At 42.7% G+C, this 1,128,892-nt stretch overlaps 21 protein-coding genes, 3 long non-coding RNA genes, 5 other non-coding genes and 6 pseudogenes across 99 annotated transcripts; 21 read left to right on the forward strand and 14 right to left on the reverse strand.

Annotated features, from left to right (window-relative positions):
- The first annotated feature begins 13,017 nt into the window (after nt 1-13,017).
- Nucleotides 13,018-26,074, forward strand: TMIGD1 (transmembrane and immunoglobulin domain containing 1). Of its 3 annotated transcripts, none has more exons than XM_019739440.3 (7): nt 13,018-13,087; nt 14,844-14,950; nt 16,794-17,072; nt 20,374-20,652; nt 24,283-24,386; nt 25,391-25,431; nt 25,957-26,074. In XM_019739440.3, the coding sequence occupies exons 2-7, from the start codon at nt 14,869-14,871 to the stop codon at nt 25,958-25,960; spliced, it is 789 nt and encodes a 262-aa protein (XP_019594999.2). In that variant the 5' UTR covers nt 13,018-13,087; nt 14,844-14,868; the 3' UTR covers nt 25,961-26,074. The 3 variants fall into 3 exon arrangements, with proteins under 3 accessions (XP_019594999.2, XP_088645115.1, XP_074176239.2); XM_074320138.2 differs by having other exon boundaries at nt 13,025-13,087; nt 14,847-14,950; XM_088788989.1 differs by lacking the exon at nt 25,957-26,074 and having other exon boundaries at nt 25,391-25,435.
- Nucleotides 26,075-35,120: 9,046 nt separating this feature from the next.
- Nucleotides 35,121-47,031, reverse strand: LOC141568822 (uncharacterized). The gene is made up of 3 exons (XR_012492037.1): nt 46,927-47,031; nt 35,740-35,819; nt 35,121-35,223 (listed from the first exon to the last, which is right to left on the reverse strand). It is a non-coding gene; the product is annotated as an uncharacterized LOC141568822 (long non-coding RNA).
- A 498-nt stretch (nt 47,032-47,529) lies between these two features.
- BLMH (bleomycin hydrolase) lies at nt 47,530-90,867 on the forward strand. 3 transcript variants are annotated; one of them, XM_074319575.2, is made up of 13 exons: nt 47,530-47,733; nt 48,036-48,233; nt 51,226-51,335; nt 52,158-52,299; nt 52,884-52,972; nt 54,304-54,396; nt 69,687-69,842; nt 70,681-70,839; nt 70,955-71,022; nt 72,050-72,167; nt 74,955-75,024; nt 89,721-89,780; nt 89,876-90,867. In XM_074319575.2, exons 1-12 carry the CDS (start codon nt 47,721-47,723, stop codon nt 89,741-89,743), a joined length of 1,239 nt encoding a protein of 412 aa, XP_074175676.1. In that variant the 5' UTR covers nt 47,530-47,720; the 3' UTR covers nt 89,744-89,780; nt 89,876-90,867. The 3 variants fall into 3 exon arrangements, with proteins under 3 accessions (XP_074175676.1, XP_019595099.2, XP_088658145.1); XM_019739540.3 differs by lacking the exon at nt 89,721-89,780; XM_088802019.1 differs by lacking the exon at nt 89,721-89,780 and having other exon boundaries at nt 47,594-47,733; nt 48,107-48,233.
- Nucleotides 90,868-101,123: 10,256 nt separating this feature from the next.
- Nucleotides 101,124-137,141, forward strand: SLC6A4 (solute carrier family 6 member 4). 2 transcript variants are annotated; one of them, XM_019739547.3, is made up of 14 exons: nt 101,124-101,907; nt 113,461-113,914; nt 116,083-116,217; nt 116,669-116,888; nt 118,038-118,176; nt 118,720-118,854; nt 119,219-119,322; nt 120,339-120,466; nt 120,731-120,843; nt 121,675-121,806; nt 122,848-122,947; nt 124,342-124,442; nt 127,985-128,152; nt 132,167-137,141. In XM_019739547.3, exons 2-14 carry the CDS (start codon nt 113,572-113,574, stop codon nt 132,239-132,241), a joined length of 1,893 nt encoding a protein of 630 aa, XP_019595106.2. In that variant the 5' UTR covers nt 101,124-101,907; nt 113,461-113,571; the 3' UTR covers nt 132,242-137,141. The 2 variants fall into 2 exon arrangements, with proteins under 2 accessions (XP_019595106.2, XP_074176766.1); XM_074320665.2 differs by lacking the exon at nt 113,461-113,914 and having other exon boundaries at nt 101,125-101,907.
- Nucleotides 137,142-141,680: 4,539 nt separating this feature from the next.
- Nucleotides 141,681-173,788, reverse strand: NSRP1 (nuclear speckle splicing regulatory protein 1). 6 transcript variants are annotated; one of them, XM_074320668.2, is made up of 8 exons: nt 173,267-173,439; nt 172,453-172,546; nt 167,010-167,167; nt 151,300-151,356; nt 147,049-147,177; nt 145,945-146,152; nt 144,882-144,990; nt 141,681-143,222 (listed from the first exon to the last, which is right to left on the reverse strand). In XM_074320668.2, exons 4-8 carry the CDS (start codon nt 151,306-151,308, stop codon nt 142,181-142,183), a joined length of 1,497 nt encoding a protein of 498 aa, XP_074176769.2. In that variant the 5' UTR covers nt 151,309-151,356; nt 167,010-167,167; nt 172,453-172,546; nt 173,267-173,439; the 3' UTR covers nt 141,681-142,180. The 6 variants fall into 6 exon arrangements, with proteins under 6 accessions (XP_074176769.2, XP_019595095.3, XP_074176767.2 ...); XM_019739536.3 differs by lacking the exons at nt 167,010-167,167; nt 173,267-173,439 and adding an exon at nt 173,729-173,788; XM_074320666.2 differs by lacking the exons at nt 167,010-167,167; nt 173,267-173,439 and adding an exon at nt 173,729-173,783 and having other exon boundaries at nt 151,300-151,428.
- A 6,573-nt stretch (nt 173,789-180,361) lies between these two features.
- On the reverse strand, nt 180,362-277,173 carry EFCAB5 (EF-hand calcium binding domain 5). The gene is made up of 24 exons (XM_088802021.1): nt 276,859-277,173; nt 269,836-269,885; nt 269,361-269,423; nt 268,335-268,419; nt 261,367-261,943; nt 246,683-246,839; nt 244,725-244,773; nt 241,749-241,819; nt 226,197-226,352; nt 220,474-220,573; nt 218,218-219,183; nt 216,708-216,785; nt 216,519-216,611; nt 214,811-215,025; nt 213,327-213,483; nt 206,718-207,007; nt 204,438-204,607; nt 203,740-203,968; nt 201,985-202,137; nt 198,379-198,482; nt 196,127-196,380; nt 194,565-194,851; nt 190,072-190,168; nt 180,362-181,055 (listed from the first exon to the last, which is right to left on the reverse strand). The coding sequence occupies exons 2-24, from the start codon at nt 269,875-269,877 to the stop codon at nt 180,871-180,873; spliced, it is 4,578 nt and encodes a 1,525-aa protein (XP_088658147.1). The 5' UTR covers nt 269,878-269,885; nt 276,859-277,173; the 3' UTR covers nt 180,362-180,870.
- Nucleotides 276,678-503,318, forward strand: SSH2 (slingshot protein phosphatase 2). 4 transcript variants are annotated; one of them, XM_019739497.3, is made up of 16 exons: nt 276,678-276,889; nt 336,345-336,425; nt 372,510-372,553; nt 443,409-443,512; nt 448,475-448,539; nt 457,255-457,376; nt 461,348-461,416; nt 462,217-462,282; nt 465,993-466,187; nt 469,525-469,618; nt 469,747-469,875; nt 477,901-477,947; nt 481,520-481,666; nt 485,030-485,230; nt 493,303-494,137; nt 496,321-503,318. In XM_019739497.3, the coding sequence occupies exons 1-16, from the start codon at nt 276,827-276,829 to the stop codon at nt 498,400-498,402; spliced, it is 4,344 nt and encodes a 1,447-aa protein (XP_019595056.3). In that variant the 5' UTR covers nt 276,678-276,826; the 3' UTR covers nt 498,403-503,318. The 4 variants fall into 4 exon arrangements, with proteins under 4 accessions (XP_019595056.3, XP_074176432.2, XP_019595058.3 ...); XM_074320331.2 differs by having other exon boundaries at nt 461,351-461,416; XM_019739499.3 differs by lacking the exon at nt 336,345-336,425.
- LOC141569063 (small nucleolar RNA U13) lies at nt 299,727-299,830 on the reverse strand. The gene has a single exon (XR_012492457.1). It is a non-coding gene; the product is annotated as a small nucleolar RNA U13 (small nucleolar RNA).
- Nucleotides 378,158-378,240, reverse strand: LOC148756483 (U2 spliceosomal RNA; annotated as a pseudogene).
- LOC148756484 (RNA 3'-terminal phosphate cyclase-like protein pseudogene) lies at nt 380,803-386,959 on the forward strand (annotated as a pseudogene).
- LOC141569053 (small nucleolar RNA U2-19) lies at nt 451,952-452,035 on the forward strand. Its single transcript, XR_012492447.1, has one exon. It is a non-coding gene; the product is annotated as a small nucleolar RNA U2-19 (small nucleolar RNA).
- Nucleotides 452,193-452,261, forward strand: LOC141569052 (small nucleolar RNA U2-30). The gene has a single exon (XR_012492446.1). It is a non-coding gene; the product is annotated as a small nucleolar RNA U2-30 (small nucleolar RNA).
- Nucleotides 503,319-506,785: 3,467 nt separating the features above from the next.
- Nucleotides 506,786-514,582, forward strand: CORO6 (coronin 6). Of its 7 annotated transcripts, none has more exons than XM_074320809.2 (12): nt 506,786-507,024; nt 508,184-508,444; nt 509,779-509,901; nt 510,357-510,486; nt 510,580-510,761; nt 511,367-511,486; nt 511,900-512,019; nt 512,459-512,563; nt 512,652-512,797; nt 513,192-513,249; nt 513,340-513,567; nt 513,662-514,582. In XM_074320809.2, the coding sequence occupies exons 2-12, from the start codon at nt 508,247-508,249 to the stop codon at nt 513,782-513,784; spliced, it is 1,533 nt and encodes a 510-aa protein (XP_074176910.1). In that variant the 5' UTR covers nt 506,786-507,024; nt 508,184-508,246; the 3' UTR covers nt 513,785-514,582. The 7 variants fall into 7 exon arrangements, with proteins under 7 accessions (XP_074176910.1, XP_074176907.1, XP_074176909.1 ...); XM_074320806.2 differs by having other exon boundaries at nt 506,787-507,024; nt 513,659-514,582; XM_074320808.2 differs by having other exon boundaries at nt 506,787-507,024; nt 508,245-508,444; nt 513,659-514,582.
- Nucleotides 514,583-514,797: 215 nt separating this feature from the next.
- ANKRD13B (ankyrin repeat domain 13B) lies at nt 514,798-531,876 on the reverse strand. 9 transcript variants are annotated; one of them, XM_088802026.1, is made up of 15 exons: nt 531,744-531,876; nt 521,522-521,657; nt 521,306-521,430; nt 521,173-521,218; nt 520,422-520,565; nt 520,146-520,335; nt 520,002-520,068; nt 518,858-518,939; nt 518,020-518,084; nt 517,666-517,796; nt 517,387-517,544; nt 517,108-517,260; nt 516,857-517,006; nt 516,691-516,767; nt 514,798-516,198 (listed from the first exon to the last, which is right to left on the reverse strand). In XM_088802026.1, exons 1-15 carry the CDS (start codon nt 531,855-531,857, stop codon nt 515,977-515,979), a joined length of 1,860 nt encoding a protein of 619 aa, XP_088658152.1. In that variant the 5' UTR covers nt 531,858-531,876; the 3' UTR covers nt 514,798-515,976. The 9 variants fall into 9 exon arrangements, with proteins under 9 accessions (XP_088658152.1, XP_088658151.1, XP_019595088.2 ...); XM_088802025.1 differs by having other exon boundaries at nt 514,798-516,237; XM_019739529.3 differs by having other exon boundaries at nt 516,843-517,006.
- Nucleotides 524,766-524,872, forward strand: LOC141569065 (small nucleolar RNA U13). The gene has a single exon (XR_012492459.2). It is a non-coding gene; the product is annotated as a small nucleolar RNA U13 (small nucleolar RNA).
- Nucleotides 531,877-535,814: 3,938 nt separating the features above from the next.
- GIT1 (GIT ArfGAP 1) lies at nt 535,815-551,269 on the forward strand. Of its 2 annotated transcripts, XM_074320804.2 has the most exons (21): nt 535,815-536,136; nt 541,681-541,814; nt 542,313-542,425; nt 542,547-542,652; nt 543,193-543,410; nt 543,495-543,589; nt 543,927-543,969; nt 545,795-545,821; nt 545,985-546,033; nt 546,465-546,537; nt 547,097-547,194; nt 547,620-547,731; nt 547,850-547,983; nt 548,158-548,310; nt 548,383-548,613; nt 548,702-548,755; nt 548,935-549,021; nt 549,146-549,219; nt 549,317-549,499; nt 549,619-549,682; nt 549,857-551,269. In XM_074320804.2, exons 1-21 carry the CDS (start codon nt 536,085-536,087, stop codon nt 550,067-550,069), a joined length of 2,313 nt encoding a protein of 770 aa, XP_074176905.1. In that variant the 5' UTR covers nt 535,815-536,084; the 3' UTR covers nt 550,070-551,269. The 2 variants fall into 2 exon arrangements, with proteins under 2 accessions (XP_074176905.1, XP_074176902.1); XM_074320801.2 differs by lacking the exon at nt 545,795-545,821 and having other exon boundaries at nt 535,948-536,136.
- Nucleotides 551,270-551,647: 378 nt separating this feature from the next.
- On the reverse strand, nt 551,648-555,612 carry TP53I13 (tumor protein p53 inducible protein 13). The gene is made up of 7 exons (XM_074320813.2): nt 555,391-555,612; nt 555,132-555,200; nt 554,853-554,894; nt 553,077-553,205; nt 552,739-552,939; nt 552,089-552,647; nt 551,648-551,994 (listed from the first exon to the last, which is right to left on the reverse strand). Exons 1-7 carry the CDS (start codon nt 555,460-555,462, stop codon nt 551,882-551,884), a joined length of 1,185 nt encoding a protein of 394 aa, XP_074176914.2. The 5' UTR covers nt 555,463-555,612; the 3' UTR covers nt 551,648-551,881.
- A 113-nt stretch (nt 555,613-555,725) lies between these two features.
- ABHD15 (abhydrolase domain containing 15) lies at nt 555,726-564,742 on the forward strand. Of its 3 annotated transcripts, none has more exons than XR_012492385.2 (4): nt 555,726-558,374; nt 560,343-560,864; nt 561,003-561,445; nt 563,729-564,742. XR_012492385.2 is itself a non-coding variant. In XM_088802027.1 (4 exons), the coding sequence occupies exons 2-4, from the start codon at nt 557,494-557,496 to the stop codon at nt 561,238-561,240; spliced, it is 1,641 nt and encodes a 546-aa protein (XP_088658153.1). In that variant the 5' UTR covers nt 555,726-556,865; nt 556,986-557,493; the 3' UTR covers nt 561,241-564,742. The 3 variants fall into 3 exon arrangements, 2 of the variants coding, with proteins under 2 accessions (XP_088658153.1, XP_074176906.1); XM_088802027.1 differs by having other exon boundaries at nt 555,726-556,865; nt 556,986-558,374; nt 561,003-564,742; XM_074320805.2 differs by having other exon boundaries at nt 560,343-564,742.
- A 2,822-nt stretch (nt 564,743-567,564) lies between these two features.
- TAOK1 (TAO kinase 1) lies at nt 567,565-707,808 on the reverse strand. Of its 4 annotated transcripts, XM_019739502.3 has the most exons (21): nt 707,130-707,808; nt 693,272-693,350; nt 652,902-653,126; nt 632,645-632,716; nt 629,021-629,122; nt 627,687-627,732; nt 627,044-627,140; nt 625,018-625,131; nt 622,443-622,534; nt 611,252-611,345; nt 609,547-609,628; nt 606,846-607,013; nt 604,580-604,783; nt 602,787-602,921; nt 598,766-599,002; nt 597,028-597,156; nt 594,053-594,256; nt 592,856-593,095; nt 588,726-588,938; nt 587,663-587,845; nt 567,565-576,954 (listed from the first exon to the last, which is right to left on the reverse strand). In XM_019739502.3, exons 3-21 carry the CDS (start codon nt 653,031-653,033, stop codon nt 576,493-576,495), a joined length of 3,006 nt encoding a protein of 1,001 aa, XP_019595061.1. In that variant the 5' UTR covers nt 653,034-653,126; nt 693,272-693,350; nt 707,130-707,808; the 3' UTR covers nt 567,565-576,492. The 4 variants fall into 4 exon arrangements, with proteins under 4 accessions (XP_019595061.1, XP_019595060.1, XP_074176901.1 ...); XM_019739501.3 differs by lacking the exon at nt 693,272-693,350 and having other exon boundaries at nt 707,130-707,798; XM_074320800.2 differs by lacking the exons at nt 629,021-629,122; nt 693,272-693,350 and having other exon boundaries at nt 707,130-707,798.
- LOC141568948 (Y-box-binding protein 1 pseudogene) lies at nt 649,587-651,164 on the forward strand (annotated as a pseudogene).
- An 18,882-nt stretch (nt 707,809-726,690) lies between the features above and the next one.
- On the reverse strand, nt 726,691-729,033 carry LOC109451320 (putative ATP-dependent RNA helicase DHX40 pseudogene; annotated as a pseudogene).
- Nucleotides 729,034-732,396: 3,363 nt separating this feature from the next.
- On the forward strand, nt 732,397-733,553 carry LOC109451314 (non-histone chromosomal protein HMG-17 pseudogene; annotated as a pseudogene).
- Nucleotides 733,554-758,717: 25,164 nt separating this feature from the next.
- TRNAI-GAU (transfer RNA isoleucine (anticodon GAU)) lies at nt 758,718-758,791 on the reverse strand. Its single transcript has one exon. It is a non-coding gene; the product is annotated as a tRNA-Ile (tRNA).
- A 17,863-nt stretch (nt 758,792-776,654) lies between these two features.
- On the forward strand, nt 776,655-804,809 carry NUFIP2 (nuclear FMR1 interacting protein 2). Of its 2 annotated transcripts, XR_012492292.2 has the most exons (5): nt 776,655-777,028; nt 781,758-783,473; nt 793,360-793,442; nt 794,111-794,143; nt 796,219-804,809. XR_012492292.2 is itself a non-coding variant. In XM_019739506.3 (4 exons), the coding sequence occupies exons 1-4, from the start codon at nt 776,752-776,754 to the stop codon at nt 796,269-796,271; spliced, it is 2,079 nt and encodes a 692-aa protein (XP_019595065.3). In that variant the 5' UTR covers nt 776,655-776,751; the 3' UTR covers nt 796,272-804,809. The 2 variants fall into 2 exon arrangements, 1 of the variants encoding a protein (XP_019595065.3); XM_019739506.3 differs by lacking the exon at nt 793,360-793,442.
- An 801-nt stretch (nt 804,810-805,610) lies between these two features.
- Nucleotides 805,611-812,597, reverse strand: CRYBA1 (crystallin beta A1). The gene is made up of 6 exons (XM_019739438.3): nt 812,453-812,597; nt 811,023-811,087; nt 809,922-810,040; nt 808,288-808,429; nt 806,689-806,831; nt 805,611-806,046 (listed from the first exon to the last, which is right to left on the reverse strand). The coding sequence occupies exons 1-6, from the start codon at nt 812,481-812,483 to the stop codon at nt 805,899-805,901; spliced, it is 648 nt and encodes a 215-aa protein (XP_019594997.2). The 5' UTR covers nt 812,484-812,597; the 3' UTR covers nt 805,611-805,898.
- Nucleotides 812,598-849,306: 36,709 nt separating this feature from the next.
- Nucleotides 849,307-942,125, forward strand: MYO18A (myosin XVIIIA). Of its 21 annotated transcripts, XM_074319874.2 has the most exons (47): nt 880,236-880,352; nt 885,336-885,477; nt 887,788-887,849; nt 890,232-890,945; nt 892,718-892,795; nt 894,080-894,115; nt 896,177-896,264; nt 896,464-896,570; nt 896,687-896,863; nt 897,219-897,432; nt 897,560-897,702; nt 898,287-898,387; nt 899,189-899,252; nt 899,478-899,622; nt 899,963-899,983; nt 902,039-902,212; nt 902,423-902,513; nt 902,811-903,003; nt 903,812-903,898; nt 906,004-906,145; nt 906,291-906,450; nt 907,208-907,394; nt 907,718-907,961; nt 910,394-910,503; nt 913,566-913,631; nt 916,985-917,113; nt 917,809-917,952; nt 918,333-918,422; nt 918,567-918,686; nt 918,889-919,000; nt 919,452-919,579; nt 919,909-920,063; nt 921,776-921,899; nt 921,988-922,188; nt 922,760-922,870; nt 923,336-923,440; nt 923,748-923,894; nt 924,304-924,417; nt 925,755-925,871; nt 926,064-926,147; nt 926,578-926,715; nt 928,734-928,919; nt 929,283-929,422; nt 930,236-930,280; nt 933,511-933,633; nt 934,954-936,245; nt 940,786-942,125. In XM_074319874.2, exons 2-46 carry the CDS (start codon nt 885,441-885,443, stop codon nt 936,239-936,241), a joined length of 7,242 nt encoding a protein of 2,413 aa, XP_074175975.2. In that variant the 5' UTR covers nt 880,236-880,352; nt 885,336-885,440; the 3' UTR covers nt 936,242-936,245; nt 940,786-942,125. The 21 variants fall into 21 exon arrangements, with proteins under 21 accessions (XP_088658157.1, XP_088658154.1, XP_088658156.1 ...); XM_088802031.1 differs by lacking the exons at nt 880,236-880,352; nt 885,336-885,477; nt 887,788-887,849; nt 890,232-890,945 and adding exons at nt 849,307-849,462; nt 859,461-860,540; nt 901,452-901,463; XM_074319875.2 differs by lacking the exon at nt 899,963-899,983.
- A 13,936-nt stretch (nt 942,126-956,061) lies between these two features.
- On the reverse strand, nt 956,062-968,168 carry PIPOX (pipecolic acid and sarcosine oxidase). 4 transcript variants are annotated; one of them, XR_012492137.2, is made up of 8 exons: nt 967,956-968,168; nt 966,370-966,518; nt 959,693-959,906; nt 959,245-959,427; nt 958,580-958,732; nt 958,051-958,504; nt 957,381-957,456; nt 956,062-957,087 (listed from the first exon to the last, which is right to left on the reverse strand). XR_012492137.2 is itself a non-coding variant. In XM_019739428.3 (8 exons), the coding sequence occupies exons 1-8, from the start codon at nt 968,067-968,069 to the stop codon at nt 956,957-956,959; spliced, it is 1,179 nt and encodes a 392-aa protein (XP_019594987.2). In that variant the 5' UTR covers nt 968,070-968,165; the 3' UTR covers nt 956,062-956,956. The 4 variants fall into 4 exon arrangements, 3 of the variants coding, with proteins under 3 accessions (XP_019594987.2, XP_074176059.1, XP_074176058.1); XM_019739428.3 differs by having other exon boundaries at nt 958,051-958,209; nt 967,956-968,165; XM_074319957.2 differs by having other exon boundaries at nt 956,811-957,087; nt 958,045-958,209; nt 967,956-968,166.
- Nucleotides 968,169-992,298: 24,130 nt separating this feature from the next.
- Nucleotides 992,299-1,001,854, reverse strand: LOC109451330 (uncharacterized). Its single transcript, XR_002137966.3, has 4 exons — nt 1,001,719-1,001,854; nt 1,000,683-1,000,742; nt 999,933-1,000,004; nt 992,299-992,435 (listed from the first exon to the last, which is right to left on the reverse strand). It is a non-coding gene; the product is annotated as an uncharacterized LOC109451330 (long non-coding RNA).
- On the forward strand, nt 993,285-993,721 carry LOC109451329 (NADH dehydrogenase [ubiquinone] 1 alpha subcomplex subunit 5 pseudogene; annotated as a pseudogene).
- Nucleotides 1,001,855-1,002,318: 464 nt separating the features above from the next.
- Nucleotides 1,002,319-1,045,050, forward strand: SEZ6 (seizure related 6 homolog). 5 transcript variants are annotated; one of them, XM_019739474.3, is made up of 17 exons: nt 1,002,319-1,002,559; nt 1,022,544-1,023,200; nt 1,023,676-1,023,809; nt 1,032,546-1,032,741; nt 1,036,734-1,036,919; nt 1,039,331-1,039,499; nt 1,039,632-1,039,798; nt 1,040,392-1,040,586; nt 1,040,827-1,040,965; nt 1,041,063-1,041,259; nt 1,041,856-1,042,050; nt 1,042,444-1,042,635; nt 1,042,741-1,042,938; nt 1,043,216-1,043,254; nt 1,043,507-1,043,624; nt 1,043,708-1,043,810; nt 1,043,974-1,045,050. In XM_019739474.3, exons 1-17 carry the CDS (start codon nt 1,002,505-1,002,507, stop codon nt 1,044,004-1,044,006), a joined length of 2,973 nt encoding a protein of 990 aa, XP_019595033.2. In that variant the 5' UTR covers nt 1,002,319-1,002,504; the 3' UTR covers nt 1,044,007-1,045,050. The 5 variants fall into 5 exon arrangements, with proteins under 5 accessions (XP_019595033.2, XP_019595034.2, XP_074176399.1 ...); XM_019739475.3 differs by having other exon boundaries at nt 1,043,990-1,045,050; XM_074320298.2 differs by lacking the exon at nt 1,043,216-1,043,254.
- A 3,062-nt stretch (nt 1,045,051-1,048,112) lies between these two features.
- PHF12 (PHD finger protein 12) lies at nt 1,048,113-1,085,876 on the forward strand. 2 transcript variants are annotated; one of them, XM_019739476.3, is made up of 15 exons: nt 1,048,113-1,048,735; nt 1,049,392-1,049,573; nt 1,067,246-1,067,318; nt 1,069,906-1,070,299; nt 1,071,562-1,071,682; nt 1,072,855-1,072,987; nt 1,074,816-1,074,980; nt 1,077,976-1,078,134; nt 1,078,745-1,079,540; nt 1,080,775-1,080,900; nt 1,081,565-1,081,708; nt 1,082,622-1,082,720; nt 1,083,436-1,083,518; nt 1,084,059-1,084,197; nt 1,084,605-1,085,876. In XM_019739476.3, the coding sequence occupies exons 1-15, from the start codon at nt 1,048,670-1,048,672 to the stop codon at nt 1,084,937-1,084,939; spliced, it is 3,015 nt and encodes a 1,004-aa protein (XP_019595035.1). In that variant the 5' UTR covers nt 1,048,113-1,048,669; the 3' UTR covers nt 1,084,940-1,085,876. The 2 variants fall into 2 exon arrangements, 1 of the variants encoding a protein (XP_019595035.1); XR_012492286.2 differs by having other exon boundaries at nt 1,048,142-1,048,735; nt 1,084,006-1,084,197; nt 1,084,605-1,084,779.
- Nucleotides 1,085,877-1,088,066: 2,190 nt separating this feature from the next.
- On the forward strand, nt 1,088,067-1,092,858 carry DHRS13 (dehydrogenase/reductase 13). The gene is made up of 5 exons (XM_019739516.3): nt 1,088,067-1,088,367; nt 1,088,452-1,088,570; nt 1,089,588-1,089,711; nt 1,089,895-1,090,206; nt 1,091,794-1,092,858. Exons 1-5 carry the CDS (start codon nt 1,088,241-1,088,243, stop codon nt 1,092,234-1,092,236), a joined length of 1,125 nt encoding a protein of 374 aa, XP_019595075.2. The 5' UTR covers nt 1,088,067-1,088,240; the 3' UTR covers nt 1,092,237-1,092,858.
- A 53-nt stretch (nt 1,092,859-1,092,911) lies between these two features.
- Nucleotides 1,092,912-1,108,892, forward strand: FLOT2 (flotillin 2). Of its 9 annotated transcripts, none has more exons than XM_019739511.3 (12): nt 1,092,912-1,093,125; nt 1,094,444-1,094,520; nt 1,098,764-1,098,845; nt 1,103,965-1,104,055; nt 1,105,061-1,105,184; nt 1,105,584-1,105,702; nt 1,105,825-1,105,938; nt 1,106,039-1,106,158; nt 1,106,247-1,106,461; nt 1,106,863-1,107,046; nt 1,107,355-1,107,504; nt 1,107,600-1,108,892. In XM_019739511.3, the coding sequence occupies exons 4-12, from the start codon at nt 1,103,981-1,103,983 to the stop codon at nt 1,107,636-1,107,638; spliced, it is 1,140 nt and encodes a 379-aa protein (XP_019595070.1). In that variant the 5' UTR covers nt 1,092,912-1,093,125; nt 1,094,444-1,094,520; nt 1,098,764-1,098,845; nt 1,103,965-1,103,980; the 3' UTR covers nt 1,107,639-1,108,892. The 9 variants fall into 9 exon arrangements, with proteins under 9 accessions (XP_019595070.1, XP_019595068.1, XP_088658165.1 ...); XM_088802039.1 differs by lacking the exon at nt 1,094,444-1,094,520 and adding an exon at nt 1,101,808-1,101,898 and having other exon boundaries at nt 1,092,944-1,093,125; nt 1,105,029-1,105,184; XM_074320830.2 differs by lacking the exon at nt 1,103,965-1,104,055 and adding an exon at nt 1,101,808-1,101,898 and having other exon boundaries at nt 1,092,987-1,093,125.
- Nucleotides 1,108,893-1,120,053: 11,161 nt separating this feature from the next.
- Nucleotides 1,120,054-1,120,831, forward strand: LOC141568865 (uncharacterized). The gene is made up of 2 exons (XR_012492097.2): nt 1,120,054-1,120,092; nt 1,120,405-1,120,831. It is a non-coding gene; the product is annotated as an uncharacterized LOC141568865 (long non-coding RNA).
- Nucleotides 1,120,832-1,124,779, reverse strand: ERAL1 (Era like 12S mitochondrial rRNA chaperone 1). Its single transcript, XM_019739545.3, has 10 exons — nt 1,124,477-1,124,779; nt 1,123,447-1,123,574; nt 1,123,252-1,123,329; nt 1,122,808-1,122,854; nt 1,122,585-1,122,646; nt 1,122,300-1,122,412; nt 1,121,960-1,122,208; nt 1,121,693-1,121,842; nt 1,121,493-1,121,573; nt 1,120,832-1,121,388 (listed from the first exon to the last, which is right to left on the reverse strand). Exons 1-10 carry the CDS (start codon nt 1,124,757-1,124,759, stop codon nt 1,121,266-1,121,268), a joined length of 1,314 nt encoding a protein of 437 aa, XP_019595104.3. The 5' UTR covers nt 1,124,760-1,124,779; the 3' UTR covers nt 1,120,832-1,121,265.
- Between the last annotated feature and the right edge of the window lie 4,113 nt (nt 1,124,780-1,128,892).

Below are 1,128,892 nucleotides of genomic sequence, written 5' to 3' on the forward strand. Positions count from 1 at the left end.
AATATTTTCAAGTTATATATCTGATAAGGGATTTGTATTTAGAATACATAAAGAATTTTATAACTCAACACTGAAAAGAAAAATAACCCATTTAAAAATGGGCAAAAGATTTGAAAGATTTTCCAAAGAAGATATACAAATAGCCCATAAGCACGTGAAAAGATGTTCAACATCACTACTCACTAGGGAAATGGAAATGAAAACCACAACGAGATTGCTAAAGGGCTTAGAGTTTCTTTGGGGGATGATGAAAATGTTCTAAAACTGAGTGTGTTGATGGTTACCCAACTGTGAATGTACTAACAACCCTGAATTGTACACTTAAAATGGGTGGATTTTATGCAGGTAAATTATATTTCAATAAAGCTGTTACCCAAAACCCCACAATGAGATGTCACTTTATACCTACCAGGATGGCTAAAATAGAAAAGACAGACACCAGCAAGCATTGCTTACTATGTAGAAAAATTGCAATCCTCATTCATTGCTGGTAGGATTGTAAAATGATGCAGCCACTTTGAAAAACAGTTTGGCACTTCCTCAAAATATTAAACATAGAGTTAGCATATGACCCAGTAATTCCACTCATAGGTATATACCCAAGAGAAAGGAAAACATGTTCACACAAAAACTTGTATATAAATGTTCATAGACGCATTATTCATAATAGTTAAAAAATGGAAACAACCTATATCTAACTGATGAATGAATAAGCAAAATGTGGTATATCTATATGATAGAATAATATTTGACAATAAAAAGGAATGAAGTAATGAATGATACATGCTGCTGCAACCTGGATGAGTCTTAAAAACATCATGCTAAGCGAAAGGAGTCAGATATAAAAGACCACATATTGTGTGATTACGTTTATAGAAAATGTCCAGAATAAGCAAATCCATAGAGATAGAAAGTGTATATTAGTGGTTTCCAGGGGCTCGGGGAAAGGGTGAAATAGGGAGTGACCTCTAAAAGGTACAGGCGCACATTTTGGGGTGATAAACATTTTCTAAAATTGGACAGTAGGGATGGTTGCACAACTCTATGTTCTGAAAACCACTAAATTGTATACTTTAAAAGGGCAAATTTTATGTGAATCATATCTCAATAAACCTGTTATCAAAGTTTTTCAAAAAAATCATGAAGATTGTAATGTGAATGTGATAAATCAGAAGAGCATCATCAAGTTAAATAGTGAACAGGACTCTAGTGAAAATGTAGAGTATGATTCTGTATGTTATTGGATAAACATCCGAAAATATGATTGTTTTGCACAAGTAGCCAAAAATAACATGCAAATTATAAAATGGATGATGAATATCTTAAAATTGGATTGTACTGGGCTAGCAATGTATTCATCTCTATTCATCTCTATTCTTTTGTTTATTATGAATGTGTTCACATATGATCAGAAAGCCACCCATGATTGTCATTTTCAAGCAAAACACAATGACTTCTCTAGTAAACAAGTGATATTTTTTCTAAAATAAGAACAACACAATACTTTCCAAATTGACGAAGTTTGTTTCTAAAGGCAGACAACAGAAAATATCAAAACTATAGCAACATCATTGAAATCTACATTTCTTCAGCAAAACAAGGCTATAAATCACTCTAGTGCCAAAAAGGTACAAATCCAATTACAAAGATAATGGCACATTTTATGCTTGAAGGGAAAGCAAACAAAGGTCCTTTATCTAGTGATGTTATAGGTTGTTGCAAAGATTCAACAGCATACAATGTGAAAGAACAACTCTGTTGTGTATATCCTGGAAGATGCTTCCTTTCACACAGGAAGGAAACAGCTGATGTGCTGTGTACAAATCAGCCCTTGGCATATGTGTGCTACATAGATGAGGGGAAAATGCTCCATGATATCTTATTCTATTTATCACAGCAGACTCATGCTATAAGCAAAAAGATTTTTCGTCTATAATAATTATTTGGTGAGAAAATATATGTTGGAGTTGGTACTCAGAAACCTGGCCATATGTTTAGCAAAGAAGAGTTAATTATAGGAAAAGATTGCACCTGAATGTCAATACACACATAGCTTCATTCAGAGAACAGTTAGCAGACAACCTGTGCCCTGACCTTGAGTCGGGAATGAAGGAAAGAGTGAAAATCACAAATATGATCAGGTCGCCAGCACTGAGTGAATGTCTTTTTAACATGTTGTGAGAAGAAATAAGATTGCTTTTCTATGTGGAGGAATGTTGCCAGGGAAAGGCATGCCCACAAATTGTTTAAATAAAGGAAATAATTTGTACTATTTCTTTATGATACTTATAATGCCTACAGAGATATTTCTCTATTTTCAAGTGGATTATTTCAGCTTTGTGTTCAAATTCTTGCATGACCTAAACCTGTCACTGCAAGACTGATAGAGCAACAGTTTTTAAAAGTCAAGACTGAGAATAAACTAACAAAATTTCTTAAGGAGATATAAACAACATATAGTATTTATTGCTGCCTAACAGGTTACCCCAAAATCTGGCAGCTTAAAACAACAAACATTTATGATCCCACAGTTTCTGTGGGGCAAGCTCAGGGTCCCTCGTGAGGCTGTGGTCAAGCTTATCAGCTGGGGCTATACTCGTACTCGTAGCCATCTTAAGGCTTGACTGGAGAAGGATCCATTACCAAGCTCACTCAGGTGACTGTGGGCAGGCCTCTGTCATCACTGGCTGTTGGCTGGAGAGGGCCATTGCTTGCCATGTGGGCCTCCTGTAGGGCATTTCACAACATGGCAGCTGGCTTCCCTCAGAGCAAGTGAGTGAGAGAATGAGAGAGGGCGAGCAAGACAGAAGCCACAGTCTTTTCGTAACCTAATCTCAGAGGTGACATCCTGTAACTTCTGCCCTATTTTGTTAGAAATTAGTCAACAGGTCCAGCCTACCCAGGAGGTGGGGATCACTGGGTCCCTCTCAGAGGCGGCCTACTGCAGTAACCATATACTTCCATGGCTGTGGCTTTACCTAGACTAAGGTGGAACACGAGTCATCAGATCTTGGTCAGAGAAGCTCCCTACTCCTCTCTGTGTTCTGTGATCCAGGACATAAAACTTGACCAGCCACGTTAGTTGTTGAAAATGGGTGTACAGCGTAAATCAAATCCTAATTTAGAAGTCCAGTGCCCTTGGGTACACATCTTTTATAGAGCTAGTGGGTTCCCCCCCCCACCCCCTTAAGCTGGCATGGCTCTTTGGTGGGACAGGTTTATGCCTATTGTTCTTTCGCATGGCATGGACAAAGGTCGTCTTCAGTTAGCGTGCTCTCTTAGCCAGGACACACTGAGAGCCTAATTCATCCTGGTTCCTCAAATGGACTTGGTTTGACCTGAGAGCATGCTCCATCTTTATGGCTTGGCAGTTGGCTCTCAAACTTTATACATTTAGGCCAGTTGACCCAAATAAGAGTGGCCTGAATTGGGGCAGCGAGTCTCTTACTGATCTCTTCTACCAGGGATTAGAGCCACCTGGCTGTCCTTTAATCTCCATTTTCCTTTTTGTCCTTAGTAACAAAATCCCCAAGTATTAGTTGGGCATGTGGCTGCCTAGAATATAGGCAATAACGATCTATTTTCTTGCAGTTAGATGTGATCATGTGACTATGTTCTGGCCAATGAGATATAAACCATAGTTGGTATGAGCAATATAAGTGGTTGGTACAAACTATGTCCAGGAAGTGGCCTTAAAGGAAAGCAGTATGCCCTGCTTTGCCCTTCTTCCTTTGTTTTGGCTAGAATATGGGTGCAATGACTGGAACTCATGAGGTAACCGTGGGAATAGAAGCCATGCAGGACAAAACAACATGAAACAAGGACACCATGGCACGCCATGCAAATCCTGGGATGCCTATCTCTAGACATCTTAAACATGAGAAAGAAAGAAATTTGCATTTTTGTTTAAGTCATTTCTAGATTTTTCTGTTACTTTTCACTGAATCTAATCCTAATTAATGATGTGGCTTTGTTCAAGTCCAGATCCTAAAAGCATGCAATTCAAATCCAGTCTTGCCAGGACCTGAGCTGCTCCTTTACTTCCTACACTGTTCTTCCAATGGGAAGATATTTTCTACAAACATAGTGCAAATAGTTATAGCAAACATTGCCAGGTTCCCACTGGTAATGGGTGAGGACCGAGGATGTGCTGACCAGCAGTGTCCTGAGTATGGGGCAATCTGCAGAGGCTGGAAGCTCTTGCTGATCTGCAGGGGTAGGACTAGGTCAGGCAGGGGTTCGTCCTTGGGGTTCTCTTCAGGTAGCAGGATCAGCAGGAGGCCGTGGGGTCCTGAACTTAGCTCTCCTGACATTTGCTCTGGGTGTTGCCTAAGTTCAAAGGCCTGACAGATTTAAGATCTGTAGGTCAAGTTCTTGTCTAGCTAAGACGTGCAGAGCCAGTAGGTCCCTTTAAGAACAAGGAGTGGGAGTCATCAGGGACAAGGAAGTACAGATAAAAGACAAGTGAATCCGTCTTCTGGAAGCGGGCAGGGAATAGACACAAACAAAAACTCTGTCAACGTAGACAGTATTTGCATTGTGTGGTGCAATGCCAGCCAGGGGCCCCTGGGAAAACAAAGGCCATGTCTGTTTTCCTTTCGTGGCCTCTGCTCCACGGTGTCGATGATTTTCTCCAGTGAAACCCACACCCAGGCTTCTGCCAGGGCCGTGCTCAGCTCCCACTCTCCTTTTCACAGCATGCCAAGAAAAGAACTTGCCTGAGGGCACACATAAGGGGCATTTCTGGAGTATTTTGTGCTGGCAATAGCAGTGAAGAACCCACGGTATCCACTGGTTTCTTAGGCCCAAAGTATCCCTATTATAAAATAGAAGTCCTGCCTTGTGGAAAGGATGGGCATTCACCTTAGAGAACAGGAGGTTTTCAGCAAATTATAACCTGCCGTCAAAATTCTGGAAGGGGATATTTTTTTAATGCTTCTGAACTAAATTTAACTTTAGTTTGATAAACTCACTCCATTCTCTTTAGACTGTTTTCTCTTAACATGTACTGGCCCAAGAATGCCTCTAGTTCAAAATCCATTTCCCCGTACCTATTATTTTAAAATATAGTTCCCAAAATTAGGCAGAGGGACACTCACTGGGCCAGAAGTGGTCGGTGTGGGAGGCTCAGTGTGGAAAAGAAAGGGCGTGGCTCCTCAAGTCTGGCAGATCTGCTCTGAAATCAAGACTCTCACACTGGAGTCCGAAGATATTATCTGTAGTTGTGTAACACGAAATAAAGGAGTATGTGCATTACTCAGTTACACAGGTGACCAGCTGAGTAACTTAAAATATTGATAAACCCTACTAGGAAGCAGTCGGGGAGGAGAAAGGGAAATGTTTGTGTATTGGGTCCTTATCTCTCTCATAGCAGGAAATCGATTGATAAATCAAGAAATCATGGTATTTTTTCAACAAATATTTATGACGTGCCAAGCGTTATTCTAGGTATTGAGGGTACAGACATAAAATAAATGAAACAAACTCACTGCACCTATTATTCTACTACTAAGTCTATTGGTTAAAGATAGATATCATTAACCAATGATAGAGACCAAAAATAGAGACCAGAAGAAACAGTAAATAGTCTAAAAGAGTTGCCTTGGAAGTGGATTTAGGGGAGGGAAGGGGTGGAGAGAAATAGGGCAAGGGATGGTTTTTCCTGACAGATCCTGCCATGTTATTTGAATATATATATATATATATATATATATATATATATACACACACACATATATATACACATACATATATATACAAAATACAATACTTATATATACTATATTTACATATAGTATATATATTTGATACTTATTAATAGATACAAACATTTTTAAATTGTTAACCAAATATCTTACTTACTACTTACTAGCGATATATCCTTGAATAGATTAAATTCTCTGGGCCTCCATTCTTTTGTCTGGGAATTGGGGATAATAACGCTACCCTCAAACACAATTTGTTGCAGGAGTACCTGGCATAAAGTCGGCGTGAAAATGTCAGTCCCTTCTCTTATGTATCCCATGTAAGATTTTGCAGCTCAAGGTTTTCAGGCTGAGCAGTGACAACTGTTCTTGGGTCTGGCCTGAGCAAGTCCCATGAGTTTTCTTTGCCTGCCTCTGTCCATCTGAGACCAAGATGCTCATCTCAAATTTCTGAGTGCTAGGGAAACAGGATGTACATTGGTGAGAACTGAATGTCTTGAAAGAACACTGATCAAATATTAACATAATTTTCATTGGGACAATACTGTGCGGTTGTTGATACAATCTTTACTGTTGACTTCTGGACAGCTTAGATAATCCACTGTCCGGATTATGTTATTGCCTCAGAAGCTTTCAAAATCCTGTACTTAATCTTTGAGACACTGAGGGTCTCATGACGTGAGGGAGAGAACAATTGTGAATTCAAGAGTGAGTGAGAGAGAGAGATCACTGCCTGGGATCAGGATGTAATAAGTAGAAAAACACTAAAGACAGCAGTAAGACAGAGCAAGGAGGATTGCTGACATCTAAGCTAGCTGTAAGGGGAACGTGTACATATGTGATTCTCTGTGTGTTTATACATACACAACACACAGGGCGATGTGCTTGCTGACTGTGCGTGAGTGTGTGTGTGAGAGGGATGGGGAGTATGTTAGGAGTGGAATACAGGCAATGATGTGCTGGTAAAAAGTCTAACAGCCAGGTCTGGAGAGAAGAGCTCTGATCTGTAGTGGCTGCCAATTTTGATGGTGTAAATATTCCACTGAGGCTGATTTCAAGCAACCAAGTTGAAGTCACTGAATGCAGAGTTGAAAAGGAACGTGCAGAGTCAGCTTGCACCAGTCAGGGCAAGCCCCTTCCAACACAGGGCAGGCTGCAGGTTTCCAGCACCACTCTCTGTCAAAAACAGGAAAACTTCCCAGCTTCGAAAAGTCGTGATATTTCTTTAACTTTTATTCCAAAATCTATCCATACCTCCCAAACAGAATTGTTCATTCAACCCAATTGATTCTTTAGTGTTTTGTAAAGTTTATGGCTCATCACAGACCATAGGAATTCTGGAACTGGAATGGTTTTTTCCCCCCTCAAAATCTACACAATGGTTGGCAAGACCATTTGTTTATTCAGAAAGCAGCCAACAGGATGCTACAGGCCTGTGAGTGAACCACCGTGCCCCTGACGATTTGGCGAACTCCTGCTGGCCAAGGAAAGTCCCCAGCAGACAAGAGGGGGCTCCTTCACTTCTGGTGCCCCCACAGTTACAGCTCTTTGCCAATTAAGCAGCTGCCTAGTTCTTTGACGCATCTACGACTCTCCTCCCTATCCCACAGGAAACCTCTCATTAGTCTCCAATGGGGTGGGGTGGCAGGGAGGCTTCCTTTTTAAACTCGCCCCAACTCTTTCCTCTCTGAAATCCTGTATCCTGAGTCAGACAGGGCTAGATCCAGGCCCAGTGGGGCCTGGTGTTTCTATTCTTTGGGGGGCCTTCTTTAAGGAAAAGAATACAAAATTACAAATATAAAGTTACTAGGGTCAGGGAAGGGGCCTGTGCTAATGAGGGTCTGTTCCAAACCCTCATTAGCTTCTAGTAAATACATCCCTGGAGCCAGACTATACTCAGAAGGAAATCAGATGTTTGCCTGGTGACAGTGAGTGGTGGAATGTCCTGCATTTTTCCTTTTGGATGAGGAGGAAGCTCCAGCACTCTGCTCCTCCTTAAAATCTCTGCCTCTGAGCCTGATACTGGAAGACATTGCCCAGGTTCTTCGGAGGAAGCCATTTTATTGTGCATCTCTCCTACCTATTGTATCACACAGCTACTCCCCGCTGCGTGGTACAGAATACACCAGTGACACCTGTAACCACCATCCGACCAAGGAAGCATCTTCGCTAACCCCTAACGCCTGACTTCAGAATCACTGTGGATGAGAAGAGACCTCTAGTGGTCAATCTCAAAGGTCACATGAGTGCTACCTTCTACTTCTTTATTCTCTTCAAGGTGTTCTGACCTGTCAACTCCAGGGTATCAATTCCAAGAGGTGGAGAAAGGAAAATACAGCACAGATCAGAAGGAGATTTGGTTTTGGTATAGCCAGGTTGTGGAGAGTAGGATGGCTTCTGTTGCATGGCATGTAGAGGACATAGTGGATATTTTTCTGTAGACTTGCAGACAAATCTACCCATTTCCTAGCACGACTGGGCCCAGTGCTGTGTGAGAATGAAGGGCTATAGGGGAAGCAGAAATGAGACCTCAGCCCAAAGTAATAGATATTCTGCATTTTGAAAGCAGAGCACAATACTGTGAAAGAGTGGGTTTTAATATTTTTTTGAAAATCGTGACTCTTTTGAGAAGCTATTTAAAAATTCAGAGACTGTCTTCCTAGAAAAATATCCATGTGCACATATACATGCACACACACACACACACACACACACACACACACACACACGTTTGCCTACAAATCAGGGATTTCACTGACCCTCTAAAGCCCATCCACAGTGGTTCAGGATGTCAAGTTAAGAGATTCTGAAGTAAGGTATTTGGAAAAGGCAGTAGTGTGGCAGCCAGGGATCTTGAATGGATTCTAAACCCTGTATCACTTTGGACAACTTCCTTTACCTCTCTGAACTTCATTTCCTCACCTATTAAAAAAAGAAGAAAGATTAGACAGATGTAGGAGCGCCAGCTAAAAGACAGAGCAGCCAGTTAAATCCGAATTTCAGATAAACAATGGGTTTCTTTAGTATAAATATATCTGAAATATTGGCTTTATTGTGAATTAATGGATAGTTGTTAGATGGGACATACTTATACGAAACAAATATTCACTGTTTACCTGAAACTCAAATGTAATGGTGTGTCCTGTATTTTTATTTGCTGAATTTGGCAACTCTAGACAGGAGGCTTTTTAGGTCATGATTTAGGGCCTAAGGTTTTTGGTGATGAAGGAATCCTAATGGGGGATGGGAAGTTAGAGGATCATTAATCACTGTTTAAGCTGGAAATTGTGAAGTCCCATGACCAATTTTAAGCAGTTTAGTTGGGACATTGTGTTGGGTTCTGGATAGAAAAGGCACCACTTGAGTTTTCAAAAAACCACTGTATCATTGCTAGGTTGTGACAGCCAGATTTCTAGCTTTTCTGCCACCGTAAAACCCTCAATTACATTTCCAGTGGCCTGGCTAGATGACCTTGCTGGCCTACGACCTCCAGCCATTTGCCAAGCTGCTGCCTCTGTCACATCAATTTTGGTGACAGCGGATATGAAGGCTGTGGCCCCAAGGTCTTTGGAGATGGCACTGGTCAGCAGTAGCTACACAGCCTGTCATGCAGAGACTCAGCTCCCGCTCCCCGCACAAGAACGCAGGATATGGCGAGGCCAAAAAGGAACACCCACGGAGCCATGGATAGGGCGTTCATACCACTATATTCTCGATGGCGGCTGGGTTGGAGACACAGGAAGCAGGAGTCACACGTTCCACAACCTACCGTCCACTCCTCTGCCAACCAACCTCACTTGCTAACTGCAACCCGCCATCCACTTCTCTGCCAACCAACAACCAACCCCCTAGCATAGTCACGGCAGTTATATCAGTGGCTAATGGCTAACTGGTTACAGCTGATGGCCAACTAGTTACAACTGATGTCCATCTACCACCCGAGCCAGCACCTTTCCATGTGAGGCCGAGAGCCTGGAAACTGCTCACTGGGACTCTGTCTCCACACAGCCCCTTAGGCTTTTCCTGCATTCTGGTTGCTTGTTTCCCTCTCCTGTTCTTCATTCCCATATAACAGGAAGTACTGTGAGTCTGTCTGCCACAGAGCAGCCCTGTGTGTGCATTCTCTTCTGGGGCAGAGCACCCAACTTGCACTTGTAATTCACCTCTGAGTGGGCATCCTTCCCCTTCCTTCCTTGTTTCCTTCCTTCCTTGTTTCCTTCCTTCCTTGTTTCCTTCCTTCCTTGTTTCCTTCCTTCCTTCCTTCCTTCCTTCCTTCCTTCCTTCCTTCCTTCCTTCCTTCCTTCCTTCCTTCCACTCTTTCTTGAGTACCCACCACGTACTAGGCACTTCCCCTTAGCTGATGGGGCTTCCACCTTCAATACCCTCATCAATGCTTAGTCCCATGGTTCTCAAAATGAGATTCCTGGACCTCTGTATCAGTCACCTGGTAGGTTGTTAAAGATGAGATTCCTGAGTCTCATCAGAACTGATAAAGGAAAGGTGTCTGGCAACTTCCCCCGGTGCTTCTTATGCTCACCTAAATCAGGAGGCCACGGCTGCCAGTTCTTGGATCCCCTTCTCTGTCCAGAAGTGCACGCACCTGTTGTGGAACAAATTGGTTTCTACTCTCAGGAATTTCCAGATTTGAGGCTGCCTTTCTTCTCTCCCTCTGCACCTGAGTTACTTGTGGAAGATGTGACATATTGGACTCTGTTAATACTCCAACCAGCCAACCTACTGAGGTTTAATGGTTAACTGCTAGGCTTAGCTACTTATGGTGAAATGGTTTCCCCTCTCTATCAGGTCTAGGAAAGAGAACTGTTCCAGGGACAACTTACACGACCTTGGACAAATCTTGTCACTTCTTTGATTCTCCAGAAGGGGCGCCATGGTACCATTTTAAACATCTGAAAGCCCTCCCCAGCACCAAGTACACTCTACCTGGCTCCTGACCATCATTGACTTTCCCCCTCTAGAATGTAAGACCCTTAAAGACCAGGAGCTTTGTTTTTCTCTGTGTATCTCCCAGGAGACTCAATCATTGTTGTGGGATTCAGGGGGAACCATTCATTTTGTAGAAATTATAGATGTGTATAAAACAATTGTATACAGATGGCAGTAGACTAAGTCTTTTAGCAGTTCATGATAAAGACAGCATATTGGCTTGGATGGCACTGGTATCCCCAATGCTTAGCATATGGATACTCAATAAAAACTGCTACTTTCCTCTAATATTTTAATTATGAAAATGTCAAATGTACAGAACAGTTGAAAGACTAGTATAATCACTATGTAACCTTATCTAGAGTCTAGATTCAGTAAGTGTTAATATTTTGCTATATTTGCTTTGTGCATGTGTGTATTTATTTATTTTTGCTGGATCATTTGAAAGTTAGTTGCAATCATTGTGACACTTAACCCACAAATATTCTAGCAGGCATCTCCTAAGAATAACGACACTCTCCTATGTAACTGCAATGCCATTATCACACATAAGAAAAAATAACCATTATTTCCTAATATCATTTAATATCTAGTTGTAGAAGGGGATGTTGGTGCCCTACCCACTTTCCTTTGGCTGGTCTAGAGGTCACCTGTAAAGAGTCCCTAGATACCGTGTTTCCCTGAAAATAAGACCTAGCCAAACCATCAGTTCTAATGCGTCTTTTGGAGCAAAAATTAATATAAGACCCGGTCTTATTTTACTATAAGACCGGGTCTTACATAATAATATAATATAATGTAATGTAATATAATACCGGGTCTTATATTAATTTTTGTTCCAAAAGACGCATTACAGCTGATGGTCCAGCTAGGTCTTATTTTCGGGGAAACACAGTAGCAGGTGATTTCCTGAGTGTCTTTGCTAAACATTCATTGCTGGACAGAGACAGTGCACTCTGCCCTCACAGGGCAGGTGGGCTGGAGGTGCTGGGGAGTCAACACTCCAAGAGTGTCCCTGAACCAGTGATGGAGAGAAGTTGGATAAATACCCAAGCTTCCTTCTACCTCCAGAGTTGATTCTGAGGTGTGTTCCACAGAGCTTGTCAAAAGGTCCCCAGTGAAGTTGCCCACAGCAGTAATCTGTTCAGTGTCACGCCCTTTGCTGGTTTTCCTCCCTTCCCTCTATCTCTCCTTTACTGTGCTTCCTGAGATGCCCTTTAAATAAACTACTTGCAGCCAAAGCTGTGTCTTAGGGTCAGCTTTGGAGGGACCCAGAACCAAGACCTCAATTCATTGCTGAATTCATTTAAAAATGACACTAGTAAAACACCCTGCTGTTAGAACCCTAGAGAAGCAAACTCAAAACCTGCTCAAATGGTGCTTGCCACCCAGCTGACAGGACCTGCTCTCAGTTATGATTCTTACTGGGACAATGAATGCTATCGTGAGGCGTGTTTATTTATTATACCCTTCCCAGCCTACGTTAATAACAACAATAGCTACGGCTTATTAAAAGCTTGCTGTGTGGCTGCTTCACATGCTTTATCTCATTTAATCCTCACAATGACTTTGTAGGGAGGGCACTATTATTTTCCCCATTGTATTGACCAAAAACCTGAGGCTCACAGAGGTGAAATAACTTTCCCAGCTCACAGCTAGGAAGAGACAGACCCCTGGCATGCTTAACCAATGTGCTCAAATGTGCAGATAACCGTACATATTATTTCATTGTAGTCTAGTATAAATGGGAACAATAGTACTTGCCAGATAAAATTCACATTGTAACAACACCATCAACATATGTATGTTTTAACCAATAAGAAAAAAATAGTTCTCCTCAAGTGCTAATTCTTAAAAGTGCAATGGAAGGATTCCCCAGTCAGGTGAGAATCTCCGAGGAACAAAACCGTCCCTGCCCTGGCCGGCTCAGTACAACTTACACAGTGGGTTTCGATCACTAGCGGTGAGTCAGATTTTTCCAGCACTATTTAAATTGTGCGAATCTCCTAACGTTTTGGCTGCTGTGAAAATCAAACCTGTCCTCAGACTAGCCCCCATCACAATTCTCAGGCTGTCAGATTATCAAAGCAGTCATCTCATTTGAGCATGACAGTGTTCAGTGAGATGAGCTACCAATTTTTGCGTAAGGTCAGGCTGTCTTGGAACAATTACATTTCTGTTAGTAATATCTGGCCCCACCTAGTAACTTGGGTACACATAAACACGTAGAACTTAAGAAGATGTCTTCCCTAATTACTGTCTTCTCTAAGAATCCATAACCAGAAACAGACTTTGAACCCAATTTAATTATTGACTTGACCTTACTGTCATAAAGTATTCTAATTCGAGTATTATAAAGATGGTAACAGGGAAAAGATTCAGGGTTCTCAGACGGAGGAGCAATTGGCCAAGGAAGTCAGCTTTTCAGAGCTCGGCCGGTAAGTGGTAAGACCTATGTAGAAAGTAGAGCGTCAAGAAAACTAAAAACAAGTCAAGGGAGGGAAATTCATTTTGAAAAGTTGCAGTCTTGGTGGGTGGAAGCGAAGGGGAGACGTCAATATTTCTTCTTAATAGGGTAGCATGAGGTCTGCCAAGAAGCCCATACTTTCAGTTTTTAGTGGACAATGCTTGAGAAAACTCTATTAATGACCAAATTCTGAAATTATCACTGTTACAATGCTGTGACAGAAATCTCTTTGGCAAAATTTTTAAATTACAAAACAATCAATATTAGTACTCATTGCATCTGATTGAAAGATTGATGCAAGCTTGCCAGCCAGAAAGGGTGAGCCTGGCGGGAACGAAACTGGCTCCTGTCAGGACAGGCCTGGGATGGGAAGAGGCAGAGCTGGCTTGAAGAAGTCATCGGTCTGTCTCAGTTCTTGAAGGTTAATATAAAACTCCAAGTTGCGAAGGTCTGAGGAGTGGCCAGGGACTGAAAAGGATTAACAGCCACTTCTTAAAGGAAGAGACTATTAATCTAGGCAGTAGGGTGGGAAAGACGATGGCCTTGAGAGTCCTAGGTTCAAATTAGCCCTGACATTTACTGTCTCTGGGATCTTGGGCAAATTATATAATCTCTCTAAACCTTTAGAAATGACCTCATGAGGTTGTTAGGGGCTTAAATGAGATTTAAATAATATGTGTAGAGTGTTTAACACAGTGTCTGTTGCATTGAGAGCATTCCACGTGTGTTTCTACTTTATTCGTAGTAGTACTCTTGAAAGGAAGTAATAAATACTTGCTTTTCCTAGATGGAAATGCAGAATATTTTAGGAAGAAGGATGGCAGCAGCAAAGCACAGAAGAAGGGAGTAAAGGGGACTTTGTTATTTATTATTTTTAGTCCAGAGTAGGTCAAGGGGAAGGAGTACTGCGAGCCGGACAGTAGTGGAAGGATGGGGAAAAGCGGAGATTGATATGGTTTAAGACTAGAGGCTACATTGCGACTGTTTCCTAGGGTACAAATCATTTGAATCTATGGGATTTGGAATAGTCTCAAAAACTCTCTATTACCAGAGAGCAACTTGACAAAAATGACCCAAGAGAGGCTTTCAAAACAAGATTTATTTTGTTCAGTAGGGACCATCTGAGAATGAAGCGAGTTTCATTTCTCTTTCTGTTACCGTGTTTTCCCAAAAATAAGATCTAGCCGTACTATCAGCTCTAAAGCGTCTTTTAGAGCAAAAATTAATATAAGACCTGGTATTATATTATATTATATTATATTATATTATATTATATTATATTATATTACATTATATTATGTTATATAAAACCCAGTCTTATATTATATGAAAATAAGATCAAGTCGTATATTAATTTTTGCTCCAAAAGACGCATTAGAACTGATGGTCTGGCTAAGTCTTATTTTCAGGGAAACACGGTAAAATGACATTCTCAATTTTTTCTGGGGAAGGCTGGCTTTATCTTCCCTGGGACTGCCCTATAGCTGCCCTATATTTTATAGCTTATGTCTTTGTGGATTTCTTTTTGCTATCTTAATAAAAAATCCTTAATACTAAAAGTACTTTGAATTTAAGTAGTCAGACAGGCTTGTTTAAAAACTAGAAATAGTACCATTATAACTGGGATGACTGATCTGGGACCTCATTTTAAGTGCATAATAGACAAAGGGAGGTTCATAAACTCAGTGTAGACCAAAGAACAGAAACAACTGCACTTTTCCCCCCAGCAGATCCAACTTGAACTCGTTAAAGATGGCATGGAAGAGTAGTGGCCTAATGCAAACATGCAGATTTCTTCTCTTAGTGATTTTATTTCTGCCACGTGAGATGACCAGTAAGTTCACATTCTTTTTGTCCTCTTTTCTATGTTGGAATTGTATTGTGATTTTTTTTTTAAATTTTATGAAATTAAATTTTTATTTTATTAAATTGGGGTGACATTGATTAATACAGTGTACAATTCTATAATACATCATCCATATATTGCATTGTGTTTACCACTCAGAGTCAAATCTCCTTTCCTCACCATATATTTGACCCCCTTTTACCCTTTTCTACCTCCCCTCCATCTCCTTTCTCTCTGGTAACCACCAGACTATTTTAAATAAAGAAAAATTTCAGATTAAAAAAATGATCAGTGGTCATTGGGAAAATCCAAAATCCAAACTGGAATGACTACAGACTTGGTACAGCTTGGAGTACAGGAGTCAGATAATATACTAAAAAATTAAACGAAAAAATATTTTTATGGTTCTGATATTATAAGCAGGGTAAAGTATTCTATTCTCTCCAAAGCCACAGTCAAAATTCTCCTACATTTTAATGCATTTTATTACTAATCATATCCAAATAATCTTCTGCTGTTTATCTGAACATACCACTAACATGAAAATCTTTCCTGCATTTGCTCCTCACCCCAATCTGAAAGTAATAGCTTCCTCCCCCCATGATTTAAAAAGTAATACATAGTCATTGTAAATTAAATTAGGAAATATAAAAAAAGAATAAAGAAGAATAAAAATCCCTCCAAATGCCATCATCCAAAGATAACCACTCAACGTTTTTGGTGTATATTCTTCCAGATTAAAAAAATACTAGGCAGCCATCTCATTATTTTTTCCAGATTACACTTTTTAAAGTAAAAGTTAATGTGTTTATAGACTATATTAATGATGTTATGTAGGGGCAATTTGTGGCAGCAAAAGTCATTTTTAGCTTTTGTTACTTGCTTTTGAACTTGGAAAGTAAAAACTGAAAGTCAGATTTGTTACTATACAACGAATATATGTATTTCTAAAAATCAGAGATGAAAACAAGCTAGTATATATCCTGATCACCCACCCCACAATGATTTGTCTACCTCACAAACCACAGCTGTTTAAACAGCTTTTTATTTTTCTGCAAAAACAATATTAAGACATCAGAACTGCAAGACCAAATCCGATTATCTAATCAGAATTGTTTGCCCATATGCATATTCAATTTTGATATATTTATAGTAATATTAGAAATGTAACTTACATTCTGCCTATTTATCTAATATTATGTCTTAAATATTTTTCCATTTTGCTATATTCCTTTTTCCTTTGTATTTCCCCACTCCCACCCCCTTACTTTGCTACTTCCAACCCCTTGACATAAACAAATTAAGTCTGGTAAGTATTTCTGCACTTTTTTCTCTATTTTTATCAATATTATTCCACATAGAATTTTTCTGAACACTTTTCCTGATAAGTGTACGTGTGTGTGTGTGTGAGTGTGTGTGTAAATGGGATAATTCTGTACATACTATTTTCTAAGCCCGCAGTTTTCCAATTTCACTGCACGTTAGAATTGCCTGGGGCTTTCAGAAAACACAATGCTTAGGTTGCAGTCATATCAATTAATAAGAATGGTTGGGGATGGGAGCAAGGCATCAGTAAGTTTTTTAAGACCCCCAGGTGATCCCAATGTGCAGCAAAATTTGGTAGCCATCATTTTAACCTTTTCCTTTTTTTTTTAGTCAGTAATATATTATGGATCTTTTTCCTTATAAAAGTGTAGAGGTCAATATGACTTTTTAATTGTTGCAGAGTATTTCATTATCCTCATGTAACATAAATCTATTTAACCAATCCCTTGTTGATGGCCATTTAGATTGTTCACTCTATCTTAATAATTTCCTCCTGTACTCCCAGGTTCTGTTTTAACTGTGAATGGTAAAACTGAGAACTATATTCTAAACACTCATCTTGGCTTTCAAGAATCTCTGAGATGTGCTGTTCAAAACCACACCAGAGAGGAAGAACTTCTCTGGTACCGAGAAGAGGGGACCGTGGATTTGAAATCTGGAAATAAAATCAATTCCAGCTCCGTCTGTGTCTCTTCCATCAGTGAAAATGACAATGGAGTCACTTTTACCTGCAAGCTGCAAAGGGATCAGTTGGTGTCCGTCTCAGTGGTGCTGAATGTCACTTGTGAGTAAAAGGGGGGAGGAGGAACTTCTGGTTAGTCTGTGTTGTCTGTATTACATTAAGGGGTAGTTGAAATCTGGGTCTAAAAAGTGTATGCATTTTAACATTTGCCTGATACTGCCAAGTTGCCCTATTTATGCTCCCACAACAAAGCATGAGGGTGCCTGTTTCCCCACACCCTCCTAAGCACTGAGTTTGAAATCTGCCAGCCTGATATGAAATTGTATTTTCATTTTCCAAATTGAGAACGAGGGTCTTCACCTTTTCATAAATGTATTGGCCGTTCATGTTTGAAATCCAAAAAGATAAAGCTCTTTGATGGCTGGGTTCTAGAAATTGGTAACCCCCTGGTGGAATTCTATGGAGTTAGGGATCCTTCAAAGGATATTATATAGGTGATCATGGTTTGGGTGGAAAGCTGGTTCTACATGAGGGTGGTGTGAATGGTGTGATGAGGGGCGATGTGGGATAGGGTGATGACGTGATATGATTTGGTAGAAAGAGCTCTGGACTCGAGCTCAGCAAACTTTTCTGTGAAAAATTAATACCATTGGTTCTGAGATAAAAGCGTAGAGAAAATGCCAAGGAATCTAGTTCTGGAAAATACTGGCATCCTGCAGCTTGAGTTTCCAGAGTGAATCATTTGCTTGTTCTGAGCAAAGGAGTTTTGTTTTTCATTGTCTATGAATTAATAAAATGTGATTTTTAGCAAGCTTCCTCCTGCCTACTTTGATAGAATCTAAGACTATCAGGGGAACCACTGAAGTCTTGTAATCCTTAAAAAATGACAGATGAGGAAACTGAGGCTCATACTAAGGGCTCGAATTATCACAGCTGCAGCTAGTAGAAACAGAACACAAATCCCCAGGTTCCTTACCTTCCTAAGGGAAGCAGGGCAGAAATGCCAATAAGATGATTTGGTGGCTTTAAAAAATGATTTTCAGTTTTCTAGCCTGAATTCACATTTAATATCATCTTTCCTTTGTATTTCCTTTGTATTTCCCCACTCCCACCCCCTTACTTTTTTTTAAATATACCTTCTAAATATTGTTGCTAAGCACATAAACAAAAACCAAACAGTTAGTGATTCATAGGGACAATAACTGACGTAAACTCAGGAATTGATCAATCAAAATGAGCTCATAAAAATTGACAAGAATAGCACGTTAAATCCTGAGAAAGTGTTATTATTGTTAGAAGTAGCAGTTAATAACACACTATTTGGGGGAGTGTGTGCAGAAACAGTTTCTTTTGTATGTTGTTGCTGAAAGTATAAATTGAGATCACCTCTTTTGCAATACCTATCAAAATTTAAAGTGTGCCTACTCTATGACCCAGCATTCCTATTTCTAGATGTTAACTGTGGAGAAACACATGCCCATGTGCTTAAAGAGACTTATACAAGGAATGTTTATCGAAGCATCATTTAACATTTCAAAAATGAAAACACCTAATGCCCACCAAAATGATTAAAGAGTCATGTATTATACATATTACATATAATTACATATATATAATTATCATATGACTACAGCACTGTAAAAGCAATGAGCCATATCTCTGTGATTCAATATAGATATATCTCAAAAACAACCAAGTAATTGAGAGAATGAAGTCTTTTATGTAAACCCTTCTCACACTCCTAAAACAATACGATATATTTCCTGTAGGTACATTATATGTGTAAAAAAACTATTTAAAAACAAAAGATCTGCAAGGATTTACATCAAACTCATAGCAGTGGGTATCTCTGGGGAGCCAGGAAATGATGAGGGTGGAGTCAAGAAGGACCTCAACTGTATCTGAAACGTACTGATTTTTTAAAAATGGAATACACCGGTATAATTGATATGCATAAAAATAGTTAAATAAAAAGAAATAACTAATAGGACCTGTGGAATTGGTGGAACTGGTATATTTGGTAATTATGTTCTTCATTCTAGCAGCTTCCTACATATCTGAATACCACATAAAATCCTCGGATTTAGATACGAAATTCAAGCTCGTTCCAAAGAGCAACAAAATGTCATTCTGAGAGAGTTATTAATAGCACATCCTACTCAGGGTCTAATTATTCAGTGAGCAGATTATACAAGCTCCTGTCTTCTTCCTTCTCTACCTTTAATCTCTCTCCTATTGCCCACTTTTCAAGCATTTTATTACTCTTCTACGCCTTGGCCAGAAAATGCAAATAGAGGAGAAGAGAGAGACAGCTCAGCCATTTCTCCCCCTAGATGTTGGAAAGCCTTCATGGGGATGAGGGTTGGAATTATCTGTGAAGATAAATGTGTTCAACTATCTATGGGTCTACGACTGCCCTTACCATGGAGGGAGTAAGGAATTGCTCACACTGAGGGATGAGAGGGACTCAGAAAGTCACACTCCCCTTCCATAGATGCCAGAGTTGCCTCGATCGGAACACCTAGAAGGAGGACATTATTTCTAGAGGATCACTGAGGAAATGCAATATGTGTGTGGGGCAAATGTGCTTAGATAAAATGGAAAAATAGAGAGTGTGACAAGCTCTTAAAACCACCACCACCATCACCACCACCACCACCACCATGATAATAATATTACTAACTAGCACTGTTGTAAATTCTTTACAGGCATTGTCTCATTTAATCTTCACAGCAACTCATGAGGTGGCTATTATCCCACTTTTTAGACAAGGAAACTGAGCAGTTACTTAGCAGTTAAGTAAATTTCTCAAGGTCACAATAAGGGATATAGATGGAATTAGGGCTAACTGCAATGTCTGCTATCTTAATATCATACTGTTTTCTCCAACCCTAGCCCAGATTGGTTTATCATATTAACTATCAGAGTAGATACAAGGCTTATACTCTTGGGCAGTATTACAAATTGTCTACTTGGCACAGATTCATTATTATCTAGATTTGTTTCATGGTTTGTCTTCTCCACCACATTAAAAGTCCTATGAGGTTTGGGGCGGCTGGTTAGGTCAGTTGGTTAGAGCGTGGTGCTAATAACACCAAGGTTGACGGTTCGATCCCCGCAGGGGCAACTGCGAGCTGTGCCCTCCTTAAAAAAGAAAAAAAGAAAAAAAGAAAAGGAAAGAAAAATAAGGAAAAAGCTCTATGAGGTTTGGAACTGGATGCATGTTACTTAGCATTGTATCCTCAATTCCTAGCCCAGTGCTTGGCATACAGTAGGTACTCAATACATTTTTGTCAAATGAATGAATGAATGACTACATGAGATAGACTGAAGGAAGACCCCGAACACTGATGGTAAATGACTGCTTATCTGCTAATGAAACCTAAATTCTTGAGTCTTGCAGTTCCTCCTCTCCTAAGTGGAGATGAGTTCCAAACGGCTGAGGAAGGCAGTGATGTGAAGTTGGTTTGCAATGTGAAATCCAACCCCCAGGCTCAAATGCTGTGGTACAGAAACAACAGCATCCTGAATTTAGAGAAAAATCATCACCAAGTCCAACAGACAAGTGAGTCTCTTCAACTGTCAATCACGAAAGTCAAGAAATCTGACAACGGAACCTACCGCTGTTTTGCAAACTCACCTCTGAAAACAGAGACCAAAGACTTTCATCTCTTTGTCACAGGTAACTCTCTTTTTAAATTGTATCCAGCACAGCGCAAAACTCAGAATAGATGCTCAGTAAATATTTTTCATGACAACAAATGATGATGACAGTTATGATCAGCAGCGAGGATGGTCTTTGGAGAATTATCCCCCTTAGTTTTCCACTAAGAATTTTAGTCCTTCCTTTTATGGGAATTGTGCCCATTATATATAGATAGGACACTACTTTTTGAGCAAAAGTCCTTTTCTAGAACCATGTAGGAGAAGACGATTCTGGTTGGCTTTTAGGGAGTATTTCCATGAATTCTCCTGGGCAACAAGGTTTGTAAGAACTGGACTTTTGAGTTCACAGCCTGATGACAGACGGAGGGCAGGAACACATAAAGAAAAAAGATACTGACTAGATAGGAAAATGGATCTCTAAAATCACTCCTAACTCTAAAACTGTAACCTATAGGCCAATCAGAAGAGGGAGTGGGGGAAAATGGAAGGTAAAAGCCCTTATCTTGGCTTCATGCTACACCTACTCAGGTTTATCACCCCCACAATACAAGGAACAAATGAAGCTCCAAGTGTTTGTCCCTCCCCATGTTTCGTGTTCATGCAAAAAGAGAAAGGCGAGATACCTGGTGTAGCAGATGCAGACAATGCTCGCACACACATATCCTGGTCTGGGGCCATGAAGGTAGGAACAGCCAAACAAGCTGAGGCTCCTGTATCTTATTAGAACATCATTCACTTTGTCATTTGCCTCCCTGTGCCCACTTGTTGCCTTTCTTGCCAGTTCCCTGGAGGCTAACTGAACCCCTGCCAGAAGTGTTAGACTGATGTGGCCATAGGGCTTCTTATTTCCTCCCCCTAATGGGGATCTGACCACGAGAGCTGCTGAGGTGGAATGCCCATTCCTGTGGTTATTGGTGTGTTCAGTAATTTGTCCTGCAGAACAGTGATGGTATGCCCAGGGGCTATCTGCTTTAAAAACCACACACACAAATAACCTAAGTACTCATGGGGTCAGAAGTAGTCGAAGGGGCACCATATTGAAATCTGTGGCTATTCACTTCCCCCAGGACCACAGAAGCATAGTTGGTGGGGGGGGCCTCGGGTCATGCCATTCTAACTCATTATACAGACCACATGCAGAGGCGGGGAATTGCAACATCCCTCTTAGTTCAGATGGAATCATAATTGCTCTATGTCACATAAAAAAAAAAAAAGTATACAGCTTGTGTGGCAAGCAGGATGCCAGCTTGACAAATTGGCTTTCAGGTGGGCAGAATCCTGTTTGGGGTGGAGCTCTTCCAAACCAACTTGTTTTTCTTATTTCATCCTGCTTTATTACTTCCCTGGTGGTTGGCAGCCTGAGCGGCATAAGCATGGGGCTGCTGGTGGTCAGGCTGAATGCCACGTTTGCCTCTCTCACCTTCACCGCTCAGTGGGGAAGTTTCTAAATGAGGCCATGCAAAGCTGGAAATGACATCAAGGGTCTTTTCTTGAGCATAAGATTTTTAGCCCATGTACTGGGATTATTGTACCATAAGGAACATGGGGGAAAAATACCAGGTCTGGTTACAAACAAGAGAGTAAAACAGGGCAAGGGGAGAGATGCAGTTACACTTGCCAAATTTCAACAGAAACTTGGAATCCAAAGTGAGCCGATGGGTCAGGCAATTTATTTCAGCTTGTTTATGGAGTGAAAACTGTCCCACGTGGCTTCATTTTATGGAGCTCGGTAAGACGATTCCAATTTGTGACTGAATTCTGATTTCTTGTCCTAATTATCCCACAGTTGCTCCCCCTTCATTTTGACATCTTTCATTCGCCCTGCAAATAGAGAGGGTCCCCTGTAAGGTGAAGCCCTTTGGTATGTCCCAGGGTTTGCAATTATGGGCCAGGGCTTATGATAAGGCCCAGGCCCGCGGAGCAGAGTTTCTCTAGAAGGTTAATGCAGCCCACACCCTCATGAGAATAATTTTTAGCAACAACCAAAAGGGAGCAAGAGTAACGGATGCTTAATCCATTTATTAGACCCCCCAAAATGATCCTAAGCAGGAACTGGACAGAAGAGGAGAAGAAAACAATTAGAAGGTAATTGGTTAATGCATCATACAACTATGGACGGATAAAACCTATATCATAATCTTGAGACATACAGCGATTGGGCTTTAAAATTAGATGTATCTAAAGTCTCCTCTTTTCCCTCCTCCCCGCCTTTCACGCCTCATATACTCTCTGTGTCCTTTATATTATTTACCTCAATCGATAGTTTTTGTTTGTTCAGTATCTGTCTTCCCCACTGGAATATGAGCTCCACGAAGGCAGGAGCCTTCCTTGTCTGCTCTGTTTTTTTGCCAGGGCGAGCATTGCACCTAACACACAGTAGTCATTCAGTAAATATTTGTTGACTATATATTTTCCTCCACAAACTCAATTGTACAATAAAGAGGACACTCTTGATTTTCTATACATTCCTAAAATTTTATCCGAACCATAATTGGAGCCCCTTGCCCTCCTAGGGTGGCAACAGAACCCAGGGGCTTAGACAGGGCCGTTTAAGTACCTTTTTGACCCTAAGCACTCTTAATTTTTGAAAATTTCATCCCCTATCCTATCAAACATAGTAAAATGAAGCACATTAAATACACTTTTCTGCTGTAAAAATTTTGAAAGGATTTTTATAATGTACATACATTCTGCTATAAATTATTCATGTGATTCTTAAGGTTTAAACATTATTATTTAACAGTGAGTTATAGTGGACACACAGTTACATTTTACAGATGTTTAAACATTTATCAATATTGATTAATGTCACTTTTTCTTGTTTCGGAGCCAATACTTTGTTTTCAGGTCTCAATTATTTTCAAAGGCTCTTGGAAAGCGTGCGATCACAGGCACCTGTGCCCGTCATGCCTGATGCGCAAAATAGCTCTGAGCTTCCCGGATGTAAGAAAACAAGGACACTTTCATTTCCGGGCTGTCATGGTTGCTGCTGAGCTCTTCCTAGTGCAAGTTAGAAGTAAACTCTCTATTCCTCCCTGTCATTTAGAGAGGTATAACAATCTAGGCAAGGGTCGGCAAGGCTGGTGCTTAAAGCACTTCTTCCCTAGGGGCACTGTGCAGCCGCCTTACATAACGTCTTGTCACCTGCTTGGGGCAGATGACAGTACAGCTACAAGGGCCCCCACTGCTCCTGGGGCCCACAGACCCCTCTCCCCTCAGTCCAGCCAGCTCTTCACCTTTCCATTTTTTTCTCTTAAAGCTTTCCTCCCTCTCTTTCCCCCTCTGGAACGCCTCCCGCTATCTTTCGGGCTTTTCAAACAGCAGGAAAAACCATTGAGTTCCTCTTACTTCTGCTTTCCGCGTGGCATAAAATGGTCTGACGACCTGCTTTGGGGCAGTTACTCATACGACCGTAAATGATCCTTCCACAAAGGAATGGATTTGCAACCTGTCTCTGCCAGTTACTAGTTCTGTGACTTTGGACAAGTAAAGTAACCTCTCCAAGTCCCGGGCTTCTCCCCTGTAAAATCGGGACTAATAATACTTCTGTAAAGTGCAAGGCACTGTGGCTGGGACATATGAGACGTACATAAATTAGAAGCATATAAATGTTAGTTCTTGTTTTCTGTGTTTGCATTTTCAACAGACAGAGCTGCGGCGATACCCATAGAACCCATTATTGCTGCCAGTGTTGTGGTCTTTCTGACACTGTGTTTTGGACTGATTGCTAGAAGAAAAAGAATCATGAAGGTATCTAAGTATTCTAAGCCATTTAGGTAAAAAGTCCTCTAAATAAAGGCAGAGAACTAACTCTGTAAGCGACTAGCGTTAGGAGCCATAATTGGACAATCTGGTCTCTCTACCATAAGATCTAAAATGGAAGTTGCTCGAAGGAATAAAAGTTGTACATATATTATGAGTACAGATTTACAAAGAACACACGTGCATATGGACAAGACCGGAATGAAAATGGCTGCGGTGTTAGGGGTAGAGGGTATTGGGGCTGATTTTTATTCCTTTTAAATGTCCCTTATTGTTGCTTTGTGTGCCTTTGGTACAGTAAATAAATATAGGAGCATCTGCCCTGGGTTCCGAGGTCTGCATGAAAAAGATGGCACTTGCTGCTCACCTCTTGAGCACAGCCATACGCCCTGGCTGTGGTGGGCTGGGGTGAGAATTGTTGAATAGTTAGCCTTGTTGGTTAGCATGATGCAGGTCAGAGTATGTGTATGCAGAGGTTAGTACCAGGTATTTGACTCCACCAGTGAATCCAGTGCCAAAGGGAAGCAAATCGGGCAGAAAGCCTCTAAGGAAAGGCCAGTGTGGCCGAGGCTGAGTTCATTGTCCAACAAAAGGCATTCTCCTTGAAACATGGTAACTGGGTATGATTCAGGGCAACAGTGTCTCCCAAGAAGAAATTCACCCACCCCCTGTTCCAAACCAAAGAAAATTTTTTCCGACAAAATAAAGAAATACTCAACAACCTCAGAATCCTGGAAGCATTTTGGCTTAAGAATTACATATTCTCTATGTTCAATAAAAATGATTAATCTGGCCAAAGAAATAAGGCTTCGACTAGTGAAGAGGTGGCTGTATTTCCAGCCACCTCTGTATGGGTGTGTCTTTTTCTAGGTAGGAGATTGACAGACATTTGGGTTTCCTGTCCCTTGAGACACCCTGATGCATTCAAAGTGTTTATCCCTGGGCTTCAGAAAAGCAGGAAAACTCATTAGCCTTGTTCCGTTTGCCTTTAGCTCTGCGTAAAGGGTGAAGATCCTCAAAGAGAAACAGCTCTGTAAGTACTCTGGGCTGGGGCCAATGATCCTCCATAAGCAGACATGTAGCAGTGGTGTGCAAGATAAAGTCCATCCCGGGCAAATTCCTCCTGAGATGGGAGGTGCCGGAAGGTGAAGGGGTTCAGAGGAGAATGGAGGGTGGAGGAGAATCTGCCTTCACGTTAGAGGAAGACAGGTGAGGCAGGTTGGAAGGTTGCCTAGAATTAAGAATACCTTTGCTCGTAAGCCTACTCTCTCTTGAAGCAATTTTGGGCTAATGCTTGTGCAACTGCATTTTATTGCCCTACAATGTAAATGGGAGAAGCCACTATTGCACTCTCCTTCACAACAAGGTCAGAAACCACATTCCTTATCTTAAAGCCTGCCTTCTCTTTGGAGCTTCCTTTAGGCTGTTGGCTCCAGCATACGTGAAGTGGGTGGTGGGTAAAAAGAACTAAAGCATTCTTTCCAAGAGTATCGATTTGATTTTGATTTTTTTTTCTTACTGCTACGATCACTATAATTAATTTCTTGGTTCATTTCAGATGAGAAAGCTGAGATGCCACCTAATACAGAAAGAATTATGCATCAGAACCCTCTTCATTTGTGTAGTCCCATCTGTATTTATTGCTATTATTAAATTCACTCCTGTTAAATTGTCAAGGGTTATGAAGAAGTGTTTCATTAAGTACTTGACAGTAGTTGTTAGGGCTAATTTGATATACTTGTGGACCGTTTTTATGGAGAAAGCTGTTAAGAATGAAAAGTAAGATTTTGTTAAGTGTTCTTCTTGAAGGGTATGTTAATTGAGATTTGTTCTGAAAAGGTAAGTGACCACTTACCATTTAGAATGTATTTTTCTAGGTAGGAGATGAACAGATATTTGGGTTTCACAAATCAGTGCAACAAACACACACACACACACACACACACACACACACACACACAAATGGGGCGGGGGGGAGGGCAACGTAGAGTGAGACATTTTTTAAGTTGCTAAGGAAGCACGTAAAAAATATCAATTATCGTCAACTTTCAGTGTCATTTTATAAAATAAATGTTCTAGGACTAAAAAAGGAAAGATCTCAGAATACAAAATACTTCTTTAAATGGAAGAAATTTAGTATTATGAAAAACTCAGCATATGTCCTTATTTTTCTCATCTCATCGTGGTTGACAAGTCACAAAGTTTGTGAGTTTTATGTAGTGATGACGATGAATGAGAACAGCAGGGGACAGGGGCTGGCTGTCATGCTTGTTTACAAGCATCCTTTGCCTCTTTTTGTATAGTCAGCTGCTTAGATCTAGCTGTATCAATTATGAGCCTGTGCTTTTCTTATGTATGTACCTCCATTTTAAATTGCAGCTCTTTTGTAATTTATCGCTGACTTTCTCTGCTTCCATTCTGTCTTGATTTTTTTTTCCCCATAAGAGTCTCCACTTCGCTTTCCCACGCAACTGGGGCAGATTAGGGGGCAAAGCAGCCCTGGCCAGAAACACCTTTGATGTTTCTGCTGTGCTCTCCTCCTCTATCTTAGAAAAAAAAATTGTCTAATATTGCAGTAGCTAAATGTTCCACAGTGAGATAGAGAGAGAGAGAGAGAGAGAGAGAGAGAGAGAGAGAGAGAGAGAGAGAGAGAGAGAGAGAGAGAGAGAGACAGAGAGACAGAGAGACAGAGACAGAGAGACAGAGATCTGCTGTCAGACAGGTGGTTAAAAACCCCTTATTGACATAGAAACAAAAAGAAGAAATGAGCACAATGTATGAAATCTCAGTGGATTTGTTTCAAAGAGGAACAGACACACCTTCCTGTTAGGTTTCTCTTTGCTTCCTTTGAAACTTCAGCATGGAATAGGGGAGGAGAGGAGTGGGGGGGAGAGAGAGAGAGAGAGAGAGAGAGAGAGAGAGAGAATAATAAAGGCTGTAGTTTACAGATTTCTTTGTCTTGGAGGCGCCAGCAGGTTTTTGTGGGGAAACATTCAGATCCTGTCTCTCATTCAGGATTTCTCAAAGTAGCATTTGGAAGCCCTGCGGAAGTGCTGTAAGGACAAGGTAGGAGGGCTGTGAAAATCTGAAAGTTTAGACAATTAAGTAGAAGCCTGGAGATCATCAAGGAAAGAAATTTTTCAGGTAATGGTGGGTTGGGATAGTTTAAGTGGAAGAGGAAACAGGAAAACTCACATATCTGATTGGACTTGGACTAGAAGACCTGAGTTCTAGTCTTGGCTGTGTTTCCTTGGGCAAGTCCATTTCCCTGTCTTTGGAAAATGAAGAGGTTGGATTTGGAGGAGGATTAGGATTGATTTTCATGTTAGTTGAAAATTCCCAACAGATTCCCAAATAGTTTAGTGAAATGCTGGAAGGAGTTGGCAAAAGAGAGTGAAAAATGTAATACCTTTGCCCCACCTAGTAGAATTATGAATCAGCTTTGTTCTAGGACACGTAACAATCCTTCAGAATTACAGGTCAGCAGTGAAGAGTTTCTTCACTCTTACAAATACAGTGACCTTGTACATTAGCACAAACACGGACTGTTAACTAGTTTAGCAGAGCATGGCAATATCATAAATGGCCATTGCATTTTATTATGCTTAGGTTATGAAAAAACAGAGCCTGTATTAAAAACTATGTCTATTACTTAAAATTAGAAGTTAGAGCCTGACTTAGAAAGATATGAAATTCAAAAGAATCCCCCATCGCCTTTCCTCCAATGTCTTCTCTACCTACTATGATACCTGAAATTTCAACATTCATTCTTCTGGTTTTTGACCCTTAGGACTACAAATACCAAAGCCACTTGCTCCCTTCTCAACCTTACCACCAATGAGGACACATTGTATACTATTTTTCTCATCCTTGGGCCTCATTTTTGAAAGAACTGGTCTATCAAGCAAACTTTATGTATTAAATAATAGTAATCTATTTTCACAATTTTAAAAATATTTTTCAATGATATCTACTTGCCAATCTGAATTTCTTTAATGATAACACAATTACCCAGCTAATGTAACTCCACCTAAGAGCAAAGAAATATAGCTAACCTATGTAGTCTTTTAGAGGTTAACAATATACTCGTAATCATTGACATTAGATTTTTTGAATCATTGAAAACAGCTTCCAAACTCCCTTTCTCACCAACTTTATCCATCATCACCATCATCATGATTATTTTCTTGAACCTACTGGCCAGGGTCATAAACTCAAATTCTTACAGGCGTCAAGCAGATCAACAAGTAAAGCAGGCTAGATGTAAAACAATAGAGAATAGAGAGTACTACAGCATATAGAAAGAGGGCTAACAGTTATCATTGGGGACAGATATGATTCTTTAAAGAAGTCAGGAATCTGGATTTTTAGGTGTAATTCTCCTAATTAAAAAAAAAGGTTTTTTTAATTCTATAATATCTAGGGGTAGATGAATCCTTTTACCCCAATTTATGACATTCTCTGTTAGGTAAGTTACAACCCAGTGTTGACTTGGGCTTTCATTGTCTCATGATTTTTGTGACACAGCTCTAGTAGTTTTCCAAGGAAGGAAGTCAGAAGAGTTAGTTATACCATGCTAAGGTCTTCATCTGCAATTTGATCCTGTAAACGACCCTATGAAGTAGTCATGATTGTCCCGCTTTGATGAGGAGGACACAGGCACAGAATGCTTAACTAATTTATAGAGAGTGACTAAGCTACGATTCATACCAAGCTGACCCAAAGCCTGCGGCTGGAATAGGGCAGAAGATACCACAGAAGGGGCAAAGGCTGAACAGTAAAGACAAACTTCACCTCGCTTATCATTTGCCAGGAATGATGTCTATGTCCCTCCTACTTCGAGTGATCTGCAGAGAATTCCTTTTACTAAGGAAAGGGAATTTAAAATAACCGTAGTTGAAGAGCATTTTGAAAATTTACAACACTCTTTCAGATATCCTGAAGTGTTGCAGGACTGAAGCTGAGAATTACTGCCCTAAATATGTGCTCATCCTTCTAATAATAATAATCACCAAAGGGTTTGCATAGATAATTTCTTATTGTTGCAAAAGCCCTAAAAGGTACGTGTTGGAATCCCCATTTTACAGATGATAAAACTGAAGATTAGAGAAACAAAATTAACTTGCTCAAACTCACACAACTAGCAGGAGGGACAGCAGCTGGGATTCAAAGCCAGGGCAGTCTTACCCCACAGTTCATGCTCTTTCCTCTATACTGCACGGTCCTGGGGTGAGGGGGCGGGGACAAAGTACCGCAATGTGATTGAGAGCATTTTACTGCTTTAGGGGTTTGGGGATTGTGGCAGAGATATTAGGTTGGTGCAAAAGTAATTGTAGTTTTTGCAATTATTTTTAACCTTTTAAACTGCAGTTACTTTTGCACCAAGCTGATATTTATCACTCCCTTAATATTCTTGTGCTCTTCACGTTCCCCTGTCCCCTGGCCATTAGATAGTCCATGTGACTGCTAGTCAAGGGGCTATGGATAGAATGAATGGAGTCACTTCTGGGCTAAACAGAGCAGAATGGGTGCATGTTTGTTAGGTGCTTTCTTCCCCTGACATGGCAACTGTGGAGAGATCCTGGAGCCTCTGTCAGCCTGACATTCTGAATAACAACATGGAACAGAGAAACCTGCTCACATGTAAGTGAAGTACACCTGTGAGTTAAGCCACCAGATTTTAGAGTTAATTTGTTACTGCAGCATAACTTAACCTGTCCTGACTAATGTAGGTATTTTCATTATAAGAATTCAGGAGCGTTTCATCTAGTTTAATGGAAGAATGCTTAATTTCAGGGGCAAGTTCATAATAACCCCCGTCCCTCCCACCAGGGACCCTGAGTCATATAAAATGCTGGATAACCTGCAATAAAATCATGTTTTTCCCTTTGAATAGATATAACTATTGACAGCATAGTTTTTTAAAATAGGGCATTATTAGTGCAAGCCAGAAAAAAAGGAGTTTGTCTCATTTTCTTAAAAAATCCAAATTATATTTAACCTCATACCAGCGACTATAGAAAATAAAATCTACACATTAATCACAAATTCCTTAACACTTAGGTAATCTTTCAAGAGCCTATCTCTGCAATATCAAGGGTGTTATATAGCAAATAACTTACTTCATGGGTAATTTTCACTTACGTAATACTGGAAAACCTGAAGGATACTACTGAGAATTCCCAAAAACCTGAGCTCTCAGAGAATTGTGTATACAAGACTAAGAAAACAATTGGAGATTTTGCATTCCTGCCAATAGATTCCTACAGCAAAATGTTGCTGTGGAAACTCATGAATTATGTGTCTTCATTTCTCTCGATGATCTTGATAGAAAAACAGTGTCAGCCTCTGTTTGAATTATGGTTATAAACAACAATCGCTTACATTTTCATGTTACCTTAGAGTTTATAAAGCATTCTTAGACATATCTTGTTTGATCCTCCCAGACACTGTGAGATATACTCCTAGGTGGTGCTGTCATTATTTATGATTTGCAACTGGAGATACTAAAGTCCAAGGTCACACAGCTAGTAAGAAGAGTCACTCTTCTCATTACCCTGCCCTTTGGCTCTAAGTAAGTACTACAATTGCTCTCAGTTTTGTACAGGACAATCATTCGGCCCTGTTGTCTTATGGGTGATTGCTATATGCCAGGAAGAATGGAAACCAGAGATGAGAAATTAAACTAGCACACACAATTATTAGGAATTGTCAAAATTTAATTCTCTGAGTTACCTGAAGTATAGTGACCTCATATAACAATAGTTACATTCCTATATGCACTTACCTTATACTGTCCTAAGCACTTGAAATATATTGTTAACTCACTAAATCCTCATAAAAATCACATAACAGGGTCCTATTTTTATTATACCCATTTTACAGGGGAGAAAAACTGAGGCACAGAGAATTTAAGTCATGTGTCCTTGGTCACATGGCTTGTTAGTGGCTGAACCAGGATTTAGATCTAGGCAATGTGGCTTCTGGGTCCTTAACCGCTAGGCAAAGTTGCCTCTTACATTAAGAACTAACTTATATAGTACATCTTATGTGGCAGGGACAATCATACTCGTATATAGACTCATTTAATCCATATTAGTGACACATTTAACATTTGAATTAAAATAGAAAGTAGATAGAGACAGGGAGGAAGAGGAGAGTGGGTTTAAAAAAGTGGGGAGGGAGGGAGAGAAGGATGGAGGGAGGGAGGCAGGAAAGGAGGGAGGGAGGGGGAGAGAGAGAGAGAGAGAGAGAGAGAGAGAGAGAGAGAGAGACTTAAAAGTGCCTGCCATGAGACTTGCCATTGAATTCAAAGAACATGTGCCCTGAAGTGAGCATAAGGTGAGGAGAGCCAGGGCTGGTTCCCTCATGGCTCTTAAAGTGTGAGCTTCTCATGTGCTCAGGATGAATCAAGCGTTCAAGGATTTGTGTTTTTCTTACATGGCCCCTACACACAAGCCAACTACTTCATTTGGTTCTCAACCAAAGAAACAGCAATCTCTTTCCATACTGGAATAAAAACCTGCTCTGCTGTACTTACTAAGAGGAGGTGTTTGGGCCTTTGAAGTGATTCTTTCCCAGGGAATTACCAAGGATAATTTTGACTACAATCAATTTTTGCCTGACTTTGGAACTTAATCCTTGAATAAGCCACAACCCACTTGTATCACTGAACATGATCAGCGCTGAAGGGAGTAGTTGGATTCATATAGTTTGTAATGCAACTCTGCTATGTATATTCAACACTGCTCACGGAAAAGTTTTAGCTACCAGATGTATGTAAAGGTACCAGATGTACAAACAGTTGCTTCAAAACACAGACCTCTCATCCTGGCTTGGCCACTTAACGAGCTGCTTACCACAAGGATATCACATAATCTTTCAGAGACTCTAAACTGAGGGACTAGACCAAAAGATAATCTCAAAGATCCTACACGCCCTCATAGTATATGATGGACATTAAAATGAATTGAACGATAATGAAACAACTCTTAGGGGGCTTTACTCCCTCCGTGTTCTGCAACAGATTCTCAGCCCAAAACAGGGTCATCTGTAGGTTTTATAGGCAGCTCAAGGGCATCATTCAAAACATTCCACCGAAAAGGATATAAACTTTGTTGCCACTAAAGAATCATAGCCTTGAATTCCTGAATTTTATAGTTATGATCCTCATAAAAGGGTTTAATAACAAACGTGGCTCACTTGGAAATCACCAACCTAAAGGACTTTGCTCCAATTTGAGATGTGGATCACACTTGTTTTTAAGAAACTATCTAATGATTTATTAACAAGTTCACATTTCTGCTAAAGATTTCTACACAATCTCTTTCGAATATCCTAAATGTAGGCATATGCATTTGTTTTGGCATATGCATTTTATGATTCCACAATGCTCTTAATCATCTAATTAAGGCTTCCATCACTGATCCTTGTTTGTCACAATGAGTGGTCATGATGATTTTCTACCCGTCAAATTAAAATGGGCCACTGTGAAAATTTAACAGCAGCATTTCTGCGCCTAAGGAAAACTTCCTGATTATGTTCCATTTGTCAAAGCCTAGAGTAAAAGCACCCATAAACCTAAACCATCCACCCACGGAATATCTACAAATAATTGCTTTGTTGCAAGTTGAAAAATAACATACAACAATACTCAGCAATTTTATAAATCTGCATGTTTATTGTTTAGACTGGCATATCTAACGTACTTAAGTTTCAAAAAGCATTTACTTACATTATATCTTTTGATCCCTAGGCTTAGAGAGCTTAAATTCTTAGTTGCTGGAATCAAATACTTGAGTACATATCCTAAGTCTATACTACTCTGCTAGCTGTGTGATGATGTGCAAGTTTCCTAACCTCTCTGTGCCTGCATTTCCTCATCTGTAAAATGGGCATAGTAATAGCATCTACCTCCTGATTTAGGGTGACTGTGAGGAATAAATGAGTTAAGATTTGTACATTGTAAGATCTGCGGCACAGTAAGCACTCAATACATTTTAGCTATTATAGATAGTACCCCACTTTTCAGAGGGGACTAAGACTCACTTACTGGCTGTATATGCCCATAAATAGTACTTAGGACGTAAAACCAGGTCTAATGGCCTTCAAACCTTGGCCTCTTTTCTTAACTACATGCTACCTTTCTTATTTAACATAAGAAATCAGGATGTCTAATTGAGGGTTTTTAAGAAACAAAGTCTTTCTTTTTCTAGTACTAAAAAGAGACACCAATTTTTTTGAAAGAAAATTAACTGAAAGAAAAATAAGCTGAGACACAAAACTGGAAGTCTGATGAGAAAAGATTACAAAGGGTATGCATAGGAAAGGTGGATTTGAGTCACCACCCCCTGCAGGTTAACTTTATTTCTGAGATTTTTATGCTTAGTCTCAAGAAAAGTCTCTGAAAAGAGGATAAGAATGTTGTAACTATTATGTTTAAATATTTGCTTCAGATACTAAAGTACGTAGCTCATAAATGAAAGAATGAAAAAAAGCTATGGGTTTGTTGCAGCTTTCAGCAAAGCCAGTCTCACAGCATTTCTAAAAGGAAACCAGGGTCTCCAGTCTCCAATTGTATTTATTAATAATTATTATTTTCTCTCAAGCCCAATTTCTCCATTTTTATCACTATCATTTTTTCTTCCATGTCCCCTTTTTTTACTTTTTATCTTCATTTTGATCTTTCTGTAATTCCACAAAATTTAGATTTTGGTGATCATAGGTGTTCATTTTATAAAACTGATTAGTACAAAGAGAAGCATTTTTAGAGTTAGCCCAATCAGGACCTCCTTGTGGCTAGATTCTCACCGCTTTGTATCAGTGCCTTATTTTTGCCCGCTGCGATCTTCCTTTCTCCCTGGCAAAATGAAAGAAAAATGGAGGCAGTTTCCCTGCATCTTTCAGAATGAGGTCACAGTCTCTCAGTGAGCACAGGTGGCCCTCATGTTTGGTCCCTGCCCTCTCACTCTTTAGTAGATCTATGCTCAAGGCGTTCAGTTTCCAGAGACTTGCTGCCTTAAGATCTTTGCATAAACCATTCATTACCTTCAACCAGAATGGCATGAACAAACTCCTAATAGTCCCAAACTCAGATATCGGCCATCTCTTCCAAGCGTTCCTTAAAAGCTCTGACTTTGATTTTCCTCTTCCATGTTCCACGTTACACTGTTCAAAACTCTACCAGAGCTAGGACCGGCCCTGTGGCTCAGGCGGTTAGAGCTCCATGCTCCTAACTCGGAAGGCTGCACGTGGCACCTTGAGCTGAGCTGCCGAATGGCTCAGTTGGTTGGAATGCGTCCTCTCTACCACAAGGTTGCCGGTTCGACTCCGCAAGGGATGGTGGGCTGCGCCCCCGGCAACTAGAAAACGGCAACTGGACCTGGAGCTGAGCTGCGCCCTCCACAACTAAGACTGAAAGGACAACAACTTGAAGCTGAACGGCACCCTCCACAACTAAGATTGAAAGGACAACAACTTGACTTGGAAAAAAAAAAGAAAAAAAGGCCTGGAAGTAACACTGTTCCCCAATAAAGTCCTGTTCCCCTTCCCCAATAAAATCTTTAAAAAACAAAAACAAAACAAACAAAACAACTCTACCAGAGCTAATGATCAGGGCTAAACCCCAATGATTAGGGGTAGGTGATTTATTCCTTCCAAACATACGCCGTATTCATCCTCCTCTTTTCATCTCCGCTACTGCCTTCTTGATCCAGGTTAAATGAACACTTACCCTTTGCTGGGCAAGTTATAGTCTCCTAATAAGTCTCCTGCTTATATTCCTGTCTGTCTTCAGTCCATCATTCACACTGCAGCTAGAGTGATCCTTTTAAGAAAAAAACATTTCACATGTACAGAAATATAATGTATAAAATTAGGTATAATGAATAAAATAAACACCCAAGTACCCACTAGTGTTTAAGAAATAGAATATTGTCAACACCTTTGAAGCTGACTGTGTCACTTTGCCAAAGATAACACTATCTTGAATTTGATATTTAATGTGCCCTTGGTGTTTTTTTTTATTTCTTTTACCACGTACGTCTATATCTCTAAACAATACATTATTTAATTTTGCTTGTTTTTGAACTTTAAAAAATGGCTGCATATCATTTGCTTTGCAATCTGCTTTGTGCACTCAACATTGTATTTCTGAAACTCATCCATGTTGATTTCCACATTCTGTTTAGTAGTCTGTCACATGAATATGTCACAATTCATGCAAATTCTTATTGATAAGCTATGCAATCACCAACAATGCTAAAATAAACAGTCTTGACTATGATTCCTAGGGCACGTACGCAAGAACTTCTCAAGGGCAGGGCTTTCCAACAGAACTTACCATGATGATGAGAATGTTCTATATATATGCTGTCCAGCATGATGGCCACATGTAGTTATTGAGCACTTGGAATATGATTACTACAAATGAGAAAGGACAATTTTAATTTTATTTAATTTTAATGAATTTAAATATAAATGGCTACAAGTGGCCAGTGGCTACCATATTGGACAACATAGCTTTAGACTATATACCCAGGAATAAGGTTGCTGGTTTATAGAGCATGTACATTTTCAATTTTACACAATATTGACAAATGTTTTCCAAAGTAGTAATATTAATTTATACACCCATAAGCAGTATATAAGGATTATCAACAGTACTTTTTAATGTTTGCCTGTAAAATGTTTGCCTATCTAGCTATATAAAGTGGCATCTTACTGTAATTGTATTTTGCATTTCCATCATTACTATTTGGTTGCCAGACATGCTTCCTTTCTTGTGAAATGCCTGTTCAGGTCTTCTTCCCATTTTTCTGTTGGGTTGTTTGTCCTTTTCCTATTTATATTCAAGAGTTCTTTATATTTTTTAATGTTACTTTTTCTTATTAAATGTGCTGCAGATATCTTCAACGTATCCTTGAAAACAAAAATCTGATCATGTCCCTTCACTCCTTACCATTGTGCTTGGAATAAAATCTAAACTCCTTCCCATGGTGCAGTGAACATTATGGTTGACTCCCAACATCCACCCCACTCACCCACGCCTACCCTACCCCCACCACCCACCCTTGGGAGAAGCAACGCAGTTTGGGAAATTGACTACTACAGTCGGGATAGGCTTGACAGATATAAGGGTAATCCCATTCCCCTCACCAATGACTCGTTTAGGAAAAGGCACATGACCTCATTTTAGACAATAAAATTCTGGGAGAATTTTGCTCAAAGCTTTTGGGAAACATGATCTTCACCTTTTTGGAGGAAGTGAGAAAAAGCTAGACTTTTTTCCATTGGACTTGAAGTAGGAAGCCTGAGGGGAATGAGTTCAAGAATGGTGCTATCACTGTGGGTGGCAGATCGCAGTGCCGTAAAGAAGCTGGGATCTTTACTCCCTTGGTGGGCATTGCTTGTTCCTATCCTGAGGCCCTGGTACTTGCTTTCCCCTCTTCTTGCAACTATCTCCCTGATTCTCACATGGCTGGATCTTTATTGCCATTCAGTCTCAGCCCAAATGGTCACCTCCTCAGAGGGACTTCTTTATACCATCACTATCCCTAGCCTGTCACTATCATGTCTTGCTGTTTCATTTTCTTTATGTCACTATTGAAATTATCTGCATTTGTACGTTATCTGTCTCCCCCACTAGAACGTAAGCCCCAGGAGGGCAGGAACCTTGTCTGTCTGACTTTCCTGTGTATTTCTATACAGTGTCTGGCACATAGTAAGTGCTCACTGAATATTTTTTGCACTAATCAAAAAATAGTGATTAATTTTTGTTTTTTTGTGTTCCCTACTGTATTGAAGCTCCTTGAGATCAGGGACCAATGTCATACTCATTTTTGTATTTCAAGTGCCTAGCACAGCTGCTGCCAAACAGTAGGTGTTCATTAAGCTATTGAATAAATGAATGAGAGAGAGAGAGAAAGAGAGAGAGAGAGAGAGAGAGAGAGAGAGAGAGAGAGAGAGAGAGAGAGAGAGAATGAGGGGGAGAGAGAGAGGGAAATATTTGGGGAAAATATAGTGCCAACCTATTGCCTTTATTGGCAATATCACTTGAAGAAGATTCTCTCCCATTCTTCTCACTGCCTATGGAGGGCTTTTGTGGATATAGTAATATCCCCAAGAATAAAGAATGCATGCCCTTCAAAGTACTTCACAATCTGACTATAAACAATCTTTTCAACCTCAATTCACACTTTCTACATGTCTTCCTTTCCCCTACCATTTGCTCTGTACTCTTGCCACACTAATTCTAGTGCAGTTGAATTTTATGCAAGGGATACATTCCTGAAACCTTCACACACAATTAAAAATCCATAATTCAAGTCTACTTAGTAATAGCATTTAGCAAGGCTATTTAGTGATAAACGTAAACTTATTGAAGGGAACATACTATTTTACCAGCTAAAATAGCTCCGCCATGTGGCAACAGCATAAAGTTTCTAATTCACTGAGCTACCACCAGCTTTGCAAGCATGCAATTCATGTTAAACATTGCTTCAAATTTTGTGCATGTAGTAAAGTGTTATTAATAGTTTATTAGGAACGACTTCAAATTTGCATAATTCAAATACCTGCAAAACTTGACCAGACTTTCTCACAGTTCCTGAATCATACTCAGGCCTATTTATGCCTCTTGGCCTTTGCATATGCTGTTTCCTCTGCCTGGCATGCTCTGTGAATTGCTAGCACCTAGAACAGTGAGTGGCAGAAATGTCATATCTAGAGGATATAAATAATGTTGTTGGTATAACAGTGTTATTCCAGAAGATGGGAAGTGTTTTTTTAAAAAGGTCCAGACGTGATTTACAATGAATGTTGAATATGTTGAAACACACTTAAAATCTAAAGTTTTCTGAGCAAAGGGAGACAAGGGTTGGGTTAGGTCCACATGGAGTGTAGGAATGGCAGGGAAGGTAGGAGAAGTCCTGAGGCTGCCAGTTACCTATATTCAGACAGGTATATGCCAGAAAATCATAGTGAAGGGATACAAGCGTCTTTGGGCCCAGAAAGTCCCAATATCCAGTATCTGAAAGCCTTAGTGAAGTCAGATCCGGTTCTGCTGGTCCTGTTCATCCCAGGGAGGCAGGGGTTAGGGGTTAAGGGGAGGGGTGAGGGCAGAAGGAGAGAGGTAATTCTCCCAAGTTCTATCCACATCACCCTAAATCAGAGGTTGAAACACTCAAGTATCCACAGACAATACATGTAAATGATTACGGCAAGCTAGATATAAAGAAAATTATGTGGGCCCCCTCCATCAGTTTTGTTTTGTTTCACTTTTGATGGAGAAATGACGATCATGAAGAAACAACAATATTTTCAAGAGAAGCCGGCAACCCAGATTTGTATACAAAGCTTCCCAATTCTAAAAATTGGCTCAAAAAATTTAAAACACCACACAGGCCAAGCAATGTATCTAGATGCTGAATTTGGCCCAGTAGGACACCAATGTATGACCTGAAATTTACTATCAGGTCTGGTGAAATATCATGAGGTTTTCTGAACAAAGCCAATCTCAGAGCTAATGTGAGCAACACTTCAATGTGAATGTTTCATGAAATTGCAGAATATTTGTGTTAGATTCTAATCCAGTCTTCCATCCAACATAAAAATCTGGTCTTTTCCGCCAAAGTAGATGCAGTTGGCCAACACATGTCAAAGACTGGTGAAGAGCAAAGGACGGGGTCACAGGATGGAGAATTTGTCTTGAGACCGGCCCTGTTTGCTTGAACTGGGGGGAGCCCCATGGAAGCAATAAGCAGGAAGCATATCTGCAATGGCAGGTGACGTCACTTCACAGGACTTATATTTTCATTTTTAAAGTTGCAGATTTAATACTAGAATTCTGTTTCTGGTTGCTTTGTTCCATGAGGTGTCATGGGGCCCAACAACATGTCTTCTGGATGGAGTTAGCGGGGTAGAGCATAAGAATTCTATTCCTGGGGAAATGTCTCCCTGGGTGGATCATTTGGAGTGAACCCACTGGGGAACCAGTTCTCTTCTGTATCTCTTCTCTGTGCCAACATAGGGCCTGAATGCATGGGTGTGGGTTGCTGGGTGGAAAACTGGTATGAAGGGTGCCACCCTAACAATGAGGGCAGAGTAGGAGACCTGTCAAAATGATAATAGGAATCTCTGGTACAATGTAATCAGTGGCAAGAAAAGGGTGGCAGAAGCTGTAAAACTGGTCCCCTCCACCTTCTCCAGTGATTCCATCCCTCCTCTTTTCCTGGGCTCTTATTCCATCAATTGTCACTCTCTGGCATATATTCCAGCTCTCATCAATCCTGGTTTCTGCCTTTCATCTCCTCCAGGTAGACATAAGTTTTCCTTTTCTCACAAAAGAGCTTCCCTCATATTTTCTTCCCTCTCAATTTACTGCAGTGTGGCTTCTGCCTACCCTGCCCTTCCACTGAAGCTGCCCCTTCTCACGCCACCTCTCACTCAGTTTGCCAAACTCAATCTGACTTTTCTTAAGTTTTCTGTCCCAGTCCCCATCCTCTCCTTGCCTTCCTGAGATTCCAGGGCATAACTCTCCAGGTCTTCTCCTATCTCTGTGACTGCTCTTTCTGTCTTTTTCTGCTGGCTCCTTTGCCCTCACCCATTCTTTAAATGTTACTGCTTCTAAAGCGAATGCTATCCCCATGTGCCATCCTTGTAAGAAGCAGTAAAAGGTAACCTCATACTCCGATTGGGCCAGGGTGCGTGGCTTAGCAATCAGCGCTTGGGCTGGACTTCAGGCCCCATTCACCCCACTCAGCCTGGTCCCCTTGTACCATGAATACCTTGTACAACTGCATGTTGTGGCCCAAAGTGCTATTCTCCGTCCTCATCACTTTTTTGCCTTACTCTTTCCCTCTACAAACTTGTTGCTTTCATTGTTCCAAGACATATGTGTCCTACTTAATCTCTAGACACCTTTTCATCTGCTTCCTGGACTTCTTTTCTTGGGTGTCCTGTGACTTGCCAAGGCACAAACTGAATTCATTATCTGCTCACTCACATACGCCCAAATATGTCTATTTTTCTGTATTCCCTCTCTTGGTTGATGACACCACCATCCAGCCCCTCATTCAACGGAAAACTTCCAGAGTATCTATTTTATTTTCTTTATACCATTATTGAAATTAGCTGCATTTATTTGTTTATCTGTCTGCCCCACTAGAATGTAAGCACCAGGAGGGCAGAAACCTTGTCTGTCTGGCTTCCTACAGTTTAAGGCTTGTGTCATCTCCCAAAGGCACTACTGGAATAGCCTCCTAACTAGTTTACCTATCTCCAGAATCTCTCCCCTCCACATCACCCTCCCCACTGCCACTGGGTTTCTTCCTTTACACAGAACTGAGCACTTTACTCCTTTGTTTGAAGATCTATTTTGGGGGAAATCCAGTCAAGATGGTGGAGTAGCTAAACGCTGTGCTTACCTCCTCTCATGACCACATCAAAATTACAATTACACTGCAGAACAACCATCATTGAGAATCGCCTGAAGTCTAGATGAACCAAAGCCCTATAACTAAGAACATACAGAAGAAGCCACCTCAAAACTGGTAGGAGGGGCAGAGACACGGAATGGACTGGTCCCACACACACGTGTGACCGTTATAAATCGGGAGGGATATCTCAGCTGTGGAGGCCCCCCAGAGGAGTGAGGGGTCTCAGCCCTCACACAAGGGGCCCAGCCCAGGGTTCCAGTGCTGGAGAGAGACATCCCCATAACTTCTGGCTGTGCAAACCAGCAGCGATTATGGCTGAGTGAGACAAGGGTGGTTGCAGTCCCAGGTGCTCCTCTTAAAGGGCCCACCCACGGACTTACTCGCTGACAGACTCACTTCCTCCAAGCTCTAGAGCTGGGGCAGCAGCTTGAACAGTGCAGAAACATACAGGGAGGAACTGGATCATCTGGCTCCAGGGCAAGAGCTGGAGAAGCAGCTTTCCTCCAGCTGGAGGAGCTGGCAGAAGCCATTGTTTCTTTGTTAAACCCAAGCCCTCCCAGAGTGCATATGCAGGCAGCCACCATATCCGAGTCTCTATCAACCTGGCTAACACCTTGGATTCACCCTAATTCCTTGAAACCCTGCCCCACACCACTTTCTGGCACACCCAAGCTGTTTCTAGCAGCTTTTCTGTATAAATGGCCAGTCTAGGCTCATGCTTCACTCTCCTAAAATCTCTCAAAGGTTCACAAACACCAAACAAGCAGCGTCTGGCTTCAGCATGTCCCATATCTCTGGCTGAGCAGCCCTAAGCCTGGCACTAGCGGCAGCCAGCCTGTTGTGGCTTGGCCTCTTGAGGCACCTCCATGCCCACCATGGGCAACAACTGTCTGCAGATGACTTTGTGGCTCAAGCTAGGGGGCCTGAGGCAGGGAACAGGCTACAGCTGAACTTGGCCCGCAGCGAGTCCCCTCATAGATGTCCCCTCACACCCAGTGGCCAGCTTCAGACTGAGCCGCAGCATCACCAGACCACCTCCAAAGACAATAAACCCAGAGCCCTGCTAAAGCAAAACCTGCTCTGTAAGGTCAGCCCCTGCACAACATCTCCTCCACTGTAGTCATGACCAGTCCTCACAATCATTCAGCCCACGGGTCAGTCCTTCCCACTGATGTGCAAACAGCAGCCAAGGCTGCAACAGGAGGGCACACACAACCCACACAAGGCACATACCTGGAGCACTGTGCTTTGGTGACCAGGGAGACTGTGCCACTGGGCCCCACAGGACACCAACTACATAAGACCACTCTACTAAAACCAGGAGAAATAGCAGCCCTACCTAATGCATAGAAACAAACACAGGGAGGCAGCCAAAATGGACAAAGAAACATGTCCCTAATAATTGAACAGAACAAAGCTCCAGAAAAAGAACTAAACAGAATGGAGACAAGAATCTACCAGATGCTAAGTTAAAAGCACTGGTTATAAGGATGCTCAGTGATCTCAGGAAGAATTTTAAAAAAAGAGATAGGAAGCATAAACATGGAGATAGAAAACAAAAAAATCAATCAGAAATAAAGAATACAATAACTGAAACGAAGACTACATTAGAGGGAATTAACAGCAGATTAGATGAAGCAGAGGACTTAATCAGCGATTTAGAAGATAAGGTAACAGAAAACACCCAACAGAACAGCAAAAAGAAAAAAAGAATCCCCTCCCCCCAAAAAATGAGTACAGTTTAAGGGGCCTCTGTAACAACATCAAGCATGCCAACATTCCCATCATAGGGGTACCAGAAGGAGAAGAGAGAGAGCAAGGAATTGAAGACCTTTTTGAAGAAATAATGACAGAAAACTTCCCTAATCTAGAGAAGGAAATAAATATACAAGCCAAGGAAGCACGGACAGTCACAACAAGATGAACCCAAAAAGGCCCACACCAAGAAACATTATAATAAAAATGCCAAAGGTTAAAGACAGAGAATCTTAAAGCATCAAGAGAAAAGCAGTTAGTTACCTACAAGGGAGCTCCCATAAGACCGTCAGTTTATTTCTCAACAGAAACTTTGTAGACAGAAGGGATTGGCAGGAAATATTGAAAGTGATGAAAATCTAGGACCTACAACCAATATTACTCGACCCAGAAAAGCTATCATTTAAAATCAAAGGACAGATAAAGAGCTTTCCAGACAAGAAAAAGATAAAGAAATTCATCAACACCAAACCAGAATTACAAGGAATCTTAGAGGTACTTATTTAAGATGAAAAAAAAAAAAAAAAAAGATCACAACTATGAATAATAAAATGGCTATATCCATAAACAATTACTTTCAATGTAAATGGATTAAATGCTCTAATCAAAAGATACAGTGGCTGAGTAGATAAGAAAACAAGACCCTTATATATGCTGCCCACAAGAGACTCACTTCATATTGAAAACACACACACAGAGACTGTAAGTAAAAAGATGGGGAAAAGGTATTTCATGAAAATTGAAACAAACAAACAAAAAATCTTGGGTAGCAATACTTACACCAAACAAAACAGACTTTAAAACAAAGGCTATAACAAGATGCAAAGAAGGACCCAATAATCCTATTTCTGGATATTTACCCAAAGAAACCCAAAACTTCAAAGGGACATGTGCATCCATATGTTCATTGCAGCATTGTTTACAATGGCCAAGATATGGAGGCAGCCTGGGTGTCTATCAATGGATGAGTGAATAAAGAGTAGGTAGTACATATATACAATATAATATTGCTTGGGTGTGGAGGGAACGGGTTCTTGCCATCTGCAGCAGCATGAATGGACCTGGAGGGTATTTTGCTAAGCTAAGTATGTCAGACAGAGAAAGACAGACGCAATGTGATTTCGCTTGTATGTGGAATCTAAAGAACAAAATAAAGAGACAAAGCAAAACAGGAACAAACTCATAAATACAGAGAATATTTTGATGGGAGGGGAGTTGGGGGTGAGTGAAAAAGGTAAAGGCATTAAGAAGTATAAATTGGTAGTTACAAAATAGTCATGGGGATGTAAAGTAAAGCATAAGGAATATACTCAATAAAACTATTGTAATAACTACGTACGGCGCCAGGTGGGTACTAGACTAGTCAGGGGATCTCTTCTTAAATTATATAAATGTCTAACCACTACACTGTACACCTGAAATTAATGTAAAATAATACTGAATGTCAACCGTAATTGAAAAATTAAAAGGGGGGGGAAGGTGAAGGGAAATAAGAGGCTCAGGTTTCCAGGTATGAAACCAGTAAGTCATGGGGATGAAATGCACAGCATAGGGAATATAGTCAATAATATTGTGATAGCACAGTATGGTGTCAGATGGTTGCTTATCATGGTGATGGCTTCTTTAGGTATGTAAATGTTGAATAACTATAGCGTACACCTGCAACTAATATAATACTGTATGTTAGCTATATTTTAATAAAAATCTTTAAAAAAAATAAAAACTTATTTTGGCTTCCAATTAACCAAAGGATAAAGTTCAAGTGTTCAGGCATTGCATATAAAACCCTTCATATCCTGACCCAAACCAACCTTTCCAGTCCTACACCTTGCCCCAGATCTCAATACCTTCCTTACTCTTCACCACATCAAACCATGACACAGTTTCTTGAACAAACATGATTTTGTCATGTGTTTTAAAGCCTCTGTGCCTTTGCTGATGCCTTGCAAGCCCTTCTTGTTTTTTTTTTTTTTTGCCTTGTAAAATCCCACCCACTCTTTAAGATAATGCTTACTTGTCCCCTCTTTTTTCAGGCACCTCTGGCCCTAGGTAACAGCTCTCTCCTTACTATTTCTACGGCACTACTGGTATGCTAGTAAAGATTGTCTGAAAGATATTTCACGTCTTTCCTACTACATTGTGAGTTTCTTAAGGGCAAGATTAAGCTTTGTTAGTCCCCTTATCATCAGCAGCTTGCCCAGTGCCTGCTATCTGGTAGGTATTGTATGAAATTTTATGAAATTGTCAGGATGCTTGAATATTATTTTGTGAAAGGACCAATGATTTCTTTCAGCATAATTTTCAGTCTGTCCCTTTTCTTCAGACATCAGAAGAATCTCAGAATAGGATGATTAATTGGAGATAGTTGCTATGTTATATCCCCAAACTTTACCTAGGTCTGTCTCTCTAGGGACTTCGAGACTATGATTTTGATACGGGAGAGCCCCCTCACTACAGGAATTTTAAGTCTCCTTTTCCCTAGTTTCTTAGCTCCCTAGTCCCTGGTCTTCATCAAATTTCTTAATCTTAGACTAAATATTGTTCTTAGCCTGAATCATAGAATGTCTTTAACCCCTGCTTCAGATAATTACCCAGAAGCTTGTTGCTTGTAATCATTGTGGCCCAGCATTCTTTCCAGGCCATTCCAGGCCCAGCTCCTGGGTAAACAACGCCACCTGAGTAACTAGTTAAAACCAGAGGAAAAGGCCACAGGCCTTTTGAAGCTAAATGGGCTTTCACCCTGCTTCAGTAGCTTTGAGTCCTGGTCCTTGGGCCGGCGCTTTTAAATCTATTAACCAAAATCTTTCTCTCCTCATCTAGGGGCCATTGGGGTACAAATGATGTCCCAGCAAGGCTTCCAGTACACCCCAATCAAGGAAGTCAACGCGGTCTTCCAGGTGGATCTTGAGACCCCTTCTTCTCATTTAAGATCAGATAGGGCGAGAGTTCCATGAATCCCCATAGGTAGGGACAACGGCCACATTCAGCAGGAAGCAGATACAGAAGAAGAGACCTCCTGTCCTTCAACTCCCCATAGAGACTTATGGGGATGACGCCCCTCAGGGGAAATGAGGCAGGCATTTCAAGATAGGAATGGGGTCTCCAGACATTCCTGCACGATCGACACGGCCTGTGGAGAGCAACCACCCAGAGACCTTCCAGAAACCGCCCCTCTACGCCCAAATTTTTCCTTACCACCATAACCATTAACCACTATGAAGACACTAGAAGACACAAATTACTTAACTAGATTAGACTGGTCACTCGCACCTGTGCAGTAAAGGTTACAACCACCTTCTTCTCACCTTAGCCTCATTATATAATACCATCATTATAATATCATGCATATGCCTGGAAGTTCATTAACATCATTATAACAGACTGAATTCTGGGAAGGAACATGCACAGTCTAAAAAGATGAGGTAATAGCCTCTTGCCAATCACAGGTGCCAATCAAGTGGTCCCACACCTAGCGAGGAGTAGCCCATTCTAGAGAAAAGAAAAGAAAAACTCCAAGTCCTCGCCAGTTGGCGCCTCTTGAGCCACTCTGTTGCTTGGCCCGCTCCTATTCCTTTGGAGTGTACTTTTGCTTCTAATAATCTGCTCTTTCACCACTGCCTTTCTGTGTCCCACTCAGTTCTTTGTTTGGGATACCAAGAATCTGGACACCACCGGGAAGAGTCTCCGGTAACAATTTTTCAAATGACTAACTGGTGTCTGTGTGTGGATTTTCCCAAATATTAGAGTTTCTTAGAACCAGTGATGGCTTTCAATTTACGACCTAGAGTCTAGGTTCCACAGAAGACTCTCACTGTTTTGAGTAGCAGAGTCAAGGTTTTCAAAGATAAGGCAGGTATATTTGTATTTGTTTTATCACCTATGGGTTGAGATGTTAGAACATGAAAAAAATACATACACATATACATATGCCTCGGTTTTTGAACGTAACCCGTCCCGGAAGACCGTTCGAGTTCTGAAATGTTCGAAAACTGAGGCACGGTTTCCCCATAGAAAGTAATGCGTTCCAGACCTTTAAAATCAACCCCTAAAACTGCAAATTTAGCATGAATTTTACTATCTAATGATACTATAGATCCATAAAATTTATGGCGTTCGTAAACTGAAATGTTCGTTAACGGAGACGTTGGAAAACCAAAGTACTGCTGCATAAGGACTTCACAATCTCAAAACTTTGGAAAATTGCTGTTATCTTGACGGGTGGTGGGGGGCTCATTTGCAGGTTTTGTAGGTCTGGCAAAACAGCATGGATGCTTAAGACTGACCTCTGTCATTCCCCTTAGTTAAAGCCCACAGTACATGCTGGGCTAGGCACTCACCGACTCCATGAAGCCTAGAATGGGTAGTTTTCTTGAAATGAGCGGATGCATATTTGTAGAACTGTGGTAGTCGCTGAATTGGCGGGAAAGAACTTGGTACCAATTTCCTCGCACATACAGGCCTTGGTTCTGACTGGAATCCAAGCAACAAGTTGCCGTTGAAAAATAGTCATTGGTCAGCAAAGGATGTCTATAGGTAGAGCTTTTGGGTACGTTTTTTGTGATGAGTCAACCCACCCTAAGCCCTGTGCTTAAGTGTGAGGTCTCTCTGCTCGGCCCTACCGCCTCGAGCCCCCGTCTATCTTCTGAAAAGGCTTTATGGGGTCAATTCTCCCAGCGTGGAGCCCCTCAGGTTACCCGCTCCGAGCTGACTGTTACAAGGGCGCCCTGGTGGCGGGGAAGTGGGATCGCAGTTGGCTGAGGACGCCAACGCCACCCGGGCGACCTGTGGGCAGTAGGAAGAGGGAGCGGGGGCCCAAACAACCTCAGGAACCGCCCGGGGCGGCGACGCGGGGGGGACAGAGCAAGTCAGCGAGCCCGTCGCTGTCAGCTCTCCGCGGGGCGGGGCCTGCCTCACCGGCGCTGACTCAGCAACGCGAGGCTGAGAGTTTTGTCCCTCCCCGGATCCCGTCTGTCAGCCTCTGCATTCCGCCGACATCGACCCGGTTTTCTCTTTCCGGCTCTAAGGGTGCGGAGGGCAGGTCGCGACGCGTAGTCTGAGCCGGTGTGCGACGCGGCGGTTCGTCTGGAGGACCCTGAAAGCTAGTGTTCCCTCGCTGGGCAGCGTGTGCGCCATGAACAACGCGGGTGAGGCTCCGATCTTCCCCGCAGGGGCTTTGCCGGCGCCCTCTATGGGGGCTCAGCTGGGCCCCAGGGGCCGGGCGGCGTGGAAGGGCCGGTTCTGGGATCAGAGGGGATGGCGCTTTCAGAGCAGCCTGGAGTGGCAGGCGGGGAGAAAGCATCTTGAGGGAGGACGCCGGAAAAGGGCTTTCCCACTGCAATGGTCAGCTCAGGATGCTTAGGAAGTTTAAGAGCCAGGGTGTGGGAATGCCGGATCAGTCCTCTTCAGCATCTTTTTGGTGTTACAACCCCGTTTGGTCTTCTAACAGGACTGAATTCGGATAAGGTAGCTGCTCTGATTCAGAAACTGAATTCTGACCCTCAGTTCGTACTTGCCCAGAACGTCGGTACTACACATGACCTGCTGGATATCAGTCTGAAGAGGGCCACGGTACAGGGTACTCAGCATGTGTTCCAGCACGTTGTGCCTCTGGAAGGCAAGCCAGTCACCAACCAGAAGAGCTCAGGTGAGGTCTTAAAAGTTTTTGCACACTTTACTTGACCTTCCTGACAATGTCCCATTTTAAGAATGGTCTTAGGGGAGCAGAGGTTTGTATTGAAAGAACTGGTGGTAAATTCTTAGAGAACAGACACAGGTAAAGGCAGGTTCAAGAACATTACTTTGTGACTCGTTTTGGTATATTTGATTTGAGCACTGAAGTGGCAAGTCCATGATCATCTGTTTGATTGTAATTCAGTATATTCTGTGCTGAAGTTATGTGATTGCAGCCCCATGCCTTGGAGATAATATGTTCTTGCTACAAAACGGACCATGCAAAAATGTTCATGCCCTCAAGGACTCACCCAGATTTCCCCAAGGCCATACACAAATGTATGAAATGAAAAAGAGAATCACCTCAACATACCATCAAATGTTATTTTTAATTATGCTTCTTGGTTGCAACTTGAGCAGATGTGCTAGTGGGCTCAGTTCCCACAAATCGACCAGTTTGTAATGCAGAAAAACACTCAGTTCTCATGTCGCACCAGTCAAGAGCTCTTGTTTTGCTATCTGCTCTCTAGCAACACTGTCAGAAAAACAGCTACAGTGAAAGATTGGTTATCCAGGAATGTGAGTAAAGAGGACATTCTCACAAAGTCTATGCATTTTAAAACTACTCCCATTCTACTTACTTATTTTGACAGAAAGCAAATCAGTGCTTGCTTAGAGCCAGTCAGAATTTAACATAGATATATTTTGTTGTATGTAAATTATACCTCAGTAAAGTTAATTTTTTAGATTTCAAGGGAAAGAATCATGACCTTAAGAATACCGTGTTTCCCTGAAAATAAGACCTAGCCAGACATTCAGCTCTAATGCGTCTTTTAATATAAGCAAAAATTAATATAAGGCCTGGTCTTATTTTACTATAATATAAGACCCGGTCTAATATGGTTATAATATAGTATAGTATAGTATAGTATAGTATAGTATAGTATAATATAATATAATAATACTGGGTCTTATATTAATTTTTGCTCCAAAAGATGAATTAGAGCTGATTGTCCGGATAGTTCTTGTTTTCGGGGAAACAGAGTAAATAATGTTTTGCCGTAGTAGAAAGTGCTTGGGGTGGTGTGAACTGTCAAGCTACAAATTGTACAGTTAGTAATGTCACAGTAGTACTCACATAGTTTAAACTGCAGTGACCTCGTAGGGAAAAGCCTGAAAATGTTCATTTGGAAGAGATTAGGTCTCATATATTCTGTAGTGTCACTTTGGTTTACAAAAGATACAATAGCACATGAGCTATGTAATTTATTTTCATGTACTTTTTACATTAACAGTTCATACAGATTCCCTCTAATGGGAAGTAATACAGTGGATATGAGAGAGGTGGCATACAGATAAATCCAAGGCAGAGATCAGCTATACTAAGTCATTAGTGATTTTCAAAAGACACTATAGTTACTTATTTTTAATTGTTTTTTCTTATTATAAAATGACTGTTGTTCAATGAGGAATATTTGCAAAATACCAGCAAGTACATATTTGTTGTCAGTTCTTTATTCTATGTGGGTGTGTGTGGGTGGGTGTGTATGAAATATGGGTGGATACCTTACATGTTGTTGGGTAACCTACCTACCTGTTTCACTTACCAATATATTGTAAACATATTTTCATGTCAGAAAAAAAGTTATGCCCAAATAAAAGTCAAGTTTTTTCCCCTCTGAATTTTCCTTCAGAAAAGAGAGAGTTATTCTGTATTTGAGGCCTTACAAAGACTTTCATAATGACCATTCTCAGTTAATTTATTTTGAAGTAGAGTACAGTTTGGCACAGACATTCCTCTGGAATGACCTCAGTCTGTGCTAGTTTGAGATGCTTATAGAGATCAGTTGAATGAATCAGTTTTTTGAAAAGGCAAAACATTTGAACACAGTATATTCCTAGGACATGACCTTTCATGGAAGTGTTGGATATCATTATAAATAGGCTGTGTAAAGATCACTTAAGTCAGTATAGGACATGGTGACAATGTGGTGTTTGTGATTATCCACTTCAAGGACAAATGAATAATGTGATTGTATGATTGAGGTGTGGCATAAAGTGTTCATGCATGGTTTCAAAACATTGCTGAGACTCAAACATATTAGATGGAAGAAATGATGTGGTCTGATTGAAAGACTGGATCAAATCATGGCAAAGACACTGGTGCCAGAATGCATGTGAAGAGTATGAATCAGTGTGAAAATGGAAAAAACAATGCTTCTACATCAATTTATTACATTAACACAATTTAAACTGTCTCTGTATTTAAATTACTAAATATTATAGGTAGACAGTTACTGTTTCATCTGTACTTTAAATAGTTCTATAATCCAGTTAGATTAACAACTTAAAAAAAACAATTCTTATTGGGAAACGGGGGATTGACTTAGGTTAGGGCTGCCTTATAGTGAAGCATATAATATATTCCAGATTAAAGGGTAGGGACATTTTAAAGCTTTTGCCAAATTGCCCTCAGATATTTAGTACCTGTTTAGATCCAGAGTGTCTAATAATGGTATTTCCCCATTAAGGTTCTTGCCAATATTGAGCATTATCAATTAAAAAATGTTTCCCCACTTAACAGGTGTCTTATGATGAGCTTTATAAAGTGAGTTTTTTTTGCCATTTGTATCTTTTTCAGCCATTATCTGTTCATGATCTCTGCTCATGTTTTTCTAGCAGTACTTCTAATGTAATTTTCTTCCGTGGTTTGTAATGGATTCTTTATGTGATATGTAAAAAGATTTTTTTGTATGTTAAGGATAGTAAACCTTTGCATATATATTGCAAATAGTAATTACTACTTTTCTTATTTTGTTTTGTTGTTTTTCATCTTTCTGCTCTTTCTGATTTAGTCTTAAATTGCCCAAGATCTTGTCTTGGGTTCATTGTTGGGAAATACAGTTGGAACAATGTAATCTATGTGAACACTCATCATAATTTCTTGGTTTGCTTTCCTGTTTTAGGGCGATGCTGGATCTTTTCTTGTCTGAACGTTATGAGACTTCCATTCATGAAAAAATTAAATATTGAAGAATTTGAGTTTAGTCAATCTTACGTCTTTTTCTGGGACAAGGTATGAGACTGACCTTGAAAGGTTCTTTTTGTTTTAGTATCAACCTTGGTGGGGACTATCTCTTCATTTCTTGCTTTTCCAGTTGTAGTCTGCCTTCCATTATAGATATGACACCATTTATTCTGATTTCCAAAGTATCAAAGTTGACTTTTTTCAAAGGCAGAACTGCTTTTGGTTGGTCAGTGGCCACCTTTTGCAATGAAATAGGTCTGCTGACTCACCCTACTGCTTCCTTGTTTCTTTCTTAACTTACTTAAAATTTTTTATTTTGTTTTCAAGAATTTCTTTTAGCATCTTTATTTAGGTTATTTGGTCTTTCTAGGACATAATTCCCCTTCTCTGAGTAGTACTTGTCTGAAAACAGTAAATAATTTTATTCAATTTTTTAAATCCTTAAAATGTATATTATATAAATGTCCATTCGATGTTTATTGATTGAAGGCTCTAAATATCAGATTTTATTTCAAAATAAAGCAATGCCTTATTTTGGATAAACTATTAGAATGTATACACACAGGTAGAAGAAGAAACTTCAAATGTTTTTATGAGGCCAGATACTGATATTTAATTACCAACTCTAGTTTAAAAATACCTACTGTGTATACCTGAAACTAATACAATGTTATGTGAGTTATACCTCAATAATAAAAGCCAAAAAAACACCCCACCTGAAACTAATATGTCAATTATACTCAATTTAAAAGAAAAAAACAACATACTGTGTTGGGGCTCCAGTAGTTACAAGACTCCTGCTCTGTTGATAGTGCAAATAAAGGAATTACTCTCTTGTCCTTTGATTTTATTTAACTTCTCTTACTCTAGGTTGAGCGCTGTTATTTCTTCTTAAATGCTTTCGTGGACACAGCCCAGAAAAAGGAGCCTGAGGATGGTAGGCTGATGCAGTATTTGCTTACGAATCCTGTGAATGATGGCGGACAATGGGATATGCTTGTCAATATTATTGGTAAGAGTCTTTCTTTAAGGGGAATGAAACTCAGCATTATCTAGTAACACTCTTTAGTTAGGCATAGGCCAGTTTTTTGGTAGTTACGTCAGAGTCGAATTGGTCTTCCAGAAAGTTAGCTTTAAGAACATTTAGTTCACACTCTCACCTATAAAGTACCTTTCTTAAATTAGAGGTAAGGAGATAGGACTGCGAAGGGTGAGTTGGAGAAGAAAAGGTCGTATTAACTAGAACTAACTGTCTATGAAAAAGCTTATCTCTTGTCCACTGATGTAATCAAGAAACACATTGAAACACATTTGAAAATGTCCTCATTCTTGTAAAGCGTTGTCTTTTGGGCAAACCTGATCATGCTGAGCACTTCACAAAGTATGATAAAAAATAAAATCTAAGAAAGATGGATAAATGGGCAGATTAAATAACCTGTTTAATAATGTGAGGCGTAAGATTGTTAAGTTCTCTGAATTAGACCACCAAAATATGGCCTGTGTTTTAAAGCAATAGCTATTTTTGCCATGGTTTCTAACGCTGGAATTTTGGAGTATATATACTTTTACCTCATCAAACACTAACTTTTCTTTTAGAAAAATATGGTGTTATTCCTAAGAAGTGCTTCCCTGAATCTCATACAACAGAAGCATCCAGAAGGATGAATGATATTCTGAATCACAAGGTACAACATATGGAGCAGGGTGGGATTGAACTTAGTATAGTTACCTTGAAATTCCTAACTGATTCTCCAAGGGGATTCCTGGGCATTTCAGTGCATAGATTATGTACAAGTGTCTCTTGTAGATACGTACTCAGTGTCTCTCAAAAGCAACGTAGCTATACACTTTAAAAGTAATTGAGGTTAGGGTGTTTTTTCCTTTTTAAACATATTCCACTTTTATTTCTATTGATTTTTAATGTTTTCTTATTGGTAGTCAGGAAAGAAAGTTCGACGTTCAATTAATTATGGGCCAGAAGCACACTGGGTACTGTGCCTGTCACTTGGTTCTAGAAGAGAAGGGTTGGGACAGCTTCATGTACTGGTAAAATCAAAGAACTATTGATGAGACTTCCTTAGGGAGTATGCTGAGTGCATAGGCTTCCCCAAACCACATCAGGGTACTTTATTCATACACTAAAGATTTGATGTAGTCTCTGAAGTGCTTTTTATTGCTTGATTTATTTTAATAAATCATTCTCTCTTCTCCACATAACCCATTTTCCAAGGAGGATTATAAATCCTACAGGGATACTTCTCTGCCAACCAGACATCTTTTTTGAGAACTGGGAGTTGCCAGAATCTGCTACCCTGATCTATGAGGCTAAAATTGGATTTGTCATCCCTGGGAGAAAAATTATATTTAAAAATAAACTGTAGATGTGTTTCCCCAATATTAGAAGTGGGTTATTTTCCACCCAGGAAATGCTGCGGGCTCTTACCTACAGGCCAAAAGATTAATAGTATAGCACTGGCTTCCATTTCAGATGGGAGCAAGCTCCTTGTTAGCACCACGAGTAGATTTCAGACTTGCCTTTATCTTAGGCATCTCTCAAAATTGAAAACAACAAAAATGAAAACTATATTGGGGGTTGGCATAGCTGTGGTCATGATGATTTGGCAGAGAAGTTGACAACCAGTAAAAGTCTAAATAAAACTCTATTAGAGTGACTTAATGGCATAGTCATCATAAGTGCTGTTTCTAAGGGGCCACAGGCATATGGAATCAGATGTTTTCCCCATACCCGGGCATGTAGTGTCACAGAGTGCCATCTGTTACAGAGCAGGGGCTGTTCATCTAGTATTCTTTGGGAATAGTCTGGTTTGTTTTTTTATGGAAAGTATTTTTAGCTATGTGTTTAAGTGGATTGGTTGGGAAAAAACATTTATTTTATGAACTTTGCCCTGGGTCTTAGCTGAATTATACTTCAGAATAGAACTAGCGTTGGTCTGTTAGGCTCATTTACAATTGAATTTGGGTAAATATTGGAGTGCTGAATAACTTTCTGTCATAGATGAGAGAGTTCTGTATACGACTACGGAACCTGGTACACAGTGGAGCAACCAAAGGAGAAATCACAGATACACAGGATGCCATGATGGAGGAGGTAATACCAATTATTTGCGTTTTTTGTGATCCTTCTAAAGAACTCTCAGAGTATTCCTATCTGTTAAACTGATTAGGAAGTGTAATCATTGCAATAACTGTTGAATTGAATTGGAAATTACTTATTTTGCAGCTGTAAAAACTGAGGTGTAAACTTTGTATTTTAGTATGGGACTTGCATGTACTTCCATCTTCTAATTCCCAGTTTGGTAGTCTATGTAATTCATAAATATTGAGTACCCTCTATGAGTTTGGCACTGGGGATACAAAGATGAAAAAGACATAATCTCCACTCTTAAGGAGCTCAATCTCTTGGGGAAAAGAAACACATGAATAATTATAGTAAATCCTATGTTAGAGATGTGTTAAAAAGGATTTGGTGGTCACAGAGGGGAGAGTTACTAATTCGGTGAGCTGAAGGTTTTGTGGGGAAGGTATTGGAACCAGCTCTCTAAAGAACAGTAGGAATTTACCAGATGGCTAATAGGGAAGACCATTCTAGACAAAAGGAATTAATTACATGAACAAAGGTGGATTCCTCAGAGAATAGTGTAGTTGAAACATAGTTTGTGTGATTGGTAGCAAATTAAGCTAGAAAGGAAGAGTTGTGAGGGGTCTCAGGAGATACCAGGACTTTTCGCTTTATTCTATAGGAATGAAGATGGGAAATTATTGATGGTTATGTCAGTTAACATAATGTACGTATAATAATGTATTGATGATTATGTCAGAAAACATTTTGGAAAACCTAAAAAGCATTAAACAAATATAAGGTTAAGTAATGTTTACTATAAAGGCAGTTAAGAATACTACTTAATACCATCTATAATCCAGATAAATATGCATAAACCCCTGAAATTGCGTTGAGAAAAGAACAAACATTTCCCTTTTTCGTCTAGTGGACCCATTACTAGGAATCATTAAGAGTTTCCTTTCAAGATTGTTTGTGTGGAGTTAAAATGGCCTTATTTTTTCACTGCAATGGGCAACACTCATGTTTTCCTTTGAATTTTAGAGAAGGGGACTAGACTGTATCTGAGGGCCTGGTCTCTATAGAGTCAGATGGTCTTCTCATTACTTAAGCCATGTGACCTGGGACAGGTTCCTTCAACTCTCAGGTCTCTGTTTATTCAAGTGTAACATGTATAGCCCAGTGCTAACACTATGGCTGAATAGATAAATGCAGAGGCTTCATTTTTCCAAATGCGTGTAAATTAACTCATACTGAACTCTTTTCTATACTTCCTAAATGTTCCTATTTAAGAGAGGTATGGAGGGGCGTAGTGGGGAAAAAATAGGCTTTGGAGTTAGATGGACATGGGTTTCGATTCTGGCTCTATCACTTAACAGCTCTGTGATCTTAGGTAAGATCCTGAACCTGTCTGAGATTCAGTTTGGGATTTAAAAATATATTCATTGGGTTTTTGTGGGACTCAGATAAGGAATTAAATATAAGAATGCGAGGCATTGTGCTGACATATAGCAGTTGGTTCAGTAAGCTAGTAAGGATGAAGGTTTCTATGTATAAACAGTATGGAGAAGGACCCAGATAATACTTCTTACAGATCCCCAGCCTCCTGCTGGCTTTTGATGTTTGCTTTATGATCTTTTAAAGGCTATATCTAAGATCCACTCCTGACCATAGCATTGGCAGATAAGAATTAGGGCAAATATGTTTCACATATCTTTCCTCCCCTACCCCTACCATGGAAAAATAGTAAAACACCATACCAAGTCCTGAGTATGGATGCTTCGTAGGATTATTTACTTAATGATTCTGTCCAAACTGTTGGCCGTAGGATTCTGTATGGTAGGTTTTTAGGTTTTTACAATCCTTTATAACTCCTCTTTATTGAAGCTGACTCTTTGGTAATGAGGAGTGTAGCTATGGATTTAAAGCCACAGATGAGTACCTGTGACGCGCCTCGCCTTGCAGTCATGTCAGAATGATGACTTAAACCAACAGCCATGAAGCTCCGAAAGCTTTGAATGGAAAGGGTTTATGCTAATGACGTTCTTTCTGAGAGAGGAGAAGTGCAGGCGCTTGTTGAGATGAGGGCGAGGCATCTACGGTTTGGAAACGTGTTGTCACCTCTGCTGCAGTTGTTTTTCTCAGTGCATCTACTCTCTTTCTTTTCTTTTTTTTTTTTAGCCTTTAGATCCCCTTAGGATTATTCATGTATCCTCTACCAAAACTCTGTCAAACATAAAACAAAGACTAGAAACAGTATGTGTCAGTGCCATGAAAAGAGACAGGAAACCTTTATTATTTACTTAGGAAATTCTATAGCAGTGGCTCTCGGCTCTTAAAAAACAGTATATAGTCCTAGGCTTACTCCAGACCTACAAAATTGGTTTTCCTGAGAATGGAGCCTCGTTATGTATATTCTTGGTTTTTCATTTTAAAGACGTCTTTGATTAAAAAATTTTTTTGACATCAAAATATAGAGGAATACAGTGAAAAGTCTTTCATCCTGTTCTCCCCCCCAGTTCCTCATATCCCCAAATTAGTTTTATTAGTTTGTTATTAGTATTAGCAGTTAGTTATCCTTTCAGAGATCTTTTTTTAACAATCCAATACAAGTATATATTTCCCTCCTCCTTTTTTTGCACAGATGTTGATATATTATTCATATTCTGTATAATGCTTTTTTTTTTTTTAAAGATTTTATTGGGGAAGGGGAACAGGACTTTATTGGGGAACAGTGTGTACTTCTAGGACTTTTTCCAAGTCAAGTTGTTGTCCTTTCAATCTTAGTTGTGGAGGGTGCCATTCAGCTTCAAGTTGTTGTCCTTTCAGTCTTAGTTGTGGAGGGCGCAGCTCAGCTCCAGGTCCAGTTGCCATTTCTAGTTGCAGGGGGCACAGCCCACCATCCCTTGCGGGAGTCGAACCGGCAACCTTGTGGTTGAGAGGACGCATTCCAACCAACTGAGCCATCTGGGAGCTCAGCGGCAGTTCAGCTCAAGGTGCTGTGTTCAATCTTAGTTGCAGGGAGCACAGCCCACCATCCCGTTCAGGACTCTAGGAGTTGAACTGGCAACCTTGTGGTTGAGAGCCCACTGGCCCATGTGGGAGTTGAACCGGCAACCCTGTGGTTGAGAGCCCACTGGCCCATGTGGAAATCGAACCGGCAGCCTTCGGAGTTAGGAGCATGGAGCTCCAAACACCTGAGCCACCGTGCCGGCCCCCTGTATAATGCTTTTTTTAAACTTAACAATATGTCTTAGAAATCTTTCCATATTGATACATAAAGAATTTCTGCATTTTAAAAAATATTTGCATAGTGTTCTATTGTCTGGATAAACCATAATTAATTGGTCCCTCTGAATGAACATTCTGGTTATTTTCAAACTTCTATTTTAAAAAACTGCAATAAATAATCTTGTACATATGTCATTTTGCATATGTATGTGTATACCTATAGATTTTATTTCTAGAAGTAGAAGTTTTGAGTCAGAGAGAATATACATTTCTAATTTAGGTACATAATGCCAAATTGTCCTCTGGGGATTATATCAATTTACACTCTCATCAGCAATGTCTGATAGAACCTGTTTCCCTTTAGTTTTACCCAGGCAGTGTGCTTATCAAACAATTGGATTCTTACCTATCTGATAGGTAAACAATTTGATAGGTAAACTATCTCATTGTGGTTTTAATTTATATTTTTCTTACTTTGAGTAGGGCTGAGCATTGTTTCTGTGAACTGTTTATTCATATAGTTTACTTGTTTTTTTTTCCTGAGGCACAGTGATCCTGAAGCTAGAAGCATCACGTGGAAAGTTAGAAATATATATATATATATATATATATATATATATATATATATATATATATATATACACACACATATACCCACATATATATACACATGTATATATATGGTAAGAGCTTTGAATACTAGGATGAGAGTTTGTCCTAATTCAGTAGGAAATAAGAAGTCAGGAAGATGTTTCAGTAGAGAAGTCATGTGAACTAAAGCTGTACTTAAAAGGGGATTAGTTTAGTTAAATAGGTGAAACGGGAAGAAGCAGAGGTAGAAGGACCCATTGGGAAGAGGTAGCCATCTAGATGGTACTAATTTGGCCTGAATAAGGATAGTGACAATCGAAATGGAAAGTGGGTGGGAGGGAGAATGTGAGCGAGGTCTTAGAGGAAACATCTGTAGGATTTGGCAACTTAACCTGCAAAGGAGGATTCACCATAAAAAGTAACTTTTAATGTTTTAAGCCTGGTAACTGGGATAATGCTGCCATGCTTCACACAAATAGGCCAGTAAGAGAAGCTCCTTTCAGAGGCCACCGTGGAGAGGAGGAACATTGGCTTTTCAGTGCCTCGGCCCAAGGTATAGTCCAGTTGGAATTGGATTTCAAGCATATGAAAACAACCCTGGAGCTCAGGAAAAAGAATGATCTAGCAAAGTGATAGTGATGGTAGAGCCGATGACTGAAGCCTTGGGAATGGTGGAAATCTGTGAAGGAGAATAGAAGGCTGGACTAGGTCCGAGTAAAGAACTGTGGAAACTATTCCATAAAACATCTTTTCTATAAAAGTAAGTGCCAGACTATGTTTTAATGTGGATGCTGGTATCAGTGTCAGATGAGGGAGGTTAGATCAACAGATCAAAGAATATGAAACAGAAAGGGCTGCTGGATTTCCTGAAATAGGGTTTGTAGACCAGTACCAGTAGGCTGGAGAAGGGAAGAAGCTAGATGGAGAGGAGTCATGGCTAGAAAAGGCAGGCAGTTTCGAGGAGCTTGGCAGTGGAGAGAAAGAAAAAATTAATAGTCATTAATTTCATGTTTTTATTGAGTACCTATGAAATATTAAACATGTCACTGTTTGCAGATGATATACAACATACAGAAAGCCCTAAAGACTCAATCAGAAAAATGTTAACACTTATACTAAATGAAAAAAATACACAAAAAAACTAATGAATGCATTCAATAAAGTTGCAGGAAACAAAATCAATATACAAAAATCTGTTGTGTTTCTATACACTAATAATGAACAGTCAGAAAGAAAAATTAAGAAAATAATCCCATTTACAATGATATCAAAAAGAATAAAATACCTAGAAGTAAATTTAACCAAGGAGGTGAAAGACCTGTATATTGAAAACTACAAGACTTTAATGAAAGAAATTGAAGGAGACACAAATAAATGAAAACGTAGTCCATGATCATGGATTGGAAGAATTAATATTGTTCAAGTGTCTATACTGCCCGAAGCAGTACATAGATTCAGTGCAATTCCTGTCAAAATTTAAATTGCATTTTTCACAGAAATAGAACAAACAGTTCTAAAATTTATATGGAACCATAAAAAACCCTGAATAGCCAAAGCAGTGTTGAAAAAGAAGAAAGCTGGAGGCATCACCCTCCCTGAGTTCAAACTATATGGCAAAGTTATAGTAAATAAAAGTGTGGTGTTGGCATAAAAACAGACGTATAGATCAACAAAACAGAATAGAGAGCCCCAAAATAAATCCATATATATGACCAATTAATTTATAAAAAGGAGCCAAGAATATACAATGGGGAAAAGACAGTCTCTCCAATAAATAATGCTGGGAAAACTAGACAGCCACATACAAAAGGATGACACTGGACCACTGTCTCACAGCAAACACAAAAATCAACTCAGAATGGATTAAAGACTTGAAGTAAGACCTGAAACCACTGAACTCCTAAAAGAAAACATAGGCAGTAATCTCCTTGACATAGGTCTTGGTGATGATTTTTTTAATCTGACGCCAAAAGCAAAAATAAACAAGTGGGTCTACATCCAACTAAAAGCTGCACAGTAAAGGAAACCATCAACAGAATGAAAACATAACTTTCTGAATGGGAGGAAATACTTGCAAATCATGTATCTGATGAGGCTAATATCCAAACTTTTTAAAGAACTCATATAACTCGATAAAAAAAAAATTCGACTTAAAAATGGGCAGAAGATCTGAATAGACATTTTTCTAAAGAAGGCATACATGTGGCCAACAGGTATATGAAAAGATGACCAGTGTCAATCATCATGGAGATGCAAATCAAAACCACAATGAGATATCATCTCACACCTTTTACAGTAGCTGTTAACAGAAAGACTAGAAATAACAAGTGTTTATGAGGATGTGGAAAAATGAGAATTTATCACTATCGGTAGGAATGTAAATTGGTGTAGCCACTGTGGGAAACAATATAGAGGTACTTCGAAAATTAATGTGATCCAACAATTCCACTTCTGGGTATTTATCTGAAGAAAACAAAAACAATTTGAAAAGTTTTATGCATCCCCATGTTCATTGCAGCGTGTTTACAATAGCCAGGATATGGAAACAACCTAAGTGTCCATTGATGGATGAATGGATAAAGATGGTGGTGTGTGTGTGTGTGTGTGTGTGTGTGTGTATGTCATTCAGCCATAAAAAAGAATGACACCTTGCCATTTGCAACATGGATGGACCTTGAAGTTATTATGCTAAATGAAATAAGTCAGAGAAAGACAAATACTATATGACCTCTCTTATATGTAGAATCTAAAAAAATGTATGTTACATATACATAACATATATCCATATATGTGTTATGAGATTATGTATGTATGTGGTTGCCAGAGGCCGGGGTGGGCTAGAGGGTGAGAGAAATGGGTGAATTGTTTTGTTGTTGTTGTTTTTAGTTTGAATAAAAAGCAAAACAAAAATTAGCAACAGATGCAGCCTGGTAACCATAACAAAAAAGAAAAGCAAAATGAAGCTTAGTTACAGAAAATAAAGTGTGAGGAAAGGAGGTAGGAGAAAACGGAGGACTGTTAAAAGTACACCATCATGAAATTCAAACCAATCCCAAGCCTTTCCTAACTTTTTCTGACAATATTAGTGAACTCCACACTGGTCTAATTCTCAAGTAGGAGTTACAAAATCAAAGACCTCTGGACTTCACTTTATTTTTTTTTTTTTGGCAGATAAATTTTTATTTTCCTATATCATTCAAGCTAATATCTTCCTTGAGAGCCCATTGTCTGGAAGTGGCAGAAATATCATTTTGTCTGCTGGAGTTTGTTGTTACCCTCCCCAAGGTCACCAACCTTTAGAGGCCAGAAATTGTCCTTTTTATCCCCTTTGTTTTCAACCTATCATTTCTCCCCAGAAAAGACAGGCATGAAATGACATAGGGAATAGAAAAAAATAGGAAAAATGGTTAACATTTCACAACTATTTCTCAGCCACTCATAGACATTTCCTGTTGGCATTGTGTCAGTCAGGGCTTTTAGGTACAAGACCCCTGGCTAATGTAAACACAGACGCCATATATTAGGTGATATAGGTAGTTCACGGGATCTCCGGGAAGGCGGGGAGAACCAGACTTTGAGTGTGGAGATGTTAGGAATGACACCCAAAATTTTCCAATAAAATTGGTTTCTCTCCGGAAGATTCTGCCACCACTGGGTGCAGACACGTCTGATGCTGGACACCAATGTTCTAGTCCCTGGAAGCTGATGTATCACAGCTTCTCGTGCTGCCTCTCCCTCACCAGAATGACTTCTGGGCAGTCCCTGACTCTCGAATCACTAGCTTCCGAGTCCAAACCCAGTGCGGGTGCATCTCACAAGCACAGCCCTGAATGTAGCCTTGCTGCATCCTGACAACAGGAGTGACAGGCAAAGGGTTTCCAGTGTCTGTGGTGAGATCGGAGCTGCCTTCCACCTCGACTCCTAAGGTGGCTAATCCACTGAACACAGTGTATTACTCCCAGATGTGCTCGGCACTGCCTGTCCTCTAGACCCTGGCCTTGGGCCTCCCTTCCCTGCCAGAGCAGGTCAACAATGGCTCGCATTTTTCCTGTGAATATAAAGCCAACACTGATGCTGTTACCTGGCCTCCTGCCATTATTGTCTCCGCACATGCCCCCTTCCGAGGTGGGAGCTGAGCTTGGCATTCTCTCAAGAAAACCCAGCAAGGGGGAAGACTCTACAATCTACGCAGGTTCCACCCTGGCTTTTCCTGGGGCTGCCCGGGGGACCACGCTACACATCCCAGAGGTAAAAGGCAGTTAATATCTCAGGGGACATGTTTGATCAATAAGCAACAGGAAATGGGAAGAATGTGGCTGGGATGGACTTCAACTTTTTTGTACCCGGAACCCCTCTTGTTATCTATTGAAAGCCACGGATTGCTCCCAGGGTTGCCAAATTTATGGGGAACAAAATGAGGGACACCCAGTGGAGTTTGAACTTCAGATCAAATGGTTTCTTAGTATAAGACTGTCCCATGCAGTATTTGGGATCTATGTATACCAAAAAATTATTCATTATTTATCTGAAATCTAAATTTGGCTGAGCATCTTCTACTTTATCTGATGACCCTAACCCCTTCTCAAAATGTGTTTTTAAATGTATAAAATAAAAGTACATAGGATTACAAAGGATTCATTTATATTAAAATGCAGTTATAAAAATATTGAGAGGGGCAGCGGGTTAGCTCAGTTGGTTAGAGTGCGGTGCTCTTAACAACAAGGTTGCCGGTTCGATCCCCGCCTGGGCCACTGTGAGCTGCGCCCTCCACAACTAGATTGAAACAACTACTTGACTTGGAGCTGATGAGTCCTGGAAAAACACACTTAAAATGAATAAATGTTAAAAAAAATATATGAAGAGAGTACAGTATGTGATTCTTCATTGATTTTAATAACACGTTAAATAACAAGATCTAGCAATGGGTCTCGTAGGTATCATGATTTTCAAATAGTAATGAAAATCAAAAATATTTTGAGACATCTGCAACAACTGTAATTGATATAAAACTATCTGATGCCCACTGGTGGCAAAGGCAGTGCTGGTCATACTGCTGTGGCTTTCTGTCTGCATTCATAATAGAGGGACATGCTAACTACATTTCAAAGGTTTGTGAAAATAACAGTGGAGTTTTTTTTCCCATCCAAGTTCACAGATCCTCCTGATTTTTATTCACTGGTCTCTTGGTGCTCCCTAGACCCAGGGTAAGAGCATATAGTAAGGACTTGGCAGGGAATTCAGTATATGAGTAAAGCAGGGTCAGGCACGGCTGTGGGACCAGAAGAAGGCAGCCCCACTGAGCTTAGTCACTTGCTACCCAGCAGGAATGCAGGCCCATTGCTGTCAGGTTTTCTTTTCTCAGAAAAATGGGAACTCTCCATTTCAATATGCTCGTAACTAAAAAATTTAAAAAGAAAAACACTTTGCAGGCCAAATTCAACATCTGTGTGGGCTGGATTTGGCCCAGGAGCCAAAAGTTTGCCCCGCCTGTCCAAAGTATTATAGTATTTTTTTGGATTCTTCTAAACTGCTTTGGATTTCTCCTTTTCTGTTTTTATCTGGCGGTGTGTGTAATGCAGCCACTTCCAGGAGGCGGTAGCCCCACAGCTAATAATAGTAAAAATGAAATATATACCATGTTTCCCTGAAAATAAGACGTGGACGGACAATCAGCTCTTATTTTACTATAAGACCCGGTATAAGACTGGGTCTTATATTAATTTTTGCTCCAAAAGACGTATTAGAGCTGATTGTCCAGCTAGGTCTTATTTTCGGGGAAACAGTATAGCTAGCTCAAAGATTATCATTTTCTATAAGAAAAAAAAATCTTAATACAGGTTCTTCATATTGGAAGAGTCTTTACTTTTCATCATTTTCAGCTATGAAACAGCAAAGAGGCTGAAGTCAGTTGGGGAAAAAAAAACATGTTCTAGCACGGGGTGCAGTGATGACCAAGGTAGACATGGCCCTTGCTCTCATGTACTTTACATACTAGTGGAGGGAGACAGAATACACAAGTAGATAAACAAGGAACTATCTGACGCACTACGTGTTCTAAAGAACATAAAATAGGGTGTTGGATAGGGTGGTCAAAAAAGGTCTTTCTGAGCTGAGATATGAGTAACAGAATGAATCCAGCTGTGTAAAGATCTGGACACAGGGCATACCAGGCAGAGGGGACAGTAGGTGCCAGAGCCCTCACTAAGATGGGAGAAAGGTTGGTATTTTTGAGGAAAAGAAGGCAGTGCGACTTGAGCTTGGGAAGAGGGTGGGTGGGAATGGTTGAAACATCCTGTAGAGGAAACAGAACCCACTTACGTGGGGCCTGGAGGCTGTGGTAAGGAGCATGCGTGTTTAAGTAGGGTAACCTTCGAGGGGTTTAAGCTGAATGACATGGTTTGATTTTTCTTTGAAAAAAATCCCCTCTGGGTGTTCTGAGAATGGCTTGTAAAACAGCGGGAGAGGGAGTCGGGTGACCAGTTAGGTTCTTGTGGTTGTGTGTATGAGATGATCGTGGTTTGGACCAGGTTGGTGAGAGTGAGGATGGAGAGAAGTGAATACATGTGCGGTGTATTTCAGAAGTGAAGCTGTCAGGACTTGCTGAAGTACAGGACAAGGGGAAGGAAAGTATAGGATGATATCGTGGTATCTTGAAGTGGAGGGCATGCAGGTATGAGAGAAGGCCCTTTGGCGAGGGCAGTGTGAAGGAACCTGTGTGTGGGAAGGGATATGCAAATGAGATAATTAAAGCAGCCGGGGGTTTTGGAGGAAGAAAAGAATAGATGGGGTCTAACAAACTTGAATGTGCCTATGAATTCCCTGGAGTCTTGTTAAAACGCAGATTCAGTATGTTTGAGGTGGGGCTGGAGAGTGCATTTTTAACTATTTCTTTGATTCAAACAGCACGCTAGAAGTAGTCTCAAGATCGTCATTTGACTGTCATCCTCTATATGGAGTTCTCTATATGAGCTCATTTCCTTTAACACCATAGAAGGGCACGTACCTTTTAAGTGTACCTTCTTATGTGTTTTCCCTGCCTGAAAATATACTTAATGCCTTCAGAAAGTATCTCCCAGCCTGCTTTTGCAGGTACAAGTGGTTTTTTGTTTGTTTTTTAATAGACCCTTGCCTTTCTTTCTTTCCCCACCAGAAAGCAGTAGAGAGCTGTCTTCCCTCTCCTTTCTCTGCACATCAGTAGTCAGCCAGTTCCCTACTCCTTCCTTTCCTCTTGGAACTAGCTCGTTTACCATCATCACTGAACTTTCTTCAAAGTTCAGCTATTTTCTGTGACCACATTTGTGTACTTGCGGCCATTCTACTTTGTGATCAATAGGTCATTTTATCTTTGAGCCTAGTTTCTCCATCAGTAAAACTAAAAACTTGGGGTAGATGATTTCTTAAAGACACTATAGCTGTGCATTTTTATACTAGAAGTCATTAATATTTCTGCAGTGCTTTAGACTTTATACTCTCTCAGCAACCCAGTCTTATGTCTGCCTATAGCTGGCTTTAAACTCTCACCCTTTTAAGTATTCATGACTTACTGTCAACTATCACGTCCTGCCTTCCTCCTTTCACTTAATGTCTGTCTCCCCAGGTAGCTGTGGGCACAGGAACTGACTGAGTCCCATATCATTTGTCTTTAAGGTGGGATCCACGCATTCTTTCCCCACGTTCCATGTCTCAGGCTTTCTGTGTCCTCCTTTCTTTTCATTCCCTTTCCTGATTCTGTTATTCACCGGGATTTAATTCTGTATAATGACTTGTGTTCCATGTCCAGTCTCTTTTTTGTCCTGCGTGCCAAGTGCATTTTGTGAGAAGCAGGTGACATCCCCGAGTTGCCCACCAGAGAGCAGACTTGGGTATCCAAAGCTCATTGCCAGTTCTGTACCTTTGGGAGCAGGATGTTATTTCAGAACAGCAGAGTCCCTTCTCAAGAAAATACAGTATCAGGGACCCTGGAGACTATACTTGGGATGATTTTTTAATTAGGGCTTGTTTAACTATTGTTAGTTGGCTTGGAGCCAAATATTTCTTCCACAGACAGTGTTACCAACTGACTTGAATGTGAATGACTTTGGATAATTTATAATCGTGGTAAACAAATGATATAAAAGTTGCATGCTTCCAATTACAGTTTTACTAAAATCTAAGCCTTCCCTTTTGCCTGCTTTTAGGGTACTGGAGAGTGCATGCACTCTTTGGGATGTGGCTCAGGTTATCCTCTGTGCTGTGGCTCAGGTTATCCTCTGTGCTGTATCATCTTGCCCTGGTTGAGACCAGAGGGGTAGGAATAGCCCATAGAATTTGTAGGACATTATTTAAAAGATAAAATAGCTGCACTGCTTCCAAGAATGACTGCAATATGGGTAGGATTGTCTACCCTAATCTTATCCATATTTGGAGCACCTCGTCTTGAAATTTAGAAAGACAAAGTTAGGGGAACACACCATCCCAAAACAGAATTTTCCAACATATAAGATTCTAATCTATGAAATGAGAAAATAGCAATGTATTTTGGGAGCCATTGTTCTTCCCTAACTAGAGGAAAAAGAGGGAAATGTCCTTAGTTATAAATGGAATTGATAGGTGATGATTTGCTGTAATCAGCTTGTGGCAGGTGTGAATCCGTGGTCTGTCAGTCAGACATGGACTAGAGCTGGCAGCACGTTTGACTTAACTACCGAATTCTGGGTGTTAAGTCTAGGGAAACATTGCCCGTAAATATGAGTAAGGCTTTATCATCAGCACGTTTTTAAAGAGAGCAGAAGCCCACTTTGCACTCCTAAATTCAAATTTCGTATCAGTCTTTGGATGAGAACTTTTGATTTAAGGAAACTGTTCTTAATGTGGTTCTTCTAGAGTTCGTTGGGATATGTCTGTGATCTAGTTCCTGTCCCTAGTAGATGGAGTCTAGCTGGGAAGACATTAGAGAAATGTAAATGGCACTGTGGAATCAAATGTTAAATTTTTATGCCAGGAGTATTCAAAGAAAGGAGCAGTTAGTGTGAACTATAATAATTAATTAGTGACAGCTTTCTGGGGGAGGGGCGCTTTGCACTGAGCCCGAAAGCATGGGACTAGGATTGGGATGTGAGGAACAGAGGCGACAGCAAAGGGATGCAAGTGACAGTGAGCTGCGTGCATTGAGCAGACAGTGAGGAGCGACAGACAGGCCCAACTGCAGTGCAGGGTCCGTGATGGGAAATGCAGTTGGGCGAGGTTACTGAGGGCCTTTACAATCTGACCAGGCCCATCAGGGAAATGCAGATTCAAACCGCACTGGGATACCATTACGTACCCACCAAAAGTAAAATTACAGTGTCAGGTATTGGCAAGAAGGTAGAACAACTGGACCTTTCACACTTTGCTGGTGAGCATGTAAATGTCTTCAGCCCCCTTGAAAACTGTTGGATAAAAGTGTTAGCAGCTTTATTCATAATAACCCCAAACTGAAAACAATTCACCTGTCCATCAGCAGGAGAGTAGAAAAAATGTAATGTACTTACACGATGGAATAATACACGGCATAAAGAACAAATTACTGCTGTTCACAGCACCATGAGTGAATCTCACAGCATTACGTCAACAAAGGAAGCCAGATATGAAGAAGTATGCCGTATGATTCCATTTAATGAAGTTAAAGAACGGGCAGAACTAATCAATGGTTACATAAATCATAATGGTGCTTACCTTGAGGGGGACTTGAGCAACTGACAGCAGAGGGGCCAGGGAACCTCTGGAGCCCTGGGACTGTTCTGTATATTGATCTGAATGGCCGTTACCTGGGTGTATATGAATGTAAAAAATTGAATTGAGCTGTATACTTAAGGTTAGTGTACTTTATATATTTACTGAATGGAATACGCCTACGTCAAAGAGAAAGAAAAAGAAATCAGGTCATGGAGTTTAGACTTGTGGGAGGTGACGGGGAAGCATTAAAGATTTCAACAGGAAAGTGATGAAGGAAGTGGTTTTTGTAAAATTATTCATTATTCAATGATGTAGAGAATGAAACAGTGTGGAGATCAGCTGTTACATCTAGGTCAGATATAGTGCAACATTCTGTGGGAGACACAAAATAGCCATGACCTGGTCCTTCTTAAGAAGTTTATTTTTTGGAGAAACCCAGAAAGTTACAGTGAACGATAAAGGCTTAATTCATGGTGTTATGGAAATGGCACTGAAGGCAGATCTGAATTCAAATCCTAATTCTGCCATTTATTGGCTTGGTGATTTCAGTCAAGCCGTTTACTTCCCTGAACCGTGGTTTCCTTCTGTTTAAAAAGAAAAAGGGAATAATATCTGTTACTTTTGTTGAGAGGAATAAGAGATACAGGGTTCAAAGATTGTAGTATGGCACAATAAATATTCAGTGAATGTTCCCTTTTTTTAAACCCTGTGCCCATGGAGTAATACTTTTTTTTTTTTTTTGGACTGTATGTGGCCTCAGTTCAGAGTGTGGTTCTGCCACTTACTGGCTATGTGACTTTTGTAGGTTCTTAATTTCTTTGGGTCTTGATCTCTTTTGCAAAAAGAAAACAAGTAAGGGAAATTACATCTTAAGAGAGTGTTTTAAGAATTAAGTGAACCTAGCAGATATGTATTACATAGCCCAAAATAGGCACGCTTAATAAATACCAGATTCATCTCTTTAATGCAATGGAATATACAATATGTACTACAAATAATACAGGTATTAAGCGATGAAATTGGGTCACAGTGGTGACTGGCGTGGAGGAAAAAGAGGAGACCATAGTGTAGAGGAGGAGACCACACATTTTTTTAAAGACACAGCAAATTTGATATAGAAGAGGCAGTACTTTCTATACTCTGACCTTATACTGTCTCTGTGTTTCTATTTTTGTCTTTCTATAAAATAAAAATAATATAAAGTGTTTCGTTGGGACTGTAATAATGCTAACTTGAAGGTATTGTGACATCATTAGAAAACACCTCACAACCCCAAAAATGGTACCTTACGACTAAAAGTTACTATTATTCTAATAATACTTTTAACAGGTATTATTTTCAAGCTCCAGGCTGAAAAGTTAATGACTTTTCTGAGTGAAGACCCCTGTCACAATCAAAGCAAAACCTGAAAGAATAAAGGGAAGGAAATCCATTTATAAAATGTATGTCATTTTTTTGTCACTTGAAATAGAATCAGCAGAGCAGCAACCCAGATCTTGTGTATCAGTGGTGAGCAGTGTCTTGGCGTAGGAAGTTTTATTTGCAGGGCCAATACTAAGCACTAAATATTAACATTTCAGAATTGTATTGTTCAGAGTGTTTGTTTAAGAACTCAGAAGTTGACTGATACCAAATCCTAGATATCAACCTTCCAATGTTTGGAACAATAATTGATTTCCTGTGAAGTTCCTGGCTTGAATTTAGTCTCTGATTTCTTGTGTTTCGCAAGCCAGAGGAAAATGAAGAGGACAATCATAACCCCTTTCCTGAAGCCATCACTCATCTGTCCTCCCCTTTTCTTCCAGATATTCCGAGTGGTGTGCATCTGTTTGGGTAACCCACCAGAGACATTCACCTGGGAGTATCGAGACAAAGACAAAAATTATCAGAAGATTGGCCCCATAACACCTGTGGAGTTTTACAGGGAACATGTCAAGCCACTCTTCAATATGGAAAATAAGGTTGGACACTGGCACTGCCTGTTGACGACAAGGAAGGGTATAAGATTCCTGGGTGAACAGGCATGATCATCAAACTAGAAACTAAACCAACTTTACCCCCCTTCCTCTGAGGTATTTTATGGGCCTAAAAAAGTTGATCGTATTAGGATCCCCAGTGCATCTCTTCAGAGACTTTTCTAACTATAGACCAGTAGTTTTCAGTTTAATTCCCACACGCCCCCATGATTTGGGCCAAGAATCATTCAGGTGCAGAAAGAAAAGTGTATTGGGTGTGTCTTACTATGATTTCAGAGCACCTCTGTTCTGTGCCCCCCATCCTCCACCCCATCCCCCGCCCCAGGGACTCTCGTGAAAGAGAACAGTGCCCCATCCTAGTTTTTCCTGCTCTCTTCAGGTCTTATCCACTGCCTAGCAAGATGACCAGAGCCCCTTCCTTTATTGTCATCTTAACCTTGACTCTCTCCTAAGCAAGTAGCTTGCTTTAAGCTTGGAATCCCAACTCAGTTGAGGTATGGCCGGCTGGTAAGCCTGTCTTGTAACTTGAGATCAGAGATCTTGTAGTAATGGGATCTCCACCTTGCAGTTCTTTGGAATTAGTTTTGGGGCAATTCTTGCCAGTAGGAAAGATGCAGCTCCCACATGTATCCCTTGCCCTAGTTAAAATATACAAGGATGTCTGTCACAGACTTTGCCACCTTTTGTTTCTTTATTTAACACTGTGTTTGTAATGCTTATTCTTGTAGGCAGAGTTGCAGGCATATGAACTTAAAGGAGAGGTGTGTGTCTTCCTGGACATTTCTGCTTTTATATTCTAATCAACATGTCCTTGATCTCATAGATTTGCTTAGTGAATGACCCTCGGCCCCAGCACAAGTATAATAAACTTTACACGGTGGAATACTTAAGCAATATGGTTGGAGGGAGAAAAACTCTATATAACAACCAGCCCGTTGACTTCTTGAAAAAGATGGTTGCTGCCTCCATTAAAGATGGAGAGGTTGGTATTGTTTCTGTGTCTTCTGCATTAGGATTGAAACCTCTTCTTCCACTTCTTTGGTTTAATAGGAAGATGGGATTTATATTGACTTTCTTCCTCTTTCCCCTATTTCTAGGCTGTGTGGTTTGGCTGTGATGTTGGGAAATACTTCAATAGCAAGCTGGGCCTCAGTGACATGAACGTGTGAGTACAAGAAACTTAAAAGAGGAAGGCATTTGTGGGTTGTTCCTGTTGGAGTGCACTCGGCCGAGGTTCACCCAGAGAGTAAGGCTGGCCTGAGGGTGGGTCTCTTTCTTTCCATCTTACAGAGTTTGAGGACTCATAGCAGAAACCCCACATATTTATATGCGCTAACCTGGGAAGTCAAGATCATACTTCGTGTCTGAATTGAAATTGTTGGGTGTGTGCCGAAAAAGCCACCCTACGTGAGAAAGTCCCTTTGAAAAAATAATCAATTACTGTGTAAATCTGCTCAGTGCATTTGGGAATGTACTGTATGCTATTTGATCCCGCTTAGCTACTTCCCTTACTTTGATGCTTACGTATTTTGTCTTTATGACAACTGGGACTAATTTACATACACACTTGAACACATTCGTCCTGGTTACTTATGACAGAGAAGGTTCATTTGTGAACTAAATCATGTAAGATTTCTTGACTTTTAAAAGTACTATTTTAGGGTTATTTATAAGTAATTGTTATTTGTAGGAAGTTGAGTAAATAACTGGATAGTTATTTACTCAAGACATCTGCTAAAAGAGAGAATTAGTGATTTTTTTAACTTTGAAAATATTCTCCAGTGTTTTTGACATTATTTAAATTTCACAGTCAACAATGGCCTAAAAGAATTCAGAAACTGGGTCATTCTACCAGCTCAAAAGAGACCATTTTTGAAAGAATTACTTCAAAAGCTTTTTAAAAAATTTTCTTGGCAAAGTGACAGTATAAGCCCATCTTGTCAGCTTTTTTATATGGGGAATTCATATTTAATCACTTCATATTTTCTTGAGTACTCTTGTGCCACGTTGAGACTGGAATCCCGTTGAGAGGCTAAATTCTGCATGTACCCAGCTCTCTGAAGAGCTACAGCACACATTTACTTGGAGCTGTTGGGCCCCTTAAGTTCTATGTTTCTTTTACAACTAGAAGCTAGCTTTCCCCTTTGATTGTACTCCTTATTCTGTGCTGTCTTATTTTTTTTTTTTTACAGCTATGACCATGAGTTAGTATTTGGTGTCTCCTTGAAGAATATGAATAAAGCTGAGAGGCTGACTTTTGGGGAGTCACTTATGACCCACGCCATGACCTTCACGGCTGTCTCTGAGAAGGTATGACCCTCAGCATGCCTACTGCAGTGTTTGCACAGATGGACCCACGTTCCCCTGCAGACTGTTTATCCAACAGAGCTCCGTTCATAGTGTACATGATTTCTGTTAAAAGTTAGGTTCCAAGCAAGACAGTATACCCACGTCACTTGGGGTTTGGCTGCATGCTCAGAGGTAATAAAAATAGGAACTTTTCATGAGGAGCAGAATTTGGGTCAGCAGGGAGTAAGGAAGTTACTCCTTTTCTGTAACTTTGGGAGTTCTTGGTATGAAGAGAGATCAGCAGGGAGAAATAACTTCTGTTGACTAAGGAATTTAAATGTGAACTCAAAGTGTTCCTAACTTGATGATTTCTGGTCAGACTTTCCTTCCTTTCGTCTGTCATTCAGATTCTTTTGTAGTAAAATCTCAGTAATAGTAATTTGTGGACTCCATGCCTATCACTGGATTTATATAGAGCTTCAGGAAATTAGATGTAAATTATTTTGAATTTCCTATGAAATACTCTGAATAGTAATATCACTGTCTCTAGGACATAGTGACATTGTGTCCTAGAAACAACAACTGAATTTTTTTTTTTTTTTTTTTACAACTGAAATTTTACCTTTCACAAATAAGCCTTCCCATTTTTAGGCTGTAGAATGGATACTTGACACCTGTGCTCAGAGATCATAAGGAAGAAAATACTTCAAACTACTTCAATTCTTTATCATCTTAAGCAAAAATGTTCTTTTTCCTAACCTGTCTTAAGTATTAGAAAGAAAGTCACAGAATAACTAACTACCTTGACCTTAGAAGGAACTTTTAATAAAATACGGTAAATAATAAAATACTAAAGTAAGTAAAATACTACTAAAATACTAAGTTGTTCATATTTATATGTTTGGACCTGCTATATTGTAAATTTCAGAGGGTTATAACTAAAGCTCCTTAAGTTAAAGTTAAACTTTTAAATTATTTAGAGAACTATTAAGAAACAAACCTAAAAACCTTGTAATTTCTAAGAGAGGTTTGGCTTTTATCATTTTCCATCTCGTATAGTTTTCCTATTTTTCAGAAGTAAAAAATCATACATACCATGTCATTTTTCTCAAGAACTGTCATTCACTGATTGGCATGGTTTATTAACATACCATTTCTTCCTCAGAAATGGAGCTCCCTTACATGCTAAAGTATAAAGCAGAATTTATATGATCATAACTGGAATTTATGCTAATAGTATAAAGCAGAATTTATATTATCATAACTGGAAAAATCATGAGATTTTTCTCCCTCCAATTTGAGTCTTTGACCACTAAAACTAGTTTGCACTGCCTTTGAATAATAATGCAGAGATAAATGCCAGAAGCTGTATTCTGGGATAGTCTTTCTTGTTGCTGATTTCTTAGAATCCCTATGAGGGAGATCTGGGTATCATTCTATATTTGTAGATGACACAGGGAATGTCTTGATCTGGGTCATGCAGGAATTCACTAGCAAAGGAAAGAAGAGAAAATATTTTCAGACTTATTGAAATAAATGACTTTAGGTGATAGAGATTCTAGCAGTGGTATTTAAAAGGAAAGGAAAGATGGAGTAGAAAACCAAAATAGACATTTAGTAGGTTACCCTTAGTATGGAAAGTTGAATGATGTAGTTTTGAAGGTACCTGGTGCTACGATTAAGGCATAGTACAGATAAGGGTGTTTGAAACTTGTGAGTTTGGTTGTCCCCTCTTTCTGAGACTGAAAATTACGGAGATCCAAGAGAACTGCCAAGAGTAGAGTCAAATCCCATGTAGATGAGACTCGTGCAGTTATATGCAAGTGGGGGTTGACTGACGAAATCATTAGGAGATAATACAGGAACCAGCTCTCTTCTCATGCTACAAAGATTTAAGTTGTTTTGACATCGGCGAGTTCCCCGGGTAAACATGAAAGAGAAAGTCTTTGCCCAAATGGAGCTTTCCTCCCCTCCCTTTCTGTGTCACTGTAGTAAAGACTGCAAGTGAAGGTTTTCATGGTGCGTGTCATTGTTCCTTTAAGAAGATGAAAATTGAGCTTATTTTATTAATGAAGATAGAAGAGGGAGAGCAGTAGTACTGCCTGGGTTTTGTTTTACGAAAATAGTCTTATTTCTGCTTTGCCATTCAATCTCTATTGTATTAAATTCAATATTAGTGTAACCGAATCAGTAAAAGAACACATTTGGAGAGTATCATTACTTGGTTCTCTTATGGAGGAAATTAGGCAGTATGATGAGAATGTGTTTGTTTTCTTTTTAAAACTCTGACCAGATCTTAGAATCATTTCTAAAATAAATACAGGGGGATGCTTTTGCAAAGAATGCTGATCAATTAAAAGCAAGAGTCCCTGGCTTTCAGGTGGTGTTCACTGCTTTAGTAATTTAATGTTTTGTTTTTCTTAGCCAAGTAGGACTTTAATATGCTTATTTTCTGTACAGAATAGAACGTAAAGGAGAAAATAGTATGTATTGCTTTGTTAGGTTCATTGCATTTTTACCCCAAGAGATTTGAACTCCACTTCTGTTAGAGTATCAGAAGTAAAAATCATACATAGCCATGTCATTTTCTCAGGAACTTTCATTCATTGATTGGCATGGCTTGTTAAGATTATATTCTACCCCTTAATCTTTAGTTCTAGTAGAAAATATATGGCTCTGATCGTGTATTTCATGGCTATATAGAGAAGGCTGTTTCTTCTGAGTGGCTGAATTAGAGCTAAAATTACCTGACACCTCACAAGGAGGGACCTAGTTTCAAACTACACACTGTTATCCACTCTTTTGCAGGATGATCGGGATAGTGTGTTCCTGAAATGGAGAGTGGAGAATTCATGGGGTGAAGACCACGGCCACAAAGGTGAGCTTCAACTGGTAAAACCAATGCAGTGTGACTGGCGTCGGCTCTTTCTGCTTCCTAAGAGAGAGGGGTGGAATGCTGCCCTAGTGTGCAGCTTTTTTCAGTAATTGGTCCCATTGGATAGACTGTTCTAGAGAAAAATCTGAAGCTCTGGCTTGTCTCCAGGATCCCTCTGACCATCATGGCATGCTGAACCCTCCAAGTTGACTCTGAGACCAGTATGTGCTAATATTCGTTCCAAACCATGCTGACCCTATTAGACCTCTTTGTACTAGAAAAAGTTGGCAGTGAGAAGGTTGAGTGCCCTTTGCCAGGACACTTGCTGTTCGAGTCCATATAGCATTTGGTGCATTTTCATCAACTGCACTAGCTCCTTGGAAAGTCAGAGCCTTCTGAGTGGGAGAATGGGTGGCAAGAAACTTTAGGCATTTATTGGAGACTCTAGAAGTTGTAAAGTCTAAAAAGGAAAAGAACACTTTGTTTTATTCTGAAAAATCAAAACCCAGGCAGAAGTCATAAGTAAATTATAATAATTAGAGTAAAAAAACCCCACAGGTAACATATGAGTTGTAGAAAAATGAAAAATACAGATAAGCAAAGAAGAAAATGAAAATCTCTAATAATCGTACCACCCAGAGATCATCATTGATTCACAGTTCAGGGTATTTTCTTGCAAATTTTTGAGACCATATTTTTAAAGACTTTTTCATAGTAAATCAATGCCTTTTAAGGAGCTTTTATGCTTTAATATTTAGGGTTTCAAACCAAAAGTGGTGACTACTGTAGAATAATAGTGCATGTGTGCATGTATTTGCATGTGTGCTATGTGTTGGTGGCATTTTGTAGCAGCTCTTTTGCAGAGTTCATATCCTTCCTTTTAGCCAGTGGATTCTGGCTAGGAGAAACACATCAACCAAGCTTACTAGACTGGATAGAAGACTTGGAGGAAAAGTAGGGAAGCCAGTGAGATACCCAGACACTTGGAATCAAACTTCAGCATACATCTCACCCAAGCAGGAATCAGCCAAAATTTTCTTTAAAAAAAAAAAAAGAAAGAAAGAGAAGGGAAAAGAGAAGAAATAGAGATCTCAGCAACTCTTTCTTTGCTTCTTGCGTCCTTCTATGTTTAGAATAGTGATTTTTCCAACTATTCCTCAGAGCCCCAGGATTTCCAAGGGTAAAAGGTGGAGGAGGGGTGGGGGTGGAGGTTTGGAAGTAAGCAGATGGGGCTTCAGTCGTTTCTGTTTGAAAACTTCTGTCGTAGAAGAGCCTGTTAACCTGAGTTTTGAACTTGACCGGGCTTGAGTGGGCTGCGTTTGAGCCGCACAGGTGGGTATGTGATGGCCAAAACCTGAAGGCCATTTAATCTGTCCTTCCAAGTCTTGTCATCTCCCTACGAAATGATCTTTGGTGAGTTTTGGCTAAGTAACTGTGGGATCTGCTGTGAAACTCAGCAGCTCAGTGTTTCTATATAAACAAACAGTGCTGTTAGTGCATTTCTGTTCATCTTAAGGTAGTTGCATGTCCCCCTTCTGTGGTTTCTGTTATAGTTCTGTGATTATATACATGGTGCTTGTTAAATTACTATTATGAATTAAAAGTGCAACATATTTTTAATTGGTTATTTCTTACAAGTTGAATTTCGTTTTAAGACAAATACACGTTGGGGTCAGGTAGAGAGGGGTTATAAACCTTAACAAAGCTAACAGAGAGATTAAAAATAAACAGTTCACAGTTATATCTGTAAATTGGGGATCATTAAGAAATGAGTGCAAGGGAATAGCTTTTCTTGAATTGGAAGGATTTGATCATTTGTAACATTTAAAACATAAGGTACAGCTTCAGATGAACCTCTGTAGCTTCTGTTTCATTTTTGGTCTCGTTTTCCTCTAGTTGGGTTTGTTATCATAAAAGTTAGTGTCCAGGAAAAGGACTGAAATTATGGTTTGTTTAGATGAGCCTGGAAGTGTTGGCTTGCTTCTGTGACTTTTTTTATCTTTATCAGTCATTGAGTTTATAGATGGTAGTGATACCCATTAAGAGAGGATAAACGCTCATAAAGTGAGGCAAATACTCTGTGTTTTGAGTGGTGTGAGTTATTGTCTTTTACTTTGAGCCTAAATACCTACTCTCAGAGAAGGTTCTGGGCCACTTTGCTATTTTTCTGTTTTTATTCAGCTGTACCTCTTTACTCCTACTCAGCAAAAGTTTTGGTTTTGCTGACTTACTCTATTACTGCAGTCTTCCCCTCTGTATCCGCGGGGGATTGGTTCCAGGAGCCCGTGGACACCAGACTCCACGGAGGTGCAAGCCCTTATATAAAATGGTGTAGTATTTGCACACGACCTACGCCCATCCTCCTGTAATCACTTCTAGATTACTTATTTAAATTGTGTTAGTTAACACAATTTAAATGCTTTGTAAATAGTTGTTATACTGTATTGTTTAGGGAATAACGACAAGAAAGAAGTCTGTACACGTTCAGTACAGACACACCCATTGTAGGCCTAACTGCGTAGTACACATCAGCTACAACATAACTTTTTTTTCCCCAAATATTTTCCCTCTGCGGTTGGTTGAATCCATAGATGTGGAACCCGCAGATACACGGGATTGACTGAGTGTTGAGAGAGCTGGGGTCTTGATCTCAGTGGTCTGCCTGTAATCCTTCCTTGTGAAATCCACAGCTGTCCAGTTAAGATTCAAGTAACTTTTTTGTTCTCAACAACTGAAATACCTGAGGTTATGCAGAGCAAAGCATTTCAGTAGAGAGCCAAAAGATAAGAAATTGAACTGAGTGGGGGTAGGGAATAGTTCATTCAGAGCCAAAATAAATTATTCTCATGTATTTCTTGGTAATGAAGACTTAACAGGAAGGAAGGAAAGAAAACATGATCTAATTTAATTGGCACACTTGGCCTGACCTTAGGAGACTGTGTAGTATGTTATTATGCTGGTGGTGTGTGTTTACCCAGCAGGGCCCTCCTGTCTGTCATCCTGTGGGTATTGGCTAGCACGTCTGAGGCAGAACCTCTGTTTGTGCTCTCACGAGACGGGACCACCTTAAACAGCATTGCTGGGATTTTGTTTCTGTAGATAACGTTGTTAACAGTTTGTTACTATTCTCTTTGGGATTTCTACCTGTTAAGATTGATGGTTTCTGAAAAAGCAGTGTTGGTAGTATAAGCTCGAGGTAAAGAGCAGAGTTACCTGGGCAGGCTGCCCTTGCCCTCTGCCCTGTCCTGGCTTTTGTCTTCCCCATTGGTCACGTTCATAACCCTTCCTGTCCAGAGATTACTAAAGAAAATCAAATAACCTGATTGTTTTGCCACATGGACACAGGTTCCCTCTGATCTCAAGAGACATAAAAGGAGAAATTAATTCTTGTCTTACTGGGCCTGTTGCATTTCTTCATGTTGGTGAATTCTAGTTTCTTAGTCAGCCGACAGAAAATTGGATGTGTATCTAACATGTACAACCAACATGGCTTTCTTTTCTCCGCTGCTTAAAATACTTGACTATGCGTGTGTATGGATCATGTCAGAAACGGATTTCACAATTGGATGAAGGAATAGATCATCGGATTTGTTACATTGTCTCTCATTTTGAAAAATTGATAGGTTTGTTAGAGTAAATAGTTTGTAAAATTTCATCTGAGAAGAGCATAATCTTTAAGCCAAAGTGACCCCAGTTTGACGCTAGAACCTGTTTTCTTAACCACTAAAATGTGCTTCCTCTCAACTTCTCTGTTCTAGTAGCATCTAGTCCACTCGTGGAAATAAGATACTTCATGATCTTTGGTGATCAGAAACTAGTGGCCGAGAGGACATAAAACTATAAAGGATCTGAAGACATCATGTAAATGTCTGATGTCAGGAGAAAGGGCTTTTAAAGTACCAATTTGCCTGGGAATGTGAGTGAGGAGGGAGAGGGATTGGGGATCTGGTGAGAGTTGTGTCAAAAGTTAGCAGTTGGGCAAAAACTATATGTAATTACCATGCTTCCCCAAAAAGAAGATGTAGCCAGACAATCAGCTCTAATGCGTCTTTTGGAGCAAAAATTAATTTAATACCCGGTCTTATTTTACTATAATATATGACCGGATCTTATATAACATAATATAAGACCGGGTCTTATATAATACAATAATAACATAATATAATATAATACCAGGTCTTATCTTAATTTTTTTTTTTTTTTTTTTTTTTTTTACAGGACTTTATTGGGGAACAGTGTGACTTTTTTCCAAGTCAAGTTGTCCTTTCAATCTTAGTTGTGGAGGGTGCTGTTCAGCTTCAAGTTGTTGTCCTTTCAGTCTTAATTGTGGAGGGCGCAGCTCAGCTCCAGGTCCAGTTGCCGTTGCTAGTTGCAGGGGGCGCAGCCCACCATCCCTTGCGGGAGTCGAACCGGCAACCTTGTGGTTGAGAGCCCTTACTCCAACCAACTGAGCCATCTGGGAGGCAGCTCAGCTCAAGGTGCCGTGTTCAATCTTAGTTGCAGGGGGCAGAGCCCACCATCCCTTGCGAGATTGGAGGAATTGAACTGGCAACCTTGTGGTTGAGAGCCCACTGGCCCATGTGGGAATCGAACCGGCAGCCTTCGGAGTTAGGAGCACGGAGCTCTAACTGCTTGAGCCACCGGCCGGTGCCTTATCTTAATTTTTGCTCCAAAAGATGCGTTAGAGCTGATTGTCCGGCTAGGTCTTATTTTCGGGGAAACACGGTACCCCAAATTTCCCAGAATTATTTTGCACATGCTGCTCTATAATATGGTTTTTAATTTTCTTCTTAATTTTTTATCCTGGACAATTTCAAGCATATGTAAAGTGAACAGAATAGTATGAAGGAACCCCCACCCCCCGGCCCTAAAGTCTGGTACAGCAGAGCTCTGAACCTAGAATTATCATTGCATCATTCTTAATATTTAGTCTAGTTTCTTTGTTTATTTGTTTTTAACTTTTATTTATTTTAAGTGTGTTTTTCCAAGACCCATCAGGTCCAAGTCAAGTAGTTGTTTCAATCTAGTTGTGGAGGGTGCAGCTCACAGTGGCCCATGTGGGGATCGAACCGGCAACCTTGTTGTTAAGAGCACAGTGCGCTAACCAACTGAGTTAACCAGCCGCCCCTAATCTAGTTTCTTAATATGCTAAATAACAACTTTTAAGTGAGGGTAGGGGGACTGTTATTCTCTAATTCTTCAGTAGTCACTGAAGGAAAAATCTTTTATCTTTTTAAAAATGTTTTTCTGGTTTTCATTTTGAACCAAGATTAGCATTTCATTTTTCAAATTGCTTCTGTGCTTTTCAGATACATGAACATTAGAAGTTGTTCTGAAACCACATTCTTCATCTTTCTTACAAATAAGCCTCTCAGTTCCTGACTTCATTTCAGTAAAATTTCCAGATTTCCTCCTAAAAGGGAGTCTCTGGATGATCTGTTAAAGAGACTTTGGCATATTAGAGATTAATCTGGAAAGAAACTTACATGGCTGATTCAGATCATATCTGGACTTCTCCTGCTTCCTGAAAACCAGCAGTATGGCCTTTACTTGCCTCACCAGCCAAATTACCCCATGTGATTCTGGAGACAGTATGTCCACAGCTAGACATGAAACCTGTCATGTCCTTCATATAAAAATGTTACACTGTGGAACCAGGAGAGACAGTTACTAATTTCTTGATTGTAGATCCTGGACAGTAATTTAACTCCTTATGATTTCACATTTTTCCATCAGTAACACGGATAACTACTGTTTCCTTATGAGGTCCTACAGTATGTCTCCATATATCCATCAAATGAAATAATGTATGAAAGCAATTTTCAAATGGTATACTGTTATGTAACTCTAAAGAGTTTAATGAAAATTCCATATTTCTGTCAGAGGTCCTCAGGACATATAGGTCATAGCATCTTGCTTCATAAGAATTCAAGGTTTGCTAATGTATTTGTATTTATTTTTCCTCATGGCATCAGGATAGGAACATGGGTGATTATGCCCAAGTTTATGTGGGGGAAAAACTGAAGCTTATTGAGAGGTTTTGACTTACTCAGTTGCACAGTGTCAGAGGTAGAATTGGGATTCAAATATCTTAATTTCACACAGGCAGCTTCCTTAAAAACATATGTTACCTATAAAAGATAACTGATGATTTGCAGATGAGTTTGCAATTGTTTTGGATTTTGGCACAAATAATTCAAGTTATAGACAATGTTGAGCTGAACTTGCCAAAACAAGAGAAAATTACATGCGCTAAAAGTAGAGGCTTCTGATTTCCTGGAAAGGGGCAAGATATAAATTTGTTATGTCACTCAGGGTTTTCCTGTCTGCAGGCTTGGGAGAAGTGCTGCTGCCATAAATGTGGGTATCTGAGTTCTTGCAGAGGGACTGCTCATCCTCATTTTTATTAACTCAAGAGCATGCATGACCGGGCTAAAAATAGTACATTTGAGTGGAACAGAGGAAGTATGTGCTCTCAGATTGACCGCTGCTTTCTTATCAAAGTGTGTGACTAGGAGAGAGGGCTACCGTTTGCAAGGGGAACAAACTAAGGGACAGAGGCTCCTCCTAACCTGCAACCAGGCATCCGTTTCAGGGAGAAATCCCCTCACATTTAATGTAAATTTATATGTGTATATTTGCTTTCTCCTGTTGAGAGGATCTGTTATGTTCACCAGATTGTGTCCAAGGTATGTTTACATTGGTTTGAGAAGGATAGAGGCTAAAGCACAGAAGTTGCCTGGGTCCGTATCCTGGCACCCACCTTCTGCCTGTCTAAGCCTTAGGTTCCTGCACTGCAAATGGGGAAAATAATTGTACCTACCTTAGTTGATGTGAGAATTGTGCCAGGCATATAGGAAGCGCTCAAAAATATTATGAATAGCTATCATTGTGACCGTTGTTAATGTTACCTGTAGATCAGTGAGGGCAGGAAAGCGAGCACATGTGGCTCCTTAACCTTTCCCTCCTAGGGGAGGGCTGTCTCACGTGCCCATGGTGCTAGCTGTAGGTCTCTGCTGCTTCAGGACCCCAGTGCAGCCAGTGTGCTACGTCACCCATTTCCTGGATGGGTGACTCACATGGGCTTCGTTTCAGGAGAGCAAGCAGTGGAGGTGAATAAACCTAGTGCTGAGGGGAAACCATTAGCAATAGCATCACCTCATGTTTATTGATGGGATGCAGGGAACCGTGCACAGACCATGGTGAAATGACTGTCTCTCACCCTCAGAGCAATTTATACTTATTCACCTGGGACACAGGAAGGGAGCTTGAAGAGGGCTGTGATGTGACAGAGTGACATTCATGGCGTGCTCCTCAGACTGTAAGATATGGGATAAATAGACTGAGAAAAGCAAGAGAAGAGATGATTTCCCCAAGAAGGCAGGTGACAAAGAGGAAGAACCAGGAAGGGCTCCCTCAGTGGGGACACAACAGGAAGACATTGAAGCTGGAGTTATTGGAGCGGGTGAGGAGTTAGAGAGAAGCCGAGTGGCGAGGTGATGTCAGGGAGAACCTGCTGGTGCGTCGTACTGCGGCAGAGCGGTCCGAAAAATGAGTCAAGGGAAAGGCTGTGGGGTTGGCCCTGAAGGCAATTTCTGGAAACTTTACAAGCGGTGAGGGTGGAAGCCCAATCAGTGGTCCTGTTATGCCACATCAGCAACATTTTATTATTTAATTCCTTCAAATTCTAGGTACAGGTTGTGTCGGGGGGAGCGGTGAAACTGAAGCTGGGATAACTGAGGCTGTAAATCTTGCTCCATAAGGTGTTAGTAATTTGTTATAAGAACAAATCACGTAAAACACAGGAATAGGGACAAAGTAATATAGGAGATAAACTGCAAGGGAGATGGTGAGTGATTGGAAATGTGAAGGCTCCTTAGTGATTCTTCATGGGTGAGTGGAGTTTTAGGAATGATGGCTAAGGTTGTGGGTTGTTTTGGAAAGGACGTGGGAGGCCAGCCAGGGAAACGGTAGCTGAGAAGGGTAGCTCTTAGCACGTGGAGCATTCTTTGGGCAGGCAGGTCTGAGGAGTGAGGCCAAGAAGTAATATGGCCTGCCATCCATGCAGCTTTTGAGGAATGATCAAAAAGCAGACTTTGCCTGAAACAAATATGTGTAGTGACAGTTTGGGGATCAGAGAGAAGTCATTGAGTTTCTGCAGGAAAGCAGACCTGTGGATGACACCTGAAAATCTGTGTTGTCCTCTCCTACCCTATAGCAAGATCCTGGCAGAATTGTGTGTGCTCTCAGACTTGCCTGGATCGTGCTCACTGGGCCCGGGGAGGGGGGCATCAGGCTGGTGGGTGTGTTGCCTTCTCTCCTCAGAGGCAAACAGGCTTCTGGACGCTTTAGCAGAGGGCACTTCCTCATAACTTTGTTGTGGTTTGATGGTTTAAAAAAATACAACCCACAAACCAAAACAACCCCCTTTCACTACCATACTTTCCACTCGGCTTTTTCCTGGTGTATTTACCAGGGAAATCGTATCTTCTTTAGCTTTTGTTTCTGAAAGAGGCTGCAGTTAATATCCAGCTATAAGGGTATCCCTTCTCTTACCAGCAAAAGGTTTAGGGGCAAGAATGCATCCTCACCACATAGCTGGACTTCTGTGTTTACTCTGGATGAAAAAGAAGCCTCTTCTCAGCTGCCTGTCCGTCCAAATGTCTGTCTCATAAGTGGTGGTTTTGGTTCCCTTCCTCTGGTTGTGGTTTGGTTTGGTTTTGTTTTTAACTTCCAACCAATGCTGCTCTCCATTCTTCTGAATACGTGCACTTAGAACACATTGCTTTGATTTAAAGATTCAAAATACCTCATAAATGGACTCCGCAAAAACTAGGCATGTGACTGTTGACGTAGGATGTGTGAGCGATGGAATCGATTCCACTCAGGTGCCTCACTAAGCTAGATTGCATGCTATTATCTGTTGCTGAATCCGTAACTACGTGCCACATCTCTTGCTGCTGAGTGCTCTACTGGAGAAAGCTGAGCCCCTGGAAAAGACTGGATCTGAAGTGAAGAGCTGGGATTGAGTGTAGGCTTTACTTACTGGCCACATGACTTTAGACAACTCGTACCAACCCTGCCTACCTTGTAGTTGTAAGGATTAGAATAAAAAAAGGATAATGGATGGGAAATTGCATTGTGAAGTGTAAGCTCCCTACAGACTTAAATGTGTGTGAGTGTGTGTGTGTTTGGTTTTGCTTCTAGAGTGTAATTCATTTAATAAATAATAAAATTACATTGTTCCAAAATCAAAATACAAAGTATATAAAGAGGAATGTTGTTTCCATCTTTGTCACTGGCCATTCTATCCCCCTCGTACCGTTTATGTTTGTTTCTCTTATCTTTCCAGTGTTTTTTAGTGCACCAAAGGTAGCATACCTTATACCCTGCTTTGCATCTTGCTCTCACTTCATTTAATGGCATGACTTGGAGGCATTTCCGTATCAGTACTTTTCCACGTCAGTACAGCTTCATTATCTTCCATTGTCGGGATGGACCATAATTTATTTAACCAGTTCTCTTACTGACAGAATGTGGGTTGTTTCCAGTCTTTTGCTATTATAAATAACATTGCAGTGAATTAATACATGTACAATGCTTAGAATAGTGCCTGACACATAGTAAGAACTAAATAAGTATTAGTTATTATTATGCATTAATAAATACAGAATGCATAATTCATATTGTGTGCATGCAAGGTCTTTGTGTCTGTAGGATAAAGTCCCGGAAATGGCATTGCTTAGTGAAAAGGGTAAATGCATTTGAAATTTTTCTAGATATTGCCAAATTCCATTCCATAGGGATAGCATCATTTTGCACATTTGCAACATAGTCTATACAAATGTAAGGCGTTAGGGCCTGCTTTGTACAGTGGGTACCTAACAGAAGTGGTTGACAGACTGTCACTACGTAATTATCCATTAAAATTGTATATGTTCATAATTAGGGACTAGATTGTGTCAAGTCCTCAGTGAGTGATGAGTTTTTCATTGAGACTGTTTCTAATGTTTTCTTAACATTACCCTACTTTTTTTCTCTTATTTATTTTTCGTTATAATTGCAGAAAGATGTTTGCATGTATTTACCAAATTTAGAAGCCATAAAGGAAGAGATTGGTAAATTTGGCTTCATAAAAATAAAAAATTTTCGTAGACTAGGAAACATCGTAAACTAAATTAGAAGACAAATTACATAATAGGAAAACTGTTTGCAACCATTATTATTATCATCTTATAGTTCACTATTTCTGATTACTATGACAGAGAGCAAAACCACCCGTTGAAAATAAGCAGAGGTCCCAAACGGGCACTTTACAAAAGAAACCTGTAAATAGCAAGCAAACACACACACAGTTCAAATTAGACCCAAAGAGAAACTTTGTAATTATATAGACCAAGTATTGATGAGGATATAAGGAAATTAAATAGATAATTAAGGATGTGACAACGATTTTTGTTACAAAAATGTTTATAGCAGTGTTGTTTCGAAGCACAAAATAACAATTTAGATTGCACCAACATGGGATACATTTCAGTTTGCTCATACAGATACAGCCCTTGAAAATTATGATATAGATGGAAGTATTTTTATTTTTTGTTTGGAAAGAGCAATATTGGAACACGGCATGTGTGATACTTTGTAATAAAAGAGCATGTATGATCTCATTTCTATTAAATGTGTAGTCTACATGTAGAAGCTATCAAAGGATATATGTAAAATTGGCAGAGGGTTTATCCCTCCTTGTAGGCAGTTTTTAAATTTATATTTGTCTTCTCCTTCTCATCTACCTCTTCCTCCTTCTCCTCATCTTTCTCCTCTCACGTTTCCAAACTTTTTTATAATGAACATGAATTACTTAGGTAATCTTTCAGGAGTCAAAAAGCAATATAATGCTTCAGAAATTTAGGGGGGAAATCACCTACCCTATGATATAAAATTCTCATTTTGTTGTTTTTCTCGTTTCCCCCCTCGTCCCCACCGCTGTGTATCTGGATTTGTAACATAGTTGTAATAATATAGGATATACCATTTTTTTTAACACTTACATCACTTTTAAACATTTTCCCATGTTGCTAAGTAGTCTTTGCAATTCCATTTTAAATGACTAATATTCATTTTAAACATTTTCCCATGTTGCCACATAGTCTTTGCAATTCCATTTTAAATGACTAATATTCTATGGTGTGGTTTCTTAGTACTTACTGGAAGTTTGAAATGTGAGACAAGTGTCAGGGAGGTTTTTGCTTTCCTTTCTGGAAGCCTTTCTTCCAACTAGAGTTATCACCGTGGAGTGGAAGATTGGCAGTGACTTAATGAGGCCTCAGTCATCCGCCTTCCTTAGTCCGTGCGGCCAGAGAGATCCCTCCGAGCAGAACCATAACTTGATTTTGTCACTCCTTTTGTTTTTAAATAGCAAAAATAAAATAACCACAAATAGTTTGTTAGTGAAATGAAGTGAAATACTTTATAGAACGAAGTCAACAAAAAATATAAACTATATCTAATTCATAAATGATAATGCATTTGTCACCTTAATTTAGTCTGAGAGGTTTAATTACCTCTTAGATCTCTGGTAGGATTTCAGAAAACAGTTTTCTCAGGTAAAGGTCTTGTTTTCCGTAAATTAACCCTTTTTAAACTATTCTGTCTCTGAGCGAATGAATTTGGTCTAACCGGTCTAGAGGTGTGTCCTCAGACGCAGTTCTTCCCTTTACAAACTGCCACTATTTTTTCTCTGAAACACAGAAACATTGCCAGTTTCTCTGAGGGACTGTTTACTTCTTTTCTTTCTTTCTCATTGCATGTAAACAAGACATTAAAGTTTAAACAAAATTGAATTTCACCTTAGTTCCTACAGCTGACTTTTCTTTGTCTACTTACCTATTTGTTTCCCTAAGTGTAAACCTTGGGATCCCTGCAGCAGATTTACCTCTTCTTTTCCCTTTTCCTGGGGAAGTGCCTTTTTCTAATGGCCAGAGGGCTTAAGGGCTAGAAGCTACGACTTTCCTCATCAAAGTGGTCGCTTTAAAGCCGCCTGAGTAGGTACTTTGCTCACTGGGGTTTCAGACGGACTGATCTTAATCTTCTCAGCCAAACTCCAAGACACGTAGTGTCCACAGTTACGGCAGCCACAAGTTCATTATCTACTTAGAGTGCAATTACTTGGCAGCCACCTCGACTGTGACGTTTTTGTGGGCCTCCAAAGAACTCATATCCTGAAGAGAGAGGCTAATCAAGGCAGGTCCTCTTGGCAGGGACACTGAAAGGGTGGATTGCAGTTGATAGGAGTTTTAATTTGCGAGGGCTGAATCTGACCTGCTTGTGGAACAAGATGTGTAGATGTACTTAGTGTCCATTTTCTCTGTGCGTTCTTTGAAGACTCATCTGATGGTGTGATGATAGGATTGTCATGAGGACACAGAACTTTATTACATGAATCTGCCTCTGCCCTTCTTCACCTGCCTCGCTGTCCAGAGCGAATCTTCGGATTTATTCTGTCAGCGTTGTGGGTGAGGGGAAGGATGACTAATGTCTCAACTGGCGTAGGATTTAGTAGTCTGGTCTCCTACCTACTGAAAGTTCCTTTTGGGCAAGGCAGATGCTGAGTTTCCCAGAAAGCAATTACTTGGGATGCACCAAGAAATGGTACTGGTTGGCCCTTCAGCTGACCAAGTTTTGGTTGCTAAACTCAGTGGCAGTAGGGTAGGTAGGTGATGGTGAATAAGGGCCAGGTCCTGACTGACTGGCACAAGCAAAGCCAAGGACTCGGGAGTGTATATACAGTCAAGACCAAAACCAGAAACAGCGCAGGCTGGAGTATGTCTGCGCTCTCCTTCTCTGTCTCCTGGTGAGGAAAGGAGCACTGGGTCAGGAGGCTGGCCAGCATCAGGGAGCAAGGAGGCGTTCCCTTACCTGACTTGGTCAGAGCCTGTGAGCATTTTCCAGAGCATTTGCTTGTGAGGGGAAACGTGCTGTGCCACGTCAGGACAAGCTGGCTTTGATTTCTGTCAGAGGTGGAGAGCAGCATTGGGCATAGATGACCTCACCAAAGCAGCCGTGTCTTCAAGTTAAGTAATGTCCTCTGTCACACCATTTAGCTCACAGAATTAGACTTACCATCATGTTGCCGTTGAATTATTTAAAACAGTCTTGCTTTTAGAGCAGCAGTTCTCAGAGTATGGTCTGGGGACCCCTGAGGGTCCCTGAGACCCTCTTCGGGGTCTGCAAGGTCTTCCCTTCTCCAGCAGCGTATCTGTGTGAGGTCAGATTTTCTTCATCTACTTAAGCCAGAAAACAGATTGAACATAGAAGGCAGATAAAAGAATTCAGCTGTCTGCTGGGACGCCAGACATTGAATTGTAAAACAGTGCCACTTTTCTAACTAACATTTATTTTGTTCTAGAAGATATAACTTTTTCCCCCCAAAGAATCTGTTATTTATATTCATGTTTTTTAATTCTTATTTTGAAATGAATTAACATTTTTAACTTGGCTGTTTTAATTTCTATTGTGGTAAATATTAGTAGTTATAATGCACATAAACACGTTTTTGGGTTCTCAATAATTGTGAGAATGTGCAGTCTTGGGCCTGGGGCCAAGAAGTTTGAGAACTGCTCTACTAGAGGACCATCCTTGAGAAATACCAGCATCTTCTTTCTCTTGGTACTGCATAGTGAGAAATGATACAGCACAGACCTAGATTTGCACAAACACTTTCAGAGAAAATTGGCTCCAGTGTCTGGTGTATAGTAGGTGCCAGATATGGTGAGATGGTCGTGATGGTGGTGACTGTTAGTTCCCATGAACCCTCGGGTGTGTGGGTGCATGCAGGGCCCCTGTGAGGTACACGTTTTTGTGCTCTCTGCTCACTCCCTGGCCTATTCTTGTTGTAAATTACACACACTTTAGTCTCTTGCTGTAATTTTGCTCTTTATATTAACAATGGCTCAGGTGAAGCAGTTCCCCCGGTTACATTTGTTGGACGTATGTTCCCGAAGAGGAGTTTGTTGTCCTAGTGGGACCTGAGACAGGCAGTCTTCTATGATGGATACCTAGTGACATGGCACTTTTTCTGAGCTGAGCTCTCAACCTGGGGTGTTCGTACAGCTATGTCTCTCTACAGCCCTACGCACTGGAGAGATTCATCCCCCCTCGGGACTTACTGAGGAAGAGAGGCTGAGCAGCTGCCTCAGTCGTCCAGCTCTGCTTGCTCCTCATCACAGATGTATGTCCTCCTGGGAAAGCGAGGGCTGTGTTATCATTTGACTCACGTAGTGCTGTCTGCAAATAAGTGCCTACCTGGTAATGACAACGTGGCCCCATCAGGATTCCCCTAGCAGTGTAGCTGATTGTGGTAGGAATTTATGGCAGAGAGGAAGGAAGGAGAACAGCCAGCGATGCAGAGACGATGGGTAGGGTAAGAATGGAACCGGTATGCTCGCCCTTCTGACCCTAGGGATTCGTCACCTCGGTGTGACTGGATGAACAAGAAGCATTGCCACCTCCCTTCTAGGGCCACCCATTCACCTGCAGTGAGGCAGCCTGCACAGTGTGGCCAGCGCAGGATCCAGGCACAGCCTGAGGCCCAAGGCCCCACTCTGAATCTCAGTGGTGTGACTGGGCACGCCACTGAGTCACTCAGCCCCCGTTTTCTAATTGTTAAAACTACAGCCATGCCTGTCCTGTCTGCTTCACAGAATTGCCAGCAAGACTTAGATGAAGTGAGATTAGAGATGGGAAAGCGGAACCACGTGCAGGTACTAGTTTGATAACAGGCTTCTTTGTAGTGCTTGTGGGCTTTCTGCTCTGTGCCCCTCGCCCCCGGACTTACGGCTTCTGTCCTGTCCTGCAGGCTACCTGTGCATGACAGACGAGTGGTTCTCCGAATATGTGTACGAAGTGGTGGTGGACAAGAAGCATGTCCCTGAAGAGGTACTGGCGGTGTTAGAGCAGGAGCCCATCATCCTGCCGGCCTGGGACCCCATGGGGGCGCTGGCTAAGTGACGCCCGCCCCGGTCCTGCCTCCTCCCGTGGAACCTAACGTAGCTGCAAAGGACAGATCCAGGTACTGAAGCCAAAGTGACACAGGGGAATGTGTCTTCCCACAGGACACAGTCAGACCCCTGGATTTCTCCTCCAGGAACCTCTTTGGGGACGTGTGCTTTATGTTGAAACAAAATATTCTTAAAGAAAATCAAAGGGAAAGATCGGGTCACACTCTCCTCTCCTCATCTCCAACAGCCCAGGATCTCTTAGCATTTTAGTCTGATGTAATTGTTTGTCTTCACTCTGTCATGAAGGTTTGGTTCCGTGTCTTTTCATTAGACGGGGGAGGATGAGCAATTGAGGAGTATGGAGAGAAAACGGACCTAATACTCCTTGTGTCTAGAGTAGAGTTAGGGGAGGGTCACCCTAAGATTTGAGCGCTCAGAGCTGCATGCTGCCCCGACAGTACCACTGTCCTTCCTACATGGCAGTCGCTGAATTCGATTTTTCCAAGGTAATTGTTTGTGCCTCCCGTAGCCCAGGAATGGGGGGTTGGTCAAGTCGGGCATGATTCTTCCAGTTGTTCTGAACTGTAGGGAGCACAGCTCAACTTGAGTCAGGTTTCAGTAGAGACTTAGAGAACGTTGGGTGAGAGAACAACCAAAACCTTATCATGATCTGAATTACAGTTATTAGGTCACGATGTGAATTATAATTATTAGGGGGAGCTCGAGCCAAATGGTTTCCCTTCTGCCTCTGGAATTGGGAGTTGGGTGGGCAGGAAAAAGTGGTTCCCATTCTTTCTGACAACCAGATGGTGCTGAAAAGCTTTTGAATAAAATACTTTGTTAAATGAGAGTAAGTTGGCTTTATTTCATCTAAAAAGTATTCCTTTATTTAGCTACAAAGAAAAGCAACCAGGTGGCTCACGTTCTACAGAGTGAAAAACAGCAAGATGATTCAGGGCTTTCCTGCTTCAGCTTCTCTCTGGGATGTACACGTATGACCCTTCCCAGCCTGCGCTGATCCTCACTGGCTTCTGCGGAGGCATCCAGGCACCATCATAACGAGGGGTGGTGCCCCTGCCACTTAACTGTTCTTGTACCCAGATCCAGGGTCCCTCCCTACAGGGGTGGCAAGTGATGCTCCACTGGAGCCAGCTTTAGCATGGGCAGGAGGGCATGGCTGGCTCTGAGGCGGGGCCTCCCGTTTGCTGAAAGCAGGTAAGTGTAGCACTCTGATAATCAACATTTCTGTCAGTGCCTGAGCCCTCTACCTTTCTGGATCTCCAAGAATCTTCTCAGTCCTAGGCAGGGGATATTGTCTGTCACAGCACTTTCCAAGATAACATTAGATAAAGGCTCAAGCTTTAATCAAAATGTTGACAATAATCTAATTTTGTTCCAAGCAAGATAAATAAATCCATTTTTAGATACTTCATGGTGGAGCCCTAGAACTGAACTTAGAGGCACCCAGGAAAAAAAAAAGACAGATTATCGCCAAAAAACAAATAAATGAAATTAGATTGACAGCTAACGTCTCATTAGCAACTATATAAACCGGAAGACAATGAAAAATATCTTCAAAGTACTCTGAGAAATTAACTGTGAACCTAGAAGTCTATACTCAGTGAAATTCTTTCAAGAACCAGGGTGAAATAAAAGACATTTTCATTCAAAAACTGCCCAAACAGAAGGGAAGTGATCCAGTGAGGAAGGTCTGCAACGCAACAAAGAATGTGGATCAAAGAAAGTAACAAATACAAAGAGACTCTAAGTAAGTCTTACAGAGCTCAAAAAAAGATAAGACACATGAAATAGATAATTAGGGAGGGAGATGATTGGAATAAACATTCTAAAGTCCTTATGTCATTCAGGAAAAAGGTAAGTATATTGGTTAACTTCAGATTTTGGTATGCAAATTGTACATGCTAAAAATTTCTAGATTAACTACTGAAAAACAGGATGTAGTTCCCAAGCAAGAATATAATCATAATCAATCCATAAAAAGACAAGGTAGGGAAGAGAAAGAAAAGTGCAGGACAAATAGAGTGTCCAAATAAGATAGCAGAAATAATCTCAGTGTGTCAATAATTACAATATAAATGGGTTATATGAAAAAATAGGGTCCTAAAAAAGACAAATTGTCAAACTGGATTTTTCAAAGAAATTCAGCCATAAGCTTATTATAAGAGACATTAGCAATGTAGGATAAGAAAGCTGTATCTGGCAGAAACTAACCAAAATGAATCTGGTGTAGCTATACTAATAATCAGCAAAACTAGGGCCACTCTGAATAACCAAACAGACTAATTCTGGGGTATGTTATGCATAGCCTCCCTGGAGTTGGCCCTGGAAATAAGACTCAAACAAAAAACATTACCAGAGATAGAATCACTACATAATACATGTTTACTCGATTCTCCAGAAAAATACAGATTCTAAGTTAGCATGTACCTAATATTACCTCAAAATGTATAAAACAAAAACTGGTAAGTAAGCCAGTATCATAATGGAAAATTTTGACCTGTCAATTATTGATAGTTTGACTAAAAATTCAGGTGAGTATATAAGAGTTAAACACTTAATAATTTCGGTGTAAGGAACATCTGTAGAACACTGCATCTAACAATCTTCCACGTGAGCACATTGTTTCTAAGCATACATGGAACTTTTTCAAAAATTGACCAAATAGGGGCTGGCCTGGTGGCTCAGGCGGTTAGAGCTCCCTGCTCCTAACTCCGAAGGCTGCCGGTTCAATTCCCACATGGGCCAGTGGGCTCTCAACCACAAGGTTGCCGGTTGGACTCCCACAAGGGATGGTGGGCTGTGCCCCCTGCAACTAACAACGGCAACTGGACCTGGAGCTGAGCTGCGCCTTCCACAACTAAGACTGAAAAGAACAACTTGAAGCTGAATGGCACCCTCCACAACTAAGATTAAAAGGACAACAAACTTGACTTGGAAAAAAAAGTCCTGGAAGTACACACTGTTCCCCAATAAAGTCCTGTTAAAAAAAAAAAAATTTTTGACCAAATATGTTGGGCAGTAGAGCGAACCTCAACAAATTTCAAAGGTCTGTTATCTTGCAGTGCAAGCAACAGCGCAATTAAGTTAGAAACCAAAATTAAAAGATAACTAGAAAACCCATATATGTTTGGAAATGAACTCATAAGAAGAAATTATAAAGGAAATTGAACCTGCACAATAAAAATACTATGTATCAAAATGAGAGAGACAATACTTAATTTTATTTCTCACATTTATCAAATGAAGACTGAAAACTGAGCTAAGCATCTGTTTCAAGAAATTAGAACAGCAAAATAAACCTAAAGAAAATAGGTAATAAGAAAGATATGTGCAGAAATTAAACAGATCAACAAAGCCACAAGTTTGTTCTTTTAAAAAAAAAATGAAGCAAATTAACATCTTGGGCAAGACTGATCAAAATAAAAAACACACAAAAGGATACTATTATAGGTGCAGATATTTGAAAAATAGAAGATAATCTTAACTGTCAAAAGTGACAAAGGGATTTGTTTAGAAGACAAATCCACCAGCTTGTGAAGAACATGAGAGGAGAAACAAGCTGGAAAGAAGATAGAGGTGTTAGAAGATTTAGCCGAGCTGAAAAAATTTAAATCCTGAGCCAGTGGTGGGGAGAGGCAGTGATAAGCAAACCAATTTACCTTGCACAATCCCCAAGAAGTTCAGATACAGCCTTGCTCCGGGAATTGGGAGTGAAAGGGGGGTTACTGAAGGGTTGGAGGTCAGTTAGATCCCCTCCCTACTCTCGGGAGCTAGGTGACTGTCCCTGCCCTGCTCAGCTGCCAACAACTTATTTTTGAGAGGGCAAAAGTTTACGGTCTAGGGGGGTCAGAAACAGCTGAAGGTGCAAGTACCACGTGGGGATCAAGTGAGTATTTGCATTCTGAATGTCCTTGGTCACGTTGGATTCCTAAAACTCCAGTGCCCAGAAGATTGGAAGTCTTCTCTGGAAAATCTCGATTAGCACAAGAGGAAAGATGTGAAGAACTGTTAAACTGCATAAAGAATTACTTTATGAGGCTGGCATAACGCTGACAAGGATAGTAAAAGAAAAAACCAAAAAAACAAACGAAACCGCAAATCTCACCCATAAACGTAATGTGTAAATCCTGAACCAAATATAAACCCAAATCCAGCAATAAAGGTAAAAAGGTAAGTTTCATAATCAAATATTTAATAAAAGCTATTTCTCAAATAAAAGTAGGATCCAGTGTGGAGAAACAACAAATGGTGGGTAAGTCTTCTCTGCTGAAGATAAAAAATGGGCCAGAGTTTTAGCCAGAGATCGGAGCTGGAAGAACTTAACTGACATTTGGGTAACTGGTGATCTCAGAAAAGGAAAGATGTGAATGGTCCCCTGTCTCTTTGGAATGATACCGTGACCTCTGGAGAATCCTCGCCAGACCCCAGACTCCTCTTGAGACGTGTCGTCATGCTGACCCTACACATCCAGTCCAAGAAGCCAGGAGCTGATAACGGAGCGTGGTTTCAGGATGTGGTTGTGGACCCATCCACGCGCTCCGGCTTGTCCTGAGATGGCAGCTTAGTTCTAGTTTGCTGTTGGCAGGGCCAGGGCACTTGCACTTTAGTTCCCGGTTCTCCAGTCACGTAGCGTGGGTGCGAAGGTCAGTGGTTAAGTTGGATTTTTTTCATTTAAGTAACTGCAGATGTGCATTGTCATATTGAGGACAACTTGTTCAGAACCATGAAGCTGAGTCTCCCTGGGGTCTGTGGGACGATTTGATCGAAAACTAGGAATAAACTGGCTAGAGTTTTGTTTCCCTTTTCAAACTCCAAGCCCTTTACACATTCCCACAAAGGGAAAGGGGGAGAAAGAGGGAGAGAGGGCTCAATTCCTACAGGCTGCGGTTCTTTGGGAACAGGGTGGTGTGACGATGGGAAGCCCTTCTGCTTGCCTTTTGCTGGGTACAGTTTGAATATTAATTGCTCTCTCACTTCTCTAGAAAAGCTCCAGCTCCCCTTGAAGTGGATGGGGTGGGCTCTGGAACCATCTCTCAGGCTACCGCATGACAGTTTGTGTTTTAAATCAGCTGCGGTACAGAAGGATAGGGTAGCTGAAGCAGGGTGGGTATATGGTGGAATGTATCAGGGTGTACTTGACTTATAGTTGTAGCCTCTCTGCATCGCACTTGGCAGGGACCTCACAGGTTACCTCCTCGATACTTGTCCAAAACAGGTAAGTCCTATAAATCCTCCTTGGACACAGTGACAGGAGCACACAGCCCCCTCCCTGTGGCCACTGCCCACCTCTCCACACTCAACGTCATTTCCCTTCTTGTTTACTCTGCTCCTGCCAACCCACTTTGTCCCTCAAACATACCAAGCTCATCCCGCCTCCTTGCTGTTCCTTCTTCCTGAAGCTCTTCATCAGGTCTTTGCATGGCTGGCTTCTCGTGATTTAGGTCATGGCTGGGATGTCAAGGCCACCTGACCCCCTTACCCAAGTAGCCAGCTTCCTCCCCACTGCTTCTATCATGCCCACACCTGTCACTATGCTGGGATTGGGGTCTACTTTCTTCACAGTGCTTATCACTTTCTGCAATTATCTTCTTTGTTTATATGTTTATGTCTGTTTTCCCCACAGTTGATACTCCCTGTCAGCTCCCCACTGGCAGGGGTTTTGTCTTGTTCACTGCTGTATTCCCCAGCGAGTGGTAAATACGGTTGGCTGACTGATTGAAAATGCCCTCTATTCTGACAGGTATACTCAATTAAAAGTTTATACATAGATCCGAAGTCTGCTTCCCTATATCTTGCTCAACGGGGACGAGCAGGGTGAGAGCAAAGCCCCCATAGCTTCTTGTTTCAAGCCTTCACAGAAAGGTCTAGATTTTGTGAAGGTGACAGGCATCCAGGAGGGGAAACGACAAAGGTTTATCCCTCTGCTCACTGCTTGCACCTTTTCCAATCTGCCCAGCACAGTGGAAACTCAGGGTGTTGGACTCAGGCCGGCTGTGATGCTTGGAGCCTGTGTCGGCAGAGACAAGTTACTGACATCTCTGAGCTCAGTTTCCATACCACGTTTATAGAACTATTTAAATGTATCAAATATGAAACTCACAGTTTGAAAAAGGAAACGTGTCATGTCTTTTAAATAACGTTGACAGCAAAACACAGCCTATTACCCACGTAGTAGGAAAAGAACAAAAGAGAATGCAGATGATGGGCCTGATGGATGCTCAGTGAAGGCAGCTTTTATTAATCACCAGCCCTCTCAGAGCTGCTCCAACGTGCCAAGTATTGTGGCAGGCCCTCTGGGAAGGGGTTAAAATATTCCCTGCGCTCCAGAAGTCTATCATTTAGTTGGGAAAATAAGATGTATATATGTGAGCCAGTTGAAAAAGAAGGTGACTTTTTATATGAGGTCTTCTAGTAAGCGCCATAATAATAGTTATGAAAGGGCTTGACATTGGAAAAGAGAAACACTGACTGGTTTTAAACTAACTTCTAACCCGTGACCTCAGACATCACGGATGGAGGGTGATCAGCTTACCAAGAAGAGACCAAGGGAAAACCTCTCTATGCAGAGGCACAAGTTACCTCAGTTCCTGGAGGGGAAGAAGAGCCCAAGAGAGGGTGAGTGTTTTATAGAAAACTGGACGTGGCGGCGCAGGAGAGAGGAGTGTCTTCAGCGACGAAGCAGAGGACTCGAGTTCCAAAGTTCATTCTCTTCCTCTTGATCAGATCCTGAGCAAAAGCCTGAACTTCGGGCCGGCCTGGTGGCTCAGGCGGTTAGAGCTCCGTGCTCCTAACTCTGAAGGCTGCCGGTTCGATTCCCACATGGGCCAGTGGGCTCTCAACCACAAGGTTGCCAGTTCAATCCCTCGAGTCCCGCAAGGGATGGTGGACTGCGCCCCCTGCAACTAGCAACGGCAACTGGACCTGGAGCTGAGCTGCGCCCTCCACAACTAAGACTGAAAGGACAACAACTTGAAGCTGAAAGGCACAACTAAGATTGAAAGGACAACAACTTGACTTGGAGAAAAGTTCTGGAAGTGCACACTGTTCCCCAATAAAAAAAAAAAGTAAAAAAAAAAAAAACAAAAAAAAGCCTGAACTTCACCTCTTGGCTCACAGCATCCTTGCTAGTAAATAAGAGAAAATATTTGCCTCCTTCCCAAGGGTAAAAGCAGAAAAACGAGAGTGGTGCTGAGTAGTTTGGCCCCATTTGGGAAACAGATACGCATATACTGCATTGCGTGGAGCTGTGCCCCTGAGAACTCCTTCAGGCTTCTTCCTGCTTTGTGATGAGCTTGGAGCCCCCTAGAATGTCTTCCTGTGTTCTTTGTTCCGCCCCAACCCCTTTTTTTTTCACGTTTGTAACTTTTTTAAAAATCTTGCTTTTCTAAAAAGTTTTATAAAATGACTACCTACTCATGGCAAATATTGAAGTATAGAAGGGTAGTGAAAAAGCAGGGTTCCCTTCTAATGTCCTTTCCTTCCAAGGCACTCACTGTTCCTAGTTTCTTCTATATACTTAGGTTTCGATACACACATCCGCCTGCCTCTCCCTCTCCAAATTGGAGTAACAGCTGCTGTGTGTTTTTCCTTTTTTTCTCAGTTAACAATAAATCTTGTGAACCTCCCCAAATCAGCCCAGATAAAAGCCCCTCACTCTTCTTCACAGCTGGGTGGTACTCCATTGTTGGATGCAGCACGATTTGCTTACCAGTCCCTAGGGTCTTGGTTTTTATGGCAGTAAGTCTGTTAAGAGTAACAGGCATTTCCCTAGTCATTCACGCCAGTTCCTGTGTGTATGGGGCCGGCTGTGTGCTGACACAGCGGTGGGTGTGGAGACACGGAGAGAGGTGGGTCCCCATCCCTTAGGAACTCTCAGACTCGTGGGGCCGGCCTGTAGGAGACATCAAACGACTATAACAGAACGTGTGTCCGTGGTGTGGGGGGAGCCCTTCCAGGAACTCTGTGCTTCTCTTGATTTCAACTTCTCTGCCAAGGCGCAAAGTGAAAACAGCTGCCCTCCAGAAGGTGGCCTAGCTTAGGGTGTTCACAATCAGGGAGGAAATCCTGTAGGAAGGAAGCATAAGTTAAAAACCCTGGCTTCAAAGATTGCAGATACAGCAGAGGGTACTCACCATACCTATAAAATCTAGGGGAAGAGCGTTTATCTGGCAAAGGCAGTAGGTTCATAAGGAATGGGAGAGACGAGGCCAGGAAAAGGTGACCAAAGACACAATTCATCTTCCAAATGTTTTCTGTCTTCCCCAGGGCTGAGCCTCACCCATCCTCCCGTTCCTCTCCACACCTCAGCACCGATGGGCTTTCCCTCCTGCTCCCTTTGCCTTGTGTCACCTGGATCAGAGAGGGCCTGCCCCAGGGGCCTCCTATGTCAGACCTCTGTGGGGACAAGCCCAGGGCTCACAATGGCAGCAAATCCTGCCCTGGAGGTGCTATATTCGTGCAAGAGTGAACATGAACACGGTCACCCAAACTATTTCACCTCCCAGGAAAAACCTGCGGTGGGGGGAGGGGCGGCAGTGCCTGGAAAGGATGGAGCAGGAAGGCACTCTGAGGGCTGGGAATGCTGAGGAAAAGCCCACAACAAGGGGTGGGCCTCATCTTCCATTATTGTGTAAACAGAGCAGAGGCAGGACAGACAGATGGCACCAAGGCTTCCGGAGGGAGAGGCTCAGACCTCCATGGTTTGTCCTGGCCTGGCTCCTGGGGGAATAGCTGCTGGGCCTTCAGACACCCAGAAAGCTGGTCTTCTTGGTGGTGGTGGTTTGTGTGTGGTGAGGGGCAGCGGGCTGGGGAGAGGTCATTATTTAAATGTGCTCTTTACCTCTCAAAGCTGAAGACTGTGTTTACAGGCTCATAGCGGGCTGAGGCCCGTCTAATTCTGGGCAGGAGCTAGTGGAACAAAGAGATGTTATTGCTGAACCGTCATCTCCTGGCACCCAAGTTCACGTCGTCTCTGACAGCTGCATCACCTTCCCCCTGCACCAACCAGTCCATGAGCTGCACAGGTTCTCCTTTTGGTTCCTGACGTCCATTTCTTCCCTGTTTGCACTGGTACCACCCTGCCTCACCCCTGCACTCACGTTCTAAGGAATCCATCTGCCTCTAGCTACCCCACGCCCTGCTGTACCTCCAGCCCAAGTGGATCCTTCCCTGAAAACACATCTTTCCTCATGCCTCTGCCACTCAGGGCGCCCTAGAGCCGTCCATGTTTGGCACAGCCCCTCTCCCTGACTCCTAAGGGCAAAGGTTGTGTCTTCCTCAATGCTGGGCATGAAGTAGGAAGCCGGGTCATGAAGGAGCTACAGTGGACAGCTCGGGAGGGCTGCCCTGTTTTGGACAGTAGATGATGACATCTGTCCACTCACCCTGATTTGGGGATAAAGATGGGCCATCAAGTGGAGCTCTACAGGCAGTGAGAATATGGTGCAGGACCTGAGGATGTTGGCAAGGGAGGGAGTCAGGGTGCTGAGAATGACAGGGCAGTCGTGGCACTGAGAATGGGAAACTGTAAGGAGATGAGAGGCTGGATTTGCTGCGGTGAAAGTGGGGCAGCTGAAGCTAAGGTGGTCTCTGTGGAAAGGCACCCAGAGGGACAAGAGAAAGAGAAAGCATGTGTGTAGAGACAGGATGAACCGTCCGGGACAATTTTGTGTGAACTGTGCAAGGGAAGCCATGAGGAACGAGGAAAATGCCTTTTTCTGTCAGCGCCCCTCAGTCCAAGAGGGAGGATAAGTTGGAAGTCTCGCTGGGAGAACAGGGCCCTGGGGTTATCGCACACACGTGTCAGCCCCTCATTCCCCACAGCTGGGTGGCACCCACCATTATTATGATTCTCATTTTACTGACGAGGGACCTGAAGGCCTTAAAGGCTGAGATGAAGGAATTTTCCTTGTGTGGGAACAAACCCATACGGACAGGACAGGGTCAGAGCTGGGATTTAATCCAGGTCTGTGGGGCTCCCACTCTCCAGGCAGGGAAGCAGTTCCGAGAGGGGCCCAGGGTGGCTGGGTAAGAGGAACAGGGTCTAGAAAGGCCAGGAGTGGTGAGTTCAACAGTTCATGAAACTGTGGAATGGTGTTAAAAAGCCACGTTGAGCCAGAGCGGAGAACATCCTGGGTGGAGACAAGAGCCTTAGCCAAGGACTGAAGTCACCTCACTGCCGTTGGACCCCCTCCCAGTGCCCTCGTCCCTTGGGTCTGCCCTGCCCTCTCCTTGGAACCACTCCTTACTTGTATGTAGTCCCTTGTTCAGACAGTGCTTACACATTAGTTTATGAAGGCCAAGGGAACCTGGGATATAGCAGGCACCTTATTCATCCGATTTAGCCAGGAGATGAAATTCTACTTGCCCGGGAATCACCCGCCTGGTTTTGCCGCCCTGAATGCCAGCTAGCTCACCAGAGCAGCCTGGGTGAGCTCGGAAGCGTGCCCCACTCTCCTTGCAATCGCCACCCTGACATCTAGGTGGCACCAAAACCTCACATGTATCCATTCCTCCCAGATGGGGCACCGCCCACACCCGGGTACAGACTTCTTCTAACCCAGACCCTCCAGACCGCTGCTCAGCTCAGCTGGGTGCGAGCTCAGCTTTCCGGGTTCCAATGCTCCAAGTCCAAGGGGGCTGCACACTTGTCATTTCCTTTCTGCTTTGCTAGGTCCCTTGCTCCTCTGGGGACAGGTCAGCCCTGGTCCACTCTCAGCTTCAGGATATCCCAAAGCAAGTGTGACATCTGTTCTTTTCAAATGTAAAACAAACAAAACAAAAACATACTGAAAAAAATGTCATGACATTAAATTCCTTTTTCAACTTGTTTTTTCTTTTTTAATTATCAAAGCAATATATGCACATGATTCAAAACAAAAGGCCCTGTTGAACCTCTTCGGTTAATTGGGGACTGTAGTAACTCATCCCCTCACCCAACACCACAGGCATATAGATTTTGCAGATCACCACCCATCTATCTGTCCTGTGACTGCCTTTGACTGGGGCTGGTTCGCAAAGTGGGAAATAATTCTTTATTCATTCTTTCTGCCGGTATTTACTGTGAGCCTGTCGGCTGGGCACCGCTGAGCACTGCAGGAGGCCCTAAGGACGGGGAGGAATTAGACAAGGTCCCTCTGGCTTAGCTCACACCCCCGCAGGAGAGCCAGGTGCGCTCAAGGAATGCCAGGTGCTGTGAAGTCCTGGAAGAAAAGCAGGGCCGGACTGGGGACGGGGGCGATGGGCAGGTATCAGTGGTCAAGGCAGATCGCTCAGAGGAAGTGACATGGAGCACAAACATGATGAAAAATGTGGGAGCAACTGGTAGGGGAGGAACTATACCTGTCAGTCGTGAAGGAGCCCCCCTCCCCCGAAAGGTTAAAAAGCAGGAAATTGGGGGTTCTTGGCTCCGCTCGGCCAGCTGCCGACCTCTCAACGCCCCGGGCTCCCTCTCTTTCTAGGGCAGTATGCCTCCCACGGATTGAGGGAGGGAGTGAGTGAGTGACCAGGGAGGGGGTGTCCGTCATCTCCCCTGCGCCCGGTCCCCGCCCCTCTCCCCACTTACCGCCCCCGGCAGCCCCCTGCCCCCGTGAGCGCGCCCAGGCGGTCACCACCCAGCCCGGGAGGAACGGCGAGCCGCGGCCCCGGGCAAACGTAAAGTTTGTGCGGCTCAAAGTGACGCAAAAATTCTTAAAGAGCTCTTTGGCGGCGGATATCTAGAGATCAGACCATGTGAGGGGCCGAGAGTACAAATACGGCAGCTCGGGCGCAGCTCCCGCACAGGCAGCGGCCTCCCCGGGTACCTCGAAGGCGCGAGGGTCGCCCCGTCTCGGAGAGCCCCGGACCAGCCTCCCCACGGACTCCCCGGCAGGTGGGTCCGCTTTCACTCTTGTTTCTAACCCACACTTCTTTCCAGAACTTCGTCCCTCTCTGCCTCCTCAGGCACCGGCGACGGCATGTGTGCGCCTGTGCGGTGGGCTCCTGGCCGCTGCTGCAGCCGAGTGGACAGCAGTCGGCCAGGAGGGAAAGGTGACCGTGGAGTGGACCCGCGGGCTCTGTAGGGCGCCTTTGTCTGTTGCATGCGCGGGATTTGTTGTGTCCCGCGCACCAGAGGAAGACCCTGTAAAAGATGGTCTTCAGCCAAGTGCTGCCCTGCGCTTTGGGAAAAGTTGCTTTAGTTTTGTCACCCCGTAGCTTATGTTTGCTCTTGACTGACTGCCATCGCGTGCTGGTGGCTTTATGCAAACGCCTTTCTGCAGGGCGAGTTCTGGTTGACATAAATGCCCAACTACCTAGAGAAATCTCTGAATGACACTTAAGTGGGACGAGTCTCCGTGCGCTCGGGTTGCTCTCACTGGCAGAGCTGCTGCGCGCTCAGACGTCTCGCAGGCCATTCAGAATTTATGTGAAAACCCAAACTCCAGCCAGCTCTCTTACACGGGCGAAGTATGTGACCATCCGTTGCTTGAAAAATGTGCACAAACTTGTTTTTGAAAAAGCTTTCTGGAGCTGAGGTGCGCTGAGGAGCACATTTCCTTTTGCACTTGGTCTTTTGGGTAATGAATTTCTCTTTCAGTTGGGGTTCTACAGGATTCGAAAGGGGTAGAATTTCTGAGTCCGATATGACAAAGGCTTGTGTGTATTTTTATGATCAATTTTGTCCAGGAAAAAAAAAAGACGTCAATGGATTATTTATGAGTCTGCTACCTCTCATCATAGTAACAGGAGATCAAATATTTAATGTGTTTTGCCTTCAGTTACACAGGAAGAATGTCTCTAAGAAGGCAACGCTGGGATTTTTGTGTTTTATGAAATGGAGGGGCAGCATGAGCAGCATTAGCGTTTGGGTTTCTAAGAGTGGAGCGAAACGCACAGCTTTGACTGTCCTACTACTTGCTTTTGTGTGGAGCCGCTGATGCCCAAAGGTTCAAGTTTTCCTACCACAGACTGCGGTGGGGGTGGCTGTTTCCAGCATGGGTGAGGGGCAGTTTCTTACGGGGCTGCTGCAAACTGAGCAAGCTCTTTGGAGCATGGGTTTTCCTTCTTTCTGCACTGAGCCTGAATAACAGCAAATTGAGACTGCTTCACAATTAATCAAAAATCCTTTCAACACGCTGATAATCCATCTAGGACATTTCAGAGATGTAATACCAGCAGAGATATTCAAACCCATTTTTTTTTTCAATTGTCTTGCTTAAGAAATACATATACTAGGAGTAGGTGGTGGGTTGGGGGTGGGGATGGAATAACATAGAAATTTTAATGAAATCAGCCAAACCTCAGAAATTCCCCTTTGGGGCATTTTTAGAGTTGCCTGGGCATTTTCCTGAAAGTCAGAGAGGCATATCGAAGAGTTTCACCAATGGGTGAGATGACAGTGCAATGGGGTGCGTGGCTGGAGGGGGGTGTCTCATGGAGCAGGCTTGCAAAAACACCATGGATGACCCCTCCAAAGAAAAACACAGGTGGTTCTAGAAATTAAGCCAGTAAGTGGCAGTTTCTTCTCCTTCGTACACGTCAAGTGGCGTAATCTGAGAGAACAAAGGCAGGGCTGCCTGAAGAAGTTTAATTTTAATTTGGCTTAATGTATCAACAGGATATGGTCATGACTTGACTTTTTTAAGAAAGACGACTGGATGGTGAAAGGGAAAAGTATGCAGTCATTTTTCTGTCCATGTAAGAAAGTACCTTGGACCTCAGTTATTCTGGGTCACAGATCAGCCCCCCTGGGTCTCATGGTCCTTAGCGCTGAGAGGAAAGAGGGGGTCCTGCATAATGTGACATCCAAGTCCCCTCCGACTCATTCTGTGCTGTGACCCAATCTCTTTGCTTTAAGCAAACACGCATTGAAATGATGGGGCAAAATGCTTGTGGGGCAGGGACTTTTGACCCAAATGTGCCCTCAAATCAGGGTCCCCTGGGGGCCTCCTGGGTTTCGCTCTAAGGAGGAGGTTTTGCACACTCTGACTCATGCAAGTTAAGTCCTGCACCTCAACCATATCCAACCAGTGGCCTGAGTTCCCGACTCCCCAAATCCCCTTTTTGACATGCCCAGGGTGTGGTGTGGTAGAAATGGCCTCCAGGCAGTACAGATTTGGGCTGTGTGGGTTTTCTTCCCGGTCACTGAGCTCTTGCCAATTGACTGCATTCCCCTGAAGTTTGTGCACAGAACAGGCTGGGGTGTGGAGTCAGACGTCTGATAAAGTGCCCGTTTGTCCATACCTGGGCGAGTGATGCTGACTCACTCTGCCCCGATGGGTCCAGGCACTGCCACCCCAACCTTGGACCAAAGGTACTTGGCAGTTTCTGGGTTTAACTGGGCAAAACAGCACGTGAAGGAAAAACAAAACAAAACACGTATCCTTCTAGGAGAGACCCAGGTAGAAAACAGATGAACCTATCCTTGAAAAGAAACCTGGCATAAATGATTTTCCCTGGGCAGAGGGGTGAACTGCTTTTCTAGGGTGGCCACAGACCCACCATTGGCCACACAGTCCCCTTATTTCCAGGCAGACCTCATGGTACTGAGTTGGGGCTACATTCAGAAGTAGTCTCTGAGTAACATCTCTGTGAAGGGGCATTCCCCTCCAGCCTGACCTTTGTCGGCTCTTGGGGACTGGGAAGGAAGATGAATGCTCATTTACTGAAGGTCAACAACACATTTTTAAACCAAGTGTGTGTTTTCCCAGCCCTGTGTCTAATGGGGTGGCAGAACGAGTAGAGATAAGGTGAGTGTGACTGCCTTGTTTTCTTCTTTCCTTTGACTCCCCTGGACTCTGACAGTAGCTCCCTCACTGCCACTCCAACCCTGGACCAAAGCTTTTAAAACCATAGGCTTTTTAAAAGCCAGGACCAAATAACCCTCCATTAACCCAGAAACCCCTGGACTACAGCGTGAGAGATGAACCCCAGTGACATAGAGACATGGAGGTGATGTCCTAGGGCCAGCTCGGTGGCCAGGGTCCCCAGGCACTGACAGATGGCATGGGGCAGGTCTCCTGGGATCCTGAGGTCCAGTTCTTTGTGTCATTATTTGAGGTGAGAATTAGGCCAAGTGGCAGATCTGAGAGCCAGCTGCACTCCGGGAATCAGAGTTGGGGGCTGGGTGGTAGGCTTGGTGGGAGGCAGCAAGTCAGTGGGCCTTCCCTTTCTTGTGTTTTTGATGTGGTCTTCCTGGGCATAGTCAAAGAAAAAGAACATTCCCTTTCCCTTGTTACAGAGCTGCTGAATGAAAATAGCACGAACTGAATCTTTTCCTCTAACTAAGGGGCTCCCTAGAATTAGGGAGGGGCAGAGCTGGGAGGCGTTGGTGGGGAGCTGCTCCAAGCCCTCCCTGGCTTGCTCATGCTCGCCTGCAGCCCTTGAGGACATAGCCAGGCCTGGAACCTGAATCTCCTGCACTCTGTTCTTTTCTCTCCCCTGGGTGTGTTGTTTTTAAACGCTAATCTAGTTAGCTGGCTCTTTCCCTTGTCTCCGAGGAAAAGAGCTGAGGCAGGGAGGAAAGGGGCGGGAAGGGACTGTGAGGAGAGAGGAGATATGCTATTCTGGGTGCACCAGCCGCACCACCAGCAGCACAGAGGTTTGACTGACTGGAGCTTTCCCAGCTCCTCTGAGGGCTAGAAGTATTCACCCCCCGCCAATTTTTTATTTTGAAAAATTTCAACTGAAAAGTCGGAGAAATGATCCAATGAACACTCACCCAGATTCACCAGTTGTGAACATTTTGCCACATTTGTGAATGTACTCTCTCTCTAATTAGACACTAATATTTATATATGTAACATATACATAATTGGATACATTGTATATAATATATGACATCAATTAATGTAATAATTTTTGTGTTGAAGCTTTGAGAACTGGCAGACATCCAAATAGTTCCTCCTAAATACTTCAGCCTGGGTCTCCTAGGCACAGCGACATTCATTCTCCGACATGACAGAACCCCATTATTAATCACACTTGGAAAACTTAACATTGATCAAACATTATTAGCGAATGTACAGTCCATATTCAAATGTTCCCCACTCTCTCATGATGTCTCTTTTGTTAGCTTCGAGGGTTACTTTTTGAGACTGGAAACTCCCAGGGATTGGAAACGATCTCTGGCCCTTATTTCAGTGCATGTGAGAACTAGATCAGCGCTGTGTCACGATGAATTGATTTTTCATGAAAGCCCCCAAACAGCATAGGTGACTCCTTGTAAAGAAACTTTCAGAACGTCTTGACCTAAGAGTATAGGCATCTTCAATGCAAGCAACACCCAAGTCACAAACGTCCTGTGGCTGAAGCATTGGCCGCACGCGGCCTCCATGCCCTCTAGCCCCTCTGCTGCCCAGTCCCATCACTTCCTCCCACTTCGTTCTCCCCCCACCCCAGAGAAATGGGCGCAGTACTCCCTCTCTTATTTTCACTGCTCACGTTTTATTTAACTCCACCTCAAATGACTTTCTCCTCCCCTTCTCTCGCCCCCCCCCGCCCCCCCCCCCCCTCCCGGCTGAGCTGCCACAAGTGACTCCACCCTCATTTCATAACTCACTTTCCCTGGGGCTGGTTTTCTTCTCTCTCCTGCCTCCTCTCCCTGTCTCCGCTCTCTTTGTGGGTCTAATCGTGTCTGTTTCACAATAAAACCACCTTAGTAATGTACCTATTACTAAGGAAAAGAAAATCTGTGTTTGGAAATGCTCCCACATTTTTTTTGTCTCGATTTCTATTTATTGCATAAATTGCCTTATTACAACAATAAAGGAGTGTTTAGAAGGTGTAAGCGACGCTCCTCAGTCTGCTTAATCTCATTCATCACCTGTTTGAGTTTCCCAAGTCTCTTTCCTGGCCTCGTCCACGTTGAAACATGACAGCAACTGGGTGAAAGCAGTTTTGTTTTCTGCAGAAAAGCATGTAGTGAAGTGTAATAAGGAATTCATGTCATCAGTTTCTAAAGCTCTTTAAAGGTGCCTAAAGGACACGTCCATAGAATCTATACAAGCGTCTCACTACTTCCTTGTCCTGTCCTTCAATTTAGTTTTCCTCAAGAACCAGAAAGAATGTGAAAATAAATCAATAACCTCTAATCAGTTTCATTGTCACTCCCACCCCCTTTTGTAGGGCCTAGCAATGCATTTTACATGTTTTCGTATGTTTATAGTTCAATTAGGATTTTGTAAGCCGGCTTAGGAGGATAACCAGCGTTTACAACATTTATTTCTGTGGGTAGAAAATATATTCCAAGTTCCAAACAAGCGACTCACAAATGAACATTTGGAACACAGACCGTTGATGGGTGTGCCCGCCGGCACTTGTTTCAAAGTCTAAAAAGCACAACTCATGATTTTCTTTAGTCCAAGACATGTCAGTCTTTCCCAGTCCATAGTCCATTAAAAGTGTTGTTGGTAACAGCCTGCCCTCTGTCCCCAGGATGCACAGCAGATCTTCCCAATGGGTGAGAACAGGAGGGGCAGGGTTCCTGGGAGTGGGACGCTGGGGGAAAGAGGAGTGTTTCACCTGAGGCTCAAGCCTGCCAGCAAGGCCGCTGTGGTTCCCAGGGCTCTGTGCCCAGAAACCTGAAACAGACCCTCCGGGCTGGGAGCTGTGCAGTGATGTACTGAGCACGGAGATATATAAGCCATGGCTGCTGCTTCCAGGGGAATGCAAAGCCAGTACATGTGAAAAGATAACAAATGATATGTGATGGAATCGGGAGAGATCCTCGTGGCCTCTGGTGGTGAGAGGAAGCTTCCTGGAGAGGGGAGGATAGAAACGTAAGCCAGGCCAGGCCTCAGAGGCTGCAGGGTCATTAGAGGGAGCAAAGGTGTGGGGTGGGGAGGCACTGGAGTTCTTTTTAAAATTCAGCACCCACATGGATCTCTTGACTTAGAATCTCTGGGGGAGCAGCCGGGACTCTGCTGTGTACGAGCTTCCCAGTGATTCCAAGCCACTGACTGAGAGGCACAAGCGCTAACCAGTGAGGGCGCGTGGAAGGAGACGGCAGCCCGGGCTCCTGGCTCCAGCTGCCCACTTGTTGTGCACTGGGCTGTGAGTCACCTAGCCCTGCGGGCCTCCATTTCCCTGACTGGGGTGTGAAGTAAAAGAGCAGAATGGGTGGCATATTATGTGGTGGCATACGGGCCATCAACTCACCGTCATTTACTGATGCTTTCCATGTGCCCGACACTGAGTTATGTATGTGTCGTACTTTTATTTAATCCCTACAACAGCCTATTAGGAAATAGGGAACTTTAATGGTCTGTTTTATACATGAGGAAATGAAAGCTCAGAGAGGTTAAGCAACTTGCCCAAAGTCACATAGCGAGGAAGTGGTAGACCTGGGATTCCAGTGCAGATCTGTGGGCCAGAAAGCCATGGGTTGGGGACACGTAGGGACTATTCAGTGACGCCTCAGGAAGGTGGTTAGTCGAGGGCTTGGCTGTTCGTACTCACTAGAGGAGGACTATTCATGCCCTTCTAGGCCAAATCCATTTCTTTTTATTAAAGTCAAAATGAATAATCCATTGTACTTTTGGCCAGTTTGGGCAGTGACCGCAACCCCACCCCAAATGGCTAACCCTCTAGATTTTACACTCTGTGTGGAGAGAAGCTGAAGAGAAGCTGGAAGCTACCTTCTCTCAGGCACAGAATGTTCTGGACGGAGACCCTTTTCCTTTTTCCTGGTAACTGGCCCACGTGGCCCTAAAGATTTTATCCTATTAAATTCCTCTCCAAAAAATTGAACTGACTGTTCGTATAAAGAACTCTTTGGCTAAGGAGATGGCTGTGAGAGTGGAGTTCACTTCTACCTCTTAAGTCCGAAACACAAGCAGATTTTCTCTACTCTCTCCACTCAGAGCATGACGTCTCTTTATTTTGTCTGAAAGGAGAGACAAGAGTCCCTGTGGTTTACACTCACATCTCAGAGAACTCAACAGTCTCTTCAACAGATGCGAATACAAATCTGCTTTTGAAACTGTGGAGCTTGTGAGCCAGAATCAACTTAAACCGAGGGCCCTGTGACAGCAGCTGTGCAATAGCAACAAAAGGAAGACTTTTGAAGCCTGAAGGCAATTTGGAGCTAGAAACGTGAGGTATCCCAGGAGCTGGCTCGGTTGCGTGGCTCCACCCACGGCAGGTCTCTGCTCAGCCTGGGACAACAGCATGCATTCAAGTTGCAAAGGAAAGCTTCCGGGGCTTTTGTTGGTCACGGAGCAACTCAGAGCCCGCCTGGAGGTCATGCTGCATCAAATCTGCAGAGACCTCAGCTTGCAACAGAGATGCCGCAGCACCAGCCTCTCCCTCCTTAAGCATCTTGTTGTTTTTCCCCCACCCAGAATGCCATGAAGTCTTGCCTTGTTTCCAAGAACCTAGCACATAGTAGGCCTACAGCATTTCACTGCTGAATTAGGCTTGATCCGTGGCAGAGAGTCAGGTCTGGTGTTTACCGTGTTAGTTGGAACCAGAGCTCTGTAATTCCTATCATCCTTGGTAGGTGTCTCAGGACATTTAGACTCCCTCTGAATAGAGAACGCAAATTGCCACTTGGCTATATGACCTGTAATTAATCTTATCTCAGTGGTAAACCCATAATTTGTGCTGGTTTTTGTTTTGGTTTGGTTTTGAAATGGTAATTGAGCGTCCTGAGAAATGAACTCACTTTGATGTCCCCACGGGAACTCAAAAGTACAACATTTCTCTGTTGTTTCTGCTTAGAATTTGTTGTCAAACAGACGCGTAGGATCACGGGCATTTCCAAAGGGCTGGGTGGTTTCCCGACTAATCACCTGTAATGATGTGCTTGTTCAGATATGGTTCCCCTGGCTACACAGACAGGGCTTGTGGAAAGAGGAGTGGAGATGTGATCAGGAAAAGTTTAAATAGAAACAATCTTTTTTACTAAGGGGGAGGTGGGGTGAATGAGTCCACTCCCCAGGCTCAGAGGAAGCAGGAGTGTAAACAGGAAGTGGCCTGTCAGCCTGTCAACTGCACCACTCCACTGCGCTGCCCCTCTTGTATGGCGATCATGTGGGGAATGAATGACAGGTCACACTGTCATCCTACTGAGGAGCTAGCTGGTTACATGCACCACCCATAGCCTATCCCTGCTCAGCCTGGGACAACGGCACACATTCAAGGTGCAAAGAAAGGCTTTTTCTGGTCCCGGAGATTCTCAGAGCCTACCTGGAGGAGGTCAGAGCTGTAATACAGACCTCGTTTGCAATCCCTCAACCCAGCGAGATAAAAATATCTTTTAAAAAAGAAAGCTTTCAAGAGAGCATTCTTGGAAACCAATCTTCTTAACAACTCTTACTTCTATATTCCTGGGCCAGCTTGCTGTCAATCATTGTTATCTGCTGGTCTCAGGAGACAAAGCTGGTCAGTGTTCCGTAGAATCAGGAAAGTGTGAAAGGAGTCTGGATCCACAGGCAGCATCCTGCAGGCAGAAAGGGGCCCAGGCCAGGTCCTCTGCTCTTGGCTGACCTGAGTAGTAACTGCGAGGGGTTTTCTTTTCATTGGGAGAGACCGAGGAGTGAGTTGAAAAAAAGGAGATGTGCGTCTCTACCAGTCTGATGGCTTCAAGTGGCTGTAACTTATTTGTTTGCACACCTATGATCAGGGGCAGGAGCACAGTAGGAGAAACCCAGAAAGCAGAGCTGAATGGAGAGAGACCAACCTCTGGGGAGGGGCCATGAGTTGGCCGAGGGATGCTCTTCCCAAGTTTTCTGATGACTTGGGCCATTTCAGCCGGCTGATAAAAAACTTTTCTTTTTAAAAAAGTGCTGGAGATATTTAAGGAAACAAGACCTTTGTAATGCTCAGAACAGAAGGAGAGGACAGTGTATTATTATTCTAGGAGCTACTCATGACAGTTGCCAAGAAATCAAGGTCAGATGCTTTGGGGGCTGAGCCTGAGGACCCTGATGAACATACATTGCCCCCCAAAAGTTCCCCAACACATTTTCCAACTTGCCTGCAGAGTGCTCTAAGGGAGAAAGTAAATGAAATTTATAATCACTCAAGTCCGGCTTGAAGGTGACGAGTCACTCGTATAGCTAGATGCTTGTTCCCCTACCAGTGTATCCTTGGAGACGGATGACGTTTCTCTTCCACAGACCGTAGTAAACATGCCGGAGAAAGGTTGGGCGACGCATTTGTTCTTTGAGTTTTCATTACATTTAAATGAGAGGAAAGTTGCAGTCTTAAGGATAGGAAGAATTTCCTTCAGAAAATTTTGGGTGACATTTTGAAGGCAGAGAAAGGAAGATTATGGGAGTGCGGCCTCACTGGCAGGAAGGCTCTGTCAGTTGGGTGCCATCTGGCTGCACGTAGTAAAGCTCTTTATCTCTGCCATCTGGTCTTCCAGCTCTTCAGTGTTTCATGTGGAAAGCGTGTCATTGCTATAGGCTGGAGGGAAGTGCAGAAGCCTTCTTCAAACAACACAGCCAGAGAGCGCCAAGTTCAGGTTTAATTTAGCTGTGTATTTATATATATTGACATCTTACCTCTAAATAAAAATAAAAAAAATTTAAAAAGAACTTTAAAAAAGTTCTTTGGCCTCATAAATGGTTACTTATGGTGGATGAGAGGATGTGTGGTTATTTGAAAAGTTCATCAAGTCTAGTTGAGGTCACAGGAAACGGGGAGCAGGGCGAGGCTGGGCAGCAGCTTAAAGATGAGCAGAACGGGGTTTTATCTCGATCACTCTGTCAGAAATTCATATTCGTCTATGAGTGGTGTCTGCATCCTTGAGCCCAGGATAGGGTCAGGGGTGGGCACCAAACAGCTAGATGAAGTAGAAACCAGTACACCCCCTAACGCACGCACGCACGCACGCTCCATAGAGCTGGTTTCTCTCTTGTTGCTGTAATATTTTTGGCAACAGTCATTCCCTTTAACGTTTTTAATTTCTCCTCTACAGAAAAGAAAACCCAACGAACATAAATCTCCAATTACTTGGGTCCCTTGGTGTTCCCGTGTAATCCTCCCCAATATTTATGTATGCAGTCGTCGGTGTGAAGCTACTACTTTGTGTTCTAATTTTTCACTAATTACGTTTCTATGTTCCCATTTCCCTGTGTGGATAGTTGAGTTATAGTCACTGAAAGCCCCAAATACGTAGGACTCATATGCTGCCATTTTTATTAGCTACCAATTCCTCGCTGTCCTGCAACTGTTGGCTGGGCAAGGTTAGGATCAGCTCTTTACAGTGGTGGAGAGCGGTAGCCTCATCTGGATGCCTTTTCCTAGAAAGGTATGTGGTCTGTGTTAAGCAGAAACATGGTTTCAACTCCCCAACTATTTCAGGAGTTTGAAACGTTCAGGCCCAGAAGAAATGAAGTTAGCTAAAAGGTTTAGGTTGATTACTACTTTATAACAGGCCATGGGTTTAAAGTCCAAAAGGGCTCGGATTTCTACCCCGTGCTTGATGTGTCTCAGACCTCAATCCAGAGGAGAGCGAGCTGAGCTGACATCCTCGCACGCCAGCCCACAGCCTCGATGTGAAGAAGGCTATGCAGCCCTGGGCCAGCTCTCCCCACTGCAGCGCTTGGGGACAGAGACACCAGCCATGCCGGCATCAGTAACTTCTGTGCTCTTCTCCCTGGCTCTTCCGGTGTGGATGAGAGGTGATTCCACCTGCCACTGCAGCAGAGTAACAAGTGGATTAGCCACAGGAGTTGCTGTGGAGTGGCAAGAAGAATGAATGGTGAGCAGCAAGCATTGTAAGGCCCAGTCAGAAGTGCAGAGGTGTAACGGGAACACAGAAAGGAGAAGCACAGATGGACTGGACACAGCCGGAAGCAGCTAAAGCTGCCCAAAGGCTTCTAAGAGCTGGGCTACAGGGAGAGTGAAAAGTCCGCAGCGAAGGAGCTAAGGGTGCCTCACAAAAGGTGGCCTTTTCACGTCTGTCCTCTGCTGTTTCTCTTTTTAAGTCCTATCTATAGCGTGCAGAAAATATACTGTGAAAATATACTTGTTCTGCTTACAAGATGGAGAGTTGTGTCCTTATCTCCTTGCAGGCTGAAACTGCCCCCTTATGTGTAATTCTTTTCCCAGCACAGCATCCAGGACAAAGTAAGTGCTCTGAGAAGCTTGGCTGCGGCGAGCCCTCTTCATTCTTCTGAGTCACTGGTAAACTCCAGTGTGATTCTTAAAGAGCCTGTGCCAAAGTTTGGTGACTTGCTGTCTATTTGTTGCTGTTCTTTTGTGTTTTTTTTTTTCCTCTTTGAATTACTTGATTGTGGTTTGATACCTTATATAGGTTGAACAATGTAGTTGATTTTATTGACTCTCATATGGCAAATAGTGTGTCTCCCATTTAACAGATGCACTTGTAATCCCATTAGCTAGTGTAGTTGAAGATGTAGGATGAGTTAATACCCAAGACAAGTAAAATGCCTAATTTCCATTCTCATTTCTCTGTGTGCTTCTCCAACAGAGCTCTCAATCCCATTGATATAAAGCTCCGAGGACACCCACAGATCCCGCACTAAGAATTCAGTTCAGGTCTTTGGCAGATGGGCGTCAGTAGCATCTACTAGCCAGCAGGATGGAGACCACACCTTTAAATTCCCAGGAGGAGCTGTCGGTGTGTAAGGATGGAGAAGATTGTCAGGAAAATGGAATTCTACAGAAGGGTGTCCCCACCCCTGGGGACAAGGCGGAGTCCGGCCAAATCTCCAGTGGGTACTTGGTGGCACCAAGCCCCAGTGCAGGAGATGACACTCAGCGTTCCATCCCAGCTGCCACCGCGGTCCTAGAGGCTGAGGTTCATGAGGGGGAACGGGAGACCTGGGGCAAGAAGGTGGATTTCCTCCTGTCGGTCATTGGCTACGCTGTGGACCTGGGCAACGTCTGGCGCTTTCCCTACATATGTTACCAGAATGGAGGGGGTCAGTATCATGGGCCCATGGGTGGCCTGTAGAGCCTCTTGGGAGGCCAGAGGATAAATCATATCTTTTCTGCCTTGTTGAACTGATAGGATTCCGGGGACATGATTGGTAGACGTTGAAACTTATCTAAAAGGTAAATCTCCAGTAAGACACCACTGTTAAGCCAGCATGTCGGAGGCTCCGGGGTTACGATGGTGGGTCAAATCTCCCAAACCAGACCTTAGCATATTTTCAGCATCATTAGTGGCCCATTTATTGAAGAGCCGCCTTCTCATCCCTGCGTTGTCCAAGCTCCACTCTCCAACCAGCAGCGTTGTGTTGAGGTCTTCCCTCCTGCTGGCAGGTTCCGCTCAGATGAGTCCGGAGAGGGTAGTTCTGTGTAAGGACAAATTGGTAGGTGTCTCCAGGGTCCCAGATCCCCTGGGGCCTTTGGACCTGTGTGAAGTCAGAGAAGGGTGTCAGCTCAGGTCCAGGGGCTGAAGGGACAATCTGGGCATGACCCAGAGTGAACCCAGCCCCAGTATGACATTCATGCCAACCCCAAACTCTGAGTGGATGGACCTTGTATCTCCTACAAGAATATTCGATTTTTGAGGCCAGAGACTGTTTCTTGTTTCTCTTTCTGCCCCCGCTGCCTCCAGGACAGTGAACTAGTAGATTATGAAAAGTAGTAGTGGACTGTAGGCATGGATATGGGAGCCCCAGAGAGTAGAGTAGGAGAGAAGGGTGCGTAGGGGTGGGGACTCTGTGCTGACATGGGACTTGCTATCAGAATAGGAAAAGGATGAGAGATGGGAGGCAAATCAGTCGATATTTATTCTGACAGGAGCTCTGGCAACAGATTTGGGAGGGTAGCTAAATGAGGTTTAGGGGATAATTCATTGGTGTTCCCCCTCATTTCCTCCATGGCCTGACACAGAGTTGCCTGGATTTACTGCTTTTAAGGGCCATGGTCCATGCAGCTGCAAAGGCAGTTTGGTTCTAGGGTGGGGGTGGGGTGCGGGAAGCCCAGCGCTCCCTGCTTGGGAGGAGGGGAGGTTGGAATAGCCTTATCTCCTGCTCGGGAGATCTCACCTTTAGCCTGAGCATTACATAAGGGGCTGGGTCACAGGTGTCATTTCCCCTACACTCATTTCCTACTGTAAAGCCGGGCAAGCACACCCTTTGGACATGCCACCGTGAGAACACAATGTGGGTCTTACTCTCAATCCAGATTTCCCCCGTGTGATTCTAAGTTAGGTGGGATGGGACCTTTCTGAGCTGCACTGACTTCAGGTTTCTAGGTGCAGAGCACTTTGTGGGAAGGAAGGTTCTTAGGGAAAATCACAGCTGACCCATCAGGGTAGCAATCCCCAACTTGTCATTTCCAAATTCTCTCTTAGCCATGAGAACCAGGCGACACCAGCATCACCAGAGATGCAAGAGCTCCACCCTTTCTGTCTGTGACAAACTCCCCTTTTCTGCTACCCCTGCAAAGGTGGCTCAGGAGGGAGTATCCTGGCTCAGTGGAATTATGGAAAGTAGCCAAACATCAATAATCAAGTGTTTGGAGCCAAGGATAATATAGATGGACAAAGATACTAATTCAGAGATTCGTAGATTATTGCAGCTATTGTACAGGTTGTCACAGGAGATCTGTTCCAAGGGTTCCAAATGCTGGTCCAGGTACTGGCTGCATTAATATCACCTGGGAGAGCTTTAAAAATTTTGTGTTCTACCCATTCCTGGAGCTTCTGCTGCGGGAGATCAGAAGCCCAGCAGTGATGATGATACATGGCTGAGTTTGGGAATCTTCGCTGTCCTCCATCCTGTCATTTTACAGGGGAGGAAATACGCAGAGGGGAGAAGTGGTCCAGGGTCCTCCAGGCAGTTAGAAATGCAATTGGTCCCAGAGCCTGTTCTGTTGACTCCCAAACTCAGCTTTCTTTCCAGGTCCTCTCTGCCTCCTCCAAAACCTCACTTGTGCTGTGGAGCTGTGTCTACGACTGATTCTGACAAAGTACCAAGTCCAGGGAAAGACAGTGTGAGGTGACTCAGCGCAGGGGAGTTCGTGACACTTGAGCATCCGGGGCTCTGTGATTCTTGGTGTGATCCCTGGTATCCAGATCAGTTGGGCCGTCCTGGGACAGATGTGGGCAGGGAGTGAAATTGTCTTTCATCTGCCTCAGGGGCGTTCCTCCTCCCCTACACCATCATGGCCATCTTTGGGGGGATCCCACTCTTCTACATGGAGCTTGCGCTGGGCCAGTACCACCGAAATGGATGCATTTCAATATGGAGGAAAATCTGCCCGATTTTCAAAGGTAACTGAAAGGCTTGGGTAGATAGGTAGGTTTTCCACAGAAGTGGTGATTTCCATTGTGGATGGGAGCTGGGGACCTTCTTCTGCAAGGAGTTATGCCTTAGGCAATCCTGGGAGATAACTTGAGTACAGTAATTAAGTTTTGGACTGCTCAAGTGGTATGAGATGGTTGACGGGAAATAATAAATGACAATGAAAAATAAACCAAATAGAAAACCAAATGCATTAATAGCACACACACACGTTCTGCAACATGTAACCTTGCAAATACACAGAAGGCATTTACCACCTTGTCACTTTTCCGCCATCTCCCAGAGCCTTCGGGGAATGAAATGAATGGCAGCCCTCTGCGGTTCCCCCTCCCCCCCGGCTGTAGTGCCCACCAGTACCCTGTTTCCGTCTTTCACCATCGGCAGCCTTTTCCACCTGGCCTCCCTCCCCCTCTCCCCCAGGGATCGGGTACGCCATCTGCATCATTGCCTTTTATATCGCCTCCTACTACAACACCATCATGGCCTGGGCACTCTACTACCTCATCTCCTCCTTCACGGACCAGCTGCCCTGGACCAGCTGCAAGAACTCCTGGAACACCGGCAACTGCACCAACTACTTGTCTGAGGAAAATATCACCTGGACACCCCTCTCCACGTCCCCTGCGGAGGAGTTTTACACGTAAGTGCCTGTAAGTGAGGGGGAGGTCTGTTGGGGGCAGGCAGGCCTGGCGTTTGGCTTCTTACGAGGGAGGTGGGGGCAGGGGCTCTCACCTCTTTCCTGCTGGATTTCTGAGACTTGAAACTGTTAGGGGGAGGGGAGTAAATGGGAGAGAGGGAAAGGCAGGGCCAGCCCCGGCTGGATTGGGAGCTGGGAGACTCCACCTTGAATGTTCTGTAACCTGGCCCTCTGTGCCATCCCCTCCTTTCTGGTGCCATGCCAGACAGCCCCCACACGCCCAGGGCGATCCCTACCTCACATTCCGCAACGACTCCACTGCTTCAACAGCATCTTTCTTTCTGGGCCCTCCGCTCAGCCTCTCAGTGTCATGGAAGCAAAGCCTCCTACCCATCAGTAGTTTGAAACTATTCACACAGTTCCTGGTTTCATGTGTTCACTTCATAAGTGGGATCTACCCTTTGGAAGACGATCCCTGGAATCCCTGGAGTACATAGTTCTTTTTTTTTTTTTTTTAAATATTATTTTTTTGGGGGGAATATTGGGGAACAGTGTGTTTCTTCAGGGCCCATCAGCTCCAAGTCGTTGTCCTTCAATCTAGTTGTGGAGGGCGCAGCTCAGCTCCAAGTCCAGTTGCCATTTTTAATCTCAGTTGCAGGGGGCACAGCCCACCATCCCATGCAGGAATTGAATTGGGAACCTTGTTGAGAGCTCGCGCTCTAACCAACTGAGCCATCCGGCCACCCCCGTAGTATTCTTTAATGCTGGAATTTCAGGCAATGGCAGCCCAAAGAGAGAGTTATTTGGGGATGGGGAAGGGGTCCACTACACACACATATAAATCTTTGTGTACGCAAAAGCCAGTCACGTAGGCCATGTTTCCTGGTTGGTAAGGTCCCAGACAGGAAAGGAGAGAGCTGGAAGTCTGCCTTCAGGCTGAGCGCTCTTCCAGCGTCTGGTGCCTGAATTTGCAGTTCTCTCCTTCAGGATGGGCACAGCCAATCCGAGCTCTCCCAGAGGCCTAGTGACCACTTGGCCCTCGCAGCACAGCATCCGTTTCTTCTCTTGGCACTCTCCTTGAGGCATCACCGACGCTATGCTCAGGTCACTGTTCAGACCATCTCACGGGCCCTTCTTTCTCTCTGGCTCCAGGCGCCACGTCCTACAGATCCATCGGTCAAAGGGACTCCAGGACCTGGGGGGCATCAGCTGGCAGCTTGCCCTCTGCATCATGCTGATCTTCACTGTTATCTACTTCAGCATCTGGAAAGGTGTCAAAACATCTGGCAAGGTGAGGAGGACTCTGGCTGCTGATCCAGGCCTGCCAAGGGGCCCCAGGGGATCTCAAACTCAGAAACCCCCAACAGAGGGACATTATTTCTTTCAACACCAAATACATTTCATGGTGCTCAATCTCTCTTTGCCAAATCTGTTAGAAAATTCTAGAAATGGGCCAATTCCAAGAACCATTAAATAATTTCTAAAATTCCTTTAATACACTGGTAGTGTCACAATTAATAATAGTGGCAATAATTTATTGAGAACCCATTGTGGACCATGTTCAGTGCTTTATATCTACTGGCTACTACTTGATTGTCTCCTGCTAGATATTTCCCCCATTTTATAGATGGGGAGTGGGTTTAGAAGTAGTTAGTACCAGCCACCAGTGAATCAGATCCCTGTCTGATTCTGAAGGCTGTGATCTTTCTGCCACATCACTCTGTCTCCTAAAATTACATGAAAAAAAAAGAGGTAGATCTCCTTTCTTGGAGGTTTTCAAGAATAAAAGACACCAACATCCACATGATGATAAGCCGTGTTTCCTTTCTCATAGGTGGTGTGGGTGACAGCCACCTTTCCTTACATCATCCTTTCGGTCCTGCTGGTGAGGGGGGCCACCCTCCCCGGAGCCTGGAGGGGTGTTCTCTTCTACCTGAAACCCAACTGGCAGAGACTCCTGGAGACAGGGGTAAGACAATGAGGAAAACGGTGTGTACCTATCTGTCATTTTACTAACTGAAGCTAATCCTCCAAATAGGACAGTGGGAACAACGGAAATTTGGGTTCAGGGGCAAGTCTGTAATGATGCTTGAAAGCTAGAAATACAAGCATAAACAGTAAAATTGAGGCCGCTGGATTGGTTTATGCCTACCTGATAGGTAGAGAAATCCCATGTGTTTGCCCTCGGTATGTGGCCATCCCTGGAATGACCCTGGAGAGCTGGTTTTTCATGTCTGCATGTGGCCACATGGATGCACGAGGGTGCTGGCCCTGCTGGTACCCGGCGTTGGCTCAGGTGCCCCTCCGGGCCTCTTTTCTCTGCTGTGTTCTAGGTGTGGGTGGATGCCGCTGCTCAGATCTTCTTCTCTCTTGGTCCTGGCTTTGGCGTCCTACTGGCTTTTGCTAGCTATAACAAATTCAACAACAACTGTTATCAGTGAGTATCAGGGGCCCCGCAAGCAAAGCTGAAAAGTGGGGGGAGTGTAAGTGAGCTGGTCTGGAGGAAGGGGGTGTTCGAACCGATGGCTTCAAACCTGTCTGGGCTCAGGCCTTGCTAACACTGACCCTCAGGGATGCCCCAGGTTCCTGACCAATTCACCATGGCCGGAGCGTCCACCCAAACTGTAGCCTCACCCGGGCCACTCGGGGGTTGAAAGAAGCCTCAAGCCACTACCGTTTTGTGAGAATCTCTGTATATAAAAAAATTAAGAAATTCGAAAGCAGGTTTATAAAAATTGCAATAGACATTAAATGTTTAGACTTGACTTACTGTGTTTAACAACAAAAATTGTACTGTGGTGATTTTTTTATGTATATATCCACAGAAAGTATAATGATTGAACTCTTTTGACCAAGACAAAATGCCATGATTTTGTGGTAAAAATCTCATTTTACAAATTTGGATGAATCAGAGAGTGCTGCACCAATTATGATTTGAATATCACTCATCTTTAGAATTAGCTTTGCTTTAATGTTCTGTCACAGATGTCAACGTCCAGCAATCTAATTATTCTATTCATAAGGTAGTTACAGAATTTATTTATTTTTTTTAAAAAGGAATTTGCATACACCCTAAGCCATGTGGCCTTACCTTGGGACACCAGCCAGAAGTGGTATGATGAGGTCTTTTTCTTTTTGTAAATGTCAGGGTATCTCTGTGGCAGTTTTAACCTCATTTACACGTAATGTCAAAAGTCTAAATCTGAGGACTTCGCAATTGTGAGGCCAAGACCTCTCTGGCCCCCACGCCAAGCCTTGTGTGAAACCAAGAGGTCTGTGTCGTGCTGATTCACAGCAGGACTGTCTCTTAAAATAAAACCTCCCCTGACTTGCCGCCCTTCCATGCTGTGTGTGGCGGTAATGTGTGTGCGTCAGGGCCCCCGGGAGATGGGCCTGCTCACCTGGCCGCCGCTGGCTTGGAAATGTCTCAGCCCCTTCGGGTTTTTGCTCCAGAGATGCCCTGGTGACCAGTGTGGTGAACTGCATGACGAGCTTCGTCTCGGGATTTGTCATCTTCACGGTGCTCGGGTATATGGCTGAGATGAGGAACCAAGACGTGTCTGAGGTAGCCAAAGATGCAGGTAGGAGGACCTTGGGCTCTGTTTTGGTCCCTTGCGCCCACTGAATTGCTTCGCTGCTCTGTGGATCTTTTCAATAGTTAACTTTTGAATTATTTCTAAATGGTCCTTTTAAATGTTTCAAAGGTTTTAGAGAAACTTACTGTCTTGGAGAGCTCTACCCTTTCCATGTGTTCAGGCCATGTGGGGATGGGGCAGCTCCCTTGGCACCCAGGACTGGTTCCTTGAATAGACTCTGGGCTCCTCCTCTCTCCCCCTCTGTCTCAGGCCCCAGCCTCCTCTTCATCACATATGCAGAAGCCATAGCCAACATGCCGGCGTCCACGTTCTTTGCCATCATCTTCTTCTTGATGTTAATCACACTGGGCTTGGACAGCACGGTGAGTGAATGGGAAGTGAAATCGGACTCCAGACATAGGAAGAGGAAGAAGAGGAGAGAAAGAGAGGAGGAGGGGAGGATGAGAAGGAGGAGAGAATGAGGAGAGGAGGGGAGGAGGGGAAGAGATGAGAAGGGGAGGATGAGGAGAGGAAGGGAGGAGGAGGGGAGGAGGGGAGGGTGAGGCGGAGGGGAGGAAAAGGGGAAGAGGGGAGAAGAAGGGGAGGAAGAGGGGTAGAGAAGGAGGAAGCTGTGCCCATTCCTTCCCATCCAGGTCACCCCAAGGGTGTTGGCTGCTCCCTCCTGGTGCCCCCTAGCCCATCGTCACTCCTCAGGGACTGTGCTTCCCGCCCTCCACTGCACTAGAGTCATTAATGGGATAATGAGGGTAAAGTGCCGGGCACAGGCCAGGGACTCAGACATGTGAATTATACACTGTCCCTTGACCAGACAGCAGCACCTATGGGCCAGGACAAGGCCACTCTTGCATCTCAGTGCCCTGCCAGCCAGCTCAGCCCAGGGCCTTGCACTTCGTAGTATGGAGTGTGTCTCAGCTTTGAGTTGGCCTCTCTGGTGTAATCAAAGTCTCCCCAAGAGGCCTGACATAAAGAAGTCCTGTCCATGTTTGCTTTCTTCGATGTCCTTAGGGATGGGTCCTAAATGACAGTGTTAAACAGTGGAAATCGATTTCCAGTGTAAGCTGGTGTGTAGGGGAGGCTGGTCACGATCACCGTGACTGGTCACTCGGCAGTCTTAACCCCTCTCCTGTTCACTGTCCTAGGAGGTAACAGTTGTCCCAAAGCCTCCCCTGTGACCGTTTGTGTGTCCGTCTCAGTTTGCAGGCTTGGAGGGAGTGATCACGGCTGTGTTGGATGAGTTCCCGCATATCTGGTCCAAGCGCCGGGAGGGTTTGGTCCTCGCTGTGGTCGTGACCTGCTTCCTCGGGTCCCTGGTCACCCTAACTTTTGTGAGTACCACAGCCCTCAGCTTTGAGTCAGTCAGCCTCCCCCAGGGCACAGAATGGTACAGAAGCTGTTCCTTTCCTTCCATCCCTCATGGTGCCCTGGCTTTGGGGCCGAAGGGAGAGAGGTTGTCACTGCTTATAAAAAAGTTTGTCATCAAGGATCAGAGAAAAAAAGTTGTTTCTGGTGGCATTTATTTGTAGAATCTGGAGGCTCTTAGCATGTTACGGTAGATCCACCTAGATTGCAGGTGTGGCAGAATATCTGGAGAAAAACTAAGATTGGCTTTTCCAGTTTATATCCAGTCCTTACGGCTGCTTTCCTGGGAATAAGGACCAGATGTCCTGATACGCAGAATATCTGGAGGCTGATGGCTCCCGTTTATAATGTCACTTTGTCTCTTCTGGAGAACTTTCAATGGTAAAGGAGTCTTACTCTCTGTGGTGATTTTTTTTTCTTTGTAGCTGAAGGAAATATTGTAAAACAGGCATCAGTTAGTACCCACAGGCATCTTAGGCTTGTGTCCTCCTGACTCAATGCAGATTTTGCAGATCCGCTCCATCAAGCCATCACCCCAGTGGCTGTGGAGCCTCAGGAGGTGGTGGGGCCCTCAGCAGGACCCAAGGGATTTGTGACTTAGGACAGAGGGCCAAACAGTGACCAATGCACTCAGTGTGTCTGGTATTGTGGACTCTCTCAGATTCAGTCTGTAGGGACTGGATTCTCCAAGGTGGAAAGCACAGTAGGTGTTTAGTAAATTGAAGAAAGTTGAAAATCAATCCTTTTGAGTTTGTCTCTTAACACTTAGTGGGGAGAGGAAACATGAAGAGAGTGTTCCATAGGGAAGGAAGAGGCATCTGATGGGATGAAATCTGGCCCATTCTGACAAGGCGAGTCCAAGAGGCAGGCTCTGGGATACTTATATTAGGTTCAAGGTGGGAATTTTCCAGAATTATCTGAAGTTAAGAAGCTTCTTTTGGCCCCGTTCCTAAACAGGAGGCAGTACCTCACAGCGCCCTTAACGAGGTTCGCGATCTCTTTTCCAGGGAGGGGCCTACGTGGTGAAGCTGCTGGAGGAGTACGCCACGGGCCCCGCCGTGCTCACCGTCGCACTGATAGAAGCAGTCGCTGTGTGTTGGTTCTATGGTAAGATACCTCCTTCCACCAGCCCGTAGCCACCAGAACAGAGATGGGCTGATTTCACCAAAGGGTAGGGCAGTGTACAAAAGGTCACTTCCTGGTGAGTCTGTGAAGTAAGCTTGGCTGAGTGCCCTCTCCAGAAACAGGTCACCATCTCCTCCACACTCTCCACAACAGATGACTCGTACCCTTGGGAGGACATTTTTTTCCCTTCTGAGTTTAAATGCTTACCTGGTGGAGAAAGGCTGACACTTCCCTGCAGCTCATCCACAGCGGATGCGAAAGATCCTGACTGGCTCTAAGCATTGGACAGAACATGAAGAATTAGTACACAGTGAATGTATTTGCAGAGTGTCCCATATTCTACTGGGACAGTCATTTAAATTTCGCAAGAGCTCACTCCAGAGCCCTGGGCTTATCTTCTAGGTAAGAGGCAAGAAAGTTCCTGTTTGTATTATCTGCCCTGGAGGAACCCCCAGTTCACCCCCTCTGATCCTGGGATGGAATTTGATAAGGGTGAAACCAGCAGGGGGAGCGCAGTGAGCTGACATGGGTCCATTGGCAGGGGTCCCGGGAGCCCCCGGGTGGAGATGGGCGCAGGCAGTTGAACTGAGGACAGCCAGGTTCAGAGATGCCTCTCTTCATCTGTAAAAATCAAGAAGTGACTATTTCATTCTGAAAATGTATTTATTTTCCTCATTTCTATGATAATAAAACAGCTGTAGCATGTTTGTCATTACACGTAGGACGAAGAAGGGGCCCCATATTTTGAGTTGCGTGGGAGCCCAGTTTTTTAAAAAGAACTCCTCCCCACCTCATCAGCAATTCCAGACACAGAGTCCAAAGTGTATGAATCACTATAGACCTGCTGGAGAATTGCTGGGCACTCTCAGGGAAGCAAGCGCCCCTTCTCAATTTGTCACCAGTTAGAGTTCTCACTTCTCACTTCCATGCCAGTGACTTTTCAGAGGACTTGGACCTAGCACATGAATGAGCCATATTGTGATTAAAATTTTCTATGGAAAGTTTCTAGTATATGGTCAAAGTCAGTCTCTGCTGAGCTGGTTCTTCATTAGACAAAATTTAACGTTCTCTTCTACAGTAACAATAAAATAAAATATATGCTGAGATCTTAGGAAGGCAGGGTGGGCAGCTAAAGGGGACTTCGGGTCCCTCCCAAAATGTCCACCTATCTTGCCACTCTATGTAGAAAGAACATTGTTTGCTATCACATACAGTTTGGTGACAGGTCCCCATGTCCCATTTTCCGACCAAATTGGTGCCCCTGAGCCACTTCTCTGAGAAATTCCAGAGCTGCCTCTCTCTCGGAGAATCAGGGGATAGGACAATCCATGTCCTCTTGTGGTCAATCAATATCGTTCTCTTTTGGATGACTTTAGGCATCACTCAGTTCTGCAGTGATGTGAAGGAAATGCTTGGCTTCAGTCCTGGATGGTTTTGGAGGATCTGCTGGGTAGCCATCAGCCCTCTGTTTCTCCTGGTGAGTTGTTTCCCTTCCCTATAACAGAAAAGGGTGCAAATCATAAGTGTACATCTCAATGAAATTTTATAAATGAAGCACACTGCTGTAACGAAAATCGTACCAAGAAACAAAAATATGACCAACACGTCAGAAGCCCCTCTTAGGTCGCCTCCCGCTCACTGTGTCCCCCAGGGTTATCACTCTTCTAACACTATATAGTCAGTTTATTGCATCTCTCCCCTGCTCGGTGATAATGATAAATAACATTTAATGAACATTAAGTGCCAGGCCAGACTTTGTGCAAAGCTTATGCCCATTGCTTTGTTTAATCCTCACAACAATTCTATGAAGTAGTATAGTTCGAATACCTTGCTGTACATGTAAGGAAATTGAGGCTGAGAGATGTTAAGTAAAGAGTCCAAGGTCACATGACAAGATCTGTTCAAGCCCGGAGAAGGATTTACCATGCTGGTCATGAGCCTGAGGAAAGGTGCTAATCATTTTGAGTTTTCTTAAAGACGCACCACAAAAGGTCCTCAAGCATGACCTGAATCAAAAGTAGAATCCATTTATGGTCAAAGGACCTGGGTGAGAAAGTTCAGTTCTAAGGGTTGCCCATTGGCCAAGATGTGTTCAAGGTTCACTTCATCCTTGCTGCACATGCCCCTGCCTTTCCTCCTGTTGTCTGTCTGAAGGAGATGTTTGTGCCAAGATGGATAAACCACCCTGCTCACATCCCAAGTGCGCCCTGGGGTAGCCTGGGGTAAAGTGTCTCTGCACATCCGCAAGGACCACTCTCTGTTCATTTATGTGTAACTTTATTCTGGGGGGGCTTTCTGATCTTTTAGAGCCAGAAAGGTTGTTACACTGTTCCTTCAGTTCAGCTCCAGCTGAATGATGAGGCATGTCTGGGCCACCGATTTCGTCTTAGGCCATCACTGCCTTCGGTAGGGTACGGTTATGCCTTCCCCCTCTTTGAGAACAGCTCCTTTTTGTGCTCTGTGTTGACTTTCTCAGGGCAGCCCTTTATTTTTTTTGTACCTTTTTGTACCCACACATTAACCTATAAGATGGACAATGTGCTCATTCTTGCCTTTGCAATGCTGCATGTCTCTCTCTCTACCCCAGAATCCTTCCTTGACTTCCATTCCCCTGGACCCTGGAGGTTTCCAAAACCAAAGTTAACCTTTGTCCTGAGCAGCAGGTATTCTCAGGGCCCAGTGTCTCTGGGCCATGCTCTGCGCTCCAGCGTTCTCTCAGGTCTTAGCCTGGTAGATCCTCATTACCTTATCAACTCGCTGTTGCTTTTACATAAATTAAAAACATATGTATTTTTAAATCCAGAAATTTTCATTGTTTTCAGTGAGCGAGTTGGGCTGAATCACCTAGACTGCCATTACTAGAAGCAGAAGTCCTGGCATAAATGGGTTATTAATTTATATTATGACCCGTGCCTCTTGATAATCTATTTAAATCCTTTCATTTGTTTTTCAAAGGAAGGAGAGACGCTGGATTATGTCCTTGAGGGAAGAAGTGGTTGTGCTTGTTTACTTTAGTAGTCCCCACACAGGGGGCAAATGATGCCCAGGGCTGACGTTTGGGGAGGACACTGAGTCACTTTTTGGGTGTAAAATTTCAGGGGGCACCCAAAATCTCAGTCATTGAGATAAATGCTATTTTAATGCAGTATTTTTAAAAATCAATGCAAAAAAAAATATTCCTGATGAACAAAATGTCAACATTTTAAATAAACACAAGATCCGACCCTACGCTTGGATGACATACCTCACCCTCATCTGGCTCTGTCAGATCCCATCTTTTTAAAATATTGCACTCAAATCTTATTTATCTTGATGACTAAAATTTTGGCGCCTTTTAAATGTTGTGCCCGAGGTGATTGCCTCATATGTCTCACCCCAATCCTGGCCCCAGGCTTTTAGTATTTTCGTGTCTCTGAACTTCTGGTTTTCTAGTGGACTGGCTGAATTCCTGGTGGACTGTCAATGAGTTTTAGGGCCCAACAAAAGCCACGTACAGATCTGGGTTTAGGTACATTACTCATAAGTCCTGTGACGTTCGCTGTACTCACGTCCTCTAAAAGCAAGTGTTCCAGGGCACGATGAAGAGGAGGCAAATCTGTCTTCCACTTCTGGGTTTACTTAACAGCTCCCTTGCTCTGGGCTTTTTAAGGCTGCTTTAGGTAAACAATGAGTAGCTTACTAAAAATATTCTTTTTCACTGAAGCCAAGTTATAAAAAAAGAAAATATTGCGTATGAGCAAGGAGAGGCTGGGACGTGCCAGGGGGTGTCTGAAGCAGCACTGACTGGCCGCAGCCAGAGCTTGAGACCTCCTTGTGCTACGCTGGGTTTCACACCTGACATCAAGATGAGACGAGTTACAGCAGGGATGGCTCCTGACCAGACCCCCATTCCCTGTTTCAAAACTATCTTCATTAGTAGCCGGGCCTAGGGGTGAGGAGAGTAAGTCCACAGAAGGGTTTGCGATTGGCCGGGCTCCTGTTTTGAAAGCTTCCTCCTGGACTTAGGATAACACTGTTCAGAAGATGGATGTGTGTTTAACAATTTCCCATTTTATTACCTGCAGACAAAGAAAAAAAAGATATAAATAGATGTTTAACCACACAAATAATTTACATTACTGTCTTCTTTATGACTATGAAATAATAAAATTAAATCAAGAGCAATAACGATTTCAGCACAGTGGTTACTAGGCAAAAACTGATATTTACACTCTCTCTGGAAACCAAACTGAAATCAGAGAACTCATAAACTGAGTGTTGGGAGCACACCGTGGAATTTTTCTTGGTTGAAATTTTCACCGAATTTTCAAGTAAAAAGTGTATTAAGTTGCTTTCCCTTCCATTTTTCCTTTCATTACAAAGGCCTGTGGCAGGCAGCCATTCATTGTTGAGATGCTAGTGGCAGAGCCATCCTTGTTGAAACCTCAGGCTAAGGCACTTAACGTAGAAAGCAGAGCGCTCCAGCAAAGGGGAGAGAAGGAACACGTACCCAGGAACCCGCTTCCTCTCCAGGTCTTGAGAATCTTGATATCCCTCCTGGAGACAGGTACCTTCCATCTGACTAAAACAATCACAGCCGAGAAATGCAGAGGGAAATGAACGCAAAGCAGACAGAAATAGAAGTCCTGGGACTGACAGGGGCCGTGGAGAGGTTACCCAGCATATTTCTCCCTGAGACGGAGGCCCCAAACACTCCTGATCAGTGCCAATCTCTTTCCTTTTGTCATGAAGGGGGTGCTGTAACTCCCTTCAATAACATTCTGAGGCCCTGGCAGCCCCACTGCAGAGGTTGAGGTGTGGGGGTGGGAAAGAAAATCAAGATAAGCACCTGTTTTATTTTTGCAGCGTAGGCACAGAAATTAGTGAATTCTACGTGTCAGAGTTCAACCTAAGATATATCATATTTTGGGAATTTCTCGAAAGTATCTTACCTTTAGCATTTGGTGTTTATGGTATCAGAACTGTCTCTTATCTGCAGATATTGTTAAGGTTTTTCATCTTTGTTGGAATTTGTTTTAGTTCATCATTTGCAGTTTTTTGATGAACCCGCCACAGCTACGCCTTTTCCAGTATAGTTATCCTCACTGGAGTGTCATCCTGGGTTACTGCATAGGAACCTCATCTTTCATCTGCATCCCCACGTATATAACTTACCGGCTGATCATCACTCCAGGGACATTTAAGGAGGTATGTGCTAGTGTGTGTGTGTGTGTGTGTGTGTGTGTGTGTGTGTGTGTGTGTGTTTTCAGACTAGTAATTGTTTGAGGACGAAAGGGTTCTCTTGTTAGGCTCTATTAGAAGGAAATAAGTCCATCACATGAAATTCACCAGGAGGCTCTCAACCTTATATATTTGGATACCTACACCATGTAGATTTCTAATGGCTGCCACTGTCATCTTGAGGCATCTTCCATAAATCTCAAACACAACGGTGAAAGAGTGAGCTGGTGACCTGGGTGCACCACAGCACGTGGCGTGCGGTTGTGTAATGTTCTAAACTCATCAGATAACTACTTTGCCACTTGCTTGCCATTAGGCATGGTGTCTGGGGCGATAACCAAATTTTAATGTGAGTGGAGATTATGGTGGAAAATATCCATGGTCAGTTGCCTAACAGCAGTGTGACAGGGCTATTTTGAAACTCATCACTAATTAAGGATGTGGCAACAATATCATAGTTTTAGCTCAAGCCATTGGAGTGGAAAAAAAAAGGTGCCATTATAGCAAGACTCATTTCAATACTGAATAATGTGCTGTAAAAATGTTAATAACAGAACCTTACAGTTTGTATCAGATTGTGTATTTTCAAAACACCTTCATGTAGATTATCTCATTTTGTGAGGTGGACGTGCAGCTATTATTAGCAGAAAAAGATACTGAGGCTGGGAATAATGCTGTTCAAAATTCCCTTTCTTTAGTGACTTTTCCAAGGACATACAGTACAGGGAGGCTCAGAATCCAGGGTCTTCTGATTCCTGGTCCAATGCTCTTTCACTTTTAGATGGAGTTTCTCTTTTGTCTTCAGTTTGCTCTTACTAGTAGTTTGCTAATATAGAAATTGGTGCTCGAGGTTAGGGAGAGATGAGTTACTATTTTTCATCCTGTCTTGTTAGAGTTAGTACTTCAGGTCACTTACAGGTCTGTGGGTGGTGCTTTTGTAGGGGATAAGCTCAGAGGTGAAGAGTGGTATTTAGGGAAAAGTAGAAGGGCCCAGACTCTCTAATGACCTGAGAACTGAGATGGGCTGATCTGTGGGCTCTTGGAAGCAAAACTCAAGCATGAGACCATCACACTCATCGTCCTAAAACATTTCATGAGAAACATGAAGCAAGAAAATATGAGGCAATTAAACCACAGCTCTTTCTGAGAACTGAGTTCATTTCTTTTTCCAAACAGAAAAACTAAATTCTAAGTGAATAGAACTCTGTGAGGAGTTACTAATTTCCTATACACAAACCAGTCCTATCACAACCTCATTCCTCTCAAAGGGCCTTGGACTCTGGTGTTGCTTGAAATACATGCTCAGGACCAGAGTCATTGAATTTGTGCCTTTAGGTTGTCCTTTGAGGCAGTCGTGATGGTCCGCTGGCTCTATTGATTCAAACCCAGAGGTTAAGGTCAGGAGTGGGAACTCGAGTCAGGTTAATAAATGTCAGTATTCTTTGGTCACAGACTGCACCTCAAATCTTGGTCATCTTTCTTGCAAATTCCCTGTTGGTCACAAGGAAGTACCACCCAAAGATGTATAATTAACAGAGCTCAGATCCATTAGTAATAGAAGTACGGCTGATTGCAGGGGCCTCTTTTCCATAGGCCATCAGATGGGGAACAGTGTGTTACCAGGAAGCATCATGATACAGCCAGTCAAGGAGGACCAGGAGGGAAAAGACCTAGTCAGCTATGGCAAGTTACCTTCTCTGGGCCTTAGTTTCTTCATCTTTAAAATGTGCTCATTGGACTGGATTAATATTTCCCAACTGTTAATGTATTTTAAGAAGCAGTAGTTCAACGGGATATCAAATAGGTGTTGCTGCTGGGGGAAAAGGTTACGCAGTGAAATAGTTTTGGAGAATGCTGGATTAAGGTAAGTTAAATAGGTTTCTTTACTGTGAGACTTTATAAGCCTTAATATGCCCATGTGCATGCTCAGTATCCAAGAGGCATAAAGTGTGCCATGCTTTTCGCCAAGAACCCCAAGGGACTATAATTCTTTGTGACTACTATATTTGATGATCTGTTACATTCTACCTGTGAGGGAGGGAGGCCCCATATGAAATTTTGGTGTGGTTAAAAAAAAAGAAAAAGACTAAGAGAAAGGTAAATTTATTAACTCTTTTGGGCCCTAACCATACACAAGGTTGGAGTGTGTGGAGGGAGCCACCACTTGCTCACCTGTAATTCAATGGCTAGCACGTGCACCTGCAGCCTGGAAGTCTCAAGGTGGGAGTCATCAACTCGATCAGGCCATTGTCACAGAAGCCCTTAATAACTGCACAAAGATACCAGGAAGATGGTCCCTAATAAGTAAGCGCTCATGAAGATGTCAACAGTGATCTATTTCTTAGATTATGACCTTGGAGAAGGCCAGGGCTGGCTAGGTCAGACTACTACTGGAAAATGAAATATGGAAAACAAAGGTAGGCCTGGCATTTTTGGGCCTCAGCATCCAGAAAGGCAGCAGAATGGGTGGGTGGGGGCATAAAAGCCAAATGTTCTACTTTAATGTGGTTCATTGTGGGCCTTGCCTCCCCCATACACCTACGTGCTCTTTTCTCTCTGCACAACACTTAAGACTACTTAGAGTGATCTGTGTCCAGTTCCCAATTAGTGAGATATAATTCTGTGTAATCAGGTTACATATTCACTTGTGGGGAAGGATGGTGTGTGAAATTTTGCTTTCTATGACTTGACGTGTCCACGTAGCTGATGAGCACTGCAGCTACTCCTTTTGAAAGGTTTCCAGTATGAGGTTTCAGTATTTGAATATTAAGGTCATTAGGAACACAACATGTACAATTTTGTGAATTTATTAACTATGAGAATGGAACTTTCTGAATTCCATAGGTCCTGCTCCTTAAAGAAGAACAAACTTCCATAACCAGGAAATAAAAAAAGATTGAAGGGGACTACACATTTTTTCAAAACAAAACAAAAAGGACAAGTAGTAGAGCTTCACCTAAAATCAATAAATCAAAAGATGCTTTTAGATACAACTTTGCCTGCTTACCGTACAGACTTTTGCCATCAAAGACTTTACTAAGCAACTTATTTTTCTTTTTAAATATTTTTTAATTTTTCAATTAGTTGACATAAGTATTATAGTTTAAGGTGTACAACATAGTGATCAGACATTTATATAACTTACAAAGTGATCACCCCGTTAAGTCTAGTGCCCATCGTAAAGATTTTCTAAGCCTCTGTAGCGCTGCTGTTTTTCCTTCTCTACATCCCTGAGCTGCTTCATGTTACCCTGATGCTTTTACAAGGCAGGCTGTGTATCTCCTACATAAGCCCAAGCATATTTCAGATCTGTCTTAAAGCTTCTGTCTACCTCAGCTGTTTCTGAAGTAAAAATTCTCAGCCTTTCCCCTGTGCGCAGGAGATTGCTTTAGGAGTGATGATCTCAATGGTCACATCTTTTTAAATTTAATTATGTGATAATTTGCACCGCTGTACGCCTATGACTTAACCAGTACTCCTTTATAGGTGGATTCATTAAATCAGTAACATCCTGGTTGTTACCATGGCTGATGGCACTGTGCCATGTGCCTGTGTGTATGCAGGGCTGAGGGGACAGGTGAGGTGGGGGGGAGGGGCAGAATCCAGGACTCACTCTGTTCTCCTGTGTGGCCACATGAAGCCGCCTCTATCGAGAGAAAAAGATGCCTTTTCCCAGGTCATAAAAGGCATGTTATAGGCCAGCAGAGGTTCTACTGAAGGCTCATCATTTTCTCCCATTAGTGATATAATGACTTTCTTAATTAGTTTACAGATGCTTATAGTTCCTGAATATTCCAGTTTTATCCATACTTGAGAATAAATAAATTGGAAATTCCTTAAGGAGTCAATGAGACTATTCCAACTTACTATTAAATGCCATTAAAATGCTATTTAAACTTTGTTTTAATATTAATGTTGAAATTTTTTTCAATACTGTTAAATTACAAGAATGCTTATGATATAAAATTTTCTTCCTAACAGCGTATTATTAAAAGTATCACTCCCGAAACACCAACAGAAATTCCCTGTGGGGCTATCCGCTTGAATGCTGTTTAAAGCACTTCAGTGAGAGGAAAATGGCTTCCCAACCTCTTTCTCCAGTTGACAAGTCACGCCTGCCTTCTCCCTCTAAGTTAATGAGTTTCCAGCTAAGCCTGACAATGGAAGGGCCTTCTTCATGTATTGGGACATAGTCCCAAAAGACTACGGTGCCCAGACTCTTATGGCCTCCAGCCACTTCTTTCTGTGAAATCTCCTGGACATATTACCATGTTAGACTCTGATGCATCTGAACTGAACTATTTTGGATGTGTGAGGGTGCATATGGAGGTGATGAGAACCGCCATATAACCAGTTAGGATTATGTGTGGAATGAAGTCTGTGGAAGTCTCCTGTATCACTTCTCATTGTGATCTCTGGTATATGACATGTGTTTGCTTCTAAAGGTTTCACTGTTTATGAATGCATAAACAATGTGGGAGAAAACAGGGATGCTGTCTTGCTAGCCATATATTTTCTGAGTAGAATAGAATTCTATAGCTGGATCTACTAGAACCCTGTAACCCATGTGCTGCTGTGGAGTCAGGAGAGGAAGATGTAAGAAACTAAACTGAAAAATGTGTACATGTGAACATGTGTGTCTGTGTATCCTGTTGTTTCAGTGTATCCTTATCTTTATTCCAATACTTTGGGCCCATTACAAACTATATGAATTTCCTCTGATTTTTCTTACATTAACACACAGTCCACCTCCTCAAATGTGTATTATTATTTGAAGAGCATAATTACTACAACATGTTCTGCCACCGTCTCCTTTGCTAGTGACACTACCTGAGCTCACACACCTTCCTTTATGGGCCAGGCTTTAGAATGTGCTGCACTTGCCATTTTCTTGTCTCTCTCTCTGCTAAACATTTAGGATAATGTTCCACAGCAAAGCTGGCCTGTTTCATTAGTCTCTGTGGCTTGGCCATGAACTACTACTTTGAAGATGGATATTGACAAATTCATCTTGGGTATTCAGTTGGCTATCTGATTTAAGCTCTGTATACTTCAAATGACTGAGTCTGACTGTTGAGGTTACTTTGCTTCGGAAAGAGAGAATAAATCCAGTTCTCGCTTACCAGGTATATAGATTTGGCACCCTGACCTATACCAAGATCTTCCTCAATCCAAAAGTAATTGGAGAGTCTGGGATAGCCTTAAATGGACCCTCCCCACCCACCCCCAACCCCATGACCCTTCCTGGTAGGCTACCAGGATTGTGACCCCTCCAGATAATTTTCAAGGTTGAGCCTAAGTAAGGCTGATTGGGAAAGGGTCAGTGAAGTGAATAACCTCTCATTCGACATAATACCCTTAATATAGATCAAGTAAATTTGACCTTCAGTGGCTTGTGACTCTCAGATGTACAGGTAGAGAAGCTAATTTTACATTGTAGTGTGAGATTTCCTATCAAAATCTTAAAGGGAATAAAACATAGTGAATGATAAAAGGACTCCATCATCTAGCCCTATTTCACTTCAGTCCTCTATATAAATCAAATATAATTCTAACAATCTTATAGAAAGAAGATCCATATAGCAGAGGCCTATTTTTATTCATTTATAGTTCTTCCTCCCTCAGCTTCCTTTCCCCAAGAATCTTCCCTGGCCATCTTCTTGTATTTCCCCCAACATCCTTCTATTTCTGATTCTTTGCTTTTCCCAGCGGGATATTTTCTTTATAGATGATAGCTGCTGAGACGTTTCCCGAAATAGTACAGAAAAAGAGGAGGGGGGTTTAAAAAATTCAGTACTGACCTACCTTCATTATCTTCACTTTTTCATTCCTTCTTCCTATCTTATTTCCATTCTTTTTGCTTTCTAGCATGCTGAAAGGAGACAGTTTATATAAGTGGCAGCATATTTAGTGGTCAATAGCTTAGCAATTTTAAGACTTGCTTTATATTCGGATATGGATTCTCCCCATTCCACACACACTTATGCAGTCTCCAAAGATATTTTTTAAAAGCACTTTTTCAAATAGAATTAGAGTTTTGCCAAGATAGGTGTTAAGGGGATTATATAGGCGTTTTGAAAAGTTTTCAAACTTCACTAGACTTAAAAAAAAAATCCCAAACCTCTGTTCTGCCTGGTTTGTATTTTCTTGACCCCTATTTATCAATACTACTATGGATTTTTTTAAAAGGAAGAGTAGGTAGATGGACTTTAAAATAATTTTTAAAAGATCTTTTACATCTAATACAGCATTTGCATAAAAGTAAAAAATAAAAATGGAACTGTAAAGTTATTTAAATACTGAATTTAATTTTTTTGATATGATTTTATTAGTAAGAATTACCCAAGCAAGACACAAGACAAAGGCATGGAGGTGATTCAATTGATTGAGGTTGTTTCCTATATTGGTATGTAACGAAGTCCAAAGAATTTGCCTCCCTTCCCGAAAACTTACAACCCATTTAAAATTTATTCCACTTGTTGCATGGAATGCATATGACATGTAACCTAAATTCATTGCCCTGGCTGCCTCATCTGGAGATGGAGGCAAAGACCCCTGACAAATTCAAAATCAATAGAATAGCTCCAAAATCAAGTAATGAAATCTCAAATTAAGGCAAAAAGCTATTTTGTGAGGCACTCTCTCAGCATTCTCTTTTTACTAAGCTTGTTAATTTGGTGCCACCAATCTCAATATTTAAGTGCAAGTCTGAATTTCCACTTAACTCACACACAACCCCCACCCCTTAAAAGGGAGATTATTCTCCTGGAATTAGCATTGTATTCTTTCTGATAAGTAGGAAAGACTGGCCCAAGTTTTCTATCTGTTGTATCATTGATTTGGAGTTCACTGTCAAAGCAAAGCTTAGAACTATGGAATGCAATGGCTTAACTGTGCTGTTATCACATGTATCTTAGGTAATGCTTAGCTACCCAATGGTACAATACAAGCCTGGTTCCTTTCTCAGCATGCCTCTTTACTCATAAATCAACAGCTGGTGCTTAAGATACCATTAAACACAACAGTAATCGGAGGATATTTTTCACCCTCCTCTTTTCTTTCTTTCTTTTTTTTCTTTTCGGTCGTCAGGGAGGGGTGGGGAAGAAGAGCAGTAAGTTCCTCAGAGAGACTGTGCCACAACCTGTCATCCCCGTAAGTAAGGTAATAAAAGCAAAATACTCTTACACTATGTGGGATTTTGTGTATTTTAAAGTCATCAAGGAGTTCACACATTATTTAAAACACAAGAAGAGTTATACAGAAAGGTCTAAATTTGTAAGGTGAGCTTAGATAATGCATGTTAGAGAATGAAATTTATAAATCCAAATATGGAAAAAGAAATGCTAAGACAGGAAACATCCCTATACTATACAAAGCTATACCACACATCCCTATACTATACAAAGACTACTTGAAACAGTTTTTCTTCAATATCAGAGCTAAGTCAATGATTAGTTATTAAAATTTATTGTGTTTAGTTCCATAGAAGGACTATTTCAAAGCTCTAAATCTTTTTTTCTTATTTTCTGTAATATCACCTTTTCCCCTCATTGCTTAACTGTCTCTAAATTTCAATGAAAGAACAATATTTTAAGTTCAGATAACTAGAGGCAGAAGCAAACCTGGTAACTAAGCTAATTTCTCTGCTCTTCTTGGAAATCTGGAAATTTCTAAAGAAAGGTGAACTTAAGTTTTATTTCCTCAGCTAGAATGAAATAATATCCCTCTCAATTGGTTTAATAAGCATTTACAATGGAAAAAATAAATATTTTAGGATGGGATCTTAAATATGCCTGTCCTTTTGTTTCATATAGTATTGGAATCTATTCAGTATTGTTTCTACATTAGGTGTTTCCAAACAACTCACCTTTTCAAGAGAAGTCGTTTTTTGGGCATGACTCACAATTTATTTCAATTAGAATTTTAGATGGTATTTCTCTTACCAACACATCACAAAATCCACGCCAAACTGCTGCTCTACCATCACTACAAGTTTTTGTTTTTTAAGCTATCAAAATAGATTTTCTGCACTGGCCAACTCCAATTTAGAAACAGTGTGCATTGGTGGAGCGCCTCATCAGAAAAATGTTTTAATGTCTGCTAAAGAACAACCTTATCATTTAGGGAAGAGGATAGATACCAGTCCTTCAATTCTATTTAACTGAAGACTTTATACAGATATAGTAGATAATTTATTTCTAGTAGTTTGTGAACACTGAGAGTCCAAATAAATATTTGGGGAGAAACTATCCTACCTTTATGTTAAAATCCCTAAATTTCCATAAACAAATAAGATTTGCTAATTTAAAAAAACGTATTTTGAAAGATTATTTGTATTCAAACTCTAATATTAAAGGTGTACCTTAAGAAAACCTGATATATGAAAAATGCATATTTTAAAAGATAAAATCAGGGACTTCAAAAATCAATTTGCAGCTATTTCTCCAATGGCATTTAAAATGATTTGACTTACAATTTTTCAGGATACTTTGTGTATTGGACATATCAATAAGGTACTTCAAATTCTAGATTATGATTAATTGAATTATATAAATGGTATTTCTTTTCCCTCATCTTTCCTTTCTCCTTCCACATTACTTACAACTAAGAACAAGAACATTTCTTCCACTATTCACCTCTGTAAAGTGGTAATATAAAATTTACCAATGTTATATTTTACATGAAACATTTTATTTTTGAACTTTAGTGGCAGAAGAAAACCTGTTTTATTTGTATAAAAGCGTCACCTCTTTAAGATACATAGAATGCCCCGTATTCATTTATGCAGCAATTTAGTCATAAATGCTCCAAGTTAGATTGTAACACATCAGTAAATGTCTTAGGCTGTGAAGTATTACTGCGATAACTCTTGATAGATTTGTTGTTTCAAAAAATTAACCAAAAAATAAACTTCGAAACTTTTAAGGTTAAAATAAAAATCTGAATTTTAACTGTATATTGTCAAAACATTTACACATTTTCCCAAAATATCACTGCACATCATTTCCAAATATTTAGTATCAAACCTACCTAAAATTAGAAATATTAAATTTTAGTAATGCTACTTGTGATTCCTTGCAATTTATGCAGCTTTATAACGTGCTTTCACATATATCATCTTACTTGATCATCAGAGCTCTGGGTGACGATGTTATTTCCCAGATGAAGAGCCTGAGTCTCAGAGAGGTTAACTGATTTGCCCAAATTCACACAGCTGGAAAATTCCAGAACAGGCCTTATGCCTAGGTTTTCTGATTGCTGGCCAAAGGTTACCTGCATGTCTATCTTTCAAGTCGTCATCCATAGAAGCCTAAATACACAGATCCTAAATTCAAAAAAGAAAACCATGAGGGTTGTATTCCCAACAAAGACATTCATTCTCCCACAAAACCACAATGCAACCATCAAGATCAGGAAACTAACTTTTATACATTAGTGTCATCTAACCTCAGACCCCATTCAATGATGTCCTTTTAGCAAAAGGATCCATTTCAGAATAACACTTTTCATTTACTTTCATGTCTCTTTTGTCTCCTTCAGTCTGGAACAGTTTCCCAGCCTTTCCTTGATTTTCATAACTGGACACTTGAAGATTACAGGCCAGTTATTTTGTTCAATGTACTTCAATTTGATTTGTCTGATAATTGATTCCTCATGAATAGTGAATTCAGGCTGTGCATTTTTGGCAGAAAGAGCGTGATAATGGTATGTTCTAACTGCATCCTATCAGGCAGAACACTGTATGATGAGTCCCTATACTGGTGATGTTAATAACTTCAGTCATTTGACCTAGGTAGTGTCTGTCAGGCTCTCCATTATTTCTTTTTGTAGTTAATTTGTATTTTGTAGGAAGGCATTACTCTGAGACTGTGCAAATATCCAGTTTCTCATCTAACTTTCAATTCCTTCATTTATTTTTTACGAATTATTCGGTGGATTATAATTATTTTCATGCTCAAATTGTCCCATATTTAGTCAGTGAGATCCTTTCAAAGCTGGCTTCTGTGTCCTTGACATGTCCCCACAATTCTTGCAAAACTTCCTCACCATTTGGACTAAGATATTTCAGTATCATCTTGTACTTTCTCTGCCATAGCCATTTCTCCAAGAAGCCCTGGTTCCTTTTAGTGAAGAATATATCTAGAAACCAAGATCTAGGTGCGAGATTGTGCTCATTGCTACCGTGTTTCCCCAAAAATAAGACCTAGCCGGCAGCAGCCGATGGCTTAGTTGGTTAGAGTGCGAGCTCTGAACAACAGGGTTGCTGGTTCAATTCCCACATGAGCCAGTGAACTGTGCCCTCCACAACTAGATTGAACACAACGAGCTGCCGCTGAGCTGCTGGAGGGGCGGCTGGATGGCTCAGTTAGAGCGCGAGCTCTCAACGAGGTTGCCGGTTCAATTCCTGCATGGGATGGTGGGCTGTGCCCCCTGTAACTAAAGATTAAGACAGCAACTGGACTTGGAGCTGAGCTGCGCCCTCCACAGCTAGATTGAAGGACAATGACTTGGAGCTGATGGGCCCTGGAGAAAGACTGTTCCCTAGTATTACCCCCTGAAAAAAAATTTAAAAAAATACTATGAACTGCCTGCCTGTTACAAAAAAAAAAAAAAAGACCTAGACAGACAATCAGCTCAAATACGTCTTTTGGAGCAAAAATTAATATAAGTATATTAATACTTATAGTAAAATAAGACCGGATCTTATATTAATTTTTGCTCCAAAAGATGCATTAGAGCTGTCTGGCAAGGTCTTATTTTTGGGGAAACACGGTATCAGGGTGTCACTGATACCAAATCCTCTTGTGGACAGGACTACATAGTATGCGTGTACATTGATATTTGATAGCCATCAGGGAACCACAAAATAAAACCATGAGATATGACTCCACCCACTGGAATGGGTAAAATTAAGACAAACAAAAAGACAAAAGATGTTTAAACACCTACAAGTATAAGCAAGAATGTGGAGCAACTAGGACTCTCATACATTGATGGAATATATTTTGGTACTATTTTAGAAAACTAACAATATCTACTAAAGCTGAATGAACATATACATACCCTATGTATCAGCAAATCCATGCCTAGGAATTACCCAATCAAAATACATACATACATACATACAATGTATATATACATAAAATTTACATACAAGTACAAAATATTCCTAAAAGCATTATTCATAACCCCAAATAGGAATCAACTCCATGTCCATCAATAGTAGATGGATAAATACGATTCAATTTAGATAACAAGCAAAATTAATCTATGGTGTTAAAAATCAAGGTGGAGAGTAGGCTGGGAAGGGATTTGAGGGGAGCTTCTGTGGTACACGTAATGTTCTATTTTTGAACTGGTGTGTTCAGTCTGTGTAAATCCATTAAACTATATACTCAGGTATATGCACTTTCTTTATGCATGTTATCCAATTTTTAAATTTATTAAGAAGGTTCTGTAACTTGGCATGGATTTATTGTAGGTGGAACCTTGTATCAAGTAGAGCTTTTTGGCTATTGTGGCAGAAACCCAATTTAAATTGGCCCAAGAGAAAAAGGAACAGTACTGATTTAAGTACAGTGGTACCTCGGTTTTTTAACGTCTCCAGTGACAAACATTTTGGTTTATGAATCCTGTAAACCCGGAAGTAAATGCTTCGGTTTTCGAACATGACTCAGAAGTCGAACATGTCACACAGCTTCCGCTGAGTGCAAGATCCTGAAGCCTAGCTGTCAGCTGTTTTCGAATGTTTCAGAACTTGAACGGTCTTCTGGAACGGATTACGTTAGAAAACCGAGGTACCACTGTATCTAAGAAATACATATGCCTCACTAGAGCCAGAGACTCAAAAGCAATCATCAGGTCTGTCTTCCTCTCGTTTGTTTTCTTTTGTGTGGGCTTTCTTCTGTCAGGCAGTCAGGTACTCCTTGTCCCATGCAACTCTGGACTTACCTCATCGTCACCTTTGCCAATGCTAGTGGAAAACATCTGTTTTAAGTTCTGACAAATCTCTGAATTGGCCTAGCCTGAGTCACGTACCTTTCCCGGAGCCTGTTCGATCCCATTTGAATCACTGGACTGAGTAGTAAAGGGGTACTTCCCAAGGTCAAGGCACTGTTTCCAGAAAAACAGTGAATGAATGCCAGAGGCAAAAAAATCTATCTGGGAAAGGACATAGAAGAAACCTTTAATTTGCAGCTTTCCCCTGAGTTAGGTCAAAGTTAATAATATACAGTTGACTCTTGAACAACACAGGGGTGAGGAGCTTATAGGCACCAACCTCCCACATAGTCGAAAATCTGTGTATAACTTTTGATCCCCCAAATTTGACTACTAATAGCCTACTGGTGACCAACTGGAAGCCTTATCAATAACATAAACAGTCAATCAGCATATTTTGTATCTTGTATATATTATGTACTATATTCTTACAATAAAGTAAGCTAAAGAAATTGTTAAGAAAATCATAAGGAATATTTACATTATTGAAAAAATTTTTATATAATTAGACTCAGTTCAAACTCATGTTGTTCAAGGGGCAACTGTATATAGCTTTTCCTAGCTAAAGCATCCAAGCTACTTTGTGCAAGTCTCTGAACTTCTGGAAGAGGGAAATCAACAGCTTATCAGATCCCTCAGACTCCAGTCTCTCCCTCCTAGACTGTATCTTGCATACTATGGTTAATCTTTTCAATATATGGCTCTACTTATAACCACCCTAACAAAGGAACCAAATTCTCTATCAAAGTTGAAGATTTTTAGCCTGTCATTCATGGTCTTCCATGATCTCACCCTAACTTTTTCATAGTTACATTATACTGCATTCCTCTGTGCACACTGAGTCAGTGCTTTTTAAGTGTTTGTCATTGATCTATTTTAAAATATTAGGATGTAACTGATATTTAATGTGTCATTAAAGAGATAAGAGCATTAGCTTTCATGTTACTTTTCTGGTTTCAAAAGTATAATAAAATGATTATGAATGCTTAATTTGATCCTTAATATAATTTTCCAAAAGTCAATATTCTTATTAAACTAAGTTTATCCTAAAAATAAAATGGGGTAACTCTTTATGATAAAGTGTAAGAGATATAGATAGCACTTTCTTAATGGGAAGACCTGTTAGAGAACTATTTTCTCCATACCATTTATCCTTTTCCCATGAATAAATTATTTACAATATTTAATTTCAAGTAATAAGTTTCAAAGACTTAGTACCGAGATTCTAGTGTGTTTTTTTTCTGATATATAAATGGAAGCTGTAATAAGCTATATAAAACAAGACACGTTCATAAATAGGCCAGCTGGATCTTTAGCTAATTTCATTTAGGCTAAATGGCTCCATTTTTTCACACTTTGCTAAAACTAATTTATATACATAACCAATTTACTAACTTGCTAGGGTTTCAGAATCAAAGTGATTTTTAATGAAAAAAAAAGAGAGGAATTGTGGCATAAATGAGTGACTATTTTTAAAATAAAATACAAGCATGAATTAAATGTATAAACATATCACTATTTTTATTTTCAGTTAAGCCAAGTATGCTGTGAGCTAAAGTTATTAAGACAAGATGTATATCCGTATTTTACACTTTCAAAACAAGGTATAACAATATTCTCTATTGTTCAAATACACATAATTTTATCTGAAACATTTATAAAACAAACAGTTCCTGCAACAATACCAACATTAGGAGAGTTGTTTAAATTATTTTTTAATGGTTGTAGTGGAGCTAATTTTTCTCATAAAGTTCCTACTGGGATTTAGCACACTCTTTAGGTTGCCTGAATACAACCAAGAATGTGTTGGTTCATAAGTAAATATTATATATCTAAGTATTATATATCAATTCAGTCAAACATTCAAGATAAAAGGACTGACTTTTGACTTAAACCTAAACCAAAAATGAATTTTTAAAATATATTTTCAAAATATCCTCCCAACCACTGTTAACATACGTCTTTATGTGTTCACACAGCATCTTGCAGGAATATTCAATCATCTTCTTTCTCAATATATGTCTTTGCGTTACCACGTGCCACTTGCCTGGCCAAGTACCTGTCTCTAGCTGACATTACAGTTTCTTCATTGTTCCGCTTTGCAAACTTGTTCACTGCTTCATCTAGTCTCTCTTGTTCTTTGCCAGTCTCTTGGCATTCCTCTGTGATGCTGTGTTTTGCTCCCAGTGATGTTTCAGAACTAGAGGGTTTCTCTGGGTTTCTTTCTTTGTCCTTTTCCATGTTTCTCATTTTGTGGGATCTTTCCTGGTCAAGAAACCTATCTCTCGCCCTAGAATTCGGGCTGCTTTCCTTTCTGTCTCGCTTTCTTTCTGAAGACTGACCACTTACTTCTCGTTTTTCTCTATCTCGGTATTTATCACTGTCTTCATATCTTTCTTTCCTTGCTTTCACCTGCTCTTCCTTTTCTTTGCTTTTCTCTTCCTTCTCTTCTCCTTTCTCGCTGTGTTGGTCATGATCACTTCGTTGTCTATCTCTTTCTTGTTCTCTTCTGGGATATTTCTCCCTTTTCCATTCTCTGTCATTTCTTTCTCTTTGGTCTCTTCCCCTCAGTTTATCTTCTTGTTCATGCCTCTTCCAGTGGGAATCTCTCTGACTGGCCTCTCTGTGTCTGTGGGAATCCTTCTTTTCTTTTCGGTAATCACGGTCAGTATAATAGTTCTGGTCCCTGGATTGTCTCTCTTGATGCTGATCTTCCCTTTTCTCATGTCCTCTTGACTTGGAACTTTTTGTGTGGTGTCTGGTACCATGTTCTCTTTCTTCACTAGATGACCGTGAATGGGTTTGATTCCTGTGATGCTTGGAGTCATTCATGGAGGTCTCTCTGCTCTTTTCCCTTCTGCAGTTTCCTTTTTCTTCCATTTTATCATCCTCACTGCTGCTAGCATTCAAGTCACTGTCTGCATCTAGGTTTTCCTCTACTTTCGCAACAGTTTGGAGAATGCATTTCTCATGTGTTCTGTTCTCTGAACTTACTTCATCGGAATAACCCCTTGGTTTCTCTTCCTTTATCCCAGACCTTCAAAAAAATAATATAACACTAAATGCCATATTATCAACTGTAGTAATCAAATGAAGTATTCATATAATTCTACTCAATAATTAAGTCAATACAATAACAATTATATATATATTTTCTGATTATCCAAATGTAAAAAAGGTCTATTTACCTTGCTAACATCTGCAAACTAGCATTCTCTAACCATTCAGAATATTTTCATTATTGGAAGAAGTGAAAAAGACAATAAGCCCTTCTGTACTGGACCACTACAACCCTCAGGCAGGGGTCTGTGCAAGGTCTTTTGCTAATAAGCATAGACAAAGAAAAATCGGGAAAAGTAAGATATATTCTGGATCTTAATAGTTATTTTTACAACATAAAATTCAAGTTGTGGCTCTTTGTTGGATTTTCTCCTAAAAAATTTTAAGTAAAGTCCTGGACATAAATGAAATTTTTTCACAGCAAAATGGTGACAAAATCTAACTCTAAATATCACTAAATAAACCCTCTTATGATTAAAAAGGCACCAGCATCCTGATATACCCCCTGGCACTTACCACAACAAAAGGGAAATATGTAAATACATTCACCTATTACAATCAGTAACACTATAAATGTCTGTATCATCTACATCTTCCCAGCTGATAAGTGTGGTTAGTTTATTTACATTACTACATATTCATTTCCTACTAATCACACAAACAGAGCAGTAAGTATGGTTCTATAGAAATTGCTAGCAGAACTGTATTGGCTAACGTACTCACTAATGATTAGGAATTCTATTAGACTCTGAGAAGTGCAATATTCAGTGACATTATGAAGTATCATGGCCGGCCTCACAACCATTCCAGATGAAACTCTAATAGAAAAACTTATATTCTATTCAAAAATCTCAACCTTCAAATATACTTAAGAATCATAATTCTCATCAATTTTGCAACCAAAAATTAGCAGTTGGGGTTGGGGTAGAAAGAATAAACCTAATTCCCTCTCTTCATCCTTAATTCCATTCTCCTGCCTCTCCTCTTTCCTGAGCTACACAGAGTCAAATCCTCTTATCTGAATGTTTCTGTTCCCCCAAAAAAGTTTACTTAAAAACAAGTTAGAAAAAATTCTCCCTTTTACCTTCAGCTATACACTTATGGCATAATCATTTCACCATTCCTGTTTAAAACATTACAATTTTATGCAAAAATCCTCCAAGCCTTCCTTTTTAGGCCAGTACTGGTAGAAATGTCTATAGAAATGATCATGTCCATATCTGTGCTGTTTGATAATAAGGTAGCCACTAGCCAAATGTGGCAAGTGAGTACCTGAAATGTGGCCATTGTTACCAAAATTTTATATTTAACATTAAACAGCCACACATTTCTAGCCCTTGACATGTGCATCTTACTTTTTATGGAGGCTGGGTCCTATTTATGAAAATCACCTATGTCTCTTTTTATATACTACCCAAATATGCATATTAGGATTACTGCAGAAGAAAAATTACCTTGAACTAAATCTGCAGGTTAAATTAAGAAACTGTAAATCCTTACCCATTCATTCAATTAGGTCAGGTTTGGCTGACAAAACAACATGCAATCCTCTATCTTTCAGAGGGTTAAAACGATCCCATAAACACAGATCATGAACAGTATCTTTCTTCTAAATGTTCCATATGTCACGTCTCACCTGGCTTCACGAAAGCTGCATGTAGGTACTTCCTCTTCACCAACTGCTTGATTTAATAGGTGCCTATAAAATCCACTGAGATCTTTCTGCTTGGTTACATCCAAACGTGCTAAGAGGGAAAGCAAAAGTGAGAATATATTCAACAAAGCAAAAATGCAGTTCAGTTTTACAGGTAGAGAGTATATAACATACACAGGGTGTAAACTATTCTCTAGATCAGGGTTGGCAAACTAAAGCCTATAGGCCAAATTTGGCCTGCTGCCTATCTTTCTAAATAAACTTTTATTGCAACTTAGCCCTTGTTCATTTGTATATGTATTGTCTAGGCCTGCTTTTGTGATACAAAGGCAAAGCTGAGTAGTTGCAACAGAGATCATACGGTACACAAAGCCTAAAATGTTTATTACCTGGTCCTTTATAGAAAATTTGTTGACTGGTGCTCTAGATGACACACAGTACATGCTTAGACCAAGTCTTACAGATTTGGTTTTCTTTCACTTAGAAGTTGATGAGCACTTGCCAATTAAGCTATTTGTAAGTATATATTTTAGTTAGATCCTGAGAAATGATCATGAGTAGAAAGCACTGAAACAAGGCCTCTGCACATCTTTGTTCTTTCTTGAATTAATGTTATTGTTTTTCTAAATGCCCAGCTGATGCTCCTTGGGTGGTATTCCTCTAGTTTTCTCATCCCAGAAAATATAACTAGGATTTAAATCTCAGTTTGTACTGCTCTGATAGATGTCATGGTATTGTGCCTTATAATCAATGTTTCCACATTTGGAATCATTTTTCCAAGGCAATGATTTATAATGACCAGAGGTTTAAGCAACAAAATGAGATATAAGTGAAAAGTTCAGAAGTTATTGTTACTAAGAGTACAACTGTGTTTTCAGTTAAAATCTCCTCTCTGTTTTATAATACTACACAATACCATATTTTGTACATTGAATTTATATACATGAATTATAACCACACAAAGTTTGGGGACAGAGCAAACGGCTAACCACAGGGCAGAATTCTGCTACTTGTTTTCGTCTACCCTCTCCCTCTTCCATTTCACCTTCAAGTGCAGCAGCTCTCTTTTCTCTTTCCTCCTCTTCAGCTCTTTCTTGTAGTTTTTTCTTATAAGCAGATGTCACAAATGCTTCTTTATCATCAAATTCTCCCTTTTCCATTTCTCGTTCTCTTTGTATTTTCTTTTCCATTCTTTTTTCTTGTTCCTTTTTCCTGATCTCAACTGCTTTTAGTAAGTTGTGAATATACTTGGGCTAGGTGAAAAAATAAGATTTAGGAAAGAGTCAAAGATAATTGTTAATATTCTATTTTTTATCATGAATTCATTAAGGTAGAAACGTCTAGGCCAAACAGGTAGAAATGTCATCTCCTGAAAAGTCAATATAAATTTACCTGCAAGATTAAAACTAAAATTCTTTTCAATAAAAATGTTAAGTGTAAAGACTAAAATTATTCAAAGTGCTATTTTACTATTTTTTTTTAAAATCTCAAACTAAATAAGTAATTTTCCCAGTTTTTCTCACCTTTTAAATGGTATTGTCTTAATGGTTCTTCAACAGATATGTGAATCGAAAAGGTTCCTACTAGTTTTTCACATTAGTTGAAATATGATTATTTAAAATAGTAGATTTAATATAATTTTATACCACCACTTTATTTGTAGATACTGTAAGATGCAAAGATCCTTAAAAATCAGTTTGCACTTGTGAAAAAATAAGAGTGACAGACAGAAAGTCTGAACTTACTTCAATTCTCCTGGCCCTCAAATTTTTTTCAAACTAAAAATCTGATCATGATATGTATTCAGTTACTAGGTAAGAAGTAATAAAAAATGACGATGATAAAATACAAATAAAGATGAACAAGAGGACAAAGACTTTCTAAGAAAAATTGTTCAAAAAATTATTTGCAAAGATTTAAAGTAAAAAATAAAATTTACAAAACTGTTAAGATAATTCACTTGCTCCTGCTGCAATACTAAATGTAAGGCTTCCTGAGTTCTAAATCAAATCTATAATATCTGGAACTAGGGGCTCTTCACACTTCAAACACCTAAAAGCTTTTTTGTAGATCATCTTCATGCTGAAATAAAATTAAGATACAAAATGCAGATCAAGGTCAAAGAAAGTTTGTATTTTCAGCTACAAACCTTTCGGTCCTTTCCCAAGAGTAATTTGGGATTATTTTCTTCCTTTTTTTTCTGCATTTCATCATAAATACTGTCATATTCATATACAGTAGAGTCTTCTGCAAGGGCCTTCTGGATTTCCAATTTGGTCTTAAAAAAAAATTAAACATGTTTCAAAAATATGAGCCAGCTAAAAACCTAAGTAATTTCTTGAGAAAGGATCAGAAATCAGAAATACATGATAAAATTATATCAATCACATTTTAAGACAAAAAATATAAACATCAATTCTGGAGTCAGGCTACCTGGGTTTGAATCCTGGCTCTACACTTACTAGCTACTTTGGCAAGTTTGTTTAATCTCTTTTTTGTGTTTCAGTTTTCCTCATCTAAAAAAAATGGGAATAATTGTTATCTACCTTCCAAGTTGTTGTGATCATTAAATAACTTAATAAACATAAAATACTTAGAGCCTGAGAGAAAGTAATTGTTTGATAAACGTTAGCTATTATTATTTTTTCATCTGTACATAAATAGAAGCATTCACATCAAAAGGTCAAAAGGTCCAAGGTATGACTTAGAAATACCTAACCTTGGTTTTGAGATGCTTATATTATATTATATTGTATTATATTATACTATATTATACTTTATCATTTTTAATTGAGTTACCAAACAGAATGTTCAGTTCTCAAATGGTAGGAAATACTTTTTAAAAAGCTCCCAACATAACAGAAAAGTGGGGACATTCTGTAATTAACATTTTTTGTAATTTTAATTATATAAAGTCCTCTGCCTTTTTTCATCATGTTCCCTTTGTCTTAAATGTTCTTCCTCCTGCTTTCAGGCCATCAAAATCTTATCTAGCACTTCGGAGCTAAGCTCAAATTCTACCTCTTAAATAAGGCCATCTCTGAGGACTTTTACCTCCAATGATCTCTGATGGCACATTCTGTACTGCAATATTTAGCTCTTAATGATATGCTTGATGTTATTGCTTTCTAGTTGTTTTACAAATCTTAGTCTGTTGTACTAGCTTGTAAATTCCTGACACCACACATTTTCACTTTTTCTTTAATTGTTACATTGTCTATTGCAAGGTGGAACACAAGAGGGATCCTTTTTAAGTGACAGGGTGATATTATAATTATTCAAAGAACCGACCTGATATTCTCAGGTTTTTGCATAGCAACAATTAAGACTCTGAAATGATGTACATGCTAACTTTTTTATGGAATACTGTTTTAAGACATAAAAAATTTTTTAAATTTCTTACTTTTCAACATTTACTTTAACCTTAGAAAAACAATGATTCTCCTGCCTTCATGGTGAATTAGCGCTGCTGCTCCCTCCTCAAACCCAACCTGGAGAAGCTAAGAAATATATCTTTACCGTGACAATAAAAAGCAAGGGAAAAGGGACAGTAAGGCTGTTTTAAATAGACAACATGCCTTTGTACTGTTGGGAGAGTGGCAGGAGAACACTTTTGTAGAAATAAATTATTAACTTCAGTCTCAAAACACATAAAGCAAAAAACCGAACAGAAATCTAAGGAAAAACAGACAAGTTTACACCCATAGTAGGGGATTTTAACATATGTCTCTCAGCAATCAATAGAACAGACAAAAAAATTAGTATGAATATTCATGGATTAACAATTGACCCAATGGAAACATATAGAACATTTTTCAAGCATAGAAGCAATATTTATAAAAACCACTTATTGGACCATAAAGTTAATCTCAACAATTTTAAAGATATGAAACAATACAATGCATGATGTTGGAACACAAAGAAATTATGTTAAAAATCAGTAAGAAAAAATCCCTATATGTTTAGAAAAATCAATCATAATGGAAATTAGAAAATATTTTGAACTGAATAACAAAAATACTACTTACCAAATTTGTGAGATGCAGCGATACCAGTGTTTAGAGGAAAATGTATAGCTTTAAGTACATAAATTAGAAAAGAAAAAGGGCAAAAAAACAGAGCTAATGCACCCAACTGAAAAACTCAGGAAAATAACAAAAGACACCCAAAGATAGCAGAATGAAGAAAACACTCATTTGTACGGCAGAAATTAATGAAGTAGAAATAAACTTATAAAACATATTTACCATTAGCTCCTTAAGACCCATCAAACCTTGGAATTGTCAGATTTTTATATTTTTTTTCAATCTGAATAATTACAGTGAAGGATAAGAAAAATTACAGGCTAACTTCACTTGTGATGCAAAACTCAACACTTGTACAAAAATCCTTAATCAAATTTTAGTAAACCAAATGCAATGATATATAAAAAGAATAATACATTATGCCTATGTTGGGTATAACATTTATGTGAAGTTATGATTGATTTTTCTAAAGTTAAATCCATCTTATTTTATTGGTATGAATTCAGCATGGTCATAAAACGTATTATCTTTTCTATATAGTTTACTCATGATTTAAACAAATAAACAAAACCTCAAATCAAGATCAGAAAGAACTTCCTTAACTTGACAACAGATACCTACCGAAGACCTACAGCAAATATTTAATGATGACATATCAAGTTTACCCAATGAAACAGGGAATACATGTTGTCATTACTTGAGATTCAGATAAAAGAATGAAAAAAAGAAGAAAAAAAAAGTGATCTATTAGGTAAAGTATACCATTTCTAAGAGTATTTTGTCTTAGATTTAATAAATGCAATCAAACTAGTATTCTTCATGATAAAAGTAGAAGACAAGAGCTGAAACCTCCACGTGGAAAATAAGGTGAAAAGGAGGTGGTACAGATAGGAGATCACAGCAGCAGCAAGCAGGTTAGAGGTACTAGAAGAACTGCAGCAGCATTCCCCATTTCCAAGCAAACTATGAAAAAGTCCCACAAAATAGAAAAAGTGGCTGTGAACAAGCCCGAGTGAAGAATGAAATTAGAATTGGGGTTTATGCTTTAAGTGATCATGAAAAGGCAGCACAAAAATGTCAGAAGAACACCAGAAAACAAGACACCTACATGACCTTGGAGAAGTTTCCAGACTCTCTGGAACTAATTCTCCCATCTATACAGTAAAAAGTTGAACTCGATGTTCTCTCTAAAATTCTACTGAACTCTAAAATTTGGATTCAAAGCACTCCAGTATTTATGTCAAAGAAATCACAGTCTAATTTAATGATTTTGTGTGTGTATCAAATCATTGTGAGGCTGCTGAGTTACACAACACACTCCACTAGGAATCTAAGGTATTATCTTAAAATAACTAAATACATAATTCTGTGCCTATTCCCCAGGGAGGCAGTAAAACACAGAAGCTAAAATTTCCCTGCCTAGTTTGAATATACCTCATGAAAGTCACGTAAATCCTTTTTACCTTCATTTCCTCAATTATAAAATGGGGATTATGAGTATCTCTATCTCATAGGATTGTTTGGTAAGAATTAAAATAATTCTTAGGAAGTAGTTGCTGTAATGGCTGGCACATCGAAAGTACCTAACAAATTCATCCTTATGCTGAATTCTAGTTAGCTAAGGGACAAGTGGGTATCAAAAATTATAGAAAATGTGGAGGGGCAAAAAATTAAAACAAAAAAAGGGTACTTTGTTATTGTTTAATTTCATTATGTTCTGCAGCAGCTAAATCTAAGATACACTGGTGTAACAGAAAAATTAGTAAGCCTTCAGGCTTACTTCTGTAATTAGCTGTGTGATCATGAGGGGTAATTTATCCTTTTGAAGTTTCAGATTTCTTAATCAGGACCATGAAAAGGTTTGTGAGAATTTGTAAAAAGATAATGTATGTATTTAAAAACTGCTTGGAAATATATAAAGTACTATATAAATATAAGGTACTAGCAAGTCTATTAAAAATTATCTGATATTCCCCTTTCTTGGTACATGAATTTCAAATAATTATGGAATTGTGATATCACTCTTATTGTGAAGAATTTTTTTAGCAAGTAAGCTCACTAGCAGGAATAAACCATATAATCCACTGTCACGACTGCGCAGTCATCTAAAAGCAGAAATGGGTTTAATCTACAACAGAGCAATAAAGAGCTAATTCTTCACTGTGTTTTTTCCTTTAAAACATATACAGGTAACCAGAAATCCATATAAATCAAGAAACATCTTACACATTATCAAAAAACAAGGGTCAAGATAAAATTATTTCTTTATACACACCTATTTTGTTTAGTCTCAGCACCTAGATACCAAAACTAATACTTAACAATATGAGCTGAAATACTTCACCAAATGCATTTAACTCACTCTTCCACCTTACCTGTTTCATTGCTTGCTTTTTAGCAGCTTCTCTCTGAAGGCTTTCACTCACGGAGGTCTATGACACAGAAAAATGCTGTCATTGTTTAACACTTCTTTTCCAATATTCTGGTTGGCAACTGGATCCATACTTACAGTTAAAAATAGAAACATAATATTATAAATTAACATTTTCAAGGTCTTTTCCCTCAATTTTTGGAAACAAATGAATTTTCATTGTAAATCATCAGATAAGGCTGTAAGGTGTAAGAGAAAACAGAACAGTATAGGACTTTTAGTTCCAACTTCACACTAAGCCACCAATCTCTATGGATTTCAATCTGCTTTGTGTGCTCATGTGAATGTGTGTGTGTGAGTGTGCACGTATTAGGTGAGGAAGGACTGGTCCCTTCCAACACTAAAATGGTATGATTCCCAGCAACAAAAGCACAATTATTTTAATATTCACCACTGAATACAGTATATCAAGCTCTTAGTATATGCTTAAGGTTTACGGGCAGTAAGAACTATCTGAAGTTATAATCAGTCAATAAATGTGTACTGAAATGCCTACCATATCAAGCATTGTTCTAGCTCCTGAAGATAGCAGAAAAACAAGAAAAGTCTTTGTCCTTGAGAGATAAACAGTCTGAAAGGGAAGACAAATTACTAAAGAGATAATTATAATATGAATGTGATAAGCAATATAATAAAGGGATTTTTAAAAAGGGGCTGTGGGAGTAGAAGGAAACTAAATGTATGAAGAACAGAGTAGAGGAACAGAGTAGAAGAAAACTAAATGTATGAGGAATAAAGAAAGCCTTCCTAAGAGGCATGGCATTAGACCTGAATCAAAAAGAATTTAAGAGATGGCAAGGAGTATAGGAGGTACCTAGCAAACTAAGAAAAAAATTAGAATACTTAAGTAAAATATTTCCTTAAAAGTATAAGGCTTTGTAAACATACTAACCAACACTAAAACGTACACTTTAAAAAGGTGAATGTTATGGTGTGTGAATTATCTTTAAAAAACAATAAATAAGGCTACTGATAAATTTATTTAATTAAAAATATAAGCCTCAGGCCTTAGGCCTATAGTTGTCCCGACTATTGGCATTTGCTGTTTTAGCTGTATAGTATCAACTGGTGCTTCCTTTGTTTTTCATGGCAACAAACAACAAAATAAACAAACCTAATTCTAGTTCCCTATGACTATGGAGACAAAGTTAATACACAAAGGCCATATAAGTAATAGAAAACTTAATAAATTAAAACAAGTGTACAGGCAAAGAACTACGGACATTTTAGATAGTAAATTGACTCCAACTAGAGGAAAAGATGTTGATAACAAAAAATAGTAATAGTAGCTAACATTTATAAAGCCAGGTGCTATGCTAACCTGTCATGAGCTATGGTCCATTTTTAACTAATTAGAGTACAATTTTAAACATTAAAATATTAAATATGCTAATAAGCATCTCATGAAATTCTTCCCAACATATTTTTATGTCTCAGTATAATTCGTGTAAATTTATTTTTCTTGATGACTGAGTTAGTTAGCAATATCCTCAGACTTTTACTTGCTTTTATTATTTTTCCTATCTCTCCTTCAGTCTGTCACAATGTACCTGATGTCATTTTAAAACTGGTTGCTCAACCCAAACTACTGAATTTGGAAAAATAAAACACAAGGCTATTACTTTTCAGACTGTAGAATAAGCAGACTGGGAAGGGTTTTTCCAATATAAAGTATATATACTTTTGAGACCTCTCAAGAGGCCTTTTCCATATTTATAGCTGTTTAGAAGGATGAAGTCTGACCTTTGAAAAATATCGTTATGTGATTACTTATAGGATGATAACATCATGGAGGAAGTACAGTAATTTCACATATTCTATTCACAGACTTACACCCGTGGAATTCCAATAGCATCAGTGGATAAAGAGGTAACTATGAACTAAAGCGGAAAAAGTCAGGGAGAATTACCTCTTTCTGAAGCTCATCTGATTCTCAGTTTTCTAGCTAAAGAAACTCTGACAATACTATTAAAGGTGATGACAACTTGTTTAAACACATACAAAAAGTTAAAAATGAAGAGTAGCAGTAAAACTTTCAGTTGTTTCTGAAAGAGTGACCCTGCGTTAAAATCAATAAATGTATTAAATATTTTAAAATCTTCCATATAATAAACATAAGAAACTGTAATCTAGATCCACACTGGAGATAAAAATAACTAGTAAAATTTAAAAAGCAGGATCAATAAGATTTTAAAGATCAAGTCTTTCCAAGTTTTTAGAGCTATCCTTAAATTAAAATACCAATACAAATTTTAAGACTCAACTTTTAATCTGGTTTCCATAAAGAGGAAGGTTATGTGACAGAAGAAAAAAATGACAAAAGCAGATCCTCCTGCATAAGTCAGGGAAGGCTTCAACTTATTGAACTTGGCACGAGATGAAATAGGTTTCATACATGTGTGTTATCAATAAAATAAAACAAAAAGTACCAACATATCAGCCTCTAACTTTAGATTGCCTAGACAGTATGGTACAAGGAGGAAGTACAGAATAATGGTCACAGTGAAGGCTCTGGAATCTGAGTTTCAATCTGTCCCCTCTCTCTTACTAGGTGTATTATTTCAGGTATGTTACTCACCTATTAATATATAATAGTACCTACCTCATAATCTGAGGATTAAATGAGATAATATGTAAAAAATGCTTAGCAAGCATCTGGTTCAAAATGCCCAATTAAGGGTTAGCTATCATTATCATTATTATTACCATGCTCATATTTAAGAACATGGGGCTTGAAGAAATGCTTATATTTAAATAAATTAAAATTAAGTTATGGGAAAAGAGTAGCTGTAGGTTTTTTCCCCCCCTTGGAGTATTATAGTTAAACCAAAGTGTTCACCAGAAAAGTATGTAAACTATGCTCCATTTTATAGTAATATTTATCAGTGTACTTAATAAAATATAAGATTGGCATTTATTTGAAGTTGTATAGTATGATTCAATTTGCATCTATGGAAACAGGAAAATCTATTCTGTTAAATATTTAAAAGGCTGTACACGTCTTCTTTTGTGTTTTAAGATTCCATAAGGATTCATATTCACTAAATCAATAAAGAGGAAAATGGAAGATGCATACATCTGAATCCTTCACTAGCTATAGGAGCTATGGCATAGCTAGAAATGGGTTTTCTAGAACCAACAGTGGTTTTTACCAGGAACTGCTTGTAAAACACAATGTCCCAAAGCATAAGTAGATTAGAAGGAACTCTTCTTTGAGCAAGTCCTCTTCTGTACTGCTATAGTAATAATTGGATGGTGGGCCTTGATAGCAAGGGAAGTCAACTGAATGGACACCTGCCTTTAATAACTGCCTTGGTTTGGGGTGGGAGTTCTTTTTAAAGATGTATATTTTTTAAACTTTATTTTAAAATAATCATAAATTCACAGGAAGTTGTAAAGAAATATACACGAAGTCCTTCACCCAGCCTCCCCCAATGTTAACATCTTGTATAACTGGAGTACAATATCAATACCAGGAACTAGATATTGGTACAAACCACAAAGCTTATTCATATTCACCAGTTATACATGCACATATCTGTGGATGTATATAGCTTATTCATATTCACCAGTTATACATGCACATATCTGTGGATGTATATATGCTATTTTATTACATGTATAGTTTTCTGTAACTATCACCACAATCAAGATACTTAATTGTACCATCACCACAATATTCCTTTGTGCTAATCCTTTGCAGCCATACCCACCTCTTCTCTCCCATCCCTAATCTCTGGCAACCACTAATCTGTTCTCTATCTCTGTAATTATTAGTTACTTCATGAATGTTAAATAAATGGAATCATTTTGAGACTGACTTTTTTCATTAAGCATTATTTTAAATGAATGTATTTTGCTTAGTACTGATATTACAAAACACTTCACTTCTTGCCACAAAATATTCTAGCCTGCAAGTGACCTAAGAAAAAATAGCTGTTAAAAAGATGATTAAGGTTGAATGTGACCAAACCACACAATACAGTTGTTAACAAATTACTTTCAAAATTAGTAGGCAGGCAATTAATTATCCTATTTTATGTATGAAGACCAGATCACAGGATAACACAAGAAAGTATTCATTAATGATGTCTTCTAATAAAACCATAAATTATCATTAGGTTTAAATTTTGGAAGACAAAAATTACTCCCTGTCTTTATCTTAAAGAAAAAAATAATTCAATTTATAAATCAGTTCAAATGCAAACATTCTAACTGTCCTAAAAGTATAAAAACTGCCATATTGATCTTTCAAAATAGTCTTTCTATCAAACATCTCAAGAAAATACCTTTAAAAGAACGTGTAGTTGTTCTTTACAAATGTTTCAACTTAATTCAACAAACATGTTCTGAGACCCTACTATGTGTTATAGCACTAAGAGTGGGGGAGGAGCCACATTTGGTTAACATCTTAATTTTTTATGTTCTACGTAATCTATGAGTAGGTAGGTTCCTATTAGCTTCGACTGCAAATAAGAAATGGATATGAAGAAAAAGAATATAAAATGCCTGGTCCATTTTATACATACTAATAATATATAACCCCCCTCTATACACACACACACACACACACACACACACACACAATTATAAAGATAAAGATGTGGCCATCAAATACAGGCACCACAAATTGCAGATTTAAGAAAAACACTACAACTGAATTTTCTTAATCTATCCTACTACCCCCTTGTTCTGTGTAGATAACAAAAATTTTTTAATCAATCTAATGTCTGTTTCACTGAGCTGCAGTCAGACAGAGCTGACTAAAAGAGAGACGATTTAAAAAATCTCTGCAGTTAGCTCAGGTTAATAGAAGACAAAGTACACGATTGTGCACCTTATTACATCACTATACATGTCTAGATGGGCTGCTTCCTGGATTGTGATAACACCCAAAGAGAAATATTAATAGTTCTGTGTGTATTACTGGAACTCCCTCACCAATACACAAAATGTAGTCTAGTGGCACTGGAAATATAGATACTGGACCATTATTCATATTATTAAATTACCTTTCTTTAGTCATAACATTATTTTAATTAAAAATTAAGTCCTGAATGTTTTTTTTTTTTGCAGAAATTCTGTTATTCCATAACTAATAAACCACAAAGGGAAAAACAATCACATGGGCTTCTTTCTCAAATATGAGATTTAACTATCCACTTATCCAAATTAACTCAGCTTGAGAAAAAACAGTTCAAGAATCAATCCTTCTTCAAATGGCTCATGGGTACAATTTTATGTTGTACTCTAAAAAGTTAGAAATGAAAACTTCCTATTCTTTTTTTTAAAACTTAGCAACAGATCATTTATTAAAAGGTCCTACAACTCAGTAATCTCTATTATGAGTTTTATTTGTCCATATTCACATGACTCTTTTCTAAGTACAAAGCCTGTTTAAGAGTTGTGAAAAATACAGAAACTTTTCATTATATAAGCTCATATAGAAAAAAGACATGACTATGCACTAAAAAATTTAGAAAAAAGAAAATATGAATGTCCATTAACTATACGAAAAAATGATCAATCTTACCAGCTAAAGAGATGAAAGGTACTGTGATATTCACTGCATTATATAGTGGGATACCTATTCACATTAGTGAAAAACTTGAAGCAACCTAACTTTGAACATCAAACAATCCAGAACCAAAAATCTTGAGCAGCTATGTACAATAGAACTTTCTGCAATGACTAAAATATGTAGTTATATATGGTAGCTATTAGTCACATTTGGCTATTGAGCATGTGAAATGTGACTAGTGTGACTGAGGAACTAATTTTTAAATTTCATTTTAAGTTTAAAATCAAATGTCTCTATGACATAGTGGCTACCATATCAGACAGCACAGATCTAGAGCAGGAGTCAGCAAACTCTCTTTATGGACCAGATGGTGAATTTCATAATGAGATAGCTATCACTTCACACCTGTTAGAATGGCTATCATTAAAAAGGCAAGAAACAAGACAAGCAAGTGTTGGAAAGGATGCAGAGAAAATGAACCCTCATACACTGTTGGTGAATGGAAGTTAGTACAGCCACTACGGAAACAGTATGAAAGAGTCCTCAAAAAATTAAGAAAAGAACTAATGTGTGATCCAATTATTCCACTTCTGGGTATTTATCCAAAGAATACAAACACAGGTGTGCATATATATCAAATATCTAATTTGGAAAGATATACGCACACTATGTTCACTGCAGCATTATTTACAATAACCAAGATATGGAAACAACCTAAGTGTCTATCGACAGATGAATGGATAAAGCAGATGCGGCGCGCGCGCACACACACACACACACACACACACACACAGAATACTACTCATGCTGCCATTTGCAACATGGACGTTGAGGGTATTATGCTAAGTGAACTAAGTAAGATGGAAAAAGACAAATATCGTTATGATTTCACTCATGTGTGGAATATAAAACAAAAGAACAAACAACAAAAATACATGAACCCAGAGGCAGACAACAGACTGGTGGCTACCAGAGGGAAAGGGGAATGGAGAGAGGGCAAAACAGGAAAAGGGGGTCTGTTGTATGGTGACAGAAATTAGACTTTTGGTGGTGAGCCCGATGTAGTCTATATTGATGTCTAATCATAATGTTGCACACCTGAAACTTATATGGTGTTATAAACCAAAGTTATTACCTCAAATAAAAAATTTTCTTGTAAGTTATTGAAGTAGAAGTGCACACAATACTGTTGCCCATATTTGATTGGCAAAATTAGTCACATGGCCTCAGTTAGCTAATGATAAAGTAGAAAATGTAATCTAACTGAGAAGCTATGTACCCAGCTTAAACTGTTAGTACAGAAGGGAAGAACAGATTTTGCTGACTTATTAACAGTCTTCACCATAGGGATCACAAAAAACAAACAAACAAACAAAAACAGACTAAAGAGATTTTCAGTATCTAAAACCAACAATGAGTTAATATCTAAACCATATACGGGACTCTTATAAATCGTAAAAAAGAAAGAAAATATAATAGAAAAGAGGGCAGTGGATATAAATGAGAAATTTATAGTAGAGTAATAAGGAATGCCCAGTAAATACATGAAGAAATACTCAAGTTCATTAATAATCAATGAAATGCAAAGTAATACAACAAAGAATGGAAAAATATTATGAAGTGTTGATAAGAAGATGAAGAAACAGTGACCTCCAAGGGAATATAAATTGGTATAATCATTCCAGAAAGCAATCTGCCAGCACTTAGTGAAATAATCTATCTATATGCTCCCTGACCCAGAAGTCCCATTTTTGGATATATACCCCCAAAAGAAACTCTCCACTTTCTATTGGGACACGGACGAGAATGTATTTTACAATGATGTTGTGATAGCAGGGAACTGAAGGTAACTTACATGCTTATCTCTGAGGGAATGGGATAAAATACAGTGGACATATACACTGCAGTCAGAATCAACGAGGTATACACTATATCATGTAGTGTTGAGTGAAAAAAAAGACATCTGTAATTCAATATTTATATATATAACACATACACATTCAAAACAACACAATATAAAAGGATACATGCATATTTAAGAATATATATCAAACACATCAGCGTTTGTTTAAAGGGGAATGGGATAGGAGATCAGGGACAAAGAGGAAAACAAGAACCTCGTGCAGGCTAAGAACGTGAGTGCCCTGAAATGAGAAGTACAACTAACAATTCTCTGTATGCTTCAAAAAACAAGTTTATTGCATTGCCCAAGAGACGTCACAGCTCCAGAAAGAAGACACAGACACACACGGACAGAGGCACACACACAAACATACAGAGACAGACATGAAACGTCATGAAGGATGCAGTTCTGAAATAATAATCTTTGTTTCACGTGACGATTTCTCTGTAACGGAAGACAGCAAAAAGCGGAAGAGGCATGAAAGGAATGCAAAAAGGAGGGTAAATTTAGTCTGCTCATAGGAAAACAGTTCTTGAACACCACATACAGCGTAAGATGCAGGTGAAAGGAAAAAACTCACAACACAGTTCTCAATACCCTATGTTGCATTAGTCTTTAAAAAAAGCAGTAGAAAAACGTTTTATAATGTCTACTGAAAATGTATTTATTATAATTAACGATACCTCTTCCAAACACTGCTGAATTCACCAATAAAAGGAAAACTACATTTTATTCCACTTAGAAACCCAAACTTATTTTCCTAAGGAATATCATTAACTATGCTGGTAATAACTAGCACACATATAATCAACAGTCAAGGTCTTGAAATATTCCACACACAGGCAAAATTTTAATGAAATACACTTGGAAATGTATTTTTTCAAAAGACAAGCAACAGTTTGGCACCTAATATATAATCACAATGACCAAGTCAGGTGTGCAGCGTCCCCAGTACAGACTTTATTAGAGTTCAGTTATAAATAACACAATCTCTTGACATTGAAGATGTAGTTCTTGCAGATAAAGCCCAAAGACAGGAAATGAATCTCCTCCCAAATGCTGCATCTTATCTTAAAAGTAACCTCAAATTATTACGAAACTAATAAAGTAATTTTGTTTCTGAAAGTGATCTGATCTATTTTATTTTCAGTTTCTGATAAATCCAAGAATGAGATGGGGGATTATTGCTTTTTGTCTGACTATACACACTGAAACACAACATAAAAATAAAGAAAAAACTTTTTTTAAATGATTTTTATGGTAAAGTTAGAATAGGCAATATCAAAGCCTGTCAGTATATAAGGAAGATGTATATGGTTTTGTAAAAATAGAAAGCTAATTTTGTTATTTAACAACAAATTTGGAAGTAAGGCTTTTACTATCTTCTTATCAGAAATTGTCAATTAAAAATGATGAGTAAACAGAGTGCGATGAGATTGTAAACAAATCAAATAAACAATAATTCAAAAACATAATTATGGTTATTACTACCTTTAGGGAATTTTCTAATATAATGGTTCTTAGCTAATGGCCACAACCCAAAATGAAGATTAAGATTCTATTAAAAAGTGACAAAAAAGCCAGGCTACCAAATATGACTGTCAAACACAAAGTGGGACGGAGACAGCACAAGAAACTTTCAGATAACTAGTGATTAATGATAACAACTATTGTACACAAGATATTTTTATTGTAGCAATACAGCTACCATTTATTACACTTCTACTCTGTACTAGCCATGCACTGTACTAGGCTATACTATCGCTAATCCTTAAAATAAACTTTTAGTAACTAATGTTATAAAAACAGATATTTTTTTTAAAAGTGGAATTGAAACAGACATTAAACAATTTACCCAAGATCTTAAAACTAGGAAAGCAATGCAAAGCTTCTGGTTTAAGCAGCCAAATTAATATACTCGTATGTTGCAATCTCCTCCTCCTCCAAACCCTCAGAACGACAAAAAAGAAATCCATAATCATGCTAGAAAACAAAAAGGGGTACCTTCAATGAACTGGAAATCTGAGGAACATAGGAGGCAAAAAACCACACTACCCACAGAGGTTGAATGCTAGAGAAGATGGGAATGGTTCCCAGGGCACTACATATTCTGAGGGAAGGGACACAAAGAGCAGAAGATAGAGAAGATAAATTCGTTTTTGCATTTAGAAGCAGCAAAGCAAGTGGATCCTTACCTAGTGCCATTTTGGGAAAAGGTAAATATAGATTTCATTTCTGCCCTTAGTTGGGAATGGTGAATACGATTAGGATTAGAAAAAGAAATCAATGAACAGCATAAAGAAGTCCAGAGAAACAGACCCACATATTTATGGAACTTGAACACATTTAATATATAATAAGTGAGCCATTATATCAGGGAGGAAGGCACAAAATGGTAGTTCTTCAACCTGTCATACTCTATACTCCTCTTTTATAGGAAGAATAGTGAAACGAAATGCATACATAATAAAAACTTTCTACACACAATTTTTAAAAATTACATTACTTCTTTCTAATCCAGTTTTGGATACACACATTTATACATCCTTACAGAACTATAAAGAATAAAAGGAAAGTAATTTATAATAGTATACTATACAACAATATGAAAGTGCACAAGCATGCTAGAAGACAGTAAGCTGTCCATGGTGAGTCTACCATGCAGAATCACCATAATCACTATTAATGCAAAAACACAAATGCTGACTGAAGAACTGGTGACTCAAATACCACAAGTGATGCTGGTGACAGTGACCTGATTTTCTTAAATGGTGAACTCTTGGTAAAGTTCTAAACAAAATAAGATATGATCTTCCCTCAATCTAGAAGATAATCAAATTAGGAAAAAATTTAGCCTGTATTTTGCCAAACAAAAACAATACTTTAAAAAAGTATTTTAAATTTTATTTTATTTAAAATACTTTAATAAAAATAAAACATACAAAACATATCTTGAATTTGTGTGTAATAAAAACTTAGGTCCTAGGCTCACAAAATTATAAATAGGTTTTATTTATAAACATGTTGAGAGGGATTTTACCTATATGGATGGGGTCATGAGATGCAGAAGAATATCTACCATCCCTGGCCCACATCCAAAACTGGTGTCAATACTCACTCTCAATTACCAGTTTCCCTGAAAATAAGACCGGGTCTTAAACCATATTTCCCCGAAAATAAGATTGGGTCTTATATTAATTTTTGCTCCAAAAGACGCATTAGGGCGTGTTTTCAGGGGATGTCTTATTTTTTCATGTACAACAATCTACATTTATTCAAATACAGTCATGTGACCTTCTTATGAAACATTTCCATAACGTACTAAATGCGTCTGTCTGGGTGACGATCTTAACTGGGGCTTATTTTTGGGGAAACATGGTAACTGTGATCAGCAAAAGCCATTCCACAAATTTCTTAATACCCCTCTGGAAGTAGTAACACCCCCAATGAAAACCCTTAGGATAAGACTGTTCAAAAAAAATCTCGACAACAGAACATCTACTTTGTTGAAAATCAATAGCCCCACCTCCTCAAAATATTCCTAAGTCACCAGAAGGCAGAATTGTATAATTTCACATGATAAAAACCACATCTCTTTGAAGTTTGTCTGATCTCTGCCAGTCCCCCAATTAACCCTTTTTCTATTATTTCTTAAGTTCTCTCAAACTTTAAAAACTCCATTATAAACAAACTGCGTCTCAGAGGGGACCACATTATAATGTTTTAAAACATGGACTCTGGAATCAGGCAGATCTGGGTTCAAATTCTACTTCTATTACCTAAGTACTCTGTGTGTGATATAGACCAATTTATTTAACTTCCTGGCACCTTAGCTTCCTTAGCTGTAAAATCTCTCCTTTTCTTTTGCTTTTTCTCTTTTAGTTTAAACATGAACAAATTATCTCTATCCTAAGAAAAAGAAAAATTCCACAACTCTACCATTATTCCTTCAAACTATCATCTCCATCTCCTTCTCTCTCTTCCCTGTCAAACTCTTACAAAATAAGACCATGAATTGAATCAAACAAGTTAATGATCACATAAGAGAGGGAGACTGCAGAGCTAAGAAAACACTGAGGACTAAAACACACTTAGAGCTAATAAATAAATTAGAAATAGCAAGAAACAGAAAAGACAACTGAAATACTGACAAATAATGAGGCAGAAAAAGGGTTAATAAAAGTGAGCCTGAAGAGGAACTGCCCAGTCTTGCACCCCCTCCAGGAATCACCCAGGCTCATCTCCCAGAGATCAATCAAGATGTCCAAACACACCTAAAAAGAGGAGATAAGACCCAACAGATTTTAGCTGGTTCCTCACACATGTGCAAACTGCTGAAACCTGTCTGTTACTTGAACTCTAGCCTCATTATAATACAATTAAAATAAACATTAGCCGCCGCCCCCCCACCATGGTTCTTTTGTATGCATTCTGGGGGAAAGCATGTGCAGAAAGAAATTAGTTATATAACCAACGTATGTCAATCAAATGATCTCAGTCTATACGTCACATCTCCTGCTGTAAGGAAATTCACCTACCCTTTCCTATATAAGAAAGAGCTAAAATGTTAGGTGCAGTTGTCTATTCTAAGACTCTGCCCTGGCAACCCCCCTGCCGGTGTTTCTCTCCTTACTACCTGGGACAGCCTTCTTCTTTAAACATGGACATTCTCTCTCTGCCCGATCTTCAATAAAACTTGTTCTCTTACTTTTTGAGGTTGTGAATTCTTTCACCTTTTGCGAAAGACTAGGGGTTAATTCCAATGACACAACAAACTAACATAATCATGGTTACTGCAGAGAAAAACACAAATATTGAGTAATTACCAACCCCAAATCTGTTTAACCATCTCATCCCACCCAGCCAGTCCTATTTGTTCTTGACCCTTGTCATTTTTAAATTAACATGTAATTTACGTATGTTAGGCTGTTTATCACCTCTCCTCCCACTAAAATGTAAGTTCCACAAGGGCAGTAGCCCTGTTTTGTTTCACTGGCAGAGCAGGGAATCACTTATTTGGTGAATGAACTAATGAACAAATGCAGGATAATATGGAAGACAAAGATAATCCTCCAAAATGATAATCTAGTAAATGGATCAAAGAAGTATTCTGATACAATGACAAATTTCTATGAAATGAAGGAAAAGTTAAATATTTAGATTAAAAACAATAACACATGTAACACAAAGGATATAAAGATAAACTTGAAGGATATAAAGAAAATATTCACCAGTTGTCCAAGCTAATTAAGAGTCATCTAGAAGTGGGATTAAAAAAAAAACAAAAACTTCAGTATTATACTTCCTCATAAGAATATTCAGTGCCAGGAAAAGTGACTCATATCTACAGGTTTCGAAATAAACCGTTATTCTAGAAATACTACACTCATTCAAGTAGATATTTAAGTGATAAAATTAACAGGCAACCAGTCCTTCACAATCAAGAACTTAGGAAATAAAATAATATTGAATGTTAACTGAAAAAAAAATACTTAAAAAAAAAAAAAAAAAAAAAAAAAAAGAACTTAGGAAATAATGCTCCTATGAGCACATGCTGAAAAACTACTCATCAGTGAAATTAAGCCAAACACCTCAAAAATGGAAAGCACTGGGAAAAGGACTAGTAGAGTGCAATGAATCAAATTAAATTAAAAACCAAGTATTACAGGAATGCAAGGATGATTTAATTGCAAAAAAAATTAATGTAAATATACATTAACAGACGCTAAAAATGTTAAAACTTAATATTCACTTATGAGAAAATTTCTTAGTAAACTAGAAACAGCAATAAAACATTATAGCAAACATCACATTTGTGAAACTTTATATAAGCAACTCCTTAAAGTCAGCAATGTAACATTTCTATCATTGCTTCTATTTATATTATAGTTGCCACACAATGCAATTTGACACGATGCACAGAGGAAAAAAACATCAGGTAAAAGAATTAAGAGACAAAATTATACTTATTTTCAGACAATATGATTGTCTACAAAGGAAATTCAAAAGAATAATCAGGCAAACTACTAAAACTATATGGGTGCTACAATTAAAACAACAAAAAATATCAGAAGCATTTATAAATGAGTAATAAATTTTAAGATATTCCCTCATACAACAGCAACAAGGACTATAAGGTACCTAGAAATAAATCTAACAATAGACGTATATGAACTTTACCAAAGAAATTATAAAACTGTAATAAAGGATATGTAAAACACTTGAATAAATATGCCATCTTTACAAATGAAGACTGAAATATTAAAATATGACTTCTCTCCTAATTTATAAGTTCAATGCAATTTCAATCAAAATCCCTTTAGTTTTATTATGAAAATGAAGGTGATACTAAAATTCACTTAGATGACATGACCCAAAGCAATTTTAAAGAACAAGATAGGGGGGTGGGGGTGGTAGATGTGGGTAAGGGGGATCAAATATATGGTGATGGAAGGAGAACTGACTCTGGGTGGTGAACACACTTTGGGATTTATAGATGATGTAATACAGAATTGTACACCTGAAATCTATATAATTTTACTAACAACTGTCATCCCAATAAATTAAAAAAAAAAAAAAAGAACAAGATAGGAAACTATAATGGAGAAGAGGCTGAAGAGAATAGTAAGACAATGTATAACTCTGTAAGTCAAAAATAAGGCTTTTGGCCTTTATCCTAAGAGAAATGGGAAGTCAATAGTGATTTTAAAACCAGTAAGATGACTTTATCTGAAGTGTGCAAAGATGTACTGGAGAAGCTTACAAGAGCCTGGGAAGTCACTGAAAATGGCAGAGTATGGACCTATAAAAATTCTCTTCTCCACAAAAGCATGAAAAACTGGCAAAAAATGTCAGAATCAGCTTTTTTACAACTCTGGAAATTAACCAAAGGCTTATAGCAATCCAGGGAGCATTTATTCAAGAACAACAGAATCTCAGTAAGAACTCTGCAGCATTTTAACTTGCCCTATTTCCATCATCCCCTGAGAAGTACCACCATAGCCTAAAAACAACAGCCCACAATCATGGTAAAAACCAGCAGTCTGACAGCCACTGGAGAGAGAACGGGGTTAGACTTCCTTCAAAACCTCTACCTCAGAGAATTATTATTGGAACTCCCTGGTGGTTCCCTGTAAGACAACACTCACAAGGCTGTCTTTATTTGACCTGACAGAGCTGCCAAGTAAAATAGCCTTTTCCCTGTGGCGTCTGTCAGAAACAATCAAAGACAACTGTTGAACATCAGGGTTGCCTAAGGCAGTGGGTAACTAATGGTTTTACCGGCTGGGACAAACAATAGGCTAACCAAAAGAGCTTTAAAAGCTGAGGAATCAGAAGTCCACAGGGGGTTTTGAAAACAACATATACTTGGGGATCATGAAGGCCACATGCATACAAAGGCCTTTGTGCTTGATCAGAAAAGATCTGAGAAGTCCTAAGCTCTCACAACTGACCTTGAGGCTGGGCACAAGCAAGAAGTAAAAGTTAAGGCAAAGTTGTAAAATGCCTGGCTGTGTAGTGAAGGTGTGTCTCAACATGCACACAGAGCCCCTGGAAGATCGGAGAGTTATTAGTTAGTGTTTAAGGAAATCTCTGTCAAAACATTTGCTGACCACCAAGCTAATCAAGCAGAGACTTCAGTGGCCACATACATAAATGATTATAAACTTTAAGAATTAGTTCAGAAAAATAACTAACAAAAAGCAAAAACAACAAACCTTGGGAAGAGGGGAAGCTCTGATTTCTAGTTTCTGTACTGTACATATTATTTTAAAGGTTCAGTTTTCAATTGAAAATTATGAGATGTAAAGAAACAAGGGAGTATGATCCATACAAAGAATAAATGTACTCAAAGAACTTAAAAGAAACCATGTATAAAAAACTGAAGTATGAGAACAATGTCTCACCAACCAGAGAATACCAATAGAGATGGAAATTATAAAAACAAACTCTAGAATTGAAAAATTCCACAGTGCTCATGCATTTTATTTCAGACACCTCCTCACCCCACAAAACAGGATTTAAAAAAAATAATCTGCCCATGTGCCAACATACCATTTCCCCAAAAATAAGACCTAGTGGGACAATCAACTCTAATGTGTCTTTTAGAGCAAAAATTAATATAAGACCCGGTATATTATATCATATCATATATATATATTATACCCAGTCTTATAGCAACATATTTAGTATCTTACAGAAATTCCTTAAAATTCACCATAAACTTTACCTTGAAAATATCTCTTCGGGGGCGACCAGTTAGCTCAGTTGGTTAGAGTGCGGTGCTCTTAACAACAAGGTTGCCTGTTCAATCCCCACATGGGCCACTGTGAGCTGTACCCTCCACAACTAGATTAAAACAACTACTTGACTTGGAGCTGATGGGTCCTGGAAAAAAACACTTAAATAAATAAAAGTTTAGGGGCGCAGGTTGGCTCAGTTGGTTAGAGCACAGTGCTCATACTAACACCAAGGTCGCCAATTCGATACCCACATAGGCCTGTGAGCTGCACCCTCTACAATTAGATTGAAAACGACGACTTGACTTGAAGTTGATGAGTCCTGGAAAAACACACTGTTCCCCAATATTCTCCAATAAATATTAAAAAAAAATTTTTTTCAATTATAAAATTGTAGAAATTTGGAAAATACAGAAAAATATAAAAAACAAAACTACCCATAAATCCCACACAAAGACAACTACCATTAATATTCTGAAATGTTTTCTTTCCTCTTTTCCCTTTGATTTTTACCCATAACAATTTTGTATATACACTGTAGCACACTTTACTTTGTCATGCTTTCACTGTTGAAAGTTGGGTTGGTTCTAAGTTTTTGATGTAATAAACAACCCTAAAGACTTTTTGAATACCTGTAAGTCTTTTATACAAATTTGTGACAATTGCTTCAAGAAAAAAAAATTTTCTTTTTTTTTTTTTTTAAAGATTTTATTGGGGAAGGGGAACAGGACTTTATTGGGGAACAGTGTGTAGTTCCAGGCCTTTTTTCCAAGTCAAGTTGTTGTCCTTTCAATCTTAGTTGTGGAGGGCGCAGCTCAGCTCCAGGTCCAGTTGCCATTGCTAGTTGCAGGTGGCGCAGCCCACCATCCCTTGCGGGACTCGAGGAGTTGAACCAGAAACCTTGTGGTTGAGAGCCCACTGGCCCATGTGGGAATTGAACCGGCAGCCTTCGGAGTTAGGAGCATGGAGCTCTAACCACCTGAGCCACTGGGCCGGCCCCTCAAGAAAATTTTTGAAGGGAAAATACTGGCACAATTTCCGTCTTCTGATTGATACACTGGGTTAAATATACTTAACTTTTAACTTTTAAAGGATTGATACAAATTACAAACCTCTTTCCAAAAAGGGACATCAATTTACACTAACAAAATGTTGCCACAAGTGCCCATTTTATCAAAATTTTGCTATTATTATTTTTTAAAAGTACCTGCTAATATAGCAAAAACTGGCAGCTCACTGTTGTCCTAATTTACATTTCTTAAATACAGTAAGATTGAATATTTTTAAGTTTATTAGATATTTCTATTTCTTCCATATTTGTCTATGAATGTGTTTTCCTCATTTTTCTGTTGGGGTTTTAGTGTTTTTCTTAGTTTTTATAAATGCTTTTTATATCTTATGAAAACGAATGCTTAACATATAAAACGACTATACCATAGCTTTCTGAGTGACTCAAAGTACAATTATTGCTATCATCCACCATTCATCTGACATATATATAAAACTATTAATAGATTTTAGCTGTCTAGTTTAACTTAGTACCTTCTTTTAAAGAGAGTAAGGAGTTTTGTACCTTTACCCAAAAGTAACACTTCTCAGGTTGTATGGATCATACCTCTTCATGGAATATGTACTACGTTGCAAAACTGAATCTCACAAGAGTATTACTGTCTAAAAATAAGAATATGAACTGCCAAGATTTAAAGGAAAATTCATTATACTCTGTGAAATGAGCAAGTATTTATTATGGAAAAATATCTCAAAGAAAGTTCCATGTTTGACTTGTCACGCAACGTCTACCTTTCAGTCACTAACCACTTGTAACACTTGTGAAATATTGGGTATCACAAGTATTTCTGAGAATTGTACAGACCAGGGGTCAGCAAGTTACAGCCAACTCCAGCCACCTCCCTTTTTGTAAATAAAGTTTTATTAGAACACATTATTAGTCTTTATCATTCATTTACATATTATCTAATGGCTGCTTTCACACTATGAGAGCAAAGTTGAGTAATTGGCCTGCAAAGCCTAAAATATCTACCTGGCTCTTTACAATATAGACAGCTAAAACATCTGAGTAAATAATTTTACTCATTCTTGGAAGTCAGCACAGATATCCAGATCCTGACAGATGGAGCTTATACTCTAGTACAGTGACAAGAATTGTATGCAAACAGCTTACAATAAAAGGTATAAAAAGCTAAGTGCTCTAAGAAAGGCAGAGTGTCAAAAAAAGGAAGAGATTGATTCCAGTGGGGGAAATCTTGAAAGCAGCAGCTTTTGCACTGGGTTTTAAAAGCTGGCTACAATTTTGACAAATAGGATGGGAAGACTTCCACTGTGAAGAAAAGCAGACTTGTGAAAAAATACAAACATAACAGTGTACTTTGCACGGAGGAAGACAGTTAGGAGAAAATGCTAGTAAGCATTTTGAAGCCAAAGGATAGGGAAGGCTTTCAGTATCAGGATTAGCAGTTTAGATTTTAAATATAATTAGGTTCAAGAACAAGAGAATAACAGTGATTCAAACTGACTTTGAAGAGGTAAGGAAACTACTTAAAAAACTAAAGTAATCCAAGAGAGAAGTAACGAAGGTGGTTGCAATGGGACTGGGAAAAAAATGGAATAAACACACTGCTATCACAGCAAAACCATTCAAACACTTATGATCAGATAGCAGCATTTGGACATAATATAAACCTCTTACTCATCCAGGGTAAAAACTCTTCATCTCTCCTACCTTTGAACAAAATGATGATTATTCCTAATTAGTCCTGATAATTTTAAAAAGAGGAACTATTTAAATAATAATTTAAGATGCTAGATTATCACTGTCCCTTTTTTAAACTAACTCTGGATACGAGCACATATTAAAATAGAATTCATTTGCTAGGGCCCCCTCTGCTGGATCACAGGAAGGAAAGTCTGATCTTCAATTTGGACTCTTGATTGCTTCTGCAGAATTGCTGAAAACAATAAATGGATTTGATTCATAGCGGCTCCTCTCCGGTGCATACCAAATCCCTTTCTCAGAAGTGGAACCATAAATATAACAATAAATATAAACCAAAATATCTTTCTCTATATTTTTCAAAGCACCAATAATTTTATTGTTGCTTAAATTGTTGATTAATTTTTAAATAAGAGATTTTATAATCAAACCTCACAAATATTTAAATATACTCAACTAAGAAATTCACTTACTAATATGAACCTAAGCTGGAATTCACCATACTAATTTTTTTAGGTAAGGAAATTATGCTAAAGAACAGTTTTATATCCTGTTCATTAAGAACTAAGCTGCGGCTCTGTTGTCAGTGGCTTCTGGCTGGGTTCTACCAAAGGAAGACAAAGATGGTATATTGGAGGGTAGGAGAAAGGGAGAGGACAAGGTATTTCTCCCTGCCTTTCTTTCTACCTAAGACTGAATCTCCCCAGTGGCTTCAACTCCTTTTGGAAAAGTCCAGTAACCAGAGTCCCAGGATCCCAGGACCCATCTCCTGTCTGTAGCCCTCCACTTATCATTACTTGCTTCTTATTACTGCTAAGCTCTGCATTGCATCACCATCGTCTTTTGGCTTCTCACATCTTCTATCACCTACCATGTAACCAATTCTCTGAATTCAAAGTTGCTGTACATAAAACGAGGAAGGAGGAATAGAGGAAGGGAAGGAAAAAAGAGCAAAATGGCCTAGACCTATCTTTTCTGACTCCAGTGTACCCACTGTCCAGCCACCACCAGCCTCATTTCATAATGGAAAAGAAACAGCAATAACATAAGCAAACTTTCTAGATCACTTGTATTTCTAGTGATTTCTAGATCACATTCTTCTCAAAATGGAGTATACGTTGCTTTGTATTATTACATGTAATGCCACGATGACTTATGTGGAACTACAGGATAAGCACGCTGTATTTTTCTGTTGTGTCCACGGTAAGTAATTCAAAAAATTATTTGTATATTAAAACAAACCACAAGGGTGCTGTCAATTCAATGGGGGAATAATCTTCAACAAATAGTGTTCGGATAACTGGATATCCACATGCAAAGAATCAAGTTGGACCCCTATTCATACAGTATACAAAAAATTAACTCAAAATGGATCATAGAACTAAATGTAAGAGCTAAAAACAACAAAATTCTTAGAAGAAAACATAGGCATAAATATTTGTGACATTGGTATGAGCAATGGTGTCTTAGGTATGACACCAAAGCAGTTAGCAACCTAAGAAAAAAAATAAAGTGGACTTCCTCAAAACTGAACTTTTGTGCTTCAAAGGGCATTATCAAGAAAGTGAAAAGACAACCCACAGAATGAGGGAAAATATTTACAAATTATATCTAATAAGAGACTTTTATCTAGAATATGTAAAGAAATCTTACAACTCATAACAAAATGACAAATAACCAATTAAAAAATAGGCAATGATATGAACAGACATTTCCCCAAAGATGATACATAAATGGCCAACACCACTGGCTATTAGGAAAATGCAAATCAAAACCACAACGAGATAACTGTTGGGAGCAAAATGTGGGTAAGTAGACTGACTGCAAAGGGGCATTAAAGAACTTTCAGGGGAAAGGGGAATGTTCTATGTTGGGGCATATACATTTGTTAGATGTCATCAACCTGTACACTTAAAAATCCACAAATTTTATATGTAAATTAATTTTTAAAAGTGAGCCATCTCGAGTCAGTTTCTTCAACAGAAAGAAAGCAAGAAGCAAAGTATTAGATATGTTCAATTACCTACCTATACTATTATATAGTTAATAAAAATGGAAAAAGAAGCTATTTTTCTGCCAGAACAAAGGAAGTATCAGATTGATGCAAACATCTTTTAGAAACACAGAAAATGACTGAAGTATTAGATAAGCACACATGTGGGGTTGTTTCCTGTGGGTATCACAGGAAAACACTGTTTTGGCTGCTGAAATATAAAATGTTCATATTAGATGTTATTATTGCAATACTATCTATGGTAACTTTACACACTACATAATTATACCAGCAATTACATTTAGCAGACACTGAATAACCACAAAAGTAGTCTCCTAAGAAACTACTTGGCTAATAAAAATTTCTAGGAAATTGGTGACATCTTACCAGCTGATTTTCAGGTAACTACACCAATTTTGTTACATCAGTATCAGTTGTCTGAAATGACTACTCTGTGTAACTGCTTAAAATAACTGAAGTTTATAGCTTCTGAAAAAAAATCAGGTTATCCATGCATCACTTATAAAGAAAAAATACCAATGAAGCTTCTTGCTTTAAATATTCCCTTTGATAATTCTGTAAATTATAATATACTCCAGATACATTGTATTGACAAATAACTAAGACAAGCAAAGACATCAACTTTATAAGTTCAATTTAAAAAAAACATATGCTTCCAACAATTCGGTAGAAAAACAGGTTCCCTTACCTCATCATCATCATCAGAATCATTCCCAAACACTGATGGTTTTTGCAAAACAGGGAGCAACTGCTGTGCTTTCTTTGGCAAAACAAGCCCATACCTGCATATTTTTTTTGAAATAGAAATTACACCATTATATTTAAATGTTAAAAAACAATATATCCACTACCTCTTCCAGATGAAGCTACCAAGTCAAAACATGTCATAGCCTATGAACACATAACACTGTTTCTGATTTTCAATCATATCAAAATTCTAATGTGTTACGATTTTATAATTATTACTCTAATTATTTGTGGACGCGGGCCAAACTCAAATGCCATTTTAATCAAAGAAGTAACTGAAGAGTTCAGAAATGTTTTAGATGGTGAATGATATAGTAAGGTTTCAAAAAGAACACGTTAGTGGAAAGCTCAGTTCATGTCCGCTAAAAATAAAAATATTCTAAATTATCCTGTGGTCTAACAAGAATCAAGAAAAACAAAAAATTTCCTACTGGGTACTTACACGGGTTTAAAGAAGTTATTGGAGAATGTCACACACACAAAAATTTCAAAAGATTGAGAAACCCAAGTAGCCAGAGGGTAAATTCCCATTACGTTTCATTAATATTAAGCTCACTTGCTTTATTTGTAGCATCTGAGAGAACCATTTCACCAGTGCCAACTCATTTAGTTTCTCACAGTTTGGCCTTTAAAACGCAGCAACCACAGGAAGCCACATCAAAAGTAAGGATTATACGCCAAAGGTAAAACTTCCAAGAACATACAATATTTGTCTCTTTTGCGGCAACGTAAAACCCAATTCCCTATATGCCTACCCTTTTCTGTGGCTTCTCTGCACAACATTCCTAAAACGAGAAGGGAGGGCGGGAATCGGGACTGGAGCTGCCAAGCAGAACAAGGCCCTCTAAGGAAGCCAGGAACTGTATCTTCTCATTGCCCCTGAAGGCATCCAAACGGGGAGAAACTCAAGCGCGGGGTAGGAAGCAAGACTGAGGGGCCTCAGACCGAGCTTTTGGAAAATAGAAAAGTCTCGCTCTCTGCCCCTCAGCCTAACTTCCTTTATTTCCTCACAAGTTTCTCCCTCAAACTTCGAGCTTCCATCCTGGAAAATGTGAGGGGGAGGGGAATATATGTTCCTCAGGATTTCTCGCTTTTCCCCGTCTCTATTCCTGACGATACAGCCCCTTCACTTCCAGCGCACTTTTACTCCTCGGCCAAAGACACAGTCGCGGTAGTTTCTCAATCCCCAGCCTGACCCTAACTCCCGAATCACTCACTGCCTGCCCGGGATCGCCATCTTGCTCCCGTCCGCTGAACGTGGCCGACGCCAGTATGACGCGAACGCAGACGCTGACGCAGTCACGTAAACTCTCGCGCGGGTTTGGGCGGCCTGGAACCCACCTAGCGGCTCTGTCACTCTTTTGAGTTGGTTGCCTACTGTGGGGAGCCGAGTCCTTTGGCCTTCGGTTTCATTTGGAAATCAATTGGGTGCCTCGATATCAATGGGAAGAAAGGAATGAAAAAATTCTAGACTAGTGGTTCCCTAGGTGTGGTCCCGGGACCAGCAGATAGCATCAGCCGGAATTTGTTAAAAATGCAGATAGATGCTCGGACTTTATCCCAGACCTCCTGAATCAGGAACTCTAGACGGGGCCCAGCAATCAGTATTTTTAACGAGCCCTCCAGGTAATTCTGATACTCAAGTTTGAAAACCGCTACTCTAGGCTATCGAATTTTTTTCCTGTGAGGTATTCAATGTGAGTGTACCTGCCTCGGTAATTTGGCAGAAGATGAAAAGCTATATGCTGATAGCGTCTCATTATAGGACCAAAATGACTAATAACAATACCGTGGTATCCGTTGGGTATAGGAATCAAAACTGTATACCCTGGTCTTTTAAAAATTCTAGTCACTTTTAGTCTGTGCACCTACTCGTTCTTGGCCCGTTCCAAACTAGTCTTATACGGTAGCAGCCCACGACATCTTCAATGACTGTACAAAGGTGTTGAAATCTTCAACTATAATTGTGGTTTTGTCTATTCTTTTAATTCCGTCAGTTTTACTTCATGTATGTTGAAGTTCTGTTACTAGGCACATAAACATGTAGGATTGTTACGTCTTCTTGCATTGACCTCTATACCATTAAGAGATGACCCTTTTTTTCTGTGTAAAAATTTCATACTTATCCCATAAAAATGGGGCCTCTCTTCTATCATCGGAAGTTTATCCTCAAGGAAAAACAGGATTGCAATGGCATTACATGGAGTTCATGAGTTTCTCTCAAATGTGATGAGTAAGAAAAGACAGTGGTACTAATGATTCACCCAGATGCCTAAATAATGTCTGAAACATTCTCCACTCTTCTGTAAGAGAAATTATTTCTGTGGAATTGAAGAAATGACCCTTTTTAGTCTTTTATTTCTCTTACCCACTTTGATGAACATAACCAGCTTTGTTAGCATAGTGTATCTGTTTCTGTCCTTTTACTTTTAACCTATGTCAGTCTAGCTGTGTCTTTATATTCAAAGTGGCTCTCTTGTTGATAGCATACATTTGGGTCTTGCTTTCTTATCCAGTGAGACAATTGCTTCCTTTTAATTTGGGTGTTTAGAACACTTTCATTAAAGTAGTAATTAGTATTGTCCAGGTGAGTAACATTCAAACCTATAGAGAATTTTTCTGAGTTTATTTCCGCCAAAGTGATAACAGTTGCTGGGAAGCAAAATCTCAGCGGATTGAGAAAATGTTCTGGAGAATGGCTATTTTGCAGCTTATTTTATACATTAGAGTAAAAGGAGGAGATGTAAAGAGGGTTACATGAAATCCATTTGTGGTAGATAAGGGGGTGGGAGAAAGCAAGATACAGGATAGTTAATAATTAACATTTATAGCACATAGAGATGGTATGTGGGAAACAAGATAACGATGAGGGGTTCTGTGGTCTCTGCTCTGGTACAGCCGTTGTGCCCTAAGGGGTCTGTCTGGAAAAAAAGATTACTCTGACAGTTCAAAGATACGTTATTTTAGATTAAAAAAGATAATTGACAGGCTCAGTTAAGGTGAAAATTGACCTTTGTCGAGGAAGCTACAGGCCTAGGACTTGACTACCCTCCATGACTCGCTTTTAGTTAGAATTTTTATGTTCAGACCATCCTATGTGGTTAGTTTCTGTCTCTGAGTTTGTAGGGTCCGCCACGCAGGCCACCCCCTGAGCTTGTCAGGTTTAGTATGTGGCCCCTTTTTCATCCACAGTATGGTTGCAATTTGTTTTCTACTTTTTCCATCTGTTCTTTGTTCTCTCTCCACCCCCTTTTTTGCACTTCTGGATTAATCAGGAACCTTTTATGATTCAGTTTAAGATTTTTTTTTTTTTTTAAAGATTTTATTGAGAAAGGGGAACAGTGTGTATTTCCAGGACTTTATTGGGGAACAGTGTGTTTTTCCCAGGACCCATCAGCTCTAAGTCAAGTCATTGTCCTTCAATCTTAGTTGTGGAGGGCGCAGCTCAGTGGTGAGTCCAGTCTCCACTTGCAGGGGGGTGCAGCCCACCATTCCAACTGGCAACCTTGTTAAGAGCCACACGCTCCAACCAACTGACCCATCCTACCGCCCCAGCCAACTTTTTTAAGTTGTTGCTTTACGGATTCCAGTACAATCTTTAACTTATCACAGTCTCCCTTCAAGTAAGAATATACCACTTTACGTATAGTATTAAAAAAACTTACAAAAGTAAACAGTACTTCAATTTTCCCTCTCTTAGACTTTGTGCTATTGTTATCACACATTTTATTTCTACCTATGTTATAAAGGCACAATAAATTATTATTTTTTCTTTAAACAATTATCAAGAATATTTAAAGAAAATATTATGTTTATCCACATATTTACCATTTCCAATATTTACATATCTTTGTGTAGATCCATATTTCTATCTAGTATAATCAACTTTTTTTAAACACCCTTATCAAGATATAATTCACATACCATGCAACTCCTCCGTTTAAAGTCTACAATTCATGGATTTTTGGTATATTCAGAAAGTTGTACTACCATTACCGGAATCAATTTTAGAATATTTTCAATATCCCATTAGTCACTCCCACTTTCCCCCAAACCCTCCAACCCTAAGCAACCAGTAATCTACTTCTGTCTTGATGGACTTGGATGTTTATCAGTTTTTGCTCCATGTATTTTGAAACTCTGTTTTAGATGTACAAATATTTAAGATCGTTATGTCTTTTTAATTAATTGACCCCTTTTTCATTATGAAAGAACCTTCTTTATCATGATACTATTCTTTGCTCTGAAATCTACTTTGTGTGATATTATAGTCATTCCAGCTACTCCAAAAGTTTTCTTTTGACATTAACTCCAGGGAGAGCAAAAAAGATGTTTGGAAAAGGAAAATAATTGTAATTTACTACATGGTTAAGCCCTAAATAGCATACATATTCATAATAATGCAAACACTGAATATCCATCTACTCTATATCACAATGTAAATATATTGGGAAGAATGGAGGGATGGGAAATGTGTATGATTTTTGTGTGTGTGGACACACATGCTGAGGAAGGAGCTAAATCATTGTATTGCATACTGGGAGGTTAATAAATATTGCCTAAATCAGAAAAAAAAAAAAAAAAAAGTAGCCACACAGCATATTATGTCACAATCTGGAGGTACCTATCAAAACTAAGCCAAAATAAGGGTTGGCAACCTTTTTTATGCAAAGGATCAGATGGTAAATATTTAGGCTTTGTGGGTCGTAGGTCTCTGGCAGCTACTTTACTCTGCACACATAGTGTGAAAGTATTCATAGACAATATGGGCATGGCTTTTCCAATAAAACTTGATCATTACAGGCAACTGGCCAGATTTAGTGGGATGCTGACTAACTCCTGAGCTAAAAGAATTGAAAGTAGTTAACTCCAAAGCAAGGAAAATAGGGGTGAGGTGGGGCTGGGAAATATTCTGGTCTTAACAGACCTTGTACAACAGGATGACTCTTTAAACTATGAGCATGTGTTGTTACTTTGTTTAAAATAAAAAGAATCAATAGAGGGTAAAAATAAAGCCCTCTTCCAGGCCTATCTGCCTCTTGCTTGAAGAGACTGAATGGGGAATTAGTCAACACAAAGTTAAAGCTCAATATCCTATATAAATGTGAAGTTTTGAGTTGGGGTATTGAATTCTGTATTCTCCCACTGCCTTTGTGAGATTTTCTGAAAGCTAAGATGCTGATTTCTCAGATTCAGTGTTGCAGAGAGTTCAAGTTTTTAATCACTTGGCAGGGTTTGCAGCAATGATGGTACCTGCAGTGTGAATCAGAGACACAGAGAAGCCTTCTAACATTGCGAACCCAAGTTTGGGAATTTTAATTGAAGATGCTGGAAGGACAGAAGCAGTAAAAGGTAGGCCATCACTATCATACTCCTGATTGTTATACAACAGAGAATTACGACTGTTTTAGACTTCCAGAAATAAGACTTCAAGAACAGAACCGTCCCCTGGTATTGGATCCAAGGCAACAGTGGGCACCTCAGCACCCAAACTCCTGATCTTCTCATTTTTTGGACAATATTACTGATGTTACTTCCCTACTCTTTCAGTCTCTGCTTGTCTCTGTGTCCATTCTTTTCCTTAACCAACTACTCTCTGTCTACACATTTTCTCTATCTACAGCTTCTACTAACTTGTAGCATCTGGAAGGCAGTATGCTTCAGTTTGCTTAAGGCCTAACATGACACTTTTGCCCTCTTTAAACACTTAATATCCTTCTAGACTCTGCTCCTATTGGTATTTCCAGTTTGATTTGTCCATGGCTTGGATATTTTTATACTAGGCCATTTCACAAATTGGTCTCCCTTTGACAAGGGGTCAACCCCAATATACACAGCTGTGGCTGGAGAGTCAGGGTCCCACGGAACAAAATATGGCCACCTATAGATGCCTCACCAGTTGCAGGTGTGGGCAGGATAGTCTAAATTGAAGAGTAAATTGAGGAGAGGTGAAATATAGTCAATGACAAGGTGATGGAACACCCATCGAGAGTAATTACCATCCCTAAGGACAAAGAAATAGGCAATGTTTAATTAGTTGATCTTGTCTGTTAGAGAGGTCTTTATAAGATCATATAGGGGAGAACACAGAGTTGATGATGTGGGATGAGGTTAGACAGGAGTGGCATTGTGTGAAACCTTACATGAGAGAAATGAAATTCCCTAAGTTACCTACAAAAGGGTCTTCTGAGTCAGTGGATTGGGAAAGTCTGTGGAAGTTAAGGGCAGCTGGTTGTTTGATCATATTTAGATTAAGAAGGAATTGGAAGTCAGTCACAAGAGATCACATATTGTATGAACCCATTTATATAAAATATCCAGAATAAGTAAATGCATAGAGAAAGCACGATTAGTAGTTGCCTAGGGCTGGGGTGGGAAAAAATGGGGAGTGACTGCTAATGGGTATGGGGTTTCCTATGGGGGTGATACAAATGTTCTAAAATGGATTGTTGTAATGGTTGCACAATTCTGTGAATATTCTAAAAACCACTGAATTGTACATGTTAAGTGGGTGAATTGTATAGTATGTGAGTTATATTTCATTAAAGCTGCTAAAGGAGCCAATAGGAGCTTTTCTGAGATTCCAGTTATCATTGTCTTAAAACGGTATGTTGTTCCTGGACCATGAAAAGCCATAATTGTAAAGGAAAGTAGTCTGAATGGCCTACACCATCGTTACCTAAAAACTGTAGAAAGTGAAAAAACTCTACTAATCGAGCCTAAGCTTCTGAAGTATAACTAAACCAATAAATCTATTTATTGATTTAATAGATTTAAACATAAATCTATGTCTCAATTTTTGTGAACTACAAGTAACATCTTCACTAAAAAAGTAAGCTCCTCGTATTAAGGGATAGTGTTTTACTTGAATGATGGTTAAATACATTCAATCAATCTGTGTTGTTGTTTGTTTAATTTTAAAGTAGTTTCCAAAAGACTGGTAACATGGTCGTTAGCCTCGTAAAGGTTGGAAAGCATTCATGAGATGTCTGTGGTGCTGGCAAGGGCAGTAAACCAGAAATTAGGACACGGGTGCTAGGTCCACCCTGCCTCTTACTAGCTATTGAGATCTAGGTAACTAACTCTTTGAGACTGTTTCCTCATTTATAAAATGGGGATAATAATATCGATACTGCCACCTTATAGGTTATTGGGAGGGTCAAATGAGGTAGTATGTGAAAATACTTCAGACAACATAAAGCTCCATGCAAATGTGCGATATTATCACTAAACTAAATGCCGTTTCGTTAATTATCATGAATGACAGTGGTTAAAAAGGTAGCATTTTATAAAACTGTCCCTTTTCTTGCTGCCTAAAATGCCATTTGTATTCACAGTGAACTCTTTAGAAGCTTGTTCTGAAGCCATCAGGATGTGTGGCTATCAGTTTAATATCTTCAAGAACATCGTTCCTAGAAAATGTTGCTGTAAATGCCCTGAAAAGCCCTCTTCCAAATATGACACAGGCTTATAGGTTGAAACTGGGCACGCGATCATCCAAGAGATGAGGACTGGTAATAACACTGCCATCTTATCAGAAAAGGTTAAAAAGGGACCTCCAATCTCAAATTATAAGATGTTTGGAACACATCACATTTTGTCAACCAAATAAAGAAAATGAAGTTTAATTTCCCAAAATTTTATTAAAAATGGATACTGTCATCAGATATTTTATTGCAAAGATGAAATCTCACAACAGAGCAGTAAAGTTTGCTGTAATAACAAGCTTTAAATAAATATAAATTATTTTTCCAGTTCTTGAACTTGAGAGGTTTTTGTTGTAAAAACAGGTGTTTTCTTTTTTCCATGAGTCATGGACAAACATTTTCCCACAAGAATTTCTTCTCACTGAAATAACTAAGTTGTTAAGGTAGATGGGTGGTGAGGGAGATACGGAGAGGGGAGAAGTGGTGCTCATAGACTTGAGTGGTGCTCAAGTCTTTGAAAAATTAGAAAAACAATTCCCAGTCTATTTCTTAAATTCTTTATTATTTGGTACTCTTTTGATGTAAAAACTTCAATTTTTAAAAATAAATCTTCAGTCTTTGTACCTTTAAAGAGTTAAAATAACTCTACCCATTCAACCATAATAATCCTGTGGCAGATGTAAAGCTAAAACTAAAGGGAAATTTCTAAATATATTCTATAACATAGATCTGATTATGGATACCTTAACTGGGTATTTTTTTAGATCAAATTTCTCCTTAGGTAGCACTTTTGGTTTTAGTAAGTGCTGAGATAAGTGTCTTAGGAACAGAATATGTCTATGTGTCACTCCCTTCCAATTGAAAATATATTATATTTAACAAAACTGAACACGACAAAAGTATTCTAAATGCAGCACCAATTCTATTAGCATTTACCTAGCAGCTCCACCTGGCATTTTTGCATACACACAGGAGTCAGTCTTGGAAGGCAATGGGGGTGTAATAGCACTATTTTGTTTTTTGTTTAGCTCCATGAGAGCTAAACAGATGTGTAACCAGTGGTACAGGTACTCGATCACAGTATTACCAAATTTCCATACTTCGATTCGAGAATGATCTGCACAAGAAAAGAAAGTTAGTGTGGATAGTATTATCAAAATATAAGTTCTAGTATTATGATGAAAATTCATTAGATATGTTTTGAGTTAAAACCATAGCAGAATATTGTTTAAAAATGTAATTACAGGAAAATGGACAGATAAATTTTGGTATATTCAGCTAATGGAATACTACACAGCATTTAACAAAGAACTAGAGCTACATATGTCATGTGGCTAAATCTCAAAAACATTATTGAGCAGAAAATGTTCTTTGGATACAATTAAAAAACAGCTTAAAACCTGCAAAATAATATATTACTTATGGACTCAAGCATGTATGAAAGTAAGAAATAATGCGTAAAACTGATAAACACCAAATTCATAATAGTATTATCTCTAGGGAGGAAGAAAAGAGAATAGGATCAGGGAGGGGTAGAAAGTCTCAACTATTCTATAATGTTATATTTCTTTAAAAAAGTCCGACTCAAACATGCATAATGTTAAGGTTGGATATAGAATGTGGCTCCATGATGACTACACAGGTGTTAGTCTCTAATTTCTATGTTTAGAATATTTCCTAATTTAAATTTATTTTTAAATATATAATCACTGCACACCATTATATTTCATTTGTTAAAATGCAAACTATTAAACTGCCATTTATGAAAGTTACTTTTTCCCAGTAGTCAATGACTAGTATTCAGATAGAATGGTCCAATGGAAAGAGAATATACTTTAGAATTGAACAGATATGGGTTCTAATCTTGACTCTACCCCAACTAATCTTGTGACCTTGAGCAGGTAGCTGAATTGCTCTGAGCCTGTATATCTTCTTCCATAAAACAGGGATAATACTTCAGGATTGTTATGAGGATTAATGAGAAAAGATATGCAAAAATCTGTCACAGAGCAGTTGCTCAAAAAATGTTGATTACATCCCTTCTTTCAGGTGCCTCCCATACTCAGGTCTATGTTTTATTCATTTTTGTTACTTCTAGGATCTAATGCAGTGCCTAACCTAGTAAATGTTTACTGATTTGAGTTGGACAAACCATAAATGATACTTATAATTGAATAAGAGGTTTTAAATATCATCTTCTAGCTATAGCTCATTAACACCAATGACAATTATGTCACTTATGGATATATCTATTAGAATGACAAAACAGAACATATTTTATTTCCCTGTCATCTAGCAACATGAAGGAACAAGGTTCCCTGAATTAGATTTAGCCTCTCTATGGTTTTGAGGGTATTACTACGACAATACAATATGGGATAGGAAAAACACATAAAATGTGGAAAACATTCACAAGTCTCAATTTTCATTTGAGGCTGACTTTAAAACATATGGGCACAATGTTCTAAAATTACTTTTTAACACACACACGCACACAGAAGCACTGTCTTTTCTTCCAATTGTAAGTGTTCAATAAATGTTGAATTAAGACAACATTAAATAATGGAATAATTAACAGGTTAATTATTAATACTAGAAGTCGTTTCAGATTATAGTTCAGCAACATTAGTGACAATTATGAATAAAAACAAAAACAAATGCTGGTCATGAGAGCATATTAAAAATACCTGATTCATCTCATGTTATGCTATGGCTAATACTGGAACAATCAACATACATACTTAAAATGTTGAGGTGCATTTGTATAATTGATCCCTTTTTGTATTTATTAGCTTCCTGGAACCTCTACAAGGTAATGCCATAGGCTGCAAAGTTTACTCTGATTATCTTAATATTCCAATGTTATGAATCTAAATTAAACTGCACTCTAGAACACTCCTAAAACTAGTCCTAACTGGGTTTCTGAGATTTAACGGCTCTGCTGCTCCCTGCAGCTTTTATTCTGTCCTTCCTAAATCCCCATTAAGAGCTCTGCTCTATTGACGCCTGCCACAGTGTTCTTATCTGACATCCAAATGAACAGACCCCTATCTGCAACCATTAATAAGCTAGTCAGCCATCTCCATGGTGATTCAAGGACATGAGGATGGGTAGCGAGGTCGCTCCCTTTCACGAGCCCCTGTTGCTTATTTCCTGTCTTATTGTTACCGGGGACAGAGGCTCCAAGCCTGTCTGGGCCGTGGTTCCTGTTTCACTGCCCTTTCCAATGAGAGATTGATGCGTTCACTAGTGGCTCTAATGATTCCTCTAATGAAGCCTCCATCGCTCTGTTGGGATCCCATTAACAGCGGTTGAGCACTACTGCCCTCTTGTGGTGGGTAGATGCCAGCTCTTTGCCGCTTAGCGGACTACAGAGCCAGTTTGCAGATTCGTAATTCAAACAGACATACTACTTTTTAAAAAAAATTTCTAACCATGAGAAATTATGCGTTTTTCTTCTGCCTTGGTAAGGATTATAGTAAATTTTTGAATATATCTGACCTAAAATAATTGCTGAGTAAACTTTTGGATTTGTTTATAAACCTATTTAAAAACATTTTATAGCATTTTTGTAGGTTCCCATTTAATCAGACTTTTAATTACATAGGGAATTCATTTTGCTGAAAACATTGGGATACTATGGGATATTTCTAATTAAAATTCCATTTATGGACTGTACTTCTTTACACTGGGTTAAGTTAAATCCTTTAGGAATTATAGACAATTAGAAAGATGGGCAAAGCAAAAAAGAATGAAGTGCTTAAGCTTTAAGTCCAAAAGTTAAAGTGTAACTAACTGCCTCTTTCAACTAACAACTAGCCCAAGATCAGCAATATTTCCTGAATGCTCCTCTTCTTATCATTAGTTCCCTTAGTTTTAGTTCTTTTATTTCTATTGTTTCACATGCCCTATGTCATCCTTTAACATTACTGCCACATGCGGTGAGCTGAAGGTCCATGCAACGTTATATACTTAAACGGCTATATGTGTGCAAATTTCATGCAGTTTTTATGTAGGCAGGAGAACTCATATTTGCCATGGCAGTCGGACATTTAATATGTCATTGTTAATTTAATATGTCATTGTTAATTTAATGTGGTCCCAGAGGTACTGGTGAATGCAGCTTCCAGCTTATCAGGAAAGAATCAACGTTAAATGAGGAGGAAAAACACATTTTTTCTTGAGTTATCAAAGCTTGCGGGGAAGTTTATTCCAGGCTGAACATTAAGTTCTTGCAAGTATATTAGTTCCATTCCTATTGTAAGCATAATATCTGTACAATATCACATTGTATTGGCTTTTTAAAATGATGTAGCTATAAATCAAATTATGAAGGACTTGAAATCAATGCAATTCATCTTTACAAAAATTCATATTTTAATGCAGTGGTCTCCAAATTCTTTGATCATATACCTCTATCAGTAACAAATGTTGAGCATGATCCCAATTTATGTATATTTATATATAAATTATTTGTTTTAAATCATTTTAAAAAAATAGAAATTAGACATTAGTGGGATTAAATCATTATAAATAAAAGTCATCAAATAAAAGTTATCAAGAAGTACAAAGAAAGCCAAGCAAATTTTAAACTAAAGGGCAATTATTTATTTCATGAAAAACTAAAAGTGAAAAAAGGAGCAACCAAAATATGCTATAATGCTCAGCTGTGGGTAATATTTGCATAGGCCAAATCATGCAAACACTGCATTTTGATTTAATCCTCAATTGTAATATAACTACATTGGGAGGATAGGGTAAGATGATGGTGATGTAACAGAACGAAACTTCTATCTATAATGAGGAAATCAATTGACAAGGTTTAAAATTGATGAATCAAAAGATAGCAATATTGCATAATATTAGAAATAAAGAAATGTGCAAATGCCAGATAAAACAGTTAAAATAGTCTAAAAGAATTGCCTCTAGTGAGGGGATCTGGGAGAGCAAGGAGAGAGAAGGGGGATGAGCCAGTGACTTTTCTTGTTAGAAAGCTTTTAGTTCTAGTAGATCTTTCAAAGTACTTTAATAAAAATATAAATTTTATAATCATTTTGGGATAAAAGATTGTTTTAACATCACTAAAATGAAAAATATATATATGTATATGAGTGTCAAGGGAACTTGAAAAATATGCTTGCCTTAAATAGAAAAATGTTCTCACTAAATTGATTTTAACTGCCTTTAGGAAATATGAAAGCAGCAGTGATGTTAACTAGACAAAAAAACCATTTTTAGTTATTTATCTTAATAGATACTGTTGGAAAACTTCAAAATTTAAAATCAAAAGGTGTGATAAGGAACAGAAAGAGAATTGCGGTTTGTTTGTTTTTCTTCCCCTCCCCACCATGACTTAGACTGAAAATGGAAGAGGTCTGCTTGCATGGGAAATGAGTCAAGCATCCTGGCCCCATGTCTTTACCAACCCCCCAAATAGTCTCTTGAACAGTGTGTGACTGAATACTTGTGTAACATCTTAACTAAAAGGGCCCTTTAAGAGATTCTTGCCAGGAAAAAGGGAATCTATTCTAAAATGGAACGGATGTTTCCTTCTCTAGAGCCTGAAATCTATGAGCAATTCATAAACGGCACGCTCTAGGCTCCCTGTTAAACCCCGGTCTAACCGTGATAGCAGCTCTTTGACTACAAGTAGGAGCCAACGAGTCCTGGAAGGGACCATCACCCAAGAATACTAGGTACAAAAAGGTAGTAGAGAACTATTACCAAGTCCAAGCCGATGGCAGCATACAGAAGGTCCACATGAATAGGACAAAACAACGTTCTTGGTATCCTGTTGTCCATTTGTTCTGACTCCTTTGAGAGAACCAAGTACATCTTCACAGTTGCAGACTCAGCCCGTACTGTATTTGTATTTGTTATTTCTGGATGATTGGTAGAATCTTGTGAAAGGTTCTTGTCTGATTTTCAGCTATGCAGTGGGAAGTGAAGGAAAGAATCTTATTCCACTGATGGAATGTAGAGGGGTGGAGAACCGCCCTCGCTAGAGCCACCATAGAGGAAGTAGCAGTTAAGAAAAGATCTCCTGGGGAAGGTGAATCTTGCGGACAAGCGTTAATCACAATTGTGAGTCCAGCAGTCCTTTCCCCGGATGGCAGGGCATCTCCTTCCATCGTCATCTTTACAGATAATACGTAGCACTGAAGCTCTGTCTGCTTTGGCAGAGGGGGAGTCCTGGGACTCTTGCAGGAAAAATAGAGGGGCCTAGGGAACTCTTGCTGAAGCCAGTGTCTTGGATGTATAGACCCTTGGATTTAGGTGTAGGAAGGAAGTATAGCCATTTGGCAGGAATACAGGTTCTAGACAGCAAAGTGATTCTGGTCACTCTTTAATGGAAGACAGCTCTTCTTGCCTCTAGGCCTGAGAACATTTCCGGGTATAACATCTGTCCAAACCTCTTGGGAGAGGGATGTGGGACAGACAGGTATGGGGCGCCCTACAGAAAGATCAGGCGAGGCTGGCAGCAGAAGTCCAAAGTGGAGTGGGGAGAACAGATCCTTGAGAAGGTGGTCAGGTCATGGGTTCTTCAGGTAGAAGAGGCCAACTACTGGGAGTACTTTAGGCAGAGAGTAGCAGGCGGCTGATGCACGACTGCTCCTACAGCTGTCTGGGCGTGATCACTGGCGTCACTGGGTCCCCCCAGGGAAGTATCTCAGCCACAGGCAATTCACATGCAATGGCCCAGCCTTGGTAAGCCAAGCCTGCTGAACATAGCGGCTCCATCACCGGTTACTGCCTCCATCTAAAGGTGACACAGCTGCCTGGAATGAACCAGAATATAAAATACCTCTTTCTAGAAATGCAAATCAAAACCACAATGAGATATCACATCACACCCTTTAGAACGGCTATGATCAAAAAGACAAGCAATAACAAGTGTTGGTGAGGATGTGAAGAAAGGAGAAGAGTTGTGCACTGTCAGTGGGAATGTAAATTGATATAGCCACTGTGGGAAACAATATGGACGTTCCTCAAAGCATCAGAGAGAGAACTACCACATGATCCAGCAGTTCCCCTTTGGGTAGATACCCAAAGGAAATGAAATCACTATCGTGAAGAGATATCTGCACTCCCTCGTTCATTACAACATTACAATAGCTAAGACATGGAAACAACCTAAGTGTCCAATGACAGATAAATGAATAAAGAAAATAAATGTGGTACATATGTATAATGAAATGTTATTCAGCCAGAAAAAAGAAGGAAATCCTGCCATCTGCAACAACATGGATGGAACTTGAGGGCACTATGCTAAGTGAAATAAGTCAGACAGAGAAAGACAAGTACTGTATGATCTCACTTATATGTGGAATGTAAATAAAACAGATTGGTAGTTGCCAAAGGCAGGGGATAGGGAAAATGGATGAAGTTGGAAGTTGGAGGAAATGGGTGAAGGTGGTCAAAAGGTACGAACTTATAGTTATAAATAAATTCTGGGAGGTATAATGTACAGCCTTGTGACTATAGTTAACAATACTGTATTGTATACTTGAAAGTTGCTAAAATAGTAGATCTTAATAGTTCTCATCACAAGTAAAAATTGTAACTATGTATGGTGATGGATGTCAACTAAATGTATTGTGGTGATTATTTCACAGTATATACATATATCAAATCATTATGCTGTACACCTTAAGCTAATACAATGTTATATGTCATTATCTCAACAAAACTGGGAACAATGAAGTGTACCTGTCCTGAACATTAAAAAAGGACTCCTTTCTAGAACTAGGATAAAGTCCGGTAGGAGTTGGCATCAGAAGGCCTAAGAAAGTGTGGACACATCATCAGCCCTAATTCTATCTTCTTGGCAAAATCATTAGTTCGGAAGGCCTGGTGGGTTAGGAACTATGATAAGCATCCCTTCCCATCCTGGGCGGGAACTACAGATATCATTAGTGCATTTCCTGCTGGGTGGGGTCGTTGAGTAGGGGCCTTAGTTAATGCCACCAGAAGGCTCAGATAAACTTTGACAGATTGCGATGCCAGAAGACCCCTCTCTTTCTGGCACAAAGAGAAAGGTGCCTCAAAGAGTCCCCCTTCCTTTCCCCAAACAGGGAGCTTAGAATTTCCGGACACAAGTGCATCTGAGAGAGAGAGGGCTGGTATCTGGGTGGCTGAGGAACTGTCTCGGTGGCTGCAGAGATGTGACAATGCTAAGGCGGGAGGGTGGTGCTTAGGGAGCCCAGGGGATGTGGTTTCTGGCTGAATCTAGCTCTGTTAACTGCAGTTGGTCTTCTTGCCACCTGAGGACACTGTTGGAAAAGAGAACGTGGTGGGGAGCACTGGAAGTCAAGGGTGCCCCGGAATCAGCTGGCACAGGTCAAATTGGAGGCAAGCAGAGGAAGCACATTTGTATGTTTTCTGTCTCTGACAACAGGAAGTAATTCTGATAAGCAAATTGAAGGTGGAGCCTGAAGAGATTCCCTTGAAGCGTTGGTACAGAGCCACAGAAGATGCCTTTGTCTGGGGATGGGCTTATTAAGGCCTGAGATCCAATTCCTGATACACCTGCAAGGCAGAGAGTGGAGGGGCCTGCTCCTCACCCCCAGATCCCGTCTGACAGAGGGATGGGATTGGACACTGGTGGATGCCTGGGTCCTCATCCAAGAAGGGGAGTGTCAGTCTGAGAGGACACAAGAGACCCTGGCAGCAGGGTATGGCTCTAGGCCAAGAGGCTGGCAGGTTGGGCGGGGACCAAAGTGGATAGGAACTCAGGGAGAATGTCAACTCGACAAACTGGTCACACATGGAGGGCGGGGGGTAACAGGGCTCAAGGTGGGGACTAAATCTGCTCCAAAGGGAAGAGCAGCAATGAGGCACTGACATAGAAAACATTTCTTCCGGATTTTTTAAGTCCTCAGTAAACAGGCAACAAGTATACACTGAGTATAAGAAAGTATACCGTAAACAAGTATTTGTTTTCGTTGTTGCTGTTGTTATTGTTTCCCTTGAATCACTTCCTTAGAAGACGTGATACCTGTAACACCTATGAATCCAGAAGCTCCTATGAATCAGCCCAGAGCCATGAGGCTACAACAGATGCCATTCCAAGTAAGAATGCTAATCTTTACGCACATCACTCATAATCCATATTAATTCATGTTAACTTTTATTTGACTCTTGTGTTCTCTCTTATTCCCTAGCACTCCCAAACTTGTGGGAGTATCTCGCCTTGCTAAGCCAGAAAATCTGTCACCCATGTGTCCTGGCTCACTGCTATGTGCTTCCCCTGTACTACATGTGTCCATTGCCACAGACACCCTGACAAGTGGGGCTGTCTTTCTCTGGGTTGCCTTTTCCTTCCTCTTGTCTGAGGAGTCTATCTAGTTCTGAGCCTCTCAGCCTAGTATATATATCACAGAAATCCAGAAACCCTTTTGACTTGGTCCAGTCTCCACAGAGAGTAGGAGACGGGGAGAGGGAGGAGAGGGACACTTTTAGAGTGCAATTTCTATAGAGTCATTTTCCCAATTAATGATTAGTTTTTCATGAGTAACAAAAAAGAAACAAACTTTAAATTTATTCCTTACTGTTCCATTCACATAAACGACCTGCGGTCTCTGATGGGGTAATATGCACCCATGGAGGAATGAGTGCTTCTATATATATATTTACTCTCATATGTAGCCAATTCTGTGTTACCAAAGAGCTCATCACCTTCTCCAACCTGGGAGCCTTACTGCTTTCAATTCCTGCTGACTCTCCTCCTTCAAAAAGTCTATAATACTAGTCACAAAGATTCGTAATCTGTTATTTTCTTTGGCTTTTCATTGAAACTAAAGATAATAACAGCCTTTTTTGCTTAATGTACTTGTTTCCTCTCCTCAGTGTAGCCCCTATTCACTTTTGTTTTTTACTGAATACTGCACATGTAATCAATAAGTGGGAGATAGATGTGCTTTTGAATTCTCACATGTGCAGCACAGGCAGTCACTTTGGGGAATGCAGTAAATTATAGACAGTGTCCCTCCATTTAGAAGACTATAATCAGAACTCTTTTTTTCTTAAAAATTGAATTTATGAGGCACTTGCTTTATTCAAATATCCCTGAATTGCAACTGTGTTTTATTGCTGTTAGTATAGATTTAGACCATAATTAAGTGGAAATTTACCTCTGATATATTCACCAATGAGCTTTACATTAACTTGCACACGCTTAGCAGTTGGATCAAAGGAACAAATATTCTCGACTAAGTATCTGTTAACGTACTGTGAACAAAAAACAAAAGTTATGGATTCAGCAGCAAGTGGAACTAGAGTACCCAATTCACCAGTTTACATAATTTCATACATATAACTTTGAAAACAGTCAAAACCAATCTATGGTGTTAGAAGTCAGGATTCTGGTCACCTTTGGTGTGCGTGTGTGTGTGTGTGTGGGGCGGGTGATAGAAGAGGGTACAAAGGAGGGCTTTTGGGATGCCACTAATGATTTGTTTCTTGATCTAGGTGCTGGTTTAAAATGTTGTGTAAAACGTCTTGCATTTGGACACTTATGATTTGTGCAGTCATGATTTGTATACCTAAACTTGTGTGGGTTCATTTTGAATAAAAAAGAGTACTTTAAAAAAAATACAAAAACAAAACAAAAACGAACTCACCACTGCTTCTAGTCAAGATGGCAGAATAGGTAAACACTGTGCTTGCCTCCTCCCACGACCACATCAAAATTACACCTAAACTACAGAACAACCATCAGTAAGAATCACCTCAACTCTCACTAAACAGAAGTCCTATAACTAAGGATAATACAGAAGAAGCCATATCGACACTGGTAGGAGGAGCAAAAACATATGGGTTAGTCCCACACCCACATGTGGAGGTTAAAAATCAGGAGGTAAAAATCAGCTGTGGAGGACCCCAGTGGAGTGAGGACTCCCAGCTCCACACCAGGCTCTCCCCAACCCAGTGTTTCAGAGCCAGGAAGAGAAGTCCCTATAAGTTCTGGCTGTGAAAACCAGCAGAGATCATGGCTGAGAGAGATGAAGGGCTGCTGGCATCCCAAGTGTTCCTCTTAAAGGGCCCGAGTACTGACTCACTGACAAACTCACTCTCTCTGAGCTTCAGTGTTGGGACAGGAGCTTGAAAGACACCAAGGACATACAGGGAGGAACTGGATTCAGGGTGAGGGCTGGAGGGGCAGCTTTCTCCTAAACAAAAGTGCTGGCAGAAGCCACCATTCCTTTGTTGAGCTCTTCTCTCTATCCAGCCTGCACACACAGGTGAGTGCTATATTTGAATCTCCATAAGCATAGCTAACTCCATTCGCCCCATCCTGGTGATTCCTTGATACTCTTCCCCATCCACCTTGCAGGACCCCCCACCCCCAAGCCACTTCCAGTGGCTTTTCCATACAAACATTCTGTCTTGGCTCATGCTGCAGACTTTCCTGAAATCTCTCAAGGGTTCACAAACCCCACAGAGCAGCATCTGGAATCAACATGCCCTGTACCTCTTGCTACACAGCCCCAAGCCCAACATTTGCAAAAGCCCACCTCAGTTGGCAGCTTAGCCTCTCCCAGACACCTCCAAACCCAGCACAAGTGGCAACCACCTGCATATCACTTTGTATCTCATACCAAGTTGCCCCAGGCAGGGCACAGGCAGTGGCTGACCTTGGCCTGCACCAGAGCCCTTCCCAAAAAGCCCCAGGACCAACATGCCTGGTAGCCAGCTTTAGACCACATCAGAGTACCACCCAACCACCTCCACAAATGACACCAGAGCCCTGCTAAAGCAAATCCTGCTTCATAGGGCCAGCATCTGCATACAGCTCCCACTCTAGTCACAGCCAATCCTTATAGCCAATCAACTTATCAACCTGAGGGACAATTCCTCCTGTTGATATGCCAACAGCATCAAGGCTAGACTACAATAGGAGGGCACACACAACCCACACAAGGCACACACCTGGAACACCTGGCTTAGGGGACCAAGGACACTGTGCCACTGGGCCCCACAGGACACTTACTATATAAAGCCACTCTACCAGGACCAGAGACGTAACAGCTCTACATAAAAACAAACACAGGGCAGGCAGCCAAATTGAGGAGAAAAAGAAACATGTCCCAAATGAAAGAACAGAACAAAACTCCAGAAAAAGAACTAAACAAAATGGAGACAAGCAATTTACCAAATGTTGAGTTCAAAACATTGGTTATAAGATGTCCAATGATCTCAGTAAGAACTTCAACAAAGAGATAGGAAATATAAAAATGGAGATAGAAAATATAAAAAAGAACCAGTCAGAAATGAAGAATACAATAAGTGAAATGCAGAATACATTAGAGGGAATCAACAGATTAGATGAAGCAGAGGACTGAATCAGTGATTTGGAAGATAAAGTAGCAGGAAACACCTAATCAGAACAGCAAAGAGAAAAAAGAACCCAAGCAAGTGAGTGTTGCCACACAGCAGCCTACCTGTCTGTCCCCTCGTACCTGCCCCTAAAGAAAGGAAAGTTTTTAAGATGGATCCTTTCATGGACTTTGCTTCACCTTTATGCTTACACCTTACATCTCCCTGTTTGGCCCCAAAGAATGGCTGGTTAGTCAATGACGGGTAAGATTCCTCAAGGAAGGAACAACTTAAACCAGTCACAGTCACATTGGGGCCATCTAGAGAACTCATGGGCTTAATAGAGGTGGGCACAGATCCCCATCTTCCCCTGGCTAAGGAAAGCTTCTGCCTCTGTGGCTACATTCCTTCCCACATCCTGCTTGGGAAGAGATTCAATGGTGTGATAACATCAGCTCTCCGTCTATTCATATGTATAAAGTTTTTGTCCCTTGGGGAGGTACATACATCCTGAGACTTACGGTTCTGGCTGTCTGCAGGCAAGGGTGATTGGTTTGAATCAGTTTCCTAGTATAATGTGTGAGATTCACAGATCTTGAGATTAACAAACTTTACTTCCTCATTTGTTAATCAATAAAAGTTATGCGTTGGTCCGATTCGGGCCTCAGTCCTTTGATGCTTGAGTCCCTTGGCCCCACTTGCACTCTATTCTTGGCTACTGAATTTCTTAACCCTGCTCCGCCCTCCTCGCTTCCCACAACTTTTGTCATGCTGGACGCAACAAACGAGGATAGTTTAAGGGACTATGGGACAACATTAAGCATGCCAACATTCACATGAGGGGGTACAAGGAGAAGAGAGAAGGCAAGGAATTGAAAACCTATTTGAGGAAATAATGATGGAAAACTTCCCTAACTTGGTAAAGGAAATAGATATACAAGCCCAGGAAGTGCCGAGAGTCCCAAACAAGATGAACCCAAAGAGGCCAACACCAAGACACATCATAATTAAAATGCCAAAGGTTTAAGACAAAGAGGGAATCTTAAAAGCAGCAAGAGAAAAGCTGTTAGTTACCTACAAGGGAGCTCCCATAAGACTATCAGCTGATTTCTCAAAAGAAGCTTTGCAGGCCAGAAGGGATTGGCAAAAAATAATCAAAATAATGAAAACTAAGGACCTACAACCAAAATTACCCAGCAAAGCTATCATTTAGAATCAAAGGACGTATAAAGAGCTTCCCAGAAAGGAAAAAGCTAAAGGAGTTCATCACCACCAAACTAGTATTACAAGAAATGTTAAAGGGAATTCTTCAAGAAGAAAAAGATTTAAAATATGAATAATAAAATGGCAATAACTACGTATCCATCAACAATTACTTTAAATGTAAAATGATTAAATGCTCCAATCAAAAGACAGAGTGTGGCTGAATAGATAAGAAAACAAGACCCATGCATATGCTGTCTATAGGAGACTTATTTCAAATCGAAAGACACACACAGAGACGGAAAGTAAAGGGATGGAAAAAGATATTTCATGTAATATCTTTCATGTAAATGGCAACAAACAAACACAAAGTTGGGGTAGCAATACTTACAATAAACAAAATAGACTTTAAAACAAAGCCTATAACAATAGACAAAGAAGGACTCAGTAATTCCACTTCTGGGTGTTTATCTAAAAAAACCCAAAACACTAATTTGAAAACACATATGCATCCATATGTTCATTACAGCATTATTTACAATAGCCAAGATATGGAAGCAACCAACCTAAGTGTCCATCAATAGATGAATGGATAAAGAATTAGTACATATTTACAATGGAATATTACTCAGCCATAAAAATAATGAAATCTTGCCATCTGCAACAACATGAATGGACCTAGAGGGTATTATGCTAAATGGAATAAGTCAGGCAGAGAAAGACAAATACCATATGATTTCACTTACATGTGGAATCTAAAAAACAAAATAAACAAACAAAATAGAAACAAACTCATAGATACAGAGAACATTTTGATGGTTGCCATATGGGAGTGGTGTTGGAGGGTGGGTGGAAAAAGGGGAAGGGATTCAGAAATACAAATAGGTAGTTACAAAACAGTCATGGAGATGTAAAGTATAGCATAGGGAATATAGTCAATAATATTGTAATAACTATGTATGGGGTCAGATGGGTACTAGATTTATCAGGGTGATCACTTTGTAAGTTATATAAATGTCTAATCACTCTGTTGTACACCTGAAACTAATATAATATCATATATCAACTGTAATTGAAAATAAAAAAATATTTTTAAAAAACTCACCAGTTTACACTTATCCCAATTTTCCAAGTCACTTGATAATTCCAACTCTGGATGAAAGAACAAGATAACCCCTGTCAGGATGTCATGTATTAGTTTTGCATTAGCTTCCAACTCCTGGGACTGGCTGTCTGGTGGAGATTTGGGTTCTGCTAGAGGATCATAATCATAGAGCAACAGTGATACAAAGTTCATGGAGGTCAGCAGTCGGATGCTTTCCTGCAGCTCCTGCAGCATGATTCGGAAGAAGAGTGCTCCTGCCCGCTGGATTTCTCCTCCATATTCAATCTCTGGGATAACAGAATGACACCCCACATGGTTGTTCAGCACATACATTACTTTTTAATAGGATTCTGAGCATAATACAGTAAACTTTTTTTTTTTTTTTTTCAGGAAAAAGAAGACCATATCCTATAGTTTTAAACAATCTTAGTTTCTCTAGTCATGAAATCAAAAGGCTGAAATGAAATTACACCTGGTGAAGCTCACAGGGGGAGGCTTTGAGAAAAGGTGAAAACTCGTGTTTTGGAGTTAGACCTTAGTCTGAATATCTACTCTCCTCCTTGTTAGTTCTGTTGTCTCTCTAAACCTCCTTTCCCTTTTCTGTGAGAATGGGGCTGATCCCTACGCGCCTGGTGAGCTGTGTGAATTAAATGAGATGATATGAGTATACGTAAACGTGCTTAGTCTCAGGCCATACACGTAGTGGACACTCAAAAGACATGAATTTTCTTCTTATCCCACCTTATATAATGGCTAGAAAACTTTGAGCTTAATCACACGTGTTAATTCTTCTAATTCTATTCACTTCATTCTAGGTAGCCAAAGGTTTCCATGCTTTCTTCCCTCTCTTCTGCCCAAAATGGTTTTGTGCTAAGAGTAGCCTAGTGAGTGTGGAATCACAAGGACGAAGGTCTGGTTTTGGTTCTGCCCCCAGCTTGCTATTGGACCTTTACGTTGATGGGCTTTAGCTTCTTTATCTGTAAAATTAGCTGTTCGATGAGTTGATGCTAGAGGAATTATTATGTGGTTTTCTCCACAGACAGAGGTCAAAACAACTTCTGAAATCTCCGTACACTTAAATAAGTGGAGAGACCACCCAAATTGCAGTACAAATCCAGCCTTCACCACTTGTTAACTGTGTGATTTGGTGTAAGTTGTTTTGTTTCTCGGAACTTTACTTTCCTCACCTAGAAAATGAGGCCTCATCATTAACCTCATAGAGTTATGGTAAAGACTAACTGAAATAACATATTTAATGTGATTGATACATATGGGGCATTTAATAAATGAAAGTTCTGTATTGAGTTTAGGAGTCTTTCTAGTTTTAAAACCATGTGATTCTAGCCACACACACACACACACAAATGTGATTCCTTACCCTTTACTCTGATTTATAGGCCATACTCATCAGCCCAAGATTGCATGAGGGAATACCTTTCATGTGGGAAATCTGTATTTTGCAACAACTCATTTTAGAAAATGCATCCTTCATTGCATTGTCTGTGATTTCCCCTCAAACTTATTAAATCCATAACTGCAGACTGTCGCCATATTCACAATACCTAAGACACGGGTTTTCTTTATTTCTTCAGATAATTCGCCCAGTATTTCATAGCAGGCAGCTTGGATCACCTTCATCATTTTCTGTAGATCTTTAAATTCTCGATACAACAACATCCTACTCCCGCCAATGTTGAAATCGAGAGCTCCCAAAGCCTCTCCTGTTCTCTCACGAAGTGGAATTACCATGTGGTTTTCTCCACGGACAGAGGCCAAAACAACTTCGGAACTGTCCGTACACTTAAAGAGGAAATCTCTGGAACCAAAATCAAATAAGCATAAGGATATAAAACATCAGCCTGTTTATACCCAAACATATTGAATCACTCTTCTTTGTGCCTGCAGCACTCCACCCCACGAGCTCTTGTAGCTGTTTCGTCTGCCTGGGTCACTCCACCCCCTGATTTCACAGAGCTCCTGCCTCAGCTCACTCACTCAGCTCCTCAGAGAGAAGCCTTCCCTGACCACACAATCTAAAGTAGCAGCAACCCAAGTCATGTCCCATCACGATATTGTGCTTTATTGTCTTCACTATCCTTATACTTATCTAAAGGAATTCGTTTTGTTTGTTTACATGTTGTCCAGTAAGTTCTGGTTGAATGTCTGAAGGAAGCATGAGTGTGTTAGGGTCTCTAGAAGTAGCACCTGAGACAGGGATGCTTATGCAATGATTTATTGAGGGAATGCTCTCAGGAGAAACCTGTAAGGGACTGAGACAAACAGGATAGGGAAGAGGGAAAAGCTTCGTTCGCATGTCATTTCAGGTGAAGTCTCTCTCAGCCTGATCCCAAGGGGAGCTCTGGATGGCAGACTGTAGCAAAATCTGCTCCACCTTGAGGCAAGGAAGAGTTCTTTTGTCAGTCATTGCTCTAAATTGCTCTGGGTATGCGTGGTGAGGATGTTTACATAACTCAGGCACCTCATGGTGAGGTGTTCCCATCTCTCAAGGGCACTCCTCCAGGGAAAGCGACAGTGTGAGTAATGATGCATGATGATAAAATTTCCAGGCATAATGATAAAGCTCACTGGTCAACGGGGTTCCTCAAAATGCACCCGCTCTAAGTTACACACAGAAATCCAAGGTTATGAGTCTGAGTGTTACAAGGACTCCCATAAAACTCTTGACCAGCACAGGAATAACTATGTGGAAAAGAACTTAAAACTGAATGAACATTCCAGTATAAGGCCAAACTAAAATTTAACATAGGTACTTAAATATCAAATTAGCCTACAGTCTGAGATAGGTTATTGCCTACTCAACTATACTGCCCCCCCCCCCCCCCGAAGCAGTCGCCCCTTTTGCAACAGGCATGCTTTCAGTTAAGATCTGTTTTGCAGATCTTTTAAGTGTTCCTTGCATTCCACAAGTGAGAGGCATTCAAAGTAACCTAGAACTGGGGACTCTAAATTAAAGACAACATTCTCTGACTCCTCCCTATTTTATCCAGTCTGCCCTCTTTGCATAAAATATACTTGTTCACAAGCTAGCTAACCTTAAGGCGTGGAGCTCTGATAAGGGATGTGGATGTATTTGTCATAATCGTGGTGTGGTTTTGTTGAATTCCATGTTTACAAGAAAAATCATAGATAATAAAACACTTGAAAATATGCATTTTTAATATAACATACCAAAGAAATATGTTTTTAAAAGGTCTTGAGGGGAAAAGGAGTTTATATGACCCATGCAGACAGGAATTTTTCTCTAAAACCCAGTGAGAATGAGAGTGAGTGCATACTAATAGGAGGTGAAAGTTGTGTCTTCAGATCTATCACACAAGGAGGGGGTGTCTTTTGGCAGTAAAACAAAACAGACAGGAAGATGCCTCTCCCTTCAATAGATGATTTGGATAAAGAAGCTGTGGTCCATATACACAATGGAATACGACTCTGCCGTAAGAAAAGATGGATCTTGAGATTATTATGCTAAGCCAAATAGTCCGACAGAAAAGGTCGAGAACCATATGACTTCATTTATATGTGGGATATAAAACTGAAAGTGACAAAGGAACAAGACAAAGAAACAAATACTCATAGACACAGACAACAGTTTAGTGGTTACGAGAGGGTAAGAGTGGGGGAAAGGTAGAAGAGGGTAAAAGGGGTCAAATATGTGGTGATGGAAGGAGAACTGACTCTGGGTGGTGAGCACACAATGTGATATTCATAGGTTGTACACTTGAAACCTATGTAATTTTACTTATGATTGTCACTCCAATAAATTTAATTAAAAAAAAAAAAAAGATGCATCTCATACCTGAAGATGCATGTCTTCCTGCAGATGGCAGGGGGATTTTTGTGGATTTCTGTTAGACCCAGGGGCCCTGTAACCATCATATTGCGTAATACATAGTCTGACCCCTTGAAAAGAGGAAGAGATTTCATTACAGAAAATAATTAAATGTCATATTCTCATTAAAGCTTTTGGGAACAGATACATAGGGAAAATATTAGAAAAGTTTAGATGACCTCTAGCTTTCAGTATAGTGACATTTTATTTGTTCAGTACCATCAAATTGTAGAAGGAATGAGGTGTTCCACAAGAGAAAAATTTCAAAACACAAGATTCTTTTAAATGCACAAACTTATTTTTTTATAACTGTGATAAAATAGAGTGTTTATATTATTTTACTGATATTAAAAGTGCATTGTAGGGCACTTGGAAAATATAGAAACGCCCCCCCCCCCCGAATAAGGACAATAAAAAATATTCTTCAGTGAGGTCTTTGTGTTCATTACTTCACCAAAATTGTTCTTGTCAAGGATAGTAGTGACTCTCTCATTGTGAGATCCCTAACCCTCATCTTCCTCTACCTCTCGGCAGTGCTTCCTTCACTTGGCTTATGGGACACCATTCTCTCCTGGTTCTCTCATTCTCCTTGCTTCTTTTTTGTCTCCCTTACCTCTAAGAGGTTTTCAAACTGTAAGTCATAACCGACATATGGGTTATAAAAATATTTTAATGTCTTTTTAAACTGATATACAAAAATGCACATATCTAATGTCTACAATTTGATAAGTTAGGATTAATGAGTCTTGGTCCACAATTTTTTTTTTTGGTCGAGACTAGTTTGTTTATAAGAAAGTAATATTAACATATTCTGTAAAATACAGTAAACTGTAGGAAAGACAAATTCACTGGGGAGAAGCAAAAAGTCTTTTTTATGTTCTCTTTAAAAGAATTCTTTCATGAAAAGGGAAACCGTGATAATAGGATCCACAGGGCTACATGATGAATGGTGCTTGGAAGAACAACTGCTTTGTAATGTGAAACTTTCTCTTGCCTCTCTACACTCCATGACCTCAAGTGTTCTACCAAACTCCTTAGATGAAATGTTTTCACCAGCATACTTAGCAAACTGTAAAGATGATCCCACATTGGCAGTTGGGCTTCTAGTTTCTTTCCTAACTTATTTCTTCCATAGTTTGTTGTTTAGCGTTACGCCTAGTACCAGACTGATATGCTTTTTTAGAATCTCGGCGTGACTGTGTTTCTAGGTTTAAATCTTTAGCTAAAACCAAATAGTTTCTCTCCTGTTTTCCCCACAAAATTATGTAAATTGATAAATTCTGCTGCTAGACCAGAAGCATAATATAAAAAATAAAGGACTTACAATAATATAACTGAAAATAAGTTTCTCATTTACTTTTACTTAGACTAAGAAACTATAAATTCAGCAAGTATCTCAGCAATTATTAAGTAGTGAGATAACTCCTAGTTAAAATTTCCTGGGAAACCGTTTAGAGAGAGAGCAGCCATTATTTTTCCCTCCATTTTTTTTCTGCTACTGGCTTATTATTTTTTCCCCTTTACCTTTCCAATATCTATTCATTCTCACCTTTCTCATTACACATTATTTGTCTTATGTATTTATCCTATTCTTTTTTCTCTTTTGACAAACTTTTTTTTTTTTTTTTTTTTTAAGAATGAAATAGGATAGAAAGTATCAGAAAATATCATGTGTAGTAAAAAGTAGGTATTATTTTGTTTTGGGAAACTTCCGGTGTGTGTGTGTGTGTGTGTGTGTGTGTGTTTGTAAGAGGTCAGGATATAAATGTTTTTCATACTATAAGGCAAGGTCAATAGAATTTTGAGCCACGGTGATTCCAAACACTTGAAATGTCTCTGGGCTCAGACCTCGGTTTTTTCTTTCTATCCTCATTCATTTCCTTGGTCATCCCACCCAGTCTCATGGTTTTTGTTTTGTTTTTGGTTATTTTGATAAAATATACATTCATAATATTATCATTTTAACCATTCATAAGTATATGATTCATAAAGTATATGAATGCATTAAATACATTCACAATGTTATAACCAAGTCTCATGGTATTAAATACCACTAATTCACTAGCCTCAATTTCTCCCCAGACACTAAGTTCATATATCCAACTGCCTCTGTAGCAATCTTCACTTAGATATATAACAAACATTTCAAATTACAGTTAAAATAATCTTGTTTGGGGAGGCCGGATGGCTCAGTTTGTTTGAGCGTGGGCTCTTAACAATCAAATTGCCGGTTCATTCCCCACATGGGCCAGTGAACTGCTCTGTGCCTTCCACAACTAGATTGAAGACAACGGCTTGAGCTTGGAGCTGAGCCCCCGGTGGGTGACCGATTGGCTAGTGGTTGGAGTGCGGTGCTTATAACACCAAGGTCGCTAGTTCGATTCTCACATGGTTCAGTGAGAAGCAACAGTTTGAGCTTAGAGCTGAGCTGCCAGACAGCTGGTTTGCTCAGTGGTTAGAGTGCGGTGCTCATAACACCAAGGTCACCTGTTCGAGTCCCACATGGGCCAGTGAGCTGCACCCTCCCCAATTAGATTGAAAACAAGGACTTCACTTGGAACTGAGCTGTGCCCCCCACACTAGATTGAAAAAAACAATGACTTCACATCCTGGAAAAACACACTGTTCCCCAATATTCCCCAATAATAATAATAATAAAATCTTTTTCAATTTAGTAGGTAAAAGTTATCTTTTATTTAACTTTGTATTTATTTCATTATGAGAACAATTGAAATTTTTTTCATATTTATTAACCATGTGCATGCATGAGATTTTTGTTTTTGTTTTTTTGTAGTGGACTTGTCCTTTGTTTATTTTTCTTTTGGATTTTAAAAAATCTCACTGATTTGTGTACAACAGTGTTAACCCTTTGTCAGGTATGTGGTAATTCCCTCCCAGTTTGTCAAAAGAAATTTATGTCTTCTTTAACTTTGGTACAAGAAAGTTTTACTTTTTTATGTGGTCAATGTATCAACCGTGCCTTAAGTGTTTCAGCTTTCATGTAGGTTTAGCCATCCTTGCCCAGAACACGATTGTAAATTCCCTGTCATCCTTGCCAGTTACTGTAAACTCCACATCCTGGCCAAGGGGGCATAGCTCAGGGTAGATCAAAAAGGGTTTTCTTTCTTGGGTTTTCCAAAGTGGAACAAGAAGAAAAGATTCTTTTCTAGTTACTAAGCATCTGGCTTGCCTTGTGGAGAAAGCCCATCTTTAGCCAGAAGGACAAAGCCAAAGTGCAGAAGGAAGCAAACATGAGAACGGGGTGGGGAGAGAAAGAACATGAGAGAGCCCTGAAGGTATCAAATCCCTGGATCCGGTCATCCTAGAAGCCAGCTTGACTCCTGCCTTTTCTTCATTTTGGTCACATGAACCAATTAATTCCCCCTTTGGACTGAGGCCATTTGAGATGGAATTCTGCCACTCACAACCAAGGATCTTGAGTTGGGGTCATGGGAAATATGTCCCTAGTTAACCTAATAGCTAACTAAATATGGTTTTAAAATATCAGCGAGACAATAACATTTAGGAACTCTGTTACCCTGGGAAAGTCTAACACTGCCCAGCCTCGCCTACCTTCTCTGGACTAGGCTCAATGAAGGACGTAGTAATGGTGCTAATGCCTGGAGCGACGTCATAGAGCCAGCTGATGCCAGTGATCACAACGTGCAGGATGTGCTCCCTGCTGTGGACATAGTGATAGGCGGTGCTAAAGGCATTGGCAACACCCTGTAGAGACGGAAAATTTTAATTGCCTTTTCTTTTTAAAAAGAGTAAAATAATTAGCAGTGCGTCAGTTGGATTATGTTTTTCATTAATGATAATCTACTTCCTACAAATGACTCATCAGTTCTCAAAAGGCAGTGTTCCAGCTTCTATTATGGAAAAAGGGACCATCAAGAACTCAAAGGTGTATGGAGAGATCTACCATAAGATCCCCATCAGTTATGTTTCCTGATAATCATCCGGTAAAATTTATGGTATATACAACTATTGAATCATGTCAGCAGAACAAGATAAACTTTGAAATGAGAAAAAATGCTTCAAAGCCAAGAACTAAGGCCAGCGTTGGGCAGATGAGTAGGAGCTGCCCTGATCTGATGCAATATTAATGTCTACATCTTTACATGGCTACTGTCATCAGATCAGTACAGAATGCATTGGATTCCGAAACCTCAACACGCTAGATTACACAAGCTTCTTACAGGCATAAAGAAAGCCTGTACCATAGAGAAGGAGTGGGAAGTCCTTGGAACTCATCTTGTTTGTCTTGTCAAAAAACTGTAGGAACCACAAATTCTTCAAAAATATATACATTTTATATTAGGACCCAAGGCATCTAAGGGTAACGCAGGATCCTTTACCTCCAAGGGCTAGAGAATAAACTTATAATTCATTTTTGACATGTTCTCTAACAAGGCTATATATAGGGCACCTACTGATAACTCCATACTCCTCCGTTTTGCTTCTTAATATCTTCACGTCATTCTTATTGTAGATGAGAATGAAACTTATTAAAAAGATGTCCCCAGAAAAATATTCTACCACTTTCCACAGTTATACATCCAGTAAGTGAGAAGAGAGATTTTAAAATAATGGTAAATAAATATCAAGAGCCAGGGGCTTACAGGGGAACAAATAATAAAAGCATAGCAAGTTCCTCATTGCTGCTACATCCCAGTCCTTTGCCTCCGTAGGGGCTTTCAATCTTCCTTCACTGCAATTTCTATTCACAAAATTAAATTTAAATGTTTATAGCCATAATCCAGTTATTTTATAGTTTTAAAAGCGCCTATCCTTTTTGTGATCTAATTTGAAAACGTGAATACTCAAGAAACATTTAAGCTTTTTCCTTCATTCTTCATCCTCAAAAGTTGTAACACTGATATCAAGAGTTATGGGAATGCATATCATATTTGGCACTATTTGTGGAAAGAGCAAAGGATTTCTAGGTATGACTTCAATAAAACATCAATATGTCCTTTCTAAAAGTTCATTCTATGTGTATGTGGTTCTTAGTGGTCTAATAGTTGGATTTCAGTTCTACAGCATACAAATTATGTTTCTGTGATTAATGCAATGAGACACTTATTAACAATCTTCTCCAAGATTTTGAGGCATAATGTGCAACTGAGGCTGAGAGTTCTTCCATGTGTAATGGGGAAACCTCTCCAAAGACTGACATGTACACACAGGGAACTGGAATCAGTATGATGACACTATCTACATACATAGCTCTACCTTCATCTGGTTTCAGGTTTTGCTTTTTAAAAAAATATAGAAGGAGAGGCCATCCTACCATTGCTATTGAAGAATTCTTCTATGATTTACCTGATAGAATCTGATCTCATGAGGTAAGAAGATGTTTATTTTATGGGGATCTCTTAGCGTGTCAACAGCCATGACCCCAAAGATCCTCATATGTGCATCCTGAAGAGGCAGAGCCAGGAATGATCCATTTTGATCAGTCTTCTGGTGGGAATCGTTCCAGAAGAAAATGTTCCCATGATGTTGAACTTGCGGGACGTGTATTGGCGTCCCTTCATCCACTACTGTAAAACTGAGGCATAGGAATAGGGAGATGAGAGAAAGGCACAGGAGGGGCTTTAGATTAAACCATGCAGGAAACGAAATCAATTCTCCATTCATAATCATTGGCATTATATGTCAGAGAAGTGGACTCAAAAAATTACCAGTTTGACTTGAGAAAAAGATTTAGAAAACAAGCTTAGACCATAACTGAGAAAACGGGATGCAGGAGACATAACTTATAGAGCAGGCTAAAATAATTGAGCTGGTCTTGTGAAGCGGAGTTCTTGCATGGCAAATCAATGCATAAGGTGAGCTGTAGAAATGATCAGGTGAAATCATCTAAGACTGGAAATCCATCACCTCCCACTGTAGAGGCATTAGTGGCCTGAGGCAATTTCTCGTGTGGGCAGCTAACTAGGAGTTCAATGCTAGCTTACTTCAGAAAGGGAATTATTATTTTTAGAAGGGTGAAACCAACCTTTTCAAGAAATTCTCACCTGATTCCCTTCATGTCTCTGTAGAGCACTTTGTTCAGTACAAATGGAGCATCATCTAAAGTACAAGCTACGTTCCTCAATAGAACATTCCCTCTCTCAGGCAGTAGTAGATTTTCTTCTAAGAGGGAAATGTGAGCACTGATCTTCTTATGTCCATGGGCTTGAGCGTCCTATGACAAAATGTTTCTCACCACGTATTTGCCAATAGCTATTCTCTTAATCACGTCTCCCTTGATTAACCAGTTTGTGCATCTGACCCCAATAATTTCATTTTCATGGATAAATGATGCAGATATTACCGTTCATGGGCAGTGAGGAAAAGGCTGACACCACAGCTGTTCCCCAAACTTGAGTTATAGTGAGTGGAATGGATTTATTTTATACCGACTAGACTGGTTTACTAAAAAAATAAAAATAAATAAAAATCTCTCAAAATCTACCCAGATTTAGAGGTTTAAAACATGTATCCTTTTGAACTGTAATCATATTATCTGAGCTTCAGTTAAAAGTTTTTTTGAGAGGTGGAACAAGAAACTGGCTTTATTTCACTCATAGTTCTTAACCACCTACTATGATATGAATGCAGAAAAAAAATGCTCTCAAGGGTATTCTTAACATAGTTTAGCTATGACTTTTGATTTATGTCATTTTAGGAAAGGATTTCTTGGGGCCCCAGATTGCAGACTTGCTATTTCTAATAGAAATAACTGAAAATTCCCTGTACCTAAAATATTATGTTATTAAGAATATTATGTGTTTACACATATACTGAACATGCCCATAAACTGGGGAACATGAGAGAGACTTTCCTTGATATTTGTCTCCTCCTTTTATATATTTGGGTTTGCTTTTCATGCCTTTTTTTCTTCTGCCTTTATTCCTCTTTTTACTCTAAAAGATCTACAGAGAAACTAAGAAAAATGTGGTGAGATTTCTCTTGCGGCACTGCAGCTCTCTGAAGCAAGCTGAAGTAATAACTTCTTTTTCTTGATTGGTCTCCAGTTCCTCATCACATCATTTCAAACTACATTGGAAACTTGAGCCATTCAGATGATTGCAATAGCCAAGTGTTGTTACTTAGCTGAGCTGAACGACACAATTTCCCTGGGTCAGTGGAATCTGTGGTATATGAGGTATGATTGTAAAATATGGTGAATGTTTAAATTTAAAATACATGTATTACAGTAAAAGACACATTGTCATTAATTTCCCTCAAAATACTCCCCCTCACTTTGAATACACTTATCCCATCATTCTTGCCACTTTCTGAAGGAGTTCTGGAAGTTTTCTTTCTTGAGCGTCTTTACTTCATCCTCCATCATGACAACGCTCCGTGTCACACGTCACTTCTGGTATATGGCAATTTCTGCCAGATAAAAACATTACGGTGTGTCCTCATCCACCTTATTCAGTGGATCTGGCACCATGCGACTTCTGGCTCATCCTCAAAGCCAAAATGACCATGAAAGTTCAACATTTTGAATCAGTTCAGGGCATCGAGGCAGCCACGACAATGCAACTAAAGACATTCACGAAAGAGGACTTCCAGAACTGCTTCAGAAAGTGGCAAGAAGATGGGGTAAGTGTGTTCGAAGGGAGAGAGAGTATTTTGAGGGGTGTTAATGGCAATGTGTCTTTCACTGTAATACATTTTTTAAAATTTAAACATTCACCATATGTTTTGATCACACCTCGTATATGGAAAATCGCCATGCTGTTTCTGTCTGGGAGCAGCAGCAAGCTGGGAGTCTCTGAGGGGTTGCCAAAGCTGTGGGCAGTGGCCCATCGGAGTCATGTGTTTTAAGTGTCAGGATTCTATAATAGTCTCAGTTTGTCTCTAGGCAGTGCTAGGAAATATCGTGTGATGTTGAATTCTACTTTATAATGACTTTATAATTTAAATGCTTTCTTTTTAAACTGATTCCCAAAACCTCATGCAAGGGAAATGGAGCTTGAACTGCTTGCACATCTCCCTACTGGTATTTTTCAATATCAGTCTATTGTCTGTTCTAGGCTTATTTGACCCTCAGGACAAATGAAATTAGAAATCCCAAGACATAATTCTGTCTTCTATACCTTTCCTCTCTGCTTCTACCTTGCCAACCTGCAATCACTCCAGTTGCATCTCTCCTAGGCTTTGGGTCATTATAATGTATTGGAATGAATAAATCATCTACAGCAGTACCCAGTGAATTTTAAGAGAATTTAGCGTGCTCCTCTCGCTTGCGACCATTGAATGAGGAAACTTTTCCCTGTTAGATATCATTTTAGGAAATGCACCTGTGTGAGGGCCTTAAAGGTCTCAGTGTACACTGGCTCCAGGGACACACCACTTGTCTCCGCAGCCCATTGAATTTGGTGCAGCCACTTCCGTCTGGCACGATTCCTCAGATCCTCTATATGGCTCCTTTCCAAAGCCGTTGTCAGAAACTCCACAACACTTTCCAGAACATGATCTTCATTGCCCCTGAGTTCAGATAAAACCAATTCTATGTATTTCTGAAATTGTTTGGAAGACAACCTCACTTCATGACCAGGGTGTGGCTTTGGCAACTGGATGTGCAGTTTAGCTAAAAGACATAAACACAAAACCAAGAACTAACCAAAGGCTCATTTGTCTGCAGGGGGAAATTTTCATTCACCTTTTACAGCAAACTGAAGCCCCTGACAACTTCCCCTCCCTGGAAACCAGGTATCAAAGCCATCTCTAAGCCCAAAGGAACATCTTACAGTGACTTCTTATGCTAGACTCCCATGTCATCTTCTCTGTTTTCGTTTTGTTTTGTTTTTTTTAATTCTACCACTTTGGTGAAAACACAAGGGTCAACTTTGATCCCTCCCTACTTTTTACCTTCCATATCCAAGTCACTTAATTCTATCCTGTTATTCTTTGACAAGGTATCTCGTGGCCATTCCTCTGCACTCCTACATCCATAATCCCAAACTAGTATTAATCACTTTATAATTGAATTACCAATAGTAAGGCTCAATATGTATAAATTTATAAAATTAAATTAAAACACAATTTGCGTTATGCAATTCCCTGGTTAAAAGTATATTTGGATCCAGTCAATTTTCCAATAATATTTGCCCATAATACCATGTAGGAATGATTTGCTTCAACATCCCCATCTACTCATTGTCTTTGACCATGCCTTGCATATTTCTGCATCCACATTTTTCTTTTATGTTTTTATAATACAATCATGAATCTACTACCAGACCTGAACATGACCAATAACTTACATCTTCCTCTATGTCCCTGCTGTTGTTAAACCTCCTGCGTCCCTACACCCCTTCCCAATATCCTGAAATTTTGCTTTTGCTTTATCTTTCCTTTCTCAATTGTGTTAGTGTGTGTGTGTGTGTGTGTGTGCTTCTAAACAATATGTGGTTTAGTTTTATGTGTTTTTAGGCTTTAGAAGAAGGACATCATACTATATGTAGTTTTCTTGGACTTGCTTTTTTATTCAACACTATGCTACCATTTCCATCCATGTTGTCCCTGGGGCTGTGACTTACTCATGTTCACTACTATGTATCATTCTGTAAGTATCCCACCACTGATTTATTTATCCTCCTGGCAGGGGGCATGTAGGCTGTCGCCAATATTTTGCTCTTGTGAACAGTGCTATGAGCATTTTTGTACATGTCTCCTGGTGCACATGTGTCAGTTTCTCTGACATTTATTATAAATTAATAAGTCATAGAATATGTGCCTTTCCCCTTTAAAGTTCAAAATCTCTCCTTCCTCAAGAAGGCTTCCACGGTGATTTCTCCTTCCCCTTAAAGACAATGGCATCCATTCTATGCCATTTCTTTGACAATTAACAAATATGGCCTGGTACTTTTAGTCGTCTTGTATGAAAGCATCTCATTTCTGAAGACAGACTTTTGTTGATTTTTGCTCCTTAGCATCCACTTATCTTTCTCCAGGTACTTGAATCCCAAATTTTGCTTTGGGGAAATTCCCACCTCAGTTCACCTGTTTGAGAGGGGTTCCACTTGTGGTTCTAGAAATGAAGCATGCGTCTCAGGCCTACACCCATCAGAACATTCTAGTCTGTTAGTCAGAGTGGTTGGTTTAATCCAGGCTAATGGCAGACTCTTTGGCTGAACGATTAGGAAAAGGACGTTTTCCTTCTCATTCTCACTGGACTTGAGTAAACCTGTGAGTATGTGAGACTGGACCTGGTCACAACGAGAAACACTGTATGAAAATGGAGTCAACACACAGGAGACAGCAGGGCCAGACACCTGTTCCAATGTCAATATTTGAATCCCCAAATCTGTTTTTTATACATAGAAAAAGTACACTAAATTAACAATAAGGTTAAAATAACAATAAAGAGTATAGTAGAGTAAATACATAAACCAGTAATAGAGCCATTTATTATCATTATCATATTACGTATTGCACATAATTGCATGTGTTATAATTTTATCCAACTGGCAGCGCAGTAGGTTTGTTTCCACCAGCATCACCACACACAGGTGAGTAATGCATTGTGCTACAGTGTTGCCACAACTATGACATCGCTGGGAGAGAGTAATTTTTCAGCTCCATTATAATCTTATGGGAACCTCATCGTATATGCAGTTTGTCATTGACTCAAATGTCATCATGAGGTGCATGACTGTAAATACGTTTAGGATAATAGAGCAAGATATATGGCAGCTACAGAAAAGGGAGAAAACTAGAGTGAACCCTGTGCTATTGGATTGGACTTGGAGGTAGGGGTGTGAACTCATGGTTTCTAATTTTAATAGATATTTACGTAAATATGTACAGATGTAAATGTTTGTATACAAACACACATATTCCCTATGAGAAACAGGATCAGAGACCTAAGAGCGCTGAGTATGTGTAGAACCCAGATCTTGGCTTCTAAATACCATGTTCCACTAAAAGAAACCAGGGTTCCTTGGAGACATGAGTGACTCCAGGGTGGGAACAGGTCCCATGTTCTACATATGTTTATATGTGATATTTCTGCTCAAAAGATTAGGCTGTATTAGACAGGAATAAAAAGGGAAAATTACAAGTTAGAAGCTTCAAGTTTCCCCTTCCATGTAGTCAACTTCTATTTTGAAGACACCAGCAGAAACATCTCTAGAAATTTCTAATTCAGTGACTTTATCCTATTTAAATCCAGATTTTTAACCTTGGACACAGAGATGGATATGAAGGCTAGAGCAAAACAAAAAACAAACAAGTTGTTTGAAGATTTGCCAATCTATTATTTGCTAATGTTTGAATTTAAATTTGTCTTCCTTTTTAAGAAACTAAATCTGCCTTTCTTCTTCCATATGGCCATCAGTTCAGCAATCACCTTCTTAGTCCAGGTGGCTCCCAATATGTGTTCAGAGAGAGAGGCATTTTGTATAAGCCTACCCTTGGAGAGAATAATTTGTTCTACCCGCTTGCAGACATTTTCTTCTGGCAGCAGATTCTGCCTCCTCATTACTTTTCTCATTCTTCTGTGCTGGGCTGAACCCATTACATTTTATGCTTTCTACTTATCCCTACTGCTGTACTTTCATCATATATGTTGGAACATCTTTATAACAGCATGCTCAGGTTCCTTAAATTCTAGAATTCATCATGTCTAACTCCTTGATTTTACAAATGAAGACAACTGTATCTACGGAGGTTCAGTAACTGGCCCTTGGTCATGTGACCATTTAGTGAAAGATCCAGTATTGGAACCCAGCTCTCCTGACCATTGTGTAGTGTTCTTTCCTCCATAGAACATAGTTCTGTGTTATGAAATTTGCCTGTGTTATAAGTGGAAACCACCTCATTATGCCTTTTGAAACTTCATTAAGTAAACTCTTTTTGGATATAATCTAAGAAAGTAGTGTAGTGTAATGCAAAGTTTGCAAATGATATAGTTAATAAAAAACACATGGCAATTGATAAACATAGGTATATTTGAAGATCAACCAATACAATGACTTTTGAAAGGGCTGAAGAACTTAACTAACCCGGATAATTCTTTTCCTTGCGTACTATATGCTTTAGGAATTGGAAATCTGGTATGGCAAAGTCCTAACCAGAGAAATCCTTAAACTTAGTGCAGAGAAAAATCATTTATACTGGGATCTAATCCAAGGAAGGAGGGAATTTATTATACTGGAATAAGAATTTTAGTAGCTTTGGATTGGAAGTATTGATCAGAAGAGAAAAATATTATATAGGAGAAGAAAAAGTCATTAAGGAGAATGAGTAAAGTTAGTAAATTCAGAAGGAACTTGCAAGCCAGCCAGACTTGAGAAGTGAATGAGAACTTGTAGAGGCAGAGAGATAAAACAAAAAAAGAAAATAGGCAGAACTGTGGAATGGTTTGGATTATTAACCCCAAGATTGAAGGTAGCCAGGTACTTAGAAGGAAACTATGTAGAGTTAAGGTCTTGGACAAAGCTCTCTACAACATATTCCACTCCTGATTGCTCTGACATTTTCTACATTCCCACCATCAATGCACAAGGGTTCTAATTTCTCCACATCCTTGTTAACATCTGCTATTTTCTAGTTTTAAAAAAATTCCATTTATTTTAAATTAAATTTTTTGCATTTTTAAATGCCATGCTACATAAGCAACAAAAGCAAAACTAAATAAGTGGGGCAACATCAAACTAAAAATCATCTGCACAACAAAAGAAACAATCAACAAAATGAAAAGGCAACCTACAGAATGGGAGAAAATATTTGCAAATCATATATCTGATAACGGGTTAATAACCAAAATATATAAGGAACACATACAGCTCAATAGCAAAAAAATAATAATGATCTGATTAAAAATTGGGCAGAGGAACTGAACATTTTTTCCAAAGAAGACATGCAAATGACCAAAAAGTGCATGAAAAGATGCTTAACATCACTAATCAAGAGGAAAATGCAAATCAAAACCATAATGAAATATCACCACACACCTGTTAGAATGGCTATCATCAAAAGACAAGAGATAACAAGTGTTGGTGAGGATGTTGAGAAAAGGGAACCCTTGTGCACTGTTGATGGAAATGTAAATTGGTATAGTCACTATGGAAAACAGTATGGAGGTTCCTCAAAAAATTAAAAATAGAACTGTCACATGATCCAGCAATTCCACTTCCAGGTATATATCCAAAGGAAGTGAACTCATTATCTCGAAGAGATATCTGCACCCCTATGTTCACTGCAGAATTATTCACAATAGCCAAAATATGGAAACAACCTGAGTGTCATCAACAGATGAATAAAGAAAATGTGGTATATGCAAGTATGTACGGGCAAACAATTTTCAATAAAGGAGCCAAAAACTTAAAATGGAGAAAAGAAAGCCTCTTCAATGGTACTGCGAAAACTGGAAAGCCATATGCAAAAGAATGAAACTAGACTGCTATTTGTCACCATACATAAAAATTAACCCCAAATGGATAAAAGACCTAAATATAAAACCTGAAACAATAACATACATAGAAGAAAACATAGGTACTAAATTCATGGACCTTGTTCTTAATGAGGATTTTATGAATTTTACCTCAAAGGTAAGGGAAGTAAAAGCAAAAATAAATGAATGGGACTATATCAAATTAGAAAGCTTCTCCACAGCAAACAAACAAACAAACAAGCCATCAACAAAAAAAGAGACAACCAACTGAATGGGAAAAGATACTTGAAACACCTCCAGTAAGGAGCTAATATCCAAACTATATAAAAAACTCATACAACTCAACAACAAAAACAAAGAAAACAGACACTTTCCCCAAGAAGACACACAAACAGCCAACAGATCTATGAAAAGATGCTCAACTTCACTAGCTATTAGGGAAATGCAAATCAAAACCACACTGAGATACTACCTCACACCTGTTAGAATGGTTATGATCAACAAGACAAGTAATAACAAGTGTGGGAGAGGTTGTGGAGAAAAATGAACTCTCAAACACTGCTGGTGGGACTGTAAACCGGTACAGCCACTACGGAAAACAATATTGAGGTTCCTCAAAAAATTAAGAATGGAATTACCATATTATATAATCCTACAATTCCTCTTCTGGGTATCTACCCCAAAAGTTTGAAAACATTTATTTGTAAATATATATGTACTCCTATGTTCATTGCAGGATTATTCACAGTGGCCAAGACATGGAAACAACGGAAGTATCCTTCGATAGATGATTGGATAAAGATGTGGTACATATATACAATGAAATACTACTCAGCCATAAGAAAAGATGAAATACTGCCATTAGTGACAACATGGATGGATCTAGAGAATAACATGCTAAGCAAAATAAATCAGATGGAAAAAGTCAAGAATCGTATGATTTCACCCATATATGGGATATAAAACTGAAAGCAAAAAATGAACAAGACAAACAAGCAGACAAAAACTCATAGATAACAGTATAGTGGTCACTAGAGGGAAAGGAGCATGGGGGGTGGTAGAAAAGGGTAAAGGGGTCAAATATACAGTGATAAAAAGAGATTAGACTTTGGGTGGTGAACATGCAATGTAATACAGATAATGTATTATAGAATTGTACACTTGAAACCTATAGAATTTTATTAACCAATGTCACCCTAATAAATTTAATAAAATAAAAAATGGTAATTATGTGAGGTGATGGAAATATTAACTAACACTACTGTGGGAATAATTTCACAATATATAAGTGTGTGTGTGTGTACATGTTGTACACTTTAAACTTATAAAATGTTATATGTCAATTATATCTCAATAAAGCCAAAAAATGTATAACCATACTAGTAGGAGTGAAGGTGGTATTTCATGGTTTTAGAATAATCTGTGTTTAACTGTATATATGCCATAGTACTGGGAAAGTTGAAGTTAAGATGTTACCACAACTTACTTAAGAAAATTCTTATATTTTTACCTTTCTTCATAGAGTCTTTTTCCATTCCTTCCTTGTATGCGTACAAGAGTTCATCAACTTCCTTCAGATCCAGGAAGCCTGAGCCATCACTGTCCCACTTCTGAAAAAGGGCTTCTAGGAGAAGTCCCCGTCGGATTCGGGAAGCATTTTGTCTAACCTAGGATGAAAATAGGATATTAAACCAAAGAAGACAATCTGTTCATTGTACTAGCAGGCAGCCTCCTATGTTCATTTCCCAGAAAGTACAGTACTTAAAAAAAAAAAAAAGCTTTATTTTGAGACTAAGCATGATATTAATGGGAAAATGCAGCACTTAATTTTAATCTTCTAAATACCATTCTCTGTTTTACCTCTAGATTAAAAAAACAGGCATTCTCTGCATTGGATTAAAATGCATTAATTTAGGAAGAAGACTACACTCCTTAAGAATCTTTAATTCATTCCTTTCCGCTCCCTCGCTGGTTGTTCAGGAATGTGATAAACACATGGGGTGCTCTGCCTGGCTTTTTGGTGGGATGTGTTTTGTAGTGAAGAGGCAGGAATGGCAGTGTTCAAACAATGAAAGACTATTCAAAAATTCTTCTTTTTTTTCATGATTTATCAGTTTACATTTATTAGGATTACGGATACATTCCCATTTCTACCTTCCTACATTTATTTCTACATATCAAAAATTACTTTATATTTAACATTGACTTGACATTAATTACTTTGTAGATTTTGTTCTAGATTAATTATATCAATTAGATAGTAATTTAATATCTAGATAGTTTTAATTGCTAAATGACAGTGAACATATACCATTTGGTTAATTGCGGGGAGATGCAATTGAGGAGGCAAAAGGGATATCAACTCTGGAATTAGGTTGAAAAGACTCATAAGGCTGATGAGATTACTGAATATGCCTGGTGAATCTAATTTACATATTTCATACAAGAGCACATAAATTGTTTATAATTTACAATTAATTATAATGTAAGCTAATGTGTGTGCATTTATATATCACCTAAGTAAGTTTTTAGGAAATATGTACTGCCTGGATGCAGCGCACCTGAATAAAAATATATATTCAAGCCATAACGATAACCCTAGGTATGTGCATTTGTAAATGCACTCACACAGCAGACAGACAGTACATACACACACACACACACACACACACACACACAAAAAAAAAATCTTTGTTCATACACATATCTGCTCCTCAAAATCTCTTCAAACTTCAGAGGAGGAAAATAAAAGCTATACAATAAACCATCTCCTACCATCAGTGATCATGATATTATTAGGGGAATGAGGGCTCTGGGGTGTGATCTTAGAATATTTGACAATAAAATAAAATATTTAATGGCCATGCTCATTGAAATACAGTGATAGTTTGGTGGCACATTTTTAAAGAAGAGCCACACAAGGAACAACTGAGGTTGAGAGATTTACTTAGAACAGTGACCTCACTTGTTTCACTGATACACAATATCACTCACCTCTTCTAAGCCACTTATTTTCTCTTCTTCTGTTTCAGCATAGCCCCTCTTAAAAAAGGAGGTGAGGGTCTCACTGACACTCAAGGGGGTATCTTCACCCACAAATGTCTCCAGGAGTTGTACAAACTGGAGCAGATTCAAGGAAACTCCGTTGAAGGCACTCAGACCTTTTACTTCCTTGTAAGACTGGATATTTCTGATAATTGGATGTAGGTCTATCGAGCAGGAAATACATACCAAAGAGTAAACGGAAGAATTTTCTCAAAAATTAAGGAAAATCTATGAGTACTTATTGTAATGGATATCTACTACTTTTTTCCCTGTCAGGAATCCGTGCTCCCTTCATGAGGACAGCACCCTTCTTATTTGACGAAACATCTCTCTCCCTCATTGTCAGTTGAGGTACATCAGGTGGTACTGAGCCTCCCCCACTCTCAAGGATGGCCACGTGATGTAGGATGCCTATACGACAGCAAGATAATCCACTACAGGCCAATGAGAATTAGACCCAGAACTTTTTGGGAAACTATTAGGCAAGAACCACTCTTTTTGTCCTTTGATTCCTGAACTTGTAAGATGTAGGCATAGAGACACTCTCGTGGCTATCTTTGTCACAGTATAGAAAAAACCACCTAAAACTGGAAGTGACACAGAGAAGAGCAGGGCTGAGAGGCAGAGTGATGGTGTCCTGCTGCTATTGTTGAGCCCTGGGTATCACTGTGCCTAAAGCCCCCTACAATCTCTACTGGCCAGTTAAAATACCTGTAAATACCAGCACTACCACCTCTCCCCCGAAGAGCCTTGAATATATTTATCTTGAAGCTCAATGTTATAACATGAAGCATACTTCATAAAGTTTCAATCCAGTGACTTGTGTTTGATTTATTCATTCATTTACTCATTCATGCCTTCAATATGAGATTTGATGGAACTTAAAAATGATCGATCACCCATGCAGTTTTTTTCAAATAATAAAGCAAAATTGAAATGAAGAAGTCAGACCAAGAGAAGAGCATGAACTAGCAGGCCACAAGAGCTTAACCAATGCCATGCATTTTCACTAAAATATTTTGAGGGTGGAAAGTTTGTTATTTGACCCAGAGAAAAAAATTGCAGATAGGAAGAGAATAAAATTGATCTAATTAGTTCTACAACTTGTCGATGAAAAGTAAAATTATAAAATTGCATTGTAGTAAAATATGAGTACGTGTTGGAACAATCACTGTTAAATACATGGTTTACCTCAGATCTAAAAGCTACTCTTTGCTCTCTCTGTGGAGTAGATCTTCCTTTATAAGTCTTCAAAAACGAGCTAGATTCTCACCAGTCTCACATGTTTGGATGTGGAACTACCAGGGAAAGGAATAGCTGGAATGATTTTTGTTGAGTTTTAATATCTAATATTTTATTCCCTTTGTATACCTGGATCATAGCTTCAAAGCAGTTGTAGGGCCATGTAATGGCAAAAAACAAAACCCAACTGAATACTAATGAATATATTTTAAAACAGAACATTCATCAATAGCTCATGGCTACTACCACCAAAAACATTCATCTTGTATATATTTGAATCCATCAGCTAAGAGACAAAACAATGCAAGGCTAACCCTGCTGTTATGTCTTGGCAAAGTCCAGTTTTCATCATGGGGTAAATTAAATACGTCAACTGAACTTCCATCTATCCCTCCTAGTTTTTTTGTTAACGTACCTGTGAATCTGGAGTTACCATAGATTAAGTTTGCCTGTTTTTCATCTTCGTATTTGGCATACTTCATCTCCCAGTTACGAGTCAAAAGTTCACCTATAAAATACAGATTCCGCAACATAGCCAATTTAACTTAACTTTCACAGTGTTTTTGTTCCAGAGTATTAATGAAAGGAGGATTAAATGAGTCACCTGACCATGACTTTCCTTCTATTTCTGGGGACTTGGGTTCACAGAGCTTGTCTTTCTGAACTTCCTTTTTTGCAGTTTCTAAAAGGTACAAAAGAAAATGCCCATGAGTTGGACATTATATATTCTATTATATATTCTTAAGTTAATGAATGAGAGAAATGCCTTGCATATGTAATACCAAAAACTTTCTTTCAGGTATTTTCCCATAGATGTTGTATTATAATCACAATGATATCATTTGATAAATCCTAGTTGTTGAGAATGGCTCTGTGACAAAAGCAATTTGTTGTGCCCTAATCTGGCCGTGCAAAAGGAGGGCTACATTTTCTAGCCTCCCTCACAGCTAGGTGTCACTCTATGCCTAAATACTGACCAATGATATGTGAAGGGAAGTGATGTGATGTTTATCCCTGCTCCTTTCTCCTTCTCTGATGATCAGAATGTGGACATGTTAGTGAGCCATCTTAAATCATGTGGTTGGAGGAGACACAAGATAGAAGGAGCTTGAGCCACTGCTGATTTCATGGGCCTGAGCTGCCATGTACCTTGACTTTTATATGACAAAGAAACTCCTATCTTGTGTAGACATTATTGTTTTATTTTGTTTTCCTGAGGTTTTTCTTAGACACTGTCATGTTGGATCACTGTTATACATAGTCAAAATTAAGTCCTCACTAACATAACACCGGATTGAATAGTAACTTCACTAATTTGTTTTAAAGCTGCACTCCTACTATGTAAGGAGAGCTAGACATTAGTAGTTGTTTTGTGGAGAAATAAACATAGTGCTAAAAAAAAGAAAGAAATCAAATTAATTGATGATCATGTAGAATCTAGAACACAGATTACACATCTCTTAGGAATTTTAAATAAGAATTTTCTTCAGGACTGTAGACTTTAGAATTAAAGGGCAGAACTTAAAAAAAAAATTATGCCTAACTGAGGTCCTAAGTGATATTGAAATTGGCTCTCTAAAAGGCTAGAATTTTTCAAAAAAGGTCATAAATTGGCATAAGCAATTCAGAGGAAAAGTCTTCTGCAGAATAAATATTTGAAATGCTTTGTGCTGTTTTAAATATGACTTTCAGAAACTCTTCTAGAACATATATCTTATATGTAACTGAAAAAGCAAGTTCCACTTTATAGTTGAAATAAAAGTAATTTTCAAAAATGGTTTCTAATACCAGACACCAGACTTAAAACAAAATGGCTTCTACTGCTTTTTCAGAGGTTCAGTGTAAATTTCTATATGTAACGTTACCAGGTTTCTTCCTTACAAATGGGCTTCTAACACAAAAGGAATTCTAGGTAAATTGACAATAGAGACTTTCTGGTTTGCATTTAATTGATAGTTCAAGGTCTAGACTCATACTGAGTAGCAAAATATGTCTGACGTTTGCATGACCTGATATGCCAGAAAATATCGTAACTGAACTGAGTATTTTCTGAAGACTTTAAAAATCGCTCCACAAAACAGAGAGCTAATGTTGTGGTAGAACTGCATTATTACCTGAAAGGTGATCTTTTGTTCTTGATACTGAATCTTCCTCTCGCAGTTCAGAAATTGTGACTAGTGCCTCTTCATATGCTTGCTCCTGAGTCTGCTCTTCCTGTGGAGGGATTTCAATGTGCTCTCTAGATGTTTCACTTTCTCTTAAGATATTACCTTCCCTTGATTGTGAAGCTGAGTCTACGTCCTGTTCTTCTGGAGTTCTCTCTCTGGATGGTTCTCGTTCTTCAGTTGATCCTTTGAGTGGTTCTTCTGTTATTGACACTCTGCGTGATCCTTGTTCTGCAGTTGACCCTTTGTGTGATCCTTTTCGTATAACTGACTTTCTGCGTGGTCCTTCTGCAATTGACCCTCTTTGTGGTCCTTGTACTACTGACTCTCTGCGTGATTCTTGTTCTGCAGTTGACCCTCTGTCTGTTTCTTGTCCCACTGTTGACTCTTCGTGTTCTCCTTGTGCTGTTATTGATTCACTGTCAAGTCCTTGTTCTGCAATAGATTCTATATGGATTCCTTGTTCTGAAGTTGACATTCTAGGTGGTGAGCCTTGCTCTGTTATTGACTCACGATGAGGTCTTTGTTTTGTTATTAACTCTCTCATTGATCCTTGCTCTGGAGTTAACCCTATGTAGGTTCCTTGTTCTGTTACTGATTCTCTGCGCAGTTCTGGTTCTCCAGCTGACTCTGTGTCCTGTTCTTGTTCTTTGGTTGAAATTTCGTTTGGTTCTTGCCCTGCAGTTGTTTCTTTCTGCTCTTCTGATGGGCTTGGTGATAGTGTTGATTTTCTATGTTTATGTAGATCTTCTGGATTTTCTAACGATTTACTATGGGTTTTGCTAGCATGTATTTCAGGAAGTAATGTATTCATCTCTAAGAGCACTTTGTCAAAGTCTTCATATATATGTTTCTGATCATCCATATCTCCCCAGAATTCAGGCAAGTCTATCTCTTCAAACTCAATGAAGGGCCCTAATGCAGAAAACAAAACATTTACCTAGATAATTGATCCTAAAATGCAGAATCAGAGCTAGTAAATTAATGCAAAAAAGCATTGAGCACAGTGATTATAAAATAGGTCTACTGCTTTAAATTAATATCAGGAACCTTTCCCTGCAACACAATGAAAAGTAAAAAGGTATCCAAAGGAACATAAAAGATGCTCACTACTGTAAATTAGAAATTATCTCTTTCCTAAAAGGTGTGGTTTTGAAGATGAACAGGATTCTTCTTTTGGTAGTTGGAGAGCTGTGTAAACTGCCAAGGCAAATAGAATTTCTTTTTTACTTTGGGATGAGGAAGGGGACACACATCTTCCACCTCAAATACCTTTTCCATATCTACAATTTCAAAATAAAAGCAAGTCTCAATCCACAACTATCTTTCACTGGGCTATTTTTTCTCCCAATATTCATTTTCTTTCCCTTCCTTCTTCTCTACCTTCCTTTCTTCTACATTCCTTAATTCTTTTCCTCCACACCTTATGTGGACACCTGGTTCAGAATTCTAGGAAAAGACTGGGTACCATGCACCAGAACCCCACTGTTAAAAAACAACAACAAAACAATCCTAGTGTTCAGGACTACCAAGAGTGGGACCATGCCGTAAGACTATATCTCCCCTCCCTGCTAAAACAGTATTTAAGCTATAAAACTATAATTCCCACAGTTTTGGGGAATACTCTACATACATCACTCACAGGTTTTTAAGTATCCAAGTAATACATTTTCACACAGAAATAAAATACTGACATTCTTTGGAAAACCCATCCATTCAATGACTGTCTCTTTAAAAAATAAACATAAAGCCCATATTCTTATTTGTTTGGGTGGTAAAATAAAAAAGATATCCCATTGTATAAGTACAATAAAAAAAATACAAGTAAAAATTCTTGTGAGAAGAAAATATTTTTCTCAGAAATCTTAGAATTCTAAGTTGGACATTAAAATTGTTAATTACCATTACCAACTTAATTTCTAAAACATTCAGATTGTTACTAAAACACCTCTTCATTTGAATGAATTGAAAACTGAGTTCTAGCTGAGTTCTAGCTTAACAACTTTTAATATTGCCCTGTAGGGAAAAATTCATCTAGTTGTGATAAAGAATGAATTTTGTGGGGAATGAACAGTCAGCTCTAGCTATCATGATATCAGGGAGATGGATGTGAAGAAATTCCACAGGGATAAAATGACCTTGTATTCTCACATTAGTGCACTGCCTCATTCCAACTTGAGCATACTCCCTCTGAGTGGCACTTACATTGTCTTGGGTTACAGAGTAAACGTCTAAACATTTTTGAACTTTGGTCATAGAAGGTTTCCAGCAAAGCCAATGTCCTCTGCCGATCCAAAAACCCTACCTAAGCAGAAAGTTTGCAATTAGTTTTTATAGGAGTTTGAGATTTTTATGTAGATGGACTATGGCTTACTAAAGCATTTATCACCACCACCACCACCATATAAATAAAAGCTGCAGTCAAAATTAAGAAAGCTATCTATATCTTGCTTCTAGGCTTATACTCTACTTCCGCATTTTGTGACATGTCAAAATGCCTTGCACTTAATAAAATAGATGCTTAACAAATATTTGTTGTTACTGACTTAATTGCTAAATCCAATGTACAAAGTTCAGTTCTTAGCTAATCTGACCTGAGTATGACACTTGGAATAATTCATTGCTTCCTACTTGTTCTTTTTTTGCATTGTTTTTATTTTGAGAAAACTTTTAATTATAGAAAAATAAGAAAGTGATAAAACTAACACTTGTGTTCTCAACACCCAGAAATGATGATTGTTAACATTTTGTATATTTACTTTAAATATATATAACTGATATCATAGTACATGTGTCCTTTAAATTGCTTTTATTTACTCAACATTGAGATCCGACACATGTATGTAAAGAAATAGACTTTATTCCTTTTAACCGCTGTAGGGTATTCTATAATATGAAAACATAATTTAAAAAAAAAATCTCTTTTGATGATTTCCAATATTTCTCATTTAGATTTCCAATATTTTGATACCAAGACAATAATGCAATGGACATCCTTACACATATCACCTGTGCACATGTGTAAACATTTCCCAAGGATAAATAACTAGAAGGGTAATTAATGAATTGTATACTATGTGTATTTTCAACTTTAGTACTTCTTGCCAAACTGCTCCACAATACACCGATGCCAATTTACATACTTACCATTACTGAATGAGGATATCATTTTTCCATATTCACCCAATATTTGATATCATTAGAATTTATAATTTTTCCCAATCTGATGGATAAAGTATGTCATCTAATTATTTTAATTTGCATTTCCCTCATTACTAGTGATATTAAATATATTTTGATGTTAATTATGTATTTGAGTTCCCTCATCTATGAATGGCTTTTACCTTTTTCAGTTGGGAAGAGTTGTCTATTTCTTATTAATTTGTAAATTTTTGATGATGATCATCCTGTTATTTATATGGCAAATATCCTTCCCCAGTTTATTGTTTATTTTTTAATTTAAATTTTGGTGAGTTTAGCCGTATCAATTTTTTTTAATTTTGGGGTAGTCAAATGTGTCAGTCACATCCTCTATGGTTAGTGCTTATTAGGAGTACTTTTCAGGAAATATTACTCATATTATAAAAAATTATGATTTATATTTGCTTCTAAAACTTTTAAAATTTTGTTTTCTACATCTAGATCTCTGATCATGTGAGACTTATTTTTCCTCATAAATGAGGTTGAAATCTAATTTTATATTTTTCCTACTATGGAAAGCCAATTGTCCCAATAGCATTGTCCTTCCCACTGATTTATATTGCTACCCACGTCATACACTAAATTCCCACATTCTCATGGGTCTGATGCCAGGTTCAGTAGTCTGTTAGTATAAGTCTGTTCTTACAAATAGGGAAATTCTCCCCAACTTGTTCTTCTTTTTGTTATTATTTTTGCTATATTTAAACCTTTCTTTTTCCATATAATTTTTAAAAGCTAAACCCTTTTTTTTAAAAAAATACAACATACATACAGAAAAGTATACAAATAATAAGGGTATGATTTCATGAGCTTTCCATAGTATAAACACACTCAGGACTTGTTTCTCTACGGAAAATGGTAACTTTAGTAGGGGGCATGATTTTGCTCCAAAACTTGATGGATTTACACTGTGATTCTACTATTGCCATAGCATTCCAATTCCTCTTATACACTTCAAATACCGTAGGACCTTCTAGGGGAGAAGGCACGAGGAAAAGAAGAGTTTTTGTACCACAGCCTACAAAGTCTACAAAGCCTTTTCTTGCTCTGGGACCCACTCCGGCTGCTGATGGCTCAGTTCATACATAAAAGCAGCACGTGAGAGTAAACATTGTTCCTAAAATGTAAAAAGATCCAATAAGCATTGTGCCTCTTTCATAATGGTAGATGGCGCAGGTACAGCAATTTGCCTTGTACTTGAGATATCTTGTCATGCTTCAGACTACTTAACTGTTAAAAATTTACCAATGTAGTAAACTTTGAATTTTTATGGTTTTTATTGTCCACCTTGAGACACACAAGACACCTCTCTCTCTCTCTCTCTCTCTCTCTCTCTTTCATAAACAATGCCACACAAATCATTCTTGTACATGTATTTTCTATTTACTAGTGCTTTTATTTCTTTGGGATAAAAATTTCAGGAATGGGATCACTTGGTTGAAGGATGTAAATATTTTTTTATTTAAATAGATATATCTAGATTACTTTAAAAAGATACTATATTAAATTTTCACCAGGAATGTCTCGGAAAATACTATTCCGCTATCCCTACCAGCAATAGGTATTATCTATTTTAAATATTTTTACTCATCTGTTGAGTATATAATGATTCCATAAATTGTGTGTTCATATTTTTTGACCATTTTTCTTTGGGAGCTTATATAGTGCCCTACCATCAGAGAAAGTGGCATTTAGTTCAGTGACAGCCATAGTACTTGTTGATTCTAACCGTATGGAGTTCATCCCACTGAGTCATTTGGAAGTTTTGTTTTGTATTGCTTATGCCCATGGCTCTTCTTGTCCGAACTCCAGGTGTCTTCCTGGGGGTACTGCTGGAACTTTTTACTGCCGGCTTCTCAGCACATCCACTCCCCTTCACACACAGGTATTTGGGAACACTCATCCCCTTTCCTCTAGCCACAGGAGTGGGACTAACCTCAAGATCACCCGCCTAGACTCCTCTTTCTATAGTGGTTACCCTCCCTCTTTAGTGTCACGTTGGGTTCAGGACTTCTCTACGAAGATTGCAGTCTCTAAGCTACACCTAGGAAATGAAGCATAAGCCCTGCTCTTAAATTTCTTTTCAACCTACTTGGAATTTCCAAGAGTGTCTATAATATTGCCTTCAACCTCCAACCCTGATTGGGGCTCAGGGGTGGGGGATCAGAAACTAACTCTGACTTAGGAACCCAGACAATCTCTAACTCCTAGTCACAACCCCTCCAACCTACTTCTTCCATCAGCTGGTCATAATCTCCCAGTGATAGAAAAAGTGCTTTAATGTCATATTCTGTATTCTTCTTTATTCTATGGTTCTTCATTTTTCCCTCAAGGGCTCAGCATTCTTAAGTGAAAGTGCAGGCTTTTGAACTCTTGTGTTGGCCACTGGTTAAAAATATTCAGACACAATTAACTTCTTTATTCTAGACTGCATCTACCTTCCCTACAAGATCAGCACACAACTACTATTTGAATGCTGGGAAGGAAAGCAAAAGGCACAAGAAAACCTCAGTTAATTCCTCTAAATATTATCCCATTGTATTTGTTATGGCACATAAATTGGTATTAAATTGGCCAACAGAGTCAAGTTGATAGCCAGGCATTTACCAGGAAGTAAAATCTTGACCTGCATGTCATCCAACACTGTTAAAGGAAGCAATTTTCAAGGACGATTGCCTGAAAGACACATAGACATGTCAGGTTTTATAAAATAAATACCTGACTTAAGCCAAACTATCAGGGATTTGAGAACCTAGACCACAATACATTGGCTCCTTTAAGAATTGCTTTTTCTGAATTGCAGTCAGGTGTGGTATCATTTGCCTACACTTAAGGTGATTATAAAAAACTGCCCTAAGAAAGTCATTGTTTCATTTATTATAAGTCCTTCGTAAAGGATGTTCACTTTAACATATAGGGCCCCTGTTTTTTGTGTGTTTTTTTAAAGATTTTATTGGGGAAGGGGGAACAGGACTTTATTGGGGAACAGTGTGTACTTCCAGGACTTTTTTCCAAATCAAGTTGTTGTCCTTTCAATCTTAGTTGTGGAGGGCGCAGCTCAGCTCTAGGTCCAGTTGCCATTTTCTAGTTGCAGGGGGCACAGCCCACCATCCCTTGCGGGAGTCGAGGAATCGAACTGGCAACCTTGTGGTTGAGGGGACGCGCTCCAACCAATTGAGCCTTCCAGGAGCTCAACGGCAGCTCAGCTCAAGGTGCCGTGTTCAATCTTAGTTGCAGGGGCGCTGCCCACCATCCCTTGTGGGACTCGAGGAATTGAACTGGCAACCTTATGGTTGAGAGCCCACTGGCCCATGTGGGAATCGAACCTGCAGCCTTCGGAGTTAGGAGCATGGATCTTTAACCACCTGAGCCACCCGGCCGGCCCTATAGGGCCCCTTTAATGAGTACTTGAGGGATAAACTCCCGACTTTGAACCCCAAGTTTCCATACTTCTTCTTAGCACCAGTTTGTATTTATCTTATAAACATTGTTGATAGAGTGTTTGGTCATGTTGCCTTTTTCACATTCACCTCTAGGAAGCTTAGATTCAAACTTGTAGACACATATTTAGGTTATTATGGTATGCATTTGGGGCTTTGTTCCTGGTTTCATTTAGTACCGTCTCTTGTAATTTTTACTGTTTTCATCCTACTTTTAACTTATGTTCCTTTGTTGCATTTTATCTATTCTGGTAAGCTTCCTTAAATCTTTTCTGGAACAGAAAAGATATTTGTTGGTGATACAAACAAAGTTCATAAACAAATATGTATCAGTAAAGTTTGTATCTATTTTTGCAATCCATTTGGTATGCTGGCATCCCAGCATCCTCCCAAATACCATTTTTAGAAATCCTTTTTGATATAAACTTTTCTTGTTTTTAAGAAACAGCATATTAAAATGTGGTAGGCTTTCTATTCCCAGCAGCTCTTTTCTATAGGAAGCCACCAGGAAAGAGAGCAAACAAAAACAATCTTAAGCAACCCATTCTTAAGCATGGGAAAGAGATACAGAGACAAGTTATACATCGGGAAATGTCGTGCCATGCAAGGTGTGGTCTGTAAGCTGGTACAAGTCTATGATGAGAAATGTACAGAATTGAGAATAGCATCTAGAAAATTTTATAGCAATTTGAGGAAGGAACAGATAATAAATCAGATTTGAATCTGCTGAAAAAATAACATGGGTTGTGTTTTGTATGTCCTTATTCCCCTCTACTAATCCATTTTCATTGAGTATCAGTCCACAAAAGATTGGAAATTAAAAACATCATCGGAACAGCCAGATGATTCATTGGTTAGAGTGCGAGCTCTGAACAACAGGGTTGCCAGTTGGATTCCCACATGGGCCAGTGAGCTGCGCCCTCCACAACTAGATTGAAGACAAGCTGCCGCTGAGCTGCCAGAGGGGCGGCCGGATGGCTCAGTTGGTTAGAGCGTGAGCTCTCAACAACAAGGGTGCTGGTTCAATTCCTGTATGGGATGGTGGACTGCATCCGCTGCAACTAAAAAATTGAAAACAGCAAAGCTAGAGCAGAGCTGCGCCCTTCACAACTAGATTGAAGGACAACGACTTGGAGCTGATGGGCCCTGGAGGAATACACTGTTCCCAAATATTCCCCAATAAAGTTTAAAAACAAAAACAAACAAAAAAATCAACAACAACCACCTAAAAACTGGTCCTTCACAACCAATAGTTTGAGAAGCATGGCTTTAAGGGTCTTACCCTACCTTCCCACGGTCACAATGCAGGAAGAGTTCAGCAAACATCCGCCTTCGCATATCAGCTTTGATGACCTCCCGGAATTCATCTGCATAGTGGCAAAGGTGCTTAAGGAGTTCCTCAAACATTTCACTTTTAAAGTCTGCAATCTGTGAAAAGATATACTGCAGAGAAAAGGAAGATAAACGATTAAAAGCCAAGCTCTTTATTTGGATTTTCCTAAGGATTCAGTTGATGTATGTGAAATTATTGGCTGCGATTTTCCCCCCATATCATTTGCTTGTCACTTAGATAAAGCATTTTCATGTTCATGCTATTCTACAGGCTGTGCCTCAGAAAGAGGTGATTACTACAGTCTCCAACACCATACAACAGTGGGACTAGATATTTTTGGAGCAGTTTCCCTCTAGATCACATCAGCATTGTATAGGGCAGACTTTTTACCTCACACTAGAATATCTCATGATAGAAATAGATCAAGCATTGGAAGAGTTTCTGAGTGGACTCCTCTTCAAGTTGTAGCCCAATTCACAATAAATGATTTCCTCCTCTGCCCCAAGCACTGCAGTTAGTCAAATATGTACTGGTAGCCAAATTTGTCTTCAATGACCCTACTTCCGTAGCCATAAATGATTGGACCAGGGGAGGATACTTCACCGAAACAACACCATTCAGATTCTCTCCACTGGGAATGGGGAATGAGGACGAGAGAATGGCCACTCAGTGTTTGAGAGAGGCTGGACTTGCAAATGTGAATTTAAGAATTGTTGGGTGGCCAGATTCCTCCATGTGTGAATTGAGGATGCACGAAAGCCTATATATAGAGACAGATGAATCAGAAAGCAGAGAGGAAAGAGTCGTGATGTTTTCCAAGTCCCTGTTCTAGTCTCTTCCTGAAGTCAGGTCATATTTCTACCCCTGGATTCTGCACATTTCATTTTCAGCCACGTTACCTCCGGTTGGTTTCTGTTTCATGCAATTAAAGTATAGTAACTAATGCAGTTTTTAAAAGGCAACATGTTGTTGGCATATTTCATTGACACATAATTTTTGAAATGAAGGATAGAGTCGATATTTCACTTCCTCATTAATATCATCCAGGCAAATTTAGAATGTATTATGTAAGAGATGCATTAGGTTTGAATCCATGCTAATAAATCATAAGCCATTATTAACTGGCTTAGAGATCAAAAGAGGAAAATTTAAAGCAGAGCAAGAGAGCTTTTTTTTTTAATTTTTAAAAATTTATTTTTCAATTACTGTTGATATACAAGTTATATTAGTTTCAGGAGTACAAAACAACATAGTGATTAGACATTTATATACCTCACAAAGTGATAACCCAAATAAGTCTATTACCCATCTGACACAGTACATAGCTAGTATAATATTATTGACTATATTCTCTATGCTGTACTTTACATCTCCTGACTATTTTTTTCAATTACAGTTGCCATTCAATATCATTTTATATTAGTTTCAGATGTATAGTGTAATGGATAGACATGTATATAATTATACATAGTTTTAACAATGTTATTGACTATATTCCCCACACTGTACTTTATATCCTTGTGATGATTTTGTAACTGCCAATTTGTTCTTCTTAATCTTTTCACCTTTCTCACCCAGTCCCCCCACTGCCCTTCCAACTAATAACCATCAGTTTGCTCTCTGTATCTATGAATCTGTTTCTGTTTTGTTTATTTTGTTCTTTATATTCCACATGTGAGTATAAGTGAGATCATATGGTATTTGTCTTTCTCAGTATGACTTATTTCACTTAGCATAATACCCTGTAGGTCTATCCATTTGTCACAAATGGTAATATTTCATTCATTTTTATGGCCTAGTAATATTCCATTGTATGTCTGTACCACAATTTCTTTATCCCATCACCTATTGAGGCTACTTCGGTTGCTTCTATAGCTTGGCTGTTGTAAATAGCCAAGTGAACATATGGGTGCAGATATCTTTTATCTTTTCAAATTAATGTTTTGGATTTCTTTGGATAAATACCCAGAAGTGGAATTGCTGGGTCATAAGATAGTTCTATTTTTAATTTTTTGAGGAAACTCGATACGGTTTTTCACAGTGGCAGCACCAATTTGCCATCCCACTAACGGTGCACAAGTGTTCCCTTTTCTCCACATCCTCGCCAACGCTTGTTTATTTATTGATGATACCAACATTGACAGGTATGAGCTGATATCTCATGTGGTTTTTATTTGTATTTCTCTGATGATTAGTGACATTGAGCATCTTTTCATATGTATGTTGGCCATCTGTATGTACTCATTGGAGAAATGTCTATTTAAGTCCTCTGCACAATTGTTAATTGGACTGCTTTTTTGGTGTTGAGTTGTATGAGTTCTTTACAAATTTTGGATATTAAACCCTTATCAGATGTATGAGTACCATTGGCGAGTATCTTCTCCCATTGAGTAGAATGTCTTTTCATTTTGACGGTTTCCTTTGCTGTGCAAAAACTTTAGTTTGATGTAGTCCCATCTGTTTGTTTTTTCTTTTGTTTTCCTTGCCTGAGAAGCATTGTCAGTAAAAATATTACTAAGGGTAATGTATGAGAGTTGACTTCCTATGTTTTCTTCTAGGATTTTATGGTTTTGAGTCTTACATCTAAGTCTTTAATCCATTTTGAGTTTATTTCTGTATATGGAGTGAGAAAGTGTCCTAGTTTCATTGTTTTTTGTTTGTTTGTTTGTTTGTATATATCTGTCCAGTTTTCCCAGCACCATTTGTTGAATAGACTATCTTTGCCCCAATGTATATTCTTGCTTCCTTTGTCATAAATTAAAAGACCATATAGGCAAGGGTTACTGAATAGTTGACATTTTCTGGAAATACTGTGGCACAATCCTCTAATGCTGAAAAAAAGGACTGATTTATTAAAAGAATCATCCTGTTTTATATTAAGCTTTTTGGAATTGACTTCAAAGCTGTACAAGTTTCCTGGCTGTGGGAATGCTATTAAATCAAGAATTAGTTTAACTATTTCTCCAACAGACACTTTAACATTCTGGATTTATAACCTATGGGCTTTCTGAACGAGCATGTTCTGTAAGTGTTAGGTATATGCTATAAAGACTACCAGTTGCCAACTCAACTACAAATCAAATTCCAAATAGAACAATTACAGCAGTTTGCCAGTGTCTCTTGTAAAATCAGAAAAAGTGAAAACACATGGTAGCCTTTGCATTTTCATATCCTCCCAAGGAATAAATCAATTAACATTCATAAATCCTGAAGTGAGTGTTTAAATTAATTTAACAACATATTTAACTACTGATATCCTTCAGTTTAATAGCTCTGTGAGCTGTTAAACATTTGAACTGTACTTAATCAAGTTGTCTCTATATGCTGGGTTCCACTGTAATGAATTTGGGGCTTTTCCTTTCTGACTTGAAAACCAAAATATTAAGAATATGATAAATGTCACACTTAATCGGTTGGTAGCTACTGTTAGATTCTACAGTTCTGGGCCATTGGGATTCACACTTAATTTAACTGCAGATAAACTGGGGAGTTGATAAAGTGGTTGATGTAAGAACAACAGAAAGAAAACTATGTTTGGAAACTATCTTAGGTATTAACTTCCAAACTGTATTTGTAAGCCCTGGTAGTAAATAACATTTTCAGGAATGTCTGCAAACAAGGACTTTAATATTGAAATACGCAGATTATATTTGCTATCTATCATTGATGAGGTGGTGTGTTCATATGGCATTTAGATAAAAAATTAGCTTTCTTGTCTCAGAGAAAAAGATTTTAAAAACAATTAATGCTAATTATATACTCAACAAAGCAGAAGTATACTTTAACCCCTCTGATTTTAAAAAATTTGCTTAACAAATGAATTGAACAAAGGCCCCATTTAATATCTAATAATAATAATCAGACTGAAACACACAATTTTACCCCTACGGTGAAAGGTAGCTTAGGCAATGTGATGGGCTGAGTTGAGTTCCCCCAAATTCATGTTGAAGACCTAATCCCCAGTTCCTCAGAATGTGACTGTATTTTGAGATAGGGTCTTTAAAGAGGTAATTAAATTAAAATCAACTCATTAGGGTGAGCCCTAGGGGGGCCCAGAGCTGTCATAAGCTAATATGACTTGTGTCCTTATAAGAGGAGGAAATGTGGACAGACACGTACAGAAAGAAGACTACGTGAAGACATAGAGAGAAGACGGCCATCTACAAGCCAAGGAGAGAAGCCCTCAGAAGAAACCAACACTGCCAATACCTTGTCTTGGCCCTCTGTCCTCCAGAACTGTGAGAAATTACATTTTTGATGTTTAAGTCACCCAGTCTGTGGTACTTTGTTATGGCAGGCCTAGGAAACTATTACAAATAATAAGGAGGCACTCATAACACAGTTCATGGATTTATGTATTCCTTGCAGTTGAAGACCACCGAGGAAGACACACACCAACTTAGAGGATTGTTTGCCACAGACCCCCCCATTTTCCTGGCCTAAAATGCCCCCTTTCCCCCAAGGTTTCTTCATGTAGTTTCACTTCTTTGAGATGGTCACTGCCTTATGCTGGGTTGTTATCAATTGCATAGTCCGAGGCCTTCGGACTGACATGATTCAAAGTTTAAAATTTAAATAGAGAGGCTTCATCAACTGTACTCAAAGATTGGCTTTCCTTTAACATATTCTACTAAATCCAGGCTTTGTATTTTCCCTGAAATAGAATGTATCTGAGTGGCTTTCTATTCTATCATTGAAAATATTCTATCAATATTGCCGCCTCTGCCTCTCCCAAAGCGATCATTCTGTCCTCCCTGCCACAGCTCAAAGCACGTGAAAAATAAAATGAGCCAAATAAAAATTACAAAATACCAAATTATAAATGATAGAATAGAAAGCCACTCAGACACATACTATTTCAGGGAAAATACAAAGCCTGGATTTAGTAGAATATGTTAAAGGAAAGCCAATCTTTGAGCACAGTTGATGGAGCCTCTCTATTTAAATTTTAAACCTTGAACCATGTCTGTCTAAAGGCCTCGGACTATGTAATTGATAAGAAACAACCCAGCATAAGGCAGTGACCATCTCAAAGCAGACCACTATGAAGCAAAAACAAAGTGAGCCCCAAAGAAGAGAATCCAGGTACAAGCATGGTCCTTATTTACTTCTGGCCCAGGGATGCACCGTTCCTCAGTGTGGCACAATCAAAAGTTAATATCTGAATCCCGTTGTACAGTATGTGTTGTTTTTGTATAAAATTATTCTTAAGCCCATTATATAACCTCGGACCGCTTGAAGCCCAGGCTACTGAAGGATGCTCCAGGGAAACTGACCCTCACTGTACCTAGTGTAATCAGGAAGGTATTGGACTGTTTTCACTTGCCCTTGTTGAGTAGGTACATGTGTGGCTAGAGTCCACACAATGACCAGGTGGGAGACGTCAAAGCATAGCAAAGCAAACTCCTAAATTAGGGTAACCAACTGCCTCACTTTGCCTGGGACTTTCCTGGTTTTAGCACTGAAAGTCCCATGTTCTGAGAAACCCCTCAGTCCCAGGCAAACCAGGATGCTTTGAAACCCTATACCTTGATCCGTGCCAATGGTCTAACTCCTGTGAGGGACTTTGGGGAACCTCTGGAAGCATGCTGTGTTGTATCTTGCTTTATATAACAAACTACCCCTGTAAGTATCCTTTGCCATAAAAGAAACGTTACAGCCTTTAACTGTGTCTGCGGCATCTTCCCATCACCATGCCATTGGGACAATGAGACATAAAGCAAACTAGGTAGAGTTTTATTCTATGGTGTGCATTCACCCATTCTCAACCCATTTTTGTATTTATGTAATCATAAGACAAAAAAATCTAAATATTTGTTATGGATAACTGGGGATGGTAAACACAAATGACAATCTGAGTCATTATTCTGGTGCCTAGAGTGAGCAGAACAGATAAGCAGGCCACACTCCCCCAGACAACAGTCCTTTAAGAGGATTCACTCTTGTCTGAGAAAGCTCTACTTCAGAGGCAAGAGTTTAGGGAACTAACTGTGAGAAGAATAAATCCAGAAAGAATATAACCCAGGCCAGAGCCAACTCATAATATCAGTGGAAATAAAAGTGTGTCAATCTCTGGAGCCCCCAGAGATGGGGAAAGAGGATCTGTATTGATAAGAGGTCACCTCCCCCAGCTCCTTACTCTGGAGTCTTTGGAGGCTCTCCTCTACCTGAGGCCATCCTTACCCCTCACTCCATGCACTCTTGTCATACTGAAGGTCTCGTGTGTAGTCATCACCATGGTTAGAGAAAAGAAAGTTCCTTCCCCTGGTAGTGCATTGTGATGACACCCTCTTCTTCAGAGAGCATTTTCCCCACAGAAACAGTGGCTCTTACTAAGAACTCCACTTCAGGCACAATGAAACCAAGGACCTCTGCCACTATATAAAATACTGCTTCTATTTGGAAAATGCGTCCAAGTTCTAAACCATCAATCAAATTACAGAAACTTTTTTGGGGGAGAGGGACATACAGCCATTTGTGGAACCATCATTTAAAAAGTTACGGGCACTTTAACAACTCAAGGTAACCTTTGCCTTAAGACATACCAAAAAAACCTTACCCATGCTTATCTCTCAGACTTCTCCTGAAGCAGATTATTAGGAAAGTCTTGATCAAAATGAAGGGAATTTATAGAGCTCAAAAGTCCAGGAAATTCAAAAAGAATCCTCCTACCTAAGTTAACTACATTTTCTATAACCATGTTAATGATGTTTAGATAAAACAAATATACTTGAAATGGTCTTCTGTTGATAAACAAATTAACCAATCAGATAGTGAAATGAAAGGGTAGATCTTCCACATGATTGAAATCTGGGAATTCCAGGACTGATCCATTTATCAGCACCTGCCTACACCCGGCCTGAAGACAATACAGTTAGTTTGCTAATGGGAGCCCACTGAAATCTAAAGGTTAAGATTTCTGTTCCTTTTCAATACCTATTTCAACAACTCAATACCAGTGTTAAAATTATACAAATAGTAAGTTTTGTCTCCTAGAGTGAGCTCTCTTGGGAACCAGAGCATTCTGAGAATTTAAAACAAGCCTAACTAACACTCTCCCAAAACATATTTCTTATGTGCCTAAATATTCAACTTATAAAATGAAACAAATCTCAAAGAAACCAATACATTAGATATTTTAAATTATTTCTGTCACTATATAAATGTTTAAAGCATTGTTCTTAAAGTTCCTTTCAAAGTAAGGAGATACAAGGTATGGCAGGTGGAAGAAATTCAAAACTCATGACCACCAGAGGAACTTCCTACATGAAACCTGCCCACTGAAGTCTCATTTTTCTTTCACTCTGCATCCCTTTGCAGCGATGAATATAAAAATTTATAATGTTTTGCACCTGTTCACTGCTTTGTAATTGTCTTTTTGTGGTGTGTGTCCTTAATTTGCTTATATTTTGATCCTTCCAATCCCGGGATCCTATTTTAGTTCCATCCAGTGTGTGTATGTATGCATGCATGTACACACACGTGCATGTGTGTGCTCACACACGCACACTCACTCACACACACAAATGCCTGCACATACCCACACACAGTCCCATAACAATGCATCCTTAAGGATAAGAAATACAACTTATTTTGACATTTCTCCTAGCATACAGAGTAAACATTCAGTATATACTTAACAACCAAAAAACTAGGAATAAATATTCTAAAATACTTACTTTGGGTCTGCATTTACCGGAATAAAACAGACGAACAGTGAAAGAAGTTATAATAAACAAAAACATCATCACCTGTTCGTTTATCCACCAGAAAACAGACGCGCTAGAAAAGTGATACGCATATCCAGGCATCTGTGACCATTCTCTCCATTTGTGTTTTTCTCTGCATTAACTATGACTCACTGACTCTGTTTCCTCCAAATATGCGGCTTCCTAAGTGCTAATCACACTGCTCATTCATTACAATCAGCGGGGCAATCGCAAGGCATTGTTTCGCCACTGGATGGCACCTGTGTGTAATATGTTGCCTTTTAAGCCTGACATTTGTTTTCTTCCAGTTTCATTAAACAGTTCTGACAAAATAGCCTTAGAACAAATCTCTTTTAAAGCAAGTGTTCCAAACACTACTTCTATGTCAGATAAGATGGCTCAATGATTTATTGGTCAGATAATTAAATTTTTTCAATAAATATTTCTATACAAGAAATACTTTCTTTGTTTCTAATTGATGCAACAGCACTTCTCTATAATGATAGTACCTGAATATGTGCTCTTTGCATTTCAGGAAGAGAAGTTGAGAAATTGTCAGGAAAATTAATATTAATAATCCAAACCATCCATTAAAACAAAATTAGGTGGATAGATACCCACAAAGGTATTATGTAGAATGTAACGAGTTTGTATCAAGTATTAGTAGGTATACATCACCTTCACCCATTTTCTTCTTAAATTGATGGGTATACATACACATACACATACACATACAACAAGGTGTGATAAAAAATACAGTGAATGTTTAAATTTTAAAAAATTATTACAGTAAAAGACCCATTGCCATTAATCCCCCTCAAAATACTCCCCCTTGCTTCAAACACACTCATCCCATCATTCTTGCCACTTTCTGAAGCAGCTCTGGAAGTCCTTTCATGAGTGTCTCACTGCACTGTCATGGCTGCCTCGATGTCTTGACTCGATTCAAAACGTTTGCCTTTCATGGTCATTTTGACTTTGGGGAAGAGCCAGAAACCACACAGTGCCAGATGTAGGGAATAAGGTGGACGAGGACACACTGTAATGTTTTTATTTGACAGAAATTGCCGTTTCAGAAGTGATGTGTGACATGGAGCCTTTCGTACATATACGAGGTCTGACAATTAAGTTCGTGAAGTTGTTGCAACGATGTTGCTAACATTTTTTTATATCAGAGGGATTATTCATTTGACATCAGAGGGATTATCCAACTGGACAAACAGCTCACCAAGTTTACTACTGAAATACTGAAAAGGCTGCATGAAAAAGTTAGATGACCTGAACTTTTCACCAGCAATTCATGACTCATGCATCACGACAATGCACCAGCCCACATGGCACTGTCTGTGAGGGAGTTTTTAGCCAGTAAACAAATAACTGTATTGGAACACTCTCCCTACTCACCTGATCTGGCCCCCAATGACTTCTTTCTTTACCCAAAGATAAAGGAAACATTGAAAGGAAGACATTTGGATGACATGCAGGACATCAAGGGTAATATGACGACAGCTCTGATGGCCATTCCACAAAGAGTTCCAGAATTGCTTTGAAGGGTGGACTAGGTGCTGGCATCTGTGTGTAGCTTTCAAAGGGGAATACTTCGAAGGTGACTGCAGTGATATTCAGCAATGACATAGATAGCACTTTTTCTTGGATGAGTTTGTGAACTTAATTGTCAGACCTCGTTACTCATATGTGATATGTACCCTGTTTCCTTGAAAATAAGACCTAGCCAGACAATCAACTCTGATGCGTCTTTTGGAGCAAAAATTAATATAAGACCTGGTATTATGTTATATTATATTATATTATATTATATTATATTATATTATATTATAGACCCGGTCTTATTTTACTGTAAGTAAAGTAAAACCGGGTCTATAATATAATATACTTATAGTAAAATAAGACCGGTCTTACATTAATTTTTGCTCCAAAAGACGATTAGAGCTGATTGTCTGGCTAGGTCTTATTTTCGGGGAAACAGTATATGTACAAATGTGTATGTATATATTTGTTGAATTAATTAAAACAAATGAAAGAGAAAAAAAGTAAAACTGACATCATTCATCTATATAGTTTTGAGGTAAAAAGAAAATGTGACTCAATCACAGTATACCTATCCAAGATTAATTTTAGAGGAAATATACATTTTCAACATAAAAGGATTCAGAAAACATAGCATCCATGTGATCTTCCTGATAAAACTACTTTACAATAAATTCAGCCAACTAAGAGATGAATCAAAATAAATAACCTCGGAATAGCGAAGCCATTGTAAAACAGACAGGAGGTGAACCTCAAATCCATTTAAATATTAGACTAAAATTAATCAACTATGGGAATTGTAATTACAGAAAAGAAAGTGAATGGTGTACATCTGGATAAAATAAAAATTCTAAAATAACTAAAATTGGGAAATACAAAGAAAAAAGATAGGAAAACATGAGGAAATACCTTCATCTTTTATAATAAGGTGTCAACTGTTATTTCTATAATTGAACTATGTGATTTTAAAAAATAATGACTGCAACCTTTCCTGATCTTCATCTTATGGTCTTGTGTTGGAATGATTTTAGAATAACTTTTGTGAAGATATGTTTAATTTCAGCAATTTCCTTATTTTTACTTCAGTTTCTCTTTTTTCTATTAGAATCAAGTACAATTAAATGTTTTTTATTTTAAGTAATTAAAATCTTATAACAGAATTTATGATCATCTACATCTATATACCCATCTATCTATTGAGACAAAGTATATAAAGCTGTTTAAAATAATTTTTATTTAAGGGTGACAACGGTTATTTCTGGGTAACAAATTTATGATGATTTTAAAATCCCCACCTTCATACTTTTATGTGTTATTTAAATTCATTTTTTGGTTACAATAATTTCTTTTAATTGAATAATTTTTTTCTTAGAAAATGTGCCAAGGTGTTAACAAGAATTAATTTTATGCTATGGGAATATGTGTGTGTGTGTGTGTGTGTGTGTGTGTGTATTTATATTTATTTACTCTATTTTTAAATATACCTATATTTTTAAAATTCCTCATCCCACCTCATTTTTAAAAGTTTTAAGACTACAATTTCTCATTTAAGTAAACATTTAATAGCATTCCATAAAATCAGATGTAAGACTTTGACCCAAGAATTATTAAAGAGATTAATTTTTAAATTTCTAAATGGTTGGGCTTAATAATTTTAAAATTTGTTTATTATTTTCCAGTTTTGTTACATAATAAGAGAATCTAACATGTCAAATTTCTAGTTTTTAGACTTATAAGGTTTTCTTGGTGGCCTGTCTATAATAAATTTTGACAATATTCTAAGAAAACTGGACCAGGGTCACTGGAGGGATTGAAGTTCGATAAATACTTTTATAATAAGTCTTATTGATAATGTAACAGTTTCTTTATATCCTTATTTATTTTTTACCTCTTTGACTTATCAAATACTTTTTTAAAAATGTTTTATCATTTCACATCATACATAAAAATAAACTCAAAATGCATCAAAGACTTAAATAGACTTAAATATAAGAGTTGAAACTATAAAACTTAAACGTCTACCTTTATGACCTTGATATTAGGCAATGGTTTCTTAGATATGACACCAAAGTAAAAGCAACAACAACAACAAAATTAGATAAATTGGACTTAATTAAATTTTAAAACTTTTGTGCTTCCAAGGACACCATCAACAAAATGAAGGTAACCCACAAAATAGGAGAAAATATTTGCAAATTATATATTTGACAATGGATTGCATCTAGAATATAAAAGAACTCTTATAAAAGACAAACCAATTTAAAAATGGTCAAAGGATCTAAGTAGACATTTCTCCAAGGAAAATATACAAATGGCCAATAAATACATGTAAAAATGTTCAATATCATTTTAGCCATCAGGGAAATGCATTTCAAAACCACAATGAGCTACCACTTCATACCCACAGGAATGGCTATAATTAAAAAATAAAACAAACAAACAAAAACAACAGAATAACAAGTGTTGTCAAGGATGTGGAGCAATAGGAATCCTCGTTCACTGTGTGTAGGAATGTAAAATGGTGCAGCCATTTTTTGTGTGGAAAAGCGTCTGGCAGTTCCTCAAAAGAATCAACATAGAATTATATGAGCCAGCCAATTCCACTCCTATGTATATACCCAAGAGGATTGAAAACATGTTCACCATATATGCAAATGTTCATATTCACAATAGTCAAAAAGGAAAAACAACCCATATGTCCATCAACTTATAAATGGATAAGTAAAATATGAAATGTCCACAAATAGGAATATTATTCAGCAATAAAAATAAAGTGTTGATACATGCTGTAACATGTATGCTAAGTGAAAGAAGCCAATAACAAAAGGCCATTTATTGTATGGTTTCATTTATATGAAATTTCCAGAATAGGAAAAGCTAGAAGAGACAGAAAGTAGATTGGTGGTGTCCTAGGCCTGGAGGTTAGGAGGGAAATGGGTAATGACTGCTGATAGGTATGGGGTTTTTCTGGGGGGTGATAAAAATGTTCCAAAATCGATTGTTTTAATGGTTATACAGTTACGTAAATACACTCCAAACCAATGAATCGTACACTAAATGGGTGAATTGTAAGCATGTAGAGAGTTGAATAATACCCCTCAGAGATATCAGGTCCGAATCTCTGGAACCTGTCAATATTACCTTATAGAGAAAAAGAGTCTTCGCAGCTGTGATTTAGTTAAGGTATTTGAGATGAGGAAATTATCCTGGATTATTTAGGTGGGCTCTACATGCAATCATATGTGCTCTTATTAGAGGGAGATTTCTCAGACAGAAGAGGAGGTAATGTGACCATAGAAGTAAAGACTGGTGATGTAGCCACAACTCCAGGGATACAAGCAGCCACCAGAAGCTGGAAAAGGCAAGTCTCCACTAGACGCTCCAGAATGAGTGCAGCTCTGCTGACACTTTGATTTTGGCCCAGTAATAATTATTTTGGGCTTCTGGTCCCCAGAACTGTAAGAGAATAAATTTCTGGTTTTTTAAGGCACCAAATTCACGATAATTTGTTACAGCAGCCATAGAAAATAAATACAGCTCTATCTCAATAGAGCTGTTAACAAAACAAAACAAAAGTTTTAATATTGCCAAAATTATTGTAGATTTTTGCTCATTTACTTAATATTTCTCATGTATTTTTACATATTCCATTGAAATTTTCTATAAGCTCATGAAGCTTATCATCTTTATTAATTTTAAATTTTATAAATATACAACTTTAACATTTACAAATATAGAAAATGGTTGTGGTTCCATTAAATTATTTTTAATCTTGAAATCTGCTCAGTTTTGTTTGATTGTTTGTTTTCATTATCAGATATTCCTTCAATTCTCTTAATTTCATCCTTCTTGTCGTTTTATATTAGGTGCTTTGCTCATAAAGAGCAAATAGCCTTTTTATCCAATTATCAAAATATCACCAATCATAAGATAGACTACTGATTTAAACACAGATTTTGGGGGTTGGAGGAGAGAGGAAAATATTATTTCATTAAATGTATCCATTGATTGTAAGGTGCATCTTTTTTAAAAAAAACACTTTATTGAGGTATAATTGACATGTAAAAAGCTGTACATATTTAATATATACAACTTAATGAGTTTTGGGATAAATATACACCGATGAAATCATCATCACCAAGACCATATAGACACCTCCATCACCTGTAAGATGCATTTTGATATCAGAAGTGCAAAAGGAAAACTGTTCACCTTAGAAATAATGAAATATGAAATATAAAGAGGTCTCCAATCACATGGAAGAATGGGAGAAGTTACATTTTTAACTTGACATTGCTAGAGAAGACCTCTCTCTTTGCAAATTGGGAAAACCCGGGAGTTCATTTTTACAACATTACCCGAATAATAGTTCTCTTAATTTTTAAAAATGCACTCAAATGATGTTATTTTGGCAACTTACAGGTAAAATAGGGGCTCTGGAATAAATTTAGTTTCAACTGAACCAGGGTAAGAAGTCACACCAGGATTATTAATGTTTTCATTTCAGTCTGGCAAATTAAATTGCCTTTTCCAAGAAATATGAAAAGACAATGAAAGGGTGACAGTTTTGTCAGAAGCACGTAAGGTAACAAGAGACCAGATGGAACTAGGATTTTTCTCATCACTTCTAATTTATCTGGGAAAGATTGAAAAGATTTTTACTGAAAATTGTGATGTGCTATTTGCAGCTGAGTTTTTTAAAGTAAAAGAAAAGCCTCTTTTTCTATCCTTCTAAGTTTGAGTTATCTGACACTAACAGAATAATACATGCATTAAAATATACACATTTTTGGGGAAATTCGTATCCTAGAGAATACTCTGATTTCTGACAAAACTGAATTTACATGGGCACTAAATAATTCCAGTCATTCAAATTTTGTAAAATATTCTACTTGTATTTTCCATTGGAAAGAAGAAAAGAATGATGTAGAAGAAATTTCATTTGGAAAATCAGCTGCTTGTAAAAGAAAGGTTTGTTCAATAAATAGAGTGGTATATTTAGCTAGTCATGGTAGGGAAAAAATGAAGTTGGATTCTCACTTCATTATCAAAATAATTTTCAAATTAATTTAAAAATAGAAAGCTAGAAAAAAAATGGATGGATACAGCTGAGCTTAGGAAGGAAAGAAACTTCTAAGCATAGAAGCAATGAAAAAACCCTCTAAAAAATTAATAGATTTCATTACATAAAAATTTCGGTAAGTTAGAAAACAGCTTTAAATTTTTTTAAACAATTGAGAAACCTTGAAAAAGATTGGCTTGGTGAGTTCGATTTAGATACAGAGGTGGTTCAGAATATGGACTATGGATTGCAGGGGAGATACGCATCTAAAACAATTTCGGCCATTAGTTTGGCCCTGTGACTCGTGGATACCGAATAGACAAATACGGAGTCTAAGAAAACACAGAACATAGCTAAGATAGGATTACCAAATTCTTATCTATATGGTAATCACTTTAAGAAAGATTTCAGAAATCCTTTATAAGAACCTTGAATGTGTATATAGTGCATAGTCATCACCTTCAATGGGGCAAGGGTGTAGGAGCGCGGAAGGAAAAAGTTACCTCGACTCTGGGACTCAGAGAAAAACAGGGGAATTAGAAGAAAGACATGAAAAAATATAAAAGCAGGCTATAGAAAACTTAGAATGCTCGTACCATTATATTGCTTGTTTTGCTTATTCCACTGCAATAAAATCATCCTTTCTCAGACGCAATATTATGTAGACTTTGAAATCAAACTGCCTGGATACAAATTTCCCCAGCTCCACTAACTGGGAGACCTGGTGCAAGTTACTTAACCTTTCTGCTCCTCAGTGTGTTCATCTATAAAAGTAGGAATAAGGGTTGCGAGAGTTTTTACATGAGCTAACACATGGATAGCTTAGGATAGTGCCTGGCCCATAGCTAAGTGTTAGATCTCATTATTATTTGTATAAGCAGATTTCTCTGAATACAAAAAGCTGGTTTTTCTTCATCTTACCTGAAGGTGTCAGTGGAAGTTTTTTTACACTTTCACGTCATGAGTACCACTGATTGAAAGAACTTATAAGATGCCTTTGATGATAAAATGTAACCTAATTTCAGAGTTGTTAAAATATTTTAAAGTGTGCATCTTAGAATCGATAAAATAAGTTACTATGCTTTCATTTAATTTAATTCTAAGTTAATGTATACGTGACATCCACCAAAGACAATTGAAACTGGCAAAATAATTTGATTCAAATAATGAATAAAGTAACTTCTTACTTCTGTAAATTCCATTTTGTTCAATCTTGGTTCCATCGAGTCAGCAATATTCAATTGTTTGCAACATGCTTCTAATTATGGAATAAAGGTTATTTGCTAGTTAGTGTGGTTATAATACATTCATATTTTATAATCATTTAAAAGAAGAACATAAAAGTATTTCTTAATATCCATCAATATTTACAATAAAGTTAATGGTATATAGTTGGGTAACATTTCAATTACTATAAAATTAGTAGTTTTCCTGGCTTTTACTTGACCAAGCAACCCAAATACTGAAAAGAATGTCCCTACCTTTTTAATGACCAGGTTGAGAAAAAGCAGAAAGAAATATGCACATCAGTAGTATAAAAGGCCACTAAAAACTCTGTGTTAGTTTATGCTAGCATTTATATTAACACATCCTAAAACAAACATTTCTACAGACTTTATTTTAAGTGTTTTATTTTTGTCTTTAATGTTTCTTAAGTTAAATAAAACATGAATATATTCTTTTAGTAAAAGATTCAAATAATACAAAAATGTAAGTAGCAAACTATGAAAGTCTACTTTTCCCCTACCCTCCACCAGTATTTTCACCCTCTGCCCCAGAAGTAACCACTGTCAACAGTTTGCCACCCTTCTGGCAGCTTTGAATACATACAAATATCTTTTGTTTTTCTGTATATAAATGTGATCCTATTGATCCGCAGGTTGCTTTATTCACTTAACCACTAATCTTGTTGATCTTTTCAAATGGGATCTGGAGCTCAGAGGGAAGGTTTGGGTTGGGAATATGGATGAGAGTCATGGGTTTGAATAAGAAAACCCAGGAAGTGTGTATCGTGTATAACGGAATACTGGAGCCAGAAAGTCAACTCTGGAAAACAACACTGAAGCTGCAAAGAAAAGAACCAAGAAACAAAAATGCTAAAAGGGATCAAAGATAGAAGAAAACAATCAAGAGAGCATGATATCGCAAAAGCATAGAAAAAAAGTTTCATGAATAAGAAAGTGATAAATAATGCTGAATGTGGCAGTTAGTTTGAATAAAGATTTTTTAAACCTCCATTTAATACGACAATTATGATCCTTGTTGACTTTACCAAGATACAAACACACAAACTGTATGAAAGCTCAGGATGAAGGAACTAATACACTGGCTTCCCCTCTTACTTCTAACTAACTCCTCCTGCTAATCATGGGCTGGTACATAAAAAGATTCTTTAGTCACTCTTGATTTTTTTAACTGCTTATTAAGAGATATCAATTATTGTCACAAGAGGACTGTATAAACTTTAGTATAAGTTTATGCATTAAATGCTGTTACCCGAATCCCAGATCTTCCCCTAAGCTCTGGAAGATCACGCAAGCCAGACTGGTTTCTACCAGTAACAGTTGCTATTAAGTGTATGTGTCTGTCCCCTGGCTGGACTTTGAGCCATTTAAGGGCAGGAAACATGTCTCAGTCCTCTTTGCATCCTCTACCCCATCACAGGTTCTAGAACTAAGTGACGGCTCAATAAATATTGAATGAATAAATGTTACTGAAAATAAATACTACTATAGTATAGGAGGTGAGAGGAGAAATAAACACTGCCAATTGGAGTGGCCTCCATGTCTCTAATTTTATCACAATCTCACATGAGCTCTTTTCATTCTTTTTGTATCCTCATCAAAAGCTAAGTAAATAAAATAAGTTATTTCAAAGCTTTTCTGAAAGGGGCGTTGAGGTTGAAGAATTGCAGTTTTTGGATAGGCTGAAAGGAAAGGTAAAAGGTTGTTAGCAAGGTCCAAATCATGTTTCCGGACCAGTGATTGGAAGAATGGAAAGCATATTTTATTTTTAAAAGTGAAAACAGACTTCAGATAATCAATTGTTATCAGTGTAATCAAGCGGTCAAAAATCAATTGGAAAAAATCAACTGGATATAAATTATGTAAATCTCAGGACTTAAACTCTAGTTCTTTATTCAACAAGTCCGAATTTTTTTGGGGGGGCTTAATCTCATATAAGGAAACCTTTCTGAAAACGAAAGCATCAAAATCTGTGGCTATCCATAGGTGTGGTACTTACTGCCTCCCCCTGCCCCCGTGAGCATGGAGGGAATTTGTAGGTGAGTTTTTGTTGCCACAATGATGGGGAGTAGGAGTACAGGTGGAACTGCTGCAATTCCAGCACAATCAAGACTTGCCCCCTCCTGCCAGACACTCAAGTAGGTGAAAACACCTGCTTAGAATAATTTGGAGTCAGAACCTACCTCTATTTTTTCGTATAAATACAGAACCTATTTTTACTGTTGAATTTTTGAAAAGTGTAACTACTATGAAAATTTGAGAGAGGATTGTACTTTGCTTCCTTCTGGAACTTTATCAAGAGTTGTTCACCATTTCAGGAAATTACGTAATGGGAGGTAATATCATAAATTGTGTCAGTCTGCATTTTCTACCTCTCCTATTCATGGGGATTCTACGTCAATATACAAATCCGTTCATTTTGCTCTTATTTCAAATTGCCAAATACAAAGAAATGGTCAATTGGATGTAATTTTACTTTTCTTATATCTAAACATGCATTATGAGTAAATACAGATTTCTGACTACCCCATTCTGTCTTATAGTGAAGTTGTAACCAAACATTCATATATTGAAATTTAACACATATAATTTTCTTACGTCTCTCCTCGTATTTCTCCATTATATCACAAAGATATGTGACATTATATCTTTCTTTTAAAATGTAAGTAATATTTTCTAGGAATTTGATAGGATAATAAAGGGTATTACAGAATATTTGTAATAAAACGGGCCACTAGACTAAAAGGATTGAAAATTACTAGTTGCTTCTCTACATTCTCCATCTGGAAAGAGCCAAAGAGCTTAAGTATATCTGTATAACATCTATCTCAACATTGACTCTTCATCTTAATTTAGCACCCCCTCCCTTTCTCGAAAAAGAGAGAAAAACATAAATGCTATAGTAATAGGCATGCTTACCAAGCTGGTAATCTGAATTTTGAAAAAATTCATGAAGAACATTCTGAATCTGCCAATCAAAGAGATGATATATTACTTCTCAATTACCATATATTTAGTGTTTTGGACTAAAAGCTGGCTTTAGTCTTTCAATTTAGGTCCTGGGTAATCCTTTTAACCCAGGGACAAAAATAGTAATAATTAACATTTAGTTTATAGAATATTTCAAGGTATATAAAATGCTTTCACATATATGAGTATGGCCTCAATGGTTCCCAACCTCTTTGTGTAAAAGCTAGGAGGCTGAGAGGGAGCCTGGTTTGCCTTCTCCAGGGACATCTCTGTCATGATGGAGCTAAGGCACCTTTGGCAACCAACTCGGCAATCCAAAGAATCCTCCATAATTCCTCATTCTTCAATTACAAAAATCTGAAATTTCAGAGTTCTTCTTGGTCCATTTTTTAAAAAAATAGATTTTATTTTTTAGAGCAGTTTTAGTTTCACAACAAAATTGAGCAGAAAGTATAGTGAGGCCCTATGTACTTCCTGCCCCTCCTACCACCCACACAGCTTCCCCGTTCTCAACAGCCACCCCCCAACACACACAGTGGTACATTCGTTACAATCAATGAACCTTCATGGAAACATCAAAACCCAAGGTCCTTAGTTTACACTAGGAATCTAATATACATTAGATGTACATTCTATGGGTTTTGATAAGTGTATGATGACATGTATCCATCATTATGGTATCATCCAGAACTGTTTACCACCCTAAAAATCCTCTGTGCTCTGTCTACTCATCCTTCCTTTCCCTCTCACTCCTGGAAACCGCTGATCTTTTTACTGTCTCCACAGTTTTACGTTTTCCAGACTCTAATAGAGTTGGAATCATACAGTATGTAGCCTTTTCAGATTGCCTCTTTTCAGTTAGCCATATGGATTTAAGGTTCCTCCATGTCTTTTCATGGTTTGATAGCTCATTTCTTTTTAGTGCTGAATAATATTCCATTGTTTGGATGGACCACAGTTGATCTAGCCATTCACTTACTGAAGGATTTCTTGGTTGCTTCCACACTTTGGCAATTATAAATAAAGCTGCTATAAACATCTATGTACTTGTTTTTACAAGGACATAGTTTTCAACTCCTGTAAATGCCAAGAAACGTAATGGCTGGATTGTATGGTAAAAGTATGTTTAATTTTATAAGAAACCGCCAAACTGTCTTCCAAAGTGGCTGTACCATTTTGCATTCCCACCAACAGTGAATAAGAGTTTCTGTTGTTGCACATCTTTGCCAGCATTCGGTGTTGTCAGTATTCTGGATTTTGGCCACTCTGGTAGCTGAGTAGTGGTATCTCATGGTTGTTTTTTTCTGTTTTTGCCCATTTTTCAATCTGTTGTTCATTTTCTTTTTGTTGAGTTTTAAGAGTCCTTTGCATATTTTGGATAACAGTCCTTTATCAGATATGTCTTTTGCAAATATTTTCTCCCAGTCTGTGGCTTGTCTTCCTTGGTCTCTTTTTAATAATTCACTTTGAATCAAAAATATGCTTGTCATTTTTATCTAACTAGTAAGTATTCTCACATCTATATACAACTAAGAGAAAATATTTAACTCTTAGAGCACAGATATTTTCTGGAGCTGAGAGACATGGTCTCTTAGCCCACAGAAGTAATTAGTCACATGCATATAAAGTACAAACAAACAAACAAGTGAAATCTGTATCTGTCTGTAATGAAGAGTTTGGGAACTTCAGTCAGAGCCAATATTTTAGAACTCTAGCTGTGATTTAAAAAAAAAAACTCAAGAAAAAATTGAAAATAATCTACTCTCATGGACTAGACGTGTCAAGAATTGACTTACCTCAGCAGGAGTGAAAATTTAGACGGAGGCTTTTAGCACTCCACTCAGTATTCAACCATCACCCTCTTATTGTCCATCCCACCTGCCCTTCACAGCGTCCCCCTTTCTTACCACTATCATAGGGATCATTCCTTGGGGGTCTAGAATCCATTCATTGAACTGTTCCTGCAGAGCCTGTCTCCGTGTGTTGGCCACCTTGACTTTGACTTTACTTATGGATTCTCTTTGTTCTTGTTGCTGTTTAACCTTCTCCTTCATCTTAGAGACTCTGAAAGCCGTGGAAATAGAATATGTGAGTATGTTGAGTTAAGACCACTGGATTTAACTTAGATTGTTCAAATGGTAGAATCCAAGAGTGTAGAACCTCAGCTAAACTTTGTACTGGCCTTTTCTCCATGCAATTGTCCTTGATTCAACCCGGCAGCCCATTAATCATATGCTACCTTCTACTATGACTTGCCTTTTTATAGAGGTAGGCCTTATTTTACCCAACTAAATACTATGTTTAGGAAATGCTAAGACTATCCCTAGAAGTTGGCACATATATACTAAAAGCAAGGTTGAATGCACTAAGGCCGTAAGTCAGTGAGCTTCTCTCTCCTCTGGACACAGAAACAATATAAAAGGACTCTGATTCACAGTCTAGGGCGGGAGCTTGGAAGCTGCATGTATAACAAGCATCTGACGTAATTCTGATGCCTTGGACCAAACTTTTGATTTCTGTCTAGGAATATATATTGCAATTTCCTTATTTTGGCCAGAGTCAAGCACTTTGACAGCCCCTGAGCATAACAGTTACCCTTGTACTCAGACAGAGCTGTATCACCCAAGTGGAAAACTGGGAAGAATTGTGATTTCAGTTGTTCCTATGTTCATTGTACCTATTAGGACTTCAAAACCCCCAAACTGGCTTTGATTGAAAGACCAAAATGACTCAGAACAGTAAAAATAGCTGCTGGTTTCAAATGTAATTTTCCAATAATGTTTGAGGCAGGTCTTTATCTTTCAAAGAAGAAAAACTAAGGCAATCTGATGTTAAAATGCAAAAGAATTTTCAGTAAGAACTGGTAAATTGGATACCTTTAATAATCCAAAAGAGACAACTAAAATCTAAGTCATTACTTTATGCCCATATGAAGCCTTCAAAATGCTCCAGGAAAATAAGACTTCAAAAATAAACTTTAAAGTTTGAAAACTACAGGAGGCAAGTGATTTAATAGTGTAGAAGGGCCTGTTTCTAAACCACTAGAAGGTTAGTATTTTAAAGGAAGTGCTAAGTTCCTCTGGTACAACTGCTAAGCTGACAAACTTCCATCACTTATCTCAGAGCCTCCAGTCCCTTTCTCTGCTGGCTCTCCTTCTGCTTTTCCCCTACTCTTTCTCCCTCTGCTGCTTTATCTATCTCCCTCTCTCCCTCTTCTCTCCCTTTTCCCTTCTCCCTCTCTCTGCGTGACTCTCTATTCTGTGTCTATCTTTCTTCCAGCTTTGTCTCATTATTCATTCATTCATTCATTCATTCACTCACTTACTAAGTCACTCACTTATTCACTCATTACACAACCATTTATTGGGAACCTACTATGGATTCTGCCATTAATAAAGCTTAGGGTCTAATGCAGAAAAGTTCAACAACATTGTGTATAAGTACTGAACATAAAAATGGATTGATAGAATTGGGTTTCTGTCACGTTTCTATCTGCCTGAAATACTTCTCTCTCTCTCTCTCTTTGCTTGATTAGATCTTCTACATCTTTTAGATCCCAGCTTAGAAATCACGTCCTCCCACTTATTAATGCCCACATTAATTTAATGGCCACTGTACGTGAGACTCTAGATATAATCTAAAAGGATTTTAAATTGATTAAGTAACAACTCATTGAAGGAATGAACAAAATTTCTCTTCTGTGGTCTGTATTATCTTATGAGGATATCCACATCCATCAACAGAATTCCAGAGCATCCAAAACTCTTAATTTTGGTCAGTATAGAGTAGGGATAACCTGTTAACAGTGTAAATATAAGTATACATCCATATTTAAGGAGACTGGAAAGGAGGAAAAACTAGTGGGGTAAAATGCAAAATGGTCACAGATTCTTCCCATTTCTGTATGCATGTCTGTTTGTATGCACTGTAACTTTGAAGCTCCTTCCATCAAGAGGATGGAGTCTATTTCTGTACCCTTGTGTCTGGTGTGGCCATGTGACTTGCTTTGGTCAATGGACCATTAGCAAACATGACGCAAAATCAAGTTGAAAAGTGCTATTAATTATACTGTAATGAAACTGGGAAGAAAAAAGAAAAGAAAGTGCTTGAACACGGATGGGGGCTTGCCTCTTTTATTGAACTTAGGAGCCCTCCCACCACCACCTTAGAAATGAGCTTGGCTAGCCTTCTGGATGATGATCCACTTACTTCCATTGCTTTTGCAAACAAGTGATTGATAGACAAGTGACTAAGGCTGTCAATTGACAGCTTATTACAATGCATGAGTAAGTGCAACTGATACCACGGGGAGCAGAGATGAGTCATGAACCCAGCCCAAGGTTACCAACCCACAAAATCATGAGCAAATATTATAAATTATTATTGCTTTAAGCCACTAAGTTTTGAGGTATTTTGTTATGCAGCAAAAGCTAACTAATAAAAGTTCCTCCTCTTAACAAGTATTTTGATATCTTTTAAGGAAAAGTACAGTATAAATCTAACTGATCATTGTGACAGCTCTAGTTGTGACAATCCAAATTCCACCCATCCATTCAAATTGTACAAGGAAAACCTTCCACTTTGAGCAGCATTTGCTTAAATTATATCAAAACTGAATGTTGTATTTCATCAAAACTGGTTCTAACCAGCTTAAGTGGGTACTGACCATGAATTTTGAGTGACTCCAGTATACCAGACCATTACTGGACCTACATGAAGACTCTTGACTGTTAAACAATGGGGCTTGTTGTAATCAATCATGTACAAACCTATGGACTTACTCTGTCCTCTACAGTGATAGTTATCAATTATTACATGTGTAACCAGCATGAAGCTCCCTTCCTAATACTTAAAAACCCCTGAATTTTCCTCTTCTGAAAACTATTCAATGAAGTCTTCACTGGTGTGTATTTCTTTGTCTGGCAAGTTAATACGCTCGGTGTTTGTTTGTTTGTTTTTAAGCTCTAGTGGTTTTAGTTTCACAAAGCTAAGCTGGATCTCTTGCCATTCCTGGAACACAGCCATATTATTCCTGTGACGAGTATTCCTATAAAAACCATATATGATGTATCCATTTAATTATTATACTAATTCTTAGTTTCTTTTTGTTTATTCAACATGTATCTTATTTATGAAATGAGATTCCTAACATAAGTGTAATGACTTACGAAAAATCTAAGTTACTGGTTAATCAATGATATTGGAACAGAGAAATAATTAGGCTTATTTGGAATTTTGTAAAATGATGAACAACATTTATCATAGCCTCCCCATTAAATACTGATGATTAATTCCAGAGATTTCGACATTAAATACTTGATTACTCCCAAATTAAGATGTATCTCATAATAATCTTATGTATCTAAAAACAAAAAAGCAAAAAAAAACCCACACCAAAAAAAAACTTCATCATGAGGGCAAAAGCGAGATTAGATTAGTTAATTTACAATAAAGTCCTATTTCAAGTGAACTCTAGAGGATTGGTAGGATAAGGTAAAGAGGAAGAAGAGTGATACAGGCCAAGGGAATGGTATATGTAAACACTCTGCGTGAGAAAGAAGTGCAGTATGTTTGAAGAACTGAAAGAAATCCTATGTTTTTGGAGTAGAGAGTGTGAGAAGGAATGAGGCAGGAGGCAGGGCCAGAAAGAAAGTCAGGGACCTAAGCAGGTCATACAAGGAAGGTCTTACAGCCCAATTAAGGATTTAGGACTTTATTCTAAGAGTAAAGGGATACCACTGAAAGCTTTTACATTGAAGGAAAACATGATAAGGTTAACTTTTAAAAAACAAATCACTTCAGATACAGGTAAAGAACAGACTGGAAGAAGGCAAGAGCGGAGGTAAACATACCAATTAGGAGACTGTTGCAATAGTGCAAGTGAGAGATGATGGTAGCTTTGACTAGGGTTGTCGCAATGGGAGAGGTCAGAAATGAATAGATTGGAGAGAAGGAGGTAAAATCAATAGGACTTAATGATTTACTGGAAGTGAGCAGTAAGGAAGCAAGTGTCAAGGATGGTTGATCCCTCTGCTTTTGGCTTGAGACTCTGGATGGTTAGCCAAATAAGACAGTTGAGCCTGACGTGCTTGTGAAACACCCAAGTGGAGATATTGAATAGATAACTGCATACACTGTTTGGAGCTCAAAACAGGTGTTTGGGCTAGAGATATAAATCTAAGAGGTATGAATGTATACATGGTAACTGATGTCATGTGTTGGAATGGGAGCACTCAGGGATGGATTATGGCGTCATCGGAGAACAAGGCCTCGTACCAGGCCTTGAGGAACCTTAGTCTTTGAAGATCAGGTAGCGGAGAATAATCCAGTAAAGGACATGGAAAAGAACTAAATAGGGAGAGAAGGAAAACTAGTAAAGAATCATATCATAGAAGGGAAGGGAAAGACTATTTCAAGGGGGAAATTTTCAACATCGTTGAATACTGCTAAAAGGTCATGTAAGATGAGGATGGCAAACTTTCCACTGGGCCTATAAATCAACAGAACTGTTAGCAAATAGTAGGAATGGAGAATATTGAGATTTTGGTAAGGGCCATTTATTGAAGAGAGTTTGGAACAAAGTCCAGATAGAACAGGTTGAGAAACATGGGAAGTAGGTAAAATGTGTATGGACAACTGCTTTGCTAAATTTAGCTATGTTTTAGTTATATTTCGTCAACTACACTGCATAAGTTCCTCCTGACAAGAACCAAATTCTGTAATTTTTCCCTGTTAGGTATTGCTCAACATTGAGAACTCAGTAGTTATGCAATAAATACTAATTGAGTAAAGATGCCTTAATAAATTCAAGTTATTAGTTCATTTATCTAACAAACACTATTAAGCCCCAACTCATACCAAGCACTGTGCTCAGTATTGGAAATACAGGTGTGATCGAAAATAATCCTTGTCTCCAAAGAGATTATGAGGAGATATCTCAAGAATCACATTACAGTGTGTGGAGGGTTGACATGAGCCTGTAGATGCTTCTGGAATATATAGAAAAAGTACCAAATCCAGGCCAGATGTGGCAGAAGGTATCCCAGAAGAAGTGATACTTACTGTGGCTTAGAGATGGATATGAAACTAGTCAGTATATATGCATTATTATTATGCTTTAGGTTGAACAAAAGTAGAACCTGTTTGGACAAAGTCCTATGACATATATTTGGGTATAATACATAGTCATTCAAATGCTATAAAAACACATTTTCCTTATCTATCCACTCCCTTTTGGCATAATCTGTTTTACTGAACTGATGAAATATGATATTCAATGCAGATTCACAAGATGACGAATATTGATAATGTCACCTGGGGAGAAGCACCTGTGGGGTTTCCTAACATCATGTAAGCACAAGTGTTGTGTTTAGTAAAGAGGTGGCAGCTGTCTACCTGAGCAGACATCTGTCTTGGAAGTCACTGTCTCCTGGCAACTGACAAACACCCATATCAAGGATGAAACATTCCCTCGGTCTTGCCAAGCCCTAGTGCCGGCATCTTGTAAGGATGAGTTAGACATTTTGAGGGTTTTTGTTTGTTTGTCTGTTTGTTTGTTTTTAATACAAAAAGTAAATACTTTGAAGTAAAGCCTCAAACCCTTTGCAGATACCCCATTCCAATAGAAACATACACAACAGATTTGTGACATAGTCTGCATAAGTTCCTTGAACACTGTATATCAGTTCATTTGCAGATAATTATTATAAGTAAAATAAAGGCATGCATCTCTTTCCCTTTTAGTGTTTACTTGGTTTGTGTTTCCTTAATGCTTGAGCATTTATACTGACTTATTTTTCTTCTTTATGTAGCTGTGGCTGAAAAAGTGTTTCTCTGAAATATTTCTTTGTGATGCTTTGATTTCATGGACTAAATATTACATGATTAGCCCATAAGGCTAAAAAAAAAAAAAGGAGTCATAGGAAAAATGCCCAAAAGATATCTCAAGGTGTATCACAGACGCGCAGTGATAATAAATAAGCAACAGATACAGGGATCAGAGATCATTACCAAGCCAGAACTGGTTATGCATTGCTACACTGCCATACAGGAAAAGGTCCAAGTTTTTGCCGTGGGTCTCTTAAATATACTTCCTGGTTCATTTGAACTCTCATTCTAGGATTAGGACTGTGTATCAGGACTGGGGAGGAAACGAGAGGAAATTTATAGTATAATAGGCCCTTCTTCTCTGGAATAGTGTAAAATTCTAACATTAATAATTGTCTTCTGCAAACCTTCTTTTACTGCTTAAATGTGTTCATTTTTGAAAATATCATATAGTGAAATTGACCTTTTTGGTGCACAGTTGTACAAATTTCAACACATGTACATATGCGTTTAACCATCACCACCATCAGGCTATTGAAAGTTTGCAACCCTAATTTAAGAGCAAATTTTTTTCATTATCAATTCACAAGGCAGTAGTGACTTACAGAATATGTGTTCTCAAGCACTGGTAGAATCAAAAGTGAGAGGGAAAAGATACTGAAAGAAAGATGCTAAAAGAAAAGGAAATATGAAGAAAAGCAATGACACAAACATAACTCCTTATTGGTTTTGCAAAATTACATGTAAGGATTAAAGTCCGCTTCAGTTCTATACCTATCTTCCAGGAATTCTGATGAAATGCAATAAAAATATATTGCATGTGTACAACTTACAAACAACAGTAATATTTTATTTTTCAGATAAGTGGCTACTACTATGAAAATTGTTCCAGATTAGGAAGGAGTGTCTTCTCTATCTGTTGTCCTTAGACACCAAACAGAGATGAATCCCTTTTTGTGCTGGGAAGCAGGAAGAAGAAAACTTCAGATCAGGTTTAGACAGATGAACGTTTTAACATTATCATCAGAAGATAAAGTCTTGACAAACCAAACAAACATTTTATTTGTCTTTTTCTTGAAAATCAATAAGAAAAACTCTCATTCCCAAAACGAATGGACTTCTCCAAAGCTCTCCTGAATTGAGAACAACACAAACAATGATATAGTTCAGGGAATTTAAAAGCAGGACTCTTTTCGCTAGGATGCTGGGTATCCAAGCTTTAAGTCAATAGACATTGTGCTGTTGTAAAGCATCCCTAGGATTTCTGAATATTCTACAAAAACCTGACACTGTCCCAGGTTGACGTACATGTATAGATCTTGGATTTTAAGCATCTCTGATTATTTTAACTCTTTTATGAAATTCCTACATCAGTATCACTCCTACAGAAACTAGGCTCTTAACAAACCTCAAATGACTCTAAATATTCAAATTCCCAGTTCAAGAAGCATCAATGAAACAAACTAATCCTTGTCATATTATTGGTTGGCAATGGACCCTAGACCAGGGTTCTAGTCTGCCCATTACTATTCTTACTATAGTTATTGATAAACACCTAGGTTTACGCACTGATTGAGATTTACATATCCCTAACAGGGGAAAGGATTTGTCAATATATTGATTTACAGCCTTGACACAGTTTCCAATTTTAAGTTTTTTTATGGAACTAGATCTAAATACAAATCTAATTTATTTCTCTGCAAGAACAGATGGTGAACAGAAATGTTCTTTAAGCTATTTATTACATTTAATGACCCTGCTCCCTGCAGCTATTGGAACTTTTCACTAGTATTAAAACTCCCTTAATTTGGTTTTGCTAAATGATTGGTCTTGAAACTTTATTGTGCATAATAACCTCCTGTGGAACTTGTTTTAAATGCATTCCTTGAGGTTCTGATTCAGAAGATCTGAGGAAGAAGCTAGGAATCTACACTTTTAACCAAGCACCCAGGTAATTCTGATGTTATTGGCAAGTGACCACACTCTGAGAAAGACTGTTTGAACTGAAAATAAAAATTCCATGTCCACACATAAAATAAAACAAAAGAAGAGTTAATATACGTGTCTCTTACTTTATTCTAGAGGAACATATGTACCTAATTCCAAAAGAATGATCATTTAAGCTTCTAATTAGTTGCTTACCCTACAGGAAGTACACTAAAACAAGTCACACAGAATTAAAATATGAAGATTCAGGAAGCGAATCAGATTCAAAGTGTCTTATTTGTTGTTTTAGGTCTGAAAGAGACCAAACAGGGGTCAGATAATAGCAAACTACATCCTAGGGGCCAAATCTGGCTTGCTGCCTGGTTTTGTACAGCTCAAAAGCTAAGATTTTACATTATAAGATAGTTTTTAAAAATAAAAATAAGAATAATATTTTGTAGCATGTAGAAATTCAAATTAGTATTCATAAATAAAGTTTTATTAGAACACAGCCATGCTTATTCATTTACATATTGTCTATAGCTACTTTCATATAACAGCAGCAGAATTGAGTAGTTGCCACTCAATTTACCAGGCAAAAAGGTTTTAATTTTTATGTAATCAAATTTATCAATATTTTCATGACTTTGAGTCATGGTTCAAAAGGCTTTTCACTGGTTATAAAGAAATGTAACCCCTGGTTTCTTCTACTTTTTGAATGATTTCATTTTTTAAACACACACACACATACTTAGTAGGGTATATTATTATATGGACAAAAAAGCTGCAAATAAATCTAAAACCTCATTTAGTAGTTCCATTATTAGTAGGCTTGTTGGTATTATTATTTTGAAGCTATTTTATGTAAATTAATTATAGGATGAAACAAAAAAGTAGTTCTCTCAATCTTATTAGAAACCAAGATTTTCAGTGTAAAGAAAAAAAAAAGATACAAATATAAAATCAAGGAATCAGATATAAACCCTGAAACATTGTATTTGATATGAAATTATTAATACAAACTCATTTTAAAAAATTATGTGTTAGTTGTGAGAGAGCCTAGAAGTGATGACAATTCAATACTTATGAGCATTCCTAGTTCCTACATGACTGATCCCCTTAAAAGGAATGAAGAATCCTTAAAAAAAAATGCATGAAGCTTTAAAGACTTAAGAAGAAATGTCAGAAGAACACAAGAATCAAAGCTGGGTCAAGGTGAGCACGAAAAAGAAAAAATGACTACAATTGATTAAAATACATTGCATAAATACTAAAATCCATGTGGCTGTAATGATACTCAAAAAAGAACCCTTCGACAAAAGGGGGAAAATCTTTCATTTGCTGACACTAGAGGTGATTTTTGAGAGAGAGAGAGAGAGAGAGAGAGAGAGAGAGAGAGAGAGAGAGAGAATTCTGAAAATCTAGAATTAAAGGGAAAGAATGAAACATTTATTCTGTCTCACTAGTAGAAAGCATATTTCAATGTAACCAAATATATAGCAACCAAGTTGGATTTATTTCAGGAATTACAAGATAGCTCAAAATTAGGAAATCTATTAATAAAATTCATTACTAATGAACCTAGGGTAAAGGTCAAATGATCATCTCCATAGATGTTGAAAAAGCATTTGACAAAATCAACATTCTTGATTTTATAAAAATCACTCTATGAGATAGAAATTAGGTGCATTTTCCTTATGTGATAAAATATATCTTTTCAGATCAAATGGAGTAGAATTATGGTATACATAAATAATTTATTTAAGTTGTTCATGGTAAAGCAATAATAGAAGAATCATTTCTACTTAAAGCCATAAACAAGACAAGAATGCCTGTATCACCACTATCATTTAACATTGATTTGGAGGTAATAGCCAATGTAATCAGGTAAAAAAAGATGTTGGAAGTATAAAAATTGAAAAGAAAGATAGAAAACTCCTATTACTTGCAGACAATATGGTAGCATCGTTAGAAAAAACTAAGAAATCAACTAAAAATTTACTATGAACAATAAAATAACTCAGTAAGGGAGCAGAATACAAAAATATACGGAAATTAATAGCTGTTGTGTATTCAAAGTACATCTAGATAGAAAATGGAAGAAGAAAGTCCCACTTAACCATGGCAACAAAAAATGATAAAATAACTGGCAATAAATCTAACAAGAGATGCAAACCTATATGAAAAAACTTTAAGACAACACTGATGGATACAAAATGAGCAAATGGAAAAACACATGTTAGGTAGAAACACATTTTTTTTTTACTTTTTTTTTAAATTAAAATTTATTGGGGTGACAATGGTTAGTAAAATTACATAGGTTTCAAGTGCACAATTCTGTAATACGTCATCAATATATCACATTGGAAACACATTAAAGTTATCAGTTTTCTCTAAGTTAATGAATAAATTTAATCAGATTTCAATAAGAATTCCTATAAGTTTTTTTGGGTGTTCTCTCCCCCTCCTCTTTTTTTTAAATTTATTTTTTAAATTTATTGGGGTGACAATTGTTAGTAAAATTACATAGATTTCAGGTGTACAATTCTGTATTACATCATCTATAAATCCCATTGTGTGTTCACCACCCAGAGTCAGTTCTCCTTCCATCCCCCTCCTTTTTAAAGTAGATGAATCAATCCTACAGTTCACATTAAAAAAGTACACACACAAGAATAGACAGGAGTGATCAGAAAAAAAGATCAGAAAAATCCAAAAATACACTCCAAAATATATAGGAATTTAGTAATAAATGTTCATCTCAAAACAGTGGGGCAAAGATAGACTATTCAATAATTGTTATTGGGATCACTATGTAGCCATTTGGAAAATGATAAAGTTGGATCTATATCTTACATCTTACCCTAGGATGGTAATTCCAAATGGGTCAATATTTTAAATAAAAATTAAAATATAATTTTAGAAGACACTATGGGAGAATTCTTTTAATATTTTGAAATGTAACAATTACTCAAAATCCGGAAGCCAAAAATAAAAGTAAATAAATTCAACCATAAAGAAATAAAAAATCTTCTGCATGACAAAAGATAAATGGCAGGTGAAAAACACAGGAAAATATTTGTAACTCACCCACATTCTTTTACACAAAAGGAAGAAAATTAAGTATCCATATTTGTATTTGCTTATGTATGCATAAAGAAACTCTGGGAGGATTGGAAACTAAGAACATTAGTTATTTATGAGAGGTAGAGTACTGGCTAGACAGAGGATAGGGATAGGAAACTTATCACTGTATAGCTCTATATATTTTGGCTTTTGAACCAGGTGAATATGTTGCCTATCTGAAAAGTTAAATTTTGAAAAAGTCCCAACTCTCGTATAGCTTATTTTCCAGTGAAGGGAGATAGATAATAAATAAGCATACACTTGGGATCCTAATGAGATAACTAAATCCATGACTATAAGGAACTTATTTAATATACTTCATTACTGCCTTATAAATAGTGAAGCACTTAATAGTAGCTCAACAAATACTTTTTGAATAACTATAAAATTAATTATTTTAAATCCTCTTAAGTTTGTATGATTATGTTATTGTTTTACATGCTTTTCAATATAAAGAATATCATCAACTGAAAATATAACAAGTTGTGACAGATCCAAGATGGCAAAATAGATAAACACACTGTGTGCTTCCTTCCATGAACACATTAAAACTACAACTGAATTATGAAACAATCAACCTGGAAAACCATCTAAAGTCTGCCTGAACAGAAGTTTTATAACTAAGGATATAATTAAGGAGCCACGTTGAGACTAGTAGGAGTGGTAGAGACATGAGATGGGCTAACCCCAAACCTCTGTGTGGCGGTTGAGAATCGGGAGGGACAGCTCAGCCTTGGAAGTTCCCCACAGAGGAGCAAGCCCCAAACTGACCTCCCCAGCCCAGAGTACTGGTGCCAGGAAAAAGAGCCCCCACACCTGGCTGTGGAAAACCGGTGGGGATTCCGACCATCTGGGTGGGACAGAAGGCTGCAGGAAACCCAGATGTCCTCTTAAACAGCCTGCACACAGACTTGCTCACAATCACTCACCCTGGGCTCCCGTGAAGGGATGGTGACTCGGTGGGCATCAGAGGTATACAGGGGGGCAGACTGAGGTGTGTGGCTTTAAGACGAGGGCTGGAGGACAGTTGCCACTTTCCCTGTGAGGGGGCCTGCTCCTGTGCAGCTAATAGGTGGGTGCCATCATTCCTGTGTTGAGCCCTCCCCCACAGGGTAAATCTGAATCTGATTGGCCTGGTGAGCTCCAGTGCTCCACCCTAATGAGATTCGCTGGGAACCCGCCCCACCCAATACCCCCAAAGTACCTCCATCAGAGGTACTTTCTTGACAGCAGCCAGTCCCACCCACATTACACTCTTTCTCGGAAAACTATCTGAGTCCATGGACCCCAGGTGGGCAGCAACTAGCCTGGGTGTGCTGTGAGACTTTTGCTAAGTAGCTAGCTCCAGGCTCAGCACTGCAACCAAAGCAGAGTCTACATTAACCTGGTCACCACAACTCTTCCCACTCTAGTGACTCCTCCCTGAGGACCCGCCTCACCCAAATCACCTACCGCAAAAGGCTTTATCAATGGCTGAGCCTTAAGGAAGCTGGCAGGTGGCAGCAGACCTTGGGGTGTCCTTGCTTTTTGTGGAGCTACTCCAGGAAGCTCAAGGAACTTAGTGAGAACTTCAACAAAGAGATAGTAAGCATTAAAAAGGACACAAAACCATAAAAAAGAACCAGTCAGAAGTGAAGAGTACAATAACTGAAATGGAAAATGCACTAGAAGGAAACCCCAGCAGACTAGATGAACAGAGGATCAAATCAGCAATTTGGAAGACAAGGTAGCAGAAAACATCCAATTGGAACAGGAAAAAGAAAAAAGAATCCAAAAAAATGAAGCTTGTTTAAGAGACCTCTGGGACAACATCAAGTGTAACAACATTAGCATCATAGGGGTACCAGAAGGAGAAGAGGGAAAGCAAGAGATTGAGAACCTAATTGAAGAAATAATGACTGAAAATGTTCCTAACCTGGCAAAGGAAATAGAGATACAAGTCCAGGAAGTGCAGGAAGTCCCAAACAAGATGAACCCAAACAGGCCCACACTGAGACACATTATAATTAAAATGACTAAGGTTAAAGACCAAGAAAAACATTTTTTAAAGCAGCAAGAGAAGGCAGCTAATATCTTCTAAGGGAGCCCCCATAAGATTGTCAGCTGATCTACCAACAGAAACTTGGCAGGCCAGAAGGGATTGCCCCAAAATATTCAATTTGATGAAAAGCAAGGACCTACAACCAAGACTACTCTACCCAGCAAGACTATCATTTAAAATCAAACGACAGATAAAGAGCTAAGAAAAAGCTAAAGGAGTTCATCACCACCAGCAGTATTACAAAGAATGTTAGAGGGACTTCTTTAAGATGGAAAAAAAAATATCAAAATTATGAATAATAAAATGGCAATAGCTACATATCTATCAACAATTACTTTCAGTCTAAATGGATTGAATGTTTCAATCAAAAGATATAGGAGGGCTGAATGGATAAGAAAACAAAACCCTTACATATACTGCCTACAAGAGACTCACCTCAGGTCAAAAGACACACAGAGATGGAAAGTAAAAGGACAGAAAAAGTTATGTCATGAAAATGGAAATGAAAAAAAAAAAAATTTTAAAGCTGGGGTAGCAGTACTTATACCAGACAAAACAGACTTTAAAACAAAGGCAATAACGAGACAAAGAAGGACCCAGTAATCCCACTTCTGGGTATTTATCTGAAGAAATCCTAAATGGTACTTTGAGGGGACGTGTGCATCCATATGTTCATTGCAGCATTGTTTACAATGGCCAAGATGTGGAGACAGCCTGGAGTTGATGGAAGAATGGGTAAAGAGAAGGTGGTACATATATACAGTGGAATATTGCTTGGCCATGGAAGGGAATGGGTTCTTGCCATCTGCAGCAGCATGGATGGACCTGGAGGGTATTGTGCTGAGTGAGGTATGTCAGACAAAGAAAGACAGATGTAATGTGGTTTTGCTTATATGTGGAATCTAAAGAACAAAATAAACAAAAAAATGGAAACAAACTCATAAATACAGAAAACATTTTGATAGCTGCCAGATGGAAGAGGGGTGAAAAAAGGGGCAGGGATTAAGTACAAATTGGTTGTTAACAAAGTAGTTATGGGGATGTAGAGTATAGCATAAGGAATATAGTCAATAATATTGTAATAACTATGTATGGTGCCAGGTGGGTACTAGATTTATCAAGATAATAGATGGGAAGGGGTTGGGGACAGGGTGATAAAGGTGAAGCGATTAAGAAGTACAAATTGGTAGTTATAAAATAGTCATGGGGATGTAAAGTACAGCATAGGGAATATAGTCAATGATATGGTGAGAACTATGCATAGTGCCAGGTGGGTACTAGACTAGTCAGGGGGATCACTTCTTAAATTATATAAATGTCTAACCACTATCCTGTACACCAGAAGTTATATAAAATAATATTGAATTTCAATTATAATTGAAAAATTTAAAAACAGGGGGAAAAGTGAAGGGGAATAAGAGGTCCAAATTTCCAGGTATAAAACAAACAAGTTATGGGGATGGAATATACAGTATGGGGAATATAGTCAATAATATTGTGATAACATTGTACAATGTCAGATGGTTGCTGGGCTTATATCATGGTGGTTACTTCTTTAAGTATATAAATGTTGAATAATTATTGCATACCGCTGAAACTAATATAATATTGTATGTTAGCTATATTTTTAATAAAAATATTTTTTTAAAAAGAAAACACAACTAATTGTACCTGTTGCAGATAGAGCTGGGAACGTGTATCTTCAGATCTTCTGTGACATCTCTCATCGCACTTTGATAACCAGACATTCCTGAGTCTTTGATATAATAAGGATTGTTTCTCATTAAGAATTCCCCCAAATGATTAATCGGATCAAACTTGGTTGTAATATCAACTTCTTCCAAAAGCTTTTTTTTTTCCACTTGCATTAACATTTTTTCCATGCCAGGAACTAAGGTGGGTAGAAGTTTGTCAAGCAAATATACACGAGTGTTCAATGTCATGTTTTCAGTATTGAGCCACTCTTTGGGCAAATAATCCTTAGGGAGCTTTTTCCCAGCCTTTTTTTCTAGTTCCTTCTTCAGATTATCCTTATCTATTATTTTCTGCTGCATTGCCTGAGCTCTTGCCTCCACTCTTTCAAAAAGATGTTTTTTCCATGGTTGTTCTAGCTTTGAATCCATTACAGTTTCATCTAAATTAAAAACCACTTTCGCAGGTTTTCTAATCACAATATTCTTTGAGACTTCAATGTCAGAGTCCTTTTTTGAACCAGTTGAGATTTCTGGCTGCGCCTCCAGGTTTAATTCTAAGGGGGTGGGGGGGTAAGATGTAAGAAATATTAGAAGTAGATTTCAATCTATGTTACTTTTAATATTATTAGAAAAAAGTTATTTTATATCCCTTTATACGGTGTATTCAAACACAGCTGAAAGAAACAGAAAATCAGACAATAGTGACTTTAACCATAGGACATCTATTGTTGACTTAATCAGAAGTCATTCAGCAGCTCAGTGTTTTTCATTAAGTACCTAGCCTGTTTCATTATTCTTTATTCATTTCTTGTGCTTGTACCTCAGGATCACAAGATGGCTATTGCAGTGCCAGGCATCACTTGTTTGTAGGAAAAATGGACTGAGAGCAAAGGGGATTTCTCCTCTTGGGGTTCTGTTTTATTATTCAAGAAGAGAAGATTCCAGACTCCCTGCTCCAAGACTTTCCTTTACAGTTCATTGAACCCTAATTAGGTTACACATCCACCCCCTTGCTGGTAAAGGGAAAAGGGATTACTATGAATAGTTTTGACCATTCATAGTTTGTTCCTTCATGTCAGGGTTTAGATCAAGTTCTCCGATATCAAGGGATTTTCATTTTCTATAAAATTGAAGTTCAGTTGTCAGGCAAAAAGGTAGATAAATGTGTGCTGAGTGGGCGGTGCATGTTTAAATATATTTTTTCCCATGCTCATATTTCCAGGCTCTTGCATGTTTTCATTTTTAAAATGTACTTGGAAGCTATCAGACAAAAGGAGTGGACTAAGAACAGGCACCTACATCCCCTCCCTACCGTAATCTCTAGAAATGACAGAAAAGGCTGTGTGTATTTTCGTGTAAACATAACAATGCTGACGGTCATGAAGGGGGCCTTCAGGAGCCAGAAATTTTGAGTCTCTGAAAAATGTAAGGTAGGTGGGATTAGGTTAATTGATGAAAATATAGGACTAAAAATGTGCAGGAGAAAAATAGACACTGCGAAATTTGGGAGCAACTTTGAGGTGCCCCAAGTTCAAAGGATGTAGATATGGGCAACGGGAATGAATGACTTTTTGTGCATCTTTACCCTCTTTTGAGCTCCTCGCCAGGCACCAAAGGCATTCACCCCTGCATTGGGGCAAAGGGGCTTGAGATAGAGAGACTGGATAAGTCCGCTACGCACAGAGAAAAGGAATCGCTCACCGACTTCACTGTCCACACATCTCACCCCTCATTCACAATCACTGGCAGCAGGCTACAGAAAACAGAAATTTCATCCACAAAAAAAGCAAATAGGGATTCCTGAACGCAAATCTTAACACACACATAAGATTCACTAAATATTTCAAGAAAACTATCTCTGTGACTAAATTCAACAAATGCAACAATTAATACCACCCAAGGAAATACCATTAATAGAATAAATGTAAGGAGTCTCTAAAAGAATATTATAAAAAAGGAGAGAGAGAGCTTGGACACCTAGTGTTCAGATCTTGGTTGCTAATATCATTCTCCAATTAAAAACAAAATCAGGACTCATTGGAGAAATGGCTGATTTAAGTATATATATATGTCTTCCTCCCCCAAACCCAAAACCCCAGTCTAATCGTGATTAAAAACAAACAAACAAACAAACAAACAAACAAAAAACCTACAGGCAAAATCCCAACTAGGGAAATTCTACAAAAATACCTGATAGTGCTCCTTCACACAATTTTTATTTCTCTGGAGCATGTGATACTGGTGACCACTCCCTCTCTAGTGATATGTTCTTTTCATGGTCTGTCTGTTTGTTTGCCCAAATCTCTTCCAGGAGCCACCCTTCTCTTATTCTTAATCCCTTTGGTTTAGATGAGGCTGACCTCCCCATTTAGATCCAGGGATGGGTGGCGATCCAAATCTGACCACTGTCAAGGTCATTAAAAATAAGGAAATCTGAGAAACTGTTTGAACAAAGAAAAGTCTAATTATGTAGTCTACAAAGAAGCCCTTGAAAAGCCAACATTTAATCTAAAGAATGTCCTAAATCCAATAGTAGATAGTATTTATGAACCTCCCTCCTAAGTTTTTATTTCCTCCTTGGCTAGTTCTCTTATTCCAGTGTGGGGAAGTTGGGGACGGTAGTATACTGCTCTCCTTAACCACTATTTGTGTGTGTTGTGGGGCGTTTCTATTCTTTGTCACACTGCTCATTAATATACATTGCTTTTATTTTTATTTTAAATAAATGCGAAAGAGAGCAATTCTTTAAATCTGCAGGTTCTAATGTACTCTCTTTGTTTCTAACCTTTCCAGCATAACCCAAGGCAGATATTCCTCCTACTACTTTAAGAGTATGCTACAGATGTCTAGCAAATTAATATCTACCCACCTGCCATGGCTCATTAGTAAATTCATATGCGAATTAGGGCGTTCTCTATCTTTGTTGCAGCCTGTCAGTGCTCCTCTAGTGTGCTTGGCTATTCCAGGTTGCTAAGCAGTAATCCTAGCACTTACACTGCCCCACTAATATGCAGAATGGAAGTAGTTGTGTGTTTGGTTACAACTTTGTTCAAACACTTCTCTCTTAGGGCCATAAAACGAAGAAAAGAAAAGGAGGCACAGCAATCGCAGGGTTAATAAATCAGGATTTATTGAACAAGCCTATCTGCAGCTGTCTTGAGAGTGACCTCTGCTTTCAAGGGTCATAAATGACAGCACTGCCTCAAGGGCAAATTAATTCAGACATCCAATGGAATATAGTTTCAAACAGGTACTGGGGTTTTCAGTAGGCCAGTGTTTGGACCTTCCTAGACCTTTTACAGGTAGATTGATTCATTTATACGTGCACTCAATAAATAATTAGCAATGTCTCACTTCATGCCCAGCACTATGCTAAACACTGAAATTCTTTTTCAGGATTGTCTTCCTAAACTCTTTATAAAATTAAAAGCCTTTCAAATTGTCCCCCCACGTACACACCTTCACTCCTGTATTAATCCTCCTTCTAACATACAAAGACCTATTCAGGCACTCGGGGCATAAATGCTTTCAACTAAATAAGTAGGAACACAAAAGAATTCCTTATTCATATTTTGAAAGGTTCAGCCTCATAAGTGACTTTTATCATTTTTTTGCATTTAGTGCATGGCTGGCTGCTGGGCATGGCCTCAGTACAACAACCCTACTTACGGAAATAAATGGGAATGAATTACAAGCCACATTATCATTTGCCTTAGATTCTTTCTTCACAAGGAGGCATGTAACATGGGTGGGACTGGCTCCTGATTCAAATGGTGAAAATTGACCCGACAAGGTTATTTAACTAGATGTGTGAAGTTCTCTTTAAACACAGGCCCTGTCTGAAACTTAGCTGTCTTGGTCTTATCAGAATGTCTTACCACTTCTACATACTGTGGAATGACTACTGGGAAAGCAGAGGAAAAGCAGCACTATGAAACACTGCTAGAATGAAAATTCAATAGCTATAGGAAAAAGCATTTTCCTACAAAACTGTGTTAATCGTAGGGCTGTATTAATGCAACAGAACTGAACAAATTGATAGTAAAAAAAAAAAAATTCTCAAAATACAAGTTAAGCTCTGTCATGCGGGGGACCCTGTGGGGTCTCTGGTCCCGCTCCCCACACAAGAACGCAGGACATGGTGAGGCCAAAAAGGAACACCCACGGAGCCATAGGCAGGGGAGTCATACCACTATATTCTCTCTGGCAGCACTATACTCTCACTGGAGGCTGGATCCACACTGTCCGCAAACCGCCATCCACACTTGCCAGCCCAGCCACCATCTTCTTGCTAGCCCCCATTCTTTTCTGTCTTCTTCTCTCTCTCCTAGCGTAGCCACAGCAGTTATATTGTGGCCAATGGCTCACTGGTTACAGCTGACGGCCAACTAGCCACAGCTGATGGCCATGCAATCACAGTTGGCCATTTACTACCTGAGCCAGTACCTGTCTATGTGAGGCCGAGAGCCTGGAAACTACTTTCTGGGGCTCTGCCCCCACACTCCACCCCTACAGGCTCTCGCCTCACAATCTACGCGACAAGCGTCTTCCGCGAGGGGACCTGTGCAAGGAGCCTGGGGGTGAATGCAATATCCTGGACACAGCCAGGCTCTCTGGGCACAGCCAGGGTTTCTCAGGGCACCACCAGTGCTTCTGGGCACGGCCAGACTTCCTGGACTTCTTAGGGTACCACCTGTCTTCCCGGACACAGCCAGGGTTTCTCAGGGCACCACCAGTACTTCTGGGCACGGCCAGACTTCCTGGACTTCTTAGGGTACCACTAGTTTCCCCGGGCACAGCTAGGATTTCTCAGGGCACTGCCACTCTCTCTGGGAACAGCCCGACTTCCTGGGCACAGCCAGGGCTCTCAGGGCACTGCCACTCTCTCTGTGCCTCTCAGGGTACCCTGCTGGAACAACAGCGACTCACAATCAAGGTGCTTACATATTCTCAATGGCGGCCAGTCAAGAGACAAAAGCAAATATCCCCCAGTTCCACTACAAGGTGGTAAGTTCCCAAACAAACAGTCAAGCTGTCCATTAAATTAGGGATGGAAGGCAATTCCCCATAGTCCATAGTCATTTCGCCAGGGCTGTCCTAGGGGTGAGGGATGATCTTGACCTCACCCTCATCTCCCACACAGGACTCAGCAAGCATTACCTCCTGGGACTACAAGTCCCACATCCGGGCTGCCTGAGCAGGAACTTCCCCGGCCCACAGGGCTGCAATGACCTTCGCTTTCTCTGGCCTGTGCTGGTTGGGGAACCGTCCACATCTTTCCACCTCTCCACGGGGCTCCATCTCTCCAGCAGCTGCATGGCTTTTCCTGTGCTGGTGGGAGAACCGTCCACGTCCTCCCACCCCTCCACGGCGGTCCAGCTCTCCGGCAGCTGCTCCTCCTGGTCTTCCTGAGACTGAGTGTTCATACACACAAACTGCTCCACCGTCCTTTGGAGAACTTTGGCCGGCACCATACCCTGCTCGCTGCGCCATTTGTCGTGCAGGGAGGCCTGCGGGGTCTCTGCTCCCGCTCCCCATACAAGAACGCAGGATATGGTGAGGCCAGAAAGGAACACCCACGGAGCCATAGGTAGGGGAGTCATACCACTATATTCTCTCTGGCGGCACTATACTCTCACTGGAGGCTGGATCCACACTGTCCGCAAACCGCCATCCACGCTTGCCAGCCCAGCCGCCATCTTCTTGCTAGCCCCATTCTTTCTCTCTCTTCCCTGCTAGCACAGCCACAGCAGTTATATTAGTGGCCAATTGCTCACTGGTTACAGCTGACGGCCATCTACTACCCGAGCCAGCACCTTTCCACGTGAGGCTGGGAGCCTGGAAACTACTCTCTGGGACTCTGTCTCCACATGTATGTATGGGGTGGTGGTGGTACAGGGTGGGAGTGAGGAAGGAAGTACATAATATCAAGAAACTGTGTCGGGGGTGAGACAGGTGGAGAGGGACTTGACAAGCAACTTTTTAAAGGTTAGTGAAGCTGTGTGAAAATCGTACTAAATTTACAATAAAGACAGAATAAGTGTTGGAAAGTTTGTTTCTTAATGTGTATGTATTGAAATATGTATTAATAAGAAGAAATAGGAAAATCACTGCTTTTCATTGGTTTATAAGACAAAAATAACAATAAAAATAACCACTGGAGAAAAGCAAGCACCTAAAATTTATTTTAGCATCTATATGTAATAGCAATTTATAGTGTTGAAGACGCTTTAATAATTATTATTGTAATCAGCCAAGCACAGCCTATCACATACTAAACACTCATAAATGGAATTGAAGGGAATTTTAATTAATTGAAATACAAATTAAAATTGTTAAATTTTAAATACTGTAAAGAGTTTCTGTCATAGGATTTCACTAAGTATCTGAAGTTAGAAGAACTAGTGAAAGGAATGAATGTCTTGCCCACTTATTTGTTGCCTTCTTGACCCTATAAATTTTCTTTTTTTTTTTCAGCTTGTTTTTTAAAATAAAAGTTTATTGGGGTGACAAATGTTAGTAGTTACATAGGTTTCAGGTATACCCTATAAATTTTCAATCAGCATAATTATATGGGATTTCATTTAAGGATGGGACTAGAAGTCAAACAGAACAAATGTGTGGTCAAGTACAGGAATAAAAAAAAAACAATAAGCAGGTTCAATCACTAGGGATCCTCATTTTGTTTGTATTAATAGGTTTTCAGGTGTGTGTCAGTCAGAAATCTTAGCTAATTTTCTGTTTAAGTACAAGATGAATAGACATAAAGTTGCCTCAAAAGTATTAATAGAAGGTGAAGGAAATACATTTTAAACTATTTCCCAAGCTGCATTTAAAATACCCCTAGGATTATGTTTTTAAAGGGCAAAATCATGAAGACTGTATCCCTAAAGAAAACTTAATAGTTTTCAATTCTATTGTATAAAGGAAAAGCTGGTTCTCTACCTGCCGGTTCGATTTCATTTGTTGCTTCTTTTGCTACATGGTTGCTAGTGTCTAATGCAGAACTGTCTGGTGGATTCTGTGAACTCTGAAAGGAAAAAAGAAACATCAGTTGCTTTCCTTAGAATTGCATAACAATTCCCAATTAAAGAATGCAGATAAATGCCTTGTAGGAGTTACCAAACATTCCTACTTAACTTTGCTAGGATTTAATGCTGTATATTAGAAGCAAAGCAGTAATCACAGTCTATTTACTGCATTCACAAGATAAAATACATTGGCTCAACATGTTAGTGCATCTTCCTATTGCTAACAAAGCAATATGCTAAGAATATTATCCTAGATATACACTATTCCTTGAATTATACAATACTTTCTAGAAACATAATTTGAGACCACAGAATAGTGAAATCAGACATTTGAACATGCTATTTTCTTTTACTGTTAGAATCATCTTCCGTCTTTGTGGTGGAAAGAAAAGCATTTACATTTTAATTGAGGAAATTAAAGGTTAATGTTATGAATAAATAGTGGCAAATAGCTTTTGTATTCATGCTTATGTACTTTTAAAAGAATAAGAATATTTTTAAGACTCACATTAGTCAAGTTAATGGTGAACCAATATAACTATTTTCAATTGCCTCCCCTTTTCTATAAAATGTTTTCTCATATGTCTTGTATTAATAAACACAAAATTACTTAAATGATTAACATAGAAGTTACGTTTTCAGAATGATAGTGAAGTTACCCTGAAAACTGATGGTTATTGTACTTCGGGTAATAGTTCTGATTTTAGAAAGCAACCTTTATTTATCTATAATCATAGTAACTCTTAACAAATTATCTATGGAAGACTCCTGCAATATGCCTAAGTCAGTCAGCTTGATCAAAATGAGTTTGGCCTTTTCCATTTGACACTTTATCTGTTTGAATACCCACATCTTTTCTTTTCCTTCTTTCTTCTGAACATTAATTTTGTGTCCAGTTTACTCTCCCACATTAACATCTGATTATTCATGAATACTCTACCTCAATAGGCTCTTTCACTTCGGTTGCTTCCTGTTTATTTTCTTTGTGTTCATTTCCATTTTCCTGGGCAGAAAATGGCAGTGTTAGTAAGTGGTATCCAAAAGGAACTGGAGATAAAACTAACATCTTATACTCTAGTATAGCAAGCTTTTTATGTAAAAAAAAATTCACATAATGAGTAAACATCACACCAAATAAAATCATGCCAAGAAGTTGTATTAACAAATTCAAACAGTAACAGGCATGTTAAATATAAGGAATGCTAACCAATTAGAACCAAGTAGAAACAGGACACTGCTTCTTAGTGGATCCCCCTTATTCAGCATTTTTGTCAAAATGCTGATGCAGAATACTTCAACTAAAAAGAGAAATAATTAAGTGATAGAATATGATATTGCCTCTCAATTTTCCTAAGAATGTTGAATCTCAAATCCTCTCAGGGTCAAATGGTTAGGAACCTATTTAGGCCACATACCTGAGCAGGTTTGGGTTCCTCTTCAGATGCTGACTCACTCATCTGGACCACTGAAAGATATCACCAAATGACAGGGTAAAGGATTATCAGACCATTATTGATAACAAAAAGAGAAAAAATAGTAACAACAAAAAGTACTCTGAAAGATCAAAATCTCCCCCACCCCCACCACATCCCACCATTCTATTGAATGGCAATAAGTTCTCAACTGCTAAATGTTTCAAACTGTACTACTGTTATTACTGTTATTACTGTTATTACTGACCAAAGCTAGATTAATGCTAGGCTAGTGCTCAGGGAGGCAATAAAAGGGAGAAAAGAACTAAAAAATAGCCAGAAAACAATAAGATGACATTAGTAGTAAGCCCTTAGCTATTAATAATTACTCTAAATGTAAATAGATTAAATTCTCCATCAAAATGCACACAATGGCTGGATGGATTAAAACAAAACAAGACCCAACTATATGCTGCCTACAAGAGACATTAGCTTTAAGGGCACATAAAGGCTCAAAATGAAAGGATGGAAAAAGTTATCCTGTGCAAATGGAAACCAAAAGAGAGCAAAGGCAGCTATACCTGTATCAGACAAAATAGACTCTATGCCAAAAACTGTAACAAGAGATAAAGTCATTATATAATGATAAATGGGTCAATTCATCAAGAATTATGGGTTACAGAATGACAATATTAATTGAATTAACAGCCCAGCCATGTGAAAATTGGGGCACTGATTGGGAAAAAGGGTACTCTGAAATTTGGAATAGGGACATTTAGTTGGACTAGGAAACTGATAATTTCAAACTCCTGAGTCACCCTGAGCCTCTTTTGCCAATGGAAACAGTTAGTCCTCCTGTATTTGTGGAGATTAGCCTTCTCTTAATTGCAAATCTTGTGATAATCTCATCTGGGGCAATTGCCTTGCAAGGGGATGCCCATTTTACTCAAGACTCATCAATACCTCTTCTTGCTTCTAGTAGAATCATAATTAAAATCAGATCTTAAAATGCTCCAGCAGGGAAAGTACAAAGTCTGACCAGGAGGTAATAGCTTTCACAGCAACAGATTTTCACTATTTGCTTATATAGTGGCAGAAACCCAGGGAATATGTGATCATTTGTTATAATACCCAGCAGAGTATATTATAAGGAAGTTAAAGCAAGGAGCACGGAATATAGTACGGGGTTGGTTAGAATTTTTTTATACGGCTACTCTTATCAGAAATTAATGTGTTAATGTGTTAGCATCTCCAGCTGGAAGTGACACTAACCATTTACTTGGTAAGTTTACTGAAACTTAGACTCCACAGTGGCCTATGTTTAACTGAGATACCAGAACTTCCCTGGCATAATATAAGAAGAAATCCAAAGGCTTAGGGAGACAGGAATGTTGGAGTAGATTTATCACCTATGACCTGCACTTCCACTCCCCCCAAGTACATCCTCCTAGAGGACTCTGGGGACATTCCTTTACTAAGGTATAAAAAGCACATTAGAGAATATATACTTGCATCCTTGAAAAGCTCTATGGTGGCTTTCTTCTGTAGGTTAGACATGATGTGATGACCCATGTCAAAGTAGCTGAGGCCAAATGTCAGTGGTGGGTACATTTACCATAAAGAGAGGTAGAGACATAGTGGTAATCAGATGCTTTGACCCTTAGTGATCTTTGTGGTTAAATAATTATGGTGTCCCTAGGAATAAAATAGATGGCCAGCCTACTAAAATGTTGATGATCTACACATAATATTAAAAATCCACATATGGTGGCCAAAAATATGACTTTAGTCACCACAATGGAGAGTTTTGATTTCTCACTGAGTTTCCAGATCTAAGCCCCTTTATTAAAAGGAAGGCTAGCGTCCCTAAAGGAAGAATTCTGCTGCATTGCCATTAGTATATACTGAAAATCTTCCTCTAAGTCTTCTCCACAGGGACCTGTGGCCGTTTCCTAAAGTGACTGTGTGCTAAGGAAAAAGAAATATCCAAGTTATTCAGGGATTTCTAAACATTGGCACTAAATTGATGTTAATTCCTGGGGACACAAAATGCAACTGCTGTCTACCAGTTTAAGTGGGGGCTTAGGTGAACAGGTGAGAGATGGCGTCTTAAGTTTAAATCACAGTGAGCTGAGTAGGTCCATAGAACGACTCCCTGGTAATTTCATCAGTTCCTGGATGTATAATTAGAATACATACCTAGTAACTAGCAGAACTTCCATATTGCTCTCCCTATCCTGGAATAAGCACCATTATAGTATGAAGGGACAAGTTCAAGCCCTTAGGAATCCCCTCCCCCACATACACACATACCAGGAGACTAAACAAAAATTATTGCTTTCTTCGGATGGCAGAATGGGGAATTACAGAGATTAGTGACACCAACACAGATTTGAAAGAAGCAGGGGTGATGAAACCTATTTCACGCCAATTTAACTTGTCTGTTGGACCTGTGAAGAAGGTGAACAGATCTTAGAGAATGATTGTGGAGTATTATAAATTTAATCAGGTGATGCCTCCAATTACAGCTGCTCTTCCATATGTAGTATCTTTACTGGAGCAAATCAACACAGCCCCTGCCACCTAGTATGCAACTATATTTCCATACAAATAGGCAAGGAACACCAGAAGCAATTTGCCTTTACTTGGCAGGGCCAACAATATAACTTCACAGTCTTGCCCCAGGGCTACATCAATTCTCCTGCTCTCTGCTGTAATATACACCACAGAGGTATTGAGCATCTTGACCTTCCAATCAGCATTGAGTTGGTCCAGTACACTGATGACACTATGCTGATTGGGTCTGGGAAGCAGGAAGTAGCAAGTGGGAAAAAAGTAAGACTCAAATATGATTTATACATGTAAATTTTGAATTGTGAAATTGTTTTAAATTTATCACCTGATTGTATAAAATAAGTTATCAATAATGACTACCAAGTGATCATTGTTCAACTGTCTTGTTCAGGAATTATATAGTCATTTCGATCATAAAACCCCACATAAAAATAAAAAATTATGTTTATAAGAAGCAATCTCAGGTTTTTCATTAGTTTTGAGAATTTGGAGACTTACATAGTAAATTCAACACTTATCATCCTTAATACATTTACTTTATTTTCTCATTATAATTATATTATAGAAACAAAACAATTTCTTTTGTTCACCAAGTCCCATATAGTTGCTTCCAAATCCCCTTTATCCCAGTATGCTGCACAAATATCATCATTTCTATGGATGTCATGATATGAAAAAAAGTTGAGAAGCACTGCTTTAAACTTTAGATCAGATTGTTAGCCTGGATGGATTTCTGTGTGTGTGTGTGTGTGTGTGTGTGTGTGTGTGTGTGTGTGCGCGCGCGCGCGCGCGTACGTATGCGTGATGCAGGGTCTCTGCTCCCGCTTCCCACCTTAGAACACAGGACATGGCGAAGCCAAAAAGGAACACCAACGGAGCCATGGATAGGGGTCATACCACTATAGTCTCCCTGGTGGCTGGGTTGGAGACACAGAAAGCAGGAGCCCCACGATCCTTAACCTGCCGCCTACTTCTCTGCCAACCAACTGACCCCCCATCATAGATGTGGCAGTTATATCAGTGGCTAATGGCTAACTGGTTATAGCTGATGTCCAACTAGTCACAGCTGATAACCATCTACTACCCGAGCCGGCACCTTTCCATGTGAGGCCAAGAGCCTGGAAACTGCTCACTGGGACTCTGTCCCCACAGTGTGTGTGTGTGAAATATACAAATGTATCTTTCTGGAGAGATGGTTAATAATTTTCATCAGATTCTCAAGGCTTAAGAACCAGGTGATCTCAGGAATTTCAAAAGTTCCCCTATAATTTCACCCCCAAAGAAGTGATGATACAGGTTAAGGTTAAGTGAACTCCAAGGGCACAAATAGGCTTCCATTTTCACAGGTGGGAAGAAGAAAGGTGCTATAAATGAAACTAGGAGGACTTTTATCTCTTTGGCTCACTCTTTTGGGAATGCTGCTCTTGGCCTCTATCTCTTCAAATTCAACTAGCATAGTAAGGAGATTCTAGGATTTTCTCTCTATTTGAAGTAGATACCTCCTTCCTTAAGTCACCAGAAAACCAAGCAGGAACCAGGGTGGAATAGGTATAAATGGGGCAGACAGCATGGATTTCAAATGCTCACATGTGATCTAGCTCAGTTCACAAAGTAGCTATATTGGGATCTGTAGTCAAAGCCTGAAAGCCAGTATCATAAAGAGCACATTTCCCAGACCTTCTCCTCTGTGTTTCTAAAACACTTTGTACATATCTAGACTTCTATATATGTATCTCCCTTGGAGGCTAACAGAGGTGGCTGAAGCCATAGTACCACTAAATCTTACCGTAATAATTTGATGTGGTTTTCCCTGCTAACCAGCTGTAAGCCCTAAGGGGGTAGACTCTTACTTTGTTCTTAAAACAGTGTCTAGTATATAATACACACTCAATATTTCCTCAATGGTGAATAAATTAATGAACATGCACCAGTTATTTCTAAATCTTAGTTTCCTTAAAAGGTTGTGTACCAGGAAATTTCCCCTGTAAATGAATAAATTAACTTCCTGTTACAAACTTAATGTGAATTTGGGTACCTTATGATCCCAGTTTTGACCAGGATTTTATCACCTCAGATACGCTAAATAAAGGTGTTCCATACTTACCTACACAGGAGACATGTCTTGACCACTAATCTGTTTCTACTATTAAGAAAAGGCATGAATCATGTCTTTTTTATTCTTTTTATTCCCTTTTTCTTGATGCTATTTTCTACACATAGGGTACACTAAGCAAAAACTGACCGAACTTGGGACAAACTTTGGAGAATAATAATTTTAATTACATATAAGGCTTTACAGTTTATACTGCACTTTACCATATAGTATTATCTCATACGATCACAAGTATCCTGTGAGTTAGAGCTGCATTGTAGAAATGAGGAAACTAAAGTTCAAACAGTTTAAGCCATTTGCTTAAGGTTTCACAGAGCTGGAACTAGAAGCCAGGTCTTCTGACTCCTGTAGTAGTTCTCTTTCCCACTGTAAGATTAATGGAATTAAGTCTCTCATCTTCCAACAGAATTTAAGATTATATTGCTACACAAAAGTAGATAATCAGTGTTGCTGTCCCTAGGGAGTAAGAAAATCAACATATAAATACATTACTAAGACCTATTGTATTGATTTGAATAATACTTTTTCTAGAATGGTACTTTGGTTTATAAATCACATTTCATTTATTTGCGTTCATTCAGCTTTCAGCTATGTATATTTCTTGGCTATACATGTAGCTTCCTGTTTGGTCTCCTAAGCATTGGTTCAAAGTTCTTCTGAACTCTGTCTTCTCTTTTCCTGTTTAAGACTTTGGCTCTGGGAAAAACAGTCAAGATTGTTTAATCCGTGAACCATTCATCTTTAATTTTGTCTCGCAGGCACTCTTCACCACCACCAGGGGGCAAAAGCCTCCCAGCTGGCTTCTCTGTAACACGTTTCTACACGGGACTACTGTACAGGGACCCTCAGTGTCTGATTCTTGATGGAACCTCCCTGCTAATTATTTCAACCAGAGGGCCCCAGGGAGAGAACAAAGGCTCAGCACAGAGGGCTCTAGTGGCACTTAACCATACAGAAGCCAGAAAGAGCTCTCATGACAACCCTGTCAGTTTAAAAGAAGCAATGAGATCCAAGAGAGTTTGAGCGACAAACAGGAGGAGGTGGGCTTTAATAACTGCAAACTCCTGAATGTGTTTTCTACAGCTTTGACAGGTACAGTGATATTTACCAGCGCATCCACTCAAACTGAGAAATAGCTTTGTCAGTTCTCTTTCGCTGTGTAAATAATCCATGGTATTTGCACAGGGCGATCTTTCCCCCTTTTTAATTTTGATTTTTCATGACCTTCTTGGCTTATGCTCTGCGGAGGGTTTCTTCTTAAAAAGTATTCCTTTAAAATATGTAATCCACAGTTCACGTATGTCTTTGAAAGAATGAAAGCTAGAGACAGAGAGAAGAAACCTCAAGAAGCAAATCCTGTTTAAAAGAATCTCTTCTCAGCAGGAAGCAAGTGGGAGGTAAACAGCAGGTTGGACCCTCACGGCTCCGCGAGCCCAGCTTTCTTGGCCTCCCAGGCTCACTCAGCCTCGGGAATAATGAACGAGTCCTTAGCCAGGGGCCAGGGTAATAGAGAAGCACGAGGCTACCATGAAGCTTCCCAAGGTATAAAATGAAAAATCTTTCTTTCAAAAAGTCTCATCCTAAAACATGGACTCGGAGACGGAAGGGCGGGGAAAGCTCAGAAAAAGCCCCCGAGAGCCGGGTCAAAAGGGGGATACACAGGTCGCGCCAGGAGGGGTTTCTAGCCCAGTTAAGTTCTACCCACGCCCGGAGAGAAAGCATTTGAGCCCCCACGGAGCCCTTTCCCACCAGAAAACGTCTCTGAGTCAGGTTTTCACTCAGTTTCTTGTCACTAAGGTGGCTTAAGCTGTGCGCCCCATCTCAAAAGATGGTTGTCTCCGAGGAGCGGGGACGCCAGCGGCCCCAGCCCTCGGGCCCCCTCGCCACGCCCCACCCCACAGCCCGCGGCCGGCCGGCCGCGCGATTCCGGCGCCAGGGAGGAAACCCGGGAGGGGGCGGCGGCCACAGGCGCACATTCCCCGCCGGCTTCCGGCAACTCAAGGGTTACGGCGAGGCGGCGGCGCGCGCCGAGGGGAGAGGCGGTTGCTGACAGGTGGCGCCTGCGCACTGGGAGCGCTCATTGTGCCCCGCAGCTGCCGAACCGCCCGCCAGCCACCCGTTCCGCGCGTCAGTCTGCGAGAGTCCGGTGGTGGGTGCGGAGCCTGCGGCCGTCCCCGCGGCCTCCTCCTCCTCCCGGTTCCCCTCACCCCTACCCGACACTCCTTTCCCCATTCCGGCTCCGTCACCCTCCCGTCCCCTACACTCAGGACGAGAATGCCCTGCCCGGAACAACCCAGCAGCGCCTAGATGGCTTTGGTCACGGTCCAGCGATCGCCTACCCCCAGCACCACCTCCAGCCCCTGTGCCTCGGTGAGTCCCTCCCAGCGGCCGCTCCGCTCGCTTCTGTCACTGCGGCTCCGCTTTGCCTCAGCGGGTCCCGCCGAATGCCACTGCGCACGCGCCGCGCCGCTTCCCAGGCCTTGGCACTCGGCTGCCGCGAACCCCCCACTCCCCCCATCTTAAAGACGAGCTGCAGAAACTACAGGACGTTGATTTTTGCCCCCATCTCTCTGGGCACCCAGCTCACAGTCCTCGCCCGAACCCCCGTGTGGCATGCCTTCCTACGGCTTGAGCACTTCCTTTTGGGAATGAGTCATTCTGGCTTTTCACCCTCCCCCTTCCTTTACCCTCAGTTGCTCTGCTGCAGGGAGAGGACCATGGGACTCCTGCGTTGCCCCTTCCTCCCACCCACGTCCCCTTCCCCACACCCGTTTCAGGGACCGGGTTCGATATTCGCACACTGCACGCCCTCCTTCAGGCTCTGCCGGGTGTGCGCCTTAGTCACTTGCTGTCTTTCTTGTGCTCGGTGCTGTGCGGGCTTCATTGGACTGCTGAACGGTAGTTACTCCTTGGTTTCTTCCCTCCTCCCCTCCCCCAAAGGGTGGCTGTGCTCTCTGCTTCTTGGACCTCTGATTACCTTTCCTCTACGAGGTCCCGAAGCATCTGGCGCTGCTTGATGACCGGTGCCAAGTCATTTACATGTGACAGACATTTATGCCTTACATTCATTGATCATGACCGTTCTCGTTCCTGGGTCGTGTTTGTGCGGCTCGTTAGTTCAGATGCCTATGCCAGTGGAGCCCGCTTCCAGCGGGAAAATACCCAGTAACCAGCCTTTTCCTGCAGGGCCCTTCTTTGCCTTCGCTCCGCGCCCCACCCCCACGCCTTTGCACGCTATGCTTTTAGGCTTTAATTTTGAAAATATTTATTTTTCGAAATAAAATCTTGCACCAACGGGGTGCAATGGGATCTTTAAAAAAATCTAGATGTTTTAGAGAGAAATAAACCGAATGAAAATATGAGCAATTGGAAAAACCATCTTCAACTTCCTACAGAACTGTAATTTTGAAAACCGTGTTTGGTGGATTTTGTAGTTTCAAGTTGCAAAAAGGTATTCAGTAAACACTGTACCGTCTTCCACTGTAAAAAAAAAATCGGGTTACTCTTAATATTGATGTAAACTGAGGTGTGAGCTTTGATATCTTGAAAATATGCTTGCGTATAATTTCAACAGTTTCCTGAACTTAAAAAAATTTGTTGTGTATAGTGGTGTATTTTTGTTTTTCTGGGTGTTCTTTTGCATTTTGTGTGACCAAAATGACAAATATATCCTAATTCTAGAAGTGGTAGTATTTCAGAGGTTAACTTACCTTGTCTTGTTCCAGATAGCAGGACTGGAATCCTTGTGTAGAAAAGAAATTCAGGGAGGCAGATTTCCAATGATTGTAAGGAAGAATTTGGTAACAGTGGAGTAGACTGCCTTGCAAAATAGTGCCCATTGCTGAAAGTATTCCAACCAAGGCTGGAGGACCTTTTACCTGGGAGATGATAGAAAGTATACCTGCAATGGGGGAACTTCTAAGTCTCTTTCCAACTCTTAAGATTCTGTGATTTGAGAATAATTGCACTTCAAAGCTGGGAAACATTTTAAGGTCCTCTGAAGACCAGTATCATAGGGATAGAAATTTAATATACAGAACTTTATTCTTATGTGTGGTACTTTATGCTAGTTTTGGGGAAGTCATTAACATACTATCAGACCATCTTAATTCATTCCATTAGTAAACTCTTTGAGGATAGTGGTTACCAGGCCTGATTTTGGCTGAGAAAGCAACTGAATGAAGGTTAGTTGAGTCATGCAAATAAACTAGAAACCAGTATTATAGCGACATAATTTTGCTGGGGCATTGTTGAAAACAGTTTATACTATAATAGTAATATATGTACATCAAGTTGTACTAAATTTCTTGAGGTGAATAATTAGTATACAGTAAGACTATATCTACTTGATATGATTTAATTAGCCAAACTTGATTATTTTAGAGTCTTGAGATATGTTAAGTCACTTTTGACATAAGTAATTAAATTAGTCATGTGGTAAGCTCAGTTGCTGAGTAAATGACTAGTATTTCTACATCTACTTGTTATACTAGCCTGAATATTTCAGTTGTTTATATGTGGTCCAGGATGCAAAGGAATCCTGGGACTGGGGTGTGTATGGTGTGTGTGTGTGTGTGTTTGTGACAGTCAACATTGTTAACATGACTGATGATCCAGTTACCTTTCCTTTTAAATTGTCTTCCTATTTCACTTCATCCAGAGCTGTGTTCAGCTGAGCTGACTCGGGGTCCATGTGTTCAGTATTTGGCTGCTGTATGACTTGTATATATTTGCTATTATTGCGTCTCTTGCTGCATGAATAGGTTGAGTTGTTTGTTTATGAGAAGGAGTAACAAGAGTCTAGAGAGCCATGAAAGGAGAGATTTAATTTTGTGAGGCTGGAAATTTAGATTTTTAAATTAATCATTATAAACATTTTATTATACTTTTTCACTAAAGGAAATAGAACATTTTAATACTGTCAGTTCTTCAGTATTTCATTAGGGATTAAGCAAATCTATTGATCATCTACTGGGTGGGAATGACCATTATAGATACTAAGATGTATAAGAGATACAGTCTGTCTATCAGGAGCATGTAATCTTGGGAATGAGGACAAAGGGATGGGAGGAAGAACAAACATGAGGGAAGAGGGTAGGAAAGGAGAGTGAGGGGAATGATACTATATGTATGTGAACAGCCAGTTTGTAATGGCCATAAGTATTGTCTGAATTCAGATTAAGATAAATTCACTAATGGCAAAAGTAATAAAAAAAAAAATCTCTAAATCTCTTGCATCTTCCTCTATGTCAGGCATCATGCTAAGTACTTTACATGATTAACTCATTTACTCCTCACAATATGCCCAAGGAAAGTTGCTATTATTCCCATTTTACAGATGAAGAAACTAAGACAGAGCGATGATGGAATGTGCCCAGTGACACTTAGCTGTTGAAGCTGTAATTCAAACCCAGATGCGCCTGACTTTAGAATCTGCCATCTTTTTCCTTTGTGGTAATCAAAGAGAAGTAGACATGGTGGGTGGCTCTTGAACTAGGCCGTGAAAGATGGGTTGAATTTCTATAGGTGAAGTAGAAGTAGAGAAGTGAAGCTGGGAAGTAGAGAGTATCCAGGTGGAAAGAAGCTGTTTACACCAAGACTTAGAGGCAGAAAACTAGAAGACATATCTGATGAAGGATTTGTTTGGAAAGAGTAGTAGGAGATAAAGGAGGAGGCAGCGACATAGGACTGCACAGGAACTCCTGAGCTTAGGAGTTTGAACTTGATAGAGAAGGTAATGGAAAGTCCTCAGAGATTTTTGAGCAGATATGATCACAGTGGTGTTTTAAGAAAATTGATCTAGCAGCTGTGGGCCAGAGGGATTTGAGAGAGGGAAAGGCCATGAGTAGAGCCTGTTGGAGGCTGTTACCATAGCCCAGTGTGAGATAATAAAGGTCTGACCTGGGAACGTGAAGTGGTAACGAAAAGAAAGGGACAGATGTGAGGGATTGTGGAGAAAACACAAAGTAACGGGACTGATTAGGTACAGGGGAGGAGAAGTCAGAGATGCCAACTCCTAGGACATTGTTCTTCCTAGATAAGAGATGTTTCCTAATTAATTGGGGGCAATTTAAGAATGATCTCTTTCCCTGTGTTCTTTCTGGTATGAATTTTCTGAATGGATACCTGTATTGATCTAGGGTCATACAGACACAGTGAGCTACCACAAAAATCTTTTACTTTTGCGTAGTTCTTTATATTTTTCATAGTGTTTTTGTGATCACGACCTAGAACAGGGGTGTCAAAACTGCGGCCCACGGGCCAACTGTGGTCCGCAATCCATTGTTAATTGGCCCGCAGCAAATTCCAAAAATATATTTAGTTTACTTAAATAAACCAGGTGAGGCAAAATACGTACTTCACCTGGAGTGAGTGGCCCGGCTGTTTGTGTATTGTACCGCATATGGCCCTTGGTGAAAAACGTTGAAAAAAGTTTGGACACCCCTGGCCTAGAGTATTTTAGAGCAGCCTTATAAGTTATGCAAGACAGGTACCAAGGTTAAAAGAATTGCTGAAGGTTACAAAACAGGTTGGTGTAAGAACCTGAACTAGAACTAAGTTGCTTGGCTACTGGTCCACGTCTCTTTCCATGGTGTGATAAGAGAAGCAGCAAATGAGTTTCTGATCCTGAGAACTTGACTGCCAGTCTAGCAAAGGAACCGTGATGTGAGATACAATCAAGAACTCACACTCTCTTTGGATTCATTTATATTGTAACCTTAACTACCCAGAACAGAATCATCCAACTCTGTGCAAATCATTTTTAAGTGATACCCTATTTGAAGCCTATCATCTCTTAGTTTACACAGAATTCTTATAAACTTGGATATTTAGTTTCCTTACTCTTAGAAGATTATTACCAAAAGCAAAATAGGAATGGAAAGTAGCAGGCGCTGCTAAGGCAGGCTTCTTATAGTTCTGGGAAATGATAGCTGATGGTTTTACAGCAAGGGAGGGGAAAGAAAACCTATAAATAGCTGGCCTAAGAAAAAATTTAGCAGTTATAGACGACTTAATGTAAGAACAGATACCCACCTGAGATTCAGTACTCCTTTAGAGCTATTATTATATGGTCATAATGATGACCCTGAATCATCATAAGAAATACTAATGTTGTTTTGTCTTGATTTCGGCAGTCAGGATTGAGTGAAGTATATTTTTAGGTAGATCTTCATCCAAGTTTCACCGAAGTTTTGATGTTTAAAATACACATTTTAATTAATTGGGAAATTCATTTACATATATATCTTATTATTTCCTGATGATGCTGGATAAATATTCCTGAATTATATATATTCAAATATGACCACACCTCTCTCCCTAGGCAGAGAAAATAAAATCATAGCAAATATGAAATTGATTTGTATGAAGTATAAATACTTAAAAGTGATGCTTTTTAATTTTTTGAAGTCAGCTTTAGAAACTTTCTTAAACTGTAGAAATAATACTTAGCCGTTGTAGGAAATTTAGGGAAAAATACAGAAAAGCACAAAAAAGAGAATAAAAGATATGTGCCATATAGCTGTATATGTATTTTATACAGTTGAAATGCTGATGTATATATAATATTGTATTTTTTAAGTGTGATATACATTTTAGATGTATTGCCATATCACTTAAACAGCTGCATTGAGTAGTTATAACTCATAGTAACCATTCCTTTATTAGTGAATGTCTAGTTGTAAATTACATTGCAGTGGACATATTCAGCTGCATTTTGGAACATTAAGATTTCAAGAAATAAAATTACTGGGTCACAGAGTATAAACAATTTTAAGACTTCTGTTACATATTTCTACTTTCTAGAAAGGCAGTTCCAATGAACATTTATTCCAATCAGCATAGTGTAAGAACGCTTGTTTCTCCTAGCTTTATAAACACTGGATATTCTCATTTCATTTTGACTCATTAGTCATTTTTGAGGATAAAGATATTTGGTTTAATATGTATTTTATTATTAGGTCACATAGTTTTCAGATGTTTATTAGGCATTTCTATTAACTTTTTTAAAAAAGCCTTATTGAGGTATAGTCTTACCACCCCTAAAATAAAACTGTTTTGATAAGTGTACAATTCAGTGATTTTTAGTAAACTTTCAGAGTTGTGCAACCTTCACTACAATCCCGTATTTCCATTTTATGAGCTTTTTGTTTATTCTTTTCAATCTGTGTACTCTCTTGATATGTTATCAATATTAACCCTTTATTATTTATTAAAACTATTTGTTTTTTAATTGTTTGTCTCGCCCTTAGAATAAAGTCTACCATCCAGAGTTTTGCCAGCAAGATTTTTAATGAGCCAACCTCGCTTCTCTCTTTAGCCTGTTCTCGTCCCGAGTCCTGCCTCACACATGCTCCGTGAAGCTGACATGTCGTGCTCCCTGTTATCTCTAGACTTTGCACAGGCTGTTTCCTTTCCCTGGAACACTTTTCCTTCATCTCTTTGCCTGACTAATTCCTACTCATCCTTCAGGTCCCAGCTTAAATGTCACTTCTTCTGGGAAGCTTCCCTGACTGCACTCCCAGACTATGGTAGGTGCCCCTTCTACGCACACCGCAGCACCCTTTCTCACCCATCGGGGCTCTTACCTCTTTATTGTACTCGATTGTTTGACTGCTACCTAACCCGTAAGCCAGGGACTGGGTCCATTCGTGCATATCTTTGTAACACCAAGGTCAACAATATGGACCAATGGATGGATTGATATCGTCACATTAGCAATCTTTTCCATTTTGAGTTCTTCCATTGTTTTTAGGCATTGTTCTGTTTCCAGAAGCCCGGAGAATATGACCACCTTTAAGACTTTTGATACATATTGTGAAATTGTCCTCCAGAAAGGTTAAATCAGTCTCTTTGTTGACAAGCTGTGTATAAAATATCTGCTTCACTGTATCCTCATGAGCCCTGAGTATCGTCCTCATCATCCATTTTCTTTATAAGGAGAGCTATTGTTTGTGGAACACTGTGGACCAGACCCTGGGCTGAGGACCTTCCCTGCATTATGTTACTTCATTTTCACATCCCCCCTGTGGTGCAGGTATTATTATTATCATCATCTCTATTTTACAAAGAAAATTGAGGCTCAGAGAAGTAAACTGAATTGCCCAAGATTATAGGTCTGGTATCTGACCCCAGAACCCTTCCTCTTAACACTAGTATTTTATTGCTATTTTAATTTACAAGTTTTAAATCTGAGGTTAAACATTTTTTTTCAAATATTTACTATTCTATGTTTTATATTCCCTGTTTTGTAAGTCATCGATATGATTAGCCCAGCTTTCTCCACAGATCGTTATCTTTGCCATATTGATTTGTAAATATTCTTTATGTACTAAGAATATTAGCTTTTTTCTGTTCTGTTGCACATTTTGCCTCGGTTTTTCACCCGCGTTTTGTTTTGGTTTATTCATTTTGATGTACAGACATTTAAAAAGTTTTAATGCCATCATTCCAAAGTCTTTGTGTGTGTGTGTTTTTCCATTATTTTTCTACTTGGTTCAATTTTCCATCAATAAAGTAGAGAAATATTCATCTATATTTCCTTAAGGTGTTTTATAGTTTATTTTATGTTTAATCTTCTGAAATTAATTTTACTACATGCTGTGAAGTAAATATGAAAGTAATTTTGTTCCAAATAGTGAATGTGTCCCAGTTCATTTTATGAAATAGTCACTCCTTTTAAGGTTCCATTGCTAGTCCCAGTTTAGTTAGTTTAGCATGTATTACTTAGCATTCATTGCATTGCATGGACAGAAAATGAATTTAAACTAGTTTAGATTTTAAAATTTGACTCAAGTGCCTGGGGAGTCTGGAGGTAGAGCAGACCTTTGGTCCGCAAAAGGTATCTTCAGGTCTCTCTCCTCCTTCCATCTGGCTGTAGGTGAGAAGGAGCAGATTCTCCGTAGATTATGTCCAGTCTGAAAAAGGTGCTTTGCAGATCCTGTGCTGCCTTCCTGTGCAGCGCCATTCAATATTCTTCCTGGTTCCAGCCGCTTTAGTGCTGCACTGTTTTTCCATTCAATGCCTGCTGTCCTGGTAGCTACACAGCGCTCGGCCCATTGTGGGCCTTCACATGTCCGCGGTTTGCATTTATTTGTTCATTCACTCAAAAAACAGAGCTGTAGTAGGGAAACTATTTCCAATGGAAAAAAAAAAAGTAATTATTGGTAAAACCCTTGACCTAATTTGAAATATGCCAGAAGCCGGTGTACATGGGAGAGACCTAAGAAATCTAGTTAATCAGCAAATATGAGTGCTGTTTTGTGCAGGTAATCGCATGCATTTTCTTCCTCTGGTTCTCAGCACTGAGTCCTTTTCAGATCCTTTTACAAACTGCGCTGCATTTTGTTGCCCAGCTGAGCAGCGCAGCTGCTGTGCACAGTGCCCCTTGTTTTCCTGTTTGCCAGGAGAAAGTCTGGTGAGGTGATGATCTTGGCTCCGAGATGTAGCAAAAGGTCCCAGGTTTCCCTCGATTTCCTGACAGACGGGAACTATTTCACTTACTGAGTGGGAGAGGATATGCTTAGAAATAAATGAGAAGTAGTGTACTGGGTTCCAGCCTAGGTTTTATGGGACTGTGTGATTCAGTTTAAAAAGAAGGTAATTTATGACCATTTTGCATCCTGTGCTAATACTGGATTCTGAAGATGCCGACTTATTTACTCATTCATGCCAGGACTGGGGATCCAGCAGCCGGTTAGTCCCTGGCCTCGAGCAGCTTAGAATAGAAGTGGAAAGGTTGGCATAAAATAATTATTAGAATACATTGTAGTAATCACAAATTATATAAGCCTGTAGGAAGAGAAAGAAGGCTAGCAAGGACTTGTGAGTGGAGCCTTAAAGAGGGGGAGTTGGTCAGCGGAGGGCTAGGGGTGTGTAGCAGGAGGGAGGAACGCGTGCTCACGCGTGAGCTTAAGGGCCGGGACTAGAATGGCGCGTGCCCGGAACCCACAGAGAGCGCAGCGCTGATGCTGCGTGAGGTGCAGAACCTGGGGCTGGGGAAGGAGGATAATTTCTTCTGAACTGGAACATCTATGCCCTTACCTTTTTCAACCTTGAATACAGCAGTATTTGTGTTCTCTTGGCTTTCCTTTAAAGTGAATTTGTTGAACTTTGTGATTATGGGCAAGAAACTTTAAAATATCACTGTCCTAAGAGCTACCATGTTTCAAGCGTTTGTTGTGCTGTGGACACAGGGTTCAGCACCCAATAAGCATCGTACCAACCATTTGAAGGAGTACGGTTATTGGTCCCATTTTACAGATGAAGAAACTGATTTTCAGAGAGGTGTCTGGATTTTCCCAGCTAGGATTGGCAGAGCTGGGTTTTAAACTTTGGTTGTCACACTCAGAGACCAAATTACCTTCTGGAAGAGTTAGTTTCTATGTCTAGGTGCTGTTTGATTTCTCCTCCTCCTCCTCCTCCTCTTCCTCCTCCTCTTCCTCCTCTTCTTCCTCCTCCTCTTCCTCCTCCTCTTCCTCCTCCTCCTCCTCCTCTTCCTCCTCCTCTTCCTCCTCCTCTTCCTCCTCCTCTTCCTCCTCCTCCTCCTCCTCTTCCTCCTCCTCCTCCTCCTCCTCCTCCTCCTCCTCCTCCTCCCTATCCCTCTCCCCCTCCCTCTCCCCTCCTCCCTTTTCCCCCTCCCCCTTCCCTGTCCCTCTCCCTCTCTCCTTTTCCCCCTCCCTCTCCCTGATGTAGTTTGAAATCACTGCATTTTGAGTCATTTTGTTGCTTATGCCTTGGTATTTGACAAACTCAGTTCAACAGAAGTTTGTTGAGAGCCTTCTCAAGCACTGTAGGATTATGTAAGGCACTATCCTTGCCTTAGAATTTACAGGTCTAGCAGGGGAAGGTAGCCATAAACTAAGCATGTATAATCAGAAAACCTAGTTTTCTGAGCGCAATAGGAGAGGCACAAACCAAGTGTGTGTGCGGGAAGAAGAATCACTTCTGAAGGGGATAGCCCATAGGGAAAGTGGATCAGACTGACTCCGAAAGGTGGAGGAGCAAAAGATCTTAACAGCTGAAAAATTGAAAGATATGTTACTTCTAAATGTTGATCCCTTTCATTTACAATTAGAAGCCAGTTTTATCCACAGCGCGACTGTAAGATAGTGTTGTCTAAGGTACGGTAGCCAGGTAATGAAGCTTCCGTCTTTGGAAAGTGTGTTTGGAGTAACACCTTACCCTTCACCTGTTCTTCCTCTCCCACCTGTATACATTTCCCCTTAAACTAAAAAGCAAAATAAACAAACAAAAAACCCAACAACCTCTTTTTCACTGATTCAGACAGATAGGGGACCCTATGAAATTAATGTTTATTGAAGTTTAACGGAAGACATCTCTGCAATTTGCTCACGGGAGCAATGATTCTCTACTTGTTGCTTCAGACACTTTTAGAGAAATAGGAACAATCTGGGAGAGCCGCATCTTCACGATCACAATATTTAGCATGCCTCAGACAGGAATTAAAATAAACCACACGTCAGCATCTCGTTAATATATTATCTTAATCTTTAAGGAAGCTCATTGATTCTTTGGGGTTTGAGAAAGCAATTGTGGTTTAGAATAAAAATAGTACTTGCCAATGATTCATCCAGAGGTGGGGGAAGCCCTAAAAGTATTTTCATTTCTTTCCTCTTAGGTCTTCAAAAATACCCATAGCAACATGAAGCAGTCCAGCATAGTGGTTAAGAGTGGAGGGTCTGGAAACTGTCTGCCTAAATCTGAATCCTGGCTTTATAGTTTACTAGACTCAGACAAGTCACTTAACCACTCCATTCTTCGGTTTGCTCATCTGTCAAATAGAGGTAATAAATAGTACTTCTTTCACAGAAGTAAGCATTAAATGAGAGGATGCCTTAGCACCATGCCTGGCACCAAATAAGCATGCACTCATGAAGTATTAGTCATTTTTATAATGATGGTGATTTAGGGTTGCCATTTGTTTATTAAGCAATGTTTCATTATAATACAAATTTGATGGGGCAGATACTTGCTTTATGACAATGTACTGCAAATGAATAGCTATTTCTCTTTTATCTTTATTCTTTTTTTGAAAAATTCCTTTACTCAATAATAGCTTCATTTTTTAAAATTAGAGAATTTCTGCTCTCATTGCTTATCTCCACGGCAAAGTATGTTGTGTATGATTTTGTAATGGTCCTGTAGCACCATACAGAATGACTAATGCAACTGTAATCTTTAAAAATCTCCCTCCCTTGAGAGCTTATCAATTACTAGGCCATGCTTAGCGGCATATTAATCCATTGGATGTTTTGTTATATGGTAGGACAGATCATTGCAAGTGGTTTGTGTAGTCAAATCAGACTGAATGTGTTGGTGTTTGTAATGATCAAGGCTATAAATCGTGGCAAAATAGAATAGAAATTGACAGATATTTTTTTAAATATAGAGAATCCGAGCACACTGAATGTATTCATGGGTTTAAATGTATCTTTGTACAAGGAAACAATAGGTGAGAAGAATGATTTGTCTAATCCAGCTATACCAAGCAGTTGGCAGTTGAAATTGAATGCAGCTTTTAAAAGATGAATTTCCAAAGCAACTGAATTAACTCTCACATAACAAGAGGTCTTTGGTTCAGACTTTGGTTGCATTTTGATTACAGTTTTTACTATTGAACGTTGTCAGAAAATAAAGACAACATTTCTTCCTAGAGAGAGTACTGAAAAGAATTATACTAAGCTTTCTATGAGCACAATATTTTGATGTACTTCTTAATCTGTTTTATACAAGCTGCAACTTTCTCAACTCTGAGAATTTTTATGTTGATTCTGTGGTTTTCAATTAAACTTCAAAGGAAACTGCACTGACTATAAAGGAAGTCTGGTTAGACAAGGTATGGCTGAAAAATCAGGAATTCCTCCACTTGCCTACAAACATTCTTGCAGGATATGGAATCTTGAACATTAAATGTGGGGCTTCTAGTAGAAAGAAAATATTCTTAGGAAATTTCCATGTAAGTACCATTTTGTAGGGTTTTAATCTATAAGATTTAAAAAAATTAAGAGATTTTTATTAAACAAACCCATGATGAAAAGTCTTCTTACGAGAATGTTCTTGAAATTGTCTTCTAGCAGACTATAGCTGTGGTATGAAATGAAAAACTTGACAGGCAGGAGGATGATTTGATTTGGACCTCTGTGTTGCATGAGCTTGCTCAGAATGCCAGTCTGCCGAAAGTTAGAAATAGAGCTATTGCTCACCAGATTCGTCTTTGGTTTGTTTCCAACTGTCCTTTCAGGTGATTTAAGGCTCTTAGAGGAAGACTGTGTTTTAACAGGTCCCAAGCTTATACTTTCTTTTCCCCCCCACTTTATTGGATTGCATTCATTTATAAACATTTATTAAGTCCTTATTGTGAATAAAACTTTATGTCATTTAAACTGCCAGTACAATCTACTTGTTTTAAAACAAGTTGCCTTATCTTGAACATGTGATTTAGAAAATTGGATGATTGAGGTTCTGTTTTATTCTTTCTCCATTCTGCTGATATACTGAAATCTCCCATTTAATTTGGTATTTTTTTATTCTGCATTATATTTATGGCTCACATTTTTGAAATGACCATAATAGTGATTCTCTAATTAGAAATAACTTTTCTGCAATAGTTGTGTGGACTCCACAGTGAAACCTTATAGGGTTGAATTAGATCATATATGGTCCTGAATCCAAAGACGAAGGGAAAAAAATCATTGAAATGACATTTGCCTTTGGAAAAAATGTCATTTGAATATACAAAAATGTTATTTGAAAATTTATGGGTCAATAGTTGAGAAAATGCCATATAAGATAGTTATTTCCTAACACCTTCCTAAAATTAGAAAGTTCTCTTTTCTCATTTGCTTTTTGCCTACTTCACTTGATTTATTACGTACTGACTTTCCAAAATACTATTTTGGAAGTTAAGAGCAGAATTTCTTCAATATCTGTAGGCAATGTGACAGTGATACTGAAATAATGAATTTTTTAAAACATGCTGCTAACCCTTTCTTAATTATATTCTTCTGGAAAAAAAGTATTTTCTACACTGGCCCTTGGTATACTTTCCTTCCCTGCTGAATCCAGACCCAAAAGGATAGTTTCCTTTCTCTGGCTAATTTAATAATGATTTTCATATAGTAAATGCTTATGTTCAAGGAAGCAGGCTGTAACATAGCATAGTGATTAAATTGGCTTTAGGCTCTGGATCCAGATTCTGGAGTTAAAATCCCAGCTCTCCCACTTACTAGGTGGAGACTTTGGAGAAATCGCCTTTCTAAGCTTCAGTTTCCTTATCTTACAGGATTATTGTTGCCTTCCATGAAATAACTAATTGAATGCAGAGTGCTTACACAGCCGGTAGCCCTCCCGTGTAGTGAGTGTTCGGTAACTGCTGGTTATTACTAATGTTAAGCAGATTTAATTACTTGCTTCTTGCACAGTATTACATACAGTACTTAGTTTTAAAAGATTATGATAGCATGGCTTCCAAAGCCTATTTATTATAGGTGATATATTTGAGTCTTTACTGAATTGTGCCAAATATGAATTACTTTCAGATGCATTATCCTATGAGAAGTTGTACAGCCTGAATTGAATTTGGCACAACTGTCTTTGAATGGTAATGAAGCAATGTGTAATGAAGTACGTTTGAAGATGGTGAAAACTATAGTCTGTGGTTATCTACAGCTACCATTAAAGCTGTTACAATTCTTTTTAGATAAAGATGCAGTGGAATTTTGCACTGAACATATGAGTCCAGATTTAATGCTCAGTGGGCACAAATAAGTGGTATTTAAGATAATTCAGTCCTTCATTTTTATCATTTGTCCAAAGAATTGACAAGAAACAATCTTTTGGCAGTTGAGATGTGTGTCATTTCTCGAAATTGCTTCTAGTGAAAGTCTACATTATTTAGCTATCCTAAATGACAACCAAATGTCGCACAGCATTATCCCTTACCTGTGACATCTGAAGCTTTGTGAAATTTGGGCTTAATAGCTTTGGACAGCTGAGCTCTGAACCTTTACCAGTAATGTGCAGTGGTCGTGCAAGCTTCCCTTGCTGCTAAGGGTACCGAATCACACCCCCAACTTCTTACTTGGGGGATTTTAGATACAGTAATCTTTATACTTCCTTGCTACTTCTCAGTAAGAAATCCAGGAGGTTTCTTGGACCTTTAATTATTATTGAAGTCTTGGGGTTTGTTCATAAATATTGCTTCCTAGGTTCTCACAGAATTTCAGATCTTGGAAGTTGTTCTAACTCCTCATTTTACTTAAAAAGTTTCCAGAGTTTGGCTCCAGAGGTAAAGGTCGGGATACCTCATCTCTTGGGAAGTTTCAGGAGAGTTTTTGCTGCAGTAAAACCCCCGCACCACGTGGAATTGATTAGAGGTTTTCCAGGATGTTAGGCATTCGTGGGAACACCTGGGTTCTAGGTTATACACACACTGAGGTATAACATGAAAGGTCACATGTTTCAGTGTGGCGAGGGGGTCAGGCAGGCGAAGCCGGCCAAGTGGGGCCCGTGGTAAGTTGGAGACGATGAACTCTGTCATCCGGGGCTGCCAATTGTGACCAAGTGAGAGTGTAGACCCAATGTTGCCAGAAAAGTCTTCTATTTCAAGAAACACTAGTGATGCAGATTATGTGAAATCTACTCATTTTAAGTGCTGGCAACATAATGAGCTGGGAATGATTTTGGCTCCAAGTAACAAAAGACCAAATTTAAGCCACAAGAATATTTTCGGTTTATCTAGCAGGAAATCTAAAGCTATACATACAGCCCGGGACTAACTCAGCTGCTTGTCAATGCCGTAAGGATCCGGGTTCTTTATCTGTTCTGCTGGCTTCCCGTTTTTATGCTTGTCTCCCCATAAAACATACCTGTTGTAGTTAGTGCACCCACGCTTGATGCAAGAAGGGGTGAAAGGTGCAGTGCCAGCAGTCAGCTGTGCCTTTCCTTAGGAAAGCAAAAGTTTTTCTGGAAACCAACCCCCTATTCCTAGCTGACTTCTCTAAGTCTCTGGCCAGAACTAGGTTACATAGTTACAGCTCTTAAGAGAGCCTGGGAAAGCAAGTATATGATTTTTCTTCTTAATCACTGAGTGGCAATAAGGGAAAAGGATGTTTGAAATGGCTGTTGTCAAACGTGTATCATAACAACTAATGATTTAAAGAAATGTATCTTGAGGGCTGAACAGAATATATTGTGGCCCAGATTTATCTTGTGGGCCACTAGTTTGTGAGCACTTTATATCAGTAATCCCCCCCCCCCCATTTTAGTACTCCATTACTCATTCCTGACTTCTATCACTTAGTTATTTTATTAGGTTTCCAGGGTAACCTAGTGGGAAAAAAACATCTTTGTATAATGTAGAAAGAGTGTTGAATTGGAAACGAGAAATCCTGGTATAAAGACTTGCTAGCAGTGTAATATTGGACAAGTTTGCTTCATCTTTCTGAGCCTCTCATTCTTCATCTAGAAAATGGGTATATAATATTGCAATACAGCATGGTAGTTAAGTGCAGAGGCTTTGGAGTCAGAGAGACCTAAGTTGGAATCCTATCTCTGCCAAACTAGTTGCATAATCTCTATGCATGTTAATTCTCCTGTAAAATGGAGTTAATAGTTTCACCTACCTCACAGAGTCTTGATGAGAACCAAATGAGATACGGTGATGTCTCACCTTATGTCATGCGGGAGACCCTGCTCGCTGCGCTATTTGTCGTGCTGGGAGGCCTGCGGGGTCTCTGGTCCCGCTCCCCACATAACGCAGGATATGGTGAGGCCAAAAAGGAACACCCACGGAGCCATAGGTAGGGGAGTCATACCACTACGGTCTCACTGGAGGCTGGGTTCACTGGACGGGCGACCTGCTGTCCGCTCTGTCCGCAACCCACCGACGACTCTCCTCCGCTCTCCTCCGCTCTCCTCCGCTCTCCTCCGCTCTCCTCCGTAGCCGCGGCAGTTATATTAGCGGCTAATTGGCTAACTGGCTACAGCTGACGGCCAATCAGCCACAGCTGACGGCCATCTACTACCCGAGCCAGCACCCCTCCACGTGAGGCCGAGAGCCTGTAAACTACTTTCTGGGGCTCTGCCCCCACACCTTAGCAGGGTTCTAAAGTTAGTATAGAAGACAAAAATCAAATTAGAGTCAAAATTATCCTTAAAAAAAGATCTCTTAAATCACCCCTAAAGAACAATATGCATTATTTTGGGTATACAACTCTGTAACTGAGGCTGTCCGAGGAAACATGCTTTCTCCCATCTCGTGCTCACTTCGTTACATGCACTTATTGCATGTAATGGTAGGTAAAATCATGTGCGCTATCACATGTTTTCATATGTATTGTCTTCTGAGCACATATAATCAAGTTAGCATACATTAAATGCACATTAGATGCAACTCCAGAGTTATTATTTGTGAGATGCTTAAGCATAGAACCTGGCTGGCCTTCAAACACAGCAGCTGTTGTTACTGTAGGTACAGCACGTGATGTTTGAGGATGAAGAAATTGAGATTGTCCCGGGCTCAACTTGGCTCCCAATGTACAACACAGACCAATGATGATTTTTGTTTTCTGCCACACCCGTCACAGATGAGTGTGGCCAAGGGAATGTCACTATTTTAGGAATTAGGGTGAGATTTTCCATTGTATTTCAAGGGAAAACTAACATAACTGCCTAAAATGTAGAGTCCAAACTGAACATGATCCCCTTAAATAATACACTAATTTTCATTTTTTTTATTGTTTAAATTGTGAAGTATATCATTTACACAGAAGAATATTGTGATTTCTTAATGCAAAAAAAAATTTGCTTCCTTTCAAATTTATGTTGTTAAGGTTTTCAAAGTTGACAAAGTGATAGTAAGTGGAATGCAAGATGTCAGGAACCCCTAATGATGAAATTCACCTGGGAGTCATTCATCAAGGATGTTAACCATTTTCAACTGAAGCTACACTGAGCCATAAATAGTTACAGGTGATCTGTTGTAGTGTTGACACATGTATCTAACAAGATCTTACACCACTGACAAAAAGTACTTATGACAAATGCAATAATATGATAGTCTTTGTACATTTACTCTATGAATAACAGGCATTTGTAGCTTACAGTACTTTGGGACTTAAGTTGCTTGGGTCAGATTGTGGTGCTCAAATATAATGAATCATGTAGAAAGCATAAATATAGCTTGAGAAATTGCCATATATGAAGACAAATAGCTCCCCCCTTTTCTTCAAGGAAGTATTTATTTTTCAGATTACAATGAACAGGGGTGCAACCTCTGAACATTTCCTTGAAGATCCAACGTTTGAAAGTAAAAATAAAACAGTGATAGACGGTAAAATTCTAAAGAGCGATAATATGCTTTTGTTCAAGTGCTATCATGTGTTTTCTACTGAAAGTCAAGTTGTCTAAACTTGTACCTTATCACTTGTTGCTTAGTATAGGATCGTCTTGTTTTTAAATAAGGAGGAAAATCTTGTTTTAAGGTGACTCATAGTGACGTAATATGTTAGAAACGGGGTGGTGTTTCTTTGCTCAGTCTGAGCACTGGTAATAACAGATACTGGTAATTTCCCCATAGAATTTAACTCATCTTGGGAATTCTTAGGAATCTGTGTTTACAGGTAACCTGGTTCCAGGAAGTCTTAAGAGTAAGAGTTGTTAAAATATCACTGCCATGTGACCATGGGAATTTAAGGTGTGGCGTTTATAATGTATGAGTTATAATTAGCTTATGCTTTTAAGACTTTTAAATATCTAGCAGTCTCTTATCTGTGATTATTTTTCTCCTACTGTCCTTTGAGACCTATTCATCTATGATTGGATGATTTATCCATTTAAAGTTAATTAAATGCAGCTACTGAATCCTATTTTATGTTTTTTTTAATCCTGCTGTGGTTATGGAACTAGGTCTGATGCTAACTTGATTTTGGTATTTTAGCTGAATAGCGATCGCCATGATAGCTGGAAACACTGTTTGCTAGTAAAAGGAGGACAGGCATGGATAACTGGAAAGATAGACATTTATTCTCTAGTTATAGAGATTTAGAGATTTTTATAGTTTTTTTGTAAGAAAACTTGTATCAAAACTTCAATTCAAGCCATTTTTACAGTAAGGAAGAGTAGTTTTTAATAATAAATCTAAAGCTAAGAGAGATTTGGAGAAACTCTTGATGAAAAACTTAGGGAAAGGGTTAAAACGTGAGTAAAGTTTTGGCAGGGTTGGTACATTTTGGGTTGATACATTTTGAGTCTGATTTATTGGCAGTCTTCTTGGAGAGAATTCGAGAGTTTTTTAAAAGAAAACATTTATGGCCAGATGTTGATGAAGAGTAGCCTATTTGGCTTTGGACCTTTGGTTTTTCTTTATTTATTTGGAAGATTTCAGTTAGTTAATGAGTTCCAGGATATAGGGTAATAAGACGAGTGCTTTTAACAAACACAACAGAGCTTACATATTTGAAAGACTGTTGGCTGGTTCCTAAGGAAAGTAGACAATGCACTTGTGCGAATGATGCAACATTAGCTTAGTATCTTTGGAGCTCCTTTTTGGCGTTGCCTTCTGTTCTTTTAAATATCTCCAAGGGTAGCAAATCTTCCTTTGAAGGTGAATTTGATTTTTGGAAATAGCCAAGAATAATTTGTATCCATATCTAATGAATATTAATTAAATAATCCAGAACATCTTGAGTGCCCTTTCTATTTCAGGCCCTAGGGGTAAAAGAATGTTTAATCAGTCTCTCCCCTCAAAGCTGTAGGACATGGTTGGTGCATAACCCTGGGGCAGATGGTACATCAAAACACTGTCGTAGGGATTTGGCAGGAAGCTACAGAACAGGGACAGGGGCTCTAAGCCACGGAGCCATATTCACAAAATTAATAATTTTAGTAAAGGAAAAAAAGAAAAGGAAACTAGGCTGGTCTATAAATTAGATATATTTTGTGGATCACAAAATATCCAAACAGATATTCCCAAAATGTTTCCAATAGTGGGATATTATAGAACTTCTCAAGATGACTACTTGAAGAGAACATTGATTTAAAAATGCACATTCTGTTGTGTTGACTAAAAAAGAAACTGTTGTTAGTTTATTATTTTATACGCTTAAATTGAATTCTTTATTTTTACCTTGAGAGAGATTCTCAAAAAGTATTCACCATGTGAATTTAGCATAGATTTTGTCCAGTGTTGCCTACCTCTCCTAGATACCTCTACCGCTTACTTTATTTTTTAAAATTTTGGGGGTAAAGAAGACAGTGTCCTTTTCCAGCAAATATGAAGGAGAGAGGGAGAAAGAGGTAATAAAACTGAAGAGTATTTTGAGCTGACCCATCTCAGAGGCAGAGTATCAAAATTAGATGCTTTTTCCTCTAAAGATGTTAAATAATAGAAACAACCTTCAGAATGAGTGGAACAAATTATTGAGATTGTTTTTAGGGGAACAGGAACTAGATGATAGATAAGGTGACCTTATAATTTATTATCAAAACCAGGATAGTGATGAGAATGAAAGGGGGTGCTAGTCATCACTTTACTTGAAACAGGTGTTTACTAGGATGTACAAATGGGGACATGTTCCTACCCTAGCGATAGAACTGGAATTTATCTTGGTATTTATTGCATGAGTTTTCACTGAGGGGGGAAATATTTTATTTGAAATTGGTTCCCATTATATTCTTTGATGTTCTATGAAACCACTTTTCATAGGTTGGTTATTTCTTCCTTTGTTTTCTCATAGAAATTTTTTTTTTAATTAAATTTATTTTATACATACGCATATCTTTATAACATTATAGTGGGGTTATTTGTTTAAGTATCAGAGTCCCCCATTAGACTGAGGTCAGGAACTTTTCTTGTTCAGTATTGTAGCTCTCTTAATATCTGGAATATAAGTATGTAATAAATATGTGTCAGTGAAAGAATGTTAATCTCATTTAATTATAGACTTCTGCATGACTAAAATAAGACAATTCTGGGGCTGATAATTTTACCTAAACATATTTGGTGAATTGCTTGTATTTTATAGTATTAAATAGGTTGAGAATGAATATTTAAATGTATAGGCTGTGTTTTACATTTGTTACAGAGTCAATTTAAAGGATAGGAATAAAATAACGTATAATCAAACTCATAAAAAAAGACCATTTGGAATTAACTAGAAATAAAGTGGAGTGGACAGAAGGATAGAATACACAAAGAAATGACAGTATGACCACTTGTAGAAATACACGTGGTTTGATTTGACTGGTGTGAAGAGTGTAGGTCAGGATGGGCCATGGAGGTCCTTACATGATACATTAGGAGGTTGAATTTTATCCTGAAAGCCATGAAGAAATATTGAAGAATTTTAAGCAGGGGAGTAATGGCATCCGATTTTGCATTTTAGGAAGATAGCCATCCGAAAATGTATTGGAGGGAAGCCAGATGTACTTAGATACTAAACTGGTGAGCAGAGGGAAGGATAGTAATTGAAAAAGGAAGAGTCTAGAGTATGGCTTCCGTGTTTCAGGTTTGGGCATCTGGGTGAAGGGCACTGCTATGCACCGGCTAGAGGGCACAGTTGCCATGGTGGGTGGCAGGTGAGCTTCCTGAGTTTCAGGTGTATGTGCAGCAGCCGAGGGAGAGAGCCCCATTGCACAGATACAGCTGCTGCTCAGCAAGGAGCTCGAGGCTGGAGACAGAGGAAATGATGGTGACCATTTATTAAGCTTTTGCTTAAATGTGTAAATACGTTGTCAATGTGTCAATATGCTGTGGTAAATACTTTTATGTACATCATGTCCTGTAGTCCATTTGAATTAGTTATCATTGTTTCCATGTCATAAATTAGGAAACCAGGATCCGAGTTTACACCGTAAGTGGCAGAATCACCTGTTGACTATAACGCGGGGTTGAAACCATGAGGCTGTGAATGAGATCACTTACTGTGAATGTAAAGGGGAAAACAAGTGGAGCGCTGAGGGGTTCGGACTAAGGCCTGAGACGAGGGAAGCACTAAAAGTGGAGTTTTGGGGAACTTGGACATTTGAGAGGCTAGAGGAGAAAGAAGACTCTGCAGATAAGACTGAAAAAGAACATTAAGAATGATGTTACCCAAAATATGTCCCTTAATTCATTTATCATAGAAGATTTAAAAGGGAAGGAAAGGTCCTAGAGTCAAGTAAGTTTGGGAAACACTGCAGAACCCCATCTTGTAGAATCACAATGCACATCAGTATTGATGTGAGAAATCTGAGAAAACATATGGTAAAGATACCTGTTTAACTTTAATACTACGTTTCCCAAACCTATTTGATCATGAACCCTCCTCCCCTTTTTTTGCATACATTCCATTGACATCCCAGGACTGAAGAATCCAAGTGAGTGTGGCATCACAGACTCTAAGCAAAGAGGGAGTTGCAAGAAGGAAGTGGTCACTGTTGGATCAGATGTCTCGGAGAGGTCAACCGAGGTAAGAGTAGAAAGTCAGTGGTAATTCTGAGGGCCCGAGTGACCGAGGTTGAGAGCAGCTGCGGTGGAGTGGGTGGTCAGAAGACCAGCTACTGCTTAGAAGAGAAATGAGTGGTGAGGAAGGGGAGCTAGAAAGTAGACGCTGTTCTTTCCAAAACCCATCTCTGAAGAAAAGGAGAAGAAAGTACCTAGAGGAGAGCGTTGGGGGAGAAAAAAGGACTCCTTTGTGTTATTTGGAAGAGACTTAAGAATATTTTTCTGCTGAGAGGGAAGGAGTCCTTAAGCAAGAAAAGGGTGAAGATATAGTAGGGAAGAGACAGTGATTCGTGGAGCAAGCTTGTGAGGAAATGGGAGGAGAGACGTTACAGAGGACAGTTGGAGAGATTAGATTGGGGGGAGGGCGGCCAAGTAAGAAGTATTACACTGAGTTCTAATACAGCGATGCCCTTAGGAGCTTCTTTTCCAAGTAGGATTGTGCTTTTGGTGTTTGTGTTTGGGTCTACTTTTTATAGTAGCTTATGTACTGAATCTTCCCCTTATTGTCACTTCTTACTGTCATTGTGTCTTCCTCTAGTAGCTCTTTGATTTGCTGCTTCATATCAGGAAACCAGGAAAACCAACCTTTTCAGAATTGAATAGAAAGTAAGAGTAAACCTGAAGGTTTAAAAAGCATGTCACCCCTTGCCCGCAGGGGATGGAGTTAATCAGCTTTGGGACATGTCTTTCCTGTACTTAGAATCCCTTTTTTTTTAGCTGAGGTGGTAGGAGGGAGTTGCTTTGGCAATTCTATATTTTCCAGATAGATAGAAATATCACGTAAGGAATGTCTAGAAGTTTTTTTTTTAATATATATTTACTATTGAAAATGTCTACTGTTATTTTATTTCTCTACTTTTTAAAATTCTAAACGCCATTTTTCTCATTTAAAAATGCTGCTTGGTGCTAGGTATCTGCAAGCTATATACTGTTTGTGCAAAGTCTCTTCAGTTTAAAGATGGTTTTTAATTAGAATCTAGAAAAGTAATGGGATGGACAGGATGTAAGGTTCTGAATTGTAACCATTAAAATGTACAAGAGTAAGTATTCTTCTGTTAGTGGTACCAGGTATTTGTGGTGTGTTCTACAGTGAGGGCTTTTGATTTAAGTGAGTTGCTATAAAATCAATCAGTCCTGCTCGTGCTTTTATAGCTATTTATGGCCCCTTTGTCTAGAGCTGGATAGCCCTTCCTTCAAATGAGAAGACTGAAAATTCTGCAGTTACCGTTGGACTGCTTTTCACAAGTCTTAAGTTTAGAGGCTATTTTTTTCTTTTTCTGTAACTAGGGTATGTGTTCAGCATTGTAGAATTTGTTTAGAAATGTAGCTTGAGTCTGGTGGATTTCATCCAGACAGGACGATGCATGAAAGTGTGTTGAATGTGGTCACCAACCATCTGCGCTGGACAAACGTGGGAACCGAGCAAAGCAGATTTGTGGGCCTCATCTCTGTCCCACCAAGTCTCTCTTGATGAGGTCTGGGCCTGTGTGATGTTAAAGGCTCTTGGTGTTTCTGGTGGGCACTGATGTATGGACACTGGCACAGGGGCTCCAGCCTGTCACTAAGTCTGACCCAGCCTGGTTCTTCCATTGAATGTAGCAAAAGTATTCTTGGTTAGAACCACGTCAGATGAGTACAGGTCCAGGTTCTTTTCATAGATTGATGTTTTAAAATTTTTTTCAGACTTTTTTTTTCTTCTCACATCAGACGGGTAATGTGCCGATGTCGTAACAAGGTTTGTGGGAGGCACACCTCACGCAAAAGCGTGAACACCCAATCATCACACTTATGAACTACAAAAGGATAAGACTTATTATTTTTTAACAGCTGTATTTAAACATAATTCATATTATGCAGTTAACACATGTAAAGTGTTCAGTGGTTGTAGTATATTCACAGATGGGAGCACCCATCACCACAGTCAGTTTTTGAACATTTTTGTCAACTCAGAAAGAAACCTCTTACCGTTTAGTTATCACCACGTTATCCCCTCAGCCCTAAGCAACCGCTGATCTATTTTTTGTCTCTGTAGATTTTCTTATTCTAGACTTTCATATGTATAGAATCAGATGGTATGTTGTCTTTTGTGACTGGCTTTTTTCCCTTAGCATATTTTCAAGGTTCATCTATATCTAGTATGTATCAGTACTTCATTCGTTTTTATCGAATAATATTCCATTGTATGGATATACTACGTTTTATTATCCTGTTGTTCACTGATAGACATTTAGGTTGTTGTTATCTTTTGGCTGTTATGGATAATGCTGCTATAAACATTCGTATGCAAGTTTCTATGTGAACATATATTTTCATTTCATTACCTAAAGAGTGTAATTACTCGGTAACTTTTTTTAGTCATTTGAGGAACTGCCAGACAGTTTTCTAAAGCAACTGCACCATTTTATATTTCTTTATAAAGGAACTTAAGTGTATGAGAGTTCCGATTACCTCACATGCACATTAGAACTTGTTATCTGGTTTTTATTCTAACCATCTTTATAGTGTGAAGTGTTATCTCATTATGGCTTTGATTTGCGTTTCCCTGATGGCTAATGATGTTGAACATCCCTTTTTGGCCATTTGAATATCTTCTTTGGAGAAATTTCTATTCAGATACCTTGCCCATTTTTAAATTGGGTTATTTGTCTTTTTATTATTGAGTTGTAAGAGTTCTTTACATATTCTAGATTCAAGTCTCCTGTCAGATATATGATTTGCAATTATTTTCTCCCACTTTGTGGATTGTCTTTTCACTTTCTTTAGGGTGTCCTTTAAAGCACAAAAGGTTTTAATTTTGATGATTCCAATTTATGTATTTTTCCTTTTGTTGCTCGTGTTTTAGAGTTATATCTAAGAATCCTTTGCGAAATCCTAGGTCATGAAGATTTACCTCTATGTTTTCTTTTAAGAGTTTTAGGCTTTTTTTTTTTTTTTTTTTAGCTCTTTTATCTATTTTGAATTAACATGCTGTGAAGTAAGAGTCCAATTTCATTTGTCTGCATATGGCTATTCAGTTGTCCCCGCACCATTTGTTCTTTCTAAAGAAACTAGACAACTTATATATAAAATGACTTTCATTATTTTAAGTTAGAAGGATGGTAAGTTACCTATGAAAGAATATACATGTTATTTCAATTTTATTTCTTGACTTTTTCTACTGTTTCTGTGATTAAGATTGCTGTTAAGACTATAGAAATATAAACCATCAAAATATTTGGTTTGTAAAAATCACTATGTTTTTACTTTGTGTTCATATGAGTCCCACCCCAGGGAGTTGCCCAATTCCCAAATTGTCTTCGCTATGAAATTAAGTCTCGTGTATAAAACTCCAGCTGTTTTCTTGGAATTTGGTGGGAAAAGGATACATGTCTGATTCTCTCCAAAGTCCTTTCCAGCCATTCCCTGGGACCTTGAAGACTCCCCAGTATTGAGCTTCATAGATTTAGGCTTTTTCTTTCTGGTATCTGTCATTTTCTTTGATGGGGGGTTAAGTGCAATCTCTGTCTAAACACAGTTTCTTTCATTGTCTTCACATTTACTAGCCTGTAAAAACAATTCTACATTTTGTAAGATCATCCTCATTTTTATAAAAGAAAGGGAAGGAAATGTTTTCTTCATATGAAATTACAAAGCTGAAAGTACTTCTTTCTTTCCTAAAATTAATATTTAGTAATAGCATCCCCTAACTTCCAAAGCAGAAGGTCGTTTAAAAATTGGTCTGTTCCCTGTGCTATGAAGACCAGAAAGTTTCTTCTCTCCAAAATGAAAGAAATAAGAATAACCAATATTTACTGAGCACTTAACTCTGTCAGGTACTGTTCTGAGCTCTTTGTAAGTACTATGCTGAGTTAGTCCTCACACCAACTTTCTGAGGATAGGTACTATTATCACCCCCATTTTGCAGATGAGGAAATTGAGGCTAAGATAAGGGGCAGGACAGGATTAGAATCCAGGCATCTGACTTCAGAGCCCATTGTTTTAATAGTACACGCCAAAGATTGGCCTGCCTTATCCATCTTGCTTAAACTCCAATCTTGAATGCCATATCATTTTTGGTGGGTCTAAGAAAGAAGATCTAGGATGTATATCTGAAGTACTCTGGGTTTTGTTGTTGCTTTCTAACAAAGCTCAAGCTTATCCTTCAGTAATCCTCATTAAACAATTCCATAATGATATCCAAATTCATGCTCCAAGACTTTTAAAAATGTTATTAAATATAGTCTGTGATAATAGCTTGTTTTTATAACAATTACTGATCTAAGTATTATATTAAGTTGTTACCAAAATATCATAATAGGGATATTATCAAGTAAAACAGGTAGCCCCAAAGAAACACAAGCTGCGTGCTGTGGAAGAAACTACACTGGCCTGTTAGGACAGCCGTTCATGTGGTTTTGCTGTCGTTTAACTCTGTGGCCCTGGCCTGTCTCTTCGTCTGTCTGGCCATAGTTTTCTCATCAGAGAAATGAGTCGAATCTCTAAGGTTTTGTTCAGTTTTAGCGTTCAAAGATACTGTATACTCTTGGTAAAGTGTCTTCAGAACCATGGAATGGTAGTTGAACGAGTACTGTAATTGGGTTTTGTTCCTTGGATTTTATGGTAATTATTGGCAGACATGCAGAACAGACTGAGAGATAATTCTGTTAACTGATCTCTGGGTCCGTGTCCCTGCACAGGAAGTGTGATGTACATGCTATGTCTTGGAAATGTATTTTTAGATGCTCTTAGTGTTTTATTAAGGATCTGCCCAGAGATTGTTCAACAGAGAACAGAGACTGTTCAAGGCTTAAATGTATTCACTAATGAGTTAATACATTACTACCTAAAATTGGATTTTTAAAAACTTGGTTTTAAAGTAATTCTTAAAAATGGACGGTAGCAATAGGAAGGGAGATGGGGATTGAAGGATCCAGATTTAGTTTTGGCCTGGGAAACTGACAGTGGTTTCTAGAATAAGCTTCCTTGTTTGTTTTTCAGTATACTGTAACCATTAAACCCTAAATTAATAACAGTAGCTACTGTTTACAGAGCGCCTACTCTGCCTGGCAACACTGTGACAAATAATCTGTAAGAACTATATGAAACGTATTGAAGGATATAAAAGAGAATCTGAGCAAATAGAGATCTATGCATGTTCCTTAAAGAGAAGACTTAATATTGCAAAGATGCCATTTGTAACCCAAATTAATTTATACCTTCCATGCATTCCCAATGAGAATCCCAACAGGCTTTCTCTTGGAACTTGAGAAACTGATTCTAAAATTCATGTGGAGGAGAAAATGCTCAAGAATAGCAAGATGTTTTTAAACGAGAGAGAGAGCTGTGCCCTAGCAGATGCCAAATGTTGTAAACCAGCACTAAAGCAGTAAGATTAATGGTATAGATGCAGATCTCTCTCTCTCTCTCTCTCTCTCTCTCTCTCTTTTTCTCTCTCTGTATTTACTACATGATAGAAATGTTTCAAATCAGTGGGGATAGCAAGAACTACAACTGGAGTTGGTAGCTTTCCGTATGGAAAAAAGTAAAGTTAGACCCCACATTAGACCAATTTCAAAAATAAATCCCAGGTGGATTATAGGCCCAAACATTGTTTAAATATATAGTTATTAGAAAAAAAGTATGTTTATGACCTTGAGAAAGGAAAGATCTTCTTAAATAAGTCACAAAACACAAAAGCCCTAAAAGAAATTTTGCTGTATCAAAATTTAAAATTTAATGTAATAAAAGACAATAATTACATTAGAAGACAAGCAATAATTGAGAAATATTTTCAATGTATGTAGCAAATGTTTTGTATTCGTGATATAGACAGAGCTCCTACAAATAATAAAAAATATACCTAATAGGAAAAATAAACTTATAGAACAGGGAATAGAAATAATCTATATGAAAATGTGTTCGATGTCATTAGTAATTAGAGAATTTTAAAAATAAGATAAAATTGTCACCAGTGGGGTTAGGAAAAATATTTAATGTGATAAAGTCTGATGTGAGGGGATAGGGAAAGAAGTATTCTTATAAACTGTGGACATATAAATTGGTATAGCCATTTTTGGAGGGCAATTTGGCAGAATCTGTTAAAATTTAAAATACCTGTAGCTTATGACTCAGTAGTTCCCTTTCTTGGTATCTACCTTAGAAAAACATTCTTATATGTAGACAAGTGTGTGCTGCAAGAATGATCATTGTAGAGGCGGCCGGATGGCTCAGTTGGTTAGAGCGAGCTCTCAACAACAAGGTTGCCGGTTCAATTCCTGCATGGGATGGTGGGCTGCGCCCCCTACAACTAGATTGAAGAACAACAATTTGGAGCTGATGGGCCCTCGAGAAACACACTGTCCCCCAATATTTCCCAATAAAATTTATTTTTAAAAAAAGTAATGATCATTATAGCATTGTTTGTAATAGCAAAACAAGACAAAACAAAACCAAAAAAACCCCTAAATATCCATTAGTAGGGGAATGCTTAAATAAACTCTGGAACATGATGCAATGCTTACGAAGAATGAGATAAGCCTATATGTACTAACAGGGAAAGATCTTTCAAATAGCATATTGAGTAAAGAAAGCAAATTACAGAACAATGAATACAATATAATACTGTGTATGTAAAATAAAACATTATTCCTGTAGTTGTATAAGCATACATATATCTAAAAATCTGGCTGATAGTTGCACTTACCACGGGAGGAGGCTGAGCCTGGGGTTTCTAAAGGGAACTTTAGGTTTATTAGTGTAGGTGGAATTTTTTTGTATCATTTGTTAAATTTATAATAAACTAAATTTTAAAAATATATGGTGATGGTACATTTTGATTTAAAAAAGCATACACATATTTTAAAACACTTTGTACAGTGTGAACTCATTTTTACTTAATATTCATTTTTATATGTGTATATCTAGATGATAATACATGAAACAGTGAATCTCCAGAATGGTAGAATTATGGATAGTTTTTAATATTTGACATATTCTTTATACTTTTGTATTTTTAATCTTTAACAGTGAGCATATTTGTGTAACAGAGGTAGTTTTTAAAGAGAAAACAAAGAGGCCCTCTGATAAATGTTGAAATTCACTATAAAAAATGCACTTGAATCATGATGTTTAAGTTTCCTTGAAAATTTCTCTTAATCAAGCCTATATTTACTGCTATAAGCTTGGAGGGTGGTGGTGGTAACCCTTATATAGCCATGGGCTTTCTCCTTTGGGAAGCTGTAGATTTAGAACTTAGTCTATTTTAATACTTTGAAAAGCAATGTTACGTTTTCTCTTAATGAATTTCAGTTTCCTGTCAGCAATTTTAATAGATCAAATGGGGTACTTTATGGATTGTTTTTGAAAATGCTGTCAGTGGAAATTCCCAGTCTTCCTTCATTATTTATAGTTATATTGTTAGAGTGTGTGATGTCTTTGATTTTTGCAGTAGATTCTTAAAGATAGAGAATAATAATAATTTCACTTATTTTCTGAATCATAAGCTCCATCCCCTTCAGAGAATGCACGTGTTTCTAACGGCAAGCACGAGGTGTTTCTTCCTCCTGACACCAACTCTCTGACTCTCTAAGAAGCAGGTCCGTGTGCCCAGTTCTGACACTGCCCTGCGTTAGTGTCAGACTCCACAGTTAAGGGCTCCGTCCCACAGGGCTGCCCTCACTTCAGACACCCGTCTCGAGTATTGGGTCCCCAGGTTTCCCACACTCTGTCCAACTTGGCTACCAAGTCAGGGTTTCCCATAATCCCCCTCCTCAGGTTCAAACGATAAAGGATACAACTCAGGAACAGCCAAAGGGAAGAGATACATAGGGCAGCGCATGGAGGGAGGGGCACAGAGCATCCACGTCCTCTCTAGGTTTGTCACCACCACCACCCCCAGGACCTTGATGTGTTCACCAATCTGGAATCTCTCTGAACCCAACTATTCTGGGATTTTAATGGAGGTTTTATTACCTAGGCAGGGTTGATTAAATCATTGGCTATTGGTGATTAACTCAATCTCTATCTAGCCCTTCTCTTCCTGGAGGTGGGAGGGTAGGGCTGAAATTTCCAAGATGCTTATCAAAGTTTGATCTTTCTGGTCACTAGTCCCCATTCTGAAGTTATGTAGGGGACTGTCAAGAGTCACCTCATTAGAACAAAAGATGTTCCTATTACCCTTATCACTCAGGAAATTCCAAGGGTTTTAGGAGCTTTGAGCCGGGAAACAAGGACAAAGACCAAGTATCTTTCTGTGATACCATGGCAGGAAAGCCCAGTTTTTGGTTAATAGGAGTTGGGAGCTAAGTGCCTGTTTGATTGAATAAAAGCAGTTTAGTGGGGGACCTTCTTTCATAATTCCCTAAAGGTTGAATCTGACTTGATGAAGTAAAGAAAGGGGAAGAACAGCAAAGGTATGGAACCTAACGACACTGGAATAAGTGCAGAAAAAGTCAATAGTCTAGATAATAAAGCATTTGATGGGAGAGAGATGCAGATGCTAGACTAGAGAGCTAATTCAGGGATTTTTATGGAGGTTTTAAAACCTCCGTAGCCCTGGAGAGCCTTGCGTACATTGGTAAGAAATTTAGACTTAAACTTTAGCCAGTACTTCTCAAGCTTTAAGTTGTATCACAGTTACTTAGAAGTATGTGGAAATGCAGACTGGCCCAGGAATATGCATTTTTTATGAGCATGCTTTGGTAACTCTAACACAGGTAACACTGTTTTTGGCAATGAAGAACATAAAGGGCTTTATTCTCAGAGGTAAGGTCAGAGCTGTGATTTCGAGTGTATCATTGCAGTAGCCAAGTCAGTCCCAGGACAACCAAAGGCCCAAACTAAGGCAACGTGGTTGGGGTAGAAAGGATGAGATCGATTAGAGAAAAATATAAAAAGGAAAATGGTAGGGGCTTGATGATGGACCGTGAGAGGTGAGGCAGAAGGAGAAGCCTAAATTGACTCTTGCAGATTTTGAGGTTGGTTGGGCTGAGTAGATAGATGGTGGATGCCGTTAAGAAGGATACAAGAAGTAAAGCTTCATGGGAAGAAGATGAGTTCAGTTGTGGACACGTTAAGTATGTAATCCTATGGAACATCTAAGTAAATAAATATGTTCCCATTACGCAGTAGAATATCCAAGCTGAAAATTTAGAAGTGATTAGTTTGCAGGCTCTTGTTGAAACTCTGAGATGAGATGAGATCACTGGAAGAATATCCGTGGAGATACTGTGTTTCCCCGAAAATAAGACCTTGCCGGACCATCAGCTCTACTGTGTCTTTTGGAGCAAAAATTAATATTATATTAAATATTAATATTATATTAAATATTATATTAAATGTTATATTAAAATAAGACTGGGTATAAAATAATATAAGACCGGGTCTTATATTCATTTTTGCTCCAAGACTGGGTATAATATATTATAATAATATAATATAATATAATACCCGGTCTTATTTTAGTGTAATATAAGACCGGTCTTATATTAATTTTGCTCCAAAAGACGCATTAGGGCTGATGGTCCAGCTAGCTGTTATTTTCGGGGAAACACGGTAGGTACCAAGGACAGAACCCAGAGAGCCCCCATGTTTGAGGGGTAAAAGTGGAAAAGGAATGCCTGGCAGAGACTGAGACGGAACAACCAGCAAGCAATTTGTGGGAGACCCGTAGAGAATTTAGGAAGAGTAGAGTTTTAGGAAGGAGTGAATGGTCTGATTCTGCCAAATGCATCTGAGAAATCTAATACGACAAAGCAAAGTGTTCCGAAATGGTAATAGGGAAGCCCCAATGACTTTGGTTAGAGTAGTTTCAGTGCAGAGGCAGGACAGAGGAACCTGACTGTAGTAGGTTGAAGGGGAAATTGAGCAAATGGAAAGAGTGAATGTAAATGATTCCTTTCCGGAAGTATTTCTGTGAATGGAAGGAGAAAAAGAGGATTGCATGTAGGGTCAAATGAAGATTTGTCTTGTTTTTGTTTTTAAAGTATGAGATAGATTTGAAAATGTTTATATACTGATGGAAATGAGCTGGAGGGATGGGGGTGAGGGAAGAGATAGAATTTAAAAGTGAGAGAGGGGATAATTGATGGTCCCCAAGTCCCAGGGGAGGGTGTCTAGCACACTGAATAAAGAGTTTGGAATAAGAAAAGAGCTAACTCATCATCTGTGATTTAAATATCTGTTTCCTGTTATACTTACTATACAGGATGAAATTCTCATTCTTTATTCCCTATAGAAATTAAAATATATCCAATGTGTAGTTTTATCAATCTGTATATAGACAAAAATTCCCATGAATAACTACTACCGTGTTTCCCCGAAAATAAGACCTAACCAAAAATAAGCCCAACATGATTTTTCAGGATGACATTCCCTGAACATAAGCCCTAATGCATCTTTTGGGGCAAAAATTCACATAAGACCTGGTCTACCCGGTCTTATTTTTGGGGAAACATGGTATTTAGATAACATAGTTATGTCATGTGTTACTAGGTTAATACTTATCTATTGTCTTCTGTACAGATTAGCAAAAACCTTTCTGAAACATGGTAAGAAAATGTATATTCTGTTTCTTTTTATATTCTTCTTTTCTTCTTTTTTACAGTCATTCAGCACATAGCGGACACCCAGTTAAATGGCAACTCACATAAATTTGGAAAATGTTTGAATTACCAAGATATAGCCTAAAATGTAAAAGGTTCTCATCATTCAGGGTTTGCAGTTCTTGAGCTTATTAACTCTACAAATTAACAACAAACTCAGTTTTTAATAGGTGCTTTTTGTTATATAAGAATTCATCTTGTCACTAGGCACAATTTAATTTGGCCATTAAGAAAAAAATTGTAATGATGGCTTGGTAGACTTCCAGCTTGGAACATGTTTATTAAAAATCATGTATTGTAAAGTTCTGTGGGAGAATAGAATGCTACGCTGAGTATGTAATGAGGCGGAAAAAAAGTTCCAGCTTGTTCAGTCTCTAGCATCTTAAGGCCAGTTATAAATCCTTGATGATTTCAAATTTGTTGTGTTCATTTGATAATGATGATAGCAAGAGAAAGAAATATGGCATATCAAAATGGATTTTCTAGGAAAAAAGGCAGTGAACTTTTAAAAGGATTTTGGTAAGTGTGCCAAATTGCTTTCCAGAAAAGTTGTATCAGTTTACACTTCTACCAGTAGTGGAAGTGAGTATACCCCAAATATCATTTTCCAAAAATTTAAAATTATATTCCCATTTCAGGAAGAGTTAAGAAAATTGGCATGGTATAGCTGTTCAGGTGACAGGCAAAATTAATAGCTATGTACCATGCTGCGTGTGTCCCTGAAGCATCCAGCCATTGAGTTCTGTAACCAGACTACTTCCGGTACATCTTGAGATGCCAATTATACAGTCTGGTTTTCAATGCAGATGTGTAATATATTTTTCTTTTTGAAGAAAGTTGAGTTGCTTTTACAGTTCTAGGGCATTTTCAAGTTCTAATTTCATCTTCCACGTGTACTTGTCATAATTATTTTGTTATTAATGAAGACATTGGGAAAAGAGGGACTTATAGATGGTTTGCAATTCCCTAATTCCATTTAATGTAAGGATTTTATTTCTCTCTTTCATTTTAAAACCATGCTACTGTTCTTCGGTGGCCAATTGATAATAAACTTATTTTACAGCTACTATAACTAAGGTTTGGGAAATCTTCTGTACTTCAAATATATATCGACGTTGGCAATGTATTATTAATTTCTAGTTTCTAGTCTTTAATTCTTTAAAAACATCTGCAGTCATTTAACCCTGTTCACCAACATTCCATTTGTGATAATTGGTTATATATTATATATATACATTATTTGAAGATAAAAATCACACCTTGGACTGTAGAATGGGCACATAGATACTACCCTGTATCTTTTAGACCCCATATATCTAGTGAAGTATATTATTCAGAGTGCAGTCTGTTCACTTTTACTTTGATATAAATATTTTGCTGAAAAGAAGGATCTGAGCTGTTGATGATTGTGGGATATGCCGTTTGGACCTGTGGGTTCAGGCTTCATAAAACAACCCCTGAGCTAAGCAGGAATCCTGGGGTCTAGCCCTAGCTTTGTCACTAATTAGCTTTGTAACCTTGAGTATATATCACTTATTTCTGTGTTTTTATAAAATCCTACACAAAACATATAATTTATATGAAAATATTACTGAAATATGAGGTCATATTAGGCAGAAGAAACAAACTTGACATCTGAAATTTGGGATGGGAGGGAAATAACTTCCTTGATTAAATTCCTCATGTGCCAAACAAGGCAGCACTGTGTGAAGTAGGGTCAGAACTCATCCTACCAGAGCCAGGCAGGGAACATGAATATGTGAACTGGGATTATACGTACAATACTTAGGGAATGGTCTGTGACTAATCAGTCTGTGTGTATCTCTTGCTTTAAAAATTCAGATTAATAATAATAATAAAACACTGTGAGGGCTATACCACACAGTTCTGCAGGCAAGATTCATCCTGTGAGCCCCTGGTTTTCAACCTCTGGTCTAAAGCAAAGAGGACTGCTCCAGAAATGAAGTCCTGGCTCTGCCGTTAACTAGCTGGGCAGTCTTGGCAGGTCATTAGATTTCTCTCAGCCTCAGTTCCCTCATCTGTGTACGTTGAACAAAATCCATCTGTAATGACCCCTCGAGTTCCTGAGAATTACATACTTTCTTTTATGTTAGGATGCTTATGTTCTGGTAGCAGCCACCTAATTCACCTGAGTGTGTTTTCTGTGTCTCTGTTTCGCTTCCTAGGCAGTTGTTGTGTCTCACCTCTGTTGGTCGCTCAAGAAAGGTTAGGACGTGGAGCCAAGGAGGCCAGACTTCTGTGATACCTGAGCATCTTAGTTTTATTCATTCATTGGCTAGAGAAAGTGACTATGGCTCATGCAGGACTTATTAAGGAAAAACTAGGAGAGAAAATGTAATGTGTGAAATTATTTTCTACCTTTTAAAATTCAGGAAAAGAAACTTCCTCTGAGAATATTACTCTTTTGTAAGTATTAATTACGCCTCACAAAATCCCAGTCGAGGAGGAGGGTAATATTAGCTCTATTTTACAGTTTAGAAGTGGGAAGTATCTCAACATTTATGAGTTAAGTGGGCTGAATTCATAGCAGAATCATGGATGCCAGGACGAAGCCTAGATTTCATCTCGCCCCTTTACAGTATGCAACCTGCTACCTCCACTCAGACAGAATACAGAAGTGCACTCTCCTCCCCTTGCTGTATGTCCACATCTTCTCTGCATATCAAGGCCCAGTTTAAACACCTCTCCTCCACAAAACCCTCCCTAATCTTGAGCAGAAAGGAACCTCTACTTTCTACCTTGCAATTCTTTTTTTTCCCTTCTAGTACTAAATTGAAAGCTACTTAATTGAGACTGGAATTCACATTTGGTTCACTCTGATACACTGTTCAGCAGAGTTTCCTGTGTAGCAGGTGTTCAGTGAGTTTGATGGCCAACCAGTCAGAAGGATGATGGATGGATGGATGGATGGATGGACAAATGAACGAATGACTAGAAGGCTTTTTATTATAGCAGCATGTGCACAAGTATGTTAAGTGTGGCTTTGTACGTGGTTTGCGTTTTATTTTTTTATTTGATTCTCAAATTATTTTGTAACATTGTTTTTGAAAACATCATCTTTCTAACATTTGATTTTGTTACATGTTTAGGTGTCAAAATTTGGACTATCCAACATCATATTTATGACATTGCTTTTACTAGCTTAATTTTCATGAGCCTTGACTGGGACTTGGAAACAATGCATCTTATTTTGATGACTTTCTCATGGGCCAGAGGCCTCGAATGGATGTCACATGCTATTTGAGCAGATCTAACAAAGAGGAAGACAAACAGTTGATCCTCTTTGTTTCACGTAGTTTGTGTCTGTCTGTCTCTGTCTCTCTGTCTCTCTGTCTCTCGCTTTTGCGTGATTCTGGAAGTATTTATGAACTTTAAGGCCAAGTTAAAATTCCCTTTCTAATATCCATTTAATCATAATAGCACCTAATAGATACTCAATTAATATTGGAATGAATGAATAAACAAACAGTAGAAAGCATTGTAGCCAAGTGGAAACAGCATGAGCTTAGTCTGAATACTGATTCTACCTCTTATACTCATTTTGGATAAATTATTTGACTGAGTCCCTGTACCCTTATCTGTATTATGGATATGATAATAATTATGGATTTCTCAATACTCTTTGTTTTAAATATTTGTCAACATGTATTTTGATTTTGTTGTTTGGAAAATATAGTCATCATATTTCAGTTCTTAGACTTTTCACTATGGAATTTTAAAACTATACTTCTGGGCATATTTTTAAAAATGAAATGTACAGACATGAGATTTAGGGGAAATTCATGTAATTTAGCCACCAATTTGTACAATTGCTTTAATTATGAAAAATAAGAACACTGAATGCTGTATTTAAGATTTCCTATGATTTACATAAAAAATCAACCAATTCTGAACCAGACTTTTTCAGTTGTTCACTTGCTTCTTTGAGCTTATTTTTTCTGCCTGTTCATAATTTACGTAGCTTAGATAATTTTGAGATCACGAGTATCATATTGCACTATTAATTTGTTTACTAGTTAGAATCATAGCGTAATATATATAGTAGGATACAGCTGGATTTTATCTCATATTCTTTTGCATATGCCTTCACTGATACTTATGACTAACTCATTATTTAATGTGGAATACTATAGTAGAAATCTGGAAGAAATTTGACTGTTGAGTAAAGTAGTATGGTAGTTTTTGCAGCCCAGATTTTCTTGAGCTTCTGTTGTTTCCATGTATTACTCCAATTGCTTTTTTAAAATCTTCATTCATTGATTTTTTAATTTTAAAATTATTGAGTGTCTACTATGTGTCACATACTGTGCTACACAATAAGTATGCACTGATGAATAACGCAGACATAGTTCCTTCTCTTGCGAAGATTACTCTATATAGTAGTGAAGATAGAATTAAGCACCTATGCAAATTTGTAATTACAAACTGCGATAACTCTATGACAGAAACAAATAGGGAGTAGTGCTTAGATGGGAAGTTAGGAAAGGCCTCTGAACAAATCATACTTAATGAGGTTTGAAGAATGAGTAGGAGCCAGCCATAGGAAAACAAGGAAAAGAGGAGTTGAAGCAAAGAGGATAGCATGTGCAAAGGCCCTGAGACAGAGAGAGTTTGGTACGTCTGAGAATCTGGAGGAAGGCCAGTGTGGCTGGGTCAACATGCAATGGGGCAGAATGAGGAAACTAGAGAAACAGGCAAGGGCTAGGTCATGCAAGCTTCTATAGACCATGGTGAGAGGTTTGGATTTGTTTTTCCAAGAGGTATGGGGAAACCATTGAAAGGAAACCATATTTCTGTTTCAAAAGATGGCTTTGGTGTTCTGTGGAGAACAAACTGTGGGAGATAAGGGTGGAAGCAGGTAGGCCAGTAGAAAGGCTATTTCAGTAGAGACAAGAATTGGATGGATTTGAGGTAGAACCTACGGGGCTTACTGATAAGTTGGAGAGGAGGTGGAGGCAAAGGAAGAAGTCAAAGATGACTTCAGCTTTCTGATTAGAGCAGCTGAGGTGTGTGTTTGCACCATTTTCTGAAATAAAGACTAGAACAGGGCAGATTTGGGGGAGGGAGTGAGAGTTAGAATGGGCAGTTTACAGATGACTGTGAAACGCCCAGTGGAGGTGACAAACAGTTGAATATATGTAGAGGAGAGGTCTTGGGCTAGGGACATACATTTGGGAATCATCAATGAATACTTGATATTTAAGTTTCTGTGACTAATGAGATCACTTTAGGAGGGAGAGTTATAGAGAGAGGAAAGAGGGCTCAAGACCACGTCCTTTATCTTTTGAGATTCTGCAACATTCTAATTAATTTAATTTTCTGACCTGGTTAGATGTTATCTGGCAGTCCCAGAGAAGTCTTCTGCATCTCCATGTTTTCCATTCCACCCCCAGAAAGGAAATAAATAAATAAAACAAAACCAGCTGTGATTTTTTAAAAAAGTGTTATTCTGAAAACCCTTTTAATTAAATGTATTTCTTTAGTATATTCATAAACTTTCCTGGAATCAGCTATTATTTTGAATACTCTCAGGGAGTACTGATGTAGAAAGTGGAAGAAACTGGGCCAAATATCAAATCTCCGATGAACTTTTCCTAGAAGCTTGTTTATAAATTAGTCTGTCAATTTGTGTTCTTGTGAAAAACCTCTCTAAAAACTGAATGTAAAGGGTGGGGTTGGGGAGAGAGGCTTCCCTTGGATTGGAGTTTCCAGTTATTTTAAATTTGCTCTATTCAGGTCACACATCCTGTAGTAATAGTAGAAGTTGATTGATGTTTGCCTTGGGAGGTAAAAATGATAAAGTTTAACTTTTTTCTGGATATGTGGCCTTTGATTTTGGTTTTGTTTTTATATTTCCTGTCTTCTTGTGTTTGTTCCACATGTTTCTTTAGAGGTTTTTGAGCCAGTTGTACTTTTTTTTTATTAAAATTTATTGGGGTGACAGTTGTTAGTAAAGTTACATAGGTTTCAGCTGTATAATTCTGCAATACATCATCTATATATCACATTGTGTGTTCACCACCCAGAGTCAGTTCTCCTTCCATCATCATGTATTTGATCCCTTTTACCCTCATCTACCACCCCTCCTCCCCTTTTAGGTTAGCCAGTTGTACATTTTAAAGCCTCTATTTAAAAAATTATATTAAAAGCCATCTTACCCAATTCCACTTCTCTTGTCTTTTTTTTTTTAAGTAGCCCATTAGTAAGTATGGATATTTTGTTTTGCTTGCATTTGTCTTGCTTGCTTATTTTGTTAACCCTGTAGCTCTAAAACTCATTATTTAAATTCTTCTTTCAAACATGAAGTATTTCAGCATCTTATTGCTTGCACCTTTACTGTGCCAACAAATTCCTTTCAGGCTCCTAGTTCTGTGCTCCATATTATCACGTTAGGAGAGCAATGGCTCCTCTCCCTTCTTCAGTTGTTCTTGTACCCACCTGCACTTCTGTAGATATTGTTAAACTTTTTTTTTGGTGTGTGGGGAATTTGTCTTTTTTTTTTTTTTTTTAACATAGGCTATAGGAATAGGAATACACACTAATTTTTATTGTTGCTATTGTATTGTTTCTTGGAGGGGAGCCAAGACTTCATGCTAATGTTGTCCAGTGCAGTTATGTCCAGTGGGTACTAACAGTCACTAATTCCTATTGTGAGATGCTAAAACCAACTTAAACCTGTAAACCCTCAGTTTTCACGAATCAGAGCTGAAATTAGTCTAAAACCAACATGTACATAATTCAAAAGAAATGATTTTACCCTTCCATAACTTTGAAAACCAAAAGGCAAGCATGTTTAACATTGCTTTCCATCACAGTTTTTCTGTTTGTTTGTTTTTTAAAAAAAAAAATGAATCAGGATTATTAAAGGATTTGGCTAAAATAAGAGTCTCCCTATGTTTTACTAAGATATTCATTTCAGTGTGCTATAATTTAACTATTTACCTATTGTTGGACATTTGAGTTGCAATATATGTATAATTCTGTAGGGAATATTTTGTACATAATTCTTTTTACATCTCTGATTATTTCTTTAAAATAAATTTTAGAACTTACTGAGTTCAAGATACAAACATTTTCAAGATTTTTGATAACAATGTTATATTACTTTTCAGGAAAGTTTTATGATTTTACACTCCCAGCCATTGTTGTGTGAGAGTTCATCTTTCTCTTTTCCTTAGGAGCTTCGGAAACATTTACAGTCTCTTATCTTTGTCGTTCTGAAGGATGAAAATTGTATCTTGTTTTATTTTGCATGTTTTATTAACTTACAAAGTAGGACATTTTATTTTCTGATTTCTTTAGAAAAAATCAAATGAATCAGAAAACACTAATGTGGATAGAATAATATATCTTTATTCCTCACTGCCATGAAAAGGATTCGCATACAAATGGCTGCAAGAGAGTATATTTTCCAATGTAGTTTCTGGACAGACTAGATATAAACTTTCAATTCTGCTAGGGATATCTGAAGCTTTAACAAGTGGTCAGTAGGATATTAACATTCTGAATCCAGTGTTCCAGAACAGAAATTTGCCAGTTCTCTGAAAACACTGGAACACAAATGGAGAATTCAACAGCCCTACTTCAGTGACTCGCTTATGATCCACCAAAGGGCAAAAGGCAGGCAAGACTGCCAGCTGTCCTGCATCTGCAAGCATTTGTGCAGAACTAATTTTAATAGCAGATGTTGGAAATATAAAAACAAATGCAGCCTCCCCTCTGAGAAAGTCAGCCCTATCCCGTGACTTTCAGATGCCCCATAACCCTGGTAGCCGGAGTTTCATTCCTAAAATTCCATGTTTTGCTTCCCTTCCTGCTCATGTGAGAATTTTCAGAAATGCTTAAGGGACTCTCCCCACTTCAGAAAGTCTTGATACTGCTTGAGTGGGCCCCCTAGGCTGTTGTCATATTTAGAGTTCACCCATGATAGAGTCTGTTTTGACCTTTGGTGATGCTCAGATTTCATTTGCATTACATCCACCCTAAGAAAACCTATTTCATCATTTTGTATTGAGGTAAAAGTTACAGGGAATAAACAGAAACTTGAATAGAAAACTATTATTTTTGTGTATCGCGTGGACGATGAAGGCATGGTAATTCCCACGGGAAGTTGCTGAATCTGGCTGAATGATGCCACGTACAGATTTGGGGGTCATGGCAGCAGTACTTGAGGTGTCCAAAGGAGCTCTCACAGGGCCAGGTAGGTGCCTGTGTGACATTTGGCAGTATAATCGAATCTGTTGTTTTTATTTTCTGGGGCTTGCTTACTGCTAAAAGGCTAAGTAGATTCCTTCATTGTTATTATTTGATTTTTAAGTTTATTTTTTTATTTAACTTTTAAAACTAGATACGCATTCATAAGATTAAAAAAGTTATAAAAGGGTATACATGTAGTGAAACGTCTTCCTACTTCTGTCCCCTGGCCATCACGTCTCCTGTTCACATACAACTAATGTTAGAGTTTTCTGTGTTTTTTCCTAGAAGTACTCTATGCATAGACAAGCAAGTGTGTGTGTGTGTGTGTGTGTGTGTGTGCATGCGTGCGTACACCTTTTCCCTCTTTTACACTAATGGTACCCCACTATACACAATTTTCTGTACGTTGCTTTTTTTTCACTTAGTCTAATTTAGAAATATTCCATACAGGACATTAAAAAGGTCCCTGTTTTTATTATTCCTAGATTGGATTCCATTGCATAGATGTACTATAAGTAATTAACCAATCTCCAGACTTTTGTAATAAATGCTATAATAAATGCTACAATGAATAACATTAGAAAAATGTCATTTTACAAAGTTACAATACATTTCTAGAAATAGAGTTGCTGGGCCAAAGGAAAGTTTTATTTTTAATAGACATAAAGCTAAGATATGATCCAAGGGTTCAACCTCAAAATCTAAACCTGAAAAGAAATAGAGGCCATTGTTAGCTGATCAGAGATTCTAATCTGTGTCGCTAAATGAGACGACTTTAAGATGGCAATGAAAATGCTAAACGATTGTTTTCAGGAATGATGAAAACTTTTCGGTGATGGCTAAGAAATCTTATTTAGCAATTTAAATTATTTTTTATTGCCATAAATAGTTCAAGGCAATTACGTAATTCGTAAATTCGAAGGAAGTTTATTTATTCAACTTGCTACTGTCCTAAATACGGCTCTGCAGTTATAAAAAAAATAATTAAATACTATCGTGATTTTAAAGTCATTCACAATGCACTAGGTTTAAACATTTATTAGGTTCCTATTCCATGAAGACTTTGTCCTTGCCCTCAAGGAGTTTACTATATTAGTAGTTTACAGTCGGGGCAAAAATTCAGAAAGGATTCTTTTCATCCTTTAATGTTATATCATGATCTGTACTTATCTGTCTCTTTATTCTCTCACCAATAAATGGTAACTGGCTAGCATCTTTTCATGTGCTTATTTGTTGTGTCTTTTCTTGGTAAAGAAGATGTTCAAATCTTTTGCCTATTTTTTATTAAGATACTTGTCTTCTTATTTAGTTGAAAGAATTCTTTATATATTCTGTATACAAGTACTTTGTCAGATATGTTTCACAAATATTTCTCCTAATCAGGATCTTACTTTTTTTGTTTTCTTAAATGTGTCTTTCAAAGAGCAAAAGGTTTTAATTTTGTTAAAATCCATTTCATAAATTTTTTCTTTTATGATTCATGTTTTTTGTGACATTAAGAAATCTTTCCTAACCCAATGCCACAAATATTTTCTCCTATATTTTTTCTAAAAGTTACACCTATTTTTTGGTTTGGTAACCATTTATATGGTTGTCACAACTGGCCTTCCCAATTGAAGAAATAGGCTCAGATAGGTTAAAACAATTTGCCATAATTGTTTAGCCATTAGCTGTCACTATGTCTCCTGATTCTAAATTCTGTGCTTTCCCCACTGTACAAGCCTGTGCATATTATGTTGGGATATGTACATAGTAAGGTCATAGGACTATGTTGGTCTAATGTATCCTGGAGGCATTCAGTTGGTCAGTTCCCAAGGCCTTGCCTGCTATTGTTTCCTGCTGGACTCTACCATTTGTTTAGCAATCAGAGGGCAAGCAAGGGAGGAACTGTGAAACTTACTCATCAAATGTTAGTTTTTAATACCCTCACAAAAGGTGTTTTGTAATTACTTGGATTCAATCCAAATTTTGATTTATGGACCATAGTATTAATAACATAAGAATGCATATTGAGTAGTCAGCTCACAAGTATTTATTGAGTGCCTATTATAAATGCCAGGCACTGTGTTTCATTGCTAGATGTACACTAATCAGTGAATTCGGTCACTTGCTCTTTTAACTAATGGAACTTGTAGTCTAGAGGAGTAGCTTTCAAATTCTTGTAACTGAGATCCACAGGAAGCAATACATTTTACTTTATGACCTGATGCGCTTAGGAAGGTGCACATGCACACACATATGTACCAACAACAGGAGTTTCCTGAAACAGTTCTTCCTCCTCCTTCATGCAGTGTACTCTGATCTAGTCAGTTAAAAAAAGAAAGAAGAAAAACAGCTATGTTGCTGTGCACCAAATGGGTTTCACAAGCCATTCATGGGTCTCAGCCTGCAGTTTGAAAAAAATGGGTAGAAGCTGGTTAATTACTGAATTTTGGGGGGACTTTCAAAGACTGGTTTGCTGCCCAGGGGATTGCTGGGAGAACACAAATACGCGGTCTGCTTCTTGAGATGCCCATCTGCCAGTTGGTCAAGTCGGACAGAGTATAACCACACGTCCCCACCAAAACGCCAAAACTTTCAAAATTTCAAAGGAAGTGCTAACTTTCTTTGTAAAATTCTATAGTGCTGGAAATGACAATGCTTCTTTAGTTCCCAAAGTTACCAGGCTCATTATAGCTTTAGGAGTCAAGTGGGAAATAACTAGCTAAGGAAGTTTGTCACTCAAACCCTAATGTTAAAACATACACAGAAACTTGAAAAATTGTTTCAGTAAGAAGATTAAAAAGTATCTTTCTTCATTTGGTTGTTTTGAAATGTTGGAAACGGGGTGTACTGAGTGGTATTATTTGGCTAGATGTAAATTATGGACAGTCCTTAGAGAAGGGACTTTTATGACCCCTAACCACAAGTGACCTTTGACCTTCTTGTCAAAATACAAAACTATTTCCTATCCTTTAAGCAGACAACTGAGAGCTTCAAAACACAAGAGGAATCTATTAAGCTCAGTTTGTAGTTATTTGAGGATTAGAGAAGAAAGGACATTGCTTCGGAAATTTGAAATTAGAAACTTTTAATCAAAGAAAGTTTTATTCTATGACACTGTGTAGTTTGATTTCTACTCAAATTGGACCTAAAAAAATGGGTTTGGGGTAGTGAAGATTTTTGTTTTTTAACTCCAATGGGTGTGTAACTACTATAGTCGGGCGATTTTTATTTTGAGTCTTTCTAATCATCTTCCTTTGACAAATCCAGGTGAGCTAATAAAATTGAGCTGAGGACTTAGAGAAAATACAGTCCAGATTTAAAGCTTCTGGAAGGTGTAGGGTTGCATTGCATTTCTTGAATGGGTTGGTCCCTTTTTTAACGGAATTATTTTGTTGTGGCAAAAGGATGATCGTAAATGATCATATTTTAAACAATAATTTTCTAAGATTCACGTGGTTTAGTTACCAACCAAGAATACCAATATTGTTCTCATACAAGTATTTGTTCTCCATCTAGACAGTGGGGAGAGTCAGAATAACAAAATGGGCTTAGGATAACGCCTAAGTCGAAGGCTTCTGAGGTTTTTGTTGTTGGTGTTTCCCCAGTTAGAAGAAACTAATACATTGGGAAAGAATTTCCTTGGTTATGAGAAACAGAGACCATTCTCTTCAAGGGATATGTTAACATGAGAACTAAGATTTTTCGTAGGGGGAATGAACATTTTCTTTCAGAGTAACTATCCTCCTAAGAGGGGATTTTCTGCTGGAAGGTCCTGGTTTCTGACAATCCTGAAAGGCTCAAACAACTCTGGCTCTCAGAACCTGACTGATGTCTGCAGGACATGGCGCTTGTTACTCTGCTTTGCTCCGGGGCTCTGCCTGGGCCTGGAATTTTCCTTGTGCTGACGAATGTCCCGTGCATAAGCTCCAGGTTTTTCCCTAGAATCAGGACACTAGCTATCATAAACTTTTAGGCTTTAGTATTTATCCCTGCTGCTCACGAAAAGAGCTCTGGTTTCCCTGGGTCCGGGCTCTGTGCAGAGGCTGGTGTGGACTTTGATTTTTGCAGGGGACCTTCCTGTACTTTGCCCCAGTTCGTGAGAAAAAGCCACTGTCAAAAGCCACTCATCCTTTTCTGCGAGTTGCTTTTCAGAGCAACTCCTTTCCATGGCAGTGATCAGAGCGTCTTGTTCACAAGGGTCTCTGCCAACCCTCTGACCTGAGCAGGGTGACTCTTCCCTTGACGTCCCCGATTCTTCCTCCCTCCTTGATGCTCTCCCCTTTTGGATCTCTGGTATTTTTGCTCTTGTCTGGTGGGGCTATAACCTTGTCCTGGCTCTTTTCTTGGCCTGAAGGTTAGGGACCCAAGGTGTTTCCCTTTGGTCTCCATGAATCACAGCACCTGGAAAGCTGCCATGGCTCTAGTGGAAACACTCTGGAGATGGGACTCTGAGACTTTAGAAGTCAACTTGAGTCATGGAGCGTTGCAAGGGAACAGCCTTGTTTCTGGCCCGGGAACCCTTGCTCAAATTTGACTCACCAGCAAACTCTTCTTCTAAGGCATGGTTGGTGTGGATTTGGGGCAACCAACATTCTTGGTTGTAAAAGACACTACTTTGTCACTGGAACCCCTAGACTACATTAGCTTTTGGGAATTTCTTACCGTAATGGCTTTTGTGATGTTTTCCAATAGTGGTTTAAGAGACACTGACCATCCCCTTGGAATTTCTGTCCCTTGAGGCAATTTCTGAATTAATCTCCAAAATCCTTTTCAGAAAATGGATACCAAACTGAGAGAAATGCCCCCCCCCTTTTTTTTTTTATGGTTTTTTCTCTCTAGACTCCCTTGCTCCTCTGTTCTCTTGCTCTGGGGCATTGCTATTTTATATCTGAAATCTCTTGAGACACTTGTACTCTCATCGTTTTGCTCATTTCCTGACATTGCTCAACTTACAGTCAGCTCTGGGCTGCTGTTCACCCTTCCCAAAGTCCCACTTTTCCAGGTTGTTTTCTATGATGCTGGATGAAAGGGGCTGAAACGTCTGTCTTTCTCCCATTGAGGGCAGTGGGGAGGACTCCACAGGCCCATGACTAGTATTTGATAGGGACGTTTCTCAGAATTCTCTGGCGCAAACTGAATTTGATGTGATAGCCTTGTCTCCTACCTGCATGAGAGTTTAGCCCGAGGAGGTTGGCAATCCCACTATGGTGTCCGTCCCTGAAATGTGGGTGACTGGGGAGAAAAAGGCAGAAGAAGGCAAATTCTGTCATTGGGCTTTTCTCACCTTCAAACAGTTTTATGAATTCCAAGACCTTAGGCGTAGGCCCTACCTCTCTACCCAAAACTGAAGGTGATTGTTTAGCACATGTTGAGAATTTGGATCAGGAAGGGAGAGCTCTGGAGAGGTATTCAGATATTATTCCCCTCAGAGAGTTTTAACGGTGAGTGTTAACTATTTCTCCAGAGAACGGGACGTGAATTTCTTTAAAAGATGATACCTGAGGTTTACAATCTTTAAGCCCCTTCTAGGCAGCTTCTCTCATCATAGACCAGTTAATCAATTAGAAGGCAAAAATGACCCTTCTGCAGTGTGAGGAGATCGTGTGGTCATAATGCCGTACAGGAAATTAATTACAAATACAGAGTCATCGCTCACTTTACTCTCAGTTCATCGTTAGTCTTTAATTTTAGGTATCTCTAGCCTTCCTTGTTGATTAACCTAGATTCCTCCCGCCTCCAGTACGAGAGGTAAATCTTTCAGTTCCTGTATTTATTGAAGAAGGAATCGAGCTCTTTACTTGCTGGGAAATAGGCCTCATCCTTGGTTCTAAATAAAAACTGTTCTTTTCACAATCATCTGAAACCTGACTTGGTAATGTCTCAGGATTCTATCTCAGTAACAGCAATCTTTCTGCACTTGTCTTTCTTTCCTGGCACACATCCCCAGACAGTTGTCCAAGAGAGGTTTTTCTCTTACTCAGTGTCTTCTTGTCTTCAAATTTCTCTTGTTTTCTGAATTCCCCTAGTTTCTCTAAAATAGCCTTCTCTTTGCTCTTCAAACCTGCATTCCCCACAGGAATAACAGAGTTTCACACACTCTTCAGAAGCATACAGTGGTCATATTACATGCTATACACAAAACGTCTCTAAAACCCAGTTCACTGTCATAGCCCAAGTGCCAAATCAAGTTGCACAGAAAGCTTTTGAAGATGTTTGTATGGCAGGAATTGGGGGCAATTGATGGTTGTGTGTAAGGCATAAATAGCTCTCATACACTGGTCTGAGGGGGGAAATAAAAAATTAGAATTCTAAGGTTTTAAAGACCCTAAAGGTAATACATAGAATGACTTACCAAATAAATGGGAATCAACAAAAGTTGTACGCTTTCAGCACACATGGAGTTCCACTTTCTGTACCTACTTGTTTGGCTAGCCTGCTGTCAGCTCATGAAGTTAACAGAACTGATTTTTTTTTTTTTTGAACTCCTACATAGAACAGGAAAGAAGCAGCTAATTTGTTAATAGCAGAAGCCTAACAAACAAACAAACAAACAAACAAAAACAACGGAAAATAATAGAGTACTTAGTTTGCCTGAATTGAGACAAACCCGTTTCTCTATGGATTTGATATCAGCTTTGAACCACTTAATTAGCAACTAGAGATATAAACCCAAAGTTTTCTGTTGTATCTTGAGATTATAGATTTGGAAGTTCTAAGTTGCTGCTCTTTTATTCTTTCTTTTTGTGGGCTTTCAGTGAGGGTTGAGCATCCACCACGGGCTTTGATGCCTTTCCCTGTGTTTATACTTGTTTATACCTATTCAGCACCTTGTTCTTCTGTGAAGATCACTTTTCAGAATCCACCATGGTACCTACCTTAGTTAACTTACCTGAGCATTCGTTAAATATGTAAATACTCCTTTATGTAAATTGAATAACCTGTGCATATGAATGACCACTTTCCTTTTGTTGGTTTTGCTGTCAGAGCTAGTTTTGGAGTGATATGATTTCACCGTTTCGGTTCTAAAGCAGTGATTTAAGTGCTATCTACAGATGCAAATACTTGAGACTAGTGGCTCTCAAACTTTAATGTATGTTAGAATCACCTGGAGGACTGGTTAAAAACATTCACTTCCAGGCCTTATCCCTAGATTTTCTGATTTGGGAGATCGAGGGTGGAGCCTAAGAATTTGCATTTCTAACAAGGTTCAGGTAATGCTGCTGCTGGTCTGTGAGGACTGACTACCTTTGAGAATCACTGCTTAGGGGTTTTTCTCCTATTTCAGAAATATTCCCTCATAGGACATTTGTGTCACTATTTCTGACGGTTATATCAGAAAAAGAGAAGAAAAAAACCCAAAACAAACTTCAAGGAGATGACAGGGTTTAGTGGACTTTTAAAAACCCATATTCAAGTTATCTCTGTGTGAGGGTGTGAATTTGCCATTACAAGTAATGTGGCATTTGTGGAGGGTCTAAGATACTATCATAAGTGAACATTCAAAGAATCAAAAGCAAAACCTCTAACTCTGCAAAATATTCGTATATTAAATCATTATACCTTAAATGAATACAATGTTATATGTCAATTATACCTCAATAAAACGGGGCAAGGGCAACCCTCTAAATCTTCTCACTTTTATTTGCAATTAAAGATTTAGAAGAGGAGGGGGCAGCGATAGTGGAAGAGTATAAATGTTGGTAGAAGAGACTTGAGTTAAAGTCCTTGCCCTGCCACTTACCTTTAATGAATGATTTTGGAGCGTGTGCAACTTCACTGGGTGGTTTTAGTATTAAATGAGGTAACAAATGTGAAATGCTCTAATTACGGTAACTTTCCATCAGTTATTTTCATAGACAGTCGCCTCCTCAGTTGCTTTTGTACACTCAGGAATTTTTTCAAGCTCAATGGGTAATATGTTTTATCCAATCATTACGCAGAAAATAATTAGACCCCAACATTTGTAGCCCCGTGGATGCTGTAGAAAGGCCGATAGAGAAGATGTGGGCCCGTTCTCCATGCACATAAAAGCTGCTTAGGGAGTTAGAATTCTTTCCACTCAAAGTACCAAAATACCCCATTAAAAGTAAGGTAAACGATGACATTTTTAAGTATAAGAAGCCCAGAGGCAAGGCAGTGGCTCAATGCAGTTACCAAAGTGCTGATTCTTTCATCTGTTCTGCTTTACCAGCCTTAGTAGCATCTCATGTCCTTGGGCCTCTCCTTTCAAGGTCACAAAATGGCTGTCACAGCTGTAGACATCTGTCGTGCGGGGAAGCCTGCGGGGTCTCTGCTCCCCACATAACGCAGGACATGGTGAGGCCAAAAAGGAACACCCACGGAGCCATAGATGGGGGAGTCATATCACTATATTCTCTCTGGCGGCACTATACTCTCACTGGAGGCTGGATCCACACTGTCCGCAAACTGCCATCCACGCTTGCCAGCCCAGCCGCCATCTTCTTGCTAGGCCCCATTCTTTCTCTTCTTCTCTCTCTCTCTGCTAGCGTAGCCACGGCAGTTATATTAGTGGCCAATGGCTCACTGGTTACAGCTGACGGCCAACTAGCCACAGCTGATGGCCATGCAATCACAGTTGGCCATTGACTACCTGAGCCAGCACCTTTCTATGTGAGGCCGAGAGCCTGGAAACTACTTTCTGGGGCTCTGCCCCCACACTCCACCCCTACAGGCTCTCGCCTCACAATCTACGCGACAAGCGTCTTCCGCGAGGGGACCTGTGCGAGGAGCCTGGGGGTGAATGCAATATCCTGGACACAGCCAGGCTCTCTGGGCACAGCCAGGGTTTCTCAGGGCACCACCAGTGCTTCTGGGCACGGCCAGACTTCCTGGACTTCTTAGGGTACCACCTGTCTTCCTGGACACAGCCAGGGTTTCTCAGGGCACCACCAGTACTTCTGGGCACGGCCAGACTTCCTGGACTTCTTAGGGTACCACCTGTCTTCCCGGACACAGCCAGGGTTTCTCAGGGCACCACCAGTACTTCTGGGCACGGCCAGACTTCCTGGACTTCTTAGGGTACCACCTGTCTTTCCGGACACAGCCAGGGTTTCTCAGGACACTGCCACTCTCTGTGGGCACAGCCACACTTCCTGGACACAGCCAGGGCTCTCAGGGCACTGCCACTCTCTGTGGGCACAGCCACACTTCCTGGACTCAGCCAGGGCTCTCAGGGCACTGCCACTCTCTGTGGGCACAGCCACACTTCCTGGACACAGCCAGGGCTCTCAGGGCACTGCCACTCTCTCTGGGAACAGCCCGACTTCCTGGGCACAGCCAGGGTACCTTCAGGGCTCAGCCAGACTTCCTGGACTCAGCCAGGGCTCTCAGGGCACTGCCACTCTCTGTGGGCACAGCCAGACTTCCTGGACACAGCCAGGGCTCTCAGGGCACTGCCACTCTCCCCGGGCCTCTCAGGGTACCCTGCTGGAACAATAGCGACTCACAATCAAGGTGCTTACATATTCTCAATGGCGGCCAGTCAAGACACAAAAGCAAATATCCCCCAGTTCCACTACATGGTGGTATGTTCCCAAACAAACAGTCAAGTTGTCCATTAAATTAGGGATGGAAGGCAATTCCCCATAGTCCATAGTCATTCGCCAGGGCTGTCCTGGGGGTGAGGGATGACCTTGACCTCACCCTATCTCCCACGGAGGACTCAGCAAGCGTTACCTCCTGGGACTACAAGTCCTGCATCCGGGCTGCCTGAGCAGGAACTTCCCCGGCCCACGGGGCTGCAACGACCTTCGCTTTCTCTGGCCTGTGCTGGTTGGGGAACCGTCCACATCTTTCCACCTCTCCACGGGGCTCCATCTCTCCAGCAGCTGCATGGCTTTTCCTGTGCTGGTGGGAGAACCGTCCACGTCCTCCCACCCCTCCACGGGGGTCCAGCTCTCCGGCAGCTGCTCCTCCTGGTCTTCCTCAGACTGGGTGTTCACACGCACAAACTGCTCCACCGTCCTTCGGAGAGCTTTGGCCGGCACCATACCCTGCTCGCTGCACCGTTTGTCATGCGGGAGACCCTGCTCGCTGCGCCATCTTTCAGGCGGGGTGGCCTGCGGGGTCTCTGCTCCCCACATAACGCAGGATATGGTGAGGTCAAAAAGGAACACCCACGGAGCCATAGGTAGGGGAGTCATACCACTATATTCTCTCTGGCGGCACTATACTCTCACTGGGGGCTGGATCCACACTGTCCGCAAACTGCCATCCACGCTTGCCAGCCCAGCCGCCATCTTCTTGCTAGCCCCCATTCTTCTTCTTTCTCTCCTCTGCTAGCATAGCCACAGCAGTTATATTAGTGGCCAATGGCTCACTGGTTACAGCTGACGGCCAACTAGCCACAGCTGATGGCCATGCAATCACAGTTGATGGCCATTTACTACCTGAGCCAGGCACCTATCTATGTGAGGCCGAGAGCCTGGAAACTACTTTCTGGGGCTCTGCCCCCACAACATCATATCTTTGCACCACTGCATCCAAAGACAGAGAAAGGGCAGTTTCTTTCCTCAATTCTCCTTTTCAAGGTGGAAAATCTTTCCCACAAGCCCATGGCAGACCTGCCCTCAGGTCTTGTTGACCAGGATTAGGATATAACTGTGTGTTGGCCTCCGAGGAGGCTGAAAAGACGCGTATGTGACATTTTCAGCTTCACTGGTAGGACTGGTAGGTGAGAGCGGTGAGAAATGACTGCTGGTAGACATCAGAGAGGATCTACCACAGGGAGATAGAACTATGGTCTATACAAAGATTAGAGAGAGTTCTAGTCAATTTATCAGTAGGCTGAATTGTGTGAGCTATCTAGGTCAGGGGTCAGCAAACTTTTTCTGTTAAAAGCCTGATAGTAAATATTTTAGGCTTTGATGGCCACAAATGGTCTTTGCCTTTTCTTTTCTTTTTTTTTTACACAATCCTTTAAAAATGTGCAAACCCATTCTTAGCTTGCTCGCCATACAAAAACAGGCTGGAATTTGCCAACCACGCCATGAAGGCTCAGGAGAGGGAGTTCAGTGAGACTGCAGTCGTCCTTTTGAAGCTCCCTGAAAGTCTGGGATTTGAGTGGTGTCTTGAGGGTGGATAAGATTTAGATGGAGAAGGACGCTGAGGTTGTTTCCCTGTCTTGGCTGTTGTGAATAATGCTGCAGTGAACATAGCGGTGCATATATCTTTGTGAATAAGAGTTTTCAAATTTTTTGAGTAGATACCCAGAAAAGAGATGACTGGGTCATTTGTTAGGTCTCTCCTTGATTTTCTGAGGACCCTCCTTATGCTGTTTTCCATAGAGGCTGCGCCAACTTATATTCCCACCAGCAGTGTACAAGGATTCTCTTTTCACCACATCCTTTCCAATACTTGTTATTTCTTCTTTCATTGGCAGTAGCCATACAATTGATTACTACTCCACCATGAAAAAAAAAGATGAAATATTGCCATTTGTGACAACATGGATGGATCTTGAGAGTACCGTATCATCCTAAGTGAAATATTTCTGATGGAAAAGGACAAGAACCACACGATTTCACTCATATGGCATATAAAACACAAAGCAACGAAGAAACAAACTCATAGACACAGAGAACAGTATGGTGGTATCAGAGGGGAAGGGGAAGGGGAGGATGAAGAGGGTAAAGGGGGTCAAAGGGAACTAGACTGGATGGTGAGCACACAGTGCAATATACAGATGACGTATTATAGAATTGTACACTGAAACTTCTATGTTATTAACCCATGCGATCCCAATAAGTTTAATTTTTTAAAAAGATTTGCATTGAGAGATCACGTTTTATTCTGAAGAAACTAGTGAGTGGCGAAACAAGCCTGTGACTCCATAAAACAGCTGTGTGTTACGTGAAAAGAGTAGAGAGCAGAAATACTTTTGCAGATGAAGTGGGCAAATTGCAAGCCAGAGTTAGGGAGCGGTGTGGCATGAATCCCTGGACTGCCTCAGCCCCTGACGAGCCAAGCTGCTAAGTAAGTCTGAGAAATGAAGATGCTCTTTTGGCTTAAAGCCTCCATGTTGACTTGGAGCCCAAGGGAGGCAGTGTCTCATGTAACAATTGGCTCTTTAGTAGGAGCTGTTGCTACCATGACTAATTAAAGGACAAACATCATGTGTTTAGGATAATAAGACTGTCGGTTTCTTAATCATACCTCTACACACAGATGGTAACTCATCTTCCGTTTGTGTTATTGATATTGGCAACAAGGAAGAAGTGCAACGACTAATGCTACGTCACTTATTCATTGTACATTTGTTGAATGCTTTCTGTGTGCCAGGCCCTAGAGATATAAATAGAGTAGCTCACAGTCTAGAGGGAGAGACACAATATATATAGACATAATTACAATAGCGTGAGATAAGGGTTAGATAATATATGTGCAAGGAATTGTGGATGCCTAGAAGAAGGAACCACCAATTGGTCTCGATTTAAACTTTCAAGTTGACTTGGTCTAATCATGGCTGTCCTTCGGGGGCCGTAGATCATGTCCATAATGCTCGCCTGTTATCTTGCAGCTCGTTATCACTGATTACAAAGAGGCCTGTGCGAAATACCGGGGTTGGATCAACTCCAATTCATCAGATCTCCGGAAAAAGCAATTGCAAACATTCTGCTGTTGCTGCTACTAAGTTTTTAGGATCCTCTTTATGTGCAAAGTATAGAGCTATAGTGTTTCTTGGTCACTTAATTTTGTGCTTCCCACTATACTGATAGGAATATTGGGTTCCAAAAAATAATAGGTTTCACAGTAAAGCTTGCAGAAGATTCTGTGGTAGGAAGAACAATGGACCCCCAAAAGAGTCCTCATCTTAGCCCCCTATGAGCCTGTAAATAGGAGGTCAGACAATTAAGTTCGCAAACTCATCCTAGAAAAAGTGCGACATACCTCATTGCTGAATATCACTACAGCCACCTTCGAAGTGCTCCCCTTGGGAAGCTATGCACCGATGCCAGCGCCTAGTCCACCCTTCAAAGCAATTTTGGAACTCTTTGTCTGGAATGGCCATCAGAGCTGTTGTATTACCCTTGATGTCCTGAATGTCATAAAAATGTCTTCCTTTCAATATTTCCTTTACCTTCTAGTAAAGAAAGACGTCATTGGGGGCCAGATCAGGTGAGTAGGGAGGGTGTTCCAATACAGTTATTTGTTTACTGGCTAAAAACTCCCTCACAGACAGTGCTGTGTGAGCTGGGACACTGTTGTGATGCAAGAGCCATGAATTGTTGGTGAAAAGTTCAGGTCGTCCAACTTTTTCATGCAGTCTTTTCAGCACTTCCAAATAGGAAACTTGGTTAACTGCTTTTCCAGTTGGTATAAATTCATAATGAATAATCCCTCTGATACCAAAAAAGGTTAGCAACATCGTTGCAACAAGTTCTCAAACTTAATTGTCAGATGTGTAAACAACAAATTTACTTTCTCACATGTCTGGAGGCTAGAAGTCAAAGGTCAGAGTGTTTGCAGGGTTGATTTTTTTTTCCCCCTGAGGCATCGCTCCTTGGCTTGTAGATGTTCTATCTTCTCCCTCTGTCTTTACATTGTCTTTCCTCTACACATGTCTGTGTTCTGATCGTCTCTTATAAGGGCACCAGTCACGTTGGATTCGTACCCACCCTAATTGCCTTATTTTAACTTAATTACTTCTTTAAAGACCATATCTCCAGATAGAGGCACATTATGAGGTTTCTAGGAATTAGGACTTCAACATAGAAATGGGGGGGGGGGTACAATTTAGCCCATAACACTCTCCCAGAGTTTCCATAAGGAACATGAGTCTACTACCACTTTGATTTTAGGACCCCTGGCCCCTAGAACTGTAAGATAATAAATTTGTGTTGTACAAGCCATTGAGTTTGTGGTTATTTGTCACAGCAAATTAGAAAATGAATACAATTACAAGTAACCTGAATCTATTAATAGGAGACTGAGTAACTGAATTGTGGAACATCTGTACAAATGGAATATTATTCAGCACTCAAAAACAGCAAAATAAAAAATAGTGAAATAAGTGTCCATTGACAGGTAAGTGGAGGAACAAAGTATAGTATAGACATACAACGGAATATTATTCAACCTTAAAATGGAAGGGAATTCTGACAGATGCTACAACATGGATGAATCTCGAGGACATTATGCTAAGTGAAATAAGCCAGTCACAAAAGGACAGATACTATATGATTCCATTTATATGAGGTATCTAGAGTAATCAAACTCATAGAAACAGAAAGTAGAATAGTGGTTGCCAGAGGCTGTGGGAGGGGGAAATTAGTTTTTTAATAGGTATAGAGTTTTAATTTTGCAAAATGAGAAAGTTATGGAGATTGAGTCAACAACAGTGTGAATATACTTGACACTAATGAACTCTACACTTGAAAATGGTTAAGATGGTAAATTTTATGTTATGTCATTTTACCACAATTAAAAAATTTTAAATAGTAAATTTTAAAAACAGTAAAAATTTTAAAACAAAAATATTAAGTTAAAAAGATTGTAACAGAAAAATAGGTGTAATGTGCTTCCATTGTATATTTTAGAGAAAGGATATGTACACATGTAATGCTTACATGTACACAGAATATCTCTGAAAAGATATTCAAGAAACTGGCATAGTGATTACTGCTGGGAATGGGATTGTAGAGAACTAGGAGGTAGGGGGATAGGGGTGGAAGGAAAAATTAAATATGCTTTGATACCTTCTGAATCTTGTTTACCATATGAATATATTACATATTGAAAGAATGGTTTTTACCAAACTCATAGATACAGAGACAGATTTATGGTTGCCACGGGTCAGGGGTGGGCAAAATGGGTGAAGGGAGTCAAAAGGTACAAACTTCCAGTTGTAAAATAAATAAATCAAGGGGACATAATAATAATTTTAAGAAGAAATAATGGTTTTTAAATATGTAACTTGGGGTTAGGAACTGCAGAGAGAGTTTTCTCAGTTAGGCTATGAAATCTCTTTGTCAATGCAGTTATACCTAAGTGTCAGGATAAATAAGACCTACTTCTTTGTCTTGGTTTTTAAAGGGTTAAAAGCTCTTAGTCCCAAAGTCGTCACCAGGCTTTAGGGTACACATATATTTTATTGTTTGAACCTAAAAAAATAGTTGAGGGGAGAAAAGATGGAGGAAAAAAGGAAAGACAAAAGAAATGTAATAGTCAATGTTTTATGTTTCTTAAAATCACATAACCTATGCTTATAACAAGAATAGAATAAAAGATACTTAACAGTAACAATAGGTTTTGACTCTTGTGGGATTCTTTCTTAAGACTTCTGCTTGCAAATTGTTAGGTAACTGCACAAGTTACATTTTAACACTCTTCAAAACATCCTTCTTAGCACACTAGTCCTTGCACCATACATTCCCTATAAAGATTGCAACATTTTATTACTATAATTGCTGCTTAGAAACTGTTCTTGAAACTTCTTGTTATATATGGATGTGTTTTCTAACCAACAACCTTAGCCCATTTTTCTCCAAAGGGACATAGTTCCACAGAGCCAAAGCCTTACATTTGTGGGGTTTGCATATCCATTAAAAAAAAAATATATATATATATATATATATTTTTAGAACCTGTTCAGTTTTCTTTCCCTTTGGTTTAGAGTTTTACTGTAGCTAATTCAGCATCCAAAAAAGTGCTTCATACGTCATAGGGGTACAATAAATGATAATGAATGGATCATTGTGAGCTCAGCACTGCCAGGGTTCTATAGGGAATACAAATTTGTCTCTATTTAGAAGTGAAACACTCATAGTTTTGTAGAAGCAAAATTTCCCTATAATGGCACGTTTCTTTGAAAGAGAATTGAACCCAAATGTGTAAACCTTTTACATGTAGGAAGGAGCATGTTATTGCTGTAGGAATATTTATTGTTGTTGTTAGCAGCAGCAGCAGTAGTAGTAGCAATATCAGTAGCAGTCACATGAAATGCTTTTCTTATATTCCTTCTCATACAGTCTTCCCGACCGCCCTGTTAGATAGATGCTATTGTTGTGCCCATTTTTATGGACAAGGAAATTGAGCTCAGAGAGATTAGGTACTGTGTTCAGCATCACAGAACTAGGATATGAACTCCGTTTAGTTAAAATTGGGGCTTGGTACTTCCAGTGCAAGTATATGAGTTTGACTTTATTCTCTTCAAAGTTCCTACTGAAATAGCCAAAAGGACATTAAAAGTGAAGGAAGGGAAGGAAGGAGGGTAGGACAGAAGGGAAAGAAGGAAGAAAAAGAGAAGAAAATTGATACCTGCACTACAAACGGGATGATTCCTATCCTCATGCTAGAAGAGACGCTGGAGAACTTCCCACAACGTGGAATTCAAACACCAGGTTGAGACAGGGCCTACCAACCTGAGAAGTACCACTGTGCTTCCCCGAATATATTATGTTATATAAGACCCGGTCTGATATTATATATTATGTTATATAAGACCGGGTCTTATATTCATTTTTGCTCCAAAAGACGCATTAGAGCTGATGGTCCAGCTACGTCTTATTTTCGGGGAAACACGGTATATATAAAAACCCACCTAGGAAATCAGTTAAGGAAGCATCTTTTATTCCTTGCTCCTACAGCAAGAAGGATATATTCAGGAAAAAGAAAAGATAGCAATCCCTTTCGTGCAGACGTGGTGAGGCATGTGCACGGACTCTGCCAGTAGAAGCAGAAAAACCCCTTTTACAGAGGGGAAAAGGAAGTGAAGGGGAAGAGCTGTTTCAACCATCGACTGTGTTATAGAAACACAGTTATTCCTGTAGGGCTTTTGGGAGGACACGGGGTACAGAGCTCCTCCTATAGTTCCTCCTGATTCCTGTCTAGGTTAAGATCTCTGTGATAAAGTTGATCATTTTTGACATATCAAATACCTTTTAGCACCTATTTAGATAATCTTATAGTTTTTCTCATTTGACAATAATATGCTACATTACATTATTAATAATAGAGTTCCTAAATATTTATTCATTCTTGGAATAAGTCCTTTATAGTCATACGCGAGGCAGTTCACAATGCAGGACAACTAGGAATTGGAATTACCAAGTACCTCAGAAGGCAGAGGAATGAACTTGAAATGTCTTTTGTCATCCATTAGGATTCCGAGAATTTAATTTAGAACTAAGTATGTTAGTTGCAAGTAAATACTTGTTCTATGAACCAATTATTTGTAATGCTACCAGCACCCTTAAGTTGATACGTTGTGTATTAATGAATTGAATTTCAATTCATATGCAGTAAAGCCTTAAAATAACTGCGAGGCTTCAGTGTCATTACAGGACCTCCTTCTTGAAAGATCATTTTTAAACAGCTAGTGTAAACATGCTGAAGTATGCATAAGAATGACAACTGTAAAATCTTAATGTAATTTGGAGTAATTAACTTGTACTTTTCTGTCTTTTCAGTTTGTATACACTGTCAGTGACATGTCACTTTTGATCTGCTTAATATTATCTATATTATCATCTTTTGTGATATGAGAATTTGGGAGAATTGAAAGCAGCTTTGATTTATACCTTATTAATTCCTTCAAATATTGTGTTATTGATTAAGCTTTTACCTTTTCCAATATGACTTTTAGAAGTCTTCAAGTATTTTGTAGACCGATTTTAAAAAAAGACCAATGGAGAGTAAATGTTCTCATTTTTACCCCCATCAAAACGCGAGGGAGTAAGGAATAGACTTTGCATTTGCAGGATTTAAAAAGTAATTTTAAATACTTCGTTGTTTTTGTTTATTTTTCTAAAAGAAGAAGAGGGAGGAATAATGGAAGATGAGACAACAATAATGGTTGTAAGAAGGAAAACCAAAAGCAGGGGAAAAAGTAAGAAGAAAATAAACCAGTAAAAGGCAATTACCAGAAGCAGTAACTATAAGCTTTACTTTCTTTCATTTAAGTTTACTTGTACTCAAACTCTTAACCTTTGCAGGTATTCTGCAGGTTGAAACACGGCCTCAGCTTTGAAAAATCAAACTAGGAGTCAACTAGGATAGCCACAGAGTGGTTATACATGATTACGTTTCAGCCATTGGTAGTGAGAAGTTTTTGTTTTTTAACAACTTTATTGAGATATAGTTGACATACAAAAAAGCTGCATGTAGTTAAAGCATACAGTTTGATGAATTTGGACATATGCATACACCTGTGAAACCATCACTAACCAAAGTAATAAACATATCTATCACCTCTAGAAGTTTCCTTGTGCCCCTTTGGGGGTTTTTGTTGTTGTTGTTCGTTTTGTTCTAAGAACATTTAACATGAGATCTACCCTCTTAAAAATTTTAGATGCACAACAGAGTATTGTCAACATTAGATACTATGTTGTACAGCAGATTTCTGAAACTTCATACCCATTAAACAACTTCCCATTTCCTCCTTCCTCCAAGCCCACATTCTACTCTCTGCTGCTGAGTTGGATTACTTTGGTTACCCCAGATAAATGGAATCATGCAGTATTTGTCCTTCTGTGACTGGCTTATTTCACTTAGCGTAATGTCCTCCAGGCTCATCCATGTTCCCACGTATGGCAGGATTTTGTTGTGTTTTAGAGCTGAATACTATTCCACTGTGTGCATGTACCCCATTTTCATTATCTATTTGTCTGTCAGTGGGCATTTAGGTTGTTTCCGTATCTTGGCTCTTGTGAAAAATGCTGCAATGAATGTGGGAGTGCAGATATTTCTTGGAGAGCCTGATTGCAATCTTTTTGGATTTATACCCAGAAGTGGGATTGCTGGGTCACATGGTAGTAAGAAATTTTGATGACATAAGCATATACAGCTCTACATAGGGAAAGCTCAGTTTCTAGCATCTGTTCCCTGAACAGCAAACAATTGAATGGAACTTAGTGGGTCAGAGTTGGAGTTTTTTTCTCTTCTCTTTTTTGTCATAAGGGAAAAATACTCTTGTGTTACCAGCTAATTGTTTCACTCCTTTGTCTCATTTTCCTTATCAGTCTCCTAGACAGATTTTGAAAAAGAGATTGGAGAATGGAAGAAAGGTTTTAAATTGTTTTCTGGAATCTGTCAGAGGTACCAGGGCATGTCTTCTGGCTCTTCTTATCCACACTTGTTAGCAGAAGGCTAAGGAGTCCAGGCCAGCGGTTAGAGCCCCCAGTCACGTCCTGTGTTCTATTCTAAAGCCTGTCTCTAAACAGTCAGATCAGTTATGTACCTTTGATTACGAGGCTAAATGAACACAATCCTACCCATTCTGGGAAGAGTCTAGAGTACATACTATAAAGGGTAAGTAGCACTGTCTTTACAGAAAAAGGACATCCCATTGCCCAAGTTGGAAACCACAGAAATGCTTCAGCTAATTAAACATAATCAACTTTCCAATCACCTAACCAATCACCTGTTGGCTTTATTTCTCCAAAACAGCCATTGCTAATCAGAATTGCAGCTTCTCACCTGTGAGCTAACACTGATTCTGTGATTTCTGCGGGCTTTTCCCTCATGCTTGTGGCCCCCATTTGTCTGGATCCCTGAAATGATCTTGTTTGTATTACAGAGCTCTCACGTGGAAGACAGTGAATCAGCAGCGTTACTTGGCTGTGAGTGTGAAGAATCAGAAATCTTTAGTGAGTCCAATGTACGTAGGTATATGACTATACAGCCTTTGGTGATTCAAGTGAAAACTTCTTGGGTAAATTTGGCTCTTAAATGCAACAGGGCTAGTGCCTGTTATTTCATCTATTTGGCCTCCAATAGTTTGGGAAGGCAAGTAAGTGACTTAGGCTGGGTATGTGTATAAATAGGATGGTATATTTGTATGCATAGTAATCTCCCCTCAAGGCTTATCTATCAAAGGAGAAAAATGAGTAAGTCTCCTTCACTGGGGAATATGATTGTTTTTGTGAGTCTCCCCCCTTTTTTTTTCACGGTCAGTAGTATCTGTTCCCTCTGACAACTGCTTGGTGTTGACGCTGCTGCTGGACCTTTTTTCCCCACGTACATAGACCTTACACATTCTAGCTGTTGATAATGTAAAGCCAAATAGTGTTATAATTACTGGACTGGAGAGTCAGCTAGATTATCTCAAATGTAGAACTAACTACATGAGATGTTATACATTTTATTTGTCTCACCTGACTTCCAGCAAGGTTGCTTTAATTATTGCCAGTTACCTAAAGTTGGAGAGTGACTTAAATTGACTTTTTAAAAAGTGAAATCTCTCTTGCATAAAGATAACTGCCTTTGCTACCCGTGGCTAATACTAGGTTCTACAAACCTTGGTGATAAAAGTTTAGGTTGTCAATTTCAGAATGTTTCTTGTGCAGAGAAGCGCTCCATAAATATCGTTGCAGTTTCGGCAACGGAAGCTGTCTCCCTGTCTCCAAGTAAGCCGTGCTTCTCAGGTGTATCACCATAGGACTGCCTACTAGTAAACTGCCTTTTTACACATGGCACAGTGAAGGTGATCACTGTTGTAAGACCTCATTCAACTATTATGTTGATTACCTGGCTGCACTTCATTCAGCATTGATGAGGAGTCTGGAATGGCAGGAAGTCAGTTACTGTGACTCACCAACTAATAGCTGGAGTGGTGCTCATTTCCCTTGTGCTTGAAAACATTAACTGATGAACTCATATGAACACTCATTTATTATCCACCCTTATTTACAGATGACAGGCTCAGGGTGGAAAGGTTATATTCCTTGCCCAGTGTTGTGTGGTAAGCCGGGATGGCGCTGACATCAGATCCCAGCTGACAACCATCAGTGAGCTCGTTGTCAGCAGGCAGCGGCAGCATTGGTGGAATGTGTACCAGTCTCCTTATGCAGTACCCTGCAAGATTTATTCTGTTCGGTCTGCAGTGGAGTCCTCTGGGCTTGGACTGGCTGATTGTTTTGGCTGATTTTGTCTTAAAGAGACCAGTGAATGACAAACCACATGAACATTTTTATGAAGTTGGACACATGTGGTAAAAAAAAAAAAAAAAAATCTAATTTTAAAGGTTTTTTTCCCTTAGAAACAAATAGTTGGGTATATGTATTTACAGATTACTCTGGATTGCTTTATTTTATTGCCAGAGCTTTCATTCATTTAAGTCAGATTTGTTGTCTTATTTTCCTCTTCAAGAGGCAAAAGTGGTTACGTGTACTTGGCTGGGTTTTTTAAGGTATTGGATTCTCCTGTTTTGTGTGCTCAGGGAGTATTTCCCACACTTTTTTCTCTTTGCTCAGTTCCCCATTCCCACCCTCACATCAAAGGAGATTGAAGAGCTCCTTCCCAATTTGAAGGCTTAAACTTGAAAACAAAATTATTTGTAGAGCAAACAGATTGAAATCCCCACTTTGAATTTTCTTCAAAGTAAGTGGCATGGGATCTTGATAACTATTTGAAGTAGAACTTAACTGATGTGAAGAAGACTAGACGATAAAGTCAGTCACTGAAGAACGTTCTCGTCAGTCTTGTGGTAACAGAAATATGAACTATGGTTAGCTATAGTATTCCCTTATGCATGCATTCATTCATTCATTCACTAATCATGTACAAATCATTGCGCTTGGAGCTGTGGAGGTTAGAGATAAAATATAGAATCCACCCTAAGAACAAACTTTCAGCAGTAAGAAGAATAAAGTCTGAGACTCTAATGTAAAACACGGTGACTATAGTTGATAACACTGTATTGTATAATTGCTAAAAGAGCAGTGTTCTCACCAGAAAAACCAAAAAAGTATGTGAGGCAATGGATATGTTAATAAACCAGACTGGGGGAATCTTTTCACAATGTACATGCATAAGAACTCACCACAATATTCACTTTGAATGTCTTACACTGTTACTTGTCAATCATACCTCAAAGCTGAAATTAAAAAAAAAAAAAAATTACCCAGGGAGAATGTATACTCTATGCTTCCACAAATTAGTTTTCTGGATAGTCATGGAAAGCCATGGAATGGAGAGGAGAAAATCGTTCGTAGGCAGCACATGGGGTGAAGAGGAGACTCTGAGGAGGAGAGGAAGGCGGTGTGGCTGGAGGCAAAGAAGGGCTGGCCCTCTGCAAGAGGACGGGCTGCCTTCCATTTCTTGGGGCTTTCCCGGAAGAGAGGGGAGGCGTGTAGCGAGGTCTCTGCTCCTTCTTTGGTCGTACTCAGCCTCTAGGGAGCCAGACAAAGGGTAGAGCAGCTACTTGTGGCTTCTGCTGTACACAGCGTGCTGGAGGCCTCCCTAATGGGAAGGGGACTGCCTGCCCCGGAGCAGGATGACGTGGCTGAAGGGGTTCACAGAAGATACTGGCCCTCGCTGCAGGAATTTCGCTGGCTCTACATAAGAACGACGTAGGTAGTGACTAGAGCGGGTTGGGTACTAGTCTCTGCAGCAGCCACTGAGACTCCTGAGTGTCCTCTCCATTCCCCACCCCTACTGCTGTCCTGCCTTAGAGGAGAAAAGGCTGAGATTCGTTACTGTGTGTGTGAGAGTTCAGCTTGAAACAACCGGATTCACTACCTTCGTAGGGTGATTTCTTCCCCAGCCTGGAGTTCAGGAAAACTCTTGCTATAGTAGTTTATTTCCTAAGAATATAACTAATTTCTTTGTCGCTTTTCCATGCTCTTCTGACCCCACTCCCGTCCTATCAAACAGGAAGAGGGACACATATGAGTAGTTATACTTTTTTTATGGTCTACTAACTCCTTTGCTTGGATATTATATCCTTGTAGGGAATCCATTTTCCCTCTGTGCAGTCAGAACAGCTTTTATGTTTCAGTAGCCCAGTGAAGGGAAGAGATGTTCGCCTTTTGTTATTAAAGATGGAAAAGAAGCCACCCATCTAGAATCAAATCAAAAGCAAACAAAAACAAAATCTAAAATGTAAAACTTATTTGGTTTAGAATCCTTTATATTTTGAAACTGTAGATTTGCATTCTCTAGAGCAGGACAAGTACCTCAGAATACAACAGTATCCTTCTAGATAGCAGCCTCTATGGAGGATTCACAGGTACTCATTTTGTGGGGTGGGAGAATGGCTTTGGAGAGAGAGAATATTTAACCTAATACTAAGTTCAAGATGAAGGATTTAAGAATTTAAAAAAGTTTTTAGTATTAAGATAAATTCTAAGTCAAGGCCTACTGTTGAGCCTACCTGTGGATTGAAGATAGAAGGGACTAGAATCTTCTGGAGTTTTCTGAAACATCCTGTTTTTCTTGGTATGTTTTAAGTCTTAGAATATGGTGTATGGGAGGATACAAACAATAAATGACTTATTAGCTCATAAAGTAAAACTTAGGAAGGGAAAACTGCTATCATCATCAAATCTACTTGTGTAAGTCTCTAGAGAGTATGAGCACAAACAAGACGCTTGTGGGTAAACCTACAGACACGGGGATAACAAACTGGTTGGCTGGAAGGTGGTAATGGTGTGTATGCTGACGGCATGTACATAGGTCATTTCTGAGGGTTTGTGTTTACCTTCTTCCTTTCAGCTCTCTGTACTGTGTGTAGCTTTATTTATTTATTTATTTTTTTGACTCACTTGCAGAGACACCATTTCACTGGCCAACACACAAATATAAAAAGAAGAAAAAGGAAAATTTGTTGCTAAGGAGATGTGGGTTCTATTATGAGTTTCAAACAGCCAGTTAGCCAACAGCAAACAGCTGTGCCACCAGAGTTCAGGATTATTTGAATTGTTTCTGCCTCGCCTCTGCTGGTTATGGCACCTGGTCAGAAAAGGGGATGAAAGTGTTGCTAGTGGCAAAATCATAGCTTCACCATGAACAATATCCCCCCCCCCTTTGGAAGGGGGTCTGATGCAAATGATTACACTAGTAGAAATGTCCTATGATGTTAAACTTATTTTTTTCTTTGTTCAAGAATAAGATATAAGAAAGAATAGCTCGACTATTTTATCCTAGAATAACAAATGAAGAATAATTTTCAGCTTTTCTTTTTAAAAATCATACCCTCTTGAGTGACTTATTGAAGGAAAAATGAGATTTATAGTAATTTGGGGTGTAAAAGCTAGTTTTAAAATTAGCGTCATCCTTTACTAAGTGGTGCTCATGACGGCTGCACCTTAGAATCACATGGTGACCTCTGAAAATAATTTAATAACAGGGTCTCACCTCCGACCAGTGAAATCAGGATCTATGTGTGTGGGACCCAGGTAGGGGGATTTTTTTAAATGCTCCCAGGATTCTTCTAAGGTGAATCAAGGGTTGAGAACCCCTGTTTTAACTCTAGCCATGCTAATTTTTGTACCTCCCAATCAGGGCTTCAATCTCCAACATTTGTAACATCTCTTTCCTTGAAGAGCTGATAAAATGTGTAAGAGTTGACTGTATGCATTTGGTTGCACAATTAACTTCTATTCCTTGGCTAGGCTTTTGTTAAGAGAGGAGAAAGATACTGAAATTACGTAATCCAAATTTTCAATAATCTCGTGACAATGAAAGGTAGAGTTTTCTGTGAGGTTATTACTCTTCCCGTGTTAACACTGCTGGGAGCTCGCATAAAGATGAAGAGTTAACTTTTATACTTTGTATATAAAACTCTTAGTGGAATGAAATATACACACAGAAAAACATACTTATTTTATACTTATATGTGTACCTTGATGAATTTTCACAAACACACATCAAGACATTGTGTAACCTTTACCTAGATCAAGAGATGGAGTATTATCATTCCCTTCCACCTGCCCCTGCCAGTCGCTGTCACCCTGCCAGTCATCACCCCCAGAGCTAACCACTAATGCTGTCTTCTTGGCCGTAGGATTTTGATGTGGGCGTTAGGCTGTGCGCTTTAGAGGATCCTCTCTTACCTCCAGAATCAGGGCTCCGCATCATGTGCAAAACAGTTAGAGAGCTCAGGCTCAAAACCCAAACAGCCTGGGCCAGAGTCCCACTACATACTGGCTTTGTGACTGCACTTCTCTAAGCCTTACTTCCCCCATCTGTAAAATGGGGATAGTAATAGTACTTGCCCACAGAGTCGTTACAATTAAATGAGATAATTTATGTAAAATATTTAGAGGGCCTGGCACATTATCTGTGCAGAGAGCAGGGGCAGACATAGGATTCTCTGGTGTCACCATCTCTTCAGCAGAGTCAGGACAATGCCACTGTTGTCTGTGGACACAATTAAGTTCACAGTCCAGCTCTGGAGAGAAGGAGGGGGACAGTGGGCATCCTGACCAGCTCTCCTTTTCTTCCCCATCCTTGATTTGGCTTGTGGCGTGATTAACTTGTGGCAACTTCTAAAACACATTATTTAAATTCATAAAATGACTATTGAAAGGCCAGAAACTTTCTCTTCTGCATCTTTATATTTGCCACAGTGCCTACCTAGCACAGTAATTTGCAAATTGCACATAGTTAATGCCTTGGCTAAAGGAATCTAAAAATAATGCTTCAGGCACACCATGCTTTTCTGCGCTGGATTTGTATTGGTCTGACTTCTGGTCCTTCTTTTGACCAGAGACACATTTTTGAGACATCTGGCATAAGAGGATACAGAATGCAGCGAAATAACTGCAGGCCGAAACCGGGAGCTTGGCCTAATTTACAAAATCAACCAAATAAAAGCTCCAACTAGCTGAGTTATCTTGCTTCTATAACCTGAGGCAGGGCCTCCTCAGATGTTCTTGCCCCTTATTTTCTAAGAGAGCAAGGGAAACGAGATGGCAGGGCTCGTCAGTGTTCCGCTAATAAATTGTACAAAGGTTTTTTGTTTTTTTTAGATTACAGCTTAGAATTAATTTACCCAATGGAAGGTAATAAGCAAGACAATTTATTGAGCACTTACTATTTTCCAGACATGCTAAGTGATTTTTATACAAGTTAGTTAGTGTTGAATCCAAGTCTTTGAAGTTAAGTACTTTTAGTGTTTCTTGTTTGAAACTGAGGAAGCAGAGGCTTGCCTGGTCGTGACAGCCAAGTCTGCCTGACACTTCCTGCCTGAGCTCTTAACCTGATGCTGGATTGCCTTTGCCCTTGAATGGTGTTGGCACCCTGGTGCCAGGAGGTCGGGGCACATGGGATAGTGATTCTCAGCCCTGGCTTTGCACCAGAATAATCTCTGGAGCCTTCCAAAAACAGAGACACTCAAATTGTACTTTTGGACGTTTCTCATTCAGTAGGTCTTAGATGAGGCGCAACTTCTTTATCCTTTACAAAGGTCCATAGGTGCTTCTTTGTTTAGCCAGAGTTGAAAATCGTGGTTCTTAGAAATTCCCTAGGGTGGAACTGTAAGATTACAGATGTGGGGGCATCTGAAGACTAAATTTGGAATATTGTGAAAACACATTGTCATTTGAAGTGTAGGGAAGGAGGAAGTGGCTTAATAACAACCGGGTTTCATGTTTCAGGAGGTGAGTAAGATAGTATTTATCGCTGGAAATTGGATACATCACTGGGGTATTTTATAGCCTGATTAATTCTCCATTCTTTCTATGAATTTCTCGAGTGCTGCCACTGTTATATTCAAGCACAGTCTTTCTCAACCCTAGTGTGCTCTTCTGGATATCTTTTTTTTCTCAGTGTGTGGGGTGAAGTCCTGGTGCAGCTGTGATTTCGGAACTGTTAGATGAGAACTGCTAACCCTACAGAAGGCAACAGATGGCCCTGATCAGGACAAATGTCATGGGAGAGTTATAAACTTAACAAGTGCTTAAACTCAGTGGATACTGTCTTCTGAGTCCCTTTTAATACCTTTTGTTTGATTATTTTTTGTTTGTTTTCATCATCTCACAGTGTGCTTGGGCAGTAGGGGAGGGGTTGTAAATCTTCCTTTCCCTTTACAATTGGGAAAGTTGAGTTACAAAGGGCACGACTTCCTTAGAATTATAACTGAAATAATGGCTAACACTTGTTGAGCACTCACCATGTGCCTGGCTCTATACTAAATGTTTTTACATGTACTATCCCATGTTACATCTCCAATATAAGTAGTGTTATTTATACCTGGTTTTTTTAAAAAGATTTTATTGGGGAAGGGGAACAGGACTTTATTGGGGAACAGTGTGTACTTCCAGGCCTTTTTTCCAAGTCAAGTTGTCCTTTCAGTCTTAGTTGTGGAGGGCGCAGCTCAGCTCCAGGTCCAGTTGCCGTTGCTAGTTGCAGGGGGCACAGCCCACCATCCCTTGCAGGAGTCCAACCGGCAACCTTGTGGTAGAGAGGACGCGCTCCAACCAACTGAGCCATCCGGGAGCTCAGCGGCAGCTCAGCTTAAGGTGCCGTGTTCAATCTTAGTTGCAGGGGGCAGAGCCCACCATCCCTTGTGGGACTCGAGGAGCTGAACTGGCAACCTTGTGGTTGAGAGCCCACTGGCCCATGTGGGAATCGAACCGGCAGCCTTCACATGGAGCTCTAACCACCTGAGCCACTGGGCCGGCCCTATTTATACCTGTTTTGAAGAAAACTGAGCTCACTTAATGCTACAATTATTTGAGTTTACTCTGTGGCAGGAACCATGCTAGGCAATGAGTATCCAGTGATAAACAAGTCAAATGCTGCCCTTATGAGATTTACAGTCCTTTGGGAAAGACACATAATAAAAAACAAATAAGCATTCAATTACAAAATGTAATAGTGCTATGGAAAATACAAATGGGGAAATAATAATAAAGAATAACAAGTCAGAGTAGCCATTTAGATAAAGGATGGTCAAGAATTGCCTCTCTAAGATGGTGATATTTTAATTGAGAATAGTTAAAGGATTTGCTTAGTGTCACATAATTTAGTAAGGGGTGAAGTTCAAGTCTGAGTCCCAAGGGTATATCCCATGTACACTGCCCGTCACGTGTGTGCTTGGAATCTACCCAGGCTTGTGACTTTCCTCTCTGATCTGACCAGATTCGTACCATGACACTGTACCACATTTCCAGAAGAGGCATCATAGAATTTATAATAATAAGATAATTATTTCAAAAGAAAGATGCCTCTTGAAATGCTTCTCTAAAAAGAGCCCTAGGAGGCAGCAAGAAGAAGGGAGCAAAAGGGTTGCAAATAGTATGTGATTAAGCAAATGATAGGGAGACACAGCTCCAAAGAAGCTGAAAAGCTCCGCTGTAACCACACTAGGCTGGGGGTGGATGTTTGATGTTCCACTTTGGATCAACGTCTTATTTCCTGGCCTTACTTAAAGAACTTGAAGGGCCTGATCCAGGAGCCAAGTGAAAGACTGCTCATGGGAAAAGCTGACGAAGAAGTACGCAACGGTGGCTAGAACTTCAAGGTGCTTGGAAAGAATGTGGGAGGAAGGGAAACTCTGCCCTTGGGAAGGGAAAGGAGAGAGGTGAACAGTGAAATACAGGCTGGGTTTAAATGCTGCAGTCTTCTTCTGACTCTACTGCAGTGCTTGGTTTGGCAAGTTCCTTTCTTAGGATTTTCCAACAGTCCTCTGAATTGCCCTTTGCTCCAGAAGAATTTGTCCACTTACTCTTTTTCCTCCCAGGAAATAACAGTAATTCCTAGGGTGATCAGATTCTGTGGAAGTGTGAGGCAAGTTTTTTGACTCTGAATTAACTGTTTAGATTTGAATAGTGACTTGTATAAATTTCTTTTTGGAAAATATTCATCCATATTTATATATACACGTTACTTGATTATTGTATTATGAAGATTATAAATGGGTTAGATCCTGACAGTCTGACAGTTTAATTAAAAGTTATAATAATGTTCAAACTCTTTGACCCAGAAATTTAATTCTTGAAAATTTCCTCTGAAGAAGTTGTTTAAAAAGAATATATGTAAGTGAAAATTTAATGAATGTGTTTAGTAATAGGAGATAATGAATGGTTAAGTAAACTATGGTAATGTTAACTCAATTAAGCCATTAAAATAAAAAACATGAAAACTATATAATTCTATGAGAAATTTTATATGAAATGTTAAGTGAAAAAGGTAAATAATGGAAAAATAAAGTTGTATTTCTACCTCATTGTTATGACAAAAAAAATTACAGCTACATCAGAGAATTAAATGTAGAAGAAACTGACATTACAAGGAATGACATATAGGAGAAACTTTTTTAATAATCTTGGGGTAGGGAAGACTTTTTAAAAAGATGACACAAAATCCAGAAACCATAAAAGAAAACATTGATAAATTCGAATACATAAAGCCCCAAATTTTGTATTAAAATATCCTGTAAACAAACTCAAAAGACTTCGGGAGAAAGATTTTTAACACATGACAAAGAGCTAATTTCTACAATACGTAATGTGTTCTACACTTTTTTTTTAAAGATCAGACACATAATAGAACAATGCAAAAGAACTAACAGACTTTCACAGAAAAAGATACACCAATAGCTCTTCAACATATGAAAAGATATTCAATAATCCACCTAGCCAATGCCTTTCTTACCTCAGACGGCAAAGATCAAAAAAGTTTGCTACTGCGTTGTGTTGGCAGGGGTGTGGAGGAAGCAGCATTGCTGTGTGTATGTTGATGGTATGGTGTAAATTAAAATAACCTCCATGGAGGACAATTGGGAAATATCCATCAAAATTATGAATGCCCATAGCATTTGCTCCAGAAATTTCATTAGTAGAAATTTATCCTCCAGAAATATTTCTATATTTGTGACATTACATATACTCAAGTATAGTCATTGTAACATTGTTTGTAATAGCAAAAAATTAGAAGTATCATAGATGTCCATCAAGGTGTTTCCATATTAACCAGTATGGAACTATCTCTTATTGCTAAAAGAAAATACCAGCATACAAAGCAGTGTGCGTATCATTTTTATAAAACAAAATCAGAAACAAAAACAAAAACAACTTTTAAATCAAGACCAAAAAAAGAAAGAAAAAAAAGAATTTATTTAGATTCTTAGATATACCTGGATTCCATCTGGTAATATACATAAAAATTAAAAACAGTGATTGACTTTAGGGAGAACTTGTGTTGGCTGGGGGAGCAGACGCGAGATGGAGACTTACTATGTAATGTGTATCATATTGTCCCTTTTGAATTTTGTACTATGTGCATGTGTTACCTACTTTTTAAAAATACTGAAACAGTTTAAAAGAGGGTGTGGAACAAAATTTCATAGCCATTGTTCATTCCTTCCACAAATATTATTTTAAAAGAAAGACGAAAAAGATAGATTTTTTCCTTAAATACCCACAGCCTAGAGAGACCGATATATAAATAAAATTATTGAAATATAGTCTGGCAAGTGCAGTAATGGAGTAGATATGTATACTAAGTACAATTGTGGCACAAGAAGAGAGGAATTCATTCCTTGCTTGATACGTCAAGTTTAAAAATGAACAAAATTGGCATATATACTTAGGTTACAACTACACAAAAACTATATATAAATAGATAAATCACACGAAGGAGAATTGAAACTCACAGGCGAGGCCTTCAATATGAGTTTCATTCAGAGGGTGAGAACGTGAGGCTCTGGGAGTGTCCCAGGTGTCTCATTCATGTTTCAGAATCAAGGTTTTTGATTTTTTTTTTAATATACTTTAGATTTTCAAAAACAAAGCAATCCAGGATTCTGCAGGATTTTAGCCCTAGATTAGCATCTCAAGCTTGTACTCTTGAAGATGAGAGGATAGGAAATACTGTATTTGCTGGAAGTTAATACAGGGGATACAAGACACTGTCACACACACCTCTCGGCGCTTCTCCATTTGAGCCTGACTCCAGGCTGCTATGAAAAGCCTTGGAACTGAATGGCGTGCAGGTTCTAGCTGTAGAAGTGTTCAGCGATCTTCGGAGGGGGTTTCTTGGTAAATGTTTTGGTGTATAAGTGCTTTTTTCTTTCCCAAGGAGCTTCTTTAGCACTAACAGACCCTCCCCAGGGTGACTTTTAGATGCCTTCGAGGGGAGCTGCAGAGCAGCCAGGACTAGATTAAGCAATGCTGGCACTCAGAATTTATGGTCCTTCCTGTTCCGAGCTACATATAACAAGTAAATATCAATTAAAATCCGCTGGAACATTAATCAAATGGGGTGTTGCTGTGTCACAATACTTTAAATTCTACCCTGTGCAGTCATGTCCAGGTCTTACGAGTATGATCAGCTCCATCTCTCCTGAGGTCATACTTGAAAGCACCTCTGCTTTATTTCCTCCGCCATTCACGGATCCCACTGGTCTGGTTCTATGCCTCTATCCCGAACTGTTCAAACACTGGCTCAGTCTGGAGCGGCAGCAATACCTAACATGGAGCAGAACTGGGCTTGGGACTTCCTTCACTGGCTGTCGTCACTCTTCCTTGCCTGACCCCGGTGCCTGGAGGGCATGACCTTAGTTTCCATTTTTTATGTATATGGTTACCTTTCACTCAATGATTCTTTCAACAAATACGTACAGAGTACCTCCTATGTGCTAGCCACTGCTGATTGCTGGGGGTATAGTGGTACATACGACACACGTGGTTCCTCCCTTTCAGACTTACGTTCTAGTAAAGAAAGGTGGCATTAAACATCTAATTATGTGGTGAATTTTAAAATTATGATTCTGAAAAGAGGAAAATATACCATACTATGAGACTATAGCAAGCCGGGACCTGACGTGCTCAAGGGTTAGTGAGCAAGGGAGGGCTTCCTTGGAGAACTGGTATTTTGAGTGGTGCTCTGAAAGGTGAGTCAAAGTCAACCAGAGAAAAGGTGAGTGAAGAGAGAGGGAACAAAAATACTAACAGGTCAGGAAACTGATGGCATATTCAAGGAACCGAAAGAATGCCACTGAGGTTGGAACATAGAAAATGAGGTAGGAATAATGCAAGACGACGCTGACATAGATGGTGCAGAGTCTTGTAAACTGAATTAAGGCTCTTGGACTTTATTGCTCAGGCAACACGCCATTGCAGAGTGTTCAGTTGGGGAGCAAACAGCTTAACATTTAAAATGTCTACCTGGCTTTTCTATGGAGAATGGACTTCTGACTGACTGATTTTAGCCATACACAGTTGGGGCTTCATTTTTCTGTGATTTGATTTGGTTAACTCGTTTGTTGGGGGATGGAACTCTTAATAAGAGGGAGGTTGATGGAAAAGTAATATATGGTGGTGAAGAGTATGTGACCCCGGATAAGTGGTTTTTTTTTAATTTATTGGGGTGACAATTGTTAGTAAAATTACATAGATTTCAGGTGTACAATTCTGTGTTACATCATCTATAAATCCCATTGTGTGTTCAATACCCAGAGTCAGTTCTCCTTCCATCACCATATATTTGATCCCCGGCTAAGTTATTAATACTTTCCTTCTCTAAGTCTCAATTTCCTTATCCAAAGAATGGATATAATAAATAGCATTCCTGCTTCGTGGGGTTATTGTGAAGATTAAATGAGCTAATGTCTGCAAAATATTTAGATTAAGGCCTGGATATTGAAATGTTGGGCACTGTTACAATCTACCAATCGCATGAAGGTTTTATTGTTCCTTTGAGGACTACCGATTCTTGGTGGCCCATGGAGTAGTTTTCTATCCATAGATCACATGTCGACTTGTGTAGCCACCACCCCTGGACTGTAAGAATGTAGCCTAGTCAACTGGTAGAGAAACATCATGAATAAGGTTTAATTTTACCAATGTCACTTGGGGATGGAAATGGAAGCTGAGGAATGGTTGCCTTTTTTAACACTAGGGACGCTTTTGCTTTGAAGCTGGCTTTTCACAAATACCAATGAGAGGGTTCTGACACTTGCGGGGGAAACTCAACAGGATGTAGTTAGTTGCTTAGAAACATCTGTATCTCTTTGTTTCCCACATACTAAGTAACTAATGTGTATAATTATGCGGCTGAGCAAAGCTTCAGGTTGATCAAGGTTAATTATTGCCAGTATTTGAAATGTTACTAAGGTCTCCCCATAAACTGCTTTTCCAAAATAGATTGTTCCAGCTTTACAAAAGATTTAAATGCCATTGATTTCTTCAGTGAGATAGAAGTCTAGGCCTGAAAACTGGAATCTTCCAATTTAATATTTTCTAAGAAATTAGTACAGAGAAAATGTGTTTTCTCTTCGGCTTTAAAATTTGCCGCATTACATGCTTACAGAAATTCTCACTGCCTGACTTTTGTTATCTTTAATCCGTTCTCTAAAATTACACGTTTCTGCCTTTGATCCATATTTTGGAACTAAGGAGAGGGGCTAAAGCACGCCGTCTTTATATAAGAGTCCTGGAGAGAGGGGTAGGTGGGAATGTACTCAAAGTTTGCAGGGGATTCAGACCCTGCCCACAAAGTCTTTGTTTTGTGTTTAAATTTGTCTTCTTGAGAACATAAGAAGGCAGGATTTTCAAAGGAGTTTTACAGCCAAGTGCTACAAAAGGAAAAATTAGAATTTCTTACACAGTCAAAGAGAGTTCACTGCAATCAAGTTTACTTACTGAGTTTGTCAGAGACGTCCTGTGGTGAGATGGTGAATAATTCCATTTTTGAAATAAAAGTGAGCTTTGTGTGTTGTTTTTCTCTTGTCCAACACGATGGCTCCATCTATCTGCCTTTTCTCTCACTCAGTGCTCTAAGGGAAGACCCCAAAACATCAGCTAAATTGTTCTGGTAGTGGAGAGGGTGTTGGGTGAGAAAGGAATTGGCCAAAAATAGGGCTTTACCCAGCTGTTGCAGGAACATAAACAGAGGTTCTACTACACGTAACTTCCTTCTTTAAAATGACTATGTGTTACATAGCATTACTACTAAAACTGAAGTGGTGTGGTTTCATGTTGATCTAGAAAAATGCTCATTTACAGATGCTGTAGCTATGTTGGTTTTTTAATGTACTTCTTCATTCCGTTTTTGTTTTTCCTGCATTGTTTTGTGTTTGCCCTACCCAGCTTCAAGAAGCTACTATACTGAGGAGTGTACCATGTCACAATGTGTGTTACCTGGAACTTCCTAGGAATTGAGTATTTTATTCCCGTAGAAATTTATTTACCCAAATTTTAGAAGCATGACAACATGGGAAACCAAATTTATTTTATTGCCATTGACTGTTACTTACAATAGGAAAAGGAACTCAATCCTTTCACCTCTTCATCAACCATTTAGTATGTGCCACACACTGTTCTAGTCGCTTGAGATACACTTGTGAACAAAACCATAAAGCTTACAGTCTGATGCTTGTTACTATTTCACCTTCTGCCACTGCCTAGAGAAGTGCTGGGTTCAAAGCCTACCACCACTGTGTGTTGTCTGTGACCTTGGGAAGTCATTTCTCCCTCTTTAACCCTCATACTCGTCAGCCTAGTAATCACGTTGTCATGTCATCATTCTTTGGGGTCTCTCAAAAATCATCCATTGCATTGGTTCTGTAAGAGGAAATCTGCTTGTTAATTGCTTGGATTTATACGCAGAGGAGCCTTATGCAAAATAACCTAAAGAAATTTTGTCCCAGGATTTACCTGTATTATGTTCTCTGGTTGTTTTTACAACTGATCTGGATTAACATCAGCAACACTTTATAGTATGAAAGCCAAGACCACGTGAGTTTATGTTTCTAGAATTTAATCTCACGCGTGTCATCAAAGGGAATGATGGAGGAAATGAAATAACAGATTTCTCCGGGTAGATAGCTGCTACTTTTCTGGTGTGGTCAGCTTTGCTGGTGGGAGCTTATCTGCTCTACGCCATGTCATTGTGGTGGGGCTGACGATCACTCCGCCCTGCTGTCCTATCACGGGGGTGGTCATATGTCCACAGACCCTGTCAGGCTGCTCAAAGCACCCTTTTGCCGGGATACCTGGTTCATCCCGGGTAGCACTTGACCAGGCAGGGCCAGTCAGAGTCATGGTGAGAGAGAGATACGGATGCTGAGGGTAAAAAGGATGAAGTTCTTTTTTCTGGACTCCCTGATACGTGCTTGGTGTGATTGGTGGTCATCTTACCATCACCTGGAGACAGTCTGCCTAGGAATAAGAAGAAAGCAGAGTCCAAAGAGAGACAGGGGAAAAATAGAGACCTAATAACATCATCGCATTTCTGTCCCCCTTGGATTTACCAGTTATGTGAGCCTCTGCCTAACCACTACCTTTTTTGTTTTCCTTAAGTCAGATTGCTTGTAACGGAAAGCATCTTGTCTCATACAGTATCCTTACCTATTACTGTGGTAGTCATTTGTGTCTGCCAGTGTTTCTGGTTCTCCTTATTCCACATACTGGTAGGATTATACTTGTGGGGAGTTGGGCATGGCCATGTAACTGCTTTGGCAAATGAAATACGTGACTTTTGTGGCTTCTAGGCGGAAGCCTAAAAGTCTTAGCTGACAAATGTATGATTCATTGTATTTCAGTTTCCCTGCCGTAATGATTAGTCATGACCTGGAGGAGAGAGGGTAACGTGGAGTAGAATTGCCACCAACCTAAAATGGACATGTAGAGCATAAACGAGAAGCTGCTATTATTTTAAGCCACTAAGATTTTTTACATTTATTTTTTGATTATAGTTGACGTATAGTATTATATTAGTTTCAGGCATACAATATAGTGATTAGACAATTGCACAGCTTACAAAGTGATTACCAAAATAAGTCCAGGCCCCATCTGACCTCATACATAGTTATTATAATATTATTGACTGTATTCCACTTACTTTATGTCCCTGTTATTAATTTTATAACTGGCAGCTTGTACTTTGTACTTCTTAATCCCCGTCACCTTTTTTGCCCATTCTTCCCCCTCTGGCAGCCATCAGTTTGTTCTCTGTGTCTGTGAGTTTGTTTCTGTTTTATTTATTTTGTTTTTCAGATTCCACATATAAGTGAAATCATACAGTATTTATCTTTCTTTGTCTGACTGATTTCACTTAGCATCATACCCTCTAGGTCCAACCATGTTGTCTCAAATGGCAAGATTTCATTCTTTTTTTGTGGTTGAGTAGCATTCCATTGTATAATATATATGTAGGCCAGGGTGGGGTGCATGTTATTAGCCAGGGTAATGGAGAGCGACAGTTTTGTGCCCACCTGCGCTGGGCCAGCTAGGTGGGAGAAGAGCTCAACAAAGGAACAGTGGGGCCCCCCAGTGCTTCCATCGCCTCAGAGAGTGCCCACCAATCTCTACCCTTCCAGCCCTCACCCTAAAATTAGTCCATTTAATTCCTCTCCATCTAACCCAGGCATTTCTCCAACTGCTGCCCCTGTACTGGAGCGTGGAGTGAGTTTGTTCGCGAACCTCTTAAATAGAGACTCTCAGTCTTCCACAACCTTTCGTCAATCTCAGGTATAATCCCTGCTGGTGTTCACAGCCAGATGTTAGGGGGCCTCCTCTTCCTTGCACAGGTGCCTGGGGCTGGGGAGCTTAGTGTGGGGCTCAGATCCCTCACTCCTGGAGAGGGGGGAACTCCACAGTCAAGATACACCTCCTGTTTATTAATCGCCACACCATGGGTGTGGGACCTGCCCGTTCCATGTCTCTGCGCCTCCTACCCATCTCCATGTGGCTTCTTTATAGCCTTAGTTATAGGAAGTCCATTCAGCTAGTCTTTAGGTGGTTCTCAGTGATGGTCGTTCTATACTTTAGTTGTAATTTTGATGTGATCACGTGAGGAAGTGAGTTTAAGGTTTATCAACTCTACCATCTTGACTCCGCCCCTAAGCCAAAGATTTTGATCTGTAAGTTTATTGCAACTGACAGATACTTGTGTGAAATACATTTTTGTGTATTAAAATATTCTAAATATTTCAGGTGAAAAATATTTTAGCATAACATCTAAAAACACTGATGTCTACAGAATGAGACTATTAAAATATTTAGTATATGTAGTTATTCTAGTTCAGTATTAAATGATAGTTGAAGTAAACAGCAGTAGTTAGTTCCTGGTTTACCATACAGGAACTAAACCTGCTTTTAGGGTTGTAATCTCTGACCAAATTATAGTTGCCCTGATTCACAGTATGTGGCAGGACAAAGTCTATAATGAGGAGTATTTATAACTCAGACACTATGTAAGCACCCGAGCCTTGTCCATGACAGTTTCTCTTCTATGGCCTGGGACAATGATGGCATCTCCTTAATCAGGCCTTGCTATCGGGAAATAGAGAAACCAGACAGGTAGGAGGAAATGGTTCAGGGACGGGTTGAACAAAAGCCTGATTTGCAGCCATGTAGTATCAATATGGAAGCCTTGAAATTAACAGCCTTTGGGAGATAACCATCAGAGGCGGAGCCTGTCTGCAAAGTGAGTGTATAATATAGGCAGCGCCGAGCTCTGCGGACATGAGCATCCTCTTTGAGAGAATGATGTTTGTTCATGCCACAGAAAACATCATCCCTCTCCTCCTCTCAACCCCCACTGCTGGGCTTCAAAGGCAAATGTATAAAAATTTTTGACTGAAATTTTAGGACACATTTTGCTTAAAAATATATACATACATATACACACACACACACACACACACACACACACAGATATCTTCAATATCTGTGTGGGACTCTCCAGCTTGTGTGAAGTGCAACATAGTCTCAAGGACAGATTACATTTGGATACTTTAATTTTTTCACCTGTAAAATGGAAATAAAAATATTTTCCCTCTTACCTCTCTTTGATTGCGCACATGGGAAAATGTGGTGCATAATGTATTTGTCAGGACTGTTACTTAAGAGTAAATAGAAACTGGCTTACGTAGGAAAATAAAGGTTATTTGTTGTTGAAAACAAAGGTTATTGGTTGTTTCTTATAACAGCCAATCAGGGGATGCCATCCCCTTGCCAGCAGTTGGCTTAACCATGAGTATGTGATCCAGTTCAAAACAGTGAGATGAGAGGGAAGCTGGGAGGTGGGGGTGCAGGAGGCTTCTGGGACAATTTTCCTTGTACTTAAGAGACACAAGGGAAGGAAGAGCTGTTTTCTTCAGCTGACCATTGTTGGATATATACATATTTGATGGACCCTAAGTGTGGCAGCCATCTTGGGACTATATTAGCCTGTGAGCGATGCTGACACAATTAGGATGGCAGAACAAAAAGATGGGGACAACTGCATTCTTGATCAACTTCCGCTACTAAATTAATCAAGATGATACTTTTTCTTATTGTTAAACCATTTTTTTGGTGGATTTTTTTCTCTCTCTTTTTTGTTATTACTTGATACTGGAAAACATCCTGAGTAATGCATAGAGATATTTTGGGTTTCTCAGACCGAGAGGAAGCTCTTGGAGGGCTGCACAGTTCCATTGGACCTAGTATAGTACCTTGTGCATAGTTGAAGCTCCGTAAATATTTGTTAGAAAATTGTGGTTGCTTTTATTTGTATTTATGATGGAAGTACTAAAAAAAAAACAAAAACACCTTTCTTCCTCTTCTCTAACAATTCGATGGAAAGTCATTAGATGGGACCAAGCATGACAGGTGGTGTTGAGTGGGCACCAGGGCCCAATGTGGTTGGGATGCTGGAGCCCAAGCAGGGTGCGGAGGTTATCCATGTTGGGGGGGGTGCCCCGAAGCAATTGTTGGAGCCCGAGTAGGATGAGAAGGGGGTCTCTGTGGGAAACAAGGTTGAGGGGCGGCCTAGTAGGGAGTGTTAGAGCCTGAGGAACGTAACAAAGACCCACAGAGAGAGACATTGAACCAATGGAAGGTGTCAGATCCTGAGTGGGGTGAGAAGATATCTGCTTATACTGAAAACTTACACTGCTTATTCTGGAAACTTTATAATCATATGTGCCCCCAAGTGCACCTTTATTCCATTTTTCAGTGAAAATTTAACAAAATTAACATTCCTAATGTGTCTTTTTGAAAATATGAAATTATTGTTTATTTTAATATATTATGTGAAATTCCTCAAAGACATGCCTGTTCGATGAAGGCAACTTCACCTTCCTTGCAAGCCAGCTTATTTTCTATAATGCGTAAAATGTTGTTAACTATAATTTGCAATTTATCTGTATAGAAAATATTTTTCATTTCAAGTTTTCAGTGGAGTAGATAGAACTGAAGTATTTACTTTGTTCACAATTGTACTTTGGCACTTTTAACAATTTTCAAAGGAAACCTGAGAGAAATTATCTTTTGAGGAAAAAAGATCAGGCTCACTGATATCCCAAACTCTTTGATTTTTGTAAGCAAAAATTTCATCTCACCATTAATACCAACACAACAGCACAATATGCTTGCAGTCGCTTTGCAACCATGATTAAGTAGTCAAGATTAGCCCCATTTTATTAGTGTTAAATATGGCCGGCGTAGGTCCTACTGTGATCTACAGGCAGAACTAGAGCCAGGTTGATTTCCCCAAAGCCAAGAGCTATAGATATTGTCCATTAAATATGCTTTTATGGAAATGAGGATTGGAGAGAACTAGGACCAGAAGAAAGGAAAGTAAAAGAGGACCTTTGCTCACATGAAGTTTTTCTTCAGTGATTATATGATATCATTTTAACAAAAGCTTTCCATAATTAGAAATATATACCACTTAAAATTTGCTTACACAACACTTGTTAACTAACTGCCAGCCGCAGATGACTGGACTGGGGGGTACATACCGTATTTCCCCCAAAATAAGACTGGGTCTTATATTAATTTTTACTCCAAAAGATGCATGAGGGCTTATTTTCAGGGGATGTCTTATTTTTTGCATGTACAACAATCTACATTTATTCATGTACAATAAACTACATTTATTTATTCATGTACAAAAATCTACATTTATTCATGTACAAAAATCTACATTTATTCAAATACAGTCATGTCGTCTTCTGGAACACCATCATAACTCTCCAAACCCCTAATTCCAGCTTGAATTTCTTGTGACTCCATTTCCTGTAGAACCATTGGCCCCAATCTCTCATGTGCAGCAATAGTGTTCCCCTTCAATGAGCACTTCTTGTCCACGTAGCCTGCTCGTAGTGCATTGGCAACACAGCTGTCAGTGGTTTTATCCCCTGAATTCTTCACCCAAGTCATGACCTCTTGCAGGTGAGGCTTCACAAAGTTTCCACGCTGATTTCTCTCCATTCTATGTTCAGTGTGGTAGCACTGGAGATGCTGAAGGAGTAGGCTAGTGTGCAAGGACTTGGCAGTATCTTTGAATGAGAGGACAAAATGCATTGAATGAGAGGGCACTGGTAATTCTGGTTCTATCTGTGGTCATATTAAGTGGGGCCTTTGCCCCTACATAGCTACATTTTTGACCCAGATTATTATTTAGCTCTTGTTTCTAATTTCTTATCACTATGCATTCCAAGGTTTATTAGGTATAACACATTTAGATACTCTTTTGGTTATTATTGCCTTGGTTGGCTTGTTAGTTGCTTTGTTTTTAAGTCCTTGTTACTATATAGTGGACCAGAATTTTTCCCCCACTATGACTTTTTATTATTTGGGAGTTCAGTTTACTCATTTTTGCTTTCCTCACCTAGAAACCTTTCTTTCTTTCTTCCTTTTTCTTTCTTTTTTCCTTCCTTCCTTCCTTCCTTCCTTCCTTCCTTCCTTCCTTCCTTCCTTCCTTCCTTTCATAAAGCAAAAATAATTTGCTCCAATGACTGACTGATTCAATATTTATAGAATACCTATTAAGTGCTTTATTCTTAATAAATCAGAGTAAAGATATGAATATGTGTAATTATAGTTCACCCTTGAACAACACGGGGGGTGCTGACTCCCCCATGCAATCAAAACCCCAGGTATAACTTGTGGGTCCCTCCAAACTTAACTACTAATAGCCTGCTATTGAGTGGAAGCCTTACTGATAACATACAGTCAATTAACATTTTATATGTTATATGTATTATATACAAATACATTTGTGTGTAATGTATTTGTATATAATATTGTATTATTACAATAAAGTAAGCTACAGAAAAGAAAAGGTTAAGAAAATCGTAAGGAATAGAGAGTGCATTTACAGTATTTATTGAAAAAGATCCACGTATAAGTGGAACCTGCATAGTTTAAACCTGGGTTGTTCAATAGTCAACTGTAAAATTCAGGGAAGAAGATAAATTTGAGAAGAAAAGGACTTTACAAAAGGAGAACTCATATCCAACTGAGGGATATCAGAGACTTTAGGATTTTGCGTGATTTTTCTTCCTAAAAAGTGGGAACCAAGTCCTTAATGAAAGCGGGTCCGTCAAAGCAAAATTGACTGAGGCATCTCCCTGGGACGTGATGCTAAGAGTAACTTGAAATGGTTTGGAATTCTGCATGGACGCTTTCAGATGCTTGTAGATGGGACAGCAGAAGAGAAAAATGGAAGTGTCTGGAGTTCTCGTGGTTGATGATTCTCCCAGGTAGCAGAGGCAGAAATTGCCGCACAGTCCAAGACCCCTGGGAAGAAAAAGGTGGCAAGGGGCTGAGTTCCATCTAATTTGAATCTCATATATATTGAAATCCTCTTTTATTTTTCTCGCTAGTTTTCCAATAGGCTTTTTTATCATTTAAAATCCAAAGTCTACATTAATGGCTTCTAGTTGAGCTAGTCTCCTCAACCAGAGGGCAGCATCCATATCAGAAATTCAATAGAAATGTTTTAAAATTTGTTTTGTTCAGTAAACCACTGATAAGGAAGGCTTGAGGAATAACTTCTAGAAAACAGTTGGGATTTTTACTGCATACAACATAATAGCGGGGCCTGGGGTATGCTGTCAGTGTATACGCATAAGAAACGCCAGTAGTACTATTTCATTTCCCAACTATTTGTAGTTGCAATTTTACTTTTGCTTACGTGATTTTTTGTTTTCTTCCCTTATCAGACTGAAGCAGGGAGTGGATCTGTTTCATTCCCTACACCTTGCTCAGTGCCTGGAGTCTGGAGTGAATTGAGATATTTTTCGAATAAATGGGCGTGTAGGTCTGAAGGATCGTGTCCCATCTTTCTGGGGTAGATTCATTTTGAAGAATTGAAGTGTTGAGTCGTAGAGAAACAGATTTCGCTTTGCTTATATGGGCTTTTTGAAGTGAAGTATGGAACAAAAGTTGAATTGTTCCGTACAACCTGTGTTATACCCTTTAGTTTACATTTGTTTTGCCTCACGTTATTCACCTCATTGTTGTCGGTCTTTATTTTAATCAATATGATGGCAAAAATCATATCTTTTGAATGAGTTTGCCCAAATTCCCTGGTGTGAAAATGTCATGGGACTAGTTTCTGTAGAGTGGCTTAAAAGTAGATTTGTTTTACTTCACTAGAAAGCTATTTTTACTATTTCTTACATTTTACTTCTGTGAAACTGTTTTCAACTCTTCACTTATATAGGCCGAGGAAAAGTATTTATGATCCCACCATTGATTATTAAATTATCTGTGCAATGCAATTGCTCTAAAGGCTGAGGATCAGAGCTGAATATATTACACAGCTTTCATAATTGTCCCAGGGAACTGTCTATGACTGATTGCTTTTTCCACCTGGATTGTGTATACCGAGTATTCAGTTCTGTGACTCCTCAAAGGTATGGAAATTGGAAATGATCGCTTTATCAAAATTCAGTTCCATGATGGAAGCACTTACTTGAGACTGATGGTAACCGCACACATGTGTTCACATCATAAACAAAGATACAACTGTACGCGTAAGCCACTATTCATTTTCTTCAAAGCCTGGGTGTTTTAGTTGTTGGTCTCTTAGATCTTGTAGAAAATAGAGCATAAAAGCAGTTTGTGTCTCATCTCAATTCACTTTGATAGTTTGAGAGTGTTTCTTTAATCGACAGCATACTTTATAGCCATTATTTTTTTCCATCGTTTCTGTTGACTCTGTGTAAGTGATGTGAAATAGTGTGTAATGTTTCATTGTACCAACACTGAGTAGTCTTGGCCATTCTTTTCGTGAGATACTAAAGGCATTGTTTATCAGGGAAGTTATGGTTTTTAGGAAATTGGGCAAGTAATGACTATTTCCTGATAGTTGCTCAAAGGTGTTTACTGACCAGGACATTGTCTGGGGAATGCCTTTTTATAACTACCTTTGCTTCCAGGAATTGTACTTTTATGGAATTAATGATGCCTTTTATTAGTTCTTTGAATTTATGCTTACAGCTAACTCCCTATTAGGATTGTACTAGTTTCTCAAGAAGAAATGTTTAACTGATGATAATGAGGATAGATGTTTTCAAAGTTAAGCTTATTTCTATTAGAATCTGTAAATAGGGGAGAGGGTTTCCTTTTAGATACACCCATCTTGCCTTTTATTGTTTACCTTTTTTCTCCCTTTTCCTTCCTAGTTCTATTCAGTTGTGGGGGGAAAACACCGAGATCAAAGAATATATTACTAATAGATAACGTGGGATAATTAGCAAAATAATCTGACTATATCATCATAGGCTTTCTGTAGTTACTTGTCTTGATTGTCAGGATTCTAATGACCTTAAGCAGTGTTGGTGAGGTATATTCTGAACTCCCTGAGGATGGCAGCAGTAAAGGATGGCATTGCAAAGTTGGTTGTAACAGTTTCTTCTGTCCTAGACTGTTAATTGGTGAGGGGGTGGCAGGGAGAGATGCATCAATTATAATTTTTCAGAGTTTAGAGCATAAATATTTTCTAAAGTTATCTCAAGATATGAAATTCAAAGAAGACCAAGTGGAGAACTTAAGGTTTGTGCAAAATGGAAGGCAAAGTAGGAGCCTTAGGGAAGTAAAAGTGAGGCTGGAGGAAAAAATGGGGAGACATTGTGGAAGTAGTTAATGAAAAACAGTAGATACTTTCAAAAGTAGCTGAGAAGCTTCTGAAGTGGAACTTCTTAAGTGGGTTTACATAATCTATAAATTTACAACAGTTAATGCTGACTTTTCAACAAATTGGAGGGGAAATTCAGATGACTGAGTGCTTCTCTCTCATTTTACCTTTTTCTTAAACAGTGTTTGGTATTCAGTTCTAGTTAGACTTATATTAGTGGGGGAGGTGCTGTCTTGTTATATTAGAGTTGGTGAGTTGTCAAAGTTAACAGGAACTGTGAGTGTAATTAAAATTTTCCTGCATTAAGTTGCAATTAATTTTTTCCTCCCTGTCATTTATTTCCATTAATAAAATAAAGCAAGTTGTTTTTTAAATTTATTTTTTTGTTTATAGTTGGTGTACAATCTTGGTTATATTAGTTTCAGTTGTACAATATAGTGATTCGACATTTTTATACCTTACAGTGTGATCACCCCACTAATTCTAGTAATCATCTGTCACTGTGTAAACTTATCAGAATATTATTGACAGTTTTCCCTTCTCCTTTTCACCCGCCCCCACCCACTGCCTTCTGGTAACCATCCCTTTGGTCTCTGTTTCTATGAGTCTGTTTTTGTTTTGTTTCAATTCTACGTATAAGTGAAACCATATGGTATTTGTCTTTCTGCCTGACTTATTCCACTTAGCATAATACCCTCTAGATCCATCCATGTTGTTGCAAATGGCAAGTTTTCATTCTTTTTTATGGCCGGGTCATATTCTTTGTGTGTGTGTGTGTGTGTGTGTGTGTGTGTGTGTGTGTGTGTGTGTGTACACCACATTTTCTTTATCCATTCATCTGTCGATGGACACCTAGGGTGCTTTTGCATTTTGGCCATTGTAAATAATGCTGCAATGCACATAAGGGTGCATATATCTTTTCAAATTAGTGTTTTCCTTTTCTTTGGATAAATACCCAGAAGTAGAATTGCTGAGTCACATGGCAGATCTATTTTTAGTTTTTTGAGGAATCTCCGTACTGTTTTCCATAGGGGATGCCCCAATTTGCAGTCCCACCAACAATGCCTAAGGGTTCCCTTTTCTCCACATCCACTCCAACACGTTATTTATTGACTTTTTTTGATAATAGCCATTCCAGCTGGTGCAAGGTGATATCTCATTGTGGTTTTGCTTTGCATTTCCCTGATGATTAGTGATGTTGAGCATCTTTTCATGTGTGTGTTGGCCATCGATGTGTCTTCTTTGGGAAAATGTCTTTTTGATGTTCTCTGCCCATTTTTCAATCGGATTGTTTATTTTTTTTGTTAAGTTATATGAGTTTCTTTTATAGTTTGGGTATGAACCTCTCATCGGATATATCATTTGTGAATATATTCTCCCATTCAGTAGGTTGTCTTTTTGTTTTGTTGATGGTTTCCTTCGCTGTGCAGAAAAAGCGAGGAGTGTTTCAACTGTGGAAGGCTAGTAATAATTGGTCTCCTTATGCCGTTCAGTATATTAGCAAGGAACACTAGCCAGGCCTAACTTACATTAGGAATTAGATCATGTTCTGATTTATAACTTCATTTTTCCCCCTTCATTTCAGTATCTATGTTTCACTTCAAGTAAGCTTGGAGGCTATGGGTGTGTTTAAGTGCTAAGTCAACTTTTTTAGCACTTCTGTTTTTCAGTCTTTTGTCTATGGAATCCACATAAAGTTAAGTACGTGCCTATAGTCTTAGAGGTAGATCAAGGAGTTGGACAAGGGGTCATGAGCATGTGGTCTTCTCTTCAGAAACAGCAGAGGAGAGTGGATAGTGAACCCCTGGCAGTCTGAGTATGTAGAATTTAAAGGAGCCTATTACAAGGCTGAAATTTATTTGAATTTTTATGCTTTACATTTCATGCAGATGTTTGTATATCTGTATCCCTGTTACTGTAAAGTATTACTTCCTATCAAGTAAAATTGATACTCGGGGAATATGCTGTCTATTATTCATCCTTTGGTTTCAGTCATTTCTACCGCACTGCGGTATGATCCTCGGTACTTGTACCCCAATTTAAAAGGCATGGCTCTAGAGAAAAAGGACGTTGAATAGGGTAGGAAAAGTTGTGAACTTGAGCTGAGTGCACATGGCTATAGGCTATCACAGGAGTTTAGGAGCCGCTGTTGAGTGAGGGAGGAGGAAAGGGATGTGTCACTCACTCAGGCAGCCTCCTGCCAGCAGGAGCTTTGACTTGTCGATGATCTGCCAGCTTATTAATTATGTCTCTTTTAAAACACTGGTTCGGTGATGTGTGTAATCTCCTACCTAATATCCCAGAGACATCTAATTAAGAAAAGAAAAAGAATAGGAATCTGTATATTTCTCCCATGTCCGACTCCACATTTTAAGTTTTTCTCTGATAATACCGCTGATCATTGTAGAAAGTTTAGAAAATACAGATGATCGTAGAGAAAAAAAGTAATCACTTATAATCCACATTCCGTGAGAAACCTGCTTTTTCCCCAATAATCGTTATATTCTGATCATGTTCTCATTTTAAATAGACAGTAGAAACTAATGGCTTAATAAAATTTTCTTATGTAGCAGTTTCTTCATTTACTCAACTTTTCCTGTCTTTGGACATCAAGGTGGCTCACAACTTATTTCCTATGTTGAATGCACTGCAATTGATATCTTTGTACATAAATCTTTCGGGGATATCTCTGATCTTTTTGTAGTAGAATACATTTCTAGACATGAAATTATAAGGTAAAAAATATGACCCAATTCTGAAGCTCTTGATACAGATTGCCAAAAAGATTGCCCATTTTCCTGATGCCTTGACAATATTGCACGTTATTCTTTTGTCTTAAATAATTTAATAGGAACTATATGGTACAACATCTTTATTTGAATTTTGTTTTTGTAATTTCAAGCTAACCATATTTTTACTTCCTTTTCAGACCGTTTCTACTTCTTTTGTGAATTATCTGCTTCTAGCCTTTGCCCATTTTTCTGTTGGGGGTGTTTGCCTTTTTCTTACTGATTCGTTAGAATTCTTTGTTTATTGAGACTAGTATTCCGTTGTTTTATATATGATAAAAATATTTTTCTCAGTTTATCATTGGACTTTAAATTGTTTTAACATTTCCCTCCCTCTCTGCATGTTGTCATTTTCCAAGGAGAAATTAAATGCCTGTGATACTAGCATTGGTCCAGAATGGGAGAAAACTACTTCCAGCCAAATGACAGAAAGTCGTCCTCCTAAGTAGGATTGTCCTTGCCCCTTTCATGACAGACATTTTGCAATTATCTGCAAGAGATCAAAACAGAAAAAGTATTTATGATACTTTGCAAAATCTAGCCTTGGTATCTAAAAGGTTTGATGGAATTCGCCACCCCTTTATTTAGATGTTAATATTCATGCCATGTCCTAGTTAGTGAGACTCCAGGACTCCCACCAACACTCCGGTATGACAGCTCCTCAGCCTGCTGAGGCAATTGCACATGTAAGAACCTCTGCCTGGTGGCCTCACCTCTCTCCGACTTTAAAGGTCAAGCACTTCCCCCCGTTGACCAAAAGGAGAACCTAGATTGAAATCATGGTCCAGATAATATACACATTGTTAGGCGTTGGCTTGAGTGGCGGTTAGGCTGTGCCTGAGATGGGTGGGGAAGATTGAGGTCCGCAGCCGTGATGAGCGCAGCTGTTGGCATTCCAGGTATGCTCACCATGTAGAAGCATGTGCCTGTCAGCTAAGCCAGGTTCCCAAAGTCTCACCTGTTCACTGGTCCATTTTGCAATTAAGAAGCAGTTTATACCACAGAAAAATTCATCTGCTGGCTTAAGGCCCTGTCCAAGGCTGAGGCACTGAAAATGGTCTTTAAACAACAAGCAATGTTTTTCCTCTTAGGATCCTCTGTGGATGCAGTTTCTCCAGTGTAACCACCGTGTAAGCTTTGACTTGTCTGCCCTCTAGTGGCTCTCTGTGATTAACCAGTGTCTTCCAGCTTGAGGAAAATGCTAATGGACGTGTACCTTCCCTGGTGTCCTCACAGGATCAGGTCTAGACACCTGCCCTCTGCAACTTACCTCTGCAGCTCACCGTTATTCCCGTGTATCAAACATATTCCTGCTGTTCTTTCCTTTCGCTTATGTCACAAATGTCCTGTCAGTCTCTGTGCCTCTTCAGGTCTTTCTCTTTTTTCAAGATTAGACTCAAAGCTCATTTGTTCCTGTGAACACTACCTGCAGTGAGTGGTAGCTGTCTTCTGAACTCCTGTGAAATGTATTTCCTGTGCCATACATTTACACTGTGCTTGTTGGATCAGCTTTTTCAATAGAACAGCCTTACCTTTCCAGGGAAATAAACCGTCAGTAGGGTACTATCTCACTTCTCTGTGTCCCCTCTGGACTCCAGCAGCTCTCATTGCCGGTAATGTGGTGATTATTTATTTGCCATTCCAAGACACCCAGTATCCTGACTCTATTTTTTACCCTGTTGATGGCTGAAAAGCTGATTGTCTAGATTTATATATGAATATTAGCAAAATAGCAATGTAAGTGTATTTCCCTCTAATCAAACCTGCCTTAGCCATATATATGTGTCCTAAATATTCTAGTTTCTTTTGGTCAGAGCCATTAACTATCTTTATTAACTCCTTAGTTTGAAAACGACTTTGGAAATTTTGAAAAATTCATGCTCTTAGTTTAGTAATATTTGGTAAGTAATCCGTGTCGCTTCATTACCCGTCTGTCTGTGTTCTTTGTTCTTATTTCTGAATAATGTTTCAAGGTATAATGTTGGTTGGTCATAATCTAATTCTTTATATCCATAAACAATTCAAATTTTTAATATTAAGAGACATTTAATGAGTGGATTTTACTTAGCCTCCCCAGATGTTATCAGAGCCTTTTATAGTTTCAATTTCCCTGTGGAAGCATGGTAATCGTGTAGAGCAGAGGACTGGTGCTACACCTGGAAGCCAGGCTAAGCGTCTGGGTTATCATTGGGGGGACACACAAAGAAGAGAACAGATGATACAGACAAGAAGGACATATAGACTCTATCTCCAGGGTGAAGCTAAGATCAGAGTCCAGGGTTTTAAACCGAAGTTTAGAGAACAGAAAAGATGTTGCTGTCAGAGGTGATATTCCAGATACTTCGCAGCAAGTACAGCAGCTGTCAACCAATTAGAAAAGGCAGGAGCAAGACCTGGAAGTCCTCCGCTGTGCCAGGCCTTCACCCGTTTGTCACTGGATCATGAAACATTCAGAGGGGCTCTGGACCGCCACTATTTACCATCGGGTATAGAAGTATTTCAATTTAAAAATTAGTGAAGTTGCACCACTATGCCCTGGCTGAACATAAGACCCTACGTCCATATTGAGGGCTCAGGCTATAATGAAAGAAATGAACCAAGTGTGGAGTCGTCAGATAGTGGGATGTGGAATTTCACTTAAGTAGAAGGAAGCAGAATCTGGACAGGGAAAGACGATGTCTTAGGATCAGGCCCCTGTAGAGCACCTGGAGAATTCCTTTAATGCTAGAGGAGCAGCTTGTTCTGGCAGAAAGTATATTCTACGTCTGCAGAATCCTGACTGTTGCTTACGCTTAGGTTACTTTGAGCAAATTATCTCACTTTCATAAGGCAGTTCCTTTGGCTAAAAAATAAGTCTCTAATCATACCTGTATGGCATTCATCAGGGTGGTTCACGTGAGATAATAGTCATGAAAAGACTTTAAATTATGGAGAACCAGAGAGTGGCACAGAGGCAGTCTTCTTATTATCTTGTGGTGGATGCTGCTTGCTCTCTCCCCCATATTTAAGCACTCGTCTCGTCTTAGCTTGACAGACCAAGAATATGACCAATTTCATGGAGATGAGGCACAGGACTTATTGACATTAGCCTAAGATTTACTCCTTTTTTCCACTTACTGGTTATGATATCGTGGACAATATTTATTCATCTAATATCTACCGAGCATCTTCTGCATGACTGCCGCTATGCACAGTCTTGCCCTACAGAGCTTACAGTCTAGGAAGGGAGACAGTAGATCTTGGAGAGCTGAGTTTCCATCATCACTGATCTCCCTGGTACCTAGTTTAGTTACACTCAGCGAATAGTATCTATGTGTATCTTGGGCTTTTTGATGTTTTTCCAAACCATTAACACAAAGGTTTTCAATCTTAACTGCTTATCAGTTATTTATGGAGCTTTTTAAATGTACGGATTCTTGGGCTCTACATGTCATGGTGTGCTGGTAAATGTTTAAAAACCTGTTTTCTGGGTGGGAGTTGATTTTGTAGCATTGGCTGATTTCCCTGCTAAATACTCCCACCATGACCAATTTCAAGCTGCCAACATTTTTGACTCTCACACGATTTGTAAAAATCTACCAATTAGCTCTCATGAGCCTGTACAAACCAACTCCAGCACACCATTGCCCCACCTCAGGACTAAGGAATAAAAATCTGTAGGAATGAGACCTGGAGACTTTCGTTATTTAAAAAGTTCTGAAGGGAGCCAGAATTAAGAACCAGTGACTCATGAAGATTTTCTGTTGCATGCTTGTCAGATGTGACAGGTTCAGCACACAGTAAGGCTTGTTTGCTTTTTAAAACCAAGTAGCCTCAAGAAGTTGCATGTCTGGTGATAGAAAAGACAATATAGCAGCTCTGAAATTATTGCAAGTGGGTGAGTTAAGTTGCACATACTACCTAAGTTTTTAAGGTAGAATAAGGATTGTAGACAAAAGACATCCAGTGACAGCTCTCAATTGTAACTGAGAAACAAAATTAGGTAATGCCACAAGAAAGATACACAGTAACTTGTCAGGTTTGGAGAGAAATAGAATATCAGTCAAGTGATAAAAGAAATGTCATAAACTGCTGGCTTTGGAACCAGCTTTGAAGGCTGGGGAAGGATATAGGAGAGAGGTGAGAGGTTGATGAAACAGCGTGGACAAAGGAAGTTAATAACTACTTTGAAGAATGATGACTGAGTCCACTTGGTTTGGAGCATACGAAAAGTGTAAACAATTTTGAACAACAAGTTTTGGGAAAGTAGTGCTTAACACCTGTCTAACCTACTGTTTTTCAAGGCTGGCAACATTTCCCTCCCCTCCAGCTTACTCCTCAGTAGATATGACTTGGATGCTTACATTTTTTCAAACATCTTTTAGCAACTTACTTTTATGCTTAGGTATTAAGTTAGATTAGTAAGAATGCATTAATCTTTCCATTCATTTAATGGTTCCTGAATACCCTAACACTAAATGCACACGTAGAATGCACATCTCACACTATATTGCTTATAGGTCAAATTTTTCTTAAGAACATCAAGAAATTATACTCTTTAAATAAAAATTGTTTGACAATGGGACTCTGGGATATTTTTTTAAAAGCCAACAAACATGCATTTAGTCATTTAATTAATTAGTTCTCCTCCTTACCCATCAGAAATTATTCTGCTCACTAAGAAGAAACCGAAAACTATCTCTACACTTTCTCCTGATCATTTCTAGTGTTCTGAGCAGGTCAACTATTTGGCATTTTTTACTAACACTGTGTGACGTTACTTGACAAGGTAGATGGTTATAGCTGGTGTGTGGTACACTTGTTAGAACAGAATGGTAAACATTCTACCTTTAGCTACCATTTGTTTAAATGCACTATTCAAAATAATTATTACCTATAATCACTCTTATTGAATAAGGAATGTTGTATCTTTATATTTTTGGCAGTGAGTTCTTTTGAAATAAACACAATTGAACATTTTGTTCATTCCTTTTAATCCATTTTACCCTAAGGCCTACAGTGCCTTAATATACTGAGGTTTTGGGTTTTTTTTAAGTTGTTTTTTTTTTCCAAGAAGATGAAGGAGAAGCAAATCATTCACTGGCCTATTATAATATTAATCCGAGAAAGAAAGAAAAAAGTTATTTGGAGATCTGATGTTAGAAACACTTCTCTGATTTGCTTCCCCCTCCCCTTTGGTGGCAAAGGAATTTTCCACTCTTGACACTGTTTGAAGTGTAGACATCACAGAAGAAAGGTGAAAAAGCATATTGTTTTATAATAAGCCATGAAAAGAGATATGCTTTCTTCTGTAGCTCCTTCCCTACCCCTCCCTTGGGATATAAATATCAAAGTCAGATTCTTAGTTTGGAGGCAGCTGGTTATAGCAGAAAGATAGACCTGAGTTCAAATCCTGACTACACCAAAAATTGGCTTTGGGACCTTGAGCAAGTCCTATAGGGTAGTGGTACACATTAAATAAAGTAACATAAAGTTACTTGGCCCGTAGTGATGCTCAGTAAATGTTAGTTCACCTTTGTAGATGTAACTGGTTTTGGCTGTTTGTGCCCTCTAAGAAAGTTATCAGGGGTGTTTTTGCTTTTTACTGTTCTGCATACTCTCATCACAATTCTTATTGGTAGAAAAATCCACCACAGAGCCGAAAATAATTTGAATTATCCCTCTTTTGGTCTGCTTACTTAGATGTGAGGGGAAGAGCATGAAGCTAGTAATGACCCATAACCATAAAACGGTGCTCAACCTTATTAATAATCAAGGCAAAGCAAATTAAGATGATAATGAGATTAAACACTAGAGTGCCAAAAAATGGAAACATCTGATGATTCCAAGTGTTGGCTAGGATTTAGATCAATTAAAACTCTCCTTCCTAGTGGGAGTATAAATTGGCACAACCACTTTGGAACATAATTTGGCACTAACTTGTAAACTTGAGCCTGTATTTATGACTCTGTAATTCCTCTCCTAGGTACATGTCCTAGACCAAAAAACATGTACAGGAATGTTTGGTTGATGTCTGAAAAATTGGAAATAATTCTGTCTAAGTAGAATATATAAGCTTTAATATAGTCATATAATGCAATCTTTTACACCAGTAAAAATGAATGAACCATAGCTATGTGTAATAAGTGATGAATCTTGTTAGTATAATATTTAGTTTTAAAAAAGCATATTGGGAAGACTACCTACAGTATAATATAATTTTAAAGCCCCCAGACAATCAAAACTAAATAATATATTGTTTAAGAATATAGGCATATAATTTTTTAAATGGAATAAAAAATAATGCAAAGAGGTAGAACCAATATATAGATTAAAGTGAAATTCTAAAAAACATTTAAATAATACAAAAGAAGGCAGAAAGAGAGGAATAGAGGAATAAAAATGTGGGGACAGATAGAAAATAAATAGTAACATGGTGGATTCACATCGAACTATATCAGTAATTACATTAAATGTTAGTGGACTAAAGGCAAAGAATGTCACAATAGATAAAATAAAGCATGATCTAGCTATATTCTTTCTATAAGAGACGTTCTTTAAAATATAAAGAGATTGAAAAATACACCTTGCAAACAGTGAGTATAAGTCTGGAGTGGCTATATTAATGTCAGATAAAGTAGATTTCAAGGCAAATAGTCTTACTAGAAGATAAAGCAATCTTGAAAAAGAAGAATCAAGTTAAAGGATTTATACTTCCTTCAAAACTTACTATAAACTACAATAATCAAGAGAGTGTGGTAGTAACGTAAAGGTTGACAAATAGATGCATGGGAACAATAATGAACCCGGAAGTAAACCTCACTTACACTGTCACATGATGTTTTACAAAGGAGCCAAGTAATCCAGTGAGGAAAGGAAAGTCTTTTCAACAAATGGTGCTTGAAAACTGGATATCCGTATGGGAAAAAAAAAATGAACCTTCATTCCTACCTCATACCATGTACAAACTGGGCAACAGTGATGAGAGAACAAATATAAAATGGCAGGGAGCAAATCTGAAGAAAAAGTTAATACCTAAGGATCATTAATTCTCTCAACTTTTCTTACTTTTCCTTCATGTTACTATTCTTGTCTCCATGAAGAGCTGTGTAATACCTTGTTTCTCATGTGTTTGTCTTGTTCTTTTGTTGTTTTTGGTTTATATACCACATGTCAGTGAAATCACATGGGTCTCTGCTTTTTCTGTCTGACTTATTTCACTTAGCATTATACTCTCAAGATCCATCCATGTTGTCACAAATATTCCTATATCATCTTTTCTTACCACCGAATAGTATTCCATTGTGTATATATACCACATCTTCTTTATCCATTCATCTATCGAAGGACATTTTGTTGTTTCCATGTCTTGGCCACTGTGAACAAAGCTGCAATGAACATTGGAGCACACGTGTCTTTATCTCTAAATGTTTTCAGATTTTTTTGGGTAGATACCCAGGAGAGGGATTGCTGGGTCATATGGTAATTCTATTTGTAACTTTTGGAGGAACCTCCACATGGCCTTCCATAGTGGCTGCACCAGTCTGCATTCCCACCAACAGTGTATGAGGGTTCCGTTTTCTCCACAGCCTCTCCAACACTTGTTACTATTTGTCTTGTTGATGATAGCCATTCTGACTGGGGTGAGGTGATATCTCATTGTGGTTTTTATTTGCATTTCTCTGATCATTAGTGATGTTGAGCATTTTTTCATATGTCTATTTGCCATTTGTATGTCCTCTTTGGAGAAATGTCTCTTCAGGTCCTCTGCCCATTTTCAATTGAGTTGTTTGTTTTTTTGTTGTTGAGTTGCATGAGTTCCTTGTATATTTTGGATATTAGCTCCTTATCGGAGGCACTGTTTGCAAAAATCTTCACCCATTCAGTTGGTGGCCTCTTTATTTTGTCGATGGTTTCTTTTGCTGTGCAGAAGCTTTTAAGTTTCATATAGTCCCATTTGTTTATTTTATCTTTTACTTCCCTTGCCTTTGGAGTCAAATTCATAAAATGCTCTTTGAACCCAAGGTCCATAAGTTTAGTATCTATGTTTTCTTCTATGCAGTTTATTGTGTCAGGTCTTACGCTTAAGTCTTTGATCCATTTTGAGTTAATTTTGGTACATGGTGACAAATAGCAGTCCTGTTTAATTCTTTTGCACATGGCTATCCAATTCTCCCAGCACCATTTATTGAAGAGGCTGTCTTTTCTCCATTGTATATTTTTTGCTTCTTTGTCAAAAATTATCTGTCCATATTTGTGTGGTTTTATTTCTGGGTTCTCAATTCTATTCCATTGGTCTATGTATCTGTTTTTCTGCCAATATCATGCTGTTTTGATTATTGTAGCCCTGTAGTACAAGCTAAAATCAGGAAGTGTGATACCTCCAGTATTGTTCTTTTTTCTTAAGATTGCTTTCGCTATTCAGGGTCTTTTGTGGTTCCAAACAAATCTGATGGTTTTTTGTAAGAGCTGTGTAATATCTTAACATATAATAATTCTTAGCCTGGGCCAGGGAGTAAATGATATGCTTTTTCAGTGTTTTGGGAGGCAGTAGTTTATGTTTTAATTCTAGCTTCACCATATGAGATTCCTTGGGCAACTTATTTGTTCTTTGTGAATTTCAGTTTTTTCATCTATAAAATATTTATATTTCATTGGGTCTAAATTGCCATGAGTTATAGCACGCTCAGTTATGTTATATGCCACTAAGAAAAACTGAATATTGCAATTAAACTATGATTCAGTGATTTATCACATTGACTTCTCCTAAGTTATGTGTGTATGTTAGAATCAGTGGAAAATATGGTACTCTCAACCTTCTGCGTTTATAAGGAATAAGTAGCACAATGTGCTTAAATGCTGAGCACGGCAGCTGACACGTTATAAATACTCAGTAAGTAGAAGCCGTTATGTGGATGGTGATGGGGTTGGTGAGTTGAGCATGAGCATTCCGTGAAGTCGTGTTCATCGTTTAGGTTGTTCTTTGGGGATCAGAATCACAAACAGGTCATTTTGATGAGATTTGGTGGTGGAGGTCAGAATGCCCACTCATTTTGAATTTGAAGTCGCATACCGATCATATAACAATATACGAAACAATAATATAGCATCTTCAGTTTGTTTTTAGAGGTAATTCTTTTCATTATTGGCCTTTTGTTATCAATGAAATTTGCTTGTAGATTATTGTTGAAGTTTCCTCCAGGAATAAATTGTTTTGATACATGTCAACCTCCTGGGTTGGTTGAAGTCACTTTTTATGGTCAGAATTTAGTTCACAGGCACAGCATGAATGAGCTATTCCTACATGTAAAGCTTAGTAAAATTGCCTTGTTGATATTACGATGTGAGACCTCAGGTTGTAACTTATTCTCATTTTCTTGTCTATACAGGAGGCAGACAGTGGTGAGGAGGAATGCCGGTCACAGCCCAGGAGGTATGTTTGCTCATTATATCCTATTGCATTTCTGTAGTTAATATTTTTTTCTCTAATTTTGTCTCAGTCTTGTCATATTAGCTTATCTCTGTTTTTCTAAATTGCTTAATTGGTCTCTCAAAATGGGATTGCTTTACAAATCCAGTTACTGACTCAGGAAGATTTTAAATGGTCGATTGCATTATGTTGTGTACCTGAAACTAATACAATTTTGTATGTCAGTTATACCCCAATAACTACATAAATGCATTAAGTAAAATACGTAAAATGGTAGGTTACCTTTTTAAAAATGCATAAAGGCCAGTATTGCCCAGTTTTGACCCAAGTCTCCAGAACTACTTGGAAAATAAAAAGGCAAATTTTTCTTTCCTTTTGGGAAAATAGCAATTGAAGAACATTTCAGCCTTCAGTTTTGTGCTTATGTTTGTCATTCATTTTGATAGATTTTGCAATTCTTACAGATTAGTTAATATTTCACTTCCTAAATACAAGGATATAGTGAATAACTTACCCAGTCCTTTGAAATACAATGAAACTTTCTTTCTCCCTCTCATGGAATAGCGGGCATGTGGTTATCAGGGTACCAATACCGGCTGCCATTAAATGAAAGAGAGACATCTAGGAAGTGTATAGCATTTCTGTAATCTCTTTTAAGTGGTTTTTAAATCAACTCCCTCCCATAAGATACAGTTCTGTTAAATTCTAGATGGTCATTTAAATGTTGCCGTGCTTGTATCCTCTGAACTCAATCACATGAGCCAGTCTGGATGATACAGAGAAAAGATATAATAAGCATGCTTATTGTGGAGAAACTGGCTAAAGGAAATGCTTCCTTAATGATGAATTATCAGGTGTTTGTTGATATATACCTCACTCTTGTAAACTACAACTGAATATAAAAATAGTTCCTTTTCATCAGTAACTAAGGTTATTGGCAATATTTTTCCTGTCTTGGTTATCACAAACATTTTGGCTTACAGCTGAATTTTTCACTGTCTCTTAGGGAAGATCTGACAGTGAAGTGTCATTCTTTTGCATAGAGCTAAGAGATGGGAACCAGAAGAAATTTTAGTTGCATGCTTACCAGAGGCATCACTACCTTATTCCCATCAGAATGAAAAAGGATTCCAAAGGATTCTTAAAATTTCTAGTAGATCAGATTTAAAGATCTCTGGGTTAATTTTAAGCTTTACATATTGACTTGGCATCTACTGGGATAATTGTTCCAAAAAATTACATAATGATGAGGTCAGTGAAGTTATTCTTTTATTCACAGCGCTGAATTGTCAAGCCATTTAGACCCGTTTTTAAAGTTGTTGGCAATAAATCATTAATATGAGTAGCAGAGGGTTTTCATAGGCTTCTTCTAGTAACAAGAAAAAGATCACTTATAGAAATAAGAAATGAAGAAAGACCTAGTAGCACCCATTGTAAAAAATCAGAATTTGGGGTAGCCTGTTAACTCGATTGGTTAGAGTGTGGTAGTAATAACACCAAGGTTGCCGGTTCGATCCCCGCATGGGCCACTGTGAGTTGCACCCTCCTTAAAAAAAGAAAGAAAGAAATCAAAATTGACTTGCCTGTTGTAATTTCTTATATTGTGTGTTTCCCAGGTTATTTCTAAATGTAATTGCTTTAGTCTGACTCAAAGCAAAGAAACTTTGAAGTGCCAGATGAATGAATGCCCCTTGGTGTGTAAAAGGTTGATTTTTGTGTGCTTGGCTGCTACAGATTGTTCTGGCATTCTCCATCACTTACCACAGAATAAACTAGCATTGAGTTAGCGTCTTTTTATTGAGCATGCCTAAACTCATCGTGTCAATTTGTGGGTTCAGTTGTGGTTTTTGTAGCAGGGACTTGAATAGTAAACAGTGTATCATTAAAACCTAATGCCAGTTCCAGGTAATGAAAAAGATGCTGCATTAATGATCTCTTCGTTTAACCAAATGCTATTTATTGGGAAAGTCGTAAGTTAGATGTAATCTTTCAATATAATTAACCCAAACTATGATGTCTTTAAAAATGAATGTTCACAGGCAATAACAAAAAATAGATAAATTAGACTAACTACATCAAGATGTAGAACTTCTGTGCATCAAAGGATACAGTCAACATAGTGGAAAGGCAACCCAGAGAATAGGAGAAAATATTTGAAAATCATAGAAGGGGTTAATGTCCAGAATGCATAAAGAACTCTTACCACTCAACAACAAAAGACATAAGCAAGCTGTCTTAGTCAGCTCGGGCTCTTATAACAAAATACCGCAGACTGAGTGACTTCAACAGACATTTATTTCTCATAGTTCTTGAGGCTGGGAAGTCCAAGATCAAGGTGCTGGCAGATTCGGTTCCTGGTGAGAGCCCTCTTCTTGGCAGCTGCCTTCTTGCTGTGTCCTCACATGATTGTCAGTGAGAGGGTGCTCTGGTCTCTTCCTCTTTTTATAAGGCCACTAACCTATTGTGGGGCCCACCTTCATGACATCACCTAACCTCAATCATCTACCAAAGGCCCCCATCTCCAAACACCATCACATTGGAGGTTAGGGCTTCAACATATGGAATTGGGGGTGACACACAAACATTCAGACTATAACTCTCCACCCCCCGCCCTTCATCCCATCTCAGCAGCCCCCAAAGTCTTAAATCATTCTAGCATCAACTCTAACGTCCAAAGTCTCTTCTAACTATCATCTAAATCAGATGTGGGTGAGACTCGGGGCAAAATTCTTCTCCACCTACGAACCTGTGAAACCACTTAAGTTATGCACTTCAAAATACAATGGTAGATAGGCACAGAATAGTCATTCCCATTCCAAAGGGGAGAAACAGGAAAGAAAGAAGAGGCTAGAGGCCCCAAGTAAGTCCAAAATTTAGCGAGGCAAACTCCATTAACTCTTAAGACTCAAGAATAATTCTCTTTGGTTTGGTACTTTGCCTTCTGGACTCACTGGGGCCGTAATCCTTTTTTCAGGACCCACCAGAGTTGTGGTGTCATCCCCGAGGGGCAGCCCTGCCCTTTGGCTCCCCTGGAGCGCTACCCATGCTGGTTCTCCAAGGGCTGACCCACATGGCACTCTGCCCGGCAGTGGTCCTGCCCTTTGAAACCGAGGTGGAGGCAGCCTGGTCCCTCGACGCTTGCACTCTAGGCAGTAGCCCTAAGGGTAGCAGGACATCCTTTGGACCCCTTTGGGGTCCGTCTTCCTTTTACTTGAAGGGTAATGCATGTTCACACATCCTTCATTTTGAATCATTCTCTGCTTGCTTTAGTCTCAGCTGGCAGTTTTTCTGCTGGTAAAATCCCATCTCTATTTCTGGCTTCTATAGAGATGGCCGATTCGTTCTGTGGTTCACACCCACATTCATCTCCTCACCAAGTGGTCGCTCTTCTGAACACGCTCTCATTTTTCGCGATATGGACAGGCTGGAATTTGCCAAGTTTTTAAGTTCTTTTTTCCTTTTTGTTTCACAACTCCTCCTTCAATTCATTTCTCTCTTCTCCTATTTTACTATAAGCAGTCAGGAGGAACTGGGCTACTGCTTCAGCACTTTGCTTAGAAATTTCCAGAGCTAAATATCCAGTTTCACTGCTCACAACTTCTACTTTCCACAAGACCAGAACAGGAACACAATTCAGCCAAGTCCTTTGCTACTTTATAACAAGGATTGCCTTTCCTCTAATGTTTAGTAATGTGTCCGTCTGAGACCTCATCAGAATGACCTTTACCACCCACATTTCTACCAACATACTACTCGTGATTATTATGTATTCTCTAAGAAGATGGAGGGCTTTTTCTCCAGCTCTCCTGTTTTCTTTCTGAGCTCTCACAAGAATTGCCTTTTAACACTCCTTTCATGGCAGTCTCAGCTTTTCTAGCACACACCTCAAAACTCTTCCAGTCTCTACTCCATTACCTAGTTCTAAAGTTGCTTTTACATTTTTAGGTATACGCTATAGTAGCACCCTACTTCTCAATATCAAAACCTGTATTAGTCAGGGTTTTCCGGAGAACCAGGATTAATGGGAAATATATAGATAGGTAGATTTATTATAAGGAATTGGTTTATACAATTATGCAAGGTTAGAAGGCCCAAGATCTGTAAGTTGGAGGCCCAGGAGAGCTGATGGCATAACTTCCAGTCTGAGTCTCAATCTGAAGTCAGGAGAAGACCAATGTCTTGGCTCAAAGACAGGCAGAGAGAGCAAATTCTTCCTTTCTCAGTCTTTTGTTCTATTCAGGCCTGCAATGTGGAATAGTGAAGCCCACCCGCATTGGAGAGGGCAATCTGCTTTACTCAGGCTACTGATTCAAATGTTAATCTCCTGCAGAAACCCCCTCAGAGACATAATGTTTAATCAAATATCTGGGCACCCTGTGGCCCAGTCAGGTTGACACATAAAATTAACCATTACACAACCTCAATTAAAAAGGGCAAAGAACTTGAATAGACATTTCTCCAAAGAAGACAAACAAATGGCCAATAAGCACATGAAGAGATGCTCAACATCACTAATCATTAGGGAACTGCACATCAAAATAATGAAATACCACCTCACACTCATTAGAATGTCCACTATCAAAAAAACAAAACAAAATGAAAAACAACAGAAAATAACAAGTGTTGGTGAGGATGTAGAGAACTTGAAATCCCTGTGCACTCTTGGTAGAAATGCAAAAGGGTACAGTATGGCAGGTCCTCAAAAAATTAAAAATAGAATTATGATATGCAGCAATTCCACTTCTGGGTATACACCCAAAAGAATTAAAAGTGGGGTCTCAAGAAATTTGTACACTCATGTTCACTGCAGCACTATTCACAATAGCCAAGTGTCCATTAACAGATGAATGGATAAACAAAACGTGACATATGCTTACAATAGAATATTATTCAGCCTTAAGAAGGAAGGAAATTCTGATACATGCTACAACATGGGTAAATCTTGAGGACACTATGCTAAGTGAAATAAGCCAGTCACAAATGGACACATATTATATGATGTCCCTTATATGAGGTACCTATAGTAGTGAAATTCTCAGAGATGGAAAGTAGAATGTTGGTTGCCAAGGGTTGGGGGAAGGGGAGGATGAGGAGTTATTGTTTAACGGGTACAGAGTTTCAGGTTTGGAAGAGAATAAAGTTCTAGATCTGGATGGTGGTAATAGGTACACAACAGTATGAATGTATTTAAAGCCACTGTCCACTTAAAAATGCTTAAAATGGCAAATTCTATGTTACGTGTATTTTACTACAGTTAAAAAACAAACAAGCCCCTTTTATGTCATTTAAATTCTGGCAATACTTTGTCTTTATAAGAAGAAGAGGCCTGAAAAGATAACATGATTACAGAACTAAAAATCAAGTTGTGTATTATTACTTTTTTGGTGAAAAAATAAATGGATGAAATTCAATGCTAATCTTCCCTTAGCATATTTATGAACTCAGAGCTTTTCTTCTTCTTGTGTGATGTCCCACTGTGCTGACTGGGGAACAGCCAAGGAGGGAACTATAAAACTGAACCATAAAACACGCCAACATTAAATCATTTCGACTTATAAACAGCTATCTTACGGCATATGAGTCATCTTATAAAATTGTAAGATAAGTAAAAAATAAACAAAACAAATATGCCAGTAAAATAAAATTTTGAAATTCTACACTTGATCTTAGCCAAAAGGCCGAGAAGCGATAAAATTTTGAAATTCTAAGACATCTCTTTTAAGATGAATAGCTGTGGTAGGAAACAAAGTACTTTAGATCTAAATTTAGAAATTAAATATTTTAATTACAGTAGAATTCTTTCATTCCTGTGTATACCAACTCTAACCTAAGAATTGTATAAAGAGAAAAGGAATGACTTTTAGGAAATTGGCTTTGGGGTCAGCAAATCCAATACTGACCCCAGTTGGCTTTGGGGTCAGTATTGTAAAATAACATAGTTTCAAAGATCTGGGAGAAATTTTTGTTTGTTTGTTTGTTTTTTAAGACAAAGGAATGCCTAAGCCTTTCAGGACAATTTTTATGTTTTTACCCTTCAACTCAAGCAATACATATAATATTTGTTGCCAGTTTTTATTTTTTCAGTAACTCAATATGAAGGTTTTTCATGTTCACCCCAATATCTCTCTTGTTTTTAAGCCTAGTTTCTTCCTCTTTAGTCTTTCACAGACATAAAGAATTACTCACCATTTATTGAAAAAGTTCTTCACCCTTGAAAACATATTTATTTTCCCCGAGGTACTTCCAAACTAGCAATGAAAACAAAGTTTTCAGCAGATAGGGAAGAGAGACAGCAATGCGGACCAGTGGAGTCTCAGAAAATCCCTTGGAAGAGCCAGGTCTTGAATGCGTGGGATTTAGATAGGAGAACAGAAGAAGAGCATTCCAAATATAGAAGGATGGGGAGAGGGGAAGGAAATCCTCAGAAGTCTGGAAGTAGGCGCTGATGTGTTTCGAGTACAATAAGAAGATAATTGTCTGTATCTTAAAAGCAGAGGAGTTTTGACAGCCAGAAAAGAGTATGAGAAGAGACGGACAACTTTCCAGGAAGCTGTTGTGGGCAAATGGGTAGAGGTAGGCGATCCCCTCCCCAGGATCTGACAGCAGCATGAGGGCAGGGACTGTCTTTTATCTCAGTATCCACAGCAATCACATGTAGTTGGCACTTAGTAAGTGCTTGTGGAATGAATAAGTGAGAAGAGAAGACTATTGGTATCTTTACTATAAGTGAATCAGGGCATGTCTTTGTGAAAGATACAGTTTCACAATAGCACTGTGTTACTAATTCATTCAATTTGTGGAAAAGTATTTCCTCTAGATCTCTGTCTCCAGTACCTCATCAAGTTTGCTGTCTCTTGTATTTGCTCTGTTTATTTTTCACTTTTGAGATGGGACTTTATTTAACTTCAGCCTATTTGGTGAAATAATTTTTGTATGGATTTAAGTACCATCATGACAATAAATATACTGTATTGCCCGTATTTTTGGCTGTGAAAAGAGGACTGATATACTTCTACCTCAGTATACGAGTATGTTTTAGTTAAAGAATGTGTTAACCTAGAGAATACTTTACTGTCAAAACTGAAACTCTGTACTCACTAATAATAATTCTCCACCCTCCCCTTTCCCCAGCCCTTGGCAACCAACATTCCACTTTCCATCTCTGAGAAGGTGACTACTATAGGTACTTCATATAAGGGAATGATAAAATATGTGTCCTTTTGTGACTGGCTTATTTCACTTAGCGTAGAGTCCTCAAGGGTCATCCATGGTGTAGCATGTATCAGAATTTCCTCCCTTTTAAAGCAGAATAATATTCCATTGTATGTATATGCCACATTTTGTTTATCCATTCATCTATTAATGCACATTTGGGTTGCTTCCTATTGTGAATAGTGTTGCTACGAACATGGGTGTACACATTTCTCGAGACCCTGCTTTTAATTGGATACATACCTAGAGGTGGATCATATGGTAATTCTATCTTTAATGTTTTTAGGATCTGTCATACTGTACCCTTTTACATTCCCGCCACCAGTGCACCAAGGTTTAAAGTTGTTCACATCCTCACCAACTTGTTATTTTCTGTCTTTGGCTAATGGACATCCAAATGATTGTGCGGTGGTATCTCATTGATAAAAAAGTAGGAAGTGGAAAAGAAGAAAAGTCCGCTGTAAATATGAGCTGATAATTTAATCCATATATATATATATATATATATATATATATATATATATATATATTTTTAGTTTCAGGTGTACAAAGCAATATAATTAGGCATTTACACCCCTCACAAAGTGATAACCCCCCCAATCTACTACCCCTCTGACATCATATACGAGCTGTTACAATACTATTGACTATATTCCCTATGCTGTACTTTACATCCCGTAAATTATGCACATACATAATTGACATTCAATATTATTCTATTAATACTTCAGCTTCAGGTGTATAGCACAGTGGTCAGGCATCTACACAGTCTATGAAGTGATCCCTTAATATATTTTATCGTTTTATTTTTTAATTTTCAAAAATCTCATACAGAAACTAGCTTCAAATGCAGCACAAAGAACTTTTGTTTCTTGAGACATTTGATAAGATGTTCTATCAGCTTGCCTTTCTGTTTTAAGAAATAGAATGATGAAATCAACATTTCAGGGAGAAGCCAAATATTTATTTAGGTTATAACAATATATATGTGTGTGTTACAAAAGATATTTCCATGTATTAAAAACTGGTTCTAACTGACTACACCGAAACTGTATATCTTTTGCTGTTGGTCCTTCTGAAGTTTAAATCTCCACCTCCCATCCTGTGGATAACTCCTCTCTGCAAAGAACTATTAGCTGTTTATAAACATTTGGGTGTGGCCACCAGGGGGTGGAAGTGAGCTGTCCTCTTATTCTCATGTTCTGCCACTGTATGAAGTAGCTCCTTTAAATTGGTAAGTGTACACTTTTAAAGGCTCTTTTCCTAGCCACTTGACAGGAATAAGAATTTTCATTTCACTGAAGTACTCTTTATTTCTGAAGAATGTATTCACAGACTGTCTTTTATATTTACCTGGCATTTTCTGCTTCTGGTAGCTATAAAAAGCATTCTTAAATTTGATTGGAAAAGGAAATCTAATTATTGCAGCCATAATGAAATTAGGTATATCTTTTAATGCTAGGTAAATAATATTACTTCCCACCCACCCCCAGATGTTATTCTTCATGTGTAAACAAACAAACAAACAAAAAGTAAAGTAAATTTTCCTTCAATTCTTGACCTTGCCAAACTAAGTTTTGGACAGGTTGTTGTCTTGTATTATAAAAACCCAAAGACAGTTGATTAAACTGTCCGGATGGCTCAGTTGATTAAAGCACAAGCTCTGAACAACAGGGTTGCTGGTTCGATTCCCACATGGGCCAGTGAGCTGTACCCTCCACAAGTAGATTGAGGACAACGAGCTGCAGCTGAGCCTCCGGAGGGGCAGCCGGATGGCTCAGTTGGTTAGAGCACAAGCTCTCAAAAACAAGGTTGCCGGTTCAATTCCTGCATGGAATGATGGGCTGTGCCCCCTGCAACTAAAGATTGAAAACAGCAACTGGACTTGGAGCTGAACTGCACCCTCCACAACTAGATTGAAGGACAACAACTTGGAGCTGATGGGCCCTGGAGAAACACACTGTTCCCCAATAAAATTAATAAAAAAAAACCCAAAGACTAATAAAGTATCAAATACCTATCACTGCTGGCAGAGGATTCTGAGAAGATGATGGAGTAGGAAACATCAGGAATCTGTCTTCCTACCTAGACAGCAATTGCACTGGCAGAATCTGTCTGATGTAACTATTTTGGAACTCTGGAGTTTATTGAAGGCTTGCAACTTCCAGGGGAAGACTTAGAAGGTAAACTGTGGTCAATTTCAGCCCTTAGCTCTTAGCAGATATGCATCTTCCCATTTTCAGCCCATAGCAGGCAGTTGTGCATGCGTTCCTGGAGCAGCTTGCACATAGCTTCTGGAAGACATGAGCAAAAAGGACCTTATCCTCCATGTATCAAGGATCTGTGCTCTGATGGTTGATTGCTGCTTCTGATCACAGAGGTGCAAATAAAAAGGGAGGCAGCCATTGTTGAACCTCTTCCCATTGTTTGTTGCAAGACCCTCTCCCTCTAAGTGACTTCCAGACATTTAAAGGGCTGACACCCTTTTTTCCTCCCTTTCATTTTTGCTTTTCCCCCTTTTGGGAGCCAGATATTAAAGACTGTGACCTTTAAAAATGATTGCGTATGAGGGGATAATTAGAAAGTGACCATGCATACCTAGGGAAAGGCTCAGAAACAACCTTAAGTTTACACCTCAGTCTGATCTGTGGCACAGAGATAACTACAACAATTTAAAAAACAAACACACACAAAAGACAATAACAAAAAATAACAAATCCTGGGGAAAATGGAGAATCTGATTTCCAAAGTTACCACATTATTAGTTTCAATGTCCGATGTTCAACAGAAAGTCACAAGGCATATAAAGAAGCAGGAAAGTATGACTCATTCAAAGGGAAGAAATAAATCAACAGAAACTGTCCTTGAAAAAGACCTAATGGCATATATACTATATAAAGATTTTAAAACAACTGTCTTAAAGATGTTAAAAGAACTAACGGAAGATGTAAAGAAAGTCAAGAAAACGATGTGAACAAAATGAAAATATTACTGAAGAGAAAACTTAAGAAGAAACCGAAAAGAACTTCTGGAGCTGAAAAGTACAATAATTGAAATGAAAAAGTCCCTAGATGGATTCAAAGGCAGATTTGAGCAGACAGAAGAAAGGATCATCAAACTTGAAGACAGTACAATGGAAATTATCAAGTCTGAGGAACAGAAAGAAAAAAAGTCTGAAGAAAAGCAAACTGAGCCAAAAGGATCTATGGGATACCATTAAGAGGACCAACATACACATTATGGAAGTTCCAGAATGAGGAGAGAGAAAGAGGCAGAGAGAATATTTGAAGAAATAATGGCTAAAAACTTCTCAAATTTGATGAAAGACATAAATATAAATGTCCAAGAAGCTCAATAAACTCCAAGTAAGATGAACTCAAGGAGACCCACACTAAGACACATTATATTCAAACTTTCAAAAGACAAAGAAAGAATCTTGAAAACAGCAAGAGAGACGTGAATTGTCACATAGAAGGGATCCTCAATGAAACTATGAGCAGATTTCTCATCAGAAACTTTGGCGATCAGAAGACAGTGGGCCAGTATATTCAAAAGAAAAAAAACCTATCGACCAAGAATTATATACCTAGCAAAACAGCCCTTTAAAATTGAGAGAGAAATTAAGACATTATAGATAAACATAAGCTGAAAGAGTTGGTGACCACTAGACCTGCCCTGCAAGAAATATTTAAGGGCTTCTTGCAAGGTGAAATGAAAGGACACCAGACAGTAACTGGAAGCCATGTGGAGAAACAAATATCTCAATAAAGGTAAATACATGGGCAATTATAAAAACTAGTATTACTGTAACAATGGTTTGTAACTGTACTTTTTTTCTACGTGATTTAAGAAACAAATACATTTAAAGAAAAAATTTATTAATGTAAAAGCTAATGTTACTGTATCTTTGGTTTCTAACTCCAGATCTTGATTTCTATGTAATTTAAGAGACTAGTGTATTTAAAAGAATTATTAGTTTATGTTTTGGGACACATAGTGTATAAAGATGGAATGTTGTGGAGAAGGAGCTGTAAAGGAGCAGAGCTTTTGTATGTTATTGAAGCTAAGCTAGTATAAATTGAAATTAGAGTGTTATAACTTTAGGTTGTTAAATGTAACCGCCATTGGAATCACAAACACATTAGCTACAGAAAAGGAAATGAGAAATGAATTTAAACATTTCATTACAAAAAACAAAAACAAAAAAACAAACAACTAAACACAAAAGAAGATAGTAGTACAAGAATTGAGGGACAAAAAGAATCTATAAGGCATATATAAAACAAATAGCACAATGATAGAAGTGAGTCCCTCCTTATCAGTAATTACTTTAAATGTGGATGGATTAAACTCTCCAGTCAAAAGGTAGAGATTGGCATAAGGGACAAAAACATGTGACCCAACTACAAGAGATTCATTTGAGATCCAAAGATACAAACAGGTTGCAAGGGAAAGGGTGAAACAATATTTCCATGCAAATAGTAACCAAAAGAGACCAGAGTGAGTATACTAATACCAGTTAAAATAGACTTCAAATTAAAAAAAAAAAAAAGTTTACCAGACACAAAGGATATTACATATTAACAAAAGATTCATTACAGCAACAAGATATAACAATTATAAACATTTATGCATCTAATGACAGACCATCAAAATGTATGAAGCAAATACTGACAGAATTGAAAGGAGAAATGGACTAAAAAACCAAGGGCACATCTCCCTTAAGAACTAGATACATTCTGTATGTTATAAGATCTAATGATTAAATAACTGATAATAGCAATGAATTTTTAATTTTAGCCACAATCTAATATGAGGTTTCTGTACTTTTTTGAATTTAAAAAAAAAAATCTACTTTTGGTAATTACAAAGTGCTATACAAATATTCTTTTTAGAGTTAATTCTTTTAAAAAGGCATTATCAGGGAGCTGCAAGAGAGAGCTGAAGCCACAGCCACTACCATCATCTGCAGTGCTCTACATGTGGATGCAGAACCTCCATGGCAACCACAACACTCCAGGTGTACTTCTTCAGCTATGTGAGCTGCAACTTCTTGCTTCCATGTCTTTCCATCCCATCAAGATCCAAAAGATTCATGCCAAAGACCACAACCCAAGCCTCAGAGATTTTGTAGCCAGTGTCACAAGACTGGTAGACACTACAATTATTGGTTCTCGAATAGAAATAAATCAAATTAGAGTGACCTTTTATTACCAACTAGGCCTTTGTATGGTGGGTCTGTAGAGCTCAACTAGAGTGTCCATCCCAGTAGGGGCTCTTACTTGGAAAGCCTTCTTCACCTGGCTCTTAGTGATCGTAGCCCTCTATTGAAACAGTTTGAGGTTGATGGTGAATCCTCTGAACTAAAGACTGCAATGGGGCATGCCTCCTAGAAGTGGCAAAGTATTCTTCTCATGTTTTGTAAGGAAGGTTTTAAGACCTATTCAGCTCACAGATCCTAGATAACGTCAAAAGTATTGGAGGAATCGTGTACCCCATAGGCCTGTCATCACCTTAGATGACTGACTAAATCATGACACGTTCAAGGAGCACCTTTCACAATTTCACACTTTATTTACGCAGACCACACAAAAGGGTCCAACTCTGGGAAGTCTCTGGCTTCGGGCTCTCACTTTTTGCTAAGACCACCCGTAGAATCTTCCCCAGGGCTGAACTGGACGTCAGCCCTCAGGGCCAGGGCACAGCAGTGCTCCAAGTGATCTCAGCAGAAACTGCCAAGCTGCTGCTGGAAGGGAATCTGTAGAGGCAGATGTGTGGATTTTTTTTTTCTTGCCTTAGGTCATATAGCTACTCAGTGTTGGATCAAAATTGGAACTACTCATACTACTGCAGAACTTGTACTCTTTTTACCTTTTCTTTTTTTCAATGACAGTTGACAGTCAATGTTATATTAGTTTCAGGTGTACAGCATAGTGGTTAGACATTGATATAACTTATGAAGTGATCCTCCTATAAGTCTAGTACCCACCTGGCACCATACATAGTCATTACAATATTATTGACTCTATTCCCTATGCTGTACTTTACATCTCTGGCACTATTTTGTAACTGCCAATTGTACTTCTTACTCCCTTCGCCTTTTCCACCCAGCCTCCCACACCTCCTCCTATCTGGCAACCATCAGTTGTTCTCTGTATTTATGTGTCTGTTTTCTGTTTTGTTTGTTCATTTATATTGTTCTTTAGATTCCATATATAAGTGAGATCATATGGTATTTGTCTTTCTCTGTCTGACTTATTTTGGCAGATGTGTAGATTCTAACCAGAGCCTGATCCTAGAAGCTGCCAGCGATCCAGTCTTCCCCTTACCATAGAGTTTTTGAGGCATTTGAAGAGCTTTTTCCAGATTGTTTAAAATTAAAACCAAAGCCTCATTGTGAAGCACTCAAGGGTAGAGATAGAGTACTGATGGCATGTGTTGGTATTACCTTACCAAACTTAGCAAATCATCAGGGGGTATTGTCTCAGCGTAAGGCCCTACTCTACAGACAAAACAATGCAGCCAAAGAAACCCAGGGAATGATTCTGAAGGCATACATCCAGGACAGGAGAGCCACTACATTAAAGACTTTTCTTTCTATCAACAACAAAAAACTCATATAAATTAAAGACAACTACATATCCAAAAAAAGACATACTCACAGGATAGTTTCACACACTCATGAAAGAGTTTTAATGGATGTGCTGTTAATCCTGCTCTAAAACTGTGTTGAATTTTATAGATCTGTTCTATATTAATTTGGTGAATAAACTTAACAATGAAAGTTCCTAATAATTCACAGATCTCTCTCTAAGGAAGGACTTCATTTTTTCACACTCTTGCTCGTCTCCACTCTAGGCTGTTAGCTCCCATGCATTCCTCAATTTTGCATTCCCAAGGCCCAGGCCAAGTCCTGGCAACTAATAGGTATGCATTACCTAATTGTGAAATTACTGTGCAAATAAATGATAAATGAATGAATTGAAACTAGGGAAGCTTGTGTAGCAACAGGCGTCTTGTAGCTTTAAAACTAATTCATGACCGGATGATTAACTTTTTATAGTGTTGTTATTTTCTCCCAAAATTATTTTCCCAATTAAATAAAATGTGTAATTAACTTCATTTTTAAAAAAGAAATTGCCTACAAATAAGAACCAAAGATTTGCCCATCCTTCTCCACTTCTCTACCCTCCCACTCCACCCCCCCAAATTATAATCTCACCTTCCTCCAGGAAATATTCAGGGAACTTTAAAAAATTAATAAAGTTAATATACTTTCCTTTTTGTTCACTACAAGTTATTTGTTTTGGATGAAAGGGTAAGAGGCTATTAGGAAAAGTTTGTTCTGAACACTTAATTCAGGACTGCTGAGTTCAGTTGAAGATCAAGTTTTTTTTCCCCTTTCTCTTATATTCTTATGCTTGTGGGTTTAAAACAGTCTAAACTATAGGAACTCCTGATATACATGACTTTTCTTACCCTGAAACATATATACATATATATACAGAGGAGGCCCCAAAAAATGTATGTACATTTTAAGAAAGGAAAACTATTAAAATTGTAATAATATATACTGATAACAAAAGATTAATACAAATCACGTTTGACTTCTGCAATTACAAGAGATGCTCAAAGTGGTTACCATCAGTGTCCAGACACTTCTGATTATGGCGAACTACTGCTTGAGCAACGTTGACCAAAGTGTCCACTTGTACAAATTTTTTTGGCACCCCCAGTATGTGTGTGCTTGTACACTGGGTATACACAAGTATATATTTCAGGGTAAGAAAAATTACATATATAGCGTATATATATATTATATATATACATATATAATATATATAATTATATATAATAGGTAATTATATTTATACATAATATATGCATTAATATAATATTAAATTATATATTAAAATATATAATTTAATTATATATATTTATATGTATAAATATATATTAACATATAACTACACATTAATATATATTTATAGATTTATATATCTAATACATGTGTTCTATATGTGTATATATGTATGTATGTATGCATCACCTGTGTGTTTTTATTTTAAAGAAAATGTATACTACAGAAAGATTTCCTATTATAATCCAAATGAACTCTCAGTTGTCACCATCATCAACTGCCATATCACTTCAACATTCATAATTATCTCAAAAGAGAAATAAACCATCTAATGGAGAATTTTTGCTAAGTGAAATTAAAGAGCATTTGCTAGAACTAACATGTTGAGTGTTAGTATTATCTATGGAATGTTAGTCTTCAGAAGAGATAGTTCAAAATGTTTGCCATATTTTCATCAGTTGCTTAGATAGCAAGATTTCTGAAAAACAAAAGATTTCCCAGGTAACAATGAAAATTTATCCCAGAGCAGCATCTGTTCTTTAAATTATGGTTAAACCGGAAATGTATAGTATATAAATGTGTATAAATTATAGGCTTACAAATATTTTCTATCATACCTGTGTAATGGCAGGGAATTAGACTATATTATTGTTCTTTCTACCTTTATTGTAATATTCTATGGATAAAAATTCAGTTCTGTTTTAGCCGTCCTGTCTAGCTAGATGAGACTCCAACTCTACAGTGTTGATTTTATATATACAAAAGGGACATCCAGCAGAGTTATACAGGGAAAAAGCAATGAACTAAGAGCAAGAAGACCTGATTTTAGTTTTGTCTCACCTCTTACAATGCCTCAATTTCCTCATCTGTAAAATGAGGGTGACATCTGCCCATCTATCCTATAGGATTGTTGAAAAAGCAAATAACATAGTTTATAGGAAAGTTTTAACAAACATTAAGCACCAAATATTACAGCAAGATGTAAAGTGGTAGTACTTTCACTAGTATTTATCTAAATTCTTTTCCATTTTATTTTACAAACTCACAGCCTAATTTCTCTAATTCTGTGTTATGACTGACACCCTTTACATCATATAGTATTAAGATCATTTACCGATGAAAAACAAGAACAAACGTTGACATACTTTAGATAGCAGTCAAGTTCTTATTTAGTACAAATGTAGTATTGAATTAGAGCTTCCCATCTCTGGGTCAGTAGGTCAAAGCTGATTCAACCTGGATGATGATTACCTAAAGTCATTGGATGCCATTTGGAAAGCCCTATTTAAAGGTAATGATTATCTTGTCATCCATTCAGTGAATTTCTATTAAGGAACGACTCATGGACCTGTTTCTCTGGACTCACTACTATTCTACCATCCTGAGGCAGAAAGAATGTATTAGTGAACACAACTGGCAGATTATTCTGTGTTAATTATTCACTGGGAATTTCCCCAAGCTAAGCAGCCATTTGGAAAGAGAAGAAAGGGCACGTTATCAGTGACCTAACCCAGCCCTAAAACAGCTGTTCTGCTGAAACACCAAACAAAAGATCAGGAAATTTAGAAATTGTTCAAAACACATAATTGGTTATGATCCACCTTTGCTTACAACAATCTTTACTCTTCAATGGAAAAATTCTCACTCATGTCCTAACAGAACTCTCTGCTTCCCTTTCACAGCGCTTCTAATACTATTGTTATACCTTATGTCTGTTCTTGCCACTTAAACTGAGGGAGGGCATGGACAATCTCTATCTTGTTCGTGATTGTATCCTTGAATTCTGGCACGTAGAAGGTACTCACTAACTTTCTGTAGTAGGAATGAATAAAGAGCCATACTTTTCATCCATTCTCAGGCTTTGGGAAAAGATATTTAGCTTCTTTGAGCCCGTTCCCTCGACTGTAATAGAAACAAAAATATTTTACAATTTTTCCATAAGGATTTGAGATATAAAGGTTAAGTGCCCATTAAAGTAATAAGCACTCAACAATTAGTAATTATTATTCATTTTGCTTTTATTCCTTTTTATCATTTTAAACTGATTTCTTCTAAAACTAGGATCATAATTTTATGTCTGTAATAAACAAATCTTTGCAGTACATATTTCAGAAACTTTCAGAATCACTACAGCCTAGTTCTTCACTCCAAAGAAAACCAGTTAATATTAAGATTAAAGCCCTTTTCAAATAAGTTAAAATATACCTGGCTGGCCAGTTAGTTTTGTTTTGTTTTGCTTAACTATCCCTCTTAAGAACTGGAAGATGTAATCAATGAAATCACTTTTAATATGCAATTGAGTTAAATGGTGATTGTCTTAGGTAGGTTGGTATGTGAATTCTACAGAATAGCAAAAGACTCTTAAATTTTAAGAAGACCAAACTTAGGGCTTTCTAGTAAAAGTATGATCTATAACATATATACATCACACACACTCTCTCTTACAAATACATTGCTGCTGCATCTTTAGCCACATAAAATATTTATAATTGATAGCCTCTGGAACATGAAAATACAGGCCTTGTAGAGGATAAGAAAGGCATATTTGGGAAGATTGCAAATAATTACATGTAAAAATATTTTGCCAATAGGAAGTTCATGTATGTTACCATTTTTAAGTTGGAGGTTTTATCTGGGGTTGAAAAGAGAAAATGGTTGTTTTTAAAAATAATAACCTGTAAGCTTGAAGTTACGTATGAAATTTCAAGTTCTTTAACTGTGATAAAGCAACCATGCAAGAGCTCAATTTTTCAGAGTACCAAATTCCACCATATAAAGCTCATTAACTGGATTCTTCCCCCACTTTCTCCCATCCCCCCAACCTACCCCATTTTGTTTGTTTTTTACATACTGTAGTTTATTTGGGGGTGTTTTGAAATCTAAATGCCGGTAGTGATGTCCGATGGGAGTAAGAACTCGCCTGGAATTGAGAAAGTGAGGATTGTTTAGCAGCATGGCCATCATAATGTAAGCTAAGAGATTGGTTGAGATTGCCAAGGGAGAGGCTTAGCCATTATTTTAACACACTTATTTCTGATTTTGCATCTCTTCTTAGACCAAAAGAAGGCAGAAAATGAGCCCATATACCGTGTTTCCCTGAAAATAAGACCTAGCTGGACAATCAGCTCTAATGCGTCTTTTGGAGCGAAAATTAATATAAGACCTGGTCTTATTTAACTATAACATAATGTAATGTAATGTAATGTAATATTATGTAATACCGCGTCTTATATTAATTTTTGCTCCAAAAGGTGCGTTAGAGCTGATTGTCCGGCTAGGTCTTATTTTCAGGGAAACACAGTAGATCTCTTCATATGTCAAGCACGTGTTAAGAATGAGAAATTAAATTATCCTTAAAACACACACACACGCGGCCAGTCCGGTGGCTCAGGTGGTTAGAGCTCCATGCTCCTAACTCCGAAGGCTGCCAGTTCGACTCCCACATGGGCCAGTGGGCTCTCAACCACAAGGTTGCCAGTTCAATTCCTCGAGTCCTGCAAGGGATGGTGGGCAGCGCCCCCTGCAACTAAGATTGAACACGGCAACGGCAACTGGACCTGACCTGGAGCTGAGCTGCACCCTCCACAACTAAGATTGAAAGGACAACTTGACTTGGAAAAACTTCCTGGAAGTACACACTGTTCCCCAATAAAGTCCTGTTCCCCTTCCCCAATAAAAATCTTTAAAACACACACACACACACACACACACACACACACACACACTATTACATTTCTCTGTCACTCTAGAAACTTTTGGAAAATGACTGACGAGCCAATTTGATATGGATCTTTTAGGTTCTAGTGTGTGAACACATTTCGAAAGGTTTTGAATGTGCAAAACAATCTAATGGTTTTATTGACATCTATACCTTTGGTGAAAATATCCCTGTTTCTTGGAGTTTAGACTCTTTAAATATTGTATCTTTTAAGTTAAAAATGCAGATGAAGGTCAGTTATTGTGACAATGTCTTCCTTTGTCATTGGGTTAAATATATCTTTTACCTCTCTATACTGAGTTGTTTCCTTCATCTTAAAAATGTGATCAGATATTCATCAGACTAAAAGAAATTAAAATATAACTTAAAAATACCATTCCATAACCTTGCTTTCACCTCAAACTATAATTTTATTTTGATTTCTTGAAAGACCAGTGTGTTTACTGCCTCCTTTGTCAACTCCCATTCACTCCTCAACCCATGAAATCTGACTTTTGCTCCCTCCACCAAACTGCTGCTTTTGTTGACATTGCCAGTGAATATACAACCTAACAAGTGAATGAGCGTACCCGAGAGGAATAACCTGTTAGGAAGGAGCGTCTCTGCTACTATGACCAGTAGGTTTTACAGAGAGAATGGAGCCTGTCAGTTAATCCAGCAAGTCCTTTAAAAATGGAAGCTGGTTAGCAATTCTCATAGATTGCTGTGATGATGAAATTATATAGAATTCAGTCACATAGTTTGGCACAATGCTTAGTACATAGTAAAGGTTCAACAAATGTGATTTACTATTGTTAAGAACCATTACAGCCTTTATAAGAGGGTGAATAAAGCATTAACCAGAAAGCTCTGAGCGATGATGAGAATAGGCTTTGCAAGTCGAGTGAACAACATCTGCAAATGCAGACCAGTAAAGAACACACCATGCAGGGAGAACATTGGGTAGTTTGGTGGGCTGAGGGCCAGTTTTTCATCTCTCATCTGTTTCCCCTGCTTTACTGTGAACCGTTTAGTATGTAATTATATAGTCTCATTACCTAGCATGCATACAGTGCCTGGCCGAGTTGGCATTCACTGTTTTGGTATGCCTCTGTTTACCCATCTGTAAAATATGAACAAGACGTATAGCTCAGGTACAAACATGAATTAATATTTGGAAGGGGCTTTGAAAGCCTTGTGTTGAAGTTTCAGTATAGGAAATTCAATATTCTGTTTCCCTGTGTTCCTTTTTTTACTATTACAGTGTTTTTCTCTAAATTCTTAGTACTAATCAGTATGCCCGTGTAAAAGTGTAAGCAGCTATTCTTTTGTAGTTAATGCTTTAGTTTGACTGACTAAAGTTCTTTCCTCTGAGCTTTTAAGAGCAAGGGTCCTTGGGGAAAAACATGGCTACCCCTTATGATTTTGGATGCCGAGCAAAATTCGAACTCCTTCTGAGATGTGAACTTAATGATTAATTGAGAATTGAGTTTTAAATGTGTATTTAGGTCCCACTTTGGATTACATTCAACTTTAAAGAATTTCAGAATGGAGGGTGAGGGAGCTATTGTTTCTGTTACAATTTCATTGACTGTTTAATCATCTACCTCTGTTCTAGTAATATCTAGAATAAATTACTCCTGGTAATATAAGAAGAAAAGAACTTTCTTTAATTGCAATTCATTCAGTGTTAGCTAAATCTGTCACTAGGCTCCCACTCAAAGCCCAGAATTTTCTGTGACATGAAAAGCACCATAATTATAAGTGATTTTCAGCAATCAATAAATGTCACTAAGAACTTTATTTTTAACAGTCACTTATTATGTCTTCCTATTTGCTCAGTTTTTAAAAATGAACTTGGACATATTTTTATCTAAATGATTAATTTAATCTAATTTTAATAAGTATTTTTTTCTTTAGAAATTTTTGTGGGAATTGTGTTGAGGCAGTAATATTTTGCATTTCCCAAAATGGGATTGCTATTTTTAACTCAACACAGTCCTTTTCCTTGAAGACTTTCCTTTTGAAAGGCAATATGCTGTCATTGAAACTGTCTACATTCAAGCTTAGTTTTCTCTGAATCTGTTACTTTACCTATAAAATTATGAAAACATCAGCCAAAAGGAGTAATTACCATTAAATTAGACCACTTTAGGCGAAGTACTTTACAAACAAATCATAAATAATGTAATTTCTGGTGATAGAGTCATTGTAAAATGTCTATAAAACAAAAAGATTTATAGTCCATTCTAGGTTATGTGGAAAGAGCACTGGTATTGGAGTTACAGAACTGTGTTTGCATGGAATGCATGACCTTAAAAATTGCATTCATTCTTTGAGACTCCCTTCCCTCTTCCTTAAAAAAAAAAAAAAATTAGCATGCTTATTGTGAGGCATAAATAATACATACATCTGAAAACACCTCAAATCGTAAGTAAAGTACTATTGCATAACTATTATATCACAGTAGTATTTTATTAACAATGAATGTCTTTTGTTTTAGTTTTTATGGTCAGCTTTAGCAGAGCATTCTCCTAAGATAAGAGAATGTAGGTTTGTGAGGGGGACTATAAAAATCTTTTAAAAGTATTTCTCTTCTAATTATTTAATGTACTCATTTTATTAGGGATGCTTGTCAACCGTAAACAGTTTTCCAGCTTTGGGCTTAAATCATGGTGAGAAGGGAATTATAAACAAAGCATTTTTATGAACTCTCCACAAAAGGATGGAAAAGTCAAAGGTGATATAGCTGCTTTACAAGTGACTACGTGAAGATAAATTTTAGAGGAACTGGTCTTTTCTTTTTTCATTTGTTAGATACCTTAAAGCAAGAGCTTAAACAGTAATTAGGCTATCAAGTCTAATTGTTGTTTTCTGTAAGTATACTACGGAGGTTCTTAAGTATCTAAAACCAGTTGATATCCTTCCTCATTGAGATTTTTAGACAAAATATGAACCAGAGATTTTTTTCAACATTTTATAAAAGAAGTAAATGTGCAGATTAAGTTGTACAGTAAACACCCAAATCCCTCCTGGATTCACAATTAACATTTCGCTGTACTGTATTGGCTTTGTCAGATACCTACTTATTTATCCATCCCTGGGCTAGAAGTTTGTAAGAGGAAAAATCTTTTAATTACTCTTTTATATGTATTTCATATAGCAACCTTAAGAAAAAAAAAAAAAAAGTTGAATGCTTTATAAGTGGTAATTTTCTGAATTTTAAAGAAAAATATACCGTATGCATACCATAAAAACATGAATGGAAAGGTGAACACCACGTTCAGGAGAGAAGTTTCATGTACAGAGAGGGAAGGGCTCGTCAGAGAAGTTCTCAACTGTAATGTTTTATTTCTTAAAATCTGAAGGGTAAAGTGTTACAACATGTTAGTGCTGTCTACTGAGTATCTGGCTGTTCCTTACCCTCTCTGTTCTTCGCTGTATGTTTGAAATATTTCACAATTAAAAATTAAAAGAAAGATTTGCTACTTCGTTTTCTTTTCCCCTGGCAAAGTGTTTTTCACTTCACTTAAGATCCTTTGTCCAGTTGGCCTTCCCGCTGAGGTGGATTGAATAGAATCTGACAACACCAGTATCTTTTCTCAGTTAGTTGATGTACTAGCTAAAGAATGATAACAGAATGCCCCCTTTCTACTAAGGAGTGAGGAGTCTAACTTCTGCATACTTCTTGCTTTTGCCTAACCCAGAGAGAGAAAAAACTTCCCATATTGTACTTAAATTCCTGGAAGCTATTTGACATGGTTGTTGATAAGTATATAATTGTATAAAGTATGTAATTTTGCATGTTCACCTGATGTTAGAGAAGAAAGACATGGAAAGTGAAATATGGCCAGGGAAGCTGATACGTGAAAACTTGGAGAGATAATATGCTGCAGAGCCAAGGGCCTGGAAACTTGACCAGTCTAAACAAACTGCATAGTACCAAACTGCTTGTGAAAGGGCTGAATCAATCCTGCTGCGATTTGAACTTTTGGCTCCTGAAAGTCTAGGGCAGGCTTGAAAATAAAAATAAAGCCCTTGCCTACTGGGTTGTGTTCCAGACCCTCTACTGGATTCTCTGTAGGAAGGAGGCATCTATCTAAAAAGCAAGAGGCAGAAGGAGAAAGATGAGGCAGTGAAAACGGAGTCTTAGGGGCTTCTCCCTATATCAGGTGTGAGAGAGTGAGCTGCCAAGGAAGAGAGAACCTCCATCATTAATGTATTGATTCCTTCAGGAAATATTGATCGAGAGCCCTCAGAAAAATACGGTGGAGTGTGGTGTAAAGGCCTGCCAACCACCAGAATATATTTAGTGCTCAGGACTTGCCTAGCACTGCGCTAGGCTCTACGGTGTCTACAAAAGGGAGTTACCGTGTCTGATCTGCTCCAGCAGAAAGAGAAGTTATGTGGCATAAAACAGAGCATAAGACTTTGCATAATAATATAGATTATAAATTCTAAAGGAGCTAGAAAAGTGTTATAGTATACTATAAACCAGGAATTGATCACTGGACTTCATCAGAAGACCTAAGTTCAAATCCTAGCTCCGACACTTACTATGTGTAAACTTGGGCAGGTCCCTTAATGTCTGAGCCTCGGTTTCCTCGTCTGTAAAATGAAGCCCATCTAGCTCTGCTTACCTATACACACGATTGTACTGAGAATCAAGTGAGGATGGATGTGAAAACACTATAGAGTTTCTAATTATTGGAAGAGCTAGAAATGAACTAGGCCTTGAAAAATATGTTTTACATGGATAATCTTAAAGGCTGGATAAAAGTGGTCGCAGAGAGGAAGTAACTTGGACAGAGAAGAATGAGACTTGGATATGAGAGGATAGGATAAAAACCACCTAATTATCGCCAAGATTTGTTTGGAGAGAATGGATGAAAAATAGTTACTTGTGCCATCATGACTGGATTATGGTAGGATTTAAATTGTGGAGGATACGTAGACTAGAAGTGTTTGGACTTGATCTTAAAGGGAATAAGGAACTATTTGGGAGTTTTGAGCAGGTAGTTATTATAAAGGTACATAACTCGTATTCGTTTTGATAATTAGTATCTAACAAAGTGCCTGGCATACAGGTATTCAAGGTTAGTCCAACTGAATTCAGTTAATCTGTCAACAATATGTAGGATGAACTGGACGCAGCTGAGCCTGGAGTCTAGCCTTCTTACCACCTAGATATTAGTCTGGTTTATCTTTTTCTTTAACTGTAACAAGGAATGATAACACCTATCCAGCTAATATGTTGATTTCAAAATAAAATAAGATGATTATGCCATCATTATCCACAAATACATTAAATGCTTCCTTCATGTAGGATGTTATGTAAAAAAAAAAAAAAAAAAAAAAAAAACTAGGGAAACAAACAAAAAAATCTATAGATATAAGTGCTTTGAAAAATGTCTTGTGAGGCATATTAGTTTGAAATACAAAGTTCTCTGGGATCTTGTAGTAAGAGTGTGGTGGTATACAACAGCCAAAAGATAATCTTACTGCTGTATTTAGTACTGGCTTAGGTCCCCATTATTGTCAGGACCTGCTAGGCATAGCTAAGATCAAGAGGAGAAACCGCCAGGCGCAGTAAGGTAGGGATTTGAGGCCTTCAGATGTTCTTCCTATTGGCAATAGACCTTTTAAGACTTAACCTGTTCTGCAGTGAACCTCCGTCATCATGAAGACAGTGTAGAACACTGGTTAAGAAAACAGGTTCTGGAGCCAGAATAACTGGCTGCGTTTGAAATACTGCTGTGTAACCTTGGTCAAATTATTTAACCTCTCTGAGCCTCATAAAGATAATGATGGGATCATGTGGTTGTTTGTGAGAATTAAGTGAGATATAAACTCTTAATGGAAGATCTGGTACACAGTTAACGTTAGCTCAACAAATGTCAGTTACTGTTTTTATTTTCAAGAACTCAGCTCCTCTAGCCTCCATTTTTTGTTACTCCCAAATTCACTTCCCATTTTTATACCTCTGTTTCACCCCATTCCAGGGTGAATATGCTCTACAGTATTAGCATCAAACAAGATCTTAAAAATATATTATGAATTTTAAAAATTACATAATCTTCAAAGTAGTTTAAGTTTTACATATATTTAGTTATAGTTCTAAGTGATTCTTGGAAATCAATAATCCATAGTACAGTTCTTCATAATATTATTCTTTGTAATTCAGTGTTTTTCTAGTTTCTCTCTGTAAAGATGGTTTACTTTTCTAACATATATATACATATATGTATATATGTGTATATTTAGTTTTCAATGCAGTATGTAAAAGATGGGGTGCAGAAGAGGATCTTGGGCCCTGAGATAATTTAATAGGTCACAGGGTGGGAGGAGACCCTAAGATTCCATGGGAAAATTAAAAACTAAACCTTTTAGGAGGGCAATTTTATAATAGCTACCAATTCCTAAGATGTTTAAAATATTTTAACTAACTGCCAATTACATCTCTAGGTATCCATCCAACAAATGTATTCACCTGTATGCACAAAGATTGTATGAAAGCATTCATAGTGATATTGTATATAATCATAAAGACTGAAAACTTAAACATCCATCAATAGAAAGCTGTTTAAATAAATTGTATGTAATTGTAAAATAGAATACTATGCACGCCTTTAAAAGAATGGGGTAAATTATATAAACATGCTCATGTCCAAGATATAGTGATAAATGAGGGGAAAAGCAAAAAGCAAAATAATATGTGTATATAGTTCTATGCATGTGTATGTGTGTTTCTTAAAGGGCAGCTACAATATATCAATGTTTGCATATACAAGGAAAATTTCTGGAAATATTAGCAGTCATCCCTGTGAGTAGGATGATGGGGATGACAGGAGTGACGTTTATTTTACCTCTGAACACTGAAAAAAAAAAAAAGTTTTAATAATTCAGCATGTGTTACTTTTCTTATTATTTCTTTAAAAATAAAATGTTTAAAGAGATAGAATGGGGATTAAATGGTTAAATGTTTTGTACGGTGTGTTGGATGTGAAAAGTGATCTACAAATGCCTATTATTTTTACTAAACAATAGAGTGCGGGGCTTTTGTAACCTGAAGAAAGCAGCATTTCAGCATCTCTTCCTACTGGAGCATATGGTGGTTAAGGCCATGGAGGATGAATGCCTTAGAGATTGCCTCTCCTGGAGTTGATATGCAGATCTTTTTAGTATTCCCCATTGCTCTTATGGTGGAAAGTTCCATGGAAAGAAGTGGAAGGGCTCAGTGATATTGTTCCATCCAGTGTTTAAAACTATTGTCAGATATTCTTTTAAATAAAACTATTAGCCACATGGTGATTGCAAAACATGATTGCTTTTAAGAGCCTTTGTTTACATACAGTGTTTGGTTTATTCTATTGTGTGAAGAGTACCTTTGACTAAGTGTAGTGAGATACCTCTTGGACAAGTTTGAAAATTAGGGGTATTATCTTGAGAGTTTTATCCTAGCGTTTTACAGATTAACAGGAGACAGAATGTTTTGCTACTCCAGGTAACAGGCTTTTTGTTTTGTAACTCTTTAAAGTGTTGGTTTTCTCCCTTTTGACACTCAAGGGATTAATTTACTGTTGATTTCCCTAGATCATATCCCCTTAGAGAAAACATCAAAATACAAATAGATCTTCTGACCGGTGTAACAATTTTTTCTTATAACTAAGTATTTTTTTAAACAAAGTTATATACGTCAATGCTATTATTTTAAAGCTTAAAAATAACAAAAATCCAGTGAACCTGGCAGATCTCACATTATAGGTGGCAATGTTGAGTTTATACAATTAACTACCTGGCAAACAATAAAGATTCGCTGGATGAAATGGTGGTATGCAGGGGAAGTTTGTATGCATTTTAATTTTCATTCATTTATCAACTTCTCAAACCCCAAATACAAATACAACCAGCTTTCTGTTATTGGAAGCTGATTGACCAATTTATGGAAGATAATAATGAAAATTTAGTGCTATCTTTTTCACATAGCACTTTTGTCTATGTATCTTAATAAAACTGAGGTAAACATTACCATCCCCACTTTAAGATGAAAGAAACTAGCACTGGAACAGATGAAGTTTTGTTCATGGACAAAGTAACTAGAATCTAGGGCTTCTGATATTAGACTCATTGCTATTTTAGTGTTGCCCATGTTAGCTATTTTTCAGATTGATGGAAAATAGCACAGAGGATTATTTCTAGTCAGCATCTTCACTTTCTCAGTGAATAAACTAAAATGCACAGTGGACTTTACCTTAAAGTTGCCAGACAGATTTCTTCAGAGTCCCTCTGTCCCCCCAACTCAGTCTTCCCCCCCACCCAACCTCCCCTCTCTCTCAGCTCTCTTAAATGACCTGAAGAAAAGCACTTGCGTCTTTTCTCTGTTACTGTGTTTCCCCGAAAATAAGACCTAACCAGAAAATAAGCCCTAGCATGATTTTTCAGGATGACATTCCCTGAACATAAGCCCTAATGCGTCTTTTGGAGCAAACCTTAATATGAGACCCGGTCTTACTTTCAGGGAAACACGGTAGGAATTTTTACCTCAGAGAAATAGTCAAAAGATAAGATACATGGAGGAGTTAGAAAAGCAAAAAAAAAAATAAAATTAAAAATAAAATTTGTTACAGTCATGCACTCTTATCTAAGATTCTTCACCAGAGACTCCAACTCTCTGATTTTATTCCTGAAGGGGCAATCCTGACCTTTCTCTTAACTTTCTTAAGCTTACAGAGCCATTAAGTCCAAAGAGTAGATTTTTGTGCCAGGCATTCGTTTAAGTACTTTACATGTATTAATTTATCCTTACAATAACTTCATATATTAGGTACTAATACTGAGCCACAGATTAACTAACCAAGTTCACAGCTCATGGTGGCACTAAGATTCAAACCCAGCCTACTAATTTCAAGACTAGCACTTTTAACTGCTCAGCTCTACTGTTTTGAACTAGACGACTGTTTATCTTAAGTGGATAAATGCATTTTTCAGGTTGTCCAGATTAGATGAAATTCCTTTCCTAAGCTTCCCAACTGTCATAAAAAAACAGATTTGGGGACATTGCCTTTGGGTTTTATTATCCCATTTTACAGATGAAGATAAGTGACTTGGCCAAAATCTTAGTTTATTAAGTGGCCATGTTAGAACTAGAACTTGGTTTCCTCTAGTTTCTAGCACACTGTTTTTGGCACTATAAACTAACAGTCACTTTTCAGCTCATTAGCTACCATTGGTTCAAGGGATCCACCCATGTTGAAATTTTGTTACAGCAGCAAAAGCATGTCCACATCCTTCACTCACATTTCAGTGCACCTTTGTGTCTTTCCTGTAATACATTTAGGTCAGCACGTAAGTCAATGATTTTATATGGTTTTACAGTGTTTATACCTCATGAAGGACATGTGAAGAAATAGTAATGGAACTCCCTTATGGATGTAAGGGACATCTATTACTTTAAATTTTTTTTTAATGCTTTCACCTATAATTCCATAAAAATTTTAATTTGGTTATAACTAATACTGTCAAGAGCCAAATTAACATTTTAGGATATTCATATTTCTGAGCCTTGAAGTAGTAAGCAAATAACATGACAAAATCCATTTCAAATCTAACTCAAGCCAAGAGTGTAAGGAAATGCAGCAATTTTTCTTAAGGGACTTTTGAGCAGGTTTTTTTTTTGTTTTTGTTTTTTTAGAGAAAGCCCCTTCTGACTTCATGTGGAGTAGAAAACTAGCTTAGTTTATTTCATGCTGCTCAATCTAATTTGGAATCATTTTTGAAGTCTTAGATGCTTGGGTACAGAGAGCTTGCTCCCTAGAGCCTTGTTTCCTGACAGTGGAGGGTAAAGGATTAAATTGAGCTGAAACTAAATTGATTGACGTTTTGACACTGCAGATTGTGAAAAGAAAGGGAATTTGTTCAACTTTTTAAAGCTGTAGCAGAAAGAACTATTTCCTTAAAGGTACCCCAGTTTGCAAAGATGATTTAATTTTTTTCTTAAAAAACCAAGAGGCATGTTCTAGCACTTTTCCAATTTCCTATATTACAGCTCAAAGTGAGAATTTAACTTTGAAAAGCTTTTGAAAAGGCCTGGACAGGGGTGTTAAAATAGTCTCTCTCCTTCGATGAACAGGCACTGACAGAGGTCTTTTGAGGGGAAACAAAGGACTATGCACTTCTGGGGTGTCACTATAGGAACCTGTTTACAAAAGACAAGTATACATATTTATGAAATCTTTATCTCTAGCATTTTTAAGTGGAAGAGAGATTAAGTGTGAATTGAATAAGATACATTTCCTGCTGACTTCTTTTTCAGTCAGATACAGATGATTACCATGCCATCATCTTTCCTAAAGGGCATCATTTGGTGTTGACTTCAATAAAATCCCATCTCTGCTGTGTCATGAAAGGAACTGGACTCACCTTAAGAGTGCTGTTCTAAACGGCCTGCTCCCTTTTTTGATCACTGCAGGAGGTTGTAATAAATTACAGCCTGGAAGAAGTTTCAAACTGGCAAGTTTTCCAGATATTTAAAGCAATTTATTTTGGGGTGTATCAGCAGATTTCTTTTCTCATACTGCCATTTGGGTGCCTGCTGACGCAGCCTGAACAAATCTTTCAAACATTTTCCCTCCTAGAGATGGACGAAGATGATGATGCACTGACTCCAAGATCCAGACCTTTCATTAACTCTTCACTTGCCAATTGGTTCCTTCCTTTAATAGATCCGTAGGAAACTTAGATATCTATTTCCAGAATGAGTTTGCAGTATTTCAAGTCCCTCAGTGCCTTGGCAACAACTCTAAGTTTTATGGAAGAATCAGCTCACAAAAGAGTGAGTCTGGTTTTAGGCACAGAATTTATAGTTTAGGTTATTTAATAACTAGTATTTTGAGACTTGCCAAACTTCCCAATAGGAAAAGAGATCTGCAAATGTATATGAAACAAAGACTTACAGCACATGTTGAGTCTTACAGTGACTTCTTTCTAATTTCAGTTTCTCTTCTAATTGGATAGTGAAATCATTTTTTAATTATTAATTTTCAGCTGTGGAATTCCTAAGGCAGCTTTATTGATGTATATTTCAGTCAAGTATTCAGAAAAGTTAAAAATACTGGTGCCTAAAAATGTTGGTTCTGACAAGATTGGAAGCACAAGAGATAAGGGAGCTAACTTTTATTGAGTGCCCTCAAGGGGTCAGCCCCTTCTGTAAGCCACCACATAGTGGGTGGTGGAGAGGAGTTTCTCATTTTACAAAGAGCTGGTTTCTGGTTAGGTGGAAGGCACTGCTCAGTGAGTTGTTAGCAACACGAAAAAGGCTTAAACTCATGAAGGCATCAGGGAATAGGGTTTGGTGGGAAAGGCCCTAGATCAGGAATCATAAAACTGGAGTTCCTATCGAAGTGACATCAAACGACGTCATCTGGCTAAACCCTGGATGTTTATACATCTGTAAAGTGAGGATATCATCTCTCCTGTCTTCCTCTCTAGATCACTTGGCACCATGTAGTTCTCAAGCACAGCTGCACAGTGGACTCGCCTGGGGAGTTTTGAAAGATACTGAGCTCTAGATCCCAACCTCCAGAGATTGCGATTGATTGGTCTGGGGTGCGGCTGGACCATTTTTTTTTTTTTTTTTACTCTCCACAGGTTATTCATGCGCGCAGCTAAAGCTGTGAATCCTTGGTTTGGACGATGGTTAGGAAAGCCCTTCGTAAATTTATTCACGAGGGTTAGCAGATATTTTCGACCCTGTAGTTTTTTGGGTGTGTTTTTTCCATCATAACTTCAAATGTTTTGCTTTGAAAAAATCCAGCGAATCTCTGAATTTCCCGTCTTTACTATGTAAGAAGCCGCTGATGAATATTTGCTGCATTTTTTAATGTACACCCTTTAAAAATTTTAAGATCATTTGAAAAATGGAGTTTGTTTTAAGATTCAATGTATATAGAGCTAGTTAAGAGGCAGGACCTTTCTGCTGAAACATTCCCAAGAAATGCTAGCTTTTCTTGCTCACCCAGCTCGCCTCACTCTTTAGCCCAAACCACGGAGTCTGGGGGCCGATTCTTGCCCCCCAGGTCCGGACACACGCAGCTGGATCCAGTGGGTGCCACGAACTCCGGGGCGGGGCGGCGGCAGGGCCGACCCACCGCGCCCGCCCGACCCACCCCGTAGCGGCGCCCCGCCCCGGACGCGGGTTGGGGCGGGCTGCTGGCGGCGCCCGGCTGCCGGGACTTCACAGCCGAGCCCCAGGGCTGCGGCGGCTGCCTTCGCGCGACCCGGCGGGCCCAGCTCGGCCGCCGGGAGCCCGCGCTGCCCGCGCCTCCTGCCTGGCGGAGCCCAACGCGATCGCCTCGTCCCCGAGCCGGGCCGGGGTCAGGATGCGGACCTGTGCGCCTTGAGCCGGCCCCATGACCCTGAGCATTTTGACCCGCGAAAGGAAGGCGCCTCCCGCCTGCACCTGCAGCCTCAGTGGCCCCGACATGATCCCCTACTTCTCCGCCAACGCGGTCATCTCGCAGAACGCCATCAACCAGCTGTGAGTGCACCGTGCGCCCTCCCACCCTCCGCGAACCCTCGGAAAGTTTGCTTTTCAGCAGTCGCCTTCCCCAGCATCCTGGCAAGCAAGCGAGGGCGAAAATGCACCCTGCGTGCTTGGAGGTCTCGGGGTGCCCGGGGGCGGTCGTGGGGTGGAGGTGTGGGGTAGTTATTGGAGGCAGACAGTGTCCCCAAGGGGTGAGCGGACAGAATAATCCTTGGCGAGAATTTCTGGTAGACTTTGAAGGAATCTGAAAGTAGGCTCGTCCCAGGGAAGTTGTGTGTGGTGACCGAGTGACAGCCGAGCTGTGTGGCACTCGGGAGACTCGGGGTGAAGGGCCATCTGTAGATTCTGAACCGCCGGCCGGAAACGCTAGCACTCCCTTGAGGGTCCTGGATCAAGCCCCAGTGTTCTGTTTTCTAGTTTCAAATAAGTTTGCATATGACCATAGGTTTCTGGTATAAGCCGTTCACACAAAGGCAGTCAGTTCATTCTTTGCTCCCACTGGTTGTAGTCTGGAGTTATTTCAGAAAACTGTATTTCGGTAGTTTGGCTGTTGTTTTTTGTGGGTGTTTTTTTTGTTTTGTTTTTTTCTTTTTGTCTCCCCGTTAATAATACGTGCTCACAACCCAAGCCTGCATGTATGTACACCTTCATACACTGAAGTGCAAGATTCAGGCGCATCTTTAAATCATTTTTAAAGTCCCTACGTCGAGTTGTTGTCCTTCCTTTTTAACATTTGTGGTTTAGCCATTTCTGAGAACTCTGCAGAAGCTTGTGGTTAATCTCACCTCCCAGTTATAAAGTGCAAAACGGAGGAACTCCTGTCTATTCAAGTTGCATTCTTAGACCCGTGGAGTGGTTTAGGGTTACTTTCAGATAGCAGCAGTTTGGTCTTCAGAGTGGCTTCTGGAGAGTCACCTACTGAGGTTTTTCCAGACTCCTGGCATTTCAGCAACCCTTCTGTCTTCCTCCCAGGTCAGCACTGAAGAACTTTTTAATTTAATGTCCAACAACAGAAACTTTCCATTATCTCTTATTAAAGGTCCCAACAGTAGCATGTAAAACGATTTTGTAGCTAATCATACATCTACTTTATTATTTTAATTAATGGTTTGCACGCTTACCAAACCAAATTAAACTCATTTGGGTTTCAGCTTTTTTCCTTTTGTGTAGATTCATGGTGGAGCGCCTAAAAAAATAGCGCCCCCCCAAAAAAATGATTTTACTCCTCAGTACTGTAAACTACCAAGTTAAATCAACTGCTTGTTTGTATTTTCTCTTAAAGAAAAAGGTCAAATGGAGTGAAAGAGGAGAAAAAGAGTGAACAATCCGAAACTGGATAACCAATGTCAAAATAACAGTATTAACAATACTTTAAAAAGAAAACGGGCAGTGGGAGCAACCCACATGCCCATCAGTGGATGAATGGATAAACAAAATGTGGCATATAATACAACTGACTATAATTCAACCTTAAAAAGGAAGGAAATTCTGACATATGCTATAACATGGATAAACTTGGATGGATTCTATTCTAAGCGAAATAAGCTAGTGACAAAGAATAAATACTGTATGATTCCACATATATGAGGTACCTAGAGTAATCCAGTTGCCAGGGGTTGGAGAAGAACAGGAAGTTTGTGTTAAATCGGTACAAAGTTTCATTTGAGGAAGAAGAAAAAGTTCTGGGAATGAATGGTGGTGATGGTTGCACAACAATGGATATATTTAATGCCACTGAACCGTAGGTACACTTAAAAATGGTTAACATTGGCAAATTTTATGTATGTTTACAATTTTTAAAATGATTAAACAGAATTTAAAAGGCAGAGCTTCTAAGCTTTGTGTGTGTGGGTTTTTTTTTTGGAGGGAGAAAGTTTTGAATTTTGCTTCCTAGTGTAATCAAATAAGTCCAGATTTCTTTTTTTTTTTATTTAATTTATTGGGGTGACAATTGTTAGTAAAATTGCATAGATTTCAGGTGTACAATTCTGTAATACATCATCTATAAATCCCATTGTGTGTTCACCACCCAGAGTCAGTTCTCCTTCCATCACCATATATTCGGTCCCCCTTACCCTCATCTCCCACCCCCCACCTCCCACCCCCCTTACCCTCTGGTAACCACTAAACTATTGTCTGTGTCTATGAGTTTCTGTTTCTCATTTGTTTGTCTTGTTCTTTTGTTGTTTTAGGTTTATATACCACATATCAGTGAAATCACATGGTTCTCTGCTTTTTCTGTCTGACTTATTTCGCTCAGCATTACACTCTCAAGATCCATCCATGTTGTCACAAATGTTCCTATATCATCTTTTCTTACCGCCAAATAGTATTCCATTGTGTATATATACCACAACTTCTTTATCCATTCATCTATCGAAGGACATTTTGGTTGTTTCCATGTCTTGGCCACCGTAAACAAAGCTGCAATGCACATTGGAGCACACGTGTGTTTATCTCTAAATGTTTTCAGATTTTTGGGGTAGATACCCAGGAGCAGATTTCTTTTCCTACTAACTAGTGTCTTTGGGTAAGTCATTTGACTTTTGTTATTTCCACTGCAAAATGAGGATACAGAGGTTGCTACCCTAGGGGATCATAAGAGATCATATGTACAATAATGTTTTGCAAACTATAAATGCCTGCACAAGAAATGAGTTAACTGAAATTAAACAATAACTAATAGCTGCCATTTACTGACCACTTGTCACTGTGCAAAGGTTTAATGTATATGATCTCATTTAATCATCACAGCAACGCTATGAACTTATTTGTTCTCTTTACAGATAATGAAGCTGAGGCTTAGAGAAGTTAATTGCTCAAGGCCATATAGCTTGTAAATGACAAAACTGTCCTTAGAATCCAGATCTGTTTCCTGGGCAAGTGCTGTTAACCACTATAAAAAGGATATTCTGTCTTAGTAGTTTCAAGGTCACTTTTGAAACTTACACTCTTAGGAATTATCTTTAACTGCTGACATCTTCAACTTAGCAGCAAACATATTTGCTATACTAAGAATTTTGCTGCTAAGGTAGAGACAGTGTTTTAAAGGTTTGCAGAATATTTCTTTCATTTTTGTTTCTCTTTTACCATATTTTTTTCTTAAAAGAGACTTGCTAATGTCCTAATATTCGCTTATTCTAAAGTGCGTTTATTAGTATTGCTTTGGCCATCATTTTAATTTAGCATTTGTAGTCTTGCCCAGTTAGTTCATCATCATTTAAACATCTTTTGGGATCGTTCTGAATAAAACCCTAAATTTTGTTAACTTAAACATACGCATTTTTGGCACCTAACGCAGTTCTTAATTTGGAGTTCATGGTCACCAAGAGTTCTATGGATTGGCTCAGAAGGTCAATGAACTCCTTAAGGTTATATGAAAATGTTGGGTGGATAAATACATTTTTAAAGCAGATTCTCCAAGTCATATGATCTCATCATAGAAGGTTAAGAATCTCTTTCCTAAAGGGAAGTATTGTTTCTAAGGCCTGATACTGTAAAGCTCAACTGGTGTGAACATTTCCCTGTGGTGCCAGATACGTAAATAGCAATGACTGGTGTGAGCAACTGAAAGATTAAGACTTAATGATCCCAAGTGAAGACAGACTCAGAACATTGTAAATGTACGTTTGACACTTAAGTACTCTTAGCCCAGTGGTTCTCTTGTCACTGCTGAGGACCCACTCAGAAGAGCTGTTTTTCCTTTTCTCCTTTGCGGCCTCAGATTTGCTGTGGGTTTAGAAACCAAATCTGTGAGAATTGTGTCAGTGAAAAGGCCAGATGAGATCCTAGGGGCTCTCCTATAGGGAAAGTTCATGACCTTTAAAGTATGGCCTTGGGAAACCTATTTTGGTGACTTCCCAGGCTCTCAGTCATTTCTTGGCTTTTAACTGTTATGTATTATACAGTTGAAATTAGAGAAAAGCTGGGGTGTTACTGTATTTTATTGGGAATTATATTGCCAGTTTTAGATTAAGGTCTCACTTTGCAAGTGTGGTGGTGGTTTTGACATATCAGTGAAGAACAGTAAGTGGTTGAATTCACTCCAGAAACAAAGAATAGGTACTGTAAGAAAAGTGCTAACCCTACGAGAAAAAATACGTGAGCAACCCAGAGCATAGCATCATCTAATCAAACTTCAGGAGTCTTGGATCAAACTGTTCAAATGATCGTGAAAAGTTCCATTTCCTTTAAGAGTCTATACATACTTTTTAATAAAACAGAATTCTGAATTTCTGAAAAATAAGGGAGCCTGTGTCGTTTTTAGAGAGCCAACATTCAATCCCTGAGAAGTGGTCGCTCAGCAAGGGGGCAAGGCTTGTCTACTGTTACTGTTACATGTGAAATAAATAGCTTATCAAAAAATAGTTTGGAAGAGCATTTGAGATCTTGCTCCCCTGCATATGTCATCAGTTTGGCTCAAATAAACTTATAAAGTTTCAACAACAAAAAAATAGGTGGCTATTTTGATGTCCTCAAAAGTTCAGTGAAGGATCAAGAATTATTAGATAAAATGCAGGCAAAAGCTACCATTAAAACAATGTTCCCATTATGAAAACCTCTGATCAAAAATCTTGAAACTTAGGTACTTAAGAGATTGCTTGATTTGTTAATGAGGTTACCTTGAGCTTTTATCCTTGACCTCAAATACTTGTATTTATTTACTTGGTTTCATATGTGAGTTTGATTTCCTAGCTGCATATCAATGCTTTCTAAAGCTTAAAGCTCAGCAACAGAGGAGCATATTGAGATGGTTATCCAAAATGTACCTTTTCATGAAATTGAAAAGTGGAAACAGTTTTATTTTTGTGTTAAGTAATAATATTACTCGTGTTCTTTCAGTTTTGCTCTATAGTTATCCAAGTGATTTCACATGTGCTCATGTCTGAACTTAAGCTTGCATCAGAATCACCTAGACAGCTTATTAAATTTAAAACACCAATTGCTGCTCACACCTCCAGAGGTTCTGATTTTGTAGGTTTGGGGTGGGCCTGAGAATTTACATTTCTAACAAGTTCCTAGATGACGCTGATGCTGCTGGTCCAGCGACCACACTTTGGGGACCGTACCCTTAAAGTATTCCTCTGAGGCATATTGGGCAAATTGTCATCCACATTTTGCAGAGTAATAAACAAAAAAATCAAAATGGTGAAGCGATTTTTTTTCTTTTTTGCACAGGGATTACATGATTTGTTATTGGTAGAACTAAACTAGAACCAGCATTTCCTATCTTTTAATGCAGAGCTCTTAAGATCTGCACTGGAAGTCCTGAGATGTGTGTGTGTGTGTGTGTGTGTGTGTGTGTGTGTGTCTTTGTATACATATGAACATTTCTTTAGATAAATTTCTAGCAGTGGAATTTCTGAGTCGAATGGTATGTATATGTTAAAAATTTGATACATACTGCCAGGTTGTTTTTTAAAAAGGCTTTGCCAATTTGCTCTTAGCCAGCTATAAGAGTATATATATATTTTTCCCTGTACCTTCACCAACCCTGGTAATATTAATAATGATATTAAGTAGCAGTTAATATCTTACAATGTGCCAGGCATTGTTTTGAGCCCTGTGCATATTATCTCATTCTCTCAACAGCCTTATAGTTAGATATTACCCTCAAGTACAGAGAAGAGGCACAGAGATGTTGAGTAACTTGTCTAAAATTACACAGCCAGGATGCGAACGCGGGGCCCCTGCTCTTAAATATTTCTCTATTTGCAATTCCCTTATTACGATAGAAGTTTAGCATTCTTTTATATTTTCATTGGTCTTTTTTATTCTTCTTCTGTGATTTGCATACTTGTACTTTTGACCATTTTTCTTTTTGATGTACTTTGTATATTCTGAATATGTGGAAAAAATACTTTCTACCAGTTTATTGCATGTCTTTAATTTTGCATCTTGTTATAAAAGTTTTTCATTTTTATGTAGTAAACTCTTTACATTTTCTCTTATGATTTCAGAATTTTGTATCTTGCTTTAAAAAACCCTTCCCACCCACTCCTAAGATTATAAAAGTATTCTTTTATATTTTTTCTAATATGTCTATACTTTTAAAATATTTCACTCTTTGAAACATCTGGAATTTATCCTTATTTATAGTGTGAAACAGGGATCTAACTTTACCTTTTCTCCAAATGGATAATCAGTTATTCAAATGTCATATGGTCCATTCCCACCTCACTGATTTGAAATGCTATACATATTATATATTAAATTCTAATAGATACTTGGGCTCTGCTTCTATACCATAAGTCCTGTTAATATGTTTTTCTGTTCATACACTAATACCATACTATTTTACTTAATACAGATTTAGTGTTTGATACCTTGCATAGCAAGGCCTACTACCTCATTATTATAATTTTGTAATGTATTAGTTATTGCTTAGTATATTTTCCAAGGAAGTCTTAGAAACAGCTTATCAATTTTCACTTTTAAAAATCCTGTTGGGATTTTGATTGAAATTGTAATGAATTAGTTTGGGAGAGAATTAACAGCTTTACAAAATCAACCTTCCCAATAAGGAATGTGATATGTGTGTCTATTGATTCACTGTGTAAAATGTCCTTCATTTAAATTTTACACTTTTCCTCATATAGTAATTAACACTTTTCTTCTTAGGTATATTCATGAGTGTTTCATAAAGTTTTTATTGCTCTTGTGAATGAGCTCTTCTTTCCCATGACATTTTCTGATTAGTCAGTCACCGTAGGTGTTTAATAAAACTGAAACTATTGCTCTTTTTTTTTTCTTTTTTCTTTTTTTTTTATGAGACCACCTTGCTGAACTCTTATTTGGTCCTAATATCTAATAGATTTTTTTTAGTTGATTTTCTTGACTTTTCTAGGTGGATAATAGTATCATTTGTAAATGAGTTTTGCCTCCTGGTTATAACTCATTGCTTTGGCTAGGGCTCTAGTGTAATATTAAATAGTAACAATGCTGATAGTCTTATCTTGTTTTCCATTGTAAAAGGAATGTTTTTTATGTTTTGTAAATAGGCATATTGTGTGCTATAGGTTCTGGCATAGACCATTTATCAAGTTAACAGCATTTCCTATTCCTAATTTTAAAAGATTTTTACATTAGATATAGTTACTGAATTCCATTGAATGCTTTTTGGACGTCTACTGGAATGTATTTTTTTCCTCCCGTTACTGGTAATGCAGTGACTTATATTGAGTTGCTAAAGTTGAATCATGCTTACACACTGTTTGCATTATTTAACACATTGCTGGATTTGGTTTACTATTATTTAAGGTTTTTGCACTCAAGTACTTGTTGAATCTTTGGTGCTATCTTTGTCCAGCTTATATCTGATTTGTGGAATGATTTAGGTGTAGCTTTCCATCTTTTTCTAGCTCTGAGACAGTTGCTTAGCAGAAATTATCTGTATTTTAAAAACCTAGAACCAAGGGATCATACTCCAAGTGTTACAGTTTTATGATTATTATTATTTTTTTGTGCCTTTCAAATTTCTTTATTTCCTTGTTCTCATTGAACAAGCGTAATTGTCCGTGGTACTTTTAAAATCTGGATCTTGTCCTCTGCAAAAATAGGCAAATATAATTAGAATAGTTGATAATTCAGTGATTAAACCAGGCATGTATTTATGATTTAAAGGCTTTTTTACTCTGGTTGGTAAAGAGACTAATATTAATATTTAAAAGAGGCATGAGATGTCTCTCTGATTTTAAATTAATACCAACGGTTTTTGTGGTTATTTCTGATCCTTGAATAGAGAATGCAGCCTTAAAATGTGGAATTTTTTTTTAAGGGTGATCAAATAAGTTTTACATCTGGTGAATCTTCTAGGCGTTATGGCCTTCAAATATGAAGAAAAAGTTAATGATCCACTGTCAGCAGATAAAGATGCATTTGTGTTTTCATAAGCAGTGATCACCTTGTGGGGCTTCATCCCCACTTGTGCTTGTTTGAAGTGAGTAGAGCAGTGATTGGCTGGGAACCCAAGGGGGAGGGGTGAGACGAGAGCTCTCAGCTTTGGCCTCATTGGAGCCATGCTTTTAAGAGTAAATCTGCACAATGCAGGGGAGCAAGAACGATGAGGTTGTGATGTGCTCAAGTCAGAATTTCTTTTTGATCAAACTAGAGTGGATGTTTTTTCTAAATGACTGCTCTCTGGCTTGTGTAGTCACTCCTGAAATTAGGCAACCTCTTTAGACTACGCGGAGAGACCACTGCTCTAAGCCAAATAATGAAGGATGTTGTCGTTCTGTTTCTAAGAGCTGTAGACCTTGGAGTAATAGAGAGCCTTCTACAGATTATCTTGCTCACATTTCTTCTTGGGTCTCTCCAGTAAAGTGAGTCCTCTTAATTACTATACGTTAAACTACCTTGGGCCTAAAGAACAGTGGTGTAGATGCAATCACATAATGTTTCTTAATTCCTAAGGTGAAAGCCAAAAAAAAAAAAATTAAAAATGTTGGTATGCTCACTACTTGAAGATAGGGTTAGTTAGCTCTGTGTTGAATGAGGCAGGATGTTGCTGCCACTAACATCATTAGGTTTAACTTGAAGACATGTGCTAAGGACATCATGGCCTTTTTCTGTGTCCCTGTGACTTGGAAAGAATGTAGCAAATGATTTATAAATAGATTGCTAGTGTTGTACACCACGGGCAAATTTGGGCTCACTTCCTTTGTTGCAGGTGTGTGAATTGAGCAACCCTTGTTTTCTGCATTAATCTGTTTTTAGAGGGGTGGGACCCTTCTTTTAGTAACCTAAGGGACTTGGCATTAGCTATGTCGATTAAAGCAACAGAATCCAGAGGCTCAAATTTACTCTCAGGTAAAGAAAAACACCTCAGTATAAGCCTATTCTAGAGTAGTTTTTTAAAAAGTTGCAATAGTTTGGTTTTCCAGATATAGAAGACATAGAATAATTTGATTTTTTGGGTGATGAGCTAGATGGTTCAAACTGTTGCTTATGTTTGTTTGGCAATAATATCTGCCTCATTTCAGAGAACTGTGGAGATCAAATGAGATAATAAGAAAACAAAAATTTCAGATGTCGTTGTTACTTTTACCATCTGTACTTAACGCTTATTGACAAAAAGTCATATGGACATTCATGATCCCTAACAGGAGATTTCAAGCCCTGAGAATTTTAATTATGGCTTTTATATTGCTTATCTTCTGTAGTGTCTATATCCTTAAAAGTCTATGCCACATATTCTTCTATTTGCAACCCAAGAAACATTTTCACCAACCTTCAACACCTCACCAAAAGGCCGATTGGGTTTATGAGCTCAGCATTTTGTCCATGTGTCTCCTCTCTGCTGTTCTCTGAATTTTGTGTAATAAAAGCCAGTTGAGCTCCAGGCGGGATTAATTGAATAAGAATGTTTCTGATCTTTCTTCACCGATCTTGAAATAAGTATCAATATAACAGAGTTTTTAAGAGAGATGCCATTTCTTTGGGACTCACCTCTGTCCCAGGTACCTTTAAATTCTCATGTTTCCCCTAAAATTAATATACCCAGTTCTCATGAACACCAAACAATGTTTTCCTATTATATCATTTTTATTTTTGTGGGGAGCTTTTAGTTTGAGAAGTTGGGCATCTGTGGGAGATGTGAATTCTCAATGTAAATGCTTCTTTGATGTCCCTTTGGCCAAGTTTGGTGTAGATCATCCTGTCAATTCCACCTCTGTGATGCTCATCCCTCCCCCATAAAATCTCACACCCAATTCTTAGTATCAGATTTCTTAAATATTCTCTTTAAAAATTCTTGAAAGGTGTCTTGAGTCACGTATTCAGTATCTTCCTTGTCATTTATTCTTGTGGCTAACAGTCATAGTCTGGTGTTTAGGTTGAAACAGACCAGAGTTCCAATCAGAGTTTCACCACCTACAAACTGTGCAACCTTGAGCGTATTATATACAACCACCCATAAGCCTTAGTTTTCTCATCAATAAGATGGAGCTCATAATACCTATAAGGATTAAATGTAATATTTGTGAAGTACTATTAATAGTAAACACTCAGTAATGGGTAGCTAATATTTTTGCTCTTTTGACATGAACCAAAGTATAGGTGAAAGAATTGGATTCCGGAGTGGTATGCCAGTCTGATGGCAAAAATTCTATTATTTGCATCATTGTCATAATTGCACCTATTCTGGGCAAAGGGTAGGAGATAGAAATACAAGATGGGTTCTGCATTCAGGATGCTCGGTCTGTTTAGGATAAAGAAAGGTCAATAAAAGGATAAATAAGAACACAGTTTAGCACATGCCAAATGCCAGATGAATGGTGCAATTGGTACTTTAAATAGGACAGAAAGGTATTGTAAATAATCCAATTAAATTAGTAAAGGCTTTATAGGAGTAGGAATTGAGCTGGGACTCTGACCTTTATTTCTGGCCCTCTTAAATGTCTTGATATGTGTGAACAGAGGTAAAGGTATTTAAGTGGTGAGAGAAAAAGAAGGATTAATGTGGCAGATGTTATGGCCACATTACAAATAGTTTTCAGTGAATGACTGCTACTAATCATTTGTGCTAAGAAGGGAATCTAGAAAAGCTTTTGTATATACCAGTGATGTTCTTTAGGAAACTGCTATGAGTATATTTTGGATATATTGTATGTGCAGAATTTTTATCAAGTTTTTTATCGAGTACCCTCTAAGTACACAGCACAGTAACCAGCATTTGCAGACTTTACATAGCTTATTTAGGGAGGCTGCCAATTTTACAAGGCTCTTACTGATTCAGTACCAGTGCCTGGAAGCATAATGTGAAATCACCACAGGCAGTGTAAGAACAGAAATCATTCAACTACCTGCTAGTGGCTTTATGGGTAAAAAAAAGACAGAAAGCACATTCAAGTAATCCAAAGCAAAACCTTTCTCTGCTTCCTCCAGGTGCTTAGCTACTAGATATGGTTACATCAGCATCATGTGGTCGCAAGGTGGTTCCCGTGGCTCAGAGGGCTTGTCGTACTTACCTTGAAGTGAGCTGTACAGGGAGGGGTGTGCTGCTTGCTGTTTTTCTTTGTTCCTACTGGCTTGGCTACCAGTTTAATGGCCTGGTTGCCAATTAATGGCTCAGCTTGTTTAGTGTTCTCTAAGCAATGTTCAGCTCCTTTGTGTCTAAGTCAAATACACATGGAAACCATCCTAGTGGACGTAGGTGTCTTTTACGCAGATAGTAAGCCTACAGTTATACATCAATTAATAAAAATCAAGAACTCTATAAATGCCACGTTATATGAAACCCAAATGATAGTTTAATGATATTGATTCAAAGAAGAGTTGCTGCACATACTAAAAACTTAACTGATTGTGCTTTATTCTGCTCTCCTGCATGAGAGAAATGGCAAACTGAGACTACAGAAGAGAAACTACATATGTGTTTTCACTTAGTGATTCTAACTAAAGGCATATAAACCCAGTGTAAATTTTTTTTCAAAATTAAAGAAAAACTGAAGATTATAGACTGGCTAGCTCTCTCTCTAATTTAAAAGATTAAAAGCCATTGTTGTTTTAATCATACATTTTTATTACCTCTTTGGGAGTACTTGAGTATATTTGCTGAGAACCCACTTTACTCCTGGCTGTTACTAAATTGGGGGTGCTCTTCTTTGGTCAGTCTCAGTTATCATGGTAGATCACTATGCCCACGGTGCTGGAATTCTTGTTATTTTGTTGGCATTTTAGATGCTTGGAGAAATTCTGAGCGAGGCTATATGCTCTATTTCTCAGAAAATTAGAATATTTATTATGTTTTAAAAAATAACCTCTAGTCTCTTCCTCAATTAAAATCAACTAATAAATACTGAATACCAGTATTCTTCTTTATGGCAATTTTACAAATCAGCTTGGGGGAAATTTTCAAATGGAGAATCCCTTTCACTTTAAAAACTTGTCTGCCTTATGTACAGTATAGTTGATAATATCTCATTCTTTACTGCCCACTCAGCTTAAAAGTGAACTTGTCCTGGGTGATTTTTTTTCATGGAACTGGTCTTACTGGTAATTAAAAATCAACAAAGCAAAAAGTGTTGGCTGTTTTTAATATTTGTAGGTAATGCACGTTTATTATTTAAAAAACAAACAGAAAACATTGAGGCATTCCTCCACTCCACAAAAAGCATTACTCTTATTTTTATCTCCCAAAGATACTTACTGTTTGTTAACACCATCCAGACTTTGTCTGTGTACATATGTACCTTAAAAAATGAGATTGTCCTCTATCTACTGCTTTGTAATCTGACTTTTTTTCTTTTAGCATATTGGGAACATCCTGCCATTGTCCTCAAATGCATTTGTTCATATTCTTTTCAAGAGTTGTTTGTTTTCCCCAGAACTGATTCAAATTCTGCCCTATTGTCGCACATTTTAATTGTGTCCAGTTTTCTGCAGTTTGTTATAAACAAAGCCTCACTGAATGAATATCCTTGTGCACATGTCCCTAAAGGAAATATCCTAAAGCTCACTTCTGGGATTGCTAGACCGAAGGGTATACGTATTTCTAGGTCTTTTGATACAGATTGCTCGTTTGCTCACGAGAAATGTTGTACCAATCTGCATTCCCGCCAGCAATTTCAGTAATTCATTTTCACAGTGCTCCTGAAATGATAAGAAGTAAAATCAAGGTAAATATGATTTTGTCCTTCAATTCATCGGCGCTACTTGGAGACCCAGCAAAGTCTATCCTCATTTGTCTTTCCTACGAGGAACCTGTTTCATACCTAAGCACTGATGGAAAATGCTTTAATTTGTAAGCTATTTGAATACAACTAGTAGAAAGATGAAATCATAGTACAGTGATAAGATGAAGAAACTAATTATCCTGAGGTGGTGTTGAGTATATATGTAGTGCTTATGAATTTACCTTCCCACGTTTTTATCTTATTCCAAAAACCCAGCCATTTTTGACTTAGAGACTTTTAGACCCAAATGATAAGCAAACAGACTCATCTAGGGTCCTGCAGCAAATTAATTCAGACCTTGAACAACATTTCATTGTTTTCTGCTTAGAAAGTGTTAAGCATCATTTTGATTCCCCATAGTGCCATTTTACTAGGGATGCTGAAACTTAAAAAGATGATCAGATCCATTACTTGGTTAATGCTTGTGACTATACTTACGAGGTTAGAATTTCCTGATCCTGTTTATAGAAGGTAGTGGGTCTATTTCTCAAAGTTGAGATTAACTTGTTAGGGAACAAGCTGCTTCAATTTTCGAAACACAACTTTTCATCTTTGAGGCTTTTCATCTTTGAGGCTATTAAAGGAGAAAGGAGAAAGAAGAGTGTGTTGTATACTTATTAAAGCTATTGAAGAATCTTATTTTGAATGTCGCTGGCAGATCTAAACAGTATCCAGAGAGGCTTCTAAAAGAAAAAGGAAAAGAAGATGGGAAAGAGAAAGGAGAGTTACAGTGCAGGCCACAGTGCCATGCTGGCTGCACTAGTAATGCTTGCCTACCTCTATCTGAAACTGAGCTGCTTTCTTAATGAAGGTATGTGTTTAAATCAGGGGCAGAGAAAGTGTTTTCGGGTGAAGTTTCACTTTTTGTAGTGGCAGCAGTCCTGGACGCACTGCTGGAACACAGAGGATGAGTTCAGCACCTTCTCTTCAGATCGTATCTCTGCCCGCAGCTCCTCTCTTTTACATAGCAAGCCTTTGTTCACTGGAGAGTAGACCTCTGTGGGTTGGCCGTCCAACTGCTGACAGAGACCAAAGGTGACTGATAAGGAGTCCAGAGGTCAGGATGGACTAGTGTGGGGTCATTCTGGCTTTAGGGGAGAAAGCATCTTTTTGGCCTGCAGACATCAAAAACTGCATTGCTGCTTCAATTCATCAGCTTCAGCCTTTGAACTCCAGTCAACGAAAAAGTACCAGCTGTTTCTGCAGTCAGCAGGAGCAGGGGAAAAAAAAAAAAAAAAAAAAATTACTGAAAGGTTGTGATGTAACGGAGTGGGATTGTGTTAGGGACGTCACTCCAGAGAGGGTTTCTGTGGCAATGTCACTATGCTTGATGTAAGATAGTAGATATCAAATCAAAACCCAAAGATAATCCACAATTTTGAGGGTCTTTTGTTGGGTTTCAGAATGGAAAGTCAGTTAGATTTGATTTAGGTATTTCATTGGCTAACATCAGCTTTCTGGCCTGTTACTAGGATGTGATGGGGCACAGACAAGGGAAGACAAACATTTGCATTTCGAATTTGGGCTACTGCTTTTTAATTAAATTGGTTTTTCCTAAGTATTTTTAAAATTCCAGTACCACAAATATATCATCATCAATCTGATTCAAAGTCTCCTTTTTACTCGCTGTCCTTTAAGTGAGGGGGGTCCTTGTAGGCAGTTATTGAGACTTATAAGCTATTGTCCTCGTCCTCTCATCTAGTGGGAAGATTGTGGACAGGACCAGCGACATAATTTGCAGGGCCCAGTGCAAAATGAAAATGTGGGGCCCCTAGTTAAAAAGAATAAAATTTCAAAACAGCCACAGAAGAGCCTTAAACCAAGTGTGCGGCCCTTTTATCTGCTGACCCTGTGACGCTGTACAGATCACGCACCCAGGAAGCTGGCCCTGGCTGTGTGATGGGAAATTAAATAGACCCGAAGCCATCCGAGCTTTGCTGTTTATTCACATGTGTCTTTCTGAACCTGTTTTCTTTTCATTCTGTATCTTCCTATTCTGTCTTTCCCTGTCCTGTCCTACCTTCTCCCCAAAGTGGGAGAACATACAGCAAGGATTGGGAGTATGTATATTTCTGCCCATTAGCCCAGGTGAGCATATTTTGGAATAATATTTCCTTCCATTGGGCTGGTGGAACAAATAAGATTAGGATTCTCTTTAAGGAAAGGTAATTAATTGCTTTAACTAAAAATGCAAACTCTGTGTTATAGTTTTAAAAACACTTTCACAATTAACATAACATTTGATTCAAACAATTATACTTTTGAGGCAATATTTTACCCCTCGTTTTATAGATAAGAAAATTAAGCCTCAGAGAGGTTAAGAGGTTTTTTTAAGGTCAGCCAGCTGGTAAGTGAAGTTCAAGCCTATCTCTTCTAATGCTGTGCTGTCTCACTCCTTCATTCTGCCTCTATAGTTCTGCAAGACCAACGATAAGGTGATAGAATAACTTGCTTTCTCAAGATTGATCTGTCTTGCAGAATTTTCTGCCAATTTTCCAAGACTAACTGCTGGGATATAATCAATATTTGCAACAAGTTTTCACTTATTTCCTATAATCCTTGCAATAACCCTGTGTAGTAATATTTAGCATCATTTTAAAGGAAAGAGATTGAGGTTCAGAGATTACATGACTTGCTTAAGCTTACGTAGTAAGTGCAAGAGCAGTGACTGAAATCCAAATCCTCTTACTTTATATCCCATGCTCTTGCACTATGCGCTGTGTTTGCTTGTAACTTCATATCTGTGCTTAGTAAATATCTATCCATTCATTTACTGATCACCTACAATGTTCTAGGCACTGGGAATGCTTCGGTGACCCAAAAAGACTCAGCTCTTAGAACTTACACTCTAGAATGTAAAGAAGCAATTATAATTAGCATCTGATAATATGACTTATACAGAAAAAATATACAGACTTATACAGAAAAAATAAATCAGGACAAAAAGATGGAAGTAAGCTGGGAGTAGAAGGTACTATTTTAGAGAAAATGATCAGGAAACTAATAAATTGTTGTTTGAACCTCAAACTGAAGTGTAGACATTTGGTGTAAATGTGTAAATCAATTTTTAAGTATAATAAATAATCTAAATAACATGAGGCCACTGCATTTATGGACATAATTGCAATAGATGAGGATTGTTAACTGATGTAAACATTAACCTTTACCTTTATAATAACAGTTACACCTTGCATTTAACCTCTTTCCAAGGTAGTATGGATCATAAAATCATAAGATTAATAAAACTCTAAATCTAGTCACTTCATGTTGAATCACTTACCACATAAAGCAGTGTTTAATGTATTGGTGATCTTAGATTTCTCACACTCTTAGAAAATAAGTACTGTAATAGCATAGTAGGTGAAATGGCATGCTCTGGGTAGCTGTTAAATTTTCTAGACGATCCAACGGGATTATGACATGTAAAATCTCATTTGCTGGTCAGATTTAATTTTAATGACTTTCAAAATCTTGTGCAAAAATCCATGACTGTACTGAAATTCTGTTATATCTAGTATTGTAGAGCTTCGGTAAGTGAACTTTCATCTAATACTTGGGAGTCTTTATAATATAATGCTGTTTCTTATAGAGGGATTTTTCAGGAGCAGGGAGAGAAGGGGAGGCAGTGATGGAGCAGGTAGAGGATCTTTTCATGGGAATTGCCTGTTGTGTGCTGTAGAATGGCAGAGTCCTAAGTATTAACAGAAGATCTTTAGAACAGTCCTAACCCTTATCTAATGCATATGTGTTTCCTCTGGTTTCAAAGTTAAATCCAAGCATCAATCATTCAGTGTTGTTTACCTCTTGTTAAAGCTGCATTGTTATCTGCTAAAAGATGAGCGGGGAGTTGTGGGGAGGCTGTTCATTCCCAGCTGCCAGAGTTTCTTTAGGGCAGTTACCAGGTTCCTTTAATCCAGAGTTTTAGATTAAAGTTCACGAATTCAATGAACTCATATGCAAAAGTGGGTATATTTATGATCAGTACTTCTTATTTTTTCCCTAGGGGAAAAAACCCATAGCTTTCATCAAATTCTCAAAGGAATCTAATGACCTCCCCCCACCCCCAAATTGAGAACCATTTGCAACAACATGGATGGATTTTGAGATTATTATGCTAACCAGGGGTGTCCAAACTTTTTTCAACATTTTTCACCAAGGGCCATATGCGGTAAAATACACAAACAGCTGGGCCACTCACTGGAGGTGAAGTACGCATTGCCTCACCTGGTTTATCTAAGTAAACTAAATATATTTTTTGAATTTGCTGCGGGCCAATTAACAATGGATTGTGAGCCGCAGTTGGCCCGATGGCCGCAGTTTGGACACCCCTGAGCTAAGCGAAATAAGTCAGACAGAAGAATTCAAGAACCATGTGGTTTCATTGCTATGTGGTGTATAAAACTGAAAACAACAAAAGAACAAGACAAATGAAGAAACAAAAACTCATAGACACAGACAATAGTTTAGTGGTTACCAGAGAGGAAGGAGGGAAGGGGATGGTAGACGAGGGTAAGAGGGATCAAATACATGGTGATGGAAAAAGAACTGACTCTGGGTGGTGAACACACAATATGATACACAGATGATGTATTGCAGAATTGTACACCTGAAATCTATGGAACTTTACTAACAATTGTCACCCCAATAAACTTTAAAGTGAAAAAAAAAAACACCTGGAATAGATTGTTTTAGGCGTTTGACTTAGAAATTAAGTAAACTCTTTTTAAGCTTTTTGAGATTCATTTATCTATTTTTAAACAATCACTCATCATTTCCCTATACTGAAAGATTTTGAGGTAACATTTTTGTCTTTATTGAGAAGGATCATGCAGTCATTTGAATTGTCTCTCTCTTGTAATAATCTTGGAATAGATATCCCAAGAATGGTATTTGCTTAAGGAAAACTTGGAATGTTACGGTAAAGCCTGGATATTTGTGTCTTCATCAAATAGTCAGAACCTATGTGGTGACTATAAAACGAAGCAATATTGGTAATGTATTTCTGGTGATTTAAACCAGGAAGACAAAATAACTTAAAGTTGTTACTGTATTAGGGAAAAAGTTGAGAGGAATTAAGAGAATGTCTAATTGTTTTTCATCCAGATACTTATTAAATTAATGAGAAAGAGCTTGTTGGGAGGCTAGAGCCACTGCCATGGGCTTACCCATTTCGTGTAATGAATGTGCTGTGTAACTCAGTTGTGCACCGAGAATCAAGAATTCTCCAATCAGGGCCGGCCTGGTGGCTCAGGCGGTTGGAGCTCTGTGCTCCTAACGCCGAAGGCTGCCGCTTCGATTCCCACATGGGCCAGTGGGCTCTCAACCACAAAGTTGCAAGTTCGATTCCTCAACTCCTGCAAGGGATGGTGGGCTGCACCCCCTGCAACTAGTAACAGCAACTGGACCTGGAGCTGAGCTGCGCCCTCCACAACTAAGATTGAAAGGACAACAACTTGATTTGGAAAAAAGTCCTGGAATTACACACTGTTCCCCAATAAAGTCCTGTTCCCCTTCCCCAATTTAAAAAAAAAAAAGAGAGAGAGAGAATTCTCCAATCATTAAACCTTCTTTTAAGATAAATTTCTGCAGCCTACCATGTGTAGTTATGAATTTTCAGAAGTGTGAGCCGTCAAGTTTCGTGTGCCATTTTCACTTTCTTGCCATCTCACATTATTTTCTTTAGGCCTTAATCCAGTGCCTGTTTGCTCTGGCCAAAAAAATTCTGGGTTTTACATATAAAGCCTTGAGAAAACTCAGACCATTTTATCGCTCTTAGAAATTAAACACCTTATTTAAAAAAAAAAAAAGGGCCGGCCCAGTGGCTCAGGCAATTGGAGCTTTGTGCTTCTAACTCCGAAGGCTGCTGGTTCGATTCCCACATGGGCCAGTGGGCTGTCAACCACAGGTTGGCAAGGGATGGTGGGCTCCACCCCCTGCAACTAAGATTGAACAGGGCACCTTGAGCTGAGCTGACTCACGGATGGCTCAGTTGTTTGGAGCGTGGGCTCTCAACCACAGGGTTGCCAGTTCGATTCCTCGAGTCCCGCAAGGGATGGTGGGCAGCGCTCCCTGCAACTAGCAACAGAAACTGGACCTAGAGCTGAGCTGCACCCTCCACAACTAAGGCTGAAAGGACAACAACTTGACTTGGGAAAAAGTCCTGGAAGTACACACTGTTCCCCAATAAAGTCCTGTTCCCCTTCCCCAATAAAATCTTTAAAAAAAAGAAAAATTATCGTAGAATTTTTTTCCCAAGAATTACTTCAGTTTTTCAGTTAATTGAGAATATTTATAGATATTTTTCATTAATTCAGGTTTAAATGCAGAGGAAACAGAAAATGGGGCTTTTCAAAAGTCACTCTTAAAAATAATTGAACTGTTTAGAAGTAAATATTGTTTAAATATGTTACTGTAGAAATGTTAAAATACATTATGAAGAGAAAAAGCAACATTCAAAATATTGCCTTTTTAGCATTAACTGTTAATCTGAAAAAAATGTAAAGCAGATTCCATAAGCCTCTTCAGTGACACTAGAAAAGCTTTGGGAAAACATCCAGCATCTGCTTATCTTTCCTGCAGTGGAAATGTTCCTAGTGGCAACGTGCAGTTTCCTTTGAATGAAGATAAACAGATTTCTATTATACTTCAGTTTCAAAAGTATGTTTACCACATTCTTTAAATTATTTAATTTTTTCTCCTGACAGTTGGGGAGGTACCAGAAACATCTGATTATTATTAGGGTTTTCTTAGCTCTTTCTGGAGGGCAACTATATTTTTCCTTAAGCTGTTTTCCCCAGGCTCTTTCCTTTGATTCCAGATTTAAGGGCCACTTAGGAAATAGGTCCGTCCCCCCAAGCCAGTTCCCCCATTATATGTCCTACCATATCCCTGACTCAGTTCAACACAATCTTTATCATAAAATCCAATTTCCGTAAGCTTTTTTTTTGGCGGTGGGGGGTGGGGGGGGAATGCATAAGTCTGCTGTGTCTCCATTTGGTTCTTCCTTTGCTGGATGTGGGTTCCCGGAGGCTGTTAGCTGGGCAATGCTGGAGGACTCGACCCAGGCAGACCCTAGTATTTCTGATGCTGTGGTGATTCCTGGGTTGGAAACCTGTTTGTTCCAGTTCCCAGGAGACCAAACTGCTGTACGTTTTACCCTGTGGACCTGGGCAGCTCTGTGTGTCTGGCTAAAGCGTGGCAGGCAGTCCTGGCAAGTGAGTTACTTTAAAGATACTCACTGCTTTGCTTTAGTCATAACTGTGCCCAACTTTTGTTTGGTAGATATTGCTCTGTGCATGCTAGTGATTATACATCTATTCAGAATGAAATAAAATAGAGCACTGATTGTTCTATTCGTTGCCAAGGAATGCATCAATACACTTATTTTGGTTAGTGTCTTTGCCCCTCCGCTGAGGTAATAACCCCACTGCTGAGACCCTAAGCCTAGGACTGAGTCTCCTCTCTTTAATGGGGTATGCATACCTCGTCTAAATATAGCGAGGTGTGGAGTTGGTGAATACAGGCAGAGACAGTAGAATGACCTTAGCTAGTTCTCATTACTAGTGTTACACTTTTACTTAAAGAAATAGCGACGCTGTTGTAGTTGCGCTTATAGGCTGAGGTGCTCTTTCCAGCCACTTAGCTTCCCTAGGTACAAAGTTTTCTGCACTAAACCAAAAAATTGTTTTAAAAGCTACAGCAGATCACTTCAGAAAGAAGTCAGGAGTTCATTCCATATGAACACACACCTAGAGAGTGCTTTCTTTTTCTGTTTCATTGAGCAAAGTTAACATTTAGTCAGAATATAAAAAGGTAAAGCCTAAGCTTCGTGGACTTGAAGATAATAACTTGCATTTGTATAATCTTGATACTTGCTACTTTCTAGAAAGTTTCCACAAACTTTGTCTACTAAGAAGAGAGGATATTTTATTCCTAAGCATGTGAGACAGGGTACATATAACTAATCCTGTTTTACAGATGAAGAAACTCAGATAAAGAGGTAAAACTAAATGAATCAGTAACATAGCCCATACAGTTGATTCTGGCACACACCCTTTAGCTCAGGCAGCCATCTATGGGTGTCAAACTACCCAAGCAGCTTTCCCATCCCTTTCTTTTTCAATACTGCGGTGGAGGAGAGACGAGAATTTTTTTTTCCCCCCAGAAAAAAATTTTGCAGTGGAAGGAAGCAGGAATCCTGTGAACAAATCAACCATTTGGTTTCTGAACATAAACCTATAGGGTTTAGCAGTCACATTTGCAGAGTAGTCCAGCCCATTGTTCATAACCTTTAGAAGCCTTCTTTGACAGTTACCTCTTCTGCTATGAAAAACATAATTGGTATTTTTGATTAATACTGTAGAAATGTTTTGATCTTATCTTGAACTAATGGAGTGCTTTTAAGGTTCCTGGTGAAAGTCTCCTTTATAAAGTTTAAGAGTTTATGTTGTATGAGGAAATTGAGATCCAGTTCATTCGTGACAGAGCAAGAACTCCAGGTCATCTGTCAGTTCCATGCTTTTCCCTCTCTACTTTCACGTGTTTCCCTGCAGCAGGTGAGATACTAGCCTTCTCTTTTATAGATAGAGACTCTGTCTGAAGTGCTAAAACTGGCTCAAAGGCACCCAGCCGTAGGCAAGGGGGCATTAGAAAACCCTAGTCAGTTGAGCCCTGGCCAAGTATGCACCTACTATTTACTGCCTTCCCCGAGTCAATGGAAACTGTGATCTGAGAACTGGAAGTCTATTTGTGGAAAGGTTTGGTACAGCTACTTTATCATATTTTTCATCATATTTTACTCTGACATCTTGTTCAGTATTGTGATCCCATTTGTACAAGAGAGGAAGCAAAGTTAGTTGCCTGTTATGACATGGCAACTTGACTGTGATTTAGATGTAAAATTCATTGTAATAATATTGAATCAAATATTATTCCCCAGACTTACTCCAGTCCTCTCCTGGATAGCCTATGGTTCATCTTTAAATTCTTTTTAAATTCTCCAGCAGCTATTTTACACATCTGATTTTTTTTAGAGATGAGCCAATTATCTATGAATCCAAACTTATCTATGAGTCTTCTTTAACTAGTCTTTAATAATGGGTAACTTAATTTAACTGAACGCCAGAAAGATTTAGCATTACTTGCGTAACAGTTCTTTACTAATTTCCTATTCTAATGGGATACAGATGAATTTGTGAAATTCACTTGCCTTCTTTTGACTGAAGTTAGGCCTCAGGTTTCTGATTCATCTTTTGCTACTTACTGTGTCCAGACAAGCTTGCTTTCTTTATGACTGGTTTAAAATGGTGGTTTGAAAACTTAGGTGCATTATCTTTCATTTAACTTGAGCCCTGACTATTATCAGTCTGTTGTCATATCCGTTGACCAGGGGATAAGGAAGGAGGAAGTCTTTTGTGTAAAAGCATTCTCCACAGCTGTTCTTCCTTGATGCTGGAACTTTGGTGCCTGACAGGAAATGATACAGAGGTGTGTAGATAACAAAGTGACACGAGGAAGAATTGCCTGTATGGTTGCCTGGCTTGTCCGGAATGATTGGCTGTCAGCTGGCAGATAGGTGAAGGCACATTTGAGCTCCAAATCTGAGGATGGGCAAAGTGTAACTTAAGAAAAAATTGAGATGGGGGGGGGGAACCCTGTTTTGGAGAAAAGTTTGGGCAAAAGTCAGTAGTTTGAAAGTTAATAGCCATGTAAAGAGACTTTTTTTTACACTGTTGCATGAGAGTCTTAAAACATTGGACTTGGTTAAAGGGAAGGGTCTGTCTGAAGCCAGGAAGGAGGTACAAAGAAAAAGACGTTGTTTGAGCGCAAGGAATTTGCACATATCAAGGCTTTTCTCTCTCAGGTTTTTCTTAGTTTAAATTTCTTTATGGATAATTTTCCATCTCTACAAGAAAGTAAACTAGACGACTATCCTCCAAATATCCATCTTTTCTGTTTTCCCATCAGCTCAGATCAGACCATCCTTCTCTCTTGCCTGAATTACTAACTAAAGGAACATCTATCTGTTTCTAAGTCTCAGCCTCTTCCAGTCCATTCTCTGGAACTGCAAGCTTTGGGTCTGTGTTGTCCTCACGGTAAAGTCCAAACTTTGGCAAATCATGTACGACCCTCAGATCTACCTGCTTACTTCTCCCGTCTTTGCGGCCTTCCCTCCACTCTTTCACTCTATAGTGAGATAATATGAGCCGTTTGGGTGGCTTTATCCTAACAGATTTATATAAACCGACAGCTTATCAGCTCTCCTGTCACGTTAGCAGTAAGGGGAGCTTATTATATAGGACCTAGAACAGACTACCATGCCTGAGCAAGAGGTTTCTAAAATTCTTTATAGTCGACTCACCCAGAAGGCAGATGTAGGACAGTAACCCCATACAAGACGTTCAACTTCTCAGAAAAAGGAAGTTCAAGACAGAACACCAACTAGACCTTTGGCAGAACTCTGCAAATAAGTTGAAAGTTCTTGTGCAAGTGCTAGTTCCCCACGGGCATAAGGCGTGATTGAAGGCTGCAAACAAGAACAAGCAAGGTAGCCTCTCCCTGGGGTTTGTGTCGCAGATACATAGGCTGACACACCTGCCTCGTGAACACCAGAGAAGGGATTTGACGGTGACTTGCATGGTTTATTATCCCCTGCAGTGTGCTTGGGTCTTTAGCACCATCCCTGTTAACTTTCAGATCACATTTATTCAATACTGTACGTGGCGTTAGGCTGGGTACTAGTAAAGCAAGTGTGAACGTGCTCTCCCTTCATTGCCTTATACGAAAAACATACAGTATAAACCCAGGAGTATTCCTCTCACTAAACAGAAATAAAGTTGAACATACACCACAGCAACCAAACCTAGACGGTAGAACAGATGAACAGATATGTGTATTATCTTTGCTTTTACATGAATGTTCCTGAATGTGATAAGCATTTTTATTTAGAATTGGGATAAGATGGGAGGAGTAGCTCAGCTTGCTCCCCACTCAGGGTTTTATACAGTAGGTTGTGCTCTGTCTCATCTGCCACAGAGATGGGCAATCTCTGCACAGAGCTGAGTGGCGCTGCTAAGAGAACTTCAGTCACTCGAGGGGAGACTTACAGGCAACTTGATCTTCCTTGTTTTGAGTTGTAGACTTTGCTGATGGCAAAGCATTTTGGGCAGAGGTGGCTCATAAATGAGGAACTTAATCTAAGAAACTATGTTTCTCAGCCCTCAGGGTTCTAATTTGTTGGTTTCTTCATAGCTCACTTTCTCTCAGGCCCCACCCCTTACTTTGGAGAACTTGTTGACGACAGCTTTACTTTTTCAAGTCTTGCACAAAGGCAGATGTTTCTGAAAATGCAGCTTACGCAAAACATCTGTGTGCTTGACTCTGTTCCCACGGTATGTTTTCCTGTGCTGCCCTTTTTTTTGTTTGGTCCTTTTTAAAAATTGAAAATACAGTATAACAACATCATGGAAAAGAAATTTGCAAAGAGTGGGGAAAAAATAACCCACAGTGCCACCTTCCTTACTAATATAGCCATTTCCACTCCTGCCATATTACTTTCCTATTCTTTACGTGCATAGCTTTTTGCCTGGTTACATCCTTTTTCTTAAGCAGAAGTTCAGATATAATACTTTGCTGCTTTCCTGTTGTTTTTTTCCTGATTCTGGCATCATCTTGGTTTTGGGTCTTGAGTTACTGAAAGGGCATTGCAGCTTATCCCCATTTTGTCATTGAGTCCTTGTTTTTATTTTCCTTTCCTAGACTCAAGTATTCTTGTTTTTAGGATGTGGCTGAGATGCAACCTTTATATTTTTACGGTATAACATATATGTGTGGGATTTTAAATTTCCTTAACACTTAAAAAAACTGGTGTTGTGAATTACATTGATTTTTCAAAGTACATTACTGGGCCCACGCCAAGGCAGCCTCATTTAGAAAAAACATGACTACAAAATAGAAATAGTGATTGGTTCCATTAAATATACTTATTAAAATGTAAGGCAAGCATGTAAAAATAGAAATGGAATAGATATTCTTTAATAGATGAAAAGAAAGAAAATATACAAGGAAAATAAAAGCAAGGTAAATAGAAAACACAAATTAGTCCATATATCAGTATTATATCATAGTGAATGTAAATAAACTTACCAATTCATACAGCCAAAAAGAAAAAGGAAAAAAAATAATGTATCTACACTCTCTTGCCCTTTGAGTATCACAAGCCTTAATTCTCCCGATACCTGACTAATCTGGTCAGTAGCAGTGAATGTCTGCGTATCAGAGCTGTCTATATCCTGGTTCTAATGGTGAAGAAGGCTACATCGCTGCCTCTCCTTATTTTTCCTTTCTTGTTTGCAAAAAAAAAAAAAAAAAAAAAAAAAGAACAAAATGGACCGTGTCTTCTTGTTTTGGTAGAATGGTTAGATGTTGAATATCTTCAGCTGCCTTCCTGTTACAAACCATGATCTCCTGTGGTTAGACATTTAAAGGGTGGACCTCTGTGGTATGTAGGGTTCCCTGGCAACTCAGGAAGTCTGTAGGACTTAATGTATAGCCTCCCTAGCTGTCTATTGCCATGTGAGAAAATGACAGACCCTCTTTAGGGTTGCAGTTTTCCTTCCTTCTAATTATTGTACAAAAATGTTGCCTTTGGCAGTTAAAATCATTCTCTTTTGTTCCTTACGTTTTCTTGGGCCCGGGGTTGCCTTTTGGACTAGTTTATAGGACCTGGTTCAACCAGTACCTAAAAACAATGTAGGCAGCAGGTGTGGGATTGTACTCCACTGCCTGTTCCTACCCTGGAGCAGATATATTATGATCTAACTTTTTTACCTCCAGCAAATTTAAAACACATATGAGATTTAAATTTACTCTTGGATCATTTTGGTTTGACTATTTTCCTCTTTTTTCCAAATCCTAACTAAAATATTTGGAATTCTCATTGCTTCACATTGTACTCTAGAGTATTGCAAAATACTATGTGTGATCTGTTTGTTCCTAGCTGTCTGATTTCTTATGAATACTATCTGGAAAATAGGTGAAAAAGTTCTGTGGGTCGTTGCTTCATCATAAATTTATCTTAAAATGTAGATTTAATGAATTTGAAAAATAACGTAACTATTAAACATGAGATCCGGCATCAAGAAAGCTCAACAAATTAAATTTGCAGCGAGCCAGTGGAGTCATTTTTTCATCTGTATTAGTGGTGCAATACTGAAATGATTGTGTAAGGGGGGAGAGAGTAGGAAGCAAGGAACATTGGGTTGGTTAAGAAACACGAGCTAATTAAGGCCTGCAACGGCCACTTGCTTTCTCTTTTCCCTGTCTTTTGAACTTTGCCTTTTGCTACTTGTTTTTCTTTTCTCTTCTCATCCTCTTCCTCTTCCTCCTCCTGCTCCTTCATCAGCAAGAGCAGCATTATTATTAGGATTTTACAGAAGTTAACTGGACCATGTTTTAAGTGTCAGACCCTAAGCACCGGCAGCAGTGCTCTCCTGGATTTCATTATGTGTTAGTGCAGGGCCAAGAGGGTCTGCAATATGCATGAAAGCAGTTAGGAAAAGAAGGATTTGCCCAAGGACTTTACAAGTCAAACAGTGCATGTGATAGTAAAGAAAACCAGGCAGTTGATTTAAGAGGTTCAGCGTACTTTGCCATGCCTTTCTCCTTTCCCCTTGGGTTGATATTTGAGAATTAGTATCTTTGTGGAACTTTTAAGAGTGCCTGTTGGCAAATTATTTCATTTTCTTAGCCTAGCCACATAGAGAACAACTAAAAAGAAATAGTTGGATAAGGAAAATTGATAGACTAGTGTTTTACAGACTGGATTAAATTTTGTGGCCAGTGAATTTTGAGAATTGCTTGTAAGGCTGCAGTAAAGTAGCATGATCTGGCTCAATTTTAACAAACAAACAAACAAAAGCCTTGGTTTTCTGATATTTGAGAATTCACTTACAACCTTACTGGTACCGTGGTGGGTAGGCTACAATGGGCCTGCATTGTGCAGAACAGGCAAAGAACGCAGACGGCTAAAAAAGCCATGGAGTAGAGGTTTGTGTGTGTTTGTTTTTTTAAAAAAAAAAAAAACACTTGAAAATAGGCCTAAAATTTGATGCCTGTTCTTTCATACTGATTGTGTAATTGGTAAGCTTAGGCAAGTTACTCTCAAAAACTTTGTTCCCTCATCTATGAAATGGAAAGAATGACTTGTTCACGGAGTTGTGAGATGGTGATTGTAAAGCAGCAGGTGTCCTGCCTGGGTATTCAGCAAATGATAATTATAATGTCTCCTTTAAGTTGACTTCCTAGTGCTCAGAGCCAGCACCTAACCATTTCCACCACCATCACACAACTCCCCTCTTGATGGACATACCATCGTGCCAGACTCCAGGTTTTCACCAGTAAAAGTCTGAAATAGCGGTAAAGTCTTGCCGTTACCAGCAACAACACAGCTACTGCAGACAGCTGGTTGTGCAGGCCTGGTGCTCTGATGCTAGATCTGCACTAGAGAGCCAGTGTGGGAGTGGTGGCCACCAGCCTCCAGGGTGGTTCCCAGTGATTCTTGCCTGCCAGGATTTTACATCCCTGCGTAGTCCCCTCCCACACTAAGTAGGGCCGACCTATCCAAGTAACAGGGTGCTGCAGAAAGTGTAGTATGTGACTTCCAAAGTTAAGTCATAAAACATTGCACTTCTGCCTGTTCTCTCTGGCATCACTTACTCTGGGGAAAGACAGCTGCCATGTCACACGGATACTCACATAGACCAGGGAGAAACTTACATGGCAGAGAACTGGGGCCTCCTAACAGTAGCCATGTGAGGGAGCCATCTTGGAAACACCTTCCAGCCCTGGTCAAGTCTTCCGCTGACTGTCCTCGTAAGAGACCATGAGCCAGAACCACCCAGCTAAGCTGCTCCTGAATTCCTAACCCACAGAAGCCGTGTGAGATGATGTTTTCTGTTGTTTCAGGCTTCTGAGTTTTAGGGTCATTTGTTATGCCTTCTTGCTAGTAATCAGGCGGCATCCATATGGGGGATAAGGTGGTCATGAGTATGAATGAACATTTCCAGAAGAGTGTACAGAGAGCAAGAGGAGGAATGATGAGAAATCATAGAAGACAACATGTTTAAAAAGTTGACCAAAAAGCAGGAGCCCACAAATGAGGATGTGAAGGAATGGTCAGAAATATAAAAGGAATGCTGAGAAAGTGAGAATGCTAAAAAGGTAGAAGGTTGTCAGCAATATCAGATGGTCAAGAAAGATTAAGATTGAGAAATGTCCGTTGGATTTGTCAAACAGGAGAAAATCCCAGTTGCCGTGCATTGGAAGGCGAATTACAGATCAGGAATTGGAGACACTGAGACCTGTACCACTTACCCCTCCCTGTCTCTTTGACCTCATCTTCTGCCACACGTTGCTGGCTGACTACGCAGTGCTGTTGACCTTGCTGTTTCTCACACCAGCCGAGCACATTTCTGTCTCGGAGCCTTTGCATTTGCTGCTCCCTGTGTCTTTAATGTTCTTTTCCCAAACAGCCACGTGGCTCCCTGCCTTATTTCCTGCAGGTCTCTGCTCACAGGCCACCTTAATCCGAGACACGTCCCCTGACCATACCATGCGACCCACACAAATAGACACAGCAGCAAATGCACACAGCAGTTACTGTACTGTTTTTCGCCATAGCACTTACCACCCTGTGATATCTCCAAGGACGTCCACTGCTCACCTCTGGCCTGGTGTTGCTACGTGTGAATGTGGGCCTGTGGCTTCAGATTTTTCATCTCAAGAGGAGCTGAAAATTCTGATTTTTAAGTACGGTTAGTTGTAAATGAGTTTCAAATTACTGTGAAGGTCAGATAATCCGTCTGGTTGAAGAGCAGTGAGTAGGGTAGGGTAAGATAAGGTACTGTATCTCGCAAAGGATATCAAACTGGGGTGCTTAGGTCTCAAGTGGACCCAATGTCCTAGAAGCTAAAGAAAGAGAACTTAGAAAGGAACCTAGGATCCGGTAAGGGTTTTGTTTTAAGGCTGTGCGAGAACAGACTAGAGCATATTTCCAGGCTGAGGAGAAGCAGTCACTGTAGAGAGGGAGACTGACTGAGAAAACTAGAAGACATGGAAGCAGGGTCAGGGACACGAGTGAAAGGGCTGACTTTTGACAGCTGGATGCTTCATTCTCTCAGATGAGAGAAGGGAGGTAAAGCTTGCAGGTGAGAGAAAGTCCTTGGGAGAAACCGTACCAGCTAGCCGCTATTTCCTTGATGTTGTAGAAGAGCCAGTTCACTGTGGAGAGGTGAAGGAAGCAGGCGTTGGTCATGGGGGTGGGAGGAGGGAGAGTTTGGAATAGCAGGGAAGGGGGGGACCCTCTCTGGAAGCGTTAAGTGCCCCACTGAGCCAGCTCAGTGTTGTTGCTGTCACCTCGGACATCTTTGGCACTGTGACCATGAGTATGCTGTGGCATCCAGAGGCGTGGGTTTATCATCTTCTTCCGTGGGTCCTGCCTTCCTTTCATTTATTCCATGTGTATTTGCTGACCGTCCACTTAGTGTGTGTCAGGCCCTGTGCTAGACAAGCGAGAGATGACATTAGACAAGGCACTGAGCTCACTGCTCAGACAAATGCTAATCACTCATCAAGGAATCCTGTCATTTTAAGCCGCCGTGAGTACTGTAAAGGAATTCAGTCACAGAACAGATTATAGGGAAACCAGTTAGGAAACAACATGGCACTCGGGTGGTTAAAGATGGAAGAAAAACCAAAACGAGGTTGACGGCTTGGGAAAAACGTGAGGAATCAGGAACTCAGAGTCTCCCTCAGATTGAGGAGAGTGAACACGAGCGAGTCACAAGCGAGGGAGGGGTTGTGGTCAGCAAGTGGGAGTTTGGTATCTGAAATCAAGTGCATGAAGATCTGACGCCTGCCTTCCACAGCGACTCTGGGAATTACAAGTCTAGATGGAGTCCAGGTGAAGGTCAGGAGAAGGAGAAATTTGGGGGCAAAGCTGTTGGATTTTCATCTGTATAAACAATGGCATCTCTTAAGATTGTAGTTGGAATCAGAGTGAAAGGAAAGAAGATCAAGCAAGATAAGGGATGTCAGAAGATGACAGCAACAAAGACTAGAAGATGGCCTGAGCCTCACAAGAGGTTTTCGTTTGCGGGTGAAAGAGAAATGGTGTAAAAGCAGGGTTTGACATTCTGGCCAAGTGCTTGAAAGCCCAACTTGCATTCCTTCTGCAGGTGTGTTTTAAATACCTGGAAAGGCGGTTGTTGAATCATGCAAATGAAATGATTTTTCACATGCTCAACAGTTTTTCTGAGTTAATCTCCTCTTTTGTTTTGCTTATCCCCACCAACTATTTTAAATTTGGTGCCAGGTAATGTTGGTTCTGTCTCTTGGTAACTAGTACATCCAGCATTTTAAAATCCTGAGAAAGAACTGTTGAGGTTATTTATTTTTTGGTCCAGACAGCTTTTTAAGTTTTATCTTTTGAAAGAAAACTATTTAAGTCTAGAGTTTGGGGACACAGGACTGAGAAGCTTTGTTGATTCAGTCTATAGAGGAAATAGGCTCCTTTGAGCTGAGGCAGTTTCTCCTCTCCTTGGAGTTGGACCTTCTTGAAAACAAGACTCCCCACTGTCAGTCAGTCACCAGGAGGCTGAGGATCAGTTATGCTGGGAAGTTGCCTAAGGACCAAGTCTGTTCATGAGCACCTAGCTCTTTGGGAGGTTTTGTTTGTTTTTGTCCTTTTGGGGGGAGGTATTTTGAGATGGCTGCTGGAGACAAGGCTGAGGCTTGCTAGGGCGGCTGCAAAGACAGACTAGAAGGCAGCAGTGCTGTAATGAGACATCTGGTCTCTGAGTCTCAGCTCACACTCCACGTTTTGGGGCCAGGCTGCTCAGTTTAAGTCCAGGAGTGGTGGCTGCCTGGAGGCTCAGGAAAGTGTGAGCGCTCTTCTCAAAGGCATTCAGGGCTTAAAATGATTTTACATCGTGCTGTTCTCGCAAAACGTGCTGAAGTAGGTCCTCTCTGAGGGCCTGGTCTGACCTCTCATTGTTTGGTAGTACTTTTAAAACCTAAACCAAAAGCTAAACACTTTAAATCCCTGAAAGGAGGTCACGTGGATGTGTGACCAGACAGCATGGAGAAAGGAAGACTGTTGCTCTCAGAGAAGACTGAAGGGGGACCAAGGATGGGGCATGCACCCACTTCTTTTCCCACGTGGGCTTTCTTGCCCTCCTGCCTAAGTCCCGTGTCCTTCCTAACTTTTTGTTCTCGGCATCCAGTTTTTGATATTTTTAAAAAGCAGTGTTTAATATTCAACAAACTTATTAAAGGAAGAATGATAAAGAAGTGACTTTAGGAAATAGCAAAGGAGGATTTGCCTCATGGGAATATGTCTAAATCTTTCCCCACTCAGACCTGAACTTGGTCTTCAGGATGCCGTGAAAAATAGAACAAATACCACACCAGGCTTTGCAGTGAAATCCTGCCTTTGTTCTCTTGAGATCAACTGACCAGATGTGTTTTTAACTGTTGGTTGCTTCCAATTATTAGGTTAGCAATGTCCTGTAGTAATAACATCTAACTCAGGATCCTGTAGTAATAACATCTAACTCAGGATGGCGGGTTCAAGTGCCTCCCTGGGTGTCAGATGACATGGGGCGGAGTCTAGGCTCCACTACAAGCTGTGTGACTTGAGGAAAGGAATTAAATTCTCTGAACTTCAGTTGATGTATCAGATTCTCTTGTTGCAAGCTCAGAAATGAATTTTAACTAGCTTTCAGCAAAATACGCATTCGAAGGATGGCAGAGCTCACCTAATGGATGGGAGGCCGAAAGACCAAGCTTAGGGAACAGGCAGGGGCCACAGGCGTTCGAAGAAGGCCAGGGATCAGGGGCAGACTGGTCTATACCTTGCCACGTTCCCCCACTGTCCCTGTTCCCTTGGGTCACTTGCCTAAGATTCAGAGGAGAGTTTCCAATTGGCCAGGCCTAAACCACATGGCAGCTTCCTGCAAGGCCGCTTGCAGTTTCAGAGTTGGAGGCCACCAAAACCATGGACATTGGGGAAGGTTCCCCAAACGGAGACCAGGAAGGAGCGATCTATTGCTGGACAGCCAAAAACCGCAAATGTCAACTCAGATGTGTCCCAGTCTGTAGAAATTGGCAAGTTGAATTATATGGCCAGTGATAAAATGATTGATCCTAGATTATGTTTCTGTCTGAACATTTCTAAAATGCATGTTTGAGGCAAAAAATGCAATACATAGTTATAAGAGCTTATCAGTAAATGACCATTCAAAATGAACAAAACAAAATTTCTGGGGTTCTTTTCACCTCCCATTTATGGTCTATAGGGAAAAGACCAGGGAGATTGGTCCTAACAGAATTTGTCCCTCAGCCTTGAACAAACAGACCTTTTTTTTTTTCCCCTTTTTAGATTGTAGAAAAGTACGGGGACAAACAAATAGCTGCGTCTGAGGGTAGTTGCGCTGGGAATTGTGCAACAGTGCAGTGGAGGATTAGCTGGAACTAAAATGATTTGATGGTTATAGGTGATGAGTGAGAACTGGAGTCCTGAGGTCTTCTCTGCTTTGCCGGTCATTGGTCCACTAGATCACCCAGCCTCTGCTTGTCTGCTTAAGCGGACAAATAATTCTGTCAGGCTCATAGGCATATGCCTGGGAGTTTATGCCCCAGGGCAGAGGGCTCCAGGTATTGATTGTCATTCTAATATTAGCACTTGACCACGTGGCCATGTATAGTGGAGGTGGGGGTGGAGTTGGGATTGTTTGTTACAGATAACATACCTGCAACATTTGGGTTTGAATTTTCTCCCGTTTTAATCTAAGTTTCTTTAGGATTACAGAATCAAACTTTTCTCACTATCTGGTAGGTGCTTTTGACTTTTGCAGCCATGTTTCATACATCAAGGCACGGTGACTTTTTCCTTCTGTTTTTGGGGGTTTAGCCAGACTTTTTCAGTAGGCACTAGTATTGATAGCTCTGTATTCCTTTGGCGTCTGGTCTGATAATTGAAGCTTTTTGTTGTGAAATTCCCTTTTTACATGTTACGGTAACACTAAGTGGGGACGTGAACTCCTTTCCACTTAATGGGATTACTGGAAGATTCCCTAGCGCCTTTAATCTGAAAATTAAACAACTAAATAAGCAGAGAAAGCTTATCAAGAAGGGGAGAACGTTAGGAGGGTGGAATGTATTTGAAAGTTTCCCCTAGATGAATATTCTTTAAGACAAAAATATAATAGTTTAGATGTTGTGTATTTGAATTTTGTATAAGTGCCAACCAACTCACCTTGTGCAATTATATTGTGTGCAATCAGTATTACACAATTTACCTATAAATTTTGGCTTCAGGCAGAAATACCAAACAAACTCAAGAGTTTGGCATTACAAACATTATAAACATAAAATCTACTTCCTTCACGTTAATGTTGAAATAAAAGTATCACACCCACTTGCTGAAACTTGATTTCCCATAGTACAGAATCCATCTCTTCTTGTGTGTTGCATATAAAACAGAAGAATGTCTATCCAGCTGACATTCAACAGTTTGTCCAGGTGTATTGTTGCTTTGTTTTGCTTCCTTGGCCTGCCTGTTGGTCACGGATGATCACCCTGGCCACATTCCTCAAAGATTATTCCAACCTCAGAAGAGTTAAGTATTTTCTTCCCTTAATTGACCTTTTCCTCTACGCTTTGCCTGAGAAGAAGAAGAAACTGCCAGTTAACAAATTTCATGCTTTAGGAAGTGAATTTGATTGGGAGGGATTGGCACAGAGTACTTCCTCAAATTTATTTAAAGCAGAGAGGACTCGTTCCTCCATTTTTGAGACTAAAACACTGCTATCGTTCCCAACAGAAGTTACAGTTCTTTATTGTCCAGCCCATCTGGATTCAGCTCTCAGCCAGATGTTCTTCATGCCCCTCAGTACAGTCTTTCTGTTCATGGCCTTGATAGAGGGAACAAAAAAGGAACAGAAGAGTTGAGATCTGGATGCATTTCAGTCCTTTCCTCTCGCTTCCATACTCTACTTTTAAATTCTGCCCTGTTGAAAAGGTCTGTGCAGAGACATGATACTTCATTTTCCGTAAACTATGTCATGAAACTAGAACAGCACAGTAGAAATTGATTCAAAGCGTGAATTTTCAAGCCAGACCTTGATTTGAATCCTTGCTCTAAGGATTACTAGCTGTGAGATGTTGTGCAAATAACATGATCTCTGAGCCCCTCTGTCTCTTACATGTTCGTTGGGGGTAAAAAATAGTACCTGCTTTGCAGGATTGTTGTGAAGATTAGATGAAGTAATGTAAAGTGCTTAATTAGCTCAGTGCCTCACATGCAGTAGCCATCTAGTCAAGTTAGCCATTACTAGCTCATCTCAGGTATCTAACTAGGGATGAGTTTCTCTTTGTTGAGCAAGTGTCTTACGGCAAGAGGTAAATAGATGTTCAATTGTATTCTGATGAAGATGAGAACTTGACTATCACTCTGTTAGAAAGACGATCCTATGTCATTTTCTTATCAAGCAGCTAATTACTCTCCATCTTTAGATCAAGAGAGAGTGGTATTCTCTTTTATCTTGTGTTTTCCTTAATATGGGGGTTTTTAAGTCCAAAAGGACTTCAGACATTTGTGATCACACATGGATGGCTCCACAGAATTTACTGGAGACGTCCTATTTCTGGGCTGGACTCTAGAGAACTGGTCAATTAAGAAAATGTGTAAAAGGGCTGGCCCCGGTGGCTCAGGTGGTTGGGGCACCCTGCTCCTAACGCTGAGGTCGCCGGTTCGATTCCTTCAGTTCAATTCCCACATGGGCCAGTGAGCTGCACCCTCTACAGCTAAGATTGTGAACAACAGCTCTCCCTGGAGCTGGGCTGCCGTGAGCAGCCGGAGATTGGCGTGAGCTGCTGTGGGCTGCAGAGTGTTGCCATGGGCTACCGTGTGCTGCCATGAGTGGCCAGTAGCCAGTGTGAGTGGCCAGCAGCCGGCGAGAGCCTCCGTGAGCGGCCGACCGACGACGCTGCCTCAGCCAGCGGTAGTGCAAGGCTCATAACACCAGCCTGGGCCAGGGAGCTGTGTCCTACACAACTAGACAGAAACAACAGCTTGAACCGGAGGTGGGGGAGGCGGAAGAAGGGGGGAAAAAAAGAAAACGTGTAAAAGTCTTCACCTGACTTTCTAAATTTTTAGTCAGAGACCAACTCTATGTCAGTCGAATCTTCAGGCAGCTGTTTCAGAAAGACTTAATAGTTATATAAATTAATCTTTTGCTATTCTAGCAAGATATACTAAGCTTTTCCCTTACACTGAAGTACATGTGGTTAAATTTGCATATAATTTTCATATGCAAATAAAGCATTTAATTTTCAAGTTGAACTTGATCCACTTAAACTCTAGTGGTTTCGAATTTTGTTTTTTCATTTCCATGCCACTGTAGTGCTATTGCATCTTTGATAGCATTTATAGAGCTTTGACTTTCTTTCAGTGATGATAAGGGATTTTTGTAATCAGCCACACTTTCATTCCTTGTGACCAACAGCATATAAGTATGCCACTTTTGTGATAACTAGGGCGTCAGAATCTGGGGCCACAAAATAAAGAGGATTGTCCCATCTAGGGTGTGTCTGCCATGACTCTCTAGGACCCTACACTGCCCCTATACTGGGCAGTCTTCTGTCCCAGCTAGATCTGCTGTTCATTTTGTTCTATTAGAAAAGTTTATTGAGATTTGTGTAAATGACTCAAATAGAAAGACATCTTTTCCCTTATACCGCTCATTGAGTTTGACTTCTGGTCTTTCTTTTATAATCAGGAATTTTCCATGTAGCTTTGAGTTAACCAAGGGCCCTCATCCACCCATCTAACCCTCCCCTTGTGAAAGCACTACATACATTTTAAAGAATACACTTCTATTTGCTTTAAAGCAGAAGCAACAAATGTATCTAAGAACAATATTACAGAATTCCAAAAACCAGGAAGTTAATTCTTAAACTAGTGTTCCTCAAAGAGAAACTACCTCTCTCACAAAAGTAATGACTAAAGGATGCCTGGCTCTTTTAAGCTCTCAATAAATATACTTCTTTTGTAGAAGTAGAGACTGCTTTGTTTACAGGAAACCAAAGTATACCCACAGCTGTAACTGCCTGGTGATAGGTAGACTATTTAGCCTTTTTTTAAAAAATATTTTCATGTACTAAAGCAGACAGTTGCTGTGTTGGCAGAAGTGTGAATTTCATTTCCTGTCTGTGGTGTACCCCGCTCATCCTGTCACTCAGACATTTTGTTTTAGGTTGTTCCCGTAACACGAGTGCAACAGAGTGACCTACAGCAGGGTGACATGTGCACACCACGAATGTAACAAGAGACAAGACTTGTGCAACAGACCACAGAGGCGCAATGCTTTATTTAAAGATGAAAACAAAACAAAATAAAGGCATCCCCTCCCAGCCAGCATGCAAATTTTAAAGTGGTGTCTGTGGATTGTTGTGTTTGTTTTCAGAAGACAAGTTCCAATCTATTTGGCAAGTTACCTCAAAGGTTTATCAGCTTCGTGTCACTTGATTAAAAGATAACATTGAGTCAGGGACTGACAGCATTATAGAGGTGATTTAGTTTTATTAGCCAATTAATTTATCATCAAACATTTGTATTTTACAGTCCATGAATCTGCCACATATATTGAGTTCTGTAACAGTTTTGTTTTGTTTTTTACATGTGAGATAATAGAATTTCTCTTTCCTCATCCTAAATTACAATTCCACTGCAGTGATGGGACAGATACAACTGTGGAAATAAACATGGGTCGAATAAATTCAAAACATCAAATATCTATTAAGCACCTAATATGTGCTTGGCACTGTTTCCAATGTGGAGGATACAGTGCTGACCAAAATGAAATCCGTGCTCTTCATGAAACTTATATTCTATCATAGGGAGATAACTGCAATTAAGTATACAAGTGAATATAATTTTAAGAGTGTAATAAATATCCTGAAGGAAAAAAACCCAACAAAGATAGAGTATGACTGGGATGGGGGGTAGGGGAAGGTGATGATACTGGAGCCGCGACTTAAATAGTGACAGGCCAGGAGAAACAGGTCCCAAGTAGAAAACAAAAAGCACAAAGGCCCTGAGAAGGGGCCTGAAATATAGAAGAAACAGGAAGAAGGCAGTGCAACTAGATCATAGTAAACAAAAGGGGAGATGGCACAAGATCAGAGAAGTAATTTACCAGATGTTACAGGGCCCTGAAGTCCAAGCAAAAGACTTCAGCTTTTATTTGTAAGTACAAAAGCAAGTCATTAGAAGGTTTCAAGCAGTGAAGTGACACTATGTGTGTGTCTGTGTATTATTTATAGATATTGATATATAGATGTATCTGTCGGGGGTGCCAAAAAAATGTATACAAGTGGACACTTTGGTCAACGTTGCTCAAGCAGTAGTTTGCCATAATCAGAAGTGTCTGGACGCTGATGGTAACCACTTTGAGCACCTCTTGTAATTGCAGAAGTCAAATGGGACTTGTATTCATCTTTTGTTATTGGTATATATTGATAACAGATCTGCTATCTCTACAATTAATACAGTGTTCCTTTCTTAAAATGTGTATACATTTTTGTTACCCTCTATGTGTGTATATATATGTATATTTAAAATATATACATCTATAAACAGATCTATGTATTTTAAATCACTCTGGTTGCTGATTGGTAAGTGGATTGTGTGTGTGTGTGTGTGTGTGTGTGTGTGTGTGTGTGTGTGTAGTGATATCATATACAGAGGGTGCCAAAAAATATATGCACATTTTAAGAAAGGAAAAAACTGTATTAAAATTGTAATACTCAATATATGTTGATAACAAAAGGTGAATGCAAGTCATGTGTATACATTTTTTTGGCACCTCTGGTATATATGTAAATTTAAAACATATAGGTCTGTAAGCAGATCTATGTATTTAAATCACTCTTGCTGTTTGGTAAGTGGATACAGTAGCAGAGCAGAAGTGGTTGTAGACAGACCAGTGAAGAGGCTTTTTGATGATATAATGTCTGGGATTAGTTTCACTTCAGGGACAAAGCAAAAAGAAACAAGGGTGGCCATGAATTAAAGCAGAAATATATGAGGACCTGGGGGTTCATTATATTATCCTATCTACTTTTGTATATGTTTTAATGTTTTCTGTAATAAAAAGCTTTAAAAAATAAACTTTTTTACAGGGGTCTAGGTGAAAAATGAGGGTGCCATGGACCATTGTTAGAGTGGTAATGGAGATAAGTGGACACATTCAAGAATTATTTGGGGGGCGGCCAGATGGCTCAGTTGGTTAGAGCGCGAGCTCTTACCAACAGGGTTGCTGGTTCGATTCCCACATGGGCCATTAAGCTGCGCCCTTCACAACTAGATTGAAGACAACGAGCTGCCACTGAGCTTCCAGAGGGGCAGCCAGATGGCTCAGCTGGTTAGAATGGGAGCTCTCAACAACAAGGTTGCTGGTTCAATTCCCACATGGGATGGTGGGCTGTGCCCCATGCAACTAAAGATTGAAAACAGCAACTGGACTTGGAGCTGAGCTGCGCCCTCCACAATTAGATTGAAGGACGATGACGTGGAACCGATGGGCCCTGGAGAAACACACTGTTCCCCAATATTCCCCAATTTTAAAAACTTTTTGAAAAGTATTTGGAAGTAAAGCTCATAAGTTTTTCTGATGGATTACATACATATTGTTGCAGGGAAAAAGAGAAACCAGCAATGACTATTATGTATTTGGCCCAAACAACTTGGGTGGATCAGGTTTGCAGGGGACTCAAGATATTAGCTTTGGCAATGTAAATTTGAGATGCCAATTAGTTTTCCAAGTGGAAATGTTAAATAGGCAGTATGGTTTACAATACATTAGCTAACCCTGAATGGCATACACACGAACACGCAAACTTGGAACCCTCCATTATGTGTTTCTAAACTTTGCCGTTAGTGATTTAAAAGTTCAGATTCTGTGTGTAACATCAAAAGGCTTAGTATGATGATATGAAATAATTGAGATACATTTTCTGTTTTCTGTGGATATCCACTAGTGATTGCATTTTGAATAGCCTCTATCCTGAGGGGTAGTTCTCCGCTTGTGTTGAGCTATCAGTCACATGAAGGACAATTGAACATGGAGGACAAACTACATGGGTTAAACACACTTCCTGTGTGCTACTCCTTTTCAGTGCATGTGGGAACACAAGTTAGTGAAAGTAAAATTTTGAGTAACGCTTTAGTGTGGCGTGTATTTTAAACATCAATTGTGTTTGCAAACTTTGGATCTACTGTTAGTAACTAAGTATTGCAACATAGTCCATCTGATTAGAACACTATTGTAATACCAGTATTGGTTACCATAGATCTAATAATAGTAACTAATGTTTACTAAGGACACCTCTCTAAGAAGCTATATTCTTACTGACTCCTAACAAACAACCTTAGTTTATTTTATTATCCCTGTTTTACAGATAAGGTAATTTAGGCCCCCAAAATTCATTCGGGCAAATAGTAGTCCAGGGATTCTGGTTCTAACCCAGGCATTCTGGTTCCAGACCCTTTACCCTTTTTGTGTGTGTTTCCAGAGTTTTTACTCTTAACTGCTGCTGTGTAATGGATATAGAATATTTTAAGTTTTGTTCTAGAAAAATTGTTTTTAGTAAACAGGACTGTGGGTAACTAGTCTCTCGATTTTATTTTTACTTCATCCCATGAAGTTGGGACTTTGGAAGAGGGAAGACAGAAAATGCTAAAGTGGGTCTCCATCTTATTCTTTGATTTCCTTCTTTAAATAATTCATTTTCTTTTGACTTTTTTCTTGTAGCATCAGTGAGAGCTTTCTAACTGTCAAAGGTGCTGCCCTTTTTCTACCACGGGGAAATGGCTCATCCACACCAAGAATCAGCCACAGACGCAACAAGCATGCAGGTAAAGCTCGACATAACCTATTCGTTTCTTGGTTTCTTTGATTTTTGTTCTAAAAGGCTGGCTACCTCATCCCTGTTTCTCCAGCAGTTCTGTAATAGTGAAAGAAAGCATTGTAATGTGCTATAATCACTTTTCTTTTCACTGTCATTGACTTTTTCTGGCACATAGCAGAATGCTTTATACATCTAGTAGATAGTCAATAAATTTTTATTGGAAAAATAATAAGGGACAAAAATACTCTAATGTAGTCTTATGTGACTTCTCAATTAAGGTTTTGATAGCTAAAAGATGTTCAGATGTTCCCTCAGATCCTATGCAAAATTGTTTCAACTAACCAAAGATTACAGTTTTTTCCTGTCTGCTCTCTAGTGATGTTATGAGGAAACAATAACATGATATGATATGATATGATATATGATATGATAGTGAACATATATACTAAGATAAATAAAGTAAATTCAGTGTCACTGTTGTGATAACAAGAGTTATCACATATCGAAATACTAGTTCTTAAATGCTAGTGTTTTAAATTGTGTGTACACTAAAAAAAACAGGAAATTTAATTCAAAGGACTTTTGTAGAAATAAGGAGTCATCAAATAAATGGTCACCTAGAAATAAGTATACGACTTGGATTTTGAAATTGTCTGCTAGTATTCTGCAACCAGTTTGAATATGGGTGCAATTCTCAGACACCAGCTGGATGTCCCACAATTCAACTCAATTCTGACACTATCTACCTAGAGATAGTGTCAGATCCCAGAGATTAAAGGCTCACTTGTACAAGACTGCCTCCCTCCCGACCCACCCCCCACTTCAAATGCCAGTCACAAATCCAGGTTGTCTGTGGATTGGAGTTTCCCATGACCTCTTCCTTGAATTCCACTAATTTGCTAATGTGGCTGACAGAACTCAGAGAAACTTATTATAAAAGGATGTAACTCAGGAACAGCCAGTTGGAAGAGGTACATAAGGCAAGGTGTTTGGGAAGGGGCACAAAGCTTCTATGCCCTCTCCAAGCGTGCCACCCTCCCCAAATTTCCATGTGTTCACCAACCTGGAAGTTTTTTGAACCCAGTCGTTTCGGGTTTTTATGGAGGCTTCATTACATAGTCATGACTGATTAAATTATTGCCCACTGGCCATCGAGTCAACCTCCAGCCCCTCCACCCTCCACCCGTCCCGTCCTGCCCTGTTCCCTGCAACCAGCATCCATACTTAGATGCTTTCCAAAAGTAATGTCATTAACAGAACAAAAGACACCATTATTGCTCTTACCACTTAAGAAATTCCAAGGGTTTTAGGAACTCTGTACCATGAACAGAATGAAGACCAAATACATATTTCTTATTATAATATCACAATATCTTACTAATGGTAGATTCCATGTGTTGAATTTCTCTAAAGTAAGATGCACTTGTGCTGATGAGCTTAAGAAAGAATCAGAGAAAGTATGTCTAGGGAAAGTGGTCTCTAGTAATAGGAAATCTACTGTTTAAGAAGATAATTAGTCTTATGCCTGTCTTCTAACAGCAAGCCTGTTATTTGTGTCATTTTGGGGGGGAAAATAAAAGCCAACCTGAGGTCAGTAATTGGAGAAATCCTGATCAATGCTATACAAAGAGTGGTTGCTTATTCTCATAAAAGGGCTACTTTGATGATGTGTTATCTTCACGAGGGGGATAAATTAGGATTACTAGGAAGGGAACAAAGAAGACTGCAGACCACCAGGGCCTAAGTCAGAGGTGAAAGCCAGAAATACTGGATCCCATTGAAGCAGTAGTTGAGTTGAGCTACAGTCTAGATAATCTCAGCTATTTTAGTGTTTGTCCTACTTATTTAGACCTTCATCTAGTTGCAGATGTAGCAACTCAGAATTATAATCCATCTCATTGGACAGTATTGTGTTCCTACCAAAATTCTCCAGCGTGGAAAATTTTTAAAAGAGTGAGGGAAAAACACTCCTTTGAAAATTAGCTTTGGATTGCACTTTCTAAAACCTTCCTCTTCAATGCCCGCCCCCAGAAGGGAGGGACACTTCCCTCCAAAACTTGAATGCACAGAGGAAGTAGACCCAGCTAAGCTTTGTATTTGTTTGGTGTGGATATTTATCACTTGCAGTAAAAAGAAGACAAATTATTGGTTTAAATCCAGCTTGTCTGACTCAAATGTTAGGCAGATTGCTCTGTGACATGTAAAAGTAAGTGGGGTCAGTGGCTTTTAAAGCTCCTGGCCCTGGTTGGCCTTTTTCTTTGGTCAAACTTCCATACTCAACTGCCTCCCAGGTTTCTACTTGACCTTGTTCACTTTGCTTTCCCCATACTAAAAAGAAAAGCAGATGTAACACAAACGGAATGGGCTTGATTTGTGATCCAGACCAGAACAGATGAGGCAGTGTGAATGTAAACGCAGCTCAGAAAGCCAGACCTTCGCATACGCTGGCGCTCCCCTTCGCAGTATCGGAAAGACCGTGGCAGCACTGAGAGCCAACGGCCGGCTCACTCTGTCTAGTTGTAGTTTCTTAATGCGTGTGTCTTGAGCTCCTTAGAATTTTTTATCTGGGCTTTATTTACAATATCCAAACACTGTTTTGTAATCACAAAGAGATATTGAGCGACTATCTGCTAATGTTTTAAAGGGAAATAGCAAGTCTTTATGAAGTCCAGCTGCAATCTGAAACTTAGCTACTGTCAGTGAAATATATGGAAAAATCTAAGGGGAGGATCTTAATGGTATCAGTGTATTACCTCTATTAGTCTCTCTGAAGGACAGTTTCCTAGCAGAAAATCCCCAGCTTGCTCACGGACTAACAGACAGACCTGAGCTGCCACATAACAGCTCCCAGGAGAGGCCTCGCTGTACGGAAGGGCTCCCTGGTTCTTATCTGACCTTCCCACAAGGCAGTTGGATCTCTGGGCCAGTGGTGCTTGGAGTAGGGACTTAGGGCTACTCCTTGCCCAGAATGTTCTCCTCCACAAATTCTCCATGGTAAAAATCCTTTCCTCGGATTATTTGTCCAGATACAACAGTAGGAAACTTAATTTTTAAAAAGCCTCAGCTGCTTAACTCAATTGTAACTTGTAACTCTAGACCAGGGGTGTCCAAACTTTTTTCAGCGTTTTTCACCAAGGGCCATATGTGGTAAAATACACAAACAGCCGGGCCACTCACTCGAGGTGAAGTACGTATTGCCTCACCTGGTTTATTTAAGTAAACTAAATATATTTTTGGAATTTGCTGCGGGCCAATTAAAAATGGATTGTGGGCTGCAGTTGGCCCGTGGGCCGCAGTTTGGAGACCCCCTGCTCTGGACACTCTTTATTGTTTATTCCTAGTACTTTGTCTCCCACACTGGTGTTTTTTTTTTAACAGCTTTATTAAGATATAATTCGCATACTATATAATTCACCCAATTTACCCATGTAAAGTATACATTCAGTGATTTATTTAGTATAGTCGCAGAATTTAGTATATTCTCAGAAAGATGGGCAACCATCACCACAGTCTAATTTTAGAACATTTTCATCCCCCCGAAGGAAACAATACCCATTATCAGTCACTCCCTATATTCCTTCCTTCCAGCCCTAAACAACCACTAATCTACTTTCTGTCTCTATACATTTGCCTGTACTGGGTGTTGCATATAAATGGACCCATATAAACATTCTTTTGAGACAGGCTTCTTTCACATAGCATGTTTTCAAGGGTCATCCATGTTATAGTATGTATCAGTACGTCATTCCTTTTTATGACCAAATAATATTCCAGTACATGGATATACATACCACATTTTTTTTATTTATTCATCAATTGATAGACATTTGCATTGTTTCCATTTGGGGGCTAGTATAAATAACACTACTGTGAACATTCGTGTACAAGTTTTAGTGTTAGACTCTGTTTTCATTTCTCTTGGGTTTATAGCTATGTGCCCATACTGGTTCTTGCACATGAGACTTAGAGTGTGTCTCTGGGTTTGAAATGTAGTAGAATGGCCAAACATGATGACTCTCCTTTTTAATTTTGAAATTTGAAAGATTCTGCAATAATGGAATTGGTAAGTGCCAGCAGTGAAATGTGAGGGGAGGGGGGAAAGGCAAGCAACAACAACAACAAAAGTTGTTCTTTAAGAGAAGGAAAGGGAGGAAAACATAGGAAAGGCTTTTAGACTGAGTGACCTTTTAGACAGATACCTGTTTGCCAATCTGGATGCGTAGAAATGAAGGTTCTTGTTTTCTAATGGTCATCCTTTATGACAGCACATTATCTAATTATCTCTTACTGGCCAAAGCCTCAGATTTCCTAGTACAGAATAGGAAATCTGTAACAGTTAAATACAAAGAAATTTCACTTAGTTTTCAACACGTGTGGATTCAAATAATGTTTGGCCATTTTAAAGCACCTAATTATATGTTCACTAGACTATATATCTCTTGGGATTTGCTATGTTTAATAAATACTTTTTAATATCAGCCACTAATGTGGAAATAATTTTAATGTTGAAATTTTTCTAAGGGGACTCTAGAAATCTTCTTAGGTTAAGTGCAGCTGTTGATTACAGTTACAGACGTGGGAATGGCAGGATTCCTTGACTGTTACCTTCGGTCGGCCTGAGAGCACAGCCAATACTGCCTCTGCCCAGCAGATCTCACCACCACTTTTATCAAAACTGCGATAGTTTCAAGTGTGGGATAAACACGAAGAAAATTTTCATGTAGCATAGACTGAAAAACGAATGTAAAAAGCAAACAAACAAACAAAACGAATGTATAGAGATGCAGTCTACCATTCTTTCCCTTTAAAAAGAAGTCAGTAATCATATTCAGACACTCCATTTCGGTGTCTAAGTAGAGTCCTTCAGGGAACCAGAGCTTTCTTTCCTGTAAGTCCTTAGAGTAGAAGGACCCCTCTCTGTTGACATTACAGTTGGGGATAATACCCTTTGTTTTGTAACTTTCACCAGGCGATCTCCAACAGCACCTCCAAGCAATGTTCATATTACTCCGCCCGGAGGACAACATCAGGCTGGTAAGTTGGTGGTATCCTTATTACTCTCTTCCTCTCAAGACTGTCTTAAGAGAGCAAACAGTAAGCAGTCATTTTTAGGTCATAACACAGTGCCGGGAACTCTGTGGAATAGAAAAGAAGAATGACGTGTCCTGATCAGCATTGCGCTTAGAATGTAATTGAGGCTATGAGCTAATGTGAAGTGATGTGAAGTAATTTGATGGTTCAAGGCTGTTGATGACAGCCAGCTTGTAAATTACTGACCGTAAGAGCAATGGAAGTTCAGAAAACGGAGAAAATTTGGGGACTTGACCTTTTTGAGGAAGGTTTTATGTAGGCAGTAGAGTTTGAGCCTGGTCTTAAAAGATGATGAGATTTAGGTTGTCAGGGAGAAAGGAGATGGTCATTCCGGACGAGGACATGACTGAAGCACAAACACTCATAGAAAGGGACAAGGGGAGAGTGAAATGGCCAAGGCTTTGTGCTGATCTCAGAGTTGGGGGACCTGGACTTGAGTTTTTACTACTCCTCTGACGTTGGACAAGTGACGTAGCCTGTCTGTGCCCGCTGTCTTGTCTCCTTTCTGCCTCTCACAGTGTGGGGAATCCAGTGGACATGAAAGCATGTTGAAGAGTATAAAATGCTGCCTAAATACGGGAATGATTGTTACTATAGGAAACATAAGGTACCAGAAAACAAGGCAGGCAAATAGGGACTTAATGCTCCAAACTAGAGGTCGCAGGCTGGCAGTCAATCGGCCAGAGATATGTTTTGTTTGGACCACACAGTGTTCTCTCTCTCTCTCTTTTTTTTAATCCCAGCCATATTTTTAAAGTTGGATGATTTCACATAAAAATCCAGACTTGGGGCTTTTCTTCAAAAATCAAAAATTCTGGCAACACTGGGATCTTATTCTCACATGCCAAACTTCGCTAGACTTGGTGGAAGGGAGACCATTGGTGGCCTGTGTTCTGAATTTACCAAAATCCCCACATACTCTATTGTCTCCTGGCCACTAAAGCCAAATATCACCATTTGTCCTCATTTCTTCACTGTTAGCTTTCTTATAGCAGACCGTCTCATTTTTCCTACAAAAATGGGATGAGTATGTTTCTTTGTGGAAAGTAAAAAGTATTTCTACCCATCTAGTATTCATGTGGCCTGCTTCACTCATTTATATTCCTTATCTGACCCTCAAGATTAGTAGCTAGAGGTGGTACCTCTACCTCTTCAGTAAGCAGTAGTGAAGCACTACAGGTTTCTGAGCCAAGGAATTATCTGGGACAGCTACAGTGTTCAAGAAAGAGCCCTCAGAAGCTAAGACAGAGTACAGGGGATGAGGTGGCATCTTAAATCAGGGAGGCCCGCTGGGTGGTTATTGTAATCAGGTGTGTAGTGATGAACCCTTCTAGAGTAGGGAGGCAACTTGGAAATTGGGTTTCCACAGACACATTACGTTCAAATAGTGGACTCTGCTTTCTATCTGGGAAGAGAAACAATGAGTAGAACACAAGAATGACTGGAAAGTTGATGGTCAGACTTGTGAACTCTATGGTAATAATCACTGATTCTTCACTTCATTACTGTGTTTAAATTATCACTTTTTTTTCTCTCAAATGCTGCTCTATCACCTTCTTGATATGGCCACTAATTTTTGTTGAGCAACTTCCTTTGAAATTTTAAGGAATTGAAATAAATCCTTCCATAATTATTTTCTAGCCTAATCCCAAAATAACATACCCATGTAAATCTTGTCTATATTTCTTGATATACTTCTATCTTAAACACGTCTTTATAAGCGAACACAGTGGGGTGTGGTTCTTAACAGCATTAATATTCCAAAATAGGAATACTCAACCTTCCGAGTACCCGAGACTCCCCTGCAGAGCTGTGTGAACCTGCCACTTGCTGGGCTCCACCTGAAGAGTTTGCTGTGGGGAGGGGGAGGCAGGGATCATTTGCATTTTTAACCGGTTTATGGGTGATGCTGATGCTGATGCTGCTGGTCCAGGAGTCCCACTTGGAGACCAACTCCTCTAAAATCCATAACAACAGTTACTGGCACGTACGAGATGTCCAAGACATACTTGCTGATAGTTTCCAAAATGTGTGTGGGATGGTAGAGCTGACGTTGATGTCTGTTGCTCACTCATCTTATCTTTTTCCTATTGATAACCTCTGGAGTTTGGGGTGCACCTCTCAATGTTAAAATGCTTTTAACCACAAGAAACATAGGAGAGCATTAAGGAAGCAGTTAGGAAGGCAGAATTGGCGATTACGTTTTTTTCTTTCCCTGCTAAAATATGCAGCTTCAGCTGCTTCACATTTATAAAATATAAATTCAGAAAATGTAACTGACGCCTCTGAATTAATTCAGAGTTCAAATGACAAACCATTTCACAGTTGTTTTGAATTGTTACAAACACATAGTCATTATGTTTCAGATTATTGAGTGAGTCATCTTCAAGAAAATAAGTGAATACATTGTGTGCTTTGGATAAATTAGCACTTTTCTAACTGAAAGGAGCATTTGTAGACTCAAAGCAAAGCCTTTTGTTTTGAGTTAAATTTGGAATGCTAAAACTCTCATTCTGGGGCTTGTGCATAAGGTTAAAAGTTTGATCGTCAACTGAAAGTCCTGCCTTTAATTTTTTAATAACCCAACAACAAATAGAGTCACCAAATTCCACATTTTGCTTTAGCATTGAAAATAGGACTAAATCAATTTTTCCTCCAGGGAGCCCTGCGTTCAGAATACAGTCTCAATCGCTTCTCAGCCTTTTAGCTAAGACCAAGTGTACAATAGTCTCGAGCGTTAACTTTGTTTAGGACTTAGGAAACTTAGCTGGTACAGTGAAGATTGGTTTTGTAGTAGCTCGCACGTTATCCCAGACCCATTTAATAAAAAGTAGGCTGTGAAAGTAAGGACTTTGCTGCCATTTGAAGTAACATCAACTAATGTTTTTAAATAGAGCTGAAGTGCTACCATGTTTCCCCGAAAATAAGACCGGGTCTTATATTAAGTTTTGCTCCAAAAGACGCATTGGGGCTTATTTTCAGGGGATGTCTTTAAAAAATCATGCTAGGGCTTGTTTTCCGAGTAGGTCTTATTTTCGGGGAAACATGGTAATAAAGTACAAGGAGGTGTTTTTGAGTACTTTGCAGGAGAGTTTAAGAAAATGAGTGTGTGTTTTTTGTTTTTTTATAGTACATTGACTTGTTTTCCAAAAAGGAAACGGATTTATTTTTTCTAAATATAAATGTATTGTTTTTCTTAAAATCAGACAATTCAGAAAGGCGTAAAGAACAAAGTAAAAATCATTTTGTATCCTACACTCTGAGAAAACCATTCTTAGCCATTTGGATAAGTCTTTTATGTGTATGTATAAGCATATATGTCAGATTCTCTGAGTTCTGCTCTGTACACTGAAGTGTACAGTGACGAAAACAGCCAAATCTGAAAATCAGAAGATCTGGTAGTCTACCTAATACATGCATGATCTCTGTAGTTCTGAGAAGCACAAGTATAAAGTAATTTAAAATAATAAGGTCGTGTGTGTGTGTGTGTGTGTGTGTGTGTTTGTGTTTATAAAAGTGACAATGGCTAGCTGAGGACTTGACAATGGATGAATGGGGCTGAGGAGATGTATGTGTATAAACGGCTAAGCAGTTCTGAGCAATATTAAAATGTTTTACTACTGACCTTTATAACTATGAAGGTTTCTACAGTTGATCTGAACTCAGAATTGAAAGAAGGAAAAAAAAAAACTGTCAGAATGCTTTTTTTTTTTTTTTTTTGAAACGGTGCTGTTTATAACCTGCTTTCTTCACACTTTATAATGGATATTTTTCCATGTCAGGAAGTAAATCTGTTTTTAATGGCTGCATAGAAGAATATGTCAGATTTTTTTAATTTAAGAATTTCATAATGACAGATTTAAAAAAAAAAAATGCAGTGACTCCCTCAAGCTCCGTTTCTTTTGATGACAATGTCCTTTAGTTTATTAGTATCACATCTGAAGTCTCTTTTAATTTTAAACATTGACTTTGCTTTGTTCTCTTGGCTGGAATTTAATATTTACATACTTTTGAAACCTTTCTCCCTGCTGGATTGGGTGAGCTGCCTGTCTAGACTTTGGGACTTTATAATGCGGCTTCTCTACGGATAAACATCACATGCAGGGACACGATGCTAGACTCTCGGTGGAAAAAATAAATAAATAAAGGCAAAGGTGCAGTGTAAGTTTAGGGAGTAGTGTTTCCGGATGTTAGATGATGCTGAGAAGTTATTGTATCAGATGGTGTTTGTGAACTGCTGGTAATCAGATTAAGCATTGACATTAGTTACTGAGGAAAGTTTTAACATCACTCTTTGGTAGGTGAACTTTGAAAGAAGGTTAGGAATAAAGCAAAGGCAGGAGATAACTTTTCAGACCTACCTCAGTCCTAGGATTGCTGGGTCCAGTTCACCTGAAACTTGTAATAGAGTTCCACATTTAGGTAGTAGTAAATGGGCTTTCTTGGAATAATTTTCTCAGTCGCTATTACTGCCAAGTTTTAAAATCCAGAATATTGTTTTGTTTGGACGATTAGAATGAACTGAACTAGTATCCTTTCCAATGAGAACTTGAGCTAAGCAAATGCACCTGAATCATTCCTCCTCCACTCATCTGTTCCATGGAAGTTCTGGAGACTACAGAAACATTGGAATGGCTGCCAATTCTAATATTAGGGTATTTTGTACAAACTACCACTTTAGATTACATATGTCTGATTGGCTTGATGAACTAAATTAGATTATTAGATTTTGTTAATCTTCTCTCCAACAGAGTAATATGAAATGAACCTCAAACCAGGGTGGGTATTAGTTTTTTCCTTTATGCTGTGGCTCTTAAAATTCTGTTTAGTTCCTTAACCTAGAATCTTGAAGCTTAAAAGGAATTTTGAAGCATTGGGTTCATCCCCTGACACTGCAGAATTTTTCTATAGAAAATGTCATCTCATTCTTCTAGTTAGGAGGTAGGAGTTAAATTAATGGTATGGCTCCTAATCCCCTGATTAAATAAAGCTCCACTTTCCTTTAGTAAGAACTGAGTAATTACTATAGATACTATCTAGAGGCCCGTGATCTAATCCCAAGTGCTATTCTTCTATCTAAGAAGCTTAAAAATCAGTGAATCTGAGATGTGCCAGTTACTCAAGCGTAAGTCAGTATGAGATGACTGGGACTTTTCCTATTCGGTTTGGGATCTTCTGTTGTGGTTAGATTAAGCAAGGGAGGGCCAAACATTTAAAATGCTTTTAATATGATGGATGGATGGATGGATGGATGGATGGATGGATGGATGGACGGACGGATGGACGGATGGGAGGAAGGAATAAATGCACCACACTTTTTTTAAAAAGACAACTAGTGTTTACTCTGAATATCTCAAAGAAACTCTTGCTGCCCACCTGCTAACTTGGCCTGATAACTTGTATGGTAGTTAATACTTATGGAGGCTATTTTCTTTTCTTTCCAGCTTCAACTTAGCCAGTCAGTTGCCACTACCGTGTTTCCCCAAAAATAAGACCTAGCCAGACCATCAGCTCTAATGCATCTTTTGGAGCAAAAATTAATATAAAACCCAGTCTTATTTTAATATAATATAAGACCAGGTCTATATAATACAATATAATATAACAATATACCAGGTCTGATATAATATAATATAATACAATGCCAGGTATAATATAATACCAAGTCTTATATTAATTTTTGCTCCAAAAGACTCATGAGAGCTGATGGTCTGGCTAGGTCTTATTTTCGGAGAAACACGGTAGTTGGTGTAGAAGCTGTGGATAAATTATCAGAAGCATAGTTCAGTTGTTCCCATGCCATTTGTATTTGAGCTTTGCCAGAAATTCTCAGAGCCCTGACAGAGGGTAAAAGAGGCTCTAACATATTCAGGAAACTGAACAGTTAGCTCAAAGCTCATTGAGGTAGTAAGCCCACGTTTAGATATATAATATCTGAGATCTTGTTTATAAGAAACTCTAGTTTACCTGCACTGGGTTTCTGGTCAGTTTAATGTTTTGTGGAGCATTTCTGGAATCAGAGAGTCAGTGCTGGCTCCCCGTCCTATCCATCGCTCTCTGTATATAACGCTTACTTCCAAGCTCACTAGGGCTAGACCTTCGTCAACTTACATGTTAGTTTCTCTTAGCTGCTTACAAGTGAATTTGGGGTAAAATGCTCTATTATTTCATGGAACATCAAGCCCGCAGTACAGCTCTCTACCTTGTGTACTTGGGATCAGAATGGTGGAAATTACTTTCTTCTCGTATCAGCTCTTACTAGAAATAAGCTTTAATGTAGCCACTTCTGCTGTTTGTGCTTCCCTAGCTTTTCCTAGGAGTATCAGTATAGAGACAAAAAGATAGCCATGGGAGTCTCACCTCTGCCTTGCTAAATGGGTCGTTTGAGCTGTGTGACTGTGTCTCTTTCTGTTTGCCTGGCTACTTTTGGAATAGTGACGGAGTTAAGGGGGAGGAGACTCCAAGAAGAGCAGCACAGAAAGAATTCCAAATAGGAATTTCTGTCAAATTTCTGACAAATGTCTTGAACCGTTGACGTGTTTTCTCTCCTGAGATAAAGAATAGTGGGAGTGGGGAGGAGTTTTACGGAGGAAATTGCCTCTGGTGTACATTTTCCTGGCTTTTTATTAATAGATAAGAACAAGAGAGGACTAGACAGTACATTCCGTGAGGACAGGGACCATATATATTACTCTTCCCCCCCACCCCGTGAATCCTCAGCACTTGTGCTCCAGTTGTATACACAGTAGATGTATAGTAAATATTTGACAGTGCTGACTGGAAGCCATTTTACCTTATTTTTAAGGTTTATAAAGTATCCTTTTGAGCTTCTTATTAAGAAAAGTCCCAAACATAGAAAGTATGTCATATGTCCTCATGAGCCCATTACCCAGCTTTTAATAACTGTCAACATTTTGCCAGATTTCTTTCCTCTATCCCCTCCTTTTTTCCTTTGTTGGAACATTTTTAACTTTATTGAGGTATAATTGACATACAAAAAGTTATACATATTTAATATGTACAACTTGATGAGTTTGGAGATAAGTATACACCCATGAAACCATTACCAAAATCTATGCCATAAACATTTGTCACCTCCAGAAATTTCCTCCAACCCTCTCTATTAATGATGGTGATGATAATGATGATGATTAGCAGACTTAACATAAAAGCTACCCTCTAAGCAAATTTTTGTAGACTATTGTTTAGAGCAGTTTTAGGTCATAGAATAATTAAGTATAGCAGGTCCTCGAATAACGTCATTTCATTCAATGTTTCATTGTAGTGGTCATGAAATGCCGTAGGAATGCAACTGTTTTTATATCAATTAGCCTATGGTAAAATTGGTTTTGTTCTTTGCCATTTTGCTTAAAGTCACAGAACCTATGACAATGTAAGTGAGAACTTACTGTACAGAGATTTCCCATATATCCTCTGTCCCCACTCAAACCTAGCCTCCCTCCACCCTACCCCCCACACTCCATCCCCTAACAGAGTTCGACATTTGTTACCATAGATAAAACCTGCATTAACACTTCATTAAAACTTAAAGTCCATAGTTTACATTAGGGTTCACTCTTGGTGTTCTTGATTCTATGGGTTTTAATAATGACATGTATCTACCATTTTAGTATTATACAGAGTAGTTTCACTGCCCTGAAAATCCTTTGTGCTTCCCTAACCGCTGGCAACTAATGATCATTTTACTGACTCTATAGTTTTGCCTTTTCCAGAATGTTGTATAGTTGGAATCATACAGTATCTAGCCTTTTCAGATTGACTTCTTTCAGTTACTAATAGGCATGTCAAGTTCCTCCATGTCTTTTCATGACTTGATAGTTCATTTCTTTTTAGTGCTGAATAACATTCCATTGTCTGGATGGACCACAGTTTATCCATTCAGCTACTGAAGGACCTCTTGGTGGCTCTCCATTGTTGGAATATTTTAAAGTAAAACTTGGACACCATATCATTTCACCCCAGACACTTAAGTAAAAGGCATAACCACAATGCCATTATCACATTAACAGTAAATTCTTAATATCATTTAAGACCCTGTCCATATTCAAATTTTCTGAAGCTCCTTTTAAACTATCATAAGTTAACAAATAAAAACTTTTTAACAAAAGTAATATAATCTTCTAAAAAAATAATTTCTTTAATTGCCATGGAAACTAAAGAAGACAATTTTGTAGTGTATAATCTGTAAGAATTCAATAGAGCAACTCCTTAGATACTAATAGTTTGCTTCATATTATAATTGCTTATGGAACTTAGATCTGTGAATCCAATGCTCACATTCATGTAACCGCACAATCCCCTCCTCGATCTCAGAACATGCCCTGGTAATTGTTATTATTATAAATTGTGCTTATCACAAACATTTTTTGAGCACTTACTTACTATATGCCAAGCACTGTACTTTGCATGCATTGTTTCATATGATCCTTACAACCTAATGACATAGGTATTATTAGATCTCCCTTCAATTAATTTAGTTGCTTATTGAAAATTGTATAGTTAACTCATGACTGGGATTTGAATTTAGGTCTCCTCTAACTACTGAGCATGTTTTAAGATGCTGATGAATAAAAGGTTGAATGATCTAAAATTGATCTTCTAAGTTTCTTAACTGATCTCTTGTCTGTTCACCTCCAGGCTGTAAGACTAGAAAGTACTTACCAGAATCGAACACGCTACATGGTAGTGGTTTCAACTAATGGTAGACAAGACACAGAAGAAAGCATCGTTCTAGGAATGGATTTCTCCTCTAATGACAGGTAAGGTACCACAAAAGGGAGGATGAGAGGACTCCTTTTTAAATAACCTATTCCAGTTATCACAAAAACATCTTATGCAGTTCTGCTCTTAAAGTTCAATGACTGAAACTAGAGAACACAAAAATATCTTAGCCACACAATCCTGAGAGACAAAAATGTTTAATGAATGTCTTTGGTAGTGTGTTTCCAATTTACACTATTCCTTACCTTCTTCTCATCTTTAGGTGGTAATGAAGTAAAGCAAATGATTTAAACTTATATCTCAGTGGTGGGGGTGGGAGATGGTTAGAGAGGAAAGCTGTCTTTTCTTTGCAGTTGAGTTTATTCTAAGCAGTAATGATTCACTTTGGGGATTCTAGGGTACACACCCTTCATGATAATGTTCCAATGGGTCTTGGGTTCAAAGAGAGCCCACTTTAACGCCAATCTCTTGTATTTATCCACGGCCTTACACCTTGCTTTACCAAATATTTTACTTCCTTTTTCCTTCTGAAGTAAAAGGGGAGGGAGGGGATGACTCTTTAGACTCAAAACAGAACCCCTTATATCATGCCCCTTTGGCTTTAGTGACACGTTATTACATCCTATGATTAAAGATACCAGATATCACACAGAACCTGGCTTTATTGTGTCCCTAAAGTTTATTGCTTTCCTTTATCTTTTTTTTTTTTAATTTCTTTTATTGTAGAGCTTTATTTTTTTAAGATTTTTATTAAAATATTGCTAACATACAGTATTATATTAGTTTCAGATGTACACCATAGTTATTCAGCATGTATACACCAGTTGCTTTCCTTTTTTATTTTCCCACTTTTTCTGGAGAAACCTTGGGAAGACTGTGGAATGTGGCTGCTAAGCAGATCTTTGCACTCTAGATAATAAGCCTCAGGAAATCCTGCCAGATGTCTCAAAGCATTGACTTCCTCGCTGAGCGCTAGAGTAACTCAGGGTGTGACCCAGGCCTGGGAGTGCGTAGCCACAAAGAGGAGACTGGGAGTGATTCTAATTGTCCTGCTCTGTGTTTGGGGGGGCAGGGGTGGGAGATGGGGGGGTGGGGATCACGTTGTCACTAGAAAGTTTCCCAAACTAGTGTTTACCTGCGCTTGTACACAGCAGTCGACCTGAACATGATTTGTGGGTTCACAAGGATCACAAAGGCAGAGTGGTTACCTTGTGTACCACTTACAGCCTTTCATTGCATGCTCTGAAATTACACAGGTTTGTGAGCCACATTTAGGAAGCTTTTCCTCCTACGTGGTTTTAACCTCTGGTGTTAGCTAAGCAATGGACCTTTCAGGAAATATTTATCCTGTGACAGCACCTTCCTTGCCTGTATTCATTAGTATTTTAAGACCTATGATTAGGGTTTTTATCTCTCTAGAGCCGTATTATTCAATATGATAGTCACGAACCACATGTGACTGCTTAAATAAATTAAAATTAAAATTAACATTTCAGTTCCTCAGTCACAACTAGCCATATTTCAAGTACTCTAGCTATCTGGCTCCCGTATTGGGCAGTACACGTATAGAATGTTTCCACCATTGCAGACACTTCAGTTGGACAGCGCTGCTCTAGACCTTCTTTCCTTTGTTTCATTCATCCTCACTCCTCCCATGGAACCCTCAGAAAACAGGAACTGTAGCTGCTTGGAAACTTCACTTGAGTCTTTCCCTAGAGAAAGAAGGCAACAACTTCAGATTCTCCTGACCCAGAGTATGAGGTCAGATGTCTAATCTTACCTCTCTAACTTTGTCCCAAACATTCCCAGAAATCATAAATACTGCTTATTACCATGGGTGCCCAGTAATTGATCCTCAGGGAACTGCATCTGTCTTCAGTAGTAGTCCTGCCTGAATCACATCTAACGAAAGAACATTTTAGCCTATGGAAGACAATATGGTATGAAAAGCTATAGAAACTAGTTTTCATTCTGTTTGGTAAACTTGATATTATGAATTTGAATGAGCTCTTTGGACAATCAGAAATTCTGCCTACTTCAGAATAATGGTGCTCAGGTAATCTAGTGTCATTTTTATCTCAATTGCTGTTGAAGGAATTTGTATCATTTTGTATCTGAGAATATAAAGAGTTGATGTTTGAAAATAGTATTAAACCAAAGTGAATCCACATTGCTTATGACATACTTTTCCCAAGTAGTTTTCAAGATATGTTACAGCAATTCATTTAGTCTATTTACAAGTTCTTTGAGTATTGTGTCATATTTTAAGTAATAAAATTTTTAATATACACCATAACCTCGATTTCTCAATTGCATTGGATATATTTCATGTTATAAAATAATAGAACTTTATGGTGTTGTTTTATAATTTTTCTTTGTACCCCCCAGCACCTTGCTATGTTTGGTACATGAAGGCACTCAATAAATATTTGTTGAATGAGTATTACAATAAGTTACTATATTTTAATGGAGAAAAATCTCATATGAGATTCAAGGTAAATTGGATAAAAATACTAGGTGTGCTTAATTCAGGCCTCTCTTCTCTGTTGTGTGAAAAGGCTACATCTTACTGTAAAAAAACGCGTCTGACCTGAATACAAGCTGAAAATGTGATGTTTGGTTCCTACATATTGTCACCTGTCTAAAATTTAACTGGTGTCTGGTCATAAACTCATGACTTTCTGTATCTTCTGTAGTTTCTTAATTTCCAGATTAGTCACTAGGTTATCAATCCTTCATATTTATACCCAAATTATAGTTGTTCTAGGAACCTGGCTAAGCACTTACCCACCAGCCCCCACCCCCCAAAAAACACTAAAAATAACTGCACTCCACTTTGGGAAGCCATTTTTGAAACAAGTTTTCCTTGCACTCACCTCATCTACTCAACAAAAATAGTGGTGGAGCTGTCTTCCTCCCTCCTAGACTCTGGCATGATAACTGTGCGTCTAGAGTTCAGGCCCAGGATTCCAATGTGGATAAACTGTTCCAATCTTGATTTGAATCTCCTGAACTCGGGAATCATTCGTGGTGTTGAGTAACAGGCCAGCAAGTGCAGTAGAAATCATTAGACACAGCCGGCCTTCGTTAGCCCTGCAGTGACTCCAACAGTTAAAGCTTGGTATTCCTTGTGTTGTTTTTCAAACATTTTCATAATGTTCCCCTCCCCCAAGATCACTTTCAGTTGTATTAGAGCACCCACTACAGATTCATAGTCAACATTTGTTTTACATATCAGTACGTTAATATATACTGTTCCACTTGAAATATTTTGTGACCTGCATTTTATGGTGAAGAAGTTAAGGCTGAAGGCTGAGAGAGGTTAACTAAGTTGTCAAAAGGAATCGAAATACTGAAGGACATCAAATCTAGATCTTTTGACATATGTAACTGCTCAATAAGTGGTAGTTATATTACACATTTTTTGTTGTGTTATCTAATTTAATCTTCAAAACAACCCAATGAAGGAGGCATTTCTATTCCAGTTTTACAGATGAGGAAACTGGAGCACAACACAATTAAATAATATGCCTAAGATTATCCAATTAGTGCCAGAACCCAGGTTCCAGAGCCCTTCTGAATCCAGAGCCTGTGCTGTTAACCATAATTTGCTGTTGTACCTCCCACATCCAGGGTTCTTTCTACTATGCCATTGCTCCTTTTCTAGATAACGTTGACAGGGAGAGGGTGTAAGATCCTTTGGGAGAAACCTGCCAATCACAGCTCAGCGACAATCACTTGGATGTTTTAGACAGTGGCCATTTGCAAGGCAGCAATGCAGGATGTTTAATGTTTTCTTTGTTAAATATTTAAGGACTTAACTAACCACCTGTTTTAAACAGCTCCTGAGCACATACATTGGATCAATAGTAATATAGAAATTTTTCCACTCTTAACACTTACGCTAGAGATTAGAGCTTAGGGCTTATCCTTGGTGTTAAAAGAGTTAATAAAGAACTGCTGCCTACAATCACAGGAAGTAACTTATGGACTGTTTCTTGTCTTGCAGTAGCACTTGTACCATGGGCTTAGTCCTGCCTCTCTGGAGTGACACCCTAATTCATTTGGATGGTGATGGGTAAGAGCTTTCCTTTTTTCTTCTCCTACAGAAAGCCAAGGGGTGGGTGGGGTTCCATCTTAGTGCCCATTCATTCAGCTGAATGGGAGGCCCAGTGTGCCCAACTGAACTGTCATGTCAGCGGCTCAATGAGTCCTTTTAAACTCCTGTTTTGTAAAGTGGAGTGAAAATGCAACTTGCCAGGGCCTCTCACTTCTGTTCTCCTAGGCTAACTATGGTGAGAATCCAAACAAAGAGAAACTAGTTTGTTGGCTCACTCTTTAATCTGAGCTGTGGGACTGTTGCAATGCTCTCCCGGAGGATGATATGTTCTATTTCAAATAACCTCTTGCTGCCTCTGCCAGCTGTCAGCCTACAGTATAAGCCCTTTTCTGTGCCAGTTCCTTCCAATGACCCTCCACCCCCACCTCCAAGTGTTTTTAGAATGTGTCCCCAAGAGACCAAGATGTTTGCTCCAGTTTATAAAACCAGAGTCAGGTTTGCTAAGAACCCACAAGACTTCCAAATAGAAATAATACAGCAGAACAGTCTGTCTGTAGCTACAGCTGGGAAACTGGATGTAATTCCCTAACTCCAAGTGGGAGTTCATTCATTCTGCTGAGTAGATAAAACCTACTATAGACAATTTGTTGAAGCTTTTCAGTCACATCCTATACTCCAGTTAACTTCTTCATGAAGTGCCTGATGATTCCTTCTGCTGAGCCAGCAGCTGCTAGCCTGGGAAACAACCTTGAAAACTCACAACTGAAATAACCCTCTCTCATTGGTGGATTTTTGTCTCATTCTCTTTTTTTCCTTAGTGGGTTCAGCGTATCAACAGATAACAGAGTCCATATATTCAAACCTGTGTCTGTGCAAGCAATGTGGTAAGAGGACTTTTAATATCTCTATGAAAGTTTTTAATGTTATTGGAACAATATTTTGTGAGAAGTCGTGTTTGAAATGGGACAATTCTCTGTGAAAATGCTGATCTGTTTGTGTGTCTAGAACCTTGTGTGATCTGTTCGTGTGGCCATCATAGCTAAAGATGACTGAGAAGTACAGTTTTCATACTGTCACAATTGAAGGCCTCGAGCAGTGGTGAACAAGTCAAATTCAGAGGTGTTCTTAGACTCTAGAAGATACTTAATGGGTCAGAAAGCCAGTTGGAACAGAGTTTTATAGGGACACGTTGACTGAGTTAGCTGTCTAGAGCCAAGTCTAGAATATCACACTGCTACTGTGCATTAGCTTTCGGTTTCTTAAGGTAATGGGGGATAGCGTTGATGGAGTTATGTGTAGATAGATGAGTTTCCATTTAAATTGCTGGTGGCTCTTTGCCAGACGGTTTGCATAATAAATAAAGCTTAGAAAAAACACTGCAGTTGTTAATCACCATCAGCTGGTGTACTGACACTTTGGGGATACTTACGGTATATGTCAGGCATTGTGCCGAGCTTTTTCCATGGATTACACCTGATCATTACATCAGCTCCCCAAAATAGTATTATTAGCTGCTTATGATGAGAAAACTGAGGTTTTAGAGACGTTACATAGCTGGTCTTAGAGTATCGCTTATATGTAAAGAGTAGACCCTTCTTCTCCTGTGCTACATTATCTGGAAAAATGATCGAAGGTAACCAGGGAATGGTGTGACCCTAAGATTCACAGTCTGTCCCCCAGTCAGGGATTTGAATTTTAGTTCCTCCTTCAGTTGCCTGTTCTCTAGTGGAAGTCCCCGTGAGGAACAGCACGGACAGAACGCAAGCCAAATAAGAAATAAAGGAGCCTGAAAAAGACTCCAGGGAGATCAGTTACCCCTGAATAACAGGATTGATAGGCCTGGGGTGGGTGGGGTCCTAAAACAGAGTCAGCTGAACAATTAACAGTCTTATCGTTTCATGCAGTAATTGAGGTAGGACAGAGTTTCAGGTCATGTGTTTAGGCCAGATTTTTAGATTTAGGGCATATTTCACAGATAAATTTCTCATGGAAAACTTATGACCGCCTTTGACTAAGGCTCGGTTAAAGGTAACTGACCTGTCTGTTCCCAGGTACCAAGTAAAACCAAACAGAGTAAGTCCTGTAATTGGCAGTGTTTTCAGTTGTTTTGGGGAGGAGTACAAAGCAGTCGTAATTCTTAAGACAGTGAAAATTCAGTAATAACCTTAGTTCAAGCTTTGAAGGTCTAAAGTAGACAGACTAGTCCTAGCTCTGTTCGCTTATTGCAGAATAAACTGCTTGTGGTATATACTACACAGGGAGTAGTGAACGGAAAGTCAGCAAAAAAAAAAAAAAATAGGTGATGTACAGATCAAAGCAGCATTTAGAACAGGTGTTTCCTTCACAGGAAGGTGCAGCTTCCCACTACTGTATGCAGCTGAAGCGTCTGAGGTGGCTAAGCCTTGAGTGTATTTTAGGGCGCTTGTGGCATGTGCTTTTGAAGCACGTGTTTCCCAGATGAAGTAAACATGCATTGAATATCCTCTACAGTGAATATTCTAAGCTGGCCCTTACCTTCGAAACTGTATAAGAAGGCCGAGAATTCTCTGAGAATTTGACTTAATTCTCTGAGAGTCTGGTTTACTTTGAGTAATTTAGAAAGCATTTTAAAAGATTCTGCAACTTTATTTTTAAGGAAAAGCCTATTTCCCTGGTAAAAATGGACTGGCATGTTTATCCCTTATGGAATTGGTCATGATATTATTTTTTTACATTATACGACATTGACAAGGACGCATGGAACAGACATTATAAACTATTGGTGGGAGAATAAGCTGGAACAACCTTTCTGGAGAATGATTTGCCAATCAGTATTATCATTTTGCATGCCCTTTGACCTAGTAATTCTATTTCTCAGAATTTATCCTAAGGTAATAATCATGGGTGTGTGCAGAAATTTTAATTATGAGAATATTTGTCAATGTTCTAATAGCAAAAAATAGAAAACAATTTATCTGAAAAATAGGAATCCATCAAATTATGATATATTCATGTTACTAAATATGCAGCCGTTAAAAATTACCTAGTTGAAGAATGACAAGGCATTTATTGACATGGAAAGATGTTGATGACCAAGTGTAAAGTAAAAGTACAAGTTAAAATGGTATGCAGAATATGGTCATATCTTTATTATAGACCTATCCATAGACAAAAGGACTGAACAGATCTGTGCTCAAACCTTAACAGTGGTTATTTCTGGGTGGTTGGATTAGAGTATATTTCTGCCTTTTACAGGCTATTTCTGCCTTTGACCTGAGGTCCCTAAATTTTCTAGCGTGAGTGTGGATCACTTTTGTTATAGGAGAAAAAATAAAAATAAATAAAAAGGCATTTTTTTAGAAAAATATGTAAATGGATTGGCCACAAAAATCTCGCATACTGTTCTTTTCCCTTAAGAGAGACATTAGTTTATAACTAATAAGACATTTCGTTCAACAAATACTAAGTGCTCCAGCTATGAATGAGGCATTCTGTTAGGCTCTTGAGATACATCAGTAAACAAAACCAAGAAAGATCCCTGCTCTTTGTGTAACTAACTTGCTAACATTTCTGGCTTTAGCTTTTCCCAAGTATATAACCAAAAAGGTAGTACTTTTCAGTTTTGTGTACTCTTGGGTTCCTGAGTTCAGAGTCAGAGATTTAATTAGCCTCAGTATAACCAGAGCTGTTCTTAGAAAGTAACTCAAGTGTATGAATAAATGGTTTAAAGAAACTGGGAGACTAAGACAGCAAGAATGATAAGTGACATTAAATCAGTATTTCCTGGACATTAAAGGACATGTCCTCAGGTCTTAGGGACATCTATCTATGTGATCTTTGTGGAGGCTGTAGGAATCGTAGGGAGTGTACGCTGTAACATGATTCTGTGCCAAGGGAAACATCTTTATATAGTAAATGGTTGAGATCTTTTGTTCTCTAGTGATACAGCATAGTCAGAGCATGGTTCCAACTCTAGAGTCATGAGTTCTGTAGGTACCCCAACCTTTTTTTCACCGGTGAGTTGTCAGTTCCCCTGCTTCCCTCTACCCCCACCTTAGTAATGCATCATACCTTTCAGCAAGGAATGTCTAGTCGATTGCTATGAATAGATAATACAGTATAATCAAAATCAGAGAATTTTGAATTCCAGGGAGTAGGCTCTCCAGAGGCCAAATTCTATACAATTTTTTTAAAGCTTTTTTTTTAATTAGTTTCGGGTGTATAAAGCAATGTGATAGACATTTACACGCCTCACAATGATAACCACCCCCCCAATAATCTACTACCCCTCTAACATCGTATATAGCTGTTACAATTCCATTGACTCTATTCCTATGCTGCACTCCACTTCCTGTGAGAGAGAGAGAGAGAGAGAGCGAGAGAGAGAGAGAGAGAGAGAGAGAGAGAGAGTATTAGAGTTGACATTCGATACTATTCTACTTCAGCTTCAGGTGTATAGCACAGTGGTCAGGCATCTACACAGTCTGTGAAGTGATCTCCCTGATCAAATTCTACAGGATGTAAAAATTGGAAGAGTTTGGGGTCTACATGGATTGTTGGCCTTTTCGTACCCCCCCATAGTTCTGCAGTGCTCATTTCCCAGCATATCTTTCAGGTCTGCACTACAGAGTTTACACAAAGCTTGTGAAGTGGCCAGAATGCATAACTACTACCCAGGCAGCCTGTTTCTCACCTGGGTGAGTTACTACGAGAGCCACATCAACTCAGATCAGTCGTCAGTCAACGAATGGAACGCCATGCAGGATGTGCAGTCCCACCGGCCTGACTCGCCCGCTCTCTTCACCGACATGTAAGTCAGTTTGCTGAGGATCATGGAAGGCTTCTCTATTGTGTCCTAGAATGTCGTCAGCCACATGTTCCTCCCTAATCTCTCCTTTTGGGGAATTCATCTTACCCGGCAATATTAGCCATTGTCTACACTGCACAACAACCACACAAAGAACCCTATTCTTTCTGTTATCTGCGAAAGCCTCAGGAGTTTCACTCCTGGGCACAATGGCGTCTCCAGAGTTAAGAACTGCAATACCGTAAAATCTCACTGATTCAGATTCCACTAATTTGAAATTTGAGTTTAAAGGAGTTGGGCTGAAGTCATCCTTTGCATTATCTGTTAAAAAAAAACATTTGGTAAGCAAGTTAATGACAAATTGAAGCTTTTAGAGGAATGTTTCCAATACTTAAGAAAAGAAGATGTTTCCTGTCAACTTATAAGAATGCCTAGGTTGTCACACTAATTTTAAACTGATTTCTGTTAAAATTTGTGTAAAAGTATTTTATAATTTGCATGTCTTACTCAGCCCCCCTTTGCTTTGTTAAGTCTTTCTCAGTAAGATTTTATTAAATCCCCCTGGTGTACTGTGAGTTGGATAAGGCCTACGGTGGAGCTGATGTTTGTTTCCTTTTTAGGTTTATGTGTTGAAACTTAAGTGACTATTTTAGAAATTTTTTCACGCTTAGTTCCTGCTTTGGAAATTAAAATCAGGATGTTTGTTTTGCTCTGAATTCATCTTTCTGCACTTCCAAGGTATTCTACAGCTGGGAAAGAAGAGTAGCTCCTTACTGTCTGTGCAAACCTTCACCTGCAGATTCCTAAAGTGATAACAGTTTCAAAACAGTTCATGATTTTTTTTGTAAAGTCTTAATTTAGATAATATTGTAATAAATGATTTTTACTAGAAAAGGTGAAATTTCCAAGAATTGTGTGAACAGGACAGCCAGAAAAGTAGTGGAAGCTGTTTCACATAAGGTATTATTGGTACTAGGACCTCATTTTCAATAGTAGCCCTAGTCCTTTCAAGACCCCACAGTAACAAAAAAGATAAAGATAAATTTGGCTTTCAGAATCTTGGGAAATGTTACTATTTTCCTGCTTTACAGCTGGTTGTTGGGTATCAAAAATGGACATTCTGAACCAGGCTTATGTGACAGAGAGAAAACCCGTCTTGTTTTTCATGGGAAAAATGGGAAATTACAGTGCACACCAAAAAAAAGAAAATGAAATTGCCTATAATTCCTCTATACCCCTAAGCAAAAGAAATAATGTAAAATGCAGTCCCTGGCACATGGTAGAGGCTCATTAAATGTTAGTCCTTAGTATGTACAATATAAGCCTAATTTTAAGATAATTTAATAAACAAATGTTTATCTTTTCATAGAAAAAAAAAGCTGTCAATCAGAGAGTATTAATCATTGTCTCTGATAGAGGGATTTTCAGTGATTTTTATTTTCTTATGTTTTTATGTATTTTCCAAATTTTGCGCCAGTGAAATCGAGGGAAAAAATGTATTTGTATTGTAATGCTTTTTCCATTCCCTCCTCTGCCCTAAGTTGACTAGAAAAGCCTTAAAAAATATGCTGAGAGCACAGGGAGAATGTGTGCCAAAATGGACTTAAGTTCTCTACTGTGAAAAAAGTTTTGTGTTTTAAAATCCAAGGAAGGTGAAGAAGGAAACATATGTGAATGGTGCCTCCAGTTTATGTCAAATGCTATGCCAGGCACTTCATACAGGGTATCTCATTTAATCCTCATAAGAACCTTATGAAGCAGATATGTATTTTATATAAAATGAGGTTGGGGTCCTCATTTTATATAAAAAGAGAGAGGCTCAGAGAAGGGAAAGAATTTGTTCAGAATCTCACCACTAGTAAGTAGCAGGGCTGGGATTAAAACCCAGGTGTATCTGCTCTCAAACCACTCTCCTCAAACAAGTGTGAAGTGTTGGGATAAAAATTGCTAAACTAGAGAATCAAAACCATGCACACAGGTGCTAAAATTTATTTTTACCAGTATTTTTTTTTTTAAGTTTCAGGTGTACAGAACAATGTAATAGTTAGACACTTATCATCCAGTATTTCTTTTGAATAGAAGACTGAAGTGCATAACTTTCTACCATTAGCTATGTCTAGGCAAAACGGTGGGGAGCATGATTAAAAATTTTAATCCTAGTCAAAACAGGGATTGGCTGATTAACAGGGAAATGGCACTGATATTAGCTTGTCTTCCGCAGGGTTCATGAGAAACTTAAGAACCCAAGTGGTAGGGAGCCCCAAGGTTGTGGGGTCAGAGCATCCATCTTTGGAGATTACCAAAGCTATTTTTGCCGCCAGTGATAAGGCTGTAGGCAGCAAGGGCAGGCAGGATGCCTGAAGGCTTAGTCCATTTCCATCTCCAAATAAGGAGGTACAGAACAGATACCTTTCTTGAGTAGGTAGGAGGGAAAGATGAGACCGAAAGTGCTTTCTGTCAGCCTCACTCAAATTCTGCATAATATGAAATAATGCTTTTAGAGAGAAGCATCCAGTTACATTGAACCAATACCTGTAGAGTAATTGGAGAATCAGCTTCCTAGTTTGATTTCATATTAAAGTTCCAAGGGTAATTTTATTTTTAAAAGAGTCAGAAGACTAAGAGAAGCAACATAATCCTGCAGGTAGAGTGTTAGGCTGGGCTGAGAGCTCTGGTTCTCCTGCCAGTATATGTGATCGTCGGCCTGTCGTTTAACCTTTCCGCTATTTATTTCCTTTATCTGTAAAATGAGGGTAACAATTTCACAGAGATAATGTGAGAGCTTTTATGACAAGGAAAGCATTTTGGATGGAAGTACTCCAGGTAGTTAATCCTTGAAACCCATTTTGGAAGCGAATTTGCCTCATTGAAGAAGGCAGAAATCACTCTTCCCTCTTTCCCATTTTGTAGAACCATAGCAATGAACGATGATCATTAGGTGGCATTTTAAGGTACAGAAGTCCCAGTTCCATAGTGGGTCACACAGTTCAGCACGTGGTACTTGGGTAAATATGGGAAAATAGGGATTGTGGTCCTCCGGTAAAGTATTACACTCAGTATAGCCTATTTGTCTTTACTCCTTCATGGATCTATGTATGTGAATATATTTAAGGGCTTTTAGCCATGTACAACCTCTCAAGTAATAATTTCTACATGGTTACATTCTATACACTCCGAAAAGAAACTTTATAAACTATCAATTTCTTTTGACCATGGCTCCAGAATATAAATTTGAGGTAATAGATGCAAGACCTGCCAATTTGGAAACATAATTAAATGGTATATTCATTAACTTAGTCAAATTCCTGCCTAAGAAAAATCACCATTTCTCTCTTCTCAGACCAACTGAACGTGAGCGAACAGAAAGACTAATTAAAACCAAATTAAGGGAGATTATGATGCAGAAGGATTTGGAGAATATCACATCAAAAGAGGTAAGAGACTACAAGTCCTCATTGTTCCAAGGCTCGGAGTGGGCTAGGTGTGGGGCTGAAAACTGTGAGTGATTGAAAGTACAGAGGGACTTTACAGAGATTAGTGTAATACGTCATCTTTGTTTCAGATACGAACTGAGTTGGAAATGCAAATGGTATGCAACTTGCGAGAATTCAAGGAATTTATAGATAATGAAATGATAGTGATCCTTGGGCAGATGGATAGCCCTACGCAGATATTTGAGCACGTGTTCTTGGTAAGTTTGGGGGCCGCTTTACGTGGTGTGCCAAAGCTACTCCATACCAACTCATGGCGGGGGCGGAACAACTGCTGAATTTTATTATATTTAAGTAAAATGTAGCTTACATTAAAAACAAAGCTAAGAAATAATTAAACCTCATCACTTTCTATTTATTTTACTATTATCTGTGCTTTTAAGGTTATTTATGTCTGTTGTATGGTGGAAATGTTACATGTAATGGTGTGCTTCTCATCTCCTCCCACTTCCTCATTCAGTGACGTCAAGCTGGTGGATTACAATTAATTATGGTGGGAAAATTCACACCAAGGAAATTGGCAAATGCTACAAATCAGGCCTTTTTTCCCCATGGTTTATTAAATATCTCATCTGTTCTCCATAATAGTCAAAGTCAAAAACAGCAGTCCACAGTAGTTTTCTATAGTGTGTCAAAGCAGGATGATCCTTTACAGTCACTCTTTCAATCTGCCAAGTGTGTCTAAGGTCTGAAAGATCTGAGCAGAGCAAGTGGGAACTACTTACAACTGAGAGGCTATTGAACTTGTAAGCATTTGGAACCTTGCAGCTACATTTTTAGTCCCCTGAATACTTTGGTGATTACCAAAAATTCAGTGACTTAAAATTGTTCTTTATGGTTCCTGAACATTCAGTGACCTGCAATTAGCCCAAGGAGACCTCTCTGACAGATGAATTAGGAAAGTTTCTAAAATCCTAAGATACGTTTTCCTCCCAAATGTTAAAGAGTTCTAGTTTTCATCGGTACACAGTAGTGGGAACAAGGTTAACAAGGATAATTAAACTTGGGGGTGGGGGTGTCAAAACCTTGTTTTTGTTCCCACTTCCCACACACTTTAACCAAAAATGCTAGCAGGGAACTAAATTCAATTGGTTTGAATTTCACTTCCTTTCTCTGGTGAGTACATTTGTGAACCATGAAATGATTAGAAGCTGGGAAACAGGAGAGAAAAGGAATAAATGCACAGGAACTGACAAAACTGGATCATCTCACCCTGAATATTCAAGAGTTTATTTCACCAAGCAGTCAGACTTTGTGCCATTGAAGGCTTGTGCCCTGAATTAATTTGTTGACACTCTATGTGTGCTTGTGGAGTGATTCATAGTGGTATATAGCTATGAAATTACTCATGAAAAACTGAGCTGGGAGGGGAATTTCTTTTCCATTACTTTAACTTGACTAATGTGTGTTGCCATTTCTGGATGGAAATCATACTAAGGAGCTGTTGTTGACCTTTCCATTTGTAGACACCTGGCTTTGATGTCTTTCGTGTGTACTTCCATAAGGATTCGAGTATTCCCCACTCTTGTATTGTTGGAAAGAATTTTTGTGTTATTTATAGACAACTTATGAGTCACTCATTCAGATGAGCCCTGTCCCCAACTGTCTCCATGTATCACAACATTTTTATGAAGGGCCTGTAGCCACGAATAGCTCACGTTAGAAAGTGACCAAAGCCATAAACTTGGAAGTCACTTTTCCATTCAGCTTGGATTTTAATACCGAAAAGGATGTATACATGATGAATATCAAATACAGTCTATATCTGACTGGTCAACCTTTTTTTGTTTGTTTGTTTTAAGGAGGGCGCAGGTCACAGTGGCCCATGCAGGGATTGAACTGGCAACCTTGGTGTTAATTAGCACCACACTCTAACCAACTGAGCTAACCGGCCACCAACCTTTTTAATTTCAGTCATACTTCCCTATGTCTCCAATGCCACCCCCTCAAGAACTACCTTCTACTTACCCCCTCCTCAAATGGTATATTTTAGGACATATAAACACTTTTTAGTATTACTCTAAGCAGAAAGAACAAGCCAGTTCTCCCCAAATTGCAGTCTCTAACCAACTACAAATGTATTTGAGTATTTGTACCAATAAATTTATCCTATTATTTCATGATTATTGACATATCCTTATGTCTTTGGGTCTTTTTCTTGTTACAAAAATAATTCATGTTCATTGTAGAAAACTTAGAAATTTTTAGGAGACAGTAAATAACATTTTATCACCACCAATAGAAGTAAGCACTGTTATCTTTCATTATCTAATACTGGCTTCCCGTCTTTAATTTTTTAATATGTATCTATGTACATATTTTTGAAAAAAGAAAAATGTATTCCCCTTCAGATATAATTCTGTTTTCAAGAGAATGGACCTGTTCTTCCCACTGTGACTATTTTTCTTATTTGGGAAAAAAACTTTCAAACTGGAGAATCCTGAAATTTAAGTCTTATCCAACAAAATAAGTGCATGAGCAGGTTGTGTAAACTTATTGTACTAATTCCTTGATGGCTTCCTCCCTTTGTTTGCATCACCATATCCTGTGTCCAACCCGCTATCTCTTCTCCAGTGAGTCTGTGCTCTGCGGGCTTTCCCAGCAATTGACACGGAAAAAGAGGTCTTATCCAAGCTGCGTGTGGTGGTGTTAATTTTCTGCAAAGTCATCTCATCTTGTGCATTGCTGCCATGCCTGGAGCACAAGTAGATTGTGTGAAGGGAGGCAGCAGGATTTCTCCCCTCCCTTTAGAAGAATGCTCAGCTCTGCAGTGCGCTGCACAGTTTATTTGGAAAGGTGTCCAGCTGGTACAAAGAAAGTGTAGAGCATAGTTCAGAGAAAATCTGCAGCAAGAAGAGAGGATTCATTGGTTGGAAGCCAGGGTATTTCCAGAAAAAGAAGTTCCCCCACACCCCTAAGAGTGTACTGTTTCTCTGGGCTGGACGCCTCTGCCCAACTGAATCTCTGTATCAACAGCTCTCCTGGAGGCTGTCCGATTTGGCTGAGAAAAAGCTAGATGTGAACAGAGACCCTTTGCACACAGGCAGGCCGCTTTCTTAAACAAGGGAAGCACAGGAAGCATTAGACACACAACCAACCAATTTGTTCATGGAAAAAACCTAGTCCGAATTTTTACTGCCGAGCGTTATCTCTTTCAAGATTTGACATTACAAATCCTTTTAGAATAGTGCTTATTTTTTCAAATAAAAATTAAGCCTCAGGTTGGTAGTTATTTGTACAGTAGGGACAGAAAAATGGAGGATCTGTGAATAGATGAGACCGTAATCACATGGGCTATTTTCATCATCGTCATGATTGTTGTGCCTCCGCTGGAGAGGTGTAGCATAAAGTTAATAGAGAGCTTGTGCCTTGTTGTCATGGTGACGTGACTCAGTGCGTGGAGGCCGTAGGTGTGGTGTGATGAGGACGACATGGGCAGGGACACCAGTCCTCGGAGATTATGTCAAGTTGTGTTGATCTTAACAGAACCCTTAGTATACTCCTCATTTGCCATAAATGTGTTCTCCTATTTTGCTTGGAACATTTGAAAAGAAATCAGTCACTTGGGTCTTTGGGCCAGGGTGCAGTATGGGGAAACCACAGTGAAAGGTGTAAATAAACTTAACTTAAAAATATATTATGGTCCCAAGATCTCATTTTACATTTCAGGAAAATTAGGACTGCTTTGCATAATGACATAGGACATAGTAAAAACCTCAATGAAATTGTGTCATTGTAAGCCTAAGAAGCATAGAGGGGAAAATATATATATAGATATTGAGTCTGTGAAAGACCCCCGGGACTAATATGAATGGCATGTGTGTTGAGGGCAGAAAAGTAATTACACCACTTGGACTCCAGTTCTTTTTTTTCTGGTTGAAGTGGAAGCATCCCCGACCACAGCCCAGCTCACGATTGGACTTCCCTGAGTCAGTGGCCAGTGCTTGTAATTTATTTTGTTTCTGGCTGTGTATCATTTCAGACTTGTCAGTTTGAATCTTCTGTGGACAAGTAGGACTTTTCCCACCACATCAGGGTTCTTTCCATGCACCTGGACAGTTCCTCAGAGGATTTAGATTTCTAAAATTAAGAAGTTAGGCGGTCCCATGTCCCTGATTCCAGGTTAGGCACTCAACCCTTTATTGCTCGGCTTCTGTCTCCTTGAAGTCCTTTGTAGTTGTCTTTCTTTGGTGTGGGAGCTAGTTTTCTAAGGTTGAGCACAGAGCCTTCAGAACCTTCCATATTTAGAAAATATGAAAGTAAGTCAGCTGAGAAAAGGTCAGTTGTCCATCACTTGCTGGGACTTCAGCACAGGATCCTTGCGATCTCCCAGTTCGCTGACCAAATTACAGATCACTTGTAATATGGTGACAGTGCTTGCATAACACCTAACAATTTTTAAAGTGCTTTATTATCTCATTCGATCATTCATTCATTCAACAAACATTTATTGATCCTCTTTATTTCGCCAGGCATGAAGCTAGGTATTTGTGGCATGTAATGTAATTCCATAAGGAGGGAGTGATGAACCATATCAGATGGATACTCATGAAAGGCCAATGGATTAGACAATTAGACAAGGGGACCCGTGGATTAGACAATTAGAAGAAGTCATTAGTAACCCTAGCAAGAGTGATGAGGGCAGAAGCCCCAGTGCTGTGGGCTGAGACACATGGGAAGTGAGGAACCCGAGAAAGTGAATATTAGGTTACATTCCTGTGGATCTTGGCTCTGAAGGGGAGGGTGAAAGGACAGTGTCTGGAGGAGGATTCAGAAGAAGAGAGGGTTTTTACATATGGGTTTTTGTCCCTTTACTAGGGATGTGTAGCATCAAGTTAATAGAGCTCTTGTTACAGAGAGAGTTGCATGTGGGAGAAACGGGGTTTGTTTGTTGGCTTATAAACAGCAGAAATTTATTTCTCACAGTTCTGGAGGCTGAAAGTCTGAGATCAGGGTACCTGCATGGTCGAGTGAGGGCCCTCTTCCGGGTTGCAGGCTTCTCTTTGTATTCTCACATGGCAAAAGGAATTGGGAGAAACTTTATATCTGTAATTTGAGGGGGAGGTACCCAGTAGATATATAGGACTAAGATGGAAGGAGTGTTCCATTTTATAGATAAGGAAAGTGAAGACAGTTAAGCAGTTTGCCCAGTGCCTCACCGTGGGAAGGGGAGTTGGGGTTTGAACCTGAGTCTGCTAATGCGAAATTCCATTTAACGTATAATTCTGAAATAGGTAAAAAGCTTATGTTTAAATGTTTGCCTTGTCAAACAGGTAGCTCAGAGATAGAAAATGGACCTGAAACATTGAAAAATTGCTCACTTTTAAGTGAAAATGCAAATTGAAATTACACTGAGATAACATTTCACACCTATCAGATTGGCAAGATTTCAAAAGTTTAAACACATTTTGTTGGCAAGGCTGTGGGGGGGAAATAACAATCTCATACATGGCCAGTGAGAATGCAGAATTGTTTCAAACTCTGTGGAGGGGGACTTAGCAATGTCTAACAAAACTAAGTGTTTGTCCTCGACCCAGAAATCTTGCTTCCACAAATATGAAACATCATTCATAGGAGACTTGTTGAATAAACTATTGTCACTACGCAATGAAGTACTATGCAAATGTAAGAAAGAATAAGGAAGATCTCTCTGAACTGTAATATAGAGTGGCTTACATATTTTAAAGTGAAGAGTAAAAAAAAGTATATGTGGTATACATACTATTTTTGTATAAGTAAGACGTGGTAATGAGTATATATATTTGCTTATATTTTTTTCAAAATAGAACAGAGGTAGAATAAGCCAGAAACTAATGAACATGGTAACTCATGGGGATTGAAGAAATAGGGTTGGGAGTAAGACTTCAAGTTTACTTCTAAATAAACTTGATGTTCAGCTATGTAAAAGTTTAGCATATTCAAAAACTCAAATAAAAATGAAAGGGGAAAGCACACCCTAAAATTGAGTATAAACAGGATCAATGAACCCAAATGTGTATCAAATTGATAACCTCACAGAAATCAATTCTGATAGCTTTTATGCATAATTCTTTGTACCCCCTTAGTGGGGTACAATAAGGATAAAAGGAACTGCAAGGAAAATTTGAACTTAACTAACAGGTTTGTTATTGGTTGTAGTATTGGTGTAATACTGTTGAAAGTATTTTGTAAATAGAGCAAATGAGTTGTTGGGAACCAAGGTTCTCACTGTGAAATAGGGAGATATATGTGATGGGGGAGCGGCAAGAAAGAGAGGATGACCTTGCAATGTTGAATTTGAATAGGAGGTACCAGTATAAACTCAATATTTTTTGGAACTATTTCCTAGATCTGTCCACTGAAAAGTCTTAGAAGCAGTGACACCCAGTAGTTACGAGCATACTTAATGCCCAGATCGTGATTAGAAAATACCATTCTTCCCCAAAAGAAGCCAGGACTCCTTGGGGAAATTGGGAATTTCACTCACAAAGTGAATCGGGAATGATTTTTTTGTACCAGAAAGTAAGGAATTATTAAAGACTAATGGGGTCATAGCGAAAGGCTCCTGCCTGAAGAGATTCCCACAGGCCAAATTCAGGACCATTTGAGTGTCCAAAAAATATACAGAGGTGATGGTAATGGATTACAACATACTAAATACAAAAAGAAGTCCATAATGACACTCAAAGGTTGGAAAGATTGATTAGATGAAGCTCTGTTTTACAGAAAAAGGCCAGCTAACATGCAGAAGGAATGATGGAATTAGAAAATCATTTTGTAAACTCCCGTAAAATAATTGATTTGGGCAAGATCAGCAATTAATCTTGAAGCCATAGGGTAAGAAATTATTGTGAAACGGTGTTCATGTGGCTTCAAAGATTACTAATGCCTAAAGATTGTAGTTATTTGTAACGGAACCTTTATGACAGAAGGATATGGCAGATACAACGGTACCTACCAAGAATTCAAAGTCTGCGTGACCAATAATGGGAGTAACTGACGTTATGTACCTCATGATTTGATGCAATAGGAAGTACATATCACCCTTGTAATATTCTTGCCAAGAATGTTGGAACTGAATCTAGTCATCAGAAAGCACTCAGACAAATTCAGATTGTAGGGAGTTCTAAGATTACAGACCTATAGTCTATAAAATGTCAATATCATGAAAGACAAAAATGAAGGCAAGGATAGACCATTCTAGATTAAAGGAGGTAGAGACATAGCAACTACATGCGAAGTATGATCCTTGAGTGAGTGCGTATGAAGTACATTTGGAGAACAATTTTTGAAAATCATATATGGATGATGTATTAGATTGTTATTTTATTGGTGTTATCTTTCTTGGATGTAAAAATGGGATTATGTAGGAGAATTTTTTGTTCTTAAACGATACATGATCAAAGTATCATGATACTCAAATTGCTTTCAGATGGGTCAGGGAATAAAGTAGATATATATTGAAAGAGAAAGGGAAGAGGGGAGAGAAAGCAAATGTGTCAAAGTATTAAAAACTGATGTATCTTCCTGATAATCTATAGAACCGCCTTTTAAATTTTGCATATCATGTTTCCCTCATTAGTTTGACAGAAGCTGCTATTTCACTCTCTCACCCTCCACACGCGTGTGCAGTCACGCACATGCACACTACCCCTGCCCCCAACTCCTTACATGCACTACATAGCATAATGCACTACAAAGAATGTGGGCTTTAGAGTGAAATCTAGGTTTAATTCATTATAATTCCACTTTGCTCATTCAACAAATGTTTATTGAATACCTGCCAGGTGCCAGGCAGTATACAGGGGTTTTTGCAGGGAACAAAAGAAGCTTAAATTATAGTGGAGGAGAGAGTTAGTAAATAAACATATAAAAAATATACCAGTAAAAATTGTGATACATGCTATTGAAAAAAATCAGAGTACCATAAACAAGAATAATAGACGATATTTAACTTAGATTGGAGGATGGTCAGAATCAACCTTTCCAGCAATGTGATCTTGAGCAAAAATTATTTGAATTCTTTCAGGATTGGTTTTCTTATCTATAAAAATGAAGATAACTTTATCATTTGTGAAAACTAAGTGTGATAATATAGAAAGTACCTGGCACATAGAGAGGAAACTCAGTAGATAATACTGGCCTTCTTTTTAGAAACGTGCTTCTTCTCTCACAGGATTCCTGTTCAACTATTTTATTTGGTTCATTTGCTGATACTCCGTAACCTTGTCTTTTTGGTTCCACAGGGCTCAGAATGGAATGCCTCGAACTTAGAGGATTTACAGAACCGAGGGTAAGCAAGCATCACTGCTTTATCTTCACCCTTTTCAGTCAAAGAGGTGTTAAGAGTAACTTTAAGCTTAAGAGTTACTTCCTGTTGATTCTAATCAGGTATAATCTCATAAAAACTAAAACCGCTATTCTCCCACTGTTTCATCCTCCCCAGCAAGAAAGATCAACTATTTCAGTGGAAAGTCTTTCAGAATCACATATGCAAGCCTTTTCCTGCTGTTTAAAAAACAAATGCGGTTATTGGTTCCCTTTTTTTTTTTTATGAGCAGTTTAAGGATTCATGGCACAATTGAGGGGAAGGCACAGAGATCTGCCAAACCCCCCCCCCAAGAATAGCCTCCCCCATTATCAACATCTGCCCACATCATAATTATCCAAAGTTCATAACTCATAGTTCACTCTTGGTGTATACATTCCATGGCTTTGGCCAAATGTATAATGTATCCATCGTTATGGTATCACAGAGTATTTTCACTGCCCTGAAAGTCCTCTAGACTCCACCCATTTGTCCTTCCACCCCCAACCACGGCAACCACTGATCTTTTTACTGTTTCCATAATTTTGCCTTTGGTTCCTATTTTGATGTAAGCGTACACAGTTCTGCGTATGTTGGATTCATAGCTGTTCACCATTTATTGAGCATCTTCTCTGGGCCAAGCACAGTGCTAGGTGCTAGGGATCCAAAGACAAATGAGACTCAGTCCCTGTCCTTTTATAGTAAAGTTCTTAAAGACTAAGTAAGTTATAAATATAAAATGAACAAGCTTCTGAATTGAGCAAGACCTACCTTGTATTAAGAAATGTGCTTCTGAGCAGCATGGTTATTGAGTTTTATTGTAGCCATTAGAGACCATACTGAACATTCAGCAAGCAAAAAGCTGCCATTCTTCCCTTTTTACTTCTTAGCTATTGCCTGAATTTTTCATTGAATTTGGCCTTAGGATGTCAGACCATTCCAAAAAGACAAGAGAAAGTCATGTCTGGAAATTGGCCTTGCTAACTCTTCATTGTGGATAGAAATCAAACCTACTGAGCCTCAGAGATAGTGATGGCTGCCTGGCTAGTTTGCTGGCTGCCTGTTTTCTCAGCTACAAGTCAGCCTTCTGGCTATCTTGAACATGATTAGACACGTACTCCCGACTTTTCTCCCAGAAGAAAGGTATCTCATAATTGCTAAAATCAACTTGGGAGCAGGATTGGAGCCAAATGATTATTTAAAAGTGTTCCAGGAGGGAAATCTGGTTACTTAATTTAAGATATGAAAATAAATAGAATTTGGAAAGTTTAACTTGATATGGATTAAGTCTAGCGTTCTTGAAAGCAGAGACTATATCTTAGTTTTGTGTAAAACACACATCTACCTAGCTCAGAACTTTATACCTAGTGGGTGCTCAGTAAAGCTGAAGGAATGATAGAAAAATCGACATCCTGACTTGCCGAAAACTGCCACCTAGCCTAGATACCGTGTTTAATATGAAATCTGAGATTTGCTATAGCAGTGTTTGCCAGATGCATTGGTATCACATCACTCATACACACTCTTTGACTTTAGAATATGCTCTGGCATTTGACTTACAACTCCAGCTGGAGATGAGAACTATTCGTGTCATTTCCTATTTATAAGGCTAAATTATAAAACACAGATACATAAGACAGTATGGTTGGATAGTCAGACATCTCCTTGTTTCTTAAATTTACTGGTTCTTAACCTTGTGTGGGTGAAGAATTACAGTTCAGAGATCCATACACAAAAACATGAATACTGACCCCTGTGTGTGATTTAAGGGATTTTCTAATGTGATTTTGACATTAAGGCCATTTTCAGCCAGCCTACTGACTTTAGACCCCAAGTGAAGTGCCACTGCATATAGAGATGGCCAAGAAGTTTGAAGGAGGCCAATTCCATTTGGTAGTGGCCGCCTAGGGAAGTGTGCTTGCCTTTTTTTCCTTGATAGTTTTATTGAGATATAATTCACATACTATACAGTTTACCCATTTAAAATGTACACTTCAGTAGTTTTTAATGTATTCACAGTTGTACAACAAGCAATTTGAAACATTTTCAGCACATAAAAAGAAGGTCTGTACCCTTTAGCAGTCACCCACATTTCACTTCTTCCCTGTACGCCCTAGAAACTAACACACTTTTTGTCTCTATAGATTTGCCTCTTCTGGAAATTTCATTTAAATGGAATCATACAATATGTGCTTTTTTAAGAATGCTTTTTTTTCACTTAACATTATGTTTTCCAGGTTTATTAATGTAGATGTACTAATAGTACTTTGTTCCTTTTTTATTGCCAAATAATATTCCATAATACACCGTATTTTGTTTATCCATTCATCTGTTGATGGAAATTTAGGTGTTTCCACTTTTCGGCTATTAGTAATACTACTATAACCATTCATGTACAAGTTTTTGGTAGACTTATATTTTCCTTTGTCTTGGGTTTCTACCTAGGAGAGAAATTGCTGGGTCATATGGTAACTCTATGTTTAACCTTTTGGGGAACTGCTAAACTGTTTCCCACAGTTGCATGTGCTTATTTTTTAAATTAAAATGAAAAAAAAAAATCCTTTCTAGTAATGGACTTTAATGCTAAGTTGAAACAGATGCAAATCATGTCCCAGAAAAATTTTAGTTTCTTAACCTTAACCAGAGAATTGGTTAGCAGTGATGCTCCCTTTCTGTAGTCATTTCTCTGACTTCAGAGATTGGGTTTGTAGAACCCCACGTGTGGTACTGAGAAGGAAGCGGTTCAGAGAGAAATGAGTGAGTCTGTGTTGGGTTGTTGGAATAAACTCCAGTGATGTGTAAGTCCACAGTATTGAGAAAAGATCATCCATTTGGCAAATTAAACCCAAGCATTTACTAAGATTGCACAGTGAGAGAGAGAGCAGAAGATACAGAAACCCTTTTCTACAGGCCCCTAAGTATGGGAGAACTCTCAGACACATTTGCTGCCATAGCAGCCAGGAATGCAGCCTAGAGAGTTAAGAGTTTTAAATCCAACTTTCTTCTGACCCTCCCAGTCCTGGCCTCATTTACATTTCATGTAGTTTAGAGAGAGTAATAGAGCAAAATCTGACAATTGGGCATTTAGGAAGAGAGGAGGAAAATATTTCTTTTCTGGTTTGTCTTTTTTTTTCTTGAGGTACATGGTTTAATACAAATGATTTCCGAGGAATAAGTTATGTTGTCAGAAATTTTAGTTGTGTGAAGAGGAATTTTCAGATCATGGGCCTCAAGTTGATTCTTTGGATTAAAATATGAGACCTGTTTTCAAAAGACTATCAAAAATGAGACTGTGTAACTATACATAAACTAAAAGTGGCGTTTAGATGTTGAACTTGGTAGACAACTTTTCTCCTCATATCTCCCTGGTGTCCAGGAATGCTCAGGATCCTGTTACACAGTTTCTGTACTAAGTAAGTACAGCCTCTTAGTTGTTTACCTTTCTTCTGTCTATTTAATTTCAGCCTAGGGAGTGAACAAGTTTTAAATAAGAAAACGGTGCTAGAAATTGAATTTAGCCTTAGTAGAGCCCATATTCTCCGTTGGTTTCCTCACAGGGTGCGGTATATTTTGAATGTCACTCGAGAGATAGATAACTTCTTCCCAGGACTCTTTGAGTACCATAACATTCGGGTGTATGACGAAGAAGCAACGGACCTCCTGGCTTACTGGAATGACACGTACAAATTCATCTCTAAAGCAAAGTGAGTAACGGGTCCCGAACACGTATTCTTACCCCTCTTACTTGTGCACCACACGTGGCTGGGGCCTAAAGGCTGTAGATAACTTACTGATGGTACTCGAGGAAAAAGGAAATAAAGAACAAGAGAATCCTGAGATTTCTTTCTTGGTTTTTTTTCCTTAGAGGAGCAAAGATTTTTATTAAAATGAAAGTACAGCTCTCTTACAAGAGGGGGTTCCCGAAACTGTGAGGCCCCCGGAGATTTCCTAATCCTAGGGAAAAGATAACTAGCGGCTTAATACTTTTCTTTTAAGTAGATGAAGCCCCTGGAAGAAAATGACCTCATGTTGACTATTTCCACTGAGCGAAAAAGTTAAAGTAAATAAACATAAGTGGCAGCAAAAGAAATAGCAATGAGAAAAAGAAATTCTGAATGAAATGCTTAATTTGCCAGTGGGTACGTTTGGAAGTTATATAACAGAAATTATTATTCCAGGTAGATGGAATACTGGGTCCTCCTCTCTGAAGACAAGAGATAAACGTAGCCAAGCTTTGGAAATCTTTTCTCTTTTTTTTTTTTTTTTTTTACTTTATTTTTATGGTACTCTAAATAGTGAAATTTTTCTCTGACCTTTCTATTGATGTCTTCCTTAAATTAATTGGTCTCTTTTTAAAATTTAATTGGTCCTTTTAGTAAAGCTCTTTAATGGTATTATTTTAGTGTTGAGTATAATTAATATTAATATGTCAGCACTGACTTTTTTCTTTTTAAGTCCCTGGGGATCACTTTGCCAATCCTCTCTGCCTTCAATAGAAGGAACCATAAATGAGTTCCCCCTTCTGATGGGACCACATTCAAATCATCCCTAGCAGATGAGAAACACTTCTGTTTTTAAAGTCCTCCTTCAAGAATGATCCCATACTTCTCTTAAGGACCGTCACGATCAGGCAGTTCTTCCTCTAGTTACCCTGAATTCCCATACTCTAGCTTTGGTCTCATTCTCTCAGAAACAGCATTTTGTATTCTTGAAGCTTTTTATTAAATTATTCCCGATAATAAATACCACTCACAGAATGCTGACTATGTGCCAGGTACTTTACATGTATTCTCTCATGTGATATTTTCCAAAACCCGGAGAGGCATATATTGTCATCCTTCGATGTGGACAAACTGTAGAGATGAGTTCTGGAGAGATTAAGTCATAAGTGGTGAAGAACCACGATCACGTCCCATTTCAGAGTCCATCACGGATATAGGAATGGTCTTAAGGAAAGACGACTGGAAAAGACTAGGCAAGTTGTCAGGGGCCCAGCTAAAGAGACGAGAGTCCAAGGTGACGCCCCCAGGCCCAATGAACAGTAAGGCTGATTTCAGCAGGGCTGGGATTAGGGGAGGTACATGAGGCACCCAGATTACACGTAAGCAGACACTCACTCACGCTCAGGTCAGCACGTGAGAGTGACTGCCTCCTTAAATGGCACCCTGGGCAGCTCACGTGTTTCACTCTAAATCAGGGCCCTGAATTCCAGATTCTATATACAAATGGGTGGGTTTAGGATTCCTAGGGTGATGCCAGGCTTAATCTGGACAATCTAGCGTGGAGGGCGGGGGCATGTTGCAGGGTGGGTGTAAACCTGAAAGGTGCTCGTAAAATTGGGTTAGGTGAGAACTGACTTCAGATCCTTCATTACGTGAGTTAGAAGCCATCCACGGAAAAATCCCAATTCAAAATGATGGAATGTTTTCATGGGAGTGGATTTCATAATTGTATTTTCTTAGGATTGTCCAAGATTGAGCACTTTCCATGCTTGCAGGCATAGACCTGAAATTAAATGCATTAATGTTGTCAGAGCTTGATAGGGGCATATAGAGCCCGCGTCTGAACTCCACCTGGGTCACTGGGCATTGGCTTCCCAGCTGTAGGATAAATGAAAACCCTGTGGTGCCATAAACAAAACAAGTGTTTCCTAGTCATTTGGGATAATCTACGCACACAGAGACACACAAAACACCAACTTTACAACACCAAAGTGTAGCATCTAATTGACAGGTTGGAGGTTAATCTTACCTTCCTTTGAGACTGTTTCACTTGTTCCAGACCATTCTCTGCATTCCTGTAGCTTATCTGGCTCACTCTTTTTGGCACTTAAACTCATGCCTCCTTGTACTGGTACTTAACTCTTTCATGTGTTTCTGTCTCTGGCAAAGGGATAATAAGTTTTTGGAAGGAAGCTTGTCTATGGTGATACAGTGAGCGAGTGAATGAATAGATTTCCCGTTAGGCTGACATGTGGATTTTTTTTAACTTATTGGAATAGCCACGTGGGAAGAATTCCAGCCTATGTACACCACTGATATGAGTAACCATTTTTTGGTCCAGATTTTAAAATGTTCCTATTTACAGCTGACAGACCTAATTATCAGGTCCAGAAGTTTTTTCATACATTTATTAGAAGGCTTGTATTTAGAGGCTTATTCTGTGCCAGATTCTGGGTTATTAGCCAATTAGCACAGCTGAGTGATGCTCACACCCCAGGTAATATCCTCTGGCGTGTTAAGATTGAGGCATTTTGTTTTGTTTTTTAGAATCACTTTGTGGTAACCTTGTTTTCTTGTTCTTCCACCCCATTAAAAATATTTGTTGCTCATTCCACCCTCCTCACTGAGGAAGCCACATGGTGTGATACCTGGTCCCGTCCAGCTCTACAGCCGGTCCCTAGACACAGCACGGGTGGTGGTGTTGTGAAAAGTAATATCCAGGGCTACATCTGAGGAAAGAGGAGGGTTGGTTTCATCTGGTGTGTGCTTTCCTCCAGGGACAGAACCCTTACTGGAACTTGAACTGGAATCAATTCAGAACATTTGGATAAATTAGATGAATCACTGCCACACCTGTAACTCAAGAGCGTGCCAGCCATGAATCGCGCCCTTGGGGCTATGAAAGGCCTGGCTCTAACCACACACAAAATGGGGTCCAGTCTCAAAAATGAAAATTCTCTCCTGACAATCTGTGACCAGCTGGATTGCATTTACCATTTTGATGTCTAATTGTCTGCTTCTCCCACTGAGTCCTACTCTCTAGGGCGAACTGTTACTTATCTGTGCCTTGCAGTACTTTGCGCATTGTTTTACACATGGTAAATTGCCTGGTGAGCGTTTGCTGAATGAATTAAAGAGGCTTAATGTTAACATTGAATATTGTCTGAATTGCCTGCCCTCCCCACACATTCAATTCTAGATGGATACAAGTGCGGGAAGGTGGGCTGGATTGCATAGCAAAACAATGGAAGGGCAGGACAGGAGACCTGGAAACATTTAGAACCCAGCTTTTAAAGTCTACCCACTATTGTGTTGTGTGCTCCTTACCTCCAACTCCCAAACCAGGAAACACGGATCTAAGTGCCTTGTGCACTGCAAAATGGGAGTTAGTCGCTCGGCCTCTACTGTGATTGCCTACGCAATGAAGGAATATGGCTGGAATCTAGACCGAGCCTATGACTACGTGAAGGAAAGACGAACTGTGACCAAGCCCAACCCCAGCTTCATGAGACAACTGGAAGAGTACCAGGGGATCTTGCTGGCAAGGTGAGTCTTTAAGTGACTTTCTCCGCTGTTCCCTCGGGCAAGGTGAAATGTCCTTCTCTGCTGTTAGTTCTCAGCCTAACTTGGATGTGTCAGATGTTTTGCAAATTGAAAGCTATCCAGTTTTTTAAAAATTAAGTACAACATTTAAAATTAGCATAGAAGATTAGGATTTAATAAAAACTAAAGACATTTAAACTAAAGGGTGGAAAATATTATTCCCTTATTTGGGTTCTCAACTAGATACAGATTTTAATAAACTCTTCTCAACATCTGCTAATGCCAGATGCAGCTGCCTTGTCAAAATGGATACTGATTACTCCCAAGGTAATTGTAGGCGTAGCTGAAATTCTTAGAAATTTTTTGGCCCATTTGTTTAAAAAAAAAAAAAAAAAGTACCTGCTGCTGCTTTGAACTTTTTTTTTTCAGTGCTTGGTTTCACTGAGCCCTCTCCAGTAATTTTGGTCATGTAACGAATCAGCAGAAATGGGATACATATAACTCATTTGAGGTGTGAAATAGCTCTCATTTTCTTTTAAATCTTTTAATACAATTTTATAGATATGCTTTGTAAAAATGCAAAAAATTACAAAGGGAAAAAAGTCCTTTATAAACTCAATACCCACAGAGAATGGTGGACGTTATCTTAACCTATTTCTCGAGGTCTTACTCTTATCACATATATTGACGGCTATTTTTTCATAAAAACTGCCCTTCAGCCTACCTCTTCACCCAGCATTAGGTCTTTTTTTGTTTTAACTGTAGCAGTGTTTATTGGGCACTTACACTGCACTTAACCATCACTGTTCCTTTTCCCCCCAACTTTATTGAGCTACAATTGACATATAGCATTGCGTAAGTTTAAGGTGTGCAGTGTGTTGATTTGATTTATATATTACAAACTGATCGCCATCGTCGCATTAGGTAACACCTTCATCCCTTCACACATTTTTTGTGGTGAGAATATTTAACATCTACTCTTTTAGCAATATTCAAGTATATGATTCAGTATTATTATCCATAATTACCATGCTGTACCATAATTACCCAGAACTTGTTAATCTTATAACTGGAAGTGTGTGCCCTGTGACCAGTACCTCCTTATTTTACCCAACCCCCGCCTCTGGTACCCAGCGCTCTACTCTCTGTTTCTGTGAATTCAGCTTTTTTAGAGTTTACGTATAAGTGACTCCATACAGTGTTTGTCTCTGTCTACCCACGGCTAGGTCTTGAACACCTTCCTGTATCAATAAGAACTAGCTGTTTCAAACAATAGTTTGGTCATGGGTTATAAAATGATTAATTGCACTATTTATTACCCTTTTGGTGATAAAAGCCACCTTCAGCTGCTCTCAGGAAAAAGATTCAGGATTTAAGGATCAGTTTCCTTAGAGGCCACATAGTGGAGTTTTGTAGAGTGCTACAGTAGGTGTTGCTGTGTTTTTCTTGTAGGCAGGTTCTGGGTGGTTTTGTTAGGGTGAAGGCACAGCTGCCTAGAAGCAGTGGGGCTGGTGCCAGAGTTTGACTCCAGTGAGTCTCATGACTTGTTCTTGACTCTTGAATCTGGACTGTGTTTCCCCTGAACAAAATGTTACATAGCCTTCCAGCCTATCCAGGCAGAGGGACCACCCTCCCACCCCCGAAGTATTGTGAAAATGTGGCCACAGCATAGCATTATGGTTTCCACTAAGAAAACCCCTCCCGTTTACTCAGTACTTGGCATAATTTCATCCGAGCCGTTCTCTTAAGAGGCTGGGAGGATACGCAAGTCTCCTTCACTTACGAAGAATTTATAGGTCTTTGGGGCCAAATTTTGATGACATTTTTAGATTAATCAGAAGGTAGGACACTGCAGTCATTTTTGGCACAAGAAAGAAGCATGTGAGGGTTGGATGAGACATAAATATTGTATATTCCCAGACACACACGACGGATGTTAGGCAGTGTCCTCACGTGACCCACTGAGAGGAAGGATACGATGTGTCCTGCCAATTTCAGTGTTTATTCTGGAATCCCAGGCTACTGCAAGCTGTTGGGTTGGGTTTTTTAGCATATGTGGTTTTTCTTAGATGTTAAAGGAATTTCAGAAAAATCTTAGATGAGAATAAGAAGAGCAGCATAAACCCACAAATCACCCTGCCTCTTTCCTTTCAGTTTCATCCTGCCTTACTGGGCTTGATTCACGGAGGGAGGGGCACACCCTGGGGAATGAGAAAACCACAGAATTTGAGTCCGTAGGTCTGGTTTCCGTTCCTGGTTCACCCCTTGCTGGACCTCTGAGAAGTTACCGCACAGTTCTGATCCTCACCTGACCCCATTTATAAAATGAAAATCAAGAGACCTACCTCACAGAGTTGTTATAATTACAAATGTGTACAAATGTACATCACGTACTGTTAAGGGTTGTGCAGATGTGATGCTCCCCATCTCCCTCCTCCAGAAAACACATACGCATGTGCCATTTCTTTCTTTCTGCTTCATACATGTATATACCACTTATTTCCTCCTCCTTTCTCCAACCACTGCCTCCCGCCACCCACAGACACACCAACTCCATTAGAAACTGGACTCGGAAGTGGTCCTGGAATTTCCTGTATTGTGATGTCTCCTAGATTTGAAGAACTGGAATCCAGTACTGGGGGTATCACTTAGGCTGCTTTCAGCTGCAAGTAATAGAATACCTCTATCATTGGGATCGCAGCAATAAACTGCATACTCAGGATTATTCGAGGATGGCTTTATAAAGGGACTATTTACAAAGGTGTGGAATGGAAGGAGAATACGGGACTTGTATCATTAGAGCTGTTTGTTAATCACTCCTAGGCCCAACAAGGGGGGAGCACTTACAAGAACCTAGAAGGAGACTTCTGGAGAGAAAGGCACCTTCAGAGAGGAGCAGTAACCTTCAATTAGGACAGAGCCTGCCTGAAATGACCATGCAAGGAGGAAGCTAGGAGAGTAAATGGTCTATTTTCACTGTCCTCCCTCCGGTTGCCTTCTGGGGTGCCCCATTAGCCGAACCCCACAGAAAACAGAAGACAAGGGGGCCCATTGATGTGGTCCATAGATTAGCCTCAAGAGCAGAGAACAGGGTGAAAAAGCTGAAGAGTGGGTCTGCAAACAAGATATCCGGCCTAACACCCAGCTAGATGTAGTTTCAAAAGATGGACCATTGAACATCACTTGTAACCAGAAGCACAGAAGCAGACTCCGTCATGGCTCGGTGCTGTAATCAGGGACTTTGATACTCTCCATCTTTCTGCTCTACCTTCCTTGGTTAATAATGGCTTGTTCCTTGAACTTGTTTCTTCATGACTACCAGATGTCTGCACATTGCCAGGCGTCTACATGTAAATTCCTCAGCTTCTGGCCGAATGAAGGGGCATTTCCATTATAAGGGGGAGACCTTTCCCTGAAGCTCCCCAGTAGACTTCCCCCACAAGACTCATTGGCTAGGACTGGGTCATATGCCTAAAACTAAGCACTGGCTAGGAAAATAGAATTTCCTGAACTGGCTAAAACAAATTCACATTTACCCCCCGGTGCTAGGGAAGTGCCACATTCCCTGAACCCATGGGACGGTAAACACCCCAACCAAACCAGGCCTCTGCCGGTGAGGAGAAAGAGTGGGAGTGCCTGCTGGGTATGCAGCCATTGGGGTGTCTGCAGTCTGTGGTGTGTTGTCAAGAAACAGCACTTGTAAGCTAACCGGCCAACCACCTGCAAGTGCCTGGGGCCCAGCAGACTCTTGAGTGCTGCTAGAATGTTGCTCTAGGGTGTGCAGCTTAGAAGAGCAGAGAAGAAGCCCCAGACTCCTGTGACTGACTGAAGCTCTGTCGAGCTTTGCAGCTTAGGTAACCAAGAGAGGAAAGTCCTTAGAAAAATCCCACTCCTTCTGTTTGCAAAGCGATTCCATTTCCTGTCCCAGTGCTTAGCTCTTGTGTTTCATATCTTCTCCCAGGAAGTATGTGGTTTTCCCAAAGAGATAGAGCCCAGATCCTGGCATTCTCTAGCCCCTGGTTGTCCAGGTTGCCACTGGATGCTTACCCGGAGGTGGCAACACTCTGTTTGACGCTATTAGCTTGGTACGTTGACCTCTTGGTAGAAGAGAAGTTTAGCAAAGTGATACCACGTCCCTGTAGTGATTTATGAATTGCTTACAGTCCCTTAATCAGAATGAGTGGGTGTGGGCCAAGTAGCGATAGCCCCTCTGGGGACTATTTGCATCTTTCAGTGTGTCTTTAAGAGCCTGGGGGCAGCTAATATTTAATATTCTCCCTTAGACCTTAAAGGGAGGGTATCATAAAGCCACTGATATTGTTCATATCTAATTTTATTTTTTCTGTTTTTATAGCTGGGGGAGGGGAGTGAGGCAGGAGGGAGGGTGTGTGTGTGTGTGTGTGTGTGCGCGCGCCCTCGTGCATGTGTGTGTTTTGAAACCCTCCATTACACTGCCAGCGGCCCTGTCTGTTATTCTGCCCTGTGATCGGGCAGGTACCTGGCAGATTTATGTTCCATTAGACAAGTTCAGGTTTCAGGCTTTTGCAAGCTGACCATGTGTCTGTGGTATTAGGTTCCAGTGTATAAAGCAAGTAAGAAAAACTGTGTGGTGGCCAGGGAGAGTTTGTGCCACATGTCCTCATAGATGTCAGCTTTGATTCTCTGAACACCCCTGTCCCCAGGGCCAGAGGAGGCAGAGTGGTCTTACCTGGCTTTGCTGGTGGAGACCTCACTGAAGTCTGGTTAGTTGGTGCACAGCGGTCAACCAGCAGGAGAAGGCGTAGATTCCTGGGCAGGTGACAGCCAATCACAATCGGAGTTTAAAGGATTTCTTAATAGCTTTTCAGAGAAATAATCTGAAAGCACAGCACACAGAAAATGCTCTACTGAAGCTTTTTCTCTTCCTCTTTCTCCTTTCTACAGGCTGCCTCATGCCCTAAGAAGTAACCATAATGCCCTAAGAAGCCTGATTTTACTATAACAGTTACTGTATTTTTTTTTTGCAGTCTTTCTCAGTACAACTTTTTCAAACATATAGCAGAAACTCAAGCAAGTGGAGGCAAGAGAATGGGCTATCATGTGTATCCTGTCATTTAGATTTCCTTCTTGTTCATTTACTAAGTAAAAGGCCAAAGTATTACCCAGAATGACCCAATCAGCTCATGTGTGTCAGTGTGTTTATGTGAATCCAAATTCAGGTCAGAGCCTACTCGAGGGGGAAAGAACCTGAGACTTGGTTGCGTCATTCGGGCCACAAACCAACTCTGAAGTTCTCTTTGGCAACTTGTTTACTTGCTGCCTACCTAGAATAGGTTGGGGAGGGGGAGTCAGCTGAGTTTAAAATAATAAATATAATCTAATGTCTTACATCTATCCCTACCAGTAATGGAGCATTAGAATAAACTGGCTTGGGAAAAAGCTTCACTGAAAAAGAGTTTGGTGTTACCGGTGATTCTTACATGCCCTATGACCCACCTTGTAGAATATATACAGTGTGATTTCATTTATATAAAGTTCAAAACATGCAAAACTGAGCAGTGTCTTGTTAAGAACAAAACAATGTGATGACTCTGTAAAGAAAAGAAAGAGAATGAGTGATCAGCGCAAAATTCAGGACAGAGGTTACTAACCCCTGAGGGGGGGAGAAGGGGAGGGGTCAGGAAGGGCCGTGTGGGAAACCATGGTAACGAATATCTTGTACCAGGTAGGAGAGCTGCCTACCACGTTCCCTGCAGGTCCTATTGCAAAAATGAGAAAGGGGGCAGAGTCGCACCTATCTTCAGATTGGGGTATTTCTTTCTCCTTTATAAGTTGGTGTCAGTTTAATTCCAGAGCCCTGACCCAATATTTTCTGATGATTATCTCCTCCAGGAAGAGAAGGAAATCCCTGCTGGGCAAAGCAGCTGTGATGTCAGCCACTTCCTCTGAAACATGTACTGTTTGTGTCTATTAGCATAACTTCCGTTTCTCATTCCCCACTGATGGGTTAGTGATTTACAGGCAGTTTTAAAAGTCATACTTCAGAATGTTCTTAGACTCATGGAAACATCCCATTTGCCTGTTGACTGATTTTATATTATTAGAAGGACGAGAACAGCTGCTCCCCGAGATGTCTCCCCAGTCATTTGCATGAGAGGAATTGTCCTGCCATGGTGGCTGAGAGGACTTGGTATAGGTTTGAACGTCTTCATGATGGCTGAGGGATAGAAATTGGAGAACACAGTCATATTTAGGTCAAGAAACAAGGGTGTCTAGATATAAAAGAAGAAACTTTCAAGGGAAGCACGTGGGCACTGTTTGGTCAGAATGTACAGTTTAGGCCTCCCCTATGCAACCAGTCAGTCAGCTTGCCCCTCCTCACAGCCACTCACGCGTTTGGGATGTGTGATATGTTGTCTCCTCCTAGGGGTGGCTGGCGTTCTTGCAGCTTGGAAAGAGTGAAAACCCTACCTTACACCCAACTGATCGGTTATAGCGTGTCTTCATAAACAGATAGAGCTGCTCCCTCCCCAGAAAAGCATCCTTTTGCTGTGCAGGTCTGAGTCAGAGAGAGCCCCACCCAAGCAGCAGACAGGCAGGGGGAGCTGAGAGCAGGTGCAGAGCTGAGAACAAACGGGTTCACATTAGTGCAGGCGCGTGACTCAGCAGAGATTTACAGGCCTCTGAGGCAGGCGTGGCCCTGAGCCCGGGGTAAGTTGTTTTGGGCTGTTTCCCATTCTGCCCTGCAGTTAGGTCACTCTTCATCAGCTTGTAAGTCATGGAAACCATACCCCATAAACCATTTAGTGACCTATTCCCTGGGCAGGTGATCGTGACCACCCACAAAGCCACCTTTCTCGTTTTGGCTGGGGCTTTGGGAACTGTGCTTCCTTGTTCGAGAGTGTGGTTTGAAATGAAACCTCATCCTCACATCAGACCTTCCTTCCCTCCATAAAATAAACCGAAGGGCGGATGGGGGTGGGGGCTGGGTGTGTGCGTGTGTGTGGTCTTCCTTTGGCCTACCTGCTTTTCCAGGTGTCACCTTAGCTCAATGGTTTTTATCCACAGATCCTTCTGAAAGGGACCTCTACTTCATGCTCTTCTTCTGTTCTGTTACCAACCTTTTCCTCCATGTTTACTAGCCTCACGTTTGCTTTCTAATTCAAGAACAAGTACCACCCTCTACACACTTCCACGTCAGTGGTTAATCCTATATCAGCTTTCATCCCAATTGCGAGGATTTGTAATGGGCTCCAATAGACTGTTTCTCTTTGTAATACTTGAGTGCTGTTTTGTTGTAGGTTTTTTCTGGTTATTGTTAACCATTCTCATTATTTTAAAAATTCAAAAATTGTAGAAATACAGAGTATTGAAGTAAAGCCCTCCCCGGAAGTATTTTTGCCTGCCTTGAAAGAACTACCAGTTTGGTGCTATTCCTCCAGCTTTTCTCCTACACTTGTTCTAACACGGGAACTGACCATTTCAAATGTGTTCACCATGCTTTTTCACTTAATAGTGTGCCTTGGACATCATTCCACTAAACTACCTGACTTTTTGCCAGCCTCCTAGCATAGAGGTGTATGAACTGTAATTGAAATAAATCCTCTTGGGGGGGTGGGGGGTCTCATATTTTTGGGACCAGTGTTAGAGTGAACATCCTTCTGTGTATATCTTTGTGCATTTATAGTAGTATTTCCCCATGACAAATTCTTAAAGAATTGTTGATTAAAGGGTCAAGTTTTGAATGTTGTTGCCAGAGTTTTCACTCTTTAAATGCTACAGTGCACATTTCTACCAGCTGTAAATGAGAGGGCTTGTTGGGCCATACCATCATCAACGCCTGTTAACAACCATTTGAGTTCTTGTCAGTCTGATAGGTAAAAAGTCAGATCTCACCCATTTGTTTTTGTTGTTTTGCTGTTAGTTAAATTGAACATCTTCAGTTTAACTTTATTTGGTTATTGCCTGCGTCCATTGGGCAGTAACAAAGCATCTTGCAGGTTAAGATTTAAGTCTCCCTGGGAGTGGTTTCCTGAGAGGGTGTTGACTGTTGTCATAAACCAGAGTAAGGCATGTCTTGTGTATGTCCTCCACAGCAAGCAGCGGCATAACAAGCTCTGGAGATCTCATTCAGATAGCGACCTCTCAGACCACCATGAACCCATCTGCAAACCAGGGCTAGAACTCAACAAGAAGGAGATCACCACCTCAGCAGACCAGATCGCCGAGGTGAAGACCATGGAGAGTCACCCACCCATACCTCCCGTCTTCGTGGAACATGTTGTCCCACAAGATGAAAATCAGAAAGGCCTACGTACCAAAGAAAGAGTGATCTGCTTGGAGTTTACATCCAGGGAATTTCATGCTGGACAGATTGAAGATGAATTAAACCTAAATGACATCAATGGATGCACGTCAGGGTGTTGTCTCAGTGAATCAAAATTCCCTCTTGACAACTGCCATGCATCCAAAGCCTTAATCCAGCCCGGACAGGCCCCAGAAATGGCCAACAAGTTTCCAGACTTAACAGTGGAAGATTTGGAGACAGATGCACTGAAAGCAGACATGACCGTCCACTTATTGCCTATGGAAGAGTTGACATCTCGCCTGAAAGACGTCCCCATGTCCCCTGATCCTGAGTCACCGAGCCCCCAGCCCAGTTGCCAGGCTGGCGTCTCAGATTTCAGTACAGACCGCATTGATTTTTTTAGTGCCCTGGAGAAGTTTGTGGAGCTTTCTCAAGAAACCCGGTCACGATCTTTTTCCCATTCAAGGATGGAGGAACTGGGTGGAGGAAGGAGTGAGAGCTGTCGCATGTCAGTGACAGAAGTAGCCCCTTCCGAAGTGACAGCTGACGATCAGAGAAGCAGCTCTTTGAGTAACACTCCGCATGCCTCTGAAGAATCTTCGATAGATGAGGAACAGTCAAAGGTAAAAACTGTCTTTATAGTTCTCCACCTAATGAAGTGCTCTTCAAAGACAAAATATTTGGGATTCAGCTGTGTCCACTTTATTTTTGATGTTGCTGAAGATTTAGGAAGGCAGCATGGGAGAGAGACTTTCCTTGAAAACATATAGAGTTCAAGTATTTTTTTAAATCAGTTGCCTTTGAGGAATTTATCTTTCCAGGTTTTAGGTGTCATTGGAAGCACTTCCGAGAAGGGATGAGGGAAGAAGGGATTAGCCAAAACAAATGTCCTGGCGGAATAAGGAGAGGTCCCCTCCCTGGACCTCTGCAGTTCAGATCAAATCTCACCAGCAGTGAAAGGCCAGGGACTCATATGCTGCCTGAGTGAGACTTGTGTCTCTCTGAGAAGATAGATTTGTTTGGAAATTTCTTTCTGTCTCAGAAAATTCAGATACTAGACATGTGTAAACAGGTGTTGGAGTAGCACCTGATTCCCATGCTGAGTTCTTGCTATTAATAATGTTTCTGAGTTGTTCCTCATCTCAAACCCTGTGTTATTCAAGAATTGAGGGATGATTTGGGCAAGTGATTGGAGAGCAGACAGAATCCGAAGATTCTTCTCAGAGATAGATGAGCTCTAATGAGCCATCTCAGACCAGGGAAAGGATTACTGTGTATCATCATTTCTAAGACGCACACTTATTCTCATTTTGACACCTGAAATTAGGATGCATTTTAATCAACATAATGTGTCAATATAATACAGTAGTTGGGAAGTAAATGATGACAGATTTACTCTAACATATCAAACCTCACTTACTGAATTCAGTGGAGCTGAGTAGATTCTTAACAGCTCCTGATGTCTTATCTACTTATATTCACCACCTTGTCCATTACTCATCTGTTCTCTCTCCTTAACTGTACCCCAGGGCAGTCATCGTCTCTGCTTCTGTCTCCTCTTCCCAAAGCCTATGCCTCTGTGTTTCGTTTCTGCTGGGGAACCTGAACGCTTGAGCTCTCCTTTGGACCAGTCGGTGGAGCAGCTCTGACAGAAATAGCTCTTTTGCAAGTCCCTGGTCATATGAGCACTCCCCCCACAGCCCGTACACACACCAGGCCCGCTGTGGCTTCTCTCCCAGTCTTGGCAAGTTTACCTCTGCCTCATGTCCTGGCAGATTTCTCCCAAAGGCAGAACTGACCTTGTTAGTTTGTACTAGCTCAGAGTCGCTTTTGAAGGGGAAAGACCAGAACAATGCCTAGAGAAATATTGTACTTTGAAGGCTTACAAAAATGTTAACAAAGTACATTGATGGTCATAACGACGTCACTTTAAGAAGTGTCCAAGGACCATGTCCAGATGTTAAAATTCTTATTTCTTTACTATAGGACTTGTTTTCGCATTGGCCAATTTTCTCTGACCTTGTTCTAAATCCATCTGGGAATTCGTAACTGGTAGAAGAGTAACATGGCAGAGTCACAGTTTCTTAGTTTGCTCAGGCACATGGCAGCATAAGACAAGTAAACCTTTCCCGGGGGGAGCCATGTGAAACTTGGAAATTGTGTGTGATCAGACACAGAGTGCCCTCATGTGCTGGGATGCTGCTGCTAGGAGAAGAAGTGGGAGGACGTGGATGCAAGCTGGCAAGGGGAGAGAAGAGAGCAGTGTCTCCAAATCAGACATCAGATGATAGCCTTGTCCATCTTGCGCTAACACGGGGCATATCTAAGGTGGCCACAGGGCCCTTCATGCAACGATTCCTTTCAAGCCAGGTTAGACTGACTGGAAGTTGATAGGCCAGAGAGGAAAGTTTTCATTTACCCCATTATGGCCTAAATTCTGAAGGCTCCTGGTGTTAGGAAAATTAGGAGCCTCCAAGGCCAATTGCTGTTCATTTTTGGAGCAAGGTATTAGATTGGAATCCTATTTGAGTAAACAGAACAGAAAGTTCAGTAGACAGTGATACAGCCTGTAACTAATTTTGTATCTCTGCCTTTGATGAATGTTTTTTTCTTGTATGACAAAACAGAGTACAGTCCTGGGCAGAAGACGGTCCCAGGCACTCCATGACTCGTTTCCTCACAGCCAGAAGGTTCTCCTGGATAGAGGATTAATAAGCAAAAAAAAAAAAAGAGTAGTAAACAAAAAAAAGGCATTTTCAATTAGACTATGATTCACCATAACCATGTCACTATTGTCTCCTCTCAGGCAATCTCAGAACTGGTCAGCCCAGACATCTTCATACAATCTCACTCAGAAAATGCAATTTCAGTCAAAGAAATCGTCACTGAGATCGAATCCATCAGTCAAGGAGTTGGACAGATTCAACTGAAAGGAGACGTTCTGTCTAACCCGTGCCATACACCAAAGAAGAACACCGTCCAGGAAGTGCCCCTCGAGGGGGCCCAGGCCCTGGAGCACAGACCTGGACATGAGCAGAATGAGGGTCCCTGCACAGCCCAGCCTGAACTAGCCAAAGACTCAGGGAAGTGGGACCCAGAAGGCTGCCTAACCGCACACTCATCCACCACAGACTTGGAAGAAGAGGAAGCAGCTGAGGGGGAACAAGAACTCTGGGGCCCCGGGGTGCACCCAGGTGCCAAGTGGTGCCCTGGCTCCGTGAGGCGGGCCACCTTGGAGTTGGAGGAACGCTTACGGGAGCGCCATGGTGCTGCCCCCACTGCTACCTCACTGTCCACTCGCAAGAATTCCAAGAAGGATTCCTCTGTGGCAGACCTAGCACCGAAAGGGAAGAGTGATGGAGCCACCCTAGAACATGCATTTGTCCCCAAGGAAGCAGAGATGAACAAGGGCAAAGGGAAAAGCAGTGGGTCTGAGGCTGGCTCACTGCCCCACTGTGAGCAAGACGCCGTCATCCCAGCGCCCGCGCTGCTGGAGTTTCAGCCCTTGCCGGCTCCCCCGGGGTGCCCAGGGCCAGATACCAGGACAGAGCAGGAAGGAGGCCTGAAGGTGCCGAGGACTGGGGTTTCATGCCAGGGGTCTGAGACGCAGGCCTTTCCTCTTCCCCTTCCCAAGAAGATAGAAATCATTGAGTATACCCCTACGGTCACGTCACCTGATCACACGGGGCCAGAGGGTGAAACGGCCACGAGTGAAAAGAGTGGGGAGCAAGGACTAAGGAAAGTGAAAGTGGAGAAGTCCATCACTGTCCTCTGCGCACTGGATGAAAATCTGAACAGGACGCTGGGCCCCGACCACGTTTCTCTGCACCCCAAAGTGCTACCTCCGCCTCACTCTTCATCTCCTGAGCACAACAGGCCCGCTCACCTGACCTCTACCGTGAGCAGCCCTGGAGACGGCGACAGCGGCCCCTCCGCAGCCCTGGACACAGCAGCGCCTTTTGTCAGTCACACAACTCACATACCGTCTGCCAACTTGGATTTCCTGCATCCCCAGACTGTGGTCCACCTGGAAGGCGTCACAGAGCAAAGCAGCACCACAGACGGCGAGCCCTCTGAGGAGCAGTGTGGCCGGAAAGAAAATCAGGAGGGTCCCCTCTTCAGTGGCCGTGAAGTGCCATATGAGGGCTCCCAGCTAAGTAGTGAAGACCTAAGTTTAACTAGCAAACTTGGTGACAACATTGGGAAGTTACAAGAAAAACTAGACCCATCACCTGCAGCCTGTAGCCTCCCACATAGCTGTAGTGGTGACAGTAGAAAGGGCCTCAGCCACAGCCCCCGTGCGGTGAGGGAGCGCACTCAAGAAATCGAGTCCCGAGCCGCGTGCCAGGGAGGGCTCCCCAGACCGTTCTACATGCAGCGTTCAGCCTCCCTCGCCAAGTTAGGTTACTTGGACCTCTGTAAAGACTGTTTACTGGAGAGGGAGCCTGTCTCCTCTGAGTCCCCTCATCTCAAACTGCTTCAGCCCTTCATCAGAACGGACTCCGGCATGCATGCCTTGGAGGCCCACGAGCCCCCAGAAAACCCAGACGCCCCCCAGATCCCAGAGCCCACCAAGTATTTTATAGAGCAACTTAAAACAACAGAGTGTATTGCGCAGAGCAAGCCCGTGGAGAGGCCCCTCGTACAGTACGCCAAAGAGTTTGGTTACAGTCAGCAGTGTTTGCTGTCCAAGGCAGGACCTGCATTGACTAGTTCTGAGGGAGGCCGGCCTCTGCTGCAGACCCAGGGGCCGCAGTGGGCAGGCGCAGCCCCGGCGCTGGCTTGGGCTTCCCGCCGGCAGCAGCACAGCAGAACTCACCCGCTTAGGAGGCTGAAAAAAGCAAATGATAAAAAACGGACAACCAACCCCTTCTATAATACCATGTGATTCTGAGCCTACACATGTGACTTTCTAAAAGAAATGTTTGTAAAAGGGGCAGGTGTAATATGTAAGGAACATGCACTTTATTGGTTAATTTTATAATTTTTTGGTCATTTTACTGTTCCTGGCGCATGCAGGGTTTGGGTTTTTTTTTTTTTCTCTGTGTGTGTGAAAGAGAGATTGATTTGGACGGCAAGACCATTTTATCATTTTTTTATTTTTAGAAAATTCAAACCTCAGAAAATACTCATTTTCATAGAACACCTTTATCAAAGGGAAATTGCTGTTTTTCAGTCAACTGCCACCTGCTTCTCTCATTTTGCCCTCTGAGAGAAAAGGTGTGCTTGCTTGCTTAAGAAAGGAAAGCAGATGGGGACAGTGGGGATGGAGCCGGAAGTTGGAAATGCTCCCCTGGGCCTGTGTGTGGATGGTTTGCTCTTCAGACCTGATGCATCAGATGGGCTGAAGGGCAGCAGGACTGGACGTCAGCGTGCTGTCGGCCTTGGTCCCCAACCCCGGCCTGTTGGAATTCCTGAAGTGGACGAGTTCTGCTTTGCCTTGGGGGCAGGGGGGTTCGGGTCTTCTGGAATCCATTTCTTGTACTCCAGAGTGGATCATTTCAGAAAGGCATGATATGATAATGGCCGGCGTAAACTTACCAAGCAAAGAGGTTTTACCCCAAGCAAATAATTTTTTTTAATTAAAAGCAAACCCCAAACAAAATCCGAGAGGTCCTCTGTAGAGGAAAGCGTTAGGAGGAAGAGGGAAAATCGGGGGTGGAGAGGCTGCCGCCCCCAATGTTAGGGTCCTTGGGCTGCGCACAGGTGGTGGTCCTGGCCCTCCCTACCGGAAATGGGCTCTGCAGCATCCTCCCAGCTCAGATCCAATAGCGACAAGTTTGAAAAACAGCAATTGAAAGTCAGTGTGTTCTTGTAAAATGAATACATAGGTAGGGTTTTAACCCTTTCATTACTTGAATAATTCTGTGGGTCTTTTGAGTTTAATGGCCATATTTTTTTCAATTTATTTTCCTCCCTCATGCTGTTTCTCCCAGTGCTGCCTGTTTTTTTTTTAATTTCATAGATGATATTTGAATTGTTACATTACATATGTATAACCTCCATTGAATGCAACGTTTTCTTTTTGATACTATCACTGTTAACACTTGACATAAGTTTTTTTCCCCTTTCTTTTCCTGGAAGATTTGTCATTGCTCTAGTTTATACACAGTATTTATGTACATAATGTCACTTTCTTACAGTGTTTTGTTGTTGATGTTATAGGGTCTTTTTGATTTATTCTTTTTAAGAAGGAGTAAAGCTGCAACTGGAAAACACAGACACCACAGAAATAAAACTGATGAGTGTGGGTAGAAATCTGCAGAGTATATTGACAGTGGTTGTAATTGTTTCAATGGAGACTTCTAATTGCCAGCTCCTGCCAAATTATGTGTCGTTAGTGACTTCCTCCTCAGAGAAACCCCTACAGGTTCCCATTAGATCACAGTTTGACTGAAGGCTGATTCCTCTCTCAGACTGAAATCTCAGAACATGGTTTGCAGGGAGCTGAACCACAGCCAGGGCGTGTGTGTGAGGGCTCCTGCTGCCCAGGGTGGAAGCTCCTAAGGGATTAGGTTTGGGAGGCTGCAGGGAAGCCTCAGCCCAGGGCAGTCGCCTCTCATGACTCCGGTTAGGACGCTGTCGCTTTGCTGCTGTTGTGGCGATCCTTACATAGGAGCACCTGCTGTAAACAAGCCACTTTCTGCTTCTTACCGAAAACAGATTTCGCCTAGAATGAGACACCCTCTGCAGCTCATCAGAACTGGAGAGGTTTGCAGACTTGCTTCCCGTTTGCTTTGGTTGACGTCCCCGTTGCTAAGAGATTGACCGAGTACAGACTTGAGATTTAGGTTTTTGGTTCATCACAGCCCTGAAAGGAAGAGAGAAGTTCACAGACTGTCAAGGTGATGTCAGAGGCCAGTGTTTGGTGGGGGCAGGTAGTAAGTAGGGTGACCCAAAGGGGAGAGAGAATGGGGCTGAGGCCACTCATAGCTGCTCGGGGGAGCTGCGAATCTAGTCACCGTGTGGAAGCCATGGTTGGGTCTGATGTCACTGTCAGGAGGCAGATTGGACAGAAACCTCCTGCTCTAAGTGTCTTTATGGTGTAGTGATTATATGTACCTGTGCTGTCCCTAAATAGTTTCCTTAAATGTTCAAATGTATCGTCCACACAGCTTTGTGATTCCAGGACATTTAATGTGTTCTAAAGTGTTTCGTTAGGTGGCGTGTCCCAGTGTGAGGAGGCTTGCAAGACAGGGCTGTGACTTTCCAGGGTTCATCCACCGAAACTGGCCTATCTTGTTGAGGCAATTGCACCACCACTATGAGAGGGAAAGGACAGGGAATTTTGGCACGGGTGGGGACAGGAGGATTTGCATGGAGGTTAAGAGAGTGGTGTCCCTTGCGATGGTGACATCCCTCACATCGAGAAGTACAAGCAGGATAGTCAAGACTGTACTGTTCTCTCTCCTCCCCTGCTGCTTCGTTCAATGCTCAGTGCGTTAAATAACAAAGATGGGGAGGAAACCTGCTAATGCTGTGAAGAACAAAAACTTTGTGAAAAATAGAGGAAATGTTCTTGCTCTGCCTTTTTTTCTAATTTATTTTTTTTAATTTGTTTTTTTAACATTTAATTTACCTGCCTAAATAAACAGCCTCTACCGGGTCTGTAATTCAGTCTTGCCATGGGGTTTTGCCAGCTCTCAAACTCCCACAACTGGGTGTTCTTGTGTTCATTTACGTAGCTGAGCGGTGTCCAGGGGAAGAATATGATGAGTTATCAAGGACTTTTCAGACTTCTCTACAAACTTTTTTATAATCTCGGGTGGCCCGTTTCCCTTTTCTGTTCATGGACAACCCAGCCCTGGAACAGCAGTTCTGGTAGATTGAGAGATGAGTAGGAAAAGTCTTGACCTCTTGCTCAGTGCCTCTCTTTATCTTTATTTTGAAAACCACCATAGTCTGACTCTCACTTTCTCTGAAGGGGGGGAGAGTGAGAGAGAGAGCATTTTGGTGCATTGGGGTAAAAGCCCCAGGAGCACAGGTTTTGAGCTGTAGTCTGGATGGTTACCTGGTCAGTAGGAAGGAGAGAAAGCCCAACCCTTTCTTGACTTTAGAAACACTTAGGAGTAGTGTATAGCATACGTAGTAGACGTATAGTATTGTAGTATAGTAATATCTCTCCTCGTTTTGGTTGCCTTTCAGATTCTGAATGTTTGGGATCATTACTAGCATCTCAGCCTCTTCCGGCTCTTTTATCTCGCATTATCCTGGTTCTGTACCTTTATCCCAACTGTGTTTCCTCTTTCTCGTTTGGGAATTACCAAGAGCTCCAAAGACAGCCTGAGGATGACAACCCAGGCTCTGAGGTCCCCTCCTGCTAAAGGGCCCCAGACAGATGCTGTTGGATAGACCTGAAGCTTCTAAGACGTGGCAGCTCACAGAAATCACCCGCTCCACCTGAGGATTTTAGTTCTGAAGTGATCTAGGCATGTTTGGTAAAGATGTTTTTGTGGGAGTTGTTTTCTTTAAGAAGCATTATGCAAAAAGGGTCACTTTTAAGGGCATTTTAAATTTTTTAAACAAAGCCATTCTTTGGCTTTTTTGAACAACTATTTGTGGATACTTTGTTTACATTGTGTATTAAAACATGCATCGTCTTGACGGCAGCTCAGTCCCCTCCTCCAGGCACCCAGACCTGACTGTCCTGGGGGTCCTCCCACAGCAAGGCTGTGGCGTCAGCTCTCCTGGGTCGGCGGGGAAAGCCTGGAGCTGACTTCCATCCATGTCCTGCACTCCCATCCGACACTCTGTGGAAATAGTCGTCATTTCTTCAGTGATTGTGTGTCTTACAGTGATGGTTGTAATGGTGAATGGCTAGTGTCGTTTTTTTGCTTTTTGATGGTAGATGAGGTGACATTTTAGCTCTTTCAGCACCAATCCAACTTAACAGGATCTTGGACTTTGTTTTCCCTTGCAAACTAAAAAGAACAAGGCATGTATTAGGCATAAATGTATTTGCTTCCCGACCCCCGTATTAGGGGAGAGCCTGCCACCAAGGCAGGAAGCCGCACACTCGTAACCCTCCCAGGGCTTGAGGTTCCTGATGCCACAGAGAGCTACTGCGAGGTGCTTTTGTATCTTTCCAGCCTGGAAGTGGAGGGTGACGAGGCCTGGCTCCTGCTATGAAAAAAGAACCAGCCTCGTTTTCTCAGTGCCCCAGAGATCTAGGACAGGATTTCTAAACTGGAATTATCCCTCGTGGGCTGGAAGATGCCCCAAGGGGTGTATGACTAGTGCTGCCATCTGTGTCCTCATCTCGACCCTGGTGGCAGCATCCTGTATACACACGCAGAGCTCAGGCCCAGGGCTTAAGTCAAGCTGATGACCCAGTCTGAAAATTGGGTAACTGGCCCTGAAAGGTTTCCTAATCAGCCCACAAAGAATTGTTTGGTTTTTATGTTTCATTGGGTTTTGGTTTGCTCGGTATAGCTTAAGGTGCCTTTTTATTTTTTCTTTCTACATTATTTTGTAGGACTTGTTCTAAATGTGGAAAACAAGTCCAAAAGACTCTCCCATTGACTGTTACCTTTACCCCAGGCCACCCCAAACTTTTATTCTCACATTTTATTAAAGCAGGTGCTCCCTGGAATCTCTGGGACCTTTTTGAGGCATTTGAAGCAGAATATAAAGAGTGGTCTCATCCCCTTCCTTAATCTTCCCGGTGGTTGGGATGTTCCACTTGTATCATAGATTTTTTTTATTACTGATGTGCTCCGCTGTTTTTAATGTGAACTTGTGCGCAAATGTGCAGATTAAATGTTCTTGTTACAGACTGAATAAATTTTTATTTTGAAGATGAAACACGTGTGCTTGATCAAGTGCCACAAAGAGGGTGGATGCTGGAGAAGGTGGAGGGATTGGAAGAGAACACTGATGGTAAACATGAAGCAATTAGTGGTTGTCTCCATCAAGCACACCCTTCAGAGATAGCTGAGCTCTAGAAAAAAACATAACTTTCTGCCTCCCACAAAATTAAGACTGGGTGGGAAATAGAATCACTAAAGTTTATTTCAGACATTGTGGTTCCAATCAAGTGACCAAGCTGGGAACTTGCCTAGCCAAAGAGGTCCTTGCCAAAGCCACCACCTGAATGTTAGAATGAATAAGCAAGGGGACCAAAATTCCTCTGCCATCTGTGGTGCAGAATGACTGCTCTGGGACAGCTGCTGTGACCTGCCCCAGAAGGGACTGGATTTCTTGGGTGGGTGACCTCTCTGGACATTGGTGAGAGCTCACAAGCTTTCAGCTCAAGACGCCTCAGATCACTCTAGGATGGGGAGTGACTTTTCAAAGAAGTAAAAGCTTGAACCTTTTCCCATCGTTAGAACTTGATGTCAATGGTGGAGGAAGGGAGAGAGGGCCAAAGGGTAGTTCTCTGAAACAGGCTAGGGGTGGAGGCAGAGGTTCCCCACTTCTCCCACCCCTCCACAGATCTATCACGAGAGATTTTAGTGGTGCCATTCATCACATACCAGGCAGCACTGCTGTGTTGGGAAGGTTCAGTTTACAGTTTCCAAATTTCTAGCAAAACCAATTTGCTGGTTTCCAGAGAAAACACTGCCTTGAACTAAAAATTGTTAGCATGCTTCATTCAGAATCGTCCGTATCAAGTGAGAGGGGCAAGCCACTGGTCTCTGGCTGCATGGTGGTCTCCGAGTGCATAAAGGTAAAGGCAAGATCATTTCATAAAACATGCTAGGGGTGCCCCGAGTCCCTAACCAATCTAGATAGATAGGTTTAGTCTTGGCTTTCTAGCCAAAGAAAATGGAGCAAATCATATCTAAGTTGCCAGGCCACCGCTTCCAGAAAATGGCTTTATGAAAGATGAAATTCATGCCCATCTTCTACTTACTGCAGTTCAGAGCGCAGCTAACAGTTCAAACGGGTAACAAGAAAACAAGCCCAGGTGGCTTCTTCCTCTGATTGGTTCTTTGTGCCTTGGCTCCGCCCACTCACCGCTCTGCCAGACCTTGGCGGTCAGAAGGCTAGAGGGCAGGGCTGAGCCATGCCAGGCCCAAGCAATACCTATGAATCCTGGCTGCTGTACCTGGAGAACAACTCTTTTTCCCAGATGATGGAACTGAGGGCAGGATGGATTGAAAGGTTCTTGCTTCCAGTCCCAGACCCTACCTTTAGAATGGAGTGCCTAGCTCTCTTTAAAAAGGAGGAAGGAGAGGGGAAAGAAAAGATGTCCTTTCAGTGTAGAAGGCAGAAAGTCAGATTCCTTTCCTACCTACAAGTGGTGCAGGGTTGGATAGAACCTGACCCAGCCCTCTTCTTACAGCCCAAAGAGCTGCAAAAACAGGGTGACTGAGCCAGGACAGGAACCCCAGTTTTCTAAGTCCAGGCATTCTTTCCTATGTGCCACAAAGCATAACTCTCAGTATCAGCGCTTGTGAGACAAAGTGACAACTGTCCTTCAAAGAGAGGCAGCAATGCATGGTGCTGAAAAACAGGGACCTGGACATCAGACCACTTGAGTAAGAATCTCAGTTATACCAGTTGATTGATGGGTAAACTGCTCAACCTCTTTGTGCCTCAGTTGCTTCATCTGTAAAATAGGGATATTAATAATACCCATCTCAGAAGACTGTTATCTGAATAGAATTAATCTGTATTAAGCCCTTAAAACAGTGCCTGGCACATACGAGGTCGGACAATTAAGTTCACAAACTCATCCTAGAGAAAGTGCTACATGCCTCATTGCTGAATATCACTATGGTCACCTTCGAAGTCCTCCCCTTGGGAAGCTATGCACCAATGCCAGCGCCTAGTCCACCCTTCAAAGCAATTTGGAACTCTGTCTGGAATGGCCATCAGAGCTGTCATTGTATACCCTTGATGTCCTGAATGTCATCAAAATGTCTTTCTTTCAATGTTTCCTTTATCTTTGAGTAAAGAAAGAAGTCAGTGGGGGCCAGATCAGGTGAGTAGGGAGGGTGTTCCAATAGTTATTTGTTTACTGGCTAAAAACTCCCTCACAGACAGGGCCGTGTGAGCTGGTACATTGTCATGATGCGAGAGCCATGAACTGTTGGCGAAAAGTTCAGGTTGTTTTCAACTAACTTTCACGCAGCCTTTTCAGCACTTTCAAATAGTAAACTCAATTAACTGTCCAGTTGGTACAAATTCATAATGAATAATCCCTCTGATAGCAAAAAAATGTTAGCAACATCGGTGCAACAAGTTCACGAACTTAATTGTCAGACGTCGTAAGTGTGAGCTCTTGTTAGTAAGGAGCAGCTTGGTCACTCAGGTCTTTTCCTCCTAATCATGTGCCTGGAATCTTTAGATAGAAGATCTACCCTTATGGCCCCACATACCATGAATTAGTTCTCGAACACCTGTAACAGTTTCTGAGTCTATTCCCCTGCAAGCCACTGAATACTTAGAAACAAAGGAGTCTTGTGGGTGCCTTCAAGGTTCCCACCACCTTCCCTCCCCTTTCCCCCAGGGCTGATCTCTGCCCTCGGGAAGCCTGTGTTCCATTGATTCCCAGCTGTGCCCTGGAGAGTGGGAGGTAATAACTGGCCCAATGCTACCCTTCCGGGCCTTATGTTCCAAAGAAAGAGAGGTCCAGGCACAGGGCGGGTGCTGGGTAGGCTGCAGCTACAGGGACCAGTTGTTCTTCATTGGCTGTATTTTGATCAGGTGTCTTTTTAGCTCCTCCTTAACCTTGGTCAATACTCAGATCCGTGGGTCCTGAAGGGAGTGGGAGTAGGCGGTGTCTTCCCTGGAACACAGTCGGACACCTATTCAAACAAGGCCCAGAAGACTTTAGGAGTCAGGCTAGGCGTCTAAAATTTGATTGGCCAAATAACCAATGCCAGCTGCTTCCCTTCGAACAAGGGGGTCGAGGTGGGTTCACTTTTCTCCCCCAGCGCACCTCCCGCACCTCTCCCGAGGGGGTCTGGACTTGCAGTCTGGCAGCTCGCCCCCCACCTCCCCCCCCCCGCCCCCCACCTCCTGGCTAAATTGGGATTGCGATCGCCGCAGGATTGCGGTGCGAAGGCACCTGATCTCGCGCTGCAGCCGGATCTAAGAGGAGCACGCCCCCTCGTCTGCTCCCTCTCCTACTGCCCAGCTCTGGGTCTGAGAACCTGGACCTCCCCAGGCCACCCGCGAGGCGTCGATGTCAGGGAAGGGGCGCGCACACCCCCGGCGCACGCACAATTACTTTTGACGCTTTTCCGACCGCCTGGCCTCGCGGAGCTCGCCGCGCTCGACTTTCCCGCCGCTGGAGGGAGCGGGGCAGCTCTGGCTCCGCCCCCTGTCTGGGCCCCGCCTCCGCAGGTTGATGGCAGCGGCAGCTGGGACTGCAGCGGCGCCTGGCCCCGGAGAGCCGCAAGCAGCGGCCGGAGCGCGCAGCCGAACACCCGGGCTTCAGACGCCGCGGACGCCCACAGAGACACTTCCAGCGCCCTTACGCCTCTCGGCCCCAGCGCGCCCGCAGCCCCCTCCGCAGAGGAGTCCCAGCGTGAGCGCCCCTCGGCCCGCTCAGGACCAGGTACCCACCCACCCACCCCGCCACCGCAAAAAGCGGAGCGGGCGGGGTCTCTGGAGGGGCCACAGGTCTGCGCCCCCTCCCCCCGGCCGCCAAATTCGGTCCCGGGCGGGGCAGACTTGGTGCCTATATTTGGACGGAGAGCGGCCGGCGCGCCCGCAGGGTGCAGACACGATGTCTCAGAAGAACGCAGTGCTGGGGCAGGAGGCTGAAGGAGGGTGCGGGGAGGCCAGGCCTCAGGCCTGGGGCTGTAGAAGCGTCGTGAAGGGCACAGAGATGCCCGGGACTGGGGAGGGGCAGGCGTCAGTGGCTGAGGCTTTGGAAGAGCTCCGTGTGCCCCTGGGGAAGAGCATAGTGCAGGCCCTGGCCAGAGAAAAGTCACCTCGCCCTCCCCACTCCCGCAAATCTGGCCCTGGCCCTGGGGCTGGAGGGCCCCACCCCCAGGAGAGTTAGGAGGAGACAGATCCCAGAGGAGAAGCGGGCCGAAGTATGGTAGTCAAAAGCCAGCATACCTGGTTAGGGCCTTTTGGCAAAGCCTGTGCAGAGAGGAGTGGAAGGAGGAGAGATCCACCTTACACTGTGTCCCCCCAACATCATGGGAGAAAAATAGATGAAAACAGCAGGAAGGACTCAGGTTAGCTGACAGGAGGAACTTCTCCTTGACAAGTTTTTTGAAAAAGGCAAAACCCCATCTACCTGAACTATGCCAGATGCAGAGTTTAAGGATCTTTGGGGGCTGCAGCACTAGCCCCATAGCTGGCCTGGAGCCAAGATCTGAGGGCCAAAGCCTCTGATTCTGGACAAGGTGCCTCTGGGAGATAAACCACTTCTGTGAAGAGATGCTCATTCAGGGCAGGCAGCGGGAGGGGAGCCTGGCATTAAGGCTCTTCCCCAAACCACTTCAGCTTCCAGGAAGCTTTTGGGCCTAGTCAGTCTCCACTGCTCCACCCCCAAACCAGTCCAGAGCTCTAAGAAGTCAGGCCCCAAATCCTAGCCCCTTGCATTAAGCGGCACTTTATAGGTGGCAAAGAACTTCCCCACACTTCAGTCACCTTGAAGAAAGCTCCTTGCTTCTAGGACTAGACTCTATGTTAACGTATACCCAACTCCTGGCCAGATATCCCTTCTCACTTGCCACCCCCAAACACTCTTCCTCCCACAGCTCACAGGACTAAGGACCAAAGGCATTTCTGGGCACTGAGATCCTCCATCTCTGCCCCCAGCCATGAGCCGGCGTGTGGTTCGGCAGAGCAAGTTCCGCCATGTGTTTGGACAGGCAGCAAAGGCTGACCAGGCCTATGAGGACATTCGTGTATCCAAGGTCACGTGGGACAGCTCCTTCTGTGCCGTCAACCCTAAATTCCTGGCCATTATTGTGGAGGCTGGAGGTGGAGGTGCTTTCATCGTCCTGCCTCTGGCCAAGGTGAGGGATAAGGGGAAGGAAGCGGGGGACTTACAGCAGCCTCTATTTTCACCTAGTTCCCTTCCTCTGTCAGGAGGGTTCACTGTTCTCTGTTCCGCAAACCCTCAGGGACCCATTGGGAGGCCCCTTCACCCCTCCCAGAGCAGCAGCATCATACTGGCCTGCACCCACTCACAGCCCAGCACCCTGTTCCCAGGAGCAGGTGATGGAGATAGTTGGGAAGCAGTGGAGCCAGGGCCTGGCCAGACTCTTCCTGTCTCTCCTAATGCCACACCCCCTCATGTTTTGGGTGTGGGGTCTCCCAGCCCAGGGTGACCATTTGATTAAATCGTACCCCAGAGCAGCACCCTGGGGACAGGATCAGGCTCTACCCAGAGTCCCTGGCCACCTCCTTACTCTGACGCTTGCATGAGGTAGAATGACAGCGAAGGTCAGGGGGGCATGACACATAAAGCCAGAGCCCTCCCTACCCCAAGGACGGGGGCCAGGCAATGACCACCACCTTTGCTGAGTAGCCTCCAAGCCCCTAAGGCATCTCCACCCCCAGGATGGCCACCCCAAGGCATGACCTTGACCAAGGTTCTGCCCCTTACACCTTGTTAGGGGAGGCCCCACAGGTGGCAGGGTCAGAAAGAGGCCTGACAATAGCCAGTGACTCACTCCGTGACAATGCAGACACCATCCAAGGACACCATCCCCAGGGCTCAAATTTCAACGGAAGCCGCCTCCTCCCCCAGTACAACTGCCATTCCAATGCCACACAGCCACCCCTCTCCCCTACTGGGTTGAGCTAATGCCAGGCCCTGCAAAGGCCTCAGAGCCCCCACAAACAGTCCATAAAGACCAAAAATAGATGGGCCCCAGCTCAGGTTAGAGGAGTGCCTGCTGCTCATGGTTCCAAGGTAAAGCCAGTGACAAGGTGGCGATCTGCCCAGGGCAGCGAGGAAAGGGCTCTTGGGCACTGCAATGTGTATTATCTCACCTTGACCTCTTCCTCCAGGGGCTTCCCACTGGGGGAACAGGCTCAAGCACAGACGCCTCCAAGGAGGTGTTTCGGAAGAGCCCTGGACTAAGAGTTCAAGTCTTGACTCTGCCAGTATCTTGCTGTGTGTCTTGGTGTCTATCGATTCCCTCATATTAAATGACTTCAACTGTCTGCTTTCAATGAAGTACAGGAAGTAGGCTGCATGGGTTGGAGGTGCAGAGAGGGATTTGCAAAGAGCAAATAGATGATAGAGAACTGAGATGTAAACAGGTCCACTGCCCACCCCTCCTTCCCCGGCAAAAAAAACCACAGGAGAGTGGCCCCACATCTCCCTCTCTGACTCCGCCAGACAGGGCGCGTGGATAAGAACTACCCACTGGTCACTGGGCACACGGCCCCTGTGCTGGACATTGACTGGTGCCCACACAATGACAACGTCATCGCCAGTGCCTCAGATGACACCACCATCATGGTAGGAGCCAATGGGACGTTGCTGGGCAGTGGGCAGGGGAAGCAGGGAGGGTCGCCTCACCTGTGCTGGGGAAGGTGGTAAGGGAGGTGCTAGGTCCCAGGACCCTGCCCTGCCCAGCTCCCAGGCTATTTTTAGCTACATGCCCACCCCCTCCCAGGATGCACTGCTTAGGACTAATTATAGCCATGGCCAACTTGGGGCCTGAAGAGCAGTGGGGCAGTGCTCCGAAGTCTCCCTGATGGTGTGACTAGGGAGGTCTCTGGAGAGCTGGCAGTGCCCCCTCCTGGCTTCTAGCTGCTTCTGCCCCAGGCAGGTACCACCACATCTTGCCCGGCATTTGACACCACTCAAGAAAGCCAGTAGGGTTGGAGGGTTGGGGAGGGGAAGTCAGGGAGGAGCGGAGGAACAAAGTGGCTGCTCGTCCCACCTACCCTCGGCCTTTTCCTCCCACCCAGGTGTGGCAGATTCCAGACTATACGCCTATGCGCAACATCACAGAACCCATCATCACGCTCGAAGGCCACTCCAAGCGCGTGGGCATCCTCTCCTGGCACCCCACTGCCCGGAATGTCCTGCTCAGTGCAGGTATGGGGGTCTACGGGGGTCCGTACTCTAGATCTGGGTGGTGGGGGTGGCAAAGGCAAGGCCCAGCTGACAGTACCTGGCCACTCTGGGCAGGTGGTGACAATGTGATCATCATCTGGAACGTGGGCACTGGAGAGGTGCTCCTGAGTCTGGACGACATGCACCCGGACATCATCCACAGTGTATGCTGGAACAACAATGGCAGCCTGCTAGCCACCACCTGCAAGGACAAGACCCTGCGCATTGTCGACCCCCGCAAGGGCCAGGTGGTGGCGGTGAGTGCCTGGCCTGGTCACTCCCCAGCCCCTACCCCAGAGACCAGCTGTCAGGCCCCTGTACCCGCAATTGAGCCCCTGGTCCCGGCGCTCACCTGCCCCATCACAGCCCCGGATACCCGTGCTCCCACTCCCACATCTCCCCCCAGCTCCCTCCGTGTCTGCAAACACAGCTCCCTGCCCTACGCCCCCAGCCTGCGATTCTCTGCTCCACTCCTCTTCCTCTCCATCTCAGGAGTTCAGAGAGGGCTCCTTGATTTGTGATTGAGAGGGGGAGAAGCTGCAAACTATCCTCCCACCAGAACCTGCATGAAACCTGAGCTCCAGGACCCCTCTCCTCAGCCGGCACCCAGCGCCATCTTTCAGGGCCTGGGGCCTGACACTGGCTCTCCGGTGGGCCCCTTCCCACCCTAGTTGACCTGCTGGGAGGGGGAGAGGGGGCAACCCTTGCTGGTCCCAGCTGCGTGCCCTGGGGGGGACGGTTGCACCTGCCTCACCAGCCTCAGCCCAACGCGGGATGCGGGGGCATATGCACGTCTGCGCCGAGTGTGTGCTGGGGCGGGGGCGGGCTGGCGGGAGCTCTAACCCACTAACCCCGCGATCAGGAGCGAGCCCGGCCTCACGAGGGCGCCCGCCCGCTGCGGGCCGTCTTCACCGCAGACGGGAAGCTACTCAGCACCGGCTTCAGCAGGATGAGTGAGCGGCAACTCGCGCTCTGGGACCCGGTAGGCCAGGCCGCGCTGGGCTCGCGCTCTTGCTCCTTCCTTGGGTCAGCCTGGAGCGCCCTCCCAGGCTGTGGCCCGTGCCCAAGACGGCGGAAGTGGAGCGGTGAGCTCCCGTCTGGGAACAGCCTCGCGGCGTGCCCTGGGAGCCGGCAACATCCCCTGCTCCAGGGATCGGTTTCTGAAGGCGCTTAAATGCTCGGCATCTGCTGAGAGATGAGCGCCTCCTGCTCTCTCCGGGCCCAGACGCTCCCCAGGCCTGGGACCAGCCAGGGCCCCCAGGAAACTGAGTACTTAGGCTCCCTTTTATCTCCGCTGTCGCCCCCAAGTCTGCAAACTGGTTGCCGGGCCCTCCAGGCTCCCCAGGGCAGGCAGCTGGGTGACGCCTCTCCCTGTCTCCCCCTACCTGCCCCCAGGAGAGGTTTGCGGCCCACGAGGGGATGAGGCCCATGCGGGCCGTCTTCACACGCCAGGGTCATATCTTCACCACGGGCTTCACCCGCATGAGCCAGCGAGAGCTGGGCCTGTGGGACCCGGTAACGCAGCCAGAAGCTTGGGGTGTGTGCCCCGGGGACTGGCATCACCGGAGAGGGGCCAGGCGCCCCCCATCCACAGGGCATGCCCTCCTGGCCAGGGCCGGGAGCTGCTGCCCTCTGCAGCACCTATTATTCCCACACCAATCCCTCTGCCCAGTTTTGCTGCATCGCCTGAAGGAGCCCACGCTGGCACCTCCAGCTGGTGATGCCGAGTCCTTGGGGGTGGTTTGCGGTGACTGCATGCGGTGATGCAGGGGGCATAGGAGCGGGAGACTGGGAGGGATGTGCCCGGGGGCGGGGCCTGCGGCGCGGTTCCCTAGGGCTGCAGTGGGAACGCATGGGGGTTTAGGGCGGGCTGGAAGCCTGAAGGGGCTTCAGGGGATCCAGAAGCGGCCTGGAAGGCAGGACAGGTCTGGTCACGCCTCCTGTGCTCGGGCAGAACAACTTTGAGGAGCCAGTGGCACTGCAGGAGATGGACACAAGCAACGGGGTCCTACTGCCCTTCTACGATCCCGACTCCAGCATCATCTACCTTTGCGGCAAGGTGCTCGCGGCCTGGCGGGGAAAACAGGAGGCGGGATGGAGATGTGCAGGGCCCGTCTGGGTGGCCCCTGAACCAGCTGGTTTTGCAGGGCGACAGCAGCATCCGGTACTTTGAGATTACTGACGAAGCGCCTTTTGTGCACTACCTGAACACGTTCAGCAGCAAGGAGCCGCAGAGGGGCATGGGTTTCATGCCCAAGAGGGGTCTGGATGTCAGCAAATGCGAGATCGCCCGGTCAGCAGCCTTCACCCTTCCCGTTTGCCTGCTTCTGTCCCCATTTTCCATGAGGGAAGACGCGGTGCTTTCCCAATGGTGTAATCTTTAGGAAAGAGTGGGGGGCCAGGGGGAAGGGTCAAACAGGCTTGTTTCCAGTGCCAGCTCCAGCACTAGCTCACTTGACATTCTCTGAACTTCAGTTCCTTATCTGTAAAATGATGATAAACACCCCATCAGAGGTGTTTTACCAGCTGGACAACAATGTGTTTAAAAGTGCAATGCATGGGAGGCGGTCAGCAAGTGTTGGCCTCACCCCTTGGTCCCAGGCGGAAGTGAAGGGGGTGGGAGACTGGCGGGGGAGGGGGGCGGGGGGGGCGGGGGGAGGGGAATGCTGAACCTCACTCCCTTATAGGTTATACAAGTTGCACGAAAGAAAGTGTGAACCCATCATCATGATTGTACCACGCAAGGTGAGAGCCGGGAGAGGGGTTGGAAAGGGCTCGGAGCGGAGCAGGTCCGGCACCCTAACAATTGTCCTCCTGTCCCCTCAACCCCCACAGTCAGACTTGTTCCAGGATGACCTATACCCAGATACACCCGGCCCGGAGCCAGCCCTAGAGGCAGACGAATGGCTGTCGGGTCAGGACGCGGAACCCGTGCTCATTTCACTGAGGGATGGTTACGTACCCCCCAAGCATCGCGAGCTCCGGGTCACCAAACGCAACATCCTGGACGCGCGACCGCCCTCCGGCCCCCACCGCAGCCAGTCGGCCAGTGACGCCCCCTTGGTAAGATCGGCCCCACTCCACCCAGGTCCACTCTACAAGTCCCGCTACCGCCCCCTGCCCAACACCGCCTCTTCTGTCCTCCGCGCTCCAGCAGCAGCACACGCTGGAGGCGCTGCTGGAGGAGATCAAGGCCCTTCGCGAGCAGGTGCAGGCCCAGGAGCAACGCATCACGGCCCTGGAGAACATGCTGTGCGAGCTGGTGGACGGCACGGACTAGCGCGGCGCGCTGGGGACCGTTCCGAGTCTGGAAGGCAAGGCTAGCCGGTCATACGGACTCAGCCCGTCCCGGGTTTTGGTCGGGAACTCCTGACCCCACCTCTCCAGGCTGGAGCCGGGGATAGGACTGGGAAGGGAACTCGGCCGGCCCCTCATGAGAGGCCTGGACAAACGCAGCGTCGCAGAGACGCACGTCTGTCTGGCGCCCACCCGGCAGCGTGCCTCGTCCAGGACTCAGCAGGAGCTGGCCTTGGGAGGCCCGAGGTGACGGGCCTCCGCAATGGTGCTGCTTGGCGAGGCGGTGTCCCTACTGTCTCCCACCCAGGGCAGGGAAAGTGCTTAGTATTAGCTCGATGCTTGGGGATATGCGGGAGCTTGGGCTTGACCTCAAACAGGTGGCAATTTGACTGATGTCCCCAGGCTGGCTGGGGAAAATTACAAGGCTTCTCCCTCTAATCAGCTCATTTGATTCCACCACCCTGAGTGGTAAACTGGTTGGGCGTCACCCCAATTCTACAGACATACAACCCGTTGGCTGTAGAGTCGGACTTACTGGCTACACCCAGCAGGGGGCTCTCTTCCTTCCCAGCCACAGAGGAGAGGGTGGCTTCCTGCGGCACCCACTACCGGAGAACTAACAGAACTGGCCTGAGGAAGCAGGTACACACGTACACACACACACACACACACACACACACACACACACACACGCACAGTCCCCCCCGCTCCCCAGCCCTCTGCTGTGGCCTTGATTCTAGGAGAAAAACAAGACATACTGAATGAAATCTTTTACTAAGTGCTCAGTCTGTGCCTCCTGTATGGGTGCGGATGAGGGAAGATGAGAACCCCAGCAGCTGCAAACGCTACTCCCGTGAACCCTGATAAATGCAACCGTGCCTGGGCTCAGGCCCCACCAGGCATCCTCTTACCTCAGAACCCGTACACTGAGGTTCAGAAGGAACCCCCAGACCTCAGGTGGGTGCCCTCCCTCAGTAAAGGCAGGTAGGAAAAGCCTCAGGTTTGAAGCCTCTTTTATTTGTGCCTCAGAATCAGTCCGGTGCCCCTGGCATCAGGGAAGGGGTGAGAGGAACAGCTTCTCTTTGTTGTTTTTTTCCATCCCTTTTGTGTCCCTTCTGAACCTCACTGGCTGAGCCAAGAAGGCCCGTCTGAGGGAACCCAGACAAGGGAGTGCGTTGGGACCCTGCCCCTGGAAAGGTCTGTGCTTCTCTGGGTGGGTGGGGTGGGGCAGGGGAGAGCCGGGGGTTAGCACCATTGGATGAAAGGTTTTAGAGTCAGCCCCTGGGTGGGGGCAAGTGGGATGCACAACCAGAGGGCTAGCAGCAGCTGGTGGGAAAGGGTGGGTGGTGGTGCCAGGGCCCTGGGCGACATCTCTGTGTCCAGTTTAGTATAGGGTCTAGTGCTTGTTCCCAGCCCAATATGCTCCCCCACACACACCATTTGCCAAGAGAGCACGAGGGAGCCAGGCCTTGCAGAGGTGTATGTGTGTGTGGGGGGGTACCGTGGGCACCCTCCGTGATCACAAAAATGTCTTGAGGAAGGGGACTCCAACCTTTGGCCGCCAAAATTGAAGCTAGGACCACCCTGAGACCTGACCCGGGAGAGGTATGGGGGCTGGGGGAGCCGGGCACCCCGCTAAGTGCACTTGACGCTAAAATGCCGGGGTGGGGGAGGCGCTGGGCCCTTGACCTGCTGATTTGTGTCTGGAACAAAGCAGCAACACAGAACGAGGGGAGCTCAGTTGCGCCCCGGGGGTGAAGAGCGGAGATGCAAAGGCTTCACGGGCAGTGTCCTGAAGAGGGGACAGTGAGCAGAAAGTAGGGCTGGCCAAAAGGAGCAAGGATGGGGACACCGCTCCTCTAAGGACCCGTCTCCCGCTCAGAATCTCCTGGCTCTGCCCTTGGACCGGCCTGAGCCCAGGGCAGAGGGTGGGGGTCAGGATACAGCAAAGCAGGAGGACAGGGCCATGCCAGCTGCCTCCAGGGCCCTGGCCCAGGAAAGTACCACGTGGCCATGCCGAACCCCTCCCGGTCCGGTGCCTGGTGCGCGGCTACGCCCCTGAGGCGGCGGTTCGGGTCTCCAGCCGCCGCGGGACAGGCATGCGGGCCCTACATGTCTCACTCCGGGGCGGGGCATGCGTGGCGTGGCTGAGGGCCCCGGCTGGGGCGCTACTGCTCAGTCAGCGAGAGCCGCAGGATGCGCTCCAGCTCCTCCTCCTCCTGGAGCACACGTCGCCGCCGCTCCTCCTGCTCCTGCGCTGACAGCTCCATGGCCAGCCGCAGCTGCTCCTCGTAGCTCCGGAACACGTGGCCGCTGGGGCCCCGGCTTGGGCTGGGCCGAGGACTGGGAACCGCCGTGGGGGGCACGGGCTGGTGCTGGGGCGTGGGTGGGGTGCTCCTGGGGGCGGGGAAGACACGTCCAGGGCTCCCAGCGCACCTGCCAGTGACCGCAGCCAGGAGCCAGCATGGAGGCCCCACAAGTGCAGGCCTGCCACCCTCCAGTGGAGGTGAGGAGTCCCGCGTCACCATCCTGGCTCCCACCCAGTTGTGGCAGATCCCCCCACCTTCTCAGTGGACGGCGGCCCAGAGCATGTGGGCATCTTTTAGAAGCCCAGCCTTACATCCTGCCTGGTGAGGCCCTGGAGGCCAGGAGGCCTGGCCCTCGCTCCCAGACCCCTTTTGGAGTACTGCTCATCCATCCAGGAGGAAAGGGTGGTGGGAGAAGCCATCTTGATACCGGTAGGGTCCCTGGTGAGGGTACCACAGTTTCTCTGGGCCAAGAGGGGCTGCTCAGCCGGAAGTGTTCTCACCACTGGGACAGGGTACTGGGGTACCGTGTGCATGTCGGATGGGTAGGGATAGGCTTCTCCAAATCCTGGTGGGCACTGACCTGTCCTGTTGGTGACCCTCGTAGGACATGGGGTGAGTACCCGGCTTGCTGTTGGTTAATGCCTCCCAGATGGTGACCTGTTGGGAGGAGGCGTGGGCCAGTTGGCTATGGCGGTGCCCAGTCCGGTGGCCAGGCGCGGCTCGGGGACGCACCTGGTCATACTCACTGCCCGCCTCAAGCAGGCTCTGCTGGATGGCAAACTGCAGCAGGTCGTCTTCGTCATCACGGGTGGCTGCCTCCCGCTGGCCGCCCAGAACGCTGTAGCCTCGTGGGGCCTCGAACAAGGCGGGGGAGATCTCACAGCTGCGGCATGAGGCTGAGGGCAGGCTGGGGTCAGAGTGGCTCCCCAGGAAGGGACAGACAGCACACCAGCGTGGGGGTGAGGGAAGGGTGGGCTCGGAGGAGGACAGGGCTCACTTGTGGAACTGGAGCTGCTGACACTGGAAGAGTCGCTGCCTGGGGAAGGGGTCTCGCTGCTGGGGCTGCCTCGCACTAACGGCACCGGCTCGTCGCAGCCATTGAGGTTCCCGAAGGTGATGCGGGCGTTGAGGACGTGGAAGATCGGGATTTCTGACCATGAGGAAACCATCAGGCACCACCAACCCCCCCTCACACTTTAGCTCCCCACACACACTTTACCTCACCTAAGCCCCACACCCCCAACAGCCACTGAGGGGACATGGGGTGGGGTCTCACCAATCTTGACAGGGAAGCCAGGAGGCAGGCGCAGGGTAATGAAATCCCGGAGCTTGGCAAAAAGTGCATTGCTGACAGCCATGAGATCAATGATGGGGGCCACCTGCTCACACAGGGACAGGGGGTGCTCCTCACACAGCCACAGCTTGGCCTTGAACCTGCCCCCCACAGATCCCCAGGGGTGAGGGACATTGTAGAAGCCATGGCCTCCCAGAACCTTCTGGAGCTCGGCTGGCTCTGCCCTGCCCACCCCTCTCCATCACCAGCAGGGGGCCTCACTTCTGGGTCTTGGTGGTCAGTTCCATGGGGCGGCCCATATCACGGTTGCCAAGCTCAAAGCTGGGATTGAAGTACTCTTCTGCGGTGATGGCAGTGGGGTTGGCTGGGCTCAGAGTCTGAGTGATCAGGGTCTGTACCACATGCGGAGGGGCCCATGAGACCTTCTGTCCCTGGTACAAGGCCAGCCTTACGGGCCCTGGAGCTGGCCCCCTTCCCGCCCCCGCCACTGTGGAGCTGAAATGGCCTTGGGCATCGTGGAAAAGGTGTCCACATGCTAAGCAGGACACCCCCCAGGCCTCCTCCTGAGCCACATTCACACCCTTCCACCAAGGGGCACCCATGGCACACACTCACCCCATTTTGAGGGCCCCCATGCTGCTCAGCAATTCCCAGGAAGGACTGCAGAGGTGTCTTACAGCCTACAACAAATGAGGCATCTCAGAAGACACTGCAGCCCTCAGAAGTGACAGCACCCAAGACCTAGGGAGGAGGCTGCTTCCTGGGGGGAGGAGGGAATGGTTTATCCACACCGCACATCCAGGCACCTTCATCTGAAGGTGACTGAGAGCTCAAAAGGACAAGACCAGAACCACTATAAGCACAGCTGGAATAAAAGCAGGCCTGGGGCTCAGGAGAAACTTCTAAAAGAGTCACTCTTCAGGTTGGTGACACTGAACAAAAAATACCTGCCTTTGGTGAGGTATTTGGGGTATGCACATGTATGTGTGTGTTTTGCTTCAGGCACTTCCATATCAATGACTTCATTTGTTCCTCTGTGAGGCAGGAATTTTGTCTCTCCACTTTAGACAGTCTAACTGGTGCCCAGAGAGTCAGGTGTGGTATCAACGGGTACAGAGAATCAGTGGCAGGCTGCTCTGACTTTCTTTGCCTAGGATGTCTCACTAGACTAGGATGGCCAGTAAATAGGATACATGACATTTCCCTCCCTTCCTAAATCCAGTGCAGACATTAGTAATCAATTCCTACCCATTGAGCCCGAATGTTGCCTTAGAATCATCTTAGCACTCTAGGCAGCCACTACCAATCCTTAGGACTTAGCACTTGCACTGACACCTATTTGCCTGAATAAACTAGCCTGACTTTTGCAAGGATGTCACAGGGAATACTGATATAGGCGCTCAAGTGGAAGCTGGTTCCTCACACGTTCCGCCATGTGCCTCTGCCTCATTACCTTTGACCTTGCCCTTGTGCTGTTCTGAAAGATGCTCTGTCCGTGTCCGGGTGATGAGTTCCACGTTGGATGCTCCATATACCTGGGGAAAGATCAGAAAAGGGCTCAAAGACAGCTCTGGTACCACTACCCACTGTCCCCAAAGGCATTCTGAACACTTCCTGCAAGGAAGGGTCTGGGGCGGGGAGGGGGTGGGGGGAGCTGTTTGCTCCAATCTCCAGGCCTTCAGGAAAGTAAATTTATGAAGACTTATGAAGACATTCATTCATGCTCTTATTCATTCGACAAACACTTTGTGAGGAGCCTCTATGTACCAAGCACTGAGGCAGGCATGAGGGTACAGTGCTGAACCACCACAGCCAGACACCGTCCCTGCCTTCTCGAGGCTCACAATCTACTTGAAGACACAGAAAATGGACAGTTACAACATAGTGTGATACATGCTCTGGTGTGGGGAGCACAGGACTGTGGGAACAAAATGCAGCGGCTTCTACCCCGTCTGCAGAACCAGGGAAGCCTTCAAGGAAGACACAGGACAGAAGCCTGCAGCGTCTGTTAGCTCCTGTGTTCAGCGGCGGCACCCTGCGGTCCCATCAGGGTGATGTGGGAGTCCCAGAGTGACGTATACAGTCTTCTCAGGGGGATCGGCCTGGCTCTAGGGTCAAACAGCAAGGGTCTGGACCTCGGCTGGCACTTACGGTTGTGTGACCTTGTACAGGTCAGGTAACGACCCCAAGCCTCCATTTCCTCATCATAAAATGGACTGATACCCTAATTCATAGAGTTATTATAAAGATTAAATGGAATACCATGGAAAGGACTCAATAAACGTCTGTAAAATGGGAATAATAGTAGCACCTACCCAAAAGGGTTGTCGTGAGAATTAAATGAGCACGTGTATGTGTGTGTGATATATATACATGCATACATATAAAATGTCAGAACAGTGCCTTGAACACGAACATAATAAGTGCTCAATAAGTTCTGGCTATCCTCCTCAGCTGCCTCTGGTCTAGTGCTGCTCCCTCTATGCTGCATGGCTTCTGCGCCTCCAAGGCTGAGAGAGGGTGGTTAGGAAACCCCTGGCCAGCTCGCTATAGGCAAGAGTGTGGTGGGTCCTGGCACCTAGGAGCTGTGGCCTCACCTTGGCTTCATACCCATTCACCATCTCAGTCTTCTCACTGCGCCAGCCCAGGATGCCAGTCTTGTTCCTGGAGAAGCAGAGTGGTCCAGGTAAGAGGGCCCCTCACCAGGTTGGCTCCAGGGTCTCGAGGCTATGCCCACTCACCTCTCAAAGGAGATGTTCTTGGTATCGAGCTGCGTGGTGACAACGGGCGCAGCAAGCCGGCTCAGCACCTGCTCCTCGGTGGGCTGGGCAGCAGCCAGGAGCAGCTCGCGGTCCTGCCCGGCCAATGCCAGAGTCTCAGTGTACACCACCCGGCGGTCATGGTCAATCTCCATGACCACAGCGCCTGTATCTGCCAGGTACAGAACATAGGCGGTCAGGGGTGCCATGGAGCTGTCTCCAGCCTCCCCACCCTGCCCCACTTCCTGCCTGCCTGACCTTGGCCTCTGAAGACGAAGCTGCGGTTGCCTCGTTGCCACGTCATATGGTCAAAGCCTAGGAGCGTGGTGTCTACCCGCAGATTCTGCCCACTCTTCCACACTTTGTAGGTGTCGCTAGGGCAGATCTTGGACACCAGGGGCACTAGATGGAAGGAAAGGTCGGAGGTAGCTTCGATTTGCCTGGCCCGCCCAACCTGGGCCACCTCCGGCCGGGAGTCGGGGTTTGGCTGGGAAAAGGTAGGAACTGGTGGGACAGAAGCCCCTCCCCCAACAACACCCACACAAACACAGGCCACAGTCACTCAGATATATGCAATCTGAGGTCAGGGACAGGCGTGTGGCAGCCACCACCAAGTTCCCATTATCTACCATTTGTTAATTCATTCAATCTTTTATCCGACCTTCCAACAAATACTTATTAAACACCTACTGTGTGCCAGGCACTATTCCAGTCACTGGGGATGCAACATTAAACAAGACAGGGAGAATGACTTCTTGGAGCTTACCTTCTAGCAGGGAGTGACAAATAACACACAAATGAGCAAATCATTACAAAGCGAAAGAGATAGTAATAACAGGCTCAGGACAGTGTGGGAAGGCCTGGCTGAGGAGGGAGCATTGAGCTGAAAACTGAAAGGTAAGGAGTCACAGAAGGAGCTATGGGAAGAGTGCTCCAGGCAGGGGAGCAGCAAGTGCAAAAGCCCTGGGGCGGGAGAGTGCCCAGAGAGGCCCCCATTAGCCCCTCTTACCCCAGCTAGTGAATTCCCATTTCATCTCCACGTAGAAGTCCTGGGCCTGGAGGACGACAGGAAGAGTGGCTAAGTCTGCGCTACTGACAGGGTTCAAGGGCTCCAGTGGGGAGACTGAGGGGCTGGCCCTCACCTTGCGCAGCTTCTCCAGGAGCAGTGGGATGCCTGCCAGTCGCTTCACCACCCGCTGGTAGTCCCGGTACCGTAGCACCAGCTGCACCAGCTCCAGGTCCCGGGTACTCACAGCCTCCTGAAGCACTGGGGGAGAGGAGACAGTGTCACAGGGCAAGGAAGGATATGCTGCTGGAGAGACCCTGGCTGTGGGGCCACGGCGAGCAGTGGTGCCCACCTGTCCAGCCGCTGCGATTCTCCCTGCCCACGTCTGCACCGTGTGCCAGGAGCACACGGGCACACTCGAGGTGCCCCAGTGTGGTGGCCAGGTGTAGGGGAGTCCGCCCACGGGGATCCAGCTGCTCGATGTCCACCTGGAGAAGGAAGTGAAGACAGCCCTGGTCACGTCGGAGGCCCAACAGCCTCTAAGCAGGCAGCAGTCACCTGGCCACTTCACAAAGCAATAGAAAAAAAACAGAGCTGGGGCCAGGGGAGTGGGAAGCGCTGGCAGGACAAGGCAGGAAGTGACTCTGAGAAAGTGATTCTTCCTCCTTTCCTGTCCACTTAGGTCCCCTCCAAGGCCCAGTGGGCTGCCTGCGAAGAGTAAGCTTGGGGCTGAAGGGCGAGCTAAAGAGGCTGCTGGCAAAGGAGGCCACGTGAGACAGGACCCATCCTAGGGGTCCAAGACCACAGCTTCAGGAAGGGCCAGTAATTTAGATCACTGACATTACCAGTGAGTGAGGTTTAGTGAAGAGTTGCAGTAATCCTTCGATAGGAATGAAGGAATATGTTCATGATATAACTTCAAACTCATGTCCTGCGCCCGTGGGACACTATGTACAACTCCTATGATGGTTTTGTGAATAGCATGATTATATTATGTGAGGTTTTTGTTGGGTGATAAAAGCATATGTCTGTTAAACATAAACGTTTAAATAGATTTGGGGAGTCTAGGACCTCTAGTTAAATACAACCCCATACATGTAACTCTTTCCTTCCCAAAATTTGATTAAAATGCCAGTAAAAGGCTTCTACTCCAACCATGATAACTAAAATTACCCTCCTATTATAAACAGAAAACTATTGCTTCAAGATAGATGAAATAACTGTTTGCAGACATTAGACAGCAAGTAGTCCTGTGATCCCTGAAGGAAGAGAAACAAACAATGTGGGCTCTAAGATTGCCTGGATTTCTACCTGGAGGAATATTTGGGACTGCAGTTCAGGGAGGGGAATCCCTAGCAGAGCACAGTAGTAATCTCACTCAGGAGCTGAGACGGCAGACAGGAGTTCAGGGAAGCTGAGGTAGCTAGAAGTTGCAGGGCAGAGTCCCAGGAAGGGATGAGCTCTGCAAGCAAAGAGCTCCAGAAATTCACTTGGGGTCGTTTTGATTCTTTGGTAAATACTAAACTTCATATGTGTAGAGTGAAACTCAACCAGACAGAAAAGGAACAACAGGTTGATAAATTCTCAGAGCTCACCCAGGGCAGGGAGACATTCAAACTCTAACCTGCTAGAGTGGAGAATCCTTGTTGTTTACCCGGGAAGGGTATTGAATAGGGACTCGAAAAGGGTTATGCCTCAGTAGTAGGGCTAACCTATCCCGAGAGAAAAGGCTCACCGAGACCCAATATAATAAAGATTAAAAATAAGCTCAAAAGGCTCAAACTGATTTGCAAGTAACTTAACTTAGTCTGTCAGAACAAAGCCTAATACTCTTTAAAGGAAGACAATAAAATCCAAGTGCTTACCATCACAACATTTACAATGTGCAACATCCAATTAAAAATTACTAGACATGCAAGGAAGTAGGAAAATATGATGCATAATTAGGAGAAAAGTCGTTTTACAATAAAGATGACGAATGGCTCAATATGTTCGAGAGTTCAAAGAAAAACATGAACACAGAGTTCATGGGGAAAGAAATGGGAGATACCAAGTACAGTATCTGAAGTGAAAAAATCCACTGAGTGAAATTAACAATCAATTAGACACTACAAAAAAAAGAAATCCATGAACTTGAGGACATAGCAATATAACTACACAGACTGAAGCACAAAGGGGGGAAAAAAGTACTGAAAAACATTCAAAGAGCCTCAGCAATCTGAGCCACTCTAAGGCATTCTAACTTAAGTGTAATTGGAATTCCAGAGGATAGGCTAAGTAAATGGGGGTAAATAAGACAAATTAAAATAAATAACAACCAAAACTTTTCCAAATTTTATTTATTTATTTATTTATTGAAAAATTTTTTTATTCATTTCAGGTGTACAAAACAATAGACATTTATACCCCTCACAAAATGATAACTCCCCCTCCCCCACCAAATTTGATTTTTAAAAAACCTATTGTAGAACGTTGAATGTTGGTACCCCTCAAAAATATACATCTATATCCCAACCTCCAGAACCTATGAATGTAACCTTATCCAGAAAAAGGGTTTTTGGAGATGTAATTAAGAATCTCAAGATCAAATCAGCCTGGATTATCCAGGTGGGCTCTAAATCCAATAATGTGTCTTTGTCAATAAGACATACAAAGGCCAGATACACAGAGAGGAGCAGTTGCATGAAGATAGAGGCAGAGACTGGAGTTAGGCAGCCCCAAACCAACCAATGCTTGGAGCCACCAGAAGCTGCAAGAGGTAAAGAAGGATTCTCCCCTAGAGCCTTTGAAGGGAGTGGAGCCTTGCTGACACCTTGAGTTTGGACTTCCAACCTCCAAAACGATGAGAGAGAAAAAAAATGTTTTTGTTTTAGCCCACCCAGTCTGTGGTAATTCGTTGTGGAAACTCATACAAAAATAAATCCATAGAACTAAGAAACTCAATGAATCACAAGCAAGACAACTATCAAGAAAACTACACCAAGGCCCATCAAAATCAGATGTTAAAAACTAGTGATAAAAAGAAAATCTTAAAAGCATTTTGAGAAATCAGACAAATTATATATGGAAGAACAAATGTAGGAAATACTACATACTTCTCATCAGAAACCATGCGAGCTAGAAGGCAATAGAATGAAATCTTTAAAGTGCTGGCGGAAAAAAACTGTTAAACTAGAATTCTACATCCTATGAAAAATATCCTTCAAAAACAAAGGGGAGAGGAGTGGCCAGATGGCTCAGTTGGCTAGAGCGCAGGCTCTGAAGAACAGGGTTGCCGGTTCGATTCCCACATGGGCTAGTGAACTGCGCCCTCCACAACTAGATTGAAGACAACAAGCTGCCGCTGAGCTTCCGGAGGGGCGGCTGGATGGCTCAGTTGGTTAGAGCACGAGCTCTCAACAACAGGGTTGCCGGTTCAATTCCTGCATGGGATCGTGGGCTGTGCCCCCTGCAACTAAAGATTGAAAACGGTAACTGGACTTGGAGCTGAGCTGAGCCCTCCACAACCTGATTGAAGGACAACGACTTGGAGCTCATGGGTCCTGGAGAAACACACTGTCCCCCAATATTCCCCAATAAAATAAAATAAAGGGGAGATCTGCCATAAGTGTGATGATTGGGTGTTCACACTCTTATGTGAGCTGTGCCTCCCTCAAATCTTGTTAAAACCTTGTTACAACAGCAGCGTATTACCTGTCTGACGTGAAAAGATAAGATAAATAGGGAAATGAAGAGTTTTGTGGACAAACGAAAGCTAAGAGAATTTACCACCAGAAGATCTTCAAGAGATGTTAAAGGAAGTCATTCAGGTAAAAGGGAAATGATACCAGATGGAAACTTAGATTCTGTACAAAGGAATGAAGAGTGCCCCAAATGGTAAACATGTGAGTATAAGAATGTCAATAAAATATTTAAAACGCACAAGAATAAAGAGATGTGAGCAGATGAGACATTTTACATGTTTAGAACATGGAAAGTGGCTGGGGCATCACTGACTTAGGGCAAGAGAGGGTACCAGAACCTAAGCACCCACAGAGGGGAACCCTATTCACCCCCTAGCACCTTCGAAAGGTACAGAACATGCAGGCGATTGGGAACAGCAGAGATGGGAGTGAGACTCAGAGCTGAACACAGGGGGGCTGGTTAAAATTCAGAGTCCCTGGCCCCCCTACCCAATCTTGTAAAGATGGGAGATGCCCCCTTCCCCTCCACAGGACGCCAAGGGCTTATTCTCTGCAGAAATTGAGGCTGAGATGCACTGGACTCGGGGACACTGACCTAAAGATGAGGTGATGGGGCTGAAAACTGGTGAACAGTGAAAGCCCAGTCCCTCCCCTGCCTCAGATCCCGGCCCACTGGCAGCCAGACTGCCCCATCCTACCCTGAGCAGGAGACTGGGGAATTCTTCCTTGGACAAACTAGAGGCACTACAGACCTCTGGGTACAGACATTTGGGAATCCCGCGGTAAGTGGCCAGCTGGCCACCCAATCATCTGACAACAGCACCCGTACATCAGTAAGCTCCACAGCCCCATTCTTAAATACGCCCCAACAACCAGGGGTGACTGGACATTTGAGGAAAGCCACCAACATGAAACACCAAAGCATGGACATGGATGCTGAAAACCCAAAGGAAACACTGTCAATGCAGGAAACAGAAGAAAACTTTTTTGGAGGAAAACAGTCATTTACGTTCTCAGAAAAATATGAAAAGATAATTGTATTTATGAAACAGAGTGGGACATCCCGACCTCCCATAACTTCTCTTGTTTTCCTCACTTTCTTCACTCCAGCCATTCCTGGACAGCTTGCACCCGCCCGAGTTCTCCCACTCCAGGAAACAGTACCTCAGTTCAGTGCCTTTTCAGGTAGAAAAAAACAAGTTTGCAACTGTTTTTCTCTCTTCCTTTCCTCTTGCCGTCCATATCTAATCCATCAACAAAACCTGACCTTAGAGGCTCTACCTTCCAAACAGATCCAGAGTCTTCTTATTTTCATCACCTCAATCTTCCATCGTGTTGTAGGCACCCCATCTCTCTCCTGGTGGCCTCGTCACCTCCTTACTGGTCTCTTCCCTCCTCTCCTGGCTCCTTAGGTCTATTCTCCTCATGGCCCATCACAGCTCCTGCCATCCTGTGAAATGCTCTTCAGGTGCTGACACTCTTTAGCTCAAAACCTTCCCACCGCCCAGCCCTGGACGACTCCTTACACTCACGCACTCTCCCACCTCTCCTCCAGATTCCACTCCCACACACCGGCCTTCCCTGGATACCCCCCTGCAGAGCCACAAAGCTTTCTCCCCCACTTCACCCAGGTCATTGCTCAAAGGTCACCTCCTTAGAAAGGCCTGCTCGGACCACCCATCTTAAATGACAGGTGCTATTTCTCTAGAGATTGCCCTTTCCCCTGCTTTAATTCTCTTCCAACATGAAATTGCTTGTTTGTTTTTTCATTGTCTCCCTCACCTAGATGGTAAGCCCCACACGGGAGGGTCCTTCTCTGTTCTGTTCAATGCTATATGCCCAGTCCCTAGACAGCACCTGGCACATACCTGGTGATTAATAAATATTTGTTAAACAAATGCAGAGCTGACTATATTTAAGGGACACGCGGAGGCAATCAAGTGTAAAATTGATAAGCCGAGAACTGGGTGTAGAAGTATATAGTTTATAATTATGGAGGTAAATAACAGGCAGCCTCGAGTTCAAAGCGGCTGCCTCTGAGGAATGAGACGGAGCAGTGGGGAGAGGTGAGGTGAGGATGGCTGCTTTTTATTACAAGCCTTCTAGCACCAGTTAAATATTTTAAAACATGAATGTGAATTCCTTGATCAAAAAGAAAGCATTTTAAATAATTTAAATTATTTATATAATTTTTATAACCCTGTGTTCGCATTTCTTTGTTTTTAAATACACCAGAAGCCTCAAAAAAAAAAAAAGTGTGCCCGGCCCCTGTGGCCCTCCGGCTGCCCCTCCCCATCAGCTCCCCACACAGGAGGGGGCCCTAGTTACTCTTTGCCCACTGTGGGTTGGGCTGGGCCCCTCCTCCCAACCTGGGTGCGGTCTGAGCCCTGGGGTGGGAGTGGTGAAGGGCCTACAGGCCCCAAGCTGGCTGGGGCAGTCAAGAGGAGACCTTCCTAGGGGCTGCAGTGGAGTCATCTGTGCCTCGCAGCTGCTGCTGCTGAGACCCTAGGGAGCTGGCAGGACACCCCACCTAGCCCCAGGGTTCCAAATGCTGCCTGCCACCCGCCCCCTCAGGTGCCTCAGCTCCAGTTGAGAGAGAGACAGACAGACAGACAGACAGAGAGAGGCTGGCACTGCCTGCCGGGCAGGAATGCCCCTCCCCACCCCCACTCCTCAGGAGCTCTCCCAGGGTCCTCAGGGTCCCAAGGCACCACTGTTTTCCAGGGCCAACATGGGCCCTGCGTATCCCAGCCAGGCCCCAAAGAAGCTCCCCACACCGGCCCAAATCAGGGCCTGCAGTGGAAGTGGCACCTTGCCCTGGGCCCAGGTGGGAGAATTTATTAATTTCCTCAGCAAAGGCCTGCAGCTATTTAATTGCTGGAATGAAAAGGTTTCCCATGAAACCCAATACCGAGCCCTCCCAACCAAGAGAATGGAAACTCCATGCCAGCAGGCCTCAGCTAGTGTCAAAAGCAGGGGTCTCGCTAGCTTAGGAGCCAGAGTTCCCTGAGCAGAGAGCCACCGTGTTTTCACTCAAACACACACACGCACACGCACTGGTAAAGATACACACTCACACTCCTGCCTCCATACTCACAGTGCATGTGCACCAGAAGTGTGCAAGCACAGGCGTGCCCAGCTGCTCTCTGACTCAGCAGGCATCTACTCACATGTAACACACGTATTTGTTGCCAGTATATTTGCACATGCACACCCCTCACACCCACATGCACTAGCAGGGTATTTTTCAAACTTGTTTCGCATTAGCAGAATCCTTTGGTTAGGTGAAATCCTACAAGGACACACCAAATGTACAGACTAAAAACGGGTGCTGGAGAAGAAGTGTGGGGCCTTGCCTTCTTAGCCTCTGTCTCCTTTCCCTGTTCCCCGCCCTCCTCCAGCCCCAGGCAGGACAGCCCAAGTCTGGTGTGATCACTGCTTCTCAGCTCTCCCACCGCCCATGAGGTGTGGGAACAGGTATTCCCTGAGTCACTCAGGAGGGAGGGAGGCACGATGCTTCCTTACACTGGGTTGAGCCTGTGGGGGTAGAACCTGCTAACTCTCCCTCCACGCTGCCCCCTCTGCCCTGTCCCACGCAGCCCGTCCCCTCATCCCAGACACATTGATTTTCGGTTTCTGGGGTTTGTGGCTCCCTCTTCTGAGCTTCCGAATTCACCAGCGGTGGTGATGGCCCACAGCCGGAACTGCCCATTTTAAGAGGTGGGGGTGGGGGGGCACAGGTGCTCTTGGACACACAGGTACAGTGGGTGGTACAGCGTCTGACTGAGCATCCAGGGGCTCGAGAAGCCATTTCACCTGCCTCTAGGTCAGAAGGATGAACTGAGGAAAGCAAGAAGGAAGACCATGCTGGATGCAAAAAAAACCAGGAAGAAAAAAAATATTTCCCAGGAACCATAGTTTGGCCCCCTCCAGAGTGCCAGTTGCCAGGAGAAGAATCCTGCTCTCCTTGTCCCTCCCACAGGGAGCTATACAATCTAACCGCGACCTCCCATCCCCAGGGAACACCAGGGACTCGTGACTTCAGAACCAGGGCCGTGGCCAACTGGCTGTGCCAACCTCAGGGCCTGGCCAGCCAAGAGAGAACTGGCACATCCACTGGCTTACAATCCTAGCCCCTTCCCAACCTGGCAGGACATGTGCGTGCCAGGAAGCAGGGGCACCCAGCAATCATTGTACTGCTAGGTGCCAGCTAGGGGTGGTCATAGACCCTTCTCTTCACCCAAAAAACACCCACTGCGCACTCCCTGCTTCCAGCACCCAAAAGAACCGGGGGGGGGGGCTGCTGAGCAAAGCTCATGAACCTGCCACACCATGCCCCTCCTTTGGAAGCCAGCATTGCCAAGCCTGCCCACAGGAGGGCTTTCTTGGAGTGAAAAAGAGGCAGCGATGCCAAGTGAAGCCCAGGGAAACCCAGCTGCTGTGTGTTAGAGGAAAGCCTGGCTGTTCTCTGCGACAGTTAGTGCCAGGAGAACCAGAGGTCAGGGACCTCCAGCTGGGATGCCTGGGAGTAGGGGGGAAGGGTGTGGGGGGAGGCAGAGGTTCATTACGATGTTAGGTGGCTGCTCCCAGGCCGATCCACTGCAGGAAATAGCTGGGTTGGGCACTCAGCTCTCCCCGGGAGCCTGATGTCTTGGGAACTGAACAGTGTACATTTGGATATAAGTGTCATTTTGGGTCAGTCCTGGAGTTAAGATACAATCAGGGGCCTCTTCCATCCAGACTGATTGGCACTTCCCTTCTTGGCACCCCCAGAGCAAAGAGGACTGATCTGATTCCTCTGTGGTTGAACAAGGGTTAACCTCAACCAGTGCCCTATATTTCCTCTGGCCTGGATCAGGACAGGAGGTGTCCATTTCCAGGAGACACTAACTCACCAGGGTGGCTCGGGGGCTGGGGTATGGGATGGTGGGGATGGGGGGAACCCGATGCCTGGTTTCTGTGGCGGCCTGAGGGAAGAAGAGGGACACACTCAGCAGCCCCAAACCACCCCTGCCTTCAGTGGGTTCCAGTCTCTCCACCCCAAGATGGCTGCTGATCTGAGGACTATCATTCAGAGAGTCCCGGGTGAAAGAGCCCTTGCTTCTAGGGTATATTGCCTCTCTCCAATCTCTGCAAGAAAAAAACCACCCACTCCTCCAGCAAAGGAGTGCCACTGAGGCATTCTGGAGATTCATCTACTAGCCCTCTGCCTAACAGTCCTTCAACCCACCAGCCCTCAATCATCCCATCAGGAAGTTCCTCTTGTGTCAGACTTAAATCCCTCCAGCTGTAACCTCTGTCAGAGACTTGTCTTCTTTTGCCCTCAGGGGAGGAAAGCAAAGAAGAGCCAAAAGAGATGACTGTCTGTTTCAGCACCCTGCACATCACACTGTACTTTCCTGTTTACACTCGCATCGCCAGAACAGGGTCTCCTTGAGGGCAGGGGCTGTTCGTCTTTGTTCCCCAGGATTTGTTACTCTGAATTCACTTCCTTTACCTTCAGCCTCTATGGCTGAAAACCACTTCCTTGATGATGGACAAATAGAGGCACGGTCTGAGGAATTACCTGGAGTGTCCTTCTGTAAGCAGAGGTGTAGCAGAGGTTTGGAGGCTCAGGTCACCCCAAAATGTTGGGACTACTATGCAGAGCTGGATGCTATGCTGGCCTGGGGGTGCTGTGGTAGACTTCAGAGATACACTCTGACCCTCACCTCACTTGCTGTCTGGTGATAACCTGCTCTCTGCCTCATTCTTCCCTTTGGGAAGAAGACGGCTGCTCAGACTGAACTTCCTGTGACTCAGGAAGTGGCCATCAAAAGGCATATTCCCAAAGGGGACAATCCCTGAGCAAACCACACCCAGCCTATGGCCCTGGAGTCTCAGACCCAGACCTCAAGTCTGCAGACCTCAACCTGAGGCAACCCAGGGCAGGCTGGGCCCATCTCTGACTCCTGCCTCTGCACCCTAGAGGGCGAGTTGTCCATGCCACGAGTGCTTACCTGTGGCCTGGGGGCCAAGGCAGAGTTGGGAACTACCTGTGGACCTGTGCCTGCCGTGGTCCTGAAGAATGGCCAGGAGACCCCACCTTACCCCATCTTCTTGGAGGCCACCGTCCAGCCAAAGCTGGCTGACCTAACCATTCTCACTGACTAGCAGGAACCACAGAGCCCGCTGTGTGTGCAGAACCTCAAATGTTTCCTGTGACTAGTGGCCCCTAGCTTCTTTAGAGCCTAGAAGCCAGGCCCCAGCACCAGAGGGCAGGAGAGCGCCTTTCAGCACCTGGACAAGGCTCTCGGGGCTTCCCCAAGAGGGTCTCTCTTTGTCCACTCCCCATTCCTGAGCCGGCTCTGGGGTCTGAGGGATCCAGGGGCTCTGCCCAGTCTAAGCAAACAGATTAAGCACTCGCCTTGAGGGTTGAGGGCAATGGGTGGGGCTGGGATGCCTGGGAGTGTCACATAGCCTATTCTCTGATCCTGGACTTGTGACCCGCCCCCCCCCCCACACGCAGGCTTTGCCTACCTCCGCACACTCACGCGGGAGGTGTCGCTGCTCCACTGAATGGGGCGGACTCTCCCACCACATGGAACACAGACCTAGCCGGCAGTCCCTCCCCCGCAGCCCTCACGACCCGGCGGGGAAGGGGCACAGGATCCCCTACCCCAATCTGAGAGGATCCGGGACACGTGTGGGCCGCCGGTCCCCACTGGAGAGGAGCCGGCGAGGGCCGCTCCCATCACCCTCTCCCGGTCCACAAGCACAAAAGCCGCGGTTCGAACAAAGAAGCGCTGCAAACTCGCCGGGGAGGCGGGACAGCAGGCGCCGCGCCCTCTCCCCACGCTGGGCGGGCGTGCCCGGCCGTGGGGTCCCCGCGGCGCCGGACAGCGCTCTTACCTGGCCGGCGCGGACCTCTTTCTCCAGCTCGCGGTGGCGGTTGTGCCACACGAGGTAGTGCAGCGGGTACTTGCCCTCGGGCCCCTTCTTGACGGAGGCGTTAGCGGGTATCATCGCCCGCTCCTCATGCCGGGGCCACGGCGCCCGGCCCGGGAGGAGGCAAGGCGCCGAAGCCGGGGCCCGGGGCCGCGGGGCGGGGGGTTGGCGCTGCCTGCTCGCAGGGTTGCGGCTCAGGCATGTGCGAGCGGCGCCGGCGGGCGGGGGCGGCGTGCCCGGCGCGGTGCGGGTGGCCGGCGTCCTCGCGAGGCGGCGGCGGCGACGGCAGGCGGCGTGGAGAGGCCCCCACCCGCCCTGGGAGGGAGCGGGCACTCGGCGACGCGGCTCCTACTCGCGCCTCGCCTCTCACACCCCCGCACACAAAGACGCGGCTCCACGGAGGGAGCAGGCTCCCGCAGCGGGCGCGGGGGCGCACGGGGTGCGGGCCCCGGGGACGCGGCCGCCGCCGCAGGGACGCGCGCCCGCAGCCCCCGGCTCCTCGCAGCCGCATAGCCCGGCCCTCAGCCCGAGCGGCCGGCCAGGGATGCGGGGGTGCAAGGGAGAGAGGAAGGGGACCCGGGTGCCCCGGGCAGAGCTTGAATACCTCGGCCCCGCGGCATCATGGGTCTTGTAGTCCACCTCGTAGAACTGGGGGTGGCGAGTGGCCGGAGAGGGTCCCTCACTGTCCCCCTCATCCCATGAAAGCATGGGGAGGGAATCAGGCATGGCCGAAACGGAGGCAGCGTCCTAATGCCAGGTGGGCTGGGGCGCAACCCCACCGCTGGCATTTTGCCTTTTGCCTGTTCATGGAGTGGGAGGGGACTACAGGCCTCGCCTCAGCATTGGGGGGCGCGGAAAGGTGTGGCCTTCGAGATCGAGTTTGGGTCCCAGTGGATCGCGAGGGATCTAGATTCTCCCCAAAAAAAGAGAATTATGTGGGACTCCTGAGAAAGGTGAGGGAGATTAGTACCAGGGGTTATTGGAGCAATCAGGGGTCTGGCACCTGAATAATTATATAGGAGTCTTCCCTGCCCTCTTATAAAATTAAACTCCATTTCCCACACTTTGACATTGGAAAGAGAATGTCCACTAAGTCTGGGAGGACAGTGCCCCTCCTCCATACACTGTCCTCTGCACGGACCAGAGTGGGGTTGGGCAGAGAAAGCAGCAGGTGGCAGCTCCCCATCTCCACCTTGTGTGATCCCCTCAAGAGAGGAAGTGGCTGATTCCAGAGACCGACTCCTTCCTGAATAACCCCAGGGTAGAGGTCCTTCCCGAAGGGTCCCTGAAGACTCGATGGTAAAAGTGGATGTTATCTCTGCGGACGCCTATTTCAAGGGCCGCCCTATCGCAAGGGTGGGAAGGACCTAGAGGCTTGGCCCAATCCCTGGAGGGAGGAGGGGCTGAGATGTTAGAGAGACCTGAGTTCGAATTCTTTCTTACTAATTGCCTGCCCTTAATCAAACTGCTTATATTTTCTGGTTTCTCAGACCACTCACCTCTAAAATGAGACTTCCTCCTGGGGTGAGTTAAGGATAGTAACTGCCCTGGAAACTGCGCATCCCTTCCCTAACCAGGCGGACTGACAGGTGTTGGGGACCAGGCATACATACGTAGTGCCTTCTCGAACCCATCTTAGAACAAGACAGGAATAAGGAATTCCACACCAGCCCTACTTAGAACAATCTAAGGAGTGTTTGTGTGGGAGGTGCTAGCAAAAGCTTGCAAACTCTCCGCGCCTTTCTCAGGTTCCTTTGTGTGGTCTTCTCTCCTTCCTCCTCCACACCCTGCAGTGCCAGGCCGGGGCGGGGAAGGATGAGGAAGGAGTGGACTGCCTCGCCCCTTTCTCCAGCCTGGGAGGAGCCAGCCGGCGTCTCTGGCAGCCGGGGGACCGCTGCCCACCTCTACCACGAGGGGTCAGCAAAGTGTCGTGGCTGAAGCTGGAGTTGGGGAGGGGGCTGGAGCTGGGGAGGGACGGCTAGGAGTGGCCGGTGAAATGCCTGTACATTTCCTTATTAAATTGTTTTTAGAACGTTGTGTGTGATTTCTCTTTAACTGTCCTGCTTCCTGAGGTGACGACATCTCCAAAGGGAAATCCTGAAACCCTTTTATCCGTAGCCCCAGGCCCAGAAGTTCGGCTGTGGCGGGGCGGGGGGTTTCCGGAACAAAGTTTGGAGAGTGGATCTGTGCCTGGGCCACTCCCAGGTAGTCCTGGGCCAACCAGATGGGGCCGGGACTATGTGGGACAGGGTGAATCATCCTTTTTCCCCTGAAGTCTTGGAGCTCAAGGAAGGAGGGAACTCAACCTGGATTGGGGGGCCTATCCCCTCCCCTGGGCAGCCGGCTCTTTTTGCCAGGCAGCCATACATACATTCTAAACCCAGGTCGCTTTTCCTCGGGCCTGCGCGCTCCAGCTGCCACGTGCTCGAGACGCGCCCACACAGCAGAGAAACAAAGACAGCCAAGCGATGGGGCTTCCAGCAGCCGCGTCGACATTTAATAAATGAACTTCCATAGCTGGGGGTCGATCGGGTGAACCGGCGTCCACCGCTGGTGGGCTGTGCGCCGGGTATGGGCGGCCAAGCTACTCCCCCCTTTGCCGAATCTGGGGCCACCAAGCCTAGGACTGACTCCTCCGTGCGGGTGCAGCACTGGGAGGCAGGTGTTGCCCACCCCCACCCATACTCCGCGAGGTATCCTTGCTGGCAGAAGCCCTGCCAGCCAGCGGCTGGCTGTGGGGGGAGGGGAGGCCTACCGTATTTTTTTAAAGGTGTGATTATAAATATATCCCGTGGATCGCGATTTCAGACAAACTTGTCAATCTCGGCTGCAGCGAAAGGCGATGGCATGTATTTTGGGTGATGTGACTCATGAGCATTACTTGTCTACCCCAGGGAAGCAGCCAGTACACCCACAAGTCACTGCTGCTCTGGCACCGCCGGGATAAAATCGACCAACTCTGGCACCCTTGCCCAAGGACTCCCCCCTCTCCTCCCCCCCCCACCCCTGTCACAAGGCAGGATTCCCTGCCGCTTGGGAACTCTCCCTTAATCGTGTCACCACTGACCTGGCCCCCAGGCCTGGCCCTGGGAACCCCTGCCCTCCCCCCTCCCCACAAGCAGAGTGCTCTGGCCTTTTGCTGCTGCAGGGATGGGGGCTGGGTGCACGCGGGGCACACGTGTATGGGGGAGCATGCTCAGTGCAGGGGTGCACCCACGTGCGGCATGCGCCTCTGCTCCCTGTCCCCCACCACCACCTCGCCGAGTCTCCGTGTGAAGTCCAGGAAGAAAGGCTGCTACAAGAAAAAGTCCCTGTATGTTACACACACATGCCCTGGACACACACTCTGGTGGCCCAGAAACACCATACACGTATACAAGACGGATGACAAGTGGATATTACTGCACACAGGCACAGTGGTCACTACTCCGGAGGTCTTTAAAAACCGCCCAGATGCTTTCCTCTCTGGATGGAAGCATTGAGAAAGGCCAGAGGTAGAGCGATACACTGCATGACCTCTCTGGCACCTGGGCGACCATATTGTTGGCGGTGTGCATAGTCAGCAAGGGTGTGACCACACACACACCTGGACACGCAGATGTGGGCACATGCAAGACCAGGACGCACACCTTACCCCAACCAAAGATAAGCGGGTACCCCAAACCACAGCCCCTTGACGAGGAAGGGGGCCTGAAGCTCCAGCTCCTTCCTCTCTTCCCTGATTCCCAGGGGCCACTGTCCCCGCGCCCGACCTCCCAGTCCACCCCCAATCTCGAAAGTGAAAGGGCTGTGAGAGAGACTCACACTACCTCCGGGGCAAAGGAGCGCCAGAGCTGGGGCCAGGGCCGCAGGCGACTCTGCCCGCTCCAACCCCGCGGCGGCCGCGGTCCCTTTAAGCGCTCCCGCCCCCTCCCGCCCGCGCTCCCGGCTTCCTTTCTCTGGGAGGCGCGGCCCGCAGGGCCGGTCGGCGGGGCGGGTGTGCGGACTGCCCCTCCCCCGGTGGGCAGGGCCTGCGCCGTTTCCTGCAGGAGCGGCCGGGAGCCGCGCAAGGGGCGGAGAGAGCGAGAGGCGAGCGGCGGCGGGGCGGCGCGGGGCGGCGCGGGGCGGAGGGCGCCCGAGGGCGAGCGGGCAGGCGGGCACGGCGGGTTCCAGGCCAGCCCCGGGGGCGGTCGGTTGGCCGGGCGCGCGGAGCCTAGCCGGGGCCTTGCTGGAGCCGGGCCGGGCAACAGGGGCCGCCGCCGCCCGGGCCCGCCGCCCGCGCCCCCCACGCTGGCCCAGAGGGCTGCGGCCGCGTCGCCGCTGAGGATGTCCCGGAAGGGGCCGCGAGCGGAGGTGTGTGCCGACTGCAGCGCCCCGGGTAAGCAGGGCCAGGCCGGGGGCGGGACCGCGTACGGAGGCCGCCGCCCGGCGGGCGCCGGGGCCTGGCGGGAGCGCCGTGCGGGGCCGGAGGGCGGGGTGGGGCTGGGGGCTGCGGCCTCCCGCCTCCGGCCTCGGCCCCCTCCCGGGCCACTGCGGAGCCGCGTCCTTGGCAGGAGGGCTGGCCTGGGGGCCCCCTGTTCCCTTGCGTCCGCGGACAAGCGAGGAAGGACATTCCCGGCGCCGCCTCCCACCCCTCAGTCTGAGGGAGGCGGGCAGCCTGCTGCTCCCCCCCATCTCGATATCCAAACGGAAGCGCCAGCCTGGGGTGGCAGGAGAGCTGTGGCGGAGGCCGGCAGGGTTTAGGAGGTGGGGGCGAGTGTGGTTTTGTGTCATCTCAGTGCCACCCCCGCGTCTTGCACCTGCTGCTCGCATGGTCTGCTGGCCCACTGGGGTGGCGGAGGGCAAGGGGCAGAGAGCTGGGCAGATGGGCGGGGGTGGGGGTGGGGGCTTGGATACTGTTTCCTAGCGAGCAGATGAGGGGGTGGCTACTCCTGGAACTCCCTGCCCCAGGCGCCCAAGGCTGGGGCTCCTTGCAGGGCCTGATGTTCAGGACCAGAATGAGCCTGGGCATGGTCCACCGAGGCATCCCCAGGTCACTGGGTGACTGGGAGCAACTAGACTTGGCTTTTCCTGTGCCCCAGGAAGGCCTTCTTGGGAAGGTGGCTTGGCATTGCCCCAGCTTGGGCACAGACCCATCCTGGTCCTCTAGCCCAGTCTGGCCAGAAATGGGTAGGAAGCAGTGCTGAGGGAAGCCTCCATCCCAGGACTCCGTTGGCTTCCTGGCTGTATTTACCGTGGTCTTTCCCTTTTCCCTCCCAGCAGAGTCAGGTCCAGGCTGATGTGAAACCCCCCTGACCTGCTGAGGAAGTGAGGAGCAGTGACCCGAGAGGCTGCTCCCTTCTATGTGGGAGGACGCTGCCAGTGATGAGGCTGAGCAGCTGGCCTGGGGAAGGAAGCCCTGGCCTTTGTCCATTCTCTCTTTAGAAAAGGAGCTGTCTCCCTGGTAGACTTTTGGGCAGGCTCAGGGGGTCTGTGAACTCTAGGGGACTGTGGGCACACTAAGTGTGAGAGAGTGGGGTGCTAGCTTATGGGCCCGTAACTTCCAGCCACACTGTGGACAGGCCCAGGACCACAACAGGTTGAGATCCACAGATGCCCTGGTGGTTCTATGGCTCCAAGCTAGAGCAGGTAGGAACTGTGGGTACCTGGCAGAGGCAGAGTACTCTGGGGGTGGTTATGACCCTGGGACCTCCTCTCAGAGCACGCCGTGATCTAGAGAGCTCTGAAGATGCTGTCTGCGGGGTATGTGTCCTTACCCCTAATTAGCTGGAGACTATGATCCCCTTTGCCCCAATCACAGGCAGGTCTGGGGATGGAGGGACTCAAAGGAAAGCTTGCCTTCTATATGTGTGTCCCAGGCTATTCTAGACCTCTGCTGGGTGGGCGTAGCATGGTGGGGTGGGCCACTAGGATTGGCAGGGGTATGCTGAGCAGATGTCCTATCAGGGGAGCCTGGATTTTAGTGGTGCCTTTATTTCCTTCTTAGTGACCCATGGCAAGACTTTCCTCACTCTGGGCCTCAGTTTTCTCAACTGTGAAGCAAAGAAGTTGGAGTAGAAATGGTTTTTAAGGACTTTCCTAGCTCTAAATCTGTGGTGCTGACTCTGGGCTTGAGGGCCATAGGACAGCATCAACACGGCAATTGTCCTTTCTCCATGTCATTTGACTGGCTAAAGCCTCTGGGCTCTGGAAGGAGTGGTGTGCATCTGATGTATTGGACTGCCCAGCTCTATCCCAGTCCTTCCCACAGAGGCATTTGCGCCCTGGGTACCTCCTTTCCCCCTGATCCAGGATACAGGTCAGGAAGAGGCAGGTGGTGAGGTGAGGATGGTGAGGTAGGCAGGGTGCTGACAAAGTCTTACTCATCGCCCCACTCCAGCACCTAGCATGGTGTCTGGTACAGAGCAGGCACCTCCCAAGTGTTTGGGTGCTTGTCAGGATCCCTGCTGGCTACCTGCGGCTACCCCCCCCCCCTTCCATACAATACGTGGAGTGAGTGGCATTCTCAGTCTGGGAACTATAGCAGCGCCAGGAAAAAGCCTGAGGGGAACCGAGAATCTGGAGCCCAGACCCAGACCACGTCCCGGGCGTGTGCCTCCCGCCCAGCGTCCTAGGCTTCTCACTCCCTCTGGTAGGAACCCTGCAGCCCCAGCCCGGGAAATGGAGTTGTGTCTTTTTTGTGGTTGGTTCATTGAGGGGTTATGGAGGTGAAAGGTGAGATGCAGCCTGACCCCAAAGGCCCCCATTCTCCCTCTGCTCCCAGGTCTGGGCACATGGGATAAGCGTATGTTGTGAGGCAGCTGGGCATAGCTTGGCTGCTATGGCAGCTGGTGCCACCTCGGCAGGCACCATCTGTGTCCCTGCCTGCCTTGGGGGTTCAAGAGAAGGGGCAGGGGTCAGTGAACCTGGAGAATGTGTGGGGCCTCCTTCTTTCCCCTCCACTCACCCTGCCACACAGTCCTGGCCCAGCTCTCAAGGGCCCGCTCCTTACCCCTGGGCCGCCATCTTAACCTTTCCACTTCAGCAGGCACAGGAGTGGAGACCAATGGGCACCTTGGATGAGCAAGGCTGGCCATTGGCTAGGGACATTTGGGAACCTGCAGGCTCATTCGTCTCTTCATAATGTAGATTGGTGTGGGGGTGGGGGAGTGGTGGGCTTTCTTCCTCTTTTATGGACATAACTTGTGTATGGGAAAGTGCCAGCACCTTACTGTTTAGCCTGATGAGTATGTACATGTATATGTAGCTGTGTGACCACCACTCCAGTCTAGAGGTGGAACATTTCCATCACTCTGCAGGGTTTTCTTGTGCCCCCTCCCCATCAACCCCCCCCCCAAGGTAACCACCATTCTGACCCCTATCCCTGTGGATCACTCTTGTCTGCTTTCAAGATGGTGGGCGTCTCTCTCTTCCCTAGTGAGGCTCTGGCTCCTAGCTCAGGAGAGGCTGCCCTTTGTAGTAGACCTGCTGCGGCCCAGAGGCCACTAGTGGCTTTAAGGGGTGGCCTGAATTTACCTTCGTAGAGGCCGCCATGGGATTAGCACTGGTTACATTATCCCAGGACCCCTCCCCCACTTGCCTGCACTTACCAGACCCCCATTCTGGTAGAGGCGTAAGTCCAGGAGGGTTGGCAGGACACTGAGGAGGTCACCACCTCCCCTAGCCCTTATGTTCCCCTATCCCTTCTGCCCCATATTTGGTCCAGGGAGTCTCTTGGCAACAGGGTCCCTTTAACCTTAAACTTCAATAGCCATTTGACTTTCAGAAACTCTTCTTGGCCCTTCTGCTTAGGAACTGGCCTAAGTGGGGCTTTGGGGCCCCTGCTTGGGTATGGCCACGGCCCCTTGGGCATAGGGAAGAAGTAGTAGGGTGAGGGTGGGCTTTTCATCTATCATCCAGACCTGAGCTAGCACCAATGTCAGGGTCCTGTGCCCAACCTTCCTATTTGAGGTCATTGTGGAGGGGTGGGCAAACCCCTCCCCCAGCGTAGGAGCGTGCTAAGCAAAGCTTTGGACTGCATTCTCCGGGTCCTGGTCTCGGGCACTGCCATCTTCAGGGACTTGCCATGTCTGGTCTGGCCCTGGATGTCTGGCCAGTCCTCCCAGGCCTGGCTTCTCTGGTAGGACCACGGGTCTGGGGTGGGGGTGGAGACTTCAGGGCAGCCCATTTATGATCCTGGCCTGGGCGGCTCCCCACTTACAGGAAACCCCACCATTTCAACAAGAGGAATTTAGGCTGCGTCATTTCCAGCTTCCTGCCTGGGCTGCCGGAGGTGGCTAGAGGGCAGACCCCTGACCCAGTGGTGTTTGCGAGTGGGGGGAGGGCGTTTTCCATGCCTGGGGTGCCTCACTGCTTGGGTAAAGCCAATACTAAAGTGTGCATTCAGGCTCTTCATTGGCACAGATGGTGGGTCCCTTCCTCTCAGGCCCCTGGAATCAACCCCCCAGGAAAGTATAGCAAACACCTTGTGTATCCCTCTGTTGCCCTGTTTTGGGGGTCCCTAAAGAAGCACTGACCCAAGGAATTGAGCTCCCTCTTTCACTTCCTGTTTCCAAGCCATGAGGGGACACCTGCTGTGGGCAGAGCTCATGCTGCTCCCTGACTCAGAGTCTCCACATACTTCTCCTGGGAACTTTGATGGAAGTCCTTGCAGGGAAGGGTCTGAGAATCACCTTCTGGTTGGAGAGGCTTTCATTACCCCTGAGCCCTATGGGGCAAGGCAGAGAGCCAGCGCACCCCCACCCCCCACCCCCAGGACAGGGCTTTCTGAGACTGGGGGGGGGGGGGGGGGGGGGGCTAGGCAGAGAAGGGTGTCCTGGGAGAGAGGCTCCCTGCCCCCACTCTCCAGTGGCACACAATGGCTGCTTTCTCCCCATGACCTTTCCAAAGCCTGAGCTGTATGCAGCTGTCTCCTCCCCCTCTCCCAAGGGGCCTGGGATGGGTGGCATCTCCCCTGCCGTTGAGAAGGACCCCAGGAGCTCCCACCCTGCCCTGCCCCCTCTTCATGTTTCCAAAGTTCACTTCTTAAGGAGTAGAGAGTGACTGCCAGAGCCCTCGCCCACTGGGGGCTGCCCCCTTCAGAGCAGAGTCAGAGGGACCACAGTGGTTATAGACATGGCATGGTCTCTGGCATCTAAGTGCCTGGGTCCACATCCCAGCAATCCCACTCATTGGCTGTGTGACCTTGAGCAAGTGCTCTAACCTCTCCTGGTTGGTAAAGCAGGGGTATAGCATTTTCTGCCTTGCCTAACCATTTTGAGAGGCAGCTTACATGCAGTACCCGGTGGTACACAGCGGTGCTCAGTCAATGTTAGCTCCTTTGCTCTTTCCATCCTCCATAAGAGGGGCTCCAGCTCAGCCCATCAGTGATGGTGACAGGAGGCTTGGGCATGAAAAGGCCTCTTGCTTGCCAGGATGAGGGCAGAGTCGGGAGCCTCTGTAGGGGTGTGATGGGCCAGGCAGTTGGGCCAGTGGCTCCTGCACCCAGAAGTCTGGGTGCAGGAGAGATGTGGCACTGACCCAAACACAGGAGGAGAGAGGGGTGTGTGGTGCGTAAGCATCAGGGTTGCATCCCCTAGGGGATTTCTGCCTCCCCGGGGAAGGGCTGGGACAGCAGTCTTGTTCCCTGCGGAAAAGCTGTGGGACTGGTAGTGGCTGCAGGACAGAAAACCAGTCCTGTAAGTACGCCCTGGGGAACCACTCCTCCTCACAGGGGCAAAGATGTGTAGGAAAGGGCTCGGCTTTGTCAGTCGCCAGCTTGGAGCCTTTGAGGAAATTCCTCCCGCTGCCTTAGCTCCGCTTCCTCATCAGGACCTTAGGGGGACCGAGGGAGTGACTGTGTGTGGAACACTAGACAGAGTGCTGGCCCAGAGCAGGTGCCCTGCCCCGCCTGGCTACGGCTGACCCCGCCCCCACCCCGCAGACCCTGGCTGGGCGTCCATCAGCAGGGGCGTGCTGGTGTGTGACGAGTGCTGCAGCGTGCACCGGAGCCTGGGACGCCACATCTCCATTGTGAAGCACCTTCGCCACAGCGCCTGGCCTCCCACACTGCTGCAGGTACGGGGCCTCGCGGGGGTCCTCCTTCCCACAGCCTGCGGAGCACAGGTACATGTTCCCCACACCCACATACACACCTGTCTGGATTCTCAGCGCCAGTTCTGCTTATCGAAAGTGGCCCACGAGGCACTCCCACCCCACGCAGCGCCCACCTGGGGCCGAACCTCTCCCTGACTCTTTCTACCCATCCACTCACCTGTGCAGAGAGGAGGCCTCCAGGACTGGAATCCAACAGATCTGGGCTCCCACCCCAGCTCTGCCACTTACTGGCTTGGCTGTGTAACATTGAGCAGGTCACTTAACCTCTCTGAGCCTTGGCGTGCTGGCTGTGTGACCTGAAGTGCTACACAGGACCCCAGTCCTTGGGTGGCCTGACTGGACACAGGTGCAGTGGTGTCAGGCACACAGTAGGCCCTTCGGTACTGTTTGCAGCCACACTGGCTGCAGCTGGTGCCCAGCTCGCAGTGGGCTCTCTGACTTGGCATCTCCTCCCCGCAGATGGTGCACACGCTCGCCAGCAATGGGGCCAACTCCATCTGGGAGCACTCTCTGCTGGACCCCGCACAAGTGCAGAGCGGCCGGCGCAAAGCCAACCCTCAAGACAAAGTCCAGTGAGTCGGGCTGGAGGGGTGGTGGCAGGGGCTGCGTGGTCTGGGATGTGGGCCCGGGAGGTGGCTGGGTGACTGGCCTCTGTTGCTCGGCTCCCCATTTTCTCCTGTGTGCCCCTCACAGCCCTATCAAGTCCGAGTTCATCAGGGCCAAGTACCAGATGCTGGCATTTGTGCACAAGCTTCCCTGCCGAGATGATGACGGGGTCACCGCCAAAGACCTCAGCAAGGTTTGGGGGGCCCCACAATGGATGGGTGGGCCTCTCCTCTCCTGACCCACAATGCCCTGAAGACCTCTCCTTTGTCACTGCCAAGCCCCAGGCCCCAAAGGCAGCCAAGTCAGGCAAGAGCAGCGGGCACGGCGGAGGGACCAGAATATGTGGGCAGGCTGCAGGTGGTCAAGGCCCCTCGGCTCCCAGGTAGACATACCAGGCTAAATTCCTCAGCTGCCACCCAAAAGCTGGGACCACTTGGGCCAGTTTCTTAGCCTCTCAGAGCCTCAGTTTCCTCATCTGTAAAATGGGAAAGAAATAACAGCATTTCGTAGATAATGCCTGGTCCAAGTAGGGCACGCAGCACGTGGTAGATGTGACTGACAACAGCTATTATAAATTGGTATTAACTCCTAGTGGGAAGCTGTCTGTCCGCCCTGACAACCCAACTTCAGCTGGGTCCTTGGAGCTGGTAATAGGAGCCCCAGGCCCTGCCTGGACTGGAAGAGGGGAGGGGCCTCATGCACACACGTTTGTTGCACACTCCGCTCCTTGCAGCAACTGCACTCGAGCGTGCGGACGGGCAACTTGGAGACATGTCTGCGCCTGCTGTCCCTGGGTGCCCAGGCCAACTTCTTCCACCCAGAGAAGGGCACCACGCCTCTACACGTGGCTGCCAAGGCGGGGCAGACGCTGCAGGCTGAGCTTCTTGTAGTGTATGGGGCCGACCCTGGCTCCCCTGACGTTAATGGCCGTACCCCCATTGACTACGCCAGGTGAGGGTCAGGGTGAAGGGTGAAGCTTGGGTGGGCGGGGGGAGTGGGCTCTTGCTGCAGGCTGAGCCATGCCCCTCCCCACAGGCAGGCGGGGCACCATGAGCTGGCCGAAAGGCTAGTCGAGTGCCAATATGAGCTCACTGACCGGTTGGCCTTCTATCTCTGTGGACGAAAGCCTGGTGAGCAGAGTTCGGGGCTGGCCTGGCTGTACCAGGCAGGTGGGACTCAGACACACCCCAGCAGCAGGTGCCATGGTGACAAAGCCAGCTGGGGAACAGCGTTGCTAGGCAACTGGCTCCTGTGAAATTGCTGCAGGCTCTGGGCTGCAGCACATTGGGGTAGAGAATGGGGGTGGGCCTAACTTCCAGCCAGCTCTCAGGGGTCTTGGGGGTGGCCTGCCCTCTTCCCTTTTCCCTGACACTTCTGGGTGCCAAGCCTTGCTCATGGCAGTGAGGTGGGCTCCCAGCTGCTAAGGCCACCCAGCACCAGTGACTTGGCATTTTTATTTTTGTTCAGATCACAAGAACGGGCATTACATCATCCCACAGATGGCCGACAGGTGAGTACCCACCTGACATCCTTTCCCAGAGGTTGTTAGAGGCCGTGTGGGTGCCTGACCCTCAGAGCTCCACCTCTCCCACTCCCCAGGCTTTAGGGGCCTGGGACCCCTCCCCATCCCCACTTCACCCCTCTAGGGGCTGGAGGCTCAAGCATTTCACAGTCCAGTCCTCACTCCCTAATGCTGGGCCTGGGCCCCGCGGCAGGTAAGATGTGTCACTCAGCACTTGTCCAGCGTAGCCTGAGCCCCGTCCTGTCAAGCACATAGAGCTGGAGTACAGGGAGCACCCCCAGGAGCAGGGGATCACTGGGTTCTGTTCCCAGGGGCGCTGACCCCACTGTGAAATAAACCTGCTCCTCAGTGAAAAGGTGGTGGGCTCCAGGGATTTGACTAACTATGGGACTACTGGCCAGGCCTCTGTGGTGTGCTCAGAAATTCGGCAGGGGTTGGGGGCAGGGCATGGCACAGTTCAGGTGTTTCTCCCTCTGATCTGAGAGGCCTGAGGTGCCCAAGCTGTGGGGGACATTCTGCCAACCTCTCATCCAGCTCACAAGGTGGATGCTGGCGCCCCCTGGTGGCTGCCTTGGATGGCCGAAGCTTCATGCCAAGCTGTGGCTTCTGGCCTGGATCTGGAGAGAGGAGGGAGGCTCTATCCCTCTCCAAAGGCCAGTGTGGCAGATGGGGATGGTCAGGCCTGGGCGCCTCGGATCCCTGAACTCAGACATCCAGTTCTGAAACCCCAAGACTCCCCCCTACTTCTCTGGTCTGATTCTGCCTTGTCTGTATGCCTGAGTGTGTGTTGAGGGGCAGGGGGGTGCTATAAACACATATGGGCAGGTACTCAATGAAATGTTACTCGAGCACCAGCTGCTGTTCTAGGCACTGGGACACAGAGGTAACTCAGACATGGTCCCTGCCCTCAAGGAGCCCACAGCCTAGAGAGGGAGGCAGCCTAGTCAAACAGTTGTAGTTCAGTGTGGGAAGTACAGCAAGAGTGACGAAGGCATAGGTGTTAGAAATACTGTGGCAGGAACTGCAGGCAGACCATGAGGCTGAAGCATATTGTGAGAGGCAGGAAATCCCAGGAGCAAGACTGGAATAGAGACAAGGCGAGAGAGTGGCCAGTGCTGTGAGCCCTGTCAAGGGCTGTGACCATCCCCAGGGCAGACGGGTTCCAGGCCTGGATGTGTGGAGTTAGCTCTGCTGCCTGTTGGCTGTGTAACTTCAGGCAGACTACTTAACCTCTCTGAGCCTCAGTTACCTTTGCTAGAAATGAGGGCAACAGTACCTATCTTTCTGGACTGTTGAAAGGATTAAATAAGATAATGCATACAAAGCATTTAGCACATTTTTAAAGTGAGCTTTTTGTTGAAGTATGCCACACATGCCTGTTATTATTGAGATGTTTTTACGACCAGGGGTCAAAAAGATCACCCTGGGTTGCTGGGTAGAACAAGGATAGTAAGGGCAAGACCAGAAGTGGGATGCTGGATTAAGAAATTACTGCAAAAGCCCAGGCAAAACCCAAGCAGGAGGAAATGATGGCAGAACCTGGGGAAAGCCTGTCACAGGCTAGAGGTTGAGGGAGGTTTCAGGTGGTTCTCAGGAGTCAATGTTGGTGCTGGGTGAGTGGGTCACCGAGAGAAGGAGCGAGCCGTCCAGGAACAGGTTGGGGGGGTGGATGAGTTCAGTCTTGTACACTCTGGGTCTGGTGTGCACACGGAGATGGGTCTGAGCTTGACGTGGAAAGGCGTGTGCTGCCCTGCTCCTGGGTAATTGCTGCCTCTATCCTGTTCTTCCCTCTGCTGCCTTTCTCTGGACTTAGATCTCGGCAAAAGTGCATGTCTCAGAGGTATCTGCCATCTGCCACGGGAGCAGGCTCTGGAGGTTGGGTGGGGCAGGGTGGCTCTTGGTGGGATCCCTGCATGTTGGGGAGGTCATTGGCAAGGGCCTGGCCACCTCTCATGTTTGGCCTCTTCCTTCTTCCCCATTCCCATCTCCCTCCTTATCCACAGCCTGGACCTGTCCGAGTTGGCCAAAGCTGCCAAGAAGAAGCTGCAGGCGGTGAGTCTGCTCAGACAGGCCCCTAATACTTGGAGCTGCTCCCATTTCTAATCCCCCCATCCCTGCGATTGCTCCCCCTTTCTCTGACCTGGTACCCTTTTCCAAATCTTTGACCTGCCCTCACTCTAGCCTCCCCAGTCTCCTTTTCCACCTCCCCACCCCTTGTTTTTGACCCTGGTTCTGCCTTCTAAAGGCTCCCAGAGCCCTAGCTCCATCTCTGACCTACAAGGGCACTAGCTGTTCCCTCCCACTGGAGTCTGGCGGACAGACCCCTACCCCACTTTCCAGTTCTGGGACTGTGGGAGCTGGGTGTCACAAGGGACACAAGCGATTTCCCACATCTGATGGCATCCCAGTAAGCTGGCCCTGTCAGCGCTGAGTGCCAGGGCCAGCTGACCTGACAAAGCCTGTGTCCCGCTCTGTGCCTCTAGCTCAGCAACCGGCTTTTTGAGGAACTTGCCATGGACGTGTATGACGAGGTGGATCGAAGAGAAAATGATGCTGGTGAGCAGGGAAGGTCTCAGAGACCTTGGGCAGATAGATAGGACAGAGCACCTACCTTCTGGGGAGGGGCTGGGATCGCTTGCGGCTCTAAGAAGGGGTGTCTGGGGTTGGTCTGCCCAGCAGGCCTGCATATACATCCCTGCCAGCTGTGAGCCCGCCTGGGCAGCTTCCCTGGCCCAGCAGAGTGTGCTGAGCTGGAGGCAGCCAGCCTGCGCCTCCCACCCCACCCCCAGACTAGGGCTCATCTCTGTTCTGGCTTCCTCCCACTTTGGCTCTCTCCCCAGTCCTGCTCCACCCCCCTACATCACTCCTTCCTGGCCACAGCCAGATTCCAGCCCAAACTCTAGGCTGGGCCTGGCGAGAAGGAGTCGCCTCATTCTGTCCGTCAGTCCCCAGCTGGCCTTGCCCAGCCTTGCTTCGCCTGTCTGAAGACCTCTCCTGTTTTGAACACCAAGTTTGGTGGGCGTGGGGAGGAGCCAGGAGCAGTGCTGAGCCCTCTCCCCCCTCTCCTCCCCGGGCCTGACCACCTTGGACATCTGCTCCTTGCTCCTCCCCTCAGTGTGGCTGGCTACCCAAAACCACAGCACCCTGGTGACAGAGCGCAGTGCTGTGCCCTTCCTGCCTGTTAACCCCGAATACTCGGCCACACGGAATCAGGTAAGGGGGCTGGGCGGGGGCCTGGGGCAGTCTCTTCCCTTCCTGGGGTTGCCAGCTCTGTGGGCCCTGCCCTTCCTCTCCTCACTGGCTGTTGTCTGGGCCTGGGCCTGGGCCTGGGCCTGGGCCTGGGCCTGTTCTTCTCCACCCCTGGCCGAGGCCTTTCTCCAGGCCTGGCTGGCATTGGGATATGGGAGTGGGGAAGAGGCTGTTCTTTTGAGCACTTGACGAGCAGCCTCCGGTGTGGGGGCGAGGGGAGGGGAGGGGAGGGGTTCCAGCATCTTCGTGAGAGCTCCCCTAGGCACCTTGAATTTATGCCATCCCTCACCCCCTGTCCTGGCCAGGTGAGCCAGGCTGAGACGTTTTCGCTGTGGTTATAGCCGATAGCAGGGGTCCCCTCATGCCGCCGGGCCCTTTCTACCTCGCAGGGGCGGCAGAAATTGGCGCGTTTTAATGCCCGAGAGTTTGCCACCTTGATCATCGACATTCTCAGCGAGGCCAAGCGGCGGCAGCAGGGCAAGAGCCTGAGCAGCCCCACAGGTGGGAAGGGCGCAGGTGGGCTGTGGGCGCTGGGCCCCGTTCCAGCATAGTCTCTTTCCGGGATGGCCGGATAGACGGCTTGTGTGCTGAGCCCTGAGTGACAGGCCTATGCCCTCAGACAACCTCGAGCTATCTGCGCGGAGCCAGAGTGACCTCGACGACCAGCACGACTACGACAGCGTGGCCTCGGACGAGGACACGGACCAGGAGCCCCTGCGCACTGCCGGCACCACGCGGAACAACCGAGCCCGGGTCTGAGTGCTGCCCCGCCCCCGCCCTCCCCTGGCCTCCACCAAGACCCGGCTCTGTCCGCCTGTCCCCCGGGGCCTGCAGGACAAGTGGGCTGCTCACAGCCTTGAGAGCACACCTCTGAGGCCGTTTGTCCCGTGCCCCTGCTGGCTGACCCGCTTATGTCTCCCTCTGCAGAGCATGGACTCCTCGGACCTGTCTGATGGGGCTGTGACGCTGCAGGAGTACCTAGAGCTGAAGAAGGCCCTGGCCACCTCCGAGGCAAAGGTGCAGCAGCTCATGAAGGTCAACAGCAGCTTGAGTGATGAGCTCCGGAGGCTGCAGAGGGAGGTGAGGGCTGCAGCCTTGGGGTGGGGGGTGCTGCCCAGACCCGTGGAGTTTCTGACACCGCTCCCTCCTCAGATCCACAAGCTGCAGGCGGAGAACTTGCAGATCCGGCAGCCGCCAGGGCCCGTGCCCACACCGCCCCTCCCCAGCGACCGGGCAGAACATGTGTCCATGGGGCCTGGTGGGAGTGCCCACCGCAGGGACCGCCAGGCCTTCTCCATGTATGAACCAGGTTCTGCCCTGAAGCCCTTTGGGGGCCCACCTGGGGACGAGCTGGCCACCCGGCTGCAGCCTTTCCACAGCACTGTGAGTTGCTGACTGGTGTTAAAGGGTTGGGGAAACGGGCTGGGGCCACCACAGGGCCCTCTGTGACACCCACTGTGCTAACCCCCAGGAACTGGAGGATGATGCCATGTATTCTATGCATGTCCCTGCCGGCCTTTACCGGGTAAGCAGGGCCTGGGGCAGGTGGGTCTGTTTCTGCAAATAGGTTCTGAGCCCCAGCGAGTACCAGGCTTTCTGCCGGATGCTGGGTACAGGGATGTGTGTACATACCTCAGTGTGAGGAAGCTGGAAAGGGGGTGACAGGGAGGAAGAGAGACTGACTGCAGCACTCCTGGGTTTCAGATCCGGAAGGGGGTATCGGCTTCAGCTGTGCCCTTCACTCCCTCCTCCCCGCTGCTGTCCTGCTCCCAGGAAGGAAGCCGCCATACGGTACCGTCACATCCCCTATGCACAAGGGACAGGCTGAATGGGGTGTGTGCATGGGAGGTGATGGGGGGCTGTGTGGCTCTGTGAGTGTGTACCTCACCTACCACCCCTCCCCTGCACCCTCCAGAGCAAGCTTTCCCGCCACGGCAGTGGTGCCGACAGCGATTATGAGAACACACAAAGTGGGGACCCTCTGCTCGGGTGAGGCACCTGGCGGGAGGGAGGTCGGGTGGGCCTGGGGGTGTCTGAGGGTGCAGGCCTGATGGCTGGAATGTCTCCTTGTAACCCTGGGCCTCAGGATGGAAGGGAAGCGGTTTCTAGAGCTGGGCAAGGAGGATGACTTCCACCCCGAGTTGGAAAGCCTGGATGGAGACCTGGACCCTGGGCTTCCCAGCACAGAGGACGTCATCCTGAAGACGGAGCAGGTTACCAAGAACATTCAGGAATTGTTGCGGGCTGCCCAGGAATTCAAACATGACAGGTATGGGGTGGGGTGCAGGCTTTTATGGCCTCTGGGTGTTGCAGAGGGCCAGTGTTCCCCTATCGCTGGGCACCTTCTCTAAGAGGCCCTCTGATTTATACCTTTCCCTCCCTCCATAGCTTTGTGCCCTGCTCAGAGAAGATCCATTTGGCTGTGACTGAGATGGCCTCTCTCTTCCCAAAGGTACAGGAGCCAGCGAGAGGAGCAGGATTGGGGGGGGCCTCAGGGTGTTGTAGGGGTAGAGAGTCTGACCGCTGCCTGGGTGGAGACACAGATACATTGGGCCATGACTGTGGCTCATGGTTTGAAGTCCGAGACCCGACTCCCTCATCCCTCCTCCCTGCTTCCTGCTTCCAGAGGCCAGCCTTGGAGCCAGTGCGCAGCTCTCTGCGGCTGCTCAACGCCAGCGCCTACCGGCTGCAGAGCGAGTGCCGTAAGACAGTGCCCCCCGAGCCGGGCGCCCCAGTGGACTTCCAGCTGCTGACGCAGCAGGTGATCCAGTGCGCCTATGACATCGCCAAGGCTGCTAAGCAGCTGGTCACCATCACCACCCGAGAGAAGAAGCAGTGACCACTCCCCCTGCACCCTCACCTACACCCTGGGACCTCACTGGCCATGGGAGCTGGGCCACTCCAAATACTAATCCCCGCCCCAACAGAGCCTCTGGCTCAAGTGCCCTTAGTGCTGCCACTCTCCCCTGGCAGCCAGGTGCCCTGGTGCCCACCCCCCCTCAAACCCCCAAGGATGGGGAGGTGGGGTGGCAGGAGCTTCTGCCCCCCACATTCCATGCACCTCCCCCTGTACATAGCATCCCTTCCCTTCTAGTGGGCAGGGGCCTGTAAGGCATCACTCCCGGCCCCTTGCCCTCTGGGGCACCCTCAGCAAAGGGTCAGGTGGGGACACTCTGAGTGGGGCGGTTTCCCCTACATTTACCCCACCCCCATGAGCCAATTCAGCCCTATTGGGGGCTGAGTGGGGGCATCCCCTCCTTTGTACATAATCTCTGTGGATGTCCCCGCCCTGTAGCCACCAGCCCCCATGCTGCTCTCCTTTAATGCCAAAAGGCCCCCGCCTAGGGCACAGGCTCCAGCCTGTGTTCCCGGGGTCCCCAGCAGCAAACACTGGAAAACTTTTTTTTTCCCCTCTCCTCTCCCACCCCTTAATTTTAACGTTGTGGTAACTGAGTGTCCCTGCGTGCCTGCGTGTGAGTGTGCGGGGCGGCAGTGCCGTCCCGGAGGCCTGGCCCATCGGGAGTTTTGTGAGGGGTGAGCGGACCAGAGCAGCAGGACCAGCGTTGGGGTTCAGCCTCCCTCTCCCCCATCCTGGGGCCAGGGATTGCCTGGGTGACCAGCTGGGGTCCTGCCCACTGTCTCCCCTCATCACTCCCACCACTCGTACCCCTTCTCTATGAACTTAAAAGTGAAAACCACTTCCCTCCATCTCTCCTCCTCCCTTGTGGAGGCGGAGTGTGCTGGCTAGGGCAGAGAACTGAGCACCTGAGCCTGGGGCTGGCTCCCCAGGGTCCCCAATTCAGCTAGAGGCCCCTCCCTTATAACCTCTGAGAGGCCAGCACCTGTGCCTGCGGTATCTGTGTACCTGGAACCTGGGCTGCAGCCTGGGAAGGCTGGAGAGGCAGATGGTAGCACCCACCAGCTCTTCTCCCCATCCCACCTGTCCCAGGGGGCCAGGCTCTACCTGTGTGGTGGTGGTGGGCTGACTGTCAAGATGTGTGTCATGTACATTTGTATCAAAAATAAATAAGTGACCATGTGCTGTTTCTGATGCTTCGAGAATTGAGGGGAGTGTCTGGGGAGTGGCCGAAATGAATGGGAGAAAGACAACCGCGGGGAGAGTGTGAAGCAGGGTATGCAGACGGCAGCTGCTCCAGATTCTGCTCTGAGGGAAGGGAAGCCCTCCTGTTGGCTTAGAAAAGGAACTTGTAAGTAACAGTGTTTCAGTAACACCACCATCCCCACCCCCACGGGTTCCATCACGCTCCTAAAACCCTGCCTCTAAGACCAGGTAGGTTTTCGGGACCCAACTTGATTTTATACTCCCTACTTCACACACAACCTAAATGGCCTAGGACAGTGTCCTGGGTGGGAGTGAGTGTGTCTGTGTGGCTGATGCACGAACTCAACTGCAGGCTCTACTAAAATAATTTAATTAGAAATACAGGGAGTTTTGGCGAGGAAGGCTGAAACAGTTCCTTTTTCTCCCCGCAAACCACACATGAAGGACGAACCCCTCTGCAAATGCTTAGGCAGGACTGCCCTATCTGGCCACCAGGGGGCGGCCCTGGGTGCGGTCCACGTGGCAGAGGTCGCGGCCTCCCGGCGGGAGGAGGAGCCGAACCTGCCACAGTGGCAGGGCTGCGGCAGGTCAGTCGGAGCTGTCCCCATCCGGGCCGCTGTCCGGCAGGGACGGGAGGAGGGGTCTCCGGCGCGAGCGCTTAACCCGACGCGGGGGCATCAGCAGCCTCCCCTTCAGCACAGCTGCGAGTAGGGTGGGGAGCAGTCAAGGGCAGGGAAGCCATGGGGGGGGCAGGGAGCGTGGGGGTGGGGGGGGCCGAGGACGGGAACTTCTCACCAGCCACGGTGTCCTGGCTGTCCGCTATGGGCCCCCAGTAGATGCTCTCCCCACGTCGGAAGTTTCGGTGCAGCCGAGTGCAGAGCGTGGCCAGGGTGAGCAGCACCAACAGGAAGGTCAGGGCCATGGCAGCCCAGGCAGCCTCCTCGGTGCGTGGGGTGGGGACCCGGGCTGCCCTGGGAGGTGCTGCTGCCGCCTGAGGGGCCCGGGAAGCCTGACTCGGACAGGCACAGCCACCTGGGCTGCTTTGCCCTTTGGGCACTTGAGCCTCTATCCTGGAACTGGCATTGCCTCCAGGCCCCCCAGGTAGCAGGGGGACAGTGGGCACAGATGGGGCATCACCCTGCTCACCCAGGGTTTCTAATGTGGTCTCCCTGGCCTCAAAGCGCCATGGGGAAGCAGAGGGCAACCTCAGGGACGAGGGGGTGGATTGAAGCCCCAGGGCAGCCCTCAGCCCACGCCTCTTGGCACCACCAGGAGAGAGCTGCCTGGACCTTCCAGATGCCATCTCTGTGCCTGGGGGCCGCCAGGTCCGCAGAGTAAAGGCCAGAGCTGGGGCCTAAGGGGAGAACAGAGAGCACTCATCCTTTCCCTGTGCGGATAACCCAATGAACACACCACCAACCAAGTCTGGACCCAGCACCCCTCACCTGCAGACACCCTCTGCGGTACAGCCTCCCTCTTCCCGGTGTTGGCACCAAGGGAGAGGGCCCAGAAAGGCTGTCAGAGTGGAACCACGCCTTCTCCTTCCTCTGCTTCCGCCTCCGCCTCCTCTTCAGCCAGTGGGCAACCCAGGCTGGCTCTACCCATGCCATCTCCAGTGCCATCCCCCAGGCTGCCAGCATCAGGGGCTATGAAAGGAGGTAACCGTTAGAACTAAGATGAAAGTGGGGAGCGAGGAAGAGGAGGCCCCTGAATTTTCCTTTCCTTGCACATGGGGCTACAACATCTTTCAGTGTCAGACAACCCCCTTTCACCAATCACTTACCCGATCCTGAGTGAGGCTGGAATCAGAGGCCAGTGAGGGCTGAGCTACACAAACGTGGGCCAGGAGGGCAAGCTGGAGCTTCAGCCAGGGGTGGGCACAGGGATGGTAGAGGAAGCTGACATCTTCAGCCTGGAGGAAAGGCACAGACAGCAAGCCAGGCCCAGGTCCCTCCCTGAGAATCTCAAGTTCACCCATCTTGGGGGCCAGGTGAAGGGCCCCTTGACCCTTCCACCATCAGGGCTCAGGAAAGGTCAAAGGACCCTGGGTACTGGCATGTACTGCCTCTTGCCTCTGAGCATTCATTTCACTCCTCCTCCATCAACTGCCACCCCTCAAAGTTCACAACTTCCATGACAGCATGCCTGGTTAACCCTGTCAGAACCCTGTCAGACACACTCGTTAGCTGTATTTCTCTGCATCTGCAAGAATGGCTCTACAGGTCCCGCGTCTAGACTGTAAGCATCCCCTAAATGGAGACGAGGGCTTCTAGTCATTGATCCTCGCTATATATTCAATCTCCCCAAAGCATCCAAATACAGGGCATGCAGGCAGCAGGTGCACAATCACAGGATGAAAACACTTCATCAATTATTCATTATTCTTTAATTGAGCTGACCTGATGCTCAGCACTGTGCCAGATGCTGCAGGAGATGCCAAAAGAGAACTCCTGGTCTCCACTTGCAGGGAATGTAAAGGAAACTCGGGGAAACAGAATTCATGCAAATAAAAGCGAACTAATAAAACTCAAATTGATTACTTGTTGAATTGTAAGAGATAGGTTATAAGCATGACACGAATTTGGAGGTGATGATTAAGGGCTGATGTGATCAGGCAAAGAGTCATGGGAGAGCTGACTCCTGTACTGGGCTTTGAAGATGGTTGGGGATGGATGGCAGGTGGCTAGGGAGCTGCCTGCTTCAGCTTCAGGCCAGATGTGGAGAATAGGAAGGAGCCAAGGTTCAGTGGTGGGAATGAACCTGGCACTCACATGTGGGTGAGCAGACCAACATGACTGGAGAGGATCCACAGACTTGGAGAGGTCAGGCGAGGCTTATTTAACTCGGTAGGGCCTGAAAAGCCAGGCAAGGGAGTATGGCCATGGTAAGGTGGGAAATAAGAAGCCATAGGTTTCCTTATTTCCAGTAAAATGATTTAATGAAAGGGCTGTTTGAGGAAAGGAATCAGGTAGGTGGCATGAGATCTCTTGTCCGGGAGCTACTAGAAGGATCAAACAGTGAGATAGTTCAAAAGGAAAATCAAAGGGGACAGGGAAGCTATCTGGCCACACTGGCAACAAAAATAGAGAAGTAGCCATGCAAGGTGAACCCACAGTTTGGCCTGGCAACCTGAGGTACACTCCTTACATGGTACAGCTTCATACTTTCTGAAGTGCTGTCACACACTATTCATTTACTCCTCGTGGTTAGGGGCATTACTAATATTCTCTCTTACAGAAAACTGGGGCCCAGAGAAGTCAGGAGATTTCCCACAATCACACAGCAGAGTCGGGGCATGTGTTGGTTTTCTTCTACTACTCTCAGAGTTCCCCCTGCAGTCTCCTTTCCCTGCTCACATAGCCAGCTAATCAGCAGCATTCCTGACACAGCTTTGCTGCAGACAGAGGCCTATGGCTCACCATCTTGGGACTAAGAACATTGCCTCTTCCTGAGGAAAGTAGTAAAGAATGGAGCTGATGAGCTGAGAAGGTGGAGAGAGCCTGCAAGGACCTCAGTGCTTCCAGTGCAGACACCAAGGATGGCTCCTGAGGGTACTTACCTGCCGTGGGCTCATCCGTGTGTAGGTCACTCTTGGTGACACCTATACATGGGGAAAGAAGAGAGCTTAAAGCAGTTGGGGGACTCTGTGCAGGAGGTGGGATGGGGGGGTGTCACAACAGGCCCCATGCCTCCAGGTTGGGATGGAGACATTGGCGACCAAGGGCTGGAGGAACCAGCAGAGGTCCTCAGAGGGTGACTGGTGGAGAGTGCAGAGGGGCCAGAGGAGAACGGGGATACCGCTGCACACCCTCTCTCCCACTGTACTCCAGACTCCTACCTTTCGGGGCAGAGGCCACAGGCCCTCCGGACAACGCCCTCCTGCCTCCTCCGCCGGCTCAGGCACCACCTATGGGTCCAAGGCGCAGAAGAGCTGGGGCGCTGCACTCGGCGAGGGCCCTGCCCTCTCCCTCCCAGGCCCGGCCCGCCAGAGCAGGACTCCTAATGCCATGTCCGCGCGCCACTCCTTCCAAGAGGAACTTTCGGCAAAGCGCTCTGAGATCCCGGGCCGAAACCTTCTCGGGGGCGGGTCGCCTTACCTCAGTGGGACTCAGGAGCCCCGCCAAGGCTGCCAGCAGCAGCAGCTGCGGCGAAGGCGGAGGAGGCGCCATCCCGGCCCGCCCCGGGGACGGCCCGTCGCCCCGCCGCTCGGCACGCTAGGGAGCGCGCGCTACCTCCCCGCCCCCGGGCCCCCGCGCGCCCACGCAGACCCCCGGCTCGCTCGCGCCGTCCCACCCCCTGCACCAGACCGCCAGCGGGGACTCCCCAGGCCCGCGCGCCCCGCACCCCGCCTCCGCCCCGCCCCGCCCCAACTCCCGCCCACAGCGGCGGACCGTGCGCGCACGCGTCCTGAATCCCAAGCCGGAAAAGTTTTGTGTGGGAGCCGGGCCTCAGGGCAGCGCGCTGCGAGGCAGGCGGGGACCGCTCCTCCGCCCGGCATTCTTCCCAGCGAGTTTCCGCAGCTGCAGCGCCTGGGTGTGATCATGGAGCGGGGCTAAGGGCGGGAAATAGGATCCCTGCGGACCGGGTGGCCCAGGAGGGGAGACGGATACGCGCCTCGGGCAAACCCGCTTCAGACCGGTCAATGTGAACGGCAGCATCAAGAGTCCGAGCTGCGAAAGAGAGAGGTCGCCGCTCTAGCGCCTCGCCTTCAGCCCATCCCACTCCTGCCCTCGCAACCCGGAGGAGCCTCGGGGGTTTCAGGCATCCAGCCTCCCCAGCCCCAGAAGCTCCGGGCGGCGGGAACAGGGCCCGTGACTACTTTGTTCCCCACCTCCGCGTCTGCTCTCATTCGGTGGCCAGCGTGTGCCCGGGAGACACTGATCACCATTAGGTGGAGGAGCTGCAGGCCTCGCCCCCGGCAGGGACCTGTGGCCGGACCACCCCTGCATCGGGGCGCCGGCTCTGCTGCCCTCTCCCTGGTGCCTTTCTCTTTGGCGCGGGTCAGGATTTTGAGGAAAGATGGGAATGTGGGTGGAGGGTGGGGGTTGAGATGCCTAGCCCCAAACTTTCAAATAGAGCAAGAACGTGTTGTTTCAGTTGTCTCTCACATACCTGTGACTTACAGACGGGTTCCTAACCTTTCCCCTGCACCCCCAGTAATTACCAGCTATTGAAGTTGATGAAGGGACTCCAGTCTACCCCCTACCACGGCCCCATCACAGGATGACAAGCGTCACCCTCACCCAGCACCTGAGTGCGTCCTTTCCCCCAGTTTATTCTTGGAGGCTTGGGGCTGTTTCTTCCTGGGGAAGCCCTTCCTGGGGAGCGGTGTCATGGATTTCCTCTCTCGGAAGCCAGGGTCCTAGAGGAGTCCCACGCTCCCGGGGGGACAGGGACAGCGCACTGATGCAGGCAAGGGAACCAGCAGCCCCTGGCGCTCTAGTCTCCCGCCACAAAACCGTAGTCGGGTCCGGACGCCTGCCCTGGCCCTCGCAGGCCCTGAGCCAGACCCCCCGCCCGGCCGGGGTATTGCGCAGTTGTCTGTGCCCGCGGGGCCGAAACAAACACCAAGGTCAGAGAGCGCGGCCGGGCCGGTGGAGGGAGGCGCGGCTGGTGGTTCAGGCTGCAGCTTCGAGAGCCCGCGCGGGGAGCTGCGGTTTATTCACTTCTCCTTTTTGCTACTTCTCGACAGCGGCCCCTGAAGGAGCAACGATGCAGGGTCTCCCCGGCCGCTACACGACGCGCGGGACGGAGGAGCAGGGACAGAGGATTCATGCTCATTCTGGTTCCCCAAACATGAGTCTTGGAGTCTCCCCACTTCTCTGCCGCCAACACCCCTCTTCTCGGCGCGCTGCCCTCCCCACTCCCTTCCGGCTCTCTGGCGCGTCCTCGTTCCCTCTCTGTGGCCTCGGCTCTTTTCACCCTCTGCTCCTGCTTGTCGCAATCGCTGTACAAAGGGCCGGGGGCGGGAGTGGGGGGCGGGCGAGGGGAGCCGGGCGTGAACTGGCTGCCTCTGCGGAGCCCCGGCCAATCCGGAGCGCGCCCCCCCGCGCGGGAGGGCCCTGGGCAGCCGCCGGGGCCGGGCGGAGCCGCGGGCAGAGCAGAGAACTCGCCGAAGGGACGGCCCCGCCGCCTGCCGCCCGCCGCCCTCCGCCCGCCGCCCGCCGCCCGCCGCCCGCCGGAGGTTCTCTTGCCTCGCCATGCCGCCGTGGGGCGCCGCCCTTGCCCTGCTCCTGGCCGCGCTTGCCCTGCTTGGCCTGCTCGCCCGGCGGCTGCGGCGCCGGGAGAGGCGCGCCGTCGGAGCCAGGACCCTGCCGGGCGCCCAGGGACAGGACGACGGCGAGGAGGTGGACGGCGGAAGCCTGGCAAATCAGTTTAGCGACGCGCGTGAGCCGCTGCCCGGCGGGTGCAGGCTCATCTGTAAGCCGTCGGCGCTGGCCCAGTGCCTGCTGCGCGCCTTGCGACGCTCGGCAGCGCTGGAGCCCGGCCCGCGCTCCTGGCTCTCGGGTCCCCACCTGCAGACCCTCTGCCACTTCGTGTTGCCGGTGGGGCCAGGGCCTGAGCTGGCCCGGGAGTACCTGCAGTTGGTGGACGACGGACTGGTGGCCCTGGATTGGGTGGTGGGACCTTGTGCCCGGGGCCGCCGGGTCACCAACGCCGGGGCCCTTCCGGCGGTGCTATTGGTGATACCCAATGCGTGGGGGCGCCTCACCCGCAACGTGCTGGGCCTCTGCCTGCTCGCCCTGGAGCGTGGCTACTATCCTGTCATCTTCCACCGCCGCGGCCACCACGGCTGCCCGCTGGTCAGCCCCCGGCTGCAGCCTTTCGGGGACCCGTCGGATCTCAAGGAGGCGGTCACTTACATCCGCTTCCGACACCCGGCGGCCCCGCTGTTCGCTGTGAGCGAAGGCTCAGGATCGGCACTGTTGCTGTCCTACCTGGGCGAGTGCGGCTCCTCCAGCTACGTGACGGGAGCCGCCTGCATCTCGCCGGTGCTGCGCTGCCGCGAGTGGTTTGAAGCCGGCCTGCCCTGGCCCTACGAGTGGGGCTTTCTACTCCATCAGAAGATCGCCCTCAGCAGGTGGGTAACGCAGGCCGCAGATGGGCAAGCGGAGAATAGGGGTTTGGGGCTGACACAGCTCTGCCTGGTATTGAATGAAACAGGGTTAGGGCAGTTTGGGCAAAGGTCTCCTCATACACACGTTTGGAAGCTGTCCAAACCCTCTAGTGTAGACGGAACCAGGGAAGCGGGTTTAAACGCCAAAGAGGACTCAGTCAGCATCATGATGCTGGAGCAGGGCCCCTGCCCTGGGCCCCCTGGCCTCACCTCAGCCCCACCGTGTCCTAGCAACCCGAGCACCTGCCTCACCTGCAGCAGAGGCAGCGCCTGACATTTACCACTTAATCCACAGCTCGTCAAATCAGCAAAGAAGGCTCGGAAAGCAATTGCAACTGATTGTCCAGAGTATTTCCTTACAGTCTCTGAGCCTGGAAGTGACAGGAATCAGAAATTTGGTGGCATTTGATTTGTGAAAATTGTTTAGACCTGACACATGTTTTGCATATTCCTAGGTATGTACTCAATATTTAATGCAAAAATTTAAAGAATACTTAAACATAACTTTTTAACAAAATATCCAACAAGAGAACAATCTACCCTACCACCAGGGTGACAGATGAGACTTTTTCTGCTCTGCTGCTTTCCTAGGAGATGCAGAATGAGCTCAGACATCATGGCAACAGTGTGGTGTGGCAGAGAGACCTGGGATACAGGGTCAGGCTCACTGGGTTCAAATCCTAAATTTCCAGCGAGTTAGTTAACCCCTTGGAGCCTCACTTCCCTATTCAATTAAATGGAGTTAATAACTACCTCCCAAGATGGTTACAAGCATGAAATGAGATAACAGAAGTGAAGGCCTGGCACTGAGTAGGTGCTAAATAAATGGTGGCAATTGTGATTTCTCTTTCCGTTCTTGCCCCATTTTGCCTCCTATTCTAAGAAGATCAAACCCTGAGCTCAACAACAGCATGCTGCCATGGCAACCCAGAGCTGCCAGAGCAATCCAGGGACAAGGTGCTCTCCTGTGGCTTAATTGCCAGTTTCCTCCCCAAATGATGGCCACTAACACTGACCCTGGCACCAGCTGGAGGATAAGTTGAGGCAAGTAGAGAGGAAACCTGACCCTTTAGGAACTGCCCTGCCCATGGGGGTTTGGAATTAAAAACTCAGGGCAAGCCCTCTTTGAATCTTTGCAGGACACACATCCAAATTCAACAGGCTAATGATGGATTGATCCACTCAAAGTTCTGACTGGCCCATCCTGGCCTCCTTGTCAGGGTGCCAGGCCCTCTCCAGGGAGGTGGCAATAGCAAAGCTGCCCCTCTTCCTGGAGCAGTTGCTCTCAGGCTCCCACTTGGTAAACACCCTGTAAATTAATCACACGCCCAGTCACTTCCTCTGCCATCCATTTCTCTCTAGGAATACCTACCCCGCTGATGAAGGTCACAGTCCCGTGTCAGTATCTGGATAGCATATTAGCTTTTAAAACACAAACAAACTAATACAATCTAAAGTAAAATGTTCATGAGGGGCGGGGGTGACACTTGCTGATTGGATAGTCTGAGCCGGTGAGTTCTTCTAGAAGGGGTTCAGGAACTGGCAGTTCATAGCAAGTTCTCCACAGAGGGTCAGACATTGTGGTCAGGAGAGCTGTCACTGCCCCAGGACTGGGCAGGTAATGCCATAAATGACAGGCCTGGTAGGAACTGTGACACAGAAAGGAGGGAGGACATGCCCTGATTGTTCCCCTCAGGAATGTCAGCTCAGATCCTATTTCCCTGGAGGAGCCAGATAGCTGCATTTTATGTGAAATCTCCTGATTTTAAATAATGACAATGAAATGGAAATTTTAAAAAACATTGTATGGCCAAAGAAAACTTCTGTGGCCAGAATCTGTCCTGTGGGCCATCACTCTGTAACTTCTGCTGTTAATGTGTTCTCTCATTCTTCCTTCTTTCCTGTCTTCCCCATTCACCTTCTTGCTGCCAGGTATGCCACGGCCCTGGAGGACACAGTGGACACCCGCAAACTGTTCAGGAGCCGCTCTCTGCGAGAGTTTGAGGAGACCCTCTTCTGCCACACTAAGAGTTTCCCCATCAGCTGGGACACCTACTGGGACCACAACGACCCGCTCCGGGATGTGGATGAGGCCGCTGTCCCTGTGCTGTGTATCTGTAGCTCTGATGACCCTGTGTGCGGGCCCGCAGACCACTTTCTGCCCACTGAACTCTTTCACAGCAACCCCTATTTCTTCCTCCTGCTCAGTCACCATGGAGGCCACTGTGGCTTCCTGCGTCAGGAGCCCTTGCCAGCCTGGAGCCACGAAGTCATCTTGGAGTACTTCCGAGCCTTGACTGAGTTCTTCCGAACAGAAGAGAGGATAAAAGGACTGAGCAGGCGCCGAGCTTCGTTTCTAGGGGGCCGGCGTCGCTGGGGAACCCTGCAGAAGCGGGAGGTCTCTCCCTCGTCCAGTCTGGAAGACATCTTTAGCTGGAAGCGATCATATACGAGGTGAGACCTGGCCCAAGAACCTGCCTGTCCTGCAAGGAAGAATAAAACTGGACATGGCAGAGTCCTGAGGAGGTGGTGAGGACAGCGGGCAAGCGGCTCCAGCTCTTGGCCACTGATTCAGCCCCTTCTCTCTTAAAGTGACCTGTGGAAAGCGGTGGAACTTCCAGCTAACTGGCGCTCACTTTACTCTGAGCAGAACTGCTGCCCAAGCTCTTCTCAGCACATCCCTGCTCATCCTGCTCAGCGGCTGGGCATTCTCCATCACTGTCTCCTGTCACACATCTCCATAAGCCAAAGAATAGCAGCATTCAAGCCCATGGACTCTGGAGAAAATGCTCTCTCGCTGGCAACGACTACCAAGATGAGTTATGTGTGACATTGGGTTGCTCTCTCCCACATAAATAATCAGCTCTGTGACTCTGATTCTCAAGCTGGAGCCACTTGATGTAGCGAGGACAGGATGTTTGTGTCTCGGTCCCACTTCCCTCATTTCGTTCTGCCGTGGTGACATTCTGGCTGACTTCATGCGGTGGCAGCTGTGGAAGCGGGCTCATGGAGCCACGTGGCTGCGTCAGTTTTATGTGAGTGTGAGAAAGGTGGCAAAGGCAGTAAGTGCAGTGCTGAGACTGGGTGGGTGAGAGCGACGAGGTAGAGTGTGAATGCCTGTTTCTGTAAGACTCAGGTCCAGTCTTTCAGACAGTTTCTGCAAGTCTCGGGTGGGAATGTGGCTGGTCTGCAGCGTCAGCCTAGAACCTCAAGCTTCACTGGAGACATGCCAAGAATGATTTTAGGAACAGGAAGTCCTTGCACGCCATCTGCTAGACCACGGCTCAAGGAGCCGTACTCTCTGGCACTCTAGCTGCTTCCTCTGGTACCATTTCTGGGGATTACTCCAGAGAGCCCTAGCCAGAGCTGTTTTTCTCCTGAGATGTGGGCTTTCTCTAAATGGTGAAAAGTATAAACCTCACATCTTAGCTATTTTCTGGTTATCTACCCTCTTTTCTGACATTACTACCAGCCTCTCCCTCTCCAGAGCCTGGAGAGACATCTGGGACCAGAGAAAACAAAACTTCTAAGAGGTTGGTTAGAGCTGACTCAGCAATTTATGAATATTTCACATTGCTATGCTTTTTCTGCTCAGTTATTCAAAAGGCCATCCATGTAGATGCAGAAAACATTTATTCCTGGATCTGGCCACTCAGTGACTGAGTGGGTGTTTGATTTTATGAGGAATAATGCTGAAGACCAGAGTAGAATAAGGCATTGTACAGGTTGATCCACGCAGGCTGGTTTGGGTCAGGCCATTCAACAATACACCTGGACATCTGGCTCCACGTGCTGCTAAGAGCTTTGCCCTGAAATTTTACTTTGTCGTTGAGAAAGAGGGCCCCTGTTTTGACAGGAAGCTCTATCCTGGTCTCACAAACAGCTAACCAATTTTAAAGAGGAAAAATGTTTACTGAAGCCATGTCCTAAGGCTTGGTACCAGGACTTGCTGGGGCCGTGGTTTCAGGTTTGGGTAATCTTAAGCCTTGTTCTTCTAGATCAAATAAGAAGAAACTCTGAACTATCTGAGAATCTACACTGAGATGCAGACAACACTCACTTATCTAAGGCACATTCTCCTGTCATGAAAAAATGTATCTCCTTCCTTGCCCACTTCTTGCTCCTCCACATTCCTCTTCTAACGTTCTTTCTCTTTCACCGTTTCTGAGGAGGAGAAATAACAAGGAACTGAAATCTAAAGAAGCCACTCTCCTGCTGGTTAACAGCCTTGTGATCTCACTTGGTAAGGGAGAATTGATGACATCCGGCCACGCCCCTCCCCCAGCACCTGGTACAGTGGGAATTTCAGTTAATTAGGGTCCTGCAGTCCCATATGCAAGACCCTAGGATCATTCAGAGCTGACTGCAAAATGGGAAGGAGCCCAGTGGTTTTTAATCACACCCCCCACCCCCCGCTTAAATGGCCCCTAAGAGCTAAATCTGTGTTCTTTCGCTAAGACAGATACGACAGGACTCTGGTTCTTTAAGATAATAGCTTTTGGAGAAACTGTGTTTGGTTTTCCTCTCTTTTTTTTTTTTTTCAAAGAGGAAAGAAAGCCTGTGGAAGGGATATATATGATCTTAAAGCGCTCAGAACAGCCCTAGTCCTAATTCCCTTGGACCCACAATCCTAATGACCTAAACCCTTAAGCATTTCTCCTGCGTGTCCCTTGTGCCAAATGTGCTCATAGCCCATCTCAGGAAGCTACTTACCTCTTATCTTCCCCTCACTATGTGACAGCATCACTGCTTTTCAGCTCATTTTTGCCAATAACGTGTAGTTCCTATTCAAGCAGATTTGGGAGACCTTGTCCTTCAGTCTAAGGGTGAAGGAATCACCCAAATTGGCTCTGCTTTGATTAATAGCTAATTATATGAAGCCAGTTGGAGAAACCCTACACACACTATTCTGAGACATATGTGGCCCTTGAACAAAATGACAAATTATAAGTCTGAGAAAGCAAGAAAAAAAAAAAACAAAACAAACCCAAAGAAGTACCACTGAGTTGGGGTTTTCCAAGTAGCAAGTTTTTAGCAATCCTCTCAGGCCTCATTCACTTGCTTGCCTCCCTTTTGGTCTCTTCATTATTTGTAAACACCTTCAAATTGGAAGGAAACAAAAACAAAACAACCCAGAGACTTAAAGGAGGCATTATCTCAGAAGCAGGGACTAAGGCCTCTGTACCCATGGATCAGAATGCAGGAAGCAGACAACTGCCTCTAAAGATTTGACTTCTACCAAGTTCTGACCTCTGATACTACAGACTCTGCTAAGCTAGAACTTAATTCTCTTAAAGATTTTATGTATTTATACATAGGTTTCCAGGGTGGCTTGGGTGGAGACAACAGTATGCCAAAGAAAGCACCAAATCCTCGCTCTGAGAAGACATCATCTCTGTTTTGAGTGAAGACATATCTTCTGAGACTTGAGTACTGCTAGGAAAGAGGTCTTGACACAGGAAGTGTTACCTTGGCTTTCTAAAGAACCTCAAAACCACCCCTGAGTCAGAAGCTCGTCTGTACTCATCTTCCGCCTGGACCACAAGCTCCTGTCAGTCAGTCACCCTCGGTAATGACCCAGGACTCTTCCTTTACAGATGAACTTTAGCACAAATTCATCTCCTTGCTTAAACAAGCAGATACACTTGGCCACTTTGGTTGAATTTGATAACAATGGCAATAGGAGTATTTGTGATTCTACAGCCAAGCCACTAAGGATGGCATCAGAAATTGTTTTGATAGTTATCACAGCTGGCAGAATAAGACTGAGGAATTATACTTAAGAGTATCCAAGTGCCCGGATAAGGAAAACGCCAGCTCAGGAAGCAGTAAGTCCCATGTCATCGGTGGGCTATGCAAGCTAGACTGCCACTTGGCATGCATCATGTAGGGGACATGTGCCGAGAAATGAGTAGCCTACATATAAGGTCTCTTCTCATCTGGGAGTCAGTGAGTTAAAATAATGCTAATGAGCAGTAGGTTCTGGTCGATTTATGGGCTTGAGGATCAGGAGATCACAGATGTGATCTGGATTCTGGGAGTTGGGAGACCTACAGATTTTACTGAACATAATCCTGCCAAAGTGACCACAGGATGGTTTTAAGATACTCAATAATTATGCTCTAACGTGTCCAGGAAGAGCTACAAGTTTGAAGGAAAAATGGAATTTCATTAAAACAAACGATAAAAGACACTAACATATCAAAAACCAAAGCCTCTAGCCCCTGTGACCTTCCTGTGTAAAATACTGTTATTACTAGGGTGGTTGAACAAAACTCGCTCCAACTTGTTTGCCTCTGAATACTAAATAAATTGCAGTTTCCCTGCAACAATGGAATGTCATTGTTTTTTTAAATCTCCAGAAACAAAATGTGTTGTTTATCTTCTGAAGTCCTCTGTGTACTGAGCCCTGCTTACCTATCTGTAGAGTTAACAGTCTCTCTGCACATTCTCTATTTGCCGGTTGTTGCTTCACTTCTGTAGATCTAGCCCTGGGTCCTCTAACACTAACCAATGGCAGGTCTGTTTAATCAACAACCAGGCCTCCTGCTCTGGGCTAATAATTTCCCAGCAGGCTCAAAATTCTCTGAGCATCAATGGTACCTACACAGAGATATTTTCCAGTGGGCAATTAGTAATTTGTGTGTTGGTGAGAGTACTGAAGAAGTAATTTGGAGATGTGGGTTCTAGGTTCTAGTTCATCAATGACTTCTAAGACCTTGGAAAACTATGAGTTCCTTGTGATAAGACTGAGACTGTGAATAGGCCTTAATTTAGGAGGTCTGTTAGGATATGAGATAGTAAAAGCAGGTAGGTCCCATTCTCCATGTCTATTTAATTCCCCAGCTGGAGATCAAAGAACTTTCTGGTGAGATGACATCTGCTTTCAGATCAAAATCTATTTTCCAATCTTTACAAGAAGTTCCAGTTATTATAAATTCCACTGCAAAGTTGGGAAGGGCCTGAAGAGAAGGACCTTTTGAGGCTCACAGGCTGGGGTCCTGGGTTACCCAGTTGAGGGCAGTTTCCCCACCTACGGCCCAAACACAGACTCACTCACTCACTCAAAGAACCATGTTATGGATAATAGGTTTCACGTTGGTTCATTTGTTCTGGCCAAAACCCATCTGTTTTCCTATTTCTTATAGATGAAGTTTCAGAGACATATGACTTTTAAGATCTCTAGTATACTGGGGCTAAAGGCCAGAAGCCAGATCAGTGCTGTTTCTGCCACATTGAGATGACAGTCAATAATGCTAATTTTAGACTCCAAAATGGCAAGGGTGTTAACAAAAGGGGAATTTGTCTTCAGGGCTGCTGGAGTGTACGACCCCATGGGGAAGCCATACACAGTCATTATAAACAACAGCCCTGAAGTCATGTTATAGCTGGCACGGCCTTAGCATCGTCAGCAGCCTTCTCTCCGTCTGTGCATTAAGGACAAGTATTTGAAAATAGAGTAGCAATTAAAGTCAGGAATTGCCCATGATGCATACAGAAAAGCCTGGTTCTGCAGCTGGCATCACGGGGCTGTGGAGCTAGCCAATCACTGTGGTCAATTTTTATTTTTCGTATTTCTTTTACAGTCAAGTAGGATAGGTTTTAAACCCGAAGCATAACTCAGAACATCTTTGATGCGTCTAGCCAATGACATTTGTTTTGTGTTGACGCAGGATACAGGCTAGAAGCACGTTTTCTGATACTCTCCTTCCACTGTAGTTTGAAGACGCCAATTGTGGGGATAAAGCAGAAAGAAATCTTGTTTTCTTAAATCCTTTCTGAGTTCCTCCAAATTCAAGGTGGGATGATGGAAATGTAGAGATAGGAGACTTGGGATCTAATCTTGGCTCTGCCATTTAGTTGTTTGACCCAGGCAAAATAAACATTATATAAATATGAATCTCAAAATAGCTCAATATCAACATTCTAGGAGTTAAAAAGCTGTACTGAAAAGTTAAAAGTACCATTTTCCTGATAGTCTTCTATTCAATGAAACAGGTAATCCCAATAATACTTTTAAAAATGACACTTAAAATTATCTTCTAGTTTTTTTAAATTAGAGAACACATAAACCCCAGTCCATGAAACCCTTCCCCCCAAGTTAACCTGACAAAAATGTCACTTGACAGTTTTAAACGACAGAAATGGGTTAGATATTCTGCCCCTTTTAGGGCTAAGATATGATGATTTTCAAATCAGGGAAGATAAGCCCAGATGAAACCAACATTTGAAGCTTTGTACAAGGTCTCAGAACTGCATACACCTATGTGTCCATGTGTGGGAGGAGTTGGAGTTATACAGGCCACAACAGGTCAACATAAAACTTAAGGACATGCATCAAACTGTTAGAACCTAAAGAAGAATCATCTCACACCCATAACACAATAGGCCATTTCATTCTAGGCAAACAGAATTCGAGGCAATTAGACTAGAGGGTTTATGTCTACATCAGGGAGTTTTGCTGTCACCCATGTCTTATTCATTGTTATACCCCCAACATCTAGTACTGTGCCTGAGATTATCCAATAAATTGAAATACGAGGTCGGACAATTAAATTCGCAAACTCATCCTAGAAAAAGTGCTACATGCCTCATTGCTGAATATTACGGTCAGCTTTGAAGTACTGCCCCTTGGAAGGCTGTGCACCAACGCCAGTGCCTGGTCCACCCTTCAAAGCAATTTTGGAACTCTTTTTCTGGAATGGCCGTCAGAGCTGTCATCATATTACCCTTGATGTCCTGAATGGCATCAAAATGTCTTGCTTTCAGTATTTCCTTTATCTTTGGGTAAAGAAAGAAGTCAGTGGGGGCCAGATCAGGTGAGTAGGGAGAGTGTTCCAATGCAGTTATTTGTTTACTGGCTAAAAACTCCCTCACAGACAGGGCCGTGTGAGCTGGTGCATTGTTGTGATGCAAGAGCCATGAATTGTTGGTGAAAGTTCAGGTCATCTAACTTTTTCACACAGCCTTTTCAGCACTTCCAAACAATAAACTTGGTTAACTGTCCAGTTGGTATAAATTTATAATGAATAATCCCTCTGATATTAAAAAAAAGGGTTAGCAACATCGTTGCAACAAATTTGCAAACTTAATTGTCAGATCTCGTATACTTTATGGGAATAAAATTACTTAAAAAAACTGAGCAGACACTCTGTGTACTAAAATTACTTTATTACAGTTGATTTTTTTAAACATTTCCTTTGCTATGATACAAAGGATACTTACAAACAAAATATTACATATGACCTTGTTTTCGCTCTTAATGTTCTGACAACTTGGTAACAGCTTTAAATGCACAATCTATACAATTAATACAGGTTATATATGAACTATAAGGTATTTTGAACCAGAAGAATACTGACAATATACTGTACAATAAGCCTTACCAGTTAGTGCTGTGGACCATTTCTACCAAAAGGAAAATGCACATCTGTACAGTCACCTTTACCAGCTGGTGCTGACAGTGAGGGAGAGGCTTCTTCCCCATTGCAACCCTTGATAAGCCTCCACTGTGGGCGTCTGTTTGGTCTGAAAATTGAGAGGACTGTGTATATTTAAAATTAGTCATCGGTAAAGTGGCAGAACATCATTTTCAACATGATAATTGCTCACCAAAAAAAAATCAGTCCTAGTTTTAAAAGACCATGAGTCCTTCGTCCACTACAAAAACCCTACAGGCTCAAGGGCTTTGGGAGATGAGAAGATGAAGGCTGCCAAAAAAGGAGGCAAGAAACCAAGCCAAAATCTAGGTCTTGCAAAATCATCATTTTTCCCTTCACCAAAGGGAAATAGAAATGTACAAATTCATTGATGAACCTCAATGATAACATATCAGTTAGCTGATAACCCTCATTTTATCTGGACCCCTGACTTGTGGGAATAACTGAAAGAGATTGTGAATAATATATATACCACTTTTAGAAAAGAACCTCTTGCTTAGTTAAAATATTCCCTTTAGCCACCAAAGCTGGTCCTGGGCTATTACAGGTGTGCATTCATCTCTCAATGGTCTACTCAGAAATGATAAGGTTACAGCTTTTTTTCTTTTCTTTTTTTCTTTTTTAAATAAAAAAGCAATTGACTGAAGCATTTTTCTTTTTCAGGTAAATAGCAAAAATAAAAATAAAAACCAACCCTGGCATTTGCACAAATAATGCAAATGGAGCGATATGGTCTTTAAGGTAAGGGTTAGTAGAAAGGAAGAGAGAAGTGGAGAAAATCCAGAGAAAATGATGTATTAATTTTTCTTTTTAAAAATTTCTACAATACATGTGCAAAAAAATCATGCTGGTTGAGGAAAACAAATGGAAATGAGTACATAAAACTAAAAACATAAATATATGTTTGGCTGACTGGTAAAAGCGGAAACCAACCTGGGTTACAAAAAAAGGATTATACATTCAAGATGCTCTTAAACCCAGTGGGATAACTTATGTTAAAACTGTTAATAATTACGTTAAAAATCTCAAGTTTGTTTTTAAATCTTCACAATACAAGCAAAGCTGTTTTAAAATATACACTATACATATTTCTCATAGTCTCTCCAACCTCATTAATGTGCATTAGGCTATCTCATATACTAAAACAAGGGCGTTCTGAAAGCTAAATTGCTCAGAGTAACCCATCCATTATTTAAATGTTTGTCTTAAGTTTTAAATGGGTTAAAAAGTTTAGCAGACTTACATAAATAAGATTTAGCAACACAAGTGTTAATTTAAAAAACTCTAAAGCATTTACAAATTATCAGGTTGGAATAGTCTGGGGAAGTTATATGCACTATACTTTAAAATGTTATTTACATCAGACCATTGCTTTTGTAAAAATTTCCCTAAAAGATAAAAAAAACAAAATAAAGGATCATAAAAGGGAAGGTAAAATAAGAACAGAATTATCTCCTCATAGAAACCCCACATATCCCTCTCCACTTGGGTTTTGCTCTATGAAACCACCTGCAACCCCTAATAGGCTCATATATCAAGTGTCAATAATGTGGTAAAATACCTTGTCAGATCAATTACTGGCCTCAAGTGGACTTTTTTTTTCTTTTTTCTTTTTTTTAAATTTCCCACCTTGTGTCTCTGGCTTGGATTATTTTAGGACACGTGTATGTAATTAATTGGACGGGCACTCTAGGTAGGCACAATTCCCATTTAATGTGGAATAAAAGGTATAACATATAAAATGCTGCTGGGGAGAAGGGGTGGTAGTTTCTGTGATATTATGAAATGCAAGGAAGCACATTTGGAATGGACACCAAAAAAGAGCTGTCTGGCAACACACCAGGGGCAGCCATCTTAAACTAAATATACTTGTCTATGAAAAGAAGGGGTTAGAGAAGGGTTCCAATACTGTTCCCCCCTCCCCATTTGTTTGATATGTGCCAAATAGTCACAGGGATCAGCCAGAATCAGGAAACATTAAGCAGTTACATCTTTTTTAATCACACAATTCACTCCATGACCATGTTCAATTTATAGTAACAATAATGTTCATGCTGAGGCAATGTATTTGAGGGCTCAGAAAAAGCAAAATGTGCCACTGAGAGAAACCTGTTCCTATACAACTGGTCTTCATGCTTTCAAGTGGCCCTAATATACCTTTGATGCTAAGCCAAGCCATGCAAAAGCAAAGAGTACGCACTTTTCATTAACATTCATATCTCATTCGTAAACTCCACTGACCTCAGAGTTGCCATAGAAACACATAACATGAGTACTGAAAGCATACAAACGAGGGTTCATGGATTTTAAAAAATGCATTTTCCTTGTCTATGTTCATCAGACTTAAATACCTTAGGCTACAAGGCATATCAGAGAAAGGTTAAGTGGGGATAATGACAAAAGGAATATATGTAATTCTAGAAATAGGAAAAATGCTCTAGAAATGGGAGCAATGTGCCAACAATAATAGTTCATTTCATTTGAAAATTCAGCTACAGAGCCCAATAAACAGTTCCAAGCCATAGTGTTACCTGCATAATTTACACAAACATTAAAACTCTTGCACTTTATCATCGACAAAACACACTTCTGTAAACATGGCCACTGGGGGAGGGAGGCTCCCTACCTCATTTATGATTGAGGACATGTAATCATTATATTAAATAAAATGACTCTGCTTCAGAAGATTTTAAACCTGACCAATGATTAAGCTTCATTTCCCCGTTGAACAACATTTAAGCATTAATTCTAAAAAATGTCACCTACGATGGTTTCAGGATTAGATGCTAGGACCACAACCAGCAATGACAGCAACTCCTCTCTAGCTGGCACACTTATAAACTTTAGTACAAAAACAAAAAAATACAGAAACTAGGTCAATTTGTTAGCTACATATTTACAGATAATTACATGATTTTTCACTCACAATTGCTAAAAAGTATGAGTGAAAATGAAACTGTGCAGGTTGAATTACCCGTACTTTGGGGGGAATTCTTGGGCATCAAGACACCCTTTTCATTCATTCAGAAGTCTCATCTTCTCTCTACTTTTTCATGGCAAACTACCTACAGATGTTCAGATTAGTATATCCAGTGGGTTTCAGAGAGGATTAACCTTTTTCTCTATTTAAAGAATCTCTTGTATATTTAAAAACAAAACAAACTTAACAGACACACACACACACACACACACACACACACACACAAAATCTCTGAAACTTCAAAAAGTTAGGATTGCTGGGAAACAATAGTGATGGTGACACAGTAAATGGCTCCCCAGTTTTAATTCTCTGCCTTTATTTTCTTTAAAGGATATCCATTTTTGGGTAGGTGGGAGGGAAGTGCAAGTTTAGGAAACCCACAACAGGCAGATAAGGTGCATACTAATTCATCTATTTCTTACGATCTGAAGACTACCATTAGTCCAAATGGGTTCTCTTCCCTTGTATGAGTGAAATTTTGGACATCTGAATATAAACAAGAGAAAAATCAGTCAACGTGATTTTAAAGGGGGCTATCAGAGTTCAGTAGAAAATATAAATGTACAATAAACGAAGAGTTCTCAGCTTCACTTTCTTTTTCTAGACAGTGTTTAATAAACTTACTTCTTACAAATTAATAGTCATTTCCAATGTAGATATATTGTAGTGATTTCATAAAAGTGCAGACAACATAACCAGACACACAGCAAAACAGACTTCAGTCAGTAGTCCTTGCATACAAGAGGCAAGTCTGCTAAGTGTACAGCACACTCTTCTTTCTTTACGGAATCTGAGGATGGGAAACTTCCAGTTCTTAACAACTAAGAGTGAGTAAAGGCAACGCTACAACCTGGTTAGGGGCACTATCATGAGGGAAAACAAAACAGAGAAATCTGTTTCTCTTTAATAATGATCTGTAGTTTGGGAAGCAGCTCAAAGATGACAGCCCAAATTTTGGCTTTGTTCCTTAGTGAAGGCTGTTTTCTATCTAAGAAACAAGAACCTTTTCTTCCATCATTACAGGAGAGTCACACTTATACACCTTGAATATATTATTTTTCTGATTTGAATACACACTAGACACTTCACATTGTGAGCGTGGGGCAAAACACAGGACCATATAAACCTCCTAGGAAAGGGTTGCTGTGTTGGGCCAAATCTCTGCTTGAATAGTAGTGGTTCAGAAAGGGTGGAAGGTGCACAAAGAACTTACTATTAGCAAGCAAGAAGAGGCAGCTAAAGGGAGAAAGCCCCACGCCAATACCATATCCTTCTCTCCCAGTGGCCATTTCCTGTTGAATTTATAGTTTAGTAGAACCTTAGATGCTTTAGCAGTAATTCTTTTCTTGGCTGTTTTGGTCCTTAGCAAAATTTATAATTACATTAGTATTAATGGAGTAAAAAGAGTAAGAGGATCAATGACATTACTATTAAGAAGTATGTATAGAGTGCACATGAAGATTGTGTGATTTATTGGTTCTTTTATCATCTTTGCAAAGGAATCACCACCAGTATTTTTAATTTCCATGGTTCTCTCTGCATCACTTGTCTTTTGTTGCATCACGACACAAAATCATAGAAACACTAACTGGCTCCTTCCCCAGTACTATTTTAGTGCATTGCAATTTATGGTTCCAGGTTTTACTTAACTTTCTTTCCACCCACACAAGTGCTAAGAGGGGATTTAAAAAGAAAAGACTGCATCTAATGACCACCTCCTCATAAATATCAACCCAAGTACTCATTCTTAAACACATGCATTCTTGCCTTAACTGAGAATTGAAATAAGAAAACAAAATAACAGAACCTTAAGTGCCCTGATGGAAATGTACAGTATGCGTTACATCCATCCATCTACACACACATATAGACACTCATATGTATATACAATATATACATACAAATGATAATAGCTATACCAAAAATGTGCATATTTAACACAGTTTTTAAAAGCCAGTAGATCATGGTATAATACAATTTATTTCCACTAGTGAATGGCACAAATGGAGAAATGCAAAGGAGGTGTTTCAAGTACAATAAAGTCATTTTTCACAGGTGAAAATAAACAGTATTATTCCAGTGTCCAACACAATGTATTCTATAAAAGTTTAAAATGCCAGACATTTAGTACTTAAAGAAGTAGAAAGTTACTAAAGTCTGCTCTATGGTCTGCAAAAGACACTCATAGAGTTTTTGATTTTTGAAAAGGGGGTGAGGAAGAATAGGTGGGCGTGGGAGGAAGTGTCAAGGACAGTTTCTTTAGTGTACTGAATGGTGTTTACCTGCTGTCTGGGCAGCTGAAGATCATCATGACTATGATAAAACATTCAATTTAACAATAAATCCTTGGCCTAGAGCACCAAGCATATGATACCTATGGGTGTGGCATCAAATGCAGGACTATTCATCTCTAGGCATAGAAGTGACTAGAAAGGATGGCAGCACTGAATAAAAACAATATAAACATATTTTCCAGCTAACATTATCTATATAATAAAGAAACTGTAATTTGGGGTTAGAGTTGACTTTAATAAGGGGAGAAAAAAATGTGCAAAAGGAAGGGACCCCAATTAGGAATAATATATTTCAAGGTATGGGGTTTTGCATTATTAAAATGCTAAGTAAAGAACGGGAGAGACAGTGACCACAAGAAAATTTCTCCTGCCAAGCTCTGGATACCAGATATAGCACTTAGGACTTTCTGATATGCTGGACAAATTTCCCATACTTTTTATTTTCTTAAACACATATATCTATCGAATGAACACCAACACTAGGGAGGAGGTAGTATTAATTTGATCAAATGTTGACATTTGCACACTGATTCAGAAAGTGCCTGCTTCTTTCTGTAGGATCTCTCAAAACCTTTCAAATTTTCCTGCTACAAGTTTTACTCTTTGATGATTCCTACCGTATATGAGATTCCTCAGAAGTTAGATCTTATAAACACACACAAATTAACTCATTTGAATCATTTTTGCAAACTATATATTTTTTAATTAAAATGAACTTAATGGAATAATCGAGGTCTACCCACGACCTACATGTAAATCTGGATGCCACACAAGTAAATCAGATACAAAGCCCTACTAGATAGACAGGTAGAGTCAGTATTCAATCACGATTTGATAAGCACATATATTCTCCATGAACTCAGTAACTCAATTTGACTAATTTAAGTCCACAATGGACTTTAACATGTCTCATTGGCAGTATTTTGGATTTTAAAGAGGTTTGTTTGTATGCAAAACTGATCTGCTTCCCTATTTCATCTCTCCAGTACAGAGGGGCTACTAAGAATTTTTTAAAAGGTATCCAATTCCATTATATTTTTGGACATTTTAAAATCTAAAGCTCTCAAATAGGTAGATATCTCAATTTGTTTGAAATATTGTATAATATTTTAATGCAAAATAGATATTGAGAAAATTAAAAGCCCCCTTTAGTAGACAAGTATGTCATGTTCACCTAAAAACTGAGAAGACAACGTGTCAGAGTGTTACCTGAAATACTGCCTAAAACTGTGTGTGAATTCTACTGTGATACTGGTTTAAAAATATTTACATTAAAATATTACTTTTTCTTCCAGTTACCTTTAAATAAATGCCAGAAACTCCTAAAGGGGAGGAAGGATTCGTGGGGATTGGACTGACCTACCTGGGGAAGGCTTAAATTTGGTTGAGAAAAACCAAGATTTCAACAGTGATGGATTACTGTTTGGTCATTAGGTGGGTCTAGGTGAAGAGTATCATTGAGAGGGACTTAGAGAATTTTAACTTGGAGCTCTCTGACTATACGAAAAGCAGGATCCAGAGTTAGCAGCAAGGGTCCTTCAAGACAACTGAGGAGGGGACAGGACAATAACTTGTAAGAAACTCTGACATGTCACTGGAAAGGACATTTTATTTTTCTTCAAGTAATACAGCTCCCTACTCATCTTCAACTAAATTTCCACACTAGCAATGGAATACCAAGTAACATATGACTTTCAGCATTGGGTTGATCCTTCATTGTAAAACAAAACAAAACAAAACAAAACAAAACAAAACAAAACAAAACAAAACAAAACAAAACAAAACACGCCCCTCTCTGGAAAAATAAAGTTAGCTTTTGTCAAGAGATTCCCTGACCACTATAACTTGCTTTTTTTTTTTTAATTTGCCAAACTTGCTAGTTCCTTTTCAGTAGTAATTTAGCACTGAGGCTAGAGACTTCTGGAAGTGGTGTTTCCCATTGCATGATGTTAACATGATGCAAAATGGTCAATAAGTCTCAAGGAACTAGAAGTTTGTAAAGTACTGCAGCAACAAAAACAGCAATTAAAAAAAAAAAAAAAAAGACCTGCACATGCAGCAAAATCTACAGTGGTGATGAGGATTAGTCAGCAGCTGGTAAAGTCATTGGCTCAGTGATTCCTGGTTCACTATGGCAACTAAACATTTAAATAATTGGCTATTCTACTTGTAAACAGGAAATCCCATAAGCCAAAAGGGGGTAATCAAATTAATGTTTACGTAGTGTGATGAGAATTCTAATAGATGGCAGTTTGCAAATATGGCATCATTCAAATACCTCTGGCATTTGATTTGTATTGGCTATATGTCTTTGTTTTTGTACAAACAAAGTAAAAGTACTGTTTGGGGTCCTGGGAGTTACAGAACTTAGCTAGGATGAAATATCACAGTATAAGCAACAAAACGTCAGGATATATAGGCTTCATCTCCTCACTCTGCTGCTAAACGTACCCACCATATGAACTTTCAGGGACCTCTCTCACCCTCCGGTCTTCCCCTTTGGAGGCTCACAGGTTCATTGATGCAATTCCCACATAACCTGTGATCTCTTTAAGCACCCCCATTTCACCATGCCACAAAGAAGGCACACTTGAATGGACAAAAATAAAACAAAAAACCCCTCCCAAAACAAAACAAAAAACCCAAACCACTGACAAACCTATGCAGCATTCAGCAAAAGAACTATGTTGTTTTCTACTCGGGAAAAGTCAATGCAACCCTTTAGTGTTCATGGATTTCCACTTTTTTACTCCAAATGAGGCTGAGAAGTCAGACCAATTTAATAAAGAAAATACATTGGTGAGGGGATACAGGTGTGATTCCATAATAAAGTGTTTCAGCATATGCTGCCTGCTGTGAGTGGCTCATAAGAATTTGGGGTATGGAGAAAGGCTTTAGTTCTTTTCACAAACTTCTTAGTTACCCAAAATAACTCAAGCCACTTTGCTGCATTCTATTTTTGCAGTGTTCAGAAAATACGCCCCATCTAGCCAATTTCTTTTTACCACATGCATGATATGTGTGTGTGCACACGCACGCATGCACACACACACATGTGCACACACACGCACACACGCGCACACACACACACACACACACACACACACACACACAGATTCCCCTTTGCACAATTTCTACCAAAAAAAACACACAACCAAACCCCCAAACACCAAAACCCGGCAGCCAAATACTATGACATCCCAATTAGTAAACACAAAACAGAATGCTTTACAAAAATGAATAAAATATACCATATGCAATCAGCTTCCACACTGTAGTACCCAAGCGAGGAGGCTGCTGTGACGGTGTCTGTAGGCAGTTTCTTTTGGCAGACAGCTCCAGCGGAATTGCCACTTTCAATTATTAAGTTATGTATAAGACATGTGTGACCCATTGGATATTTGTGAAGTGACACTCGTGCTTCTGCTCATGCCCTGCTCCGTCCGTCCCCCAGATGCTGTCCGCCTCAGAGCCTGAGGGCTATTGCGGACTCCCATACTGCTACCTCGGGGTACCCCTTGCATTGGCCCTGAGGGATGACCCCATGGCTGGGGCCCACCTTGCATTGGATGACCCCAAGCTTGTGGTGGGCCACCCATGGGATGACCCCAGTGAGGTCCTGGACCCCCAGTAGGATTGTGAGACCAACCAGAAGCTCCTGGGTAGCTGTGGCTGAATGCCTCAGGGGAGAGATTAGAAAGGACCATGTTACTAAAACCTAGTCTCATACTTTCAGAGTCAAAAGCTTCAATTTCTCTGGCTTGACGCTCCAGCAGGCTTCGTATTCGTTCTGTGCGTTCATTCTGCAAAGCCAACATCTCTTCTTCAATCTGTTGAGAGTTGGGGGAGGGAAGCATAAAGAAAGCTGATTTGTTTTTTTTAATTTATAAACTAAGGAAGCAATAATTTCTCAGTTTTGAAGTGAATCATAAAGAAGTTTTACAGATGTACATTTAAAAATCAAAGAGATGTACTGTAAAAATCATACATGATTTATATTTCTAAAATGTGTAAAGTCAAGTTCTTAAAAGGAAAGGTAATAACCTCTATTAAAATAATAAATCAAGGCAATTATCATCAATGGCTACTAAACCCATTAGGTAAAAAGTTGAATAAAAAAGAAAATGGGTGAGTGGAAACGAGCTTTATCAGACATACCATAATGTCAGTCTAATAAAATAAATATGGTATTGGTATAGGAATTGATAATTAGTGAAGTAGAAATAGAATGCAGCTTTCAGTTTGTAGGTTTTTAATGCAGGACAAATGCAACAATTAATTCATTGGGAAAAAGATGGATTTTTAAACAAATAACACAGGCACAATTGGTCAGCCATCTGGAAGGACATAAAAATGGAACCCATATACATATTCCAGATGGACCAAAGCCTTAAGTGAAAAACTAACAAATAAACAGACAAACAAAAACTGAAGTTTTCATTAAAAATTTAGAAGACTCTGTGTACCTAGAAATTAGTGGTTGGGTAGCCATCATAATCAATTCTGGAAAACTAGAGGGTATTACAAATAGATATAGTTGACTGTATATAGTATTTTTTTAATGTAAAACATAATAAAGTCAATAGACAATTTTTAAAAAGTTGATGGAGAACCTTTTCATGAATGATCAGATTGACATTACCTGAACCCACTGATCAATATAAAATCAGTTAAAAGTGGGACAACTAGACATTATGTATATGTCTCTCGAAACGATGCAAAAGGAAGTATATAGTAACCCTTATGAAAACTCCTTGTAAAAAATTTTTTTAAATAAAATTTAAAAAATCAATCTAAATATAATCATGCTTCTAGATCTAACGACCAGTTTACAGGAAATATGAAGGAGAGGAATACATTAAATGACAACATGAAGATGTAATCAGCCAAATCTGAGAACTCCTACAGAGCAAATGATCGCATCCACAATAAAAAAAAAAAGGGGCAGGTAGAGTGGGGTGGTAGAGAAAAGGGGGCTAGAGAGTGTCTTTTAAGACTAAAGGACTTAAAAGACAATTAACCAAATGCAATGTCTGGACCTTGTTTGGGCCCCAATCCAAATGAAACAACTTAAGACATTTTTGAGACAAAAGGAGAAATTCAGGCATGGACTTAGTATTAGATATTAAAAATTTGTAATCTTGTTAGATATATCACAATGGAATTATGGTTAACAAGCCCTTTTCTATAGCTAGAAGTGAAATAATGCTGTGCTGGGATTTGTTTTAAAATACACCAGACATTCTTCCCTAACTCCAACCCCCCGCCCTCCAAAAGTTGTGTGTGTGGAAGAGGTGAATTGGTAACAAGAAATTAGCAAAATATTGGTAACCGTTAAAGCTGGGTGATGACTACTTGGGGATTTCATTATACTAATTCCTATTTTTGTGTATGTTTGAAAATTTCCATGATAAAAAGTTTTTAAAAAATAGGAAATAAAGAGAATTCGTAAAGGAGTGTTAAATAATCAGGTTTCAAGATATCTGAGGACTTAAGCCAATAGGCATTGCTTTCTACAGAAATCTAGCTCAACAAATATGTTTAGTTTTTATGCACCAAGTTTTTAAAAGTGCCCTTAAAAAAAAAGCCACAGTTTAGCACAGGAAACAGATGCAAATAAAAAATTGCAATAGAAGGGCTGTGGGATGGTTCAGTTGGTTAAAGATCCAGCTCTTAACAACAAGGTTACCAATTCAATTCCCCCATGGGATGGTGGACTGTGCCCCCTGCAACTAAAGATTGAAAACAGCAACTGGGCTGAGAACTGAGCTGCGCCCTCCACAACTAGATTGAAAGGCAATGACTTGGAGCTGATGGGCCCTGGAAAACACTGTTCCCTAATATTCCCCAATAAAAAATTTAAAAAAGAAATTGCAATAGAGGGTGGCCAGTTAGCTCAGCTGGTTAGAGCACCAAGGTTGCTAGTTCAATCCCCCCATGGGCCACTGTGAGCTGTGCTCTCCTTAAAAAAACAAACAAAAAACGAAAACAAAAAAATTGCAATAGAAAGTGTTAAGACATAATAAAAGATTTATAAGGCATAAGCAGAAATACAAAGGAATGGAGGGATTCACTCTATAGGGCAAAGAAGTCTTCTTAAAGGAGGTTGTAGAGACTGGATTCTGAAAAGTACAAGTTTACCAGGAAGACAAGAGGAAGGAAAGGTTATTTTCATCAGAGGGAACATGTAAAGGCATGGAAAGATGATAGTGTTTGGCGAATTACAAATAGGCAGGAATGGACTCCAGTAAAAAGAGTTTGAAAGTTATTCAAGGTTCTAAGTACTAAAGTGTTACAAAGGTTCAGAGAGGGCATTTCACATGAAGGTTGACACAGAATTTAGATTAGACATGAAGGCTTCTTCTGAGAGAAAGGTATCAAATTGTTAACTGTGGTGATTTCTGAGTGGTGGAATTAAATACATTTAAAATCCTATTTATGTTTCTGTATATTTTCCAAGTTTAAAAAATGATTGTTTTTATAAAATAATTTTTTCACTCTTTTAATATCCATATATAAAATACTTAATTCATATAGAATTAAATTTACATTTCTGTAAATATTCAAAGAACTTTAACTTTTTTCTTTTAAATATTTTATATGTAAAAATTTCAAAAGCCCATTCGCTAAAAGCAATTATTTTAATTTAAGGGGTATAATAAATGATGGGAATGTAGCATGCTGATCTAAATGCCTTGCATATTTGACGGATAAAAATATTAAGCACATTAATGCTTATCAACCTTTTATCCAGTAAGCATTGCTTCAATTTTGTTTGCTGATTAGTTTTGTCATTTAAGAAACTCAGAACAGTTTTCAATTAAATAAAAATAAAAACTAAGATTTGTGATAGCTAACTTTAATTCCCGTTTCTTTTCAAACATGTTATTTATTATTGAAAAATTAGAAAAGCAGTTTCACAAGGTAGATGAGTTACTGTAATTAAGACTTTTTTTAAAAAAATGGGGAATATTGGTGAACAGTGTGTTTCTCCAGGATCCATCAGCTCCGAGTCAAGTCATTCTCCTTCATCTAGTTGTGGAGGGCGCAGCTCAGCTCCAAGTCCAGTCACCATTTTCAATCTAGTTGCAGGGGGCGCAGCCCACCATCCCATGCGTGAATCCAACCGGCAACCTTGTTGGAAGAGCACACACTCCAACCAACTGAGCCATCTGGCTGCCCACTGGGCACTCAGTTCAAGTTGTCTTCAATCTAGTTGTGGAGGGCGCATCTCACTGACCCATGGGGGAATCGAACTGGCAACCAACTGAGCTAACCAGCTACCCCAAGACGTCTCTTTTGAGATGCTCTCCTAACCTAACGTTTTTGTTGTTTTTTTTAAAGATTTTTATTAAAAAATATAGCTAACAAACAGCATTATGTCAGTTTCAGGTGTACACCATAGTTTTTCAAAATTTATATACCTAAAAAAGTGATCACCATAAGTCCAGCAACCATCTGATACCATACTATACTATCACAGTATTATTGACTATATTCCTTATGCTGTATGTTACATCCCCATGACTTTTTTTAAACCTGGAAATTTGAACTTTTTATTCCCCTTTACCTTTTTCCTGCCTTTAAAAAATTTTCAATTATAGTTAACATTCAGTATTATTTTGTATTAATTTCAGGTGCATAGCATAGTGGTTAGACCTTTGTATAATTTAAGAAATGATCCTCCTGACTAGTCTAGTACCCACTTGTCACTATACATACTTATTACCATATTATTGACTATATGCCTTGTGCTTTACTTTATATCCCCATGACTATTTTGTAACTACCAAGTTGTACTTCGTAATACCTTTATCCATTTCACCGTTCCCCAACCCCCCTCCCATCACCCTGAGAAATCTAGTACCCATCTGACACCATAAATAGGTATAATATTAACTATATATCCTACATGGGATATACCTACATCCCATGGTTACTATGTAACAACCAATTTGTACTTCTTAATCCCTTCCCCTTTTTCACCTACCCCCTCAAACTCCTTCCCATCAGGCAACCATCAAAATGTTTATTGTATCTATGAGGGTATGAATGTTTGTTTTCTTTGTTTATTTAGTTCTTTAGATTCCACATATAAGCAAAATCACATTGCATCTATCCTTCTCTGTCTGACACACTCCACTCAGCACAGTATCTTTCAGGTCTATCCATGCCGCCACAGATGCCAAGAACCCATTCCCTTTCATGGACAAGCAATATTCCATTGTATATATGTACCACCTACTCTTTACCCATTCATCCATCAATGGACACCCAGGCTGCCTCCACATCTTGGTGATTGTAAATAATGCTGCAGTGAACGTATGGATGCACATATCCTCTCGAAGTAGTGTTTTGGGTTTCTTTGGATAAATACGCAGAAGTGGGATTACTGGGTGCTTCTCTTCTTATAGCCTTTGTTTAAAAGTCTGTTTTTGTCTGGTGTAAGTATTGCTACCCCAGCTTTTTATTTTTCCATTTCCATTTTCATGAAATAACTTTTTTCATCCCTTTACTTTCAGTCTGTGTGTGTCTTTCAATCAGAAGTGAGTCTCTTATAGGCAGCATATGTAAGGGTTTTGTTTTCTTATCCATTCAGTCACCCTATGTTTTCTTTTTCTTTTAAAAAAATATATTTTTAAATTTTTTTAAAAAATTTTAAGTGTTTTCCCGGGCCCCATCAACTTCAAATCAAGTAGTTGTTTCAATCTAGTTGTGGAGGGCACAACTCACAGTGGTCTATGTGCGGATCAAACCAGCAACTTTGTTGTTAAGAGCACCATGCTTTAACCAACTAAGTTAACTGGCCACCCTAGCCACCCTATATTTTTGATTGGAGCATTTAATCCATTTATATTGAAAATAACTGTTGATAGACATGCAGTTATTATCATTTTATTATTCGTATTTTTTATCTTTTTTTTTTTTTTTTTTGTCTTAAAGAAGTTTCTAGAATTCCTTGTAGTACTAGTTTAGTGGTGAGGAACTCCTTTAGCTTTTTCTTGTCTGGGAAGCTCTTTATCTGTCCTCCGATTTTAAATGATAGCCTTACTGTGTAGAGTAGCCTTGGTTGTAGATCCTTGCTTTTCATCACTTTCTGAGTATTTCCTACCGATCCCTTCTCACCTGCAAAGTTTGTGTCGAGGAATCATCTGACAATCTTATGGGAGCTCCCTTATAAGTTACCAGTAGTCTTTCTCTTGCTGCTTTTAGGATTTTCTCTTTGTCTTTAACCTTTGCCATTCTAATTATAATGTGTCTTGGTGTGGGCCTGTTTGAGTTCACTTTGTTTGGGACTCTCTGTGCTTCCTGGGCTTATATGTCTATTTCCTTCACCAGGTTAGGCAAGTTTTCAGTCATTATTTCTTCAAATAGGTTCTCAACCCCTTGCTTTTTCTCTTCTGGTACTCCTATGATGTGAATGTTGTTATACTTGATGTTATCCCAGAGGTCTCTTACACTATTCTCTTTTTCTTTTTTTAATTGTTTTTTCCTTTTGCTGTTCTGATTGGGTGTTTTCCACTACCTTGTCTTCCAAATTGCTGATTTGATCTTCTGCTTCATCTAGTCTGCTGGTGATTCCTTCTAGTGTTTTTTTCATTTCAGTTATTGTATTCTTCACTTCTGATTGGTTCTTTTTTTATTGTTTCTATGTCCTTTTTAAGGTTTGTTATCTCTGTTGAATTTTTCATTAAGTTTTTGAGCATCCTTATAACGATTGTTTTGAACTCTGACTCTGATAGGTTGCTTGCCTCCATTTCATTTAGTTCTTTTTCTGGATTTTTTTCCTGTTCTTTCATTCGGGACATAATTCTTTGTTTCCTCATTTTGGCTGTCTCTCTATGTTTGTTTCTATGCATTAGGTAGATCTGCTGTGTCTCCCAGTCTTGCCCGGTGGCCTTATGTAATAGGTGCCCTGTGGGGCCCAATGGTACAGTCTCTCTGGCCACCTGCACCAGGTGCTCCAGGAGTGTCCCTTGTGTGGGTTGTGTGTGCCCTCCTGTTATAGTAGAGCTTTTGTTGTTGTTGGCATGTCAGTGAGTGGGACTGGCCCTTAGGCTGACTGAACATGGGGTTTGGCTTAGTCCACAGTTTATGGGCTGTTGTGAGGGGGTCTTACCCCATGGAGCAGGATTTATCCCAGTGAGCATTGGTGCCTGTTGAGACCACCCTTTGGGTATGCCACTTGTGGGGCTAATTGGGTGGTGCTTTGCTGTGGTCTGAAGCCAACCTCCAAGTATATTGGTTCTGGGGCCTTTTGGGAGAGGCTCCAGTGCAGGCCCAGGTCACCCACTCCCTGTGACAGGCTGGGGACTATCTGGTAGAAGCTACAAAGCGATCAACGGTTAGTTGCTGCCTATGGTGTACCTGGAGGCAGGTGCCAGTGGCCATGCTGAGAACCGAGGATGGCTGCTACTAGTACCAGGTCTGGCGTCGCTCTGCTATTTAGCCAGGATACTATGAAACCTGCTGCCACCTGCCAGTTCCTGTAAGGTTCAGCCGCTGATAAAGCTTCCCGTGGAATGGAGTTGGGTGTGATGGGATCTCAGTGAGTCACCTGGCTGGAGCAAGCAGAGCTCACCAGACCAATTCAGATTTGGCCATGCACATGGGGGCGGGCTCACCACAGGAAAGACGGCGCCCACCTGCCGGTTGCTCTGGCAGAGAACCCCACACAGGGAAAATGGCACTTACTTTCCAGCCCTCACCCAAAGCCACACACCTCACTATGCCCTCCATATATCTCTGAAGTCCCCCAAGTCACTGTCAGTCTGCCAGAGCCCAGGATAAATGCCTACAAGTGAGTCTGTGCGGGCCCTTTAAGAGGATGTCTGGGTTTCCCACTGCCTTCCCTCCCATTGGGGAAGGTCAGAATCCCCACTGTTTTTCACAGCCAGATGTTGTGGGGGCTCCTCTTCTCAGTACCAGTACTCTGGGCTGGGGAGGCTGGTGTGGAGCTGAGGTTCCTTACTCCACTGTGACCAATATATCTCTCACAACTTTCATCCGCCTCATGGGGGTTTGGGGTGGGCCCGTTTCACATCTCTGCCAATCTCGACATGGCTTCTTCTTTATATCGTTAGTTATAAAACTTCTCTTCAGCTAGACTTCAGATGGTTCGCCAGGTTGATTATTCTATAATTTAGTTGTAACATTGATGTGTTCATGGGATGAGGCAAGCATGGTATTTATCTACTTCACCATCTTGGATCATTATCCCAACCTACCTTTCTGATGCTATATGTGATATTTTTGTGTGAATATTTTCAGTTCCAGAAAGAAAGGTCCTGTAAGATGTTCCAATTGTCAATTCTTACTAAAAAACTATCAATCATATTGTTGATACTAAATGAAATATTGAGAGAAAATTAAGTGAAATGCTAAAACATAAAAAAGTCCATTTGTACTTTGGAAATACTGCCATTTTCCATGCATGTATAAAATTCACATGGAATTTAACATTGTTATGTTGTCATCTTGCTGAAATTTAAATGTAAATGAAGTATGAGAAGAGTTGTAATAAGACCTCATGTGAGTCAAGTGAGACTTACTTTGTTGGTGCCTCAACCTAAAGGAACAATTCTTGGTTCATTTGAAGGCTTACAGCAATCTTCAAACAGAATGATTTTTCATCTAGAAACAATTAATGTTCACTCTGGTTCCACCTCTATTTATTTGCAATATTTCTTATTTGAACAGCCAGTATGCACAAAAAGCAGAAAATATATAGCTGTTAAGGTTTTTCAAAGTTTTTATAGAGAGGGAACCAGCCTTGGTAGTTGCCAGCTGACCTCAAACTGCTTTATAGTCATGTGCTTCACTTGGAATGTAAACGTTAGCTCTAAAAATCAAGTAGCAACTCAAAGCACTGTGGATTTATCATCCCATTGTTTTTTTATTTTTAATATTAAATAATCTTTTGCATGATCCATTATCAAAGTACTATTAACCACATTAAAAATAGCAAAATAGAAAAATGAACCAATCTACCCTATTAATATAGTCACTACTAGCATTATTTCAATTTAAGTGTGATTTGTCTTTTTTTATTTTAACACATCATAATGTATTATCATATTCAAAATATTCATATTAATACTGTCTTTGTAGCCATCATTTAAATGGCTGCATAAGATTTTATTAAGTGGCTTGGCCATAATTACTTAATTATATCTCTATTTTATTTGTTTATTTATTTAGAATTTTTATGAGTTTATTTGAGTTAAAACTGATGACATATGCCAGGAGTAAGATCTCAAATGCTCCTTATATCCCTATTTTAGATGGTTAGATGTTTTAAACCATTATAAAACATGTTGTTATTACCATATTTATGCATATTTCCCCCTCTATTTTGGTTTTCCTCAGAATTCTCAAAGTCTTAAATACTTAACATTGCCAAAGCTCAATATATACTTCCAAATTGCTTTCCAAATGCATTAAGAATGCATGAGAGTGCCACAACACCTTCACCAATGGGTATCAGTTTTATACTCACATTTTACTAGGCTTCGCAGAACATGTAAGTTTTGGTTCATATATTGAAATAACTAATTAGCACTGTTTAACTCTGAATTAGGTGGAGCTGAAACTATAAACATACTTGAATAGGACCAATATTTCTCTCACAATACTATACCTGAAATACTATAGGGAGTTTTCCTTTTAGTGGTAATTTTGAAGCATGAGAGACAGAATTTTGGATTGAATTTTAAATATGAAAGTTGGAATCAGATTTATGAAATCTGTACATGGGACAAACTAGATTTTTCTCAAAATTTAAGTTTCTATCTTTCCATCTTGAATGAGAAAAACATAATTGAGATAACTTTTAGAGGCAAATACCTCTCAGAGAAGCCAGTAATAAAGACAGCTATGCTGGAGAAATAGTAACATCTTATTTAGGTAGGTTTTTGAAAAGAACATATATTTTTTAATTTAGTAAGGAATTCTATTTTTATCACAAGAACTACAGGAACTAGAGGAAAATCTATGAGCCAATGGTCTAGAAAAAATGACAACCTTTAACAGGCAAGACCACAAGGCAAGTATTAACTTATAATGGACCAATGGACCTAAGACTATATCAGCTAATGGGAACTTATGGCTAAGGAATTCCTGAACATAGCTTTGAATCATGGATGCAACTGATATTCTACTATTTTTCAACCAATACCTTTCCTCTTCGACACTCAAAATCTTCTGCCCATCACCCTCTCCCCAAACACAAACACACACACACACACACACACACACACACACACACAACTTAAGTACCTTAAGGATAGAAATGAATTTGGTGATTCTAGTTCTATTCTCTAATATATCTGACAAAGAATAACTCAAAACTAGGGGCAGCCGGATGGCTCAGTTGGTTAGAGTGCGAGCCCTTAAACACAGGGTTGCCAGTTCGATTCCCACATGGGCCAGTGAGCTGCGCCCTCCACAACTAGATTGAAGACAACGAGCCTCTGCTGAGCTGCCGGAGGGGCAGTCGGATGGCTCAATTGGTAAGAGAGTGAACTCTTAACAACAAGGTTGCCGGTTCAATTCTCGCATGGGATGGTGGGCTGCGCCCCGTGCAACTAAGATTGAAAACGGTGACTGGACTTGGAGCTGAGCTGTGCACCCCCACAACTAGATTGAAGGACAACGAATTGGAGCTGATGGGCCCTGGAATAACACACTATTCCCCAATTAGAAAAAAAAAAAGGCATTATGAAAAAAAAAGAACTCAAAACTAACTAAATAACGATACACCTAAAAGTAACATTTTCAGACTGACTTTTCACCTGTGTGGAACTGGTTTTACCTTCTATCCTCTAGTAATCGTCCACCAGTCTGTACAGTTTCAGGCCCAGCATGTTAGGAGTAAAGTATTTATTCCTGATCCTCTGTCCCTGCTTCTCCCAGGCAATTACTAAAGTTTTTTTTCTTCATTATCCAAGTTTTTCTCCAATCTCCTTAGGTAGAGCTACCGTGTTTCCCCGAAAATAAGACCTAGCCGGACCATCAGCTCTAATGTGTCTTTTGGAGCAAAAATTAATATAAGACCCGGACTTAATATAAGACTGGGTATAATATAATATAATATAATATAATATAATATAATATAATACTGGGTCTTATATTAATTTTTGCTCCAAAAGACACATTAGAGCTGATGGTCCAGCTAGGTCTTATTTTCGGGGAAACAGGGTAGATACACAAATAAAGTGAGGAACATGGAGTAAGAGCTACTCTTTTGCAATACAACTGCCTTCACATAACCCATATCCTTCCTCTAGCAATTGCTGCTTAATTATATTCCCTTGATGTTCTCTTGATATCTAGAACTCATTAATTATAATGAGTTCTAGATATCTCATTAGTGAATCAATAATTTTAAAGAAAAAGAAAAACACTACCAAAACTAGAATTAAGGAAATAGGGTATCGTGAAAACTAATGCCATCTTTGTCAATATGAAAATATATTTATAAAATGCTTCTGAAGAAAGCAAATACTAGCACAATTACCTTCTTTCTATTACTTATACCTTTTGTTCTAAGAGTGCCCTGCGGAGGGAGACCCTCTGTTCAAGCTCCCGAAGCTCTCGATCATGTTGTGCCTCAGCCTGCATCTTGATTTTGCTCTGATATGCATTCAACAGCTCCAGTTCCTGCTGCAGCTGCATCTTTAAAACCTGGCACTCTGCTTCCTGTGCTTCATCCAAACGCAGCTGAAACAGAGAAAGAAAACAAATATATCCCACTATGAGCTATCCATTCATGACCTATGGAATAGAGTGTGAGAGCAGACAGTCTACTCTTCTGTAGGATACATAATTGTTCTCTCGTATCTGAGAGTAAACATCTTTGAAAAAGGAAGGCACAGTGACCAATGACGGCATTATGAAGATAAAGCTATCATAAGCTATTTGGAGAATACCTGAATAACCACATTTTTCTTAAGAAAAATTTAGAATCTGATTAGATTGAATCTCTTCTCTCCAATGGAAACAACTACAGTACAGGGACCAGCAAACTATAGCCTATGGGCCAAATCTGGGCGTGTGTGTGTGTGTGTTTTAAATATCCCACTGGTTAGGAATGGTCTTTACAATTTGAAATGGTTACATTTTAAATGGCTATATAAGTATCCACAAAATGCCCTCAATATTGCCTCCTGGACCCACAAAACCTAAAATATCTACTATCTGGCCCTTTAAGAAAAAGTTGACAAAACTTACATAGATAAATTTTATACTAGCATTTAAATGTTACCATTTGGATTCCCAATACAGTACAGCTTTTTGCCCACTGTTTAACAAAGCTGCTGTTCCAATCTTGATAAGCTGTTGGTATGTGTACTAAACACCTGAGAAGTACCAGCACAGAGCCTATTTAAAAGTTCATGTCTGATGGACCAGTGAGAATTCTACATATGTCAAGCCTGCTTCCAAGCAATGCTGCCAGCAGGAAGAATATGAACCACCACTACCATGTCCCAAGCTGAACGACCAACTATAATTTCCAATTAGTATTTTAATTGCTGGGATTTTATTCAGGTGGTAGAAGGAAAGGGGCACTAATTGTTTTGCCTAAATGAAACAAACTCACAGCTTGTGTGGACAGCATTTCATTAATGCTGTGGTCATACTGCTCAGCCAAGATGGCTAACTTCCGGGTCTGCTCCTCCTTGAGCCGTTTCAGAACAGCTTTGTGCTCACTCTTTGGTGTAGTCTCCAGTAGATGATTTCTTAACGCTTTGTACTGTCTGGTTTGGATTTTGCAGGTGTCCTGAAACTGCTTTTTTATTTGGAGTTCTTTAGACTGGGAAGAAAAAAAAAATAGAGGCATATAATTTTAACATATGGTATACCTTATGATTACATGAAAACAAAGGCTACTAAAAGAAAGGGAGAGGAAAAACAAAAAGGTCAGATCATGAGGTTGCAGGTGCTTTTGCACTTGGCTACTGGGTCAAACCATTGAATTCTATACATTTTTATAACAAAAAGTCTAATTTAAATCATTAGAATACCAACAACCTCATTTATCACAGGACTTCAAGAAATACTCATTATTTTGCTAGTAAATTTACTGACTTGAATAATTATTTAAATTAGTTTTGATTACCGTGTATATTGACGACATAAAATTAAATTAAAAAAAAATTTTTTTTCTTTTAAATTTCTTCTTATGCATTCAGTATAGTAGATATAAAAGAACTTTATTGGCCAGACCATATATTATGAGATACTGGGGCAGAAAAAAGCATATTTACTCTGTTTCTTATCTGAGACACTTTGTTCGAATTTGTTTTAATGACAATCTCAATTCCAACTACATAGTCTATGATAGACTACATAAAAATAGGGTATTAGTAACTAATGATATTATTACAATTGGTCTTTATCTTAAGGGAATAAACTAGGCAGCAACACACTTAGTAATGAGATAAGAAAGTCATAGGCAGTCAGGATGCAAGGCGGAGGACAGCAAGGCCAAAGAAAAGTTTCAAAGTAGCTGACAGAAAAATGTGAAGGGAACTGGGTGGGAGGGGCTACCACATCAGACTGCAGAGCCAGCCAAGAAACCAGCCCCAGGTGGGCGGTGGGCGCAGGGGGGATGGACGGGGCGGGGTAATCAGCTTCTGGTAAACAACTTCAAGATTGCATACTCAAGGACACATAGTCTCTGCTGCAGCTTAGCCTGCGGGGCGTTCCATTTTTGGATCCCCCTCTCTCCGGAGAGCTTGTCTCTTGCACTTTACAATAAAACTGTACTGCTTGAACTTTGCCTCTCTGATCCGCGCCCCCATTCTTCAGCAACTGGGAGATCACGATCCCAGGAACACACATGGACACCCATATCATTACATCAATAACAGTTTACTCTTTAACACCACAAGCAAAAACTTAGAAGTCAGTTAACTAATCTTTCAATGTCAAACAAAAGTTATGGGGCGAGGGAGGGGACAACCCTTCTTGGGCTGATGATAAATATGGACTACATAAACATTTCTGAAATAAAATGCTTTGGGTTCAGAGACATAAGAGTTTTGGCTTTAGTTTTTGGTTAATCACAGGTTAGGCATCCTATGAACCCAGGTTTTAACAAAACTCAGTAAGGTGAAATGTATTTCTATAAGGTATATTGATCACGCTTACAAGTGAGAATATATTCATTTACTACATTAAGGCAGAACCTGCGGTTGAAATTATTTTACCTAATATAAATACTGCCAGATATTAACTGGTTGATTCAGTGGGCAATAAATGTCCACCTCATACTTCAACATCAAATATAACCTGAGGCACTAAGTCAGTCATACACCTTTATTCTGTGAAAGGTCAAGGAATGTCTCGCTAGAAAGAGAAACTCTTGGTTTAGCCATGCTTAATAACATTGATCTTAAATACTGTCCTTGGTTAAAAACTCTTCCAAGTTTGCCAGGAACGGAACGATGAAATTTAGACATTCTCTTCCACCTCTGTATAACAGCCTCCATTCTTTTAAAAGTTTTTATTTTTAAAATATTGTGCCAAGAAAACTGTAATCATTCTGTATCATTAGCCTAATGAGAAAAAGAACTCCTTGAAAAAAAATTTTTTCCACTTACTGATTTTTTCAGTTTTACTGAAAAATAATTGAAATACATCAATGTATAAGTTTAAGGTGTAGAGCATGATGGTTTGATTTACGTATATGTATTGTGGAATGATCATAATAGGTTCAGCTAACATCTATTTCTCATATAGAAAAATTTTTCTTCAACAAGAAGAGTAATATTTATATCAAGAATAAACTATATTCCTCAATGTTTGACTCCGTGAAAGCAAGATGAACAGTAAGTTATTAATAGATGCTTCTACTCATTTAACATTGACAAAGCACCATTTGGATGACAGATGAAGAAACAAACAGCAGAGAAGGCAACAGGTGTTTACCCAACCCATTCCATAGAAATGGTACCCCAACCCCCACAAATCCTAGTCAACTTACATAAGTGCTCAAACTGAAGCTCCCTTACCCCCCTTTAAAGTCTTGCAGAATGTTGGAAGAGGCAACTATTACTTAGATAAATAAAAATGGGATAATTTGGTGTTAAAATTTAGTCTTTTGTTCAGATTGAGCAAGTAGATAGGTATATACAACTAAGAGAAACATAGTGATTTTTTTCCCTACTAAAGTAACAGAACAATTTCCTTTATCGGAATTGTTGAGCTCATTTTTCATAAGAAGGCATTCCATTCAAAGTCTGGCTATGATTGCGAAACATTATTTTTCTCATTAATTTCTGTATAGTATCTGTGAAAATCATACTAGTGTTTACAGACTTTCAAACTGAAAAGTCTCCAACAACAGGAAACAGGAAGGGTTAAAGATCGAATAACTATCTATCCCAGAGAAATGCAGTCATATCAGATTTATAGTATGACTACAGAAAACTAGTAAGCTTTCAGCTTGGTTTACTTCTGGGTGCTTCTGACTTTAAAACCATAATTAATTTCACAGACATGTTGTTTTAAAACTCTACTCTGTAGCCAAAAGAGTATATACTTCTCCACTAAAAAGACAAAATAAATCTGAAAGATCATTACGAATTCCAATTTTTCTAAGCAATGACTAACGAAGGTTATGTGGATAGTTAACATAAGCTACACTAAATGTTAATTAGCTGTTTTGAAGGCACAGCAAAGAGAAATTTTACTCAGGTTCACTTTACTCAGGAAAGGGTAAAGCAGCTTTGCTTCGATATTTTTTCAGGACAGCTTGTATGAATGGAATTGGGGATACCACTGGGTGTGGTATAACTTCTAGATTTTGACACTGATTACTTCGGTGAATGAATTTCACTTCATTCCAGGACAGTTATTCAATTCAGACCAAGAACAGCTGTATAGTTTAATTATCAAATAGTTTTAAAAGGGGGGAACTGTTTAAAAAGGAAATACTGTGGGACCTGGGCCTTACTGGATATAAATAAGAATTTTAAATGTGAAGACATGTACAGATTAATTGAGATACTAATATGGATGATAGCCTATATAATAGGTGATTTTTTGTGTATTAAAATTCATGTGACTATACTTCAAATATTTATTACACATTATAAAATTAGAAAATTTCTTGGAATTGTTAACTCTGGTTGGCTTTGGTGAAGAAAGCTGGACCAAGCAGCTGGAGGGGCAAAGGGGAGAGAGGGAAACCTTTAACTTTATAATACACTTTGTTAACAATTTCATACCATGTGAATAAATTCCTCTATTCAAAGTAAAGACAAAATTTAAAGTCTTGAAATGATTCTACTATTCCTCTTAAGATGAGTATAGACAATGAAGGGGAAGAAGTTAAAAAGGCATTTTCATCCATTGGCTTCTGTACTGATTAGGAACTTAGTGTCTTTTTTGGATACAAATCACATTTGGAAAAAATAAAATTCCCAAACTGTATTACTTAGAACAGAGAGAAGCCAACAGGTTAGCATGCTGACATGTAACATCAGCATTGAACATTTGGGTACATTTAAAATAAGAATTTTTATTCTTATTTATGGCATTTCCTACAGTTAAAAGTTTTGGCCATTTTTTTGGTACTCTGTTGAGAAATGCATACGCAAAAGTCCATAGCTACAGACACTCCATATTAAAACTAACCTAACATGCTAAAAGTGAAAGAAAAAAGTTTATTCAATTTTTTTCTTTTATCTCTTTTCCCTGTCAAGAAACTTAGGTTAAAGTTACCTTCAGGCTCTTAGGCTGTTGTCGAACCTCCATGACATGCTTTCGCCTTAGTTCTCGTTCTCTTCGCTTATTATATTCCAGCTGGTTAGTGAGCTCAGTTTGATGTTGCAATCTGATCAATTCACAGCGCATCTTCTGAATTGTGTTGAGGTGGCGGAACTCCAGTTCTTGCATGGACTCATGCTGTCGCAGTAACATGGCATGCTCTAAGTCCTTTTGGGTCTGCCTTTTATTTAACTCCTAATCCATAACACAAAAGACAAAGGTATAATTTGCTGCTGTATAATGCCAAGAAAAAAAATCCTAAGAAACAGAATAACCAGGAAATAGATGTAATCCTCTGATTCAATAAGGGCTACATAGTAAATATTAGAGTTTTATGACTTCTACTGTAGTAAATGGGCAATTAGTAGTACAAATTTCCTTATTCTATTAATTTACTATTCATTAATACTATTTTATGCATAAGCTTAGGACATCAAATCTATCTCAAGAGGCCTAATGTCTTTCCTTCTTTTATTGTTTCCTAATTTTATCTTTGAAGAGGGCTCCTAAGTCATCCTTTGAATTTCTTCAGAGTATATTATTTAATTGTATTACAAGTAATATATCCAGTGAGCGTAGAGGTTAAGATAATGAGAACAATTATTTTTTTCATTGGTATAAGAGATTCTTCATTTGCCCGATTAATAATTACATGATTATAAAATGTGTTAAATGGTTACACACTTCATGGCACCCATTTCAGATCAAAATGCATAAATTATCCAATTAATTTTCTCATATTTAAAAATTAATACTAATTTCATTCGTGAATTTAATATTTATTAACATAATATTTATTGAATGCCTACTACGGGCCAGATACTAGGGATATAAAGACCTGAACAAAATCTGTGACTTCATATAATTTCCATTCTAGTGGGGGAGAGGGACTTCCTCCAAAAAAGTGTGTGTGTGTGTGTGTGTGTGTATAAGAAAGAGAAGTACAAAGAAAAACATTTTAAAAAGGGAGAAGGATTTTGTGATCAGGGAAGTCATTTCTGAGAACAGATATGAAGGAAGGGAGAAAAGAAGTCATGAGATCAGGGGAAGAAGGATTTAGGCAGAGGGAAATACAAGTGCAAAGGCCTGGAGGCTGGGAGATGACTGACTTGTTTTCAGGAAAGATGCTGATTTCCTATCACTCAAACGTACCTCCCTGACAAGGTCCTGTTCCAAGTTATGGCGCCCGAGTAACATTCTTCTCTTGAAGCGACGGCATTCCAGCTCTAGGTATTGTCTCTGACGTCGAAGGAGATTAGCCTCTTCTTCTGCTTGGAAATGCTGTATATTCTCCTTCTGCTTTGAAAGCCACTCTTGTTTTTCTTTTTTTGGAGTGCTCTGGTTTTCATTCAGCTCCTAATAACATAAAAAACAACTCAGTTCAAAATACATAAAAATTAACTATATGAATGTACCGTTTGGTACCTGGTACATTTAAATAAAAGTACTTTATCTATGTCCTCTCTAACGCTCAGGCAGGGCAATGACCTTAAATTAAGGAGGTAGGTAATATTTTCCTTTTCCTTGAATTACTCGTTTAGTGAGACAAGAAAAGAGAAATGTATACTAGAAAGCATGCATACCTTTTAACTCTGCACAGCTACATTTATGATGGTTTGGAGCTTTAAAAGCACAAAATGATTAGTAAATGAAGAAAACACATCTTTCTTTAAATCCTGAGACAGAGGCAGTGCTTTCAGGTAGAATTCACATATGAATTGAAATTAGAACTAAAATATAGTTATGTTTTGCTTTTTCGTTTGACAGTCTAAAATAAATATTGAGTTTTCGGCAAAATTACGGATGGAATCAATATAAAAGAATTGGAAATTAAATAGAAAACCAGCAAAACCATAAGAGAATAGACACTTTCCTTATGAATGGTATTTAATATTCGGCATTAACCACTGAACAAATCAAAACCAATGTTTTTCTACAGCATTTTAAATATCATCTCTCAAACTACTTAAATGAAAATGCATTTATATTAGGCAAGATGAGAGCATTGATGATACACTCAATGAGGCAAACCCTAGAATGCTAATTAATACTAGTATATTTTCAATCTAAAAAGCATCAACATTGCACAGAATATTAATCAGCCACCTTTTTGAGTATGATTTTTCAGAGACAACTACTAATCTTACAGTCCTTCCCCTGTTATTCAAGAAAGAGACCAATTCTTTATAACTTTAGCTCATAAGATATTCAAACACATAAAAATAAAAAGCACATAAATTAGTAGCTCGCATGGTAAAGGTGTATGTGTATGCACTCTATGGGAAGAGACAGGGATAACATAGGCACATACATAGAGAATCACCTGCCAAGGAAATTCCCCACCAAGACTCTGGTATGTCCTTTCCTCTATACCAGGGGTGTACAAACTTTTTTCAACGTTTTTTACCAAGGGCCATATGCGGTAAAATACACAAACAGCCAGGCCTCTCACTCGAGGTGAAGTACATATTGCCTCACCTGGTTTATTTAAATAAACTAAATATATTTTTGGAATTTGCTGTGGGACAATTAAAAATGGATTGCTGGCCGCAGTTGGCCCGCGGGCCGCAATTTGGACACCCCTGCTCTATACAGAGAATCATTATTCTCAATAGACACACACAAATCTGGCTTCTAAAAGAAAATGAATTTATTAGTAGGACTGTAAATTACATGCCTAATGGCTTATCTAAACCAATGTACCCATAAAACTAAAATCTCATTTCACTGGGAAGCGGAACGATAGAAATGCATTTTGGGAGGATCAAATATATGGTGATGGAAGGAGATCTGACTCTGGGTGAGGAACACACAATGGGATTTATAGATGATGTAATACAGAATTGTACACCTGAAATCTATGTAATTTTACTAACAATTGTCACCCCAATAAATTTAATTTAAAAAAATGCATTTTGTTGGTTAGTTATTTAAGTTGTGAATCCTATTTACAATCTTTTCAAAACTAATGTTCCAGTATAGAGTTTGGCTTCTATATTATAGTCATGGGAACATATTACAGGTTATACCCTTACAGTTGGAAAAGTCATGTCAATGAAACTCACTTGGCAGGGTATATATACAGCAAGTCTTTGTGCCACCAATATGTCCATTATAAGACTTACATATGTAATTATAAGGCAAATTCCTACATACACAAAAGTATTAATATCAAAGAGATTATTGTTGTCAAAATCAATTAGTTTACCAGTGTGCTAACAATTAATTTTATGGACTAAAAAATTTCAATCACTCTGTAAGAGGGGGTATAAAATTGAGACATACCATTTTTCTGTCCTGAACACTGTCCTAAATAATTATCCGCTTTCAGAAATTGCCTTGGAACAATTAAGGCTTTCTTTAAAGTTAGGCTACACATGCTTTTAAAAGAAATTCAAGAAAGCAGCGAATAAAGGGGAAATGAATATGAAATCATGTGGCTATAAAGAAATAATCAACATGTTTTCCTATTAAAGAAAATGTAATGAGCAAATATACCTCTTAGCCTCACTCTCTGTTAAAACTGAAATAAGAACAAATTATTATAATCTTCTGAGCCAAAAGTAAGAAGGAGGTGTGGATTACTTTTAAAGAAAGGAATGTGTGACTTTTTTTCACAGCTCAAATATTTTTATTTCTAGTGAGCCAGTTACTTAATAAGTGCATAAAAAGCTATTATAAATAAAATAATTTATATTTTCAGGAGATGATTCTTTTTTGAGTCTACTCAGCTGAGGATTCTCAGTCCATTACAAGCAGTTGATGATAATTAATGTCTTCATTCAAACTGATACACATTTAGTGGTCACAAACAACAGAAGAAAAATTTATCCTGCATAGGGAATATAGTTAATATCATAGGGAACGTAGTTAATCATATTGTAATAATTATGCATGGTGCCAGGTGGGTACTAGTCTTATCAGGGGGGATCACTTCATAAGTTATATAAATGTCTAACCACTATGCTGCACACCTGAAACTAATAATATTGAATGTCAACTGTATTTGAAAAAAAACTTTTTTTAAAAGAGAAGAAAAATTTATCTTAATGGTTCTAAGAGTTGATCAACATTGAATATGGTCAAAGATCAGATAACTGGCTTGAAAATTTTTATAAAATAAGTACCTCCTTAAGCTGTTCTTTTCGAAGTTTATATTCTCTTTTCTGGGACTCCAAAAAGCTATTCAGTTCTTTCTTCTGTTGGGCCTGAATATGTTGCTGGAATTTTTTCTCTTCATTGGCCATCACTTTAGCCTGTACGAAATTTTTAAAAATGGGTCAAATTAATTAAGAAGATACATTTAAAGCAGCAGTTTAATACACATCACAAGGATATTTTTATTTTCCCAAGAACATAAAATCAATATAAGCATTATCAAAATAAGAATTCCCCCAAAATTATTAATAAGTATTACTCAGCATCTTTATTATGTGAATTTTAGAGAACCAGTAAACTGGAACTCTTTTACTTTAAATGTTGATCTTTAAAATGTTGATCTTTAACACAGTCAAAAGTTTTCAACTTTTTTTGTTTTCTCATTTAACAGGAGTATGCCCTCCCCCTATTAAAATAAAACACATATACATTTATCTAAAAAATATAATTAAGGCGTTATCTTTTATCTAGATTTACTTGTATATTCAATAATATATTTACCTTCAAATGAAACACCGACCTTCAACTTATATACTAAATACGATGAAAATGTTAAATAAGCTATATATATATATATATATATATATATATATATATGTATATATATATATATATATAATAGTGTTTTATTCCTGATTATGCAGTACATATCCATTGTAGTACATTTAGGAAATACAGAAAAACACAAAGAATAAAAATCTTATATGATTTCAGCACCCAGAGACAGCCAACGTAAACATTTTGGTGCATACCCTTCCTAATTTTTTCTATGCATATATGTATTTTAAACAAATCTATAATCATATTGCACACCTTGTTTCATGAGTTGCTTTCCTAAATATGTTTCTACCTCTTCCCAAGTGATTACAAACACTACCCAATGCCCAACAGTATTCTAAATATCTGTACATTCTTTCACCAAATTATTTCAAAATCAAATATTTATTTTCACCATAAATTATTTTGCCACCTTCTCTACTATTGTGAGAGAGTGGTTCTTCTTTTCTTGGGGGAAAGGGTACAGCTATGATAATGCCTCAATGTGGACTAGCCAGACATATTTGATATTGCATGAATTTACTGAGAAGCTTACATTTTACTTGAAAAACGTGACTATCAAAATAAAATGCAACAGATGGAACACCAAAAACAGAATAAAACTTTTCACATAACAAGAATCTTTATAAAATATACCTTTATCATATAGTAGAATGACAATTATTTGTAAATAAAAACATGGGCTACATCTTAATTTAAATTTCTCTTAATTTATAACCTCTAACATGTTCTGTATAATATTGTAATAATCTTCAATTATTCTGACATAAAAATCCTGCTAGAAATTTTAAAATGCTTCCAAAAATGTACACAGAAGAAAATTATGAATGATTTTTTTGAGACCTAAACCACCTATCAATGGATAATTTATCAAACTCCTCAAATAACCAGAGTACCCCTGGACTAGAACAGTTGAATGAGTTACCAGTGTAACATTATAAAACTGTCAAGTGTCAGGAAATGATCCCATATCCATTGGTTCCCACACTCAGTACTTGATATTATACATGTTATATAAATATTTCTCCCTTACCCCAGTTGATTTGCTTTGTTCTGGGGAACAGATACCCTAATACCAAAATGCTACCTTGGTTAATTCTAAGATGATCACGGCTAGAATAAATAAATTAATAATACTGAATCAGCCACCTCTTTTTCCATAGCAGCCTGATGTTTCTTGATAAGTTTTTCCATTTCTGCAGCAAAATTGTTACGCTGAGTTTCAAGATCTTTGTCTAATCTGAGGCGATGTTCGTCCATCTCAGCCTTTAGCTTATTTTCCAGAGTCATCAGCTGCTTTTGATGTTGCCGCCTCATTCTCTTATAGCCAGACATTTGTTCTCTAAGCTCAGAATCCTGCTCATGTTCTTGCATTTGCCTTGTAACCTAGACACACAATGGAAATAAAATAAAATAAAGCAAAAACACGTTTTTTCAAAAGCATTTTAGATCACTCTACTTATTAACTAAGTAGGCAATTAAACTAAGAGATCCCAGCTAGCAGTTTCCAGATAAATTTCCAGCAGGTCTTTTAAACAAATAGACAAGCTGGTTCTAAAATTTACATGGGAATGTAAAGGACCTAGAATAGTGAAAACAAACTTGAGGGGAGAAACAAAAGTTGGAAGATGTACATTTCAGTAATCAAAACAGTGTGGCTGGAAGGACAGGCTGAATACATCAAAGGAACAGAATAAAATCTAAAAACAAACCTATACATATTCAGTCAATTGACTTTCTACCAAAAAGTCAAGTTAATTCAAAGAGGAAAGGAAAGTGTTTTTAACAAATACTGCTAAAACAACTCATTCTCTATAGAAAAAAAATAAACATTGACTCCTATATTACTCTACACACAAAAATTAATTTGAAAAGAATCATTTAACCTAAACATAAAATCTAGACTCATAACGCAGAAATAAACAGAATTATCTTCATGTCCTTGGGGGGTAGGCAAATATTTCTTGGGCAGTATACAAAAAGGACTGACTATAAAGAAAAAATGTATAAATTAGATTTTTTAAATTGAGGGGAAATTCACATAATATAAAATCAATCATTTTAAAGTGAACAACTCAGTAGCATTTAGTATATTCACAATGTTGTACAACAACTATCTAGTTACAAAACATATTTATCGTCTCAGAAGAAAACCCTGTATCTGTAACACAGTTGCTCCCCATTCTCCCCTTCTGGTAACCACCAATCTGTGTTCTGTCTCTATAGATTTAACTATTCTGGATATTTCATATTAACAGAATTGTATTAATATATGACCTTTTGTGTCTGACTTCTTTCCTTTAGCATGTTTTCAAGGTTCACTTATGTTGTATATCATGTATCAGTGCTTCATTCCTTTATATAGCTGCATGCATACACCATAATTTGTTTATCCATTCATCTATTGATGGATATTTGTGTTGTTTCCACCTTTTGGCTATTATGAATAGTGATGTTATGAACATACGTGTACATGCACTTGTTTGAGTACCGGTTTTCAATTCTTTTGGGTATATACCTCGGAGTAGAACTGCTGGGTCATGTGGTAATTCTGTTTAATTTTTTGAGGAATAATCAACTGTTTTCCACAGCAGCCAAACTATTTTACATTCCTACCAGTAGTATACAGGAATTCCAGTTTCTCCATAAGCTCGCCAACACTTGTTATTTTCCATTTTATTTTTTTTAATAGACATCCTGGTGGATGTGAGGCAGTAGCTCACTGTGATTTTGATTTGCATTTCTCTAATGACTAATGATGTTGAGCACCTTTCATGTGCTTATTGGTCATTTGTATGTCTTCTTTGAAGAAATGTCTATTTAAGACCTTTACCCATTTTTTAATTGGGTTGTTTAAACTGGATTTTAAAACGATAAAAAGTCAATTTCTCGTCAAGACAAAAGTAAGAAAAAGGATAGGTAAATCACAGATGGTGAAAAATAATTGCAAGATAGATACGAGATATAATACTTGTATCTAGACTATATAAAGAGCTATAAATCTATATTAAAAAGATGAACATCTGAATAAGAAATCAGGCAAAAAACTTGAAGAGACATTTCACCAAAGGAGAGATACGAATGGACAATAAGCACATGAAAAGGTGCTTATTATGCTGACATCTTTAGTTATAGAGAAATGAAAAAAAAAAAAAAAACCCACTGAGATTCTATTTGACACCCACTAAAACGGCTAAAATAAAAAAGACTGACACCGCCAAATGTTGGAGAGGATGTGGACCAGCTGGAACTCTTATACATTGCTGAAGGGAATGTGAAATGGTACAACCATTTTGGAAAACTGTTTGAGAATTTCTTATGAAGTTAAACATACCTATACCCTATGACTCAGCAATTCCAACCTTAGGAATTTACCCAAAAGAAATTAAAACATCATGTTCACACAAAGACTTGTACAAGAATATTTATAGCAACCTTGTGTGTAATAGCCCCAAATGGGATTCAAACCAAATGCTCATCAATAGAATGGATTAAAAAAAATTGTAGTATATTCACACAATGGAAAACTACAGTAATAAAAAAGACAATACAACAACATGGATGAATCTCAAAAACATGAAGCTGAGCAAAATAAGCCCAAGACAAGGAGTACATTGTGTGTGATTCTATTTATATAAAATCCAAAAACTGTTAAACCTAACAAGAGTGAAGAAACAGAAAGTGGTGGTCACAAAAATGGGGAAATGACTAAAGAGGGGTATGAAGGGAACTTTCTGGGATGACAAGAAATTTTACACATCTTGGTATTTTTGGGGGGAGGGCAGGGGTGATGGTTAGCATAGGTATGTACCATTGTAAAAACTCGTCAAACTGAATATCTAAGATTTGAGCATTTTATTGTATGAAAACTATCTAAGGCAGAAGAAATTAGACTGAGTTATGGTATATGGTAAATATACCCGAAAATAAGACCGGGTCTTATATTAAGTTGTGCTCCAAAAGACTCATTAGGGCTTATGTTCAGGGGATGTCATCCTGAAAAATCATGCTAGGGCTTATTTTCCGGTTAGGTCTTATTTTCAGGGAAACACGGTAATGAATAATATATATGTAGTATGCTTATCTTTGTACATAAATCTATATATTCTCTGAATTTTTATTTGAAGTAAATGGGATTATTAGGTTTAAGGATATGGATCTTAAGTTTTCTAAATCCATAACTTAAGTGTCCTTAATTAATTTAAGGGAGCCAAATTTTGGGACATAAGACTTGCTTGGGAAACATTTAATATATGCCGAGTCACAAAGATGTTTTCCCACAGCTGGGCCTTCTCTAGGTATTTATTAAAATAGTCATAAAAAAAATTAAGCAATTTTTGCCATTTGCTCTGTTCAAAGAGTCATTTACATGTTCCAGAATAGTAAAAATGACCTGAGTGGGTGGAGGTGTCCTTGATCTCACATGTCATATGGATTCATGGTCATAGCATTGGATTTATAAAATCTGCTTATGTAGTTGGTAACTCAGATAACTCCCACCTCTTTTTTTCTTTCTGTCATATTTTCCAATAGCCTACTTTTCCTGTAATATCTTGATGTAACTTCTTTCCATTCCTAGTATCCTTTGTCACGTTTTGGTCCTACTTATCTGACTGATTAGGGTTATAAGTACCCCACTACAATAGCGTTCTTGTAATGAACAAATAATCCATTTTTATTGTTATTTGGGAAATCAAAAGAATTACATTGTAAGGATATCAAATTGGATTACCTAACATTTCCCAAACATTCTCTCTCATTTTGGTTAGCCTCAGCATTTCCTTATTGTTAATTCTTATGTGGAAATAACATTTCTCCCTGGTGCCTAAAACTGACTTATTATTTAAAGCTCAAACAATTTGTTTTATAAATTCTTCCTTTATGCCCTGAATTAAAAGTAATCTGCATTCCTACTTAGTACCTCGTAGACTTCTTAAGCATTTAATATATTCTAATATGTTAGTTATTTGTGTCTGTGTCTTGAAGACATTGTTAGTTTAACACCTCTCAGAGTGCTCTGTACAATCTTTCTCATAATAGGCACTTAAATGCTAAATGAGCATTCTGTACAATAAACCCCAAATACAAAAAAATAAGATATAATTATACTTGAGTATAGGTACCAAGGTCCAACATGAAAAATATATTTCTAATTTGGGGAGGTACATACCAGTGATGCCGTCCGTATAGTAGCAAAGTGTTCTCGATTACGATAGTGTGATTTATGACGAGAGACTTGGGGTGGAGATTGTGGATCCGATGCTCTGGTTCTAGGATCTCCCTCTTCTCGGTAATTTTCTTCCTCCTTGACAAAGAAAGAGACGATAATATCTGAGGTGAATGGAGTTCATTTGAACTTTTAAGAAAATTAGTTTAAACACAACTTGATCAACAAATCTCAAATACATAATTTTAAAAGTAAAAACAAACAAAAATTGAGAATGCTGACATTTTATTTTCAACATAATTAGAAGCAGGAGACATTATCTCCTCAGTGTATGAAATAGCACACAGATTTAGACTAAGGAAATATATAAGGCTAGATTTATATCCTACTCATTATATGCAAAATTGAAAAGCTTTAGTATAACTTAAAAACAAAGATGATGAAACATACATCCAGTATTTCTTTTTTTTTTTTACATCTAGTATTTCAAACAGCAGTAATAAAATTAATTACTCTAAGGCTCTTGGGTTTTAGAAGCAATATAACTTAAAAATATCTCATAATACTTCTGCTATTTGTCCAAGATAACTAATCAAAAGATCATTGTAAATATTTTAAGAACTGATGTCTTTCCTTATGTATTATCTTAGTTCATTAACTGAAGAGGAAGTCAATTAAATAGCAACCAACTATTTGTGGGACTAATTTTTTCTATTGCTGATTCTATTGTCCAAGAATATAAAAATTAAATATGATTTTGCTCTGAATAACACTACCAGTTAACTAATCATTCCTAATAACTTTGTGTGTCTGTTAAAATACATATATACATAAAATTTGCCATTTTAGCCATTTTTTAGTATTCATTTCAGTGGCATTAATTACATTCTCAATGTTGTGCAGCCATTGCCATTATTTCCAAAACTTTTTCATCACCCCAATTGGAAACTCTACATCCATTAACAAAAACCCTCCATTTTATTCTCTAATCAGCCCCTGGTAACCTCTAATCTAATTTCGATTTCTATGAATTTGCCTATTCTAGATATTTCATATCAATGGAATTATACAATATTTGTCTTTTTGCATATAGCTGATATCAATTAGCATAATGTTTTCAAGGTTCACTCATGTTGTAGCACGTTATCAGAATTTCATTCCTTTTTATAGCTGAATATTCCATTAGCTGTATATGCCACATTTTACTTATCCATTCATCTGTTATTGGACACTTGGGTTGGTTCTACCTTTTAGCTAATGTGCCTTCTAATATTTTAGGTAATACTTCAAGCTGTAAAGTTAAAAAGGAAGCATTTTTATTAACTGCTAAAAGGAGGTACTTGACCTTCAAATAGTTTCAAAAAAATTTAAATTTTTACACGCCAAAGTGCAAAGAATAATGTAGCAAACACCCATATTTCTGATACCCAGAATTTATAATTTTCTGCAGCTACACTCAGTTTGATTTCAGAGATATAAACATTACAGAAAATGCAAAGGTCACTTTTGATCATCACCCATCCTAACCCTTTTTGTCCTACTCCCTAAAGGCAACAATTTTCATGAATGTCATGTGTATAGTTAGTATTTTTAAGTACTTTATTTTCCATCTAAGTAACTTCAAATAATACATTGTATAATATTTCTGTATTTCTTTCTTCTAAGACCTAAAAACATTCTTTTTCTATTCTCAAAACATTAGCTTCTAAAACATCAAAGAAAATCTCTTAAACTAATTAGATGAAGAAAATTATTTACCAAACTTGAAATTTTTTTCACTGAAACCCAATACTCACAGGTTTTAAATGGATAACAGAACTATTAGACATCACGGTGTGGTCTCCCTCCATCATGTCTAGCTCACTCTTGTCATCTGAGGCATCTGGAAGACTGTTAACACTACTGCTTTGGCTACTGGCACTGATGGACATGCTGGGAATAGACTGATTACTTCCCACACTGTTCACTGTTCCTGTCCGTCCAACACCATGATCTTGTTCCTAAGGGAAAAGAGCATTAGGTGAAAAAATCTATTATTTCTTTGGAATTCTTGACTATAATGACTTAGCACACTGCTTGGCACACAGTCTTTAGAAAGTCAGAGGTCTATCACGAGAAATTTCCTTTATTTGTCAAGACCAGGAAATTTACCAACTGTTACTTAACAGTAAAACAAATAAAAATGACCAATAAGTAAATAACACAAAACCCAACCAACTGTGTAAAAAAGTCAGCTCATCAGTTTTGGGTTTATTTCCAAAATGTAGCATTTTCTCTAAATTGTTGGACATTTTTTGAAATACATTTCTACCACAGATCTCATGGGGTATATATAGAGATTCTGCTCATTTCTCAATGATTCCCATGGTTAAAACAAGACCAGTCAGACAAAAAAAGCAGAGAACCATATGATTTCACTGATATGTGGTATATAAACCAAAAACAACAAAAGAACAAGACAAACAAATGAGAAACAAAAACTCATGGACACAGACAATAGTTTAGTGGTTACCAGAGGGTAAGAGGGATGGGGTGTGGGAGATGAGGGTAAGGGGGATCAAATATATGGTGATGGAAGGAGAACTGACTCTGGGTGGTGAACACACAATGGGATTTATAGATGATGTAATACAGAATTGTACACCTGAAATCTATCTAATTTTACTAACAATTGTCACCCCAATAAATTAAAAAACAAACAAACCAAGACTTAACCGTCTTTTTAAATCCTGTGAACAACTCCATTTATTGATTTTTTTATTGAAGCCTTTTATAAGTATATTTTCCTTTCTTCCTCAGAATATAGTCTCTAGTCTATACCACCAAAAAATTAACATTACCTCCTATCTATTTGTGTGTAAATTGAAAATTACATATTACATATATATTTAATCACAATGCTAAGAATGTTTTTCTGAAGTAACAAGGCAAACAATGGTATCTGGACACCAACACTATAATTGTCCTACCATTATCAAAATTCTATAAGATATGCAGAATTTAATAAATATAGATACATGGTATACACACACACACTTTCTTTATATCCTTAGCCTAACAGAGATGCTATTATAGATTTAACTACATTAGAATTTTATTAATTTTACAACTTTACTAAAGTATTTCACATATTTAAAATAGCCCCAATTTTCTAATGACAATTGTAAGAACTAAAAAATAAAAACAAACCAAAAACCCAAAACTTAATTTAAGAAAGTCTTGTATTTTATAGTTCATTAATTATTCAGAGCTATTAAAAAGAAAAGTGACTACTGCTCCTGGTTTCAGAATGCAAAGTGATATCTTTCACTGGAAAGCAGTACAAAAGAATCACAGCTTTGGAATTATGACAAGAACAAAGAAGAAAACATTTAGCGTGAACAAAGATAGTGTCACAAATAATAAGCTTTACATACACATTTCTTTATGAGGAAGTTCTTTAACATTTTGATTGCAAATTTGTATTTCCATTCTCCCTAAAAGGCAACATGGAAAGAACTTGGCCTTGAGAATGAGTGATACATGAATTTGAACTTACACCCTCTACCTTTGGTGAGTTAGTCAACCATTCTGAGCCCTGCTTTAGTCATCTGTAAAATGAGTATTTTAGAACTGTGTAGATGAAAAGAAATTGTGAAGAACTGAAAAGAATCTACTCTGTTGACAGAGAACGCTTGGAAACTTCCTAATGACTTTGGAGTAAGTGCTGTCAACTTCTGGAGTCTGTAATTTCAAATACTTCCAAAAGTGTGTTCCATGGAATTGAACAATCAGGTAAAAAAGGGTTCAGTGGCCAAGTAATTTGAGAGGGACTAGATTAAATAAAGTTGAACAGGTTTCTTTAATAAAAGACTTTGCAGAGCTTTACTATGCCAATGTGTGCACTATGAAGGGATTGAGTTTAAATAAAGCAAAATCTTTTTTCCTATCTGGGATCTTATAGGACAAGTGTTAAGAAGACACAATCTGGGAACCACTGATCTAAAAGATCTGTGGCAAGACAAAATGCACAAGGAAGCTGATAAAGAGAGCTCAATATTTGAGTAATTTCTAAATTATTACCTCTTCTTCTTCCTGTGCTTCTACTGCTGGTCCATTATGTGCCTCCTGGAAAAGGAGTTTCTTCATCTTTCGATACTGGAGATTGTCTAGCTCTCTTACTGCATCCTTTGTCCTTTGAATGAGATCTATTAACACTGTTTCAGGGCGCTCCCGAAGTACAAACATGTGCTACATAAAAGTAGAAGGTAAAAGTCAGGTTGAAACCTATATATTTTTTCAATTTGTATAAATATACCATTTCTCAGACCTATCCTAAGCAATCATGCTAGATAATGCATATAATCTATAGCTCTCTAATTCTATTACACTTCTGACTTCTTATAGTTACAAAATTGTCATTTATACACACACGCTCTGTGTCTACATAACTGCCCTTGTACATTTTATAAAAACTTTGAACATGATACCTTTGTTGGTCAATTGAAAATGCAGAGTTGAAATAATCAAAATGTCTAGTTAGTTAAACACTAAGAATTAAGTCTAACTAGAGCCCTAAATAAAGGGTAAATAAAGGTTTACATATTCTTAGAACTGCCAATTTCATAGAAAAGGCCTCTTCAGTTCTGAGTTATGAGTATATTAGGTTTCAAAAGGAATGTATTTACTGATGGTGGTTTTATGTCACATAAAATTGGATATTATGGGTTCCTTTATAGATTGCATAAGGAACATTTCATAAAACAGTAGCAGTTGAATAAAAGCCATCATATTATTAGTGATTTTTACCACTAACATTTAATAAAGCTCAACCGTATCAAATACAGAAAAACAATTCCACCATTAGAATTACCACTGTTACATTTTGGTATGTTTCTTTTATTTTTATTTATTCTTTTACTTTTTTTTTTCAATTACAGTTGACATTTAATATGATATTAGTTTCAGGTATATAGCATAGTGGTTAGACATTTATATAACTTACTAAGTAATACCCCCAATAAGTCTAGTACCCACCCGGCACCATTCATAGTTATTACGATATTATTGGCTATATTCCCTATGCTGTACTTTAGATCCCCATGTTGGTATATTTCTTTTCAGAAATTTTCTATGTATAGATTTTGTTTTGTAGATACATAGTTAGCACATAGATTGCAGAAAGATACCTTCTACCTTGAGTTCATGAGATGCCCTTGAATTCTTGTAACACTTTTACTTTCTTTGTTAGTTTAAATTTATTTCTTTTCTATGCAAAGAGTTGTAACTATATATTTTATTCTACTTGCACTGTCATAGTATTATGCTACTATTTCAAACTCATAAACATAATGCCAACAGAACATTTCATCAAACATTTATGCCAAAATTATTTAACCTTTACCCTAATTCTGGATCATTATTTCTAATTTTTAATTCTGAGATAAATACCTTCATACATTAAAAAAACTTTTCTATTAATTTTTTTTTCTTATGATGGACTGCTACAGAAATGTAATTGGGCCAAAGGAAAAGAAGCACTTGATAAATATTTTCTGTCATTTCCAATAAGGCTGTGCCAATACACACTATGGACCAGATAAATGAATACTATATGCAGACTTCGGATATAATCCCCAAATACCAAATATCTGGCCCTGGTTGATTGGGTTATTATCAAAAGAGTTTATACGTAGGCAAGTGTAAGAAGCTGGTCACATTCTTCCTTTTTTTCCTGAACCTTAGCTTCTTGGTATGTGCCACTATTTACAATATTCAATCTTATAAAAAATTAATATATTTCTAAGTTTGATAGTCTTCTACATATAGAGCTTGCTCATTTTTCACTAACATAACTCCTAGCTATATTAAACCTTTTGTTGCTATTATGAGTACCTATTTACTCTATCAGTGAAAATAAACTGAACCTCTTTGAAATTCTAAAACTGTCGTGTAATAATAGACTGTTTAAATCTTGTAGTGAAAAATCAATAAGATTCTTTAGGGTCATAAAGAGATAGAGTCAAATCCTACTTACTAATGTCTTATCTAGATGTACTAAGAAGTACATCAAGTTCAACAATACTATTATTGCTATTAATAAGATGGTGAACCTCCAAATGAAATAAATTTTTGAGAACAGAGAGCATATACCAATCATGTATTTAAATTAGGCAACCAAATTTATTGAAAACTTAATTGAATTTACCTGATTTTAAAAATATTTTCATTACTAAGTTAGAAAAATATATTTCTAGAAAAGAAACAAAAATGATATTCATTTTTAAGTTTCTTTTGAAATCTTTTCTCCCACAATATTTATGTAAATATATTACATGTAATTTCTCTTTCATATTATTTTAATATAGGACAGGTCAATATATAAAGTATTATATTATAGATATAAAAATTAAATTCAAAGTTAAATTGTTTTACCAGCTTTGAAATATAACATTATTCCATATAAATTAAATTTTATAATTATGACTCATGAATATATTCTTGTACATATAAATATTTAACCATTTGGTACTATTTTGACTTTTTCACTATATATTTCTATTCAGCCATGGTAAAAGCAGTTAATCAATTTTGGGGGGTAAAAAAAGGAAAAAACTTAGCATCTAAGAAAAGTTCCAAGAGAGAACAGTATATAAAATTAGTGTTTTAGTAAAAACTAGTAGAGCATACTTAATACGTATTCAGAATCAAAGAGGAATAAAGCACATCCTTTAAAATAATTTCTGAGGGGTAGAAAACAGATTTAGAGTATAATAGAACTGACCTTTAAAAGTTCCTCTGATGTAGGGCGATCTTGAGGGATTTTCTGGAGGCAAGAATCTACAAAGTTGCGAAAATAATCAGACCTATTGTAAAGGAAAGTATCAAGTGAACATATTGCTATTTCCTTTAAAAACACATCCACAAATCAACTTACGTGTCTATTGGTGGGAGGGGAGATGGAACAGAAATTATTAAAAAAGCAGACATGATAAACTGTATTTCATGTAAGTCCATGAAAACCATCTAAAGCAACCAATGAATCTACTATTTTTCAAAGATAAACTTGTACAGATTATTTAAAAATTCTGCTCCCACATATTTAAGTATTGTAACTTTTTCTAAATTGCGGCAAAATTAAGGAAATCAATCTTTTTCTTTTTTACATTCAAATGTAAGATAACATTCTTCTCAATTTTTTTTCTCTTTTCTCTAAGCCACCTCTCTTTCTTGTTTGCTCCTTGGATCATCTTTATATGTAGCATGTTTCAGAACACCACTCTGCTTTAGAGGGAATATTTTTTTATACCTGAGTATTTGGTGTTTCTGAACAAATGGATAAAACTTCCATTAAACCCAGAAAATCAATTAAGATATTTCTTAAAACATTAGAAGTCTGCAATATATTATTAAAGCGTGTTATTGATGAGAGTTCAGTGAGTAAGGCAGTTAGTAATAATTACTCCATCAATGTTTGCCTTCAATAGTCAAATAAGATTTTAAGTTCTTTGTAGGCAAGAATTCTTTTTTGAATCCACAAAGTATCACAGTGTCAAGACAGTCTGTGTTCAATATAATTATTACTTACGTGTACCATAATACTAAACTCTGTGCCAAAAGATTCCTTCTATATATCTTTTACATAAGTAGCAAAAATCTATGACTGTGCCTTAATTATGTAATCTTTAAAATCTTTTTAAAAAATAAAGTATTGCTAATATATATGCATCTACTTGTAAATTTTAATATTTATTAAACATACTAGATAGTCTTCTAGAATTTTTCAAATGCTAGACACACCTGAGGAATTAATTTCCCATTATTAAAATTTTCTATCACTGATAAAAATCCTAATTTTCTAAAATTGTCAATCTGTTCTACATAAACTTCTTTACAGAAATAAACTTAATTTTATCAAATCAAGGAAGCACTAGGAAAAAGAACATCAGAGCACTATGAATAACAATGTAATAACATACACGTATGGCAATCTACATATTTTAGCTATAAAACATTAATTTTAATCATGCTATTTATTATATAATTAGGGTTATGTGTTCCTAAAGTTCAATATATATATATATAAACTTTTGTAAAAAGCAATACTTTTTGCTTTGAAGTGTCATCACTGACATACAAATCTCTAAGAAGCAGACATAATAAAGGATAAAAATGATATAAAGGTAAAATAAACCTATTTTATTTTATTTCATTTTATCTTTGCCAATAATTTATTTAACACAAGTTCACTGAGGGAATTTCACAAACCAAAAACATACAGGATAACGTCTCTGAACAAGCCAATAAAAACATACTCCAAAGCAATGATGGATTAATTACACTATTGTTCCAGGAAATAAACATATTTTAATATCTCTTCAGCTAGTAATACATTTTGCCTAGCTGAAATGAAATCATTTGATAATATCATTAAAATGCATTTAATTTATATTATACAATGTTGACTAATATATTTTAGCAATACTCACCATTCATTAGACTGTAGTGTAGGGGATTCATTTTGGGCTATGTGATATAAGGCACTCATTGCATTCATATTAAATAAAGGAGGCTTCCTTTCCGCTGTAAGAAAAAACTTGCTTATTAAAATACATTCCGGTTAAATAGGGGCACACAAGTATTGCTAAAGTTATTTTTTATTTTTTAAATAATCTCAAACTTAGCCAAAAAAATTACAAGTAGAGTTCAAAGAACGTTTCCAAGTGAATAGAGCAAATTGCTGACCTGATGCCCCACCATTCCTAAATACTTTAGTAGTGTTTATTTTATTTCCGATAAACAAGAACATTTTACTAAAGAACCATAATAAATCCATTAAATCAGGCCATTAATACTGATAAATGACTACCATCTAATCCTCAAACCTCATTCAAGTTTCAATCAAATGTCAAATAATATCCTTTGTAGCAAAAGTGAGCTTTGATCATTTTCACCCTTCAAGAAAATTGTTCATTTTATATAAATTAAATTTATTAACATAAAATTGTTCATAATATATCCCTATAATCCTTTTAATATCTTAAAAATCTGTAGTATGACACCTCTCATTCTTTTTTTTTTTTTAAAGGGGAACAGGACTTTATTGGGGAACAGTGTGTACTTCCTTTTTTTCCAAGTCAAGTTGTTGTCCTTTCAATCTTAGTTGTGGAGGGTGCCATTCAGCTTCAAGTTGTTGTCCTTTCAGTCTTAGTTGTGGAGGGCACAGCTCAGCTCCAGGTCCAGTTGCCATTGCTAGTTGCAGGGGGCACAGCCCACCATCCCTTGCGGGAGTCCAACTGGCAACCTTGTGGTTGAGAGGACGCATTCCAACCAACTGAGCCATCCGGGAGCTCGGGGGCAGCTCAGCTCAAGGTGCCATGTTCAATCTTAGTTGCAGGGGGTGCTGCCCACCATCCCTTGCAGGACTCGAGGCATTGAACTGACAACCCTGTGGTTGAGAGCCCGCTGACCCCTGTGGGAATCGAACCAGCAGCCTTCGGAGTTAGGAGCATGGAGCTCTAACCACTTGAGCCACCAGGCCGGCCCGACACCTCTCATTCTTGATATTGGTAATTAGTGTCTTCTTTCTTTTTTTCCTGATCAATCTGGCTAGAGGTTTATCAATTTTATTAATTTCCTCAAAGAACTGGTTTTTGACTTCACTGATTTTCTCCAGTTTTTGCTTCCTATTTAATTGATTTCTTCTTTGATTTTTAAAATTCTCTTTCTTCTGTTTATTTTGGGTTGAATTTGCTCTTCTTTCCCTAGTCTTTTAAAGTGAAAGTTGAAGTCATGACATTGACAATTTTTAAGATACAATACTTTTGAATGTCCCTCAATATGGGTTCGTCTTATGATTAAATTTGGGTTATACATTTTTGGCAGGAATATCACAAAAGTAAATGTTATATTTTTCTCACTGTATTCTATAAGGCAGCGCATGATTTCGAATGGTCTTGTCATTGATGTTCACTTTGACCACTTAAGGCTGTGTCTGCCAGGTTTCTTCATGGTAAAGTTTCTCTTTTTTCCCTTTGTATTTAATAATTATTTTGTGAGAAGGTACTTTGAAGCTCTATAAATAACTTGTTTTTCACAAAACCTTCATTTTATTCTTTTATTTATTGTGTGGACTTGTAGATTTTAATTTTATCCAATAAACTAAACTCTGACAAAGGTAGGTACAGGAGAAACATCCATGATAAGGGACAAGGCTCTCCAGTTACTCTCCCACTTGGTCTCCCAGATCAGAAAGACAGTCTGTTCAGAGGAACAGCGGGACATGCCATTCAGGTATGGAGGACTAAAACTCTGGCCTTGATCCTATGGGTACAATGGTTCAGTATCCATGGCAACTTTATGGAACATACTACGGTGAATAATGAGGATCTACTGTACTTGGAGAAGGAAAATCAGTGAAGAATACAGAGAGCCCAAGTAAAGTGGTTCCCAGTGAGAAAAGTTTCCAAATGGAGATACCGGTCAACTTGTCAGGTACAGTAGCGAAAGCAGGGAGGAAATGTTGGTCCTGTCCTGCCTCCATCACCACCCTGAAGAAGCCCCATCACCTCCTGCCTGGACAAGTAGGAGGCCCCATCACCTCCAAGAGGCAGGCCCCTTTTGCCTACCTCTATAAATAAATATAGCCTTGAGACCTGCCGGATCAGAGTATGCGTTCCTTCTTAGGAATATAATGAGAGGAGAAAGGCTCCTCTCCTCTGCTATAAAAAGGAGGAGGAAAGGAAAATATAAAGCAGTAGATGACAGAGATGAGCTGATTGAAAAAGGAGGGTTCTGAGGTATCTACACTTTTTCAGTACGGGAACTCTTTACTTTCCCAGAGGTGCACAGCAAGCACGGTCTGGGTTGCAACATAGACCTTTTAGCCAGGAATTAATAGAAAACATCTTTTGGTGAATTCCAGGTTGAATGTGGCTAAAAGGAAAGGAAGTCATAACTCTCCCTGGTTTTAGGGTGACTTAACGCAAGGTGAACTCAGCTTCTCCTGTCATCAGACTCCACGGTCATGGCACACTTCCACCACCTGGTGACCGCACACTTAAATTGCAAAGCCTGCTTTTAGAAGCCTGGGAAAAATCCTTTGGGTGAATGGAGAAAACCATTGAAATGAACTTATAGCAAACATTTGCTAATTCTTTTTTACCTAGAAATAATACGTTGATAATTCTAGACCCAAAAAAACCCCTATAATCTGCTACGATCATTTATCCTGATGTGCAAAATGCCTCATAATGAGCAGTGAGGAAGTTTTGATGCTGGCTTCTGTCTTTTTGACATGGTCCCATCATTCCTTGATCACCTCCTTGCTTTCTATCACATTCAGATGCTCCAGGCTCATCTGGTACTTTCCCTACTTCAGACACTAGATCAACCATTTCTCCAAAGACGCATGGCAATAGATGTGCTCACTGTTACTGAGGTGTCACTGCTCTTAGATCCTCTCAGTAGATAAAGTTAGGGAACACACACATGCACACAATATACTTATATACATACCTGCGCAGTAAATATCTATATGTGTATTGAAAACAATTGCACTCGCTACAATCTCAAATCCCATCCAATACAATAGCATCTATTCTAGCTTTCTCTTTCCATTGTTTGTAACACCTTTCTCTGACAGTGAAAAACCTTGCTCTCATTATCCTTAATATATTTTATTTGATAAACTCCCGCCGTATGTAACTAGTCTCCCATCTTTGCTACCACCCTTTCTCCCGAGTTCCCCTTTTCTCTTCTGAAGTTTCGAAACCCCAATATAAGTCACTCTACATTGTGAATATCTTCATCCAGTTTCTGATACCTGACCCAAACATTAGTGAAGCCCTCCTCACCAGTACTTATGAGGGAAGCCCTCTTCTTTTTGATGAGGCACTGCCACTGTATCAGGACAACCCTCACAATGGACGTTCTCTTTAAGACTCTGACCCTATACAATAGGACACTGTCCCTGTTGTCACCTCCTCACCCCATTGGGCTCTGACACCCCATGCTGAGACATCTCTATGTAAAAATGCCTCAGTCATCCCACTAGGGTTCTGAATCTCCAAACTTGACTGCCCACCCGCATGGAAACCCTCATTAGATTCTGTTTCCACATACCAGGCTATTGGTCTGTGGGAACTCCCTCCTCTAATCACACGACTCTGACACGCCATCTGGGCTACCATGGCTCACCAGCTACACAGTTCGGGAAGGGGACAGTTACTGATGAAATTCTAAATGAATGAAATAACTTGTTTTTTTGATAATTTATTAAAGTATGTTAGTCTTTTAATGTTGTTGTACAATTTTTAAATGGTGTACCATCAATATATCAATCCAGGATATGCCTTTTGACTTTGTCATTTACTATAAAATTGAACATCTCTCAATTTTGTCAAAGAACAGTGAGCTTAGCTAAAAATCATAGAAGAGATTTACCAAACCTAAAATGGGGACTTTGGTGAATTCAACTGACACTTTCTATCTCAAACTCTTATAAGCTACTATACTAATATGATTTAAACAAAATTTGTTTTTAAGTTAGAGAATCTATTCCTATTACCTTGCACATGTCTCTCAAACGTCTCTATCTATAAATGTGGATTGCTTAAATTCTGAGTTGATTTTTGTGTATGGTGTAACATACTGGTCCAGTTTCATTATTTTGCATGTGGCTGTCCAGTTTTCCCACCACCATTTATTAAAGAGACTGTCCTATCCCCATTGTATATTTTTAGCTCCTTTGTCATAAATTAATTGACCATATATTATTTCTGGGCTCTCTATTTCATTCAGTTGATCTATGTGTGCTTTTTTATGCCAATACCATACTATTTTCATTACTATACTTTTCAAACATAGTTTTAAATCAGGAAGCATGATGCCTCTAGCTTTGTTCTTCCTTCTCAGGATTGCTCTGTCTAATCGGGATTTTTTGTGGTTCCATACAAATTTTAGGATTGTTTATTCTATTTCTGTGAGAAATGCCACTGGAATTTTGATAGGGATGGCACTGAATTTGTAGATTGCTTTGGGTAATGTGGACATTTTAACAATATTAACTCCTGCATTGAGCACAGAATACCTTTCCATTTATTTGTGTCTTCTTCAATTTCTTTCATCCATGTCTTAAATAGTTTTCTGTGTACAGGTCTTTTACCTCCTTGGTTAAATTTATTCCTAGGTATTTCTTTCTGATGTGATTAGAAACGGGATTTTCTTAATTTATCTTTCTGATAGTTTGTTATTCGAGTATAGAAATGCAATTGTTTTATATATTGATTTTGTATCCTCTAACTTTATTGAATACATTTATTCTAACAATTTGTTGGTGGGATCTTTAGAATTTTCTATATATAATGTTATCTGCAAACAGTTTTATCTCTTCCTTTCTGATTTTGGATGCCTTTTATTTCTTTATTTTGCCTAACTTCTCTGGGTAGGATTTCCAATATTATGTTGAATAAAACTGGCAAGAGTGAGTATCCTTGCCTTGTTCCTGATCTTAGAGGAAAACCTTTTAGCTTTTCACCACTGAGTAAAGATGTTAGCTGTGGGCTTGTCATATAATGGCTTTTATTATGTTTAGGTACATTCCCTTTACACCCAGTTTGTTGAGAGTGTTATAAATGGATGTTGAATTTTGTCAGATGATTGTTCTGCATCTATTGAGATGATTACAAAATTTTTACCTTTCATTGTGACATTGATTGATTTGCAGATGTTGAACTATCCTTGCATCCCTGAATAAATCCCACTTGATCATGTGGCACGATCTTTTTAATGTATTGCTGAATTCAGTTTGCTAATATTTTGTTGAGGATTTTTGCATCTATGTTCATCAGGGATATTGGCCTGTAATTTTCTTTTCTTGGAGTGTTCTTGTATGGCTTTGGTATCAGGGTAATGCTGGCTTTGTAAAATGAATTTGGAAGTGTTCCCTCTTCTACTTTTTGAAGAGTTTGACAAGAATTGGTATTAAGTCTTTAAATGTTTGGTAGAGTTCACCAGTGAAATTATCCGGTCATGGACTTTTGTTTGTTGGGAAGTTTTTGATTGCTGACTCAATCTCTTTATTAGTAATCATTCTGTTTCGATTTTCAATTTCTTCATGATTCAGTCTCGGTAGGTTGGATGTTTCTAGAAATGTATCCATTTCTTCTAGACAATCCAATTTGTTGGGGTATAATTGTTCATACTATAATTGACCCTTGAACAACAGGAGTTTGAACTGTGCGGGTCCACTTATACAAGAACTTTTATCAATAAATACATTGGATATTTTTTTCTGGAGATTTTCTTACTACTGTGAAGCAATCGTATCAATTACACTAGGCTACCATAAAGCAATTATACTGCTTAATCTTTGTTATTGATGCATGAATCGTTATACTTGTAAATAAATATCCATTTCTTTTTTGTATTATTTACAAATTTTTGATGTCTAATATTAGTAACATGTATAACATCTACAATGTTTTGTATCATATTAGACAATACTGATGCAGGTACTGACAGAGGATTCACCTTCAAAACAGATGACATAAACTTAAGGTATTGATAAATACAGTACAGTACTGTAAATATATTTTCCTTATGATTTTAACATTTTTTCTCTAGCTTACTTTATCATAAGAATACAGTATATATCACATATAAATGTGTTGACTATTTGTTATTGGTAAAGCTTCCAGTCAGAAGTAGGCTATTATAAGTTTTTGGGAAATATAAAGCTATACCTGGATTTTTCACTACGTGGGGGTTGGCACCTCTAACCCTCATGTTGTTCAAGGGTTAACTGTAGTCTGTAATGATTCCATATATTTCTGTGGTATCAGTGGTAATGTTTCCTTTCACTTCTGATCATATTTGAATCCTTTTTTATTTCTTGGTGAGTCTAGCTTTATTTTATTTTTTTTATTTTTCAAAATCATTTAGTTCCACTGATCTTTTCTATTGACTTACTCTGCATTTCATTTATTTCCACTCTGATCTTTATTTCCATCCTTCTACTAACTTTGGGCTTAGTTCTTTTGCTAGTTCCTAAAGGCGTAGAATTAGGTTATTTGGGATCGTCCTAATTTCTTCATGTAGGCATTTATCACTATGAACTTCCCTCTTAGAACTGCTTTTACTGCATCCCACACGTTCTGGATGTTGTATTTCCATTTTCATTTGTCTTGAGACTTCTCCTTTTTTGATTTCTTCTTTGACCCATTGGTTGCTCAGTAGCATGCTGTTGTTTAGTTTGCCCCAGTTCTCTTCCCTTTCCATAGACCACAGACCACTCTCCTGCTCCCAGGAACACTCCTGGGAGGCCAGCTCCCTCCCTCACGTTTGAGGGACCCCTTGGGGTTCCTCATTTAGTCAGGACTTTGCATATCCAGGGGTTCAAGGTCCCAGGGCTACGCCTCCCTTTCCAACCTCACTGGCTCCCAGTGCAGGCGGCAATGGTAGATTCTGAGACCTGACCTGAGTGCCGTAAGACCCGGGCCCTCGCCTCCCACTCAGCCGCCCACTCAGCGCGCGCAGGAAACCTGGCTACCCTGTCCCGTGATCTGTCCCATGACCGGAAGTCTTGACCCTGCGCCTCTCCGTCGGGTCGGCCCCTCCCCTCCCCTGCCTCCACCCACAAGGTCTCCACTCGCCCTGGGGGCCCTCACACCCCCCACTCCTCGTGACCTTGGAGATGAGGGGCTTCACAATTCGCCCTGCTGTCCCCAGACACCACTCCGGACCCCAGATCTTGCCGCCTGGCCCCTCTAGCTCGGGTTAGGCTGTGGCTGTCCAACCCCTCCCCCACAGGAAGTGTTCGTTCCTGGTCAATTTCCCCTAGTCGGCGAACGCGGCGGCCTCCCTAGGAGCGGCTGTACACGCGGAAACTTGTTGCGTCAACCCTGGGCTGAGTGACCCCCGCATTGAGGAAGGGGAAGACCAGGTGCCCTGGAGCTGCGGGAGAGGCTAAGGCAGTTTGTGTGCCTATGTCGTAGGGCCGCCGACCATCTCAGGGGTCTGTATGTCCTTTGGAGTTCTGCATCCTGTAAGTGACGGTGGCCACGGGCGAGGAGAACCAACGAGACCAGGGTAAGAAAGCGAGGCTTCCGGGCGCCAACCAGGGAGGTACGTACCTAGCTCCCCTCTGCGCCAGGGCCTCAGGATCGGCTCCCACCCAGCCTCAGAAACCTAAACAGACCCTCTCCCCCATTGAGACTCCTGAATCTGGGACGCCCCCCTCCAATTCCACTGCCCCTCACCACGGCGTCCACCCGCATTCTTCCTGGCTCCTTCCTTTCCGGTAGCTCGTTTAATCTCCATATATTTGTGAAGTTCCAGTTTTCTTGTAATTGATTTCGAGTTTCGTACCATTGTGGTTGGAAAAGATGTTCGATATTTCCAATCTTCTTAGATTTGTTAAGACATGTTTTTGTGGCCTAACTTATGATCTATCCTGGATAACGTTCCACGTGTGCTTGAGAAGAAGGTGTATTTTGTTGCTTTTGGTTGGTATAGTCTGCATATGTCTGTTAAGTCAATCAGGGCTAAGTGTCTTTTAAGGGCAATGTCTCCACTGATTTTATCTGGATGATCTATTGATTGATTAAAGTAGGGTATTAAAGTTCCTTACTATTATTGTATTGCTATTTCTCCCTTGAGGTCTGTTAATATTGTTTTATATATTTAGGTGCTCCTATGTTGGGTACATAAATATTTACAAATGTTAACATCTTCTTGTTGGATTGACTGCTTTTATCATTATGTAATGCCCTTCTTTGTCTCTTATTACAGTCTTTGTTTTAAAGTCTGTTTGTCTGATATAAATATAGCTACCCCAGCTTTCTTTTGGTTTACATTTGCATGGAGTATTTTTTTCCATCCCTTCACTTTCAGTCTTTGTGTGTCTTTTTATCTGAAGTGGGTCTCTTGTAGGCCTCATGTATGTGAGACTTATTTTATTTTATTTTTTTATCAATTTAGATACTTTATGTCTTTTGAATGGAGAATTTAGTCCATTTACAATTAATTTATTGATAGATATGTATTTACTGCTATTTTGTTCATTGTTTTCTAATTCCTTTGTTCCCTTCTTCTCTAGCTGTCTTCCTTTATGATTTGATTTTCTGTAGTAGTATGCTTACAGTCCTTTCTCTTTCTCTTTTGTGTATCAACTATAGGTTTTTGCTTTGTGGTTATCATGGGGTTACATAAAACAACTTTATTTATAATAGTCTATTTTAAGGTGGTAACTAAAGTTGAATGAATTTTAAAGCTCTACGTGTTATTTATTCCCTACACCCCCCTTGTTTTTGTTGTCACAATTTACATCTTTTTATCTGTGTATCCATTAACAAATTACTGTTGTTATAGTTGTTTTTATTTTCTTTTTACTCCTTCATATATTTTTGAAATTTAATACCCTTAACATACACTTTTATAATCAGAAAAAAATAGTAAATTTTATTTTTATAAAGGCAATTGTATAATTATGCACATAGCCTGAAGAACAACAAATTAGGGATCTTTTTCATCAGATTTATTGCAAACAAACATACAAACTCATGTATGAAAAATCCTGCACTTTTAAGATTTCTTGGTTGTTAATATATAAACAATTTATTTCAATCTTTATGATAACAAAAGTATGAGTGCGTCATATTTATTTAGATCTACATTTATCAAAACCAAGGACAGTACAATTGATTTGCTTGTTTTCTTACCTATAAAGAAATAATTTGCTTTAATTCATTATTCCTAACTATTTAAAAAAACATGTAATAGATATATTTCCCAAGACTGCAAATCTAATTTACATTGAAAACCTTGCCTCTAGACCTGTATTGTCTAACAGGGTATCCACTCGCCCCATGTGACTATTTAAATGCAAACTTATTTAAATGAAATAAAATTTAAAATTTAGTTCCTCAGTTGCACTAACATTTGAAGTCCTCAAAAGCCATGCTATATAGAACATTTCTGTCACTGCAGAAAGTTTTATTGGACGGTGCTACTCAAGAGTTTTACCCTGAAACCAGAATCAGTCTTAAAACATAGTTCCTGACTTAGCACGTCATAATTCAAAACGTGTCAGTAAAATCTTAAAAAATGATTATGACAGATTTAAAATGTTGAAAATGACAAGTGTATGCCAAACTCTACTGTGTTACTCATTTAAAATTATGTAAAGGCAGTCACATCTTGTGAGGTTGCTTTGTTATAAGTCTAAAAACTCTCACTGTGAAGGAATTCCATTTTATGAGCTATAATAAAAAGCTAGAAAGCCTAGAAAAATAAGCCATTTCACAAAAAATTGCATAGTTCAGACATTTTTTTCTGAGCAGTACAATTAGCCAATTAATACTTTCTAATCAAGTAAATATTAAAATATACCAGTGATATCTAACAGGACCATTAATTCAATTTCACTATCACCAAGGGCACAGTATGTAAAAATACCCCATCGGCAAAGTACATTAACCAGCTTCTCTACATTTATACCCAGGTTTCTTAAGAAATTAACTAGGATCTACCAGTAAGAAGAATCAAGGGTAAAAGAATAGAGTTTAGACACTTAAACATACTTTGAAATGGAAGAAACATTTTATAAACCTCAAATTGAGATCAATAGATCAGAAGAGAATGAAATTATAATAATCTCCAAACCTCTGCTTATCGATGTTGTCAAACTTTAAAATAAATATGATACAAAGCCTGAAGGGAATGGTTAATGATATACGAATTCTAACAAAAGCAAAAATATTTAAAGATTATTTTGGAAAAATACTAGATGCAAGATAGAAACAGTCTGCTTATAATGGATATTATAATATTCATGTACTGTATAATGATAAGCAAGCTTTACTTTTATTTTACCTCAATTGCCCTACTTGTTTTAGAAAACTACTGACAAACCCTGGTTGATAATGACTTATCAAAATTACACATGAATTTTACTTTTAATATGTTATTTTCTATCCTTGGTCACTACTAAAATGGTTCAAATAAGTATTCCCAATATTTCCCACTTTTAAATAAAGTTTAATGGAACAGTCTTGTAAGATGGAAAAAAAGGAAGGGATATTGGACTGATGGTGGAAAGCTTGAGGGAATCAAGAGCAAGAAGATAGTCATCATTTTTAATTACAGTGACAGTTCAATTACCCACCTGGCTCACTTACAGCGGGAATGTTAGTCAAGTTATGATGGTCTACTGCATCAAGAATAGTTCCATTTATGGACAACAATATAAAATGTGTGCATGAAATCAAACTGCTATAATATGGTATGCAGCCTGACATCTAATTCTCATACCTAATTCAAGGTCATAAGTATACTAGGTAGGTGTAAGTAATTCATGAATGCTTTACAGACTTTCTATAGATGGTAAATCTAGTAATTATAGACATATTCTAGGTGTTTAACAAGTACTCATTAAAGTTAGACATAGATACGTCAAACTTAATACTACAGTGGAAAATTATTTTAGACCTAATTTAACAGAGCAAATATACCTACCCTATATATATATATAAATGACCAGATCACCAAAGTGAAAAATTTAATAAATTTATTGCTCCCCATAGTAACTGACATAAAAAATGAAAACCTATAGTTTGATACAGAAATTGAGGTAAAATATTGATCAAAACTTACTACATGGTAATAAAAAAGAATACTTACCTAATTCAATACATGTTATTCCAAGAGACCATACATCTACTTTGCCATCATACTGTCCTTCATCCATGGCTAAAATTACTTCTGGGGCCATCCTAAAACATAAAATGTCATTTAAATTTCAGTTAAAAAAAAAAGTATACTATTCATTAAAAATATAATAACCATCTATCTACATGGAGAACACCTGTGTAAATTGCAGACAATATATATCTAGACATAAGAATTTTTATAATGGGAAATGAATGTAATATAGGTTGCAAGGTAAATATCTACCATTGCACAGAGAGTGGGAGACTCATTCTCACCATCTGTCATGATCATATAACAGCATCCTAAAGGAAGGATGCCCCAGAGCAGGGGTGTATTCTGCATTTGTTCAAGTTTGCAGATCTAATATTGTATATCCTTTAGGCCAGTGGTTCTCAAACATTTTGGTCTCAGGATCCCATTACAAAAATCTCATTTTTGCTAGAAAGATCGAATTTTATCATTGGCACTAAATACCAGCAGTTATTTTCCTTGAAGTGACCAGTTCACTCCATTTATTTCACAAAATACCTGCCTCAATAACCAACACTGAATAATAATAGTTTGTCAGTTTTTCTTTCAAATAAGAATAATGTTCTGTGATAAAAGTGGCTAGGGCAGCTCACAACTAAAACAATCAGACAATTATCAAACTTACTGGTGTCTTGGTTATAAAATGAAACAATAATTCATGTCTTCAACTAGAAGATGGTACTTGATGGTACTTTAACCTTACACTTCATTTGCATTTGGTGTTAAGCACAGATAGACACTTAATACACTTGCTGACCGCTTCAATAAGGTTGCCACCAGGTACCCGTGTGTATGTATGTGCACCCATACATGTGTGCATGTAAAGACATAAATATGTGTCTACTTCCCGTGTTCCAGATACACCATATACAAATTAACAAATAAAGATAAACTTTCAATTGTCAATAACAGGGTGTTTCCGATGTGTTCTTTAAGATGTTGAAGTTAAGTTTGGGAAATTACTAAGTTAAACAAAATTAAACTAGTAGTTTTGTTTTTTTATTGTAAAACTTTCCAGGATCTTCTTAATATCTAATATGAATCATTAATTTCTAAAGAGGGGCGCCATTAAGAAATATTATTTGCTCACAGAACCCTTTTTTTTACATGGGAAGGGGACTCTATTTAAACTAGGGTCCACATAAAAAAATGTTTGGTGTTCTAGAGAAGTGGTCTTCAAAAATTTTTTAATCCATTTACCTCCAATGAATTTATTAAAAGATATGTATCCCCATGCACATTTTTGAGTTGATATCTAAGTTTTATAAATTTAATAGTTGCAAGGATAGTTGCACTGCACACACACATACATACACACACATATAGTATATTGTATATGTGCTTTAAAGATATTTAAAACTAGGAGCTGCAGAATTCGCTCAATTTATCAAATACACTGCCATGTAACTTAATTAGCAAAGCTAGTCTTCATGGTCATATCAATCAGTCAAATCAGAATCATTTCTGCCAGAAAAAGTCTGACTTCATTTTTCAATACAAATAACATGTTAATGTGTACCCATAACAACCATTTCAGTTATGAATTCTACACTAGAAAAAAAGAAGGGAGGGAAGATAATTGGGGAGAAAGAAAAAGCAAGGAGTAAAAGGAAGGGAAGGGAGATGACTGGAAAGGCACAAGGCCTTACCAAGAGTTCGTGTCCCTACTCTCAATATTTCTCATAGACGCTATATATTTTGTAATTGTCCCTCTGGTGTAGCTTTGAGGCTTTTACACCCCAGAGTAATGCATCAATGTAATATCAGGATGACTAACAAGCCTTTCTTTTATAAAGCAGGAGAAAGGAGATTTGAAAGTTACATGGGGGGAAAAAAGAGTACTGGACCTAAGACACCACTCTCAGCATACACAGAGAAAGAGGACTCATATGGATAGAAGTTGAAGATCTGGAAAATTATTCCCTTCAATTTTGTTTACATTAATATTGAATTACTTATGGTTAAAATTAGATGATGTCTAGAATTTGCTTCAAAATAACTTAGGGGGTAGAGAAAAAGGGGAGAGGAGTACACAGGGTGGGACGAGAGAATGGTAATGTGAGCCTTCATTATACTCTTGTGAACGTTTATATAAACTTGAAAATCTCCATGTTTTAAAAACAAAACAAAAAACTCCAAATTAGCTACCAGTCTTGAGGTATTCTTAGTCTGAAGATCACTGATACACAGTAAATATAAACCTAGAGAAAACACAGATTTCTACTTAGCATTTCTGTCTTCTCCCCACTTCAATTTTTATTGAATTTTTTTCAGTCCCACACCCAAAATATGATACAGATAATAATAGGAAAGAAAATACAGGGGACAAATGAAAAAACAGGAGATGTAAAGGCAGCACTCTAAACCTACATTTGAAATTAACTATAATGCTTAAAGTTAAAATGTTCAAAATAGCATTGTATTTCCAGGAAAAAGATAAGACATCTGAAAAAAGTACAACCACACATTGCCTATTTCAATGATGAGGATCAGTACCAGATAGGACCATTCTTACCAATATGGTGTTCCCACAAAAGAATTGGCAGGAGATGCCATGGAAGCAGATCCAAAGTCAGCAAGTTTCACTTGACCTGGTTCTGTCAGAAGAATATTTCCTGCTTTGATATCTCTGGGTTTAAGGAACACAGAAAATTATTTCTTTTTCCTTCATTAGACTGTGTTGAATATGATTTTTTTAAAAAATCAAACAAAAATGTGTAAAGTAGAGAAGGAAAAATCAAAATAATTAAGTTCTAGGATAATCTCTTAATTGGAATAGTAAGAATTAAGATCCAAATTAGAAAACAAAAAATACAGAATTCATATAAATATACAGGAACAATTTTCTTAAAAAGAAGACAAAAACAGCAGTAAAAACAAGAGATAGAAAATAGGTAATTGGAACAAACCGTCTATATTTAAGTTCTTGTTATTGGTACAAATAATGGTTTTAAAAATAGAATTTAATTAGCTGACCACTTCATAATTGTAAGATTTCTGAGTACCCCACTTAATGTACAAAAAGAAATTCAGGTCCCCAATTTTTTTTCATTAAGTTTTTTATAAAGTTTAAGTATCGTTGGTATATAATCTTACATTAGTTCTATTAGTTTCAGGTATACAATATGGTGATTCAGCATTTTTATACCTTATAGTGTGATCAGCCCACTAATTCTAGTAATCATCTGTCACTGTGCAACCTTATCCCATATTATTGACTATATTCCCCTTCTCCTTTTCACCCATCCCCACCCCCTCCCTTCTGGTAATCATCCCTTTGGTCTCTGTTTCTATGAGTATTTTTGTTTTGTTTAGATTCCACATAAGTGAAACCATATGGTATTTGTCTTTCTCTGCATGACTTATTTCACTTAGCATAATACCCTCTTGTCACAAATATGCCCCCAATTTTTAAAAAAGGATTATTTTTATCATTTCCAAAGCTTAGCGTAATTCTTATAACTTAACATGAAATGAAAATTGACACACATGATAATGTAATATCAATGATTCCAAATTTACTTTCAAGCTTACTTTTCTAAATCAGCAAACATACTATCCATACAAATTAAGAAAATTACGGACATTTTATATAATAGGATTGTATGTCCAAAGGGTACCATAATATACTAAACCTTTCCAAAACAAGACTATTTCTAAGCACTTGTCGATTCTCACTGTAGTATTGTAACAGATCATTCTAAATCTATTTTCCTTCCATTTGTCTTCTAAAATTGGAGATGCACTTTGAAGTTACGAAGACCTTAGGTTCTAATTCCATCTCTTCTATTCACTTACTTATTACTAGCAAGTGGGTTTCTCTTGGACTTTACTATCCTACCTAAAAAAAGATAACCTATTAACTCATACTAACTCTACTATATAGTTTCAGTATGTATTGCCTGGTTCACGTATATAATCAAAAATGTTAATTTCCTTCTAAAACAGGCAAAACCAGTACCAATGCTAAAAATTATCATAAAATGATATAATCGTAAAGTTTCTATTCATTATCAAGGATTAATACTCAAAAGTATAAAGAGTCTTAAGTAGCTTTTATATGCCCATGTCATGGAATCAATGGAACTAATCTGGCATATGAGTTACCAGGAAGACAAAAGATTTGGTTTAGTTTTAGTCTAATCTATCTGGCTTTGTGAACGTTAGGAAATTGGTCACAAGTTGGGGCATCAGTTTCTTCATCTGTAAAATTAAAAAAAAAGACTACATAATCCCTAATGTCCTTTCCCTTTTGCAAATTAAATAATTTTATAAATTTCTACCCCAAATAAAATGCACATACTTCAGAAAGCCCAGCAGCATGTGTAGACAAAGATAAAAATTATCCAGAACAAAGAGACCAAATATACTAGTATGTTCTTTTTAAAGCATGGACAATCTAAAAAGTAGGAGTTTATAAGATACTGAAATGCTTTTATTTGGCTATAACCAACGAAAATTTAAGGGTTAATGAGTTCCAGTGTTGAAAAATGCAACAAGCTATTTGCTTGTTAATATATGATAAATTTCGAAGTGCTTACCTATGGATCATGGTATGAGAATGTAAGTAGGCTAATCCCTGGAGAGCACCATGTGTAATTGCTGCTATTTCCACTTCTTGTAATGGCTTTTTGTGAACTTAAAATAAGAATTTATTTGAAAGTAATTATTACATAGAACATTTTTGTTTTAAAAAATAAATATACATATCTAATATATGGGGCAATTTTAAACACATTTAGCAAGAAGGGATTTGCTTCCCAAGATAAAACAAGAGTATTGAACATTATAACTAGTATACAGTTGTGCCTAGCTGTATAGCTCACAGCTGATTTTCTTCTAAACTAACAACATATAACAATTATTTGGTGATTATAAAAATAAAGATAACAAAAGAGAAGTTCTCCCTTTATTCTCACATATCTTCATTCTGAACAGAAGGAACAGATCAAGCTGAATGACAAAGAATGCAGAAAAATGCTTAAGTCATAATGAGAGAAAATTCGCCTATTTGATGCTACTACATAACAGTTAGTGAGGATAGTGCATAGCATGCCGAGAATCTAGAAAAGGCTAAGGTTTTTACTCTTTTGGAAAGTTTTTACATTATTTAAGAAAGCTCTTACTGAATTCTCATTTTATTTTGCTAATACTTTTTTTTCTTAATAACTAAAGGAAACCTACCTTCCAATAAATCTGAAGCAGATCCTAAACAATATTCCATTACAAGCTATATGGGAAGAAAAATATAAAGGCATTAAAATACATATTGAAAACATTCTATTTGAGATAAAATAAATTCAACAAGGAGATTAAGAAGATAGTTTGAAGTAAAACACACTCTAGTTATCATTTACGTTAAAAAATAAATATTTATTACTTAGCAATTTGTTAACAAATTGCTAAGACAATGATATAGTAATCTTTTATAATATCAACATGTAATCACTTGTACAAGATGTATATTTCATATATAATTACTAAAATTATAAAGGAATATACATATTGTTACTATTAACCTACAGTAGCAATACAATTGTTAGTAAGCAGAAAACTGTCCTATGGAACTATATGTACAAAGCTTAGGTTACAGTTTAAATGTTTCATTTCAAGCAAACATGGAGCACCTCCTATGTACCAGGAATTTTATATATATTAATTTAATCCTCACAACTACCTTATGAGGTAGGTAGACCTTATTGTCTCTTTGTTTTATAGAGGAGAAATTTGAGAGCAGAGAAGTAACCAGCCCACTGTCACTGCTTTTTCTTTAATCACAGCCTCAAGTTTAGAAGTATCATCACCACAACCACCACCACCACCACCAAAATCAAACAGGACAAAAATGCACAAAACATTACAAATCCAAATCTAAGTTTGGTACACTAAAATGATAATTAGCTGTGGCTTATTAATTATTCAAAATAAGGGCTCATTCCTGTTTAAAGAAAATTTAGCCTTTCTCTTAAAAGATACAGTTATTATGCCTATAGTATTCAGTGTAGGATCACTACCTTGTCACCTCAGTGGTAACAACAGGGCAAAATTAATCTCCACTTTTGTAATAAAGTGTATTAATTTTTTACCTTTAGTATTATTCAGCCAAGGAATCATAATCAGTTCAGATTTCACCAAGACTTCACCAAAAACTTTGTGGTTAAATAGATTACAATACATTTATGTAAAAAGATAAAATAACATCTATCCTCGAGTAATAGAATTGTTTTCACAATGTTTGCTAAACCATTTAGTAGTTTGACAAATAACTAAAAAACGTCAGAGAACATTTTACCATGCACATACATAAAGGTCAGCTAAATCCCTAGTAAACTTGCAAAAACTGTATTATCTCTTATTGCCTAGGAGTTCTAGGAAAAGCTGCTCTTCCTTTCTTAGTACGAAATAACATTTCAAGGTGTTTTTGCAAGCTTCACACGACCATTTTGAGACATTCTTAAAATAATTAATTCTATGCCAAAACCAACTAAAATTACAGCAAGGGGAGAGCAAATACCTACCCATGCTGTGTGCTCACGTAAATAGCAGCCTTTGTATTCTATACTATTGGGATGTTTTATTCTTTGTAGAAACTTGACTTCCTTAATAATATCCTGCCATTTCTGTGGGGGGGGGAGGGGAATAAAGGAAAGAATTATGCACAGCTGCTTTTCCTTAGAAATTTATATAAGAAAAAAAGTAATTACTAGATTAAGGTTTAATGAGAACGTACAACTTTGTTTTATTTGTAGCATTTAGATTAAATGTCAAAATAATACATTTAAAAGAAATTACATTCATATAGTTTACAACTCAATTACATAATTTATAAAATTATTTCATTCAAGGTAGGGCAAATTTTAATTTCATAAAATTTATCATGAGTTATTAAAATTTTACAACCATACACTACATATGCTGGTGAAAACTATATACCATATTTAGTAATCTTCAAAATTCAACTTCCTTTTGTATTTACAGCTCTAGTGACATATAACTTATGTACCGTAAAGTTCACATACTGTGTTTTTGGCCTCTATCTTCTACCACATGTTAAGGTTTTGCTTGTTTTTTAAATTCAAATAACTACTCTTGAGACATAAATTCATAAATGCACACTTTCTAAAATGGTAATGAACAATTAGTTATTACATACCGTGTTTCCCCGAAAACAAGACTTAGCTGGACCATCAGCTCTCAGTCATCTTTTGGAGCAAAAATTAATATAAGAGCCGGTCTTATTTTCATATAACATAAAACCAGGCCTTATATAAGACCGGGTCTTATATTAATTTTTATTCCAAAAGATGCCCTACAGCTGATGGTCCGGCTAGGTCTTATTTTTGGGGAAACACAGTAGGAAAGTTCATAGAAAAAAACAAATAGTATGAAAACATTTTCCTATATATTTTACTAAGAGCATTGCTCACTGACACCTACCAGGCCACGCAGATAAAGCATTGGCCATAAACAATATACTTAGGCCATATCCTAAACATAGTTACTACTCTTAAGCAACCAGGGAACTCTAAAAATACAGGAACTTGAGTCTATAGGCTTAGTAGGTATGGGATGAGAAGCAGGAATGTTTTTTGTTCTTGTTTTAGTTTTTTCTAACTTTACCACTGAGTTGGTAAAGGCAGGAAAACTAGCATAATAGAAAACTTTAAGAAACATTTTGTACTAGAATTTAAGATCATATATCTCCTATGTTATTTCACAAGCCTTCAACAAAATACAGCAAAATAGGTTCACAGTGTTTTATATAAAATGTGTAAGATATAAGATGCTAAATACAGAAAATGTTTCATGAGGGCTTTTGGTGTTTCCTTGTAATTAAAACTATTACAGAATAAAAAAAAAATGTTTCATGAGCTTTAAGTTTCAAATTTGAATGCTCTGGGAGGCAAACTCAAAACAGAACAAAACAAAAACCTGTATTCTTCAACGTAAAAAAACTTTCATGAAGAACACTAATATTAGATGTGAAAAGATGATGCCCTAATTGAAACTTTTCGTTTTATGTGTGACTGACCAGACTCCAACACAGCACAAGTCTGCCTGTGAAAACTAGTTCTAAAGTTGTGCTATAGAATAATGAATAAAATAAGAGGAAACTTGAAATTAAAGACTGATTTAGTAATTCAATCTCTAGGCATAAAACCAAAAGTATTGAAAGCAGGGATTCAAAGAAATATTTGTATATCCATGTTCATAGCTGCATTATTCACAATAACCAAGGGGTAAAGTAACTTAAGTGTCCATTGACAGATGAATGAATGGATAAACAAAATGTGATTTTTTTTGTTGTTGTTGTTTTGTTTTTTTAATGATTTTATTGGGGAAGGGGAACAGGACTTTATTGGGGAACAGTGTGTACTTCCAGGACTTCTTTTTTCCAAGTCAAGTTGTTGTCCTTTCAATCTTAGTTGTGGAGGGTGCCGTTCAGCTTCAAGTTGTTGTCCTTTCAGTCTTAGTTGTGGAGGGCGCAGCTCAGCTCCAGGTCCAGTTGCCGTTGCTAGTTGCAGGGGGCACAGCCCACCATCCCTTGTGGGAGTCGAACCGGCAACCTTGTGGTTGAGAGGATGCACTCCAACCAACTGAGCCATTTGGGAGGCAGCTCAGCTCAAGGTGCCGTGTTCAATCTTAGTTGCAGGGGGCACTGCCTACCATCCCTTGTGGGACTCGAGGAATTGAACTGGCAACCTTGTGGTTGAGAGCCCACTGGCCCATGTGGGAATCGAACCGGCAGCCTTCAGAGTTAGGAGCATGGAGCTCTAACCGCCTGAGCCACTGGGCCGGCCCCAAAATGTGATGTTTTATACACACACACACACACACACAAATATTATTCATCATTAAAAAGGAAATTCTGACACATACTAAAACATGAATGAGCTTTGAGAACATTATGTCAAGTGAAATAAGCCAGTCACAAAAGGACAAACACTGCATTATTTCACTTAAGTGAGTTAACCTATAGTAAAATTCATAGAGACAGAAAGTAGAATGGTAATTTCCAGGGGCTGGGAGGAGGAGGGAATGGGGAATTACTGTTTAATGGGTATAGAGTTTCAATTTTGCAAGATGAAAAGATTTCTGGAGATGAATGGTGGTGATGGCTGTACAGCAATGTGAATGTCCTTAATGAACTGTATACTTAAAAATAGTTTAGACGGTAAATTTTGTATTATGTATTTTATCACAGTTAAAAATAATTAAAATTTTGGGGGTGGCTGGATGGCTCAGTTGGTTGGAGCGTGAGCTCTCAACAACAAGGTTGCCAGTTCAATTCCCGCATGGGATGGTGGGCTGCGCCCCCTGCAACTAAAGATTGAAAACAGCAACTGGACTTGGAGCTGAGCTGCGCCCTCCACAACTAGACTGAAGGACAGTGACTTGACTTGAAGCTGATGGGCCTTGGAAAAACACACTGTTCCCCAGTTTTAAAAAATGAATAAAAAATTATTTGTCCATCATAATTAAAAAAAATAAATGTTTTAAAATAAATTAAAGATGGACAGATCCTAGATTTAGAAAGTAGACTACATTTTATAAAATAAATTCATGCAATTAAATGGAATAAATATAATTTCAAAAGAACTAATCAGAATATTAGCAAACTAAAGTATACTCAACATAGTATCAATAATTTTATATTTTGGTTTTTCAGATTATTATACACTGCCTGTTTTTCAGACTAGATAGATATATACTGCCTCTTGTTTAAATTTTGCTTAAAACAGTGCTTAAACAATCTCTAAACCATTAAAAAATTATATCCAATATATTTACTGTCAAATACATCTTAGTTTACTATTTTAGAAACTGATAATCTATAATAAAGCAGTATATTAAAACACAATTTAAAAAATTAAAAGCAGGGGGCACAAGTTGGGACGTTTTTGGGATACCAGTAATGCTCTGTTTATGGCTCTAGGTATAAGTTAAATGGGTACATTCAGTATGTGAAAGAAATTTCACTGAGATATACACTTAATATTTGTACACGTTTCTTTATGTATGTTATACTTTTTTGAAAAATTCCCACCTATTCCCAATTAAAAATAGTATGTCTTTCTCTAACATACTTTTAAGAATATGTATATATATATATATATATAAAAAAAATTTTTCACACCTACCTCAGTAGACTGCTTTCCACTATAAGACATTTTCTTGATAGCCACCACTTCATTGGTACGCACGTCTCGTGCCTAAAAAAACAACATCATTGTAAATCTGCGCAATCATTTCTCTGAGAATAAAAGCATTTATAAGCTACCATGTCAAAAAGGACATCAACACTGTTTTTAAAGAACATTAAAAAAATAGTAACTATATTATCAAATTATCCAAGAGCTGGTACTTTGGAAAGAAAAAAAAAGTAGGCTTATTTTTGAATAATCTTGTTAAGAGGAAAATATAGAAATTTGAATAGTACTATAAACAAAGAGACAAAATAAGACTAGTATATACAAGTCTATGGTAATAAATTTTGAAATCTCAATGCAATGAACAATTTTCTAGGAAAGAATAAATTATCAAAACTGATCTAAAGAAGAAAATGTGAGTAAAACAAGCAATGGTGGCAGACTGAAAAGAATACCAATAAATTATCTTTAAAATAATCTTGAGTGGAAAATAGTTTCACCAGGGGAATTTTCCAGGACATAAGAGAAACAAGAAAGCTATGCCCTTAAATTTATGAAGCCAGTATAACCAATAACTAAAATTTCACAAACAGCACAAAATAGATAGTTAGGTACCAATTTCATTTTTAAATACACACAAGAGAATTCTAAATAAAATTTAAAAACCCAATATTACAGGGCATTAAAAGAAACTCTCATTTGGATAAAACATACTATAATCATAGAACTGCAAAAGATTTTGATACTAGGAAAACATTTAATAGTTCACCACATTTTTAAAAAAGTCAAAGGGGCGGATATGATACGAAATAATATAATTAATATATATAACAATATAACATAATATAATATAAGGTGAAAATATAGGAAGATCCCTACTCTAAGTGTATTCAATTATAGGCAAGGCCAAACTCTTAAAAACCCCAATTAGAAATGTAATTCCTCAACATGATAAATCATGCCTAATGTAAACAACTCCTAATCAGGATTAAGACAAGACTGCTAAAATACTATCACAAGTATTATTTACGACTTGTGGAAATTCTGGAAAAAAAAAATGTATTAAAAATATAACAGAAACATAATAGTTAACAATTTGGGAAACAAGAGCCAAAGTCTCATTATGTGTTTAAAAAAAGGATTAATTTATATTAAAAAGGCACCAGAGAACAGCTGAAAATATTTAAAATGAGTTCAGTAAAAGGGTCAGAACCAACTCAAATCATCTGTAGAAAGAACTCATGTTCAGTTCAGACTTTAATGAATTCCCAAAGATAAAATGTTCTAAAATTAGATTATGGTGATGACTGCAAAACTCATATTTACTAAAAATCAATGAAATGCACCCTTGAAATTGGGGAACTTAATGTATGTAATTTATGCTTCAAAAAACTTGTTAAAAAAATAAAGACAGCATATATTATATACATAAATTAATACCGCACTAGAGTTGCTTAAGAAAAAACGACTCTATTAAGTGGGTTCTGGGAACATCTAATAACATTCCAATTTCAATTACTAGTGGATTGGTTAACGGAAATTTGCACCACTTATTGTAAAGGGTGAAGTGGATCTATCCATGTAAGTCTTGCTTGAATATGAATTTATTTTTCCAAAATGTTCTCTGGTTATCTTTCTGTGAGCCCCTTGATTTTAATCAGTAGGTTTTAAACAGCTATATTCTTTTATAACAACTTCATAGAAATATGATTTACATACCATAAAATTCACCCATTTCAATGTGTACAGTTCAATGGCTTTTAGTATATTCACAGATATATGCAACCACGACTACAGTCAATTTTAGAACTTACATCACTTCAAAAAGAAACTCCAAATTCCTCATTTAAAAATGATTAAAATGGTAAATTTTATATTATATGTATTTTACCACAATAAAATTTTTTCTCCGTTAAAAAAATAAAAACAAACAACCATATCCTTCAGCTATCACCCTCCTATCCATTTTCCCCACCCCGTCAGCCCTAAGCAACAACTAATCCACTTGGTATCTCTTTAGAGATTTGCCCATTCTGGACATTTCACATAAATGGAAGCATACAATATGTGGTCTTTTGTGATTGGCTTCTTTCCCTTAGCACAGTGTTTTCAAGATTCATGACTAATGAAGTGGAGTATCTTTTCATGTGCTTCTTGGTCATTTGTACATCTTCTCTGGAGAAATGCCAATTTAGATCCTTTGCCCATTTTTAAATTGTGTTGTCTTTTTTATTATTGAGTTGTAAGACTTCTTTATATATTCAAGACACAAGTTCCTTACCAGATACATGATTTATAAGTATTTTTTCCTGTTCTATGGGTTGTCTTTTCACTGTTTTGAAGCACAGAAATTTCTAATTTTGATTAAGTCTAATTTATCTATTTCTTGTTGCTGCACGTGCTTTTGGTATCATATCTAAGAATCCTTTGCCAAAACGAAGGCATTCAGATTTAGCTCTATGTTTTCTTCTAAGAGTTTTACGGTTTTAACGGTTACATTTAGGTCTTTGATTCATTTTAAGTTAATTTTTCTATATGGTATGAGCTAAGGGTCCAGTTTCATTGTTTTGCATTAAACAGCTACACTTTTAATTAGCCTAACTAAGATAAAGCTTGATTTAAAAATGGGCATACTAAATGTATCCTGGATTAGATTTGAGAACAGAAAAAGACAGTGAAAAAACTGGGAAAGTCTGAATAAAGTTTAGTTAGTAGTATTGTATCAGTGTTGATTTCTTAGTCTTGATAAATGTATCATGGTTATGTAACATGTTACCATTACGGGAGCTGGGTGAAGATTATGGGGAGAAAACTTTTTACTATTATAAAATCTACAAATCTAAAACTGTTTTTAAATAGTAAGTTAAATTTAAAAGTGACTATAATTTATTAAAGTCCAAACTTATTAGTAGTAGTAAATTAAAATTAAGTGATCAAATTAAAAGGAGACATGAATTTTGCTTATCCTGTCTAAAAAACGAAAAAATAAAAATATTTAATGTCAACAAATATGTTTATTCCTCCCTTCAGGATCACTTATTGTGCTTACTTATCATGTCTCATTAGTCTCCTCTAATCTAGAACAATTCTTTAACCTTTCTTTGTCTTTCACTATACTGGCAGTTTTAAAGAATACACCATGGAATTTTATAGAATGCTACTAAATTTGTACTTGTCTGACATTCCTTCAAGATTAGATTCTGGTTGTATACATCCCTGGACAAAATACTACGAGAGTGACATTGTGTCCTTTTCAGGGTATCATATCTGGAGGTATACAATGTCTGTCTGTTCCGCATTGGTGTTACTAATTTTCATCACCTACTCAAGGTTGCTACCTGTTTCTTTCCAATATATATGTGTATAGTTACTGTCGCCTATGTTGTATCTAAGAAGCAATCTGTGGAGAGATACTTTTAAATGATGTAAACATCCTGCTCATCAAACTTTCCCCCTGGATTTAGCAACCATTTAAGATTCTAGCCCCAGACAATTTTCTATGATTACAAAATGCTGATATTTTCCAAAACTACCATTTATCAGTCAGCATTCTAAAGAAGAGGCCTCCCTTTTCATCCATCCCTCCCTCATTCAGGATTCCTATTTTATTTGATGGCTTATAATCCATTACTATCTTTATACTGAGGCTCAAATTGTTCCACATTTAGCCAGTGGGAGCCTCTTCAAGCTGGCTCCAGTGTCCATTGACAGACCCCATCTTTTTTTTTTTTAAAGCATTTTTTAACTTTCTGTCACAAGATGTTCTAAGGCTTATCTTTTTATGTTCCCTGCCCCCACAATAGAATGAGCCATTCCTCCAAGGAGCTCTTGTTCTTTTTAGTGAGGAATTCAAGATCTGAGCACTAAGTATGCTTATTGCTACCAGAGTGTCAGCATGCTTATTGCAACTAGAACAGGGGTGTCCAAACTTTTTTCAACGTTTTTCACCAAGGGCCATATGCGGTAAAATACATAAACAGCCGGGCCACTCACTCAAGGTGAAGTACGTATTGCCTCACCTGGTTTATTTAAGTAAACTAAATACATTTTTGGAATTTGCTGCGGGCCAATTAAAAATGGATTGTGGGCCGCAGTTGGCCCAAGGGCCGCAGTTTGGACACCTATGAACTAGAGTCTTGTGGAAGATAGAGCTAATTAATTAGTTCATATTAATACCTCCAATTCCTATCCAATCCCATAAGGGTTCTTTCTTACCTTCCCTGATTCCATATTTCTATCAATGGAGCTCAGCTGCAATAATTATTTCCCTTACTACTTCTATATTTAATATAAGGAATTTTTATTCTTGTTATATATGTGTATTTCTGTGTGTGTGTGTGTGAGAGAGAGAGAGAGAGAGAGAGAGAGAGAGAGAGAGAGAGAGAGAGCCCCCCAGAGAGACAGACAGAGACAGAGAGAGAGAGAGAGAGACGTTCCTGCTGAAACTTCCAATTCCAGTCCATCACCACAGGGTTATTTCTAGCCTTCTCCCTTTCCTTGCATACAAATAAGGAAATTGCTTCTTTCTTGGACCGGAAGAAAACTGGTTCTTATAATCTACACTACATTTACTTATTTACTTAAACCTACATATATACAGTAGTTTCAAACTGCTAAACCATATCCCTGTGAGAAACAAAGTAACTAGAGTTCCTTTTGTCTTTAGCCTTAAGAATATTGAGCCAAAATATTGTTTCCAAAATAACTTAAGATTAGTTCTTTTCCTTCCCATCCACTTCTCTGTGTTTATGTTATTTATAATACAGTTATGTTCATTTGTTACAGTCTGTATTCCATTTGGTTTTCCCCTATATCATAGCTTTTTTCTTTAATGAACATTTAAATGAATTTAGGTAAAATTCACTTTGTGGTGTACACATTGAAGTAAATCAAAATTTTTGGCAATTATGAATAAAATTACCATCAATGTTTACAAATAGGTTTTTGTGTGAACTTGAGTTTTCATTTCTCTTGGATTAATATCTAGGAGTGGGAATGCTGGGTCATATAATGGTATATTTAACTTTAATTAAAAAACTGCCAAACTGTTTTCCACAGTGACAAGACCATTTTGCATGAGATTTGCAATTGCTCCACACAACTCACTAGCACTTAATACTGCCTCTATTTCCTTCTTCTCATCTTTATTTTTCAGCCATTCTAATAGGGGTGTAGTGATATCTCATTGTGGTCTTAATTTGTAATTCCCTAGAGGACTACTAATGTTGAACATCTTTTCATATTTTTATTGACCAACTGTATTTTGGGTCTGTGTGTGTGTGATGTGTTTAGTTAGACCTTTTGCTCAATTCTTATTTTTGAGTTTTGAGAATTCTTTATGGTCTGGATACAAATTCGTTGTCAAATATGTGACTTGCAAACATTTTCTGCCAGCCTGTGACTTTCCTTTTCATTCTCTTAACTGTATCTTTCAGAGAGCAAAAGTTTTAAATTTTGATAAAGTTCAATTTATAAGCTTTGTTTTTTGTGGATAATGCTTTTGGTATCCTATCTATGAAATCTGCATAATTCAGGGTAATAAAGATTTTTCTCCTATATTTTTATCTTAGAAGCTTTATAGTATTATGCTTTACATTTAGACTATGATCCACTTTGCATTAGTTTTTATGTAAGGTGTGAGTCAAAGTTTACTTTTATGCATATGGATGTCTAGTTGCTCTGGCACTATTTGCTGAATTTCTTCATTGAATTGTCTGTACCCCGGTCAAAAATCAATTGGCTATATTTGTGTGGGTCTATGTCTGAACTCTTATTTTGTTTTATTTATATATCTGTCCTTTCAACAATATCATAATATCTTAATTACTACAGGTTTATAGTACGTTTTCGAAATCAGATAGTGAGTTCTTTAATTTGTTCTCTTTTTCAAAATTGTTTTTGTATATTTTAGCTCTTTTGCCTTTCCATAAAATTTTAAAATATGCTTGTCAATATCTGTTTTTAAAAGCCTGTTGGGATTTTGATTGGGACTGCATTGAATCTGTACATCAATTTCGAGATAACTGATGGCATGACAGTATTTAGTCTTCTAATCCATCAGGGCAATATATCTCTTCCCTTATTTAGGTCTTCTTTGATTTTTTAAAATTAGTGTTTTATCGTTTTAAGTATACAAATCTTGCATCTTTTTTGTTGGATTTATACTCCAGTATTTCATTTTGGGGGTACTATAAGAAGTACTTTTAGAATATAAGAAATTCTAGTTGTTCACTGCTGACATAATAGAAATACAATGGATTTTTGTTTATTGATCTTATATCCTTCAGCCTTGCTAAACTCACCTATTCTGGAAGTCCTTTTATAGATTGTTTGGGATTTTCCAAAGTAAACAATCATGTTGTGTACAACCCAGTAAATATGGTAAATATGTGGATAAATTTAAAAACTATTCTTGCTCTTAAAAGTCTTTAAAATACATATGACTGTTTAAAGTGAAAATTATGATACTAAATTGTGGGTTTATAATTATGTAGATGCAATACATAAAACAAGAGTAGTATAAAGGATATAGAGAAGAACCATGATGTCTACATTTTCCTTGAAGTGGTTAGTATTAACAAATGAACTGAAAAGAGAATACAATATTCTTCTAATAGAATAAGACAACAGGAGAGAGAAAAAAATTTTTTAAAGTGTTTGTATACATAAAAATGTACAACGTACAACAGAATTAAAGGAGCTATGAGTAATTAAAGAAGAGTAAAATACCACATGTATTGTACCCATGGCCCGGAAATAAGAATAAAGATAAAATTGGCTGTAGGTCCAAAGACAAACTTGATTCTTTCAAGAGCAAAAAAGGAGTAGGAAAGAAAACAAATACAATCATTTTTGTTCAAACCAGGAAACTGTCTATGAAGATCCATTTGGGAATTGTTTTAATGAACTACCGTGTTTCCCCGAAAATAAGACCTAGCCAGATCATCAGCTCTAATGCGTCTTTTGGAGCAAAAATTAATATATGACCCAGCCCTATGTTATATTAATATTATATTATATTATATTATATTATATTATATTATATTATATATTATATATTATAGCCGGTCTTATATTATAGGAAAATAAGACCAGGTCTTATATTAATTTTTGCTCCAAAAGACACATTAGATCTGATGGTCGGCTAGGTCTTATTTTCAGGGAAACACAGTAATACGAATGATTTGAAGTCAATTAATATCAATTAATTATATGTAAATGGTCTTTCTACATTTCTTTTGTGTATTTATTTTTTCCTTACAACACTAAAATATTTGCTATAACCATTGAAAATATAAAACTTGCCAAGTCCCTAAAAGAATACAAATTAGTATTCATCTCATTTTTAAAAATGAAGAAAGAAGCTTTTGTAACATAAATAAATGACTTCACTGGGATCATATGTGTTCTGCCACATTTGTTGGCACTACCTGATTCCCAGGCCAGTGTTCTGTGGCCCACCTGTTGACATCATATTGGTTCTAATTAAGTACTGGAAACTAAAAGAATTTTTATTTTCCTGGCAATCTAGAGATAGTGGTTCTTTTGGACATCTAACTCTGGTTTGGTTTCAAATACTTACGATACTAGTCCTTGATTAGCTTGGCTGATGAGACAGCCACCAGAACTGGCTCAATTAGAGTATTTTTAAATTTAGGGTGATCCTCGTTCCCTATTAATGAAAATTCAGAAATACATTATACGAACTATTTTCAATCATCTAAAAAAATGTGACAAGTGTCCTTCCTCTTGTATACTCTATAGACAGACACTGTACCTTTAGCCCTGTCCTGGTGAGAGGACACAAGAAGAAAAGCACTCATTCATGTGCACACACTCACGTATGCAACATGTAGACACATACACTCCACATGGATTTGTCTGATACCACAAAATATGAAGGTTAGTGACCTAGAAATGGAATTACAGCAAAAATATTCAATTCTGGGCTACATTCAAACTTGACTCATCTACAAGGTGCATGCTTCCTAGACATCAAGACAATTAACAGAAAACACCGCTCAGAGCAGTTGCCTGACTCCTCTAAGCTTTCATGCAGTGGCTCCTGGGATTGTCCTAACCTGAACCTAGGTTTCTTGACTTCCTAAGTCAGCTTTTTTGTTTCCACCCTTGTTTTATTATACAAATCTGTCAAACGTACAGCAAAGTTGGCATAGCACAGTGAACCTTTATGCCTTGTCAAAAGTCACAAACTTTTTCTATAAAGAGCGATATATTAAATATTTTAGGCTTTGTGGGCCAAATACATATCCTTCTTTTTTATTGCACATTATTTTTTCAATGTAAAAACCATTCTTAGTTTGGAAGCTGAGCAACAATAGTTCACAGGCTGGATTAATAAGCCCTTGGGCTGTAGTTTCCTGGCCCCTACTATAGAGAAATCTTCTTCATTAACATTTTGCTACATTTGCTTTTAAACTGTCTATCTAAATATACATATTGTTATCATTACATTATCATTATTTTATTACTGAAGAGGATTTGAGAGTACACTTCTCAGCCTTGGTTCCAAAGTACTACTTCATATAGTTCCAGAGAATAAGAACATTCTCTTGAATGAACCTCAGTACAATTGTCAAATTTAGGAAATTAAGCATTGATATAATACTGTTATCCAGTGCATATATAGTCCATATTCAAGTTTTACCAACTATGTTAGTAATGTTCTTTATAGGAATTTTTTTCCAATCCAGGATCGCACATTGTGTTTAATCACCAGGTCTCTCCAGCGACAGCTCCTGGTAACTAGCTTATACTAATTTGCTTTTGTTGCTCCCTTAGATCCTTACTTCTGAGATTATGAGACTTTCTCTCCCAATCAATCACAGTTCTCTGAAATAATCCAGCCTGGGTAGGACAACCCCAGAAACTATTGCATGAGGAGGTCTAAGCATTAGAGAATCACCCGCTTCTCCCCCAAATTCTTTTCCACAGGTGAGGAACTACAATGCACACCTTCTTACCTGTTAAAAAAGAAGTTCTCTTGAGTTTATCAATTTAAATTTTAATTCTAAAATGTGTATTCTGCACCCTCACTGACAATATCTAGTTTAAGCTCTCAGCATTTCTTTCCTGAATAATTAGAAAAGCTTCATACTCAGCCTCCCTTCTTTGATTTTTGGTATATGCAATCTTTCCTCCACACTGCTACAAAAATAAACTTTCTATATTACAAATGGAAATACAGTATTTCTGTTGCACTTCAGTGGCTCTCTCAAGGCTTCAGAATAGGGCCCACATTTCTTAGTATGGTGTAGGAGGCTCCCTTGTCTTTCCTTTTTACCTTTTCTTTGATCACATCCTCAGTTTCCATTACAACCTTAACTGAAACGTACCCATTTCAGTCATACATTTCAACAAAGACTACTGACAAGTTCTGGCTTTGGGATAATACAATTTTATAGTTTCATTTAAAAACTTTAAATCACTGATATTTTGCCAATATGTGATTTAATTCAGTCCATTTAATAAAAGGAAAAGGACAATATTACTTCCACCGCTGGACAGATCATATGGGAAGGTCTAAAGAAGAGAGAAAACCTACTGAAATTCTGTACTTTTCAATATTAATGATGAAAGACCAAATGCTCCAAAAACCCATGTTTTACAGAAGGATATGTAAAAAGTCCATGCGAGTGCAAATAATATTAACCAAGGGAAATTTCAATACTAATTCCTGCCACGATGCTTGTGTTAGATTATCCCTGAAGCCAAAATAACTACAAAGCAGGCAATGTATGTAAAACAATTGTATGAAACTATTGGAGAGCAACATATGCAGGCAAGGCTTTAGAGACTAGACTCCTTCAGAGAATAACAGTATACAAATACTCAATGGAGAATATCAGAGAGATTTTTAAAAAATATATAAGAAAAATTGCACAAACAGGAGGAAGGCAGTTGAAATACTATAAGGGTTTTTACATTGAGATGTGGTAAAAGTGCTAATTTAACTATAATAAATCAGGAATATATATTATAATCTCTATGGCAACAAAAAAATAAAAATACATAATCGAAAAGTTAATAGAGGAAAAATATATACAGAGGATACCAAAAACATGTATATACATTTTAAGGAAAAAACCTGTATCAAAATTGTAATACTCAATATATACCGATAACAAAATATGAATACATGTCACGTTTGACTTCTGCAATTACAAGAGGTGCTCAAAGTGGTTACCCTTCAGCATAATTTTAATAGTTTTTTCCTTTCTTAAAATGTGTATACATTTTTGGGGGCACCTCTGTATATATCACTCATGCCTTTTTGTATGCCGTAATTTGATGCTTTGACATCTGGGGCCTTCTTAACAAAAAAGGCCTGCTACTCCCAGATATAGCTAATTCCTACAGATAATAAACAAGCACGTCTTACATATACAAACCACCAATCCAGAGCCCGTATCTCCAATGACCTCACACTCTGGGCCTCCTATCCCCTGCGCTCATCACTGAAGGGCCAAGTACCAGACAACGAAGGATAGCCCCTATACTCCAGAGCCTGCTGAAACTAGCTAATCCTAAACTTGCTTATCCTGTCTCACCTGTTCCTCCCCATAGAAACCACAATAAAGGCTCTTGCCCATGTATTTCCTTTGATTCCTCTGTCTCGTGACTGACACCACTGCTTCCCCACGTGGCCCCCTATGCCCACTTCTCTTGGGATCTGTGAGTATAACAAACTATCTTTTCAACGGCGGTTGTTACCTGATCTGTTGGCCTACCCATAGCTAAATAATAATAAAGTCTATATTAAAAATGATAACAGTAAACATTTGACTAATTCATAGTTGGCAAGAATGATGAATAAAGGAAGAGATACTGTATTTCCCCGAAAATAAGACCGGGTCTTATATTAATTTTTGCTCCAAAAGACGTATTAGGGCTTATTTTCAGGGATGTCTTATTTTTTCATGTACAACAATCTATATTTATTCAAGTACAACAACCTACATTTATTCATGTACAAAAATCTACATTTATTCAAATACAGTCATGTCATCTTCTTCTGGAACATCATCATAACTCTTAAGACCTCTAATTCCAGCTGAATTTCTTGTGACTCCATTTCCTGTAGAACCATTGGCCCCAATCTCTCATGTGCAGCAATAGAGCTCTCCTTGAATGAGCGCTTCTTGTCCATGTAGTCTGCTCATAGTGCATTGGCAACACAGCTGTCAGTGATTTTATCCCCTGAATTCTTCACCCAAGTCACGACCTCTTGCAGGCGAGGCTTCACAAAGTTTCCACGCTGATTTCTCTCCATTCTATTTTCAATGTAGTCATTGATTTCCATGCGCAAATGGTCCTTGAATGGCTTGTTTATTGAATACCAAGAGTCTGAAGATAGGCAGTCATTCCTGCGGGAATCATTATTTGATCTATTCTTCTCTCTGCAAGGAAGTTCATGTCTTTAGTGCAGTGAGTGCTGGCTGAATCCCAGACTAGCAGACCTCTGGCCACCTCGCAAAACAAGTGGGAGCATTAAATTGACGCACTTCCTTATAACTGCTTGTGCGCACCAGGCTTTTTCGGTTTCAAGAACATAAATGCCTGAAACACGTTCAACCTTATCTTTCTTGACCTTAGTGATGATTAGAGGTGGGGCTCTCTTTCCATCCAGACGAACTGCCAAAATACACATAACACACACACTTTTCATAACCAGTGGAGGGAATGTAGATTGATGAGGCTCCCCTCTGATCAATTGTCGTTTGAGATCCTTGGCCCATAAACACTGCAGTTTCATCCATAGCAATCATGTTGGAGAGTTGGTATTTAGAAAAGTTGATGCCATCAACAAAGGACTTGAATGCAATGTAAGTGCACGTTTAATAACTTCAGTATCTTCCAGCTTGAACAGTGGTGTCGATCTTAGAGACAGTTCATATCGCTGAAGGAAGCCATCTAGCCAGTGTTGTGATGCGTTGAATTCTTCTGGGAATATTTCTAACTGTGGTGCCATTGCAAGGGCAAATGCTTAAATATCAGCCCTGTGCACAACCAAAGCCTTTGCTCTCCTGTCAGCAATCCATTCACAGATGATGTTTTCCAGCTCAGGAAATAATGGTTGCCGACTTGATCCACACTTAGGCTTGTTAGCATTTCCCTCATCCACCTGTTCACCAAGGTTATCGTACTCTGCTCGCCATTTTGGGACCATTTGGAGATCCAGCTTCTTCTCTTTGCAGAAAGCCGAAAGAGTCTTGCCCTGGGAGTCCTCCATGATTCTTGCTTGTACTCGACGGGATAGCTCTTTCTTTTTGCACTCATCTTGTCTGGGGGTCAAAATATTATTTCCTTTAAATCTACCATAAACCAAGTGTTAATTGAAGATGAGACAAGATTGGCAACAAAAATGATGACAGTTAAGAATGATGGTCCACACAAAAGCGATGAAAAATTGCAGGCACCAAAATTCAGAAAACATTTCTTTATTTCACAAGAGTGCAGTAAGTACGTCAGTTACAACACACGATGTATTGAATTATGAAGATTCACATTAGATACAACCACGTCCGTTCGTTATCAAGTGCGCACGTTATTCGTGCGCTGTGTCTGTACTCTGATTGGTCATTCGGCAATAAGTCTCGAGTTCATCTGTTTACATAGGCATTTATCTCTCATCCAAAGGTGCCCACTTGGGTATTTACAAATACTTAATTATAATTTATATTATCATTTATTTTAAGTATTCATGTAAATAATATTTATATTTAATTATATATTAATATTATTTTATAATTCAATACATCCATCATGTACTGCAAGGGACGTACTAAATGCGTCCATCTGACTGACATCTAACGGTAACTGGAGCTTATTTTTGGGGTGGGGCTTATTACAAGCGTCCTGAAAAATCATGCTAGGGCTTATTTTCTGGTTAGGTCTTATTTTCGGGGAAATACGGTAGTACAAACAGAAATTAAATAGGAAAACAACAGACTTATGTTTAACTAAAAATAGTAATTGCATCAAATGTAAATGAGCAAAACACTCCAATTTAAAAAAGTTGAGATAGGGAAAAAGTTCTTTGACACACATTGGTCTTGGTAGCAGTTTCCTGGATATGACACCCAAAGCACAAATTAACAAAAGCAGAAATAAATAAATGGGACTACATCAAATTAAAAAGCTTCTGTAGAGCAAAAGACGCAATCAATAAAATGAAAAGGCAATTTATGGCATGGGATAAAATATTTGCAAATCATCAAGAAACAGAGAGAGAGGCCCAAATAAATAAAATCAGAAATGAAAGACAAGTGACAACAACATGACAGAATTACTAAAGATTATAAGGAAATACTACGAAAAATTATATGCCAACAAATTGGACAACCTGGAAAAAATGGATAAATTCTTAGAAACATACAATCTTCCAAGACAGAATCAGGAAGAAACAGAAAATCTGAACAGACCGATTACTTGTAAGGAGATTGAATCTGTAATAAAAACAAAAACAAACAAACAAAATGACAACTCCCAACAAACAAAAGCCCTGGACCACAAGGATTCACAGGTGAATTTTACCAAACATCCAAAGAATAATTATTACCTATCTTTCTCAAACTATTCCAAAAAATTGAAGAGGCGGGAAGGCTCCCAAACTCATTTTACAAGGCCAGCATTACCCTGATTCCAAACTACTACTAAAAAAAAAGACTACTACTAAAAAAAAAAAAATTTATAGTCCAATATCCCTGATAAACATACATACAAAAATCCTCAACAAAATAGTAGCAAACCAAATTCAGCAACACATTAAAAAGATCACACACCACGATCAAATGGGAATTATTCCCGGGATGAAAGTTGGGTCAGTAGCCACAAATCAATTAATGTAATACACCATTCACAAACAAAATGAAGGATAAAAATCTTATGATCATTTCAACAGATGCAGAAAAAGCATTTGAATAAATCCAACATCCATTTATGATAAAAAAAAAATCTCAGCAAACTGGGAATCAAGGGGATATACCGCAAAATAATAAAGGTCATATATGACAAACCCACAGCTAACCTCAAACTCAACAGTGAAAAGCTTGAAAGCCTTTTTTTTAAGATCAGGAACAAGTCAAGGATGTTCACTTTCACTACTTTTATTCAACACAGTATTAAAAGTCTTAGCCACAGCAATCAGATAAGAAAAATAAATAGAAAGCATCCACATTGGAAAGCAAGAAGTAAAACTACTATTAGCAGATGAGATGATACTATATACGGTGTTTCCCCGAAAATAAGACCTAACTGGAAAATAAGCCCCAGCATGATTTTTCAGGATGACATCCCCTGAGCATATGCCCTAATGCATCTTTTGGAGCAAAAATTAATATAAGACCCAGTCTTATTTTCGGGGCAACATAGTATAGAGAATCCTAAAGATTTCACACACAAAATTAGAACTAATAAATGAATTCAGTAAAGTAGCAAAATATTAAATTAATATTCTGAAATTGGTTGCATTTTTATACACTAATAATGAACTATCAGAAAGAAGAAAACAATCCCATTTACAATTGCATTAAAAGAATAAAATACCCAGGAATAAATTTAACCAAGGAGATAAAAGACCTATACTTAGAAAACTGTGACACTGAAGAAAGAAACTGAAGAAGATACAAACAAATGAAAGGACTTACTGTGCTCATGGAGAGGAAGAATTAACATTGTAAAAATGTCCATACTGCCCAAAGCAATCTACAAATTCAGTGCATTCCCTATCAAAAGGTATTTTTCACAGAACTGGAACAAACAGTCCTACAATTTATATGGAACCACAAAATGCCCCTAATAGCCAAAGCAATCTTGAGAAGGAAGAACAAAGCTGGAGGTATCATGCTACCTGATACCAAACTATGAGTACACTACAAGGCTATGGTAATCAAAACAGCATGGTACTGGCATAAAAACAGACACATGGAACAGAACAGAGAGCCCAGAAATAAACCCACACCTATATGGTCAATTAACCTATGACAAAGGAGGCAAAAATATACAATGGGGAAAGATAGTCTCTTCAATAGATGCTATTGGGAAAACTGGACAGATACAAGGTGGGGGGAAAATGAAACTAGACCGCTTTCTTACACCATATAAAAATAAACTCAAAATGGATTAAAGACTTAAACATAAGACCAGAAACTCTAAAACTCCTGGAAGAAAACATAGGCAGTAAATGCTTTGACATCACCATTAGCAGTATATTTTTGGATATGTCTCCTTGGATACAGGAAACAGAAGAAAAAATAAACAAATGAGACAATATCAAACTAAAAAATTTTTGCATAGCGAAGGAAACCATCAGCAAAACTAAAAGACAACTTACCAAATGGGAGAAGATATTCACCAGTGATACATCTGATAGGGGTTAATACCCAAAATATATAAGAAACTCATACAACTTAACACCAAAAACAAATAAACAATCCGATTAAAAAATGGGCAGAGGACCTGAATAGACATTTCTCCAGAGAGGACCTACACATGGCCAATAGACACATGAGATGCTTAACATCACTGACCAACAGGGAAATGCAAATTAAAAAACCACAATGAGATATCACATCTGTCGGAATGGCTATCATCAATAAATCAATAAACAAGTGTTGGTGAGGATGTGGAGAAAAGGGAACCCTTGTGCACTGTTGGTGGAATTGCAAATTGGTGCAGCCACTATGGAAAACAGTATGGAGCTTCCTCAAAAAAATTAAAAATAAAACTTGCATATGCTCTAGCAATTCAACTTCTAGGTATTTAGCCTAAGAAAACAAAAACACTAATTCAAAAAGATATATGCACCCCTATGTTCATTGTAGCATTATTTAAAATAGCCAAGATATGGAAGCAACCTTAGTGTCCATTGATGAATGTATAAAGAAGATGTAGTACATACATTCAATGGAATATTATTCATCTATAAAAAAGAACGAAATCTTGCCATCTGCAACAACATGGATAGACTTAGAGGATATCATGCTAAGTGAAACAAGTCAGACAGAAAAAGACAAATACCATATGATTTCACTTATATGTGGAATCTAAAAGACAAAATAAACAAAAGAGAAACAAACTCATAGATACAGAGAACAAATCGATAGTTGCCAGATGGGGGACTTGGGGCATGGGTGAAAAGGTGAAAGGGAATTAATATGTACAAATTGCCAGTTATAAAAATAGTCACAGGGATGTAAAGTACAGCATAGGGAATACAGTCAATATTTTAATAACTATCTATGGTGTCAGATGGGTACTAGACCTATCAGGGTGATCACTTTGTAAAGTATATAAATGTCTAATCACTTATGTTGGATACTTGAAAGTAATATAAAATTTCATGTCAACTGTAATTGAAAAATAAAAAAGATCAATATACATAAACCAGCTGTATTTCTATACACCAGCAGTGAACAATCTGAAAAGGCAATTAAGAAAGTAATTCCATTTACAACAGTATCTAAAAGAATACCAGACTGATGAATAAATTAAGCAATGCAGGGTAAGACTTGTATACTGAAAACTACAAAACACTGCTGAACAAAATTAAAGGAGACCTAAATAATGTTTAGAAAGACATCCTGTGTTCATGGATTAGGAGATTTAATATTGTTAAAACGCAAATACTACCAAACATGATCCATAGATTTAAGTAATCTCTATCAAAATTGCAACAGACTTTTTGTAGAAATGGAAAAGCCAACCCTGAAATTCATATGGAATTGCAGGGGGTCCAGAATAGCCAAAACTATACTTTAAAACAGTAACAAAGTTATTCCTGATCTCAAAGTTACTACAAAGCACAGTAATCAAAACAGTAATATACTACCATAAAGATGAATATATAGACAAATGGAATAGAACTGAGAGTTCAGAAATAAACCTATACAATATGGCCCATTGATTTGACATGGATGTCAAGACAAATTCAATGGAGGAAAAAACAGTCTCTTCAACAGATGGTACTGGGACTAGATTTCCACATGCAAAAAAGTGAAGTTGGATCTCTGCCTCACAACATACACAAAAATTAACTCAAAATGGATCCAACATAAGAGCTAAGAACATAAAACTCTTAGAAGGAAACCTAGAGGTAAATCTTCATGAATTTGGACTTGGCAGTGGATTCTTAGACATGACACCAAGCACAAGCAACAAAAGAAAAAACAGATAAATTGGACTTCATTCAAATTTAAAACTTCTGTATATCAAAGGAAATTATCAAGAAAGGGAGAGTTCCATCAGTAGCAGGAGCAGAGAGCAGCCCCACCGCTGTGCTGGCCTGGTTACCGTCACACTCCTGGGAGGAGCCGCAGCTGCTGCAGCGGGCGTCACCATCACCGCAACCAAGTGCGGTGAGGCTGACCACTAGCAGCTGCCACGGCCCATGGCCCCGCCCTCAGCACTGCTAGACCCCAAGCCCGCTCCACGGGGAGCGCAGGGAGTGGCTTTACATTGGCGGCGCCTGCTGGCGGGGACAAGGTCTACGCAATGAAGGTTTGGGGAACAGTAAAATGGTTCAATGTAAGAAACGGATATGGTTGCATCAACAGGAATGACACCAAGGAAGCTGTATCTGAACACCAGACTGCCATAAAGAATAACCCCAGGAAGTGCCTTCGCAGTGTAGGAGCTGGAGACTGTGGAGTTGGATGTTGTTGAGAGAGAGAAGGGTGCAGAGGCAGCAAATGTTACAGACCCTGGTGGAGTTCCAGTGCAAGGCAGTAAACATGCAGCATACCAGAACCATTATAGACGCTATCCACGTCGCAGGGGTTCTCCACGCAATTCCCAGCAGAATTACTGTGTTTCCCCCAAAATAAGACCTAGCCAATCAGCTCTAATGCGTCTTATGGAGCAAACATTAATATAAAACCCAATATTATATTACTTACAATTATATTAGACTCGGTCTTGTTTTATTATACTTATATTAATTTTTGCTCCAAAAGACGCATTAGAGCTGATTGTCCAGCTAGGCCTTATTTTTGGGGAAACACGGTACCAGAATAGTGAGAGTGGGGAAAAGAATGAGGGATCGGAGAATACTCCCAAAGGCCAGGCCCAACAGCGCCGACAGGTGACAGCTCCCACCTTACTACACAAGCAGAGACCCTACTGGCGTTGACCACAGTACGTATTCCATCCCGCCTGTGCAGGGAGAAGTGATGGAGGGTCTGACAACCAGGGTGCCAGAGAACAACGTACACCAGTGAGACAGAATATGTATCGGGGCTATAGACCTCGATTCTGCAGGGGCCCTTCTTGCCAGAGACAGCCTAGAGAGGACAGCAATGAAGAAGGTAAGGAAAATCAGGAGATGAGACTCAAGATCAATGGCCACCTCAACGTCAGTACCGCCATAACTTCAATTATTGATGCAGAAGCCCAGAAAACCCTAATCCACAAGATGGCAGATACAACAGCAGCCCATCCACCAGCTGAGAATTCATCCGCTCCTGAGGCTGAGCAGGGTGGGGCTGAGTAAATGCTGGCTTATCATCTCTACTATCATCCGGTTTAGTCATCCAACAAGAAGGAATGAATATGAAATAACAGCAATAAGAAATGAGTGAAAGATTAGAGTTGAAGACTGTAAGTACTTGCTTTTTGCCCACTGACCAGATAACCAGAACTATCTGCATTATCTATGCAGCATGGGGTTTTTATTATTTTTACCTAAACACATCTCCTTTTGGTAATGACAAAAGTGTTTTTTTAATTTTAAAAAAAGCCTGTTTTTCCTCAATACACCTTTAAAGGTTTTTAAATTGTTTCATATCTGGTCAAGCTGAGATTTTTAAGAACTTCATTTTTAATTTGCAGTAAGTTCACAACTTGATTTTTTTCAAAAAAGTCAAACTGCAAACACCTGTTAATAAAGGCCTTTAATAATAATAATAATAATAATAATGTGAAAAAAACTACAGAATAGGAGAAAACATCTGCAAATCATATATCTGGTAAAAATTTAATATTCAAAATACATTAAAAGAAACCCTGCAACTCAACAACAGAGACAACTCAAATTTTAAACTAGGAAAAGGACTGGAATAGACATTTCTCCAAAGATACATAAATGACCAATAAGCACATGAAAAGATGGTCAGTTTTATTAGTCATTAGAGAAATGCAAATCAAAACCACGAGATGCCACTTTACACCTAACAGAATGACTACAATCAAAATAACAGAAAATAACAGGAACTGGAACTCTCGGTACACTGCTGGTTAGTAATGGAAATGGTGCAGACTCTGTGGTGCAGTGTTGACATTTCCTCAAAAAGATAAAGAATTACCATGTGATCTGGTATTTTCACTCATAGGTACGTATCCAAATTTATAAACAGGGAATCAGATACTTATATGCCAGTGTTCACTGTAGCATTTATTCACCATAGTCAAAAGGTGGACACAATCTATTGTCTGTCAACAGATAGACAAACAAACCATGATATATACATCCAATGGAATATTATTCAGCTATGGAAAGGAATGAAGTACTGAGATGCTGTAACATGGATGACCTGTGAAGTGATATAAATTATACATGAAGTACAAATATTGTATGATTCCATTTATATAAAATATTAATAGGCAAATTATAGAGACGAAGAGTAGATTAGAGGTTATCGGGGGCTGGGTGGAGAGGGAATATTTGGAGTTATGCTAATGGATACAGAGTTTCTGTTTGTCGTGATGAAAAGTTTTCAAAATAGATAGTGGTAATGGTTGTACATCATTGCAAGTGTAATTAATGCCACAAACTGTACACTTACAAGTGGTTAAAATGGCAAATTTGATGACTTTTTTTTTTTTTTTAGCATAAAGTACACATACAAGAAAAAAAGACTTGGGTCCATATCCTCCTGCCAAATAATAATCCTAGATTTTCATAACACTAAAATTGACTCTGTATGGAACTTTACAGAAATCAGTGTTCTGCAATGTTGAATTCCATAGCAATACAAATGATAAGACCAACAGTGTGCTAAAAATTCTAAACATGTAAATTCAAGCAAAATAATATCCTTTCCCATTTTTCCAATAATCCAAAAAGCTCAATAAATAAAACCATCTGCTTTCATATTATACACACACACACCTATGCAAGTGACTATAAAATGGACTGTGGCCTGTATCTCTTTATATTATTGTTTTTAACTCTTCCAGGACTGGGTATTAAGTAAATGCTGGTCACTGACATTAAACCTTTAACACTTACAAAATACACTGCTCCAAAGCTTCCATGGCCAATTTCTCTGAGATCTGTGAAGAGCTTCTCTGGATCTTCTTTGAAGAAGAGCTCTGCAATTTCAGGGTCCTTGAGGCTGCCTGCTCGGTTAGTTGATGGCATCCTGCTGGGCAATCAGCTGTCTGATTCTAATTTTATACTGCTATCCCAATCCTTGGTTCATCTGTATGAATGAAGCCACGTTGGCATAAACTACTGTAGAGAAATAAGAAAAGAAAAAAGTCAGGAAAAGCAAAAGCTGCTAAGAATAATTAACGTAAGATCACTTTTCAACAGCACATACAAAATTATCTCAGGTCTAGAACTTCACTGAGAAGCAAGTGTGGTCTACAGTAATTCCTAGTACAGTAATTCCTAAAGCTAGTTCATCATCACAATCACCTGTGGTGCTTAAAAAAAAGATTCCTACTCTATATAGTAGTATATGAGCATATACTATACATAAACTTCTAAAAGTTAATTAAATCTTTATATCTTGGAAGCCTTATATCTTGGAAACCTGTCTGTATCAGACTTAAAGATTTAGATTTACCTAATCCTGATGCAGTGAGCCCATCAGCAGAAGAAATAGTACAACACAGAGACTATTAAAAACACGCACAACAACTCAAGATGTACTCATAGTATGTTTCTAACAATAGGAGGAGTCCCATCTATTAATAATGTTCAAATACAAGAAAATACACAAAAGACAACTCGGTAAGTGGTCTTTCTTTTCCTTTCACATACCACATGCCAGTGTTTAGTCAACTGTAACACAGACATTCCAAAGAAAAATGCAATGGGAAAAAATAATGAATTTAACGCAGACAACTGCTTCCCCCATAAACCTGATTCACACAAAATATGGCCTTTATCAAATCTGCTTCATTAGATATGTAGACACTACAGATAACCAGTAAATTCCCTGGTGATTCTGCTACCAGTTCCTTTATATCAGATTACCCAATTTTAACTGAATCTCGTAAGTGAGAGGCTCTAGAACCTGAGTTCCGGAATGACACTACCTATACAGGAATCCTGGCAACACTCTTTATAAGCTGTGACTTGGGGAGCCTCATTTTCCTAATGTGTAAAATGAAAACAATAACTTAAGTAATTGAGTAGTTATAAGGGTTAAATAAGTTAATAAATGTAAGCACAGACTAGTACTCAGGCATACTAAGCACTACATTAAATGTTAGCTATTCACCAATTCACCAATTTAAAAAACACACCTCCAAAACGGATTTCACTAGACTTCCAATTTTCTCCATGCCCTTTATATAACTTAAGCAGCTAACTACCTATCTCATTTTTAAGTCACTGAAAATTTTAATTCTTGCCAGAAAACTTCTTTGTAACTAAATAAAATATATTTATAGGTCTTGTGTACCTTCCTAAATTAACACTACACTGCAATAAAAAACATTATTTGTTAACTGTTATTTGTATTCCATTTCTAACATACTTTCAAGACTGCCCCATATACTTTTACCAATTTGCCTGCTCTGAAAGTTCCCTAGAACAAAGTGTTTCAGTAACAGTTCTTTCAAGAATGTATAACCATAGGAAAGTCACCTAACTTCTCACTCCTAAAATGAGGAAATTGGAGCTAAATTCCATATAAAGTGGAATTAATCTACCTGTAAAAAAAAATCTTCCGTGTTAAGACTTTAAGAACTTTGAATGATCAAGTATTAGTATCCTTATTACAAGAATTATTTTACATTAAAATTTTCTAACTAGTTCACCGATATCCATCTTCTTTCTTATCTGCCTAACAAATTCCCACTCAAAATCTTTCAAAATTTAGATTAAATGTAATATGTTTGTAAAATCTCATCTCTAGTAGGAAGAGCTGATCCTACTCCCTTCCTGCTCCAAAACACCATGAAGCACTTACTGTATTATATTGCAAGTATTTCTCTCTTAGACAGGTAGGCAGGCACAATGTGTCTCACTCATTTTTATATTACCTCTGTACGTCCTATACACCCTACCTCCGACAGTTAATATTACATAAATATTTGTTGAACTAAAAAGGAATACTTAGTCTCTCTATACCACCCCTAAAAGTGGTCTAACTTCCACAAATATTTACTTAACAAATAGTATAAGACTATAATACGCAAAATATTAAAGCTCATGATAGAGAAATTAAGTAAATTCATATGTGTAGCACATCCAAAAAAAAAATCAGAAACAAGAAATAATGAGGGAATGGGGACATTTGCTCTACCAAATACCAAAAAATAATACAAAACTACCTTTAGCTCTAGAATACTAGAAGTAGGACAAATAAATCAATCTAAAACAGAGTCCAGAAACAAACTCGTATAGGTGTATTTTGGAATTTAGCATACAATTAGAGAATAAATAAATGTTGAGAAAACTGGGAACATATTTGGAAAAAATTATAAAAATTATATAGCCCTATCCCATATCTTATATAGTAAACATTATGCTGAATGGCTTACACATATATAATAAACATTATGCTAAATAGCTTAAAGAGGCAACATCAAGTCACTGAGGAAAAATAAGATTTGATAAAAGTGTTGTTGGGAGAAACACTTTACATATTAGGGATACACAGCAACACTATGTTCAATATCAAGCAGGTATTTGGGGGAAAAAGTAACACCTGTTCCTCAAACTGGACATCACAATTACATAGGGGTCAGAAATACAAATATAAAAAATAAAACTATACAAGTACTACAAAGAAATACGACCAAGGTCCTTTGTGATCAGGGAGTGAGAAACTTTTCCTAACTATGACCCAAATCCCAAACAATAAGGAAAAAGACTGATATATTTAACAATATAAAAAGAAAAGTTGGGAGAAGTCATGGAAAAAGACCAAAAATACAAATGGTGAACTTGGAAAAAATGTTTGAACCTTACGTTTGCAAAGGGTTATCATCCCTAATATGTAAAAAGTTTCAAAAACAAAAGAAAAATAACCAGATAGCCTTAATATATAAAGATTTTCTAAAAACAGCAAAGAAAAAAACCTGGCAGAGATATGGGTAGTTCAAAGAGAAAAACAAAGGAAACAACCATTAAATATATGATACTATGTTCAACATCAGTTGAAGAGAAATTAAAACTAGTACTATATTAAGATTTCATTTTGTACCTATTAGAATGGCAAAAATTAATCACATTCTGATGTGAGGTAGAAGAGAGACACACACTCTCCTATATTAGTAATGGTAACGTAAAAACAAGAAAAATACAGCAAAATCTAGCAAATTCAATATGCACTTAATCATTTCACACAAAAACCCCACTTTAAGGAATCTATACTAAAGTTACTTACAAAATATAAGAAAACATTATTAATAATTTGATAAATGGACAACATGAGGAACTGAAACTCATTACATTGCTGATGGGAGTGTAAAATGGTACAATCATTTTAGAAAACACTTTAACACAAGCTTATCAAGTTAAATAAACATTTACTATATGATGGAGAAATTCCCTAAATAGTTACATTTACTCAAAAGAAATGGAAACATAGGCACACAAAATACTCTACACAGCAGTTTTAAGCCCCAAACTGCAAACGATACAAACGTCTACCAACAAAGAAATGTATAATAAAGTTGTAGTATACTCACACAATGAAATATTCACAGCAATAAAAAGGAATAAACTACTGATACATGCAGTAACAGATGAGTATCAAAGCATTATGCTCAGCAAAGGAAACAAGAAACAAAAGAGTACATATACTATATGATTACCCTGAAAAATTCTGAAACAGGCAAAACTAGTCTCAAGTGATAGTTCCATGGTGGCCTGGGCTGGTAGGGGGGAGAATAGGGGAACGTGACTACAAAAAGGGCCTAAAGAAACGGGGGGTGATAGAATTCTGTAACTTGATTGGGGTAGTGAATTACACAAGTGTATACACTTGTCAAAACTCCAACTGTATACTTAAAATAGATGCATTATGTAAATTATCCCTCAATTAAATAAACAACTTTAAAAAATTAAATGGCTTAAAATCTAAGTAGTATATATATTGCAAATTTATTACAAAGTGTGGAAGAATATGTATTGAAACATTAATGTTTTCTCTGATAAAGTGGAGCATTACTTGTTAGCCTAGATATCTGAATTATTTAAATTTTGAAGCAACCACTTTATAACTTTAAGCAAGTTTACTTTAAATTGGAGAAAAAATATTTTTAAAACTAGAAAGACACATTTTCTGACTGAGGAGAACACGCACAAGGCTATTAGCATTTTTTTTGTTTTGTTTTACTTATTTTTATTAAATTTATTGGGGTGACACTGGTTAGTAAAATTACATAGGTTTCAAGTGTACATTTAAATAAAACATCTATAATTGCATTGTGTGCTCACGACACAGTCAGTTCTTCCATCACCATATATTTGACCCTCTTTTCTCTCTTCTACCACCACTGCCCCATACCCTCTGGTAACCACTTAACTGTATCTATGAATTTTTGTTTCTTTGTTGTCTTGTTCCCTTGTTGCTTTCAGTTTTATATCCCACATATGAATGGCTCTTGACTTTTTCTGTCTGACTTATTTCAATAGCTTAACATGATAATCTCAAGATCCATCACTGTTGTCGCAAATGGCAGTATTTCATCTTTTCTTATGGCTGAGAAATATTCCACTGTGTATATATACCGCATCTTCTGTATCCAGTCATCTATCGAAGGACACTTTGGTTGTTTCCATATCTTAGCCACCGTAAATAATGCTGCAGTGCACATCGGGGTACATATATCTTTAGGGATAAATGTTCTCAAATTTTGGGGGTAGATACCCAGGAGAGGGATTGCTGGGTTGTAATGGTAAGTCTATTCTTAACTTTTTGAGGAACCTCCATACAGTTTTCCATAGTGGCTGTACCAATTTACATTCCCACCAGCAGTGTATGAGGGTTCCTTTTTCCCCAACACTTACTATTATTTGTCGTGTTGGTGATAGCCATATTAACAGGTGTGAGGTAATATCTCATTGTGGTTTTGATTTGCATTTCCCTAAGAGCTAGTGAAGTTGAGCATTTTTTCATATATCTGTTGGCCATTTGTATATCTTCTTGGGAGAAGTGTCTGTTTGGATCATCTGCCCATTTTTAACTGGATTGTTTGTTTTTTTGTTGTTGAGTTGTACAAGTTCTTTACGTATTTTGGATATTAGCTGCTTATCAGAGGCATTGTTTGCAATACAAGGTCAGGTTGGACAATGAAGTTCGCGAACTCATCCTAGAAAAAGTGCTACAAGCCTCATTGCTGAATATCACTACGGTCACCTTCAAAGTACTCCCCTTGGGAAGCTATGCACCGACGCCAGCACCTAGTCCACCCTTCAAAGCAGCTGTGGAACTCTTTTTCTGGAATGGCCATTAGAGCTGTCACCGTATTACCCTTGATGTCCTGAATGTCATCAAACTGTCTTCCTTTCAATATTTCCTTTGTCTTTGGGTAAAGAAAGAAGTCTCTGGGGGCCAGATCAGGTGAGTAGGGAGGGTGTTCCAATACATTTATTTGTTTACTGGCTAAAAACTCCCTCACAGACAGTGCCATGTTAGCTGGTGCATTGTTGTGATGCAAAAACCATGAATTGTTGGCGAAAAGTTCAGGTTGTCTAACTTTTTCACGCAGCCTTTTCAGCCCTTCCAATAGTAAACTTGGTTAACAGTTTGTCCATTTAGTACAAATTCATAATGAATAATCCCTCTGATATTAAAAAAAGATTAGCAACATCGTTGCAACAAGTTCAAGAACTTAATTGTCAGACTGTGTATCTTCTCCCATTCTGTTGGTTGTCTCTTTGTCTTGCTGATGGTTTCTTTTGCTGTGCAGAAGCTTTTAGTTTGATATAGTCCCATTCATTTATTATTGCTTTCACTTCCATTGCCTTTGTGATCAAATTCATAAAATCCTCTCTGAACCCAAGGTTCCTAAGTTTAGTACCTGTGTTTTCTTCTATGCAACTTATTGTTTCAGGTCTTGTTTAGGTCTTTGATCCACTTGGAGTTAATTTTGGTATATGGTAACAGCAGTCTAGTTTCATTCTTTTGCACGTGGCTTTCCAGTTTTCCCAGCACCATATATTGAAGATAATTTATTTTCTCCATTGTATGTTTTTAGCTCCTTTGTCAAAAATTATCTGCTCGTGTGTGTGCGCGCGGGCGCGTGATATATATGGGTTTATTTCTGGGTTTTCATTTCCATTCCATTGATCTTTGTGTCTGTTTTTCTGCCAATACCATGCTGTTTTAATTACTGTCACTTTGTAGTACAAATGGAAGTCAGAAGTGTGATACCTCCAGCCATGTTCTTTTTTTTCTTAGGATTGCTTTGGCTGTTCAGGGTCTTTTGTGATGCTATACAAATCTGGTGATTTTTTGTTCTATTTCTTGAAAAAGTGCCATTGGGATTTTGATGGGAGACTGCATTAAATCTGCATATTGCTTTGAGTAATATGGACATTTTAACTATGTTGATTCTTCCAATCCATGAACACAGAATATCCATTTCTTTGTCTGCTTCCAATTTCTTTTAATAATAGTCTTACAGTTTTCAGTGTATAGGTCCTTCGAATCCTTTAAGTTTATTCCTAGGTATTTTATTATTTTTGTTGCAACTGTAAAAGGAATTTTTTTTCATTTCTTTTTCTGAAATTTCATTGTTCGTATATAGGAATGCAGTAGATTTTTGTGCATTGCTTTTGTATCCTGCAATTTTACTGTATTTTCTAATAGGTTTTTGGTGGTCTTTAGAGTTTTCTATATAAAGAATCATGTCATGTGCAAAAAGTGACAATTTAACTTCTTCATTCCCAATTTGGATGCTTTTTCTTTCTTTCTCTTGACTGACTGTTCTGGCTAGGACTTCCAATACTATGTTGAATAACACTGGTGACAGGGGGCATCCCTGTCTTGTTCCTGATTTTAGAGGAAAAGCTTTCAGTTTTCCATCATTAAGTATGATATTAGCTGAGGGTTTGTCATATATGGCCTTTATTATGTTGAGATTCTATCCTTCTATACCCATTTTACTAAGTGTTTTAATTATAAATGGATGTTGTATCTTGTCAAATGCTTTTTCTCCATCTATTGATGTAATAAGACTTGTATCTTTTATTTTGTTGATCAATTTGCATGTGTTGAACCATCCTTGTGTCCCTGGAATAAACCCCACTGGATCATGATGTATAATCCTTTTAATGTATTGTTGTATTTGATTTGTTAGTATTTTATTTAGGATTTTTGCATCTGTATTCATCAGAGATATTGGTCTGTAGTTTTCTTCTTTTGTGTTATCCTTACCAGGTTTTGGTATCAGGGTAATGTTGGCCTCAAAAAATGAATTAGGAAGTATTGCCTCTTCTTCAATTTTTTTTCACGAGTTTCAGGACAGGTATTAAATCATCTTAGAATGTTTGGTAGAATTCACTATTGAAGCCATCTGGTTTTGGTGGCAGGGGGCGAGGGGTTGGATGATTGTTTCAATTTCCTTGCTGTTGGTCTATTTAGATTTTTCAGTTTTTCATGATTATATATTTCTAAGAACTTGTCCATTTCTTCTAGGTTATTGAATTTGGTGGCATACGAGTATAGTCCTTCATAGTATTTTCATATGATCCTTTATATTTCTATGGTATCCATCATAGCTTCTCCTCTTTCATTTCTGATTAGGGTCTTTCTCTTTTTTTCCTTAGTGTGTCTAGCCAAGAGTTTATCAATTTTATTAATCTTTTCAAAGAACTAGCTCTTTGTTGCATAAATTTTTTCTATTATCTTTTTTGTTCTCTGTTTCATTTAGTTCTGTTCTAATTTTTATTATTTCCTTCCTTTTGCTAACTTTGGGTTTCATTTGTTCTTTTTCTAGTTCTCTAAGATGTAATGTTACAAATTTCCCTCTTAATATTGCTTTCACTGCTTCTCAATAATTTTGATATGATGTATTTTCATTCTCATTTATTTATATGTATCTTTTGATCTCTCCTTTTATTTCTTCTTTGACCCAGTCATTCTTTAATAGCATGTTGTTTAATCTCCACGTATTTGTGGTTTTTCCTGCTTTCGTTTTGCAGTTGATCTCCAATTTCAAAGCCTTGTGGTCAGAGAATATGCTTGGTATGATTTCAATCTTCTTAAATTTGCTGAGCCTAGTTTTGTGTTCCAACATATGATCTATCCTTGAGAATGTTCCATGTGCACTTATAAAATAATGTATAGTCTGGTGTTCTAGGTTGAAGTGCGCTGTAAATGTCAATTATGTCCATTCGGTCTAATGTGTCATTTAAGGCTGATATTTCCATATTGATTTTTTTGTTTGGATGATCTATCCATAGCTTCCAATGGCATATTTAGGTCACCTACTATAATTGTGTTTTTGTCGGTTTCTCCCTTTAGTTCGGTTAGTTAGCTGCTTTATATATTTTGGTGCTCCCTGATTGAGAGCATATATATTGATAATTATGTCTTATTATTGTACTGTCCCCTTTATCATTATGAATGTTGATCTTTGTCGTTGTTTTTTATCCTGAAGTCTGTTTTATCAGATATCAGTATGGCTACACCCACTTTTCTTTGGATGCCATTTGCATGGACTATCACTTTCCACCCTTTAACTCTGAGTCTATGTAGCTGAGATATGTCTCTTGGAGACAGCATATGGTTGGATTTTGTTTTTTTGATCCAATCTGTTACTCTGTCTTTTTATTAGTGAATTCTGTCCATTTGCATTTAGGGTGATTATTGATATACTCATATGATGCATTCCTATAGCTATTTTGTCTTTTGTTTTCTGGAAATTCAGTGTCTCCATTGTTTTTTTGCCTTTTTGTTTGGTGGCATTGTATGATTTTTTTCCCCCTGTTCTCTCTTTTTTATGTATCTCAGTTCTGGATGTTTTGGGAGTGGTTATGGTTACTATTAAGTTTATGTAAATGAAAGGTTCATATATACAGTAGTCCTTTTTTTCAGCATGCTTATTTTCATTCCCCTTTGCAAATTCAGACCTTTGCTTTTATGCTGTGAGTTGTTTTTTTTCTGAGATACAGTAGCAATTTTTTTTTAATCTTCTTTACCCTTTAAATGTATAATGCCCTATTCTGTATAGAGGTTGCCATTTCCTGCTTCTGTCTGTCTGTTAGTAACCTTGCTCATAGTTTTGTATCCTTTTGTCTTTTTGTTTCAAATAGCCTCCTTCAGTATTTCCTGTACTGCAGGCCTTGGGATGCAAAATTCACTCAGTTTCTGTATATCTGGAAAAGTCTTTATTCCTCCTTCATATCTAAAGGATAATTTTTCTGGATATATTATTCTTAGCTGGTAATTTCTATCTTTCAATAGTTTGAATATTTGATTCCACTCCCTACTGGCTTTTAGAGTTTCTGCTGAAAAGTCTAATGATAATCTAACGGGCTTTCCTTTATAGGTTAGTCTTTTTACCCCTGGCTGCCTTGATAACTCTGTCATGAATTTTTGACAGCTTCAATATAATGTTCCTTGGAGAAGGCCTGTTAGGATTGAGGTGATTAGGTGTTCTGTTTGCTTCTTTGATTCGAGGATCCACTTCTTTCCATAGGTTTGGGAAGTTCTCGTCAACTATTTGAATAGACTCTCTGTGCTCTTCTCCCTTTCTTCTTCTTCTGTTATACCCATTATTTATATATTACTCTTTCTGATGGAGTCAGATAATTCTTTCATATCTAACTCTCACGTCTCTCTCTTCTTCCATCTGCGTCATTTCCAGATCTCTATCTTTGATATCACTAATTCTTTCCTCCATCTGGTCAGCTCTGTTTCCTAAACCGGCTATTTCATTCTTCATCTCTTTTACTTCAGCTCCAGAATTTCTATTTGGTTCTTTTTCAAAATTTCAGTCTCATTGTTAAAATATTTTTTGTTCTGAGTTCATTAAACTGCCTGAGTTTTATTGCACTTCATTTGAGATTTTTTCAGAACTGCAATCTTGAATTCTCTATCATTTAAGTCACATATTTTCGCATCTATAAGTTCATATTTTGGAATTCTTTCTGAGTTGCCTTGTTACCTTGGTTATTCATGGCAATTAATGAATTATTTCTTTTCCTGGGCATTTATAGGAGTGGATTCTGCAGCAGGTTGATATGAAAAGGTCTTTCTTTTGCTTTCCAGTAGGTGGTGCTGGAGCATTTTACATTTTCTCTTGTGCTGTCCAGTCTACTCCCCTGGTAGGAGATTTCCCTGGGGAGGTGGGAATCTCGTCTGACCAGGTTGCTTGGGTCTCAGTACACCACTCCTGTGGAAGAATGTGGTGGGCACTGGGGTTCTGAGCCTCTGAAATCCCAGTGCCGCCCCTGCAGCCAGCTCCAGAGCTATGTGTTTCAGCAGCCCTGGTGCCCCCGCTGCAATCAGCGGTAACAGTGGGGGCAGGGTGGGCTGGGAGAGGCAGCAGGCACAATGGGTCTGCTCTCTGCGTGCACTGGCGACTGCCAGACCACAGCTGCCTCACCCCTACACCTCCTTCCCTGTCACCAGACGTAGCCCCACTGTGCATCTACCACTCCGGAACTGTCTCTCCAGCTCTCAGGGCTGTAGATATTCTGCTCCTAATCCAACAATGCCACTTTTTTCTTTCTGGGGCCCACTGCTAGCACTAGGAGGGCGTGATGGAGGGAGCTCTGAGAAGGTCGGAGGCGGCGGCCAGGCTCCAGGGCTTTGTTTTCTGAGTGGTGGTGAAGGCTGTTACACCGAAATTGTTGGAGCCCTTCTGTATTGTCTTTGCCCCAAGGTCTCTGCCCCATCTCTGGATTTAGCCATATTATATGCTGATTTACTCAGGCAGGATTGCTGGGGCCACAGAAAGTGCTCCTGTAGTCTCAATGCTCCCCTCTCCTGGGACCTCAATGAGCTCCAGGCTGTACCCGCAGTCCTCATCTCTGCACTTCTCCCTTCGCTCCTCCCCTATTCACCCTGATTTGCCCACCTTCACATGTTTCAGTGCACGGATCTCTCAGCTGTGTTTGTGTGTTGCATAGGGAACCCTTTGTTGAATTATAGCTGTTCAATTTGTTATAACTTCCAGAGGAGGTATCAAGGAGCACTTCTCATGCTGCCATGTTTCTGACGTCACTACCAACGTTATTTTTAACTCACAAAAGACTAATGCATTTAAAAACTTTTATGTCAAAAAAATGGAATCAAACACAAAAATCAAACATCCAGAGCAAATACAATTAAAGGTTAATATTCCTTAAATACACAAATATCATTCAAATCACTTAGAAAGTACCTAATCCACCAACGTATGGCCAAAGGATATACATTAATATTCTATAAACAGGTAATATTAATGATTGGGGAAAGAAGTCAAACTTGAAGACTCATAAGTATGACCATGAGTTTTCTGATTTTATTTTCCTCCTTTATCTCCCAGCTTTGGCCTAAGAGTGGCCTGAGTTACAGAACTATGTTGGAAGGTGCTGACAAGAAAACTTAAAGAAATTCCTTTTTTCTGTCCAAAGAACTGGGAAAAGAGAACCCTGAGACCTGGAGATTGTGGGGGAGAATGCCTTTTTTTTCTTCTTCTTTTTTTCTCTCCTAAGCCATAGAATTGCACTGCCCTAGCAACAGAAAAACCCTGTAAGACAACCTATCTCTCTGGCCAGAAAAACGGAAAAACAGGGCCCTTGTAATCCAAAAAGTATGAGGGGAATTTTATCTTTTTTCCTTCTCTCTTCTTTCCTCACTTCACCTAAGGGCAGCCCTAGTTATGGTGAACTGTAAAAGAGGTCTAAAACTCTCACAGAAACCTGTTTTTCTAGTTAGAGGAAGTGGGAAAAGGCCACTGGAAACTGAAGAACATGCAGGAAATCATGGAGAGGAGAGAGCTGGAAAAGAGATGCCCCAATGCTGTGTATAAACCAACAAAATACTGATTTGTGGTGTGTAAAACAGACTTAAAGAAGTGTGTGGCAAAGGCCACATTAAAAAGAACTAATCTAGATATAAACTACTGCCCAAACCCCAGCCTGTCATTGAGATGCACTGTTCCAGTCAAATACAAAGAACACAGAGAAGGTTTAAACAGAACTCAGAACTTCAGCCATAGAAAGTAAGACAAAACTTGCCATTTAAACGAGTTAGAGTCTGAAGAAAAAAAACCAAAAACACACACACACACATATACAAATCAATATTCTCCAAATGATATTAACAGGACTCAGAAATAACACAATATTCAAAATGTCCAGCATAAAATTCAGAATTACTCTACATGCAAAAACAAATAAAACACGTGCATACACAACTAGAAAATGTCACAAATTATCAAGGGGGTAAAAGGATAAACATATGCCCATTTTAAGATAAGTAATGTTGGAATTATCACATAAAAATTTTAAAGCAGCTATTATAACCATACTTAATGAGATAACAGTTAACACTCTTGAAACAATTGGAAAGGCGTATGTTCTTAGAGAAATAGGAATTATAAAAAAAGACATGGAAAATTTAGAACAAAAATACAGTATCAGAAATTTAAAAAAACACACACAAATCTCATCGCATGGGCTCAACTGCAGAACAGATATGGTAGAGGAAAAGAGTCAGTAAACTTGAAGACAGATACAGAAATTATCTAAACTGAAGACCAGAGAGGGACAAAAAGATTGAAAAAAATGAATAGTACTTTAGTGACTTATGGAACAATATCAAATTGTCTACGTTTCATAACACTGGTGTTGTATTAAGAAGAGGAAACATAAATTGGTAGAGAAAAAGATTTTTAGTAATAGCACAAAACTTCTCAGGTTGGACAGAAACACATAAATGTAGATTCTAGAAGCTCAGCAAAGCACGAACAGGACAAATGCCAAAACAAAACAAACAAAAACATGTTTCCAGTCAAGATGGTGAAGTAGGTAAATGCTATGCTCACCTGTTCCCCAGGACCACCTCAAAATTACAATTAAAGGACAGAACCATCATTGTGAATTCAACCAAAGTGTTATAGCTAACGGTATGCAGAAGAAGCCACTTTGAGACTGGCAGGAGGGGAGAGATGCAGGATGGGCTGGTCCCACAGCCAGTTGTAGCAGTTAAAAATCAGGAGGGATATCTTGGCTGAGAGGTCCCCGTGAGGAGCAAGGGGTCCTAGCCCCACACCAGCCTCCCCAGCTCAGAGTTCAAGTGCCGGGGAGAGAAGTCATCATAACTTCTGGCTGTGAAAACTAGAGCAGACTGTGGCTGAGTGAGATGGAGGGCTGCTGGAAACCCAGGCAATCCCCTTAGAATGCCCACTCACAAACTTACTGACAGACTCACTTGCTCTGAATTCCAACACTTGGTCAACAAATCAAAAGGCACCATGGACATACTGGAGGAACTGAATTATCTGGCGTCAGGGCTGGCGGGGCAGCTTTCTCCCAGACAGACATGCTGGCAGAAACCATTGTCCCATTGTTGAGTCCCCCCACCCATCCACCTGCATGCACAGGAGGGCACTACATCTGAGTCTGTAAGAACCTACTAACAACATTAGCCCCAATGTGGTGATTCCCTGAAAACCCGCCCACCCAACTTGTGGGCCTATCCAAGCTGCTTCCAGTGGCTCTTCCATACAAATGGCCTGTCTTGGCTCATGCTGTGGACTTGCCGAAAATCTCTCAAAGGTTCACAAACCTCAAACAAGCAGCATCTGGACTTGGTGTGCCCTTACTTCTTGCTGAGCAGCCCCAAGCCCAGCACTAGCAACAGCCAGCCTTAGTTCACAGCTTAGCCTCTCCCAGGTACCACCAAGACTAGCACAAGTGGCAAACATCTGCAGATTACTTTGTACCTCATAACCGGTGACCCTGGGCAGGGTACAGGCAACAGCTGACCTTGGTCTATACCAGCACCCCTCCCAAGAGGTCCCATAACCCACACACCTGGTAGCCAGCTTCAGACCACACCAGAATACCACCCAACCACTTCCACAAACAACACACCCAATGAACAGACCTGGCAGGCACGAGAGCCCCACTAAAGTGAATTCAGCTCTGGAGGATCAGAATGCACAACAGCCCCTGCACAACAGCTCCTCCACCGTGGTCACAGCCAGTCCTCACAACCAATCAGCCTGAGGGTCAGTCCCTCCCACTGATATGCAAACAGCAACTAAAGTTCAGCTACAACAGGAAGACACACACAACCCACGCAAGGGATACACCTGGAGCACCTGGCTCGGTGACCTGGGAGACTGCACCACTGGGCCCCACAGGACACCTATTATGTAAGGCCACTTTACCAAGATCAGGAGAGGTAACAGCTCTACCTAATGAATAGAAACAAATACAGGGAGGCAGTCAAAATGAGGAGACAAAGAAACATGCCCAAATGAAAGAACAGAACAAAGCTCCAGGAAAAGAACTAAACAAAACAGAGACAAGCAAACTACCAAATGCAGAGTTCAAAACACCAGCTATAAGGATGATCAATGATCTCAGTGAGAACTTCAACAAAGAGATAGGAAACATAAAATGGAGACAGAAAACATTTTTAAAAGTCAAAAATGAAGAATAACTGAAATTAACAATACATTAGAGGGAATCAACAGATTAGATGAAGCAGAGAATCAAATCAGCAATTTGGGAGACAAGGTAGCAGAAAACCCCCCATCACCATTATTAATAATAACCAAGATATTGAAGCAACCTGAGTCTATCAAGAAATAAATGCATAGGGCCGGCCCAGTGGCTCAGGCAGTTGGAGCTCCATGCTCCTAACTCCGAAGGTTGCTGGTTCGATTCCCACATGGGCCAGTGGGCTCTCAACCACAAAGTTGCCGGTTCAATTCCTCGAGTCCCGCAAGGGATGGTGGGCAGCGCCCCCTGCAACTAAGATTGAACACGGCACCTTGAGCTGAGCTGCCAAATTAGTCAAAACAATTTTTAAAAAGCACAACAAAGTTGGGGGTCTCACACTACCTGATTTCAAGATTTAATATAAAGCTGTAATAATCAAGATGGAGTGGTAACAAGGATAGACACACAATCCAATACAACAAAATAAGTCCAGAAACAGACCCACAAAAACATAGTCAATTGATTTTGACAAAGGTACAACAGAGAAAATATCATCTTTTTTCAAAAATGGTGCCACAGCAATTGGACATCCATATGCATGAAAATGAACTTTGACTCATACCTCACACCTTATAGAAAAATTAATTCAAAATGTTTATCTCAATGTAAAATGTTAACACTATAAAACATTTAGAAGAAAACAGGTGAATAATTTTATAACCTAAGGTTAGTCAACGAGTTCTTAGATATGACACCAAAAGCATAATCTATAAAAGGCAAATTGGTACTTTGGACTTCATTAAAATTAAAAATTTTCTCTTGCAAAGGACACTTTTAAAAGAAAAGAATGAAGTCAAAGCAAAGACTGGGAAAAATTATTTTCAAATCATGTATCTGAAAAAGGATTTGTACCCAAAATATACAAAGAACTCTCAAAATCCCAGTAATGGAATACAGGGCCACACACTAGGATGATAAAACTATAAAGAAATTCCCAGAAGTTATTACTGTGTCAGTATAGTAGCTACTTTGGGGAAAAGAGGGGTTGTAAGTGGGGTGAGACACATGGAAGCACTTCTGGAGTGGCTGGCGATGTGTTTCTTGTGTTAGGTAGTGGTTACGAGGGAATTTTATGTGTAATAATTCATTAAGCTACATATTTGTTTTGTGAATTTTCTGTATCTATGTTTGATTTTATAAAGACAATAAAAACAACATTATATACAGTTTGCAAAGAGGGCAATACAACAAAGTGGTATAGATTATTTTTAGGTAGTTAAAGCTAGTATTACGGACAACATTCATAAGTTTGTACTTCCCTTATGTTCCAAATTTTCAGTAATAATTGTATATTCAATTTCTACAACCAGGAAAAAAGATTTTTAAAAAGATCCAACAATATTTGTGCATATTCTCCAGGAATATGCCCCTTTTGGACAGGACGAAATGTCCGGCAAAGCACAGAGAAGCTTTTTTTTTTTAAAAGCTATTTTTAAAACACCTAATCTGTTCTTAGGGAAAAATATTATAGTAACTTACCATATTCTTCCTACTAAAAGGGAATAGTAAAAAGAAATTAATCCTATAAATAGCAAATGACATCTAATTTGTTTCTGGTTCCATAAAAATAGACCAGAGAAGCTGATCATTTATTAGGCTACTTAGGGTTGAATGTAAAAGGCATACACAATTTCTGTGGGTGGTACCATTTGGCTCAGACCTAAAACATATATCTCTAAGAAAGCTGATGAAACTAGAATTAAAAAACCCAATATAATTTGTATTAAAATCTCTCACAAAAATAGGATTTTCGGAATTAACTGTTCCACATTTGCAAAACACAGTCAAATAATTGACAATAACATCAGTCAAAGCAACAAAAAGAAGATGGGGAAAGGGTACTGATAATCACAGCATATTCAGTATCACCTGAGAAATGCGACTTGGATGAACGGTGATGATACCGTGGTATCTCATCTTTTCAGAACCTTCAGATTTTCAAAGGCCATTGTTGGTCTTAACTGCTTCAATACCATAAAGCTCTTTTCTCTACATCTGTTCATCAGAGGTTTCAGGCTTAGAAAACAGCCAACTTTCTTAAACATTCAATCCTTTTAAAGAAAAACCGACCCTACACAGAATCATCAGAGAAAGATTATACTATCTGCTGTCTCCCTTAACGCACACACACACCACTATACCAATAACTAGAATGATAAATAAACTGAGAAATGTAATCAATAAGAAATCTGACATCATAGGAACTCATATCAGGCTTAATCTACAGACACAGAACTAATGTGCTGACTACTTTTTATTATTATGTATTAATTACAGAAGTTTAGGGTTGGAAGAAATTAAGAGATCACTTCATTCCAAAAGGTCTTCTAATGGTGGGAAATACAGACTCAACCGCCTGAACCACTTTCTAGTACTTGAAACTAAAATCAAGGAGAAAGATGAAAAGCAAGGATAATATTGTTAAGGATTTAATTGGATTGCTGGGTAGGAGAGCATGCACAGGATAGTATGACGAATAGTTTAATTTGGGGCATTTATAAAGATGTGAAGATTAGTTTTTTTATTATAAAACAATGTGTAGCCATTTATATAAAAATAAGAAAATATATAGCTATACATACACAGATGATCTTGATACATCAGAAATAGGGATGTTTAGGCAGCTTATTTTTTTCCCATGGATTCTTTCTATCTTTCAAATTTTTGTTCCCCAAATGCATGGATTACTTTTCAGTTTTAATTTTAAAGAGATACAAGTAATTTTTTTTTCAAAAGAGGCTTTAGTTATACAATCTTACTAGTTATCATTTTATATATGTGTTCTTGCTCCAGTTAGACTAACCATATTAAACTTTTGCTCACCTTTCATTTTTTTTTGTTTAATTTTTTTTATTGGGGAACAGTGTGTGTTTTTCCAGGACCCAACAACTCCAGGTCAGGTCACTGGTTTCATTCTAGTTGCGGAGGGCGCAGCTCACTGGCCCATGTGGGAATTGAACTGGCAACCCTGTTGTTCAGAGCTCACGCTCTAACCAACTGAGCCAACAGGCTGCCCCTCACCTTTCATTTCTTACGCTAAATAAAATCTAAGTAATTATGATTAGAAATACAGGGTCTGGCCCGGTGGCTCTGGCAGTTAGAGCTCCATGCTCCTAACTCCGAAGGCTGCAGGTTAGATTCCCACATGGGCCAGTGCGCTCTCAACCACAAGGTTGCCAGTTCAACTCTTCCAGTCCCACTAGGGATGGTGGGCAGTGCCCCCTGCAACTAAGATTGAACACGGCACCTTGAGCTGAGCTGCCGCCCGGATGGCTCAGTTGGTTGGAGCACGGGCTCTCAACCACAAGGTTGCCAGTTCGATTCCTCGACTCCTGCAAGTGATGGTGGGCAGCACCCCCTGCAACTAAAATTGAACACGGCACCTTGAGCTGAGCTGCTGCTGAGCTCCCGGATGGCTCAGTTGGTTGGAGCGCGGCCTCTCAACCACACGGTTGCCAGTTTGACTCCCTCAAGGGATGGTGGGCTGCGCCCCCTGCAACTAGCAACGGCAACTGGACCTGGAGCTGAGCTACGCCCTCCACAACTAAGGTTGAAAGGACAACTTGGAAAGAAATCCTGGAAGTACACACTGTTCCCCAATAAAGTCCTGTCCACCTTCCCCAATAAAATCTTAAAAAAAAAAAAAAAAAAAAGATTAGAAATACAAATGTTAGCATCTTCTAATGTTTAGTACAAAATACCAAACTGTACGTTGGTGTTTATTCAATATTTGCATAAAATAAGCAATTCTACAGTGTTTTTTGTGGGTGAAAAAGAGATGAAAAATAACAGAGTGAATTTCACAGTTTACAAAACTTGACCATGGACTAGAAAACCATTGCAAATTAGCAACAGTTTATCTTCATTATAAGAAAAACACCTAGTGAAAAATGATCACCTTCTGAGCTAAATCTCAAATCTTTACCATACCAAGAGTTAAGAAATGTGCTATTCGTATACCTTGCTTGTGGGTTTCCTTTCTTTCTTTTGGTAGGGTGGGGGTAATTAGTTCAGCTATTATTAAATTTGAAAATGACAAATCAGATTATGTAATGGGAAATTTCAGCATAACTGATTTAAGTGTTGATTTAATAACACAACTGAAATCAACTTTACTTCTTCACATTTAATAGCACAAATATACTGTTTTAAAACACTAGATTATTTAATGCTCATTTTTATGGATCATTTCATGTAAATCCATAAAACAGAATGAGAATATGGAAACAAAGCATAGTGAAAAGAAACTATATTAATAAACCTGAAGGGCTATTTTATTCCAGAAGGATAACCATTAATAAAACAGAAACAGGACAAAGAACTATCCAACAACCCGAGTGAGTAAATATGAAATACAATCCACTCTAATACAATGTAGAAAAGGAGAGACAAGAAGCATAATTAAAAACAAAACAATATGATAAACGTAAGCCTTAAACATCTTGATGATAAAAATAAATTGGTACAGATAAATTATTCTGCTTAAAACCCTCATTTTGGTTAAAAAAAAAAAAAAAAAAAAAAAAGCCAAACCCATTCACTTAAGAGACACACATAAAATAAATGAAGCAAAAGTTGAAAACAGTATGATATACAAGTTTAGTAAAAAGAAAACAGGTGCAAAATAGTGTATAAACTACAGTATGCTCCCATTTGTGGTTTTTTAAAAAAGGCAGGAAAAACATATGTATGTATGTATTTGATAGTACATACACAGACTGTCTCTGGAATGATATTTCACAAACGTGTATTATTGTCTCGGGAAGGTACTAAGCTGGGCCTCTGAGGAACAAGAGTTGATTTTAAACTATAGTTAAATGCAGCTCCTGGAGCCAATATGCCTGAAATAGAATTCTAGCTCCCTTGTTTACTAGCTGTATGATACAGAATAAGTCACTTAGTTTGTCTTAGTTTCCTTATCAACAAAATACACCATCTGTAAAATGGTACTACTCTTAGGTTTGTTATCTTATTATTGCTAAGTAGTACTGTATGGATATACTACATGAGTGATTTTCTGGGAAACATATATATCATTATTATTGACTCCTGGAAATTCAGGAAGATCAAGAAAGCTCCTCAACCTTACAATTCTATTTAATGGTGAGATGCATTGCCATTATAGTCAAGAAAGATAAGAATGTCTCCTGCCTTCTATTATTCAACATTATTCTAGAGATCTTGGCTTTGTTAACATATGCCATAATACATAAAGAATTCCTACAAACCAGTAACAACAACAAAAAGTAAGCAAATTCCATGAATAAGAAATTCACAAAATAAGAATTACAAATGGTCATTAAAACATTTCAAACTATGCTAGTGAAGTAGAGATAAACAAAATGTGGAATATAAAAATAAAGAAAAATCAATAAAACCAAAAGCTGGTTCTTTGAAAAAATAACAAACTTGACAAGATTTTTTACGTACACAGAACAAGAAAAATGAGAAGGCTCAAATTATTAAAATCAGAAATAAAAGCAGGGCCACTACTACCAACCTTATAGAAATATAATAGTATGATCAACAAATTAGATACTCTAGACGAAATGATCAAATTCCTAAAATCACAAAAACTACCAAAACTCACTCAAGGAAATTGAAAATCTCACCAGACTTATAACAAATAAAGTGACTGAATCAATCAGTAATTGAAAAGCTTTCAACAACAACAAAAAAAGCCCAGGACAAAATGGCTTCACTGTTGAGACCAAATATTTAAAGAATTAACATCAACTCATTTTATGAGGCCAGTGTTTCCCTGATACAAAGCCAGATAAAGACATCACAAGAAAATTCCAGATCAATATCTTTTATAAATATCGATGCAAAAATTCTCAACAAAATAAACCATAACCAATAAGATTTATTCTAGGAAAGGCGGTTCAAATGTGAAAATCAATATACACCATATTAATAAAATGAAGGAAAAAACACATCTCAATAGAAACAGAAAAGGTATTTGACAAAATCCAACACACTTTCATGATAAACACACACAACAAACGAGGAAAAGAATGGAATTTCCTCAACCTGATAAAAAGCATCTATGAAAAACTCACTGGTATCATACTTAATAGTGAAAAACGAAAAACTTTCCCCCTAAAATCAGGAATAAGACAAGGATGTTCAGCACTTCTACTCAACATTGTCCTAGAAGTTCAAGCCAGGGCAATTAGACAAGAAAAATAAAAGTTGTCCAGATTGGAAAGGAAGAAATAAAATTATCTCTAGTCACAGATGGTATAATCTTATACATAGAAAACCCTAAAGAATCCACAAAAAACTGTTAGAACTAATAAATGAGTTCAGCAAAGTTTCAGGATACATTAATACACGAATACCAGTTGTTCTTCTATACTCTAATAATGAACATTCTGAAATGAAATTAAGAAAAAAAAATTCCATTTACAATATCATTTTTTAAATAAGTAATAATAATAATAAGTACTTAGGAATAAATTTAACCAAAGAAGTACAAGACTTGGAAAATGACAAAACATTGTTGAAAGAAATTAAAGACCTAAATCAATGGAACATCCTGCATTCATGGGTTGGAACACATAATATCATTAAGTTGGCAATACTAATTAAAATAATATACAGAGTCAATGCAATCCCTTTCAGAATCCAAGATGTCATTTTGCAGAAATGAACAAGTTTTTCCTAAAATTCATGTGTAACTGCAAGGGACACAGAATTGACAGAACAATCTTTAAAAAGAAGAACATATTAGAAGATTCATCTGGTTCAATTTCAAAGCATACTACACAAAGCTACATTAATCAAGACAGTGTGGTACTGTCATTAAGTATAGATATATAGACCAGCGGAAGAGAACTGAGAGTCCATACCTTTATGGTCAAATAATTTTCAGCAAAGGAGTCAAGACCATTCAATAGGGAAAAAAGTCTTTTCATCAAATGTTGGTGAGACAACTAGATATCTACATGCAAAAGAATGAATTTGGACCTCTACTTCATACCATATATAAAATTTTAAATGGACCAAAAACCAAGAGCTAAAATTCTAAAACTCTTAGAAGGAAACACAGGAGAAAATTTATATGACCCTGGATTAGGCAACAGTTTTTCAAAAGCACTTGCAATCAACAAAAAAATTAATTAAACTTTAAAGTTAACGTTTTTTCTCTAATTTTTCCATTAATATTCCCATCAAGGTTAAAAGACAATCTACAGGATGGAAGAATTTGCAAATCATATATTTAATATATGTAAATAATAATATATTTAATATATTTATATATTTATCAAGACTATATAAAGAATGATTAATTGGGTTACCCAATTAACCCAATTAAAAATGGGCAAAGACTTGACAGCCATTCCTCCAAAATGGAATACACAAATGGTCAATAAGCACAAGAAAAAGTGCTCAGCATCATATTCATTAAGGAAATGCAAATCAAAACTACAATAAGATTTTACTTCACACCCACCAGGATGACTATAATCAGAGTCAGATAATAACAGGTATTGACAAGAATGTGGAGAAATTGGAAACCTTGTGCATTGGTGGTGGAAATGTAAAATGGTGTAGCCACTGTGGAAAAGTTTGGCAGTTCCTCAAAAAACTAAACATAGAATTACCGTATGACCCAGCAATTCTACTCAGCAAATCCATCCTGCATTTCCCACCCAAGATAATGGCACCACTATTCTTTGTGTCTCTGAGGCCAGAAAACTAAATGTGATCTTTGAATTTTTTCCCTTCCTCTTTTTCTCCTCTAACATCAATCTAATAAAATGGCAAATCCAAGACTTGAATTTCCTCCTCTGTCCATTGCTGATAGCCTAGTTCAGGCCTTACTCATATCTTACCTAGACTAATACAATAATCTCCTAAGGCAGGAAATTCTTAAGAAAAGTCACAGAATTACTGCTCACTTTTTTTAAATGTGTTTTTCCAGGATCCATCAGCTCCAAATTAAGTAGTTTCAATCTAGTTGTGGAGGGTGCAGCTCACAGTGGCCCAGGCAGGGATCGAACCAGCAACCTTGTTGTTAAGAGCACTACGCTCTAACCAACTGAGCTAACCAGGCGCTCCTACTGCTCACTTTTTTAAAAACTCAAATAATACCATAATGCTTATAGACTGAAGCTCACATCAGTAGGTAAAGCACTCAACAACTCCACAATATGGCTGAATCCTTCCTTTCCAGTCTTTTTGAGTGTATCCATCCCTTAATCGTAGCAATGTTTATCAAAGCCTTCCCTGCCACCTGAAATAATCTCTTCTCTTCGTCCTTAACCAACCTATCCTATTTAAATCTGACTTCAAAACCTAAACCCATGAAGATTTCATAAAATGTCATTTGAAATTAGTTGTTGACATGCCTTATGCCCCCAGGCTATACCATAAGGCTCTGGATCTCCTCCACAGGATCTGACAGTTTCACATAGCCAATCCAAAAAAAAAAGTTTGTTACAGCAGAACTGGTGTGCTTGTATCTGAGGTTCAGTATTCCTCTCTAAGAGATGTGATTCTGTGAACTAATGTCCTCTAATTATATTATAAATTCCTTAATACTAAGATACCAATTATATACCACTCTGGGATAGATCAATAAATACTGATTTGCTACTCTAAATAACTGTTCTAAATACCTTCTAATCAGGTCCATTGGGGTATAATTTATATTCATTAAACTCCACCCATTACAAGTGTACACTTTGGGTACTTTTGATATGTGTATATATGCAGTCTTGATATAACCACAATCAAGAATATTTCCATCACTCTCTAAAAGTTCCCAAGGCCCTTGATCCAATTTCTGTCACTATAGTTTTGCCATTTTTAGACTTCATATAAATGGAATTGGACACACTGTAGTTTTTGGTGGCTCACTTTTTTCACTTAGTATGATGCTTTTCAGATTCATCCATGTTCCTGCTGGCTCGCATTCAACTGTATGGTATAACACAATTTGTTTACCCATTCCTCAGGTGATGTTCATTTGAATTGTTTCCTTTTTTTTTTCTTTTGGCTAATATGAATAAAGCCGTTATGAATATTTATTTGTATAAAAGTCTTTTTGTGAGCCACATGTGTTTTTATTTATCTTGGGTAAATTCCAAGGAGTACGATTGCTGGTAAATACACATGTAACTTTCTAAGTACTGTCATATTGACTGTAATACTTTGGTTTCCCACCAGCAATGTATGTTGTTCCACATCCTCACCAATACTTGGAGTTTGTTGGTCAGTCTTTTTTTCATTTTAAGATGAGTTAAATAAAACATTCTCTACTTTTCCCTGTAGCTAATCTGATAAACTATTAAAGTTAATTAGATGTCAAGACTAGTAAAATACCATCAAAGATACAGAAATTAATCAACCCATAATATTTTAAAACTTTAAAGTTACAGAAATAGAATTCAGAACTGAAAGAAACCATGGAGTACATCCTATACTTTCAGCTGAGGAAACAAAGACAAGAAGTAAAATTACTGAGTCAATCACAATAACAATAATTAGTAGTAGCCATAAATGCAGGCCCTGTTCGAAACACATATATAAACTCATGAGTCTCATAATACTATGAGACCTGTAGTTTTAGTGTCCCCATTTTATAGGGAAACTGAAGCACAAAGATTAATTTACCAAAATTACACAGTCTATAAGTGGTAGAGCTACAATTCAACCCCAAATTCAACACAGTCGTTATACTTAACCACTGACTTTTCTACAGAAAATCAGCGTTCTACCATATGTTGCCGAGTATAATGTGTTCCCGCATACAATGCGCACCCATGTTCTTGGTCCAAACTTTCAGGGGAAAAAATCTTTCGTTTTAATCTTTTAGTTCAAATTTTTATGTGTTTACATTTAGGTACTTGTTTTTTGTATCATAAAGGAATTTTATGTACCAGTAACAAACTTATGATATTTATGCATCATAGAAGGCCTAGAACTCTTCATCATTGCAAGTTCATTGTAAATTCAACAAAACTGATTATCATATTCCAGGGTATTATTTTGCATATGGATATCATTATTGATTTCTAGAGTTACATTTTTAACTCATAAGCATAAATAAAAGAAATTAAAAACATTTATATAGATATGGAATTAGTACTACCCATGTACAATGCTCATCCTTATTTTTCCCTCACAAATTTGGGCTAAAAAGTGCACATTACACACAGTAAAATATGTTAAGTCTCTCTAGAATCTTCTCATTAGATAAGGCATCTTTATAAGAAACTGCCCTTATGTCAGTGGGCCACTTAATATATAATACATCTCCAGCATAAAATTTATAATGAAAACACTAAATATTTTTCTACTTTCTTAGAATTTAGACATGTTTTAAATTCTGTAGGCAGTTTTGAAAGTTTGCCCAGTTAGGTATTAAATGATGCCTTTTTCCTCTTGACAATATACAGATCACAGCATATGTAAGTAAATTGAAAATATCCTGTAAGATATCTTAATATTGAAAAATTCATCAAAGGTCTTAAACTGAAATCTCTACAGGAGCTAGGCAGATAATATAAATTAGCAAAATGGATAAAGGGACAGAAACACATTAGGAACATACATGCCTTTTCTAAAGGAGACTGTCCCTATATGGGTCCAGTCAGTTACTGCCAAGTAGAACTGCAACACTGCAGAATCTTTTCCTGATTTATTAGGAATCATACCCTAGGAAGCACACATCAGTTTACTAGTCTTCTGTTTAACAGAACCTGCAGTTTCTGAAAATCCCATTTGGTTACATCCTATATACTAAACCCAAAACTTAAATAAATCCTTGTTAGCAGTTTGCCTGTTTTCTTCTTTTTCATTCAAGTAGCCAGCAGGGGAAACTGCTCACATTTGTAAACTATAAGATATATAACTATATAATTAATGTATAACAGATATTTTTGAATGAATTCTATGGAAAATCTTCCTACTACATTTTGCTATAACAAATGGTAATAGTGTAAAATATACAATGCAAAAAAAATATTTTTTCAGCATTGTTTTAATTAGTTTCAGGTGTCCAAAACAATGTACTAGGTTAGACATTTACATCCCTCACAAAGTGATAATCCCCCGCCCCCAATCTATTACCCCTCTGACATCGTATATAACTGTTACAATTCCACTGACAATTCCCTATGCTGTACTCCATATCCCGTTTATATATATATATATATATATATATATATATATAAACTCTGGACACTGAAGCACAGGTGAGTTTCCTGGTTGATGGGGGTGATACTTCCTTACTCCACAGGGAGAGGAAGATGGAAGTTCTGCATTTGCAACTCTCTCAGACTTGGCCCTATGTGTCTCTTCATTTAGCTGGTCCTGATTTGAATCCTTTATAATAAAACTGTAACAGGAAGTATAGCCGTCTCCTGGATTCTTTGATTAATTCTAGCAAATTATCAAACCTGAGGGGAGTCATGAGAACCCCTTGGATTTGTACCAGTTAGTCAGAAGTGTGAGTGGTGTTGGAACCCCCAAGAACTTGCAGCTGACATCTGAAGTGAGAGTAGTCTTGTTGGGGACCATGCTCTTAAAACCTGTGGAATCTGATCTCCAGGTGGTTAGTGTCAGAATTGCATTGTAGTATTTTAGACAGAAAGAACATACACTTTACATCTTTCACCTAATGACCTAAATCAGTTGTTTTAGAAGTTATAAAAAGATACTTTCCTGATCCTATCATTCTTTCTGCATTTCTTAAGTAGTAGTTTTTATTTTTTGTACTGCTAAGTTTTCATTTACTACTTCCCAAAATGGTTAGAAAGACACGGTAGAATACATATCAAAAAGTATATTGTAAAATTATAAAGCCCTATATACATGTTAATACTACTAAAGAGAATTAGACTAAAATAATCAGGTCATTTCAAATTAATGTGGGATATATACAAATTTTCTCATACATGCAAAAACTATCTGTGGAAAGATACTTAGAGTACTTGGAAACTGATAGCACTGGTGGCCTCTAATGAACAGATTCAAGAGCCAGAGACACAAAAATGGGAGGGGGACTTTTCACTGTCTTATTTAAAAAACAAATGTTAAAATTAAAATTCATTTTGTGGGGGCCGGCCCGGTGGCTCAGGCGGTTAGAGCTCCATGCTCCTAACTCCGAAGGTTGCTGGTTCGATTCCCACATGGGCCAGTGGGCTCTCAACCATAAGGTTGCCAGTTCAATTCCTCGAGTCCCGCAAGGGATGGTGGGCAGTGCCCCCTGCAACTAAGATTGAACACAGCACCTTGAGCTGAGCTGCTGCTGAGCTCCCGGATGGCTCAGCTGGTTGGAGTGCATCCTCTCAACCATAAGGATGCCAGTTTGACTCCCACAAGGGATGGTGGGCTGTGCCCCCTACAATTAGCAACAGCAACTGGACCTGGAGCTAAGCTGCGCCCTCTACAACTAAGATTGAAAGGACAACAACCTGACTTGGAAAAAACAAAGTCCTGGAAGTACACACTGTTCCCCCAATAAAGTCCTGTTCCCCTTCCCCAATAAAATCTTTAAAAAAAAAAAAACACTTATTGTGGCCATAGCATATACATGAAACTTAGTAACAAATAAGTTTAATGTTTTCACAATTTGCAACTTTCCACACCACACACTCTAGTGTTCTCCTATGCCCATCAACTGATTCTGAGAACTAGAAAAGTAACTGATATAACCATTAAGAATTATTTACAGTACTTGATAAGTATCTAAATGCTAATTGATAAGACAAGCGCCTCTCTTTTCAGCTCTTTCCTTTAATAGGTCATATGGCACCTCTACTTTTCTATTCTTTCATTGTTTAATAATGTAACCACTGTTATAGGAGGGAAAACCAAGCTACAGCACTGTTACAATGATACAAAATTCTTCTAATGTCTCTCTCACACATACACTCTTATTCTCTAAAGTTTGGAAGGGTATAGAAGAAAATGTTGACAGTTGTTGTATGTGAGTGCTAGAATTTATAGAAGACTTATTTCCTTCATTTATCAGTGTTTTTAGTTTGTTTTCAATGAATGTAGTTCGTGTGAATTTTTAAAATGCAAATAAAATTGCGACAATTCTTTCAAGTGTCAGAAACTTCAATACAAAGTAGGAATGAAGCAGGAATTTTTTAAGTTTAATATATAACTCAAAATCTACATGTGTTACAACTTTGCAAAGGAAAAAGATTTTTGTTTAAATTTTTCAAAATTCCATGTGTATATTGAAAAACATTCTATAAATTACTGTGTCAAAGATTTGGGGGACAGAAAAATGATTGTCAAACTATTTAGATATGTACAACTCCACACTACTTATAGACTACTTAGATACCTAAAATTCCACCCAACAAATTTGAAAATCTAAGAGATGATTTTCTGTCAAAACAGAAATTAGCTACAAAACAACTAACTTGAATTCTTCAAAATATGAAGAAAAAGGACCAGGGAAATGCTCTAGAGATTAAAGGAGACTAAAGAGATATGGCAAATAAATGTATATATGGTCCTGGATTTTTTTTTTTTTTTGGGGGGGGGAGCAGTCCAACTTTAAAAAGACACTATTGTGACAAACTGGAATAATCTAAATAGACTATTTGATAAGAGTATTATTAAATTCCTGACTGGAAATTTTATTGTGCTTAGTAGATGAATGTCCTTGTTCTCAGGCAATACATGCTCAAGTTTTCAGTCATGCTTACAACTAACTCACAAGGTTCATTTAAAAAAGCGTGTGAAGTGGAGTACAACATGGGGAGGGTAGTCGGTGGTGTTGTAGCAGCTGTATAAGATGTCAGAGGGGTAGTAGATTGGGGGCAGGCTGTCACTTTGTACACCTGGAACTAATAGTGCGTGTATGTAATACAGCAATAGTTTTATGCTATATGTTAACAATTGGTGAATCTTGATAAAGAGTACATGGGTATTCATGTACTAGTCTTGTAACCTTTCGTTTAATTTTACATTTTTCAAAATACAAAGTGAGGAGGGGGAAAAACTGAAAACAACCTAAAAGTCCAATAGTTGAAAATAATTACTAAAAATTGCTCAAAAGGTAGAAAAACCATAAGAAAATAAAGAGTGAAACAGTGTTACTTCCAATTATGATTTAGAACTTGATAGTTTTATTGGTGAGTACTTTCAAACTTCAATGCAGAAAGGAAGGAAAACTTTCAAATTTGTTTTGATGCATACATAACCCTAAAACAGGAAGAAAAAAACAGCAAAACAAGAAAAGTCCATCAACCAATTTTACTTTGAATTCATATAAAGATGGTGTTTCCAATAGAATATTCAACAATATTGGAATAATGTTTAAATTTGGGATTGCAGATATGAATGCTGTCATTATCCTCTCTGTACCCCTCCACCATACCTATGGAAGACATTGCTAATCCACCACAGCATTCTTCAAAGTCTAGACGCAGTTTTTATCAGCATTCCTAAATTTTATCAGCACTGAAGTAAAATGTAAAACTTATTTCCCATTTCTGGATTTTCTATTTTAAAAAAGCTAAATTAGATTCTTATACCTTACATATCATATGACAAAATTAATCAGAAGTAGATTGATGAGTTTAATCAGAAACAAAAACTGGAAAAAAATAAATTGAAATTTTTATGTCATACTGGGAAAGGACTAAATATAAAAACAAATAAAGGCAGCCAGTTAGCTCAGTCGGTTAGAGCGTGGTGCTCTTAACAAGGTTGCCAATTCGATCCCCACATGGGCCACTGTTGAGCTGGGTCCTCCACAACTAGATTGAAACAACTACTTGCCTTGGAGCTGATGGGTCCTGGAAAAACACACTTAAATAAAGTTGAAAGAAAGAAACCCCAACAAAAAGAGTAGCTAATTATCTACGTAAATGTTAAAACATGTTTTCCCCAAACATTGCTCAAAATTAATAGACAAACCTCAAACTGCTAAAAATATTTTCAGACTAGTTTATGTTAACTAATACAGGATATCAATAAAGAAGTCAGACAAATAAATATGAAAAATAACATCAATAGGCAATTCTCAAAAGAAGGAATACACAAAGTAAGCTCACTCTACACCAATAAAACCATACCAATAAAATCACACATGAAAACAAATCATCTTTTTAGGAAACTGAAATTTCAAGGAAGTTTTTTATTAATAGTAATACCCAGGGCTCTCAAAGGTACATTCTCATACATTTGTAAGAATGTATGAAAAATAAAAATGTACAATAATTCACATTTCTGGAAAGCAATGCAGGACTAGATACCAAGAACCTTAAAAATGTTCTGCTCTTTGACTCAATTCTACCTCTAGAAATTAAAGGAAACATACTAAATATGTTCTAAAATACTAAAAATTAAAAATGATCTACATGTCTACTACTGGAGAGTTAAGTAAGTGAATCAATTTGATGAACTTCTACAAAGCCATTTTTTAAATTTCATTTTCAAAGAATATTAATGGTATGGGAATGTGGCCACAATAAAAGCTTTAGTAACAGGTTAAATGTATTGTATAAATGCAATTTTTAAAAATACATCAGTAACATTATTGTGTCCTAAGTACTAAGTACATTACATCCATTATTTATCCTCTTAGAGGGACTCAGTAGCTCTTAAGATGTTATGATTAAGACTTTACACATAATATACTTAGCAAAGTACCTGGCACACAGCAGTAAAAAAGTAATATTTACTTTTATTATCACCATATTACAAATGAGAAATTCAAGATTCAGAGAAATCAAGTGATTTGCTAAAATCACATAGCTAATAAGTGGTGGAAGAGAAATCTGAACCCAGGGGATTTTAATTCTAGAATTCCTATTTTTAACTACTATACTATATACTGCCTGTACATTAAAAATACAGAGAAGCAATAATAAAGGAAGTAACACCAAAGCAGTGATATCTCTGGGTATTAAAACCAGGGATGGTTTTTATCTTCCAAATGTTCTACATCTATCCATGATTTACTTTTAAAACGTTTTCCAGAGAACTTTAAAATATCAGTAACACAAATACCAACATTACAATACCTAGAAGTTACAAAATCTGCATCCAAAGCTTTGCCTTGTTAGTTCAATATCACAATGCTTTCAAAAGTGGCAGCATATTTTCTGACAAAGGGAAACCACTGATCTAAGCTCAATAATCAAAGTCTAATGAGCTTAGAATAGTTTTTAATGTTATTCAATAAATATTAGTCACACAATTTTTCCCCCAAGAAATTTAAAGAGAATAGTTAAAATACTCAATATGCCCAAATGTATAAAGTAATGCTGTGGTGATTTATCAGTGTATCATCAAATTAATATGAGGGGGAAATAAAGAAAAAACACTTTCATTCTGGGATAACTATTTCCATTGTGGATCTACAGTAACTTGGATAATTGTAATTTAGGTAAGGCAAGAATAATTCCTTACCAAAAGGAATATTTTTCAATATTTAAAACAGATTGCTTTTCAATTGTTATTTTAGATTTAGATTAGCCCTTTTTGCCCTTTTTACTAGTCTTTCCCCAGGATATATTCTGGGTTCTGCCATTCTCCAAAGGAGAACTGTCCTAACATATTTATCTTAGTTGCCTTCTAGATTGAAGAATCTTGTCACATTCTCTTATTAGCTCTAATAACTCAGAATCAAACTCTCTTTACATTATTTTTTATTACCAGTAACTCAAGAGATAACTGTGATAAAGCCCTGGAAAAGTACTAATCAGCTATGTTATTAGAGAGAAAAGAATGGGCAACCCATTTATTTACTACATAGAAAGTTCAATGGTACTATAAAATTATGTATTTGACATTTCCACTTGAATATCTTAAAAGGCACTTCTAACTCAACATAATCTAGTCACTCAAACCAACCTTCTTCCTGTGTGTCCTATATAAAATAAAGGAAACCAACCTAATGCATCCAATTCAACAAGTCAGAACCTAAGTGTGATTTTTTTGATATCCCCCCCTTCCTTCACTCATAACCTTATCCATCACCATGACCTAAATCTTTCTCAAATTGGCCCACTTTCTTCCATCTCCACAATCACCTCCTTAGTCCATCCAGGCTACCACTTTATCTCACTCGGGCTACTTACTATAACAACCTCCAAAAGGGTGCCATTGCATCCACTCTTGGCCCCACTCCAATCCATTTGGTCTACTACAACCAGAATGACCTTTCAAAATGCAAATCTGATTATGTCATTCCCTCTATTTAAGTTTTCAGTGCCTCTACACTACTTTGGTTGAAACAAAATCCTTAATGTAATGTTCAAGAATTGCATGGTCTGACTCTACCTACCTCGTTAGTTTCATCTCCTTCTAACTTCCTGTGCTCTGAAGACACAGGCCTCGCAGTTTATCACCAAGCCTTGAACACACAGTACCTAAGAACACAGGTTCTGGAATTATATTATCTAAGTCCCCTAACTGGATCTGCTAACATACGAACTGTTGGCAGTTAAGTTGTTGGGCAAGTAACTTAATCTTTCTGAACTCAGCTTTCCCATCTCTAAAATAAGGGAAATAATACCTGTCATGGGGATTTTGTGAGGGTAAATGAAATCTGTGTAGAAAACATAGTGCTCATACCTAGTAAGCACTTCATGCCATACTCCTTTCCTTTCTTCAATTTCTGGTTATCACCTGGTTATCATCCCTAGTGGGAAACTTTCTCCAACGCAACTCTTTTTCCAGGCACAATTAATTGGGTATGTGTGTGTGTGTGTGTATGTGTGTGATGCTTCCATAAGATTTGCTTACACTCAATTAGCACTTACATCATCTCATTGTTCTAAATTACTTGTTTATGTATCTGTCTCACTCTACCACTAGGTAAGTTCCTTAAAGGCAGAGGCTACTTATTTTTCTCTGAGTCTGATGTACCTAACACAATGTCTCTCAGAGATAGTAGGCATTCAAGAAATGTCAATGAATATAGAAATTCTATAGGTGAACAATGAAAAATATGGTTTTAATAAGCAGGAATTGTGAAAGTACATATAACATTTTGGTGCACATTCACATTTTGTCAAAGTGTGATCCACAGCAACCCGCATGAGAACTGCTTCATGTTTTTAAAATGCATACTCCTAGGCCCCTCATCTAACCTAAATAGGAATTTTTGGAAGTGTGGTGCAGGAATCTGTAATTTTTTTTTATAAGCAGCTTTTTTTGATAAGCCAAAGGATGAGAGTTGCTGAATTAGAATAATGAAAGCTAATACAATTATTAAATGTAAATTTAAGAAAATATATAACATAATGGTCAATCAACAGTGTCCTTAAAAGTAACGAAACTAATTGAACCTACTATTGAATCAAAATTGATTATTTATAAGCCAAGACTATTAGGTTTTGTTCAATAATTTCTGAATATGAGAATCTGAGGAATAAAATACAATTGTCTTAAGATTATTTCCAATATGATATTCTCCCTAACACAGACTTAACTTAGAAGTGGAAAGGGGCAACAATTGAAAATAGAAACAATTTAGCCTATACCAAATCATGCCCAAACCTGAGAAGAAGTAATAACCAGCAAAATATGAACTACTTTTGATTATTTAAGACACATCTGCTGTTACCTCCATTATAAATTCCATTGTATGAAGATCCACTTGTAAGTTACATTTCTAAGCTTTATGCCCTCCCTAGTATTCTCAAAAAAAAATAGAAGGCAGATGCCCCAGTTGAGCAATACACAAGTTTTATGGCTTTCCTTCCATTCATTATGCAACTGAATAGACAACTTTTTAACTAATATTTAGAGAGAGAATGAGTCGAAACACAAACCCTGAATTTTTGTCGTTTTTGTTCAAATGGAAGATAAAGCTCTTGTGGGGTTTCCCAAATCTCAATACAGTTTTCCTTTAATACTAAAGTAAAATCACAAGATAAAAATTTAATTACTTTACTATCAACAAAATCTGGTATATTGATTAGATCTTAGAATTTCTTTCAAAATAAAAATAGCACACGAGGTCTGACAATTAAGTTTGCGAACTTATTGCAATGCTGTTGCTAAAATTTTTTGATATCAGAGGAATTATTATGAATTTGTACCAATCGGACAAACAGTTAAGTAAGTTTACTATTTGGAAGTGCTGAAAAGGCTGCGTGAAAAAGTTAGATGACCTGAACTTTTCGCCAACAATTCATGGCTCTTGCATCACGACAATGCACCAGCTCACACAGCACTGTCTGTGAGGGAGTTTTTAGCCAGTAAACAAATAACTGTATTGGAACACCCTCCCTACTCACCTGATCTGGCCCCCAATGACTTCTTTCTTTACCCAAAGATAAAGGAAATATTGAAAGGAAGATATTTTGATGACATTCAGGACATCAAGGGTAATATGATGACAGCTCTGATGGCCTGGCCCTTCCAGAAGGAGTTCCAAAATTGCTACAAAGGGTGGACTAGGCACTGGCGTCGGTGCATAGCTTCCCAAGGGGAGCACTTCGAAGGTGACCATAATGATATTCAGCAATGAGGTATGCAGCACTTTTTCTAGGATGAGTTCGCAAACTTAATTGTCAGACCTTATACCCATGATTTGTATTCATCTTTTGTTATCGGTATATATTATTACAATTTTAATACAGTTATTTCCTTTCTTAAAATGAGCATACATTTTTTTTGGCACCCTCTGTATTTATTAGTGCTATTCTCTTCCTTTGAAATGCTACCCACCAAACACCATCTCTGCCTATAAATTTTATCCACCCTTCCAAATCTATTTCAGTTGTTCCTTTGTATGTAAAGTCTCATCAATTCCACAAACCCACTAGCATATTGTAGGGGGAAAAAGCTCATGTCACTTTGTATGTTTTATTACATATTCTCCAGTCACTTATTTCTATATGGGTTACATTCTTCCACTGACCCCACTAACTCTTCCAAAAGGCAAAAGAAGAAGTAGAAATGTGTCAAGTAAGTGCTGTCACAGTTCAACCAATAATGATGTCACACTACAGCACAGGGAATATAGTCAATAACATCGTAATGATAACCTTATTCAGTGACAGACGGTCACTAGACTTATGGTGATCACATCGTAAAGTGTATAAATATAGAATCATTATGTTTTATACCTGAAACTTTTATAATATTGTAAGTCAACTATACTTTAATGAAACTAAAAATAATGTCACAATATTGGCCATAATACAATGACAAAATTTAAACCAAATTGTTTTTGAAATTTGGTGCAAATTTAGGATCAGCTTCTGCTTCTGAGCAATGACAAAATAACTGGGACAGGATTTATCTTCCTGTTATAAACACCGGCAAAACTGGAAAAACATAAAATTCTTTTTCAGACACTGGACGAGGCAACACATGACCTCAAGCTCTGAGAGGAGTGAAACAAATAGAAAAGTTCTATGGTTACTGGCTTTCTACCTGGAAACACTTTCCAGAATGTAGTACAGGGAAAGGAACTCCAAGTAAAGCATGGCGGTCTCTCTGAACTCAAAAGACAGAGATCAGAGTTCAGTTAGGCCAATCAACAGATAGAGAAAGTGGGCCTTTTAGGGAAAGAATTCCAGAACTGTTTAGGGGATGGTTTAGTATTTGACTGAATACTGTGCTACATATGCACAGGGTGAAACTCCACAGGGCCAGGCAAAGAACAAGTGTTAGGAGGCTGAATGCCCAGAGGTTATACGAAGCTGGGAGGGAGTCGGATTTCCAACTCAACCACAGTGGAGAGTCTGTGTTGGAGACGTGGAACATTCAGTAGAGACCCCAAGGGTCATACCTTAACAGCAAGGCTAAATTAGCCCCTGCATAAAGACTTTTCTAAATTCATTTTAATGAAGCTTAAAAATAGTGAATAAGTAACAATTGTCACCCCAATAAATTTTTAAAAATAGTGAATAAGAAACTCACTTTAAATATAAAGACAAAAATAGGTTAAAAGCAAGGAAGCTACACCACGCAAACACTCCAGTTAAGAATACTGGAGTAGCCCTAAGATACATCCAAAAGGATTGAAAGCAGGGGCTCAACGAGATACTTGTGCACCATAGTTCGTAGCAGTATTATTCACAACAGCCCAAAGGTATGAACAACTCAAATGTCTCATTCTAAGCAATTACTATGAGTTAAGTCAAAGGAAAGTTTCCACAAAAAAGAGGAGCAAAACATCCTTTAAAAATGTAAAAACTGAGGGGGGAAAATATCAGTTTTGACCATATGCTAAAATATATAATTATCACAGCAAATCATTAACATTAAGGTTTAGTAATGATCCACGTTCCCAAACCCAAATACATACAGTAACTCACAGGGGAAGTGACTACGAGAAGATGAAGCATTCTTATTTCCACAAGCTGGAACCACCCTTGCTTTCAGATTGCAATTAGACAATATCAAGACCTACCGGTAAGCCAAAACAAGCACAATTCAGTCAATATTCACCAGGCCTCTACCCCAGTCCCAGACACTATCCTAGGTGCTGGGGATTCAGAAATGATTAAGTGGGAGAAGCAAATATAGGAACAATTTCACTTAAGAACTATTTATTAAATAATAAAAGATGAGTAAAAGATAGTATCTGCCTTGACTGAGCTTACTCCTTTTTGAAAATTAATGAGTTCAAACTTTGCCTCTCTAAAGTACCAAGCATGGCACTAAATAGAATTCCAAGGAGGGAGACTAAAATCTCAAATCAGTTTTAAAAATTTTACTCAACATAGTTTTAAAGTTAAATCAGGCTAAAAAACTGACAAATATATACTTTCATCTTGCGTTAATAGAAAAAGCCACTCAATATGTTCTACTTGATTTATTGCATTAATTTCTAGTATATAACCACTCATTTTACGATGATCCAATTATTTTCTCTAAAACTTCTCATAGAATAACTAGCTTTTTTTCCATAAAATACAATGGACACTAAATCTTATATGTGACTATTTCTCTCCTTACTTTGGAAAAAAGCATGGAAGAACAAATTCTAAGTCTACTTCTTTCAATAGTAATATCACGAAGATATGTTAAAGAGGATAGCTCTCATGTTAAGTGTTCTTAATTCAAAAACAAAACCACAAAAAACACAAAAGAACATAAGGAAATTTTTGGAGAGGATGGATATGTTCAGTGTCTTGACTGTGGTGAGGTATCACAGGTGTATGCTTATGTCCAAACTCATCAAAATGTATACACTAAATATGTACAATTATTTGTATATCAATTATACCTCAATAAATCTTAAAAAATAATAAATACCATGGATACTTTCAGAGTATTTTACTAGAGGACTCATCTTGTTATCCTACCTTTATTTTTCACCTGCTTATTTCTATTGTCTATTTAGTATTATTTTTTTATGTTACCTAAAATCAAGTAATTTAACATGTATAACTTTAAAACATTGTGCTTTTTGTGGATAAAATTGAATGGGCATCTTTCAATGCCAAGTCAAAAGACAGTATTTAAATATTTGAAGTAAGAAAACCCCCAAAATTACTTTATCTGCATTAAAATTTATAATTGTATATAATATTAGAAGGGGTCTTAAATTCTTTCAAAGTTTAAAGTAGTCTACTTTGTCTCCTTTTTTAAATTACCCATAGTATTTCGTATTTGTACCAAACAGTCCGGCACTTAATTATATAGTAACACCAAATATTTTACATCCTCAAAGATTTTTCTTAGCAACTTAAGCATACCCCTTTGAGAATCAAAAGTTTATTTTATATTTTTCCAAAGAAGATATACAAATAGCCTGTAAGCAAATTGAAAACATGGCATCATTAGTCACTAGGGAAATGCAGATCAAAACCACAAAGAGATAGCACTTCACACCCACAAGGATGGCTTATAATTAAAAATAAAAAAAAATTTAACAGAAAACAACTGTTGGAATAGATGTGGAGAGACTGGAACCCTTGTGCATTGCTGGTGAGAATGTAAAATAGTTCAGCCATTATGGAAAACAGATGGCAGTTCCTCAAAGTTAAACACAGAATTACCATATGACCCAGCAATTGCACTCCTAGACATATACCACAAGAACTGGAAACAGGTACTCAAAGAAGTACATAAACACACATGTTCATAGCAGTACTATTTATAATAACAAAAATGTCCATCAACAAATGAACGAATAAACAAACTGTAAATACAGAAAAAGAATATTACTCAACCATAAAAAGGGATGAAATACTAATACATGTTACAATGTGGATAAAGCTCCAAAACATTATGCTAAGTGAAAGAAGTCAGATACAAACAGTTGTACAATGTACAATTCCATTTGTCTGAAATATCCAGAATAGGCAAATCTACAGAGGCAGAACAAAGATTGGTGGTTATCAGGAGCAGGGGCAAAAGAAGAGGGAGCAACAGCTTAATGGGTAAAGGGTTTGCACCCACAATAAGTAAAATGCTTTACTTAACCTAGAATGGAGGTGATGGTTGCACAACACGAATGTACTAAGTGCCACTGAATTGTTCACTTTAAAATTGTTATGTCAATTTTGCCTCAATTTTTTAAAAGTTTATTTTAACCATTTGGGATAGAAATATTTCCTAACTGTATCAGGTACTTCCATACAGTTGTGTTTCCTTTTTATAAAGCAAAACACACTGAACATAATACTATTTTTCTGTTGACTCAGGATCATCACTGTGAATAACAACGTACGAGTAAGTCATCCCTCTTGTGTCTTAATTATCTCTGAGCCTCAGTTGTCTCATCTGTAAAATGTCATATTTTGGCTTTTGAAAATCCACAAATACTTTTGAAAATCCAATTAGGTTACAAATTCTTACCCTAGAAGAATGTACACGTGTACACATGGCAAATTGCATACACCCTCAGGAAGTTCACAGACCTATTGCGACCACACAAGCAACTCCCATGGGTTCAGTATTAAAGGAAGCAGGGAGGCCTAATTATATTCTCTCTATGATCCTTCCCAGTTCTAAATTTCAGATTCTACTGTAGTCTCACATACTGGGACAGCCTCAAAATCTACATAGGTTCATGGAGCTGTGCTTTTTACTTCTTGTGGGTTTATAAATAGTTGTCCTACTTCTCTGTCAAGTTCTCTACTATGACTGCTACTTGCTGTCCAACACTGAAGGGAACTTAAATTTTAAAAATTTAGTTAGATTCTATTTAACAATTAGTACTATGTGTCCTACGCTAGGCATTATAAGAGAGGGACGCAAAATAACCACAGTCCTACTAAAGTTAAGATGAGTAAGTAATTACAAAAAAGGAAAATACCTCATTAAGTCCTAAACTGGGATACTGAGGTCCAAAAAGAACTTAAAGAAGGACAGTATAAGCTAGAGCAGTTGGAGACAATTTTAATGGAAGATTTGAAATGGACAGGGAGAATCGGCCAGATGTGATCCAAGGGCGCTAAGAGGACCTCATGAACACAGGCAGCGCAGATGTAACACAGGCTGTACGCTGGGCGGTAAGAGGAAATAAAGCTGCATAGATATGGAAAGGCCAATCACAGATAACTTTAAAAATTAAACAAAAGAATTATGTGCACCATCAACAAAAGACAACCTATGGAATGGGAGAAAATACTTGCAAATCATACATCTGATAAAGGGTTAATATAAAAATAATACAAAGAACGTACACAACCCAAGGGAGAGAAAAAACAAAAAACCCCAAAATCTGATTTTAAATTGCATACAAGATATGAATAGACATTTTTCCAAATACATAGAGATGGCCAACAGGTAAATAAGAAGGTGCTCAACATCACTAATTATCAGGGAAATGTAAATCAAAACCACAATGATATATCACCTCACCCCTGTTCAAATGGCTGTTACCAAAAGATACGACATAACAAGTATTGGAGAAGATGTGGAGAAAAGGGAACGCTCCTTCACTGTTGGTGGAATTATAAATTGGCACAGCCACTTTGGAAAACAGTATGAAGGTTCCTCAAAAAATTAAAAATAGAACTACCACATGGTCCAGCAATTTTATTTCTAGGTATTTATCTGAAGAAAACAAAAACACTAACTTGAAAAGAGATATGCACCCCCATGCTCACTGCAGCATTGTTTACAATAGCCAAGACATGGAAGCAACCTACGTGACCATCAGTGAACAAAAGCATAAAGAAAATGTGATACACACACACACACGCGCGCACACACACACACACACGATAGATTATTATTCAGCCATAAAAAGGATGAAATTTTGCCACTAGCAACAACATGGATGGATCTTGAGGGCACAATGCTAAGTGAAATAAGTCAGACAGAGAAAGACAAAAACTATGACCTCACTTATACATAGAATTTAAAAACAAACAAGCTCATAAAGAAAACAGATTGGTGTCATACGGTGACTACAGTGAATACTGTACAGCACATTTGTAAGTTGCTAAGAGATCTTAAAAGTTCTCATACAAGAAAAAAATGTAAATACATGTATATATGGTGACAAATGTTAACTAGACTTATTGTGGTGATCATTTCATAATATATACAAGTACCGAATCATTATGTTGTTTACCTGAAACTAATAATGTTCTATGTCAATTATACCTCAATTTAAAAAATGGCTTATTTGCGAAAATAATAAAGAAGTCAAAACAGATGATGAGGGGTGGTTATTGAGGGGGAAGGGACAAGAGGGAACCTTCCAAAATGTTAGAAACTTTCTATAACTTAATCTGAGTGGTGGATACATTTGTAAAATTTCATTTGTGCAGTTTATTATTTGTACATTTTACCACAATTGAAAAAAAAAAGACACAAATAGTTACCAGATGATACTGTACCTTTGTAAGTTTGAACGGGTAACAGAAGAGTGGTGTGTTAGGAGATAACTCTTATATAAGAGGAATTAAGTAAGAGGAACTAAAATGAGAACAGAAAAGAGAGCATTTTAAGTAATTTAAAAGTAAGGTACTAATACTAGCTAACACTTATATAACACAATATGCCAGTTACTGTTCTAAGAGCAATACATATGAGTATAATAATGCATCTAATCCCAAATTATCCCCATCTTACAAATGGTGCAACTGAGACCCAGACAGGTTACATAATTTGCTCAAGGTCACAAAGCAATGAGAACATCCATGATGATAAACTTTCTTTTTCACCACTCCAAACCACATACATACCCATGAATATACAGCAAAAAAAAAACAAAAAAAAAAAACTAAAAGTGGCAATCTTAACCTATCAACTAAAACAGGAACTAAAACCGCACTTACAGGGATGGAGTGCATCCAGCAGCAACATCCCTTTTCCCCAACTTGTACCTTCAATGTCAGCACCATCTTCTCACCAATTTTAGTCAACATTTCCACCTCACTATAAACCTCACTCAGCAAGGACACCATCTGCATAACTACTCATATGTCCCCTATTCCTAATACAGGTTTTCAAAAAAATTACATTAAATATCCGTGAAAAAGAGAACAAAGGATGAAACATATTTCAAAGGAAGAAACCCTATGATTTTATAACTACTGGATGAGTACAGGTGAGGAGATTAAAAGAATCAAAAAAAAATCTCAAAAGTTTCTAGTTTGCAAGACTTTAGAAAGATTATTAACGGAAATAAAAATACTTGTCCATAAAAAAGCTTATACACAAATGTTCACAGCAGCTTTACTCAGAATAGCCAAAAACTGGAAATAATTCAAATATCAATCAACAAGTGAATGGATAAATTGTTGTATATCCAAACACTAGAATATTACTAAGCAATTTAAGAAAGGAACTACTGATACCCTGTTTCCCCGAAAATAAGACCTAGCCGGACAATCAGGTCCAATGCATCTTTTGGAGCAAAAATTAATATAAGACCCGGTATTATTATATTTATATTATTTATATTATATTGTTTACATTACATTACATTATATATAAGACCCGGTCTTATTTTACTATTAATTTTTGCACATTAGAGCTGATTGTCCAGCTATTGGTCTTATTTTCGGGGAAACACGGTATATGCAACAATATGGATAAATGTCATAGACATTACGCCAAAAGAAAGAAGCCAAACACAAAAATATATACTGTATGATTCCATTTCTATTAAACTCTAGAAAAGACAAATCTAATTAACAGTAACAGAAGTCACATCAGTGACTAACTAGGAATAAAAATGGGATGAGACTGATTGCAATGGGCTCTGGGGAATTTTCAGAGGAAATAAAAATGTTCTTTATCTTCAGTAGGGTAATGGTTACAGCCATTGATCTATACACCAAAAAATGCGTGAATTTTACTGCAAATAAATTATACCTTGTTAAAGTTGACTTAAAAAAAACATGTTAATTAACATTGAAACAGGTAGGTAAATAAAAGGATCCTCTTACAAGATGAAAAAGATCAATTTATTTTAGATGTGTTGAACCTGATGTGTCTACAGATATCCAAGAAATATAAGACATTTCAGGCAGGCAGTTGGGTATAAAGGATGGGGTTGGGAAAGGCAGTGGAAAAAGGAGAGAAAGAAGATCAGAGCAAGAAACAAAAGTATCAAGTGCTAAGAAACATCTAGTTAGCAGCAGAAAGAACCACTAAAATAAAATTTTTAAGAAGGGAGTGATAAATAGTGTTAAGCATTATAAGGAGAAGATATAAAAGACCATCATCCATGAATTTATTCTCCTTGTGAATTCTAAAGCTGTCTTTCATAAACACCTTTTTTTTCTTTCTAGCACTTAACATAGTACTTTGCAAACAGAGAGAGTGTCTCTCTCTAAACTCAAAAGTCCTGTTCCCTGAAAATCTATCTAACAAACAAACTGATGTTTCAGGCACTTAAGATATAAAAAGAAAACAGGGTCAGGAGGACTAAAGTCACAAGTAGATTTCCGCTCTTAGAAAATTTTTTTACATTTTTCTGCACACATTAAATTACTAAGTAAATACCAATGTTATATATCCTAAATTAGCCATGTGCATCATACAATTAATTTGCTAAAGACAGACTTTTCATGTTTCTCCTCAAAGTTTTGATGAAGTGCTTGTAAATGTTTACTGTTCTTCTGCAGACTTGCATACTAAGAGGGTTTTTTTCCCCCTACTACAATGTTTAATGCCAACTGTCTTTGAAAGGATACACAAGATATGTGGTTGCCTGTAGGAAGGGGTACAAGGTGGCAGGGTAACTTACTTTTCATGTTACAAATTTTTGTATCTTTTGTATCTTCAAATAACTTATTCTAAATAACTTTTCCCCATTATTTAAGGCCTTTCTGATTTCAAGGCAAAAGCTGCTTATTTTCCAAAGACCCACCATGGCCTGAACGGCAAGGATAGCTGGGATGATGGAAATGCTTTGACTAACTTTTCAGAGGCCTTCCCCATTACAGAGAGCCTTAGCTCTGTCCATTAACTTCATGTTAAAGTACTGTCAGCCTCTCAAAGATAAGCACTTTCCTTCCAACAGAGGTAAGAAGACAGCTTTACAGACCAAATTTACTTGTTTCCTTTAATCTTTCCTAAGGTTTTCTTATAAAAACCCCTACTTCTGACTCAGCCTTCTACTTTACTTTCTATTCCTAACAGCCAGACTCCCTCTTATTCTAATTATCAACACCCCCATGACTAGCAATTCACAAACCTGAAAGGAAATCCTGTCTAAGAAAGAGTAACTGATGAAAGATTCTCACTCAAACACTTATAATAAATAGGTAGCCTTAAAGAACAGGTTCAGTAGAGTAATATAGGCAGAAATCAGATAGAAGGTTGTAAAAAAAAAAAAAAGGAAAGAAAGAAAACAATAAGAAACAGCAACTTTTAATCCTGTGAATCTTTAATATGCAGTGAAATGGTCTAAACTTGTGAAATTTCAGAAAAAAAGTCTTAGAGAAAAATGTTATTTACAGGAAGAAACCACTGCTAATTCATTTAAGTCTAATGAACAATATTTGATTGATTAGTCATAAAGCTTTTTCTCCCTCCCTCCGCCCCTACTGCCAAGTAGGTGCTACTCAACCAAGTAGAATACAACTAGCTCATGCTTTCCAGACACACTCCTAGCTCCATCACTTACTGGCTATGTGATCTTAAATGAGTTATTATTAACATCAGTTTCCTCAGTATAAAGTGGGACTACCATCTACCTTGCAGAAATGTAAACAATTAAAATAAAAGTAAAGTATGTGACACACAGTAAATGCTCAGTAAGTGGTAGCTTTTACTACTACTAAGATTCGTACCGTAAATTTCAACATAATTCACTTTTTAAAAGACTAAATAAGCTATAACTCAACATATGACAAATATTTACCATGGTTGAAATATTTCAGTTCTTTTCAGGACACTTAGTAGGACTGCACTTTCTTATCCTCTGTGAAATCTCTTAAGGTCAGATAACTTGCTTGGCCAGTGAACAATAAGCCAAAAAGACAGGACCCTCTCTTCTAGGTAGACCCTTTAAGAGCCGGTGAGTTTTATTAGCATAGCAAGTCTCTTTCCCATTGCCACAGAGATCACAGAACCATGTGTTGAGATGGAGCCTCCATCAGTCTCAGACCTTGCCTATCAAGAACAAGCAGAATCCCCCACCAACCCACACTATACATATAGCATGTCAAGCAAAAAATTTGTCCTATTAAAAGCCACTAAAATTTTTGAATTTGAATGCTTACACTTAATATTCATGCAGTTTTCTGCATTAATTATGCCTCAATAGTTAAAAATATATGGCCCCAAAGTATCTTTTCAGCTTCATGTTACCAAACATCCATCCCAAAGCAAATAAATAGCCTATAGCCACAAATTATTAGTCATCACCCTCTTAGATATTGATCTTCCATGCTCTCGGGTATGTAATACTCTTTCCACTCCTACTTTTCCTCAAGACTCACATAAAGTCTCACTCCCTCACGGGTCATTCACCAAAACATCCCTTAACTCTACTTCACTTGTGCTATAACAGCTCTTTGTACATTCTGCTTATCGTATCCTTAACATTCATTACACCAGCAAATCTCAATCAGAGGTGATTTTATTCCCCAGGGGACATTTGGCAATGTCTGGACACTTTTGATCATCACAACTAGGGGAGGGAGTACAACTGGCATCTAATGTGAAAAGGCCAGGGATGCTGAAAAACATCCTATAATACACAGCACAGATCCCCATAACAATGAATTATCCTACCTAAAACGTCAATACTGTCATGATTGAGAAAACTTGCACTGCATTCTTGTCTGTATTTGTTGGCAAGTCTGTATCCCTACTACACTGGAAAATGGATGTGCTCAAATCTTACTCATGTCTGCATCCTGGCACAGTACCTAGCAAAGAACACTAAAAACTGTATAATAAAATAGATGTGTCATTACTGAACCTATTTTGGTAAGCACAGTGCTTAACACAGCACTCAAAAGTTATAGAATAAATACATGTGTTATTACTGAATCTTATTTTGATACCAAAGCTACACAGCTTACTGGCTAAACTGGTAGTCTTTAAATTCAAATTCCATCAATTACTATCTTGACTTGGTGTTTTCATAGTTTCATACCAAGAAAACCATAAATTTTTCTTGATACAAAGAGTAACATTTTTTTCCAGTTTTGAGAAATAACTTGACATACATCACTGTGTAAGTTTAAGATGTACAGCATGGTTTGATTTACATATATTGTGAGATAATTACCACAGGTTTACTTAAAATTCATGTCATATAAATACAATAAAAAGGAAAAAAATTTCTCGTGATCAGAACTCTTAGGATCTACTTTCTTATCAACTTTCCTATACATCATACAGAAGTGTTAACTATAGTCATCATGTTGTACATTATGTTTCTAGTATTTATCTTAACAGTGTAAGTTTGTACCTTTTAACCACCTTCCCCCAACTCCTCTTCCTCCCCCCCACCCCTCCCACCTCTGGTAACCACAATTCTGATCTCTTTTTCTATGAGCTTGGTGGGGGTTTGTTTGTATTAGATTTCACATATAAATGAGATCATACAGTATTTGTCTTTCTCTGACTTATCTTGCTTAGCATAATGCCTTCAAGGTTCATCCATGTTGTCACACATGGTAGGATTTCATTTTTTATGGCTGAATAATATTCCATCATATATTTGTATAAATATACACCACAACTTCTTTATCCATTCTTGCATCAGTGGACACTTAGGTTGTTTCCATGTCTTGGCTACTATAAATAATGCTGCAATAAACATGGGGATGCAGGTATCTTTACAAGTTAGTGTTTTCCTTTCCTTTGTATACACTTCCAGAAGTGGAATTGCTGGATGATAGTTCTATTTTTGATCTTTTAAGGACCCTCCATACGGTCTTCCATAGTGGCTGAGCCAATTTACAACCCCACCAACAATGCACAGGGGTTCTTTTTTCTCCACCATCCATGCCAGCATTTGTTATCTCTTGTTTTTTTAATGGTGGTCAGTCTAACAGGCAAGAGGTGATATATCATTGTGGTTTTAATTTGTATTTCCCTAATGACTAGTGATGTTGAGCATCTTTTAATATACCTGTTAGCCATTCATATATCTTCTTTGGAAAAATGTCTATTCAAGTACTCTGTCCATTTCTAATTGGATTATCTGTTGTTGTTTTGCCAAATCATAAATTATAACCTATGTGAATACCTTAAGTGTTAAATTGAAATTGATTTCTGTATTAAGTTAAGCATGAGTAAACCAAATAGCTCAAAAACTATGCTTCAAAATAATTTTAAAAAGAGTTTCAAAAAATGTTGTAATCTCATATTACAATGCTATCTGAATAAGATAAGGTAAAACAATGCATACTAAAATTTGGGATACCATGTCACCTAACTTTATATGTTAAGAAACAGAATGGTGGTAAACCTCAACATATCAATGGTCATAAACAATGGCAGTTTTTGCATTATTTAATGAACATTTCATCTCTCAACAATAGAATAATTTTATTGTTAATAACTGGATTTACCACCTCAAAGATAGTCATAAAACATTTTAGATGTTTGCTTACATTTTACCATTCCTACCCTAATATATTCCATGCCAACACCTGGAAGGTTGAATGAAAATCTATTTACAAGCCTCTTAAATTAACCAGATGCCTTGTTAAATTTAGTCATTTAGAGTGCATAGAGTATAAAATATTGGGAGGCTAATTCTCTAACTTAGGCTAAATTTTTAAAAGAATGATTCATTACGAAAATATCTACATTCCAAACCTGATAAATAAAAATAAAAGTTCTTTATTTGACTTTTATTTAAAGTTTTCAAAACACACAACTTCCAAAACAAGTCCATTCTTGTTGATTAAATTTTTTTTTTCTTCAAAAATCACATTTGGCCCTCCTCACAGGCACAAAATTCAATTCAATTCTAATACTAACTACTAAGTGAAAAAACAAAACAGAAACAAAAAACCCACCACTCGTATCACTTATTTGATTGTGAAATAATAAACAGTATCTACTGCATATGTATTCAACCAGAAAAAGAAAAAAATTCATTTGGTAACAATCCATTATTTAAGGTTTTGGTATAACATCGTTTACTACAAAAGTAAACTCTCTTGAGAAACTTATCCTTCTAACTTATCAAATTATCTAATACATATTACAAGAAGAAAATTCATGTATCAATATTTCAATTTTTGTCTAAACCATGCTATCCTTGAACACAGTAGTTCTCTCCAACCAGTTTACTCTACATTAATATGTATTAGGTTGGTGCAAAAGTAATTACCATTTAAAAGGTTAAAAATGCAAAAGCCACAATTACTTTTGCGCCAACCTTATATATATATATATGTTCAATCAAAGTGTCACATAAACAAAGAAATAATAACCATATTCTGTAATTTCTTCTGCTAACAATCAATTTCTTCTATTACAGGACATTTCTTAAAGTGAAAATTTTCACATCTTTTCCTTCTTAAAATCCTTTTACTCTTGATTACATTTTTATAACATTACTTATAGAATTGAACATTCATAAATAATACACAAAAATATTCAGTACCTAAACTGAAGATAAAAAGACCTTTTCATTTCTCTATTTTCAAGTTGTTTGTACTTTCCTAGATAATGGAAAAAATATCACCACTAAAAACTGTATGTCAAAGTAAAGAATCTGAAAGTGGGCACATTATATTACCCCTCTGGGGCCCAAAACCCTTGAAACAAATCAACTGAAATACTGTACTCCTGTATGTGACAGTCCTGGTAAAACATCAAAATCATCATCAACCATTCGCACAGCATGAGATTAAACACTACATGTTAAATACTGTAACACATACCATAGAGTTTCTGTGCCACAATGAAAAGTAAAATTTCCTTATCAAGTACAATATAGGTTAATTAGTAATTTTAGTCTTTACAGTCAAGGCTATGGATGCTTTTGGCAAAGGACAAAGCATTTCCTATTCTGAATGACACTAAATTCCCAAGTGCAAAAAAGGAAAAACCTTGACCTTGTTTAGTAATGCTGTTCATCAACTTTTTCTGAAACCTCTTTCTCAGTCTCAGTGGGAATAAACTGGAAGAAATCAATCAAAAATACAAGCTAGAGACTCATAACTACTACCACTAGACAGATCAAAAACATCAACTAAAACATAAGGATATGATTAGATGTAATGCATTGAAGTACATTGAAATTTTAAAAATAGAGTTGACCCTTGAACAACACAGGTTTTGACTCTGCGGGTCCATTTATACATGAACTTTTTTCTATAAATACCTGCACTGTTTTTGATCTGTGGTTGGGAGTCCACAGATGCAGAGGGCCAACTACATGCATTGATCTACACCATTTTATATAGCTATGGGACTTGAGCATCCATGGATTTTGGTTTCCTCTGGGGGTCCTGGAAGCAATCCTGAGGAACAACTTAAATTTTGCGGAAGTCAAAAGTTATACATGGGGGCAGCCGGTTAGCTCAGTTGGTTAGAGCGCGATGCTCTTTTAACAACAGGGTTGCCAGTTCAATCCCCTCATGGGCCAGTGTGAGCTGCACCCTCCACAACTAGATTGAAACAACTACTTGACTTGGAGCTGATGGGTCCAGAAAAACACACTCAAAACAAAAACAAAAGTTTAAAAAAGTTATAATGTGGATTTTCCACTGCGCAGGAGGTCGGCACCCCAACTCATGTTGTTCAAGGGTCAACTGTATACTTAATATACTTGATACATTTAATTAGGCACATAACATTTTATTAAAACATATATTACAATTAATATTTTTAAATTAAATCTACTGAATAAAAATAAGATATTTTAAAAATATGCTCCAAATAGTTTTTTTAAAAACAAATTCTGCCATTCCATAAGAAACTGCACTCTCACACACATAGGATGTGACACTAGTTACGTGATAACACATGTTCCCCAATATAAAAACCTCAGAAGTTACTATCCTAGCCAAAATTGAGGTACCCTGCCCAGGATCTTTTAGACAGAGTCCTCAGTACCCTACAAGCTTTGAGACCTAGGAAAGGTAAATATGTACAACATAACCACTAAAAAGACTAGCAACTAGAATCTGGAGAGACTGAAACCAGTTGTTGAAAGAGAAAGGAAAAAACAAACATATTCATACTTCAAAGACATGAGATTAGGAGTAAAAAGAATGAGTTGAAAAAGAAATTTCAAAAAAAAAATTTAACTGGGTACCCAGAACACATAAAAATACACAAAAAGTTTTCCACACAATGTTTATCCTCACACACCACAGTCTGATATTTCCCATTATTTTTCATTTAAAATAAATTGTTATTGTGACCCACCAAATTGAATTCACAAGTCACTAATGGGTCACAACCTAAAGTTTGAAAACCATTGGCTTAGAGGAATTTACAACCATTAAGAAGGTCCTTGCTTTCCTATGAACATCTAGTTTGAGAAAACTGTTCAGGAGGGGGAAAAATTGAGAAGACAGCATTCCTACAGGGCAGGGACCATGTCTTACTGGCACATAATCATCACTTAATGTTTGTTGAATTAATACGTTGTGGAAAATAAAGCACTTTCAAAGTAAGGACACACCTACAAAGGAGACCTTAACCAAAAAAAAAAAAAAAAAAGCTTAGGAAAATCATGAGTACTTTGGATACCTTCAAAACCAGGGATTGTGAAAAGAGCTCCAGGAGGTAAGAGAGTGATACTAAATGATTCTTAAATCAACAAATGAAGTACCAAAGGGAAAGGAAATTTTGTTCTTTAGGCTAGGCTTTATATCCAGTAAAGGAAAAAGAAAACTCTTGTAGAACTACATAGTATTCCATTATAGGTACAAAAAGTTTGTAAGCTACTTATCCCTAGTTAGAAATTCTAACCATTTCTTTCAAAATTATATGTGGAGCTCCAAATGTATAATTCCAACTTCAAATCAAAATTACGGAATGCAATTCTTAAATATTAAACCCCCTGTACTCATTTGTAAACATTTAATAAGCAGCTAGTGTCTGATAGCCACAAACTTATTGAATGCTTACTATGAAACAGGCAATACTTTTAAGTTACTTGACAGCCTTGTAAAGTGGATACTACCTTCATTTTATAGATAGGGTATGTCAGACTTAACAAGTTACATAAAGAAGTTACACAACTAATAAATGATGAAATTAAGATATATTAAGTGCCAGTTTTATTATTATTGGTGGCTGCAAATCAGAATATTTTGTTCCATTCCATTATTTAAGCTTTTTTCAGAAACTAAAGTTTGTGTGTCTTTCTGAATGAAGCGATTCATCTACTTCTAAATCTGTATTAACACAATCATATTGACTAATTTTATCAAAAGGAAAGATTAGCCAGCCCCTTCTCAGTTTTAAAGATAAGTGAAAGGCCAATTTAATATAATTATCTATACATAACAATATCACTGACACGGGCACTTTTACCAGGCTATATATCTATTATGCAAAGTACTTAGTAACATGTACTTTTATTTACCTTATTTACATGCCAGGTACTTATTTTTTGAAAAACCTTTCCATCTTTTACGGGCCACTTATTTTATCACTAGGTAGGAAGATGCAGCCTTAGACTATTGCAGAACAAAAAATCTGTTTCTAGCACAAATGGAAGAGACTGATATTGAAATAATTGTTACCAAATGTTGACAGAGACATCCCAATTGAAAATAATTGTTTCTAGTACATCCACACAACTTTGTAATTCATGTTCGTTTTTTTAGAAGGAATGAGACATCTTTAATAAAATTAAACAATTTTTTTACCACTAAAAACTAAAATACTTTAATCCAACAATGAAACATAATGGAATGAAATAATACAGATTTGTATCTCTTTCACATACATTTTAGATTTTGCAATCTTGAAGAATATAAAAAACAATCCAGCCATGAACAAGTACAGAAACCTAAAGGTAGATGAACATACCTTGGCACTCTGATTAATGAAACAATCTCAATTTTTTTGTAAGACTTGACTACAGAAATAAACACTTTTTACAAGAGATTCATTCATATATGATCCTGAACTGAATGAACAGCAACCCTTAACTAATATATACATAAAAACTCCTAATTTCAAAAAAGGTTAAATTAGAATGAGTGCAATTATTATAAGTAATAGAGACTACTGATAACCAAAAAGAGATACAGTGGGAAAATTAACTTATTTTAATACACAAATCAGTCAAGTGAGGGAAAAAAAAAATTATTTCCAAGTAATTGGAATAACGGATTAATCTCAACTGTAATTTTAACGCCAAAAGTTGGCCCCTAGATAACTTTGGGATTTACTAAGTATTTGTATCTACCAAATCACAGTACATTCTTAAATTATATTCTTTATGGTTAGTTAAGAGCATCCAGTCTTTCTAGTATCCTGTAACCAGTTTCTTTCTTATTAGTAGGATGGCAACATAACATGGGACAAAATATCACATATATGTCTTGATGTACAGAAAGCTTGTTTTATATTACCACACATTCAATTAATTGCCATGTCCACAGTTCTTCCAAACTCTATATTGCAGAAAATACAATAATTATTTTCTATTCAGTTCACTCATACTTTGGTCCTGTACACTGCTGTATTTCTTTAAAACCTCTCAGACTTTAAATTTGTTTAAGAAACTATCCTTTAGTTTGGAAGGAAGTTTAGTTACTGTCAAGACAATCTTAGACTATTCAAAGCCTTTTTAACCCCAGTTGATTCTTAGAAATTCTTCCATCTATAAAACACGAGAATTATAACCAAATTAACAAATCAGATATCAGAATGCCAAAAATTAAGTCATTAAAAGGGAATCCAGAGAAAGGGCCAGTTGTGAAAGAACAGGAAGTGATGTACACTGTCATTTTGTGGATGAACTATTTAGAAACATAAGAAGTACCATACTAATCTGAAATCAAGCAACCCAGACTAAGAGCTCCTCAGTATTCTCTTTCTGACAGTGGCATCAGAGGTCAGCTGAAAAAACCCTTAGGCAGTTTTTCCTTAATAAATTTATCTAATTGATCACGAACATACTTTTACTATTTTTAGCAGAATTCCTACCAGCTATGGAAAACAGGGTTTCTTTTAAGTTGTCCTAAAGAATACCTCTTAGTTCTACCCATGCTGAAATACAGCAGGTAATTTACCAATATCCTTATGTACATCCTTAAGTTTTGTAGCCTTTATTGATAAATCCTCTCTGCCTGTATCTTTCCAAAATAAAAAGTAACGCTTTACTGAGCAGTGTGCTTGGGTTTATACATGCTAGTATATATGAATTATCAACACACCATAACAGAGAATTAGACATTACGGAATAATTTGCCATATGGGGGAGGCTCTACACACCACAACATGCAGCATCATGCCATGAAATAAAGATCTAAATGAGAAGTGCTGTTCAAGTTAAAATAAATTCAGATAAAAATCAAAAGAAGAAAGAAAACAAGAATTCCATTTTCTGAGTAAAAATAATAAAACTAATTTAACATACCATTAATGTGTCTCCCGATATCAAAATCATGAAGATGACAGATACTAAAATAGTGCCTAACACTCCTAACATCTTTAAATCTGTCTTAAAACAGGTTTCAAAAAAAAAAAAAGCTAGCTCTTATGGCCAACATTAAATGTAAATGGCATTTGAAAGTATTTAAAAATAAGTCATCCACTAAGTGAAGCTTAAACACCAAATATCAGCTTGTAGTAAAATATCAAGACAACTCATATCTGTATATATTTTAGTCATCTCCATCGCTTTGTGAAAAAAATTATTTAATTCTATGAATATTCATATATGGAACATTTTGAAATCACTTCATCAGTAAATTTAAATATTTAAAGAAAAAAGTATCAACAGTAGACTTCAAGACTACTCTTTGGTCACAAAAAAAACTTGACAACACAATTCCAGAAGGTCAATTTTTTTATTTTTTTCCTACTCTACTAAGGACAAAACCAACAAGTACTACTGTAAATCAGATAAGAGAATTTGTCCTAAACAAATATGACATGAAGCAAAAGAAGTAGAAAAACGATTTATTGACTGCAGAATATAGATCCTATCACAGCATAATTAGGCAAATTAGTGTTTATTATTTTTTCATTTCCTCAGGAAATAAAGCACTTGCTACAGAAAGATTTGTAACCTAATTTAACCACTTTTTTTAAAATTCCAATTTTGATGTTATACAAAACAGTATTAACCCTAAAAATTCACAGCTGAGGGAGAAGGAAAGTCCACCAGACGGCCCCTCTGTCTGCAATAATTTTTAATAATTCAATAACTACAAGTCATAGGAAGGAAAAAAAAGGGAAATGAGGGAAATAATTTTGTAGGGAGTACAAAATTATTCAAATCCCAATGAAAACTCAGTATGCTCACACACACAAAAATGTCAATCCAATGTTTAAAAGAGAGCAAGAGAGACATTAAAACTGTTCTAACATGGCAGGGTCCCTCTCGAGAGGCCATATCCCCCAACAATAACAGGAACAGATATACTTCCCAGGAACAGATATACTTCCCAGGGACAGATCTCGGGAAGAGTATTAAACTGGTACTGTTATCGATTTAAAACCAAAGGAAAAAGAGTAACCTTTCCAAGGGAAGCGCCATTACTTCCCTCTCCTGCTCCCCCTCCCTTCACTGTACACACGGGCCTGTGTATGAAGAAACTGCCTTGGACTTCTGCAGCATTGCAGTAGACTAAAGGATGGGGAAGGGGGAAGGGTAGGGGGAGAGAAACGCTTCCATCACCCCCACAGAAGAGGGGTATAGATTTCCTGAGGGGGTGGGGTGGAATCCACCCAGCAGGCTCCCCAGAGCGGTCTCTCTTCCCAAGAATACACAGACACTACAAAGAAGGAGAGGGAGGAGCAGAGGGACCCGAAGGGAAGGGGACCTCGCGCCTTTTAAATCGGGGTGCACATCAATCCCGTCTCCCTCTGAGGGCCACACCTTCCTCGAGACATCCCCTTCCACCACTCCTTCCGGTGACCCTCAGGAAAGAGGAATGTAATTGCTCTTGTCCCTCAAACAGTAGGGCGTCCAGCTCACCAGCTTCTTCACCCCACCCACAGAATCACAGACCCTCCTTGTCTCCCTCCCCCACCCCAACCCCACATCCCTCCTTCCAGCGAGAGACCAGAGTGGGTCGAATTTCCCCGCCCCCTCCAAGTCTCCTTTTCCCAAAGCAGAGGTGCCCTTACCCTTTCGCCGACAGGTCTGGGGCGGAGTAGGAAGGCGCAGCCCCCTACAGCGCTCGGGTAGCAGCTACGCTGGAGGGCGAGGAGTGAGGAGGAGGAGGGGGCCTGGCGACACACCGCCGCCCCCCCCCCGGCGGAGCCCCAGCGAGCCGCCCAGCCCAAGCTCTGCGACAAGGGGCGGGGGGGGGGGGCGAGGGGACGACCGGGGTCGAGGAGGCGCCCTCAGCGCTTGGGCTCAGCTAAGATGGCGCGGGGAAGTGCCGGGAGCCGCCGCCGCTTCGGGGGAACCGGCCCGGGCCTCGGCCGCCTCCGGTCTTCACACAGCCGAGGCCCTGTCGGTCCCCCGCCGCGGGCCCTCGGCGGGCGGGCCCACGCACAGCCCTCCGCCACCACCACCACCCCTGGGAAGGGGGCGCTCACAAAGGGAAGAGAGGCCGCGGGCCGACCGGCCGGCGGCGGGGCGGGGTCCCCAGGGGCCGGGAGGCCTCAGAGGTTCGTGGGTGCCTCGCGCTCTCGGCCCGCGAACGGCGCAGGCAAGCGGGACCCCTCCTTTCTCCTCAGGCAGGCGGCGGCACCGACTCACTCTCTTTGCCACCCTCCCTCTCTATCTCCGAGCCCTGAAGCCACAGAGCCCAACCGCTGCCCAGGTTCCCCCCCTTCCCCGACACTCCCCTCCTCCCGACAGTCATCCCAGTCTCCAATCTCGCGAGATTTCCTGCCTGACAGGCCCGACCCTGCGCAAGACACGACTGCGTACGCGTGCACGCCCTCACGGGAGCGCGCGAATACTTTTCCTGGGCGGAGTCTCCGAGTGGCTTCGAGCCCCAGCCTCTGTCCAGCCTGGCTTCACTCAGCTGGCAGGGTTCTTATGCCACGTGGGCGTCAGGTGCATTCATTTCACCCTGAAATCTGAGAAAGAAGAGCTTATCTGCTCTCTTCCTTCCCTTCCCTCTTCCCATTCCCAAACATCCGCCCCCCACTAACCCTGCGATTGAGAAGTTTGCCCTGACATGTAGAATATCCCGTTCTCACACACTTTAGTTCAACCCCTCCATGGAATTCAGAAGTAAACTGGTCGGCGTAATCAGTATGTAATTGAGTTTTTGAGATTCTAATAGTTTATAATAATTTTTGGAACGGTAATAACAGTTAGAAATACAGATCTAAACCACCCTATGTGTAGGTGATAGTAAAAAAGAGATATTATTGAAAAGTTTTTGTGAATTGTTTTAGTAAGTTGAGTGACAAGTTTTTGAAACGAACAATAAAAAGTTCTAAGAGTCCTAATGTAGGTAAAAGGTAGAGCTTCTCATTATCTTGTGTGTGGTGAAAACTTTGTTTTTACTACAAAGGGAGCAATTTGATTCAAGAACTAAAAAGTGTGCCAAAAATGCAGTCATAAGAAATCTAGGTGTTTCAACCAATAAAACAACTGAGATAAATAGATCTGTTATGTGAGACGTATAAGTAAAAATGTACTCCAAAACAGTTATTGGAAGATATAGTAAACTGGGAAAGTAAACTGGCTCTGATCAGAAAAACAAGCTATCTGCTTTAGTGGGATATACATATAATTTGTTCTAAGTATTCCCTCTCATAGTAAGGGTCCTTGCTCTGTGAGTCAATTCCTCTTTTCACCTATATGATCAGTCATTCCTCTTCACCTATATGATCAATCACTCTCAAATGGCAATTACTTCTCAGCATAAAAACAAAACAAAACATGCCTTAGTTTCTTGTGGGGGGGGGGGGGAGGCGGGAGAGAAAGATCACAACCTCCATATCTCCCCTTCACAGCCAAGCTTCTTAAAAAAGTTGTGTATCTTCTCACCTCCACCGAAACTGATCTTGCTAAGGTCAAGAGTGACCTCCTAGTTGCTATGTCTAGTGGAGTCATTTTAATCCTTTCCTTGACATCTGCAATATTTGACATAGTTGGTACTCCTTCCATCTTGAAACTGTGTTCAGCCTTGGCTCCTTCAACACCACTCAAAATCAGTTTTCCTTCTACCTCCCTGTCCCCATGGCCCCTCTTCTTCCACCCACACCTTAAATAATGCTCCTCCAATCCTTATCCTTCTTCTGAAAGTGTTACGGCAAGAATGTTCTCTTCTAGTTATTTCACACATTTGGGAATGGAAAGAGATTCAGACTTTCCCAAGTATTCATTCTTATTATTTATGGAAAATTTCACACATACTGAATGTGACAATTAAGTTCGGGGAACTTGTTGCAATGATGTTGCTAACCATTGTTTTCTAGGCAATAAAGAAAATTATCTATTTATTGACCGTTAACCCCTGTATGTACACCTAACCATTTTTTATATCAGAGGGATTACTCATTATGAATTTGTACCAACTGGACAAACAGGTAACCAAGTTTACTATTTGGAAGTGTTGAAAAGGCTGCGTGAAAAAGTTAGATGAAAACGACCTGAACTTTTCGCCAATAATTCGTGGCTCTTGCATCACTACGATACACTAGCTCAACTGACACTGTCGGTGAGGGAGTTTTTAGCCAGTAAACAAATAACTGTATTGGAGCACCCTCCCTACTCACCTGATCTGGTCCCCAAAGACTTCTTTCTTTACCCAGAGATAAAGGAAATATTGAAAGGAAGACATTTTGATGACATTCAGGACATCAAGGGTAATACAGTGACAGCTCTGATGGTCATTCCAGAACAAAAGTTCTAAAATTGCTTTGAAGGGTGGACTAGGCGCTATGTCAGTGTATAGCTTCCCAAGGGGAGTACTTCGAAGGTGACCATAGTGATATTCAGCAATGAGGTAGGTAGCACTTTTTCTAGGATGAGTTCACGAACTTAATTTTCAGACGTCATACACAAAAGGAGTAAGGTAGAATAATAAATATCCATGTGTCCCATCACCCAGCTTCAACTATTGTAAACACTGTATCATTCTTGTTTCACCTAGTCTCTTACAACCTTTTTTCCCTCCTGATGTATATTTTTTGCTCTTATAAATATTTTTAATATCTTATTTCTTTTTTTACACTTTATTTACTTATTTATTTTGACATTCAGTATTATTTTATGTTAATTGCCAGTATATAGTATAGTGGTTAGACATTTATACAATTTAAAAAGTGATCCCACTGACTAGTCTAGTACCCACCTGGCACTATGCATAGTTATTACCATATTATTGGCTATATTCTGTATGCTTTACATCCCCATGACTACTTTGTAACTACCAATTTGTACTTCTTAATCCCTTTACCATTTTCACCCTATCCCCAAATCCCCTTCCATCTATCACCCCAAAAAATCTAGTACGCAACTGACACCATACATAGTTATTACAATACTATTTACTATATTCCTTATGGTATACCCTACATCCCCATGACTACTGTGTAACAACCAATTTGTACCTCCGTTTTTCACTCACCCCCCACCCTACCACCCTACCCCCACCCCCACAATCTGGCAACCATCAAAATGTTCTCTGTATCTACGAGTGTTCCGTTTCATTTGCTTGTTTATTTTGTTCTTTAGATTCCACATATAAGCAAAATCACATTGCATCTTTCTCTGTCTGACATACTCCACTCAGCACAGCACCCCCTCCTGATGTATTTTTAAATCAATCTCTAGTAAACCATTATAACATTCACCTGTAAATACTTCATATGTATCTCTAACAAAGACTTGTAACATAACCACAATGTGATCACACGTTTACAATAAATCTTTAATATCATTTAATACCCAATCCATGTTCATTTTTTCCCAATAGTTTCCAAAATGTCTTTTTACAGTCCATTTATCTGAATCAGGATCTGAACAAGTTCTACACTTTGGATTTGATTAATAAATACTCCTCTTAAGTCTCTTTTCATGTATAACAGTTCCTCTTCCTTTTTCCTTCCTTTCTTTTCTTCCTTCTTTCTTTTTTGTATACAGTTTATTTGTTGAAGAAATCAGATTATATATCCTGTAGAATTTTCCACATCCTGGATTGCATCTTCGCAATGTCATTTCACATTTGCTTCAATGCCCATATTTCTTATAAACTGATAGTTAAATAAAATCTAAAGGTTTGATGTCGTATAGATGATGTTTTTATAATATTTTGTATCTGCCACTACCTCATTCTCACACTTACCTCCATCTCACCATAAATTATAGCATCTGCCCCACCTCCCACCCTGCTTCCCTAGTATATAGGGCATCTTAACAGTCCCTGGCTGTCTTTTTTATTATTATTATTCCAGATCTGTTTCTATGATCTGATGCCAATAGGCCTCCCTCCTCAAATTCTTCAAATTTCTCTCACACACACACACACACACACACACACACACACACACACACACAGAGTCAGGGTTATCTCAACATCAAATTTATTCAACAGGAAATCATCATTAGTAGATAATACAAAAGAGATCTGTTATTCAATTTTTAAAATTCTATCAAAAAAGAAAGAAAATTACACTCATTAATGATAGGAAAATAATGTCAATGCTTAGAACATTTGCAGATATTGCACTTTCTGTGGCTTGAACTCCTGAACATCTCTCTGATTTGTCCCGCTCTTCATCCCCACTGCCTCTCCTGTGGTGGTCCACACCTCAGTTTCTCAGCCGGGGTACTGTAATTGCCTTTTAGCTACTCTCCTTGCCCCCCAGGGTGCCCCATTCTCTATACTGAGGTGAATGGTTTTAATCTTCTTAAAATGCAATTTCTAAAAGCTGAGTGTGTCATTTCTCTGCATAAAACTCTTCCATGGTTCCCCAAAGTCCTCCAATAAAATCCAAACAAATCCCCTGCATACCTCTCTAGCCTTATTTAGGATGTTCCCACCATCCTGAACTATAATTCACTGTTCTGCTAACTGCTAACATGCTGTCTCTAGGATGTAGTGCTGCGTTCCTCTGCCTGAAATGCCTTCTCTAGTTGGCTAATAATCCTTCAAGATTCAGCTTGAGTCTTACCTCCTTGACAGATCTTCTCATATCTCAGTTATACATTCCTTACGCCTGTATATTGGGGTCAAAAAGCTGTGGGGAGAAGAATGGGTACTAACCATGTTTTGACCTTGATAGAAAAGTTACCCAAGCAGAGACAAAACCAAGAATAAGCTCTTCTCATACATTGTCACAACAAACTTGTGAGGTAAGTACGATTAGTGTTACCTCCATTTTGTACGTAAGGAAACCAGGGTTCAGAGAGATTATGTCATTTGCCCAAGATCGCCATCTAATAAGTAAGTGATGAACCAGAATTTGAACACAGTTGCAAATGAATCCAAAGCACACTCTCTCTCCACCATATAGTACTTCTGGCACTACTAACCGAGGACAGCTTGATGCCATATACACATTTCTAGTATGTGTAAGACGTGCCTGACCATGTGTAATGGCATTGTATTTGTTGTCACACATGTGTCTCTGTGTGAAAAGACAGCTTGTCGATGTGTGGGGGAGGTACTCTGACTGATATGGTTTCTATCCAATGAGACTGTCTTTTAAGCATTGTCACTCAGTAAAAGATCAAGTCATGTCCAATTCCACATAACAAATACTTGTTGTATTCCTATTGTGTGTGACGCTTAAGTAAAATACAGAAGAGGCAAACGAAAATAACATTTTCAGAGTTTCTCTGTGCCAAGAACTTTATGAAGCAAGTACTTTATATTCATTATCCATTTTATCTCCCCAACAACCCTGAAAGAAGGATAATGATGATGATTCCCATTACAGAGGAGGAAACCTCAGAAAAGTTGAGTAACTTTGTGCAACATCACACAACTAGTAAGTAGAGAGCTATTAGAGTACAGGTTTAATCTGTATTTTAAGCCCGTTATTTCCACTACCTCTCAGTCCTCTTCCTTACACTCCTCCCCATACTAGAAACTCAAAATCCTGTTAGAAAGGTAAGATATTCATGCACAAAACAAATAACTATGCAGAACAACCTTTGAGCAAATGATGCACTGAACCAGACCTTAATTTTACTTTTCTGGGCCTCAGTTTCCTATCTAACTACAATAGACTAAAATTATCTCTAGAGTCTTGGTAGTTCAAAAATCTATAATTACAGGAATAATGCAAATAATATGTACAGATAACTTGAATTCCTGTGTGTGTGTGTGTGTGTGTGCGCGCGCGCGCGCACGCGCGCATACGTGCATATTTAGAAACAGAAAGAAAACTCCTCTTTGGGTATTCTAGCAGACTCTTAGTAAAATCTTCATTGGTCACCCAGCATTAAATCTTCACCCAGCATTAGCTAGTGTATATATTTTTTGCAGTTACATTGTGATTACTTATGAAAACCTCTATTTCCTCACAGAATGTAAAACCAAAAAAGCTGAGTGTGTGAGAGGGTAATGGTAAGGACACATGTTAGAATTTCCAGGTTAGAAACCAGGGGTGAAATATACCATGGAACTGATAATCATCAAATAAATAAATAAATATGTTACTGGATGCCCATGGTGTGCATCCTGGGCTGTTATCAGTGCATCCATAGATTTTTGTCTTTAGGTCCCAGGACCAACTAATTAAGGCAGGTTACAGTCTGGCTATCAGACATCACTCAGGCATGTCTACAAATGGCTGCCTGATACGTATATAAAGCATGGTTTCACAGGCTGGAAAATAAAGCTTATCACATACAAAGTTGTGTCTAGAGCTCTGCATTCCCACATAATTGGATCCATTTTTTAAATGCCAATCTTTTAAAAAATGCCTGCATGTGGAAGCCACAGATTCTTCTTCCCTTTTCACCCACAGGAATAAATATTGGGCCAAGGTACCCTAAGGATGGTAGAATACAATTCAGTTCAAGAAAGTCCTGACCTAGAAATCTTCAGTCTCAGGTATCTATCGGATAAGTATCTGCAGTAAGCCATGAATAAGTTAAGGCAGCCGCACCAGAGTCTAAAAAACAGCCCCGAAGATGTCAAGTAGTGGATGTGAAGTTGGTACAGTACTGTAGGAAAACATTTACTGTGGAGTCCCACCTCCATCGCTTACTAGTGTCAGTGACTATGTTACTTTATGTCCGTTTCATTACCAGCTTGTGTTCCTTTCCTTATCTGTGAAATGGGGTTAACATTACCTTCCTCAGATGGTTGTGTGAAGATTAATAAGATAACATGTGAAGTGCCTAGCCCATGGAAAATGTCTTAAAGTGTTAGCTCTTATTTTGTATGTGTAAGGAGGTAAATATTCATGCCACTGCTCTGACACTACGCTCTGGCAGGCACCCCATGATCATGTATCATGATTGTCTGGGACATCTGTGAATGTGGGAAGGGTTGGGCAACATGTTTGTGGACTGAGAAGTTTTTGGAATGTATCTTTGAGACCAATTGGTGATTTTGTCATGCCCTTCTCTTTGGCTGACATCTGCCTGGATTAAAAAAAAAAAAAGCGACACAAATTCCTACTAAAGTTGTGTCACGTAGGATATGAAACAGAAACAGCTGGCAATCAAAACAAAATAAGTTGATATTTTATTTGGGCTTCCTGTTGAGCCTTCTCTTTACTAGGTAGCAATACTTTACTAGTAAGAAGTCTTTTGGGTGAAAGTCACAATTCAAATTAGCTTAAAGCATAGAAAAAATGGACATTTAGTAGACCGTGTAACTAAAAAGTCCAGTGCCTTAGGATTTAAAAGAATTTTTTTAGGAGCTTGTCTCTTTTTGTCTCCCCTTTTTCTGTCTCTCCACACAACACCCAGCTCTTAGTCACTTGGATATTTTTTTTCTCTATAGATTGGATTTTGTTATAAGTTTGTCTGTGTTTGTGTTGGGAGATGCAATTGGGGGGGTTCAGGTGCTTCCCACTGCTGCCACCTAGTTTAAAATACCCCAACACTGACTGCTGCCATTGATACTGTCTACACATAGCAAATGAATCAGGGATATTTCTAATATTGCTTTTAACTGGATACTTCCTTTACTGATATGTTATATTATGATCATTAGTGACAGGAGCCCTCGTCCCAAAGTTCAGGTTTATACAACCCCTTGAGCTTGCCTGCTATGTGACCTTTCCTATGTAACCAGCTCTCTCCCACCTGCTATCTAAAACCTCTGAGCAGGGGACAAAGGTCTAATCTAGTTATCAAATTGCACCATTATAAATGGTTATGATGAAACTCATCCTTTATTTCTCCTCTTCATAAATATTCTCAACACAGAACTGTTACAATATTCTAAATGTAGAAATTGAAGGCATTTGTGATTGTGTGAGGGTAAGCAGATCAGAATTTAAAGATTATGGACCACAGACATGTTTCCATGAGACGTTTAAGCAGACTTCACATAGAACATGCTGAGGAGAATTTCCATCTTAGTAGTTTATCTCATGCAGCAGAGGGAGGCTAGACTGGGGCAGAGGGCAAAGTGGAGTGGCAGGAAAGGCCCCAGAAGTTCAGATTTACCTTATCCCAATTTAGTGACCCCAAAGGCAAAGGAAAGCTCCTCGCTCTCACATAACAACATATAAAATCCAAAGGAACAGCTCTGAGTGGCCCAGCTTGGGCCCTGTGTCATATGCCCAGCTATGGGCTTGTTGCTTCACCAAGGGGTGAGGCATTTTGATTGCCCTGGCTGGAATTTTGTGTCCACTCTGTGGCAAGAGGCCTAGAGAAACAGCCCCACAAGAACTACACAGAATGGTGGAGAGGAATTCCCCAAAGAAATGTAGGATACTTTTTGCCAGAAGAAGAGGGAGACATTCTGGACAGACAAAAACAGACGTTCACTACAAGTAGAACAGAACTGCTGGTGAGACCAAATGTTACAGTGTACTGCAGGGTCTCTGGTCCCGCCCTCGGTGAGTGGACACAGAGCGTGGTGAGGCCACAAAGGAACAACAGAGCCATAGATAGGGGAGTCATACCACTATATTCTTGATGGTGGCTGGTCTAGACACAAAAGCAAACATCCGCCAGTACCCCAACGAGGGGTCTTCCTGCACCCCAGTCTCGTTGGCGGCTGGGTGAGACACAGGAAGTAGGATCCACATGATCCGCAGTCCGCCATCCGCGCTTGCTAACCCCACTTGCTAGCTGCAATCCTCCCTCCACTTCTCTGCCAACCCCCTTGCTAGCCACAATCCACACTTGCTAGCTTAGCCATGGCAGTTATATTACTGGCTAATGGCTAACTGATTACAGCTGATGGCTATCTACTACCTGAGCCAGCACCTTTCCACGTAATGTCAAGAGCCTGGAAACTGCTCTCTGGGACTCCGTCCCTACATATGGTTTTGTGGGGATGCTATAGAACTTTCATATCTATGACCTCTTTTGATCTTCCCCATAACTCTGAGAAATGGGCAGGCTGTAGTCAATTTACAGAATATACTTTTGAGGCTCAAGCAACACAGAGAAGCACAGCAGAAAATATATGGTTCATATGATAGGGCCAGGTAGAGGTCTGGTATGTACATCAATTTGGGAAGCAGGTAGTTCCAGACATTCTTAGGACCTTAGACAATCCTGAAATTATCTGGTATGTGCAGGAACCCAAAAAATGCCCATCAGCTATGCACATAGTGCCAAAGGGACAGGAACTTCCTAGGAAATCTAACGTGTGTGCATCTTTTCCTAGAGTTCTCTAGCATACTAACATTTGCAGCTCCTATTCTTCTGTACACTCCAAGCTAACAGCTTTCATTCACTCACTTTTATTTCCATCTCCCACAGTTAACCCAATTGCAGGGCACATAAATGACTCACAATAAATGTTTATGGAATAATTGAATTGATAGATAGCAAACATTTTTTTGAATGTCAATTATGTGTATTTTATGCTAGGCTCTGTGGACATAGAAATAAGATACTATTCCTATTTTTGAGATCATGGCCTAGTGGAAAAGGCCAACAAAGAAACAGTTCTAAGTCATTTAGGACTGCAAGGAAAAATGGGAATATTTTGGCTCATACAAGCTAAGAAGTCCAGAGGTAGGGCTGGCTTCAGGCAGAATTAGTTTCAGGGCTTAAAGGCTCTGTTTTCATCTCCAAGACTTCCACTGTGTTGCTTTTGGTCTAGGGTTATACAAGAGGCAGCAGCGATTCGAGCCCTTACCTCCTATCAAGGCAATAGAGCGTAATGGCTCAGAGGGAAAGCTGGTTTGACACCTGGCCTCACCACATACTGGCTATGAGACCTTTAACAAGCTAATCAAAATTCTCTGTGCCTTAGTTCCACCATTTGTGAAAAGAACACAATAATCATACCTACTCAATGTAGTTATTATGAAGAGTAAAGAAAAATTCAGTGTTCAGAACTCTCCCTGGCATAGAATAAGTACTCAATAATGGTAACTCTTACATTATTATTGTTATTATTGTCGACATCAAATTTCAGGGGGAAAAATAGAATTTCTTTCCTCAAAATGCCAGAGAAAGTCTTATTGCATCTAATTGGCTGTAATTGGATCAAGTGCCATTCCCCAAGCCAGATCTGGGGGAATATCTTACACTGCATACACTGACTGGCTTGGGCCTGAAAAGCAAGTTCCATCTCTAGAGTTCAAAGTCAAGTTAGCTTCACAAGAACTACATAAACTGTGAACAGAAAAGAGGCTGGTTCCCAGCAACTGAGGTTCAAGTACTGGAAACAGAGGCAATGGATGGCCGTGTTTCCCCGAAAATAAGACCTACCCGGACAATCAGCTCTAATGCATCTTTTGGAACAGTTATTAGTATACAACCCAGTCTTATTTTACTATAATATAAGACTGGGTCTTATATAATATAATATAATGTAACATAATATAAGGTAATGTAATGTAATATAATATAATACCGAGTCTTATATTAATTTTTGCTCCAAAAGACGCATTAGAGATGATTGTCCGGCTAGGTCTTTTTTAGGGGAAACACGGTAGGTGGCAAAAAACAGATGAACAGCATGACAGGCTGATACAGTCTGGCCGGTGCTATGGTCAAGGTAAGCATGAGAGTCCATCTGAGGAGCTTCTGATCCATACTGGGAAGAACTGATTTTTTTGATCAACTAAATAAGTCCCCTAATCCCAAAGAGGTTGTGGTAAAATATGCATAAGAAAATTTACCATTTTAACCATTTTAAAGTGTAAAGTTCAGTGGCATTGAGTACATTCACATTGTTGTGAAACCATCACCATTATCATTCATTTCCAGAACTTTTTTCATCTTCCAAAAGTAAAACTCCATAGTTATTAAACAGCAATTCCTCATTCCACCCCTGCCCCCCACAGCTCCTGGCAACCACTATTCTACTTTGTCTCTATAAATACGACTACTCTATGTATCTAACATAAGTGGAATCACTCAATATTTGTCCTTTTGTGACTAGCTTGTTTCACTTAACATACGGTCTTCAAGGTTGATCTATGTTGTAGCATGTATCACAATTTCATTCCTTTTCAAGGCTGAATAATATTCCATGTATGTATAAATCACATTTTGTTTATCCATTTGTCTGTCAACAGTCATTTGGGTGGCTTCTACCTTTCGGCTATTGTGAATAATGCTGCTGTGAACGTGGGTATACATATATCTGTTCGAGTCCCTGCTTTCAATCTTTTGGGTGTATAAGGGTTGAGCTTTTTAGGAGCAAAAGAAAAGCAACTTCATTAACTATTTTTTTCTCTCTTTTTGAAAAGCTATGTGAAATTCCCATACTACCATGCTACATCTACCTTTGATGACTCCCACCCCATTGCCAAACCATAGAGTCAGCCCTTACTGTTGTGGACATACATGAATACAGAGGTTTCCCCATCGCCACCGCTGAACTCAACAGTCAGCTTTGGACTTGGATAATGCACCGAGAAAACTAGCTTTCCTCTCAGATCAGACTCTTTGAGTAATAGGAGAAGCTTAGGATTGAGAAAATTTGGTTCCCTGGGAGGAAACATGCCAGCTATGAGAAGCCCAGAGTTGTAAATTGTCAGATGGTGACTGCCTATGAAACCTGTCAAGATTCCTGACAGCTCAGCTGAGAACCTAATTACCAGCTACAAAGAGAGACAGGAAAAACGTGTTGTCAGAGAGCACCTGGTCAGAGAGAATGAGGTGCAATGTCCTGGCCTCGTCATCAACCTCCTTCTTGTTTCAACTAGAGCAAAACACATTAGTATAATTGACATTACACATATTTATTATCTTGAACAAAGGAACCACGTCAAACCACAGCCCCATGTCAACTGAGTCTTTAGTAATCACGTAAGATGAACAGTGGCATTTGACCTGATTGTACAAGTACTTCCGGTATTCTCAATGCCAAGGATGATACCAAACCATACTTAACTCTTCTCCTGGAGTTTACACAAACTTCAACCAATCCTCTTTCCTTGAGTAAAGAATAGCAGCGATCCTTTGTTCTGATGAAGCTCAGAGAGGGATAATAACTTACCTAACGTCACACAGTCAATCAGCAACCCAGCATCTTATCTTCCAAGAAAAATAAATTAGTATCAACCGTGCTCAGCAGTGACACAAGGAAACCAGTGATCTTCACCAGGAAATTCCTAACTTGGGGAAAAGTAACTGTCATGCAGGGCATCCGGCAGGGTCTCAGCTCCCGCTCCCCACATAAGAACGCAGGATGTGGTGAGGCCAAAAAGGAACACCCACGGAGCCATAGATGGGGGAGTCATACCACTATATTCTCACTGGCGGCATCCGCCTCTCACAATCCACGCTTGCTAGCTCAGCCACCATCTTCTTGCTAGCCCCCATTTTCTGCTAACGTAGCCACAGCAGTTATATTAGTGGCCAATGGCTCAGTGGTTAGAGCTGACGGCCAACTAGCCACAGCTGATGGCCATCCAATCACAGTTGATGGCCATTTACTACCTGAGCCAGCACCTTTCCACGTGAGGGCGAGAGCCTGGAAACTGCACACCTGGCTCTGTCCCCACTATAACATTAGTATATCCACATGCTAGTTTTTACAAACTCTTGGTCCTCTCGTCTTGCAAAACACTCACACATACTTCCCACGTGCCTTTCTTGCTTCGATTGCATCAGCAACACCTGAGCTTAGATGCTAACTTTCTCAATGGGAAAACATTTTTTTTCAGATCCTTGAAAAGCAGGGAACTTGTGCTTACAGCAGCAGGAGATGGGAGGAAAAGAAAAGAGTTAATATTTACTGGACATATCTATTATGTTCTAGATACTCTGTTTTACCTCTGTCTAATTTAATCTGTAAACCAACTAGCAAAGTAGGTACAATTATATACATCTTCAAATGCCATATGTGGAGTTCAGAGAGGTGAGGTAAATTGCCTAAGATGATACAGCTAGTAAATGGCAGCGCAGAATTTTTTTATTTTTATGTATGCTATTCATTTTTTAGAATGGGGCTTGGAACTCACTTCTCTCTGGTTCTTTGTAATGCATTATGCTACCTCAGGAGAAGCAAAGAAACTAAAAGGACTCTCAAGAGATAAAACTGATAAAATCAGCCACTCTGAGCTTCTAGTGCATTTGATTTTCTTATACATGTATGGATTAGAATCGCCTGGTTACATAGAAAGCACTCAGCAAAATACTCCATCAGATTCAAAGATAACACAGAGAATAGGAAACTGGTATGGGAAACGAGGAGAAGGAAGGGAAAGTTGTGAATGAGGAGGAAGAAGGCCCGGGAGGGGAATATGCCTGGGAAACGTAAGGGGTAGCTGGAAGTTGTTCTCAGAGGCCTTCCACCAGGATCCAAAGAACAGTGCAGAAGCTGACACTCCTCTTTTGCTACATTTACCATTTATTTTCTCTTCTCCTATAAAAGGATTAGCAGGATAGGTTTAGTGGGAAAAGAGGCCCCTGTGGGATCCTTGTTACCAGCCATCTGTGTTCTGTTCTTTACTTTTGAACAAGACGGTTCCAAAACTCTGAACCGGAGAGGGAGTTGGAGCTGCATACAGATCAGCAGAGCTGTTGCTAACAGCGCTGACGCCTGCAGGATGACTCAACCCTCTGTGCCTGGCAGAGTCAGCTGTGGTCCTCTGGAGCCTCCTACTCTAGGGAGAAAATCAGAGCTGTGGCAAGTGGCTTGGGGCAAGGACCAGGGTCCTTCATCTGCGGCAGGAATTCAGGCTGGAAGGATAGGTAGGGGCACCTTGAGTCTTCGCTTAAGAGTTCTGGCTGCTGCTGAGGGTCGGATTAAAGGTGACAGTGAGGAAAGCACAATCCTTTATATACTTTAGCTGCTCTGCAAAAGGATGGCAGCCAGCAAAAGCCATATGGCTGTGTTACCAGGAATTCAGCCCAAGCGCAAATCTCACTCACTTCCCCGGTAAATTTTCCTCAGGTAGGGGCATCTCCTGCTGTTCTCTCACCTACTGAGGAACCCAAAGACTCTCTCTGTCCTTACACAGCACCGTTAATACTTAAGGACATTCTCACGCTGAATAGTTGCTACCTTCAGATGGCTCCCCTAGTTACTTACTCAGCTCTCTCAGATATAGGCATTTAGGAGGAAGCTACTTGTATATTGTGCCAGGAGACATCTGGATTTAACCCACACCAATATATAAACACACTACTCCACCACAACCACCCCATACCCCTAGGCTTCCTCAAAGAGCTTTCCTTTCAGTTGGCTCCTTATTACTCACTAATAAACAGCCCCCAAAGTTTGGCTTCCTGTTGCCGTGGCAACTCAAAAGAACTGGGTGAAGCTGCCAATAAAGGCATCTGAAAGAGCACCCTAAACCCAGACTCCTTTCAAAACAATAGTACAAAAGTGGAATCACCACTCACTCTATCCCCCCTCCCTGCCACACTACATACACACCCTCAATTCACAGTTTTATGGAGAAACTCAGTTCTTAGAATAGCTGAGAAAGTGGTTGTTTTGCCCAATGAAAGGCTTTCATAGTCTAATACAACCCTTTCTTTAGATACTAGCCTAGAAACCTGACCAACCTACCAGGTATTAGTACCTCTAAGAGTCCATGAGTTTACAAAATGCATCAGTATGTGCCTTCTACTCATGCTTCGCTTTTCTGTGGCTATGTGAAAAATCTGGGTATTTGGTATATTCCAGAGCTTGAACTGCTGACTGGTTTTCCGCAAAGGGTGAGGCGTTCCCTGATGTCCTCACATATGCGCGAAAGTGCTTTGTACCCTGTATAAGAGTGTTCAGATATTCATACTGACTACTATTCCCTGTCCACATTCTCCTTGAGTTCAAGGCCATATTGCACTGAACTCTGGCACCAAACTTCTTGGTTTGAATTCCTTCTCTGCTCTGTACTTTGTACTTTTGGCAAGGCTTTCTCTGGGCTTCATTTTCTCCATCTGTGAAATGGAGGAAATGATAGTATTTACTTCAGAGGGCTTTCACAAGGATTAGATAAATAAAAATATGTAAAGTACTTAGAACAGTACCTGGTTTTAATATCAAGTATGCCTCTAGACAGAGTGTGCTGCTGAGAAACACAGACAAGATACCCTGTTCTCAAAGAGTTCACAGTCCGATATTCACATGGTAGAGATAGACAAACCAATAATTATAGGTAATGTGACAAGTGCTTGTCTAAATGGAGAGAGAGCAGAGAAGGGTGCCAAAAATTCAGCCTTGAAGGATGCCTGTTTTTTCCCAAAACAGAGGAAGGTTTATCAGTTAGGCCCTCTGGGTTGCAAAGGACAACTCACTCCATTTAGCTCAACAATTGGAAAGAAATGTGTCACAGAAACTCAGGAAAACTAACAGCACAAAAGAGCAAGAGACAATATTTTAGGTATTTTTATCCTGATGCTCAATCATAAGCATGACTTAGCTATTCTCCTCCTGGCAGGGCCTCTTTCATGATGACCAACTCTTTCCTTATTCTTCACTTTGTGTTTTCTTTTTAATTTTTCAAGTACAGTTGACATTCAATATTATATTAGTTTCAGGTGTCCAACACAGTGTTGGACATTTATATACCTTACAATGCCTTCACTTTGTATTGATGTTTTCTACCTCATAGTTTCTATCTCCTCATAGCTATAGCTTGGCTTAACCCTTCTGAGCTTATCTCGTGGTTTTTCTTTCTATATCATTTCAGCTCTTGTTCTTATCATTTATAATCACATTCTTTGCTTTTTCTAACTCAGATTTTAGAGAGTGAGAGGGAATCTGATTGATCTACTCCTTTTATGGTGCCAGGCATGTTGTAAGTTGCTGGCCAGGTTCTGGATTGTCTACCATTGCATCAGATGCCAATTCTGATCCAGTCAGCTAAGACAGAAGTACTTTCATGAACAGTATACGAACCATGGCTACCTAGGCGTGCCTCTACAATAGAGGCTGTAGGTGGGGAAATTTCCCTTGGAAAGGAAATATGAATGTAGCAGTCATGATGTTCTGTTTAGAACAGAAGGAAGAAATAATATACACAAAGAGCATAAAAAAGGAAGTGCAGTGGGTCTAGAGTTAATTCAACAGAAATTTATTGAAACATTGCTAAATGCCGTAGTCACTACGCCAGGAGAGGGTAACCAATGTCATGATAAATGTTACATAGACTGCTATGGGAATCCATTGCAGGGCCACTTGAACCAGACATGGAGTGTCTGCAGTGTCAAGAAAAGCTTCTTAGAGCAGGTAAATTCTACATTGGAATCAGAAAGAGGAGTAGGATTAAAAAAGAGCATAATACTTTGCAGAAATTGAAAGTAGCTTAATGAGGATGCCACAAAATGAGAGGGAATAGCAAGAGGTAGATAGGGCCTACATCATTCATGTCTTAATAATCATATAGTTACCATTTATTACACAGAGAACAGAATACTATGCTAAACATTTTATATATATTCACCTTATTTAATCCTCCCAACAACCCTGTGAGGCAGGAATAATTATCGTTTACACTTTTTTAAAATTTTTATTGGGGAATATTGGGGAACAGTGTGTTTTTCCAGCACCCACCAGCTCCAAGTCAAGTCATTGTTTTTTTCAATCTAGTTGTGGAAGGTGCAGCTCCCTGGCCCGTGTGGGAATCGAACCGGCGACCTTGGTGTTATGAGCACTGCGTTCTAACCAGCTGAGCCAACCGGCCGCCCCTGTTTACATTTTTTGAGATGAGGAAACGAAGACAGGGAGATTTAGTAATGTTCTTCTGATCATATAACTAGCAAGTGCCCAAACGCCAAGTTATACTTGCTTTGTGGGTCATATTAAGGATTGTTTCAAGAGCACTGGGAAGCCATTGAAGGGTTTTAAGCATTTCAGAAACATCCCTCTTGCTGCAGAGTATAAAACACATTACAGGGAGCAAAGAAGGGACATAGGGAAACCCCTTGGGTTCTCATTGCAGACTATGGGAGAGATGGTAGACTAGGCTGATAACAGTGACATGGATGTAGTCATTCATTTATTACTTTAATCAATAAAAATATTTAATAAGCTCCTACTAAGAGTGCAAGGTACTAAGGATATACAAATGAACAAGGTAGATGTGGTCCCTGCCCTCACAGAGTTTATCTAAGAGGTAAACAGAATAGACAGGAATTAGTGAATTTGAATGTGGGAGTGGTGGAAAGGGGGGATCTGGGATCATTTACTGGCTTGTGGTTGGCTTCGACGCCCTTGCCCTTTCCACCTCACTACTTCCCCTACGGTTGTGTATGTTTAGGTAGGGAGCAGAGGGCGAAAGGGTAAAGTTAGGAAGGAAGACCAAGGACAATTTGGAAAGAACTTTGTAGGCCATTCTCATCAACTCAGACTTTATTCTGGAGGCTTTGGGGAGCCATTGAAAATGTGTAAGCAGGGAAATGGCTTGACCACATATACATGTTAGCAAGATCAAGATTTATCCTTCTAAAACTTAAAATTCCTCCAGGGCTGAATAGCCAATTGGAGAGGGTGAGAATGCTCAAATCTTCTTTTCATGTTCTACCCTCTAGTGGCAAGAGGGAAAACAGCAAGTTCTAACTCCGTAGGTTTGTAAGGAGCGGCCAGCTTTGATTTGCACTGAATGTCACAGCTCCTGTATCTCTCAGCTAGTTCTGTTGCTCAGTCTTCAACAGAGACCATCCATTAATTCTGGGATTCCTCCAGCACCATGGACACAGCTCTGTCTCCGACAATAGAGAACCCTCTTCTGAGAACTCTCACCAGCCTGGTTCCCAACCTCCCACCCCCACCTCCGCGTTCTTCCTCTCTTTAGTGCCTTTGCAATGCAAACCTCTCGGTAAGCAGCCATAAGGAGGCACGAAAGTCTAGCAGTGCTGCCCTCAGGTGGGAACATAGTGAAGTGAGCATTGCTTTTCTCCTGGAACCGCTTTGTCTCAGAAAGTTTGGGGTTTTTGTTTTTATTTTGATGACACTAATAGCTTTATTTAACAAACATTGAGTGACTACTATGTGCAAAGCACTGCACTAGGTGCCATGAAAGATACAAAGATGAAAAAGACATCGTCCCTGCCCACAAGGAGTATATGATCTACTGGGCGAGACAAACAAATACACAAATAACTTGAATACAAGGCAGTAAACAACAGAGTGGGCAGGTGTTGAATGTGGCCTGAGTGTGATGCTAATTAGCCTCAAGTTTCCAATTTGAAACACTGGTGATGTAGTGTTGGCTGCTTTGAAAATCCCATCTCAACACTGGCATAATAGATGTTTAAGTGGTCCTACCCAGCAGCTGGAGGCAAGAGTATGCCTGGTGGAGGGGCTGTTTGAAACACTGTTGTATCTACGTACATGGTGTAGGGACAGCTGAAAAAAAGAATATATATATATGTGTATGATTATATATATATATATATATATATATATATATATAATCATCTGAACCAATTTGGTTAATGGCTATAGCTGCTGTTTTAAACAACATACTTTTATATAAAAAGGAATTTGTATAATCCCATCAACTTAAGAATTAACATTAATTCCAGAAGCAACTTTTATATTTTATTTTTTTAAGGCGTGAGAAGCTCACAGTGGCCAATGTGGTGATCAATCAAACTGGCACCTTGGTGCTACCAGCACCACGCTCTAACCAACTGAGCTAACTGGTCACCCAGCAATTTTCTTATTTACTAATTGATTAAATCTTTTTTCTCAATATCTATAAAGTTCTTTAGCAATTAAAGAGTTAGACATCTAAGCATTGCTGAGTAAAAACCTTCTGTTCAGCCTTCTGAAGGAAATGGTCACATACCTGATAACCTGATATACTAGTAATACTATTCTAATAGCAACAAGAAGGCCTTAAAGAGGTTTAAGGATAACAATTTTTAATGCTTCAGTGCAAGTGGAATACATGGCTGATTACATACAATTCAATGTCCTTTGAAAATATCTCAAAGACAGCATTTGATACCAGGTAAGGCCAGCAAAATTGAAGTGAGGAAAAATGTCATGTGTCCTGTCTTTTCATTGGTTTCATACAATGTTGCCTATGACTATGGCGATCCAAACTTTCCTTTGAAAATTCCATTTATTAGTATTCTTGAGCTTTGATTTGCTTTTAACTCGTATGCTAATGACAGCTGCTGACCACTTCCTCTTGGTACTGACAGGAATGGCAAAGTAGAAGCACATTTCCTGGCCGCTTTTCCTACTTCCTGAATTAAGGGGGTCACTGCTTAGCCTGTTTCCTTCAGTGTGTCACTGTAATCCTGGGACCTCTGCTGCTTTCTCTCAAGGAAATGAGCACTTGCATCGGATATGAATTTATCATCATTTCTCCTTCGCATTTTCTTTAGGACTTCTTTTGATATCCCATCCTTGAGATGCTTTACATTTTCCTTCTTTGTCCATCTCCTTTTAGCATCTTCTCTTGCTTCACATTAGGCCACACTGTTCAAATTATGTGCATTAAATGCATGCAACTTGGGTAACAGATCTCTCACCCACTCATAACAGAGTGGACACACAATTCTTGCGTAGACTTTGGTGGTAAATAATACCTCATGAAAAATTACCCATTCAAGTTTGGTTTCCTGTTCATGAAGCTGAGGAAGGATGAATGTGAACTGGGCTTCCATGCCCATCCATTGTGCAAAACAGTCTCCCAACAGATCTTCAAGGTTGTTTTGAAACAACCTGCACAAAGATATCTTCATAGTACTTCATGTTGAGGCCTTCAAAAGTTTCTCTTAGGAAACCGCTTTGCTTGTTTAAGCTTCCCAATTAGTTCTCAAGGTTGAGCTTCAAAGCAAAATTCAGAAAAGAAGCACACCTCCACTGAATCCAAAGTTTTTGGCACCATGAAACTGGAGCTACACTTGATTTGCACTGTTCAATGATAACAGTTAAAGTTGCAAGGTCATTAAATCCTCCATCTTTAGCTGCCAATTCTCAATGCCTCTGTTCTGGTACAATGTCTCTGCTTTGTTCTGGTACTTTGGATCAACAAGTCTAATGAAGACATTTTTCAACATTGCTGCTGTTGGAGGTAATAGATCTTCACAGTCCAGAGAAGCGGCCTTTATTACTGCACATGTCAGATGTGGAGGGAGAGGGATTCCAACACAGACAAAAACCCAGTCTGGTCACATGGCCACTGCTGTCAATAGCATTACACTGCTAAAGTTGTTTAAGCGCTTCCAAGATAAGTCCCTCATTAGGTGGATCCAAATAGGGAAATCTTATAACATTGTGCATGGCAAAGCACTTTAAGTTCAAAACTACAAATGTCAAACTAGTTCTCTTAATGTCAGGGATCACATGATCGGGCATACACGAGTTCCAAAAATCTTTACTATGGATCTGAAAGCATTTTCCTGAGAAAGTCCCACCAGCTCAGCCACTTCACTGTAATGCCTCACTCTTTGAAATTAGAACTATGTCCAGAATGTTCAACCCTAATATGGGATTGTGATTTAACTGCTTCACAAAGCCACCACCTCCCACATATCTGATTCCACCTACTGTCAGATATGTTGCAGAAATATTGGTGAATAGGACACCTTTTCTAATTCCAGGTGGAGGTAGCAAAAAAAAATTCTCCTCCGTTGATCTGTTGTCATAGATCCATACCATAGCAACATTAACAAGCCATCTAGAGGGGCATTTTGAACATCATAATATGATCAACAGACTCTGCCATCTGAAAAAGTAACTCACAACGTTTTCGATTTCAAACTGAGCAATTAGTAGAACCAAGCCGTCTCCAGCTATTTCACTCAAATGGATATCCATGGTCACTTTCACAATTGCTTGACTATGTGCAGTATTTTCTCTATCTCGTGGGCCAAATTGCAGAATTTTTCTCTGATTGGATAAAGCCTTCCAGGTATATCAAATATTGGACAATTTCCAAAGAATGCAGAGAGCTTGGCTAAGTCCGTAGTTGCTGACATCACCATGACCTTTAAATGAGCCTTCCTGTTAGGAGACTTCTCCTGACATAGCTTCTTCAATAAACCAAATAAGATGTCTGTAGTTAGGGTTCTCTTGGGTTTCATCCAAAATAATGACACTGAACTTGGTAAGATTTGGATTTCCCAGAATATGCTTCAATAAACCTCCGTCAGTCACGTATTTGATTGCTGTTTTCTTAGAGCTGCAATCATCAAAACAAACTTGGTATCCTACTTTGGATCCCAAAGAGCATTTCATTTCTTCAGCAGCTCTCTGAGCAGCTGATATGGCAGCTGCTTTTCTTGGTTGAGTCACACGGATCATACAGTGTTGTGAAAACCCTGTTTCACATAGATATTTTGGAAGTTGAGATGTTTTACCACGTCCAGTAACAATAAGGAATGAATTGTCCCTCACAGCTTGAATAAGCTTTTTTCTTTGTTTTTGAATAGGAAAAGTTCCCTCCTGTGATGTGCATCCTTTCTTTTCTCTATCAGAGATGGAAACAGCCGAAGGCCGCTCTACCAAGGTGGGGGTTGGGGGGTGGGGGTGGTGTCTCTTGACCGCTCACCCTCCTTCTGCTGCCTTGGCGCCTTGCCTGCGACCACGGGAAACCCGGACATAGACCTGGCCAGGAGCGGAGGTGAACATGTCCACCGATCCGGGGAGATCGGAGGGAAAAAAGAAAGTCAGTTCTTTAAACTTGGTGCCTTATTTGCATTCGCTTCATTTACATCTGAGTTATAAATGAATAGTGCCCCCTCCTACTCCCTCGGCTCAAATATAATGAAGCAACGTGGAGGAGGAAAAAGCAGGAGCTCGTCCTCTCCATGAATCCAGCATTGTCATCATACCATTACCAGCAAAAAACAAGGCTTGAAAATAGAGAGTAGGGCAGACATAGGGTAGCATTTTCAAGGACGTGTCCTGCTTTCCTTGAAAAGAGATGTTCTCTTTGTCTTACACCTTTATCCTCGTCCCTTTGCCCCAGAATCTCTGTGTTTCTAAGACGGAGCTCTGATAATGTCCATCGTAGTGAGAGAGTCTTACTAGTCTACATAGCTTAGAAATAAATACTGTAATCGCTTCTCAAAAATTCGGGTTGATTTAAACACCCTCTGATGTTGTTCCTTTGTCATCCTCACCAATGCTAATGAACTTGGGCCACAGGCTCCTCCAGTCATTGACTCAGCACTTAATGCCAAAATGCCTCTTTAAGTCTCATCTCAGCTAAAACTGCTCTTCTACCTGCTAAAAGGGTGATTTTGTGAAAAATGCTGATGCTGTTTTTTCTGATTTAGCGCATACACACCACCCACCGACAATTTATTCCAGAATTTCTTTTAAAGCCAGGGGCTTTAAGATTTCTGACTGACAGAGCCCTCCCCCATTCAAGCCCTCTATTCACCCAGGAATTTGCGATGGAAATAGTACTGCTGGCTGGAGTAGAGCGGCATACCAGTGCTGCTGAGAGCTGAGTGGCCGTTGCCATGGGGGCGAGAGTGTTTGTATAGAACTGCCTATACAAGGTGGTAGGCTTGAGGCCTGCTTAGATCCAGAGGATTCTAGAAGTGAGCCAGCCCCCTCATTTTACAGATGAGGAAATTGTGGCCCAAAGACTTAGTTAAGTGACTAATTCAAGGTCATTGGGCACGGTCCTTGAGACAGAGTTGTGCTCTTTGCAATGCATCATCCTTTTCATTAAAACACATATGCTGGTTGAGTCGGTGCTCCTCCAGCTATTTCCACTAAGGCTGCTCTGCTATTGCAGCACCACGAATTCCAGATAGAAGTGCCAGAAAGTGCAGGACTGGAAACAATGGGTATGTGAATATCCTTGCATTTGTATGCATGCATATATTTGCATCAAAAGACATGTGCACACCTGTGGGTGATGGTACTAACTAGGTATTTGTATAGCTCTCCATGACTGGAATCCCTTAAACCTCATTTTTCTCATGAGTGAAATTCAGATAAGAAATAGTACCTATCTCAAAGGATTAAATGAGATAATGTATTTAAAGTACTTAAGCACAGTAGCTGGCAAATAATATGTGTTAGATATTAGTTTGTTTCCATTACGTCTTTCTGCAATGAAATGTGTCAGGTATTGCTGTTAAGGCACTAGGCTAAATGCTTTAATTTTTCATTTAATTTTCACAATAATCCTCTGAAGTAGGTTCTTTCATTTTCTATGTAGCACTGATGAGAAAACTAGGCCTAGAGAGATTGAGTAACTTGTTTAAGGTCACAGGGCTAGGAGTGCCTGAGCAAGAATCAAATAAAACCAGGTCTGTGTAATGTTAATGCCCTCAATCTTAATAATTAGGTTATACTGTCTCTCCTATAGAAAAGCGGAGGAATCACTGGTCTATTCGAGTGTTTTTGGATTTGTTTGCTAGAACTCGAAATCCAAATACATTAGATACATATTGCACATGCAATGGGTTGGCTCATCCCTGTAACTACGTTTTAATTAAACCCACTGAAATATCAGCAAAGAATTTGTTTTCACTCCCCTTTAATTACAGTTCTTTACAGAGACCCCATTTAGCCTTTTTTTTTTTTTTTTACAAGAGATAATTTCCTAATGACTGAATGCTATTTTATTCAATATTCTTTTATTTCAAAACTCCTGGTTGGTCCTGGTGAGATCTATGTAAAAAAGTGCGAATCTGATTGAAATAATGTTACCAAATGCTTAGGGTCCTACTTATTTAGCAGGCTGTCTATCTAGTCTTTAAAATATTTTCAGGCACAAGAGACAGAAATTAAACATCTTTCTTTAATAGATAGTCTCTCATTCTTATTAAAAATACCAGTTTTAGGATCATCCAGAGTCTAAAGCAAATTTCTCTAGTGATCAGACCACTCAGTTTCTATCAGATCAATTTCAATAAGAACTTGGCTGTTCTTGGCGTTTCCCTTTTCCTTTTATCTCTATTTTCTCTCTCAGTGATTTCATCCACTTCAGTACCTTCAACTATCCCTGCTAGATAGAGAACTACCACATCAATCTTATCCATTTGGTAAAAGTTAATTAACTCCTTGCTATGTGCTACAAAATTAATCTCACTGGTCAGTCAGACATCACTCCTAAGCTCCAGTCCAGATGTTTGTGGAACATCTTTGACAGGATGATGTGAGATACCTGACACCCCTGTAAAAGTAGCTCTGGGCAAGAAAGTACCTTGGCTTCTCTGTACTCCAGTCCTGGCATGACCTCTCTGACCTTCCTTATCCTTACATTAGCTATCCACAATCACTGAAATTCTCTATTCTGACTCAACAAATCTCCTTTATCTCAGTCCATCTTGGAGCCATGGGAGAAATTACTAGTGTTAGCACCCCAAAGTCAACAAAACCTAAACCTACATCTTCACCGTCTTCACCAAGTCACTCTATGCTCTTAATTTCCTTCAGTATTTCATCTGATAGAAGCCCCATTCCTCTAAAAATTTTCCTAGGCCTTCTGATTGCCCTGCTACAATCCACTCTCTATTTAATAACTAAAGAAATGTTAAAACCCAAATACTACTCTGCACAAGAAAAGATGAAATAGTGCCATTTGCAACAAAATGGATGGATCTTGAGATTATTATGCTAAGTGAAATAAGTCACACAGAAAAAGTCAGAGAACCATGATTTCACAGATATGTGAGAGATAAAACTGAAAGCAACAAAAGAACAAGATAAACATAAAGAAACAAAAACTCATAAACACAGACAAGAGTTTAGTGGTTACTAGAGGGGAAGGCGGGAAGAGGGTGGTAGAAGAGGGTAAACAGGGTCAAATATGTGGTGATGGAAGGAGAACTGACTCTGGGTGGTGAACACACAGGTGATATATAGATGACGTAATACAGAATGGTACACTTGAAACCTATGTAATTTTACTAACCATTGTTACCCCAATAAATTTTAATTAAAAAGGAAGAAATGTTAAAACACAATCCGGGAGCAGTGTGAGGAAGAGGTGAGAACGACTAAAGCTCGCGCGCCGCTGCATCCCCGCGTCCAGCGTCTATGTTCTGCCGCAGGCGCCATTATGCCCAAGAGAAAGGCTGAAGGCGATGCTAAAGGAGATAAAGCCAAGGTGAAGGACGAACCACAGAGAAGATCCACAAGGTTATCTGCTAAACCTGCTCCTCCAAAGCCAGAGCCCAAGCCTAAAAAGGCCCCTGCAAAGAAGGGAGAGAAGGTACCCAAAGGGAAAAAGGGGAAAGCTGATGCTGGCAAGGATAGGAATAACCCTGCAGAAAATAGAGGTGCCAAAACAGACCAGGCACAGAAAGCTGAAGGTGCTGGAGATGCCAAGTGAAGTGTGTGCATTTTTGATAACTGTACTTCTGGTGACTGTGCAGTTTGAAATACTATTTTTTATCAATGCAGAATTTTGTTTTACTTTTTTTTTAAGCTATGTTGTTAGCACACAGAACACTTCATTGTTGTTTTTTGGGGAAGGACTTATATTACTAATAGAATGTCTCCAAAGCTGGATTGACATGGGGAAAAACACCTTTCCCTTCTAGTTTTGAGAGACTGCCTCTTGGTGCTTAGGAGGAGGGATCCCTTGGTGTTGATACACATTAGCCACCTTGGCACAAACACCTTGTGTGGAAAAACTCAGATTCATTTTTATGTCCTTAGCGCCCTCTTCCTCTCCACTTTAAGCATAGACTTCCTTAAACCCAGAGACCTGTTGGGACCTGACCCAGAAAAATTGGTTATGAGTATGTCAGGCAATCTGGACTTTCTAGTGTCACCATTGAGATGGCATCCCTCAAAAAAGCAGCAGTTCCATTTTTAGATTGTGGACCTACAGATTGATAATTGTGCCATTTTCATTTCATTTCCTGAAAGTCAGGGTCGGCTTGTGAAAAGTTTTTAAACAACATGCTTAATGTGAAATGTCAGCCCTCACTCTAAACTTTACCTGTTCAGAGCACCAAATGAAGACTTCATTGGGTTTTTATAGTGGCTTTCTGATTTTGGTAGTCCATTGAAGAAGGGAGTGTGAAAGTTGTTGTATACTGTTAACGATTGTCTGCCCATGTCCTGCCTGAAATACCATGCTTGTTTATGAAAAGTATCTTTAATAAAGCTGGATGCAGTTTGGCTTGGGAAAAACAAAAAAACAAAACCCAATCCAGTCATGTTATTTTCCTGCTTAAAACCAGCCCACAACTTCCCATTGCCATAAAAATATAATTCAGACTCCTTACTGGTACCTAAAAGAAACCCTGAATGATCTGATCTCTACCCACATCTTCTCTCATCTTGTGCTACTCTCTCCTGCTGTGCTCCAGTCACTGGCCTCCTTTCAATTCCTGGAACGTGTATAACTCTTTCCTGCCATAAGGCTTTAGCAAAAGCTCTCCCCTCTGTTCTTGTCACGGTCTACTTCTCATCTTTTGAGTCTTGGTCTCAGGCTATTCCTCTCCTCCAACTTGGTCTTAATCCCTAACTATTATTCTCTCTCCTGGTACCATTTGTTTCTTTATAGCACTTATCCCAATGATAACATTACATATTTTTAGAATATACCTATTTTCTGCCTCCCCCACTAGACTGGAAGTTCTATGAGGTCAGCGACCATATTTACTTGGTTCATCAATGTATATCCTCCATTTAGCAGAGTGCCTGGCACATAGTAAGGGCTCATAAATGGTAGCTAATATCATTGGAATGGTAACTATTCCTGGTAAACTCCCTTTCTCATTCTGTAAAGTGGCTGTTTCAAAGTTTTACCAATCTCTTTAAACTACCTCCTCTAATGTCTACCACCCTAAAATCTGACCAGAAATTACCATGTTATTCTCATTTTCTATAATTTTCCTTAAATGCTCTACATCTGAGAGACACTTGACATTCCATCACACCTCCAGCCCGTTGTTCCCACTATCTCTCTGCCAGAAATACCCCCTCTATCCACTTCCCGTCCCTTGTTATCATCTTGTCCTTAAAGGCCAGTGCAAATAGTGCATTCCTTCTTCATTTTTCCCTAATAGTTTATAATTAAATGCTCCCTTATAAATATTCTCAAAGCCTTTCACAATATTTTTACATAAAAGTTTCCACATTTTATCCATGTTATTTGCGTGGGGTTCTTACCTTGGACAGTGAATTCTTTAGGGATAAAGATTTGTTTTCTCCTTTAAATTCCCCCTGCCTAGCATAGCTCTTGATGCATGGTATACAGTCAATATATAATAATCAAATTGATAAATCCAGACCAGAGCATCTCTAAAACAAATTATATTAGTCCCAGAAACTAGCAATAACAGACCTGATATGACTCTGAGAAAAGGCAAGTGCTGTGTTAACCATGCCTCAAATACATCTTTTCTTCAAAAGCCACAGAAATCCTCAGAGAAGTCTCTCTTTTGATTTTCTTCCCATATGGAAAAAACAGAGAAATCCAGGAATGAAGTGAAAATTGGGTGAAATCAGGGATCCTTGAGCTGACTGGTAGGATTTTAAGAAAGTTGGGTGCTCATTACTTAGGAAAAAACATGAATGCTACCTCTTTCTACTTTCCTCTATTCTGTAATAAAGAACTGGGCCCTACCCCCATATACTCTGATTTAATTGGTCTAGTATATAGGCATTGATATTTTTTAAAAGGTTCCTAGATGAGTAATGTGCAGCCAGGATGGAGAACCAATTCCTGGAATGGTGTTATGGACTGAATATTTATGTCCTCTGAAAATTCATATGTTGAAGCCCTAACCCCTTGTGTGATGGTATTTGGAATTGAGGCCTGTGGGAGGTAATCAGGTTTAGATAAAGTCATGAGGGTGGGGTGCCCATCCTGGAATTAGTGTCCTTATAAGAAGAGGATGAAACCAGAGTTCTCCTCGTGTCCCCCCTTTGTAAGGATACAGTAAGCCTGTCGTTGGCAAGCAAGGAAGAGATCCCTCACCAAGAACCCAAACCATGCTGGCATCCTGACCTCAGACTTCCCCGCCTCCAGAATCGTGAGAAAGCAATGTTGTTTAAGCCACCCAGTCTACATATTTTGTTATGACAGTCTAAACTGACTAGGACAATTGACATTCCACCTGTCTTTCGTATGGATACAGTGGTGAACGGAGATTCATACAAACCACTTTGGAACCATGCCTGGCACAGAGAAAATGCTCAATAAATATTAGCCATGAGGACTAATAGCAGCAATATTAGCATTGTCATCACCATCATCAAGCAGACCACCAGGGGTTGTTATATACTTCCTTTAATTTTCAATAAAGAATTAAAGGTGGATTGTTTTTTCTGATAAGGAGATTAAGATTTCGGACAGATAAGTGGTTTGACCAAGAGGCAGGATTGAAATTATGACTGAAATGTGAATGTCTTTTATTACACCTGGTTAATGGCAGGAGGAACAGTCTCCTGTTAGAGTTACTCAGAATAACAATTCACAAGACTAATATTCATGCTTCCCTTGTTTCCTTGGCCATTGGACTTAAAAACCTAATGGTTTCACCTGAGAAATTAACCTTATTTACAATACAGAACCCCCACCTCTTGAATTATCCTCCAGGTTTGAAGAAATCAGATTGCTAAAGACAGCCTTTTTCTAGAGGTTCATTTTTTATATACCTTTCTACCTTTGTTGAGTTCTACAATTGTTTATTTCCTAAATTGTTTATTGCCTAGTAATGAGTCCGGGAGAGGGAAAAGGTGAGGAAAAGTGCAATGCTGACATCATCCTGATATCCTCAGGAACCCAGGTCAGTCAAGGACATTTTTCTGTGCCCTGATTATTTTACTGAGTCCAAAATTGAATCAGGTTTTTGACAGTCTGACTTCCTTGAGATGAGAAAAAAAAACCCAGAGATGAGCCAGATTCCTACCAGGAAGCCCTACATTTTCACTTGGCTAATATTCTTTCTTAAAGATCCAAATCAAAGTCATCTCTTTTGTGACATCATAATAACATCTTCCTCTGTGGCCCCACATTGGTTAGCACTTATCATTGTATTAGAATTATTAGATCATTTATTGTTTCTCTTCATCTTGTTATGAACAAATAGAAGGGTCATATCTTATTTATCTCTAATTCTCCCTCTAACAATAGCAATTACACAGTGGCTGATACATTGGAGATGCTCAATAAATGATAGTTAAACAAAATGATGCATGAATCAATACTAGGTCTTTGGGTCTCATTTAGGCCTGAAGTGGTAATACAATTGCAGAGGATATGTTTTGATTGTTTGGCCTTGCATCTGTGCATCATCCTAGGTGATTAACTAGATGATAAACTTTATTTTGCTCTATTCATCATTGCATCTTCAACAGCACCAGTTTTCAAGAAATATATGTTGAGGATCTGTTCTACTCAGAAACTGAGTAGAATTCATATATTTTAACTGGGGCAAAGTCCATCATAAATCTAACAGACATTTATTGGATTCTTGCTACATGCAGAATACGATGGGAGGGAGGACGCATAAAAGGTTGGGCCAGGATTAGTCTTAAGGGGATGTGAATCTGGAGTTGGATTTTTTTTAATTGTCAATTTGGGATCATAAAATAACAGGGCATTCTGGGTTACAGGAAGAGTGTAATAAAAAACAGAGAAGCGAGAATGAGTATAGAATATTTGGGAGGCTTTGGTTGGGTGGCGTTAAATTTGTAGTCATGGGTTCTTACCACAAAAGATATATGAATGACTAACAAGTACAGGAAAAGATACTCAACATCATTAGAACATCATTAGTCATTAAGGAAATGCCAGTTAAAACCTCAATGAGATACCACTTCACCCCCACTAGGATGGTTATAATAAAAAAGACTGACAATGCCAAGTGTTGATGAGGGTGTGGAGAAATTGGAACCTTTATGCATTTTATATTGGTGGGAATATAAAATTATACAGCCACTTTGAAAAATAATTTGAGAGTTTCTTAAAACATTCAACAAACTTACAATAGGACTAAGAACCACCCAAGAGAAATGACAATATATATGTCCACCCAGAAACTTGTACATGTTTGTTCATAATAGCATAATTCATAATAGGGTTTCAAGAGTGAAAACAACCTAAATGTACACCAGCAGGTGAATGGATAAATAAAGACAGTATAACTATGCAACAGCTACTGTTCAGCAATAAAGAGTACACTACTGACACACTACAACATGGATGAATTTCAAAAACATCATGCTAAGTGAAAAAAAATCAGACACAATAGATTCCATTTATGTGCAATATAGGATTCCATTTATATGTGTTCCACAAAAGGCAACTCTATAGAAACAGAAAGCTGATTAGTAGTTGTCTGGGGCTAGGAGGAAGAGCAGGAACCAACTGCAAATGATCACAAGGGAACTTCTTCGGGTGAGGGAAATATTCTGAAAGCTGATTGTGGCAATGGTTGCACCACTCTGTAAATTTACCAAGTATCATTGACCTGTACATTCACAATAGGTTAATTTTACCACCTGTAAATTATACCTCAATAAAGCTGCAGGGGAATAAAGGGCACAGGTTTAAATCAAATCCTGGCTCTATTACTATCCATGAGAGTTGCACGAGTTATTTTAGCTCCATAAACCTCTATTTTCCCATTTGTGAAATAATGATGATAAAAATCGCACTTAGCTACCCAATAAGGACTAAGTAAGGTTATGCAGTAAAGCATGTAGCACATAGTAAGTTCTCAGTGAATGTTAGTTCTTGTTATTATTAATGATATTAGGAGATGGTTAGGAGAGCCACCTGATAGTATGAGCACATGGCCCACATTGGGAGCATAAGTGCTGGAGTGCAATAAGTGAGGTGGAACTAGTTGATAGAGACTGTGGTCTTTATTTTCAAAAGTTGCATGGAGATTTTAAGAGAAATGAAGATCTCAAATTTCAAGAATGAAAGGAGTGAACTGTTGACTTTTGAGGAGAAAAAAAAAACAGAGAAAAGGCAGGTAGCAAAAACAAAAAACAAAACAAAAACAAAAAAACTGGTGATAAGCAAATATTGAGGGGAAATTGGATGAGTAGCGTTGTACTGAAAACCTTTCTCTTTTCTAAACTGGATTTGTATGTAGGTAAGAAAAAGCTTAATTCTATTTACTTATGTATTTACTCATTTATTCATTCAACAAAATGTACAACTCAGAGATTTGATAAGAGTACAGTCATGCAGGGACTCAGCTCCCGCTCCCCACACAAGAACGCAGTATATGGTGAGAATGAAAAGGAACAATGGAGCCATAGATACGGGAGTCATACCACTATATTCTTGATGGTGGCTGGTCCAGATGCAAAAGCAAACATCTGCCAGTACCTCTACTAGGGGTCTTCCTGTACCCCAGTCTCGCTGGTCGCCCTGCCAGACACGGGCTGTAGGATCCACACGATCCGCAATCCGCCATCCACACTTGCTAACCCCACTTGCTAGCCGCAATCCGCCGTCCACTTCTCTGCCAACCAACCAACCCCCTAGCGTAGCCATGGCAATTATATTAGTGGCTAATGGCTAACCGGTAACAGCTGATGGCCACCCAGCCACAGTGGATGGTCATCTGATTACAACTGATGGCCATTTAATAACCAAACCAGCACCTTTCCACGTGAGGCCGAGAACCTGGAAACCACTCTGGGACTCTGTCCCCACAAGTACCTACAGAGTTGTCACTAATTAAATTGGTTAATTCTTATAAAGCACAGTTCATAAAAGTGCTTTGTATATCGTATTAGGGAATTGGATTTGAGCATCTAACGGTTGTTTTAAACCTGTTAATATTAAGGCTCAGCAGTGAACTGGAAGCTCAGAACTATTGCACTCTTAGCTCTTGTCAGAAATATAATCTAGACTCACTGCCATTCCATACTTTTCTAAAGCTTAGCTGAGAAAAATAACCTTTGTGGAAAATATGTGATAAATTCATCTATTCCTTTTTAAAGGTCTGTGGTTCTTTACCATTTTTGAGATCCCAGACCTCTTCGAAATTTCGTGAAAGTTCTAGAGCATCAGTTCTCAAACCAAAGAGTCTTAAAAATTAATGAGCTTTTGTTTATGTGGGTTGTATCTATCAATAATTACTGTATTAGAAATAAAAATAAAGATAATTATTTCATTTAAAAATAACAACAAATGTATTACATTGCTGACATAAATAACATATTTTTATGAAACATAGTTATATTTTCTAAAACAAAGAAATGTAATAAGAAAAGTGTCAATGTTTACATTTTTACAAATTTCTTTAATGCCTGCTTCAGCTAGATTCTCATATATATATATATCTGCATTCAGTCTGTTGCAATATGTTGTTTTAGTTGAAGTATATGAAGAAAACCTAACCTCACACAGATATGTAGTTGGACAAAGAGAATTTTAATAGCGTTTTTGAGATAATTGTGGTTATCCTTTGGTATTGCATGGAAACAAAAAGCGGTAATTTCTTAAAGGTTAGTTACAGCTTAGAATCTGAACTTTTTTGTTCTATTTCATTAAAATCCATTGATCTTTCTTGCTCTTTGAATGGATCTTTTACCCATGCATGATTTAATATGCATTGGTCATTTGAAAGGGTTCATTCCTTTCATAATAAACCGGTAGTCTAATTATACATTGCAGGTGTGTAGAAATTAAATTGATTTTGTATACTGAAAACATATATCGATTCACTGAGTTATGCAGATCTTCCAAATGTTGACACATTTCATTATACTATATTTTAAAAATCACATTTATCATCATCAGAAGTGTTTTAAGTATTGGGAAGCCATTGAACTCATGGTGGTAGGAACAAGTTTTCTACAATTCTAATTTTTATTTGAGAACTCAAAATTTATCATTGACAAAAAATCCTGTTAGTTATTTTCCTTGAAGGGCAGACTCACTTTGTTCATTTTTGAGAACAATTCAGCCAAATACGTAAGTCTTAATAGCCTTAGTTTGTTAGTCATTCTTTCAAATAAAAATGGTAGTCAAGACGAAAAGCAGCTAACTCAGATCACAACTCAATGAATCACAGAAATGTTTTTTTCTCAAGACAACCACCTACTGCAATTTTAGGCTCACAGCAAAACTGAGAGGGAAATGCAGAGATTTCCCACACATGCATAACCTCCTCCTTTATCAACATCCCCTGTGTCCTCTAGTAGGGGATGTGGATAATGGAGCGTCATAATCATAATCCTCCAAAGTGACATTACATTTTTGCATACACTTTCAGAGAATTTAGAATACCCTAACTATTGTCCATGAACCTCAGATTAAGAACTTTTACACTAGATCCCTTAAATAAAAGAAGCATAGACAGAATAAAACCAGGAGAGAGTTGCTTATCTTCTGGGAAACAACAACACCAACAATAATAATAATAATAATAATGCCTTTTCTGAACTGCATAGACCTGTAATGTTTTCAGCTTTTATTACAGTCACTGTAAGAAACAGCCCTTCAAAATTTATCTCCATGCTTACTATAAGGAAGATGCTGTTGAAAGTGACTTTGTTCACAAGATTTGCAATCAGAGAGAGCAGAGGAGAAATTTATGTCAAGTCTTAGCTTCAGGAAGGGTGGTGACTTTCCTAAGTAAGCGGGCTGGTTTCCCCTATGAACACTGCAAATATTGTTGCAACCTAATCACATTCTCATCTTTTTATTGGTTGCCAAGGGAACTTAAAGTCAAAATTGTTTTTTTGCCCTATTAGCAAGTGTATAGAACTTCATGGTATGAATTTTTTGAGATTCCCTCACTCTTGGCTCTATTTTACTTTCCTTCCCTTACATTCCCTTTCTAACATGTAATATATTTTGTCTTGCTATTTACTTTTGCAACTTTCTAACCTTAAGTTCCTCTTTGCAAGAAGACAAACTATAGATGAATGAATAAATTAATTCAGTTCAAATAAGGTGATTCTGTAAAGCCCCATCCAAAATATATAAGGAACACATAAAACTGAGTAGTAAAACTCAGTAGCAAAACAAACAGCAACCACCACAAATAATTTTATTTAAAAATGGGCAGAGAGTATGAATAGACATTTTACCAAAGAAAACAAACAAATGGCCAACATCACTAACCATCAGGGAAATGCAAATCAAAACCATAATGAGATATCACCTCACACTTGTTAGAATGGCTATTATCAAAGAGACGAGAAATAACAAATATTAGCCGAGGATGTGGACAAAAGGGAACACTTTTGCACTGTTGGTAGGAATGTAAATTGTTACAGCCACTATGGAAAGCAGTACGGATGTCCCTCAAAAAATTAAAATAAAGAACTACCAACAATTCAGCAATCCCACTTCTCGGTATTTATTTATTTATCCAAAGGAAATGAAAATAAGTATCTCATTAGATCTATTTGCATCCCCATGTTCGTTGTAGTATTATTCACAATAGCCAGGACATGGAAACAAATTAAATATCCATCAATGGATGAACACATAAAGAAAATGTGATATATCTCCTTACTCTAATATATATATATGTATATATATGTGTATATATATATATATATATATATATATATATATATATATATATATACATATATATATATATTCATATCATACAGTTTTGTCTTTCTCAGTCTGACTTATTTCACTTAGGAAACATTCTCATTTCATCCATGTTGTCGCAAATGGCAGGATTGCCTTCTAAGTGAAATAAGTCAGACTGAGAAAGACAAAAACTGTATGACCTCACTTATATGTGGAATCTAAAAAGCTAGACTCATAGGAACAGAGAGTAGATTGGTGGTTGCTAGGGACTGAGAGGGGTGGGGGAAATGGGTGAAGGTAGTCAAAGGGTACAAACTTTCAGTTATAAAAGGAATAAGTTCTGAGGATCTAATGTGCAGTATGGTGACTACAGTTAACAATATTGCATCATATACTTGAAAGTTGCTAAGAAAGTAAATCTTAAATATTCTCACCATAGCAACAGCAAAATGGTAGTTATGACAGGTGAAGGATGTGTGAACTAACCTTATTGTGGTAAACATTTTGCAATATATATATGTGTAACAAATCATCACATTGCACACCTTAAACTTTCACAATGTTATATGTCAATTATATCTCAGTAAGCAAGGGGGTGGGATAGGTGCCTGATTTTAATGCTAACAAGCAATCCACATCTTTGCAATGCTGATCTCCCTCTCTCCCCCAATATTCCATATTTACACTTAACAGAGACCTGTGCACTTGAAAAGATGCCTTTGGAAGGCAGGAGAACCATACCCAACTTTTGCTTCCCCATCTCTCAAGTAGGTCCCTACCACCTCAATCCCCCAACTTTCACTCATACATCATCTTAGAAGTAGACCCAACAATACTCATTGATGGTTTTCTTGGGGTGGGGGGGTAGATGGTCAAAGAAAGAAAAGAATCAAAAATGACTCAGGCTTTTAGTAACAGAGTGAATGGTAGTATCATTCACTACCAAGGAAAAATCGAAGGGAAGATCAGGCTTGGAAGAAAAATCAAGATTGATAGAGAAGACAAGAGGACCAAGTCTCAAGAAACAATATTGTGCGAGGTATATGATGTGGTTTTAAAACATATCCACACAATCTTTGATACTCCTTTCTCTAAGAGATTGATCTGAAAATTATTTCCCTTGAGTACATGCCTATTGCAGAAACTGTGGACAAGCAACAACAATTGAACTTAGTGACTTGCTTCTAATGAATAGAATATAGCAGAAGTGATGGTGCTTGATTTCAGAGACTAGGTCATAAAAGGCATTATAGTTCCTCCTTGTTCTCTCTCAGACCACTCACTCTGGAGGAAGCAGCTGCCATGTTGTAAGGCAACACGCACTTACAGCAGCCCTATGGAGAAGTTCACATGCTGAGGACCTGAGACCTTTTGCTATTAGCCATGTTAATAAGCCCTCCTGGAAGTAGAACCTATGGGCTTCAGAGGACTACACCCGTTACTAACATCTTACACCTCGTGAGAGACTATGAGCCAGCTAAGCAACTCACTTCCGTGTTCCTGACCACTGGAAACTGTGAAATAATAAATGATTGTTGTTTTCAACTGCTAAATTCGGGGAGTAATTTGTTGTACAGCAAAAAATAAGTAAAAAAAATACTTTTCCTACATTTTTTTTACGTTTACATTACTCTCAGTAAGTGGAATTATTTATACCTATTTTACTAAGTTTCCAAAACATTAAGTGATTTGCCCAAAGAATCTTTGCTAGTAATTTTTGGAGCAGATGGTAATTTATGGAAATAAAATTTGAACTCAAGCTAACACCGAAACCTTCTCCTTCTCCTTAACCCTTACCCATACCCTTACCCTTAACCCTTACTGTTATCCTTACTCTAATTTCTATTCTTCTCTCCTACATGTATCAAACTTAACCTGTTCCAAACTGAAGACATTGGTTCCTCATCCAGCACCTCCAGTCCTGTCCCAAGTAAAAGTTCATTCTTCTGAGGTCTCTTTTTCCGATAAATGACAACACCATGATTCTAGTTCCCCTTACTCTAAACACCAACATTATTGCTTTTCTTTTACTTTTAAAAAACTAAATGAATGGCACATGCCTATTGCAGAAACTGTGGACAAGCAACAATTTTTTAAATTTAAAATGATTTATAAACAACAGTATGAATAACCATAAATAAGGAACTTGTGAAATACATTATGGAACATCCATAAAATGAAATATCTTGGAGCAATTAAAAATTTTTAAAAAGAGGAGGCAAAATGTAAATTTTATGTTACAGATAAAAGTCAACTTTCTAAACTATAGGTAACACTTGTAGGGAAATCCTTTTTTCCCTAGATGTAGATGGAAAAATAAAAGAAATGGATATATTCTCTTCATTGCCCACAGACTTGCTTCTCTTATGTTCTTCAGCTTAGAGAATGGCAGTACCATCCACATAGTTGCCGAAGCCAGAAACTTGAGAGTTATCTTCAACCACTCCCCATCTCTCCCTGTTGCAGCCAATAGGAAACTTCTTCCATATAGCACTTGGTTCTCTTCCATTTCTCAACAGATTCTTCACGCCTCTTGCCTAGACAACTACAACATCATCACAGATCTCCAGGATTTTAGAATCTCCCTCCTCCAATCCGTCTTCCACATTGCCTTCACAGTGATCAACTCTGGATTGGAATAAAACTGGTGATTTTTCTGCTATTTGCTTCTAAGACCTACAGGAGAAAGGTTAACTATGCAACAGATTCTGAAAATGCCATGCTTTTACTTACACATAGTATGACTGTTTTCTTCTTCTCTGCCTGGCAAATCCATTTCATGCTTTAACGTAGCTCAAATAGCACTTCCTCTCTGGCTCTGCCTCTCTCCATGCTTCCAAAAGCATTTTGCATGTACCGCTTTTATGACACTTATTATATTACCCGTCTTAACAATGCTTAAGACTTATCTATATCTTACTTTTTAAAATCACCTCTTACTTCATTTCCAGTTTTTGAATAAGGAAGTACAGACATCCATTTCATATTAATTTTAGCAAACATCAAGAAAATATTTTAATGTACTACTTAAAATATCTATGCTTATATTTGAATTAAATTTGAGTGAAAGCAAAATATAGAAAATGGGAAAATTCCTTATCCTCTGCAGCTATTTAATTGATTTTGGGATATAGTCCTTTAGTTTTATTACGACAAAATGATTTTTGAAGATATTTTTAAAATCTGTATTTATGACACGGAAATTTTTCAGATGGTCTTCCAATAAAGTGTGGCGTGATGGGATGCCAAAAGAGTATCAAGCTTTCTAAGAATTACAATTTAAAATTGCATCTATATCTAGTTGCAATATAGGCTTTTGTATTAAGAAACATGGTTACTATAGTTTTGTATAGAACTTACCTGTATCAGTTAGGACACTTTATGTTGCAAATGGTAGCAAATCCCACCAGAACTGGCTAACCAAACATTAAAAACAAACAAACAAAAACACAAGTTTATAGGTTCACATATCAGTCAAACAGTTTCTTGCTTCTGATGGAGCTTGATCCAGGTCTCATACGCTATCTGCTTTCTTGGTGATGACTCCATTCTTAGTCAGGCCCTTCTTTCTTGGTGCCAAGCTGGCGGCTAACAGGTCCTGGAGTTATGTGCTTCCAACCAGTAGAAAAGATTTCCCTGATAGCTGGAACAAAGGTCCTAAAACTTAGTCCTATTAGTCTTGAATATCTCTTCTTGGCCCATATGCCCATTCCTGAACCAATCAAGAGCAGAGGGAGTTAAAGGAATATGAGATATTGTAATTGGTTTCGATTGTTATCTGAGAGTTGCATATACAGAGAAGGAGGAAAATGAAAGTGAAAGGAAAAATATCGTATCAGTCATTATTTTAAAATATGCTTTTCATAGGATAAGTGCCGTAATCATCAACCACAATGTTTATGGAGCTCCTAATTTTAGAAACAGCTTAAAGGTCCTTAGACTGATTTTTATCACCCCTGCTTGCTTGCTGCAAGGAAATTTATTAAGAAAAAAAACACAATAATTGTCTTGATATTTCTTGGTAAACTAAAAATTTATTTTTTCTTTAACATTTTTTTGAATTCTCATCATTTCTCCAATGTTTATATTTTTCATTGTTTGGAACTTTTATTTCTACAAGTGGGAATTTCATCTTACACAAGTCAAATTACTGGGAGTGCTGTTAGTAGATTTCAAGGCAGTATCTTGAGCTTGGTTGGGTTGTAGACTAAGGATGGCTTCATCAGCTTTGGCATGGAGAGACTCAGGATATTTGAGCGTATAAAGAATTTCAGCATCATCCATCTTCAGTAGTATGCCAGAGAAGAGGCAAGAGGTGGGTGAATGGATTGAACCAGAGGAATCAGCTTTTCACCCACAATCTTCTTCTGAGTAGTAGCTGAGGCCAAAAACAGTTACATTCCACAATATGTGCATGACCTTGCATATAAACAGGGACAGGTTTCTGGATGGATGCTGGCCTTGCTACCTTAAATTGTAAAAGGCTGTGACAACTGCAACACCTGTAACTTTTTGAATTTTTGATTTGGACATCGTCCTGAGGCAGAAGTTTGAGGGTGAATAGCCTTGGTCTAGACTGTTATACTGGTGATCTGATAAGCTGACTTGACTCTTGGAACTTGTGGTAGTCTGCAGGTGTTAAATGGTGACTTAGGTGCGGCTACTGTTGAGTGGAAAGCACAATATACATATACAATATGGTGAATGTTTAAACAAAAATTTATTACAGTAAAAGACACATTGCCATTAATTCCCCTCAAAATACGCCCCCTTGCTTCGAACACACTTATCCCATTGTTCTTGCCACTTTCTGAAGCAGTTCTGGAAGTCCTCTTACGTGAGTGTCTTTAGTTGCACTGTCGTGGCTGCCTCAATGTCCTGAATCATTTTAACTTTGGGGAAGAGCCAGAAGTTGCACGGTGCCAGGTCCAGTGAATAAGATGGGTGAGGACACACCGTAATGTTTTTATTTGACAGAAATTGCCATATACCAGAAGCGATGTGTGACACAGAGCATTGTCATGATGGAGGATGATTTATAACATACTTTAAACACACCTTCTCTCAACCATAGCTCACACCTGACTGACGGCACCAAACAAGTTGAAACTTGCAATGCACTGTTGTTAAGGTTCAACTCTCTGCTTCCCATATTGAAGATCCCTGCCTTTCCCATTGGATGGCACTTGGCAGAAGCATTCACCGTGTTGTTTGATCACAATGGAAAGACTCCATGTCATATACCGTGTCATCACATGTATATTCTGAGATAGATGAGGTTTGGTCCTGACTACAGGCTTACAAAGTTGTGCGCTTCCATGTTAAAACTGAGGAAGAATTGGCATGAAGTTTCTTGCTGATGTTGCTGCTGCCTTGTGAGATTTGAGTACAGGATTGCCTTCAGCTCTTACAACCACCGTTCTCTCCATTTAGCTCTTGGTGAGGAGGGCCCAATGCTCCTCCTTGCTTGGTGCAATAGCCGCATATGGAAGTTCGGTGACCACAATGCTTCTATTTATTGCCATGACAGCTTTATTAGGTTCCTCAGGAGGTGTAAAGCAAATAAAAGCAAAGCCTTTGCTTTGGCCAACTTCCATCATGACCCGGCACTACTGATTGTGCCAAAGAGGTAGGAATCTCCGTCATTTATCATTGGTACTATCTTCAAGATTTTCTACATAAACATTAGCACCCTTGCACCTGGTGAGTTTATGCTGTTTTATGCACTCAGATTTATGTTTTAATTCAGATCATCTCCCTCCTTCGTTTTGTGCTCTACCAACACAAATTTGACTTCCATTAAGGACTTTTCCATTCATTTCTTTGATGGCTTTATGGGCATCTTCAAGTGTCTCAAAACTAACAGATTTAAAGCCTTTGGATTTTCTACTTCCATCAGTCATTTGATATCAAGTTATACCTCAATAAATATATATCTTAAAACCCTAAAGATGTCACCAAAAAATTGTGAAAACTAATAAATGAACTCATTAAAGTTGCAGGATACAAAACCAATATATAAAAATCTGTTGCATTTCTATACACTAATAATAAACTATCAGAGAGAGAAATTAATAAAATCATCCCATTTACAATTACATCAAAAAGAATAAAAATATCTATGAATAAATTTAATCAAGGAAGGGGCAGCCGGTTAGCTCAGTTGGTTAGAGCGCGGTACTCTTAACAACAAAGCTGCGGGTTCAATCTCCACACTGGCCACTGTGAGTTGTGCCCTCCACAACCAGATTGAAACAACTGCTTGACTTGGAGCTGATGGGTCCTGGAAAAACACATCGAAATAAATAAAAGTTAAAAAAAAAAATTTAACCAAGGAAGTGAATGACCTGTCCACTGAAAACTATAAGACACTGATGAAAGAAATTGAAGACACAAATAAATGAAAAGATATTTCATGCTCATGGATTCGAAGAATTAATATCATTAAAATGTCCATACTACCAAAGCAATCTACAGATTCAGTGCCATCCCTATCAAAATTCCAATGGTATGTTTCATATAAATAAAATAAACAATTATAGAATTTGTGTGGAACCACAAATAGCCAAAGTAATCTTGAGAAAAAAGAACAAAGCTGGAGACATCACACTTCCTGATTTTAAGCTATATTACATAGCTATAGTAATGAATGAAAATAGTATGGTATTGGCAAAAAAACAGACACATAGATCAACGGAACACAATAGAGAGCCCAGAAATAACCCCCTGCATATATGGTCAATTAATTTATGACAAAGGAGCCAAGAATATACAATGAGGAAAGGACAGTCTTTTCAATAAATGGTGTTGGGAAAACTGGACAGCCACAGGCAAAAGAATGAAACTGGACCACTATCTTACACCATACACAAAAATTAACTCAAAATGAATTAAAGATTTGAATGTAAAACCTGAAATAATAAAACTCCTAGAAGGAAATGTTGGTGATAAGCTCTTTGATTTCAGTCTTGGCAATGATTTTTTTGTATTTGACAGCAAAAGTAAAGGCAACAAAAGCAAAAATAAATAAGTAGGACTATATCATACTAAAAAATTTCTGCACAGCAAAGGCAACCATTAACAAAATCAAAAGGCAACCTATGGAATGGGAGAAAATACTTGCAAATCATATATCTGATAAGGGGTTAATATCCAAAATATATAAAGAACTCATACAACTCAAGAGCAAAAAACCAAACAATCCAATTTTAGAATGGGCAGAGGATTTGAATAAATCTTTTTTCCAAAGAAGACATACAGATGGACAACAGGTACACAGAAAAAGTGCTCAACATCACTAAGCATCAGGGAAATGCAAATCAAAACCACCATGAGCTATCTATTACCTCATACCTGTTGGAATGGCTATTATCAAAAGGAAGGAAGGAAGGAAGGAAGGAAGGAAGGAAGGAAGGAAGGAAGGAAGGAAGGAAGGAAGGAAGGAAGGGGAGGAAAGGGAGGAAAGAAAGGGAAGGAAAGGAAGGAAAGGAAAGAAAGGAAAGAAAGAAAGGAGTGCTGGCAAGGATGTAGAGAAAAGGGACCCCTTGTGTACTGTTGGTAGGAACGTAAATTAATGCAGTCACTATGGAAAACAGTATGGAGGTTTTTCAAAAAATTAAAAATAGAACTACCATATGATCCAGCAATTACACTTCCGAGTATTTATCAGTAGGAAATGAAAACATTAATTCAAAAAGTATCTGCACCCCCATGTTCACCCCATGTTCATATTTACAATAACCAAGGTATGGAAGCAACCTAAACTGTTCACCCATGGATAAAGAAAATGTGATATATAGATAGATAGATAGATAGATAGATAGATAGATAGATAGATAGATAGATAGATAGATAGATAGATATTGATAGATAGATATCAATATATATATTGATAGATAGATATAGATAGATAGATGTATTATTCAGCCATAAAAAAGACAAATCTTGCCATTTGCAACAACATGGATGGAACTTGAGGGTGTTATGTTAAGTGAAAAGACTAAAATAGAAAAAGACAAATATCATATGATCTCACTTACATGTGGACTATTTAAAAAAAAACCACAACAACTCACAGTTACAAAATAAATAAGCCCAGAGATATAATGTACAGTGTGGTGACTATAGTTAATAATACTATTTTGTATATTTGGAAGTAGCTAAAAGAGTAGATCTTAAAAGTTCTCATCACACAAAAAAAAGTAACTGTGTTGTGATGGACATTAACTAGGCATATTGTGCTGATTATTTTGTAATATATGCAAATATTGAATTGTTATGTTGTACACCTGAAACTAATGTGATATGTCAAATACATCTCAATAAAAAGCAGGCAAATAGCATTTCAAAAATATACTCATAATTAAGATCTTCATGAATTTAGGAGTCAAAATTCTTTGCCCATTTGTCATTTCCTCTTTTCCACTTAGTGGCTACTCCAAGTGTTTTATAATTTCTGGTTCCATGTTCTAAATTGAACTTACCTTCTACCCCTTCTTCTCTTCAAACTTACTTCTAGTTAAAATATGGTTATCACTAGTTTTAATATCCTTCTGGAAATTATCTTTCTACCAAATCTAACAGTCTCTTTACGATGACATTAGCCCTCGTTTTGTTTGCAGCTTAAATTATTTGCTCTGCCCAGATATCTAAGTTTCTGAGGCTTTTCTTTCCCTCTGATCTTTTGAAGGTCTCTAAACTATCTTACTAGAGAGAGGCTTATGACAGCCTGGGTTTTCTACCCTCCTACCTAAAAGAAAATATACCAGGAGCCAGGAATTTGGGGGTCCATATTAGAATTCTGTCTAAAAATATTTCTTATAAGCTATATAGCATAACTATGTCTTGAGAAATTATTTAAAATTTTATAATTTCATCTTTCCTGTCATGATATATGGTCAGTGAAATGTTTGTTTTTAAATTTTTATCAAATACCCAGGAATGCATTGTGTTATTGTTTTTATGAGAAAATTTAGACTGCTTCATGATAATATGCTATAAAAATAGGAACTGCTTATCAGTCAATAAGCCATTTAACAACAATTTACAATTGCTTTAAAATGAAATCTAAGCTTCCTTATATTTTAAACAACTACATGGTGAGCCCTTGCCTTCCTCTCCAATCACAACATATGTTGTTCCCCTCCTCACTCATTATTTTCATCCACTATAGTTTGTGTGGGATTTGTGTGTGTGTGTGTGTGTGTGTGTGTGTGTGTGTGTGTGTGTGTATGTGTGAGTCCTGAATAGCTATTTTTATTGATCTCAATAAATGTTTGTTGCCTCTCATGTTGGCCTTTTGTTTTTAGATTAATAGGGTCTTGGGCACGTTTAAATTTTAAGGGAAGCCCTTGGAAATTCTTAGGATCAGATCACAATTGCCTCCAGGAGTAAATGCAAACTGAGTTTCTGGAGCGGGATTTTGTTTGTTTTTCATGCTATAGTCTTACTTTCCCACCTGGAATGTACTTCACTACTTTTGAAGATTTATTTTTGTATTGTCTTTCAGGTCTCAGCTCATGTCACAAACTCAAAGAGGCATTACTTTAACACAGTGGTTCTCAACTGGGGAGTAACTTTGCCTCCCAGAGATTTGGTAAGGTCTAAAGACATTTTTGATTGTCACAACTGGAGGGATTATATGTAACTAGCATCTAGTCTAGAGACCAGGGATGTTACTAAACCCCCTATCATGCACACACAGTACAGATCCATGCAAGAAAAATATTATCTACTCCAAAATGACAATAGTGCAGAGGTTGAGAAATCCTACAAATAATACTTTAAATAACACCTATTTTAAGTGGTTCTATTTCCTTGCCCTGTTTATTGCCTTCATAGCAGTTATCACAATCTGAATTTATCTTACTTATTTGTTTGTTAATTCTCTGCATGTCCTACTAAAATATAAGCTCCGTGAAGTCAAGATTCTTATTTGCCTGGTTCACTGCTGATTAATGATTGAATGAATTCCATGCACCTATAACTACTCAATACTATACTTTTCCCACTAATTTAAAGTTTCATTTTATAAATGATTCTAATTCATTTCAAACAAAGCATCTACTTTTATTTATTACTTCAACCGATATTTTCTGAGCACCAGCTATGTGCCAAGCAATGAGCTAGGTGCTAGGTATAAAAAAACTCTTATAAATCAATGGTTGGTTGGGGAAGGGTGCACGTAAGTAAAAAGCCCACTTGTAGTTTGGGATGCTATGTGGAATCAAGGAAAATGTATGTTCTCTGCTCTCAAGGGGCATAATCTCTTCCTCAAGGGTGGTGGGGTGTAATGAAAGATGCACACAAGTAGCTCCAAATATCAGTCAGAGAAGAACGCAAATAAGAAAAGCAAGATCTCTACTACGCAGCTTTGGAAATCAGAGAAGGCTTTGTGGAAGGAGTGCTATTTTATTTGAGCGATATAAGAAGACTGACGAGAGCTTGATAAAATAGAAGGAGAAAATGGAGAGAAGGGGAGAGGGCATTCCAGGCAGAGAGAATGGCAAGAGCCAAGGCACAGAAGTGTGTGTGCCAGAACAAGTAGACGTGTTTGGCTAAAGCACAGGAGACCAGTGAGAGCTGAGGCTGGAAAGGGAGAACACGTCCAAACTGGGTCAGTTGACTATGAATACAAATGACCCAAATCTTGCCCACATTTCCTATAATTTAGGGCATCATTTCCCTTAAGCACACTGGGAAAAGGAAGCTTAGAGAAATCTGGCGACTCACAGAACTTTATTGCTTTGACTGGCAGGATTTTGGAGAGGTTCCTGACTTACCGTACCTCCCAGAAGCAGGGTATGATGGCACTCAAGAAGGGACAGAGTTCCTGATATACAATAAGGACACTTCCTGTCTCAGTGTATGAACAAACAATGCATTGCCAGATTTGATTTTATTTGGAGTGGTGTGGGGGAGGCAATAAGAAGGCTGAAAAAGGAGTATTTTTCCTTTCATTCCAAGGTATGATCTGAATGGATGGGAGGATGAGGAAACAGGAGGAGGACCAAATAATGGGAAAAAAATAGGTTAGTTTGTTTGAGAAACAAGCTACGCTGAAGTATTTATTTGCAAAATTCCAGTTGCCATAGCAATTGGATGCTGCTCTTTCTACTGTTCCTCCTTTTATCTTTTGCATGGACTTTAAACAAGTCGTTTCCTAGGCAGATGTCGTCCTTGATGTTTATCTTAAAGAAGATTTTGAAACATTTCTTTCTACCTGCTCCTCCTTTTCCCTTTTGCCGTCCAAATCCAGCCACTCATCTGGGAAGGACTGGTTGATGCTGGCCATTTCAGGAGCAGGATCTTACAATCAGAGGAGCATTACCAAGCCAGATCCAAGCAGAAATGCCCAGCTGCTGCCTCCTGTAGCCATCTAGCATATAAATAAGTGATAAATATAGGGATTAAGTAAGATGTAGAATGGCTTAAAAAAAATTGCAGGTTACAGTATAATCAAAATTGCCTGAAACCCAAGGTGAGAATTACCCCTAATTGGAGGGAACAATAATGATTATGAGTGTCATGCTATTTTATCCCACTAGGTGCTCACAACAACCCTATGAGCCCATCATAGCTCATATTTACTGAGCGCTTAGTTTGGGCCACTTTTTAGACCCGGTGTTAGCTCACCTAAGCTCTCATAAGAACCTTTGCAGCGGATAATTATCCATATTTCAAAATTGAGAAAAGAACATTGACTTAACAATTATCGAACACATGCTATGTGCCAAAGCACTGTGTTAAGCACTTGACCTGCCTTCTCCCACGGTAAACCTCTGAAGGAGGTCTATGTTTCACTGGGGATCGAAGAAGTTAAATAGCTCGCCCAAGTCTGCATACTAGCCAAGAAGAAGCAGCTGGATTCAAAACTATCCTCTCGCCCTCCGAAGCTCACGTGCTTAAGCCCTCCAGAAATAGAAATGGAAGTTCAGAGAGTTGAAGCGACTTGCTTAAGTTTACACAGCGAGCAAGTCGAAGACTGATATCTGTATTCAGGTCTATCTGATTTCAGAACTGACATGTTGACATTTTGCAGAAATGTCATATTGGAGAAAAAGAATGGAAAAGAATTAATTTTCTCATCTGAAGCTGATTCCGAAAGCAGCTCAATATAATTGGGTTTTACTTCCTTGTACTCTTTAAATACGGTTCCCTCAGAAGTTAGTTTGTAAATCACTAGCCAGACTTTTTTGGTATCTGGCTACTAAACTGTAAGTTTATGGGGCAAATAGTTCCTATTCTAAAGGTGTTTACCACATATTTAGGGAAACTATACATTTAAAACTGAGAGAAGGAAGGGAGGAGGAGAGGGAAGCAGACAGGTACGTAGGAAGTGAAGAAGGAAGTGAATGAATAAAAATAATAGTATATGAGGTGCGATAGATGGAGTATTTACTTTTATATCCAACTTCTGAGCTAAAGGAGACCAAGATGGATTTTGCTGCTAATTGGCAAATGTTTGAACTCAGGGCTTTTCAAACGTTAATGTGCAGATGAATCACTTGGGGGATGTTGTTAAATGCAGATTCTGATTCAGTACGTCTAGGATGGGGACTGAGATTCTGTATTTCTGTCAGGGTCCCAGGAGATGCTGATGAAGCTGGCTGTGGCTCATGCCTCGAATAGCAAGGCTCTAGCTTAAGTGGTGTGATTTATTTGGATTTAAAAATTATGGACATAAATATTTAGAAGAAAAAAACCTAATTCATATGAAACTGTAAGTATTTACTCGTATGCATTTATGTTTACTTGATAATTTAAAGATTGTCATGAGGGTTTGATAGTCTCCTGGCTTGTCATAGAATCCAACACTTTTCACTCATACAGTTCTCCTTTAGGTTAAAGTATCCTTACCTGAAAGTTTTATTCAAAGGTAAACATGTGGGCCTGCCTGCCTACCTGACTGCCTCCTCACTTGCTTTGCTGCCCTCCTGACTCCCTCTCCTCCGAATAATTCAGTCCAAAATCTATTAGGTGGGGCTGAGCAAGGAAGGTGTCCACGGGAAAGAGGGAAGAAAGGCAGTGTCAACTTGGTGCAGGTTGCTGGAGTGTGAGTGGGGTGAAGAGAGTGTTTGCCTAGGGAGGGGTCATCATGGATGCAGGGGATTAGTCACTTTGCAGATTATGGGGAAACTGCGTCAATAAGCAAATATTGAGGATATTTCACTATGGGAATTACAAGTAGGGAAAGGAAGAAAACTAGAATGGTCCTCTAACGTGATATTAGAATTGGACTTACCAGTGTGAGTTCATGGTTTAAAATCTATAGAGATGGAAATAAAAAGAAATACAGATGTAAACCTATGAATGTGTGTATACATATATACACACAATACATATATACAATATTAAATATTGTACACAACATATATGCACAGAACTTATATATGTATATATAATATATACAACATATAATATATTATATATGACATGTATGATATATATGTATATATGCATATATAATTATATATGTTATATATAACATTATATATTATATATAAAATATGTTACATATAATATATAATATGTTATATATATATATATATGTTTTACCTAGAAGCAGCACACAAGTGCCCATATCTTGTTTTCGAAATGGCACTCTGTTAAAAGGTATCAGGGATGCTAGGAAAAATAGCTATTCCAAGGCTGGGATATGGAAAGTACAAAATAAGCTTGGAACATCTTTTTTTAATTAAACTTATTGGGGTGACATTGATTGATACCATATAAATTTCAGGTGTACAACTTTACAGTGCAACATCTGTATGCTCTATTGTGTGCTCTGTGTCTATTGTGTCCATCTGAAGTTTGGTTTCTGTCTGTCACCATATGTTTGATTCCCTTTACACTCTTTGTCCTCTGCCCACCCTTCTTCCCCTCTTGGAACATCCTATTGTGCCAAAAAATAAGATAGTGCTTAAAGAATAATGGGGGGGGGGGGGTGTCAAATGGACACAGAAGCCAGCTCAAAGGAGATAAATCTGAGACAATTAGAGCATTAAAATAAATAATGATGGGAATGGGTTATATAAAATAGGAGTCCATGAATCCCTATTGACATAAATAAATAAATGAATACACAAATGGGAAGACCAGGAAGATTTTCTTTACACTTGAAAGAAAACTGAAATGAGAAAGTTACCATTTGGCAACCATTGCAGTAATAGTTAATTCAGCCAAGAAACATCGTGGATACTAAAATTAGTTGGTGAAAATTTGATGAGGAACAGGATATTTACATAGTCTCAAAATATCTCCCACAAAATTTTAATTACAAAGTGAAAAAGAGTAACTTTTCAGTGGAGAAACCTGGCGAGTGCCACATTAATCAAGTGGTCATAGTTACTATCACTAGTAATGGGACAAATTGATAAAATTTACCACTTGATAAATGATCATGTACCACTTGATAAAATGCAATGAGGAAAACATAGCATCGCTTCTGTGATAATTCTGCCAAAAGGGCAATGCCTGAATCTAATCATTAGGAAACATCAGACAAACCCTACGGAGAAATAGTCTACAAAATAATTGGCCTCCAGTTTTCAAGGTATTGAAGGTATTAAAAGTCAAGAAAAGATTAAGGAACTACTATACCAGATTGAAGGTCACAACTAAATACAACATATGATCTTGAATTGCATTCTATAGCTACAAAGGACATTATTGGGACAATGGTTGAAACTTGAATAGATCCTGAGTATTAGGTAGTAGTCATCTATCAGTTTTGGTGGTTGTATTGTGATTATATAGGAAAATATCCATGTTTGTAGGAATTACACTCTAAAGTCTTCACGGACAATGGAGCATCATATTGGCAACTTTCTTCCAAAAGGATCTCGGGGAGGGGTTGGAGTTACTTGTATTATTTTTGCCCCCTCAAAAAAAGTAAACCTGGGATGTTGAAAAAGTGACTAGTTAAAGAGCTCCATTATGAATCAATAACATTTATTATCTGTATAGGATATTAATATCCATGCAGTATATTTTCTGACTGTATCCTACAGGCATGATGACATTAAATAACCACTATTTAACAATGTGGTAGACCCTGTATGTTGCCTACCCAGCTGTTGTTCCCTTCTCCCATTCTTTCTTGCTAACAGAACCCCAATTTTATTGAGATGTGGGTATCTGGGTCCTTCCTGTCTCCAGGAGGTGGATTTGTATTGGTCTAAGCCAATGATGGCTTAGGCGTGGGCATGTAATATAATTCTAGCAAGTGATACATGAAAGCAGTTCTGCTGGGGTGAGGGGGAGAAACTTTTGGGGAACAATTTTCCTTGATAATGAGACAGTCACAAAATGAAATGGCTCCTTTTGATGTCACATCTCTAGTAGTCACCCCCTTATCTGTGGTTTCACTTGCCATCGTTTCAGTTACCTGCTGTCAACTACAGTCTGAAAATATTAAACGGAAAATTCCAGAAATAAACAATTCATACATTTTAAATTGAGTGCCATTCTGAGTAGTGTGATGAAATCTCACACCATCCTGCCCAGGACGTAAATCATACTTTTGTCCAGTGTATCCACACTGTATATGCTACCTGCCCATTAGTCACTTGGGAGCTTGTCGTGACTTGATGATCCAGGACCACCCAAAGCAGATAATTGTCCTTCTGAGTCAGAAGCTCAGTAGTAGCCTAACGCTATGTCACAATGCCTATACCATTCATCTCACGTCATCTCACCACATAGGCATTATATCATCTCACATCATCACCAGAAGGGTCAGTACAGTACAATAATATAATTTGAGATAGTGAAAGAGACTATTTGCATAACTTTTATTACAGTATTTTGTTATAATTGTTCTATTTTATTATTATGGTCGTCTCTTACTCTGGTTAATTTATCAATTAAACTTTATCATAGGTGTGTGTATATAGAAAAAAAGCATAGTACATAAGGTTTGGTACTATCCTCAGTTTCAGTCATCCAGGGAGGGTCTCGGAACATATCCCCTGCATATAAGGGAGAACTACTGTACATGTGATACCCTGGAACTGCGGCAGCCATCCTGCAACCATGGGAGACAAGCCTGAGGATAAAAGCCGACACAGTGAAGATGACAGAACAGAAAAATAGAAAAACAATCCTACATCCTTGATAACGTCATTTGCTGCTAAATTAACCAACCTAGTAACCACCCTATTTCCTGCCCATTATATGAAATAATAAATTTTCCTTATTTAAATCATTTGAGATAGAGTTTTCTGTTACTTGCAACCAAAAGCAGCCTAATTGAGAAAGACAGCCAAAAGAAATTTTCAGTCCACAGATTTTCTAAAATAGACCAAGTTCCCCTAAGAGAAATAGCCCCCTGTCTAGATAAACTAACATGTACCCTATTTCCACGAACTTGGATGGAGTTTGAGCTCATGGAAGAAGACAGTGATCTGGACACTTATTTAGCTCACACATGAAGCTTGACGTGATGTTTCTAGAAACTTAACAGTGTTGCACTGGCTGGAATATAAATCTTTGACATGACATTTCCCACAATCTGGATTGTTCTGCTTAATAGATTATAAAAATTTCCTCAAAGATTTATGTGGTATATTTCATTCTTTAGCATAATACCAATAATATATGCTGTTCTTTACTCTTTCTCATCCCTTTATCTAGTAGCAAATTTTAATATAAGGGTCAGAAATAAAAACTTTTACATTTTCTGTTAATTGTGTACTAAATAGATGCTCATTGAATAAGCACATCCCTCCCCTCCCCTCCCTTCTTAGCCATATACAATAAGGGCTTGAAAAGACTTAGTATTTCTGCTTTATTATTTATTTATTTATTTATTTTAAAGAAGGGCACAGCTCACAGTGACCAATGCGGGGATTGAACCCACAACCTTGGTGCTATCAACACCACGCTCTAACCAACTGAGCTAACTGGCCACCCCTTCTGCTTTATTTGTAATAATCTTCACTTGTTTTATCATATTTTTCTTAATGTTAAATTTCTGTCCCTTTTTTATTCTTTTGGTCACATGCCCATTTTTGGATTTGAATAATATGGTAGTTAAAAGCTTGAGACCAGGCTTTTCTTATTTGCTGTGTGATCTTTAAAAAGTTACACAACTTCTCTGAGCCTCAATTTTCTAATCAATCAAATGGGGATTCAGACAGCACCTACCTCATAGGGTAATTGTGAGAATCAAGTGAGCAAATAAATAGCAAGGTCCTTTATAACACCCAAGAGCTCATTTGGTAACTCTTATTAAATAATAGGAATGTAATTCTAAAATGTCACCTATGTATCACCTTATGTAACTTTCCATAGAATTTTACTATTATAATTTGTTTAATGTGTTCCCTATTAATGGACTTCGGAAGATGATAGTGGTTAAGCATTTTTGATTTTGGAGTTGAGCAGAACTGTGTTTGAATCCCATCTCTACCATTTTTCATTAGGATGACCTTTGGGGAAAGTGAATTAACCTCTCTGATCTTTAATTTCTTCATCTAAATAATGAAAATCATAATCCTACAGTGGATCTTCATTATTTACAGGTTCCATATTTGTGAATTTGCCTCTTTATTAGAATGTCTTTGTAATTTGGCTGTTGTGCACATTTGCTGCCATGTGCCCAACAGTGAAAAATTTGAGTTGCCCAGCTTGCACGTCCTCAGTGGAGGTTGAACAAAGCAACCCTTTGCCTTCTTGTTTCAGCTCTCCTACTGTAAACAAATGTCCTTTTGGTGCCATGTTTTCTGAATTGTGTGCTTTCCGGTGGCGATTTCACTCTTTAAAATAGCTCCCGTGCATATTGCCAAAGTGCAATCCGCTGTTCTTAAGTGCAAGAAAGCTGCCATGGCCCCTGCGCAAGGATGACACGCAAATTCGTGAAGCGTTCCATATAAAAAAAAAAAAAAGAAAGAAAGCTGCCATGGAGAAAAGATGGAGTTATAGGGCTGTTGACCGTGAGTTCATTGTTAAGGAATCAACAATATATATTCCATATGGTGTCTTTAAACAGAAACGCATAAAACAAGGTTATGTATTGATCAGTTGATGAACATATTATGACTAGAAGCTCTCCAGAAACTAACCCTCTATTTCCTTAGGAGCAATGGTTTGTTATGCATTAATTCAGTGTTCATGGCCACGTTACGGAATATAAATACCCTAAATAATGAGAGTGGACTATGTCTCCAGCAAGGCTATTGCATCTAAGTGTTCAGCGTTGTGCCTGGCACGTGGGGGTTCGGGCCAGTGCAGAGTGGGGATGGGGATGAGACTCTAACTATATTCTTGTCAGACAGTTTGATTCTGACACTTATCTAAGTTCCACATGGTTCAAGCAAGAGGATAGTTGTTTGAAAACTGGGAAGATCCAGAAACGTCTCAACAAATCTCTCAGGCTAAGCCACTGGATTCCGCTTGAGAAAGCTTCATATAGACCATCTTCTTACAAATAACAGTTTACTTTCACAAAAATAGATGACCTAGCTCATGATCATAATTAGGCTTCTGGGATTGAATGACAATTGCAAATGAGTGATATAGCGCTCTCTTTTCACTTTCCTAAAGTGATGGGGAGCTCCTACTCTTTTTCCTCGGAATGGACATTTTAATAGTAAAAATGCCATATGTTGTTGAGCATTACATTACACCTATGCTATGTAACATCATAAAAAGGGCAAGTATTTTGCAGATGAAATATAATGAATTTTCACAAGAAGCTCAAGAAGGAAATCCGTAACTCTCATTTCAAAGATGCTGAAACAAGCCAGCAATAAAGTTAAACAGCTAAGTGACAGACCTGAGTAAGACCTATCTGCTATCAACTGTGCATTGTATCACTGCATTGTTCTGTGTTCTTACTGAGATAAGAACAGTGGAGCCTAGACAAGCTTTTCCAAAAGAGATTGTATTGGTATTCTTTCAATTACCTCAAGGCTCCAAGCTTTTTTTCTACCTTATGGCTTTTGCATATGTCATTTTCTCTTCCCGGAATACTTTTGTCCATCCCTTCCCTAACTCTTACTCATCTTTTGGGTCCTGGCTAAAATGTTGCTTACTCAGAGAAGTCATGCCTGACCACTCCCTTCTCCTGCCCTAAAACATCCCCGTACCCTATTTTCTTTCATAACATTCTGTACTTTCCTCCACAGCACTCATCACTATTTACAATCATGTGTCTACTTGTGTTTGTATTTTTCTGTCTTCTCTATTAGGCTCTCAGTCCTACGCAAGCAGGGACTCCGTCTGTTTTGTTCTCTACTGTAAATCCAGTGCCTACCTCAGTGCTGTGTGCATAATAGACTCTTCAATAAATATTCATTAGAAGAATAAATGAATTAACAAAATGTTTATCACACAATACTCTGGTGAAGGATAGCTTGGGGTGCTAATGGATATTACTAACAATATTTTAATAATGAGTATTTGGTTTCATCATTCTCTACTCCCTGCAACCTCTACGCTCACCATCAAGTAGTAGCATTTGTCTAGTACATCTCATTTCCCAGTGCCAGACCTAGTCTCTATACATTTGGAGACTGGTTTTTGGAACAGATACATCAAGACTGATTCAATTTGTAGGATTTTAGGCTTAAAAGTTCTCACTGAAATAAAGTTTGATTTCATATCATTTTGGAATAACTCCAGGCATTCACCATTCAATGTGAATAATTCAATATTATTCTGGAGCAACTCCAAGACATTCACCATTCAGAGGAAAAGACATTTGTTTTGTTTTGTTTTGCTAAAACTGAACTCAAGCTATGTGAAAGGCACTACTGCGTTTATAGATAATTTTGTGAATTTTAGGAATCTAAGAATGGATATTTCTTTTGGATGGTTACAATATAATATATACTTTCTATTTGTATTGATAGCTTACAAACTTTTTACTACATATTTTAATTTTAATTAATAAATTTTGCCTAATTGAAAAAGCAAGCGTATCTTTGTAGAAATTTTGGAAAATGCAGGAAAGCATGAAGGAGAAACAAAAAGTATAGAGAAACACACACAAAAATCACTCAAAATTCCTCCATTTGGAGTTAACCATTGTTAACACTTTGGTACAATTTCTCTCGGCCCTGTTTCTGTGTGTACGAGTATGTGCGCATAGGCACCCACACTCATTATGTGTAATATATATAATATGTATATTTGTATATATACACAATATATGTGCATACATATATAATATATATAAATAATATACATACACATATACAATAGTTATTATTTACTGGGTGTGTGAGATAGCCTGATTTTCTTTTTATATATGATTGTCTCTTGTAATCCTCTCAATAGTTTTGTGAGAAAAACATTACCATTCTCTCTTTACAGATGAATAAATTAGGCTATAATTTGTTATTAATTTGTTTGCCTAAGGTCATTAGTAAATGATACATCTGAGATACAAATGATAGATCTGAGATACAATTCTAAAATCTATAATCTCAACCATTATTACCTTACAGGACTTGCCTATACATTAAATCTATGTCTTAAATCAAATTGGACTTATCATAGAAATAATTTTGACCAGCTTTTTATTATATTTCTATAACAGTTCATATCCTTTACTAACGTAATTTTAATGGTTTTATGATATTTCTTAAGATTATTGAGATAATGAAATGAATGAAATATTGCTTATCACACACTCCTCTGATAAAGGATAGACTGGTAGATGCTCTGAAGTTTCAGATTCTTTCCGTCATCTCATTTTCTTAATCTTTTTTTCATATTCTGCATGATTGTTTCTTTTTCTTGTCTCTTATAATGTGAACTATGTATTCTTTGCTTTTCAAATTCCAATAAATGCTTTGGAAATTATAAATACTGTTTTTCTTCTAAAAGTACTTACTTTTAAATTAAAGAAAAACATCTCATTTTCAATATCACAATGAAATAAGAGCTCTTTATTTCTGCTGTGCAAGATGAGGTATTTAGCACACTTTTATTTCCCTTCATTCTTTATCTCCCACTCCCAACCCCTCCCAGCTTGGTTTTTGTTCATGTAGTCTGACCTTTTCAACCTTGATTATTGCTCTTGGAAAAAGAAATTTCTCTTTTTTACATTATGTATTTTCTCTTAGGAGGGTTGTTTTAGATATTTATATAAAATTCTTTTGTGCATAAGTCTTTTTATGCCGTGATTTTCTTCTTTCTTCTTGAGTTCTTATTCAGCAGTATATATATGAGCAGTTCCTTCTTTCAGAACAGATAACCTCGGCAGTGTCATTTTTGCCCCCTTTATATCTGAGGACTTATTTCTGAGGCCTCACAGCTGCATGACAACTTGCTGAGTGCAAAATTCTTAAATTATAAACATCCTCGGAATTCTGTAAGGTATGCTTTATTGACTTGTGTTTTATAGAGTTGCATAATTCTGAGGCCAGTTTGAGTTTAGTTCCTTTGGAGAGCATCTATTTTGTTTTTGTTTTGTTTGTTATTTTTCCCTGTCTGGATTCTTGAAGACTTTTTTCTTCATCCTTGAAATATTTAAAAAATGTCACCTGGCTAGTCTAGATGTTGGTTTCTTTTCATTCATTTTGCCTGCAGGCTTAAGTCTTAGGAGAATTATTTAATTATTGCTTCTATTCCTACCATTTCCCCCTTCTGAGATTCCTACTATAGTCAGTCAATTTAGTCAACAAATATTTATTGAGCAACTACTCTGTGCTGGGTACTCTTTTAGGTATTGAGGATACATCATTAGGGAACATAAATGCTTACATTTTTGTTTATTGGATCTTCTGAATCTTCTGTATATATCACCCACTTTTGTTCTGATTTTTCAAGGGGACCTCATCCTTTGGGCTGCAGCATCTTTTCATAATCCTGTGGTATTCTCTTTTGCTCATCTTAACATAGAGAGGTCTATGTGTGTCCAGCTTTGGTTAATACTTATGTAGGAATTGCAATGGGTTCTATTAGAAATTGAAATGTGTATGAGTGTATGTCCTACGTATCTCTCCATCTGACTTCACATAGTCTTCAACCCCAAGTAAGGGGATGTTCGGGAATTCCACTGGGGTGATAATATATTTTACAGAAGTGGAATCTTGAACTGGCCCTTCCTTCTAATTGAGCCCTTTTACATTCCAAGTAGCAGAAATACCTCAAAGTTTCTGGCATCCGGAAAGTATTTCCTCTTTGTTTATTTCTTTGATCTTTTCTATGTGAATTTAGAATGAGGCAATTTAGAAACCTGTCCTCACAAAGACATTTTATTTAAAAACCACAAAATAATATTTTTCTCTCTGTTAAGAGAATTAGAAAAAATGCTCAAGACTTGTAATTACATGTCGTTTTGAAATTTTTCATAAAAGGTCACATACCCCTTGGGAAGGTCTAGTGGGAGTCACGATAATGGAGGTTGATTGTGATATGTAATTTCACTGTGGTTTGGAATAAACTATTTGAACCTCAGGTTCTCTAATCTCAGATCCTCTTACGTCATAGCATGACAGGGAAGGCACCAGAAAAAAAATGTGGAAGCTCTTTGAACTGTTCAAAGGTTAACACTAAGGAAATCTGAGACTTTTTGTTATTGTTTGAACGCTATTATAGCTTTGAGCACTTCCAAGCTAGCCCAAAGTGTATCTGCTTGAGAGATAGCAAATGAGGCCTGCTTGCTTGGAATCCCGGATATGCAAAACAGTTCTGAAGTGTGGCTGAGAAGGGACACGACTTTGGACACTGTCGTGTGGCATAAGATCCAAAAGAGTGGTAATGTGGACCCCCCCTTTCTTAGGTCAAATTACTATCCCAGGCTTAACTGAAATTAGTTGGCTTCTCCTCTTCATGGAAATGAAGGCCTTTGGGTGGGTGAATCATGCCTTAATAAACAACTTTTGTACTTTTGGCCAGCACAGGCAGCAGACATTGTCTATCTTTGTGAGATGTTTTGAAAAGTGTGCAAAAAGAAATATCTGTATGCTTATCTCGAAACTTAAAGATAATATTTTTTTTGCCCCAGGAAAAAACTCTCCAGGTTCTACCCATTCATACCATTCATCCATTCTGTATTTTCTAATTCAATTTATTTATGAAATTCCTGTAAGATTCAATATGAAATTTCCCTAATCATGGTAAAAAATATTGTTTGTACTAAGATTCATGACACTGCAGCTGTTTCTGCACTATGGAGATAAATGACTCTCTATGTCATTAGTCTTAAACCAGTGGCTTTTTAAAGCTATGGACATGAAATGGAGGAATAAGAATTTCTCTCTTCTGTGTAAATGCATCACAGTTGTTACACGTAGGGCAAAACAGAATAGGGCACCTTAATTTGTTCTACAATGGATTGATCACCTGCCATGTGTCAGATGCTGTATTAGGAGCTAGATACATATATCAGTAAACAAGACATCATTCCTACCCTCATGTAGCTTCAAATTTAGTGGAGAAGACTAATCAAATATATTAATTAGGATAAGGGACTATGAACGAAATGTATAGGATGCAATAAATGCAAATAAGAGTAGGATAGATCTACTTATCCAGGGCAGGGAGGAAAAGTCTTCGAAGTGATGCTTTCACTCAGGTTTAGGATGAAAAAGAAACTGCTATGGGAAGAGCTGGAGGAGAAACATAACAGCAGAAGAAACAGAATGTGCTAAGGAACTAACCAGGTAAATAGTTGTGCTACTGAAAGAAATCGGGAAGGAAATTAAGAGGAGCATGTATGTGGTTTGGAGAGGAAGTTGATAATTTACTTTTGGAACTTGTTAAGTTTGGGATTCTGACTGCGCTCTTGTCATTTTGAGTGTGGTGTCTGGACACAACGCGTAGGTCCTCTTTCATAATGTTAACACTCTCTATATATTGTATTTTATGGTTCAGTCTTGTGCTGTCTCTGAGTTTTCAGAATAAAACATTCCTAATCATGCCTGAGTTGGAGTTTGGAATAAGAGAAAACTCTACTAAGATCCATGATGCTGCAGCTGTTTCTGAATTATGGAGATAAATGGTTCTCTATGTCACTAGTCTTATACAACAAGTAGCTATTTCTGTTTAGTCATGGACATGAGATGAAGAAAGAATAATTTGTCCAATGTTGAGCAAATGCACTTTACTGGTAGCATAGAAGCTGAGGAGAAGGCAATGATGCTACACGTATATCGAGCATCTGCCCTGTGGCAGGCGCTGTGCTAGGCTCTGGGGATAACTCAGAGAATAAGACAGACAAGACTTGGAGTTTACAGACTAATAGAGAAAGGGGGGGGGGGAATTAACCTACAGATAAAATAACTGCAAAATGTGGCAAGTGCTATGAAAGAAATGAACAAATACAGGAAATAAGTTGGGGGTGATACTTGGAGTCTAGATAGGGTATTTAGGGAAATCTTCCTTGAGGAGGTAACATCTATTTAAGCTGATTGCTGAAGAATGAGGAGTTAGTCATACCAAGATTAGGGGGTGTGACTGGCCATTGATAAACCATCAAATTGTATTTTATGGCCCTGGAAAGATTTTGACCCTGGAAAGTTAAGGCAGGCTGAATAGCTCACATTGGAATATTCAGCAGGGGCACACAGAGAATGGGGGAGGTGTTGGAATGTTCTGCCCCCATGGAGAGTATTTCATCACAGGCACTGTTTAAAATTGCCCATACATGGTGATAATAAAAAGTAGACTGACATTTAGTCAGTTTTACTATTATTTTAAAATTCTTTACAGACAATGCCCCTGTCATGTGCTAAATGGTGGCCCACAAAAAGATACATTCACATCCTAATCCCTGGAACCGTGAATATTACTTTATATGGTAAAAGTAAATATTACCTTATGTGAAAAGATGTGATGAAGGATTTTGAAAGTGTTTGTCAGATTATCTTTAAGTAAGCCAAATGAAGATATTAGGCTGAGAAATTAAGTTAACCAGTTCTTAAGGTAAGTATGTATATATTTTAATAGAGTTATGACCATAGAATTTGACGCTTTGTTGAATGAAGTGTTTCTTACATCCAAGTTTGCTTACACCCAAGTAACTTCACCCAAGTTGAGTTACCTGCCTGGCCCATGTAGGCATTTTATAGTGCCATTCCTATTGCACAAGGAGGCCTCCTGGTAGCTCAGGTGGGCCCTCTTAAGTCAGGACTACAGTCCTGGGCCTGGTCACAAGTTTAAGTTCGGACACTGACGAGCATTGACACTGAATTGCACTAACCAAACTCACAATCTAACAAATGACAAAACTCAAGTGTTTAAAAAATATTTACTAATTTAATAAATGATGAGGAATTTATGTGTTGATTAGTGTATTTTCTCTCCTTATAGACAAGTCATACTCGTATATAATGTGAGGTTATATTTAGGATATAGCTAGGTGATGATATCAGAGCAAGCGGAATAAGTTTGATGAATGTTTTTATACTAGGCAGCCTCTGAGATGACCTTTAAGGATCCCTTCAATGAGAGAATAGTATTCATACCCTCCCCTTGTGTGTAGGTTGAACTCACTTCTAATGAAGAGAACTAGCAGAAGCAATGGAAAGTCGTTTCTGAGATTAGGTTACAAAAGGACTTCTGCTTCACCTCCAGCGCTCCCTGTTGCTCACTCTGAGGGAAGACCATTGCTATGTTGTGGACCCTATAAGAGAGGCCTCCAGTCAACAGACAGTGAGGAACTGAAGTCCTCAGTGCAATACCTCACTGGAATTGAACCCTACCAACAACCATATGAGTGAGCTTGGAAACAGACGCCCCCAGCAACCTCATGAGACACCTTGAGCTAGAGGCACCCAGCTAAGCTGCATCTGGATTCCTGACCCTCAGAAACTGTGAGATAATAAGTGCTTGTTGTATTAAGGCACTAAGTTTTGGGGTAAATTGTTACACAGCAATAAATAACACAATATCAATCATAGAACTTTTGAAATATTATACTAATTTACAAACAACATTAAGAGACTAGGAAGGGAAATAAAATTAATATGTTGTAGTTTTCATGATTACACTATTATAGCTTCTTAGGCTATAATTCTAATAACACTGACTAGATTCCCTCTTAGTGGTTAATTTCATCCAGTTTATGTTGAGTCATAATAGTTTGATTCTCAGGAAGTGACCTTTTATCCAACTTCTGGATGAATTTAACTATGGACTCCAACACACTGCATATGCATACTGACAACTGAGTATATATTGACTCATTCACACATAAATTCATTTTGTCTACTGGATACTCAAAAAGGAATCCAAAATGGCATATTAATTTCTTTGGTCTTTTTTTTGGAATTAATGTTAACAGGATAGTTGGATATTGAATTGATTCTTTTTCAAAAAATACCTCTTTCTTTTTACAAAAGGAATAAATGTTCGATGTACAACATTTAGAGAAAACAGAAGCAAAAAAAGAAGAACGTGAAGGTCAACTTTGAATTTGCTACTCAGAAAGGACTGCTATTGAGACTGAATGCACTATTGATTTTAGTTAATAGCATTTGCTTATCATTTTTATTTTTTTTCACATTGCAAATAAGGCTTTTCCTCTGTCACCATTAAAAGTCTAAATTTTAGACAGATTCTTGAACTGGTGGCTCATATTCATCAGCTCATTTAATTTTAGCACCTATCTCATCCCCAGTAGGTTTTCCAGAATTACTACCTTCACCACGAAGCTCCATGAATTTTCCAATTCAGACTTAGGCTTCTTCAGCATTTTTTTTTTCCTAATAAAGACATCATGGAGCAGATAGATTGTCAAGCCTTCTCTGTCTTTTGTAATGCTGTCTGCAATCAATCAATCAATCAATCAATCAATCAAATTATTTATTTGCAATCAATTTATTGACCACTTTTTTCAAGTTATTTGTCTGCACCTCTCGGATCATGATTTTTATCATCTTCTTCTCGATTTGGTGGATCTGTAGGTGCTTAGTGTAAGAAGTCTCCCGAATCTGATTATTGTGTTTTTAAGTAAAATCAACACAGAATAGAAAAAGCAAATAACCATCACTAGTCTTGACATCAACATATCTTCAAGCATGGTCTGCCATTGGAGCACATTTTGTTACGGGTAAGATCCATTTTGTAAGATGCCGTGAACGTTAGTTGGGCAGTTTTTGCCCTGAACATTGTGAGTAATTAACTTGAATTTTCTAAAAGCAACTTCATCATTCTGTAGATCAATAAGGCTCACCTCAAAAACACAACCCTTGAGGCCATCAGATATAAGTTTGATTCCTTGAGTTCTAGTGACTAGTGTTTTTCCAATATTTCTTATATTGAACATAGCTGGTGCTTTCACATCATATCAATCTTTCATAGAAAATGGATTGACCACTTTCTTCCTGCCAACCTTTTTGCCGTCTTGCAGACTGTCATGGAGCTTGCTGCTCAGAGAGTCAAAAAGCTATTTGCATATCCTTTTAAAAATTGGGAAAACACTCTATTCTTAGTTAATGTGACAATTGAGTTCTCTAAAACTCAATTTCCTTAATGAAATATTATATCTGAAAATTTAGCTTTATTATCTAATATTTAATAATTTAGTATCACTAATATTTAATATTTAGTACAACTTACTGTTATAAGCACTATACTCAACAACTTTATTTACATTATCTTTTTTAAACTTCACTACACCTTGTGAGTTAGGCACTAATATTACTTCCATTTTTCAGATGAGTAAACTAAGGCTTAGAGAGGTTAAATAATTTGTCCAAACAAGGTCACAAAGCTAAGCAGCTTCAGAATAGATTCCATTCCAGTTCTGTCTGAATACAGAACTTACACTACTCTGCTATAGTTTCTCCCTCAAACTTTTTCCCATAATACTTTTCATAAAAGCAAAATGCCATTTTTGAAAACTTCTGTATTTAGAAAAATCATCATATTCCAGTTATTAAAAGACTAACCTAATTTACCCATACCTCTGTTCAATTCCTTTGAGTTTTTTTGAAGTTAGTGTCTCTAGGCAAAAATATTAAGATCTAAAGGAAATATACATGAATAAAATTCTTTCCCTGCTGAAATAAAAAGATGGATGTTACCAGCGATTTGCCTCATTTTGAAACTGGAACTATCATCAGACAGCCGATTTCCATTTATATTAATTTACATTATGCTGTTTCTGAATATAATTTCTCTAAAGTTATAGTTAATTATTACAGTTGAAAAACTAAATTTTTATCAGCTTAATTTCCTGCTCTTGTACAGTTTTATTATGATGTAGTAGTCTGGGAAGAAAGAGCAGTGGTAATATGATCTGGATTTCTGTCCATTCTCCATATTTTAGAGAGGAGAAAACTGGGGGCCAAATAGTTAAATATTTCTGTATCTCTTAACTTGTCATAGTACACAAGTATAACATTAAAGGTATGTGAAAAGTGATTTTCACTTGATAATTAAGACAGTTTTGCAAATATATTTAACTGAATTCCAAACTGTATCAATAAGAGAAATGGATTAAAAAAAAAAAAAACCCAACTAACAAAACACGTAATATGTGGTACATAAAAAATGACTAATAAATATTTGTGAATGAACAAATGAATAAAAAGAATTTAATGCTTTCATTTTCAAGTTTCCTTACAATCCTTGAATTCATATTTTGTATACAATCATAATGCATACATCTAGTTTACTTTGCTTTTTGCACTTGAGTCATAGTGTCAACAATTTTCTGTGTTATTATAAAATATGACTATAACCTTTTAAAGTACCTATTGAAGTTACAACAGTTCTGAGTCAGATTCCCAGATGATTGTTAACAGGGGTAAATCCAGGTTTTGAGGGGCTCTCATTAAGGAAAAATTACAAAATTGTTACTTTAAAAATTTTTGCACAATAATGAAAAAATATCTAGTCTTTCAAAAGACCATTTTCAGGGCCTCTCCGGAGCCTAGGAGGGGCCAGTGTTTTGAGGGCCCCTGAATCTTCATTAGCTTCACAGTATACCTGCCTCTGTTAATAACCAGACATCATCTTCATGGTGGCTATGATATAGCTTGAATGTTTTTTTAGAGGTTTACTAGAATTTTAGAAAAGTATATCACACTTCAATAGTGTTAGAAATTCTTTCTATCCAGCTGACCTGGAGTCTTTTTCAGGCCCCACTATAAACTTGGTGGCTTTTACATTATAAGCAAGCCTCTTAACTTCTTCAGTCCTCAAATTCAAATTCCTCATCCATAAAATGGACTTAATATCCATCTCAAACAATTACAAATGAAAACAAAGATAAAATACTTGGTAGAGCTCCTGACAAATAGTAAATGATCATTAAATATTACCGTGTTTCTAAAAGGGATCAAATATATGGTGATGGAAGGAGAACTGACTCTGGGTGATGAACACACAATGGGATTTATAAATGATGTAATACAGAATTGTACACCTGAAATCTATGTAACTTTATTAACAATTGTCACCCCAATAAACTTTAATTATAAAAACAAAAAGATCCCCCCCCAAAAAAAACGCAAACAAACAAACAAAAATATAACCGTGTTTCAGCTAACATCATACTCAATGGGGAAAAGCTAAAACCATTCCCCTTAAGATCAGGAACAAGGCAAGGTTGCCACTTTCTCCACTTCTATTCAACATAGTTCTGGAAGTTCTAGCCATAGCAATCAGACAAGAAAAAGAAATAAAAGGCATCCAAATTGGTAAGGAGGAAGTAAAACTGTCATTATATGCAGAGGACATAATATTATATACAGAGAACCCTAAAGACTCCACCAAAAAACTATTAGAACTGATAAATGAACTTAGTAAATTAGCAGGATACAAAATTAATATTCAGAAATCGGTTGCATTTGTAAATACCAATAATAAAATATCAGAAGGAGAAATTAAAAAAAAACAGTCCCATTTACAATTGCTTCAAAGACTATAAAATACCTGGAAATAAATTTAACCAAAGAAGTAAAAGATCTGTACTCAGAAAATTATAAGACACTAAAGAGAGAAATTAAAGAAGATGCAAATAGATGGAAACACATACCATGCTCATGGATAGGAAGAATTAATATCGTTAAAATGTCCATACTGCCTTAGGCAATATACAGATTCAATGCAATTCCTATCAAACTATCAAGGACATTTTTCACAGAAATAGAACATATAATCCTAAAATTTATATGGAACCATAAAAGACCCCAGATAGCCTTGGCAATCTTGAGAAATAAGAACAAAGTGGGAGGTATAATGATACCTGACATCAAATTATACTACAAGGCTACAGTAATCAAAACAGCATGGTTCCGGCATAAAAACAGACACATAGATCAATGGAACAGAATAGAGAGTCCAGAAATAAATCCATGCCTATATGGTCATTTAATCTACGACAATGGAAGCAAGAATTTACGGAAGGGTAAAGACAGGTCTATTCAATAAATGGTGCTGGGAAACCTGGACAGACACATGCAAAAAAATGAAGCTGGACCACCTCCTTACACCATATACAAGAATAAATTCAAAATGGATTAAAGACTTAAATGTAAGATCTGAAACCATAAAACTCCTAGAAGAAAATATAGGAAGAAAGTTTACAGACATTACCCAGAGTAAGATTTTTACTGATATATCCCCTCGGGCAAGAGAAGTGAGAGAAAAAATAAACCTGTGGGATTACATCAAACTAAAAAGTTTTTTCACAGCAAAGGAAACCATCAATAAAACAAAAAGGGATCCTACTGAATGGGAGAAGATATTTGCCAATGATATATCCGATAAGGGGTTAATATCCAAAATTTATTAAAAAACTCATTCAACTCAACTTCAAAAAAACAAACAACCCAATTAAAAAATGGGCAGAGGACATGAAGAGACATTTTTCTAAAGAGGACATACAGATGGCAAACAGACATATGAAAAAATATTCAACCTCACTAATCATTAGAGAGCTGCAAATAAAAACCACAATGAGATACCACCTCACCCCAATCAAATAAATAAATCAACAATCAACAAATAACAAGTACTGGCAAGGATGTGGAGAAAAGGGAACCCTTGTGCACTGTTGGTGGGATTGCAGATTGGTACAGCCACTATGGAAAACAGTATGGAGGTATCTCAAAAAACTGAAAATGGAACTACCTTATGACCCAGCAATTCCACTCCTTGGTATCTATCTGGAGAAATCCAAAACTCTAATTCAAAAAAATTTATGCACCCCTATGTTTATTGCAGCACTATACACAATAGCCAAGACATGGAAACAACCGAAATGCCCATTGGTAGATGACTGGATTAAGAAAGTGTAGTACATTTATAAATAGAGTATTACGCAGCCATAAAGAAGAATGAAATCTTACCATTTGTAATAATATGGATGGACCTAGAGAATATTATGCTAAGTGAAATAAGTCAGACAGAGAAATACAAATACCATATGATCTCACTTACATGTGGAATCTAAAGAAAAGAATAAATGAATGAACTAATCAGAAACAGTCTCAGAGACACAGAGGAAAAACTGAGGGTTGCTAGATGGGGGGAGTCGGGATAAGGGGGAAGGTGAGGGAATTAGAAAGCACAATCAGTAACCACAAGATTGCCATGGGTATACAAAAGTCAATTTTGGGAATGTAATCAATAATGTTGTAAAGATTTTGTAGGGTATCCAATGGATACTTGTCTTATTAGGGAGACCACCTCAGGGATGATGTAGATGCCTGATCACTGCACTGTACACCTGAAGCTGAAGCTGAACAATAATGAATGTCAACTATAATTTTATAAGAAGTCAACTATAATTTAACAAGAAGTTGAATACAGCATTAGGAATAGAGGCAGTGGAAATGTAACGGCTGTATGCGACGTCAGTGGGGTAGTTGATGGGAGGAGAGGGGTTATCACTGTGTGAAGGATATAAACGATAAATGTCTAACTACTACATTGTTTTGTACACCTGAAAATAATAAAGAAAAATATATTACTGTGTTTCCCCGAAAATAAGACCTAACCAGAAAATAAGTCCTAACATGATTTTTCAGGATGACATCCCCTGAACATAAGCCCTAATGTGTCTTTTGGAGCAAAAATTAATATAAGACCCGGTCTTATTTTCGGGGAAATACGGTAGCTATTATGATTACAGCAATAGTTTAAAACATTAATCTACCACATATAGGAACCTCCTATCTCTCCATTATAACTTCCCACACTGACTGTAGATAAAATATGGTATAAAATGAATTTCAAAGGAATGTGCAGATTCAATTTTTTAATTTTAATTTTTTTAAATATGAAAAGTAATAGCTACATAACAGAACATTCAGAAAGTAGAGAAAAGAAAAACAGCAACCATGATTTCACCAAACTTATGCTATGTTTCCTTGTTGTATTTTTCCTTTATGCAGATTCCATTTTATAAAAATATGTTTGAAATAAGTAAACTCAATTATTCTCTTTTCACAGAGGTTTGATATTATGGCATTGTTATTTTCAAATACATGGCAAATCTCAAACATGTTTTACACAAAACTATTTTTAAAAATCAGGTGAAAGAAAAGGTATACATTCTACTGTTATATTTCCATACTTATTAAAATTTTATATTTTTACAAGATTACGATCCTAGTGTACAAAGAATTTAATAGCATTTTTCTCTTACTTTATATCAAGCCTTTCTCCATACTACTACATACTACTAAGGCAACATTCATAGTAACTGGCGCATCTGAGAGCAAGGCTGTTTCCTAAATTTCTTTATACAACTGTATATGAAGAAACAAAGGCAGGCTAAGATGTGGTAAGTCAGAAATTCAAAGTGAGCGCTTTTGGTTTGCCTGAAACTAAAATGCAGAAAGAGAAGTTAGAACTCAGTAATTTCTTACCTTCCAACTATATGTCTAAATCAGCAAAAGAATATGAAGCATTATCAATATAATCCTAAATGCTATATACAATTTTATTTCGTCTTTATTAGATGTAGAGTGGTGGAATACTACTTAAAGGCAAAAACTTATTTGTCATGATGTATTATTATTGGGGTTTTAGCTCTCAAAATTGGATAAACATATTCTCCCTCCAAAGGGCTCTTTCTTTAAAATTTAGCAAGGAAATGTAAATCTTCAACATCTAGAACAGGTCTCAGTCTGGTCATGGTTTTCTGGATTCAGTGACATTTGCTATTGGAAATAGGCTTTTACCTTTTAATTATGCTATTGTGTTGACATGCATTGATTTCGGAGAACAAACCCTTTCTTTTAAGCTTTGTTTCTTTTAACGTTGTCCCACTGGAGAAATTCAAGCCACATTTAAAAAATTATAAAATATAACATAAATTGAGGAAACAATCCATGTGTCCATTCTGAATGAATAGATAAGCAAAATGTGGTATATACATACAATGGAATATTATTCAGCATTAAAGAGGAAGGAAATTTGGATATATACCACATGGATGAACCTTGAAGATATTATGCTAAATGAAATAAGCCAGACACAAAAGGACAAATATTTTATGATTCTACTTCTATAAAGTATCAAAAAGACAGACTATAGAACAGTGGGTACCAGGGGACTAGAGAAAGGCAGGTGAGGGGAGTTATTGTTTAATGGGCACAGAGTTTCAGTTTAGGATGATGAGAAACTTACGGAGATGGACAGTGGTGATCGTTGCACAACAATGTGAATATACTTACTGCTACTGAACTGTATACTTAGAAATGGCTAAAATGGTAAATTCTACGTAATTTTTTGTAAACTAAAGAAAATTGCCCCAATATAACACGAACTGAAAAATGTGTGTTATACATACATACCTAGTCAATTTAAGAAATAATTATAAAGTAAATATGTATATAATCACAACCTAGGTAAAAAAATAAAATATTAGAAGGTACCCCTGTGCCCCTAACCATCACAACCCTTTTTTTCCTTACTGAGTAACCACTATCCTGACTCTAACATTTGCTTTTAAAAACCTGGCTGAGATGTGATAATGCAGGATAAGTTAAATCAACATTACAAAACGCAAGAATATTTCTTCAAATTCCGGTATTTTACATAAATGCAAAAAATAAAATAAAAAACTTAACTTTTAAAGTGCTCTTTTCCTCTTGAAACTCTTCGTATTCTAAAATCTATCTTGGTTCCACAGTTGACCTTACCTGCAGTTAAAAAAAAACAACTAATTCTGTGTAAATTTTAGATTTTCATTCCTCCCGCTCTCCATTGCCTCCAACTACAAAGAAACAATGATTTAAACCCTTTGTGCCCTTTTAGAAAATTACACAGATACCCCATTGTGGAACCCTATAATCCCTCCCTGGAAAGGAAGAGATTAGCATATGAATACAAAGCAAAATGAATCCAGAATACAAAATGATCTGCAGATTTGTGAAGTTCTTGTATTCTTAAAAATGTATTTATTTACTTCCTCTTTTTGTATTGCCCCTTTAGTGGTCTCAGGGTTAAGGAATTGAGCTTCCCCTCCGGTTACCCGGAAAAGGATTAAAAAAAAAAGCCAACAGTGTCTACGAGGTGCAAAACCAACAGATGGCTCCCAAAGCCAGTAGAATCGCCCGTAGAATCTGCCGACATTCGACATGAGCTTGTTTGTTGGCGAGGAGTGTAGAAAGTGCTGTTCGCAGACTGCATGGTGAAGGAGAGAAAGCGACAGAAGAGAGAGCCATACTGCTGACGTTGAAGGCCCAGCCCTGTGAGGTTGCACAGGGTAAGTGGCGTTGGCCAGGAGGCTGTGGGGAAGGGGGAGGAGAGAGGATTTGGGCTAAGGGCGGGGTCTACGGCGCAGCGTGCTTCTCGATTGCTGGAGCACGCCTGCCAATCTTGCAGAATCGCTCGGTTAACCAGTGCGCAGGCGAGACGCGCTCAGATATACTGAGTGAGCTCGAAGAAGCAGTCTCAGATCCTGACGGTGCAGCAGCCCGCAGCCTCAGCCAGGGAGTCCCAGCCGCTTTCAATGGAGGAGAAGCCCGGCCAGCTACAGCCTCAGCACCATCACAACCACCACCATCCACACCATCACCCCCAGCAGCAGCAGCAGCAGTCGCACCACCACCACCATTATTATTTCTACAACCACAGCCACAACCACCATCACCACCATCATCACCAGCAGCCTCACCAGTACCTACAGCATGGAGCCGATGGCAGCCCCAAGGCCCAGTCAAAGCCGCTGAAACATGAGCAGAAACACGCCCTCCAGCAGCACCAGGAAACGCCGAAGAAGAAAACAGGTCTGGGAGGGAGGACGAGTGGGGGAAGGGGAGTAAGGGTGGGGGGTAGGGGCGATGGGGGTGGGGCTGGATCCGGAGAGCGCGGACCGGGTCGGGGTGCTTGAGTGTTATGTGTCAGTGTGTACTGCGAGTCTGGGAAGCCCCCTTTCATTCTCCCAAATCTCGGGCTGGGCCGCGGGGTTTGCAGCGCCCTCCTTCCCCTCAGCATGGGAGAGGCCCAACCAGGCCAGTGTGACCTTCCCGGCCCCCGCCCGGGCTGGAGGAAGACCCGGAGGGTCGGCCTTGGAAGTCTAACGTTATTCTTTTCCCGTTTACCTTCTTGCGGCCCTGGAGGGACCTTAATTTGGGGGCCCTTAGTTGGGGTGAACCTAGCCCCCCAAATCCTTCGGGGTGTAACTCAGGAAGGCCTCGCGAATCCCGACTCTGGTGGTGTCGCGAGACCCTTTTGCAGGCGGCGAGGAGAGGATAGGTGGGCAGAGTTGAGAAGTGTCCTCTCACCGCCACCTCAAGCCCACCTGTGGCCTTGGGGTTCCCGTCTGGGGGGGCGGTTGGGACCCCTAGTCTCTCGGGTCATTTCCATCCCTAGACGCCCCTTTTGGGCACCGGACCCCGTAGCTCCTCCCGAGGCCGGCTCTCCGGGCCCGCTCCCCCCAGAGCCGGCGCGGCTGGAATGTTCTCTCCTCCTCGCGGGGCCGCTTCCTGTCCGCCATGTTGGAAGCCGATTCCTGTCACCGACTCCGGCGCACTGAGCAGCGGAGGGGGAAGGGTGTCGAGGGGCACCCGGCGCGGCGGAGCCGAGTGCTCAGGATCCCCACCGGCAGTCGCCTTGTCCCCCTGCACTGCGGGGGCGCTGCTGGCCCGTGGCCCCCCTCCCCCAGTCGCCGGCTGGGTTGTGTAACCCGGTGGCTGCCGCGCGGCCCCGGGCGGGTCCCTGGGGTGAGGGGCGGGGGCGGTTGAGGTGGGGGAGGGAAGCGGCCACGAGGGGAGCGGCCTGCGCTGGGCCCCGCGCGCCGGCCGTCGCGTTTCCCGCTCCCGGGTGAGGCGGGAGGCGCGGGCGATCGGGGCGCGGGTCTCCAGGCAGAGCGGAGGGAGAAGGAGGCCGCGGATCGCGGGCTGCGTCCTCGGCGCCCCTCGGGGGCAGGAGGGCTGGGGGTGGGGGGAGCACATTTTGGGTAGAGGCGGTGCCTGAAGGCCGGGTGGGGTACCCAGCGGGAACCCGGCTCCCGGGTCACGAGTTTCTCTGCCACAGGAACCTCATCTTCTGCCAGGTTCGCTCACGACTCCGGCTCTCAGGCTTTCACTTGGGCCCTTTCCTTCTAGCAGTTCGTTTTTACAAGAAAAGCTCGTTCTATCTCCCTCCACTCCCCCCACCCCCAACATTTACCTTCAGGGCATGGGTAGTATTGTTGAGGCGAGCGATTCAAAAAATGATTGGATGGAGTACGGGGCGAGTTTTTTTGACCCCTATTTCTTGTCCTTAAGGGTGAACCGAGATGGCTCATCCATGAGGTTGGTTCACTACCATCTTGCCTCGGATGAGGGAGGTTTGTTTCCATTTTGAAAGGAACGGTGTTTTCTTCCCCTTTTCAAACCGATACTGATCCCAAAACTCTTGTTTTTATAACAAATGTTAAATTGAGGGTAAAAGTCGTTTTAGAAAATATTTGAGAAGAAATGAACTTAAAAGTTTATAGCCATGCGAATTTTTAAAAATAGGGGTTCTGTATACATTGAAGAGAAATGAAGGGAATGGTAAGAAAATGAATCTTAAACCTAGCATATCAAATGTGATACAAGCTGTTACTGAGAGCGGGAGAAACACTGCTTTTCTGTTGCAGACTTAATGTGATTTGAAGACTGAAATTGGAATGTCAGGCCTTCCGTTTTTGAAGGTGGTAGGGACTGATGGTGTGCAGTAGAAATGAGTATATAGATGTGTTGAGTGTTTAATCCTTAGGATTTGGAACAGTTTAAAAACTACAACACTAGATCTTTTTAATGTTTCATCTTTTTCAATTTAAAGGTGAGAAAATGTTCCCTTATGGTTGCTTAGAATATAAGGCAGTATTACTGCTCAGATTGGGAAATTGTATTTTGTTGGTCAGGTATTAATACATCCCGGCAGGACTCCTCTCTACATATAGAAGCAGATCCTGAACCATTCAAGGTGGCATCCTTCAAACGACTTAGCAATTTTGAGAAACATAAACAATTTGGGATGAGCAGTTTTTCATGTGCGGCCTAGTCACATTACTGTTGCTTCAGCATGCATAATGCTAATTTACTAAGAAAACCGGTTTTTTGAAATATATCTTCAATATGTTCAGGTGGGCTTTTTTGACCCATTACCCACAAACCTATAAAGAGGAAGATTTTCTTTATCCAGAAGAGGGCGCAAGAGAGGGTCAAATGTGCTCAGTAATTTCAGTTTCTAATCCAAAAGCTAGATTTATCAGGACTCAAGTTTTGTTGGGTCCATTTGAAGTAGGGTTAGATGCTTTAGCATGGCGGCCCTAAATAATAAAAGCACTAGGAGTCCTTTGATTTCTCTCAATAATTCTATAGAGTTCACATTTTTCTTAAAATACCTGAGTTTTAAAAAGAAAATCTCTCTGGCAGACTTTGCATACCAACAAGGTTACCATGGGAAAGAATTTTATACAGAGAAATTTTGTGATTAAAACTTGGGAGTGGATATATAGTGGCTTCTGAGCTGTTTTTAAATTGCTTGGTGATTTCTGATATCAGAGCCAATAAATATTAGTAATCTTAGGAAAAATTATTCTAGCTCACTTAAAAGTCTTGGTTTTGGTCCAGCTTAGCTTAGACATTGGATTTTTTTGGTGTTTAAGACTGCTTACCTTTGAGATCTGGAAAGTTGACGAATGGTCCCAAGGGTACAAACCTTTGTTTAGCCTGTTAGCAGTGTTAAATGGTATATGGAGTTCTTCTCTTGGATCTAGAGTTGTACACGGGTAAATTTATATCTTTTAAAATTTTTGAGAGCCTCTATATTAGAACTTTCTGCTTTTCTAAAGAAAAAAGAAAAACATTGTAGAAAACATCCTAAGCAGTGATCTTTACTGTTTCGTAGTTAGAATTTTCCCACCAAAAGTTTGACTTGATTGGCTGTCGTATAGCCTTTTCAGCAGCCAAAAAATGAAATGTAACTCTATAGAAGTTAAAAACTTTTACAAAATATATTCTCTTATGGCACAAGTTTTGTGACACTGTATTTTAGGACTGATTGCTTATGCCCTAAGTATGTTTCCTTGGATTATTTACTGAAAGGCAATATAGTAGAAGAGAATGCCTTTATTTGCTCATTTTTAATGTTCCCACCTTTTCTCTGATGTAGAATGAGTGACTTAAAATTATAGGAAGTCTTGTTGGGAATCTTGCCAGACTATGTTCTATTCCACACCAAGTTCTTTAAAACAGTGGTTCAAACGTTTTAAACATTCTTTTTTAAACTAAAGTTTATTGGGGTGATTAAAATTCTTAGTATTCCTTATACTCTTAAAATATGCAAAGAGCTTTTAATGTGGGTTATATCTATTGATATTTACCATATTGGAAATTAAAACAGTTTCAAAACAAGAATATACAAGCTCATGTACCTTTCAACCTTCATAGGCTAACAACCCAAGAGAATGAATGAAAGTGACAAAGGCAAATTACTTGGTATTCCTATCGAATGCCCCCCTTGCCCCTGAAAAGCTTCCTTGAGAGAGGGAGAGACCTATTGTGTATTAATGAGTTGACTTCGAGATATTTTGGGAACATTTCATAAAAAAGGAGATAACAAGTATCACTATTTTATTAGTCAGGAAATGGGAAAGGTTGTTGACTCAACTGAAATCACCTATAGTAGTAAATTGTTTATGGCAGTTGAAAGTCTTAAATACTTGAATACTATAACAGTTTTTAATATTAGTTACCTTTCATTGTAGTTTTGTTAGTAAATATTTTCTTACTGCATCATTTAGGTTGGCAGGATGATGTAGTGATAGGAACCCATGTTCCAGGCAGACTGGAGTTCAGATTTCCAGTTCTTCAACTTCGTGACTGGGGCAAGTTACTTAATTTCTCTGAGAGTCTGTTTACCTAAATGTAAAAGGAAGAAAATATATCTTATGAGTTAGAAACATTGTGACATAGGTGTTTTGGTTTTATACCACTAACAATATGATCTAATGTCTGGGAAATGTCAAAATGAATTTAACTAATTTAGAAAAAGTTCACAGGTGTTAGATTTTTGTTTGATTGAATGCAATAGAACTGCGATGGTCATCACAAGCTATTTATGGTTTCATAGAAGTGGAGTCTTTAATTTCCCTGTAATACTTAAATTTTATCAATGTAACTTGATTTTGTCCAGAGGGTAGCTCTGCTCTTTATTGTAAAGGAAATTTTATAACAGCCTTTTGAGAATGATGGGAGGGTTGATTCTGTTAGATGAGAGGCATGCTCCTTAAGAGGTCATGTTCTTTCTGATCTTGGACTTTGATTTGAATCCCTGCTTAGTTCTGTCTCTTGCGTAGTGAACTTCCTAATCTGTAAAATGGGGTTGACAAAAAGTCTTCTGATGAAGTGTGAACTAATAACATCCAAAGCTAAAGCTCATAGCATAGTGTCTAGCGCACAGTAAATATTCCTTAAATGTTAGGTAATACTGTAATTTTCATATTGTAATTTTTTTTAAAAGACTTTTTTTTTTCCTCCCTAGGCTATGGTGAACTAAATGGTAATGCTGGAGAAAGAGAAGTATCTTTAAAGAACCTCAGTTCTGATGAAGCTACCAACCCTATTTCCAGGGTCCTCAATGGCAACCAACAAGTTGTAGACACTAATCTGAAGCAGACTGTAAAGACCAGCACCTTTGGGAAAGCAGGAATTAAAACTAGGAATTTCATTCAGAAAAACAGTATGGACAAAAAGAATGGAAAGTCTTATGAAAAATCTGGAGAGAATCAGTCTGTAGATAAGAGTGATGCTGTAGCAATTCCAAATGGTGTAACAAATAATTCTGGCTATATTACTAATGGTTATATGGGCAAAGGAGCAGATAATGACGGAAGTGGATCTGAGAGCGGATATACCACTCCTAAAAAAAGGAAAGCTAGGCGCAATAGTGCCAAGGGATGTGAAAACCTTAACTTAGTGCAGGACAAAATAATGCAAGAGACCAGTGTCCCAACCTTAAAACAGGGACTTGAAACTTTCAAGCCTGACTACAATGAACAAAAGGGAAATCGAGTGGATGGTTCAAAGCCCATTTGGAAGTATGAAACTGGGCCTGGAGGAACAAGTCGAGGAAAACCTGCTGTGGGTGATACGCTGCGGAAAAGCTCTGATATTAAACCTGGTGTGAGCAGCAAAAAATTTGATGATCGGCCCAAAGGAAAGCATGCTTCTGCTGTTGCCTCCAAAGAGGACTCGTGGACCCTATTTAAACCACCCCCAGTTTTTCCAGTGGACAATAGCAGTGCTAAAATAGTTCCTAAAATAAGTTATGCAAGCAAAGTTAAGGAAAACCTCAACAAAAGTGTACAGAACTCTTCTGTGTCACCGTCTTCATCTTCGTCGTCATCATCATCTACTGGGGAAACTCAGACCCAGTCTTCAAGTCGGTTATCACAGGTCCCTATGTCAGCGCTGAAATCTGTTACTTCAGCCAACTTTTCTAATGGGCCTGTTTTAGCAGGGACTGATGCAAGTGTATATTCTCCAGGGGGTCAGCCACTGCTAACCACTGCTGCTAATACGCTAACTCCCATCTCTTCTGGGACTGATTCAGTTCTCCAGGACATGAGTCTGACTTCAGCAGCTGTTGAACAAATTAAGTCTAGCCTTTTTATCTACCCATCAAATATGCAAACTGTGCTGTTGAGCACAGCACAAGTGGATCTACCCTCTCAGACAGATCAGCAAAACCTGGGGGATATCTTCCAGAATCAGTGGGGTTTATCATTTATAAATGAGCCCAGTGCTGGCCCTGAGACTGTTATTGGGAAGTCATCAGATCATAAAGTCATGGAGGTGACATTTCAAGGGGAATATCCTGCCACTTTGGTTTCACAGGGTGCTGAAATAATCCCCTCAGGAACTGAGCATCCTGTGTTTCCCAAGGCTTATGAGCTGGAAAAACGGACTAGTCCTCAAGTTCTGGGTAGCGTTCTAAAATCTGGGACGACTAATGAGAGTGGAGCCTTATCTTTGGAACCTGGTCATATAGGTGACCTGCAAAAAGCAGACACCAGTAGTCAAGGTGCTTTAGTGTTTCTCTCAAAGGACTACGAGATAGAAAATCAAAATCCTCTGGCATCTCCTACGAACACTTTGTTAGGCTCCGCCAAAGAACAGAGATACCAGAGAGGCCTAGAAAGGAATGATAGCTGGGGTTCTTTTGACCTGAGGGCTGCTATTGTATATCACACTAAAGGTAACTCATTTGTTTCCTTTGCAAACATTCTTATTTCTATACATTTATTAGCTGTTGTATTAATGGTGAATTTTGGAAATTACTGCGAGATTCTTTAAGAGTTTCAGAGCTTAGTTGTGAATAAGCAGCTGATAAACTAATCAGGGTCTTTGCAAATAGTATGGTTCAAGTTTAGAAAGAATGTTCACTTTTTCCAATTAAACATTTCTTTTTATATAGACAAGTATAATTGACCCCCTGCCTGGTTCCAACAATAAAGGGGGTGGGGGTGAAGGGGTGCCTAAAGGGATGATGTTATATTTTCTCTTGAACACTCTTAAAAGTTCTTTTTAAAATTTTTCTTTGAACAGATGTTCCCGCTCTTTCACTTTTTATATCATGCTTCTTTTTTAGTGAGCTCACTTAATAGTTCTAATTTGCTTAAAATGCTTAGGAGCAGTGTTTTTGAGGAGTCCAAAAAGATGGAGTGTTGAACTATTTATTTTTCTTTTATAAGAAAGAATAATGGGTGCCGAATAGTAACTAGAAAATAGTTCAAACAAACTGCAATGGCAAGCTCAATTAGCATTGTAGGGACCAAGCTCTTGTGAGGCTGTACTTCTCATAGCCCCAAAGCCCATGTTAAAAAGAAACCAGATATGTTTTGAGGTCCATGCTAATAACTTTCTTAAAATACGGTTTGTTTCCTAAAGAAAAATTTCCTGTATGGCATAAACTGATTTAAATCCATAAAGCTAATAATGAGGTTTAATGAGTGATGTGTACAACCTCCATGCTTTTGAGAACAGTGGTTTTCAGCCTTCACCTTCATCCCCCCAGCTCCCTCCTGCATACCCCCGTGCACACACCTAGTACGTACTGCACATTCCCTTTTTAAAATGTTTTCAATTTTTAGAAAATTATTTTCCAATTACTATTAACTATTAACATACAGTATTATATTAGTTTCATGCACATTCCCATTTTAACAGTCGCTGATTTAGGCAGTCATTTGTAGCTGCAGGGTAGGGGCAACATACAATCAATCATACAGTGGGTTTGAGGTAATTACTGTCTTCTTGAAGAATCACTGCCTCAGATATCAGTAACAAAGTTATTTATGTGACTTTTAAGCAAATTACCTAATCTGCATACCTTATCTGCAAACTGTAAGACATTTAGTGAAATAAATAGATGTCCTTTTTCTAGTTTTCTTCCTTTAAAACGTGAGAGTAAGTAGAATTGCCTTTTGGGAGTTTAGGAGTAGAAATCTTGGCAGATAAAATTAACCTGTCTTCACTATTCTCCAGCACTGTTCTTCGGAAGTAAATATGAGTTAACCAGGAGCTAGCTGGATGTTTTTAGGAAAGTTAGGGCAAAAAAGAAAAAAATGCTTAGTTGAAGACACATGGTTAATTATGAGTTAAATTCTGCCGGGGGAGTTGGGTGTTTTTTGTGTTATTTTCTATGCCATCTGCCCTTTAGAGACCATTAATTGTAAAATCTTTACCAAAGTATTTTGTACTGGTGGTAATTGTGTGAGGTTGAGAAGATATTTGGTTATTAGGTTCTTCCACATCTTGCAAAAGATTCTGGGACAGGTTGTTCCATTAGATGGTTGGTTGGTGGTTTTGTGTGTAATTTTTATTATGGAGAACTGCAGGCCTTTTAAAATGGGAGTATTAACTTCTAAGTGTTCCATATGCATTTTCCCTATGGATAAGCTAAATATGACATCAGTGGTATTTATTCAGATAAACTAAATGACACCAGTGGTATTTATTTAGATAAAATAAACTACATGGATGCAGTTTTATTTAGTTTTGCTGGTGTTACTGAAAAATTTGCTTTACTAAAGTGTGTCAGTTTAAGTTTTGTAGTTGGACATTATTGAGATAAAATTGGTATAGATTGTTCACACACCCTCCGCACCCCCCAGAATAACATAATTAAATCAGTTCAGTTAGGTCCCAGAGTGGCAGGTTCTTTGAATTCCTGCCAAGTATAGATTGGTTCATTAGGTCACTAATTTCTCTTTGAATTTGTTTTGAATCACAACCTTTTTGAAGATCTGCAGATCTTTTTCATAAGTGAAGGCATGCGTTTGTTTGTTGTTATTTTGTTTTTTAAGTTTTCTGAAACTCTGAAAGAAGTAATAATCACTTGGGCATATTTGGAATGTCCTTTAAAAGAGCATCTGTATTATTTTCTTGGACCTTTAATGCAGTCTTTAAGTGTTCAAAAGTAATCTCTTACTAAGTGATTTGAAGTTAGGCTTAGAAATTCTATGCATACCTCCTAACTTCACAAATAAGCCCTTCAACAACTTTTTTGGAAATAGGTAAGAGGGTGCTTTATGTTCAGTAGGAATGGTGCATCTTTTATATTAAACTATTGCAGCCTTGGAAGTACTGCAGATTTTTAATAATTGAGGATATGAAATGAAGGTACATCGAGGTGTAGAAAGGGTTCAATGGGAATTCTGCTTCTTGGAATTTTTCTTTTAGTTTTTGATATATATTATGCTACTAACTTAAGAAATAAGACTGCTAATCTTTGTGTTATCTAGGGGCATGTGGTAACATTAAATAGCAATACCACTATGTGAGGTGGGAGGTAGGTCTTATTTATCTAAAGTGACACTTAAGAGGCAAAACTTTAATAAAAGTGATAATCTTTTTTAAATTGATTATGAAGTAATTTAAGTATACATAACATCCATTTTATATAATAATACAATGAACCACAATGTATCCAGCATCTAGCTTGGACATTTAAAAAGCATTGTCATTCTTGTTTCACCTATCCACCTTCACACTTTTTTTTTTTCCAAGTCAAGTTGTTGTCCTTTCAGTCTTAGTTGTGGAGGGCGTAGCTCAGCTCCAGGTCCAGTTGCCGTTGCTAGTTGCAGGGAGCACAGCCCACCATCCCTTGCGGGAGTCAAACCGGCAACCTTGTGGTTGAGAGGATGCGCTCCAACCAACCGAGCCGTACAGGAGCTCAGTGGCAGCTCAGCTCAAGGTGCCGTGTTCAATCTTAGTTGCAGGGCCGTCCCTTGCGGGAGTCGAGGAGTCCAACCGTCAACCTTGTGGTTGAGAGCCCACTGGCCCATGTGTGAATCGAACCGGCAGCCTTCAGAGTTAGGAGCATGGAGCTCTAGCCGCCTGAGCCACCGGCCCAGCCCCCCACCTTCACACTGTTTTTTGGTAGGAGTGTTTAAAAGCAAATTCAGGTATAACATTTTACTAGGTGATACTTTGAGTATGTTAGAGCGATAACTTTTAATGCACATACCCAGGACATAAAAACTGTTGCCTCCTTTAAAGTAGTTACTCAGAATTCTTAGTTTAGTGGAACTCTTTGATTTGTTACAGGCTTATAGCATTAGATTCTAACTTTCTGAGGTGAATCTTTGGTTTTGAAATGTTTTAAGTCATTTGAAGCCAAGTCTGTTGAAATAAGGTAAATTGGTGTGAGTTGTGTTTGGGCAGTGTTAATTTAAACCAGGTTGATTTATCTTGCCTGGCTAACATTGCACTGAAGGATATCAAGCATTCAAAATGCTGACATTTTGGAATGTTCATTAAAGGTAATTTGATATGGTAAATTTTACCCAGCAAATAGTGATTCAAGGGGGATGAATAGAATAAGATTTAATCCTTGATGGTTGGGGTGAGTGAACATGAAAGCTGTCTAGCATAAAATATCCCTGAGGCAACTCTAGGCTATTGCATGAAATTTTAAACATTTGTTTCTCTATTGCCTCCTCAGTTGGCAGGTTATTGGCATAAGTGATTTGATTCACTAGATCAGGGTTGGGCCCTGGAATTAAAAAATAATAATAATAACTCACTAAATGGTTCTAATTGTCATCTAGGACTGGGAACTCTGGGTCTAGAGAATTTTCCTCAGCTTAATCTTCTTTTCCCTTTTCTCTGCCACAATTTTCTTGTACTACTAAGGAGTTGTGCTATAATTTGTGTGTGTGTTTTCCTTTCCCTTATGATATACCTACCATAGGCAAAGTACTTTGTTTAGTTAGGGAAGACTTACTTTGACAGGGTGAGCCTTTTCCTTTAAAGAACTGTATCAAGTAGCAGAGAAAACAATATACAAGTTTATAAGGTAAAATTTTAAATGTCGTAAGGAAGGATACAAACAATGGAGATTTCAGTGGAGAAAGAATTTAATGGAGTAAAAATAGAGAGTAAGTGCACAGTATGTTTTCATGGGAAAAGGCAGCCTTGAAACTGGGTGTTGATGAATAGAGGACATTTTTGACTTACAGAAATGCAGAGAAGAGGAAGATAAAGAATAGAAAAGTTGGAGAATCATGAGTAAATGTGAATATTGGAAGAGATCCTCTTTGGATGTGCTGAGGGGGGTGTAAAAGAGAAGGAAGATAAGTTGCTGCCAGATCTTGGAGGTTTTTAATTTCAGTCTGGAGGCAGGGGGAGTCATTGAATATCAGGGAGCTAGGCTGGTGGAATGGAAGTAATTTAAACTAACAGAAGATAGGGGTTTTAATGCTCCTCTTCCCAATTCTCGTGTATTTGGGCAAATCATTTATCATTTTTAAGCCTGGCTTTCCTGATTTTATAAAATAAGTATATCAGCCTTTGTTTTGTCCTATCAGATTGTAGTCGAGTGCTTTAAAAATGAGTTGGTATTAGCAATTGGCTTGTAGATCTATGTTACCAATTTGTAGGTAGATTGGAAGCCATTTTTCTGATGACTAGAAATGGAAGATCATTTAGACTCTTGGAATAGTTCAGGCAGAGAAATAACCAAGATTTTCCCCTTTGTATTTGTAGTCACATGAATGTATTTATTTTTTTAGGTTGGGTAAGGGCACAAGAGAACTGGTAAATATTTCAGGATATGAAGAGACAAGTGTTCACAGAAGAATCTGAATATTAAATTTTCTCCTTTTAACAATGCTTAATAAGTATTTTCACCTTCATTTTATTACAATTGTGCCATGATTTCTTCACAGCTGTCTTTCTAATAATCTTACTAATAGGTGCCTGCAGATTTGACTTTGGTTTCAGCCCTAGTTCAATTTACTAGATTTGGGAAAGGTCCTTTTTTTTTTCCTCTATGAGATTACAGGAATGTGTGTAACAAGTATTCTTATGACAGAAGATCCTTTTCCCCCCCAGTGACTTGCCATTTTAACATCCATACTGGGTGCTTGATTTCTCATTAAGGCTGCTTTAGGAGTGCAATATAATAATGAATTTACTTCGGTATTAGTCTAAAAAGGTAGCTTATAAGGAATTTATAGAAGCTAAAATTTAATCCTCAGATTTCATTAGCGTAAGTCCTGAGGGTGAGAGAAGTAACCACCCATACTATAAAACAGAAATTGTCTATTTATTAAAAGTAAACGGGATTAGAACAGTAGAATTATAGCAGTAGAAATGAGCAAAAAAACACAAACCCTTGGGCTCTGAGTTCCTATTGTGTGTATTAAGAGGTGGTCCAGACATTTCTATTTAGTCTGCTTTTGTGTAGCTCCAAATTGGGAATATAGGATTGAAATTGATACACTGAAGAGTTTGTTAAGCATTTACTGAAAAGGCGGTCATTTCTAACTACCTTAATGAAATTTGCTAAAAACATGTTGCATTTCTCTATGGGTATAGTCAAAATGGAAGAGAAAAGAGTGGGGAGAAATTTCTGACAGACAACTTTGCAGGTACAATGAACTGGTTGAAAAAGAGGAAATCAGAATAGCAAGACACGGGGAAGCCAGTGATCATCAAAAGCTGGGCAAATCTAGATTAGGAGGAGGAAAAAACAACTTAAATTTGTGTCACCACCCCTGCTGAGTTTTACAAAATTTGATGTACAATGGCTTAATAAAGGGTTGGAAGACATGATTAGTGGAAAATTGATCTGGGGATTCTCGATTGTGGGAGTCGGCTTGTTTGGCCTTGCATTTGTTGTGTTTTCTTTTTGTGGGGAGTGGGGAGATTGGAGGGGAGGGAGCCATTATGTGTTTTTTAAATGTTGAATGATTTTTTTTTTAATGTTCTATTCAATTGTAAAGGAAAAAAAAAAAAACCCTCTACTTGGCTTTAATATTTATTTATTTCACCAAGCACTGTGCGAAGCATTGGTGATGAGTAGATGAAAAGAGGGTTCATGTCATTAAACAACTGTAATAGGGAAATGTAGATGGAAAGAAATATAGTAGTGGCTTATTTATTGTATAAGGAGAGTCAGAATATTTTAGGTAGAGGAAATGGAATGTTTGAAGATTGCCAATTCAGTTTGTTTCAAGGAAGGTAAAAGGTACAAGGTTAAAAATCTTTAACTTAGTCATCTAGTTTATTGATATACCAACCACTGTGTCAAATGTTAGAAATAAATTTTACGTAATAGGAACACAAATCCAGTCTCCCTGTAGGCAGTGAGAATCTACTGAAATGTTTTGAACATTGTGGTCATTTTCAAATTTATATTTTAAAGGAAAAGAATGATAGCCATGGTGTACAAGACAGGAAGGAAGTGAGGCTCGATTGATGGCAGAAGAGGCCAGTTAAAAGACAGCTACAGAAATGTTCATAAGATACCACTCCGTAGACCAGGGCAATGGTACTGGGCTAGAGAAAAAGGGATAAGTGACTTAAAAGTTACAAGTGTCTTAACTTTGGGTAACACTCCCTGTCTAAATTCTCTATTTTGCATTTCGTTAATTCTACCCATTCTCCTACTTTCTACATTTTCAGTATAATAACCTTTCTGGTATCGTTCTCTTTTCCTCAAATGTTCATGTTCCTTCAGTCCCCTTTTGATGATATTCTAACTTCTCTGGGTAATCTCATCTAATTCTATCACTATTAAATTTACCACTTCTTCATCTGCTGTTACTGAGTTCAGACCACATATTTTCAGTATCACCACTCCAGTTACACATATATAAAACGGAATTCATTGTTTTCCAAAACCTGCTCTTCCCTGCCTTCCTTTCTCGGTGGGAATTAATATATAACCCTTATCATTAGGTTATATATGTCCTGTCTCCAACATCTCCATTTTTTTATTTTCCATCTAATACAACTGCCCTAACTACTTTTGCAGTAACGTTTACTGGGCTCTTTGTATTGTCATTGCATCCATTTTCAGTTGCTTCAAGGACTCGTTACTAATAATTAGTACAATAACCTTAGATTTCTTCAGTGGTTTCCCTTTGCCTATATGATTAAATAATAAACTTCTTCATAGATGCCTTTGTGCTCTGTTCTCGCTTTAGAAAAGCTGCCTTACTCTACTAAGCTCACAGAGGCAGAGTCTTTCTCTTTTTGCTTTGTCCCTAGCCCCTAAATAATACTTTTTAATCCACTGGGAATTAAGAATTTGCAGGTAATTGGACATTTACTACAAGAAGCCATTATGATAGGGAGCTATGTAAAAAGTAATCTTTTAAAAACAATATTCAACTTCATTTGATTAGAGGCATAACTAAATATTTGAAAATTTTGATACAGTAAAATTTTAAATTTGGATGGTCTAAATTACAGAATTTTAACCAAATTGTCTACTTTAGTATAGCTTAAGAACAGAAACCTTTATTTATGTTAGCAGGTTTAGCCCTGTGGCCATTTCTCAATAATTATTTGCATAATTGGATGCTATGATCTGTCTTTAAAAAGAACTGGGAGGTTAAAGACTGTGTGTGTGTAGAAGAGGGAGGTAGTAAAAGGGAGTAAAAGGAAAAATTACTGTGTTACGATTTTGTATAGTTAAATATTCCTTCTGTAGCCTTTATATTCTTCATCTGTTCAGCTTCTCTTGTGATAGTTAAAATTATACAAAGTAACTCATTTCATGTTTAGTATCTGAATTGAAACTTTGTAGCCTAAAAGAGGGGAAAATGTAATTCTCTCCTTTCCTGAGTGTTCTCTAGCCTAGGTTGTGTTAGTCTCCGTAGGGTTGTTTAAACATGGCATATAATCATGCAAACAATAGTTGATTAATTTTCCTTCTGATTTTAACTTTGTTTCATGGAAACTTGAATTCTAATCAAGGAAATTAAGTAGCTACTAGTTATAAAAGTAATTACTATTAAGTAACAGGAAGGAAAATTGCATTCCCGTTGTACTACACAGATAATGCTGATTTGTTTCTTTTGTAGAAGTTAGGCTGGCCAATGGCTAATTTTTTAGCTTGGTCATACTTCCCTTTTCCCTCAAAAGTCATGATCAGATTTACTACTTCAGAGCCCATATTTGAGGATAATAAAACTTTCTTACCAGAAATCATTTAAAATCTATAATAGTAGAGTAAAACCTAAAGGTGAAATGTTCTAGTTTGAGCTAAAGAAATGTCTACAATCCATTAAAGAAAATGGGTGTTTGCAAATTCAGTTGACCCTTGAATAACATGAATTTGAACTACACGGGTCCATTTATGTGGATTTTTTTTTCAATAAATACCGTACTGTGTTTCATCCACAGTTGGGGGTCTGTGGATGTGGAGGGCTGACTGTGTACATTGATACGAGCCAATTTATATAGGGGACTTGAGCATCCATGGATTTTGGTATCTGCGGGGTGTCCTAGAACCGATCCCCTGCAGATACCGAGGAACAACTTTAGTTTTGGAGGAGTCAAAAGTTATACTCAGATTTTTGACTTCACAGGGGACTGGCGCCCCTAACCCCCACGTTGTTCCAAGGGTCAACTGTAGATACTTTTGTCTTTATCCTAAAGTAATTTGGTTGCTTTTGTGACTCTTGAGTATAGTTCCCCCCACCTCCACCCCAGCAAAAAGGGCAGGGATTAGTTGGGGTTTGCTGTGAGGAAGAGGAAAGGAAATGTTACAGCATAGGCAGGCTAAAATAAAAAGTTTGATTGTTACTTTTTTCTCAGCATACAACTAAGTATAGATTTATCTTTGCATTAAGTAAACTTACAATGATGAGCATCAAGCAATCTGTGTGTACAGAACTCGGGTATTTGTTGCAAAATGTGAGATTTCTGTACTTTCAGTAAAAAAAAAAATTTTGGTTGTGTTGGATTAATTTTTTACAGTCACGTCAACCAAGGAAATGCTTATCTTTGAATTTCTTAAAATAAGCCATTCTGAGATATAGAAATTTATAGGATAACAGCTCTAATGATCAACTATTTCTGTCTGAAACTAATGGAATTAGAAATTATTTTGGAGTGATTAAATATGAGTGCCTTCATTAGAATTCCCTTTCTGGTGTGTCTTTTTTTCCAGATTAAATTGGTTACAATTCTCTCCTTCTCAGACCCCGTAGGAGAGGGGAATTTTCCTGCCAATCTGTGATGGGCATCTGCCCAGCAGTTTAAAGGCCATAGCATCCAACTAAGTTCTTGGGTGGACCAAGTGGCAACCAGTGTATTATTTCCCAGTCTTGGTTTAATCAGAATTGCTGTGATACTTTTAATGGGATTTTATCTGGATAATTACTTTGATCATTTTGAATAATTAACCTATTGCTTCAAATATCCAATTCTTACAAATTTTTTAAAAATCTTAGCAGTTTTTTTAGAAAGTGACTTTGATGGGGGTGGGGGAAATTGGGCAGGGAGAGTGATTTTAATCTTACATCTATACACCTATTTTCTTTAGCCTCGGGGAGGGATTATGTTATACCTTAAAACTACAACCCATGTCCAGATATATCCTATCTTAATGAGCTCCAGCTTTCTTTTAATATATTGGTTGCTGATAAATATAGAAAACAATTACACAGCATCCAGTTATGTAGAATAGTCAGCTTTTTGTCTTTTCAAAATGGTAGTTGTATGGCCACGGGAAGAGCACTTATTTAATTTCAGTGTTACTTATAGCTCATTCCTATTACTAAGTAGTTTTTGTTTATATTAATATCCTCATAGAATATTTCCTTTCATGGTCCAATTCTTAGGTTCTTGCGGTATAATAGTCATCTACTGTCTTATTCATCAAGACTTCAAATATCCCCTCTGAAGCTTTCTAGTGTGCTTCCAGGTAGTTTTTCTTGCTTCCTTTCTGTCTGTCACTATCGTTTGGTCATGTCCATATTTCCCTTATTGTAAGACACCAAAGTAAGCACATTGTGGATAATCACATTTGGATGTAATTGGAGCAAATGAGGAATTGTGTGTTATTGATGGATATGGATAAGCATAAGAGTAGGTGTGGTTTGAAGAACAGAACCATTTGCCTGTTGCAAAGAGTTAAGTAAAATTTTAATAATGCATTTTAAACATCAAGCTTAATCATATTTGATGAATGCCTCATTCAGCAGACTTAGGCACCTTGTTGAGGGGTGGTGGGTTGCCCCAAATATACTTGATTTTTTAAAATAACAATGAGCTATTGTTAGAGATGATATGGAGAAATATTTTGTGAATAGCATACTTTTGAATACCTGTGCTGTTTGTGTAGACAAAATTGTTCTCTTGGCAATTATATTTCAGATAATTGACTTTCTGTCATCATCAACACTTAAGGTAATCTGAATTATAGGAAAATAAGAATTGTTTTGTCTGAGCTTCATAGAATTGTGCTCTTTTCAACCCTGCCTTCAGCCCAGCAATAACCAGTACAAGGTTTTTTTAGACTTAAAATGAAAAGTTTTAAAATTTGCTCTACAAAACTTAGTGTGTAAAGTCATGCTTTTTTTTTCTTTGCAGAAATGGAATCTGTTTGGAATTTGCAGAAGCAAGGTAAGAATGGTTACCTGAAATGTTAGTACTAATTACTATGCATTATTTTGGGGTGGCCAAAATATGAGTAGTGGCCTACCAAATAAATAGATTTTGTATTTTGTGTTATTTAATAACTGCAATCAAAAGGCACTAGCTACTGTACCAGGACTGCTTAAGGATGGGGTAACACTGTAAGTGAAAACAATATGAAAATATTCTTCATCTGCTAGATGAAGAACATAAAATTTTTCTTTTGCCCCTGATGATGAAAGTAAAGCAGACCATAAATATTTTCTTAAGCCAGGAAACCAACATGAATAAGTGTTTCCACGTATGGCCAGTCTTTATCTGTATTTGTGTGACCAGAGGTAGCCTGAGAAGTGAAATTCATAGTTGAAAAAAAATTGCCTGTTTTAGAAACCTTATTTGGGCTGTATATTCTCTGAAAAGATGGTTAGAAATCTAAATAGCAAATTAGCTTCTTTCATGCACACGCACACGCACACACACACACACACACACACACACACACCCCACCCCTAATAAATAAGATGTGGCTAGCAGGAGGACAGAGGGACTGGATAGTCCACATCTGGATTATTTAGATTTTTCAAAAAATTGAAATTGGTTATCCTAATTATTGTGTGCCTTCTTTCTAAATACGGTAAAATATGGTAGTTGTAAAATACCTAAAATGACGTGAGAGATTTTGTTCGGAGAACTGATCACGCTAATAGATTTGGGCTTTCAGAACCCTGCAACTGAATTGTATCTTACTCCCTATCTACTTTGCTAGTTAATATGAGTGGATTTTAGATGAATGTGAAATTCGTAAAATTTCAGAACTTGAAGGATGTTACAAATTCTCTTCAGTTAGTAAACTGAGGCCCAGAGAGGTTACTATATAAGCTAGAAAGTGGCAGGATTAGAATGTGGGTTTTCCTTATTTCCCAACGTTGCTCCTTCTTCCAATGCACTGTTCTAGGGCCAGGTCTTTTTTGTCTAACACAGTGGTGACCTGAAGATAACTAGCAAGCTCTTAAATTATTTTGAGTTGCTCTGTGTGTCTTTAAAAGTAGGCCTCCATTTTTACTGCAAAATGGCTATTAACTATTAAGAATGAACATTATCTTCATAGCAGGTTGCTAGTGGATAGCCCTTGGAGTGCTAGAAAGGCTATTATTATATATCTCTGGATTAAGTTAGATTGAGTTTTAGGCTTAGGTGAGCTTGAGTTCCTCAGTATTATTTTCAGGCCTTTATGCTTTTCTGTTAGGTGACAAGTTTTTTTGGTTTCCTATTTTTTATTAAAGCATGTATGCTTTTAAAAGTTCTTGTGATAGGTAGAAGTAGTATGCAAAAAAAACAAAACAAAAACCCACCATTACTTCTTGAGAAGAGGGTAGCATACAGCTAAATAGTAGGAATTCAGAATAACACTGGAGTCTTTGCCCAGATACATTCTGTTTTATACTTTGAACGCAGGAGAACCACAGGCTTTTGCTATTTCTGAGAATAAAGGCTGGTGGTGCTATGGGAAATTGGGAAGAAGGAGGAAATAAATCATGATTAGGGCTGAACCAGTAGTATGGCCAAATTAACTTAACCTGAAGTTTTTGGTGCTAGGTGTTACTTGAACAATTCCTAACTAGGCAATCCACACTGGTTAAAATAAAATTTGACTTCATTTTGCTGAGAAGAACAAATAAATCCAGGTATTTATTTTAATATTGGATTATGATGACTTAAGCATTTTTCTTTGTCTGCTTTTTTCAAGTGTACTACTTTTATAATCAGTAGAAACACTTAAAGAAAACCTTTGTTAACTGAACTCAACTCTCTAATCTGTGGGAGTTAAGGCCCTCATTGGCTGTTGCTGGGAATCCATTGGGATGCTAGACTGTTGGGTTGAGAAAAAGTGGATCACACATGTGTTAATACAGAGAGGAAATGGTCTTTAAATTGTATTTTCATTAAAAAGGAGGCAGTTTTAAATGATGATGGTTATTTGGAATTTATTATTAGAATGTGGACATTTGGGGATTCCAGATCTTATTTTTATTTATGTATTTATTTTTCAACCTTCCCTCCAGATCCCAAAAGGATAATCACTTACAATGAAGCCATGGATAGTCCAGATCAATGAAGGACCAGACTGCCTATTTGTAACCTTTCTGCAGCATTAGAGCCACCGTTCATGGGGGACACAAGGCTTTTATGCTCCTAGATCTCTTCAACGCAGCAGAGGAACCATAAGTAGAATCACAGGATAATATATATACATATATATATATATATACATATATATATATAGTTATTTAAAAAAAGGCAACTGAAAGTAATTAGACTTCTTAAGGAATCAAATTTATTTCAAGAGACTACACATGGTTATTTAATCTCCGGTACTGAATAGTTTTTTTTTTTCTTTTTCCTTTTGTTAATTTTTGTTTTTAAGTGTGAATGCAAGTGGTTAATGAATATAGACTTGTTAACAAGCGTGGTTCTAAAGTTCTGCTGTCATCAACTTGGGCAACAAATGACCCACTGGAAAGGCAAATCCACTTAAAAGATCTCTGTATCTTGTTCTGTGACTAATGTGATACACTAATCACGGGGAACCCAGAATGATTCAACATTTCCCCCCATTCCTCCCTTGATCTTTTGGTTATCCTTTGAGCCCTGCGAGAATGCTGGATAAATGCTTTGAAGTTTGCAGAGGTGTATTTTTTTAGGGAATATGATTTGCATGTCTTGCCAGGAGTTAAGAAGCCTCTGTGGGGTATTGGGGAAATGTTCTCTTCTTATTTTTTCTGGGGTGGGGATAGGGGAGGGCATTGAAGTTCTACAATTCTGGAATAGTTGGTGGTACATAATTCACTTGGGTTTGGTTACATATTGGACTTTAACAAGTGAAGAATCCATGAGAGTCATTTTTTAAAAAGTTACAGAACAAATAATTGGCTTTAGAAATTTAATATGGAAAAATATTCCTATGCCCATATTTTAATGTAATTGTATAAGTGGGAGCAAAAATATATTCTGCTTTTCAACTGTAGGTGCTCCAGACTTGCTCTGTCACTAACACTAAATGTGCTGTTTTCCTTGTTTTTCATCAAACATCTAAAGAGAAACTTCTGTACCTTTCTGTAAATTCTCTTTTAATTTTTCAGAATTGCCTAAAAGGGGAAGAAAAAAAGTCCATGAAAACTATAAAACTTTTCATGTTTTTAGCCAGTGAGGAGGTAATAAACCCTGCCTATAGAGGGTGTGTTTTCATGCAAACTATACTTCTGAGCTTGTTAGCTTCTAATTATATCTTAATAAATATATTTTATTACTAGAGCAAAATGGGTTTTTTAAGGAAAATAATGTGAAATTCTGGAAATTTTCTTTTGGGCAGAGAAGAGCATTAGCCCTGTCTTATCATCACATTGCCATCCTGTTGCACTGCAGCTTGTATATAGCATGCTAAAATGAGCTTTTTGTGTGTGTGGAGAATTGAAGGGTCCAATTTATGGTTGGGTGATGTTAGTGGCATAAAAACAAGTTCTCTCGCCTTACGTAGCATCACATACACACACACACACACACACACACACGGAGAGAAGAAATTAGTATATCCATGTATGTCAAGTACAGGTTAAAATAGCAGGGCATTTATATAGAGAAGTGTAGTCTTCTAATAAAAGTAGACTGGATCCCCTGGGGTATTTGGGGAGAAAGTAGCTACTTTTGCTCAACCCCTTTGCTTAAGAAATACCCAGTTTTGAGCGACTGTAGTATGGATGAATTTTCTTGTTTTGTTGACTATTTAAGGCTTTTAACAAGTAGTTTGTGAAAGAAGCTGTTGGATTCAACATAGAATAGAGAAACTTATCTTTATAGTCTGGATTTCTGCCCTGCTTAGATTTTAAAAGTATAAGCATGGATTGCCAATTCCACTTGATGTAAACAAAACTTTATACACCATATATATATGTGTGTGTGTGTATACATACATATATATATATATATATATGTATATATATGTGTGTGTGTGTGTGTGTATATATATATATATATATATATATATATATATATATATATATATATATCTTATTGTATCAGTCCAGGTTCAGAAACTTGTGGTAGGCCAGTTCCAGATAGTTTCATTTCACCTGTAAACTGTATCACTTTTACTGATAATTGTAATTTTCCAATGTATAATATGTTTACAGATGTGCCCTGCATTTAGTCTGCCTTGTTCCTATTTTGATTTTTGTCGAGTCTCCTGCCTGCTTGCCAAAAGCTAGGATGCTTCAGGCCCGTGTACAATTAAAAGTAGAGGCATCCTTGAGCTTTAAAGCATTGAACAAACTGGAAAATGCAACATACCACATACTGAAGTGAAAGAAGTCTGTGTTTTTGTGTTACTTTTTTTAAATAAAAATTTTCAAAAAGTTGAAAAAAAGATATAAGGTTGATTAAAGGGAAAAAAAAGGCTCCAGTTTGTTTTATAGGTTTTAAAGTTCTGCTGTGTGTTCAATTGCCTTGTGTAACCACTTGTCGCCTTAGGGCCAGATTCCACCCCCACTCCCAAGCCCCACTACTTTTTTTAAATGTCAAATTTGCTTGCCTGGAGTTTTAAATCTCTTCTGTCTCACAACTCACAAGAAACTTTCTGGGTTTGTGACATACAGAGGTTGAATGAATATATATTTAAAAAAAAAAAAAAAATAGAAAAAGAAAGAAAGAAAAACCAGCCGCCATCCGAATGGGGCTTTTAAATTTAGAAGCAACATTTAGACAGTTATCTCCAGAAAGCTGTTGTTGCTTTCCTACTTCCCTTCCATATCCCTCAGGCCTCCATGTTTAAAGAAGCCAAAAAGAGAATGTACCCCTTCTGTTTGTCCAAAGGTTTTTGAGAGTCTCATTTCTAAATGAAACAATGCAACATTTCGCTTTGATTTCTCCACTGAAATTTCCTTGATTATATGGTTAGAGGTATATAGTTAGAAATTTCTCTTAACCTTCTGGGAATCCTAGTGCCCCATCATATTAACTATCAGTATTTTTGGGCATTGGGTTAATGGACTTAATTGCCTAGGTACAAGCAGGACTTTGGGACAGATATCCTTTGTGCTGTTTGGTAACATTTAACTCTACTTGTCGTAATCTTTCTCCTTAGGTCCTCACACAATTCCTTACAGAGCACTTATTAAAAAAACAAAAATCTTAAGAGTTGATCTGTTTTCTGATTATTTTTGTGTAAGCTTCTAAACAAACTTCAGCTGTGATTAATTTAGCACATTTAAGTAACATTAATGTGTTATTGTTTGGTATAAAGAATTTTCCTTCAACTCAGAGTATTAGTACTGTAGCATAAACCAAATACAGTCTAGAGGGGATTTTTAACATCCCTCCATTATAAAGACTGAAAAGGTGTGTGTCTGTGTGTGTGTTGAATGCTTGTGTGTGTGGGAAAGCAGATACTAAAAATGAGTAAATGAATGTGTGTAAGACATTATTATATTAGTGTTCAGAGAATGAACTTGTATTTATTTTGTGCCATTTGTTTTCATTACACAGAATAAAGTCAGGTGGTTTTAATCCTTAAAAGGGTAGTTGAAAAATGGCACTAAGAATGAAATCGTGACCTATTTTTTTAATAGCTATGAGGATACTAATTATGGGTGAAGATTTCTTTTTAAATCTGTCTTGATTGTAGGCTTCTGTGTCACATACCACTCTCTTGTAGATGTCTTGAATAATTCCCCTTCCCCACAAAAGACAGGGTGTATTTATCTCCTTATTCACCCCCACTTTGCTGAACTGAAGTTAATTGCATAGCCTTTCCTCTGACCTAGTAATGAACTTGCACATAAAGTGTATTTACAGCATCTGTAGTTAACCCTTCCTCCTCTACCTTTCTAGGAGGGGATAGATAATTAGGAATTTGTTAATGCCAGTTTGTTTTTTCTTGAAATAAATGGCTGGAGAGGTTCTCTCCATTTTAGAATTTTGCTCTTCTCCTTAATCACCTGCTTAACCTAGTCATTCAGAATCTGCAAATACTTTATAAAGGAAAAAAAGTGCATTGTTTTTTCAATAAGTTTCTAGGGAAAATATTACAAACCTCAGTTAAGAGGATTGTCCATAATACAAAATGTGTTTATTCGAAAAAGGTTACATAGCAGTGGTAGTTTCATACTTGGTTGTTAGGCTTATTGCTAACCCAATCGGAGGCATCTAATGGTTTATCTTTCACTATAAACTTTTTTAAACATGAAAAAGCCATTTAGTGTGAAGTCGTACGTCATGTACCAAATGGCCACAGGCAAGGAAATCTGTAAGAAGACTTGACTTTAAATTCCGCTGAATAAGAAGGGAGTCATTCTTTCAAGGCTTTCTTCTTTAGAGAAATAGATTAAAAGTCTTATTTCCAAGGATTATGAGTATAGTTATGCCACTGGACCGTATTCTCAAATAACACACCTCTGATCCCTCTAGCCCACCTATGCTAACTGCAGCACTATAGTGGGATAAGTACATATTTTGGACAGTAGTTTTTATGATCAGGTATGTTGATGCTGCACCAGTTAGTTTAGATTCTGTTTTAGAACTTAACGGCTGGGTTTTAAAAGGGTTCCCCCCCACCCCAAAGTATTCATATTTAAAGGAGAGGGGACAAGACTAGAAGTATAGCTGCTCTTAAGTTTGCAGAGAGACATAGGTTATTAGTTTTTAATATCGATGTTATTTTAATGTAATTAATGGACAGCACCAGGATTCTTTTATGGTGAGAAAGATGGGCTTCTGCTTTGAGTATCAAAATGTTTCTCTTTAAGTATACTTAAATTGGGTCAGATGTGAGAACCAGGATCACCCTGGGTTGGTACAAAGAGTGATGAATCATTGGCTCCACTCAAAAGCATTGCTTTAATGAGTTAAATTTCACAGTTTTGCTACTCAAGAAAGGTTTTATGAATGCATAGTGTTTTAAGTTGTCTGTATAATCAAAACACCCAGTGAAGCATGAGTGGTATGTTGATTTTCCATTACTGGAAGTGTCAAATAGCAGTTATGGGCTAGAAACCTATGGAACAGTCTTCCCGTGTGACGGGATTGCTGATACAGACTTCCCTATTTATCCATACAATTTTGTTTATGTCCAGAGTTCTAAAGCCATTTTATAACACTGTAGTATCCCTTTTCTACAGCCTTATTAAAATAGCTACATTTTTTCCAATGCAGTATCCCTTTTCTACAGCCTTATTAAAATAGCTACAAACATTTATCTTCCATTTCAATTTCACTTTCATTGTGTATCAAAGTTTTACTCTACAGACCAACAAACCAACTTGAGGTAAATTATATAGCTTTCCATATACCCTTATTTTCCTCAGGTGCTAAACAAAGGCCCCCAAAATGGATACTGCTTTAGTAATGTCTGCTTTATTAAAAGTATTTCTTTTGCTCTGTGTAAAGATTTGGTGTTAACAAAAATGGTTAATAATGTGTAAATATGAATGAATGGCTTTAGTTTGCCCCTGTTTGTCTATTATTGGTCTTTTATCCTCTATACAGGAGGATCTTTTCATGATCTTGAATACATTTCATTAGGTATTTGTTGCATTTTTAGAATGAAAATACAACTGTTTTCTGTCTTGGATTAATCCTGCTGCTGCTATGAAACTGAAAATCAAGAATGTGATGCACTTTTTACATTACGATATACCATACCTTTATAGGTTGCTTTGATACCTTTCCTGTAGCACAGCCACTAACAAGTGAATGAATTTAAAAATTCTCTTTGGGAGGGAATCAGTACAAATAACTTTATGGTATTGGCCTATGAAGGATAATAACTTAGGAAAATAAAAATTTTGTTAGTATTACACTTTTTGGCCTTAAAATGTCTTCTACTACTGAAAATCTTTTAAATCTTAGTTTTATTTCTATTGTTTCCTCTCTGCCTCAGAAAGAGGAGTTGGGAAGAATGGCTTAAAGGGTAGTATCATTGGTTTGTTGCTGGTCTATTTTAGAAAACAATTGTCTACTATATAAGCTGGGGACTTATTTTTTTGTTTGTATACAGAAGAAATAATGTCCAAGCCAGTCATATTTAGTTAAATCAATCAAAATTCCAACTATTCTCTCTAGTATATTTTTATTTAATCAAGTTAAACTTTAGTAGGAATGCTACTTGACAAAAGGAAAGTCATTTCTCAAGCACATACCCAAACTTGAAGGAGATTAAACCCAAAATAATGGAGGAAGAAAACACCAAATGGGGTGGAGGAATATGAGAAAGATATGTGGTCCAAAGCTATCTGGTTATGTTTTGATGTTGCCAATATTGCAAAGCCAAAATTTTAATTTGCTTATTTAATATATTTGTTGGCCAGAGATCTATTTTTATATCAATGTGCCTTGCATGTATATTGAAAAAATAAACATTGGGAAGGCCATGTAGTAATGCCTGAGATAGTTGATGGTTCTTACCACCTCACTGATTTTTATGCAGTATGAAATGCTCATTCTATCGCCCAACTGGTGCTCTCTGTTTAAAGTTATAGATCTTGTCACAAACTGGAACTATTTTATAAACTGGGGAAGTGATTTAATTTACATTTTTTGTTGTTTCTTTTTTCTTAGTCTGTTAGTGGCTGTTCTGTAGTGGGAAATAGTAAAAGGATTCTTCATTCCCTTTCCCTCCCCCCTCAGCACCTTCTTCAAGTAATGTGATTACACCATTTTTTGTGTGCTTTGAAAAAAGTTTCAGCTTGCAGTTTCCTTGAGTGTTATTAAAAAAAAAAAAAAGTGTTATAAAAAGCATTGTTTGCAAAATCTAGGGAGATAATGGAGTCCGCTTTAATTTGAAATTCTATGTGAGCTATGATCCAAGTTATTGGCTCTTTCCAACTTTAAAATTTTTTATTGTTAAAGCACCTTGCTTAGAAAATTTTAAATATTTATGTCTGCAACAATTGTCTCAAAATAATGAACTGTGCAATTCTTGTCATTAAAAAAAAAAAGATCTGAACTCTCCCTAATGTGACTTGTTAGTTTTTCTGTATTTTCTGCCAGTGTAAATGTGAAACGCTTTGCTTGCATTACGTTTTAGAAATGCATTTTGCACACTAGAATTTTGCTGAAGCTCCATGAAAAGGTTAGATCTAAGTAGATGAATAAAGCTATGCACATGTTTTGAAAGTTTAGTTTGTGTGTCATTACCAAAAGTGACCTATTATTTTGCTGTTCTTAGCTTCACCATCTTTAGATACATGGCTCAAATTTATAGTTCTGGGCTAGCTCATCAGTGGAACTAGAAAAGGAAAACTGACACCTATTTTAGTAAACTTCAGTTTAAATGAGAGCTTGACTTGTATCTACTAAAGGGCTTTTCTTGAAACAGGGCAGTTATATCAGTTTTACAAACTGTTGGACTCATCCTCAGTGAAATTCTTGGTTTATTTGTTCAAATAGAAATGGGAAATAATTCAAACTAAAATGAAGGAAGGACCTTTGCCACATGGAGTTCTGTGACAATTTTATGACTTAAACCTGTTTTAAAGGTAGGATAACCTTTTTACCTTTATCACTTTAGCATAAATTTGGTTTAATGAATGAATGAATGATTGACGAGATTAGAATCATTAGGTTCTTTAAAGATCTAAGCACAGGTTGTTTTAAAGTTAATGTATGTCTTTTAAAAATTGCCCAGTTAGAACAAGTGTAGAATTTGGGCAAATTTGGTTAAATTGCTGCAGTCTGCATGTACTAAATAAATAGCCTTACTTCACATGTATGTGTACATAAAAGATTGTGTAGATGTACTGGCCAGGTTTTGTCAATCATCGTTTAAAGATTGTTTTGTAATCTCTTCAGGACCTTTGTAGAAGAGGCTAATACGTTTAAGTAGAAGATGATGCTAATGGTATTTCCCCCATGCTTCTAGATATAAAAAATATTTGTTTTATAGCTTTTTCCTGTGTATAGACGAGGGTTACTTCTCGCTCATCAAGTGTGCTCTTGATGTATGTTGACTTTGAAAACACAGCAAAACCCTTCTGTATCTTCACTGCAAGTGACAGTTAGAAACGAAGTCTACTAGTCAAGACTCGAAAGGTGGCCATCATGCATGGCCTTAAAAGGCATAAATGTAGAGAAATGGCTCTGGCCATCTATCAGCATCTGTCAGTTCACTTATGTTCAGTCTTAGAACGTAGTTGGAGGAGCAAAGTAATTCCTGTGTTTTGTGCATTGGCGTTTAGGAGCTGAGTTACCTCTTAATCTGGAGAAAAGGATAATTAGTGGACTACAATTATGTTAGAGGATGTCTTTCCTTCCCTCTCCCAATTAAAAAAAGAAAAAAAAAATGTTTGTTTTGCCCAGTCAAAAAGATAGGCCTTTTCTAGGTGAAAGAACACTGGCCAGAAATTTCCCCTTTTGCTAAATGCTTAGGTATTTGCATAGCTGTTTCTGATGTTATGGATTCTGAGGAAGTGTGAATTACGTGATGATCTTCCTTTATGAATGTCTTAACTTCATGTTCAGTGTTTTAAAAATACAAATTACAAACACTCTACATCCATACCCAGATTTACTTATTTTATCAGAAAAAAAAGACTTGAGAAATTTGTAGATCAAATTAAGAGACAATAAGTGTACATTGTTGAATAAAAAATTTTAAAGTTTCTGAGATGTTTGTGTTATCATCTTTTGTGTGCTTTAATTAACAAAAATTACTGAAAACTAATATTGTGACATTGATAATGATACACTTTCAAAGGGTTAAATGTACCAATTTAAGTCTTAAATGTACCATGGTTATATGTCATGACTTTTTTTATAAGTGCTAAGATACTGCCAGGCCACATGCTAACCTCTCTGCATGGATTGTCTCATTTATTACTCATGGCAACTCTAAGAGTTTGTTGTGTTTTTATGATCCCCTATTATGACTATATTGAATCTTAGGTTAATTGACTTGCTCAAGGTCACCCAGTTAACATATGAAAAAGTCAATATTTGAATACAGAGCCCTGTGCATGATAAAAATAACCTGGCAACTTTGTTCAACATACAATTCCAGGCCCTTCCCCCCAAAAGTCTGATTCTGTAGGTCTGAGGCGAACAGGTTATTAAGGGGCTTAGAATGGCATGTTTATTGGAAAAAGCAGCTGTGAAAGCAGCTATCCTGTCTTTGCATGACGTTGAGCTTTATGTTCTTCCAGTTGAAATAAGAAACCAAAACTGAGATAAGCAATTAAGCAACTAGAATAAGTTGCCAAGATTCTGTATTTATTCATAACTCTATATAGAAATATGTGGCAATGCATATTTGAGAAACTTCCTAAGTTTGTTTAGGATTAATTTGTCACAAGATGAAAAATCAATGCTGACATCAACATTACTAGAATAAAAGATGAGAAAAGATGCAGAAACATTTACCAAGAGTGTTACTATAGAGACTGATACATTTGGGTTATATATGCTTTAATGTTATTTGAGAGGGAATAATTGTCCGTGACCTGGTAAGTGACTTTCAAGGACACAAAGGGAATTGGGGGTTTTACTGAAGCTTGTCTTTAAAAATTCTCAGCCACATAAGTGTGAGTCACATAAAGCATGGTAGTTAATTCAGTCTACAATTTTTTTTTTTAAATGACATTTATTGTGGATTTCAGCAACTAACATTTGGAAGAAATGTCTGTGAGCAGAACATAAAATTCATGCTAGATTGCTTCGCAAGGTCTCATGCTTGAGGAATTCTCTTAGAGCTTTCAATCTACTGCTGGATTCGGCGAATCGATTGAATCTGGGAAGTCTGAGCATGAGAACCCCACTCTCTCCAGTGTTTATAGTCTCCTCCATGATGGTCACATTCCAAGATATACTGATAGCCACGGTACCCAGGATACTGGTAGCAAACCCAGCTAGAAAATCCAAAACATGTTGGATTATTGAAGCTAATTAGGAACCTGGTCAACACCCCAAAACCTGAGCCTTTTTCCTCAACACAATTGGTAATGGAATTCTTCGAGGCTTAGAAAATGTGCTAGGTACCATTTGTGAGCTTAATATGGTTACAATTAATTGAAATTTAACTTTGATCATGAAAAAGGTATAAGACTAATCAATATACAGTGGTACCTCAGTTTTCAAACATCTCCATTGAACATTTTGGTTTATGAATGCCGTAAACCCAGAAGTAAATGCTTCGTTTTGCGAACATAACTCAGAAGTCGAACATGTCACACGGCTTCCGCTGAGTGCAAGATCCTGAGGCCTCGCTGTCGGCTGTTTTTGAACGTTTCAGGACTTGTGGATTACGTTCAAAAACAGAGGTAACACTGTACATGGTTCCATAGAGGAATGTGGAGGAGAAAAAACAGTGACCTTAAGTGGTAGTTGGTACCAAGAATTTGAGATTCAAAATTACTAATAAGTCGGACAGCCATACCAATATGATGTTGATGTATGAAATTTGGTAAGACAACCATTGATATGAATATTCACAAGATTTACACCTGCAAGAGTTACTTTGAAATGAGTTACAACCCTGTTCTTGCACTTACGCCCCATACTGTATCTTCATGGAACCGACTTCGTTGTTGAACCAACCCATGGCTTGCAAGGAGGGGTAGTCATCGCGGATCTCCCATTGGCGTCCAGTAAAGTTTTCTTTCTCAAAGATGGTAATCTTGGACTCCTTAGGATTCTATAACCCCAAATTTTTTTTTAAATATTATGGCTATCTTAATTTTTTAATTACTGTATTTTTCAAAATAAAAATACAGGAGGAAGTACATGATATTGATTATACAAATATTTCAGGCAATGTGGAGATTTATAAGAAAAAATTTACCCATAATCCTGTTTAATCCAGTTTAATACTGTAGCATTTAAAATGTACAAATAACTGATATAATACTTTGGAACATGAAAGACTAATGAAAATATAACAGCAGAAACAATACTTGGGACACACAGCTAACCAAGGGATTAATATTCACTAATGTAGAAAAAGATCCTGCAAATTAATAGGGAAAGTAAGTGTGTGTGTGTGTGTGTGTGTGTGTGTGTGTGTGTGTGTGTGTACACAGTGTTGGAAATAAAGTCCAGTAGGGGGTGTGAATACTACACAAACATTAAGAAGCAGAGACTAACCTATCTGAAGTACAAAAACAGTCCAAACTAGCCCTGGTGATAGAATGTGGGGAGGAGCAATTGACTGGAAAGTGGCACCAGGGAACTTTAATAGGGTGATAGAATTGTTTTATATCTGAATAGGGTGCTGGTTACATGGGTGTACATATTTTTCAAAACTCATGAGCATATACACTTATGATCTGTGCATTGCACTATGTGTAAAGTATACCTTAGAGGGAAAAATGTGGCATTCAAGTGAGATGAGAACATATTCAGATAGGACAGTACTTTTTAGGTCTATAACTGTTTAGATCTATAACTGTTTATAACTTCTTCACTACTTGAATTTTGGTAGGACTTTAAAATGAGATCATTAACAACTAAAATCTTGAGGAAATCACATGATATAGACGAATATTTGGAAGCCCAGCCTTAGTCTCCCAATATAGGGCTCATTTTCAACAAACCCTTGAAGATCAATCACCCTGCTTCTGCTTGAACTCTAAAGACTTTAGAAGCATCCTAGTCAGATGCAGTATTGAATAATGTGCGTAGTATTATAAATAAGGTTATTATGAATCAAAGATAAGACTGGAAGACTTACCTATATCTTCGGTCATACCCCTTACTTGAAGTAACCTTGAAGTAACAAGGGTTACTTCAGTATTTCCCTGTTTCTAGGTAAAATGTTATACAGATTGAAATTTGGCCAAAGATTTACTTTTGACTACAAGGTAAGTGCTCTCACTAGTTATCCTATTGCACTTTTGAAGATTTGGGCTCTTGAGTGTCCACTTCCTGCTACATATAAGAAGGCCTTTACTTTTAGCTTAATGAAAATACCATTAGTAGAGAAAAAAAAGGTAGATTTAGACACAGGGAGTTTTTCTCTTTTTTACTTTTAGCCTTCTTCCTGCCACATGTCAGCAAAACTGATGAGAAGCACATTAAGTGTCAGTCCATATGCACCCTCTCTTGCCCCATTCCCCCCCACATGCACAGAAGTGAAAATTTCAGAGACTCACAGATGAACAGATGGGGCGGAAGGACATGAGGTGCTCGATGTGATAGGCATTGCTCCCACTCCAGGCATCCCAGCGAGGGTATTCTCCTCTCTCCAGGATGAACTGTTGCCCACAGAAGCTGGTATGTTCATAACCAATCCAGCTGCCAAAGACAAGTAGTGGTGTTTGTTTGCAGTGTTCAGAGCCTATGTGGCCTCAGGGAGAATGCATCTTTTGTTTTAGATGTTAATAGTGGGGTAAAATATCAAGCCAATTCCAATAGAGCCATATAAAGTAATACATTTATCACAAGAAGTAGGGAATGAGCTGGCACCATGTTTCCCCGAAAATAAGACCTAGCCAGACAATCAGCGTCTTTTGGAGCAAAAATTAATACAAGACGCAGTCTTATTTTACTATAAGACCAGGTCTTATATAATAGTAACAATATAATAAATATAATATAACATCATAATAATATAATACCGGGTCTTATATTAATGTTTGCTCCAAAAGATGCATTAGAGCTGATTGTCCGCTAGGTCTTTTTTTCAAGGAAACACGGCAGCTGCACTAAGCAGGTTTGTAGTTGTGATATTTGTTTCGGGATGATCCACTGAAAGGGTCTAGTTCACTGGCCTGAGTAATGGTATTAGCAGTCTAAAGTTATATTTCCTTTCTTTCCAAGTTACCTTACTTACTTGGAGCTCCAGGTTCAGGATAAAAGTGACTGACTATTGCTTTGGCTCCAGCCAAACCTACCGGCTTCTTCCTAAGGAAGCAAAGGGATGAATAGGTAGCTGATGGATTACCGGTCTCTTGTTTTCCTTGTCACTTTGTGGGTTCTTTCCTGCTGTTACATACCTGTACCTTATTTATTAAAACACCTCAGATCAATTTTTCACAACTAGGTCTCAGTTACTGGTGACACCTTAAAGTATTACTCCTTTTAAAGGGTTAAAGAGCTCAATGGTGGTGGGCAACTTATAGGATCCTATCTACATGCAAAGCCAGTTCTGCCTAGGCCAAAGGAGAGTCCTTTCCTTTCTGTGTTTTCAGGCTAATGATAAAGGCCTCAACCACCTTGCCAAGAGTCAGAAGGCAAAACAAGAGGTCTTCCTCATCAAGGAGATTAACCATCAACAAAAAACTCCTGGAAGACTTGCTAGGAACCTATATGGCTCTCAAGTCCTGGGATTGAGTTCCTTTTTCCACAGAGACATTGGTTAGTGGTGTCTGCGCTGGGACGTGGAGGAGGGGAGTTAGCTGGAAAGAGGTTGCCCTTTGACAGTTTCCTCTCTTCTGCAGGCAAGAAAATCTCAAGGGGCCTGTGGCTGTTCCGAGGTAGGTAGCAGCCTATGGGCTTCAGAAGCACAGATCTGATAACTCACTGCCCTACCCCATGATATGTATTTCTTCAATTCCCCACAAATCTAGTACCAAGCCACTAAAATCCTCATGTTCCTTCTAACTTTGAGTTACTAAATTACACATGTAGTGTTTTCTTTGGAGATTACACCAGTCTGGAGGCCTCTCTCCTGGAAATGATTGGAGTCTGGGGGAACACCTTTCTTCCCTGATCCCCAGCTTTATGGTCCCATGTCCGAAGGGACTGGAAATAAGAGGCCTGAGGTTCTACCGAGGTCCATACTCACACGCCACATTCCACCTTGAGAGATCGGACGTTATCAAAACTGCGCTCAGAGACATTTGGGCAAGAGCTGATGAACTCCATCCTCTTACCCTGGAAGTTCTCCTGGTCATAGATGGTTATCTGAAATACGATTAAATTGGAAAAGAGAGCTAGAATGTGGTACATCAGGAAGAACAGAGGTCCTGGTCAACAGCTTAGCATGTGTCTGACCCTACGTTTTCCATCATTAGTTGTAGCCCACGATGCCTGATGAGGTGTCTTCCAGTATAGACATGGTAGGAAGGGGGTTGAATTAATACCACTGGTTGGTGGTGTTCATATGCCCAGGCTAAGGATGAGGTGTGGGGATTGGTTTATGATAGGAATAGTCTGCCACAGACAACAGCTGGCCCAGTGGACAGACCAAAGATTCATGGACTTATTCACCGTGCTTCCTAAATAAGTGTGGCCTAGGGGCCAGGATTCTGGGAGTCCCAGGGGCTCCCTGTCAGTTATTTCTTAGCTTCTCCAGCCACACCTGCTATGAAACTTAAGGTGTAGAGAGAGAGTTGTAATAAACCTCTTTCAGGCCTTGAACTAGAACTTGGCTCATGATCCTGGCTAGAAGGCAGCTCCCAAAGCTGTGGACTGCCTTCCAAGTTGACCCAATGAAGTGGGTAGGGGTGTTGGGGAAAACAGAAAAGCCTGAGGAGCAGCCACTTTAGACAATGGTCATAACCAATGTCAGGACGGGGGTCAGGAGACCAGGGTGCTATCACTTATTTGGGATCTGGCAGCAAATCTCTCTTCATTTCTGGGCCCTCAGCTTCTCCATGGCATAACCCACTCTGGGCTGCTGTATTTCAAGATGATGTTAGCAGAGGAATGCTGAAGTAGAAAACTATAGGTATAATCGCCCACCAATCATGAGCTTCCAGGGTCATCTTTCTTCTGCCCAAGTGGGGCATCCTGAGAGATCCATCCAGAGAGAGCGTCTGGACCTGGATGGGCCCCTTCCCCTACAAACTGGTGTTTTTATTGGTAGGTCACTGCCCCATGGAAAAACAGCCTGCAGCATCTCACCCCCTGCCCTATTGGATTCCTCAATTTTCCATGAGCTTACCTTCCAAGGCCCCACGGACCCTGGCATGGGGTTGGTTTGAGCCATCTTGGTGGTCGGAAAGGTTTCTGAAAGACAGAACACACACCAGTGGCATGGCCTCGGGTGGGGGATGAGGTGATGGAGCACGGGGGAAAGTAAAGGAAGTTTGAAAGTAATAGATTTTGGCTGGGATCCTGGCTCTGCCTCTCACTAGCCGAGTCTCGGTTGTCTTCCATCACTAGAGCTTATACGTGCAGGGTTGTTGTAAGGATTAGAAGCAGTACTGCAGGTAAAGCACGACACAAGCATCATGCCTCTTGATGACTGTAGTTCTCCTCTGGCCTGCCTCCAGGCGCCCCCTACAGGTGGCAGCCTTACCTCAGTCTCACAACCTCAATATAAACTCCTTGGCAACCATCTAATCCAGACCCCTCATATTACTCAACAAACTCCTCACAGCCCTCAACCTGACCGGCTATGAATGGCCATGCTGCCACCCCCTTTCTACTTCTCTGTCTTCTAAACCTACCCAGTTTTGGTCTTGCCTCCTCGCAGAAACTTGGCTGCTTTCCCCAGCCTGCAGCGACTTTCTTTCCTGATTTCTAGCGCTCATCCACAGGACTTATCTGTGTTCCTATTGAGTATGTCCTGGTGCACATTTCAATGGCAGGGCCTGGGTCTCCTGAGTGACTGATGTAGCACCCAGCTGAGTCCATGTTAGGACAGTGGTGCATTGGAGGTAGGGGAATGGGCGCCATTGAAAAAGACTTATTGAAGGAAAGTGAGGGAAAAAAGAGGATAATAATGGCTAACACTTAACAATGGCTCACTCTATGCCAGGCCCTGTTCTAAATGTTCTACACACATTAATACATTGAATCTTCACAACAAGCCTATGAGGTAAGTACTATCATCATCCCCATTTTACAGATGAGGACACTGAGGCTCATAGAGGTTGAGTAGACAGAAAAGATGGTAGAAAGAGTAAAGGAGGAAGGGAGAGGGGAGGGAAGAATGTAGTCAGGCAGGTGTGCATCAGGTTTCTTGGCTCAGAACAGCCATTTATGGCCCTTTCCTCAGGCTTCTATCAGGCCCAGGGACTGATGCATGTAAATTCTGTGATATATCTTTCCATTCTGACCCTCTGAATAAGCATTTCTCAGCTCCTACCCCCACCCCCATCCATGCCTTCTCCTTGTGTCCCAGGAGCCTGTCATTCTTGGGACCCCATTCTCTCTCCCAGCCGTGATTACTAGAGCAGTGGTTACTGCCATATAACTGTCTCCTCTTGGGGTGACAAGAGAAGGCTGCCTCCTCACAGAGTTCCCCACTCTCCTGCAGCCCTCCTAGGAAGCTCTGACCACAAGGCAGGAAAAGTAGGCCCCCTCCTGGGCCTGTCTCTGTAGGGGAAAGAAAGGAAGGGCCAGAGTTCCCCTCAGGACCTTACTCACCCAGCTCCTGCTGTACAGTCTGGGTCTCCATGTGGTGCCACTTTCTCTGTGGCCCTGCTCTTTATAGCTCTGCAGACTAATGGTCTCGGGCTCTGTCAGCACTCTTCTTTCTCTCTGCTTTTGTTTTCTTGTTTTGATCCCCAAAGCTTTGGTGGCTCAGCCTGCTGGGCAGGCATCCGTCAGGCCTTTGTTTAAACTCGGAAACAGAAATCCAGACAGGATTTCTGTGGGTGAGGCTGGCGGCTGCTGCCTGCCTGGGCTGCTGTGGTCCCGGTCTCAGAGCAGCTTGGAGGTGAGGACAGGTCTCTGCATGAGTGTTTGTCCCCTGTCCTTCTCCAGTGTTCTGACACCACCCAAGGACCTTCCTAAGACCCCATGTCATATTGAATACATGAAAAGACACCTCGCTTCCCATACAGAAAACACATCTTTTTTATTGTTAAAAAAATATAAAGGATTATTACAATTCTGAATTTTCTTAAGAAAAATAATGGTTCACTCTATTCTTGGAAATCTTTGTATATATATATATATATATATATATATATATATATATATATATATATATATATATATATATATATATAATTCAATTACAGTTGACTAGTAGACATGAATCTCCCAGTAGCTATTTTATTAAATATTTACTCATTTTAATTTTGCAGTTTTCTTTTTAAAATTTGGAATCAATAAATGTTGGGGGTTTTTAATATACTGCTTTAGACCCTTGGTAGTCTCACAGGCCCAAGGTACTGGACCTGTAGTACCCTAAAGGGTAGAATGATTTCTCTCTGGAAGTTCAGGGCACTTGGTAAGGGAATCATGGGCTTCTCCAGGGGCCGTGAGGGGAGCCTCGCAACTACTGTGAGAAGCAGGAGTGTGCAGTGGGTGGGGAGGGCTTTGAGCCCGGCAGATTGGGTTCAAATCCCAGCTCCCCTGGCTGGGTGACTTTAGGCAAGTCGTTCAACCTCTCTCAATGACCCAAAAGGAGATAATATCTGCCTGATACATTGTAGGTTTATTATTACTTGTTACCCTATGCTTTTGCTGGTGACAGATACTGAAGAAAATCTCCTAGCAGCTAGGAGAGAAAGAAACTTTTCCTCGTGAAGTTCTCTCAATCCCTCTGCCACTCTCGCCAGCCGGTGACTCAAGATTCATTGGCGTTTCCTTTTCTCAGAACGAAAAATCACAGGGTGAGTTCTGGCATGTTCGTAAGTATTTGTAGATGTGGGCAGAACATTTCAGACATACAGACCTGATGCTAAGCATGATGCACCAGCCCAGGACATTTCTGCTGCTTGATTAATTGGTGATGTCTGGATCAATGGCTGGCAAGGGACAGAGTCACCTGATCATGACTGGCTCTGGCCGGCTGGTGGCTATGCAAGGGCTTAAGGCATCAGCTGTCCATGGCTGGTGGTTCTTCTTCACATTTTCTTCCTCCACAAAATTAGGGTCTTAGGAAAACACTTATTTGTTCATTCGTTCGTTCATTCATTCATTCATTCATTCATTCATTCATTCATTCCCTAACCCCTGGACTGGCTTAAGTACCCCCTCCATGTGCTCTCATGGACCCTGTACTTCTCCAATTTTTGCATTGATCATCCTGCAGAAATTACTTTAGAAACTAGAAGTATTGGGCTCCATGGAGGAGCACTGAGGCACTTGGGGCTCAGGTATAGAACAGAACTTTTCACTGTATATTTTCTGTACTTTTTGAGTTTTGAACAATGTGAACACATTTTCTATCAAAACCAAGTTATCTTTGAAAATAAAGAAATGGGATGCTTAATTATCTTCTTCTTCCACTAGACTTCATGCTCTACGAAGGCAGGGACTTTATCTGTGTTGTACATCGTTGTATCTTCACCTCTGGGCATAACTCCTAGCTCAATAAATATGTTTTGAATAAATGAGTGCCATCCTATGATGGGGTTTTTTGACTCTGGAGGCACAGAGGTCACCATGATATAGCCCATAGTTACCCTACCCACAACTGACCTACTCGTGTTGTACTTGCGCTTCATATACGCTCAGCATTTTTTTAAATATTTCACCATTTACTATTATCACTAGTAGTAGTAGTGATAATATTATGAAGGGTATTTTTAAAAATACTCTCAGCATTTTAATTTGGGAGCTTTATACCCTACCTGGTATGGTGAAGACTGATGAGCCAGTTTTTTATTTTTGCAGAAAAGTAGAGCTTTTTTATGTTTGGTTTTGAAGTCCAAACACACAGACACAAAACTATTGTGGGGAGGAAATCAGGGTGATTGTGAAAACAATTTACGAATATCATCCAATATTCTTGGAGTCATACACAGCCCCAGCCTGTCTTCCCTCCATTTTCCTTAATTACCTTAAGTCTGCGGAAGTTGGAGGATTATCAGATCTCCGGTCCTAAACATCATGCATTCCAAATATCACCTTAATATGGTTTGTAACCAAATTCTAGAGGATTCCCTTTCTGACATTGTCTGGAACTGTTGCTTCATCTGCCTGCCCTATGTTGGTTCTGGCCTTGGAGCTCCAGCCCCCACCACCATCTCTTCCCAGGAAAGTCAGGGTACAGCTACTCCAGGAGTGACAATGAAGGGAGCAACCAGCTGTAATCCCTTCTCCCAAGCTTAGTTTGGGTCTCTCCTGGTCATCCATAATAACAATAACTACTGTTTACTGAGCGTTTACTGTGAAGCAGATAGAGTCTCACAACAACTCCATGAAGTAGATCATTATAATGTACCCATTTTACAGATGAGTTAACTGAGGTTTTGAGGGACCAAGTTCTGGCCTGAGAAACTCAGCAGGGACTTGAATGCATGTTTATCTGACTCAAAGTCTGTATTCTTTCCTCTGGGCCACCTTGTCTCTCTGGTGTGATGTAGGATGATAATATCTACCTGACCTACCACTGAAGGGAAATGAAGGTATTTAGGGTAGTGTGAGTACTCAGTTAGAGCTCAATAGATGGTAACTACATTATTAATTATCCCAAATAGATACCCAGCTTCTGTCAGATTTTTATAGAGACAAGTGGGAGCAAGCAGCAAAGATTTTAGAGAAGTAATCAGATAAAAAAAGGTTTTCTTTGAATTTGGAAAGACCACATTCATTCAGTTTTTCTTTGTTTCCAATATTTTTCTTTATTCAGTGTTAGCAGTGCATGATGTCAGCCTAATTTTCCAAAGGGCATTGGTTTATTGGGGACATGGCTTTCAAATCATCTTCTCAGTCCACACACTATTGCGTAAGCAGGTGGGGCAACTGGCTGTCCAGTGGGATGGGCTATTAGATTTGGAGGTGATGACTGACATTAAGGGGAATGAGAAGACCCCCCAAATGTAATGTTCAGTTTGAACCTTGGACTCCTCAACACTTGGGCAATGTGCCAAGCATGGTGGATGCTCAGTAGAATTTTATGGATGGCTTGAACCCCCAGCCTTGCCTCGGGGCCCAGGGAGCCTCACAGGATGAGGCCCAGTGTGGGAGGGTGAGGTCATCATGAGGCCAGGACAGCCCCTGGACTCAGCACTTTGTGGCAAGAACAGAATGAGGCTGACCAGGCGGCTGAGTAGCACTTCTGTTGTTTGGGAATAAGCAGGACCGGGTACAAAGCAAAGGGCCTAGTCAGCATGTAGCCATCACCTACCTCCCCCATGAGGGGTTGCTTCTAGGGGACCATTTTTGCCCTGTCCCTTGCTACCCCTTTAAACAAGCCAGAGAGCCAGCACTGGGCGGCCTGAGAAGGCACAAGCACTGGGAAAGTATTGGGAGGCACCTCAGGCCTCCAGTTCTTTCTGAGTACTTTCTGCGGTCATCCATCCCTCTGCTTCCAGGCATAAACGGTCGCTCACCTGCTCGGGGTGCTGTTGTCCTAAGGGCCCAATCTCCCTAGCCTGCTTCCTCTGTGTGTAACTGTCTTGAGGAGAGCTCAGCCTAATGCAGTCAACTGAATTTCTGTTTTCTTTCTTTTTTTTTTTTTAAGGAGGGCGCAGCTCACAGTGGCCCATGTGGGGATCGAACCGGCAACCTTGGTGTTATTAGCACCACGCTCTAACCAACTGAGCTAACCGGCCACCCCAGTCCACTGAATTTCTTGATACTGCAGCGAAAGTCATTTCCTTTCAACTGGAACCTTATGAAACTGTTAGAAAAATAGGTAGGAGGATGGGACTTATCCCACTGGTTCAGCCAACTCTCTCCACTACAGCCACACATTCGAACTCTGTCTCATTTACAGTGACTAGATTTAGCAAATGAAAATATAGGACACTAGTTAAATTTGAATTCCAGATAAATAATGAATAATCTGTAGTATAAACAGGTCCCAAACATTTTTTTTATACTAAAAAATTATTTGGTGTTAAACTATTCGTAGATGACCTGCTTCTGGCTCTGGGTTTCATACATAGCAGAGCAGCTCCCTTGCTGTGATCTAGTGAAAGTCAGCCCTTGACACAAGGGTTTGTTTCAAAAAAAGTGTATCTGGGCATTCTGGGTTTTATCTGCCAACCCTAGCCACTTCCCACCTTTATCTGGAGAACTCTGTGATGCCCCTCTGCCAATCTGCTTCGCTTTTGTCCTCTGGAGACGACAGTGTAAAAAGTAACCGTCTTCAGAAAGCCTTCCCTGGCAGACCCAGGCCCACCAGCCACGCCACAACTTCCTATAACAAGGGGAGAATGAAAGACAATCAATATGTTTTTATGTTCCCCAATTTTATTTAACCCTACCAAACCCTGTGAGATATGCTTAACTAACCCTATTTTACAGTAGAAAAAACAGACTCAAAGAGCTTATGTTACTTACCCAAGTTCACAGCTGGGAAGTGGCAGAGCAGATACCAAATTCAATTCTCTTTGGTACCAAAATCTATATTCTTTACCATGTTGCTTATAGGAGTCTCTTCCCCTTCACTTGTGTGCCAAGTATGACTCATAGGGAGTAGCCATAAAACCAACTTTATTTTCATCTCCTCTGCCCCTTTTGTTTCTTCAGTGGTGCTAGTTTCTCTCCCTTGCCCTGGATGTAAACTTCGGCAGTCCTGCAATTTTTTTCTGGCCACTTTTAGGTAATACGAAGTTGGATGGTTACTTTAAATCACAAAAGACAGTCTCAATTTTCAATGACAATGTTCAGTCCACTATAGTAACAAAAACTTCCATCTCTATTCAAAGGTAAGTCTTCTCCCTGCTACCCCAGATAGGACCTGCTTTAGGCAGAAAGCCTGTCCCCAGGGAAAATGCATTCTTTTTTTCTCCCCTCCCCCCCTACTCACTGGTTTCTGATATTTCCAGGGTTGGAGGAAGTGGGAGAGGAAGAAGAGCAGAACATTCCTTACCTGATGTCCTGTGGTAAGATGGTGTCACACCGTGCCTCGCAACTCTTCAAAGCTACCTGTCTTATGGGTATTTACTTGTTCATAGGAGCGTCCCACCTGCGGTAACCTTGACCTAGGTCTGTGAATCTCCACTATGGCTATTGTTTGTCCACTATGGCTATAGCCCCCAGGCACCTGGTGGTCTACTTCTAGCTTCACTCTGCTGAGGACCCATCAACCCTCCAGGAGTTTTAGTGGACTAAATCTGCCCCAGCCCCAGTCCAGTTCCTTCTGAGGCCTGAGCTGCCTCTGGTCCATGAGAAACACACATACTTACTTGACCAAAGCACATTCTGGTGTGTAGGCTGATTCTTCCTCTGCCTTCTCTGCTTTGCCTCATCCCTCAGCAGCTCAACCTCTAGATCTCTAACTACCAGGGACACATAGCAATCTTTCCACGTGGGCCCCATGGAGCCTTCTCCTTTGCATCAACATGAAACTCTTTCATTCCTCCCACAAATAAAAATACAGAACATCTGAGGTTCAGAGCGCAGCTGTCTTTAAAAATTCTCTTCACAGTTCTGTCTCTAACTCCTTATATCTTTGGGTACAAAGGGAGGGTTAAGACCCATCAAATCAGTTCTCAAACACCTCCTTTGAAATTTCTGCATAGTGGCCTGTCACATAACTCACTTTGGTTTCTGATATCTACCACTTTAATGTCTCAGCCAAAATTCCATGTTCACATCCTGTGACATGTGCGTATTACGTCACTGCTCTCTTCATGCTGCTCGCCCACCTATCTTCCCTTTATTCCCAGCAGGAGACCTTACATCCTATTTCATCAGGTATGAATTCCCTCAACTTCCGGCCCCTGGAAACTACGGTACCTGCAACACTATCTATTTCCACATCCACCCTCACCTCTTCCCCTCCAGTCCCAGGTGTCCACAACTTCCTGTCCTGAATAACATACCCTTCCACCTTTCTAGGAACATCATTTAACCAATGAGCCCCCTCTTGTCTATAGTATTAAAAAAAAATAACTCCTATATTTTATTACAGAAGTATATGTAACTTATGAAGTCATATATTAATCAAAGATATATAATAAATATTTTTACAAACCCAGCAGCCCTACTACCCAGAGGTTACCATTTTCAACCCTTTTAGTTTTTCTTCTGGTATTCATTGATTTTAGACATTATATATTGATTTGTTATCTTGGCAGATAGAATTTTAGCTTTCTTCCCCTCCTCACCCTCCTATAGAGACATTACAAATTTTGCTTAAATTCATATTCAGTGAATCTGTTTCTGTAACTTTGCAAATATTATTTACTACTAGACCAAGTAATGCATGATACATTTCCTTTCTTAAGGCATGTTTTGCTTTTTCCTGGAGTTAAAAATCGCCTAGTTTTTTCATAGCTTCAGTTTTCCAGCACCTTCATTAAATACTTCTTAATACCGTATTCTACATGCTTAAACCTATCAGGTCATCTATTGGCTCCATCTTTTCCCCTGGAGACTTCCATCGGGAAGCTTCTGTTCTCCTGCTCCAGACTGAAGAGATCTCTATGCTGTTGCACAGGTGTTGCCCAGACTTTTCTTGCTGATATCTTAGGAATTCCCTTTGCTGTGCTCAGGGTTGAATGCATCTTTTTTCATACTGTTCCCTCTTGTTGTAATAAAGCGCATTCTCTAATAATGTCCTGAAAAATGGCACGTGAAGACACATTTTTAAGGTCAAATTATCTGAAAATGTATTTTTGTAGTCACATTTGATGGAAGGTTTGGCTGGGTATAGAGTACTAGCACTCTACAAATTAGGGAGACATTTCTTTCTCTTTTGTCTTCTATGTGCAGTGTTGCTGTTGAGAAGTGCAATGCCATTTTGATTCCTGATCCTTTGTATGAGACTTTTTTTTTCTTTCTAGATTTCAATTTTTTTTTTCTTTTAATCCACAGTGATCTGAATTTCCTGAGGCTGCACCTTGGTGAAAATCTTTTTCCTTTATTTCTCTGGGTACTTGATAGACTCTTTCAACCTCGGGAAAGGTCTGTCCTTCAATTCTTGGAATTGTTCCTGTATTATTTCTTTGATCACTTTCTTACCTCTGTTTAACATTTTTCTGCAACTTTTATTGATTGGATGTTGGGCCTCCTGAATTGATACTCTAATTTTCTTATATTTATATTCTATTTTTATGTCTCTTTGTCTATTTGTTCTGACATCTAAGAGATTTCCTTGATTTTAGCTTTTAATCCTGTGGTAGTGTTCAATTGCTCCAATAGCAAATTACTGCAAACATAGTCGCTTACCCAACACAAACTTATGATCTTACAATTCAGGAGGCAGGACTGGGTTCCTTCTGGAGGCTCTGGGGGAGAGTCTCTTTCTTTGCCTTTTCCAGCTTCTAGAGGCTTCCTGCATTTCTTGGCTTCCGGTCCCTTCCTCCAACTTCAAAGTCAGCAGTTAAGCATCTTCAAATCTCTCTCTGACTCTGAATCTCCTGCCTGCCTCCCTCACAAGGACCCTATGATTACCTACCCAGATAACATCTCCATCTCAAATTCCTTCATCATATCTGCAAAGTCCCTTTGCCATGTAGTAAGATCATATCCACAGGTTCTGGGGATTAGACTGTGGGCATCTTTAGAGGGCCATTATCCCATCTACTACAAACTCTTTTACCAAATTTGTTGTTTTCACTATCACATTTTTAACGTCCAAGAGCCCATTTTTGTATTCTCTGATTGTTTCATTTTTCAAGCATCCTCTGTTCTTGTTTCAAAGATGCAATAGTTTCTTTTATCTCTCAGAGCGTCGTTTTGCTTCTTTGAAGTTTTCTTCATCTCCATATATTTCCTCTATTCCCTTTGGGTCCCTTTACTTCTGTTTGTTCATTTTGATTTTTTAAAATATTGGAGTCTTTTCTCAAATGTGTTATGATCTGTGAATATCCTTTTCGTATTTCAGAAAAAGCTGATTGGGGTAAATTGATTGGAAGTTCTGGATGCCTAGGTGAAGATTGTCAACTATCAGGTTTCATATATAACTATAGGTGGTCGACCAGCTTTTTTGTTGAGAATCAGCTTCTAGAGGTATTTTCCTTGGGTTGGTTCGGTTGCTTCTGATATCTCTCTGGCTGTTAGTTTTCTGGAGCTGGGTGGAAGGTGACAGGTGTAGTATAGGCTTTCACATACTCCTCCTGGTCTCAGCTCAGCACCACATCTCTACCCTCTTTGGTCCCTGGTGTCCTCTCCCCTGGAGTGCCTCTGATTCAAAGACTATACAGAGTCTTATCTCCTGAAGTGTTTTGAACACACGATGTGTGGGAGGGTGGGGGAAACTGAAAGCTAGCTACTCCTTATACAGATCTTTACAAAGTCCCCTGTTTTGAGCGTCCTTGTGTAACCCCAGTGTCCCATGGGTATTTGGTGCCTCCAATTCCAGGCCCTTTTCAATGTTCCAATGCACGTTCCTCATTGTCCCTTTCTAGATTTGACTGTCCTTTTGGTTGGGATATTTACCATTCCTGATTCACTTTTTCAAAAGTAAACCTTTATTTCAAATTTCAGAATAGTTTTAGATTTATAGAATTAATGGGAAGATAGCACAGAGAGTTCTCCTATACCCCACATCTAGTTTTTCTTATTCTTAACGTTTTGCGTTAGTATGGTACAGCCATCACAATTAATGAACCAATTAGTATATTGTTATTAATGACAGTCTATACTTGATATAGGTCTCCTCAGCTTTCCCCTAATGTCCTTGCATTGTTCCCAGATTCCAGCAAGAATACGATATTCCATTTAGTTGTCATGTCTCCTTAGGCAAGTTTCGTTGGTGACAGTTCCTTAGACATTCTTCGGTGTTGATGACCTTGCCGGTTTTGAGGAGTACAGGTCAGGTATTTTCATAGAATGTCCCTCAATTAGGAGCCGTCTGATGTTTCTCTCATGATTAGACTGTGTTTTGGGGAGCAAGATCCCCAGAGGCAAAGGGCCATTCTCATATCATATCAAGGGTACATTCTATCGAATGACTCATCGCCCCTGACATTCATCTTGATCACCTGGCTTGAGGTAGTGTTTGTCAGGTTTCTCCACTGGAAAAGTTACTCTTTTGTTTTCTTCCTTTCGTGACTGTACTCTTTGGAAGAAAGTCATCGGACACAGCCCACATGTAGGGACTGTGAATTATGCTCCACCTCCCACTCACTTTTTGTCTTAAAGATCTGAGTACAAGTGCATATGTATCTGCTAGTTTCATAAGTGATGAAATTTGTATTCCTGTTTTTGGTCTCCAGTTATGTTCCTGCAATTTTTAACCTTTCTCCGACTGACTGTTTTTCTTCAACCTATAAACATGGTTAACCCTCCCTCATCTCAAAATAAACCCCGAAGTCCACCCAAAACTCTGCTTTCCCTTCCGGGCATCGCCCACTCTCCCTCTACCTGTTATAGCCACAGGCTTTACCAACAACAAAAAACAATAGTGACTATTGCAACGTCCTCACCTCCCCTCTCCCCCCCACTCTTCAATAACAGCAATCTTATTTCTTTCCTTGCCACTCTTCCACAACTGCTTTGGCAAAGGAGACCAGTGACTTCCATATTGCCACACCCAAGGGACTCCTTTTTCTTCCCCCCTTTACAATAGTTGGCCCATTGAACATGTTTTTCCTTAGAAACACCCTTTCTCTTGACTTTCAAGGCACCGATCTCTGCTGCTTCTCCTCACTCTTCTTAGTCCACTCCCTTTCCTCTCCCTGCTCCATTCATGTCAGTCTTTCTCAGGGTCTGTTCTTGGCATGTTTTCTCTTCTTACTCTATATTCTCCTTAGGTAATCTCAGCTACTCTCAAGACTTCAACAGCCACTCTATGCTGATGTCTCCCAAATCCATATTTCAAATTCAGACAGCTCTCTTTGTATTAGTTTCCTAGGGCCACTATACAAATTATCACAGACTTGACTTAAAACAACAGAAATTTATTCTCTCACAGTTCTGTAGGCCAGAAGGCTTAACTGTGGTGCCAGCAGGGTTGATTCCTTCTGGAGGCTGGGAGGCAGAAACTGTCGCATGCCTCTCACAGGTTTCTGGTAATTGTCAGCAATTCTTAGCATTCCTTCGCTTATAGCTGCATCACTCCAGCCTCTGCCTCCATGTTTATATGGAGTTCTCTTCTACGTGTCTCTGTGTCTTCACCTGGCCTTCTGATAAGGACACCAATCCCTGGACTTAGAGCCCACTCTAATCCAGTATGGTCTCATCTTAATTTACCTAATTTCATCTGCAATGACCCTATTTCCAAATAAGGTCACAGTCTGAGGCTCCAGGTGGACATGAATTTTGGGGAGACACTATTCACAAGTCAACTCTAGTTCTGAGTATTCAGCTACCCCTTGGACATCTCCAGTTAGATGGCTTCCAAAAGATTCCTCAAAGATTCCAACATAGCCAAGCTGTTTAGATTACCTCCACTGTTACCCCTACCTTCAACTTGATTTTCCTCTGATTTTCCCTGTCTCAGAGATAGCACCGCCATCCAATCAGTATCCAAGCCAGAAACCTGGGAATCAATCTTGACTCCTCTCTCATTCTTAACATCATAACCAACCTATGGTTGAATCTTGCTAATTCTACCTCCCTAATAGTTCCATATGTGCCCACTTCTCCATCCCCATTGTATCAGTTAGTTTAAGAGTGTCTGACAGTAATAGAAAACCTAAAGCACACTGGCTGAGACAATAAGAAAATGATGTAGTTCACTTAACAGACAATGATGCAGTAAAGTAAGCCTCAGGCTGGCTTGATCCGGTGATGTTTCAATGAGCTGGGTTTTTTCCATTTCTGTTCTACTGACTTCAGTGTTGGCTTCATTCTAAGCCTGGTTGCTTTCATGATTGTTGGATGTTTTCCAGTAGCAATTTGGGCTGTGTGCTTCATTGTTCACATTCATCAGGAGAGAAAGAGAGAGCGTGGCTTCCTGTGGCTTTCTAAAGAGTAAGGAAGAACTTTCCCAGTAGCTCCCAGTATCCAAACTTCATGCCTTGCTGGCCAGAATTAACACGAGCTAACATTTTGTCATATTTGCTTCAGATCTTTTGTTTGTTTGTTTGTTTTAAATAAACCTTGCAGATAAAATGGAAGATTTCTTTGTACTTCCCACTAGTCTTATACCCCTCTCCGGCTCCCCGAAGACACCAGTATCCTGAAGTTGGTATATATATGCTTCCCATTTGTATTTGTATATATTTACTACATACTTACACAAACATGTGTATCGTGTTTTTGTAAAAAAGGTACATAGTTAATGTGCATGTAAATTGTATACATGTACATGACACGTATATATTGTTACTGCAAATCACTTTCTTACTTCAACATTATGTTTTCGAAATCTGTCCTTGTTGATACATGTAGATCATGTTCATTCGTTTTATGGCCTGTAGAACATAGAATATACTACAATTTACAATCTTTATGTCTTCGATTTATCATGATTTTCTGTGCTTTTCTTCCTTTACTCCTACCTTCTGACTGAGTTTTTAAATTGTATTTGCTTTTTAATCCCCTGGTTTGAAAAGTACACATTCTATTTTAGTTTTTAAACTTATACTTTAATCTTAAATGTATCCAGTTTCTCTATCTTCCTGAGTAAGATAAAGATCTTAATTCTGAACATTCATTCCCATCTTTTATGTTACTACTTGGTTCTTTATTATTTTATTTTACTTTTTTAGTAATTAATATTTATTTAGATTTACTAGTTCATGCATTTACTACTATTCCTTGCATTCCATGCCTTCCTTCTGGATTTGTCTTCCTTGCTACTAAAATATTCCTTTAATAGTTCTTTCAGCAAATTTCTATAAGTAACAAACTTTCTTAATCTTTGTATGTCTGAAAACCACTTATTTCACCCTTACTTTTGTATGTAAATATAGCTGGGAATAAACTTCTTGACTGGCAGTTATTTCCCTCAGCACTTTGATAATATTATGTCATCGTCTTCTGGAAACTTCCACAATGATGAGAAATCCATTATCTGTCTGATTATTGTTCCTATATAGGTAATCTGTTCTCTTTAGTAGCCTTTAAGATTTTCTATTTATTTTTGATGCTTTGCAATTCCATAAGATGTGTTAAATATGGACTTTGTGTTTTTTTTAAATTCTGTTCAGGACTTGTGCTTCTTTAGTTGGCAAACTCATGTTTTTCTTCAGTTCAGGGAACTTCTCTACCATTACCTATTAGTGTACTGTCTCTCTCTTCCCCTATTATTTTTTCCCCTCTAAACTCCCGTTTGGAGCTTCTCATTCTATACACCATGTCTTTTATTCTCTCTTTCTTGTTTTCTACCTCATTATCAATTTGTACCACATTTTAAATGATTTCCTCATATTTATCTTCCACTTCATTAATTCACTCTATAGCAGGATCTAGTTAACTGTTTAATCACTTTATTAAATTCTGTCTAAAAAATCCAAATGTCTACAAGTTTTTAATTTCCAAAATTTCTATTTGATTCTTTTACAAACCTACCTTTCTTCCCATAATATCTCACTACTCATATGGATTCTATTTCTTCCTTTATGTATTTGAACACTTTAAACATATTTATTGTAAATTAGCTTTCATGTTTCATGAATTTAAACATTTTTTTTTCCAGATTGTCATTTTATCTGTAAACCCTGGGGTATAAATTTTCTCATTCATTGCATCTGCCGTTTCTCTATCATGACATTTTCTTCTTTATTTGTTTGTTTGTTTAGGGGACAGAGTCTTGATAATTCTCTAGGCTTTGGAGGAATTCCTATGGAGGTTATTTTGTGTTCCTCTATGCTAGTATTCTATGAGTTTCACTCTTTCCAGACCAATTTTTGCTAATTTCTTGGACTGGGGTTCTCAAACACCAAATCTAGCTCTGTGATGGGCATAGTATTAGATTTCTGATTTTTCCACCCACAGACTCCAGGCAGATATCGAGCTCTCTTGCTGTGCTCCATGGCCCAATGGTACAGTTTTTCTAGAACCTGTTTTATCTACAAGACAGCCCTTTTGTTCTTGGCTTTGAGTAGGAAACCTGGTTCCAGCTCATGAGCCTGAGGTCACATCTCCCCTCCCGAGAGAGGCATTCAATTCCTGATTCTGATACCCTACAGGACTCTGGGCTTCAGCTTGTGGTAAGTAAGCTGTAAGTGTATTCTGTGACTGGTCATGAGGGGCCTAGCAAGAGTTTTTCAGGTAAGCTTTTTGTAGAAATCTAACATACTTGTTAAAAAAAAGTGCACAAATCTTAAGTGAACAGTCTTACGAGTGTTTATAAAGTGCACACATTTGTATAACTGCCACACAGATCAAGATATAGAATTACTGGCTGCCCCTGCAGAAGCCATCCCATACCCCCTCTAGGCACAACATTACCCTCTTCTGAAAGGTAACGACTATTCCAATTTCTAACAGCATTAGATGCATTTCGACCATGTTGTGCTTTATGCACATGGAATCGTATGGTGTGTATTCTTCAGTGTCTGGCTTCTTTTTCTCATTATGTTAGTGAGATTCTCCCATGTCACTGTGTGTATTTGTCATTTGTTCATTCTCATTGCTGGATGATAGTCTCTTCTGTGAAAATACCACAGTTTTTTAGTTTATTCTAGTGCTGCTAGATACTTGGGTAGTTCCCACTTGGGCGCTATTATAAATAATATTGCTATGAACATACTTATATATGTTTTTGGTTAAGATATGCAAGCATTTCTTTTGGGGACTATAGCCAGGGGTAGAATTGCTGGGTCATAGGTACGCTCAGTTTTAGCAGACATTGTCAAACAAATTTTCTGAAGTTGTAGTAATGTACACTTCCACCAACAGTGTGGAGCACTTTTCATGTCTGTGGACACATATCAGAGGATTCAGAACCAGAACAGATCTTGTCCTTCAACTACACAAAACTGAGAATTATTCTCCTTTTCCATGAGAATAAATGAGGATTTATTCTCCTTTTCAATGAGAATAAATCAAGATTGCTATCATATCCCCTGGTTTAGATCTTTTATGTTTTATGATTTATAACTAGAAAGCATATCAAAATCACTACAGTTTTGTTGTTTGTTTGTTTTTTTAGCTTTTACCATGTGCCAGGTGCTATACGAAGTGGACATTTCATCCTCATTACAACCCTATGAGGTAGGTATTATTATTGTTTCATGTTTCAGGTGAGGTAGCTGCAACCCAGAAAGATGAACTAGCTGGTCCAGAGCCCCAGAGCCTGCAGAGCAGCCTGACCCTGAAGCCTGGATTCTTCATGCTGCCCCTGCGTTCTCGTTCCAGAGTGTGGGCTCAGCCTTTTTACCAAACCTCTTTTGCAGCCTTCCTCAACATATGTTTGAAATATAGAGACATATATTGCTAGATATGACTACCTGGACCAGATGAAATTAGCTCAACTGTAGCTTGAAATTCCTGCCTTTGTATCAGTGGTTTAAAAACAAGATGAGCAAGTCACCTTGAGGAGTTCCTCTCCCAAAGTCTTGTATCTGTGGGCTATGGGTTACATCGGCTCAGTGCTGGCACATAGTGGCACCTCTGTAACATCCACTGAATAGAATTGAAGAAAATTTCGCATTTGTGCTGTTGACCTGGGACGGGGCGGGGGGGTGCGCTTTTGGGCTGCAGCTCCTGGCCTCTAATCTCTGACCACCAGGGGGCACACGTCTGTTCCTAGAGCACCCTCATTCCTAGTCTCCCAAAGCCAGTTCCCTGGGGACAGTTTCCTGGATCCCAAGAAAGGGAGGGGCTCTGCCAGAAAATTCTGAATTTAGAAAAATGATACAAGAGAATTGGGTTTTTCAGGGTGTGGTCTGAGGACCACCAAATCACAATCACCTACCGTGCCGTAGTTAAAATGCAGGCTCCAGCTTGTTCACCCTAGACGGGTAGAATCAGACTTTCTGGGGGAAGGGCCTGGAATTGTATGCTAAACAAAGTCGCCAGGTGATTTTTTTTTCATGCACATGGCTCTGTATTCAGACTACCTGTGTTCAAATATTGATTTTTTTCACATGTTAACTGGGTGACCTTGACAAAGTCAATTAACCTAAGACTCAATAGAATCATAATAGGGGATCATAAAAGCACACCTAACTCTTAGAGTTACCATGAGTAATAAATGAGACAATTCATGTAGAGAGCTTGCTTAGCTGGTGCTTGGCAGTATCTTAGCACTTATAAAGCTTAAGATATTATTATTATTGAATAATCTCAGGAGTAGTGTGATGAAGGGGCAAGAACACGATGGATAAGAACTGGGAGAAGTTTGGGAAATATGATTCCAGTCTACGCTTTGCTACCCTCACCAGCTGTGTGTCCTTGGGAAAGTCACTTAACTGCTCTGAGCCTAGTTTCTACACGTAGAATAATTGGTCTGCGAGATCCCTTCCAGTGCTGATGTTGTATGAAAACTTAACAGGGTTTGAAGATCCTCCTGAACAGACACACACACACACACACACACACACACACACACACACACACCACCTTTACAGCCCCTGTGTGAGTCCTATGTGGTTCCTGCAGCCCCTGTGTGATTGTATTGCTAATTCTGTTTCCTGCCTCAGAGCCTGACACACTGCCTACCACATGGTACCTGTGCAATAAATATCATTTATACTGAAGAAAGTAGAAATATAAACGTGACACCAATGTGAGGAATTAGGATACTTTTTATTCCTAGTCGATCTGTGGGATAGAGAAGAGGGTTAGGCCAGGAATAGCAGGAGGAGCCTGCAGACCTAAGGTAGACATGTGGGAATATTGGGTGGGTAGAGAACTGGGTGAGAGAATAAGTGTGAGTAAATGAGTGGTCCTAATCCTGGGAGATTTTGATACCGCTTACCACCCTCTATGCACTGTATATTGTGAATATGTCTGTGTATGTATGTGTGTCTGTCCAGACTGGATTCAGCTGTGAGTGATAGATAACTGAAATAACAGGGGTTTAAACAAGCTAGAAGTTTCTGTTTTCTATGACTTCAAGTCTGGACCACCTAAGTGGTCCAGAGCTGGTATTGTGTTTTTTAAACAAGGTTGCAAATTTTTGACACTCCTCCCATTAATAAGTGCAGGTCTATGTCCTTTCTCCTTGAATCAGGGTAGGCTTGTGATTGCTCTGACCAATAAAGAAGGCAGAATGACATCAAGTGACTTGTGTGTCTCAGTTGTAAAAGGCCATGGAGTTGGGACACTTGCCTTTGGAGCCCTGAGCTGTGTGTGATGTAACAAGCCCAACTATCCATCATGCTAGAGAGGCCACATGTGGTTGCTCCTGTTTAGGGTCCTAGTTGATCCTTTCAGCTGTCCCTGCTAAGATGCCAGACATCTGAGTGAAGCTGTCTTGGACCCTCCAAGCCAACCCAGGCACCAGCTAAAGGTAACCACTAGGTAACCTCAGTCAGTGGCAGAAGGAGCAAACATATCACCCAGCTGAGCGCTGCCTGGAAGCTGCATGTATATTTCCACGTACATCTATTGACCAGAATGTAGTCACTTGGCCACACCTTGCTGAAAGGAAGCCTGGGAAATGAGGTCTTTATTCTGGGTGGACATTGCCCAGCTATAAGTAAAAACTTCTATCACTATAGAAGAAAAGGAATTGCACATTAAGGGAGGTTAGCAGTCTCTGTCGGTGTGTGTGTGTGTGTGTGTGTGTGTGTGTGTGTGTGTGTACACTCATCCAGGGAGCAGCTGGACTTAGAACGTGCAGCTCTGGTCCTGCCTGATGCCTCGCGTCCCAGGGCCAGACTACTGGCACCTGCTTCATCTAGCACCTACTTTCTACCTACATTCACTACTGGTTGGATGAGAGACCCTGGTTTCCCAGCCTCCCCTAGATAAGAGGAAAGACAGGCAGGAGGTGGCTACAGCCTGGAACCCTTGGCAATGCTTCAGTCTGGCCTGGGGATCCCATTGCCACGGGGGCCAAGGACCTACAGTCTGGTCTTTTGGTCCTTTTAACCAACTTCCTGCTCCTGTATTGTGGAACCAGTTCACACCAACATTCCATCACATCCTGTCCTGGGGAGGTACCTGTCTAACTTGCTCATGAACGATATTTCTCAATGCTAGGGAAAGGGTATCCTGAGTGACACTGGACAGCCACCTAGTGAGTCTTTATGGCGCATCTGGCCAGTGTCGTCAGTGGTTGGTACATGGGTGGATAACCAAATTTGATTTGGTTGGAGTCAGAAAACTGGGCGAGAATCAGGCTTTACACCTACAGTTTGTGTGGCCTTGTACAAGGCTCTTTGAGGGTCGGTTTCCTCATATGTAAAATGGGGACAATAAGAACGGCCTCAGATGATTTTTCTTAGAATTAAATGAAATAACACTTATTATAGTGCCTGGCCCATAAAAAGCGCTCAACATTTATTGCTACTACTAATACAACTACCACTACTGCTACTAAGCCCTGCCATGGCTATAACTTCTCTGCCCCCAGGGAAAGGGGAACTGGGAGAAAGAATAATAATAAGTTCGTACATGACTATTGATGCAATTTTTTTGAAATATTACCGATTTGTTTTCCTTGCTGGTATTTTAACACCTCATCCCCACCACTGCCTCCTCGTCAAGGAGCTGGGTTGTCCTGTGCTCATCGCCTCAGGGGATGGTGCCTCAGAAATAAAGTTGCTTTCTGGCTTAGCTCGCCAGACATTCTCCTAAGGGGGAATGGAGAGGCTTCTGGACATAGACTGAGTTTTTTGAAGAAAACATCACAAGTGAAAGCTGGGTGGAGTAACTTTGAGGGGAATGGGGCTCCCTCCAGAAACTATAGAAGATTCCTCCAGGCTGAGGGGAGAAGGAAAAGAGGGGAAGGGATGGCCATGAGTCCCAGCAAGAGGTACCCTGTGGTGTATTGAGGCTGGAGCCTGGGGCAGCAGATAGGGAAAGGTGACATAGGGGTGCTGGCAGATGGGAACGTGGCCCCCAGGAGTCCTGGACCCTCATGCCTGGCATAGGTGTAGTAAGGAAAGTCAGCAGACAAGAAATAAAGGACATCCAGCAGTAATAAAGGACATGGGCAGGTCAATGCCTGGATGTACAGTGAATGGCCCCTCAGGAGCAGATGACATAGAGGGATGCGTGCATGAACCCTTGCCCTGGGACAAACTCCTGGTGCTTACAGAAGGAGAGGGAACCTAAAAGGGACTGGGATTAAGCTGAGTTATATAGTTTAACACAGATATAAAGTTCGTATCTATTTCTTAGACACTGCTATAGAGGCCAGAGTCAGTCCTGCTATGCTTATGTCAAGTATTTTATAATTTACGACAGGAAGTTGTAGAGTTGGAGTCACCAGACCTAGGCTTGAATGCCAGCTGAGTGACCCCAGCTAAGTTACCTAACCTCTCTGCTCCTCAGTTTCCTCTGCTACAATGTAGGGATCCTAACATCAACCTTACAGAGTCAGACAGAGGATAGGAATGAGGCAAAAAATGTAAAGTTCCTATGTGTCTGGCATTGGAAAGCCATCCAGTATTTGTCGGTTCTATTACAGGAATGAAGACCAGAGAGGTGAAGTGAGTGGCCCAAAGTCACACAGGAAGTGATAAAGCCCTGGGCCCCTGATTTCAGGCCCAGTTGCTGAGTGAGGTCAGGAAGGCCAGACCCTCTGGGAAGGAGGCCCTCTTAAACTGCATCCCTAAGCTTCCTGGGGCTCCTCCACCAAGACATGAGAATAGGACTTCACTAGCAGGAACCTCCACCTTGGGGAGAGAATGGCCACAGCTCCTGATTCGTTCCTGCCAGTGTTGGCAAAGCTGTCCGGGGGGCCAAGAGGTTTCAAGCCAGGTCTCCTCTGCCCCTCCACGTGGGTGACTGCGTAGGACCCTCAGGGCGTTCCCCACCTGTGGAGGGAATTTCCGGAATCTGTAGGCCATGGAGAGAGCTAGGTCCTGAGTGCTGGAGGGCTGGGGGATTCTCGTGACTTCCATTGTGCCCAGCGGGCAGGATTCTGAACACAAGGGATATGCATTGTGTTTCCCAGTTTTTATCCCAGCTTTTTCTGAGTATTCCTCCTGCAGGGCCACCAAGGCTTGGGGATAAATAGCCCCTGTTCAGCACGTTTCCTGGTCTGCGGCAGCCCAGAGCTGGCAGCAGATTTAGTTTGGCCTCCAGCTCTCAGTGACAACTATTCCCTTGCAGGTAAAAGAGTGGTGGGCCTGGCTCTGGGGGTTTCCAGAACCCAGAGCCATAATAAGGGATTTAGAATTGACTGCAGGAATATCCTGTTGATGGGAAGGAGGATAAGGCTCCGAAGAATACTTTGTCTATGGGACTAGCATTTTTTTTTTAACCCCTGGGATCAGAGAGATAGATGTATAGGCCTTTCTCCTGTGCCCTACCTCCTCTAAACCATGTTTGTGTCTCCTCTGGGAGGCTGCACAATACAAAGAGCACAGGCTTTGGAGGCAGCAGACCTAGCTTGAAATCCTGGCTCTGCCATTCAGTTCTCTCATCTGTAAAATGGGGATAATCATGCCTACCTCAAGGAGCTGAGGATTTCAGTAAGAACACATGTGAGGAGACTGGCATGGTGCAGGCGGTTCCTGGAAGGAAGATGGATTCAGAGAGATTACTGTTGGTTGAGGAATTCCTGGCTGCCCATCCTGGGACCATGTGGCACAAGGATTTGGGGAGAAGCAGAAAAGACATTTGCTGCCTTCTAAGCCCAGAAACTTAAGATTAAGAGTGCCAAACATGGGGCTGGCCCTGTGGCTCAGGCGGTTGGAGCTCCGTGCTCCTAACGCCGAAGGCTGCCGGTTCGATTCCCACATGGGCCAGTGGGCTCTCAACCACAAGGTTGCCAGTTCAATTCCTCAAGTCCCGCAAAGGATGGTGGGCTCTGCCCCCTGCAACTAAGATGGAACATGGCACCTTGAGCTGAGCTGCCACTGAGCTCCTGGATGGCTCAGTTGGTTGGAGCGTGGGCTCTCAACCACAAGATTGCCAGTTCAACTCCTGCAAGGGATGGCAGGCTGTGCCCCCTGCAACTAATCACGGCAACTAGACCTGGAGCTGAGCTGTGCGCTCCACAACTAACATTGAAAGGACAACAACTTGACTTGGAAAAAGACCTGGAAGTACACACTGTTCCCCAATAAAGCCCTGTTTCCCTTCCCCAATAAAATCTTAAAAAAAAAAAAAAAAGAAAAAGAGTGGCAAACATGATGCCAACAGTCAATGGCATGTTGGTAAATGTTTAAAAACTGGCTCTCTGAAAAGATGTATATAAATGTATAAGTTTATTAGAACTTTTTGTTTGTATAAAGAATTGTAACACACAATTTGAAAGTAGTAACTAAATATACAATATTCTTTATTGTAAATTCCACATAACCAATTTATTTCTATAAAATCCTTTCCTTGATTTTTAAAAAAATTATAGTTGATTTTTATTGATTTTTGGGATCCACTTCTATCAGCAACAAAACCTAGTTTACAAATGAGGAACAAATGTAGTTTTGACATGAATGTTGGTTGATATTTTAGTTTAAGTTAAGGCATAAGATGAAAGTGAAACAACAATTTTTGTATGAACTTCACTCGTTAGTCAATGACTAAGCAACTTCTTTGTTGAATTGCATAGTAGTTCAGGAAGGTAGGTACTGGAAGACCATTTCCTTAAATTTTTGTGCTATTCACAATGTTAGACATGACACACTATTAAGTTTAATCTACATTATTAACGTTTCCTCCATCAATATCTTAAGTCTAGATAATCAACAAAACGAGAAATCAAGCCCTGTTTTGTAGTGTTTGTCAATTTCCGTGGTGTAAATACTCCTACTATGGCCAATTTCCTGCTACCAATGTGACATAACTGAACATGGAGTTGGGAAAAGATGTGCAATAGCATACAAATATATATTATTTCCACGATACAGATACAATAGATGTAAATAACCTCAAGAACATAGACAATAATTAAATGTGGCAAAATAATTAGTTGTTTTGAATATAATCCATTTAGTTGTAAGTTTATATAATTTAATTTTTTATAATGACTGTTCAACAACTGCCTCTGGCAATTTGACAATCAGCTCTTGTCAGCTGGTATAAGTCAACTCCAACATACCACTACACATGAGCATAAGTGGGTCTTATCAGTAGGAGAAGAGGGCTGGGTGTGGCTGAGGGAAATGGGACAGCACCCCCCACCCTAAATAAGAGGCCACTAACCAGGTCCCAACAGCTATTGTCCATGGGATGTAGGGTTAAATCATTAACAATTGGACTAGATAACCCAAATTTTCAAAATAAGCCACAAATGTGGATTTTCATTTGAGGCTCTTGCCTTAAAAAAATTGGCCACAAATCAAGACATTTTTTAAAACACAGCGCTAGCCAAACCAAACACATTTATGCGCAGAATTCAGCCTGTGGGCTTCTGTTCGTGACCTCTGCCTTCACATGTGCCTCATGGGCTGTTGTGTGGGGCATCCCGTGAGTAGGACCAGGATGAGAGTAAGGTGAGTGAGGCACTAGCCTCAGCCACAAAATGTAAGGGATGCCAAACAACTCAATAATCAACATAAAGAATATTTTAATGCAATATTAAAAAATTTAAAACGAATGCAAGAAATCCCCCATGTTGCACAAGATAACAACATTTTCTATAAAGACAGGATCAGTAACAGTATTTTCACAGGCCTCACTGGAGCCTGAGGCAAAAGGAAAAGTCCATTAATAACACTGATTGGGAACTAGAAGAGCTTAAGGACCCTTCAATCAATTCTACTTGCTGGCCCTGTGTTCTAAGGCTTAGGGAGGTGGGGGATCCTCTAAGATTTGGAGCTAGAAATCTTTCCAGATCTTGGCTCTTCTTGCAGGCTTCTAGGACCTGTGTGGCTCCAAGGAAGGCCCAGAGAATTCTGCCCAGCAGCCTCCCCCAGCCACAGAAGGTGTGAGCTCCGAGGATGAGCAGGATCCACCAGACGTGGGCTGATTTGCATGCTAAGGCCTGTAGATGCTGACAGCCTGGTGATTCACTGCTCCTGACGCTGCAAAGTCCTTGCTATGTGGCCTTGCATGGCTGGTTGGAGCATCACAATTTCGTATGATATGGGGCCTGATTGCTAGTCAATCACAGCATCTTATTTTTACTCTTTTTGGATCCTAGAATCTAAAGGTCAGCTCTTTCACCCCCTGCCTCCAAGCAGGAAGACAAAATTGCTTAGCCTGGACCAGTGGTTCCAATGGGGGGCGATTTTGTTCCTCAGGGGACACTAGGCAATTGAGACATTTTTTATTGCTATGATTGGAGGTGGGGGTGCTACTGGAATCTAGTGAATATTGGCCAGAGATGCTGCTAAACCTTCTACAAAGCACAGGACAGTCCCCTGTCATGTAGATTATGCTGCCCAGAATGGCAGTGCGTAAGGCTGAAGCTGGGCTTGAGAAACCCTGGCCAGCACAGAGAGATCTCTGTCCCATTTTCAAAGTTCTCCTGAGACACTGTGTTTTCATCCACTGCCTTAAAGCCCTGGCAACCAGAAACATCCAGCCTCATTCACTCGTATTGTTATTTCAGAACTTTTTCCCCCTTTAGCCTTCAAGGGAGATAGAAAATAAGTTTCTTAGTCCCCACATTCTCTTTGGGCTAACTGGCATTTTCCCTTCACTATTTCTAGGCCTCTCTGATTTCTTTCCACCCTTCTGCAGGGCTCAGATCAAGAGGAGGAGGGGCTCAGTTCTGGTTTCTTGGATTTGAGAAGGAGCCCAACCCTCGGCTCTGTGGAGAGGTAGGCTAGGGAACTGGGAGATGTGTTTTGGAGTTTCTCGGAAGCCAAGGATTGGCAAGGATGAGCAGGAGTCCACCTGATGGTTAATAAATATTTGAAGAATGGGACACAGGTAGTTTCCTCTTGCTATCGACTCCTGCTGTCTTTGCTTGGCCAGAAGAGAAGCAAGTTCCCAGAGGTCTCCCAAATGCCTCCCCCCTGACTGCGGAGGCAGACACAGAATGCCAACTCGGGGCAGCTCCTACTTCCTGGTGGAAGTTTGAAGAGCCAGGTTGAGGGTTTCCAGTATCTTCTTCCATTTATTACTGAGCACCTACTAAGTGCCAGGTACTAGGCAAGAGTTGTTTTATTTTAATCCCCTTTGGTTATCTAAATTTTTGTGTGTGTGGTAAAATATATAACATACAGTTTACTCTTTACTGTCAGTTTTAGGTTTACAATTCAGTGATGTTAAGTATATTCACAGTGTTGTGTAGGGAATACCACTATCCAATTCCAGAACTTTCTCTTCACCCACAACAGAAACTATGTACCCATTAAACAATAACTCCACATTCCTTCCTTACCCCAGCCCCTGCCTTGTAACCTCTATTTTACTTTCTGTCTCTATTAATTTTGGGCAAGGACTTTTATTATTTTTTTAGTACATTACCTGTAATCATCACTATGTCTCTAAATTCCATATGGAAACCTCTACTTCACAGATGAAAACACAGCCCCACAAGCTAACTAATGGACCCACAGTCAGACATAACTAACAAGTGACAGTGACAGGATTGGAACCCAGGTTTGTCATCACTCATTGACCCAATAAACATGTATCAGACACCTAATTCATGTTAGGCGTAGGAGTAGTGACAAATAAGATATAGTTCCTGTCATCAAATGATTCACATCTAGTGATGGAGAAAAATTTTATGTCAATAAACGTGAGCATATGTAAATAAGTGGAAATGACAGTCATTATGTACAGCAGACCATGCACCAAGCCAAGACCATCAGGAGAGTGGTCAGTCTTTTCTGGGATGGAATTAGGAAAATTTCTTAGAAAAGGTGCTGCTTACATAGAATGTTGGGAAATAAGATAAGAATTAGCTGGAAGGACAGTGGGGCTGGAGAGGCAGAAGGGACAGTGTGAGTAACTGCTCAGGAGTATGCAGCTGCCTGCATGTGTGTAGGACTTCCAGGGATTCTGAGAGCTACAGAGTAAGAAGGGCCCAGGTGGGGCTAGAGGTGTAGGCAGAGGACAGATGGGGGAGGGTTTTATATGCCATCTTGGGGAGCTGGGCTTTGTCCTGGAGGTATGGAGTAGCCATTGGACAGTTTTATGCAGGGAAATGAAATAACCAGATATGCATTTTAGGAATGCAGCCACTGAGGAAGGTAGACCAGAGGGAAAAAACTGAGGGCAGCGCGACTTACTAGGATTGTAGTAATCCTGGGGAGAGAAGATAAAAGACTGGACGGAGGCTATGCCATGGACTAATAAGAAACACTAAATGAGAGAGATATTAGGATGTAGCACTGAAGGGACTCCATTAGTCATTAAAAGTGGAGAGGAAGCGGCCAGCCCGGTGGCTCCGGCAGTTGGAGCTCCATGCTCCTAACTCAGAAGGCTGCCGGTTCGATTCCCACATGGTCCAGTGGGCTCTCAACCACAAGGTTGCCAGTTCAATTCCTCGACTCCCACAAGGGATGGTGGGCAGCGCTCCCTGCAACTAAAATTGAACACGGCACTTTGAGCTGAGCTGCCGCTGAGCACCCAGATGGCTCAGTTGGTTGGAGAGCATCCTCTCAACCACAAGGTTGCCGGTTCGACTCCCACAAGGGATGGTGGGCTGCGCCCCTTGCAACTAGCAACGGCAATTGGACCTGGAGCTGCGCTGCGCCTACCACAACTAAGACTGAAAGGACAATTTGAAGCTGAATAGCACCCTCCACAACTAAGAGTGAAAGGACAACAACTTGACTTGGAAAAACTTCCTGGAAGTACACACTGTTCCCCAATAAAGTCCTGTTCCCCTTCCCCAATAAAATCTTAAAAAAAAAAAAAGAAAGGAGAGGAAGCAAAAGGGAGGATTTGGGGGGTAAGACTCAGGATTTTGACTTGGATGATGGCACTATTCACCAAGACAGGAAGAAGAGTCAGTTTGGGGGAAGGTAATTACACCTAACATGAATGAAGTACTTACTATGTGCCAGATACTTTTCCAAATCCTTTACATACATTAACACATATAACCTGTACAACGCTATGAGGTAATTCCTGTTATTATGGCTATTGCACAGGTGAGAAAATGGAAGCCGAGAGAGGTTAAGCAACTTGCCCAAGGTCACAGAGCTCTGGGCATCTAAGTCTAAGCCAGTGCTTGTAGCCCTGCCTTCTCGAGGGAATAGGTTTAACCTGGACATGCTAAGTTGGAGATGCTTGTGTCCATCCTAACAAACTGCATCCTCCGGGATCAGCAAGAAGTTGGAGGTATCTTGAGAAACACTGATGTTTTACATCATGGACAGAGCAAGAACAGCACATTGGCTAAAATGGAGGCACCAGCGAGATAAGAATCAAGAGATCTTGGCTTTTTGAAAGTTAAGGGGAGGAAGGGGTTTCCAGTGGCAGCTCCAGGATTCTGTTTAGGGGGCGATTAGGGAAGACAGTCAAGTTGGCAGGGAAAGCTGGGTCATGTCTTGACCCGGACTTTGCACAGTAAGTATACTGCTGCTATATTTAGATTGTATGTGAATTTGAGAGGGTGAAAGAGGGTGCTGGTGGAGATAATGGGTGTAAATGCCCCCCAAACTATGCCTTGGAAATGTTTTCCCAGGATCAGAAGCTATGGAAATGTAAAGTAAGATGCGATTTTTGCAATGTGAGGCCTTAAAGAGCATCCACTGGGCAAGGTCTGGGGCTGTAAGACCTATGTCTGCCAAATCCTGGCATGGTGACCAAAAGTCCTATGTTACGCTGGAACCTGGAGGAAAGACAATCTAAGTTATGAATAGTCTGCTGTGGAATCTTGGGGAAAATATGCCTAGTGCTATGTAGGTCTGCAAAAAACGCCCAGGTCCTTTGGAAGATTCAAACCCATTTAATTAGGAACATGTCAGCGGAAGCTTAATTGCAGCATAAGTGTGCAGACTGTCTTGGTTAATTTGGTTTTGCACTGGGGGTCTTTCTGAGAGTTTCTGCTTCCATCCTTTATTCCTCAGTGTCCTTTTCTCTGCCAGATTGTTCTTTTCATCCTTATCAGGTAGTGAGTGGCACTCTGGCCTGGGTGTCAGGCACAGATGGAGCTCTTGCTGTGGGCCAGAAATAGTACTGCAAACATCTAGCTGCTGGGACTTTTTATATTTTCACCCCCTTCTCTTCCTACCTCCACCCCCACCCCACCTCAATTCCTTCCTTAAAGTGATTTCTGTGTCCACAGATGAGTGACTGGTCACTCCTGGGCCAACTCCTGAATGGTCCAGGTACAGAACAATTCCACCGTGGTTGGCAAGGTGTGGCTTACTGTCCTCCTGGTCTTTTGCATTCTGCTGGTCACCTTGGTGGGTGAGCAGTCCAAGTTCACCTGCAATACCTGCAGCTTGGCTGCATAAATGTCTGATATAACCACTTCTCACCAGTCTCCCAATCCCGCTTCTGGGTTTTTCAGATTGTGCTGGTGGCCACGCCCTCTATCTTCTATGTCATCTGTCTTGCACCACATTGCAAGGGAGGAAAGAGTAGATGTGGAGAGGGAGTACCTGCTGGACACACTGCAAAAGCTGGCATCTGGGGGAGCCCTGCAGAGACCGAGGCTGGGGCTCCTGGGGTCTTCTCACTTCCTAGAGGAACAGCTCCTGGTGGGAGAGAGGATTCTCCCCAAATGCCTTCGGGCTGCAGCCAGGGAGCTGGGCCTATGGTCACACGAGGTTTTGGCCATCGACGTTGCCCATGTGGTGCTACAGGCCTTTATGGCGCTGGCCTTCCTGGTGGGGCAATACTATCTGTTTGGATTGAATGTTCCACACCTGTTTCACTGCTACTCCTACCCTCGTCCCACTAGTACTGGCTGCTTTGTGTCCAGAGCCACAAAGAAGATGATTTTCCTAAACTTCACGTTTGTTCCCTCCTGAACCTGATGGAGTTGCACTACCTGGGCTGGGTCTTCACCTGCCGGGCCTTCTTTGCAGCCTGCGCCAGCTGCTGCCACTTTTGGGGACGGCCTGCCTGTTCTCCCCTGCTCTACTCTGATGAGGACAGAAGTGGGCTCCAGGTGTCCTCCTGCTAGCAAGTGCCTAGGTAGTGCAGACCCCAGCAGGTGAGCTCAGGCTTCCTGTCTGTTAGTGAGAGGCAGCTGCTCTGGGTAGCAGCAGAGCCCTGAGACCTGACTGGGCAATGCCACCTGGTAAAAAAAATCCGGCCATCACCATCGCTCTCCTGCTTAACCCTTGAGGATGAGGAATGTGGAGTGGGAGTGGGGAACCCTGCTTCCTCCTGAAAGCATTACCTCAACAGAGGTAGGATAGTGAAGTAATGAAGAGGGAGGCCTCTGGAACCAGTCTGCCTAAGTTCAAATCCCAGCTCTGCCAGTTACCAACTGTATAACCTTGGACAAGTTGCTTAACCTCTCTGTGCCTTAGACCCTTTACCTGAAAATGGGAATAATAATAACAGACCCTACCTCATAAGAATGTTGTGAGGATGAGAGGAGGTTATATATGTAAAGTGCTTGCCTATAGAAGCTGGTCGCAAAAAGCCATTGTATTAACTTCAGCTGCCTAGAGTGTTGCTTTTGCCTTGCTGCCTGGTCCACCCAGAATCATGGAATCAATTGTCAGCTCCTCCCTCACTTGCTCCTATAGCTGTTGATAGCTCAGTCCCCACACAAACCATCCTTCATATTCTCTCCAACACCTCTCCTCCTCTTCCAATCCCCACATCATCTCCCTTGGCTCAGACTCGCGATCTCACTCCCCTGGACTGCTACTGCTCAAGCTACCAAGTACCTCCCTGCCTGCACTGTCCCTTCCTTCCATTCCAACCTGCACTTGCCTCCTGGTCAGCCCTCCTTGAGGGTCTTCAGCATGGCATACAGCATCTTCCATGAGCCAGCCCTGACCTCTCTTTCCAGCCTGATCGCCCACTCTTTCCCATTCCAGCTTCACTTGGAGCTGTGCCTGGCCTGTCACGGGCTTCCTCCCACCCTTTGCTTGTACACCCTCCCTGGCAGGCTTCAGAGCCTGACTAACTGGGTTCAAATCCTGCTCAGCCACACACGGGCTGTGTGACCTTGGGCAAGCTGCCGGCTGCTTTGTGGCTCAGTTTCCTTCTGTATTTCAAGGCACTAATATAATAATACCCACTTCACAGAATTGTTGTGAGGATTAAATGAGATCATGTAAATAAAGTGCCAGTTGCGCAGTGCTCCTTAGCAAGCAGTAGGTGTGGTTATTATCATATAAATTCTACCTATCTGACCCTTTTTCTCTGAAGCCTTCCCTCACCCCTCCTCCAGTCTTTCTCTCCTCTGAGCCTCCATGATGATTCCACTTGGTACTTAGTCATCCACTGTTTGTGACTTCCCTTTTACTGTGGCCTTGATTGGTTATTTAAATCCAACCTACTGTGTAACTTTGTACGTGTCTGACTGGTCTTTGCACCTCCGTTGCAGACAGGGTGATGACGTGCTTTGCAGGAAGACACAGAGTCCTGCTCTCAGCTTAGTGCTTTGCATGGAACAGGGGCTCAACTCAGATATGCCAACTTAATTTAGTTTTGATATCTTCATGCCAGAATTAGGAGTAGGTCCAGACAGGAGTACACCTGAGGCATATCAGAAAACCAGGAGAGATGGATATTCTTCCACCTCCTTCTACAACTTGGACCGATTTTAACAATCCTTTAACAGCCAAGAAAGTTCTTTCCAAAATCTAATTGGAGTCCCACCTGCTGCAGTGGAAGCTGTTTTCTATGGGCCTCAGGCTATAGATATCTAGGGTCTGAGAAGCAAGGGGGCCGGTTGCCTTTTGGGTTGGTTATGCTAAGAAGCTTGGATTCTATTTCCTAAGCCAGGGTTCTGCGAAGTATAGTTCTCGGGCCAAATCTAGCCCCCTACCTGTTTTTCTACATAAATTTTTATTGGAACACAACCATGCCCATTTGTGTATATATTATCTATGGTTACTTTTATGCTACAGTCATAGAGTTGACTAGTTCAGACAGAGGCCAGGGAGCCTGGAAAGCCTAACATATTTACTATTAGGCCACTATGGAAAAAGTTTGCTGACCTCTGTACTAGGCCATTGGGAGCCTTTGAAAAATTCCAAGTTGGGAAGTGACATGATCGTATCTGTCGTTTAGAAGGACCCGTCTGGCAGCTGCAGGGAGCAGATGTTGGAGAGGATGAAGTGGAAGCAGACGACGGGCGGAGGCGGCTGCCGTTGTCCGGCTGAGCGCCCACGAGGTGGTGGCCGTGGGGAGGAGCAAATAATGCAGGTTGCAGAGAGATTTATGGAGTAGAACCAACCGGACTCGATGCCTGAGTGGATGAGGGCTGAGGGAGAGGGAAGAGGCAGGGCGAGGGACTTCTGACTTTGTGGGCTGAGGGTCAGGGTCATGCACCAAAAGGAGGAAGTCGGTGAGGAAGGTTGTACATTTGGCTTTGAACATGATTCACTTGGGGTATTTGCAAGAAATGGTGAAAGAACCAGGCTAGCCTCTAGAGTGATGTCTACCGTGGAGTTTGGGGACTTATCTGTTGTGTGGGAGGTGGCTGGGAGTCCTGGGAATGAATGAGATCCCCCACGGAGGGGCTGTGGGGTCACAGCCGTAGAAGGCAGAGACAGAAATCCTGGGAAGCCCCCGGATTAGAGGTCAAACGGGGTCAATATATTCAGTGAGGAGAGCCAAAAGAAGAGGTTCTGGAAGCCACGTTGTGAAGAGTTTCTAGAAGGAAGGCAGGTCAACTAGGCAGCAGTCAGCAAGCCTAAGAGGCAGTTCCTAGAATTAGCAATTGGGAGATCACTGGGTAGGTCACCAACTTGTCCGCTTTTGCTTGGGACTTTCTGTGGAAAATCCCACATCCCGGGAATGCCCTCAGTTGTGGGCAAACCAGAACAGTGGGTCACTCTACTGCTGACCTTGCTAAGAATGTCAAGAAAAGTTGAGCTGGTAAAGTAACTAACTTCTGGAGATATCGTTTTCCCAATGTTGATAAACCTACGTCCCAGTGTAATCCTTTTTTAATCACTCCAAGCATAATGACAAAACAAAGCCCTCTCGTTGTACAGCATCTATGATATGACCTCATTCGATCCTTACAACAACCCTGGGAGGGAGGAGGTTTGCAGCCTTAATTTTATAGGAACGGAAACGGAGAGGTTAAGTCATTTAACTCAGCTCTCATGGCAAAGACAGACTTGGCTCCAAGGCTTGTGACTCCAGAAGCTTGTGTTCTGACACCTCCACAGCCCTGTTTGTAGATATCTGTAGCCTGGAACACTGGGCTTGTGGCTGGTGGGCTTGTGGCTCGTAGGCTTGTGGCTGGTGGGTCCCTGGCTCATTGTAGAGTCAGGCAGAGGCCGTGATATTCTTGGAAGCATGGAAGGGGCACCATCGCTGTGAGGACAGAGCCCCAGAGAGCAGTTTCCAGGCTCTCGGCCTCATGTGGAAAGGTGCTGGCTCGGGTAGTAGATGGTTATCAGCTGTGACTAGTTGGCCATTAGCTGTTAACGGTTAGCCATTAGCCACTGATATAACTGCTGTGGCTAAGTTGGCAAGCACAGAGTGTGGATCGCAGATTTCAGAGTGGTGGATTGCAGTTAGCAAGTGAGGTTGACTGGCAGAGAAGCTGAAGGCGGGTTGCGGATCGGGTCGTGTGGCTCCTGCTTCCTGTGTCTCCAACCCAGCTGCCAGCAAGGACATAGTAGTATGACTCCCTTACCTATGGCTCCGTGGGTGTTCCTTTTTGGCGTCACCATGTCCTGTGTTCTTATGTGGCGAGTGGGACCAGAGACCCCGCAGGACACCCTGCATGACAACCGCTATGTGTAGATCAGCACAGTAGGCTGCTGATTCAGAAAAAGGCCAACACATAAACCAAGGCCATCAAGGGTATATCAGAGGGGCTGTATTCTATGCAATAGCAGGGCTCTTTAAAAAGAAAATATTTGTGGTAGACTATACATAGCATAAAATTGACCATTTTAACCATTTTCAAGTGTAGAATTCAGTGGCATTAAGTACATTCACGATATTGTATAACCATCAAGCTGTCCTTTTCCAGAACTTTTTCATCATCTCCAACAGAAACTGTACTTACTAAATAATAACTCCCCATTCACTTCTTCCCCACCCCACCTCCAGCTCCTGGTAACCTCGATTTTACTTTCTGTCCTTATGAATTTGCATATTCTAGGTACCTCATATAAATGGAATCATACAATGTTTGTCCTTTTGTGTCTGGCTTCTCTCACTTATCATAACACCCTCAAGTTTCGATCATGTAATGTATATCCGAATTTTCTTCCTTTTAATGGCTGAATAATATTCCATTGTATGTAAACACCACATTTTGTGTATCCATTCACCTGTTGATGGATGGATTCTTTTTATATTCTTACACTTCTAGTAAAGACAATCGTACATTTTTGATGTCTTAAAGTGTCATTTCAGAGACAACAGGACACTATGTACTTCCTGAAGAGAGAAGACTACAACACTTAGGAAGCATTCTTGCCAGAAAAATAAAACTCAAATGTCTTCAAACCTCTAGCTCTATCTACCACTTTATAGGAAATACAGCGAACAGCACATCATGTTACACACTACACCATGAGGGTGAATCAGCAAAGTCTGGACTGTGGGAAATCTATAGGGTAAATGACCTAGTTTCTTCTACAAATCAGTTGTGGGGTGGGGGTAGGGGGAGACAGAAGAGAAACCTGTAGATTAAAAAGTACTTAAAAGTCATGTCAACTGACTGCAGTGTATTGCTCTCGATTCAAACAAACAAGCAGTGCTTAAAAAGACATTTATGGAGCTTACTGGAAATTTGAACATTGATTATTTGATGATATTAGGGAATTATTCTTTAAAAATATTAGGTGTGACAATGATATTATAGTTTTGTTTAAAAAAATAATTCTTGGGTGATCACATCATAAGTTATATAAATGTCCAATCACTATATTGTACACCTGGAACTAATATAATATTGTATGTCAACTACAAAAACATTTAAAAAAATAATCCTTATCTTTTAGAGAAAGATACACACTGCAATATTTTCAGATGAAATGATACGATATCTGGATTTGCTTCAAAATTATACTGGTAGGAAGGGGTATAGTTAAAACAAGATTTCCATGAGTTGATAACTATTGAAGTCGTGTTGATACTTTGGGGTTTGTTATTATATTATTTTGTATACTTTTGTATGTGTTTGAGTTTTTCCAAAATAAAACTTTTTATGTCATTTCAGAAATGAGCTCCTTTTTTTTTGGATTGATCTTTGGAAGGTACTCTCTTCTAAGAATTTAGCTTTAAATTCCCAGAGAGCCTTCTCCACCCACACTCCAAGCTTCTATGCAAACGAATAAAGAATCCTGAGCTAATACATTAATTTTGAGAAACAATATTCAAGTGTGCTTTTGTCATCAGAACAACACTTGCTATCAGGCAGATTTGCAATTCCATGGGCTTTTTAAAAAGCTAGCTTGCTTATTTGTGGTCCTTTTTTGGGGGAGTCGTGTTGTGGTAGCTTGCCATGTGACAAGTGTCATCTTACATGCTTTCTATTTGCCATTTTTTCCAAGCCTTACTATAACTCTGACTTACATATTATTATCAGCCCCCCATTTTACAGATGAGGAAGTGGAGGGTCAGAGAAATGAATAAGGGCTAACAGCTGTTAAGCACTTACTATGTGTCAAGTACTGGGCTAATTGCTCATTTTATCCTCTCACACCCTTATGAGGTAGGCACTATTATTATCCCCATTTTATAAATGAGGACATTGAGGCTTAGAGAGGCTAAGGAATTTGCTAGCAGCTGCTAGACCAGGTGTCCTCTCAACGTGGGGCCCCAAAGCTCATGTACTTTTCACTCCTCCCAGGACACAGCCCAGAAAAGTGGTTCAGAGCAAGCTTTCTGGGCTCTGCTATTTGTTAGGCGTATGGTCTTGGGCAAATTATTTCATCTTCTTAAGCCTAGTTTCTAATCTGCAAAATGGGGATAATAACGGCACCTTCCTAATAGGGTGATTGTGAGGACTAAATGAGAGGATGGCTACCAAGGGGTTAGCATAGTGTCTGATCCATAATAAGGGCCCAGTTGATGTCAGCGATTTTTATTACCAGGTTTCTCCCTGAGGGGGCTTCTCGATTAAAGTCAGTTTGCTTTAGGAGCTTAGGAATCTTCTGGAAAAACTGGCCATTCTACGGTCATCTGGGCTCTTTTCTGTGGACACTGCTCTGACATTCTTCTATTCGGGGGAGAGAGGTGCTTTACTTTAACTTTTACTTAGACACAGGGCCGGGATTATTCTGACCATTGGGAAGTAAAAGACTGAAAACCAAGTTACCATGAGCCAGAGTTATGGTGGGTGTGGCCCCGTTTAATCTTGCCTGGTCTCTGAAGCTGGTTCCTGGTTCAGGCTAGAGGCACTTTTAGGCACACCGTGTGCTACTCCAAGAGTGTTCTAGATGTGGACCCACATAAATACAACAGAATAAATAAAAATGCCTATTCATTTACTGTCATGGTACAGGGAAAAGAATATGGGCTTTGGAATGTTGGGCACCTCAGTTTGTATCCTAACTCTGTAATCCGTAGGCTGTGTGCAAATCACAAACCTGTCTGTGCTGTAGTTTTCATAGCCGTGAGTTGGGAAAGATGTGTTAATAAAGCCAACAGTTATAAAATACTTACTGTGCGCTGGGCACTGTTCTTTTTATATATTAACTCAGTTTATTTTTTAAAAAATTAATAAACTTCATTTTTTAAAGCAGTTTTAAGTTCACAGCAAAAATTAAGCTGAAAGTACAGAGTTCCTATAAACCCAAAGTCTATAGTTAACAGTAGAGTTCACTCTTGGTGTTGATTCTATGGGTTTGGGCAAATGTATAATGACATGTATGCATCGCTGTAGTATCATATAGAGTAGCTTCACTGCCCTAAGTCAGTGCTCCACTTATTCATTTCTCCATTCCCCCAACCCCTGACAACTGCTGATCTTTTTGTCTCCATAGTTTTGCCTTTTCCAAACTGTCACAGAGTTGGAATTATATAAGCCTCTTCAGACTGACTCCTTTCACTTAGGGTTATGCATTTAAGGTTCCTCTATGTCTTTTCATGGCTTGATAGCACATTTCTTTTTAGTGCTGAATAATATTTCATTGTTTGGATGGACCACAGTTTATCCATTCAGCTACTGAAGGACCTCTTGGTGGCTTCTAAGTTTGACTGTGAACAAACCTATTATAAACATCCATGTGCAGGTTTTTTGTGTAGAGATAAGATTTCAGTTCATTTGGGTAAATAACAAGGAATGTAATTGCTGGATCGTATGGTAAGAGTATATTTAGTTTTGTTGGAAACCACTACACTGTCTTCCAAAGTGGCTGTACCATTTTGCATTCCTACCAGCAATGAATGAGCCTTCCTGAGCCTTCCACAGTCCCACCAGCACTTGGTGTTGTCAGAGTTCTGGATTTTGGCCATTCTAATAGGCATGTAGTGGTATCTCATTATTGTTTTAATTTGTTAAGTCCCTATGACATATGATGTAGAGCATTTTTTCAAATGCTTATTTGCCATCTGCATATCTTTGGTGAAGTGTCTAATCAGATTTTGGCCCATTTTTAAATCAGATTGTTTTCTTGTTGAGTTTTAAGTGTTCTTTGTATATTTTGGATAAGTCCTTTATCAACATATCTTGTGCAAATATTTTCTCCACGTCTGTGGCTTGTCTTCTCATTCTGTTGACATTGTCTTTTGCAGAGCAGAAGTTTTTCATTTTAATGAAGTCCAGTTTATCAGTTCCTTCTTCCATGAATCACAATTTTGGCATTGTATGTAAAAAATCTCTGCCATACCCAAGATCATTTAGGTTTCTTCCTATGGTGTCTTCTAGCAGTTTTATATCATGTTTTACATTTAGGTCTATATCTAGTTTTGATTTTTGAGAAGTATATAAGGTTTGTATCTAGGTTTTTGCCTGTAGATGTCCAGTTGTTCCAGCAGTTTGTTGAAAAGACTAAACTCATTTAATTTTCAAGACAAACTTTGAGGCAGGCACTGTTATTATCCCCATTTTTCAAATAAAGAAACTAAGGCACAGAGAGTTTTTTAAATCACCAGGGTAACACAGCTAGTACTTGACGGAGCTGGTATTTGAACCCAAACCACCTATCTCCAGAGTCCATGTACTCAATCCCTAGTTATAATAATAATGTCTCCCTTATAGGTTTGTTGTGAGGAATAGAGATAGTGTCTAGCACATAGTAGGTACTTAGGAAGCAGTAGTGATAGTAATTGTCCTAACTAGCCTCCAAGATTCTACTCAAATGTCATGGGTTCAGAGCAGCTTTCTTTCCACCCCCCACCTTCCGTGTGAGCTCCCTGAAGAGAGGCTCCATGTCTGATGTCTCTGTGTCCCCCTGAAGGCCTTCTGACGCACTTGACACTTAGCAGGCTCTCGGTGAAAGTTTGTTGAATTGAGTTGGTTGCATGCTATTATTCCTTTATCCACAATGCATATCCTGGGTGTGGTCTATTCCTGGGGATCTCCCAGCTCTTACTCAGCTCTTTGCTCCTGAGCTCCCTCCCTTCAGCCTTCCCTGTTCTGTCAGGTTGGGTCACCTCTGTCTGGAGAAGTTCCTGAATGGGCTGTCTATGGAGGCAGCTGCCCTTGTCTATTATACCCTTTTTCTTGTACTGCTCTACTCAGTTTCCATCTTGTTCTGGGGTACCCCACTCCAGTATGGAAACTGCCTGTGAAAGTGTTCATCTCTCCCTCTCTCTCAACTTAAGACATAGCATCTATCTTGGAGGCCTGGTCTCTAAACACTGTTGGTCTCTCCCAGGAAGTCTAAAATTCGCTCTCACTAGGTAGAGTAGCTCACCTGATATTTACATGACATGAGAGACCAAGGGACAGTCCTCATTCCAAAGAGCTTCTGAAAGGTGTTAATCTTGGCATTTTTGGAGTCCTTTAGGGAGTGAGTGCCACTTATGGCTGTATCCCCTGGGCCCTGGTACACCCTCAGGCAGCTCCTCCTGAGGCAGGGCTCTCTCAGACCAAGCCACCAGGAGCCTGCTTCCACCTCTGGGAGCACATTCTGCCATTCTCACCTTGGACATGGCAGGCAGTGCCTGTTTTGGACTGAGCCATCTGGCACCATCCAGCAGCACCCTATGTGTGCCTCTGCAGATGTGGCCAGTAAGACTTAGTTGCTTTCTCTGGACAGCACTGCCCTGGGCAGCACCGTCCTGGACACAGCCAGCAGTCTAGTGCCTGCCTTGGACAGAACCTGTTCTCTACTTCAGCATGACCCTGGTGCCTGCCCTGGGCATGTCCGGCAGCCTCCAGTGCCCAGGGCAGACAGGACCTCTAGGCAGGATCTCTCGGACTCGGACAGAGGTCTCCCAGGGCAGTGCCCGCATGGCCCGCTCTGGAGGCGCGCCCAGGCGCTGCCCGGAAGGCCGGGCGTTTATCCCTGGAGCCACCAGCAGGGAGCTCCCTTTCGGCTCCGCTCGCGCGACCGCGGGGGGCGGTGCTGCGCTGCGCCGAGCTGTGCTCTAGCCCGGACCCGGCCGGGGCCGCTGGATGCCGCGTCTCCGCTTCTGCTGCCTGCCGGGGCGGGCTCCGGCGGCCGGTGAGTGCGGGGCGGCGGGGACGGCCGCTCCGCTGCGGACCGGGCCCGGCCCGGTCGCGGGGCGGGCTCGGTCTGGTAAGGCGGGCGGGCGGCGGGGCCCGCCGGCTCCTCCTCCTTCCCTGTCCCCTGGAAGCAGCGGCCCGGACTCCCGGCTCCCGTCCCTGGCCGCGCCGCGGAGCTCGGCGCCCGGGAGTGGGGGCCGACCAGGAGGGGCGGGGAGGGGGAGCTCCGTCCCCTTTTGCCAGCTCCGGGGGCACGGGGAGGCAGAGCACGGTGGCCTTCAGTTTGGGGGGATTTGGGACTCCGAGGAGCCCAGGTGGCCCTGAACTGTGGGGTGGAGGCTGCAGTCTCGGGGTTAGGGGGCTTCTCGGGGCCAGGCCCAGGCCCCCCCAAACAGACCGACCCACTGAGGCTCTGGGGAAGGCAGCAGGGAAGGCGAGCACCTCCGCCGAGCCCTTTATCCCTCCCAGCGGCCTTCACCCTTTCACTGCCAGGCCGACAGCGGGCTCCTCTCAAAGGAGCAGCTGCTAGACAGCTGGCTAAACAATGGAGACCCCGCTTCCCTAAGCCCCCTCCCCTTGGGACAAGAAGATGGGGGACTGGTGATTAGTAGGCTTTGGAGATTCGGGAGTGCAGGCTGTCCCATGTGACTGGCTGCTCACCTCACCTTTCCCTGCAAAGGGGTGGGGTGTGTGTGGGAAGGTCGGACTGCCTGCCCCAGGCCTCTGAGTGAGGCGGCCCTGACGCCCCGCCCTGCTAACCTGTCATGCCAGTAGTTTCGCCAATAGGAAGGGGAGGTGGTTAGGTTTGCTACCCCCAACCCGTGTTGGGGTGCTGCTTAGTACCAAGCCTGGTGAGGAGTGGGTCATGTTCCTGGCTGAGATAAGGCCTACAGGAACACACCACACATTGGGGCTTTGTTGTGGGGGTGGGGAGGTGGGGGTGTCACCCTGTTGCAAGGCACATGTGTCCGTCTGATTAGTTGGACAGGCTGCCAGCCAGAATGAGCCGGGGTTGGGGGGGAAGACAGCCAGTTTGTTTTTTAAGTGGTACTCCTTTTGCCTGTTTTGGCATGTGTTTGGCAGTGTCCTCATGGTTTGCATTTCTGTAAGGAGGCCTAGGATGATGCTTCCTGGGAAGAGCTCTGCTCCCTAGGACCTCCCTGCCCTCAGATGGTCCCCCAAAGGCATGAAATTGGATACCCTCGCCCATTCACCTTGCCAGTTATTCGGGCTGGTTTGCATAGGTTCATTTTGTCTTTTGAGTGCCTGGCATGTCTTTGGCTGAGGAGGCCATGTAAATGACCCCATGGAGAGGGAACTGTGCAAAGTGTGTATACCTGGGCCGGGCCGGAAGGGAGGGAAGGATGTCCAGGTGACTCAGAGCAAGATTACCTTAGCAAGATGCTGACTGTAGAGGTTCAAGCTGCCTTTCCATGTCCTTACCTGGTCTAGAGCCCTTTTCTTGGGCAGGCTCGTATCCTATTGTCATGACAATAGGCCCACCTTTGCCTAATGTTCCCTATCCTTTTGGTTCAGGGGCTATTTTCTATTTGGGGATATTGAAAGTTGCTCTCCTGAGGTCTCTGGCTTCCTGACAGATTTTGCTGGCTCTTTGTCAATGGCGTGCCACCTCCTCTGCTTCCTCTCTGACTTTTTGTGATGAGGGCTTTCCAGGAAACATCATCCTGGTTGCTGGATATGACTGGTTATATATAGCCTTGGGTGGAGGTATGCTTGTCCATTTGGGGTTGGGGACGTTGGAGTTGGGGCTTCAATTCCAGGAAGACAGTAAGGGAAGCTATTGTGTTTAGGGTTTAGGGTAATGTGAAGGGTTGCAGGTGGGGTGTACTATGGGGATTAGGGGGGTAGCATGCTGGTGGTCACTTCCTTTGGGAGCTTTGAACTTTGAACAGTTGATGACTTGGTGCCTGGCAGCTTTGAGTATCTAGTTTGTTTACTCTTTCCCTGTCTGGCTCAGGTGCCAGGGTGTGTGCCTGAGGGCTTCCTCCCATGCCTCAGGCTCTCCTCAGCTGCCCTCACAGGGACTGTGCCCTTCCTGACTCTAGCTTGGTCTCTCAACCTCACTGCCTGGCAGTCTGGCCAGCCAGCCTGTTGCCTGAAGCCCCCTTTACTGACTCACCTGGAAGCTGCTCACTGAAGAGTGCATATGTCTTCAAAAGTTGGCCTGAAAACTCCAGGGTCCCCCAGAGACAGGTACATGAGGGTGGACTGGGTGGGGCAAAGCTGGGGCTTCTGTGAAAGGGAGCATCCACCCTACTTGGGTGGAGCAGGGAGTTGTTGGAACTCAGGAAGCCTTGATCCAGACTTGGTGTGTCACAGGTCTCCAGTGCAGCAGTGCTATTCTTGCTTCTTCCAGCCAGAAATTTGTCCCCAGCCAGACCTCCTTCACCTTGAGTGGACGCCACAGACTGGAACCAGAGCATCCATGTGAGCAGGGCCCTGTCAGTGGCCCTGGACCCCAGGCCTTGTCCCAGGCCTCTCCTGGGCTTGGTGGGTAAAGCTGAGGTAGTTTAAAGGTTTGATAGGATAAGAGGGTCCAGCCCACTCTGTTTTATGATTAACAGGTTCCCCCAGGACTTGGGTTGGGGGCTTGATGGAGCTTTTTAAGTTCTGCTTTGGGTCAGACCCCGGGGTCCTTTAATATCTGCTTATTGCACCTCACCCCCCATCACCATTTTCTGAGGTCGATTGAATTAGAGAGTGGGGTGGTACAGTGGTAGACCCGGAAAAGTAGTCTACCTGGAAAGCCTCCATTCCTCCCCCCACCTCACTTTCTTGCCCTTTCTCTTGAGGTAGGAATTGTGTGGCGTATAAATTATCCACATTCCTTTGACATTTCAAATAGCTGACGGTCAGGCAGCAGTTTGAATTGTGGACTGACAATTTTACAGGGCACTTTCTCGCTGCCAGGTACCTTATCATCATTTACAAAGGATTATTTTGATTATTCTCTGGTATTCAGAGATGTTGGATGATGGGCTCAAGGTCACACAGCAAGTCAGAGGCAGAAGAGGCTTAGAACCTGCAGTTTGTGGTTGAGCAGCATACCTCTCCAGCAAAGGCAAGGGCTTGGGGCCAAGTCTGAACTCTCAGGCCCATGGAGATTTTATAGTTGAAATATTAATAGCTGAGGCATAGCTAGGGAACGCGACTTGCTCAAGGTCACACCGAAGGTACCGGTGGGTGTGGGTAGTGTTAGCTGAGTTTAGTGCCCAGCAGGCTGCTGCAGGCTCTGCATGAAACCTAGGAAGTGCACCTGGAGGAGCAGCTGGGGTCCCGGCCCGGCTGCTGGCACCTCTCCCGCTCCTATTTCTCCCGGGGCTTGCGGGATGGCTGCGGGAGGCGCGTCGGAGCTGCGGCTGCGCGGGCCCCGCTGCCTGGAGATGCTGGGGGTTGCCCGTTCCCCGCGCGGCGGCCGGCAGGGAAGGGAGCCGGCGGGCAGGCGGGCTCATGTCATGTGAGAAGCGTGCAGTCTAAGTGAGGGAGCACACCTGGAGCCAGATAAGCCCCGTGTGACCTGGCAGTGAGTCACGGGGCGCCGCGGAGCTCAGCAGAACCCGCCGGGAAGAAGCTCGGCGGCGGCAGCGGCGTCAGGGACAGGCGTCACCCTGAGCCGCTCGGGCTGGGGCCGCCCGGCCGGGCCAGGTGCCGTGCAAGCCCCACCAGGCCGCTTTTGCAGTCCTTGGTGCGGGCCAGCACTGAGATAAAGGCCTCGAGGCTGTAGGAAACAGCCGCTCAGGGAGGTCAGAGGCCAAGCAAGAGAGGCCGGCTCTCTTGGGAAAGTATTTCCTTTGTATTTATTTATGAGTGTGGTCTGGGGTGGGGTGGCGGGGACTGACCCTTTTAAGTATCCACCCACAGCGCCCAAGTCTAGGAGCCCTTGTCTTGGGACTCGAACGTTATAGTTTCCATTTCCTGGGGTTTCTACTTTACCAGCTGCAGAGTGACCCATTTAAATCTGTCCCCACTTAAAGCTGCAAGACAACAGTGAGATCTATTTTAACCAAGTCCCCTAAGTTACTGAAACTTTTTTAAGGCATGAAAGGGCATTCCTTGAACTTGCCATTCCAAACCCTGTTTACAACTTTAGTGCTTAATGGATTGCTTACTACTCTGTCAAACCTTTTTTTTTCTTTATTTTAAAAAAATCTTTACAATCACAAAAGTAACATATGCTGAAAAAAAAGGTTTAATTTGAAATGTACTAGGTGGAAAGCTAAAGTGTTACTTTTCTTTGCCCCTACTGAACAGAAAAACACCACTGATAAAATTTTTGTAATGGATCTTTCCAGACTATTTTTCAAAAGTTTGTTATGTATTTTTATATATGTTTCTAGCTTAATACATCATGTTACATAAATATAATTTTATGTAAATATTAATTTTTTTTTCTGTAGGAAATGAAGGACATGTAGAAAAGCAGAAGAAAAATTACATATAATCCCACTACCTAAAGCCCCTAGGCTTAAATACACGCACACGCACCTCTACCAGTTACATATTCTTATTGTAAAAAATGAAAACAATACAGATAAAACACAAGTCTGCTTTGAGCCTTCTAAAATCCCTGTCCCTTCCCCAGAGTATACATTTTTCTATGCATATACAAATATACATAATGTATATATATATATATATATATATATATATACACACACACACACATATATACATATATATAGTTTTTAAAATTTTAACAAAAATAATATACTATCTGACAACTTGCTTTTTTCACTTAATAATATAGTATAGAATCTTCCCAGGACAGTATATACAAATCTACCTCATTCTTTTTAATCACTGCCCAGTTCTATAATTTAGCTATTCCCCTAGTGATGGTCATTTATATTGACAGTATTTTGCTATTACAAACAATGCTGCAAAGATTAGCCATGTCTATTATATGAATATATCTATAGGTGTCTTTGAAGAGGAATTGCCCAAAGAATATGTACATTTAAATACTTTCATAGGTACCACCACCTTGCCCTCGTTACACCAATGTGTACTCCCACCACCATGTAGGAGACAACCTGCTTCCCATCCTGTAATTGATTGATGTTATGAACCTTGGTAGTTTTTAACTAAACTGCTAAGTGAGCAATAATATACCTCTTTTATTTCACATGTCTGTGAACATTACTGAGGCTGAATAGCTGTTCCTATTTGTTGGCCATTTATATTTCTGCATCTATGAATTGACTGTCCTTATTCTTGACCATAGCTGTATGGGGCCTTGGACTTGAGCCAGTGACCCAGCTTGGCCATGTGCTCATTGGGTTGCCTTCACTTGTTTGAGCTTTACTGTCCATATACAACAGACCTGTCCAGCATTAAGATTTTATGTCTAGACTTATTTTAGTCACAGTTGTGCTGATAATCATTTATGTACTTTACTATCCTCTCTACCATCCCATTTAGATGGCAAGAATGTGCCCATTGGGTACCATTCTTGAGGGTTTACTTTGGGCTGCGTGTTAGATGAAGGGCTTATATACATATTTCATTTAATTCTCATGCTTTATATGGTAGGTACTATTATTATCCCCATTTTACAAAGGGGGAAACAGAGGCACTGAGGACTTAAGTGACTTAACCCAAGATAGCATAAATACTAACTCAGATTTGTTCCCAGGTTTGTTACCTGACATCTGAAAGCTAAGCTCTTTCATTAGTTTTATTTATCTTATACCCCTTGCATTTAATAGATGCTTGATAGATACATATTTCCCCAATATTTTGTCATACAGCTCTGCAAACATTTAGAAAAGTTAAAGAATTTTATAGTGAATAACCCTCACCTTGTAGATTCTGTAATTAACACTTTACTATTTTTGCTTTATCACATATTTATCCCTTGATCCATCCATCAAGCCATCTTACATTTTGATGCATATCAAAGTAAATTGTAGACATTAGTATACTTTGCCTCAAATACTTTAGCATGTATATCAACTAGAGCTCAATATTTATTTACAGTTCTTTTTTCCTTTTGAGTGAATATTTTACACAATGAAATGCACGAATCTTATGTGCACTATTTGATGACTATTAACAAATGTATATACCAAACCCCTATCAAGATATGTAAAATGAACCTCATCCCAGAAAGTTCCCTCATGTCCTTTTTCAGGCAATCCCTACCCCCACCCCCACTTCCCAGAGGTAACCACTGTTCTGATTATTATTATTATTATTTTTACCATTGGTTAGTTTTGTATGTATTAGAGCTTCATATAAATAGTACCATATCAGTATGTACTCTTCTGTCAACCACTTCTTTTACTGTCACTTGACATAATGTTTTTGAAATTCATCCCTGTTGTGTGTATCAGTAATTGCTTCCTGTTTATTGCTGAATAGCATTCCATTGTATGAATATGTAAATTGTTTCTCCTCTTGGTGAAATGATAGGTGCACATTTGAGTTGAATGGTCCTTGACCTCAAAATGCTTTCTGTCTTAAAGTGATAAAGCAGTTGAGTTGACTGAGTCAATTGTACTTTGCTTTGATTTTGAGGATAGCAGGGTCAAAATGATTTAGGTACATACATACCCAACTTTACATACATTCCCTAATTTACACACATACCTTTCCTCCACTTTAAATTAGGAAAGGCTCTGAAATGACACTGAGACCTTAAAAAAAAAAAAAAAAAAATAAATAAATAAATAAATAAATAAATAAATTAGGAAAGGCCTCCTGGAGTAGGGTGAGGAGAGAAAGGCAGAGAAGATGGTCAGAAAAACTGTAAGGTTATTTTCACTGATGAGGGTAAGAGAAGAGGAGGCTGGTAGAACCTGCAGCCTGGAATGGAGAGAGGGGAGAGAGTGATGAGGTTGTTGCTGCTGGAAACTTTTGGAGCTGAGGACAGGAGGGGCTAGAAAGTCCAAAGTCGACAAAAAGGTAACAGACAGAGCCCAGGTCTCTAACGAATTGGGTGCTGAGGAGCAGCAGCAGCTGCAGCTGTATTACAGGTCTGACCCTAGAGGAGGAGTCTGCAGGTAACTCCAGACATGTGGCACAGGACAGAACCCACGCCACAGCCAGGCCTGGCAATTGTAAGGGTGACAGTAGGGAAGGGGTACCTTGTGAGCTGTGCAGATAACAGTGGCAAAACAGGGGTGATGAGGGGAGGGCTGAAATGGACCCAGTCTTTAAAGGCCTCAGGGTTGGGATTAGAGGTGTGACTTTGGCAGAAAGTTAATAACTAACCTGTGTCCACAAGAGACTTAGATATTTGAAATTTTAGAGCTAGAGGAGACCTAGATCATCTAGTCCAACCTTGAGCAAAGTGACAGGTTCAAGGTCCCCCCGCGATTTGTTGGCAGATCCAGGCCAACATACCAGATCTCCTAACATTTCTGGCCAGCACTACCGGTGTACTGCTGCTGTGACTGGCTGTTGTTCCTGCCTGTCGCAATGGCAAGAGGCAAGCTTTTGCCGAGACAGGGATTTATATGAAATTACTTTTCAGGGACCTTTCCAGCCCAAAGATTCTAGAATTCTGGGGCCTGTTTTCCGTTGATACTGCTCAAATATCTAGCCCCCCAGCAAAGAGCCAGGATTGGGTAAGAATTGCGGTGTGAGAATTGGAGACCAAAAGGTGTGTTGATAGGACAGCATTGAAGGCATTTGGTTTCTCTGTGGTTGGGCTGAGTCCTAGATAGTTGTTTGATCCCTCCCAGTCCCCAAGGTGGGTTTCTTTCTTCATTTCCTCCCAGGTGCCCCTTGGAGCCGTCTTCCAAACTAGCCCTTTAAAACAGTGCAAGCAGTGGTGGGTGAGGGGTAAGATGGACAGTGACCATCTGAAGAGCTCATGTCCTGGCATGTGGTAGGTCTGTGCCCCACCCCCATCAATGGTGCAGGAGGAGAGACTCCCCAGGTCAAAGTAAAGCCCTGAAGAGAGTATGCTTGCTGGCAAGGACTCCCCCATCCAAAATCAGTCCAGACCTACTTGGCCAAGGTCGCCCTGACTTTGTGCCTCTTGGGCCCTATTTCCTGTCTTCCCACTCCCAGGTACTGTGTATGGAGCATTTAGAACCAAAAAGTTCAAAAGGAACTTTGTTTTACCAGGTAGAAACTGAGGTCAGAGGAAGAAAGGGGTGCCTGCTAGGTCCACAGGGAGCTAGTAACTAGACCAGATTTTCCACCCCTTTGCAACTAAAGAGTTCTCTAGCATTGTAGTGTCCAGTCAGATAGCTGCTAGCCACACAGGGCTGTTGAAATGTGGTTACTCTGCATTGGTATATGCTCTGAGGGTGAACTATGTGCTGGATTTCAAAGATAATATGGAAAAGAAAATGCAAAACTATCTCGATATATTTTATATTTTATACAGATTACAGGTTGAGATGACAATATTTTGGATATATTTACTTATTTGGATATATTTATTATAAATATATTTGGATATATTTGATAAATAAAATATATCATTACAGTTAATTTCACCTGTTTCATTTTACTGTTTTTAATGTGGCTGCTAGAACATTTTAAATTACATATTTGACCCAAATTATATTTCTTGTGGACAGTACTGCTCTGGAAAGGATAGTTGATCTCTTAGGAACCACATGAATCAAGGTGTTGGGCAGAGGGGAAGCAATTAGCCAGTGTACCAGGCCCCTTGGGTGTTCTTGGCCTGGATACCTTCCTAGGCATTGTACTTGGCTTTGGGGTCCCTCTCAGTAGAATGTGGAGCCTGGAGGGCCCTGCTTGGTGGTGGGTGTTGGGTCTACAGAGAGGAAAGGCCTCTCCGGGGCCTTGCAAGAGGTCATTATTGGAAGGAATAAGCCTGTAGTTGCTGTGCCTAGAACTCAGAGCCAGAGACCTTTATGGAGAAGGAAAAAATTACATTTAATTTCTAATTAGGTGGTATGGCCTATTTGTACTTCTTGTTCCCTGCTGGTTACAACGAGAAAGGCTCTCTCAACTCCACCCCCACTAGGTTTTCCTCAGTCCTGTCCCCAATCAGGTGTGCAGAGGGGTGGGAGGAGGTCGGCTGCCTAGACACACTTGCCCTGGAGCTGGGGGTTTGCTCTCAGGCTGCTATATTTAGGTGCTATATTTAGGCAAAAGGATGTGAGTTTTTCAGGATCCTGTTTATCCAGCAGACCCCACCCACCCCACCCCCACCTTGCAGCTGTCTCTCCTCTGTTCAGTCTGGAACTTCCCCTTACTTCCCTCTCTGCTTCACTTTGGGCACCCAGGCCCTAGGAAGAAAACAGTATTTGCCACTGAATCCCTATGTTCCCTCTTATTAGCTGTATGACAACTAACGTATACTTAATTTTCTGAGCCCCGTTTTCTCATGTGTAAAGTAGAGATTATGATACCTACCTTGCAGGGATGCTGTGAGGTTCAAATGAAGTAGTAGGGTTAAAGTGCCTGGCATTATGCCCGGCAAGTGGTAGTCATTAAGTAAGTATTGGTTCTTTGAGGTCTTCTGTCAGGCGGGTGCTAAGCCTGCTGCACTAGGGATAGCGAGGCTTTAGGATGAGGCCAGCAGCATGTGATGTCTGTTGCCTTGAGGGACGTTGGCTATGGGGACTTGATGGTACACAGAGTCCCTTTCCTTTCCCCCTTGTGTTTGAAACAAGTCAGGTCCCAAGTTGGCTTGATGGCAACCTCTTGCCAGGAGGTCAGATCTCCCAGGTGCCACCTTCATGCACACCTAAGCCTCGGGCTATCAGGGGCCACAGGAAATGAGAGACTTTGGAGTTTGGGCTTTTACAAACTGATCTAAACCTCAAGTTTCCTTATTTGTAAAATGGGGGTAATAATAGACCTCCCCATAGCAGTGTTATGAGGCTTAGCTTAACTGAGACAGTCCTATTGTGTAATGCAGAGCACCTAGCACATAGCAAGTACTCGGTGAGGGTAGCTGTGCTCAGTAGTTGGCCATGTCTGGACTGGAGATGCGAAAGAGGCTCTGCTCCAATAATCTCTCTCTCTTTCTTTCTCTGCCTGCAGCAGCAAGGTGGGGCATAAAGGCCCTGTGCTAAGCACCCATAATCCTCTGGGGGCGCCACCCCTACAAACAGCACCCGCACCATGTTTAACCTAATGAAGAAAGACAAGGACAAAGATGGCGGGCGGAAGGAGAAGAAGGAGAAAAAGGAGAAAAAGGAGCGGATGTCAGCGGCCGAGCTGCGGAGCCTGGAGGAGATGAGCCTGCGACGTGGCTTCTTCAACCTGAACCGCTCCTCCAAGCGTGAATCTAAGACGCGCCTGGAAATCTCCAACCCCATCCCCATCAAGGTCGCCAGCGGCTCCGACCTGCACCTGACTGACATTGACTCTGACAGCAACAGGGGCAGCGTCATCCTGGACTCGGGCCAGCTCAGCACAGCCAGCTCCAGCGACGACCTCAAAGGTGAGGAAGGCAGCTTCCGCGGCTCTGTGCTGCAGCGGGCCGCCAAGTTCGGCTCCCTGGCCAAGCAGAACTCACAGATGATTGTTAAGCGCTTCTCCTTCTCCCAGCGCAGCCGAGATGAGAGTGCCTCCGAGACCTCCACCCCCTCGGAGCACTCTGCTGCCCCATCTCCGCAGGTGGAGGTGAGGACTCTGGAGGGACAGCTGGTGCAGCATCCTGGCCCAGGCCTCCCTCGACCAGGACCGCGGTCCCGAATCCCTGAGCTGGTGACTAAAAGGTTTCCAGCTGACCTGCGCTTGCCTCCCGTGGTGCCCGCGCCACCCCCTGCCCTCCGGGAGCTGGAGCTGCAACGAAGGCCCACTGGAGACTTTGGCTTCTCCCTGCGGCGTACAACCATGCTGGATCGGAGCCCCGAGGGCCAGGTCTATCGGAAGGTGGTTCACTTTGCTGAGCCCGGTGCGGGCACCAAGGACCTGGGCCTGGGGCTGGTGCCGGGTGATCGTCTGGTGGAGATTAATGGGCACAATGTGGAGAGCAAGTCCAGGGATGAGATTGTAGAGATGATCCGGCAGTCTGAGGACAGCGTGCGGCTCAAGGTGCAATCCATCCCGGAGCTCAGCGAGCTGAGCCGGAGCTGGCTGCGGAGTGGCGAGGGACCCCGCAGGGAGCCAGCTGATGTGAGTGTTTCCCTGGGCAGCTGGGGTTGAGCAGGGACTGGGATTGCTGGCGTCTTCTGCGATTGCACTTAGGTGGATGTTTGGGGTACCCAAAAGCTGTAGTCAGAGCCTAGCGAGTGTGTGAGTGGTGAAGCTGGGCCACTCCTTGGACTCCAGGGACCACTTACCTGGCCTGTGGGGAGTAGCGACCTCAGCTGGGGGTGATACACAGCCATACAAGCTTTATGATACAAGAGTGGATTAGGGCACCATAGTTCCCCAGCCCTAAATGGGGGTATGGAGGCTAACATGTACCATTTCCAGATATGAGAGACAGTACTACTCGTCCAGGTTGGTATGTGGACTACAATATAGGATTTCCATGTTACTTAGCTATGAGAGGTGAAAAAAAGATATATTATTTCAAATCAGGGCTGTCATAAAGCATCTGGGATGTACAGCTGCTGAGGCGGTGACCTCAGATCTCCTCTTGCCCCCCGAGTGAGGAGTTGAATACCAGGTAAGGCTGCAGAGATAAGCAGGGCCCAAATCATGAAAGACCTTGTAAACCATGATAGGAGTTTAGATTTTATCTCAGTGAAATGGGACCATTGTAGGGTTTGAAGCAGGAAATGACTGGATCTGATTTATAAAGATCACTTGGGCTCCAAGAGTTTGATTACCTCTCCTGGAAGAAAGAAAAGCATGGCTCTGGAAAAGCAACAGGGATTAAGCCTACAGAGAGATAGTATGACCTGACCATCCCTGAGACCCCAACTATAGCATCCTGCCTGCACAAAACAGCAGTGGGAGGGGGTCATATAGGAACAGAAGAGATTTAGATTAGACATATCTATCAGATTTAGCAGATATCTGTTTCTTTACCAAGGACTGACCCAATTTAACTCCTGAAAAGATGGTCTCTAGGAGGATGGGGATCTCTAAGGCCAGGGGTATTTTGATAGGGTAGCTGTGTATCAGTTTGGAATGTTCTGCCTGGAGACAGCCCATGAAGGACAAGTTGGCCTCTGGTCATCCCCCTTTCCCAGCTTTGCCTTTTAGGACTGTCCGGATCTGGTCCCTGAAGCCTGACCTGTGCACAGCCTGGCCAGGACCTTTCAGCACTAAGTGACCAGCCAGATATGTCCAAGTTAGAAGTGGGAGGAAATGCTAAGGAAGCAGGCAGAGTCCCGGTCCTAGCTTTCTCCCGGGGAAGGGAAGTCGCTGCTCAGATGGCTGCTCAGCCAACCAGCATATCAGGGCTGGAGGGCCTGGGAGCGGCAGGGTCAGACTCTGGCAGGAAGCACTGGAATTGGGTTCCAGACCTTCCTTTACCCTGGGGCTGGTGGGGTCAGGCAGCTTTACTAGTTAGGAAGGGGTAGTGAGTGGGAGGGAGCCTGTTGTGGAATCCAGGGAAGGAGCTGGCCACATTTATTCCAGAATCACCTTGAGCACCTACTCTGTGTTAGCCACCAGGCTAGACTGAGCACGAAGAACCACAGCTTAGAGGGAGTGGTCTTTACCTCAGAACCAAAGACCAGACCATGTTGCCAAGTCGATCTGCTGTCTCCCAGGCTAACATTGCTTTCAACAGATGGAATTTTCTTCTTAAAGCATGAACCCCCAGGGGATGGTTGCCAACTCCCTGCTGAACCACAGCATAGGCCTCTGTGGGGCTCAGGACCTGGCATCGCAGATGCTGTTTCGTTGTCTCTCTATAACACAGGGATCATCCCGGCATCTCATATTTCCCAACCACTCTCTTTCCCAACTAGCTGCTGCTACCCCATCCCTGGGGGAGTGGATGCTGTAGCTTTGGAGGCCCTGGTGGATCCCACCTTACAGCTGGTATCCCGGAAATGCTGGCTGCTCTAGCCCCGTGAGGCAAGCCCAGCTGGTACTTCTTCCCCCACCTGGGGGATCTGGCAAGGGGCACAGTAGAAAGCCCCATCTTTATGAGTCTCTTAGAGCCATCTGACAGGGCATGAAGAAGCACAGGGCTGAGAGAAGCCCCAGATCTCTTCTTACCTGGGTAGGTGGTGGGGAACTCATGCCACAGCTGAGAGGAGCAGAGTGAGCCAGCTTTCCAGCTTCCTGGGACAGACAACGAGCTGGTGTGGGAGTGCTGCAGCCTCTTCTGAGGCTCTCATCCTCTATCTCCTCCTCTTCCTCCCACTCCTACTCCTGCTCCTTTTCTTGGCAGCAGTTCTAATCCCAGTTCCATGCCAAGAAAAGAGTCTTCCCGCCTCCTCCATACTCCCGAGTGGGGTACCCTGACAACTCTAGCCCCACAGGGACAGCTCTGGCAGTCACCCTGCCCATGAGGCCATCCATCAACTGTGTCCACATGTTGCCTGTCCCCAGGGAGCTCTGAAGGAGCTGGCTAACCATCTGTTCTCTTTCTTCACACAGATGGGGGCCAGGCCCCATGGCTCCTGTCCATGGCCTGTTCAGATGGCCCCAGGGAGAGACAGCCCCTTGGGTTTCCTTCTCACATGGTGTGTGTCCAGAATGCTTGGCTCACACCTTGTTCATATGTCCCTGTAGCTGTTAGACAAGGGTCCATTGGGAGTAGGCGTGAGCCATAGTAGTAGGATAGACTTGGGGCCTGACAGAAATCACTCAGCAGGCTTGAGAGAAGCAGCCCTTCTCCCACCATCTCTCCTTCCACTCACCTAGCTGTTAAACATTTGTTGAGCATTTACTGTGTGCTGGGGCCTGGGATGCCGCAGTGAGCAGCACAGAATCCCAGCCCCAAGAAACTCATAATCTAGTGAGAGAGATTGTCACGTAGCAGACAACGACAGTGCCATTTGAGAAGCTCAGTGACAGGGGCCAGTATAGGTCTCTAGGGAGCACAGTAAAGGAACTTCAAGTACAGCCTTTGAAATGAGTCAGAGAAAGCTGACATCTCTGGGTGGGACATGAGTATAGGGGAGACAGGAGGAAGGAAATGACTGTATTAGACACATGTCAAGGCCTAGAGGTTGGAGAGAGAATGACACATTTGGGGAATTAGGCTGGGGGACAGTGTATAGGGACAGTATTGAGAGAAGCAAGCAGGGGCCAGTCACAAAGGTCCTCGTGGGTCATCATAGGGAATGTAAACTTTAACCTAAGGGCAATGTAGGGGTTTAATAGGGACAGGTTTTAGAAAATCTCTGTCTGTTTATGGAGAATGCTTTCAGGTATAGCAAGGGTAGCTGTGGGTGGAACAGTGAGGGAGCTATTGTAATGCTAGTAGAGTGAAGGGAGGCCTGAACTTGGGTAGAGGCATTGGAGATGGAGAGAGGTATCAGGTGTGAGCAACTGAGGCAGGCTCTGGAGTGTTGGTGACCAACTGGGGTGAGGGAAGGAGGAGAGGAGGGGTCCAATGTGATTGCCAGGTTTGGGGGAAGTTGCTAAATTCTTTCCTTGGCTCCCCAGGGCAAGTGTTTTTAGATCAATTACTCTTCAGTTTTCTATAGTCAAAGAGTTCTCTGAGTCTGGTGAGACTAAGGGAGGTGTTGGTAAAGATGAGGGTCTCAAAACCCCAGTTGAGTCAAAATTCCTCTGTCCAGTTCCATGAGCCTAGGTGGGAAAGTCAATGCCCACTGAGAAGGGGTAGAGGCCGGATGGGAACTAGAGTCTGGCAGAGAGGGAGCCAGTCCCTTCCATTTGTATCCTCAGTCGGCCCGTGCTGTGGGCCAAGTAGATAGTCTGGGAATGTAGGATGTTTCTGCTGAGCTCAGAAAAGCCCACCGGGGGATGTGATTATCCTCCTGCTGCCAAGAGCCTGAAGAGCCGGCCTTCATGGGAGTCCTACCCAGAAAGCACTGCTTCCTTGAGCTTTTGAGGATGTGGTAGGAGGGGAGAAGTGAGGGTTTAAAGGAAGATCTACCCACCCCTCCCAGTCAAGTCTAGTTTCCTGAGCCCTGTGGCACTTTCAGGCATTTGCTGGAGATCTGTGATACAGTTTCTTCTCCCATTGGACCTTGGGGTTTGTCCACAAAGTGATGTGAGGTTCCTGCAGAGGTTGTCATATCTGTCTAGACCACCTCCACACTCAGGAGAACCTAGCAGAGGGCATGTTATGGTGGAAAGAGCATGGACCAGAAGACCTACATTGAGTTTTAATGAAGTTACCAAACTTTTCTTAGCCTCAGTGTACTCATTCCCTTAAACATCTAATGAAGTCTGTTTAAGGACCAGGCATTACACTGGGCACTGGTGGATTAAGAAAATAAAATAACATCTTTCTTTGAGAAAGCACAGACTTAAGTAAAGAAAGGCAACCAAGCACCGGAATGGCTATGGCAGAAGTCTGTACAGGTGAACGGTGGGTGGGAAGGCGCAGGTGGCCTGTTACACCTAGGGAGAAGGGGTGACAGTTAGGAGAGGCCTCTTAGAGGTCATGACCCTTGACTTAAATAAATGGGCCTTATTTTATCCACACAGAATTTGAGAAGATGAAATCAGAGAAGGATGCACACCCAACTAACTCACTGCAGTTTTCTCTGAGAAGGAAAATAAGACTGGAGCTAAAGGGAGACTTGGTTTTTATTCTGTTTACTATACTTTATGGATCTTTACTTAAGATAAACATGTTTATATATTAGGTGAGATCACTTATGTAGACTTTGGCAGGTAATAAATGCTTAGGAAGATTCGTATCTTTCCCTTTGCCCAGCTTCTAACGCCATCCAGAGAGGGTCATTTTGCACCCTCATGATCCATCCTACTGCTTGCCTATCCTTGTTCCTGGGAAGGTTTTCTTTCCAGTGGGAACTCCTGATGCTTTTGTCCAAACTCTTTCACTGTGGCTCTGAAAGACAGCCAGCTGAAAGGAGAAATGGGACACTGGGTGTTCCCTAGCTTTTTTCAGCTTCTTAGAGCCCAGCTTCTCAGGCTTGCAGGTGTGGGCATCAGTGGTCCTGCAGAAGACCGGCCAGTCAGGGTTACCTGCATCTTGGAGAAAGGAAAGGGCCCCTTTGCTATAGGGGGAGCCCTAGACCTCTGCGTGGAAACTGTATGAGCCTCATCAACTTTGTCCCCAGGACCCTTGGGTGCTGTCATGAGTGGGGCCTGCAAGATTCCAAGGAAACTCTTGAAATTGTACTGCTTCCAGGTCTGCCAGGCTAGCCGCTGAGCAGTGGGCTTTCCCAGGGGCATTTGGTGGTGCCAACGCAGCTGGGTGCTGCCTGGCCTCAGTGTTCTAGGAGGCTTCCGTTCCTAATGTTACTCCAAATGATCCTTGGAGAGTTTTTTGTTTTTTAAACAGGAGATTTTTACTTCATTTTGTGCCAAATCTGCAGGCACTTTTGGCCGCACAGTCTCACCATGTGAAAGCCCTGGCTTGGGAGCTCAGAGTAGGACCCAAACTGAGTACTTTTGGTAATAAGAGGCCAGTGGGTAGGTGTCAAGGGCATGAGAACTGATGGATGAAAGGTCTTTAGGAGCATTTTGGGGGGTTATCTATCCTGGATTAGCAGGATAGAGTGGTGGCCTAGGTTATTTCTATTCCGCTAGGTCTCCCTTCTCTGTCCTCAGAGGCACAATTCTGCCTTCTTCCCAACGACATGCTAGACAAACTACAGCTTCAGAGTGCCCTGACCACGCAGCCCGTGGGTGGTGGGCACAGTGCCCGGGCCACATTGAACTGGGTGTGGGTGCGTGTTATGGTCATTGGTTGTTTTTGCAGGCGCAGCTTGGAACCCTGGTGCGGGGGCAGGGCCTTGATTGAGGTAGCCTGCCCTGGCCCCTTCCAGCCCTGGCCAGAACCCCTCTGGCCCACCCCGATACCCCTGGCCACTCTGTGCTCTGTTTCCTTCTAATCTCTCTTATTTACACTGAAATGGTTCTGGAAAATACCAGATATGCAAACACCCAGACTGGGGGTGAATGAGGAGTGGGGTGAAGGGGGGTGTGTGGCGGGTGGGAACACAAGTATTTTAAAAATGCTGCAAATCTCTACAGCGTTTCCCAGAAACCACAAGCACGCGTTCTGCCTGCCAGCAGGGCTCCGCCACCCCACTACACTAAGCTGCTGGATTCTCTTCACTATAGCCTGGGGTGGAGAGCAGCGTATGTGGGGGTGGGGACCGGTGACCCAGTTGGGGAGGGGGCACCCCTGCTGCCTGGGCAAGCTGCCTGGCGCCTCCATTGTTAGTCCTAGGCAGTGGGTACGGATGTGTCCCAGGCATCCAGCAGCACTGTGGGCACCAGCCATGCCAGACAGGCATTTCCAAGGAGTAGCGTCTTCATGGCTCCCCACCTCCTGCTGAGCAGTTTGAGGGGGGGCAGTGAACCCTAGAGTCCTATGTGGTCCTTGGCAGCAGCTTCTGTTCTGTTAAGTACAGGGGACAGTGTCAACAAAGCTTAGTTTTTCAGTCGTTGGCTCTAGTTTGGTTGGGAAACAGTTTCCGTAGACCTGGGTTACCACTCTGGCTCCCTTAATCTCCCGCCATATGTTCTTCAGAACCAGGGCATGGCATTCTGCCCTGTCACGGCTCAGCCTGGCTGGCCACTTTGCACAGAAGATGCTGGGGTAGGAAAGAATGTCGGGTCTTTGTCCAGTATGGCGTCTAGTATGGTGCGTGGCACATACATGCTCCCTAAGTGTTATTTAAGTGATCTGAGAAAGATTCAGCTGAACGGAAATGCCTTGAAGGGAAGGCATGAAAAACAATAGCAAGGATGAGGACGGTGGCCAGCATTCACTATACATTAGGCGCTGTTCTCGGTGTTTTATATATACGAACTCATCTAATCTTCCCAACAACCCTCTGAAGTAGGTATTATAATCATCCTACTTCCGCGATGAGGTACAGAGAGGTTAAGGTTAAGTAAGTTGCCTAAGGTTGCAAGGCTATCAAATGACTTGTCAGGGTTTCACCTCAGGGCATCGGCTCCTTGCTCTTCACCCGTGTACCCTACAGTAAGTCCTCACTTAATTTCATCGATAGGTTCTCAGAACCGTGACAAGACAGCGTATAACGAAACCAATTTTACAATAGGCTAATAAGCAAGAGTGAAGTTCCTACGGCATCTCATCAACATCATAGTGAAATGATGTTGAACGAAATGACGTTATTTGTTATTGGAGGAACTGCTGTATAGGGTGGGGGAAGGCAACGTCTGGATGTCCTTATACATCCGCTGGCCAGCCCAGGCCTGGGCCCTTCTGATTCCTGCTGCCCTAGAAGCCTCTTCTCCAGAAGGGATGGGGAAGCCAGAGCGACTGGCCACCCTTGCTCTTTGGACTGTGAACCATGGAAGGCGTGACCCTTACTCTCAGACTAGCCAGAGGAAGTGAGCCCCAGGGGCAGCAGGCGGGATTTAATCTTGTGGGAGCTGGGAGAGGTGCTGGAAAGCGTGGCTGGGGGAAGCTTTAGGAAGAGAAGCAGCATCTGTCTTGGCAGTGATGGGTGTGGTCCCCCAGCGGGGGGGGGGTGGAGTGCACTTTTGCCCCTTACACATCTCCCAGGTGAGATCCTAGAGGGCAAGGATGTTGCCCCCATCACCTTTTTGGCCCTTTACTGACATGCTAGTGCTGACCTCCGCAGCGTTTGGGGTGGCAGGATCCCCGATTGTCACCTCTGACCAAGAACAGGTCCTCTTCTGTAGCACAGGGGCAAGCACTGTTATTTCGTTGTGTACACGCGGGGGGGGAGGTGAGAAGCATGGCCTGGCAAAGTGCCTAGCAGGTAGTGGGTGTGCAATGCAGAGTTCTCCTTTGCTTCTACCATTGAGTGCCTGCTGTTCCTTTAGTCTGTAATGCTTTTCCCTGCCCACCCTCAGGCACTCATACTCATATCACTTCCTCAGCGAAGCCTTCCCTGATGCTCTCAGACCATGTCAGGTCTGCACCCTGGCAGCGCCCCATCGTTCACCTTCATAGCACAGGTTGTAATTAATTAGTTATCTTCTTGTTTCTCCAGTGTTGGAGAGCTTCCGGAGACCAGGGGATATTTGTTGAAGGACTGGTTTCCCATTCTCTGTCCGGTTTTCCTTGTTTAGATGAGTTTGGGTTCCTAGAACCTTCCCATTCCTGCCTCCACACCCTGACTCTGTTTCTTGTGTCCCTGGTCAACTCAGCATCTCCCACAGGAGTGGAGGAGAGATGGGCTCTAGGCAGCCAGAAGTCGGAGCCAGGGGAAGGAGCCCTGGGAGGATGGTACTGGGAATGGCCTCCCTCTGCACGGGAGCCCCAGGAAGGCACCAGGTTTGGGTGAGAAGCAGATTCAGGGTTACGTCAGGTCACACGGTGTCCGGCCCTGGAGAACTGGATTACAGAAAGGTTAAGGTTAAGTAAGTTGCCTGAGGTTTGTTGCCTGAGATCCCCCAGGGGACCTTGGAAGAATGTGCCTGTCTTACTGGCTGCAGGTCTCTGAGGGGGTGGAATGTGTCCCAGCAGGGTTCAAAGCTTCCTCTTCCCTTCTGCTGCTTTCCCTGGGTTGCCTGCATGCTGGAATGTCGGCAGGCTGGGAATTTTCACAGCAAGGATTTTCCCCAGTCAGAGCAACAGATTCCAGCTGGAGCCTGGGGACAGCTCCTGGCTGAACTCAGTTCCTACCCTCTGGGAGACGCAAACGTCTGTCTCCCCATTGGGCCAGGCCAGGGGTAACCTGGGCTTCTGGAGCTGTGGGGCTCAGGAGAGGCAGTGAGAGGCCTTGGGGACCAGAGACACCACCTCAGTGAGCAGAGAATGTGGCTGTGACCATATCCCACAGGACTTACTTCCTCCAGCCATTCGTGAGTCATGGAGGGGAACAGCCTCAGATTCCATCCTCAGGTGGGGCTGTGCCTGCCAGGTTCTCTGGCCTTTGGGGGCCACCCAGCCTTGGTGGGATCCGCACTGCTGAGTTTGTCACCTATATCTGTCCTCCACTCTGTGGGCCCCACAACACCTCTAGGGCCTGGTTCCTTTTCTTAGTGACCTTTCCGGCCCCTGTGCCCTTTGCCTCCTGATCTCAATTCTGCTGGCTCCTCCCTCCCATTCCCATTTCTGCAAGGACCTGACTCACTTCCTTTCTCCCTACCCAGCTTCTCTTGCTGCCAGGCCCTGTGGCAGGCAGGGTACACACAGGGAGGGAGATGTCTCACAGGGCACTTCCTGGGCTCTTTTCCCTGGTAGCAGGACTGAGACTGCCCCTGGCTCTGGGCAAAAGAGGGCGGGGGTAGGTTGGCGTGGGGAGGGGATATGGTCTGGGCTGTAGGGAAGGCCAGGTGCAGATGGCCCCGGCATCTTGGCACAATCAAGGCGGGATGTCAGGGGACCTTGAAGAGCACCTGTCATACTGTGGGATTGGTTCCGTGGAGGGGAAAGGCTGAAGATGTCATTCCTGTGATCAGGAAGCCTGTGCTTTCTCTAGAACAGAAGACATCTTCCAAAAGATAGATCTCAGCTCAGGGTGGCATGGGCGAGAAGCCAAGCAGTGATGGCACTGTCAGGCAGCACGAGACAGGCATGGCTCTGTGACACCCAGTTTCATGCCCAGCCCCATCACATCCAGGGGAAAGTGTCTGGTGCCTTCCAGGGAGGTGGTGAGGGCAAGGGTCTGATAATATCTCCTTGTGTTGGTTCTTCCTGCTGGGGGCCTGCATCCTGCATCCGGCCCCTCCCAACCCTGCCTCCCTCATCTGTGGACTGGTTTGGTGGTGGAGCTGATTGCAGAAGTGCTGGCTTCAGACAGTGAAAGGTTTCCTCCCCAAGTGGGCTGGCACCTTTTACCTCGCCCTTCCCAGAGCTGTCCAGACTGAAGGAGCCTGTAGGCCTGGCTTTTCAGGCACTGGGGATCCAGCCTGTACTGGGCTTGGCACAGCCTTGCATCCTCTGCTGCAGGTAGCCTAGGTTACCTAAAGGACACACAGGCACAGGGTGAGGTCCCCCCTCCCTTGGGAAGGCATCAGGATGAATAGAGGCAAGAGGGAAAGTGGGCCAACTGCCTGAGAAGTCCTGGGGACGGATGTGTGCTGTCTTCCCAGAATCAAGTGACCAGCAAACATGCCTGTTGCCCTTAACACTTGGCTTTTCTGGGCAGAGTCTCCACTGCATGGGAAGTCTGCAGTGATCCTGATTCTGGCCTCAGGAATCCTGGACGATGTCAGGAGTTTCTTGTTTAGGTGAGATTGGGGGCAGCAGGCAGGCATGAGGCCTAGGTTTGGGGAAGGTGAGGGGTCTCAGCCTGACCACCCCGCCCTGCCTGGTAGGATGTGAACCTCCACCCCCAGAAGGCCTGTCCGTCTGTCTGCGTTCCTCCTCCAGGGCGGCTTGGCAGTCCCTGCCCCCACCCATCATTACTTGGCCCTGACCTCGATAGCAGAACCAGGCTCTGTGATGGGACACCCAGCTTGGAAATGACTTGCGTCACTCACACACACACACACACACACACACACACACACACACACACACAGCAGAACTTAGCCTGGATTGTCCTTTTCTCCCAGACCTTTCCAAAGCATTTCTGCCATCAGCTTCCAATCCTAACCAGCCCTCACGTTCTCTGTCCAGAGGAAGGCTCACCTCAGACTAGAGGACCTCGTCTCTGGGTTGGGGAAGGCAGAATTTTCTGGCTTTTATCAGGGACCCCCAGCTCTTGTGTCTTCCTTAGACCCCTGCTTTTGAGGTCTCTCTTCTGTGCCTCTGAAAGAGGGACTCCTGCTGTGAAGAGTCCCCTACCCTCCCTCTCCACTCATTCTCTTCAAAATCCCAAAATTGCAGCTTTTATTGTTGCTGTAGAAACAGAAGTTTGGCAAATATGAAGTTGAGTAGAAGGGCTGGTTTGGGCTGTAGGAACTGCTTTCAGCTCATTTTGGGGAGGGAAGAAGGAGGAAGGCAACCTGGGCAGAAGGGCCCACACATCGGGAATTCATATGATTCTGTATGTATGATTAATATATTGGGTACATACAGCATAGACTCTGGAGCTAGACTGCTTGGGTTCAAATCCCGGCTCTGCTGCTTACTAGCCAGTGGCCTTGGGCATATTATTCAATTTCTCTGTGCCTCACTTTCCTCATCTGTAAAACAAGAATAATAATAGTACTTTCCTTGTAAAGTGGTTTTGAGGATTAAATGAATCAATACATATAAATCACTTAGAATAGCATTGTCATAATCATGGGCATTAATCTCTCTCTGACTGTGGGGCAGCAGCGCTTGGTACCTGCGAGCTTGATGGGTCATTCGCCCACAGGAATGCCACAGGCCCGTTCATGACTCAGCTCTGCCCAGGGCTTTACTCTTGGCCCCCGTGTGGTGCTTTGGGCCTACGGGCCTTCTAGGTGGAGACAGGGAAATAAGGCCCAGGATGGGTCCCCACGCTTACTCAGGGTCACAGGGTAACCTCAGAGTGGGATTGTTTTGCCCTGGGCTCAGTCTAGTCTGTAGTTTGATGCCAGTTTTTAAAATTGTGCTACTTTTCCTGTGACTTCCTCCAGTCAAATCCTTGGCTGATGCCAAGTAACCTTTGGAATACCAGGCTTCTTTCTACCTATTTGTGTTCTTGTTGAACAAACAAACTCTACATTTGGGTGGTCTTTCTACTATTAATTTTGTTTCTTCATGCCTATCTTACCTCTGATAGCCCATCTGGATTCAGGCTAGGCAGGAATGGAGGCACAGAACGCAGAGGCAGCCCCAACCTGCCAGTTGCCCAGGTCTGTTCTCCGCTCCTTCTATCACACGTATGAGCTTGCCCAGACTCTCCCACTGGATTTTCCAATCACTGTAGCAAAACATTTTAAATTAAGTGCCTGTGATAGAATGTGATAGTGGTCAGATCTATACCCTGTTCCCTAGTGGATCCAGGGCTGCGGGAGCTTGTATGAACCTCTCTAGCATGAGAAGCATGCCCCAAAGTCCTTTCTCCATTGTATCCTCTGGCCCCTCTTCCTCATTTGGTTCATCCAGCTGGCGACACAGTGGGGTGTCCAGTGATGGCCCCCAGTGCCCCATGGCAGAACTGCTGGGCATACTACTCAGGACAAGGCTTCATTGGCCTTATTTGCCCTTGAACGTTCAGGGTTCTGCTGGGACTTCTCTCTCTGGTAGCACTAACATCAGATGAATCCAGCAGCGGTGATGTGGGGAAGCCCTCAGGCCACTACATTCCAGATGTCTAACCCATGCATGGTCCAGACGCTGCAGAAACAAGGAACGATTGTGTGGCACTGAGGGGCTTTCTCCCAAGCCTGGGATGCCTTGGGGTGGGGGCTGGCTTCCATTCAGCCTTGCCTTTTCAGCCCCTCTGCGTCCCAGGCTTCTGTTCTCAGGCTGGGTGTTAACTTGTGGTGACTGTCCCCTCTCCCACTTCTTTCTGAGGCCTAGGGGTCAAGGCCAGGCACATGGGGACAGGAGACTGTGGGATGGGGGTGAGAGAAAACAACAGGTAGTCAGGGGCAACAGCTGAAGGCGTCTCTGGCAAGGATGACCAGCCCAAGCTAAAAGGGGCATCTTCTAGGCCAGATGGAATTCTGCAACAATGGAAATGTTCTACAGTCTGTGCTTTCTAACTTAGTAGCCATTAGCCACGTGTGGCTATTGAGCCCTTGAAATGTGGCCAGTGTGACTGAGGCACTGAATTTTGAATGTTATTTGAGTTTAATTTAATCAGAAGTGCTCCATTGTTTCTATTTACCTTCAGTTTCAATACCCACACATGGCTACTGGCTACCATGTTGAACAGTGTAGCTCTCTCTACACAGCGCTCAGACACGATGAGGTGCTCTTGGAAGCTTGTCTCCTTGTGCAGTCCCCCTGGTGAGGCTGGGGATGGTGGCATTTTCCCTTCCTTTCACGAAGGAAGCCTTGTCCTCTTTGGCAACTTCTGTACTTTACCAGTTCTGGAATCCTGATGCCCCAGAGCCAACAGGTCCGTGGCTGTGTGCCATCACAACTGGGGCAGTGCTTCCCCACTCGCCAAGCATGTTTTCTGCCCAGTTTTGTAACACAGGTGCTCACATGCCCCAGTGGATTTGGCCAGGGCTGTTCATGCGGAGGTGGTGGGTTGGTAGGAAAAGTAGAAGCTTTTGCTGCTTCCTTCCTGCTTCTATGGAGATTGGGTTTGTGCTGTATTTTTACTTCAAAGATTTCTAAAAACAGGCCCAATAGGGGCCTCCAGAGGTGAACACACACAGATCTTCAAACACTTATTGAATGTCCCATGTTTGGAGAAAACTGAGGCTTATCTCAAGGAGCCTCCGACTTTGAGAATAAGCACGATGGGACTCCCAATTCTCACACCCTGGAAGACCTTACTGATATTTTATATAAATTGGTGTGGCTGACCCTTCAGCTGGGTTTCCTTTTTTTCTTCTGTGGAAATAGAAAAGAGTTGTCTTTATGTGAAAAAGAGAACAATACTTCATTATGCTTAGTCCCTCATGTCTGCCAGCGGGGGTGGGGATAGGAATATCATGTCTGTGGTGCATTTAGTAGACTCAGAAGTGACCCAAGTCTTGGTGGGATTTTGGCCAAGGATATGGAGAATTTGGGGAAAACATCTTCAAGGCTGGCCCTTGGCTTTGGGCCTTGTGGGCGCTTGAGAAAGCAGAGGCAGTTTGGAAATCCCCAAGGGCCATGAGGAAATCCCCAGGAGCTGAAGTGTACTCAGGGAGCAGCCGCCAGACTGGAGCCACCGGTCAGGTGGTCCCTGAAGGCAGCCAGGACCTGACTGTGAGGGGACAGACGCCTGGTCTCAGCAGAGCTGACAAGCCCAGATATCCCTGCTTGGGCTCTGTGCCCATGGGATGGTGTGGTGTCACTAGACTCTGAGCAGACCTTTGAGTGTTCCAGGGCAGGGGCTGGGGGATTGCAGAGCCCTAAGTCTCAGTGACCACCTCTGGGGCAGTGATCTGGGGCCCTCCCGGATTGCTTGTCCCAGACCTCTGCCCACCACACAGGTTCAAGGCGTCCTGGGAGTCTTCTGTTTATTCATGTAGGCATCCACTCATCCATTTTATTTCACCCATAAGCACTTGAGTGCCTTGTACCTGAAGGGACTGTTTTGGGCTTTGGGGATGGAGCAGTGATAAAAGCAAAGTCTTTGCCGAGCTCATCCTTGCCTCTTCTTGCCCTGTCACTCCAGGGTAAGGCGAGAGGCCATCTTGCCGCCACAGCCCCCTCAGCCTCGAGCTCTCGGGGGACGCCTCTTGGGGGCGGGACTGGGAGGCCAGCTCTTCGGAGGTAAAATCCTGCGGCCTCTGCGCCGGGGGACCTGTGAGAAGGGGGCGGCCGCCCTCTGCTGGGCTTCAGTGGCGCTGCAGGGCGGGTGCATCGCGGGGTTCCGGCGCATGTGCCGGGCCTGGCCCCGCCCCCGGCCCCGCCCCTGTGCCAGCCGTTGGGCGGGACCGGGAAGCACTGGCAGCAGTGTGGGCCTGGAGCAGAGTGGGCTCCCGCCAGTGCCGATCAGTGCCCAGGGCCGGAGCGTCGGGGCCCAGCCCTGGACTGCCCAGTCCTGGGCGTTCACCTTTCACCGAGGCAGGTTTCCTCTTACTTAGCCTTTCATCCCCTTCCTGCCGCCATCCCTAGGCTTCTTCAAGGGGGTCGTCTGTCCTCTCACACTTTGGTACCCACTGCTCATCAATGCCCAGTAAAATTTCAAAAATAAATTTGGTACCTCAAAGGGTGCCAGTCACTGTCGTCTAAAATTGGCACTTCATAAAAGATAAGACATTTGTTGCACACCAATAAATAAACAAATAAGGAATACAGGATAATCCTTCCCAAGAGAGGGAAAGAAGGCACTGGTGCTGAGAAAAAGCATCTGTCACCATAGTAGTGGGGAGCCCTCCTACCCTAGGAAGTGTGAGTGCTCCAGGCCCTCCCCAGCCCTGAGAGCTGAGTGCTTAAAACAGGACACCCCCCCCAACTTCCCTAAACATTCTATTAGAGACATTTTATACATTGCAAATTAGTAATAATACAAGCCCCATACAATTAGTATACATTTAGGGAAACAGTGTTTATAGGCTTTTTTTAAAAAGAAAAAAGGACTTTTGATTTAATGGGGAATTAGTGAAATAAATAGGGTCAGAGGAGTATTCTTTTGTTAAGATGTTAATTAGAACTGCAATCTCATGTTTTCCAAACTATCTCCCTCTAAACCAGCCTCTTGAAGCTCCCAGTCTCCTGGTGAGGAGACTAAAAAAGAAGCAGGCATTGTGCTTCCCCACAGTGTTCACCTTGAGGTACTACACACCACTGCTAGTTGAATAAGTGAAAGACTTCTTTCACTCCTCAGGGCCCTGTCTAGCCTGCCCCCAGCTCTCCTTAGCCACTCTGCCTGACTCAGTGCCCCAACCAGAGCCAAGGACCTTTCACCATCAACATGGGAGAGCAGAGTAGTTGTTGTTACTCTATCTGGATATCCCTTTGTTCTCCATTCTATTCCACCCTGCTTATCGTCTGTATCTTTCAGATCAGTTAGTTAAATCCAATGGATTTGAACACCTACTATGTGCCTGGTGTTGGGGAGTGGGATGGGATCTAAAAGAAGCAGGAAATCGTCCTTTCTGTCCAGGGAAAGAAGGCTTAAACATAGGACACAAATAGATTACTATCAAAACATTAGTTTATGCTGTGTAGTCGTGGCATATGCACATTAAACTATTACAAATTCAACTATATGGTTGTGTAAGAAACTATATTACTGTAGCCTAAAACAGTAAGCCTTGTATTTTGTTTATTTTAGTCAAGCTGTTCTTGAATGTATACATTATGCTTGTATGTGGATATATTATATATAATAGTACATACAAAACCATGTGTTCTATACTTTGTGAACAATTTAAGGGACTTTTAAGAGTAATTTTGATTATATTTTATTTTTGCCTTCCATGCCGACTTTAGACTCTAATCCCATGTAGTATGTGACTCCACTGTATCTAATAGACATGATCAAGAACCACCCACCATGTGTATGTGGTGATATTTAGATATAGACAGGGAGTGCTGTGGGGTTTTTTAATCTTTATTACTTTTATTGGGGTGACATTGGTTAGTAAAATTATATAGGTTTCAAGTGTACATTTCTATAATATTGCTTTGTGTGATTTTTAATTATAATTTAATCACTACCTACAGTTTGCCTGGTGCTTTATATGTACTTTCTTTTAAAATTCTCACAACCCTACCCTCCAAAAGTGGAAACTTGAAGAAGTTGAGTAACTTTCCCTTAGGTCAGACAGCAAGAAAGGCCGAGCTGGGGTTCAGACCCAGGTGACTCCGTGCTTTTGCACTACATTACCACGCAGGCCTTGGAGTTCAAGGAAGGCTTCATAAAGGAGATGGGACTCCAGATAGACCTCAAGAGATGGGAAAGGTTGGGAAGGTAGAGGGGGACTGGTGAAGAGGCATTCATAAGTCAAGGCTCTGGGAACTGGGAAGATCTGCCTGAGAGAGTGAGAGCCAGGTGGTCTGGGAAGAAGGAGATAGAAAAATAAAAGTGAAGTGCAAGGAGGGGCCAAGTTATGGCCGTCCTGGAGGCAGGCCAGAGGGCCTGCGGGTGGTCTGGCTGGCTGTGGGTGTGACTTCATGGCCCCCCAGAAGCATCGGTTAAGCTTATTGAAGACCTGGACCAGGCCCTGAGACAGCACTGACTTTGAGCACAGAGGGACTGGTTGTGGTTGTTTGTGAAGCTGAGACGGTTGCCAGAGCCTCTAGTTTCCCCTTTGAAGGCCCGCCCTTTTTACTAAGGAAAGTGAAACTGACTTGAGATGCTCTCCATCAGTGACGCCAATCTTCTCAGAGAAAGAATTGACAGGATCTAGTCATCCGGAAGAGAAAAGAGGAGTGGATGAACACATGGTTACTAGTAGTTTAGAGCAAGACTGCAGATACAGTGACACCTCAGTCACCCAGAAGTCATCTTCTAGAGAACTGCTGAATGGCAGGTGTGCCTAAGAAGGCCCTTGAGCAGCCAAAATAGAGGCCAAGTCTGCATGTGGAAACCCAGGCCTTTCACTTATAGCAGAGTCTGCCCACTTGTTCTGCTCTGGACTCTGTTCTCAGGCTTGGTTATCTGCTTTTCTAACCTTTGGCAGAAAGAGCATATTAGAAGGAAGTGAGACTGCCGGAGATAGGCATGCTGACAGGCCGAGCGACAGCTGACGGCCTGATGGGGTAGGGGACAAAAGAACTAAGAAGCAGATATACACACACCATGGGTGTTTGGCCTTCCTAACATGGGCACATAGCGAGGCTTCATGTTGCCTGTGGCGCCTAGATGGGGCTGGTGCACTTTGGGAGTGGCTGGGGTGTCAGGGGGTCGGGGCAGAAGCCAGGCTAGGAAGTGAGGAGTCATTACAGTCATTCAGTACAGGAAGGAGTAGAAACAATTGGGCTCAAGAGGGAAAGCTCAGAGTTTGAGACGTTTGAGAGGAGTTCAGAGTGTTTTCCTTAAGAGAGTCAATGAAATGTTTGTTATTTTTATGATTGTAAATAGCAATACAATTTAGAAAAATACTTAACAGAGAAAAGATATTGTCCCTAAAAGGGGTCGGCTTCAGTTACCTGTGATTTTGCTTATTGATGCCTCATTTGCCTGTCTAATGATCACAGATAGATACTAATCAGTTAAAACTTCCTGAAAACTTACCTGCTGGATACGGTTCTTAGAGCTTTGCAAGTACTAATCCATTTAACCCCTGCAATGACCCTACTTGGCAGACACAATATTATTTCCCCCATTGTACAGGTGAAGAAATTGAGGTACAGGGTTAAGCTGTATAGTTTACTGGATGGAAGAGCCAAGGTTGAACCAGGCAGTGGTACTCCATGAATGAGTCCTTTAAAGCAGTGGTTCTCAGAATCACCTAGACGCCTGGTTAAAACAAAGATGCTGGCCCCGTGTCCAGAGTTTCTGATTCAGTGGGTCTGGAGAGGGGCCCTAGAATTTTCATTTCTGGTAAGTTCCTGGGTGACGCTGACACTGCAGGTGTGGGGACCCCACTTTGAGAACCAAAGCCCATTCACTCACTGAGCTTTCACCAATGTCAAATTAACTGTGTAAGAGTCAGTGCAGCATAACCCTCATTTTACAGATGAGGGACATTTCAGTCATCTGCCCACGGCCACACAGCTAAGTTATTCATTCATTCATTCATTCATTCATTCACGGACTCACTCATTGATGGAACAGATGGGCACCTCAGCACTAGGCCTTATGCTGGCCTTCTAGTCGAGCCTTGGCTGTATGTAAGAATCACCTTAGGAGGCTTCAAAATATCCCAGGGCCCAGACCACCCTCCCAGACCAATTAAATCAGTAAGGGGTGGGGGACCTAGGCATCAGTATTTTTAAAGTCCAGGGGACTTTAAATTTTCAGTGTGCAGCCGAGGTTGGCACCATTGTGTCAAGAAAGCACCCGTAACACAGAATGGACCCCAGAAGGGGCAGAGCATCTCTCCGGGAAGACACACCACTCCCTAGAAAGCAGAGATGCGAGCCCAGTATCCGAATGGCCGTGTGTAGCTGTGCTTGTAGTGAGTGGTAGGTGGGAGGCAGAGCTGGGCTTTTATCCTCTCAGGCAGCGTTTAACAACCTTTTCACAGGACCCCTGTTTACAGGACTCACTGGACTCGCAGGACTGGCCTGGGTAAGAGGCCTGGGGTCTCTAGTCACCCTGGTTAGGAGACAGCTCTGCTCCAGGGCTTCCTAGCACTACCCCCACGCCACCCTTTAAAATTTTTTTTTTTTTTCCTGTAGAGGAAGAGGCAGGCAGTGATTGTTTCTTTTTTTCTGCAGAGCTGACAGCTTCAAAAGGCCTGTCTTTTGGCTCCTCACCTGCTCCCACCTCCCATTTCAGCCTCTCGGGCATCCCTAGCCCAGCTCTGGGCATCCTGTGGTGCTAACTGGACAGCTGTGCCATGGTGTCTCTTCATGAGGAGCCCTGGCTTTTTACAGACAGCCCTTCCTCATTGGCCTGACACCCACAATTTCCTGTGTCTTCAAAGCCAAGGCCCACCCTCCCCCCCCCACCTACCCCACCCTCCTCTGTGCCTGCGCAGTCACTGGCTGTGTGGGGAGAGAACTGTATACACGGAGTACAGCTGATTCCATGCATGTGCCCAGTGTGTGTGTTACCGCGAGGCAGCAACAGTGGGCCTCAGACTGAAGGTGCGGGTCTCCCCTCCTGCTGTGGGGCTGTTACTCGGCACCGTGGGCTCTGCATGTTGTATTGGATGTGACGCTAGTGGTTGTCTTGGCCTCTGCCGCAGTAATTAGATGATGGCTGGGGTGACCCTGTGATTTGTGTGTTCTCAAGAACACTGTGCTGTGATTGAGTGTTCGTGTGTGTGAGAGAGAAAGAGAAAGAGAGAGAGAGAGAGAGAGAGAGAGAGAGAGAGAGAGAGAGAGAGAGAGAGAGAGAGAGAAAATGCCTACGTGAACGTATTGTGCTTGTCTCAATCCTGGCCTGTGGGGCCGGGGGCTGCAGGTCTCAAATTCCTCTGCTATTTTTAGGGGCCATATCAGCTCAGCTGTCGGAGCTTGGGTGTGTGTCAGTAGGAAAGTGCCACCCTCCCTGTCCCTTGCCCCTAACCCTCCAACCCCGCCTGCCTCACTCCCATGCCCTTACTCTGAGAGCCTTCTCTTCCCCTTCCCAGCTGTAACCCCCTCTCGGTATCACCCTTTTTCTCCTGGCACCATACCTGGTACCCGCAGTTCTCCAGGCCACTCACTCTCTCCAACTGGCTCAGGCCCGGGCTGGGCAGCTCCCGACGGGAGGGGCCTGAGGAGAGGGAGGGGAACAGGGGCGGGGCTGCAGCCGGTGCTATTTTGAGCTGCTAGCGGAGCAGCATCGGAGAAGCGACTCCTTGCTCTGGGCTGCTCCCGGCCAGGCCATGCGGGTGAGTGTCCCTCTGACTCCCACCCTGGAAGTCCCAGGCTCCTCGTGCTGTTTCCTCATTTAAGAAAGGAGGAGCCTATTTGTTGTTAACCCAGATGTGGCTGAAGTAGGTGGCGGAGGGGGGGGGGGGGGGGAAGAGGGAGGCCTGGGGCTCTTCTCTGAGCCTCTTGGTGGGGAGGGAAATACCCAGCTCTGGCAGCCTCCCAACTCCTCTGAAATGAGGGGCCAGGCCTCCTGGGGCTGACTCAGGACTTCGGGAGCTTCCAAGTGGGCACCCTCTCCTAAACCTCAGTGTCCTAGGACTGCATCAGCCTCCCCACAGGCTGTTACACACCTTCCCCACGCACCATTAGTGCTTAAGGCCTTCATTCCTTGGAATGCTATTTTCTTCCAGAACCCAGAACCCCAGCACTTCCCAGGCCTTTGGAAGTCTTGTCCATGCTTTGTGTGGCCAGGATAGCCCTCTATCCCCTCTTCCTCCTGGTAGACGAGAGAGGGTTTTGAGAGGGGTGGTCCTTGGAGGTATCAGGGACTCCTCTTTCACTGTCCCCAAGAGTGGACTCAGCACCATTTCCTCCATTTCTGTGGCTCAGACACTTGGAAGGGGCACAAGATGGCATTTCAGGGATGCCCCGACTGACTTCTGTAGTCTGTCTCTTTTTTAGCAGAGATTACTCCAGAGGAGTAAGTTCCTTAAAAAAGCAAGTGAGGAGAGACATAGCTGCCTCCCAGTCTGTTCCGTTTCCCCCATTGCCACCCTCCTGGCCACCAAGGGTAAGCTTTTCACTTGTGTCAGCAGCTGGCAGAGTGGATGGGCTGGCCTGGTGTGGAGGTGTATCAAGAGACTGAGATGGGCTCGGGAGCATTTGTATCTCTCTGTGCCCAAGGACTGCCCCCACCCCACCCACAAAGCTGGCACCAGGGTCAAGGTTTGTGGGCACGCTGGGGGTGGGGCCAGAGAGATTTCTCACCCTGAGAAGTGCAAGCTTCCTGGTCTGGCTGACTCCCCACCCCGCCGCACCCTGGGGCCCTAGGCCGCCAGCACCAGGTTGCACATTCAGGGCCATGATGGCCGGGCAGATGGCAAAGTACCCTGTAGAGGGACAGTGAGTGTGTCCCCAGGGTAGGGAGGCCTCCAGCAGGTCTGGCCGTTAGAGGAGGAAGCCGGAGCCCTTTGCAACTGTGACAGCAGCAGGAAGCCATTCCAGTGTACCTGCTTCCTCTGCGCTGGCAGGGCTGGTGGCAGTGGCAGTGACTGCAGACTCTGGGCTGTTTTCTGTTCCACCTTGGGGTGGGGGAGGGTGTTCCCTGGAGGCTGGACCAAAGGGGCCAGGGTATCCCTGCCAGGCTCCTGTCGCCTTCCTCTGCCTGGCAGCGTGGCCTTCAGGCCACTCCCTGCAGAGCCGCTGCTCCTCTCAAGCAGCTCCGTGTGAAGCTTGTTTGGGGTATAGGTGGAGGGGCAGGTCATCTATAGAAACCGTCCTTTCTACCCAAGCTGTCGTTCTGGCAGGTGATGTCATGGAAGGGCAACAGTGCAAGTGAACCGGAAGGTGGGGGCAGGGCCTGCTTCATCCCTTAAAGTGAGCCTTGGAGCTTCTTGCTGGAGGGCAGACCTGGGTGTGAGTCCCAAAGTGCCACTTGCTGCTGTGAGGCCTTGGGCAAGTCATTACTGAGCCTCTTTTTGTTCATGTGTAAAGTAAGAATCATACTAGTATCTACTCCAGAGGGATGTTGTGGGGATGAAATGAGATGATACATGTAACAGGCTAAGCACTTAGTACATGCTCAATACGGGTGACTGTTATTCCTTTTGTTACTGTTATTTCTTCCCTGCACCTTCCTCCTCCCCTCACCCCAATCCTTACATAAGTTGGTGCTAGGTTAGGACTGGCAGGGAGAGGGTCTCCTAGGGCTCACCCTGCACCTCAGAATGGGAAAGGAGACAGAAGAGAATGCCAGGCCTCTTTCTCCTCCAAATGAGAGAAGCCCCGAGTGTTGGCAGAGGGGAGATGTGCCGTGACCCTTGGGCACAGGCAACGGGATCTTTTCTAGGCACTCTCTGTCTCAGGGCACCTGCTGCCCTTGGGAGCTCACAGTCTGTGGGCCTTGACGCCTTTGTCCAGGCTGGGCATTCCATGCCTGAGGAGTGCCTGGTGGGTGGGATGATTCTCCTGGGAGCATTTGTGCCCCCAATCCTTCCTGTGAGGGGCTCAGAGGATTGTAAATTAAGGGTGGGTGGTCCTTGCTGGTGATGCAAAGGGTAAAACCCAGCTTGGCCCAGCCCCCTGAGTGTTGGAAGCCTTCTGAGGCTGAGTGTAGATGGGTCCCTCAGCACGTTTCTTAGATTTCTTCTCTTCAAGAAACAAATGCTTTTAGCTGTTATCTCCTCTGCATTTTCTTTTTTTATTGACTATTTAGCCATCTTTACAATAGAAATAAACAGTAAGTAGCAAATATATAACAATATAAATTCCAAGTGTCTCTATTATATCCAATTCACACAGTTTACAGGACTATTAATGATCAGTTTGTGTACGATTTAGATTCTAGTTTTTTTGATTGATGTTATTTTAGGTGGAGTTTTCCATTTGGTTACACTGTCCACATATTTGTTAGTTTAAATGGCAACATGACAGTGCATTATATCGAAATACCATAATTCTAGGCATTTGGGTTGCTTCCAATTTGGGGCTGTTATATAGAGTGTATCTTTAAAAGTCTTTGCAGGGGTTTGTAGGTTTGTTTGTTTTTTTCTTTCTCTTTTTTCCTTTAAGTCAGCTCATTGCATATACATTCCTGAGGACGGGATGGCCAGGCCAGAAGATGATGCATTTTGTGGCTATTGTGTCTCCACAAAGAGCTACTAAGCAATTACAGAGTGACCCTGCCCTCCCCTCAACCCCATGGCACTGAGTTTACTATCTATTTATTGTTACCAAATTTAGAGATATACCTCCCTTGTTTTTCCCACATCCCTGGGAATCGGGATGGGCAAGTGTTATTCTCCATAGTTCAGAGCTGAAGGAAGAGACCAGACGGGAATAAGAGGTTTGCACAAAGAACCCCCATTGCAGCAATACCATGCAACAAGCATTTATTAAGTGCCCACGGTCTGATGAGTAAATGAGAGTCCTGCCTGTGAGGAAATCAGAGTCGAGGGAATGTTATAGACACAAAAACAGCTCACCACGATCCATCCTGGTTGTGTATCCCAGTGCGGCCACTTACCAGCTGGGGGGCCCCTCGGTAAGCTACCTCACCCTCTCCATGTCCTTAGCTAGAAAGTGAGTTGCTGTGAGGATTCACTAGAGACAGTAGGAAGTGCCTACCACTGTGCCTGGCTCAGAGTAAGTGTTCCGTGAGCATTCGTTTCTCTTCCCTTCTTCCTCAAGGGAAGAGGCCAGAGTGCCAGATAGGGAGGAGGTGGCCAGAGCCTCCGCAAGTGGCGGGATCATGGTGGGGTCTCCCACTGCAAGTCTATAAACTCAGTTGGGGCATGTTGGACCCTAGTAAATACCCCACTATCAATCTGTGCTTTGACTTGACCTAGAGCTCCTGAACCTTGACACTGATGCAGAATATTAGTCAGAGTTCCCAACTAAGAGATGACTCCGCCCCTCTGACCCTGCCCTTAAGGGAGCAGCAGCACAGGCTTTGCCGTCAGAGCGACCTGCGTTCAAATCCCAGCTCCACCACTTAGCAGCTTTGTGACTTAATCTCTTTCTAAGTCTTTTTCCTCATCGGTCCAATGGGAATAACAATAATTCCCATGTCATGAGGCCATTGTAAGATTTATACTCGAAAATGAATGCTAAACACTTTTACAGGGCCCATATTATTGACGGTGTTCCCTAGTCAGTAATTAATATTGTTGGAAATGGCTGAACTACCTAGAGAGGGTACAGGTCTGCAAGAGAGGTCTTGGCTCCCAAGCACCCTTGCTCCGGAAAAAATCATGCGTCCCCAGCTCTGGGGCTGACTGCAGTGGAGACATGGCCACCATCTTTGAGACTGAGTCCCTTACCTATTCTATACTGGATAAAGATGGGTTATTCTTAATCCTAAACAAATCTTAGTTAAAATCCAGTGATATGGAAGAGAGAAGAACTCTCCAGGCAATTCTGCACAAAAGCCACAGATAGAATTTCCTCTGGGGAGAGCCCCACATTTGTGTTCAGAAGGAACAGCTGATGCAGGGAAACGGCCCGCGTGTGAGTGGTGTCCTTTCAGCCTGGGGCGGATGGGCTCCTCCCTGGACAGCAGGAAAACCGGAGCAGGAGATCAAGGGACCAATGAATTCATTAAACAAACACACTTCAAGTCTGCAGCATATGAACAGGATCATAAAATAGAAAAGTCAACAAAGGAAATTAAAAATAACTCATTAAAAACAAAAGAAAATTCTTTGCATTTTTCGCTGTTAATTCATTGTAAGCAATCATAAGAATGAACCAGTTCTTACACGCCACTGAATTAATTGAACGGCTTCTTTGGATGAAGTCTCTCCTTGGGCTGCGGTACCTTCTGCCTGTTGATTTTCTACAGGCTCAGCTCTGGTTTCTAACCCAGAGATGGGGTGGCTTTAAGTTCTCCAAGCCTCTGGCCTCTGGTAGGTAATGATGTGTTGCAGGTAGAAGGCAGTTGTTGGGGTCCTGGAGCTTCTTCCTTAGTCCCATCCCAGGTCACAGGCCCAGAACTTTGATTCCCAGAATTAAGGGCTGGAGTACCTCTTCCCCACCCAGACTCCAAGGGTGCCAGTTTTAGAAAGGACGTCAGCCATTGTCTCGACTCGAGTCCTTCAGAGGCACACAGAGGTGGAGGGGCTTATTCAAGGGCACACAGCTTTCCAAGGGCAGGAAGTTCTACGTCCTGTACCCCACCTTGCCTTCTCTTTCCTCTGATGTTTTATTCCTTACCTCTTTTCTGACCTTTTGAGCTTTGTAACCCCCTCTGCTCCATCCCTTCTTTCCCCTGTTGCCCACAGTGTTGGTCCCGGCAGGTCCTGGCCTTTAGGAAGACTCCGAGTCCCCGAGAGACCTACCCGTCCCCGTTTCTTCTCTGACCCAAGGTGCAGGCTACTTTCGGCGCCATGGCCTTTTCATCAAGGTTCGCCTTCTGGGAGCAAAAGGAAAGTTGGATTTCAAAATCTTCATGCTTTTCCTATGTGCTTGGCATGGTGTGTGCAGGCAGGAGACTGGCTTGTCAGACAGGGAGCTTTGGAAGCTAGAGATGGACTGGGGCATGTGTGTGTGTGTCTTTGGGGGCTGGGGAGAATGACCAGGGGGCCAGTGATGTCACTCTTCTGTCTGGCAGGGCCCCTGTGCCCAGTCATGCTCCTCCCCTGAGCTCCACCTCCAGTAAGCTGAGCTGCCTTTTGTCCCACTGGTACCCCTCTACGTTAACCCTTGCCACCCTTCTGCTGCTCTGACTCACCCCTGGGAATGTGGGCTGCTGTGGAGGGGCTGCTGGGAATGGCTTAATCTGAGGCTTCAGGACTGAGTCTGGGGGCTGTGGAGGGTAGAAGAAGGAACCAGGCCTTCTGGCTGTCTGGGTCCAGAGGGTGATTCAGGCTGCAGACCTGGGCGTGCCTTTGTGCTGTGCACAGTTCCCAGCTGGGCGATGACCTACAACAGCCTGGGCCCTTTGGGTGGGGGAGGGGGTAGTGAGTCAGCCTCAGGCTAAATCCAGAGCTGAGCTCAGAGCTGGGCCTAGTATCCCAGACATTTGTGGGGACAGCCAGTGTTTCCCTAATGCCTCACCACTTGGATAAGACGCTTGGGGTCCCAAGCTCGAACCACTGGAGGGGGTACAGATTTGGAACTGGTGACGGACGCGGAGTGGACTTGGAATCTGGGACTTCCCTGTGCCTGAGCTAACAGCACTGCGTGCAGTAATGAGTGTGTCTGTGTGGTTTGTGAGCACTTGCCACCCCTCTAACCTGTGTGCCCGGGAGCTAATGCATGGTGTGGTCCCTGGGGGTGGGGTGGGTGAGGGATGGGCATCGGTGGGAGGCAGCAGGCGTTGACCTAGACTCGGCCACTCTTCTTCATTCCCTCTCCTCCAGCCCCTCCCTTCCCTTTCTCTGCTCCAATCCCAATTTCTAAAGTAGTAGAGTCCACTCTGATCAAGAATGGCTATTTTCCTACTGTTTGTGGCAGTGTGAACTAACTTTGAAGCTTGAACCCGTTGAAAATAGTTCTGTGGGCATGATGCAGCTTAAACACTGCAGCGGCCATCATACTGGTCAGTGACCCAAACCCTGCTAATTAGAGCTCCAAATTCCCCATGGACGCTGGTTACAAATGGAGAGTCCCCCCAGGTGGATAATTAACATGACTCTAAGGATCTTTTCCCTCAGGAATCAAGGACTGCTTGCTGCGCTCCTACCGAATTGTGCCTGGAAAGAAATGCAGGCTGAGGGTGAGGGTGGTTTTCTACAGTCCTAAGTGACTGAGTAAAGAAGTGAAATGAAATCCAGTAGGACTGCCTGAGCTTTTGGAGAGAGATATGCTAGTGAAGAGGAGAGGAGAAGGCCCTCCCGGACCTGAGGCCTGGCCCCTCTGGGTCTGTTCTGAGCCAGTCTCTGAACTGAAAGAACCTTCAGAGCGTCCATATTATCTGTCCTTTTTTCAGATGCATTATATCTGCCTTTGGCCCCTGACTCTGCTCTTCCCCTCTGACTCAGGCCAGCAGCTCCTGGGCTGAGCACAAACCCCTGGCCAGAGCAGCCAGAGCTCAGGCCCTTTCCTCCATAGCCCGCCCCTAACCTTGGGGTTCCCTCCCTCAGATGCATGGTTGGCAGTTTTGTGGGTCTGAGGTTGGGAAGATATCTGGCCTCCTGAATCCCTGTCTCTGCCCCACTTCCTGCTTCCAGCCAGAGCTAAGCCATCTGGTTGGGAAGGCACTTGGGCTCTGTGCTGGGGAAAATCTTACAGAGACTTGGAAGCAAGCCAGAACCAGCCTGAGGGGGCCACCTACACCGAGTTCTGCTGGCCCCCACATTGGGGTTATTCCCTCTCCTCAGCCACTAGGCAGGGGGCTCTTGTTCAGAGCACTTCTTGTCTGAGCTAGGAATGGCTCTTGGAGTTTAGCCTGAGGTGAATTAGCTGACTCTTTCCATGCACCCTGTCACCAAGGCATGAGGTCACTCTCATGGGTGGACCTCGTTAGACAGCCCCAGTGGGCCACGTGGCTGGTCACTGAGGCCAAGGATACATGGCTTTTGTCCCCCACAGAGGCTTTTCATTCTTGAAGTTGTCACTGGACAGTTGTGACCCCAGAATAGTATCTCTGTTTCCCAGGATAGCCCCAGTACTTCTGAACACTCAGTAGCTCTGCCCCTCAGGGAGAGAGCCCTCTTGGATGCTTGCCTGCTGCACTTTTAGTGCTGGGTCCCCCAACCCTGTCCTGCCAGTGACTTCTTTGTCTGCTCCCTCAGGTGAAAGAGGAGGTCAAAACTGCACTGAAGCCTGGCCCTCCTGGCAAGGAGGAAGGGGTTGTAAGTGCTTCTCTGAGACCTCTGTGTGTGGGTGTGCTTGCCACAGCCTAGCCTGGGAGGCAGCTCCTCGGAGCAGGCTGGCACCGCAGGGTGGCTGGAGGGAATGGCAGTAAAGGGGCAGGAAGTGCGGCCTGCGTGATGCTAATCTGGGGTGTATGAAAGAGATGGAAAAGCCAAGGCACTTGGGGGACCTCCCCCTGAGCTCCCCCACCCCCTTTAGTTCCTACCTTTAGTTCTGGTTTCCTGAACTTTTAGGGCTGGAGAGGCTTGGGTGGGCAGACACTTAGATGGGGAGCACCAATTGAGAGCTCAGCTGTTGGGACTTTTCGTCCTCCTCTGGGTGGCACCAGACAACGGCAGAGAGGAATTTCACTGCAGCTGCTGCTGTCTCTTCCCAGGACCCTGTCAGCTGCTTGGTACGGGTGACCTGGGGGCAGGGTCCAGCTGCCCAGTGCCCCTAGGTACCCCCGACCCAAGTCATCCTGCCTTGGGATAGAGACCCAGAATAAAGCTGGACTCTTTCAAGGCAAGAGAAAGGAGATAGTTTCAGAAGAGGCAGGTCTAGAGATGTGTAGTTAGGAGAGGGCTGCTGTTGGCACAGGGGGTGGGAGTGCCCTGGGCCCTGGGCCCTGGAGCAGAGCTGGATCACAAAACAGATTCATACTTCATTACCCCAGATGGTGCCTGTCCCAGCCCTCCACCCCCACTTCCTTGGGTAGAGATTTGATTAGCCAGGCATTGTGGCTTCCACCTGACCTGTAAACAGTCCTACAAGGCTGGCCTGTGATTTCAAAAGGATACGTTTGAGATATGGGCCGGAGGGGCCTCGGAGTTTTGTGAAAACGACGTGTAAGGTGCTTAGAAGACTGCCTGGCACGTCATCAGCACTGTGTAAGTGTAGCAGTTAGCCATCATCCTCATCATTGCCACTGCCACTGCCATTGTCATCATCATCTGCGGTTAGAGGAGCAGGAGGAAAGCCAGAAGAGGGAGGGCGGGGAGGAGGACCCAGCAGCCAGGGCCATCAGCCAGTTCCGCAGTGCCCTGGCGTGCCGTTGAGCACGCTTGGCCCAAGAAGTTGAAGAAGAGCACCTTAAAGCCCTCCCCTCCCCACCCCTGCAGCAGGTCTTCCATGTAGCTGGGGCCTGAGCTGAGGCCGTTTGGCTCAGCTTGGCTCAGGACGTGGGGCAAGCTCTCCACGTGGCAGCCAGAGGTCAGCCTTCTCTGTGAGCATCTTCCTGCATCCAAGCAGAGATAACAGCTGGCCCCTCACAGTACCCAGGTGTACCCTAGAACCAAGGTCATTGTTTTGAGGAACGAGGGCTCAAGCACAGCTCGTTGGAGACGGGGCTTTGCCTGACCAGCAAGGAGCCACTAGGTTGACCTTTCTCCTCCCCTAGGCAATGTGGCTGGCTTTGCAGGAAGCTCTGCCCCACCACTAGCCAGACTGGCCCTCCCAGTGGCTCCCTTGGGGTCACAGACAGTTATCGCCAGTGTTGGGGGAAAGGTAGGTATACCAGGCTGAGAGGCTGGCTGAGCTAAGGCCCTAGCTCTAGGGCAGAGTGGAGCTATGGTTGCTTGAGTACTTAACCCTTTGTGGGCCACAGCTGCCTCCTCTTCCTCCCATCATTCCACACACACACACTCTGGGAGCTCGGAGGTCTCCAGCCCTTGAGAGTTTTGAAGGAGGAAAACTGTAAAGAGACTGGCAGAAAGCAGGCTGAGGTGGAAGTTTCCTGGGCCAGCACTGGGTTCCTACAGTCCTTGAGAATGTGGGTGGAGAGTAGACAGTGGCCGCAGAGCAGAGGAGCAGAGAGGGAGGAGACTTGGCATATCTCGGGGCCAGGAATTGTTCCCTAACCATCGTTCTCATCAGGATGAGCAGGCTCTGGGTCTGACTGCCCAGAAAATCGGGTGATAGAAGGGACCACAAAGGCAGGAAACCCCGGAGTGAGGCCTAGGATGGAGGATAGGAATTGGTTTTGTGACCTCTCCATGCTCCATCTCTGCTATGTTTGGGCTGTGAGGGAGTGGGCCTGGACTGGGGCTTGCTTGCTGCCCTGATGGAAAGCCAGTACCTCTGGGCGCCTCTTGAGCCTCTGGGCACTGCTGGCATCTCACAGCTCCATGCTAAGCCTGGGGATAGACAGCAGGTGACAGCAGAACCTGCTGGTGCTTTGTGGGGGAGAGAAGCCACGCTCTAAGATGCAGTCGTCCTGTCTGGATGATGGAAAGCCTCTCGGAGCTATGTGTTGTTTGGTGCATGAATGGAAGGCCTGTTCCAGGGCTAGGCGTGAGGTTGCAGCTGTTACTTCCCCTGCATGGGGTGGGCCTGAACGCAGGGGCTGATGCTAATGTCTACCTGTATCTGTGTGACTGTAGCTAGAGGGCAGCTCAAAGGACGGCAGTGGCCCATCTAGGAGTCCTCAGCCTCCCACCAGCCCTGTACCCACAGACACTTCTCAGAGAACCAAGAGCCCTGCACCCACACTCGCCATGAATGGCCTGGAGGCTGCCTCAGCAGAAGGCCCGAGCGAGGAGGCCCCTGGCCTGTCCCGGAAGAGAGTGGCGAATGCAGTGAGGAAGGTGGTGAGCAGGGTGCTGCCTGGAGAGGAGCCTGGGAGCTCCAAGGAGACTCTGAGCCGAGGGGTCAAATCCTCTGAGCACCCAGCTCGAGGCAAGAAGGTAGAAAAAGCAGCCCCCGGTCCCAAGCCACCCCCTCCTCCGCCTCCTCCTCCCCCTGCTCCACCGATGCCTGAAGCAAAGAAGGAGGCCACCAAGGATGAGCTCTCCATGGGCCTCAGGAGCCTGATGTCTCGGGGCAGGGGCAAGGACCACAAGCCCCGCAGCAGGCAGTCTCCTGGGAAGGGGGAGAAGGCCTCCAGCCAGGAGCCAGGCTCCTCAGGGAAGCCAGGCTCCCCAGAGGCGGTGAACTCCACAGGCAAGCCAGGCTCCCCCGCCAAGCCTGGAAGCCCAGAGAAGCAGTGTCCCCCGGCCCCACCGGAAGAGCTGGCTGACCCAGGCTCCGCTGGCCCGAAGGCAAACCTCACTGGATTACAGCAATCCAAGTCACCAGCCCCTGACGTGCAGCAGGAGGTACCCGAGTGTGTCACTAACCTCCCATGCCCCTCGCCACCCTCACTTGAGGGCCAGGCCCCCTCACAACCGTCTTCCCCAAGTCTCCTTTACAGCCCCGCATGACTGAGAGGCTAGGCCCAGGCCACTGCCGATGGCAGGATTGCATGGCTCTCCCAGACTGAATGCCTGAGCCCATGGTGGCCTGGGCTTGGGGATGAGACCTGCTAACCAGCATGCTGCTGTTCTGTGGGGTCGGGGCCTGGTCCCCAGCTACGTGAGGTCAGCTTGAGGCTCCAGACCCCAAGTCAAGGACCAGAGTCTTAGCAGATCCATGCGAGGGTGGAAAGACAAAACGTGTGAAGGCGAGCAGCGTCCATATCCCAGCCACTCACCCCCTGTGCCATCTCAGCAAGGTTCCATCTCTGAGCCTTCCTCTGTCAAGGGGGGACAACACAGGTCTATTGTCCCTTCTCTAAAGCCCTTGGGGCCAGAAATATTTTGGAAATGAGTCATTGCTGTATTTGGGGATACCGTACAGTGTGTACATCATGAGCAGCAACCCATAACCAAATGCATTCGTATTTCCACAACGAAACCTATAGAATGTTCATGCTGCAGAGAGAGAGACTATAAATGGGTCTTGCCACCACAATAGTTAAGAATCTTTTGTTCTAGGGGGCTTTTTGGATTTTGGAATTGTAAATAAGGGAGACACCTGCTGTGAAGGATAGCAGTGATTCTGGTGATAAATGCCCCCCCCCCCGCCCCTACAGTCCCTGGTGTGGTGGGCTTGGTACCTTCTTCAGGCCTGGCCAGCGGTCCCCTCCGGCTGTAGGACTTTTGCGGAGCCCTGTGCCTGGGTGACTAATGGGCACAGTGGTCCCCCTTTGGATCTGGGGCCTGTCTATCCACAAAGTGCCCTCTGGATGGGACAGGAGGCCGAGAGGCAGAGGGGAGGACCAAGGATGACCAGTCCGGCCCCTTCCCTTGGAAGGTGATGCCTGCTTGGCTGGTCCTTGAGTTGGGGACAATTCTCTTCAAGCTTTCCCATTTCGTAGACCCTTCTGAGGCCTCATAGGGTGTGTGTAGGGCGGGGGTGCATCGAGTTTCACCACTGCTTCTCTGTGCTCTTGCATGTTCCTTCTGGCTGGAAGGTGAGGGGCAGGGCACAGCCTAAAGGCCTGTCCTGTTTCCTAGCCCTAGAGACCCTCCTGGGATTCCTAAGGCCCAGAGTCCGCCTTGCTCCCATGCCATTCTTCTTGGGCTTTACAGAACCTAAAGAGGAGAAGGCCGCAGCTTTCCCTACCCCTCCTGGCCCACTCTGAATCAGGGAAGTGACCTTCTGGCACACAGGACTTGGCAGGGCCATTTTGGCCTCAGGGGCAGGGCATAAGGCAAACCATCAGTCCCTGAGAGAACCTCCAAGGGAGAGGCCAGCCACCGTCCCGCTAGCTCCTTGTCCCTCCATCTCTCACCAGGGTGGAGTTGGGGGGCCGAGAAGAGACACCTGTCACCTGCGCTGATGGCAGGGGCCAAGAGTGTGTTGGAGAACCAGGATCATCTTGGTGCTGACGTGGTTAGGACAGTGGGGAGAAATCACCCCAGAACTCCCAGGCACCTCGTCTTTCTTTTCTTATCTGATAGTTTGAAAACTCAAATTGGTGCCTGGCTTGCCTCCTTGACCCTACTTCACTTACCCGTGGGTCCTAGCGGCTTCCTGGGCTAGAAGCTTGGTGTGCTGTGCCCCCACTGCTTCCTGGGACCAGGACTAACAGTGGTTTAACCTCTAGGCGGGAGCTGCCTCTGAGGTCCGGCTGACCCCCGCGGAGGAGGCCCAGCAACGCCTTGAGAGGATCTTCACAGCTTCTGTAATGTTCCCTCTTGTGTGTGGTTCCCCATCCCTGGCGCTCCTCTTTCCTGAGGCGGGCAGTCCGCCTGTGTGTGTGTCTGTGTGGATAGGAGCACCTGCCTGTGAAAGAATGCTCCATGGTGGCCTGGGTGCCCTTACAATGGTCTTCCCACTTCAAGAAAGGAAAGAAGGGCTCTGTGAAGGATCTGAGTGCAGTGAGACCTGCTTCTACAGGGAGCCCAGAGCTCTGTGCCTGTGGGAGGGTCCCCTCTTGGCTGGGTGCCAGCCCCCTTCTCTGGCCTGTTCTCTTGCCTTGGAGGATATGTCTTGGTGCCAGGGTCTGGTGGGTGTTGAGCCAGGGAGCTGACACTGCCCTTTTCGACGCCCTGGCTCTCCAGACGCAGGTGGGGCCTGGTAACAACTTGTCCATTTCTAACAGCAAGGTTCAAGGCTTGGGTGACTCCCCTTTCTTTCCAGAACTGCCTTGAAGTGACCTGACAGACACAGAGAGATCAGGGCTAACCGTAGGGTCTGCCCACTGAGCGTTGGTACTTGGGCAGTTGGCATGTGGTCCCGGATGTGGTGATGCCCCCCCCCCCCCGCCATGGGGTAGTGTGCCTGCCTGGGAGTGGGGCAGGACTGCCGTGGGGGTTTGAGGAAGGCGTCCTAGACTCGGGACTGCTGGTGGTCTTATTCTGTGAGAGGTTTAGGGATGACATAACTGAAGGGCAGCCCTTGGCGGGGGGCGTGGTACCCTTGGGTGTGTGTTTAGAGGCCAGGCACAGCCCTGGCTGGGGTCTGATGGCTGCAGGGGAGCTAGGCTGGAAAATATCCTGGAGATAAGGCAAAGGGCTCGGGGGGCCGGGGGGGGGCAGGTGTTTGGTGTGGTGAGGTGGCCTGGCCTGGTAGCCCACAGAAGAGGAGGCTAATTCCGAATGGCCAGCCCAGGAGAGAGTGTGGCCAGGAAGAGTGGCCCACTCCTGCCCAGGCCACAGGGAATGACTTACCAGAGCAACTTCTCTCTCTCTCTCTCTCTGAGAAGTGTGATGGTAACAAGTGTCCCTTCACCAAGCTAGGCCTCTCCTTCCTGGTCTGGCCTGTCCTTGACTGGGTACAATTCACCCGCCCAGGCCAGCAACCCCCCCTCCTGGTTGCTAAGTGACCCCCACCTCCATCCTGTACCTCAGGCAGCCTGAGCCTGCCCCCCTACTTGGCCCAGGGTGCTTGCTGACGGGGACATGCCCGTCGTCTACTTGTGTTCATGCCTCTTCTTTTCTCTCTCTTATTTGCTTGCTGCTGGTAGCTGGACCCTGAGGCCGCCTCTCCTGCCCACAGCCAGGTAGGGTGCTCCTGCCCGCCTCAGGAGCCCTCCACTTCTCCTGGTGACAACCTGCCCCCCCTGGCCTGTACCTGGGCTGGCGTCTGTGCTCGGGCCTCGTGTTGGAGTGTAAGGCCTCTTTTGCCATCCGGCCCCCGCCCAGTATCTGGGGAGGGCCTCTGGGGAGTCAGTGCCAGGAGTCTGAGATGGGACAGCTCTGTGTCAGGCCCTTGGGGAATGTCTAGACTGAGTGTCACCACTGGAGCTCAGTCTCTGTGGCACATGGTTCTTAGCTACTGGAGCCCAAGGGCCTGGCCAGAGTTTTAGTTTCTAGGTATTTCAATTCTGCTCACTCTGGGTAGAGAAAGCTGAAAAGGCTGAATTCCTACCACCCCACTCCTACCACCCTTCCGGCTCAAGCATGAAGATGCGGCGTTCTCTGTCTCCACCTGCTGGCCAATGTGGGAAACCCACCTTCGGATTAGTTCTGAAGGAGTTATATAGTCCATGACTTCATGCATCAGTCTCCAAATACCTGATCCATAGACTGTGCCCATTTAAGAGGAAGGTTTCATCTGTTTTGCGTGATTTTTTAAAAAAGAAAAACACATAATTTTGTTTTATAAAGTTACACTTCTTCAAATATAAAGAACTAACCTTTTTAAAAAAATGTTTTCACTTAACAATTTAAAATATTGATGTCCCCCCCATAGCGATCCTCCTATTTGAAGGGTAATTTCATTGGTCATGATTGCCAGAGTCTGGGGGCCGCTGGTGTAGTCCAATCGTCTCACTGTGTAGCTGGGGAGGGCAATCAGCAAGAGGGAGACAGTTCTCTACAAGCGGAGTCCAACTTGGAAGTAGAACCCTGAGCTCTCTTTCAGCTCTAAGAAATGTGGCAAAGAAAACGCTTCCTCTTCTTGTATTTTCTTGTCCTTTGTGACCCCTCACCGGGGTCAGTATCCCAAAGCAGTGTATACGCCCCAGGTCTCCTGAGGGTGGGGGACTCTAGGAGACTAACTGTATCCTCAGAAAGTGGGGGTGGGTAGGGCCAGCCTAATGGCTGCTCCATGCTGTGGGTGGGTGCCCTTCCCCCCACCGGGGCCACTGGGTGAGCCTGCTGCCCTTTCATTTACACACAAGAAAAGGAGCTCGATGGGCCTGTCTCCTGTTTGCCCAGCTCCCTCGGGCACCATTTCTGCTCAGCTCAAATCTTCTCAGGGGACGCCAGGTTTGGCACCCTCACATGCGGACAGCCTATGAATGCTGACCGGTGACTCCTAACCCCTCTGTACTCATTCCGGTGCCCATCTGTGTGGCGTGCAAGTCTCTTCCTGTGTTTGGCAGAGCAGTGCTGCCCTCCCCACGCCCCTCATACCTTCGGCCATGCTCCTTCTTGTCCTTATATGGCCTTAGCATGTCCACAGAGGTCTGTGCACCTGCCACCTTCCGAGGAGGCGTGGAGGAGGAGCAGGGAGGCTGGCCCGTGCCTCTGGGCACCGCCTCCCCCTACCCCAGTAGACCATCCTCTGGAGAGGAAGGCCAGGCCGGGGCTAGGACTCAGGCCCCACTTTGCATTTTGCCCTGCAAAGTCCTCGGTAGACAGTCTGTCCTTGGGTATTAAGGAAACGCCCTTCCCCAGCTTGATGACGGAGGGCCTGTCAGGATGGGGGAGAAGCTGGGCCTTAAAGGTCGCAGTAGCTGTGGCCCAGGGTGAGAGGTGTGGGCTCAGGATACTAATACAGGCTTCGCAGGGAGGTGGGGGAGAGGGCAGCAGAAAGTAGAATCTGCTGATGTGCTTTTCCTGGGCACATGCTCTCCGTGTCCCTTTCCTTCCAGACGCTCAAGGTTGGCATGGTCTTGTGCTCAGGGCTCCTCGGGGCTACCACTACCTCCTGGCCTCCCCACCTGTTTTGTCTGAAACCTCAGATGTCCCCTGTTCTGTGTCTGCCACCCACTGTCCCCCTTGCCCAGTGGCTCATCTGGAAGCTCTTCCCCTCACGCGTCCCCTCCCTCCTGCTGTCCTCGTCTCTGTGTTCCAGAACAGGGTCTGACTATTGATTCTTCCCCTCCCTCTGATAGGTGAAGACGGAAGAGCAGATTGCAGCCGAGGAGGCCTGGCATGAGACAGAAAAGGTGTGGCTGGTCCATAGGGACGGCTTCTCACTGGGTGAGTCTGGGGAGGCCCCAGGGCAGATGCCTGGGCCTCCCAGGTTTCAGGGCTGCTGTGCCTTCTGGGTCTGCTGAGGGCTGGGTGGTGAGCTAGGAGAGGCTGGTGACACAGTGGGGAGGAGGCAGGACATGATGGGCCCAAAGGTGGTGGCAAAGCCTTCCCAGGCCCATGTCTGACTGCCTGCCCCACTCTGCAGCCAGTCAGCTCAAATCCCAGGAGCTCAGCTTGCCCGAGGGGAAGGTGCGCGTGAAGCTAGACCATGACGGAACCATCCTGGATGTGGACGAGGATGACATAGAGAAGGTTGGCAGAAGGCTGGTAGAGGGCACTGGAGGTGGGCTGGGCAGGGCAGGCCTGTCCCCTGGCAGTGCAGACAGGTTCTGCTTCTTCAGTGCCCTCCTGTCTGTCCTGTCACACAGGCGAATGCTCCCTCCTGCGACCGCCTAGAAGATCTGGCCTCGCTGGTGTACCTCAGTGAGTCCAGCGTCCTGCACACGCTGCGCCAGCGCTATGGTGCTAGCCTGCCGCACACGTATGCTGGCCCCAGTCTGCTCATCGTCAGCCCCCGCGGGGCTCCTGCCGTGTACTCCGAGAAGGTGTGATGTCCCTTAGGCTACCATGTTGCCTCATGGACCCACCCACCAATGACCTACCCCACCTTTTCGGGCTCTGCCCCTTCCCCTTGGCATCCCACTTGGCCCCTGTCCACTCTCACAGTTGGTCTTGGGAAGTGGAGTCATTTCAAGGGGTGAGGACAAAAGGCCCTTCCCAACCTCTACCAGAGGCTGGGACTTGGCTGGTATCTGCATTTCCATGCATGGCCTTAGTCTCAGAATCCCTCTGCTACCCCGGAGTGAAAGGCCCAGAAACATGTGGCGCTTGGGGGTGAAGGGTATCTGAGTGGGACCAGCTAAGAGCCTACCCCTTCCTCCCATCCCTCTCCTGCCCAAGGTGATGCACATGTTCAAGGGGTGTCGGCGGGAAGACATGGCACCCCACATCTACGCCGTGGCCCAGACCGCATACAGGGCAATGCTGATGAGCCGTCAGGACCAGTCCATCGTCCTCCTGGGCAGTAGTGGCAGTGGCAAGACCACCAGCTGCCAGCATCTGGTGCAATACCTGGCCACCATCGCAGGCACCAGCGGGAACAAGGTGTTTTCTGGTGAGGCAGAGACAACTGAGAAACTGAGAATGGGCTTGGGAGGGTGGAGTGGGGGTGGAGGCCCCTCCGAGGTGCCTGCTTTTTTCTCCCTGGCTTTCCTGATGGCCCCTGGGCCTGTCTTCTGCAGTGGAGAAGTGGCAGGCCCTGTACACCCTCCTGGAAGCCTTTGGGAACAGCCCCACCGTCATGAACAGCAGTGCCACCCGCTTCTCCCAGATCCTCTCCCTAGACTTTGACCAAGCTGGCCAGGTGGCCTCAGCGTCCATTCAGGTGAGGGGACACTCAGGGTAGAAGGAGATTGACCACCTGATTTCATGCCCTAAAAATCAGGCTTTCTCTTGGGCCTAATTTACCTGGGATTCTGCCCCAACCAAAAGGACCTGGCACTGGCTGCTCTGCCTGAGTCTTTACCAGTCTGCCCCCATGCCTCCTGCCCTGGGGAGAGTGTGGCTCAGCTTCCTGCCCACCAAGCTCCGGCCCTGGGCTCGGGCTCCTTTCAGGCAGTTATCACCAAGGGAGGACTGGGCTGGTCAGTAGAGTAAGGCCCAGCTGAGGCCGACTCCCTTCCTTGCTAAACGAAACCTGTCCTCACCACACGTGTCCAGCTTCTCCCGAAGGCTGTGCTTGGGGACTAGGCAGGGCGGCAGGGTCCCTCTAGGAGCTGGGCCTGTCTTCTTCCCCGTGGCTCTGCTTTCTGCCTGGGTTTACCCCTGAGGTGATCTGGCCTCTGGTTGAGCACCTGGAGAATAACAGGCAGCTGCTTGTTCCCGTGGGCCCGGTTTTTTCTGGTGAGGGCGGGAGACGCTTGACCTGGCACGACCTTCTTTTGCCCATATCCTCCATGCTGTGCACAGACGATGCTTCTGGAGAAGCTGCGCGTGGCTCGACGCCCAGCCAGTGAGGCCACATTCAATGTCTTCTACTACCTGCTAGCCTGTGGGGATGGCACCCTCAGGTGAGATGGGGACAGAGGGAACAGGGAGGGTGCTTTGAACTCCCGCCTCTTGAAAGCCACTTGATTGCATCCTGTACTGTTTGTTTATTGTGTGCCCGCTCCATGCTGGGCTCTGAGCTGGGTGCTGAGGATGGCGAGATGAAGGAGCCCCGAGCACAGGGCTCTGGCTATGTGTGAGGGGCACAGTTGATGCTTCCGTGTTCCCAGGGCCTAGCTAGGATCTCTGCTACCCACAAAGGCAGGGCTGGAGAAGAAAGCACACTGAGATACAGGTGGTCAGGGACTTGCCCGCAATTGCACAGTCAGTATGGGGCTGAGATGGTGTTTGAGCCCACACTGGGGCCAAAAGCCCAGCCAGTTTTCAGTGCCCTCCAAGCTGCCTTCCCTGCCCCTATGTTAGCTCTTCTGCCAGGCTCTTCCCTTTAGACCTGCTGTCTGTGTTCACTGAGAAAAGGATAAATGAGCGAGCAGCCCCAGGGCATTATCCTCTTTAGCTCTTTTTATAACTGAGGGCACGGTCGCCGTCCTGGCTGGACTCACCCTTCAGGCAGATTCTCTGCTCCAGGGGTCTGACTGGGCACTCACCAGGGCATCTCTGGTGACCTCTCTTAGGGAGGCTGATGCTCTGACCATGCATCCCGGCCAATTAAGAAAGGCAGTAGCAGCTGGCCTGACAGTAGGGCGTGATGGGCAGACAGAACTCAGAGTCTGGAAGCTGAGTTTGTCTGCCTCCACCCTGAGAGGGAGATGGCCTTGGCATAGGAACCAAGCACTGTGCTGATGCCTCATTTGTACCCCTAGGACAGAGCTCCACCTGAACCACTTGGCAGAGAACAATGTGTTCGGCATTGTGCCATTGGCCAAGGTGAGGGCCCTATGGGGACTGGGTTGGCAGCCCTGGGCCTTGGGGGTAGGAGAAGCCTCAAATGCCTGGAGTGCCCGAATGGGAATAGCAGGCGCCCCGCTCCAGCTGGGCAGCTCTACCCTAGCCTTTGCCCTCCCTGAGGGTCCAGCAGCATGGGGGTATGCCAGGGGTGGGGGAGATACCCCCTCTGAGATCCGATGCCAATGTGCCCGTCTGACCCTGCAGCCTGAGGAGAAGCAGAAGGCAACTCAGCAGTTCAGTAAGCTACAGACAGCCATGAAGGTGCTGGGCATCTCTCCCGATGAACAGAAAGCCTGCTGGTTCATCCTGGCCGCCATCTACCACCTGGGGGCTGCAGGAGCCACCAAAGGTAACCTGCAGTGAGTCCCAACAGCCTGGCTTGTTGCCCGGGAGACCTTGTGGGGACCTTCCCACTCCCAGTTTGTCCTCACCAAGCACAGACTCATCTGTTATCAGACACCCCTCTTTTGCTGTGCCGCTTCCCAGGCCCCCACATCAGAGCAGAAGGCTCCCAACACTCAGAGAAGCATCTCTGCCAATGATGGCCTGTGGCCTGGTCTTAAATGTCAGTGACTGGGAGCACTGTGGAAGCAGGGGTTTGGGGGCTTGGAGGGTGAGGGGAAAGAGAAGGGCCCCAACTCAGAGCAGTCCGCCTGGAATAACTCTCCTTCTTGTTCCCTTCCTGACAGAGGCCCCCGAGGAGCAAGCCGGTAACTGACCTTGGCTCCTCCCTGGGGTGTAGGGGCCACCTGGCCCCGTCTTGGTGCTTGCCCTGGGCTCTTTCTGTGGGTTGGGCTTGTTCTATCATAGAGGACTGGCCTGGGAGAAGCCCCAGGGTTGAGGGTGGAGAGGGCACCTGGAGATGTGGGGCTTCTCGGAGTCCCCCAAATAGCTGCTTCTACCTGTTTTGCATCCAGATCTGGGAATCTCTCAGAATGCCCTCCGTGGGGCTTAGGTAGGATAGGGTGGGCTTACTTCCTGGGGCTTCCTGAGGCCAGTTTTCCCCGAGTGTTCCCTTCTCTCCACTGGTTTGGTAGCAGGTGTCTCTTCCTCTTGCACGTCAGGGTGGAGGCCACTAGGGGGCAGCAGGCACCGTGGTAACGAATGGGCTGCAGCTTGGGCACTTGTGCTTGCTTGGAGGCTTGTGAATGGCTAGGGCTTAGTCTGCCTTGAAAGAGCTCTGCTGCCTTCCTCTGAGAGTACATTGATGGGTGGGGGCTCTGAGCACCTCTTCACCCCTTTCTCCTCAGTTTAGAGAAAGCGGTGCTGTCTCTGAACGGCACCTGGGGCTTTGAGGGGATGTGAAGGGCCCCAGGCTGCTCAGCAGGAGTGAGGGGGGAGCGCATGGAGGAAGGGGGGGGGGAGCATGGAGGAACAGGCATCTGGGTGTTAGCTTCTTATGATCCCAGCAGGTGGCATACCTACCAGAAAGGAGGCAGGCTCTGAGTTGTCGCCAGACTGTGTGGGCAGGCACGTGTGTGGGCGTGTGGCTATGTCTTGAGGAAGTGCTTTCATTCTGAGGAGATGACAATCCCAGGTTTCTTATACAGTGGCACCTCGGTTTTCGAACATCTCCGTTGATGAACATTTCGGTTTACGAACGCCGTAAATTTTGTGGATCTATGGTATCATTAGATAGCAAAATTCATGCTAAATTTGCAGTTTTAGGGGTTGGTTTTAAAGGTCTGGAATGGATTAATCCATTTCGCATTACTTTCTATGGGGAAACCGCCCCTCGGTTTTCGAACGTTTCAGAACTCGAGCGGTCTTCCGGAACAGATGAAGTTAGAAAACCGATGTACCACTGTAACCCTACTCAGTGCTGACTTCAGGTGGAGAGCTCTGGATATGTCAGCACTTGGACCTTGTTGAGTAGGGTCTGTTACCTCCTCAGAGCTTCCAGTATTTTCCAGGGTGTGTGTGTGTTAGAGCGTCTTTGTAAGTCTTTCTGTGTGTACGTGTCAGTGTGATTACATTCATAAACATACTCCTTTGAGATTGTAAGTGTGTGTGTTTGTGTTTCTGAATCTGAATATGGTTGTGTTTTCCCGCCTGCTCATTCTCACAAACCCCCACCCTCCACGGTCCCTTCCCGTGGGCCTGGCGGGCTCAGTTGATGACTATTTGCTAACATGCTGTTTTTCTTTGCATGCTGCATGCTGGTCCTTTGCCTTACAGAAGCTGCTGAAGGTAAAACCTTGTTCCTTGTTAGCTTTCCCTAATTACTGTGATTAGACACATGTCGGCTGAGGCCCGTCTGCCTGCGTGGGCTGCTCCCTTTCCTCTGAGGCTTTTTCATATCCCCACTGTTGGGCCACGGGTGGGTGTTTGTGTCCTCCCCTGGCACATGCCTAGAGGTAAAGGGAGGGTCCTAATGCGTTCATGGAAGAGGAAGGCACCGTACTCTCTCATGGTACGTCCCCCACGGCACAGGTGGTTCTCATGCTCATCACAGGTGGGCTGGCTCATCCTCTCACTGTATTTCCCCAAGTCGGATGTTCACAGCTCACTGGCTGCCCCCTGGTGGTGGCAGTGTGGAGTTATCTCCTCTTCTAGGATCTGCTCATTCTCTCTACCCCCGAGGGACACAGCTGCTGGCTGCCCTTGTTTTGCCTGAAGCCCTCTGGTGTCATCATGGCTGGTTTTTCCTCTGGAAGATGCCAACTCCCCAGTCCTATGGGAACGGGGAGCCAAAGGGCACAGTGGTCATCAAATGGCCTAAAGAGGAAGACCCAAGATGCCAGATCCTTTTTTCTACCCCATAGCTGGGCGCAAGCAGTTTGCTCGCCACGAGTGGGCCCAGAAAGCCGCATATCTGTTGGGATGCAGCCTGGAGGAGCTCTCCTCAGCCATCTTCAAGCACCAACACAAGGGTGGTACCCTGCAGCGTTCTACCTCTTTTCGCCAGGGCCCCGAGGAGAGCCTGGGAGATGGCACAGGTACCCTGAGCCCCTTGGCTGGCAGGTGTGATTGGGAGGCCTCATCCAGGGCTCTCTGCTGCCTCTGCCATGGGGAGACTGCTGGGGTGGATAGAGCTTCCATCAGGGGGAAAGGCCCGGCCCCCAACCCCCTGCTGACTTGGCCCTGGGAGTATACCCAGGTGGGAATCCCAGGGAGCAGGAGCTAGAGCTGATCCTCTTGCCCCATAGGCCTCAAACTGAGTGCACTGGAGTGTTTAGAGGGCATGGCGTCTGGCCTCTACAGCGAGCTCTTCACCCTTCTCGTCTCTCTGGTGAATAGGTGAGTGCCAGGCAAGAAGGCCTAGGAGCTCTCTGGTTTCTGCCTTGACAGAGGTGGAGTTGATGATGCCTTTGTGCTTGTGGGATTGCTGAGGCAGAGCCATCCTCCACCACCAGAGGGCTCTCTGTCCTTTAGGCCAAGAGAGGCACCTCCTCCCCACCAGGGTCCTGGGCTCCCGCACAGGGATGGATGCTTGGCTTGGGCAGGATGGGGCTGCTTGGGCATGAGGGGCAGACCAGTGGGGCCTGTTCTGTGGAATTGCCCTGGCCAGCTCTGACCCAGCCTCTCTCTGTGAAGGGCTCTCAAGTCCAGCCAGCACTCACTCTGCTCTATGATGATTGTGGACACTCCGGGCTTCCAGAACCCCGAGCAGGGTGGGGCGGCCCGTGGGGCCTCCTTTGAGGAGCTGTGCCACAACTACGCCCAGGACCGGCTGCAGAGGCTCTTCCACGAGCGTACCTTTGTGCAGGAGCTGGAAAGATACAAGGAGGTAGCACTTGACCTTGTCTCTGCCTGCCACCCCCAACCCCCTCTGGCCTTGGCCCCCTCAGGGAGGGCATCTGTAGATGCGGAAAGGAAAGCAGCCCTGCTGGCTGCCCCTTCCCTGCTTTTACTCTCTTGTCATATCTGTTGGCTTTCTAGACTACTTGACTTTTCTTGCCCAGGCTGCAGTCTTACTTTGTGGAGAGTTTGCTCCCCAAGAAGCTATGCATTCAGGGTCCCTGGGTGCCCCTCCTTGCCCACCTTCAAAGCACCACCTAGGCCCTGTGAATTGCCGCCATGCAGTTGCTGCCTCCACGTGTGGCGGGCCTGGCCTTCCCTGTCTCCTTATCTGTTAAGGTGGTGATTGATGATTAAGGACCCCTTCATAAAAGGGTGTCCCAAATGGGACGAGATCTGGAAATCCTATCTCATGTGGAGGTGAGGGATATTGATCCAAGGGAGGGTATTTATCAGGGTTGAGAGAAGATTCAGGAGGAAAATGACAGTTGCCTTCGAGTGTTTCAAGGATGCGTGTGAAATCGAAAGCAAGCTTACTCCGAGTAGCCTAATCAATGGGTATGAATAACAGGCATGTGTGACTTTAGCTCAGTATAAAAGGAGGTTAGAAGAAGCTTGACTGTCCAGAGATACAGTGCGGTGCCTTGGGAGGTGGTGAGCATTTGTCAGTCGGACTACTGGAGGGCTCTTGCGTGGGACGGGAGGTCATCCTTGCTGACCCTAGCTTGCTCATAGAGCTGTGCCACGCACATGGCCCTGTGCCCCCGTGCTCACTACCCCTCTGCCCTCTTTCTTAGGAAAACATCGAGCTGGCGTTTGATGACTTGGAGCCGGCCACAAATGATTCTGTAGCTGCTGTGGACCAAGCCTCCCATCAGACCCTGGTAGGAATTCCAGTGAGGCCCTGAGCTGGCCTTCTCTCTCCTTTCTCAGTCCTCTACCTCAGTAGAGCCCGCCACCCCATAAAAGCTGCTGCCAGTGGTGCCACTGGAAGCTGAGGGGGGCCTAGTAATCAGGCCTAGACACCAGGCACTTTAGAGCTATTGGTCCTAGCCCTCAGCCTGTCTGCCAGGAAGGTGGCACTTCCTTCTGTTGTGCAATGGGGAGCCTCGGCCCCTGAGTGTCTGGCTCAGAGCCAGACAGGAAGTTGTACCTCCTCTCTTACCAGCTGGGACACAGGCCCCATTCTGTGTCTGACTGAGCCTCAGGTATGTCTGCCAGCAGCCCTGGTATCTCCTCGTAGGTGGTGAGGAGCTGGTTGGGCCCAGAGGACATAGTTATTCCCTCCCATTGTCCCCAAGAAGAGGACTGATGCAACCTAGCATTGTGCCCAAGCAGGGAAACTGCCCAGCTATAGACTCCCACTGGGGACCACGTGGGTCTGACCCCTCGCCCCTCACCCTTGGGGATGGGCTTTGTCACCCTTTGGGCTAGTGTCTTGGGCACCTTGCTGCCTGGGGACTGACTGGCCCAATGAGCATTTGGCGTGTGGTGATTACCTTCAATTAGGGAAGTTGCCTACGGTGCTTTATTGGAGAACTGGCATCTTTGCTAGGCTGCTGCTCTTCCTCCTCTGCTTTGAGTCCTGCCCCCTCTCCCTGTTCCTTGTGGTAAGGTTCTGCTGGGCCAGCAAGGGCGTGGGGCCCTGGGGAGAGTGTGCACCCCCCTGGAACAAATGCCCAAGCTCCACATCTCCCCAGGGAAGCTGTTTTTTCCCCTGACACCTGAGCTCCTGCGTTAGCCTCCCTAGAGCACCTTCGCCATTGCCAGGAGGGATGGGGAAGTCAGTCCTGTGGCTTAGGAGCAGTAGTGGTTCAGACAGTGGGTTTGGGAGGGGCTTGGCCATCCTTCCCTTTTTTGCTCTCCCTATCTGATGGGCCTTGGCATTGGGCAGCTGCACTTTGGGGACCGGGCTCCTCAGTGCCCAGCCTGTCACTCACTGTCCAGTGGCTTTGTTGCTCATTCCTGCTGGCAGCTCCAGCCGCTCTGGGCCCTTCGTTGCCCATCAGTCCTTGACCACCCTCTACTTCCTTCTGGTAATTACTCCACCTCCCTTGGACAGCTGTGGGCAGGAGATACAGGCAGCTGAGATCCAAAAGAGGGAAAATGGCACTTCTCTTAATTCTCCTGTCCCCCAGTCCCTAAAGTCCAGGCCAGAATGGAGTGCAGGGAACAGAATGGAGTCCTTCTTGCTCGAGGACAACTTGGGAATTCCATAGAAAAGTCACCTTCAGATCAGACGTGGCCACAAGCTTAGTTTGTTTGGACTGCATGGGGTATTAGAAATCAGAATTCAGTATTTCCACCTTCTCCTGAAAAACTGGTGGATTTATCAACACTAGGCCATTCTTCCAGGACAGAAGTTGGCTGCAACTGAGTGGTGGCTGTTTCCTTTCGATGGGGAGAGCTGTTCTCCACTCACCCCAGCTCCGACCATTGGGGCTTTCGTATCCATGAAGTCACCCGTCTTATGCTTTATGCACTTGAGTTTATGACTCTGCAGTGACCCACCTTCCAGGGTTCACCCCCACCCCATACCGCTGTCACTGACTGACAGCTTCCTTTGGGCCATGCAGACACTCAGGGCCTCACAGCCTTTATCTGGTTTATTCTGCCTGGGAGGTGATGCCTCCCAGGCAGTGTGGGGCTCACGCTAGCCCCTGTGACCTGCAAGAGGATGAGAACAGAGAAGAGCCTCGGGGTTGTGGGCTTGGCTTGAGAAGGCTTCAGTCTGTGGTGACTTCGGACACAAGTCCTAGGAAGCATTTTGCAGTGGGCTTCTGTCTCTGATCTTTCTGGCCCTCTCTCCCTCCTTGCTGCCCACCTTCTCCACAAGGTGTCAGCAGTGAGTGGCAGGAGCTGCAGTGTGTGTGTGCCGTGTGTGCATGTATGTGTGCAGCGTGTTTCGAGTGTGTGGTTGGGGACGGGGGCACTAGCTCCTTTCTCACAGCTCCGTGTGACCCAGTGGGATTTCTTTGCTTCGCCACAGGTCCGCTCACTGGCCCGCACGGATGAGGCAAGGGGCTTGCTGTGGCTATTGGAAGAGGAGGCTCTGGTACCAGAGGCTACCGAGGATGCCCTCTTGGAACGCCTTTTCTCCTACTATGGCCCCCAGGAAGGTGACAAAAAAGGTAGGTGGCACCCCGGGAGGGCAGGTCTTCTGCTGCTTCTCCGGAGGACCCACGTATCTGGGTCCAGGTAGCACTGCCTGGGGACCCACCGAGTCCCTGGGCTTTTGGGCTTAGGCCCTGATGATCTTGCTTCTCCCACGCTCAGGCCAAAGCCCCCTCCTGCGCAGCAGCAAACCACGCCATTTTCTCCTGGGTCACAGCCATGGCACTAACTGGGTAGAGTACAACGTGGCTGGCTGGCTGAACTACACCAAGCAGAACCCAGCCACCCAGAATGCCCCCCGGCTCCTGCAGGACTCCCAGAAGTAAGAACACTACTCACTCTGCCCTTGTCCCCTCCCCAGGGCTGTTTGGGGCTCCCTGGTTTCAGAGGCCCCCTCACCAGCAGGGTAGATAACCCCCACTTCCAAAGAAGCAACAGCCAAGGCTCGTTGGCCTTGAGGGCACGGGGGTGACCTCCTGGAGAGGAGGTGGGGACAGACATGGTTGGAGGAACCTATAGTTTTAAATTTAACTACCCCCCCTGCATTCTTCACAGAAGATAGGAGTAGCCTTAGAAACCCCTCAGTCATAGAAGCCCTGTCATCCATTCAATTATTCAACAGACCATTATTCGGCACCTACTCTGTGCCAATGAATAAAACACAAATCCTGCCTGTGTGGAGTTTACGTTCTAGCAGGGGGAGATGGGTAATGACCAGTAGATGAAATAGTAGATTCTATCTTCTGTCAGATGTTAAGTTCTTCTACTGTCTCCTGCAAGATGGGCACCCCTTTCCCTCCTCTACCCTCCCTGGTGATGGGGAACAGATCGCCCACTCTGTTCAATCCCTCCCTACCCCTCGGCTTCTACCCACCCTGGTTTTCTCTTCTCACTATGTGGAGATTTCTCTCGAGTTTCTCCGTAGGGTGTGGAACATGCAGCCCCAGCCCAGCGAGCCCAGGCCCCTGGCCACAGGGGTTCAGGGGTTGTTTGGCTTCCTAGGAGCTTGGAGAAGGAACGGCCTCTACTGCTCCATGAAAGTGACTTCTTTCCTTCCTTTGCTCTCCCGCCTCTGGCAGAAAAATCATCAGCAACCTGTTTGTGGGCCGAGCGGGCAGCGCCACAGTGCTCTCGGGCTCCATTGCGGGCCTGGAGGGCGGCTCACAGCTGGCACTGCGCCGGGCCGCCAGCATGCGGAAGACATTCACCACAGGCATGGCGGCTGTGAAGAAGAAGTCGCTGTGCATCCAGGTTAAGCTGCAGGTGGTGAGTGTGCCAGCCCAGGCCCCAGCGTCCTTTCTCACCCCTGCAGGTAGCCTGCGCATTCTGCGCACACTCAGGTCACCCAGGGCCTGCTTGGTGTCCTACTCTGGCCTGATGGCTGTTGGTGGGGTCCCCTTTGCAGTGCTGCTGCCTGAGTGGCCACTCAGGCCTGCTGAGGGCAGAGTTGTCCAGGCTCAGTATGTCTTGGCCAGTGGTGGGACACCTGCCATCTGCAAGGAGTGGCAGTGCTGGCACTAGTCCCTGTTCTTCTGGGCACGGGCTGGGCCATCAGAGTCCACTGAGGGCTGTCCCTTCCCCTTTGGCAGGATGCCCTCATTGACACCATCAAGAAGTCGAAGCTGCATTTCGTGCACTGCTTCCTGCCTGTGGCGGAGGGCTGGGCTGGGGAGTCCCGTTCTGCCTCCTGCCGCCGAGTCAGCAGCAGCAGCGAGCTGGACCTGCCTTCAGGAGACCACTGCGAGGCTGGGCTCCTGCAGTTGGATGTGCCCCTGCTCCGGGCCCAGCTCCGTGGCTCTCGCCTGCTGGATGCCATGCGCATGTACCGCCAAGGTGGGGCCTCCTTCCCTCTCAACTCCTGCTTCTCTTTTCTGGAGCTGCCCCGCCCCTCCCCCTCCCAAATGGGGCCTATGGGGCTAGGGGAGGGCTGTTCCCCTCCTGTCTCTGGACTGGCCCTCGATCGCTTTTCTGCTCTGGTACCTCCTCTGTGGGGTCTCTCTTCTTGTCACTCCAGCCCAGTCTGTTTTTTCTTTTTCGCTCTACCTTGCTGACTTCCCTCTGCCTCCTCTCCCTTCCGTATTCCAGTCCTCTGTATCCCCCTGCCCTCCCCGCTCCACGTGCCCTGTTTCCACAGCTCCCCAGCATCCCCTTCCCTCGTTCGGACGGGTCAGCTCTGCCCACAGCAGCAGACTCAGTGCCCTCGTGGAGCCATATGCTCAGTGGCGGTAACGACCTCCAAGAGCAGGCAGATGGCTGGGCCAGCGCCCCAATGAGAAATGAGGTGCTAAGTCTTTCTGAAGTACTTAAAATTCCCTCAGAAAGGTCGGACGAACTCTTTTTATGGATCCATCCGGAGGAGAGAACAGAGAGGGTGATATAATAGTAGTTAACGTCCTTAGAGTATTTGTGGTATACTAGACGCTATACTAAACTCATCACATACATTAGCTCATTTAATCTCACAGCAGCCTCATGAGATGTAAGTACGATTATCATTCCCAGATGAGGAGACCGAGGCTCAGAGAGATTAAGTAGCTTGCCCAAGGTCACACAGCTCATGAGTGGCAGGGTGAGATTTGACCCAAGCAGACCAGCTTCCCAGTTCATGCCTCCCAAGCAGGGTTTCATTTTCCTGAGAAGTTGTGAGTTGCCAGGTTTCTGCCCTTTTTTCCTTAGCTAGGAGAGCAGGCAGGGTCCCTCCCACCCAGTTCCCTATGGGCACCGTCACTTTTCCTCAGCAGCAAAGCCAGGAAACGGGCTCCCTGCCCTGCTCTAAATAAATCATCGATCTGTCCCCACGTCTTGATATGGAGTTGGTGTTTATTATTTCAAAACCAGATTGTTACCGCTCTGAACCAAAATCAATGTGCTTTACTCAAACAAGCAGATCGATGAGACCAGCAGCAGCAGGGCCCCCCCCTCTCCGCCTCACTCAGCCCCCAGCCACCATCGATAGCACTGATGATTAATTAAGATGCCAGGCGTCCGGACCTGCTATCCTGGCCCATCAATTTAATTGCAATTCAGATACAATCAATAGCTCACTTTGTCTTGGCCCCTCAGCGGCCCCCGCCTCCTGTTTCAATTATCAGGCACATGCATCAGCCTCGTCTCCCCGTTGGAGGGTTTCCCAGAGCTAGCTAGGCGGGTGTAGTGGAGGGAGCCCCCGACTGGCTGTCGGGAGCCCGAGTCTGAAGTCCAGTTCTGCCTCCAGCCACAGCCTTTATGACCTTGAGCAAGGCAGTCTCAGGCCTCAGTTTCCAGTCTGGAAGATGAGCTGTATCTAGTCTCAGACCCTTGTCGGTTTGAAATTCTGTGATTCTGTAGGAGTGGGTCTCTTGGTCCTCTACTGTGAGCGCAGGTATTCTCAGGGTGACGTGGAGTAACCTCCTGCTGGCCGCCATCCTGACCTTGCTGCTACCCAGAAGCCATCACATTCTTGCCCCGACCTCAAGCCCAGACAGTAGGGGTTCTCTGTTAGAGGCGATACTCTAGGGAAAGAGAATCTACAAGTCTTTTTTGTCACCTGGCCTAGGACTCAAGGTCAGGATGGGGGCAGGAAGAGAGCCCTTTCTGATGTCCTGCTTCAATGGATTAAGAAAAGGAAGGGAACATTTTATTGAACACCCACCAAGGGAGCCAAGCTGTGCTTTCTACATATTTTCTCATTTAAGAGAAATGAGAGCTAAGCGATAGGGCCCCCATTTGAAGATGAGAAAACCAAGACTCAGAGAGGTTCAGTGACTTGTTCAAGGTCACATACTAGAAGCCAGGGCCAGGATTCTACCCCTAAGCCTATGCACTTTTCTTCTCAGCTATTCTCTAATGCCCTATTTTTGTTTTCTTCTTATAAAGTCCTCAAGACATTGTTCTCTCTGGGTTATAACAGAGTCGTAGACTTGGAGGGTTAGAAAGCATCTTAGAGGCCATCCAGGCTTTGATTTCCATAGCATTCCTTCCAGATGGTCAGCCATTCCCCGTTGGCATGCCTCACTGATGGGGAACTTGCTTCCCTCTAAAAGAACCTGTTCCCCTTTCAAACCCTGCAACCCCCTGTGGGGCCGCCCAATGTCTTGTCGGCCTCCAGTCCCTCGCCCCAGCCTCCTTCCTCTCTGCTCTCCTTTCCTGGGCTGTCCTCCACCTCAGGCTCTCCTCCTGCAGCCGTTTCTTCCCCTTCAGGTGACTCTCCCCTCCGGCTGCCCGGGCACCCCACTGGGAGCAGGCAAGCCACTGACAGACCTGGCCCTGACCTGCTGTCTCTCTAGGTTACCCTGACCACATGGTGTTTTCCGAGTTCCGCCGCCGCTTTGACGTCCTGGCCCCACACCTGACCAAGAAACACGGACGCAACTACATCGTGGTGGATGAAAAACGGGTAGGTCTGGGCCTCAGAGCCCCCCCAGACTCCCCTCCCTCTGCTCAGGCTCCTGACCTTCCTTGCCTAGAGGGAGCCGGGCTGGCCCTTGCTCAGGCTTCTGGTTTTGGAAGCAGGGCAGGGGCACATGGCAGCCAAGCTGTGGCAGTGGGAGAAGGCAGCCGGGGGTATGGACTACAGGAATCAAAGTCTTCCAGCTCTTGAGGCCTAAGGTGGGGGTGTCTGCTGTCTGGTGAGCCACTCCGTCCTCCCAGAGCCTCCCAGGTGGCAGATAGGAACTGGATTTTTGGTGTGCCTACAGAGGAGGCTGTGCCGCAGTCAGCCTGAGGCTCCGGGCTCCTTGTCAGCCTGGGTTGGTGAATTCCTGGCTGTAGGAGGGGATGTCTCCCTGCCATTCTAGGCTGTCACCTTGACCCCCGGAAGTGCCCCTTGAGCAGACGAACCCTCCTTTACTGTGCTTGGCCTCAGGCACCCATCCTGACTCTGAAAGCATCTCAGCGCTTAGGATGGCTTCCCTAAAAGGGAGACTACTTGCAGAACAGAGCACAAACCCCGTCCCCTTGCCCCGAGTCACAGACCCACATTCATGGTGGCCTCAGAGACCTCCCCACCCTTGCCATCCAGGACCTGCCAGTGTCCAGGGCGATCTCGGTATGAATGTGGGTGACCTGCCCCACACTCCCTTCTCTCTGACCCTTGACCTCCATTCCAGCCGCCCACTCATGGCTACACCCAGCACCTTGTCATCCCTGGAAATGCTCCGCCTCTCAAGTCTTAAATTCCAGTGCAGCCTTCTCTGACCTCAGACTCCTACCTGTGCATCTCACTCCCCTCTTCCTCTCGGGACACCTGCTCTTTGACTCCATCAAGACCTCTCCTTTCTGACTCCACTCCATCTTCTTTACTCTGTCCATTCCTTTCTGACTTTACTTCCCCTCCCACTCAACCACAACGCTGTGGTCCAGCCCTCCAGTCCCTTGGCCTTCCATTGCCCTCAGCCGTCCTGAGCACCTGCCTTGCCTAACCCCACCCTGAACGGCCAGCTTTGGGCATCTGCCCTACTAAGCTTGGGGCTCCCAAGTTGCTGTGGGAGAAACGATATAACCATGTAGACTCGAATTCCTACAGCTTCGTGGTCTCCAGCCTCACCTGGGCCCGTGGAGTCGCCTGGCAAGCTTTCCATGTGCTCCAGCCTTACCTGGTCCCCCTTCTAAGCTCCTTCCCTGATACTCCATTCTCCACCTTTCTCCTCAAACCCTCCCCAACCTCACCTTTCTGGGTCATCTTCCCAGCAGTTGACCTTGCCTCTAAACGCTAATATAATCGAGGCTCCAACTTCCTTCTCTGTCTTTTGTGCACTGTTCTTCATCTTCCCCAGCCCTCCTGTCTGGGTGGGAGAAGCGTCCCTCTCCTCGTGCAGTCCCTTCTGCCTGTGCTCTGGAACCCATTCCCTTTAGTCTCCCTGGAGACCTGCTCCGTTGGTGGTAACTCTTCTCTCCTGTCCCTCAGCCTCTCCTTCGCTGCTGGCTCTTTTCTTAGTGGAGAAACATTCCATAGACGTTGCTCTCAAACAGGAGCCTTCTGTCAACCCTCTCTCATGCCGGACTATTACCTGTCTCCCACCTGCCCATGCCATCAACACTTACTCTGCTCCGGCTGTTCCCCACCCCGCTGCCATTCATTCCTCCGCCCACAGCTGCCTGGTTCCCGTCCCTGACACCCTGGGACTGGTCTTCTTGTCTCCACACGCCCTTCACGTTGCCAGAGCTAGTGGACACTTTTCTGTGCTTCTTGGCAACATGTGAATGTAGACAACTCTGTTCTTTTTGAAACATTCTCTGCTCAGCTGCTTTGCTGCCGCTCCTGCTTTTCCCCTTGTCTCTCTATTCTTTCTTTTTCAGTCTGTCTGAGCTGCCCTTCTTCGACTTGTTCCTGAAATAGAGATCTCTCTCTTCTCTAAAACACTTTCCTTGGCTATATGTGTTTTCTGTTCTACAACCCTCTTCCGAAGCAACCTCATTCACACTCGTCACTTCAATTACCACATGTATATTGATGACTTTCAAATCAATACCTCTAGCCCAGGCCTCTCTCCTGAACTCCAGACGTGCATTCCTAGCTGACTGCGTTCTGGACTTCTCTGCCTGTATGCCTTATAGCACCTCAAACTCAGCATGGTCAAACCAAACTGACTGCAACTCCTCTCAAACTCACTCTTTCTCTTGTATTCTCTACCTTGAAGAATGGCACCATTATTTAATTAGTTCCATAAGTCAGAAACCTCAGTATGTTCCTAGCTTCCTTCCTCTCATCTGCCCCTCCCCCACACCTGCCAAAGCTCTGTCTCCTTCACATCTCCTCGTTTTTCCCCTCCTTTCTTCCCTTCCGGTCAAGCTCTGGCCTTCTCGTCTGTGGATTACTTCAGTAGCTGCCTAAGGAGATCTCCGTCCATCCGCCCTTGTGCCACTAGGATCTTTGTAGAATGAAAATCTGATCATGTCCCTCCCTGAGCAAACCCTTCAGGGGCTCTCAGCATACTGGCTCCACATACTTTGGCAACTGTCTACCTCTCTGGTTGTACATTAACTGCACCCCCTTCACTCCAAGTTGTGCCAACTATGAACACTTTTCTCGGTTCATTCTGTGTCTTGTGCTTCCATGCCTTTGCTCGTGCTAGTCCCTCTGCCTGAAATGCCCGCTCCCCGAAATGTCATCTCCCTGCAATGCCTTCTCCTGACTTTGGCTAATTTTTACTTGTATGTAAGGGCTCAACAAAGGCAACACCTCCTTTGGGATGCCTTCCACCTTCCCCCTGTCTGACTTAGATGCTTCCTCCTCTACGTACCTCAGTAATTCACTTGTCTCGCTCCCAGAAAAGATCGCTCATCCTGTGGGCATCCTGACAGCCCCAGAATCTAGCACAGTGCCTGACCCTCCTTTCAGTGGAAGCCTACTGAAAGTCCTTGTCGAATACATAAGGGACTCTGAATGGAGGCCGCGAAGCCCTGCATGGAGACGGGGAGTCCCTGGGTGGGCCCCCTGACAGAGGCTTCTCTCTGCAGGCGGTGGAGGAGCTGCTGGAGTCCTTGGACCTGGAGAAGAGCAGCTGCTGCATGGGCCTGAGCCGGGTGAGTTATTCCTACGGGAAGGCAGTCAGGCCCTTACTCTCTGGTCCCCCTGTCCACATGGGTGACCCTCCGCCTCCTGCCCTCCCTGCTCAGTCCAACATCAGGAGTGTCCTGGGGTCCCTTCGGAGTCTTGCCCCCCCAGCCACTCTGGGGCTGCTCTTCCTCTCAAGCGCCCCATTCGGGGCTGGAGGCCGGGAAGTTAGATATTCTAGCTGCAGCAAACTTCACTTTCCCTCCCTCTGAATAACTGGCTTGTTCAGTGTTGTGAACACCTCTGTGATGTCAGGAGGGAGTGGGTTGGAAGGTGGCCCTGAACTTGACCTGGGTCCTGGTATGGGAAGTGGGGAAGACAGAAGAGAAGGGAGTTTGGAGAAGCAGGAAGCCAATAGGCAGAGTGCTCCAGAGGGCAGAGCCCCCTTTGGCAAGTCGTCCAGGGCTGCCAGCGTCCCAGGACAAGCAGGACATGGCAAGGCTGTGCCGCCACCACCCTCCCACGGGGCACATTCCTCATCGGAATGGAACGTGGTGCATAAAAGGCAGGCACGCCTGGCCCTAGGTGCCAGTCTGCCACATCACTCCACACCAAAGGGTCAGCCGAGCGTCCCTCCCACGGCGCAGGGAACCCCTCATACCCCTCTCTCCTGAGACTGGGAGTTTTGACCAGCGGCATCCACGTATGTGCTCCAAGGGCTGTGGTGGGAGGGAGAGCAGTTGGGAACGCCGGGGGGTGGGGGGTGGGGTGTAGACCTGTTCATCTGTCAGCAGACAGGGAAGGAACCCCAGGTCGCGGGGCCGTGTAGGGAGCGTGAGCTGGAAGGGGAGACTTACAAAAAAGGCTCAACTCTTGCTGGTCCACTGTCTTCTCTCTGTGCTGCACTGAGTCAGTTTTTGGTTTCTCGCGCCCCCTCCCTCACTGGGAATCCCTTTCCTGTCCCCTCACCCTATCTTTGTTTTTGTTGTGCCTAGTGTTCCCTTGTCCTTTTGGCACTGGCGGTCCCTGCTGGTTTCTAGCCCTCAGTTTCTGGTTCTACTCTTCTGTTTCTTTTCTTGGTGTCTGTGTCTTCTGCGTCCCACTCTCTTTCTATGTCATTTTTCTGGTTTTGGTTTCTGCTGTCTGGCTTACCTCCTCTGTCTCCCACTCCCCAAATGTCTCTAAGCCCTGTGTGGAGATGGGGAGTCTCCAGGCTGCTAGTTGAGTTTCTTCCCTGGGAAGCCTGCAGTCAAAGTTTTCACTTCAGCCGCTTGGTGTCTGCCTGCGTGGGCTCCTGCCCCTCTGGCAAGCTGAGCTGCTGCTGGCTGGCATTGCGAGTGGCACCTCCTCTAAGGCATGTCTTGGGCAGGAGAGGGCCTGTACAGGCTGGTCCTCTTCCCGGCTGTCATTTTAGTCCCTCTGCATCATCCCAGTGCCTGGCTGAGGCAGTCGAATCCCAGGGCTCACTCCTGCTCTGGGCAAAATTAGGGGTAGGGGTGGATGTTTGCTCACATCTGGTTTGGGAAAGAAGTTTCAGGACTTCTAAGCTATGATCAACACTGGCTGGTGGTCACTGTTTGTCACACTGCGTCAGACAAGGGAGGAGCTCAATCTGAGCCCACAGGACCTTGGTCGAGGCAAAGGCATTGGGGGTCTGGGAGCCTCCTGTTGTTTGTAAGATTTGTATGGATGGGTGTGTTGGAGACGAGATGGCCGCGAGCCTTCCCCTAACACTCAGAAGGACTCCTAGCCTCACAAACGTATCGCTGTTCAAGAGAGGTTTGAGGCAGCCCTAGCCTCTAGAACATCCTTTCTCTTTGCATTGTGTTTCCGAGCCATTCTCTGCCCCCCACCTGGCACCTTACTTCCGCTCTAGTCAGACAACCATGTGTGCTGACCCCTGGCAAGATTTTCCCCCTCTGGGAGAATCGTGGCCCCTGGGGGGATCTCAGGCTCACACATTGTGGAAAATCAAGGCTCAGGTGGGACTCAGGACCCATGGGAGATCTCAGACGCTCAGCCCTGCCGGTGGGATGTGGGGAAGTGTCTTAGAGAACTGAGCTGGCTTTCTCCCAGGCCAGCCTTAGGGGACTAGGTTTCCACAGAGTCGCCAGAGGCAAAGCTTTCTCAGCAGAGAGTATAGGCCCTCTCCCCATTTTTCCCCTGAGGGGAGGCCTGGGGATACTCTACCTAATGGTTCTGAGTGTTTCCCATGGAGTTCAATTCACATCTTCACTTTGCCCCACAAAAGGGAATTTTCTGTGTGCCGGGCAAGGTGGAGGTGGGTATATACCTAGGTATCCTTTTGCCCTCTCTAAGGAAACTAGAGCCTTCTTTTCACCTGACCATTTTCCCCGCTCTTCTTCCTCTCTTAGCAGTGAAACTTTTATCCAGCCCCAGCTCAGGCCACCAAAGAGGGAGAGGAAAAGCTGGGTGTGGGGGTTTCCAGCTGGTTCTTCTCACATCTGCCCTCCAGCCCCCAAACCTGTATGACAGGTCCCTTGACTGGGCCAACTTGCACCCACCACACTGGCTTCTTCAAGAGATGAAACCTGGGTGTGTGGGTGGGGGTGGGGTGTTGGCACTTGAAAGAGGAGATGTCTGAAATGAAACTGAGCAGAGAGGGTACAGAGAAGAGGCCCCTACTCCTTCCCCACTCCCCTTTCTCTGCATACTGCTTCCTGGACCTTTTTCTTCTCTCTCTCTCTCTCTTTTTTTTAAACTTTCATTTATTTTAAGCGTGTTTTTCCAGGCCCCATCAGCTCCAACTCAAGTAGTTGTTTTAACCTAGTTGTGGAGGGCACAGCTCACAGTGACCCATGTGGGGATCGAACCGGCGACCTTGTTGTTAAGAGCACTGCACTCTAACCGACTGAGCTAACCGGCCGCCCCAGGACCTTTTCCTTCTTACACACATACACCACCATCCGCTTTACCTGATCCCAAGCAGCTGGATGCCAGAGGCAGTTGGGCCCTGTGGTGGGCAGTGGGCACAGGGGCATGGACAGTGTCGCTGGCAGTCCTGGGGGAAGAAGAAGCCACCGTGGATGTTGCTGAGGGCTGTCCTCTCCCCATTTGACCAGTGGCTGCTTCATTTACTTCTTTCCTAATACCTTCCCTTGGCTTTCCTCTGCTTTCATCTCTCTTTGAAGCTAGATTTCCCTTCTTACTCCTCCCCTTCCCAAGCCTCCCCACCCCCAGCTTGGCCCTCCTCCTTCAGCCTTCCTGGCTGGGGCCTCTTCTTGCTCCTTCCCTATTCTCTTGGACACTTGGATTTTCAGGCTCTTCCCAGGCCAAGGGCCACACTTCTGGGCCTGCTGGTTTCCTCGGCGGGGCTGCCCTGTCCCGGTCTCCTGCCTTCACCCGGCCTGCTTCTCCACAGGTGTTCTTCCGGGCGGGCACATTGGCACGGCTGGAGGAGCAACGGGATGAGCAAACCAGCAGGAACCTAACCCTGTTCCAGGCAGCTTGCAGGGGCTACCTGGCCCGCCAGCACTTCAAGAAAAAAAAGGTGCTGCTCCAGGGACATCCTCGTCCCCCAGCCCAGCCTAGCTGGGCAGAGCTGAGTTCCTGAGTTGGGGTGGAGAACTGGAGGGAACATGCAGGGGCAGGAAACTAGTTTTGGAGCTATGGGTTATTGTTATCTGGGGGAGAAGAGGCAGAGACCTCCCAGGGCGGCCATGCCCTGGGCCAGGATGGAGAATGGGCAGCTCCCTGGTGCCAGTGAGAGTGCTGGTATGCCCAGTGATGGGGCCATGTGGCCTGGTCCAAGGGTTAGGGTGGGGTGGGGGAGCAGGGCCCAGGCAAAGGTGGGCTCTGGATCATAGGCTGCTCCATGAAGATTAAGGAGCTGTGTCAGCGACTCCTTTTCTTATTAGCAAGTCCATAAAACAGCCGGCACCGCCGCCTCTTGTGTTTCAGCAAGATTAGGTTTTATAGCACATCCAGGCCAGGGTGGTGGAAATAATAAGGCAGCAAATAAAGCAGATGAAGTTATTCCTAACGATGGCGGAGCGGTTAGTGCCCAATGCAGTGCTCCCAGGGCCTGGCTCTCTGTCACCCAACCTCTGAGAGATGGAGGGAGGCTGGGTGCAGAGGGAGCGTTTGCCTCCAGGTCAGAGGGCCAGAGAAGCAGCCCAGCGGGGAGGATCCTGGCCAGGCCTGGGACTGAGAGCCCCACTGTGTGCCGCTCCCACCCCACCTTAGATCCAGGACCTGGCTATTCGCTGTGTGCAGAAGAACATCAAGAAGAACAAAGGCGTGAAGGACTGGCCCTGGTGGAAGCTCTTTACCACTGTACGACCCCTCATTGAGGTGCAGCTGTCCGAGGAGCAGATCCGGAACAAAGACGTATGTCAAAGCCCAGGGAGGGCCTGGTCACTGAGAGGAAAAGGACTGGAGTTCATCCATGGGGGCGAGAGTCTTGTCCGCTCCCAAGTGCTCCTTTGTTTAGTCCCTAAAGCTGATGACCTTGAACTATGCCCATCAAACAGAAGTCATCCGCCGGGATGCTGGCTGAGCCCCTGGGTAGCCTCTTAGGTATAAAATCTTGGGCAGCCTCGGCATATGGGGAAGGGTCTAGGGAAGGAGCCCCTGGGAGGCAGGGGCTTCCTGTTCCCTTGTGTACTAGCCCGAGCTTCACCAGCTTCATTCACCCCAGGGGTGCAGATCGTGGGCCCCAACCTCTTGTAGAGCCTCTGGCTCACTTTGCCCTCTTTACTGCACCCTAGGAAGAGATCCAGCAGCTGCGGGGCAAGCTTGAGAAGGTGGAGAAGGAGCGGAATGAGCTGCGGCTCAACAGTGACCGGCTGGAGAGCCGGGTGAGTGACTCCTCACACCAGACAGACTGACCCACCTCCCGGGGAGGCTGGGCCCAGGAGGCCCCCCCCCCCCCCCCCCCCCCCGCGTTCCAGCTGAGTGAGGCAGGCATTTCAACTGGTGGCATCTCCCTCCCCCCACCCCAGATCTCGGAGCTGACATCGGAGCTGACGGATGAACGTAACACGGGAGAGTCCGCCTCCCAGCTGCTGGACGCGGAGACCGCGGAGAGGCTCCGAGCTGAGAAGGAGATGAAGGAGCTGCAGGTGAGGACAGGGCCAGGGTGAAGACAGCGGCGGCCACACTCTAGTGCCCATCTGCTCCCCCCAAAGACAGGTGGCAGCTTTGCCACTAACCCAGCACCCCTGTCTGCCCTGGGTAAGCACGTGACCACGATCTGTGGTTCAGGGGTGCGGGGGTACTGAGTGAGGGTTGGAATGGCACACCTCCTCCCCTCCTCTCCTGCAGACCCAGTACGATGCACTGAAGAAGCAAATGGAGGTGATGGAAATGGAGGTGATGGAGGCCCGTCTCATCCGGGCAGCGGAGATCAACGGGGAAGTGGATGATGACGACGCAGGTGGGTCTGAGGCCGGAAGAGCTTGGCAGTGGCCTAAGTGGCAAGCGCTGATGCCCATGCCTGGGTTACCACACCCCTTGTCCAGCCTGTCTCCCGGGTAGAGTCTGTTATAAGGCTGAAGTGCAATAAGTAGATAGAAAGTAGACGTGCCAATAAATGCAGGGGATTATCTTAGAGGACTGTAACAACCATGGTAATGATAACATCTGAGGGCCAAGGTCTGGCAGTCCCTGGGGAGACGGTAGCACACATAGCCACCTCACCCTCTCTAGTCTTCTCTCAGCTAGTGGCTCCTGCCATCTTGGGTGGAAGCCATCATTCCAGAGACTTTTCTGCGTCCCTCTGGCTGACTCCACCTGCTGGCCCTCCCTGCCCCATCCTTCTTCCCCTCGGCCCTTTCTCGGGGACTCTCAGAAGCTCAGTCTTCCCTTGTCTGCCGCCAACCCCACAGGTGGTGAGTGGCGCCTGAAGTATGAGCGAGCTGTGCGGGAGGTGGACTTCACCAAGAAGCGGCTCCAGCAGGAGTTCGAGGACAGGCTAGAGGTAGAGCAGCAGAACAAGCGGCAGCTGGAGAGGCGGGTGAGTCTGCTGGAAGCCATTGAGGCCTGTGCCGGGGAGGAACTGGGAGGGGCTTGGCGCCACATGTCGGCCAGTGAATGGCCAGTGAATGGCCAGCGCAGGCAGGCCCTGGGGGCAGTAGGGGAGGGTTGGCATGTTTGCCTCTGGGTGCAGGGGACAGCCAAGGCCACACTGTTCTTCAAGTGTCTTAGTTCCCCGGATGTCCCTGAACTTCATCCCTCGTCTCTGAGTCTCCCCCTCACTCACCCACCTCCTTCGTCTTACCTGCTCCCCCAATACTCCCCGGCCTCTCAATGGCCACTGACCCTGTACCCCATTTCGGCCCCTAGCTCGGGGACCTGCAGGCAGATAGTGAGGAGAGCCAGAGGGCTCTGCAGCAACTCAAGAAGAAGTGCCAGCGGCTGACGGCTGAGCTGCAGGACACCAAGCTGCACCTGGAGGGCCAGCAGGGCCGCAACCATGAGCTGGAGAAGAAGCAGAGGAGGTGGGTGGGTCCCCTGCCCTGGGCGCAGAGGACTTCCTAGGACAACCCCAGACAGGGCCCCCTGCCTCCCCCTCCAGGGAAGCAAGGAGGGAGGGAGGGCCTGAACTTGGCCTGGGTCCTTGCCTTCCAGTCAGTCGTCCTGGAATGTGAACCGGTCTCACTCCTGACCTCTGAGGAGGACTCAGGCCACATCCCCACTGAGGGCCTGCTCAGCCCTCTGCTCCCCAATGTGCTGAGAACAGGAAGGATGGGTGCCAGCCAGGCCCTGTGCAGGGCCTCCTCCACCACGGCCCTGCCCCTCGTTCCCACCCAGCGCCCCATCTCTCCCTTGCCTCAGCTACTCCAACACACTCTCCTGACTAATGTCATTAGACTACCGTGCCACTTCCATCTCATTATGTTAATGGCACAAAGGAGGGGGGCAGCCCGCACAGGAGAAAATCCAATCTAAATTAATTTCCCTGGCTGGGGATGGGAATGGGACGCCTTTATTAGCAACACCGAGGAACCCACACACCCTGGGAACAGCAGGGTGCCCCAGGGAGTGGGAACAGCGCCTGGCTCCCCTCTGCAGGGGAGGGGTACTCAGCAGAGGCACTAGTTGCCTTTGCAAAGGGGCAGCCCCACACTCACGACCCTGGGGGTGAGAACTGCAGAGCTGAGTCCTCCCAGTGACCCGGGATTACCCTCTGCCTCCTGGGTGAGCCTGCTTTGCAGAGTGAGAGGAAATAAGAAGGTCTTATATTCCTCCCTCTGTGACTCCCTGCTTCCCTAGTTCTTATCTTTACCCCCACTTTCCCTTTACCTAGAGACAGGCACACTGAGCAGGGACCTCCCCTTCTGAGCACCCCAATGACAGTGCCAGTGCAGCCTAGTTACCATCTTGCCGCACTCCCTACGGGGCAGCTCATTAGGTTTCAGCTGCCCAGAGTTTTCTTAACTTTTTTTTTTTTTTTTTTTGATATGGGGTTGGGGTAGGGTGGTGCTATTCAGTTTTCTGCAGGAACCTGATTAGCTGTGCAGGGAAGGTGTTAAGAGGAATTTCAGCCACTTGCTCCTTACTTAAAGTCACTGGGCAGGAAATAGAAGGCTGAGAAGTGAAGGAGTGAAGAAAGAGGCGCCCAGCCGTGGACTGCGTGCCCCGTTGAAGCACGCTGCCAGCTGGGTACAGTGGGACTGCTGGCGTCCAGCTCTGTGTGGGGGCTCCTGGTGGTGACATGGGTATTACTCAGGCAGGCCGGCCTGGCCAAATGCTGGTGCCGAGACTGGGGGCAGGCACAGGCTGCTCCATCTAGAGTTTCTGAATTGAACTGTAGAAAGTGAGTTGACGAGGGACTTCTATCCATCCTGAGGCCCTCTCTGCCCTCACCCTGGGCCCTCATTCCTGATCTGTTGAAATTGAAAAGGTTGAGACAACGCCTGACGAGACTATGTCCACCTCTTCCATGGCAGCAGTCTGTGGGTTCTCTTAGGCCCACCTCGTAAAAAGGCTTCTTGGACCCATTCAGTGAAATGCACCCCCATCCTAGACTAGGTTGCTGAGTAGGGCCTCGGTGGCCTGACCTGTAACCCCTGAATGTTTAGGCTGCAAGTGTCCCTTCTGCTTGCGTCCTGTCCATATCTGTGGCACCACATCCTGGCAGCCTGTGGGTGCTGGAGACCCGGATTCTTCCTTTGTCTGATGGAGCCCCCATGGCCATGCTCCCTCACAGGTTTGACAGCGAGCTCTCACAGGCGCACGAGGAGGCGCAGAGGGAGAAGCTACAGCGGGAGAAGCTGCAGCGAGAGAAGGACATGCTCCTTGCTGAGGCTTTCAGCCTGAAACAGCAACTAGAGGTGCGTGGGGCTGCCCACCCTCCATGCGCCGTCTCACTCACAGGCCAGGGCCAGCCCAGGGCCAGCATCATCTTCCCTTTTGCTCCAGGAAAAAGACATGGACATTGCGGGATTCACCCAGAAGGTCGTCTCACTGGAGGCTGAGCTCCAGGACATTTCTTCCCAAGAGTCCAAGGATGAAGCCTCTCTGGCCAAGGTCAAGAAACAGCTCCGGGACCTGGAGGCCAAGGTCAAGGATCAGGAAGAGGAGCTAGACGAGCAGGCAGGGACCATCCAGATGCTGGAACAGGTACTGGAGGGCTTGGCGAAGGGAGGCACCACCGTCCCCAGAGCTACCCTAGGGTGTGGGCCAGAGGAGGGCAAGATCCCAAATTCAGTCATTTGTTTGCTCATTCATTTCCTTATTCACAAAATGTTAAGTGAGTACCTAATCTGTACCAGCCACAATGTGAAGATAATTAAGCTTTCGTGGTACTTTCCGCAAGAGCAAATCCCGATTGAGCTGTAGTGGTGAGGGGCTCTGGATGCACAGCAGCCAGAAGGCCCTGAGCCCACCTGGCCTGCCAGTGAGCCATCGTGTTAGTTCAAGGAGCTCGAGCATGGAGACCAAATGGAAAAGCTGCAGGGTTGCCCCACCCCGGCAGCCTTCCCTGGGCCTGTCCTAGACACCTACACAGTAAGGGAGTTCCGCTTCTCTGGAGAAGCCCTCTGCCACAGGAGCAAGGTGGGAGCCAAGGGAACTGCTTGCAGAGATGGTCCCCGCTCCGGAGCCTGGGGAGAGCTGCCCACCAGGGTGCAGTGGGCAGGGGTCAGAGCACCGCTGGGAAATGAACCTAGTCCCTCTTCCCACCTACTTCCAGGCTAAGCTGCGACTTGAGATGGAGATGGAGCGGATGAGACAGACTCATTCCAAGGAGATGGAGAGTCGGGATGAGGAGGTGGAGGAGGCCCGGCAGTCGTGTCAAAAGAAGGTAAGACAGTGGGCACTTACCTGTCCAGTATAAACACCGCTTCCCCCATCACTGCTTTAAAGTAAGGGGATTTCTGTTTCCCGGTCCTAGCCAATGGCACTCTCCCATTGCCGTTCTGCACCAGGAATCTCTCCTCTTGACATTAGCTGGGATGTGTGTTCTCAGGGTTTGTACAGAAGCTCAGACCTTGAGGAACTCACGCTCCCTGCTTTCTGTGCAATCAACTAGCTTGTCTCAGTGGGACCTGCCCACTCTGGCTCAGGGCCACTGTGCGTGGCCTGCCATCCCCCCTCTCCCCTCCAAGCTGCTTTCAAACCCTTACAATTTAAAATTCAAGGTCTGACCCCTCTGGGGTCATCCACGCTCAGCCCTGCCCCACTGTTTTCACTGGGTGGGGGAATCCAGAAGGAAAGGGGACTGGCTGGCACCAGACGCTGATGGGCCTCTGTCCCCACGCTATTCCAGTTAAAACAAATGGAAGTGCAGCTCGAGGAAGAGTATGAGGACAAGCAGAAGGTGCTGCGAGAGAAGCGGGAGCTGGAGGGCAAGCTCACCACGCTCAGTGACCAGGTGAGGAGAGACCCCTGTCTGGGGCGTGGCCAGCTGGCTGCCCCATCCGGTCTTAGGGATGGGAATCTTAGGCATAGAAAGCTGGGAACGGGGAAGGGGATGCTGTCATCACCTCTGGAATGGAGGCGATAACCATGCATTGCACACCCAGGCTTTTCTCATTGGCTGGCGTGATCCTAGCACTTCCACTGTCATTGCTCATTAGGGGAACTCTGAGAATATGAGCAAGGGTGATGCATGGGCTTGGGGAAGACAGGAGGAGGCCTCTCGGTGGAGCCCAGAGCCCCAACTTCTGGTGTCCACCCAGGTGAACCAGCGGGACTTTGAGTCAGAGAAGCGGCTCCGGAAAGACCTGAAGCGCACCAAGGCGCTGCTGGCAGATGCCCAGATCATGCTGGACCACCTGAAGAACAACGCACCCAGCAAGAGGGAGATCGCCCAGCTGAAGAACCAGGTACCTGCAGAGAGGATATCGTCAGCTCCAGGAGCAACTGAGCTCGTTTTTTGTTCTCTTTCTCTTCCTCTTGTCCTTCTCAGTGGTTCTTGAGTCTTTAGGAAGGAAGGTGGCAGGGAAGCAGGGAGACGCCGCTTATAGCATCCAGACTCCACAGGGTCTGTGCATTGCTATACAGCATGAGCGCCAAGCCCCAGGATGCTGTGGGTGGGGCCTGGCACCCACCCCTGTCACAGGACAAGGTGCCTGTGCAGGCCTCACAATACCCCCCAGCCCGGGGGTCTCAAGTGAACAGAGGAGGAGAAAGGGCAGCGGGGTTCCCTTTCCCCTGTGAACACCCTGCTCAGCCCTCGTGCCCCCAGAGAATGGCTGACGTCTCTCCCTGGGGTGGGGGTGGCTCTGTGTCCAGCTGGAGGAGTCAGAATTCACCTGTGCAGCAGCCGTGAAAGCGCGCAAAGCAATGGAGGTGGAGATTGAAGACCTGCACCTACAGATTGATGACATCTCCAAGGCCAAGACAGCGGTGAGGACCTGGGGCGTGCAGGGCTGGGCTGAGGGAGACTAGGGCTGTGACGGTGGCTCCCTTCCCCCCAAACAGGGACCCTTCCTCAGCCAGATCCCTTCACACCAGGGCTTTCTGCAGTGAGCGAGGCCTCCCTCCTCTGTCTCTCGCTAACAGCTGAGGCCCGGGAGGGAGCGAGGTGGAAGAGGGAGCCAGCAAGGGCCCATCTCCCCGTTTAACAACCTGCCTGTGGGAGCTTGGCCTCAGGCCCCAACACCATAAATAAAGGCAGCTAATATGGCTGAGGGATGTAAGCAGGTGCCTAGAGATTAGTGGAAGCACCGATAAGAGGATGGGATGGCTCGTTTCCCTCCCCTTCCCCTGGCCAGCCCACTGACAAGCCCAAGCGGCAGCTAATTAGAGCTCTTATTTAATGCCTCCCTTTTAATTCCCCACCTCTCCCACGGCCCATCTATCGGCCGAGAATTCATGGCTGGGATGCGGCCACTGGTACCATCTCGGGCAGGGAATGGGGCAAGGGGAGGGGCTGGGCTTGGCTCTGGGCTCCACAGCCCCCTACTAGCCACCTGGCTGCTGATGCCAGTCTCCCAGGCCCCGTGACATTTGTGCTCCTCAGCAGTTTTCAGGTGAGTAATTCAAATTCCTTAATTGTGTTAAAAAAGGCTGTTATAAAATTACCATTTTATTTAAATCCGAGTTAATAAACTTCCTGGCAGAGGCTTCCCCAGCTCCCTACAGCCCGGTAACAAGATGGATGGGGCAGAGAAGGAGCCAACACAGTCATTTTGGTTTGGAATTACAGGCTAATAGATTCATTCATTTCCTGAAGCTGCTGTTGGCTGTCTCTTCCCCTCCCCCCAGGAGTGGACGGGCGGTGGGGGCTGGACAGCTAGGGCGCAGACAGTCCCAGGGGAAACCAGAATCCATACCAAAAGAGCTTCGCAGAGTTGAGGTGTCCCTCCCTGGGGCCTGAAGGGGGCAGAGGGCATGAAGATTAGGACCTAGACTGCTAGTGCCAGGATGATGGGTCACTTGTTCTGGGAAGACCTTTTCTGCCTTCTCATTAGCCTCCAAAGAGCTGCCAGAAATCAGCTGTCATTTAGCCCAGGGTCTGCCTGTGCTGCGAAGACAGCCCTTTCCCTCAGCTCCCTGACACAGAGCAGGACAGGCGACTCCCTGGTCATCACTAGTCCCGGGTCCCACTCCAGCAGGTAGACGCAGCCTCATCCTTACCTCCCGCCCACTGGAGGTGACATGTGGAAGGCTCGGATTTGCCACCTGGGGCCATCGGGCACACCAGGCCTGAGGCCCTCCCATCTGTCTTTGTTTCTGTCCAGCTGGAGGAGCAGCTGAGCCGCCTTCAGCGTGAGAAGAACGAGATCCAGAACCGGCTGGAGGAGGATCAGGAGGACATGAATGAATTGATGAAGAAGCACAAGGCGGCCGTGGCCCAGGTACCCGCCCAGGAGTGCCCACCGCACCCTGTGCCACACACCCTATCCTCTGGTCCTCCTCAGAGGTCCCCGGCACAGCCACTTCTTTGGGAAGGTTGCAATGCCTGTGGTCCATGGCACTCAGGGTTGGGTGGAATGGGCTGGATTGGGGGTTTATGAGGGATCCTGCCTCAGCACTCACTCCTTTCCCAGGCCTCCCGGGACATGGCTCAGATGAATGACCTTCAAGCTCAGCTGGAAGAAGCCAACAAGGAGAAGCAGGAGCTCCAGGAGAAGGTGGGAACCAGGGTCCCCTTTGGTGGAAAGAGGGTGCCGGGGTCAGCATCTGTGGGGATGAATCCCCAAGCTCACAGGATAGCACGCACTTCTCTCTGCCATCAGTAATCCACAGAGCAGTATCCAGTGCAAAGAGCTAGGCTTGAAGCCATATCGCCATAGCAGACATTTTGACTTCAGCTGCCTCATTTCACATTTCTATTCCCTCTCCGGCCCTTAGCTGTCTCCTTTCTCTCCAATGGGCCAAATCTGTGCCAGCACTGGGCCAGGTGGGGAATGCCTCTGGCTCGGGGCCGTCCTCCCACCTCCCCTGTGCATCCCTCCCTCCCTCAGCCTTCTGGTCACCATGGTGATCTTGCCAGCCCCAGACTCTGCCCACCCCCCCTTTCTGGGCTCAGTTCTTTCTTCTCTTCCTGTTCCCCACCCCCAGCTACAAGCCCTCCAGAGCCAAGTAGAGTTCCTAGAGCAGTCCATGGTGGACAAGTCCCTGGTGAGCAGACAGGAAGCTAAGATCCGGGAGCTGGAGACGCGCCTGGAGTTTGAAAGGACCCAAGTGAAGCGGCTGGAGGTGGGTGCACACTTCTGGTCTGTAGCTACCAGGGCAGGAGCCACGCATGCTGAGCAGGGCTGGGCAGGCCCATGGATGCTCCTCAGAGGCCTCTGCTAAGCTGCCAGGCCAGCTGACGGGGTGGTGCCTTCTCCCCTGCCTGCCCGGCCTGCTCTCTGGGCACCGCAGAGCCTGCCTGCTTTACATTCTGTTTCCGTGCTTGCTTTCTGCCAAGGGACCAGAGCAGCTTAGCTTTTCGTCTTCATATTTTCCTCCACCATGAGCTCCCCCCGCAGGTCCCCCTCACTCGCTCTCTGGCAGGGTCATAAATATGCAGCAAATGGCGCCACTTCTGTGAGGCTGAAATCTGTTCTCTCATCTCACTGCTCTCTCTCTCCCTTCCCTTTCATATTCCCCTTTTTCCTCTCTTCTTCCCACCCATCTCATCTCCGATTTGTCTCCTTCTCATCATTTTTCTCCATTTCCCCCCCCCATTCTTTCTTCTCTTTGTATTTTTCCTCTCCCCAATCTTATTCCCCGTCTTACCCTCTCCCTGTTCCTTCCCTTCTCCCCCTCCCATTCCTCCTCACCCTCTACTTTTCATTCTTTCCCCTTCGACCCCTCTTTTCTCTCTGTTGACCTCTTTTCTCCTCTTTTTATCCCTCCTTCCTCTCAACTATAATCTCCATACTCCAAATTCAGACTTTTCTGTTCAGTCTCCCGAAGCCAGCAGGTCAGGTAGGAGGAAAGAGGCAGGCAGGATTCTGCCTCTGGGTTTACAACCCTCTCACCCTGTTTTTAAGTTGTTGTTCTTCTTGAGCTTGTAGACGTGTCGAAGCACTGATAGTTCTCCACAAGCACTATGTTCATGGGTGTGGGTGCTGAGAAGCATCCCTGCCCCCCATTAACTCCTCATCTGTGGAGCAGACACGAGGGTAGAGATGGAAATAGGCAGCTGTGGGGCTGGCAATGGGCTTCCGGAGGGCATGAATACCCTTGACCTCGGAAGAGCATATGGCTGAAACTCCCGACACGGGATCACAGTCCTCAGGAGAGCTAGGGAGGGAGGAGATTTAATAATTTCACGTTCTACCTTGGTAATAGTTTGATCCCCATTTTACATGCCGGAAGGGTTAAGTAGGTTGCCTAAGGTCACAAAGCTCTCAAGGGGCAGAAGAGGCCATTTGTCTGCTGGCCGTAGGGCAGATCGGCTACACATACCTTCTTTTCTCACAGGCGCCAGTCCCTTTCCTCAGGTCTAGCTCTCCTTTTCCCTTCTGTTTACAAAGGCGGTATTGTGGTTTAGATGCACAGAATGTTAAACACAAGTGGCCCTTGAGATCATGTAGCCTGGTGCTGTTATTTTAGAGACCCAGAGACTGGGGGTCTGAGAGGTGGTGGAACCACGGGCAGTTAGTGGTAGAACCAGGATCAGAACCTGAAGCAGGGTCCTACCCTCACACTCTGCCCCCATCTCCAGGTCATTGGCTCAACATCCTATAGCCCAGCTGGGGAAAATGTTTTCACGTGTCTGTGGGGAGAGACATTCATCAAGCGTAGAGAGGTGGCTTGGTGCTAGGAATCTGATGACTGTTGAGTCTCCCCCTGATCCGGGAACTCTCAGTAAAGCCATTTACCTCTGAGCTTAACATCTAGCTTTTGGAGCTTCTGGGTTCGGCGTCTCTGAGGGGAAGCCCTGCTGCCCGTGGAGGCCCCACATGAGGTACCCCTATGGACAGGTCCAGGCTGTAGCCAGAGCACTCCTCCAACCTTGGTAATGATAATGATAATACTAGCACCTTTCAGCTTCCAGACTATCTCCACATTCTTTACCTTATTCAGTCCTTAACAGACCCCTGGTATTATTCTCCCATTTTACAGAAAGGCCAAGGAAGCCACCTCAGAGAGCTTTAGTTGCTTGCCCACCTACCAGTGAGTGGTGGGGCTGGAGCTGGACCCCAGGCCTCCTGACTCCAGAGCTCCTCCATACCTCTCTCTCTTCCTGGCTGATGGGCCCTTCTTCCCACCTCCCTGTCCAGAGCCTGGCCAGCCGGCTCAAGGAGAACATGGAGAAGGTGACTGAGGAGCGGGATCAGCGTACAGCAGCTGAGAACCGGGAGAAGGAGCAGAACAAGAGGCTACAGCGGCAGCTCCGGGACACCAAGGAGGAGATGGGCGAGCTGGCCAGGAAGGAGGCCGAGGCAAGCCGCAAGAAACATGAACTGGTAATACACCGCACCCCTGGGGCCCCAAGCTGGTAGCTGCTAAGTACACACCCCACCCCTGGGCTAGGGTGCAGGGTAGGCTTCAAAGAAACTGTGGTTTAGAGAATTGGAGAGAAGAGGACATGTCAAGAGGACAATGCAGGAAGCCCTGAGGGCAGGCCAGGGGCCACGGGTGGTGCTGGAGTCTCCATCAGGACAGGCTAGGCCCAAAGGCCCAGTAACACCCAAGTACAAAAAAGCTTGGCAGGCTTGCGCTCATGTAGATCCTGTCTGGTTGGGAGGGCCTTGAAGCAGGATTTTTCTGGGGCAGCTGGCGGAGACACTAGCCCTCATGTGAATTGGACTGCCCACTCTCCCTTTTAGGAGATGGATCTGGAGAGTCTGGAAGCTGCTAACCAGAGCCTGCAGGCCGATCTAAAACTGGCGTTCAAGCGCATCGGGGACCTGCAGGCTGCCATTGAAGATGAGATGGAAAGCGATGAGAATGAGGACCTCATCAACAGGTGAGGGGACCTCTAGGGCAGCTGCAGCTGGCACAGAGGCTCTCTTGACTGCCTCTGGAACAGGCTACCAGGTAGAACAGATGCAATCTCTGTCTCCCCATCACTGAGCCACCAGCCTCCCCTTGTTGCCAGACCCTGGCATGGACCTGTCCTGTAGCAGCTGAGAGCAGGACAGGTGCTGGCTGGGTGAGACTCCTCCCCTCTTCCTCCCTGTCCTCCCGCCCCAGGTCTCCCCGGGACCTGGCTCTCCAGCTCTGCCTGTTGAAGATGAGTTATTCCCCCATTTAGCTGCATTTCCGATGGCGCCTGCCCCACTCTGGGGAGAGCAGAGATTTAAGGGCCATGGCGCCTTGTTACCATACCAGAGATTTTCTCTCATAAAACCTATCCAGGGAATGGTTTAGGAGAGAGAGACAGATTTGTAGTCTTAGGCTGAGGAGAAGTCATGACGCAGGCAGACCAATAGTCGGAGGTGTGTGTAGTGTGGGGGTGGTCAGGCCCTGGAGAAACTCCCAAGGCTGCCCTGGGCAGACCCCCCCAGACCTGCCTGCTTCTGCCATGAGGGCCAGGGCCCATCCTGCAGGCAGATCCCAGGAAGCCTGCTCTGTGGGGGCAACGGAAAGGTGCCTGGGGTGGCCTGGACCTCCCCTGAGGACAGTACTGTCACATCCGGCCACCTGGTCCCAGTCCGCCAGAGCCATCGCTTGCTGAGGATAGAGGAGTCCTCAGCTGAGAGGTCCACCTTGGTGTGCCCGCTGATTTTGTTATCCTCTGTCTGGCCCCCTTGCCCACCATTTTCTTTCTGTTTTCCAGTTTGCAGGACATGGTGACAAAGTATCAGAAAAAAAAGAATAAACCGTGAGGACTAGAGCGCACGCGCTCTCTGCCCCGCCTAGCGTGGTGTCTAACCACCCCTAACACTGGCCTACCACCCTGCCCGCTGCATGCCGCATGGCAACACAGAGCCTCTCGCATCTCACACTAGGCTCTCACACTAACACCGTTGCCTCTGTCCTAAGGAAAGGCAGGATGACAGGCTGGGTACTGCATCAGAGGGAGAGGGCAGGCAACGTGGTGCGCTCCCCTAAGAAGGCTCGGGCTGGCCCTCGGGCCCTTGGTGGGCAGGATGGGGGCTCCTTCTTAGAGGAGAGCTCAGCCACAGTCGGTGGTACCCACAGTCGCCTTCCTGAGCTCCAGCCCGCTCCTCCCTCAGAAACCAAGTGTAGCTGCCTCCCTGGCCTATTTCTCTGGGGGAAAAGTCTGTTTGGGATGGATGTAGCCACATCCTTCAGCCGCTGGGGAACTTGAGTTGCCTGAAGAAGCAGGTATGTTTCATTTTGAAAGGTCTGCCACCTTTTGGCCGACAAAGGTAGAAGGTGAGGGGCATCTAGCCCTCCCTTGTTTGGAGAAAGCATTCAGGCAGCTAGTCACTGGCTTCTCTGCTGTGGCAGGGGAAAGGAACACAGCCAGATGTGTTTACTTTACTCCCCGTGGGCACCTTGGACAGAGGGAGGCCCTTGGGCGTTGAGCTAGTGCTATCTGTCACATGGCAGGCAGCCTAGTAAATCCACCCCTCTCATCGTTTCCTTCTTTCTGGGTGGGAGCTGGACAGCTGGTGCTGATGTGCAAGGCCTTCAGGCAGATCAGGGTGATCCTCCGTCAACTTCGACAGGACTGTTTGGGGGAGATTGTTTTTTTAGCATGACGTTCAGTTTCCTTCCCCCCACTCTCTCTTGCCTGGCAGGCCTCCTCTCCTGGCCAGGATGGGCTGGCGGCAACACAAAGGACTCTGTGAGAGCTAATGATAAATGTAATAGTGTGTAACAGTGATAGAGGGCCGCTGGAGCCTGGTTGTCACACACAATTAATATCCCCCGCCATTCTGTCTCCGTTTGTTTGTTCCCCCGCGATTCGGCTCCCAGTTAACTAATAGCACATGAGCCTGGACATAAATTGTATTTGACGCGAGGTTTAATACCAACCATTTAAAATTTCAACTGCCCCCTGAGCCTCCCTGCCCCTGGAGTTTGTTTACGGGCCTGATTATTTAAGGAAAAGAACCCAAACATCATCTATATGCTTGAAACTAAAGGGAAGGCGAGGGCAGGCAGGCAGGCCAGCTTCTCAACCCATTCGTTGCTCTGAATGTAAGGAGGAAAATTCGTATTCTGGGCCCATGACTGTCTGTCCCATGTGTGTTCCAGCCCTGCCATTCTTGGGCGGTAGGAGCTTCAAGGACTGATAAAATGTGCATTTAAGATCATATTCTAAATCATTGCCAGGCATAGCACATGGGTGCACACACACATACACACACACACACACACACACACACACCAGCGTGTGCTCACGCAGGCGCACTAGGTGTGCAATCCAAGCCAGGTTCCCGCTGAGGGCAGAGAGGAGATGTGGGTGACGTGGCTCCTTCCTCAGCAGCTCTGGGCCCCAGCTCCAAGTTATTGAGCGAGCATGCTAAGGTGGGCAGAAAAATAATGTTTCGATTTACTTAGAGATACAGTTGTTATTGCCATAACCTTAATGAAAGCAGTAAACAGCGCGGTATTAAGGGAGATTTATACAGAAACGCTTTTAACATGTAGACATAGATTTTGTGATGCATACAGCACCTCCTTTCTAAAGGCAATCAATATGGTTATGAACGGCAGTGATAAATTACAGGCTCTGAAGCTAGAGGAGGAGGTTTTTTGCACGGATGTATAAATCAGGTGGTATTGGCATTCCATGGGGCCCGGGCACCATAGTAAATCTGCTGGGCTTGGATGGGCATGGGGCTTGCATTAGCTGTTTTGGGACTATCTGCTAAACTCCTGTTCACCTGGGGCATCAGCCAGCCTCGTCTTTGTTATAATTCCGTGTTTGACAGAAGCCGATAAAATGTGCCTTTTTATTCCCCTCCCCATGAATTGTGCTCTCTCACAGTTCCCAGAACAGAGTCTGGTGATTTCTTCTCTGTGTGTGTGTGCGTGTGTGTGTGTGTGTGTGTGTACATGCATGCATGCACACACACACACACGCTTGTGTGGCTATTTATTCAGGAACATAATTCAGGAACAGGGCTGCTCCCGTTGACACAGATGAAAGGAAATTTATATCAAGGAGAAATCCTAGCATATCCGTAGCAGGGGAACGTGGTGAGCAGACATTTTGCAGAATTCTAGAAGCGTGCTCACTCAGAAGCGTTTCCAAGCCCCTGATGTTTGTGAGTGTGTCATCATGACTCCAGACTCAGAATTGGACTCCTTTGGGCTTTCCTACAAGTTGAGAGGGCTCAGGCCAGTTTGGCCACAAGAAGTACTGGGGAGCTGGAGGCTGTCTGAGGGAAGGAAGAGGAGTCTTGGAGAGACAAAGCCCTTTGTCTGGGACTTTCTGGGCCCGATGGGGTCTCCAAGGTGCAATTTGAATCCTGAAGCTGTTGCCAGCCCCCTGGGAAATGCTGCTGCCCCTTCCTTTTCCTTTCTCTGTTTCTTAAAGGCCAGGGCAGTCGCAGGATGGGTCTGGGATATGGACTGTAGTGCCCAGTTTGGCATTGCCGTTAGCTAAGGAGACTCCAGTTTTAAAGTCATAATGAAGCCCTTCTCTTTTCTGCGCCATAGCCAGGAGCCCAGCTCTTGCAATGGAGGCATGGGAAATGGCAGCAGCTGTAGCCACATTTTGGGGATTGAGCAAAGAAACAGCAAAATAGGCCGCAGGGAGTAGCTGGAGGGCCCAGGACTCTTTGTAACCAAGAGCCATTTAGGTATAATTGATGAATGGATGGTCTCCTTGTCATTCTCATTTGTGTTGGTTGGCTGAACAGCAGCTTGTCATACCAAGTGGAATGGGAGGTACCTCTGTTCCTCAGGGTCGTCTTGGTGGCTGTCACCATGGCCTCCTGAGTGGGGACAGGGTCCTTGTGAACAGTGTACCCCGTCTAACTTCTCTTGTTCTCCTTCCTGACTCACTGATGTGCATGCCACCCCGCATCCCGCCCCTGCCTAAGACCTGCTGCCAATTCAGCACTGCCGACTGGGCAGCAGGTGAGCACCTCTTCCCCAGCCTCGCCTACCCTTCTGCTCCTCATCCCACAGCGAGGGGGACTCGGATGTGGACTCAGAGCTGGAGGACCGGGTCGACGGGGTCAAGTCGTGGTTGTCCAAAAACAAGGGGCCTTCCAAGGCGGCTTCCGATGATGGCAGCTTGAAGAGTTCCAGGTGAGCATGTGTCCTTGAGCTAGGAGGAAAAGCCACCTCCTGCCCCAGGGATGGATGAGCAGAGCCTTCATCCCAAGCGGACAGGCCTCACGCCACCTGTGTCTCTGGTGTGGTATGTGAGGAAGGGGCCCTGGTGAGCCCCTAGCAGGTAGAATGAGCCCAGTAGGCTTGGTTTCTTCTTAGCCAGGGTCTGCAGTGCCCTTATCCTTCCCAGATAATATGGTCTTACCAGGCTCAGCGCTTTGGTTTGATGTAGATTTAACTTCATCCCCACTTATTCCTTCAATGAATGTGCACTGAACTACCTTGTAGTTTGGAATCAAGACGAGGATGGGGCACGAGGGACCTCTGGATCCCACAGCCCTGGATGGAGCTGGTGCAAGCCAGCTGTGCTTCTCTGAGGGCTTCACAGGAATAGCTGCAGAAAAGGCACCGCTTCCCATGACTCCCATCACAGCTACAGACACATTTCCAGCTTTCTTTGCCAAGTCTCTCCTTCCTCTAATCTTTTCACTGCCCTCCCATGCTTCCTGCTCGTACCCATGGCAGGGCTGCTTGCTCCCATATTTTGCAGCCCAGTCAGTCTTCTGGTCACACAGACAGCTACCCCTGGAATCCAGAGCTCCACCTTCCCCATCCCTCACCTACCAGCCAGCATGGCAACAGGAAGGGAGAGCAGTTCTCTGCTCCCACCCCTCCTGTGGCCGCTTCCCTGCTGGCTCCAGGTTTCTCTCCAGCTCAGAGCCATCCTCATCCGCCAGGGCACACCCTTCCTCACCCCTTCCCAGAGACAGCAGGTGGACTAGGTGGAAAAAGTAATCCCTCTTCTTCTCCAACTCTCCTGAGGGCCCTTCCCAAGTCCAGCCCCACACCACAAACACCCAGCAGCCCCCTCTAATTGGTTTAATTTATTCGGCCGAACCACATTTTGTTACTGAAGATAATGCCACCTTCCCCGCCCCACTGCCGTTCACCACGGCGTGGCACGAGGCTCCAGGTAGTTGACAATGAAATAAATTGAACTAAACGTTTTAGAGGGGGAAAAGTGATGAAATAGAACAATAGTCTAATTTACATGACATTCTCCATGAAGCTATTTTCACTGACGCAAATTATTTTGCTTCATTTCCTCCGACGCTCTCACCGCCACTTTGCCAGGGCCGCTGCCGATTTCTCCACCTCCTCTTCCTTTCTCCTCCCTCCCCCTGTGTCGTTATTCTCTAGGTTTAATGCTTGTTCCTCTCTTTCTCTCTCATTCTCTCTTTGCTACCCCTAATCCACCACTGGTTCTGTCCTCCCTGGCCTCACCTCCTCCCTCAGAACGGCCCTCAGCACCCTCGGGAAGGAGGGGAAAGAGGGCAAGGTTGTGGAGGAGAGGCCAGCCTCCACACTGAGCTCCCTGAGCTACCGGAAGAGGCTCATCCTGAAGGACTCCATCGGGGGCACAGGGGACACGGATTCGCTCTTCACCACCCTAAGTGAGCGGGCAGCCTCCCCAGAGAGGCCCCCCCGCAAAGCCCGCCTGAGCCCCAGGGGGGAGCCAGGCCAGGGCAAGAAGTCCGAGGAGACAGAGGAACGTGGCTCCATCTTCTCCGAGGTTGGGAGCCGTGTTGGCCGGGGGCTGGAGAAGCGGTGGGGCTCAGATTTTGACCGGGCCTCAGCTGTCTCTGCACCTGTCAGCCGGGCCTCCTCTGCCACACGGCATGGCTCAGGTGAAGATGGGGCCCGTTCTTTCATGAGCTTCTCGCTGTCGGGCTCACCCAGTTCTCGTCGCAGCACCTCCCGGCTCGACAGCCTTTCGAGGACCCTCAGCCCTTCCTTGAGCCGGGCCTCTGGCCTAGGCCGGGAGAGCCCTGACTCCCGCCTGTCCCTGGGCCGGGGCTGCCTGGATGAGTGGGATGATGGAGCCAGTGTGGCTTTGAGTGAGGCCCATTCTCAGTATAGTCACCCATCGCTGGCCCGCAGTCTGTCAGTGCCACCCCAGCCACGCGTCTCAGCCTCTGCCACGGATGAGCCTCTTGGCTCCAGTGTCCGCCCTGTCAGCCGTCACTCTTACCTGGACCCGGACCTGGAGGCTGCCATCAATGAGGTCTTGAGCTACAAGCCTGTCCCGTTTCAGCGGAGCAGCCTGGAGCCCGACTCCGAGGAGGATGACCGGACGAGCACCCAGAGTGCCCGCAGTGCCCAACTGGACCCCCCAGAGCGGGGCACCAGCATCCGCCGTTCAGCCTCTGCTGCTGATGTCTCTCGGTCCCGGTCCCGCAGCCATCGGAAGAGCCGGAGCAAGAGGAGAAGCAGCTCCAGCTCCAGTTCCAGCTCCAGCTCAGAAGATTCCTCAGAGCACAAGCGGCGGAAGAAGGGGCGCTCTCGGAAGGGCAAGAAGTCCAAATCGAGAAGAAAGAGAACAGAGACAGAGTCCGAGTCCTCATCAACATCCAGTGGCTCTACTGTCTCAGGCCATAGCCGCTCCAGCGTGAAGAAGGGCCCGGCTGCAGAAAATGAGGAGGCTGGGCAGGCACGCCGGCCATCTCGGAAGGAGGAGAAGAAGCGTAAGAAAGAGGTGGACAGCCTGGTGATGCGGTACCTGTACCGGCCTGAGAGCGACTAGTGCAGTAGGTGGCACCTGGTGTGGAGTGCAGCATGGTGTGCCACTCAGTGTGAACTAACATGCTCTTGCCCCCCCTGCCACCACCTAGGCCCCTCCTGCATTCCTCTTGGGCAGGCCTGGCCTCCGAGAGTCTCCTGGCACCTCAGAGAGCAGGGGCCAGCCAAGCTGGTTGGTTATTCGGAGCCCTGAGGCCAGTCAGCTGAATTCGCTGATGCTGTCACTCACAGCTCCCGCTAATCAAGTCCTTACTCTGAACCAAGGACCCCCTGGATACTTGCCACACTTCATTCACTTAATCCTCACACTCACCCCCAACAAAGGTCAGATTAGCTCCATTTTATAGATGAGGAAGCTGAGGCTCAGGGAGGTTAAGTCACTTGCCAAGGTCACACAGTTGGAAAGTGACATTGCCAGGATCTGAATGGAGTCTATTCAGCTCGCCCTTAACCGCTCCTCCATATAGCCCAAGGCAGAGCACATGGGCAAAATGTTTACTGTGTGCACCTGGCAGCACCCAAATGGGCGCTCTTTTCCGTCACCCCAACAGGCGGCGCCTGTGCAGGGCTCTCGCTGACCCCCTGGTGTACAGTGGCCACCAACTGTTATAGGTCCTTTTGCTCAGCTCTCCTCCTGCCCTGCAATGCCACCTTCCTCCCTGGCATGGATCTCAAGCCTAAGAGTGCAAGGCTCACAGGCATGCCACCCCCACAGCTCTGCACCCTACAGCAGACCCAGAGATGCCCGACTCCCTCCCCACCCCTCCCACCTGAAGCCCACACATGGGCGTCACCTCATCTCCGCTCATCTTGTAAAGTTTTAATGAATAGAAATTAGCAGTGCTGAGTGACAGCCCCCTCCTGGCTTTCTAGCCACCCCCGGCTTTTTCCCTGTAGGGAGGGAGATCTAGCAGTTAGGCCTGAAAGGGTACCCACATCCCTACCTCGGAAGAAAGGCAGAGACTGACTCATTGGAACCCCAGTCTTGCCAGTTTCCCTGGCGGGTGGTGACATTTGGATTACCCTGGTTATGTGAAGCTGTTTCCAGCGTGGTACCCTCCCAAGGTAGGCTTGCTGCTTCCCAGGAGGGATGACCCCAGAGCAAGCCCCCTGGGGCACAGGCCTTTTTCCCTAGATGCATGAACTAACACGAACCTGTCTCATGCTTGTGGGCTTCTTGTGCAGTGGAGCAGCCAGACAAGTACACTGACTTTGTCTCTTTTATACCAAAGGGACCAGTTATGTTTTACAGAATGGAGCAAGTGGAAGTGAATGGTACCCAAAGTTATTTGGAGATGGGTGGGGGGATGGGATGGGGAAAATGGAACTTTAACCCAGACCGGGCTCGTGGCCAACTCATTCGTTGGGCTTGAGCTGCTCTGAAATCAGGCCCTTGCGCTCAACTCTGGTCCGTCTCTTCCCCCACGTCGCAGATGGTTGCAGGTGTTCTGGGGAGAGCAGGAAGCATCTCAATTGCACTCAGGAGCCATCGTCAGCTCCATAGTGAGAAAAGACAGGGATCATAGTATGTGTCTACCACCTCAGCACCCCCTCAGCAGCCCTGCTGAGTAACCTGCTGTCCCAGTGTAGGGAACCAATCAGGTGATGGACCATGAGGGGAGGCGTGGAAAGCAGAGAGGGCCAGGTCCTTCTGAGCACTGCACCCCTACCTGCAGAGGGAGACATGGGCCTAGCCAGGCCATCCCACACTGATTGGCAGCTGGTGGATTGCAGACCCCAGTGCCCTTAGCCCATCGTCACTCTTGACCCCACAACCAGCAAGAACAAAAACACATAAAGCCTGTTTCTTCCCTTAGCCAGCAGCACGTTCCTCTTGTCCATCAGGAAAACAGGAATAGCCCTGAAACCCTACACACCACCACCTCCAAGGAGGATTGGATTCACTGCAAGGAGAGTGGGCATCGAACCAGAAACTAGTCAACCAATAAGGAGCCGGCGAGACAAGGGCCAGGGGAGGGCGGACCTAGTTGGACTCGGCGTGGACAGGCTTTGGGTGGATAAACTGCCAAGAGTGGGAGCGGGGGTGGCGTGGTGTCTTAGCTTCCCATCTGGTGATGGGGACCAATGAGAATTCAGAACACGAACCCATCCGTAGCTAAGGAGGGGAGGGGGCTGCCACCCTTGGCTCGCCCAGTGGGAATTAGCTTGTGTACCAAATTGTTTGTGACAGCGTTGAACAGGAGACACTAGCTTATGGGGAGGAAAGCTTTTTAAACAATTTGGTTAAAACGTTCAAATTGCCAGCCCTGACTCTTGCCCTGGGGAGGGGGCTAGCTGCCTGCTGTTGGCTCTCTGACAGCTGTGGCGGTAGAACCCTCGAAGGAGACGTGCTAAAGAGCACCCAAAGTAGAAGCAAGGGGATCTTGGGGCTTCACAGAGCAGGGGAGAGAGGCATGGAGTTACCCCTCCCCACTGCCTCTGCCACTGCTCAGCCTCCAGATGGAACAGTGTGGAAACCCGGCTGTCATTTATCCAAATGTCTGTCTGGCTAGCACAGGAATGTGGGAGCGGGGCCTGAAGCCCCATTCTAAGAGGTGCAAGAGGAAAGGAGCGCCCCAGGCATTCCAGTAGTGCCCCATTTGTATTAGGGTCCGGCCCTGGCATCTACCTCACCGTCCTCAGCCCACAAAATAACTCCACTGTCTTTCCACAAAGCCAGTTCCTTCCTTTGCCTAACAGCAGACCTTACTACTGGATACCCAGAAATTCTGTCTAAAAAAATAAAACCAAGCTCCCACTAATTTAAAATTCAAACAACCCAAAAGCCAAAATAACCCCAATTTTTTCTATGTTGAATAGTCATCGTTGAGTTTTATAATTTTGTCCCTGAGACACCCCGGAATCCTTAAGTGCCTTTGGCCCATCAAAGTAAGACTCATTTATGTTTAGTCTAGTTTGTATTAGATGTGTTTGGTGCTATTCTGATTCCTTTAAAAATGGTAATTCATTCATGAGAAATACGATAACTATTAACCAGACTGCCCCATTCCTGAACCATTTTGCATAATTGAACATGTATTTTATCAGGCTGTTCCTTCTCCCCAGGGAGAGAGAGAAAGAGACCTATCTTTTCACACCTGCTGGGCTCTCACCCAGGCTAGCAGGGAGAATTCAGGTTCGGTCTTGTTTTCTCCTTGGGTCACCCAATCTAGCGGCCAGGTGGAGTCATCAAGAGGCTGTGAGATCTAAGAGTCCCAGGTTCGAATGTACACACTGGCTGTGTGACCTTGGGGCAAGATGCTCCGTCTTTTGAACCAGCTTCCTCATGACATTTCATAGGGTTATTGTGAAGAATAGGAGAGAACACCCAGCGTGCCTAGGAGAGCCTCACACACAAGAAGCACACAATGTCAGAATCCTTTCTTCAACATAGTTGGAAAAGCTAAGGATGTGATTCTTGCAGAACCCTGTTTCCTCTGCTTTGGGGCTTGGGGATAAAAGAACTTTGAATGGGCTAGTAAACAAGGGCCCTTCCTCCTCAGATGCTTAAATCAGAATTGTAGGCAGTGGTATCACAGAATTGCTGTGGAATTCTGTTATCCCAGTGGAAGCTCTTTGGGACCTGGAAGTAGGGCTGTGTCCCTGGAAGCACTGGTTAGGAACCCACGGAGTACAGGGCACTGGTAGCGGTGAAGCCATTCTGGGCTGCATTTTCTCCAAGGGTGTTGAAATTATAGTGCACTTGAACTGGCAGAGGCGGTGGAGGTGGAGGAGGAGGAAGGGATGGGAGCAGGTGAAAAGAGGTGACTGGAGCTGGAAGAGGAGGTCCCATCCTTGCTCGATGCCGTGAGCCTGCCCCATCCAGGCGGAATAGTGCTCCATGTCTTGGTGGGGGCATAGCTGGAGGCTCTCCATGGCCTGATGAAAACTCGGGCGTTAGGTTATGGTACCAAGAAAGGGATCACTATGCCCCCCTAAAACTGCTCCTACATGCTGAGTCTCCATCCCTTGTGGTGAGTAGATGACGTCATGGTCAAGGGCCGAAATTCTCACAGGCCTTAGGAAAACCTGATGAGGAGAAAGGATTCAGATCTGGGCGTCTTCAATGGGGAAAGGCCCTCCTTCTCAGAAGGACTCTTTAGGAATAACTTTACCTTAGACAAGTTGTTGTCATGTAATCACCAGACCTCCAGTCTCTGTATCAGTGTGGTCTGTGGATTGCCTGCATCAGAATCTTCTGGGAAGGGAGTTTAAAATGCAGAATTCTTAGGTTCCACCCAAGAGCTAGCAAATCAGGATTTCTCAGGGGAAGGACCCAGGAATCTGCAACTGGTTCTAATGCACGTTCAAGTCTGAGACCCACAATATACATCACTTTCCTCAGAGGTTTGCAAGTTTTCAGTCAAAAAAAAACACCAAAAAAAACTTACTACTCTGAGTATCTTCTGAGGAAGCTAAGGAAGGTTTTTACTTCTCAATTTGTGGCTTTTGGGGAACGCTATGACCGGGCTTTGGGGGCCTCCCAGGCTTCGATGCTGAAAGTGAGGAATATCATTCCTCTGTGACCTCATTCCTCTCTCCCTGCAGCCCCACCAGCTACTGGAAGTCCCTTGCCCCTGACCGGTCAGATGAGGAGCACGACCCTCTGGACAGCACCTCCAAGCCCCAACACTCCCACAACTATCTGAGTGACAGCGACGCAGAGGCCAAGCCAGCGGAGACCAACGCGTAGCCCTCCCACCCTATGGGCTACTGCTGCCACAGCGCCTCTCCCAGGAAGCGGCGGGCTACAGCTCTCCCCACCTGACTGCTGATCTGCCAGGGAAACACCTGACCCTCTTGGGTCAGGGGGCTTTCCAAGCTGTGGGGTCTGATGTCTCCACACGGAAGAGGTGGGGGGAGAGGAGTTTCTGAAAAGAGAACTTTTTGCTCCCGCCTCCAAAATGCCACAGTCTTGGCTTCAACCTTGGGCCATTGTGGGCAGTGGCAGGTGGCTTGGCACTGCATGGAGCCAGCAGGTTGACCTCCATCTCAGCCCTCTGCTCAGGGACAGTGGACAGATTGCCTACTGGGACATTCTAGGTTGCTGGGTCCATAGGGAGGAGGTGGGGGTGGGAACAGCAATTCCTTCCCCTTGGCTTGGGGTGAGGGCTTTCCCTTCTCAGTGCCTGCTGTCTTTTTACTTTTTAATTTAAATACCCAACCTCTCCATCGCAGCTGCATCCCTGAGAGTGGGAGGGGCTGTGGTGGCAGCTGGGGCCCCCGAATGACGAGGGGAATTTCATCTCCATGTTCACTTTTTCTGTGCAGCTGGAGACATGGGTGAGCAGAGCTGGGTCCAGGTGCTTCTGGGTTTGGGTTGAGCAAGCCCTACACAGACGGGGTTGCACATGTACTAACTGGAACATTCAGCCCCCCACCCCTCTTCGGCTCATCAGCGTGTTAAGTGCAATGACCTATTTAAGAGTAAACTCATTCCACCTACACCAATGCCGGGTCTATCCAAGCACTGCCTCCCTCCCCCTCTGTCCGAGTTGCCCGGACCATAAGCTCAACTTGAGAGGGAAGGTCTTGGGTTAAGGGCTTGTGATCAGAAAAACTGAAGACAGACATTTTGGTCAGTACTAATGTGTATTAGACACAAGTCCTCACCCTGTGTCCTGAGCCTGAGTCATTTTTGTTCTTCCAATTGCCCTGCCCCCACACAGACACTTATCTCAGATGTGACAACAGTCAGCCTGACAGCCCCAGCCCACACCCTAAAGGTCATCCCGCCATCACCACCAGACTTGGGGGCCCAAGGGCAGTGCCTGGTGCTGCTCCCATCTGCTGTCCCCTCCTCTCCTGCAATTGGTTTGTACTCATTGGGCTGTGCTCTCTCTTCCCTGATTACCTGATGTATGGAAATAAATGTTTTTTTCCTCCTGGTTCTGCCAATTTTCCTGCCTGTTCCTTCAAGCTCAAATAAAGTCCAGGGTGGTCACTGGGGAGCAGAATCAGGATTCTGGTGGGGACCTGGGGGACTTGCCCTGGTCTGTTCCCACATCAGACCATTGCCACTCAGCATTGACAGGTCATTTGAGGCAGGCAGAGGTAGTGAGTGGGATGAGAGGATTGGTCAAGAGAAACAAACCCCGCCTTTACTTTAAGAGCCTATGGATTGTAATTCAGGTTGGTGCAGCTGCCACGTCTCGTCCTCCACGGGCCTCCACTTGGAAATGTTGGGGTCCCTCTGTTTAATCTCACCCATTACAGAGATCCTATCTGCTTTTTTTTTTTTTTTTTTTTTTGAGAGAGAGAGATACAAGCCCCTCTGTATCAGATTTTTTTTTAAAGTTTAATTTTAGTCATTTCAAAGATGCCTTTTTGATCAAAACTTGGCAGAACACTCTCTGGCCCCCAACTCCATTGGTCACAGGGCAATCTGAACAGGCTGGGAATGCTGACTTCTCTGCCCTGCTCAGTCTGCCCTTCCCCCGGCGATAGCTAAGAGGCAGTTCATGCAGAAGGGCTAGAAACAAACGACTCCTCCTCCTCTTCTACCTGCTGTCATGTGACCAGTTATCATCCCTACACATGTAAAGTGTAGGCAGCAAAGACTGTCAGACAGCCCTAGTGCTGAGGCTTTGGTGATGTCAGCCACTCGGGGTCCGGAAAGGGAAGGAGGGAGAAAAGTCACTCCCAAAAATGAGTGGGAGAGAAGTGTAAAATGGATCCATGTTAAACTTCACAGACTGCTCCCCAAGGTTGAATAGAGAAGGTAGTAAAAGTGAAGTTAATTTTTTTTAAATTACTGTCTCCTCATGTTCAGTTCTGTCACATATCTTTCACTCCTGCTTTCAAATATCTTGGTGTGTTTTCTGTTTTCAGAAACTGTTATGACAAAGTCCCTGCCACCCATAGACAAGATCCCTGCTCTTTTCACCCACACTGATTCAGGCCTCTGGTTAACTGGAAAGTCCGACAGCTATCTCCAATGGCCGTGCCTGGGGCAGAGTGCTTTGTTCAAGTCAGAAAACTTGTATTATTCATTTATTCATCCAGTCAACAAAGATTTCATTACTAGGGTCCAGGCACTGTCCTAAGTGCTGGGGACTGATAAGGTCCCTTCCTTTATAAAGCAGACATTCCACTGGAGGAGTTAGACACAATATATGCACTGCACCTACTAATATGCACAAGCTTTGATGGAGTAGAGAGGAGGAAGTCATAGTGTTTGTCCTCCAGGGGCCCGCAGATTAGGGCTAGAGAAGACCCATGTAGAAATAATTATGTGAGGCGTAACAAAAGGGCAAAGAACTTGCTGTAGGCATATTATTGGGGGAGACATTCATTGCGAAGAGAAGAGAGGACTGGGGAGGACTAAAAGGACCTGGTAGTTTGATCTGGGCTTGAACAAAGGAGAGCATTTCCACAGGTAGATATGGCTGGGACAGATGTGCTGGGAAGAACGAAGAGCTTAAGCAAAGGCTTTGAGGCAGGGACAGAGGTGGTGGTAGGGAACCCCGCGGGCTACCTGAGGAATCTAGACATTCCCCTCACATCACCAATGCTTCTCTACCAGGGCGCGGGGCTCCATCCAGGCTGGGACGGAGGCAACACCTCAGCACCAACTCCCCACCAGGGGCCTGCAGGGATAGCCAAGGCCATCTTCATTTGGGTGTGCCTTCAGAACTCTGTAAGCTCCTGCCCTCACCTGTACACTTGTGGTAGCTCTGGTCCCTAAGATGTGATGCCTACAAAACGGGCAGCAAACCCGTCCCTGTGCCAGGCTCAAAACCACCTTGTTAGATCCTCCTCTCTAATCTCAGCCCCTCAGGATTGCTTTGACTCCTGGATAAGAGGGATGGGCAAGGATCAAAGCCCTGTGAGGTGCCAGCCTGTGCTCAGAGACAACAGCAGCAAGCAGTGACCCCCAAACTACCTCCTTTTGTCCTGTGTCCTTTTGGCAAATTATCCCAGTTGTCCTTCCCCCGTGCCCAGCCCCCATGCCTGGTGGCACAGACACTTAGCGATTTGCTCCTTAATTGTCCCCCAGCTAGGCTGCGCAGATGCCGCTCTTTAATCTCTCCTGATAAATGAATCGCGCCGCTCCTTTAATCATATGTTCATATCCAAGCCAATTTGAATCAATTTGGCAGGGAGCGTGTTGCAAGAGATGCCATGACTGCTTCTTCTCCCCCCAGGGCCCTGGAGCCAGCACGTCTGCTGTCCTCACCCTCAGGAGGCCCATCCAGGGAAAGGAACTCCTACCTGAATGATGGGGACTTTTCAAAGTCAATCGTTCATTCCTGTCCACCAAGCAGGCCGGTTTGGGACTGGAGGGAGATGGATTCCCGAGGGCCTCAGAAGTGAGAGGGAGAGGGTTGAGTCCCCAGCCTTCCTCCGTCACTGAATAAAGTACCCCATTATCATCCCTGGGAGAAAGTGCTGCCTTAAATCGAACCCTAATCCTTTCTGTTCCCCTTTCATTTTTTCTGAGCTGGTTCTCAGAGCAGCTGGAACACTTCATCACCTTTTACATAGCAACACATTCCAGACCAGTCTATAATAATTCATCCTTGCCTGTTAACTGCTACTGGCTGCCACCCCCACCTCCTTTCATCTTTCTCCAGGAAGTGTTCTTTTCCAAATCCTCCAGCCTTGTGGCCAGTCCCACGCTTCCTTGGTAACACCAAGTTCTGCGGCATTTGGGGCTGTTGCTTTTTCACCTAGAGTGATGTCCAGCCGCCTGTCACTAGTGAAAACAAAACAAAAACAAGTGAATAAAACCTGCGAAACTGAGCACTTCTGCCACTAGCATTGACACCTTGGAGAAGGGGCTTAACCTCTTGGGCCTCCTTGTCTGTAAAACAAGATGGTATTGCTGGCAAGAACCTTTTCGCTTCTAAGTTGGGAGGGAGCCTGTCCCACTCCCTGCACAAGAACGCAGGATATGGTGAGGCCAAAAAGGAACACCCACAAAGCCATGGATGGGGGGTTCATACCACTATAGTCTCGCTGGCAGCTGGATTGGAGACACAGGAAGCAGAAGCCACACGATGCGCAGTCCGCCATCCTCTTCTCTGCCAACCAACCCACCAACCAACCCACCCCCTAGCATAGCCAGGGCAGTTAGTAGCTAATGGCTAACTGGTTACAGCTGGTGGCCATCTAATAACTGAGTCAGCACCTTTCCCCCACGTGAGGCCGAGAGCCTGGAAACTGCTCTCTGGGACTCTGTCCCCACACAGTCCCTCAATGCTGCCAACATCCCCACCCCTTCATCACCCTTGGTAAGGAACCTGAGAGTCTGACAGACGGTGCTAGTGGGGCCGCGAGATCCCCCTACCGGGAAGGGACAACTTCTCCCAGCGCGAGGTCTGTGGGAGCCTGGTTGCGCCTCCGCGGCGTCTTCACGTCCCTTACGTTTTCCTCGAGGGCTCTGCCAGTCCCAGCCGGCGCCTTCCCATCGAATGGGAAACCGGAGCATATTCGCATATTCATACCTTTTTTGCATGGCCCCACCTGGGCCTCTGGCTCCGCCCCCGCCTGCAGGTTCTTCCCACTCTTCCCGGAAGCCGCTGCTCCTTGAAACGTTCTTAAGCAGTTGACAGGGCAGAGCCCATCGCCGTTGCCCTTTAAGGATTCCAGAGGCATGAGGACCGTCTCTAAGTTCAGCAACCCCTCAACACTGTTTCCGCCCTTTTAAAGGGCTCTTGGAAGTCCTTGACAGGAGCTGAGGCTGCCGTAGCAACTGGGGCTTCCTGGCCTGTCAGTGGTGATCAGTGGGATGAAGAGGATAATAAAACCAATAAGAATTCCCAGTTGTTGAGCACTTACTATGTTCCCAGTACTTACACACTTTGCCTACATATCTCACTTAACCTTTATCACAATTCTGTGTAGTGTCCTTGTTCCTGTGAGGAAATGGGCTCAGTGGTGATGTCTGTCCTAGCAGGGTCCTCAGCTTGGTTCCAGCAACTGGCCAGGTGACTCTGGCCTTGTCAGAGTACAAAGGGAGTGGCGAGAAAGACAACAATCGCTGTCATCATGCTCATCTCAAATCACTGTGTGCCTGGTAACCACCAAGGCCTGGCCTTAGGAAGGAAACAGTTCTTGGCAATTTTAGAGGGAAATTTGTGTTGCTACTTACAATTTCAGAGCATCGCGCGCACGCATTGTCACATTTGTGCTTCACGCACACTGTGCCAACAATCTGAATAACACTTCCACATGGCCCAGAATGCATATTTTAAGTTCTGTTCACCTCAGTCTAGTTTCATTACAGTACAATGGAACAATCCAGACCATTCTCTGGGATTTGATCTGGAAGGAGTGCTTTCCAGAGCAATAGCCATTTTGGAATTAACACGGATGCTGGGTTTGTTTAGAAGACATTTTACAGAGAAATTGAGTCTTCTGTAGTGTAAACCTCAGTTATGGGTCATATATAAGGGAGATTCCAAAAAGAATGTGTGCTTTGCTATTGAAGACAGTGACATAAATCTCTCAGGGGAATACTTAAATGTGCAGATAGAATTTGCTTTAGATATCAAAAGTCAGCTATGACAGTTAAACCAAAAAACCTCAAAAAGGATATTAAGTTTTGACACCATCCAGGCAAATTATATTTGAGGTGGCTTAAGAGTCAAAGACTTTCCACATTTTAATAAATTTTGATATGTTTTGTGCCACATCTGTGATCTGACTAGATTAGGAAAAGAAGCAAATGGATTTGGGGGAAGAGAGGACACTAGGGAATTTGAAAGTGGAAAATCTTTTAAAAAGGAGTTAAAAAAAGAATATCTTGATATGAAGAACACGCAGCCAAAAGCTTCAGAAACATTAGGTCTTTGAAAGACAGGTCAACGACTGGTAACCAGGCAAATATAAAATTGTATGTGGTGAAATAGGCCTCATAGCATGTTTCCCCGAAAATAAGACCTACCCTGAGAATAAGCCCCGGTTAAGATCGTCAATCAGACGGACGCATTTAGTACGTTATGACGATGTTCCAGAAGAAGATGACATGACTGTATTTGAATAAATGTAGATTGTTGTACGTGAAAAAATAAGACATACCCTGAAAACACGCCCTAATGCGTCTTTTGGAGCAAAAATTAACATAAGACTCAGTCTTATTTTCGGGGAGACACGGTAGGTCAAATTTCTCACAGGAATGGCATCAGTTGCAATTTGGCACCCTTGCATGAGGGCAGCTCTGGCTCCCACAGGAATACTGTCCCCTGGAGAGCAACGGAGAATGACCCTAGTGAATGGAACTGCCCCAAAAGGTTCTGGATAGAAACACAGATTTCATGGCTTACTTTTGAGGGTCCTAGAGCTCATCTGTGAGGCTGTTCTTTCTAATGGACCTACTCAGCCACTGGGCAGGATTTAATAGCAGAAAGGGAGCTTCGGATCCCAGGCACTGGCTAAATAAGCCTAGAGAACCAACTAGAAAGTGAGGCAGTCTTACAGCTCTATGAATGGGCTCTTAAGGGAACACATACACATGACAAAAGTATATGTGAAAACACAGATGAATAGATAAACTTTAGAAGGGACCTTTGAAATTATACATAGTTTTGTCTAGGGAAGCAGGGTCATAGATGAAGTATCTGTGCTTATAAAGTTTTCATACAATTTTTTTTAAAAGTCAGTGCAGACGTCTGTGCCAAACACTAAAGTAGGCCCCAAATTGCCCTGTTAGTGTAACTATAAGAGTAGCTTCTTTCTGGTAGTTCATATATAGAAATAGTAGCCGTGTGGGGAGCGGGGGACCACGTGGCAAAGCTCCTTAGAAACTGCTTAGATCACTTGCTCAGGGAAAGCCATTCTTAAAGCAGCAGGCATCTCTTGGCATGGCTGCGAGTGGAAGCTGGGAGAGGAACAGATTGGAGGGTGGAACTTGAACAGGATATTTAGGGGAGAGAAGCAGCAGGGAGAAGAGAATAGCATCTAGACTGTGCCCTGCCATGCAGCCTGGAGCACTGCAGGTGACAGGTTTAGGTGTGGAGACTTGTGTTGGTACAGGGACTGGTGATGGACTGGGGTGAAGAGAAGCCAAGTGCCAAGAAGGTCATTTGGAATATTTGTGTCATGGTTATACACTTTTTTTTTTTTTTTAAAGATCTGTAAGGGTGGACACAGCTCAATGGCCAGACTTTGTGCCTGGCTGATGGATTTGTTTCTCATACCTGACTCTATCTAAGAAGGTTTAGCCCCTTAAGGAAAAAGTATTGTTTTTTTGTGTGTTTCAGAGAGTCAAGTGACCAGTGAATTCTCTGAGAAATGAGAAGGTATTGGTATTATAAGGGGGCGCCTGGAGGTTCAGACATTGCAGAAGGTCTGGGAGGAGTAAGTCCCCTGGGGGCGGAGATCATCTTCATCTCCCTCCCCTCCCCCTCTCCTTGCTCTCCAGTAGAAATCAGCTACAAATCTCAGCTTGTTGGGAACAGATGGTCTTGGCTGACGAATAAGCCACCGCAGGCTGCTCCACCTGTTCTCGGGCTGGAATAATCAGCTCGAGACAAACATCGGCGCTGAAATAACTCATGGCAGCGGGTGATGCTCAGGCACAGATTCTGAAAATCTCTTAAATAGCCCCCTTCTAACTCTTTCCCCTCCCCAGCCCGTGGAGGCCATCAGGGGAAGGCAATGGAGCGGAGAAGACAGAACCCCAAACTGAGAATGATGCCTGAGCTGGTGGTGCTGTGGGGTGGGGGTAGGGGGAGGAGCTGAGTTGTGCTGGGCATGGGGTGGAAGGTGGGGTGACCATTCACCTGGCAGGGCAGGAAGTTACTTCTCAAGAGCATGTGGAAAACGGGGGAATGGTTGGTCCATGTCAGAGACAAGCGTGAGGCGATCCAACCAGTTGGGGATAGTAGAAAACTAAGAATTTGGGATTCATTTGAATTTGTTCATTAAAGGAGTGATATGTATGGGGACAGAGCCAGGAGTGCAGTTTCCAGGCTCTCACCCTCACGTGGAAAGGTGCTGGCTCAGGCAGTAAATGGCCATCAACTGTGATTGGATGGCCATCAGCTGTGGCTAGTTGGCCGTCAGCTGTAACCAGTGAGACATTGGCCACTAATATAACTGCCGTGGCTACACTAGCAGCAAAATGGGGGCTAGCAAAAAGATGATAGCGTGGCATGGCAGAGTGTGGATTGTGGATTGCAGATAGGCGGATTGCAGTTAGCGAATGAGGTTTGTTGGCAAAGACAAGTGGATGGCAGGTTGCGGATGGTGTGGCTCCTGCTTCCTGTGTCTCCAGCCCAGCCGCCAGCGAGACTGTGGTGGTATGACTCCCCTATCTATGGCTCCATGGGTGTTCCTTTTTGGCCTCACCATGTCCTGCATTCTTATGTGGGGAGCGGGATCAGAGACCCCACATACCACCCTGCATGACAACCCCTTGTTGGGGTACTGGCGGATGTTTGCTTTCGTATCTCGACCAACCACCATTGAGAATATAGTGGTATGACTCCCCTATCTATGGCTCCATGGGTGTCCCTTTTTGGCCTCACCTATCCTGCGTTCTGATGCGGGATACAGGATTAGAGACCCCGCATGATACCCTGCATGAGAATATGCAAATGGGATCAGGCTACCAGTGAATCAGCAGCTCAGACAGCTCTGCCAGCAGCCACTGGGGGTGGGTACCTGGGTGCCCCTACTTCTGTTGACTTGTGTTCAGCTTCCTCACCTCCTTGATGAAGTCAGCTGGGCTAATGTTCCTTGGCAGAGGTGGATGAACCCAAGTGTGTCTGGGTGGGGGAAGGGGCGACAGTGCTGGGAAGCAGTGGTGACAGCAGGGGGTTGGGGGCTATCTGGCTGAGGTGGGGGTACAGCTCCTGTGGAGTCAGTCAGGAGAGGGCAGGGACTGAGAGAGAAGAGCAGGGCAGATTGCTTGCTCAGGCAGAAGGCTTCCTTTGTTCTCGCTACATACGTAGGCTGGCGTGGGGGCTCTGAGTCTCCAGAGGCTGTGCTGGTCAGGAAAGAAAGCTGCAAGAGCACTTGGACCCCCTGGTTGCCTCTCTAACTGCCAGATACCTTATCCCGTAGGGGGCCCCTGTGGCTCTGCCTGAGGCCCAGGGCGCTGGAGGACAGGGTCCTTCCCTATTATATAGGGTCTCACAAACCTGCTCTCTTTGAAGTCGGGTGTGCTCACAAAGATCCCATGGTGCCCCTGTCCTGCTCTGTGCTTGGTTCTGTGGTTCTCACCCTGCTGCATATTAGAAACACTCAGAGTTGTTTTTGTTTTTTGTTTTGTATACAAAAGTAAAACGAAGAGTATAATGAGGTTCTTGATCCATCAAGCAGCTTCAACAATTATCAACACACAGTGAATCTTGCTTCATCTCCACCCCCACCCACTTCCCTATTCCCTTCACTGGATTATTTTGAAGACCCCAGAATATGCCATCACTTTAAGAAATACTTTAGTATTTATTCCTCAAAGAAAAAAAAATGACTCTTAAAAAATCTAATCACCAGACTCTTTATCACACCAAAAAATTTTTTCAAAAAATCCTTAATACCAAATATCCAGTCAATGTTTAAATTTGTCTTTTTAAATTATATGTTATTTTTATTATATATGTATATATGTGTATATGTGTGTATATAGACACAAATATATACATGTATGTATGTGTATGTATATATATATATATATATATATATATGTGGATACATACACACACACACAGAGGGAGCCAAAAAAATGTAAACACATTTTAAGAAAAAAAGATATTAAAATTGTAATAATATATACTGATAACAAAAGATGAATACAAGTCATGTGTATACATTTTTTTGGCACCATATATATATATATATACACACACACACACACACACATATATATGTATATATATATACACATATGTGTGTGTGTGTGTGTGTATATATATATATATATATATATATATATATATATATATATGATGTTAGTTCAAATCAGGATTCAAACAGACTGACAACTTTTTTTTTTCCACCTCCCCCCCCACCCCACCCCTACTCTGGTTCAAGCCTTTGTTTCTCAGTCTAGTTGTGTAGGACACAGCTTCCTGGCCCATGCTGGTATTATGAGCCTTGCGCTCCACCCCCCCTGGCTGAGGCATGCATTCGCCAGTAGTCTGTCGGCCGTTCACAGCAGGTCATGGCAGCTCTTGCCAGCTGCCGGCCACTCATGCTGGCTGCCGGCCTCTCATGGCAGCACACCTTAGGTGGCACCACCGTGGAGCTCACGCAGACCTCTGGCTGCTCATGGCAGCCCAGCTCCAGGGAAAGCCATTGTTCACAATCTTAGCTGTAAAGGGCGCAGCTCACTGGCCCATGTGGGAATCGAACCTGCAACCTTGGCATTAGGAGCACAGCGCTCCAACCACCTGAGTCACTAGATTGGCCCCCTGATGACCTTTTTAAGAAATACTGTGCCCAGGGCTTTCTCCCTCAGGGATTCTGATATAATTGGCCTTGGGTGGGGCCCAAGCATCATATTTTTAAAAGCTCCCTGGGTGGTTTTAATATGCAGCCAGGGTTGACAAATGCTCTACTTTTCCCTCAACCAGTTTCCTGCCAACTCCTCCTTGCCCAGGTTGTTAAATACCTCTCCCTGCCTCTATCCAGCACACCAGGCCGCTCCCAGAGCAGTTGGCATTGGCATGCCTACCTGGACAAGTAGAGGGCTGCCCTCTTCTCCAAGCTCCTCTTTCAGGATGGGCTGTAACTCTCTTTTCGCTACAAATTCACATGTGTACCTGTTCCTCTCTTTCTCCCTTAATATGCCTGGTGCCTATTCTTGTCTTGCAAGTGTAGCAATTTTTTTTTTTTCCTTTTGTGTGAAAATAGTAAAATTCTTACCTCAGGAAAAAATGAGAATTTCCCTGGGGACTGTACTCATTTGGCTGTTCCAGTGGCTCCGCGCTGCGCTCGAGCTGAGCGAGGGGCCTGCCAGGCTTGGCAGCAGATATACGGGAAACCGGGGATAGAGAGGGACTTGAACCCAGCACATTTCAGGGAATCTAAGAAAACTTTGTCTCCCGAGGATGTTGGCCCCAGGAGCATTGTAGAGAATTATACCCGTGTCCCTAGCTCACAGCCGGCTGCCTACCTTCCATGGCAGCTGTTTCTATTTGCTCCCCTACCCCTCTACTGGGCCTGCCTGTGGGTTCACTCCGCCCTCCTGCGTCCATCCCCCGCCCCACTCCATGCCTCACTGAATGTTGGTGAAACAAATCCAGTCTAAAATAATGAGCAATCAACTACCCTGATGCTTGGGGCAGGCTGGGCAAGGGCTAGGGGGAAGAGGTAGGGAGCTGAATCATTTATAAAGCTTAATAAAGATGCAGATGAGCATGCTGACTAAGAGCCCCAGAGCTGGGCTTATTCATTATTCAAAGTTATGTAAATGCCACCGGGTCCTGTGTGTTAGAATCCTGCCCCTGTCCCTGTTACTTCTCCCTGCCTGATATCCCCAGTCGGCCATGTACCTCCCCTTCTCGCCCACCCCAAGGTGCTTTCATTCACCCGGCCAGAGGCCCTGGCCCAGATACCCATTTCAGACCCTGCCTCCAGGGTAATAAAAATCCTCCGTCTCCTCTCTAGCCAGAAGTCTCTCAGAAGCTTGTGGGGAGGCTCTGGCCTTCAGGTAAGTCTATATAGACCCACATAATGGACTTCTCACTTTTAAAACTTTCCAAGGAAAGAATACCGTAAGAGTGCTTACATACAGGTTTTAATAACTCACAAATCTACTTAGTGGGATGGATTTCCTGAGGTCTAAACTAAACCCCCCTAGCTGCACTGGAAACACACCATTGAAAGAGAATATCCACTAACCGAACTCTCTTTAATTAATCTTCTGAGAAGTAAAATGCAAGCATTAAGTCATGCTCCAGCCTACTGCCTTCAGACTAACTCACCCTTGTTGACACCCTGTGCCTTTCTAGACAGTTGAAACACCCTCCAAGTTTACTCACACTCTTCAAGCTCTTAAACCTGTTTAGGGTGCCAAACTCTGGTGAGGGTTTAACTAGCACGGACTAGACTGTATACCATGTCTCTTCCACATCGTGATTACTGATTTGTAACCCACAATTGCCTAAGTCTTACGACTCCTATTGCTTTCCCCTGACTCTCCTCTCTCTGTATCAATCTTTCCCTTTTTCCCCATCACCCCTAATTTGTCAGCTTGGTGAAGCTGAGAGATGAAGAATTGGGTCAGAGGCGCAACGGCATCGATTGCCTCTGCTTTCCCTTCTTTTCTGGACTGGCTCTCCTCCCTCCCTACCCCCAATCTATTTTTAGCCTGCCTCTGTTTTCCTTAGTCTGGTTGGCAACCATGCCGGCCTCTTTTTCTTCACTGCCCTTATCTCTCCCCTGCAGCCCATGCAGACCCCAGCTGCCCTTCCGGAGGTCTCATTGCCTGGCAGATTTATTTTTATTTTCTTCCATCTTGAAGATATGTCGGGTCTGCCTGAAAGGGGATGCCTGGCCACACTCAAGCAGAAGAGAAGCAGGGAAATAATGTTGGTGGTTCTGTTTGGGCAAATCCTTCAATGTTACTAAACCCTGGGTGTCTTCTGACCCCTTCTACTATGGCTTGTCCTCTCTTCTATGCCTATAAACTCTGTTCCCTACATTTTCTCTTCCACTCTATGACCCACCCTACCCCACTAAGAAATGCTCAGTTCCCCGGCTTGGGCATTTTGGACCTGTTTCCTTTGGTTTTGGGGGTGTGCAGCATTCCTGGAGGTCCTTGCCTGCCTTCTCGACCTGCACATTGCCAGTCTCTCCTTATCCAATTCCTGCTTCTCTCCACTCTTCCCTAAGCTCATCCCTCCCACACACACCCGTCCTACACTGCACGCCCCTGCCCCTCCTCATACTCTGTTTCTAGGACACACCAGCTCATTTGTAAAGGGCCTCAGCCAGCTCAGGCAGGGCTTGTCAGCATCCCCCACTTGTCCTTTCTCAGCTTCCTCTAGACATTGGTCCCCTCCTTTAGTTGTCGCCAGCAAGCTGAATTAGACTGGGTATTTTGGAAGGGGAGCTGCAGCTGGCTGGGGGAGGAGGGTGACATGGAGAGAAGCAGAGGCAGAGGAGACTGTGGGCAGCCATGGAACGAGAGGGAGAGGTTCCCATCACCCTTTCCCCCCAACTTTGCCAACTCAGGAGCTGGCAAGATCGTACACGGATTCCTCTCTGTACCTCATTTTTCTCTCTCACACACACAATACCTTGCTTTACAATTCACGACATTCTCTCACACATCCAGATACCTGCATGGTGCACTCCCTGTCCTCTAAGTCTACTCAAGTGCCCCTTGATGAGTCCTATCCTGACCACCATTGAAATGGGCAGCCCCTCCCCCCACATTCTCTATCTTCCTCACCCTGTTCTGTTTTTCCGCAAGGTACTTGTCACCTTCTAAAGTACGATATGTAATATATGTATCATTTACATTCCTTCTCTTCACTGGACTGTTAGTGCCACAAGAGCAGAGATTTCCATCTGTTTTGTTGATACGTCCACAATGCCTGGCACACAGCAGAAGCTCAATAAATATTTGTGTGTTGAATGAATAAATGAATGAATGATCTTATTTGATCCTCACAGATCCTTAAAGAATTGGTTGACATTATTATTCCCGTTTTATTTATTGTGGTAAAATATACATAACATAAAATGTACCATTTTAGTCATTTTTAAGTGTACAGTTCAGTGGCATTAAGTACATTCACTTAAACCATGTGTGTTTCTGATGTGTTAAACCCTGACGTTGTGAAAGCATCATCACCATCTATCTCCAGATCTTTTTATCTTCCCAAACTGAAACTCTGTGTCCATTAAACACTCACTCCTCATTCCCCCCTCCCCCAGCCCCTGGAAACAACTGTTCTACTTTCTGTGATTCCAATATTTGTCCTTTGGTGTCTGGCTTATTTCACTTAGCATCATGTCTTCAAGTTTCATCCATGTTGTGGTAGTATACCCATTTTACATATATGATGATGATGATGATTATTCCCATTTTACAGAGGGTGAGGTTCAGGGAACCACCTGAAAGCACCTAAAAAGCAGACGTGGCATAAGGATGGGATTGTCTGGCTTCTATCATTCCCTGGAGAAATCAGTGATAATCCATGTGTCTGGGACTTAGAGGCACAGCAGCTGAAGAGTAATTTCCTCTGTGTTTTATTTCCTTTGGGAATATTTTTACTCTTATTCCCATTTCCCACTCTTCCCTGCTCAATGACTCCGCTTAACATTTCCATTGCCACCATCACCCTCTCCCCAGTCCCAGTTTTTCCCTCCCCAGAGCACTTTAACTCCTTTCTCTTGGGTCAAACTGGCCTGGTCTGGAGATCCTCCTGCTTGGGTTTCGTCTGAGTGCATTAGCCTTGCTTGAGTCCCTGCTTGCACCCCTCACCCCTCCTCCCACCCCAGGGTAGTTATGAGCCTGTTCCCTTTCAAAGCAATTAGTGCAAGGAGGCCAGCCGACTCGGTGCTAATGCCGTTTCATTAAGTGGGAGCAATCCTAATGATAATAAAATGGCACATTTAACATTCAAACATTGAACAGGGCTTCTAAGAGAGTGTGTCTCTCTTTCTTTCTGGTATAACAGCTCCATCTTCATAAGGACCTGACAATACACCTTAATGAGAGACTGGGGAACTGAGCATCTTTACAGAACCACAGAGAGGATGAGAACCAGAAAAAGAACCCAGAGAAAGAAGGTGCAGTGCATCGAGGGAATAAGGACCCCCAAGAATTCCTAGGGTAATGGATTCTGCGGTGCTGATTTAGACAATTAAAGTCTGTAAGAAATGAGGTCACACAGAAAATAACACCAGCACAGACTTTGATGCAATGCCGTTATTTGTTTGTTTATTCAACACATTTTTTTCAAGAAATATTTATTGTGCACCCAAGATAAGTGAGATTTTATGGGAGTTTGTGATGGAGGGAAAGGAGCTAGTTTTAGGAAAACGAACTCTAAGGGCATCGGTCATCTACAAATAATTTTTTTTTTCCTTCTTCTGCCTTCCCCCACCCCAATCTGGTTCAAGCCATTGTTTCTCAGTCTAGTTGTGTAGGACACAGCTCCCTGGCCCATGCTGAGGCAGTCGGTCGCCGCTCACAGCAGCTCATGGCAGCTCTCGCCAGCTGCCGGCCACTCGAACTGGCCACTGGCCCCTCAGGCTCCTGGCAGCATACGGTAGCTCACAGCAGCCCAGCTCCAGGGAGAGCCATTGCTCACAATCTTAGTTGTGGAGGGTGCAGCTCACTGGCCCATGTGGGAATTGAACCAGCGACCTCAGCGTTAGGAGCACGGCGCTCCTACCACCTGAGCCACCGGGCTGGCCCAATTCATCTTGTTTACTCTCCCCTGGGCAGCTTTAGTCAATTCCATCCCAAGCTCATCAAATAGCCCAGAGAAGAGAATTTTAACAAACTGCTTTGGTCTCTTGAGCCAGTCCTTATGCCCCCTCCTCATTAAGATGTCCATCTCAAAGGTCCTTGCTACTCTGTGATTATAGAATATTTGATTAACCTTCTGGAAGCAAAATAAAAGTCATGGGACTGGGGAGCTGGCCAGGAAAATAAGGTAGATTCAAACATCTGGTGTTTACTGGGAACTCAAGACAGCAGGAGAAAAGGATAATATCCCACAGCCACTTCTTTCATCAGAGAAGCATTTGCCAGCAGTGGACTTTATTCCTAGCTCCTGTGTACAGAAGGGAGGCTGTTAACCAGGGGTCAAAGGTGAGCTTTGCCCAGGCCAGGGAAGCGGCTCATTTGAAAAGGTGTCAAGTCATAGTGTGTTGTTAATTTCATGCTTAATTCACACAAGATCTTGCCCACAACAGGGGACAGCTTGAATCCATGCCCTAGAGAAAGGAGAGCAGGTTGTCAAGCATTCTCAGAAACAGGGGCTGGGCTCTCTAGAAGTCCCCTCCACAGCCCCCAGATAGGATTAATTCTCTTGGTCATATCCCCAGAGCCAGAAGTTGACCCCACTATGAGTACCCCTTTTCTCTGATTGCCCTGCCCAGGCCCTTATATACTCAGTGTCTAGGCTTTGGCCCCCATCTGGCCAGCGAAGAGCACGGAAAACACCACTTTGCCTGGCAGAGAGGTAGGTCAGCTTTAAGGCACCCCAACTCCCCCTCCTTGGGCTCACCGGAGAATCCAGCACCAATGACAATGTTGTCGTACTTTGGGTGTCGATCAAGAATGAAGTGCTCATCAGGGGTGTTCTAGAAAGAAACAATCACACCTGTGTCATTGGAGGATAGAGGGAGGAGGAACTGCATACAGGCGCAGAAGGGAGGGGACCCAGCTGGATCTCTTTCCAGAAAGAATGGGAGTGTGGCACAAGAATGCTCTCTGCGTGCCAGTGTCCCCCTTGGGTATGCCAGTCTTTCTCATTTGTCCATCTGCCTCTCTTCTCGCACAGAGCTATGAACACAGTAGGTGCTCAGTTGGTGCGTGTAAACTGACTTAGCCAAGATGCCTCAGGCCCTGGTGACATCTGTCTCTTCTCTTTGTCCCTAAGGCCTGCTCAACTAGAACGTCTTGCCAAAAAATCTCTTAGAGCTCTTCTGGGAATCACAGTGAAGGACAGCCAGGCATAAGCCTAGTTTCCTAATGAAAAGGAATATGAATGACATCTAATGGGCCGTTTGTGGTAGAGGTGAACCGACCCACAGAAATGAATTCGTTTGTTTCAAGTCTCATGCTAATGTCAGGGGCCAAATAGAGTTGGGCCTGAGCAGTGCAAGGCCTGTCTGTCTCTTTCCCTTGTTCTCCAGGGCTGTGAGAGGGCCTGGCCCAGCTGCCCACACCTTTACCGTGTACATGCAGTGTTCCATAATGGCAGGCTCAGGGTGTAGGTCAGGTAAGTGATCTCTGACAAAGCGGCTCAGGATTTGGACGTCTTGGATGTCTGAGAATGCTGTGGGGCAGTCCCGCTCCTCAGGCTCTGCATTGTTGCCGTGGTGATAGCAGACCTTTCTCCCAATCAGAACAGTGTAAGCTGTGAGGGCCGACCTTCCCCCACACCCACTCAGCCCAGGGCAGGCTTGTACACAGAACGCCCCCCATCCATCACCCCAGCCTTCCCCAGTCCTGACTGATACTGCTTGTTGCCACACGAAGTTGCCTAGCTGTCGGGTCCCCGGCTAACCCTCTCTTTGCAAAGAAAGGTCTCCCTTTGCTGGGCCTCAGGACAGCTGAGGGTGTTGCGTTGCAAGTAGCGAATAGTGAAGTAGATTCCTGTGGCTGCTCACTGGGCTCTGAAGGTGTCTGTAGAGGGAAGTTAGAGCAGCTGCCCCAAATCTGTGTGAGCCCCTACTAGCCTTCTCTCAGCCTTTCACTTACCTTCATCAACCCTGGGTACTCTCTGGAGGGCAGACCATAGATGTGGTGGGGAGCTAGGCTGAGGCCCAGCCCCAGGAAGCATGGAAAGGCCTGGGACACACCATAGCTTCCAGGAACCTTCTCTCTCCAGTAACACACATTGATCCGCAGGGTCTTGAAGCAGGGAGAGGAAGTGGAAGATGAAGGGGGAAAGTCATGGAACTCTTAAACACAATAAGAGCACTTTCTTCTGGGGTCCTGTACCCCTTCAATACAAGACCAGATGCCCTGCTTAACTCATCCATCCTTTTTCACCAAATTTTCATGTCATTTACGTGTTACATTATGTCATGATGCACAAAAATCTCTGAATCTCTGTCTCTCCTCCCATCCTTAGTCTTCTCCCATAACTCCACTGAGCCTTTCTTCTTTCTCTCCAGGAGCTAATAAAACCTCACGTATATTGAGTGCTTACTATAGGCCAGGCCATCACCTAAGGGATTTGTGTATATCATTTTATTTAATTCTCCAATAGCCCTACTCCCCATTTTACAGGTTATAGAACTGAGGCTCAGTGAGGTGAACGAATTTGCCCAAAGTTGTCCACTGGCAAGTGGCAGATCCAGGACTCAAACTTGAGACCATCTGACTCCAAGGTTTCTTTTCCAGCTCCCAGCTCCCCTTACCTGGAGAGGCAGCTCAATTCCCAGGGGACGGAGAAGCTGGTTGGTCCAAGGACCTGCCGTGATGACCAAGTTCTTGGCTTGGTAGCTCTTGGAGGTAGTTTTCACTGAGACCAATGGCCCTGGTTTTATCTCTACCACCTTCTCTCCATCACGCACTATGCCTCCCAGCTGTCGAATTGCATCCTAAAAGGGCAGATGCAGGGAGAGATAAATGGTTATATATGTGGTTCACCCTGGTGGACAAAGAGTTCTTCAGTTAGGGCAGAATCTAGACCTCCTCTCCCATATTGACAAGGCCTAGTGGGGTATATAAAACTGCCCTGCCAAAGGTCAAGACTAAAGCTGGCATGCAAAGACCCTCATCCCACACGGGGATCAGGGGATGGCTGATTGGGACCCAGGATGCCCAGACCAGGAGTGGCATTGCCCCAATGCTGCACAACATCACCTGGAGGGCTCTGAGGGCCTTGTCTGCATAGAGAACTCCTCCGGATTTGTCCAAGAGCCCCACTTCTCCCCTGGCCAACCGAATATTGGGAAAACGTTGCTTCAGTTCCTCAGATGAAAGACACTGGTGTTCTACCCCCTGCCTAGACATGGTAGCCTGGATTGTCTTTAATTCTGGATTCTCCTTCCTTCCCAGCAGCAGTAGTCCAGTCTGCCTGTTTAAAGAAAAAAAAGTGGGGGAGGGTTAATCTCCCTCATTCTTCAGCAAGGGTCCCAGGGCCAGGCATCACGAAGAGTCCCAAATTGGGCTGCCGGTTGGCTCAGTTCGTTAGAGCGCGGTGCTCTTAACAACGAGGTTTCTCTTCGATCCCCACATGGGCCACTGTGAGCTGCGCCCTCCACAACTAGATTGAAACAACGACTTGACTTGGAGCTTATGGGTCCTGGAAAAACACCCTTAAATAAAGTTTTAAAAAAAGAATTAAAGAAAAAGAAGAGTCCCAGCCTCACATGCAAACAACAGGTAAAGTCATCTCGATTCTGTCGTAAGGGTCCCAGTATTATTGAGCTGGCTTCCAGCCCATTCCCAAGTCTGCTCTTGGCTCTCACTACGCATGGGTTTGCTTGTCCTCCATCCCTCTCCTCAGGATCTATCCTGCTCTTGAGAGCAGAGATCCTAAGGCCTCTTTTATCACCATACCTAGAAAGTGGTAGGTATTCAATGAGTTTGATATGATTTCTTTGCCTTCCTCCTGTCCTCTGACTCCATTCAATATTTTCATCTCGATTCTTTACCCTCTCCCCCCAGTTTACCCCCTGCGGTTTCTTTTCCCTGTTCCTTTTCTTGGCATGTAATGTTTTGTCCCTTTCTGCCTCCCGGTTCCTTTCCAGAGCTGCCTGTTTTGTGGATAGGTCCTAAATTGGGAGAGCCTGCTCTGGGTCCAGTCTGGCATTCCCTCTGTGACCTTGTCTGGTTGCTCATTGCTCCAGGCCCCAGTCTCCTCCACTGTAACACATCTGTTGGATTATTGATAGTTCCACACCCAGGTGGTATCATCCCCGGCCCAGGAGCATGTGGAAATGGCGTGGGGCATTCTTTTTAGTTGTCACAATGCCCGGGGGTTGCCATTCACATTTAGTGGGCAGGGACCAGGGATGTTAAACCTGCAATGCTCAGGACAATCCCACCCAAATGCCAAAGAACTCTCATGCAGAAACACAAGTAGATGGTCTCTTGGTGTTCCAGCAATTAATTCAGTGATTCTATGATTCTTATACCCCTCTCTATGCTTCTTACTCCCTAAGGGAGTGAAAGCTGTTTCTCTTTAATGCTTTCTGTCTCTCTGTCACAAGAGACTGGAGCTCCCTTTTTATGGAAACTGATCTAAACAATGGAAGGGTCACTTTGGCCCTTGGAACCATTTCTGTCATCCCTCTTAGTTTCAGCAGCCGTAGTTGCCAGCATCAGCCTGGTACATCCCCCAGGTACTGCATATAAAGCTCGTAATAGCCTATAATGGAGTCTCATGGATATTACATGCTTCCAAATCCCACATTATCTGGTTGGGGGGATTAAAGAGAAGATTGGGAGGGGGGAGGGACACAGCGGGCCCCGGGGCTGGTGTCAGTACACAGAGGCACGCAGCGTGCCCAATTCATTTGCCATGGCCCCCGCCTACCCAGCATTCACCACTGGTGAGAAAGCAATGAGCGCCTCTGCCTCTTTAGAGCTCAGCCGAGGAAAGATGCTGGAGAAATCCCCACCAGCCAGCAGAAAGTCTTTTCCTGTGGCCCCCAAAAGAACTTCAGATTGGTTCTCAGTTTATGAAAACTTGCCTAGTAAACTTCTTGCTCAACAAGATAAATAAGAAGTCACCCAAGTGTATGTTCTTGAACCCTTTTTACCCAATGAGGTTGTGACTGGGTAGAATTTTGGGAAAGCCCTGGCTTAAACCTCACCTTAGCAGTCATTTTGTCAGATACCTGGCTGGGAAATTCCAGTGAAGCATATCCTAACCCTGCCTGCATATACCAGCCTTGGTCTCTCATATGCTCTGAAATTTAGATACTTTCCCTTTCTCCTTTCCTTCCTTCCTCCCTCCCTTCCTTCCTTCTTTCCTTCCTCCCTCCCTCCCTCCCTCCCTCCCTCCCTCCCTCCCTCCTTCCCTTCCTTCTTTCCTTCCTTTCTTCTTTCCTTTCCTCCTTCCCTGAAATAAAAACTCTTACAGGAATGTACTGTATGGGGAAACTGAACTCTTGCCAAGACACAGGCAAATCTGTCAAATTATGAGATGCTGAGTGACGTTCTCATTCCCGAGTCATCCTGCGGTGGATGAAGCGGAGCTCCCCATCCCAAGGAGTAATCAGCAAGCTGATTCTGCCGGTGAATGTAATTGTGCCGATCGTAATCATTTTGCTTCAGCTCTCTGCCCCTTGTGGCATTTATTTCTTAGCCCAGATATTGATCTAACAGTGGGAAAATTTCCATCTGAATTTGCGACGCTGGACCCTCCCCTAGTCCGAAGATGTGTTTGGGAAATTCTCATTTTCCGTGGATCACAGCTGAGCTATTTGGCCTGAGGGAAACCATGCACTGCTGGAGAAATGCCTTGGATTGGAGAGAGATTTTTGACCATTATGAGCAAATCGGAAATAAATGTAAAACACTGCCTGGAAATGCAAAGGCCTGTCATTATGGGAGATAGGTGAGAAACTCCTGTGGGAAATGCTTAGAGAATTGGAAATCAGTCAATCAAAACCGGGATGGGAGAATGGGTCTTTTCCCCCCAGTATGAAGATAGATGACTTCCATGGGCATATTGAAAAATCATTTAAGTGCTTATTTTCTTAATGGTTTTTCTTAGATCCCAATAAACAGACTGTTCATTCTGCATCAATTTCTCACTCCTGTGCTCTGGGCTTCCCTCTCCTCTTCTTCTGCTCAGGTCTAGGCTACAAAATTTGGGGAGGAGAAGGGTAAGAAGGGACAAGGTCATCGCAGGAAAAAGAAACGCCCAGGAAATGACTGGTCAGGGCTGGTCTAGAAGGAAACACCTTGAAGTGAGGCTGGGGGGTCGGGGAACCCCGGGAAGATGCCGCTCCTAACTCTCAGCAGAATGCAGAGCATTTGGTATGAATTGTGCCTTCCTCCCAGTCCTAGCAGGATCCAGCACTAAGGAAGAGGTCATCAAAACTTCTTCCCAAGGGTCTTGTTGACGCTATGGCCCAACTAAAGCCACAGACATGATGTAGGGAGTTAGTGATTAGGGATTTCCACCAGTTGCTATAGCAGAACAGGAAGCAGGATGAAGTGGGGAAGAATTGGAAGAGTCAGACAGCTCTCCCTGCATCTGCCATCTCCCATCCCAGTCTCCGGCTTTCCCCTCTCCAGGTTAAAAGTGCCAGGCAAGCCAGCTCTCAGAGTCACCTTGGGAAAGGGACTCCAATAGAGACTTGGTAATGGCTGCTGTCTTTGTTGGTTCTGGAAGAGCTCTTGGCTTTTCATCTTCTGCTCAGTGGGCCGAGGTGGAATTGGTTAACAAAGACCGCTCCAGGGAGGGGCTGTGGCTGACAAGCCAGACACTTTGCAGACACAGGAAGCAGCAGCTGCGGAGGGGGCCACCAGGTTCTGCCAGCAGCTGTACTGCCTACGGCTGTGATCTTGTCTGATATTGTCAGCTAAGCAGGGGCAGCCTGGGTCAGGAGCTAGATAGTAGGACTCAAAGGAAAAAGGCGGGGCAGGACGGAGAGGGACCACAGAGCTGGGATTTGCTGTTGCTATCAGCGTCCTGGCTCTACACATCACAGAAGAGTCAGACCTTGTGATCTGACACATGTGTCACAGTCTGTTCCCAGAATATATGCAAAAATCCTGAGCTCACCCATGTTTAGTATGCCACTGTCACAGGAAGCAGCAGAACAGAATAAAGAGAATTGGGCAACCACCTTAACTACCAACTCCTGAAGGTGTTATTTTTTTCAATCATCATCAAATAACATTAAGTAAATACATTCGTATCTATCAGTTACATTATGATACTGGGCTGGTTCTTCCCGATGAACCTAAGAGAAGCAGGACCACAAAGAGGATGAATCATTTAGAAAATCAGAATTAAGAACAAAATCTAAAAGACCTGGAATGGGAAGCATCTGTTCCGTGTCCCTGCTCAGTAAAAGAACCAAATCAATTAGTGTGCCTGAGTAAATTAGCTCAGCCATAAGAAAACTTAATAACAACATTATTATTATTATTATTATTATTATTATTATTATATAACACCTAGCACTCTATAGGACTTAAAGGTTTTTCAAAGTACATTCACTTTCCTCTTCCTTTTTCGTAACTGAGGCTGTAAGGCATCAGACTGGTCTTTTAAGAAGAGCTTTAAAAAAAGGAAAAAAAAGAAGGGCTATGATATGTCCCTGTCTTTAAATGTATAGTAGTAGTCTTCTAATCGGGGATGACGTAGCCCTGAACTTGTTTGGTGACAAGGGGTGCACAAAGTAACCAGTTTGTGGTATATTTGAAACCAGGGGGCCAGCAAACTATGACCCAGGGATTAAATCAGGTCTGACACTTGTTTTCGTCTGCCAAAATGGTTTCTATATTTTTAAATGGTTGATAAAAAGCAAAAGAAGGCTATTTCATGACATGAAAATTATATAAAATTATCTAAAATTTCCATGTCCATAAATAAAGTTTTATTGGAACACAGCCATGCTCATTTGTTTACATATTATCTGTGGCTGCTTTTACACTGCAGTGGCAGAGTTGAGTAATTGGCAGAGTTGCAGAGTTGCAACAGAGACCATATGGCCTGCAAAGCCTAAAATACTTACTATGTGGCCATTTACAGAAAAAGTTTGCCAAGCCCTGCTCTGGACTAAGAGTATAGGAATTCTGTGATTTTGCACTAACTGGTGAAGGCCCTGATTACTCGGTAGCAACCCTCTGATAAGGATATGGGGAGAATTATGAGTTAACACGTAGCAAGTACTTTTAAAAAAACCTTAGTTTTTTACTATAAGCACTAAATATGTGGTAAGGATGATGATGATGATGATGATGATGATGATGATGATGATGATGATGGTCAGGTACTAACTATTCTAAGCCCTTTACATACTTATCCTCACGATAGCCCCATGAAATAGATATTATTACACCTGCTTTACAAATGAGAAAACTGAGTCTCACAGAGGTTAAACAATTTGCTCCCTACCACACAGTTAAATGTGTCAGAGCTGATATGTACAGGCTTGTCTGGTTCCAAATTCCTGTCCTCCTGCCAAAGAGGAAGATTGCGAACATATGAGAATCTCATTCCCAAGGGTCCCTTTCCCTCTCTCCCTCGCCAGCAGCCATTCCCCTTGATGTCTATGGTTGTTGCATTCCATCTGTCTCCTCCCGCCTTTCTTCCTCCCATGCTCAATGGAGATAGGACACAGCTGACCCAGAATAGGTAGAAGGAACTGCCATTTATTGAAAGAGACTAGGCACTGTGCAAAGCATTTCATAAGTCTCGTTTGATCCTCACAAAATGCTATGAGGGGAAAAAAAGACACAGAGAGGTACAGAAATTTTCCAAGTTCACACAGCTGGTAAGAGGTAGAGCACAAAGGCAAATTCAAGCCTGTCTGTCTCTAGAATCATCTTCCAACTGAAGATTCCAGACTCTTTTTCTAACATCTCTTTTAGTCACCTCCTTGCCTGCTGGGAAGAAGTGTGCCCTCCAAGGCCTCAGCATTCTTTTAGCACAAGAATCTCAGCAGTATTCACAGATGGCTGACAGAAAGGGGTCCCTTTGCCAGGCCACACCTCAGCAAGACATGTTCTTTTATTTGGGTGCTGGGTGCATTAGCTGCTTCTGGAATAAATCTGTAATTAGCTGCCCTAGCTTTATTTGCATAATGGATTTCACTTTGTTCTTAAGTTAATGGTGTTTTTGCAACAGAACAGTAACCTCTTGGTTCCTGGCCATTAAAATAACTGCCACCCTGGAGGGTAGAGCTGGAGTTTTGTAGGAAGTTCAGTTAAGAGCCACAGAGAAGATGGGAGGGGAAGTAGGGTGGGTGGTTAAAGTTCTCTCTGCATCACAGTTGTCTGCCTTCTTCCCCATGAGTGTTTGAAAGGTCAGTGAGGAGGGGGGTCTTAAGGGTTAGAGAAAGCCATGGGGGCAACAGGGAAAGAGCTGCAAGCTCACCTCTGGCAAGTAATGGGGTCTGAGGAGCACCCCTATTTGGTTCCTGTGGGAGGAGGTATTCAGAGAGAATAAAATGGATTTATAGGGGTCACTCTGGGAGTTGGGAGCTGAACTCAGCATGAAAGGTAGGAATACTAGTAGGAATACAAAGAATCAACACAGTAACCTCCTTTTCTATATCAATCCCTGCCCTAAAAGAATCTCAGGTGACTCCACAGAAATATAGATACAACCTCTGCTAGCCTTGAACACATGGCCTGAACCTGGTCCTGGAAGTCAGAATCGCCCGCTGGACCTGTGGGGCGATTATCGTGACAGTGAGCAGAAAGCTTCTATGCATCCGGCACCCCCTTAGGTGCCCTCTGTGTCCCTCCACTGCATTTCTAGTGTTCGTGGTGCTGCCCCCTCACTTACTACTAGAAGCATCTTCAGGTGCCAGGCCCCATGATTCAAGAAATTCCTCCCCCACTCCCACCTGTGTAATTGGGTTCCAGCCTCCTGCTCTAGCTGGGCCCATATCTGGTAGCACTCATCCATCATCTGGGTATAAAAGTCTTCAGGGTATGCCCTTCGAATTATCCGGCTCTGCCCATGGGAACTTCCTCTGGTATGTGGTAGGAAGAACTAGAAGTGGGGAACAAGAGAGACAACGGAAATGGTTACCCCTTGAACTGCCCTCCCCCCTTTAGGAAACAGTTCATCATGTGCTGTCAACCAAAAGCACTTATTCTTCAGATGCTTCCATATGTTCTCCCTGAAGGACCAAGTTCCTGAGCTGACTATCAGAATAGAAGGTCTTCAGAAGCACTAAGTCAGCTTCCTTTTTTGTGAACATCATTCACATCCCAAAGTCTCTCTGTTCGTTTGTCTTCAGTCATCCTGCTGTTACCCCATCCCACTTAGACACATAGAGAAGCAGAATTAGAAAGCACCTTTGAGATCATTTGAGTCAAGCCTCTCATTTTACGGACAAGAAAACTGATGCTGACTCTTTCTCCGTGGCTTCGGATCACTCGGGACAAGGAAACTACTTGGGATTTAGCAAAAGTGGAGAGTTTCTTGCAGGGTTGAACCAAGCATCCCTCAGGCTTTAAGAAAACTGATAGAAAGGTTTCTAACCAACCCAACACACTACCGAGAAGAATAAACCCAAAGTAACCTGGAAAGCTGTAGGCAGCGTGGGAGGGGAGACACCTTTGAAGGTGGGCTGAGTGGACCTGTCTTGGGAAGGACCCTGTAGGTGTACTGGGCTCCTTCCTACTGTGCAGGGGTCACAGTAGACTGCACTGCATGGGGTCACCTTTTATACAAGGAAAAATAAGACCTAAGTCTTATTTCCTGTGTATCAAATAAAGGGGCTGCTATTATCTGGCGGCAGAAAAAACTGAAGCCTCTGCTGGCTTCCAGGGTGAGAGTCCAGGAATCTGTAGGAAAGAATCCCACCTCTGAAGCTGACAAATCAGGCTTTGCCTCTTTACTTAAGATGACACAAAAACTCATAGACACAGACAATAGTTTAGTGGTTACCAGAGGGTAAGGGGGGTGGGGGGTGGGAGATGAGGGTAAGGGGGATCAAATATATGGTGATGGAAGGAGAACGGACTCTGGGTGGTGAACACACAATGGGATTTATAGATGATGTAATACAGAATTGTACATCTGAAATCGATGTAATTTTACTAACAATTGTCACCCCAATAAATAAATTTAAAAAATTTAAAAAAGCTGACCCAAAGCAGAACTAATTTTTTTCTGGGCCAGATCCACCATTCTGGCACAGAAGAGAGTGAGTGGCAAGAAGGAAGAGAACAGGACCTGGAACATTTCTTGGACAAGGGCAGGAACTGGCGGCACTAGAAGGACGACATGTGCCTAGAAACGCAATATGGGTCTTTTTTCATTGTCATGAAACACACCGTACAGCTAAGCTACAGACTGCACAGTTCCTGACGACCTGGCCCTTTGGCCTCTCCCCTCTAGTCTGCCAGCTCTGGAAACCCCTCTCTGGGGGAGGAGAAACAGACAGACCCTGAGGTCAGGAATGCAGAGGAGACACAGTACCTGCTCCAGCAGGAGGACCCTCTTCCCGTGTTTGGCCAGGTGGTAGGCAGTGAAGCAGCCCTGGATACCTGCCCCGATCACAATGGCATCACAGAGATCTTTCTGAGCAGCCATGATGCCCACTGAGTCAGCCCTATAGCCACAGAGCCCACACACAAAGGAGAAGGCAAGCAAAGGAGGCACTAGGCTGACGGAGGAGGAGTAGGACAAAGTCCAGCCTGGCCGGCATTCCCACAATCCCCTGGGGCCATGCCCTTCTCTCTGCTCCTTCCTCCCACAAAGCCTGGCACAGGGCTGAGCTCCCGCCTCCTCTGCAGAGCAGAGCTGATTTGTGAGGTTTAGCCCAGCTCAGCTGCCAGCCTCACCCTTGCATCCCTCTAGTTTTCTATTCTTGGCTCAATTATTGTCATGCAAATGCTCTCCTTCCTATGCCACCTTCCTGTCTCATTATGATCTTTGTCTTTGGGACTTCGGCCCTGGAATTTCAATGCCTCCTAGACCAAGCTGGGCACCGGGAATGCTGCCTCTCCCTACTGGCTTCCCTCTCTTCAGCCTGGCTTTCTTTGGAGATTCTAGAGGGCCGAGCTAAGAACTTGGCATTATACCCAGGATAAGGTCCACCTCTCTGGTGGGTGGTGAGCTCAGGGGGTAGACAGATGCAGGGGCCAACTGAGATGGCAGATTTGTGATTATAAAATTATTCTCAGCATGTTTTACTTTCTTTTCTTTTTTTCTTTTTAAAGGAGAAGAAGAAATTATCCTGAACAGATGGAAAGGACCGAGTGAGAGGAGTCTTCTCAGGAGAAGGCGGGGGACCAGGCACCAGCCTAGGGCACGGAGGGTCCCTCTAGGTCAGGCGGTGTGCTAAATAAATACTTCTACATGCATTCAGACAGAGCCAGGAATGGTAGGGCCTGATTCTTATACAATATGAGAGTCCTCTTTAAGAAAAGGAAAAGAAGAATTATGAATACAAAATTAGGTGCTAGGACTTGGAAGACACCATGCAATTAAGGAGCCCCATGGTTGAGGTTTCGTTAGGTTTTTGTAAAACTGCCTCTGCATACACCGTCTTCCTTTAACCTTACAGCCCTAAGCGTAAGTATTTTTATCCCCACTTTGACGGGTTAAAGATGGCCCCAAATTCTTTGTCACTCCTCCTAGTACAGGCTCTGTGACTGCTTGACCAATAGAGTATGGTAGAAGTGACATGGGGACACCTTCTGGCCCAGGCCTCAAGAGACTGAAAGCTTCCTCTCCTTGTCTTGGAGCACTCATTGTTGGAGCCCCGAGCCTCCATGTTAGAAGTCCAACCACCCTGTGGGACAGACCACGTGGGGAGGCCCTGAAACTATGGGGACCCAGACATGAGAGTGAAACCATCTTGGACCCCCAGCCCAGCCTAGCCACCAGCTAAATACCACGGAAGGACCCAGTTTATGTCACATAGAGCAAAATAATCACCCAGCAAACCCCATCTGAATTCCTGGCCTACAAAATCGTGAGATAGAATAAAACGATGGTTGTTTTTAGCTGCTAAGTTTTGGGGTAGGTTTTTATGCAACCGTAACCAAAATAACCACTTTATAGCCAAAGACATCAAGTCTTATAGAGGTTATAACTCACCCAATGCTATACACCTGCTAAACGTAGGCATTGAGATATGAACCCAGGTCTGTCTGCTCCAGAACCTGTTCCCTTAACCACTGTGCTATCTTGGAGAATAGTCAGAACTTGTAATGATTCTGATTTGAATATTTGCTATTTATCTCACTGTGAGTGGGAGAAAATAATGGATGGGGAAATCCATTTGACTACAGGGTACTGACCAGCCTCAGTGCAGTGGCCTGTTCCCAGCAAAGAATCCCCCACTGTGACCTTGGCAATGACCTGTCCTCTCAGCCCAGCCCTTCCTTTCCTAGGAATATAGGGGCCCAGAGAGGAGGTGCCATTTAACTGGCTTTTTTTTTCTTTTAAAAAACACACATCACTCTGGAATCCAGAAGTCATCTCAATTCCACCTCACCCTAACCCACATGGGACCAGGTAGCGTCCACCTCACAATTGGACAGCTCCCGTAGGGTAAAAAAAATGGCAGCCATAACGGAGAAAAATGTACTATTTAAGTATATAAAGGCTTGACATAAGGTTAGCCCCTGGATTTCTCCTGATAAGATGTCAGAGGAGATAAACAGTTTACACACAAGGAAAAGCAGATAGTAAATCCTCGCATGGAAGTGTGCCCAGTCTCACTAGCAAGGAAAGAAACTGGAACTAAATAACTTCAAAGCACGCTGTGTGCCTAGTAAACGAGCAAAAATAAATAAAAATGATAAAATCTAATGTCAGTGCTGTGGGGGCAGAGAGAGAGGAAGGTGGCAACTCAGATGGTCAGGGCCTTCTGGAGAATTCTCGGGCAGTGTGCAAGAACAGTAAAATCAAACCTTCTGACCTAGAAATTTGGCTTGGGGAACTATACTCCAAGGAAATACCCAAGGGGAGAAAAAGACATTTGTATGAAGACATTGGTAGCTGTGCTCTTATAATATAAAAAATTGGAAATGGCCCAGCCACAGGGAGTAGCTGAACACACTCTGGCTTGTTGGCACAGTGGAATACTATGTAGCAATTCAAAATGAAAACTGTGGGTTCCACAGAAATGTGTACATGAAATCACACTGAGGAAAAGAAGCAGAACACAAATAGACACACAGATCACAATCACGAGTTATGTGCGTGTGTTACCAAAGGTCTAAAGAGAATTTGGCGAGATAATTGAGCTTAATGCTCATTAGTTTCCATATTCTATAAAAATGCACTTCCATTGACAATTTATAAAAGAAGGAGAAGTCCCCTGGGGCTGCAGATGCTTTAGATCTCCCTGGTCACTGGTTCCAGGGCCTGGGCAAGTTCTTTCTTTGTTCTAATCTCAGTTCTTCCTGCTACCCCCGACATTTCTTATTGTTCATCCTCCAGGGAAACTACAAAGCGGTTCGTCTCCCCCCCTCCCTCCTTTGTTTAATATAATATCCCTTCAGAGATAAAATGACAATTCCATTTCCCCATCGCTACTTCACAAGCCTGCCCTGGATTCCTGGACTCAGGCATCATGCTGCTTGTTAAGAATTTCAAACGGCTCCTCCGAGAGCAGATACTGGCCATGGCCCAACCTTGAAATGAAAAGCAAATTGACTTTTAAAGGTTTCCCCTCTCTCTCAGGGTTGCCCACCCTTGTGGCTGTCCTGACAGGGGCAGGCAGAGAGAAGCGATCCCCTCAAATTCCATTTTAACACCCATTCTGCATCGGGAGACTATGAAAGGGACAGCCAGTAGCTGTGTGTCAGCAGCTGTGGCTTGTGTCCTGGAGCAGAGTCACCGAGGATGTGAGGCTGAACTGCTCATCTGATGGCTTGATTGACACTTCACAGATGCGGGTGGGAGAGCCCAGCCAAGGAAGCAGCAAGCTCTACAGCTCAGAAATAATGAGAGGATCCGAATCGAGAGAGGGAGAGGGAGAGAGCAAGAGAAATAAGAGAGACCAAGGAGTTGAATGGCAAGACGACAAAGGAGAGGCTTCTGTTTTCTTTCCTCTGCCCCCTTTGCTAAGGAGCTGGAGGCTGGGCCAAGGAGGCAGGCAGGCCCACCAGAAGTGGCCCCTCCGGACCCATCCTGCCAGTTGCTAGGGGTGTTTGGTGTTTGGGTCCCTGAATGTGCAGAGGACGCCAACGTGAGAAAATGAAGAGTGGCAGAGCTGGGAGCTATACGTGGTCTCCATGCGCCCTGAGGACCCATTGAACGTCTCAGGTTTCATCCCCTCTCCTGCATCCCTGCTCCCTTTGCCGCCGGTCATCCATTCACCTTCCCTCACCTAGATTCTTGCATTAGCCTCATTACCAGTCGCCCCACCCCATCCTTGCCCCTCTTAATCTATCTTTCCACATTCCTGCCAGAGTGCTCTGTCTAAATGGTAAATCTGAACAGGTCACTCCCCTGCTGAAAATTCTTTAACAGCTGCCCATTTCCTAGGAGGATAAAATTGCAACTCCTTCATTTGGCACACGCGGTAGTTTGCATTCTGGCCTCTGCCTGTTTTTGCAGCTCTTTCGCACTGTGCTTTTTAGGCCCTGGCTACACTGAGCTGAGAGAGCTTCCAGCATTTGCTATGACGATTCCAAATTCCCCAATCCCCCCAATACCCCTTGGATGACCTCTCTCCTTCCACTCTGTCTAGTCTCAATGACAACAATGAGCATAGTGTATTGTAATTGTTTGCCTGTCTGCCTTCCCCCCTAGCTCCTTAAGGGGAAGGGGTCTTCTGTCAATTGTCATTTTTGGAGTTGTTTTTCGTAGATAACACAGACGCGTGGAACAACAATTGAATGGTACGAAAGAGAACACTGTGAAAGGAAGTCTCCTTCCCACCCTGTCCTCAGACACTTCATTCTTCTCCTCACAAGCAATACTGTTGCTATTTTCTTTTGTATCCTTCCAGAGATGTTCCATGGGTATGCACACATAGTTACCATGGTATATTCTTTTTTTTATAATCTCAGAAGGAGCATACTATACAGCCCCTTGCTGCTCCTGTTTCCTCTTTCTTGGCTTCCACATGTATCATAGGGAGCTGGAACATTCTTCCTGATGGCTGCATAGTATTCCATGGTATGGAGGAGGCATTTGGGACAGAGAAAGCACCCATATGTGTTTGCTAATTGGATGGTGGGTTTCTCTGGCTGTCATAGGCACCCTTTAATGCTGTGGCTCTCTAGCTGTCTAGTATTAGATATTGAGAGGTGAGAAGTCCATCTGCATTGGCCCCGCAAGGCACATCAAAGACTGACAGTGCCTTCTGTGAGGTGCTGAGGGCAGTACCCCCACCTTCAGACCAGAAGGGGTCAGGGGAACACCCAGAGCTCCTGGTTTCTGCTTCCTGCTGTGCCTTTGTTTTTGCATTTGTTAAATGGCAGATATTAGGTTCAAGTCTGCTCCCTGAAGACACATGAGTTCGATTGCTACACAGTCTCCAGAGAAAGGAGGAAAATAAGGAAAGTCCTGGAAACTGGGACTGAAAACTCAGAAAATATTAAATCATCGTTTAGCCTGGGAAGGCGAATCCACCTAGGAATCGGTGCTCTCAGACCTCACTGGGACGAGAGGAAATGCAGTAAAAATGAGGGAGGAGGTGTTTTCCTTGGCTTGGAAAACTTTCCTGAAGATGAACACTGGAATTTTCTGTGGGGACAGATCCAGGAGTGCAGTTTCCAGGCTCTCGGCCTCACGTGGAAAGGTGCTGGCTCGGGTAGTAGACGGTCATCAGCTGTGACTAGCTGGCCATCAGCTGTTACGGGTCAGCCATTAGCCACTGATATAACTCCTGTGGTTTAGCTGGCAAATGGGGATTGCGGATTGCAGAGAGGCGGATTGCAGTCAGCATGGCGGATTGCAGTTAGCAAGTGAGGTTGGTTGGCAGGCAGAAAAGTGGACGGCAGATTGCGGATCATGTGGATCCTACTTTGTGTGTCTCGCCCGGGCCGCCAGAAAGACTGGGGTGCAGGAAGACCCCTTGCTGGGGTACTGGCAGATGTTTGCTCCCTGTGTCTCCAACCAAGCCGCCAGTGAGAATACAGTGGTATGACTCCCCTATCTATGGCTCCGTGGGTGTTCCTTTTTGGCCTCACCATGTCCTGCTATCTTATGTGGGGAGCAGGAGCAGAGACCCTGCAGGCCGCCCCGTAGGACAAATGGCGCAGCGAGCAGGGTACGGTGCCGGCCAAAGCTCTCCGAAGGGCGGTGGAGCAGTTTGTGCGTATGAACACTCAGTCTCAGGAAGACCAGGAGGAGCAGCTGCTGGAGAGCTGGACCCCCGTGGAGGGGTGGGAAGACCTGGACGGCTCTCCAACCAGCACAGGCCGGAGAAAGCAAAGGTCATTGTGGCCCTGTGGGCTGGGAAGTTCTTGCTGAGGCAGCCCTGATGAAGGACTTATAATCCCAGGAGGAAATGCTTGCTGAGTCCTCCGTGGGTGAGGTCAAGGCCGTCCCTCACCCCCAGGTTGGGGAGGACTTGGAGCCCTCACCCTGAGAAGAGGGCACATGTTGTGGGGCTGGTGCACAGCCCTGGCAAATGATTGTGGACTATGGGGAATTGCCTTCCATCCCTGATTTGATGGACCGTTTGACTGTTTGCTTGGGAACGTACCACCATGTAGTGGAACTGGCAGATATTTACTTTCTGTGTTTCAATTGGCTGCCATCGAGAATATGTGAGAACCCTGGCTGTGTCCAGGAAGTCTGACTGTGCCCAGAAAGAGTGGCAGTGCCCTAAGAGGCCCTGACTGTGCCTGGGAAGACTGGTGGTACCCTAAGAAGCCCAGGAAGTCTGGCTGTGCCCAGAAGGACTGGTGGTGTCCTGAGAAACCCTGGTTGTGCCCAGAGAGCCTGGCGGTGTCCAGGATATTGCATTCACCTCCAGGACCCTCGCACAGGGACCCTCGCGGAAGACACTTGTCGCGTAGATTGTGAGGCGAGACCCTGGAGGGAAGGAATGTGGGGACAGCCAGAAGTGCAGTTTCCAGGCTCTAAGCCTCACGTGGAAAGATGCTGGCTTGGGTAGTAGATGGCCATCAGCTGTGACTAGTTGGCTATCAGTTGTTACCAGTTAGCCATTAGCCACTAATATAACTGCCGTGGTTAAGCTGGCAAATGGGGATTGCAGATTGCAGTTAGCACGGCGGGTACAGTTGGCAAGTGAGGTTGGTTGGCAGGCAGAAAAGTAGACGGCAGATTGCAGATTGTGTGGATCCTACTTCGTGTGTCTCGCCCGGGCCGCCAGAGAGACTGGGGTGCAGGAAGACCCCTTGTTGGGGTACTGGCGGATGTTTGCTCCCTGTGTCTCCAACCCAGCCACCAGTGAGACTAGAGTGGTATGAACCCCCTATCTCTGGCTCCGTGGGTGTTCCTTTTTGGCCTCACCATATCCTGCGTTCTTATGTGGGAAGCGGGAATGGAGACCCTGCATGACACCCTGCATGACATCTTCTTAATCTTATCTCGAAGTCTTTCTGTCCTGATTCTATTCAAACGTGTGTGCATATTTGCACACACATCTGACTGTGGTGCCCTAAGATATACCCAGGTGTTCATTAAGCAGGTATCTTTATACATCTGTACCTCTGAGTGGGTCTTTTTCCACCACGAGGCTTTTGAGATGATCCCATTGACGTTCAGCAGACATGGGAGGAGATGACAAATCAAAGAGCGCTGAGAATTGAGGTCCCAATTCTCAGGTGAGGGTGTGTCTGAGATGGAGGCCCCCTATGCGTTCTCTGTCAGGAGCCTCTCCTCCCTTCTCTGGAGAGACTCTCGTCCATGTCTTTTCCATGCTTCATAGCCTGGATATCGGGATACTCTGGGGTGGGCAGTTGCAGGGAGGAGTGAGACTTGGGGGCAAGAAAAGTAAAGTACCTTTCCCATGGATTAACCTGGCTTGGCCGGTGATAAATGGCAACCCAAATTCAGTAGCATGCAAGAAGATTAACTCCAGGGAGTCAGCTCTCTGGTATTCTCCAGTTTTCAAGCAGATACGAGTATGGTGTTCCCTTCTCCTACCTCTGCAGCCTGACTACGGTTGTTGCTGTTTGTTAGGGAATGTAAACAGTTACAGGAGCACAGGTTGTCTTCCCACCATACTGCCAGGCGTAAGGTCATGGAGGCAGAGCATCAGAGAAAACCCTGAGGGGAAGGAAGGAGGGAAGGGAGGCAGAATTGTGAAGAGCAAACCCCTTGTCATCTTCCATTCCTGCTTTCTGCTTGTTGCCTCGAGGCTGGACCCCAAAGCCGTTGGAGCACATCTCCTGAGCCACAGTGCCTGCGAGAGTCATTCCTTACTCTGCTTTCTCACTGGTTCTTATTCTTCTGTTGTCTTTTTCTGTTTCTGCCTTGGGCTCCCCTCCTTCCCTTGAGGTCCAGAAAGAGAGGTTTGAGAGAAGGCCTCTGTGGAGGCGTGGGAGGATACAGGAGCCTGGCTGGGAGAGAGGTCTTGAGGCAGTGGAAGGGGGAGAAGGGAAAAGGGAGCCGGGAGCCTCAGGCACCAAAGCCGTATGGTTCTGCTTCTTAGTGGAAATTTAGTGCCTCCTGATCAAGATTTTTATGGAAAATTTAACCTACTGAAGCTGGGAGGGCAACTCTCAGCTATACGCCTCCCTCCTCTCTTCTATGGCTGCTGGTTTAGCCAGGACTTTCATATTTGGGATTTACCAGCCTCTCAAATAAATCTGTGGACTAGTGTCTTTCATCAGTTCTGGGAAATTCTCAGCCCTGATCTCTTCTCAAACATTTGCCTCTGCCCTATTTGTTCTTTCCTCTCTTTCTGGGACGTTAAGTAAGCATATATTAGGCTTCCATCCACAGTATCTCTTCATCCTCCTCCCCTTTTTGTCTCTCCATGCTGAATTCAGGGTAACTTCTCACTATTATATTCTACTTGGCTAATTCTCTATTCCACTGCATCTTAGCTGCTTTTAAATTAATGAGTTGAGTTTTCATTGCAGTTACTGTGGGTTTATTATCTTTGGAATGGCTATTTGTTGTTTTCTTTTAATGTCCATTTTGCCACCTTACATAATTTGTTATTCCCTATAACTATTTTCAAGCTGGCCTTTTATTTCTTTAACCACCGTAAGTATGGTTGTTTCATAGTCCATGCCGATCATGCTATAGTGTGAAATCTTCTCAGCTGTTTTTCACTTGTCTCTTGTTTCTATGATTCTCACCCATGGAGTCTTATTTTCTTGTAGGCGTGGCTGTCTGTCACAGTGTTCTGGTAACTGCACTGAAACAAAAACTATGGAGGAATCATTTAAGCATGAAGGGGCCTCATCTAGACAGGATTGTGGTTTTTGCTGCCAGGCATTGGGGACATTCCCAGTCTGGAGCTGTCTAAACCGAGTTCCCAGTGTGAGCTACCCTGGGTCACCCAGGCAATGCAAACCTGGGCTGGTGTACTTCCGCCCACCCTTACCCTGATGGTGTAGCCTTGGGGGGGCTCAGTACACGGAGGGGAGGATCTTCTATTAGACTCTCCACTGTGTGCAGGCACTGAGCTTGGATTTCTAAGCTCTTCCCTGTTCTAGGTGATCAAAATGAAAATTCAGGTCTGTTAGGATTGACAGATGCTCTCTCAGGCAAAAGGAGTTTCACGCTCTGGTTTTCTCTTCCTTATTGGCCAATTAATTCCTTAACTATTAACTCTTCAGGGCTTTTAAGATGTTTTTGATATTTTATCTAGCACCTTCAGTTGTTTTTATTGGGATAGTTGGTCCAAATAACTCAGCCTGCCATTACCAGGCTTCCAACCACAGTTGCAATCAGATTACTAGTACCCAAAACATGTCATCAGCTCTCCGGTATCTCCTCAGTTACATTCCCTGCCCGCTTCCTCCTCAGATACAAAGAGTGGAAAAAAAACAGGGTGGGTGGCAACTGTCAACAAGAATGACCACCTCCCTTAAGGGCAGCAAGACTAAGAATCTCATACTAGCCACCTTGAGAGTCAGATTTAGGGATGGACCAGCCAGACTTTGGCTGAAGGGCCAGTATAGGACCCTAAAGCATTATCATGAAGTGGAACACTGTGTTTCCCAAAAATAAGCTGGACAATCAGCTCTAATGCTTCTTTTGAAGCAAAAATTAATATAAGACCCAGTCTTATACTATATTACATTATATAAGACCCAGTCTTCTATTATAGTAAAATAAGACCAGGTCTTACAGTAATTTTTGCTCCAAAAGACGCATTAGAGCTAATTGTCCAGCTAGGTCTTATTTTCGGGGAAACACGGTAAGACAGAAGAGAATTTTGCTGACCAGATGCCTTTAGGGAATCACTGTATTTGATTAAAAGGAGTATTTTGATAAGATGCAGGTGTGGGCTGTGCTATCACTCCCTTCCCAAGGTTAACTGCCTTCAGCTGAGAGGGGGTCCTGCTTCACAGTTATTATTTTAAAGAATGGAGCATGCAATTGCCCAGTAGAGCTGAATTGCTCCAAACAATAGAGAAATATGCTGCTCTGTTCATCCTTCCTCTTTGCAGCCCCTAATCTCTTTAAATAAAGTGTTAAACAAATATTTAAAGAAAATCCTTTTTCTCTATAAGGATAGCAGGAAACTGGCGATACGAGTTGCCTCTGGGGAGTAAAGCTGTGTGGAATCTTGTTCTATACAGGAAAAGGGTTAGAAGAAGACACTATACAGATAACTGCTGTCCTGAGGGGCCTCAGGGATGGACTCTGGCCATCACTTCCCTCTGCCCTCACCGAAGCTCCCAACCACAGCCAGGGTTTTAGCCTGGGTGGGATTGAAATCCCCAGAAAGCCCTGAAAGCAGGGAAAACGTGGTGTGCAGCGTCTGGAAATTTAGGGAATAAATAAAGGGAGTGGGATTGTGGGACCCACACTGGGTGTCATCTCAGTGAGCAGGGCTCTTGCACAGAACCTTGAAAGGATCTGTGCTAAGTTTGCAATGGCGCGGTTCGTATAGCCAACAGCTCCACACTCCCTGCCTTGTCCTTGGGAGCCATCTGTCTGTCTCTGTCTCTCTGTCTCTCTCTCCCCCCCCACCTATCATACTTGCCCACCTTTCTTTTCTTGATATTTAGAGGGGCAGAAGGAGAGGCTTACAAAAGACTTTGGGAAGAGTCCAGCTGTATTTGGAACAGACTATCAGTGTTTCTTGCCCAGAATTCTTGAAGGAAAGGAAAAAGCTGAGGTTCGTGGAATGGGCTCAGGGAGATTCGGCTGGAGTCCATCCAAAAAACTTTCTGGACACCCTGAGGATCTGGACAAACCCGGTCCTTGTCATTGTTCCTTAATAACCCCTCACCACATTGTATAAGCTTATTCAAGGTTTCAGGGCACTCACTTTACAGGCATCTCTTTCTATCATCACAGGGCAGGGCAGGCTTGTTTATCCCCGTTTGCAGATGAGGAAACTGAGAGCTAGTGAGTGACAGAGCCAATATTCCAACCCCAACCCAGGATTTCACACCCCAAGCCTTTCTCCACATCCAGAGACAGGCCCAATGCTCTCACTCTAGAGCATCCTGGGTCCTGGCTCTGTGCTGTTATGGAGCAGGGGCAAGAAGGTGGTTCATTCCACGTTGCAAATAACAGCATTCTCCACCCCCACGCCTGCAAAGAAGGAGAAGGAACATGACCCCCAATGGGAAGAAATTTTAAAGTAGCCCCTTGGAACCTTTGAAGAAGCTGTTGATTTATTCCAATCCCTACTGGTATTCTATGTCACATTCATAAACGTCAGAGCGGGAAATGAAGCTCCCCCCTGCCCTGGCAGCTGCTGGCTGCTGCTGCTACTCACCAAGGATTCAGAGAAAGTGTTTCCCCTTCCCCTTGATTGATAGAGAACTGAGAATAAAAGAAAAATACAAGCCCCCTGGAGCATTGATGGATGGGAGAGGGCAGCTTCTCAGAAAGAGAAAGGGAGTAATCTAGAAAAGGCTGTTATTGAAAGCACAGAGAGGGTGTGTGTGTGCGTGTGCGTGCATGTGTGTGTCAGCATATAAGGAAAAGATCCAGTTTTTTAAGGCCACATGAAAAATAAATGCATACCTTCTGCTTATGTCGAGAGAGGAAAATTAGTGAAATCTGTAGTTGGTTTCAGGGGCTCTGACACAAGAAAAGGGAAGGAAAGGGGGTCGGCCAGATTCTAGGGTTCTACTTTCCCTAAGCGGAACCTGCTATCTTCTGGGGCCTGGGCCAGGGTCAGAGGGTGGCAGAGACTTAGAGCAAAGGGTTCTGGAGGAGAGTGGAAAGAAATAAAAGGTAAAAGTCTCTCAAAGGACCACACAGATACAAGGACTGTCATTATTAACTAAACCAGTAGCTGAGATTGGAGATTCCCACTGGGAGCAACCTGTGGTACCTTAAGTCCTGACACAGACATGCCTGCAATGATGCCTTCCCTTACAGGTCTCCTGCTCTTTGAGAAATGCTGGTTGGTTGGGACCAACTCCAACAGCCCTGGCTGAGCCCCTGAGGGACGTAGCAGTCAAAACCAGGGCTGGCCTCAGTGGTCCCCAAAGCAATAGAGTCATTTTTAATTTGATGTTTGTACCTTTATGTTAAAACATACTAAACTAAATATTTCCAAATGAGCATTGTTCCCTTTCAAGTCACCCCCTTGAGAGGTTGTGTGGCTCTGCATTCCCCCACGTCATCTTGAAGGGCGCTATGTGAAATACCTCAGGACTGGTTTATAACCCAGGCAATAAAGTCATGTTATTTTTATAGGGGGTTCCTTTCTTTCCCTTAATTTGATTGATCAGACCTGTTTCCTGGTAACTTTTGGCCCTTTCCAAATACCAAATCCTCTGCCAAACTGCTTTCTCAGAGTGGTTTGGAACAGACCTGAGAGGATTTGATGGAATAAGTTCAGTGGGAGGGTGGAGATATAATTATTAGCAAAAGAGAGAAACACACAAATGGAAGAAGAACTGTTATATTAATGTAATGCAAATCTGAGGGGGTTTTCTCTTTTCGCTTTTCTTGTATGGATAGAAATGTTTCCGTGTTGTTAAAACTGTTGAATAAACAAAATGTGGTGTAGTCATACAGTGGAATATTATTCAGCCTTGAAAAGGAATGAAATTCTAACACATAATGAAACATGAAAGAACCTTAAAGACCCTATGTTAAGTGAAATAAGCCAGACACAAAAGGACAAATAGTGTATGATTCTGCTTATATGAGGTACCTAGAATAATCAAATTCATAGAGACAGAAAGTAGAATGGTAGTTGACAGGGGCTGGGAGAGGAACGAATGGGGAGTTACTGTTCAATGGGTACAGAGTTCAGTTTAGAGAGATGAAAAAGTTCTGGAGATGGATGGTGGTGATGGTTGCGCAACAGTGTGAATGCATTTAATGCCACTGAATTGTACACTTAAAATGGTTAAAATTGTAACTTTTATGTGAATTTTACCACAATAAAATCAAAGCACGGATAACAAAATCAAATCTACTCTCAAAAGGTGAAAACTTGACATCACCGATGTTATTCAAAAGAAGTGCTACAGCATGAGCCAAGGTCCAAAGAGAAAAGCCCAAGATATTATTTTCTCTGGAATAAAATCAGAGTGCGGGGTCAGGCCGCTGGCTGTCACTCTGCTCTGAGACAGCTGTGGGAAGGGGCCGCCTCCTCCAGGTCTTCTGTTCTCACGTCTCTCGCAATGTTGTGCACCTTCACTGCTGCTGTCAGGCCTCTCGCAGCCCTGGAATGCTCCACAGCGCAGCCTGGGTCTTCCTGACCTGGCCTGCCGGGGCTGGCCGCTCCCCTGGCAGCATGAATGAGGCTCCAGCAAGTCGTGGCTCTGCTGGCCAGGAGGCTGCTGAGGTGGCTTTTTAATCTTCCAGCCGTGCCATCCTCGTGATTGCTTTTATTAGGAAATGTAATGAAAAAGACTATATGAAGCCCCTGCCAGAAAAAAAAAAAAATCTAATAAGATTTTGCACCAAGTGTGGCGAGAAAAGAAATGGGGGGAAAGCACATTAGGAGTCAGATAATGAGATAAATGAAAGACCGCAGGGAAGATCATTTTTGCAGACTTGCTGGATGGTTGTAAAATTTTTAATTCGCTGAACTCTCTTTTTCCGTTGTTCCTGACTCTCCCCATCTTTGTCTTTCACTCTCTGCCTCTCCCTCTCTTCTTTGGTTTCTCTGTTTAAGCTCTTGCTTTTCAAGTGTGTGTGTGTGTCCTTTCACTGTGGCCAAACCCTGCCCCTCAGGACACGGGTAAGAGGCTGGTACCTTGGGCAGCAAGGCCCCACCAGTCAACCGAAGCAGGAGGACAAAGGACTGGCTCCCCCACCCCTCACTTCCACATACACCCCCCTTACCTTCTAGGGAGCTGCTGTGATTTGGCTAAAAGGGAGAGGAAGAGGGAGAGATCAAGGGAAGAAGGAGGGGGGAAATAGGACTATGGAGAAGGACAGGAGATCAAAGACCAGGGAAGTAAGGAGGAAGAGAAAGCCCCCGCTGCTCCCGCAAATCGATTCTCCTCAATGCCCGCCCTCCCGTCTGTGCTTTGAGCTGCTAAGCAGAATGCCACCTCTGTGGGATGCCAGGCCTGAACAGAAGAGCTCTGGGGCAGTGGGCAGGCATACAGACCAGGTTGTTGGGGACCACTGAGCCTACTTTGCCCTGCAGGGAGAGGTCCCACTTTCCCTGGCCCACCTCTCACCACCCAGCCCTTCAGGTCCTCTCCAAAATCTACTTTCAGTCCTTGATTTGGCAGATGCCTTCCTTCTATCCCACCCTTGGCAATTCTCTGCCTAAGTCCCAGTTCCCAGGTGCAGCTGGGGGGAGGGGGTAAAGAGTGGACACAATGACCAGCTTCCCCACAGGGATGGGGAACCCTGGGAAAGTACAGGAATGAATGGCTCAAGATGGAGACACATTGTTAGTTATTAGGAAAATCACTCTCAATCCTGCATCCCTTGTTCCTTCCCCAGTGGGGACTGTCTGCCCTGTTTCCCTCCCAGGAAAGTCATCTCTCTCTGCGCTCTGCCTCCCGCAAAAGTGTGCGGCTGGCTACCTAGGAAATGAGCATCTCCTCTACAGCCACTGCGGAAGATAAAAGAGCTATGAACATCAGCAAGGCCTTGGGAATGAGAGGACCTATTAGAATCAGGCAAAAGACCAGGTCACGTCTCACACGTGTCAGTAGAACTCTGAGGAGTTACAGGGTAGCCTCCAGGAACCAGGGCAGTCTGACAACGGGCCGCAAGAGGGAGAAGGGGGCTGGAAAATAAGGTGGATTGAGACAGAGCTGGGCAGACCCAAAAGGGAGGATGGAATAAGTTCACTGTTAGTTGGGAAGGAGTGGCCGCAACTTGATTGTGGAGTAAAATAAGCTGGGAATAAGATGAGTACACACAGTACTTCCTCTGCCCTGGGTTCTGAGAACCAGAGGGTATTTACTCATTTAACCCTCACCACAGTCCCATGAGGTTGCTGCTATCGCTAACATCTCCATATTACACAGGAGGAAACTGAGGCACGGTGAGAGGGAGGAGCCAAGATTGCAAACTCCGAAGTCTGTGCTCTTCACCACTTCTCTCTACTCCCCCTCCAGAACAGGAGACAGGTTTGGCAACATATCGGAGACTAGTCAAAAGGGAGAATAGCACTGTGGTTAAGAACATGAACGTCTGTCCTAGACAGCCGGACACTGACTGGCAGCATGACCTTGGATAAGATCCTTAGATCTTAAGGTCACCCCTCAGAGCGATGTTCAGAGTAACTGAATGCATGTAGGTTAAAACACCGGCACAGCACCTGGCCCCTGAACTCAGTCAGTGGCAGTTTTTAATGTTGTTACTCTTCTTCCCATGAGAGGAAAGCTTGGCGGCTGGCAAGCCTCAACTTTCCACCTCTGGTTTCCCACCAGAAATACTGGAGATGGGCCTTCCCAGGGATCAATTTCTTAGGGGCACACGGTCCTGCCAACAGACCCTGAAGAGCCTCAGCACCCACAGTACAGCCCCTCTCCCTAGCGCCTCCCTCCCCTGCTCTGGCTTGGTGAGCCCAGGGGTTCCCAGGCCGAGGAAGCACCCCAATCCTATGGCTCAGTGCATTGTTCCAGGGAGTATGTGTTGCAGCCCTCCTTCTCTGCCTCCTTCCATCCCCCAGGCCCTGCTTTTCTCTTGATGGAGAAGGCACAAATTAGGCAGAAAGGAAAATGTTGACAGTTCTCAGCCTTCCCTAGCTGAGGATAAAGAGAAATACGTTAACAGTTGAAGCTTTAGGCGGATCAAACACAGTTTGTGAGGTGCTTCAAATGTACTATTCATCTCACCAAGGAGATGCAATCTTGGGCTTTCTCTTTTCACCCCATCAAGAGGAAACCTCAGCTAAGTGGGGATGCTGGGCTCCAGGAGGAGGGGGCGTTCTCAGAACAGCATCTTTTCAATATTAAATCTACAAGTCTGTCTCAAGTTCCTCTTGTTCTCCCTGAAGCTTTCCAAATGAGATGGGTCACCTTGCTAGAGATTCTAAAGGTGCAAAGGCTGCAGGTGAGACCCACAAGAATTGGGCAGCAACAAGCACTTGGAATCCGAGAGAAGAGTGACTGTGACACTGAGAGAAGGCAGACACTTAGAGCTGGAGACATTGACCCTGGAAGGTCTTCCACGTGCCACGTGAACTTGAGGGGTGTAACTGCATGGGCTGGAAGTGCTCTAAGAGGAGCTCCCTGAGCCGTGCCTTTAGCTCTGCAGACCTACTGCGACAGTCAGGCGGCACTCACCCTATCCTTGGGTGCCTGGAGGAAGGACGGGATCCAGATTCAGGTGCTTAGGCCTTGGGAACTGGACTGGCAGAGGCCCCTACCCCACTGGCCTAAAGGTTCTGCACTCATTCCATACTCTGCCTCCTTTTCCCTTTGGCCACTGAGGTCCCCTCTGGGCTCCTGCTCATATTCCAGGGTTCTAAGGCACCAGGGCAGGCTTCTCAAACTGGACACTGCCCACTTCTTAAACTTGACCCAGAGAAGAAACCGCCCCGCTCTCCCATGGTTTTGCCCCTCTACCTCACAAACCTTACATGTGTGCAGTTCTGGACAAATCGCAAGCTGGGGAGGGGAGCAGGCCCTGCTGGTGGAATGGGAGATTGGAGCAGAAGTAGAAAGAAGGGAATTTGACGTGATGGATCAAAAAGCCTTGAAGTGAACATACCCTTTGACCCAGTAGATCCACTTCTTAGGAACGGCCCCAAGGAAACATTAGACAAGTGTGCAAAGATGTACAAAAATGTCCGTCCCAGCTTTGTGGATAATAGCAAAACTTGCAAGCATAAACAAAGGATTGGTTAAATAGTAGCCTTCTGATGCAATTATTAAAAATCAGATTCTGGAATACTGGGAGGAAGTAAGATACAATTATACTTTTATTCTAAAAAGTTTCAAATAATTAAGATAAAGCGATGCCCCCCCACCTTAATCCTAACCCAATCCTGTTCCTCTCAAGGGACCCCTTATTAGCATTTAGTTGTATCTTCTCAGGCCTTCCTTTTTTTTAAGAACCATATTTAATGTAAACAAATAATAACATCAGGTTATGCAAGTTTGTGACTATAGATATGTGTGTCTATGCAAAGAGAAAAGGCTCGCTGATTATCTACCAAAATATTAACAGTGTTCAGCTCTAAATAGTAGAATTGTATATGATTTTTATTTCCTTCTGCAGGAATTCTTGTATTCTGTACATGAACAGAAGAGAAACGATACTATTTTTAAATACAGTAAAATAAGGAATTGATCACATTGGCTGCCTCTGAGGAATGTACTCTTTTATATCTTTGGAATTTTACACCTTGAGCACGGGTTACCCATTCAAAAAAATGAATAAAAAATTTTTGAATTTTAACATGGCGATAAAATAAAATGAGGGGGCTGGTGGAGAAGACCTCCGAAGGATGGCAAGCCCTGATATTCTGGGAATCTGTAAAATTCTTCAAGCTGTGGTTATAGTTTCTGAACCTGCTCAGGATTCACTTCAATAACGCTAGTCCCTGTCTCACCAGGCAAGGAATTAGGGCCTATAACCTGGAAGAAATGAGGTAGGGTCTAAAATAAACCAGGCTGCCAGCCAGAAATAACTTTATAATACTTTATAGCATAGCAACAGTAATGGTTCAGTTGAGTTCGTTTTCATACTTTTACAAAGGACTTTTCATCTCCCTTTGGTTCTCCAAAATTTCCTTGAGGCTACCTGGTGCTGTCAGGTGCCTGGGCCAGAAAGGACTGGGGCCAAAGACCTTGTCTATAGGAACGTTGTTTGAAGTCTGCTCAAAAGATCCACATTTCCCGGGGCTGGGTGTTGGGTTTCTGACAATAGTCTTCTCTTCCTCTTTCTCCGGGCCCATCTCATCTGCCAGTACCCACTTCCGTTTCTGAGCCTCAGATCCCTAGCTTGTAAAATGAGGGTAACAGCCTTGCCCCATAGACTGGTTGTGAGGTGTGGGTCATGATTGATAGACTGTGTGGCAAGGGTGCTGTCCAGTCAGAACAGAGGTTCCCCAGAGCTGGAGCAGCTGCCAGACATCCACCCTCAGGGGAGCATCTCCTGGGGTAGCCACTATTTATCAATTGACAATAGGTATTTTTTTTTAATTTAAGTTTATTGGGGTGACAATTGTTAGTAAAGTTGCATAGGTTTCAGGTGTACAATTCTGTATTACATCATCTACATATCACATTGTGTGTTCACAACGATAGGTATTTTCAATATCAATGTGTCTGTGTACGACTCAGGCAGCCCACCCAGCCTAGAATGTGCTCCGTGAAGTATTAATTCCCTCCCCTGAAAAGCCTCCTCCCTGGACCCCGTCCAGCCCTGCCAGTCACCCCTCCTTCCTCTGGGCTGCCCCATGCATCTACCACTCATTCATAACCCTGCATTGTAATTATATGCTTGTTTCACACAGTCTCACCAGACCAAGTTCCTGGAGAGCAGGATTTATGTCCAAATCATTTTTTGTTTGTTTGTTTGTTTGTTTGTTTGTTTGTTTGTTTAAAGAGGGCACAGCTCACAGTGGCCCATGCGGGGATCGAACTGGCAATCTTGGTACTACCAGCACCATGCTCTAACTAACTGAGCAACCGGCCACCCCAAATCATTTTTATATGTCAGCTAGTAGGTCCTCAGAAATTATTTGCCAAATGAACAAATGAATGCTATTTATGGCCATGATCCTTGAAAGTTCTAGGCTGCTTCTCCTTCCTGGCCCCGAGGCTGACAGAAGACTTGAGCACCCTGCCCAAACTCACTCCAACCCAGATCTAGAGGAGGTGGGAGCAGAGAGATTCAGAGGCAGTATGGTGGGGTGAAAAGTGGGCTAGGCCGTGGTCCTGGCCATCAGAGGCTTAACCACTCTGGGCTCAGTTTCTTCACCTATTAGACCAGATCAGGGGTTGAAAACTCAAATGCCCACAGAGGAAAATTACGTAGGGAGGAAAGCAAAGGGTAGAGGGTACAGTAGTTAGAGAGCAGGCATGCCCTTGAATGGTATTGCCCTTCAGTGCCAGCTGGTCTCTGCCAAGAGTGGCAAGGTTTTCTGATTTTTTGAGAAGCCAGAAACTATATTTTATGTGAAGTCTCCTGAACAGGTCAAAGTCAAATCCATAGGCCGTTTACAGCCTGGAGACCACCAGTTTGTGATCTGAACACCAGCTGACCACTCACTCCCTTCCAGCTCTTAAATTCTGTGAGTCCAAGAAAGTGGCCTGAAGGCGTATGTTCTTGGGGAAACCTTTTAAGGGCGAGACCCAAAGTTCAGGCTTCATTCTGGCCACTGAGCCTCTGAAAGCTGCCGCCCTGACCCCCAAACTGCAGCTTTATGCAAATGCTGCCCCCTGTCTCCCACCCCATCCCGCAACACACACACACACAAGGGGCAGAAATGGAGGATGAAGAGGTGCCAAAGGTCACTTGTCCTGGGGTGGGCCCCTCCCATTCTGTCCCTGCCCTGCCCTTCCCAGAGACCTAGGCCCAGGGCCAACCCACTACCTTCGCCTTGCTCCGCACAGGGGCGCCCACCGGTGCTACCGTCTCACCTAATAAATTCCTGTCAGAGAAGCTGTCAGGGCCTGGGAAATAAATAATGATATTTAACATTTTGTAATAACAACAATTAACCAGTAAATAATGTCCTTTAAACTGCAAACGCAGGAGTAAATTAATTCTTCTAATGAGCTGTCAGGCACGGAAGAAAAAACGGGCTCGTTTTCTTTGGTGGCACGAGGCTGCCGTATGAGCAGCCGGGGACGCTCACCTCGGGCCCGGGAGCTCATTACCGGGAAGCACGCCGCGCGGGTTTCCCGGGGAATTAACGGCCTCCCCTGCTTCCACGTGGGCGCTTGCCCCCGCCCACTGCTCCGCACCGGGTGCCGGAGGCCGGGCCCGCGCCCGCGCCCCGCCGCACCGACATGGTGCCGATTGCAAGTGAGCAGTGAGAAGAGCATTTCAATCAGGGACCACCCCCTCCCCGTCCTTCCCTCCCTGAGTAGCGCTCAGCCTTGAGGGGCTGGGGGACAGGAGCTGGGGACAGAGGAGGGGGAGAAGGTGGCGTGTGTCCCTAGTCCTTGCTGCGTGACCTTGGAGAGCTTTCCTGCCTTCTCTGGGCCGGGATGTCGTAAATGGAAATGTGAAGCTAATCAAACCAGATGTGATTACTTCTGAGCTCCCAGAAGCCTGTGACCATAAAAAGACACCTAAGAGTAAGGCAGCTCTTTATGTACTGACTCAGAGTAATCTTCAAGATATATTGTCAGGTGACAAAAGCAAGGCACAGAATAGCACGCATAGGCACAGGGTATGCTACATCTTGTGTATTAAAAATAGGACTAAAGAAAGAGAATGTGTGTCCCTATTTGCTTGTGTATGTCTAGATAGGAAACACAGAACATTGCTTGCCTCTGGGGAGGAGAACTGGGAGAATTTTCACTGAACAGACTTCCTCCACACCCTGAGTAGGTATTACACATTCAAAAAATAAAAGACAAAGCCACACACATCAGAGGTCATCTGGTGTTTCAGTAGCTTTCAGGAAGTGGGAGCCACAAGAAGACAGCTGAACTGAGACCCCCTTCAGAGAAATCACACTGCCTCTCTAATGAGTTATCCTAGAGACCAGTTAATGAGTCAGGAAGTCCTTCCCAGGAGCTAATCCCATTCCATTCCCTCCTGCTATAATTTGAGTTTCTCTCTTCCTGTTCTATATTTGGTGGGTGAAAGGGCTCATAGACAGTTGAATGCAGAGGGGCAGCCGCTGGATGGAAAAGAGAAATGGGGTGGGGATTGGGGGCAACCCAGCCCTTTGGATCCATATAGGCCTGTGTTTGTATCTGTTTCTGTCACTTGCTAGCTGTGTGATGTGGTATGTCACTCTCCATTGCTAGGCTTCAGAGTCCAGACGTCCCTGCGTCCCTCAGGGAAGAACACAAGCTTCTGAGTCTGATGAATAGGTGTCCACCTCCCACAAGAGCCCTCCCAGGCACATTACTTCACAGGACAGACAGAAGATCCCCTTCCCAATCCACACCATCTGGCCCCAGATCTATGCCTCCCCAGTTACAATGCCCAACACCACCATGTCAAAGGAGATCGATTCGTGGCCTCCCTCTGGCCAGGGGCAGGTTTGTCCACTTAGCACCTAAATTGTCCTGCTCTAAATCCAGAATAGGCTCAAGTTAGCTGATGGTTGAGAGCTAAAGTTCGGACCAAATGTCAGCCAGCACAGGGCTGGGTCAAAGTACTGGGGGCCTACGGGGGGCCTACTAGGGGCCTGGGGTGAGAGAAGGACAGGAGCAGGAGAGCTCCCAGCCCCGAATCGCCACCTGACCAACTCCCTTTCATCTGTATCCTTGCCTTCCTCATAATGTGTCTCCTGATTAAAGAGTTTCTCAGCTAAAATATATTTGAAAAGCCCTGACCTTGGCCATTCAGAACTGTGCATCCAAGGCAAGGGGTTCCAGAAAAAAGAGGGCTGAGAGAGGGGGGAAAGGGACCCAACATATGCTGATACCTGCTCCATGCTGGGCACTGTCCTGGGCACTTCCCCTCACAACCTGTGGTTTGGGTAAGAGCATCCGCGCTCTATATACCAGATAAATGAAGTTCCAGGAGGTTAAGAGACTTGCCCTGGGTATTCAACTAATAAGGGATTGGGCTAGAATTTGGTCCCAGATCAGCTGACCCTAAAACCACATCTCCCAAAACCCTGCTGCCTGTCCCAGGCACCGCTCCTCACCACCTAGATAAACTAACAGGGCTGGGAGGAAGAAAGGGGAGTAGAAGCTGGAGTGTGGGAAGGTAGACAGCTTGACCTCCTGACCCGCTCAGCTCCTCAACACCCTCAATTCAGTATCTAGAGCATCAAAGTGAAAGTTCAGGGAACATTTGCCAGTTGTGAGAATTCCTGAGAGAGGCTCCCTTTCCCTGGCAGACTGGAGGAAAAGCAATGGCTTCATTTAACCAGACAAGATCCAGGCAGGGGGAGAATGAGGGTATCTCTGATATCATCTTTAGGACAGGGTGGTGGCAAAGGCTTAGGGACCTGGGTTCAAATCCACACTCTACCACTTGCAAACTCTGTGACTCAGGACAAGTTACTTAACTTCTCTGAGCTTTGCTTTCCTCTTCTATAAAATGTAGATAATTGTTCCCTATTTCTTTGGGCTGTTGTGAGGGTTCAGAAGATGAGGTATGTAAAGTACTTAGCAGTACCTGGGCATAGAGTAAGCTCCCAATAAATGGCTATATCTGTTCTGGTGAGCTTTTTGCTGCCCTGCTAGACAAAGTCCATCTCCAAGAAGGGCCATTGATCTGGTGCTTAAGGTAGGCAGACTACCTCTGCAGCTCCCTGATTTGGGAGGCAGCCCAGAAAGGCCCCCAGGCTTGGTTTTTGCAGAGGGCAGCGGAAAAATTGGAGCTGAAGCCAGCAAAACAAGAATCCCAGCAGCAGATCTGAGTCAGCTCCTCCTGGGTCTGGGGGTTCAGGAGTCTTCCTCAAGGTCACACAGCCTCCCAGTCACCCTGTCTTCCATATGACTGCCTTTTGGCCTGAGCCCTCTGAGGGCCCTGGGTACCTGTGTGTATGGAATACCAGCTGGGAAAGAAGGGTGCTCCAGTGAGCAGAGGAAGCTGGGTCTCAGCCACGCGGAAATTAAAACCAGCTTGCCCGGCGCTGAGTTACCATGTCGCCTGAAATCAGATTGATTTCTTGGGCTTGTTGTGACGGCAGTGTTGCAATTGATTCGTCTGGATGGCAGGGAGTTTATCTATTTGGAGCTGTCTGTCATTGATCTGAATAAGCTTCTAAAATAACCCAAATACCTGGTGAGGGCGAGGTCACCACCAACCCTGGCTCAATATTAATTATAATAATGAACAGGCATGATGAGGGTTCATCCATTGCCTGCCCTGCAGAGCTGGCCCCTGTGAGGTTTGGTGTTTAATATTCATTGGGGGTCAACCGGTGCAAAGAGCTGGTGGACACTCATAAACTGAGGGAAATTTGCATGGGTAGGAATGCTGTTCTCTGCTTCCATGGGCCAGAGAAGAAACTGGTGCTGCTGAAACAGGAAAGGTTTGGGTTAGACCGCAAGAAGGACTTCCTAATGACTGAAAGCAGATGGATACAGCATCTCATTCACTTATTAGACTGGACAAGTATTTCTCTCTAAGTCTGTTTCCTCCTCTGTAAAGTAAGGCTTGTAATACTCCTCACAACTGCTGCTACTGCTGCTCCTGGCCAAACAAGACAAAACAAGACTGGAGGCCTCTTCTGGGCTGTCTTCTGGTTCAGGGAGAAGCAGAGGGTCCTACTTTGGGTAACAAAGCACCTGCCCTTCTCAGCTTTGGCACCAAGAGAGCAATCAATGGAGCTATTATTATAACAATTATTGATTCAATGAATATTCATTGAGTGCCTGCTACATGCTTGGCCCTGAGGAAAAATTAGTGGACAAGCCATGATCCCTTGCCTTTGAGGAAAAGAAATCTGGGTTTCTACGGGAGCCGGAGCATCCCCCTTGCTGGGGGTTCTCAGGAATAAGAGAGAACTATATCTCTGGGAGACAGCTTGGAAGTTGCTCGTGGAGGCAGGCAGAGGACATGAGGACCTCATAAGGTGGCTGCAGGTCCCAAGCAGCTTTACTCAGCAGCATATAACTGGACAGCACATCAGCCAACAAGAACCCCTCCAGAATAATCCACTTCCAGGAAGAAGAGGATCCTGCCCTCAAAGGATCTAGCAGAAACATGATCAGACTTGGGGTTCAGGTCTACAAGAAGCAAACAATAACTAGCTGACTCCCAATGTCCCTAAAGACACCAGCTGAAACTGCAGCAAAAATAAAAAAACATGGAAGTTAAACCAACATAAGGACGTCCTGGCTGAGGTTAGGGAAGCAGTATAGGAGACTATGGATGGAGAGACTTTGGTGCCTGGAAACCTGGTCTGCTGCCTTTCTTGAAACATTCCTTTCTCTGTTCCTACAGCGCTCTCCTCTCTCCTCCAGCTCAGTGGCTGGTAGAGACCCCTCGGCCAGCCTTCAGAGAAACATCAGAAGAAAGCTAATAGCGAAACGCTCTGGCGGATCTAATTGATTTTTTTCCTGTTGGTTCCCTAATATAGGCAACACTGTTCCTGCCGCTTTTCTGGGCTGGAGATTATGTCATAAATAAAGAGATTTGCTCCCTATTTCCATGTGCTTATCTTTAATAAGTTAAGAACTCAACAAGCTTTAGGAGGACTTGAAATAAGCAAGGGATCCAGTGGTGGCTTTGGCTGTGATGGTGGCAGTCGCAGCAGCAGCAGCAACTTTATTTCAGCAGAGAGGGAGGCAGATGGCTGAGGCGGTTTCAGGAGAATTTGCATTCTTCGGGCTGCATTGGGCCCAGGCTCAGCTGGAAGAAAAGAGGGGCAGGAGGGAGAACTGGTAGAGGAACTGGTGGTGGCAGATGTGGCAAAATGGATGGACAGGGTCCATGTGGCTGGGGGTGATGTGAGAGTTAAGGGGACAGGTTCTAGAGCCAGGTAGCCTAGGTTCAAATTCCAGCCCCATCATTGCTTACTAGTTGTGTGACCTTGGGCAAGTTACTTAGACTCTCTGTTTCCTCATTTTAAAACGGATAATACTATCTACTTCACAGGTTGTTCTGAGGATCAACGACATGCAAAATGCTTAGAACAGAGCCTGGCATGGGGTATGTGCAGAATACATGCTAGTCAGTTTGATTATTAAGATCTCATCTAATTTGGTTCCCTTTACCTGCTGCTAAGCTTCTGCCATATGATAGATGTTAACGGGCTTCACAGATGAGTGAGACACAGCCCAGCCCTGACTTCAAGAAACAGCAATCCAGCTGGGGACCCAGCTCCTGGGACTGGTGCGAGCAGGGCAGCACTCCTGGTGTCCACACTAAGGGAATCTGGAGAGGGAGGGGTGACCCCGTCCTGGGGGTGCTGCCATCTTATGCCCGTCTTGAGACTCACCCACTTTCCAGTTCTGGACATCCCACAGATTAACTCGCATTTCCTTAAAACTGACAGTGGACAGAAACTATGGCATGTGCAGAAACTGCCCTACTCAAGACCAAGCATAATTGCCACAGTCCCCCGTGCACTTAACGTGTACCAGGCTGTGCTCTCTACCTGCCACATTTAGTCCTCAGCAACCCTATAAGGAGAATCACTATCTCTCATTTTACTGTTAAGAAAACTGAGGCACAAAGAGGTATAGCTGGGGTACTGTCATGGCGGGCGTGCTGAAGAAGACCACTGGCCTTGTGGGAGTGGCTGTATGTGAGAGTCCACAGGAGAGGCTAAGAATGTTATACACACAGATTCTTGATGCTCTCGAGCAAATCCTTTAAAATGCCACATGTAGAGCGTATACAGAACATATTACAAGTGAGAAACTGGATGTGGTTAAAACAGAACCAGATGTTAAAAAATTAGAAGACCAACTTCGGGGTGGCCAAATAGATGAGGTTATTCTCCAGGCTGAAAATGAACTACGTCTGGCAAGAAAATTGATACAATGGAAACCATGGGAGCCTTTAGTGGAAGAGCCTCCAGTCAACCAATGGAAATGGCCAATGTAATCATCATTAAATGATCCTGTGTTGACAGGAGGGGGAAAAAAAAGAAGCATAGCTGGTAAAGACCAGGATTTGAATCCAGGTCCACTGATTTCCCTGGCTCTAAACATTACCCTCTATTCCTCACGCAGCACTTACAGTCACAAGCATTAACAAAGCACATATAATATGCAAAACCCTAGGCTAAGGACTGAGGGGATAGAACAATGAATATAACAAGCATTTATTGAGCACCGATTACATGCCAAGACCTTCTACAGGTTATCTCACTGAATACTTCTCTGACAGGCAAGTAGCACCATTTTCCTTTCACAGGTAAAAAAGTGAAGGCCCAGAGAGCCTCAGAAATTTGCCCAAGGCAAGCATAATGCTGGGATAATTTGAACCCAGGCCTTACATCAAAGCTTGGGCATTGTCCAGGATGTCCCTCAGCCTCTTGATGAGCTGTCTCCATTTCCACAGGCCTTGCTCTTGCAAACCACCAGTATGGGCCTCAGAGGAGCCCGCAGGCCCACCCAGCCCTCGCTGAGAGTACCCTGCACGTGCTAAGCTCCGCCCTTGTCCACTCACAGCAACTTCCTCTGCTTAGTCACAGAAGACACAGGCAGACCCAACAGCATTAAGCCAATCTGTTGCGTATCCTGTAAGTCATGAAACAGGGCTCCTTAGCATATTCACACCCTCAGTCCCTCCCTGATGGGGAATTCAAGGCTCAAACCTGGGCCAGGTCTCGGCCAGCCCCTCCCAGCCAGTGGGGCTGAGACCAGAACCATGCTCCTACCCCCCATTGCCAGGGGTACATGGCGCCAAGTCAGTGATGCCAGGATGCTGCTCAGCAGGTGCCATCAATCTCCACAGCCCATCTGAGTCAGATTATGTGAAGCTCTTCCTTCATGGGCTCTTAGAGGGGCTCAGTGTCAGTGGAGAAGCTTTTCAGTGAGGGAGAAGACAAAAACGCTGTTTTACCCCTCTCTGAAAATGGGCTAACAATGGAATCGTCCTTGCTCCCACAGGTCTTGGGTGGCCTTCCCCATTCCCAGCAGGAGATGGGTTCCCTCTCAGGACCCCATTTTGCATTCTCCCTCTCTCCTCCAGGTCATTATCTGGCCCCGTGGAGTCTGTTGCTTTAAGGATGGGTGACCTCACAATTGGTTGTCATAGAGACCTTTGTGATGTCACAAGCAGAGGACAACTAGCTCAAGGAGGAGTGGAGGGTGGGAATGCATGGCTAGAATTGAGGGGCATTGGAGATTTCTGTTCTATTTTCATGCTCAGAAAAGGAAATGTCTGGAGCTGGATTTTGATATCTGAGGGAGACCTGACCAAGTTTCCCTGTGTTCTCCTAGACTGAGATGCCTCTGAGATCCCAAAAAAGGATCAATGAAAAGGCACAGCAGAAACATTTCCTACTTTAGGGCTGTAAGAAGTGGGCTACTTTTGTAACACAAAGGAATGAGATTAGATGGCAGGAGGAACGTGTGCCTGGAAGATCCGCCTGGAAAGGATGATGTTTTCTTGCCTTAGAAAGTTTGAACCATGTTGAGACAGCCTCTAGGGCTTTCATCGCCCTGTTTAAGCACCTTGTTGAGATAGACATGCTTCATTACTCTATCTCCCCTCCCCATCCGGGAGCTCCTTCAGGGCTCTGCCTCTCCAAACCCCAACTGAGATCCTAGCACACACCACGTGCTCCATAAATGTTCCCTCATTCAGTAAATAAATGAAATGGTGATGAATGAACTGGGCAGGTGGTTGGGTGAAGGATGAGTGAGTGCATGGACAGATGAATGGATGGAGGGATGGGCAGGGGGGGAGCCTAGCGATCACGTACAGACCCCCTAAGCTTTGGAGCTGTGCACCTGCCTACCTCTCTCGCTGCATCCCACTCCACACTTCTTGTTCTCTGTGATCCAGCTCCACTACCCATCTCTTAGTCCTGCCTACCACAAGACTTTGCACATGCTGTTCCCTCTACATGGAATGCACTTCCCTTCCCTCTTTCATCACATAACTCATGCTCATTCTTTGACCGCACAATCACTGCGTCTGCCAGGAAGCCCTCCCTGACTAGGTCCAATCCCTAGTGCAGGCCTCCACAGCACTTTGAATCTCTCCTGAGCACCAGCTGTATTGCAGTTTTGCATTCAGTCAGGTGGCTCTGGGTAAAGTCTCCCATTCTAGACTGTGAGCTCTGAACACGCAGGGGCAGTGTCTATTTTCACTCACCTTTGTGTCTCCAGCACTTAGCACAATGAATACTTGATAAATATTTGTCTAATGAATGAGTTAATAAGTAACCAGCCCTGCCCTGCCTGTTCCAAGCGGCCCACCCTCCATGGGCTGCACCAAAGGAAAGCATCTAGGCATAGGCCTCCTAGAGGTGAACCCAGGGCAGAAGCAGGAGGTCCAAGAAAACTGAGATCCCTCCCACACTGGCTCCTGCAAAGAGCCAGTGGGCACCTATGCCTTTCTGCTCTGCTTTGGAGATAGATAGATAGATAGATAGATAGATAGATAGATAGATAGATATTTTTTTTTTTATTGGGGAAGGGAAACAGTGTGTATTTCTAGGACTTTATTGGGGAACAGTGTGTTCTTCCCAGGACCCATCAACTCCAAGTCAAGTTGTCCTTCAATCTTAGTTGTGGAGGGCATAGCTCACTGGCCCATGTGGGAATCAGACCAGCAACCTTGTTGCTCAGAGCTCGTGTTCTAACCACCTGAGCCATCCAGCCACCCCGGTAGTATATCTTGATTTCACCACTAACTAGCTACAAATCACTTAGCCTCCCAGAGCCTCAGTTTCCTCATCTGTACAATGGGGACAATAACAGTACCTACCACATAGGATTGTTGTGAGGATATAGTTAAATCCTCCAGCTCAGTGCCCAGTAACAGTAAATAATAAATGGTGGTAGTATCCTTATTTTTAGAGATCAAGAACAGCCCACTGGATTCAGGGGCTAACTTCTAAAAAAATGGAACATACTAAATTTTTATGAGTCTGCTTTAAATGTATGTGGCAGTCTTTTAAAAGAGGAAATACTTAACGCCTTTCTGTAAAATATGAACCAGCTACGAGTCCATCTTTTATGTAATTCCAAAGCTTCATGCCTGGGTTTGCTCGAAGGGGAAAATCCAATTATCCTGTCACATTATTCAAAGCAACGCCCTAATTTTGTCTCGGGCATAAAAAGGGGAGGAGCCTTCTTCTGCTCCAGTCACAGCCTGACTCAGGTGAGTACTGTCAGGGACAGGGGCACCAGGTCAACCTGGCTAGGATATTTGTTCATGCCTTCCCCATCCTGCCCTAGTTCCCAAAGGTGGGGGGCAGTTCTGTAAGGTGGAGATGCACTTCATGACCAAAGGAGACCAGCTTTTGTTTATTGGCACCTTCTTCTTGCTCGTCCTGTGCATAAATATTCTCATATCTATTGGCCAAGATTCCAGGTCAGGCCACTCAGGCATCCCAGTGGGGCATCCCAGCTGGCTCCACATAGGAAAGAACTAAGATGCCTTTGAGCCAGCCTGGCAAGCTTTGCTCCTCCACCCCCACCCCCAGCTCACTTAGTCCCCTAAAGCCCACCTGCCAGGGGCAACCCACAGGGCATACCTTGAGTCTCCTCCCCCTTTCTCAGGAGCTCACCCCACCTGGTGACCCACTCCCTCATCATATGGGGACACAGGTCCCCAGCCCCAGAACCACACTACCATAAATCCCATGCCTCTGGACAGATGTAGTTTATGTAAGTTGAAGCACTGGAAATATGGAGTTGAGATAGTTTTATTTCGAGAACCCTCTATATTTCTCTGGGATTATCACCTGTCTTTGTTCCCTCCCTCTCTGGGTTATTATCTTTGGGCCCTTTCCAAACCAAGCCCCCTGATTGCTTAGGGAAAAGGCTGCTAGCACACTCCCGTGGTTTCTTTGGTTCTGGTGAGAGCCACCGACCCATGGGGGGGGTGTCCTTTCTTCTTCCTCCTGTATAACTCTGTAGGTGGCCCCACTGCCCAGGAAGCCTTGGCTTTTAGGAGCTGGTTTCACCAAGAGACTCTCTAAGTGCCAGGGAACACTGAGGTGGTAGCAGAACTGGAGGTCTCATGCCCCCCAAGTTAGAGAGGGCTATACTCAGGGTGAGACTCGGGGTACAGAGGGGAGGGAGAAGGCCAGCTGTTCTCTTTTCTACATTGTGCCAACCTAGCCTGACACCAAATTAATAGCATTCAAATGAGATGCAAAGCATTATGCAAATCTAGAGGATAAAGGCTGCTCTCTCCCGGGTCTTTGGGCTGTTGGAAGGCCAGTACCTTGAACCCTTTCCCAAAGGACCCTACTGGCTCCCTTCAACCTCGGCCCTCATCCCTTCAGCACCAGCTGGGGTGAAGAGACTGGTGTGACCCCCTCAAGGTCCTCTGATCCAAGAGCCCACTCTGGCCTCACCTCCCAGGCACTCCTCAGGTCCTCTTATATTCTGAAATGACACAGAGGCAGCCAGAGAAGGTGGCATGACCTCCCTCTGGATGCCAGTATTCCAGTTCCCCATGCATTAGCAGTATATGCAAAGTAGATACAGGGGAGGTTTTGCATCTATTTAACTGTCCATTAAAATGGCCCCACTCCCATCACCTCTGCACAGGCCCAGGCTTCTAAACTGTCAACCCCTGCTGTCTTATAAGTACCATGTGGTTCCTGCGCCTGGTAATTGCTGTGGTGTTTGTTGAGCTGTATTTGCATTTGATTGTCATTTAACTTTCATCTTTCTCCTTCAATCAAACTGGGGATTGGGCTTCTACAATTGATTATTTGTTTTATTCTCAGCCCCTTGGTGGGTTTTCAAAGAGTTATTACTGCCACAAACTTGAACCCTGGGACTTCCCCTGTCACATGGAGGGGGAAGGCCTCCTCCCATCATCCCAGGGCTCCGACATGAAGATAATCTAGCCAACATCGGGGATCTTAAGTCCTATCCCCAGTCTCCCTATTCCACCACCTGCCTCATTTCTGCCCAGCTGGTGGCATTAAATATTTATGGAGCTGTGGAGGATCAAAGGCCTTGAGTGGGGGTGGTGGGCAGGCTGGAGGCCTTGGGTTGGAGATGGAAAGCAGCTTACATCAAACCACTTTCTGCTGCTGTCTCCATCCTCCCTGGTCTCTACTACAGCTGATCTGTAGAAGAGGGAGCAAAATGCTCAGGAGCCAGGAATCCCCATTTACCAGGAAAGGGCCCTCCTTCTGTCCCTAAATTCAAAGGCTTGACTTTGGGTACTCTAGGAAGCCTGGCTGGAGCCGTAGCATCCCAGACTCTTACAGATGCTTCAGGGTCTGGGAGCCCCCTCTGAGGTGAGCAGGTAGCTCTGTGCCCCTGGGGTCTCTAGAGTGAGGTGGCAGCCCCTGCCCTTGCTTCCCTGAAACTCTAAAATCCTCCCCCCCACCCCCGTCTCCACAGAAGATGTAGCTCTAGTTTGGAACCTTTGCAAAGACTAATTTTCTTCTCCTCTCTCTCAGAAAGCAAATGTCATCCAGACAGAGACTTTAAAATAAGTTACCAACGTGCCTGTGATCCCACAAATTGATGGGCTGTTTGGAAGTGGGAAAGTGAGGCTGGTTTCTCCAGGGATGTGGGCTAGATGACTGGCACTCTCTGGCCAGAGCCTGTGAGGGTCCCTGGAACTGGAGAACCCTTCTTCCCTCTCTCTGGCTTTCAGTCCTAACACAGCCATTATAACTCAGACCCCACTTTCTGAGTCAGCAGTGAACCCCTCTGTTCCTGTCACTTGATTATTTGTTTTACTGCTTGAAAACCCTCCTTAATAGTTCCAGACTCCCTTGTTTTGGTGCAAATATCTTTGTGATGGGATAACCCTTTCACTGTAGTCACCAAGGATGTCCTGTGGCTCAGAGGCCCACAAAACCTGACCCCACCCAGCCTACTCCAGTCCTTCCCCCTTCATCCCTGCAGGGACTCCCTCCTCCACTAAAACTGGTCTTCTCTTTGACCCCAGACTAGTTTGCATTTTCCACCACTTTGCCTTTGCATAAGCCACTCCCTCAACTTTGGATGTCTTCCCTCTTCCTCTCCACTGACTTAAACCTGAAACATATTTAAGACTTAATTTCAATGCACCTGCCTGCTGTGTAAAGCTTTCAGTGATCAATCCTCAGCCCCCAAAAGAAGCAATTGTCTCCTTCTCCATTATCTCACAATAGTCATTTGACACCAATAAACAGCCGTGGGCTTTAGACGCTCCCTCCCCCACCCCACACCATCATTTATTCACAAATATTTATTAAGCATCTACCTTGTGCCAAGGAGTGGGGTAGGTTGGACGTAAAGGAGACAGACATGCTCTGTGCCTTCACAGTGTTGACAACTAGTAAAGAAGACAGAAAATTAAGCAAGCAATTGCATAGACAAGGGAAACCAGGGTCCTCTGGGGGCAAACAGCCAGGTGGGAGACAAAAAAAAAGTGGGAGAAATGAGACAAGTGAAGGGAACCTTGCAGGTTTCCCCAGGCTGCCACTTTCAAATGTGTATGTAACTTGAGTACACAATGAGCCCGCAGCATACAGCTGAATGTCCCCTCCGACATGTTATTGTCCTCAATTTGTAGGTGATGCTAAGGTCTGGGCAGAATGGACCCTTTGGAGGGCATGAGACATGGTGCTTGACAGAAACTCTACTGCTTCCCAGTTGGCCCACGCTCTGCCTCAACCTAACTGGGAACCCACTGCTTGGAGACTACATTGACCATTTTTAAAAGGGAAGGACAGCCCAGGTGCATATTCTTCCCATCATACAGTACACCCTCTGAGGTCAGGACAGAGTGTTGCATTCTGGGACTTGTAGTCTCTATTGGACCCCTTCTCAATGCCTAGATTTGTTGGGGCAATAGGGAGGGTGGTATAGCACGTTCTTGAGTGGCTCCTCTCACCCTCCTTCTTGTGAGCCCACCAAGGAGCCCAGCTGCCAGGAGACAAGCCTACCACCAGCTTCTAAATCCCCATGAATCATCCTGGCATACAAAGTTCATCCGTGGGTCATGACTCACCTTCCTCTGCCTAAGCTTGTTAGTCTAGAGAGGTCCAGTAATCAAGGAGCTCAGGAATACCTTCAAAGAAAAAAGGATGAATCTCATGCCATTTACCAATATTTCCCCAACATTCCTCTTAGTCACGGAATCTTCCACCTCTCTCCTCTGTTCGCAACTCTTTCTCCCTCCCCTCTGCACCTTCTTTCCTGGCTTCCTCTCCTCACCACGGATCTTTGTGTCAACTCCCCCCTCTTCTGCCATCCTTCTGCTACTGCCCTCTTTTTTCTCAGCTTCTTGAAATGACTGTGAAGAAATTCTCTCCCAGTGACTCCCTCAGATAATTCCACGCCACCTGCCTGATGCCTGGGATTCTTTACAGCAGTAGAGGCACAAGAAGAGAATCTGATGAGCAGAACTGGAAGACCGTGAAGGTGGCAAGGACCGGAAGGCTCTCCGAGGGATGAGACTTAAGAGCAGAAGTCTTGCCACCTGCTTCCAGGATGAGGTTAGGAAGGGCACTGACAATGACTGGGGTCTGAAAACTTTGGGGAGGAGTCAAGTACATGTGAAAAGAACTAAACAGAAAGCTGTCCTTCTCCCTAGGGGTCACAGGGAGTTCAACCCTCCTTTTCCTCTACAGGAAATGATAACATCAGTCACAAGGTCATGTTATATTGTATCCACTGAAGCTCAAGTGAGCCCATACGTGGAGCCAGAAACATAAGCCTCTGGGATGGCATAGCTGTGATTGCCCTCTTTGCTGCCCCTTAGCTCAAGCAGAGCCCTGAAAGCTTATTTTCCCATGCCCTTGAATGGTACAACCTCCTTGGCTACTCCTCTGGGATTCCTTCAACATCCATCTAAAATAGCCTTAGGGAAATGTCCCACCCCACCCCATGCCTGTCCCATTTTCTCCATCAGTTCCAGGAACCTGGGCAGGGATAGGTAGAAAGGGTCTGTTCTCACTGGCTGGCACTGTGGCTTCTCAGGTCCTGTAGGAGAGGCAAGGCAGGGTCCTGGAGATCCAGGGCTGCGTGGGGACTCAGGATATTACCTTCAGCTGTCCACAGCTTGGCCCACGTTGCCTTCTGCCAAGTGAAGAATGTCTTTCCAGGACACAAGTACCACTGGCTTTTAACTATAATATCCTGATAATTAAGCTTTTCTGTGAGCACAGTTTGATGCTGATGCAGCTGCCTGGAGCCCTGGCATTTATTGAGCGCAAAGTAATAATTTATTGTCCTTTGTACGCTCAAAAGCCATCTTCATTATCGGCCCAGGACGGAGCTGCCACAAGGGCACGCGGGCCTCACCAGCTGCCTCACTCGCGGACGTCTTCCCAGGTCACCCTTGGTGCCCTCAGGTACCAGGATGGGGTGGAGAGAGGTGGGGAGGAGTTTGCTGTCTCATGGAGAGTCAGGTTAGAACCCCACCTCCTTGGCAGGCTGCTAATGGGGAAGAGGGTGACAGGCTTGGCTGGGCGTGGGCAGGGCGGAAGGGTGGGGGCCGTGTGCCCACATTACCAGGGCAGTGCTTCCCCTGAGCTGGCGGCGGCGCGGGAGCCTATGATCCGGCCGCTGGGTCTTCTGCGCCTTTGCTTGAGACTTTACGGTAAGCCGCTCCTCCCGCGCCCCCGCCCCCAGCCCCGCGCGGCGATCCCGGGCGCCGACGCCAGGCGCTGGCCGTGGTGCTGATTCTGTCAGGCGCTGGCGGCAACGGCGGCGGCGGCGGCGGCCGCGCTCCCTTGCCCCAGCCGGACCCTGCTCTTTTCCCCACGCCTCGCTAAGCCCCCCAGCCTCCCGCCGCGGCCCCGACCCGGGGCGCGGCTGCAACCAACACCATGCGTCCGGCAGTCCTGCTGCTCCTGCCCTCACTGCTGGCACTCCTGGCTCACGGTAAGGGACCCCGGCGTCCGGCGGTAGGACGGGGGCGAGGGCGGGGTCCCGGGAATGGAAAGGGAGCATCGTCCTGGCGCCCAGCTCCGCGTATCTAGCTGCCCAGCCCAGGCACCGCGCTCCGCCGGCTGCGCTGCCCCCGCGCCGGCTGAGCCGGGCGGGGCGCGGGCTCCGCGGGCGGGAAGCTGCCGAGGCTCCCGCCATTCGCGCCCGGCCAAGACCTCGCCTTTAATCATCTTTCCGGATCTAATGGGATTTCTCTGCTGCAATTCATCATGCCACCCCTTCCCCGCACACACTCTCGCGCTCACCCGCGCGCTACCTCGCCACACTCCAGGAGCCTTAGGAGCGCCGGGGCGCGTGCTGGGGGAGAGGCCACAGGGCGGTGAGCCTGGACCGTCCTGCTGGCGGCCAGCGGTCCCACCTTCCCTGCAGCCTGCCAAACTTCTCTTGACTTTGTCTCCCGTTCCGGGGCCTCTCTCGTCCTCACCGCGGAGGCACGGGGCCGATGGCGGCTGGCCATGGAGTTGGGACGTCGCTCACCTTCCTCCGTCTTGCCGCTGCCACGCGGGAGTCAGAACCTAGAGTACAATTCCGGGGGGAATGTCGGAGGGTCTGGGGTCCGGCATTCGGCTTCTGCCTCTGTCCGTGGCTGCAGCAGTTGAGGTCCTGGAATAAAGATTTTGTCCTCCCAGAAGTCCTTTCCTTACACACACACACACACACACACACACACACACACACACACACACACAGCACACGCCCAGAGCTCTTCCTTCCTCCAGGCCAGCCGTCCTGCTCGGCTCCCTCCCACCCTACAGCCGCAGACTCGTCGCGGGAAGACCTACACCTCACCCTGGGGTCCCGCCCCTGCTTGCAGTCCGATCTCCAACTTCATCCGTCCCGGGTCGAGGGAAGCTTGGCCATGGAGTTGGCAGCAAGTGTTGGGGAGAGCATGGGGATTCTGTGCCTTTGGGAAGAAAGGTTTTAGAGTCTCCAAGGGACCTGCTGCCTCTGCTCAAACAAGCACTTATCAAAGCTACCCTACACCCAGGTCCTTCTTTCACTGCAGCCACTTGGCTGGTGGGGTATGCGGGACCTTGCTTGACGTTGGGACCCGCAGCCCCTCGAAGTATGGTTTGTAGCGCCTGATGGGGAGGGGGGAGATTGTAGAAGCTTCTAAACCTCTTTGCTCAATCTTTCCAAGCCGCGATAGGGGTTAGGGCAGGGGGGCCAGGGCCAGCCTGGGCCCCCGGATGGCAGTTTTCTTCGCTCTGCATCCCCAGGGACACAGAAGCCCCACTCTGATCCTCTGGCCCCTGTCAAATTCGGCTGGGTGTCCTCACCCCACCCCTTGGCTGCCCTCACAGGGTCCTTACTTGGTGCTTGGAACTCAGAACCGTGTGCTCACATGGAGGGGGGGAGAGGGGAGCCCCATAAACTCCACCCTGCCCAAGGTGGGGAGTGGAGGACAAGAAGCCAGCATCCTTGCTCAGCCATCTGAAGATGTCCCTGGGAGTTCGGGACTTTTCTTGGGGTCTCACCATGACCTTGTGCTGGACAGCTCCTCTGGAGCCCTGGCAGGGCCTGTGTGTGCCCCCTGAGATGTAGTCTGAAGCCTTTTGTGTGGGTCTGAGTGTGAATGTACTCAGAGCCCAGCCTGTCTGGAGTAGCAGGTCCAAGCATGTCTGTGCTTCAGGAGGTCTGGCTCTTAGGTGAGGGCTCAGCAGTGAGCGGGTGTGAAGAGTGTGTAAGTCTGCTAGTGTGCAGTGCAGCCTCTGCCAGAGAGCTCCCTGCAGGGCCGGGGTGAGACTGCAGGTCTCCAGGAGGATGGCAGGTGTGGCCTATGTGGCTGGGAGTCCAGGGAACCCTGCTTGGGTGAGGGTATGAGTGTCCACTCTGTTGCTGAGGGTCTGTGTGTCCCCAGCCAGTGTCCCTCCCTGATCCACCTCAACCTCTCCAAGGCCCATGGGGCCACCTGAGCAAGAGATATGTGAGGTAGGGGTCCGTCTGCTGGGGAAAATCTTTATTTTCACTCCTTAAAAAAGAAGAAGCAGACCTGCAGTGACAGGCCTGAGGAGAGAGGGTTTGGACCTGGGCTGGCCCTGGGGCACTCCTCCCTCCCAGCGGGGCTGCGAGGTCCCAATCATTGGGCTACTGAGTCATCTCATTGGGAGGCAATGCATTCGGCCATCTCACGACTCCTGGGGGCTTCAGCGAAGAGAAGGAAGGCCTGGAGCAGTAAAGGCCTTGGGCTGTGAGGCTTTGCAGACCAGGCAGTGCATTTTTCAGACCTCGTAGCCTCCAAAGAGACAGGGTCTTCAGAGCTTTGCACACACATAGACCAAGGGATGCAGGCCATAGGATGCAGCCACAAGCAGGAGGTAGAGGCCAAAGGGGCAGGGAGAGATCACACTGAGCCTGGCACAACCCTATAGGCTCAGTCCCCTACTTCCCCTCAAGCTGCCGGGTGGATTTCTCCCAGGCATGAGGGGTGCCATGGGTCTCCGGTCACATTCCCAACCTGTGGGCAGTGCCCAGATGATCCTGCCGTAAGTGTGGAGGAAAACGGTGTGCCGGGGCCTGCTGTGTCAGTTTAATGATTTTTAATGTGCAATTACCTTTAGTCATTCTCTTAATTTCTAAATATCAATAAAGTTAATTAAACTCTGCATGTGTAAATGTGGCCTGGGGAGATAGTGAAAGTGGAAGTGGCAGAGACTGGAGTTCCGTTGGGTCTTCAGAGGCAGAGAGTCCCTTCGTGGCTGTGTGACCTTAAACCTAATACTGTTCCTCTCTGAATTCTGAGTGTGTGTGAAAAGAGGGAGGGAGGGGACGGCAAGTAGGGGTTGCTCACTCTGCCAAGAACTGGGGGTTGGTGTCTGGAATACAAGGCCCAGAGGAGTAAGGAAAGGAGGAGGAAGGCTTGGCCTCCAGGAACCCCAGTGCCACAAGGGTTAACAAACCAGGGCTGCCTCAACCTAAATTGCTGCTTCCTAAAGACTCTGTGCTAGGTGCAGTGTTCTGACAGTACATTCCTGAGTCGGGGGCTGCAGCCAAAGCTGACACCAAGCCTTGCTCCCTGTCCCCCAGCCTGGCACTTTGGGGTCAGGAAGTGGGTGCTGGGGACACGGCCCTATGGGAATCAGTCTAGAGTCCAGTCAGCGCCGCAGAGGTTGACATCGTGGGCAGGAGGCTCCCCTGCACTTCTCAGAAGAATGGAGGACCTAGAAACTGCCTCGGACTAAACGGGAATTATGGGTTGGATTTTTGCCCCTCATAGACCTAACTCATCAGGTCTGGCAGGCCCTGGCGGCTGTCCCAGGCTCCTCAGCAGGGTGGCAGCTTAAAATGCCTTGGGGACACCACGGGGAGCTAATGGGGATCGAGGAGACACAGGGGCTGGGCTTAATTAGGAACTGGGCTTAATTAGAGCTTCCGTACCCCTCCCACCATGGCTACCGGAATGGTGGGGGCCATTTCTGAAAGCTTGTTTCCTTAGCTCCTCCCTCACCCAGCCCTAGGTACCAGCGCCAGTCCCCTCCCACCCATCTTGTTCCCACCTCTCCAAGCCCCTTCAGGCCCCATTTGGCATGTCGGCTCGGCTCAGCTCAGGGATGCTCTGCCCTCACCTAAGCTATCAGAACTGGGTACCCCACCCCCAAAACAAGAAAGGGAGTGTGGAAAAGGGCCCATAGTATGGGTTACTTTAGTGAAGGAAACTCTCAGCCTAGATAGTTAAGATCCCAGGCTCTCTGTGTGGCTGCAGGCATGCCTCTGCCCTCTGAGTCTCTACTTTCTAGAACATTCAATGTCAGGTTGCACCAAGCTGGTGGTTGCCGAGCCTGAGACCACATCAGGGCCAGGGAGAGGAAGAGACAGGATCTCTATGTATATAAGAGGCTGTGGGGAAGGGCGGCAGAAAGAAATGCTGCCAGCCCTGATCAGCACGTGGGAGGTAGGGAGCAGGCATGAGGTGGTCTCCGAGTTCCCTTCCAGGCTAATTCCAGCAGGAAGCCAACTCACCCAGCCAGGCCAAAGAGTTCCCCAAACTACCCATGTTCTAACAGCTCTTGCCATCCCTTCTGTCTGAATTTTTTTTCTCTTTGGCCAACCTGCCTCACTCCACCTCATGCTTCAGTTGGCACTTCAGGCAATTCTTCAGCACACATTTATTGGGCATCTACTATATGGTTTCTCAGGGGAAGCCTCACCTGACCTCCAACCTGAGTCGGGGAGCTCTTCTGTGCTCCCACCCTCCTCTGGCTTCCCTCATGAAGGTACCCATCTTGTATTATGAGCTCCTGATTACTTGACGCTCCTTTTTAGGAGCAAGACTGAACTCAGAAAGGAAGCCACCAAGTCTGGTTGGCTCACCCCTCTATCTTGGGGCAGCTCCACAATTCCTATTTGGAGGAAGTTGAGGGTCAGCCGCCTGTTTAGAAAGGAGAAGTAGGTGCATGACAGCTGAGACTGCGTCTTGAAGCTGAGTTTGCGTAGCAAGCACACTATTTTTACATAGATTGTATGTTAGGACTTTTTTTTCCCTTTCCTAACGGTTGGCCAATTATCCCAACTGTAAATTATAGCCTTTAGTTAGTTTTTTCCTTCCACAAATTAAGCTGTCATGCCGTCAGCCTGAAGTAGCTTGGGGGTAGGGTGCTGATGGCCATTGTGACAGGGCTAAAACCTCTCTCCAGCCATTTCTTACTGCTACCACTGCTTGTGTCCTCAGTGGCACAGAGCCTAGCATGTGGCAGATATTAAATACATGTTGAATAAATTCACGAGAGTTGCACAGATAGACAGTGGCAGAGTTAAGCCTGGAGCCCAGGCTTCTTGACTCCCTCCCCCAACACCTACCGCCCCCAACTTCTGCTGGCTGAGGGGTACCTTGCATGAACTTAAGGACAAAGGTAAGTGGGAGGCAACCCCATGCCATCTGGCTTCACAGCCCCCTCATCTGTCTCAGCTTCAGACATCCTCACAGAATTTGGAAGCAACTCTGAGCCTGGCATGCTCATGAATGGAAAGGTGGGGGTGGAGGACTCATCCAGGACCACAATTCATGGCCACGAACCTTTCACATCTGCTGAAGAGCAGTCCCTGGGGTACACCCATCTACCGTTTATTCATTCATTTCACAAACATGTATTGAGGTGTGAAGCATGGCCCAGAACCCTCAGGGGCCAAGCCTCCCCCATGCTTTTTCTATTTAGTATAAGAGACTACTTATCCCCACTTTACAGATGGGAAAACTGAGTTTCAAAGAGATTAAGTCCGTTATTCTGGGCTTCACAGCCGGTAAGCTTACAAGGCTACTCCAAAGTGCCAACCCATTTTGCAAAACCAGGCTATAGCCAGCACTGTGTCCCCTCCCCTAGTTTGAGGCAAAGCCTCAGTAGAGGCAGATGGGAGCCCAGGGGAGTATCACTATGTCCCTGCATATCACTATCCTAATAATAACAACAACAGTAATAATACTAACAATAAAACAAACATTTATTAGGCAGCCACTATGTGCCAAGCACTGTACTAAGTGCTTTATATACATTAGCTCATTTAGTCCTCATATCATCTCTATGAGATAGAAGCTATTATCTGCATTTTATAGGCCAATTCAAGCCCATGTTGTCAGATAGACCCAAGATATAAATGGCCCCTAACTTTCTTCTAACACATTTCTGGTGATGACAGTGGCTTATTTTCCTGATGTCTATCCTCAGTCCTTACTGCTGCAGATGAGGGACATTTTATCTTGCTCAGTCCTTAGTGGCAAAGAAATAAAACATCCTTTTTGACATTTGGAGACTAGGGTAGAGCTTAGAACTGGGCGTCAGGTGAACCTTGAGGTGAGTGACCTTGGGTGTCTCATTCTCCCACCTTTTGGGGGTCTTGGTGAATGAGAGGACGAGTCACTCCAGTCTTGACATCCTGGGCTGCCCCCACCCCACCCCACCCCTGACTCCTCAGCCCCCCTGAGGCCCAGCCCCCAGGTGGGAAGGCCCAAGCTTGCCTGAAGCTCAGCTCCTGGACAGGGCTGGATGCCAAGCCTACCCCAGCTTCCCTCCACCTGCCTACCTGAGCCCAACTGCCAGCCCTGGGATGGGGTCGATCGATGCTGAAGCTGCCGGCAGTGTTGTTGGCCATTGATTGTTGAGATTTCTCGGCGGGCTCCGGAGCAAACAAACCTGCCGCTTCTCCAACAACAATTGGGTCTCTGGCTGCAGAGTCTGCAGTCTTGCTGGCAGGCAGGCTAGTGGGAAGGGGTGGGGGTGGGAGGTCCTGGCTGGGCCCAGCAGGGACAAGGGGCTCTACCAGATGGAAAGAAGCTGAATGGGTGTGGGAAGAGGGGCAACAGAGAGACTGGGTGAGGATGCTAGGGTGAAACCTAGACCCCGTGTGTGCCTTACACGGCTATCATTTTTGCTCAGCCATTTTTCCATACCCAGAATGCTATCCAGGGCCCTTCAGCTTATTTCCGTTTTCCCACACACTCTTTTCCTGAGCATCCAGTGCAGAGGGCTCTCTCTGTCCTCTGGACACTAAATATCTCTCATCGGGAACTTAGCCTGTCCATCCTTCATCCACCCATCCATTCTCCATTCTATTCAGCACCTATCAGGTGCTTTGGTAGGCGGGAACACAACACAATCCATGCCCTTTAGGGACTCAGTTTAGAGGGGGAGCTGCCTTCTTAATAAGCTCAGCTATGACTGCCTTCCCAGCGAGATCAGGAACCCTCTGATTTTAGTTAAACGAGATTCGAATAAAATGCCAACATGATCCTACCACTCGCTTTCATAAGAACAATAGATCTCTCATTGTTCAAGGGACTGCTCTGGGCCTCAGTTTCTCATCTGTAGCAAGAGGGCTCAACTTTTGGGTCTTTGAGGGCCCAGCCAGGGTATCCTGGGTTCCTTCCATCACAGCTCTGCTGGGTCTGGATGTCCCCCTAACAGCCCAACAAGGCAGAGCAGGTGCAGGGCGCCTCCTGCCACTAAACCACATGTGTGGCAGAATCCGAGCAGTGGGTCTCTCCCCTCCCCCAGTGCAGTCCCTAGGGGGCCAGCGGGAATCCTATACCCTGGCATCAACCTCAGCATCTCCCTCAGTCCCCTGCTCCTCCCCTCCCCACGGGCTCCTCTCTCTACCCTCAGTACCCTCCTTCCAGCTGGTCATTGGGCTAGGAGGGCAGAACTGTAAAAATTGCCTGAAACAGATCACACGCCCTCCCCACAGATGCTCATTTGCATGCTGCTTTACCCCCTTTGCATGCTGACTCCTTATTAAAGGCACAGAAGCAGACCCTGCCCCTCCCCACTCCCAACCCAGATCCCGCCTCCCCTCCGCCTCCCCTCCGTAGCTTTTTCCTCCCTCCCTCCCAGCCCAGCAGCTGAGCACCAGCTCCTTTGTCCCCCAAGCAGCCACCTGCTAAATGTCTGGCCTGGGTCCCACCAGCCAGCAGGTGCCTAGGGAGTCCCACAGCCTGGGAGGGGGGATATTGGGCAGTGTGGAGAGCCAAGTTGTGCCTCAGGGAGGAGGGAGCAGCCCCAAAGGAAGAACATAATTAGAAGAGTGCTGGTCAGGGAGTTGGGACCCCAGGGTTTAAACCCAATACTGGCTCTTGCTGGCTGGGTGACCCTGGGCAAGTTGTGTCACTTTCCTGTGCCTAGGGAATTCAGAGTGCCCATCCCACCTCTTTCCCAGCACAGCATCAGGATCAAAGGAAATCAGAGGGGTGGTGACAGGAAAGAAACTGGAAGCCCTGCTGGAGGGGAGGGTCCTCCAATAGCCGGGACTGTCAGGCACCAGGAGGGGCTGATTTTCAGGTAGTCACTGGAGGGGCTGAATCAGAAGCCAGAGGAGCTCAGGGCTGGACTGTTCAGGCAGGGGTGGGAGTGATCGCCAGCTGGTCCAGGTCTGACCAGGCAGGTGAGACTAGCAGTGCAGCGATGAAGGGTGGGTTTCAGGGTGCTTCTAAGGGCCTCCGCCCTGGCTCGCTGCTCCGATGGACACATCCAGCAAGCGGATGTGCTGGTGATTTGAAACATCTGGTCTGACAGCTGGCAGGCTCCCTCCTGTTGTGAAGCCCTATTTTCTGGCTGGTCAGAGGAAATGGGGAGATGGAGGAGTCACCTTCTTTTGAGGATAGAAGAATCCCTGGCATCTGTAGGCAAAAGTGGGAAGGTGGGAACGAAACAAGGCAAGTACGAGAGAGGTGATTTGTGCATGTGCTTATCCAGCCTCCCTCATCTGCCTCCCCTCACTGCCCATCTCCTGGCAGAGCCCTACCCCTGCCCTACTGGGTCCAGCCACCTCCCTCCTATGCCCCCTGGGCTAGGGAAAGGCCTGCTGCTCGGGGTGGGGTGGAGCTCCTGAGGCCCAAGCCACCTGAGTGGTACCCTGAGCCTAGCTTCTGTTGTACCTGTATCCCTGATGCTGCTTCTCGTATCCCTGGTCCTTCCTGCCTTGGGCCTCAGCCCATGAGTCTGGAGGGGACAAGGTAGGCAGACTTAGCCCTCTCGACTCAAGGTGTCCACACACCCAGGCTGGCACGGTCCTTGGAAGTCAAAGTAAGGTTAGGGGAAGGGGAAGCCTGAGAAGTGGGGGACTGTGCAGCTGGGCCCATCTGGGTTCCTAGGGGTCTGAGGGAGAAGCCCCAGATGTACAAGTAGCCATGTCTGTGCATGTCTCTGCCTGGCTTGTCCATCTATTCCTGGGTGTCAGTGTGTATATGTCCCCGCATATCTGTGCCTGTCTGTCTGCATCCTGGGCCTGTGGCCCTTGGTGTAGGCACAGCAGGCCCCAGCTCAGGCAGTTCCCTCACTTCCTCAGAGCCCCCTCCTCTCTGTTCCTCCCCCCTCTTGGGCTTCACTGACCCCTCAAGGAGAATCATAGCCAGAGCTCTGCTGTTGCTATTTTTAGTAGCTCTGCACCCCTCCCCTCCCCCACTCATGCTTGCTGGGGAAGTGGGGAGGACAGGCCTAGCCTGGGGAGCGTCACAGGCTGGGGTGCTGGGCAGGTCCCACAAGACGATGGTGACAAGGGGATCCTGGGATCACCTACAGGTGCAGGGCCCAGACCCTGGGGCAGGTTAGGCTTCCCTCTACCTGCCTGGGGCTGGGCGAAGGTCCCAGGCTCTGCTCCCTCTGCCCTCTCCAAGTCCCTAAGGGCAGAGCTCAGGCCTCCGGTGACTCTTCCCCAGGCCAGTTAGAAGTAACACTGGACCTCCTGGGTCTCCTGCATAGAAGTTAGGGAGGCAGAAAGGGGCTCAAAGTGTCAACAAGTCAGGGAGATGGAGGCATGCCTGGGTGAAGTCACCACCCCCACCCTCAGGGACCTCTGGCACTTCCCAGAGGGGTTTCAGGCTTCTGCTACAGCTCAACTCTGCCAAAAGGCCACCATTAGAGCCCCTTGCCCTCTAGGCCCTTGGGCTTCTGGGTTCCATCCCACCACTATCTCAACTGAAAACTGACACCAGCTGGGAGGGGTAGGACACAGCAGTTCAAGGGGCTGAACCTAGAGACCAAGGAGAGAAGCGGCCCTGGCCCCCTCAGAGTGTGCAGCTGTATTCTGGGCTCAGGCTGCCCTTGCTTTCAGAGGTCTTTTGTTTGTGCCTGTCCTTTAAGCTCAGCAGGTCAGGGATGGCCCCAGGTCAGCCTCCCAGGCCCAGCTAGACCACCTTCCTCGGCTATCTGATCCTATTTCTTGATCTGTGCGGTGGGGAGGATTAATCAGATGGTGTAGGTGAGTGGACCAGCAGAGCCTGGCACACAGTAGGTGCTCGAAAATGTTAAATCTCTCCCCAGGTCCCTTTCTCACACCTCCACCCCCACCTCCCACCTTGTGCCACCCCCAAGCACAAGCACATACAGGCACACTTGCACACTCGCATGCAAGCACACACACAACTGAGCCCTCCAGATGCTCATACTGACCAGCAGATGGAGATGAAATGGGTCCGGGGCCATCCAGAAGGAAAGTGGCAAGTCCACACAGCACAGTCCCATGACGTGCCAGGCCCCCTCCCCCTTTAGCACTGCCCACCATGAGGCTCCATCAGCCCCTGGGGTTGGGCACTGATAATAGACGGGCTATGACTCTCCGCCCCACCCCACCCCCAAAGACTTTCCAAAAAACCAGGAATCAGGTACTGAGTAAAAAGCCAGAAAGGGCAAGAGAAGCCCAAGGTCACACAGCCTGTCAGTGGCAGAGCTGCTCCTTGCTGGAGTTAGGGCTCTTACAAAGCCTTGCCAGGCTCCTCAGCTTTCGTAGCTAGGAACAGACTATCTAGTGACCTCCAGGAGAGAAAGCCTGCCTCAGCATTAAGGACCAGGGCAGCCCAGGGGTCTGGGCCAGGACCCCTCCATCCCTAGCCAATTGCCCCAATCCATCTCCTCGCAGATGCAGGTGATGAAAGCAGCCACAGAGCAAAAGTCATAAGGTCAGGGAGGCGACTTTGGCCCTGATGCAGAGACAAGGCCTCTTCATCTGACCTAATGGCCACAAAATCATGGGGCTACTGGTCTGGTGATTCACCTCAGAGGTGGACACAGACGCTGGGAACAACCTCAGTGTTGTTCTTGGCTTTTGAACTTCAGGGTGGGGGCTGAGAGGGGACAACAGCCCAGAGATGCTTGTCTGGGGCCCAGGACAGTACCTGCTCTCCGGCCCTCGCACCTTATGAACCTGTCTCTCTGGGCTCAGTGGCTGGAGGGAACTGTCCTTGGCAGATGCCTGGTGCTAGGCAGGGGGCAGCGGGTGGAGGGCATGGCTACTCCTTCCTAGATCCCTTTCTGTCCCCAACTTCACCACTAGCCTGGGCTGAGCTGGTCCTGGTACTAACTCCAGGAAGAATGCAGGTCCTGCCTTCGCAGCCTTCCTACCCCAGATGACACTTCCAAGGTTTTCCATTCAGAGAAATATAGTCCCTGCTACTGACAAGGTAGTGGTGGGAGCTGTTGGTGCTGAGGGGGGGCTGACCTGAGCATCACCTCAGGGGCCATGTTCCTCCCTTTCCCTGGCCACACTACTGAGAGTTGGCATTACCAGTGGAGTATGGCAGATTGATTAGTTACCTGGCCCATGAGGGAGGTGGTGCCAAAGGGGGCCCCGGCTGTTCTTCCCACTCCTTTCAGCCTGCCAAGGGGTAGGGGTCAATGCGACTGCCCCCACCTCCAAGGCCAGCCCTTTCTTTCCCCCACACCCTACTCTAGGCCCCCAGCTCCTGTGCCACTTGCCCAGCCGCAGGAACTGTGGGCAGGCAAGCCCAGAACCCCCAGGTCCCCCGGGACAGCAGGCAGGCAGGAGGGGGTAACTAACGCAGGGCCGCAGGGGAAGGTGGAGAGCGCAGCAGGTGATGCTGTAGCAGAGGCCTCATTAATCACCTCTGCAGCCCCCAGCTCTGCAGTGGCAAGACCATATTAGATTTTAAATTGGAAAGCGAAGAACGTTGCAGTAGATGGGAGCTCCCTCTACCCTGGGCCCCTGGTCACAGCCTCATAGGAGGGAGGGGCAGTGGGGACAAGAGGCTGGCCCAGCCACAGCCCTCCTTCCCAGTGCACCCAGAGCCTGAGGGGTAGCCCAGGCCATGTGGCCCAGGGAAGGGTCAGATTTGACTCCAAGAAGGGGGCAGAGTGAGATGGTGGGAGTAGGGCAGCCACCTCGGAAAGACGTGCATCCCTTCTGGGAGCTGGGGCCTTTCTGGACTTGAGGATGGGGTGGAGCCAGGTTTCAGGGTGTGGTGTCCATGGGCAAGGACAAATGGTGATGTGTATCCCATGCATGTGTTGGGACCTACACACACACACACACACACACACACACAAACACAGGCCCATGTACTCACACATGCTCACACACGTGCTCCTATGAAGCAGCAACTCGGTGCGATAGAAATTTTGAGGCCAGGCTGTGAAACAGGCTGACCCCGTTCAAACCCCTTATTTGCCACTTTTCTCCTGTATGAAGTAGGATGATTCAGTTTGCTCTCAGCCTCAGTTCCTTCACACGTAAAGTGTAAAGTGTGCATTCCAAGCACAAAAGGCTGCCGCCCCAGGGGGAAGACAGCTCTCTAATAGGTCAATGCCCGACCCATAGCAGGTGCCCAGGAAATGTGAGTGTCCTCCCCTGGCCCTAAGTCTAGGCAGCTGCTTAGGCTGCCCCAGAAGCCCTGGGGGTAGCGGGCAGACCATGCCCCTGTGCTCCTGACTGGTCAGTGAGGTGGGGGCAAGTCGACAGAGCACAGCAGGTATCGTCATGGAACCGTCATACACCCTGGCCCCATCCTGGGCCAAATCACACAAGGCCAAGCCTTCCTGGCTGTCCTCCACCCATAAAGTCCTCCTAAACTGGCTCTGCCCTGAGCTCTCAAATTTCCCATCGAATACCCCACCCCTCAGAACACCAGTGCTCTGCCACAGTTGGGAAGCAAACATCATTTGTGGGCGGCACTAATCCTTCCTAAGGAGTGAGTGGTTGATAGGCCCAGCTCTCCTGAGGTCTTTATGAAAAACCAACAGAAGTCCCAGGGCTCCTTCTCATCTCTCCCTGCCCAACCCCAGTCCCCAGTTTTCACAGGCCTAAAGGAGGAAATCAGACACTGCTACCCCATCTTAACTCTTCTCTGGGACCCCCCCACTCTAGGCTCTTTCTTTCTGAGCGGGGGTGAACACTGCAGGCGTTGAGAGGTCTGGTTATGGAGCTGTGCTTTCTACTATGGTAGCCGCTAACCACATGTGGTTATTTAAGTGTAAATTCATGAATATGCAATAAAATTTAAAATTCAGTTTCTCAGTCTCACTAGCCACATTTCAAGTAGCCAATAGCCATGGGTGGCTACTGACTCCCATATTGGACACACAGATATAAATCTTTCCATCATCGCAGAAAGTTCTATTACAGAGCATGACCCTAGGGCTCGCCAGCCTCTGGGTGGTTTGAACCTGACATATCCAGACTGGGAACTTGGGGACTATACTCCCCTGGGTCCATTTCTTCATCTATAAAATGAGATAATAAAAGTTATTGTGGGGATTAAATGAGTTAATTCTGGTCAAATATTTAGAATGCTGCTAGGCGTGTGGTAAATTCTCAGCAACAGTAACATTCAATATTTTTATTCAGAGCCTTTTGTGGCCCACGGGATCCTGGAATGTGAGAGCTGGCAGGACCCTTAGACATTTATTCCATTTTACCGATGGGGAAACGGGGACTTGGGTTGGGGAAGCGATTTGCGTAGAGGGACCTAGCCTGTTAGGGGCAGGACCAGGACAGGTGGGCTGCCTCCTGGCCACTGCCCACGACCCCCACCCATGCTCCCTCCATCTGTCCAGAAGACCCAACCAATGGAGATGCCGAAACCCAGGGTCACCCACCACCCCAACCCAGCATGGTGGGGGCGATAGTCGTCTTGGCAGCTCAGGAAGCAGTGTGCTCTCTGTCCCTGGAGCTATGCCCACGGATGGTAGACAACCCAGACTATTGGAGGGTTCATGCTTCAGAACATTTGATGCTCTCCAAGCAGCAACATTCTGAGTGCTAGCCCTGCCCCAAGTTTGCTGTGTAACCTGGGACTCAGTTTCCTCCTGAGTAAGTGAGGGGGGGATGAGATGCTCACAAAGGCTACAAGAGCTCAGATTCTGGGATCAGCCACTTTCATGCTGGGAGCCTGGCCAAGAGGAGGTGCCCCCATTTGTATCTGCACTGCAGACCTGACTGGACTGTCAGGGGCTGACCAAGAGCGTGATGGGGGGTGGTCAGTAGCTGGGGAGGGGAGAGTAGTCTGGAGCTGGGGACCCATCAGTTTGTGCCAGCAGACACTCTTCATCAATTGCCAGTTGGGGCCGTATAGGGGCACTGCCAAGGGCTGGCTGCCCAACTTCTCCCTGCAGGACCTGCCCCTGCCCACCCCTGCTGGCCAAGGGCCAGGCACTTTGGGGAGCAGAAAGCCTTCCGAGTGTGTAGATAGGCAGAATCCCAGTTTGAAAACTGTGCCCCAAGCCCACCCTTCACTGCACCTAGCTCCAAGGGTCAGCATTTGTGGACAGAGATGTGGGAAGAGAGAGACTCCTCAGTCTCTCTTGCCCGTAGACAGAAGCCACGCCTGTGCTGAGTACCACCCAGAGGTCAGAGGAGGGAGCTATTGTTACCCGCTGGGCCCGGCAAGGATGGCTTCCCAGAGGGAGGATAGGAGCTAAGCCTGGTGGGATGTGGAGGGTTTGAAGAAACAAAGTAGTGAGCAAACAGTCCAGAAGAGGTAAAGCACCTGTTCAGGCAGAGAAGGTCTGTTTGAGGGTATCTCCATGCCCACCCCAACCACTACCCCTCCAGGATAATACCAGGACTGCCTTCCTCATCACCTGTTGCTGCAGGGCTCCCAGCATGAGTGCCCTCGGATAGTGACAGCCAGGCTGGTGGGGAGACAGTCAGGACGCCCCAGGAGCTGCAGCTGAGGGCCAGTGGGAGCTGTGGACAGAGCTGAGCTATGAAGCTACCCAGCTCTGGGTTCTGCTCCCAGGCTTGCCACTTATTAGCTGTGAGACCCTGGACAAGTTAATTAACCATTCTAGCCTCAGTGTCTTTATCTCTGGGGATAATAACCCAAACCTCCCTGGAGCGAGGGGAGGATAAGAGATGACATGTGAGGGTGTTAAATGCATGGCCGGCACACGGCACTGAGTAATAGCAGCTGTTACCAGCCCCAGCTGCCTGGTTCCCGACCATGGCATGCGTCCATTCTGGCTCTGCTGTGTCTTCCAGGTAACCTTGGAGAAGCCACATCCCAGCTCTAAGCCTCAGTGGCCCCGTTTGTCGTACAGGGCTTACATTGCCTTCCCTGTTAACATAAGTAGTCAGACAGCTACAAACCTACCTCAGATAAAGGGACATTGTAGGGGTAATTATTTCAGTAGCACATGGTATCAGAAGCTTGGGCTTCAGGGCCCCTATTTGGCCATGCCAGCCTCTAGCGGGGGCCCCTGAGTTCAGTGGGCAAGGCTGGCCCAGGGAAACTGTCACTGTGGAGTCCAGGCTGTGGCTCTGAGGGACTCAGGCTAGCTCATTCCCAGGTCCCCTCTTCCCTCCTTCTGGCCCACCCCGGGGAGAATGGGAGCTGCAGGAGCCAGGCCCTCACTAATCCCCTATTAAAACTTGAAAGGGGCCAGGGAACCTCCAGAATAAACTCATTAACTTTTACGGGCTAATAAATGGATCCTATTAAGTTCTCATTCTCCCTGGCTGGGCTAGCTTAACCTCCAGAACCCAGAGGGGTGGGCTCTCTGCCCACTGTATCCCCCAGGATCCCCCTTACCCACCTGCTGTCATGCCCCTTCCCCCAGCTGAGAGCTGGTGCTGCCATAAGGAGGGGATTAAGCCTGACATCTCAGAACTCTGGGTTTTCTTCCTGGGTCTACCTCAGAGGGACCAGCAGCTTGGGCCCTGGAGATGGAATGCCTGGCACCTCTGCAGGGGCTGCCAGAGTGACAGGTGGCCTCTCCTGCCCTTGCAGAGAATGGGGTGGGGATGGCAGGTAAGAGAATATACCTGCTGAGATGGCCCTTGCCAAACCCAAGATGTTCCCGCTCCACAAATGAAGAAACAGAGGCTCGAGAAGGCAGCCCTCTGCCTAGGTCACACCGCTAGTGAGGCACAGATTTGGGATTGGAACCTGAGATTTTCCTGGCTGTATGGTGCAGAGAGATCTGCAGAAAAATAGCACCAAGTGGACAGCCCAGCTGGCCCTGAGACGGCATCTGGAGCCGTAACTGTTGCCTGGTGTAGCAGTCCTCCCAGACAGGGCCACTGCATGATGACCCTGGCCCTGCATCATTGCCTCCCACCCAGACCTATTCCAGCTCCACAGCTCACCACAGCTGTGATTCTTGGCAGCCTCTTGGGCCTCCTTGAGCCTCAGTTTCCCTATCTATAAGACAGGGACAATAATACCTGCCTAGCTGGATGCTATGAAGGAGAGTCCCCAGTCATTATGGTTCCCCTAAACATCGTCTAGACCCTCCTACCCCCCAATTCTAGTCCTAGTCTGTTGGGTGTGGGACACCTGGTCCCTCATCTCTACCTTCACTCAGCTGGGCCCTGGGGAGGAGGGAGGCAGGGCAGGAGGCCTTCCCTGGAAGGTCTAAGCTGGGCTGGTGAGAGGGGGGCCTTCAATCCCAAGAGGGGCAACGGCGTTAGCACGGGCGGGGGAGGCGGAGTGGGAGGGAATCCACCGGGGAGGCATCCTGAATGGCTCATTAGTGCCGATGAAAGCCTTTTTTCATTTCGTCTAAATACTTTAAACAGGGCTCCCTCCGATGTCTATTTGCATAGCTTAAGAGCTAATGCAGCGGGGAGGGCCCAGGCAGCAGCCGGGCCACTCCAGGGCTGGAAGCTCCAGGCCTCCCCTGCGGTGGGGAGGGGTGGGGGAGTGGTGTTTCCCAGACCCAGCCACTGGGAGGATGCAGCCTCCACCCCCACTCCCCACCCCCACCCTTGAGGTGGGAGGGGAAGTACACCGCTGTGTTCCTGGGCAGGTGGGGATCCTGGGGACCGTCTTGCTGTGGGCCGAGGCCCGGTCCCCCACAGACGTGCAGGCCTTGAATGCGGCTGCACTTTGCAGGAGTGAGGCAGTATTGTCCTCCATAGGGAGCCACACAACAAGGGATATGGTCCCCCCAAAAGGAGAGGCCTCACACTGGGCCAGCCCCCCCACCCTAGAGGACTGGAGGGGGCTGCCCAGCCATGAAGCATGGCCTCTCCCTCAGTGACCCCAGTGAAACTGCTATTTAGAACATTCAGATTCTCATAAAATCCCTCCAAAGTACCCATTTTACAGGCAAGGACACAAATGGCTTTTAAGTGACAGAGCTGACATTTGAACCCAGGTATGTGTGACTCTGTGCCCCAACCCAGTGGAGTAGAGTTTTGGGGTCTCTGGTTTGGGTCCCAGACTCAGATGGGCTTTCAGCACAGGGTGGGGGTTCCCTGGGTCCCAGCCAGAAGGTTTCCTGAGGGCCCAGCTTGGATCAAGCTCAACTCAGGTCCCAGGTGCCAGAAACTCTGGCCCCAGCTCCCCATTTTAACCTTCATGAGACCTTGGACAAGTCCATTCCTCTCTCTGGGCCTTAGTTTCCTCCACTGGCTGGCGTGTTCTCTGCTGGGTAGCTTCAGTCTCTTCTCCTATGAGGTAGGCTGGTGTAGACAGATTAAGGCTTTGAAGCCAGATCAAAGTAGGTTCAAATCCTAGGTCTACCACTGTGCCACTCAACAAGTTCTCATCTCACTTCTCTAGGCTTCAAGCTCTTTGTAACGTGAGAATAAGAGTCCCATCTCATAGAGTTGTAGAGTCAAATAATACAAGATCTGGGAACAGCCTGATTCGGTGTCGGGCGTACAACAGCTGCCTGATGACCCTGGCCATCTGGGTCCCTGACACCTCCTTCCGCTGACCCCTGATTCACACTCTCCCCCCTTTGTCAGTCTCTGACCTTTGAACTCAGTCAGGCCAGGTAGAGAGAACCCCAGGAACTAGGAGTAGGGGGCCTAGGGGAGGGCCTCAGGCTTCCATCAGAGTCAACCAGGACATCAGGAGATGCCCTCTCCCCAGAAATGGCTTGTCTCCAGGAGATTATCTTACCCTCCCTGACAGTGGGTGGCACCCTCTGGGACCAAGTGGCAGCTGATTGCAGAATCAATTTGCTCGTTTGATATGCTATCTCGATCCCATTTAACCAGTGCTCAGTCCCCCCAGATAACACAATCAGTGCAATCGACAGTGACGGGAGGTGCCCATTAGCTCTGCTCCACTGCCCAGCACCCACCTGGCAGCCAGCAGTAGGAACTGTGCCCACTATGGTCCCTTCCTGAGACAGATGATTTCTTTGCAGTCCCTCTCTCAATGAAGAATCACCTACCCTGGGAGCCATGGGCCACCTCTCTTATTGGGCAATCTTGGAAGGGGACACGGGAGCCCCAGGGGCTGATGAGAAAAGCTCCTCGTCCTATGCCATGCTAAGATCAGACTCAGTTCACCTGGCAAAGATTTTGTGACATTTGGGAGCTGGGTAAAGAGCATCCCTGTCTTGGCATGTCACAGGCACTGCCTGGACCCTCCATCAATGACTCAGATGAAAGACACAAGACACTGGCAACCATCTGCTCAAGGGGTATGAGTCTGGCAGGTTATCTAGTTTGGGCACTGTGTTGTCAGTGTCTGGCACAGAATGCCAAGGCACTAGTGGGCGTCTTTAGTGGGCATCTCAAGATAGGGGTTGGTCTTGGTTTCTCAGGGTTTGGGGCACCAAAGTGCCTCTAACCCAGAGGAATGGAGAGCCCTCTAACACGTACCCACCTTCCCCACCCCATTTCTTCCTTCTTCCCTTTTGTCTGACACATCAGAGCTGCCATAGTCTCCTGAACAGAATGTAGACCATCTGCCGCTTCCTCATGCCTGCCAATCCATGGGATGGGTGTAAACCTGTGGAATGACAGCCCCACCACCCGACATGCAGAGGAACCAACCTTCTCCTTGCAAACTCTGTCTCGTCCTGGCTGTATTTCCCTTCAAGTCCTCAGGCAGCCATTTTGAGTGTTGTTAGAATCAGAATGTCCTCCCAGCCTTCTCAGAACTAGCAAAATTCTATATGAGCTGAATCTGGAGCCAGCAAACATTGACCTTCTCCTGGTAGTTAAGGATCTGGGGAGCCTAGTGGGCCACAAGCAGAATATGTATGATCTCTCCAGCTATATGGTTGCATACATCAATATAATCAATAGCAGAGCAATCTCAGACCAGCAACAGCAATTAAGTTTCCTCTTCCATAGCCTATCTAATCCATTGGTAGTAGCTGCCTAGATAATTGTTCTGAAAAGGATTCTGAAGTCCCATGTGGCGTCAGCAAGAAATAACCAAAGTTGGTTAACAATGTCTGCAATAGATTGGCGGTAAGGTAGGTAGCATGGCAGATGACCATCCTATCCCTGCCTTAGATCATGCTCTCGATGAACCCTGGCTAGTGTCACAAACAAGATAAAGGGAATTCAGAGAGACACATCAAATGGGGAAGGGGAGTAATATTATCTCAGTTAATCCTAAAAAGAAACTCCATTTTGCTGATGAGAAAACTAAGGTTCAGAGAGTTTAGGTCATTTGCCCAAAGTCACACAGCACCCAAGTGATGGATTTGCTATTTGAAGCCACATCTGCCTTACTCCAGAGGTTAGCTCTTCCCACTCTGTTCACATTACTGTCCTAGAAGGACCAAGGAAAAAAGAAAAAAACAAAAACAAGAAAAGAGACAAAAGAATGACTGACAAGGTAGAGAAATGGGACAATGGAACATGATGGAACCCTAACAAAGATGTCATGTACCCATGAGGGAATCTAAAATAAAATCCCAAATATATGAAACATTTCCTGGGACTAATGACCAGCAGTTTCACTAAGAACAGAAAATGTACTTAAATGAACTATAACCTCAGGCAGAATAGTCACTGTGGTGGGGGATTGCACTCTTGCTAAGAGTGTCATCTCAAGTGAACTAACTGGTCATATGACTTTGAGCAAGTCACTTCCTTTCTTTGGCTTGTTTGCTCATCAGTAAGATAAGGCCTTTGAGCTACACTAGGGATGGCAAGTATTTATTTGTCGTGTTGATCTGAGGAATTAAGCATGGGGTCCCTGGAGTGCTGTGTTGAGAAGGATTCTGAGGCCAAATCTAAGAACAACAGGAAAGAGTGCAATAATAAATAGTAATGTCCACTTCTAGTGTTGGAGGGGAAAGGATACCTCATGTGCCACCCTTGAAGTATGTGATATCATCTCACTTCCAGCTCTAAAATTCTATAGTTCCATGATTCTCAGAGGTGAGCATACTCCCCAAAGCTCTCTGTCAAAAGAGAAATGGATATCCTACTGCCTGGACTGGGTGTGATGCTGCCCTCTGAGGGGCAGGGGGATAACCTCTGATCATTCATATTATTTCAGGACTCTCCTCAGAGGCCCCCACCATGGGAGAAGCTCAGGCCCCAGGCTTCGAGGAGATGGATGGGGAACTGACAATGGCCCCCACACCTGAGCAGCCAGAACGAGGCGTCCACTTCATCACAACCGCCCCCACCCTGAAGCTGCTTAATCACCACCCACTGCTCGAAGAGTTCCTACAAGAGGGGCTGGAGACAAATGAGGAGGAGCTGAGGCCGGCACTGCCTTTCCAACCCGACCCACCTACGCCATACACCCCAAGTCCCCTTCCCCGCCTGGCCAACCAGGACAGCCGCCCCGTCTTTACCAGCCCCACTCCAGCCATGGCTGCAGCGCCCACTCAGCCCCAGTCCAGGGAAGGACCCTGGAACCTGGAGTCAGAACCCCCTATGCTTCATATCACAGCCCCCCTACCTCCAGGGCCCAGCATGGCAGTTCCCACCGCAGCCCCAGGGGAGAGGCCCAGTACTACACCCCCTAGCAGAGCATGGACTCCCACCCAAGAGGGTCCTGGAGACATGGGCAGGCCGTGGGCTCCAGAGGTCATGTCCCGGACCACAGGGCTTGGGATCGAGGGAACCACCGCCACGTCCACGGCGTCAGGGGATGATGAGGAGACCACCATCGTCACCACCACTGTCACCGCAGTCCAGCCACCAGGTCAGCTACGTGCTGGCTTGCAGATCTAGAGATGGGGATCAAGGGAGCTGCAGGGCCCCTAAACTCCTCTCTCCATCACTGCGCCAGCATGCCCTGCCCTTTGGTATCAAGGGCCAGAACGCAGGAGGCATGTGGATTGGACCCAGATAGACCCGGGTTCAAATCCTCATTGGAAGCAACTACGCCAGACCCTTGGAATTTTATTTAACCTCTCTGAGCCTCACCTGTAAAATGGTGGTGGGAATACCTACCTCACTGAGCCATTGTGAGAACTAAGATAAGACTGCACACAGTAGGTGCTCAAGAGAAGGTGGTCCCTTTCTTTCAATGGGGGAATAGACATCCCAAGAGGTGGGCTTCACCACACACACACACACACACACACACACACACACACACACACACACACGTCAGCTTTAGTTGGACCCACTTTGCCAGGGCTGGACTTAGCCTTGTGTCTCCTCCTGCCTCTCAGGCCTTTGTAGCCGGAATTTCTCAGGCCCAGAAGGCTTTCTGGACTCCCCCATGGCCCCCAGCTTACCCCCTGATGTCGGCCTTGACTGTTTCTACTACATCTCCGTCTACCCTGGCTATGGTGTAGAAATCAAGGTGAGTGACCTGGATCCAGCAGGGGCAAAGCTGTGGGGGGAGGTGAGGAAACTCAGGGGAAGCAGTTGGAGGGAACCTCGAGCCAGGGCTAGGGGATGGGCCTAAAGCATGGTCCGCTTCTGGACCAGGGAGTGACGAGGCTACTGCTCCCTCTCAGCAATGTCCCAAGCTGAGAGGGGCTGCAGTGTAGCCATCCTCTTCTCCCAGGGGTTTGATCAAGGGCTCAGGAGAACCTGAGAAGGGGGCTCTAGCCTCCGTGGGCAGGGGACTGGGTGAGTGTCTGAATCTAGGTGGCTGAGTAGAGAGAACACAGGGCTGCCTGGCTGGGCCTGGGAAAGCTGTTCACTCACTCATTCCTTCAGCAAATATTCCCCGAGCAGCTCCTCTGGGCCAGGCCCTGAGCTGCTTCCTGGGAGGCAGAGGTGGGATGACAGACATGGCTGCACCACCGGAGAGGTGACCAGCCACTGGGGGAGTCAGACCTATAGCCCCAGCCCCCTGCCCGTACCTCCCTGGGCCATCTCATCCCTATTAACCCCCAAACCCTCTCTTACTCCCCAAACCTGAGCCTGCAGGTCCTGTAGATGTGCAATAGACTCCTTGGCCTCTGCGTGCCCCAAACCCACTTTTCTGTTTGGTTCCTTCAACCTGCTGGCCACCCCACTCCCGTCTCCAGAGACTGACCCCAACCAGGGAGAAACCCGGAGCAGGGCCTCCACAGTGTAATGGGGGCATCACGAAGCTGTCCAATGTGAGGTCCACTTGGCTCTTCCCTTTCCCTCTTCCCCCAGTCCCTTCCTCTCACACCCCAGGTCTATCACCATGACATTCCCCGAAACTCAGATCTGCCTGCTTCTCCCCCTCCATGGCCCCAACCACAGCTTGCTCCAGCCTCATCATCCCTCCCCCAGATGATGCCGTGCTTGCCTCACTGGTCACCCCACTTACACTTGCCCCTACTGTCTCTCCTTCTTCTACACTGCAGTCATTTTTCTCAAATGAAATCGATTCTACCCTCCACACTTCCCCAAGGGCCTCGGAATCAAGGCCAGTCCCTCTGGGCCCATCTTGTGCCACTTCCTCCCTTGTTCCCTACGCCCCCTTTGCACTGAGCAGCTTGCAGCTAACTAGACGGGCCAAGCTGGCTTTCCCCTCGAGCCCCAAATGCACGTGCTGACCCCTCTGCCTGGAAGAACCATTCTACGATCCCCTCCCTTAAGATTCAACCCCAGCATCATTTTCTCTCGGAATTCTCTCCCGATCCCCAAAGCCTGGGGGCATCCCCCATCCTAGGGCTTATCTATCAGTCTGTTTGTAACTGTCCATCTCTCCAGCTAGGCTGTGAGTGCTCTGAATGGTGTCTTGGAGTAAGGGACCCAGAATGGGTTCTCCACGGACTAACTCAATGAATGGACAAGTGGGTGGAGGAAGGAAGGGATGAGGTGACAGTTGAGAAATCAGGCAGGTAACTGAGAAGCAGAGGGAGGGGGGCCGAGGAGGGGTCCAGGGAACAGGGCAGCAATACCTGCTCCCCGCTCCCAGCCTGTACCCCACCCATCCCAAATCCCCTGGATCCAGGCCTAGAGCCAACTACATTTGTCCTGGGGCAGCACACGCCGCCCTCCTCTCTGGGGATGTCATGTCCAGGTCTTTGAGTCAGGACCGGTGGTGGAGGGACCCTCTCCCACCACTGGCAGGACCCTCCCCTTCTTTCTGTAACTGTTTGCTCCTGGTCTGCCAAGCCCTGTGCCCCTCACTCTGGGCTGACTGGGAGCATAATTAGGAACAGCCACCACCACCCCCCAAGCCATTAGCACTCAGTGCCGCTTAATTAAGGTAATTAATGTAAAATCATCACCTAATGAGAGGTGGCACCGGCTGTGGTTTACTGGTGGAAGACACCAGCTGCAGGTGTGGGGAAGGAGGTGGGAGGGGGCAGATGCCAGGCTGGGTGCCCCCCTGCATGCCTGGGCTGGCTCCACCTGCCCCCCAGGCTAGGCTCAGTCCTTGTACTCTCCACAAAGAGGCAAGATGTTGGCTTTGCCTGCCCTGGCCCTGGCCCTGGCCCAAGCACAAGCCCCATCCTAGATGCCCACCCCCTCATGCAAGCCCTGTGTCTGTTGTCTGCTGTTGCCACATTTTTTTTCATCAGAATGCAAAAGCCGTTACCAGGCAACCTTGAGAGGAAGAACTCCTGGATTGCTGTCAGGAAACGTAGCAGGCAAATGCTGGCCCCACCCTCCACCTGGCCACCATAGGACAGAGTCCTTGGGGACCCTGTGGGCCTTGATGGCCTGAGACAGAGTCTGAGGCCAAGGCAGGGAGGACCAGGAGGGGAAGGGACAGAATCAGCCGGACTGAAGCAGGATTTAAGGTTCTTCTCCTTTCGGGGACAGTTCCGGCCACCTCTATTCCTATTAGGCCTCCTGGCTGCACCACATAGGCCACTTGGGGACCTGAAGAATTACTGACACAGTAGACTCAATGGCCAGTTGGAAAAACCAAGGCCAGCAAAGAAAGGGAACCACCCAATGTCACTCAGTTAATCATTAATTAATGTTTTTTGAAGAATGAATGTGTCCCACAAATATAACTTGAGCAATTACTAGGTGCCAGGCTCTGCATGAGGCACTAGGGACACAGCTCTTCACAGTTAGTAGGGGCAGCAGAAATCCTAAGCAGTGACCACAGAATGCTCAATGCTGTTGGAAATGGGGACGGGAATCACAGGGGACTGTGGGACTTCCACGATGGCGTGCACTCTGCCAGGCAGGGTCGGGGTCAGAGAAGGCTTCCTGGAGGTGACAACACCCGCTCTGAGACCCGAAGGAGAGAAACCAGCAGCTAAGCCTGGGTTGGAAAGCAGCAGGTATGGCAGACTGGCCCTTGAAGGCTGCCAGGCAGTTTGGGACAGCTGACTTTATTGCTTAGGAGCAGGAGGTGCGCTTAAGGGCTTCTGGGTTATATTCCTGCCGGAGGCTGGGCCTGAGCAGTGCCCTCCTGCCCAGGGCTGGCAGCTGGGCCAGGCCATGCTGGGCATTGGAGGTGGGATGAGTGAAGCAGTCGGAAGGCCTAGAAGACAGCCCACTGCTCTTTCAGGCTTAGGGAAAGGCCTGTGGCTTCTCCCCATTGTGTGTAAGCCCCTGCCTGCCTCTCCATGAACTCATGAGAATGGCTCAGGGCAGGCAGAAGGGATGGGATCTTGGCAAGGGGGATAGGAGGAACCGTGGGAAGAGAGGAGCATCCTAAGGACCAAATCACACCCCTGTGCCAGTCAGCTGGACATCATGCTAAGCCCCTGCTATGTGACCACAGCCTTGGCTAAAGTCTGGGGCGCTGGGTAAGTCCCTCTCAATTCCCTTTTTGTGAGGAACGGCTTCAGGGGTTCCAGAATTCCTAGCAGGCCAACTCTGGACCTCCGCTCCTCATAACCTGCTTCACCCCTGCCCCCCACCTCCCTTCAGGATGCTGCAGCTATTTGTGCCTGCCGAGGCAGAGGGTCTGAGGCAGAGGGTCTGAGCCGCCCACAGAGAGGAGGCCGGGTCAGGCGTTCCATGATCAAAGGAGGCTTGCCTGTTTCAGCAGGGGGTCGGGCATTTCTTGAGAGATCCAGAGAAGCCCCTTCAGGATGGGTGGGCACAAACCCCATGGCCCATGCGGGTCCCATCCCTTCTCCAGGTGACCAGTCTTCCCTGAGGTCCCCAGGTCTTTCTGCACCTGGTGCTTACCTCTCACTGTGCTTGGCATTCTAAGAGCCTTCCCACTGCCAGCCTCCATCTTGGCTTGGCTGCTCCCTGTACCATCTGTACCCTGGGCACAGCTGCCCACCATCCCTGCCCTAGTGCCCAGGTGGCCCCACTGGAACATACCTCTCCCATGCCAGGCCAGCTGCCAGTTTATTAGCCAAAACACCCTGCCCTTCTAGGCCAGGTCAGGACACCAGGAGTAGGGTGGTGGGTGATTGGGGTAAGATTTCTGGCAACCTCCTCTTTTCCTGGCTTCTGGAAGGCCCATCTGAGGTGGGTCACTGGGGTGCAGGCAGCTTTAGCCGCATGGATTTAGGCCCCTCTCCCATCCCTAAAGCAGACCCTCCCTTGTAAGGCTTTGTGGGAGAGCATCAAGTTCAGACAGGAGGAGCACAGAGGCTGTCATGCAGGACTGGGGCTCCAGTCCTAGCTCTGTAGCCCACCTCTCGTTGACTGGGCTGAGGCCCTGGACTTCTCTGGACCTCAGTTTCCCTCTCTGTAAAATTGAACCAGCTGATGCAGAAGGCCCCTGCCTCTGAGTGTGGCCCCTTTGCTTGGTTCAGAAATGTCCTTCACGGGCCAGACTTGGCGGTGGCAGCTCAGGCCCTTGATCCTGCTTCCTAGCAGCTACAGAACCTGGGCCAGCAAGAGGGTGGCTCCCAGGGACAGTGCCTCCCAGGCAGAGCGCTGGCAGACATGAGGGTGCGGCAGGTCCCCAGTCAGCTGTCACCATGGCCATTGCCAGGGTTCTACCAGGTTGGGGCCCATGTCTCCTCAAGAAAGGGAAAGAAGATGGTTAATTTTGTGCCCACTCTGTGCTTAACTCTTACAGGTGGGATCTAACTTAATCCTTACAACCCCATGAAGTAGGTACGATTATCCCATTTCCCAGATGAAATGGGGGTTCATAAAGGTCATGTATTTGCCCAAGAACCTTTCAACTGGTCAGTGATTGAGCTGAGATTTGAACCCAGGGCTCAAGAGTCCCTGTCCTTCCCCTGGCCCAGGAGATTGGCCTGGGTGTGGCAAATCCAAAGAGGGAGGTCAGGTGGGGATAGTTGGAGGGCTCCATCCTGACCCCTTTTCTCAGCCCAGCCCTGCCTACTCCTGTAGGACACCCACCTGGAATTCACCCAGTTCGGGGGCGGGGTCTGAGATGCTGTCCCTGAAGACAAAGCCCTGGACCAGGAATTGGGAGCGTTGGAGTCCTGGCCTGGAGTCCTGGCGTTGCCTTGGAATTGCTGTGTGACCCGAAGAGGAGCTCTCAACTGCTCAATGCAAGGGTCCCTCATCTATAGAGTGAAAGCAAACACAGCCTGTCCTGCCTCCCTTAGTGAAGTTTAGTGAGATCTGAGAGGATGATGGATGTGAAAGAGCTTTGAAAACTGTAATGGTTCTCATGGGAAAAATTGTGATTATCCTACTGTGCGAGTGAGGGCGCGCATGGATGTGAGGGCACACGGTGCCAGGACATGTGTTTGAGGGAGCTGTGCGCATGCAACCAGACTTATGTCCAAGTACACACATGGGTATTGGTGACCAGGAAAGTATAATGCAACAGGGGATTGGGGGGCTCAGATGCTGGGAGTGGGGCTCACACACAAGAGTCATCCTTGAGCTCATCTGCCGGTGAGAGGTTGTACTAGAGCAACCGTGTGCAAAGACTTGTAGCACCACCCGCCTCTGCGTCATCCCATTAGGCCATGTCCTGGAGACCCAACTGGGTCTCCATGTTCTCCATGGGAACAGGTAGGCCAGTCAAAGCTGATGGTTTGGGGGTTGGCAGAGGGCAACCTGAATCCTCCCACATCCCATCCAGGAAGGAGTCGGTCCCCTTAAAGTGGTATTTCCTTCCTTGAACTGACCCTATGGGCAGTGTTAGTCCAGAGTCCTGCAGGAATTGTCCTCAGCTCCTTTTGCTTCTGTCTTCCCCCTGCCTGGCCCCCAGCTCCCCTCTTGTTACTAGCAAGGGGTGTGGGAAGACAGCTCTCGTGAGCAGAGCTGACATTTCAATCTGTCTCCCAAGCTCTTCAGATGCCTGCAAATTGCATCAAGACTTCATCACCCGCCTTGTCCAACACCCAGCCCTGTCTGGCCCCTGTCAAGCATGGCCCTCAAACAGTGACAAATTACATTCCAGCTATTGCAGCAGGCCTGCAAGGGGTGCCTGAAACCCAAGGGACCAGAGTTGCACAGACAGCCTCTAGTTAAGAACAGGGTGCCTTCTGGGCAACCTGGGCTCACTCCATTCCATTCTCTCATCACAACCCTTACCACCAGTTTGAGCTAGGAGCCAGGCCAGCTTGAGGCGGCATTGCCTTCCCCAGATCAGAGGGGGCCAGAGACCTCGGCTCCCAGTTTTTCCAGCTTGACGGGCCTCTGGAGGGAAGGATAGCTGGTGGGAACATAAATCTCAACATCTCAGGAAAAGCCAGGTCAGGTCAAAATCCATCTCCCTGCCACACGTGGCAGGCCTGAGGCTTGGGAATAAAAACATCTAGAAGTCTGTCTGCAGATAACACACCTGCAGATGAGGTTGAGAGGGAAGGAACTGCCTTTGCCTTCAGCAAAGCCAGACTCTGTTACTTAACACCTGTGTGACCTTTTGCAAGTTCCTTAGTCACTCTGAGCCTCTGTTTACTTATGGAAATTTTACCACTTACCTTATACAACTGTGGTGAGGATGAAATAATATCTGTAAATAATGCAAGACTTGACATGCTGTAGGTGCTCTGTAAATGGTAATTGTTTTTGCCACTGCTGTGGGCAAAGCAGCAGGGTCAGGAGCTGGATGCTAGAGGTCAAAAGAGTATTTATGCGAATTAGAAAAAATGCTAAATTCCTTCCTACTTCTCTGCCTTTGCTTCCTCAGTAATTGCCCTGCAGAGATGTCCTCCCCACCCCCCCAGTCCGGCCCCCTTAAGGCACTCTCAGCCCCACCTGCTCCACACACTTTCCCTGAGCCTGCCACCCCTCTCCTCCCCCCTAGAGGATTCCTGCAGCAAGCATTCAGTGCCACTTAAGGCAGAATTATATGCTGCCTGGCATCTCTCTATAATTACAGATTCCACGTGTGTGAGTCTTGTTTGCCCAACTCTAGAATCACAGAATCTCCAAGTTTGAAGGGACCTCATCCAGCCTCCGCCTGCCGCAGGAATTCCCTGAGGAATGTCCCCGGCAGATGGTCAGGCAGCCTCCACCCAAATGTGCCCCTGTGGAGAGATCTTCAGGGAGAGGAAAGGAGGGACTTCTTCCCCAGCAACCTGTTTTGAGTTTTCTCTGCTGCCCCAAAGACCCACTGGTCTTTTCTCCTCAGGGCACGTCTGTTCTCAGCACCCACAGTCTTAGGAGCCCAGCACAGCCATCTCCTTGGACCTGGCTGGGCTCAGTATCCTCTGGCTTCTCAGCTCCCAGGAATCTGGCGAGGACTGTCCCAACAGCAGCCCACATATTCACTCTCTCCACACATCTTTATTGAGACTGCCTAGGGAAGAGGGCATTGTGACCCAAAATGCCACCCTGGACTTTAATAGAGTGATGGGTGGAGGACAGGTGGGGAGAGCCTGAAGCAAGGGGACTGACTGGCCTGGCTTGGGAGACAGAAGATAGTGGCCCTTAGATCTGAAACAATGACTGGCTTACCAGGAAAGGAAGAAGGGAAGGCGAAGGCATTCCCTGTGCAGGGTCTCGCATATACAAATACCAGAGGGTGGAAGTGACACATAGCCTGTGCCTGCAGTGCAGGTAAATGAGGCTGGCAAAGCCACTGGGGCCAACTGTGAGCTAGGAAGTTTGGACCTTGTCCCCTGGGCAATCTGAAGTCACCAACAGGGTTTGGGTAGGGGAGAGACATGATCCAATCCCAGGTAGCCAGGGCCTGGGAGGTGAGTTGGGGATGGGAAGGGTGAAGCCCATTCTCCAGGTGAGAAACAATGGGCAGGGGAGATCAGAGCCAAGACTGCCACAAAGGGAGAGAGAGGAAGAACCAACTGGAAAATTTGGGAGTTAAGATTGGGAGGGACTTGGTGACTTACTAGATGCCACTTAACTAGCCTGTGGTTAACTCTTGAAGGCCCTGCCTCAGAGCAACATGGTAGGGACCCTGGAAACCCTGGAGATCAGTGCTTCTGAATCACCTGGGGATCTTGTTAAAACGCCGAGTATGATTTAGTGTATCTGAGGTGGGGTCTGAGAGTCTGCGTTTCTCACAAGCTCCCAGGGGATGCTGATGCTGCTGGACCACATTTTGAATAGCAAAGATCTACACGAGGCCATTTTCTTGTTTTCTTTTTTACACCAGGCCATTTTATAAGATGAGGAAACTAAAGCTCACATAGTCAGCATAGTTGTCCAGGATGACACAGGTAGGATGAGGTCCCAGATCGCTGGGCTCCCAACCCAGGGCTCCTTGTCCCAGACCACACTGCCACTTCCCCTCTGGGCAGAGTCTATTGCTGTTCAATCCTTGTTTGACTGAATGGAGGCCCAGAAGGATGCTCCAGAGATTGAAGGCCCAAGGATTACCATGGTAGCAGAGGGACGTGTGACTGCCGGAGGGAAAGACTGGGAAAAGAGGTTCCTGAGATTAGAAGCAAGAACAGAATGGTGGCTGGCATGTGGAAGCACAAAGCGTAAGGCCAGACTAAGCAGTCCGCAGGGGCCGAGTCGGGCAGGGCCTTCAGGACCATATCGAGAAGTTTGAACCGGATGCCATGGGTTTACAAACCCCAGTTCTGCTAATAATCTCTGTGTGACCTTGGAAACTTACTTACCAGCTCTGAACTTCAGGTCCCATCTCACAGGATGACTGGGAAGGTGAAATGAGCGCCTCCTGCACTGACGTGCCTAGCTCAGAGCTTGGGGGATCCAATGCCCAAGGGGCACTGAGGCTTGGCCGTACCCAGGGCCCGCAGGATCCTTAGGGCAGCAGGGCTCAGAGAGCATTAAAAAGCCTGACGGCTCTGCTTTGCTCTGTCTCTTCCCCCGGCAGGTCGAGAACATCAGCCTGCGACAGGGGGAGACAGTGACTGTGGAGGGCTTGGGGGGGCCTGACCCGTTGCCCTTGGCCAACCAGTCTTTCCTGCTGAGGGGCCAAGTCATCCGCAGCCCCACCCACCAAGCGGCCCTGAGGTTCCAGAGCCTCCCACCACCCGCTGGGCCTGGCACATTCCATTTCCACTACCAAGGTAGGCCTGGGCAGTGGAGGGAAGAACCAGCCCAGACTGACTGCCCTCGTGGGGATTTCTGGTGTTATTATAGTTCGGGGGGATTTCCGGTAACATAGAACACAGGGGCCCAGTGACGCTGTGTACAGCTGGAGGTGAGTATTGCCTATCTGACACCTCCAGAACCTTCCCTCCTCCACCTACCGCCCTGCTGAAAATTGGTCCTGAAGGAGGACTGACACAGGATTGGGCAGCCCCTAGGCATGTCTATTGTCATTCATTCATTCAATATACTTTTCTTAGGCATCTGCTTTTTGCTGGGCTGGACACAGGCAATATCGAGATGAACCAGCCAAGTCCTCACCCTCAAGGAGCTCAGAATCTTGGGGAGGCAGACACTTAAACAGACACTAACAATATAAGCCCTCTCCCCAAAGGCAAAGGAGTCAAGGTCAAGGGGCTTGACAATGTCCATCTGGAGGTGCTTAGTTACCAGCCTGGTCTTTCTGAACTGCCTCACCCTCCCGGGACCTGGCCCAGGCCCCAGTCAGCTCAGAACACCTCTGAAAATAGAGAAGTGGCATGCTGTAATGGGAAAATCACAGAGTCAAAAAATGGACAGATCTGTGTTGGAATCTCCTCCCCACTGGCTGTTGACCTTGGACAGGTCATGTGAGCTCTCTAACCCTCATTTTCCTCTGCTGTAAGATGAGACCAAAATACCTACTTCACAAAGTCATGATGAGAATTAAACAAAATGGTGCGTGTCAAGTGCTTAGCAGGCTCCATGAAGGAACCAGAAACTAGTATTAAAGAGCTGGTAGGGTGAGGAAGGGAGAAGGGGCTTGGGACTCTGCCCCTCTCCCATCAGCATCCCTCCTGGCCCCCACTTCCCGAGGCAAAGTCTCCTTGATCCTTTGCACTGCTGTGACAGGGTAACCAGTTCAAATGGGGGAGTGCTAATGGGGAAATAATTGGTGTGAACAATTACAGGATTGCCTTGAATCGTCATGGACCACTTCCGCAGCCCTGTAGGGGGCCACAGCAAGAGAGGGCAAGCACTCCTCTGGAGATGGGGATGCTTGGAACCCACCTAAGGAGCACTCAGCCCTTCCTGGCCTCTCCACCCAAACTGGGGGAGCACTATGGCATGACAACAGGGAGCCTGGTGGTGGACAGGGGCTGGCTAGGGGCTTGGCAGAGACAAGGGGCCCACTGAGGGAAGGGTGAGCATCTAGGTGGCCCTGCTTGCCTCCCTAATGGCTCATCCATCCTCCTTAGCAGCGGGCATAATTTCACGCCACGGTAACATGCTCTCTTGCGGCAAATTCCTTTGCAAAACACCCCGGACCTCCTCTCTATTGGGCCAGACAAAAGTAGCTGAAAGACAGTGAGTCGGAGGCCCTGTGATGGGGAGCAGACCCCAAGAAGGGGCTGGGAGAGCTAGCCCAGTCCTGCCTCCTTCTCAGCTCCCAGAAGCCCTCCCTCATCGGCCCAGTTTCTGTCAATGATCAGCTCTTTCCCTAATGAGTGTAATTCCCCTAATTATAGACTGTAATTAGCACTGATCCCAGAGATGGGAACAGGAGGAGCATGTGCTCACACGCGTGTCCCCCTGGGCTGGAGAAAGAGGGTGCCAGAAGAGAGGGTGAGGGGCCTAGCACCAATCAATGCCCCTTCTGGAACTGTCCAAGATACTGTTGGAGATCATAAGGATGGGCTCCCGCAGGGGTCTCATCTGCAGAACCAAGTCCCAACTCCCCTCCCACAGCCTCAGGCAGGGTGAGGAGGCAGAGGACCCTGCCAAGCAGCCCCCTCCTCCCTCCTGAGCATTCCTGGCACTGGACTTGGCTCCAGAAACAGATGCTAGGGAGAAAATAGCTCAACAGATCGCAGTGGTGCAGGCTCTCTGGGAACAGTCGTCATGGCAACAGGAGGAAGCTCGTCCCGGGAAGTGGTACTTCACCTACCATGGAGTCTGAGGGGCTTCGTCATTCGCCCCCAGCCTCCTGCTTTCACCTCATTCCAGCCCAGTTTCCTAATTTGTGAAATGGGGTACCTCCCTTCCCAGAGTTGTGATAAGAACTCCTGGGGAAGATGTAGGTACAAGTAGTGAGCATGACATCCGGCTCATGGCCTCGAACTTCCTGGGTACAGTGTCCCACACCTTTTCCCCATCCCACCCTGGCCTGGGGTTTCTTCCCAAATCATTGTGAGTGGCCGCCCTGAACAACCACGGGGCAGCCTGCCTATTACTCTCACGTTTCTCCTACTCCTGAGCCCAGGTTTATTCTTCACCTGGGGAAGCCGGTGGGAGAGGGGAGATGTGAAGCAAATGGGCTCTAGAGCCAGGAGGTCAAGGGCACACTACACTTGCTGGCCATGTGATCAAGGCAAGTCCTTCAGTCTCTCTAAATCTCACTTTTCCTCATCTGAAAATGAATGAATAACCCCTATCTTGCCTGTTTTCCTCCCAAATATGTTGTAGCCATCAAGTAAGAAGAGTGTGAAAGCAATTTAGAAGCTGGAAGGTGCATTCCAATGTGAGGTGCTTTTGTTAATCAAGATTATAAACAGCAGGCTGGTGCATGCGTATTTGTTCTGTGGCAGGCACCGCACAGCTGTCCTCTCACCTAACCTCTCACGTAACCACACTAGATGCAGTACTCTAAATGGATGGGTAAACAAGGAAACTGAGGTACAGAGAAGTTAGGTAACTCGCCCAAAGTGGCACAGCAGGTCAGGGAGACTGTGTTCAAATCCAGGCAGTCTGACCCCAGAGCCCACCTCCTAAGCCCTGCCCTGTACTGCCCGCTAATCACACGTCACCATTCATTAGCCATTCTCTCAACCCTGTGAGAGACGGAAGGGTAGGTATCATCCTCCCCTTCCACAGATCTAGTAACTAAGGCCAGGACAAGTGAAAATCACAAAACTTGATTCTGAACCCTGGTCTGCCCAGATGCAGTGCCTTTTTCTATTCACATGAAGGCCCAGAGAAGCTAGTAGAATCCCTGCCTGGACCTCTCTTTCCATCCACCTATTGGCATCAGTAAGGGTCACCCTCCCCACCCTAAGATCCAGGAGTTGTTCCTCAGTCTAGACAGTCCCCATTCCTTCCACCGCCCCAAGGGTCTTCAGACTCTGTAGCCCAAGCTCAGCCTCTCTCCTTGACCCTTCCAGGCCTTCTTTCCCACCTCTCAGACCCAAACCCTGACCCCCATTTTTAGCTACCACCCCAGCTTGGCCCCAAGTTGGGATTTGTCAGATTGTTTTGTAGGATTTGCTGCCACCATACGGTCACATTTGGTATGACAATTCAAAAAACTACCAAGTTTTTCAGGGTAACTTGTCCCTTCTCCGACTTCCCTGAAGGCATGCCTTGCCTCCCCATCCAGTTTTTAAAAGAAGTCCACAGCCCTTGCTACAAAGCTTTTTAGCATTCCTCAAGGAATCCTGGGAAAGCTTTTAGTGTCAGGCTTCAATCTTTCCTGCTGCAATTCACATTTGTCCCCCATGGGAAAAATAATATAAGTACTTTACATCAGTATAGGCTTTTCACTATTTCAAGTGCTTTCACATCTACAAGTCTTTCAATAAACATTTTTTGAAGATGTTCTATCAGTTGGGTTCCAGGGATACCAAGCTGAATAATACTATCCCATTTATTCTCACAATGACCCTCTAGGTAGGCTGGCATTTTAAACCTCATTTAACAAATGAGGAAACTGGGACACAGAAAGGCTAAGTAGCCTATCTCAGAAAGCTTGGGCCAGAACCTAAGCCTCCTAACTTCCAGCTCTGTGCTTGCTCCACTACCCAGCCCAGACTGCTGGAAATATCACTGGCACCTTTGGGGGAATGGATCCGTCTTTTCTGGAACCCCTGATGCTTCCTCTAGCCCCAAGTGACACCTCCAGGTGGGCTGGGGCAGCCCCTTTGCCCTGGCTATGACTCAGCACCTCTCAAGACACATACATACACACACAATGTCACCCATTCTCTCTCTGCAGCCTATCTCCTGAGCTGCCATTTTCCCCGACGTCCAGCTTACGGAGCTGTGACTGTCACTAGCCTCCACCCAGGAGGCAGCGCTCGCTTCCACTGTGCTACTGGCTACCAGCTGAAGGGTGCCAGGCTCCTTACCTGTCTCAACGCCACCCAGCCTTTCTGGGATTCCCAGGAGCCTGTCTGCATAGGTGAGTGGCCCCAGGGAACACAATGCTGAACAGGGGAGAAGGTGGGGGGCTAATCTGCTATCTAGTACCTTCATTGGCTCTCCGTAAGGAAGCCAGAAAATGGCGACACACCTCAGTGGCATCCATCCAGGCCGCGCTTAGTGAGCACTTACTATATGGACGCACCACATGTATACAGAGCTGAATTAAACAGGGAGTGTGCCCTCAAAGGGCCCACACTTCCAGAAAATGAGGGAAGAAGAAAGCACATGAGTCATCAACTTTCACAGCAGGAAGTAAACATACCAATGAAGAGACATAAAGTGACCTGGCAGAAGACAAAACAATCATTCTTAGTTGGGCATTTAGAAGGCTTCCTGGAGGAAGTGGCATTGAAGATTTGACGTCGAACGACATGGACAGTGACACAGAGGCAAGGTGAGGGAGTATTTAGAGACATAGAAGACAACCAGGTTTGACTGAGGCCTGAGGTATGAGGAGGGGCCTTGAATATCGGCCAAGATATTGGGGTAGGGAACTGTTGAAGTTTTCGGAGAGGCGGAGAGAATTGCTCAGAACCATTCCTCCGGAGAGCCAGCCAGGTGGTTTTGGGAGGCTGGGAGGCCAGCCAGGCAAGTGGGTTTGAACTTAGACAGTGACTTTGGGAGTGAAGAGAAGGGAAGAGGTTCCAGAGACATTGATGAGGGAAAGGGGGAAAGCGGAAGGAGATTCCCAGGTTCTGGTCCTGGGTAATCAGGGAGTCTGGGATTGCTGCCAGCGGAGAGTGGTTTGCTGGCAGGAGGAAGATGGAGTGTTTAGTTTGTAGTGTGAAAGGCAGCTTGGGCTTTTTTCCTTTCTTTTGCTTTTCTTTTAGCTTGGGCTTTGGAAACTTATTTCCTTCTATATATTCTCCCTGGGTACCAGGCCCAAGCAGAGGTGAATGAGCCAGATGGGGGTCTCTGCTCTCAGGGAGCTGTCTGTCTAGTGGAAAGAGCAACAAGCAGCTCAGCAGGTATAGGGCAGACAGTGCTACGATGGGGTGCACACGGCGCAGCGGGGTTACAAGGGAGAGAGCTGCTACAAAAGGAGGAAGAAGGCAAGGAAAGCTTCCCAAGGAGACGCCATGGAAGGCTCACAAGAATGTTAGCCCAGGGAAGTGGAATGGGTTCCTGGAACAGCAGATGCAGAGGTGTGGAGGCATGAAGCAGCACGCTACAGGGAGGACAGGGTGAGGTGTGCCTGAAGACGAGGCCATGTGGGGAGAGGCTGAAGCCAAGTCAAGAGAGTTGGGTTCATAAGAGGCTTGACTGCTATCTTGAGCTTGGGCTCTACCCAGAGGGTTGTAGGGAACCATTGAGGAATTTAAGTACAGGATGGGGCATGATCAGATTTGAAGGGCAGTTCCATTCTGAGACCAAGCAGAGAAGCAGAGAAGAAACTCACCACAACCCCCTCCCCAGGATTATTGGGTTAAAATATTCTGCCTTGAACATTTGGCGACAAAGGCACTGTCTTGGCAGTCTGGTCGCTGAGAGCTGGCAGGGGCCAGAGCTGCGTGTCCAGGAGAGGAAAAGTGCCGCCTGGAAGCAGCCACACTCCTCTTCCTGAGACGGCTTCACTGGCCCCACTTAACTGCTGGGAATTTGTGGCCAAGTAGCCCAGCAGTCCTCAGTAATGGGGACAAGTGAGCTGCTCGGCCTCTCCTTGCGAAGAGAGGACAGTCCCAGGCCACAGGGGTCAGTGCCGGGAAGGCCCACAGGGGTCAGCCCAAGAAAGACAGTGGCAGTAATGCTATTTCAGAAAGCATTCGAGGCCAGCTCCTGGCTGGCACTGTCTGCTCAGGGCACGAGAGTTGGAGGTAAATGGCGTGCACACTGTGTCTGTCATCCCTGATCGAATCCTACCCTCTTTTTCACATTCATTCACTCTTTATTCAGCAAACACTGAATACCGTCTCTGTGCCTGGCCCGGAAGACCTGGCCCCTGCCCCAGTTGGTCCCAGTTAAGGGACACATCCAAACAATAACTGGTTTTAAGAAAGTGGCATGAGGTAAAAGTAGCAAGAAGGTTGGAGCCCTGGGTAAGGGCCTTTAAGAAAGTCCACCTGGGGGGAGTCAGGAAAGGCCTCTCAGAGGAGTCAAAAGAGAGGGAAAGTGACTCACCCAGTGCCACATAGCTAGGCCATGGCAGCTACCACAATCAAGGGAGTAACACATGAATAGTCCCAGAGGTGTGAAAGGTTAGGAGGTAGGATTCTGGAGTGTAGGCTGCGTGGAGCTGCAGGGTCACAGGAGCAAAGGATTGAGCTTCGGGACCATGAAGGCAAAGATCCCTGCTACCCCATGCACAGGGCACAGGGCACAGAGCTGGAATGGGCAGGAAGGCTTATTAGGCCGCCTAGGATCCAGTCAGGTCCTGTTCCTGTCACGCAGCCGCCTGCGGTGGGGTGATCCGCAATGCCACCACGGGTCGCATTGTCTCTCCGGGCTTTCCGGGCAACTACAGCAACAACCTCACCTGCCACTGGCTGCTTGAAGCTCCTGAAGGCCAGCGGCTGCACCTGCACTTTGAGAAGGTTTCCCTGGCAGAGGATGACGACAGGTGAGGGGATGTCCTAGTGGGATGGGAGTGCCTGGCCTGGTAATACCCTGCTGGAGGGACGGTACACCAACACGGGGCCGCACCCCGTCTGGGGCAGCGACCAGCCACGCACCTGCCGCTCTGCTGGCCCAGGCTCATCATCCGCAATGGGGACAACGTGGAGGCCCCGCCCGTGTATGACTCCTATGAGGTGGAGTACCTGCCCATTGAGGGCCTGCTCAGCTCCAGCCGACACTTCTTTGTGGAGCTCAGTACTGACAGCAGCGGGGCAGCTGCAGGCATGGCCCTGCGCTATGAGGGTGAGCCTGATGGGGCCTAACCAGGGGTGGGGGTCTTGGGCGGGGTCTTGGGCCTAGGGTCTCACACCCTCCCTCTCCGCCTCCATTCCATCATCACTCCTTTCAACTCAGCCCCTGCTCACTTTGCTCTTAGGCCCTCTCTCCCTGCGTCTCCCCTCAAGTCCAGGAGTCCTACCCCATCCTTGCAGGAGACCCCTGCCTGGACCCAGGCTCTCTGGTCCAAGTAAATGAATTTCTCTAGAATTTGAAGAGCAAAAAAGTTCCCCATCCTTAGGGAAGGAGAATTGCTGCAAGCGACACTTTAGAATAACTCATGCATGCATGTGTCCATTAATTCATTCAAAACATGTATTGTGTGCCCTCTGTGTACTAAGCACAAAACTAGGCACCGGAAATACAATGGTTATCAAGACAGCCTCCTGAGCATAACAGGGATGGGTGCTCTGAGCTATCTCTGCCCCCTCCTCCAAGCCCTAGCTAGCAATTTGTAGTCAGGATGAAAAAGGCCCTGGGTGGGGGCGGGAATTAGGAGGACACCTGCCCCATGCTTGCCCCAGTCAAGGCTGAGCTGGGCTGGGCCCTATGGTTTATAGCCTTCCAGCAGGGCCATTGCTATGAGCCCTTTGTGAAATACGGCAACTTCAGCAGCAGCGCACCCTCCTATCCTGTGGGTACCACCGTGGAGTTCAGCTGTGACCCTGGCTACACCCTGGAGCAGGGTTCCATCATCATTGAGTGTGTTGATCCCCATGACCCCCAGTGGAATGAGACAGAGCCGGCCTGCCGAGGTCAGTAGGTACCAGCCGATTGGTCTGCCAGGGGCAGGGAGCAGGGTGGGCCCTAGGGAGCCAGCTGCAGAGCCTGGGGCCACAGGGGCCCAGTGACGTGTCATTCAAGCTTCCCCCTGAGGAAGACATGGAGGCTCTCAGCAATGGGTAGTCACTGCTGGGGGCAGATGGCAGTCCCAGGACACGGCACTGGGGGGAGCATGGAGGGGACACGCCTCCTGGGCCTCCCCTGCCTTCCAGCTGTGTGCAGTGGGGAAATCACAGACTCCGCCGGCGTGGTGCTCTCCCCCAACTGGCCGGAGCCGTACGGCCGCGGGCAGGACTGCATCTGGGGCGTGCACGTGGAGGAGGACAAGCGTATCCTGCTGGATGTCCGAGTGTGAGTGCCCGCTGGGCGAGGCCAAGCCAGCTCCTAAACAATGGAGATGCCGGACGGGCTCCCCGTGCCCACCTTCCCTCAATGTCCTCTTCCATAGGCTCCGCACAGGCCCCGGCGATGTCCTTACCTTCTATGACGGCGATGACCTGACAGCCCGGGTCCTGGGCCAGTACTCAGGGCCTCGTAGCCACTTCAAGCTCTTTACCTCCATGGCTGACGTCACCATCCAGTTCCAATCGGACCCCGGGGCCTCAGTGCTGGGCTACCAGCAGGGCTTCGTCATCCACTTCTTTGGTGAGCTTGCCCCTGCCCCACCCCACACCTGGAGGAGAAGGGATGCCAGAATGCAGACCCTAAACAATGGCAAGTCAGAGAAGCTCGTGCAATGGGGAGCCTGAGCACGCTTATCTGACAATGGACAGGTGGAAACACTCCAGGTATCACCTAAAGGAAGCCAGTCTTGTTCGCCACCTTCTCCCAGGGCCAGTGGGAGAGAGAGCCTTCTGTTGCAGCAAGAGGAATAGGATAGGCAGCAGGAAGAACTGCATCACAAAAATAGGGAGCTATGGAAAGGTATTCTATTCCACCTTTCTGACCATCTGTAATAGAGTGACAGTTTGTCCCATTTACCCAGCCCTTCTCTCAAGACTGAGAAACTCACCAACATGCCTTTGGAAGTGAGGTCAAAGCCTAGATGATAGACAGCCCAGGAATCTAGGAGACAGAGTGATTGCAGGGACAGACGGAGGGGCCCTTGAGCAGGAAGGACGGATTGCGGAGCCTGCCCAGGCCAGACTGGCAGGAGCCGAGTGCCGTCAGGGCGAGGGAGGCTAGCGTCGTCGCTTTGATGCTGGCTGAGGGTCTGCATCTTGCTGCTCCTTTGCCATTAGAGGTGCCCCGCAATGATACGTGTCCAGAGCTGCCTGAGATCCCCAACGGCTGGAAGAGCCCGTCGCAGCCTGAGCTGGTGCATGGCACTGTCGTCACTTATCAGTGCTACCCCGGCTACCAGGTGGTGGGATCCAGTGTCCTCATGTGCCAGTGGGACCTAACCTGGAGTGAGGACCTGCCCTCCTGCCAGAGGGGTGAGTGTATCTGTTCCCCAATGCAACCTACAAGCTTCTCTCCTGGATTCTGAACCAGACTCCTGTTGTTACAGCTGGTATCCTTGAAGTGCCTTCACCTCGCATAGCCTCAGTTTCCTCATTTGTGGAATGGGACAATACCTTCCCATTGGGTTATCTACCAAGCACTCCAAGTATTTCGTTCCTGGTAGATGGCCAATCAGTTTGTGTTGATTCCGTTGGGTGGGAAGGGGACAGGTGAGGGGGTATAGCAGCAAAATGGTCGAGACAGATCACTAGAGGACGGAACCACATGGCATGAAGATGTTGGCTGGCCTGGAGCAAAGCCAGGGTGGACTGGCTGGTGTTGAATTCTGCTTGGGCTATTTCTCCCACATCACCCCTTACCCACAGTGACTTCCTGCCATGACCCTGGGGACGTGGAGCACAGCCGACGCCTCATATCTAGCCCCAAGTTTCCCGTGGGGGCCACCGTGCAATATATCTGTGACCAGGGTTTTGTGCTGACGGGTAGTGCCATCCTCACCTGCCATGACCGCCAAGCCAGCAGCCCCAAGTGGAGTGACCGGGCCCCCAAATGTCTCCGTAAGTGTCAAATGGGTAGGAGGGAAGCCTCTGGTAGGCGATAAAAGATGCTGCCTCTGGAGGCCACGGGCCTGGCACCCTCACTGGGCTCTGCCTGCTTTGCAGTGGAACAGCTCAAGCCTTGCCATGGCCTCAGCGCCCCTGAGAATGGCGCCCGCAGTCCTGAGAAGCGTCTACACCCAGCGGGGGCTACTGTCCACTTCTCATGTGCCCCTGGCTATGTGCTGAAGGGCCAGGCCAGCATCAAGTGTGTGCCCGGGCACCCCTCACATTGGAGTGACCCCCCACCCATCTGTAGGGCTGGTGAGTGCTCTGCCACCCCGAAACCTCTGCCGGGCCCTCAGGGCTGCTCTGGCAAAGATGTCAAATGTTGAGAACGAGAACCCCCTACCCATGCCCTCTTCGTGTTACTCTTGGCCTCCCCAGTCTCTGCCAGATGTTTCTGACCTGGTGACACCAAGACAAATGCTGGGGTGGGCTCTCCTTGGACAAGTCCTTCCCATAATCAGCCCACTCTCTGCCTTAGTAATGTGGCCTTCTGGGCTTACCCACTGCCCTTGGCCCTTCCCTCTTGTTCCAGCCTCTCTGGATGGGTTCTACAGCGGCCGCAGCCTGGATGGTGAGCCCCCACCCTTGAGGGCCAGGGAAGTAGTCTCCCTCTCCTGGTTCTCACAGCTCCCAGGCCATGGGTTCCCCAAGGAGGGAGGGCAGAGAAAGAGAGAGATCTGGGACTAGACAGGCAAAAAGCTCCTTCCCTGCTCCCAGTCAGCTGGAGGGAGTTGGTGGCTAGATGCCCCTGGGCAGAGGTAAGAGGCATATGGGCTCCAGGTGACAGGGACCTCTGCCCCAACCCCACCTTCTGTGTTTTCAGTTGCCAAGGCGCCTGCTGCCTCCAGCACCCTGGATGCTGCTCACATCGCAGCTGCCATCTTCCTGCCACTGGTGGCAATGGCACTCTTGGTGGGAGGTGTGTACCTCTACTTCTCCAGGTGAGTCTGGCTTCCCTTCCTGCCCTGCAATCTGACTCCCTCCTTCCCAGCACTCCGGACTCACAGGCTTCTTTGTCCCACAGGCTCCAGGGGAAAAGCCCCCTGCAGCTGCCCCGAACACGACCCCGCCCCTATGACCGAATCACCGTGGAGTCAGCCTTTGACAATCCAACTTACGAGACTGGAGTAAGTCCCCATGTCAGCCTTGTGACACTATACAGGACCCAGTTCTATGCTCCCTTGGGCAGGTACCCCTGAGGGTCCTGCCACGCCCTCTCACTCTTTCTCTTTTCCTTCGGAAGGTGGATTAGGGTTGACAAACTTCATACAAGTTTCCAACTCCCAGCAGTCTCTTTCCTTTGTAGGAGACGACAGAATATGAAGTATCCATCTAGGTGGGGGCAGCCTGGGGAAGCCAGCTCAGCCCTGCGTCACAGCCCAGCAGCAGGCCGCCAGCTTCCTGCTGTCCCTCCACCTCCTGTACATACCACCTGGGAAGACACCACCAATCCCTCAAAAAGTTATGCCCTTCTCCACCTGCAATCCCCACCAAGGCCTATTTCCTTGGTACCACTGCCCACTTAGGGTCCTTCCTTGGGTCTAAGTCACGGGTCATCTGCCTCTGGGGAGAACACAGCTGGAGCATATGCATCAAGAGCCAGCTCTCTCCTGACCTTCCCTCATGCCCTGCACCTCCAGCCTGGAATTCACAGGCAGAGCAGGAGCACCTCTCATGTGACCACCATCCAGCTCTGGCATGCAGCACCCTGCAGCAGGGTTGAGGGTGGTGGAAACTGCGCCAGGGTGCTTCTCACAGGGCCGTCACCAGTGGCCAAAACTGCTCTCAACAATGACCTCTGGGTGGTACCGGCATGCCAACGTCAGCTCCTTGAGGTCTCTAGTCCTTCTCTAAGGCCCCAGGAATGAACTGTTCTGCCTCCTGTCCCTTCCTAGTGGAGGCAACCATTCTAAGGGATCCTAAGGGGTTTAGGGACCCTACCCGAGCTCAGGTTGGGCTGACCTAGGCATTCATGCTCCACACCAAAGCAGGACACCCCACTGCTCCCCTGGCAGCCCTAGACCCTGAGGAGAGGGAGACCTTCCTCTGATGCCAGTCTAGCTGTTACAATCATCCTCTTTCCCACAAGTCCCTCCTCTAACCCCAGACACTGGCCAGACTCCCCTTCTGGCCACTGTGTTTTGAGATAAGGGGAGTGGACAGGCATATTCTGGAGAGGAGCACAGGTCTAAGGGTCCAGGAACGGGCATGGAACAGGGGGTCAGAGAGCCCCAGGGAGAAGAGCTGGCTGCAGGCCACTTTGTACACATAATGTATTACATGGGGTCTGGCCTCCAGCCAGAGAACAATCTTCTATTTCTGCTGTTTCCTTATTAAAATGGTGTTTTGGAAAAAAACAAAACAATGGCCAGGTGGATGGTGCTTTATTGGAGGGACAGGAGGTGGGAGGTAAATGGGATGTGGACTTCAGGACCAGAAGACATGCTGGACCCACCAACGAATAATCCCCAGATTTCATCAAAAACCAGTTACATGCAGGTGCTACAGGGATCCCTGTCCCAACAAGGTCAGTGCCACAGATGGCAGTGAAATGAGAGGTCCCCATGGCTGGTGCCAGAGGGGTGTGGGAGCCCAGCAATCCAAATGCTCATCCATCTCCCCCTCATTTCCTCCTCTTTGCCACGTCCAGAACTACAGGCTGGCAAACTCCCAAGTCCCTTCTCACTGTGACTGTATCGCTGACAAAACCCAGGAAGCTTGAACATCCCAGCTAGCAAGGCTCAGGATATTGGAACAGGAATCAGAGACAAGCTGTGAACATGAGGCTCTAATCTGTCTGGGCCTCAAACACATCCAGATTGTCAGGAGCAGGGACGATTCAACTTAGGGGCTTGGCTCCTAATTTTGGGAAAAGCCCTAATTCCTTGGACTCTGGAAAGAGGTGGCTGGATGGAATCTGCTTAAGTTGCCAAGTTTGGTTCATCTCATCCCCATACCCCTCCCCTGTAGCCCCCAGCACCTCCTGAGATGAAAGTGTTCGCCCAGCTTTAGTTCCCAGAATGTACATCCAATGCTAGAGGTGTGTTCTGCATGGCTGCTCTCCAGAGGAAGAGCAAGAGGCAGGCAATAGGAAGTTATGGGAAGTCAGAAGCCAAAAAACAAAATCCCTGAAGGAAATAAACAACAGCAACCAGCACCCCCTGCTTCTACAATCTTCCAATAGGGAGGTCTTAACCATTCATGGCTGTCCACCTCCTGGGTCTAACACAGACTACCTTGAAGATGGAGAGGCTCCAGTCCATGCAGAGTGCAGTGCCTAGACTGGCCACAAGAGGTCACTTCCGAAGTCTTCTGTATCCCACCTGCTCTCTCCCCTCAATCCTCCTTGAATAGCCAGGGCTGGAGCTCTCCAAGGTGGCACCAAAACTCCTGGCCTCGCCGGGCTGACCTCACTCTCCAAGTCCAAAGAAGGTGTGTGGAGTGATCAGTTTCCCTGGCACTTGTCAACAGAGCCAAGTATTATTTCCCTCATTAGCCCATAGCCTATTCCTGCTCTCAACTGCAACTGATGGTGTTCATCAAAGTAAAGCCTTGCTCCCTGGGCTTGCGTCAGTGGCTTGCTTATCTGCCCATAGTGCCTTCAGGCTGACACGGCAGCACAACTGGGCCGCGAGCAGTAGAAAGAAAGTCAGTAAGAGAGGGTTCATGAGGCCCCAACTTCTGAGGGCATGAAATACAGCCCCAGTAAAGATGAGGTCTGACCACTTCCATACATCTAACTCAGCCCTCTTCTCGCTGAGGGCCACATCTCTGGACGACGGCCACTAAGATTTATTGTTTGCTGAGGCTGGTAGAGGACAGAGAGCATCCAGTTTACATGACACGCCCCCACCCACCCATAGGCCCGTGACCTTATAATTCTTCCCAGGCACCAAGAGGGTCATTAGAAACCTAAGACTGACATCCCCACGGCTCTAACTCATCCTCCTTACCACCCCCAAAGGAGCAGCAGCAACTCCTCACAGACAGTTTAGACAGTGTCCTGGCCTGGGAATCAAGAAGTCTGTTTCATTCCTAGGTCTGCTATAAATTGAACTAAGCAAATCACTGCTCCTCTCTGTGCATCTGGAAATTAGAGGATTAATACAAACGGTCTTTTGAGTACTTTCCAGTTTTATGCTTCTGAGAATGCTAAGTATACCTTAACATCAAAAGTGAACAGGACACAGCTACCTGGTAACAACGCCAACTAAACGCATAGTGTCAGGCACAATGATGCCATTCCCTTCACTGCTTCATCTACAGTCAGGCAGACAACTGGCCATTTCTGAAGGCGATACCAAGGAGAGAGGCGGGCGCCCTGGAGGTAGCATGAAGCCCCGCCCAGAATTCGAGGTGAGGCCTTCAGACTACAAATGCCAGCATATAGTACCACAGCTCTCAAAAGTCTCCCTTCCTAGCAGGCAAATCACTCTTGCCCCAGTCCATCCTAGCATACAAAGCATCGCACGCACATGGAACTACGGCTCCCACAATCCACCAGACCCATCGCGATTCTTGTTCCCGGAGTGCAATGAGCTCCCGTTCGCCCTTTGGCCGCCCAACCCCACCCCCTTGCGCATTGCAAACTGGGAGTTGAAGTCCGCTGCAGGCAGGTAGCTGGGCGTTGTCAGAATCACAAACTCTTCGCTTTTGGCTTCCTCTTGAAAAGCAGTTCTCAGGGGCAGTGATCAAAAGAGGATAGTAACAGGCAGGCGAATCTCTCCAGGGTGTCATCCCCTACGCAAGGCAGAGATGCTAAGGCTAAAATTAACTGTTGGGAACAGAAGGGAAGTGGGAACAGCAGCCATCCAACCCGACACCAAAAACATCGTTTTCCGTCGAGATGGCTTTTCTTTTCTCTTTACCAATATGGCGCCTGGTCCAGCCACACCTGACGCTGGAACCAAACAATCCAGTACAACATCTCTAGGAGGACTGCTGTCACCGACAGCCTACCAGCTCCAGTGAACACCACACCTTGCTCCTTCCTGTTCATGCCTGAGGACTCCAAGGGCATGGTAGCCTATATCCCATTACCAAAATGGCGAAAGGAGAAGCATTCTTGTTAGGGCCTGCAGGTGACAATACGCTTGCGCGAGAGCCGGCTGTGTTGTTGTGGGGCGGGAGAGGAGCATCCTCAACACGCCTGCGCGGGAACAGAGTATTCTTGGTCTATGCACAAACACCAATGGATGATGAGTGCCCAGGTTCCTGCGGCTGCGCTGTGACCCTTACGAGCTCTCCAGGCGCCTGCGCGACACCTCAGGTCCCGCCCTTTTATCTCAGTGCGCTGGCGCAGGGCAGAAAGGCGGGGGCTTCGGCGCTTCAGACGAATGCCAGCGCGGCTGCGCGCTGGGGGGTACCACCTCACTGCGGCTGCGCGGGAGCCCGGCCGCCGGCTGTCACTGCGGTTGCGCGCGGCGAGCGGCGATCCCCGGGCGCCTGCGCGGGTGGCTTTGCGGGCGCTCGCGGTAAGTTTGCGCCAAGTGCGCGGCAGCCGGGACGCAGACGGCGGCGGCGGCGAGAGGCGGAGCCCGGGGACCACCCCCCATCACCCTCCCCGCAGTCACCTCACGTACCACAACCTCACCTAACCTCTCACCCCTCCCCCTCCGATCCCCCCAACCCCGGGATGGCAGCGCCCGCCAACCTTCCCGGCCGGACCAGCGGTCGCCAGCGCCGGCTTTAGCTTGTGGGACTAGGCCCCGCCGAGGCCTGACCCCCGGAGCCGGGACCCACCGTGCAGTCAGCCACCGGGCCGGGGCTGAGGGGCCGCTCCCCCCTCACGGCCCGTGGGGAGGACGCTGCCGTCCCGGGGACTGGGGGCCGGGGGGTGGGGGGGAGCCAGGACGAGGAAGTCGGGACCCGTGTTGGGAAAAAAGAAAGGGGGCCGGGGTCAGGAGCGCCCCCTCCCCCCGCTTCCCCCCTCCCCGCGGGGTTGGGGGGGCCGGAGCAGAAAGCGCCCAGCCCGGGAGGTGGATGAATGTGGGAGAAAATGGAGACCAAGACGATCGTGTACGACTTGGACACGTCGGGGGGGCTGATGGAGGTAAGAGTAGCCCTCCTCATCCCCTTCCCCCAGCGTCGGGAGGGAACCTCCGCCCTCCGCCCCACAAAGCCGGTCCTGAGCTCGCAGCACGAGAGGGCCAGGGGAGGGGGGTTCTTTCTCACCCAGACTCTCCCTCCCATCTTTGCAATTCGGGGAGCCGAGCTCAGCTTCCGAGGACATTTACAGCAGTTTTACCTACCCGCCGCCCTCGATTTGCTCTCCGGAGGCGCCAACCCACTCCATCTCGTTGCACCGGCGGGCCTCCCCACCCCCTTCTTATCGGCCCCTTTGTGCTTCCCCCAGCACGTCCGGGTACCGGGCTTCAGGCCTCTCCCGAGCCTGGCTTTGGAGTCCCCCACTGTCCATACAAGGAAGTGGCGAGCTGGGAACCGCGCACCCTCTCCCCATCCCCCTGCCCTGATCCTCCCCATTTGGAAGAAGCTGTTGTCGTTGTTGTGCTGCAGGACCACGGTTAGGGTGGGCTCCCCCTGGTTCCGGGGGCTGAGAGGTTCTGGGAGCAGCCTGGATGGGAGGAAGAAGGACAAAAGGGGGGAGAGGGGTGGGTGACTGAGAAACTGCGCCGGGGTGGTGGAGGGGGGGCGACGGACAGCCCGGAGCTCCGAGTGTGCACACACGCCATTTGTATGTGTGTGCAGCAAATCCAAGCTCTGCTGGCTCCCCCCAAGACAGACGAGGCAGAAAAACGGAGTCGGAAGCCTGAGAAGGAGCCCCGGAGAAGCGGCAGAGCCACCAACCACGACAGCTGCGATAGCTGCAAAGAAGGTGGTGATCTCCTGTGCTGTGACCACTGCCCGGCCGCCTTCCACCTCCAGTGCTGGTAAGGTCTAGGGAGCCCCTTGGCGGACCCTTCTCGGCACATTCCTTCACCCGGCCTACCCCTAGCTGCCAAAATAACGGGCGCTTGCAGCCGCTAGCTGACTTCTGTAGCCGCTGGGCGATCGCCTCCCCGCCCCCAGGTGTCTGCTGGGATCTGGCCGTTTGGGAGGGGGGAGCAGCGGTGGGTCCGGACCCCAAGGTGGGGGTTGGGAGGAGTGAGGAGAGCCCCATCTGGGACTGGAAGTCGCTGGGGAGCCGGGACAGCCGGCAGGGCACGGCCGGCGGTGGCGGGGAGGAAGGGGAGGAGCTCCGGGCCCAGTGCCGCTTGCCTGCCCGCGCGCCCGCCGCCCTCGGGCTCCTGCCGGGCTGGGCTCTTCTCGGGGTGGCTGCGCCGAGCCCTTGGCTGCCCGAGCTGCCCTGGTCCAGACCCCGGGGACCGCGCTCCCGGGCGTTTGCAGCTGTAGAAGAAATCATGGAGGGTGTCTTTCGAGTCCGCCTCTTCTCTACCTCTCTGTTTACAATATGGCGACCTGCCTTTAAATTATATTTTTATTCTCAGCGCCATTTTGGCTGCATATATGATTTGCAAACGTCTCCCGGGGAACGGTGGGGGTAGCCCCGGAGTCCTTTCTGCAGAAGCGCCTCGGTGACTGGGCTGGGATCTCGCCGCTTTGGTCCCCTTTCTCTGCCGCCGCTTGCCCCCTGTTGCCTCTCGGAGCTGCCTCCCTCTCCCTCCCCACCCCGTGCTGCCGCCTCTTAGGAAATCGGGCCGGGTTAGACAATTAAAATTGCCCTTGGGCGCCGATTTCACTTCTCCGCTCCTGATCGGCAAGCCCTTCGCTGCAAAATTCTTTGCTGCAGGGACAGGATTGTGTGCGGTGGCTCCGCGAGGGCATTTTTAAGGAGCGGAGAGCGGAAAGCTGTGCGCTTTTTTCCTCCCGGTTACTGAACGCGAGGGGAGGGGAGAGACCAAAGAGAGAGGGAGGGATCGCCTGCTGCTTGATCCTCCTCAGCAGCTCAGCCCTGAACAATCAGGCCAAGAGTTTAAACTCCAGCTTCTGCCTGGAGAAATCACCTCTCCCCTCCACAAAAATCCCACGTCTGCGCAGGAAACCCAGATTGGGTCTCGTTCTGTTGTTCAGCAACAGTTGACTGAGGCAGGCGTGATAGGAGAGGGGCGGATGGTTTGTTCCCACGCAGTTTTCTTCTGTTGCCTTTTTTAGCCTGGGGGGGGGGAGGAAAGTGATGGTTTCCTTAAGCACTTTCCACAGTTCCATTCGAAATCCGTCTCTCGGTTTGTGGAATAGTGCCTGCTGTATATTTGTACTAATTGCAGGGTTTGGAACACTTAATAGACAGATGACTGATACTGGGCAAATTAAGTCTGTGGTCAGAAGTTATGTAGGAAGCTCCCATTACCACTCCTAAGATACTTTTGCCCAGGAGGGCACCCCATCGTGGCTTGTAATGTTGCAGGGACAAAAATGATTATCCTGAAGGAAGATTTGCTGCTGGCTTTAAAATTTTTATTACGAAGTGACTAATACCAACAGGAAGGGTCTGTGGGTTTTAGCCTTTGCTTCCTGTAAAGTGTAATTCACCTGGGAAAAAATACCTCTGATCAAGCTTCCTGGGCTGTTCTTGAGCAGGGAAGCAGTTTGTACCTGGATATGTTGTGTTACTTGTTATTGTTCCCAGTTGCTTACATTTTTTTAATTGTGCTTGGCTTGATGCATATACTAGGACTGAATGGTAGATTGCTTGATTTACAATGTGGGTTAATGTTTTACCTCTAGGGTGAAGTTGTGTTAACCAGGAATGGTGATTCCCATATTGAGTGAGAATTTTGTAAACTCTTTATTGTCTTTAGTCTCATTTGTTTAATAAAGCTGAAATTGGTTATTAGAAATGTCAGACATGGAAAAAATGTGCTGCTTTGCCTGACATTGGGCTTTTAAACTCTAAAATCTAACCTCTGAATCTCTTAATTATATGAGTCTAAGTCTTGTCAAGTTTTAACAATTAGTTTCCACTGTAGCTGGGAGAAGAGAGGGAGGAATTTTTTTTTTTAGCTGTTGGTGAGATTCAGTCTTGCCCAGACTGTGCATTTCATTGAATACTTTTTTTTTTTCCAAGACCATGAATGGGAACTGGTAATCAGAGATTTGAGAATCCTAGTAAATGAAGCATGGCTTGTTTCACGTCTCCAGTTCCCCCTTTGAAGATGCCAGGACTGAATGTACCATTGACTTATCTGAGTTATTATATAAATTACACAACTTCTAGATATTGTTACAAAGGCAGGAAGCCTTCTTTCAAGTATGGCTTATCCCGCTTTCCTGCCTCCTCCCCTGCCCTCTTTCCAGCACAAGTGAGATACTTCATTAACCATCTCAACCAGCGTTGTCAGGTCAAGCAGTTAACGGTCTCAGAAAATTTTGATTCCTGGGTGTGCTCACGTTTTGTCCCATTATTGCTTACTTGTGCCATATGGGAATGAGGTTAGAGGGCGTGGCTATATTTCCCGTGCTTCCTTTTTTTAACTGGCTAAGACTGGGTTACTTAGATAAGTATAACGTGATAATTTTCCTCATGTACAGAATGTACGAGAGTGAAATGGAGTTTTGCACACCCCATAGGTCATACCTGGTGCTACTGTGGGTCACCGTTCAAAGCTCTGTGAGACAGGAACATTTTCAGTGTCTAGTGTGCCTTGCCAGCTTGCCTCACCCTGAACGGGATCTAATAAAATGTTCCAGAAGTGATTCTAGGCAAACTTTACCTCCTGGGTTCAGTAACATAGCCATAACCACAGGGGATTTTTCTAAGATATACTACTGGAGGAAGTGACTGGTCAAATAGGCTGTTCTAATTGTCTTGTCTTTTCTCAGGGGCTAGTGCCCTGTATGAGGAACAGTCTTCTTTTCCCAATTAGATTGGGAACCCTATTTTGGGGTTTTCTGTAACGGTCTTCTGGGTGAGGAAATGAATTGTCCCGTGCTCAGTACGATGACCTCACTAAAGAATTAAACTTGAGGAGCTAATGATGTCGTTTTATTTGTTTAAGTGATAGTGTAATCATTTTATCCAAGTTTAACTGGTTTATCAATTATTCAGAGTGGTAGCAGGGGTTAGTAAACCTGCCCCTGGAGAATTGGAAAGAGATCTGTTTTTAAGCGTTCCCTGGTGAACCCGACCTTTATCATAATTGGCATGCCATAAGTTGAGCTTTCTGAAAATACTAATCTCCGTGGACTGGTCCCTAAAAAATCTGTTTAAAAAAAAAATTAGAATAGCTGGTGGATATCTAGCTGCTGCTGATCCAGCTTTCTGTTTGAGATGGATAGAATTGTTCTCTCTGATAAAGTGAATACCATCAGGCGTCCATAGCGAGGCTGACTGGAAACTGGATGGTTTCCTCTGCTTTCTCGTGGCGTTTTGCTCCAGACTGAGGGACCGAAACGGTCGGATTGAGAACTACATCTACCTCAGCAGACCTCAGCGTGGCTGCTTCCCGTCAGACAGATTTCTGTAGCATTTGCCTCCGCGTGTTATATTTGGAATTGTTGGCCAGCTTTCCTCTCTCTGGTGTTGGCAGCAAGATCCAAAATGAGGTTTTCGAAGAATGAGAGTAAAAAGGTCTCTGCACAGGCAAAACTAAGCTCAGCTTGGAGTTTTGCATATTTAATTTTCAGTGAGTCAGAACAAGAAAGGTTTCACACGTAGGGTAGAAGAACTGCCTTGCAGAAGATCTTTGCTATGTGAACTTTTAAGGAGGTGGTTTTTCTGATTTTGTTGTGTTTAGCTCCTCATTAGAATAGCGTCAGGCAAGTGATGAGTTAAAATACATTTAAATTAACATTATCTTATGAATCTGTAGTTTCTGACACTTTCTAAGTGCTTGGAAGCCTGGCACTCAAGAACTGGAGGTGTTAATATCAGGACTCCCTCCTTTCACCCTGCCCCCTCAGTGGGAAAATGATTGATTTTATGTGTATTTTATTTATTTATGTTTGTGTTTGCTGTGTTGGCGTTGGAAGCTGGGTGTGTAGTATTGTTAAATGGTCCGTTCAAACAAGGAGAGTCCAATACTGTTCACCTTCGACTCAATTTTACATGCTTGCTTTATAAACCTAATGTGGGGCTCGGGCTAATTCTTGTGACATGAATGCTTTAGTCCAAAGGGAAAGGATAATCACTGTTTAAAAATACAAGATGAATATTTAGTATGAGTTGTTTACTCACAAAATGTTTGTGACCTAGATGGCTTTGGTTGAGAAAGGAGGCATCACAAATATTAAAAGTGGGAAGGGGGAGGTAATACTATTCAAAGGTAACAGTTTTCGTGTAATTAAGGCAAGTACTTAGTGGTACTGTTGTGCAAATTTTTTCATTTGGGGCCTGTCCCAAAATTAATTGCTATACTCAGTAGTGAAAGGCAAGACACAGTTCTAATCCCATCGATCTCCCGCTGTTGGTTAAGGCTCTCGAAGTACTTTGTAGATGGGTTCCACTAATATATTAGGACCACTTTTGGTTTTGTAAATGACTAGTGTATTTTTTACATGTGTAAATGTGTAAAAGACATGTTTAGGTACTGCCTTCATTTTTAGTTTGAAGATGGATTCATGTTTGTTTTAAATTCTTAGGTATGTCCCCAAGAGAATTTTTAAAAGCCAAATCATAAAGACATTATTTAATTTCAACTGAAAAGGGATTCAAATAGTCACTACTACGTTAAATAAAACACTGGTTTTTATTAAGCTCTGAGGGAAAGTACAACTGACCATCAGAAAGGCTTGGTGGTTTCAAGGTTCATCCTTGTAAGGTTTATCAGTACTTACTAACTTTTGATGGCAGAGTACTATTCCATGTGTGGATATGCCACATTTTATTCGTTCCTCAGTTGACGGACGTTTGGGTTGTTTCTACTTTTTGCTATTGTGAATAATGATGTTATAAACATTTGTGTGCAGGTTTTTGTGTGAACATGTTTTTATTTCTGTTAGGTGTATACCCAGAAGTGGAATTGCTGGGTAACTCTTATGTTTAACCTTTGAAGAACTGCCAGATTGTTTTCCAAAGTGGTTGTACCGTTTTACATTCCCACCCGCGGTATATGCAGGTTCCACTTTTGCCACATCTTTTCCAACACTTGTTATTATCTGTCTTCTTGATTAAAGCCATCCAAAGGGTATGAAGTGCTATCTCTTGTGGTTTTGATTTGCATTTCCCTGATGACTCGTGATGTTGAGCATCTTTTCATGTGCTTGTTGGCCATCTGTATATTTTATTGGAGAAATGTCTATTCAGGTCCTTTGTCCAATTTTAACTGTGTTATTTGGGTTTTTTAGTTACTGCATTTTAAGAATTCTTTACATATTCCAGACACAAGTCCCTTGTCAGATACATGATTTGCAAGTATTTTCTCCTATCCTGTGAGTTGTCTTTTCACTTCCTCTTTTTATTTTTCAATTTGTGAGTCTTACCTAGAAAAAGGTGGCTGATTTAAGCATACTTGAATGCCTGTGCCTGTCTTATCTATGTAATGACAGAGTAAAGGGTTTCTTCTCTGAACTTGATTCAGTCAGGATGGTGCATCTCAGTGCAGAGAATCTCACAATGTGATAGGGTATGTTGCTGTTGCAACTTTTCTGAGTGACCCTTCTGAGCAAAGAAGTCTAAGGCTGGAAGTTCCCTTAGAGGAAGTATAAAAATATCCACTGCCTGCCCTAAGGAAGCATGTCCACCTGGCACCTACCAGCCACGGTAGAAAATTTCTATGTGTAGGCATTTCTCGTACTTGGGGCCCCTAGTTTAAGATTTTAATTGCCTCAAGTTTGATTGGTAACAGATTGGGGTGGAAATAACTCCAGGTAATGAACTGTCTTTTGAACCCGATTAAGAACAAAAAGTTGTTTGTACGCTGCAGTGGACTCACCTGTTTATATGTCTAGCTATAAGCCCAGGTAGCAGTACACGTGGAAAGAGTGCAGAGACTATTTGCCTGCAGGTTTTATATAGCTTGTTAAAAAAAAAAAAACCAATCTGCCTCGATGCTCCCAAGAGGATTTTTGCTACCTAGAAATGCAGGCGTCCTGCTTCTTGATAGAAACGGGTACATCTTTTCTTCTATCACACAAGTGACAGGGCAATAGAAAATAAATGAAGCTGAATGCTGTTTGGTTTTGGTTATGGGTAAGAGTGTTGAAATCCATCTCTGGACTTTCCTGTCCCACCCCTAGCACATACACAACGATATCTTGGGTGTGTAGTTAAGCAGGGCACCCTGCTAGAAGATTCTGGTTGGGGTTATGGTGGCACTTATTATAATGATGAAATACAAACTCCTGGAAACACATTCTTATTTTAAGTCACCAGAGCAGGGGGAAAAAAGTTTGTTTTCCTCCCTCCACTGTGCTTTTCTTTTGACTTAGAGCCCCTGGGGAGTACAACATGGCCAGCTGCATTGCCATTCAATGAGTGACACTTATAAGAGCACCTCTGCCTAATACTAGCCTCCCAAGAGACAGGACAGGAGTACAGCTGTCCGCCTGCCAGTTTCCTGAAAGAGGAGGACATTGTATTCAGTGCAAGTCCTAGACCAAATTTCAGAAAGGCACTTTGGTATTGCAGAGTTGTCACCATTCCCAGAACGCATGCACAGGTCACTAGCTGACTACTTTTCCCATGACTCGAGAGCAATTACGAAGAATACAAAGATGACTCCTTTTTCTGCCATTTGCAGGTATCAAAATCCTCATCCTTTAAGCCCAAGTTTATTTCTAAATCTGGATCTCAGTAAATAAGAATAAAGGTGAAGTTTTCGCACATTTGTGTAGAAGGCAAAAGACACTGAGGGATGCAGTAAACGCTGATAAAAGGAGACATCATTGATTTGACCCATCAGCAAAAAGGAACGTGGCTCCTACATGGAGCTGTTGTTGAATTCACAATAAGCAAATTCCAAGTACACCAGGCAGGCTGATAACATTTTGTAAGTAATGAAAAACGACTCACTCATTCAAAGAGCTCTTTTCCCGTTTGCAGTCATGTACTAAATGCTCAGTAAACTACAGACAGTCCCTGACTTGCCACGGCCAACTTAGGATTTTTCAACTTCATGAGAGCGCAGAAGTGATACACATTCAGTAGAAACCAGCTAGGCTAAGCTATGATGATTGGTAGGTTAGATGAATTAATATGCATTTTTTACTTATAAGATCTTCAACTTGCCATTGGCTGACCCATTTCCTCCGCTTACCACTGCATAATACCTAGTGATATTACAAATGAGAGATGTGCAAAGATAAACACTGTTTGAGGAACAGAATTTATAATTATGTCTGGGTTCTTCTAAGTGGATGGTACCTTTGTTAGCACAAACACGGTGACCATTCCTTCCCCCCCCCAATTACATTTACTTTCCTGTATGGGAATAGTTTTGGTGTTTAATTTCCCCCTCTTTTCTGACAAATTGTACAGCATATCTCTCAGAAAATGTTTCCCAGTCTTGAAAGGACAAAAGACAGAAAGTAACTGCAGGGTGGGGAAGAACTCCATGTCTGAACCTAGTAACAGCCTTTCCCACTGATTTGGGCCCTGCATGAGGCTCTTTTTGAAATAATCTCGAGTGTGCAAGAGAGGACTCTCCACAGAGTTTGAATTTAGCCATAACCCAGAGACATCACTTCACCTCCAGACCAGGTGGGGGTGGGGGAACCTCTCAGAATTACTAGCAAGCTCGAGTTTCAGGGGGGAACCCTGTTTGTGGCAACACCAGCACATTTATAGGCTTTTATCCAGCTGTGATATCCAGAGAGATGTTGAGTATTGTTTTTCTCTGTCCGCATTTGTGCAGAGAAGCTAATGAAATACATCAAACTTCAAGTGAGCTTAGTAAGTCTGCGTTACAAACCTGGGCAGCGCGGAGCTCCTCTTGTTCTGCTTTCCACCAGTCCCGGGCTCCTGTGATGAGCTGGGAGCTTTTTAATTCCTGTGTTCACTGAACCATCAGATAGAGTTCTACTGATTCCTGGTTTTAACTAAACGCTGGAAACATTAGAGGGAAACTCTACAGTGAACTTTTTCCATTGACAATCATCAATTATTGGTCAAAATACTTTATGAAAATTATATACCATTAATCTCATTAAATGTGTATAAACCTGTAACTTTGCATAATTCTATACAGAGGTTGTCTACATTCAACTTATCCTTGATCTTGCTTGCCTGTTTTTGAAAGCGCATCTTAAATGTAGGGAGAATTCGGTCACTAATTTTGGCCTTTTGATAAATACTGATTTGTTTTATCATTCTTCTTTTGCTTTATCCCTCTGTAGTCCTCGTAGTTTTGCCTACCATACATGACACTTAGCCTTTCGAACTTTACTGCCTAATTCCATGATACCAGACATCTTTGACTACAGGCTATAGTTGGTAGTTGTATAGCAAGAAAAGCGTCTGCAGTTTAAGTTACGGGGGAAAGCTCATGTCCAAGGCTCGTGTGCTTGCTGCATACAAGCTTTCCTCAAATCTTAACCATTTTTGCACACAGGTCTTTAAGGTGATCGATCAGTCGTTCTTTGGTTAGGGACCATCTGAGAGAAAAGTGGGCCAAAGGGAAAACTCCTGGTGCTCTGCTTCTGAGAAGTATGTTTAACTTCTAAATAGGTCACCGGGGGTATAACTGAAGGCTTCAGCAGCTCAAGTCAGCTCTTAGCTGTGGCATCAAACCACGACAGCACAGTTTGACAGTGCGCCCAGGAGATTACTTCAGTCATGTAGGGCGGGGAGCTTTGAGGTTTAGGAGTGAAATTGGGGGAGGGGAGAGGGTAAGGGTAAAAGAAGGAGGGAAATAAACCCTATGCTGTTTGGGCCCAAATAATGGCATTATTCTCCCTCCCCCCCCCCCTTTTTTTTTTAAATAGAAGATCCTGTCAGAGAAGGGTAAATGAAGCAGAAATCCTTCTTAGGGAAAAGCAGCTGGGTCTTAAGTAGAAACCTGCTCTCTATATATTTAGTTGGATTTCAAATAAAGACATTGTTAGTGGTTTTCGTTTTCCCAGCCCTCATAGAATTTTAGGTCCAGTATCTATAAGATGTAAATTGGTCCAGATTCCCTGACCTGTGTCTGTAAGAATAATGTGGCCTAACTATTGCCTTGTTTTTGATAGTCCATTAACATTTGGCCGTAGAACAGCACTCAGTTTTTCATACCTCTGAGAACTCTTCTGGAATACAGAGTTATAATTGTTGCTTCCTCTTTCCAATGGAATGATCCCTAGGAGTGTTAGAAAGTGACTCTTGAGGCCAGAATATTGACTCTTTTCCAAAATAGACGCACTCCTACATTTATCATAAGGTGAATGAATGAAGCCCATTTTAGAAATGTTTGTAGCCAGTCCATTTTCCATTCTGCAGAAGCCAGGATCGCCAGAATAGCCAAGCCAATAATAGATCAGGCCCTGTGGCACCTCGTAGAGAAGTTAGCAAACACCTGGGATAACAAACTGCTGGTGCTCTACCCTCCTTCCTCCCTCCTTTCCCTGCACTAACTTGTACCCCTCTTCTCCAGGTGTCCTTTACTAGGAGGATGCCGCAGGCCAGCTTTACATAGAAGGCGATAAAATTTGGGGGCACAGTCAGCTGGTTTGAAAGGATTGTATGCCTGTGGAAGTGACGCAACTCGCTAAGTTTCTCAATGGGGCATTTGTAATAGCCTGGCACTTTACTGGTCTTGTTAACACTGTGACTGAGGCTTTGCATGAAAACACCCGCAATCCTTGTACTTTTCATGTACTTTGTGGCGTTTGCTGTGTTTGAGTCAATAGCGGGGATGAAGGAGGATAAGGGATTCATTAAGGTTCAGGGACCCCGCGAACTTTCCCTAAGCATTCATCGCTCCAATATCCTTCAATACGACCACCTCTTCCCTGCCTTTGAGAAGCCAGCCATACTTAAAGATGACAGTTGATGGCCACACAAGTGTCCAGAGGAAGCTTACTATTTCTGCTGACATTGAAATTTCATTCAATTTTGTTCCCTCGAAACCTAGGCCATTAAATGTGACCACATTGATACAGCTTTTAATTTTTAAAAGATAATTTTAAGTTAAACTTTACCTAGGACCTCTTAGCTTTTCCAGGACAGTAGCTGGTTTCAATTTATAAAAGGCTTGTTTTCTGCGCTCATTGGTCCCTTTATAGATCTCAATGGCTGCTGGGAGGCTAAGACCTGATTATGGTCCTGTCAACAATCACCTTTACTCCCATTTTTGCTGGTACCAACACATGGCCTGAGCTGGCTGAGGGTAGCAGGGCCAGTCTGAGGAGGCCAGCCTGTGCTAAGCATGTATTGTCTTTTGCAGTTGGTCTTACACAATGCCGTTAAATATAATGGCAGGCTTTTTACCTGGTAGTGGACCGCAGCTGCATGGATGAGACCCATGAACTGTAAAATTAAAAATCAAAACTGCTCAGTGCTGTTGTTTGCTTGCTGAACACCCCACCACCACCAAAAAAAGGAGAGAATATACAGATGGTGATGGGGGGCCAGTGAGATCTGTCTTAATCTAACTGATATTTTATTTCAACTGAAACTGCCACATATGGCTAAAGAGCTTCTCTGATTCTTAGACAATGATGGGTTCTGACAGGAGGGACACGACCAGTTCGTGTGACTGGCCTCTTTTAGAAGAAAACCCGAGGAGAAGGCTGTTGGTACATTGTGTATAGATACGCTGTTTACATAGTGTTCCTATTAAGTGTTTATATGACACAATATTTTGTCAGGCCAGGAAGAGAAAATGGAGTGTGTTCTTTCTTAAATATTTTTCATCCACTTGCTTCCTTTTTTCCTAAGATATACACCAAAGCTTTTAATTTGGTTAAGTGATATTTTCATGTCTCTCTGGCTGCCATTGGCTCAAGTTTTAAAACGTCAGTGTCACTTAGCTGGATGGACAGTTGCAAGCTATACATCAGTAACCTAACATTTTTAAAAACAAGTCCAGAGCCCAACACCCTTTTAATCTGCATGTTGTAGTACAAAAAATAGGTCTTGGAAATAAAAGGCAGTCATTCTGCTTCCCTGTCTCCCTGTCTCCCTCCACCTCTCTCCTCCTCCCTTTGTTCTTTTGTTCCCCTCCCCCTTCTCCCTTCCAGTTCCATATTGAAATACTGCTTGTGCTGGATGGATAATTAACGCAGTGCTATGGAGCAACAGGTCCCACTGGCGGGGACTAAATCTGAAGTAAATGTTAATGTCTTGGAGGTTCACAAGTATTAATAGGCGAGGGGATGAGTGAGGTTCCACTCGGAGCAGCTATACTGGTGTATGACTTGAAATAGATCCTCTTAATTAGCGAGCCAAGAACCATGACAGCTCCTAACATCTTCCACCTGCAGGGGTGAGCTGCAGCCTCATTAGTGAATGAAAGAGGCATTCTAGATTAGAACTGGACTCTGTCCTGTGGCTGTGAGCTGGGATCATTTGACCCGGAGAGGAGAGGTCTGTCGGTGCAGGCGTTACAGTTAGCTTGGGGGGGGGGGGGTGCGGTTTTCTCTCCGAGGGCTCCCGAAATAGACCTATGGAGACACCCTCATCAGCAATGGAGACAGGTCATTTGGATTTGTTTATGGGAGTCCGGAGGCTAGAATCCTGCTACAGAGGTTGGCTTTAGGGGTTTTAGTATTGAAAAATTAATTAATGTCCTTCACCAGCTTTCTAGTTGGTTTGTGTACAGGTGTTACTGTTACCAGTTTATAGGCCCGCAGAGAGCCCCACCGAACTCTGAGATGCATAGCCCTCCATTGCAATCTCGGAAGATTTAGAATTTAGAGCTCTATTGTCATGAACTGTTTTATCACTGAAAGACTGTCTTCAGGATCAGATAGGGGTTAAAATAAATAGCAAATTGGAAAGCAGTGACCAGGCACTTTCTGGCCAGGAATTTCAGGCCGGGGTTCTTTAACAAGTGATCTGGAAGGAAACATCCACAGCAGTGAAGATGGGAAGATATTCCGCAAGAGCTCCGCCCTCACGGGGCGCTCTGCTCTCTGCCGTGGAGAGCAGAGGAATCTCAAAGCCCTGCTTGCCATATTCTTTTGAAGCCAGAAAATAGAGATCCTTGGCCTGTTGGCTAAAGAGCCTCCAGTTTTCCAAGACAAGCCAGTTCACATACCAAGGACAGTTATTCCTGGGCTCATCTTTCTTCCCGGGGCTTGAACAATTCTCAGAAGAAATCTAAAGGTTCAAATACTAATGTGTGCTGGATGGACTTAAACATCTGTTTCCAGGAAAATGGCCCCACTCCCAGAAGCTTCCTTTATCAGGTAGTTTTACAAAATGCAAAAATATACCTGCTCCTAAAACTACAGTTTCTTTCTGAACCCTTGAAGATCCTTAACTTCACCATCTTTAAAGGATCACTGGCTGAAGTAGCATTTGCTGGATAGCTCTGGATTGTGGAAAGAGTAGGGAAAAGGCCACTGTCCCCTTAGGTACCTAAAGACCAAACTTCAGGGGCTCTTTGCTGAGTTTGGCATCCATAAGCAGTTGAGTCATGTAGGTCTGTATGGCAAGAGTCAGTCTGTAGTTGATGTATGTGGTCTCATTGCCAACTGTTCTTTCCAACTTGTCTCTAGCCTGTAATCCGTGAGAGCAAAGACCATGTCTGAAATTTCACCACTTAACACATTGCCTAGCATAAAATAAGTGTCCACAAAATGCTTGAGTGACGAATGACTTTGGTCCTTTCTCCCCAAACACTGCGGTTCTTGGTGGGATAAATCATAACTTGTTTGCTTTGTGTCCTTCCTCCAGTGTGTCATTGGTTGGTGAGCAGTGAGAACTCAGTAAATAGTGACCGATATGGGAGGAAATGCTCAACTTGGAGGTCGAGGAGGGTACCCTGATGGATATTCCACTGTGTTTCCCAGAAATAAGAGAACTACTGAAGGTTCTTTAAAAACAGCATAGGCTCAAGATTTCAAAGAGCCAGGAAATTGATTGGGGTTATAATTCTGCTTACTGGCTCCGTGGCTTTAGATAAGTCAGTTTCCTCACCTGTACGATGGGAATAAGAATTAATTCTCACAAGTATGGTAGTGAAAATCAAATAAGAGCATCTGTGAAAACACTTTGTGAACTGTAATATACCATCTAGATGTAAGATGAGATTATCACTTATTTCTAAGCGTCACAATTAGGAAGTATATTGATGTCTTTACAAGCAGCACTATCTCATTATAGTGTTGTCATGGTTCTCACTGCTGAGCAGCAGAAACTTGGGTAGAGTAATTTCAGCACTACCTGCCTTTTAACTTGTAATGATTTCCTATGGAGCAAATGGCCCTTAGCACCCTGTCTTCATCGATATATGAGGATGAGAGGGAACTGGGACAGGCGTATCATGATTTTGAAGACTCTGGCGTGCGTGTACAGGCATATGTTGTTTTATTGCGCCTCACAGATACTGCATTTTTTTACAAATTGAAGGTAAGACCCTCCAGCAGCAAAAAGTACAACTTGCTGAAGGTTCAGATGATGGTTAGCATTTTTTAACAAACAATAAAGTATTTTTTAATTAAGGTATGTACATTGTTTTTGTAGACAATGCTACTGCACACTTAATAGACTCCAATATGGTATAAGTACAACTTTTATATGCACTGGGAAACCAAAAAAATTCATGTAACTCACTTGATGGTGATAATCATTGTGTTACGGTGATCTGGAACCAAACCTGCAATATCTCCAAGTTAGGCCTGTAATTATTTCAAAGTTGCATACTAAACTTATGGGTGCACCATTTTTATGGGGGAAGGAGCTTTAAGATGGGCAGCTGAGGTAGGGACGTCCTCAGCATATGTGCATGAGTCCCTGAGGCTATAGAATCCCCTTTCTCCCTGGAATCCTTTTCTTCTGGGCAGTATCTGATACAGAACAAAACTAGTCTTTGCAAAACCACCTCTTTCGGAACTAATTCCTGAGCTGGTTACCCCAATGAGAACCTGTTTTTCTGGAGGCATTTCATGAATCCTTTTCCTTTTGAGCTGAAAACCTGCTTTCTGAATTGCTTGAAAGGAATTGCTAGCAGCAAAGAGGAAACATCGTGAGGAAGCGTTTCGATGGGTGACTCCTACGTTCCAGCTATGCCTGTGATGATCATTTTCTAGAAATGTAGACCTTCCTTTTCTTTCCATCCCATCGTAGATCTTACTGCCTTCTCTTCAAGATACCACATTTTCAAATTTATTTCAAGATGCCTCTTCTATCTCTTAGAAGGCAGCGAAATCCCAGTAAGGCCTTACTCTTTTAAATGTTCAGTGTTCAGACTGGGCCAGTTCCCATGCTGCTCCCCAAACGCGCAGCCCTCATCCCACACTTCAGGGCAGACAAGAGAGGCCTGTGGCCAGAATCTAGAATTCTTAAACTCGGTATTTCTGAAAGTTATCCTTTAGGAACCAACCAGCAGCTGCTTTTGAGTGTCTCTTAATACAAATTGTAAGCATTTACTCCTGTTCTAAGAAAGAGAAACAAGAAAGCAAATTGTTTAAAGGAGATTTAAATGAGTTGGGTGGGGTGGTTCAGTATGAAGTTCAGGTTTGCAAGTATGGACTTTGATGTCTTATTGGTTTGTGACTTAGAAAACATAAGTAATTTTACATGGGATTTAGCCACCAAACGGGTGCCTGCCCACTTGCGTTGCCTTGCCTCGTGACTTTGGAAGGGTTACCCTCACTTCCTAGAAGCCCATTCTTTTAGTGTTCCCTAGTTCTGTAAGGCTTTATTGAGCACCTACCGTGTGCCAGGCATTGTGCAGATGTAAACGAGTCGTGGAGAAGGGGATTTGGGTGCTTAGTGGTTTCCATTCAGTACAGTGTGGTACAGAAGTGCGCAGGGAATCGGGCTATCAGAAGGCTTCCTGGAGAGAACTGTGCTGACTTGAGCCCCAGAAGATAAGGAATCTACCCAGTGAAGGAGTGGGGGAAGGCTCAGCTTTTTGTGGTGGTGGGTAGCAGCTCTGGAATGAGCAGAGAAGGAGCCGAGAAACAGTATGGAGTGTGTAGGAAGCCAGCAGGCTAATGGAGCAGGAGAAAGGCAAAGTTGGACGTAGGGCTTGTGTTACCTGCAATACTGAGGAACAGAATAAAGTGATGGACGGGGCAATGCTGAAGGGCGTTTGAATTAGGAGAATCATATGAACAGAATTGTGGTTTTTAAATAAATCACTCTGCCAGCTGGGTTGGGAGTAGATGGGGAGAAGCATGAAGGGTGGCCAGGAGGCAATTCACATCTTGATAAAAGATCTAAGCCTGTACCACCTTGCTTCGTTTTTCTCTGCTTTATATGTTTGGTGTAGAGTATCTTGGTATAAAGCCAGTGGGCAACTAAAAAGAAATGACAGAAAACAGAATCAGGGGGAAAAAAGAAAGAAAAGAAAAACAGAATCAAAACTGACACGCTTTTCAGGGTTAATTTTAATACGGCATCTGCTGAAGTAGAGCAGAGTCTGTAGGCCTTTGCAAATTACACGCATGCATTTCATTAGTGTGGATGTGGCCTATGCAGAAATATATTGGAGAGAACAAGGGTAGGCTTTACAGATGACAGTCACCATGGTCCTCCAGGGCTTGAAGACGTCTCCACAGGCCAGTGTGCCTCCCGCTTCCTGCTTCCTGAAAAGGACCCTCCTGACATTGCACCAAAGAAATGGGGAGGAAAGGAAGCAAGGAGTTGTGAGGGCGTGGTGGGCATCCTGACCTGCGTGCTCAGGGCTCCGGGGAAGTATGGCAAAGCAGGCGCTAGGAAAACTCGGCAGCCAACTGCTGGTTGGGGTGGAAAAGGTGAAGTAGCGTAGCATTGAGCCCTGGGACTTAAAGGAGAGTCCTATATAGTCAACTCTCAAGTATTTTTTTTAGTATTTCCTCATTCTTTGAAGAAAAATGTTCCTCTTAACCATTCCAACTAGGTGACTCCAGGAACCAAACGTAGGAATTTCTTAAGCATAAATGTAGACTTACTCTGTGTAGCAGTGGCTTGCATACTTTGGTGTTGAGCAGAACCACCTGGAGGGTATGGTAAATACAAACCCCTGAGCCCCACCCCCAGAAGTTCGGACTCGGGAGGCCTGGCCTGGTCTCAGAAGGTGCATCTCTAGTAAGTTTCCAGATGCTGCCGCTGCTGCTGCTCTGGAGACCACACTCGGAGAACAACTGCTGTATAGACATTATAAACGGACCCTCCCAAGGGTTTAATAAAGTCTCCTATGGCTCTCGGTGGACCTTAATGGAAATCAATGATCCGGAGAATCATTGATTTATTTAAAAAAAAAAAAAAAAGAGGTTGTGCACACAGTAGCCACTCAGTAAGTTAACACTGAATCCAAATTAGAGTAAGGCCATTCCTACATGGCTTAATTGGGATTCAGTGTTGACTTACTGCATGAATACTGTGTTCACCACCTCTTTTTTATAAAGCTACAAAGATCTTTATAAAGATTCAAGCCTTGTCTTAGTCACTCTACTAAAAGACAGAATTATCACACAAAGGAAAGCATGACAAGTGCCAAAAGAGAACCAAACCATGCAGCCAGGGGTCTAGGATGTCAGTTATCCGGGAAAAGCTGTGCTCAGTTAGCTATTGTTGCGTAACAAACTGTCCCAAAACTCTGTGGTTTAAAACAGACACTAGTTATTATCTCTCAACAAGTCTGCAGGTTGACTGGGCTCAGCTGGGTGGTTTTTTGTTTAACATGTTATCTGGGACTGCTGCCACTTGGAAGCTCCACTGAGCTGGCGTGGTCGAAGATGACTCGGTCACATAGCAGTGGTGGGCTGGCTGTTGGCTTGGAGTTCAGCAGAAGCTGTTAAATGGAATGCCTCAAGTCTCCTCTGTGTCGCCTCTCTCAGCATGACAGCAGAGCTCTAAGACAGAACATTCCAAGCATGTAAAAATGGAATCTGCAGGTTTCTCAAGGCCCAGCCTTGGAAGTTATACCACTGTGACCTCTCTACTGCATATATTGGTCAAAACAAGCCCAATTTAAGAGGAAGGAAATGGACTACCTCTGGATGGAAGGAGTAGCAAAGAACGTGTAGCCATCTTTAATCTACCATAGGTTGATTGAGGCAGGCCTTACAGGATGAATAGGGTTTTGACAGGCATTGCTTTCCAAGGGAAGAGTGTTCTAGAGGAAAAAAATAGCAAGCCTTCAATTTGATTAGGGGGAAGTGGACCTGACAGGGGCCTGGGAAGATGAAATGGGACCATGTTATAGAAAGAAGGCTTTGCACAGCAGGTGAAAGAGCTTGGATTTACACTAACAGACAGACTGAAAAGTGTGGAGGACCCATCAGTGATTTTTGTCAGCGCGGTGCAGGGTTTGGGAATGACCCTCAAGGCTCCAAACTAGTGCTTTATATCTTTCCCTATAAGCCCAGTGTTAATAGTTCTGGATTTGGCTTCTCTTTCTAAGAGGCGGGAAGGGATGCTCACTCTTTATTAGAAATGATGCCGAGTAAGCGTTTTGAAAGAGCCCTAGCAGTGCTACAGGACTGGCCACGATAGGAGTTGAGGGGCTTGCGACTTTGTGCTGGCCCTAGCTAGGCTTTTCCTGCGACTTCAAAGGGTTCATTGCTTAGTCTTATCCTTGTCTTTTCCCCACAGTAACCCTCCACTGAGTGAAGAGATGCTGCCTCCTGGGGAGTGGATGTGTCATCGGTGCACTGTTCGCCGAAAGGTAATTTTCTGAAGGCTTTGCTCAGAATGCTGGAGCTAGAATGCTAATATTCTAGAGCTAAGAGGGCCTGGCCCTGAAGGTATTTTCATCCCTTTGGCTTGTCTCTTCCAGCCATGGACTCACCCTCTTTCTCCCCATGCTGACTGTTTGGAATCCAATAGGGTCTAAAATCCAAACATGGGCTGCTGAAGTGGGCAGAGGAGGTGTGTTAAGTTTACAGAGCCATGTTCCTTCACTAGTGACAGGAGTAGTCTGATCTCCTTGTAGACCTCCTGATAAGTGGCCTGAATGTGGCAGCTATATCCATGGCTGAAAGTGGCTGAAGAAAAAGAAGGCTGCTTCTCCCACTTGATGGAAAAAGGATTTCCCTCACCCCAAGGCAAATAAGTCGCTGTTATCCCAAGACTTGGCCAGGTGCATGGGGGCGGGGGGGAGAGGACTTCGGATCCACTTGTACCCCCGGTTACCTAATCTCTCTTTAGATCCCCTTCCCTTGGCTTTTATAATTCAGTACTGGCTTTGAGAACATTATTTTCTACTTGGAGAGCTTCTGTGGGGTGCAAAAGCTAAATTCTCCCTTATCAAAAAAGGAAGTAGGTGTGTTTCCACCCAGATTATGAGAGAACCAATCCTCAAATTACAGGCTGTGGATTATAATTTTTCTGCGAATTGTATACCACCTGCCCTCCCCCCACACTAATTATACACCAAGCAACTTTCCTTTGTTGTGACATCACTTCTGTTTTCTTGGACCCTGAACATGATGTCACAATGAATGATGACTTCCTTGGTTACAGAAACAGGATGAGATGACTCAGAGGTTGTGGTTTATGTGTGTAACAGTTTTTAGCCTTTAAGAAGAAGGTAAACAGTTAGGCAGACATTGTTTTTCAATGTGTGTACAAGGGTTCCTATTAAAAAGCAAGCCAAGCCCAAGTCAACCACCTAATCACGGCTGTAGTTTGATTTTCCTAAAGTCCACAAAACAGGCTGTCCTCCAGCTAGTCACCTCCCAAGATCTCTTCCTGTGTGTCAGATGAGAGCAGGGCCGGGGAGAGACACCTGCCAGCCAGAAGGCCTTTCAGAAACTTGCCACTCAAAGAAGCTGGACATGAAGGGGAAGAGATGAAGCCAGGGAAAGATGGAGAAGAGGAACTAATGTTCTTTTAGTGTCCATCATATGCGGGGTATTTTACGTATTTAATCCACATAGCCATCTGTGGGTGCTGGCAGTAGTATCTCCATTAGAAAGGAAGAAACCGAGGCTCACAAATGCAGAATAACTTTCGCAAGGACTCAGGGGAATTGACAGAGCCAAGATGGGAACCAAATTCTGTCTCACTCCAAAGCTCTGTTACCTCTTCATCCATTTTCTGGAAGCAGAGCTACTTGCTGGGGGGTTATAGTATGCTGTTTTCTAACATTGGATGCTTTTTTTGAAATGCCACTCTGACCTGCTCTCTGAACATGATGTTCAGATGGCCCTCTTTGCCCACCAGAGCCAGATCTGCCTTTTCCACCCCACCACCGCTTCTCTGCTATGGCCGCCTGTGGTTACACTGAAGCAGAGTGAAATGCTATACCCTCTGGGCCTCGTCAACCTCTGATGTTCAAGTCCTATTCCTAGTGGAGGCTAGATCTTCTCCTAACGCAGAGCCGTCCCTTTTATATACGTGACCCTCTTTACCTTCACCATATGCCTGAGAGGAAGAGAAGAAAGGTTTTACTAGTCTCACTTTACAGATGGAGAAATTCCTACCCACCAGCCTGAGTCACCAAGGTCATAGGGAATCAGGGCAGAGCTGGGACAAGGTCCCAGGTCTCCTGACTGGAGACCAGTATTGAATTTTCACTTGACCACTCTGTTTGGAGTTCTGGAGAAAAATGTCAGTCATCCAGTCCTATGAGTGCACTTAGTCTTTTTCCGTTTCCCCACCTTCCCATTGAGTTCTGGTTAAACTTGAAACATTGAAAGCCACCATTCTTGGACACCATGATTGCTGAGTTGCTACCGTCCTACTCACCCTTCCACCTTGTGTGATTACCTTCCAGGCTGGCACCCAATCTCCCTGGACAGGGAGCTCTGTTTGCCTGTTTTACTTATTACCTTTGTTTTTGCAGACTTTTCTTTATTTTGAGCAAAGTTCTTAAAACCATTGAGGAGGTCAGGATGCTCTAAGGCAAATGACAATGATCTCATTTGTTCTCACTGTGTTATCCTCACTGTTCTCAGTCTCACGAAGCTTAATTCGTGTTGTGTTAATTCTTTATCCCTTTACCCCTCTACTTTGTACAGAGATATTGTGTATTATATGATGACTTAGAGTCAACGATGTGTGATGTGTATAATTGTTTCTAACTTTCCATGCTTTTTGGTGATTCCCCGCTGCAGTAGTTTTGCCAGCTTTAGTTCAGCTATAGCTTTGTTAACTAACAGACCTGTGTTCCAAGTCCCCAGGTGGATGAGTTTGTGATATGTTAAGAGACTTTCAGAATTTTGGTTAGTGGTCTAGCAGTACTTTGTAGCATCCCTGTCTTTCTATTTTGCGGTACTTTATGTGATGGGCCCACCTGTTCATTTGCACAGAAGCGAGAGCAGAAAAAGGAGCTGGGCCATGTCAATGGACTGGTGGACAAATCTGGGAAACGGACTACATCCCCCAGCAGTGACACTGACTTGTTGGACAGATCAGCTAGCAAAACTGAACTCAAGGCCATTGCCCATGCCCGGATCCTGGAGAGGAGAGCCAGCCGGCCTGGAACGCCCACATCCAACGCCAGCACAGAGACCCCCACCTCTGAGCAGAACGATGTCGACGAAGACATCATTGACGTGGACGAGGAGCCAGTGGCAGCAGAGCCGGACTACGTGCAGCCCCAGCTCAGGCGGCCCTTTGAGCTGCTGATCGCTGCCGCCATGGAGCGGAACCCCACCCAGTTTCAGTTGCCCAATGAACTGACTTGTACCACTGCACTTCCAGGTTAGCCAAACCATCATGTCCGCTGCCCCACCCCAGCCTCCCTGAAGAATTACTGTCCAGCCAAAGGGCAGCACTGCCTATGGGGTCGCTGTCTCAGGTTTGCTGTTCCTGATTCTTCCTGGGGAGATCTTCGAAGCTTTTCAGCGTTTACAGTGCTTGTTCAGTTTTCTATTTTCCACCCTTCCCCTGATCACTTGTTTTAAAAACTAGGTAATACATTCACATGGTTCAAAAATCAAAAAATATAGAAAAGCTTACAATGAAAATTTTTTTTCCCACCTCATTCTGCCATTTGCCTAGTTTCCACCTTCCTATCCCTCACAGATACTTGGTTATGTGTATCTCCTTCTAGACTATCCTGGTGCATATATAAGCAATACAGATATATGCTCATTATTTCCCCCTTAAATAGCATACTTGATATGCTGTTCTGCACCTTGCTTTTTTCACGTAACAGTATGCTCCAGAGATCTTTCCGTATTCATATGGACTTTCCTCCATTTTTCTCAACAGTTGCATGATGGTCCATTATAGAGATGTACCATAATTTAATTTCCTGTTAATGGACATTCAAGTTCCGAATCTTTTGTTTCTATTGATAGTACTTCAACAAATAATTTTGTAAATATATCATTGTATACATGTGACTATGTATCTGTAAGATAAATTCCTAATATTAGAATTACTAGGTCAAATCTATGTGTATATAGTTTTGATAGATATTACCAAATTACCCTTTTTTTTTTTAATCAAGTCATAGCTTCTACTTGATACCAAGAAGCTCTACTAGATCTTATTTTCTTCCAGAGAGAGTGAAATTGGCAGGCTTAAGAAACGTCCTGGTCAGTAGGATACATACGGAATCAAAGCGTTTCTGATTTCTATTAAAATGCAGTGAAACTGTAGTCTTTCCCTCAGCCACTTCCACAGAAAATGCTTTTTGACCATTCGACTTGGCCATTTATATTTCTTTGTATGTCAGTATTCAACCTAGGCTTCTGACCACTTAATGTTTGCAAAACATTTAGCTGTGGTTCTGCCACAGAACAAGTGACTTCTGATCGTGGTTCTGACTATGTCTCAGTCTCCCTTCTAAGGCTTTTTCTCACTTGAAACCAGCCAAGGAGACTTCAGAAAGAGATCCATGTCTATCTAAAACACGCTGTTACTGAGATTTCTTCCTTTCACTTAATATTGTTTCCATATCTCAGACTAGGAACTCTGCACCAGGGAAAGTTCAGCACCACCAATTTGTCTTCTAGGTTCTAGCAAAAGGAGAAGAAAAGAGGAAACCACAGGGAAAAATGTTAAGAAGACACAGCATGAGTTAGATCACAATGGTCTCGTTCCCTTACCGGTCAAAGTCTGCTTCACATGTAACAGGTATCTTTCTTCTGTACCAAGAGCTCTTCCTCATATTCCACAAATGATGTTTTTTCCCTCCCCTCTATCACCTCTTCCAAACCATGTATGTTAAATGTGGATGATCCATATTCTGATGGTATGAGAGCAGACAGACTGAGTGCCCAGAGCCTTGAATGTCTCAAGAAATTCGTGGTACCAAAGTGCTATAAACTGTGTTTATAGAAGCTAGAATGAGAAGAATTGGACTCACACTGAAGCGTGAGATGCGTAGACCAGCTGGCAGGAAGAACTCTGGCCAACAGAGACACGAGTCCCTAGAAACAGCAAATCATTTTTAAATCACGAAAGATGAGTTTAAAAGTAGTACAGGTATCAATGATAGCTCGTATACGTCAGACTGGATGACTCCCAAAAGCCTTTAGGTTGCCCCAATTATAGCTTCTCGTGGTTTCCTTCAAATAGGATCTCAGTGGCAGGAACCATCTGTCAATTACTGAAGATGGACTTCTTGCTTGAATGTGTTAGAGGGCAGGATAGCAGGAGAAAAAAATTATGAAGAAGAAATATTCCATAGCAAAACCCATAGGGAACTAGATAGTAGAGCAGCAGAACTCTGAGCCAGGCGCAAACTATGGCTTCAGTGCATCTTGAGGACCCAAGAAGTTACAAATCATAATTGGCATTTGCTTAAGCGCCCTTCCTGGAACTATATTTACATGAATACATCACAAAATCATTTTCCCAGCACAGCTCTCTCTGGTTGTCAGTTTTTCTGAGTGCTACATCCCGAAGGAAAATTTCTGGCTGTAGTGGAAGATTCTAAAAAGGTTACTAGTGATTTTTTTTTTAATTAATTGCTTTCTTTTAAGGAGTAGAAAGATCAGAGTAGAGTTGGCTGTCTTCCCCTAGTGAGCATTGATCCTTCATGCTCTGACAGACACTTTAGCCATACTCCAAGTAAACATTCACTTCCCTGCAAGACACAGTCCTCTTAGAAGAGAGAAGACTGGAGAGCCTGGTGGTATCCCTTGGCTTCATCCAGCTTCCTAACCGTGAATGTAACTGAATCATTGGGGGGGGGAGAAGTGGGTAAATGAAATGTTAGGATTAAGGAGACTGTCCCCAGTGTAGAATTGGTTTCAAGTCTCCCATCTTATCCACAAAAATGGCCTACATCTCTTTTTTTACAGGAGTTGCCGCGTGGCCCCTCTCATCCAGTGTGACTATTGCCCCCTCCTGTTCCACATGGACTGCCTAGAGCCACCGCTCACTGCCATGCCCCTGGGCAGATGGATGTGTCCAAATCACATTGAACATGTGGTGGTAAGCACAGCGGTGTCACTTCAGTCCTCTCCAGGGACAGCTGGGGCGTGCACTGGTTCAGTAGAAAGTGTAGTAAGTAGCTTTGCGCCAGAGTTCACTATCATGTCTCAGATGTGGGTTTCTGCAGACCAGCCTGCTCAGTGACATGCCTCAGCTTTGTATTTTGCCTTTTCTCACAGTGCTCGTTTTAGCTGCACACACAGACTTAACCCTCCAACACTTTGTTGTTCGTGAATAATTTCTTCTGCAGTGAATTAAGCAGTTGATATTACAGCCCAAAAAGAGTGTGGAGTATATTAGATCCAATCTTATGGAAATAAATGCTCTCACAGTTGTTGCTTCCATATATTCTTGCTTCTCATTTTCAGAGGGAACAAACTAAGAGAATTCTAAAATATTTATTCTCGTATCTCAGGAGTTAGCACTGGCAGTTAACTGCCCAGTAATTTCAGAGAATTGTCACAGAGGAACACCTAATCCTAGGCACCAAATGAGGCTTTTTGCTTTCTGGATTTTTTACAACCATCTTGTCATGATAACATAATAGGTGTTGAATAAGTAACTTGTTGATTGAATGAATGATGCTGAGGGTATTACCTCCCAGGAGTCTTGGGTATATTTTCCAGACTGCTTCCTGGGGCTAGAACTATAACTGTAGTTTGCTGTGTCCAAAGGAGGTTTAGGACATTTCCTCATAGGCACTTAGGATAGTCACACACAAGATTGAATGGGAGAGGGCTTCAGGAGCAGCAGCTCCCTTGTACGAGCGGCCTCTCTAAATTAAAAAGGTTATTGCTGCAGACATCGTCTATCAAATGGTAATAACCATGGGATGACTGTTGGCCCTCAACATGAGTGTGCTCCCCACCTCGTACCGAGAGGAACCTCAGTTACAGACTTGCACACATGGAAGGGAAGAGTTGCTTTGCCTTCTCCGGTTGACTAATGCCGCTCAGAAAGTTTTATCTAAGACGAACTAACCTCTCTGAGGCTCATTGTGAGTATCTTGTTTTGCCTTCTGCTGAACCAGGAAAAAAACAAAACAAAACATGAGCTGTCTACCCAAATATGAATCTTAAAGAGCACCTTTTCAGCAGATGAGAAATTATTAATTGGGTAATTTTTTGTTAGCCACTTAATGTTTTTATTTTCTCATTAAGTGTGTGGCAGGGAGCTGCCACACAGACTTTTATGAATTGAAGTGTAAGGGGCCAGAGGGAGAAATGTGGTGTAGTTTCTATATGTTTTCCCCCTTTGGCCTCCGAGAACAGGCCAAGCTTTCCTGCCTCCTATAGAATAAGACTGATATCCAGGTGGCTTCGCTAATGCCCCTAGTGCCGTGGAGTAGGAAGGTGGCAGGGCACACGTGCTTCTGGTGCTCATCCCAGCTGCCAGCTAAACACCTATAGAGGAAACGGTCCTGCTTTCTGTGGTGGGAGAGTCTTGCTAGGAACGGAGTCTGGGTCTCTTGAGGACCACGGCCTGTATCTCCTAAGAAACCGGTGCTCTGTTAGGGTACACTGTTAGAGTGGTCTGAGCTAGACAGGAGACTATCACAGGCTGAATCTGGAAGGGCACTTCTTGGCTAATTCCCTGTTTCCTGTCCCCCTCAAGCCTCTCTAGGTACTAGGAACATAGCAGTTTTCCCGGGCTGGACTGGGCAGGGCTGAGGGAGAAAGTCTCATGCATGTTCCCAGCCCTCTGACAGGAGTGTTGACATAGCAGCCCCTGACAGAAGGAACCCATTGGTCCTATTTAACCTAGAGAATAGTTGGGACAGGGATGCCTTTTGAGGTTCACCGCGAGAATCTGTCTGCTCTGTTCCTAGCTGAACCAGAAGAATATGACGCTGAGTAATCGGTGCCAGGTGTTTGACCGTTTCCAGGACACCATTTCACAGCACGTCGTCAAAGTGGACTTCCTGAACCGAATCCATAAGAAGCACCCTCCCAACCGCCGTGTGCTCCAGTCATTCAAAAGAAGAAGCTTGAAGGTGAGTCACAGCCTGGCGCAGGCAGGTTGGTGGTCTCTGATTGCCTGCTGGGCGTAGACAGGGGGTCATGGTCCCAACTTTACAGATCGGGAGACTGAAGCCCCTGAGACTTGTCTGTGGTGTCTCAACAAGTAACGAATGTGACTATGTTTTAATGCTTGCAGAGGGTGATCAGGACTATGAAGGCCAAACCCCAAAGTAGCCCTTCAAACTGCAAGTCTCTGGTTCTCGGAGGATAAATGCCCTTTAGCCCCTCCCACCAAATTTAGATGTGTTCTGCTGTTACTGCCTCTCACCTGGACCTCATGCCATCTCTTCCTGTTAGATGGCCCCTTTCCCAGAGCTGGCGGGTGAGGCGCAGGTGAGGGTAATTCAGCAGAGGGCCTTGTGGAGAGTGAGGACCCATCCCAGCTAAGGAACTTAATGGGAAAATGTCTAAAGGAGTTAAATCTCTTTTTCCAGGCTGCTGTTAATGTGTCATCGACACTCTTAACTGTGGTCTAATACCTAACATTCGTGTGTACTTGACAGTTGCTCAAGAGTGTCCACAGAGATTGACAGAAACATTTTCTTCGTTGAAAAGCATTTGGTGGTGTGGAGGCTATAATTTCTCATAACCATTCAATCCCCTCATTCATTTAACCTAGAGAACCCAGCACTGTATACTCATACATAAACTGGATGTTTTCCTTTTTTTAAATTAAAGTTTATTGGGTAATTGGGGAGGGGATGGCTGAGGGTAAAGGGGATCGAATATATGGTGATGGAAAGAGAACTGACTCTGGGTGGTGAACACACAATGTGATATATAGATGATGTATTACAGAATTGTACACCTGAAACCTATGTAACTTTACTAACAGTTGTCACCCCAATAAACTTGAATTAATTTAAAAAAATAAATAAATTTTAAAAAGTTTATTGGGGTGACAATTGTTAGTAAAGTTACATAGATTTAAGATACGCAGTTCTGTAACACTACATCATCTATATATTGGATTTTTCTTTTGAAATAACCCCACAGACTTTTTGTCAGTAGAAACCAGCAATTCTCAAATACGGCCACTTGGTGGCAGCCACACTTTAAAATCACACCACTCCCATCACTTCCAGTGGGTGTCAGTACCAGCCAAATGTTAACTGTTAAATTTGGATAACAAACTCTTAACTATGTAAATATTTATACTTCAATGGGAACACCCGTTTTCTAAAATTAAGGTGTTTTCAATTGGGGGTAGAGTATATCAGAGGTGGCATGCTTCATACCTTAGTTAGTTAAGCAGATCTGAAAGAAATCTGGACTGTGTAATTCACCATGTAGATTTGGAAGAGAACCTGGCTGCTGAAGTGAACAGGCCAGGAGGCCTTGATAAAATCCTGTGGTTTCATGATGCTCCCTCCCTTTTTAAATGTTTCCCTATTCTTGGCAAAAACCCAAGGGTACAAGTTGCCTGACAAGCACTTCGTACTTGTACTGTTTGAGTGCAATGAGGACTCAGCACCTGAGCACAGGGTGCAGCTCCAGTTCTGTCCTGGACGTTGGCCTTTATCCTTGAAGAATAACAGTGCAGGCACAATCAGCTAAGAACTTTATAGTTTGTTGGGGATTCCTCCTTCCCCTCCCTACTCCTTCACTCTTCCCCAGGGGGCAACCTTAGACTAGCCTGCCCCTCCATTCCTCCGCTCCCATTCCTGGGTGACTTCAGATAAACTCATGGCACCAGCCACCACTGTTAAGGGTGATGACTCTTAATTCCATATTGCTTGCCTTTCTCCTCATATCCAGATCCATTTCTGCCTGCCCATCCCACAGACACCTCAGTCTCAACCTGCCCAAGACCAAAAGTCTTCTGCCTCCAAATCTGCTCTTCCTCTTGTATTTCCTGTTTCAGTGAATGACAGCGATCTCCACCGAGTCCCTCAAGCCAAAATTCTAGGAACCATTTTCAGCTCTTCTTCCCTTATCCTCCCTAAAAATTTGGTCACCAACTCTGTTGGTTCTGCAAATGTTTTCCACATCTACCAGATGCTTTCTCATCTCTGCCTTATGTGCTGCTCTCCTACCCTATTTCTCACCATGATCTGCCTGGAAGTTCCTTCTCAACTTCCAAGTCTCAGCTCAAATATTGCCTTCCTATAGTCTCCCCAAATTCCAAGCTCCTGTCCCCCAGATAGAAAGAAGCACTCTTCTCTCCGGTTTTTTATAGCTCCTTAGACATGCCGTCATGCTGGGACCCATTAACATTGTACTGTAATGTTTCTGTGTTTCTCCTACTAGATTGTGAGCTCCTTGAGGGCAGGGCTTAAGTTTCAGTCATCTCTGGATTTCTAGGACTTGGCACAGTACCCAGACTCAGGAGGTGCTCAATAAATGTTGGTCGAATGTATGAATGATTCTTTGCTTGTGTGGCTTTTTCATTCTTACATGGTGTGATTCGGAGTGTGTCTTCTGTCTCTGTGCCACAAAGAGATCTTCAGTTGTTTCATGAGCCATGAATGAATGGTTGAAGAAAACTGACCTCGATTGAGTGCTTATCACGAGCCAGGCCTCATGCTGAGCATCTCTTTTTGTGACTGTGACCTCATTTAACTTTTTTTCTCTCAGATATTGCTCACTCACCTCCCAAACTTGACCCTAAGCAGTAAGAGCCTAGGGTACCGCTCTGAAGGCCCATTCAGTGTCAGTCTTCCCCTTTCTAGGCCAAAGAAAAGGCAGCACGCAGTGGTTTCTGGCTTCTTCGGGCCCTAGACCTTAATGAAGAAAAGCAGAGGGTGTGCCTGATGTTCCTGTGCCTTCTCAGGCTAGTGTGTATATGCGTCAGAGTCAGAGATGGTGACACAGAGCATTTGCAGCCCACTGAGCCGCCTTCTCCCCAGAGTGGATGATGGTCCGTTGGGCATCAGCACCACGGACAGAAAAGTGTGGCCAAAGCAGAATCAACTGACATGTTGGCACAATCTCCCTCTCCTTCCTCCTTCTGTCTATCCCAAACAGGTTCCCGATGCTATAAAATCTCAGTACCAGTTTCCACCCCCCCTCATTGCACCCGCGGCCATTCGGGATGGGGAGCTGATCTGCAATGGGATCCCTGAGGAATCACAGATGCACCTTTTGAACTCTGAGCACTTAGCCACGCAGGCAGAGCAGCAAGAGGTGAGTGGAGGCAGGGCTGGGATTCCAATTGTAATCTTCCTATCATCTCAGTGCAGCTGTTATTGGAAATAGCCAGTGTCATTCCCACCCCCGTCTTCTACAACCCCACCCACCCCTACCCTCATTCTCCCCACCCCAAGAGTTGAATATTTCAGGGAGAACCTCTGGCTCAGATTCTGAGGCAAGTGAGAGAACTAGAGTCAACCAGTCTGCTGCTCTCCACAGCCCCCACTGTGCTGTGAGATGAGCAGAGCACTCGTGTAGAAAGAGCTCAGGAGGCCCCCATAGAGGCTGGGTGAGAGAGCTGGACACACAGCAGGTGCTTCCCGAACCTGCTGGCTGAGCGTTGGTCACAAGGTGAGCCTTAAGGACAGAGCCAGACCAGGAATCCCAAGCTCTGCTGACCTGGCTGTTGTCTGATGAGTGTACCAACCAGTCTTGCTTGGGAATGGAAATGGAATGCGCTCAGGAGTCAAGCACATCCTTCCTGGGCATTTGCGATGGGACCTCGGAAACTGTTTATCAGCTCTGCTATCGCCCTGGCCACTGTGGCCAGAAGGACCAGCGGCTCCCAGGCCTCTTACCCTCCTCTCCTCTCCTTCCATTGCAGTGGCTCTGTAGTGTTGTTGCCCTCCAGTGCAGCATATTGAAACATTTATCTGCTAAGCAGATGCCTTCGCATTGGGACTCTGAACAGACAGAGAAGGCTGATATTAAGCCTGTTATTGTGACTGACAGCTCAATCACCACCTCCCTGCAAACAGCTGACAAGGCACCTACACCTTCCCACTATCCCTTGTCCTGCCCCTCAGGGATTAGCACCCAGAATTCCCTGAGCTGCTCTCCACCCCACCAACCCCCAGCCCTAGAGGACATCAGCTGCAGTTCTTGTGCGGAAAAATCCAAGAAAGCCCCCTGTGGGACTGCCAACGGGCCAGTGAACGCAGAGGTGAAAGCCAATGGCCCACACCTCTACAGCAGTCCCACTGATTCCACGGACCCCCGGCGACTTCCAGGCGCCAACACCCCCCTACCAGGCCTCTCACACCGGCAAGGCTGGCCCCGGCCCCTCACGCCACCAGCAGCTGGGGGGCTTCAGAACCACACCGTCGGCATCATTGTGAAGACAGAGAATGCCACTGGCCCCAGCTCTTGCCCCCAGAGGAGTTTGGTTCCTGTCCCAAGCCTGCCCCCTTCCATTCCCAGCTCTTGTGCCAGCATCGAGAACACCAGCACTTTGCAAAGAAAGACTGTCCAATCACAGATAGGACCTCCGTTGACAGATTCAAGGCCACTGGGCTCACCCCCAAATGCCACCCGGGTGCTCACTCCCCCCCAAGCAGCAGGAGACAGTATCTTGGCCACAGGAGCCAACCAACGATTCTGCTCACCAGCGCCATCATCAGGTGAGTGCTGCTCAGCCTCAGGGTGATTTGGAGTAATTTTACGCTCTTCCTGACAAATGAGACTTAAGCTTTAAAAAATACTTCTATCTCTGTGAATATTTCAGAGGATTTTGATCTCTGTATTATTTGTCCTCTTCCCCATTTCTGTGATAAAAGAGATCACATGTTAACTTGTCCCCGTTTTATAGGTGGGACTGCTGAGTCTCTGAAAGCTTAAGTGATTTCTTTAAGGTACCAAGTCAGTGGCAGGCTTGGAAGTGCAGCCTGGCCTAACTTCACCTGCCAGGCCTTGTCTTTTGCCTGTTCTGTTCTGTCACCCTAGAGGAAGGCAGCATGCGCTCCGGAACCACTGGTCAGCCTGAGGTTCTGAGTGATGGCCTCAGTGTTTCATGAGCCACATCAGAGATTGGATCTGCACCTGATCCAGATTCTCAGAGCCAGGTCATTGGAAGGAACTTCCATATCAGAGAAAGGAGGGCTAGAAAGCAACCCTGCCTCCAGAATAGCTACAGAGTGGGATGCCCACAGAGGTTGTTCTGGCCCAAAAGCTTGCCCTTGGGCCACATTCCAAAAGTCAATCCCGTATGTCCATGCTTGCCCTGGGGTGGACCCGCTCTCAGTTCTCTCGTCAGCACTCAGGACCTCGGGGTGCTGACCTCAGCATCTGAACCAGGTTTCAGATGGTGCTGGAACCCCCTGTGGTCTCTCCTGTCTGAACTGAAGCTGACCTCCCTGGTCAGCTGGGAGTCTCGGTAACCAGGTGACTGTGAATTCTCTGTATGGGTGGGCCCTGGTCCCAGGATGGCCCCTTTCTCAGGCTTTTTTCCTGTCTCTGTATATTTGTTATACCAACCTGGATAGATTTTGTACCCTGTGACGCAAACTCAATCGGCAGGAATTGTAGAGGCAAGCACTACTTATATATATGAGTAGAGGCAGCAGGAAGGTAGTCATGGCCCAGGGAAGGAAGCTCCCCCACCACGTTCCCCAGAGCAGTGTACTTCACTGGATCTCCGTGCTCTGGAGACTCCTGCGTGCCCGGGTGCATTGTCGTTCCATCTGCCCTTCCTCACCACACGTTTTTAGCTCTAGGAGTTCCAGAGCCTATGGGGTGAGAATCAAGAAGGGAACATCACCTTGGGTCCGAAATCCAGACCTGTCTCGGCAGTGGGGGATTGGACCGGTGGGTTTCCCTCAGGCGACGTAAGTAACAGTCTTCCTGCTCCGTCCCCAGATGGCAAGGTCAGCCCCGGCACGTTATCCATAGGAAGCGCTTTAACCGTACCCTCTTTCCCAGCCAACTCTACTGCCATGGTGGACCTCACCAATTCACTTCGAGCATTTATGGATGTCAATGGAGGTGAGTGAGTTGAGCTGCTGCTCTGCCACCGGCTGCTATGATGAAGGTGCTGTCCCTATGCAGCATTTAGCGCAGTTCAAAAAGGGACAAAAGGAGTGCCTGATCTCAGAGGGCTGGGGGGAAGGGAGGGGCGCCCCTTCCCCTTCCTATCACTGCCTTGTGCATAGACACAGAATCAAAGATGGAGGGAGAGCAGAGCCAAGCTGACCAATAAGAAGAGGACAAAATCACTTTAGGCAGATCACCTGGACTTGCAGAATAAAACCAGGAGTCTCGTTCTCAAAGTCAAGGAGAACCAGGGCAGATCTTGATCCCTGTGAACAGGGTGGTAGAAATCCAAGCCCCGATATCAGACATCCAGGCCCCTCCCCACATGCGGGCAAGTGGTTTATCTTGCCCGACCTTTCTAGGACCACTTGGCCTAAACTCCAGCTACCCTACTGCAGAAGGCATCTGCATAGCTGCAGGGCCTGTCTCTTCACTGCAAATGGCTAGCGAGATGCCCAGCTCCAGATCCTTGTATCACTTTGTACTTTGGGCTCTTGGAGAAAAAGCACTTGGCTGGATTTTAGAAATGCTGAACAGTTTGCTCTGTGACCCTCGCCTACTTCCGCATTCCATTTCCTCCTCAGCTGCTTTTTTAATCTTTCTCTTTGGTTAATAGAAATCGAGATAAATATGCTGGACGAGAAGCTGATCAAGTTTCTGGCCTTGCAGAGAATACATCAGCTTTTCCCCTCCCGGGTCCAAACTTCACCGGGCAGTGTCGGGGCACATCCGCTGGCTTCTGGAGGGCACCACACGGAAGGTGCGCATGCACGCCTGCCACCACACCATCACATCTCCCCTCTGTGTGAACGGCCATCTCCCCTCCATGGAGAATCTCAGCTTTCAATATCTCAGTCCTCCGTGCCTTTCATTGGCTTAATAAAGCACTATGGTTCCTTTTTTGAGAAAACAGGAACAAGATGGCATCCACAGCTTTCAGCTCAGACTCAGGGAAGTCTGCCATAACTTGCATACACATCCACTTGGAGACCCAGAAAGCAGCTACAAGTACCTTGGGTATATGTAGTCTGCTTTCTGCTCAATTACTCAAACGTTCAAGTTAGAAGGGTTTCCCAAAAGATGAGAGAATCACACTTGGGCTAGCCTCCTGGAAATTCTTCCCAAGGGGGTAACTCTGCTTAGGATATCGCTTTGAGCCCTTAAGAGTGTGGTTCCCAGACCGGCAGCATCAGCATCCCCTGAGAACTTGTTGGAAATGCAGAACGAGGCCCCACCTCAGACCTACAGAATCAGAATCTGCGTTTCGACAAGATCTCTGGGCAATTCATATGCACGTTAAAGTGTGAAACTGGGCCCTGTGCCTTCTTTTTTTGCACAGCTTCCCTATATTATAGTATCAGCTAGTACATCCCTGACAAACCAACCAGCAGCCCAGGAGCTTATAGTACTATCACCTTGAAATCTGTGACCATCATCAAAGCTGGTCTCTCTTACACCATGTTGGGAATGCTGTGAGTGGGGAGAAATCCTCACCCTGAAACTGCCCAGTATGAAACGTGAGCTTGGAAGGATTACTCATCCAGAGGGATTGTTTTCTTCAGGTCATGAGCCAAAGGTCCCAGTTCTGTTTATGTTTGAGCCGCAGTTTCTGTTGCGTTGAAATGCCAGGTTCTGATTTTCCGAGTGATCCTATCCTTGTGTTTGTCTTACAGTGCAAAGAAAGGAGGTACAGGCCCGAGCTGTGTTCTACCCTCTCTTAGGGTTGGGAGGAGCTGTGAACATGTGCTATCGAACCCTCTACATCGGGACAGGTGAGCCAGCTGGGAGAGGCGCTGCGTCCGCTCAGCCCTACACACTGACATCCTTACCGTCAGAGGCTAGAAAGGGGCGAGGGAAGCCCTCTCCAGGGCTGACAGGTTAACCCAGTGGATGTCCCCACCAGAGGGACTGAGTCAGCTGCTTGTCTTCCCTGGCTCGGGCCCTTTTGCTTTTATGCCCAGTGTGGTATCAGGAGAGGAGAAACCAGCTCTGACTGCTGCTCAGTAAGACATTTTAAACACTGCAGGAATACCCGAGGAGAAAGCAAATACTTTGTCCCTGGAAAAGTGGTAGGGCTCACACATGCCTGATCTTTATTTAGCCCTCTCTCATACAGAGGGACAGATTAGCCCATAGCCTAGACATTTCCCTTTCTTTCAGATGATACGACTTATAGACCCTGCACCCCATGTTGTGCTCTCAAGGAAATACCCCATCCTTTTCTATAGCTCACTGTTCCCCTCTGGGCAGCAGCCCCGTGTTATAAAGCAGATCAGCTGGCAGGGACAGCTGTTCTTCAGCAAGGGGTTGGGAAAGACATCAGCTTCCGTTCAAAACTACAAGGAGAGGGCCCCGAGCTACCCACCCCTTGAGGTCTCTATTAGTGCCCACCCAGAAGCTAACTCCCTTCTCCCCTCACCTCCCCCACACATACACCTTACACTCCGGTCTCTGCCTGCCTGTTCCTCTCCTCCTGTCACCTTGTAGGAGCTGACATGGACGTGTGCCTTACAAACTATGGTCACTGTAACTACGTGTCCGGGAAACATGCCTGCATATTCTACGATGAGGTGAGGGAACCTGAGGTCTCTCCCAAGCTCAGCGTTTGTGCTTAGCGCCCCCAGGCTGAAGGGAAAGGGGTTGGGGAGCTTCTCCTTTTCTTCTCTCCCTGTCATCCCGGAGGAGAGGAGCCTTGGGAATGGGGCATTCTACCGTGGCTCCCTGCTCCCTAGGGGCAAGGCTGCCATTTCTCCTGAGGTTGGTCACAGGCCAAGCAGGGAAGGGGAGCAGCATAGAAGGAAGCCAAGCCCACTGGGTATGATCTTGCGAGTTTCATCATCTCGTGCCAGTGATTTCAACAGGAGCTAGTGCTTAGGAGGCAGAGGAAAGAAGGGGTAGGAGAGCGGGGTTAGGGGCGCTAGGAAGGAAGGCTTCCCTGAGAACGTGAGTCTTAAGCCCCGGTCGAAAGAAACAGGGAAGTGGGGCGTGATTGGGGAAGAAAGAGAGCTTCCCAGGTAGAGCAGCACGGCCTTCTCCATATGTCCTCTCTCCCCTTAGCCCCAGGCCCCACGCAGCAGACCACACATCTTATCTTCCCTCCTCCTCCTCAGAATACCAAACATTATGAGCTGTTAAACTACAGTGAGCACGGGACAACGGTGGACAATGTGCTGTATTCATGTGACTTCTCTGAGAAGACCCCGCCAACCCCCCCAAGCAGTATTGTTGCCAAAGTGCAGAGTGTCATCAGTAAGTTGGAGCAGAGGCATGTGGCCGCAGAGCCTGCCATTTGGGGCACGTTCTCCAAGGCCCTGGTCAGGGTGGTTCTGGCTTGCTGCCAGTGACATGCTGTCTCTTGCCTTCCCAGTCCTCTTGGCCAGGTTCTTGCTCGTGGGCCTAGGGAAGGCCATGGAGAAGCAAGAGCTGTGCACCCGCCTATGTGTACACTCGTGTTTGGGGACTTCAGACTCCACCAGTCAGTCCCTTCTGAGCGTCCCTCACCCCAGTTATGCAGCAGTTATTATAAAATAGGACGGTGCTTATAAAAAAAATGAATAAAATAAAATAGGGCGGTGCAGGGGCCCAATCCTGGCAAACGGCCCAGATGGGTGGGCTGCTCTCTGTTCCTCTCTAGTGACCATCTCCTTTTTTCCCAGGGCGCCGCCGGCACCAGAAACAGGATGAAGAGCCAAGTGAGGAGGCAGCCATGATGAGCTCCCAGGCCCAGGGCCCGCAGCGGAGACCCTGCAACTGCAAAGCCAGCAGCTCGAGCTTGATTGGGGGCAGTGGGGCCGGCTGGGAAGGCACGGCCTTACTGCACCATGGCAGCTACATCAAGCTGGGCTGCCTGCAGTTTGTCTTCAGCATCACTGAGTTTGCGACCAAACAGCCCAAAGGCGATGCCAGCCTGCTGCAGGATGGGGTCTTGGCTGAGAAGCTCTCTCTCAAGCCCCACCAGGGCCCTGTGCTGCGCTCCAACTCTGTTCCCTAGGACTGGTGGCTACCCCGTCACCCGCCTGTCCACCCAAACCAAGACTCCTGCAATGCAAAAATGTACACAAACCAAGCCCGGGTTTTTTCTATACTCCACCAGAAACCCTTCAACTACAATCTTTGCATGAAATGAAGAAAAACCTTTTGACTGTTTTTTAAAAATCCTTTTTCTTTTATCAAGTTCTAGGGGGCATTTGCACATATATTTGTATTCAACATTTCATGGGAAAGCGGCAGACCCGAGCTGAGGAACAGCGTGGGCAGGGAGGGGAAGGCCAATGGTCTGGACACTTCCTCCAACACAAAACCGTTCCCCCGCCCACCTCCTGCTCCCTCCCCCTCGCCCGCCGTTGTAAAATAATCAGAAACTTGTTCTATTTTGTGGCAGTGACAATAGTTTTATATTAAAAGAAAAAAATACAGTTTTCATACAGCAAAATCTATACAATATCATTGTTTTATTTAATATAAAGATCGCTACCCACCCTCCTTCCATGGTTCCCACCCTCCAAGTTATTTTCCCTTTCTGCAGCGGTTGCACTACAGGTAGCTACTGTGTATTATGGACAAATGAGAAATGAATTCTTTTTCTGGCTGTCCATCTATTTTATTTCAAATAAGGAAAAGTGTATTTGGATTTTGTGTAAATACATCTAGTGATGACATTTTTTCAATGTTTTTAAAAACTGTACAGTACTACATGTGGTAGCGCGTTTTCTTCAAATTGTCTATTGTAGCAAAAACGTTTTTGTCGTAAACCTGTTTTGTCTCCTTTTTTTGTTCTCTTGCCACTTCTCTCCTCTTCCTCCCACCCCTGGCTCCCTCCTCTCCTCCCACACCCACAACTAGTACCAATGTACATAGTAATTGTAATGTTTTAGACTTTACAGAAACTTTCCTGTATTCTGTATATAAAAAAACAAAAATACTTCAAATTATGTTTTCTGCCTGTCTGTCCTACCTGTCATCACTCTTGGAGGAGACCCTCCCCAAGATCCTGGTCCCACAGACTCATTGAACAAGTCTTGTTCCCCAAGGGAAGTTAGGAGAGGGGAGGTGTTGGAGAAAAGTGAGCCTCAGGTGTATGGGAGGGTAAACGTGTATCCACTAACGGGGCTGTTGTGTGGCTTTGTGGGTGACCAGAGGGAGTTCAGAGGGCTTGATCATTTGACAGTTTCTGCAAGAGTCCAAGAGTGCATAAGTCCCTGCTCCCGTTGGCTCTAAAACCAAGACCTTAAAATGAGCTGGCCTGAGACCTCTACATTCTGATCAGAAGCTTTAACCTAAGGATGTGGGGCTGCCTTTCGTTCCAATTGTTTGTTATCATATTCATTATTCTAGGAGAAGTCATACCACCTGGTTTTGTACCTTCCCTGTCAGCCTTAGCTGGGCGTGGAGCAATTCATTTATTCAAGTATCACTTGACCCTCTGGCTGGCCTTTGTTAGGACTCGGGTTTTGGGCTAAGTCACTTGCTGTGTCAACAGGACAGATAGGGCTCCTTTCTCTTAAAATTTAGACTCTAGTGTGGAGCAATTTATTGATTCATCTCTGGGGAACATCATGAAGAAAAAGAAATCCAGCCTCTAGATGCAGCAGTGCCACAAGTTACATGACCTGAAATCACCAGTTCTCTACAACTGCAGTTCCTCAGAAGAGGAGCCTAGTGCATTACCTTAATTCTAAGGCCCTAAGAACCCTCTTACTAAACCAAACTCCATCCTTTGCTCCTCTCAGACCTTACGTTGAAAAACATTCTCCGGGAAGTTTGATTCCTTAGAGAGCACGTAAGTGTTCATTGCAGGTGGTACCTGTTGGCCTGTCAGGATTTTGCCTTGAGGATAGAGGGTGCGTCCATTTGTTTAATATTCCATCCCCAGCCTCATCCCACAGCATCTACAATTGAACCCTGAGTCCACAGTGTAGCTAAATAGAAAACTTCCCCAGGAATCCAGGGTCAGTCCCAGGATTTTACCTACCCACCTAGTTTTGCACCTGCCCTGATGGGCCTCTTGAACTCCCTAAGGGCAGAAGTATATGTGGTTCAGCTCCATATTTCCAAGACTAACCGCACTGCTGGGCAAACTTTGAAGTGCCAAACAATGGATACTAAATTGTACTGGATTGCTCAAGCAAGGTCCTAGCAAGTCACCTGGCCAGGAATACGCTTACCCATGCATGGCTCCTTAGCTGTCCATACCCACCTTGCCATCAGAGTCCTTCCATTGACTGATGAAGCTTCTTTACCCGTTTCTACCACCTGTGAGAACCATTCCAGAGACGGATTTTCCCTTGGAGGGCAGATAAATGTTACACTCTCCCTGCTTCCCTTCAGAAATGGAGGGAGTGGGGGGCAGAGAGATACATGAGTGAATCCTGACAGCCCTTAACTGGTGGTGCCACCCTGAACACACTGCATCACTTCTCTGGCCTCGATGGGAAGAATCCTAGAAGCTGAGGGTGGGATGTGAGGATAGGAATGTAAGGACTTGTTTATGGAAGGCAAAGCATCCATGACTGAACTCTCTCAGACAAGAGCATTCATATACACACACCTCTGCAGAAGGGAAGGACTCGGCTACATACTCATACTAACAACCCAGAGCAGTCACATACCCTGTTAGCCCGTCCTGTAAGCCCCCAGCTGTAGGGCGACACGCAAAACACAGGTACATACGATATTCATTCAAGCACACACACTGGCAGAAACGACAAGATGTATGCACACACCTGGAGGGGCTCTCGGTGACAATGGACAAAAACATGTAAAAGGTGCTCACACAGGATCCAGAAGCAGGAACACAACCTGAAGGGTGATCCTAGGGCCCATGGGCGCATTACACACGAAAACTCATTCACACACGCACGGTATGTGGCTGCATGTACAAACCTAAAGGGCACTCCCAGGGTGCCCGTGCACACATACACGCATCTAGAACGAGTTAACGGAGGCACACACCTAGAGGGCGCTCCCAGGACCCAAATGCACACACGCCCCTAGATGTTCGCACAAGCATACAAGGATTCAGACGCACGTCTAGGGGGCGCTCGGGCCCACGCGCAGACGCACGCACACACACCCCTGCCCTGCCTCCCGCCAGCCTCCGCCTCCGCCTCCGCCTCCGCCTCCGCCTCCGCCTCCGCCTCCGCCTCCGCCTCCGCCTCCGCGAGGCGCTCGGGAGATCCAGGCTGGACCCGCGCCCTTCCAGGCGGGTGCCGGGCGGATCGGCAGCCGCCGGGGGGCGACCCTGGGCGGCCTGGGACCTACCGGGTAGGCGGGAACCTGGAGGTGTGGCCGTCATGGAGGCACTGCTGCTGGGCGCCGGGTTGCTTCTGGGCGCCTACGTGCTTGTCTACTACAACCTGGTGAAGGCCCCGCCGTGCGGCGGTATCGTCAGCCTGCGGGGCCGCACGGCAGTGGTCACGGGTGAGTGTGAGCCGGTGGGTTGTGGGGAGGCCGGGGCGGCGGGGGCCCACCTGGCTCAGCTGGGCTCCCTCCCGCTCTCCGCAGGCGCCAACAGCGGCATCGGGAAGATGACGGCGCTGGAGCTGGCGCGCCGGGGAGCGCGCGTGGTGCTGGCCTGCCGGAGCCGGGAGCGCGGTGAGGCGGCCGCTTTCGATCTCCGCCAGGTGAGGGAGGGCGGGGACGGGTGGAACGGTGAACAGAGGACAAACACACCCGGACACAGGGGTGAGGAAAGCAGCTCTAGGGGATCCAGCCCCTGAGAGGAGAGTGACCCTTGGATTCCTTAAGTGCGGAAGAGGGGGTGCACTGGTGTTCTAGTCACACAGAGAAGGGGCACCAGATCCAAGCTGGGGAATGGGCTTCCTGAAGGAAGTAATTGCTGTTCTAAGACGTTTAGGGATTGGTAGAAGTTACTTTCATGAAAGACAGTAGGGGAGGGAACAGCATATGCAAAGGCCCGGAGGCACGAAAGCTGGCTTAAGAAACTGAAAAAATAAAAAACAAAAGGTTTAATTAGGCTGGCTGGAGCACAGAATACGGGGAAAAAGAAGTGAAATAAAGGAGCTAGAGGGCCTGAGCCAGGGCCAGGTTCTGGAGGCCCTTATACACCTTATTGAGGAGCTCTGATTTTATAGGATGGGCCGTGGAGAGCCAGTGAAGGGTCCTCAGCGGGCTCTAGATGTCAGAATAGCCTTTTGGAACTATGAAACCTGTGTGGTGCCTGGACCGGAGGAGGCAAGAGTGGATGAAAAGAGACCAGTGAGAAGTCTGTTGTAGATTTTAGGGTAAGGCGAAGAGGAGGATGAGGATATTAATAAAAGCAAGTACCTAGACAGTGCTGACTGTGTACTAGTCACTTTTCTAAGTATTTTGTGTATATTAACTCGTTTAGTCCTCACAGCAACTGTTGTATACGATAGGTGCTGTTATATGAGATAGATACTGTCATTATTCTTTCCATTTCACAGAGAGAACTGAGGCCTAGAGAGATTAAGTACCTTGCCAAGGTCACACTGGTAAAAGGCAAAGTCAAGATATACATGGAGCTCACACACTTATCTACGTCATTCTAATGCATAGGGGCAGATCTTAGTAATATTAGGAAGTGGACTCTCAGTGCCTAGGAAGAGGGAAGAGGAGAGAGGTGCCTGGTGACAAGCCCAGCCCTTGCCGCTCCACAGGAGAGTGGGAACAATGAGGTCATCTTCATGGCCTTGGACTTGGCCAGTCTGGCCTCCGTGAGGGCCTTTGCCACTGCTTTCCTGAGCTCTGAGCCACGGCTGGACATCCTCATCCACAATGCCGGTGAGGGGCAGCAGGCCCTGCAGGGGTGGGGGCGGCGGGTGGCTGGGGGCAGTCGTCCCCTCCAGCCAGGCCTTGATAGGGGCCAGTGGGAAGGATGCCCCCTACTGCCATCTCACGGATGGTGACTCAGAGGCCCATGGGGATCCCTCCAGAGTAATTGCTCACACCCAGCCCCTGTCCCAGGGATCAGTTCCTGTGGCCGGACCCGTGAGCCCTTTAACCTGCTGCTGCGAGTGAACCACATCAGCCCCTTCCTGCTGACACATCTGCTACTTCCCCGGCTGAAGACATGTGCTCCTAGCCGCGTGGTGGTGGTATCCTCAGCTGCCCACCGGCGAGGGCACCTTGACTTCACACGCTTGGACTGCCCAGTGGTGGGCTGGCAGCAGGAGTTGCGGGCATATGCCGACAGTAAGCTGGCCAACGTATTATTTGCCCGGGAGCTCGCCACTCATCTTGAGGGCACTGGCGTCACCTGCTATGCAGCCCACCCAGGTGAGGCCGGTCTCTTCAGCTGCTCTGCTTTGCTTTGATTTTCCCTCCCCCATATTCGTCTATCCTGTGCTCCCCCAGTGTCTCACTGAGCCACAGAACCTCAGAGCAGGAAGGAAGCATGGTCCAAGGAGAAACCTGTTCCTTGCTGATCTTGGAACCAGGCTCACCTCGTCTGGGCTGTTCCTCTCACACCACAAGCTTGGATGCTGACAACTGGGTAGGGTATAGCCATGAATAAGGCCCAGGTTTTCACCGCAAGGAGCTATCCATATGAGTGAATTGACTATAATATGATGATGATAACTAATGATTATTCATTCAAGAAGCATTCTTGATATTCATTCAAGAAACATGAGTACCTACCATGGACCAGGCATTAATCTCAATGCTAGGACTATAGCAGTGAACAAAACAAAGACCCTGTCCTTGTAGAGTTTACATGCTCATTTAGGGGAGGAGGAGACTGCAATAAATAAATACAGAGGGTGCCAAAAAAATGTATACACGTTTTAAGAAAGAAAACAACTGTATTAAAATTGTAACACTCAATATATACTGATAACAAAAGATGAATACAAGTCACGTTTGACTTTTGCAATGACAAGAGGTGCTCAAAGTGGTTACCATCAGCATAATTTTAATACAATTTTTTCCTTTCTTAAAATGTATATACCTTTTTTTGGCACCCTCTGTATATATAATGGCAGGTGGTGATAAAGTGTTATGGGGAAGATAAAACAAGGTAAGGGGAATATGAAATGACAGGGGCTGTTTTATCTATGGCAGTCAAGGAAGACACATCTGAAAAGGTCACATTTGAATAGAGGCCTGAAGGAGATGAGAAAATGAGCCGTGTGGCTTTCTGGGGAGAAGAGTGTAAGGAACAGCAAATAACAAGTGCCTGGTGTGTTTGAGAAAGACCAGGGACCCTGGTGTGGCTGGAACAGAGAGGCGGGGAGAGTGGCAAGAGATGAGGGGTAAAGATGAAATGGGTCATCTAGGGTCTGGAGGTCCACTGTAAGCATTTTGGCTTTTAATCTGATGAGTTAAGTGATGAATAAAACCCATCCCTGCCTGTAGGGAACAAGTTACAGGATAACAAGATCTGCCCTACGCATATTACCATACTGCATTTTAGATAGTCATTGCCTATGGTTCATTAGTAATTACAATAGTGACACTAATAATCACAACTAATCTTTACCAAGCTTTTATTATACTCCATATCTCTAATGTCCAAGAGTGGCTGGTCTACCATACAAGTTAATAAATGTTTGCTGGTTAAACATCGGAACAGGACTTGAGCTAGAAGAAAATATGGAGAGACAGAATTGTTCCATCCAGGGACCACAACATGAGCAAAATCTGGGAGATGGGGATGTACAAGGAGTTTGGATGGAGAAGAGGCGGCTTGCTTTTGGAAATGAGCGAGGTCACCTTGTGGGGTCCCTGAATGCCTGGTAACACTACCCTGGTTTCCCTGGAACAGGACTCTGTTCCTCACTCCCTTCTAGCCCTGTTTTCGCAGCTCTTACCCTGGGCCCTCACCCACTGTCTTCCCCACTCCTTCCTTTCTCCTGTCCACAGGGCCTGTGAACTCAGAGCTGTTCCTGCGCCACGTTCCCGGATGGCTGCGCCCACTTTTGCGCCCACTGGCTTGGCTGGTGCTGCGAACACCAGGAGGGGGTGCCCAGACCCCCCTGTACTGTGCTCTACAGGAGGGCATTGAGCCCCTCAGTGGGAGATACTTTGCCAACTGCCATGTGGAGGAGGTGCCTCCAGCCTCCAGAGACGACCGGGTAGCTCACCGGCTATGGGTGGCCAGCAAAAGGCTGGCAGGGCTGGGGCCAATGGAGGATGCCGAATCTGATGAAGACCCCCAGCCTAAGGACCCAGGCGCCCCATCCTGTGTGAGCAGCCCTCATCCTGAGGAGCCTACAGTTTCGGAACCCTGCCCCAGCCCACAGAGCTCACCAGACTTGTCTAAGGTCACACACAGAATTCCAGTTAAAGTTGAACCTGAGCCCTAAACCTCGTAACCCCCTGGCTGGGATGCTTTCTATGGCACTTGGTGGCCCTTGAAAAACCTTAGCTGTGTGGCAAGCCATGGCCTAGCTATTGAGGGGTTTGCCTCCATGGTTATTTTCTGGGGCTTTATGGAATGTCCTGGATAGCCCTTTTTCTGGTGGAAGGAAATAATGATTATTTCTTCCTGAGAATGACAGCCCAGCTTGGGAAATGGGCGTGGCGGGGGAGAGCAATCGCCCTACATTGCTTCTCAGGAATTTGAATTTGCTATTTCGAGGCCCCACCCTCGGTGATGCTGATGAGCTATGGATGGGGGCCTGGGAATTTGTAATTTTATGCACTGCCAATATTAAGAATTACTGAACTGCGCCCGCCCTTTGCAAACACGTAGCTAGGTAGTTCAATTATCCCGGTTTTACAGAGACGGGATTAGGCAGCAGAGGTAAAGGCTGCCCAGGCGGTTTGGCTCCAGAGCCGACTGCTGTAAGGTGGATGCTGGGAGATGAGGCAAGGAAGGACGTTTGTTATCGAGGCGACCCGTGGGAGCGGGGAACGCCTTCCCAGAGTGCTTTGGGGCTGAGCCCCTTGAACCTGACCCGCGTGTAATAAAACGTGTTGACTGCCGAGGCTCGCGCCAGTTGCTGCTTCTCGACGTGCCGGCCCCGCCCTCCGCCGCCACACTTCCGGCGGGGCGGCGAACGCGGAGGGGAGCAGGCGGGCAGCGGCTGAGGGTGGCGGAATAAACTGGGCGCGGCCTGCAGTGCGGGCGGGTGCGGGGTGAGGGCTGCAAGCTGCTGTCCAGGTCTGCGGTCCCCAAGGTCCCTCCCCCCCCCGTCGGCGCCATGGGCAATTGCCACACGGTGGGGCCCAACGAGGCGCTGGTGGTTTCAGGTGAGGGGGCCCAGTCCGGCGGGTGTTTAGGGCGGGGTGTCTGCCAGGAAAGGTAGGTGAGGAGGGGGCTCGGGCTGGGTGCAAGGCTGGGGAGCGAACAGGGAAGGGTAGGCCAGGGAAGAGCTCTGGGGGCGGAGGGCAGTGCCAGGGTTGGGAGACGAGATGGGGGCGCCGGGTGTCGGGCCTGAGGCTACCGCGCTCCGAGCCCCACCTGAGACCCTTCCAGGAGAAACCCCCATACTCATACTTTCGTGCTCCGCACCCTCGGGCACCACCAGGGGCTCCTCCCCAACTGCGTGTTTTCCCATGTTTATCCCTTCTTTTCTCCGCCTCCTCCCTTGGCAGTGTCTCCCCTCCGTGGCCTTGGGAGTCCCGAACTGAAGCCTTGAGGTTCCGGGGGGGAGGGGACCGCTGGTTCCGGAGCACAGCAGTTTGGCTGGATTCCAGCGCCCGGGACTTGGGGGGTGGGTCGCGCAGCTCTGGAGTCAGGTGCCTGTCTGGGAAGGGGCCCTGGGACCTGGATCCTTTCTCCCGACGCTGTCAGATCCGTTAATTCCTAGCAGGTTGGGGCTTGCTGGGCTTTCCTGGCATTGCGCTCCTGGGAGCGGGTGTGGCCTCTACAGGTTGCGAAACCGCGTTGTGGGTGGTGCAGCTCCCGTTGCAAAATGCTGCAGGCTCCATCCAGAACTGCTGTGAATTTAGGTGGGGCTTGGGGACTGCAGTATTGGGGAGGGGAGAGATATTTGCTTTTAGGCTGCTTTTCAGATTGTATACTTAGGTATCTTGGAAGGTGGCTGAAGCCTTTCAAAGCAGCAGTTTGTGCAGCAGCCCTAGTTAGCAGGTGCTGGCGACCGTCCATGTTTCCTGATAGTTTGGAGGCCTGTAGCTTCAGGAATACCTCATGTCTTACATCCTATTCTCAATGCCGATTTTCGGCCTGTGTGCAGAGTTGTTAGGGCTGGCTACAGAAGTGGGCGGGCTAAACCAGGAATTGTAGCTGCCCACCTTTGGGGAGGTCTGATAAGTCCATTGGGAACTTTTACCCCAGAACATGGCCTCTGGCTCAGTCTGGACCTCAAAATCAGTCTCTCCACTGGGATAGGAAATCCCCACCCTCCCTGAGCAGGGTCATATTCCTGTCCCAGAGATAAGATACTTCACTTTCCTTAAAGACCTGAGATCGCCTTGGGATCAGGAAGGAGATCCTCAAGAGCCCTGAGGCCAAGCTTTCACCTGTGTAAGACCTGGACTGGTCTCCCAGCCCCCACTCTAAAAAGGCTTTTTGAACCTGAATATGCACTTTGGTTTTTCTGTGCAGTTGCTGGAAGCCCAGACTCTGAGATGAGGAGACAAAACCTCCAATCCTGTCCCTTTGGAGAGCCTTAAGACTGAGGGGTAAGAGAAGCCCCTGACATGGGCTGCTCTGTACCTTCCAGTTGGCAAACCTGGTCCTCTGGCCAGAGGCCAATGCACTGGTACCTTGGAAGCTGTTATAGGGGTGGGAAGAGGAGGTCATGCTGAGAATTGAGGGTGCTGGAGTCAAGGACAGGTGGAAGAGAAGAAGGAGGGATGACATATAGCATAATAGTACCTTGGGATTTGAGATGATCCAACTGAGATGCAGCTCCCTCTTGCACAGGGACTCCCAGGAGACCAGCGTAACTACCCCCAGCGCTGCCCCCGCCTGGTTACTTGGGCCTGGATCTAAGTCCAGGGGCATCTCCCTAAGCCCAGTTTCAGAAGAAGGATGCTGACACATAGTCATCTTGTGCACCTGAAAAGTCTGGACATTCTTCTGCTTATCTAACTTCCCTCCTTAATTCTATAATATAAAACCTTTTTCTCTATTTCTATTTCGGAAATTTAATAGGAGAATGCAAGTACCATACACCTTCCAGCTCTATAATAGGTCAGAGGTTCTTAACCTAGGGTTTGTGGATAGAATTTAGAGGTCTCTGCATTTGGATGGGGCAAAAAAGTGCATTTTTTATTTTCTCTAACCTTAACTGAAATTTAGTATTTCCTATGGTCATGAATGTCAGCAACCGTCCATGATGGTATTAGCAGGTATTTTCCTACTCTACTGCAGTTGTTGTAGTACCTTAAAAATCATTTATGCTGCAACGTGGACAGACCAAGAGGATATGGTGCTAAGTGAAATAAGTCAGCCTGAGAAAGACAAATACCGTATGATCTCACTTATATGTGGAATCTAAAGAACAGAATAAACGAGCAAACAAAACAAATAGACTCAGAGATACAGAGGAAAAGCATAGTTGCTAGATGGGAGGTGGGTTGGGGGCTGGGGAAGAAGGTGAAAGGATTAGAAAGTACAAATTGGTAGTCACAAAAGAGTCATGGGGTATGAAATACAGTATGGGGTATAGAATCAACAATGTTGTGAAGATTATATAGGGTGTCAGAGGGGTACTGGAGTTATAAAGATACCACTTCATAGATTGTGTAGATGCCTGACCAATGCACTGTACAGCTAAGCTGAAGTAGAATAATATCGAATGTCAACTATAATTATATATATATTATATATTGCATATATACGTAATACATATTACACATATACATATATATACATATATAGTCTCGGGATGTAAAGTACATCATAGGGAATGTTATCAGTGGCATATTAACAGCTATATACGGTGTCAGAGGGTAGTAGACTTGGAGGTTACCCTTTGTGAGGGGTATAACCATTATGTTGTTTTGTAAACCTGAAACTATATATAAAAATTTTTTAAATTATTTATGCACATCACTACTTTGAAATTAAGCCTGTTACTACATCTACCATAGACGTTATTTCATGTATTACACTATCACATGTATTACTGTTACATATCACACATATTACTATACCACATATTTGGTTGTTTTAATATTTTGATAACTTTCAATATAACTTGTTTCTTATGTATTTTATTTTATGCATTTATGAACATTCCAGCATTGCTCGACTACTAAGGGGGTTTGTGGCTCAAAAAAAAGCTAAATCCCCCTGGTAGGGTATGGTCTTCTGGACTAGTAGGAAGAAGGCAGTGGAAGAGGGAGAGGCAGGAAGGGAAGGAAGTTTTCCAGAGGGTGCAGAGTGATGGCTGTATCTGGGGAGGGACTAAGAATGGGGCGGAGGTTATCTAGGGGGGTTTTGTGATTCTTCAGCTTGGTTGAGGACAGGACAAAGGAAATCAAGTTGGTTTAGAAAAAGTGAGATAAAATTAGGAGAAACTTCCAGGTCTCAAGACAGTGGAAGTTAGGATGGTCAAATGGGACACCTATCTGTCCCCTTTTTGGAGTGGTCCTGAGGCTCCATGTGACCAGGAAGTTGGGAGGAAGATGCCTTCCAGGGAAGGAGGCTGCTGGGGGCGGGGCAGTCTGGCAGTCCCAGCTTCCTGTTGTTGCTGCCCTTGGGAACCTGGCCATATTGCCCTTGGCCAAGGCCCAGCTTGAGCTGTGGCAGCCTGCTCCCAAGGTCAAAGAATGAGTTAAAGGTAAAGGGTGGACACCCCCCAACCCCTTTTCTAGGCCTCCCCCTATCCTACCCCAACTCTACCTCCTTCCCCATCACGTTGAGAAGTACCCTGGAGGCAGCCATACCCCAGCCCCCACCAGGCCAGAAGAAGTGGAACAAGCTGTGATTTTTGACCCTCTTCCAGTTTCACTGGATCCCCGAGATGGTTGAGGTTTCAGATTGACTGCATGTCCTTAGATGCTTCATATACCCAACTCCCCGGGGCAGAGAAGCCTGCAACAGCTTCCACTGAACAGCCCTGTGGAAAGGTACCCCCACCCCAGAGAAACAGAGACCTAAGACCACCTCTTCCCTCCCCTACTCTCACGTGGGATGCTCTTTGCTCCCTGGACCTCTGGCCCAGCTACTTGCACAGGATGGACATTAGTAGCCCCAGGAAACTGCATGGGCAACCCAGGGAGCAGTCTCAGATGCCAGTTCTGAAGCCTGGCAGGCCCTCTGCCCTGGTGGGGTCTTTGTTCCTTCGCTTCCACCCATTCAAATCTTGTCTCCAGTTGGCAGTTCTCTCCATTGTCTGTTTCTGATGCTGACTTCCCCACCCACCCAAACCTGCCCTCGAGAGCCGCACATGTGGCCATGTCAGGTTAAATTAATTAAATTAAAATTCACTTCCTCAGTCATGCCAGCCACATTTCATGTGCTCAGGGGCCGCCTGTGGCTGGTGGCTGCCATATTGCACAGTGCAGCTAGAGAATATTTTCACTTGCACAGAGATTTATCTAGAAGTTATCCCCCAACTTCAGTCACCATATCTTGCCTAGGTCACTGCAAGAGGCAGGCTTCTTCTACCCAATCTTCCTGACCCCAGGATCTTCCTCCTTGTGCAAAGTGGTGTTTCTAAAATGCAAAGGTAATTTTGTCCCTCCCCAGTTTAAATCCCAGTGTGCCTCCCACCCAGGGCGCGCTCTGTCACTCGGTCTCTCTCTCTCTCACACACATACACACACACACACCTCTTTGCTCTGATCCCTGAGACACTCTGTGAGCTCCGCCCTCTGCCCCCCACCCCACCCCCGCCTTGTCCCCTGCCATGGGTCCTCATAGACACTGTAACTCAGCTACAGGAAACTATCCCTGACACTTGACCTTGGGAAGCAGCACCCTAAGATTTTCCCGAAAACCCAAGTTTGTGAACGCAGAAATAATAACACCCACTGGCTTTTTCCCAAATCACATTTCCTCTGTTTGTTTTTTTAAACATACAAATCACATTTCCTGTGAATCATGATTCCGGTACATTTCTTTGCACTACAAGTGAACTGCCTATCTAGGTTTTATGAAACTTTTCTTGCACTTGATGAGTAATTTTGGCATTGGCAGGAGAGTTTACAACAAGAATTTCAGGAACTGACTTTCCTCATTTCTGTACAGAGAGCGTGCTGAACATGTCCACAGCACGAAGTTGGGTCTGGGCCAGATTGAACATTCTCTTGAGTTGATACGTATTTCCAGGAACCACTTCCTTTTGAGACTTTTTCCCCTTCTCTTGACTTCTCCTGTTGCTACCATGAGTTGGCCTTTGTTTTGAGGCCTTGCCTTCCACATCTGCTCCCTCAAGCGGAACAAAGTGACTCTGGGAATAGAGAACCAGCCTCTCTGAGATGTATCTGCCCGGCATGAGCAAAGCTCCCACCTGGGCTCGAGACCCCCTCCCTCCCAATGTCAGCACCCCCTGCGTTCCCTCTCTGTCTGCTCCTTCCCTGATAATAGACGATTGCATAGGATTACAGTCATCTCAGGAAAAGGTCTGCCTCCTTGAAGATAGGACTTCTATCTTCATTTCCATATCCCTAGCACAGAAAATACTCGAGTTGTTTGTTGAATGGAAGGTTTTCCTGCTCACTCCTGCCCACTCTTCTGTTCTCTGCAAGTACTAAACATTCTGAGCTGCTCATTGGATAGCCTCCTTTTTATGCAAATTGCTTATCGCCCAAACTAGATTCCAAGGCCCTTAAGGGCATGTCTCCCATTTCTGTGTAACCTCAGCACCTGGCACCCAACAGTAGGAGCTGTCAGGTGCCCAAGTGGGTAAAGGCCCAGGGTTGGGAGGGGAGTAGACAACCCTAAGAGCTGATTGACTGCTTTGCTCTCCAGGGGGCTGTTGTGGTTCGGATTATAAACAGTACGTGTTTGGCGGCTGGGCCTGGGCCTGGTGGTGTATCTCCGACACTCAAAGGTAAGGGCCTCGGGGCTTGGGAACCTGGCGTCCTAGTGGGAAAGGGAGAAAAGGCTTTCTGTCTAGCCTTCTGCCCTTCAGCCCACAGGTCAGCTAGAGCATCTACCACATGCCACATTTCACTCTGGGGTTGGGGGGCTCCTAAGAAGCAGACAGAATGGGTTGCACAGGGATGCTGGAGGTCTGTCCACGGCACCTCCTTAGTGGGTGTGCTGCTTTTCCACTGGAGGCATCACTTCCGTCCCAGAGAATTCAGAGTCCTGTCCAGGCAGAATCCCAATGCCCTGATTCTAGTTCCAAGTTATTCATGAAGCCTTAATTGTACACCCTGTTTGGAGTGAGTTTGGGAGGGAACAAAGTCTGAAGAGACCCCTTACGTGCACCCCCATCTGTGCAGGCCCTGGGACAGTGCAGGCAGGGGTAAATGGCAGAGAATAATGGAGTCTGAAGTGGCTCTGTGACAGCAGTGGGTTAGAGACAAGGGGTGGGGATCTAAGGGATTGGTGCCAGGGCCACGCAAGATAGGTGTGGACCTCCCAAATGAATCTGGAAAGACTAGCGGAAGAGAGATTTCAGCTCCCCAGAGGGCCCACCGTCAGGCTCTACCTGCTGGCTCCCCCAGAGCCCCTGGTAGCGCCAGACTTGGCCTGGACCTCTGCTGCCCCCCTCACTGCCCACCTAGAAGGGGATAAGGTATGCCAGCCTCCTCTCCCCCATCTCCTTCCTGACCATGGGAGATGGGAGGAGGCGCCCAGATCCTTTCAGGTCAGGACCCAGGCAACAAGAGCAGCAGAACTGTGAAGATGGGGGCCTGTGGGGGGCAGCGAGTGTCATCCTGAAGGGGAAGTGATGGAGATTCCCGTGGAAATCCCCCTCCACCCCAGCCCCACCAGTCAGCAGAGAGAAGCCCCATGGCTGCACTGAGCTGCTCGTGCTTGGGGCTCCAGAGTGTAAGGGTGTCAGCTAGGGTCAGGGGCATGGAAAGCATGTCACACTTTTTAACTTCACTGATTTCCCAGTAACCCTCTCCACTCTCCCATCTCTCCCCTCACTTTGCTCTGCCTGAGAGGAAGGACCCTGGGCAACTCTTCTAGCCCAAGGCCAAAAGTGTTAGGGAGTAATCACTACTGAGGTGCCAGCCTCCTCTCAAAAGGCTCCTAGACATTCCTGAGTGGGCCAGGTGGCCTGTCAGAAGACATGGAGTGTCCTCTCCGGAAACACTGCCCCCCACCCTGTATGCCATGCAATCCTGGGATGACAGTTTCTTGTCCAAACACCTCGACATACAGCCAGGCCTGGAGAGTTTGCAAGAGACCTGCCCTGCACGCGCATCCACTGCTGGGCAACAGTTCTTTCCACTGCAGCTCTTTCTCCATGTTCTTGGTGGCCCCCACCCACTTACTGCTCCGAGGAGCAGAGCCCCAAGACAGGGCCAAGCTTCTCTGACAGCAGGTTTGGAAGTGAGGGGTGGAGAGCCTTGTACCTCATCCCAGAAAACTGATCTCACACACTCAGACTCACCATCCACCTTGGGGTCCCACTTGCTGTGCGGCCTGAGTCTGCAGCCCCTTCGCTTCCTGGACCCTGTTCTGGGGGAGCCCCTTTCCCGACCCCTAGCCTGCTTGGTAGACGTCTCCACGAGCTGAGGCCTTTATTTCGCGAGGCCAGCAGGAGCCTCTCACATCAGAGTAAAGGCTTCTAACCCAGCCTGGATCCGCAGCCTCCCTTTCCAGGGACTTTCCACAGCCGCCCTACATGTCACCCACCCTCAGTGTCAGCCTTTCTTCTCCAGGCTCAGTGAAGTCCCTCCTGCTGCACTTTAGTGGCATGAGGCCCTGATGTGGGCAGCTCTCCTCACCTGAGCGATTCCTCCACCTCTGGCAGCTGAGCTGCAGCCTGTCTTCCCTCCTTTCTTCCCTCCCTCTCCTATCTCCCTCTCCTCCTTCCCCAGAAGAGAGCTTGGTGGCTTTCTGTCTGAGGCAGGTCTAGAGTCCTCTCAGGCCTATGGTGCTAGTGGGAGGGGCTTGAATGAAGGCAGCCTTTGCACATCTGCATGGCCGGCACCCCAGGGCTGGCATGTGAGAATTGGGTCGGGGCTCCCCATCCCTCTAATGCACCTACTTCTGCTCCTGCAGGCTTAGTCTCTGTCCTCCCTCTGGTTCGAGGAAAGCTTCCATGCTGTCCACAGCGTGGCCTCTGCGTGGACCACTGCCCTACACACCCTCGCGCACACACTGCCCTAGAGAGGCCCAGCTCGGGTGGGCCAAGTAGCTTCAAGGCGCCTTGTTTTCTTTGCCATGACTCTCTTCTCTGCCTGTGCCCAACGTTGGAAATTCCCAAATGAATTACTGTTATCTCCCAGGTGTCCCTGTGAATACTCTGGCAGGGCATACTTTCTCCCCCAGCCTCCCCTGACAACCCCACACCAGAATCAGAAAATACAAAATTTTCTTTGGGCTCTTCTGGCCCTAAATTGCCTACTTAGTGATATGCAGCACAGACCTTAAGAGCGTGTACCCCAAGCAGGATTCGGCATTTGCTATGGCTCATTAATCCCCAGAGTGGCCTCCCTCTCCCAATTTCTAGAAACACAGGTTTGCTTGTGTTTGGAGGGAGCTGAGGCTAAGTCTCCCAGATTTGCCAGAAATCTCGTGGGAAAGAGGTGGTGAGCTCAGATCATAGGCCCAGGGCATCAGTAGGCTTTCCCCCAGCCCATCAGCTCCTCCGTGGAAGGATTTGGGGGCTAGAGAAGAGACCCAGAGGCCTCAGACCAGCAAGGGGGTGTCTCTGACCTCCTACAGCCTTAGGCTGAGCTGGCATTGGGGGGGCTGAAGTATGGAGAGCAATCCTGCCCGCAGGCATCAGGCATTGGTGCTTATCTGGTAACCACTGTGTATATTTGCTGTGTCCCCTCCTACCCATTCCTGTCCCTACCTCTCCCTACCCCCTGGCTGCTCCTCAGACTGTCTCTGGAGGTTATGACCATCCTGTGTCGCTGTGAGAATATTGAGACGTCGGAGGGGGTCCCGCTATTCGTAACAGGGGTTGCACAGGTAATAACCCACCTGCTTCCTCCTCTGTATCTAACCTTCTCTTTTCCTGCCCTATGGGGCCTGGCAAGCAGGAGCCGGATGGACTCCCCTCCTAAGAGTGTGTGCCTCCCTCCTCTCCGCTCCCACCTCTGCTGCTCTGGGTGCAAGGATGGATCCCTATAGATCCCCAGCTCCCCTGCCCTCACCCACTGGGACTGCTAGTGGGAAAAGAGCGAGGGATCCTGGAAGTTCTGCCAAAGTCTGCCAGTGGGTGTCCTGGGATGGCAAGCCTAAATTGGCAGTAAGTTGAGGCAGGAGACATAGGCCCTTCTGTGACAGCTGGACTGTCTGGGTGGGAGTTCAGTCCTAAGTATCCACTGCTGAAATCCTAGTCCTCCAGTTACCACGGAGCCCCTTGCTAACGCCTTCTCCAGTCTGACACCCCAGTGTCAAGCCCTGGCCCTCCTCCCTGCAAGGCCAGAAGATGGGTCCCATGGGGACTTCTGTCCACCCAGCCCCTTGCCCCCTTCAATCTCCTTGACAGGCCAGAGCAAAAAGAGGCTTGGTTATTCCCTGCCCCTAAGTCTTTGTTGAGAGGCCTTTGAGCTGATCTTTTATCACTAGACTTCAGTTTCCCCATCTGTGAAACAGAGAAAATCATGCCCTCTGTGCCATGTGGGGATGTTGGGAAGGCAAGTAGAATGATATGAGGGCACTTTGGGATTTGGGGAAAAGAAATGCTAGAGAAACCCAAGCTCTATTATGACTATGATCTCGCTTTGCAAAGTGAGTGACCTGGTGTCTCACTCTTCATTACCGTGCAGCCATAGCTGATGAAATCTACTCCTAAGCCAGAGCATTTAGTAACTCCAAGCGCTCTCTTTGTAATATGCAGGTTGCCACCTTCATTGCCTCATTCACCAGCTCTCTCTTGAGCACCATCTCAGTTTCAGGCACTGAACGTCTTCAGAAAGCCCCTGCCCCCTCAGAGCCTGCATGGTGGTGTGTCCCCAGCCTGGAAGAGACCTAAGGGTCATCTTACCCATCCCCTTCCCTCTGTATGAAATTGCCCATCAGCCTTCTTAGGCAAAAGCTCTGCACCACTAAGCCCTCGTTCAGCCATCCTGCCATCTCTGATCAGGAAGGGGACTGTCCCCCTCTCATCTGCCCCTTGTAGCCATCTTCACACAGAGGCCTGAGAAGGTCAGAGCACCTTGCATGGAATGGGCAGGATCCTGGCCTCCGTCTCCACCCTGTCTAAAGCAGCCACGTACCTTCTCTAAACCCACCACTCTACTTGAAATAACTGCAAATGCCCAGGTCCCTTTGAAACTGGGTGATGTGGACCCTTGAGGCCTCATATTGTCTGGGCAGAGTCAGTCTTTCTAGGGTTCCTTGGCCAGGAAGCTCTAGTGTGGCCCCAACCCTCATTCCCCCCTTGACCAGCTGGGCCTGACCCCAGAAAGTAGGCTTCATGTTACAACCTGTTGCCAGGCCGAGGTGCCACCTGGGTGGGCAGGGCTTCCCTGGCAAGGGGCAGGGGCAGGATCACCTTGTCTTGGCCCAGCAGTGGGCACCCCCAGCCGGCCAGGCTACCAGGCCGAGCTTTGTAGGCAGCTTCCCGGGCATCCCAGGGGGCTGAGCAGACCCGGGCACCGGTGAGGGCTCCCAGGGGAGGTCCAGTGACGCTCATGGACAACCTACACGGCACAGCCTGGGGCACCAGCACTTCCTTGCTGTCCCAAGATGTTCACACACAGCTGCACCCCACCACCAGCCCAGACCACCACACCCACTTCTCTACTTCCTTTCTCTGTCTTCAAGCCAGGTTGATTTGAGCAGAGGACAGGTGTACACGTTCGTAGTACACTCACACTCCTTCCCCTGGAGCCACCTGCACCCACCCTGCCCTGCCTCCCACCCAGCTCCTCGCAGACTCCCCGCTGTGACCTCTTGGGGAATCCTCCCCACCCTCCTGCAACAGGACCCCTGGCCCGTCCCTGCCGGAGCAGTGAGATACTGGACTCTCCCCACACCCCAGGCCCTGGGCCCCCAGACCCATGCCCCTGTTTTGCATTTCTTGGCAGGATTTCCCTAGAGATTATGACGTTGCAGCCCCGCTGCGAGGACGTAGAGACGGCCGAGGGGGTAGCTTTAACTGTGACGGGTGTCGCCCAGGTATAGTAACTCAGCAGCCCCGCGCATGACCGTTGAGCTGCCTCGTCTGGTGCTGGGGTTTGGGGGAGGAGAAAGGACAGCCAGGGGCAGTCTCTTCAGCACCCCTGCCCCTATACCCCCCTTCTATGAGAGAGTCGTCACCTCTGGAACATGCTCACTCGGCCCCTTGGCCACCCAGCAGGACTAACAGACACCCTTTCTCTTCTCAGCGGGCCCGCGAGGGACAGACCAGTGCTGAGGCCTCCTGTCTCACTAAACACCCCCCCCCCCCCATTCTTTGCAGGTGTCGGAATTGCCAAGCCCCAAAATCCAAGACTTCCCTGTTCCCTGAGTAGGGGGCTGGAGGGGTGGGGACCAGAGGGTGAGGCAATGTGAAGCAGAGCAGCTCTGGGCTCCGGAGTTGGAGGCTACATTATATTCCCAGCTTGGTGTCTGGGTGACGGGCTCCCTGCCCTAGTTCACCTCTCGACTTCACAGAACAGAGATTCAACCATGTTACTGGCCTCTGGTGAGGAGGTTGTGTACTTAGAACCTCGGGAAGGAAAGGCAGGAGGATGCCCACCTTCAGTGGCACCCCAGACCTGTCCCCTGCCCTCTCTAGGCTCTTTCCTAGTCTGTCTGTCTCTGTTCCTCTTGCTCATTGTTCTTTTTGCATTCTCTGCCCCTCAGTTTGCTGGTCTCCCATCTGTGGGGAACCTGCAGGGGAGAAATAAGTTAACTAACGGCAAGGGGGCTGGAAGTGTAGGGGGCACAAGCTCCACGTGCCCAGGAGAGAAGCCGTGTCCGGGCCTGGGGCCGCCAATGAGGGTGAAATTTCTGTGTGAGATTCCTTGTGTGCTCTCCCCACTCGAGGCCTCAGACAGGCTCTGCCCCCTCCCCGAGTCCCTAGGCCTCCAGGTCTGAAAACGGAGGGGAGGGGCATAGCCACCATCCCCCACACCTGGGTCTGGGGCCTCCATCTGCCTCCCTCCAGTCTGGTTCAGGCTCCTCTGTGACCACTGGCAGGTGAAGATCATGACAGAGAAAGAGCTCCTGGCAGTGGCGTGTGAGCAGTTCCTGGGCAAGAACGTGCAGGACATCAAGAACGTTGTCCTACAGACCCTGGAGGGGCACCTGCGCTCCATCCTCGGTGAGACCCTGCCCAGCCCAGGGACCCCTCTGCTGCCTTTGAGGAGCCTTGCAGAGTTCCCAAGCCAGGGCCAGGGAGGGGTGCAGGGTGGGACAGGGAGTGTCATTCAGGCCCCCCGAGGTTTCTAGACGAAAAGCTGAAATGTTTTCCCTTAACTTCAGGTGACTTGAGTGAGGGGGAGGGCCTTGGGGTGGGGCTGAGGGGCTGCCTGGAGCCCTTTTCTTCATCCAGCCGGGACTCTGCAGCTGGGGCTTGATGCTAAACGCTAAGAAGAAACCAGGAAGACCCAGATCAGACTGCATGATTCCTGCGTCCACTCAGATCTCTGCTTGCATGCCTCCTCTGTGTCTTAGCTGGCGGGGCCCCTGGGGAGCCAGCCCATGTTACCTCTGCCCCCAGGCACCCTGACCGTGGAGCAGATTTATCAGGACCGGGACCAGTTTGCCAAGCTGGTGCGGGAGGTGGCAGCCCCAGATGTTGGCCGCATGGGCATTGAGATCCTCAGCTTCACCATCAAGGTGTGGTGTGAAGGCAAGGCTGTTGCCCCCCTACATCCATCTGGGAATGGGGGGGGCTTGGCAGGAGGGACACCTTTGTGCCTGTGACTGTTCCCAGGCATGACTCCCCCTCCCCTCCCCAGGACGTGTATGACAAAGTGGACTATCTGAGCTCCCTGGGCAAGACGCAGACCGCTGTCGTTCAGAGAGACGCCGACATCGGGGTGGCCGAGGCCGAGCGGGACGCTGGCATTCGGGTAGGTGGGCCATCCTTCCCACCCTAGGGACAGGGAGCTCAGGGGTGCTGGGGCCATGGCCGCTCCGAGGGCCCTCAGCACCTGCCCCTCCTGCTCCCAGGAAGCCGAGTGCAAGAGGGAGATGCTAGATGTGAAGTTTGTAGCAGACACCAAGATCGCTGACTCCAAGCGAGCCTTTGAGCTGCAGAAGTCGGCCTTCAGTGAGGAAGTCAACATCAAGGTGAGAGGCTGCAGGGTCCCCGAGTTGGAGGTCAGAGCTTCAGACTTGGTGGCCAGCCTCTGACATGCTGACCACACTTCTGCCACAGACAGCTGAGGCCCAGCTGGCCTATGAGCTACAAGGGGCCCGCGAGCAGCAGAAGATCCGGCAGGAAGAGATTGAGATTGAGATCGTGCAGCGTAAGAAGCAGATTGCCGTGGAGACGCAGGAGATCCTGCGTACGGACAAGGAGCTCATTGCCACGGTGCGCCGCCCCGCCGAGGCCGAGGCCCACCGGATACAGCAGATAGCCGAGGGCGAAAAGTGAGTGCCGCAGGGTGCCCGGGGCGGGGCCCTGAGTCGGGCTCCTCTGCCACACGTGCACTCTCTCACCACAGCGTGGAAGCCAGTCCTGCTCCATCTCTGCTTACTCACTGGGGAGACCGTGGGAGTGTTGTTAGGAAGACTGAATTAGATGAAGGTGGTTTGAAGGGCTGGCATGGTGCTTGGCACAGAGAGCAGCCTGATTAACCCCCCCTTCCATTGCATCTGGAAGCCCATAGTCTCTCCCTGGCCAGAGCCAGAATGCCAGGGCACCCTCCTCATGGGTCCCCCACCCCTGACACCTGCCAAAGCAGAGGGCTTGAGGGTTTACTGGCCCCTGGGCAAGGCTTGAGGGGTCCCTGGCACTTCCCACTGATCCTGCCTGGCTTGGACTCCCCCAGGGTGAAGCAGGTCCTCTTGGCTCAGGCAGAGGCTGAGAAGATCCGCAAAATCGGCGAGGCGGAGGCATTAGTCATCGAGGCGATGGGCAAGGCCGAGGCTGAGCGGATGAAGCTCAAGGCTGAGGCCTACCAGAAGTACGGGGACTCGGCCAAGATGGCCCTGGTGCTGGAGGCCCTGCCCCAGGTGAGGCCCCCGCCCCAGGCGGGGACAGGCTGGGCACGTGCCACGACTTCCCTGGGCCTTGTCAGGAACGCAGTGACAAGCTGGCTCAAAGGGTGACCTTGTGGCGTTCTCAGCAGTGGGCAGGAGCCCAGTGACAGGCATCGCCTCACCCCTGGGCCACTGGCCCTCCCGACCATGGCTTGAAAATTAGGGCCAGCCAGGCTGCTGAGGGGTTTGGGTGAGATGGAAAAGGGAGGGAGAGATGCTGGACAAAGCAGGTGGACCAAGTCAGGGAGCCAACCCAGTTCTGCTCCCACCCACCCTCTTAGATCGCTGCCAAAATCGCTGCCCCGCTCACCAAAGTCGACGAGATTGTGGTCCTCAGTGGGGACAACAACAAGGTGACATCGGAAGTGAACCGGCTGCTGGCCGAGCTGCCCGCCTCTGTGCACGCCCTGACAGGCGTGGACCTCTCGAAGGTGTGTACCTCACTAGCTGGGGTGGGGTTGCCTGGGCAGCTTGCGGTTGGGGGCCCCAGGGCCCCCACAGGCTCATGGCTCTCCCCCCCTTGCAGATACCCCTGATCAAGAAGGCCACCGGTGCGCAGGTGTGAGGCTCCCGAAGGCCCACCCCCTCCAGCAGCCGCCCGCCCCTTCCTTCAGCACCGGTTTAATACCACAGGGACAACAGGAGCATACTGACTCTGGTGCCTTATTGTGTAGGGACCAGAAGTGCTGCGTGTTCAGGCCTTCTCGGGCTGTCTTCCCTTCTCTTTCGTCTCTGTCTCCTTCCTTTTCTTATGCTCTACCCCACACGCGTACTTTCACTGCCACATTCATCTGGTTTGTCTCTTCTACCCTGATCTCCCTGTACATATGTCTCTTCCTTTGTCTGTCTGTGTTTTTCTCCCCCTTTCCTTCCACCCACCCTCTACACTTATCATGTAGTTTTAGCTGAGATGTTTATTATAATGACTGTCTGTCTGAGGGGGGTGGCCCTGCTGCTCCTCAGAATCCTGGTGCCTTGAAGTTCTCTGTGTATCTGTCCTCCCTGTGGCCCTGGCCGGACTTCAGCATGGGTGCAGGGGGTCTGAGTAGGACGGCCCCCTCCCCTCGCTTAGCCTGGTCTTCCCAGCCCTAAACCCTACCCTGGGAAGCCCACAGCCCCTCTAGGCCTAGGTAGCTGTGGCTATAGGCCCAGGGCCATTGCCCTCACTTCACCCCTCCCCACCCCCAGGCCTGCTCTCATACCTTCCCTCTTTCCCCTACCCCAGGGCCACAGAAGCAAGGCCTCTTGTCTAGAGCAGCTCCCCCAGTTTACTACTGCCTTAGGAGGCCCCTGCTTGTGCTCAGGGAAGTCCCCTTCATGGAGGTGTCCCTGCTAGGTGGAGCGAGGCTTGGTCCCAACTCTGCTAAGCCCTTCTGGGATCGGGGTCTAGCCCTGTTAGGGACAGAAAGTCTGTAAACCCTCTTACTGCTAGGGCTGTGCTGTCCTGGGTATCGGGCTGGGCCCTTCAATAGGCAAGGCTGTGCCAACCCTGTACAGATCAAGTGCTGTAGACTGGCCAGACTCTGTACCCTGTGTGCCATCTTTCTTCCTGGCCAGAGGGATAGGATTCCAGCAATGGGGAAGCCGCCCAGTCGTCTGTCTCCTTGTTCTAGTGGAGGCAGCAGAGCCCAGGGCCCAAGCGTCCTGGTAGGGGTGCTGTGGGCGTCCTATGGTCCCAGGCCCCCACCCCTGGCCCTCACCCTGCCCCAGCCTGTGTAGCTGTTCCTGCATGTGGATGCTGCATGTTTGGTCTGGGGCTTGGATGCTGCACTGCCCCACTGCCTGTCCCTTCTGGTGAAATAAAGATTTGTTATGCCTATGCTCTGTATTGTATCTTCTGTGAGGGGGAGCCTGGGAACTGAGACTCATACACACCTTCAACCTGAAGGTTACACTTTGCCTGTCCTTCCCCATCATAGCCACTGGGGGGCATCAGCACACTGGCCTTGACCCAAATAGCAGCCTGGGGCAGCGCTGCTATTGGCCCAGCTGCTGAGGCCAAACCTGAGCCCTGGGAGACCTGGCTTCATTGTAAGCAGAAGATGGAGGGGGCTGCCAGGTTCCCTGCACCTCTCTTTTCGTCCTGAGCCCCACTCAGTAATGGAACCCACTTCTTAGGCTGAAGAGTATGAACTCAGGAGTCAGACTGCTTGGGTTTAAATTTCAGCTCTGTTTATTATTTGTGTAATCTTGGCCAAGTAACTTCATCTTTCTGGGCTTCAGTAGTCTTACTCATTTTACAAATGTATTTAATGCTTGCTCCGTGCCAGGCATTGTCCTGCAGTAGATGCTGGGGAGACTGCCGTGAACAGAACAAATCTCCATAGCTTTTAGAGTTTACGCTCAGGTGGACGTAATAGAATCAGAAAAATTCAATACGTATACAGTATATTAGATAATGATGTGAACTAAGAAAGAAAATAAAACTGAAAGGAATAGGAAGTTCTAGAAAGTATTGAAATTGTAGGGTGTCAAAGGAAGACCTAACTGAGAAGGTAGGACTGACTAAAGTAAAGGAATGAACAGTGCAGATCTCCGAGGGAAGCTTCCCAAGTGTGTCTGGCATGAACAGAGAACCGCAAGGAGGTCAGTATGTTTAGAAGTGAGTGAGTAAATGAACAGCAGGAAAAGTGGCAGTAGCTGAGGTCAGGATGGGAATTGGGACCTTCATGGGGCATATTTTGGCCTTTACTCTGAGATGGGAAACCACAGAAGCGTTTTGAAAGAGGAGTGATATGGTCCGACACATCTAAAAAGATCGTTCTATGCACACTGACAGTTCAAGGGAGAAAGGAAAATCTTTTCCAAAAATGGTGCTGGAACAACTGGGTCTGTATGGGATAAAAATGTAAGCACCAACCCCTACCTCACTCCATATATAAAAACTAGTTTGAAATGCAGCATAGACCTATTATAAAAATTCAAACCATAAAGCTTATGGAATAAGAGGGGAATGTTTTTATGACCCTGGCATCGGCAAGATTTCTTAGGACAAAAACAAAAAAGACCCTACAAGAAAATATTGATAAATTGGACCATCAAAACAAGTCTGTCCATCAAAAGAAACTTAAGAAAATGAAAAGGCAAGCACAGTCGGAAAAAAATATTTACAATACATATATCTCAAAGGACTTGCATCCCATGTATAAAAAGAGCTCCTGCAAATCAATAATAGCAAGATAACACAATAATAACATTGCTCTGAACACCCTGCTGAGAATAGAAAGAAGCGGACAAAGGAGGCAGAGGGAGACCAGGTGCTTCTCAGCAGTACTGCAATAATACAGGTGAAATGTGAAGGCCACTTGTGAGAAACACTCAGATTCTGGATATATTTTGAATTCACCAGAGTTGCTGACGTATTGGGTATGAGAACAAAATTAAATAAAAGATACCTCCAATATGCCTTATCTGTAAATTTGAAGACTCAGTATTGCAAAGGTATCAATTCTCCCAAATGGGTCTATAGGTTCAATACAATTCCTATCAAAACTCCAAGAGATTTTTTTAATTGATATACTAATTCTGAAAGTGACAGACAAATGCCAAAGGACCAAGAATAAGCAAGAGGCAGCCAGATGACTCAGTTGGTTAAAGCACGAACTCTGAACAACAGGGTTGCCGGCTCGATTCCCACATGGGCCAGTGAGCTGCGTCCTCCGCAACTAGATTGAAGACAACGAGCTGCCGCTGAGCTGCCAGTGGGCAGCCAAATGGTGACTTGACTTGGAGCTCATGGGTCCTGGGAAGAAACACACTGTTACCCAATTAAAAAACAAAACAAAAAAAGAAGCAAGACAAACTTGAAAAAGAGCGAAGTTGGAGGACTTAAATTATCAGACATCAAGACTTAATTTAAAGTTTTAGCTATTAAGACCAATGGAATAGAATGGAGAGTCCAAACAAGCTCACACTTGTTTTATGATACAAGTGCAGAGATATGCGAAAGGGACGGTCTTTTCAATAAAAGATACTGGATATCTGTGGGAGAAAAACCAGTTCTTGACCCTGAACCTCACATTGTACATCAAATCAATTCCAGATGGATTGCAGATATAAATGTGAAAAGTAAAATAATAAAACATGTAGAAAATAGCAAAATATCTTCATGACCTTAGGACAAGCAAAGATTTTTAAAATAGTATGAAAATAACTATAAAAGAAAAGATAGATAAAGCAGAAAATGCAAATTAAGACTATCTGTATGGAAGGACACATTAATCTTCAGGGAATTATGCTGAACAAAAGAATGCCAATCTAAAATGTGATACACTATTGCTATTTACACGTGATATTCCATTTATATTACTTTTTCATAAAATACATAGAATAATAGAATAATGATGGGTTCAAACCTCACACAGAATGGCCAATAGATGTATGAAAATGTATGTGGAAGATTGTATTTTGCAAAGATAGTAACAACAATATCTTCTATTCCACACATTCCTCTTACAGTGTGACTTGGACAGTCCTTCCAATTAGAGGCAGAGCCTACGCGCCCTTCCCTTGAAACTGAGTGGACTTTTGTGACTATTTAGGTTAATAGAATACGGTAGAATTGATGCTATGTGACTTCTGAGGCTAGATCATAACAGACAGTGTAGTTTCCGCTTTATCACTTGAAATACTGTCTTCAAGCCTTCAGCCACTGTGTAAGCAGTCCGACTGTTCTGAGGCCACTGTGTTGTGAGGAAGCCCGTGCAGACAGACATATGGATAGGTCCCGAACCACATGAAGAGAAAGAAATGTCTGGCCAGCCCCCACAGGACTACATCTGCATGACAGACCCCAAGCCCGTCCTGCCCCGCCAACCTCCTGAAATCCTGCCCCCTGAAACTGGGAGAGATAGTAAAAGGACTGTCGACTGTTAAAGGTTCCAAGTTTGAGGATGATTTGTCACACAGCAATAGATAACAGCATGTATAACTTCATGAGGCATCAGGGAAACGCAAATTAAAACCAGGATGAGAGATACATCCACCAGAATGACTAAAATGGAAGAGTAACCATGCCAAGTGTAGGTGAGGATGTGGAGCAATTGGAACTTTCATACCTGGCTGGAAGAAATGCGTATCAATCAATACAACCACTTTGGAAATCTGTTTGACACAATCTAGTACCGCCTTTGACCCAACCATTCCACTCCCAACAGAAATACACATACACATATATTCAAGCATATTCGTAGCAGCGTTATGAATAATGGCCCCCAAATTCAAACAACCCAAATGCTTACCCATGGTAGAATGAATAAAGTGTAGTATATTCAGGAAATGAAATACTACACAGTAATGAAAATAAACGAGATTTTAAAGGAAAAAAAGAAAAGAAAAGAAACGAATGACTGATACGTGCAACAACTTGCAGGAGTCTCACAATGTTCAGAGAAAGAAGCCAGACGAAATAACACATGATGTCTCACTCCATTATATAAAGTCCAAAACAGCAGGCAGAGCTAATGTATGGCATTACAAGTCAGGACAGAAGTCACCTTTGGAGAGGCAGAGGAGTGACAGCGAGAGAAGACTCAGGGAATGTCTGGAAACGTCTGGTCGTATTCCGTTTCTTGATCTAGGTGGTTGTTACATGGGTGTGTTCACTTTGTGATAATTCACTTGAATTATGTTTTATGTCAATAAAGAATAAATTGCCGCCAAGGTTTTGGGCCTGTCTGGAAGAATGGAATTGCTATTTATGCGCACGGGAAACATAGTTGAAGAAGTAGATTTGAGGTGGGATCAGGGCCTCAGTTTTGGATGTGTGAAGTCTCAGGTGCCTATGAGAGAAATTGGCAAGTAGGAGATTCACTCTACAAATTAGTTTAGAGGAGAGGCTTGGCCTGGACCCATGGAATAGGGAGTCACCAGTGTGGAGATAGTATTTAAAGCCTCCGGGACAAGATGAGATCAGCAAAGGAATGAGTGTAGGTAATAAAGAGAAGAGGTTCAAAGATTGAGCCTGGGGCTGTGTATTGTTGGGGTTGTTATAAGGACTAAAGGCCAGAGCTCATTTAGCATCAAGCATGGCACTTTATATTACTGATATTATTTGCTTGGTAGCTGGCTTAGAGAGCCCTTTTGTGGGCTTTTTTTTTTTTATTTAAATTTTATTTTCCAACGGATGACTCAAATGATAAAATGAGTTGTACTCATGTAGTCCCTAAGTCAATCCTATGAAAAGAGCTACTGCCCTCGATTTTATAAAATGAGGAAACCGAGAAGCATGCACGTGAAAGAACTTGCCCAAGGTCACACAGTGTCTGAGCCAGAACCAGGACTGGAAGCCAGACTCCCAGACTCTGAGGATCCTGCTCTTTTTACCGCTTCCTGTTAATCTTCAGGAAAGGGAGGCTTGCGTGGCTGCCTAGGGCCCAACTAGGAGATGCTCCTGGTGAGCCTTAGTGTCAGGGACAGTGGCTAACGAGAGATGACCAGAGCGGGGCTGGGAAAAGACAGTCAGCAAAAAAACAGGCGGGAGCCTTGCTGAAAGAGGCTTGAAGGATGCTGGAGAGGAGAAAGATGTTGGGGGCAATGATTTGGGGGTTGAAGGAGAGTGGTGATGCATTAGCACCTGTGCCAAAGACAACAGGCTCTGAGAGTGGGTTCGAACGGGGCCTCTGTCCCCAGAGCCTGGAATTAGCCTCAGGAAAGGGGAGTGGGTAGTATAGGGCCTGTTGTCGAACTCCCTAAAATCCTGCCCAGACTGTCTCTCCTCACCCTGGGCTGCCATGGATGCAGGATGGGGCAGGAGAGAGCCTAGTGTGCAGACGGGGCTCCTGGGGGGCACAGGTAATGCTGCTCCCCACTTCATCGTCCTCATGACTCCAGCCTTAGGAACTGGGTAGTATGGGGGGGGCACGGGGCCTACTCCCTTCTCTGCTATTTCCAGTCCCTGGGCCTGAGGGCCCAGCACAGAGGGGGTTAACGGCCCTGGCACCTTGGCAGGGAACTGTCACCAGGAGCCCTGACTGGCCTGATAATCCAGGCTGCCTATCTCTTTCACAGCAGCTGTGAAGCAGACAGGTTGTCCTGGCAGGCAGGGAGGGAGGTAGGGCCCGGCTGATGGCGGGAAGGATTTGAAGGAGGGAGGGACCAGGCTCCCTGGGGATCCTTTCCCACCTAACAAGTACTTTCAGGACTGCAACTGGAGACAGGAGTGGTCATGGCCCAAGTCTGGACAAGGAGGTTCCCGCCGGCTCGGAGAACATGAACTGGGAGTTGATGAACAGACTTAGGGAGGTGTTAATTGGAAAATCTCTATTTCTGACTCAATCTGTACCCAGGCAGGTACTCCCTTTCATGTGAGTGAGCACACATGTCCGTGGGTACGTGCCCCGTTGGGGAGGATGAGTAGGGGAAGCCCCATAATAAAGCCAGAAGAAAAGGAGCCTGACATTTGTGAAGTTCCTATGATATATGAGCCAGGCTCTAGGTTAGAAATTTTTACCTCTACTGTATTACTTAACCTGCACAACAATCATGGAAAAGAAGGCATTTAAAGCCCGTTTTACTGAGAAGGAAGCCAGGATTCCAAGAGCAGAGCAGGGCCCAGGCCCACGTGGTAGGTAGTGGTGGAGCCCGGGCTCTGACAAATCCAAAGCTGTGCCTTTCCTTTCTGGCTGTGAGTCTGTGCTGGGCAGGTGGTCTAGAAGAAAAACAAAAACTCTCAGGCACAACCCCTGAACCATGCAGCCTGAGGCTCTGATTCAAGCCAAAGATGACCTGTGATTCCAGGGCACGTGAGCTCCATGTGAGGGTCTGGCTGCAGGAGGTCAGAGAAAGGAGAGGGGATTATTGCAGGGTTGGAGTGTGTAGTGGAAGAGGCTCAAAAAGGAATCAGATGGGTGGGAAGACGTAAGGAAGTGGAAGCAAGAAAGGAATCTTCACATCATGAAGGAGCTCCCCACACCTTCTTTCATTCACTCTTCCCAAGAATCTTGTGAGGTACTGTGGGGACAGAGCCAGGAGTGCAGTTTACAGGCTCTTGGCCTCACGTGGAAAGGTGCTCACTCGGGTAGTAAATGACCATCAACTGATTGGATGGCCATCAGCTGTGGCTAGTTGGCTGTCAGCTGTAACCAGTGAGCCATTGGCCACTAATATAACTGCCATGGTTATGCTAGCAGCAAATGGGGGCTGGCAAGAAGATGGTGGCAGAGCTAGCAAGAGTGGGTTGCAGTTAGCAAGTAGGGTTGGTTGGCAGAGAAAAGTGGACTGCAGGTTGCGGATCGTGTGGCTCCTGCTTCCTGTGTCTCCAACCCAGCCACCAGAGAGACTATAGTGGTATGACTCCCCTATCTATGGCTCCCAGGGTGTTCCTTTTTGGCCTCACCATATCCTGCGTTCTTATATGGGGAGCAGGAGCTGAGATCCTGCATGACACCCTGCATGACAGGTACGTATTGTTGTCATCCCCATTTGAAAGACGAGGAGACTGAGGCTCGGAGAGATGAAATAAGCAGTATGCTCAGAATCACATTACTGGTAAGTGGCAAAACTCGGGTCTAATTCCGTTGGCTCTGAAACTCAAAAGGGCCCCACAGAGATACTCACAAAATCAACCTCCTTCACAGCAGGTTTGTGCACAGAGCCTGGGGTCAAGAGTCTGGACGGCAGAGTTGTCATCCTGCCTCTTTTCCAGATTTACTGTGTGACTCAGGGCCACACAGTTCCTCCAGGACCCTCAGTATCTCTATTACAAAACTGGCATGCAGTTATCTTTTGGAGTTGGATGGACATTGGCAAAGCCCCCAAGGAAGCATTGTTAGGAACCCACTGCATCTGGGTTCATTGATCAACATGTACACTTGCTCGTGGGGCTAAAAGGCATAGAAAGTGTAAGAGCTGAGTCCTTGCGCACACGTTGGGCACTGTCGGCAGGTCCGTATCTGTTCAGTATAAGACATCTTTCCTTTTCCTCTTAGCTTTTTGTTTTCTTTTCTGTAAGGCATCTTCTGAGCACCTCCCAGAATAAGGCCTGTGAAGGGTGTCGGGGCCACAGAGAAGAATCAGACAAAATGCCTGCTCATGGAGTAGTTTGGGACAAGTCAGGGACAGATGGAATTCTCACAGCGTGATGAGGAAAACAGCAGGTTCAAAGCCTGGACATAGTGGGCAAGTGTCAGGGGGGGTCAGGAGAAGCTTCACAGGCTAGTCACGAGGACACCAAGGTGGGATAACAGGCAATCACCAGCAGTCATCTCTGACAAACCCCCTAGATGTCAAGCTCCAATCTATCACCTGGAGAGAAAGGACAAGAACAATTTTCCAGCTTTTCGTTTTCACGTCTCTTAGGCTCCTAGAACCACACCAGACTCTTGTTTTGGGTCCTGTGTGTCTAAAGCAGGAGAGCAAAAACATCCCAGAACTTCTCAAAGTCCTTGGTGGTTTCAGGATGAGCTTTTCTGCCGACTGTTCTAAGTGAGACATTGAATGACCACATAATTTGGCCTTCTTTTCTTTGTACAAAACTGCCAACTTCACGAAACTTAGTAAGACAGCCAAGAGGAAATTAAGAGTAATTTTACTTGCTGAATCTATTTTTGTATGTGTATCTCCATGTGTTATCTGTCTATTGTGGGCAGCGTACATGTGTACTGTGTGTGTTCTGCATGTTATGTGTGTATCTGCACATCTGTGGGTATCTGTTGCTGTCTTCCTCTTAGGGTCCTAGGTTCCCTGATGCTGGGAGGGGGACAAAACCCTGAGGCTTTGGATGATTTGCTCCCCTTCTCTGGGCCTCAGTTTCCTCTCCTATATACGTGAGGGACTTGAACTCCATGATTTTTGAAGCACTCTTGCAGATCTGATCATCTTTAACTTCATCATTTGTCATATGGTATAAGGACTTCATCCAAAGAAGGTGTAAATAAGAGTCAAGGGCTTAAGCAGCTGCAGTGGCAGGGATTGGAATTAGACTTGGATGGATAAGGTCCCAGACCAGCCCACCCTGACCCCAGGAGAGCCATGAAGTCCCTGGTCTGAAGCAAAAGCTGTTAGAATGCAAGGCTGGACCCAAGGTTCCCAAGATTGTGTTCCCCACCACCGTGCTGGCCAGGCCGGAGGCAGAGTCTCCATGTGACTTGCAGAAAGGGAGGATTCCCATCCTCACTCCCCTTAGGGTTCTCAGGAGGCAGAGGGATTGAAAAGCAGCCATCCAGGAGACAGCCCTGGGCGGGAAGTGCCTTCAAGTCCTACTGGGGCCCCTGCTGGCTCCTGATAAGCAGAAGGGCCCCCGCCCTGATAGCTGCCAGCCTGCTTATCAGGGTCTCCAGACCACCCCACCCAGGCTGAGACTCTCCTGCAGTCCACACCCTGATCACAGCCCCCTCCCCCTGGGCCAGAGGCTACAGCCACAGGATCTCTGGTGGCTGAGATATCTCTCCTCTACCTCCAGGACCCCTGGGTTCTGTCTACTTCTACCTTTGGACCTGGCCCCCAGGGATTAAGCAGAAGCCTGCGCAGGGCATGGCCTGAAGTTTGGCCCTGGTGCATAAAGCCTTTACTGTGGTGAAGCAGCCTGAACCATCTGTGGAGTCTCTGAGTAGAGGTGGCCTGGCAAGAGGGGTCACAGGACAGGAAAGGGGGATGCAGGGGGGCAAGACCAGACATAATGATAATTCCTCACTTGGTTAGAGCTCCTGGATTTAGAAAATTTTCTCACCCATATTTCTCACTTCATTCTTACAAGTTGGTGAGGTATGTATTACCACCAAAGCTCAGAGAAGTGTCACTTTACCCCAGTCACAGTTAATAAGTGAGACAGAGGAAAGGAAGAAAGGAAACTGACATAGGTTCTACACAGGCCAGGCTCTGATCTGGGGGTTTGAGATGAGTGCAGTTAAAAAACAAAATTCAAAATAAATAAATAAATAAATAAAAATAATAAAAATCAAAACAAAACAAAGCAAAAAACAAAATTCAACCAAGTAAATCTGAAGATCTAATTGGCATTAAGCAATTCATGAGTTGCCAGCATCTCTACCAACTACCAACTAGAAATGCACTGTGAGAGGTTGTACAAAATGGACTGTTCTTATAGGAAGAAGGGTCAGGCAAAGAGCTATTAACAAAAGAAGGGATTATTTCTGGGCCTAGACATTTGGGGTAAGGGGAGGAGAACAGAACAGGAAAGGGTTTTTATCATGCAAATTGCCTCTTCTTCCTAGGAGGGATGGAGAGGGCCCACATGACAGATTACCTTACTGGTGCTCCACCAGAAAATTCCAGACTGGTTGATTAGTATTACATTTCTGGGAAAGGTTGAAACTGCAGTTAGCTAAGGTATGAGATCTAGGTTTGGTATCTTGGGCTTTTAGCATGGGTGATGTCATTTTGGGCCCGTGATTTTCTCTTTTACAGTGCTCACACCATTCTTATAACCACCAGGAGAAGGGTATGGACAGCTCCCCGTTTACATTTGAGGGAATTGAAGCTGTGAGCACTTGGTCTAAAGTCACAGAGATGGATGCGGTGGAATGGGGACTGTCTGTCACTCAAGGCCTGTTACCTCTAAACCTGGCTCTCTCAATGGCCTGGAGCTGCTTTCAAGAATATTCCATGAGCTTCTAGATGCTCAACAACAGGCCTCAACTGTGGCCTTCAGTGAGCCTGTGGGAAGGGGGGTGAGGTAGATTAACTTGTTTGAACCCCTTCTGTGGGCCAGCACTAGCAGTGTGCTAAGTGCTGTCACAGCTCTGTGAATTGGGGATTGTTATTGTTGCTATTTTTAAAGGAGAACAGGGACGGTCCAAGAGAGAAAAATGATTTGCCAGAGAGAGCTACACCTTTGTCCGTTTGCCTTCCCAAGCCAAAGACTCTCTCCTCCCTCATATTACACTGGGCTAAGCTCCATGTCAGTCATTTGACATGAATGTTTATTTAGTTACTACTCTGGGGTAGAGATACATCGGTGAATAAACCAGACCTTCATGATTATTTGCTTAACGTGAATAATCACACAAATAAATGAGCCCATAGCAGGGGGAGTTAACTAAGGGAGACTTCCCTGCAGAGGTGACAGAGATCTGAAGAGGAAATAGGAGCTAACTAGACAAGAAAGGAGGGAAGATCATTCCAGAGGGAACAGCATGTGCCAAGGTACTGTGGCAGCAGGAAATAGAACACCTCCAAGGAACAAACAAAACGATGGGTCTCTCCTCCCACTCCCGGATCCTTACCTCATCTGCCCCTGCAGGAGGGGTGTAACTGCCTCCTAGCACACAGACCAGACTGTCTAGGATAGGGGGAGGGGAGGAAGCAGAAAAGCAGATGTGCTCCCCAGAATGGGGGTCTAAATAACAGAGGCCTTGCTTTGAGGAGTCTCTACCCTAAGAGTCTCACCATCCTGAGAGGCAGAGAACCAAATACTGCCAGGCTCTTATTCTAAGTGCCTTGATCTCTGAAGGACAGCCTGCCACCCATTCTTATGCTGGCTCCACAAGAGTTTAGGATTCAGCTGCTCTCAAATCTCCCAGCAGAGGACCCTCCAACCCACGGGACCTTGCCGCCTTGGCATGGCAGAGCTGAGCGAGGAGTCTGCGTGCCTAGGTCTGACCTTGGGCTCAGCATAAAGGGGACTGAAAATTTAGTCCAGAGCTTGTCCCAGGAAACCAGGACCCTCCCTGCTTTGTAGAGATTCAACTAACAGTCCTATCACCACCAAAAAAAAAAAAACTCCCCCAGGGCTCTGACCAGCAATTAAGCCCTGAAGGATGGGGTGAAGCTGTTCTTTCTCCTTTTCAGCTGAGCAAATAGATGGCCAGCTTCATGGGAATGGGAGCGAAGGCTTAGCAAGGTTCATAGAGGAGAATGTGAGAAAGGGCCGGATAGGGAGAGGGACCAGTGACCCTCCTTCCCAGGAGTCCCGCAGGGAAAGGGTTAAGAGGCAGGGCCTTCTAGAACCTGGGATACTGCCCCACCCAGGGGAGGGGCCAATGGATTAAAAAGCGAGCCCTTAGAGTGAAGAGGCCAGGAGAGAGGCTCTCTACCTTCCCCATATGCAGTTCCTGCTCCAGGTAAGTGGCCCTCCTCTGGGTCTGTCTGTCTGTCTGTCCGTCTGACCAGAGGTAACCTTGTGCCTCATTAGGTGAGCTCTGGCTTAACTCTGGCGCTGGGTCCCTAAGGTGATCGCAACAGATCCCTGCTCTGCAGGGTTCTTTGGCCAGTCCCCTTCCCCTAACCCCCTTGGGCTGCTCTGGACCATGGAATGAAGACACTGGCCCAGGCGCTGTGGAGCACAGACAGGGAGCTCTGTGTCCAGCCCTAAGCTGTCTCGCTTTGCCTCCAGCCCCTGGCTTTCTCTGCCTCGCGCCCTATGTCCCCTGCAGGGCCCTGGCTGGGATATCATCATATACTGTAAGTTTGTGATGAGACACTACAGTATAGATGATGTACTAGTCCGGGTACCCCCAGCTCTGGAGCCTGACAAGGACGGCAGAAGATGGACGACGGCAGAGCATGCAGCAAGGCAGAGGCCTCAAGCCCACCGCACTCACCGCTCAGCTGCCACAGCCTGTCACAGCCTGCCGACTGCCGGGGCACTTGGGAATGGCGAGGAAACCGTTACCATTACTGAGTTTAGTAATGGTAACGGTTCTCTTGCTGCACCCAGAAAACGTGCCAAGGAAAGAGCTCAGGACGCTGAAGCAGACTACTGGAAGGGAGGGAGACCCAGCTCAGACAATGGGGTGGGGGTAAGGGAATTGGGTAAGTTTTCTCTTTCCTGTTCTAAAGAAATAAAGGTGAGAACCAGAATGCTTGTCTTTTAACTTTATTAGCATCCAAGAGGGAAGGGGTGTGAGGGATCAAGGACTTGGGGAGCAGGTGGGAGGCATTATCTCACTCAGGACACGTGTGTCCTTCCCCGGCTTCGAGGTGGAGGGTCTGAGGGTAGAGGCGTAAAAGATCTGTCTGCGAATAACTGGTAACTCAGGGAGAAACGGTGGGCCCAATGCTAAGTGGAAGCAGGATGGCACTGCTCCCACCAAATGGCCAGGAACTCCCTGGGAACTGAGCTAAGGTAGGCTCCTTCCTCCAACACGAGACACGGCTGCGCAGGGGCTGTGCAAATGAGGCAAGCCACACCAGCCCGCAGTTAGTGTGCCAGCCCCAGGCATGGGGCAGTCCTAGTCAGTGGCTCCTGCCAGACGCTTGGACTGGGATGTCCTGGGAGGGATAGCAGAGGGTGGTCAGTCAAGGAGCTTCACAGAGAGGCGGAGCTGAACCTCACAGAGGAAGATATCCATCAGGTCTCGGCTGGCCTCCTCGGCAATCTGGGAGATGAGGTGCCCCTTCGGACCAATCAGGATCTTCTGCGGGTGGGACAAAAGAGGAATGTGAGCCTGCTCTCTGGGCTCCCAAGCATTGGGGGAGGACCCCTGCCTAAGAGAGTCCCTCCAAGCCCAGCCCTGCTCACCACATGAGATTCTTTGGGCACCAGGAGCTTCTGTACGATGACCAGCTCCCCACTGGGTCCTTCTTCCCACACAACTGTTCTCTGCACACGGAAACATGATTCGTCAGGCAGGCCCATACCCTTACCCCTCTGGGACCCAGCTGTCCTGCTGTGGGTGTGCGCCGGGTGGAGGGCCCCAGATCCCTTCACTGGGCCTGTACCTGCTGTACACTGTAGGGCACCTCCTGGGGCAGGTGCTCCAGGAGCTTCTCTCGGATGATGTTGGCACAGATCTCCTCAGGCATCTGGCTGGTGAGGACTTCGCTGTGGAACTCCCAGGGCCCTGGCCGCGCCTGTGCCAGGAGGTATTGCTGTGGGCACAGAGGGAGTATGTGAACCCGTCAGTCCCAACCAGGGCTTCCTACTCGCTCTCACTTCCAGGAGGAACTCTGAGGCTTGTCTTCACGCGACAGAAGCCCAAGCCTGACCTTTAGTGTTTTCACATCCTCCTGGCTGAGGGCTGACAACATGAAGATCTCCTGGAAATGGGGCCAGCCAATTCTCTGTGGGCTTCCCACAGACTGTGTGTTTGGATCCTTCGTTGCTGGGCTGGGGCAATGGGTGCCCTGCTGTGAGCGGAAGGCCTGCCTTATCTTGAGCTTCTTGCCATTGACCACACCTTCAGTGAGGGCTGCCGTGAGCTCCAGGAGAACTCCCTTCTGCTTCAGGCAATCTACCTGGGCATGGGGGACAGGCCGAGGGGGTGTGGTCAGCGAGATGGGGGCTTTGCAGGAAAACAGACCCCTTCCTCGGGTCGGTGGTGCTCACCTTGTTCATGACAAGAACGCTGGGGACTTGGGAGAACTGGGTCAAACACTGGAGCACTTGAGGGCTGAGCTGGCTCCGAGTCCACTTGTCCGAGACATCCACGAGAACCACCACTGGAAGTTGGCAGGGTGGGGAGGAGGACAAGATATGACCACTCTCCCCGCCTACCCCCACCCAAGAACTTCCAATGGGATGGGCTCTGGCCAACCCCCACCTCCCAAACTACCAAGAACGAGAGGCCGTGACTGTATAAATTGGGCTTCAGATTCCCATCCTGAGCCTAACCCAGATCAGCAGATTCCATGCTCTTCCATGGATCTTCCAACAAAGAGAGCTCCAGATGGTGCCTGAGGGACAGACATATATAGGTCAGGGAGGGTCTTGTGACTGATGCACTCCTGATGATGGATGGAATGTGCTAAGAGGGTTTCCCAGCCCCTGTGATGGAATCTCCCCACCCCCTCTTCAAAACCTTTTCCCCTACGAGCCTTGTTTCCACAACTATTACCTTTTCTGTTTAACAGGGCTGATGAGGCCAGGTGTGTCAAGTAGAATCTAAAACCAGGAAAGAGAGATGCCTAGACCCCAGACCCCAGGAGGAAAAGAGTATGACTGGGGAGTGAAAGGCCACCCTCCCTGTCAGAAGCCTGCCTCCGCCACTTCTTAGCCAAGCTGACTAGATCTTTACTCTCCAGCTTTGTTTTAATTCTAGATGGGATCCAGGAGGAAGGCGCTGACTGTGAATATATGGAAGCGTAGGAAGCAGTAAAGAGGAAATGAGACCTTTCTGATTAGGTACCAGAGGGGGAAGGTACAGAGAGTACTGCTCCAGGCCTAAAGGAAGAGGAGACCCTCTTTCCTCAGAGAAATGAGTCTAAACGTCATTTTCTTCATGTCTAACAGTAAGGGAAGCCCTCTTAGCGACCCCCTCTGTCCTGTTGCAGGTACGCACCACCTGGGCCTCCTTCTCTGTGATGACCCCCAGAGCTTGGCAGCGAGTGGTGTGCACCTTCTTGGAGACAGGAAACACCTGCCAGGAACACAGAAGTCCCAAGTGAGGTCCCAGATCTTTCTAAGACAATCGATGAAGAGATGAAAAGGATGTGTATGTGTGGGGGGTGGGGGGGCAGTCAAGGATATAGCATACTTTTCGGCCCAGCAGCTGGTTGGAGAGTGTTGACTTCCCTGCATTCGGGGCACCAAGGAGGACCACTCGTAGGACCCGGGGGTTCTCAGGCATATCCGGATGATGGACCAAGAGGAGATCCTGCTCATCTGTGTTTGGGGGCAGGAGGGGAGAGAGAGCACAATCTGGATCCTGTGAGGTACACAGTCCTACCCACCCACAAAGGGAGTAGGGATACAAGATCAATATACCAGGTTGAAGCCGAGACCTGGCTTTGAGACTTAGTTTGTCAATTAATTAGTTTATATGACTTTATCAAGCCCGCTAACCTCTCTAAATCCCTTAATTTTCTTATATGTAAAACGGAGATGATATTAATGGTACCTACTTATAACCTTCTTTTGACAATTGGCAATTGTGTAAAACCACTCAGCACAATGCCTAGCACTTTAACACTCAATTACTCTGTGGAATTGCACGATGTAGTTGTGCATGGTAAATATATGTACATGCGTGAGTATAGCCAGACCAGACAAAGCCAGAAATTCCTCCCGCCTGACTATCTCACCCAGCTAAGATTGTTATGAATGCTTTCTGAAAGTATTAGCTCCTTATGACATTGCACTGCAATTACCAGTTTATGTGTCCAGCCTCCCTACCAGATTCTAGTCTATACTACTCCCTACCAGAAAAGAGGGTGCGATATCCCAGGTGTAACTCAGTGTCTTGCCAAGGAGATGAAGCACTTGTTGGATGAGTCTGCTTCCCATGTGGGGTCAGAGACCCACAACTCTGCCTAGCCTGTGGCTCTTCAACCTCAGACTCTTTGTGAGTGTCTCTGGTTGTGATCAGATGGGTTCCCTCTGGTTCACAAACCCTTAGAACCTGGTTTTTCTCTCCTGTGAGTTCCTTCACTGCTCGACTCTCTCGAGGCCTTTATTTTCTGTAACACAGGGCCAAACATGCTATCCCCAGACTGATGGGGAGTTTCCCCGACACGGGACTTTCAGTGATAAAAACCGTCCAGGACAAAGCTATCTGGGCCCTTTACCTCTGTGCATGGACACGGCGGGGACGCAAGGAGTCAACGAACTGTCAGGCTGAGAGATTCCGAGAAAGCGGTCCAGAGCTGAGTTCTGGCCATAACGCCCAGAAGCCGAGGCCAGGAGGGGCCCAGAGAAAGCGGCGCCCGCGACACAGGACACGCACCTCCGCTGACAGCCCAAGAGCGACGGGAACCGGGTCGCCCACTCTCTCGCACCGACAGGGCCCAGCGGCCCAAACCCTAACACAGTCCGAAGGAGCGCAGCCCCACGACGGCCCGGGGCAGCCATTACGGCCGCAAGGCACTCCGGGAACTGACCGGGAACGCACCTACGATTGGTCGGAGCGGCGGAAGGGCGAGCGAGCAGGAAAGAGCTAGATTGGCCCAGAGAGCGGAGACACACGCGACGTAGGAGGTGGGATGCGACAGAAACTATTCTGGAGACTAGCCAAGGCCAAGGAAAGGGGAAAATGAGTATTTAGAGTGTGTGAGCATGATAATCGTTTTGGAATCCTATACACATCGTGTTTTCTTCTCTTGCCAAAGTTTTGTAAAAGGCCCTTCTAGCCCTACCTCCGGCAAGACTACATCTCCCACGAGGCCAAGCGGCAGAATCGTTCTCTTAGCGCCAGCCTTCACGCAGCTGTAGAAACCGGCGTATCAAGGGAGTAATGGTCTTGGGGGGGGTGGGGGGGAGGGAGCGGGCACTATTCGGCTGGTCCCCTTAAGAGTCATTTTAGTCCTCTCCAGCCTTAGACTTGCAAGATCCTCTCGCAGCTCTACTTTGGCTTGGCCTAGCGGTCCGGCAGCGGCCTCCAGTGGTCTGCACTTCAACTTGATGCGAGCCTGCTGTAAGGAGTGGTCCGTGGGTCGGTGTTTCCAATGTACCGTAGTAGCCAACCCGGGTTTCCCTCCTATAAACCTCGGCTGCGATCTCCTCCCTGAAGTAATTCCTTTCTGGAGAAAAAGCAGAGGGTCTGCAAAGCACGAAGCCGTGTAGTTACCTAGAATCTCCCAAGACTGCCTTAGCGGCCTCAGGAACTTGATTGACCTATATGTAGCCTAAAGCTCTCTTCATCCTTTGAAACCTGTCAAACTCTTGAAATTGAGAGATAAATGAACAAAACGGACAAAATTTTCCATCACTTGCGTCCTGTGTGTGTGCGTGTGTATGAGAGAGAGAGAGAGAGAGAGAGAGAGAGAGAGAGAGAGAGAGAGAGAGAGAGAGAGAATTAGTGACCTGACAGGAACAATTTCAGTAGAGCGGTCCTAAATGGAGGGGGTTTAGGAGAGAGGAGAGGAATTAAGGATAACTGGAATATATATAGAATATATATACAACTCTTCTCAGAGGAGCAGAGCAAAAGGGAGTGGGAACAGAAGAGGAGAGAGGAGTGGCGTTAAGAGATGGTTTTCTTTTCTTTTTTAAGATGGGAGATTTTGTGTTTATGGCAATGACCCAGTAGAGAGGGAAAAGTTGATGACAGAGAGGGGAGAATTGTTGGAAGATGGTGAGACTCAACTGGCCAGGCTGCTATAGGAATGGAGGCTGACTGTCCAGAGAAGCTCTGAGTGACGCAAGATTGACAGAGCCTGGGCAGCCAAATACACTGATGGTTTGCAAATGGTGCCAGGCTCCACTTTTCAGACTTCCTGCTCTGTTAGTGGAAGGAACAGCCTTTTTGGAACATGATATTCAGGATGTTCTTTGGGCACCCATCTGCCCAAAGAACATGATGCCATGAAATACACGACAGCTAGCAGTCAGAAAAATATGAATCTTTCCTGGACAGTTAGGTGAGATGTCATTTCAACTGCAATTAAGGTGAAGGGAAATTTCAGGTTAAACAGTGGATGAAGAATGTAATTACATAAATGCAAAATCATTCAAGGAACACATACTAAATACTACAGTTCTGGCAACAGATAACATTGTGGAAGAAACCCAGGGATGACACAAAAATGAGATGAAATGAGACAAAGTGCCTTGTTCATTCTCTTTCTTTCCACAGAAATTTTCCCTCAAAGGATATTGTGGGGGAATTTTGTATTTTGTGAGATTAGGAGAGGCTAATCAAATGAAACAGACGGCCTCGAGGCCTCGATTCATATCTCAGCCTGCCACTTATTAGCTGTAGGCGTTTGGATAAGTTCTTTAAACTCTCATCTGTAAAATGAAGAAGATGATAATAAACATATCATTGTTCATTTGAATCTAGGACTTAGAGCAATATAGTCTCTCAATACATTTTCCTGTCTTAAGGCTACTTGTTTTGCCCCTTCAGGAATCTTGTTCCATGAATTATTCTTTCTTTTCTGTATAGACAATTTCTGTACTGTAGTCCTCTTATCAGCATTTATTTAAATAAATGCTAATCTCTTCCATCTGAAAAGCAAAAAAATCTTCCCTGACCTCAAGTCCTTTTCCAACTAGGTATCATTATAGCTTACTCACTAAAATAGTGCAGCGAAGATAGTGGAGAGAAGCAGATGGATTCCAGATATCTAAGGGCACAGAGTCAGGGAGAGATGGTGCTTAAAACCCTCCAATGGCCTCCTCTTCCAACTAGATTAATCCAAAATCCTTGCATGCATTGAGCCGTTTACTTCCAAAAGCTTCAGCCACATTGGTTTTCTTTCCATCTCCTGAATATACTAAGCTCATTTCTGCCTCATAGTCTTGACACCTGTTACTCCTCCCTCCTGTGTTTTAGTTTTGACTTCTGCTCCCCATTCAGGTCTCAGTTTAAATGTCACTTCCTTAGGCTTTTCCTCACAGTATTTATCACTACCTGCAATGGTCCTATTGCAGTGCCTGGAATGCTGTAAGAGGCTCCTCAGGGATCTTCATGGTCTTCGATCTTATGAACCTCCTCATGGCCCCAAACTGACCAAGTCACTCCCTTGCTTCACTGCCCTCAGAATAAAGTACAAACTAATTAACGGGTGTCTGGTTTACTTTGCCTGTCCCATCTTTTGTCATCCCACTCAGTTGAATTTTTTCCAGCTCAACTGAATTTTTTTCAGTCCCCTAATGACCTGGTATTCCCTTTCACTTCCAGGTCTTCCCATAGACTGTTTCTTCCAAGACTGGTTAAATTCTCTCATAAGGCCCTTTCTTTTTCCCTCCTACGGGGTGTGTGTGTTTGTGTGTGTTATATAGTGTGTATATATATATATATATATATATATATATATATATATATATATATATATCACTACTGTATCTCCACCTAGAACAGTGTCTTGTACATAGTGAATGTTTAGCAGATTTTCATTCAATGAGTGACTACATTACATCTTTGTCTGGATTGGCTTTCCCTTTGTGGTGTCAACATGGTTGCAGCAGTTTCGGATACTACATCTTCTGACATCCAGTTTTAATGGGAAAGAAAAACAGACTCTCAGAAAATAATTCTTGTGCGTATTTGGCTCTGTCTGGGTTATTTGCCCATCCCTGAAACAATCCTTGTAACTTAGGAAATGTTATATGCTGATTAACTTGGGAATGGGTTGTGTTCATCCATATGGTCTGAAAAAGAAGTAACGGTGGTACTCTGATTTTTATTGTATATAGTGAATGAATGCTTGGCAGGAAAAAAGTCTACTATTCTGCCCTTGGTAAGAAATTTAAGTAGGGAGATGGCTCAGGAGACCCTCCTGGTGCAAATATAAGAAGCTATGCTGTCATCGTATAGATTCCAGCAGGCCTTCCCAGGGGCTGCATGTAGTAGTAGGGCTAGGAAAACACAGTTCCCAGAAGCTTCAAGGTCAGCTATGGCCTTCTTTTTAGTCATCCATTAATCAGAACATATTGTCAATATTAATTCTTCTTCCTTTCTGGCTTTGCAATTACCCTGAGGTGCCAAATGCGCTCTCATTCCAAAGGGTAATACTTTTGCAAGTAATGACAACTCTTCTATGCCAGGAACTAACCTCTGGGATTGATCCTAGGCTCCACCCACAGGATATCCTGTTTACTGCCCACCACCTGCTCTGCTAGCTATTGTATTTTATGCTATATATGTCAAGATAGAATTGCCTAGGTGGGAAGCAATTCATGCATGAAATCTACATCTTTGTGTAAATTTGCTTTTCTAAGGATGGGATTATGCCAATTTATACACCGCACAGCAACATATAGCTCTGTATGTAAAAGTCACAAACATCTGATGAGAAAAAATCCTCAGTTACCCAGGTGCTTCAGGGAATAACCCTTAGGTTTCTTAGTGACTTGAGAATTCCATTATGTGCATTTGTATATATCTTCTCGCCTCTTTTTACAGAATTAGTAATATTAGTAACAAGCAGGCCGTATTGCCTCCAGCATCATTGTGATATTAGGTTGGTGCAAAAGTAATGCGGTTTTTAAAAGAAAAAAAAAACTGCAAAAACCACAATTACTTCTGCACCAACCTAGTA

This window comes from Rhinolophus sinicus, chromosome 12, assembly GCF_057876585.1.
Source record: "Rhinolophus sinicus isolate RSI-liver-muscle chromosome 12, RSI-T2T, whole genome shotgun sequence".
Taxonomy (NCBI): Eukaryota; Metazoa; Chordata; class Mammalia; order Chiroptera; family Rhinolophidae; genus Rhinolophus; species Rhinolophus sinicus.

Bases quoted from the DNA above. Each gene is read 5' to 3' on its own strand.
- ANKRD13B (XM_088802022.1), bottom strand. From the start codon at position 531,857: ATGATACCCGCTAACGCCTCCGTCAAGAAGGGGCCCGAGGGCAAGTAC. The intron at 520,566-521,172 runs GTAAGAGGGGCT...CCTTCCATCTAG, and splicing joins ATGGGAATTCACTAGCTGGG to TGCCCCTGGTGTCCAAGATC. The intron at 518,940-520,001 runs GTGAGGCCACAG...ATCTTTCCCCAG, and splicing joins TGAATGGGTATGAAGCCAAG to GTATATGGAGCATCCAACGT.
- PHF12 (XM_019739476.3), top strand. From the start codon at position 1,048,670: ATGTGGGAGAAAATGGAGACCAAGACGATCGTGTACGACTTGGACACG. The intron at 1,071,683-1,072,854 runs GTATCTTTCTTC...CTTTTTTTACAG, and splicing joins GTCTGCTTCACATGTAACAG to GAGTTGCCGCGTGGCCCCTC. The intron at 1,079,541-1,080,774 runs GTGAGTGCTGCT...CTCCGTCCCCAG, and splicing joins CTCACCAGCGCCATCATCAG to ATGGCAAGGTCAGCCCCGGC.
- ERAL1 (XM_019739545.3), bottom strand. From the start codon at position 1,124,759: ATGGCTGCCCCGGGCCGTCGTGGGGCTGCGCTCCTTCGGACTGTGTTA. The intron at 1,123,330-1,123,446 runs GTATGCTATATC...TGTTCCTGGCAG, and splicing joins ACCAGCTGCTGGGCCGAAAA to GTGTTTCCTGTCTCCAAGAA. The intron at 1,121,389-1,121,492 runs GTGAGCAGGGCT...TCCCACCCGCAG, and splicing joins TGCCCAAAGAATCTCATGTG to AAGATCCTGATTGGTCCGAA.
- EFCAB5 (XM_088802021.1), bottom strand. From the start codon at position 269,877: ATGAGTGAGTCAGCATCTGAAGAGGAACCCAAACCTGCTCAG. The intron at 241,820-244,724 runs GTAAGCATGCCT...TTCCATAATTAG, and splicing joins AAATTCAGATTACCAGCTTG to AAGCATGTTGCAAACAATTG. The intron at 202,138-203,739 runs GTAAATCATAGA...CCGTCTCTACAG, and splicing joins ATGAGATCAGATTCTATCAG to GGTGTTGCCAATGCCTTTAG.
- NUFIP2 (XM_019739506.3), top strand. From the start codon at position 776,752: ATGGAGGAGAAGCCCGGCCAGCTACAGCCTCAGCACCATCACAACCAC. The intron at 783,474-794,110 runs GTAACTCATTTG...TTTTCTTTGCAG, and splicing joins TATTGTATATCACACTAAAG to AAATGGAATCTGTTTGGAAT. The intron at 794,144-796,218 runs GTAAGAATGGTT...CCTTCCCTCCAG, and splicing joins TTGGAATTTGCAGAAGCAAG to ATCCCAAAAGGATAATCACT.
- SSH2 (XM_019739497.3), top strand. From the start codon at position 276,827: ATGGCTTTGGTCACGGTCCAGCGATCGCCTACCCCCAGCACCACCTCC. The intron at 448,540-457,254 runs GTAAGTTGGTGG...GTTCACCTCCAG, and splicing joins CGGAGGACAACATCAGGCTG to GCTGTAAGACTAGAAAGTAC. The intron at 457,377-461,347 runs GTAAGGTACCAC...CTTGTCTTGCAG, and splicing joins GATTTCTCCTCTAATGACAG to TAGCACTTGTACCATGGGCT.
- CRYBA1 (XM_019739438.3), bottom strand. From the start codon at position 812,483: ATGGAGACCCAGACTGTACAGCAGGAGCTGG. The intron at 810,041-811,022 runs GTAAGCTCATGG...ATCGTATTTCAG, and splicing joins GGTCCGTGGGGCCTTGGAAG to ATAACCATCTATGACCAGGA. The intron at 808,430-809,921 runs GTGAGTATGGAC...TGTCTTTGGCAG, and splicing joins CTCAAGGTGGAATGTGGCGT to CTGGATTGGTTATGAACATA.
- TAOK1 (XM_019739502.3), bottom strand. From the start codon at position 653,033: ATGCCATCAACTAACCGAGCAGGCAGCCTCAAGGACCCTGAAATTGCA. The intron at 611,346-622,442 runs GTAAGTATTCTT...TTTTTCTTACAG, and splicing joins AATAACATGTATTGAATTAG to CGGAAAGGAAGCCTCCTTTA. The intron at 604,784-606,845 runs GTAATAATTTAG...CTTTTCCCTTAG, and splicing joins AAGCACAGGAAGAAGAAGAG to GAACAAGATCATGGTGTTGG.
- MYO18A (XM_088802028.1), top strand. From the start codon at position 859,542: ATGTTTAACCTAATGAAGAAAGACAAGGACAAAGATGGCGGGCGGAAG. The intron at 894,224-896,176 runs GTAAGGCCTCTT...TCCCTCTGATAG, and splicing joins CTCGGGCCTCGTGTTGGAGT to GTGAAGACGGAAGAGCAGAT. The intron at 923,895-924,303 runs GTACCTGCAGAG...CTCTGTGTCCAG, and splicing joins TCGCCCAGCTGAAGAACCAG to CTGGAGGAGTCAGAATTCAC.
- SLC6A4 (XM_019739547.3), top strand. From the start codon at position 113,572: ATGGAGACCACACCTTTAAATTCCCAGGAGGAGCTGTCGGTGTGTAAG. The intron at 120,844-121,674 runs GTGAGTGAATGG...TGTCCGTCTCAG, and splicing joins CACTGGGCTTGGACAGCACG to TTTGCAGGCTTGGAGGGAGT. The intron at 121,807-122,847 runs GTGAGTACCACA...TCTCTTTTCCAG, and splicing joins CCCTGGTCACCCTAACTTTT to GGAGGGGCCTACGTGGTGAA.
- CORO6 (XM_074320806.2), top strand. From the start codon at position 508,247: ATGAGCCGGCGTGTGGTTCGGCAGAGCAAGTTCCGCCATGTGTTTGGA. The intron at 509,902-510,356 runs GTAGGAGCCAAT...CCTCCCACCCAG, and splicing joins CAGATGACACCACCATCATG to GTGTGGCAGATTCCAGACTA. The intron at 513,568-513,658 runs GTAAGATCGGCC...TCCGCGCTCCAG, and splicing joins CGGCCAGTGACGCCCCCTTG to CAGCAGCACACGCTGGAGGC.
- BLMH (XM_019739540.3), top strand. The intron at 51,336-52,157 runs GTATGAGACTGA...CTCTTACTCTAG, and splicing joins ACGTCTTTTTCTGGGACAAG to GTTGAGCGCTGTTATTTCTT. The intron at 52,300-52,883 runs GTAAGAGTCTTT...CTTTTCTTTTAG, and splicing joins TATGCTTGTCAATATTATTG to AAAAATATGGTGTTATTCCT.
- ABHD15 (XM_088802027.1), top strand. From the start codon at position 557,494: ATGCCGCCGTGGGGCGCCGCCCTTGCCCTGCTCCTGGCCGCGCTTGCC. The intron at 558,375-560,342 runs GTGGGTAACGCA...TCTTGCTGCCAG, and splicing joins CAGAAGATCGCCCTCAGCAG to GTATGCCACGGCCCTGGAGG. The intron at 560,865-561,002 runs GTGAGACCTGGC...TCTCTCTTAAAG, and splicing joins TGGAAGCGATCATATACGAG to TGACCTGTGGAAAGCGGTGG.
- PIPOX (XM_074319957.2), bottom strand. From the start codon at position 968,069: ATGGCTGCTCAGAAAGATCTCTGTGATGCCATTGTGATCGGGGCAGGT. The intron at 958,733-959,244 runs GTAAGGGGAGCT...CCCTGCTTCAAG, and splicing joins GAATTGAGCTGCCTCTCCAG to ACCCTGCGGATCAATGTGTG. The intron at 958,210-958,579 runs GTAAGTGAAAGG...ATTGGGAGAAAG, and splicing joins AGTACCCAGGGTTGATGAAG to GTCTGCTATCACCACGGCAA.
- TMIGD1 (XM_019739440.3), top strand. From the start codon at position 14,869: ATGGCATGGAAGAGTAGTGGCCTAATGCAAACATGCAGATTTCTTCTC. The intron at 20,653-24,282 runs GTAACTCTCTTT...CATTTTCAACAG, and splicing joins CTTTCATCTCTTTGTCACAG to ACAGAGCTGCGGCGATACCC. The intron at 24,387-25,390 runs GTATCTAAGTAT...GTTTGCCTTTAG, and splicing joins GAAGAAAAAGAATCATGAAG to CTCTGCGTAAAGGGTGAAGA.
- DHRS13 (XM_019739516.3), top strand. From the start codon at position 1,088,241: ATGGAGGCACTGCTGCTGGGCGCCGGGTTGCTTCTGGGCGCCTACGTG. The intron at 1,088,368-1,088,451 runs GTGAGTGTGAGC...CGCTCTCCGCAG, and splicing joins CCGCACGGCAGTGGTCACGG to GCGCCAACAGCGGCATCGGG. The intron at 1,088,571-1,089,587 runs GTGAGGGAGGGC...GCCGCTCCACAG, and splicing joins CCGCTTTCGATCTCCGCCAG to GAGAGTGGGAACAATGAGGT.
- NSRP1 (XM_088802020.1), bottom strand. From the start codon at position 173,042: ATGGGAATTTACCCTCTGGCTACTTGGGTTTCTCAATCTTTTGAAATT. The intron at 147,178-151,299 runs GTAAGGTGGAAG...TTTTTTTTTAAG, and splicing joins AAAAGCAAGCAATGAAACAG to ACCAAATTGGAAATCCAGAA. The intron at 143,223-144,881 runs GTGAGACGTGAC...ATTTTTTTGAAG, and splicing joins TGCAGCTTTCGTGAAGCCAG to GTCTGGGATAAAGGAAGAGA.
- SEZ6 (XM_074320297.2), top strand. From the start codon at position 1,002,505: ATGCGTCCGGCAGTCCTGCTGCTCCTGCCCTCACTGCTGGCACTCCTG. The intron at 1,032,742-1,036,733 runs GTAGGCCTGGGC...CTCTCTCTGCAG, and splicing joins ATTCCATTTCCACTACCAAG to CCTATCTCCTGAGCTGCCAT. The intron at 1,036,920-1,039,330 runs GTGAGTGGCCCC...CCTGTCACGCAG, and splicing joins CCAGGAGCCTGTCTGCATAG to CCGCCTGCGGTGGGGTGATC.
- GIT1 (XM_074320804.2), top strand. From the start codon at position 536,085: ATGTCCCGGAAGGGGCCGCGAGCGGAGGTGTGTGCCGACTGCAGCGCC. The intron at 542,426-542,546 runs GTGAGTCGGGCT...TGCCCCTCACAG, and splicing joins AACCCTCAAGACAAAGTCCA to CCCTATCAAGTCCGAGTTCA. The intron at 546,538-547,096 runs GTGAGCAGGGAA...TCCTCCCCTCAG, and splicing joins TCGAAGAGAAAATGATGCTG to TGTGGCTGGCTACCCAAAAC.
- TP53I13 (XM_074320813.2), bottom strand. From the start codon at position 555,462: ATGGCGCCTCCTCCGCCTTCGCCGCAGCTGCTGCTGCTGGCAGCCTTG. The intron at 555,201-555,390 runs GTAAGGCGACCC...TTGGACCCATAG, and splicing joins GGCTCCTGAGTCCCACTGAG to GTGGTGCCTGAGCCGGCGGA. The intron at 552,940-553,076 runs GTAAGTGATTGG...CTCCTTTCATAG, and splicing joins CCAGCCTCACTCAGGATCGG to CCCCTGATGCTGGCAGCCTG.
- FLOT2 (XM_088802039.1), top strand. From the start codon at position 1,093,077: ATGGGCAATTGCCACACGGTGGGGCCCAACGAGGCGCTGGTGGTTTCA. The intron at 1,098,846-1,101,807 runs GTAAGGGCCTCG...GCTGCTCCTCAG, and splicing joins TGTATCTCCGACACTCAAAG to ACTGTCTCTGGAGGTTATGA. The intron at 1,106,462-1,106,862 runs GTGAGTGCCGCA...GGACTCCCCCAG, and splicing joins CAGATAGCCGAGGGCGAAAA to GGTGAAGCAGGTCCTCTTGG.